General features: G+C 39.7%; 4 protein-coding genes and 1 long non-coding RNA gene across 15 annotated transcripts in view; 3 read left to right on the forward strand and 2 right to left on the reverse strand.

The window, feature by feature from the left end:
- Positions 1-135,277: 135,277 nt before the first annotated feature.
- On the reverse strand, positions 135,278-224,708 carry ORC5 (origin recognition complex subunit 5). Of its 4 annotated transcripts, XR_012132371.1 has the most exons (15): positions 224,547-224,708; positions 220,900-220,992; positions 217,883-218,083; positions 210,279-210,353; positions 199,288-199,399; positions 194,457-194,587; positions 180,773-180,821; positions 180,594-180,684; positions 172,816-172,868; positions 171,415-171,527; positions 170,681-170,728; positions 167,535-167,645; positions 144,546-144,658; positions 138,274-143,723; positions 135,278-136,054 (listed from the first exon to the last, which is right to left on the reverse strand). XR_012132371.1 is itself a non-coding variant. In XM_037001408.2 (14 exons), the coding sequence occupies exons 1-14, from the start codon at positions 224,616-224,618 to the stop codon at positions 136,009-136,011; spliced, it is 1,308 nt and encodes a 435-aa protein (XP_036857303.1). In that variant the 5' UTR covers positions 224,619-224,708; the 3' UTR covers positions 135,278-136,008. The 4 variants fall into 4 exon arrangements, 3 of the variants coding, with proteins under 3 accessions (XP_036857303.1, XP_073095082.1, XP_073095081.1); XM_037001408.2 differs by lacking the exon at positions 138,274-143,723; XM_073238981.1 differs by lacking the exons at positions 138,274-143,723; positions 224,547-224,708 and adding an exon at positions 219,367-219,421.
- An 85,065-nt stretch (positions 224,709-309,773) lies between these two features.
- On the forward strand, positions 309,774-887,392 carry LHFPL3 (LHFPL tetraspan subfamily member 3). 3 transcript variants are annotated; one of them, XM_073238984.1, is made up of 4 exons: positions 309,774-310,542; positions 720,381-720,617; positions 832,391-832,438; positions 885,126-887,392. In XM_073238984.1, exons 1-3 carry the CDS (start codon positions 310,101-310,103, stop codon positions 832,405-832,407), a joined length of 696 nt encoding a protein of 231 aa, XP_073095085.1. In that variant the 5' UTR covers positions 309,774-310,100; the 3' UTR covers positions 832,408-832,438; positions 885,126-887,392. The 3 variants fall into 3 exon arrangements, with proteins under 3 accessions (XP_073095085.1, XP_073095083.1, XP_073095084.1); XM_073238983.1 differs by having other exon boundaries at positions 309,778-310,542; positions 832,391-832,418; positions 885,126-887,391; XM_073238982.1 differs by lacking the exon at positions 832,391-832,438 and having other exon boundaries at positions 309,777-310,542; positions 885,126-887,391.
- Positions 887,393-928,445: 41,053 nt separating this feature from the next.
- Positions 928,446-936,105, forward strand: LOC108384210 (uncharacterized). The gene is made up of 3 exons (XR_001849966.3): positions 928,446-928,711; positions 934,771-934,884; positions 935,906-936,105. It is a non-coding gene; the product is annotated as an uncharacterized lncRNA (long non-coding RNA).
- A 54,453-nt stretch (positions 936,106-990,558) lies between these two features.
- LOC108389725 (uncharacterized) lies at positions 990,559-992,538 on the reverse strand. Of its 3 annotated transcripts, none has more exons than XM_037003580.2 (3): positions 991,952-992,538; positions 991,487-991,763; positions 990,559-991,174 (listed from the first exon to the last, which is right to left on the reverse strand). In XM_037003580.2, exons 1-3 carry the CDS (start codon positions 992,197-992,199, stop codon positions 991,124-991,126), a joined length of 576 nt encoding a protein of 191 aa, XP_036859475.1. In that variant the 5' UTR covers positions 992,200-992,538; the 3' UTR covers positions 990,559-991,123. The 3 variants fall into 3 exon arrangements, with proteins under 3 accessions (XP_036859475.1, XP_017503677.1, XP_017503675.1); XM_017648188.3 differs by having other exon boundaries at positions 990,559-991,177; XM_017648186.3 differs by having other exon boundaries at positions 990,559-991,763.
- A 218-nt stretch (positions 992,539-992,756) lies between these two features.
- KMT2E (lysine methyltransferase 2E (inactive)) overlaps positions 992,757-1,006,423 on the forward strand; it is a 96,761-nt gene continuing 83,094 nt past the window's right edge. For 2 of the 4 annotated variants that reach the window (XM_017662727.3, XM_037003568.2), the window contains exon 1: positions 992,757-993,094. The gene's annotated coding sequence lies outside the window, so the exon portion shown is untranslated. The remainder of the gene's footprint in view (positions 993,095-1,006,423) is intronic. The other 2 variants (XM_017662725.3, XM_017662726.3) reach the window with 1 other exon arrangement.

Consider the following 1,006,423-nt stretch of genomic DNA (forward strand, 5'->3'; position numbering starts at 1 on the left):
GAAGGGCTGGCGGAGCTGAGCCCCGACAGGCGCTCGTCGCTGGACTGTTCTGTATGCACTGATGTTGAGTTCTTCAGGCGGAGATGGTTGTAGTATTTTAAATCTGTTTATTTCCTTTTAATGTCAGCTACGACCAGTGTCCCTGAAATGAGGGAAGGGAAAAACGTTCTGGGGAGATGCTGGCAGCGGTGATTGAAGCGGGTGGTAATGAGCTGCTGCATATGAGACTGCGGGGAAGTGAAATAAAAAGCACGTTTTTACCCGAGGACGGCTGGCACGAGCCCTGCGGCATCCAGAGATGGGGGAGCGGGGTTGCCTGGTTTTAATGCCTTTCCCCACCCATTCTTGGCCTACTACCAAGCCCAAATAAACCCGCACTACAGAAATGAGATTACAAAATTGGAAAGGATGGTGTCTTTGCCTGCACTGTGTGTGGGGGGGTGGCTTAGGGGGTAGGTGGGGGGTTCAAAGGCAGGGTCCAAAGGGAGGCCTCTGTAGTCACTTCATTGCAAGAGATGGTTTTTTTTTCCTCTTACCCAGGCCAAGTTCACACAGGTAGAAAGAAAGGGCCCACTTCCAGCTGCCTTCCGTTTTCCTCTTTTCAAAATCCCGGAGGGCACGACTGCTATGTATATTTGATATAATAATCGTTTCCACTGCAGCTCCGTGCTGCGTGCAGGCTATATGAACTGAAGGTAAATTACCTAAATTTAATCCTCACTCCACTCAGAGGAGCAAACAATGTCCCTATTTCAGAAGGGAGGAAACAAAAATGTTAACTTCTGTCCAATTACAGTAACAAAGGGTGGTTGGAAGGCAGCCTGGCTGCCGGCTCCAAAAGCTCTCACCCATCCTGGCCCTGCAACCATCTACGCCAGCTAGAAGGAAAGCTACCACTACCACCTGTTTACAGGAAATGCTGCCCCAAACACAATTACAAGAAACTCGCCCTCAGCTGGCAACATTGTTACCACGTCTTCCTGTCCAGTTATGTGAATATAACAAGACAAAATGAATCACTTCTAGGAAGAATCCAAAATTATTGAACGTTTTCAGCTAACACTTTAAAAACATTTACTATGTGTTAAGTGCTCTCCTAAGTACTTTACATAAACCCCTTTAATCCTCAGAATAACCCTGTAGGGAAAATACTATTAATGGCCTCATATTACATATGGTGAAACTGAAGCACAGAGAGGTCAAGAAACTTGTTTAATGTCACAGAGCTGATAAGTGAGAGAGCTACGACTTGAACTCGATTTGAGTCCCAGCACTCTACCCCTGCAAACCACCTCTAAGGAATGAGTGTTAATGTTGTTAGAAGAATGGGAGAAGAACTATTCTTTATCTAATCCTTTCATTAATCCTCCTCACTTAATCCTTTCATTAGCCTGTGAAGCAGGTATAATTATCCTCATTTTTTAGAAGAGAAAGTTAAGATTCATAAAAGTTAAGTTGTTTGTCAAGGGTGCTCAGTAAGAAGAGGAGACTGGAATCAAATCTGGCCATGCTTGGTGCCAAAGTCGCTGCTTTAAGTTTAAGTGAAACACTGATACTTGGTCCAGGTCATAACTGGCTTAATTCCCAGAAGATCCCCAATTCCCAGGAGGTCCCTCTCTTTCCACTCTGTAAGGAGCATTGTCTTATGCATCTCTCACTAGGGCTTTCTTAACATTCAATTTATGTTACCTAGTTTATTTTCCAATTTTTCTCATTTTTGTGCTTTGTTAACTTTTTACAACATTACTTGATATGTGCATTTGGATGACTTTTACATTCTTAACTACTCAGGCTCTAATCTCTGACTACAGCCAGTGATTGTTCATTAACAGGCACAGAGACTGTTTAAATAATGCCTTGAGGGGTATCAAGCTGCTTAAGAAGGGGGTAGATGCTAGTTAGTACCCTCTACTTAGCAGTCCCTTGGCCTGGCATGAGTACTTGTGCCCTTACAGTAATAGAGGTCCAGGTTCATACATCCCAGACTTTCTTGGTTGGATCCAGATTATTAATACTTTTTAATAATCTTAAAAATAAATCATGAAAATACACAAGATGTTTGAAGAATCCACTTGAACATTAGGAATAGCATCTTTCTAGTAGAGCAGTTTACTGAGTCACACTATAGGTGACAAACCAGGTTACAGTTCAAAACTTCTAGTTTCCCAGAGTGTGTGCTACACCTTAGATCTTACTTTTTAGTAAGTCATAATAAATATATTCAAGAATATTTGTCTAGTCCACACAATCAATAAACTTTCAAACTAAATGGAAAAATAGAGAAGTGCTTTTCAAGAAAAATTGGTTTACATTATAAAATCTGCAAAAGATGTCAAGGTGAGAAATGAGTAAATCTGTGGGAAAGGAGTTTAAAATGGGATCAGATTCCTTTTTAATTAAAAGAGCTTTGAAGTGATAATTAGTCTACCAAAAAATGATACTTAACCATTCTTGGACTATAAATCCTTTCTTGCTGAGAAGTAGAAATTAGGGCCCAGTACTGAATTCAAGTAACATAAAGAATAGCACAATGGGAATTATATTTATATAACCAGATCCACAACTTTCAAGTCCTTGGGGGATGATGAATCTAAATAAAATACAAAAAAGATATTGAATTATAATTAAAAGTTGCAAGAGTTCACTCACTGTCTGCCTTTATTGATCTTTTTGAGCCAAAGTATCAAAGTATCAAGGGATGCCCAGCACTTTTGATATGTATAGGAAAGTGAATCCCTACACTTATTTACTATATAATAGTCAAGCAGAAAGTATATGAAATTTAAAAAAATATAAATACATATATGGAGAGAGTGAGTAAACTGAAATCAGCCAACCCTTGAGGCTCTAAAATAGTAATAAATATTAATACACAAAAATATATAGTATATAAAATTATCTATATAAAACAAATATAAATGTATATAAATAGTAAATAATAAATATAAAAATAATAGTAAAAGTAAATTAGAAAATCCTTGTTTACATAGCAGTTGCTACACTTATAAAACCTGTTACCCATAAAATGTGGTACCATTTGAGGAAATTGAGGCTCTTAAATAAAAAGCCAAATCTTTAGGGAATGAACCTTCACTAGGAAAGTTGGGATATTTGAGGATTGGTGCCAATGTTCATGTCCCGCCAGAACATGTTACTTAATGTAACCCAAATTAAAATACTGAGATGAGATAAACCATGAATGAGTAGAAAGTGATTATATCATAGAATTTCTGAAAAAGAACCCAGTTCCTCAACATTGAAAATCCCTCTTTTTAAGCTTCTCTACTTTTGGGGATGCTCACATGCTGTTGCTTCTCTCTGGAATGTCCTTCCCATTTCTTGTGCCCTAATTTCACACCCTCAGCATCCCCCTCCCCCACTTCATCCCCCAAGCCTCTATTTACATGTTTTGCCTCTGAGAGACCTTTCTTGACCCACCCTCCTCATCCTAAATTAGGTTCTCTAGAGCTGCATTGCCCATTATAGTGGCCCTAACCTACATGTGTCTATTCAAATTGAAATTAAATAAAATTTAAAATTAAGTTCCTCAGTCACACTTAGGCACACTTGAAGTATTTGGTCCCCACATATGGCTAGTATTTCATGTATTGGATGGAGCAGATTTAATAGTCTGTGATGGTTAACTTTACGTGTCAACTAGACTGGGCTAAGGGAGCCCCAGATAGCTGGCAACACATTATTTCTGGGTGTGTCTGTGAGAGTGTTTCTGGAGGACATTGGCATTTCAGCTGAGTAAAGGAGTGGGCCCTCCCAATGTCAGGGGCATTATTCAACCAACTGAGGGCCCAAATAAAACTAAAAAGCAGAAGAGCGAATTCACTCTCTCTTCCTGCTTGAGCAGAGACATCTATCTTCTCCTGCCTTCAGACATCTGCACTCCTGGTTCTCAAGTTTTGGAACTCAGATTAGGACTTAAACTGTCAGACCAGACTCAGACCGAACACCACCACTGGCTTTCCTGGTTCTCCAGCTTGCAGAGAGCAGATTGTAGCACTTCCTGATGTCCATAACTGCATAGCCAGTTCCTATAATAAATATCTATATAGTTGACACTTGAACAACATAAGGGTTAGGGTTGCCCACCCCCCCATGCAGTCAAAAATCCATGTATAACTTTTTGATACCCCAAAAATTTAACTATTACTAGCTTACTGTTGACCAGAAGCCTTACCAATAACAGAAGCAGTTAACACATATTTTGTATGCTACATGTATTATATACTGTATTTTTACAATAAAGTAAGCTAAAGAAAATGTTTTTTCAAATTGTCACAATCTCCAAAAACTTTCAATACACTTACCAAAAAAAAAATCCACATACAAGTGGACCTGTGCAGTTCAAACCCATGTTGTTCAAGGGTCAGCTATATATCCTATTGGTTCTGTTGCTGTGGACAACCTTGACTAATACTTACTGACTGCTTCTATGATTACAGAAAGTTCTGTTACTCGGCACTGTCCTATACTGGAAGGATAAATGAATGCTCAGTTACTAACACATTAATTCAATCAATATTTCTCAGATACCCCCGTGTGTCAGTCAAGGTGCTAGAGGCTGTGGGCACAACAGTGAATAAGGCTAATACTGTGCCTGGCCTCATGGGGTTCACGGTCTAGTGCTGGGGACAGACCATAAACAAGTACAACAAACAAGATAATTTCTGACACTGGGAAATACTAGGAAGAAATAAAATGGGAAGATGTGGTAGGAAGTGTCTAGGGCAAGGAGGTTCCTTTTGACTGAGGAGTCAGGGACAACTTCTCTTGAAGAGTGACCCTGGAGCTGAACCTTCGTGGATGTGGAAGAGCAGTCCCCTGAAGTATGAAGGCCCTAAAGCAGGACCTGCTTGGGATGTTCAGGGTTCAGAAAGGGCAGCAGCAGAAGGCAAGACAGTATTGGATGGGGCCAGAGAGGCAGGCAAGGACCAGATCACATCGATGTAATGAGGAGATTTGGGTCAGGGAGAGTGACATGATCCCAAGGAGTTAACTAAGGAATAGAATAGCTAGAATGCCCCCAAAAAGTTTGAGAAAAATATCTTCTAATAAGTTTCTCCCAAGCTTTAAATAAATATGCAGCATACTATTTTAATGTAATGGTCTCCAGCAGTTTCTATTACAGTATGGCAACATACATTCATTCATTTATTCATTCATTAACTTGGCAAATATTAACTAACAGCTATGACACGCAGAGTACTGTGTCAGGCACTGAGAAAACAGTGGTCAACAAAACAGATACAGCTCCTGCTCCATAAGGCTTACGTTTCAGTGGGAGAGAGAGAGATCAAATCAGTTACTGCCATCAGTGATGGAGTTATAAAAATGATGCATGCCTTAAAGGAAAGCAAAGGATAGCAAGTTAAAAAAGAGAACAGAAGAAGCTTAACTGAGAAAGAGGGTTGAAGCTAAGATCTATGAGTATGGTAAAAAGTGCTGAGGAGAAGGAGGAAAAAATGTCAGGCCAAAGCACCAACGTGTAAAACAGCCTATGTGGAAAGGGAAGTGGCAGATTCAAGGCCTAAAAGAAAGTTAGTGCTGATGGTAAAGAACATCAAGGGAGCTTGACCCTGATAAGCAACTAGCATGACTGGCAGAGCCTTGGCCACAGCAAGGAATCGGGTCTTCTTCCTGAAAGCAGTGGTGAGGCATGTCAGGAATTTTAAGCAGGGACATAACACCATGGTCATACTTGGGTGTTTGGAAGGTTATCTTGGTGACGTTGGATCAGAGAGAAGGGAAAGATGCAGGGAGAGGATTAGGATGTGTTTAAATAGCCCAGGTGAGATGTGATGGTCCAGAGGAGATGGAGAGAAGAGGACAGAACTGGGAAGATGAGTTAGAACCACAGGACTGAGTGATAGACAGGATCATTGGCTGGGCATAGAACTAAGGAGAAAGAAGTAAAGACGCCCAACTTTCAGGCTTTCGCAGCTGAGAAAGCTTTTTTCGTGACTTACTGTTAGATAAATTATTTTTAAAACTACTTTTTATTAAGTAAACTGTTAAATAAGTATAGCTATGCACAAAAAATGAACAGATAATAAGTGTAGATCTGAATGCATTTTCACAAATGGAGCACCCCATGTGCGCGGCCTCCAGAGAACGTTAGGCAGGTGTGCATGTGACTCCTGTGAGCCATCACTCCTCCCCAGGGTGTGGAAGGGATTTTAAGCAGGGACATAACATGTCTTCAGTATGATTAATTTTGCCTGTCTTTTATAAACTTTAGAATTATACTATATATATATGACTTTATATATCCTTTTTTGGCTCAACATCATGTTTGTTTGAATCATCCATGTTGTTACATGTAGCAATAATCTGTTCATTCTTATTATTGTATAATATGGGGGGTAAAATCACAATTTAATGGAAATTTGGGCCTTTTTCAGTTTGGAGCAACTATCAAAAATGTAGTTTAAAATACTCTTCTGCATGTCTTCTGGGGAACACATGCATACATTTCAGTTAGGAGAGGGAGTGTTGGATCATGGGGAAACCTCTTTTAATGCATTGCCAAACTAGTAAGATACAGGGAGAAATCTTTATAGGTCAAAAATGAAGTGAAAGCAAGAATCCAGAGGTAAGCCAATGTGCCCAACACACCTAGGACTCTGTGACAACTCCCATTTCAACAGACCTTGAACTTCCATTCTGATGGCTGTGTGAGGTGTGGAAACAGGATATAAAGCTTAAGGCCTGTCCATGGTGGGAAGAATAAGATAACTCTTACTCAAAGTGGAGTTTGCCAGTTACAAATTATCTGTTGCCAGTTTATCTTGAGATATGTACAGAAATTGAGTTGTTAGGAACTTTTAATTTTATAATGCAGTAATATCCAAGCAGCATTCCATTTTTCTACTAACTAATTTATTTTATAAAATTATGTCTGTGATGGATTACAGATAGTTTGTGAAGCACTGAGATAGGAAACCCATGCGTAAATCTACGACCCATCCTCAAATAGCTAGACTGTAGAAAAAAAATTTTTTCCCCTCATTTGTCTCAATCTTGTTATAGGATAGTGATGGCAGGGGAATTTTCTCACCAAAATTTGAAACTGCAATCTGTCTCTCAAGAGTTTATGGCCTACATTCATACTTGCATTTGATTTGAAAAACCTCAAGCTAAGAATTGATTTTAAGTGTTCCTGGGTTGAAAGTTCTCCCAGGCACCTAGAAGAAACAAATTTAAATCATCTCTAGGGAGGAAAAAAACCACCTTCAAGTCAGACTTCAAAGAATTAAGGCAAAAATGCACTGAACATATGTTCATAATAAAAAATCACCAATATGTGTGAAAGCAGAACCCAGTGAGTCAGTAATACTGTAGATAACCGAAACTGAGCCCACAAAGACTTCAGGTATTGGAATTACCAGCTACAGAATACAAGGTGCAGCTATATATAATAAATGTACAAAAATAAAATACTGTTTCAAAAATATAACTAAGAATAAGGGACCATCAAGAATGGCTAGGCATTCTCAAAGTGAAAAATCTGAGAACAAAAATTTAGATTTCCAAAGACAGAGACATATGCTTCTGACAGCATGGAGTATTAGCCATTCTGGAAGGCCTTCTCCCTGTACACAGCTAGATCCAGCATAAAACATTATTTTTCCATGTTACTGGGCTCATAGAGAGTAAAGGAAGTCACTAAGAGAACAGGAAGTTTTAAAAAGGAACGAACCATGAGGGGAAACCAGAACCGTGTGCAGTGAGCACATATGAATGTGGGCCCCCCACTGTATGGAAACTCAATATACAGCAGCAGGCACAGCAAATCAGAAAAGAAAAAAGTAGACCCCAAGAAAATATGCTGAGACAATTGGCTATCCATAGAGAAAATAATAAAATTGGACCTCCACCTTCCAATGAGGCCCACAGGACTTTCACCTGCATGAACCTCCTCTGAGGCCGTAGGGGACCTAGAAATGGGTTCGCATGGTATGTTTTTGTAAAATTTGGAAGTAAGGTATTTTGTGACCACACTTATTAAGATCACTGTCCTTTCTATTCTAGCTACATCTCTGCCATGTTTCTCTGTGTAGAGTGTCATTGGAGCAGTTGTGAAAAAAAAAATTTTTTTTGATGTGACTGAAGGGAAGTTAATTTGGAAATTCATTGCATTTGAGTTTAGTTGAGTGTTTTTATGTGCTTTTCAGCCACTCTGTGTTCACCTAAGTTATTGCTAGCTGCTGTCCCCATAGCAAATGACTTTGGGAAATGCTTTTACTTTCCACTATGTGGACCTAACTGGATTAGAGGTTATATCATAGACCTTGTCCTATGACCCCTGACACCAGAAATATGTGGACAGTGATTGTGGATATAAGTTAGTCAGTGGAACATTCTTCCAGCCATAAGATGTTTCTCTTATGCAATATAAGTTCTCTTCTGTTAAAAATACACAAAATAATGCAGTGTTTACAGTTATATCTACAGTTTTTGGATAGGATCACTTGAAATATAATTAAACTTAACCAGAATCCTTTATTTGAAAGGCACAAATCTGTAGGACCACTACAAATAGCACACACACCTATAAGTGGGGTCTTGGGCTTCATGATTCCTAGATGTGGTGTGTCTGATGTACCTTGCTCTGACAGTCTGATGGTTCCAGACAAAACAGTATACAAAATTGTCACCAATGCAGTGAAATGACCTGAAGAAATAAGTGTTCCAGTGACATATTCATTAGTAGAAAGAGGTATGTAGTAGTAATAATGTGAGTAATTTGGTGATACATTGCATCTGACTGCTTTTGGTATGCCTCAAATTCAGATTAATTTAAAATTTTTCATAATTGTCGATTATACCAAAATTTAAATATGACAAAGGAGACATATTCCAAATAATGTCAGAACATAAATATAAATTTAAAAATTGGGGGTAGTTTTGAAATGTCAAATCTATATATAACAATGGGAACCAAAAATTCTGCAGGTCAATTTCATAAAGACAAAGAATTAAGAGAGCCAAGAAAATATAGATGGCAAAAATGAAATTATTTTAAAAAACAAAGAGATTTTTAAAAATTATGAGAATTACTACCCTCCAAAACAGGAAATGAAGATGAGGAAGGTGAAAATAATAATAAAGAAAAACAATTTATATGATCAACAGAATATACTTTGAGTTCTGAAGCCACTTCAGTTTGATAAATTTGTTGATTTGGATAAGCACCATGATCTTTCATTTTATCCCGTTCAGATGGATAATAATTCACTCAACAGTTGATGAAACTTCTGTAAAAAATGTTTTAAAATTGTAATTCCATTACTAATTATAGAGAATCAATGCAAAGAACGAGAGCTTCTCAAATGGTTTTTTTTTTTTTTTTATGTTTTCAATAGCAAAGCCACTATGTGATTTTATCTGGGCTACTGTGAGAGTAAAGTATTGCTTTTAATGTTTTGTTTGAAAACTCTTTTAACAAGACATATGAGTTTGTTCATACCAGATGGATGTTCAGATGGAATGAATTTATTAAGAACCTCAAATTCATGAAGACTCCTCAAGGCGTAAGAAGTCTGTGACATATGTAGCAGTTTATTGAAGAATATGCAGCCAAAGATGTAGGAAAAGGAGTATTATAGAAGTGGGTCAGGCAGTTCATTAATAAAAATATTATGCTATTTTCCCAGATTTTGTGATGTTTGCAATATTTGCTAGCTTTAAAATTTTTGTACTTTGTTGTATTTTTTCCTTATTCTTAATAAACCTTTCTTACATAATTTATTATTTTTATTAAAGAGGACCCCCAGTTATATATTTGTCATGTCACACAAGGCCTGACTCCACCTCTGCTGAGTTTTAGTCAGTGTGCAAAAGTATGACCTCACCTGATGTGAACAGGTAAAATCAATTCTGACTAGTGGTCATTGTTTCCAATTGCTTGTGCCCATGCTGTATCAGTTTTTATTTTGGGTTAATTTTATATTTTTCATTAAGGTGTAATTGACATACAGCAATATATTAATCTCAGGTATTCAATATAATGCTTCAATATTTGTATATGTTGCAAATGATCACCACAGTAAGTCTCGTCAACATCCATCACCATACATACTTACAAATTTTTTCTTGTGATGAGAATATTTACTCTCTAGCAACTTTCGAACACACAATACAGTCTTATTAATAGTTGCCATGCTTACATTTCATCCCTATGGCATTTTTATTTTATAACTAGAAGTTTGTATATTTCCACTCCATCACCCATGTCACCCATTCCAACCCCACTGCCTCTGGCAACCACCAATTTGTTCCATATCCAGGAGCTTGTTTTTTTCTTTTTTTAAGATTCCACATATAAGTGAGATCATTGGATATTTGTCTTTCTCTGACCTACTTCACTTAGCATATTGCCCTCAAGTTTCATCCATGTTGTGTTGTCACAAGTGGCAAGATGTTGTTCTTCTTTATGGTTATGTAGTATTCCATAGTGTGTATATATACCTATATATATGCCACATCTTTATCCATTCCTCCATCAACGGATATTTAAGTTATTGTAAATCATGCTAAAATGCACATGAAGGTGCATATATCTCTTTGAGTTAGTGTTTTTGTTTGCTTCAGATAGATACATTTCTTGGGCATATGGTAGTTCTATTTTTTATTCTTTGAGGATCCTCCATACTGTTTTCCATAGCAGCCACACCAATGTACATTCCCACTAACAGTGCATAAGGGTTCTCTTTTCTCCCCATCCTCACCAGCATCTGTTATCTCTTATCTTTTTGATACTAGCCATTCTAACAGGTGTGAGTAATAGCTACCGTGATTTTGATTTGCATTTTCCGGATGGTCATGTACCTAATGGTCATCTGTATGTCTTCTTTGGAAAAACATATATTCAGATCCTCTGCCCATTTTTTTAATCAGATTGTTTTTCTTTTGCTCTTGAGTTGTATTAGTTATTTATTTTGGATATTAGCCCCTTTACAGATATATGATTTCCAAATATTTTCTCCCATTTGGTAGATTGCCTTTTCATTTTGTTGAAGTTTTTACATATTTTGAATATGCAACCCTACTCATAGTACAGACAAAAAAAATCTATTGCTAAAATCAAGTTTTAAATGTGAAAAACAAAATTTCAAAACTTCTAGAAGTAAATATTGTGCTGGATTTCTTTCATTTGCCCCCACTCCCAGATCCATTCTCCACTCTTTTCCACTATGAACTATGCTCGAGGTGCTGACCTATGCAGAAGGCATCAACAGAGAGCCCATGGCCTCTGTTTTCTGGGTGAGTTTAGCCAGTTGGGTAATGAGGCAGTAGACCCAAAAGAGGGGGAAAATGAGAGTAAGGACCTTTACAAGGCCGGGAAACATGAGGTGAGTGAAGCACCACTCTGAAATTTGCCTCTGTATATTCTGTCTTATCTTGCCTTCTGGAACTCTTTTCAGATGTAAACTACATTTTATCACTCACTTTTTCCTATCTTTAAACCTTTCTATTATGTTTTCTATTTGTCTCTCTGTCCTAAATTTGAATTTCTTCAGATCTGCCTGCAGTTAATTAATTCTCTCTTTCCTTTTGTGTGTCTAAGCTGCCATCAACCTGTCCATTGGGCTTACATTTTTAATTTTTATTATGTAATATTTGATACTGAAGGAAGGTCTGAGATACAATACTGTACTATATACTTAAAATTTCACTAGAAGGGTAGATCTATGGTAAATGGTCTTAGCACAGAAAAATAACAATGAATAATGAGTGTAAGAGGGAACTTTCAGCAGTGATAGATATGCCTATGGCAATAGGTTATGGTGATGGTTTCATGGGTGTAAACTTATCTCAAAACCCATCAAACTGTATATATTAGGTATGTACAGATTTTTGTATGTCAATCATACCTTAATTAAGTGAATTCTTAAAAAAACTGTGAGAATAATGGTAATAAATATAAATAGTAATGAACAAATGTACATATCAGAATTTAAAAGTTAAGTTGTAGAAAATATATACAAATATATGTATATGTAATTTAATTTGAGGCTGAGGTAATCAGAGTTAGAGTTGGTTCAGGAGGGAGGAGCATACTGACTAGCTTCAATTTTTATTAATAAGAGTTTAATTAAACATCATGTTCAATATGGGTATCCATAGGGCTTACACGGCAGAAGGGTGACCACTAACAGGAGTAGAAGGTGAAATTAGCCAGTGCACACTTGCCACGCCCAGAAAAGAAAATATGAGAATGGAATATTATTGACCAATCTCCATCAGTCATGTACAGAGATGCACAAATTCTAAATAATCTACTAGTAAATGGAATCCATCAAAATATAGAAAAGATAATAAAGGATGACAAAATTGGGTTCACCCCATGACTAAAATAATAATTTAACATTAGGAAAGCTCTTCACTATATTAATATTTAAAGAAGAAAAATTAAATAACCATTTCAATAGATACAGAAAATTCAGCATCCATTTATGTTGAACTCCCAGCAAAAGAAAATTGAAAAGAACTACCTTAATCTGACGAAGGGTATTTCTAAAAATGTCTGCAAGAAACATTATTCTTGTTGGTGAAACATTAAAAGGATTCCCTTTAAGATCAAGAATGAGACAAAGATTTTCCCCATCATCATTTTTCTTTAACATCGTATTAGTCTTACTAAGTGAAAGAAGAACCAAAAAAAATGCAGTTGATCCTTGGACAATGCAAAGGTTAGAGGCACTGAACCCCTGAAAAGTTGAAAATCTGTGTACAACTTTTCACTCCCTAAAAACTTAAAACTTCTACTAGCCTGCTATTGACCAGAAGCCTTACTGATAACAAAAACAGTTAATACATATTTTACCTGTTATATACTATATTCTTATAGTAAAGTAAGCTAGAGAAAACAAAATTTTAAGAAAATCATAAGGAAAATATATACTGTACTGTATTTGTTGAAAAAACTCATGTGTAAGTGTGGGCCCACACAGTTCAAACCCATGTTGTTCAATTGTCGATTATATAAGGATTGGAAAGGAACAAACTGAATTCTGAGTTGGTAGTTAATTTATTTCAGCATTGGAAGATATCATTACATTATCTCTTGGCTTTCACTGTTGCTGTTGAAAGTCCATTGTCATCTTAACACTCCTAATTTGAAGGTAACGCATACTTTTTCCCTGGCCCTTCTAAGAATTTTGCTTTATCTTTGGAGTTTAACTATGATATATTTAAACTTGAGTTTAACTATGATGCATTTTTCCTACATAAAAATCCAAATAACTAACCCAGGCAGAAAGACCCTTAGCAACTAACCATTACACTATCCTGCCTTGGGTCACAGAAGGGGGAAACACTGGTGTCTCACACCAGATGGAAAAATGTTGCAAAGCAAATTAAAACAAGACACCATTTTTTACCTATTAGTTTATCACGAGTTAAAAGTCTGACAACAGCAAGTGCTGGTAAGGTTATGAATTGATGAGAGCTCTTACATGCTGCTGGAATATAAATGGTTACCATCTGGAAATCAATATCAATATCTAGTAAAGTTGAAGCAATATAATAATTTTGCCTCCAGCTGTACATCAGAGACATGCCCAGTAGGTGCAGAAGTAGACATGTACAAGAATGCTCATAGCAATATTGCTATTAATAGCAAAAACAAACAATGGAAACCACCTAAATATCCATTAGTAGAAGAATAAATAGATGATCTGGTCTCACAATGGAGCAAAGACTCTTGCTTTTTTTAACATCCTTATTGAGGTTTAAGTACCATAAATTGCATCCACTTTAAGTGTACAACTCAGTGATTTTGTTAGTAAATCTACAGATTGTGCAATATCATCACAATCAAATCTTAGAACTTTGTATCACCCTAAGAAAGGTCCCTCATGCCCTTTTGCAGTTAATCCTATCTTCCTCTCTCCCAGCTCCATGCAACCACTAATTTATTTCTACATGTAGATTTGCCTTTTCTGGACATTTCAGATAAGTGAAATAAAAAATTTATGGTCTTTTGTATCTATCTTCTTTCAGAAAGCAAGTTATAGCTTTGGGCACAGCATGATGTTGCTGCGACTCCCCTCACTCCCTCTCCACCTCTGAGCTCTGGTCTTCCCTGCAGTGGTATCACTCTCAGGCAGGCCCTCTTAACATGGCAGCCCCAGGCAAGTCCAGGCATACTTCATCATTACAGGACTGAGTCGCAACATTATTGGATCAGCTCTGAGTTGTGTGCCAATCACTGAATCGTCACCAATGGAAATGCTGATTGGTCCAGTCAGGAATATGTACCCTAGAGCGCAGGGTGAGTAAGTGTAAAGTCAGGTCCACTGACTTTACACATTACATGGACTGTAAGACAGGAGGGATGGGTTTCCAAAAGACCAATGTACTGAAAGGAAGGAAAATGAATTCTAAGCAGAACGAGCAACAAATAACAGCTGAGGACTGAAATGTCCCTGCCTTGTCCAGCAATGGAGGTTCGTTGTGGTGTCATACAGTTCTGTAGTAACTGCAGGATGTCTGACAATATGTCCTAATGGATTCTTCTGCTTAATGATGAGTGATCAGGGCTGATTTTCAGAAGTAGCATTCATGGAAGGGTAAATTTTAACTTGATCAAGAAAAGTCTGGGCAATTATAAAATAGAAGCTGGGCCTCCATGTTTTATAAAACAATAAAATGAATGATGTTTCCGATTTGGGGCCTTACTTTGCTACTTCCATGATGAAGTCATATATGAATAACATATAATTCTATAAATATTTCCAGTAAAGTTAAATAAAGAAGAAAGCTTTATTTAATACTGTTGGATTCAATGCTGTGTACTGATGTAATGGGAAACTATTCAGAAACATTTCATTCTTGAGAAAATACTACCCATATTATCAATGCCTTGACATACCTGGGCTTATGAAAAACTATAATCAATACTTTCTGAGCACATGACCTTGTTGGCAACTTTCACCACAAAAAACAAGATAATTTTGAAATTCAAGCTATTAGCAGTGCTCAAAAAGTAAGTTTCCGGTAACAAACAAGGATACAATTGCAGATATCTACCCACTTCTTTTTCATAGTAGTTGAGGAAATTTTCTGAGTATGTTCTCTATTATGAACATTCTTCTCAATGAAAAAGGATAAGAATTCTGCTTATCAGGGATTAAACTGAGAGAGAATAATAAACATTGATTCATTAAATATTGTTCACCAACTGTATCCCAAGCACTATCCTAAGTCCTGGGGATATAAGACTGAAGAGAGACAATCTAAATTCTCAAGGAGCTTATAGTTTGATGGAGGAAACATATAAATAAGTAATTAAGATATAGTATGATAACTAGATTAAAATGAATAATATGCATTGAGGGTCAGCAAGAAAAATAATGGAATGGGATGGCAGAGGTGTTGGGGATGATTCAGTGGGGAATACATGTCTTAGGGGAGAGTTGGACTAAGTCTTAAAGACAAGTAGGAGTTATCCTGGTACAAGGGGTGGGGTGGGGATGGAAAGAGAAACCCAACCAGAGTAAACAGATAAAGGAGCAAATGTAGTGGGTTCAGCTAAGTAAAAATAGGCTCAAGTGAAGTATGTATATAATTGAAGATGTAGGTACTTCCTGGGAGGCCTTGAGAAGGGTACCTACTAAAACCTATTTGTCAAGTACCCACTGATATTTTATTCATTTAATTGCAATTAATTTTGTCTTAAGAACATTTTAATATGTTAATACAGAGTGGTTATGGGAGAGATATCAGTCATCCACCTCTTAGTATCAATTAGTTTAATCAGTTTGCTGCCCTAACATTTGGTCTACACCAGGGGTCAGTAAACTTCTTGCATGAAGGCCCAGATGGTAAATATTTTTGGCTTTTTGAGCCATACGGTTTCTGTTGCAACTACTTAACTGTACAGTTGTATTGTGAGAGCAGCCAAAAGCAATATGTGAACAAATGGACATGGATTTGTTCCAATAAAACTTGATTTACAAAAACAGGTGATTTCTCCCATGTCTCTAATGAGTAATAGAGCTGTAAAATAAACCAAGGGCTATAGCTTCCAAAAATAGTGCCCCTTCATAGTCATACTGACCCCAAGAACAAACCTTGAACTTTTAATATCTGCCCGGACAGACAGCCCTTCCCCTTCAAATTTCTCTTAAATTGTTCCCTCCCACCCCCCACCGCACTCCAGAGGCCATATAAGAAGTTCTTCCTCTATTTGGAAAGCAGTGCTTAAGAGAAGAGAAACATGCGCATTCCTCACTGATCCATCCCTGCCCCAAAGAGGCAGGATGGAGGAATCCTACACAGCTAAGTGGCTTCTTTTGTTCCAGGGCTAAGCTTCCTTTTCAAGTTTATATTGTAAGGTATTAGACTTCCACCCCTCCTCATTGGCCTGGCCTGTTCATGGCGCACAAGTGTGCATGGAAGTGATTTTGGCTATATGCAGGTTATAGGCAACATTGCTTTCCAATTCTTAATTGATTTCCCTCCCCTCACACCTTCCCCAAATATAGTACATACATCATAGTTTGAGTTTAAGCCTAAACATAAAAGCCTATTTAACACATTACATAGCTAAAACATAGCACTATTCCTGCTAAAAGTCCTGTCATGTTTAGTAAATGTGTGGGTCATGGACCATGAAACTCACTCAGAAAAGCATAAAGACATGTAAGTACTAGGAATCGCAAGACTTTTGAGAAGGGAAAAAAAAGAATAAAACTGGCTACCTTTAATAATTTATTTCTCTCATTCTTTATCCTCTTTTGAATTTGAAAAAAATCTCTAAGGCCTAGAGGAGACTTGTTCATGCCAAACAATTTATTTCTATGAATTCCTTTTTTGTGCACTTTACATGTCAGAGACTCCCAATAATGCCACCATTACTTGCCAGTTGCATGAACTTTGATCTCAAATGGGTCATGGGTCAGTTTCAAACAAAGCTCTAAATGTGAAATGATAAGCAACTTCCATGCCTATGATATTACGAGATTTTATTTTTCACATAGTGGATACAATGGCATATTTTTGTCTTTATTTTTCAGTTAGTGACAATAATGTGGATATTGCTCAAAATCAGGGACAGGTCTAACAATTTTGTTGAAGACATAAACTCAGCCTTATACATCCAGCATAACATACCTTATTTTCTAATAATTCAATGTACATTTCATTGTTCACTAATATTGGAGAATTTAATAAGGGTCCATTGACAAAATTTGCCTTTTATTTAAAAATCTAACATTCTGCGAGCTATAAAACTGGTCACTGTTAAGACATGGTTTCTCAAAGTTATTACTGAAGTGGCAGGCACTAATGCAAAAAGTGATGATAATAATTTAAAAAGCCTTAACTTAGCCAAATTCTCTATCATTTATACAGGTAGTGTTAAATATCACGTTTTCCAGTAAAATGTGAGGCAAGCTATTTGTAACAAGAGCAATGCTGTAGCTTTAGTGCTAAGATATGTAAATACATTTGGACCCATAAATAAAAGTACTCAAATCCTGTTGGTCTTGTAAATGATGCAAATGTTGTAACTGTAGCATTGGATTTGGGGATTGTAACCAGCTATCTCTATCACTTTGCATGAAGTGATGCAAATGGTGTAACTGTAGCACTGGATTTTGGGATTGTAACCAGCTATCTCTAACAAAACCCTAGTCCTTTCCCATGCCCTGCTAGCCCTCTGTGGTTCTGATTATTCCAGAGGGCTTTGTTTTGTGAGAACCCACAGTCCCAATTCAATAAATCTACTAACTGTAAGTTATAGGCTTACTTTTAAGAAATGGTAGTTCTGATTATTTTTTAAATGTTATTTTAGTACTTTATGAATTATATATGATAGTTTGGCCAAACTGAAGCCTTTAAAATTATTACATTATTATTATTTTGCATTAGTATGTGAAGCATGAACAGCAAATGTGTGCAACCATATCTTAACAGTGACAAGTTTTATAACTTCAGAGTTGGATTTCTTGATTATAATACAGATTTTGTTATTGGCTTTTCTCTTATTAAACTCTTTTTAACAAAAATCACAAAATTATTTATGACATTGCTCCTCCTTTCCAGTAAAACTCCTAGTTTAGTTCACCAAAGTACTGCCAGTGAAGTGGGTTAGCAATTTTTTAAATTTACTTAGCCATTATCTGAAGAGTTCTGGAAATATGGATGATCAAAAAATCTCCTTCTGTTTTCTTACAGTTTGTAACTTAATTTCAGGTACACAAATAATATAAATACTAGTTGTTTGCCTTTTAAGTAAGGGTAGAATTTAAGTCAAATGTATTAAACAATTTATGATTGTGTTCTCTGGTATGATTAATTTTATATCTTCGGGACATCATAGGCTTAGAAAGCTAGCAAAAAGATTACCTTTCATGCTCTTATAACTCATGGCTCTCCAATATTTCACTGAAATACTTCCAGAGTTAAAATATCCATTTGATTGGGATTGACAATCAAATGTGTGACATATAACATAAGGGATGATTTCCTCACTTTCCTATACTTTCATGAGAATGCAATCTAGCCACCCTGCTTTATTTTGCAGAAGCCCCTCTAGTGGATGAGCCTTGGTTCTTCCAAGAATCAGTTAAAGTGCCTGAGAGAGGAGTCTCTCCAATAATGAGCAGTTCAGAGGCTCCGTATGAGAGGAGGTCAGAAATGCTTCCCCATCAGAGAGCCCACGGCCCAGGTGCCCCACAGTGAGGACGATGTGCCTGTTTCCAAGGGCCCTCTGATCCATACACAGGGAACCAGAGCCAGTGATTTATTGGGATCAGGCAGCTTTGCTTGCTGATACTAAACCCTAAACTTTACATGTCAACAAGCAGTGCTTTCTGGGCACTCAGTACTGGTCTTCCAGCACAAACCTTCTCCCTGCTTCTGTTAATCATTGAGCTCCCTTTTACTGAATTTGAGAATGAGTCATGGCCTTAACTCTAGGGCAGCCTGAGAAAGGTCCAGTATCAATGGCCTGCCCTGGGATTTCCAGGTCAAAGGAAAAGAAAAAAAGGGGAAAATGAAACAACTGTCAACTTAAGAGAAGCCTGTGACAAGTGTTATGTTGAAAAATAATGTTAACCTCAAAATGACCCTCACTACAACAGCTCTCCCTGCTCGCGGATAAACTGAGCCTAGACTAAGACATGACATCTAAAAGTGGGATGGAGCTTTTATCTATCACATTTTGAGTTTTGCTAATATTTGGTGTAAATGGCTAATCTTGACTGGGACAACTATGGTCTTGATTGATATATAAAGCAATTGGTTCACTGAGGTTTAAAGTGAGCACGTAAGACTGATTGTTTAAAAGAAAATCATATGTAAACCCACAAAGATTTTGAAGGTCCTAGCTTAGTGACTGCATCACCTAATACTTACTGTTGATGAAACTGGGCATGATTTTGTTATCTTGGAGGCATTAATTTTGTCACGGCCATTTTAGGCATCCAATTGCTAGTATTCTTTGGATATCTTGAAGCCAAAATGATGGGAGCTTTTACTCAGTCAAATTAAATACAAACAAGGAAATGTGAGCTCAGGGAAGAAGGAAATCACATTTCAAAGATTCAATATTCAGGATAATTTTCTAACTATCCTGCCAGATGAAATTTTAAGAGCTCAAATGAGGGCAGTTTATGTTAAATTAGGCCAAGGTGTGGTTTTATGGTCAAATATACTGTTTGATCTAATTACTAAATTTAAGAAATATATACAAGAAGAAGTTCAGGGATTGAGGAAACCCTGAGGTCACATCTTAACATATACCAGGCAAACCCTAAATGTTGCCCCAAATTCCAATGAGCAGTCTATTGCTGGTAGAATTTATTTTCCAAATTGCTTATTATTGAACTATAAACTGTTACACAAGGCTCAGGGGAATAAGTTACAATAAGTGTTCCACAGTGACTTAGTCATGCAAGAGTCTAATTTTGGTTGAGTTTAAGACTAAATTTTATATTTTCATAGTATTCTATAATTGAGAAAACACTTGCATGCACAAGCACGCATTTTATATAATCCTCAAAATAAACCCATGAAGTTAGTATTACCATTCCATTCTATAGATGCAAACGGTGAGGCTCAGTCACTGTAAGTAGTACTGCAGGGGTTAGATAAAGCCATTGCTTTTGAGCTAGCAGTCTAAGAGCCCTCGGTAGAGATTCATTCATCCAATTATTGGCTGAGTGCCTTACAATGTGCTGAGCACAGCTAACATATAAACGTGGACCCAAATCAAATAACTAAAGCTATTGTCAAAAACGTGGTTTTAGTATCTTCCTTAGCACAGAGAAGCAGGCAGCAGCTTCCCATCTATTCAAGTTGCCACATCGGTTGAAATTTCTTTGCCATCCCAGCACTATGCCAAGCTACCTCTGAAAATCTGCTAGCTCAAAAGCAATGGCTTTATCTAACCCCTGCAGTACTACTTACAGGCAAAATTGTGAGACAGAGCTAAGAGCCAGCTATCCCCTTCATCACAGGGCCTTCCTCTGGGCCTGTCCTCCTCTCTGCCTCTGTTCTTTTTCATTTAATTAACTCTTATTTGAAAAGCAATCTGAAAAAAAAGTGGGTTCTTTAAGGAAAAAAAAGAGAGAGGCCTGATTAAGAAAAAAGAAAGAAAGCAAAATATGTATGGTTTAAAAAGAAAGATTTAACCACAGATATGGAAGAGATTATACAAATTGTTGGAAAAATATGTACAACTCTATAGGAATAAAACTGAAAATCTAAGGGGAAGTGGTTATATTCCAGCAAAATACAAATTACCAAAATTAGCCTAAGAATGAAAACTTAAACAGATCAATAATCAAGAAGATAACTAAAGATACGCCTTCAAGAAAATCTACAAGCCCAGGTAGTTTTACAGTTATATTTAGTTTTTTAAAAAAAATGATGATTCATGTCATTTAATGTACTCTACTTCACAGGAAAATGCATTAACCTCCATTTTCTGCAGCTAGCAACACCTTATTAACAATCCCAATGGGTAGTACAAACAAGAAACTTTTAAATCAGTTTTGCTTATGAACATATATGCAAAATTCTAAGTATTGTCGATCTAAATTATCAGTAAGTGAAGAGCAACAATTTGAGTTTATTCTAGGTATGCAAGGACAATTCACTATTAAACAATCTTTTAAGATACTTTGTTATGCCAGCAAATTGAGTGTGAAAATGAATATTGTTATGAATATAAACAATAGCATACTAAGATAAGATTTATCAAAATTAATCACCTATTCCTAATTTTTAAAACCTCCAAATAAAAAAAGAATAGACAAAATATTATAGGGACTGTTTGCCACAAACCAAGAGCCAACATCAAACTAAACAGTAAAATGCTAAAGCCATTTCTATTAAAATCAGGAACAATGTGGAATGTCCAAATCAACATTACATTTAATATCGTTTTAGAGGTAGTACACCAGACAAGAAAAAGCCTATATAAATAATAGAAAATAAAAAACTGTTCCTTTTCCCAGGTGTGAGTACAGACAAAGAAACTCTAAGAAACTAGTTTAATGAGTTAATAGCACAAAAAAGGAATGAATTTGAGCTAATATACAAAAATATTTAGTTTCTCTTTACACTAGAAATAACTAATAGAATAGCTGACCATATTAATAACAGATAAAAATAGAAATACCATTACGACAGCATTAATTATAATAAAATATACATAAGAAAAATATAAAATTGTATTAGAGAACATAAATCAAGACCCATAATCAACAAATTGAATGATATACCCTGGCCCTGAGAAAGGAGCTTTAACATCACAAAATGTTACCTTTACAAAATTAATATGTAAATTTAATTTAATTGAAATATACATATTTTGAGGCTGAGTAACATTTTAAAGGTCAATTGAAGGTACCTAAGAATAGCCAAGAAGACTCTGAAAAAAAGAATTTTAATATGGGACTTGCTTTGTCAGATATTACATGTAATATAATGCTGCCATAATAAAAATAGTAGAGATAAGCAATAAAATATGGAGTGAAGGAAAAACCACCAAGTGTACATGAATGATATATGGCAAAGGTAGCATTCCATTCATAGGAGAAAACAGAATTTATATAATATATGGTACAAATGTAGTAGGCTAGTCATCTAGAAAAAAAGCCAAAAGTCATTCCCTATCTCACTACATATGGAAATAACTTATAAAATGGTTTAGGTTTAAATTAAGACAAATAAAGCTATTAATTTGCATAATTGTGGGGCAGAGGAAATCTTTATAAGCAAGACAGGAAACTCAGGAACCATTAAGCAAACTAATAAACACAGAACCTATGGAATATTTAAAAAGCTCTCAAGGCAAAACATATTATAAAAATAATACTAGCAAACAAAAAATATTGGCACACTCTACATCAGGTGCTATTGTATACATATTATATTTATTAATTCATTTAATCCTCATCCCATCCTATGAATTGAGTGCTATTATCTTTCCCATACTTCAGATACTGACTGGATAGCCCCAGATCATATAACCAATAAATAATAAACCTAGAATTTGAATTCACACAGTCTGGCTTCAGAAACCAGGCACTACACTAAATTGTCTCTCATATCATTGATGAAGAAAATATATTTGCAACAATTATTACCACCAATATTAAATTAAAATAATAAAAATAGACAAGAAACTCAATATAAACATTGCCAAAGGATATGAATCATTAATTCACAAAAAAAGTACATTCAATTGGCTGATAATCATAAAAAATGTTCACCATACTAGGTAAATACAAGTAAAAACAGTATGCAAATTACAAAAAATGATAAAATCCAGTGCTGTCAAGGGTGTGGGAAAACAGTCACACTCAGTTATTGCTGGTGGGTGTTTGTGGATAAATTGCCACACTTTGAAATATGGCCATATAATGAAATATATACTACATATATACAAATATCCTTTTACCCATAGACTTCACTTTTGGGAATCTATCTTACTAAAGTAAAAACATGAGAATATAAGACCACTATATAATGAAATTTATTATAACATTTTTACAGTGAAATTAGTTATACTATATCCATTCTATGGACTATTTTGTAGCTATCAAAAAGAAAAAAGTAAGATTTATATCTCCTACTCTTTAGGGATGCCCATGTATTGTTAAGTGAGAAACCAATCCAAATAATGTGTAGTATTTTGTCCCATTTAAAAAATATCATACAAGATATTATTTGCTTTTATATGAGAAAGGCTGTTAATACCAATTTCCCATGGGAGTCAAATAAAATAGGTGGGTATAAGACTACTATCTTTGAAATATATGGATTGTCCCACCTGAAAAAAATTTAATCTGAAACTAAATACCTGCATATGAAGAGAAAATTTCTAGCAGATAGCTAAGAATGGAGTGGAATTTGAGTACAGGGTAAAGAAACTTTTTCACTTTATACCCTTGGCACTGTTTGAATTTGTTTTTTGAACAAGGAATGTGCTCATTTAAAAAATTTGATGAATTCCAGTGATTGAGAGTAGCTTAATGTTACCTTTTAAGGAATATTTAATTTTTAATGGGTGACTCAGAACTTTTTATCTGGGAAGAATAAGTCTATTTCAAATAGATCATCAGGGCCGACAGGACAGGAATTCCTCAAAACATACCATAGAGACCCATTAACTTGGTCTACTTACTCACAACTCTTCAAATTATCTCCTTTCCGATGTACAGAACCTCAGTTCCTGAACTTAAAAGTTTTGTGGTCAGCATTTCAAGAACTGGGAGAGGCACATTTACCATTGGGATAACAATCCATGAAACGTGAGAGGAAGGGGTTGGTAAACATATCATACACATCTGTTAACACTTTGATTTCACCCCCACTGCATGTTTTACTATCAAGCTGATTCAGAGATCAGAAAAAAACAGAAACCTGTATGTATCAAAGTTATTTTCTCTTTACATGTCTCAAGGAAGCCAAAAGTCAGTGATTGCATTTTACAGGGACGTGGTGAAAAGCCATTCGTACCCATCCAACTTCAGGTTGCCAGCAGAGAGTAGACACTGATCACATAAAGAACAGATGGCAATACTGAGAGAATAATTAATCTGCTGTTATTCCCGGGCAAGTCCAGCAGACAGAAATCACAATCATTAATAAAAGAAGAAATCAATTTTTACCTAAGTCATACTGTAATATCTGAACTGATTGATGTGGGAAAGCATAAAAAACACTTAACTGTTATTTATTATTTGGAAGTCCTGGAGTACAATTTTTCTCTTCACATTATCTTAATAAATCACACATCAAATAAATAGTGTTGGAGGAAAAAAATTAAATGAAATGAGAGTTGAATGGCAGGTGAGTAGGAAATTTTAATTGGAGAATAATGGCCTTTGTAGATAGGGATGACACTTTTAAGTGAAGTTATCACTTCCTTTCTCTCTCCCATCTCAGCCCCTAACACAAAGTGATAATTGCTTTAAAAGCAAAATAATTCTGGATACACTGATAGGTATTTTTTTCCCAAGGACTATAAGGAGCAAATTTCAACACCTGATGAATCATGTTATTTCTCATCTCACTTAACAAATTTTAATAGGCAGCTAAAAAATCTCTTACAGAGTAGTCATTTATCTCAGTGCAAAATGTTTGAGGTTGAAATTGGCCCAGAAAATGGAGCAGAAAGATCAGGAAAAGGAAATTCTATAACTGTCATCACAAATAATATTCTGTTCTTCTCGACTGAGCCACAGCATTTTTACCATGAATACCTATATTTCCTTCTCAAGAAAAATACCAAAATTTCAAAATCTAAATAAAATATGGACAAACTTTAAGCCTCCTAAATGAACTCATTGTGGAAGAGTTAAAAGAAAAATTTTAAGAAATACAGTACATAGGGTTTTTACAGAAATGGGATAAACACTGCAACATTCATAGAACAGACAGAAGATAATTGTGGTCAATTATATTATAGTCCTACTCCTGAGAAAATATCTCACAGTCTAGGAAATGAGTTCTGAGATCCTTCCTGTATGTGGTAATACATCCCAGTGAGCCTTATTGTCTGTCTATTAAATACCTACTTTCACACAGTCTAAGAGTGGATATGCATTTCTATTCATTTTTATGTACCATATGGTCTGTTCCAAAACAGACTTAAGGTAGTTTAGAAAGACATATAAAGTGCAAGAAGATATCATAAATTAAAAGTATGGGCAAAGAAGAGAAGAAAATGTGGGTGGTAGCATAAATAGAGCCCAAAAAAGACCAAAGAAGACATATTATAGTAACCTCACTCTTGCCATGGGAGGACCACAGGTTTGGTGCTAAGCTCTCTAGCAGTGACTGAGAAAAGGAAGACATCACACTCTGGTATATCCTTATAAAAGAAAAAATATCCTGATGAACCTTCAGCATTTTTATTTTTAATGGTATTAAAAATATAGTAGTAGTTAAAAGTAGAGCTAACTCATAGAGTGCTTACTATAATTTCAGGTACTCCTCTGAATACATTACATTTATTTATTAAATCATTTAATCCTTGCAGAATCTAATAAAGTAAAAAGTATCATGACTGCTTTTTTTTATAGATCAGGAAACCAAAGAACAAAAAAGTTATGTATCTTGCTTGAGATCATGTGCCTAGGAAGTAATAAAGTGAGGAGCTACTCAATGTGTCCCTATATAAACCAGGTATACACTGTGTGCTTATGATTTTTACATATTCACTTAGATGAAACAAATTTGATTAAATATAAACAAAGTTACAAAAACAAGCCAGCTGACAACTTTAATTCTACATGATAAATGGGGTTGTTTGAAACTGAATCCTGCTTGTAGCACTGACATGGAATTGAGTGCTGAGAGGAAAGCTCATTTCAGGCTGGCATGCTGCCATCTGATGACTCTGTTCTCCCTCCAAGTTTGTCTAATGAGACTCCTGAGAAACCTAGCTGTTGCAGCCTGTTGCGGGGGCTGGTTGGCCTTCCCTGGGTGAGGCCTTCCTTTGGACATCAATGAATTAAGCAAATCAGTGTTCTTTTCTCATTCGCTGGCAGCAATTCAAGAAGTACTGCTTGGCATCAACTCTATTGGAAGCACAAACAGGAACCCAGGAGGGTGAAACTGCGGAGTAGTTTTCAATTATAAGATACAAATGATCTGAAATAATGCTTATATTAATTTGTTTTCTAGAATGTCATTTAAATAAAAATACAAAGTATAAGTATTCTTGTGACTAAGCCTCAAGTCCCCTCTGTTGGGAAACACTTTTTTGGAGAAACATATTTGACTTTTAAAAATAAATAGATTGCTCAAGTATCACTAATCTTCATACTAAAAGACAGTTATTTCTCATGGGGGGGACAATATAAAGAGAACAGAGTGGAATCAAATTAATAATGGTTTTGGCACTTCTGCAATCAAAAAGGATCTTGAAAATACAGTGGTGACATCACACCAATGAGCAACTCAGTAACTATGAGATCTGGTGTGATTTGAGGGTTTATTTTTAAGTAGTGGGAAGCCAAACTTTGGGGAAACAAGTTTGCAGCAAAGAACTCAGAGGCGTCAAGTACGTGAATTCAACAATCATGTCTTGCTGGTTGTTCTTGTACAGAAAGCTAAAGGGTCCAATAAGGGCCCAGTAAGAAACTGAACCTCAATAGACACTTTCCACTTTTATTCACAGAAGAGAATATTCCTTGAAAGTCTGCCATTCAAACATATATATATTTATATAATGTCCTGAAGCTTGGAAATAAACAAAACCTTAAAAATTCATTATTATTTCATTTGTTTCCATTTTCAGTACTGTCAAGAGTTAGGATGCTTTCAAACTGACTTAAAGAATAATAAAATATATGATCTCATATAATAAAAAGTCCAGGGTAGGAGAGGCTTCAGGGAGACTGATTTAGCAGCTCAAAGAAGTCCAGGCCCCGTGTTCTCTCCATCTCACTGCTTTGCCTTCCACAGTGCGGACTTCTTTCTACAACAGTAATCGGAGCATGGTTACCCATAGTAAAAAGGGTACACAACTCCTCATGTATATCTAACAGAGAGCACATGAGCAGTTCCCCATCAACGACACAATAAAATCCCTTCCTTTCAGTCTAATTGCCCCAACATAGGTCCCATGACCAAGAGAATGCCAGGAGCTGACTGCTTAAACCAGGTTACTTAATCAACCCATGTAAGAGACATGAGATAACCATGATTGCTTTAAACTAATCAGACTCCATTCAGGGGCTGGGGCTGGGATCATCTTTCCCTAAGTTACACGGGCTGCATTTTGTAGATGCCTGCATAAAATCAGAGTTCCACTCTGAAAGGGAAAGTGAATGCTGGGTGGACACTCAACAAATCTTTTGGCAATAACATCTTTTCCTGAGTATATCAAGGCAAAAAATTTTGTACCAAACCCTGACATATCTTGGATGGGCTCTAGGGGGCAATAGTAGATCAGTACTCAGTGAATGTCTGCAGTGCTGTAGTGAGGGACACTTCACTGAATGCATGGTTCGCTTTAAGGTCAAACATCAGTTGCTATCACTAAATCACAAGTGGTATTTTCACCAATTAAATCACAGCTGCTTAGAGTTGAACCCATAGAAACAATAATGACTTGTTCCTTTTATCAGTATCTCTAATTATAGGGCCTTTATGTACCTTTAACTCAGAATGATTTGAGTTAGCAAGAACAAATTATGCATTTGATTAACCTATTTTTCCCTACCAACCATGTATTTGCCTGCTATGTGCTATAGAATGGGTGCTATACAGAATGAGTGAACAGGCAAAAGACACTTCTATGTATTTATTCTTTACAAAGCAGTATGGTTAGCATGAAACTCAAATGGTAAAAATGTTCGGAAGATAAGATAGAAGCCATGCTAACTTTTGATTAGGAAGACCTCCTGGACGAGTTAGACTCTGAGCTGGAGATGAGCGAGAAGGCAAAACAGAGGGAAGGTATTCCAGACAAATAGATCCAAGGGACAAAGAAAGAAGGCTAGGGAGGGTGGTAACTATCTGGAAAGACAGTAGTGGATGGAGGATGGAAGAAAGGGTCACGGGACTAGGTCACTCAGGTTGGATTTGAATGGGTAATGAGAAATCTAATGAAGGAGACAAGAATAAAGCTAACCTTCGTTGGTCACCTAAAATGTGCCAGACACTGTGCTGGGTGCTTAATATGTTTATTTTATTTGACCCTCAGAAGAAATAAACAAGGAAGCTTTATCATTATCACCTTCTTTCTTTGGATGATAAAAGAGAATCAAAGATGTTAAGTAAATTGTCCAAAATCACAGCTAGTGAATTTCTGAAGAATGTTAATCCAAATCTGTTTACTCCAAATCCTGAGCTTTTCCTGCTGTCTAAAATCTTTCCAGATGGAGGAGAGAATGATGTAACAATAATCTTAGCACTCAGAACTGACCATGGCTACTGGAGGAAGACCTGAGAAAGGGCACTCCAGTAATCTAAAAAGTGGCTGGGGGGCTTGCAGATGGGGCTTGTGTGAAATGTTTGACTATAGAGATTTAGATGACATAATATGATATGTAAGGTAATGACAAATAGATAAGTAAGGTAAAAGACTCTAAGTTAACACCAGGTTCTATTCTTGGTTAATTGGTCAAATGACTCTGCTTCCAACCAAAATACAGAAAACGAAGTATCATTGACTGTCATTGCTATCAAGGGTAGTAATTGGGCCAAGTAATACTTGGAAGATATTTTTATATGTAGCCCCATGGGTAATATCCCACATACCTCTCAGGAACAGAGCTAGGTTTCAAATTTTCTTAAAATGTACTTAGTACCCAACCCAGTTGGAATTTTTTTCTAATTTTGAAAAGGATTAAGTTAGATTTATCTTTTTCTTTTATACATTAATGATATAAGAAATATATTATAAAATCTAAATTTTTAGGGCTTAGAATCTAATCAAACTGAGTATTGTTTAAGGTCAATTGACAAAGAAAACAAACTAGAGATTGAATATTCACATTACAGTATAATTCATGGTAGTACTCCATGAAACAGCAAGTTCTATTTGAAGTTTTCTATGACAAAGTTCTCTTTGTCAACTGTAGACACTCAGCTCACACTCTATAAAGTCCCATCTTCTTTTGATTGCGTATATTACAACTGAGGTTGGCTTACAGGTCTGTTCTCCTCAGTAGGAAATTTTAGGGCAGAGATGACAGTTTAAGAAAACTTCTTCAGAGATTTAAGAGGTGTATGATAGATGTTGTTGAATGACAGCATGTTCATTAAATGCAAATTCAACATTTTATATTAGTACTGTTGGAAAGGGAAGAGTTCCTGGCTCCTCTGACTTTTTGCTGCATGATTTCAAACAAAATCTTTAACATTCTGAATGCTACCAGTGTTGCCTTCTGAACAGCACTGTTGTGAAGACAAACAGAGCAAAGTACACAAAGACACCATATAGACATCATTTATTTTATTAAATAGTCACAACTGTGCAAATATTTTACACAGCATGCTGTTGAGCACCTCAGCCATGTCTACAAGGAAAACCTTGATAATTTACTCTGAGGACTTGACAGTAAGTGAAAGACCTTCTAACATATTCTATAATCCAACTGTCTTATAAATTCAGCTGGGTAACCCTCAAAAGATTCCTCCTTTCCAGTGAAATGAAGTTTAATAATGATAAAAGATGAAAAAAAAGACCCAAGAAACTAATACATGCGTCCTAGAATATGAGTTGTTTTTTCCCTCTTCCCCTTCTCTGTGGACATTCCCTTGAGCAAAGAAGCTATTTCTTTAGATTTTTGCAGTACATCTACTCTGTACAACTCAAGTCAATGATGATATAACTCCCAAATGACTTAAGTAAGTTTTGAACTAAAAACAAATGTCAATGCTAAGAGTATAAGATATAAAAAAGGACTCCTTTGGGGGAAGAACTGGAAGACACAGAGAAATAGAATGATGGGCATAGCTAAAAACTATGGTTTCAGTCTTGGCTTCGAGGTTAAAGGAAGGGAAAAGGGAAATCAGAAAGGCCATAATTCTAGAGCAGCCAGCAACAATCCCTATGATAAATTCTAAAAAGTTGATCCGCTCAGACACAGATGCTTCTTCCAACCTCCATTTCTTTAAGGTGCAGTGCAAGCAAGTATTTTTTAGACATTGCCTACAAGAGCCACTGTGGTGCTGGGGAACAAAGAATATAGATTTAGCTCAAAGGTCGACACTGTTTGCATATAGGTCTAGGCCATACTACAAAATCCATACCCATAACCTTACCCTTAATCCTGACCTGGGCGACAGAAAATAGGGGGAAGCAGAATCATCTGGCCACCATGGTGCTGAAACAGGCAGCTTTTCTACCATTCACAAATGAAGTGGATGACAAATTAAACTAGACATTGAAACAATCACATTTAATGCAGGTGAGATTTTTTAAATAAAATCTAAAAATGTTATTAAAAAATTAGAATAGTTCCTGAAGACTTAGGCTTTTTTACTGGGAGGCTCCCTTCCCTCTCTGTCCACTACCCTGAGGGTGGTTGTTCTGTCCTCGGGTTTTTGGGTAAGAAAAGATACTAAGCAAGCTACGCAGAGGTCAAGCCCTGGAGTCTTAACAATCATAGGATTGAACTGCTGCAATTACTAGCTGGCTGGGTGGTGGTCGGGGAGTTATTCAGCCTCTCCAAGTCTCAGTTTCCTCATATATAAGTAGACACTATAATAACAGTACCTGCCTCATAGAATTGTTAGAGTGTTGCCAAGATCAGTACCTGACATGCAAAGATTCAATAAATGTGACCCATTCATATTAAACATAGGCCCTGTTAATGTTGAGTAGGAAATCAGTGGCTGCTCGTTTAGGAAAGGATGCCTTGCCTTGAAATGAAGCAGCAGCATGTGGAGCACCAAGGAAAGCTCCCTCACCGCCCCCAGCTACTGGGTGGCCTGGACGGGCTACAGGAAGCCGATGTAGGAAGAGGCAGCTCAGCCAGTCCCCAGGAAGGGCACAGAGGATGCAGTCTGCCTTTAGCTGTACCTCCTTCAATGGAGATTTGTGTGAGCAACAGATTAAGTTAAAGTTTTTGCTTTTAACTTTTAAAGCTCTTGAGGACTGCTTCCAAGTGAGCTTTATGAACTCTGGGCCAACCCTTGCCTTGAGGGGGTTTGAAGGAATGGAGCTTTGGACTTTGGGGCTTAGAAGAGCATTAAAGGGATTGTACATCTTTCCTTATGCAGCCCCCAGGCAGAGAGAATCATCTCTCATTTTAAAATGCTTTCACTTTCCAGGGCCTCTTGGCACCTCAGGTTCATTTTATATCTGAGTTTTTTAGCTGTTATTTATTTATTTATTGGAAGCCTACATTTATCTTTTTTATGCTTTCCTCATGCCATCTCTTCTTGGGTATCGTTTTTGGGAATGCACTTTGGATTAGAACACAGCTAATGGGCGCTAATGACAAGAATGTCCAAGGTGAGTTTTTGAAAGATGGATAATCAGCAGAGTATTTTTAAAAGCCTTATAAAAGACTACTTTAAAAGCTCTTTTTAAAAGTCAAGGATACTGCTTTGTAATATAAATAAATATACATATATATATTTGTGTGTGTGTGTATACGTTAGTCATTTATTTTAACACATGTCATTTAAGAAATGACAACATGGGGAGCCAAGATGGTGGTGTGAGTAGGACAGTGGGAATCTCCCCCCAAAAAACATACATATTTTTGAAAATACAACAAATACAACTAATCCTAAAAGAGAGACCAGAAGACACAGGACAACAGCCAGACTACACCCACATCTGCAAGAGCCCAGTGGCTGGTGAAAGGGGTAAGATACAAACCCCGGCCTGGCGGGACCCAAGCGCTCCTTCCCCCAGCTCCAGGCGGGAGGAGAGGAGTCGGAGCGGGGAGGGAGAGGGAGCCCAGGACTGCTAAACACCCAGTCCCAGCCATCCGCACCAGAGCGCAGACAGTGCATGTATGGAGGGCTGGAAACTAGGGAAACAGGGCAGCAAGAGCTCTGTGCGGGTCCCGAGCCAATGCCCCTGTGACAAAGAAAAGTGAGTGCTTTTTGAAAGTCTTAAAGGGACAGGGACGCCACAGCTGGATGGAAACATGCCAGGTCACAGTCCAGCAGCTGGAAATTCCAGGGAAATCCAGACGCACTAACCCCCTGGGCAACAGCTCTGAGACCCCTCACGGAGGTAAACAGCCAAACAGCCCCCAGTCCATTACCCCTCCGGGGCCCTGCCAAAGCAGAGAAGCAGCCTGAGGCTGGCCATGCCCACAGCAAGGGAGCTTCCTCCATACCAGCCCGACAAGATACAAAGAGCCAATCTACACGCAATTGCCCAACACAAGTCACTAGGGGTCACAGTTGTCCCAGTAAAGAAAGGCCAGGAGCCAAGTGGAAAGCTGACAGACACGTCAATAGCATACCACTGCACTTATCAACATGAAAAGGCAAAAAAATTTGATCCAGACAAGACTAACCGAGACAGCTTCGGCATCTGCTTCATCTTCCCCTGAGAAGGAACCTGGGGAGATAGATTTAACCAGTCTTCCTGAAAAAGAATTCAAAACAAAAGTCATAACCATCCTGATGGACTTGCAGAGAAATATGCAAGAACTAAGGAAGGAGAATACAGAAATAAAACAAGCTCTGGAAGGACTTCAAAACAGAATGGATGAGATGCAAGAGACCATTAATGGACTAGAAAACAGAGAACAGGAACGCAGAGAAGCTGATGCAGAGAGAGATAAAAGGATCTCCAGGAATGAAAGAATTCTAAGAGAGCTGAGTGATCAATCGAAATGGAACAATATCCACATTATAGGGGTACCAGAAGAAGAAGAGAGAGAAAAAGGGATAGAAAGTGTCTTTGAAGAAATAATTGCTGAAAACTTCCCCAAACTAGGGGAAGAAATAGGCTATCAGACAACAGAGTTACACAGAACTCCCATGACAAGGGATCCAAGGAGGGCAACACCAAGACACATAATAATTAAAATGGCAAAGATCAAAGACAAAGTACTAAAGGCAGCCAGAGAGAAAAAAAAGGTTACCTACAAAGGAAAACCAATCAGGCTTTCATCAGACTTCTCAACAGAAACCCTACAGGCCAGAAGAGAATGGCATGATATACTTAATGCAATGAAACAGAAGGGCCTTGAACCAAGACCACTATATTCACCACGAATATCATTTAAATATGAAGGAGGGATTAAACAATTCCCAGACAAGCAAAAGTTGAGGGAATTTGCCTCCCACAAACCACCTCTACAGGGCATCCTACAGGGACTGCTGTAGATGGGAGCACTCCTAAAAAGAGCACAGAACAAAACACCCAATATATGAATAAGGGAGGAGGAGGAATAAGAAGGGAGAGAAATAAAGAATCATCAGACCGTGTTTATAATAGCTCAACAAGCAAGTTAAGTTATACAGTAAGATAGTAAAGAAGCTAACCCTGAACCTTTGGTAACCACAAACTTAAAGCCTGCAATGGCAATAAGTACATACCTTTCAATAATCACCCTAAATGTAAATGGACTGAATGCACCAATCAAAAGACACAGAGTAATAGAATGGATAAAAAAGCAAGATTCATCCATATGCTGCTTACAAGAGACTCACCTCAAACCTAAAGACATGCACAGACTTAAAGTCAAGGGATGGAAAAAGATATTTCATGTAAACAACAGAGAGTAAAAAAGCAGGTGTTGCAATACTAGTATCAGACAAAACAGACTTCAAAATAAAGAAAGTAACAAAAGACAAAGAAGGACATTACATAATGATAAAGGGCTCAATCCAACAAGAGGATATAACCATTATAAATATATATGCACCCAATACAGGAGCACTGACATATGTGAAACAAATACTAACAGAAATAAAGGAGGAAATAGAATGCAATGCATTCATTCTGGGCGACTTTAACACACCACTCACTCCAAAGGACAGATCCCAGAGAGAAAATAAGTAAGGACACAGAGGCACTGAACAACACACTAGAACAAATGGACCTAATAGACATCTACAGAACTCTACATCCAAAAGCAACAGGAAACACATTCTTCTCAAGTGCACATGGAACATTCTCTAGAATAGACCACATACTAGCCCACAAAAAGAGCCTCAGTAAATTCCAAAAGATTGAAATCCTACCAACCAACTTTTCAGACCACAAAGGCATAAAACTAGAAATAAACTGTACAAAGAACGCAAAAAGGCTCACAAACACATGGAGGCTTAACAACACGCTCCTAAATAATCAATGGATCAATGGCCAAATCAAAATGGAGATCCAGCAATATATGGAAACAAATGACAACAACAACACAACGCCCCAACTACTGTGGGATACAGCAAAAGCAGTCTTAAGAGGAAAGTATATAGCAATCCAGGCATATGTAAAGAAGGAAGAACAATCCCAAATGAATGGTCTAATGTCACAATTATCGAAATTGGAAAAAGAAGAACAAATGAGGCCTAAGGTCAGCAGAAGGAGGGACATAATAAAGATCAGAGAAGAAATAACTAAAATTGAGAAGAATAAAACAATAGCAAAAATCAATGAAACCAAGAGCTGGTTCTTTGAGAAAATAAACAAAATAGATAAGCCTCTAGCCAGACTTATTAAGAGGAAAAGAGAGTCAACACAAATCAACAGAATCAGAAACAAGAAAGGAAAAATCACGACAGACCCCACAGAAATACAAAGAATTATTAGAGTGCTATGAAAACCTATATGCTAACAAGCTGGGAAACTTAGGAGAAATGGACAACTTCCTAGAGAAATACAACCTTCCAAGACTGACCCAGAAAGAAACAGAAAATCTAAACAGACCAATTACCAGCAATGAAATTGAAGCGGTAATCAAAAAACTACCAAAGAACAAAACCCCCAGGCCAGATGGATTTACCTCAGAATTTTATCAGACATACAGGGAAGACATAATACCCATTCTCCTTAAAGTTTTCCAAAAAATAGAAGAGGAGAGACTACTCCCAAACAACACCCTAATACCAAAACCAGGCAAAGACCCCACCAAAAAAGAAAACTACAGACCAATATCCCTGATGAATGTAGATGCAAAAATACTCAACAAAATTTTAGCAAACCAAATTCAAAAATACATCAAAAGGATAGTACACCATGACCAAGTGGGATTCATCCCAGGGATGCAAGGATGGTACAACATTTGAAAATCCATCAACACCATCCACCACATCAACAAAAAGAAAGACAAAAACCACATGATCATCTCCAGAGATGCTGAAAAAGCATTCGATAAAATTCAACGTCCATTCATGATAAAAACTCTCAACAAAATGGGTATAGAGGGCAAGTACCGCAACATAATAAAGGCCGTATATGATAAACCCACAGCCAACATCATACTGAACAGCGAGAAGCTGAAAGCATTTCCTCTGAGATCGGGAACAAGACAGGGATGCCCACTCTCCCCACTGTTATTCAACATAGTACTGGAGGTCCTAGCCATGGCAATTAGACAAAACAAAGAAATACAAGGAATCCAGATTGGTAAAGAAGAAGTTAAACTGTCACTATTTGCAGATGACATGATATTGTACATAAAACCCCTAAAGACTCCACTCCAAAACTACTAGAGCTAATATCGGAATTCAGCAAAGTTGCAGGATACAAAATTAACACACAGAAATCTGTGGCTTTCCTATACACTAACAATAAACTAATAGAAAGAGAAATCAGGAAGACAATTCCATTCACAATAGAATCAAAAAAAATAAAATACCTAGGAATAAACCTAACCAAGGAAGTGAAAGACCTATACCCTGAAAACTATAAGACACTCTTACGAGAAATTAAAGAGGTCACTAACAAATGGAAACTCATTATATGCTCTTGGCTAGGAAGAATTAATATCGTCAAAATGGCCATCCTGCCCAAAGCAATATATAGATTCGAAGCAATCCCTATCAAATTACCAACAGCTTTCTTCAATGAACTGAAACAAATAGTTCAAAAATTCATATGGAAACACCAAAGATCCCGAATAGTCAAAGCAGTCCCAAGAAGGAAGAATAAAGTAGGGGGGATCTCACTTCCCAACTTCAAGCTCTACTACAAAGCCACAGTAATCAAGACAATTTGGTACTGGCACAAGAACAGAGCCACAGACCAGTGGAACAGAATAGAGACTCCAAACATTAACCCAAACATATATGGTCAACTAATATTCGATAAAGGGGCCATGGACATACAATGGGGAAATGACAGTCTCTTCAACAGATGGTGCTGGCAAAACTGGACAGCTACATGTAAGAGAATGAAACTGGATCACTGTCTAACCCCATACACAAAAGTAAATTCGAAATGGATCAAAGACTTGAATGTAAGTCATGAAACCATAAAACTCTTAGAAAAAACATAGACAAAAATCTCTTAGACATAAACATGAGTGATCTCTTCTTGAACATATCTCCCCGGGCAAGGGAAACAATAGCAAAAATGAACAAATGGGACTATATCAAGCTGAAAAGCTTCTGTACAGCAAAGGACACCATCAATAGAACAAAAAGGTATCCTACAGTATGGGAGAATACATTCGAAAATGACAGATCCAATAAAGGGTTGACATCCAAAATATATAAAGAACTCACATGCCTCAACAAACAAAAGCAAATAATCCAATTAAAAAATGGGCAGAGGAGCTGAATAGACAGTTCTCTAAAGAAGAAATTCAGATGGCCAACAGACACATGAAAAGATGCTCCACATCGCTTGTCATCAGAGAAATGCAAATTAAAACCACAATGAGATATCATCTCACACCAGTAAGGATGGCTACCATCCAAAAGACAGACAACAACAAATGTTGGCGAGGTTGTGGAGAAAGGGGAACCCTCCTACACTGCTGGTGGGAATGTAAATTAGTTCAACCATTATGGAAAGCAGTATGGAGGTTCCTCAAAATGCTCAAAATAGAAATACCATTTGACCTAGGAATTCCACTTCTAGGAATTTACCCTAAGAATGCAGCACTCCAGTTTGAAAAAGACAGATGCACCCCTATGTTTATCACTGCAGTATTTACAATAGCCAAGATATGGAAGCAACCTTAATGTCCATCAGTAGATGATTGGATAAAGAAGATGTGGTACATATACACAATGGAATATTACACAGCCCTAAGAAAAAACAAATCCTACCATTCGCAACAACATGGATGGAGCTAGAGGGTATTATGCTCAGGGAAATAAGCCAGGCAGAGAAAGACAAGTACCAAATGATCTCACTCATATGTGGAGTATAAGAACAAAAGAAAACTGAAGGAACAAAACAGCAGCAGAAGCACAGAACCCAAGAATGGACTAATAGTTACCAAAGGGAAAGGTACTGGGGAGGACGGGTGGGAAGGGAGAGATAAGGGCAGGAAGAAAAGAAAGGGGGCATTACGATTAGCATGTATAGTGTTGGGGTGGGGCACAGGGAGGGCTGTGCAACACAGAGAAGACAAATAGTGATTCTACAGCATCTTACTATGTTGAAGGACAGTGACTGTGAACTTGGTGACAAATAGTGATTTTATAGCATCTTACTATGTTGATGGACAGTGACTGTGAACGGGGATGTTGGGGGGAATTGGTGAAGGGGGAGCCTAGTAAACATAATGTCCTTCATGTAATTGTAGATTAATGATACCAAAATAAAAAAAATAAAAAGAAACAAAAAGAAATGATAACATGTGGGATGTTTTTAAAGCCTTTTATCTGAGTCTCTCTGAATAAGATTTATTGTGGTGGGCCCATGGGTCCAACTTAATATGTCACACACAGTTTCCAAAAAGCTAAAAAGAATTACCCAAGATCATTAAATAAATTGTAACCAATCCAAACATGGATTCCAGGGCCCTTGACCAGTGCCGGGTCCTGCATGTGCATCAAAACAACTGAAAAGCTTTTCAGACATGAAGGTTTTACCACCTCCATGATGAGAGTCCATGTCAGGGATGTGGGAAAGGGTCCAGGAATATTCATTTTTATACATATTACTTTTTATGATCTTGAGGTTGATGGAAGGCTTTTGAAAACCACATCTTTAAATCCAGTTCAGAGCTCTGACAGTGAGTCTCAACTTTTGGTTTCAGGAACCATTTAAACTTTTATAAAGCACTGAGAATCCCAAAAGGCTTTTGTTTTTATAAGTTGTATCTATTAATATGTATTATACTGCAAATTTAAATAATGATTTAAAATTCTTATAGATTCATTTAAAAATAACAAATGCATTACATGTTAATATAAACAACATTTTAGTTATGAAAAATATATTTTCCAAGACAAAAAATTATTAGGAGTAAGAGTAGTAAAATACTTGTACATTTTTGAAAACCTCTTAATGGCTAATTTAATAAAGACAGCTGGATTCTCCTTATCTGCTTCTACATTCACACTAATGCAATATGTTGCTTTAGGTTGACGTATACGAAGAAAATCTGGCCTCACATGATGCTTAGTTGGAAAAGGGGGTCTATTTTAATAACCTTTTTGTGTAATTGTGGACATTCTTTTTTGATACAACCGTGAAACTCAACAGGTGGAAATTTCCTAAGGGTTGGTTGCAGTGAGGAAACTAAGACTGTATCGATGAACTTTTCATACCCTGTCACATTAAAATCCACTGGTCTCACTTGTACTTTGAATATTCTTTTTACCTATTTCTGATTTTGTAACCCCACATATTAGTCATTTGGAAAATATTGTTTCACTGAGTTTACTCAGATCTAAATTTTGACTTACTTCACTATACAATATAAAACAACCAGACCTATTAACATCCCCACTAATATGGTCAGAAAAGTCAGAAAGCTTTGACACGCTATCAAGCTCCTGGCAGCAGATAAGAACTTTCCAAATTCTGATTTTCACTTGAAAGTTCACTTTTCACTATTAGCAACAAATATCAAAGGTAGAAGCAGGGTTTACTTGGTTTATGTTTGCAAAGTCTAAAAAGCCGTATTTTATATGTCAGTTGTCTTTTTGAATTAAAATAGTGTTCCATGAAAAAAGTGGCTTAGGAGTCAGACGCCTGCCTTGTTGCCTTCCCTTGGGGTAACCGCTGGACCCTGCTGCTCTGTGAGCGCTTCCCATTTTGCCACATGAAGTAAAGAGACGTGTTCTCCAAGATCAAGACTTCATAAAATTAATAATTTTATTGCTTCATCAGGGACCTTCTTAATTGAAACTAGGGTTTGTTTGTTTAACTGCAAGGGCATAATGGGGAAGAATAACTACTAGTTCAGTTTGGTATCATTGCCTTGATTTGGGCTGAGGTGCCACCAGCTTGCACTAGCAAGGCAATCAACACTGCAAAAAAAGCAAGTAACTTAGTGTTTTTACGAAGCTAGTTCTGACTTTGCAGACCCTCTGAAAAGCTCTCCAGGCCTCCCAGCATCTGTGGACCACACTTTCAGAACCACTGCTCTAAAAAAAAAACCAGTGTACTATTATTTTAACATAATCCAGCCTGGAAGATAAAAACACAAATTGAGCAGGATGCCCTCATTTTTACTGGTTCCTCTTCCCCGCCGAAGTGACACATTGAGTACAATTAACCCATCATTTCCTTTAAACCAACTAAAAGCATGTGATCTTGTAAAACTAGCAATCTGGGAAGAATGCAACATGAGATAAAAACTCATCATCATTGACAGAATGGACGATAACCCAAGCGTCAAATGATTGTTACAATGTATGGAGTGTCCAAGTGCTATCGTTTTACTCTTGATCCTATACAAATTGAGGGATTAAAAAGAGTTTGGGGAAGTTTGGCTCTGGCGGCTATTTCATTTGGCGGCTATTTCATCACAAAGTAAAACATATTCCTTAGCTATGCATTGTATACCATAAGCAATACAGAAAAAGCTTTGCCCGCAGGCATAAGTGTTCTGAATGCTGGGGGTTGAAGAAATTGCTACTGAAAAGATGATAATGTGATAGGAGAGATACAAATAAATTTGTCATTGCCCCATAGGTGTTCATTTGGCAAAGACTGGATGTTACCCTTGTATGCCTTTCTTTTTCAGGCACAAAGATGGAAAGGTGCTTCAAACTCAGAGAAAAAAAAGGCTAGACATCTGCCTTTAGCTATAACTTTCTACACACAGTTAAAATCGCTAACCACGGTGGAGTTCCTTCCATCTGATACAATTTACCATAACCAGGGAACTGGAAGGTGCATTTTAGAAACTGAGAGATGTTTAATGACTCTGCAATTAGTTTTCAGTGTCAGGCATACCTCAGAGATATTGCAGGTTCAGCTGTAGACCACTGCAATAAAGTGAGTATCACGATAAAGTGGTCAGATGAATTTTTTGGTTGCTGAGTGCATAAAAGTTTTGCTTACACCATGCTCTAGTCTATTTAGTGTGCAATAGCATTACGTCTAAAAAATGTATGTGCCTTACTTTAAAAATGCTACCCATCATCTGAGCTTTCACCAAGTCATTATCACTGATCACAACAAATACAATAATGAAAAAGTTTGAAACATTGAGAGAATTACCAAAAAGTGACATAGAGATACAAAGTGAGCAAATTCTGTTGGAAAAATGGCACAATGAACTTGCTTGATGCAGGGTTGCCACAAGCCAATTTGAGAAAAATGCAATATCTACAAAGAGCAATGAAGCAAAGTACAGTAAAACGAGGTGTGCCTATATTGCCTGTGATGTCTGTGGATCACTGGTTTGGAGAGAAAGTAAGAGCCTTGGATACCAATGCTTTCTCATCTCCTTGTTAACTAGTAGTTATGACCTTGAGCAGGACTCAAATTTCCTATCTTACATGTGTAATGAGTGCTAGAATGCGCAAAATCCTGCAGTTGGAGGGTCTCCGGAGAATATTAGTCATTTCAATCATCTTTCTGTCAGAGCAAAAATAGCCACTGCTAATTGACCACTTACCACAGCCATGTGGCATGTAAAGTCTTTTGTACATATTAAGCCTCTTAATTGTTAGCCTTGTGAAGGAGACAGTTATTGATACTATCGGCATTTCTGCTATAACATGATTTCTACATTCCTAAAAATCACCACTCTATACAAAATACTGCAATAAAACACAGGTCTTATGGGAAAGTGAGTTTGGGGCATAATACTCAAACACTTCTCAGCAGTACACTTTTAAAAAGATAGAAACCTTATAAAAATGGTAGCGCAGTTTCATAGGTGTGAAATAGGCAAGTAATACATAATTACTACAATAAATTCAGCACTTGGAGAAAGACTCACACCTAGTTTGTGCCTTCTCGCCATGGCCCCCCACCTGCTCCCATCCATGTGTGCAAATAAATACAGGAAATGAGTGAGAGGGAAGAAAAAGAGAGAGAAAGAACAGAATGGAAAGGAAAAATACAAAAGAGGCTGGGAAGAATGAAGGAAAGTTAATGAGAGAGGAACCAGTCCTGTGCATGCGGTACTGCAGCGGGAAGGTGCGTGGGCGTGGCTCCTGGTTCCAGCCAGGTGTGTGTATACTCCCCAGGGCCTCAGCTCAGCTGCGTGCGGTTTCTGTGTTCATGTTGTGTTTCTTGCTATCAGACACAGACAGCACTGTGCTCAACTTCTTTGAACAAATTCACATTTTCGCAAAAGGCATTACAGCAGAACTGAATATATCTCTTTGTCTTACAAATGAGGAATCAAATCAGCAGAAATGAGGACTCAAAAAAGCAGAAAGGCAGCTAAAAAGAAATAAAGATAATACTTGAACTTGGGCAATCCGCAACAAAGGCCATCATTTTTCTCACTGTGCTACAACACCCTCCTGAACTTGGGTTGGAAATGACTGCACCTAAAGCCTATGCAATTCAGTCCCCAAACCTAGAGATCTAAAAGCAGGAAAGGAAACAAAATAAAAAAAGGTGGCAGCTGATAAGTGGTTCAGAGAAAGAGAGTGACCACATAACCTTGGCAGCTATTCATCTACTATATAGTAACTATATTTATTCCCACTATTCTATTCAGAAACCAACCCGCAACACTAAGGTCTCCATGTTTCACATTCCCAAAGGCATTTTCCAAGATATTCTGGTTGTCCTTTATCCCACAACTACAAAATTATGCTGCTGTGTTCCTTAAAATCTTGGAAGAACATAAGGACAAACATTTTCTGTACCAGTACAGAGTATTTTCCTAACATGGATGAGGGAGAGCACAGACATTTCTCCATGAGCTGGGGCCTTGATGTACTGAGGAGTTGTGGAGAGCCCTGATTTGTGGCATCTGACCATTTTGTGGAGTAAATTTTCCCATTGTGGTCAGTTTCAAGCTATTAAGGTTTACAAACAACTTGCAAAAGTCCTGAATATTTAGCATTCAGCTACTCCAAGTTAGAAAGAGCTGGCTCCAGCAGTAAGAGCCTGGAAACTCATTGACTCCTAATGTTAACAAACACTAAAAACAAGGATGGACTTCAAAACAATCACTAGACCAACAGCTACAGTTATAGTCAAGCCATAAAAACAAGAGGATGAATCCCAACTCTACTTTACAGATGAGTGCACTGAGGCCCAGTGAAGTTACTTGACTTCCTGTGACCAGAGTCTGATGATTAGATCTCTGGTGTTTGCACTCCTATTTCATATAATAGTCTAAATTGGTAGTTCTCAAATGTTCACCTGCATTAATATCACCTTAGGACTTTTTAAACCACTCCTACACCAAAATGCAACTCCCCCTATACCTATTGTTCTTGAATGTTTTTATTTCCCAGATTCCCCTGAACCTTCATACTTTCTGTCCTTTATTCAATATATTCTCTCTGCCCTGTGAGCCCTTTGTTAGAGACTTCCCTCACCTTGAAGGCCCAGACCAAATTTCTCCTCCAAGAAACCCTCCCAGTTCTCCTTGGAGAAAGACATTTTCCTTCTTTCCTTCCTCTGTCTTCTAATGGGCTCACTGATAACATCAAGCCCACCCAGAATCTCTTTTTATTAACTCAAAGTCAACTGATTAGGGCGTTTAATTACATCAGCAAAATTCCTTCACTTTTGCCTTGCAACATAATTACAGGAGTGAAATACCATTATATAGTTAGTTCTAGCCATACTTAGAGGGAGATGATACAAAGTGTGCACCTACTCAGCAGTACAGATATGAATATCAGAGAGAGCTCTGCAGAACCCATAGTTGAGATGACTAAGTAAGAGAAGAAAAGAGCCAGAGAAGAACCTAGAAGAATCACATTAAAAGCCCAAAGCAGTTTTTTCTTAGATGTAGATAAAAAATAGCATAAAACCAACAATTAATGAATCACTACAAAAACAGTATAAATTACATACTGATTTATTGAAAGGAAAGAACATAGGCATATCTCCTAACTATGGTGGGCTTTTTCCATTTCTAAATATTCAATGTATTAAAAATTAAACTGGAGTGTTTATAAGGTTGTATTATAACAGTGGTCCCTGGACAAGGAGCATGAGTATCACCTGGAAAATCTTAGAAGTGAAAGTTCTTGGGCTCCACTCTAAACCTAAAGCTTGCCAGTAATCTGTTTTAACAAACCCTCCAGGAAATTCTCTGTCACCCCAAAGCTTGAGGAAGAGGGTGGTCATAATCACTAGGTGGAGACTCAGTACTGATTGCAAAGGGTAAAAGAAAGATTGTCTGATCTAGGGAATGTTGGCTATCGGTGTATCAGAAAAAAATCTATTCAGATATAAGATGGAACACAGATCATCCTGATAAAATGTCCTCAGAACAGAGCCAGATTACTTGCCCAAAAATGTACTGGTTACATTTGATGGCTATATATATACCACCAAAGTCCATCTTTATATAAACATTAGAAAACAACTGATAAAAAAAAACTAAGAGGGTGATTGAAAACCCTTAGTTGATCATTACTCTGTAGAGTTCTGTAACTAAACAATCCCTTTATTGTAAAATGGCAAGATTAGACATAAACCACATCTCATAATATCTTCCCACTCATCTTCCAGTACATCCAGCTGAAATACAAAGCTCAAGGAATTCTGAAAACCAAAGCTAATAATATGCCACCTTAAATTGGTTATAACAACTGGTTTGTCACCATTGTGAATTGGATTAAATAATTCACTTGCAAAACTTCTGTGAAAGTTTATTATAGAGAAATATAAAGCCTCATCAGTCTTTCTCATGTTGCTGTTGATGATTATTATTATCAACATTTGTTATCAGAGAGTGCTTTTTGCTGTGAGAGAAAACCTCAACCCAGAATGGCTTAAGCAGTAAGAAAACGTTAACTGGGAGCTCAGAGGCAGGACTACTCCAAGCTCAGCACTCAGGGTTCTACCTCCCAAACCTGCCCTCCTCTGAGTATTGGCTTCACCCACAGGCTGACAGCAATGTGGCTCCAGCTGTTCCCATTATCACACCCAGGCATGACAATCTCCAAAGAAGAAGAGGGGCCAGCTCTTTCTTGCAGCATTTTTTTTAACAGCAAGAAAACCTTTCCCAGAAACTCCCCAGCAGACTTTCCCTCCTGTCTTATTGTCTAGAATTGAGTGACATGCCAACCGTGGGGCTTACTGACACAATACCCATTAGATGACCACAGCAAATCACTGGAGATCGACCCTGTTAAGGGGAGTGGACCAGGCCAGACTCACAAACCCCTGGCTCTCTAGGTTCTCTGGGGATGTTTATTAAGTAGAGTTGGCATTTAGGCATTTTTATAAAATTATAGAACATTTATCCTTTTTCTATTGGTAAAGATACAGTCCCAGTAAGTGTATAACCATGACTAGCTCAGACTAACACTATGGGGTGGAATAGATGCTGGAAAGTAATCACTATGATCACCGCTAGTACCGCCGTCCACTGACATTCTCTCTGAGTACTGCCTATTGTGCTGGGGACTACGCTAAACCCTTCACATGCGGCATGTCATTTAAAAATAAATACAGAAGAAACGTAATTTTATTAATTTCATGTTATATGTGAGGCAACTTAGGCTGAGATGGGTGAGTCACTTCAAATTACACATGCAGTAAATGCTGAGCCAGAGCACAAGCCTACAGATGACTCCAAAGATACTGTGCTATATGGAAAGAGCACATGTAAAATTGTTGTTCAAATATCAGGACTTTTATCAAGGTAAGCACGGCATAAACGTCAGCAAGACAGGAATGGAAAGACTGGAGAGAGAAGAGATACCAATTAAGAATGTACTTTGTGGCTCTGAAGGCATCCAACCTTTCAAGCTCTAAAAGTTTTATACTAAAACATGGAAAGAATCTGACTTTTGTGATGTCATGAAGAAGGAAAAAACAAACATGAGAAAACTGAAGAAAGGCAAATGCCTGAATTTTCAAGGAGTGATAAAGAGTAACTTGTTAACTGAATAATAACGGCTAACATTTATTGAGTGTTTCCTCTGTGCTTGGGATTTTGCCAACAATTTTGTGATTTAGAGTTATTATTCTCAGCATGTTATAGATGATATACTGAACTCATGGGGTTTCTGAAAGGATTAAATAAGTCGTTAAATAAGTAAAGTATTTAGAATAATTCCTGGCACAATAGTAAAACCCTCCATAAATGTCGGCTATTATTGTTATGGAAAAACCAAAGTTCTCCTCTTTATGCCTGCAGTGTGCCATCTTTATTTATTTCATTTATATTTATTTAATTTATAGCTGCAATTTGCTTTTCTAATTATTTTTATTAGCAATACTTTATAGCAACATTATGTATCAAAGGAGAGCATAATGTTAGTAGATTCATTTTGCAGATAAAGAAACAGGCAAGCAAATGAAGTGATTAAGATGAGAGTCTGTGACTGGGTTAGTATTGAAGCAGGGTTAGTACACTAACGGCCAGACTCAGAGCAGGTAGGTCCTCTCTGACTCGCCAATGTCCACTGCTCCGGAATCTAGCCTTTTCAGCAATCTGGAGCCTGGGAGCGGATTCCTCGGCTGTGCTTAAATTGCTGATCTGTTATTTACTGAGCTACTCTCTTTTTCTTCCTTTTGTGTTTCTGGCCTTTGTCTGCAAATAGTCATAAAAGTTTCATATAATGACAGGTAAGGGACTTGGAAAAGATACAGGCATAGGAAATCTGACACTTGAAAGATGCATTTGTCCTTCAACATGCTTCAAACAAAGCATTTTTCTGGGCATTAAAACAATAACAATGGAAGAACCCGAGCCCCTGTCAAAGCTGAATTATTTTGGCACGAGAGCCATTTTGCCTCACCTCGTAAAAATAAGTGTGTTTGGTTCTTAGACAGACTTGAATCATTGGAATGTCTGAGCAGTTCAAGACTGAAAATTTTTGCAAATTCTGTTTTTGAGAGCAATGGTTTTATCTAATTATTTATTTGGGACAGGAATTTAGACCTCTTCCATTGTGGGTCTTATTAGCACATGATTCCCACTAGATAGCTGGAGACTTATTCTATTAGGAGGAGTGGACCATGCCAGATTCACGAACCCCTAGCTTTTGTAGGTTTTCCTGGGATGTTTGCCAAGTAGAGGCATTTTTATAAAATTACTGAGTACTTTTCTTTTTCCTAGCAGTTAAAATATTAATTCTGAATTCAATTCCTTTCTTGCCCCCTAATTTGACATTGTTCTGTCACCCCAAGTGTATTTACTGCTGTGATCAAGGATCACCTAGTGAAATAACCATGCAGTGATTCCCCAATACATGGAAACTGTTAGTGTGACCATGATCCAGATAACAAAATTGAAAGAAGAGGATTTGACTTTCAGTCCTGATGTGAATTTACATTACTGAAACCAAAAAAGCAGGCCCTTGATCAGGGAAATGAATACTGGTTGGTCCCACTAGTGGCTCTCTTCACTTCTCCACCCTCAGACTAGAGGAATCACAGACCTTGCTGGCCATCTGGGAGTACTAGTAAGGGTGTCCTAGCCACTCTATCAACCGATCAGATAGAGGACAGAATCCCACCACATGTACTGTGACACGACAGCTAAGTTATACAGTATCCCAGCCCACTCAACACCCCTGGCGTGGCAAAGATCTGTGACTGATTTTCTAAACCTATTTGGGTCAACTTTGATCTCCACGTTTAGACATAGGGCTTTATTCCTAGACTCTTGGGTGTGCCTGCTGACCCCAATTATTAGAGAGTATTCCTTTGAGTCCTTTCTCTGTACCTTCTCATATTTCTCTCAGAAGTACCTCAGGCTCTATAACCACCTTTCTACCCATCCCCAAGGGTCAGACTCCTTCTTGCGTCCTGTTTCTGCGGATGATTGCAGTCACTCTGCACCATTCAGTTCATCTAACATACCAGGGGAGAAAGGGCACTTCAGATCCCATAAGAGAATAGGAAAAAGGAAGAGATATCCCATAACAGAATAGGAAAAAGGAAGACATATCAAAGAGAACTAGCCTAAGAGTGGAAAAGTCTAGCAACCATTCAGATGGGTCACATCACAAGGTAGGTCCCTTAGGATCCCCACTGAATCCAGCCTGATACTTTAGTGTCTGTCTCCTTCCCTTCAGTTACATTAGAAACAGCTCCCCCTCTTCGCTGTCCAAACGTTGGGAAGGACCAGGTTCCATGATGGGTTCAGGATGGATAGAGGAATGGAGAAAGGGGAGAGATAGATAATTCTTCCCATAATACTGTTATCACTTTAGGGATTCCCTACCTGAACATGCATCATTGACTATAAAACAGTTTGCTTTATTACAACATTAAATGTATGTGATACCATAGTTCTGCATATACACAGATGTGACAGAGGTGTTGTGTGGGGGTGTGTGCAGATTTCCAACTTCCCCCAGTCTACAGAAATATCCTGCAACTTCCAGTCTATTCCCTGTCCCCTTCAGTCTTGTGAAGAGGGAAAGTTCTTGCCTTGCTCTGAGAGATGCTGTTTACTTACACAATGAAGGGATTAGAGAGAAGTGAAGTGGTATGAGAAAGGAAGAACAAATAATTGTTGCAAAGTTCAAAGAAAAAGATGGCAGGATGGAAGTGAAGAGAAAGCGCAACGGATAGAGCAATATATTTGGATTCCTTTCAGCTTTCTTTGGAAGAGGCAGGTAAGGAATGGAATTCCTTTTAAAATATTTTTGGCTATTAAAATGTGCTTCTTTGTTCACATTTTTAAAAACAGCTCTTTTGAAATGTAATTCACATATCATCCATTTTGCCATATTAAAGTGTACAGTTCAGTGGTTTTTAGTGTTTTCACAAAGTTCTGCAATTGCCATTATTTAATTTCTGAATATTTTCATCGCCCAACAAGAACCCCATACCCACTAACAGTAACTCCCCATTATTCCCTCCCCCAGCCCTGGCAGCCATAATATGCTTTCTATTTCTATGGATTTGTCTATTCTGGACATTTTATATAATGGAATCATACAGTATGTGTCCTTTTTTACTGTCTTTTTCCCCTTAGCAAAATTATTTCAAAATTCATCCATGTGGTAGCATGGATCAGTATTTCACTCCTTTTTATGAATGAATACTATTTCATTGTATGGATATACCACATTGTTTATACATTCATCCATCAACAGGTATTTGTTTCTGCTTTTTGGTTGTTGAAATACTGCTGCAATGAACATCTGCACACAGGACATACATTTTCAGTTCTGTTGGATATATACCTAGAAGCAGAAATGATGGGTCATGTGTTAATGTTATGATTAACATTTTGATAAATTGTCAAACTGCTCTACTACTTTACAATCTCACAAGTAATATGTGAGGGTTTCAATTTTATCACATCTTTGCTAAAACTTGTTATTGTCCACCATTTAGACTACAGACATCCTAACCAGATTGATGTGTTATCTTACTGTAGTTTCAGTATACATTTCCCTATTGTTTAGTGATGTTGAGCATCATTTCATTGTATATTTTCTTAGGAAAAATGTCTATTTCCATCTTTTGGCCATTTCTAAATTAAGGTATTTGTCTTCATATATTCTGGATTCAAATCCCTTATCAGATATATGCTTTGCTTATATTGTCTCTCATTCTATGAATTGTGGAAAGCTGTCAGTTTTTCAGCATTAAGTATGATATTAGCTGTGGACTTTTTTTGTAGATGCCCTTTATCAAGTTGAAGGCCCTCTTTTATTCTGTGTATGTGTATGTGTATGTGTGTTTATCATGAAAGGGTGTTGGAACTTGTCAAACGTTTTTTCTGCATCTATTGAGATGATTGTGTGGTTTTTGTCCTTTATTTTTATAGCATGGTTTCTTATATTAATTGATTTTTGTATATTCAACTAGCTTGCATTCTTATGATAAATATCACTTGGTCATGTCATGTAATCTTTTTATATTCAGTTTGCTAGTATTTGTGGAGGATTTTTTACATATATATTCATAAGAGATATTGGTCTGTAGTTTTCTTCTGACGTTTGTTTGGTTTAGCTATCAGAATAATACTGGCCTCATAGATTCAGTTTAGAAGTGTACTCCCTCTTCCAATTGTTGGAATTTTGTGAAGGATTGGTGTTAATTCTTCTTTAAACATTTGGTAGAATTGACTAGTGAAGCCATCTAGACCTCAGAATTTTCTGGTGGGAAGTTTAAAAATTACTAATTCAATTTCTTCACTTGTTATATGTCTCTTCAGATTTTCTATTTCTTCTTGAGTCAGTTGCAGTAGTTTCTGTCTGTCTAGGAATTTTTCCATTTCACTTAGGTTATCTAATTTGTTGGCATGTCCTCTACATGCCATGTACATGTTCCAGGCTCCAGGAAGAAGGGGTGAGCAGAAGAGATAATATCTAATCCCTGTGGAGCATACATTTTCTTATAAGAAATGTGAACAAGAAGTAAATGATAATAGTTATATAATGTCAGGAAGAGTTTCAATTACTGAGTACAGTTTAATAAATGATACCTTATCAATGCATTGAACATTATAGACCAATCATAATAAGTTAATAAATGAACATAACATACTGGTAAGATGCCTATCAGGTTAAACAGATTCTCAACAAATTTCATAGATCAAACTCATAGATTGAATAGATTTGCATATGCATTTTGAGGAGAGGGACAAATTAAAACACCTATCTTCTTTAATGATTAGTTGTTTTGGTGGCACTTAATCCTCCTATCACATAGCTTATGTGAAGCAGTTTGTCAGTGGTCCCACTTGAATTTAGTCAAAATGATGGCCCTACATAGATATAGTGTGACACCATCTACTTGATAAACTGTACATACTGTACAGCTCTGGGCAATCCAATTGTGTTGTTCATACTGTGTCATAGTGGTCTATGATTCAGAATTCACCTCAGGACCTTGGACAGCACCTGCTTAAGAGCTCTTCTATCAGCACATGCAAAAATATTAACTTTAATTACTAGATTATGCTAGATTCTTTATGAACACAATCTCATTAACCATAATGACAAGGTAAGGTATATAATATTATTTTCCTTCCTTTAGAGAGAAGAAACTGAGGATCTGACACATAAAGTGACAGAGCTAACAGATAACTGAGATGGAATTTGAACCCAGGATATTTGATTTCAAGCTGATATGTTTTACCACTGTATGATCCTGCCTCCCTTATAAAAGATTATGTATATATAAAGTCCTATGTCAGTTATATGTGGCTAACCTCATCTCTCTCAAGTTATATTCATTAATGGAGAAATTTGCATATGTGATTTATTTAAAAATTAAGTTGGTGTCCACAAAGCTATGAATTGGTCGAGTGTACTGTGCTTCCATTGCATGTATAATTCACAATTACCATAATAGAAGCACTCAGTTCTCTAGCTGCATGATGATGAACACATCAGATGAGTCTGTGGGAGAATGATGATGAGTACAATCAGTCATTGTCCAGAGATTTATGATTCACACATAAGATCAACAGTCTGGTGTGCACTGATTATTTTACTGTTGAGCTGGAGCATCTTTCTCCACCCAGTAACCTTAAAGATTTCTTAGATAATATTGCGGGATCATCATTTAAGAGGCTTTACCAATGGCTCTCCAATCCCTTCTGACTAAAGCAAAATTGATATAAGATCACTTGTCAATTAGTCTCAGAAATTTAAGACTTATTATAAATAAATATCCTATCCATGAAATTAGGCTTTACTAACAAGTTTAGCAAAGGAAAAAAATGCTCCATAATATCTGAAGATCAAATTTGACATGCCAATACCTACTCTGCTTGAAGATTTAAGGATATAAAATGTAAGTTTTGAACACAGTAGGTCTATCTTGCTAAAACAAACCACTACTAATTTAACACATGGCCTAATGACTGTGTTTAGACATAGGGACAGAAACCATGCTTACTAAAGACCCAGGTGCTCTCTCTATGGCAGTGCCTTTTAAAATGATGCAAGATACAGTATTCTGTGAATATTTTTTTCTAAAGATCAGCCTATATTTCCACTATGTGTTTCCCAAACCCCTGAGGCCATATGACTAAATTGACCAGTGGGCTCTGAGATGTGTCCCTTCCAGGTTGGGGCATGTAGGTGGCTTCTTCATCATTCTCTCTCCCACTGGAGGCAAACTTGGAGAGCATGCACATACTTAATGGAAGATGGATGCTTGTCTGGCCAACACTGGGCTGTGATGAGAGTGAGAAATAAACTTTTATTGTGTTAAACCCTTGAGATTCAAAGTTGTTTCTTGCAATTAATTAGTCTCAGTAATACAGCCACAAATATCAGAAGACAGAGTCCACTTTCTCACCACTAAGAACAAATCTTGCTTTCACAACCAAATTGGGCATAAATCAGGAAAACTTGATAAGGAAAGTTTTTCTCTTATCAAAAGAGTTAAGAGCTCTGCTGCTAGTCTAATTCTAAGGAGTGCCTTTAAAAAGCATGCTGATCACAAGGTCCTTTGGGTCTAAAAATCAGCCTACACCTTAGTTGAGAGGTATGCAAAAAAAATATCTCTGTCTGGTTACTGCTATTCCAATCTTAGAAATAGGCTGGAAGAACAACATGTAATTCCAGTACCCTGGGCTTCCTGTCCCAGTGGCCTCCAGACTGTGATAAGCCATGTTTCCTTCAAGAGCTTTAATGTCAAATACTTCCTTGATCCATCTTTTCAGGCTGATTACATCATAATAATTGGCTGGACTCAAATGCAGTATGGATGGGGTAGCCAGAAAAGGAGAGGGACCCAAGATCTTAACAAGCTGACATCAGGAGCTATCTGTCCACAAAGAATGGCTTTTATGGAGAAATCTCATAGTTATTCCAGAAGGCATCTGTCACATTATCTTAGCCACAATAGGTGAAATACAATGAAGCAATTGTTTGCGGGAAGTCCTTTGCCATAAGCTACATTTGGTGCCTTGGAACTGATTACGGTATTGTAAGGACTGTAAAAAACCCTGTGGTGTATGTGACAATACTGCCTGTAACTCATCATAGGAAATTGTCTTCTGTGAGATGTGACTAAGAAGTCTTGTTCAGAAATATATGTCAACTTCCTGTACCAGCACTACATGGAGAAATCTCTATTTTAAAAGATATCTCAAAATGTTTTCCCATTATTCACTGAATTTTGTGTGTCTTTTTTTTTCCACAATGGCAGCCTGACTACTTCCTTAGGAGATACTAAAAAGAATCCCTGCCTTTGTGTGCATGGAGAACACAACAAATAGGAAATCAGCAATTTTACGAGGCTCCAGTTGGACTACAAGGGACTAAGTTCTCTCACCTGCCACAGGTTTCCGTCCTTGTGGAGGGATATCCATTGCCTCACACTCCTGGACTCTCTCACCCCTTCTCCATCCTCAGCAAATGAGGGATTTCTTAACTGCCTTGTGACTTCAGAAGCAGGGACTGCGAGTATGTAGCTCAGTCCTCTCTCCGCTTTTTTTCTCTTTGGAATTTGCCTGGCAGCAGGGAAAATGTGCCACAGGTAAGCTCTGTGGCAAAGGCTCTGTCTCTGCAGGGGGTAGCCACAGTTTTCTTGTGCTCCCCGAGATGAGTTGGTAGGTTGGTCAAATTCTGGTATTTGGCACTAGGAAATTCTCTTGTCCCACACACCTAAATTACATCCTCCAGTTCAACACTAATCAGCCTAAACTTAATACTTTTATCTTCATTTGCCTGACTCCTCTTTCTCGTGGTTCAGAACTTGGTATGGGGGGAATGGCATGCCAATTCGGGCCAGAAGTTCCCCATCCCAACTAGGGAAATTTGTCTATAAGACAGTTTGAAAGCTCCAAATGGGCCAAAAAGTATTCAGATGCTCTGTATTAGTCAACTGAAACAAACTCAAGTGGGTGGGGGAGGGAATGTAGTTTCATATGAAGATATAGTGATGGTTCATTGATCTTGGGGCAAACTGCTCTTGGACCTCAGAAGGGAAGTGGAACCAGGCAATGTGAGCCCAGCTGGGTTCTCTTACTGCTTGTCTTGACACCCCTGTGTACTTGCTTCATTTTTCTCTTTCTCTGCAGACAGGCTTTCTCTGCTTCTCCAGACCACGTGGGGTTTTATGTGTGTGTCTGAGGTTGTGGCAGGGAGCTGTCCACACCGATCACATCAGTTGTTGTCATAACAAGAATCATATAGAACAATGTGTCTACTGTATCAATAAATCAATAATGTAGATTACCAGCTAAGAGCTGGGAATGGAGAAGAACTTTATGAGGTTTGGGGACTAAGAAGATACTGTAAAATAGTTGGATGGGAAAAAAGAACTGGAAATCAGGCATCATAGCATTGGTGGTCTGCACTGAGGGCACCTGGGAGGTTTGTGGTCCGGTATTTAAAGACCAGTCCTCCCAGAAGCAATCGTTTCACAGACATGAGCAGCTGCTGCTATGCAGACACAGGATAGGCAGAGAGGTGAGTTTAACCTGCATTGCCTTTCCATCAGATGAGGATATCAGAGAAGAGAGATGTTGACAGTATTCAGTGTGGTCTCTAGGTAAAGCTATTCTGTTCCCTTTTGGTTTCCACTTAAATACATTCTTATAGGAGCCTCCTGACTTGCTCTTCTAATTTGGGCTAATTGCTTTCCAGGCCTGCTGCAGAATCTTCTCCTGGAATTTCTTTTTAGTGTGCACCTGAGTTAGTGTCACCATATTTTGCATCCTACAATTCCTTTCGTATTACTTATTACCTTATTTTGTCAGTAGAAAATTCTTTAGAAAGAATATGTTACTTGTAACTTTTCTGAGACTTTGCATATCTAAAAATTGTCTTTGTGATACCATTACTGTTGCCTGATAATTTGGGTGTAGAATTCTAGCTTGAAAATTTTCCTCGGAATTTTGAAGGCATTGCTTCATGACTGTCTGATTCTTAGTCCTTTATGTGGTGACTTCTTTTTTCTTCCATGGAAGGATTTGGGATCTTTTCTCTATCCTTGGAGTCCTGAAATTTCATAATAATATGTCTATTTGTCTTTTTCATTTACACTTCTCATAATTTGGTAAATTCAATCTTAATTTAAAATAATCTAGGTCAGATTAACACTAATATAATTTCAATATCACACAGAAACTTTTCCCCAATATACAATTTCCCTTCCTTCTTCCCTCCTGGGGTCATTACTGTCATACAAATTATATCTTCACATGTTGGAAGTCCATCAGCATAGTTTTATAATTATAGTTGTATGCAGTTACCTTTTAAAGAATTATGAAAAAGGTAATTTCAGTCAATTACATGTGTCTGTAGCTCTGAGAAATTATCTTCTATTATTTCTTTGATAATATTCCTTTTTTCACTTGTTTTCTTTTTTTTGAAGCTCATACTAGTAATATTTGCTGTCTCTTTATATATTTGCTCTGTTATCCCAACTCTTCTATTATTTTGTCAATGGAGTTTATACTTTCCAAGATCTACTTCTTGTTCTCTCATTGTTCCTTTTCTATAGTTCTTGACTTATGGATATATTTTTTAGATTTATTGATTGTAATACTTATATATGCTCCTGGGACAAAACTCAATAGGTTAAAAAAATTACAGTGACAAGTAAACTCTCTCTCACCCAGTTTCCAGCCCTAGAGATAACCTTGTTATTAATTTCTTAGGAATCCTCCAGAGACATTTTATGATTTTTTAAAACATACATACACTTCAAAATATATTCTTGAATCTCTGAAAACATAATTTCAGTTTTGCTTTTGTTTTTCTACTCATCTCTCTTTCCTAAATTATCTTGTATTATTGGGGAACAGATTTTCTCTTTATCTTGGACTTTTGATTTCATGATTCTGGTTCTCTTCACATAATTCATTGTCCATTCACATGTAAACATGGACTAGATTATTCTCTCTAGGTAGCAGATATGGATTTTCTCCTGTTGCAAATGTTAGTCTGTTTTCTTGATCATTCTTACCCCTGAGTAGAAAAGCTGCCTAGGGGTTATGTACATGTGTGGTATGGTAGAGAGGGTGGAGAGAGTCAGTATAAAGGATTCATTTTGGAATAAGTGGCTGAGAGTTGGTCTATATGCTGGTCAAATGAATGAATAGAGAGGTCAGAACCCACCCTGCAGCCTTCTCTCTGGTAGTTTGTTCTATGTGTTTACACACACTTCCAATTAATGCCATGTTTTCCATCTCCATTCTCACCCCCACATCCCAACCCTGCCAACTCCAAGTGCAGAATCCCTCTGGGTTTTGCTTGGCAGCTCGGCTCTCTCCACAGTCCTTTTACTGAAAAAAAAAAATTGCAGAACTTTTTAGGGCTATTAGCTTCCACATTTTGTAGTAGTCAATGTCTTCCACCAGATGAAGAATCTCATCTGCTGGTGGTTCCCTCCTGGATGCTGTACTTGGAAAAAGTTCTGAGCATCGGTAAATAGCGAAGTTAAAACACTCCAGACTAGCCTGTTGGGACATTTGTTTAGTAACTTAAAAGGATAGCCCATGTGAGGGTGGGTACTTCTCTACAGGATATTTTTTAATATGAAAAGGTTGCCAATCTGTTCTTGGAGACACATTTTTAGAGAGCCCTCCAAGAGGAGGGAAAAGATATGCTATTTTTATTAATTTGTTCGTATGTCTTCCCCTGCTCCCCATCTGGAATACTGGTATTTTCCTAAGAGACATCTGGCAGCCCTTTCTGTTTTAGGGTTTCTCATTAGTTTAAACAATACAGAAAATGTGGGGTAGTTATTATTTCTTCCTTACAAATGCCACATCATGCAATGGGTACAGCACTTTTGATATTGTCATGGCTTCATCTCCCTAATATTTCTCATTTCCTATTTTGAGGTACATTGTTCTTTTCTCATAAAAGGACCTTCACTCATCTAGGCTTCTAGCAACACTATAAAATTAGAAGGAAAAAACTTTAGAAGTTGCAAAACAGATGATTAACAGTAATGCTGTGGCCTTATTAAGTTAAGGATCTCATGCTGTTTACCCATTCACACATGCTTTTTGACTTAATGTTTTGTAAATTTAGCTCTCTTCAGTCTCAGCTGATGTGTGGGTGCATATACCAACCAGACTGATATGTGTGCCATAAGTGAGAAATAACTTGATAATTTATGAGTGGTGAAACCCAAAGTCGAACAAGTTTTCCCTCAGGAAAGGAAAAAACACACGCTGCACATCTCAGACAGCACTTCTCTTAGACCCCTTCATTTTAAGAAGGTCCGCTCTTTCTGGTGGGGTGGTCAGGGGAGAAATATGCAATCCAGCCAGCCCACATTTCCTTCTTTGAATTGTCTCTGGAGGAAATATGCCTGACTGATGGATGTTTTTCCTTCTTTTTCTCTGTGTCTGTGCAGAGGCTGGTCCTGCCCTAATGAGGATATCCTGGAATTTAGGGGACACATTTGGGATGTCCAGGGGTCAATGCTAAGTGATTGGCCCAAGGAAATGCCACGCTGAGGGAATAACTAGTAAAGTTAAGTCTTATGCAATGTCTGATATGATTACCTCCTTTTCTTATATGCCCTGTGTTGGACAAAAGAGCTCTCTGGGTATTTTTTTTCTTTTAAATCAGGGAAAAGGATTTGGTTACAAAGGAGCAAAGGAAGCTCTTCCATTAGAAGGGTACTTACCAGTTTTGGGAGGAGAGATTAGGGGAGAGTTGCTTCAAGTCCTTTTAGAAAGACGCCCAGATACACACACACACACACACACACATGCATGCATACACACATGTGCACACATGTTCATGGTCACCAGCGTACTTAGTGGTAACAAGGATGTGGAATGCTGAAGGCAAACCAGGAGAGCCAGCCAGTCAGGCCCATCCCTCACAACCTCACTCTCCTTTCATTTGGAGAAGTCTGTGGCAGCCCAGGGACACCTGAGCTGGGAAACTGATCTAAAGTACAGAAGCTTTCACCAAAAATCTCTTCCCTCTCAGCTGCATAGCTCCCTCAGAGACCACGGACTTCAGTGTGAGACATAAGCTGCTTCGGCTTACTTTTTGCCCCTGGCCAGCCATGGAGGAGTCAGGAAGCTGATTCAAAGGGTGAGGATGGAAATGGGGGGAACACAAGGGGAGGAATGCAGCAGTCAACAGCCTGTCATAGTTCTGGAAAACAGGCGTATATTGTTAATTTCTTGAAGAAAGCCCAGTACTGCTCCATGGCTCTTGATTTCTAGTTCAAGCTCACAGTACCTCCACAAGCACAGTTCTCTGAATTACTTTGAGGGTTCTCCATGAACCATATCAGGTTTCAGTCCTTTAAGAAAGTCACAACCTCAAATCTCTTCAAGATCAGCTCTCTTCTACCTTGGAGTCCTTATGCAGCTGCTGTGTGGCAGTCCCTTGAGCCTAAGATGGTTCATTGTTTAGCAGAAGGTATGTGAGGGACACCTTAAGATCTTTAGAAGGACTTTTGTCTACTTGAAAGGTTCTCTGAGGTAGCATCTTAAATTATTCTGAGGTTTTAAAAAAGGATCTTACAGGTCCATCCTAGATTTGATCTTTCCTTGGAAGCCATTTCTTAATTTGACGATCATATGTCATCTTAAATGGTTGAGAAAAAACATACTTCTGTTTTCAAGTCTAAAAAGTCCTGGCTCTATATTTCTTCAAATTTTTTCTTGAAAAATCAAACAACTGCCATATTGGTTTTTTATTCCTGTGTGACAAATTATCACAAATTTAGTAGCTTAAAGCAATACCAATTAATTATTTCACAATTTCTGTGGATCAGGAGTCTGGCATTCTTTAACTGGGTCCTCTGCTAAGGGTCTCACAGGCTCAAGTCAAGGTGTCAGCCAGCTTTTCTCATCTGGTGGACCGACTGCTGAAGGACCTGCTTCCAAGTTCTCAGTTGATGGCAGAGTTCACTTCCTTGGACTGTATAGCCGAAGCTCCCATGTCTTCCTGCTCTCGGCTCTTAGAGGGCGCCCAGGCCCTTGCCGCGTGTCCCTCCCATGGCCCCTCACACTTCAAATCTCTTCACAGAAAGGGATCAGTCCCTTTTAAGGGCTCAACCTGATTAGGTCAAACCCATCTAAAATCATCTTCTTTTGGGTAACTCAAAGTTAGCTGATCAGGGACTTCAGTTACATTTGTGAAATTCCTTCTGCCACATGTAGCCTTGTCGTGGTGTAATACCAGGGGGAGGAGGCCGTGGGAGCCATCTTTGAATTCCACCTGCCACTGTTCCTTCTGATTCATCTCGTTTCTCCCATTTTATTATAGGTAGCCAGAAACACAAGCAGAATCAGAAATGTTCTTCATGGAAACTTCCTTAGCTACATCATCAAGTTTATTATTATATTTTCTATTCTTCACATTCTGCTACTATATAACAAGAGCCTCCATTTCTCCAGCTTCAAATAATGTTTTCCTCTCTTTTCTTTAGGCCCCTCCTGGCAGTTCTGTAGGGACCTTTTAAACTTCTACTATCACCTTTCTCAAGGCCATCTGGGTTTTCACTAACGTTCTCCTTGTATTCCTTCCAGCTTCCACTAATGTGGTGTCAAAACCAATGACATATTTTAGGTTTTTCTTATAGTAGCTGTACAAAGTCAGGCACTATTACCAAAATCTGCATCATCTATCCATGGCAGTATAGCAAGTCATTCTAAAACTTAGTGGCTTAGAACAATAGCAACCAATTTTTAGCTCATGAATCTGCCAGAATTCCACATGTAGGTCCATGTTTACTGAACCAATTAACACATAAGATGAGATGAGACTGCTCTGTTATATTAAAATTTTCTAGCCTAGGAGTTCTACCTTTTAGCCACTGAAAATTAGTTGTTTGGACGAAACTCCCCACTGAGACCTAGAAAAGCTGAAAGACACACATGCACACACACACACACACACACATACACTGAGACAGTTAAGATGTGTAGGAAAATATATTAGGGAGAGAAAGGAGACCTAAAGAGTTGAGTTTGGAATTGGTGCCATGTCCTTTCAGGAGAAATGGCATTCTTACAAGCAGTAGATGAGAAGCTGGGAAGAACTTTGCACAGACACAAGTCTAGGGGACAAAAACTGAAGTTCAAGGCTTGCCTAAGTAAAGGAATCTATCTCCAGAGGTGAACTGGGACCCCAAAATGATATACACTAGAAGTAAGAGCAAACTAGAAGTAGACCAGTCCTCCCAGACACTGACATGGAACTTCAATCATTTTAATTTCTTATTATAAGGTGATCTGGGGTCCCTAGCTCAAGGTCAACTTTCAGAAGGAAAAGAAAATTCTCTCTGAAGGAAGATAACGTTATCCAGAGCTTCAATTTCCTCTCCAATTTCCTCTGCCAATTAAAAACATTGGGTATTTAAAAATATGGTCCTTAACTGAAAGCCAAGATAATAAAACATATGATAGATGTTTGTTATTTTTTCTGATGGAGTTACCAGACATGAACTTCAAAATAATAGGTTCAGGGAGCTAAAAGAACAAAACAGAGAATTTCAGCAGAGAAGTTGAATTAAAGGAACAAAATAGAAAACTTCAGATGAGAAATAAAACAGAAGAATGAAAAGAATGGTAAATCCTAATATTAATAATAACTGATATTAAGAACTTGACAATTAATACACTTGACCTTTTATATGTAGAACAGTGCACTCAACAAGTGCAGAACCATTTATCAAAACTGAACATATGCTAGTTCATCACTACTTTAACAAATTTCATAAGATTAAAATTATAGAGTATTTTTTCTAGTGGAAATAAGTTAGATATCAATAAAACACAACTGTTGAAAAAAAACACAAAATTCCTGTATGTTTGGAACTTAAACAATATACTTCTAAATAACTTATATGACCCAAAATAAATAATAATTAAAATTAGAAAATACTTTACCTGAATAATAATGAAAATCAGGTATTATAAAGTTTGTGTGATGAAACTAAAGCAGTGCTTAGAAGGAAACATGCATATAAGAAAAGCAAAGGGTCTTAAAGTCAGTGACTTAAGTATCCATTTCAGGAAGTTGCAAAAATGAAATGAAATGAAATCCAAAGTAAGTAGAACCAGGGAAATTAAAATTACAAGAGCAGAAATTATTTAAGAAGAAAAACATGAAAGAAAGATTAACAAAGCCAAAGATGTATTCTTTGGATAGCCTGAAAATTGATAACACCTTGGCATGACTGCTCAATTCCAAAAAGATAGAAGGCACAAATGACCAACAATATAAATGAAAAAGGAATATTACTACTGGTCCTTCTGACAATACAATGCAATGACATGAGGCTATTAGGATTATGATGAGAGATTAGACAGTTAGGTAAAATGGGAAATTTCCCAGAACACACTACAACTGACAACAAAAGGTAGAAATTGATCAACTGATTCTAAAATTTATAAGGAAGGGCTTATAATTGCTGAGATAATGTTGAAAAAAAAAAAGAACAAGAGTTGGAGGAGCCAAGCTACTGAATATCAAGATTTGTTATAAAGCTACTACAATTGAGGCTATAGTATTGCACAAAGACAGCCTAACAGAGACATGGAACACAACAGAATCCAGCAAAAGACCTGGCTGCAAACAGATATATGATTGATGTGAAAGCTGGCACAGCAGAGAAGAAGGGAGACAATGGTCTTACAGTAAATGTTTCTGGGTTAATTGAATATTTATATGAAAAACAAAACTGAAAATAAAATTCAGCTATTATTTGACTGCTCCCACAGTCATGGTAGGAAGAAAATTCTAGAAAAAATTATGAAGTGAGGTTAGCAAAGGTTTCTTACCTGGAACACAAAAAGCACCAACCATAAAGGAAAATATTAATAAACTGGAATAAATTTAGGAATTCCTGTTCCGAGGAAAAGACTCCAATAAGAGATTGAAAGGCAAACCACAGTATTTTTAAATATTTGAAATTTGAAAAATATAAAACAAAGGACTTGTAGCCAGAATATGTAAAAATAATTTCTATAACTCTATAAGAAAAATATAGATGATTCTATAGAAAGATATTCAGATGGCTAATAAACAGACAAAAGATAGAAGGCACAAATATTATTTGAGAAGGCTCAATATTATTACTAATCAGGGAAATAAATGAAAACAACTAGAATGGCTAAAATTAAAAAGACGGATAATATCAAGTGCTGATAAGAATATGGAACAACCAGAACTTCCATGCACTGCTAGTGGGAGTACAAAAATTACATGTATATCTGTCTTATGACCCAACTAGTCCCCTTCTAAGTTTATACTGAAGAAAAATACTTACATTTATGAACCAAAAGACATGTATAAAAATATTCATAGCACCATTATTTGTAATAGCTTACAATTTTTTAAATGACACCTCATAGTTGGTCTCCTACCATAGATCACAGTCCTGCACAGCCTGTTATCTGTTATCCAGTGTCTAACAATCATACTTCCATATATTTTCACCAGTTTTCTAGTTGTTTATGGCAGGTTCACAGTATTAAAAGTGCATATATTTGGATCCCATTCCTGGAAATTCTGATGAAGTCCAAGGTGAGACCCAGGCATCTGCATTTTGAAAAAGTATGTATAAGTGATTCTGTAATGCAGTTCCCCAGTTGTCCAAGAAGAAAAAGAAGCCATTGCCACTAAATGATGGACTATGGTTCCCTGTTTGAAATACTGATGGTCACATTTGCATGCAGACACATAAACACACACATGCAGACAATGTGTACATTCAACTAGCATATATTATCATTTCAATTAGTATATGTTTATATACATGTTATTTTAATTATACTGGGCATTATGAACCTATGTATTTGAATTCTAAAGTAAAAATATATTCACCATTTTAAAATAAAAAGTCAAGTTGACTTGACATACATGCCTAATTTTTGAAAACCAGGTTAGATATCCCTATACAAATGGCATCTCTGTTCAAAGATTTATTAAGATTTATTGATCTTTTAACAAAATTTCTGGGCCTACTTACATCCAGATTCTGTAACCTGTGGCAGTTTTTAGATTATGCAAAAATACACACCATAATTTACATATATGTATATGTTTTTAAATCATATAAGAGCATTAATAGCTAGTATTTATTGAGCATTTATATGTCAGGCATTGAACTAACTTCTTTATATTGATTATATCTTTTGAAGCTCAAAACCACCATAAAATGTAGGTCTTGCTATTATCTCCTTTTGCAGATGTTGAAATCTTGCCCAATTTAGGCAATGAGAAGGTGGAACACAGCAAATCAGCTCAGATTTGTGGCTCCAAACTCTGTACTAGCAATAACAGTGCTGCAAAATCCATATAGAGTCAGAATAATTCCTCCAAATATTTTGAAATAAGATAGGGAAACAGTACAGAAAACTTGACCAAACTCCCCTTTCTCAGATTAATAAGATTTTAAAACAAGCCTCTTTTATGGATCAAAGTAGAGTAAAAAATTTGCAAATGCAAATTTTCTAATGATAACCCTTTTCCCTCAAGTAAGCAATGACTGTTCAAGTCAATATTTACTGTTATTGATTGAAATCTAAACATATAGTAAGTTCAATTGAAAAAGAAAGTCTTGCCATATCAAAGAACTTTGATACAGATAAAGAAGAAAATGATTAATCCTGGGGGACTCAGAACTTTGATCCCTTGTTTACCCTCAGGTGAATGGCAGCAGACACTTTACCAAAGCAGAGTCATTACAATGAATCAGTGACTTCCAGATTCCTTTGCATCAATATGTAGCCCTTCATCTGTTTGTAGAGGCCCATTTGCCTCTGTGGAGACTGGATGGGTCTGTTCAGACATCTCACAGTACCACACATTCTCTGTTCATTAAAGCCACAAAGGCTGAACTCACAATAGTTCAGCCATCAGGTAAGGTATTGCCCCATTTCCAAAATAAACGTCTTAGTAACTTTCACTAAAAAGACTAAGGCTGTCTGTGCCTATGTGCTTCAGAGACTACCATAAAAGGGAAGAGAAGGGGCTATTTTCCTATTTCTTCTGTTTTTGCTTTTTTTAAAGATACACCACCTTCCTTTCCTTCATGCTTCCACATCCAGAAGCATTTGGTTGTTTCATAAAACTCAGTTTAAAGAAATTTGGGTTAATGAACTCCACATGAATAGAAATAATGTCCAGGTTTCTGTAGTGAACATTTAGGGTTATTCATCTTCTCTACCTCTTAACAGCAATTGCTCAGTGAGAGTTACACCAGCCTGGAGGTCTAATGAGCACCTGTTTCATTTACTCCTGATATAACTCAAGCTGCTGCAAAAATTGCTTTTGCAGAAAAGATGAGAATTATAAACAAGCTCCTCTTCCCAGAGGCATAGTAGCTTATCCATAACTGTCACTTCATAAACAGATTCGATCCAGTTCTCATCTTTTGGTGTCTCAGAGGAAAGCAGTACCTGCCTGGAAACAGAGCAGAACATACACTCTGGCTCAAATTCTTGGATTTGGATCCCAGCACAACCACATGTTAGCTGTGTAATCTTAGGCAAGTCACTTAACTATCCTGTGCCTCCCTTGCTTATCCGTAAGATGGAAAGAATAATAGCCCCTATCTCACAGCATTAGTAGGCATTTTTTTCTTTTTATTTCTTTTTTTTTGGGGGGTGGGGAAATGCTAAAATTCAGCTCTATTTGATTGCTCCCATGGTTACTACAGGGATTTTCCCAAATATATATCAATCTGATTTGAAATGAGACAATAACTGGTAGTTAAGAAATTTTTTAATCAACCTTATTTGCAGTATACTCTAGCTAATTTCCTCCAGCCTCAATACCCTTTACAAATGCCTCCTGCACAGATAATCTGTGACCAGCCTTGATCAAAAGGCCATCATGAATATTCCTGCAAGTTCCCAAATTGCTAAATGCTGCCTGGCTCACCCTTGTGGTCTATCACATACTGTCTTGTATTCTCAATTATACTTCTTTTTATTTATGAATTTTCTTCCTACAAGACTCTGAGCTACTCAAAGGTGGGAATCGCAGTATTTCTTTGATTCCTCCCTGACACTCGGCAGCGGCATCGTCACCATGCTACCTCCTCTTCTCCCTTGAGCTGAGGCAGTCTCCAGAAGGGGCCCAGCTGCTGGGGTCATGAGTCCTTCATTCCTGAGGGGGAGCCTGGATGGCACATCAGAATACCTGCTATAATACTCAAGACATGAGTAGGTGTAATAACCATAGGATGTAGAGCCACACCTTCCCACACTTGGGCAGAGATTTCCTATCGCTCCCTTTGTGATAGTTTTGGGTGCAGGTTTTCCAGGGAGGTAGACAGGACGACCTTTGAAGGTTGGCCCTTATCTATTATCAGCCCATGAGTCAATAGCAGGTGAGAGGCTTCCTGGGACAAACAATTATTGGCCTACTGAATTGGAATGTGGATTCTAACAAAACATGGGTATCTGCTGGAGCAAGCACATTCAATCGCAGGCCCAAGGCATTCCACTGATGATTCCCTTTCCCAAGGTGAACCGAAGAGAAGCTGAAGAAGAAGTCAGAGCTGGCTCCACAACTTAATTGAAAACAAAACAAAAATAATGAGAAGCTCTTTGAAAAAATAGAAGATCATTGGTTCTGAGGTAGGTAGATGCTCTAAAGGCCAAATGGGGATAGGCTTCAGGGAATTTTCTAGTTGAGTTCTTTTCTATCCCCAGTATTTCCCTGAGCAGATCAGGGCCAGTAAGATAATGCTTTGGAAGCTGTGGAAGTGCAGAGGTAAAGAATAGACACCATAAATGCAGTAGAACTGGCAAGCACCTGAGCAAACGCTTCTCTTAAAACCACCCTACAGATTAAGCAGTTGCAACATCCTTACATAAAAGCAGTTCCTGGGAAGAAGATTGAACCCATGGGAAGGAGAGAATGACATAGGGATGGCTTAGTCCTGTATTTCAACACGAGGGTCTGTGCATCACAGGCACTCCCCCAGAATCACATGGCATATTGCTCTCTATCTCCTAATTCATTTGGAAAAATAATAGCCAGGGTCTATTAAGTTTTTTCCCTGAAAATCAAAACCACAATGAGGTATCACCTCACACCAGTTAGTGTGGCTAATATCAACAAGACAAAAATAATAAGTGGTGACAAGGATGTGGAGAAAAATGAACCCTGGTTCACAGCTGGTGTGTTTGTAAATTGATGCAGCCACTATAGAAATCAGCATGGAGGGTTCTTAAAAAACTAAAAATAGAAATACCATTTGACTCAAAATTAAAGTTGTGGGAATTTACCCAAAGAAAACAAAATCATTAATTTGAAAAATATACGCACTTCTATATTTATTTCAGCATTATTTAGAATAGACAAAATATGGATATCCTATATTTTGCCTATTGATAGACAAATGGTTACAGATGTACATATATACAATGGGCTACTAATCTGCTATAAAAAAGAATGAAATCTTGCCATTTGTGACAACATGGATGGACCTAGAGGGTATCATGCTAAGTGAAGTAAATCAGAAAAAGAAATACTGTATGATTTCATTTATATGTGGAATCTAAAAAACAAACAAGGAAACAAAACAAATAGATTCATAGAGAAGAGACTAGTGGTTGCATGTGGCGGGGGGGATGGAGGGATGTGTGAATTAGGTGAGGGGGAACAATTAGTGAGACTGTTTGATATCTTGATCTGTGCAATGGTTACACGAGTATAACATGTCAAAATCCATCAAACTTACACTAAGACTTGTGCATTTGATTGTATGTATCTCAGTAAAAATAAAATTAACTTAAAAAAATAATAAGCTTTTGCCCCTCTCCTTAGGTGGATATCACTAGCTAAATATACTAGTCAGGTTCCCAGCAGGAAATGGTGGAATACTCAAACTGGTGATTTGAGAAGACTTCAGTTGTAAGAGTGTTCAGTTATGTGGACAGCATATAGCAGTCCTCAGGTGCAGTGACAGAGCTGCCTGAAAGGGAGAGGAGAGGTAGGAGTTCCCAGACTCACAGGGTGAAAGTCATTTGGAGAGGGCTGTCTGGATGGAAGTTCTGATCTTCAGTCAAGGACATAACTGTCACCGTAGGGAGTAAAGTGAGAACATAAATCCTCCTGACTGCACCCTCTTCCCTCCCACCATTCTCTTACTGGGTCTCCCTGGTAGCTGAACCCACTGGGAAGCCAGAGGACAAAGTGGCCTGTCGATGTCATTTGTAAAGGTCAGTCTTCAGGAACAGCAGGCAGGGCAGGGCAGGGGGAAAGTGAACCTGGAAAGGCACACAAAAACTTTCAGAAAACCAATCTCAAGGGACAAGTAATGAAATATAGGCACAAACACTGTAAAATGAAAACAAATAATGAAAACCTTGTGCCCAAAAGAGAATTAATCTAAGACAAAATTTTTTAAATAAATAAATAAAACTTAGAGGCATTGAGATATTAAGGAGGAATATTAAAAATATGAAACAGAGGGAGGCAGAGCCAAGATGGTGGGGTGAGTAGAGCAGCGGAAATCTCCTCCCAAAACCACTTATATTTTTGAAAATACAACAAAGAAAACTCTTCTTAAAAGAGAGACCAGAAGACACAGGACAACAGCCAGACCACATCCACACCTGTGAGAACCCAGTGCTTTGTGAAGGGGGTAAGATACAAGCCTCGGCTCAGTGCGACCCAAGCACCCCTCACCCCAGCTCTGGCCGGGAGGAGAGGAGTCGGAGTGGGGAGGGAGAGGGAGCCCAGGACTGCTAAATAGCCAGCCCTAGCCATCCACACCAGAGCACAGACACAGTGCATGCGTGGGGTCCTGGATACTAGGGAAACAGGACAGTAAGACCTGTGAGTGGGACCCTGCAGCCGGCGCCCCTGGGAAAAAGAAAAGTGAGGGCTTTTTGGAAGTCTTAAAGGGACAGGGACCTCACAGCCAGATGGAAGCGTCCTGGGACACTTAATCAAGCAGCAGGGAACTCTGGGCAACCTAAACCCCTGGACAGCAGGGCAGCTCAGTGGCCCCTCACACAGATAAACAGCCTCCGGGCCGTTCCCCCTCCAACGCAGCTCCGCCATATCGGAGCAGCAGCCCAAGGCAGGCCACGCCCACAGCAACAGCAGAGATAAATTCCATAGCAGCTGGGCAAGAAGCAGAAGCCCCATCTGCGCGCAGCTGCCCAGCACAAGCCACTAGAGGTCGCTGCTCTCCCAGGAGAGGAAGGCCACAATCCAAAAAGAAGGGAAGTTCTTCCAGCCATCACTCATGCCAGCTCTGCAAACTATCTCTATTGCCATGAAAAGGCAAAATTTGAGGCAGACAAAGATTACAGAGACAACACCTGAGAAGGAGACGGACCTAACCAGTCTTCCTGAAAAAGAATTCAAAATAAAAATCATAAACATGCTGACAGAGATGCAGAGAAATATACAAGATCTAAGGGATGAAGTCCGGAGGGAGATTACAGATGTCCGGAGGGAGATTACAGACATCCAGAAGGATATTACAGAAGTGAAACAAACTCTGGAAGGATTTATAAGCAGAATGGATAATGCAAGAGGCCATTGATGGAATAGAAACCAAAGAAGAGGAACACATAGAAGCTGATACAGAGAGAGATAAAAGGATCTCCAGGAATGAAACAATATTAAGAGAACTATGTGACCAATCCAAAAGGAACAATATCCATATTACAGGGGTACCAGAAGCAGAAGAGAGAGAAATAGGGATAGGAAGTGTCTTTGAAGAAATAATTGCTGAAAACTTCCCCAAACTGGGGGAGGAAATAATCGAACAGACCATGGAAATACACAGAACTCCCAACAGAAAGGCCCAAGGAGGACAACAACAAGACACATAATAATTAAAATGGCAAAGATCAAGGACAAGGACAGTTTTAAAGAGAGCTAGAGAGAAAAATGTCACCTATAAAGGAAAACCCATCAGGCTATCATCAGACTTCTCAACAGAAACCTTACAGGCCAGAAGAGAATGGCATGACATATTTAATGCAATGAAACAGAAGGGCCTTGACCAAAGATACTGTATCCAGCACGATTACCATTTAAATATGAAGGAGAGATTAAACAATTCCCAGACAAGCAAAATTGGGGGAATTTGCCTCCCACAAACCACCTTTACAGGGTATTGTAGAGGGATTATTCTAGACGGGAGCACTCCTAAGACTAAACCAATGTCACCAGAGAAAATAAAATCACAGCAAAGAAAGCAGACCAACCAAATACTAACTAAATGCAAAAAATAAAATCAACTATCCATTAAAAGCAGTTAAAGGAAACACGAAAGAGCACAGAATAAAACAACCAACATATAAAGAATGGAGGAGGAGGAATAAGAAGGGAGGGAAGAAAAGAATCTCCAGACAGTGTATATAACAGCTCAATAAGTGAGCTAAGTTAGGCAGTAAGATACTAAAGAAGCTAACCTTGAACCTTTGGTAACCACAAATCTAAAGGCTGCAATGGCAATAAGTACATATCTCTCAATAGTCAGCCTAAATGTAGATGGACTGAATGCACCAATCAAAAGACACAGAGTAATAGAATGGATAAAAAAGCAAGACCCATCTATATGCTGCTTACAAGAAACTCACCTCAAACCCAAAGACATGCACAGACTAAAAGTCAAGGGATGGAAAAACATAAAACATATTTCAGGCAAACAACAGCGAGAAGAAAGCAGGGGTTGCAGTACTAATATCAGACAAAATAGACTTCAAAACAAAGAAAGTAACAAGAGATAAAGAAGGACACTACATAATGATAAAGGGCTCAGTCCAACAAGAGGATATAACCATTCTAAATATATATGCACCCAACACAGGAGCACCAGCATATGTGAAACAAATACTAACAGAAATAAAGAGGGAAATAGACTGCTATGCATTCATTTTAGGAGACTTCAATATGCCACTCACTCCAAAGGACAGATCCACTGGACAGAAAATAAGTAAGGACATGGATGCACTGAACAACACACTAGAACAGATGGACCTAATAGACATCTATAGAACTCTATATCCAAAAGCAACAGGATACACATTCTTCTCAAGTGCACATGGAACATTCTCCAGAATAGTCCACATACTAGCTCACAAAAAGAGCCTCAGTAAATTCCAAAATACTGAAATTCTACCAACCAATTTTTCAGACCATAAAGGTATAAAACTAGAAATAAATTCTACAAAGAAAACAAAAAGGCTCACAAACACATGGAGGCTTAACAACATGCTTCTAAATAATCAATGGATCAGTGAACAAATCAAAATAGAGATCAAGGAATATATAGAAACAAATGACGACAACAACACAAAGCCCCAACTTCTGTGGGATGCAGCGAAAGCAGTCTTAAGAGGAAAGTATATAGATTCAGGCACACTTGAAGAAGGAAGAACAATCCCAAATGAATAGTCTAACATCACAATTATCAAAACTGGAAAAAGAAGAACAAATGAGGCCTAAAGTCAGCAGAAGGAGGGACATAATAAAGATAAGAGAAGAAATAAACAAAATTGAGAAGAATAAAACAATAGCAAAAATCAACGAAACCAAGAGCTGGTTCTTTGAGAAAATAAACAAAATAGATAAGCTTCTACCCAAACTTATTAAGAGAAAAAGAGAATCAACACACATCAACAGAGTGGAAAAATCATGACAGACTCCACAGAAATACAAAGAATTATTAAAGACTGCTATGAAAACCTATATGCTAACAAGCTGGAAAACCTAGAAGAAATGGACAATTTCCTAGAAAAATACAACCTTCCAAGACTGACCAAGGAAGAAACACAAAAGTTAAACAAACCAATTACGAGCAAAGAATTGAAATGGTAATCAAAAAACTACCCAAGAACAAAACCCCCGGGCCAGATGGATTTACCTCAGAATTTTATCAGACATACAGAGAAGACATAATACCCATTCTCCTTAAAGTTTTCCAAAAAATAGAAGAGGAAGGAATACTCCCAAACTCATTCTATGAAGCCAACATCACTCTAATAACAAAACCAGGCAAAGACCCCACCAAAAAAGAATATTACAGACCAATATCCCTGATGAATGCAGATGCAAAAATACTCAATAAAATATTAGCAAACCGAATTCAAAAATATATCAAAAGGATCATACACCATGATCAAGTGGGATTCATGCCAGCGATGCAAGGATGGTACAACATTCGAAAATCCATCAACATCATCCACCACATCAACAAAAAGAAAGACAAAAACCACATGATCATCTCCATAGATGCTGAAAAAGGATTTGACAAAATTCAACATCCATTCATGATAAAACCTCTCAGCAAAATGGGTATAGAGGGCAAGTACCTCAACATAATAAAGGCCATATATGATAAAGCCACAGCCAACATCATACTGAACAGCGAGAATCTGAAAGCTTTTCCTCTGAGATCCGGAACAAGACAGGGATGCCCACTCTCCCTACTGTTATTCAACATAGTACTGGAGGTCCTAGCCATGGCAATCAGACAAAACAAAGAAATACAAGGAACACAGATTCGTAAAGAAAAAGTTAACCTGTCACTATTTGCAGATGACATGATATTGTACATAAAAAACCCTAAAGACTCCACTCCAAAACTACTAGAACTGATATCGGAATACAGCAAAGTTGCAGGATACAAAATTAACACACAGAAATGTGTGGCTTTCCTATACACTTACACTAACAATGAACCAATAGAAAGAGAAATCAGGAAAGCAACTCCATTCACAATTGCATCAAAAAGAATAAAATACCTAGAAATAAACCTAACCAAGGAAGTGAAAGATGTATATCCTGAAAACTACAAGACACTCTTAAGAGAAATTAAAGGGGACACTAACAAATGGAAACTCATCCCATGCTCATGGCTAGGAAGAATTAATATCATCAAAATGGCCATCCTGCCCAAAGCAATATACAGATTTAATGCATCCCTATCAAATTACCAGCAACATTCTTCAACAAACTGGAACAAATAGTTCAAAAATTCATGTGGAAACACCAAAGACCCTGAATAGCCAAAGCAATCCTGAGAAAGAAGAATAACGTGGGGGGATCTCACTTCCCAACTTCAAGCTCTACTACAGAGCCACAGTAATCAAGACAATTTGGTACTGGCACAAGAACAGAGCCACAGACCAGTGGAACAGATTAGAGACTCCAGAAATTAACCCAAACATGTATGGTCAATTAATATTTGATAAAGGAGCCATGGATATACAATGGGGAAATGACAGTCTCTTTAACAGATAGTGCTGGCAAAACTGGACAGCTACATGTAAGAGAATGAAACTGGATTACTGTCTAACCCCATACACAAAAGTAAATTCAAAATGGATCAAAGACCTGAATGTAAGTCATGAAACCATAAAACTCTTAGAAAAAATTATAGGCAAAAATCTCTCAGACATAAACATGAGTGACCTCTTCTTGAACATATCTCTCCAGGCAAGGAAAACAAAAGCAAAAATGAACAAGTGGGACTATATTAAGCTTAAAAGCTTCTGTACAGCAAAAGACACCATCAATAGAACAAAAAGGAACCCTACAGTATGGGAGAATATATATGTAAATGACAGATCCAATGAAGACATCCAAAATATATAAAGAGCTCACATACCTCAACAAACAAAAAACAAATAATCCAGTTAAAAAATGGGCAGAGGAACTGAACAGACAGTTCTCCAAAAAAGAAATTCAGATGGCCAACAGACACATGAAAAGATGCTCCACATCACTAATTATCAGAGACATGCAAATTAAAACCACAGTGAGATATCACCTCACACCAGTAAGGATGGCTGCCATCCAAAAGACAAACAACATCAAATGTTGGCGAGGTTGTGGAGAAAGGGGAACCCTTTCTGCTGGTGGGAATGTAAATTAGTTCAACCATTGTGGAAAGCAATATGGAGGTTCCTCAAAATGCTCAAAATAGACTTACTATTTGACCCAGAAATTCCACTCCTAGGAATTTACCCTAAGAATGCAGCACTCCAGTTTGAAAAAGACAGATGCACCCCTATGTTTATCACAGCACTATTTACAATAGCCAAAAATTGGAAGCAACCTAAGTGTCCATCAGTAGATGAATGGATAAAGAAGATGTGGTACATATACACAATGGAATATTATTCAGCCATAAGAAGAAAACAAATCCTACCATTTGCAACAACATGAATGGAGCTAGAGGGTATTATGCTCAGTGAAATAAGCCAAGCAGAGAAAGACAAATACCAAACGATTTCACTCATCTGTGGAGTATAAGAACAAAGGAAAAGCTGAAGGAACAAAACAAAAGCAGAATCACAGAACCCAAGAATGGACTAACAGGTACCAAAGGGAAAAGGACTGGGAAGGATGGATGGGTAGGCAGGGATAAGGTAGGGGGGTAGGCAGGGATAAGGTGGGGGGGAGATGAAGGAGGGTATTAAGATTAGCATGCATAATGTGGGGGGTGGGAGAAAGGGGAGGGTTGCGCAACACAGAGAAGACAAGTAGTGATTCGACAACATTTTGCTATGCTGATGGACAGTGACTGTAATGGGGTTTGTGGGGGGGACTTGGTGTAGGGGAGATCCTAGTAAACATAATATTCTTCATATAATTGTAGATTAATGATAGCAAAAAAAAAAAGAGAAAAAAAGGGGGATTACTCCCTGATAGGATAAAACTACCTGCAAATCAATGATTAATACATGCTTTACATATCCTTAATTTTGATCTTTTAAAGGGTGTCAGATGATTAGCTATGGAAGTACATTTTTCTGATAATATTCCTTTTTCTTAAAAAACAAAAAAAGCAGTTCCTGTGTGGTGATCTCCAATAGGTTCTTCACAATGGTATAGAGGTCATATGAAAGTGTGGGCAAAGGGTTTGTTTGTGTTTATACAGAGGATCAAAGCCTAATTTGGCTACCCAGAAAACGAATTAAGATATGATATGAAGAAGAACCTCCAACATCAACATCCTCTGGAAGAGTCATTCCAGAAGATGATCATCAAAAAACTTCAACAAAGATCCTGGCGCTATTGCAGTTGTAGCTGCATTCATCCCACTAGTTCCTGGACTTGCCATTGGAATGAAGAAGGATATCTAAGCTGGCCTGTGCATACAGTAAAACAACAAATTTGACTGGATCTATACTGTCGGAACTCAACCAAGAATTAGAAGAAGTGCAAGTTGCAGTGCTCCAAAATCGTGCGACTATAGACTATCTACTGTTAAAAGAACACATGGGATGTGAACAGTTCCCAGGAATGTGTTGTTTTAATTTGTCTGATTTTTCTCAAACTATTCAAATTCAGTTAGACAATATCCATCATATCATTGATAAGTTTTCACAAATGCCTAGGGTACCTAACTGGTTTTCTTGGTTTCACTGGAGATGGCTGGTAATTGTAGGTCTGCTTTTGTTATGTAGCTGTATTCCTACTATGTTAATGTGTGTATGCAATAATTAGTAGTTTGTTAAAACCTATACATGCTTATGGTACTCTACAAGAAGATATGTCAAAGAAATAATCAATCTTCCCATGTTTTCTTCCACCTGCTACCTCTATAGCTTTTCTTCTTCCTTCCTAATTACAACCCTTTAGTAGAATTTGTGCCTCATATCGACAATTACCGAGTATCATAATTCTTCCAAGTGGTAAAGATACCTCAAGACAAATGCTGGGCATAGAAGCCACAGGGCATAAATCTGCAAAGAAGTAAAAAGCTAACCTTTTCAAAGAATATTGCTTCTCTCTCACTTACCAACTTTACATTTCCCTGTATGGCCCCGGAAGATGACTGGTTAGCCAGAGACGGGTAAGATTCCTCAAGGAAGGAACAACCTAAGACAGGCACAGTTGCAGGGGGGCCATCAGGTGAGAAATTGGGGATCAACAGAGGTGAGGCCTAGAACCTCACCCCCTTGTTTTGAGAGAAATCTTCTGCATCCATGGATGTTTTGTTGCCCTTGTCTAGCTTGGATTAATACTTAGTCTATAGGCACAGACCTGATCATCTACATTTGCCTTCTTACAGCACTAAATTATGTTTTCTACCTTTATCTTGCATCTACCTACCACTTCCAGCATTTTATTTAAAAAATAATAATAAGGGAGAAATGTGGGATTCACATATAAATCAAGTATAAAAATCAAATGAATAATCAAACAAAACATGAAACAGAGGAAAGCAATTATAAAGAATAGACAGTGTGACATATAGTGATGGAGACTAATACAGCAAATGGGTTTAATAGCAGAAACAGCTACAGTCAAAGAACAAATTAGTGAGCAGGAAGAGCAGGTCAAAGAGCTTTTTATTTTATTAGGATGGTCAAAGAGATGAAGAGAATGAAAGAGAAGTTAAAAGACATGAAAGAAAGGCCAGCATCTGTCTTGTAGGAGCCCCAGACACAGATAAGGATTAAATGAAAACAAGAACATTTTTTAGGAAATAATGACCAAGAATCTGCCATAATTAAAGAACCATCCAAGACCCCAGAATGACAGGATAATTCTGAATAGGACCCAGAAGAAAATACCTTTTCTAAACACATTATAGCAAAATTTTAAAACATTAAAGAACATTTTGTCCACATTTCTCAACAGAAAAACAGGATAGAAGAGAGATATATAACTCTTTGAAGGGAGGTGAATAGTGAAAAGAAAATAACTTTCAACCTTGAGCTTTACAATGAACTTACATATGATTTAAACAGAATAATGGAATGAATATACTCAGGTATACATGTTTCAGAAAGTTTACATACCAATACTCTTTCTTAAGGAATTTTTTTGAAGTATGTACTTTGCAAGAAAAAAATGAATATAGAAGGACAAGATATGAGAAAAAAAGGTTGAATAAAGAATAAAGTCTATTTTTATTTATTCAAGCTTTGGCCAGAACAAAGTACAAAAACTATATCCATAATAATCCAGAACTGAAATTTTGGCTACTACTACCTATATGGTAGGAAAGGGGCTGGGGGTGGGGGTGTTGGGTTGAGGAGAAGGAAATGATAGGATGCTAAAGTTCCTGTCTTCTTTGCTGGGACACATAGTTTCTGATTATCTTTAGGTACAGAAGAAGAAACAAATAATTAAAAGCAAGGATTTAATAAATTAGGATTAACTATCATGAGAATAGGAAGAGATGTTCAATTTTCCAAAACCAGAAGAAAATTTTAATCTATCGAATGGAAGACAGGAAATAAGTAACAGAAAAGAAGCATTTATGTAAATCAGAGAAATCAATATAAATGGAACAAACTAAGTGAATAATCTGCCAACATTTAGATTGAACATGGGGGTAATAGCAAATAAATAAATTGTTTGCAACAGATACTGAAATTGATCTCACAGACATAGTTAAATGAGAATTATATGATCATTTTAATAAATGGAGAAAAAGCATTTGATAAAGTTTACATCTATTTTCTATTACAGGAGCAGACAAATAGAATAGCGTTAGGTTCCTAGCAATAGATAGATTCATGAATATATAAGAACTTGATACATGATGGGGTATTATCGCAACTAGTAGAAAAAAGATTAATCAGCTGGCAGATGGGGAAAAACAGGCTCACTATATAGAGAAAAATAAGGTTGGCTTCTCTACTGTGACAGACAGAATCAAGGGAAGAAGAGGAAAGACTTGCCTCCTCATTTTAAAGAATGTTCTCAGGAGTCTCTCATATCCCCTTTAATATGTAACTGCTGAGAACTAAGTCATATGGTCTCACTTAATTTTAAGTAAGTCTGGGAAATGTAGTCTTCATTATGGGTAGCAGTGTGTCCATCTAAAATCCGATGCTATATGCCTAAGGAACAAGAGGAGAATGAGTATTAAGAAGTAACTATCTAAAATTGACTACAATTAAAAGCTCCAAATTTGTTAAAAACCAATGAGAGATATAGAGCCAATTAAATAATATAAAGTTAACAGAATAAAATGTGGAAGAATATCTGTGATATTGGAAATGAGAGGGAGAGTGTGAGTTTCAGAAATCAAATCATATGAGGAAAATGGGTGAATTGTACTATAGCAAAAGTAAATATTCCTGCTTAATGAAGGTCACTAAGATCAAGTTTCCCATAGACAGGGTGATGGAGTGGAAAAAGATATTTGCAAGAAAACAACCAGAATTAATATCTAATATGCTCCTCAAATTATTAAGAAATAAAATAGGAAAATAGGCATTAATGGATGGGAAAGCCTAAATGGCTATTAAACATATAGGAAGATCCTCAACTTTACCAGTAGTCAGAAATATGCTAAATAAAACCTAAATAAAACAGTGGAATCATTTTTTGCCCATGAAGGTGCAAAATACTTGCAAGTGGCATTTGGGGCTGACAGTTATGTTGGGAGGGAAGAATCCTCATCCACAACTTGTCAGATGATTCTGGAAAGCAATCTGGAGGTACTTATTTATATTTAGTTTACTTACTGACTCTGCATTCTAGCAAGCCTCCTTCTGCAAAATAATCCAGAGAATTTCTTGCACAGGCCCACAAGAAGCTATGTGTAAGTATGCTATTTGCATCATTGTTCGTGGTAGTAAAGGATTTCAGGCAAACGAAGGGATCCATCTCTTGGAGAATAGATAAGTAAAAGATGGCATATATTCCATATAATGGAACTATCTGTCATAAGTCACAGACTAGATTGCATATATATCACAAACAGAATGTTGAGAGAAAGAAGAAATAATAAGATATAGAATGTTATGACTGTACTCTGGTACTCTGTCCTCCTCAAATTCATTGTTTAAATTCCAACTTCCAACACCTCAGAATGTAACTGTGTTTGAAGATAAGATCTTTAAGAGGTGATTGAATTAAAACAAGGCCTTTAAGATGGAGATGTAATCCAATCTGACTGATGTCCTTATAAGAAAAGGAAATCACAACATACATGCAAAGAGAGGTCAGGAATGTCCACGCACAGAGGAAAGGCCATGTGAGGACCACAGAAGACGGCCATCCGAGAGCCAAGGAGAGAGGCTCAGAGAAACCAAACCAGCTTCCACCTTGATCTTGGACTGTAGCCTCAAACTGCACAAAAATACACTTCTGTTGTTTAAGCCAGTCAGTCTGTAGCATTTTTTTATGGCAACCCTAGCAAATTAAAACAGAGTACAATGCCACTTACTGCCTTTAAAAACACATGTACCAATGCTATATATATATATCTTTTTTCAATGAAGTACATGTATATAAATGAATTAGGACTAGCTCGGAAGAGTATACATATATACACCCATTAAGGGTGTTAAAAAGAAAGAATGGGAGTGAGGAGAATGGAGGCAGAAAAATGATCGGGCAAAAGAAAGCAAAAGATGGCCTTATGCAGACTGAGGATGCTTGAACACCATGAACTGAGGGGTATAATCAGCTCAGTTCCATACACCTGAGTCTATCCCACTCACCACGCCACCAGAGGAGAAAGGAAATTCCACACTGAAAGTAGTGAGGAGGAGGAGGGGGAAAATCAGACTGAGCTATAATGAAGCACAAAGGAAGTGGCATGTCAGATTGTCAATCGACTCCATTTATAATACAGGTAACCAGAGCCACAGCCTTAGCCAGGGGTCTTCTACGGATGGTAGAGAGGAGATGCTCCTGGGTCAGGAATGAGGTATTACCCAGAAGGAGACCCTGAGAGCACTGATTTCCTCATTCACACACATGATGGGACATGTCAGTAAGCCAGGCAGGGGTCATTCCCTGAGACTAGCAATGATGTACAGAGATTGTATTATTAGGCTGGGACTCTGGCTGATGAAAGACTGTGTTACAAGCAGGGACAGAACCGGACCCGAGAAACTCTACCTTGAAAACCACAGTCATGGGCATATTCTGTGTGTTTCCTTTTGTCTCTTTATCCTGAAACACCACAGCACCCACTATCCCAGTGCTCACCAACTCTATCCCAAGTATGGGAGGCCAAAATTATTACCTAAAAACCCACAAAGGAAAGAAAAAGACAAGTCTCTTAGTGGCTAAAAAGCCTAGCAGTAATAACCCGAATGCAGAATAACACATAGGTGATAAATCACAATCCTCAACCTAATTATGAGCTGTTATGTGGAACAAAATTTGAAGTCAGAAATTTGGCTCCAACCACTGAAGAAGGTAGATTGTCAGAGCACAAAGACACCTTACATATTACCTGATTTATAAATCCATTCAGTCACCCATTGATTCAACAACTATTTCCTGAACACATACAATGTTCGAGTCATAGTGTTAGGCTCTGGGGAGTCACTAATGAGGCAAAACAGATTGGTCTCTTGCCTTCACTAAATTTAAGTCTAATGGCAGAGATAGTCAAACTCCTTCCTACCTTTGAGGCTTCACAAATGTCTGTTTCTTCTGCCTAGAAAGAATTTTAAATGAAAGTCTCCTTCTCAAATGTTAGTTTGGAGCTGAAATGTTAGAGGCCTGTCCTAACAACTCTGTCTGAAGTGGACACCCACAACACACACACACTGGTATGATTCTTCTATCATAGCACCCTGTTCAAATCCCTCAGAGTGCTTACCACTGTTGGCAGTTATATGTTTATTGACTTATTTTGTTTGAGGCCTAATGTTTATAGATGGTAAACTGAGGTCCAGGGAAATAAGTGGACATAGACCAGATCATTATCAGACTAAGGATTAAATCCAAGCTGCCTATGTACAAGGAAACTTTAAGAAGCAATGTAACTTTCCTGAATTTCAGTTTTCTCATCTATATAATTGGTCAGTAATGTATCCTACCATTGAAAACAGGAAAGAAAAAAGATATAAAAGGCATCCAGATTGGAAAGGAAGAAGTAAAACTATATTTCACATCATATAGGTGACATGATCTTGTATATAGAATATCCTAAGAACTTCACACAAACACAAAAATATATATGTATTAGAGCTCATGAATATAATTTCAGCAAGCTTGTAGACACAAGATCCATACACAAAAATCAGTTGATTTCCATATACCAGAAATCAATAATCTGAGAAAAGAATTAATAAAATTCCATTTATAATACCATCATAAGGAATAAAATACTTAGGAATAAGTTTAATCACGAATCATGAAGGGACTTGTACACTATAAGCTATAAAATATTATTGACAGAAATTAAACAAGACCTAACTAAAGAGAAAGGCATCCCATGTTCATGGACTGGAACACTTAATATTGTTATGTGTTCTACAGATTCAACTGGCCCAGAGATTCAATGCAATTCTTACCTAAATCTCAGCTAGCTTCCAAAACAGTTTTGAAAAAGAAGAGCAAAGTTAGATGACACAAACTTCCCATTTCAAACATTACTACAGAACTATAGTAATAATCAAGACTGTGGTATAACATATATATAGACATACATATCAACAGAACAGAATTGACAATCCAGAAATAAACCTGTACATTTATGGTCAATTGATTTTATCAGGGATATCAAGGCAGTTCAATGGGGAAGAGAATAATTTTTTAACAAATAGTTCTGTGACAACTGGGTATTCATATACAAAAGAATGAAATTCAACCCCAACCTCATACCACATACAAAAGTTAATTCAAAATTGATCATTGATCTAAAGATAGGAGCGGGAACTATGAAACTTCTAAAAGAAAATAGAAAGGTAAGTCTTTACAATCTTGGACTAGACAGTTGTTTCTTAAGACATGATATGAAAAGAAACAATTGATTCAATGTCCTCAAGTTAAAAAATGTTATGCTTTAAAGAACACTATCAAGAAAGTGAAAGACAGTCCACAGACAGAAAATATTGCAAATCATATACTTAATAAAGGCCTAGTATCCAGAGTATGTAAAGAACTCTTACAACTCAATAAAAAGACAACTGACCCAATTAAAACATGAACAAAGAATTTAAATAGACAATTCTCCAAAAAATATGTACAAATGGCAATTAAGTACATGAAAAGATGGTTATCATCATTAGTAATTAGGGAAATGGACATTAGAACCACAATGAGAGACTACCTCACACATTAGGATGGCTATAATAAAAAAAGATGGACAATCTGGAGTCTTAAAGACATGGAGAAACTGAAATCCTACATATTGCTGGTGGGAATGTAATGTGGTTCAGCTGCTTTAGAAAACAGCTTGAAGTTCTTCAAAATATTAAACATAGAGATAGCATATGTCCCAGTAATTAAACTCCTAGTTATAGACTCAAGAGAGTTGAAAATATATAGTCCACAAAATAATTTGTACATTAATGTTCATAGCAACATTATTAATACTATCTCCAAAGTAGAATCAACCCAAATGTTCATCAACTGATGAATGGGTCAACAAAATATAGTATGTCCATTTAAGGGAATATTATTGAGCTATAAAGAGGAATAAAGTACTGCTCTACAACATGGATGAACCTTGAAAACACTATGCTAAGTGAAAGAAGCCTGTCACAGAGGGCTACATGGCTTATGATTCCACTTATATGAACTATTCAGAATAAGCAAATCCATAGAGATATAAAATCGATTAGTGATTGGTAGGGGCTGGAAAAAGGGAGAATGAGGAATGACTGCTAATGGGTAAGGGGTTTCTTTGGGGGATAAGAAGATGTTCTAGAATTAGATAGCTGTGATGGCTGTACAACCTTGTGAATAAACAGAAAACCCCCACTGAATTGTACACCTAAAAAGAGTGAATTTATGATATGTGAATTACAACAACATAAAAATTTTTTTAAATCTTTCCTAGTATAGTGCATATCAACTACTCACTCTCCCCCACCCTAGTGTTCTTGAACTTGCTTCACTCTCCACCTCCCATTCTCCACAATCATCATGAGATATCTAAAAGGATAGTGGTGTGTTTATAGAAACATATACTTCCTGGCCTCCATCTACTGCTCCCTATAAATCTCTATAAATCAATATCCTTCTCCAGAATTTCAAACTTGGGAAAAGATAAAGAAGCAGTCAATTCTTCATCAGTGTTAGAAGCTGTTAAGAGTTAAATCTAAATTGAAATCACAAGCTGTTACATACTATGGAAAGAAAGCCAGTCTGCAGTGAGAGGCAAATTAAGATTATTTTAGAAGGAGGTAGGAATGAAAAACAAAGAACATGTTCTGAGGGCATCCAAGTCCCAGTTCCAGGGACCCTGGACACCAGATACATCTAGGACTTTCCCACAGTTTGGGGTGTCCAATTTCCTTGAGTTCTGTGTATCAGTAAGTTGCCTTTCTGTCTAAGCTAGTTCTTTCACTGGCTACCACACTGATATATTTTAACACCACAAAGCAAAGTTGATCATGAATAACAAATGAACATAGGTTATGATAAAGAAAATAATTCTAAGAGCTAATATTTATGGAGGTCTAGGTCTGTATCAGACACCTTTTTAACTGCTTTAAGTGTCTTAACACACTTGCTTCTAACAACAATTTTAGGAGGTAGATACTATTCTTATCCCCACTTACAAATGAAGAAGATGAGGCATAGAAAGGCTAAGAAACTTATCCAAGGTCACACAGGTAGTAATTAGCAATGTCAGTATTCTTAATCATTGCACTATGTTGCCTTATATGGAGTAAAACACTATATGTATGTAAAGCATTATTATTATTTGGAATAAATTAAAATAGGAAGTTTCTGTGTTATTGTGATTAAATAACTATACTAAGATGTGGATTTCTTTTAGAAGCAGTATCTCATACAGAAACTTTTAAGAATTATTCATGATATTTGGTACTTCTGACCAATGACTACAGTTCTCTGACTTTAAATACTCATACCTATTACCTGAATTCAAATTAATTTTATAGTGGCCCTGATTTTTAATGGATTGATAATGGTGTTTTGGCTTATATAGCCACAGAGCTACATAGTGTTTGCCTCTCTTGTTATGCTCCAAAAGAAAGAAATGATCATATTCTTTGTTATCAGTTTTTGTTATCAGGAGAGTCAGTAAATGATCTACCCAGAGTTCACACTAGAGCTGCAGACTTTGATAGAATGTGATCACATCATGTAAAATGCATGCAAGGTCAGCCATTGCAGCTGTAAATCAAAAAGACAACACTTGTTCTGCCTAGTTCTCCTTGCAAGAACATTCCTATATTAATGTTAAATTTATAAACTGCTTTCTCGAGATGATTAGAAAATTGGATTCTGGTGAATCCCAATGCTTTCCCATATTATCCAAAGCAGAGATAAGAAACTTGTATGTTAAACTTTTCCTTTCTTTCCCCCCATCCTGCCTTGCTGAAGATGTGCCAACTTTTTGTTAAAGGAAGCACTCAAGGGAGAGAGGCTTTTTCTTCAGGGCCTTTCAGTCTCACGTGTCTTATTTCCTACAGAGTGATAATTATGGGTAGAAATCTGTTAGATGGAGTTTGTGCTTTGGGCATCTTTGTACAAGGAACCTGAAATGAAATTACCACTTCATTTCACATAAATATCAAGTTGTCACCAAGAAGGTAACAACCAGTGCCAACTTGAGATATGAACTGGTGACCCCCAGAGAGCATGCTGGCTTTAGATGTAAGTTAAGAAGGGTGTTGAAATTGGTGAGGAAACTAAGCTGGCCAGAAGTCATTTCTCCTATTGCAAGATAACACCTGCAAGACGTTTGAGTTTCACAACTTAGTTTAAGACTTACTAGATTATTGAACTGCAATTAATCAAAGAGAAAGGTGATATTTTCAAACTTATCAATTCTTTGTATCTTATTGTGAATGAGTTTCTGATATAATCCTATGACTATGTTTTAGGAATGGAAAGGGAGAAAAATAAGAACATGGGCCAGGAGGGAGAGATGAGGAACAGGAGCTTAGAAAAACCCAGTGTCTTGTAGTGCCATCTCTGATGGGTGTCTCGCTGAGTCAGTTAGTCATTGAAACAAAGGAAAATTGGAGGGTCCTGTACACTGCACAGGAGGAACTGAGAATTCTTTCATAAAGAGGAAATTACAGTAGGCATCAAGAGAAAGGGAGACCCTAAGTGACATTGTGTTGTGGTTGCTAACAACCAGTAAAGTCACAAACCAACATGGTTTATCAGTCATAATAATTGTTTTAGGTGAAGTTCTGCTTGAAGGTGGTGAAGGAAGAAGAATGAAATTCAGTAGAAATGGAGGAACTACTTGCACTCATCCTTTGAAAATCCAATGAGAAAATTCATATAGACACACAAAACAAGTAAGAGCAATTCAACACGTTAGTACAAGTGAGTAAAACAAAGGCAGAGTATGTAAGTGAAAGTTGAATCTGAGCAAAACTGATCAGAGAACACTTACTGCAGAAAAGATCTGACACCACTAAAAGGTAATGTCAATTTTACTTCTTCATTACCAATTTGGATACCTTTTCTTTCTTTTTCTATCTAACTGCTTTGGCTAGGGCTATGTTGAATAAAAGTGGTGAGTGAGCATCTTTGTCTAGTTCTTTATCTTGCAGAAAAAGTTTTCAGCTTCTCACACATTGAGTATGATATTAGCTGTGGGTTTGTCGTACATGACAAATTTTCATTTATTATGTTGAAGTACGTTCCCTCTATACACACTTTTGTTGAGAGTTTTTAATCATAAATGGATGTTGAATTTTTTCAAATACTTTTTCAGCATCTATTGAGATGATCATGTGGTTTTTATCCTTCCTTTTTTTAATGTGGTGTATCACGTTGATTAATTTACAGGTATTGAACCATCCTTGCATCCCAGGAATAAATCCCACTTGGTTGTGCTGAATGATCCTTCTAATCTATTTTTGAACTTGGTTTTCTAATATTATGTTGAGGTTTTTTGCATCTATGTTCATGAGGGACATGGCTCTGTAATTTTCTTTCTTTCTTTCTTTTTTCTTTTTTTTGGTACTATCTTTGTTTGGTTTTACCATCAGGGTGATGCTGGCCTTGTAGATGAATTTGGAACTTTCCTTTCTCTTCAGTTTTTTTTGGAACAGTTTGAGAAGTCTAGGAATTAACTCTTCTTTAAATGTTTGGTGGAATGCTCCTATGTAGCCATTCTAGTATTGGATTTTTGTTTGTTAGAAGTTTTTTGATTACTGATTCATTTTTGTTACTAGTAATTGGTCTGTTCAGATTTTCTATTTCTTCTTGGTCCAGTCTTATAAGACTGCATGTTTCTAGAAATGTATCCATTACTTCTATGTTGTCAAATTTGTTAGAATAAAATTTTTCGTAGTAATCTCATAATTGTTTGTATTTCTGTGGTGTTGGTTGTAACTTCTCTTTTGTTTCTGATGTTATTTATTTGGGTCCTTTCTCTTTTTTTTCTTAATGAGTCTAGCTAAAGGTTTATCCATTTTTTAATCTTTTAAAAAGAACCAACTCTTAGTTTTATTGATCTCTATTTGAAGATGACACAATACTATATATAGAAAACCCTAAAGACCCTACCAAAAACCTATTAGAACTAATAAGTGAATTCAGTAAAGTCACAGAATACAAAATCGATATACACAAATGTATTGTGTTTCTTTATACTAATAATGAACAATCCTATTTACAATTGTATCAAAAAGAATAAAGTATCTAGGAATAAATCTAACCAAGGATGTAAAATACCTATACTCTGAAAACTATAAGACATTGATAATAACACAAATAATGGGAAGATATTCCATGTTAATGGATAGGAAAAATTAATTATTACAATGGTCTTACTATTCAAAGCAATCTATAGATTCAGTGCAATCCCTATCAAAATATCAATAGCATTTTTCACAGAAGTAGTGCAAATAATCCTAAAATTTGTATGGAACCCCAAAGACCCTGAATAGCCAAAGCAATCTTGGGAAAGGACAAAACTGGAGGTTTCATGCTCTATGAATTCAAACTGTATCACAAAGCTCCCCTAATCAAAATGGTATGGCACTACCACAAAAACATACACATAGCTTAATGGAGCAGAAAAGAGCCCAGAAATAAATCCTGCTTATATGGTCAATCAATATATGACAAAGGAGGCAAGAATATGTAATGGGGAAGACAGCCTCTTCAATAAATGATGCTGGGAAAACTGGACAGCTATATCAAAACACTGAAACTGAATTACTATTTAATGCCATACACAAAAATAAACTTGAAATGGATTAAAGACCTAGACCTAAATATAAGACCTGAAAACTTAAAGTCCTAGACAAAAACAACAAAACCGTTTAATATCAGCATTAGTCATTTTTTGTAGATATGTCTTTCCAGGCAAGGGAAACAAAGCAAAAAGAAACAATGGGACTACATCAAACTAAAAAGCTTCCTTGATAAAGGAAACCATCAACAAAATGAAGACAATCTAATGAATAGGAGAAGATATTTGTAAATGATGTATCTGATAAGGGGCCAATATGCAAAATACATAAAGAACTCATACAACTAAACACCAAAATACACATAATCCAACTTAAAAATGGGCAGAGGACCTGAATAGACATTTTTCCAAAAAAGACATACAAATAGTCAACAGACACATAAAAAAAATGCTTGACATCATTAATCATCAGGAAAATGCAAACCAAAATCACGGTGAGATAACACCTCACACCAATCAAAATAGCTATTATCAAAAAAAAAAAAAAAAAACAAGTGGTGGTAAGGATGTGGAGAAAAGGGAACCCTTGTACACTGTTGGTGGGAATGCACATTGGTACAGCCACCATAGAAATTTCTCAAAAAAGCTAAAATACAAATACCATATGATACAGTAATTCCACTTCTGAGAATATTCCCAAAGAAAACAAAATCACTAAATTGAAAAGATATATACACTCCTATGTTTATTGAAGCATTTATAACAGACAAGATATTGAAGCAAACTAAGCATCCACTCATAAATAAATGAATAAAGAAGATGTGGTACATATATACAATGGAATATATTCAGTCAAAAAGAGAATGAAATCTTATCATTTGCAATAACATGGATGGACCTAGAGGGTATTATGCTAAGAAAAAGTCAGACAGAGAAAGACAGATACCATATACTTTCACTTATATATGGAATTTAAAAATAAAACAAATGAACAAACAAACAAAATACAAATAGGCTCATAGACACAAAGAACAGACTGATGGTTGCCATAAGGGAGAGGGATGGGGGGATGGGTGAAATAGGTGAAACTTAGAGTTATAAAATAAATTAGTCCCAGGATGAAAGTACAGCATAAAAAATATAGTCAGTGTAATATCTCTGCATGTTGACAGGTAGTAACTACACTTATTGTGGTGAGCATTTAGTAATGTATGTAATTGTCAAATCACTAGGTTGTACACCAGAAATGAATATTGTATAGCAACTATACTTTAATTTTTAAAAAAGGCAAGTCCAGACATAAGTGTCAGATATACAGTGACCATCAGGGAAGAGGTCATTCTGTTTTTGGTTTTGTTTTAGTTTTTTAATAACTGCCCAACATACACAAATGAGTGTGGACAATGGTTACATGGGCCTTTGTATTTCAATTACACTATGAGAACAAAGGAAATTCTTCAGTGAAACAAGTCACCCCTGCTGTCACTTAAAGTACTAATATAACTATGGACTGCAGCTGTGAAAGCTTTCCAAAGTCTACCCACCCTCTGTAACCTCTTAATACCCAATGCCCATCCCTTCCACTGTACTTGCAATATTATAATAATCTACTTACAGCTGTTTTTCCCAAAAGTTTGAAAGTTCCTCGTGTGCTGGGATCATGTCTTACTTATCCTAGTAACCTCAATACCTGACCTAGGATATAGTACATAGTTGGCACTTAATAATACTCATTTATTCAATCAATATTAATTGAGTATCTACTATATGCCAGGTGGCATAGATCAGTGAACAAGATCGAGGGGATCTTGCTGTCATGGTCCTTACATGCAAAGCCTGCCAGTGAGTGGGTAAATGGAAGGAGTGAATGGATGGATGTTTGCATATTCAGCTGCTGTAGGTGTTGCCAGGACATTAGAAGGTCTATAAGGCCCTTCTTATTTCTTGAAAGGGGTAAAGAAGTTTGTTTGAAAACTGGTGCTTGTCTTACCCATAAGGGTATCCACAGATGACCAAAGTTTCCCCCTGTAGCAGAAAGCTTTGAGGTTGGATGGGTCAGAGGGGGGCTGTCAGGAGCAGATGGCCTGGCAGGGCAACAGGGACCAGGATACCCAGGCCCTGGGCCTGAGCACCAAAAGGGCTGCTTCATTAGCCTTAAATGAAGTTTGTCACACAGTATTTTGTTTTGCTGAAGTTCTCTCTCTTCTTACTATTTCCTGTTTAGTCAGCTTGTCAATCCTACTTACAAGATACCTAAACTTAATTTATGTGCTGTTCCTCTCAAGAATCTCATGATAAGAGTTTCTAGTTAAATCTAATGTTTCTGTTTTTACTCTCTGAAGAATGGCCTGGTACACTCTTTTCCCTAGTAGACTGGAAAATATAGTTAGGCATCAAACTAATTGGTCCTAATTATTAATCACCTAACACTAAGTGGCCCTGAATTTTTTCTAAAAACAATTTGAATAGGAAAGTAAAGCATATCTTAAATTCATAAAGTTGAGAGAATGGGGGCAGAAAATTGACTCATCACAAAATAATGGTTTTGAATTTGTCATAATTCATTGGTGACAGACACTCCAATCTCTAAAAATGCACTTTTAGAACAAAACCATTAAAATCTGTGCTGCCTTTTATGAATTCTCTCTTAATTCTTCCAACCAACCCATAAAGGAGATAGTAATGGTATTTACTTTGTGACAATTGTTGAAACCTTAATTTAAAGGACTTACTTTCTGTTCTCTTTTCACCAACTTTATTTTATGAAGACTTTCAAAAAAAAACTTGAAAGAGTACAATACACACTTAGTTGCCCACTATCCAGATTGAACCATTGTTAATATTTTGCTAACTTTGCTTTATTTATACACATATGAAAATATTCCTCTTTTGCAGAATCATTTGAGGATAAGCTGCCAACATCATAAACTTTATCCCTAAATATTTCAAAATTCATTGAACTAATATCATGTTTAATAGCATTATCATATTCACCCTAAGAAATTAGAAATTATTTCCTAATATTGTCTAATACTTACACTATGTATACATTTTCTCAGTTGCCCCCAAAAAAGTTCTTTTGCTTTTGTTTTCCATTGAAACATAATTTATATACCATAATATTAATCTTTGCAACAGGCACAACTTAGTGATATTTGTATATATGATCATGATGATCTAATACCAGAATATGTTCATTCCTCAAGGAAATCCCTTACTCAGTAGTAGTCACTCCTCATTCCCTCCTCTTTCAGCCCCTGCCAACTATTAATTTACTTTCTGTCTCTCTGGATTTGCTTATTTGGGACACTTCATATACATGAAATAATACATGTAGTCTTTATGTCTGGTTTCTTTCAGTTAGCACAATAGTTTCAAGGTTGATCCATGTTGTAGAATGTATCAACACCATTTCTTTTCATAGCTGAATAATACTCATTGTGTGGATATACAACATCTCATTTATCAATTCATCAATTGATGGGCATTTGGATTAATTCTACATTTTGGCTTTTACGAATTATGTTGCTATGAATATTAATATGCAAATTTTTGTGTGGACTATGTTTTTAATTATCTTGAGTCTAAACCTGGGAGTGTAATTGCTGGGACTCTATGTTTAATATTTTGAGGAAATTCCTAACTGTTTTGCAAGGCAGCTGAACCCTTTCACACTCCTACCAGCTATGTGTAAGGGTTCCAGTTTCTCCACATCTTTACCAACACTTGTGAATGTCCCTTTTTATCATAGCCATCATAACATATGTGAAGTGGTATCTCATTGTGGTTTTGTATGCATTTACCTATGACAATGATGCTGAGAATCTTTTCATGTACTTATTGACCATTTATATATCTTCTTTGAAGAACTGTCTGTTCAAATCCTTTGCTCATCTTAAAATTAGGCTATTTGTCTCTTATTGTTGAGTTGTAAGTGTTCTTTATATATTCTGTATATCAAACCTTGTCAGATATATGATCTGCAAATATTTTCTCCCATTCTGTGAGTTGCATTTTCACTTTCCTGATGTCATCCTTTGAAACACAAAAGTTTTCAATTTTGATGACATTCAATCTATATTTTCTTTTTTTATTGTTCTTTTGATGTCATATCTAAGAAAAAATCATCTAGTCCAAGGTCACAAAGATTTACCTCTATATTTTCTTTTAAGAGTTTCATAGTTTTTGCTCTTACATTTAGGTCTATGATTAACTTTACATTTTCATATATGGCATAAAGTAGGGGGTCCAACCTTTTGTTGTTGTTGTTAACAGATGGATATCCAGTTGTTACAGCATTTGATGAAAAGACTATTTTTTTCCCATTGAATTATCTTCACACCTTTGTCAAAACTAGGTCGACCATAAATGTATGGGTTTATTCCTGAACTCTCAGTTCCATTCCTTGAGCTATATGTCTAAACTATGCTAATTTTATGCTAGTCTTATTTGTTGTAGCTTTGCAGTAAGTTTTGAAATTGTTATGTGTGTGTTCTCCAACTTTGCTCTTCTTTTTCCAAGAGTGTTTGGTTATTCTGGAACCCTTGCATTTCCATATGAATTTTAATATCAGCTTGTCAATTTATGCAAAAATGGACAACAAGGGTTTTGATGGAGATTGTGTTTAGTATTTTTTTAATTTACAAGGAGTGATTATTAGGTGATATCCAAGAAGCTTTTCTAAGCAAAGAGGTTTTTCAAGGACAATCACTTTTAACTATTTTAATTGTTTCAAAGGACTAAATGTGGGATATTCATTCTCTTTTTCAAATAACTTCATTCATTTTGAAGAAAAATACATTAAATACATGCAAAACTGAATTTCAAAGGGTGTTCATGAATAAAGATGTGTGCTGCCAAGTAATCTACTGCACTCTTACCAAGAACTAGTGCTCTTTAATCAGCAACTTTTTTAGAAAAGATGATTTTGCAAAGGATTTTTTTCCTTCTGAAGAAATCTGATTGCTAATTATTACAGAAAGTACTACATAGCTCCAACAACTAAGTGAGAAACAGCTTGAAACATGAATTCTCAGCAAATGAAAATTCAAAAAGCAACAACCATACTTCAATCTGTTGGTATAAGCTCTTAAAATGCTGTTTTATAGAAGTCTGCCAGGATCTCAGTTAGCAATACTGCCGAAGGAAAAGATTTAAAAATGCTTCCCTGATGGGTTTGGTGCCAAGTCCTTGCAATCGATTTTTTTTCACCACTCTTTCTCTTCCTCAGCGCTGGCTTTTCATTCATCCAACCCCCAACTCCTTTTCACTGAGCCCTTTGCTTTTGGGTGGGAATTTCACATATAGATTTTTTTTAAGTATCTTAACATAAAGTGAAATACATTATTACTTAAATAATCAATGTTTTTACATCCAGGCCACTGTTGACCCATTCTATACGAGGCTCTTGGGTTACATCCTGAGAAAGTGGTGGGGAAATGTACGGATCAAGTCAGGTGAGTGTGCACATGGATATCAGCATATGATGCTATCCACCATCTCCTAACTCTGACTCTACAATAAGACAAACTTAGATATAAAACTTCCTAACAAAAATTTTTTGGTACTTCCAAGACAAATTCATCTTCAATAAGACTTAAGATTGATTAGATAAATTATATTTTTCTCTATGACAAATATGATGTAATAGAGGAAATAATAATACTCAAATACATATACACATAAATCATAAATGTGAATTTTGCGAGCTACAAAATTTCTTATAAAATTTTGCAAGCTACAAAATTTCTTGTAAAAAACTTTATGAATTATATGAAGCAAATTTTAATCTCTAAGTGACAACTTTCAGTCATTCAGTTTGCTCCTCAGTCACCCAACTTCCTCCACTGTCAGAGAGTCTATGTTCAGAAAAGAAAACTGATTTTAGTACAACTATACAGGAAACATAAACAGCAACCAAATTTAGTGAGAAAACTCAAGTAGCATATTCCAAAACAAATATAAATTGTGTTTTTCTTAACCAGTTTTGAATTCTCTGATATACCTAACTTCCCATGTATTACCCTAAATTACCAAAAGTTGAAGACATGTAGATTTAACATGTTTGGGCTTCACCAAGTAATGTGTAAGTCACAGATCCACTCACACACAGGTCCACTTGCCCTTCCACATTTTACTGAAAAGTTTAACCTGTTAGGTGCAGTTTCTGAGAACACCCTTGTTCAGTCTGATTTGAAATAACTCAAGCCTGGGCTCTCCTCACTACAAAATCCTGGTGGAAATTTATTATAATAAAATATACTTTTCAAAGAATTGGGATATTTTGGTATTTTTTAACTTGTAATTTAGTACCATTAAAGAATGTACCCTATGACAGTAGCTTGGAAGTTTTTCACTCTGACCCATGTAACAAATCCATTTACATGCAAGTCATCACCTACACATTGAAGTGTCTGCATGGGTATGTGTGAAACAATGAAAATTCTATAAAACAATATTTACCCTTACAACACCCATTGCATTCTGATATTTTCTATTCTATCTCTTTACTTTTTCAAAATGCTGAGTAATCCACCCAACTCATTTCACAACTCAGTAATGGTTCCCCGCAGTTTGATAAACACTGTTCAGAGAAAGACAGTCTTATCACATCAGAGTAATCCAAGAATCAGACCTCAGTTTGTTACCTGATAACCCCAGCTTTGATTCAGCTGCTACTCCATTTTAAGTGATAGAGAAGGTTTATATTCTTTCCTTTTCTCTTTCTTCTGTAATAATCTCAGATGCCACAGACTGCAGGTAAATACACACTTGCAAAAAGATAAGAGTGAGCAATCCCACAGCATCAGTCACAAGCTTTTTAAAAATCCCTCATCTTGAACATAATAATCTATAAAATTGGTGATTATGTAATCAGCAATCAAGAGAAGGGCAAATATTGATGGAGAAATAGTCCCACAAAAGTAAAATACAGTCTTAATGTTCTACAATCTGCCTCTCTCTAGACTCATTTTTTATCCACTGTCCTGCCTAATGACAAATTTTCTGCTCACTAGGTAGAATACGGTTGCCTTCTTTGCCCTAATGTCCGCTTTCTTTCCCAGAAAGTTGCTTTTCTCTCAGACTCATGGCAGCCTTCCATGCGGCCTCTCCACATCTTTCTCTAGCACTCTCTGAATAATGGCAGCTCTTTTATTCAATCCAGGGCACTAGCTCTCTCACTTGACTCCTTACCCACTAATCAATCACTCATAGTCCAAGGATTCCCAGTAAACTCTGGCTCCCCTTCCTCCCCTGCCGGAATGTCTTTTCAGCTTTAATCAAAGGCACATGATTACATAGCCAACCTAGATAAGAATAACCAAAACCAAAAGAGGGGTTTAAAAAATGTTTTTATTTCATTCAGACAACATTGCAGTCTATTGGGTAGATATTAGTGACTCTATCTGCCCAGCATAAGATAGAGATTTTATTTGATTTACCCAGGGATGAGGTGAAATTAATTCAGCCATAGGGAATGCCCTGCCTGGCGCTGGCTAGGGGAAAATTCCCTTTAGTAATCTTGGCCTTTCTGTTTAACTGCACATATCACCTTGCTAGTGAGGCTGTGTCACTTTTAATCTTCCATCTCATCATTTGTGGTTTTTGTTAATTACTTTTACTTTTCCTATGTCTCCTCCTTTTCTTGTTACTCATATGGCCAAAGTAAATACAAATTAAACTTGTAACCCAGAGAGGAGCAGAACTAGACCCTCAGCTTTCTGCTTAAAAAAAGTATTTCAGTATCTCCCATATCATCTCTTTGGAAATCTTATTTTATTATATCATTCAATCTAGAAAAGATGAGCTAGGTAACATTTCATGTCAGGTGACAAAGCTTAACAGAGAAATAACTGCTTGACTCTACTTGACTGCTTTTCCCTGATTTTTAACTAAAAGCTATCCACATACAACTGTTTCCAATGTTATATAAAGGTGTAAAGATAAAGCTGAAAATCAACCATCACTCCACCACCTAGAAATAATCACCGACAACACTTAGGTACATATCTGTGGAGATATTTTTCTCATACATATGTATTACCCACCCACCAATACACAACACACTCTTTCATACAATATTTTAGACAATTTCAAAAGCAGTTGCTTTTGTTTGATTGAACTAGAGATAATTTTTCTCCTACTTCTTAATAGCTTTCTCTGCTTTCCATATTATTTATACTGTCCAGGCATTGGTTGCAAGTCACAATAAAAGAAAGCCAAAATAAAAAAAAACTAACCAAGGAGCCAGGGTGAGGAGTGAGGTCACGCAGAAGGGCAGGCGGAAGGCTGGGCGCAAGCACTGAGCAGCTGCGGAGAGGAGCGCAGGTGGGCCTGGCGCGGGGTGAGGCGCCGAGGGGCGGAAGGGCTGCCAAATCCTGCCTAATTCTCAGCTGCCCTTGTTCACTCAGAACTTTCAGACCTGGGCACTTTCACCGTTATTTTCACATATGTTTATGTTTCCTAAGACTTAGCTAAAAGCTGATAAAAAGAAAATTACCTAGATCGTATGCCAATATCAAGAGAGGATCATTTACACATATTTCCTTAACTTCTGCTTCTTGGGTCACTATGAAAAATCCTGCTCATTGATAGGATGTAGCTGGAAGGAAAGATGTGATTATTATCCGTGTTCTCTACATCGGGCTCAGAGAGGAAGAAGGCACACATCTCTGCAGGGCTAGCACTGACTCCCCATATGACACTATTTCAATCCAACTCTGTTAAATTACATTCCTCCGCCAATCCCAGGAAACTCCCCTTTCCCTAATGAAGCATTTATCACCCTTTCCACCCTGAATCTATAGCTCGTTCCCTCTCCTGCATCTTCATATCTTAGCCCCATCCATCTCTTCCCTTTGTTTTACTTTGGGAGGGAGGTTTGTTATATGCTGCTTGTACAATGCTTTAATCATGGATTATGGGTTGTTTTACAGCTCCCTGAATGCCTTGGCAAGGTCTCTATATAAATAAAATTATTATTATTAAAGTCAATTAATCAGAGACACAATTCACTTTTCAGAGTCTGACATCCTGAAAGCTTACTGATGCAGAAAAGTGTTTTTGTTCTCTACTGTAATATTTTAGGGAATTAATAATATAGAACATGGTACTACAGAAATCCTTAATCAGATTGTAATTTCTACATCCATATGGATGCATTTCTTGTTAACCTGTTAAGGATCAGTGATTGGTCAGCAGTGAAATAAGATAGGCTACAGCATAATTATGTTAAGGATGTGCTAGTGAGGCTTGTCATATAATCTGCAAGCTATTTTAATTCACACTCAGCAAAATAAAGAAAAAAGAAGAACTGCCTTATATAATTAGAATCTCTCATCCACCTCAATTTCTTTCTCTGTCTGGAGTAGCTAATTATTTTTCTTTTATTCTTTTAGTAAGCTTTTTATTGAAGCATACATTATAAATATACAGAGAACTGCACAAATCAGAAATGTACAGCTCAATAATTTTCACAAAGGAAACACTAAAAGCACTAAAAGATCAAGCAATAGAACATCACCACTCCACAGCGGCCCCCTCACACCACCTCCTATTTACTACCCTACTCAAAAGTCTTCCTGACTCCTCGCCCAGATTAGTTTTGCTTGTTTTGGAACTTTCTATACAAGCAGTCACGCAGGATGTGTTCCTTTGTGTCTGCCCAGTGATTCAGTTTTCATGGTATTTAGGTTTTTTATTTATCGAGCACCTGCCATAAGGCAGGAATCACACTAAGGGCAAGGACTATACAGACCATCGAAGACAGTCCCCACCTTTAATAGTCCTTTACTTGGTGGGGGTGGGGGACAGGCATGCACACAGATAGTGTGAGGCAGCTGTTAGTGGCTCTGAAGGAAGGCAGTGGAACTCCCAGCAGACAGGTTCGCTCCCACCGGGCTCTGTACGTAGGTTTAAAAGACTCCAGACATCTATCTTGATACTTACTACAAATTGTAAAACTCTCTAAGGACTCGAAGAGTAGGAAGGCATAATAGTGTGTTTGGACAAATGATTTTGGAGGACTTTCTTCCCTTTCAGCTGGTTCCATCCCTCCTCCCCTTGCCAACTCTCCCGGCCTGTCCTCCTCTACGTTCCCTTCCTCTCCCTTCTTCCTCCCTGTCCCCCTGCTTGTTGTCCCCCACCCACCAGGGCCCTGGCTGCTCTGGAGTCCTCTCTCCTGGCTGGCCCCTGCTCCCAGCGAGAACAGACAACGCCTCTGCGCTCTCCATGGCCACGTGCCCCGCCCCTTCACCTTCCCACGGGGGCTTCCTTAGGGTGAGTGGGCTCACAGCGCTCCTGGCGGCTGAGGACAAGCAGGTGGAAAGCGTAAAGAGAAGGACAGACGTGGGTGGAGGATGAACAGAGGGATGAGCACAACCATTTCAATCAAATCTTTGTGGTTTCTCACTTTGAGTCCTACGGAAAATTGAATTGAGTTTGGCAAATTTGGTATTCACTGTGCTCCTTGTATCATCGCCAAGCACTGTTCAATGGCAGGTGTTGAGGTGAAATGGATAGAGTTTCGTTTTGTTTTTGCTCCAGCAAATCCACCCTTCTCTCCAAAAACCCAAAAGTTGGTTTGTGATGATTGCTCCCCATCTGAGGGGAGGCTGCTCTTATGTCTCCCGCCTGAGGACGCTCCCTGCTCAGTGCCAGTGTGAGACCACTTAATACACCAGCAAGGGACCTGGACCTCCTGCTTCATCATTATGCCAAGAATCCCCAGCCTGTATTTCTTTTTTATCTGATTCCGACAGAGTGGTTTTTGTATTTTACCCACTGGCTGCCTAAATTGGAGACTTGGCTGAAAACGAACTGGCTGAAGTTCAGTCCAGAAAGATGAATGCCCAGGGTTGGTAAACCATAGAAACTGGAAGAGATAGCCTGGTCCCTCTTTACATGGGATTTTGCACAAACAAGGGGATGTTAGAGTTTTAGAGGACAGAATGTGACTGTCATTTGGCAAGTGTTAGGTGATGTTAAGAAGCAGAGTAGTGAGGTGGTAAACATTAAAGGGTTTTGAATCAAACCATTTGAATTTAAATCCTGGCTGAATCAACTAGTTGGGTGACCTTAGGCAAGTTGCTTAAACTCAAAGCCTGTTCACCCACCACCGGGATGGTAACACAGACCTCAGAAGTGGGGGGCTGGAGTCAGTGAGATTGTACTGACGGCTTAGTGCAGAGCCTGGTACAACTCTCCTGCTGAGTTGTGTCTTTATCTCTTCTGGCTGGATTGTTTGTACTTACTTCTTAATCTTTTTTCATATTACTTTTTTATCAAAGTATAATTGACTTACAACACTTTATTAGTTTCAGGTGTACAACATGACTCAATATTTGTATATATTGGGAGTTGATCACTATAGTAAGTCTAGTTAACATCAGTCACCATACAGAATTATAGATTTTTTTTCTTATGATGAGAGCTTTTAAGATGTACTCTCTCAGCAACTATCAATATGCAATACAGTATTATCAACAATAGGTGCCATGCTGTACTTTACATCCCCATGACTTATAACTGGAAGTCTGTATCTTGATTCCCTTCTCTGATTTTTCCTATGCCCCATGCTCTGTTCTCTGTAACTATTCGTTTTTCTTCCTTTTCTTTTAGGTTCTACTTATAAGTGAGATCATGTGGTATTTGTCATTGTCTGTTGTATTTTACTTAACATAATACACTCAAGCTCCATCAAGTTGTCACAAATGGCAAGAGTTCATTCTTTTTCATGGCTGAATAATAGTCCATTGAATATATTTCACATTTTCTTTATCCATTTATCCATCAATGGACACTTAAGTTGTTTACATATCTTGCTTTTGTAAGTAATGCTACAATGAATGTGGGCTGTGCATATCTTTTCGAGTTATTGGTTTTGTCTTCTTTGGATAAATACCCAGAAGTAGGATTGCTGGATGATAATGATAGTTTTATTTTTAATTTTGTGAGGAACCTCCATACTGTTTTCCATAGTGGTTGCACCAATTACATACCCTTCAACAGTGCACAAGTGTTTTTTTCTCCACATCCTTACCAGAATTTGCTATATCTTATCTTTTTGGTTGTGAGATGATGCTTCCTTGTGGTCTTGATTTGCATTTCCCTGATAATTAGTGATATTGAGCATCTTTTCATGTGGCTGTTGGCCATCTGTATGTCTTCTTTGGAAAAATGTCTATTTAGATCCTCTGAACATTTTTTAATTGGACTATTTATTGTTTTGCTATTGAGTTGTGTGAGTTCCTTATACATGTTAGATATTTACCCCTTATCAGGTATGTGAATTGCAAATATTCCCTTCCATTCAATAGATTGCCTTTTCATTTTGTTGCTGATCTATTTCACTGTGCAGAAGCTCTTTTTTAATTTTTTTATGTAGCCCACTCATTCATTTATTTTTGCCTTTGCTTTTGGGGTCAAATCCAAAAATCATCACCAAGACCAATGTCAGGGAGCTTTCTGCTTATGTTTTCTTCTATATTTTATGGTTTCAGGTCTTACATTCAAGTCTATAGTCCATTTTGAGTTAATTTTTGTAAATGGCAATAAGATAATAATCTACTTTCATTCTTTTGCACGGAGCTGCCCAGTTTTCCCAACACCATTTATGAAGAGACTAGACTTTCCTCATTGGATAGAATTCTGTTTTTAAAACTAAAGGCTGCTCTGAGGCTAAATGCATAAGCTTGCTGATGTCAGGGCCCTATGATAAAAGGCAGATTTTACAAGGGGTGAGATTTCAGGTGTGACTGGAGGTTAGCTTTCAGAAGAGATATGGCTGAAACAAAAATGTAGCTCTCTGATCTCATGTCTTGTGAACAGATCTTACAGAATGCCAAAAGCCTACCGGGCCCATCATCTCTACAACAGACAGCATGTGGGTGAAGATCTGGTCTCACTGTGCCACCATCAAGGTCCAGTCTTCGAATGACAGAGAAGTACTTCTAAAAAGGTAAGTCCTTGTGCTTCTTTGAGCTGGGAATTCCAATAAAAATCAGAAAATATAATTTATCAATATAGAGGCTTAAACTGCTTAAACTCCCATTGAGAGGTAAAACCCATTTGAGTAAGAATCAATATAATATAGATACCAATATAGATATTTAATAGAAGATAAATGATAATAGGGTGCTGGGGTTATTTACTGCTTATGGTCTCAAAGGATGTATGTGATAATCACATGCAGGTTATCTTGTGTGTAAGTGAAAATATATTAGCCTTTTAGTGCTATAAAACATTTATTTAGAGCCTGTACTGTGCCTGGCATTGTGTCTTATGCTGGAGGTACAGATGGCCTCTGTTTCAAAGGAGGCCACAATCCAGTGTTTGAGTTCAGGGATGTTTCTCTGAGGAAGCAAAGCTCTGAAGTCATAATGGTAGAAAAAATGATGTGAGACCAAAACAATTTATTTCTTTTTCTCTTATGTGCGACATCCCCATGACCAGGAAATCCTGTTAGCTCTACCATATAAACATACCTAGAATCTACCCACTTCTCACCACCTGAACCAAGCCCTCATCATCTCTCACTTGGAATAACCTAACCAGTCTCCCATCATACTCTATTCTAAACACAGCAGCCTGAGAGATCCTTTTAAAATGTGCCACCCCTGTAAGATTCCTCAAGGGAGGAACAACCTAAGACAGGCACAGTCGCAGGGGGGCCATCAGGTGAGAATTTGGGGATCAACAGAGGTGAGGCTCAGAACCTCACCCCCCCTGCTTTGAGAGAAATCTTCTGCATCCATGGATGTCTTGCTGCCCTTGTCTAGCCTGGATTAATATTTAGTCCATAGGCACACACCTGATCATCTGATCATCTACATTTGCCCTCTTACAGCACTAAACTATGTTTTCTACCTTTATCTTGCATCTACCTACCACTTCAGCATTTTATTAAAAATAAAAATAAAAATAATAATAGAGGGAGAAATGTGGGATCAACATATAAATCAAGTACAAAAATCAAACAAATATTCATATTTGACCTGATTGTTTATAGGTCATAATGCGTGATCAAAACCGAAAGTTTCTGTGATGAATGCCCTTGTACTGTTCACCATGTAAGAATTTATTCACTATGTAAGAATTCGTTCACCATGTAAGAACTTGTTCGTTATGCTTCAGAAGATTGGAGACTGACGAGAATTAGGCTTGAGATGGATTAATGATTGTACATTGAGCATTGACCCCCCTATACTGAATTTTATTGTTGTTAACAACCATTTGATCAATAAATATGAGAGATGCCCTCTCAAAAAAAAAAAAAAGAATAAAAGCAGAGGGAAAAAAAAAATGTGCCACCCCTGTACTGTGGTTTTCTATTTCACTCAGAGTACAAGCCAAAATCCTTACAGTGACCTGGACCCCCATCCCCTCTCTGATCTCTCCTACCACTTCCCTGGGACCCCCTGCTCTACTGCACTAGCTCCTTGCCGCTCCCCGACTCACCCTCCCAGCTGCCTGACCCAGGGTCTTTGCAGTGACTCTTCCCTCGGCCTGGACCACCCTTCCACCGTTAAGCCACATGTCTAATCCCTCATGATCTTCAAACTTCTATTCAAGCATCACCTCTTTGAGGAGGCTTACTGCAGTATTTTAAACCTTCACACACACACACACACACACACACTCATACACACACACACACCTCAACGTTGGCATTCTGGACACCGAACTTTTGCTATTCTATCATTAATTTATTGTTCTACATTTGTGTAATTTACCTTCTTATTATAGTTCCTGTTTATTCTTTATCTCTTTCCACTAGCATGTAAACTCCATTTTTGCTATTTTATTCACTGGTGTATTCTAAGCATCACCTGGAACACTCAAAAATATATATTTATTTATATTTTTTATATTTTATTTATATCATCAAAAAGGTGATACTGGATTAAAAGTTTGAAATGAATGAATTAATTACACAAGTAGGGTAAGAAGATACCCTAGAAAAAAACTGACCACCCACCTGATACCTCAGACTTCTCAGGATGCATTTAATATACAAACGGAGAACAATCTGTATACTTGTACACTCTAAATTCAGTTCTGCTAAGAGTAAACTTGGCAGTAGAATTGTTTACATAGTTCAATTTGATTTTGACCAATGCTTCTAAAATTATCTGCAGTGAAGAAACTTCTTTTAAAAAATATGCCATCTGTGGTGAGCCAATACTTTTAAAGATTACAGCAAAAATTACTAAAAATAAAATTTAAAAATAGACATATAATAAAATTAATGATAAAACATAACATATTCTTATTAGATTCAATGAAATATAATTTGTCAAATCGCTATAAAAATTCTGAGTAATTTCTACCCCTCTGTCTTGATGGGAAATGACAGTTGGAGAAACCAGCTTTGGGGAGCACCCATCCAGACTCGGCCTCATCATTCACCCTACTCTCCTGCCCTTCCCGGAATCTCAGCAGGCCCTCCCCACCGTGTGCTCAGGGGAATAGATTGGCCTATGTGTTCTGCTAACTCTGTCCACAATTTCTTTCTGGGGAAGGCCTCCGGAGGCCTCCTATGGATTTCTTGCAAATTTTAGTTTAACAGAAGTGCAGTGGGTTGACCTTTGAAACATGGGGATAAAGACTTACCTTTTCAAAGCCTTTTATTCTTCACCTGGGGAACAGCATAGCCACTGTTTTTTTTTAGTTTATTTTATATTCCATTATGCTCACTGTTATTAAAAAACATATTTCTTAAAATGCAACATGCTCAGTACAGTATGTATGTATAGTACCTGGGAACATCTAGAAATGAATCTAACATTTTATCCATATGTATGAATGTAGTGGACCATATATTTCTCTTTTTTTGTAGCAGTTAATAGTCTATTGCCTGGATACACTAAGAATAAGGATTGTATACATAAAAAAAGATGTGACTATTTTTAAATTTCTCAATGTTTTTGGAGAGGAAGTTGAAATGTAACTTGGAAAATAGAAAAGGTAGTAAACTCATATTTCTCTAGATGTTTATAAAATATAATACATGCAACAGAGTTCAAATTTCAGTGTGCTGCAAATTTGTCCTTTTGTAAAGTTACCAGGCTTTTGTTTTCAGTTTATGTACAGGATTTCTCCATGGAGATACATCCATAACATGAAGGCATCCAATATAGAAAATGACGTGCAATGCCTTTATTCTTCCAGTTTAATTAATGCTGTGACAACCACTTGGCAGATACTGCAGTGGAAAGGGGGCCTCTGTAGGGAACTGCAGGTTATAAGCAGTAAGGAAACTGTCAAACTGTTCCTGGGATCCAACCTATCAAAACCTGAAGCTTTCTTTGCAGCATCACTGGAGAGCAATTCCAAGGAGATCAAGTGTCTTGAAATATTGGGTTGTTAAGTCTAACAAAGAAGAATGTCGGTAAAGGTAGAAGTCAAAATCTTTTATGCACCTCAAATTTCTAGAAAATGGCTTCCCACCTTTAAAAACATAATCCTAATACCTGTCCAAACTAGAAAAGTTTTCAATGTCCTGAGTATTTTAAGGAATTTAAGTTTCCTTCCTTCAAGGATGATTTATTGGGCCCCAACATCATGCTGGGGTCAGTGACGAATGAGGCACAGTTTGTGCTGCCCTGAGCCGTCCAGCGGGTGAGCAGCTCGTCAGACACAGGGCTGGTGGGTGCGGGAAGCGGGTGCCAGAACAGGCAGGGCGGCAGGGAAGGCCTCTCTGATGTCCGAGCGGGGACCCTCGTGAAGGGAGTGACCGAGACCACCGAGTAAGAGGGCTCCAGCCAAGGCCTGCAGCAGGAGCCTGTTCGCAGGGGTTGAGAAAGAGCCAGAAGCTAGTGCGATGGGAGCAGAGCGTGCAGGCTGGAGAGGCTGGAGGTGAAGTGGAGGTGAAGTGAGAGTTGGCTGAGGGCCGTCACATGGTACCTCAGGAAGGCTCTCAAGTCTAAGAAACCAAGGCCCCTTTTATTTAACTAATGCTTTTAATTGCCCCTTTACTCTCCTGTAATAACATTGGTGCCTAACATAACCTTCACTCATAATTTTTAAAAATTAATATAATGCCTTAACTCCAGGAAGAAGTAGAAGGCCTAAGTAAAATAAGTATTTCCCAGCCATACCAGAAACCTAATGAATCAATAAGATCCTTGCACCTGTATTAACGTCACTGTGAATGTGATGGCAGACTGAGACCAGCGTGCTGGCCACTCAACAGCATATGCTGCTGTCTGTATCAAGATTTTCTGGAATGGTGACTAGCTCTTGAAAAGTTCTAAACAAAATGAAGTACAGGCATCCCTGAGGTATGCATATGTATATACGCATACTTTTGCATTCTTGGATAATTTGGTGTGTGATAAAACTCAGGAAAAATTAGTTTGTGTTTATTTATAAAATGAAGTTAGGATCTAGGCTCAGGTCATAATGAATAGGTCTTAGGAGGACTTTCAGAAGTCCTGCTGGCCACAGAACAATTCTGCATCATGCGAAACTATTCTGCATGTTGCACGTCTGGCATTCCTGGTCCTCATCAGTAGCACTCCACATAGCTTCCCATATGCCTTCCCGCAGACAGGATCATCTCCTTGGAAACCTCCATGATAGGCCATGACAGAGACTTTGGGTTTTATGAGTTGTTTGCAGTTTTGAGCATTGCTACAGACCAGTGCTGTCCCACAGAACTTTACATGGGGAGGAAGATGTTCTGTGTTTGCCCTGTCCAATAATGTAGCCACTAGTCACAGGGAGCTACTGAGCACTTGTAATATGGCTAATGCAACTGCAGAACTGAATTTTTTATTTTATTCAACTTTATTTAAATTTAAATAGGCACATGTGGCTAATGACTACCATGTTGGGCAGAACAGCTATGGACCATAAAAACAGAATCCTAACACCCAGTTTCTTCTTCTGTAGTTATCCCTCCCCCACCTTATTTTCATGATCATTTCTTTTTTATTTTATGGATTTATCCCCATTTGAAAAATTAATTGGGAAAGTTGGCCTTGGACTACTGCACCATCACTTACTTAAGGGCCAACCATGTGAAGGATGGCACCCCCTGCATTCCCAGGGTCAGGCTACAGCCGTTAGGGAGCCCCTCTCCTGCCCTGGTACCCAGGGCCTCTTATCAAATAGGGACGGGAGGAATGCAGGAATGCATCTCCCTGTAAGCAGGATCACCTGAGGGACTAAAGTTCCAGGAATTTGAAGTTTAGAAGACAAAGTTGTAGCACAGTGAGGACTGAGAATGGGAGGAGAAATAATAGGGGAAATGAAGACAGAGTTTAAAGGACCGAGGGAGCAAGGACGCAAGAGAACAACCCCTCCTGGGGCAGAGTGGGGCAGCCTTTAAGAAATGGCCCAGTGCGGTCACACCAGGGGACAAAGGTGTCCGCTGCAGCTGCTGGGAACCAATGGGGCCATCCCTGTTGGGCGAGACCCCCACCCGCCAGACCCTCCCTCACCCTTCCTCCTGAAGACGAAAGCATTCCTTGCCTCCAGACTTTGCTCACCCAGGTTCCTCCTCTTTGAAACCTTGGCAATTCACCCATGCCCAGGCCACTGCCACTGTCTCCCCCAGAAGCTGTCCCCACACAGAAAACGGTCTCTATTTCATCCAGTTGAATGAAGTGTCTTCCCACTCCTCTGCCCTGTGTGCCTCTATCACAGCACATAGTCAACCAGGGAAAAGGAGGCCTCCCCTGACCCCCAAGTGGACGTGACCTCCCCCTCTCCTGAGCCCCTTGGCACTGTCCTTGGTCACAGTGTAAAGTGGTGTGTGATCCATCGCCCCTACAGATGGCGCTCCATGCAGGCAAGGATGGTTTCTTGCTCACCTATGTATCCCCTGCATACTGCCTGGCTGAGGTGGGTGCTTGATAAACATCTGTGTATGGTAATCCAGCTGTATTTTTCCTTTACAAAGATGAGAATCCTCTGTGTTAGGCATAGTAACAGCTCCCCAAAAAGGTCCATATCCTAGTCACCAGAACCTGTGAATATGCTGCTTTACATGGCAAAAGGGACTTTGCAGATATGACTGAGTTCAGGATTGTGAAATGGGGAGATAATCCTGGATTATCTGCGTGGGCCCAATGGAAGCACAAAGCTCTCACAGGGAAAGAGGAGTCAGGAGAGGCAGAGGAGACCAGACGACAGAAGAGTGGGTCAGAATCAGAGAGGGATCTCAACATGCTCAGCTGCCGTCTCTGGAGATGAAGAAGGTGCCAAAGCAAAGCGAGGCAGGCAGGTGTGGCTTCTGGAACCTGGAAAAGGCAAGGGAAACTTTCCTCCAGGGTCTCCAGGAGCTCAGGGCCACCAGCAGGTGGTTTTTAGTCCAGTGAAAACCATTTGAGACTTCTTATCTCCAGGACTATAAGATAATAGATTTGCATTGGTTAAAGCCATGAAATTTGTGGTTGTTACAGAAGCAATGGGAAAATAATACACCCTATCTGCTCTTCAGCTGTCAGGGGCCTCTCCCTCCATGGCAGGTGAAACTCCAGGCAGCCTGAAAGAATTCTACTCTGACCTCCTTTAATGCCTTTCCGGCAACAAGGTGTCTGTACCGCTTGCACAGCCTTCCAGGTCTTTTAAAATGTCTCCACTGGGGCAGAGACCACATCCCACCCTAAAACCACTGAGACTGGGATTTGCTCAGGCAGAAAGGCCCTGCTTAAGGAAAGCCTACACTTGAAAGTCAAAGATTTTCTCTAATATGTTGATAAACCCAGAAATGTTTCCACCCTGTGCATCCTGAGTCTGGGCAGAGACGAGCTCTCCCAAGCTAGCCTGTGGAGGTGCCAGGGAGCAGGCAGCTTCCTGCAGAGGAAATGGGACCCCCTCAACATTGCCTGCAGGCCAAAGAGGCTCTCACAGACTTGATATGCTCCTGAAATTCCCTGAGCACCCCCGTCAGCTTACCGGTATTTCCTCCGCAGCAGCCCTCTTTACTGCTGGAGGGCATAGCTGTGGGCACAGAGTCTTGAGTCCGTCTTACTTGCTGTTGCATGTCCAGGCCCAGCACAACGCCTGACCCACAGTGAGCAGCGTACACCTGTGTGGGATGAATGAAGCCATTACCAGATGTATTGCCTAAAAAGAAAGCTATCAAGAAGCAGCATTCCTGGGCAGCTCAGGAAGGCACATCAGTAGGGTTCCTTATCTGGGACGCACCCTTTGAGTCACTGCAATCTGCCTTTTACCCCTCTTCAATCTTTGTGGTTTGACAGAGTTTATACTCTTTCCAGCTGACATTCTCTTCACTGGTGTCCATGACCCATATTTCTCTGGTGTCTACCTTGGCCCTCCTTTCTTTTCACTGTTCCTTTCTACAGGATTTGATCCACGGTCAGCACTTCAGCTGCTACCCATGAACTAATGATTCCCGAATCTACCTCTAGTCTGGAGTTTTTCCAGAGATGCTCACTATCTTAAAGATGCCTTACTGTAGGGACAAACTAACATAGATAGAATAATCTTGAACAATATAAAGTAATACATGATGAGGCCCTAAATAATTTGAAAATGTCAAATGGGTTTCTGGCTGCATCACCTAAGGAGGACAAAGATACCCTGATTTATCAAACTCATTCTTACCTAAAAGTGGTTGCTTCAAGGAGGAGAAAGACAAGTACCAAATGATATCACTCACTTGTGGAGTATAATAACAAAGCAAAACTGAAAGGAATAAAACAGCAGCAGACTCAGACTCCAAGAGGGGACTAGCAGTTACTGTCGGGGAGGGTGGGTGGGGAGAGAGAGAGAAGGGGATTAAGGGGCATTATGATTATATAGGTATATAATTATATAGGTAGGTCATGGGGAAGGCAGTACAGAACAGAAAAGACAAGCAGTGACTCTGTGGCATCTTACTCTGCTAACGGACAGTGACTGCAATAGGGTGTGGGGGGGGACTTGATAATATGGGTGAATGTTGAAGCCACAATGTTGTTCATGTGAAACCTGAACAGAGTGTATATCAATGATACCTTAATTTTTTTTTAAGTGGTTGCTTTTTTTTTTTTGAGAGGGCATCTCTCATATTTATTGATCAAATGGTTGTTAACAACAATAAAATTCTGTATAGGGGAGTCAATGCTCAATGCACAATCATTAATCCATCTCAAGCCTAATTCTTATCAGTCTCCAATCTTCTGAAGCATAACGAACAAGTTCTTACATGGTGAACAAGTTCTTACATAGTGAATAAGTTCTTACATGGTGAACAGTACAAGGGCAGTCATCACATAAACTTTTGGTTTTGATCACGCATTATGAACTATAAACAATCAGGTCAAATATGAATATTCATTTGATTTTTATACTTGATTTATATGTGGATCCCACATTTCTCCCTTTATTATTATTATTATTTTTATTTTTAATAAAATGCTGAAGTGGTAGGTAGATGCAAGATAAAGGTAGAAAATATAGTTTAGCATTGTAAGAGAGCAATTGTAGATAATCAGGTGTGTGCCTGTAGACTATGTGTTAATCCAAGTGAGACAAGGGCATTAAAACATCCATGGATGCAGAAGATTTCTCTCAAAACAGGGGGGGGTGAGGTTCTAAGCCTCACCACTGTTGATCCCCAATTTCTCACCTGATGGCCGCCCTGTGACTGTGCCTGTCTGAGGTTGTTCCTCCCTTGAGGAATCTTACCCGTCTCTGGCTAACCAGTCATCTTCCGGGGCCATACAGGGAAATGTAAAGTTGGTAAGTGAGAGAGAAGCCATATTGTTTGAAAAGGTTAGCTTTTTACTTCTTTGCAGATTTATGCCCTGTGGCTTCTATGCCCAGCATTTGTCTTGAGGTATCTTTACCACCTGGAGGAATTATGATACTCGGTAAATTCGATATGAGGCACGAATTCTATTTAAGGGTTGTAATTAGGAAGGAAGAAGAAAAGCTATAGAGGTAGCAGATGGAAGAAAACATGGGAAGATTGATTATTTCTTTGACATATCTTCTTGTAGAGTAACTTAAGCATGAATAGGTTTAAAACTACTAACTAAATTGCACACACACATTAACATAATAGGAATACAGTTACATAACCAAAGCAGATCTATAATTACCAGCCATCTTCAGTGAAGCCAAGAAAATCATTTAGGCACCCTAGGCATTTGTGAAAATTTGTCTATGATATGATGGATATTGTCCAACTGTACTTGAACAGTCTGAGAGAAATCAGACAAATTAAAACAACCCATTCCTGGGAGCTGTTCACATCCCATATGTTCTTTTAACCATAGATAGTCTGTAGTCATACGATTTTGGAGCGCTACAACTTGCACTTCTTATAATTCTTGGTTGAGTTCCAAAAGTATAGATCCAGTCAGATTTGTTGTTTTACTGTATGCACAGGCCAGCTTAGATATCTCCTTCTTCATTCCAATGGCAAGTCCAGGAACTGGTGGGATGGATGCAGCTACAACTGCAGCATCGCCTGGATCTTTGTTGAGGTTTTTTGATGATCATCTTCTGGTATGAGTCTTCCAGAGAGTGATGATGTTGGAAGTTCTTCTTCATATCGTATCTTAGTTCATTTTCTGGGTAGCCAAATTAGGCTTTGATCCTCTGTATAAACACAAACACATCCTTTGCCCACACTTTGATATGCCCTTTATACCATTGTGTAGAACTCATTGGAGATCACCACACAGGAACTGCTTTTTTTTTTTTAAGAGAAAGGAATATTATCAGAAAAGTATACCTCCATAGCTAATCATCTGACACCCTGTAAGTGATCAAAATTAAGGATATTTAAAGCATGCATTAATTGTTGATTTACCATTATTTTATCCTATCAAGGAGTAATCCCCCTTTTCTTTCTTTTTTTTTTAAATCTTTAATCTACACTTATATGAAGAATATTATGTTTACTAGGCTCTGCCCTATACCAGGTCCCCCCTATAAACCAATTTACAGTCACTGTCCATCAGCATAGCAAACTGTTGTAGAATCACTACTTGTCTTTTCTGTGTTGTACAGCCCTCCCCTTTCTCCCTCCCCACCATGCGTGCTAATCTTAATGCCCCCGTTCTTCTTCCCCCCACTCCTTATCCCTCCCTACTCACCCATCCTCCCCAGTCCCTTTCCCTTTGGTACCTGTTAGTCCATTTTTGGGTTCTGTAACTCCACTGCTGTTTTGTTCCTTCAGTTTTTCCTTTGTTCTTATACTCCACAGATGAGTGAAATCATTTGGTATTTCTCTTTCTCTGCTTGCCTTATTTCACTGAGCATAATACCCTCCAGCTCCATCCATGTTGCTGCAAATGGTAGGATTTTCCCTCTTCTTATGGCTGAGTAGTATTCCATTGTGTATATGTACCACATCTTCTTTATCCATTCATCTACCGATGGACATTTAGGTTGCTTCCAATTCTTGGCTATTGTAAATAGCGCTGCAATAAACACAGGGGTGCATCTGTCTTTCTCAAACTTGATTGCTGCCATCTTAGGGTAAATTCCTAGGAGTGGAATTCCTGGGTCATATGGTAGGTCTGTTTTGAGCATTTTGATGAACCTCCACACTGCTTTCCACAATGGTTGAACTAATTTACACTCCCACCAGCAGTGTAGGAGGGTTCCCCTTTCTCCACAGCCTCGCCAACATTTGTTGTTGTTTCTCTTTTGGATGGCAGCCATCCTTACTGGTGTGAGGTGATATCTCATTGTAGTTTTAATTTGCATTTCTCTGATAATTAGCGATGTGGAGCATCTTTTCATGTGTCTGTTGGCCATCTGTATTTCTTTTTTGGAGAACTGTCTGTTCAGTTCCTCTGCCCATTTTTTAATTGGATTATTTGTTTTCTGTTTGTTGAGGCATGTGAACTCATTATATATTTTGGACGTCAAGCCTTTATCGTATCTGTCATTTACAAACATATTCTCCCATACTGTAGGGTTCCTTTTTGTTCTATTGATGGTGTCTTGCTGTACAGAAGCTTCTCAGCTTAATAATCTCACTTGTTCATTTTTGCTGTTGTTTTCCTTGCCTGGGGGGATATGTTCAAGAGAGGTCACTCATGTTTATGTCTAAAAGGTTTTTGCCTATGTTTTTTTCTAAGAGTTTTATGGTTTCATGACTTACATTCAGGTCTTTGATCCATTTTGAATTTACTTTTGTGTATGGGGTTAGACAGTGGTCCAGTTTCATTCTCCTACATGTGGCTGTCCAGTTTTGCCAGCACCATCTGTTGAAGAGACTGTCATTTCGCCATTGTATGTCCATGGCTCCTTTATCAAATATTAATTGACCATATATGTTTGGGTTAATGTCTGGAGTCTCTAATCTGTTCCACTGGTCTGTGGCTCTGTTCTTGTGCCAGTACCAAATTGTCTTGATTACTATGGCTTTATAGTAGAGATTGAAGTTGGGGAGTGAGATCCCTGCCACTTTATTCTTCTTTCTCGGGATTGCTTTGGCTATTCGGGGTCTTTGGTGTTTCCATATGAATTTTTGAATTATTTGCTCCAGTTCATTGAAGAATGTTGCTGGTCATTTGAGCGGGATTGCATCAAATCTGTATATTGCTTTGGGCAGGATGGCCATTTTGACGATATTAATTCTTCCTAGCTATGAGCATGGGATTAGTTTCCATTTGTTAGTGTCCCCTTTAATTTCTCTTAAGAGTGACTTGTAGTTTTCAGGGTTTAGGTCTTTCACTTCTTTGGTTAGGTTTATTCCTAGGTATTTTATTCTTGTTGATGCAGTTGTGAATGGAATTCTTTTCATGATTTCTCTTTCCATTGGTTCATTGTTAGTGTATAGGAAAGCTACAGATTTCTGTGTGTTAATTTTATATCCTGCAACTTTGCTGTATTCTGATATCAGTTCTAGTAGTTTTGGAGTGGAGTCTTTAGGGTTTTTTATGTACAATATCATATCATCCGCAAATAGTGACAGTTTAACTTCTTCTTTACCAATCTGGATTCTTTGTATTTCTTTGTGTTGTCTGATTGCCGTGGCTAGGACCTCTAGTACTATGTTGAATAACAGTGGGGAGAGTGGGCATCCCTGTCTAGTTCCCGATCTCAGAGGAAATGCTTTCAGCTTCTCGCTGTTCAGTATAATGTTGGCTGTGGGTTTATCATATATGGCCTTTATTACGTTGAGGTACTTGCCCTCTATTCCCATTTTGCTGAGAGTTTTTGTCATGAATGGATGTTGAATTTTGTCAAATGCTTTTTCAGCATCTATGGAGATGATAATGTGGTTTTTGTCCTTCTTTTTGTTGATGTGGTGGATGATGTTGATGGATTTTCGAATGTTGTACTATCCTTGCATCTCTGGGATGAATTCCACGTGGTCATGGTGTATGATCCTTTTGATATGCTTTTGAATTCTGTTTGCTAATATTTTATTGAGTACTTTTGCATCTACGTTCATCAGGGATATTGGTCTGTAATTTTCTTTTTTGGTGGGGTCTTTGCCTGGTTTTGGTATTAGGGTGATGTTGGCTTCATAGAATGAATTTGGGAGTATTCCCTCCTCTTCTATTTTTTGGAACACTTTAAGGAGAATGGGTATTATGTCTTCTCTGTGTGTCTGATATAATTCTGAGGTAAATCCATCCGGCCCCGGGGTTTTGTTCTTGGGTAGTTTTTTGATTACCGTTTCAATTTCTTTGCTCGTAATTGGTTTGTTTAACTTTTGTGTTTCTTCCTTGGTCAGTCTTGGGAGGTTGTATTTTTCTAGGAAGTTGTCCATTTCACCTAGGTTTTCCAGCTTGTTGGCATATAGGTTTTCATAGTAGTCTTTAATAATTCTTTGTATTTCTGTGGAGTCTGTCGTGATTTTTCCATTCTCATTTCTGATTATGTTGATTTGTGGTGATTCTCTTTTTCTCTTCATAAGTTTGGCTAGAGGCTTATCTATTTTGTTTATTTTCTCAAAGAACCAGCTCTTGGTTTCGTTGATTTTTGCTATTGTTTTATTCTTCTCAATTTTGTTTATTTCTTCTCTGATCTTTATTATGTCCCTCCTTCTGCTGACTTTAGGCCTCATTTGTTCTTCTTCTTTCAGTTTTGATAATTGTGATATTAGACTATTCATTTGGGATTGTTCTTCCTTCTTCAAGTGTGCCTGGATCGCTATATACTTTCCTCTTAAGACTGCTTTTGCTGCGTCCCACAGAAGTTGGGGCTTTGTGTTGTTGTTGTCATTTGTTTCTATATATTCCTTGATCTCTATTTTGATTTGTTCATTGATCCATTGATTATTTAGAAGCATGTTGTTAAGCCTCCATGTGTTTGTGAGCCTTTTTGTTTTCTTTGTAGAATTTATTTCTAGTTTTATACCTTTGTGGTCTGAAAAATTGGTTGGTAGAATTTCAATATTTTGGAATTTACTAAGGCTCTTTTTGTGAGCTAGTATGTGGTCTATTCTGGAGAATGTTCCATGTGCACTTGAGAAGAATGTATATCCTGTTGCTTTTGGATGTAGAGTTCTACAGATGTCTATTAGGTCCATCTGTTCTAGTGTGTTGTTCAGTGCCTCTGTGTCCTTACTTATTTTCTGCCCAGTGGATCTACCCTTTGGGGTGTGTGGTGTGTTGAAGTCTCCTAAAATGAATGCATTGCAGTCTAATTCCCTCTTTTGTTCTGTTAGTATTTGTTTCACATATGCTGGTGCTCCTGTGTTGGGTGCATATATATTTAGAATGGTTATATCCTCTTGTTGGACTGAGCCCTTTATCATTATGTAGTGTCCTTCTTTATCTCTTGTTACTTTCTTAGTTTTGAAGTCTATTTTGTCTGATATTAGTACTGCAACCCCTGCTTTCTTCCCACTGTTGTTTGCCTGAAATATGTTTTTCCATCCCTTGACTTTTAGTCTGTGCATGTCTTTGGGTTTGAGGTGAGTTTCTTGTAAGCAGCATATAGATGGGTCTTGCTTTTTTATCCATTCTATTACTCTGTGTCTTTTGATTTGTGCATTCAGTCCATTTACATTTAGGGTGACTATTGGGAGATACGTACTTATTGCCATTGCAGGCTTTAAATTCATGGTTACCAAAGGTTCAAGGTTAGCCTCTTTAGTATCTTACTGCCTAACTTAGCTCGCTTATTGTGCTGTTACGTACACTGTCTGGAGATTCTTTTCTTCTCTCCCTTCTTATTCCCCCTCCTCCATTCTTCATATGTTGGGTGTTTTGTTCTGTGCTCTTTTTAGGAGTGCTCCCATCTACAGCAGTCCCTGTACAATGCCCTGTAGAGGTGGTTTGTGGGAAGCAAATTCCCTCTGCTTTTGCTTGTCTGGGAATTGTTTAATCCCGCTATCATACTTAAATGATAGTCGTGCTGGATACAGTATCCTTGGTTCAAGGCCCTTCTGTTTCATTGCATTAAATATATCATGCCATTCTCTTCTGGCCTGTAGGGTTCTGTTGAGAAGTCTGATGTTAGCCTGATGGGTTTTCCTTTATAGGTGACCTTTTTCTCTGTAGCTGCCTTTAAAACTCTTTCCTTGTCCTTGATCCTTGCCATTTTAATTATTATGTGTCTTGGTGTTGTCCTCCTTGGATCCTTTCTGTTGGGGGTTCTGTGTATTTCCATGGTCTGTTCGATTATTTCCTCCCCCAGTTTGGGGAAGTTTTCGGCAATTATTTCTTCAAAGAGATTTTCTCTCCCTTTTCCTCTCTCTTCTTCTTCTGGTACCCTTATAATACAGATATTGTTCCTTTTGGATTGGTCACATAGTTCTCTTAGTATTGTTTCATTCCTGGCAATCCTTTTATCTTTCTCTATGTCAGCTTGTATACGTTCCTGTTCTTTGGTTTCTATTCCTTCAATGGCCTCTTGCATCTTATCCATTCTGCTTATAAATCCTTCCAGGGTTTGTTATACTTCTGTGATCTCCTTCCTGACATCTGTGATCTCCCTCCGGACTTCATCCCTTAGCTCTTGTATATTTCTCTGCATCTCCATCAGCATGTTCATGATTTTTATTTTGAATTCTTTTTCAGGAATACTGGTTAGGTCTGTCTCCTTCTCAGGTGTTGTCTCTGTGATCTTTGTCTGCCTGTAATTTTGCCTTTTCATGGTGATAGAGATAGTTTGCAGAGCTGGTACAAGTGACAGCTGGAAGAGCTTTCCTTCTTGTTCGTTTGTGGCCTTCCTCTCCTGGGAGAATAGCGACCTCTAGTGGCTTGTGCTGGGCAGCTGTGCGCATACAGGGCTTCTGCTTCCTGCCCGGGTGCTATGGAGTTTATCTCCACTGTTGCTGTGGGCGTGGCCTGGCTTGGGCTGCTGCTCCAAAATGGTGAAGCCCCGTTGGAGGGGGGAGCGGCTGGGAGGCTATTTATCTACATAAGGGGCCTCTGTGCTCCCTGCTCCCCAGGGGGTTAGAGTGCCCAGAGATCCCTAGATTCCCTGCCTCTGGACTAAGTGTCTTGTCCTGCCCCTTTAAGACTTCCAAAAAGCACTCTCCAAGCCAAAACAACAACAGCAACAACAAAAGAAAAAAAAAAGGGCACGATTTTCTTTGTCCTCAGGCGCTGGTCTCAGGCACCCGTTCACCGGTCTTGCTTCCCTGTTTCCCTAGTATTGGGGTCCCTGTCCCTTTAAGACTTCCAAAAAGCACTCACAAAAAAAAAAAAAAAATAGAGTAAAAAAAAAAAATGGCCGCTCCCATTTGTTTGTTCTCCAGCATCAGCCTCAGGCACCCACTCACCAGTCCTGCCACCCTGTTTCCCTAGTATACAGGACCCGTGCATGCACTGTGTCTGCGCTCTGGTCTGGATGTCTGGGGCTGGGTGTTCAGCCATCCTGGGCTCTCTCTCCCTCCTTGCTGATTCTTCTCCACCTGCCCGGAGCTGGGGGGAGGGGGCGCTCAGGTCCTGCCAGGCCGGGGCTTGTATCTTACCCCTGTCACGAGGCACTGGGTTCTCGCAGGTGTGGATGTGGTCTGGATGTTGTCCTGTGTCCTCTGGTCTCTATGTTTAGGAATAGTTGTCTTTGTTATATTTTCATAGATATATGTGGTTTTGGGAGGAGATTTCTGCTGCTCTACTCACGCCACCATCTTGGCTCCGCCTCTGCTTTAATTTTATACCTCATTTAGACTCCCATAGATATAAAAACTATCTGTAAGGAAGCATCCTACTTCAAAAATCCTCCACCAAACAATAAGCCAGAAATACAGTGATCTCTTCAGTGGATATGAAACCAGGTAAAGGAAAATTCTGAAGGAATGGAATCAATAGGAATAATTACATGTCCTCCATAAAGTCCATACCCTTGCCTAAGCAACCTTCTTGGCAGGCTACTGTGCCACTGTAAGATGATAAGACCAATTACCTGATGCCCTGTCACCCACCATATATTTTGGCAATACAGTTTCCTGGAGCTTCTTGCATTCAACAAATATATATTCAGTAGAACTTTGTTATAAAGATACTGTCTACTAGAGACATCCCTGAATTCACCAAGGACATGGCTGGATGATCCTTAGAGTGAGTGACTGTCAGAGAAACACTCTGTGATGGGTTGCCCCCCTCTTTTTTTTAATGCTCATCATGTTGGCTGTTATTTATTTATATTGGATATTTTCCTTTTATATATATTCTTCTCTCTTGTCCATTTATAATTTTATGGCTGCTGACACTGATTCACAACCAGAACAATTATGAAGCATTACCAATGCATGATGTATCCCACAAAGCACGTATACAAACTTAGTTCACACACAAGTTCTAACCTAAGCCCCAGCCCTAACTGAGGACCCCTCACCTTTCAGTATGTTGCTACTGAATTGTCTTTTTATGGGCTTAACATTTCAATCAATACACTTTTAGATGTATTAATTTACAAGAACTAGTTTGGGGAAGGCTTTTTTCAGATGATTTTATTTTAGTATAGACATTAAATTTGTGAATCTACAGATATAAGGCTAGGATGTTCAGAAAATAATTTTCAAACCCTTGCTGTTTTCTTAATAACTCCATCACATTGACTCAGCATCACAAGTCAGATTTTTAATGTAGCATGTTATGCTTGATGCATTTTCTTCCTCTCACTGTCAGCATTTAAAACAGTCGAATTCCCATGACAACTGAACCCCACGGGGTCCCCACTGGCTGCTGCTCATGACTTAGTGGAAGACTGAAAACCTGGCCAAGATTGGTTGCAGGGTCACAGGCTTCAGTGGCAGCCCTTCACCATGACCTCAGAGCATTTCTTGTGAGGAAGGAGACACGCCTGGCTTAAACTTGTCAGCAACATGCACCCTTCCCCATATACGAACTTCTTGATCATACACCCTCTCTGAGATAATTAAGGGCAAGGCTTCAAATGAGGAATGGAAGCCTCACCACAAACATTCTGGGTCCCCTTAGAATTCAGTATCATGTAAATATGCTGACTCTGTATTTGGCAAAGGTAAACTAAGAGACACCAACTTTCTTATCTGTGGTGTCTACATTCCTGTTAACTAGAATTCCAAGGTTTATCTCAAGTACTCAACCTGTGAAGTATGCAGTTTCTAGAGAATAGTTTTGAAAATACACTGATCAATGCAGCCTCACCAAAATTATAGCCGTGATGTAATGCAGCACAGCATAGCTTTGGTTTGAAACCTGGCTCTGCCTTACTCATCTGTGCCTTGGAAATAACCTAACCCCTCCAAAGCTTTGGTTTAAGCTTGTGCTTTCTTCATTGATTAAAAAAGAAGAATGGTATTTCTCTTGCATGGTTGTTGAAAGAGTAGGAGAATTTTTTTTAATGGAAAATTTGAGCCTATAGTTCTTTTCTGCTTGTTTGTTTTTGCTCTTTGTTTTGCTGGTATGATTAAAATCACTACAAATATTCAAGTACAGTTGTGTTTTTGTTTTGGTGGGTAGAAGCTTTCATTTCTCTTGAACTAGACACTAAGAGTACAATTGCTAGGATGTGCAGCAAGCATTTTAATGTTTTAAGAAACTGGCACACTGTTTTCCTAAGTGGCTGTACCATCTGGCATTCCCACCAGCATCAGACATAAAAGTTCTGCTTGCACTGCATCCTTGTCAGCACTTGGTATCTTCAGTTTGTTGTTTGTTTGCCACGTTTAGTTAATATAATAGGTGTGCCATGGTATCTCACTGTGGTTTTAATTTGTATTCTCCTACTGATTAATGATGTTATCTTTTTTCCAATGATTTTGAGTTTTCAGCCATCTTTACATGTTTTTTGATAAGATGTTTGTTGAAATCTCATCAAATTTTAAATGGGTTAAATTATTGAGTTTTGAGTGGGTTCTTTATATATTCTGGATACCAGCCCTGTGTGTTTTGCTGATAGATCTCCCAGTTTGCAGCTTGCCTTTTCTTTCATTTTTTTTTTTGGGTATCATTAATCTACAATTACATGAGCAACATTATGGTTGCCTTTTCATTTTAATACTGTCTTTTTAAAAAGAAAATTTTTAATTTTGATGAAGAATCATTTATCATTTTGTCCTTTTATGGTTTGTGATTTTTGTGTCCTAATAAATCTGTCTAATCCAAGATCACAAAGATTCTCTTGTTTCCTTTGGGAGTTTTATAGTTTTAGGTTTTGAATATAGATTTATAAGACATTTTGAGTTATTTTTTACATATGATCCAAGTTATGTGGTCAAGGTTTTTTGTTTTATATATGGATGTCCAATTGTTCCAGCATCATTAGTTGAAAAAACTATCTTTTCTCCAGTGAATTACTTTGGCACTTCTGTCCAACATCAGTTGATATCTGTCATCAATTAAAAATATATGTATAAATATTTATATTTGTTTCTGAGGTCTTTATTATGTTTCATTGATCTATGTGTATGTAGTATGTGTATAGTAAGTTTCACTGATATATGTGTATATATATCTACTATAATATACTTTGAATATACCTCACTATTCAGATGTGGACATGGTACATTAGAGATTTCTATTAGGTATCTAAGTGAAGATGTCAAAGAGGCAGCTACATAAATTTGGGGAGAAGTGATATTTTAACAATGTCGAGTCTTTTAATTCATGAACACAGTATATATCTCCATTTATTTGGTCTTTTTTTATTTCTTCATTATTTTGTAGTTTTTGACATACAAACCTTGTACATATTTTATCTAAATATTTCATGTTTTTTGGTACTATTGCACTTTTTAAATTTCAATTGCTAATTGTTCATTTCCAATATAAAAAAAATACAGTTGGTTTTTGCAAACTGACCTTGTATTGTGAAGCCTTGTTAAGTTCACTTACAAGTTCTAGTATCTTTTTAGTAGATGCTTTCACTTCCTACATAGTAAATCAGGTCTCTGCAAATAGTGAATTTTATTTTTCCTTTTCTAATCTGCATGATTTTTACTTCCTTTTCCTGTTACTTTATGGCCTCCTGTATATTTGATTTAATATATTTATCAGGAGTATACTTCATAGGAGCCGTAAGAGCAGACATTGTTGCTTTATTCCTCATATTAGGAGGAAAACATTAGATCTTTCAACATGAAGTTTGATGTTAGCTGTAGCTTTTTCACAGATGCCCTTTATCAAGTAAAAAAAGTTCTCTTTAATTCATTTCCATGGATTTTTAAAAAGATATGAATGGCTGTTGGATTTTGTCAAATGATTTTCTACATCTATTAAGTAATTGTTTGGTTTTTGTTCTTCAGTGTATTGGCAGAATGAGTTACACTGACTGATTTTTAAGTACTAAATCAGCCTTGCATTCCTAGGAAAACTCCACTTGGTCATGATGTATTATTTTTTTTATATATTCCCTGGCTTTGATTCATTAATATTTGCTGAGGATCTTTGTGTCTTTCTTAATGAGGGATATTGGGATATTGGTCTGCAAGTTTTCTTAGTTTTGGTTTTAGTATCAGGGTAATGCTGGCCTTTAAAAAAATGAGTTGAAAAATGTTCCCATCTCCTCTTTTTCTGGAGGAGTTTGTACAGAATAGGTATGATTTATCCCTTAAATGATTATTAGAATTCTCCAGTGAAGGATATGGCTATACAAGTTATTTATTTCTTCTTGCATAAATTTTGGTAATCTCTATATTACAAGGAATTGTAAATAATCTAATTTATGGGCAGAGATTTACACTCTTTATGTGCATAACATTCTCTTATCCTTTCAATGTCTGTGGTTATATCCTTTCTTCCAGTAAATTTTGTCTTCTCTTTTTTCTTGGTTAGCTTGATTAGAAGTTTATCCATTTTGCTGATCACTCCCAGAGGTAGACAGATTTGTTGTTCCATTCCCTTTGCTACAGTGTGCCCCCCAAATCACTGGAGTTACAGTTTCTGCCTTTCCCCAATCTTTATGGCTTTTTTCATAGGGAGACAGGAGAGACATGTGGGGGCTTCATGCCTTTCTGCAGCAGCTCTACCCCCTAGTCTACATAATAAAGGAGGATTTCTTTAGTCTCTTGTGCTGCCACCAATCTCTCTTGTGAACACCTGGAGAAGAGCCTGTGAACACATGCCAATTCTCCTTGTGTCTGCATCTCCCAGGAATTCTACATTCTCCTGCCAGCCCATACTCAGTATTTAGCAGTTTGTTAAGAATTTTAGCTGAATTCTTACCAGCATATGACACCCAGCATCTGGCCCAGGTAAGCAAATCCTCATGTCCTACTTTTTTTCTGATTTCAAGTTATCTATTTTTCCTTAGATTTTAAGCTAGTTGGTTGCCCTGCCACCACAGCTTTCTGATGCTCAAGAAAAGTCATGATTATCTTTTTCTTGTTGTAAGGTTGGAGATGCAATTTCTGACTTTCAACATTCTAAAGAGAAGCTACAAGTCCCAATACACAGTCTTGATCTAGCAAATGTATTTTTGCAATACCCATCAGGAGGGAGAATCCCATGCATTTCTCATGCCCATACGATGGAGAACTCTAACTCTATATAATCATGGTCTTACCGCAAGCTTATGCAATTCTCTTGCTCTCTGCTACAATATAGCCAAAGGCCTGATTGGATATCCTATTGGATATCATATAACACATTGATCCACTGTGTTGATGATATGGTATTAATATAGACTCTTGAGTAAGAACCTGTAAGGACTCTGGATGCTATGTTGTGACAGCACATGTCCTCCATGTGCTGGGTGGGAAATAAGCCTCATGCAACTTCAGAAGGCTTCTACAGTGGTGAAGTTTTAGGGTTCTGGTGGTCTAGGATACGATATAACATCTCTCCCAAAGTAAAGGTAAAGTTATTGCCCTTGCATCTCCTATTGCTAACAAAGAAACACAATGCTTCATAGGTTTCTTTAGACAACATATACTGTTCCTACCCACTTATCCATGATATGGAGGGCTGCTATTTTTGAGTGGGGAACAGAGCAGGAAAGAAGTCTGTAGCAGATCTAGCCACCCTACCTTTTGGGCTATACAACCCAGCAGATCCCATGGTAATATAGACCTGTGGCAGAGAAGGATGCCGTGTGTAGTCTCTGGCAAGTTCCAATAGCAGATACATCGCAGTTCACTTCAGGGCCAAAGTAAATAGCTCTTGGCATGCTATAATTCCTTGGTAGAAGCTGAAAATATTCAAGGATATCAAGTGTCACAAAGCCAAAATGACCCATAATGATGATGAACTGGGCACTCTCAGACCCACCAATTCACCAGAGCTGTCCATCTTAAAATGGAAGTGATACATCAAGGATCAATCTCCAATAGGTCCAGAGAGCATAAGAAAGCCACAGGAACAGGTGGCCCAGATCCACCAAAGCCTCTCCCTCAGCTCACACCTATGGCTGCCCCGTGATCAACTGATGGAGGAGGGAAAAAGGCTGGTTTTGTTTCACAGGTGGGTAAGTTCTCTATGTCGATGCAAGTTGAAAACAGACTGTCGCTGCACTAGAGCCCTTCTCACTGGGAGTGAAAGATAGTGGTGAGTGGCAATCCTCCCACAGAGGTTTGGTGGGTCACCCACTTCACATGGAGAGAGAAATAGCCAGAGCTAAGGTTACAGTCAGACTCAGAGCCAGTGGTGAATGGCTTGGCTAGTCAGAGCCTACAAAGAGCAAGACTGGAAAATCAGAGACAAGATGGTCTGTGGAAGAGGCATGTGTATTAAATCCGCGGGAGTAGCACAGATTCTGAGGAACTTCTGCACCCACTGTAGAGGCTGCACTAAATCACCAAGGGGAAAGAAAACCTGGGTCAGAAGATGACAGCCAGCTTCAGTCCTCAGCTCTTCCAACGCCTGCACAATAGGCTCAGGAGCAGCAGAGATTCAGGCTACACAGGGGCCTGGCAATATGAGTGGAGGGGGAGGAAAAAAATCTTAGGAAGTCCAGTTTAAACTGGAATAGGGTGAGTTACTCTTGAATTGCCTACTCAGCTGTTACCATCAACAGAAGTGGGGCTCAAAAGCTAAGTAGATTTCAGTCATAAAAAATGAAGCACAAAGATGGTGCTGTGAGAGGTGGGACAGAGGCTTCCTCCTAAAACTGCATATAATATGAAAATATAATTCATACAACTAATCCTGAGAGAGCAACAGGAAAGACTGCGTCAGACTGCACACACCTGGAGAAGAGAGTAGAACTCATGGAACAGGGTAATGTACCAGAGCTGTGGCTCTGTGGGACCCGAGCCCTGCCCCCACCCCAGCTCACTAGTGGGAGGAAGAGAAACTGAGCAGGAAGGGAGTGGAAGGCTTAGGACTGCTGATTTCCTAGCTCCCGAGATCTGCTCTGGGAGCACAACCTACATTTCATGGTGCTTTCATGATACTCTCGTGTTTATGGGGTTGGAAAGCTAAGACAGACAGAATTCCTGGAGAGACTGAGATTCCAGCCACTTCTGGAAAGCAGGGATCCATATCCAGCTGCTCTGGGACAAAAGCTTATACCTGTGTGCTTGGCCCACTGGTTCACGCAGTGGAGACAGGGAGAGCAGCTGGGAAGCAGGAAACAGCTCTTTCCTCCCCCCAGGCACCAATCCCACTCCCCTGCAACCCCCGATATTGCTTCAGGGGCTGAGCAGCTCCAGAGAGTAGAGCTTCTGGACACTAGAGGGCACCATACACAAATATGAAATGCCAAAGAAACCTGGTCCAGAGTAAAATTAATATAACCCCTGAGAAAGATTATATGGACCTCATGACTCTACCTGAGAGGGAGTTCAAAATAAAAATCATTAAAATACTCACGGAGGTAAGGAAAGATATTCAAGAACTCAGGAATTAATTCCGGTAGGAGAGATCCAATCATTGAAGAGCACAATGGAGGGTATTAAAAGCAGACTGGATACGGGGGAGGGGACAATAAATGAAATAGAAACCAGAAAAGAGGAATACGAAGAAGCTGAGGCACAGAGAGAAAAAAGGATCTCTAAGAATGAAAGAATATTGAGAGAACTGTGTCACCAATACAAATGAAACAATATTGGCATTATAGGGGTACCAGAAGAAGAGAGAGAGAAAGGGATAGAAAGTGTCTTTGAGGAGGTAGTTGCTGAAAACTTCCCCAATCTGGGGAAGGACATAGTCTCTCAGGCCACGGAGGTGTACAGATCTCCGAACACAAGGGACCCAAGGAAGACAACACCAAGACATATAGTAACTAAAATGGCAACGATCAAAGATAAGGACAGATGGTTAAAAGCAGCCAGAGAGAGAAATAAGATCACATACAAAAGAAAGTCCATCAGGCTAACACCAGACTTCTCAGCAGAAATCTTACAGGCCAGAAGGGAGTGGCATGATGTATTTAACGCAATGAAGCAGAAGGGCCTTGAACCAAGATTACTGTATCCAGCAAGATTATCATTTAAATTTGAAGGAGGGATTAAACAATTTCCAGATGAGCAAAAGCTCAGAGAATTTACCTCCCACAAACCGTCTCTACAGTCTATTTTGGAGGGACTGCTATAGATGGAAGTTTCTTAAGGTTTAACAGCTGTCACCAGAGGCAATAAAACCACAGTAAAGAAAGTAGAACAGCTAACTAAGCAAATGCAAAATTAAATTAACTATCCTCAAAGTCAATCAAGGGATAGACAAACAGTACAGAATATGATACCTGATATATAAGGAATGGAGGAGGAAGAAAAAGGAAGAGAAAAAGAAAAGAACCTTTAGATTATGCTTGCAATAGCATATTAAGTGAGTTAAGTTAGACTCTTAGATAGTAAGGAAGTTAACCTTGAACGTTTGGTAAACACAAATCTAAAGTCTGCAATGGCAGTAAATACATACCTATTGATAATCACTCTAAATGTAAATGGACTGAATGCACCAATCAAAAGACATAGAGTCACTGAATGGATAAAAAACAAGACCCATCTATATGCTGCCTATAAGAGACTCATTTTAAACACAAAGACATACACACACTAAAAGTGAAGGGACGGAAAAAGATATTTCATGCAACTAGTAGAGAGAAAAAAGCAGGAGTTTCAGTACTTGTATCAGACAAAATAGACTTCAAAACAAAGAAAGTCACAAGAGACAAAGAAGGACATTATATAATGATAAAGGAGTCAATCCAACAAGAAGAGATAACCTTTATAAATATCTATGCTCCCAACACAGGGAGTACCTACATATGTGAAACAAATACTAACTGAATTAAAAGGGGAAACAGAATGCAATGCATTCATTCTAGGAGACTTCAACACGCCACACACTCTGAAGAACAGATCAACCAGACAGAAGATAAGTAAGAAGACAGAGGCACTGAACAGCACAATAGAACAGATGGACCTAACAGACATCTACAGAACTCTACACCCAAAAGCAGCAGAATACACATTCTTCTCAAGTGCACATGGAACATTTTCAAGAATAGATCATATACCAGGCCACAAAAAGAGCCTCCATAAATTAATAATGATAAAAATTGTACCAACCAGTTTCTCAGACCACAAAGATATGAAACTAGAAATAAATTATGCAAAGAAAATGAAAAATCCCAAAAACAAATGGAGGCTTCACAACATGCTCCTAAATAACCAGTGGATCAATGACCAAATAAAAACAGAGATCAAGCAATATATGGAGACAGATGACAACAATAATTCAACACCGCAAAATTTGTGGGATGCAGCAAAGGCTGTTCTAAGAGGAAAGTATACTGCAATACAAGCCTAACTCAGGAAAGAAGAACAATCCCATATAAGCAGTCTAAACTTACAATTAATGAAACTAGAAAAAGAAGAACAAATGAGGCCCAAAGTCAGTAGAAGGAGGGACATAATAAAGATTAGAGCAGAAATAAATAAAATAGAGAAGAATAAAACAATAGAAAGAATCAATGAAAGCAAGAGCTGGTTCTTCGAGAAAATAAACAAAATAGATAAACCCCTAGCCAGACTTATCAAGAAAAAAAGAGAGTCTACACACAGAAACAGAATCAGAAATGAGAAAGGAAAAATCACTATGGACACCACAGAAATACAAAGAATTATTAGAGAATACTATGAAAAAAATTATATGCTAACACTGGATAACCTAGAAGAAATGGACAATTTTCTAGAAAAATATGACCTTCCAAGGCTGACCAAGAAAGAAACAGAAAATCTGAACAGACCAATTACCAGCAATGAAATTGCACTAGTAATAAAAAACTACCTAAGAGCAAAACGGCTGTACCAGATGGCTTCACCACTGAATTTTATCAAACATTTAGTGAAGATCTAATACCCATTCTTAAAGTCTTCCAAAGATTAAAAGAAGAGGGAATACTTCCAAACTCATTCTATGAGGCCAGCATCACTCTAATACCAAAACCAGGCAAAGACACCACAAAAAAAGAAAATTACAGACCAATATCCCCGATGAACATAGATGAAAAATACTCAACAAAATATTAGCAAACCAAATTAAAAAATACATCAAAAAGATCATCCATCATCTTCAAGTAGGATTTATTCCAGGGATGCAAGGATGGTACAACATTTGAAAGTCATCAGCATCATCCACCACATCAACAAAATGACAAAAAACTACATGATCATCTCCATAGATGCTGAAAAAGCATTTGACAAAATTCAACATCCAGTCATGATAAAAACTCTCAATAAAATGGGTATAGAGGGCAAGTACCTCAACATAATAAAGGCCATATATGACAAACCTACAGACAACATCATACTTAAAACGAGAAGCTGAAAGCTTTTCCTTTAAGAGTGGGAACAAGACAAGGATGCCCACTCTCCCCACTTCTATTCAACATAGTACTGGAGGTCCTAGCAACGGCAATTAGACAACACTAAGAAATAAAAGGCATGCAGATTGCCAAGGAAAAAGTTAAACAGCCCCTGTTTGCAGATACCATGATATTGTACATAAAAAGCCCTAAAGAATCCACTCCAAAACTACTAGATCTAATATCTGAATTCAGCAAAGTTGCAGGATACAAAATTAATACACAGAAATCTGTGGCATTCTATACACACTAACAATGAACTAGCATAGAGAGAAATCAGGAAAACAATTCCATTTGCAGTTGCATCAAAAAGAATAAAATACCTAGGAATAAACCTAACCAAGGAAGTGACACTGAAAACTACAAGACACTCATGAGAGAAATTAAAGAAGATACCAATAAATGGAAACACATCCCATGCTCATGGATAGGAAGAATTAATATTGTCAAAATGGCATCCTGCCTACAGATTCAATGCAATTCCTATCAAAATACCAACAGTATTCTTCAAAGAACTAGAGCAAATCATTCTAAAATTCATATGGAACCACAGAAGACCTTGAATAGCCAAAGCAATTCTGAGAAGAAAGAAGGAAGTTGGGAGCATTATGCTCCCCAACTTCAAGCTCTACTACAAAGCCACAGTAATCAAGACAATTTGGTACTGGCACAAGAACCGACCCATAGACAAATGGAACAGACTAGAGAGCCCTGATATAAACCCAACTATATATGGTCAATTAATATATGATAAAGGAGCCATGGATATACAATGGGGAAATGACAGCCTCTTCAACAGCTGGTGTTGGCAAAACTGGACAACTACATGCAAGAGAATGAAACTGGATTATTGTTTAAACCCCATACACAAAAGTAAACTTGAAATGGATTAAAGACTTGAATGTAAGTCATGAAAACATAAAACTCTTAGAAGACAACATAGGCAAAAATCTCCTGACTATAAGCATGGGCAACTTCTTCCTGAATGCATCTCTTCAAACAAGGGAAACAAAAGCTAAAATGAACTCATGCGACTACATAAAACTGAAAAGTTTCTATATGGCAAAGGACACCATCAACAGAACAAAAAGGCATCTTACAGTATGGGAGAATATATTTGTAAATGACATATCCAACAAGGGGTTAACATCCAAAAATATATAAAGAACTTAAATGCCTCAACACCCAAAAAGCAAATAACCCGATTAAAAAATGGGCAGAGGATATGAAGAGACAGCTCTCTGAAGAAGAAATTCAGATGGCCAACAGACACATGAAAAGATGCTCCACATCACTAACCATCAGGGAAATGCAAATTAAAACCACAATGAGATATCACCTCACACCAGTAAGGATGGCCAGCATCGAAAAGACTAAAAACAACAAATGCTGGCGAGGATGTGGAGAAAGGGGAACCCTCCTACACTGCTGGTGGGAATGTAAGCTAGTTCAACTATTGTGGAAAGCAATATGGAGGTTCCTCAAAAAACTCAAAATAGAAATACTGTTTGACCCCGGAATCCCACTCCTTGGAATTTACTCAAAGAATACAACTTCTCAGATTCAAAAAGGTATATGCACCCCTATGTTTATTGCAGCACTTTTTACAATAGCCACGATATGGAAACAACCCAAGTGTCCATCAGTAGATGAATGGATAAAGAAGATGTGGTACATATACACAATGGAATACTACTTGGCCATAAGAAAGAAACAAATCCTACCATTTGCAACAACATGGATGGAGCTGGAGGACATTATGCTCAGTGAAATAAGCCAGGTGAAGAAGGACAAGTTCCAAATGATTTTCCTTATTTGTGGAGTATAACAATGAAGCAAAACTGAAGGAACAAAATAGCAGCAGACTCAAGAGACTCCAAGAAGGGACTAGTGGTTACCAAAAGGGAGGGGTGTGGGAGGGTGGGTGGGGAGGGAGGAAGAAGGGGATTGAGGGGTATTGTTAGTACACATGGTGTGGGGTATAACGGGGAGAACAGTGTAGCTCAGAGAAAGCACATAGTGGATCTGTGGCATCTTACTACACTGATGGACAATGACTGCACTGGGTATGGGTGGGGAGTTCATAATATGGGTAAATGTTGTAACCACATTGTTTTTTCATGTGAAACCTTCATAAGAGTGTATATCAATCATACCTTAATATAAAGAAATAAATAAAATGAAGCACATGATACTTTTTGCTTGCATCATACCCAAACGTGTCTGAACTCCTTGTTTGGAGGGATGGGGTTTGAATCTTAGATTCTCATGGTGACATCTAACCAACTTCTCACTTATGCTAACTTCTCAGTTAAGGTTTCTACCTGTGTGTTGTAGACTTTAAAATAAATTCACTGTAGTGCAAACCCATACATAGGAAATAGCCTCTTCCTGATGATGTTTCACAAAACATGGCTGTTGCATGTAGCAGACTGCTACAGAAAATTTAAGGGTTCCAAAAAGTGGTCACATCTTAAATCATAGAGCAAGAACTTAAGATTTCTCTGGCTGCCTCACCCTTACAGTGACCCAGCCTACCGGCTTTTTTTGTGCTCTTCTCCTGATCCTCAGGAGCACAAACTATTTTTTTAATGCAGAAGTTAGAATTTAAGAATCTATCTTTCGGATGCCTTACCCTCTTCCAAGGAACTCTCAGGGTCTCATCTCTTGCCCTTTCTGTATCTTCTTTCTCATCTGCTCCTAGTCACTCACTGAGGTATTTTCTTCCCTAAGGGGCATGCTGGTGTTTGCTGCAGAGTGAATACATTTTCTCATCCAAACTATATATGCATTAGAAATACTGAATGTGAATTCTCTATTACAGTGCCAGGCACATATACATACAATTGGTAGTTATCATTATTACAATCACATCATTTTAACAGTGAAAAGTAAAAGAGGAAGAGAAAAATCAATTTCTATCTCAAGGGACAATGTGTCGAGTAATCCCCTTAACTTTGTCCTCATCTTCCTTGTTCGTAGCTCTTATTTATTGTATGATAATGATAGAACCATATTTACAACCATTACACAGTGCTGTCAGTTTTGCTCTGTTCGGTCTCCTACAACTATCTTGCTAATGAGTGCCACTGGTCACGATGGAGATCAAGAAAGTATCTGTGCAAACCAGGCCAACACCTGAAGCCTCTACTGAATGTGACCCAATAGTGGATTTATTATTAGGATGAAAAAAATAACAAAAGATAGTTGGACATTTCCAGTAAAACAAAAAGTTAGGTACTAATAAAAATATTCTACACTTAGATCCATTTAGAAGGAACTTTTACACCTAATGGAGAAATTCAGCATATAATCTTACTTATTTCTGAAATGGAAAGTAAATGCATAGTAATAGGAATAGCTTTCAAATACTGGGCTTTTGGAATTTAGCATATTTGATCTGTGAGCTCAGTATTAGAGGACAATTTGACTGGATTGGGCATTTAACATTGCTTTATCTAAAACTATGTCCCACTAACCCCTTTCCTATCATTTTTCTTTTTAATATTGCAAGGACCATTTGGTACTAAATTTTATTATTTGGAATTTCAGTATTTAAACAAAAGCTACTGCAATTGTATCATGAATCCTATCTTCCCCTAGAAGAGATTAGCCAAAGTTTCCTTACAAGATAGCAGCAGCTAAGGGTTGGGAGGGCCACCTTCTATTGGGGCTCTGAATGCTCCTGGGCAGCTCAGCCAGTGAACAGGAGGAGAACCAGAAGAACTGACCCCGTTTCCTTTACAGACACATTTCCCTTACCTATTTCCATTTGGGTACTGACTACACTCACATTTGTATCTCCAGCCTGGGCTTCTACCCTGAACTCCAGACTGGTCTATGTATCTGCCTCCTTGACATCTCCATGTGGATACCTCATAGAAATCTCCAATTCACTGGTCCACAAATGAACCCCTGATCTCTTCTCTTCTCCACCCTTTCAGGTGTTCAGGTCAAAAACCCTGGAGCTATCCTTGGCTCTTCACAATTGGTATCTAATCAGTTATCAATTCCAGTAGACATTTCTTTCTAATTATTTCCTGAATTACAATTTCTCACCACCTCCACTGGTAACACCCTTATCTGAGCCACCATTCTCTCTCACTTGTATTATTTTAATAGCCTTCTAACTGCTCTTCCTGCTTCCACCCTCATCTCTCCACAGACTATTCTCAATGTAGCACCCAGTGATTCTTTTAAGAAATCTAAGTAACATCATGTGACTCTCTTGCTCAGAACTTTCCCTTTCTCACACAGAGTAAGAACTAAGTCCTTCAATGCCCTGCACGGTCATACGCAACCTGGCCCCCATCAGCTCTCTGATCCCATCTCCTACCAGTTGCCTTTGCTTCCTATGTGCCATCCACACTGGCTTTCTTGCATCCAGGGCTCCTATGCTTTGGCAGAAGGGAGAAAAGATACTGGTAGGGATGGGGGAACAACTACCAGTCTTGGCTACACCAATTCAAATTTTGAAATGACTTAAAATATACTCCATCTGCACATCACTGATATTATTTTCAGCCTATTATGTTCTGTGTGGTGACTTCAAGCATGTTTGCGAATTCTTTGACACCCCTTTTAATAGTTGGATCTAATTTCCTTTCCTTTAAATATAAACAGGCCTTAATTATGCCTTAATCACAATGCTGCAAAAGTGATGCTATGTAATTTCTGAGGCTAGACTAGAAAAGTCTGGGCAGTATCTGCTGGTTTCTCTTGGATGCTGGCTTTCAGAACCTCATTTCCATGTCAGGGGCAAGTGGGGAGCACCTGGAGACACCACACGGAGGCGCTGCAGGTGAGCGTCACCGGCCAGCATCAGCCTGCAGACGGGAGTGAGGCCAGGCTCCTGTGATCCCAGCTCGGGTCCAGTTGCCTGCCTCAGCGGACACCGCATGCAGCCGAGCCCAAACTGCAGATGCAAGATCAAAACAGATGATTGCTGTTTTTAAGCCATAAACTTGGGGTGGTTTGTTATCCAGCAAAAGGTAATTGCAACATCCTGTTTCTGTGCTTTTTATTCATATTTCTACAAGTGGGTATCTATTTCACTGCCCTCCTCCTTCCATAGCTCAATTTTTTTTGGGGGGGCTTTCTCCCCTCACTTTTTGCTTTTGTTCTTTGTCCTTGTTTGTTGTCATGATAAGCATTTTTAAGCAATTCTACCAAAAGAAACATACAAGTCACACATATTTGAGAGTTAGTTTTTTATGTTGTCTTTGAGATACTGCTTTTCCTGATGATAATGTGGTTCTACATTTCTACTACCTCTATATAAATGACTTTTTAAAAAACTTGTCACTCTAAACATTTTTGGTGAAACTCCAATCTTAATCCTAACAATCATATTTCCCATGCCATTAAAAGCACCGTTAGTCTCCATCTGACCTGTCCTTTTCTTTCTCAATATGAAAGGCACAATCACACTTTTTTCTTCAGATTACAAGAATACTATAGTTACTAGAAGTAAATATACCAAGACTTTTACTTAAAGGGGTTATCTCTTACTAACCGGTGATTTTTCTTTCTTCTTCATGACTGTACCATTTCTACAGTAAACATGTATCCATTTTATAATAAATAATTAAAGACAGGCTTTTTCATTATGTGAAACAGCACTAGGAAAAACAAAGTATTCTTTCTTTGGGGTGGGAGTCTTTTCACATTCTCTCCTTTTCAGTTTAACCCAGATTATCATAACAAGCCCATGCTGCAGTGAGCAGTGGACATGTATGTCCTCTTCTGTTCAACAGTTCCAAAGTTTTATTCCTACTAAACTGGGAGTTGTCATAGCCCTCCTAATCCAGCAATCTAAGAAAATTTGTTTTAGTGGTACATGTTTTATTTATCCCACTTTTAGATATAATATCACAATTTTTTAAAAAACCAATTACTTATATCTATTTAATTCCTTTCTCTAAGGGTCACTTCAGCCTAATTATTGTTTTTACACTCAGAGGCATTTGTAGCAGCCGCTGGTTTTATCCCCCTTTGAGTTGTTTCTTCTCATGTCTTTCCATCCACTCAATGACCAACCAGGCTCTGGTCAGTCAACAGTTTTCAATGAACAAAGGAAAGGCAGATGCAGAAAACCGCAGGGTGCTGGGTGCAGTGCCCTTCCTCCTGGATGTCGACAGGGTTAGGTCACCTCGGTTTCTCTGAGGCTCTCTCCTCACTGCCAGCTGTATGAGTCCCACGAACTAGAGATGGCTGAACGTTCCTCCCAGGAGGAACTGAACCTAAAAAGGGTTCAGAAATTCCAGGGCACACATGCGCCAGAGCAGCGCCTCTTATTATTAGGAGGGTCGGCCAAAAGTGATGAAGTACGTGTTTGCATCTAACACTGGGAACTCAGTGGGCTTGATTTTTCCTCTGGGGACCAGATACTAAATGAGACTTAGCTCATGTTTCTTACTAGTGGCTGCTTCATATACTGATGGGTACAGGGTTTATATGAATAGTGGAGAACTGTTACTTCAAAAAATAAAATTAACTTGCAGTAGGTGAGTTGAAGAGCAACAGTTACGACCACCTTCTCTATACATTAACTCATTTCAAGATGCTTCTCCCTCCCCATGTCATGGACACTATTTTAAGCACTAAGACCTCTAACTCACTAAATAAACACCTCTATTCTGATGATCCCTACATTTATACTTGGCAGCAACTCTGACCTTTAACCTATATCCAACTACTTATTTCACATGTCCACTTGGATAAGCACTTTAATGGCAACATGTTCAAAACTGAAACTCATGATCTTCTTCACACCATAGACCTAATCCTTCCTCCAGGATTTCCTGTCTCAAGGACTAGCTTGCCAGTGCTGACAGCAACTGCCGTCCAGGCCAGAAATCTGTCTCTGTCCACGGCCGTTCTCCTACACCTAACACAATTCCTGGCACATAGCAGGTACTGAGTATTTTTTGGATGAATACTGAATACTTTTATGGAAACTGCCATTAAGCCAGACTCTCAATCCTTCAAAGACCAATGGAATGGATTATGTATATCCCAAACTCAAGCAAATCTTTACTGCCTCTAAAATCCAGCCTCTTTCCTCATGCCAAAGTTAGCACTATTTACTCAAACAGTTGAATGCCTTCTAAAATTCCCATCATTACTGTGCATCAACATGCAGTTAAATGAATGAATTGATTATAATTTTCTCTGCTCTACCAAATTTCTACTTCTCGTACTGTGCTTCATGAATGTGTCACTGCTGGAAAATGAACACTAACTGTGTATTCAGGGCATTTAACAGCAAATTTGAGTGAAATGTTGATATCTTGATAGGAAAGATTTCCTTGAGCTCTACTAAGCATTTTTAAGAGCAAATTGTGTCAGCAGTCTGAAATTACATGCAAAATTATCTAAACTATTTACATATGATAGACAGGCACACTTTGAAACAGATAAAGCTTTCAAACTGTAGGGGATGAAGCTGAATAATTACCTCCAATCCAAGTTTTGTTTCCGGCTAAAGGTGTAAAAAGCAAACAGTTATGGTACACAATAGTGTGAGACTTCAGGTAGCAACAGATATAATTATAGCCCTGATGCACACATGGGGCAGCTGCTGCATTTCATCTACTATTTTAGAGACTTACTGAATACTTAATGCAATAAGACATGAATTACTCCTGGATGTGGTCTATTACTTTACTTTTTTTTGCATTGTACAAGCAGAGTGGTGCATACCTTGGAGGGACTAAGGAGGCTTCTTCTTATGTCTGAGCTTTCTATGCTCTAGACCATCTTAATTGCATTAAACAGTTGTTGGTTAACTAAAACTGTTGGAGGTATACCACTAATTGTTCAGCCATCACATCTCGAAGGAAAACGATGTAAGTTCCCTGCTCTCTGATTTGATCTTTCTCAGCTCATGCTTTTGACTATTCAACAAGATCCTGAAAAACAAGTGTGAAATCTGTGGATTGGAAGCCAGTAGATAACCTTCAATCTTAAAAATCAAAATTCAAGATATTATGTCAATTTGAATCATTGCAAGATTTTAAAGAAAAAATAATCTCTTTTTAGTTGGAATGTTTTCATATTCTTTCTTACCTCCTTTCTAGGCCACAAATACTTCAGGATAACAAGTTAATATTTAACTGAGCACTTAGTATGTCCAAGTACCTTACTTAGACAACAATTTCTCAACCTTGGTACTTCTGACATTTTTGGACCAGATAATTCTGTTTTGGGATATGCATTTGGGATATTGAGCAGCATCCTATGCCTCTACCCTCCCCACCCCACACCTAGCTGTGACAATCAAAATGTCTCCAGAAATTGCTAAATATTCCCTGGTGTACACAACTGCCCCTAGTTGAGAACTACTGCCTTATCTATCAGTTAACTTGACCCTCTAAACAATTTCATGAGGTTAAGTTCTATTCTCCACTGTACAGATGAGAAAACAGGCACAGATTCAATAACCGGCCTGTTGTCACCCAGCTCTTGGTAATAGAGCCAGTATTTGAGCCAAGGTAGTCTGACTCCAGATCCCCACTCTTAACTGCTGCCCTAGCGACTTAACTCCTTTCTGACTATAGGGCTTAATGAGAAGAGGCTCATTGGATCAGAATCCCTTCCAGAGTTATTGAAAAGGAATTGCTGACCCAGCAATGATGACTGATTCTGAAATCGACTTGAAAGTAAAAGGGAAGGCGGAGTAAAATCTCCATCTAACTATGTATATCTGAGACAGAGTAATTGAAAAACATTTCTTAAACAGAGGATCTAAAAACCCATAGCATGGTATCTTCTTCTATCACCTAAATCATTTTTATATTTAAGTAGAAAAGATACTAAGGTTAATTTAGGCACTTTTGTTTTTTACAAATGGTACAGTGGAACATATTTTTAATTACATAACAAAAGAAATTATTTGCTGATAAGTTTCAACATATTTTATATATATTTATCATGTTTGGTGTTAGAAATTGAAATTATATTAAAATTTGGGTTGAAACAAGTTATTTTTTTTCTCGTAAACTTTTAAGATACTCTCCTAGCAACTTTCAAATATGCAGTATTATTCACTATATTCACCATGCTCTACATTGCATTCCATGATGTTTATTTTATAACTGAAGTTTGTAGCTCTTAATCCCCTCTACCCATTTTATTACCCCCTGCCCCTGTTTCCACTGGCAACCATCAGTCTGCTCTCTGTATGTATGAATTTTATCTTTTTTTAAATTCCACAAATAACTGAAATTACACAGTATTTATCTGAGTTATTTCACTCAGCATAATGCCTTCAGTCCTCCATGTTGTCATACATGACAAGATTTTTATGGCAAACTAGTATTTCATTGTATATATATATAAATGCACCACATCTTCTTTATCCATTCATCTATTGACAGACATTTAGGTTATTTCCATATCTTGCTATTGTAAATACTGCTGCAATAAACATGGGGCTGCATGTATCTTTTTGACTTCATTTTCTCTGGATAACTACCCAGAAGTGGAATTGTTGGATCACGTGGTATTTTAGTTTTTTTGAGTCTTCTTTATCCATTCATCTATTGACAGACATTTAGGTTATTTCCATATCTTGCTATTGTAAATACTGCTGCAATAAACATGGGGCTGCATGTATCTTTTTGACTTCATTTTCTCTGGATAACTACCCAGAAGTGGAATTGTTGGATCACGTGGTATTTTAGTTTTTTGAGGAACCGCCATACTGTTTTTCCATAGTGGCTGCATTCTTAAAGCACCTCCTCTCTTAACAGAAATACCGACTCACCAGCTAGTATAATTCTCATCATTAGATACTATTCAGTGATTGGAGATTTATATCTTCCACTTAACAGAATTCATTTGCAGATGACCCTTGTTAAAATGCTAATATTCATATTAAGTCCTGTTAGTCTTCATTTAAATAAATTAATTAAATTAGTCATTTAGCAAGCCATTATAAAGTATATTATAAAACGAAAGTTCTGATAACCCAGTCAGGAGTAGGGAAAATCTGGTTACAAAGTATTGTGCAGGAAAGCCACACACGGAGCCGTGCAGGGGACAGGAGGCCAGAAGTGAGGAGGAGGCATGGAGAGTCACTTACAGGAAACTTTTGCTTCCTTTCCATCCTTCTCCCAGATCCTTATTTGACAATCTCTTCCCCTGGTGATATTTTGGAGTTCTTCTCTCAAAATGAAGATTGGCCCCAGCCTGTCCAAGAAGGCTACACAGCACACCTGCCACTTTATGGCAAATTACTTGGGGTTGAAAACTCCCCCAAGTGTCATTGCTCTTCTAATAATCAGCTATCCAAGCTGCTTTTTACGTTAATGAACATGGATTTCTACATGTAGGAAGCCTAAGCCTGTATTCACTATGCACATGACTTTTCCTTGGTCCTGGCTTCTCCAAACACCTTGTGGAACACAAAATTTCACCATCTTCTATAGAACAAGAGATATAGGGGAGGGAACTCTATCATTCCTTGTGGATATCATCCTGTTGGCAGGAGTCTTCTTTTACTGTCATATGTAGGGAGGAAAAAGGATTCCATTCCTTCTTCCCCTATTCATTACTTCTAGATAAATGCTAGTAGACAACTACTTGTTTTCTTTAATCCAGAGAGTGTCAGACAGTCACTATGTTAAGGGGCTTCCTATCTGGGAGTGCCTATTGTGAGAATCTCTTTTCAAAAAAGGAAGGAAATAATAAAATGCCACTGAAATTCAAACTAGGTTCTGTAATTAAGCACTTTAAATATGTTCAAAGCAATTTTCAAATATTCAAATGCTATCAGAAAGCTTCTCTAAAAATATGGACAAGAAAATCAGACTCAAAGTCCACAGGTGATATAACAGGCAAAAATTTTATTGTGGAACTCTTAGAGGCCAGTGATGAAGAGAAGAAAACCATCACATGGATTGAAAAGCTAGGTTGGGTGGTTAATTGCAAGAGTGAGCAGATAAAGCCTCACATAGAGTAGTTATCAAGTAGGCTTCAAGATGTAAAGTTGGCCTATATCTCAACTGTCTTTTGGGAAAACCAGAGAGAAGGATCAGCATATAAAAGCTTGAATTAAAAAAAAAATCGTCTATTTATTATATTTTGCAACTATGGTCTTTTAAAACAGGGGCCTTAGGAAAATCTGCCTTGGCAATCAACTACAGAGGCTCCTGTGGAGAGGAAGTGAAAAGGTGAAGCCTATATACAAGGGCTGCTGGCACGGCCAAAGCGCAGGGGATAGTTCACAGAGCAAAATGTAGTCCTAAGTAAATGAGTTTCAGGCAATTTCAGTGTTAAGATAACATCATTAAGAGTAGAACAGATTGTGCTCAAACCCTGCTGTTTATAATTAACACGTTGCTTCCAAATACTCCAGGGTCCCTGATAAATAGTCTTCTGCTCACATCCACCCAGGCCAATCAGAGTATTTTCATCAGATTCCATGCTGGGCCAGCACCTGTCTGGACAAATCCAATAGAGCCGAAGAACTCCTCTCCTTGGCCAGCTAAGGAGCTGGATGAACACAGCTTGGCTTAGTCATTGTCACAGTGTCCATATGGCTTTGACGCTTGTTCTCACAAGAAATCATACAAGTATTTTATTATGTCAAAGTTCACTGTCCTATAAACGAAAACAGATAATATGTTAGCATGCTTACCCCCTAGACTGCTCAGCTTTGTATATATGCTTCTGGAAAGCACATGCAAAATAACTCACAACTAAGGCTAACCAAACCTACATACAGCACTACCAAAAACACCATGATGAGAGGGCCATGAACTTCTGAAAAGGTCATTAGGAACAGAGTTTCTTTTAACAGTTTCTTCCTCTCACCCCACCCCACGCAGAAAGTTTGCTTTTCTAAAAAAAGGAAACAAAGTTAGAACTACTCAACATTCTGTATTTCAATTATGCTACAGAAAGTTTAGATTTCATTTGAAAGCAATTTGCTTTTTGTCTAACAGAATAAAGTAATTAGCAATGCAAAAGTATTTAAATCTTTGCTTCTGAACATTGTTTATCTTTCAAAGCCCCTGTTTTGTCATTACATAATACACAGCTCATCTGTCCTCATTTGTAGTTTTCCTTCTTTCAGTCTTTTAACACTGGCTGACCTGTATGTGTATTGTAATTAAATCTGTATGATCTAAGAATACGATACAACAGACATGTGAATGTATATTTTTGTACTCTGATGGCAGGCAGAATAAAATAGCTGGGAGACAGAGACATATAATTATTTTCCTTTCTTCAAACTCATTCTTCACTATAAATATTCAGACTTGGAGGTTTATTATTTGAATAAATGGTCAAAATAATTAGATATAATGATCAAGCAATAAGTATAAAATTAAAGCCTTAAAGTATTCAATTCTGCAAAAATAATCATCCATGTGAGAATAGCCTTTTTAAAGATTCACTAATTGCATGCTCTTATTTATTAAACCATATCAATTAATGTTTTTGCCTACCATTTTGTAATACACTTTCTAAAAAAGTTTCTAAGCAAATAACTGACATAAAACATTTTTAACAATTTGGGATGGGGAGCTATAGATACTGCTTATGAAAACACATTTAAAAATAACTCAAATGAGATGCTCCAGCTTTTGTGATACCTAATGTTGGACTGAAGAATACCTTAACTGTCTCATTACAATAGTGCCTCTCTAAAGAATACTAAGCCTTTCCAAATTGTATAAAAACTGCCAAAACAATCCTGTTATCATTAGCAGTAATAAAAAAAAAATAGTTACTGAAATTTAAAAAACATCCTATCTTACACATAAAGACACAAAAGGTATAGTTATATCATGTTATATTATGTTCAACTTAGAACCCCACTCCCCACCCCGAAATTTACTTACTGGTAACAAGATACTACTAACAAATCAATTTTTTTTAAATCATGATATTAGGTGAAAATATACTTTTAGAGGATCTTAGAAGAAAACAGATACAAATAGGCTATTTTTAACAACAGGCAAAATGGGAAGTGGTCTTTGTACATCTACCCAGGCACATTTCCCCCCTAAGCCTAAACTGACCAGGTAAAGTGGACTTCATGTTGTTTTATTGTTTTTTGGTGATTTTTTTTTTTGACATTGGGTGAAAAACTTCAGAAGAAGCTAAAGTTAAAACAATTTAAATTCCTACACTATCGGATTAAAAGGCATTATTTGATAGAATATCCATAAAAATGACTGATAGAGACATACCTACAATATTAGAAGGTAAAAGAGAACAGAGATTTGTGACTACATTGTGATAGCTTAGGAGGTATGTTTGTATAATGGCCTAGCACTGTAGGAAAATACAAACAAGTGAAAACGGTGTGATTTGTTAGCAGTAGGACTCCTTTATTTTATTCAGTTATCTGTTTGTGTAACTAAGTGTTGTTAAGGGAATAACATTTTATTTAATAGAATAAACTGACTGACTTAAAAACACTAAGCAATTTAAATGTACTCATTAACCAAAAGCTTAACTACATTCCATTTCTCTGATTTGCCTTTGGGAAGTACTCAAACAAGTTGAACCATAGTTAAGATTTTTAGACTTCTCAAAAAACTGATCAGGAATTGAGTATGTAAGATTATTCCTTTAAGGAACATTTACTGCCCAAGATGTATGACTGTATCTTTCCACCATCCCTCCATTGCCCAATATAAACATGCGACTGCCAACTGATCCCCACATATATATCCTAAGACGTGGAAGAATTTGATAGAATCACCACAAGGGCAACATCAAAATTGTGTCAAACATCCCAAAGATAACTTTATGCTTTAAAGGACTTGGAGACAAAACAATTCACTTTACAGAAAGTTTTAACTTACAAAGAGAGTTATGTTCTTTCCATGTACTTTCTCTGGCTTTTCATGGCTTCAGATGTATTCTAGACTCATATAAATACAACTTTGAGATTTTGGATAGTTTAGTACAGAAGATTCTCTCTCTCAGAGAGAATTATTTCCTAAAGAAATTTCCCAAGTTAATTATTTCCTAAAGAAAGCATCTAGAAAGAGTACAAACACACAAAAAATACAGGTGGCAATCTGCCTAGGAATATTCTTAACTCAGAATCTAGAATACTGTAATGCAAGTTAATTACAGGGCATGTTCCTAAGGATTTAACTCTGCCTTTATCCTTTGATTTCACTTTGTTGATGTTTTTTACTACACCAAAATACTTTTTTCTCACGGGATGCTATTTTCTTTTCTTTTACTTTTGTCGGTAAGTTTGAGGTCTTTTTTAGTTTTGTTCTTCTGATGACTTGTAACCATACAAAGTTATGTTGCAAGCTTAAGTTATCTTATAGGTCTTCTCACTGAAAATGGAAGGAAAAAATTGGAAACTTATAACCACCACTTACACCAGGAACAACACAAGGACAATATTTAATAAGCTTCTCATCATCTATCATCTCTCTTTGCCCATACTCTACCTCTATATCGTGTGCTCCCTTTCCAGAACCAGCCTCTCACTCCTCTGTCCAAACCTTTACAAGGTTCCTTGGTCAATAAAATTCCCTACATCCCTACCTCTTCCATGAAAGGTTTTTCCTTTTCTGGGCTTAACTAAAGTTGGCTCCCTTGAAGAACCTAGCCTCCTCGTCAGCTCTTTCCAACAAGGCTGGATTCTCACTGCACCCAGGCAGTCCTGCTGTCCTGTCAGGAGTTAATGTCTCTGTGTGAGAAGCTCTGCTCCTTTGAGACTCAGACCATTCCACTGACAACCCTTTATCCCCATCACCATTCTCGGTCACTGAATAATGCAGCACCCAGTTCAATTATCCTCTCCATCCCAAATTCTGCATAAGCCTTAGTGACTACACTTGTCTTCCTTAACTCCAATGGCTTTCTTTCCTACAATCAAGATCATATTCAGAAATGTACTAGCTCTAAAAACATAATCAGACCTTCTACCTCAGATACCCAATCTCTTCCCATAAGCTCTCTGGAAGACCTTGAGACAGTTGACAAACCCCTTCATTTTCTCCTGATCTACACACACTGAGTATTATGTGCCAAACACTAATATTAGCCCTCTCCTGGCTTTATTGCATTCCTTCCTTTCTAGCTTAAACTCCATGGTTCACCACCTCAAGCGCTTGTTTGCTAGCATCCACTGAACTCATCTGGCAAAACCCCAATCCTATGTGATTCCAATTATGTCATATCCCTTTGCTATCCCAGTACCTAGCATATGGAATGCTGTTGGAGAAGATCAGAAGTTTCACAGATTGGTGCCACTGTAAACTCAAGGTCAGAAGCCTCAACTGGGCCCCGCAACACTTCCAGCAAGTTGCTTTCTTTGTCAGCACTTTCCTGCTTCCCCATGGCACTATTTCAAATATCCATATCACTCTCAAACTGCTATGATTTCTGCCCTTACTCACTTCTGCCTCCTTATTGAAAAGGAAAAAGACATCAGAACTCCCTCAACTTCTTGTCGCCAAACCTTCAACTCAGCCTCACCTGAATTCATCTTTTCTTCTTGTTATAATGCAAACAGATTCCTTCTCTCATCAGAGCTATTTTTTTCAACTAGTGTTTCTAAATCTCACATTTATATACCATTTCTAGGACTTCACTGCTTTCAATTAGTATCTCTCTCCCTTGTATCATTAACTCTTCTTCTCTATTGGCCTTTCATATTAGCATTTAAATATGTTCAAATCTTTAAAAAATATTACCCCTTTCACCCCTTTAGGTAATAATCTTCTCTTCCTCTTTATGATGAAAAAATTTCAGAATATAGGCTCATGAAGAGATGATATATATGTTATACTTGTTGGTATATCCCCAATATATATATCCCCACTCAATAACACAGTGATTATAATGGTAACACAATAAATGTTTAATGAATCAATAAAAAGCACTCTCTTTAACTGCTACATCTTCTTATAAATACTATTCACACGCACTATAATGTGATTTCTACCCCACTGTATCCCTAAAGTGTTCCTAATAATGTTGTAAGTAACTTTTTCATCATTATATGAATGGACTCTACTTGATTTCCTGGCAACTGACAATTTTGACCACTACTCCCTTCTCTTAAGTTTTCCTACTTGAATATACAATCACTGTATATAGAAAACCACTTTATCTGCTTAGGCTCATACCATGGGTATTTTCCCTTTTCCATCCTTCAAAAGTATAATTTTTAATAACTTCATAGTGGCTTTATAAGAATATACAATAAATTACTTCTCCATTCCTTTATTAAAATATCATTTCCCTTATTTAGGTTGTGTACTATGACCTAATAGTTCATTCTCTGCTACAGGTGTCTGGAACTAAGCCTACCTCCCTCTTCCTTGGTAAATGCTCCTGGGATCGCCTATCTCCACAAAGCATCAATCTGGAATGAAACTGTCTCCTTAGTTCCCTTCTTGTTGCTGCCCCAAAAGACAAGCCCACAATGTTTCATGTGAAGCGTTACTGCTCGTCACTACAGGAAAACATGATATATTTATATATTTAGCATATACTAAGTTTAAAGCATAATGAAGTGACTTACAGAATCATAGTCTCTGCTTTGAGCTTCATGGACTTTTAGTGTAAAAAAAAGATGAAAACTCTGATTAATTGAAACTATGACAAGTATCAGAAGATAATCTGTATAATTGTGTCTGTGAGTTGGGGGAAGGTAATGATGGTATATTTGAGAAGGCTTCCTCAAGAAACAAACATTCAAACCGAAATCCAAAGGTGCTACAGCAGTCAGCTAGATAAAGGAGAGGAGTAATTGGTAAGTGCTGCCTATGTAAAGGTGGCAAGCAGAATTGTGAATATGAGGAACTGAAAAAAGCCAGAGTGGTTAAAGCGCAGGTACCTGGGAGGCTACCTAGTGGGGAAGCTGTGTGTACCAGATGTGGCTGGACACAAAAGTAGGGGCCAATCACTGGGGTCTTGTAGTATATTTTGAAGATTCTGTTTTCTATCCCAAGGTATGGAAACTATTAAAGACTTTTCAGTAAGAGAGTGACACTACATTTTTATAAGATCATTGCAGTTATAGTATGGGCAACAAATTATAAAGGGTCAGAGTAGATAAAAGACCAATTAGGAGGCTACTAGAGAAGAGAGAGAGTGGCTTGGTCTAGAAGGGCAACAGTACAAAGGATAAAAGTGAGTGAATTCTAGATACGTAGGAGGGATTTAGTAGGGTCAGTAGCATCACTACTTGGCCACTGGGAGTGTGAAGAAAGCAGTGACAAGAGTGATTCCCAGGTTTCAGGCCTGTGTAACCACAATGGACTACAGTGCAAATTGCTGACACAGGGAACACTGGAGGAGGGCTGGATCTTTCCTTTTTTGTTGGCAGGCAAAAGTGGAGATCAGAAATCCTGAGTTCAGTTTTGGAAATACATTGATGTTGCTGGGAAACATCCAATAAAGGTCAAGAATATCAGAAAAAATACCTGGCCTTTAAAAATTGGGAAATTATTAATATAGAGATGGTTGCTTAAGTCATGGGTTTAACTAAAACTGTCTAGGAAAAAAGCATATGTAAAGAGAAAAGAACCAGGTCTCAAGGACCAGCTATATTTAAAGGTCAGATGGAAAGGATAAGCTGGCAAATGAGCCTTAGGAAAAAAACAGCCAAAGAATAAAGAGGAAAACCAGAGGACTGGAATTGTCGGGTATAAGGGAAAAGAGTGTTAAGAAAGAGCACAGTCAACAGTGTCAAGAGTCATTCAGAAGGCAAATAGCCTGAGGACTAAACAGGTTCTGGGAAACTGAATTCAGAGCACAGATGGGAGAAGCCATCTCAGACAGGGAGAGGGGCCTGATGCTACTGAAAAAGACAGGAGATGAGCACTAAAGTAGGTAGTTGACAGTGTCCCAACTGCTGGTTTCAATTTCATTTAGTGAAACACAGTTAAGTACTCAACAGTGAATATAGATGTTAGGGTTTGTGGTTTGACTAGAGTCAAGAATCTACGTTGAAAACAAGCCTGTGAACCATGTGCTCTGTTCTTCAATATATGATGTGGAATTGCTGGGAGGATGGGAGAAGATAATCCATCATAAAGACAACAGGAGAAAAAGAGCCAGACTGCATGAATCTCAAAGAAAGCCACAAGAAGCTGGGGATAGTAACAATCTGAAAGCAGCAGCAAGAAGAAAGGATGGCACTTAAAAAGAGCATTTAACCCTGAGAGACTGGGATCTAAGAAAATAAGTAGCTACCAAGAGCACAACTCCAGGGGTAGTAGCATCCCCAGGTAAGAATCAGGTTTTCATTAGGCAATGAGGAAGGATACCAGGAAAAGATGGAAGGATGTGGGAAGGAAGGAAGGAAAGAATGGGAAGCTAAATCAGCAGAAAGGAAGTACAAATCATCATGGGGATGAGAGAGTGGAAGAGGGCAGATGAGGGAAGAAGGAGGTGGTTATCCTCTGGATACTGCCCAGGGAAGGCAAGGAAGAGAGAGAAAACAAAATTAATGAAGCAGGTTACAGAGTTCCAAGTTCTATAGCCAACTTCCAGGTCTATAATTCCTGTTCCTTTCAGACATGGTAAATGGAAGTGTAGTTCGCTGGGTGTGTTTAATACCACTGATGCTGAGGATTAAGTAACACCCAGTTCTGTTGGTTCACTGTATATTCATCATATTGGGCATTCAAAAACCTTTTCCCCATGTAGATTATGTGGGGGCACAACCCAACACATTCCAAGTGATGACAAAATCCTTGAAATGAATGTTTCATTCAAAAAGTCTTTGATAGATAGAGGCTCCTAGATATAAAGCAAAAATACAACTTTTAGAAAAAGAAGTTATTTCCTTATGGTCATACTGAATACATTAAAAAAAGTTCCTGCTCAGTTTCCTCTATGTAAAAGATTCTCCAGTTGTAGCAAAACAACACATTTCAAAATCGTCATTTAATGTTTTAGAGTCTACACACAATCAAAATGTCTCAAATACCTGCCTCATATTATCACAGAACTTTAATTCAGAAGAGACTTCAGGGCAGAGGATGCCTACCTATGGACTTCGGAACTTCAAGAAGCTGTAAGATTCATTAGAGGAGAACTGTAAACCCATCCCCATGTCAAGCACTGTTTTAGGCTAAATTATGTCTTATGCCTATATGCTATGAATTTTGAATATATGTAAATACTTTTGTGATTAATTTTAAAAGGATATTAAAATGAAATCTTCATATCAAAAAGGCTGGAAAAGCATTGTCCTATGGATTGTCATCTTCCACCTACCAGTCTTCACATACATTACCTCTTCAACAAGTCCTGACAGACCGTTATCCAGCTGCACACATGAGATTAAGACATCTTTTCACATAAATGACTGGAACATTTTCCATAACAATTAAGTATACCTCTTTGTAGGAAACTGGTAACATTTTTAGACAGCTCTTATTCTGACAGACATTATTTTCTTCTGTAGAATTTCTAACACTCTAGAATTACTCAGAATTAGTCTCATCCATTTTGTACATGACAGCCCCTGAAATATACTGAGACAGTGACCTTATCTTTCCTAAGGCTTTTCTCCCACACCCTGTCCCTCAGTTAGGGATGTGACATGGTCTCTCAGTCTACCACTCTCCTCCTGTCCTTTCAGCACGAACCCATTTGTCAACACCCTTATTAAAATTCCAAGCACAGCACAACACACCAGATTTGATCTGCCTATGGCAACATACAGTAGACCTATTATATTCCTTGAATCAGACACCTGGATTTTTTAAAACCTTGTACTCAGCTAAAATACTTAGGACTTAAGCCAGGTCCCTCCCATTTTGTTTTAGGACACAGGAGTGTTTGATGGTCAAGTGTCCATTAGATCCTACCTTGCTACTATGGGACCATTACTGCAGTCTGTTAAGGTCTTTCAGAATCTACATTTTTGCCATCTAACATATAAGCTAATTCTCCCAATTTTATGTCATTTGTAAATTTGATGAAAGGGTTCATTCTACAGTGAAAGTTATTCATTCTTGGCACTTAAATCATCTTTTCTTGCTTAAATGACTAATGACATTACATTAGGAAGAACATTAATTTTTATATTTAGTATATCATTTACATAATTCAAGACATTTTACATTAACAATTATTCTATGCTTACCTAGCAACAGCTCTGATGAAATCTAGAGACACTGTGCATTTGTATTTTGGTCCATCAAGCTGATCATCATGGCCAACCAGGGTTAATAGCTGAAGGGTCACTAGAGAGGTGATCTAAAAATAAGAAAGCATTTTTATGAGAAGTTGGTTTAATGAGATTACATGATACCCTTATTTATGAAACTTCCTTTGATAAAAATATGTAATTGAATTCACAAGAATATCTACAAAAAATACGACTACTTGAAATTTGTACACACAAATTTGTACATATGCTTAAAGTCCTAGTAAATAAAACTAACAATTAGTCTTTAAGGATACACAGAGACAGCTTTGTTTCATTAATGATACACACATGACTGTTAACTTTTTAGACACTACAAATAAAGAACGTAAGAACTCTCTACATCAGAATTTTCTTCTACACTTCCTTGAAAATTGAGCAGTTAAATTGAGAATGTGGGTCTTTTTCAGAGATGGGTAGATGGTTAGACAAAAGATGAATACATCCTTCACACCTGGACTTAGACTTGCTTTAAAACTGTTCACCAACTAGGTAGTCAGGAAAACATCAGAAGGATTAATCTTGGCAAAATTGTATTCTGACAGGTCAAAGCCAAAATACAAAATAACTTCATATTCATAAGACCAAAAAAAGTATTAAGTGATCTGAAATCTGAGAAAGAAAGCTGATCACAGATGAAATTCTTTGAGCTCTTCTCTTCTCCCAATTTCTCATCCTCATCTCCATGAGACTGACAGAAAAAGAGGCCAGCAATGGGAAAAAGGAACAATTTGGAGACTTGGTGATCTGTAACTGCTCTGTGACAACAGAAGCAACAAGTTATAATATCTGTAATAACTAAACATATGTCTTAGGAATCAAAAGTGCTCACTTAATTTGAGTCTATACTTAGCAGATGCTCAGAGCCTTGGAGATAGGAGGTAACTGCAGATCCAGGAAGTAAATGCAGACTCCCATTACAACTCTAAAGGGGAAACTTCAGGTAATATTCAGTCAACTGTGATGACTCTATTTACAAATTAAAATATGAACAGATGGTAGATATAACAGGACTTTATATACAGAAAACAGTGTATTTAGCAAATATGAAGCATTTTTTTCAATTAGAAAAACATTCTGTATTAATACATCAAAATATGAAGCTCAAAAGGCTAAGACTAATTCAAAAGGCTAATTCAATTACAAATTACAAATTAGGTTATGCCTTGAAACATTTTTTATAGATATTTTGTATGTTGAAAGGAGCATTGTGCAGCTGTTGTATGTTCTCTTCTATATACATCTATTAGCATATTTGTGTTGCCAAAATCTTACATACACCATTTTTTATGTACCTACCAGTATATAAAGTAGATTTTATCCACTTGATCTATCAAAACTAAGTGGTACTGAAATTCCCACATTATGTCAAGGAGTTTGTCCTTTTTCTAATTGTAGTTTCTGTTTTATATTTTCGACCCTATGTTAAGAGCATACACTTAAAATTACTGTTTTGCTGGCAAATCAAACATTTCATTATCTAATGGTCCTTTCCTTCACTAAGGCTTTTTTTGCCCTGCAGTGTATTTTTTCTAATGTTAATAAATGTATGTCAGCATTCTTTCAGGTACTAATCCTTTCCCTTATATTACTTTGCATCATTTTACTTTTAAGTTTTATATTTTCTTAATTTCAGATAGTTCTCATGTAAACAACATGTAGTGGAGTTTTCTTTTTATAGGCAGTCTGACAACTTTTACCTTTCCATTGGACTATATACTCCATTTGCTTTTATTGTAGTTATATTCTGAAATTTTATTTCTACCATTAACTTTTCTATTTGTCCTTCTATGCATCTTTTTCCTTTCTTACCTCTTATCAAACTGAATTATAATATTTTCTATTCTCTTACTCTACCTTGGAAGTAGCTGTATACTCCAATTTAATTCTCATTTCCATTTTTATTTCTTCTTTGGCCCCAAGCTATTTTAGAATTCTTTAATTTCCAACTTATGGCATTTTTCTAGTATTTTTTGTTTTGTTTTGGTGGAGGCAGGGGTGGGTGGGAATCACAGAATGCGATCTATGTACCAGCAATCCTTTGAAATGTGTTGGGACAGCTGGCTTCTCCAGAATGAAAGCAGAGTATAGAGGGGCCTGAATGTCACTGTGATGAAGAGTGAAATATACCGTGATGGCTGCCCTCCCTGTCCTGCATACCAGGGCCCTTCATCTCTGTCCCAAGAATGTCTCCAGCCAATCTGCAGCTGAGTGCAAAACAGGCCCACAGAATGGAATGACCCATGCCAGGCAAACAAGGTGGAATGAGATGAGTTTTCTCGCTTACTTATATAAGTACCTACATAATATCCTCCATTTTGCCTCCTGCCTGCAAAACCTAAACTATTTACTAGGTGGCCCTTTAGTGAAAAAGTTTACCAACCCCTGCATTAGAGAATTGCTAGATACAGATATTAATTAAACCAATGTAGAAATTAAGATGTTGAGTGACTTGCTCTGAGTGATGACTGTATGGTTGCAGAAACTCACTTGACTAGGATTGGGGTCTCATAACTATAACTCTAAAATTTTTGAAAAGCATGATGAAACTGTCATCAGAGCTGAGAGAGTTAACATCTAATAAGCTGTATCATACTCTTGCCTGAAAAAAGAATGTGTTGAAGAAAAATAGGGATAATCTGTAAAAAGTGGAGTGTTCAAAAGAATACACCTGGTAGTATGCCTCTAGCATACTGGGCTCCTCGCCCATTAACCTGGAAATCTGGTACATGCTACAAGTATGTATGTGCTCACCACAGAGGTGTTTGTCTAGCTGTCACTCAGGGTATTAAGATCATCTAATTATCTCCTTCCCACAACCCAGAGCCCCGGATCCATTCTGATTCCACACTTAATCTTCTGATTTCAGAAAAGAGAAAGAACATTCAAAGTTAAGAAGACCTCCTTCAGGCACTTACCAGCAAAACTCAGATTAGTCACTTAAACAATCTAAACCTCAGTTTTCAAAACTAAAAACCAGAATAATAAGACATTAACCATACAGGTATGTTTTGAGTACTTGTGAGAAAACTATAAAAATGCATATAAGTCAAGGTCTTTAATGCCTGGCACAGAGCAAATGCTCAATAAACTATACCTATTATGGTTAACAGGTATAAATTTATACCTGCTTAAGAAATCAAGATTTTGAGCTTATTGAACTCATCAGCAAATTTAAATATCCCATTTGCTTAATAATTTTTTCAATATCTAGTCTGCTTAACAATATTATCAGTAAACTAGCATTCTGGCTTAAACATTTGTGTCTTGAGATTTGACTGGTATCATTAATTCTAACCATATCCCTAAGATACCGGCCACCTCCAGGAAAACCTACAAAAACCTGAAGAGCTAAGGGCCAGTTCCTGAGCTAAAGCTGCCCACCCAAACAAGGGCTTTAGAGAATTCTGACTCTCCAAGTGATACAATCCTACCTCACCACTGGTGCCCTCTAGTCTCAATGAACTGCCTCTAAGTTTTAATTTTCCAAACCGTGACATGAAAATTTTTCAACTTATTTTTAGTACCTGCAAATAAGAAAATACAAGATGTGACACTGGTATGTTTGAGTCCATGAGCTTAGAATCTATCTAAAGTGAAATCAAGTCCTTTATCCAAATAATTACACAAATGATTGTAGGTGATAGGAAAGGTTTGAAAAAAAGCCAAAATAAATAAATTGGTAACACTTGCTACCTATCTGGAAATTCAGTCATTAGACATAAGTTTTCTGTGGGGATAAAAATCCTTAAAAAGCAATTTTATGTTTGTCAACAGATTTGTTTATATCTTACAAAGCTTTTGTTAAAGGACAGAAGAAAAGACCAAACTTAAAGGTATCTTCTATGATTACTAGAAGAATAAACCATCAAAGAATGAAGTGAAATAAATGAAAGCTCCTTATAATAAGCAGTACAGAATTAAATGCTTCTTTATACTACCATCATTTTTAAAACCTTTGCTAGATTCACTGACCTCAACCACAGAAGCATTTTATTACTTACCTAGTTTCCTATGCCATACTTTAGAAAAGAGATTTCCATTTAGGCATCAAAGGGCCCTGCTACTGTTCATATGATGAAAAAGTAACTAGACTTTTACTAGAAACTAATCCTGTATTTCCAAAAATGAGTAATTATTAAATAATCTACTATATATAACACTTTTTAATTCATTAGGCAAATATTTACTGAATTTAATATGGCTCCACCATTTTGGTATACATGTATTATTCCATTCCATAAAATTAGAAAAGGTGCACCCCTTCTTTGGTAGGGCTTACCCCCACAAATATAAGTGTTCACAAATATCAAACTGATATATATTACAATAGAGATGAAAAAGATATGTTTAGTCGTTACCTTTAACTTTTATTTTACCTGACAAGTTTAAATATAACTACTAATAGCTGAAAAGTGGAAGGTCTTTTTTTTTTTATACTAATTTTGAATTAGGGATTAAAATGACAAGAGCTGGTCAAAGAGGTGATTAAACTATTTCAATTCTGTAAGATTTCTTCACACTTTAATTGGAAGGGTGTAGAGGGTAACAAAGTGATAGGGAAGGAAATCCAGGTGAAATAAAGTCAAGGAGAATCCAGAGTAACTTACACCTGGCACAGATTACTGTATTTTCTAAGTGAAATTATTTCTATTGTTAGTATTCATATCTAATGAAGATATAAGGAAAAGTAAAACTGGTTCAAGGCAAAAATGATTTCATAAGCTAGTAAATGCTTTTCTTAGTAACATTTTATATGCACATATGAGTAAAGTTAATGAAAAGGTTAAAGAAAGTCAGGTTACTCAACATTTTTATAAAAATTAAGAGTTTCCATTTACCAAGGAGTTAAGTTAAATGAAACACAATTGTTAAAAGTTGGTTGTTAAGAATGTGTGAAACAGTGATGAGCCCATTAAATTAGGTGATCTGTAGAGCACTTAGCACAGTGCCTGGAACACAGTATTCACTAGGATGAGATATTATTTATATTATTACTACCTGTTAGCATTATTTTTGATTTTCAAGTTTAATGAGTAGGTTTCTTTTCTAAAAGCTCTTAGTTTACTTAAAACTATTATTTTATCAGAAAGCATTGTTGAATTTTGTGTAGCTTTCTGAATATACCATGCTTAATTTGCTTAGGTAATGTAAAAGAAAACTACAGATTAAAAATATCTGTATAAAAATAAATAAAAATTATATGGCAGATTGGATATAGACGTAGCAAAAATTAAGGACTATGAGACTAGTCTGAAGAATGCAGACTAAAAAGATAAAAAGAAGGCAAATGTAAGAGGCTGAAAATAGAAAAAACAAAATGAGATCTAATATACTTCTATTTAAAGATTTAGGAAGAAAGCAGAAATGGAAAGAAAGGGGCAAAAGCAGTATTTGAAGATATAATGAATGAAAATTCATTTGAGGAGATGAAAAACACCAACGCACAGAATTAAAGAGCCAAACAACCAGAAAGAAGGAAAAAAAGAAATCCACACCTAGACACTTCATAATGAAAGTGCAGAATACCAAAGATAAGAGAAGCTCTTAAAAGTACCTAAAGAACAAAAAAAATTACCTTCAAAGAGTGACAATTAGACTGAATGATTTCTTAAGAACAATAAAAGCCATAAAATAGTGTAAAGATAGTTTCAATATATCAAAGAAAATAACTGTTAACTCAGAACTGTACACCCAGAAAAAAGCAATCCTTTTAGACTGAGGATGAAATAAACACATTTCCAAACTAAGAACTACCAAAAAAGTGCTACCAAAAGATCCCTACTCAGGGCAATTCCTAAAATGTACCTCCAGGTCAAAGTAATGTGATCTATTAGAGGTCTGAAATACAAGAAGGAATAAAGAATGAAGAAAGTGGGAAATAAGGTGGTAAATCTAAATGAATTTGCCTGTACAGATGATAATAACATATTACAGGTTTAAAAACAGGATTAAGGTACACAAGTGATATATAAATTAGCGGTGGAGAAAATGATGTTAAAATGTTCTAAGATATCTGAGAGAAAAGTGAAAGCACTCATTAAATTCTTAATTTGATAATTATGAAAGTATGAATATTATAATTTTTTAAGTAACAACTTTAAGAGAACAGAAATAATGAGAATGTACTTCTCAATTAGTAGAGGGCAAAAACTGAATCATAAAAACAATCAATCCAAAAGAAAATAAGAAAAAGAAACAAACACAGGTAAGCCCAATAGAAAGTATAAAACATAATAATATAAACAAAATTATATTGGTAATTATACTAAAGGTAAATTAAATGCTGCAAATAAAAGAAAATGATTGACTAAAAAAAATCTACATACTGTTGACAAAAAACACCTCTAAAACAGAAGAATATGGGAAGGTTAAAAGTCAAAGGACAGAATGAGATATATCATTTGCTAACTAAAAAGAAAAATGAAGATATATTAACAGACAAAACAGATTTTAAGAGATTTAAAGATAGATTCACTTAATAATGATAACTTGCAGTCCTGAGCTCCTCTCTCTTACAAGATGAATTAATCGCTTGAGGCCTTTAATATGAAGGAAGGAGACACAGAACTGGGTGGGCAGCCAAGGAATAATGGGGCCTTTGGGGAAATGTAAGTATTGCTTCAAGTCAGGACAAAGTTGTTATCCTTCCCAGTTTGCAAACAGCTAGCAATCAGGATGAGAAAGTAGGCCTGAAATTTCAATGAATGGGAGGATATATATATATAAAGAGTTAACATAGTCTCCTATGGCAACATATATTTACTAACTTCAATCTTTTCTATTTTTCTGTAAAGGATTCATCGCTTAAGTAGGTTAGTAATAGTCATTTGAAACTCACATATTAATCTCCCTTTATTACTAAAGGTAGGTTTCTTCAGTAGTTCTTTTGCTTTTGATATAGAAGAAAACATTAATTACCTTTTACCTTGCCAGTGGCATTGCCTTATAATAGTTCTTATAACTTTACTTTCTTGTGATTCAAATACTCTCAAATTTAATTCTGTGACTCAAACTATATGTCAAACTACTCTTTCATATTTTTTCAGAGAAACACAAGAATCTGTCTTCCATAGAATTTAGAATTTCAAGTTTTATTGCTTTACCACATTAATTACATCAAATTTCCACAGGCTTCCATGGATAAATTAACCACGTAAATTGTACAAAGAATATAGTATCACTTCAAGATGTAACATTCAAAAAGTCTTTCTAAAATATAAGATGATTGCTCAATAATTTTTTTGGGGGGTGGGGTTCTGATTTAGGAAAAGCTAATACACAAAAAATCTAAACCAAAATGAAGCAATTAAATTAGGATGTGGTCTTTCACATTAAAAAAATACTAATTTTAGAGATCATTTATTCCTTGACCTTACCATATGAACAAAAACAAGATACAGAGTTTAGGAGAACATTACATAGAGCAGTGAACAAATGTACCAAGTATATATAATTACTTTGCCAGTTTATTATACTATTGGTAGAGTATAATCGGAAAAAAAATCAAGTACAAGGATTAATTTATAGGGTCAACATTCAGAGTCTCAATCATATTGATTTATAACTTAATGAGAACTTCTGGGAAAAAATATGAAACACCTGGAAAATTACTTCTAAACATGCCTAAGTACAAGAATATTCTTCTGTCTCTTCAGAATCCAATCCCTAAAATTACCTAATTTTTATTTCCAAGTGTTTATCCATGAAACTCCTGAGACTTCTCTTAGGTAATGTGGAAAGATGAACGGGATAATGGAAAATACTGACTTACTTCCTTGCACAACTTTAAATGTTCATGACAATATTGATGAAGTCACATTTCCAGGCTGGCATTAAAACAGTGGCATTAAAACATCAAATTCCAGGCTGGCATTTGATACAGTGGGAATATGGCATAAGTCTCTAAGACAATGAAGGTGCTCTGGACCAGATTTGTAATGGTGTCTCAGCTTCATATGCATGCACGTGCATGCTAAAGCAGAGGTGGGACCAGTCTTCCCCTCTGCTACAGCAGCCATTCCTGCTGTTAAGACCCCCAATGCAGGAAGTGATTTAGAGTAAGGCTCTAGTTCCAACAAAGAAAAATAAACTGGACTATTTTACAGCAATAAATTTTGCAATAAAATTAAAGTCTTAGAAGGGTTTAATCACTGTTGGGGAAAAGCTCTCTAAATAATGGTAAAATATACTTGAATATTCTGAAATCTTTTTTCTCATTGTCTAATTTACAGAAGGCTTCTCATGTACTTGAGAACATACGGAAAAAATTTCAGAAAAAATACTGACAATGAAGCTAGACAGAAGGGTTAAAGGGGAAAAAAATACAGGTGTTCTTCTGGTTCAGATAAGATGGCATAGACTCATATTTACTGTTCTCCCTGTCAAGTACAACTATAAACCCTGGAAATAACATAAAAGGCAACCAAAGGAGGACTCTGAAAGTTAGGAAAAGGTAGATTTCTTAGGGACCCAAGACTGGAGGAACAATACAGAAACAGAGCCTGTGAGTCCTCACCCAACAGCACAAGGTGACCCACACCTGTATCCCCCAGTCCTCAATCCAGAACAAAAAGCTCCCCACATAGGCTTATTCCTCCCCTGGACTGAACAGGAATCCTGCCAAAAAGAACCAGCAATTGTGAATTCATATCTCAAAGAGCTATCCTTTGTGAATGAAGTGGAAATCTCAAATTCTTCACTATTTGTCACTAGCAGACCTACCCCTTAACACCTGGTTAGAGGAAGTTCTCAAAAAAAAAAAAAAGGAAATGATAAGAGAAGGAACCCTGAGCACCAAGAAAGAATGATGGAAAGAACAGAAATAAGGACCAATCAGGTAGACTATCTCCTCATGAGTTTTCTAAATCATATTTGATTAAAAATTATACCTGATATTCCACATGATACTCAAGACAAGGATATTTAAAAAGTGGGAAGGCAAAGGGACCTAAACAGAAGTAAGGTTACTATACTTCACCGGAAATAGACCATTGATACCATTTATAAAACTAAACGTGTAATTACCGTATCACCCAGCAACTGCACCTTCGGGCATTTATTCCATAGAACTGCATGTTCACACAAAAATCTATTCGTGAATGTTCGTAGAAGCTTTAATAGTAACAGCCAAAAAATTGGTTAGAACCCAGATGTCCTTCAATGGGTGAATGGTTAAAAAAACTGGAATGTCCTTATCATGTAGAAAATATTCAGCAATAAAAAAATGAAGGAACTATTGATACATGCAACAATTGGAATGAATCTCAGAGGAATTAATTATGCTGAGTGAAAAAATAAGAAATCTCAAAATGTTACATACTGGATGATTATGCTTATATAAATCCTTGATAGGACAGAATTTTGGAGGTAAAGATCAGTGGGTTGCCAGGGACTGGGAGGGGGCAGGAGACAGGTGGGTGCAGTTATAAAGGAAGAAGTCCTTATGATAATGCACGGGTCTGTATCTGGACTATGGCGGTGGGTGCACAAACCTACACATGGGAAAAAAGTTCACACACAAAAGCAAATGCATGTACAGGTAGGAAACTCGAATAAGACCAGTGGTTTACATCAATGTTGATTTCCTGGTTGTGAGACTTTTTTTGGTTGCAGGATGTTTCCTTTGGGGGAAAAATGAGAAAAGGGCACACAGGGAGAACCCCCATACCATTTCTTAGAATTTTTGATTTGTGAATCTACAAATACCTCCCCCACAAAACTCTAAGCAACACATGAAAAAAAAATTTTGTGACTATATATGATGATCAATGTTACCTTACCTAGACTTAATGGTGATCATTTTACAATATATACAAACATCAAATTATTATGTTGTGCATTTGAAACAATGTTATTTATCAATTATACCTCAACAAAAATATAAATAAACTGATAGAATACCCAAAATATAGAAGACTTTGAGAAAACCCTTATAAGCCACTAGTATAAATTTTATCTCAATGTGTTTAAGAATCTATGAAGTTACAAAGATCTACTTGTAGAAATGAAAACATTTTTGGCCCTTATTTATAGGGATTTTAAAGAAACTACCTGATAAAATATTGCTTAAAGCTGGCAAATGAGAGAATGTTAATAATTTCACTATTGATATTACTGGGGTGAGGCTATATGGGTTTTGAAAAGTTTACAGATTGCAGAGTTTCTTATTGAAGGCTATATGATCAGTAATGACTGTGATTCCACTACTGGTTTCATGCTGTGAGCCCATGAAGGTCTCACAAAGTTACCACAAACCTGTGGCTTGACAATTTATTATCTCCTCTACAGCATAGGAGGATTATAGCAAAACTGTTATGATAAAAATACCAACCTGAGTGGTTCTATATTTCACCAAATTCTATTTTTTATTTTTGTTTTTGAAACTAGTGAAATTTTTGTTTTTGTTTGCGGGTGGGGGAGGCTATAAAAACCAAATGCACTTAAAAATTACTAAAAACTAAAATGTTCCAATGTAAAAATTATTAGAAAATAAAATTCTCAGCTAGCCCATCAGGACTGAAAGCCTTGGGAATCAATGCCTCATTTTACGGATGAGAAAACAGACATCATAAAAGGATGAATGGCATTATCACCTAGTCAGTCACCCTAAACAAATACGTTAATGCACTGTAACAGATGTTTCAAAATTATTTAATCCAAAAGTCCCAATGAAAAAGGATGCAGTGAAGCTTACTAAAAAACATGCTAGAATTTTGACAACATATTTTAAATAAGGCACTATCTTAAGGATAATTAACATACTAAAAATGTTTAGCCAAAATAATGCCTTGGTTTGGGTGTTGATATGAGAAGGTGGTTTGCCAAGACTACTAACTACTATAATAAAAACCCCAGTCAGTGCTTTTATGTTCTCTTCTGGCCTTCAAAATTCCTGAGAATGACACATATGAAGCCTGACATTCCCTCCTTCCCTCAGGATGATATGCACAAAGAAAGGTAGAAACTGGTTAATATTAGTGATTGTAGGTAATTAGTGGTGTAGGGATTGGAACTTACTACTGAGTAAAGACTCTGGAGATCAGACATTGATAGATCTATACCTATAGATTATACAGACATAGTTGAATAAGTTAGGATAAATACTAAAATTTTTAAAAGCAAAGGGAATAAAAAGGTCTCTTTGGATCGGTGGAATCATTTTCAAGAAATGTCATTTTAATTATTTAATTTAAATATTTGTGGGAAAATCATTACTCCCTTTCTTGGTTTCTATTACCTATGTGGACACATTCTTTTGCTAACAATTTTTAGATTTTAGAGAGGCATATACTGTTTTCCACAGCTTTTCTTTTCTACTGTGTCAAGCTCAAGTTCAAATGAATGAAATTCAAATGAATAAATAGGTAGCCTAGGCAGTGGATTTTCTTTTCAAAGTCAGGATTTAGATTTTGTTCTAGGAAATACAGAACAAAGTTTGTTTTTTTTTTAATGTTGTACTAAAAGTCAGTGACTTAACCTCTAAGTTTTAGTCATATGTTTCCATCAACATTTTTCCTCAAAGTAAAAATTCTGGTTTTTTAGTTCTTTGTTTAAAAGTAAACACACAAAACTCCTAAAAATCTGAAGCATCTTGCTGTCAAAGAGAATGGCACTTCCCTTGTTTTCATGTATTAGCAGCACACTGACACTAAAGGATTTTATTTTATCTTAAAATAACTGATCTACCTAATTCAAAAGCCAAAGTATGTATTTTTTCCCCTCTGAATAGCTCCTGTGTCATGAATGAGGCATTCACAAAAAACAAAAAACTCCTTATACACAGGATATTCTCAAATTTACATCTTAAATGGGGTCGTGCAATATTTACTTAATCTTTGCTCTGTGTACTATTCTTTGTTCTTACCCACATAGGGCATGAGCTGATTACTTAAGTCTTAACAATAGGAGTTCATGTACCACAGTGAGGATTTTTTTTTCTTAATCTGAGAGGCAGTCACTAACAAGCTTCAGCTGGAAGTGCTTGATGTTAAAACAGTGTGAACCTGTTTCTGGGCTAATAAACTACATTCTTTCTGCCAACAAAAGAAAATCAATTTACAACTGTAATTAACTGTTAACATGTTCATTATTTTTGTATTTTTCATAAGGTGGTATATATGTCAATTGATTTGTGAAATAACCTATCTTGCTTGTCCTGGAGAAGCTTTACAATCTGAAACATTAAATTTAAGAACTTAACATGTGACATATCAGTGTATCAGGTTGACACAACTCGACAAGCACCACAATTGATCTGATTTTAGGTTATGTGATAGTTCATGAGCATGTGGCATATACAAAGAGAGTTCACTGGCAGTTTTACACACACAAGGTAGAGATGATGCGTACAGCAACGGAAGAGACAGGCAAATACTTTCAAAGTTGTTCAACTTAAAATTATCACCTTTGGAAATTCATCTTTGTAATTTTTATTCCCAAAAAAGAAAAAAAGGGAGTGGATTGTTGGTCTTCAAATGTGTTCAGATAAACAAAAAGTGGCATGTGTATTTATATAAAGAGGAACTAAAGATAGCAACTCTAATCTCTGGGATTTACTAGCACACAAATGACTACAAATCTTTACTATCCAGGAATACCAAAAATGCATGCTCGGAGAGTGGGCGGTCATTGATTCAATGAGTGAACCCAATGTTCAAGATGAGACAGAGTGAAAAAGCTTGGCATCTCTGCTTTCCTATTCTATCTGTCTCTTTTGCTGCCTTAACCTTGAGTCAAAAAGGTTCTGCTCAGTCCTGCAGCCCTGCACATAGGCTTGTAAATCATCAAAAGGAATTTTGCTAGTGACTTAAGATTGATGCAACCAGCCCCTTACCCAAAACTCACCTCCCCCAAGGAGATAAAGAAGTATGAACAGAGATGACCAGATTGCCAAGGACTTATAGGAACATCACGGCCAAACCCATGTCAACAAAATAACTGGAGTCAACTAACGAAGGACAAGGATTTCACCGCCCACCTCAGACTCTTGGTAATGTCCAGATGTGTGCACCTACTGACCTCAGCCTCATCCTGGCTTCCCCCTTCCCTAATATAAAACAAGCTTGAAATCAACCCTAAGTTAAGATGGTTCTTTAAGACATCAGCCTACCATCTTCTCAGTCTGTAGGTTTTCTGAATAAAGTCACTTTCCTTGCCCCAACGCCTTATCTCTCAAATGGCATGTTGTGTGGCAAGTGTCACGAGCTTGGACTTGGTAACAAAGATAGTTTGCAGAGTCACAAAAATGAAAAGACAAAGGTTTTTTCCCTCAAAGAGTTCTAGATATCAGGGGAGACAAACATAATAAAATGGTAATGATACAATAAGAGAGCTAAGCTAGTGATACGTATAAAGGCAATAATCTAAGATTACGGAGAAGGGAAAGAGGAGGGAGGCCAAATGTGGATTCAATGGGAAACGGCATTTGGGGGATGGACCATGAAACACAGAAAGAGCTCCAAGGCAGCAGGCAGACGGCACATGTACCAGTGAGAGAAAACTGCTGTGCTTTCAAAGAGCAGCAGCTTAAACAGTGTAGAGGGTGAATGAAGGAAGTAGCAGAAAATGGGGCCAGGCAGAAGGGCCTCAGAAGAAATGCTACAGAAAGTAGACTTGGGTTTTGTAGACCCCTTAACTCATGAAAAAAGTGCAAGCAGAAAAACATGATCAAATTTACTTTTTATAAACCCTCCTACACTGCTGGAGGGAATGTAAATTAGTTCAACCATTGTGGAAAGCAGCATGGAGGTTCCTCAAAAAGCTCAAAATAGAAATACCATTTGACCCAGGAATTCCACTCTTAGGAATTTACCCTAAGAATGCAGCAGCCCAGTTTGAAAAAGACATATGCACCCCTATGTTTATCACAGCACTATTTAGAATAGCCAAGAAATGGAAGCAACCTAAGTGTCCATCAGTAGATGAATGGATAAAGAAGATGTGGTATATATACACAATGGAATATTATTCAGCCATAAGAAGAAAACAAATCCTACCATTTGCAACAACATGGATGGAGCTAGAGGGTATTATGCTCAGTGAAATAAGCCAGGCAGAGAAAGACAAATACCAAATGATTTCACTCATCTGTGGAGTATAAGAACAAAGAAAAAATTGAAGGAAAAAAACAGCAGCAGACTCACAGAACCCAAGAATGGACTAACAGTTACCAAACGGAAAGGGAATGGGGAGGATGGGTGGGAAGGGAGGGATAAGAGGGGGGAAAGAAAGGGGACATTACGATTAGCATGCATAATGTCATGGGGAGGGCATGGGGAAGGCTGTACAGCACAGAGAGGACAGGTAGTGACTCCACAGCATCTTGCTACGCTGATGGACAGTGACTGCAATGGAGTAAGTGGGTGAAACTTGGTGATGGGGGGAGTCTGGTAAACATAATGTTCCTCATGTAATTGTAGATTGATACCAAAATAAAAAAATTAAAAAGTAAATTAAAAAATTAAAAATTTACTTTTTATAATTTATGCTGGTGATTGTTATGGCAGATGAATTTTAAAGTATCATGACAAGGGGACTGGTTAAGACACTAGGGCAATAGTCTAAGATATAATGAAACTATGATTTTAAGGCAGAGGCAGAGGGATGGAAAGGGAGGAATAAGTTCAAGAGATATTTGTATTTAGGAGGAAAAAAAGACTGGATGAGTGACCAACTAAATGGAATAGAGATGAAAGAGGATTCAGAAGACAACTTCTCCATTTAACTAAAAACTGGACACTGTATATTATCTGTCTGTGTTTTTCTAGCATCTAACATTGTGCATGCCACTAGGTATGTGCTTTATAAAGGATAAATGAATAAATGACTAGTTTTGAAATCTTGATAAAGCTGAAAAAACACAGGAAAAGATGTAGGGAATAATTTGGTTTGAGATAGATCAGTGTGTGATGGGTATGGTGCATCCAAGTATGACTGTTAAGTTGGCAATCTGGGTCCTGAGCTAGAAATCAGAGAATTCAAGATATCACATACACATAGCATTGGAAGCCAGGGGAATAGGTAGGACAGTTCTGGCAAACCTAGCTTCCTATTTTTATTCCTAACTACAAGGGCATGATGACTTTCCATCCTAAGAATTCAAGTGAGTGTCCAAGGTGAGGGAGAAATTAAGTTCTACAGGTGACTTGGGACAAAGGACCCTAATTTCTCATCTACAGGAAAGGACAAGGACTTTTGTATAACATCAGCTAAACCTGAAATATGTCTATGTATAGGCAGGTGAGGCCAATCTCCTCCAAAGGACTCCAAGTAGTTGAAAGCTGATAGAGAATCAAGACAATTTCTCATTGAAACCCTCCTTAAGCATCAACTCTTCTTTTAATCTTTTTATAGACATATTTTTAAATGTAGCACACATTTTCATAATGTAGATTTTTCCAAATCATTTCTCTCCTGACCTGTTCTTATTAAAATTACTTTTTGCATTAAAACAATATAGTCACAAAGCTTTACCTAAGGGATGCATATGCCTATATGGTTACTATATTAATAGCATACTTTTCTTAAATAGGAAGCACATATCCACACAAGCTTTGTGTGCTTTCATTGAAAATCTGTCCAGCCAAATAAAATATACTGGCATTGAATACATTTCCCCCAAAAAATGTGAATAAAAGGTATACAATTGGTATATTTATTAGAAGCAATATGAAGTTTCAAGAAAGGTAGTTATAAAATGCTGCCTACAAAAATAAGGTACCAATGTCTTATTCTACTCAAAAGTTGAAAGCATAATTTATGCAATTTTTTTATCCCTTAGGCAGTATTTTACATGTCACCCTTAAGCAATGGTTCCGTTTTTTTAGAATGCAGAAAAAATGCCTTCTGCTGGGCTGATATATTCGCAAAGGCAAAGTGGTTACACTGAATAAATTTATCACCAGATTTAAGGAAGACAAGGGAAAAGAGGGGGTAAACAGTGATCTTTCACAAATGAAAACAAGAAAGAAAACCCTCTTACCCCTTGGCAAATAGAGTAGAAAAAATATACTGTGCCCTTTATTACCCTTGGTAATGATTGAGTATTGTATTCCTTACAACAAAAGAGCAGTTAGTAAAAATCATAGACCAACTTTACTTTTCTCAGATATGGAGCATCCCAAACAGTTTTTAAAAATCTCCTGGAAAAGGCTCTAATGCAGAGTGGTCTGGTGGCAGAACAGTAATACACTCTGCAGGGACAGGAGACTGGAGAATCTAATTCACTGCACTAGTGGAGGCTGAGCATCTAGGCAGTAAGGCTCTGGTGTCGCTAGAGAGGGCCTGCCTCTGCCAAACAGCAATCCTGCTGACCGATTCATCAGCAAAGTAGGCATTAAGTAAGGCTCCTTTACCATCTTTGGAACCAACTGCCTCACAATCTCAGTTGTGGTCAAGAAAAAAATAGTAAAATTGAGAGAAAATGTCAGCATTTAAGATATTTTCTATGATTTACATAATTTACCTTAATAGCATCAGGTTTTTAAGTTGGATATTTTAGAGACACTGGAATGCTGGTAGAAGCCAAATGAAGCCCAGAGAAATTACAGAACAATACCTTTTCACATTTCCTAATACTCTAGTAGCCAGGGAATTTCTTTTTAGGAAAACTGTCCCTTTTGTCTACCAACTTTAATATCTACAGAGATAATTCTCATACTTAAATAACTTTATATGAATACACTATAGCTAGATTTTAGGATGTTACACTTTTTGTTTACGAGGTTCAAACTCTAATCAGTATTGGATAGTGTTTCATCAACTACGGCTTCCAATGTAATGACTAGTATTTGATAGATTTTATTACTTTTTTGTAGAAATATAACTCAAACAACCATAATATTATGCAAGATAAAAACTGATTAAAGTAAAGAGGTTTTATAATTAGAAGTCTATATAATCAGTTTATTTGGTTAAAGTGCTTTTGGTTGAAAATCTATAAAAGTAGTTTAAAATAATATATATAAAATGGTAACTTAATGAGTGGAGCTTTTAATCAAAGTATTATGAATATAGCTATGTAATTTTTTAACAGCCACTTATAATAGGCCACATACAATACACTACTGATTTGTCCATGACTTAATCAGTTTCAATTCTTAACTGACATTGTTTGATACCAATAAACATAACTAAATCTAATAATTTCATCAGTTGTAACTAAAGGTAATGGGTGTAAGCAAAATTTAGTTATGAAAGAGGTAACAAATGATCATGCTGCACCACACTAAGTTCAAGGCATGTAAGAAGGAAACATTCAACAAACAGTTTGTTATTTCAGTTGAAATAAAACACGTTAAATAACTGTTACCAAGTAACAGGTGCTACTGAAGTGAAAAATCCTATTTTTATTCATTCACTTTAAATATTAGCTTTCACTTTAAGTATTTAAGCATTAGTTCCTTCAACATGTATGCCCTCCCAGTATATACATATACATATTAACTCCAGTACAAGCTAGAATCTGGGAACTGCACCAAGTACAAATGAAAGGGCAATGGAAGCCACTGACTAAGTTCCTTGAGGGCAGAAACTGCATTTTCTCCACTTTTTTATTCTCTTTACCCAACACAGTGTCTGAAACATAGCAGACCTTTACTAAGTAACTGTTAAATGAAATTTTAAGCAGAGAGAGAAAAATGTAATTCCAATGAGGGAAAAAAGATAAATACTAACTTCAAAGCTTCAATTAGATTGAAATAGTTCAATTTTTAAATGCTTTTGAATTAAATAAGATTAATATATCCCTTAATTTAAAAAACATAAAAGTATATAAATTTACTATACATCTACCTATATATATTTCAGAAAAACTCCAAAAACTCTGTTTTGGGGTCAATCAAGTGTTAGCCTCCCTAACAAGTATACCAAAAACATCTTTCTACAGCAATAGTAGAGATGAAGCATCTGCATCAAAAAAATCCCACAGATAAAATAACTAAACTATCATTCTGTTTTCTAATGATAAATTCATTTGGAAAACATCAAAATAATTAGTTTATACCCTGTATTGTTCATAAAACATCTAAATAAGTAGAAGGCATAAGGTCATTTAAATGCTACTACAATTAATTCAAGTTTTATGAGAAAAGATCAACTTGATTTATGACTAAAAAATTAAACTGATGTAACAAATATAGTCCAAATACATTCCATATATAGATAGCATCATGATGAGACTTCAAGGGCCAAGAAAGGAGAAATAGAAATGTGTAATTTTGAAAAAATATACTTTATACTTTGCTCCAAACTGGGTATTTTAATTTTTTCCTTATTAAGTTACATATCAAAAAATATGAAGCCATTCAGAAATTAGTTATTAATGAAAAAAATAGTTTTTAATGAAAAAATTGCAACCTATCAGTATGGCACATGTAACTATTTTTTAAAGGAAGTATGCTACTTTATCTTTCAACTATTTCTTGATACTAATTCACAGTAGTTTCTTATAGTAATATAGTTATATTATTTTAAACTTCTTAATTGAAGAATTACAGTAAACTACCTTCAGAAATTTTTCAAGATACTAACTGATCAAATAAGATCAATGACAATATATGATAGGAAAACAGATGTAATTGAATGTCCTTAATCTTTTAAAGATAACTTTCCTTTTAAAAGTCATTTTAGAAAGTTGAATCAATATTTTAGAAATAAACTCCTAAGCAATTTTATCATCTAGGAAAAGATAAAGCAATATGGCTTAAATTGTTCAAATAAGTTTTACACCTGAGAACAGTATTAAAGTACTGTTCTTTTACTGCTTTCAGCTAACTACAAGACCATGGAGGGAGTGGGCAAGGATGAATAAGAGAAGATACGGAAATATCAAAAGGATGAAATAGATCATTCAAAAATTTCCAAATCACCTTTTTTTTCTTCAGGAAAGAAAAAATAAAATAAGAAAGTACAACCTGGTTTTAATATACTTCTGAAAAAAAGACAATTCAATAGTATTTCTTTTAAAGATGATAAATGGTCTTCAATAACACATATGATCAAATTAAATTTTGAAAGTAAAACCTATGAACTTTTAACATTTCTTGCATAAAAATGGTAGTTTATCCATTCTATTGATGCTGAGGGGAAGAAAGAATGAAAACACCAGAATCAATGCTTTGTCATTCACAAGGTTCAGATATATAATTTAAGGGCCACATTTATTTTATTTGAATGAAAATTTTTAAATGATCCATGATCACGACTGCAAAATTGTACTAACTTGGATAAGGCTAAAATTATGTTAACAGCTTAAGAATAATTTAAAAGCCATATTTCAATTCAATAAATCTGAACATTAATCTAATGCAGGTTAAATGTGCTAATATTCTTTTACTTCTTTGAGACTAAAAAGTTAATGAGAATTTTTATTTAAAATTTAATAAAGAACAAAGAAATTCAGAAGAATACCAGCTAGAGAATACTACTACTACTACTACTACGAATTTAATTATTCTCAATTGTAATTTTATTAACTTTAAAGATTCTTTAAGTTACTATTTTTATAACTATATTACAGAAGATTGTAATTTTATTAACTTTAAAGATTCTTTAAGTTACTATTTTTATAACTATATTACAGAAGATATTTAAATAAATTTAAATGAAATGTGATGGAAATAAACTTTTGCTATAAGAGAATTTTTAACATATATACCACATTTTATCAATTTATCACCTGTAAAAAGTATAAGTAATTATGTAACTGGTATATCAAACTATAAAAACAGCACATTACTATAAAATAAATCCTTAAAACAGTTGCATGTAGAATTAGTGAATAGAAAAATAATAGATTAATCTCATATAATTAATTACATTACAGCCAATAAAAAGTGATTTATTTCCAGATGGAAATACTCAAGCAACACAACTTTTTTTACCAGTCGTATTTATATTTTCATGGAAGTGTATACATGCATATGCAGACACATAAATCATTAGACATCTTCAGGCAATTTTACCTTTATTCAAATAAACCAATATTTTAAATTAACAGCTCTCTTCAAATATCAAGGACAATATTAAAAAAGAAAAGATGTTTTCCTAGTTCATCTTAAAGCTAGAATGCAACAATATTGCCATCTAGTGTTCCTATAGTTAAACACTTCCAATCCAAGCGTGGTCATACTTTTATTTTTCACTTGAAAAATTAAGTGAGCGTAGGTTAAACACATGTCGTCATTCCTATGCACAAGAGCGTAATTTTGATGGATGAATACAAGGAGAAAAACTGAAAAGGTCACTTGGGAATCAATAGGAAGAAAAAAAAACAAGGCATGTGAGAGAATATCCTTCTTCTGGATGTGATTTTTGCCACATTTTGTTCTTAAAGTATGGTACTTGATTTTCTTGGCTACTTTACTGACCAAGCAAAAGTAAAGGTCAACTCTCTGACTGGCTGCATCTATCCCTTTGTACCTGCCTCATACTCTTTGTGTCTTAAATGGGAATCACTGAGATCAAGTCCTAAATGATTTGTCATCAATTGAACATAAATTCACTTAAAGCCATGCAATATTTATCATTTTGATTACTGCTAATTAAAGAGATGAGATAAAAAATACAATATTGTTCTGGGTTGTTAAGGTTGAAAAGAATTTAGCTTCATTAAAAAATAAAGATACATTTTAGGCCACAATGTTTTTAATTATGATATTACAGGCATTGCTGAAAGCATAAAAAGACTGGTAACATTGTTTATCCATAGTGAAAACCTCAGAGCAGCTAATAAATCTCTAAATAAGCAACATCTCATTGGTTCTGATCATCTATCCCTATAAACCTAGTCCTGCAGCCAGGAAAGTCTTCATTCAAGTTTAGAGACTACCAGTGATTTACTGTGTAGCTTTGGACAGATGTCTTAGGGTTTCTGAGCTTCAGTTCCCTCCCTTAGTATGTTACTAGACAAGACTTAATAAAATGCAAAGTGGTCTACCAATGTAAGGCACAATATACGTAAAGTCCCAACAGCAGGTATGCTGTGTCAATACTACCAGCTCCGACGACAAAGGTGCTTACCACTACAATACAACCCATACGCTTTTGACTAATTTGCAAATGGGTCCTGCTTGTTCCTAGTCCCATACCTTTGCTATTATTCCCCCCTTCGTCTGACTAAACTCTATCCATTGGAAATAAGACATCGGCTAATTTTATGAATTATTTTTCCTTTCTTTTTACTTACCACTTTCTCATTCTTGTACAATAAACATACATAACTTATGTAAATTACAAATACTTAAAAAAAAGAAACCTATTCATTCTCCATAGCGCAGCTCCATTTTTCACCTTTTCTGTAAAGTCATCTTTCATTCACATCCTGTCCAACCCAGAAGTCCTCTCTCAGCTGTACACCCAGTAGCACTATCTATAATTCATTTATAGCCTTCCATTATTTAAAGTATATGCTTTATCCCCCCAGAATAAATTATAAGCACTCTGAAAGAAAAAAATATTTACCCTTGTGTCCTCCATAAAGGTAATGCTGAGGTACCTGAGGAGTACAATCACACGTGGTATCAACACTGTACTTTTCTGTTTGGAAGTCCTACCCACCTCACTTCCCCAAGCTTTAATTCTCAAAGACTTACTCGTGTCATATCAGGGATATCACTTCACCTGAGGTTACTGTATTCCTTACAATAAAAAAATAATTAATATCTGCTATCTATTTCATAGCTACCCCAATAACAAAAACAAAAATCATGTATTGAATGTAGAAAGCTACTAATAAAATATATTTTGATTAAAAACTACTTTAAATTTCAGACAAAGCATTTTTTGAAAATGTATGGAAAAAAAATCTTGTAATACAGATTAAAACTGAATTATATTTTTTAAATTATCAGCATTAGGGCTACCAATCTACCTATGTAACTGTTATTTACATAGACTAGTATCTGACTAGACTACCTTTCTTCAAAAACACAATAAATGTGGATAGAATTTTCTATAATGCTGACTTACGCAAAAATTATTTCACTTCAATAATGAGAACATATCTATTTTTAGTTCTCAAAGATTTCTTTAAATGAAGAATTAAAAGTTAACACCACCCACACATTAGATTACAAAATCTAACATTAGGGACCCAATTTATCTGCAGTAAATTAAAATATAAATGCCTATTATTGATGTATTTCTCAATCTAAAAACATGCATAAAACAAAATGTCCACTGCAACTTCTGGGGTGACTTTTGCTTTTCAACACTTGTCACATCATTTGCTTTTTGTGTATCTATTCATACCATGTCCTAAGTGTTGTTTTGCTGAACCATTTAAGAAATCTACTGGGGCCATATTTTTAAGAAATCATTTTTTCTTAAAATGTCAAAAACAGAAAACAAAACCTTAACTACTTTACTTAAAAAGAAAAAGATTTATAATTTTTATGCTACTGCTGCCATCTAGTGAAATTTTGAGAATTTAATCATTCTGGAAAATAAGATTAAAAAAAAAAATGCATACTGTCAACCTGCAAGGTATATAAATATGAGGAATAAAGATAAAATACTTTTTCTTACAAATATATTCTTTAAAATTTTGTTTTCATTAAATTATATTCTATATTGTAATTCACCACTTAATCATGAAGCCACTTTTTATTTAATCAGCAGGATAAGTATGATCATTTAAAAATCCCTTTACACAGTAAAGTAAAAACCCAGTAACATCAAGCCGTTTTGTCATCAAGTTATACCTGTAAATATATACAAATTCAGTGACACTTTCAAAGATTCTATATTTGGAATTTTCAATTACTTACCAAAAATAGTGTTCATTGTATAGTTAAAATAGTAACATATGATGACCAAAAATCTAAATGCCTGGAACTCTATCAACTAAATACAATAAGAATCTAATCTACCTGCACAATTCCATAAAGATAAAAATGGTAGTTAATAACCTATCATCAAGCTTACCTGGGAAAAGATATTTGCTGTTGGAGCAACTCTGCTATCCACAATACTATATAGTATTGCTAATAATCTGTCTAGCGGAAATGGTTTTGGTCCAAGGAGATGATTGCTTGTCTGTAAGAAAAAACAACATGGATTTTCTCCTTATAACATGGCACTAACTTTCTGTACTATAAATTCCCAATAATATATTTATACTATATATAGTTCCCAAAAGATGCTAACAAATCTAGTTTGCAGTCTGTTAAAACTTTACTTAATACAATCATGATTTATCCCTAAACATTTTCTTCACGATTTTCTTAGCATCAACAAAGTCACTTTTTAAAGAAAACACTTTTAGAGGAAAAAACTCACAAGTCCTTCATTCTAGTCCTGAACATGGCTCCTATTTTGCTGTCATAACTACACGTTAAGTGAGTTAGCCAAGTCACTGCTCAAGACAGCACTAGTCAAAAGCAGGGTTCAGGTCCCAACTCCTAGACTAAAACTTACTTTCTCACCATTCCTCTTTTTGCTATCAACTGGAAAATGTACTTATTCAACATTAGTTCTAAAAAGAACAGTTATAGTAAATACTAGCTTAAAAAAGTAATGTTTTATAATTTGTGAATAAACTGTCAGCCTGAAACAATTAAAATTAAAAGTTTTAGAGAATGTAAAAACGTTTTGCTTGTATACAAAGTCATATGGTACAATTACTTGTCATTAGAAAACTGTAGTGCTCAACATCCACCCTATTGAATAATTTTAGTAGCAATAAAAGAATTTAAATACTCTGTATTAGCAATGGCATATAAAATAAGAATCTAAATTTACATGCAGGGGAATAACTACTTCTTTAAAGAGTGACTATAAAGAAAAATACCTACTCAGAATTACAAAATGAAGTATTTACCTCAGCTATTTATATCTAAAAGCTAGTTCAGAAATCATTTTCCAGGTCTTAAATTTTATATGCTTTTCTCATTAAATACTTCAAACATTTAGGAAAGTACAGAGTTTAAGATAATCAACACCAATGTATCTACCTCCCAATTTTATATAACTTTATCACTACAAAATATGTACAAAGAAATAAAACATTAGATCACATTACAGATAGGATGAAGCTCTCTTGGACACCTCTCTCATCCCTTTCCCTCCCTAGAAGGAATCACCATCCAGAATTTGGTGTTTTTAATCACTTTCAGGCAGTTTTTAACACTACTACTATATACATATCCATAAACAATATACAGCATTGTTTGCATGATTTAATCTCACAGAAATAATACACTTTTGGACATATCATTCTACCAAGTTACTTTTTTCCTTCAACATTGTTTTTGAGATTTAACCATGTCAATTCATGTAGCTCTAGTCAATTTTTAAACTATGCTACAGAATTCCATTTTATGACAAATCACTGTCTTAAAAATTCATCACTATAACGCAGCACATAGAAGACAGTAATGGACAATCCTGGACATTTTTCCTTGTGCACAAGTGCGAGGCTAAGTGGAATTGCTAAATTAAAGTACAGGGTGAGACAATGCTGTATGTTTACCAAGTCTCTTCTTGGGCACACAGGAAGAATACATTTCTCAGTCTCTACTGCAGTTAGACGGAGGCCACCTATTTGAGTTCTAGCCAATGGAATATGGATGAAAGTGACATAAGCTACTTCCAGGCCTGGCCTTCCAAACCACTGGCTCCCTTAGTCTTCTTCCCATTGGTGGCAACTCTGGAGGCCACTGTTTCCCCTGACATCACTATAAGATGAAAGAGGGCCCCCAACTCACATTCAATTGTGTTGTAAGCAATATATAAACCTTTGGTATGTTAAGGCACTGAGAGTTCAGGGTTTTAGTTTTTACCACAACACAGCTCAGCCTATCTTGACCAACATAACATTTTACATATTAACTTTGTTAGATATCACCAACCTACAGAATATGCAAGCTCTTATTCCTCTACATTATCACCAACACTAGGAATCATCAGACTTTTTTTGGTCTTGCCCATCTGAGAGAATGAAATAAAATGTTTTTTAAAGTTGCATTTCTCTCATTAGAGAATGAGGTCGATAGTCAGGTCATGTTTGTTAGACATTTAAGTTCCTTTCTGTATCATTTACCCACTTATCTACTGGATTTTTGCCTTTTTCTTATTGTTTTGTATAGTCTTTAAAAATTCTAGATACTAGTGATTTGTCAGTTATATGAACTCAAGAACAGTGGTTCCCATTGTGGTGTGCTTTGGAGTCAGAAAGATTTGGAACTGGATGTTGGTTCTACCACATGAACTATGTAACTTTGGGCAAGTTACTCAATTTCCAATACTGTTTCCTATCTAGAAAACAAGGATATTGATAGTCACCACATTCATTATGTTATTGTGAGAATTAAGTAAGATCACATGCAGAGCTTAACAGTGTTTGGCTCATAGGTGAGGTGCTCAATACTATTATCTTCATGATATACTTTGATGTTTATTTTTTCTTTTCTAGACAAATCCTTCAAAACAGGAAATGCTTTACTCACTTTTTTACCCCCAGCACAGGATTATTAGATAAATGAATAGATGAATGGATAATGAATGAATGAATGGTGTTAGAGGGAAGAAAGAAAAAAATAAATGTTGAGATATCTAAATGGAATTGGTGTCCCTGTTCTCATTAACACTTAGAAGTGACTTGAGGTTAGTAAAAATTACCTAAATCCCTGAAGTGTTGGGAATAATGTGGGAGGCAATTCAACTTGAGAATCACATTGTGAAAGCTGCTGATACTTTTTCTGATTTTCACTTTTTAAATTTTGTGAATTTAAAATTAGAATGTAGGACATAGGAAATTTATCTTCTTCACTGAACTGATTTTGTGTGCTACAAATGCAAACTGGCTTCCCATTTAAAAAGGAAGGCAAAGTCTGTATTAGCAATGGCAAATACAATAAGAATCTGTATTTACATGCATGGGAATAAGCTCACTTGAATGCACCTTCAATCACTGTATTCAACATAATAAAATACTACTATAATGTAATTATGATGTGTATCAATATAACTTCTCATGTCCAAGTGACTAATAATAAGGCATGCTATGTCCACTTCCAACAGTACATTAAATTCCTAAGTTTTTCCCATTAGAGAAATTAAAATATAAATACCTTCTCATGTTTCTTTAGAAAGTTGGTTTTCTTGATTTTCCCATGATGCTGCAATTAAAGAAAATAGTTTCCAAGATTTAAAAAAAAGTATTCTACAAAAACAGAAAACATAATTTGTTTAAAACATGGCACACATGATGCTAATTTATGTATTTTAGGGCTGTTTATTTTCTTTTCCTTAGAACCTAAAATATCACCTTAAAATACCAACGTATTTTAGGGTAATTTCACTTAGATTTTCAACATATACAAGATTACCTGTCCACGATGATAAAAAGGTTTTTAAATGAAAGTGATACTTCATTACAAAAAACTTATATTGATTTATTACAGCTTTATTTCTTTAAAAACAAAAATTACTAAGATAAATGAGCTTTTAATCATCCCTTAAGCAGGATATCAATTCACATAAAAAACACTGATTAAGAGCATTTAGCTGAGCTCTTGGGATTCAACACGGGGGAAAAATAGATATGGTCCTTGCCCTCATGAAACTGAAGACTAGTGGGAGAAAGAAGCAAAAAAAAAAAATTGATTATAAATACATTTAATAATATAGCAAACTGCATATTATTTGTTTCAGAAAGAAAATAATTCTAAAATAGGACTTCTCCAACGTTCTGGATAATGATGTATAGAGTACATGACACTACTTTAAGAGCTTTAGAATAAAGGAGTTAGCACCCTTAAAATTATCCCCATCTCTCATACAAGTGAAAAGATGTAATTATTACCTTAAGGAAGAACCTCTTATCAGTTCTTGCTGGATTGTATGAAGCAAGGTATGCAGCAATTAGAATAAACTTAGAATAATATGGAAGTTCCACATGAGTATGTGCTGAGAGACCTACATGGCAAAAAACTTTTATGAAGGTTTTTAATAAGTTACCATTAGATTTTAAGTATCTCTTATCTTTCCTCACTTATCTTTTGACTTCCAATATGGTATTTTTCAGTCAAAAAGACGTACACCCTGCGTTTAAAGTGACAGAAATAGGTCGGTGGTGGTGGACACTACTGATAAGCTTTGCTTGTTCTATTCTTATTGACTTCTCCAGTTCTGAAGTCTAAATCCTATTGAACCAGACCTTCAAAGCCACACTATACATTAAACCTTCCCTGTCCCAAAATTTAAAAATCTGCTTTTACTATGACTTCCTTTATGTATTTCACTATGGCCCACATTACTTTATACGTTACATTAACAGTTAATTATCCATAAATTATATTTCTTACCAAGCTATACTGTTCTCTGAAGAAGCATCTGATTTTTTTTTTATCTCTACACTGCCTTGCACAAAGGAAATAACTGAATGGATAAATAAAAAACAGAGCTAATCAAGCAGCACTGGTACTTATGGGAAGGGAGGAAGGAATCTGCTATTTATTGGATATCTAATATGTGTCAGACACTGTGCTTTACTTAAGCATTTCTGATTCTTTGCAGTAACTTACAGCTAGATTATTTTTCCCATTTTAAATGAAGACACTGAGTTGGTTCAAGGTCACACCATTAGGGAGTAGCACAGACCAATTATTGCAAATTTTCTAACTTTAGCATCTATTTCTTTCCATTACAACAAAAAACTGAAAATCACTTGTACAGCATCTCAAGTTAGAAACCAAAACAAAATGTCAACCACTTCATTTTACATCATGTCCCCTAACTGCTACCTACTGATTTTTTTAAATAAGAATATTTTAGATACTCATTTTTTTAAGTAAAAATTGTTCTAGCAGAATAAATCCAAAGTAACAGTTTCTTTAAAGAAAGCAAAAAATACAAAGCTTTTAAAACATAACCAGCTGAAATGCATCCCCCAAACTGGGTTAATATAAATTGGATTTTATTCCATACAACTCAAGAAACACACATACTGAGATAAAATTGTCATATACTTGATTGTTTTGATTGTTTTAACTAAAGAATTTAAAGAAATACAAATTGTTTTATTCTCACATGATAAATCCAACATTAGAAAGTAGAAAACTGAGCTTCACTTAGTAAATTGTCTTTTATAACACATTTATAGACTAACCCTACCCTACCTTTAGTATTAACTTTATAGCATCTTGATTATTAGTAATCAGTTAAAGAAGTATCTCTGGCAACTGTCTCAGTATTTCTTTGTTACCTTTCAGCTGTCCTGGATCTGTGTCATCTTTCTGTAGCTTTTCCCACTGTGAACTGAAAGAAAAGAGAAGAGCAATAATTAACTAAAAATACATGAAATCAGTGTACCGTACTTAGAACAGTCCTAGAAAAAATAAAATTTTGATTTAATGATAAAATAGTCAATAATACAAGTATTATATACATGAAGTATACATGTTTGTACATCTACAAAATCAGTGTATACTAGAATATAAATTTTTATATCAATAACCAATGGTAATTAAAAAACATCTTTTTCTGGTGATAATTGTAACACTATCAAAAAGTAGTATCATCTACCATAATAAAACTCCCAATGTTCCAGTTACCATATTAAGATACCATTGTTACACACTATTTCTAAACTCTATAACAATCTCTTAAAATAAGTATTACTAAATCAGAAAACTGAGGCCCATAGGTGAAGCTGCCTAAAAACACCCAATCAGTAGTACAGCTCAGAGCTGAATTTCTGTAGAATGCCTACCAAGTTCATACTATTTACACTACCCCACTCTGACCTTACCTGCAATTAAAACTATTAAAGAGCCTCAAGTATGATTAAGAATATGATATGACAAATCAAATTCATAAGGAAAAACACTATAGTCCAGTACAAAGACTGCCCTGGGAGACAGATGTCTTAGCTATACGATCTTGAATAAATCAACCTTCTCATAAAAAAACAGGGCAGTTTGATGCTGAAACTCTCTTAATACAGCTCTTAAAATACTAATTTAAAAATAAATGCCAGAGTAGAACAATTAACCATCCAAAATAAAATGGTATATGTATTTTATATCTATAAGCAAAGCTGAAAATTCTCAAAATACAAGCATACCTTGTTTACTGTGCTTCACAGATACTGCCATTTTTTTTTTCTAACAAAAGGTCTGTGGCAACCCCACATTGAGCAAGTCTCTATCAGTACCATTTTTCCAACAGCATTTGATTACTTCATTTTGGTAATTCTCACAATACTTTAAACTTTTTATTATTGTATTTCTTATGGTGATCTGTGATCAGTTATCTTCAATGTTTCTACTGTAATTGTTTTGGGGTGCCATGAACTGGGCCCATGTGAAGTGTTGAACTTAAACGTGTGTTATGACTGTTCCTCCATCTCTCTCTGTCTCCTCAGGCCTCCCTATTCCCTGAGGCACAACAATATTCAAATTAGGTCAGTTAACAACCCCACGATGGTCTCTAAGTGTTCAAGTAAAAGGAAGTCACACATCTCTCAATTTAAATCAAACACTAGAAATGATTAAGGTTAGTGAGGAAGGCATGCCAAAACCTGAGAGAGGCCAAAATATAGGCCCCTTGCACGAGTTAGCCAAGCTGAAAATGCAAAGAAAAAGTTATTTAAAGAAATTAAAAGTGCTACTCCAGGGAAGAAGTGGACAGTAAGAAATCAAAACAGCCTTATTACTGATGTGGAGTAAGTTTTAGTGGTCTGGATAGAAGATCAAACCAGCCACAACATTCCTTTAAGCAAAGCCTAATCCAGAGCAAGGCCCTAACTCTTCAATTCTGTGAAGGCTGAGAGAGGTGGGGAAGCTGCAGAAGAAAACCTAAAGGCTGGCAGAAGTTGACTCATGAGTTGAAGGATAAAAACTATCTCAAGAACATAAAAATGGAAGGTGAACCAGCAAGTGCTGATGTAGAAGCTGCAGCAAATTATACAAGTTAATTAAACAAGGTGGCTACATACAGAACAGATTTTCAATGTAGATGAAACAGCCTTCTAGTGGAAGCAGCAGCTATCTAGGACTTTCATAGCTAGAGATGAGAAGTCAATGCCTGGCTTCAAAGCTTCAAAAGACAGACCGATTTTCTTTTAGGGGCTAATGTAGCAGCTGGCTTTAAGTTGAAGCCAATGCTCACTTACCATTCTGAATATCTGAGGGCCCTTAAGAATTATGCTAAATGTGTTCTGTCTGGCTCTATAAATGGGACAACAAAGCCTGGATAACAGCACATCTGTTTACAACATGGTTGTAATTTTTAAGCCCACTGAATACAGTTTAAGCTCACTGTTGAGACCTACTTCTAAGGAAAAAAAGTTCCTTTCAAAATATGATTGTTAAACAATGCACCTGGTCAATCAAGAACTCTTACGGAGATGTACAATGAGATGAATGCTGTTTTCATGTTTCCTAACACAACCATTTTGCAGCCCATATATCTAGGAGTCACTTTGACTTTCAAGTTTTATTATTTAAGAAATACATTTTGTAAGACTATAGCTGCTATAAATAGTGATTCCTCTGATGGATCTGGGCAAAGGAAATTGAAAACCTTCTGGAAAGGATTCACCAATCTAGATGCTATTAGGAATATGTATGATTCATAGGAAGAGGTCAAAATATAAACAGTAGCAGGAATTCGTAGGAAATTGATTCCAGTCTACATGGATGAGTTGGAGGGGTTCAAGACTTCAGTGAAGTACCTACAGGAGTGATGAAAACAGGAAGAGAACTAGAAGTGGAGCCTGAAAATGTGACTGAATTGCTGCAATCTCATAGTAAAAACTTCATGGAGGAGTTGCTTCTCATGGATGAGTAAAGAAAGAAGTTTCTTGAGATAGAATTTATTCCTGGTGAAGATGCTGTGAAGATTGCTGAAATGATGTCAACTAAATGAAGTAAATGAAAGCAACCAAGTTTATGTTGATAAAGTAGTGGCAGAGTTTGAGAACACTAACTCCAATTTTGAAAAAAGTTTTACTGTAGGTAAAATGCTATTGAACAGCATCACATGCTACAGAGAAATTATTCATGAAAGGAAGAGAGTCAAATGATGTGGCAAACTTTGTTGTCTTATTTTAAGAAATTGCTAGTTACCGCACCTTCAGCCTCCAGCACTCTGATCAGTTAGCTTTCAACATCGAGGCAAGATCCTACACTGGTTAAAAGATCACTCGCTGAAAGCTGAGATGATGCTTAATATTTTTAACAATAAAGTATTTTTAAATTAAAGTATATACATTGATTTTTAGACATAATGCTATTGCATACTTAACAGACCACAATAAAACATAAACATACTTTCATACACACTGGCAAATCAAAAATTCATTTGATTTGCTTTGTTGAGAGATTCACTTAATTGCCGTGGTCTGGAACTGAACCTTTAGTTTCAAGCAGGTATGCTTAAAAACAGTAATATGGGAAATTATGATAAGCTACTACTGGCAGCCTAAGCAGAGAGCAGACCTAGTCCAATAAGATGACTTTCAAAATAGATAATTTCCTCCATCTTATACCTGAATAATGATTCTCAGATTATAAGGTATTTTTACATTCATTATTTCTTATGAAAGCAAATAAAAATTTTATCAGTTACAATGTTATTACTACACTTCATGCGTTTAAATTGGTAAAATTTTCTTATACAGCAATTACCTATTTAATATTGTTAAATTCTCAAAGGATAATAAAGGGAAAATTGACCGTCTTTAAAGGAAAGAGAGGAAACTAACACTTACTAATGTTTTGTAAACCCAGCCCTTAACATATCCCATTTAATCCTCATGAATTTATAGATAGCATCATTTTTCTTTTTTTACAAAAGACAAAACTGAGAGTCAGAGAATTTAACTAATTTGACTAAGGCTGCAAATATCCTAAATGTGGAACCAGAGTTTCAACTGAGCTCTGACTAAAAAGTTTGTCCATGTTCTAAATAAATATATATAAACTAGCAAGGTCCAGAGGTGATTCAGAGTCATAATAGTTATATTAATTGATGTTGAATAGGCTAGAATTTTAAGATAAATCAGGGAGCAGGTTGGAGTCTTTTTCATAATTCGTCCAAACTGCTCATTAAAGCTATAAAAACAACATGTATTCCAAACAGCTTGCTGAGTCAGGATCCAGCCATCTAGGACTTTTATTTTCTTCCTTCTGCTTATCTCAATTATTAAATCTCAGGAAATAAGAAATATATGACTATTATTTTCTGACTTAGTAAATTTTATTATATGTGGGTGAATGGGATTCAGGGGGGACTGTGGAAACAAAACGGATGAGTGATTTACTTTGATGTGATTTGAACACTTTCAAATGGACTGGATTATCACCAGGCTTACAATGTCATTTCTCCATTACACTATTGGAAAGTCTCACTAATCCTTCATGAGACATTGCAGGAAAAAATGCATCTATGGGCATTATAAATTTCATGACTATAAAGGTACCTAACTAGTTGGGACAAAAATGAAAACTGCCTTAACTATCAAAAATTTTTATTCAAAAAGGAAAATAAACACATACAGAAATCTAGCAATTTACTCATTAGAAACAAAGGTTTTCAGAATGCCTCAGCAAGGCATCAGATTAGCAATGTTCATTTCTTTGTTCTATACCTTTTATGAAAGAAACATGTTACAGATTATATATTAATTGCAAAAGGAAGATATCTTTGCATATACAAAAATATGTGAAAATTTTTTTTAAAAGATACAAGAGGACAAGCCAAAAATTATATAATTTTAGGGAGGTGAGAGGGCTAAGAAAGGATATGAGACATATACTTAAAAAAAAAGTTTTAGCTTCTAAATTATTGACACCCATCTTTTAACTGTATAATCACTGAGTTTGTTCTACTTTCCTCTCTCCTCTCTTAAAATGTATTAATAACTGTGTTATTCCTACCATGTCTGAACATGTAACATTTACACAATATTTTTCTACCCTTTTCCCATTTTCATTTTTGTTCTGAGCTCAAATTAATTAAATTCAGTGCTTATCATCAATCCTTTTGCCAAAATTTCCCTAGTCATCTCTATTGCACCAACGTTGTCACTAGAAGACTCTTCGGAAATGTTCTGTGAATGTAGTGTTCCCTGAGTTCTTATATGTTTAAAACTATTCCTAGAGACCTGATACTTGATATAAAATCTTTTGCTTTACACTTCCTTTCTCCTTGAGTTTCTTGAAAGTGGTATCCACTCGTCTTTTTTATTACAGATTCACTTTTCCTTTGTAAGTGATTTATCTTTTTTGCCTGGAAACTCAGAGATTTCTTAAAATTTAATTTAATTTTTAAAGCTAAAGTACAAGAAACTCTGCAGTAAACTGAGTGACAGTCCCCTAAAGATGCCCATGCTTGAAGCTCTGGAAACTTTGACTATAACTTAATGTGGCATGAGACTTTGCAGATGTGACTGAATTAAGGATCTTGAGATGGGGAGCTTATTCTGGATAATGTGGGTAGGATCAATCTAATCAGAAGGATTCTTCTAAGAACAAGACAGGTGGTCAGAGAAAAGAGAAAATGATACATTGCTGGTTTTGAAGATGGAGGAAGAAACACAAAGCCAAGGAATGCAGGTAGCCTCTAGATGTTAGAAAAGGCAAAGAAACAGATCCTCCCCAAAAGCCTCCAGACGGAATCCAGCCTTGTGCACCCATATTAGATTTCTGACATCTGTAAATGTAAGATAAGTGTGTATTGTGTTAAACTACTAATTGGTTACAAAGCATAGACTAGGAGAGTCTCAGAATCGACCATTCTGGGTCAAAGGAAAGATGAACCCTTTAACAGGTAAAGCCAGATATTTTACTTTTGGGAAGTTTTTCTTGGTTTATAGTTTGAGATCTTGATTCAAACCCAGTTTTCTATTTGTTCTTTGGGAACTCCAATCATACATATATTCAATCTTCTTTGCCTGTCACATTTATTACATTCTACTTGATTATTTTTATCTATCTGGTTTGGATCTCTTACTTGTTTTAGTCTTCTTCTTGATATCCTTTACTATATTCTGTTGAATCTACTCTCCCTTGGCTATTTTAAAATTTCATTGTCATTATTGAGATGATTACTTTTGCTTGAATTCCGCTCCTAAGTCTGGTCAATTTTTGTTTCACATCCTCCTGCACTTTGTCCATTTATTCTGAGTTGAATTTCTATTTAAAGGTATTTTTCATATCTGAAAATGTTTGTTTAAAATGTAAATCAGGTTGGAGAACTGTGTTAATCTTTCTCTTCTTTATTTTGGGTGGGAAGGAGTAATTTTCATTAGCTGAAGTGCTTTTATTCACATTTTCTGTTTCTCCTTAGAATACCAGTTTATGGCTTTTCTATATTGTTTTGTCTTCATTTTGAAATGCCCAAAGTTCGCCTGGATCAACAAATATGATTCTGTGAATGCAGGAATAAAGGTTTGGGTCAACTTATTAGACTTAATACTAAAATGCTTTCTTCTGTAATAATCAAGTGCAGTTCCTTTAATATATACTGCCATTGTGATGGGGAGGGATTAGCTGATTTTCTGCTTTTGCCATTCTCTTTTTGTTTGATGGTAGTGGGGAATTATTTTTAATTTCCACCCCTTGCTTCTGTCTTCACTACAACCCCCAGATGTCATGTCCTTCCAAATCCCCTCCCTATATCCAGTCAGGAATTGTACTTTCCCAAGACTACTATGCTAAATCTTGTCCTATATATTCTTACAACATTTACTTTGCATTCTCCAGTATCCAGAGCTCTAATCCTTCAGGTCTCTTTTATTCTCAATATTTTCCCACTAAGGGTTGGACTTTCTCTTTCTGGAGATGATTTCAGATGTATTTCACCCCTACTAGTCAACCCTACCCCCTGCCCTCACTGTCATCCCGTTTCCTTGCAGTCTTTGCTTAACTTTTCATTTCAGCATGAGCTCCAGAGATGGCTCTGCTGGCTTTGGTTGTTTATTTCACTATTTACATATAACTTGAAGTGTGTAGTCAACTTTATAGACTTCTATCTGTATGGCAGGCAAGGGTTATGAGTGATTTTATTTGCTCTCATTGTTCTTGTGGAGAGAAGATTTAGCTGGTCATCATTATCTTATGGGGAACTATAAGTCCTTTATTTTTGAAGAGTCATATTAACAAGCATCCAAATTTATCTATCTTTAAAAGGACAGATTAGAGGTTTTTCTATTCTGTGATGTCCAAAAATCCTCTTCAAATGCCTTTTATGACCGGAAAGAGGAATAACAGTACCGTTGCAATGTTTCTACTTATTCAGAACCTATTAAATTTTTACCTGAATTAATAGTTTCATTAGCTAATGAAATTAAAAGCAAATTTAGTAAAGAAAAGTAGTTATAAAATAAAGTATTTATGAGAGAAAAATAACAAAAGTGATTACAAAGTGAGAAAAGCAGATAGCACTGATGTTCTGATTTCCTGTATTACTTTGTAAAATAGGCTTAACCACTTTATAATTCACAATCATTTTCAAATATATTATTTAAATCTTCTAAGGTTTGTTAGGAGGAGGAAGCCAAGGGCTAGAAGTTTTAGGTGACTTGTTAAGACTACAGAGTGAAGAAAATGGCAGAGCTAGAAATAAAAACCCTGTTCTTCCCACTACACTTTGTGCCGCCATGTCTCCACAGAAGTTTCATTACTAGAATATGAAATTTCACATATTCTAGTTTCACATACTAGAATATGAAATTCTACTAATAGACAAATGTAGGTAATGACTTAGTTTATACATTTAATAATCAAATTTTCATTATACCATTCAAATACCTATCATAAATATAAAATCAAAGCTGTAACTGATTTTTAAAAATTGAAAATTGTTAAATATATGCCGTGTTTCAAATTGTGTAAAACACTAGTTAAAAGTTATTTGTCCTTCCCCAAAATAATAAATGATTCAACTTCAAAAGTTTTTCCATGTGAAGGTATACATGTATCCTTTCATAAATATCCCAAGTAAAGATAAAAACACACATACTAAACAGAAAATTACCTTGATATCTCCCTGAGGTAAACAGTCTGCATGGCTTTCTTCAAATGAGGTTCAATATTTCTCCAGAGTTTGCGAGTATCACGTTCACTGGCTACCCCAACGGGGAGAAAATACCAGTAATTTAGATTTTACAGAAATTTTTTCAAAAGAAGTATTAATAACTAAAATAACATAGTTACCTTCTCCTTTTACCACAGGTTCACAATACTTAGGAAAATTAAGTACTGCCTGTAAATAAATGAGGGAAGAGGAGAGAAAAAAATTAACTACCACAATTAGGAATTATTTTTCGAATAAAATTTTTGTTAGAATTCAGGCAATTTTATTTCAATACAACTGCTCAAGCAAAATATTATTATAGTTTATTATTATAATAATAAAACAGCAAATATGAATAATGACAGTAAAGCAACATATAAAATATTCCTTAATTTGCCAAATCCTGCCTTATGTATTAACCTCTGGATATAAAGTAATTTAACAAAGCGTAATTTGTAATTTTTGGTCACTAATTAGGTCACAAAGGACAATAAAACATTCATTACATAACCTGCTATTTGCCATGGTTTGAACGTTCTCACACATAATCTAGTTCTCTACAACTCAAATGAGATTGACAGCACTAGCTGAGACTGTAATTCCAATGTCTTGGCACTATCACAGGCATACTAGATCAGCTCTGAGGATGAGATCCAGGAATCTGTCTTAACAGTCTCCCTAGGAATTCTATGCATGCTAATGTCTGAGAAGCACTAACTAATCATAATTACTTTACAGTTGTCCATGATTCAACACTAATTCTACTGAAAGTTTAAGCAAATTCTTAAAAACATGCTGCTGTCATTTATTCATCTGGTCTCAAGTGTTTCATATTGAATAATGTACAACTATACAGAGAACTTATGGACCAAAACCTTAAAAGTTTTTCCTATTAAATTTCATAAAAAGCAACTGTTTAGAGCAGAAAAATCTTTGAAACTCTGCTAATGTTAAGTAGAGAGAGGCCAAGTTTCTTAACTGTTTCAGATTTTCAGATCTAAGCATTAGTTAATAACACTAAGGTGTCATAATGTTAGTAGTGAGTAGTAAACAACTTGATAAATAAAAGTATACTTTTTTTTGGTTCAAACATTAACATATATCATTGATTATTTACAAAATAGTAAAAAGGCAGTGAGATAATACTAGGAGACAATTTTTCCAGCTTAATAAATTAGTGTTTCCCCCATGTCATCCACAAGAACTTACTGAGTGTATAAAAACTACACGATTATGAGTATTTTAATTGTTCAAACACAATCTCTATATTAAAGTAAATCTATAAAACCTAGTCTTACTAACAAGTAGAATTTTACAAACAGAACCTCTGTCTTAATACAAAAAATTTTTCACAAGTTTATTAACATCGAAATATGCTCTCCAATACTATGCCCATTCACCTATATTACTCCCCAAATATAAGCAAATTCTCACTTCTGTGTATTGTGTTTATTTATAGCAAAATCTAAATTTAAGCCCACAGGTATTTTAAACTGTCCTGCCAACTACCCAGAGGATGAACATAAAAAGGGTGCTAACAAAATTACAAGAATAATTCCAAGGCCCAACAAATAATTTTAGATGATTTTCTTTTATGAACTTTCTCTACCACTATACAGTCCTTCATTTATCTCCCCATTACTCCTTCATTTTCAAGCATACCGTTTACTCATCACTAGCTGTATTAATGAAAAGGGAAGAAGGGAAAAGAGGCATAACTTCATTAAGAAACTACTATGCACACAGGAAATATTCATGCTCATAATAGTAACAGAAGCATAATTATCAAGAGGTAATTATGGCCACCTGTTATGGCTTTTTTTCCTGACAACTTCACTTTTATTATATGCCCATTTGTAAGCTGAGGGAACAGAAGCAAAATATAATTGTCTACAGGCACACAGAGATACCACTGCTTGAATTTACAACCATGGATTTGTGAGATATTCTGAGCATTCACTTCTAAACCAATAGGGACACTGAAAGGAAAGGAGCGACACACAGCAGCAATTCACTGGAGAATTCCGCTTTATTAGGGAAAGGTGTTGGGTTATATAGGAAGGGGCATGAGCTGACTGAGGTGTCACTTCTACGGGGTTGGTGGCTATTGGCTAGGTGCTGGGAATGGGAGAGGGGAGAGAGGTGATTGGTCTTCAGGTGGCACCAGTGGGAACCGAGGACGCCCCCCCCCGAAGAGAAGCTGGAAGTTTGCCATCTTACTGGTGAGGGCCCTTCATTCCCTCCTTTCTCCTCTATGGGGTTGTGGACGTTGCTTTTCTCTCTGACTGCTTCCTGCTGAATGGGGGCGGAGAAGGGAGTAAGGGCTTGAGGACCGGGAGGAAAGGGTTGATAGGACTCCCCACAGTAAGGATGAGTAGATGTGGACTTCTTCAGGTTGGAAATCAATGAAGGTTCCCTGTAACTATAGGTCGAGGACTTGTTCATTCTAATGGTGGTGCCAGGAGGATACAGGTGCCAGAAGCCAGGCGTCTGCAGCCATTGTTTCCAGGAACAATTTCCAGCGGAGAGAGGGGTCCATCTCAGCGTGTGGTGAGGAGGTTACGTGAGGGTGAGGGATCTTCTGTATGGTCATTGGTTCCTCCAACAGCAGCTAACCCAGATGACCCGAGTCACCACCAACCAGATGTTACTTCACCGTTACGTACCTCTTCCCACTGAACCCCCTCCTTCAGCCTCATACCAGCCTCAAACCCCCACGACGCCCCTTGTCAGCCGGAAGTAGCCAGATTGAGTCGTCGCCCATTATGACCAAAAGGCTGGAATGTTAGGCTGGAGAAAGGAAAAACAAAGACATGCAAACAGAACAGAGAGATGCCATAGGGGGAGAACAGACCAGACCCCAAAGTCCGTGCCGTATATGGAAAGCGGACAGCTCTCCCTGAATTCCATCCTGATGTGCCAACTGGGACCCGGATGTCAGCCTCTTTCCTCTTAGAAGGAAAAAAGTTTCTAGTTGTCTATTATGTCACCTTTAGCCAACTGTACCTCTCAGCACCCCTTAGGATAGCTTGCCCACTCCTCCCCCTCCTAATCCCTTATAAGTGCCCCACCTTCCTAACTGGGCGTGACTTCTCCGGCTTGTAGTACCCAGGCCATGAGAACATCACCTGGGGGTATTTAAATAAATTACCCAGCCCTTTGTTGCCTCTCTTTGCCTGCTTATTCCGGCTAGAATTATCTTACAGACACCATGTTATCAAAACCTGATTCTGGTGAAACAGAGAGACTTCCTTTACATTGCAAAAAAATTTGGATTACTTTAAGAGGACAACGATCTATTATGAATAGCAACTAGCTTGCCACAAGATAGGACAGGCAATTTTGGAAGCTTTTCTAACTCTTCCTCACTGAGATTTTCAGCAAGGCTTCATCACTGTATTTGAAATTATTTGTTAGAAAACTACCTGATACATATATATTATAGTAGGGAGAATTCTAAGATAGCCCTCAAGACTCCCAGTCCATGGTATACACATACCTCCTCCAAATTATTCAACCAAAAAGTAATTCAGGTACTACTCTGAAAGGATTTTATAGATGCAAGTAGCAACCCAATGATTATACTATTTATGGGAAAATAAAAGTAAAGAGATAATTAGACAAGTATGACCTGATCAAAAGAGCACTTTAAAAGCAGAAAGTGTTCTCTGGATGGTCACAGAAGTCAGAGAGAGGAGTTTCAGAAGGATTCCACATGACTGTGCTGGCTTGCAGATGGAAAGACCACGTGGCAAAGACTGTCAGTGGTGTCCAGCAGGCCTGAGGCTCTCAGCTGAACACCAGTAAGACAGCTTCAGACCTCATTCTTATAACCACAAGGAACTAAATTTTGCCAGCAATCTGAATGAAGTTGGAAGTGGTTTTCCCCAGAACCTCAAGATGAGAATATAGTTCAGCCAAAACTTTAATTTTAACCTATGATATCCGAAAGAGAAGTCAGCGACACAGTGCCTAGAATTCTGACCTACAGAACTGTGAGCTGATAAATGAGTGTTGTTTTAAGCAATTAAACTTATGCTAATTTGTTATGGAGGATTAGAAAACTAACACACATTTTGAAGTATAAATATAAAAACATATTCCAAGGTCAAGTAGAAATACTTTCTGAACTGTTGTTTCTTTTTAAGAATACCAATATTTATTTCTGAAATATTAGAGGAACAAAAATCAGAACTGAGAACATTTGCATTAATGTTAATTTACAAGAATTTCACCAAGTAGTGAGGCCTTCCTGTGTGCCAGGTCTTAACTAATCTAAGTGCTCTATATGTATTAACTCATTTGACCCTCTAAATAATCCTATGAGATAGACATTATCATCCCTATTTTACAGAAAGTTAAATTATGCTACAAATCCCTGGCTTCTTCTTTGATCAGTCACAAAAAAACTCTCCATTTTTAAAGGGCACATGTGAGTAGGTAAGACTCACCCTGGTAATCACCCTATCTTAAAACAGGTTATCTGAACCAGACATATATGAAAAAAATGACTCTGGGATTCTAATGAGGAGGAAAATATTTACAAGGTTTCACATTTCCTCCTACAAATACATATTACAAAGGGGAAAAAAATACCACCTTAATCAAATGAATAAAGTAGACATCAGCAGTGGGATAAAATGAAATCCTATAGCTGGAGACAAAAGATGGCAGTGTGAGAGGTGAGACAGAGGCTTCCTCCTAAAACCGCATATAATACGAAAATATAATTAATACAACTAATCCTGAAAGAGCAACAGGGAAGAGGGCTGCACCACACTGCATACACCTGGAGGAAAGAATAAACCTCATGGGAACAGGGTAATGTAACAAAGCTATGACTCGGAAACACCCAAGCCCTTCCCACACCCCAGTTCACCGGCAAGAGGAAGAGAAATGGAGCAGGGAAGGACTGAGGGCCTGGGACTGCTGAACACCTAGCTCCGGAAATGTGCTCTGGGAGCACAAACCTGTATTTCATGGTGCTTTCATGGTGCTCTCCTGATTAGGGGTTTGGAAAGCTAAGACAAGCAGAATACCTAGAGAGAATGAGATTCCAGCCACTTGTGGAAAGCAGGGATCTGTATCTGGCTGCTCTGGGACAAAAGAAAGGCAGACAGTCTGAGAGATGTCCTAACAGCGAGAGGGCTGCCAAACAGGCAAGGATTGCACAGAACTTACTGCTCAAGAGAAAGGACAGGTAGACAAAATTGTCTGGGTCCCCTCTGCTCAGCAGGTTGGGAACTTTCACAATTTTCAGGCGCTTCAGCCCCCTGGCTGGCTATGGAGCTCCGAGAACCCCCTCTGTGATACACAGCTGGCTGTGCCTTCCTCCCGGACAGCTTGCACCTGGCAAACCCGGCCCTAGCATTAGGCCAGCTAGAGGGAAACCCCGCCGACAGCAGCTACAAACTCAAAGCATAGAGGCTTATACCTGTGTACTCAGCCCACTGGTTCTGGCAGTGGAAACAGGCATAGCAGCCAGAAAGCAGCAAACAGCTCTTTCCTCCCCCAAGGCACCAACACTGCTACCCTGCGAACTCTGACATTTCTCCAGGGGCTGAGGAGCTCCAGAGAGTAGAGCTTCTGGGCACTAGGGGGTGCCACATACAAATATGAAAAGTGAAAGGAACCTGGTTCAAAGTAAAATTATAAATACACCAGAGAAAGAGTCAAATGAAATCAACCTCATGAATCTTTCTGAAAAATATTTCAAAATAAAAATCATAAACATACTCATGGAGGTACAGAAAAATACTCAAGAACTCAGAAATGAATTCTGGTCGGAGATCCAATCACTACAAAACACAGTATCAGAAATGAAACATACAATGGAAGGTATTAAAAGCAGATTAGAGACGGTGGAAGAGACGATAAATGAAATAGAATATGAGAAGACTAGTACAAAGAAGCTAAGATACAGAGAAAAAAAGATCTCTAAGAATGAAAGAATATTGAGAGAACTGTGTGACCAATCCAAATGGAACAATATTCATATTATAGGGATACCAGAAGAAGAGAGAGAAAAAGGGACAGAAAATGTCTTTGAGGAGGTAATTGCTGAAAACTTCCCCAATCTGGGGAAGGAGATACTCTCTCAGGCCACAGAGGTGCACATTATCTCCCAACACAAGGGACCCAAAGAAGACAATATCAAGACATATAATAATTAAAATGGCAAAGATCAAGGATAAGGACAGACTACTGAAAGCAGTCAGAGAGAGATATAAGAACACATACAAAGGAAAACCCATCAAGCTATCATCAGATTTCTCAGCAGAAACCTTACAGGCCAGAAGGGAGTGGCATGATGTATTTAATGCAATGAAGCAGAAGGGTCTCAAACCAAGATTACTGTATCCAGCAAGATTATCATTTAAATTTGAAGGAGGGATTAAATAATTTCCAGATAAGCAAAAGCTGATAAAATTTACCTCCCACAAACCATCTCTACAGTGTCTTTCAGAGGGACTGCTATATAAATGGAAGTGTTCCTAAGGTTTAATAGCTGTCACCAGAGGTAATAAAACCACAGTAAAGAAAGTAGAACAGTTAATTACTCAAATGTAAAATTAAATCAACTACCCCAAAGTCAATCAAGGGATAGACAAAGAGCACAGAATATGATACCTAATAAATAAAAAATAGAGGAAGAAGAAAAAGGAGGAGAAAAAAAGAAACTTTAGATTGTGTTTGTAATAGTATGCTAAGTGAGGTAAGTTAGACTCTCAGACAGTAAGAAAGTTAACCTTGAACCTTTGGTAATGACAAATCTAAAGCCTGCAATGGCAATAAGTACATACCTATTGATAATCATCCTAAATGTAAATGGTCTGAATGCACCAATCAAAACACACAGAGTCAATGAAAGGATAAAAAACGAGACCCATCTATATACTGCTTACAAGAGGCTCACTTTAAACCCAAAGACATACACACACTAAAAGTGAAGGGATGAAAAAAGATATTTCATGCAACTAATAGGGAGAAAAAGGCAGGATATGCAGTATTTGTATCAGACAAAATAGACTTCAAAACAATGAAAGTCACAAGAGACAAAGAAGGACATTACATAATGATAAAGGGGTCAGTCCAACAAGAAGATATAACCATTATAAATATCTATGCACCCAACACAGGAGCACCTACATATGTGAAACAAATACTAACAGAATTAAAAGGGGAAATAGAATGCAATGCATTCATTCTAGGAGACTTCAACACGCCACACACTCCAAAGGACAGATCACTCAGACAGAAAATAAAGAGACAGAGGCACTGAACAACACATTAGAACAGATGGACCTAACAGACATCTACAGAACTCTACACCCAAAAGCAGCAGAATACACATTCTCCTCAAGTGCACATGGAACATTTTCAAGAATAGATCATATACTAGGCCACAAAAAGAGCCTTGGTAAATTCAAAAAGATTGAAATTGTACCAACCAGTTTCTCACACCACAAAGGTATGAAACTAGAAATAAATTTCGCAAAGAAAATGAAAAAGCCCACCAACACATGGATGCTTCACAACATGCTCTTAAATAACCAATGGATCAATGACAAATAAAAACAAAGATCAAGCAATTTATGGAGACAAACAACAACAATAATTCAACACTGCAAAATCTGTGGGACGCAGTGAAGGCCGTGCTAAGAGGAAAGTACATTGCAATACAGGCCTACCTCAGGAAAGAATAATAATCCCATATGAACAGTCTAAACTCACAATTAACGAAACTAGAAAAAGAAGAACAAATGAGGCCCAAAGTCAATAGAAGGAGGAACATAATAAAGATTTGACAGAAATAAATAAAATTGAGAAGAATAAAACAATAGAATCAATGAAAGCAAGAGCTGGTTCTTCGAGAAAATAAACAAAATAGATAAACCCCTAGCCAGACTTACCAAGAAAAAGAGAGTCTACGCACATAAACAGAATCAGAAATGAGAAAGGAAAAATCACTACAGACACCACAGAAATACAAAGAATTATTAGAGAGTACTATGAAAAAAATTATATGCTAACAAACTGGATAACCTAGAAGAAATGGACAACTTTCTAGAAAAATACAACCTTCCAAGGCTGACCCAGAAAGAAACAGAAAATCTGAACAGATCAATTACCAGCAATGAAATTGAATTGGTAATCAAGAAACTACTTAACAACAAAATCCCTGCACCAGATGGTTCCACCACTGAATTTTATCAAACATATAGTGAAGACAGAATGCCCATTCTCCTTAAAGTTAGCCAAAACGTAGAAGAGGAAGGAATACTTCCAAACTCAGTCTAAGAGGCCAGCATCACTCTAATACCAAAACCAGGCAAAGACACCACAAAAAAAGAAAATTACAGACCAATATCCCTGATGAACATAGATGCAAAAATACTCAACAAAATATTAGCAAACCAAATTCAAAAATATATTAAAAAAATCATCCACCATGAGCAAGCAGGATTTATTCCAGGGATGCAAAGATGGTACAATATTAGAAAATCCATCAACATCATCCACCACATCAACAAAAGGAAGGACAAAAACCACTTGATGATCATATCCATAGATGCTGAAAAAGCATTTGACAAAATTCAACATCCAATCATGATAAAAACTCTCAATAAAATGGGTATAGAGGGCAAGTACCTCAACATAATAAAGGCCATATCTGATAAACCCACAGCCTTCATCATACTTAACAGCGAGAAGCTGAAAGCATTTCCTTTAAGATTGGGAACAAGACAGGGATGCCCACTCTCCCCACTGTTATTTAACATAGTTCTGTAGATCCTCCCCACAGCAATTAGCAACACAAAGAAATAAAGTGCATCCAGATTGGAAAGCAAGAAGTTAAACTGTCACTGTTTGCATATGACATGATACTGTACATAAAATAACCCTAAAGAATCCACTCCAAAAATGCTAGACCTAATATCTGAATTCAGCAGTTGTAGGATACAAAATTAATACACAGAAATCCGTTTCATTCCTATACACTAACAATGAACTAGCAAAGGGAAAAATCAGAAAAACAATCCCATTCACAACTGCATCAAAAAGAATAAAATACCTAGGAATAAACCTAACCAAGGAAGTGAAAGACCTATACCCTGAAAACTACAAGACACTCATGAGAGAACTTAAAGAAGATATCAATAAATGGAAACACATCCATGGATAGGAAGAATTAATATTGTTAAAATGGCCATCCTGCCTAAAGCAATCTACAGATTCAATGCAATTACTATCAAAACATCAACATCATTCTTCAATGAACTAGAGCAAATCATTCTAAAATTCATATGGAACCACAAAAGACCCCGAATAGCCAAAGCAATCCTGAGAAGGAAGAATAAAGCTGGGGGGATTACAGTCCCCAACTTCAAGCTCTACTACAAAGCCACAGTAATCAAGACAATTTGGTACTGGCACAAGAACAGAGACCAATGGAACAGACTAGAGAGCGCAGATATATATGGTCAATTAATATACAATAAAGGAGCCATAGACATATAATGGGGAAATGACAGCCTCTTTAACAACTGACATTGGCAAAACTGGACAGCTACATGCAAGAGAATGAAACTGGATTATTGTTTAACCCCTAACACAAAAGTAAACTCGAACTGCATCAAAGACCTGAATGTAAGTCATGAAACGATAAAACTCTTAGAAGATAACATAGGCAAAAATCTCCTGAATATAGGCATGAACAACTTCTTCCTGAACGGGTCTCCTCAAGCAAGGGAAACAAAAGCAAAAATGAACACATGGGACTACATCAAACTAAAAAGCTTTGTATGGCAAAGGACACCATCAACAGAATAAAAAGGCATCCTACAGTATGGAAGAATACATTTGTAAACGACATATATCCGACAAGGGATAACATCCAAAGTATATAAAGAACTTACATGCCTCAACACGCAAAAAGCAAATAACCCAATTAAAAAATGGGCAGAGGATATGAAGAGATAATTCTCCAAAGAAGAAATTCAGATGGCCAACAGGCACATGAAAAGATGCTCCACATCACTAATCATCAGGGAAATGCAAATTAAAACCACAATGAGATATCACCTCACACCAGTAAGGATGGCCAGCATCGAAAAGACTAAGAAGAACAAATGCTGGTGAGGATGCAGAGAGAGGGGAACCCTCCTACACTGCTGGTGGGAATGTAAGCTAGTTCAACCATTGTGGAAAGCAGTATGGAGGTTCTTCAAAAAACTAAAAACAGAAATACCATTTGACCTGGGAATCCCACTCCTTGGAATTTACCCAAAGAATACAACTTCTCAAATTCAAAAAGACATATGCACCCCTATGTTTATTGCAGCACTATTTACAATAGCCAAAATATGGAAGCAACCTAAGTGTCCATCAGTAGATGAATGGATAAAGAAGGTGTGGTACATATACACAATGGAATACTATTCAGCCATAAGAAAGAAACAAATCCTACCATTTGCAGCAACATGGATGGAGCTGGAGGATATTATGCTCAGTGAAATAAGCCAGGCAGAGAAAGACAAGTGCCAAATGATTTCCCTCATTTGTGGAGTATAACAACAAAGCAAAACTGAAGGAACAAAACAGCAGCAGACTCACAGATTCCAAGAAGGGACTAACTGTTACCAAAGGGGAGGAATGTGGGAGGGCGGGTGGGGAGCGAGGGAGGGAGAAGGGGATTGAGTGGTATTATGTTTAGTATAAATGGTGTGGGGGGTCATGGGGAAGACAGTATAGCACAGAGAAGGCAAATAGAGAATCTGTGGCATCTTACTACACTGAATGACAGTGACTGCATTGGGGTGTGGGTGGGGACTTGATAATATGGGTGAATGTAGTAACCACATTGTTTTTCATATGAAACATTCATAAGAGTGTGTATCAATAATACTTACTAAAAAAATTAAAATTTAAATGAAATTAAAAAAAAAAAGAATTGGGTTAATACTGATGAAAGGTTTAGAACAGGGCCCAGCATACACTAAGTAGTCAATGAAGTCAGCTATTATTTAAGAGGCAGTGTAGTACAGTGCTTATGAGCATATGCTCTGGAACCAGACCTCAAGATTCTTTATTCACAAAATTTTATAATCTAATAATTTAAGTTCTCAAGGACCATTTTTCCCTAGCATACAATCATTTTGAAATAAGGAAAAATAACTAACGTGTACAAACACATTAGTGTATACTGTTTTCGTGAGTCCACTGACAGCTAAAAAATAGATCTGCAAACGTTTCAGAATTCTGATAATCTCTTCCTCATCAAAACAAAAATTGTTTAAAAAATACATCACAGATACAGAATTTTATTGTTGTTAACAACCATTTGATCAATAAATATGAGAGATACCCTCTCAAAAAAAAAAAAACATCACAGAATTGAGATTTGAGAACATCATGACCCTTTGAAATAAAAATTACCTTAGGCATGCGAGACAGCTGAGTTATGTGGGGGACAGCAGACTACCTGTACTTTAGCAGCATCTCTGTGCCGCCCCCTTCACTATCCTGCTGCCCAGTACCTACTCCTCCCTCTCTTCAAATATACATAGCCCCATTCTCAGAAATAGGAGCAAAATTTCTATTCCCTAGGAATTGCTGGGTCCTGGCCAAAGGAAAAACAGCAGTATTATTTAAGTAAAATAATTCAGAAAAAGTAAATGATACTCCTAGGAATTATCTGTATTTTAAAGGGAAAATATTTATTCAAATGAAAATGTTATCTTTTAGATACTTATTATTTATGAGCCTTTAATACAGTATTTCATTTTATACTCATAAAAATAATCTGAGTTATGTATTCTTAGAAATCTTGGTCTCCCTATAGAAATGAGGAAACTGAAGTACAGAAAATTAAGTATACTCCACATGACACACATGGTAAGTAACAGAGCTAAGGTCTTTTAATATTAAGCCCTTTGCTCATTCTACCATATGTACTTCAATTATTTGACAACCTTTTCTTAGTCATTATGTCACTAGCCACAAAGCCAAATAAAACAAAACAACAGAAACAGGCATCAGAAGCTTAGAATTGCACTCTAAAAGATTAATAAGCTCTGGCTAAGCAATTCATTTACCTGAGTAATTTCTAAGACAATTATGATATCGAGAGGGAAAGGGTTTGAAATGGAATAAATTTGATGTGTGCACATACAAAGAAACATGCCTGAATGAATCTTCTGCAGGTGATTTATTAAACTTTCAAGAAATATGCAACTTTTGAACTTTGAAACATATAACAGCATCCATTTGAAGAAAAAAGGGAAATTATCTTTATTATCCTGTGTTCTACATATGGAGAAAAATAACAACATGCTGCTTTCTTCTCCAGTGCTTAAAGATCATTTCTTGTACTGATTAGTATTACTGGTAGCAGTAAACGCTTAAACCATACGTCAAGCTTCAAGTTTATGAACATGATGTAATAATAAAAAAAAACCCTGCAACCCCATCCCTAAATAAAACTATTTCTCATTTAAACTCAAAGGACTTTATAAAATACCATATTTAAATATATTATTTCTCCTTTTACATTTCTTTCCTAGAAATAGTTTCCCTAAATAGTTCTTCCTTCTTGTACTTTATTAATCTACTTTGAAATGGCTGTCAGCAAAGATTCTCACAAGATTCAAGGACATCAGCGCTAAGGAGTGGTAACTGCAGGTCATTTCCTAGGAAAGAGAGTTTAGTTTGTTCCCGACAAACAAAGATGAGTATTTGTTCCCAACTCTATTTCACCCAGGGACGGTCACTGACCACCCCTCTCTCTCTCCTTGCTCTGTAAGCCCCGTCTATTGTCATTTCTCTTTGGTGCCAGGAATCCAAGACAGCTGACTTCTGGAGAGATGTTAGAGATGAACTTGAACTAGAACAGCTTGTCCTCTGGGTTCTTTCTCCTACTCAGAAGATACTTGATATCCATATTGAAATCAGAAGAGGCCTAAAATCTAAAGCCTCTAAAAACATACTAAATGGAACACAATTTTAAATGACATTCAAACACACAGTGAATCCCTCTAAGTAACACTTTCAAAGCAAAGAAAATGTGCTAGAATCTCTTCCTTTGAAAGTAACTGCTTTGCAGCCTTTAATATATTACTTTTTTCTGTTACATTGAGATAAGATCTTAAGTATTAACTGAGGTCTTCTAAAAGAGAAACCAGAAATTTTTGCCTTCTCCTCTCACATCCCCACAATTAAAGTAGAAAGATCAAAGAAAAATTAAAGTAAATATGATCATTTTCCAAACTACCTGTGAAATATAAAAAAGCTCTTCTATTGTTATAAAAGAAATTTTTAAGTGATCTTTTACATACATATTAGAAGTGATGCTTTAGATAAAGATTACTAACTCAAGGTCAGTGGCTAGGAAAAAACCTGTAATTAGAACTTCTGACAATATTCAAGTTCATCAAGTTCATCTAATGCCAGAACACTATTACTACATACATAAAACCTGAAAAAAAAATGTTAGAAGAAAATTAACAGAGATGCAAAAAAGTTCTTACACCTCTTTTCTATTACTCTTTATTTTGATTTTAATGGTGTTCTACATTTTCTTCAATTAGAGAAAACAGCAAAATCACTCCTAAGGAAGAGTAAAAAGAAGTAACTAAAATGAATAAAAGTTTTCTGATCAAATTTATACTTACCCACAGGCTCTACCTTCTTATTGTATACTAGCCTCTAAAAGCCATATCCAAGTTTCCAGAATAAATTTTCAGCTTCTACCTATCTCATACCATTTCAACATGGAAAAATATTATGAGATGTACATTTTTTTAAAGCAGAATGCTTACTCACCAGATGTCTGAGCTCATTCAAATCCCGGCAGACGGTGTAGAAAACTCCCAGGAGAATATTAATGTAGGCAGCATAGAAATCGGCAGTATACTCTGGAGGATGATCATGCGACAGGATCTTTTGAAGGTTCCCTGTTCACAAGACACAAATGAACTTACAATGATTAACATGGCATAGCATTTTATAACAAACATTTAAAACAGTAAACAAACAGGCCTAGCAATTATTAAGGAATATAACTATTATGAAATTAGAATAGAAAAGTAATGCAAATTTTTAACCTGAGGTGTAAGAATTATGCATCTAATGTTCTCAAAGTTACTAAATGTTGCTTAAGACAATATTAAATGACATTTAAATAAAATTTCAAGAAACTAAGGGCAAAATCAACAAAAAGGGTGAAAAATAATACATATTCTAGTTTATCTTTCTGCCTCTTAAAATCAATGAGAAAAAAACAAAGGGGTATTATGTAAACTACCACCAAACTGGAAAATGCTCATTTTTTGTAAAATGAAAAGAGTTCATGAATTTTTAAAAATGAAAACCTTTACTTTGTCATTACCCTTTTATAAAACACATTTTCTTCCTAGGATTTCTCTTCTTTTATCTTAAACCCTTTATACAGTACCATACATTCAGAGTACTAAACTTGTATTTCACCCTGCTAGAAATATACCATAGAGGCAGTTAAAATTAAAGAGAAACAACTACTTATTATTCAAAATCTCCCAGTTACAGTACATGAATCAATTAGTCATTCACTTCTTATTGCAATTCCCTCTGACTTCTTGATGCAATGGTCTCTTTAGGCTCCTCAGTTAAGAGCTCTTTGAATATGACTAGTAATTTAAACCTAGTTCAACAAGGTTCAGGACTTTTATAATACTTTCAAGTAAAAACTCTTATAAGATGTTCTGATCATGTCAATTTCCTTTTGTTTAAGGACCTCACTAAGTTAGCATTTTTACCATGGATACGATGCCATTTACCACCATCCCTGACTTTAACTACTCTCTTCTTCCTCACAACCAGTTAGATGAAGGTGCAAGATCACACAAGATATATGACCTATCATGAATATTCATGAACAGAAATTTAGAAATAGCTACCTTAAAGAGATCTTTTAAACATGGCAGTTGAACAAAAACAAACAAAAAAATTTTTTTAAATTTCAAAGCCCAGTTTCATGCTTAGAATATTATCCTGAAGGAATTCCAGATGGGAGACTATCTGCATTTTTATATCACAACCAGTGAAAAAAATACACGAAGTCCAAAACTTGACTTGAGTCTATTTATTTTTACATTCTAATAACATATCTAAATTTAATGTTACTAAGCTTTTTAAAACTATGCTTTTTAAAACTAAGTATTAGATAAACTGAAAACTTCTAAAAGATGGCTTAAAACTTGGAGATAAAGATATGTGTATATAAAAGCTATCAAATAACTAGATAGATGGGAGAAAGGAATGAGGAAGGAAAATAGGAAAGGAATGGATGCTCAGACAGATGTACATAACACAGGCAAAAAAAGTTCATCTATAAATGCACAGATGACGAAATACGGAAGACAGTTAAGTCTCCAGTTCTGGCTGTACTTCTAAGCTCCTCCTGAATCTCTCTCTCTAGATATCCCTTCCAGGTGACCCTCAGTGCCTTCAACTGATCTGAAAGTTGATCAGGTGTTACCACTGGCCCATTTCGGTTCCGGTGAAAGTCTTAGAAGAATTAGGACATTCATTATGTTGCTATAAAATAAACCAGCTGCTTAGTTACAGACTACCGACAAAATCTCAGGGTATAACTCCACATTAAGAAAGCCACTCCAATAGTCTAGGACTATTTAAATTTACGAAATATCCCGTTGCTAACAGAAAGCTGAAGACACTGCACCAACAGAGTAGTAAATGAAAGGAAGGAGCAACCACTTGGTTGATCTCCTGTTGTCTTAAAATTTTGCTATCCAAGTATGGTCTAACATAGAAAGAACAACCATTTCTAACTTGGAGACGGACTTCTGCTTCTAGTCATGAGGAAGGAGCAAGAGATTCCAAAAATGCTCTCCTGTAATAAACTAAGAAATGGACAATATATTAGAAAATTATTTTCAGACACCAAACAATAGGCAACAAAAGACTGTGATACCTCAAAAAGGGGTAATAAATGAGGTAAGTCCTACCACCAGCCAGGTTTTCTAACTAGTGGTAGTTTTAGAACTGTAGAACAGCAGAGTTGCAAAAAGAGCCCAGTAATCTCAATAAATTGAGGAAACTGAGATCAGAGTAGAGGGAGCTAAGTCAACCAGAACTTGCAGGGCAGCATACATGAGCGAAGGGAGCTATGCAAAGAAAGACTCCAGAAATCTGCACAGGGGTTCCCCTTGAATCTTGTCTGAATACCTATCTGTATATGAACAGAATAAAATGTCACAGGCCATACAAGAACAGCTTCTGGGGAAAAATAATTAGCAGAGAGCTGTAAGTCAAACAATTACTAGGGCTTTGAATTGTTCATTCTGCCACCAGTTGTCATGGAGAAACTATGCTGAATACATGGGGTATTCAGCAGAGATCCAAGAAGGGTTATACCTTAGAGGTGAAACTAAAATTAGCCCTGGCTACTCTAAATCCTCTCTCTAGGAAAGCTTAAAAATAGCCTTAAAGGGGTGAGCTATACCGTCAAGTGCCTTACATGCTTAGCAAAAAAAGTCCAACATATAACAACAAAAAAATACTATCATTTGACAAAAATTACTAAACACAAGAAGAAGCATAATGAATACCCATAGTAGAGAAAAAATGTCCAGAAACAAACCCAAAATGAAATAGGGAACAGAATTAGTAGACAAGGCCATTAAAACAACTATTATAAATATGCTCATATACTCACGGAGACAAAGAAAACAAGAGCATGAGATTTGCAATGAAAAGTTCCACTGGATGAGATTAACTGCAGATTAGGCTCTTGTAGAAAAAGGTCAGTGAACTTTTAAGACAGAGAAATAAAAATTATCCCAAATAAAACACAGAAAAAAATTAAATATTTAAGATTTAAATAAGTGAACAGAAATTCACTGGGGCAATATCAAGTGGTCTAACACACACTCAGTCCTCCAAGCTCAACAAATCTCAAGCAGAATAAACAATAAAAAAGACTTTCTTTCTTGTCTTTTTCTTTTAAGCCCAAACAATAATAATGTATTATGAAGTTTATAATAACTGTATAAGGCAAATTGTCGGCCAACAGTAACGCAAAGGTTGTGAGGTAGGAAACTCTAAGTCAGTGAGACTTTCAGACTATTTATTAGAGCATAACTTATCCTGACTAATTCAATAACTAAACCAAAACATTATAATGACATGCATATCAACTTATGATTGGATGACAGCCACTAATATTACCCCTTCACTCTGGTTCCATGCTTACTTACTCTGACTATAATTTGGCTTATCAATTGTTTCTTTTTTGAATGCCTTTTATGTGATTATAGTGTTTTGCTTTAAAGAAAAAAGAAGTCTGATATGTAAAAGGCCCTAAAATTTAATAATCAGATTAAACTTGGTTCCATTATTAGATACTTTTTAAAAATCTACTAGCCTACACTCTCTAAAATTGTCAAGGTCACTTTAATTATTTATGACTTCAAATTCTCTCCATCTATGCTGCTTTGTATCTTTACTTTTAAAATTTAATCAAATTCTATAATTTGTTATACCATACTTTAATCCAACTTCACTAAGATGTAGAAAATCAGCATTTTCTATTAATTTTCTTAAATTATTAATTTTTCAGCATTTAAGCCTAAAATAGGTCATGAGAAACATTTCAAATAGTGATGACATAGGTACAAAGTTAATGGGAAAAACATCAAACAGTAATGACATAGGTACAAAGGAATTTTTTTAATGAAATACTTTGAATTATTCCTTTTCTTTCTACCCTTTTCTCCTTATTTTGTCATATCCATGGAAGAGATGCTACTGAAAAGAAGGGTTCCCTTCACCTATATTGGTTACTTTTTCTGATCTCGGTTAATTAGCAAAAGCAGATAGTGTACTTGATTGCTGTTCTTGTGAAACAGACAAAAATGTGTTGATCTTAACAATAAATGTTATAGCTGATTAGTTCATAAGAATAGCGTTAATGAGGCCAAGGTCAAGGAATGCTATTTTTTTATAGCCTGCTAACCACCTTATGATTCACAGTTATAAATTTTGCATCAGAAGTTTCACACTTGTACAGTGACAATACAGTATTAATCTACAAAGCTATTCAGCAACATAAAAGCTACTGTGTTCTTCCAAAGATAAAAATAATCAAGATTTATGAAATTTAAGATTAAATACAAACCAAAAAGAAATAAATACAAGGGTTAGCAGCTGGTACTACAAGAAGTGCAGTAATGAAAAATAAGATTTACAAAATCAAAAAATACTTTCCTCTTTGTACTTAACCCAACCACATGGTAAATAAAGATTTCCATACAATTTAAATGTGCTCTGTCAACCTAGTCTTGATTCTTACCTGTGTGAATGTTATAATCTCAATATATACATCTTAATGTACCAACCAAAAAATGTGAAAATATACCATGAGCACATATGTCAGACTGCTCTTTCAAAAAATTTTAGTAATTATATGAGAATAATCCTCATAGTTCAAAAATCAAACCTCTGAAAGCACAGACACATTTGCAACATTTTTAGATTGAAAGCAAACCTGAACAGAGTAAGACACTTAAGTATTCCCGTTTGAACATACTAATTATTCAAACACCAAAAACAACTGTATGAATATCATTTCTCAAAACAATGTTTTAAAATTTACCTATGCTATAATCAGGAAAATACAAGACAAATGGCTCAAAGCACCCAGTATTTGGACGGAACTTTTCCCAGACAATTTCACTGAGAAAGATGACAGTCACATTTCTGTCGGTCTGTAAAAAGAAATAAAAGTAACTCTGAATTTAAAAAATCTTAATCAGAGCAGTAATTCCATTTGAATTTTCCTTCAAATAAATCCAGCAAACTTCCAATATATAACAAATTATTTGCATATTAATAAGCCATATTTAGAAAACTTAATCACAGAGCTCATCCACTTACAAATATTCATACTTAATTACTTGGTATTTCCATAAAACGTATAGGTTAATCGACACTTCAGTTACCCATGAATGCTAAGAGAGTCACACAAGGACTTATTTTATAGAAATTTAAAAAAACACACATTTGCTTGAATAATTAACACATGAACTTTTTATGGGAATTTTTAAAGAAATCATAAGCTTTCAATCAAAAAACAAAAATAGACAAAAGTTAACATCTCTCATTAAAATAGGTATAGCAACCCAGAGAAAAGGAAATATGAGTTCAAAAAAATCATATATGCTATACTATATAACCACATAAGGAAAATGTAAGGCTTTCTTTAAAAAAGGTTATTTTTACACAAATAATTGAGTAAAATTGATGCTGAATATATACTAAAAATACAAACAAGTTTACAATGTTAAGTAAACAGACAACTTCTGAAGAGTATTTAGAAATTATAATTATATACCAAAAAAGAGTATTAAGAAAACGGGCTCAACGTACATGTTATCCTTCTACAGAGTGGCCACAAATTTTCCATGCATGCTAATTAGAGTTTATATGTAGACACCTCCACACTCTCAACACAAATTTCAACTTTTCCCATATTCTTTTTACTATCTCCTAACTTGACAATGCAGACAATAGCTGTTTTATTCTAACTACTCTTACATCCATAAACGACATCTATATCACAACCATAAATGACTACACTTTGATGATTATTTACTATGTATTGATTACTAACTTATGTGTAATCTTATATTCTAATTCCCATTATTTAGAAAAACGTTCCTAAGATATTTAGGAAAAAAACAGCTGAGTTCAATAAATTAATTCCACAAAAATTTAGCACCTTTATGAAAGAGAGGAAAAGGCTTTAATTTTCAAATGCCGTTTTGTCTTAAAAACTCATTAATTTTTAAGAATCCTTGAATTTATTTCTATAGGGATAAAAAAGTATGCAATAAATAATTTTGATTACAAACATTGGGTTGTTTTGCTTTAAAATGTGATTATCTAAAAACATCTTATAAAGTCATTTTATAAAAAAATATTGGGAAGTCTAAAAAACTGAAGATATTAATCAGTCTGAAAGGATTTTAAGTTGGTAATGTTCTCATCTGTTCATCTGAAAGTACTTCCAATATGCAATGATATCATAATTTAAACTTTTAATATAAAAAATGATAAATGGACTTTGTGGGGCGGAGCCAGGATGGCGGCGTGAGTAGAGCAGTGGAAATCTCCTCCCAAAAACACATAGAGCTATGAAAATATAACAAAGAAAAATCTTCCTAAAATAGAGACCACAGGACACAGGACAACATCCAGACCACATCCACACCTGCAAGAACCCAGTGCCTTCCGAAGGGGGTAAGATACAAGCCCCGGCCGGGCGGAACACGAGCGCCCCTCCCCCCGGCTCCCGGCGGGTGGAAAGAAACCGGAGCGGTTTTTTTTTTGGCGAGTGCTTTTTGGAAGACTTAAAGGGACAGGCCCCCGTTGCTAGGGAGGCAGGGTGGAGGGACCGGTGAGCAGGTGCCTGGGACCGGCGCCTGAGGACAAAGAATATCCCGCGTTTCTCCCTGCGGGACCGGCGGGCGGGTGCCTGAGACTGGCACCTGAGGAAGGAGGAAATCGCGCGTTTTTCCCCTTTTTTTTTCTCTTTTTGGCGAGCGCTTTTTGGAAGCCTAAAAGGGACAGGGACGCCGGTGCTAGGGAGGCAGGGCGGCGGGACTGGTGAGCAGGTGCCTGGGACCGGCACCTGAGGACAAAGAATATCCCGCGTTTTTCCCTGTGGGACCGGTGGGCGGGTGCCTGAGAACGGCACCTGAGGACGGAGGAAATCGCGCGTTTTTCCCCTTTTTTTCTCTCTTTTTGGCGAGTGCTTTTTGGAAGCCTTAAAGGGACAGGGACACCAGTGCTAGGGAGGCAGGTGAGCGGGTGCCTGGGACCAGCGCCTGAGGACAAAGAATATCGAGTGTTCTTTCCCTGCGGGACCGATAGGTGGGTGCTTTTTGGAAGCCTTGAAAGGACAGGGACCCTGCTGCTAGGGAGACAGGGCAGCAGGACCAGTGAGCGGGTGCCTAGGACCGGCACCTGAGGACAAAAAAAAAAAAATCGCGTGTTTTTTCCTTTTTTTTTCTTTCTGTTCCCTCTCTCATTGCTGCTGTTGTTGTTTTGGTTTGGAGAGTGCTTTTTGGAAGTCTTAAAGGGGCAGGACAGGTCACTTAGACCAGAGGCAGGGAATCTGGGGATCTCTGGGCACTCTAACCCCCCTGGGCAGCAGGGAGCACAGAGGCCCCTTACGGAGATAAATAGCCTCCCAGCCGCTCCCCCTCCAACGGGGCTCCACCATTTTGGAGGAACAGCCCCAGCCAGGCCAAGCCCACAGCAACAGCGGAGATAAACCCCATAGCAACTGGGCAGGAAGCAGAAGCCCTGTCTGCGCACAGCTGCCCAGCACAAGCCACTAGAGGTCGCTATTCTCCCAGGAGAAGGCCACAAACCAACAAGAAGAGAAGCTCTTCCAGCGGTCACTTGTACCAGCTCTGCAAACTATCTCTATCACCATGAAAAGGCAAAACTACAGGCAGACAAAGATCACAGAGACAACACCTGAGAGGGAGACAAACCTAACTAGTCCTCCTGAAAAAGAATTCAAAATAAAAATCATGAACATGCCGACAGAGATGCAGAGAAAAATGCAAGAGCAGTGGGCCGAGATGCAGAGAAAAATGCAAGAGCAGTGGGATGAAGTCCGGAAGGAGATCACAGATGTCAGGAAGGAGATCACAGAAGTGAAACAATCCCTGGAAGGATTTATAAGCAGAATGGATAAGATGCAAGAGACCGTTGAAGGAATAGAAGCCAGAGAACAGGAACGTATAGAAGCTGACATAGAGAGAGATAAAAGGATCTCCAGGAATGAAACAACACTAAGAGAAATATGTGACCAAGCCAAAAGGAATAATATTCGTATTATAGGGATACCAGAAGAAGAAGAAAGAGGAAAAGGGTTAGAAAGTCTCTTTGAAGAAATAATTGCTGAAAACTTCCCCAAACTGGGGGAGGAAATAATCGAACAGACCATGGAATTACACAGAACTCCCAACAGAAAGGATCCAAGGAGGACAACACCAAGACACATAGTAATTAAAATGGCAAGGATCAAGGACAAGGAAAGAGTTTTAAAGGCAGCTAGAGAGAAAAAGGTCACCTATAAAGGAAAACCCATCAGGCTAACATCAGACTTCTCGACAGAAACCCTACAGGCCAGAAGAGAATGGCATGATATACTTAATGCAATGAAACAGAAGGGCCTTGAACCAAGGAAACTGTATCCAGCACAACTATCATTTAAATATGATGGCGGGATTAAGCAATTTCCAGACAAGCAAAAGCTGAGGGAATTTGCTTCCCACAAACCACCTCTACAGGGCATCCTACAGGGACTGCTCTAGATGGGAGCACCCCTAAAAAGAGCACAGAACAAAACACACAACATATGAAGAATGGAGGAGGAGGAATAAGAAGGGAGAGAAGAAAAGAATCTCCAGACAGTGTATATAACAGCTCAATAAGCAAGCTAAGTTAGGCAGTAAGATACTAAAGAAGCTAACCTTGAACCTTTGGTAACCACAAATCTAAAGCCTGCAATGGCAATAAGTACATATCTCTTAATAGTCACCCTAAATGTAAATGGACTTAATGCACCAATCAAAACACATAGAGTAATAGAATGGATAAAAAAGCAAGACCCATCTATATGCTGCTTACAAAAAACTCACCTTAAACCAAAAGACATGCACAGACTAAAAGTCAAGGGATGGAAAAATATATTTCAGGCAAACAACAGTGGGAAGAAAGCAGGGGTTGCAGTACTAATATCAGACAAAATAGACTTTAAAACTAAGAAAGTAACAAGAGATAAAGAAGGACACTACATAATGATAAAGGGCTCAGTCCAACAAGAGGATATAACCATTCTAAATATATATGCACCCAACACAGGAGCACCAGCATATGTGAAACAAATACTAACAGAACAAAAGAGGGAATTAGACTGCAATGCATTCATTTTAGGAGACTTCAACACACCACTCACCCCAAAGGGTAGATCCACTGGGCAGAAAATAAGTAAGGACACAGAGGCACTGAACAACACACTAGAACAGATGGACCTAACAGACATCTGTAGAACTCTACATCCAAAAGCAACAGGATATACATTCTTCTCAAGTGCACATGGAACATTCTCCAGAATAGACCACATACTAGCTCACAAAAAGAGCCTTAGTAAATTCCAAAATATTGAAATTCTACCAACCAATTTTCAGACCACAAAGGTATAAAACTAGAAATAAATCCTACAAAGAAAACAAAAAGGCTCACAAACACATGGAGGCTTAACAACATGCTTCTAAATAATCAATGGATCAATGAACAAATCAAAATAGAGATCAAGGAATATATAGAAACAAATGACAACAACAACACAAAGCCCCAACTTCTGTGGGACGCAGCGAAAGCAGTCTTAAGAGGAAAGTATATAGCGATCCAGGCACACTTGAAGAAGGAAGAACAATCCCAAATGAATAGTGTAATATCACAATTATCAAAACTGGAAGAAGAAGAACAAATGAGGCCTAAAGTCAGCAGAAGGAGGGACATAATAAAGATCAGAGAAGAAATAAACAAAATTGAGAAGAATAAAACAATAGCAAAAATCAACGAAACCAAGAGCTGGTTCTTTGAGAAAATAAACAAAATAGATAAGCCTCTAGCCAAACTTATTAAGAGAAAAAGAGAATCAACACAAATCAACATAATCAGAAATGAGAATGGAAAAATCACGACAGACTCCACAGAAATACAAAGAATTATTAAAGACTACTATGAAAACCTATATGCCAACAAGCTGGAAAACCTAGAAGAAATGAAAAACTTCCTAGAAAAATACAACGTCCCAAGATTGACCAAGGAAGAAACACAAAAGTTAAACAAACCAATTATGAGCAAAGAAATTGAAATGGTAATCAAAAAACTATCCAAGAACAAAACCCCGGGGCCGGACGGATTTACCTCGGAATTTTATCAGACACAGAGAAGACATAATACCCATTCTCCTTAAAGTGTTCCAAAAAATAGAAGAAGAGGGAATACTCCCAAACTCATTCTATGAAGCCAACATCACCCTAATACCAAAACCAGGCAAAGACCCCACCAAAAAAGAAAATTACAGACCAATATCCCTGATGAATGTACATGCAAAAATACTCAATAAAATATTAGCAAACAGAATTCAACAGTATATCAAAAGGATCATACACCATGACCAAGTGGGGTTCATCCCAGGGATGCAAGGATGGTACAACATTCGAAATCCATCAACATCATCCACCACATCAACAAAAAGAAAGACAAAAACCACATGATCATCTCCATAGATGCTGAAAAAGCATTTGACAAAATTTAACATCCATTCATGATAAAAACTCTCAGCAAAATGGGAATAGAGGGCAAGTACCTCAACATAATAAAGGCCATATATGATAAACCCACAGCCAGCATTATACTGAACAGCGAGAAGCTGAAAGCATTTCCTCTGAGATCGGGAACCAGACAGGGATGCCCACTCTCCCCACTGTTATTTAACATAGTACTGGAGGTCCTAGCCACGGCAATCAGACAAAACAAAGACATACAAGGAATCCAGATTGGCAAAGAAGAAGTTAAACTGTCACTATTTGCAGATGATATGATAATGTACATAAAAAACCCTAAAAACTCCACTCCAAAACTACTAGAACTGATATCGGAATACAGCAAAGTTGCAGGATACAAAATTAACACACAGAAATCTGTAGCTTTCCTATACACTAACAACGAATCAATAGAAAGAGAAATCAGGAAAACAATTTCATTCACCATTGCATCAAAAAGAATAAAATACCTAGGAATAAACCTAACCAAAGAAGTGAAAGACTTATACTCTGAAAACTACAAGTCACTCTTAAGAGAAATTAAAGGGGACACTAATAAATGGAAACTCATCCCATGCTCATGGCTAGGAAGAATTAATATCCTCAAAATGGCCATCCTGCCCAAAGCAATATACAGATTTGATGCAATCCCTATCAAATTACCAACAACATTCTTCAATGAATTGGAACAAATAATTCAAAAATTCATATGGAAACACCAAAGACCCCGAATAGCCAAAGCAATCATGAAAAAGAAGAATAAAGTAGGGGGGATCTCACTCCCCAACTTGAAGCTCTACTACAAAGCCATAGTATCAAGACAATTTGGTACTGGCACAAGAACAGAGCCACAGACCAGTGGAACAGATTAGAGACTCCAGAAATTAACCCAAACAAATATGGTCAATTAATATTTGATAAAGGAGCCATGGACATACAATGGCAAAATGACAGTCTCTTCACCAGATGGTGCTGGCAAAACTGGACAGCTACATGTAGGAGAATGAAACTGGACCATTGTCTAACCCCATATACAAAGGTAAACTCAAAATGGATCAAAGACCTGAATGTAAGTCATGAAACCATTAAACTCTTGGAAAAAAACATAGGCAAAACCCTCTTAGTCATAAACATGAGTGACCTCTTCTTGAACATATCTCCCCGGGCAAGGAAAACAACAGCAAAAATGAGCAAGTGGGACTACATTAAGCTGAAAAGCTTCTGTACAGCGAAAGACACCATCAACAGAACAAAAAGGAACCCTACAGTATGGGAGAATATATTTGAAAATGACAGATCCGATAAAGGCTTGACGTCCAAAATATATAAAGAGCTCACATGCCTCAACAAACAAAAAACAAATAACCCAATTAAAAAATGGGCAGAGGAACTGAACAGACAGTTCTCTAAAAAAGAAATACAGATGGCCAACAGACACATGAAAAGATGCTCCACATCGCTAATTATCAGAGAAATGCAAATTAAAACTACAGTGAGGTATCACCTCACACCAATATCCCTGCCATCCAAAAGACAAACAACAACAAATGTTGGCGAGGCTGTGGAGAAAGGGGAACCCTCCTACACTGCTGGTGGGAATGTAAATTAGTTCAACCATTGTGGAAAGCAGTATGGAGGTGCATCAAAATGCTCAAAACAGACCTACCATTTGACCCAGGAATTCCACTCCAAGGAATTTACCCTAAGAATGCAGCAATCAAGTTTGAGAAAGACAGATGCACCCCTATGTTTATCACAGCACTATTTACAATAGCCAAGAATTGGAAGCAACCTAAATGTCCATCGGTAGATGAATGGATAAAGAAGATGTGGTATATATACACAATGGAATACTACTCAGCCATAAGAAGTGGAAAAATCCAACCATCTGAAGCAACATGGATGGAGCTGGAGAGTATTATGCTCAGTGAAATAAGCCAAGCGGAGAAAGAGAAATACCAAATGATTTCACTCATCTGAGGAGTATAAGAACAAAGGAAAAACTGAAGGAACAAAACAGCAGCGGAATTACAGAACCCAAAAATGGACTAACAGGTACCAAAGGGAAAGGAACTGGGGAGGACGGGTGGGCAGGGAGGGATAAGGGGGGGAAGAAAAAGGGGGGTATTAAGATTAGCATGCATGGCGGGGGAGGGAGAAAGGGGAGGGTGGGCTGCACAACACAGAGAGGACAAGTAGTGATTCTACAACATTTTGCTAAGCTGATGGACAGTAACCGTAATGTGGTTGTTAGGGGGGACCTGATATAGGGGAGAGCATAGTAAACACAGTATTCTTCATGTAAGTGTAGATTAAAGATTAAAAAAAAAAAAAGAGAAAGAAAGAAAAGCGGGATTACTCCTTGATAGGATAAAACTATTGGTAAATCAAAGATCAACGCATGCTTTAAATATCCTTAATGTTGATCACTTAAAGGGTGTCAGATGATCAGCTATGGAGGTACTCTTTTCTGATAATATTCCTTTCTCTTAATAAAAAAAAAAAAAAAAAAAGCAGTCCCTGTGTGCTGACCTCCAATGAGTTCTGCACAGTGGTATAGAGGGTATGTCAAAGTGTGGAAAGGGTCTGTTTGTTTCTATGCAGAAGATCAAGGCCTAGCTTGGATACCCAGAAAATGAACTAAGATACGATATGAGGAGGAGCTTCCGGCATCAGCAGTCTCTGGAGGACTCGTGCCAGGGGATAATCATCAAAAAGCCTCCACAGGGATCCGGACGATGCTGCGGTTGTGGCTGCATCCAGTCCACCCCACCATTTCCTGGACTTGCCATTGGAATGAGGAGGGAAATGTCTAGGCTGGCATGTGCATACAGTGAGACAACGAATTTGACCGGATCTGTACTGTTGGAACTCAACCAGGAGTTGGGAGGGGTGCAAGTTGTAGCACTCTAAAATCTTATGACTATAGACTATCTACGGTTAAAAGAACATATGGGATGTGAACAGATCCCAGAAATGGACTGCTTTAATTTGTCTGATTTTTCTCAGACTGTTCAAGTACAGTTGGACAATATCCATCATATCATAGACAAATTTTCACAAATGCCTAGGGTGCCTAAATGGTTTTCTTGGCTTCACTGGAGATGGATGTTATTATAGATTAGCTTTGTTTATGTCACCGTATTCCTATTATGTTAATATGTGTGGGCAAATTAGTTAGTAGTTTAAAACCTATACATACTTGAGGTACTCTACAAGAAGATATGTCAAAGAAATAATCAATCCTCCTATGTTTTCTTCCATATGCTACATCTATAGCTTTTCTTCTTCCTTCCTAATTACAACCCTTAAATAGAATTCGTGCCTCATATCGAATTTACCAAGTATCATAATTCCTCCAGGTGGTAAAGATACCTCGAGACAAGAGCTGGGCATAGAAGCCACAGGGCATAAATCTGCAAAGAAGTAAAAAGCTAACCTTTTCAAACAATATGGCTTCTCTCTCACTTACCAACTTTACATTTCCCTGTATGGCCCCGGAAGATGACTGGTTAGCCAGAGACGGGTAAGATTCCTCAAGGGAGGAACAACCTAAGACAGGCACAGTCGCAGGGGGGCCATCAGGTGAGAAATTGGGGATCAACAGAGGTGAGGCTCAGAACCTCATCCCCCCTGCTTTGAGAGAAATCTTCTGCATCCATGGATGTTTTGCTGCCCTTGTCTAGCTTGGATTAATACTTAGTCCATAGGCACACACCTGATCATCTACATCTGCTCTCTTACAGCACTAAACTATGTTTTCTACCTTTATCTTGCATCTACCTACCACTTCAGCATTTTATATTAGAAATAAAAATAATAATAAAAATAAAGGGAAAAATGTGGGATCAACATATGAATCAAGTATAAAAATCAAACGAATATTCATATTTGACCTGATTGTTTATAGTTCATAATGCGTGATCAAAACCGAAAGTTTCTGTGATGAATGCCCTTGTACTGTTCACCATGTAAGAATTTATTCACTATGTAAGAATTCGTTCACCATGTAAGAACTTGTTCGTTATGCTTCAGAAGATTGGAGACTGACGAGAATTAGGCTTGAGATGGATTAATGATTGTACATTGAGCATTGACCCCCCTACACTGAATTTTATTGTTGTTAACAACCATTTGATCAATAAATATGAGATGCCCTCTCAAAAAAAAAAAAAAGTAAATTTCAGGAGTTGGCAATACACACACAATGATTTCAGTGGCATTTGGAAAGCTTCTCTGAACTTCCAGTAGTTTCTCAAATTTGAGAATGGTTTTAATTTCCACTGGTGGAAATTGAGCAGTTTCAATAATTTCCAAATGGTGTAAATCCCTATATTCCCAAATATTTACTTAATTTTTATTATAATATTACTTAATACTTAAAAACAGACATAAAACTATTTATGTCTAAAGCACTTATAAAGACATAAATCCAAAATAAACTTGTAAGTTAAAAATAAAACTACAAAACCAATAAAATTTAAATTAACATTAACTGAATATGATGTATATAGCACTGTTTAACTCAAACTAAATCTTTGCTTCCTTAGTGAGTATGGTACCAATAAGAAAAAGCCAGTTCTTCTGAGTTTAACATTCCTGTACCAACTGGTATTAGTGAACACTGTATTTTCTCATTCTCTCACTAATTTCCTTTATTTAAATTTAAACTACTGCAAAACCGTTTTTGCCATTTTATTATTTGGCTTTCACCTGACACATGTGTATTAAGTCCACCCCTGTTCTTATGAGACCATGGCAATTAGAGTAGTACTACCACCATTTGGTGCCAACACAACTGTAAATTGAAATACAATGCTGGTTCTGATGCTGAGTGGCCATGAAACAGAACTCAGATGATGCAGAACAGACATACCACTCTTTTTTTAAAATTACTGAAATAAAAAGAAAATTTTAAATACTTGCAGAAAGTTCAAAGTCTAGCCCCCCACCACTTAACCTAGCAAACACCTAAAATCTTTTAATAAAAAGCAGTGTTAATCACCTCACAATGAAAAATAAAAACCTAAAATAATTGAGGGATAAATGTTATCAAGTCACAAACTGCTTTAACTTTTAAAAAAAGCTAAACTTCACTCAGACTAGCGATATACAAATTGGAATTATATTAAAATATCATTTCTCACCTAGCAGATTGGCAAAATGAAAAAAATTTGACAACACAATCTACTGAGCAGACCACAGGGGAAAAAGACTACCATGTATTACTTACCAATTCTTGTAACCTAAGAAACCCAGGCAAAAGATTTGCTTCCATATCTCGTAGATACTCTGCTTTATCTAGAACCTTATAAAAAAATGAAGTGTCAAAATCAATTTACAAAGCCCTTTACAAAACATTTAATAATATGCTACATAATTGAAGACTTAGAACTTTACATGTTAAAAAGTTGCAACCTATGAATTAATTTTTAAGTGGTATTTACATTGTAGAAGACATCTCAAGGAGGTCCAAATAAGTTAAAAAATGAACTACTTATAACATATTTTAACCCATATTTCTAAATAAAGAATGAGTGATAGCTACATTAAAAAGGTTTATTTTATAGGTATACTACCAAAAAGATGATATAAGATGCTCTAAGGACACACAAGAAATACAACTGTATTTTTTATTCCATTTGATAAAAGATAAATGTCCACTGTGAACCAACAATTAGAGATCTTTCTGACTGGAGAGAAGAAAATTCTGAATTTCATCATATAAAACTATTCTTGAACTTTGTAACTGCATGTTAAACCTTATTTTAACTGGATAACATGTTAAGAATGGTTAAATTTTTGTTCAGTATTATAATGCTCTGCGATTATGTTACTTTAAAAGGTACTTATCTTTTAGAAATATATAGTGTACATATATACCATGTATAAAATATATAGTGTGTGTATATATATATATATTTATGGATAACATGATATGCAGGAAATGATGAATGGAGTGCAAATGATACAAGTCTGGCCAATTGTTAATAATTATTGAAGCTGAGTGATGGGCTCATTAAGATACATCACACTATTCATTTTAAACGTTTCAAACGTCTATAAAAAAATGTTAAAGTAAAAAAAACCTCTGCTTCAAGAGATCACCCATTCATGAAAAATCAAGGTACTAAAAGCATTGTCTAAACTATCTAATCTGATACTTTTTGTTACACAGGTTTTAAAATACATACAAAAGAAGAGAGATTAATACCATGAACTTTCATATGTATTTTGCTAGAGTAGGAAGTCAGACAGGAACAGAAGGGGAGAAAGGAGGGTGGCAGGCCACCCAGTCTGTCCCCAGAAACCCTGATTCCCTTAGACCAACCCCTTTTGCGGTTCAACACAAACTGATAAACAAAAGATAAGGACACTAGGGCCTTCCCGATTTTAGAGCACTTAAAGATTTTTGTCACTAATGACCCTAAGGCCATCATATCATTATCACGTCATTTACATTACATTTTGGCCCCACCAGGGGTTTCCGGAACTCAGGAAAATCACAACACAAACTTGCCCTAAGAGGCTAAAAGGAAGGAAGCAAGACAAATCCAAAGGATGATGTAAGAATGACAAAATGGGAAGAGGAAATCAAACAAGACCCCATTAAAAGACACAATGTAAAACCCAGTGAGCAGCTACCCACCCGCAGGTCAGCCTTTCCTCTGTTGCTGGAGCTTACTTTCCTTTGGCTTTGAGCCCCTGCAGGTCTCTCAATTGAATTTTTTCCTTCAAGACGACAAGAACAAGGAATTCCACAATCCACCATCCTGCAGCAATTTCACCTAACCCAGCAAACATAACATATGGCCAGTATTTTTCTTCTAACCACCCTCCACTTCTCCCCTCCATCATTTAGCTGGATTATTTAAAAGCAAATCCCTGATAAATCATTCCAACCACAAATATGTCAGTATGTAATTCTAAAAGGTGAGGACTATTTTTTTTAAACATAACCACAGTATTACTATCATGCCTTAAAAACTTATCAATATTCCACAATATCACCTAATAACCAGTATTCAAATATCTCTACTTGTCCTACAAATATCTCCTTAGAGAGTTTGCTTATTTCATTTAGGATCCAAAAGGTCCATAAATTGCATCTTAACTAGATTTGGTTATTTGTCTTCTAAGCCTATTTTAAATTACACAGTTCCCCTGACCTTTTTTTTTTCCCCCTGTTATTTATTTGTTAAAGAAACCAAGTCATCTGTCATGCAGAATTTTCCATTACAGATTGACTAATTGTATCTCTATAGTGTGATTTAACATGTTCCTATAGCCCCTATATTTCCTGTAACAGTCAGTAGATCCAGAAGTTTGATCAGATTCAAGTTCAAGTTTTAGACAGGAGTACTTCACAAGTAGTACAGTAGATTTCTTATTACTGAATTACATCAGCAGGCATACAATACCTGGCTGTCTCTTTTTTGTGATGTTACACTGATTGACAGGTTCAGGTGTTGTCAGCCTAACCCATTCATTATAAAATTCCCCAGCAGCCTTTCACTTAGTGACTTCAGCATCCATTGACAATCATTGCCTATATCCATTATTTCACCAGGGTTTGCAAAACTATGATCTTCTATCATTCTGTCTGCATTTATATGCATTTTTCTGGAAAGAACCTTCATTCATCTACCATTTGGCTATTCAGAAATAAAGTTCACACAGGATAAGAAGGATAAATGCTTGATTGCTTCCCTTTATTACCAATTTTCAGAGTGAGTTTGTGCTTGTATTAGATTTCAGTGGTTGTTATAATACATTACAAAATTGGTGGCTTAAAACAGACTAAAAATTTATTCTTTCACAGTTCTGGAAGCCAGAGTTCTGAAATCAGTTTTGCCTGGCCAAAATCAACATATCAGCAGGGCCACAATCCCTCCAGCAGCTCTAGGGTAGGATCCATCCCTCAAGGATTCCAGCTATTGGTGGCTGCATTGCTCCAATCTACATCTTCTCACTTACTCTGCTTGCCCTGCTTCTGTTACCTGGTGTGTGGTATAGTCAAACCTCATTCTGCCTCTCTCCTATAGATAGTTGTGATTGCATTTTGGGCCTACCCAGATAATCCTGGTAAATCTCAAAATCCTTAACCACACCTGCAAAAACCCTTTTCCCAAATGAGGTAACATTTACAGATTCAAGGATTAGGACCTGATACATGCAGGGGGCATTACTAAGCCTACTGCAATGCCCTAAGTAAATTACACTCCCATGGTAACCAATGAGTTGACGTTTTGTGTTTTTATGTATTTGTTCAGTATCATTATAAATGCATAGATTTTAACATATATAATGTGCTTCCATCCATTGAATTCATTATTCTTAGGAAGGTCAACTGTCCCATCTTTGGCCAGTGCAGGACCCTTCAAATTGACTTCTATGTTTTCCCCACCCCCTTGCTCTGCCACCAGCTTTACTGAGCCATAACTGACATATAACACTGTGCCAATTTAAGGTATACATAATACATATACATTTACATATAATACATAATTATACTAACATGTATGTTTTGCATATATTACATATACTATATGTGTAAGCATGTATATGTGTATATACACATTTATACTATCTGTAATATACACTTAAGTATTACAATTATTACCATCATAGCACCAGCTAACACCTCCATCACTTCACATAATTATCAGTTCCTTTTTGTGGTGAGAATAGTTAAGAGCTACTCTGTACACTTACAACTTTCAAGTATATTAATACAGTACAGCATTATTAACTATACTCACCATGTTGTACCTTAGATTCCCTAGAACTTACTCACAACTGGAAGCTTATATTCTTTCGACCAACATCTCCCTATTGCCCCTACTCCCCAGCCCCTAGTAACCACTAGTGGACTTTGTTTCTATGAGTTTGGCTTTTTTAGATTCCACATAAAAGTGAAATCATATAGCTTTTGTCTTTCTGTATCTCACTTATTTCACTTAGCATAATGCCCTCAAGGTCTATCTATGTTGTCACAAACAGGATTTCCTTATTTTCTCATGGCTTAGTAATATTCCATTGTGTATGTGTGTAGTTGACCTTATTACACAAGGGTTTATTGTTTCATTGATCTATGTGTCTATTTTAATGCCAATAGCATACTGTTTTGATTACTACAGCTTTGTAGTATAGTTTGAAATCAGAAAGTATAATGCTTCCAGCTTTGTTCTTTCTCAGGATTGCTTTGGCTATTCAGACTTTTGTGATTCCATGCAAATTCTGAATTGTTTTTTCTACTTCTGTGAAAAATAGCATTGGAATTTTAATAGGAACTGCACTGATAGGGACTATGCCCTTGGGTAGTAAGGATATTTTAACATTAATAGCTCTGATACATGAGCTTCTGTGTCATTTTTAAATGACCCTAGTAGTAGTTGCTAGTTTCCTAGCTTGCCTTTATGGGAAGATGTTCTAGGTTCATTTAGTACATTTTCTCCCCAGAACTGAAGAAAGCTGGCTTGTTTTTTTTAAACATTTACACTTTATTAATGAATCTTATTACAAATTACAATCATTTAAATTAGGAACAGAATTAAAATGCAAGGAATGCAATATTATTTCCCTGAGTCTAAATTGTTTTGTATCTGTTTTATTAATTGACAGCTTGAAACAATCTATGAGAGTAATCAACTTAAGATATTTCACTCCTAATTAGTTTGGACAAAATAAAGCTAAAATTATTTACTGCTAAAAAGATAAAAATTAGTTTCTCTATGCATTCTCATTATGCAATCTTCCCATCAATCTCCATTTAAATAACTCTCTCATCCAGGACACAGATTAATTCAAACATATTGGTCCATTTGTAGGCCCATTTTAATGCAGAATACAAAGCTAAGCTATGAAGTAAGTTTATTCTTCTGATGTGATATAGCTAACCCATTGTAATTAATGATTTGATGGTATTCTAGTAAATGATCCTTCTTCAAATGCAATTATCAGATAACTAATTATAAAAAATAAAAAATTTAATTCACATCCAAATGTTTTTCTTAATAATATACACAAAGGCATTCCAAAAGACTCTTGATTTGAAAGCTTAGTTTATGGTCTAGAAGACACTCTCAGTCATCTTTCTGGAATATCTCCTAAGTTTTGAAGCTTACTAATTCATATCCTAGATACCTGAATAATCTATAGATTTACTCCAAAAAAGTTCTACATTAAATACCTGCACACTTTCCCACCCTTAACACTAAGTTAACTAACAAGCTCTTACTAAAATCCTGCTTTGGTCCACTGAAAAATGAGTAGGGCCCTACTTACTCCTCATGGCTGTTTCCAGAATACTCATTTCCCCTCCTCCCTAAAGATACTCGGCACTAAAGCGCTACTTACTGCAGTCATCAACATGTCCTGCGGCCACTCCTCCTCATTCTTTAAATATCAGAGTTTCTGACTATGGCTTCTCTAATATAACTCTTATATTTTTTGGATATTTCAATGCCCACATCTTCTGATATGGCCGACTGTGAGTTCCTTAAATTCATTTCCACCAGTGATCTTGTCTCCCACATCACCTCAGGGAAAAGCTGACTTATGTCTTATGGTTTTTGAAGTGTGGCCTGTGGAGAGGTGGGGAGGAAGTGGTCCTCCTTTCAGGAGGTCGGCATGGTCAAAACAATTTTCATAATGAAACTAAAATATGATTTGCCTTTTTCACCATGTTGACTTTTGGACTGATGGTGCAAAACCAACAACAGGTTAAAGTGAAATCACCTTAGCACAAATAAAAATAATGGTGTGAAACTGTACTAGTAGCAATTGCATTCTTCACTAGGTACTTGCATTAAAAAAAAAACTGAACTTCCACTTCTGAGAAGATGGAGTAGATGTACTTTTTCCTATTTCCTCTAAGTAAAACTAAGAATCTTGAATATTATATATAAAACAACCAGGGCTCAGAAAGGTGGAAAGGAGAAAAGAAGAAAGCAGACCAGGTAGGGACCTCAGGGCCAGAACAACTCACCTCAGAGGGTGAATTACCAGAGTTGTCTTTTGGCCTCACGTATCCCATAGTGGCGCTGAAGAAGCCAAAAACACAGAAAGGCTAACAAACACACACCAAACAAGCCCCCCAAAAGCCTGTTCTCCCTAGCCAAAGGACCACAAACAGGCCACCTAACAGGACTTCCAGAACACTTCCAGTACTCTCCAAGTTTTCTTTGTACATCACTGATTTCTTCTCTCGCCTCATCTCTTCTTCCTCACCCCATAAACACTGGACTGCCACAGGACTCAGCACTGGAGTCATCATTTTTCTAACTCACTTACTCTCTTGGTGACCTAATCCAGTCTCACAGCTCTAAGCTCACAATTCCAAAACAGTGTCTCCACGTCAGACCTCTCTTGACCTCAGACTTTAGTCCAAGTGCCAACTCATCATCTCTACTTGAACTTCACATGTCCCAAACCAAATTCCTGATCACTCCTTCCCCAGCAGCAGGACCCCACCTGCTGAGTTTTCTCCATCAGATAATAACAACTCCACCCTCTCAACTGCACAAAAACTTTTGAGTCATTCCTGACTTCTTTCTTTCTTTCCTTTTCCATTACCAATCTATCAGAAAATTCTGTCAGCCCTAACTTCAAATATAGCCAGACCAGTTAGCTCTTAACACATCCACTGCTACCCAGGTTAAGCCAATATTATGTTTTGTGTAAATGATTACAAATGCCTCATGAATAGTTGTATTAATTTCCTAAGGCTGCCATGCCAAAGCACCACAAATGGGTGGCTTAAACAACAGAAATGCATGTCTCACAGTTCTGGAAGCTAGAAATCCAGGATCAAGGTGTTGCCAGGCCCATGCTTCCTCCAAAGGTACTAGAGAAGACTGTATTTTGCTCCCTGTTCTATGTCCAGTATTTAGAACAGGGCCTGGCATATAGAAAGTGCTCAACTAATATCTGCTCAACAAATGAACGCATGAAACTAAAATATGCTTTTAAAAACCACTACTGTAAAACACACTACATATCTTCATTTGTCTGCCAGTCAGCTTCACATTGATCTAAAAACTACCAAACTTAGCCAATCAAAAATCAAATGATTCATCTTTCCCCACAAACCTACCCATGTACAACTGAAGAATCTGATCTTTGCTTTCTCTTCCATGCCTGAAGTCTATCCCAGGACCAAATTTCCTCTAACGCAAACAGCTATAAGAGTCTCAAAATCATTCTTTTGCCTTCAGTCTTTACCCCTCTCCAATCCTCCTATTCAACATGCCTTCAGAATAACCTTCCTTAAGCATATTTTTTGCTCTACAATCTTCAATATCTCCTCACTGCCTAGTACCTGAAATAAAGTACTTTAGTACAGTTCTCAAGACACTCCATCATCTGCCCCAACTATCTCTCTAGTCTTCTTTTTCTCCCTTTATATTTTATTTCCCACTAGACTTTTTGGCATCCATGGCCTTCAATCGCCTCTGCATGCCTCTGCTTACACAATTCTTACCATCCGAAATTCCTCGTCTTCAGTTTCTTCCTATAATAGCCTAATTATTCTTTTAGGCCTCTCTCAATGCTATCATCCCATGAAGCTGTACCAGATGTGCCTAAAATCACTACTTGGCATCTCACAGTCATCACTTACCACATTCTGCAGGCAGTCATACACAGTATGTACAAAAACTTGCCTACGAAGTTGAAGCTCCCTTTGTATAAGTGATACATCTAAAACACTTTTTCTATTGCTAAAACACTTTGCATAGTGCACTGTATATAATTAGACTCAAAACAAATAAATGGGAATTGAGCTGATAAACATCAGTTTTCAAATAAGAGATATAATGAGATTAAATTACTTACAATATATACAGTTTGATCCTTGAGATTTTCAGTTTCAGTTACTTGCTTAAACAAGCGAACAAAGTCATTAAATGTTTCACAGGTTATTTGAGTAGAGCATCCATCCTCTAAAGAACTAAGAGGATTCAACTTGTTTAAAATTGGTTCCAAAAGCAGACTCAAGGTAAAGCATTCAACACAATTCACAAAGACATGTGGGAGCTGAAAACAAAAACCAAAAAAATATATAAATAGAATAGAAAACACACATATACAATAACGTCTCTGCTGGATATTCCACATTGTCCTACTTAAACCTATACCTGACTGATGTGCTCTGTGCCCCAGAAGTCTGACCACTACAGCCTACATCGCCCAGACTCTATTTTCTGGCCCTGGTTTGAGTCAACCAATGAGAAAAACCAGGAGCCTGAAGGAGACTGGTAAGAGAGAGATGATGAATATTTATTCCTGTAACTCCCACCCCATCCCTCAGTGACCCGCAGTTCCACTGTGGCTATAGTCTTCTACCAAAGGCCACAGCTCCAGCTGGGCAGCCCCTCGTCTAAGGTTACAGCTCTTGCTAGATTCTGGTAACAGCTCCTTCCTCTGGCCTATTTAGGTCTAAGGGAGGAAAACGCTCTCGGTGTTTCACCATCTCACTAGTTCCCTTAACATTTCTTCAACCTGTGTGCAATAGCCCTTTCATTAAACTCACTTCGGTTATTTGAGTTTGCCATTTCTTTCCTCCAGGAATTCAAAGTAAACTTGTATTTTCCTCTAAAGAATTCTATAAAGAAACCCAAGTACATTTGAATGTTAAAATTTTTACTGGGCATTTTATACTTATAATGTTGAGATAATACTCTCAATGATGAACAAACCTAATCAAAGAAAAAATTTTAAGGGTTAGACACCACAGTTTTCCTCCTGGGAGGATTAAAAATTAGCTCTTCATTTAGAGAACAAAATGGAGGTAATTCCAGAATTCCAGTAATAAGGAAACAAAAGACTTGCTCACAAATACAGTCTGTTCTCAAAATTATTATCCCAAAAGCAGTACTTCAGAGGAAGACAACTTACAGCATCTGCCACAAATAATGGAACCTTCTATTAATCTCACACAGAAGGCAGTTTTTTTTTCTTAGAGTAACAGTGCACTTAAGGCTACATTATACTTACTTGGCACAGTTTCACCAGTGTTTGCTGACCTCCTTTACCCCCATTCCTTATAACTAGAGTCCACAATACTACTAAGAATAAATGTCCTGCCTGCTGCTTTCCATGATCTTTAATGGCAGCACATTCTAAGTGTCTGTGTGTACCTCTACGAAAAGCAGTGATACTCATCATCTATTACAATGATTAAGTAACAGCAAAAAATTATATGATAAAAAGTGAAATATATCCCTTAAGTATGGAACTTCTTTATTCAGTTTTTCATGCTTTTATTCAATACAGATATTTTTGGACACTTCATACAGGGAGTTCTCAAATACAAGTACCTGAGCCAAGACCTGATACATTCACATTCTGGAATCTGGTAAGATGCTCAGGCACCTGTATTTTTAAAAACACATAGGTAATCATCAGGATCAAAGGGTAAAATCTTCAAGTCGGTATGTGCTGGGGATAATCTCAAAAAACTCATAGTCTTGAGCCAGGGAAACATATCACAGCTGAAAAGTTAAATATTACGACAGATTTAAGCGGAGGAATACTGAGGTAGCACAACAAAGGGGCATCTAACAGCCTAGGGAGTCAAGAAAGAGTGTAAATAGAAGAAAACATCACAAAATAAGCAGGCATTGCCAAGGAATAGATAGGAAAGGTAGAGCAAGTGAGTACAGGTAAACCATTCTAAGCAGAGGGAGCAGTATGTGCCAAGCTCGAAAGTAGGAGAGAGCAGGAACTCTAAGTAGTTCAGTATGCATGTAACATAAAGTTGTATTACAACACAGCCACGCCCATTCAGATTGATACTGTCAATGGCTGCCTTCACAGTAAAGTAGAGTTGAGTGAACAAGAGAAACTTTATGGCGTGCAAGCCTAAAATATTTACTGTCTGGCCCTTGAGAAAAAGCTTGTCCATTCCTGGCTAAAGATATGAAAGAGGGAAGGCAATAATGATTAATAATAGCAGCTAACTTTTACTGAGTGCTTACTATGTACTAAGCACTATAGAAAGCAGTTTTTATTTATTGACTCATTTTATTATCACACAATCCCAAATGTTATCACTATTATCCCAACTTTCCTGATGGGGAAAACACTAAGTGGTGGATGAAGAAGAACATGTGTCTACCAGACTCCACAGCTCAAACTCTTAGCCACTATATTATGGAAGATAAACTGAACTCAGCTCATGAAGGGTTTTATATGTCAAGCAAAGCACTTGAATGTTTTCCTGATGATCTTAAATAAGATTTTCATGGACTAGCTGTAGGAGGAAGAATGGATTGCACTTAGGCAGAAATAGATGGAAACAACCGAAACTGAGATCGCAGCAGTGGCAATCACTAAAGGTAGATGAAACCAAGACTTTCAATGATGTAGACTCAATAGAACATGTTTACTAGTTTAATTTATTGAACAAGTGAGCATGAGGAAGGAGAAAATAGCAAGTTTAGACATCTGTGTGAACTATACGACCATTCACTGTGATAGGCAATGTGGAAAGAAAGGCCAGGCAAAGGTGGAGATTACAATAATGGGAAAGAAACAGATTTTAATATTTTTTAAAGAATTTATCATGATGTGTGTTTTCCCCTAAATAGTATCAGCCAATTAAAGAGAAAAGAAAAGTGGCTCAACTTAAAAAATAACTTTCTCAAATCAAGGCTCAAGTTACCTAACAATGTTTTCTGAAGTTTATAGTCTTTGGATTATTCAAACAAAAGGTAGTCAGAAATGTTTTATGTGGAAGATGCCCCTTCAGAGAAATGTAAACTGGACTAAATAATCTCCCAGTTTCCTTCCATTTGTAGGAGTCTAGTGTAAAAAAAATCAACTAGCAATGACTTACAGGTTATTCTTACCTCTAAAGTTTTCAACAAAGTTTGTGTTACATAGGTCTTTCCACTGGCAGTATGTCCATAAATAAAAATCGATGGAAAGCTAAAATGATGTCTCTAGGGGAGAAAAGACAAGTATCAGTATGTACATACAAAACAGAAAATAAACAATGAGCAACTCATGAGGTAGTTTTATGGGATAAAGTAAAATATTCAAACCAAATTATTTGAACAGTGAGCATACAGTGGATTCATCATCACACACTGAAGTTACCTGAATTCAACTCTAAGCACTTTCTCTGTTAAGAAATTTAAATTTCTGAAAAATTCTATTTGGCGTTTTTATTATACATTAAATATAGTGTATATATGTATTTATACTTTTCATTATTGCACAGGTTTATATATACATACTGTGTTTTCAAATTTATAGGTGATTTCAGAGATTCTTCAAGGACAGTTTGACCATTCTGTATTTTTAACTCTTTAAAGAATCTAACCCCACAGACTCAATGTCACTGTACATTCTAAAGCTTTGAAACTAAGCATAATCACAGGGTTAGAAGGAATTTCAAGAGTCTTCTGTTCTTAGGAAAACTTACAGTATACTTTTGAATTATACATACTGCATTTACCCAGGTCTACATGTATACATCTCATCCAACAAAACAATGATAAAATCTACATAGCTTGTATTTCAAAGTATATATTCCCAAGATCCTCCTAAGAGTATATTAATAGTCAGCTGCCCAGCAAAGAGTAAAAATCATCAAATACCCCTATCTTGATCTAATCAATACTACAAATATGTTTCACTCATTCAATGAGCATTTCTTAGACACCTACCAAACACTGAAAACCATGATGTACTGAAGAGTACAAATATCAGTTAAGGACAAAATCTGCTTTGGAGAAGTTCACAGTCTAGTGAGAAGACATACACTTTAAAAATAATTACAAGAAAATTGGATGATGCAATTTCCATGGGAAAGTAGAGTCTCTGATCATTATCAAGTACTACAATATTAGCCACAAACATTTATTCCATTCAAGCCACTAAGTTACACCTTTCCTTTCGCAAGAAAAATTAGGAACTGAACTTGGACTTACATAGGAAAAAACTTTCTAATGGCATATGCCTATGGCAAAAGTAGTCCAAATGCTACAAATAGACTAAAAATGGATGTTTTGACAGATGGACCTTTTTTTTTTAAGTTTATATGTAACAATTCTGTAAGTTAACTGGCTGAAAAATTTTGTCCCAAAAATTAAACACATGCTCTCTGAAAATCTCTGCTATGCAAATACTGTATTTCACCTTTAAGGAGAAACTCAAGACAACCTTAGGAAATTTTTCCAAGCCACACTGAAACTCCTCTTCTGGAATTCAGCCACATTTGTCTGCATCCATTACTTGGTGCTTAGTAATAATATTCCACCTTATAACATCTTTTCTATTGTCACCTAGAATCAGAATTGCATTGAACTCTAGCACTGTTATTTAACCTTTCAACTCCATAAACCTCCATCATGTAAACTGCATAAGCCAGGACCTGGCACAGTGCCTGACAAAGAGAAGGTGCTCAGTTAATATTTGTTTAACAAATAAATGAATCTGCTTAGAAATATGAACAAGTTTTTTAAAGTTTTTCGCATCTCCTACATGCACAGCACTTTGTAGAAAAGTGTTATCATTAAACATGGTTTGCTGTAAGAGCAAAGGTCAAAACCCCTTCTGTGATCCACACCAACTCAATACTAAATATCTCTATTTACCAATATTCTTTTTCAGGAGGACCACATCTGCTTGAAATGATCTGGGTTTGCCAACTTCAGAGAAGGAATACATAAAGCACAACCAAGAGAATGTTTCAGTCATAACAGGATAACTCTAATTAAAAGCATTATTATAACTAGAATACTAGAATGCAGCTACTGACCTCTTATTTCCCTAACTAATGTGCCTCTTTAGAAGGCTGGTACTTTCCCACTAATACTTCAGGCTGACATCCAGTATTTTTCATTGGATAGAAATACTTCAAACACTGAAGAAAGCAAACAAGAAGATGGGGTGGGGGGGATGCACACACAGATAATGAGTATGACCTTAAACTCTCATTTACTCTCCTGAAGGATCCAAGTCTGATTAATTCCATGTCTAACTAATTAGTCTTAAGCAAAGGGCTCACCAAAGGCCACCAGAATAAAAAAAAGATGAAGTTTTGAACTGGTGAATGCTCCCTCCTGCCTATGGAAAGGACGGCCTAGTGGTGTTCATCCACTTAAACCTCTCCTGTTAGGCATCACCTGAGCTGCCCAGTCAAGAAGTCTAGACAAGCTCTCTTCGGGGTTTTTAAAATTCTGGAAAAGACGCTTAAGTTTTAAACCTGAAGCCTGCTTTGACCCTCACTGGTCTTGAAAATCACCACCTGTAACCTCACTTGACTTACACCAACTACCTCACTGAAACGTGCTAAATTACATTTGACTAAATAACACTGTGCAAGTGATGCCGGGATTCTTGTTTGCACAGTTGGAGAATGAACTTAGCAAACAAGTCAAGGTAGAAGAGCCAGGGAGAGGCTTTTATCTAGAGATACAGTGAGAGGATAGAGCTCCTGGCTCACGCCAGGAGAGGACAAGAGAGCCCACAGTAGTGCATTGTCTAGAGGTTTTATAGGCAGTTGAGGATTTTTGGGAATGTGAAAAAAGACTTAGGGGTGTGGACTTGTTAAGTGGTCTCTGAATATTTAGAATTAACTTAACATAAGGAATTTCCTGCTTTGATTTCTCCTTGGGATACTGGCATCTTGGTCTGGGAGCATATCAAAAGGCCACCTGCCCAGCCCCCAAGGTGAGCTGAGGTATTGTCTATTTGCTGAGGAGTAAGTTAAGAATCTTACATTTTTAACTTCCAGGGTATTTAAAATACAATCTTAATAATCTTAATAAAGATGGAATCCTTCCTGCCTTTCACTATGTTGTTTACAGCTGGGTCTGCATGATAAATTAGTTGCCCAGTTGGCAAATCACTTCATCAGATCTGGAGAAAAGACAGCACACAGGCCTGGGACTTTTAGCATGCTAAAGTGAATCTTACACATGATTACAAATGATTAGCATAATAAAAACATGTGCAACTTCTCTTTATCCAGGGATGATTAACTGATCTCACTGAAGAATGACTTTAGAGCTTAACGTTTAACACAGAGTTTTGGTAGGGGGTTTCCTTGCACGTAGTTACATTGCTCTGACTGAAAATATCCTGCCTTGCTTTTTCCGGAGACCCTCACCCTACTCTGACGACACCCACAGTCCCTATCTCACAAGCACACCTGCTATATAAAATCCTGTTCAGCTGGGGTCGGGTAATAAGCAACTCCCAGTGACCACTGGGCCAGCAACACCTCAGAAGTGTGACCTGTGTAAGACATGTACTGGGTCAACATCCTGTAGAGCTGGCCGGTCCTTCCTGGGAAGTTTTCTTTTAAAGGGACTACTCAGAAGTTACTTTGGCGTAAGAGTCGGGGAGACCTACGACATCCCCTTCTCAAAGCAAAAGACGGTTTAGTGACCCTCAAACCAAACACGAGAAAAATACTGAAACCCGTTGCAAGACCTCGGAAATGTTTGCTCCAGGATTTCGAAGAGAAAATAATTTAACCACAAACCTCTCCAAATAGGGACTGCAGAGTAGACACTTGAGACTCGCGACAAAGCACCACGTTTTCCATGTGAGGCATTTTGGCGGATACCGGAGGACAGCGCACGTTCCCTGGCCGGCGGTCAGCGCTCCCGCCGGAAACCGGACTCGCGCGGGTGTGGGCAGGGCCGGCGTGGTCCTGCGCCGGCGTGACGTCAGCGCGCGCGCGGCGCGACGCCCCGCCCCAGCCTCCCGGGCCCGAGGCTGCCGGCTCAGTTCTCCCCCGGGGTACCTTTGCCATCGAAAGGCCGAGGGAACGATGCGGGAAGGGCGAAAAGGCTGGAAGAAGCTAAGGGGAACCTGCGAGCCTGTGCCTTTGGTGTTCCTGCCTGCGGGCCCCAAATGTAGAAACCTTGAGTACCAGGGGGCTTTCGTCCTGCTACTCCGCCGGGGTCCGCCTCCGTTCAGGAACGTGGGGACGGAGGACTCAAATGACCGGCAGTCACAAAAGGTGGGGGGTCTTCCCTGACAAGAGTGTGGGAAATTACCGGTATCTGGTGCAAAAAAATGAGTGTGATGGGAAAGAACAGATGACTTGGACTTACTAGGCTTTGTGCAAATCTGAAGCCGGATCTGGAAATGCCTCTTCCTCCTAAAGGGAGGAAATCCTAGTGTACGTTGTTGAAGGTGACATGTATAAAAATAATGCTGCCTTTAACATAAGGCTTTCACATGTACTTACTCATGCAACACCTACTAGGAGCCAGATGCTAGAAGATACTGGAAATGAAAAAATAAAGAAGTAGACAAATGTGTGGTAAAAGAAACCCCTGGGTTGGGGCCAACTCAACTATTTCCAAACAGATTTTGGAAGAATCATTGACCATTTTAAACCTCCATTCCTCATCTATAAATTGAGGATAATAATAGCTGGGTTATTGCTAGGAGTAAAAGATTATGTACTTAGTGCTGGTGCACAGATTTAAATTGTGGACATCATGACCAGAATCTTGTATTTGTGATGGCTAAAAGGAGTTATTAATAATCATGATCCCCTATAACTTCTAGCTGATCAAAATCATATTTCAACAATTCAAATGCAGTTGACTATGTACTTTAAAGGGAATTAAGAAGGGTATAATGAAACTATCAAATCATTCAATGTCTCTTCCTAAGGGAAGTTAGCCCTTACCACCCTTCCAAGATTGGGCTATTCATCCTCATGACAGTACATCTTTATAGCATTCAACAAAATTGTAACTGAATAATTATCTAAATGTGAGTCTCCATCTCTAGATGCTTTAGAAGGACAGAAAACCTGTCTTCTTCACAACTCCATTTTCAGCATATACTATAGTGTCTGGTACATACATAATAAGGAGTCAATAAATTTTAAAAAGTTGTTGACCTGAGAGGAAGTGCCTTACTGCTGGGACAGATTTAGGAAAGGTTTTCAGAGTTGGAAACCAGGAAGCTGAGTCTTCAGAATAAATGATCACCTCTGAGACCAACAAAGAAATTCTAAGCAAAAGAACAAGGACAAAGACAAAAAACGGGCAAATAGGTGATCCCATGCCAGAAACTAAGTCAGCGTTTTTTAAGAATAAACCTAGAGTGTGGCAGGAAGGTCAGGCTGGGGATGAGTGTATGTTATGCTAACAGTATTGGACCTTATGTAGAGCACCCAGGGAGCCAATGAAGAATTTTAGGCCAAGAAGCAAATGATGAGACTTAACATTTAGGATGTTCCCTTTGGCTATGGTATGGAAAATAGATTCAATTAGACTTGTTAAAAAGACTATTGCAATGTTCCAAATAATAAATGATAATGGCCTAAACTAAAGCAATGGGAATAGAGTTGAGAGGGAATGGCAGTTAAGGTTTATTAAAAATAAAGTGGCAGACACTGTGATAAATACATTATCTTATTTAAACTTTAACAATGTAATAGAGAATTATTTTTGTTCTGTAAATGGAAAAACTAGCTGAGGTTAATTAATTTATCTCATAATTAGTATATGCTTGAACCTAGATGGGGTTGACTCCAACATCATTAATCTTTCCACTATGCCATACAGAAGGGGCTGAATCTGAGAGAGATTTAGAAGTACATTTCATAGAACTCAGTGGCCATTTTAAAGAGACGGAGGGTTAGCCTTTGAGAAAATCATTTAGGTTTCTGACTCAGGTGATTTTAGGTTTTGCCAGTAATGAACTAAAAAAGAAACAGCAGGTTTATTGATTTCACTTTATCTTTATGGGATAAATTTAGTTTCATCTTTTATGAAAAAGTGAGTTTGTCATATTAAATTTGAAGTATCTGCAGAATGACCAGGTAAAGAAGCCCAGTAGAAACAGGATCTGCAGCTCCAGTAAGAGTGGCCCAGAGAGATAAGAAGTTACCACCATGTAGGCAGTTGGGCCAGTCCTCTGGATGAGATCACCCATGGAGAATATGTCTGTTACACATTAAGCCTGCAAATAATCTTTTTTAAAAAAATGTAATAGGAGTGGATGAAAGTTTTGATGCTCAAGTACTGTAAATTGTTTTCCCACAGAAAGAATGTGTCTTCAAGAAAACATCCCAATAGTAAGACCCTCACTGAAATCCTCTACAGCATATTTGATAGCATATTAATTGGCCAAGATGGCCTGCTGTATTAAAACAAATTTTAGTGAAAAGAAGAGTCAGGAGGACCTAGGGTCACAAGCAGAGTATTTCACTAAGTTTTCTACTTATAAGAGTTCATTTTATAAGCCCCAAACTTTATACATAATACATATTGCACTAGTTTAAAGAATATAAGAAAATAATATGGGACTAGTTTTCTATAGAAAAGAAAAGTGAACACATTGCAAGCCATGGACCACCAATACTAATGCACTAGGGATGTTTTAAAGGGATGTCTGAAAATTGCCAAGTCTATCCATATGTAAACATAAGGAGCAAATACTATATTACTTGTGGGTTAAAAGGTTTGTTAACCATTGTGATCTTTTAAAGTTAAAACACTGAAACAAGAGGAAAATTTATTTTTTGAAACAAAGCTCAATTTCTTATAATACTGTTCAGGAGTCAATAAACGAAATAAAGAGAACAAATGTTACTATCTTCAATAAAAAATTCACCTTCCCAAGCACACGCAAGCACATTTAAGTTGACCACCACGCACCAGGGCATAAAGCAGATCTGCCACACTGAAGTGCCAGGGATGCAGTGTGACCAAGAGAGATATCGTACCCATCCTCTTGAAATGTACAATCTAGCAGGGAAGATGGACAATAAAGATGCAATTAGGAGCTTATTGAGTGTTACAAATGCCAAGTTTCAGAAAGTAGTAATAATTAATATGTAAACAGAATGAACGAGGGGTTGAATAAATGTGTGAATAGTAATCCCTTCTCCACAATTTTTTCCCTCTTATTTATATTACATTTAGCCTAAAATAAAATGTTTCTTATGGTCACTATCACATTATTTGAGAATTTCACAGTATATAGCCCTAGAAAATATTTTTCACAAAGCTTTTCCTATGACAAATGATCCAAAAATAGCTCCTTGTAAGCATTGGCTTTTCATTACACGACCATAATTTTCAGTGCTTCATATGCTCTGAGAGCTGGAACATCTATTAGAAGTCTTTTTAATATTTCATTAAATAGGACAAATAGTTTGAAATTCCCCTCAACTCAAATTTATTTCAATGAGATAATCTTAACAGTTATACCACAAAAGAAAAAGAATAATAAAGATATGTAATGAAACTATTTTCCAAGTAATTTATGTACTGAAATATAAGAAAATCCAATAGCAGAATGATATTAAATCAATATTAAGTTGAAAAAGCAGTTAACTTTGCTGCTGCAACAGCCAGATCTATTATTTTTAGGTTACTTCTTTTTAAACTTTCAGTCTTGCATTTCTAAGGAAAATTTATGGACCAGCTAATTTAACGCTTCTTAAAAGACATTATATTGAATATTCATGAATACATTCTTATTCAAAAGATAAATAATAAAGCGTAGGCTCTAGATTAAACAGACTTGAGTCAGAATCTTGGCTCCAACACTTGTTAAATGTGACCTCAGGCATATTATTTGTGCAAGTCTTTGTTTCTTCATCTTTAAAGTGGGGAGAAATAAAAATAAAACCGACCTCACAAGGTTGAAATCTCCTTTCAAGGAGATGACTCCCCGCCCCCTCACACTGAACTTCCTCATTAGAGCACAAGCCACACAATGAAGACCAACTCCTAGCATGTATAAGGTGCTCAGGTAATATTTGCCGAGTATATATGTGTGGTGGGCTTATCACCATGCTCAGCACATAGCAAAAACCCAATAAATGTCATTATGTTGTAATCATTCTGCTGATTAATTAGCCTGACCAAAACCAAACTTCTAAATCTTGCCTGGCTGCTCTCACAGTGGTTCCATCTCAGCAAACTGACACTGCATTTTTCCAGTTACAATTTTGAAGTCATTTATTTCCCTTTTTTCTTAATACCTCACAAATAAATCATCAATCCTGGCCCTGTCTTCAAAATATTGTTGTGAGACACTTCTCCCGGAGTCTCTCACGTTTCTGTATGTCTTGTCAGCAAGACACACTACCCTTTTTTCAGGACCATTTCTTCCAGGAGGTTTATCTAGCAGACAGCTCTAGAAGAGATGGCGTGTCTCTTGGAGCAAGTGGGCAGGCAAACTCTCTGTCCACTATAATAAAGATAGTATCTCCCTCAGAAGCAAAAAGCAGGCATGTTTGCCATCTATTATCAAAGACTTGGGTTTCCCCAAGCTCAGGGTTCCCTCTCAGCAACAAACCCACTACATGCACAGTTGTTATCTGGTCTTTCTTGTGCTGCCCTGTCAGAATTGGGGCTTGAGCAACTCACACAAAAATGATGATCCTCGACATAAAATAAAAAGTGCACATAGTAGACTTTCTGAAAAAAATTATGTCTGATTTGACTACTGAAATGTAAGTAGGAGTTAGCCAGGTGAATAAGAAGAATGTGTTAAGGTCCAATGCTAGAAAGAGCATGAAAACATTTTCTGTTTTTTAAGCTGCAGATGTTTCAGCAGAGCCAGATTGATGGGTATAAGGTTGAGAGAAGGAAATAGAGGAAGAAGGCTGAGGGAGAATGTCAAAAAAATTTGGAGAGGTAAGAGTGCACTGGGCATTAAAGGTCATATATGCCATAACATGGCATTTAGACATGATCTTGGAGATTATGGGGAGCCCTTGAAGGATTGTAAGCATGGATATTTGCATCTTAGAAAGGACACAGCGGCAGCACTATTGAGAATGTGGAAATACGCAGGATTGGAAACAGAGACCTTTCAAATCTCTGATTCAGTAAACCCATTTTGAATTTTTAAGGAATTCAAATAGCAAATGGCAAAGGGAGGATCAGATTAAGGACTCAAATCTTGCAAAGATTATAATGTTTTTAAGTCTCCCCCAACCATGTATATTTCTAATAAAAACTATATTTAGGTATAAAATATTTGTAAGGAAACTCAACGGTTCTGAATTATGTTGAATATAATTTTTTGATATATCAAATATTCCTTCTATTTTTTTCTTCTTTTTATTTATTTTTGATTTTGTTCTTGTTTTTGATTCTTAGGTTTTCATAAAAATCACTGGTCAAAGATAGGGGACTTCCTCCTACCTATTAGGGTATAAGCTAATTACCTACTTTGAAAGACTTAGAACATAAACAACAAAAATCAGTCAAACAGTTTTTAAATCAAGTCTTTTCCATTTGCTTTTATTAAGCAATGATCAGATATCATCTAGACCCTGGTTTCTCAGTTCTCAAGTGGTGAGGTTTCTTTCTCAAACCTGTCCCATAATTCTAATAATGAATGCCTCTCCTGTCACAGGGATAACTGATAAAATGATGTCTATTTATAGTTAAACTCTGTGGACATGATCTGGTCCTTGCTGCTGCGGGGGAGGAGGTGTGCAAATTAAGTGCCTCTCTCTTTTATATGAGATGAGTAACAATGAGAATGTCTAAGTACAACTTTTCCTTTCTATTTGGGGTACTTAGAATTGGGCTTTCTATACTGTTTATTAAAAATACGGCAAAGTAACAAGTATGTAAAAATTCCTATGACCCAGCAAGATAAGATTTTGAAGAACATTTAATATTTTAATGTCTTCCCACTGCAATAGTGTCAATTATTTCTTGAACAGGACAGAGCAGATCTTAGTGCTTCTGGTGCCCATTTATCAAGTTCATCTTTTTTTATCAGATGAGGGTAGAATATGAGGCTTGGCCAGTAAAGGGGGTGTTTCTGAGGGCTCCCTGTGACCCCATATTCTGCTAGTGTCCTAATCATGCAATGAAGCTATCTATTAGATAACTCAAAGCAGGAAAAGGGAATAAAGAAAAATAAACAGGTTTGAGAGCTCTTCAGATGGTAGAATTGACAGAACTCTTTGGTTACAGAGAGGGAAAGGACAATGATACTGAGGGAGATAGTGGCCATCACAGAGGTAAGGAATCGTGGGCAGAGTGGTTTTGGGAGGAGGGGAAGATGAGTTCTGTTTTGGGCAGGTGGAGTTTGAGGAGCCTGGAAGACAACCAAATGGTGATACCCAGTTAGCTAAATGACTCCGGGATTTAGGAAAACCGTTTGAGCTAACCACTCAGATTTGAGAGTCATTAACATTTAAATAGTTATATTCAAGGTATAAGTGAAGTCACTAAAGAATGGATAGAATGAGATGATAAAAGAAGGGGAGTACAGAAATCTGAAAAAAACACCAACATTCAGAAGTGGGCAAGAGAATAGATTAAAAGATTTTAACAGATTGAGAAGACAGCCAGACAGAGTGCAGCAAAATTAGGAGTGAGCAAAGAGGTGTCGTTTAACTGAGAAAGGTTCAAGAAAGAGGGAATGATCAATAGTGTCAACTGCTGCAGAGGTCAAGTGTACCATATATTAGGATTATATTATAAATGCTGTTCTCTAGACAGCCTTTTTTCTTACAGGGTATTGCAAACATTTTTTTTCATTTCAATAATTATAGATTTGCCTTGTAATCTTAATAGCTACAGTGTACCTGCTTGTAACTCCAGGGGAAAAATGTGTTCCCACCTGGCGAAAATAACCTTTGAAGCCGAAATCAAAGGGAGAAATAAAGTGGGAGAAACCCATTTCTTGCTTACAAGCAGTCTTCTATTTCTGCTCACCAGTGCCTCTCATACCCGGCTGCAAAAAGGGACCCCACCAAACCTCTCTGGTTAGATAGGTCCTTGTTCCCCTCACCTTGTAATCACCTATTGATATGGACATGGGCTACTCTCCACACCTTGGAAACACCTATTGATATGGAGTTGTACTAAGGCCAGACAAGAGATTCTGAAAATATTGCAGTTTTACCCACACTGCTACATAGAATTTAATTGTGTGGATGCATTATAATTTATTCAACTAATCACCAACTAAACTTTAACATTATTCTCAATTTTTGCTTTTACAAAAATTTCTATAACTATCTTTGTATATAGACCTTGACATGTATTCAAATATTTCCTTAGGTAAAAATACTAGAATTAGAGTTATTAGGTAAAAATGTCTACAGATTTTTGAGGACTTTTGGTATATTTACCAAAATGCCTTCCAGTAATTTGCTTTGATTAGCTAACCCTAGTGTTACTGGCAGAGATGCTGTTTTACCCAGGATCGTGTCTTGCAGGCAACAAAGAGTAAAGCCAACAGACAAGAGTATGGAGCAGGGAAATTAAAAAAGGGAAAGAATAAAAGACTCCCTCTAAATGGGAGGGGCTCCAAGAGTGGAGCCATTAGAGCTTCAGTTTATAAGCCAAAAAAGAAGGAAGTCCACAGGATTAACAGGGGCTAGTTGCTAGGAAGACCCCTTTGTTTTTCACGCTGAATTCTCCAGATGTTCAGGATGTGGTCCCTTGTTTCTCATGCTGAATTCTCTAGATGCCCAGGATATGGCCCCTTATTTATTGCAAGGCCTTGATCCTACTTCCCTCCTGCCTTCTCCTTACCAGGGCCACGAATTCTATGGCTGCCTCCGTCTCACTAATTCCTGCCTCACTAGAACTTCTGGATTAAACCAGGGAGACTGGAAGAAAGGTGGGTGGTCACAAGCCAGTAATGCCACCTGATTCTGGACATCCTCTATTGAGAAAAGCATCTATGAGAGGCTCTCCATAGATTAAGATCTACCAATCCCAGTGTCTGCTACTGCAAAATAAATTGCTGGACTGACCGAAGAGGAGGAGTCAGGCATGTCCTCCACATTCTTGAACAGTATGGGCAGAAGCAGAGAAGTGTTTTTTGAGCCCGAGGCTGTACCATCTGGAGAGAGCCTACCAAGTTTGGAAAAACCCTCAATTGAGCAGCAGGATTTGTCAAGTAGAATGATGTGTTTCTGACTCTGGGCCAAATTCTTTGGGTTTTGCTGGCAGCTGCAGCTCTAGGGTAGAGAAAGAGAAAGCCAGAGAACTTGTAGGAAAACCCTAACTGGATCCACTAAAGTTGCTGAGGCTGGGTAGATGGGAAAGAGAAAGCTAGAGCGGTTTTTAGAGAAAGAAAACCTGGTCAGCAAGAAGGGAAGAAAGAGGAAGACAATAAGGGAGGAGGCCCTGGGAAATTCAGTTCCCTTTAGGGATCAGGGCCTTTGGCTTTGCCCTTCACACCCACAGCCTCCCAGTCCCAGAAAGTGGGGGTGACCCTCTCATGCCCCTCCCCACCAACCCAGGCTGGTGCCTTCCTGCAAACCTGGCCGTTGGGGAGCCACACAACTGCTACCCTTGTTGGCTCTGCTGAGACTACAGAGACAAGGGTGGGCTTGGTCTTGCATGCCCTCCTGCCCAACCCCTGGGATGGCAGATGCTTGCAGCAGGAAAAATCCACCTACCCATTTACTTTTGGACCTAATCTTTGAGAGCTGGAGATCACATATCTCCCCGCTGATGGCTTTCAAAATGGAGACTCAAGTCTAACTGAAATTCAGTCCAAACTGGGCAGCATTCTGAGCTCTCCGCTGCTCTATCCTGGCCGGAGCCCTTGTCCGTGGGGCAACAGGGCCTCAGGCAGAGAGAGGGCTTGGAAGAGTGAGATAGTTTCAGGTAACTCTGCAGCTACTCCTTTCTGCCTCTAGATGTCGCCCTTGGAGTCAGAATAACCACTCCTAGCTCCCTGCGCACACAACGCTCCAAGAAAAGGATTCAGACTCTGCCTTGCGCTTCAGAGGAACGACAAATCCTAACTGGTTGAATTTAGACACGTCCGAGCACAAAACTGAAGGGCTTCGGGAGTGGAAGTGGGGGCAAATAACAGCTCTATCTTTCCCTATTGTCTGATATCTGAGGCTGAAATTATGATATAAATGAACTGTCTGAAAGAGACTCGGTCTGTTGCCTGGGCGATCGCCTAGTTTGGGCTGGTAGCTACCTGTAACTTCTTACTAGCCCCAAGATCTCCAAGGTGCTGGTCAACTGGGTTTCCCAGAAAGCTCCTTGTAAATAGCTGACATTGGAATCAACATGGCCTGGAAACCAAGTGATCTGTTGTCCCACTGAGAACATTATTTTTATGCTTGCCTACTAAAAAAAGGGGAGGGGAAGAGGAGGTGTTTCTTCACTGCAGTGGGGTTGTGTGGCCCCCAGAGGCATTGATCTCTATGGGGTAGAGGAAGAACTGGGACGCCCGGGTCCTTGCTTAGTGCCTTTGGCTTGTAAGTGTCCTCCAGTAAAGCCTATGCCTCACCCATGCCATGTGCTACGCAGCAGAATCCACCTTCTCCACCTCACCACACTGCACAGAAGCAAAAAGAAACGAGATCACAAAAACAACCCAAAATGTTAGATGTTTAGCAAGAAATCACAAATAGACTGATAGGCTTCCTATTCAACAGCAAAGACCAGGAGAGGAATAATATCTACAAAGAGCTTAGAGGAAATATCTATCTCAAATTGTGTGGCCACAGAATCTTTTCAAGAATGACAGCCAAGTAAATACATACATTTATTTTAATAGAAACTTAGAGAGCTTGTCACCAACTGACCTGTACTTCAGTTATGTGTGAATGTTATACTTCAAAATGAAGGAAAACTGTACCAAAAGGAAGGTCTGAGAGTGCAAGAAGCAATGGTGAGAGGGAAAAAGTGGTAAACATAGACGAATCTAAAACATTGCAATACAATGATACCGATAATAATAATAATAATAATAATAATAATAATAATAATAATAATAATAATAAAATGTCTATTTAGGGGGTTTGAGAAAGGACAGAACTAAAACCTGGGGCAACAATGGCAAGCAAAGTGGCAGGGAGTAAGTAGGAGTAAGTGTCCCAAAGCATTTTTTAGATGGGAGTAAAGTTAAGATATTAATTTTAGGCTTTGACATACATTTTTCTTTACATATCTTGCTTTGTATAAATAATGACTTAACAAAACTTCTTTGAAAGGGGAAAAATAAAATGTACATCTGGAAATTTCAGAAGTGTATAAAGTGAAAATCTCTCCTTAATTCTGTCATTTATACTCCCAGATGGAATTTTTTTGTTTACTCCTGCACATAAACACATGCACACAAGTGTAATCAACTTTTTTAGAATTCTTCAATCTGCTTTCTCACTTGGAAATAATCATGGATATTGTTGCAATTCAATATATATGTAACTATCTCATTCTGTTTAGTAACTGCAAAATATTTTATTTTCATAAGTATCACATTTTTAGAAAATTCCTTTGATTTATAGCTAGGTGGTTTTGGGTTACTACTACTATTTCAAACAATGTTGCAATTGATATTCTTATACACATCTCTGATAGTGTTTTTTTATAGTGTTTTCAATTAGATTATTTCTATGGGATAGATTCCTAGAAATGGATTAAAGGCTACGTGGAACATTAATTTTGATAGAGTCAAATTACCCTCCAATCCATAGCCCAACAATGTATGAGAATGTATGTTTCCTTGCACCTTCCTCAACACTGGAAATTAATCCATTTTTTATTTCTCCAATCTGATAAGCAAAAATTATTTTAAAAATGTATTGTTTAAATTGCATTACTTTGATTATTAATGAAAGTATTTTCTTAACACATTCTTGACTATTTGCTTCTTTTGTGAATTAGCTATATATTTCCTGTTTCTACTAACTTTTAGTCTTGTTCAAGTTCATTTGTAGCTTGGGGGGTGCGTATAATCAACATACAATAAACTGCATATATTAAGGTGATTTAAACATACATTTTGATAAACGTCAGCATAATATGTATTTGTAAAACCATCATCACCATCAAAATAATGGTATTCCAAAATAAGAAATTTCCAACACCCCAAAAAGTTTTACTTTTTAAAAATAATTCTGCCCTCCTGATCTTCCACCCCACACCAGCCCCAGGCAATCAATCATCTACTTTCTGTCACTATAGATTCATTTTCTAGAATTTTATATAAATGGAATCATATAGTATGTTGTCTCTATTTTGTCTGGCTTTTTTCATTTAACGTAAGTATTTTGAGATTTATACAAACTGGTGCTTATAAGGGCTCTTTCAATATTATAAATATTAGTCCTTTTTATATGTAATGCAAAAGATGTTCTAAAGTTCTGTCTAAACTTTATTGTGGATTTCATAGTCTTTTCTCATTGTAAAAATTAAAAAACATTTTACAGTAATCTCTATTAGCACTCTGCTTATGACCTGATTCTTAGGTTTGGATTCAGAATTAAAAGGCCCTCCCCATTCCAAAATTACAAAAACATTTTAGAATTTTTTAGTATTTTTTTATTAAAGTTACATTAAATTTATAGATGAACTTAGGAAATAATTGATACGTTTAAAATGTTAACTCTTATTATCCAGGAACATATGTTTCTCCATTTATCCATATTGTCTTTTATATCTTTCAATTAGGTTTTAAAGTTTTTAAATATAAATTTGCCCATTCCTTTTTGACTTTATTCATAAGGATTATAATTTGGGAGTAGTTATAGTGAATATTTTTCTTTTTATTTCTTACCAGCTCCCCTATCAGATTAAAATATATATTCTGATTGTTGCTTTGAATTTTATAGGTTTAAGTGATTTTATATTCATACAATATAGTCTCACTTGTGCGGTTATAATATGCATAAGTTTCAGTTACCATGATTTCCTTAAATAGGGTCAGTCTCCAAACAACATTATTGAAGTCTGTTACCATAGTATACTAGCTGTGAGTAATTGCATAAAGAACACAGTCTACAAATCAGTGCAGACAAAACAGATGAGCAGCATGACCAGTGACCAGTCACATCACTTCTTTCAAAGTCTGTCTGTGATTGGTTGCTGTGCATTTGCTAATAAGTTCAAACACAGACTACAAAGCATGTAGTTTTGCTGCCTCCTTGTGTCCCAGTGATAAACTCATATGAGGACTCAAAAGAGGGAATTGGTCACCAAAGATGAAAGTGCAGCAAAGAAATGAAAAGTGATAGCACTGGAAGAGAAATCTGAACCACTCAAGAATGGAGTTATAGAAGCAATAGCAGATGTGAGTGTGTTGAGAATGGCACCATTCAAGAAACTTTAGACAGTCAGAGGAACTTTGTGAAGGTGAATTTATCAACATAAATAAGGAAAGTGGTTGCAATGAAAAGGATGAAGATGTCCCAGAGGAATGACATAGCAAAAATCTTCTCCTTAAAGGAATGCCCAGAAATATTTCACAACACTGATGAAAGTCAATAACATTTATACATACCAGTAATAAACACTATAAAAATGTAAAATAAAAAATATTTGCCAAAACAACAATAAAATAAGTTCCTAACAATAAATCTAAAAAATAAGCAAGGCTTTTAAGAAATCATGACTTGATCACTCTAAAAATGGATACATATATATAAACTTTGAGTTATTTGGTTTCACCTGCACTCACTTGGGAGCAACATCTGGAAAATCCTCAGGGCCCTTGCAGGAACACTCTTGAGGGATGGAGAGGCAGGCTGAGAGGGCCTAATATCAAACTATTTATAGTCTTTATTTGCCTCACTTGGTGTGAGTCATACATTTTTCTGAAGAGATATTAATGTGCTTGATTATAGAGTGTTATCTATAATTTCTGAGAATATTAAAAAATATATGGCCCATGTACCATGTTTTCTTCATAAAATCAGAAAAAGTCTGAAGTTCAAAAGATTCAACCACAAGAGTTTTAGGAAAAAAAAACGTACTTTGACCTTATGGGCTCATAGTCAGAACTGTTCCAAGACAGATCCGTCAAGTTGTTTCTGAGCAGATAGGCAGGGTAATCACTCTTGCGGTTGATTAACCTGAAGGCCTGTTCTCTCCCGAGGGCAGGCAGGGAGCAATAAACAGTGAGGAGAGGTAACTGTGTGGCCAGGGCTCCCTGTCCCTCTCTGTGGTGTGTGAATCGGCCAGCCAAGGAAGCAATAAATCCAGGATAGTAGTAACTCTCTCCTGTTGGCTGGGCTTTATTTGCACCTTGGGAGCTAACCGGGAAGCCGAGGCTATGTTCAGTGTCCTTGAGATGGAGGTGAAGGGTGGGAGGAGACGGGAGTGGGCAGTTGCTGTTACCCAGCCTGAAGCTTATTAAGAGAAAGGGATCTTTTGGGGAACATAAATTCAGGTTTTGCAACTTACCAAGGGTTCTTGCCAGATAGGGACCCCATGCTTATTAGATCTGAGTTTTATGTGAAAAAGAAGATGCAGTTGGGGAAAACAAAGCAGTAAAGAAAATGAAATACGAAGGCACTTCAATAGGAAATGGTTTATTTCTTTATATGAGAAGACCAGAGCTAATACACAAAGAGGAAATTAAGAGGTAAGGATGCAGATAAGAATTCAAGAAAATCAGGAAAGATACTAACATATGTGGGCCTCCTTGCTGCTATTTCACAGCCTGAAAAGACATCTGGGGGTTATTTTCACAGGTTGAGGAAGCATCCATAATGTGAAAATTTTATTGTATAAGAAGGCATAAACATGAGCTGGTTTAAATGCTTCTACAATCAAGAGAGGTGTAAATAAGTAAATAAACAAGTATGATTTTCTACCAGAGCATATAAGAAATATACACATCCTGGAGCTGTGCAGTATGTTCCTTACACAATACCGTTACTGTGAGCTCTAAGGAGCTCAACACAGGATTTGACTGGCTTAAACTCTTTCCTTCACCATTAAGAATTGGCCATCTACTTGTCCTGGAGAGATCCTTGTTAACCATATGTGTTAGAGTAATGTTTGCTCAGTAATGCACATTTTCATGAAGGAGCTGAGGCGGGGGTGGGTGGGTAATTCTCACAGGTTGATTTAATCAACAGATCAGGGTTGGATTTAAGCAACGGTCCCATTTTCCTATGCAGGCTGTGGGTGTGGCAGGGGGTCTTCTGACCCTCTGGCTCCCTAGGGGTCCACTGGCACAAGCTGTAGAAAAGGCCTTTGACCTACTTTTACACGCTGCCGGTTCTCTTCTGACATTATCTACAGCACCTTTCTAATTGCCTGTACTCTTAGTTTCTGACTGTTTTCTCACCTTTTTCCGGGCTGCCTCCTGAGATTACCTTCTGTTCACCCTTGGTTTGTATCTTGTTTCCTGGCTTTGGAATGTCATCTGTCCTGCTTGCTTGCCTGGTTCTCATCAGTTTTCTGGCTAAATTCAGTATCCCCCATCCCCTCAGCCCTCTTCCTGAGAGATGCTGCATTATCTTTTCCTTTGATTAGCCTCCTCCTTCCCTGCCACACTCCTAATCAGCGTTCTCCTGATTATTTACACATTTAGAGACCAGAGACTGCCATGTATGTCATTTAAATGCTGCATGATGCCTATCAGTATTGCTGGACAGTATTAATTGCTCACTGAATATTTGTCAAACTGAGTATCAATCATACTAGTTTTCAAACTACTCACAATCAATCACAAGCATGAAAACATTTTGGTAAATCAGGACTAGGATTTTTTTTTTTAATGAAGTAGAGTGTGATAGAATGGAAAACATCGGAGTGCCTTGCAAAACAGAGTATTCTTTTGTGAAATTTGTGTTTTCCAGAAGTTGGGAATCTTAGACTCATGTTAATTTTTCATCACAATAGGTCATGGTTTTAAAAGTTTGAAAGTTGTGAATTAGATGTAGAATGGGTTGGATAAAAGAACTAGAATTTGTGAGTTTTGTCTGTCTCACATCCTCTCTGGCCATATTACAGTCAACAGAACCTCTCCCATTCCATGCTTCCTGGTCAGGGCTTATCCACCCACCCAGCCTTGTCCTTAGAGAACTCCATCCCCTGGTCATGGTGATGGCTGAGGAAGAAGCAAGTGACACAAGCCAGTCTAATCAGAGTGCCCCCTGGGATCTTATTTTCCTCTGGAGCTATCAGGAATATCTTCTTCTTTCCACTGGAGTTGTCAAATTAGTAGAATATGATTTTAAGGCCAGCAGTGGACATGTAGGAGAGACCTGGAGAGAAGGACACTGCCCCTGGTCCCAGTGTTATTCCTGTTCTTTCCCAATACATAATAAGCCAGTACACTTCCTTTTTGGCTTAAGGTAGTTTTGATTGGAGTTTTACCATTTGCAACTGAAAGAATCCTGGGCAATATAAAAAAGCATGGAACACTGTCATACACTAGGCATGTGACCTTTGGAAAGGCTCAAAAGCTGGATAGGTCAGATGCCTGTCCTCCTTACAGATTTAGGTTTTATGAATCAAAATCTATCAAGTGTGGCCCAGGCAGGCATTTGTAATTCCAAAATGACCTCATGGATTCTGATGCCCAGCCAATGTGGGTAAGTACTAAACTAGGTCATCTATAAGGAATTTTCTACGCTCGTACTCAGTGCTCTTGTGATTTCTCTGAAAGCCCAGTCTGACTGAATTTTCAGCAGTTGACATAGTGGCAAATGCAGAATCTGGATTCACACTATTTTTGTTGATCAGCCTGAGATGAATGATGCGAAGTGAATGGTAATAATGTCTAAAAAAGATGTCCTATTGTTATTCTTAATTTGCCTTGTAGAGAAGTAACATTCACCAACGCATCAGATTTTCTTAGCAGAGGTGCCCACAGTCCTCTGCCATCAGAATAAACTCCTTATTTTCCCTGAGAAGTACAGGAATTTGCTTTGTGTCATTACAAATATTCCTAGTGTCCAGAAGTATCACATTTCAGTTCTTTCCTGTGTCAGAGCACAAATGTAAATTAAGATGTTAGACAAGTGATAATGTAATGGCCCTGGTGATCTTTCTAAAGCAATTTTTCTTGTCTAAAGATTGCATTCTGTGAAGAAAGACATATTTCTCTCATTAACAAAAAACCCACAGAGATAAGTCTCATTACCCCTACCACTTTGTGTCTATTTTCCTCTTTAGTGTGCTTCAAGATAATTCATTAGTCTGTTCATTGTTTTTCACAGCAACACTAATGAGACTAACAGACTTTAAGTCCTTTGTCTAGGAGACTGATGTCTTGGTAAATTATGTTCCTCTCCCACCCACTGTTTGGTGGAAAATGCCGTGAGTGAGGGGCTAGCTGCAGAGATGTATACCAGGCCTTCAAATGCACATACTCGATTCAGTGTTCTGGGCCTACAGGCGGTAGTCACAGAGGTGAGAGATATGTGCCGGATCTGCTCATGAGTGAAGACCTTTGTGGAGGAAGAACGGCGATGCGTTGGAACAACCAACCAGACAGGATGGGGGAGGCAAAATAGACAATTTTGAACCTAAGGAAATAACTATTTTTGAAATGTTAGAGTAGCCTGTCAGCCTTGACAATTTTTTTTTTGCTGATTCTGAGGAAACCAGGGTGAGTAATTATAGGCAGTGACTGTCATTGTCAAGATAGTTTTGTAATTAGAGAAACACAAAATATGTCTCATTTAGAAGCACCTCAAATAGAACCATGGGGCAGCCATCACTTAGAAAAGGTTAATACAGTCAGAACAGTCAGATAATGGTGCCGAAGCTGACGACTACAGCAATGTGCAGGACAGGACAGGACATGCTGCCATCCTTAACACTCGGACTTTGCTTTAAAGCAAATCTGGACAGAGCAGTCTGGAAGAGGAAATGGCTCCTGAAATTGCAATTAAACTGAAAGGAGGACACAGAGAAGAAGTCTACTAAATTCCTGTGCATTAACCAGCAGATTTTTAAAAGGTCTATTTGTTCTCTCTGGTTTAATGGAATGAAAAATACTTTGGAAGGAGGAGGAAACTTCTTTCTTTAGACTCCTGGTACAATTGGAATACATTTTTGTTCATGCGTAAATCCAACGAAATGGTTTAAGTGAGTCAGCTCACTGTCTCAGCCATCAGTGTTTTAATAAGCATCAAGTTGCAATCTTAACTACCTCACAATTTGGGAAAACAAGGAACCTTCACCTAAGAAAGCATGCAGGAAGCAAATATGTATGAATTAAGGAGGCAGTTGAAAGAGCATAATCTCCATTATTTATTTCATAAACAGGAGAAGCAGTTGAATGCAGCTGCCTTTGGACATCTGGTCAGATTTATGGGTGCCCCGACAGACATCCTGAATTCTAATAAAGGTGTGTGGTCAGAATAACTAATTGCACACACAATCTTGTTATGTGGGGTTTTTGTTTCATTTTTTAATTCAGAACTGCCTCTCTTATTATTACCACACCAGTCAAAGGAGCTTAAGAAAAAAACATACCTTTAGTTTTTATGTAAACACATGCTTAAAATGATTTTCGAAATATAAGAAAAGCCCAAGAAAGTTTGTTTCCTCTAAAGCCAAGTAACATAGTCTCTCTTCCTCCTCCTCATCCTTTTCTCCTCTCTCCTTTCCTATGCATTTTATATTTAGGATATGAAATCTCTGTAAGTAAAATGTGAGAACTATGTGAAAATCAGGCTAAAATGGAGATCTTTATTTATTTTGTTTAGGAAAGCTTTATTCATCAGCCACAAATAGATGTGATCTTTAAATACTAACACCATATCTTAGTCTGGATGTAAGAATAATTTTAAAAGTCATGTTTAAAAAGGAAAACCAAAGTATTTCAATTTCAATTGACTACACCAGAATGAAAATATTTGCCCACATACATAAATTTTTTCCTTCTCATTTAATATTCTATGTAATGGAGTCCGGTTTTAATCTTGTGTTTGAGTCAACGATATCATAATCAGTACTGAGTTCTGCCAAGGATAGTGTTACCTGCTGGTAGGTCCAGAGGGAGCAGTTGAACACTACTGGTAGTAGGCCAGTTATAGTTACGGTTTTAAAAAAGAAGTAGTTAGAGTTTAAACTGTTGTGGCCTCATGAGTTGATTAAAAATTTAACATTGCTGGTTCAAATAGAAATGTTAATTACTTGTAAAGAAGAGAAATTAAAAAATGGTGTTCTGTATAATCCCAATCTTCTATCTGAGAGGCTCATAGCACAAAGTCTTCAATATTTCCATTTCTGTTGAACTGATCTTCTGTCCAGAAGCTGGGACATCATCTCCCTAGATAGCTCCATATAATTAATTGCAAGGCTCTCCCACCTGCAAATGTGTTGGAACTATTCTTTCACTCCTCAAATATTGATTAAGACTGGGTAGAGATGCTGAGGATATAAAGATGACAGGGGAGAGAGATGGTTTCACCACCAAGAAACCCAAAATTTAGTCAAGAGAAAGACATTTACAAATACATGTTGTATTAAGTTCAGACATGGGAGTATGTCTGAATGCTAGGAGAGTCTAACACTGCCAGGGAGAGTCAAGAGAAAGCTTCAGAGAGTGATGTCTGAGTTGGGTTGTGAGGGATGATTAGAAGTCTTATAGACAGACAAGAGTGTTCCAGAAAAGTGAAGCACATGTGCAAAGGCATGGAGTCATATATGTATACTTGAGAGCAGCAATTAGTTTAACTGGGCTAAAACAGAGATTGAAAATTTGGAGGTTAACTGAAGATAAGGAGACAAAAAAGATAAATCTGAGGCCAGATGGAGTTTGTCCAATTGGCCAGTGATTCTTGGCCTAAGGTAATGCACACATACCATGCTGCAAAAAAAAAAATTCAACCCAACTCATAGACTTCCTTTTCCCATTTCCCACCCTCTACCAAAGTCTTCAGGTTATGAACCCCTGCTAAGAGCAGTAGGGACCACTGAATGACATAATAAAATTTATGGTTTAGAAAGAGTACTTTACAGCAGTGTGGAATATGTTACTTAATTGCTTCTCATATGCCAGGTTTGAAGAAGGACAGACTAGAGGACAAGAGATCCATTAGCATCTCACTCAGCAAAATTTCTTCAAAACCTGGCTCTCATTCCCATATGTAATATAAACACACTCGAGGGGAACATTTCAGGGTACAAATGATATGTGTATCTCTGGTTTCCTATGTAGTCTCTCTTACCTGTAACACTGGTTGACTTGCTTCCTGGCTCATGCTTTTTTGACCTGCTGTCTGGATTCTGATTGAGATCTCTCATTTTGCAGGACATCTCACAGAATAATAACTGGTTACAAACCCCCTTTTGGAACACCCTCAAGGCTTCCCACATCAATGTATGTTTCTCAAAAGCTGCTCATACCAGATTTCCTTTAGTCCCATGAGCTGGCCCCAGACAATAAGGAGGATAATGTCACGTCCAGGTGAAAAGGGACACAAGACTGAACAAGGATAGGGGTCTTGGGAATGAAGATGTGTTACAGAAAGAATTATAGGACTTAGCCACCAGTTGGATGCAGAAGATGAGGGTAAGGGTGAACCATTCATGACTTTCAGGTTTCCAGCCTGAGGAAATGGGATGCCTGATGAAAGGATATACAAAGAAAAGGAAAAAATATGAAATGTTTTTGAGCCTTCTTCAATTCATCCAGGTTCAGTAGGTCATGTTCTGCTTGACTGCTACATACTGATGAATCCTAAGATTTGATTCTTGCTTCCCTCGTCTTACCCCTGCACACAGACTCTGCATGATCTCATCCATCTTCATGGCTTCAACTACCAACTGCCTGAATGCTGTTCTCTCTGTTTCCAATTTCTCCCCTTTCTAAATGGCTACTGGGAACTCAATAAATATTCATTGAATAAATGAGTGTATGGTTGACTGAACCCATCTTCCATAATGCCTCAGGAGTTCTCTTTCTAAAACATAAATATGAGTCTGAAGTTAAGGATTGTGGTCACTCCAGAGCCAAGATCCATTAGTGTAGAATCAATTAGTGAAAGCTTGGCAATGGATGAGTTCACCCAGGGATAATTTTCGACAAGAGAAGAAAAGATAATAGAGGAGAGAGCTTTGGGTGTCAACAATATTTAAGAGTTAAGCAGAGGAAAACGGATCAGGGGAAGTGACTAAGAAGGGGTGAACAGGGAGGTGGCAGAAAGACAAGGAGATTCTTGTATCTTAGAAGTTAAGCAAGAAAAATTTTGTGGACAGGAGGGCACACGAGTGAAGCAGCCCTCGTGGCAGGAATGGAGGATACAAATGGGCCCAGAGTATGGACTCCCGCTTACCAAGACTTACCTAGTTATTGCCAGTGTCAAACATCCACCCTGCTATCAGAAACCAGCGCACAGCTCCCACCACGTTGCCGTCTGTCAAGGAGTCCACCAGCAACTCGGTGGCTCTTCTACTCTGGAGGAGCCAGCAATTCAAGCTGACAAGCAGAGACACGTATTCTGGCATGGGCTTTCCTTTTCTGCTTGTGAGGCCTCGGCCAGCACCATTATTCAAGGGCTTAAAGAATTTTTGATTCACAGACATAGAATCCTACATAACATCATTTCAGATCAGGGCACTTTCTTATAGGAGAGGAGGAGAGGGATAGGCCTTTGAACTTGGGATCTGTCTTTTTTATCATACCGCATCACCCAGAACCCAGTGGCCTCAGAGCATTGGAGCATCCTGTTAAGGAAATAGCTGACAGCTAAGCTTTGAGACAATACTTTACAGGGATAGAATCGTGCGATATACACTCTGAATCAAAGAACTTAATAGGTGCTGTGTCCCCAGGAGGGAGATAGGTGGGTCCAGCAATCAAGAGGTGAAAGAACTAGAGGCCCTGCTTGCCGTCACACCCGAGTAACTCCCATTGCTTTCCACGGGGGGCAGTGGTCCTTCCCATCCTTGCAGCTCTGACCTCTGAAGGTCTAGAGGTTCAAAAGAGGGAATACTTCCACCAAGGGACAAAGCAGAAACCCACTGAGTTATAAACGATGACTGCTGTAGCACTTCATGGTCCTTGAGCTAAGGGACCAGCAGGGAAGAGGGGGAGTCACCATCCTGGCAGTAGTAACTGACCCTGATCATCAAGAAAAGGCAGAGCTACATGATGGGAGCTGGGAAGAATACGTGTGACGCTTAGGTGACCCACGGGGGCATCAGTCGGTACTTCCATGCCTAATTGTTACAGTAGATGGAAAAGTGCTGTCACCTTGTCCTGAGAAAATCATGGTGACCAGGGTCTAACCCCTCAGAGATATGTCACACCACAAGTGTGACTCTGAGACCAGCAGAGGTGTTAGCTGAGGATAAGGAGAATCTAGAATGGACAGTGGGGGAGGGAGATGATGAGTATCAGTTGTAGCCTTGAGACCACCCAGAGGGTCAGGGGAATAATTCACCCCACTAACCTCTGCTAGGAGGAACCTAGCAATCAGCTGGAATCCCAGAAAGCTGCTTCCAGAATGCATATAAAGAACTGGATCCAAGTGGCACAGATCATTCACTGTGGCAGACACTATGGTGCATGACCCAGGTCCCTCTTCAGGGAAGAACTGGTTACCCAAGTTGTTAGGAGTGCTATCTAGACAGCCTTCAGTGGTCAGCCCTTTCAGGGATTCCTGCAGCTGAAGAAAGTGGCTTTGCCCAAGGTCTCACCCCTTCTCAGGGTGACTCACATCTGATGATTGATTCATGTGGGAGTATAAGAGGCTGGCCATCTTGGCCCAACTTGGGCTAACTTGAAGTTCCAGTCTAAGGCTGCTGTTGGGCTGCGCTGTGGTCCTAATTCCCCCTCCTCCCAATCCTGCGTCATTCCTCTACCTTCCACAGGCACCGATCTCAAGACTTCCAGTCCCCATCTGCACACTGGACCCAGATTCTGCTCCCCAGGGAGCCCAGCTTGGGGCACTCCCCTGATGACAATTGCGTCCTTAGTCCTGGATGAGGGTTCTCTTCACAGCACTGTTTCATCTGGGATCGGTCCTTCTCAGGCATCTCGAGGCTTTGGTTTCAGCTCCTGGGGTCCTTCGGTCATGGGCTCTCTTCCAGGTGGAAGTCCATCTGGCCTGGCATCTTCTTCCAGCCATTTTCCTTATTTTTTATTATTAAGGTATTATTGATATACACTCTTATGAAGGTTTCACATGAAAAACATTGTGGTTACTACATTCACCCATATTATCAAGTCCCTCCCCCCCACTGTAGTCACTGTCCATCAGTGTAACAAGATGCCACAGAGTCACTACTTGCCTTCTCTGTGCTACACTGTCTTCCCCATGATCCCCCCTGCACCATGTGCACCAGTCATAATACCCCTCAATCCCCTTCTCCCTCCCTCCCCACCCACCCTCCCCACCCCTTCCCTTTGGTAACCACTAGTCCCTTTTTGGAGTCTGTGTGTCTGCTGCTGTCCCATTCCTTCAGTTTTGCTTCATTGTTATACTCCACAGATGAGGGAAATCATTTGGCACTTGTCTTTCTCTGCCTGGCTTATTTCACTGAGCATAATACCCTCCAGCTCCATCCATGTTGTTGCAAATGGAAGGATTTATTTTCTCCTTATGGCTGAATAGTATTCCATTGTGTATATGTACCACATCTTCTTTATCCATTCAGCAACACTTAGGTTGCTTCCATATCCTGGCTATTGTAAATAATACTTCCAGCCCTTTACAATCACCCACACTTTCCCTGGCATGACTGCTATTAGGATGTGGAGCCTTGGAATACCGTGCTATTATGGCCAGAACTTACAGCTTTTCAGTAGATCACACATAAAAGGAAATCCAATCCAACTAATGTTTATTGAACACATACTGCAGCAGAAATACCAGCTGCCACATGGGAGTTTTATAGAGATGTATTAAGTCTTTTTCTCAAAGAACTTACTTGTGCTGCACTCACAATTTCCTCTTTTGGAGATTAACCCAGGAGCAGCAAAACTTTGTTTTTCACACATTGCATACTTCATTTCAAGTGCAGCTATTGGCACAAGCTTCAAAAACAATGTTCAGAAAACATTCAAAAGCAACATTCAACATACAGGCTGAACTCATCCTAGCCTATATGCCCTTCCATTTCCCCAACCACAGGATCAAGCATCCAGTTTTTTCTGATGTGCTTCATACCTGAGTGCCACACCACAAATGAGGGTCTCCTGCCTTATCTTCACCGGGTGGTGGATGAAAATGATTATTTCAAGTAGTGTACTCAGGGAAAAGCACGTCATGAATGTCATTCTGCACACCAAATAATTCATTAAGGATGGGTGGACCTAAGAGGCTGTTTCCAGTGACCTATATTTAAGTGTAGTAATTAAGGAGGTCAGGGCTCAGAATCCTGGCTCTAGACAAACAAGGTCACATTCAGCATTGTACATTGTTACACACATGCTGTTCTAAAAGGCCAGATTCCACAGGGAGTTTCCTCAGAGACCAGTTGCTATACTAATAATATCTTAGATTATTTTATTAGAATATAGGTTCAACTTCTCCCACACACATAGGAAGGGGCTATAACCTCAGTTTCTTTGTTTATAAAATAAGCATAATAATGCCTATCCAGCCTGTCTTACAGTTTTTCATGCTGATCAAGTGAAAATATAGGAGTTCATGTCCCAAAAACTAAAACACTAAACCAATGATCTCAATTGCATAGCCCCGAGATATGCTTGGTTTTGATAGAACAATATTTGTTTTTAATTTTGGGTACCTTCCCATGAATGGCAGTCCCCAACAGGTTTAACACCTGGTAGGCTTCATTAATTTATATAAACTGCCTGGCCCTGAAGGCTTGTGAGCTTGTAATTCTGCTTATGCAAATGTAAGATATTATTATCAATGCATTAAAAGAAATTCCTTCCATTACAATGGTGCATGCAACATTAACACTCTAATAAATTATAGATAAATCTCTGTATTAACTGCAAATACACCCCATTTGACTATGAGCTCATAGTCTCATGCATTATGATATCACCAAAGCCTAAGATGGTTCCTGGGCCTTGTGAATGTCCAGTATAACTTGTTGGACCTAATTGAACCAGATGGTGGGGAAAGTGGGTCATTGCAATAGGATAAATGTTAATGAGAGCAGGACACAGAAATAAACAAAAAAAACCTAGAAGCATACAAAGTGTGCAAATAAGTGGCCTAGTAGATATTGGGCTTCACTCTTTAAAGAGAAAAGAAAAATACAAAAACAAATATTGAGCACCAGGTGTACACGGGGACACATCAAGGACAGTTTAGACTCCAAGGGATAAGGTTCAGTGAAGGGGAAATGGAATGGGTCTTTTAAAGATAAAACACTGGGGACGGTGTCTGTGCTGGGTTAGGAGAGCAGAGCTTCTGTGCCGCTGACTGGCAGGCAGTGTCTGGGCCTGCTGGACCGACACACCCTGGGCTGGCAGGAGGTGGTCTGCTGCACATGTGCCGGTGCCCATTTAGGATTATGACACCAGCTGCCTCTGCTGCTTACCTAAGATGTCTGCCTAAGCTTATGGCATCAGCTCACCTCTGTTCTGTTTGTGAAGTGCCCAAATCGGGGTCATGTCACCCAGCCCCGTCTGCACAGGTGCCAGGTCATGGCTTATTGGCTTCCAGTCTTCCTCTTTCTGTAACTTGACATCACCATTCACCAAGGCTCAAGGAAGTGAGCCCCAGCCTGGGTTCATGCCACATCTAGACACCTTGTGGCTTCCAGATGCCAACCTCTTGCTCAACTCTTAATACATTGGGTTTGTAGCCCCCTTACATGGCCCCCACTTGTGTTTCAAGTTGAATTTAAAGTCCAGTTGCAGGGATTCATCCTTATGCTCCCATGAAAACCTCCAGCTGCGTCCATTCCTGCCAGCGACACCCTTTCTTCCCTCAGGCCCTTCCTCTTACCCTCACACTGTCCTAAATCTGGGTGTACTCCATTTACCTGTTTGCAGTGGTCTCCCTACTTTTCTTCACCAATCATTTTTCATTCTAATTTCAATTTAATATTTTAGTTTTGAAATATAGACTTATGTGTGATTTTTGAAAGTTCTAGCAAAGGAATGCATTGACTCAAGAAGTTGTCCTAAGCATGGCTTATCTATCTGGGTAAATGGCCTTGTCGAAGGACACACACCCCATGGTGAGGAAGGAAGGGGATTCCCAGCCACACCACCATGCTGTACACACACAGAAGAGTAAACAGAGCAAAACTGCCTCGACCTGAAGCAGGAATCAGCAAACTAGGGCCTATTGGTCAAATCCAGCCAGCTGCCTATTTTCTTGCAAATAAGACATTATTTGAACCACTGTCTTGCCAGTGGATTTCAGCCCCGAGCAAGTTCACTCTTGATTTGGTGAGACCGAAAAATGACAATGGAATGTTCTTGGGGTGAAAGGGTTTATACCCAACTTTATTCTCACGGTGGCAGGTCAAGCACTAAAATCCTGTCCACCTCAGAGCAAGTCTGCATGCCACAAACCGATCTCTACCTCTGGGCCCTCTGCCCCTGCAGCCGTCTCAGTCTCTGTCCTGGGCGCTGCCAGCACTCCAGTCTCTGCTCTCCTGCAGCATTGCAGCCATGCAGACCAGAGCACTGGGCAGAGCTCTTTATATAGAATCAATAACAACATATTGCCCACACGTGTGCAGTGAGCAAGCCAGCCAGGGTCAGGTAAGAATCCTGGCCGAAGGAACTGTCCTGTTCTCCGCACACACCCACACTCGTTCATTGACACATTGTTTATGTTTCTTGCAGGCCACAGTGACTGAGTTTAGCAGTTGCAATAGAAACCCTATAGCCTGAAAAAACAAAAATTAAAATTCAGCATCTAGCCCTTTATAGAATGTTTACAGACACCTGACCTACAGTTTTCTTGTTTATTTTAGCCTGTTTGGTTTCCTCCATTAGACCAAAGCCTACCTAAGAACATGTCTATTATTTCCCCCACTGCCACTTGTAATATACTCCAAACAATGAAAAAGTTGAATCTGTGATTGAATGACAGGTATTCATCCAAGAAACGTTTTTAAGTGCACCAGATAGCAGACAAATCTAAGATTATTTATATTTTATGTGGTGGAAGAGCTATTTCTTTGCCTTGTCTCCTCAATACATTGAATTTTTAAAATTTTACTCCACAGGGGTTTCATAATAAAAACATCTCAAACTTTGTTGCAGAGGTTTTCAGGAGACACAATCTCTCTGAGGAAGGGAACTAACTGCTTCACTGCTGCAGCCCCTGTCCTGTTACAGTGCTTGGCCACAGAGGGGCTGCTGGACAGATACTAGTCAAATGAATGATGAATAAATGAGCTGCTTCTTCAAGTTGCAAATAACTTTATTTAAAATACGTTGTTTGAAAACATATGCAAAGTTGAATTTCACAATGTTCATAACTCCATGGTTAATTAAATAACACCCAGGCATATGTTTGTTTGGAGAATGCCAACATATTTGCAGAGAGATCATTTAAAAAGCAAGAACTGCTCTAAGGAGCCCATCAGGCCAATTCTGCCTTTTATGAAGAATGTTTTCCCCACCCCAGAACAATAACAGCATCGAGATCAACATGAACATCCATTTAAAACACAGATTGTGCCTCAGAATGTTACTGTAAGTCAAGACGTTGACCTACATTTCCTCATAGAAACAGTCATATAAGGAATGGCTGGATTCCAGTCCAAAGAAACCACGGTGGCGAGGAGGGCTTTGGCGAGGAAAAAAAATCTGGGTTCAATCAGTTCTGACTATGCCACTAGTCAACTGACTTGGGCAAGTCTATTCTCTATTGCTGAGCGTCTGGTGCTTGTTTCTGTTTTTCAATCTGTAAAATGTGGAAAAATTACACAAGAACTGTTGAGAGAATTAAATGTGATGATATACATGAATTGACTTTCACAATTCCTGGCACATATTAGATATTTAAAAAATTGTTTTCCTTTTCCTTGGCAATGGTGAAGTTTATATTCGAAACCCCTCCTTCCTTCCTGCACACCTCCCGCACCTCTAGCACACTGACCTCCCTGGAGAGCCCTGATCCAAATCTTTTTCCAGGTCTGTCTCATTTCTCAGATACTGCATGCACCAGAAAACTGAAACTCTCATTCCTCCAACACATCTGTTCTTGCCTGGATGTTAGAATGAAAGCAGGGCGATTGAATTTCTTTACGTTGCCATGTTAATATCTCATCACTGCTTTACTCTTCCAAAATCCATAACTTTTTTAGAATAGAGCTACTAGATCACCCAAATGAATCTCTGGCAGGCAAATTAAAGTGCAGGTAGAGGACAGGAAGTATACCATTTCATTTCCCCTCCTGAAATGATCTCCCCCGTCTTTAACCCAGGGGTGAAGTGGTCCTGTCTGGGTGACTGCTACTGGGGTCACTTCTGGGCCTGTGGATAAAGAGGTCTGGAAATACTCTGAAATCATACATGACTAAATGAGGGTGAGTTTTTCTGGGGAGAGGTCTTCAGCTTTCATTAGATCTTAGAAGTGATATCTCATGACTCTAGAACGATTAAGAACTTCTGCTGTAAGCTGTACCTGATTCCCCAGCTTCTTGTACTTCATAAAAAACTACCTGCCTGTACCACATAAAATCTCAAGATACCCTTCACTACTCTAAGCACCCAAGTTCTGACTGTTTTCACTACAGGCACCTGAGTACTCTTAGTGGCCAAGAGAAAGGGGAAGGCAGACAGTGTAGGAAGAGTACCAGTTAATTTTTCTACAGGACTTTTGAAAACATAATTTTTCCTTTTAAAAGTGAATTCTCACTAAAGGCAATTTAAAATGAAGGAAAAATAGAAAGAGGAGGCAGGAGAAAAGAACTCTTGTAAGTATGTGTGGATACAATGAAAGTTCCTGTGGCCAGAATTCTCACCTGGCCCTGGTTGGCTAGCTCACTACACATGTGGGGGCTATATGTTGCTACTGACTCTATATAAAGAGCTCTGCCCAGTGCTCTGGGCTGCATGGCTGCAGGAGAGCTGAGCAGAGCAGAGGCTGGAGTGGTGGTTGCTCTGAGGACAGAGGGCCAGAGGACAGCTGTGTGTGCAGAGGCCCAGAGGCATAGACCGGCTTGCTGCATGCATACTCACTCTGAGTGAATGAGATTTTAGTGATTGACCTGCCACCATGGAAATAAAGTTGGGTATAACCCTTTCACCCTAAGAATATTCTACTGTCATCTGTTTGGTCATATTGAATTCATAGTGAACTTGCCTGGGGCTGAAACCCATTGGCAAGACAGCATGTGCGCCAGTTTAGTAGCTGTATGATCATTGTCCTTAGTTTCTTCACTTTTTAAGTTATTTTTAATCTTTAATTTTTTTCAGAATTCATACAGCATTTATTCACTGAACTCAGAAGAATGGCACATTAGTAAAACATGGTGTAGTGAAGATTTCACACCCTAATCAGAATTAAAGTGTATTTTTTCCTATACCTCCTTATTGAGATATAATTGACAAAATGTGTATGTTTAAGGTGTGGATTAATTGTCAAATTCTAGTAAACATGTATAGCAATCTCTAAATTGTTAACCTGTACTCTGTGAGAAACAACCTTATAGACTACAGCACATTACTTATGTGCAGTTCCTTTTGCCTTATACCTTCCTTGCATTTCCAAGTTTCTTTAGGTCTGTATCTTTCCCCTTACCGCCCTCAGTGAGGCTGGTTCAGACATGTGTAACACAATTAGATTCTCTTGTCCCAGTCTGCATTTTTCCTAGGATCTTCCAGCCTCCTAAGTGATTTTTTAAAAATTCATCTACATCAAATGCTACTCTTTGTGTTGTAGAATTCTATGGGTTTCCACACAGGCATAACAGTACAATATAAAATAGTTCCAGCACTCTAAGAATCCCTTCTGCTTCACCTACCCATTCCTTCTGCCTTTCACTGAACCTCTGGTCACCACTGATCTTTCTCGTTGTCTTTATATTTTATCTTACCCAGAATATCATTTGGTTGGCATATAACTCCAGAATCTCACATCATTGGAATCATAGAGTCTACTCAAACTGATATCTTTCATTAACGATATGCATTTAAGGTTCCTCCATGTCCTTCTGTGGCTTGATAGTGCATTTCTTTTTATTGCTGAATAGTAATATTCCCTTGTCTGGATGTACCAACCTTTGTTTATTCATTACCTATTGAAAAACATGATTGCTTACAGGCTTTGACGATTATGAATAAAGCTGCTATAAACATTCCTATGCAGGTTTTTGTGTGGACATACATTTTCCTCTCAATTGGGTAAACACCTAGGAGCAAAACTGCTGAATTATATGCTAAGACTATGTTCAGCTTTGTAAGAAACTGCCATAGTACCTTCAAAATTATTGTATCAATTTACATTCCTACCAATGATGAATAACTATTCATATTGCTTCACATCTTTGCCAGGTTAGTGTTGCTTAGTGTTGTCAGGGTTTTTTGTTTTTGTTTTTGAATTTTAGATGTGCAGAAGTATGTCATTGTTGTTTTAATGTGCAATTTCCTAGTGACAAATGATGTTGAGCATCTTTCCCTATATTTATGTGCCATGGGTATATATTCTTAGTTGAAGTGCCTTTTCATCTCTTTTGCTCAATTTTTATTGGGGTTTTAGTTTTCTTATCATTGAGTTTTAAGAGTTCTTAGTGTATTTTTTGGCAAAAGTTTTTCCATAAAGGGTACAAAGTTGGGATGTATTCTTATATACAGTAGTACTGGATGGAGTTGTCACTAGGTACTGTTGAGTAGGTCTTATTCAAGTAGACAATACACAGTTATTGACTTTACATAATTATTTTATTCTGAAATTTATCTAATTAGCTAGACTATTCAGATTCATTTTGTCCACTACATGTTTTTTGGCTTTTGTTTTCTGCTCTAATCTTTATTATGTCCCTCCTTCTACTGACTTTGGGCCTCATTTGTTCTTCTTTTTCTAGTTTCGTTAATTGTGAGTTTAGACTGTTCATATGAGATTGTTCTTCTTCCCTGAGGTAGGCCTGTCCACTAAGTTTTAAAAATAATTTTTCTTCCTTTAGAAGAACTAGAAAATAATACATTTTACATGTATGGGTAAAGACTGGCTGAAAAATTGCATGAATAATAGGAGGATAAAATCAAACTGCCAACTCTAAAATAACTTATTTCTTCAATATTCATTCATTAAAAATAGGATGATAGAGTAATCCAAAAGATTAAGAAAAGGCATTAAAAAAATTGCTTTGCACAGATAATAATAAGTAGATTTCACAGTATAGAGCCTTCATTGTAAAGCCAAAGAAATAGAGAATAAATGGTGGCAGTCCAAGAACAGTGGATAGTGGCAATTAATATTCATAACAACTGTCATATAGCTATAAAATATTACTGATTGTTATAGCTAGTATATAAAATCCAATTGACTTCCTCAGGATTAGCACAGTAATGTCATTATAGTCTGAAATTATGTTATAAAACTGTAATCATGCTGCCCTAAATAAAATGAGAATTTGTACCAGAAAAAATTAATTCATTTACTTACATTTTGCATTTGACTTAACCTAAACGCCTCCAACCTACATTGTACATCACATAGTCCTATCAGAATTTTACAAACTTGGTAGAAAATGGAAGTACCAACTAAGGTGCCATGTATGGGGTATTATAAAAAATGCAAAGGTTATCTACTATAGGAATATCTCATTAATAAGAAACAAATCTATACACTACCTTCAGGGATTGAGGATAGGCAGGAGCAAGGTCTCAAAAGGCAAAGCAAAGTACAGGACCAAATAATTCTTTAACTACTATAAACTACTATTTTGAGTTGATTGGATAGAGTAAACCTCATAGTTTAAGTAATGAGCTACCATCCTCATTTGTATATGATTTCATAATTTCTATGCACCAAATAGATGACAAAAAATTTTTGCAAAATCTCCTTCTGAATGTTTAAATTGTCTAGGAGGCATGTTGAAGAAAAAGAATCTCAAAAAAAAAGAGTTGAGAGATCTAGGTTCAAATCCAACTGCCATTTACTAGTTGTATAATCTTAGATTATAATGTTTAAAAAGTGTGGGGTCCTGGAGGTTGGTTCCTGGATTTGAATATTCTTCCTTTCTTCTTCCCCCAGTTCTTTTCCCTTCCTTCAAGATCTCCTCCCTTCCTTCTAGCTTCTTTCCTACCGACATATCCTCTAATGTCTTTCCTCTCCTTCCTACTTCTGTCTTCTATTGCTGGCCTCTGTTCCTTTCTTTCCCCTCATCACTGTTCTCCTAATTCATGAATTTCTGAAAGACATTCACAAAACTTGTTCTTTTTAACCATCCACCATATGTTAATAAAATAGCTAAGCATATGCAAGTTTTTTCACTAATGTTTTATTTTCATTATTGTGAATTGTCATGTTTTCTGGTTGCCCAATGTATTTTTTAACACCCTTGCTATATTTGAGGAATTTGCAGCTTTGACTCCACTGCCTCCTCCACAGCCTTCTTTGCAGCCAAAGCACGGACATATGACCTGGTTAGATTCCATGTATAGGACTCAACCACATGAGACCCAAGATTTGGAAGAAGGTAATTCAGAGCAGGGCACCCTGCATGCTGGCAAGTCAAAGTGACAAACGTGTGGCAACCATGAGGATCCATGTGAGACCTCCAACTATGGGGAACGTAATTGACCACAGGCCCTAGCGTCTGCCCCCTGAGAGCTATGGCAACGTTTGTACTGAGGTTATCCTTCCCACACAGCTGCTTAATGAGTGACACAGCAATATTCAGGCAGGCCCATTCCTGACTTCTGATGTCTAGCTTCAGTTGGAGGAACCCTGAAGCACCTTCCAGAAATTTCTTAGACTGCAGCAGTCTAGCACACCTCTATTCATTTTCTCTCCCTTGCCCTTTACTCAGGGTCAGACTTGGTTGGAGGTCTGATACCTCTCCCTATTACAGCACCTTCCCATTTTCTCCCACATGGTTATTTCCCCTAATAAAATCCTTGAATGTTTTATTCTTTCTTGGTGTCTGCTTCTGGGAGGACCCAGAGTAACATGAGAGGCACTCAGCTTTAAGGGAAAGAAGAGCCTGCAAGTCTGAGTTCCTAGCACTGAAGTAGCAATGGTTGCAGAAAAGTTGAAGTCCTGGTGTCACCGCTTGGTAAGGGCTCTGGTGGCTGCTTCACAGTATGTTTTGGGCAATTTTCCCTAGCAGATTAGCCTCAAACCTCATTATCTATCTATACCTACAATTTCACAAGCTTCTTGGTAGCCAAATATAAAGGATAATTTATGCTTACTCAGCCAAAGTGACTTTTTCTTCCTTACAACTAAGAACTCATGATACAGAAATCATTTACAGAAGTGGCTACAGAAAATAGAACTTCAGAGAAATGGAGAAAATCTGGAATGGGTTATCTGATATAGTTGGGGCTGGTAGTTCCTAGAATCCAGCTAACAATAAGAGATAGATTCTGGCATTACATGGTGCATGCACACAGTGGCATAAGAGCTCTTTAAATTAGGTAATATGATTAACATCTACAGCCACATGGAATAAAGTGCCCACTGGAGGCAAGATTTTGAATAACCAAGTGGCTGCTCTCATAGAAAAAATGGGAAGGTTGTGAAGAATTTAAAAGCTTTAAGATAAGCTGGTTGCTTCCAATTGTACAGGGAAGCTTAAAGAAAGAGAATGCAAGTCTCAACCTATTAAATTCTCAGCTCATAGAAAACGATGGGTTATCTATGATTAAGATATAAGAATCTTTTATCAAAAGTAGTTGCCAGGTAACATGCCAGGAAATAAAACTCGAAATTTCATTCTCTGGATTGCCTCATTATGTCACCTGAATTCAAGACCAACCCTGTTCACGTATAAGAAAGTTAAGGGAAAGAATGAGACTCCAAGAATTGGATGGGAACTTGTGGGTAGATTTGACTGACTCAGAGCACTCCAAATCCATTAACGCCTCTGAGCCTCTCTCCAGGAGAAGCATCACCTGCCCCTCTGTCTGAAGAGGCTCCTGCCTTGGGTAAAGACCCTGTGACTATCTTGCCTCAGTTTCCTCTGCCAATCCAAGGCTTACTTAAAGGGCTCATGGAAGACATAATTAACTCAGTCAGAGTCAGATTCTGTTACTTGAAACTGAAGACTCTAATGTAACATGTATCAGTAATTTCAAAAATTAAACACAGGTGTATTAGGGTTCTCCAGGAAAACAGAACCATTAGGATATTACATACATAGAAAGATACTTATTTTAAGAAATTGGTTAATACTATTATGGAGAATGACAAGCCCCAAATCAACAGAATGGGCTGAGAGGCTGGAGACCCGGGAACACTGATGTTACAGTTCCAGTTGGAGAGCTATCCCTGCCGAATTTCCTCGTGCTGTGGGGAGGTCAGGTTTTTGTTCTATTCAGGCCTTCAACTGACTGGATGAGCCCCATCCAATGGACCCATTCTGCTTTACTCAAAGTCTACCTACTTAAATGTTAATCTCACTCAAAGCATTTTTACAAAAACATCCAGAATAACGTTTAACTACATACCTGGGCACCATGGCCCAGCTAAACTGTCACATAAAATCAACTACCACACTAGATAAATAAAGCTCTTTATCAGAAGAATAAAGAGGATTGCATTATAAATTGAGAATTATTTCCATAGATAGCTGTATTCCATCTTTTTTGTAAATAATCCAAAAAATGAATGACTAGGACAATGGAACTTGAGCCCAGTTTAAAATGTTGTATTTAAATGCTACAGACCCTACTCTACACTTTTGAAAATTGTTTGTTCTCATCATTAATGGTTAGACTAGGAAGGGAGCAGTCTATCATGCTCACTCTCAATTCTTTCTTCTCAGTCAATACACTTTATTCATAGATCCCAAGCAGGTAAGCTTGGTATTCATGGCACAGAGCTAAACAGAAGCCTGTGAAAGATAATGGGTAAACATTAAGACTCCAAAGTTCTGATCTATGGGGTCATCAGACTATTGATCTTGCTTGTTTATATTTGTCCTGCCAGTGGAAATCCTAAGATATGTCACCTTACTGTGTATTACTGGACAATAACGGCAAAATCACAGAATAGATCATACACTTCAGTGACAGGCAAACAGATAAAAGTGATTGAGCTTTAGAGACATTTTTCCCCCTGGACAAATGAAGACTAAACAATGAAAGCATAGTTTTTTACTGAATTCAGTGAAGGTTACTTTTTCATGATGTTAGGGTGATAGAGGCCTTGCAGATAATATTCTCATAAAAATTTATCTGCCAAATATATACACTCGAAAAGATATAAAAAGAATCAGTGAATTATTCTGTTGAAAGCAACTTTTTTTGTAATAAAATATGCAGAAAAAGATGAATTAACTTTGTGCATTATGATATAATTATTTGACCTCCCTTGAACTGAGAATTTCAAGGACTCTGAGAGCCAGACAAAAGCCTTTATAAGCTTCCCTTTTAAACCAAGCTTGATTTCAGTGTTCAAAGTAATTGTTACTTAGTGTTTTACAGCAGGAGTTTCTTGGCCACTAAAAGAAATAGTTTACTAAACACACTAGTTTCACACCATGTCAGAACCCACAAGTGTTCCACAAACTGCCTTTGAATAAGCCTGACTCTTCTAGGAAGTGTCACAGGAGGGCATATATAAGTTTACCTTTCTCAATATGACATTTAAGAAGAACAGTAACTTAATTATTATTTCAAATCATCTTCAACAGTATAATGATATAGCTAGCTGTGGCATGGTGAAATATTCTCTCTTCTGTCCACTTTCAGTTCACAAAATGCTTATGCAATCTGTGGCTGTTGCAGTAGATGGCAGTGTTTTAAAACTTCCTCCATTTGCAAATCAGGAGGATTGGACGATTATCTTTAGTCAAGCTATTTATATTATATAGAGATGAGTCTATACAAAACACTCATGCTTTGATTCTCACATTTATACTTCCTGGGAAAATGCGAAAAGGCAGTGAAACTTGAATTAACAAACATTATCCATGTACTTAGAGGTGCCAGGTGTTTCCTGGGGAGTACACAGATTTCCCTGAACCATGGGAACAGGAAAAGTCAGGGTTAAATTGGGCTAATAATGGTCATCAGCAGAGACTAATAAAAACCAGAGAACATTAAGTGTATTTTTAAAAGAACCCAGTACTGAAGAGAGGATTTTAATCCCAGGAGAGGTAGAATATTTTCTCCATTGAAAAATATTCTGACACTCAAATTTGCATTGGAAATCTTTAGAAAATGCGTTTGACTGGGTATTGTGTAGCATCAGTAATATGTTGTTTTCACTATTATAAACATATATGTCCCTGACTTCTACCAACTCCACTAAGAAGCAGTTACTTAAGCTTTGCTTTTTTTTTTTCTTCTTAGTCATTGTCTTTTCACCATTTATCTACAGTGAAAATAAAATTTTCTCCATTATCCCTGACAACAGGTGGAGGTTCCCATACTGGGAGGAAAATAATTTCTGAAAGGCCTGCGGTAAACCAATATAGCTCCTGATTAAGCATTTTGTGGGATCCATTCTTCTCCATCCTGGCACTTTATTTTCCTCTGACACTTCCTGAATGCAGAATATTAAACACTTCAGCAACCAATTATGAGTAATGATCCTGGAAACTCTGCTTCCTACACACTCAGTATGTGTTTTTCCTATTTTAGATCAGTCCCTGTGTCATGATGCTCTTGGTCCTGCTTCCTACTGCTTCTTTGGGAGTTTCACGCCACTTATTATCCACTCCGCATTTTGTTTCCTAAACTTTTCCTTTTTCATGAGCTTTCTCCTCTTAGCCTAGAAATACTCTCAATCTTGCCCATCCAAACAAAAAATTAGATTAAACATCTTCCCCTTGATCCAGAACCTTATTCTGGTTATTGCCTTTCTTAGCTCAGGCTGCCAAAACAAAATGCCATAGCACGAGTGGCTTAAGCAACAGAAATTAATTTTCGTGCAGTTCTGGAGGCTGGCAGTCTAAGATCAGGGTGCCAGCAGGGTCCTGTTCTGGTGCGAGCTCTCTTCCTGGCGCGTGCATGGCTGGCCGCCTTCTCACTGTGTTCTCACAGGGCAGAGAGAGAGAGGGGGCGCTCTTTCTCTTCTTATGAGTCAACTAATCGCATTTGAGGGCTTACTCTTGTGACCTAATCTAACCCTAATTACCTCCCAGAGGCCCCGTCTCCAAATATTATCACATTTGAGGTTAGAGCTTCTACCTATGAATTTGGATACGGGAGGGTGGGTCGGGGCACACCAACATTCAATCCATAACATTGACCCATTTTCCTTCCTCTAGAACTTTTCAGATAACACTTTGGAGAGAATAACCTTCACTCCCTGTGCCTTTCCGTACTTCTCTTTTTCCCACACCTCCACAATTTGGCTACTGGCCTCCTAATGTGATTGCAATCACTAAGATGACCAGTGACCTTATGTTTGTTAAGTTCAAAGACTGCTTTTCAGTTCTTGCTTCATTTGATCTCTCTTAGGTGCCCAATGCTGTTGACCATTTTATTTTCTTGGCTTCCTTACCTGGCTGCTACGAAATGATACTGCTTTCTGCTTCCTAACTCCTTCTCCTCCTCAGTCTCCTTTGGACTGTCATCCCCAGGGACTCCAAAGTCTGGGGTCCACCCTTGGTGCTCTTCTCTTTGTAATCTGTATCTTCACCTTCTACTTATGCCCATGTCAATTACTGCCTCTGTGTGGTGGTAGATCGTCCATGGACCTCTGTGCATAAGGTAAGGGCTGCTAATCTGTGTCACTGTATCACTGTTCTAGTTATTTAAATAAGTATTTTCCCAGATGCAATTGAGAAATTTTACTGATACTGTATTTTTCCTTTGTAGCAATATAAAACAAATGTATCTTCTCACTTCCCTAGGAAAACTCTGAAGACACATATTTAAAAATATTTATTATTGACTTCTTTTGTTGCTTTTTTGTTTTTCTGTTTTCTCTTATCAACACTAAGTAGCATGTTACCTTCCATTGCTCCTTGGTAGGGATGGTCTGTAGGCTGCTTCAATCACTCTAAGGTACTTCACTATTTGACAATGTTTTTCTTAAAATGTGCCACTAAGAAAATCAAATACAATACTCCAGAAGTGAAAAATATATTAGTCTCATGATCTGGACACTATTCTTTTTAAGAGCATGATGTTGTAGGAGATGTTTCCATGAAAAACAATCTGTTTCCAAACCACGCTTTGAAAATACATGGGGTTTTCCTAATGAAAAAATGCATAAGTTAATCATTTATTTGTATTACATTTCACTTTACAGATATTTAATCTGGTTTCTAGCTCAGAGAAATAATAAATTATAATTATGTAATCTATTGTGCAGTTTCTTTCTATTGAAGAAATCAGCATTCCTAATTTACCTTCTGAAATTTGGATAAACTTGCTCTCTAGGACTTTATCCACATCACTGGTATTATTGAACAGGATGAAGCCAAGGAAGAGCCTCAGACACCTTATTGAAGATGCTGCCTCATTGGCAGTGTTGTTTGCTTTACTGAGGATTTGCTCTGGATGTGGGCTGACACAAAGTGTCATTCATAAGCATCAGCTGTGGTTATGAGCGCTGCTGTAACTCACCAGCGATGCTGTCAACAATCCATCCTTGAGGCTATCATGGAAATTTTCATCTAAATATTTATTAAAAATCAAAAATGTAAAATGTCTATGCAGTAGATGGCAGTTTCCATGTTCCACCAAACATAAGTCTTGCCCCAAAAGGAAAAGATTAGCTGATATGATCTTAGCAACCTTGTTTTTGTAGCCGGTGAGTACTACACTTTCCATTAAATGCTCTGCTTTATCACAAGTCCAAGACTTCTCACTTTACCTTGATTTTTATTTTAACTTTCAACTTGTAATTTGCCTTTCTCTCTCCTTTCTCATTTGCTTTTCTCAAGGCAAAATAGGGCAGGTCACTGGTCAGAGGGAATTCCTTTGTAAGGAACTGTTTCATTGTTCTAGGGTATTTTGCTGACATGTATTTGCATCACGATTTGTTATGGTGACTAGAAACTCTACATAACCTGAAATATATGGATTTCTCCTCGAGTAAGTCTTACCACAGTGTCACACAGGAGTCACCAAAAATATAAAACTATGCTTTTATTGTCCCTTGCATATCAGAGTCTCCCAAGTATGTTAGTGAGATTAAGAGTGCGATTTTCCTTCAGCATTTTAATCCCAGACACATGAATGTAAACATATTTCAGTAAACTCTGGTCGGCGATATCATGGGTTTGTTTCACACTCCTTTATAAACATTCCAGACACCTTGGAGTATAAATGCTTAGCTTCAAGATTCTTCCACATCCTAAAATATTGACTCAAAATCGACAATTGAGGATCCTTTCTTCCCAATTTTTTCAGCTTTCCAGAAACATTTCAGCCAAGTAAATACACACATATAAATGCCACGACCTTTCGTGCTAAAAACTAGCAGTTTTGCCTCTGCTACACTTTCTCTGACCTACTTGCCGGTAGGGTGTTACCCAAAGGACAAAACCTCTAGCACCTCTCTCAGCCTTCTGACCACCTACCTCCAGGCCACATTTCCCCTGAAACTGTTCTTGTATTGTCTCTTGCTCATCACTGTCAGCCTTCATCCTCACTCTTGCTGGTCCATCTCTTATCTTTCCAAGCTACACAATGAACCCCCACAAGCAGCATTTGCAGTTAGTTTGAATCTCATCTATACTGAAGTGTAAATCTTCTAGGTATTTGCCTTTGATTTCTAGCTGTGCAATAAGACACTTTGATTCCTTAGAAAAGAATTTCAGGCCCTAATCAGCAGATCGAATGAAGTTTTACTTTTGGTTGGGGATTTATTTTCTTCTTGCTCCTGAACCAAGTTATGCCTAAAGCTGGCCCTGAAAGTGAGGTACAGCAGCTTGCATAACCACAGCTGATGCTTATGAATGACACTGTGGGTCAGCCCACATCCAGTTATTTAGGGTGCCTGAGATAAAGAGGAGCTTTCTCAGAGTGGGCAGTGGAGAGTCCAAGCCAGTTCCTTAGGACAAGAAAATTATTTCAAGAAAATTCAGGACAGCATTTGGGAAAGAAAAATGTTTTCTTTCCTGCCCCCCTCCCAAAATTTGGTCATGTGTAGCAATTAATTTGACCAATAATGGAATTCTTAGATTGATAGTTACCTTAATCTACAGATGTTCAACACAAGGAATCATAAAAGATCTGAGAACAGAGTAAAAACCAAAGTAACCATTCAAGCTCTAGAATAACCAAAAGGGAATCGAATAACAGACACCTCTTCCTTGATTTTCAGGACTGGAACTAAGACCTTTAAGGACTCGAGAACTGCACTGAATTATATTTTTGTTTCACAAACCTCGTGGGTTATAATAAATTGTTGAATAGCGTGGTGAGCAGCACTTGGCTAAAGTTGATTCTATATGCTTGATATCAGAAATTATAATTTCTGATAAAAATGATTAAGTCATGGCTGTCAGTGAGACTGACTGAAACAAAAACATATTGGGCCCTCTAACAAGTATATAGCCACACTAGAGAGCAAAAGACGACCCTTCTGACCCAAAGCTAGCATTCTACTCTAGCAGTCTGCATAATGACAAACCATGGGCAGTTCTCCATACATAACCAATCTTGCTCAGGAAAAAAAAGTCAGGGAAAGTAATCTTTATTTTATAAAAAAAAAAAACAGTCTACTCCACAAGTTGATTCAAGTCATGAAAAATGCAGTATTTCCCCTGGAAAAATCAAATTTGAACTTTCCGCATTCAATATTTTGAAGAGGTGGCATATCAGTAAGGGTGACATTACTGGAAGCAGAATTAGTTGGTTGCTCAGATGTAAAACCAAAGGAAAGAAAGCCATATAAAGTATTAGTATAGATTTTCACAGGCACAGTTGAGGATCCATGGTTTTATATATAATGTAGGAAGATGGCTAGTAATTGGAAGTATACTATAATTTTATGATATGGGGCTAACTGTGAACTTTGTATTTGGTTGATTCATGTTTGGAAAATGAAATAAAACCTAGATTGCTGGAATTTCTGTGTATCTCACAAAATATTTCTGCTCAGACATTTTGAGAACATCTTTTTAGAAATAGCCTTCCTTAGAATGGTATGGAGGAGCTGCATACATTGATATATTTATGTTCACTCATTTACATTGGCATATTTCCAAGACCATTGCAGCTGGAAGAGGATGTGAAATCCATTGTATAAACACACAAGTCCAGTGTCAGTGAAGTTGGTATTCTGTCAGAAGTTAGGAAATTGCTTAGCGACCAAACGCAAATGAATGAATGACTTGTTGGCATATACAATTCCACTGACATAAACAGATGGCCTTCTCAGACCCCTTACCTCAGTCATCCTTCTCCCTAACTAGGATTAACTTTAATAGATTTAAAAAGATGGTGGCCTTCTTAAACTGTATCTGTTGATATGGTATTAACTTTTGCACTCTTTTTTTTCTTTTTTTATGTATCTCATAGAAACCAGTCAGAAATCAGACTTCAGTAATGGGTTATCTATTCCCATACAGGTAAACAGGCCCAGCTAAATAGAGATTCACACATGTCTTATCCAACATTAAGGAACTCTATACCAGCAAAAGCAAGTGGTCAAAGAGTTGGAATCGGGAAGTTCTTTAGTTCTGAATAAACCTCATAGGAACTTCTGGGTGACTAGCTTCATGTCTGTCATCTCTCACACACTGGTCAGACACTGCCAGCCTTGCTTACAAATTTGCATTGCACTGCCTTCACACCAAAACTTTGGCTTGCTGGGAAATGGCTGCAGCAGGGACCACAAATTGATTGGCCATCAGAAGACTGCTGACTGTTTTTAGTAAAGGTAGACCATGAGGCAAGGAGCAAAGATTCTGTAAGATTTGACTCAAGAAATGGCAGGCTTCCCTACGGAGCACCTGTGTCCTGTGGGGAAAGAAGAGCTAATCACAAAGGACATTTTTCAGCCTCAAATGGGCTCACGCACTGCACTCAGAAAGTAGCAGTGGCCACAGCAATCATATGAATGTGTAGATTTGAATGCTGCTGCCTATGTGGTATGTTACTTAAACTTACCGAAGAGAGTCATCTCAAGTTGTGTGTGAAGCTTATTCATTTAAGAAAGTGGCATTGCAGAAATGTTTTATCATTCAATAATCTGTGATCTCCTCTGATTTAAAAATCATCTAGTGTTCCAAGTGAAGACTTATATTTGCATGGGAAAAAGCCAAATTTACATGGCGAGAGTGTTAAAGCATGGACTAGCACGGCAGGGGATCTGCAGAAGAATAGACTGGATTGATCAGTAATTCCCAAAGGCATGGAAATCAACATTTTCACTTCCTGAAAGGATAAAAGGAAAAAGAAAAATATATATTCAGCAATGTCCTGGCATTTGCCATTAATTGTAACTTAACCCAGTTTCATATTGAAGAGCAGTTACAGTCCTTCAAGATTTATGTAACGCTTACAGCTGTATGATTTATTTACAAAGAGCTCCTTTGATGTGCTCTTTGAACCACCCGGTAGTCATATCTCTCCCATCCAAATAACTTTTTATTTGAATTCCAAATTCACTCCTGGAAAGGAATGCAGGCAGTCAAGTGCATATGCTTTGGACATGAGCCATGTGAGGATCCCAGGCCTCTCAGAACTGATGTCAGCTGTTCTGTCCCCGCTGGGCTCAGAAAGGCCTCCTGAGGAGGCCTTCTTTACCAGCATGGTGCCCTGAGGGCAGAGGTGGTGGGCACCGTGGTTTCCCCCTGTCCAGTGTCCCATTTGTTGCCCAGTTGCACTTTGAAGAATTAACACTCCCTCTTTCACTGGATACAGACTTGATGGGGATAGCAATCAAAATGTTCTGCCGTCCCCTCGTCAAGGGGTAGGACTGTGACCCACATTAAGTCATTAGAGACTTCCTTCTGGGAATCTGATTCTTGAACTGAGACCGATACAAGAAGCTGGCCCATCCAGGTGATGGTGCTTTAATAGACTGACCACTGGTTCTTGTTATTGAGGTCCCCAGACTAGTCCACATGTGTCCTTACTGCATATTTTGCTGATTTGAATTTGCAAGTCACCTCATCTTTCTTTCTTTCTTTTTTGCTTAAATTAGCTATTTATTGAGGCGGAGCCAGGATGGCGGCGTGAATAGAGCAGTGGAAATCTCCTCCCAAAAACACATAGAGCTATGAAAATATAACAAAGAAAAATCTTCCTAAAATAGAGACCACAGGACACAGGACAACACCCAGACCACATCCACGCCTGCAAGAACCCAGCGCCTTGCGAAGGGGGTAAGATACAAGCCCCGGCCCGGCGGGACCCGAGCGCCCCTCCCCCCGGCTCCCAGTGGGTGGAAAGAAACCGCAGCGGTTTTTTTTTTGGCGAGTGCTTTTTGGAAGCCTTAAAGAGACAGGGCCCCCGTTGACCGGCGCCTGAGGACAAAGAATATCCCGCGTTTTTCCCTGCGGGATCGGTGGGCAGGTGCCTGAGACCGGCACCTGAGGACGGAGGAAATCGCGCATTTTTCCCCTTTTTTTCCCTCTTTTTGGCGAGCGCTTTTGGGAAGCCTTAAAGGGACAGGGACCCTGGTGCTAGGGAGGCAGGGCGGCGGGACTGGTGAGCGGGTGCCTGGGACCAGCGCCTGAGGACAAAGAATATCCAGCGTTTTTCCCTGTGGGACCGGTGGGAGGGTGCCTGACACCGGCACCTGAGGACGGAGGAAATCGCACGTTTTTCCCCTTTTTTTTTTCTCTTTTTGGCGAGTGCTTTTTGGAAGCCTTGAAGGGATAGGGACCCTCGTGCTAGGGAGGCAGGGCGGTGGGACTGGTGAGCCGGTGCCTGGGACGGGCGCCTGAGGACAAAGAATATCCCACGTTTTTCCCTGTGGGACCGGTGGGCAGGTGCCTGAGACCGGCACCTGAGGACGGAGGAAATCGCGCATTTTTCCCCTTTTTTTTTCTCTTTTTGGCGAGTGCTTTTTGGAAGCCTTAAAGGGACAGGGACCCTCGTGCTAGGGAGGCAGGGCGGCGGGACTGGTGAGCGGGTGCCTGGGACCAGCGCCTGAGGACAAAGAATATCCAGCGTTTTTCCCTGTGGGACCGGTGGGAGGGTGCCTGACACCGGCACCTGAGGACGGAGGAAATCGCACGTTTTTCCCCTTTTTTTTTTCTCTTTTTGGCGAGTGCTTTTTGGAAGCCTTGAAGGGATAGGGACCCTCGTGCTAGGAAGGCAGGGCGGCGGGACTGGTGAGCCGGTGCCTGGGACGGGCGCCTGAGGACAAAGAATATCCCGCGTTTTTCCCTGTGGGACCGGTGGGCAGGTGCCTGAGACCGGCACCTGAGGACGGAGGAAATCGCGCATTTTTCCCCTTTTTTTTTCTCTTTTTGGCGAGTGCTTTTTGGAAGCCTTAAAGGGACAGGGACCCTCGTGCTAGGGAGGCAGGGCGGCGGGACTGGTGAGCGGGTGCCTGGGACCAGCGCCTGAGGACAAAGAATATCCAGCGTTTTTCCCTGTGGGACCGGTGGGAGGGTGCCTGACACCGGCACCTGAGGACGGAGGAAATCGCACGTTTTTCCCCTTTTTTTTTTTCTCTTTTTGGCGAGTGCTTTTTGGAAGCCTTGAAGGGATAGGGACCCTCGTGCTAGGAAGGCAGGGCGGCGGGACTGGTGAGCCGGTGCCTGGGACGGGCGCCTGAGGACAAAGAATATCCCGCGTTTTTCCCTGTGGGACCGGTGGGCAGGTGCCTGAGACCGGCACCTGAGGACGGAGGAAATCGCGCGTTTTTCCCCCTTTTTTTTCTCTTTTTGGCGAGTGCTTTTTGGAAGCCTTAAAGGGACAGGGACCCTCGTGCTAGGGAGGCAGGGCGGCGGGACTGGTGAGCGGGTGCCTGGGACCAGCGCCTGAGGACAAAGAGTATTGTGCGTTTTTCCCTGCGGGACTGGGGGGTGGGTGCTTTTTGGAAGCCTTGAAGGGACAGGGACACTGGTGCTAGGGAGACACGGCAGCAGAACCAGTGAGCGGGTGCCTGGGACCGGCGCCTGAGTACACACACAAAAAAAATCGCATGTTTTTTCCTTTTTTTTTTTTTCCTGTTCCCTCTCTCATTGTTGCTGTTGTTGTTTTGGTTTGGAGAGTGCTTTTTGAAACTCTTAAAGGGGCAGGACAGGTCACTTAGACCAGAGTCAGGGAATCTGGGGATCTCTGGGCACTCTAACCCCCTGGGCAGCAGGGAGCACAGAGGCCCCTTACGGAGATAAATAGCCTCCCAGCCGCTCCCGCTCCAACGGGGCTCCACCACTTTGGAGGAGCAGCCCCAGCCAGGCCACGCCCACAGCAACAGCGGAGATAAAACCCATAGCAACTGGGCAGGAAGCAGAAGCCCTGACTGCACACAGCTGTCCAGCACAAGCCACTAGAGGTCGCTATTCTCCCAGGAGAGGAAGGCCACAAACCAACAAGAAGGAAAGCTCTCCCAGCGGTCACTTGTACCAGCTCTGCAAACTATCTCTATCACCATGAAAAGGCAAAACTACAGGCAGACAAAGATCACATGGACAACACCTGAGAAGAAGACAGACCTAACCAGTCCTCCTGAAAAAGAATTCAAAATAAAAATCATGAACATGCTGACAGAGATGCAGAGAAAAATGCAAGAGCAATGGGATGAGATGCAGAGAAAAATGCAAGAGCAGTGGGATGAAGTCCAGAAGGAGATCACAGATGTCAGGAAGGAGATCACAGAAGTGAAACAATCCCTGGAAGGATTTATAAGCAGAATGGATAAGATGCAAGAGGCCATTGAAGGAATAGAAGCCAGAGAACAGGAACGTATAGAAGCTGACATAGAGAGAGATAAAAGGATCTCCAGGAATGAAACAGCACTAAGAGAACTGTGTGACCAAGCCAAAAGGAATAATATTCTTATTATAGGGATACCAGAAGAAGAAGAAAGAGGAAAAGGGATAGAAAGTCTCTTTGAAGAAATAATTGCTGAAAACTTCCCCAAACTGGGGGAGGAAATAATCGAACAGACCATGGAATTACACAGAACCCCCAACAGAAAGGATCCAAGGAGGACAACACCAAGACACATAGTAATTAAAATGGCAAGGATCAAGGACAAGGAAAGAGTTTTAAAGGTAGCCAGAGAGAAAAAGGTCACATATAAAGGAAAACCCATTAGGCTTACATCAGACTTCCCAACAGAAACCCTACAGGCCAGAAGAGAATGGCATGATATACTTAATGCAATGAAACACAAGGGCCTTGAACCAAGGATACTGTATCCAGCACGACTAACATTTAAATATGATGGCGGGATTAAACAATTCCGAGACAAGCAAAAGCTGAGGGAATTTGCTTCCCACAAACCACCTCTACAGGGCATCCTACAGGGACTGCTCTAGATGGGAGCACCCCTAAAAAGAGCACAGAACAAAACACACAACATATGAAGAAGGGAGGAGGAGGAATACGAAGGGAGAGAAGAAAAGAATCTCCAGACAGTGTATATAACAGCTCAATAAGCGAGCTAAGTTAGGCAGTAAGATACTAAAGAAGCTAACCTTGAACCTTTGGTAACCATGAATCTAAAGCCTGAAATGGCAATAAGTACATATCTCTCAATAGTCACCCTAAATGTAAATGGACTTAATGCACCAATCAAAACACATAGAGTAATAGAATGGATAAAAAAGCAAGACCCATCTATATGCTGCTTACAAGAAACTCACCTTAAACCCAAAGATAAGCATAGACTAAAAGTCAAGGGATGGAAAAACATATTTCAGGCAAACAACAGTGAGAAGAAAGCAGGGGTTGCAGTACTAATATCAGACAAAATAGACTTCAAAACACAGAAAGTAACAAGAGACAAAGAAGGATACTACATAATGATAAAGGGCTCGGTCCAACAAGAGGATATAACCATTCTAAATATATATGCACCCAATACAGGAGCACCAGCATATGTGAAGCAAATACTAACAGAACTAAAGAGGGAAATAGACTGCAATGCATCCATTGTAGGAGACTTCAACACACCACTCACCCCAAAGGATAGATCTACTGGGCAGAAAATAAGTAAGGACACACTGGCACTGAACAACACACTAGAACAGATGGACCTAATAGACATCTATAGAACTCTACATCCAAAAGCAACAGGATATACTTTCTTCTCAAGCGCACATGGAACATTCTCCAGAATAGACCACATACTAGCTCACAAAAAGAGCCTCAGTAAATTCCAAAATATTGAAATTCTACCAACCAATTTTTCAGACCACAAAGGTATAAAAGTAGAAATAAATTCTACAAAGAAAACAAAAAGGCTCACAAATACACGGAGGCTTAACAACATGCTACTAAATAATCAATGGATCAATGAACAAATCAAAATAGAGATCAAGGAATATATAGAAACAAATGACAACAACACTAAGCCCCAACTTCTGTGGGACGCAGCGAAAGCAGTCTTAAGAGGAAAGTATATAGCAATCCAGGCACACTTGAAGAAGGAAGAACAATCCCAAATGAATACTCTAACATCACAATTATCAAAACTGGAAAAAGAAGAACAAATGAGGCCTAAAGTCAGCAGAAGGAGGGATATAATAAAGATCAGAGAAGAAATAAACAAAATTGAGAAGAATAAAACAATAGCAAAAATCAACGTAACCAAGAGCTGGTTCTTTGAGAAAATAAAATAGATAAGCCTCTAGCCCAACTTATTAAGAGAAAAAGAGAATCAACACAAATCAACATAATCAGAAATGAGAATGGAAAAATCACGACAAACTCCACAGAAATACAAAGAATTATTAAAGACTACTATGAAAACCTATATGCCAACAAGCTGGAAAACCTAGAAGAAATGGAAAACTTCCTAGAAAAATACAACCTCCCAAGACTGACCAAGGAAGAAACACAAAAGTTAAACAAACCAATTATGAGCAAAGAAATTGAAACGGTAATCAAAAAACTACCCAAGAACAAAACCCCGGGGCCGGACGGATTTACCTCGGAATTTTAGCAGACACACAGAGAAGACATAATACCCATTCTCCTTAAAGTGTTCCAAAAAATAGAAGAAGAGGGAATACTCCCAAACTCATTCTATGAGGCCAACATCACCCTAATACCAAAACCAGGCAAAGACCCCACCAAAAAAGAAAATTACAGACCAATATCCCTGATGAATGTAGATGCAAAAATACTCAATAAAATATTAGCAAACAGAATTCAACAGTATATCAAAAGGATCATACACCATGACCAAGTGGGGTTCATCCCAGGGATGCAAGGATGGTACAACATTCGAAAATCCATCGACATCATCCACCACATCAACAAAAAGAAAGACAAAAACCACATGATCATCTCCATAGATGCTGAAAAAGCATTTGACAAAATTCAACATCCATTCATGATAAAAACTCTCAGCAAAATGGGAATAGAGGGCAAGTACCTCAACATAATAAAGGCCATATATGATAAACCCGCAGCCAGCATTATACTGAACAGCGAGAAGCTGAAAGCATTTCCTCTGAGATCGGGAACCAGACAGGGATGCCCACTCTCCCCACTGTTATTTAACATAGTACTGGAGGTCCTAGGCACGGCAATCAGACAAAACAAAGAAATACAAGGAATCCAGATTGGTAAAGAAGAAGTTAAACTGTCACTATTTGCAGATGATATGATACTGTACATAAAAAACCCTAAAGACTCCACTCCAAAACTACTAGAACTGATATCGGAATACAGCAAAGTTGCAGGATACAAAATTAACACACAGAAATCTGTAGCTTTCCTATACACAAACAATGAATCAATAGAAAGAGAAATCAGGAAAACAATTCCATTCACCATTGCATCAAAAAGGATAAAATACCTAGGAATAAACCTAACCAAAGAAGTGAAAGACTTATACTCTGAAAACTACAAGTCACTCTTAAGAGAAATTAAAGGGAACACTAATAAATGGAAACTCATCCCATGCTCATGGGTAGGAAGAATTAATATCGTCAAAATGGCCATCCTGCCCAAAGCAATATACAGATTTGATGCAATCCCACTCAAATTACCAGCAACATTCTTCAATGAATTGGAACAAATAATTCAAAAATTCATATGAAAACACCAAAGACCCCGAATAGACAAAGCAATCCTGAAAAAGAAGAATAAAGTAGGGGGGATCTCACTCCCCAACTTCAAGCTCTACTACAAAGCTATAGTAATCAAGACAATTTGGTACTGGCACAAGAACAGAGCCACAGACCAGTGGAACAGATTAGAGACCCCAGAAATTAACCCAAACATATATGGTTAATTAATATTTGATAAAGGAGCCATGGACATACAATGGCAAAATGACAGTCTCTTCAACAGATGGTGCTGGCAAAACTGGACAGCTACATGTAGGAGAATGAAACTGGACCATTGTCTAACCCCATATACAAAGGTAAACTCAAAATGGATCAAAGACCTGAATGTAAGTCATGAAACCATTAAATTCTTGGAAAAAAACATAGGCAAAAACCTCTTAGAGATAAACATGAGTGACCTCTTCTTGAACATATCTCCCCGGGCAAGGAAAACAACAGCAAAAATGAGCAAGTGGGACTACATTAAGCTGAGAAGCTTCTGTACAGCGAAAGACACCATCAATAGAACAAAAAGGAACCCTACAGTATGGGAGAATATATTTGAAAATGACAGATCCGATAAAGGCTTGACGTCCAAAATATATAAAGAGCTCACATGCCTCAACAAACAAAAAACAAATAACCCAATTGAAAAATGGGCAGAGGAACTGAACAGACAGTTCTCTAAAAAAGAAATACAGATGGCCAACAGACACATGAAAAGATGCTCCACATTGCTAATTATCAGAGAAATGCAAATTAAAACTACAGTGAGGTATCACCTCACACCAGTAAGGATAGCTGCCATCCAAAAGACAAACAACAACAAATGTTGGCGAGGCTGTGGAGAAAGGGGAACCCCCCTACACTGCTGGTGGGAATGTAAATTAGTTCAACCATTGTGGAAAGCAGTATGGAGGTTCATCAAAATGCTCAAAACAGACCTACCATATGACCCAGGAATTCCACTCCTAGGAATTTACCCTAAGAACGCAGCAATCAAGTTTGAGAAAGACAGATGCATCCCTATGTTTATCGCAGCACTATTTACAATAGCCAAGAATGGAAGCAACCTAAATGTCCATCGGTAGATGAATGGATAAAGAAGATGTGGTACATATACACAATGGAATACTACTCAGCCATAAGAAGTGGAAAAATCCAACCATTTGCAGCAACATGGATGGAGCTGGAGAGTATTATGCTCAGTGAAATAAGCCAAGCGGAGAAAGAGAAATACCAAATGATTTCACTCATCTGAGGAGTATAGGAACAAAGGAAAAACTGAAGGAACAAAACAGCAGTGGAATTACAGAACCCAAAAATGGACTAACAGGTACCAAAGGGAAAGGAACTGGGGAGGATGGGTGGGCAGGGAGGGATAAGGGGGGGGAAGAAGAAGGGGGGTATTAAGATTAGCATGCATGGGGGGGAGGGAGAAAGTGGAGGGTGGGCTGCACAACACAGAGAGGACAAGTAGTGACTCTACAACATTTTGCTAAGCTGATGGACAGTAACCGTAATGTGGTTGTTAGGGGGGACCTGATATAGGGGAGAGCATAGTAAACATAGTATTCTTCATGTAAGTGTAGATTAAAAATTAAAAAAAAAAAAGAAAGAAAGAAAGTAAGAAAAGGGGGATTACTCCTTGATAGGATAAAAGTATTGGTAAATCAAAGATCAACACATGCTTTAAATATCCTTAATGTTGATCACTTAAAGGGTGTCAGATGATCAACTATGGAGGTACTCTTTTCTGATAATATTCCTTTCTCTTAATAAAAAAAAAAAAAAAGCAGTTACTGTGTGCTGACCTCCAATGAGTTCTCCACAGTGATATAGAGGGCATGTCAAAGTGTGGGCAAAGGGTCTGTTTGTTTCTATGCAGAAGATCAAGGCCTAGCTTGGATACCCAGAAAATGAACTAAGATACGATATGAGGAGGAGCTTCCGGCATCAGCACTCTCTGGAGGACTTGTGCCAGGGGGATGATCATCAAAAAGCCTCCACAGGGATCCGGACGATGCTGTGGTTGTGGCTGCATCCAGTCCACCGTCTCCTGGACTTGCCATAGGAATGAGGAGGGAGATGTCTAGGCTGGCATGTGCATACAGTGAGACAATGATTTTGACCGGATCTGTACTGTTGGAACTCAACCAGGAGTTGGGAGGGGTGCAAGTTGTAGCACTCCAAAATCTCATGACTATAGACTATCTATGGTTAAAAGAACATATGGGATGTAAACAGATCCCAGAAATGGGCTGCTTTAATTTGTCTGATTGTTCAAGTACAGTTGGACAATATCCATCATATCATAGATAAATTTTCGCAAATGCCTAGGGTGTCTAAATGGTTTTCTTGGCTTCACTGGAGATGGATGGTAATTATAGATTTGCTTTGTTTATGTCACCGTATTCCTATTATGTTAATATGTGTGTGCAAATTAGTTAGTAGTTTAAAACCTATACATACTTAAGGTACTCTACAAGAAGATATGTCAAAGAAATAATCAATCCTCCCATGTTTCCTTCCATATGCTACATCTATAGCTTTTCTTCTTCCTTCCTAATTACAACCCTTAAATAGAATTTGTGCCTCATATCGAATTTACCGAGTATCATAATTCCTCCAGGTGGTAAAGATACCTCGAGACAAGTGCTGGGCATAGAAGCCACAGGGCATAAATCTGCAAAGAAGTAAAAAGCTAACCTTTTCAAACAATATGGCTTCTCTCTCACTTACCAACTTTACATTTCCCTGTATGGCCCCAGAAGATGGCTGGTTAGCCAGAGACGGGTAAGATTCCTCAAGGGAGGAACAACCTAAGACAGGCACAGTCGCATGGGGGCCATCAGGTGAGAATTTGGGGATCAACAGAGGTGAGGCTCAGAACCTCACCCCCCCTGCTTTGAGAGAAATCTTCTGCATCCGTGGATGTCTTGCTGCCCTTGTCTAGCCTGGATTAATACTTAGTCCATAGGCACACACCTGATCATCTGATCATCTACATTTGCCCTCTTACAGTACTAAACTATGTTTTCTACCTTTATCTTGCATCTACCTACCACTTCAGCATTTTATTAAAAATAAAAATAAAAATAATAATAGAGGGAGAAATGTGGGATCAACATATAAATCAAGTACAAAAATCAAATGAATATTCATATTTGACCTGATTGTTTATGGGTCATAATGCGTGATCAAAACCGAAAGTTTCTGTGATGAATGCCCTTGTACTGTTCACCATGTAAGAATTTATTCACTATGTAAGAATTCGTTCACCATGTAAGAACTTGTTTGTTATGCTTCAGAAGATTGGAGACTGACGAGAATTAGGCTTGAGATGGATTAATGATTGTACATTGAGCATTGACCCCCCTATACTGAATTTTATTGTTGTTAACAACCATTTGATCAATAAATATGAGAGATGCCCTCTCAAAAAAAAAAAAAGAAGTAGGAAAAAAAAAGTGCGGGAGACCCAGTTAAATTTTAATTTTAGCTAAATTACAAAAAAAACTTTAATTTTTGTAAGTATACTCCATGCAATACTTGGGACATATGTATACTAAATGTTTGTATTTTATCTGGCAACCCTATTCTGGTATCTCTTTCTCAGGTGTAGCTGATGGAGGTGGGGACCTTAAACTTTTAATTTGTAGCTGCACATCCATGGGGCTATCTTTCTTTAGAGGATCTTATTGTGAACCATCATTGTGAAGGAAGACATTTCTAAACCTCTTATCTAAAATGAGGCTGAAAGAGTTGGAGAGTTCGTTTTTTAAAATTCAGTGGAGGAATAATCCATTTATTTAGATCTTTGATTTAGTTCATCAGAAGTTTGTAGTTTTCCTCATATAGGTCATGTACATATTTGTTAGATTTATACCTATTTTTATTTTGGTGCTAATGTAAATGTTTCCAATTTCAAATTCTAATTGTTCATGGCGAGTATATATGGAAAGCATCAGCTTTCATGTATTAACCTTGTATTTTGCAATCTTTCTCCAACTGCTTATTAGTTCCAGGATTTCTTTTTGACCATTTTTGAAATTAGTAGTTGCCAGAGGGTGGGTTTGGGGTAGAGGAGGAAGGGAGGAATGAATAGGTAGAGCATGGGGTGTTTTAGGGCAGTGAAACTATTCCGTACACACTAATTATGGACACATGTCATTATGCTTGTTAAAACTCATAGAACATACAACACAGAGTGAATCCTAATGTAAACTAGAACTTTAATATATCAATATTGGTTCATCAATTGTGCAAGTGTACCACGTTAATACATGATGTAAATAATGAGGGAAACTGTGTTGCAGGGAGTGGGTAGGAGATATTTGGAAACTGCTTCCAATCCATTTTTCTATAAACCTAAAAGTGCTCTAAAACAAATAAAGTCTTTAAAAAAATTAGCTATTTATTGCTTGCAAACAAAGACACCTAACCACTGAACTATGCCTCTCAGCCTGCAAAGATTTCTCTCTGGGATATCTATCCCTGAGTCCAGTCTCCTCCATTACTCCAGTCTCCTCACAATCTCTAGTTCGCTCTTGCTGAGTGGCCTGAGGATTGCTAAGTGGAGATTCTTCAGAGAAGAACATGAAATGAGGTGAATAAGGACAGGAAAAGAGATGAATAAGGGTTTTAGTAGCAAATATTTAGTATTTTAAATATCAAATCTCTTTCTGCCTAAGATTGGAGGTACTTCCTTACACATCTAAACCCTTGATATACCAAATTTGGATCCTTCTTCATCAGCAATTCAAATAAAGATGTTCATCATCGACCATCAGCCATTCAAATGAGCACCTGGCACACTGCCAGAGACCTCTGCATATCCTACTATTCAAGAATGCCCCTGCTTATTTCTCTCTAGCAAATTGTGTACCAGACAGGCTTAGAGGGGAGATTCCCCCACACACGCCCTGGGATTTCCTGGAAATCACCTTGTTGAGAACCAGCTGTGCCCTCAGGGCTTTCTCTTTTCCCACTTTTTCTCCTATACCTTCTTGTCCTTCAAAGCCTTCCAGCTCCAATTCCATATTCACTTCTCTTAACATCCAGATTTCTGGTTTGGGGTACAGAGGGCTGGTATGAGCACTGAATGCCCACGAATGTGCCAGGCATTGTGCTATCTGATTCCTCTTCCAGTACTCCTAGAAATTAGCTGTTCTTTTCCATTTTGAAAATGAGAAAAATCATTAGAAAATCTTCAGAAAAATATTAAAACCTTGCTCAAATTCACAGAATGATTATGGGCTAGGACCAGGATCCAAACTCTAGTCTTCTTGATTCCAAAGCACCAGCTCTTTTCAGTAAATCGGGTTGTGCTCTGGAACTCATCCTCTCCTTGTCCTTCAAGACCCTGTCTACAGTATTTCCTCCTCCGTGAGAATGTCTCTGACCCCCAAGGCAAAGTCGGTCAGTCTCTCCTCCCGGTGCTGGTGCCACAGTGTACACAGTGAACTACCGTGGTATGCTCGTCACATCATGTTGTAGTTGTGTACGTGTCTGCCTTCCCCTCAGCCTGGGGGACAAGGGCCACAGCCAGCTTATCAACAAGGAGACTAGCTGGGAGGTGGAAAGAGTGACAACTTGTGAAGAGTTGAATCCCATTTCTAGTATTTATTAACTGCTCAACCTTGACCAATTTACTCTACCTCACAGTATTTCTTCACCAACCCAATAGTGATGATAATGCTGTAGGCAAGACTTCTAGTACTTAGAAGGCTCTCAGTAAATGCTGAAAAGAAAACTTGTAAGAATATATGACAGTTTGGTAGTCTTTTCAAGAGAAACTAGCATTTCAGGGATAACTCTAATCATGGGACTTTTGGTATTTGTGGGAGGCTGGAGGGAGAGGTGGTTCAGGAAAGGCAAGGCATCCAGTATTCCCCTAATGTCCCAGATTTTGGTACCCCTGATGCTTGCCCTACTGGGATGGCCCAAACTCTAGTGGAAACAACGTATTCTTAGATCTATTTAGCACCAGAGCCCAGCCCTGTGCTAAGCAGGTGTTGAGAATGTACTCACTGATTGATTGTTTTGCTAATTGAAACTCTTAGCTTTATAAGGAAAAAATAATGTGCATTTTCTTGTACATTCATGAAAACCACTCAGTAATAGACTTTGTTTCACAAAATATCTTTAAAGAAAAATGTATCCCCAAAAGATCTTTCATAAAGCTAATTATTCCATTTTAATATTTATGTGAATCTTTCTATCTAAATAGACATGAAAGCATTTTGCAAACAGATTTATTACCCATGTAGTGTTCAAGTCAATTAAAGTAAAATTCAATTAAAATGCAACCACCTCTAAAGTAGGGCACAGCAGATGTTTAACAGCTCACAGCGACACCTCACAGTAGTGCAACTTAAGCAGTGGTTGACTAACGAAAATAAAGAAGTCCATTTTCTATTTAAGCTACGGGAGCAACAGAGAGAAGCAGAATGTAATTATCCAAATTAGAAATTTTCTGTGACACTGAGGTCACCGTCTCTGCTGTTCACAGAAGGGCCAAGAACACTGCTTTATGTCCACGCTGATGGGCAGCCCCCTCGAGCATGTGGCCAAGTTCTCCAGTGAGGAACACTCACAACCAAGCTAGGGGTGCTCTTCAGGGCTTCCAAAAGGCATTCCTTATTCTCCTATGGCTGGGCTCAAAACAGGGCTTGACCGTGAGACTGCCTACCGAGTGACACAGTAGAATATGACGTAGGACATACAGCCAGACTGTATCATTTCATCCAGGGCAGAAGGAATATTACTGATATCCAGCTTGATCCTGGATGGAGCAGAAACCATTCTGACCACTTCATTCTGTGATTTTCACATTCACTGCTTCCGAAGACTAAGAGACAGTGAGGTGGGTCAGGGTTTCTTCCACAGATACAATTTGAAGATAGTGACTACCCAATATCAAAGCAACCATACAGAGTAAAAAATCCACTGTACTGAAAAATGCCTGGGTGGAGAGATGAATATGTCTCCCTTTCTTCTAGACATGATCTTGTTCTGCATCCACAAGATAGCTTGGTCACTTTGTATGTACCAATCTTATGCCTATTATAATGCATTGAACTTAAATGCTGGATAGAACAAGTTCTCAGTTAGAAATTAAAAAGAATAACCTATCGTTTTCAGTTTGACTGGATGATAATTTGACTCAGTTTTGCCTTAATCTGATAGAATTCTAAAATTAGAAACAAAAACATGTTAATGGATTTGTCTCTGGGTCAGATTTCTGTATCAATTGGCCATCATAACGCTAGTATTTAATTCATTCATTTTGGTAATGGCCCCTTAAAAACAACATACTGATATATACAATTAATGTACTGATATATATATAATTAACAATTACTCTGTCCCTATGTGCTGAGGAAAATACACCTGCCTCTGAAAGAGAGGGGAGCCAGCAGTTCTGGTAGAAGCACTGTTTATCTTTAAATCACAGTGTATTTAGATGTTATAGCAGTCTAACCTAGTAAGAAATACTACAAATGCTGCTTGGATATTATTGCGTGACTTCACTTCTAGACTATGGATTGCAGGAATTAAATACTGAGATAGGTATTTTCCTCCTGTGTAAGAAAAATGGAAGCCTTCTTTAGATTCATATAGACCTGATTTTCTCTCGATCAGGCAGATTTCAATCAACCCATTTAATACACACCACTATGTACACAAAACTGTGCTGAGCACTAGGCAGATATAAAGATGAACACAATGATCTCTTGAATCCTTAGAGTATTTCAGGGATCTAAGAAGCTAACATGGAGCAAAAACTAAGAAACAGAGTTACATAGAACACTTATAGTAGGGCCAGAAATCACATTAGAACTTCTTTTTGTAGTCTGGTACCACTCTTTAAAAGCAGGGTTTGGAATTCAGCCTTGGAGATTGCAAATTATTCTCAAGAACATACATAAAGAGTAATGGAGCCAAGTAGGTCACCTTGAAGACAGCAGAGGAAGAATTGTTCCTAGGCACACAGGAGACTAAATTTGAAGACCGATGTGGAGGCTGTCATCTTTCTACAGATTAAGATTTCTCCTGTCACCTGACAAACTTCAGTCCATCGTTAATCTCCCTCTCCCGTATCTACCAAGACTCTCCCTGACCACTGGGTCCCTCTCAGTACAGAATCTGATCACAGAATCAGACCCTTAAGTCTAAACTGATCATATACACAAGCACGATCTTACCTGAAGCCTGGTACGCTCTGCATTACCCCTCAGTCTTTCTCCTCCTTCCAGCCAGACTTGGATCAGGAGTAGCCTGCACTTACTGCCCCTGCTTATTTATCTAAGCCTCGCCTAAGGCACCAGCAATTTGGCACCACACCATCGAGATTGCTCTCCTAAGATCACCAGTGACCATTTTACTGTGGCTCGCCTCAGTACAGCAATGATCCCTCACGACAGGTTTCCCTCTCTCAGAATCTCTCTCCTTACTGCTGCCTCTGTGACAACAGACCTTCCCATCTTTCCCTCCTCGCAGACCACCCACAGACTCCTCTTCCTCCACTCACCTTGTTAATTCTTGGTCCTCTCACTTTACCAGCTTCCCAGAGCACCATGGAGAGTGGAAATAACATGAGCTTCTGACAGTAGTGCTTGGAATGTCGATTCTTCCAACTAAGCTATGTGATCTTGAACAAGTTATTTGATCTCTCTTGACCTCAGTTTCCTTGTCCTCGGTAAGATGGGGTGAATTACACATAACCCACCAAGTCCTTGTAGAGAAATAAATGCAAAAATAAGAGATGATCTCAGATCTTCTATATGGTACATGCTCATTAAATGTTCATTCTTCTTCCCCTACCACTTCTGCACTGATAATGCCTTAATTTTTCTCTCCAGCACAGACCTTGTCCTCTCTTAGTAAAGGCATAACATCTCACCAGGGCCACCATATATCCTGTCCTCTACCTCACTCCCACATGGAATCCCATTGCCCTTAAAGATTTTGAATGAATTACCCTCTCATTTTTCTACTATGACCCCAATCTCACTTTGGGTACCTTCATCCTTTATCTGGACTACTGCAGTAGTATTTTAGTTGGTCTCCCTCCCCCATTCCCACTACCCACCCAACTCCTCCTCCTTCCATAGCCCCCATCTAATGTATGTTCTCTACTGGAAAGCCTGCACTGGTTCCCTATGTCTAGAGAGCATAGTTCACATCCTTGGCAGCATACACAAAACCTCTCAGAATGTTCCTCTTACTGTATCTTTCCACTTTTATCTCCAGCTCCTTCCCATAAACTTCTTACAAACCTACTAGCAAGTTTCCTAACTTACATGTCCTATGTTCTCTCTGCCTTTTATATTCTTATTCCTCTGTGGGGTATATGCCATCCCCTCTCATTCATCCTTACACCCTGATCTCAGGTAACACATTCTCTATGGAGCCTTCCTTAATATTTCCCTTTATTTCATCTTTATGCACTTTTAAACTCAACAAATGTTTATTTCTTCATTCATATATATATATATATATGTAAGTATATATTTTGGACATTGAAGTATCTATCACTCCATAACAAATGACCCCCAAATTTAGTGGCCTAAACAACACTTACTAGACAATAGTTCTGGTGGGTCAGGAATTTGTGTACAGCTTAGCTGGGTTCCCTGGCTCAGGCAGAGTCTCTCACAAGGCTTCAATTAAGGTGTTGTCTAGTGCTGCAGGCATCTGCACATATGCCTAGTGAAGGATCAGCTTTCCAGCTCACTCACGATAGCAGCATTCAGTTCCTGGAGAGCTCCTAAACGGAGGCCCTGAGCTTTTTGCTGGCTGTTGGTCACCGTTACCCTTACTTCCTTGCCTCTCCACAAGTAATGTCACAACATGGAAGCCTACTCCAGAGAAAGGATTTTTGAGATGCAAAGACTGTGCTGGAGTATCAGTAGACCCAATGGAAAAAAAGGGACCCTATAACTAAGAAAGGGAAGCTGAAGAGGCAGAGGAGAAGATGGGAAGGAGATGGGAAGACAGAAGCAAATGTTCTGACCATCAGAACTAGTAAATTTGTGTTGTTGTAAGCCACAAGGTTTGTAGTCATTTGCTACAGCAACCATAGGAAACTTATCCAGGACAGCAAGGTGGAGACTGGGCACTGCCCCTTTCTCTTTTCCACTTGAATCCTGGCTCACTTTCATCACAGCACTGTCACATTCCTCTCATGGACCACAGAGTCTTTGAGAGCAAGAACAGTCTTATTTCCTTTTGTGTCCTCAAGACCCAACACATTTTGTGACACATAGTAACAGACACTTAATTGTTTTCCAACAAATAAATGGATGAATTATTAAAGAAGTCTCTTATCCAGTAACAGTTGTTAAGTATTTCAACAAAGGAGGTAAATGAAAATCAATTTCTAAACATTCAGTGAAAATAACTGGATCCATAACAAGAGAGAATTTATGGGACAGTATTTTAGGAAGTCAAAAAGGGAATTATGGAGTGTCCTAACACTCTACAGTGTGGAGTGTGTGGTTTTTTAAGTGTAAACTGTCGTGGTATAAAATAACCAGAGAAGAGAAAGTGAGAGAGAGACAGCACAAAAGGTAAGAAGGAGAGGGAAAATAGACTCTTAGGATCCTGAATAATGTTTATCTTGACAATGGGTTTCAGCCCCAGGCAAGTCCGCTATGGATTCGGTGTGACCAAAGAAATTGATAGCAAAACATTCTTTGGGGTGAAAGGGTTTATTACCCAGCTTGTTCTCCCGGTGGTAGGTCGAGCACTAGCGTCTCTGCCTCTGCACCTCTCTGCCCGCACAGCCTCCTCTGGGCCCCTCTGCCTGCACAGCCGTCCCGCACAGCCGTCCTGCGGGCTTCTCTGCCTACAGAGCCATCCTACACAGCCATCCTCTGGGCCTCTGTCCTCAGCGCTGCCACCACTCCAGCCTCGGCTCTGCTCTACTGCAGCCTTGCAGCCATGCCACTGTGTCGCCCAGAGTACTGGGCGGAGCTCTTTATATAGAGTCAACAGCCATGTATCTTCTACAGGTGTGCAGTGAGCTAGTCAACCAGGGCCAGGTGAGAATCCTGGCCATGGGAACTCTCATTTTATCCACAATGTTTTACCAGAATAATTAATTTCCAGTCTAGATCAAGTAAGTAAGTTTCCCCAAATGGAACTCACATGTGAGAATTTAAACTATTAGATGTTGAAAGTATTGCTGCCGTGTTAAAATACAGGTGGTTTTTATGAGTTGCTTTCTTACTATTTTAATGGCTCCCAATTTTAAAGGCCATTTCTTTTCTGGAATCACAAAAATAGGAAGTTTATTCACTTCAACCACCAGGCTGGCTAAAAACTACTGGTTTTCTTAAGGCGTTATTGATAATAATTTTAGGCAAGAACTGCAACACTTTCAGTTACCAAACCTGGAATATCAAAGTAACTTCCCATCCGTTGTGCATTTAATTAATTTATTTAACACAAGCCACTTTTAATGCAGTGGAAAAGCAGGAATAATGACACTTAGTTAAAGGAAAAAAAATACCTCTAATTATTTATAAAGGATATGATCATAGGTTCATATTCCTTCTTACACTTTTCTTTCTCTGATATTTTTGCTCAAGTGAGGAAGCATTTGGATAAACAATTTAAACAATTGGTGATGGGATTGGGGAGAAGATTTTATGAAAGCTAGAAAACCTTACTATTTATGACAAAACCAAATTGGTCTCTGAGCACACTAGAGGAATCAGCTTGGTAATTTTCCTACTTTCCTATTGGAATGCATCCCAACTCTGGGTACAGATTACAGGCTTATCACCCTAAAGGAAGATTCCTTCTCATTTCACAAGGAAATGCTTCCTGGAGGAGGTGAGATTTCTGAATAATGGGAAGAAGAATAGTCAGTACATTTAAATCACAAGATGTAAAGTAAAGCCTGGGAATGAAACCTGACTGCCTGGCTGCAAGTCTAGATTTGTCATTTACTAACTGATTATCCACACTGCATCTCAGTTTCCTTCTCTGTAAAGCAGTGGTAATGATAATAGAACATGTGTCATAGGTCACTGAGGATTTTAAACTTACTGATTCATGTAATGTGCTTAGAGCAGGTCCTGATTTGCAGTAGGCTTGTAATAAATGCTAGCCTTTTTTATAATCTCTGGCTGTTCTGAATGACCTAGTGATTGCTAACTTCAAATCATGGAATTTTTATAATAGAAAAAGTAATCTTAAGAATCACCTGGTCCAATCCTTTCAAGACCTCTCTCCAATCCAATTTCTTCATACAGTGGTCAGAGTGATCTTTCTAAAATGCAGATGTGATCAGTAACTGCCTGTCCCCAAGATAAAGACCAAACTGTTTCATCTGGTTTAACACCTGAGCCACTCCCCTCCCCCATTGTGTATCAACAGTTAATCTATTTTGCCGAGATGTCCCCTACTTTGGTCCTTCTCAGGAGCTGTTGCTTCTGTCTCAAAGACCCTACTGGACATTCTTATCATCCTAACTCCTGTCTTGCCAATGGGTTTCAGCCCTGGGCAAATTCGCTATGGATTCAATGTGACCAAAGAAATTGACAGCAAAACGTTCTTGGGGTGACAGGGTTATACCGAGCTTTGTTTCCACAATGGCAGGTCAGTTACTAGAATCCCATTCACTCAGAGCGAGTCTGCATGCAGCAAGCCGGTCTCTGCCTCTAGGCCCCTCTGTCTGCACAGCCATCCTCTGGGACTCTGTCCTTGGTGCTGCCACCACTGCAGCCTCTGCTCTGCTCTCCTGCAGCCTTGCAGCCGTGCCACAGTGCTACATCCAGAGCACTGGGCGGAGCTCTTTATATACAGTCCACAGCCATGTATTGCCCACAGGTGTGCCATGAGCTAGTCAACCAGGGCCAGGTGAGAATCCTGGCCACAGGAACTCTCATTTTATCCACACTCCTCCTTACCTTAAGGTAGGTCCCCTCCTCTGAGTGTCCAGACAACTCCTGTACTTTCTCCACCAGCACTTAGCACACTGTACTGCAGTCACTCTGTGAGGGGAAGGCTAGTCTCCATCTTCTCCATAGCTTTATATTTAAGACTAAGTTCAGTGCCTGGAACATAGTTGGTATGAAACAAATAGTTGTTTCATGAATGTATCAATCAATCAGTTATTCTCACCCCCACCCCCAGGTTACTCAGGGCAAAGATGGGCTTAGAACCTCGCTAGGTATTCAATCAGTTCTTTGGGCAAAATGGAAAGGCTTTGTTCACAGTCACTGAAGTTATCAGAAGAAATGTTTTCCAAGTAACAAACATAAATACTCTTATAGAAAAAAGCACCAGAATTATATTTTAAATTCACTTCTTATTTTTTTCCTATGTCTATTCCTCATTCCAGCTTTTTATAAACATGAACATATTTTTATTTCTAGATGATTTTATTCTTTCAACTTGGCAGATAATCATTTTCTTTTGCTTTATGTGTGTATGTTTAATGCAACTGAGATCAACATGGATATTTTTGCTTGACAACTTCAATTTCTGAAGCTTCTTATTATAACCAAACATCTTTAATTTGATGCTATATCAGCAATTAGAAATGGAAAATTTTTATGACAGGGAGTGTACATCTCATAGTTACTGATTATTGTGATTGTGACAAAGAGAATGAAATCATTCATCTGATCACATAAATGTGCTGGAAGTTTTAAATTAAGCAAAGACTGCTTCTCCCCTGTGCAGAACTGAAGAAAGAGGCTCAGAGTGTCTGACACTCCATGGAAGCCATTCCGTCCCAGGCTTCCTATCTACTCTGATGGGAGGAAAATGGACTCCAGCACTCTGCATTCCTGGCAGTGCCCTCACCTGCCTCCCCACCTGCAGGCACAAACTCTGCAGCCTGCTTTGCTTTGACAACCCAGAACTAATTTCATTATGTTCTTTATCTCTGCTCACTTTTGTTGCTGGTAGATGCTCTGGATGCCAGGTCTTCTCTTTTCCGGTCCACTCTAATCCCCAGGGAATTCTGCATCTCCTCCCTTTAGGCTACCTCACGCCTTCCCTTTCAGCAGTTCTCTGAAACTCATGAGCCATCATCAGAAAACATCCTTAATCTTCTCTGAACATTCCCCAACTCTGGGATATTTGCCTACAGGAGGTTTATTGGGGCACATCAGGAAACAACACTTGTAAGATGGTAAAGGAAGTAGGGTTAGACTGGGGGGAAACTGATCCCTGATGTAGCTGCAAGAGAATCTCATCTCCCTCCATGGGGAGCACCAGAGTTGGAATGTTCCTTCAGAGACATCCCCAATTGATGGAAGGAAGCCAGGACTCTGCATTCATTATCAAACTCTTAGTGTGTTTGTCTTACCATGGCCTCCAATATACTTAACCATTTCTTGCTCAACCAGTCTGAGTGACATGACCTCACTGATCTAGTAAACCAATGTGATACTCTGCAGAATGTTCTAGGTCCTTTAGACTAGGATGGAGGATATGAGATTTAATAGCCCTGGATCAAGACCTAACTGTGTACTATTGTCTATGCTACATTAATATAGACTACTCCTGAACCTTAGCAAAAAAAGGAGATATTAATCACTAATTCATACTCCCCCCACCCCCAGCACTTTCTTGTTCATTTCCTTCCATTAATTCAATAGTGGACTCTGTGCTTCATTGACAAGAAAGAGAAAGGGGCAAGCAGACAGTCCAAAAGTCATCTATAGGACTTAGTATCTCTAAAAGTATAAGCCACTGGAAAAGGTTAAAGCAAGTAAGAGTGGACTGAAAGAAGCAGAAGGGAGAGGTAGGCTCACATTAAAAGAAGGCCTTCTTGGCATAAGAGAGAGGCCTACAGGTTCCTGAGACAGAGAGAACTGTGCTTTATCTCCTGATAGCACATAGGGACTGCTGGGCCCCACAGAGAAATTGTAGCATGCATTGTCCAAGGCAGTGGTGCTCAATCACAGTTGCCCATCAGGTGATCTGAGAGAACTTTTTTGTTTTTATTTTTCTATACCAATACCCAAGTCCACTTCTAAAGATTCTGATTTAAATGGTCTGGCTTGGGGCCTGGAATAAGTTTTTTTTTTTTCAAAAGCTTTCTAGGTGAGTTTTATGGGTAGTCATATTCACTAGTCCAGGGCAGAATTCACAGTCTCATCACTGTTAACAGTGTGTGTGGATGATTATTTGGTGGTGGTGGGGGCAGGGGGGCTGTCTTTGCAGGATGTTCAGCAACACCCCAGGCCTCTACTCATTTGATTCCAGCAGCATCCACCCATTCCAAGCTGGGACAATAAAAAATGTTTCCAGATACTACCAAATGTTCCTGGGGGCTAAAATTGCCCCAGTTGAGAACCGCTGGTCTAGGAAGACCGTAAGACTTCAGGTTTCTGGCCTCACCCATGAGTGACATGAAAGCCGCAGAAAGCTTGTGGCTGTGGAGGAAGCACTGGACAACTCAGAGGAGAGGCCTGAAGACCATGACTTCTATAAAGTGATGACTGGTGATCGGAGTACCTCCTCCCCACCACTCAAATCTAGTGTTGGTCATTGAAAGCTTCTGAGCTCTTAGTAAACCTGAGGATGGGGGTGAAGGATTGGGGCTTGGGAGGAGAGCTCTGATGTAGCTATAGAGGAATTTCCTGCCACCCTGGTGGTATGGGTGCTTAAGTGTTAAAAATGAAACATTAAAAGAGAGAGAAGGAAGCATAACATTTCTTGAATACCTGAGAGTGTGGCCTTATTTTCATGCATTATACAAAGTTCATGTCATATTGTCCAGTTCGTTATCAAAAACATATCATGCAACCCTGTGGTAGGCTGGAAGGCCAAAAAAGATTGACTACAATCTTTTGTAGTCAGGAGAGCTGCCAGGGGAGATTTCTAAGCTTATCCAAGAGGTAAGTGAAATGTCATTGCAGAACTAGTGCTGGAGAACAAAGTCCTTCGGGAGGTCTCTGCAGCAGCCAGAACAACCAATCACGTGTCATTCAGCCCTGCAGACTCTCCCACTGCCTGGAAGCTCAGTGATCTCTGGTGAACAGATTGTAATGCAGGTAGACAACTGATGAGGCATTCTCTTCCCTGAAGGGGGCAGACATCTGTGCTCTATGGGGTTCACAACACCAGACTAAAATGCCCACCCCACGTGGCAACCACCCATCCACTCATCTCTTTCACTTATAAGTGGGTTTGTCATCCTAATTACATTTAGAACCAACACATGCTTAACACCATCCCTTTGAAGCCCATCATTTAAGAAACAGGAAACCTGAAGTCCAGACTGTTACTAATAAGTAATAGCACCAAGACTTGGGTCCAATGCCCATGAGACTGCTAACTTTTTCACTCATCAGGATGTCTCTCAAAAGACAGATTTTCAAAAGACTTGTCCATTTACATTAGAAGTAAACAGAAAGGAAAGGCAATGTAATGTAAGTATACAGAAATTATCAATCAGGATTATTTCAGGCAGTGGCCTACATTCCAATAAGTCTTGGGCAATAGGGACAAGGAAACTGCCTATATATTTCAGCAAGTTGGCAACTCCTAGAAGTTTTGCCTGAGCCAGGCTTGGCTTGCAATAGATTGTGAAAGGAGTTTGTCTTTGCTCCCAGCATAGTCAAGGCACATGTGCAAAAGATGGCTTTCAGATTTATGCATATTCTCCACAACATGTTGCTTTTACATCTTGTACCCATCTCTGCCTCTACATTGCCATTTTCCTTTAAAGTTCATAGGAAGGACCTCCAGAATGGGCTTGAGACTGATGGTCAGATTCCTCACTTTTAGAGATAAACACTCTTAAAAGGAAGTGGTGATGGGGCTACAAAGGAACTTCTGAGGAAGGACGAGGCCTTAATTACATAAGAAATTCATCTGACCAGACAGCCTGTGCTGCCTTCAAAGTACAGAATGGTTGCTGCAGTGGTCTACCATATCCATGGTACTGTGTAATGACTCACCTGAATCCTTTCAAGTACCCATTTTTTTGAAGTGATATCAAAGGCTGAATGCCTTCTTGGTTTCCAGAGGCTAATGAACTGTGACGCACTGTAAATTAAAGGTGTACAAGAGATGGGAACTGAGCTGGTTAGTGGTGTTGGAACCAGAGCAGAAGTGGAGCCAGAAGTGGTATCAGCAGGTGGCATCAGAGGCTAAAGTTATATTGGCAGCAGAACTGAAATGGTGATGCACATGGATCAGTCAACAGTAGCAATACCTTACTACTTCCAGTAGAAGTTGGAGCTGGTGTGGCATGGGAGTTATGAGTCATTTCCACGACCTGTCTTCCTTATGACGACCACAGCCTGGTATCCTTCACCTTTGCCCCATTAGTCCGACAAAACTCAGTTCCCGGAACATACCAGGAGCACAGTGAACTCAAATGAATTGATCAGGTATTCAAAGAGTTTGCCTTCCCAAGAACGTCTGCACTTTATAGAGGACGCTCTCTGAAATTAACCCTTTGTTCAGACACACCTTCCTCAGACTTGAAAACAAATAAAAATGCTTACTTGAAAACAAACAAATTTAAAAATATTAAAAATTTACCTTTCAATATTGAAGAGTTGATGAAATAGTAGGGAACTGTCAGACATTCTGAGAGAAAGCCTAATTTTGAAGAGACAAGGAAGGTCACCAGGCACCAATGCTGCCTGCGGGCATTTGCCAAGGCCAGGAAACTTGAGCTTTGATTCATCAGCCTGAAGGGCAGGAGGAGAGAAATCAAGTCTTTTACCAGAAAATTCTACCAAACATTCAATAATGGAATATTTCAAAAATGGAATCAATCAGGCATGAACTCTTCCAGAGAATAGAAACGGGGAACATGTCTGCACTCCTTTTGGGAGGTTAGCATGTCCTTGATTCCAAAAGTCAGTAAGGAGAGGACACAAAAGGAAGAACAGAGGCTAATCTCACCACATAAAAATACTTGCAAAACCCAGGAATGTGATGTTGGGTTAACATTACTATCAATCAACACAGCTCATCACAATAAAAAACTGAAGTAGAAAATCATATGATCAACTCAAAAGATGAAGAAAATAAAGCCCAAATGTCCATCATCAGTGGGATACAGTGGTATGCTATACACCAATGGCAGTGAGGTGACATAGCTAAAGGCCACAAATAAACGAATCTTACGTATACTGTTAGCAAAAGAATTGTGATGTTAAAGAATACCTATAGTATGATTCCATTCATATGAAGTTTTTAAAAACAGGCAAAATGCAATTATGTTGTTTAGGAATGCATACATAGGTAACACTATAAAGAAAAGAAATTGTTACTATAAATACAAGAACGCTGTCCATCTGGGAAAGAGGAAAGGGGCTGTGAATTGATGGGATACAGAGAGGGTTTGGAGGAGTGCTGTCAATGTTTTATCTCTTGATTTAAGTGCTGGTTACTCAGGTGTTCATTTAGTAATTACTGTAATTGTTAAACTTTATGGTTTGATTTGTGCATTTCTAAATATGTATCTTATATCGCAACCAAAAAAAATCGTAAAGAAAACCTTTCAAGACTCACAGATATAAAGCTCTAATGGTGGCATTTCAGGCACCAAGTGTGACAGGCAATAGGAAAGATCTTTTTGGGTAAAGTGGGCAGACCCATAGTCCCTTCAGCCACATTACAGACCCAACCCTGCTACACACAGACAACCTTTCCCTCCACAAACTACCTCACTAGACTGGAAAGCCTGGTCCTGGTCATTTATACAGCAGGCTACCAATTTTGCCATAACCTTTCAGAACCAACCATACCAACATTACAATTTGTTCAACCATAACACATCTTGTATTTAAATTGAAAACACAGCAATTATTTTCATGACTTTAAAAAATTTTGAATTACACAAACCAATGAACATAATCCCAAAGCAACTAAGGTGATTATCTATGCCTTATAGTTTGTCTGTTAATGGGTCATAAGAAATAAGAAACATGAAACAAAACATCCTGAAAAAGTCAATGGTAGAAAATAAAAAGGCAAAACTTAATTTTTTTGAATGATTGCAGCTCATCACAGAAGAGCCTAGGAGTTGTCATGGCAACAGTAAAAGAAGACAGTAAGCCCCTAGCCACCAAGTCTCCTTTTTCTCTCTTTCCTAGTACCTGCACTAAATAGTAAAGAATGGCCCCAGATGATGTGTAAAACCCATAATGTTGATAAATTAATCTCAGTTAGCTCATACAACAGCCTTGGGTTTCTAAACAAATAACATGCTGATGAATGTTAAGAGAGTAGAGATATCTTTGATGAATGTACAATACATCCAGGACCCATAAAATAAAATAATAATGGCATATGGTTGGGTTTTTGTCATCTCTCCATATCAAACCTGATTAGCATCATGTGTAGTATGAAGTTCTAAATTTTGCTTCATCTTTATGACCCTTTATTGTGATACATCTCATTCCAGTTCTAAATATAGACTTTTATCCTTGATCTCCAATTAGGATACCCTTATCTATTGTATAAGTAGGTAGGAGCATACACTAGTTTAAAGAGTAGAGCTTAGGACCAGATAGGCTCAAATTAAATTTCCAATACTGCTACTTATTTGCTGGACAATCTTTGGTGAGTTACTTAATATTTCCAAATTCAAATTCTCATCTGTAAAATGGAGATAAGTGTAATTATAAGACTTCTCATGGGTGAGCTGTGAGGGTTAAATGAGACCATGCATATGAAAGCACTTAGCATAGCACCTAACACATATTAAACACTCTAAATATAATTTATTATTATTATGCATAAAATACTGTCCAAGGCCTCTCAGCATAGATTTTTCCAGCCATTTTTGAAAGTCACAAAAATATTAGAATTGTAATGTGCAGCCTCTTTATTCTACTTCTGTTTCTATTCTTGATTTGGTGTGTTTTATTTCTCAGTTACTTGGAAACACTATTCAAAGACTACTCTGCTAACCCTCCTCTGTAGTTCTAACTGCTTTATTATGCTTCTGCTTAGGTCCCAATCTCAGTCACAAAGAGTGTCAAGTTCTGAGAGACAATGCTAAGTTTATTTCCTACTTTAGCTAGCATTTGTAGTGAAATAAATAAAGGATATAAGTATGTCATGTCTATTAGTATTAAAAAATGGCACATTGGATAACTGGCAAAAAGTTCAAACCAATAAAAATAATGTGGAACAACGATCTCACAACAAGAATTAGTCAAAAATGAGCAGAAAGGTTTGGTAAGGTCTAATGGGTAGAAAAAAGATTATGGTAAGATGCATTGGGTCCACTCATTCTAGAAGGCAAAGAAAGGTCATAACCAATCAACTGAGATCCCATTCATTTGATCCCAGGAATTCTGGGAGTAAAACAGAGATGGATTAAAAAGAACAAAGAGTGAACTTCTTGACCCTGAAATAAAAACCTTCACCATCAACTAGTAGCTATGGATTAGGAGCATGGACTTGAGCCAGGCTGCTTGCTTTTATTTTTTTAAATTGAAATGTATATATATATATACACACAGAAATACAAATATTTTGTGTATAGCCTGATGAATTCTCAGAAAATGAACACACTCATGTACCCACTACCCAGATAAAGAAATAGAACATTATCAGCATGGCAGAAGCCTTCCTGAGACCCTTCCCAGCCATTACTGACTTCAATGGTAACCATTTTCCTATCATTGTCAATTAGTTCTGCCTACCTTTTAACACTGTAGAAATAATCACACAATGAATACCTGTGTTTGTTTTCTTTTCATCAATAATATTCTTGGGAGACTGTGATAATGTGATTTATAATAACAAAAAATGTATTTTGTTTTTGGCTCCATTCCTGTCACAGAGTTCTTGAAACTCTTGAAATTTCCCAAGTGACGGAAGAGCCAGTCTTGTATCTTTTGTTATGTTAATGAGGCGACTTTGGAAAGGTCTTAGGTCACCTAAGGATGGGGACTGGTTGCCAGGGGAATCAACCATGTGATTAGAGGGTTGGAACTTTCAGACTCCCGGCTACAACCTGTGCGGAGGGAATGGAGGTTGAATCCATCGCCAATGGCCTATGATTTGGTCAATCACCACTATGTAATGAAGCCTCCCTAAGAACTCAAAAGGATAAGATTTGGAGCACACATGGAGTTGCGGAAAGCAACTTGCCTGGGGAAGGCATGGAAGTTCTGCACCCTTTCCCCACACCTTGCTCTATGCATCTCTTCATCTCTTCCATCCTGCTGTTCCTGAGTTATATACTTTTATAATAAGCCAATGATCTAGTGAGGAAAATGTCTGTCTGGGTTCTGTGAACAGCTTTTGTAAATTAGTTGAACCCAAGGACATGGTCTTTGGAGCTTCCATAAACTATGGCCAGTCAGTCAGAAGCCCAGGTGAAACCCTGGATTTGTGACTGGCAGCTCAAGAAGCAGGGGTGAGGGTTGGGAAGGGGGAGTAGTTTTGTAGGACTGACCCCTAAACCTGAGGGATCTGACATTATCTCTGGGTAGACAGTGTCAGAACTGAGTAAATTATAGGCCACCCAGCTGGTGTCAGAGAATTGTTTGTGGTGTGGATGAAACAACCTTACTGCTGCACACACACATTGGAACTGGTGACCAGAACATTTAGAGACTCACCCATGTTGTGTGCAATTGTAGTTTGTTTATTCTTATTCCTAGTGAATTCCATTGTGAATATATTACATTTTTTCCCCACTTACTGTTGATGGACATTTGACTTGTTCCCATTTTGTGAGTTTTACAAATGGCAGTGCAGTAAGTCTTGCTGTACCTGTTTTTGGCACACATTTATGCAGAATACCCTGAATTTCTGTTAGGCTATGCATCTAAGAGTGAAAATACTGGATCATAGAGTATGCAGATGTTTAGCAGATACTGACAAGCCAGTATCTCCACTTCACCAAAGTGGTTTCGCCCAACTGCACTCTTACCAGCAGTATATGAACTTCCAGGTGCTGCTTATCCTCACTAACATGCAGTATGTGTCTCTTTTTAATTTTAGCCTGACTGATGAGTGTGCAGAGGTGTCTCACTATGGTTTTGATTTTCATTTTCTTGAGCATGTTTTCACGTGTCTATTGACCTTTTGCTTATCCTCCTTTGTAAAGTGCCTTGCCAAACCTTTTGCATATTTTTCTATTATATGGTTTGTTTTTTCTTATTGATTGGCAAGAATTTATATTAATATATAAAAGTTATTCTGAATATGATATACTGGATATGATTCCTTTGATATAGAAATTGCAAATATCTTCCCTCAAACATTGCTTTTTATTTCTTTTTTACTTTCTTAACAGTGCCTTTTGAAGAATACAAGTTCTTAATTTCAGTGCAGTCCAACTTATCAACAGCATAGTGTTGAAATAGTAGGCTCTGCAGTTGGACAGATACATGTTAAAAAATCAGTTCTGAGTATTAGTAACCCTGTGTGATGTGCTTTACCTTTCTAAGCTTGAATTTCTTCATCTATAAAATGGGACTAATAATCTCATCTCTCATATAATGCTTCTGTGAGGATTAAATAGGACTGCAGGTGGAGCAATTTAGAACACCAATAGGTATGCAAACTGATACTATTATCTTTCACATCATTATCAACATAATTCTCATTATTTCATTCCCATGCTAAAATATACATGTGATATAACCATAATTTGAATAGGTTCACATCATGGGGTAAACAGAATTAATTTGTTCATATTAACTTTAATACACAAATGTAATTTTCTGACACTGTTTCACATTGTATTGCAGGCCTGGATCAGGCAGTGGAGTTGAAGAGAATTTCCTCATTGTCTAGAATCTATGTGACTAGAAAGGAGTTGCTCCGCCAGCACAGTTGATTTTGAGTCTTCAGTTGTCTCAATCCATTTTTATATTTAATCACATCAGTTATGCCTTGATATAGTGAAATTCCACTGTACTATGTAGAGAAAGCTTTTAAAAAAGGAAACATATTGCATTATTCCCCCTTTAACCCCACTGGGAAAATATTCTTATAATCATATAATCAGTTGTTCACTGAGATTTACCCAAAACTTTATTAAGCAATTCCCTGAAAGTAAGGTACCTATTTCTGGGCATTTGCTAAAGAAACTATGGTATCATTCAGCATACTGTGGTCTTTATTTTCTAAATGATGTTTGGTTCCCTAAGTTACTAGTGCAAATTGAGAATTAAGGTTGTGCTTCACCTGGGGAACTTGTCATAAAACTGCAGCAAACATGAAAACAACAGACATGGGAATGAAGTGATTTGATATGGTGAGAGGTAGTCTTAAAAATTATAAACAGACTCATTTCTTTCAAGATTGCTTCACATGAACCATCTTTCTATAAAGGTCATGCAGAGATTGGCAATCTAGAATGAAACTGGAAGCAATGACTCATGATGGATACAGTGTAAGAGATGGGATTTACTGAGCGCTTTCAATTGCGGAGCACGTCCTTGATGCTTCATGCAGATTATCTCGTTTAACCTTCCAACAATCCTCCAGAAGGGGTCCCATTATATACCTGTCATACACCTAAAGAGACCTTGCCTTGGAAAGAATAAGTGATTTGTCCAGTGACACAATTAGTAAATGGCAAGCCAGGATTCAAAGCCCGGTGGTCAGACTCAAGATCTAGCATTCTTTTTTCACAGTATATTATGCTGTATTTGCATCCTGTCAGTAGACACTTAACTTTTTGGTGGAGAGCTTCTGAGGTATACCTGATATAGCAATTGGTTATATATACCCCCACCACAACCATGATCTTGTATTAGCTAATTAGCAGCCATATTGTAATGAATCCACAAAGTTCCTCAGTTTATCCATACCCAGGAAGACACATGCCACAGAGCAATGCAAAAGTGAAAGCAGGAACTGAAACCATTCTAGACACTTTCATTCAGAAGGGATGTCACTGGGAATTCCTTTGATCAGGTGTTTGCATTTTCTTCATAATAGTCTTTCAAGCTGCTTCTCTTCCATTCATCCAAAATTATCATTGGCTTGAACCCTGTACCACAAAAATTACACTGAGTGAATTCACTGGATTGAAATAGCACAATAATGGGAAAGAAAAGACTAAAAAATAATGGAATGGGCAAAAATAAAGCATAGAGTTGGGATCTTGACTGTGTGAAAAATCATAAATCCATATTAATATGGTTTCTTTGTGACTCTCTGATGTGCTCTTTTAATGGTTGCTTCTGCTCTGTTCAATCATTTATTTATTTATTTATTTTTATTTTGGTATCATTAATCTACAATTACATGAAAGACATTATGTTTACTAGGCTCTCCCCTTCACCAAGTCCCCCCCACATATCCCTTCACAGTCACTGTCCATCTGTGTAGTAAGATGCTGTAAAATCACTACTTATCTTCTCTGTTGCACAGCCCTCCCCATGCCCCTCCTCCACATTATACATGCTAATCATAATGTCCCCTTTCTTTTTCCCCACCCTTATCCCTCCCTTCCCACCCATCCTCCCCCATCTCTTTCCCTTCGGTAACTGTTAGTCCATTCTAGGATTCTGTGATTCTGCTGCTGTTTTGTTCCTTCAGTTTTCCTTTTTTCTTATACTCCACATATGAGTGAAATCATTTGGTATTTGTCTTTCTCCACCTGGCTTATTTCACTCAGCATAATGCCCTCTAGCTCCATCCATGTTGTTGCAAATGGTAGATCTCTTTTTTTCTTATAGTTGAGTAATATTCCATTGTGTATATATACCACATCTTCTTTATCCATTCATCTACTGATGGACATTTAGGTTGCTTCCATATCTTGGCTATTGTAAATAGTGTAGCGATAAACATAGGGGTGCATCTGTCTTTTTCAAACTGGGCTGCTGCATGCTTAGGGTAAATTCCTAGAAGTGGAATTCCTGGGTCAAATGGTATTTCTATTTTGAGCATTTTGAGGAACCTTCATACTGCTTTCCACAATGGTTGAACTAATTTACATTCCCACCAGCAGTGTAGGAGGGTTCCTGCTCTGTTCCATTATTAAAATGGTTGATTGAAAAGCACTTTGTGAGGTGACCAAAAATTCAATCTGATATAGTGATCTTGACAACCTAATTTGGATATTTTGTCTGTTACATATGAATCTCTTCTACTATGTGCTCCAGTTACTTCTTGCTGCATAACAGACCACCCCAACACTTCATGGTTTAAAGGAACAGCAGTCATTTCTTTGGAGGCAGGGCTTTGCAGGGATGGCTCATCACTGCTCCACACAATACTAGCTGGGGTGGCTCAGCTGGGGGCTGTCGGATACATTATCAGGGTGGATCACGCACACACTGTCAGACTGTGTTGGCTGACAGCTGGGGGCTCAGCCAGGGCTGTGGAATGGGGGCCTCAGGTCCTCATTTTACAGGTTTTTTCCCAGGCTTCTTGGACTTCCTCATGTCTTAGTGGCTGACTTATAAAAACCAAAGTCTCAAAAGAACTAGGCACAAGCTATTGCCTTTCACGGCCTAGCCTCAGAGGTCCCACAGCATCACTTCTGCTATAATCACAAGCTTGCCTAGATTCAGGAGGGGGATACAGAGTCCCTACCTATAAACAGGAGGAGCATTAAAGCCACGCGGTAAGAAAAGCATGCAGGATGGGAGATACGTCATAGCCATTTTAGGGAAGTGCAACCAACCATGCCACGTTCATTCATTCATTCGTTCATTCAATAGATATTTATTGAGCACTGAATTAGGAGTTAAGTTTACAGCAGTGAGTGAAAATAAACACGTACTGTCTGGTAAGGGAAATAGGCATTATTTAAACAGTCCAACAAATAGCTATGTAGTTAGAATGGTGATAAATGTGCAGAGAGGGATCATGAGGGAGTGTGAAGAGGAAGCTTTTTTCCAGAAAAACAAATAAGTTAAACTGAGATTTTAAGGATGAAGAAAGGTAAATTTCTCAAAGAGCATTCCATGCCCAGGGACAGCATGTAAACCCCTCTGGCAGAAGGAAGAAACATGGTGAGGACAAGGAAGGCTTGTGTGGCTGGAGAAGTGAGGGAGAAAGAGGGGCAGGAAGAGTTGAGGCTGGCAAGGCTGGTGGAGGTGTCCAGACCAGGAAGGGCATTTGGCCTCTAGTCTCAGAGCAGTGAGAAGCTGTAGAAGAGAAAGCAGAGGCAATGGCCTAATCAGATCTGCATTTTAAAAAGTTCACCGTTCTCAGTGTGAAGGATCAGTAGGAGAGGGCGAAGCAAGGAGAGCAATGCTGTGGCTATTGTAGCGATTCAAGCAAGAGGGGATTAATAATTTAGACCAGCCTGGTGGTCAGGATGGAGAGAATTGAACAGATTCAAGAAACAGGAGGTCCTGCAGTTATTCAGGTTTCTCCTGAATCCCTGGACTCCTACTCTCTGGAGCAATAGGGGTCAAATTTTTATAACCTTTGAATCTACATTCTTCAGCCAGCATCTAGAATTTAGGAGATAGTGATGAACAGATGGATGGATGAAAGAATGAATAAGAAAATAGACATATTTCCTTCAAATCTGGATTCCCTAGCTCTCTCCTGCCCTGGTGCCTTCCCTCGTATTGCTGTCTCTTCTTGCAACATCCTCCCTGTTCGTTCTCCCTTCCCTCTATCCCCATCAGTCTGTCTACCCCTCACCAAGGGAGCTTTCTTGGATCTCAGGCAGGTTATATATTTCCCCTCTGTGCCTCCAGAGAGCATCTCTATGAGATGTTAGAACCTACTGCCCTGCATTGCAATACCCAACTTGTCTCTCTTTAACCTGATTGTGTGAGCTCCTCCAGTCAGGGACTGTGTCTTGTTCATGTCTGGAACCCCAGCAACCAGCACAGTGTACTGCCTGAAGTAGGCACTAGTTGGTATTTGTTTACATCACTGAATGGATTCTATGTGTGTAGGACCCCCAATTACAAAGGTGTCAGAGCTGACATTCTGGGGTAGGGGGGAATTAGAAGTGCAACCAGTCTTCTTTCCCAAAGGGTTGCCATTGTCTCTGCAATGGGAATTGGGCCCAAAGCTGGCTGGTGAACCATCTTTACTTCCTTCTCCCTCCTCAGATCTGCCCTTCCACCCCTGAGAATCTGCTTCAGCATTTGGAGAAATACTCAGCTGAGATTTCAGAATTCTCCATCATCAAATAAAGTAAGAATGAACTGGGGCCAGAAAAATACTTAAAAGCAGGTGTTCTCAATAAAAAAGTTAGTAGGTAGAATACACCTCCTTAGTTGAAGCATGATTTCATGCTTTTAGTGAAGACACAATGAAATAGAAAAATACTCATGAATCTGAGAAACAGCAGTGGGTAGATGCCTAATGATTTAGGCTAGTCTTCTTCAGCTGCTTCAGGTTCACATGAATCTCAGCTGAAGTTGTCTGCGAGAACTTTTAATTTTAGTTTGTTAGATGCTAATTTTAAATTTTAAATAAGCTTATTTCAAGTTATGTGATACCCTTACTATCTGGTGGGGAAACAGGTTGAAACAGTACTGACAAACAGTTTGAGGACAGAGGAGGGCTCCATATTTACGACAACACTGACGCCAAGTGATCACCTGAGTGTAGTTTGAAATGTTTTGGTAAGCATGTCCAGCTCCACTACACATCCTAATGGCAGGATGATAACTCATCCCACAACTACTTTTATACAACTCTTACTAGTTTCAAAGACAAGGAAAAACAAAACAAAAACCTCTTCTTTTTTGCAGTGAGAATTTGTAATTGAAAACCATTTTCACAGAATAAGATGTTAATTTCTTATTTAGTGACTATGATACTATCATTCGATACAGTGCATCAAGGCAATACTGTGAAGTCATACATGTAATAGAGGTGGTCTTTATGTGGAAATTGGTTCATTCATTCCTTTGATGTCTGCAATATGCCTTGTATTGTTCTGTGTTTTGGGGAAACAGTAGTTAAGAAGAAGAATTTGGCTCTATGGAGCTTATATTCTAGGGAATGACATCTAGACACCAAGTAAAGCCAAAGCACTCTATGGTCCAGCTCTGCTAAGGCAAGTGTTCCAGGAGTTTGGAGGGAGAAAAATGTTGAGAGGAGTTGCCACAGAGCACATTGTAGTCCAGACATTGCAGCATTAAAAAAAGCCTATGCCAGATCAATTATGGCCAAATTCACAGTTAGAAAGAACTTTTGAGTTGCTCTTGTCTTTATGTAAGCTTTCTTGCAGCATTAGTATGAGTGAATAAATAATACTTAAGAAAAATAATTTTATTAGGTGGTATCTTCAAACTTTTTTTATATTTTGGAAATAAACTGAACTTTATTTGGTGATTTGACTTTAATTTGTAAATGGCTTTTGTGTTAATTACATGACTAGATTTTAAAAGAATTGTAAGCATTGGGAGTTTAAATTTAATTTTACAAACAGCTTTATTGAACTATAATTTACATGCCATAAAAGTCAACCATTGTTAAGTATGCTGTTCAATGATTTTTTTAGTAAATCTCTACAGTTGTGCAACCATCACCATAACCCAGTATTAGAACATGTACATTTTCTCAAAAAGTTCTCTTGTGCCTATTTGAAGTCAAGCCCTCCTTCCACCTTGAGCTTTAGACCCTCACTAATCTACTGTCTTGTTGGTTCACAGGTGCCTCAGGAGCTTCCCATGTGTAATCTGAAACAAAGACCCCATGAGCAGAGGGCAGGCCACTTCAGACTGCTGGGTGGCAAGTTTAGTAATAATAAGGAAGGGAACATATATACAAGGCTTGCCTGGGTGGCCGCAAGATGAGTAGATCTCCACACCCACCTGCCTGCCAAATCTGAAAAGGTTTATAGAACATTTAACTGGGTTCTGTCACCCATATGTTCTCAACACATCACTCTCTCAGGCTACGTAAGTCCTTAAGGCAGCCTCTGGGAGTGGGCAAAGCAGGCAGAACCCATGGTCCAAGGATGGAGCCTCCCAGAGGTCAACTGGCAGTCACATCTTCTCAAGGACATTCCCCACCTTATATCTAGGCACTTTCCTTTTCTGGAAATTTCTTATAAAGGGATCTTTCGCGTCTGGCTTTTTTCATTTAGCATAACGCTTTTGAGTTCATCCAGTTTGTAGCATGTATAAGTAATTTTTCATGTCTGTTGCTAGATAAATTCTGCTGTATTGTTTATTCATTACCAGTTTATAGACATCTGGACTGTTTTCTAGCCAGTCTGACAGCCTCTTTCTTTTGATTGGAGGGTTGTATTCACTTTTTAAGGTTTAAAATATGTAGATGTTTATTTTTACATATAAATTTTAAATTAAACTTTTTATTTTGAAGTAATTGTAGATTCCGATGCATTTATGAGAAATAATACAGAAAGATTTTTGTGTATCCTTTATCCAGTTTTCCCCAATTGGCAACATTTTGCAAAACTATAGAATTGATACAGTCAACATACAGAACATTTTCATCAATACAAAGATGCCCACCTCACTTCCCAAGTCACACCCACTTCCCTCCCATACCCACTTCTCCACTCCAAGCAGCTATTAATATGTTTTCCATTTCTATTATGTTTTTGTTTTAACAATGTTACATAAATAGAACCATACAATACATAAGCCTCTGAGATTGGCTTCTTTTTTTCACTCAGCATAATTTACTGGATTGCATGTATCAGGAGTTTGTTCCTTTTTAAAAATTGCTGCGTAATACTCAGTTTTGAAGGACGGTCTTCCTGGATATAGGATTCTTAATTTATCGTTATTTTTCTTTCAGAATTTTGAATTTGTCATCCCAATGCCACGGGCCTCCATTGTTTTTGAGAAGGCAGCCATACATTGTATTATTGTTCCACTGTTCCTATGAATTGTTTTTCTCTTGCTGTTTTAAAAATTTTCTCTTGTCCTTAGCTTCAGCAGTTTATGACATGTCTAGATATTGATCTTTTTGTGTCTATCGTACTTGGAATCTGTTCACCTTCTTGGATCTGTAAATCCTTTTTTATAAAATTTTATCTGTAAAATATGTTATCACATTTTATCTGTATATTTTTTCTGTAATAAATTTTTATCTGTAAATTTTTTTTTCTCCCACTTTATGGGACTCTCAGTACACATTTTTTGGTATATTTGATATTGTCCCACAGATATCTGAAACTCTGCTTATTTTTTTTAAATCTTTTTTTCTCTGTGTTCTTCAGATGGGATAATTTCTCTTCAAGTTAACTGATGTATCATTTTTCTTGTATTATGTTAAATCTGTCATTATTGTTGAATCTATTGGGCTTTTCATTTTGATTATTGTACTTTTCAACTCTAAAACAACCATTTGCATTTTTTTGTTGTTTCTATTTCTCTATTGAGATTCTCTATTTGTTAAGTAGTAGTAATTACACTTTTACTTAATTCTTCGAACATAATATCCTTCATTTTAAAAACATGTTTTAAATGGCTACTTTGAAGATTTTGTCTGCTAAAACCTCTAGCTAGGACCACTCAAAGTCAGTTTCTATTGACTGATTTTTCTCTTGAGTAAGGATTACGCTTTCACATTTCTTCACGTATCTCTACATTTTTTTGTTGAAAACTGAACAGTTTAGATAATAAATTATAGCAATTCCAGGTTCTGATTTTTCCCTCCTGAGGGATTTTTTTTTTTTCATAACTTGCCTGGACTAATAGAATCTGTCTCCTTTATGGTATATGGTTCCTAATATCTCTGCTCAGATTTTTAAAAAATTATTGTTATATTTATTGTTTCATTTGGTTTTCTAGAGGTTTCCCCTGAATCTCAACAGCTTAGCAGTCAGGCAGTGATTTGGGTAGAGCTTATGCTCAAATACTCAAACCTGTAAAGCTTCCATCCTTCGACAATGGATTCAGGCACTTTTCAAGTCTTCCTCAGCTTTTACTTTCCACCAAATCCTTTTTTACCTCCTTTAAATGTCCATAGCATTCTTTGGTTGGCCAAAGGATGTGTGGAGAGCTTATATAGCTTTTCCATGGCTCTCTCATTTCCAGGGTATCCCCATTAAATTCTGACTAGTCCACTGCTTGCCCAAAGTGGGACCTCAGGCTAGCAGAGCTACTGAGTTTGCTAATTTCAGTATTAAGGTTGTTTGTCATGGACTTTTGTCCTCCACTCCACATGAAGACTTCCCCTTCTAGAATAAGCTGATGATATTTACTGCCAGCTCTGCACTGCAAAATTAAGAATGCAGATGGAGCTGAGCCTAAGTAGGAAGGGAGCCACCCTGGTCAAGAAGCCCACAGACTCCCACTTTTCTTATCCAAATGCCAGCAGTTCTCTATGAATAAAAAACCTCTCAATTTGTTGTCTTCAGTCAACCTTCAATGCCTTAAAATGGTTGTTTTGACCATTTCATTCAGTTTTACATTTGTTTTGTAGGAGAGGATACACTGACTTCTTCATACTCCCATGACTGAAAATTGATTGAATTAAGTTTCCTACTTCTAATATATACTTTGTACATTTAAGTAACATTACAGTAATAATTTTAAAAGTCACTACTGTGGGTACACTGGGTTTTTTTTTTAAAGAATCATACTTAAGTTTGGAAAACACTGTAGGCTTGTAAGAATTCACAAGGCAATGTATATTTTCTCCATTTTGAAACTAAATACCATTTTTGATCAAATACTCCTTAATAGGTAGAATTATGTATCTTGTCTGAATATTGTATAGTGAAGAAATTCATTATGAATTTAGCTTCTCATGGACCATTTCTCAGTTTAGTTTTTCCACGAGAAAAAAAAATTGGAGGCATATTCTTCAATAAAAAAGTGAGTGAGATGAAGTATATTCCAAGCAAAATGGCCTATAGCCTTTAAACAAAAATCATATATACATACAGTCTATTTTCTATTTGAAAAATGAGTTAGTGTTAAAGTTTTATCAGAGATGGATGTGGTAGATTTTAGTAAAGTTCTTGATTTTTTTATTTGCTTCCTGTAAGATTTTCTATCCCTAGCACATTGACTTTTGGCTTCTTCCTAGCATATGCTTTGGCCAATAGAATATGAGATGACATATTTGAACTGAAGTTTTAGATATAGTTTTATAATTTGCCTCAGCCTTTTATAGCTCTGTCCTTAGGTCAACAAGGTGTCTTAGATAGGGGCTGCTTCTTCAACTGGGATCTCAGAAGGAGAAGAGAAGCACACCTGCAATCAGGTCTATTGCCCGGAGCAGGATTTTAGCCAACGATCAACTGCTGTGTGGTGCAGGGATAAAAGTAAATGTCTACAACAAAAGCTGACTAAGGCATAAAAATGTGCCTCTTCAACAAAAGCATTGAATTATCAAAATTAATATTTTTGTGTCACTATAACAGTAGAAGAAAGCATCTGGAGGGGTTTCCTTCACATTCGGAGGGGTACTTGAGGTTATAAGACTTCAAATAGATGTCTTGTGTCTTGGGGAGATTCTCAAAAAGGCTGAATCTGAGTTTGAGAGACTCAAGCAATTTATAGATAGAGGTATCTTTAGCACAGAATCCAAGCAGTGGTTTCATATATGAGCCCCAAACTGAAAGTACAAAGGTAGATGTTTGAAATGAAGGTGTTGATTTTTAATCAAGGGCCCCTTGAGTGGGAAACCCATGAAACATATTCAGAATAAATAGCAGATAGAATTAATTTTTTTAAAGATCAGGAAGACCAACTATTTGAAAGAGAACAGAACCTACATGTGAACTTAAAACTTTAATGGAATATTGCTCCTTTACAGATTATTAAAAAAATCATACCTCAAGTGATGGTCATGTTTCTGTAGCGTTTTATTCAGTAGAGGTCACTATTTACCTTTACACAGAATAGTTCTGAAAACTTCAAGGGCTTAAAAAGGTCAACAGAGAGATGGTTCTTTGGCATAGGCTGTGTAGATGTTCAGTCTTATGAGAAAACAACTTATGTTCTTAGCTGGGTTCTGGAAAAGTAAAAAGAATATACAAAAGGGTGACTTTTAGAATCCAGTTCAAAATAGAAGAAAAAGGGAAAGGAGAATGACTGATATTCCCATTTCTCTCCACATGTGAATCTCCCATTTGTTTGCAAAGTGCTACAGACTGAGGTGCAATGAAATTGGAACCTGGTGATCAATTAGATCTTGATTTGCAGGGGGTGTTGAAACACTCAATCCATCTGATTGCCACCGCTAACCTACTGACTGATTAACCAAGAAGTGTTTCTTGATTTCTGAAAAGCCCTAAAAGCAAGCCAAGTGGGGGCGGTGTGGGGAGAGGGGGGAGCAGAGGGTAACCGTTAGTGAATGAAAAAAGGTTTCAGTATTAGAATCTTTATCTTCTGGAGTGGGATCTGATACTGATATTGGTAATAGCCAAGGTAACAGATTTTAGAAATTGTCTCTTTCTCCATTTTCTAAGATCACAGCAATGACTTACCTGAAAGTGCTGAGTACCCATTACCTGAAAAATTGTAACAACTGGATTTCAGAAGGGATTTTCAATTTTAAATAAAATGTCTACACCACCAGAGTCTTATACTTCTTGTTAAATCTTGCCTCATTTTTCTCCCCCCAAGTACTGGGTTTTACTTTTTTTTTTGCAAAGTCATCCTGGAATAGTCTTTGTAGAACAGACTAGAACTTTACTGCAGAGAGGGACCTTAGAATTAATCTGATGTCCCCTATCCCTCTCCATAATTCTAGAGATGAGAAAACAGATTCAGGAGCCTTAGGCTCTCACGGTTAGGCAGCAACCGTGTCGGGTCTGGATTACAAGTCTCTTGCCTTCCAAGTCTTTCACACTCTCCGAAGTCATCACAGATTAGTTTGTGATCAACACTTTTAGTCCTTTAATTCACTCACAATCTTTTGAGCAGTGTTACAGCCAAACTATTCTGTTGTTTTCTCTTTTATAGTCCCAACATTAAGACAGTTTGGGAAAAGAGTGCATCTCACTACTGACCCTTTGTGGCAGTTAGAGGAAAACATTTTTAACAGTTAAGTTTGAGATTTGAGTGTTCAGTGTGTCTATTTTGATACTGTCAATGACACTGACTTCCACTAGTTATTTAGCACATATGAATCATGTTATAGTTTCAAAATACTTTTCTATCAATAGTAACTTCTTAGCATGATTCAGGCTAGTTTTATTATTTCCTCCTCCTCCAAACAGCTTTCCTGGTCACACCATATTTGATTAACGTGATGAATTGCCCAGATGCTTAGCTGTCTGAACTCCTAAAGAGTGCATGGTGTCAGACAAAAGCTTTAGACTAAAGGTAGGGACTCTTACCTCTGGGGTGTCTGGATGCCAAGGGCAAGGTTGAGAATGGGCAACAGAGGATTTAGAAGAAATAGGACAATCTGCATTCCCTGATGGCAACTGAAAAGTTCACAGGTATTCTAGTTCATCGGTAGTTCCAAGAGTCTTGGGAGACCCTACTCATTCTGGAAATGTAGTGCTGTGGTGCAGGGCAGGATAAAGGCGATGAGAAGGGTCACTGGCAGAGTTCAGTTCATCCTGACTGACCCCTTACCTCAAGAAACAACTCACATTCTCAGGGGACTCTGGGAACATATACCAACACTGGTCTGTTCCTACTTGCTGTTGACAAGAGTGGGACACCTTGAGTGTGCCTTTAATTCCAAACCTCGGATCAGAATAAGGCTCTCCATGGGCGTGACTCAAATAAAAGCTCTTTGAATCACGTTTGAATCTGAGTCACTTGCCAGTCTTTTCTTTGTCCTGTAAAAACAATTTAAGCACTGAGATCTAAGCCAGGCTTTTTGATTCCCAGGCTTTTCCCTCTCAGCAGCATTTCATCTCAGCTCTGCCATGGGAACAGTAAGATCTCTTTCAGGCATTGATTTTAAAGACCACTTGATACAAGCAGATTTGGGGGTATTTGAGGGCTTGGGAGAGTCGCTTGAAATTACTGTCAGTTCATGCTGTAAAGCTCTCTCTGCCCTTGGGACACATGGCCTGCCAGATGGCCCCATAAATCCGATTATCCTCACCTTTCGTCTTCCTCCTTCCATATGAAAACTTCTGTAATTTTCCAGCAACTTCAGGGGAGTTAAACAAATAGAGCCTACCAGAAGTTCTGACCCTCCATTGCCACCAATACACTGATGATGCATCATCATGAGTTATATTTTTAGAGGCTTGCAAGTGTTATATCAGGCTGGCTCATATTTAGGTCACCTCCTCACCTCCCCCAAATCCCTCTGACTTTTAAAGACCTGAGAGTCTACAAACCATACTTGCAAAAAATTCTGAGTCACCTAAACTTCCATGTCTCATGCTACTGTTTAATTCTGTCCTCTTGATTTCCAAAGACCTGCCTAGTGGACCTTGAATTGTACCTGAATTTCATGTCAATAAGAGAAGCTGAATATTCCAACACTCACCCTTTTAAATTCTTTCCCAGTTTCAGGAACTTCATTATCTTGTGTTTCACATACCTATTTCTACCCTCTTTCCTGTACAATCTCAAATCTTGAGACTGTCAGATGAGGGGCATGGTTAGTCTTCATCACTTGGGGTATCACCCCTCTTGCAGTCAAGAGCATTATGTAGCCAGATACCTTTTGAAAGTTTCTCTCACCCCCCCCCACCAAAATTAAACAAACAAACAGAACCACTCTAAAACTTTCTTACCCACCCCCGGTAGTACTGCACCTGGTATCCCATGTCTCTCACTGCTCTAGTAAGAAGGTGGGCAGTTTGAGCATACTGGCAAAGAGCTCACTATATATTTTTTACATTATAATAAAGTGTGCAATTAAGTGTAGACTTAGGGGTCACATTCTAACAGAATTCTCTCCTTTCTGCTCAGAGAATTCAGTGGTCCTATGGTTCAAAATGGTCTGTTATCAAAATCCTTTGCTGCTACTGGGCATTCTGGTTTCGATGCTTTCAGTGGGGGTTAGATGCTTCCTTATATCAGAATCAGAGGGAACTAGAAAAGTAAAGACATGAAGTTGGAAAGACAGGGACTGTTAAAGGAGCCATAGAAAGACTGGAAAGGGAAAGCAGTAAGCTAAGGAATAGTGCTCACACAGCTGTAGGACAGCCGTGCCACATGAAAATGCAAGGATACATGGATACTCCAGGGGAAATTATATTCTGTATACTCTGAAAACAACTTGCTGGTTAGCTGGAGCTGTGGGTTGTGGGGGTGGGAGGGGGAGGTACCTGTAACAGGACAAGGAACTCTGCTGTCCGCCTTAGCACCCAGCATGGTGCCTGCCCAGAGAGTAGCTGCCAGTGAGTGTGTGTGTAAGAAACATAATCCTGGCCAAACCACCCAACGTTTTTAGACAAACTATACATTTCTGTGACAGTCACTTTCAGTGCCCCACAAGCCCCATTTATGTCAGGATTTGTGGGAAAAAAATGACCTGACATACAGGAAAGTATAGGGCCTCGATTGGCTACAGTTCATCTAGCTGTACAGAGGGGGGAAACGCCAAATGGAGACAAGCTCAGTTGTTTGCTTCCCCCGCCTGAGAACCCCGCCGTGGGCGTCTTCTACATTATTGTCTTCCAGGCTCCTGCCCAGCTTCTCCTGTCTGCACCTCGTGGAACACCTGGCAACCCACGAGTTGGCCAGGGCCAGTTCTGTGGTTAACAGGGAAGTCTCCTGGAGACAGTCCTCTCCTCTCCCTTGGTGGCTCCCACCTGCACCAGCCGCACTGCTTCTCGCGCCTCTACAAAGACGGAGAGGTCGAAGCACGTTTCTGTGCGGTGCAGCAAGCCTCCCCGAATCAGCCTCCAGCAAGGCCCCTACACCAACAGGGTCCTCGGATCGCCTCGGGGATCCCTGAGGGTGCTCCCCGCCCCACGCCCCGATTACATTCTCCCTCCCCAACTCCAGGCCGGCTTCTCCGGCCCACGCCGCAGCTTAAGGGGCGTCCCCGGGCCGCCCGGCGGCGCGGTTTGGACTGGGGGTGGGGAGCAGGCGGATGGCGGGAAGCGGAGTGGGGGGCGCCCGCGCTCGCGCGCCTCGCTGCCCCGCGCGGGATTTGCCGCCCTCAGCTGCAGCAGCTGCAGCGGCGGGAAGAAGGGTGGAGGGCGGTGAGGAGGGCTGGAGCCCGGGCCAGCAGGGAGGGGGGCCGGGAGGCAGTGCCAGGCGAGTCGGAGGGGTGCTCGGCGCTCCCCCGCCCTCCTTCCGGGGGCCAGGATGCAGACTCTGAAACCGGCGCTGCTGGGCTGAGGCGGAGGCAGGGGAGTTGCAGCGCGCGCGGCTCGGTGAGTGTGTCTCCTGAGCGCGGAGGGGCGGGGGAGGCGGAGGCCGAGGAGGAGGCGGAGGAGGGGGAGAATGCCCGGAGCCGCCGTCGCTGCTGCCGCCGCCGCCGCGATGCTCCCGGCTCAGGAGGCTGCCAAGCTGTACCACACCAACTATGTGCGGAACTCGCGGGCCATCGGCGTGCTGTGGGCCATCTTCACCATCTGCTTTGCCATCGTCAACGTGGTGTGCTTCATCCAGCCCTACTGGATCGGCGACGGCGTGGACACCCCGCAAGCCGGCTATTTCGGGCTCTTCCACTACTGCATCGGCAACGGCTTCTCCCGGGAGCTGACCTGCAGGGGCAGCTTCACGGACTTCTCCACGCTGCCCTCGGGCGCCTTCAAAGCCGCCTCCTTCTTCATCGGCCTCTCCATGATGCTCATCATCGCCTGCATCATTTGCTTTACCCTCTTCTTCTTCTGCAACACGGCTACCGTGTACAAGATCTGTGCCTGGATGCAGCTCACCTCCGGTGAGTGCGCGCTCACCTCCGCGGAGGCGGGGGACCTCGGGGCGCGAGCGGGAGGACGGGGACTGTGCGTGCCGCCGGGCGCCCGCAACTTAATCGGCTCGGGCTCGGGGCGTGGGGGCGGGAGCCTTGGGAGGCCGGGAGCTCCGGGGTTCCCCAGCTCCGGGCTTTCGAGAATCTCCCAGGCGCGGGGACGCCCTCCAAAGGGGTGCGCCGCAGGCAGGGCGGCTGCTGGGCCGAGTTCGCTCCTAACTAAGGAGGCGGGGAAGCCGGGCCCCTTGGGGCGCGTGCGGAGGGCCTGCGGACTGACTCGTGTGGTGAAGAGCGGATTTGGAGAGGCTGTTGTGGAAGGAGAAGTCAGCCTGCCTGGCTCTCTCGGGGACTGTTTGTGCCATTGCTGCGTGAGGGTGGTTGGCGGAGAGGGCTGGAGTGAAATTGTTTCTTTTTGTCCCGGGCAGTTGTAATAATTTTATCACCCAACTGAAAGTGAATAAATCCTAATTCTGTTTTGGGTTTCAACCTTTTAAGAAAAATGTGGTTTAGAATGTTCCTTAGCAATTCCCCAATGTCAAGGCTTCAGTTTACTTCCTTGTTAGAGCAAAGGTCCTTCCATTCCTTCTTTAAACAGGGAGCTCTCGAGGGGATCAAGATCTCTCAAAATCTCATTTTTGGCAAGTGGCTTTAGGGAGATAGGCAGAGAGGAAAACCTGTTTCATTAGCATCTATGATCACTCTTTGCCTGGTTGAGATTGTTGGTAGCTGGAGAATATGAAAGTACTTTTTTGAGAGTTACTTTAACCCAGAAAAGATGGGGATGAGACTCCTTCCTCCACCTCCAATGAGGTCAGTGCCCTCTCTGCTAGCCACTTGAGTGCCCTGCCCTCTAAAGGCAAACCCTCTTCCAACATTGTTGGGGTCCTTGTGAGTTTTATGGATGATCTGGTTGTGGAGGAATATGGAATGTCTCGGCCAAATTTTCTGATTTGTGTTTTGTTTTGTTTTATTCTCATTCTTTAGAGATGTTACCTTCAAGATTTTGTGTTTCCTAAGCCTGGGATTTGATCCCTGAGGCCACTAGGGATGATTAAGTGTTGTAGGATGATTAATTCCTTAAACATCCTGGCAATGCACATTAAGGTACATGAGCTTATATTGCTAGATTGATATGAGAGAAGCTTGTGGAAGACTGAACTTGTATGGAAGTATTTGCTTTGTATTGAGTGTGTCTCAGCTGATTTTGATTTGCCACATACTGTAAAGGTGTCCACATGGAGGGTAAGAAAGGCGCACCAGCACAGACCCACCCCCACATGTCATCATCCTCCTAAAATGTCAGTTTTTTGCTTTTTCTTCAGTCCTGCCGCCCCCAACTTCTTGAAGCACCCACCACACACTCTGTTTTTAAATGTAATGCTAACTTTTATGTCCATTTCAAGAGCAGACAAACTTTGAGATTTGGAATAAATTGATGCATTATAGTCATTCTTGACACTTGGTTTTGGTGTGACTAGGAAGACAGTAGGACATTGAGGATGCAGATGTTTTAGAAAAAGAACTGACCCTGCACAGCTAATTTTAATTTTTCCTAAGTTAAATTGACCTATTTAGACAGGTGATTCAAATTAGATTGTTTTTTAAAGGTCTAAAAGCAATATGCAGGAGATTTCTCAACATTTTTCTAGATATTTGTTAAATGAGATTCTGTAGTTTGTTTTTTTTAAAGAAAAAAACCATCTTTGGGACAAAACTACCAGTTCTGAAGTTACTACAAATTGCAACTATTACAATGTTTTTTCCTCTTTCTGGAATAGAGCACACAAAAATAATTTTCTGGAGTAGTGAAGTATAATGTGTGGTTTCAGAAACTTGACACATATATACTTTCCTGTTTCCCCTATGTCAGTGTAAAATGTGGTGATAGCCTTTGTACTAATAAAGATTTTTTTACTTCATTTTTAGGTAAGTGTAGATCCTTAAGTTCCAGGTGTATTTTTTGAAACCTTTATTTGCAATTATTTGGTATTTTATCTCCAGATAAACCACAGAAGGGCATAATTTTATTAATTAATGACATATATTAATGAGAAATGAACTATGATGATGGCATTTAAGAGAAAGTTATATTCATGCAGTTTTAAGGAATGGGATATATAAGGTATTTCTGAAGAATATCACACTTCAGTGTGTGGTTTTTCTGCATTGTTTTTTAAAGACTCATGATACTAACAAGAAATCTAACATAATGCTTTGTAAGTTTTAAAGTTTGGTATTCCTTTTCAAATTAAGCCTTTTTCATAATTTAACTGTACTTCAGCTAATCTCAAGTGTAAATTTGCTAACTATGAAAGATGAGTCTTAATGTGCCATTTGCTTATTAGACTGTTTAAACCTCACTGGAAGTGAAATGATTAATTTGTGTATTTTATTATTCAAACATTTTCACCTAATAACATTGGAAAGCAGAGCCAGGTAGAATATGAAATCCCATATGAAATAATGCCATAAGATGATGAAGTAGGAGACTTTCTTGTGGCAGTACAAAATTTATGATTCTGAACAATGAACTAGAAAAAGGATTTAACTTATTGGACCCGAAAACGATGTTGCTCTTCTATATAGATGTGCGAAGTGCATATAATTAGTGGTGCTATAAGGAACACCTTGCTGTCTCTTTATCGCTCTCCCCTCTAAATCATTATTAGCCTCAGTAGAGTGAAACTACACAATTAGGAGCTAATATGTCACACTACTTCTGGATGTAATTCTATACTTAAGGACCATGCCTAATATAAAGATTGAAGACATAAAAATAATACATAAGATAGATAATAACAAAGATACAAAATTTCCCAAATCTACAGAGACAATTGCTTGAGAAGAAAAAAGAGACTTTTCTTATTTCTGCATGATTTCTGTTAATACTTAAGAGAAAGAGATAGATTTGCAATTGGTCAAGCAGAGAAATCAATCCAGATTTTTTTTTTAATCAGAATGGAAAGGGAAATTTGTTGCTCTGGGAACTTGATTCTCTGCTTCCACGTTCTTTTTCTTTAAATCAGTATTTCATTCTGTTTCCAAGTCTATTAATAGCAAAGTCTCAAAAAGGTGTTATTTTGTTTGTTTTACTGACTATAAGCCATGTCTTAAATTGCTTCCAGAAGCCCAAGTGCTAACCATTATCTTTTCTTTTTTTTTAATAAGCAAAAGCATTAGGATAGAATTTAAGGATTTTTTTTGACATCCACCATGGTCTTGGTCAAAGGCACAGATGAGGAGGTAATTGCTTTTATCTGTGAGAAAGGGGTGTCTGAGCCTTATTCAGGAGGGATAAAGATAGGAGAACGGGGTTGCATTCACCAGATTCTTTATCTCTTGTCATTCTGAGCATACCAACAAAAAAAGAAGGGCCATCAAGATGATCCTGCTCTATGGCAAGGGTTAATTTAAGGACTGAATTACTTAGTCACTTTCCCAACCTTAGTTTTCCCTGGCTCCTTTTGGCCAAATTGCTTTCTTAAATTTTATAACTTAAATTTAGGTGAGATGAGAGTTATCAGAGGTAATCACTGTTTCTTGGCCAGCAAGAAGTCCCTTTGCAATGTTATATCATCTTATCTCAAGGCACTTTGTTCTTTTCTATGTATTTTATCAGCTTTGGAGATTACAAATCTGTTTGTATGTTTATTTGCTTAATATCCGTCTTCTCCAGTACACTGAAAGTTCCATAAAGCCATGTCTGTTTTTCTTCGTATAACGTAGTGACCAAGATCACAGACACTGGAGTAAAAGGATGTGGGTTTGAACCCTGGCTCCAGCACTCACTAACTGTATGACCCGGAGAATTAATCTCTCTGTTGTTCAATTGTTCATCTACAAAGTGGGCATATAATTATACTTATCTCAGGAGACTAGTGCATTAAGTGAGCTAATGTGTGTACTGAGAACAGGGCCTGGTGCACAGTAAACAAGCACTAGATGAGTGTCAGGTATGGTTAATGTGCTTGTGTTATTATTGCTGTATCTTGGCACACAGTAGTATGTGTATGTCTGACACATAGTAGGTGTTCAATACATTTTTGTTAATGAATGTTTTGCCTGAAGGTTTCAGCCCCCTGGCAAGTTTATTATGGATTTAGTGAAGCCGAGAAATGACAATGGAACATTCTTGGGGTAAAAGGGTTTATACCTGCCTTTATTCACTCAGCATTAGGTTGAGCACTAGAATCACATGTATCCAGCAGTGTCTCCTCCGTCTCTGCCTTTGTCCAGAGCACTGGGCAGAGGTGTTTATATGGTGACTCAGTCAATAATAGCTTATTGCCAATGGGTAGGAAGTACTAGCCTAGCAGTAGGCCAATTACATCATCAAGTAGTTTAGGGTCAGGTGAGGATCCTGCCCATAGGAACTTCCATTTTTCCCCATACTCCACACCTCCAGGATTCTTGCCTCACAATCTACATGCCCTCAATCTTCCATGATGGTCCCTGTGTCAGAAAACTGGAGCATAGTAATAGATTCCACAATAGTGACAGAGGACAAAAACGACATACAGATAATAACCAAAATTATGATACAATAAAAATTTTGATATAGGTAACAAAAATTATAATAATTCTCAAGCCTGAGGAGGTTATCCCAGCTCAATTCAAAACTGTCCCAGTTCATGATTAGCACTTTCCACAGGAGGCCAGAAGCAGTACTGATAGGGAACTCCATGCACCCCAGGGAGTAGCAGTTTTTTGTTAGGGTACACATGTTTTAATGACAACAACATAGGCAAATTTTGCCCACCAGGTAAATGCATGCAAGAGTCCTGTGATAGGACTGTGGTAGGAGAGGCATCCTGTCCAGGTCTACTATACCATACTTTTACCCCTCTCTTTGTAGGGGTTACTGAGGATTCTATGTATAGTGCTACTCGAGGTGCATGCACTGGCCATAATGATAAAAACAAAACTCCCTGGTAAGATACTCCTACCTTCCAGCTGTTTAGGGTATACTACTGTGATCTTTGGGGGCCACTCTGCTGTTACTCCAAGAATACCCAGGAGGCTGGCATTCAGCCCTTGTCCCCAAGGTACCAGGAGGGCCAGCCATCACTGGTCCATGTGTCTAAATATCCAAGGCCACATCCCCTAAATGGTGTCTCCAGGGTTTATTGAAGTTGGTACTGACAGCAAGATATTATTGCTTGGCTTCAAAATCAACCTTAGCTTCAATGATTCCTCCTTGGTTTGTACTGGCAGTTGTACAGGGGAGGCAGTAGTGTGTGGTAGCATGTCTATGGGGCTCAAGGCCCTCTTCTGGGCTTCTCATTCAAGTCTGTCTGTGAGCAGACTGACCATCCCTGAAGACTATTGGTATCTGACTTCAGTCTAGATTATAGCAAACCATTGTACCTCTCTATCATGCCTACCACAGTAGTATTGTATGGCACATAAAACTTCCATTTCATCCCTAATAGTTGCACCCATTCTTGTAGTGTGTGTCTGGTAAAGTGGGTGCATTGATCACTCTCAGTTACCTGCGGTTGGCCATAGGCTGCAAAGAGATGCTCTACGCCTCTTTTGGTTGTCTGCTGGTCTGCACAATGTCTAGGAAAAGCAACCAGAAGTCTGGTAGCTGTTTCCACACAAGTCATGGCATATTGGTACCCTTCTAACAAGAGCAGAGGTCCAATGTCGTCTATCTGCCACCTGATGAGGGGTATTAACCCCTTAGCTATTATCCCACGTTGCTGTGGGACTCTGGTAAGTCCCTTTTAGAGCATACAATGCACTCCTGTCAGGCTCTGCTGACTTCTTCAAAGATCAAAGGCAAGCCCCACTGACAGGCTACAGCCCACATTGTCTTTTGCCCCATATGCAACAAATGTTGATGTAACCATTGGGCCACATCAGAGGCAGGCTTTCTTTCTAGCCGGTGTGCCTGAGCCAATTCATCATCTGCTTCATCGTTTCCTGGGGATGCCAGTGGCAAAGGGCCTGTCACATGATATACTGTAACTGTTTTAGTCTGACCGCAGGCCCATTAAGACTTGCCACAACTCTTGCCCTCAGTCCTGGGGTGTGGCCCAGTCCTTTAGGAGGCAAGCCACCTCAGACCACATGCTCACTGGGGGACACTTAAATGTCTCTCCATCTATAGGGGCAGCCAGCTGAAGCACCCTTCCCATGAGGGCAGCCTGTTCCCTTCTTCAGTCTACAGTGAATCCTGCTGACTACATTAGTTGTCTTGCCTGAGGCAAGCTGAATTTGTTCAGCCCTGGGCAAATTCCCTATGGATTCAGTGAGACCAAGAAATGACAATAGAATGTTCTTGAGGTAAAAGGGTTTAATTACCTGGCTTTATTCTCCCAGAGGTAGGTCAAACACTAGAATTATGTCTGCATCTAGCAGCCTGCAGGTCCATGATCCACCTCTGTCTCTGCCTCCACCCAGAGCACTGGGAAGAGCTGTTTATATAGTGACTCAGTCAATAATAGCTTATTGCCTATGGGTGTGGAAGCATTAACCTAGCAGTAGGCCAATTACATCATCCAGTAGTTTAGGGTCAGGTGAGGATCCTGACCAAAGGAACTTCCATTTTCATCACAATGAATAAATAAAGAAGGAATGATTAGTGGGGTGAAGAATCAAAGGAGAGAAGAGTAAAATTAAAATTCCCCACATGCCATGTTGAGAAGTGAATATCACATTATTTGAAAGTCATGATGCTCACCTATCTCATTGGTTTGTGGCATCAGCAGTAATTGCACTACAGGAACCCTTCCAAAATTCTTAGATAAGAATGCTTATAACTTGATAGCCTCATTTGTGATGAGCTTTCTCCCAAATGGAGGCTTCTCTGGATGGAGAGGTAATGATCTTTATTGCAACATTGGGATATGATTGAAGTATACCTTAGGATTCAGAAAATTTCCCCTTGCCATTTTGTTTCTCATAAAGAAAAAGTCACATTATTCAAAATGGAGATTTTATGCAAGAATCAAATGATTCTTTCTAAGAGTGGGGACATTGTTCTAGGTTGGGTTTCTTATGTACCTTCAGAAAGAGTCCAGACAGAAGACAATGTGTCTTTCCCTTCTCCTCTCTGGGCATCAGTGCAGATGTGCTTTTCCTAGACCAGTGGGGAGCCTGCCAGACCTGCTCGGTATGGGTGGTGCTGTGAGTGCAGAGCTCTGCTGCACATTTTACTAGGAGGGGACAAGGTTGCAATTTGCTGGCATCAGAACCATCATCAGTTCTTACCATTTGTCTGGTGCTGAGCACGAGAAAGCAGGGTCTTGCCTCAAAAGCTGCTGATTCATCCTAAATTCAGATTATGGAATGACCCTAAAGAGGGGTTTTTTCTCTGCCAGAGCATTTTGAACTCTCCCCCAGAGGGAAGAATGTGTACTCCTGGTGAGAGCAGTTTTCATTTTCTAACATGTTCCACTTACAAGAATTTCCTGTTTACCAAGCCAAACTTACAAAAAAGTGATTTAGAAAGAAATGAAAATTTAGAAACATTTTTTGCTCTTATGTAATGTGACAAGGAATGTGACAGTTGAAGAAATGTTGGAAAATACATTAATATAAATGTCAAAGCATGGTTTTTATAACAGTGAGGCTTTAAGTGAACATCTGTGAAAAATAACAGGTCCCATATAACCCATAAGGCATATTGTTTGTTTGTTTTTCTTCGTGCAAGGTTGCACATGTAACAGCTTTTTTCCATGGTAAAAATGTTGGTAAGGTGCTTACATAGTTCTATAAGTAATAAATAAATACGTGCATGCATACTTAACCAGAATGTGGTATCAGATACTTAACATGAAAACAATTAATTAGTAATTGGTGCTTATGTCTGGTGTGATGCTTTGTCCCAGTAAAGAGAATCCAGATGGCCAGGCCAGTATATTGCATTTTATATATATCCCTTAGAAATCTTTAAAAATGAACAAAAATTTTTTTAAAAAAGCAGAGCATATAGTTATAGTTGCATATGGGGCTCAGCGCACTTCTGTATGTAGTGTGAGGAGATAAACTGTAGGGGGGGAAATAGGGAGAACTTCAAGTCACAATGGCGTGAAGCAAATAGCACTCCAGAATTCTAATTTGGGGGATTAATAGCATGATAACTGGGAAAGTTTTGCAGTGTAATTTTCATAATATGTTTGAACTTTGGGGGTCAGCATCAGCTTTAATTAATGTGAGTTTTTTCCTTATAATGAGTCAAACTAGAATTTTTATTTGATATGAGGAAGGACCAAGGAGATGACCTTTATTCTTGATAAAAACAAGAAGATATTAATAATGACAGAAAGAGACCAGTTCACACAGCACATAGTAAGTAAATTACTTGATGATTTAAACATAAAGCTCATTGGGTTATTTTGAAAAAGGAATTAAACTAAAACAACCTCTCCCAGCATCCTAAATGTCCATATAGTTAATACCATGCAGCTCTCAAACTGTGACTATGATCTTATGATATTCCTACTGCACAGCGTCATGGTACCATCCCTAGTTTAAATTGTCCTAACTGTAATCTGGAGCACATTTCTTGACTCTTCTTTTAAAATAGAACAGAAAAAGAAAAATGAGTAGCTTGCAAGAGAAAGATAAATAATTTTTTGACCAATAGAGATATGAACCATGTCTAATTGCTATTGAGCAGAATAAAAAAGAAAGCAAACCTTTCTAAAATAGAATTGCTGGCTTAATTGCCACAGTGGGTCTCTCATATCTGCACTCTGACTTCTTTCCCAGACTAGCGAAACCAGATGTAAAGCAGGGTAGGGATTATCTATGTGTGCCTAATAGGAGAAAAGACCTCAGTGATAGACTGAATAAAGTTAGTCTAATTGCATGAAAATTTGAGATTATGACTTATCAAAGGAAAAGCTAGTGGAAAAGTAGTGAAAGGTGGTAAAATAAATGGCAAATAGTTGTAGATCAGAAAAGAGGCCTTAGCTCAGAAACAGATGTGCAGAACTTAACTCATCAAGGAGCTCACATTCTTTGCTCTGTTAGAAAACAGTGAAACAGTGGGAGACAGGAGTTTGAGGGGAACTCAATTTTAGTTTACTCTGGAATAGTCTGTGGGGAGGTGGTGTTCTGCACTGCCCTCTTTTGGTTTCAATAAAGATCAACAGTGAGGTTGCAGAAATCAAAACGGAAAATGTATCTATCATCAAAGACATCTCAGCATTTGAAAAACAGGCAAATAGATCCAGGTGTAAAGAATGACAGGGACATCGAAGAGTGACACCACAAATAAATGAAGTATGAATAGAAAAGGCATGAAGAAATTCAAGGTTGAAAAGCCTGTGGCATTTGATAATATCAAAAGCCTGTTGAATTTGATATCATCAATGGCTTAAAAAGCAGAGAGCTTTCCAGTGCAAAGCTGTGTGCAAATCACAATTACTAAGAAAGAAAAATGCTCTGCCTCCCGAAACCCCCATGCCCAAGGTATGATAATAGATTCTAGGATCGAGCTATCCAACCAGAGAGATGATCAAACTTACTGTGTGGCAGATGGAAATATGGAGAAGGATTAAAATAAGTCAACCTAAGAAAGAAAAGATCATTGTAAAGTTTGATAAATATATTCCTATAGTTTCTCTTTGAAATATAGTTACAGGTTCTGAAGCTAAATTGATTCTTCTATAATGCCTTTAGTGGGGAAAGGGAACTTACAGTGAATATTTAGGATGAATATAAGAGCATTTTAAGGACATATGTAGTTACAAACTAGATCAACTTAATTTATCTAAGATTGAGTTGATTAATAACCAGTAATACTGTGAATCTGTATAATGCCAAATATTAGTTAACTGAATATCCACATTTAACCAGTTGACTGGACAGAGTATAGCACAGACTAGTTAGCATTTGAAAAAAAAACCTTCATAGGGAAGGGAATGCTCCTCCACAGTGTTTCACAAACTATGGCTAGTGACCCTGTGATAGGTTATTATATCAATGTAGTGATCAACAGCATTGAAATTTTGATTAAAATAGAATAGAAAATATGAATGCAATTCATTTATGAAACCTTTATTTTCTAAAATGTTTACATGTGTTTGTGTGAACTAGATTGCAGTATATAATGTATTGCTTACTGTAGGCTGCAGTCAAAAAGTTTGAAAGATACTATTCCAGAGCAAAGATGATGTAGAGCAATTATTTAGAAAAATAATTGTCTCATTTTTGAAAAAAGTTTTGTACGAGTTCATAGGTAATTTTGTATCAGAGGGTGGTTAGGTTAAATATACTTAACCTAAACAATCTGAGACATTTTAATTTTCTTGCTTCCATTAACAACTTCTGTTGCTTCTGTACCCTAATTAGATTATGGGTTGATTGAAAATAAGAATTATTTTTCCAGATGTAATTTGATTGGCCACTCATGCTATTAAAAAATGGCATGGTCCACCACTGAGCAACAACAGTCTAAGCAAACTTTTCAACAAGGGTAATTAACCTAGTTCTGAACAGCTATAGATACATAGGCTTTCAGAAATTGGGGGGATATTAAAAGTTATTTAAACAGTCTTCTCATTTTCTAGATAAATAATCATGGCAAATAGTAATGGTTAAGCAACTAACATTTGCAAAAACCTTCTTTTGTATACTTAACCTTTACAACTCCACAAGATCAGTATTATTATACCCATATTGCCATGAAGAAATTGAGGCTTAAATAATTGTTCAAGGTTACAGAGCCAGCAAGTGTTTTGAGCCAAACTCAGATTTCCCTGCTCCCCTACAAAATCCTGCCTCTGAGTTTGAGAGAAATTGAAAGTTTTACCAGAATTTCACCTTGGTAGAGTTGAGACTAACACATCTGATTCCCAGGGCAGTGCTATTTCTACCACTTTCTTTTGCCTCCCAATTTAATGTGCATTTACTTAGTATAAGTCTTCTGTATGCATTTTCACCATTCCCCCAACATGAAGGGAAGGAGCTGGTATTAACAGGAAAAATAATTATCTACCAGTTTACGAGACTTCCTCTTCAAGCATGTTAAGTGTGACAAGGTACTTTTCATCCCATCCTTATCATTTTCTTAACCTAGAGCCTGGGAGGTTTGCTTGCAAAGAACTGGGTTACACCTCTGATCCCATTGCTGTTATTCTTAGACTGTCAGTTCCTATAGGACAAGGGCAAATGTCAGCATTACTGGCTCTGTGTCATCCATTCCTGCCTTGCATTAAATGCAGAAATGTTCTTATTAGACTTGCTTATTGAAGGCAGTGGTAAAGGTGGCAAGGGTGGACAGGATCGCCAGGGTCCAAAGAGGGTAACAATAGACGTGGGCAGCTGGTGGAGGCATCGGGGTGGGGAAGGGGCCCTGGGTCTGTGGTTAGAACCCTTCCATCTTGGTCACTTATTGGCTGAATAACTTTGGACAAGTCATCTAACTACTCTTGACGTTTCATTTTCTTGATGTTGTATTTCTAAGGTTAATATAATTGTATTCTAGATACAGAAAAAGATATTGTGAATTATGGATGTTAAAAATATATCCTTTGCTAACCAAATGTTGCATTTACCAACAAAGTAAATGTTAGGGAAACCATCAAAAATAGGGTGAAACTAAGAAAGCAAATAGGGAACAATCCTAGACACGCAGGTAGGTATCCAGAGTTAGAGTTCCTCAATATAGTGAGACTTTAAAATTAAAACACCTATCTACTATGTTTATGGGAATATTGAATTAAATGCATGCAAAACACTTAAAACGGGACCTAGTAACAGCGAGCACTCAATAAATGTTATCGATGATTGCTGTTGTCATTCCTGCTCCTGCTGCTAAAGACAGCAGGGCTGGAGGAGTGGTTAGTATTTAGAAAATTTAGTAGACAGAAAAGTTGAACTCAAGTCATTTAAAGGACAGTTTTATTTCACAACCTGTGCATGCTGGACCCAACTTGTTCTGAGGATCAAGAAAGATATTGGCTGTGAGCCTTTTAGAAACTGCAGTGCCATTGTGGTTCCAAAATGGATTTGTACCTTACTAACAAAACACCCTGTTCAGTTAGAAGTTTACTTTTGTATTAATGTGGTTTAGCTCTTCCATTTTGTTTGTCTAGAGTAGTAACTCAAAGGAACAAGAATGTATTTTGGAGATAATTGTGAACTATTTACTAACTTCAACTGAATACACTTGAATAAAGAAGCCATTTTGAGAGCAGTGTGGACCAGACAATATTTTGATCAAGTTAAAACCTAAGCACTTAGACATTCAAATAATAGAGAAATATTTCTAGGTATTACCCAAATTATTTCAAAAGCAAAATTATGTATTTTTGTTCTCTAATAACATCATTTAACAGGAACAAATCAGAAATAGCATTTTTTTCTATGCTATTTTAAATGTAGCTACTGTTTTACAAATAAAGTATCATAATATTGTATCTGAATCTTTATTTTTGTCCTAAGCAAAGCAAATAGTGATTTAAGATTGTCAGATATGCTCAGATGAAGATTATGTTACTGTGTTTTTCGTTAACTTGTTAGTTCCTTGTTTTTGTTTAGCTTTTCTAAAAAAGGCAAACAAGCCCAAAGCCCAACATTGCTTCTTATTAATATTTTCATTTCAGGTTTAAAGTCATCAGTTTATTGTAAAATGAGAATATCAGTCATCTATGACTATGACCCAAACCACTGGATTGAATAATGAACAAATGAATATTCTCTGCCCTACATAGCGTCATGATCCCTTTTGCGGTGAATATCCAGGGTTGATGTTGACAAGTGAATTTATTATATAAGCATGCTCTATCAGAGTCTGCTTCTAGGGATGCTGCTGAGCTCTGCTGGGCAGTCTCCCAACTGCAACCTGTAGATGGTAGTGAATAGATCTGCTCTCTCAACCTCTGCATCAGCTGGAAAGGGCTGTCCAGCAAGATGAGCTAGGATGGGGAAATGGGCCAGGATCCACCCAGCCCTAGTTTTTTTACTGAAGACCCTCCATTGATTACAGGATGGGCTCTAGAGGGAGCTCCAGCCCTGTCATCTCATATGTCTCAGAACTTTCCCTTTTACAGGGTCAGGTCCAGAGTCATTCTACCCCTGACACTAATAATAAAATAATATTTTAGAGGATAGAGGGTGGAAGATAGAGAAAGAATAAGAAAAGAGAGTCATCCAGAATACATACAGTAGAAGGGAATGCTCCTTTACCTGCAAAGAAATAGCCAGCTCCTGATGGATTTTTCTATAGCCTCTTCCTTTAATATAAATGCCTTGAAATTACTCTCTATAATTTACCTGACTTTCTAAGAAGCTGTTGTGACTTTCCATTGGTCTGCTTTTTAGAGGACTCATTGGGATGGTCTCCCACAACAGAAAGAACATTTTGGCTATTATTTCTTAGCCTAGAGATGGGTACTTTGGAATAACCTGGACATAACTGGAGAATTAGCAGGTCACTGGAGACCTGCCAATAGTAGGTTACTAAAGAATTCAAAAGAAGTTTGAGGAATTCAAAACTTAAGAATTCTGAATGGCCATTTGATCTTGGTGGTCATGAACTGTGCATTTTGGTTAAATAAAAAAAGTTGAATTGGAAATTCCATTTCTTGGGAAACTTTAGAGAGTTTTCACAACTTAAAAATAATGTTTACAGTAACTCAGAACGTGGACAGCCATAGGCAGATAATGCCTCCCATGATCAGAACGAAAAACTGGGCATCTAAATTCATCCAGCTCCTGCCCTCACTTTCCAGTCTCTGTTTCCTTAGGCACAAGGCAAAAAGAGAAAGAATGAGTGCCTGCTATACTCACCTGTAGCTTTCTCCACTGGAAGCCCCTTGAAGAACATACACATTGTGTTCTTTTTTTTTTTCAATGGTACTGAACTCAATCTGGTTTCCACTTTATTTCTTTTGGAACCTGAAGTGCAGAAAGTTCTTTAGAGGAAAAATTTCAAAAAGCACACTTCCCTTCTTAACATCAAACCTTTTCTTTCAATCTTATACTCAAAACACATTTTAAAAATTCTCACCAGGATTCTCCCCATTAGCCTCAATGCCCTCACTTTGGCCCCAGTGCCCACCAAAGTGTCTGTACCTGAACAGGCCAAGAAAAGAAATCTGGAACTGGACTGACATTGCAGTTCAATACAACACACCAGCATCGCTGTGCTACTTCTTAGAATTCAGGGGCTGAATTTAACATGCATAGAACACAGGGGAAACATCCTGCAATCAGCGTGAGTTCATTTGACAAGGACTGTTCCCTACCTTTTAGACTATCCAAGAATTGGGTATTTTACAAAATGTTTCTTAAACATCATCCTAATGATTGTGAGAGGTGGTCCCTCAAACACTACATTTTAATTGTGACAGATTTATTCAGGAAATAGAATGAGTTTCACATACAATTCTTCCTCTCTAAGTGTCATGGTGACATGAGCAGTTCATTTGGAGTTTTCCCCCAAATGTGTTACAGTGTGATTTAAGTTAGTGTAGAAATATGACTTACATGTGAACTTACATAGTGAAAAAGAAGGTGATTTAAATTTCTGTGGTCATTTTTATGCTATTTAGCTTAACTATCATTCTGATTTTAACGTTTGCAGAATGAATCACTGTTTTAGTTCATTTGCATACATGTTATGAACAATATATTTTACATTTGTGTGTAAGTACCTGTGTGTTTGTGTTACAGTTTAAAGAAGAAGAATTAAATGACCATTTGTGTATCTGCTATCCCCCTTCCCAGATTATATCTATCCACGGGTAGCTACTTCCCTGAGTCTTCCGTTTTTACCCTACATTCCTTGTATTTTATCATGAATGAACATATTCCTTAGTAACATGTTGTTTAATTTTTGTGTTTTTCTGTTCTTAAAGGAAACGTTTTTAATCTTTTAATCTTTCACTGTTTAGTATGACTTATGCTACAGATTTTTTTTCTTGCAAATACCATTTGTTAGGCTAAGGAAATTCTTATATTCCTAACATCAATAAATTTTTGGATTGTAAATATATGTTGAATTTTATTGAATGCATTTTCTGCATCTGTTGAGATGATCAGGTAAATTTTCTGAATTAATATATATTGTTGAGATGAATTATAATACTGTATTTTCTGAAGTTGAAATGATGCATTTTAAAAACAGCCAATATTCACATACATATTAGACTCCATCTCTGTTTGTTGAAAGTATTTTCATGAGTAAGGTTTGCCCTTTTTTTTTTCTGCCTGGGTATCAGGTTTATATGCAAGATTTATGAAAGTTGTTGAGAAGTCTCTTTCTGTTCTTTGAAAAAATTTGTACACAATTGGAATTATCTATTCCTTGAATGTTTAATAGCATTCTCTTATAAAACTGTTTGAGACTGATATTTCATTATAGGAAGATTTTTAGACTACTGATTACATTTCTTTAGTTGTAGAGAATCATCCAGGTTTTTTATTTCATCTTTGGCTTGTACAGATATACCTTTCTAACAATTTTTTCATTTCATCTACATTGTCAAATTTATAGGCATAAAGCTGATCATACAAGACTCTTGTAATCATTATGAGTTGTTTTTTAGATAAATTTTGCTGAAAGTTTGTCAGATGTTTTAGTCTTTTTAAAAGAACAGCAACTTTGTTGTTCTTCTCCATTACATTCCTCTGTTATGTAGCATTAATTTTTGCTTTTATTTTTTATTTCCTTTTTTCTGTTTTCTTTGGGTTTGTTCCCTTCTTTTATTTCCAACTTCCTAATTGGTTACCAAGCTCATTAATTTTTAGCTGCTGTGAACTTACGGAAAAACTGTTTATAGTGAGATTTTTTTAAGAGATCATCATTTAAAGTTTTGATCAGGAATTGCATGCAAATTCTCAAGCATGACATAAAATGAAAAAAAAATATGTTCATGAAAGAAAGCTCAAATTACTTGCTAAAATATTTATAAATATTCTAATGGCAGCGTTGATACAAATGCAGTATTTTTAATATTGAATATATGTTCAATATATTTAATACTTTCTGCCCTATTTTTCTTATATTAAGTAAACATAATGATTTTTTTTGTTAAGTTACATATAGATGCTCCCAATACCCTCCCATATTCTTGTAATTGTTATTGTAATAATGTCATTTTCTGTGTGTATCATGATATGAAAAAGATACTCTTGATCACTGATGATCAGTTGATGCTACCAAAATGGAAGCTTTAGTGCTCAGTTGCTTCTGGGGATTTTTGTGTTGTCTTTTTTCTTACCTCTAAGGATTTCTCTTACTTTCTTATTGCCCAGCCATGAATGTTAAGAAAATGTTTTGAATTTCTATCTGCATTTTTAGGTATTGTATTTGGGAGGGTTTTGGGGTCATCTCATCTGCCATGGTACCCAAATATAAATCCCATGGATAATATTCAGTTGACTTTGTTTAGTTCTGTGGCCATGTGGGCTCTAACCTTCAAAGGCCAAGTCACCAATTTATGCAATTGCTAAAAGGGGGACAGGATCAGAGAAGTGTGGATTGATGCATGCAAACTGATTACCATTTCTGAACCTACTACTCAAAACTCATGAATCTCCCATAGTGAGTTAGCATCGTATTTTTCTAAGATGAAATATATATTGGGAGCAAGGAAGTGAAGTTCTCCACTTCCAATGACATGTGCATGTAATCTTGATTTCTCTTAGTTTTAATATAAAAATACCAAGTTAAATCACAGAAATATTGTAATTGGGTTTTCAGCCTTTCTTTTATGCTTTCATTCATTCATCTTTCCATATTGCATGCCTTTAAGCATATTGGGGAAAATATGAAGACTAAAACACTTTGTAATATTAAGGATCTCTTTGCCATTGTTTTTTTCTTAGGATTGGAAAGAATTTTGCATTATTAAGCAGAAGCACCTATACCATACTAGATAAGTGCATAAACTTCTGAAACCAGAGCATCTGAGTTTATGTGGTGGCTGCTTCATTTACAAGGTCATTCTATGACCTTAGACCATTTCCTTAGCCTATGTATGCTTTATTTTCCTCATCTGTAAAATGAGGATAACTACAGAACCTGTCTCACATCTGGAACACAGGAGACACTGTATATGTGAGGTATTAGCATCACCATTATCATTGTCATTGTCATCACCATCACTCAGGAGAGGCAGTTCTGGAAGGGACTAAAAGAAGTGTAAAGGACATAGTAGGTTGCTGTTCTATAAAAACCCCACATGACCTTAATGTTTTATTTCCCTTTTAATCTAGAAAAGGAATCATACATTTTGAAGCTGTCAATTCATTGCTACTCTATTTTTTGTTGGATGAGGTTAGCCCTTTGCATTCTAGAACTTTGTAGAAAGTGAGAGGAGAACAGAGGAGTAGTAGAACCCCCATAAAGTGGGTGCCCTTTTGGCCTTCTTTTTGGGTTTGGGACTGGGGATCTGTAGAATGATATCCTTGAAGCTCAGACAGGAACTGTAGTAGTCAGCGATTGCATCTCCTGGTGCCTTTCTCTCTGGAAGCTTCCTGAGGGCATGGAATGTGGGCATTTTATTCACTCTTGTGCATTTGGTGCCTGGAATGCTTTTATTGTAAGTTTGCCTCATCTTCCAACATGTTCAGCTGATGCCACAACTCAATACTTTATCCTAGAAATTGATACAAGACAATTTCTCAGCTCTTTTTTAGAGAAAAGGTCAACCCTGTGTGTGGTCTCCCCACAGAGTCAGTACAACTAGAAATCTTACCAACTCTGTATGATTTAAGCTCTGCTTAAGAAAACAGGGCCTATTTTTATAAGTTCAAGTTTCAAAATGATGAACTATAAACCAAACTTGATTTTGCTTTAATATCTTGTGCATATGAATATGTAATGACACATTCTAAATAGCTCACCTTGGCCTGAGAAATTTGGCACTCAAAAACAGATGTTTTGATAAGATCAGATATGTAGGTCTTATGGTTTGTGATTTTTTACCTGAATACAGAGAATAAAAATATTGCAGAAGTAAGACTGGCATATTTGAGCATAAAACCTTGTTTTTAAGTAGATTATTTTACAAAAATTCCTTTAGTTTTCAGCCTTCAAGATAACAGCCATAAGATCTGAGAATCTGAGCAAGGTGGAGAAGATCTAGGGGACAGAGGAGAAAGACAAAGGACAGAGTAGTATAATGAAGGTGTTAAGCAGATGGGACTGGCATGTGACAGAAGCGGCAGTAATCTTGGGCAGTTCCTACCATCCTTGTTCCATTGACAGACATTTATATAGTGATTGCAAGAGCAGAACTGATCAGCTAAAGTCTAATCAGGGAGCCAAATAACCTTTTTATTCCTCCTCTCTTCCCCTTCTTTGCACTCTTGGGTTGGCATTCAAATTCTCTGAGATTGAAAGAAAAGTATGAACGTTTATAAAGGAGAAAAAAACCCATATAGTTGGGGAAAGAACATTTCATTTGGATGCTAACAAAAAGACAATAGAAAATAATAAAAAATTAATTCAAGGCTCCTTCAAAATACCACATCAGTGTGCTGCTTCCCAGGGCAATAATAAAGTGGTGTCATAGATACATTTTGTAATTATTTTCTCTTACAAAATAATTGTTTTCCTTTTTTCACTGTTGTGAGCTTTTAGAAAACACATAGACCCTCAGAAATAAGGAAAGTGTGTAGAATCTTGAATGCAGTAAAGTGGATATTGAAAGCTGGGGAAAAGTGTTGGGAAATAAATTATTCTGTATGGTAATGCCAGATATATAAAGGAACCCTTGATGATATTGCTCAGTTACATTGTTTACAAGGATTTTTTAAGAAGATGCTAGTTGACTTTGATTTTGAAATTACTTTGTGATATCTGGCTGCTATGGTAACTGCTATTTTATTAAAGAGAAACATTTATAGTCAACTAAAATTGTCAACTTGTTGGCATGCTATTCTCGATTTCCCTTACATTTATCTGTTTTCTGGCTTTTCACATTATTGAGTTCATCTTAATTTTTGGAAATGCCTCTATTGCCTTATATTTATTTATATGTTAGATTTATGTTGTTATGGTTGAATAAGGGTCCAGTGTTATTGCAAAGCCAGCTTCTTTTGCCCACAGTACCATCATTTCCTGAGAGGTCACTGGATCCTGGGTACTGTTCTAACACTCTGTGTATTGCCTAATCTGGTCCTCACAAAATCCTGTGGGCTTCTGCTCTTGTTATAACCACTTCACTAATGAGGAAGTGGAGGCACAGAGAGATGAAAGTATACTGCCCAGGATCACACAACTAGAACTGTGTTTTCCAGTACAGTTAACTTCTAGCCACATGTGGCTACTTAAATTTAAATTTAAGTTAACCTAAAAATTCAGATCCTCAGACTAGTCATACTTCAAGTGCTCCATAGGTCCATGTGGTTTGTGGCTACTGTACTGGACAGGGTAGAACAGAACATTTCTATTGTTGCAGAAAGTTCTAATGGACAGTGCTGTTGATGAAGCAGTGAAGCCAGGCTTGAACCCAGGCAGGGTCCACACTCATAACTACTGAACTGATCTGTCTTATTTTCCCCCTTCCATTAACAATAAGAGATTGGCACTGTGAGTCTTTGTGGCAATGTTAACCTGAAGGCCGAACGGCAAGACAAATGACTTAAGACTACATGGGAGATACATTCATTCATTCTACAGATGTTTATGGAGCCCCACAGAGTGATAGATACTGTTCTAGATGCTATTGATGCAGCAGTGAATGAAACAGATGGATTCTCTGACCTCACAGAGCTTACTTTCCACTAGGAGCATACAGACACAAATAATTAAATACATATAATATATCGGTGGAGATAAGTGCTATGCAGGAAGCAAAGCAAGGAAACAATGATGATGGGGAGTGCTGATGAGACACCATTTAAGAACAGTCCTGTGGGAGGGAAGACTTGCAGAGAGGTGGGAGGAGTGGCAGGGCGGTGGGAACAGCAGTGCAGAGGCCCTGAAGCAGGGATCCGTGAGTGCAGTTAGCACAGTCGGTGCCACATGGTGCGGCAGGCATCTGCAGAAATTCCTCCTGTTCCCGAATGTCATGCCTCATCGATTCAGCCTCCCACCTCCTTGGTGTGATGTCACCCCTCCTTCCTCTCCATCTTCCTTGTAGCCATCAGAGCCTGTTTCATTTCTCTACCAAATATTATTGATTTTGTAGTTCACAGAGGTTGGAACACAAAGCCAATCTTAGCACCTTTGTATGATTACCCTTGTCTTAATGAGATCACAGGGCCATATTTGTTTGAAAACCTTTCTGTTTTTCAAGGCCTCCTTCCCCCAATATACAGAAACTAACCTACCAGATCAGAAGTTTTATATGTAAAGCCAGGCTGATACAATTATTTTTACAAGAAAATTAAATTGACAAAGAAAGTAAATCATAGTCTAAAATTTTGATTCTAAACTCAAGAACCAGTCTTATGAATTAATTTAATTTAATTATGAATTTAATCTAATTGTCAATAGTTTGACCAAATGTAGAAAATGAATCCCAAGTCTTTGAGTAAATTTAAATTTTTCAAGATGGCAACTACTTTGACACCCATAAGACTATATTCAACCTCTCATTTGCCAAGTATTAGGAAGCTTTGATTCTTAAGGCAATACCTAGTAATTTCCATGTGCCTTCCCTTCCTGACTGCATTTTCCTCCCTTGGTCTCCTGTAAATCCAAGTCTGTACTTTCTTTTTTTCCATTAAGATGTAGTACAACTAGATCACTACTCCCTTCTCCTCTTAACTGTGAGGACAGAATGAATGAATGAAAGTAAAGCTTTACTTTTATATTTTATTAAAATATTTTACATATAAAGTACTTTTACATGTAGAAGTCTTAGAATAGTACAAAGTTCCTAAGAACTCCAGAAAGATTAGCTGTTATCATCATTCCCAGTACTCTAATCCCTTTCACTGCTTTATTTAAGTAGGTCTTGCCTCAAGGCATCCTCCTCTCCCTTGCTGCAGCCCTCCTGCATCTTCCAGCCCCCCTGCGCATCCTGGGCAGTTCATCCACTGTGCATGTCTCCTCTCCTAATCCTCCTACTTTATTCTGCAAGTGGGTGTTCCTGTACCTTGGAGACCCTTTAAAATCCCACAGGAGGCACTACTGAGCTTTCACCTGTTCACCTCAAGCATTTTGTAACCTTCAAGGCAGAAGACAATAAGCCCGTTTCTCCAAGGCAGGAGCTTCCTCCATCCTTTTCCCTCAGTGTAGGGCAGATCGTGGGGGCCCTACACATCTCAGGCAAGAGTCTGGGTCCCCTGGGCCAGCATCCAAGTAGAACCAGCCAGATGCTCCTGGCTAATCTTCTAGTAACAGCTGGGACTCCCCAGCCCCATTTAAAAACAGCCTAGGAAAACTTGAAAGTTGGCAGCTGAGAGGAAGTGAGTCTCCAACTACACTGAGCAGGTGCTGGATTTCAGTGGGGAGCCTGCAAGGGCCACACAGAAGGGCTGTTTTCCCTCTGTGGTTCTGGAAGCGTCACTGAGGCCCTGGAAGGGTCAAGTTTGCTGATTTCCATATGCAATGTATTTGAGAGGAAGCACTAAAAACTCTGACACGTGCATGAAACCCAGCATTGTGTCCATTTTACATTACAAAAAAAAAGTCCATATATAGCACACTATAGGCCACTCTGTGAGGAAGGGTAAGATACTCAGCAGTAATCAGTGCTGTAGGAACTCACATTTTAAAACGACCTGAGCTTGTAGGCAACTGTCCTGCAGAGGAGATGAGGATGTGCGGTGCAGCCGTGATGTTAGCTGAAAGTGAGGGAGGAATGCAGTGCATGGGAGGGATCACAGTGTCCCCAAAGCTTCATAATAGTCTGTCATTGAATCACATTACTCCTTTTTATTTGTGTTTCCTCAGGCCTCAGTTTGGGTCTTCACTCCTGATAGCTACAATGATAAATTATTCATTTGTATACAAATAAAGATTGATCCTGGATAGAAGTATTTGCAGAGTGAAGAGTAATTCCTGTAAAATAAAGGGCAATCCTCTAGAACTATCTAAAATCTGAACTGTGGTGTGTGATTTTCTTCCCTGATGCCTGATTTGCCTGGGGTTGAATAAGCTATGAGCATCAGTGCCTAATAGAGCGGGAAGGACGTGCTTCAAAGGGTGAGCAGAACCCGCATGAGCTCCAGTGATATTAGCTGTTTTCCATTAAGGAACCCTGTGATATACTAGCTCTGTGCTAGGTTGCTTTTTATACAGCTCATTTACTTTTCATAACATGACTTCAAGGTAGATTTTGTTATTTGCCGATGATGTCACCAAAGCTCAGAGAGGCTCTGTGGCCTGTGCAGGGCCACCATGGAAAGAGAAGAGCAAGGCTCGGTCCTGTGCCTCTCTCTTCCTTGTCTATTTCTTCTGAGTAGGCCCCTCTTCCCTCATTCCCTAGGCCCGTTGCCTTCCTCACCCACTGACAAACCATTAACATGACTCTGATGTGAATCCTTTGGCTTGTATGGATTCCTGTAAAAAAAAAACCTCTCTTTTGGGCGCCTGTACTTTTAATTTCAGTAAATGCTATTCTGCTATAGATTTCTTTCTTTCTCTTTTTTATTAGTCACTGATTTGTTTAAAACACTTTTCCCTGCAGCGCTAGGTTTTGAAGATCCATCTGTGTGGCTGCATGTGTTTGTGGTCCATTGTTGCTACTGGCTGCATGGTACTCCGGAGAATCCCTTACATTTCATGTGGTGACAGGCATCCAGACTCCCCTAGGGCTCCTTCACACTGAATAACCTTGATGAACCTGTGTGGGGTTGTTTGGGATTGGCTGGACCACAGGACACACAGCTGCCTCTGACTGTATTAGGTTAGTTTCCTGCCTGGCCTGGCTGCTCAGGCCTGATGTCCACCCCCTTTGCAGGAGGGTGCCTGTATCCTCTCATCCCCACTGGCACTTTCAGTTGTCTCACTTTTCTAATTTTTCAATTTTGGTCAGTCTGTGTAATCTAATCTCATTGTTTTACTTTGCATTTCTCTAAATTTTTTATGTTTTTTAAAAGATCACCTCTTTATATGCCTGTTAGCTGAACTTTTCCCACTGCTGCAATGGGCTCCAGTTCAGAGGATGAAGGTCATGGTCAGCATCCTGCCCTTCTCTCTAGACCAGTGCTATCCATTCAAAATATAATGCAAGCCATGTATGTAATTTCAAATTTTGAGCAGCCATATTAAAAAAGGTAAAAATAGACAGGTAAAATTAATTTCAATACTATATGTTTTCAAATCAGGAGATATAAAGTATCATTTCCACATGTAATTAATACAGCAGTTATTAATGAGATGTTTTATATTCTTTTTTTCCAAACTCAGTCTTCAAAATCACATGTGTGTTTAACAAGAAAGCACATCTCAATTTGGATGCTAAACTTTCAGTGATTGAAGTGAAATGTCACTTTATACAAGTAAAGTTTTATTCAACAGAAAAATATTTTACATTGTTTATGAAACATTGGATATGTTTAATTATTAGAAAGCCCTTCTTATATTGAGCCAAAGTCTGCTTCTCTCTCATTTTTTACTCATTTGTATTAGTATGTGTAGAAAAGTATAGATCAGATGTGACTTCCTACTGGCAACAGTTTCTAAGCAAAGGGAATCAAACTTATAAAAATTGTATTTATTTAAATAAAATAGTAAGTTCCCCTCCATTGTAACTCTTCCCCAAAAGCCTTCCAAAGGCCCACTGTCACAAGTAACTGTAGCATGCCTTAGATGACTGGAGAAATTTCCTGGGCCTGAAATCAGTAGAAAGCCTCTTTCTCTACCAGCATCTATCTCTCATATATTGTTTGAGTCTTTGAATCCATTGTTTATCTGACATAAGATTAGTTGGTGTATTTTACTGTAAAGGCAAAGCCAGCACACAATCTCATTAATTAATTAGAAAAACATGATATAGAAAGACAAGTACTCATTATGATATTTTTGATATAGTTCATTTCATAGATGTACCAAATTAAGAGATAGTGATATGCAATGTGGTAACATTAATAATAAAGAACATATGAAAGATTATAGGGCAAATGTAGTATCAGTAAAATGATTGTATTAGGATCTAGCTTTTATTACGGAAGGAAACATCTGTAACAAAGGAATGAAAATATGGTCGCTTGCAACTTACAGTCACATATTCAGACTTGGTCCCCGCTCAGGCCAGGGGGTGAAGAGAAAGGGACAGAATCTAGACTCAAGGCAGTAATATAGCAGGTAAATCATCCTTCTTTGTTTTCTCTACTCCTTCATGTTGACCACAGACTACCCCTGACCATATAACCAAGGAAAGGGGTAACAACTTTAAACCCTAAATTAGGCAAGGACCTCTGTAAAAAACACAATGGAAAGGAATAATCAAGGGGTTGGGATGACATGAGCCTAGAATCATCCTTACCTGACCCTTATGAATCCCCTCATTTTTTGTCATTTCCAGGAAGAGTTTCATTTGGACCAATGAGAAAGTATGTTCCTTTAGCTTTGGTAGAGAAGGGGGACAGGGAGAGCAGGTGGGGATTGGGGAAGCAGTACGCAGTATTGGCCAGACACCTGGTCAGAATGAAGAAAAGAAAAACCTAGTGCTGACCCACAAGGATTTAAAGATGGACTCTGTGCCTCCCATTTTTGCCTGGACTCCTAGGACTTAATTCACTTGAGCAAACAGTCTCCTAATAGACACTGGGCTATTCTTTATAGGATCCTAAAGATGAGTGATGCACCACTCCCACAATCTGATGGGGAAGAGATGGTACCAAAACACAGACAGTGAAAGTCAAGGGCAGAGTGTGCTAAGTGATCTAAGAGAGATACAGAGTGTTGTAGTTCAAAGGAAAGCCTTCATATTTAATTTAATTTGGTGACTTAGGCTAAACTATGTAGTAGTCTTTGAGGTGAACTTTAAAGGATGAGAAGGATTTTCACAGACAGAGATGAGCTGGAAACAGCATGCTGGGCTATTCCTTCAGTGGGAGGTCCCAAGGGCTATTATTATTCAGGCAGAATTCCTTGCTTGCTGTACTTGAGTAAAGGGCTAAAAAGTAAACGCATCCATGTCCATGCTGTACAGGTCACACAGCGCCATGAAGATGGCCCAGAGCAGTCTCAGATATGTGAGACAAGGGCCTCCTTGATGAGTCATATGCAGTATTGGCCAGACACCTAGTCAGCAGTTATGAGTCTGAACCCACGATATAGATATAGTCAGGCCGTTTTCCTCCTCTTGATGGCAGTTACTAGGTATTGACTGAGGCATCTGGGCAAATGACTATCCAAAACAACCATTTAAGACAAAGTATGTTTAAAGCACTGACTTCTAGGAAGTCAACTTCAGTGAACTAGAAAGACCGGAATACTAGATAAGCCCCCCTTTATCCTTCTCTATGAGTCAGGGTTCAACCAGAGAAACAAAACCAATAGGCGATATATTGACAGATTTATTCCAAAGTATTGGCTTATGATTGTGGGGACCAGCTGAGCAAGTCTGAAAACTGCAGAACAGGCTGGCAGGCTGACAGGCCGAACTCCTGGGCATGAGCTGAAGCTGCCATCCAAGGTGGCATTTCTTCATCTTAGGGGAAGCTTCTGTTCTGCTATTAAGGCCTTCTGGCTGATAGTGGACTTTGATCACATCTACAAAATAGCTACAAGGCAACATCTAGGTTAATGTTTGACTGAATAACTGGGGCCTGTAGCGTGGACAAATTGACATGACAGATAGACCATCACACCTCCCATAGACCAGCCCTAATCCATGGTGAGGGCAGGTAATAGTGCCAGTGGGATCAGGAATCCATCAAAGGGACAAAACATTATCATATGAATCTGTGAATATCCATAATAGACAAATGCACAGAGACAGAAGCAGATCTGTGGTAGTCAAGGGCGGGGGGGGGGAAGTGGGAAGTGAGGGGTGACAGGGTTGTGACTATAGGGTTTCCATTTAGGGATGGTGTCAAAGTCCTGGGGCTGGATAATGGTGATGACTGCATAACATTATGAATGTATTTAATGCCTTCAGACTGTACACTTTAAAATGGTACATTTTACATTATGTGTACTGTTACAATAAAAAAATAGCCAAACGCAACTGTCATTAAATGGTGCTCTGCCTGACTGACTGCAGTAGCCCTAAATTGGAACACACCTCTCATGTGGGTCTGAAGGGTGTAATATAAAAGTGCCAGCTCAGTGTGCGTAGTTTTGCGTTAGCAAGGGATTCAGGTCCTTGGTGGGTGTCAGCTTTATTTCTCTCACACACTTGAGATGGACATTGTTCAAGCCTATTGTTCTGAGTCCCCAGTTTATAATGTATATATATATAATATAAGCAGACTTTGCATAGAGGAATGTGTATTGAAACATGGATTTCACAGAGCCAGTGATGGAGATCTTCAGATACAGGGAGCTTTTGTTTAGGGTTCTGATTGGGAAGATGGTTGGGAATCTGGCTTGTCAGAAACCTGAGAGTTAGCCTGGCTTTGTACTTGAGTTCCTGGGAATATTTCACAGCCATGACTCTTCTTGATAAATGCCTTTCAGACTTGTTCTTTATTGGGAACTGTGATGTGTGGGTCTTTTCCTCTGTGTACAGCATGAGCTCTCACTCAGTGTATGGTGGATGTCAGCATAATGATCCTTTTGCAGTGGTGACAGTTCAGAGAAATGTTTTTCAAATCTGTTGCTACTGACAGACATAGATGAATTTCCAACTAGAGTTATGGATCACCAAGAAAATGGGCTCTGACAGTGCCCTCGAGTCAGGGAGTGAAGTGGACCTTCCCTGGAAGAGGCTGTATGAAGCGCATTTTCCCAGCTGAGGTGCAGAGCTGTGCAGAGAGGGCGGCTCAAATGTCTTCCGTTTATGTCCATGCTTCTTCTTTCTCAACTGGAAACAATGCATTATATTTTTAATGCCCTCAGTAAAGAGGTTTCTCCTTGGAAGTATTTTCAGCTCTTCTAGAAGCAGAATTAAGTATTTGAAGTCACTAAAGAAAAATTCATGTACTGGCATAAGTGGGACTTCAGACAACTGAAAGAATCTCTGGGAGGTCCTGTGTTGGGCTTTGTTTATATCATTTTTACAAGTTAAAAATGAAGAAAATGAAATTTAAACTATTATTCATGATCTATGCTGATTTCAGCATTTAAAAAGAAGATGTTAGACAAAATTTTTTGAAGTGTGAGTGTTTCTATCCTTACTGCCTGGATGAATATGTGAAAAAGCTAAGTACAATTTGGTGTGGTCTTTTCCGCAAAACTGAATCAGCCAGCTTATATAGCTCAGGCATCCTGTGATCCACTCATGTCCCTGAGTCCTGCACATGGGGACCTATGAGCAGCTTTATATTTATGGAAGGAACAAATCTACCCAACTCTATACCCACCATGGCCCAGCAGTGTTCAAACAGCTACTGTTGTTGCCCCTCCTTCAGACTGGCCTATCCCTAGGGAATACCTATTGGGAGATTATTATTTTGAGTGTGATGGGGAATGTTTGATGTCTAAGTTGTAGTAGGTACACCATACACATGATTTTATTTTTTCTAAAAATTTTGTGCCATATAAAACTGGCACTCAGATGAGTAACTTGTCTAAGGTCACACAGTAAAAGACAGAGTTAACTTCAAACCCAGGACAGGCTGATCCTCAAACCCTGCCACTTTCCACTGCACGATGCCAACAAGGATTTTCAGCCACAGAGCTGATGTCTGAGTCTGTTCGGGCTGCTGTAATAAGATACCACAGGCTGGGTAGCTTATATACAACAAAAATCTGCGCACAATTCTGGAGGCTAGAAGTCCAAGATCAGGGGCCAACATGGTTGTGTGAGAGCTCTTTCTGAGGGTCACAGACTTCTCCTTATATCCTCAGATGGGGGAAGAGGCAAGCAAGCTCTGTGGGCCTCTTTCATAAGGGCACTGATCCCATTTAAGAGGGCTCCACCCTCATGACTTAAGTGCCTTCCAGAGGTCCCACCTCCCCATACCATCATCTCTGGGAGTTAGGATTTCAACATATGAATTTTAGGAGGACATAAACATTCAAACTATAGCAGCTAGTCACCAGAGAACAGGGCACCTATACGTTTTAAAGGTGATAGTGCGACCCAGGGAATCTTCTGGATAAGAAGACCTGGGCAACAGCAAGTAATTCACTTGAAGAGCTTCTGTTCTTTTAGAAAACACAGCTTGTATGACCTCCTCTTTAAAACCTTGCATTCCCGAGAATCAGATTCCATCGTTAACCATGCCCTCCTCTATGCTCGCTGTACACCTGATCATAAGTCTGTAGTCACGCTTCTCATACTGGCACAGGGCCTGGCATAGAGTGAGACATTAGTGAGTGCTTATTAATCAGATAAAGGCATCCAGGTAAATCCTGGCGAATGGGTGGACCAGGGGGAGGCTGGGTGGGTGCAACAGGAGACCGGGGTTTAGCTAACTGGACTTGAAGACAAGCCATCTATTTCTACATTTGCCTGAGATGGATCAGCTGGCTCCTGAAATATAAATGCAGTGACAGACATGATGATAAAATCAGGCTTTCCATTCATTGTATTTTCAGCTGTAGGGCAATTAATTTCCACAGTGGGTATATTTTTTTAAGTAAGTGCTTTCTTGTGTGTGTGTGTGTGTGTGTGTGTGTGTGTGTGTGTACATTTATATGCACTCTTGCCCAAGATGAAAACAAAGGGAAAAACTTTATGGAGAGTGGAAATGGGAGGCCATCTGTTCTGACGATGCAGAAATCTTCATTTTGGCCTCTGATCAAAGGATCAGGCCAAATATAAAAATATATATATATATATATTTATTGATATAGCCTGCTGGCCAAATCCCTCTTGCTATCTGTTTTTTTATAGTCCTACAAAGACTGAGCTAAGTATGCCTTGCATTTTTTTAGTGGTTGAAAAAAATAAAAAAACACTGTTTCATGATATGTGAAAATTTTCTGAAATCCAAATGTCAGTGTCCATAAATAAAGTTTTATTGGAACCCAACCATGAACACTCATTTATATATTATTTATGGCTGATTTTATGCTATAGGAGCTAGGTTGAATAGCCCACAAAGCCTAAAATATTAACTATCTGGTCCTTTGAGGAAAACATTTGCCAACCTCTGCTCTAAGCCTTAGCAGTATCCGATCCTTTTAAGGCTGTTGGGAAAAAACAGGACAGTATTGTTTCCATTGTTTGAGGAGGCTTCTAATGCAGCATATTGATTTATGTATAGATTCCTATCGATTTTTGGTGTTACTTTAATCTGTGTTGCGTGAAGGGCCTGGAATACTTGTTGTACATTGTGAAGGTACATTCTAAATAGCATCTGGAAAACCTCTCATGATTGATTTGGGGTAAAGAAGGTTTAATTTTTAAATTGCTTTTGAACTTTTCCATCTAAGAGTAGGCGCTGAAGGGAAAGGGTGGAATGGGTAATAGCAGCCCTCAGCCCCATGCCACCTCCCATATTGCCATGAGGACTAATGAGATAATGTATAGGCAGAGTTTTATGCCTCTCGAGGAAAGGAGCTCCATAACACATTATTATTAATGACACACAGAAAGCCTTGAGGTAATGATCTTCATCTCTGACTCACAAAAGAATAAGTTTCTACTTAAAACAATTTATATTTGGTGATGAAATGCATGTTTGTAAGGGACCAAAGTAGCAGGGAATCTTAGAACTGTGAGAAAGACCACTGTGATTTCAAGATACATAGATCTGTCTTGATTTTTAAAAAGACAGTTTTGGGGAGGTGCTCCTGAGAAATAAAAGTGAGGGATCGGAGAGAGTAGGAGAGGGAAGAGGAAAAGCCAGTAGAGGGTATAATTCTGGGATGATTAACTTGTGAACAGCCGGGGTCGCTCCAAGGCCTCAGACTGTGTCTCCTAAGGAAGCTGGGATTAGTCAACTCATATAATAAACATGACCCTTGCGAGGTTTTGAAGTCATACATTGTGCCAGGAGCCTTGCCTAAGTCATTTTATTTAAGTCTGAAAAAAAGATGAGAAGGTATCTTAATCACATTTTGCAATGATAAATTGAGGAGTTGGTACAAATCATGTAAAATCACTTAGCTACTAAGTGTTGGGCCCAGGTCCGCCTAACTGCCGGCTCATGCTCTTTCCTCTATGCTATGTAGTGATGTCATTGCCTCCTTCTAAAATTTTAAGTTCTTTCTAATTTGCTAGAGGATGAGTATATCTTGGGAGGTTTTCCTACAGTAACAGATAACCCCCAAATCTTAGTGATTTAACCACAACTTACTTCTGTTGCTCTGTGTCCAGGTTGGTGGCAGGGTGTCTCATGTTGCTATTACCCTTGTTTAGGGAGCTGACTGATGGGGCTGCCACTGTGTGGCAGGTGAGGCAAGGGGGGCACTGTCGGGGTCCAGGGGTTGCTTTTGAGGTTTTGGGGCAACACGAAGAGCAAAGAAGGCAGCAGGAGTTGTCATGGAGGGTGTTCAAACAGGCCACTTTATTCTGCACAAAGCTGTACTTCTTATACTGCTATACTACTAATTCATGGTTACGTAAGTGTTGAAGACACACATGCGTGCAGCCTTCATGGCCAGGTGTCTAGCCTTCAAGTCCTTTATCTAGCTCCTTTCGTATGGGTACAACACGTTGTGTTTTCAGGTTTCTCAAGGCTAGACATAACCGACTCCATACAAGGCTGGACATATTCAGGGTGAAGCAGTGGGCAGCTGTCCTCATAGAATAGTAAGGAAACTGGGGATGGGAGGGGAGGCTCCCTTACAGGTGCCTCTGGCTCTCACACTCAGGGTCATACAAGTGCCGACCCTGCACTGACATGGCCTGGGAAGTGAGTGCCTCCTAATGTTTGTGCCGTGGTACCTTATTTCCTTTGCCTGAGTTCAGCCCATGTGACTGAGTGAAGAGGACTGGTGAAGCACATGTGTAGCCTCTTAAAGCTTCACCCAGGGTGACATGCTATTTCTGTTCACATTTCATTGAAAAAGCAGGACAGACACAGATATAGATTAACAATAAAGAGTCTTCCAGAGTAGGTTCGACTTAATTCATTTTTACAATTCTCTTCCTTGTTAATAGGTTAACAAGTAGAAGCTATTAAGGAAATCACCATGGCTTGGAATATATTTAATGTAGATGTTGACTTTCCTATGTGGTCTCATAAAAATTCAGAGTTACCAAATGCTGTGGCTGAAAGTTCCTGTATTTGAGTATTAGAAAGTAGAGTAACCAGGATGGTGGTCTGTAAGAGTTCCTACCCCTAAATCTGCAATGCAAAGCTAATCTTGGGATTTAGCCAATTCCAAGATGGTCCGGGAGACAGAGGAGACAGGCAATTATTATCCAAAGATTTCATCTTGAACATGTTATAAGAACCTTTGGTAATAGGCACAGTTTGATAATATTACAGCATGATGGTGGTGGGGGTCTTATTTATGAGTAGTTGTCCTTCTCAGCATGTGGTCCACTCACTTATTTCATTGCGGGCTGCATTTTCTCTGTGAGCTGGAAATACAACCAGAGCAAATGTAAAAGGAACATTAACCACACACATATAAGTACATATATATGCAATTCAAAGAACTATTGCAAGAAGAAAAATGGCTTTGAATAAATAACCACAGGGCCGCTATAGGTACTCGATTTTTATGTCTGTTTAGCCCTGTTCAGAAGTCCAAAGAATCCAGATCTTCTACCAAAATTCTTCTCCTGTTCCAGGGGCAAGTTCTAGGGGTGAAAAATGGTATGGTACAGTCAAGATTAGAATTTAGGTGTTAGGGGCATGGGCTGGGTGTCAAGAGGAAGAGAATCATGCCATGGGGAAAAACTGTCGCATCCTTGCTCTTTTGCCCATTCTAACATGAACAGATCATGTGTCCACAAACAAATCAGTTAACCTTGTTTTTTTTTCATTTGTCAGGTGAAACTGCAGGAGAAGATTGTAGCTCTAAATTTAGTGATGAAAGTAAAGAGATTGTCAGTTCAGAGGGAGAGCAAGGCTGAGTGATTTCTTTTGTAGGCTAGAAAAGACTTTAGAATATTTGTACTTAGGCTGAGAGAAGAAGTTGGTTGAGTTACTGAAGGTGCAGGAGGAAGAAACGCTTCTGCCATAACAAAGTTGGGATGGAGGTGGGAGAGAGGGACATCAGGAGACAGGTGTGGATGGTTGGGTCCTGAAAGGTGGGGTCTCCTCCCTCTCAGACAGGCTCCACAGCGGCTGGAGATGCGGGTAGCAGGGTGAGGCAGTGTCAAGAAGATACAAAGCCTGTGCTGGCTTGGCTGGCTGCCTAGAATGTGTGGGCAGGGAGGGGAGATGGATATATTCCAGAGTAGAGAGAAAGTTCACAACAACTGTATGGGGAATGACCAAGGAAGTTATCAAGAGGGGAATAGAAACATTTTAGAACACAGAAAGGACTCAAATGAAGTTGAGGAATGTGTGACCCAGTCACTGTATTTTTTATGAGTTGACATCAGGAGAAGGGGTCGTGTAAGACAGGATGACCTTGACATGATTGTCTTTGGCAGCTTGGCTTGGGAGGAAAACAGGAATTTGAGGTTTCCTTTGGTCTCCATGTGGGAGTAGAGAAGGTTCTGTAGGCACAAAAGTGTGGGAAAGATGGAAGGAAAGGAGTTTGGACGTGCAGGGAACACCGGATGCAAAACAGTACTCAGCAAGGGTTTACTAAGACCTGTGAGTGACGGCAGTGGAGTGAGGAAGGTTGTAAAAGAGGGGGCCAAGTGCTAGACAGTGAGCCCAGCAAGGCCAGGACCAGGGGCTCCTTTATTTTGATATCCAGCCCTTAGCATGTTGTCGGGTGCATGGTGATGCACAGTCAATCTTTTTGGAGGTAAATTAAGTTGAATATTATCCAGGATCATGGCAAAAGATAGAGTCAGGAAGGAAATTCTGCAAAGACTGGACCGTAGACGAGGTTGGCACGCACAGGTCTTGTCTCATTCAGAGGAGATGACCTAGTTTCTCTTGCCAAAATCCCCATTGAGGGCTTTCCTTTCCTGTCTTTGTGACCGACTCCACACACAAGAATTAATTTCCTTAACTATACCAGGTGTGCTTCCCGTTTCTGTAGAAAGGGGCTCTGCTCTCACCCTAATACAAAATTATATTCTCTTGCTTGCCTCTGTGAGTACGTTTCATGGTCATGGCTTTGACTACATTCTTGATAAAGAGGCATTCCTAGAGATTCAGTAAATATAATACAGAGAAAGTGCAACAGAAATGAGAATCCAGCTAATTTGTATTAGAGATGGGTGAGTCTATTTGTGGGTTACCTAATTTTAAAAAATAGCCAGGAAAGATGAAACAAAGAAATCAAACAGCTAGCACTGCTGAATGTAGGTTTTTATTTCCATTTATTTTGCCAAGTGTGGATGGTAGTTAATTACTATTTATGATAATACTTCATAGCTTAGTTATGAATGTCCTGAAGCATGTTTCCTAAATGTAATGAAGTTTGGACTTCATGAGGACCTCTTGTTCCATTATTCTGCTATTAAATTTTGTCTGGGAAGTAGTTTAACTTTGCTATGGAGTTGGTAGGTTAATTATATTGGGGTGGATTTAGCTGGGTTCTGATGGTCAAACTATACTACCAGAGAGACATTACTAATTTTTGAGAGGTTCTATAAAGTGTCCCTTTTTTGTCTACAAATAATGCATTTGATCATCGGAGAGAACTATTTCAATAGTGAGTTCTGAGGGCATTATGGGCTATAAATGTCAGGGCAACCCTTTAATTTCCAGCTTGGGCATTGGACGCCCTCTGTTTGACTTACAACCTGAGTGAACATCCTTCTTACTCTCATCTTTCCAATTGGTTTATTGTCTTACTCAAGATTCTGTGTCTTAAGATGAAATTCAACTTTAACCCCTACCTAGTATGTCGGGTCAGATAAAATGGCTGTTAATGGCTTTGGGATATAGATTATTGGATTTTAAACAGGCAGAAGGAGACTGCTGGCTTATTGATGACCACAGCTAAAAATAAAGGGCTTGGAAACAGTCATCAGAATGGATGTGTGTTTTCCAACTTGGAAACTCCAGAGCTATTCACATAGTATTAGAAAAAAGTGTGTGTGTGTTTTAGTTTATTTGTTTTTGTTTTTGGCTGTCCAGACAAATAATGTTTAGTTGTCATGAGTTGCAGATGAAAGTGGCTGTTGCAGAGGGATTGCTGGGATTTAAGGAGGGAGGGTATCCTACAGTAAAAAAAAAATTTTTTTATTTTATATAAAGACACGGGGAAAAAATTGCATCTCTGTAATGGTGCATTTACTAGAAGTAGCTATTTTCCCAAGGCTTACTTTCTTCTTATACTTCTGAACTTTAAGCCTTTAGCCCAGCAGCACTTAGGAATTTGTCACTGTAATTCTTTGGCTATCATTTCTTGCCTGTGAACTCCACTTCCTCTCACTGGGCATTCAGTGCCCTTGCTAGGTTGTTTATCCACGGAAAACAGTGTTGAGTGAGGCTGCCAGCTTATTAGCAGCAGACCTGTGATTTAGGTGTTCTGTGGAAATAAGGAGGATGCCTTGCCAGGCAGCCTTGGCTGTAGGTCCTGCACTTTATTGTCCCCAGCAGGACAGTTTGGGTTTGAATAACATTTTCCTTGTGGTTGAAACCTCTGTTCAGCTTCTTTTGAAAAGAGGTGTGAAGGAGAAAGGAAGAAAGGGACCAGAATGCTTGTGTTTGGGACTTTTAAGACTCTGATTTCAGCTTAGCAAAGAGCTGCAGGACCTTGACCAGGAGAGGCAAGATGCTTGTAGACACCCAATGGCCTGATTGGTCAGGGAGGTGAGGACCCACCTCTCTGACTTGCAATCTCTCCCTTTATGCCCACCTGCTCTTTCTTTTCATTTGTTTCTTTGTTCCCACCTCTGCCTGTCTTTCCTTTTCTGCCCCTGACTCCCAGTCCCAGCATCTTTGTCCTGTTTCCAGAGAGCATTTCCATCATCCCCCAAATACCCATAAGCCTGTGTGCAGTCAGTACTTGCTTACATTCCCAGCCTCATGCAACAACTGCTTCGCTTTATATCTCTGTTAACTGATCTTTTCTGGACATCTCATATGAATGGAATTATAGAAGTGTTATTTCATATCTGGTGTCTTCCACCTGCATAATGCTTGTGAATATCTTGCTATTTCGTGTATCAGAGATATGTTCCTTTTCATTGCTGAGTAGGATTTATTGTATGGATAACTGCATTATGTTTATGAATTCCCCAATTGATGGACATGTACATTGTTTCCAGTTTTGACTATTGTGAATAATGGCTGGGCATATGTTTCATTCCCTTTGGATCAATTCCTAGAATTCAATTACTTGGTTATATGGTAAGTTATGTGTAATTGTTTTCCAGAGTGAATGTATCATTTTGCACTCCCACAAGCAATGTGTGAGAATCCCATTTTCTTCATATCCTTGCACATGCTTGGTATTGTCTGTCCTATTTTTATAGTCGTGTTAGTAGGTATGTAATGGTATCTGATTGTAGTTTTGATTTGCATTTCTCAAATTTGTAATGATTTTGAATACTTTTTTCATGTGTTTGTTAGCCATTCATATATCTCATTTGGTAAATTGTTCAAGTTTTTACTGATTGTTTACCTTCTTATTTTTGAATTGTAAGACTTCTTTATGTATTCTGGATATAGGTCCTTTATCATGTATAGAGAATATATATATATATGTGTGTGTGTATACACACACACACATATGTATATACACACACACATACACATACTATATATATATGTATTTATGTGTATATATACACACACAATTTGCAAATGTTTTCTCCCAACCTGTGGCCGGTCTCTTCACACATTATTTTTATAGAGATAATTTAATATGAAAAATTATCAGCCATGTTACATATATGTCAGCTGTGTACTGAGGAACTAAAAAGGCAAAATGAGAACCCACAAATTTCATAGAGTCAAGTAGCTAACACTTCTAAGGCTGGAGGAAGAAAGGGAGGAGGCTGAAATTATAGGGCTTAGAAGCTTGAGAAAGGAGCTAAAACTTAGTCCTCTTAGGGAAGAAGGCTGCCCAGTTGGAGCTGGTGTCTCAGGGCTACAGTGAGGCTGGTTCTTAGAGTGTTGAAAAAATGCAAAGTGGAATCAACTGCTGCTTCTGGAACTAACTGCCACTGACGGGAAGAAGGAAAGAAGTGAAGCTGGCGAAAGATCCAGAGGCCCCATTTTCCTCCTCCAGCCTTTCAGTCTCCTGTGGCCTCCCACACTGGCAGGTCCCAACAAGGAACAAGAAGGCAGGAGTAGAAGCGTGGCTTGCCTCAAAGAACGGAGGACAGAAGGATGGGTTTGAAGCTGGTAGGCAATAGCTTAATCACAAGCATGGGTAGGTGCTACTACTGTTATTCCCAGTTTATGGATGGGAAAACTGAGGAGTAAAGAGTTTACATTACCTTCTCCAAATTTTCAAGCTGATAAGTAACAGAGCTGGGATCTGAACCCACAGGTCTGGCTCCAGAGCCCATTTTCTTAGTCTGTCTCTCTGACCCAACCATATGTTGTAATGAAATAGATGGTTTTGCAAACAGCGTGCATTTCTATTGTGAACTCTTAGATCTTCTGTGGGCCTGTGGTCTTGCTAGTTGAAATAAAACTACCACAGTTCTTCTGAATTCTTGAAAGCATTAGAGAATCTTAGTTCTAGACCCCAGACAGTGAGTTTTGGCTAGTCTCCCGAAGAAGCCAATCTGTCTGATTTATGCCATGTTTCTTTTCTTATAACTGTCTATCACTTGCAACTTTCCACTTCCTATGATATTCAAATGTTTACTAACAAGGGCACATTGTTTTTCTCCCCCAGTGTTACCTGCAGCGAGTAGGGCATTTGGTATTAGAGGAAAATCATTTGGATGTGGTTCTCTCTCAGGGCAACAGTCTGAGTCACTTGATTTCATGTTTTCCAGTTGTTTATGTCTTTCTTGACTATTTTTTAGTTGCTTTCTCAGTCTCTGAGTTTCAGAATATAGTTCACTGTTTTCACTTTGGGCTTGAATTTGATGCTTGCATTGCTTAGCTTGAAAATTCTGGAGTGGTGATATTACCATGACTTTCCCCTTGGTAGGAAATTAAGAAAATTAAGCACTTTGGGGAACAGTGAGCTAGCGAAAAATGATGGCAATCTGTTTAATACAGAAATACCACCTTGAAAATGGTAAAACGGTGTAGGATGCTAGAGAACTCTAATGATGCATTATCCAGAAAATAAAGTGAGAAAAATACCAGCCCATGCAGGTTTGCCTCCAGAAACCTATCGCTGAAGTGGAAGATCCAAAATAGTGTCTGTGAGGTTTCCTTTGCACTCATGAAATAAAGCAAATTATTTTCTTTTCCAGATGAGTTACAGTATGGATGTTAGTTACACATACATAATCTGTTCAGTAGACTGTGTGGTACCCTTACACTTAGAATTTGAAAGGACATTTTTAGAATACTTGTAAGAGTATAGGCATATATTTTGCACAGAAAAATAGTGTTACAACACAATAAATTAAGCTATCTGGGATATGCACAGAGCATGTGAGTGTTTCCCCATTCTATAAATATACATATAGGAGATATATATTTTCTCTGATAGACTTATCTAGACTAAAAGCCTGGACCCAGAATTATTTCACTGCACATTGAGAACATCAGAGAGGATACATTTTTTTTGGTGGGTAGATTGTTAGTGGCCAGTTAATTCGTTTTTCTTTTCAGTGACAGTTACAGTTCATTTCAGAATAACCTAGCCCTGTCAGAACCTTTGCCTCTTTGGTTATCGTTTGTTACTCTTCCAAACAGCCATTAAAAACAGCATGAATTCAGTTAGAATGGGCAGGACCTGAACACCACTACTGTCTCGTAGCTGGAAGTAGTCGCATGTCCACCCACGACATAAAGAGCCAGCCTCTAACGGCCTGGGTGGTGGTGAGGAAGCTGCTTTCTCACATATAACTTCCACTTTCAGGCTTGTGTCCTGTTCTGGTCAAGGAGCCTGTGAAATAGGAATTCAAGGTTGCAGTTCTGAATACATGATGTTGATGTGGGACCAACAGGAACAGGAAATCTGATACTTGCAGCTAAGTATTGGTACCATTCTTGATTTTTCATGACTTCAATGTTTCTGGGATGCTGTTCATATCCTGTGATTTCTAGGATGAACTGGATGTGATTTCATTATATATTATCCAGTGAATGGTGGAAAAATGAATTACTCCAAATAAAACACTCTGTGCCTGTCATTGATGGTGCTTCTGAGTAAAGGAAAATGTCTATGGCTTAAGCATTCATTTCCCCAAGTATTTCTGAGAGATACTTTAAAAAATAAGTTCCATGGGCAAATAAGTTTGTGAAACACTGCATGCTCTAGTCTTCTGCCAAAGATTTACAAAGCAAACTAACATATTAGAGGTTCTGAGCACGCCCACAATTGTTAATGTTGGTGACTTTGCTAATCCAACATGTTCTGCTTATTGACCTTCTCCCCATGTAACATCTAAAGAAATAGCATATCCATTTGGTGTATTCTGTTTTAAACACATTTTTCAAGATAACAGGGTGCTTGAAATTTTACTTAAAAATCATATCGAAGAAAGAAGCTTTACTTATTTGCACAGTAGCACTCACATTTCAGGAAAAATTGTAAAATAAATGAAATAAGCTTTTGGTTGTATGAACCTAGGCAAGACTTTACTCCAAAGTATTATAAATCTGTTTCCCAAATATATATGTTCCTAATATTTGTGAAGTTATTTTTGCTCACTATTTACTGATAGTGTGTTATAACCTGCCATTCCTTCAAGTGCCAAACTGGGAATAAACATGTCTTGAATTTGAGTTGGAGGATAATTCTGTTATCTATGAAAATATACTAAAGTTTATTTGCAGACTAGGGATAAGGATGGGGTGGGAGACATATGAAAAATGGAAATTAAGACACAGGAAGTACTATGTGATGGTAGCCTGGGGTTTTAGAAACAGAGTCCCACTTTTATCTAATGAGATATTTTTGGGAACAAACACCTATGAATGGCATCAAAGGAACTCATATTATTGAAAATGATTGTGGAGCCCGCTGGAAGTGTGGATTCTTCCACCAGACTGTGAACATCTTAGGCTGGATGTGTTCTTGTTACATCAGTTCCTAGTACAGTGATAGGCACATGATAAGCATGAAATTATTTCTTTGAATCTTCAATTAATTAGTCAAATTGGGAACAATGTTTTGACCCCACCTTCATTGAGATAATATTTCTTTGCCTTACTAATGCTATTTCCTTCAAGAAATAAATATAACCTATTAGTTTGTTTTTAATTCAATTCATAATGAATTTCATCTATAGAAATAATAATGCAATGTCAAAAGGAAAATGATAAACACTGCATGGTAAAAGTTGATATGTTTGGCAAACTAGTTGTAAATCTGTTAACCAAATATATTTGGTAAAGTAGAAATCTATAAAGATTGACCTGGGAAAAACTGGACTTGATGAAAAGTAATCAAAATAATAATGTAAAACTAGTAAGACCCAAAATTGCACATGGTTAAATTTCTTACTAAGAGTTCACACAAGAAGGAAATCTTGACATTTAGATTTGCGGGATTTGACACACACACACCCCAAAAACAATGAATTTGGTAGAAACCATGGGTGCAAAGGAAACCTCACAGACACTATTCTGGATCTTCCACTTCAACAATGGCTTTCTGGAGGCAAACCTGCATGGGCTAGTATTTCTCTCACTTTATTTTCTGGAGAATGCATCATTAGAGTTCTCTAGCATCCTACACTCTCTTACCATTTTCATAGCTGCCTCCCTTCATCTTCTGCATTAAACCGATTGCCATCATTTTTCCCTAGCTCACTGTTCCCCAAAGTGCCTCAGCATCATCTGGAATACTTGCTAAAAATCCATATTCTTGGGTTCTACCCCTAGACTGCTGAGTCAGAATCTACAATGTTTGGTCTAGGAATCTGCACCTTTACAGCGTACTGGGTGATTCTTATGCAGATTAAACTTTGGGAACTACTAGTTAATATGTAGGATCCATGATATTGGATGTGGGAAAGGACACAGACAATACTGTTGGTGGCAGGATGTTAGGACTGCACAATGTCATCCATTCATTAATTTATTACTTCAGTCAACACACTGTTTGTGGACACTTTTATGTCCTGGTGTTCTGTCCTCGGTGCTGGGGATGTGGGAGGTGTTCAACAAGATCAAGACTCTCTCCTCACTAAGTTTACATTTTGGTGTGAAAGACTGGCCACACATAAGAAGAAAGTATGTATTTTTAGGTAGTGAAAATTGCAGTGAATAAAGTGTAGTAAGTTTTCATAGAGAACTTTTCAGTGTATAATCCAATGCCAGGAGCCCACAGGCAGGGAGGTGCTCCGTGAGATCTGAAGGCAGTCATCTTCCCAGTGGGAGCAAGGGTAACATTGCAAATTTTTCCCTTTCCATTCTCTTGATAATTTCCCTGTTACTTCTCTTGGAATGTAGGTTGTCATGGTGATCAGATGGGATTGAACTGGCAGGGGTTGTGAAAAGTGGCATCATGAGAAGGAATTTTTGCTCTATAAGCATTTGTCAAAGTACACTTCTTGGGTGGACATCAAGAAGGTAATACAGTTGCTGAAGTGTCTGCAGGCCAGTCTCTGTGTCTCTGGGCTGCCAGGGAAACCAGCTGTCCTCTTCACATCACTGCAAGAATATACTGGTGAATTATATTATTTTAGTCATTTTTTTCCAATAATATTTGTACATCTACAGTTCAGGATATAGCATGTTCCTTGAAAGCTGTAGGAGTCCTGTAAAGAAAATAGCATAGTTGTTTATGTGCAGTATTTTTGGATTATGACTTTAACATTTTGATATATGATGTTGTATAAAGCTTAATTTTCTTGTTAGAAATTTTGCTTGGTCAGGACAAAGAGGAAACATCACAAATTGGCTGTATTCTCCCAAATATCTGCATGGTTTCCATTTCCCAGCTAACTCCATTAGGACAGTAGGAAGGTTGAAAAGAGCCCTGCTATTGTGGGTGGCAGGGAACTGGATGCCTTGTGACATCTTGTAAAGTTCCATGCCTTGTTTAGTCACAGGATAGAAGGAAAGAATTTGCTGACTCACCTGCTCTCCTTGCAGGTGCCTGATTTGAACCATCCCTATGAAAGTGACCGAGAGAGGGATCATGGAGTGCTGTAAACACTGAATACTCTTGCAAAGCACAACTAATTGTTAAAGTGTCTTTTTATTTCCTTGCTTATTTGTTACTTGGAGGGAGACAGCTCCATTCTTTGCAGGAAAAGGAGGAAAATCAGGTTTTGATGTGTTACAAAGACATAAAGAGGTAAGAGGAAAAGGAAGAGTTTACAGAAAGGGGAATTTCAAACTACTTGGAAAGGCATCTCTTCATCATCATATCTTTTTGTTCTTTGGATTTAATTTTGAAAGAAATGACAGAATCCTCATTATTTGGCATGATCTTTGGACTTTTCTAAAGAATAAGCTTGCACCTGTGAGGAACTGGGTCGGTTAACTTACGTTGGAAACAATGTTTTGGCCCCACCTGTCATTCACCATTTTCTGCAGTGGCTGGTGAAACTGTGGCTGCTCCATCTCCCACCTCATCCCTGCTCTGAGCTGTGGCAGGGTCTTCTCAGTGTTACATAACCCCTGGGAAGGACAAGTCTGCATACTGAGAACACTAATAATGCTTCCTAAATTTCCTTGTGTCTTTTCAATGATAATAGCTACGTTTTTATTTGCCTTTAATTTAGAAAACTAGAGTTCACTCACCTGTGGCTTCTTCAATTCTTGTAAAAGTTCCACCTTATGAAAATAAAATGGATGTAGCACTGCACTAGAATTCTGAATTTTCCCAAATGAAATTTACTTTGGGCTCCATCTTCTTAAAATGTCAACTCTTTTAGGGTATAATTTTCATATAATAAAATGCACTCATTTCAAGTGTACGGTTGAGAAGTTTGACAAACTGTATCTGTAAGTAACACTGTCACAATCTAAAGGTAGACTATTTCTGTCACCCCCCTACTTTGCTTCTGCCCCTTTGTAGTCACTTCCTCACCCAGGCAACCGCCAATCTACTTTGTCATTGTAGGTTAGTTGACATTTTCTTGAATTTCAGAGAATTGGAAAGTGCAGTGTGAAGTCTTATGCCTCTTTTGCAGAGCAGTCTTTTCAGATTTATAAAAATTATTTTTATCAGTGTTTATCAGTTCATTTCTTTTCATTGCTGTGTAGTATATCCTGTCTATAGAATTTGTTCACCCATTGATGAGCATTTACGTTTTTTCCAGGCTTTAGCTCTTACACATGAAGCTGCTGTGAGCATTCATGTACAAGTCTTTGTGTTGACACATGTTTTCACCTTTCTTAGGTAAATACCTAGGAACGGAATTTCTTGGACATAGAGTCAGTGTATGTTTAATTTTTCTAAGGAATCACAAACTGTTTTCCAAAGTGGCGATATCATTCTACATTTCTACCAGTGATGTCTGAGAGTTCCACTTACTCCATGTCTTCATTCATATTTAATATCGCCGGTCCTTCAATTAAACCCACTCAATGCATTTCTTGTGGTATCTCATTGTTTTAATTTGCATTTCTCTGATGACTGATGATGTTCAGTATCTTTTCATGGGCTCATTGGCCACTAGTGTATCTTCTGAAGTATCTTTTCAAATCCTTTGTAAGAGTTTGGTCTGAGAACACTTCATATATCCTTGATACTTGTCCTTTGATATATATGTAGATCTTGTATATTTTCTTCCAGTCTGTGATTTGTCTTTTCAGTTTTCTTAATGGAGTCATTCAAAGAGTTCAGTTCATCAGTGTTTTTCTTTTATGCTTTGGCTCAATTTACTCTTAAATCTCTCAGTGCTCCTGCATTCTGAAATCAGAAACCAATCATACCAGGTGAGAGTGCTGACTTCTATTTCACAACTTAGCACAGAAGTTTTTAAAGAGATAGTCTTAGATGGCCTGGAGATATAGACCTTACTGTTTCCTGCCAACTTCAGTCCAGCCAGGTCCACTTCTAGGGCAAGCTTGGAAATCTAGATTGATTGGCAGATGGCTGGTGCTGCTCCAGGACTGAACCAGGTCTCCAAATTGGTCTCTTAGGGAATTAGAGATCATTTGGGGGACCAGCCCATGCTACCTGGGTGTCCCTCAGTACACAGCAGCTTAAAGAAGACCAAACTAACTGCTGATGTTGGTGAATTCCCTGTAAGTTTGTAAATGTTCCTGTGCATTAGTGATCATTTCTTGTACATGACAATGGAGTCCCTCCCTTATTCCAAGAGGCTAGTAAAGGGGATTAAGGCTCATGAGGCATCTGAGAAAAGTACTAAATCTGAAATAATGAACTGCTTCTTTTTTAAAAATAATCTTGGACAAGTCAACTATTTTAATTGTCCAAGCTGGCAGTAAGGAAGCAGATATCTGGCGAGGAGGGTGGTATAATGGACACATTGACTAATGGAATTTCCTGTAGGTGCACCAGTTAATGCTTCTAGAACAAGATCAAATAGAGCAGAAAGCCACCCGGCTATCAAGGAGGAGGTCACGAAGTTTCATGTATATGTGTAGATTTGAACTTCAGAGGAAATAGAGGTGGGGAAAGGGCATCTCACCACAGTCACTGCTCTGCTGTGTAGAGGAAGATGTGGGTTGATCCACAGTCTGGGGACCCTCAGTCCCAGCACTATCCCAGGTTTTACTAAATCTCATGCTTATCATGATTGGAAACACCATATTTGAGTATTTATTGGGCTGATTATATGAAAATCCTCTAAGTAGAACAGAAACAATGAATACTACCCATGGCATAGATTTAATGGAAAAAATATACTTTGTATTTGCTGGTATTATAAAGTCTTATCTGCCGCATTATGATATATATTCTCATTAGTAAGCCTAGTGGTAAAGAGCATAACCTGGAACATCAGAATAATTGTCTTCCCATCATAATTTCATCATTTACCAGCTGTGTGACCTTGAATATCAACGTGTCTTGTCTAAGCTTCAAGTTTCTCAACTGCAAAATGGGGTTGAACCCCGTCTCATAGAATAACAGAACCTATCTCATAGAATTTCCTTGTAAAGATTCATTTATATGATCCATGTGCCTGGCGTATGGTGACTCCTTAATAAATATTAACTATTATTTCACTTAAAATAATACACTTGTACAGATATGTATGTATTTATACATATTGAGAGGTAAAATTAAGAGATGTTAGAGGTAGAGATGGGAAACAATAAAGTGGTGTGTGGTAATTGGTGTTTCCAACAGAAGATTTAAGAAGAAATGGAACCTAAGTAGAATTTAGAGATATAAATAGAAGAAAATGTTTCAGGCCTCTAGGAAGACCTTAATCTGCAGAATGAAAGAGTTTACTGTGTTTCAGGAAAGAATAATGAAAATAGCTCTAATCTAAACATAACTGTGTGATATTTTTGAATTTCAAGAGTGAAGAAAAATTCTGGCAAGCATTCAGTAAGGGAAAAAAGTTTCCTACAATGGAATAAAAAGTCAAATTAGTCTTTGACACTTCCACAATATGAAGACCATGTGTCAACAGAATTTTAGGAGAAATGTTTATAACAGAGGAATTCTAAACTTTATATTCTTGAAGGAATCAGAAAGACATTCTCATGTTTGGAAGGGCTTAAAAATGTCATTTATAAACAATCCTGAAAAATATACTTACAGGAATTCTCTAGCCAAAAGAGAAATAAATAAATACAAAGAAAGCAAGAAAAGGGATTTCATGTCATAAAAGGAATTATTGTGAACACTAGAATCAGTGGTGTAGATTTAATTCTTAATTGTTGAAAATTTGTTTACTGAGTAGAATATAATTGTAATAGATAATTCTTAAGAGAGAAAATAAATACTAATTTAGTACTTATAAGCTTGATAGAAAAACCCTAAATCACTTAAAAATAGTAAGTGTGAGGAGTAGTAAAGAGAAAAATAGTAAACATGTTAATTTTTTAACCTCAAGAAAGGGAGTTAATAAGTACTGTTTCACTCCCTTGCTGATAATTAGTGTCATAGGCTCAATGTGCTTTTTAAAGCTGAAAGGCACTTATAAGTAGAATTAGAAATAGAGCTATACCTTCTAAAAAGCATAAAGACTGCAAATGGGTGAATGCACTGGGTGAATTTTAAGGCATATGAATGATAGCTCAGTAAAGCGGTTTTTAAGAAGTATAGAAAAATAAAATATAATCTATGTTCCAAAGAAAGACTGCAAAGGAAAGACCAAGGTACTATACACAGTGAAAAGTATAAAGCATGATGACAAGGTTAAAACCTGGCATTCACTTATGACTTTTTACAGTTATGCCTATAAGTTAAAGTGGGTGCTACTCCTCTGTGACTGACCAAGATTGATAGATCAAGTCGATGAACAAGACAGTTCAACAGAATGCTGTGTATAAGAGCAGATGTTTAAAATATCTAAGGTGACTCAAAAGGTCTACTACCGTAGGACTTCTGCCTTATGTGCGTAAAAGTTTTTCTCTTCTATCTTTCCACATTATGCTGTTCACACATCAAGATCGTGACTGTTGGAGAGTGGACCATACCCCCTTCATCCCTTTCACCTCATTTATTGTTCTGTGTTATTTCTTCCTTCCTCGCCTTTCTTCCTAATCCCCTCCTTTCTTCTTCCCTTCGTTTATTAAATGTGCAGTTACTGAATATTTACTATATGTCAAGCACTGCACTTATTCTGGATATGAAGTTGTAAGTAAAACAGGGTCTTTGCTTCATGGAGCTTCAAATATAATGACAAATTAAAATTGTGACTTCTGCTTTCATTATTTGCCCAATGAATCTCTGCTCATTCATTTACTATAAAATATTTTTGTAAATCAATAAAAGTTGATTTTGACTTTTAACAAATCCAGTCTGTTTTATTGAAAGCTTCGTGTTAGGTGAAACATTACTGCTTCCACTGAAGCAGATCCACTGAAATAATGAGAGACACTAATGTGATTAAAAATGAAAGACATTAATTTGATTAAAAAATGTGATTGAAGGTTAGCATAAAAATGCACATCCCTGTCCATCATCTGAGTTAGCCTTAGGAAAGAAATTGTGAGGTGGGCAGGTGTGTGTTTTTTCCATACGGTGTGTCCCTAGACTCCACTCTGGAACACTTAACCTCCCTTTTAGCTCCCTATACATTCACCCTCCTATTACATTTTGGCTCCTCAAATTAATCCAGGCACATGGATGCAGAGGGAATTTCTGATGGTGTAGAGCTGTGGTTTTCAGAGCATTTTTCCTGGACCAGCAGCATCAGTATCATCTGGGAATTTTGTTAGAGATGCAAATGCTCAGGCCCTGTCCACTCTACTGAAACCCAGAGGTTTGTGTTTAATAGGTTCTCTGGATGATTCTGATTGGGCAGTCCTCAAGCTTGCACGTGCTGGAATCACCTGGGGAGCTTTGCTGACTCCTGATAATTGAGTCCTACCACCAAAGACACTGGTTTAATTTTCTTGGATGTGGCCTGAGCATTAAGAACTTCGAACTTGAACAGCCAAGTTGAGTACCACTGGCCTTTGTAGACTCATTCTCTTCATACCTCATTTCAGATCACAGCTGACACATCCTATGTCCCATTTACACAAAGAAATCTGAAAAAAAAAAAAACCCAGCCAGCTTCGTTAAGATCTTAAGTTGGCATGCAACTTGCACACCTGCAGACGGCCCTGACTCCTGTTCGGGGCTGTGGCACTTACCTGCACTGTAGTTGTCAGCAGGTTACCTCATTGCCTTATGGACCAGTGTTCTCATCTGAAAAATAATAATCAAAATATCTGTTACATACTTACTGTGTGCCAGCCACTCTTAAAGGCAGCTTATCTACAATAACCCATCTACTGTTCACAGCAGTCCTGTAAGATCAGCGCATTATTTGCCCCCTTTCATAGATGAGAAGACAGAGACACAGTAAGGCACTGGTACGTGACAGAGCCAGGCTTCAAGTCCTGTTAGTCTACTACCACCGCTCTCCTGACCGCCAAACCATAACACCTCATCATCATGACAGTAGCAGTGAGCAGCTTATATAGTAACAGGATCATGTATAGTAACAAATGTGAAAAACCTGGTAGTACTTTATATCTGTGCTTTTCCTCCCCTTTCCTCCTCCTGTGGATTGGGCCTGTTTTAGCGTCAGTTGTTATGGACGCTCCTGCCTGAAACACAGTGACGATTGTGGAGGTTTCAGGTGCCAACACAAAGTATGCATGGGGTCTTGGGCAAAGGACTGTCAATGCCTCTCACAAATAAGCAGCTTCCTAATCTGTTTAGGCATAGGCTGGCCTTGTCTATCACCATTAAAGTTAATTTGTTAAAATGTACATGCTAATTGGCCTCTGTGAGCGAACTTCCTTAACCAAATAATCAGAAGAACCAGCACTTCAAGAACTCCAGTTGAAGTTTTTGCCCTGAGATCTTAGCATTTCATTAGCATTTGCTGATTAAATAAACAGCACCTGGCTTCTCTTTCAAAGTGTTGTTATGAAGTAAATCGTCTTTTCTTCTAAGGAACAACATTTTAAATTCATTTGATTTCTAGATGGAAAAATGTTGCTCTCAGTAAGTTTAGACCTTGTTATGAGTTTGATGCTCTTTTTAACAATATTTAAAGTCTGGAGGTAAGATTGCTGGAATTGCTTGTTCTGTTGTTGTTTTTTTTAAATATGCAAGAAAGCAGTGGCACTTTTTCTTTCTTTGTCTGGTTGTTAGGGGGAGTGGAGAAGATCTCATGGACACTCATTAAAGGTCAGTTTTGAATATTAAATGCTGCAAGAGCTCTATGTGCCTTGTGGAATTGTTTTTAAGCATGTCTTCAGTTGTCTGCCCCTAGCAATGCCTTTCAGCTCTCAAGAGTGCATCTTGTGAATCCTGGAAGCTTGGTGGACGTGTTACCTGGCTTTATCATTGCACCTGCAGTCTATATGGGTAAGAGGAATGGAAATGAGAGAATTTTTAAATAATTAGAGCAGGGTGTGTGGGGAGAATAAGTTAGGAAGTGGATGGTAATGATGACAAAACTAAATTAAATCAACCACTGAGGGCATTGAGGATGGGAGAAGTGGCAGGCCTAGTGAATAAGCATGTGAGAAAATGTTATTGACTCCAGAAATTGAGGGAGATGAAATCAAAGATTTAAGAATAAAATGGAGATAGAAGGCTAGATGAGTTGGGAGGGGAAAAGAAGATCAGGAGCCTTTTTAGACAGCTATCTGGACACAGAAATGTACAACACCTGTTTGATGCAGACCCCCAAAATACAAAACTGGGTGGTGGCAAAACTGAGATGCCTCCCAGTTGGAAGGGACTTGAATGAAGCCAGAGTGAGTCTAAAGAATGAACACATCAAAAGAGCAAAAGAGAAGTCATTTGGCAATGGCTCACATTAAAAGAGGAATCAGCAAAGAGGATCTTGGCAAGAACCATTCAAACTTTGCCCAGGAGAGGGAAGTCTTTGGCACCAGAGGGGTAAGGAGCAGTTGGGAAATTAGATGTTAGTCAGTCTTTGCATGAGGAGTTTTCTGGGTTACCTGGACTAGAGAAGCTGGGCCTCTAGTTTGCCTTTGCTCTGCTAACTGGAGTGGCCCATTGAAAACCTGGGGCTTCTGAGCAGATAGCTACTGAATGTCCAACTTTTTTAAAGGTGACTATAGGCCTCTGCCACTGTGGCACCACTGTTCCAAATCCTTTCCCCTTCTCACCCTTCCCAATCTCAGGGAAACCACATGCTCCCCAGGTCAAGTCACTACCTCCTCTTATTTAATCATCAGTTTCTCTCTCCTTCCCAGTTGGAGCCTTGCCAGCTAAGTCTTCCTGGGCTCAATCTTGCAAAAAGTGGGGATGGTCCAAAAAGCATTCCCTCCCTGTCCTCTACTTCCCCACCAATCCACTCCTCCAGGTTAAGAGAGTTTTAGACCTTACATGGTAAGATGACCTTTTCATTATCTCCAGACTTCTAAAGCAACTGGAACAAGGTGGAACTTCAGATTTTAATTGATTCTCAGGCCTCGGTAGCCCAATGTCATTAAACATTTGACTTTTATAACAATTCTCATTGTCTTGTTTCTTCGCTTACCTGGCAGACTTCTCAGAAGTATTTGTCTTTCATGTAGACAGGGAGAAAATGCTCCAGACCTGCTGATATAATTATTGTGGTCCTCATGGCACTTGTAGTTCTTACTGTAAATTAGTAAGTCGGCATTCTGATCTCTCTGAGCTGGGTTAATGAGAACCTGTCTGAGAGATGTGGCCCACTTATGTGCTGACAGATTGGCTTTAAGCTGAGTCTGCAAAGCTAAAGGCTAAACTTGGCACCAGGGTAAAATCACCAAAATAATAATTACCTCTCTAGAAGGCATCTTGGTAAGTAGCCACCCTGCCTTTCCTGGTGACACTTGAGCTCCCAGGGATGATGGATATTCATCATTTATGCATGCATCACTCACTTATTCATTCACCCTCTCATGTACCAATTCACCAATTTATTCATTCAAGAAATAGAATGAGTTTTATTTTAATGTTAGGATGAGTTAAGGTAACTGTACTTTGTTACCTACATTATAATACTGTGAAATATAAGTAGTTCTAAATTAAAGATGAATGCATCAAGTGTCACACTATGTTCTTTTGTTCTTTTAGTATAGAATAAGTTTTAAAATACTTATTTTTAAAAGTTTGAAAGGAGGAAGCACTTCTGGAGAAGACCTGCAAAAGTTATCCTTCCATAAAGGCAATAAGAACACTGGCAAAAGTTAACAAAATCAAAATTTTCAGGGCTCTGGAAATTAACCAAAGGCTTGTAAAAATCTAAGCATCTATTCAAGGAAAACAGCTGAATCTGGATTACCTAGACTAGGGAAGCTGGGCTCTAGTTTCAGTGAGCTTAATGACATTTTTACCTCCTATACCCTCACTCTCTTCTGAGCTCTGTTGTGGTCTTGAATACTAGTAGTCTCACAACCATGGTAGTTGTGAAAAACAGCAGCCTAGAAGCCACTGGAGGACATAAGAGGCTTGGAACTCTTCAAAAAGCCCCATCTTCAAAGCATGGTTGTTATTTGACCTATCTCACAGGTCCCTGGAAGAGCACTATTCACAGGGCATTGTCATTATTTGACCTGATTCAGAGCTGACTCTGCAGGAAAACCACTATTCCTGAGGAATGCTTAAAAAAAAATCATGGGCAATGTTTAACATCATAGCTGCTTGAGGCTGCATTGTCAATTGGGCCAAACAAGGGCCAAAAAAAAAGTTAAGAAGAAGATGTAAGAAGCAAGATGTCCATGGGAATTTGAAAAATTTTGCCATACTCCTGGGGATTTAGAAGACCACATATATGTGCAAGGCTGTGATCATGTCAGGAAAGACCAGATATTGTCCTAATTTTTCATGTCTGGCTGACTTTCAGGCTCTGTAAAATAGGATATGAAAACACTAAGGCAGAGTTATAAAATTCCAGAGCACTACAGGTGTGCCCCATTACACACATATAGCCCCTCAGCAAAAGCTGGGAGACTGTTGGTTCAAGGCAATTAAGAAAATCCTGGCCAATCACAAGCTGAGCATTAAGCTAACTGAGAATATGCTTCTATAACTACACATAATTTAGAGTATAGATTTTACAGAATAGTTCAGGAAAGACACTGAAAAAAATAACAACATACCCTGGGGCAGCAGTGGGATCTGATTTCCAAAGTTGCCATGTTATATTATTTAAAATGTCTCCTTTTCAACAAAAAATTATAAGACACACAAAGGAACAGATATGGTCCCTATAGAAGAAAAAAAGCAGTCAATGGAAACCAACCCCAAGGAAGCCAAGATGTTAGACTTACTAGACAAGTACTTTAAAGCAGTTTTCTAAATATGTTCAAAGAACTAAAGGAAACCATGCCTAAATAAATAAAGGAATATATAATAATGGTGTCTCACCAAATAGGGAATATCAATAAAGAGACAGATTATAAAGTACTGAATAGAAATTTGGAATTGAACAGTACAATAATTACAATGAAAAATTGGAAGTTGCTAAAGCATATTTAACCTGTCAGAAAAACAAACCAGCAAAACTGAAGCAAGCTCAGTTGAGATTATCCAGTCTAAGGAACAGAAAGAAAAAGAATGAACACATTCTCTGAGTCTCATAGATCCATGACATTATCAATCATGTCAATATACAAGTAATAGGAGTCCCAGAAGTAGAAGCAGGAGGGAAGAGAGACAGGGAAAGGGACAGGAAGAATATTTGAAGAAATATTGGCAAACTGAAAGATTACCAATTAACACATTGATCCTAAAATTCTTGTGGAAGTGTAAAGGACTCAAAATAGCAAAAAAAAATCCTGAAAAAGATGAACAGAGTTGGAGGACTGACATTTCCCAATTTCAGAACATGCTACCAAGCTACATTGTTCAAGATAATGTGGTACTGGGATAAGAATTGACAATATAGATCAGGAAATAGGATCAGAAATATACCTATACATCTATGGTCAATTGATTCTCTTTAAACAAGGATACTAAAACCATTCAGTGGGGAAAGACTAGTCTTTTCAACAAATGATAGTGAAACAATTGGATATCCACATACAGAAGATTGAAGTTAGGCCTCCAACTTAACACAATATACAAAAACTAACTCCCAACAGATCACAGACCTAAATGTTAGAACTGAAACTAAAACCAAACTCTTAGAAGGAAATGTATTTGTTAATCTTTCTGATCTGGGGTAATGATTTCTTTGCTATGATACCAAAATCACAAATAGCAAGGGAACAAATAGATAAATTGGATTTCATCAAAGTTAAAGTTAAAGCCTTTTGTGCTTTCAAAGTACACCAGCAAGAAAGTGAAAATACAAACCACAGAATGAGAAAAAATATCATATATCTGTGAAGGGCCTAGTGCTCAAGATATATAAAGAACTCATAATTTTTTAGTAATAAAAAGACAACCCAATTTAAAAATGGTCAAAGATCTGAGCAGATATCTACCCAAGATATACAAATGGCCAAGGAACACATGAAAAGATACTCAACATCATTAGTCATCAGTAAAATGTACATCAAAACCATAAGGAGATACCACTTCACACCTACTAGGACAGTGAAAATCAAAAAGTCAGATAATAGCAAGTGTTATCAAAACTCTAATACAATGCTGGTAGCAATGTAAGATGGCAGAGCCACTTTGGAAAATAGTCTGACAGGTCCTCAAACAATTAAACATAGAGTTACAATATGACCTAGCAATTCCACTCCTAGGTATGAACCAAAGAGAAATGAAAATGTGTGTCCACATAAAACCTTGTACAAGAATGTCCAGAATAGCTGAAAAGTGGGGAAAAAAACAATGTTAATCAACTGATGAATTGACACAATATATAGCCATGCAATGGAATATTACTTAGCAATAAAAGAGTATGGACATATGCTACAACATGATTAATATTGAAAACATTATGCTAAGTGAAAGAAGCCAATCACAAAAGATGACGTAGTCTATGACTCCATTTCCAAAATTGGCAAATCCTTAAGAAAGAGAAGATAGATTAATGGTTGCTGGGGATTTGGGGATAGGAGGAGTGGGAGTGACTGCTAATGGGTGTGGGTTTTTTGGGAAGGTAATGACAATGTTCCAAAATCAGATAGTAGTAATGCCTGTACAACTCTCTGAATAGAGTAAAAACTAATTTGTATGCCTTAAAAAGGTGAATTGTATAGCATGTGAATTATATCTCAATAAAACTGTTATAAAAGAAATTCTGGCTCAACACTTTGTCCAAACAAACTAAAAAGTCTACCTGGTATAGTAGTTCTCAATTTTAGTATATATTTAGTGTAACACCTGGAGAACCTTATTGAAATGCATATTCTGATTCAGTAATTCTGGAGTGGGGCCTGAGATTCATTATTTCTAACAAGCTCCCAGGTAATGTTGATGCTTCTGGTCCTCAAACTAATAGACTTATAAGAGAAAAAGGAAGTCTGGAAAGATAACTTAAGAAAATTATCAATTAATGGGCCTGGTGATGTGATTTAGGTCATTTAAATTTTCCTTTTTATACCTGTCTTAGTTTTCTGCTTCCTTGAAATTTCTTGTTTTTTTTAAAATAATTGGAAGAAGTAAATAACCATTTCTAAGAAAGAAAAATCCTCTGCATGTATGTTATATTTGTTTTGGGCTAGTGTTAGTTTTCTATCCTACATTACTGTCAGATTTAATTCTGTAATGAAATTATGGATGAAAATCTAAATATATGCCTTCATATTATTATTGATTTTATATTTTCTTTTTTAAACATTCTGGTTAGCCTTAATAAGGCAATTGAGATGAATTATTTATAATTACTAGCCGTCATTTTCTAAGGATCAACACTGCCATATGCTATGATTGGTTCTTGCCCAGAGAGCTAATTTTAATGTCAATTAATCAGTATCTACTATAGGTCTCATTGTCATGAAAGACACCAAGGAGGATGAAATTCTAAAGATCTGATTTTAAGAAGCTTATGGTTTTTAAATAATTAAGTACTAGATAACCTACTAAATAACAAAACTCATCTTAATATGATCAACAAACATGGAGATTTTAAAATTAAATCTAAATTTTCCTGAATACATGTGCCCTTAATCCATTAAAAGAAGCTGACCTGTGGTTTGTCACTTTGAAGCAGTTCAGTTATCATTGCAATAGCTGGATCCTATCATCTGTTCACGTGCTGTCCACGTTCTTTGGGTACATTCAGTGGCTTAACTGCGTGCTCCAGCCAGCCTGCCACTTAGTGTCATTACAGGCAATAATTTCTTTCTGGAACTAACCAGTTTCTTTGCCACCTACTCGCAGACTTTCCCCTCCACTCTTAGCCCAGAGACACTCTCCATAGTTTTTATCTGCTTAGTATCAGAAGGACTCTCTGGCTGACAGAAGAAGTAGTAGTTAGGAAAGGTGGGAGTAATTGTAGTAACAGGTGGAAGAAACAAACTGCCTGCCACTGAGATACTTTCTTCCGCATTTTCTGTCTCAATTTCTGCTCTGTCCCAAATATACTTCATGAGAATAAATTTCAATATTTTGAGAATAAATTCCCTCAGTCTAGGTTTTTCTAGGGCACCAGGTGATTTCCCATATTGGATTAAGTCATAAATGACATTCTTTATTTTCTAATGTTTATGGTGTTCAGCTAGCTTTAGATATTATAACATCCTAGAAACAAAACTTTGCTTTTTATGAATGTGCATTGACTAATAAAGGCTCTTTCTTGCAAAAAGTGATAAAAATAGGCAGGTAAGCCTAATTCCCACAGGGGAAATTCAGGGTTGTCTCACTGGCCTCAAGAATAAGAAGGCAGGTGGGCTGAGGGAAGGAAATTGGAAGACTACCAAGATGCCTCTCTTCATTCCTCTTTCTCTGTAGAGCATCTTTCCCTGCCTTTGGGGCCACATGATCCACAACATGGCCACTCTGTCACCTCTGGATTTATGTGTTCCTAAGCCCGTATGTGCAGCTGCGCTAAGAGGAACAGCTCTCTCTTGAACCTGTTCCAGATCCTTAGGAAAGGGAAATACCCCTGCTTTTAAAAAAAATTGTCCACCTTATGTTAAGTCTGTATAAAATGGTTCCCAGAGACCCATAGCTACAGGGTGACATGGGGGAGGTCAAATGAAGGGAAGTGGAGATGGCACAAAATGACACAAAATAGCATTAACAAAAGAGAAGTAAGAGTGAAATGAAGGTCTCCAGAGCAGTGGTTAAGGTGTGGTATCTGAGAAAGTTGGTAAGGGACTGACTGACTATAAGCAGAGGGTGCAGCTAGCAAGAGTAGAGTTCCATCGTGATAGCCTGATGCTGTACCTCCCCTCAAGGGAGCAGATGACAAGGCTGTGGTGTCCCTCCAAGCTCCAGCTAGGGGAATCAGAGGCATCCTCTTTTTTCCAACCTGTACTCTTCATTAGGTCCACTTTGTCTTTACTGTGAAATATGGTTCAAAGCATAATAATGAAGAGTTAAGAAAACAAAAAGAAAGCTGAAAAATGTACAGAGATTTTCTTCTGTTTTTAGTTGTAGTATAGTACCGAGAATAGAGAATCTTACTGTGTTTGGGGTTTTATTACCCAACAAACCATTGCACCATGTTCCTCTTAACTTAAAGTTTATTTCATTACACATTCTTTTTATGAACTGGATTAAGTTGTACTTAACGTTGACCTTACACCACACCACCTAAAATTCCTGAGACCCTTGTGACATTCCTGGAATCCCTGGGAAGTCATAGCCATGCTTGCAGTGACACTGCAAGAAGAGAAATGTAGCTCGTAGCGGAGAAGTCTTCAGCCACTTCATCGTATTACCCCCTCGTTTTCCCCATGGGACAACATTTTCCTTTCCCTTCTCTGAGAGCAGCCTGCCCTTCTCCCACTGCATAAGCCTACTGATATCAGGAGAAGGTGCATTTCTTACCCTCCAATGGCCCACTTACTCAGCAAACACTCACAGAGCATCTCCTCCTTGAAAGGCAGAGGAGGGGTGTGAACAACCGGAAAAGCAGCAGCAGTGCGCAATGGGAGCCAACCAAGGAATGTTTAGTTCAAAAAGGAGGTAATGGTAGGCTTGGGCCTCGCCGGGAGGGTGAGAATTTGTCAGCGAACAGAGGAAGGGCCTTCCATGTTGAGCAAATAGCTCCAGTGAAGGCGCCTGTGGGTAAATGTGGGTTTGTCAAAGAGAACAAAATGTGAAGTTACCCCGGACAGGTAGACAGGGTGAGCCCTTTTTAAAAATGTATCTCTTTCAAGACAACAAATCAACCCCGTTTAATTTTTTAGCATGAATATTATTTTTTATTCATTGAACTATTTTTAGTTAAGTCTCTTGCTTCTCTTCACTTTTCTTTTAACATAAATATTGCAACTATACAAAATGCTCCTACGAAGGTTTTACCAGGCATGAAGTGAACAGCGGAAGTAAAGGAGTCCTTGTCCGTTTGTGAGAAGTTCACAGTATTCTTTCCACTTGTTCGGAGTTAGGTCCCTACCCACGGGAAGCAACTCTGTATTACCTTCCTTGTGAAAAGCGTGAGGAAAGACAGAGCTTCGGGGATCAATTCCTGTTTTCAAATATCATTTCCTGAAGAGAGGAAACACCAATATTGCACGTGCAAAGGTAATTCTGGAGTGTTAGGAACCTATTGCTGTCCCATCTGGATCGTTTTCTTCACGTTGTTTGTGGATCTCCTTTTTCTCACTTGGCGGGGAAACTGGGACAGAGTGCGGAGGCAGGTGAAAAACTGTCCCCGTACAGGGAGTAACTAACATTCTTAATGCTTTACAGTTTACAAAGCATTTCCATGTGTATTGCCTCATTTAATTCTCACATCCATTCTGTGTTTAGTATCCCATTTTACAGACAAGGGAGCCACACAGAGGGTATCTTCTCAGCACCTTCCAGCCACTAGCAAGGAGCTCGAGCCCAAGCCTTCCTGCCTTCCATGTTAGTATACATAATCCAGCAGTCTGAGCCGCCTGAGCAGCCGCCCTGCCCCATTCCTCACCCTTACTCTTCTGTTCCTCACTTGCAAACGTCTGTTTTCCCTTTTCCCAGGAAATTTTTCCTGATGAAAGGAGTGTCCCCTGAGCACTCTCTAGAAGTGGAATGTCCCTGGGTCAGAGCTCTTGTCACACTGGCTCACTGTGGTTTGTTTGCCTGGTTTGCTTCCTCGCTGGCATTAGTGTCATGGGAGCTTGGATGGAGTCTCATTTGCTTGGATGTCCTCAGTGCCTACCATAGGGTCTGACATACTGTTGATGCTTTAAAATGGTCAGTTCCCTTTCTGTTGGTTGGGGGTTATAGTCACAGTTGGAGTAAAAACAACAGGTGCCAGGAGCATTTGTGTGCTGTTGAATAGGTGGCAAGGTATTGAGGGGCAGAGGTCACATTCTGTCGAGTTTTCTGAGGGGTAGAGGGTTTCTGTGAGCCAGCCCAGAAGTTGCTACCCCTGATGGTCTCTCACTTCCCTGGATGTCCTAGATTCTTAGGTGGGCGAGAACCTGGTCTAGCTCTAGGATGCAAGGGTAAGCATCTGGGCACTAACATGTTTGAAATTAGAGTGAATGTTGGTGTTTTGTGCAATTTTAATTTTGCTGGCTAATTAAGATTTCTGTTATTGCTCTGATGATTTTCTCACATCTCTTCTATAACTGGGTGAGAGCAGAGCACATAGTCTGAAAGTTCCTTTATGTTCTTCTGCTCTTAATTATGTTACCCTGGAGTGGCTACCCAAGATCTTCAAGGGGTTGTATAAAAAGCCAATGAGAGAATTGAAATTGACCACCATGTATTTTTGCAGAGTAATATCTTTGAGCATCACCTAGGGTTGCGTTAGTTATTGAAGTTTTAAGAAGACAACGTGCATTCTCAGCTGTGATGATGGACACAAGAACTGTCTGAACCTGCCAATTAGCTAATCATTAAAAGAACAGTTTGGCATAAATTATACGGCAACTAAAGTTGAATTTGGCAGATTTTGTCCAACATTTAACGGGAGAATATAATTAACCCTATATGGTAGGTCAATTATTTCAGCTCTCTAGGTGCATAATCTTAAGGTTATTCATTATAAGCCAGCCATCTGGTTGCTATTATATTAAAGAAAATCAAATATTCTACATAAACCATACTGAGGCTTTTCAGTTGAGTATTGTTTGCCTAACAATTCTAGACTCCGAGGATAATATTCTTTCCACTCAGCCTAACCAACTCAAATACTCTTCAACACTATCTGAACTGGCCCAGCCTCGATAATTTCTGTGAAAACCCTAGACATTTCAAAATTTTTCTCAATGTTTTCACTTCAGAAATTTCAAGCTCCTCCTTCTCTAAACCATTCATAAAAAACTTTCTGACTTATCCATCATACATCATTTGGAAATATTTTTAGAAATATTCCCTAATGGTGAGGACAGCCACCATCTTAAAGGTTCACTAAACCATTACATCGTTGTAAGTAATTAAGAGCCATGAATTTTATAGTGTCTTGCCAGTGGGTTTCAGCCCCAGGCAAGTTCGCTATGGATTCAGTGTGACCAAAGAAATCGACAGCAAAACGTTCTTGGGGTGAAAGTTTATACCCAACTTTATTTCCAGGTGGCAGGTCAGTCACTAAAATCCCGTTCACTCAGAGTAAGTCTGCATGCAGCAAGCAGGTCTCTGCCTCTGGGCCCCTCTGTCTGCACAGCTGTCTTCTGTCTGCACAGCCGTCCTGCGCAGCTGTCCTCCGGGCCTCTCTGCACAGTCGTCCCACACAGCCATCCTCTGGGCCTCTGTCCTTGGTGCTGCCCCTACTCCAGCCTCTGCTCTGCTCTCCTGCAGCCTTGCAGCCCTGCCACCATGTCGTGCCCAGAGCACCTGGCGGAGCTCTTTTTATAGAGTGAACAGCCGTGTATTGCCCACAGGGGTGCAGTGAGCTAGTCAACCACCAGGTGAGAATCCTTGCACAGGAACTCTCATTTTATCCACACATAGTAACATCTATACTGGAGTCCTGTTGCAGTAACAGAATGTCTGTAATTTTGTTGTTTGTTGGGTGGAGAGGAAACCCTAGGATGGTTTCTAGTCTGGGGCTGGGCCCTGACCCTGGGCTTGGCTGTTGAGTAACTTCATTTCTCCCTCATCAGTTTCAAACACCCTCAATCCCCATGTTGTGATCAAAAGTAGCATATGTAATGAATTATGGGTAGAGAACAATCGAGATTCTCAGCTGTAAACTCTAAACTCCATTGGACATGGCTATTTTAGGCCCATTTGTCCCAAATTTATAAAGATGTTTAAGAGTCTTGAAGGAAAAGAAAATCTGAGAGAAGATATGATTTTCTTCTCAAATACGTACAAAAAATATGTGTATTTTTTGAAGGATGTAGGATGGAATTTTTAAATATGTAATTTGGCATAACATTTAAGCTAACAATTTCATTAAATAAAAACAGCCAAATCAATTTCAGCAGTGTTCAGAAGACCAGAAAATAATTTGTATTTACCAAATAAAAAAGGACAATGGAGAAGAAAAAAAGAAAAAGCATAACCTTTTGGATGACCTAGAATTTGAAAAACAAAGCTCAAGTAAGTTTTATTTAAGGAAGAAGAAGATACCCAGTGCCAGATATTTTTCAGAAATTCAATTTGGGAAAGAAAATATTTACAAGTTACAAGTCCAGACAAATTGGATTTATAAGAATAACAGCCATACTTGCCATTGGAATGAGGAGGGAGATGTCTAGGCTGGCATGTGCATGCAGTGAGACAACGAATTTGAGTGGATCTGTACTGTTGGAACTCAACCAGGAGTTGGGAGGTGTGCAAGTTGTAGCGCTCCAAAATCTTACAACTATAGACTATCTACGGTTAAAAGAATATGGGATGTGAACAGATCCCAGAAATGGGTTGCTTTAATTTGTCTGATTTCTCTCAGACTGTTCAAGTACAGTTGGACAATATCCATCATATCATAGACAAATTTTCACAAATGCCTAAGGTGCCTAACTGGTTTTCTTGGCTTCACTGGAGATGGCTGGAAATTATAGATTTGCTTTGTTTATGTCACCGTATTCCTAATATGTTAATATGTGTGCGCAAGTTAGTTAGTAGTTTAAAACCTATACATGCTTAAGGTACTCTACAAGAAGATATGTCAAAGAAATAATCAATTCTCCCATATGTTTTCTTCCATATGCTACATCTATAGCTTTTCTTCTTCCTTCCTAATTACAACCCTTAAATAGAATTCGTGCCTCATATTGAATTTACCGAGTATCATAATTCCTCCAAGTGGTAAAGATACCTCGAGACAAGTGCTGGGCATAGAAACCACAGGGCATAAATCTGCAAAGAAGTAAAAAGCTAACCTTTTCAAACAATATGGCTTCTCTCTCACTTACCAACTTTACATTTCCCTGTATGGCCCGGGAAGATGACTGGTTAGCCAGAGACAGGTAAGATTCCTCAAGGGAGGAACAACCTAAGACAGGCACAGTCGCAGGGGGGCCATCAGGTGAGAAATTGGGGATCAACAGTGGTGAGGCTTAGAACCTCACCCCCCCTGTTTTGAGAGAAATCTTCTGTATCCATGGATGTTTTAATGCCCTTGTCTCACTTGGATTAACACATAGTCTACAGGCACACACCTTATCATCTACAATTGCTCTCTTACAGCACTAAACTATGTTTTCTACCTTTATCTTGCATCTACCTACCACTTCAGCATTTTATTAAAAATAAAAATAATAATAATAAAGGGAGAAATGTGGGATCCACATATAAATCAAGTATAAAAATCAAACGAATATTCATATTTGACCTGATTGTTTATAGTTCATAATGCGTGATCAAAACTGAAAGTTTCTGTGATGAATGCCCTTGTACTGTTCACCATGTAAGAACTTATTCACTATGTAAGAATTCGTTCACCATGTAAGAGCTTGTTCGTTATGCTTCAGAAGATTGGAGACTGATGAGAATTAGGCTTGAGATGGATTAATGATTGTGCATTGAGCATTGACCCCCCCATATGGAATTTTGTTTTTGTTAACAACCATTTGATCAATAAAGATGAGAGATGCCCTCTCAAAAAAAAAAAAAAGAATAACAGCCATAAATAAACTAATACATTCTCTGTTTTTGCTCTTGGTATTTGAGTGACTCAGCTGTGGACCTTTCACTAAGAGAAAGATTCAGAAAATTGAAGAAAGAATTCAGTAAGGAGGAAACAAATAATAAAAATTATTAAGGGAACAATGGAATTAATTTATGAGCAAAGATTAAAGTAGCAAAGAATGTCTAGCTTTGCTTAGCAGTGACTCAGGGGAGTGATAATAACAGTCTACAAACATTTAAAAGGTGTAAAACACTGAGAAGAAAGAGGAATTATTTAGCACAATGCCATGTGGGTATAATAAAAATAACAGGATAAATTCAAAAAGGTTATCAAAAACAGGTTCCAACCAATGAATACTTTTGGATGGCTGAATATTTACTCCCACTGGAAGTGCTGTAGGGTTTAAACCATTGAGCTTTCTGAGCAAATAAAACATGAAAGATCTTATTTGTTATTATTTACTAGTCTCCTCACTTAATCCCCTAACATTCCTAGGATCCAAATTCCAGGGAGGTCGGGGAGATCCCATAGTCTAATTAAAGTAAATTTATACAAAAATTTAAATTAGGAAATTGTGTCTGGCTTACTTAGCCAAGGTATTTTGCCGATAGACTTTGCTTATGCTGTTCTCCTTCACCTTACCTACAAACTCTTCCTTTCTTGGAGACTCAGATCAGAGAGCTCACTGGAGAAACCTTTGCCACACAGGTGAGGGCTGGGCATTTGACCTAGGTCCTCCAAAGATGGAGTGAGGATGCCTGCACCCCTAGCACAGCAAAAGGTAATGGAATCCCAGCTTGTCTCTCTCTCCTGCCAGACCCTGGCTGCCTTTAGGGCACAGTGTCTCACTCATCTCTGCATGGCCAGCACTTCTCAAGGCACTGTACACAGAGTAGGCACTCTTCAAAATTCTGTTACGTGAATGAATAAGAAAAAGACCCAATGAGTGATGGAGTTATTCCACTCTTCTTCTTTCGAATGCATTATTTTGGTCTTTGGATAAGTTTTCATTTCTCAGATTCTTTATACCTTCTTAAAAAGTGTGGTTAAAGGTATCTTTGGAGGGAAGAAAAAGGAGAAAGACTGTACTGCGAACCTCCAGGGTCTTGCTAGAATGAGTTGTGAATTTGGTGGCGCTGGGGATCAAAGCATGTCCTCAGTAAGCATAGATGCTCTCTTTCTCTTTACACTCAAAAAGCCTCTAACATAGTTGCTGTTCCTATGCCGTGGCTAGAGCAGGGATTGACAAACTACAAGTTCCAGGCCAAATCTGGTGCCACCTGTTTTTGTATGATTCATTGTCTGACAATGATTTCTGCATTTTTAAATGGTTGGAAAAAAATCAAAAGAAGAATAATATTTTGTGATATGTGAAAACTTTATGAAATTCTAATTTCAGTGCCCATAAATAAACTTTTATTGGAACACAACTATGCTCATTTATTTATGTATTGTCTATGGCCCCTTTTGAGCTACAACAGTATAATTTGAGGATCATATGGTCCATAAGCCTGAAATGTCTATGTGGCCCTTTAAAAAAAGAGCTTGCTCACCCTTGCTGTAGAGAATAGAGTTCTACTATACCGAAAAGAATGGTATCATGTATCTTGATCAATAAGGTAAGTCTTTAAACATCTATTTTACTGAGATCACTTAGTTAATTGTTTTCTGATTTTCCTGCTTCCTATAATAGATATCAGTGAAATAGCCATTGTTTAAATATTTGAAACTAAATGTTTTTTCATTTTCAAAATTTAATTACATTTAATTAAACATCTTTAGAGTTAGACTGTCAGCCAAATGAAGCAAAGGTTTTGTTTTTTTGAAAAATGCTATATGATTCATTAGAGATCAATAATGATGTGAGTATAGTTCCATTGTTACTGGTATAAAATTGTTTGAAAAATACATTTTATGCTTTAGAGGAAGGATTTTGAGAGGTAAAGTCTGGCTTGAGAATCAAGGTTACTGGCTTTTGACTTTGGTTGGTTGAAGTAGATCACAGTAGTCACCTTACCAGCCATAAAAGGAATCAGAATTGAGCCATAAAAGTGTAAGACAAACTGCTCTTGTTCAGACTTGTGGTTCTGTTGCCTTGGTTTTCTACCTCTGTCTGTGTCTGAGAAGAGCCTTTTTAGGAGGCAGAGTTGAACTCCATGGTTCAGACCTGAAAACCTCAGGTGAGTAGGTGGTCCCTTCTGTGCTGGTGACCAGCCATGGATGAACCTAGCTAAGTATTCCTTGAACTGTTTTGTCTTTTCATCCTATCCTACCTTACAGGGACTGTAAGTGCCTTGATTTTATAGCTTATTATCCATATAGTTTAAGCAAAAATAAGCAGACTTCTGTAGAAGTACCTCTATAAAGGAGGTGAATATAAGGTTCTTCTCAAATTTGTTGTTTCACCCTGGTCCACTGTTGATATTTGGCAATTAACTGATCAGGTCCATAAAACTCAACAAGGTGTTATATTTACCTTAGTTACTTAGGTTTTTAAAGAAAGGTGTGTGGACTGAGTGTGTATATGTGCACATGTGTTTTTGTAAGTATACATTTGTGATTTGTTTGTAATAAATTCAGACAGTTTTTCAAATAGTATTGATTCTATTTGTGAGATACTACTTTTTAATATAAAACCAGGAAGGGATTTCTCAGTCTGTTTTTCTAATGATTAGATTTTTGAGCATAACAAAACAGTTTCAGCACTACAGAATTTTAGAATGAAGAAAAAAAATAACATTTGAGATGTTATTGTCTCCTAATTAATATTTTATGGTATAAGACTATTATTTCTCCTCCCTGCACTATTACTTATTAATAATGTAGAATAAAATGTTTTTCATTGCTGACTTCAGTAGAACATTTAATCCTTAATTTATCAGATGACTGGAAATGTAAAAATAAAATTCAGATAATGATAGTCAGCATTTACTAGGGGATTATTATGTCCCTGGCATTCTCCTTAACGCTTTACATAAAATTTATCTCATGAAGTAGGTGCTATATGATTATCATTTTAGAACCTGGAGCAAAGAGAGGGCAAGTAGTCTAAAGTCACACAGTAACAAGAGATTTAGGCTTCAAATTCATACTGTTTATATCAAAAGTCCTAGATTTTAACCACTACACTGTACTCGTTATCTTTCTGGCATCTTTTTAATTACATTTTTTTGTATTCAGAACTTTGGGACAAAACAGAATGTTTCAAGCATGGCTATATTTGAGAAGATTTGGATTCTGCATATATTAATTGAGTGTTATTATATGTTAGACCCTAGGCCAGTGGCATTGATTTCCTGTAATTGCCTTAAACCCTCACAGGAGTGTTGATGATTCTTGTTTTAGGAAAAAGAAGCTTAAAGAGGTTAGCAAGTTCCCCTGAGTTGAACAGGTAAAGTGAGAGCTAGAATTCTAACACAGATGAACTCATTTCTGAATGTATCTGGCTAGGAGTCTCTTTTTTCTTTCTTCTAGATAAGGATTCATAACTTAGGTATACTGTCAGGTCATACTCACTAATTTAAAGCTTTCCCTTTTAATTCAACCACCTTCCATCCAGATCCTTGCCAGTTGGGAGCTTCCCAATAAGCTGGGACCAGACCAGTGGAGATGTAATTGTGCTGCAGATGAATTCCTGTTTGTCCGGAGAAGACCGTGAGTCCATACACTGTAGATTTGGACCAGCAAAGCCTCCTTGTAGGCAGGAGACAGAGGGACCATTTTACCTGCAGAAGGCCAGGTTGAACATAAAACAGTATTTTTTGTGCCAACACTAGCCATGATTGTCCAAGAAAGGGTCAAAGAGATAACCTATATGTACTGCCACAAAAGACTGAATGTTTATGTCCCCCCACCATCTATATGTTCAAGAAGATAGCCTTCTGTGAGCCAGAAGTGGGGCCCTTACCAGATACCAGCCTGCCAGTGCTTTGATCTTGGACTTCCAGTCTCCAGAACTGAGAAATGAATTTCTGTCACTTATAAATCACCCAGTTTACGGTATTCTGTTACAGTAGCCTGAACCGACTAACACAACTGCCTAAGACTGTGTGCCAGGAGATTCATATACACGCTGTCATTGATTCCTCAAAATCACTCTAAAAATATATATTTTTTCTCATTTCTGTTATTTCAAGTTCTCTTTATTACTCAGTTTCAGCCAATGGCAAGGGTCAATTTTTGAGCTACCTGGTTCTTGTGGGAATAATTTTTCCCTAGACTGGATTTAACTTTCACATGTGAGTTTTCAGTGTTTATATACAACCAGCTGGTAATATGCTCACCATATCTTCAGATATCTAGAATAAATTGGATAGCCTTCTGCATCCCCCAAATATTAGGCAATAGTAGACAATCTGCCACAACTCTGGCGTTGTACTGTAGTGTCATGTGAACTGAGCAGACTGTCTCTATGGGGCCCTGTCTTTGGATGTAAGTCCTTGAACCACAGGAAACTATCTGGTCACATTAATTTTATCACCACAACATAATAATGGTGATCAATAGAAGCTATCTCAGAAATAGTAAACAGGTTACCCTCCATATGCTAATTCTGAACATCCACATGGAAAGGTCTATCCTTTGGGGAGGGACTATCTCGACACTTGAGGCAAACTCTGAGACATGTTTCTGTTCATTGGAATGAGCAGTCGGGGGTAAGGGGGCAATACTAATGGAGTAATTGTCTCCCAAAAGGAAGATAGCTCTCAATACTTGCTGCTTGTTCAGAAAACCAGAAAAGTGGCCTTCCTACATCTTCATCTGATATAATCTATCACAAAGTTTAAAACCTATGTATCTGTCTATCTGTGTGTCTGAAAGTTATTAAGTCTTACAAATATGAAAGAATATTGGCTGAACCCTTGGTGTTGCTCTCATTGTCAGAGGACCTGTTTCTGTTAAAGAATAGACTTTAAAAACCCATTTTGAAAATACTGAAAAGTTAAGAAAAATTCAAGAATCTCCCATAATTTCACTACTTGGTGATAAGTACTATTAGCAGATGTTATCCTATGAGTAAGTTATAAACATTTTCCTGTTGTTCAATAATCTTCAAAGTAAAATGAATGCATACTATTTCATTATATTTAAGTGATTAAAACATTTATTCCTTCTTTTTGGATATCTGGGTGATTTTCAATTACTTGCTATACAAATAATACAAATACAAAGACAAATGTCTGTAAACCTAAATCTGTGCTTGTATGTCTGACAATTTCTCTGGACGTCTAGAAATGGATTAGTGGAAATATTGTAAGTGAACATGCTCTTGTTGAACAGATTAACAGATTATTTTAAAAAGAGGTTGTATCAATTAGCTCACCAGTGTCCTTAGGACTGAAACCTCTCAGAATGCAGTGCACTACTGGTATACTGCCTTTTCTCATAACCACATCCCCAACCCTTCCTGGTTCCTGTAGTTTTCTGGGTGTAAGAATTTCAGAATGAATGTAGAGTGAGGTACCTAAAGAGGCTGGAACCAGCATTTAGCAACAATACACAACAAATACCCCACAGAGAGATGGCACAAAAATTTTGGATTGGTGCATGTGCTGGATTACTGAGGCCAGGAGCCAGGGGGAGTTGGGGCAGGAGGTTGGTGGGTAGGAGGACAGCTCTGTCTTCTCAAAGTTGTTGGTATTATTTCAGTGGGAAGGATATGGCAGACTCCAGTTCACATTCTCAGTTCAGTTCCCCTGGCTTTATAGTTTCTTACAAATTCCATGGTAGTTAGTTCCCCCATTTATTTTTTTGTTTGTGTTTTAATGATTTAGCCATGTGTGTGTGTGTGTGTGTGTGCACGCATTGGTGTGTGTATATATGTGTATATGTCTTAGAAGAACACTGAAAGAGGCTGAGTCAGAAATTGATAGCCAGATGCCTTCAGACAAAATCTTGGTACATGTCTTCCTTCCTTCTTTTCTTTTTTAGTAGAGTGTTGAGGGGAACATTTTTTTCCCTACCCCAGCTTTTCCATGTGGATGGACCTCTCTTTATTCAGTATCTATTTTCTTTAGTGAGTATTCATTAAGTCAATCTCTGTCTCCCCAACTTTGTTACAATAGAATTGACAATATTGTGTAAGTCTAAGGTGTACAACATGGTGATTTTAATGCATACATATTGCGTACTGATGACCTCAATAAAGTTAGTTAACATATATGTCACCTCATATAATTACCATTTTTTTGTGGTGAGAACATGTAAGATCTACTCTCTTAGCAAATTCCAAATATTTGGTGCAGTAGTAGTAACTATAATCACCATGCTGTTTATTACATCCACAGAACTTATTCATCTTATAACTGGAAATTTGTACCCTTTGGCCAACTTCTCTTCATTTACTCTACCCCCCCCCACACCCCCCAGGTCCTGGAAACCACCATTCTATTCTCTGTTTCTATGAGTTTGGATTATTTAGATTTCACATATAAGTGAGATCATGCAGTATCTGTCTTTCTCTGTCTCATTTATTTTACTTACCATTGTACCCTCAAGATCCATTCATGTTGCTATAAAAGGCAGAATTTCCTTCTTCTTTATGGCTGAATAATATTCCTTTGTGTATATATGCCACAACTTCTTTATCCATTCATCTATTGATGGGCGCAGGTTGTTTCCATGCCTTGGCTATTGTGAATAAAGCTGCAGTGAATGTGAGGATGCAGATTCCTCTTTGAGATGCTGATTTCATTTCCTTTGGTTGAATACCCAGAAATGGAATTGCTGGATCTTATGGTAATTGTATTTTTAATTTTTTGCAGAATCTCCATACTGTTTTCCATAGGGAATCAATTTAATTCCCACCAGTGTGGACAAGCATTCCCTTTTCTCCATATCCATGCCAACATTTGTTATCTCTTGTCTTTGGGTTACAGCTATTCTAACAGTTGTGAGGTGCTCCCTCCTGATTATTAGGAAGAGTTCTTGAACCCAGACTAGGAAAACTGGGTCCAGATTACTTCGCTAACCGGCTACATGACTTGAGCAAATTATTTAACCTCTCTGTGGTTCCATATTATCCACTGAAGAACTTGTCTTACCTATCCACAGGGTTGCTATGAGAATTCACTGGGTAAGGTAAATTAGTGTGAAAACAAGTTAAAAGTTAACATAAATATATGTCTGTTAGTGACTAAGGGGACTAGTAAACCACGAATTAAAGTATTTCACCATTAAACTTATCCACTAAATAATTTGTGAGTTATAACACATTTTAAAGATATAGTACATATTTAAAGATATAACATATTAAAGATTCTAATAAGGCCATGTAAAGGACATAAACAGTGCAGCAGTGAAGAAAATATGTGTAACAATGTACATATTGTGTTCATTAATATGAATCATACAAAGATAATCATCAAATGATCTTAATGACTCAGCAAAGAGGCAGCTAAAAAGGATATTAGTAAACATGTATATTAAAACAATTGAAGGATGGACTGGCAAAGCAAAATGTCTAATGCTGCTGTATCTTGAGTGTCTCAATGCAGTTCTGAGTGATTTCAGAACTGTGATTCAATTCCTAAATTATGCAAGAAAACAAGAGTATCAGGGGACCCAACCAGAAATTATTTTAATGGAAAAGAGCTCCTCCTGTGATGTAAACACTGCAGCATAGTGAAGATATATTGACTATGCTGTCATAAAAGTTGATTCTTTCTAACTGGATTAATTTCAGTGAGGATATTTTAAATAAAAGGTCATATAAACTTAGTTGTGTGTAACACGTTATAACTGTTCTCATGCTTGCTGATGATCAGTGGGTTTTGAATGTGTTAACCTCTTGATTTATGACTTACAAGTTCAGTTCTAGGTTTCAGTAGTTTTTTAAATTGATAAAAGCTTGATTACTTTTATTGTAAAGGATTAACAAAATGATTTCTCTTAGTGCCATGGATTGTATTATGAATATGTTTAAGTCATTTCTTCAGAATGGCAGGTTATTTTGGTTAGATATGTCTTTTTGCAGTAGAACAACCAGACAGACTTATTAGTATAAGTTTTGGACTAATGATATGGTAAGAGGAGATAGATAGTTCATACAGTTTTTGTATGCTTTCCCAATGCAGTAGTTCTAATTCTTTGAAACATACAGGTAACATGTATGTTCTTGAAGGACCCTTCCATATTCCTCCTAGAATCATCCATCATAGGCCTAATTGGGTCTTAGAAGTCACAGGTTCAGAGCAATGGAAACAGGCTGCCCAGAAGCAGCCCTCAGAAAATAAAATTTGTTCTTTTCAATTCTTTTAATGGCCGTGGGTTTGTTCTAATTTCATTTGAGGCTATTAGAATATCAGCAGGACAAATAGCACATATATGAAAAGAAGTTCGGGCAAAGGCAGTGTTGAAAATAAACCAAAAAAATATTTTCCTTTTAGAAGTAGCACTGCAATACTGCAAGTCAGCTGTTAAAAAATAAAAGAACATTTATTTGAATTGGTGGCATTCTGTAGAACTGGATTTGCAAACTCCAGAAAACACATTCAAAGCCTGGACCAACATTTTAAATTGTTTTTAAAAGTCTGTTTCAGAAGATGTGGCTAAAGTTCTATGTGCAAATATCCTTTCTCATTGTTCAGATAGGAACAAAGAGAACAATGCCATGAAATTAAGGTGAAAGAACAAGATCTTTCTCATTTTACTTTCTCTCCCTTCTCTTACCTGCCAGCAAGAGGCACTGATCTAACATCCAGTAAGATCTCCCCTTGATTTTAACAAGGGCTATGATTTAGAAGTGTTTACCATACTTTTAAGCACTGTTAAATCCTTCATATGTATACTATATTGCTCATTTAATCCTCACAGTAATCCCTGAGGGAGCATGACTCTCTCCATTGGACAGATAAGACTAAAATGAAGACAGATTAAAAACTTGCCCACAGTTTTGCACTCAGTGAATGATGGAGTCGTACCCAAAGCCCCTGCTCTTCACTGGTCTACTTCGCTCACCTGCCTCCCTGGCTGCTGTGTGAAGATTGTGACAGAAATGGAGCAAATGACACTGAAATTGTTCATCATTATTCAGAATAAGCCTAGACAATACAAAGCAACAGGTAGTGAAATCTTACGCACACATTACAACATCTATCCAGTGTTAAGTGTCACTAATAATTTCAAGGATGCAAGTAATCACAGGGCACAGAAGAGCAGGGAGTGGTCCAGTGCCTCCAGCACAGCACCCTATGTCCTTTCTTGCTGCATCAGGATACACTCTGGGCCAAGCTGAACACAGGAGACATGTAGGTGATGTGTACAGTTCACACTGCTCACACAGGAGGAGACTCTCCATTTTGCACTAGAGAGTCCCATAGCTTCTGTGACATTTTCTATTTTATGTCCCATTAATCTGTAGATTCCAGGAATGTTTACCATAAGCAATTCTAGTTGACCAGATACATTCTACTGAAAGCATTCTAGATATGGACCATTTTCCTAGTGAATACCACTAGCTTGTTTGCCAGAGGTCTGTCATTATTTTTACAGGAGACTGGAACTGGACACTTGCCTTCTTTCTTTCCATAGTTCTTCATCCCCTCCCAGTCCACCCAACTCTTATCCACAATAAAGGGAGAGAATGGATTGCAAACCTGATCTTGACCCATTGTCTTCCTGTATACTTAGAGGAAGACATGGTAGCTGCTAGTTACTTCAAAAATCAACTACTGGCTTAGAAATATATCAGGCAAAGGGAAGGAAAGAGAGATGCTCTAACTTAATGCTCCCTGCAAAGTCCTTCCCCATCTGACTAGTCGGGCTGGTGGCCAGCACCAGTCAGCAAAGCTAGACCCCTGGTGGTGATGACCTGATTCTTCCCTCAGATGAATCTGATGTCATAAACGAACGCTGACATAAAGGCCGTTATGTAGGTTTCACATCCCCATCTGGTTTGTCTCTGCCCAGGACATGCCTGTTTCCCCAGGGGGACTTCACCCTTTGGTTCTGCTTTTCTGAACCCCCAGCATCCACAAACAGTTACACTGGCCCGAGGACTTTCTTGTCAGACCTCATCCAAGCTCTTTTTATATTAGCTTATTTACTCCTCAGAAGAACCCTGTTATACCTATGTGTAGGTGAGAAAACTGAGACACAGAGCACTGTGGTAACTTGTTCAAGGTCACAGGGTCTATCAGAGGTAGAGTGGGAATGGAAACCCAGGTGTGTGGCTCAAGTCCATGCTCTTGACCACTACACTCTGCTTTCTTTAAGAGAACTCAGCTCCGCGTCCCCCAGCCCTCATGAACCCTCTTTGGGATGCTCCAAATGGCAGTGAGTTCTGTTCTACAGACTTCAGCATGTACTCATGTTCATGCCATCTCACATTGTTTTTCATATCCTAGGTCATTGTTTATGGCCCCTCTATATTTCCATCATAGTTAAATGCCATGTGAAGCTTTCAATATAGGGGCTTACCTATTTTTGGCCAGGAGCTCTATCTTTACTTTCCCTTTGACTCACTGGCCAGATTAATTCCTTTTCTGAGGAAAGGGTGATTTAAAATATAAGAATCTCTCACTTGTTAGGAAAGACAGATTTTTTAAAAGTATAATATAATAGTGGAGATGGAATATCTAAATCAATCCCTTTGTCCTTCTAAATGTGGCACTGTATGTTTCTCCATTATTTCAGTGAAAGAGAACTGTATCAGATAAAAGTTTGTTTTTTCTTTAAAACCTGATTGTTGGCATTTAGTAGGAATAGTAGGTGGAGAATTCAAGTTATGCTGAAAATGATGAACCATCAGTCACAGAGGCTTTCATATTTTATCCATGTAAAAAATATGCTTTTATTTAGGATTTCCCTCTTGCTTTTTAAGAAACATTCAGAGCTTCAGGAATAAGAAGAGGAAATTGCAGCAGATGAGTTTTTCAGGATCCCTAGCAGAATTTCTGTGTGGATATTTAAAAGAATCCTACAGAAGGAGAACATTGTTAGGCATTTCATAGAGTTTCTTGGGAGCCTCTGTATTCTGAGAAACACATGATTGTGCCCAGATCTGAGGACAGGAAACTCTGAAATGAAACACAGCTGTCTTGATTATTTTTAAGAAAATTGTAAGGGAGACACTGTGCAATCAATTAAATTGTTCTTTCCTCCCCTTTCAGAAGACAGAAACAATTTGTAAATTCAGAGTTGCTGTTGAGAATATAAATTGGCTGGAATATCTGTTTATGCTGTTAGATCTATGCATAAACTGTAGATGGCATAAACAAGGTCTTATTGACCTTAGCAGCTAAGCAGTGATCCAAAACAGGCTGATCGCATTCAATTTCATGCTGCCAACCAGCAGTTTTAACTATTCAGTTTTGAGGGCTGAATTCTCTTCCTGATTTAAACAGAACTTTAGAAAATTGAGAACATTGCCATCTGAAATTCATACACCATTCCAAATGAGTGTGGTTCCATTATTTAATAATGATATTGCTTCAGATGTGTTTGGATTTAATGGTAGTTAACATTTATTCATGGGTCAGCCTGAGAAGAAAACAAATTGCCGCCTGAGTCATACCACCAGTAAATGTTAACTCTGATTAGCATGTAATTGAGATCATGTTGAAAAACAATGGGTACAGAAATTGATTTAAAAGCAGAACTTTTTCTTTCTTTTTTTAATCATCGAAGAGTGTCAGTTGAGCAGAGCCAAGAAACTGGAAATAGAAGCAGAAAAGTGGGAGAATAAATTCTGAAACCTACATCCAGGACACTTGCTTACTCATGCAATTACTAATAATTTAACCATTCAGCAACAAATATTTGTTGAGCACATTCTGTTTGTGATGTCTGTGCTACGTACTTAAAATGAAATAGTTCAGATGTAGTTTCTGGCTTGAGAAATTGGTTGAGTGGCTGTCACTCTTAACTATTCTGTGAGTAATGCCTGATGTTTTTTTCCTTCAATATCAAAGTGTTAGATGAATTGCCTATGTCCGAACACTTCCAAAATTCCTACTAAAAAAAGCAAAAAATTATAATACCACCTTGGAGGCAGACTCTGCCATTGTTTCTTTTCTTTCTACCTCTTCTAGAATTTTTGAAAATTAAGAAAATTCTATAATAATATGAAAGACAAATATGAAAACTTTATATATATATATATATATATATATATATATATATATATATATATATATATACACATATAATTTTTTAAAAGAAACCATTGTGTTGAAAGCTTTCAGCAGATGGCAGCAAGGTTGCTGCCCTTCTACATACGAAATCCTGACCCAAACGTAGGTCATTTATGAATAATTTGGTAAAAAGTTAAATATATTTATTAATTAACAGATTTTTTGGAAGAGTTTTAGATTACAGAAGAATTGAGTGGAATTTCCATATTGCCCCCCAACTCTGAACAGTTTTCTCTGTTAACATCTTGGCATTAGTGAAGCACATTTGTTACAGTTGATGAACTAATATTGATCTTTGTTGTTAACTGAAATCCACAGTGTACTTGGTGATTCATTCTTTATTGTTGCACATTTGTTCTTCCATAGATGAATGGATAAACTGTGGTATATCTAGACAGTAGAATATTGTTCAGTGATAGAAAGAAATGAGCCATCAAGCCAAGAAAAGACATGGATGAACTTTAAATGCATATTGCTTACTGAAAGAAGTGAATCTGAAAAGGCTGTGTATTGCATGATTCCAACTATATGACATTCTGGGAAAGGCAGAGCTATAGAGACAAAAATGATCAGTGATTGCCAGGGATTGGCGGGGAGGGAGAGATGCACAGGTGGAGCACAGGGATTTTTAAGGCAGTGAAATTACTCTGTATGATACTGTAAGGGTGGATACATGCCATTATACATTTGTCAAAACCATAGATACAAAACTATAACTATTCTTATACTTCTAAGTGGTTATATAGCACTCCTGGTTAAAAGCAACAGAAATAGAGCAAATTTAAGTAGGAAAAGAATTACTCAAGGAGTTTCTAGAGTTTCCAGGAGGGCTATAGTTGGCTAGAGACTCCAGTACAATGTCACAGTCAGATCATGAGCATGAGCTAGAGACTCCAGTACAATGTCACAGTCAGATCATGAGCATGAGAAGTAAGGATTCTGTACCACTGCCACCAAGCCTTAGACATTGCAGCTTAGACTGAAGACATATTGGACCGGTCAGTAGATACTACCTGTTATGGGTTTTATTGTGTCACCCCAAAAAGATAGGTTAAAGTCCTAACCTCTAGCACCTCCAATTGTGACCTAATTTGGAAATAACTGGAGATGTAATGAGTTAAGATGAGGTCATACTGGAGTAGGACAAGCCCTAAATCCAACATAACTAGTATCCTTATAAGAGGAGAGAGACACACAAGAAGGAGATGATGATCTGATGACAAAGGCAGAGATTGGACTGATGCAGCTACAAGCCAAGGAGTGCCAGGGATTGCCAGCAAATCTCAGAAGCTGGAAGAGGCAAGATGTAAGTGACCCTCCCCTACTGGTTCAGAGGGAGTGTGTCTCTGTGAACACTTTGATTTTGGACTTCTAGTCTCCAGAAGGATGAGACAATACATTTCTCTTATTCTCAGCCACCTAGCTTGTGGTGCTTTGTTACAGCAGTCCTAGCAAACCAATGCACCACCCGCCACCATATCACCTAGCCAGTGCCTGTCACCCCTGCTGTCTCCAAAGAGAGACCTTCCCTGGCCCCTCTTTGTGAATCACCAGCTCTCTTTACAGCATGGCAGTGAATGCTTGAGCACAAGCCTGTGCCATAGCTGCAGGAAGCCTGGGAAAATGAGGAACAGTGTTTTCTGATTCTGTTGCCTCTCACTGAAACTCATAATGTATGGAATTGCTCCAGCATTGGAAGCGGCTAAGATGCCAGGCAACCAAAAAGAGTTACAAATGTCCAATGTAACTGACTTTGTAATTGTGAATTTTAAAAGCGCTTCCATTATGTAGATGCCATTATTCAAAAGCTTCTTCTATTTTTATTGGGCAGTTAGTGATTTTCAGATTGCTGTTATTTTGCATGTGATATATGTGTGCCCATATGTTTTTGCTTCTGTTGAACCATGTCTGAAGTAGAATATAACAGCCTTCTTAACTCCAACTACACATTCATAGATTTCGTTTCAAAAGCATTCTGTTTACAACTTCAAGCATACACATGCCTATTTCATCACACTCGAGTATTAAGTGATTTTTAAAGTTTCTTTTTATTTAATTGGTAAAATAGGTATGAAATGGCATCTTAAGGTTGATTGGATTTGTATTTACTTGATCTTTAGAAAGAATAAATATTTTATACTTTGCATTTCTGCCTAGCAGACCATGTGTTAACTGTGCACTGCACCTGCATTATAAAGCAAGTCTACAAGGCAAACACCATTATTGTTTCCATTTTATGGATGAGAACAGTATAACTCACAGAGGTTATATGATTTACACAAGGTTACACAGCTTCAGTGGTAGAGTTCATAGCTTAAGTTCTTGTTTGTCTAACCCTTGAGCCAGGCTCTTTGCCAATTGGAGGAAATTATCTCACACAGTAAAAGTAGCAGATCCAATTTGGTTGCAGTTTAGGAGGCATCTTAGATATTCCACCAATATTTATCTTCCGTCAAGATAAACCAGGTTTATCTTCTATCAAGGTAAAACAAGATTTATATTGATGAAAAATGATGGAGGTGCTTAAATGTCAGGTGAAGAGGTTGGAACTACATTTAGTAGGGACTGGAGGGCCTCAGTATTCTGAGCAGCACAGTGAGCATTGTTTTGGAAGGGCAATCTGGTGACATTGTATAGGATTTATTGGAAAGAGGGATACTGAAGTTAAGGAGGTCAGTTAAAGAGATAAATTGTCATTGATAAGGTAATAGGAGCTTGAAACATAGTTGAGAGATTGATATAGAACAGCTGTAATTTTGAAAGACATTTCTAAGATGAGTGAGCAGAATTTAGGGACCCATGGAACTTGGGGAAAAAGAAATAAAAAGAGAAAGTCAAAGAATTATCTGTGTTTCATATTTGAGTGACTGAGGGTTATGATACCACTAAAACATATATAGACTTTAGAAAGAGAGTGGATTTTTAAGGGAAAGATTATAAACAACTTCAGACATGTTGATTTTTGAGTCAGATATCTTCATCAAAATTTCAAGAATTCAGAACTAGAACTAAGAAGAAGGATGAAGCTAATGCTATGGATTTGGTATCTTCTGAGTAGAGATATCAACTGAAGGCTTAGGCCATATGGGCTGGCTGAAGGAACGGTGGAAAAGAATGAAATGGATGCTGGAAGCTGAGGAATATCCCACAGAAGAGAAAGGGGGGAGGAAGAAAAAGGGGCAGAGAGGACACCAAGGAGGAACAGTCTTCTCTATGTTATGATGGGGTGCAAATATCCAGCCAGACTAGGGTGTCCAGAAGTACCCTAGGCATACACTTGACCAGTTTGCTCTTATCCTCAGATTCCAAGTGAAACAAATAGTTCAGAGAAGGCAAAGGAGCACTAAAATAGTAGAGTTTGGGCTCCAGCCCCAGGAATAACTCCAGTGGCCCAGACTCAGCCATGCAGAGAACCTACCTGTCAAGGCTGGTTAAGTCTTAGGAGCCCAGGAGCAATGTAGGATGGAAAGCACTTTCTGGACCTTTTTTCAGGAGTTAATAGCCAGAAAAGGGGGAGAACCAGAGGGCCACACTAGTACTGGGGCCCACCCCCCTGGCATGGTGGTCGAGAAAGTGTCCACAGCAGCCTTCATGCCTCTCGTAGATGGAGCGGAGGAACTGGGACGTAGAACAGCTATGACTGCCCTCTGCCTTATATTTAATAAAGAGAAGAGGCAGGTAGGGAAAAGACAGTTGTCATAGAAGAAAAGAGGAGCTGAGAGGTAGAGAGGTGGTGATGTGTTAAATTCCATTTAAGGATGGAGGAAGGTGAAAATTGAAGAGAGGTTGCATTTAAGTTTTAGATGGATCCTGGTGGTCTTCCCAAGTATGGATTTAGTAGAATAGCAGATTTAAACCAAATTGACAGGATGAAGAATAAGCAGGTGGTAAGCATGGAAAAAAATTAATATGGACTATAGTTTGGCGTAATTTGAGTTGAAAGGAATGGGAGATAGGGGCCAACAACTCAATGGCATAGCCAGATTGTAATGTTTGTAGTTATTGTATATTGGTTGAAAAATAAGGGAGACTGGCAGAGAAAGGAAACAGCAAATACAGTAAGTTCATGTAAAAGAGAAATACATTCTAATGAAGTAAGATCCTGGAGAACATGAGGAAGGATAGAATTAAAAAAGGATTTATCATTGAAATTTTCCATAAATGCTGAGTTTTAAATATAACTGTATCTCTAAGGACTGGTAAGAAAGGATGGTTTTGCTTCTGTGAATTTAAGAAAGAAAGATAAGATGTAGGCAGATTTGAGTGAGGATCAGGAAGAGAATAGGTGGAAGTGAGTCCTGACCAGATGAAAGGCTTTGTTGCAGGAAATAACTTGGCATGTTGCAGACGGCCACCTGTTAGGAGCTGATTTTTCTTGGAATGATATCACAGAGTTAGGGGTCAGAAAGAAAGACCCAAAGGAGAATATTGGGGAGAAGGAAATGGACTAAAAATGTGACATGTGGTAGAGGAACATCACATATGATGGGGGAAAGTCACTCGAAGTCTTCTTGGGAAGAGGCCATGAAGATTTTTTTCTGCAGTGTCTTGAGCTAGAGGAAATGAAGTCTTCACTGAGTGTTGGAGAGACTCTACCAGGGAGGCCAGAGAGAACACAATGGCTGTCAACACCACAGATTACTTAAAGCACTGCAAGAAAAAAGCTCTGCAGAGAAATAAGAGGAATAATAAGGTAAGTTGCCAACACCTAGAGGAGGAAGAAATGGATTCAGAAATTGTTGAGACAGGGAAAGCAGAGATTACTGTGGTCCCCCTGATGCTGGTCTCTCTAACTCCCTCCTTCCCCAGAACTAATCATGCCGGGCTATTTGCCTTAAGGAGATTCATTCACCTTCAACTAACTTTTACTGCAAAATAGTGAAGCAAGAGTTCTAGAGTTAAACTGCCTAAGCGTGAATCCCAACTCCATTGTATACTGTCTGTGTGACTTGGGCACTTTACTCTCCAAGCCTCAGTTTCCTCACCTATACAAGGGGGGTAATAATATTATACGTACCTCATGGTGAAGATTAAATATGGTATTGCACCAAAAAAAGGTCACAGAACTAGCAACAAAGACAGATTCACTAATATTCCCTATAACCATGATGATGGGGATGCAAATACATTGTGAGTTTAGAGATGAGTAAGAGAGTCCCTGTCCTCTAGGACTCAGTGGCTATTGGGAAATATATTAATACCTTCAAGTGAATCCATAATTATAGTAAAATTAATTGATTCATTGAACAAACAGTTACTGAGGCCTTTAAAGTGTTCCAGGTTCTGAGGATCTATTGGTTAATGAAACATACCGAGATTCCCTGTTTTCACAAATGTATTCTAGTGAGGCGAGAGAAAAAATAAGTAAGTACACTCTATCAGAAGGTGGTATGTGTTATGAGAGGAAAGAAGAACAAGCTAATGAATGGAAGTCAGGGTGGTGGGGATGTAACAGGAATGCCAGTAAATAGAGTGGTTAAGGCAGACACCACTGAGCAAGATACTTAGGGGTTGTGATGGACATTTATAATGAAGTCATCAAATGGCTGCTGCTTATGGAAGTATAGAGGTAGACCAGCCAACTTGGCCTGGCCCTGGGAGAAAGGGAAGGCTTCCCAGTCCAGGGGATGCTTGAACTAGAAGGGGCCATCAGCAATCAGAAGGACTGGCAGAACTATGGGGAACAATAGAGAGGTTCCTCAAAAAATTAAAAATAGAAGTACCATATGATTCTGGGATATACCAAAGTAAATGCAATATTTTGAAGAGATATCTGCACCCCTATGTTCATTGCAGCATTATTTACAATAGCCAAGACATGGAAACAACCTACGTGTCCACTGACAGATGAATTAATAAAGAGAATGTGATAAATGTGTAATGCAATATTATTCAGCCATAGAAAAGAAAGAAATCCTGTGTCGTTTGCAACATCATGGATGAACCTTGAGGGTATTGTGCTAAATGAAATAAGGATAGAGGAAGACAAATATCGTGTGATCTCACTTATATGTAGAATCTGAAAAAAAAAAACAAAAAACTCATAGAAACAGAATAAGATTGGTGGCTGCCAGAGGGGAAGAAGGGGAATGGTTGGCCAAAGGGTTCAAATGTGAATAAAAAAAGATGAATGTAATGTACAGCATGGTGACTATAGTGAAGGATATTGTATTGTTTGTTTGAAAGTTGCTAAGAGTAGATTTTAAAAGTTCACACCCCACATACACATTATAACTTTGGGAGGTGATGGATGTGTTCTAACTAACCTTATTGTGATAATCATTTTGCAGTATATGCATACATAAAATCACTACATTGTACACCTTAAACTTACACAATGTTTATATCAATTATATCTCAATACACCTGGTTGTAGGGTGGGGGCGGCATGTGGAAAAAGAAAGAAGCTGGCAGTGAATCAGCCTGTGGAGAGGGAATGGCCTGGGAGGGCTTCAGCTTTGTTATTAAAGGAGGCATTATGATGGATCCTAATGGCTCTCCTGAAACAACAGGGTAAAAAAAAAAAAAAAATCACTCAACTAGTGCTTTAGATAAGAAATTATCCTTTAAATACTTCTCTCTCTTAAAAAAAAGAAGGGACTGTGGTTTATAGTGTTTTTCATATTAAGTTTCTTAAAACTATGTTTACTCTACCGAGTGTGTGATTCACTGGTATTATTGTAGAGAAATTGGTTTTCTGATTTAGCTGTCTCTTAACAGACATTCACTGTGCAAGAGGCAGCAGAGCTCCCACTTGGCTCGAGGTACTTTTGCTGGGGAATCAGACAACTGTCTGTTGTAATTCACAGAGGTGTTGCTATACTGAAGATACAGAAAGAAGAAAGGCCTTCCTCTGAAGCACAGAGGAGCTCTTAGAGCATCTGCACCAGAACTAGACAGCCTTTCAGTTCATTTCAGAATGCTCACAGCTTTTCATTATAGAGAAGGCTATGTAAGACCAAAGAAAGATAATACAAGTGTAGACTAACTGAATAAATACACTGTAGGTCCCCTAACAATAAATCCAAATTTTGCTTAATCTAAAAGGTCAGCCAGGTCTGGTGATGTTTTTGGTTATCACAGCTGGCTGGGAGAGAAGCTCCTGACATCTGGTAATCCTGGTGGGTTGCGGTCTGGGATGCTGTTGAGCTGCTTCTAATGCACAGGACAGTCCCCCACCACAAAGAACTACTCAGCCCAAAATGTCAGTAGTGCCAAGATTGAAAAATCCTGTGACACAGCATGGAATTTAAGCTTGGAAAGGGGTGACAAAGACATGAAGTGGGTGAGGAGCAGTAAAAGTACAATGTCTAGAGTGTAAGGTCCAGGAAGTCTAGGGGGAAAGTCCAAGAGGAAAGGCATGTTGGAGTCAGGTGGGTGGAGGAGATGAGGCGGAAAGCGGGCTTGGGGTTGGAGGGAGGGTTGATTGAAATGGGGATTTTTGGAGCGTGTTGTTCCCGTTATTTTTTCCATATTTTTTTTGAAATATAGTTGATATATAATTTTGTATCAGTTTCAGATGTACAACATAGTAATTCGACAATTATATACATTACTAACTGCTTGCCATGGTAAGTGTGGTATATTTCACTTGTATGTGGAATTTAAAAACCAAAACAAACAAAACAGACTCCAGTTACAAATATTGACTAAGGATGTTTATATGTCACATACACATAAATGTGAGCTTGTGTGTCATTTCCAACATGTAGTATGTGATCTGTTCACTTCTCTGTGCACGTTTTATCTTCCAAAAATGGACACTTTCCTCATTTGCCTGTTAAACATATGGAATGAGATAGTTATATAAGCTCTTTATTTATTTATTTATTTTGACTAGATGATGATTGTTTTTTAGGTGTTGAAAATGGTGGTCAGTGGACAAGAAAAAGCACAGCATCTTTTAGAGCCTGTGATGAATTCTGGCTCAGAGGTTTCCACTTGCGGATCTCTGGGGACTCCTCTGTGGAGCTCCGGGTCACTCACCCACACATCTTAGATCCAATCATGTTTATGAGTACAAGAGCTGATGGCCATAAATGCACAAGGAAAAAACCTTTTAAACTGGCTGGCAGACCAGGGTAACTGTTTCTGCCAAACAAGTAGCATGCAAGCTGGGTTGATTTCATTTTACCACCTGTATTCTGTCTAAAGTAGGGACAATATAGTATTCATTTGCTTATATTTAAATTGCTTATTGCATGAGGACTTATACTCTTTGATAAAGAAAGTATATATTGTACAATACCATATACTAGCAGTTCACTTTTTTCCTTTTAAACATAATTAATGACTATGCTACATTTTTTAAAGTGAAGTATAATTAAAACAATATTCTATTCATTTCATGTATGTAGCATTTGTGTACACTACTAACTAATCAACACAGTAAGTCTAGTTACCATCTGGTCCCATACAAATTTAATAAAATTTTATTGACTGTAGTCTCCATTTTATATATTTCACCCCCATGACTTATTTACTCTATAACTGGAAGTTTTGCCTCTTGATCTGCTGCACCCATTTCACTCACCCCACCCCAGCCCTCTCGCCCTCTGGCAGCCACCACTCTGTTCTCTCTCTCTGTGAGTATGGGTTTTGTTTTGTTTCTTGGTTTATTCCACTTATAAGTGAAATTGTGCAGTATTTGTCTTTCTGTGTCTGACTTATTTCACAGCATAATACCCTCATGGCCATCTGTGTTGTTGCAAATGGCAAGAATTCATTCTTTTCTATGGCTGAATGATTTTTCATTTTATATATGCACCACCTCTTTTTAATCCATTCATCTACCAATGAACACTTAGGTTCCTTCCATAGCTTGACTATTGTAAATGATGCTACAATGAACAGATGGGTTCATGTATTTTTTTGAATTAGTGTTTTCATTTTCTTTGGATAGATACCCAGAAGCAGAATTGCTGGATCATATGGTAGTTCTATTTTCAATTTTTTGAGGAACCTCCTTACTGTTTTCCTTAGTGGTTGCACAAATTTACATTCCCGCCAACAGTGCATAATCATTTTTTCTCCACATCTTCACCAGTACTTGTTATTTTTTCACTTTTTGGTAATAGCCAATCTAGCAGATGTAAGGTGATATCTCATTGTGGTTTTGATGTGCATTTCCCTGATGATTAGTGATGTTGAACATCTTTTCATGAGCCTGTTGGCCACCTGTAGGTCTGCTTTGGAAAAATCTATTCAGATCCTCTGCCCACTTTTTAATTGGATTGCTTGTTTTTTTGTTAATGAGTTATATGAATTCTTTGTATCTTAGATACTAACTCCTTATTGTACATATGATTTACAAATATCTTTTCCCATTCAGTTGTTAGCCTTTTTGTTTTGTTGATGGTGTCCTTCACTGCCTTTTAGTTTGATGTAGTCCCACTTGTTTATATTTACTTTTGTTGCCCTTGCCTTTGGAGTCACATTCATAAAAATCATCCCTAAAACTGATGTTGAGGAGCTTACCATCTAGTTTTCTTCTAGGAGTTTTATGGCTGCAGGTTTTACACTGAAGTCTTTAAATGATTTTGAGTTAATTTTTATATGTGGTGTAAGATAGTGGTCCAGTTTCATTCCTTTGCTATAGCTGTCCAGTTTTCCCAACACCATTTATTGAAGAGACTATATTTTCCTCCACTGTATATTCTTGCTTCCTTTGTTTAAATTGATTGAGCATTTTTGCTTGGGTTCATTTCTATACTCTATTCTGTTCCATTGATCCACATGTCTTTTTTTATACCAATACCATACTGTTTTGATTATAATAGCTTTGTATTATAGTTTGAAATCAGGAATTATAGTATCTCCATCTTTGTTCTTCATAAAATTGCTTTAGCCCCTCAGGATCTTTTGTGGTTCCATATACCAAAGAATTATTTGTTCTCTTTCTGTGAAAAATGCCATTGGATTTTTGATAGGGATTGCATTGAATCTATAGGTTGCCTTGGGTAGTATGGACCTTTTAACAATACTTATTCTTCCAATCCACAGGTATGAAATATCTTAATTTATTTGTGTCCTCTTCAATTTTTTCATCAATGTCTTATTGTTCTAAGTGTATAGATTTTTCAACTCCCTGGTTAAATTTATTTCTAATATTTTATTATTTTTGATGCAGTTATAAATGGGATTATTTTCTTGATTTCTCTTTTTGATAGTTTGTTAATGCAACAGATTTTTGTATGTTAATTTTGTATCCTGTACCTTTACTGAATTCATTTATTACTTCTAACAATTTTTTGGAGGAGTCTTCCAGGTTTGCTACATATAGTATTGCATCATCTGCAAACTGAGAGTTTCACTTCTTCCTTTCCAATTTGGATGCCTGTTATTTCTTTCTCTTGCCTAATTGTTTTGTCTAGGACGTCCTATACTATGTTTAATAAAAGTGGCAAGAGTGGACATCTTTGTCCTATTCCATTAATTAGTGTCATTTTTTTTTTCAGTTTAATGAAGTCCCATTAACATTTCTTAAAAGGTTGGTTTAGTGGTAACGAACCTCTTTAGCTTTTGCTTACTTGGAAAACTTCTTATCCCTCCTATTCTGAATTATAGCCTTGCTGGATAGTGTATTCTTTATTGGAGATATTTTCCTTTCAGTACTTTGAATATGTCATGCCACTCCCTCTGACCTGCAAAGTTTCTGGTCAACAATCTGTGGGTAGCCTTATGGGGTTTCCTTTATATATAACAGTTGTTTTTCTCTTGCTGTTTTTAAGATTCTCTCTTTATCTTTAACTTTGACATTTTAATTATAATGTGTCTTTGTGTGGATCTTCTTGAGTTCATCTCATCTGAATATGTGGGCTTCCTGGACCTGGGTATCTGTTTCGTTCCTTGATGAGGGAAGTTTTCAGCCATTATTTCTTCAGATAAGTTTTCTGCCCCTTTATCTCTCTCTTCTCCTTCTAGCACCCCTGTAATGCTGATGTTACTCTATTTCACGTTTACTCAGAGGTCCCTTAAACTATTTTCACTTTTTTAAAACTTTTTTCTTCTTGCTGCTCTGTCTGGGTAAGTCCCATTGTTTGTCTTTCAGCTTGCGCATCTGTACCTCTGCTGCATCCAGTCTGTTGTTGCATCCCTCTGGTGTATCTGTTGCTTCAGTTTTTGTGTTCTTCAGCTCAGTGACTTCTGTTTGGTACTTTCTTATATTTTCTATTTCTTTGTTGAAGTTCTTACTGTGTTCCTCCTTTCTTCTCCCAAGTTCAGTGAGCGTCTTTGTGACCATTACTTTGAACTCTTTATCAGGTACGTTACTCATCTCCAGTTCATTAATGTTTTCTGAAATTTTTGTCTTGTTTTGTTTGGGATATACTATTCTGTCTCCTCATTTGCTTGATTTTCTGTGTTTGTTTCTACAAATTAGGTGAAACATACCTACCTCTCACAGTCTTGAAGGAGTGGCCTCTATAAGAGATGATCTGTGAGGCCCAGAAGCACAAGGAACACTGACCACCAGAACTAGGCACTCAAGGGATGTGTCCCCTCTGTGTGTAGAGCCCACCCACCAGCTATGGCAGGTCCATGGCTATGGTGCTGGGGGGATGCTTGCTTAGCTGGTTTTGGTATGGCTGTGGTGCTCAGCAGTACTAGCAGGTTACAGAGAGATTGCCAAAATAGCACTTGCCAATACTGGCATTGGCAAGGTAGAAGGAGATTATGAAATGGTGCCCACCATTACCTCTGTCTCCAGAGAGAATCCAGAAAGGTTCTGCCTCTCTGGCAGTTTCTTTAAGATTAGTAAGTCAGTTTCCTTCACATATGGTGCAGGTGCATTTCAAACTACTGCTTTTGTGCTAGGGAGAGTCTGCATGTGACCCCTTTTAGAGTGGTTTCTGTATTCTCTCCAGTTCTAAGGTTCTCCTGGATGAACTCTCTGTTGGTTTTCAAAGCAAAACCTTTTGGGAACTTGTCTCTCCAGTGCAGGACCCAAGGGTTATGTGTCTGATCTGAGTGTCAAATCCCTCACTCCTCAGAGAAAAGTCCAGTGTTTCTGCGATTCACAACGGTGGGTTGCGGTGCCTCGGATGGGGTTTATGGTGAGAGCTTGTCCCTGCCTCTCTTTCTCATTTTGATGTGGCCCATTTATCCTTGTGTTGTAGGTGTTCATCTAGTTTTCAGAACCTTTTCAGAGAAAATTATTCCATATGTTGCTGTATATTTGTTGTGTCATTGGAACAGTGTGACTCAGATCTTCTTATGCCATCATCTTGAACCATCTCCTATGTAAGCTCTTAATATAATGCTGCCTGGAATTTGTTAGGTGATAAAAAAATGTTAGATCTTATTATCACTATTATGATGATTAAAAGGACAAACTAGCTATTTGCTGTATTGTCATCCAAGGGGGAAAAAGGTGGACAAAAAAATGAAACAAGAAGGAAAAGAGTTTAGCTTAAATGCTTTTGTTGAAGACTCAGCTTTCCTTTTAGCTATAATATCACATCTGTAGGTGCTTAATCATATCATTAAGTTATATTTTTAGTGATGAAAATGTATTTATATTTTTGCAGTGAGGAATGCCTGAGGGATTCTCTTAACTCTGAGAGGAGATGATTTGGTGAAATTATTTCCTAGAAGGCTTTTCTGAAGCTTTTATATAGAGAAGAATAAATTAAGTATTTCTTTCATCTTCTCATCTTTAGCCTTTTATTTACAAAATAGGTCTTATCCTTTCCCATCTTTCCCTTATATCAGGCTAAATACTGTTAAACTATTATACAGAGAGGATAAATTTCAGGGAAGCTTTTGTGTCATTTAAACTCTTGTTCTATTAACACAACCTATTAATTCTGTTTTGAATGGCAAAACTGAAGCTGAACACTCATAGAGTAATTTAAAGTGTTACCATTGCCCCACTGATGTTGTGTGGCATTAGGTTATCTTCAGTGCCATTATTGATATGGCATTTTCTACACTGTCCATTTAAGCATTGTATTCTTGTCCAGGTTGGGATTTTAATTTGTTTTTTTGTTTTTCTTGTTAAAGATTGAAATTTCTTAGGTTGACTTATATACGATATTTTTATTGTGTTCTGCACTATGTTCCAAAGCATAGTAAAGTTCTCAAAAAAAGTGAAGTTAGTGTTTATGAAAGGAACCAAATTAAGAAGAGATCAGAGAATTTTTAAATGGCATGCCAAGACTAACATAGATCCTCTTAGTTCCTACCTCAAACTAGTTATTTGAAATATTGTCACCCGAGGGGGAAAAAGATGGGCAAAAAAATGAAACAAGAAGGAAAAGAGTTTAGCTTAAATGCTTTTGTTGGAAGACTCAGCTTCCCTTTTAGCTATATTTTGTGTATACACAAAATATACATTTTGTGAAGAATTTTCTTTCCCAAAGACCTCCTTTATTCTTGGACCAACTTCATGCTTTCATTTGAAAATGAATGTTTGCTGAATGTTTTAGCATTGAACTTTCACACTGCATTATCTGCTGTGGGCTTTCTCCTTTACTAGATATAGTTCATTTAAAGAGGAAAAATTGTGTATTATTCATTACTCTCACAGCCAACCCAGCCACCCCCAGGCCCAATGCCTGACACATAATAAACATTCAAGAATGCTTATGGAATAAAATTGAATTAATGAGTAATTACTAAACATGTATAGAGTATGTACTATGTTCTAGGTACTGTGCTAAGTTCTAAGGCTTCAAAGACATTGTATGTCAAGGTGTTCAGAGTCTATCTAGTCAAATCCAGCAGAGACTTGTCCGTTGTCAACACTCAGTGATGCCTGTGGAGGAATGGAAGGTGAGGAGAAAGAAAGGAGGAGAGAAAACATACAATGTCCTTGACTACCTGTAAGACCAGTCCAGTTCTCCCCTGAAACCTCTGTAAGCTTGAGAAGCTAGCTTTGCAGATGAGTGAAATATCATTATTCCTATCTATTCCAGCCTACATTAAACTATCTGAGTAGAAGGGTCTAAGAAATCAACAGATGAAGTAATCATAGAACTTCCCTCCTACATTCTGAAGGAAGCAAATTATTCTTTTTAATCTGTTAATTAAAAATCTGTTAATTAATTTAATCTTATATAAAAATGGATGATGTCATATCATTCTTTAAAACTGAACTGGCAGGGTCTTTGCTTGAGAATATTTTGTTAACATGTACTTCGGGTTACTGTGTAAGTTTGAGAGAACCAGACCACAGATCTGAAAAATAATTCTACCCTGAGGCTTTGTATGATGCAGCCTGATTTGGCTGATTTGATCCACATTAGGGCTCTACTCTGCTCTTTAAGATGGAAGCATTTGTGCTCTGTCAATATGAGGTTATAAGCATACCAGTGGTTTTTATAGAATCAGAATTCCTGCACCCTATTTCAAATTCAAATTGTCTAGTTTTTCAAGTACTTGACATTTTTACACACAGGGTCATGAACAAAGTAGCTTGGATTGTTCAAGTAATCACAACTTGAAACACCTCATGTATTGGTTTTTGCTGTGATGAGCATCAGAAATGAGAACTGTCACCAGCAGTCCCAACTGCTTCTTCAGAACATGAAAGCTGTCTAATTAAAATGGATGGAGAGTACTATCTCAATAAGGCAGATAATACCTCAGTGTCGCAATGCATCATGCAGGTATAGGAACATTTCACCTTGCTCACTTAGTTTTTAAATGGTCATTTAGCCACTTAGAACTACAGTCATATTGTGTAGCCTTTGCCTAATAGCATCCTAAATGACGGCCATCTTGTAGATGTCTGTCCACAGTTATGTTAAAATCTACATATAACCTGGCAGTGTGGTCCCATAATGCCAAGTTTTCTTCACTTAGGAAGAGACTATGGAACAATTTACATATGAAAACAGGAACCTAAAAGAATCATTAATTAAATTGTTTCACCATATCTGAGAAAGCTTCTACTGCCTAGGTAAATTTCCTTACAGTTAATATTCTTTATTTAGAGATGAGAATAATCGAGTCTTCTTGACGACTTAGGAAGTATCAAAAGTAGGCATTTTCTTTTGAGGTTTGACAATTTAGCACATTCTCTCTCCAATATCTACCTATGTGCACTTGACACATTAACAATCACGGTCCTGATTATATTGTCTGATTAATGTTGAATCTAGATTTTTACTTAATCAGATCTTTGCAGAGCTTCATGTAGCATAAAAATGTCTGCTCTCAAGCCCAAGTCATGGCTTCTGGCTTGTCACTTATGACCTGTCTTTGTGGAACTATTAGAATCACCACTTAGGATTCATAAAATATCTTTGTAACTCAAGAAACTTTTATTTTGTTTCATATTTCCATTTTTTCATTGTTTTGAAATGAATGACAAAAATGTGTTTCCCCCATCCAAAAGCTACGTTTTATTATGATATCAATATAGTTTTCTCTGGCAGACTACTGAATTGTTACTTTAAATAACTCAATTGGTAGGAAAGTATCTTTGGAAGCTTTCCTTGGGTCCACATACCAGCCTGTCAGGGCTGGGTTCGGAATTTAACCAAAAATAACAAACAAAACCACCCTGACTTCCAAGTGCTTGCACAAAAAGAAAACTCCCTCTGAGAAACTGGAAAACATAATAAAATCAGTAGCCACCAGTGAGTTCTGTTGTTCTTCTCAGTCATGAGTATTTCTCATTTTATTCAGAGATGTATATTTTTTTGATGAAATTGCTGGTGTGAAAGCATTTAAAAATTAACCCCAGAAAGTTAAGTGAACTCACATCTGCTCTATTTAAAACCAGCAAGATAGTTTTTTTTAATAGAAGGACTGTGTATTAAAATAATTCATGTCCCATCTTGCTCAAGAGTGGAACAAGGTTTCACCCTTTCCTATGGAAATAATTGTCTGCACCTATTCATGTGCTCTTAGAATCTTCCCTTGGCTTTCTGGGGCAAACAAGAAGTCCCCTCTGAAACAGCCAAGAGATGGAGCTTTTCCCCTTTATATCCCTACTAGGCACTCTGAAATAAATTTGCTTTCCCAGCTAGGGGGGGAATTCTTGTTTTATCCCAGCTAGGAGTTTATGTGTTAACCATCCCTGATATTATTTAAACCAACAAAACAAAACAAACAAAATACCATAGAAAATACTGGAGCAGAGAAATAACCATTAAAGATCCAGGGAAAGATCCAGGGACATGAACTTTGGAATCTGTGTTATTCCTTAATTATTACTTATAAAAAGGTTGGGACTCAGCAACACCGCTTGGGCAAAAGCAATGTAACTTGGGCAAGTGCTCTAGTTTTATTTCTCCTTATCTGTAAGGGTAGGGTAGTAATACATCACAGGGTTATTTTGAAACTTAAATGAAATTATGTGTGTATATGAATTTGAAATATAATTGGGGAAAATAAACGGAGAATAATGCAGGTAGACTTGAAAATCCAAGCCAGGAAAAAAGGGAAAGAGCTGCTGAGGTAGACATGCAGTTCATGACCTACAGTGTGCCTGCTGATGTTGAACTGTTTGTTAAAGGCAAGTCTTTAGTTCTGCTCGAGATACCGAAGGACAGAACCAAGGAGAGATGGCTCAGTGGCTCCTCCCTCAGCTCTGGTGCTTAGTTCCTGGCAGGGCTTCAGTATGAACTGAATGGGATGGTCATGTTCATTTAGGAAACATGAAGAAATAAACAACACAATGGAAACAAGATGGAAAAGACACTCAATTTAAGGCATTCTTTAAAAAATCTGGTTTGCGGAAAACATCCTTTCAGTCTTTATCCTGTCTGCTTTCGAGTTGGAGGAATTGATCCCATAAACAGGAGACATCTGTTCTCTGGAAGATAATGAGGACATTAGTGTAGAAAATGATGGACCAGGACAAGGACTTAGTGAGCTCTTCTAGAGTCTGTTGCAGCATCCTGTAAATTCAGATTGGTGTTCTAATCAAAATTCATGTTTATGTAGGTTTATTTTTAATCAAAGTGCTCTTTATCTTCGAACTGGCTGTTAGGCACCCAGCACCCTTCCCCATCCTATCTTTGCAAGTAAGGTATGAGTTTTGTACATCCAATAACTTGATTTTTCCCTCATTCACTTCCCCATTATCCTGATTTGCTCATTGGTTTGTATGTATTTCAAAACCGCTTCAAATCTGTTTTATGATGATAAATAAACAGAAATGCTTGGTTCCTTCTCATCTGAGATACCCTCCCATAGACCATTCACCTGTATGTGGCTTTCTCTCTCATTTCCTTTAGAGACAGTTTTTAAAGAGTTTTCTATAGTTGCATCTGTGTTTCTTTATCTCTCACTCACTCCTAAAACCACTGTTATCTAGCTTTAGTCCCCAGTACCTTTCTTAAATTGATCATCACAACAGTCAAGAACAACTTCCTTCCATGGAACATGTCTCACTTGGCCTCTCTGCCATAACTGTGCCATTCTTGTTTTATCCATGATTTTCAAATCCTTAATTTAGCATTGTCTGCATGTTTTCCCAATGAGTCTCCCTCATGCTTTTAGCCCTTGCACACCCATACCATCTTGATATCTCTTGGGATTTAGAACTGGATTGTCTTGGGTCATGTGTTTTTGTTTCTTCAGTCCTTGCTCTTTTTTAGAAGATAGTACACTTTTCTGATTTATTTGATCATTCTTATCTCCTGTATCTCTTGCAAGATTATCCTCAATTCATTTCTCATCTTTAAATTCATTCCTCTGAGAATGTTTCTAAAGTGGACCTTTGTGTGACAAATGTTCAGAGACCTTGTAAATCTGAGAATATGTTTATTTCGCCATCACATGTGTACAATAATTTATTGGACATAAAATTATAGGTTCAAAATATTTCCCTTAAGTATTTGACAATATTACTTCATTATCTTTCTGCATCTAGCTTTTCTACGGAGGGAGATGATTTCATTCAGATTTTTATCCCTCTGGAGATGATGAGCTCTTTCTGCAAGGCTTTGGAGTTTTCTCTTGTCTTGCATTTTGTCGCGTGCCCTGTCCTCGCCGGCAAGAACAGCATGCAACAACAGCAGGATTCTTCTGCAGAAAGCTTTATTCTTCAGCTCTTTGTGAAACAAATGAGTTGGGCAGGACCCAGAGGGGAAGGAGAGGCTTGCTTATATAGTTCTCATGCTCTGACCTGGTTGGTGCGGCTCCATATGCCTTATTAGCATAACCATTTGGTGGGTCTCATTGGTCCTTATGCCAAGGCGCAATTAGCATGTAGTTTAGTGGTGTGGGATGATTTGTCATTAGGAAGTTCGGGGCCTTCCGGCTGCCCTGCATGGGGCGCTATTTTCTGAGCACGGCTGCCAACATCTCCCCCTTTTTTGTCTAACAGAAGCTCAAGGCGGAACTTGCCAGCAGAGGCGGAGACAGAGGCCTGACCTCCATCATACTTCCTGATGCCCCCTTTTTGGAGAGGGGTTCTGGGCATCTACCCCTATGCAGTCAGGCATGCCTCTCAGAGGGGTCCAAGACCTCTTGCAGTGCTTTGCCTCGCATCCTCTGGCTGGCGTTGGGACCGCTTGGTACAAAGGGTTTGGACCCTTTTTCTCAACCCTCTTGCACCATGAGCTTCTTAAAGAAAGCTGTGATTAAGCATTGAGGTACTCGGGCCTGGTGCAGTGCCACATGGGCTCAGGGTGCAAGAGCTACCTCAAGCTAAAGCCGAGCTTCCTTCTTAAGCATGTTGAGCCACACTTGGGGAGAGGCGCCAATGTCTATCGCCATTAGGGCTTGAGCAAGGATCACCTTGTCCTGCTTATGTTGGTTGCGGAGTCTGCATAACAACCAGAGTAAGAGCATGAGACCTCCAAGCAGGAACACGCCCATCCCAGCCATGCCCGCCCACTCCTTGACGTGGGAGAGAGCTCTGAGGAACCAGGAAGAGAGTCCTTCCGCTACGGAGATATCTAGACGGGTGGAGTTGATGTGGATAATTTCTCGCCGCAGCTCTTCTAGTGTCCCATCGAAGTCTTGGGACCAGTTTCCTGAAAGATACTGGGACAGGTCTCGTGACAGATTAGCTGCCCGTGTAAAATTTTTATATTGAATGCTAGTGATGCAGAGGGCACGATATTTCCGCTCACATCCCAATTGGGCCATTTGCCAGAGCACCTCCATTTGTTCCTCCACGAGATCTATGCGTTGATTGAGGATCATTATTCCTCCTTTCAGTTTGCCATCAAGTGTGGACTGTTGGTCCAGGGCAGAAGCTACTGAGGCTGCAAGGTTATTGAGCTCTGTAGCCGATTTGATGGAGGTGTCTAAAGCTATACCAGCGGCGGTGGCTGCGACCGCGGTCGCGGAGATCAGGAGCACTATGGCGGCTGTAACACCGAAATCGCGCCTTTCTCGAAACAGAGTCATGGTGTTAGGGGCGTCTACGGGAACAGGGACCCAACGGGGGATGCGGACTACCAAAGCATTGGTAAAGTTACGCGCATCCCAACACTGAGACAGAAAGCAGGTTTCATTGGAGCAGGAGTCAAAGCTACTATTGGATAAGATAAACAGAAATGGGGGGTATACGCATACTGGAGAAGGTGGAAAAAGGGAATTAGGTGACTCTGGACCTGATTTTGCTGAACACGTGTAGTTCTCGTTGTTATGGGTCATGATCATGTTCCAGTGTGCGCGCATGTGGTTATTCTCGCACCAAAAGGTGATATTTTTTACACCGATTCCCCCACCCTGGAGGGCGGAAAAGGGGGAGAGGTCGGTACACGAGCCATTGACTCCACACAGCATCCATTTATGGAAGGGGTTCATGCTCAGCTGCTGACGAAACTCGCCTTCGAGCACCTTTACTGGCCACCAAGCCTCATTGGCTGGCCGTCCCTCCATATCTGGGGAGATGGTAAACTCCTGCCTCTCAGTTGCCCACGTTACTACAGTTGACTGACAGTCAGTCCAGGGCCACAGCTCTCCCTCATAGTCGCCCACACAATGGGAGGCATATTTGGGTTGACGAGGCCTGTCGGTGGAATTGTTCCTGGGAGAGTGTACAAATGTGCCATTGATCCAGAGAACCATCTGGTGGATAGTCATGTTCTTATAGGACGGGCTCCCTTCCTTATTAGGCCCTTCAAATTTAGCTGACATAACGGGGAGGCTACTGGCCTCTAGAATTATGTCACTGAACCATCCGTATTTCCTCCGTTTCAGGGAGATACAGCCAGCTAGATTCTGAGTGGTGAAGCATAATGACCCATTAGTTACGAAGGATCGGTTTTCTCCCAGGGGAGCTACTAGGGTGTCTTTAACTAAGTAGGGCAAGTTCATACTAGTATTGGTAGTGAAAAAGCGCGGAAAAACGGCTGCATTGAAACGGACAGGCATAGGCTTAGGAAAGGCAGACAGGATTCCCCATCTCAATACTCCCTGAGTCGGGGTCTCCAGTGTCAGGAGCAGGGTCAGGAGGTACAGCGAAGTCATCTCCTTTGTTTAGGACTTTCCTCGTTAGGCGCTCCGGGATCCAGAAGGGATTTTCTTCACCCTGGGGGAAAACACACACAGCTCCCCTGGATCTGATTATGATTGGATCCGGGCCCTTCCATTGGTTAGATAACACGTCCTTCCATTTTACTAGTTCTTGTGGGTCTTTTGGCCACTGATTATGGCGATCCGCTGCTGTATGGCTTTGAGCATCCAGATTCAAAAAATTTATAGTGAAAAGTGCTAGGGCTATGGCAGTTTTTGGTGTGGGGGGTATATCTTCAATTCCCCCTTTTTGTTTAAGTAAATAGGATTTGAGCGTGCGGTTCGCGCGTTCCACAATCCCTTGACCCTGTGGGTTGTAGGGAAGGCCAGTGATATGTTTTATCCCCATGTGATGACAAAATTGAGCAAATTTTGTAGAGGTATAGGCTGGGCCATTGTCTGTTTTCAGAATCTGTGGTAACCCCCATGCGCTCCAAGCTTCAAGGCAGTGCTGGATGACATGGGAAGCTTTCTCTCCTGACAATGGGGAGGCAAAGATGACTCCTGAACAAGTATCCACGGATACATGTACATATTTCAGTTTCCCAAAAGACGAAATATGCGTCACATCCATTTGCCAAACTTGTAAAGGCCTAATACCTCTGGGGTTGATCCCAACATGAGGTGTGGGAAGGAAGCTGCAGCAATGTTGGCAGCTAAGGACAATGTTCCTAGCTTCGGCCCTGGTTATGCTAAACCGCTTGCGCAGTGTTTCGGCAGTGACATGAAATTGTGTATGGAATTTTGAAGCTGTGGTGATAGGGTCTAGCAGGGGAAAAGCTATATTTCTGGTTGCGAGGTCTGCCAGGTGGTTGCCTTGGGTCATAGGCCCGGGAAGGCCTGAATGTGCTCTGATATGAGTTATATACAAAGGAGATTGCCTATGAAGTAGTGCTGATTGTATCTGTTTGAACAAAGTGGCTACTGGGCTGGACGCTTTGATTAGCCCGGCCACTTCTAGAGATTTGACTGCATTAACTACATAACAGGAGTCAGACACAATATTTAAAGGTTCAGGAAAGATTTGTAGGACCTCTAAGACTATGCGACATTCCACTATTTGTGGAGTGTCAGGCGTGTAGCCTTTTGTCACAACTTTGCCATCATGGACATAGGCACCTGTGCCTGTCTTAGACCCGTCCGTGTAAACTGTTTTTCCATGAGGCAGCGGGGTTAGGCTAGTGACCCGAGGAAATACTAGGAGATGATTTTTGGCGAAGTTGATGAGGGGATGTTTAGGGAAATGATTATCAAAGGTTCCTGAGAAACTGTAAGCAAGTATGGCCCAATCATCGTTCATAGCACATAATACTTGTATCTGTTCTACGCTGTAAGGGGTTATAATTTTAGCTGGAGCCTCTCCGAAATGTGTCATGGAGGTTTTTACTCCTCTCAAAGCAAGTTTGGCCACGGCTGCTGGATAGTACTCTATTGTCCTAGCCTGAGAGGCTTGGGGATGAATCCAGATCAGTGGGCCGTGCTGCCATAAGACTGCTGTTGGCAGCTCTGGGGTGGGAAGGACACACAACTCAAAGGGTTCATTCGATTGCACTCTATTTAATTGTGCTGTCATCAAAGCCTGTTCTACTTTGCGAATGGCTTGTAATGCCTCAGGTGTGAGGGAGCGCGGTGACGTTAGTTGTGGGTCTCCTTCTAGGGTTTTAAATAGTGGAGTCAATTCAGTGGTGGGTATCTTTAAGTATGGGCGCAACCAATTAATATCCCCTAGGAGTTTTTGGAAGTCATTCAAATTTCGCAATTGATTATGTCTTATCTCAAGCTTTTGGGGGCAAATTACATCTGTGTAAATGGTTGCTCCTAGGAATTTGCTAACACTAGATTTTTGGACCTTCTCGCTTGCTATATTCAGTCTCCAATTTTCTAGGGATCTAGTGAGATCTATATATGCTTCTTCTATTTCCGCTGGTTGTGGGGAGCAAAGAAGGATGTCATCCATGTAATGGATGATCTTTAGCGTGGGATAGGTCTTACGAATTGGGTCTAGCGCTCGCTGAACGTACAGTTGACATATGGTGGGGCTATTTGCCATTCCTTGAGGGAGGACCTTCCACTGAAATCTGGCATCGGGTTGTTCATGGTTAATAGCTGGCAAAGTAAAAGCAAATCTTTCCCTGTCCTTGGAGCTTAGAGGTATAGAAAAGAAACAATCTTTAATATCTATTATGAGCACTTTCCATTCTTTGGGTAAGGCAGAGAGGAGTGGCAGTCCCCGTTGTACGGGTCCAAGCATTCTCATTTGAGCATTTACTGCTCTCAGATCATGAAGCAACCTCCATGATCCTGACCTTTTCCTGATTACAAATATGGGTGTGTTCCATGGGGACACAGAGGGTTCTAGGTGTCCCACTTGGAGCTGCTCTTGCACTAAGCAATGAGCTGCTTCTAATTTTTCAGAGGATAGGGGCCACTGAGGAACCCATACGGCCTCCTCTGTGAGCCAAGGTATGGGCATGGCATCTTCAATGGCCCCTATGAAAAACCCAGGCCGTGACGGTCATTCTTTACTTTGGGCAGGATGGGCTCTATGTGTCCCTGTTGGTGTTTCCCCAGCCCCTTGCCAGGGATGTATCCCATGTCCATCATCATGCCTTGGGCGGGGGTGGAGTATTCATTAATGAGTTTGAGGCCTAAGTCTCTCATGACATCCCTCCCCCATAAATTGACCGGTAGAGGGAGTACATAAGGGGTGACTGTACCCTCTTGTCCTTCAGGGGCTCGCCATTTCAATGGTTTGGCACTAATTGAAGGGCTTGACTCATATCCTAAACCTTGTAATGAATGTGAGGATTGGGTCACAGGCCACTTGGAGGGCCACCAGGTTGCAGAGATAATACTTTTATCTGCTCCAGTGTCTAGGATTCCCTCAAAGCTCTTTCCCTCTATTTGAAGAGTTAATTTTGGTCTGTCTGCTAAATCTAATACTATGAAGGCTGAATCCCAGTCAGAGGAGCCGAAGCCCCTTTCTCCCCTCTCCGTGTTGGTAGCAGGATAATTGGCGTGGAGACTAGGTAAAACTAAGAGCTGGGCTATGCGGTCTCCCGGGGATATAGGATAGATTCCTCTGGGAGCCGAACACATGATTTTTACCTGTCCTTCATAATCTTGATCTATGACTCCGGGATGAACTACCAGGCCTTTCAATGCAGCAGAAGAGCGCCCTAGGAGTAACCCAATGGTATTTGGTGGTAGGGGGCCTTTAAAGTCTGAAGGGATAGGCTGAACTCCCATCTGTGGAGTCAACACTATTCTGGTGGTGGCACGGATGTCCAATCCCGCGGAACCTGAAGTGGCTCTCCTTGGGGGGCCTGGTTGTTCCCGAATGACACTTGCGTGCTGGTTGCCCCATATATTTGCGGGCCCTGGTGACGGGGGCCCCTCTGGGCGTTTTTTGGCAACTCTAAGGGTTTCCCTTCTATATCTTTAATAGACCGGCACTCATTAGCCCAATGCCTGCCTTTCTTACACTTAGGGCACAACTCAGGGGTCTTTTGGGTTGTTTGTTCTGAAGCTGGGCTCCTACACTCTCTCTTTATATGTCCTAATTTCCCGCATTGAAAGCATTTGATACTTCTGTTAGTGATCCTGGCTTGTTTGTGGCTCTGTAATATGGCCGCGGCTAGGCCCGCATTGGTGAGTGGCCCTCCTATTTCTCTACAGGCTTTCAACCAGGCATGTATCCCTTTTTGTTTCCAGGGTGTTATCGCCTGTCTGCATTCCTTGGTACATTGTTCAAACACTAATTGCTCCACTAGGGGCATTGCTTGTTCCTGATCTCCAAATATTCTGCCTGCGGCCTCCATCATACGAGCGACAAAGTCAGAAAATGGCTCGCTCAGCCCCTGAATAATTTTTGTCAAATTGCCTGATACTTCTCCTTTGTTGGTGAGGGCTTTCCATGCCTTGGCGGCGCACGTGTTTATTTGTGCATATACCTGTAAGGGGAAGGCGGTCTGGTCGGCTACCCACTGTCCTTGGCCCGTCAGCATATCATATGACCATGCAGGCTGTCCTTCGGCCGCGTTTGCGCGTGCCTGGGTCATGCTGATATCATGCCACAATGCCTTCCATTCTATGTATTGCCCCATACTAGAAAGGCATGCCTTAGTTACATATTGCCAGTCTGCGGGTGTCATGGCTGTCTCTGTTAATCTCTCAACTTGTGCTATGGTATAGTTAGCACTGACTCCATAAGCCCGAACGGATTCTGCTAACTCCTTAACTTGTTTATGGCTCAGGGGCTGGTGAGAGCGTACACCGTTATCCTCAAATACAGGAAACATTTGTCTAATTGCCTGAAGAGTATCTGGGTGGCAAAAGGAGAGTGCGCCACTCACGTAAGGTGGCGGGGCAAAGGGCGTCGGGGGACACCCTGCTTTCATTTTTTCCTTGGTCCGCTTTTCAACTTTGCTGGTTCCCTTACTTCTACACTCTGCGGTTTTATTTTCTTCCCCTTCCTCTGCGGACGTTAATTCCTCCTCAGATTCCCTATTGGAGAGTTGGAGGTCCCTCAACTCTTTCCAGGGGTATTTACTATTTTCTCCGAGGCGATTGTCACTCGCTTCTCGGGGCTCTTTCGCTTTTGCCCTAGGCGGGCTTTCTCCCTCACTCTGAGGTTTCTTTACCTTCGTTTTTGTGGCCTTTTTTCGGCCGCGCGCGCTCTCTGTTTCCCGTTCCGTTTCTGACATGCTCTCTTGGATATCTGTCAATGCTCTCTGACCTTCTTTTATTACCTTTTCACATCTCTCATCTTGCAGACAAGCTCTAATCAGTTTCCAGAGGGGCCTGGTGCCTCCCCTCAGGCTACCCTCCTCCTCCTCTCTATCAAGATCTTTCCCCAGTTTGTCCCAGCTCGGGATTGAGAGGGACCCTGAACAAATGAACCAGGGGGCCACACGGTCTATCTCCTTCACAAAAGATCCTAAGACTTTGCTGGAGACCTTCAAGTTTCGCTCTTTGAGAGCTGTCTGCAGCGCCGTGACTAATGACGGTGCATTCCCCATGGTGCCTCCTTATTTACAGAGAACCATCAACCATTATCCTAAAAAGCAGGGGCCTCTCGGAACTTACCCCTCCGGGCTTTCTTCTGACCTGCAGTTCTGAATCCTCTCCAGATGTCTGAAGGGTCCTCCCTGTGCCGGTGATGTTCTGGTTCCCGGGATTCGGCACCACTTGTCGCGTGCCCTGTCCTCGCCGGCAAGAACAGCATGCAACAACAGCAGGATTCTTCTGCAGAAAGCTTTATTCTTCAGCTCTTTGTGAAACAAATGAGTTGGGCAGGACCCAGAGGGGAAGGAGAGGCTTGCTTATATAGTTCTCATGCTCTGACCTGGTTGGTGCGGCTCCATATGCCTTATTAGCATAACCATTTGGTGGGTCTCATTGGTCCTTATGCCAAGGCGCAATTAGCATGTAGTTTAGTGGTGTGGGATGATTTGTCATTAGGAAGTTCGGGGCCTTCCGGCTGCCCTGCATGGGGCGCTATTTTCTGAGCACGGCTGCCAACAGCATTTCATTATCATGCTAATCTCCTTGGTCTGTGGTCTTGTCCTGGAGGCTTGAAGGTGACAAGAGGTGGAGGAAGATGTGTTTCAGGAGTCAGTCAACCTCTCTGGTGCGCTCCAGCTCCCTGCCCGCTGTGCTTTGAGCTGACATTGTACCACAGGAACAGGCTACTGCGGCTGGTTTCTGTGATCTTCTGTGGCAGTGCCAGGTGGAGATAAGAACAGAATTTAAAGCTCCCTCAGCCTGTTCTCTCATTGCACCAGAATACACTTGACCTTGCTGGTTCATGACAGCCTTCCCAGGAGTCACTTGGTTTTTATGTTGGTACTTTCTGTCCGTAAATCCCAGAGCTTCTGTACTTTCTCCAATGTTGATTTTGGGGAAGGAAGTCAGCAACTGGGTCTGGATGGCCACCTTGTCAGGAACTGGAAAACCCCCTTTTGACAGTGTTTTACACAGCTGACTTCTTCCTAACACTGGCACCATACCTTCCTGATAGTGTGTTTATGTACCGCTTCTTTTCCTTCTCCTTGAACGAATCCTCCTCTTCTGCCCACTCACGTTCTCTTCCAACTCCTGCTTGCTTGTCATGCTCCACATTCTCTCTTCTTCAAAGACCTAATTACCACCTACATGCTGAGGATACCTATCTCTTTCCAGCTCCAAACTGTGCTGTACTCTAGACTTACAGAGCCAGCTCACCACTGAGCACCACCAAGGGGATGTAAAACATATCCACAACTAAACTCATCCCACTCCCGCTGGTTCCTTCTGGGTTGGCTCTGCTGTGAGGCCTTTGCTTAAATTTCGAAGCCAGAATTTGAGCATCCTTCTTGACCTCCTCTTTATATCCCACATCTAATTAATTATCAAATTGTGTTATTCTACCTCCTTAGCATATCTTATTAGATTCATGCCCTTTCTCTATTCCTAGTTTAAGCTTTAACCCAGGCCACTAGCATCAATCGCCTGCAATGCAAATGACCCTCTTAACTGTTCCAACATTGCCCTGTCCCTCCCTCCCTGTTCCTTTCAGGGCAACTGGAGTGAAACCTTGAATTCAGCAGTTCTCAAACTTTTTTGTGTCAAGCTACCTCTGCATTCTCAAAGTCTGCTGGAGAACCCAAAGAGCATTGTGTGAGATAGGTAGATAGGTAGATAGGTAGATTAGATAGATAGATAGATAGATAGATAGATAGATAGATAGATAGATAGATAGATAGATAGATAGACAGATAGATAGACAGACAGACAGACATAGATAGTGACCCTATTAAAACTGAAACTGAGAAAAAAATCTAAAATACAAGAATAACATAAGCATATATTCTAAGAGCCACCAGACCACCCACACTGGAGAAGCCATCATTACGTATGACGCAGCCTCTGAAAAACTCCCCTGTACACTCCTAGAAAATGAGAATGAGAAAGGTAAACAATGCCTTAATATCACTGTGAAAATATTTTTGACCTAACAGACTCCCCAAAGGTTTTGGGAGCCACTCACATCTCTGTGACCACACTGTGGGAACCACTGCCTAACTTATCTACCTGATCCCTTTGCTTCCCAATTTGAATCACTTTAATGCTGTTCCAGAGATGTCCCCAAGCTGAACTCTGCTTCAGGACTTGCCTTTTCCTCTCTCTTCTCCATGTTGTTGCTCCTGCTTTTCTCTTGGCCTGGGATGCCTGTGCCTCCACTCCTCCTTCTGGACTAAGCTTTATCTGCAATTTAGCCTAAACCGTCTCTGACAACAGTTCCCTCCTTCAGCTTCCTTGAACTTACCATCTGAGCATTTATCCTCTTCCTTTGCAACTGTTGTTTGCTTGTATCTCTCTCACTGGACTCAAACACCCTTGAGTCCTTTTTTTTCTTATTAAGGTAGCATTGATATACACTCTTTCAAAGGTTTTACATGAAAAACATTGTGGTTACTACATTCACCCATATTATCAAGTCCCCTCCATAACTCATTGAAGTCACTGTCCATCAGTGTAGTAAGATGCCACAGAGTCACTACTTGTCTTCTCTGTGCCATACTGCCCTCCCCATGACCCCCCATATATACCATGTACACCAGTCATAATACCCCTCAATCCCCTTCTCCCTCCCTCCCCACATGTCCTCCCCCACCCCTACCCTTTGGAAACTGCTACTCCCTTCTTGGAGTCTGTGAGTCTGCTGCTGTTTTGTTCCTTCAATTTTGCTTTGTTGTTAAACTCCACAAATGAGGGAAATCATTTGGTACTTGTCTTTCTCCTCCTCGCTTATTACACTGAGCATAATACTCTGGAGCATAATAATCTAGCTCTCTCCATGTTGTTGCAAATGGTGGAATTTGTTTCTTTCTTATGGCTGAATAGTATTCCATTGTGTATATGTACCACATCTTCTTTACCCATTCATCTACATCAACTGATAGACATTTAGGTTGCTTCCATATCTTGGCTGTTGTACATAGTGCTGTGATAAACATAGGGGTGCATATGTCTTTTCGAATCTGAGAAGTTGTATTCTTTGGGTAAATTCCAAGAAGTGGGATTCCCGAGTCAAATGGTATTTCTATTTTTAGTTTTTTGAGGAACCTCCATATTGCTTTCCACAATGGTTGAACTAGTTTTACATTCCCATCAGCAGTGTAGGAGGGTTCCCCTTTCTCTCCATCCTCACCAGCATTTGTTTTTCCTAGTCTTTTAGATGTTGGCCATCCTAACTGGTGTCAAGTGATATCTCTCATTGTGGTTTCAATTTGCATTTCCCTGATAATTAGCAATGTGGAGCATCCTTTCGTGTGTCTGTTGGCCATCTGAATTTCTTTAGAGAAATGTCTGTTCATATTCTCTGCCCATTTTTTGATAGGGTTATTTGCTTTTTGGGTATTGAGGCATGTGAATTCTTTATATATTTTGGATGATAACCCCTTGTCAGATATGTCATTCACAAATATATTCTCCCATACTGTAGAATGCTTTTTGTTCTGCTGATGGTATCCTTTGATATACAGAACCTTTTCAGTTTGATGTTGTCCCCCATCTTTTCATTTTTGCTTTTGTTTGCATTGCGTGAGGAGATGCGTTCAGGAAAAAGTTGCTCATGTTTATATTCAAGAGATTTTTGCCTATGTTTTCTTCTAAGATTTTTATGGTTTCATGACCTATATTCAGGTCTTTGGTCCATTTTGAGTTTACTTTTCTGTGTGGAGTTAGACCATAATAATCCAGTTTCATTCTCTTACATGTAGCTGTCCAGTTTTGCCAACACCAGTTGTAGAGGCTATCAATTCTCCATTGTATATCCATGGCTCCTTTATTGTATGTTAATTTACCATATATGCTTGGGTTTATTTCTGGGCTCTCTAGTCTGTTCCACTAATCTATGGGTCTGTTCTTGTGCCAGTACCAAATTGTCTTGATTACTGTGGCTTTATAGTAGAGCTTGAAGTCTGAGAGCGTAATCCACCACTGCTTTATTCTTCCTTCTCAGGATTACTTTGGCTATTCAGGGTCTTTTGTGGTACCATATGAATTTTAGAACTATTTACTCTAGTTCATTGAAGAATGCTGTTGATATTTTGATAGGGATTGCATTGAATCTGTAGATTGCTTTAGGCAGGATGGCCATTTTGACAATATTGATTCTTCCTATCCATGAGCACGGGCTGTGTTTCCATTTATTGGTATCTTCTTTAATTTCTCTCATGAGTGTCTTGTAATTTTCAGGGTATAGGTCTTTCACTTCCTTGGTTAGGCTTATTCCTAGGTATTTTATTCCTTTTGATGCAATTGTAAATTGAATTGTTTTCCTGATTTCTCTTTCTGCTGGTTCATCATTAGTGTATAGGAATGCCACAGATTTCTGTGTATTAATTTTGTATCCTGCAGCTTTGCTGAATTCCGATATTAGTTCTAGTGGTTTTTGAGTGGATTCCTTAGGGTTTTTATGTGCAATATCATGTCCTCTGCAAACAGGGACAGTTTAACTTATTCCTTACCAATCTGGATGCCTTTTATTTCTTTGTGTTGTCTTATTGCCATGACTAGGACCTCCAGAACTATGTTGAATAAAAGTGGGGAAAGTGGGCATCCTTGTCTTGTTCCCAATCTTAAAGGAAAAGCTTTCAGCTTCTCGCTGTTAAGTATGATGTTGGCTGTGAGTTTGTAAAATATGGCCTTTATTATGTTGCAGTACTTGCCCTCTATCCCCATTTTGTTGAGAGTTTTTATCGTGAATGGATGTTAAATTTTGTTGAATGCTTTTTCACCGTCTATGGAGATGATCATGTGGTGGATGTGGTGGATGATATTGATGGATTTTCTAATATTGCACCATCTTTGAGTCCCTGGAATAAATCCTACTTGATCATGATGGATGTTCTTTTTGATGTATTTTTTAATTCAGTTTGCTAATATTTTGTTGAGTATTTTTGAATCTATGTTCATCAGGCATATTGGTCTGTAATTTTCTTTTTTGTGGTGTCTTTGTCTTGTTTTGATATTAGAATGATGCTGGCCTCATAGAACGAGTTGGAAGTATTCCCTCCTCTTCTACTTTTGGAAAACTTTAAGGTGGATGAATATTAGGTCTTCACTAAATATTTGATAAAAATAGTGGTGAAGCCATCTGGTCCAGGCGTTTTGTTCTTACATAGTTTTTTGATTACCAATTCAATTTCATTGCTGGTAATTGTTCTGTTCAGATTTTCTATTTCATCCTTGGTCAACCTTGGAATGTTGAATTTTTCTAGAAAGTTGTCCATTTCTTCTAGTTTATCCAGTTTGTCAGCATATAATTTTTCATAGTATTGTCTAATAATTCTTTGTATTTCTGTGGTGTCTATAATGATATTTCCTTTCTCATTTCTGATTCTGTTTATGTGTGTAGATTCTCTTTTTTTATTTGGATAAGTCTGGCTAGGAGTTTATCTATTTAGTTTATTTTCTCAAAGAACCAGCTCCTGCTTTCATTGATTCTTTCTAGTGTTTTATTCTTGTAGATTTTATTTATTTCTGCTCTAATCTTTATTATGTCCTCCTCCTACTGACTTTGGGTCTTATTTGTTCTTTTTTTCTAGTTTCATTAAATGTGAGTTTAGACTGTTCATATGAGGTTGTTTTCTTTCCTGAGGTAGGACTGTATTGCAATATACTTTCCTCTTAGCACTGCCTTCGTTGCGTCTCACGGATTTTGTGGTATTGAGTTACTGTTTTCATTTGTCTCCACGTATTGCTTGCTCTCTCTCTTTATTTGGTCATTGATCCATTGATTGTTTAGGAGCATGTTGTTAAACCTCCATATGTTTGTGGGCTTTTTTGTTTTCTTTGCATAATTTATTTCTAGTTTCATGTGGTCTGAGAAGCTGGTTATGGTCTTGTGGTCTGAGACGTTGGTTGGTACAATTTCAATCTTTTTTAATTTACTGAGGCTCTTTTTGTGGCCTAGTGTATGATCTATTCTTAAAAATGTTCCATGTGCACTTAGGAAGAATGTGTATCATGCTGCTTCTGGATGGAGTGTTCTGTAGATGTCTGTTAGGTCCATCTGTTCTAATGTGTTGTTCAGTGCATCTGTCTCCTTACTTATTTTCTGTCTGGTTGATCTGTCCTTTGGATTCAGTGGTGTGTTGAACCCTCCTAAAATGAATGCATTGCATCTGTTTCCCCCTTTAATTCTCTTAGTGTTTGTTTCACATATGTAGGTGGTCCTATGTTGGGTACATAGGCATTTATAATGGTTATATCCTCTTGTTGGATTGACCCCTTTATCATTATGTAATGTCCTTCTTTTCTCTTCTGACTTTGTTTTGAAGTCTATTTTGTTTGATACAAGTACTGCAACTCCTGTTTTATTCTCCCTGTTAGTTGCATGAAATATCTTTTGTCTATCTCTTCACTTTTATTCTGTGTATGTCTTTGGGTTTGAAGTGAGTCTCTTGCAGGCAGCATATAGATGGGTGTTGTTTTTTTATCCCTTCAGTAACTCTTTGTCTTTTGATTGGTGCATTCATACCATGTACATTTAATGTGATTATTGATAGGTAGGTACTTATTGCCATTGCAGGCTTTAGATTTGTGATTTTGAAAGTTTCAAGGGTAACTTCCTTACTATCTAACACACAGTCTAACTTAACTCACTTAGTATTCCTTTACAAACACTATCTAAGCATTCTTTTTTTTCCCTCCTCCATTCTTTATATATTAGGCATCATATTCTGTACTCTTCATGTATCCCTTGACTGACTTTGGGGGTAGTTGGTTTGATTTTGCACCTTGTTTGTATTGTTTCTGTACTGTGGTTATATTTCCTCTCATGACAGCTGTTTAGCCTTAGGAACACTTCCATCTGTAGCAGTCCCTCCAAAATACACTGTAGAGATGGTTTGTGGGAGGTAAATTCTCTCAGCTTTTGCTTATATGGAAATTGTTTAATCCTTCCTTCAAATTTAAATGATAATCTTGCTGGGTAGTATGGGATTAATATAGAAGTCAAGTATAGAAATCAAATGTATAATCATATATGACTTTTTTATTTTTCTTGTAATTCCTGAAAAGTGATCAAGAACAGAACAAACAAGACTAAAACAGTTTCTGTGACCTAATTGCCCTTGCTATTGTTTCAATACCATGTAAGACATCATGCCCCAGGGGACTGGAGACTGCCAAGGATTAAGTTTAGAGTTAGTTAATAATCGTGTATTAAGTCCACCACACAGAATTCTACTGTTGTTAACATGTATTTGCTCAATAAATATGAAGGGTGCCCTCTCAGCACCACTCTTGCGCTGTTAAACCTCGAGTATCCTGGCTGTTCCTTCCAGGTCTTCAATATCTCATCGTGTCTCCTCCCTTATCTGCAGGTCAGAAGCAGGGAGGGACCAACAGATAGAGTATTCTGGTTCAAGGCCCTTCTGCTTCATTGCTTTAAATATATCATGCCACTCCCTTCTATCCTGTAAGGTTTCTGTTGAGAACTCCTGATAGCCTGATTGGTTTTCCTTTGTATGTGATCCTTTTTCTTTCTGGCTGCTTTTAATACTCTGTTCTTATCCTTGACCATTTTGATTATTATTTGTCTTGGTGTTGTCTTCCTTGGGACATCTGTTAGGAGATCTGTGCGCCTCCATGGCCTGAGAGTATCTCCTTTTCCAGATTGGGAAAGTTTTCAGCAATTACTTCCTCAAAGACACTTCTATCTCTTTTTCTCTCTCTTCTTCTTTGTTACCACTATAATGCTAATTTTTTCCCATTTTGATTGGTCACACAATTCTCTTGATATTCTTTCATTCATAGAGATCCTTTTTTCTCTCTGTGCCTCAACCTCTTTGTATTCCTGTTCTCCAATTTCTATTTCATTTACCATCTCCTCTACTTCATCTAATGTGCTGTTAAATCCCTCCATTGTATGTTTTATTTCAGATTCTATATTTTTCAAAATTTCTATCTCATTCTTGAATTCCTCCCTGAGTTCTTGAATATTTTTCTGTAGCTCCATGAATATGTTTGTGATTTTTATTTTGAAATCAAATATGATTTTATTTGAAATATAATGAGTTCAGTTATGCTTGGCCCTCTTTCTGGTGTTTATGGGATTTGGGTTTGAACTAGATTCCTTTGACATTTCATACTTGTAGGTGGTGCCCTCTAGTGCCCAGAAGCTCTACTCTATGAATCCACTCAGCCCCTGGAGCGATGTTAGGGGTCGTAGGCAAGCTGTGCATGAAGTATCTTTTTCCATCCCTTCACTTTTATTCACTTTTATATTGAGCCTTTTATATTTATCCTCGGGAGGATAAAGCTCTTTCCTGCTTCCCGGCTGCAATGTGTGCCTCCACTGACAGGGCCAATAGGCTGAGCACACAGGGAGAATCATCTGTGTTTTGCATTTGTAGCTGCCATAGGCAGGGCTGTCCTCTCACCTCACACAATGGTGGCAGCAGCTGATTTGTGAGCAGGTGCTGACCAGGAGGAAGGCGCTGCAGGCTGCATATCACTGTGGGAGTTCTCATAGCTGCTTTTCAGCCAGGGGGATGGAGCACCTGAAGCTCCTGAAAGTTCCCAACCTTCTGGGAAGAGTGCATCCATACAATTTTGTTCTCCTGTCCTTTCTCCTGAACAACAAGCTCTGTGTAGTCCTTGCCCTTTTAGCAGCCTTCTCACTGTTAGGAAGTCTCTCAGACTCCCCACCTTCCTTTTGTCCCAGAGTGGCCGGTTGTGGATACTTGTTTTTCACAATTGGCTGGAATCTCAGTGTCCCCAAGTATTCTGCCTATCTTAGCTTTCCAACCCCAGTAATCTCCAGAGCACCATGTAATGTAGGTTCATGCTCCCAGAGCAGATCTCCAGGGTTTTGTGTTCAGCAGTCCTAGGCCTCCACTCATTCCCTGCTCTATTTCTTTTCCTCCCACTTGGGTCCTTCTGGATCATGGCTTTGGTACTTTACCCTTTTCCTTGAGGTCGTCTGCTGTTTTCCCCAGGTGTAGGCAGTCTGCTACAGCCTTCTTTCCTGTTGCTCTTTCAGTATTAGATGTATTTGCTATATTTTCATATTATATGTGGTTTTGGGAGGAGTTTTTTGTGTCATCTCTCACACCACCATCTTTAAGCCTCTCCCCCAGAAGTCTCTTGGGTCTTAATCATGGGTTTCCAGCACAGTGCCAGGCATATCATAGATGTTCAATAGCTTTGTTGAATCAATGGATGAAAACACATATGTATAGTAATAAAAGGTGTTTATAACTGACTTACATATTTGTCCTTCAGTTCCTTAGTAAATGGGTTATGATTTTCTATAATGTATATTTATTCCCCACTTTTGTTAAAAAATTCCATTTTAAAACAGTTATGAGATATTACCTGTGGATGCTATTGGGTATATGGCTGTGGACTAACTTAGTTGGTGGTAACAGAAGATTAACTGCCCCGGATTGGGTCCCCCTTTACCTTACCAACAGGAAATGGGTATTGTGGGACTAGGTTATAAGAAGGTGAAGCAGTTCCATGTGTGTGGCTACTTGCTTAACCACCAGGACTATGGGATATTTACCTATGGGGTATCTTTCTATACCAGCACTAGATTAACTTAGAGAACCAGAGGGGACACTATGGAAATTGCATGTAAAAGCTTTTCTATATGTGAATTTGTCTGTGAAGTGGATGTATCACTTTCACCTTTGAAAGGGGTCAAGGGTTTAGAAAAGTATAAAAGTCACTTTGCAAAAATGAATTAGTTTCTGTATATTAGAGTGCAAGATTGATATCCAGGTCCATTTTATCATGGCATATTTATACTTACCATTACTGAAAATTCTTTATTGAAATTGTAGAGCTCCATACTGTATGTAATGTGAACGGAGGATGTGAATCATTCTAAATCAGACAAATAGACTTGGAAACTGATTAGAGGCAAATTCATACCTAAATTTTTAGATTAATGTTAATAAATTGCATTCAAGATAGACATGCTCGCAAAGCTATTTTGTAAGATCAGATTTCAGTTGCTGGTCAATTTTGTAGAAAATTTTTAAATCCGCAATATTTTTCATATAGATACTCATTAAAATATGATTTATTTTATTAGCTTTTTACTTAACAAATAATTTATTAATATAGTATCTCTTAGGTATGTTAAGTGTTTCTTAAGTCTTTTGTTTACATTGGGGTTGTATCTTTCTTGCCAAAAATGTGATTCCCTTATTTGGTGGCACAACATTAAAGTAAAATAAAACATTTAAAATGAAAATGAATGGAAAAATGGGATTAAATGCTCTCCATAATATTCTCTTTAATACTCATCTATTGAAAGGCATTAGACTTTGATACTTTTCCTTCCAGATTAAATTTCTTTTCTTATTTTGATCATCCCTTCTATCCAAGATATCCCAAAGATATTCTCCTAAACTCTTTTTCATAGGACATATTCTAGATTTATTAGGGCATAAAAGTCCTCTCAATCAGTGGCCCCTTGCTTGGATTGTTGAACGTCATTTTTTCTTTCTGTATTTTGAAATTTCACCTCAATAAATTCTGTTTCTTATTGAATTCCTGCCTAAATGTACATTTCCTCCTACATTCATTTCATGTTTTGGGTAACTATAAAATAACTTATTCTTTACAGAATGGTCCCATGACCTATGATTCAGTCTAATAAGGTGAACTGGTTTCTTGGACTTTCAAACAACAAAAATAAGGGCATTTCCAAGATCCTAGGGGAGGAATGGCCAAGATAATACTATTATATTCAATCTAGGAATAAGTGTTGGATTTGAATTTGATTGTAAGGATGTATGGTGTTTGGAGAACTATATAGGTAATAATAATAAAACTATTTCAAATAATAGCTGTTATACATATTCATTATATTCTAGACCTATACTAGCCAATATGGTAGCCACAAGTCACATATAGCTATTGATCACTTGGAATGTGGCCAGCACCATTGAAAGGATTATATTTTAGAGATAAAAGGCTAAATAAAAATATTATTAAAATTAGTTTTGCCTGTTTCTTCTTGTTTTTAATGAGTCTACTAGAATATTTTTAAGTTACATAATGGCTTGTGGTATATTATTTATTGTATAAAGTTATATTAATTTTTATGAAAACTCATTACAAAGTAATTGTTACAATAATTATTAACATAATACAGTGCAAAATTATTATTCAATATTGCATTCTATTATTAATTATATAGTGTTACAGAAGTGGCTGGCACTGGACTAGGTACTTTATAACGTATTTTAATTTCATTTAATCCTTCCTTAAATGGAATCATATAATCCCATGAGGCATACATCTTTATTATTCTAATTTTTCATAGAAATAAACTGATAATCAGGAAGATTGAATAGCTATCCTAAGATTATCCATGGTAGAGCCAATACTCAAACCCAGTTCCTGCTCTTAACCAGTAATCACTAGCCTTTTTGACAACAGACCCCAGATAGTTCTTGTTTTGCCAACAGAGTTAGCAGTATGTCTGTGTATGCTTTTTTACTTTTCAACTCTTGGTTCCCTACTTTGCGATACAGTATTCTGAAGTTCTCATTCATATTTTAAATGCATGCATTTAATGGATCTGGTGGCTGAAATATGTACCAAACAACAATATGTACACCATGGGGGAGGGACATCATTAATTGTACTTACTAAATCACGATGCTCAACCTTTTTCTCCACTCATTAATTATACAAAGGCTTTTTATTGAAATTCAGGTAGCAAATTTCTGTCTCTCCTCATATCATTGTTATTCTTGAAACTAATTGGATGATGTTGTAATTTCACATTATCAAGTGGTTCCTCCTAAACTCCTTTGAAAGATTTTTAAACAGGTTTAAAATGATACAAGACGTCTTAGAGGTGACATGTAATTTTTATGAAGAAAATGGAAGCATCTCCATATGTTTATCTTTTTGTATTCGATCTAAGATCATTTTAGTTTTCATTGCTAAACATGACACCTTTACTTTGAAAAGACAGATTGTGATCATATATTTTTCAAAATATCTGCTGTGCAACATACTACTGTTAACTACTTATCACCATAGAGAAGTCCAGAAAATTTATAACACTTGTCCTTTGTCAAAAATTTGCAACATCTCTAAGTTTAACAGCTTTCTTAGTTTTCTACTTTGTCACAAGATACCAGAGATAAAACAATTTTTATAGTTAGCAACAATCTTATTTAAAAGTATTGAAAGATTGTACCAGATTCTACTTTTTAAAAAATGTTGATACAAAATGAACTACATTGATGACACTCTGTGAACACTGTGCACTTTTGGCTTCCCTTGTTGGTGGCATCAGCTTATCTGTGCAGGGAATGAACTGTACCTGTGGTGCTTTTACTGTAACCTTACTTAAGGAATACTTTTTTTTTTTTGAGAGGGCATCTCTCATATTTATTGATCAAATGGTTGTTAACAACAATAAAATTATAGGGGGGTCAATGCTCAATGCACAATCATTAATCCATCTCGAGCCTAATTCTCATCAGTCTCCAATCTTCTGAAGCATAATGAAGGAATACCTTTTAAAAATACTAATTTAAAATTACTCTACCACTGGTTACACTTGCATAGGTTTTCTATAAAACATGCTTCTCATCAGTTAATGTACGGTAAGGCTATGGATTCTTTGGTACATCTTTTGAGGCTTATGAAAATTTTTCAGGACTTTGTTACTGAGTTATAATTTGTGTATAATGGGAATTAGGAAGTATTTAAACCTTAATGATAATGAAAACACAACATATCTAAATTTGGGGATACACTTAAAGCAGTGCTTAAGAGAACTTTATAGCATCAAATACTTATAGTAAGAAGAAGGAAAGGCTTAATCAGTGATGTAAGTTTCCCTGTTAAGAAGGTAGAAAAGATGAGTAAATTAACCCAAAAGCAAGTAGAAGTAAGAAAATAGTAAATAAAAAACAGAAATCAATGAAAATGAATACAAACAACAGAAAATTAGCAAAGCCAAAAGTTGGTTTCTGAAAACATCAACAAAATTATTAAATATAACAAGGCTATTCAAGAAAAGAGAGAGAGGAAATGCAGAATACCAGTATCAGGCAGGAGAAGGGCTGTCACTACAGAGTCTACAAACTAAATGAAAGTACAATAAAATAATATGAACAAGTTTATGCCAATAAACTCAACAACTCAGATGAAACAGACAACTTATTGAAACATACAATTTATCAAAACTGATACAAGATGAAATCGAAAATATGAATAGGCTTATAGCTATAAACTTAAATTTATTAACAAAATGTTCTCCCAAAGGAAACTTAAGCTCTAGATAGTTTCATTGGTGAATTCTATGAAAGAATTAAGGAAGAAATAATAATCTCATACAAACTCTTTTAGAAAACAGAGGAAGAAGAAACAATTCCTGACTAATTTTGAGTCCAGAATAACCCTGGATACCAAAGCCAGGCAGACACTAGAGAAAACTACAAATGAGTATGCCTTATAAACATAGCCATACAATCCTTTTAAAATTAGCAAAACCTGAAACACAAATATAGCAACACATGAAATACTTTTTATATGTGATATATATAAACATATATATATGACCCACTGAGGTTTATTCCAGGAATAAAAAGTTGAATTAACATTGAAAAATCAAACAATGTAATTTACTATATTAACAGAATAAAAATAAAATATATCATATGATTACCTCGAATGATGCAGAAAGAGCATTTGACAAAATTTAATATCCATTCATCATTTAAAAAAAAACAACCATCAGTAAATGAAGAATAGAATAAACTTTTTCATCTAGTAAAAGGCATTTACAAAAAGCCTACAGCTAAAATAATAGTGAAAGGTTGAATGTTTTTCCCCTTAGATCAGGAACAAAGAAAATAACATCTATTGTCACCATTTTTATTCAACGTAGTAGTAGAGATCTTAGCAGTGAAATAAAGCAAGGAGAAAAGGTAAAACAAAAATTGGTAAGAAAGAAAGAAAATTGTCCCTCTTTATGAACAACGTAATTGCACAAAAATTCTGAGGAAGAAACCACAACCTCAACTGCCACAACAAAACATACTGGAACTAACAAGTGAGTTTCAGAATACAAGGTCAGTTTAAAATACAAAGCCATGAATTTGTCATCCATAGAGTATGGTCTTAAATGAATCAAAGTATTAGTTTGGCCATATAAAATCTTGTTCTATTTGAGCTGTAGTGATATGGAACAGCTTAATAATAAGGGGATGAAAATGTGAGTAATTTTGATTTCCACATAGCTAATCCTCACATATGTGCACATATACACAAATAAATGATAATCAACCTATACTTTTTACGTCCTGTCTTTGGACATTCATAAAATTGAAGAGAATAAATCATTGGCTTATTCTCTCTGTCTCAGCTTTTCTTAGATTAGCACTAATTGGTACAGAAATAATTAGAGGAGAAAAGAAAAAGGAGAAGGTGAATCTTTTTAGCTGTGTAAACTGATTGCATGTTGACTGAATTAGAATGTTAGAGAGCTCAGGCTAGATCATCACTACAGAGATGATGATGGTTGGTTTAAGGCAACCATCTGGTTGGTTTAAGACATATGGACTTGGGACTCTATTTCTAAGGACTTGTGTGATTATGTAGATTAACCATTAATCCCAAAGAAGATAGGGCATCTACTTGTAGGATATTTACATACACTAATATCTGATTTGTGACTTAGGTTATATAAGTAATTCATTTCAATTCTTATTTTTGCTTCATTTTTTAAACAGTTTTATTGAGGTATAATTAATATATAAAAAGCTGTACATATTTAATGTACATAGCTTGATGATTTTAGATACATGTATACATCTGTAAAACCACCACCACAATCAAGGTAATAAACATATCTATTATGTCCAAAAATTGCCTTGTGCCTCTTTTCTTCCTTCCTTCTTCTTTCCTTTTTTCCTTCCTTTCTCTATGATAACACTTAACATGACATCTTCCCTCCACAAAATTTTTATGGGCACAATACAGTATTGTTAATTATAGGTACTATGTTGTATAGCAAGTATGTTCAAGTTATTCATGTTGTGTAAGTGAAACTTTATACCCATTGAACAACACCCCTCCATTTCCCCCTCCTCTTCCCCAGCCACTGGAAGCCACCATTCCACCCTTTGACTCTATGAATTTAACTCTTTTAGATACCTCATATAAGTGGAATCATGCAATATTTGTCCTCCTGTGACTGGCTTACTTCCCTTGTCATAATGTCCTCCAGGTTTGTCTGTGTTGTCACGTGTGGTGGGATTTCCTTTTTAAGGCTGAGTAATATTTCATTGTATGTATATACCACATTTTCTTTATCCATTTATCCATTAATGGACACTTAGGTTGTGTTTCTAAATTTTGCTAATGTGAATAATACTGCAGGGAATGCAGCTATTTTTTTAATATCCCAATTTCAGTTCCTTTGGGTAAATACCCAGAAATAGTATTGCTGGACCACACGTTAGTTCTATTTTAAATTTTTTGAGGAACTTCCATACTGTTTTCTATAGTGGCTGCACCATTTTACATTCCTACCAACAGTGTAATAGTTTTTGTACATTCTTGCCGACACTTAATCTTTTGTTCTTTTGATACTAGCTGTTTTAACAGGTGTGAGATAATATATCACTGTGGCTTTGATTAGCCTTTTCCTGATGATTACTGATGTTAAATGTTGAGCATATTTTCGTATTGGCCATTTGTATGTCTTCTTTGGAGAAATGTCTGTTCAAGTCCGTAGCCCATTTTTAAATTGGGTTATTTGTTTTTTCTGCTGTTGAGTTGTTGGAGTTCTTTATATGCTTTTGATATTAACCTCTTATCTGTTTCAAACCTTTTAAGAAAATCCTAGCCTTACTGTAGTTCTTCTCCATTTCAGCCTATGTATATAGACATTGCCATGAAGCTTTGATGCAGGGATTCTCACTTTTAAAAAGATAAAATGAACAACTCATTATATGTTGCACTGAACTGAATAAGAAGTGTGGAGGCTGAGGAAAAAAGCATACAAAACCTGAAACAAATATCCAGAAGTGTAGATGGCTAAGGTTTTGTGGGCCATTTCATTTTCATGAAGCAATTTATATCTAGGAACCTAGATTTGTGGCCTCCTGGATAGAATCTGGGTTTTTAGGTTGATGATTCTCTGAGTATTTCTTCAGCCAGATGGTTCTGCCGGCTGGGTGCCATCTGACCAGGCAATGTTTAGTTAGATTATGTAATTGCGTGTTTATTAATGCTTGCTCTTTCTGGCAATACATAGTACCTTTTAAAGTGTCTCCTTGGCGAACTGCTGAGTTTGGGACAGTGATTGTTTTTTAAAATATATCCCTGGGGCTGCCAGAGATCACTAGTTACTCCCCTGTGCTTTAGAATGCTAAAAAATAGGGCTTCCTTACCTCTGGACCTCACTGTACTACCACGGCTACTTTTAATTTTTAAGCCTGACCCTTAACTTTTGTTAATATCTGGAGTTGGCCTTGAAGTGGTTGTCATAGGTGGTCTGGTGACTGAAGATTGAGACTTAAACCCCTTGTTGACTTGGATTATTTGGGAGAATCCCAATAGTTTATACCTGACCGTTGGTAACCATGTCACAACCCCATTTTCAGAAATTGTGGCTAGGGTAACTTAAGAAGACAATGATGGATCTGGCTGGTAGAAACTTGGGAGATTTTTATGTCCTGTATTACCACTGAAGGGGATGGAAGACAGGCAAGATGTAGCCCTAAGCCTGTCCCCAAAGTGAACAGCACAGCATCATACAATACTACCACCTCCCAACCCTGCTCACATGCCAGGTTAACACCCACCCTGGATGGCACAGGTTGGGGTGAATGAGTTGTCAGAGGACACAGGGAGAATCCATGACCATTATTTCTACTGCATGGTGCTTGGCTTCTGGGGTCTGTGCTCTCCTATGAACTTGATTATTTTGTGACTGCCAGTTAGCACTGAAGGATATAAGCACCATTATATATCTTGGCACAGTACCCATTAGCCCTCAGGTCCACTACTCATAGATTAGGCAAATGACTCAGAAATGCTAGAATTTAAAGAGACCCTCCTTATCAGCCAGGAGAAAATTCAGAAGCATTCCAGATAAAAGGAATCAAAGATGACCACAAGTGCTTCTGTTTGACCAACAAGGACATGAAACTATAGAATTCCTTAATTCTGAGCAGCTCCAACACCTGGCCTCTGGTAAGTGGTCTAAGTGACAGGCTGGAACCCCACCCCTGTTTCAGACAAAGGTGGCCCTAACAGTATTCTGTAGACACTGGTGGCCTATGCTTCTACAGGTTGTTCATGAATGTTATCACAGAGATGTTCTTCAGTGATAAGAAAAAGCAGAATGGGTGTAATTCTTGTGGGACCTAAAAGTGATGGAGAAGTATACAGAGAGCACGAGAGAAATTATAATGATAAAGAGATGATTTTTCAAGATCTAGCATCTTGATGAATTTATTGAACTGAAATGTAGATCAGTGCAGTATTTATCCCTCAGAGGTCAACCGATCATTACCACCTAATATGGGTTGTGTGCAAATTAGCACAACCTTTGGGAATTTTATAGAGGGTAGGAAAACTATTACTACACATGCAGTTACATAGTTACTCTGAATCTGGATTCCTTTGGTGAGTTTCTCTTCTCAGGCATGGTTCAGGGAAGGAATGGAGAGACAGGTAACAGCCAGGGGCCATTTGTACTCAGTAGCAGCTCTAACATGCTTGCAGAGTGACTTTACCAATTACTAAAAGAAATCTGTGAATGTGACTCTGCCCTGGCATAGGAAGCAAACAATAGCATTGGGTTTTTGTGTTGTCATGACAATAGTATGTGTATCAGTTAAGCAAGTGCTAGGTTGTGATTGCTTCGAAATCCTTTAAACTGAGTGTTGGTTTAATTGACACCTAGCTTGCACATGTGTTTAGAAGCCTCTTCTCAGTATTTTCAGACATTTTATGTATATGGATTATGTTTAAAGGAATCTTAGAACACTCCATTGAAGGTTCTGGGTACCTCCAGTGTGTTGGTTGTAAAATACCTTTTATCAACCTGACATAGTTCTTTCCCAGTGATTCTTAATCATGATTTCTAAGTTGTACTCACCTTGTTTATCAAATCATAAATATGGGCTGGCACGATCTAACTGCAAGGAACCCAATTTGGGCAGCTTGATAATTTTCTACAGAATATCATAGACGTGGAAACCTTTCTGTTATTTGTTCATTTGAATTTGCTTTACAGTTGATCATAAGTTCTGGGTTGCGGGGGCAGTTTTCAGTTTGTGTGTTTATGGTAGTTGTTGTTTCTGTTTTTAATATTTTATTTGTCATCTGGCCAAGATGTGGTACCTTGGGTGTCTGCTTGCTGTTAGCAACTCTTTAAGTGCCTTATGTTATTAAAACACAGGTTGGTGTTTTATGCTGAAAAATCAGTTTCACAAGCTTTAGTGTATAGGGAAATGGTATAAATGATGAATAAGAGCACTGGTTCTGGAACCAGAGTTCTTGAGTCCAACTCCTTTCCTTCTTGCTAGGTGTGTCCTTGGGCAAGCTACACAATCTTTCTAATCTTTTGCTTCATTTTCAATGGGGATATGAAGAATATTTACCTTATGGGGATGCTTTAAAGATTAAATGAAGTAATTCACTTAATACAGGGCCTGACACACAGTAAATGTTCAACAAACTTATGTTATCTCCCCTATTAACTTTCTCACACAGGCTTGAGAAACGGTGCCTGTCCCTGGAGTTAATTGTCTCTGTGTGGTTACTACATTTATTTTAAGGAAGTGACACAAAATGGTCAGACTTTTAGCCTAGTGCTTCCTTTATTATATAAATACTTCTTTCATTTATAACCATCGAATGCATATCTTGGCAAAGCTGGACACACAAGACTTAAAAACACTTAATTTCATGCTTTTACATGTCTTTTAAATGGGGTTTGTGCACATTGTAATAACTTCATCAATTTTTCAGATCCCTCGTCTCTTAATATCTCTCCTGTAGGTTTACAGCAGCAAAGTGAGGACGGAACCAAGACCATTTTCTGTCCTTTGATTTAATCTGAGTCTCTTGAAATATCCATAAAACAGGATATTTCATCTTCTGCAGGAGCTGCTAATGAAAGTCAAGTGTTATAAGACAGTGTTCTTATCACCAGGAAGGTTTATTAGGTAGTGCCTTCTAAGAGGGACACAGGGTAATTGGGCAAAGCTGGATATTTATTTGATAAAATGCCTTCTGGTCAGTTTCTATGAATTTTTTTCTCAAGAGGCTTGGGATTTATCCCAAAAGTGAAAAAAAAGTTATTGGAGCTTGAGAAGTAATTTTCAGTAGAAATTGACTTAAGAGAAATCAGTCTGTTGGTGTTTTCTGCTCTCTGATCATTTGGAATGGCCTTTCGCTTTACAGCAAGAAGTAGGCAGATGGAAAAACATAATCGCTGAAGATGCAGTCACCCAGAGATCATGCAGAGCTGTTTATGTTCTTTATCTATAAACCCTTTGGGTCAAAAGATTCTTCATCAGAGCTATTAGTAGATAACAATTTTATTGGCATTCGTGTCACATCTAGATCTGAGCACCTTTAGAGTCTTTTTATTTTTATTAAGGTATTATTGATATACACTCTTATGAAGGTTTCACATGAAAAAACAATCTGTTTACTACATTCACCCATATTATTGAGTCCCCCCCATACCCCGTTGAAGTCACTGTCCATCAGTGTAATAAGGATGCCACAGAGTCCCTATTTGCCTTCTCTGTACTACACTGTCTCCCACACACACACCATGTAGCACCTTTAGAGTCTTAAAAAATTTCCCCCCCAGATTTTGTCACCTGTGTTTTTAAAATTATCAGTTACAAAATAACATGCTTGCTCTGATTAACTCATACAATTAGGCTAGTAAATTCTTAACTTCAGGAGAGTTTTAGTTTCCAGAAGCACAGATAGGAAAACTCACACTAGGGACAGTAGTGAAATCTATAGTTGTTATATTGAATTTGGGCGTCTTGACTGCAACTTTCTAATACATTTTGTCCTTTACTATGACTCTTTTTCTAACGTATTATATAGTTGAATATCAAACTGTATTGAGCTTTGGCCTTTGACAGCAGAGTCTGGGAGCTTATCCATTTTGTTGGGGTAAATGCTAGGATGAAACTGGGTTCTTTCTCTGAAACCTCTAATGCTAAACTTACTTTAACCTGCAGCAAAAGAAAGATTGTAAGTTTCCATTCCCCATGGTCTTTAGGATTCACTTTCTAAATACTGAATTTAAAAAGACAATACCTTCTCTAACTGGTCAGTCAAAACACTGACGGATACAAGCTATTGAACCAATTGAGCCACTCAGAATTATAAGTTTCTTACCTTCAAGAAATTTTTCATCTAATTGGTAATACAAGTCAAGAAGCCAGTCAGGCTCTTAATAAATCAAGACCACCAATAGTCTCCAGATCTTTAAGTCAAATGGCATTTTCTTTGTATGGTTTTCTTTAGCTCTCAGTAGTGTTGAGCCAATGCCTGCCCCTCATTCTGGGAATTGTTAAGCTGGTACTCCTTTTACCTTTTGATTTCATATCTTGGCCATTTTCTATTCTCTCTGATGGATTTGATTTTTATAAAAATGCTTCTAAGATGTCACTTTATATTTTTACATCTTTCTCTTAGTCAACTGAAGTAAGCAAAAATATCCACTTATATGAAAACAAATGTTCAGGACACATCTATGATTTTAAATTGGACCATATGATTACGATTTTTATAGGTCAAAAAATAGATATTGGCAATTTCCTCTTTTTCTCTGGCATTTTATTTGCTTTCTCTACTACCCTGTAGAAAATCCATCTTCTGCTCTATAAATTGAGAAATGATTTACCTTTAGACTTTCCAATACACTTTAATGAAAAAATCTTATTTTCAACTAAATTGATATATTTTGGTATTACGTTTTCCTCCTCAAGTCATGTGGGTAACTTCCATTATCATAAGCATGGTACAAACTCTGCAAAGGAGGATAGCTTCCTTGAGTTCTTTTTTAGTAAAATATTGGAATCACAGATTTCACTGGTAGACTCTTTTGTCTTCTTTTTTTTTTTTCAGTATAGTTTATTCATTCCTGTCTGCAGTGCCAGAGTTAGAAATAACTGTAGCCAGATCTCAAGGTCTCACCCTGAAGCAGGTTCATTGCGTTCCTTGGCAGGCACAGACAGCGCTTTATACAATGACTCTATAATTACTTGGTTTTGGTAAACACACATTATTTAGCCAATACAGCAAAATGGCTCCTTCAGAGCCATTACATTGCATCAAGTAAATAGTGATTTAACCATTTTCATGAAAAATGTGTGTTATTTTGTTGATAGCTTGTCAATCCTCAGCATTCAGCTAATTCTCAATCACCCTTTATGAGTATTTTGGAAACTCTTTTTGAAAAGCATTGCTGTACTGTATGAAAACTGTTATATCACTTAGTATTTGTTTTTATAGGTATTTCTATTATGAACACAATCTTAGTGCTAGAGATACCAGGAACCAGTGCCCAGGCTATGAATGTGAATTGCTTTGATAGGAATGAAAATGGCTTGACTGCTTTTAAAAAATGAGAGAAATTATTTTATAATGTTTAGGTCCTGGCAAAATGTTTACTTGATCATTTAAATCTGGAATAATTTAATGACAGAACTCTAAAACCCATTTAAAAAGGTACTCAGAGGTGTCTATTGCTACTGTCTGAAAGCACAGGTGGGAATGAGCTTCAACACCAAGAGTCAGTTTCACAAAGATGCCTTTCAGATTAAAATTAAGGTGATGTCTTTTCCCTGAAAATAAAATGACAGCATGGGATTTTGGTATATTTTCCTGAGGGGGCAAGCACCAAGGAGTCGACTTCAGAACCCTAAGAATTCCATGGGCACAGCGGTGAGGAATCTGCAGTCAATTTTTTTTGCAGTGGTGCGTCATGCAAGGATTTCTAACAAAGCAGTGTATTAGGATGTAGATGGAGTTCCTATCCACTGTAATGATTCTTTTCCCCTGAAAGGCAAAAATAGCTGCCTTGCCTCACTGTGCTGCTGGGCCTTAATGGAAAATGTCATGCTGCTTCTTGCTTCTTCCCTGATGGCATGATACATACATTGAGTACAGGTGTGACAATCTAAGTCTATTTAGCAAATCTCTGCACGGCACAGAAGTGGGAAATTAGAATGGAATCATGTAAGGACTTTGAAACGGAGTTCCATAAACCACATCAGGCCTTGCTGCATTCAATAACTCTATGAGGACAGGGCAAAGAATAAAATCCTGATTGCACCTCACATGTGAATTAGCAGTGGCTCATATTTCAATGTGTCTTTATAGGCCCCAGTGCAGAGGTTTGCTTTAATCCATTTATGTTCCCAAGAAAATTCTTTTAGTCCACCTTGTTCATCCATGTGTGATTTGATCAGGACAGAAAACTGGGTTTGATGGCAAAGGACATTTCTCCATGGTGATTTCCCATCATTCCTTGCAGCGATAATGGCCTCAAATGCTGCCTTCTCTCTCCAGCAACTCCGGGCTATCTCCCCTAAGAATGGTGAAATGTTAGTAACAGTTTCTGTCTTGAAGGACCTCTTGTTTGATAGTCCAGGATGTCTGCCTGCATTCCCTTGGTGACACAGGAGGAGGTCAGTTGCTTCACATTTCAGCTGCTTCTGTCAGCTCATACAACTTTCTGGGTTTGTTTTCACATTTTCCTTCTTCATTTGAATTGAACTATTATGGAAAAGGGCCAAAAGAAAGCCCCCTCATGATGGATACTGTATGGCAATTTGTTTTCTGTGCTTTATTTTTCTCAGAAACATTTATGTCTTCTGAGTTTTCCTGAGGAATCTCAGGGAAAACAATCTCCTGAACCTATCAGAGAAATCTAGAGAGAAATCTAGAGAGTAGGGAGAGGCAGAAGGAAAAAGGAAAGAAAAAAGCTGTATTGCTTATGGAGCTTGATATCTGAAGTGCCATATTCAGCATTAAAAGGCCCTTCCTGACTTCTAGATTTTAAATAATGCCTTTTCAAAAGTAGTTGTAGGAAATGAAAGTGCCCTCTAGATAGGAACAAAAGAAAAGGATGTCAGTTTGTGCTCTGGGTTTGCCCTCACGACTTAGTCTATGAATGTCCTTTCCCCTTCCTACAGGGAGCTCTTTGTCACTCTCTCTCTCTGAGAAACCTTCACCAAAGAGACAAAGCAGAATGGAGATGAATGGATGAGGCTCTAAAACCCTGTTCTACTTCTTGCCTTTGTCCCCCTATCCATGTGTGTCCTCAGAGGTGGAAGGCTTATCGGTGGACCAGAACCCTGAGCAAGGAGCCCACAGCTCCTCCTAAGAATCCAGTGAGACTAGGACCGGAGAGAACTGAAAATGGACTTGGAACTATAGATCTAGATCTCAGTTTTCTGGATATGATAAGCATGGAATGGTTAATTAGCTTTTTCATGGAGGGTGTGAGGGAGAGTGTAGACAGATGAAAGGGGACTCCACTCAGATCACTGCTTTAAAAAGGTCTTCTGGTGATACGCTGGCTAGGCTGGAAAGTGAACTTGGCTGTCATGATACAAGTTTAGATAACTAGAGGAACTGGGATCAGTAAGCATGCCAATCAATTACAAATTGATTAAGCATATCTAATCTGTAAAGTGGTGGGGTGTTAGGGGAGAAGGAATGCCTTGATGCTGGCAATGAAGAGTTTTGGTTTTTTGTTTTCTAGTGCAATAGTTTTTTCTGATTTTAAAGGTAATATGTATGAAAACAAACAATACAGAAACAGTATGAAGAAAGTAAAAATTGGTAATCACCTTAATATACATAGTTAACAACTGTTGACATATTGGAAAAAACGTCTTTTCTTCCATGCTTAAATATAGATGATAAAATTGGTTTTAGTGTATATATTTTATGTTTAAAATATTTTTATTGTTTTGGTAAAAAAACGTGTTCATTGCTTAATGTTTTCAAATAATGTAGCCAAACACAAAGAAAAAAGAAAGTAAAAATGGCCAAAATTATCACCCAGAAATAGCCTCTGTTAACATTTTGATGCTTTCTCCTTAGAGTCATATCTTTGCATGCATAGGTATGGATTGATTTATGCAGCTTTTACATGAATGGGATCTGCTTATTTACTCAAAGTATGGTATGACTCCTTCTCATATCAGACATCAGTTTTAAGGGCTACATGTACCTTGATCTATGGATGCATTTTATTTTGCCATTGTTTTATCAATGGACATTTAAGTTTACAGTTTTCACTCAGTGGTGCAGTAAACATCCTTATGCCTTGAGCCTTTGTTCATTTACTCAGATCATTTTCGTGGATACATTCTTAAAAGTGCGGTTTATGGGTCAAAGAGTATGCCTGTTATAAAGGCCGGTTATACCAGATGTCAAACTGGTATTTTATAGTTTTAGTATACATTCCTTTGTTTGCTAGATAGACTTAACCTTTTCATATGTTAATTAGCCATTTGTATCTTTTTCTTTTAGTGCTATTTCTTTTATCCTTTTATTTGTATCTTTTTTGTGAATTGCCTGTTTTGCACTTTTTCTTTTTGATTTGTAAATGTTCTTTATATAGGAGATACTAACCCTGTGTCTGTTATATGTATTCCAAATCCTTTTCCAGTTTGTAATTTGTCTTAAAAACTTACTTAATAGTGCCTTTACAGTTGGCTGGTTCCTGAACTGAGACTTGCTTATGTAAAAGAAAAATTCCTTGGATCAACAGGCAAGGAAGACTTTATTCAAGACTATTGCAGTAGGGCAGAGATTAAATTCACTGAAACAAAAAATGATGTTTTTAAGCACTAGAGTAAGCTAGTGGAAAAGCATAGGAGGACTTGGGGATGAGGAGAGGTCAGTCAATGTAATTAGACCATCTGTGTTTACTAATTGGTACTTTTGAAGTTAAACTCCTACCCTTATGAGAGACTGGGAGATAGGGGTGTTGTCTTACCTTTTGAAGGGACAGCTTCCAGGTCCTTGAGAAGGATATTCCTGGATCATGGGGGACTTACATCTCAAAGGGGCAGAAAAAGAATTGACCATTGAAGGTTTCTAAAGTAAATGCTCTATGAAAAGGGAGGTTTAAGGGCCTACAGTCAGGAAGAAATCTGTGTAATGTGCAGTCAAGTCATGGGGGACATTAAGATCCTCTTGCTCACTTGGAGAATGTAAAATGCTTTTCAGGAATTGGGAAGGTAATCAAAGGAAGCGCTGAGGAGATGAATAGTTCTGACTTTTCCATACACTGGTTGAAGTACTTCTCAGGCAGATGCTAGGACTGGAATTCATGTCATGTATGTGCAAATGGTTGGAATGATAGAAACATGGGGGAGAGACATCAGTCAGACTGTAGACAGACCTATCACTTGTCTCACTGAAACCATCCACCAAGGTCAGGTTGTGGTAAATAAAGCAGGCAATCAAAATATATTATTGTGAGACTGGTTCTCTCCTGTGAGAAATGAGAATTATTATTGCCCCTGGTCCCTCAGAACTTGGATTCTGCTCGTTCCTACTTGAGTTACTGCATTTTCACCTGCCACAAACTGTAGCTGTCAAGAGCATCAAGAGGTGGTATCCATAGCATAAGACTGGGCAAGAACATTGAGAAATGCAGACCTGGGTTCTAATCATAGATCTATTTTTATTAGTACCCTATAGACAAGTAATTTAACCTCTGTGAATCTCAGTGCCTTACCTGTAAAATGGGGATAATAACTCTATTCAAGATTATTGGGTTAATTCAATGAGGTAATTTTTGTTTCCTTCCCTACCATATTGCCTCCCCAACCCATAGGTGCCACTCCCCTACTTTGATTAAAAGACATGAGGGGCATAATTACCTAACTGTTCAGTTCTTTAATCTCTATATTACTGATCTATAGAGGCATAAATTACATGGAAATCCCATCCTTTGGTTTCATGGTCTGTGCTATGAGGAATGAATACTGAATAGAAAGGAGACGAAGTTTGTAACCCATTTCTTTCATCTTGTCTTATTAGCTGTGATCAGTTAGCCGGCTGCCTTATTGTGTCTCTGTAATTTTGCCTCTTCAGTGTTGTTCCTTCATAGCTTCATTTAATGTTCATGTACAAACTAGGAGTGGATTGCAACTTTTCACTCCATCACCAATATCAACATTGACTTATAGGCAGCCTATTCACTAAAATTGGATCTTGTGATTTAAAAATGCACATGAATTAGCATTTTGCCTTTAATGAATTATTGGTGATGAGGCAAATTAATGGAGTCACAAAATACTTTTCTTAGGTCTATAACGCACAAATTAGTTGACTCACAACTAGTTGAAAGGTTTCTGATCTTAAGATTTGGACAATGGATGGGCGGATCCAACATGGCAGCGTGAGTAGGACAGTGGGAATCTCCTCCCAAAAACATATATATTTTTGAAAATACAACAAATACAACTAATCCTAAAAGAAAGACCAGAAGACACAGGACAACAGCCAGACTACATCCACTCGTGCGAGAGCCCAGCACTTGGTGAAAGGGGTAAGATACAAGCCCCGGCCTGGGAGGACCCAAGCACACCTCCCCCCAGCTCCCGGCAGGAGGGAGAGGGAGCCCAGGACTGCTAAACACCCAGCCCCAGCCACCCACACCAGAGCACAGACACAGTGCATGCATGGAGGGCTGGAAACTAGGGAAATAGGGCAGCAAGACCTCTGAGTGGGTTCTGAAGCTGATGCCCCTGTGACAAAGAAAAGTGAGTGCTTTTTGAGAGTCTTAAAGGGACAGGGACATAACAGCGGGATGGAAACAAAAAAGGTCACAGTCCAGTCGCTGGAAATTACAGGGAAAACCGGGCACACTAACCCCCTGGGCAACAGCTCTGAGACCCCTCACAGAGGTAAACAGCCAAACAACCCCCCTTCCCCCCATCCATTACGCCTCAGGGCGCTGCGAAAGCAGAGAAGCAGCCTAAGGCAAGCCCCGCCCTCAGAAAGGGAGTTTTCTCCATATTGGCCTGGCAAGACACAAAGACCCAGTCTACACGCAATTACCCAACACAAGCCACTAGGGGTCGCACTTGTCCCAGTAAAGAAAGGCCAGTAGCAAGTGAAAAGTTTGCCCCTCCCAGCTGACAGTCAATAGCACCTGTCAACATGAAAAGGCAAAAAAATATGATCCAGACAAGACTAACCCAGACAGCTTCAGCATCTGCTACATCTTCCCCTGAGAAGGAACCTGCGGAGATAGATTTAACCAGTCTTCCTGAAAAAGAATTCAAAACAAAAGTCATAACCATGCTGATGGACTTGCAGAGAAATATGCAAGAACTAAGGAAGGAGAATACAGAAATAAAACAAGCTCTGGAAGGACTACAAAACAGAATGGATGAGATGCAAGAGACCATTAATGGACTAGAAAACAGAGAACAGGAACACAGAGAAGCTGATGCAGAGAGAGATAAAAGGATCTCCAGGAATGAAAGAATTCTAAGAGAGCTGAGTGACCAATTGAAGAGGAACAATATCTGCATTATAGGGGTACCAGAAGAACAAGAGAGAGAAAAAGGGACAGAAAGTGTCTTTGAAGAAATGATTGCTGAAAACTTCCCCAAACTAGGGGAAGAAATGGCCTCTCAGACCACAGAGGTACACATAACTCCCATGACAAGGGATCCAAGGAGGGCAACACCAAGACACATAATAATTAAAATGGCAAAGATCAAAGACAAAGACAAAGTATTAAAGGCAGCCAGAGAGAAAAAAAAGGTTACCTACAAAGGAAAACTCATCAGGCTATCATCAGACTTCTCAACAGAAACCCTACAGGCCAGAAGAGAATGGCATGATATACTTAATGCAATGACACAGAAGGGCCTTGAACCAAGACCACTGTATCCAGCACGAATATCATTTAAATATGAAGGAGGGATTAAACAATTCCCAGACAAGCAAAAGTTGAGGGAATTTGCCTCCCGCAAACCACCTCTACAGGGACTGCTCTAGATGGGAGCACTCCTAAAAAGAGCACAGAACAGAACACCCAACATATGAAGAAGGGAGGAGGAGGAATAAGAAGGGAAAGAAATAAAGAATCATCAGACTGTGTTTATAATAGCTCAACAAGCGAGTTAAGTTAGGCAGTAAGATAGTAAAGAAGCTAACCCTGAACATTTGGTAACCACAAACTTAAAGCCTGCAATGGCAATAAGTTAATACCTCTCAATAATCACCCTAAATGTAAATGAACTGAATGCACCAATAAAAAAACACAGAGTAATAGAATGGATAAAAAAGCAAGATCCATCCATATGCTGCTTACAAGAGACTCACCTCAAACCCAAAGACATGCACAGACTTAAAGTCAAGGGATGGAAAAAGATATTTCATGCAAACAACAGAGAGAAGAAAGCAGGTGTTGCAATTCTGGTATCAGACAAAACAGACTTCAAAATAAAGAAAGTAACAAAAGACAAAGAAGGACATTACATAATGATAAAGGGCTCAGTCCAACAAGAGATATAACCATTATAAATATATATGCACCCAATACAGGAGCACCAACATACCTGAAACAAATACTAACAGAACTAAAGGAGGAAATAGAATGCAATGCATTCATTCTAGGAGACTTTAACACACCACTCACTCCAAAGGACAGATCCACCAGACAGAAAATCAGTAAGGACACAGAGGCACTGAACAACACACTAGAACAGATGGACCTAATAGACATCTACAGAACTCTACATCCAAAAGCAACAGGATACACATTCTTCTCAAGTGCACATGGAACATTCTCCAGAATAGACCACATCCTAGGCCACAAAAAGAGCCTCAGTAAATTCCAAAAGATTGAAATCCTACCAACTAACTTTTCAGACCACAAAGGCATAAAACTAGAAATAAACTGTACAAAGAATGCAAAAAGGCTCACAAACACATGGAGGCTTAACAACAGGCTCCTAAATAATCAATGGATCAATGACCAAATCAAAATGGAGATACAGCAAAATATGGAAACAAACGACAACAACAACACTAAGCCCCAACTACTGTGGGACACAGCAAAAGCAGTCTTAAGAGGAAAGTATATAGCAATCCAGGCATATTTAAAAAAGGAAGAATAATCCCAAATAAATGGTCTAATGTCACAATTATCGAAATTGGAAAAAGAAGAACAAATGAGGCCTAAGGTCAGCAAAAGGAGGGACATAATAAAGATCAGAGAAGAAATAAATAAAATTGAGAAGAATAAAACAATAGCAAAAATCAATGAAACCAAGAGCTGGTTCTTCGAGAAAATAAACAAAATAGATAAGCCTCTAGCCAGACTTATTAAGAGGAAAAGAGAGTCAACACAAATCAACAGAATCAGAAACGAAAAAGGAAAAATCATGACAGACCCCACAGAAATACAAAGAATTATTAGAGTACTATGAAAACCTATATGCTAACAAGCTGGGAAACCTAGGAGAAATGGACAACTTCCTAGAAAAATACAACCTTACAAGACTGACCCAGAAAGAAACAGAAAATCTAAACAGACCAATTACTAGGAATGAAATTGAAGCAGTAATCAAAAAACTACCAAAGAACAAAACCCCTGGGCCAGATGGATTTACCTCGGAATTTTATCAGACATACAGGGAAGACATAATACCCATTCTCCTTAAAGTTTTCCAAAAAATAGAAAAGGAGAGACTACTCCCAAACAACACCCTAATACCAAAACCAGGCAAAGACTGCACCAAAAAAGAAAACCACAGACCAATATCCCTGATGAACGTAGATGCAAAAATACTCAACAAAATATTAGCAAACCGAATTAAAAAATACATCAAAAGGATCATACACCGTGACCAAGTGGGATTTATCCCAGGGATGCAAGGATGGTACAACATTCGAAAGTCCATCAACATCATCCACCACATCAACAAAAAGAAAGACAAAAACCACACGATCATCTCCATAGATGCTGAATAAGCATTCAACAAAGTTCAACATCCATTCATGATAAAAACTCTCAGCAAAATGGGTATAGAGGGCAAGTACCTCAAAATATTAAAGGCCATCTATGATAAACCCACAGCCAACATTATATTGAACAGTGAGAAGCTGAAAGCTTTTCCTCTGAGATCGGGAACTAGACAGGGATGCCCACTCTCCCCACTGTTATTTAACATAGTACTGGAGGTCCTAGCCATGGCAATCAGACAAAACAAAGAAATACAAGGAATCCAGATTGGTAAAGAAGAAGTTAAACTGTCACTATTTGCAGATGACATGATACTATACATAAAAAAACCTAAAGACTCCACCCCAAAACTACTAGAACTGGTATCGGAATACAGCAAAGTTGCAGGATACAAAATCAACACACAGAAATCTGTGGCTTTCGTATATACTAACAATGAACCAACAGAAAGAGAAATCAGGAAACAACTCCATTCATAATTGCAGCAAAAAAAATAAAATACCCAGGAATAAACCTAACCATAGCAGTGAAAGACTTATACTCTGAAGACTACAAGTCACTCTTAAGAGAAATTAAAGGGGACACTAACAGATGGAAACTCATCCCATGCTTGTGGCTAGGAAGAATTAATATTGTCAAAATGGCCATCCTGCCCAAAGCAATATACAGATTTGATGCAATCCCTATGAAACTACCAGCAACATTCTTCAATGAACTGGAACAAATAATTCAAAAATTCATATGGAAACACCAAAGACCCCGAATAGCCAAAGCAATCCCGAGAAAGAAGAATAAAGTAGGGGGGATCTCACTCCCCAACTTCAAGCTCTACTATAAAGCCATAGTAATCAAGACAATTTGGTACTGGCACAAGAACAGAGCCACAGACCAATGGAACAGACTAGGGAATCCAGACATTAACCCAGACATATATGGTCAATTAATATTTGATAAAGGAGCCATGGACATACAATGGCGAAATGACAGTCTCTTCAACTGATGGTGCTGGCAAAACTGGACAGCTACATGTAGGAGAATGAAACTGGACCATTGCCTAACCCCATAAACAAAAGTAAACTCAAAATGGATCAAAGACCTGAATGTAAGTCATGAAACCATTAAACTCTTGGAAAAAAACATAGGCAAAAACCTCTTAGACATAAACATGAGTGACCTCTTCTTGAACATATCTCCCCGGGCAAGGAAAACAACAGCAAAAATGAACAAATGGGACTATATTAAGCTGAAAAGCTTCTGTACAGCAAAACACACCATCAATAGAACAAAAAGGAACCCTACAGTATGGGAGAATATATTTGAAAATGACAGATCTGATAAAGGCTTGATGTCCAGAATATATAAAGAGCTCACACACCTCAACAAACAAAAAACAAATAACCCAATTAAAAAATGGGCAGAGGAACTGAACAGATAGTTCTCTAAAAAAGAAATACAGATGGCCAACAGACACATGTAAAGATGCTCCACATCGCTAATTATCAGAGAAATGCAAATTAAAACTACAATGAGGTATCACCTCACACCGGTAAGGATGACTGCCATCCAAAAGACAAACAATAACAAATGTTGGCAAGGCTGTGGAGAACGGGGAACCCTCCTACACTGCTGGTGGGAATGTAAATTAGTTCAACCATTGTGGAAAGCAGTATGGAGGTACATCAAAATGCTCAAAACAGACTTACCATTTGACCCAGGAATTCCACTCCTAGGAATTTACCCTAAGAACGCAGCAATCAAGTTTGAGAAAGACAGATGCACTCCTATGTTTATCGCAGCACTATTTACAATAGCCAAGAATTGGAAGCAACCTAAATCTCCATTGGTAGATGAATGGATAAAGAAGATGTGGTACATATACACAATGGAATACTACTCAGCCATAAGAAAAGGGCAAATCCTACCATTTTCAGCAACATGGATAGAGCTGGAGGGTATTATGCTCAGCAAAATAAGCCAAGCGGAGAAAGAGAAATACCAAATGATTTCACTCATCTGTGGAGTATAACAGCAGAGGAAAAACTGAAGGAACAAAACAGCAGCAGAATCACAGAACTCAAGAACGGAGTAACAGGTACCAAAGGGAAAGGGACTGGGGAGGATGGGTGGGTAGGGAGGGATAAGAGGGGGGGGAGAAGAAGGGGGCTATTAAGATTAGCATGCATGTGGTGGGTGGGAGAAAGGGGAGGGCTGTACAACACAGAGAAGACAAGTAGTGATTCTACAGCATTTTGCTATGCTGATGGACAGTGACTGTAGAGGGGTTTATAGGGGGGACCTGGTAGAGGGGAGAGCCTAGTAAACATATTATTCATCATGTAAGTGTAGATTAATGATAACAAAAAAAAAAGCAGTTCCTGTGTGGTGACCTCCAATGAGTTCTACACAATGGTATAAAGGGCATATCAAAGTGTAGGCAAAGGGTTTGTTTGTGTTTATACAGAGGATCGAAGCCTAATTTGGCTACCCCAAAAATGAACTAAGATACGATATGAAAAAGAACTTCCAACATCAGCACTCTCTGGAAGACTCATGCCAGAAGATGATCATCAGAAAACCCCAACAAAGATCCACGTGCTGCTACAGGTGTAGATGCACTCATCCCACCGATTCCTGGACTTGTCATGGGAATGAAGAAGGAGATATCTAAGCTGGCCTGTGCATACAGTAAAACAACAAATTTGACTGGATCTATACTGTTAGAACTCAACCAAGAATTAGGAGAAGTGCAAATTGTAGCGCTCCAAAATCTTACAACTACAGACTATTTACTGTTAAAAGAACATATGGGATGTGAACAGTCCCCAGGAATGGGTTGTTTTAATTTGTCTGATTTCTCTCAGACTGTTCATGTTCAGTTGGACAATATCCACCATATCATAGATAAGTTTTCACAAATGCCTAAGGTGCCTAACTGGTTTTCTTGGTTTCACTGGAGATGGCTGGTAATTATAGGTCTGCTTTGGTTATGTAACTGTACTCCTAGTATGTTAATGTGTGTGCACAATTTAATTAGTAGGTTAAAACCTATACATGCTGAAGTTACTCTACAAGAAGATATGTCAAAGAAATAATCAATCTTCCCATGTTTTCTTCCACCTGCTACTTCTATAGCTTTTCTTCTTCCTTCCTAATTACAACCCTTAAATAGAATTCGTGCCTCATATCGAATTTACCGAGTATCATAATTCCTCCAAGTGGTCAAGATAACTCAAGACAAATAGTGGGCATAGAAGCCACAGGGCATAAATATGCAAAGAAGTAAAAAGCTAACCTTTTCAAACAATATGGCTTCTCTCTCACCTACCAACTTTACATTTCCCTGTATGGCCCCGGAAGATGACTGGTTAGCCAGAGACGGGTAAGATTCCTCAAGGGAGGAACAACCTCAGACAGGCACAGTCGCAGGGGGGCCATCAGGTGAGAAATTGGGGATCAACAGAGGTGAGGCTTAGAACCTCACACACACACAGCCATTCTGAGAGAAATCTTCTGCATCCATGGATGTTTTATTGCCCTTGTCTCACTTGGATTAACACATAGTCTACAGGCACACACCTGATCATCTACATTTGCTCTCTTACAACACTAAACTATGTTTTCTACCTATATCTTGCACCTACCTTCCACTTCAGCATTTTATTAAAAATAATAATAATAAAGAGAGAAATGTATCCAAATAAAAATCAAGTATAAAAATCAAATGAATATTCATATTTGAATGACTGTTTATAGTTCATAATGCATGATCAAAACTGAAAGTTTCTGTGATCACTGCCCTTGTACTGTTCACCACGTAACTTATTCACCTTTTAAGAATTTGTTCTCCATGTAAGAACTTGTTCGTTATGCTTCAGAAGATTGGAGACTGACGAAAATTAAGCTTGGTGTGGATTAGTGATTATACATTGAGCATTGAGTTCCCTATACAGAATTTTATTGTTCTTAACAACCATTTGATCAATAAATGGGAGAGATGCCCTCACAAAAAAAAAAAAAAGTACACACTTCCAATTGTAAAATAAATAAGTAACCGGGATGTAATGTATAGCATAAGGAATATAGTCAAAATATTGTAACAACTTGGTATGGTGATAGCTCGTACCTAGAATTATCATGTATATAAATGTTCAGTCTCTGTGTTGTACACCTGAAACTAATGTAATACTGTGTGTCAACTACCCTTCAATAAAAAATCAGTATCTAAAAAAAAAAAAAATTTGGACAATGTATGGCAAGCCCTTCAAAAAACAGAATCTAAAACCTGAGTCATAAAAAGGGGGACTTAGGCTTTGAATACTGTATCTTAATGGTTATTTCTCTCAGACTGCTAAGAATTAGCAGCTCAAGACAATGACAAAGTATACTCCTTATATGATTGCACACGTATTTAGATTGTTTGCCAGAGAAAATACTCAGAAAAGTCAGAGCAATCTCTAGTTTCATAAATCATTGCACGTAATTATTCAGTAGTAATTATTTTATATATTAAGTGTTCATGATCAGAATTTAGTGAGCTGATTATGGAGGCTTCATTTCTGCTTTTGGTTTTCTGATATCCAGTGCAGCATGGAGCACCTAAAGACAGGAATGCTCTTGTTGTCTGAATTTGCAGCGTGATCATAGCATCAATTTTCAGTGAGTTGACTATTGCAGTTCTACATAGCTAAATGAAAAGTGTCTTTTGTCATTGTATGTACTCTGTGACTAAAGAAAGAATATAAATGTGCATATGCATTTAATTTGTAAAGTTGTATTTATACAGTGTGATGCTTTATGTTTTTATAAGCTCAAAAATAATGATGAAATAGTTAATTTCAGGAAGAGCTATTAAGAAGTTGTCAAAACTTTAAGTTTACCTGTACAGTTGAAAGGTAGATTAATGGTATACACCTTTAAATAATTAAGAAATTGAAAACAATAAAGAGCTACATTACTCAAGTGTGCTCAGATTGTAGTTTCAAAAAAAAAGACCCCTATATGTAAAAATTAAGTTAGGTAATGTTGCCAAAGACCTGATAGGAAATGTACAGTGGCTTTACTTTTTAGCTTTAATTACTTTAAGATTGTTTTCAGCTCTTATCCCCAACTCACTTTTAAAGGGTCTCCCTTTCTTCTTCTATTGTTTTTAGCACTGTGTGCGGCCACGGACCTATTTGTTCTCAGCCGCCCTGTGCTCAGCTAGGTCCTGGCACCCTTGGACTATATTTGTCATATCCCTTTGTCAGCGGGCTTTCTGTTAGGTGTGTTAATGAAAGGCACTGTTAGAGGTGAGGAGATGGGAGTCGTCCTGTTTCTGGAAGATTTATAACAGTGTAATAGAGGAAACAGCATTGTTGGCCTTGGCCATGGCAGTGTGGCTGGGGACATGTGTCTGGGCTGCAGAGCTTTTGGCAGCAGGATCCTTGTGGCTGAGGCTGCTCCTGGGCTCCTGGGCTCCTGTGCTTCTGTGCAACAGACAGTCAGAAACCTGCAGCCCAGAGCGAGGGTCTCTGCTCCTCTAGCCCGAGGTAGCAGTGGCTTCCTACTGCTGGTAGGTAGGTAGACTGAGTAACTACCTTTGTTTGCTTTGGCTTTTTAAATGCTTCCAACACCTGTAACCAATTTCTCTATTAAATTTCTTCTTTTTGAAATATCTAGAGTGGTTCCTGTTTTCCCATCAGTACTTAGTGCACTGTATTCAACCCCATATTAAGTACTACTTATTACCTGTTTATGTGTCTAAGTTGGAGGTGGAAGCAGCCCAAGTCACCCCCAGTAGACTGACAGCTCTTCCTAAACTGTAAGAGATTTACAAAGATCCCTCTCCGGATAAGCCAGATGGCGGTTAGGATTTCAACAGAGGAATTTTGGGGGGACACAAACATTTATTCTATAGCTGTACACTGATACTACTGTGAAAAATATCTAGGTAATGTGAGAATAATCCACTCTTCCACTGCTAAAAAGTGACCATTGTTTTTTCCAATGCTGCAGCATCTGGTTAAGTCCCAGGCTGTCGTCGGTGTTTGTTCACTTATGGCTCTGCCAGTTTTTCCACCAGTTCTACCCAACTGAGGCAAACTGGGCTTTTATGCTGTTTTTTTTTTTCCTGTTGGTCCAAAACTTTATGGATAAATAGAACTGGGTATTTGACCTGGCTCTAATCCCTGCCTATGGATTAAAAGGGATGTTAGCTGGAATTAAAACCTTCTGATGAGAATCAAAGGGAAACCATGTTATAGGGCTCCACATGTTCCAACAGCTTAGCATTTGCTCAGAATCATCATGAGTTTTGGTTCCTAGTTCCATTTTTTTCTTTCCCTCCATTTTTTTAATTCTCTCCCTCTCCTTTTAAAGACTGACCAGTGCTAGGGATAAACTTATCCTAATGCTTCTCCAGTGGTCATCTTCTTTATTAGCATCAGTTTCCTCTTTAGCTTTACATTGGTACCCCTGTCTCCCAACATTCTCCCAAGAACAATACATTTTTTAATTTTTGTACTTGCGTCTGTGAAGTCCAACAGTATCTAAAGTTGTTTGTAAATCCAGATAAGGGCAGTGACTTTGAGTTTATTGTTCTTTGATGGTGTCAGTAAGATTCACTGTAAAAATGGGATGAGAGTTGTCCCTTGTGCTGCTTGTCTCACATGGTTGGTGTGACAGTCAAATGAGTAAGTAGGGTGCAGTAAAGGGTAATGGGGAGGACCCAGGACTGGGGGAGGGGCAGAAAATGATCTTAACTCATACTTCTGCAACTCAGTAAGATGGGGTCTCCTTAAGGGTCAGTTTCTTCTGCTGTAAAATAATAATAATAATTCCTGCTTATCCATTTCACAAGAGTGTATTGGAACAAGTGAAGTACAGTAGTTGAATATAGTTTGCACAATATAAAGTGCTATAAAATATAGGTTATATAGGCTTATCTCTGTTCAGGAAAAAGTAGCAAATTTGCCATGCGGTATTAATCCATTTCATTGTCCCTGTTTTAGATTGTGTTGCATGACCAATAGGCTATTTTCTGTGTACAGATGCATATCCAATTTAATAACATTTCTTGGGTTGGTTTCTCCTCACCCAATCAGGAAATTAGATATATTTGGACCAGAATGTATTTAAGAATAGGCAGATTGAACACATGCATTGGCAATAACTGAGAATTTGCATTGAGCAAATTATATCAAATTTAGATGTGAAGTCATTTGGTTTCTTTCTTCATTCCTCCCCACCATTCTGCTCCTCCTCCTCCTCCTTTTCCTCCACCCCAGGCTCGCTCTGTCTCTCTCTTCTCCATATTGTTTACCATGTCTTTCACTTGTAGGCTGACCCATGAATTTCTGTACTGTTCAGTGTTTTTGCCTTCTCGTGTCATTAGCCAGAGGGGGCAGGTATTTCTCCAACATTCACCCAGGAGATAATGTCAGTTTTCAGTGCACTTGAGATATTTTAAACAGAAAGATTTAATACATAATTAGTTGTCTGCAGAATTACTGAAAGGACTGAAGGAGCAGAAATCATCCAGACTACTGATTTCAAGGTAAATTATCAGAGCTGCAACCAGAGATCAGGAAGCTGCACCTGCCTTCCCACCCGTCCTGCCTTAATGGCTTCCACCCTTGAACCTGGTGACGGGACAGTGGAGTATGGAATTCAGTTTCTGAGGTCATAACTACCCATGTTGCCAGCCAAAACTCACATGAGAGCATCTCACTGGCAGAATGTATTGCATCCAGAACCCAGGCCACTAGGGAATCTAGACATGCAGTTCCTAACTTCCCATCCTCTGTAAGAATGGGGTGAGAATGGAAGCTATTGCCAAGAGCTTCAGCCTGGAGGTCTGGCTGGCTTACATTGCCAGATCATCCTGAAGTTTAGAAACAAAGGTGGGAGGGAAATGACTTTGGGTTATAGAAAACCAATAAAATGGATGCATCATCTGTGTACTTGTGAGTGAGAGCAAAGATATGGAGATCTGCTCTCAGACTGAGAGTGGTAGAGGCATGTTTCAGCATGGAGCAGTTTCCATGGAAAATGACAAATTCCCCCAAGTAGCAAGGACTTGGGAAAACATTTCCTACCTTTAACCATTGTAGTGCTTCCCAGGGAAGCCTGCTTTGATTCACTCAGCTCTCGTGTCATTCATTCCATTGGAGACTCCAATTTAACAAGCTTATATCAAACCTTTGCCCTGTGGACATGTGAATAGTCTGATCCAGCTTCTGGTCACTGGAGTAAATAAAGTAGTGCCAACAGCTTCAGAGCTGACAGATATATTTCTGAAATGGCCGCTATAGATCATTGCAAATGCTGTGTAGAAACAGAGAAGTATTGTCCTGCAGGGGGCTAAAAGCAGACCTTGATTCTGTTCCCAGCTCATCAGCTGTGTGTTCTGTGTAAGAAAAAAAAAGGACAGGGTCTCTTTAGCCCCCTGCCACCTTTTGTGGCATAACCTGTGAAATCAGCATATCTGATGGTACCAATGTGAACACATTTTGAAAATGTACATTCTCTATCAGTTTTCCTACTTAGCCTACTTGAATTTAGCTCTTGGAGCCCTCCAGGATTCATGATGGTTCTCCCTTCTAAATTACCTTTAACGGGTAGAACTCGGTTCCCTATTAGTAAACTTGAAGTTTTATTTCTTGTTTTCTAGAAATCCATGAAAAATTAAAGAGGAACTTTAATCAATTTGAATGAATGTAGTATTGTTTTGTTGTTATTGGTTAGATAAAGGTGACATACATTTCTTAACTTAGAGGCATGAATGAAGTACAGTTACCATTCTGAACATGAGACATATTATGTGTTAATGTCTATCCCTGAGCTAACATGCCCTCTGAGCACAGTTACAGCACAGTTATGGAAAAGTGTAGGGAAGCAGGCCAGGGGCAGTACCAGCAAGCCCCTGACACTTCCAGGGCTTGCTTCATGCAGCCACAAACAGCTCTACAAATATTAACTCACTGAACTCTGATAATAATCTTACTGATGTACAGATTGGGAAGTTGAGGGACAAGAGAATAAGGAACTTGAGCAAAGTCACATAGACAGTGAGCCCCAAAGTGAAATCTGAACCCAGGTACACTAGCCCTGGAATCATGTTCCTTAACCACCTGGCCTCCAGCACAACCAACTATATGCACAAAGCTTGTAACAGTCTCTTCATCGATGCTTTCTCTTCACAGCAATATTCCTGGCTTTTCCTTCTCTTCCCTTTCATTCCAAATCTCATTTCCATAATCTGGTTTCTGTTGGGACCTTGTATGTGCAGCCTACACATCATAACCAGGACACTGCCTTCCCACCAGTTCCCAGCCCAGCTCACAGCCTGCTTATTCTACCCGCTGCCTTGTTGAATCTTTCTCAGGTCCAGTGAGTGCAAGAAATCTCAGCTTCTCTACAAAGATATCCCTAACCAATAAGAAGACAATTTCTCTTTTTAAATATGCAACCCCCATCTTTTCCTCATTTGCCGTATTCCTGATGCATGATCATTATGCTATACACAGTAAGACAAATATTCCTTTCCACAGGGCATGCCCATTTACTTTGGTATATTTTTTGTGTGTTTGTGTTAATGGTCTGTTAGACTCTGGAAATCAGGAGCAGTACTTGTAATTTGGTTCTAAGTAGCCCATGGAATGTCCTTAATATCCTTGATGGCAATAATAGTAGTACTTGACAGTGACAATGTAGGATGGGAATGTGGTGTTCTGCTCACTGTTGAAACAAAGCAAAGTGGCTTCCTCATCGTTACCTTCTTCTCTTGCTCCCCTTCCCTCCATCATTGTGACTGTGTGCTTATAGTGTTTACAGTGCACCAGCCACAGTTCTGGCATTCCTTGTGGTCTTGACAATTACTGTCCTTAGCTTATGGAAACCTTGATGAACCCCAGATAAAAGGTTCTCTCTATGCTGTGTGACCTTGAGCAAGTTACATAACCACTCTGCCTCATTTTTCCAAGCTATGTTTTATTTTAATTAATAGAATCAGAAACAATTCTCAATTTCACTGCCTCTAGTTCCACTAAGAATATATGCAATGGGACATTGCATCATGCAATTTCACATTTTCATTTGGATTCATACCTTGAAATTGAATTATATTAACAAATATATATAAATATTATGAGAAATCTTACACTGAAGTGGGATTACTAATGCTTTGATCAAATATTTTACTTAGTGTAAAAATTTCAAGATTAATAAACATATACTACTTTAGTCACTTTGAGCAAAACAATACTGGTCAACCTTATGCCACTGATGAATCTTGTATGCTCTTAAGAAGTAAAGTGAGAGGTGAGAGAAGCTGCACTTTTAGCAATTCAGTCTCACTTCTCATCAAATGGGTAGTATGAAATATTGTCCTCAAAAGCTATTTCCTTCTATTTTTTAGAAACCTTTAAATACTATATGTGCTTTGTAGAATATTAAAAAATATAAGCAAGCAAAAATAAACAATAAATCATCACATTCCTACTCAGAGATCATCACTATAACCCTCTTCTACATCTTTCTGGATCCCTTTATATGCACATAGGTATATGAGTATTTGTAGATATTAATCTTTAATTAATGAAAATGTAATCCTATTATACCCATTATTATGTAATATGAGCTTTGTTTTTTTTTCAACCAATGATTTCCTTTCCATTTAGGTAAAATTTCATTTCATCTCAATCAAGCCCACGTTCATATTTCCCTAACTAACCTAGTATTTTTCTGTACATTTGGTTTGTTCAGACTAGTATCATTATATATTATCATTATCCCTTAAGTCTCTTTTAATTTAACACAGTCCTTTTTTTTTTTAATCACACTGGCTTGTTAAAAAAATGCAGTTTCATTGTAAAATGTCACAATCCAATCCTTGATTGAAAAATCTCAAACCTGATCAAAATAAAATTTGATATGGCATAGGAACCTCCTTATTAGACCCTCCAAGAGATTGATAACAAATATAAATGATATTAATAAAAGATATTCCTAATTTAAAACAGCTGTTATTTTAATGGAATTAAGATTTTATTCTTAGTGGAACTAGAGGCACTGAGATGGAGAATTGTTTTCAAACGAATGGCTCAGAATTATACTGACATATTTATATTTATGAAATGTGTAATTATGAAATAGAAATCCTACCAATATATTGTCCATGGTGAGATCAACTACCAGAACCCTATAGGGAATAAATGCTTCTTTCAAACATAAGTTTTACAACCTGTTAAAGTGTTCCTGTGCAATTTACGGTTGGTCCTTCTAAAGTTTTCTCTTATTGTGATATTTTCTTTATGCAGATTCTTTCCAGTTGTACTTCTCAGTAGGACAACTATATATACAATTTCTTACTTATGTCTACTACAGAATGAATAACAAATGGCAGGCAAGTCAACATTATAAGAACTTTCATACAATTATGCTTGGTTCCTATAATCTTCTTGTCTTAGCAAGTGCTTCCATTCTTTGCCAGGAAAACAGATATTTATTCACTGCTGACTTTGTGCCCATCCATGCATTGTGGTGGAGAATTTGAGCTCTGGAGTCAGAACAGCCTGGTTTGAAATCCCTACTCACTGTGTGATCTTGGGCAAATCACATAACTACTCTGTGCCTCATTTTTCCTGGTTGTAAAATTAGAATAAAAGTCTCTGTCTCATAGGGTCATTGTGGATATTAGATGAAATACCCATGTCAAGCATTTAAAATAGTGCCTGGCACATAATAGGCACTAAGAAATCTTAGAGTAAATTTGCTTTAAAAATTGAATTTGACAAATTGCATGTGATGGCAATGCTCGGAAAAATGTTTCTTGAAGTCCACCCTTCACCAAAAGAAACAGGTAAAACATTTATTTGAGGAAAAGTATTTACAAAGATGTGTGACATACATATGCTCCTTTCCGCACCTGAACACACACACTCATATGTATACATACTGTGATTACTTACCCACAAGCTCACCATTCTGCCCTCTAACCTGACACTATCAGGGAGCAGGTAAATGTCCAAAGCCAGGAGGCACATGTGATCTACTCAGCAGAGAGTCATGTAAAATAAATCCTAAGACCTCTTGCTTTTTCCCAAATTCATGGTAGTAACTAGAAAAACATTGCAGCCCAGGTTAGTTCATCCCCCACTTTCTGTAAGATGCAGATATGTCATCCCTGAACAATTAGAATCCAATGTGCTTCTAAAGACCTTCAAAGAAGTCTACTTTAAGACTCAGTTCAATTCAGCTGGATAAATATTTGAATGTTTATATGAAAAGGCACTGTGCTAGGACTAAGATGAATGAAATGATTAAGAAATTATTCTTGACCTCAAAGACCCTGAGGCTGTAGAATAGGGGATGTAGATAGCAGAGTGAAATATATGCTGAAAAGACATAAGCAAGGTGTTACAAAGAGGCTTTGTTTTCTGTTGCAGAGAAAGTGGGTTTTTCTTAGTGGAAAAACTGACTTCTTCTGAAACCCTAAAAAGACTCCTTAGCCTCTTTCTTATTATTATTGCTAAATGAAAGAGAGAAAAAGAAAGGAAATGTTTTGGAGGAATTATTTTCACTAAAATCTTATTATTAGATAAGTTAGAAATAAATACACTCCATAGGAGTACACATCTGGAGTAACAACTACCTTAAGGCAAGAAAGGGACCTATCAATAAATTACTGTCGATCTGGGTTGATGGTTTTGCTGCAATCCTGGTCTCCATAGAATATAATTCCTTAGAGGTAGTTTCATTTGTTTTTTTACTCATTCAGTAAATTTTTATCAAATGTGGGCTACATGCCAGTACCATCCTAGGCAATAGGCACAAAGTAGTGAGCAATTCCAGTATAGTCTCCACTCTCGTGCAGCCTACCATTAAGAGTAGAGGATGAACATTAAATAATCACACAAATGAGTGGATAATCATAACATGGTGATATGGTTTAAAGAAAGGAACAGTGTCCTGAAGAGCACTGACAGCACTTAAGAGGTCAAGGACAACTTTCTTCACCGAGGGAAGTGACGCTTAACTGAGATCTAAAGGATGACCAAGGATCAGCCAGGTGAGGAGCGGGAAGGACGAGCTTTCCAGACATGTGAACGACTGACCAGAAGGAGCAGGGACTGGTCTGTGTTGAACCCCACCTCGGGGAATAATTACTGGAATCTATAAAAAGCTTATTCTCTATTTTGCATTGAGGAAAGATGAGAAGAAGAAGCATGAGAATGTTCAATGTGAGTGCTTTGTATATATATTTTTGCGTTTTTATCCTTTTTTAAAAAAATGAAGATACAATATTTTTAACGTTACAAACTTATTTAAAATTGCCATGAATCAATAAGAAATTTTATTTGATTGATAGTTTTATAGGAACCCTTTTATGAGGCTCTATTATCTTAATAAAACTCCTGATTGGCTGAGAATTCTTTTAACTTTCACAAAATGACCTGTCCCGGGAAGATGTGTGGTCTGCTGGCTTCTCCAGCCACCAGGGATCCCCGGAAGTCCTGTCTCCTGGATGAGTAAGACCCAAGGTCACGGACCTCGGCGGGCTCTTGGGGTAGTTTTGGGGTTTGCTTTTTTGGTCCTTGCTGCCTTCTCTCCACTGCTCCACTCCTCTAGACCCAGAAGGTCTGACTGTGGCATAGAGGCTTCCAGAGGGAAAATGGCCCCAGAGTGCGGATTGGGAACAACCATGGTGCGTCAGTTCTTGCCAGTCCAGCGCTGGCCAGTGTTTTATCCTTCCGCTTGCTATTGTATCTTCCGTGTCCCTGGCGTGAGGATGCCAAGGAGCAGGGTTATGTTGTTCTCTGAGTGCCACTTCCAAGAGCGCTCTATGCATTCTGTGCTTGCATCTTAAATCTCTCAGGAAAAGCCAGATAAATACTTAAAGGCTACTAATAAAAGAGCCTTACCAAGTTTCAGCCACTCTTGAGTCTGTGGCTGCATGGTCCACTCTGAACTATTAGTCTTAACACTAATGCACAACGAATACAGCACCCCTGGGCGTAGCCGCAATGCCCTGTGGAGACAGCAAGCCCTGACTGAGGGTGGTGGGGGAGAACAGGACAACATGCCCAGAGCCAAATTAGCGGAGGACAATTTGGTTAAAATAGTCTTTAGAGAGTGGTACAAAACGGCTCTTGAAACCATGCATTTGTGCTGTAGCGGAAGATTTCTGTCCACTGTGGAGTAAAGCCACTCCCAGGAAAACCTGCCTTGACTGGAGCCTGCGGTGGGCTGGGGTTGGCTCTGCCTCACGTGGGGAAAGGCCTTCGCGCAGGGAGAAATCCCCAAGAGCCCATAGGACCCTTATCTAAAGGGGAGAATAGAGGGGGCTTAGTTTACCTAAGTCTAGGCACCGTGTGTGGGGACCCTTAAGCGTTGACAATTTGCATTAGGGGGTGACTATTTTCTTCAGGCACTTCACTCTCTAACGCCAATCTTGAGGGATTCTGTAGGGTTCTTAGGTCTGATACCGCCCCCAGACCAGCAGGTGGTTGAGGGGACACACCCGGTGCTGCTCCCAGGTCTGCTAACATTAAACAGCCCCAGAGGGGAAGCGTCTTCAGTTCCCAGACTTACAGTGTCTGCCAAACCTACAAGGTTATGGGATCCTCCTTCCCCCAGCATCTGTCTTCTACCCCCAAACTCCCCAGTTGTGCCTATTATGTACTACACATGTAGGAATACTTCCTGTTTGTGTAACAGTTCATTACTTTTTAGAAATTTCTTGTTGATTATCTCATTTGTTCCTCACAATCCGTAAGGTTGGGAAAATAGGTTTCATTATCTTCATATGCAGAACAGAAAATGGAGACTTTAGGGTAAAGGTTATGTTTAAATGGTATTTACCCATCACAGTTTTCACAGCCACATTTTGAAACATTCCATCATGGATTTAAATATGGAGAGGAGAAAACATTGCATATAGGTAAATCTGGCTTTGGAGGAAGACAGACCCCAATGTGAATCCTGCTGTGGAACCTTGATTAATCATTTAACCTCTCTGTGCCCCTCTCTTTAACTGTAAAATAGGAGTAATGATTCTACACCCAAGAGACTTGTGAAGATGAAATGAGATTACATATGCCAGTCATCTAGTTCAGAGCACAGCAGATGCTCAACAAATGACACCCAGTGATTTCCAAAAGGCATACGGTGGGACAATACTCACATTAACACCTAGTTGTGAGTAGCCAATTGAGACAGCCCTTTCCAACTGCAGGTGAAAAGTCATGGAGAAAATGGCCTTTCGTGAAATGGAAAGTATATTTGGAATAGAAAAGAAAATAAACAACAACTTTACTTGGACAAATGGAGTGGACTATTCTCAGAATATTTCTAGGACACATGATTATGAGCTTGAACATTAGTTATTTAAGCCCAGTTGCCAAGTCAAGAGTTGCCTCTTTGTACAGCTTTCCATTGTAACCTGTTTTGAATCACTTCATTAAAAAACTAAGTGTCTGAAAAAAATAACAAATTATGGAACATATCCTACTGTTGTTCTACACATAAGAGTGTCCCAGAGCTAAAATTATAGCCAGAACAGGGCCATGCATAAAACAGGTATTCAGTATGCAAAGAAGCTAACAGTAATGAAATCTTGAATAACCCGTGGGCAAAATCAGGAATTTTTATAGGTGGATGTTTGCAGCTGGCATTTCAACTAGACTGGCTGGGGGTGGGGGAGTGGGAATTCTGATTTATTTATAAAAGTGTAAGACTTACCTGTTCATGAAATAAAGCTTTAAAGGGCTGGCCTTTTAAGGAACTAGTTGTTGGGGAACTCTTGGATAAAGCAAGGAGACCAACATTCTAGTCTCATTGATGCCACAGGTTAATCATGTCACTTAGCCTTGCTGGGTAACATGATTCTTATCTCTTAAATGCTAGGCTGTTCTAACACAGACATTCTACACTTCTATGAACAAGGCCCTTGAATTAAGACATAGATGGCCCTCCATGATTAGGCTCTCTACATGCCATTCCGGCCTCTTCTCTCACATTCCCTTACCTAGCCTCCAGCTATGCAAAGTTACTTCAGGTCTGCAACACACCTGGATACATGTAAATGATGATTCAGAACCCAGGGGCCCAGCTCAGTTAGTTTTGTGGAGATCATTGGCACAGAAAGGAGACTCCTGTTCTCTCAGGGAAATGTCCTGGCCTCTTGTCACTTGAGCTTCCTTCTCTAAAAGGTAGATGCCATCAGTGAGGAACAGTGGGGACAGGGCATGGAAGGAGATGGAGAAGGAAACATGGTTGGAGACTGGGTATCAGAAAAGAGGATAAGGGCATGGGAGCTGGTGCTCATGAAATTATTTGAAAGACTATTGCTGTGCATAATGGAAAGTTTTTAAATATCTGCTTAATACAAGATGTATGGTAGCCCACTTCAAGCATTTTTGAGTAGGAATAAGATCCATTGCTTGTGAAGATAGCTCTTTAAGGAAGATATAGGCTCACGCACTAAGTAGCTGACCTTGCAGGCTAGAATATGCCATCATGTAGTGGCTGCTGTTGGGGCCCTGCCCACATCTGCAGTGGTGCACCCACCTATCCCCCTTTTCCAGAAATGTTGGCTGCTATGGGTTCATACTTGTACCTTTCACTGGAGAATTGCCCTTATTGGAGGGTAATTGCCCTACATGAATGCTTCCACCCTTCCCTCCCCTCATGGGTGACTTGCAACTGATACTGATTAATACAGCGGACCAAAGCCCAGATCCTTTTCCGTCAAGTGAAAGAACTCTAGTGCTTGCTCTTTTCCCTCTAGAGCTCCCTAGGGGATCACACTGAGGTTAGATTTCAGTAGAACCACATCCTTGCTTTATCTCTTCCCTTGTCAACCCCTTTTCCCTCACTCACAAGTTTATCTCCTGACCACTCCCTCATAAATCCCTTGCAAGATTACTTGGCTCAGGCTCTGCTTCTAGGGACCAAATCTAAGCCACACCGATCTGGAAGCTCTCTCCTGGAGCCAGACCTTCCTGATGAAGGGGTTCCAGAGGGCCACTGCCAATCATGTATTTGTCCAGATGGAGCCTATTTCAAGCCACTCTTCTCACCCTGATTGACATGTCATAACAGTGGGATAGTTAGCAAAGCTCTTTTTTAAATTGGGTCTATCCTTTTAGACTTTCCTGTGTTTATACACATGCAACTCTGTCCCCTGCTCTGCTCTACATAGTAGGCAGAGTGAGTCAGTCATTTGTCATATATGGGGCTAAAATAAGATGCTGCCTTTCTGAAGCTTGCTTTTATTGTTGTTCCTTCTCGCTGCCACCTCCTCGAACCTTAAAGCAGCAGTTGCTTGTATCCCAGGAACCTTGAACAGATTGAGAACCCAAAAGGCAGCTGGCAGGTTGCCCAATGTGCCATATGCCCCCTTCTCCCACTCCAGGTGTCCTCCCTCTTGACTGGCAGCTCACAGGCTGGCCGTGGTCCAGGCTGAAGAAAAGAGAAGATCTGGGAAGATGCACCGAGCATACATCTTCATAAAGCCAAGTCTCCATGTGGGTCTTAGTTTGTCAGACAATGTTTATTATCCCCCCATATGAAAATGTACACAGGATCACAGGAAGGAGGTTGGATGCATTTTGTGCACTGATGATCCAGACACATGTGGAACCACAGGGGGACTCTCAACCTTGGTTATGCAGAGTTGGGGAGCACTCCACCAACTTATCAAAGGACAGGAGCTGTCACTTGTTCTCACTCTTATTCCTGATTTGCTTTTGCAAGATTGATTCTATTCCCTTAGGTGCTTTCTTGTCCTAAAGGAGGATGGAAAACAATCTCCAGCAAGTGATGATGCTCAATTAATTATTGATAAACTAGCTGCAGGTACTGAGATTAAACAGAGGCAAGGTATAAATCACTGTGACTGCCACTGTAATTCATTACTTTATAAATTTTATCTTCAGTTGCAATTTCCTTTCTTTTATTCACCAAAGAGCAAGGCTTTTGAGTTGATTATCTACAGACTTCCACAAACTACACAGTAATTTTTGCTGTTTGTCTCAAGAAAAAGAGGTAACTCATGTAAAGGGAATGTATAAGTAAATATGTGGGTGAAATACTCTTGACACATTTTGAAATATTTGTAGTTCTTCCAAGTAACTTAGTAAAAATTCTTAAACTTGTATTTTAGACATGTCATCATTTTATGTAAGTTGTAGATTCAAGTAAATGAGCAGAGTTGGCTTATGTGGCAACTTTACTGATATGTCTCTACACAGTATCCTTGAGATTTTCAAGTTGTCTTAATTATAATAGGCCTGAAGATAAGAAGTTTTCATTCCTTTCCCCTTCTTCTCCTCATTAATTTGTGGCTCTTTGTTTTATGTCCTTTCTCTATTAGGAAAACTCATCTAGCTGTGGGGTGACTGCATTCCACTTCCTCCATCAGATTTTGAATGGGGCCTCTGGCTCTGAAAAGATAAAGGGAAGCAGAGAAATTGAGCAGACAGGTACTAGTGACATCCCCAACCCACAGGGGGTCTCAAAGCTCCCCACCATACCCCGCCCTTACATATAGACATCTTCCATCTCCTTCCCTCCATCCCTCAGAGCATGGATGTTCCTGGGCCAAAGTGCTGGAGATAGCGTGATGGAGAGGAGGGCAAGGGAGATGGCTAAAGGGCCCAAAACCCACAGGGAATGTGCTTCTGCTGATCTATTTGGCTTCTTGGTTCCTTTTGGGTTTATTTTCTTGAAGTGTCTCTCGGGGCAGGTGAGGCAAAGGATTTAGAGAGTTCACACATAACAGGAAGGGTTCCCCACAGGTGAAAATTAGGGGAAGGAAGTCCTGAGAAGGTCTTTTCTTTTTTAACAAATTATTCATACAGTTTTTTTTATATCATTAATCTACAATTATATAAGGAACATTATGTTTACTAGACTCCCCCCATCACCAAGTTCCCCCCCATACCCCATTGCAGTCACTGTCCATCAGTGTAGTAAGATGCTGTAGAATCACTACCTGTCCTCTCCATGCTGTATTCCTACAGTTTTTAATAGGTGATTCATTCATGTGATTTAAATATCATGAAGTATATTAAAAAATACCATGAAAACTCTTGTCTACCCATGTCTTATTCCCTTCCTCTCAGTTCCTAGGTGTGATGTTGACTTTTCCATGAAGAGAAGTATATTTTATCATGCAAAGGGAGTATCCCTAATTCTCATTTAATGGAGTGTTGTTTTTTTTAAATTTTTAAATGTTGGTGATCATGTTTTTATCTGCTTGAAATTACTGGTATGGTGAATTACATTACTGTAATTCCAAGTATTAGATCAGCCTTTGGTCACCGTGTACTGTTGGATTCCACTTACTGGTATTTTATGTGAGATTTTTATATTGACATTCGTAAGTGATATTGACCTGTGGTTTGGGAATTTTTTTGCCCACTCTTTATCAGCTTTTGGTGTTAACATTATACTTACTACATAAAAAGAACTTGGAAATGTTCCTTTTGTTGTTTTTCCCTGGAACAGTTTAAATAGCATGATCATCATATTCCTTTTAAAGGTTTGGTAAAGTTTTCTTGTTGAAGCATCTTGGCCTGACACTTTTGAGGGGTTTGGGGAGAGCCCTTTGATAGCTTTCTGTGTTTCATACATGGAAATTAGACACTTTAGATTTTCTATTTCTTTTTCTTTTTAATTGAAAAAAGAAGGGACAAGGGTAATACTACACACAAACTAGGATTCATGAACCAGAAGCTTTCTTCTTGGCTGTCAGCAAGACAGGCTGCTTCCTGCAACTATGGCGTGTCTCCATGATTTGTCATACAGTCCATTCTCCTCTGCTTCTCTGAAATAAACCTGCTCAGCACATTCATCCCTAACCCCCTCCTTCCCCCAACTGCTGCTGCAGGCAAGGTCCCCTTGGAGTAAGCCTCTTCACTTCGGGCAGTATATTTTGTCCTTGCTTTAAGAGCCCTCCCACAGCCAAGTTCCTGCATCTCTGCTAGGTTCCTCTCCAGCGTCCTCCATGCAGCTCCTGAGTGAACTTGGTTGCTTTTCGCAACCCCTGCAAGTATTTAGAGTTTCTTCTCTTCGTTTCACCAAAAACTAAGTGAGCTGTTAGATGATTTTCCAGAGGAGAAAGGGAACATGCTGAATTACATGTATATACCAGAATTCCTTGTTGAATTTTGAATTCTTAAGGGAGCAATCCTGTTCTCTGGTTCACATTTCCTTGGAGAGTACAAAGATCTTCAGTATACAAGGTAGGCACCCTGCTCCTACTGTGGCCCACCACTTGAGTTTGGCCTCCTGAGCCTTTGCTTTTCACTGCAAGGGTATGACTGCCCAGTCTCTCTCTCACCTCCAGAGCCTAAGGTCCAGGACCTGAATTATACCTACTTTCTCCCTCTCGGACGGGTGTCAGATGGTCAAAGGATGTGAGAAAGTCCAGCTGACTGTGAGAGGAGGTCCAACCAGTCAGACAGCACAGGGCATCTGTCTACATGGCATGTGTCTACATGGCAGCCGACTGCAGGTGCAGCTCAGGGGCAGTGTGGCCTTAGGGAACACAGCTAATGACACAGCAGGGTGGGAGGCAGCAAAGTCCATGGGCACTTAGGATCCAGCCTCTGCCCTATCACAGAAAGTGATAGAAAGCAGGTTCTGAGTTCTTGGAAGACTGGGGTTTCGGGCAAAGATAGCAAGGCTGTGTGACCAGGGTGGGCTTCCCGAGCCTGTGTGCTGTGCCCTCACAGGGGCCCATGCTCAGAAGGGCCCCCATGTGATTCACTGCTCTCCCGTCACTGCCTTGAAATTCTTAATGGTTTTTGAACAAGGAGCCCGGAGTTTTCATTTTGCACTGAGCCCTGCAAATTCTATAGCAGGACCTGTGTGCAACTCAGGATACAGCCCAGGGAATTCCTATCCATCCTTTACATTTCAGTTCACACCCCCCAATGTGTCCTCTTACGTTTGTGTCCTCATCCTCTCATCTGCCTCAGTAAATACTTACTCAATACATGAGCTTTGGTGGTCACCAGAATTGGGTGCAAGCTCCAAATAATTGGCCTCGGCCTCTTCTAGCTCCCCCTTGTCAGGAGTAAGATGGCGGAAGGAACAAGACCACACGTTACACAACTCAGGCCATTGAGCTGTGTGAGGGCAGGAGTAAGCCCATTAGTGAGCGTAGGTGGTGATGCAGTGTCACGCCGTGTGTGGGGTGTATGTGGTACCATCTGACCATGACCGATAGCCCATCCCCAATCCCAGTCAATACGACCTTCCAGTTGACGGGAGTAATTTGGAGGCAAGGATATTTTGTGGGGAGTCAGCTATCTCTCTCATTTGCAACATGGCTGAGCACAGTTTACAGCCTCCTAACGTCTGACACCCTAAGCCTTTTCACTCCCTAACCCCACTCAAAGGAATCTACTGCAGGCTTATCAGAGACTGTATGCACGCCAGCCATCCTGCAGGCTAGTGTGCCGGGGAGGGACTGGCTCCCAGAGTGTTCACCTCATCATCAAGTCCTTGTTAGGCAGTTTGTAGCTATTTTTCAGATAGTTGTTGTTGTTTTATTATCAGTCCCACTTTTTGGCTTCCTAGCAGTCCACATTTTTTTTTCTTCAGAAACTACACATTCTTGCCTAAACCTCTTTTCCTAATTATTTTACTAAATAAGATAAAAAAAAATTAATCCCAGGTGAGTGGCCAACATTCCCTCATCCTTTTATGCCCTTCCCAGGTTGCTCCTACTCTCCCAAGTGACTTTTAGATGGAAGCAGCTCAAATCACCCCCAGTATGATGATCTCTCTTCCCAAGTTATAAGAGACTTACAAACAAATAGTGATCCCTCTCCAGGGAAACCGGAGGGTGTAGCAAATGCATGGGGACAGTAATTCTTCTTTCTTGACCTATGGCAGATTATCTGAAAATCAATCCCTGAGTACTCAGATCTAAGAATTACCCCTGGTCACATTAGGCAGCCTTAAAAAAAAATTTTTTTTGAGCTCTCCACTCTCCAAAAAACCTACAAAAGGGCCTAAAGACCTAAGGCTACTCATAAAAAATTAAATCACCATGTGTTTAAAATGTAATAATAATGACCAGAAAAGTAAGTAGGAAAAGAAACCAATTTAACTGTTTTGCCAAAAAACCTTGCTCTAATTCTTTTTCCAGATAGAGTAACATATAATATAAAAACTAAGCCTTCTCTATCTAAGTATTACTCTCTAGAATTTACTCTTTCCTCTTCTTACATGTTTCTTTTTGGGGTGCCACTCCCTATTTTTAAGGCCTACTTACGGAGCTGCAGTTAAAATAGCCTCAGTCACCCAGGCTTGGTCCTCTTCCTGCTTGTCCTCCATCTAGGTGCTGGTGACCCCTCCAGGGTCCCTGTGAAATTTGCATAAGAATTCATTTACATACTGAGTTCATTTGTTGCTAAGTGAAAGTTCCTGTGAGATTGGTATCTAGTTCCTAGGTCCCCAGGATTTACCCTTAGGGGTGTTCAGATCCAAAAGAGCAGACCCCCAGAGCAGGAGCTGTGGGTTTCACTCCAGTTCTGGCTCTGGGAGATAACCTAGGGTTTAGATTGGACCAGAGACTCAGATCTGCAACACTGTTGTTTCATTTCTGTCCTGACTCCATAGATTGACCTTTTGCATCAGCAATTGGTTACTAGTAATTCGGGCAGTAGTTCCCCATGGAATATACAAATGGGGGAAATGAAATGGAAAATGATTACTTTCAGCCAAACTTTAGGGACTTTTTAATGTGTGCATAGGTGTATATCTCACCTGATTATGATATACTCCAGCTGAATTTCCATATTTGTATTCCTTCCTAGGTATTTTCTTCTAGCATTACAAATGATGAGTTGACCCTATAGGCTTGGCAAAATAGCAAGAACTTCTCCGTGTAAAAAAAAAACGAATTATAGATGGAGGTGGGAGATAGATATAAAAACAGCAGCCCACACATTATCTCAGGATGGACACTACCAGATGCCTCCTGGTGAGTAAATCGGGTCACAGTAGGTGAGGGCTGGTTGGCCCTCAGGGTTTACCCACCAGCCCCTGCAACCTAAGAGTGCTAAACCAATGTGGTAGTGGGAGCATAGAGTCATGAAATAAACAAACATATAGAAGTATAGTCCTTTTACGCTTAAAAGTGATTTCTATTGTAGTCTGTGTTTTTATCATCCAAATTACATATTCTGATATGTGCAAAATTATCAATCAAAAGTTTCCCATCTAAATTAAAATGATCAGCACAGAACACAAATACAAATTTTCCAATTAAAATTTTTTGTATTTACTAATATACAATCGTCAGTTTTAGTCCCATCACATTTTTAATGCAAATATTCTCATTCAAAAGTTGCACAAAAATAAAGTCTGTGTTCTAAGGGAACATGTGTGTGTGTGTGTGTGTTTACCAGTTGGAATGTTTATGTGGAAAAAGTTAATTGGGTTTGAATGTTTCTTTTAGTATGTGCTGATTCACCAGTTAATTTTAAAACTATTCAAGATGTTTCTCTTTTCTAGTATAAATTCCCAACAATAGGTAAGAGCTATAAGAGCATTTAAATAACTGCTATTATGAATTAGATTTTATTTTAAAACGTTGGGTTTGCATTTAATGTTTCATTAAATGATTCTTTCCAACATCAAATTCCTGTAAGAGAAATAGGATTGGGGCTCACTTAATGCACTGGACGTTCAGGGCAAAGAGGAGAGACCTTTGGCCTTCTGACTCATTTTAGGGAGAATGTTTGGGTTCCAAACTGGTTGTCTCTGAAATGGATCCCTTCAGAGCATGCAGGAACCTAGGGTTTGACCCAAGACCATACTGAATTCACCATAGAAATGGTACTTTGTGGGGCACGTTAGGCAGTAGCTCTGCCTGGCATGTGGCTGTTTTGTTGGCTGCGTTTTCCATTTGGAACCTCATACAGTTATCACGGAAGAGCTTAATAAATATTGTATAATAATAAATATTCAAGACATATGGTTCTTGTTCTTATGTAAATTCTCTGAAAATCTGTTTTCACATTCATTTATAACTACCATGTCCACTAATTCAGGGAATATTTGTTTTATGAGAGCCTGCAATTCCTTGCTTTCCAATTTTCAATGTCTGTTTTCTAGCCTACCCTGTCTCCTTTCCTTTCTGTCTTAGAGGGGGTGGAGATGTTTACCTTGTTCTCCTATTTGCATCTGATCCCAGGCCCTCCTGCCTTTATCCCTCCATCATCTCTCCCTCCTTCCATCCCTCCTTTCCCACCAGATCCTTCTCCTGAGTCCGTAAACAGGGACTAGTCCCAGTGATCCTAAAAGACAAAGCATCAAAAACTTCACTTGCTTCTTCCAGCAGTTCTCCTTTATTCCTTGTTTATTCTTCAAATTTATTAAAACAGGGATATATATATGTCCTGTTCCACTTCATTTTCCACAAGCTCTTTAACTCCATGTAATTAGCTATTGCTCCCCCTATGCCCTAGAACCTGAAAGGTTATCAATGACCTTGTTAAATCCCCTTTCAGATCTAGGTGCTCATCCTCCTTATCCTCTCTGCAGAATCTGGCCCTCTCCTTTCTTGAAATGCAGGACTTTCCCAATCCTCTGACTTCTTTGATTACTCAGTCTCTATCTTCTCCCGCTCCCCAACCCCACCTCCAAGTGCTTGCTTAAAGAAGCACTTCTTTAAAGTTCCCTACCGCTGGAATGTCACCCAGTATCTGAGTTGCAATGTCTCCTCTGTGCGATAACCTCCCGATCCAACTTCAGTAGCCATCCTCTCTCTCCAGAGCTCTTGCATCTTGAGAGCCTGCTCACCTTGTTCATCATGATGTCCTTCAGACACCTTCAAAACTGAACCCACCAGCCAGCTCATCTCCCAAATAAGCTGCTCCTGCTCTGTTCCCAGGCCAGCTGCTTCCTCCCCAACCCCTAGTCTTGGAGTCACTAGGATCAGTGTTGACTCCTCCCTCCTCTTTACCCCATCAAGTTAATCTTCAGTCGCTGTTGATTTTACTTCTGCAATAATTTTTACAACTGTCTTTTTTCTTGTTCTCACCACCTCTGTCTAAATTCAAGCCCTCATCACTTCTCTCCTGAGCTAGTACAGTCACCTCCTGACTAACCTCCTCTCTTGGTCTCTTACTTCCTTACACCATCCTAGGCATCTGTGCTATCCAGTAAGGTGTTTTTGGTCACAGGTGACTGTTGAGCACTTGAAATGTGCCTAGTCCCAACTGAGATAGGCAGCAAGTGTAAAATACATACCTGCTACCGAGTACATAGTACTAAAAGAATAATGTCAAATATCTCATCAATAATGTTTATACTGATTACATATTGAAATGATAATATACATATCTTGCAATTAATTTCACCTTTTTGTAGTGACTAGAAAATTTAAAATTACTTGTATGGTTTGAAATATATTTCAATTAGGTAGTGCTGCTGTAGAGCAAAGTGAGACTTTGTTACTTTCTCCTTAACTACTTTACTAGCTTCTCATGACCATGAAATGAGATGGACAATGGAAGCAGTAACTAACATGTATTGTTTTACAAAGTGCTTTCACTTAACTGCCTCCTTTAGCATCCAATCCAATCTTTTAGCTTACCATTCCATGTCCTGAACCATCTGGTCCTACACTATATTTCCCATTAATTAATTAATTCAAGCAACAGATATACATTATGCCCCTCTCTTTCTTGTTCATATCCTCCCTGCCTCAAAACTGTGTCTGCCATGTATTACCCAGTCATACATTGCATTCCCACCCCTTTGTTTATGTCCTTTCTGCATAAAACTCTCTTCTCATTTTCACATGTCCATACCCTCCCATCCTTCACTAGCTTTAATAAAATCTCCCCTGCTTCTTCCCTTCCAGAAAAATGCTCCCCACCCTCCAGGACCCTTAACATTCTGTGTGATGTATGCAAATTGCTCCATGATCCTCAGAAAGATCATGCTTGCTTGATTCCCTTCCTCTTTCAAAATCCATAGCAAAAGGCAGAAGCCAAGATTATAGTTGGTTTCCACTGTGTCACCCTGTTGGCTCCGTCCTTCCATCCTAAGGCATTTCTGTGGTTCATACATCTCCTCCTCAGGGAAGGCTCATTCCCTTCCCTCCCATCCCGCCACCCAGAAAGTGGCTAGCATCTTTGGATTTTCACAGCACCCTTATTTGAGCAGTACTTCATTTCACTTTGCTCTCAGTACACTCTGGGTACATTATCTCATTTAATCTTTGCTTATTACTTTACTTTAAGATGAGTAATTTAATTGTCTGAAATCATACAGCTAGGAAATAGAGGAACCCTGATTCTAAAGTCTTGCTGGTTCCGAAGTCTGTGTTTAGCTATTAACCTGTATTACTTTAGCTTAAATGTAATTAAATACATGCCCTTGAATATATGTCTCATCATCACTTCTAGATGCTGAAACCATTGAGGACAGGCACTCTGTGCCCAGCGTGGAGCAATACATCCAGGATGTGCATGCGAAGCATTCCTGGAAAGAGAGGAAGGGAAAACCTAGACAAATTTTAGTCTAGTTCTTAGAAACTTTCCAGTTCTTATGAACTCTCCCAAAGTATTTTCAGATGTCCTTTCTGCTTCTTTATGATGTAAAATAACAGTCTTAAGTGAAGAACAAGATTGCTTTTGCTCACCCCATCATTCCTACCCTAAACATGTCCCAGTCTCCTTAGAACCAGGGGAAATCACCCTGCAGCCCATTCCGTGGTTTGAGACCTTGGTTGTGACAGGCGCCTTGCTGGGTAGCTGAGCTGCTGTGCGTGTGAGAAGGGAAGGGGGATTATCTGATTTCTGTGATCGGGGTGTCAGTGTGACTGACAAGGCAAGAAACAAAGCATTCTTCCTGGAGCAGGTTTTTTGCATTTACACGGTTTTACTTGTATGACAGAACAAAGCATCGCTAACTGACGTGATAAAGATGACTCTTAGGTTTCAATCTCCAAAAACAAAATTTCCTTGTGAGCATTACTAATTAAAAAATATGCACATATATCATGTGAAGATACATATGTTAAAGGTAGAACAACAATAAAGCCAAGTGAAAGCCACACTGGCAGCCTTTGTCCTCCTCCGTGAGAGATGGCAGAGCTGCTACTTTTAGTAAACAGCCAATGATAGGCATTTTGGGGGTGAAATCTCACATCTCTTATTCTTTTGTTACTATGGTTACCATCCTACAGAATCCCTGCACACACCAATAAAAATAGGAGAGGAGAGCACAAACATAAATCTCAATACTAACATCCTTCCCTGAGTGTGCAAAAGCTGAGACAGGATATGCTGGGGTGTGGAGAGTGCCGGCCGTCCCTCCGCCCAGAAGGGTGCACCCCAGGAGCCTGCCTGGAGGCTGGTACCCCAGTGTTGCCCACTAGTCCCGTCTCCAGTGCCGCTGTGGAGGTTAGCAGAGACCTGGAGGGCTGGAGAGGCCCAACCAGAGCCCTGCATGGTTCGTGTTGGTAACTGTCTGGACTCCTGAGTCCTGAGTCACAGGGTCTGAACATGTCATACTGGCACAAGCGACATGTGAGAAGCCAGGATCCAAAGGCCCGGATTTAGGGAAGTCAGAAAAACCAAGCATGTGGGGTGCAAGCACAGGTGCCCAGGGCCAGAATGACCTTGGTCAGGTTTCCTTTCCTAAGACGGATTTATCTTTGATCTCAGTTTCCTAATCTCTAACATGAGGACAAAACAATATGTTGTTGTGAGGATTCAATAAAATAATCACTGTGGATGTATTTTTTTTAACTCACAGGACTGTACAATGCTATTTTTAATCACTGTGGTTATGGTTATTACAATGACCACCGTGGCTGGGAAAATCCCCACGTGTTCTATCGCACCGTCAGCCCCTGTGGCTTCCCTTGTCACCTGCTTCCACCTTTTGCTCTGGACATCTTATCTTTGCACTGGAAGATAATTGGGCCAGGAACTTTAAATCTGAAATGGATTTTAGCCCTCATTTGTTGCATTCGCTTATGCTTCACTCTCTGCACATGGAAAAAGTTTTTATTAAAATTCTCCTTTCCCTTAGAAATAAGAAGGCTTAAATATGCCAGCTGTTAGGGTGAAACGGCTCCATAGTTCATTCTCTGCTAAAAATAGAACATTTAGGTAAATTTTTAAGTGGAAAGATGTATTCTTCTATTTATCCTTTGAGGACCAATTCCAAAAATGCTCAATGAATTTCCTTCCCTGATGATAGTGGGTCTAAGATTTGGGCACAAACATTTCCAGGTACAACAATTTATGGGAGCTCAAATTAAGTGAAACATGATTCAAAGTCAGTTTTCCTCCGAAAGTGATGACATGGAACATGGCTAGTAAGACTTTTTATTGCCTTAATCTTATTTCTGAGTGAAATGATGTCATCTTAGCCACTTTATGAAGAAAAGGAAAATACAGGGAGAAGAGTTAGGAAACCTGGAGTCCTGTCCCCACTTTGCCATCAACTTGATGGGTGATCTAGGAAGATGGCTTAGCTCTGCTTTGCCTTGTGTCCAAGGTAAACTTGTACTTGTTTGCAAAATGAGTCGCACTTTCCCTACTCATCTTAGCAGAGTTCTTGCTGTGAAACCAAGTTGATAGGTGACAATGGGCTTTGAGAAAAAAATTTTTTAATGCTCTCCCAAACCCGCACTGTTTACATTTTTGTTAGTATTTGCTATAAAGGAAAGAAACCCATAAGGTTACAATGAAGCATGAACCAGCTCTTGTCCTTCAAGTATCTCCCTTAGTATCACCCTGGGTAGGCCCTGTTGGAAAGTTGTACTGCCTGCCAGTCTCAGTGGCTCCAGGCCTTTGGAGAAAGGCCTTCAGGAGAATGAGGGAATTCTCTGTGTTTGCGTTAGCTCTCAATGCACCAATATTTTCTCATTAATTACAGTGTTTCCCTCCCCAAAGAGGCCTGGTGACTAGTAATAAGATGAATTCACTCAATCTGATATGTTAATTTATTTTTATTGGGAAGTTTAAATCATTAAATTAATGATCTCATCCATATTTTGAAGCAAGATAATAAAACACATGCAGTTATAATCACATTTAACCCAAAAGCTTTACAGAACTTGGTGAACTGCTTTAAAAGATACCATTAGATTTTAACAGTGCTTTCTTAATAGTAGAAGAAAAAAGAAAATACTACTAGAAATAATGAAAATAACAAAATGAACCAAGAGATTAGAAAGATGTTGTACAGCTTTTATTTTTCCAGATGCAGTAAATGTATTATTCTGTTAAAGAATTCTTTATATGACCATATGATTTCACTTATTGGGGAATATAAAAACAAAGCAAAACAGAATGAACAAAGCAGCAAGCAGTAGACTCATAGACACTGAGAAGTGGCTGATGATTACCAGGGAGGGGTTGGTGTGGGTGAGTGGGGAGGATGAGAGGGATAAAGGGGCACAATAATTCCCAATCACAATATAAGTTGGTCACAGGGACAGTAGTACAGCATGGAGAATATAGTCAATGATTATATAACATCTTCCTTGACAGATAGTAACCACACTAGAAGGAGTGAAGATTTAATAATATTTGTTTTATTTTTTTATTTTTTTATTTTTTTATTTTATTTGTTTTATTTATTGTTTAATAATATAGGTAACTGTTCAACTACTGTGTTGTACATTTGAAATCAATATGATTGTTTATCAACCATACCTCAATAAAAAGTTTTTTAAAAATTGAACACACAAGCAAAAAGAATTATTTACATGTATAAACGCACACATATATGGATATGTATATATGTGTATGTATGTATGTATTAGATATATGTATATATATGAAACCACAATTTCATGACTGAGCATTTTGTGTGTCAATGAGGGATGAGGTCCCTGTGACTTTTGTGCTGTCTCTTAGACCCATCCACCTGCTCTCTTTCCTCCTTACTTCTGGGCATTTCAGGCTTTCATCCTCTCTCACCTGGACCATTGTAATTAGGCTCCTTTGGTTCCTCTGCCTTACTTCTTTCTCTCTTCCATGCCTTTCCCTCCCCACAGAAGACTGAGTGAATTTTCTCAACACAGATTAGATGACTCATGAGCCTGAAATTCTTGAGCAAATACCTGCCTATAGAATAAACACTCTATTCCATTCATACATGACTTAGCACCTCTCTGAATACTCCAAAGTCCTTCAAGTCTCCCTACCTCCTCTCCCAGGAGTATCCCTAGTGACCTTTCAAATGCCTGTCATCCTTCAAGTGTCATGTGCCCCTGAGCTGCCCTCTCATGCCTGCCCCATCTTCCCTACGCTTCTAGGCAGCCTTACCCTAGTATGTAGTTATCTTGGTTTGTCTTCTTATCATTTTATATTGCAACTTTGTATTACCTCTTGCTTCTTCATCTTTATCATTAATATAGTCCCAGGGTTTATCACAGTGCCTGATAAAATGTGCTCAAAAAGTGTTTATTGATTGGAGGAAGAATAAAGGAAAGAACAAACTACTTGGTTTGTTCCTTTTGAATTTCAGATATCATTCCTTGGTTAATCATAAGTGTATTTTCACAGACTCCTTATAAAATATAAATTAAAAAGCCAGTACCACTTTAATGCTGCCTTTTTTCCAACAACATCCGTTCTACTAATTTAAATGCTATGAAGTACAAAGAAGCCTTCAAAACCAGTCAACTAAACTTCTCCAGTCACTTGGGAGCAGTTAGTACTTTGTACAATTGCTAATATGATTTAAACTGAAGGCAAACGTCTTTAGAGTTGAAGTTAAGAGCAAATAAAATGCTAATAAAATGTGGAGCTCCATCTAAATGGAATTTTTTTGCACGTGTTTGCATTGTTGTGAACTATAGACTTGAAGATGTTCCCTATTCCCTAATGTACTGGTGAGTCATACTGACAAACTCACTCCTCTTCTAGGGGTTTGGGAGCTATATTTCCCAGGCCCTGTTCTTCTCTGACATCCCTCATAAAATAACCTGAGTTCAGAAGTTCTGGGCCAGTTGATCTGATAGTGCCTTGGGATTATGTATGTTAACAGAAATGAAAGAGAGTGCTAGAAATGGTATGTTCCCCTTTTATTGAAATAGATGGAGAAGAAAAGTTGTAACTCAAGGAAAATCTCTCAAAGAAAACCAAATATACTCTGAATTAGCTGTAGCATAGTTAATTTGATGGGTTGTCCTTTTTCTTTTTCTGGCTAGAATAATGGGATTTGTGGACAATAATTTAGATCAATTGTATTGTGTTGGGAGTCAAATTAACCAAAAGGAATTTCAAAATAAACAAATTGTGGTCTGCTTATTATAAATGCGTTAGGTTAAAGAGGTGAAAATTATATTCTTAAAGATAGCTATAAGGAAAATGTTTTGGTTAAAATAGACATGAATCATCAAACCCTCACATATCATTGAGATTTTATAGATGTTGAAACAGTTCAAAATTGTTTGTGTCCACAAGGATGGTAGATCTAGTATCCTAAATCTCTAGCACATTACTTCCTATGTTATCTATGAAATAAAGTAGTGCAAAAACACAACTGATTTGCTAACACCTGAATAAAATTTGTTGTCTTTGTCTCTTAGTTTGGAATTGGGGAATAAAGTCCACTTTTATCTCAAGAGCAGGGAAGAAGTCAGTGTTTAATGCTTCAATTCTTAAAAGATATAATGCTTACCACCAAATTAAAGAAAAAAGTGGTTTTATATTCTTCTTATTTGAAGTTAAAAGATAAGTGAGAAAAGACCACAGAAACAGAAACAGGGTCCATGTGTTGGCTAAGCCATCTGGCCAATAGGTACTTAAAGAGCACCTGACTCTGATGGCATGAATTATTAGTGCTCCACATTAAGATCACAGAAAATTGTATCTGTTTTCCAGGATGGATCTAGATCTACTGTGTTTCACCTGCCCCCATTATACACATCACATCCTGAGGTATTTAGGCATGCTCCTTGTGAGGAAGGTGAAATGCATATGCGTAGTGTAACTTGCCTGAAGTACTTTTCCAACTCTTACAACTCAAAGGGTTTCTAATAACATTTATTCTTCCATTGTCAATATTGTTAGGGTATAAATAATATTTCTTATTGTTTATTCAACTCGATTCCATACTCATTGCGTTATATGATGGTTCTGATAGATTTAGTTTTCAGGGCATCATGTGTTAAAATGATAATAGCTATATCAAGTTTTTACAAAGGGCATTCTTTCACACTCTTAGTGATAGCATAAATCATTTCACATTTTCTAGAAGATAATTAAGAAATAGTCATTAACAACCTTAGAATCCTGCAAACCCTTCCTTGATCAGCAATTTGCTTCTAGAAATATATACTAAAAAATGGAATTGCATGCATTTACAAAATATCATTTAAATGCTCATTACATGTTTGTAGAAAGAAAAACTAGAAACAACTTATCCCATATAAGGGATTGGTTAGATAGATTAAGCTTTATAGGAGAGTGGAATGTTGTGAAGCTCTGAAAAGATGTCCACGTATAATTTTAAGTGGAAATGTCAGGTTAAAAAATAAAATGAACAAAACTATCCATTTGGGGAAAAACAAACACATGTATGCACATACATACACATACACACATATACACACATATAAAGAAAACACTGGAAGGATTTAGCCCTCTCTGTCTTGTGGAATTGTTGGGAAAGAATTTGGTTCAGAGATGCAGGGAAATCAGAATGAAAATAAAGTCAAGAAAGCAAAGGAAACTTTATTGCACTCTGTCACTGAGTAACAGAGTGGGCCTGATTAAGATTAGACCATCAGGCTACTAAGAGCACAATTGTACAGCTGCAGTCCTGCCTAGGTCACCCAGGCGATGGGAATTTACAAGCCCAAATCAGAGCGCTCATTAGCCCCTCCATATTCATCTGGAATCAAACAGAAGCAGAGTAAAGACTTGTGCTGCAATCTGGAAAATAGACTGAAGTAGCAAAGTAACAAAGATGCTTCCCACTGGAAGGTTGCAGAGACAAAACACAGTAAGCTGAGCAGTGAGAAGGCTTTATTTAAGGCAAAAAGCACACACTCGAAGAAAGGGGAGTGCAAGCAACTCAGAGAGGAGGTGTACTTAAGGATTTAGGGTTTGGGGTTTTATAGGGCCTTTTGGGTAGGGGTCAGCATGAGGCATGATATATACAGATGATTCATAAGTCCTTTGAAGTTTTATCTTAAGAATAGGTTATTTAGGTGACGGTGTTGGTCCAGATCTTGGCATTCTTTATCCACATAAGTTCATTTACACTTTGGAGGTCTATCTCCTGTCCTGGTTACAAAGTTCCTTAATTGATTAAGTGGCTGGAAGAAGAGGAAGAAGAGCATATAGATTAAGTTAAAGAACAAGATGGGCCTTTTTCCCAGGCTAAGTAAATTTTCCAGTGGCATGACCCTTGTCCCATTTCCCTGACCTCTCTCACAGAGTAGCACAGAGAAGTTCTTGACTGACAATCTTTGGCCTTGAAGGCCTGATCTAATTCGTACAATGAAGATGTGCTCTGATGTTTTTCTTTATCTGGGAGTTGTTTTTCACCTGGGGAATATCTGGACATTCCAAGTCACTCCTAGCCTTTGAAACTTCAACTAATATTAACTCTGTGAGTCCTTTCTGGCTCTCTGGTTTTATCTGGTTAACTCTTTGAGTCCCTTTTAGTGGGCTTTACTGGCTTAATTCTCTCTACACTCCGCTTATGTCTGTCTTTCTGCCTAACAAAATTATAGATGCTTTTTATATCCATCACCTTACTCTTCAACTTTTTCTAGATCTTCTGTAACTAATGTTTATTTTATAAAAAACAGAAAAACATTTTTATGTTCTCAAAGCAATGATTTCCCAAATGTTCTCAGGTACTCTGTTTCATAGTTCAATCATTTCCATATTTATGAAAAAATTTTAAATCCCACCAACATTTCTTTAGCATTCGTGTAAGCCCATTTCTTTTCATTAGGCCCTTGTTTTGTTTTTATTTGGTTGATAATGGGAAATAACTGTTTAGCACACTTGCAATGTCCATCCTGTACTTGAAGATAGTCAGTCACCTATTACTTATTTTTCTCCCTAAGCCTAGAAATACCCCATTCCTTTCATCTTTCTAAGTGAACTGATTTTCTATTCCTTTAATCTTCATTTTTCCTTCATATCTGAACTTTCTCTACTTTCTTCATATAGAATTTAAAATGCAGTGAGAGAACTAGTGACAATCCACAGAAGGATGTAACTGAGAAGGAAGGACTTGCCCTTAACCCTTAGCTATTCAAGAACACAATTTATTTCCATGGTCATAGTTAATTGTGTATTCACTTTACATATATAAGCAGTTAATATTTCCCAGGGCTTTCTATTTGTTTGCTCCATTTTTATCTCACTACATTTATTCCAGTTTTTAATGTCCGCTGTTAGCTTTTTGTCCTAAAGCTTTTCTCATTTATGTGCTTACACTGATGGCATTAAATGGCATTCTTTTAATTCTAAAATATCTCAAAAATGTCAAGGTCATTTTGAATGCAGTCAATAGTGTTAAGAGTAGTAACAACCCTTATGATAAAGAATTCTCCACAGATCTGATAAGTGCATTCGTGATTCTGGGTCATGAATGTTGAATGCAAATAAAGTAGCCTCTGGGCATATTCCAATACACACCACATCACCCCATCCTCCAGGTTGCATTCTTGATTCAACTATCTGCACACATTTCAATAGGGCAATAAACACCTTACTTCCTACCTTATTGATAATACATGCTATATAATGGCATTAAAACTTTTGCCATATTTAATGGTAAGTTAGTTGAATCATTATCCCTTTGTTTTTGCTGTGTGACAATATCATAAAGAGAAATACAGTTGGTTCAGTGTGCTTGTTTTTCAGAGTTATTTTGGCAGTTTTTTATTGGCTGATCATCATCAATGGGACAGTTAGCCTGATGAGATTTTTCTTATCTTCAAGGATTGCAAAATTATACTACTTATATGTAGGAGGAAGTGCCTCAGGGCAAAACTTTTCAACATTTACAGTTGTGTCAGAGTGTCATTGGCCCCCAAAACCAACATTCAGTAAGATGAGCATTAAAGAAGATATGTATTACTTTTCTGTCCACTGGGATATATATCATAGAACCAGTGGAATGTTTGTCTTTTAACTCCATGATTACATTCAATCACAAACAGGAGAAAACATTTTACCTGGGCTGTGTTTATTTTTAAAGCCATCACATTGAAATGAGGTATGGAAATGAAAAGCTTTCATGCTGCTGATGTTGAAGATCAAATTAGAAGCAAATGATGATAATTACAAAGCACAACCTTGTGTTCTTCGGTATATGCCTAAAGGTAATGAGAAAGCAGAGGGCAAAAAGTTGGAGCTGGTAAAGATGGAGAACGGTGAGTTGTCAGTGAGTTCAAATGAAAAAGGCATAACAACATGGATGGTGCTGGGTGTCATGGGGAAAACTGTCTGAGCATACTTGAATTGTTTTGTTTGAAAGGAAAAAAATTAAAACTCCTGGGGAATATTGCAGTTGGTTAATTATCATACATATAATATATTCATATACCCAAGAAAAGATAAGCACAAGGTAAAAAATGAATGACTATATTAGAAAAACCCAATCAAGTATTCAAATATGAATAAATGCAATTAATGGAATTAGTCACTATTACAATTAGCAGAGCATAATATTGTAATAGAGAAAGTTAATCTTAAGTATATTAATGACAAGTCTTTAAAAAGTTACTCTTTTTTCAAAGATCATAGTTATAGGCCGGAGTTGTATAATGAAAAGATATCTTGTATGTATCTCTTCCTCCAAAGCCAAAAATGGACTTGATTATGCATAATATATACACATTTGTTTGAAATTGAACATCACTTTTGATTCACTGGAATAGCATGAAAATTGACTTTATAAGAAAAATATTTTTTATTCTAATACCTCAAGAGTATGCAGAGCGCATCTCATACATTATCTCATCACTGAACTCCTACTCATACCTCAAGATTCAGCTTAGACGTACCTCCTCTGGGAAGCCTTGCCTGAGCCCTCAAGGCTCCAAAGTGTTCCCATCACAATTGCTGTGCAAATTGCTGTCCCCTGCTACTTTTCCCATGATATGTTTACTTATTTGTCTCTAACTTTCAAGTCCTTGAGACTGTATTAAACTCATTCTTTAGGTGAGTTTAGGTATACTCAGTGCCTACTAAAGTGTCTAACACTAATTGGTGTTCATTTAAATATATATACTATCACTTGGGCCTCAATTCAGCCCTAGAAAGTATGGATCAGGATTATAACCCCTGTTTTACAATAAAGAAAATGTGGCTTTAAGAGTTTTTGTGATTTGCACAAAGTCAGACAGTCAGTTAGTGAAAGAACTGTGATTCAAACATTTGGTCATGGAAACCAAATAAGACAGAATTTTAACAGGAGTAACCAAACCATTTTAATGTAGCAGACATTTGGATTTAATTTAGAGAAAAGGATACAGGATAACTGGCAGTCTTTGTGAGCAGTCTCAGCAAAAGACTGAGGAATGGAAGTGCAAATCCAGGAAATTTATAGAAAACAAATTTCAGTAAGAGGGAAGTAACAGAAATAGCTGAGTAATTTATGAAGTTTTCGATTGGAGGCTACAAAAATGTGGAGGTCCCTAAGAAGTTGTATTTAAAAAGCTCTTTGTCAGAAGAAGAGACCAGTACCTGTTTAAAGCATGGTGCCAAGTTCTGCCTCTAGGAAGTTGTATTTTCCTCTGTTTCTTCTGCTAAGCACAACTGAACATTTTGAACACTATATAGAAAACAAACATGAGACTCTAAACAGTGGAAGGAAGGTGACACATTGGTAGGGAACTTCAGAACTCAAAAAACAACACAGAAGTGACTTCCTTGGATTTTCCTAGACTTGGAGCTTAAGAAAACATAAACATGGAATGCCAACAGGCAGAAAGAAGAAAAAGTCCCAACAAAAGCTTGCTTTCTCTAGCCAGAGCACCAAAAAAAGAGGCAACATTGGAAGACAAAACTTTTAGATTATAGCCAGTCTGCACAAAACATTCAGATGAAACCGTGGCCCCACCTTCACCCATATCAGCAGCAGCAAGTGGGTAGCTTAGTGTTTTACTCTCTTTTACTTTCTCCATGCTGTAATGAGTTCCTGCCCAGACCCCCACTTCTTTTGATGTGAGTGGTGACCATGTGGGAAGCCTGGAATTCCTCCTCCACCCAGCAGTGACCAGATCCTCCACCCCCTCCCACTGGGGTTATGTCAAAGGAGGTCTATTGTAGAGTCAAGACTTCTACCATTATCCAGCAGTAATGAGGCCACCCTGCTACAGTGTCAGCGAATACCACACAGGGACCAGAACTCTCATTCCCTACCAAAGAGTAACAAAGAGCCCACATCCTTGGGTGTCCAGAGATCCCAAGTAGAGAAGATGGAATTCTACCTGCACCTAGAAGTAATAACACAGTGTACTTCCTCTTCCTCTGCCAGAGTGATGTCAGAGAAAACCAGCTAAAACAGAAGATTTTAATAAGATCCATAGTCTCCTGATATGGGGGAGGAGCCAAGATGGCAGTGTGAGTAGGGCAGCGGAAATCTCCTCCCAAAACCGTATCTACTTTTGATAATACAACAAATACAACTATTCCTAAGAGAGACCAGAGGATACAATACAACAGCCAGGCTACATCTACATCTGTGAGAACTCAGCATCCCATGAAGGGGGTAAGATACAAGCCGCAACCCGGCGGGACCCAAGCGCACCCCCCACCCCAGCTCACCGCCGGGAGGAAAGGAGTTGGAGTGGGGAGGGAGTGGAAGCACAGGATTGCTAAATAACCAGCCCTAGTAATCCACACCAGGAGCGCAGACACACATTGCATGGTGTGCTGGATATTAGGGAAATGGAAAAGCAGTATCTGTGAGCAGGTCCCCACAGCCGGCTCCCTGGGACATAGTCTCATGATATAACATGAAAATGCCCAGATTTCAGTAAAAAATCACTTGTCACACCAAGAACCAGGAAGATCTAAAACCAAAGGAGAGAAGACAGTCAATTCTGGTACAAAAATGACAAAGATGTTAGAATTATCTGACAAACATTTTAAAACAACTATGATAAAATACTGCAACACAAATAAGCTTAAACAGATAAAAATAAATAGAAAGTCTCAGGAATGAAGTAGAAAGTCCTAGCAAGTAGAGAATATAAAAGAAAAAACTAAATGGAAATTTTAGAACTGAAAGCACATTAACTGTAGTTAAAAACTCAGTGGATGGGATTAACAGCAAAATGTAGGGGTCAGGGAAATCAGTAAACTGAAAGACAGAACAATAGAAAGGACTGAATCTAAGAAACAGAAAAAATGAGATAGAAAAAATCAAAAGAGCCTCAGGGACCTGTAGCATTATAACAAGAAATATAATATTCACATTATAAGAATCTCAGAAGAGGAGAAAGAGAATGAAGCTAAAAAAATGCTTGAAAGAACATTGGCTGTAAACTTCCCAAAAGGAGGGAGATATAAACCTACTGATTCAGGAAGCTGATCAGGATAATAGGATAAATCCATAGATATCCAGACCAAGACTCTTCATAATTAAATTTCTGAAAACTGCAGCCAGTGTAAATGACACCTTACTATAGGGAAAAAAATTCAGAATACAGTGGATTTCTAATTAGAAACTGGAGGAAAGAAGGAATTGGAACATAATTTTTCAAGGGCTGAAATAAAAGAACTGTGAATCCCAAATCCTATGTCCTGCAAAAATATCCTTCAGGAATTAAAGGGAAATCAAGACAATCTCAGATAATGGGAAACTAAGGAATCTGCCTCCGGTAGACCCATCCTAAAAGGAAATTCTCAGAACAGGAAAGAAGCAATAAGGGAGGAACCAGGGAACATTAAGAAGGAAGAGAGAACATCATAAGCAAAAATATGAGTAGATACAATAGGTTTTCTTTTTCCTCATTAGTTCTCTAAATTATGTCTGGCAGTGAAAGCAAAAATTATAACACTGATGTGGTTCTAAATGAATGTGGAGGAAATATTTAAGACAATTTTATAAATAAGGTAGAGTAAAGGGATGTAAAAGGAGGTAAAGTTTTTGTATCACAATCGAACTGGTGAAAAGATGATACTGGTAGACTGTTCTAAATTATGTATAATATAATGAGATACATACAGTAACCACTAAAAAAAATCTGTACTAGGAGATACTATCTACCCAGAAACACTATAGATAAATTAAAAATGGAATTCTCAAAGGATGTTTACTTAACCACAGTATGGCAGAAAAAAGAAAACCAGAGGCCCAAAAACTAGACAGAACAAACAAAACAAAAAATTAAAATGACAGACTTAAGCCCTAACATATCAATGACTGCTTTAAATGTAAATGTAAATCAATATTACTTTAAATGCTAAGCGCAGCAAAGAAACGATAGATTGACAGAATGGTATTAGCAGAAGGAGAGATGCATAGATCAATGGGACAAAATAAAGAACCCCAAAATGAACAAAGGTACAAAAACATTTCAGTGAAGCAAATGGTGCTAGAGCAATTGAACATCCATAGATATAAAAATGAATCTTGACCCTAAGTCTCACATCTTATACAAAAATTATTTCAAAATGGTTATGGTTTAAATGTAAAACTATAAAACCTTTAGAAAAAATCACAGAAAGTCTTTGTTAACTAGGGCCTAAGCATAAAGTTCTTAGATTTGACATCCAAAATGCAAGGAATATTGAAAATTGAGTTTCATTAAAATGGAAAACTCTTGCTCTGTGGAAGATCTTGTTAAGTGAATGAAAATACAAGCTACAGAGTGGGAAGTTGCATTTTACAAACCATTTGACAAAGGTTTGGTATCTAGAACATATAAAAAACTCTCAAAACTCAGCAGCAAACATGCCAACAACACAATTAGAAAATGGACAGAAGACATGAAAAGACATTTCATTGTAAAGGATATACAAATGTAAAATAAATATGAGAAGATATTCAACATCATTAGCCATTAATGATATGTAAATTAAAACTGTAATGAGACATCACTAGACACCCATCAAAATGGCCAAAATAGAAAAAACAGTGATACCACCAAATTCTGACAAGGATGTAGAGAAAATTGATTACTCATACATTGCTGGTAGAAACATAAAGTGGTACAGCCACTCTACTCTGAAAAACAGTTTGGCAGTTTTTAAAAAAAAATTGTTTAACTACCATAAGACCCAGCACTTTCATTCTTGGACATTTATCACAGAAAAAAGGAAAAGATGTTCACACAAAAATGTGTACACAGGTATTCATAGCAGCTTCGTTGATAATAGCCAATAACTGGAAACAACTCAGGTGTCTTTCAATAGGTGACCTGCTAAACAAACAATGGTACATTAATACCAGGGAATACTGCTCAGCAGTTAAAAGGAACAAACTATTGATACATATAACAACCTGGGTGAACATCCAGAGAATTATGCTGAGTGAAAAATGCCAGTCCTAGAAGGTTATATGCTGTAAGATTTTATTTACATAATTTTTTAAGTGATAAATAGAAACAGAGAACAGATTAGTGGTTGCTGGTGACCGAGGAGGAGGTGGTGGTGCAGCGGAGGGGCTGTGGCTTTAAAGGACCACATGAGGGATCCTTGCTGAGATGGAAATATTCTGTGTCTTGATGTATCAATGTCAATATCCTGGTTGAATATTGTACAAATGATATTATCTTTGGGGGAAATTGAGTGAAGGGTATAGGGGGTCTCTGCATTATTTCTTACAACTGCATATAAATCTACAATGAACTCAAAAACTTAATTTTTCTGAACAAAATGCATAGAATTGCTAGAAAGGAAAAGATTGAAGATAAGAGAATGTAAAGGAGCAACAGGAGCAGGGAGTTTTCCTTTTCATTTAGGAGCTCTCCCCGATGTCCCTGCAGTTTTAATTCCAATCCAGCTGTTTATTAAGAAGTTATTACAGAGAGGAGATCTCCTAATGCATCAAGTGAAGGCAATAATTAAAGACAGAGAGTGGCAAATACAAACACAATTTATCTCTTCCCTCCTTGTATTCTCCATGATCAAATCCTCAACCTAGACAGTGATTCTCAATCTTGGCTATACGTAGTGATCATCTATGGCTATGCGTAGATTCCCAGACCCCCAAAGATTATGATTAAATTGCTCTAAGGTATCTCTTGAGCATCAGCATTTTTAAGGGTCTCTAAGTGATTACAATGTGTAGCCGGGGTCAAACCCTTGGCCAAGTGGAGGTCCACGCTTGTTTGAATCTTATTTGTGGGTACAGTCACACATGTTTATTTCAAATTGTACATAAAGGGACAAGGTGTACTGCCTGTAAATCATTTCATTGTGCCCCAAGTGATGAGATTAAGCACGTTTTAAGGCAGAGTTACATTTATAAGTGAAATTAACACCATTGGTTGTCAGCTCCTCAACGCTTCTCTGCTGGCTTCTCTGCCCTTCTTTCACAGCTCCTGGAACCTGCCATGTTTTCTTTTGCCTCAGAGCTTTCTAACACACACCGTTCTCCTACACAGACCGAGTCTCCCTCCTTATGAACTCCTTCTGCCCGTTGTCTCTCTCACAACCTCGCTCCTCTTTTCCTCCTTGGTCTAATTAATCTTCAGATCTCACTCAGTCTTCAGATTCTCAGAAAAGTCAGCCTTTGGGCTATCATGAACCTCTCCTTCCCAGTACTTAACTACAGTTATGATTTTATAATTATTTTGCCTCTCCTTCCCAGTACTTACCACAATTTTAATTTTACAATTATTTTATCACTATCCCATTAATGTCTATCTCTCCCACTAGACCATAAACTCTGTGAGGGCGGAAATCTTATCTGTTTTTGCTATTTGAGCACCAGCCACCAGCTCAGTGCCTGACATATTATGGGTGATCTATACATAATTTATTGCCTGAATGAATCAATCAGTCTCAACTTAGAAACCTGGGGAGTGTTCACCAGAGCTAGGGGACATCATTAAAGCAGTTGGCTAGGAATGGTTCATCTGAAACTGAACTGGTTAATGTGACCTTGGGCAGGTCACTAAGTCCCCCTGCAGCTCAGCGTATACATCTGTGATGTAGGGGTAGTTCTCAAACTTGGCTGTACTTTAGAACCACTGGGGTGACTTTTAAAATACCAGTGTCTGGGCCTCAACATTGGTGTTATTTATTCAACTGGTTTGAGGTGGACCCCAAGTATTAGATGTTTTTAAATGCTCCAGGATAGTTGAATATCTAATCAAAGTTGAGACCCACTGGATGAGGCTTACTGGTATCTAAAATCTGACACTATTATAAATTTTTAGGTCATATATAGCAACCACTTCCCTTTGAAATGATCCTCCCTTTACGTTAGGATAATCTGGACTCAAAGGAAACCAAGCTTGTGATAATTTGAGGACAAATAGAGAGTGAAAGGTGTTTGTGACCTACCACATGAATTTTTTCCTGCTGCTTTTGCTGTCAGTAGAGGTATTGTTTGCACTGCCATCTCTCCACAGACTTGGTCTGCTGGCGCCCTACAAAGTGGGATAGTACAAATAACTTGGGAATTAATTATTGACATAAAAGCAGAGCAAATAAAAATTTGCTCTTTTGATTGTTAACTTTCTGGTTTTCAAAACAGCAGTTTAAAAACACATCTTTCCATCCAAATGCCCAAAGGGATTAATCTGTATTGAAGATTAATTCCCTAAGATGTTTCATTCTTTAGCAGTCTGCTGGCTTGGTTTTTAATCTTAGGCACTAAAAATAAAGTCTGGTGCTAAATTTCATTTGTTGTCACTTTTCAGCTGTAATTTAGCTGTAATTATAACTGTGGTTAAGTACTGGGAAGGAGAGGTTCATGATAGCCTAAAGGCTGACTTTTCTGAGAATATAAAATATCTAGAAGAACTCATCAGGTTCCGTGACTCTCGTCCCTCACAGAGCAGTATCCCTGTTCAAAGAGCCAGGATAGCAAAATGCAAATAAGCAGAGAGCTTGTTACCCAAGCACAGAAGAGGCTCTTCTAGAAATAAAACGCCAGGGCTGTATCCTGTCGCTTCTGCCAAACTGTATTATTTTTCCTGTTGTTGACTGAGGTTGTGACATAAACCTCAGCTGATGAGTAGAATGACTGGGATTACAAAGAAATGGTGCTTTGAAGTAGTATGATTTCATCCTAATTAGAAAAGTTCATTGGCATAAGAAACAAAATCAAATGAGGAATTTTTGACATATCTTTGCAGCCATTGAGATCAAGTTCACTTCCACAGTGGTCAGTTCACAGACGTGAGAGCTGCGTGTGGAAGACACCAGGACAGGTTAAGGGTGGCGATCAGGAAGCCCTCCCCCTCTGTTCTTGAGCAGGGTGAGCAAACATGTTTCATCCTCTGCGGGAGTCACTCTGTGCTCAGGTGAATGCCTGGGAGGCCTGTTTGCTTCTTGAAGACGGAAGCCCATTTTTCAGTGGTTCAGTTACTTACACGCTGGCTCCCTGAGTGCTTAACATACTTCTAGAAGATAGATGCCTGTATGCACTTGCAGTGAATTAGGCATAGAGAAACCTTTTATTTGGGAGCGTAAGGAGGCAGGCATATGGTTGACTTTCTGTTTTTCTGTACTGGGGGAGAGTAAAATGGGAAACTCCTCTTTGTTAACTTCTACCCCTCAAAACAAAATAACCCTGGCCATAATTCACCAATGACTGCTCTTTTAGAATAGAGGCAACCTCAGAGAGATTTAAACCTTTTGACCATTCACACTTTAGTATGAATTATGTAAATTAGAAAATCAGGTCACTTTCTTCCTCAGGGAAATCAGCCATAAAGAGAGGCTGAGAGTCTGCTGGTATGGGAGAGAGATGAGGAGTGAGGTTAATTTCAGGACATAAGGAAAAAAGGTTTGAAAGGGGTCTCAGGCTGGGGGATTTCAAATGGTTGGAAACAGTCTGAGAGCTTTGGAGTAAGGCATAGGAGTAAGGCCCAGGAACAGGGAGTGAGATAAGGAAGACTAGAGGTATTTTAAATCAGGTTTTCTAATTATACATTTGCCTAAATTTTGCCACTGAACTACACGGCAGTGAAGTATACACTTCCTGAGCTCTATATTGGATGTGTACATTGCTGGAAGCAAATAAGAGATTTTGTTCTCATAAGCTAAAAATTAGGAAGTATGACTTCCTTAGGAAAACCTGTGCGATGCCAGCGTGCAGCCCACTGTCCTCACACTCTGCTCGTCTGAAGATCCACGCCCTGACTGTAGCACTGCCTTCCTTCCTTCCCTTGGCTCACTGAGGCCAGAGAATTCCACGCTGGGGCTCCAAGGGAGTCTGCGGTGCAGGCGCACAGATAGCATAGGGAGTCGGTTTCCAGACCCTCAGTGTGCACACGTGGTTTCCTAAGGCTGATCTACCAGGGAGGGAGGGCCTTGAAGGCAACGTGGTGAGGCTCTTTCTTCCCACCTCCTTTGCATAGTCCCCTTCTTCCTGCTTTACGAATTCTCTCACCCTTCCCAGAACTCACTGTGGTAACACCGGGAGGTCAAACAAAGGGACAACTGAATATACTGGAGCTGGTAAGTCTCCCTTAATCAAAGCACCTGGGCAGGGCAGGTGTCCTCCCTGCCTTGGACACATTTCTGTTACAGGCCAAGCATGGTGCTAGGAAGCAGGCATGTTGGTCCTTTATGAGCCGCATGTTGGTCCTTTATGAGCCGTTCTGAATTCCCAGAGCAGTGGCAGTTTTTCTTTAAAGACCTCACTTCCCCCCCCCCCCCCACAAATATTATTAAAGAATGTATTGCTTCTGAGGGAGAGTTCTTTGAGAGCAAAACAAACAAAACATAAAAAAAAGAAAGAAGATGGCAGTGCTTTATTTCATTCTTTCAACAACTCTTGGCAGAGTTCCACACCCTATCTACCTCTCTATCTGAGAATTAAAAATCTGAAATGAAGTGGCTGTCATGAAGATGCCAAACTGTTTCTTACAAAAGCCAATTGTTTGACAATAAGACTGCTTTGCCAATTACATAACAAAGATATCTTTCCTTCATTGAATGGACTAGATCTGCAGCTGCAATGTTTCTGACAAAAATTTGTCATGTTATAAGAAAACCTGTATTGGCAAATAAGTACTGAAATTAATAATATTTTTATTTCTTCAACCATCTTTTAGTACACTAAGTTAAATAAGATGCCTTTACACTGAGTTAAATAAGATGTCTTTAAGTGAAAGAGAAACAGGTATACTGAATAGTCATTTGGAAAATCTTATAAAATCTTTTTGGTACATTTCCCAAAACCTGATAAAGTTAATAACTCTAAAGAATGAGTATCAAATGTTCTTGCAAGGCAGGTTTCTGTTTTCCAAAATGAATTAAACATTGCCGGAGGCAGGGGATGGAGGGGTGGGCCAAATGGGTAAAAGGGATCAAAAGGTACAAACTACCAGATATAAATAAGTCATTGGATATAAGGTACAATATTGTGGCTATAGTTAATAATACTGTATTGCATATTTGAAAGTTGCTGAGAGTAGATAATAAAAATTCTTATCCCAAGAAAAAAAAATATTGTCACTATGTATGGTGATATCTGTTAACATATATTGCAAATATCAAATCATTATGTTGTATACCAGAAACTAATAAAATGTTATATGTCAATTATTCTTCAGTTTAAAAAATGAATTAAAAGATCTAGAAAGAACTAATTATTCATATTAAATTAATTAACAAAATTCATTTGACAAAATAATTTTAAATAAATTAAATTTTGTTAATTAATTAAGTAATTTAATAATAGATCACCCTGTGATTTTTGACATATATCTCAAAATTTGTTGAAATAAGTGGTTGACATTATTATAACACAATCCCAACTACTTATTTATGTAACAACATTTTCCAGTATATGTCTATAAAAATGAAAAACTGGAATAAAATTGTTGATCCGTGTTTCATCTGAGAAATAATTAATCTAGGAAATCTGAGCTAGATCAGCAATAGGAATAACAGCAAACCATTTAGAGCTTCATCTCCAGTAACATTTTACTTGGATAATTTATCAAAATTAATAATCTATGTATATTTTTGAGTAATTGTATACTAATAATATTTATATGTTACTACTAATAATTACAGTTTCTCATTCAAGAGAAACACTTTAAATTTTTTCAGCCTTATGGTAACAGGACACTTTTCAAAAATTCTAGTTTGTATACTTTTTTATTTATTTCAAAGAACTATGATCAATAAACGTTCTCAAGGATAAAAATACATCATGTTTGAAAAACAATTAGTGGGGAAAATGGAAGACAAATACAAGTAAAGGAGGAAAGGAATGGTATAACATCCCACAAGAAAAGCTTGGACCTGTCTTTTTTAAATGAATGTTAATGGGCTTCCAAGCTCTCTGATATTTAAATTCTATTGGATATGATTAAGAGTGATGTAAGAGGTTTTTTTTTTTAGAATATTGATATACTTCCTTTATAATTGTTTTAATTTTATAATAAAGAATTTTAGATGTTAACTTGAAAAATGTGTGAAGGGGTACATAGTTTTTCAAAATTTGGGGGACTGGAATATATGAGCAAAATGTTAGAGATCCTTATCTCAGAGTGGTCCTTTCACTTCCAAGAAAACTCTCCTCCTGTTCCCTCAGCACCCGCAGTGCTCCCCACCAACCTGATGTACTGATGATGCTCTCTTTAGGTGTAAGTGACTGATATTCACTTACTCTCCCTATAAGGCATTTATGCTGTACAAGGGTTTCCTGGAAATAATAACATAACCTAAAAGAATGAAGTTAGAGTAGAAATTTTCAGCCAGGGACATAGGTATTTAAGGGGACATGGAAGGTTCCCAGAATGGACCATGGGTGTTTTGCGATTTGCTGGGCTTCTGTGACTGCAGGTTAAACAGACAGTCAGGAGAGCCCAGCCCAGGACGAGGCATTGGTAACATTATGGGTCAAACTGAATTTCCATTAAACTCGAGACTGACAAAATTAAGCTTATTAGATATGTGCTGCTTTTTATATTTTGACAAAGATATTTTTGACATTGCCTGCTCTAGTATTTTGAGGAAGTTGACCATTTGAATTCTTGGATTTGTTTGGTTTGTTTTATGAAACATTGACTCTGTCCTCCCCCAACAGAGCTCTGTGCCAAGAAAACACTTTTAATATTTTTTTTCTATTATAAAAAATCTGGTAATCAGGCTAGAGTCATGGCTTTGATGACTGTGTTAACTATTAATTTTATGTTGTCTGGGAGTCATAGACAGTAATTGATACAAGGGGGCAAAGTCAACTGTGTACAGGTGCCTCCACATGCTTCTGGGAAAACAACTGTACATGTTGTATAGAGGGGTGGTCAGGAGCATCATTTTTATAAATGAAGAATTGCAAGTTATAAATGGGGTTTTCCTTGGTACTCATAGAATTGATCCTTCCTATTTCTCTGGACTTCTGCCATTGTCAAGGTCTTGTGAGTGTTAAGATCTCAACTCACTGAAAAAAAAAAAATTACTAAGTGCCTGGTATATTCCAAATGTAAGGAATTTTATGGCATAAGATAAGGTTCCAAGCATCAAGAAACCTAAAATCCAACTGAATAGACAGGATTTGTTCTTAAAGAAATGAAAGGCAATGCAAACAAGTCTTTACTGTGATTTGTCTTGCACTATGGTTAGTGTGTAGAGGATTTCACTTGGAGCTAAGGCCACAGAGGAAGGTTCACTGCATGGTACAGGATTTGACTGGGTATCTTGAAACCATGGTAAGACTGAAACATGGAGTGAAGTCAACAGGACCTTCTAAGCAACAGGGAAATGCTCACAGGGTGTTCTGGTAGTAAATAGTTGGCAGGCCAAGAGCTGTGAATTTGAGGGACGAGGGTCAAGACAGGGTTGTATATATATATATGCACACACACATATGAGATTACATTCTAATCATTTATTCACAATTCCACATAAATATGCTTCTCAAAATGATCCTGGTTAATGGCACCTTCCTAATAATAATCCTCTAAAGTGGTAATCCTCTAGCATGGCTGCCCTGCCAGGGAGAGTTTAAGATATTCAGATCCATGGTACTCATCCTGGCCCTTATTAAGAAAGCATCTCCAGGATCCATCCCAGGACTCCATGACTTTAAAATTTTTCTTCAAATGATTCTGATGAGGTCAGTTAACTGCAAGCAGCTATTTAGAAATCATGTCTATGAATGAATATAACAGAATCTTGATGAATTTAACAGGCCTTTTCTCCTTGATCCTATACTTTAGCAGTATCATATTTCTGTTGAGTTACATAAGTTACAGAGCATCTTCCCATGTGCTTGTTGGCCATCTGTGTTTCTTCTTTGGAAAAGTGTCTGTTCAGGTCCTCTGCCCATTTTTTAATCTGTTGTTTTTGTTTTCGGTGTTGAGGTATATGAGTTCTTTATATATTTTGGATGTTAACCCCTTATTAGATAAAGCATTATGAATATATTCTCCCATACTGTAGGGTGCCTGTTTGTTCTGCTGATGGTGTCCTTTGCTGTGTACTTGGTTTGATATAGTCCCACTTATTAATTTTTGCTTTTGTTTCCCTTCCCTGGGAAGACATGTCCAGAAAAAATTGCTCATGTTTATGTTCAAGAGATTTCTGCCTATGTTTTCTTCTAAGAGTTTTATGGTTTCATGTCTTATATTTAGGTCTTTAATCCATTTTGCATTTATTTTTGTATGGAGTTAGACAGTAATCCAGTTTTAGTCTCACAGATATGTAGTTATAGAATCTATTCACAGACTATAGCACAGAGGTTGATGACAAGATAAGGACAAGAGTTGGGCAAGGCAAGTAGGATGGCAGGCTAAAACGCAGGATTTATAGTAAAGAAAGGGTCAGGGAGATATAACAGACACAGTCCTTGGAGCTGAAGCATGAGCCACACTGACACAGGCGTCAAATCCATAGGAAGACAGGGGAAGAAGGCCAGGCAAACCACCCATCATCAAAGAGGTCTCAATTTCAAGAACCTGAGGCTGAACGGAACTCACTCATAGGAAGCAGTTCATTTCCTGCTTTTATGCAGGACCAGTAAGTGGCCCTTCTGGTTCTAACATCAGTGGAATCTGCTTATGGCTCTATGTCTTCCACGAGCTTGGAGTATCTAGAAGGTAAACCTGGTGTCCATGACTCCCTGTATATCCTCAGGCCTAGTCCAGGGCTTGTCAGTGTTTGCTGAGCTGAGCTGAACTAAATCAGTGACCCCTGATGGGCTCTAGTCCACTGTATTGCTCAAAAGCCATAAAATCTTATCCACAAGAAAAGGGTATGGTTTGATTTTAGAAGACTAACTACAGTGTTACTTTGAATAAAAACCAAGAATTATGGGAACATTTTAATGCTGAGTTGTATTTGGCCTACATTCCTTCAGCTTTCTTCCAAAATTTATAGATTCTGTGCCTTCCCTAAAGTATTTGTTCTTTTTTACTCTCAGCAGTTTGCTAAAAATTCAAATAAAATAAGGTTTTCATTCATTTTTTCTGGTTTGGCTTCTTCAGTACTTCAAACAACTGACAAATTATATACACCTAGTTTTTCCACTGTAATGTTGGCTTCCTAAAGAAGCAGAATGTGCTGTGGCCATATGCATCGTCGTGGAAATACGAGATGGTGCTGATTTAACAGTTCCTTCGGCTTGTGTTGGAGTAACAGTTCCCCTTAAAGTAGTAGTGGGTGTGTTTGTTTCCCACTCAAGAGTTGAGCTCCTCAATGTGTATTACACATTTAAATCTCAATATGCTGCTCACTGTTTCAGCTCCAGCATCCACAAAATTCAGTCATCCCAAGAGAAACAATTCCTCCCCTTTTCAAACTGCTCATGTTACTGCTTCTATGTGTACTTATTCCATTCATAACGGAACACACCCACTTCAGGCATCAAAGTATGAAGGCTAATGGCATCAGTATAAACACGTATGATAAATATTCCAGGTGCCTTCTGGAGCCTCCAGAGTTTATTATTTTCATGGGCTTTATTTTGCTTGAGGGCAGTGAGGACACCTTTGGAAGTGACAGAAACCCAAGCCGACGAGTTTAAAGCAGAAGGAGGAAGTGTTGGCTCCCACAGCAGAGCAGGCCGCCGAGGCGATACACGAGGGTGGACACAGAATGTGAGGGATTGGGCTTCAGGGCCTGATCCAGAGGGACTGTCTCCATATCTCTGTCCTTAACTTCTCTGGACCTTTGTTGTCTCTCCTTGGCTTTACCTGCAGGCAGGGAGGCCCTCCCCATGTGTGGGAAAGAGGGCTGCTAGGAAGACCCAGATTGGCAACCCCAGTACAAAAATCATCTTTTTCTCAGAGTACACCTATCAGTCCAAAAAAATATTTTTGATTTGCTCTATTCATACCCCTTTAATCAGAATTCCTCAGCTTTTACTGTGCATAAGAATGACCACAGGTGTTTTCAAAAATTCAGACTCCCAGGTACTACCAGCAGAAATTCCAATTCCATAATTAGGAAAACCACATGAAATGGGGAAGAGGTAGTTTTCCAAACAAAGAGACACTAGCCAAACAAACAAACAAATACATCAATAAAAAAGCTTCATTTAATATTTGTGATTCCATGAAAATGTCCACAAGTATCTATGTGACACAGCAATGATACACAGGGATGGTAGTACAGCATGGAGAAAATACAATCAATGATTCTATAACATTTTCTTCTGTTGACAGATAGTAACTGCTCTAGAGGGGGTGAGGATAATATGGTTAACTGTTGAACCACTGTGTTGTATATCTGAAACCAATACAAGATTGTATATCAATGATACTTCAATAAAAAAATTTTTTAAGATGCCATAAAAGCATAAGGATGGACAGAAAAGATAGAGTCTTTTGTATGAAACTATCTCAGCAGTCACAATTTTTCTAATAACAAATGGCAAATTAACTACTTAAGTGCCCTATGCCTTGTCTCAGCAACTAATGGCCAGTGTCAACTTGAAAATGTGACACACCCTTCATGATGTTTTTGAAACATTTCTTTAAAATGCTTATCACTGTGTATGCATTGTGGGGAGACACAAACATTCAGAACACAGATCTGGGGGGAAAACACAAAGGCAAAGGCCTTCAGGTGCCCACAAGCTTGGTGTCTTCCCACCAGTGTGGCTGCAGCAGCCAGCCACAGGTGATGGGGCGGGAAGGGTGGCTGGGCCTTGTAGTCCATGCCAAGGAATCAGTCTGCATTCTAAAGGGGGTATGGAGCCACTGGAGGGTTTGGAGGTGGCAGTTGTGAGATCCAGTTGTAAAGTTTTAAGACCTCTCTGGTTTCTGTGGGTGGGGGTGGGAGGTGCATAGACTGAATGGCCCAAGTAGAAGCTAAAATGATTAGGTAGGAGTTTGGGAAAACTTGTCCTCGGATGGTAGCAGTGGAGGTGGCATGACACGTAGAAAGATTTGGAATAGTACTGGATTGGAGGCCAGGGGGAAGAGAGTTTCAATGAGAAGAGGGCAGGAAGTAATGTTAAGAATATCCAAAAATAGGGAGAGTAAAGACTGAGCAAGTGGCTTTAAATTGAACAATAGGTCCATTTTTAAGTAGATATCTTTGACAGAGTGCCAAGTAGAGTGTTAGGGAGAAACTGGACAGAAGAGGAGGAAGGGAGAGATGGGTGACAAGGAGGATCAGGCAAAAGACCCAGGGCGGCCCCTTAGGAAGTCTCAGCCTCCTTCCTGCCATCAGCTCACTCTGCCCTCAGTCACGGGTCCGGACCCAAAGAGAAGTTCATTTCTCATCTCCTAAACTCTTTAAGGAACATCCGTTTACCCCTGCCTCCCTTCCTTATAGTAGATAGCCAGGGATTCCAAAAACTGTAAGCAGACAGAAACTGTACTTTTAATATTCAAAGAGGATGACCTTATTTATTTAAATGGAAATCACAAATCAAAGTTTATGCATGGTTATCTTCAGGGATATTGATCTTTATCCTTTTCCATCTCTTAGAAATGCTGTTCTAAATTAATTAAACATTCAAGAGAGCAGAGGATTCATACGGAAGACTGATAATTAAATTAATAGCTCCTTATACCTTGTGATACATTTTTTCACAAAGGAAACCAAAATAAGATGCTTTTACATCAGGAATTCTGTGGTTTGATTATTTCAAAGGGATTGGTGTTTTCCTTTTGGGTTCAGCAGGGTATTCATCAACATATTTCAAAGCAGTTGGGTGAGTTGGCATGATTGGTAAAAGCATATAGAGGAACAGGAAGGCTTTGAAGTTATGTAAATGAATCAGTTTCCTCTTGAAGAATAAGCAGTGTTGTAATAAGGAGCTTGTAGCTGAATTTGATGATAAAGATTCACAGTCTCCAGTAAAAGATACTGCCTTCCTTTGTTCATCCTTTTTACCCCAGGCAGATAGGCCATTAAAAACACCACTGTATGCTCTGGATGGTATTGTTCATACAGACTCCTGGTATCATCAAGGATGGAGCTGGTTGAGTGAACAAGATGAGCACATGAGAATCAGTGATAAACAATCTAAGGTAATATGTTATGGAGGGCCAAACCATGTGCAGCAGAGTACGTTAAAGAATGTTCTAGCCATGTGGAATTATTTTTATTCCCTGAGAACACCAGAACTTTTTCAGGATTATGATCGGTCAATTACAACTTTCATATTAATTAAGATAGTCATAACTATGTAGATTCTATGCCTTCACACTCCTTCTTTTTATTTACTAGAGAATTAAGCCCAAACACCATCATGTGGCATCCAAAATGCATGGATGCAGACTTTTAGGTTGAAAGTAGTGGTCGGGTGGTTCCCAGATCCTGTCTGTGGGTGACCTTCCCTCTTTCTCTATAGAAGGCAGAGAATCCTCTTGAAAGATCTAAGATCCAGACTGATTGAGAAGGTGACAGGAGAGGAGACAGGTGGGTTCTTCAGCTGGCCTAGAAAATGGCATTTGGAGTCAGGACAAGGCATCTGTGTAGGGCTGTTCCAGAAAAGGATGAATCAGCACAGAGGATGGGGGATACTGCATGGGAGCCTCATGTCAGACAAGTCAGGCTGGGGTGAACTAACAAGGGCAAATCTGAGACTGAGACCCAGGTAGAACAAGTCAGGCTTTGAAGGGAGTGTATGTAGATTGTGACCGAAATGACGAGGATGTGCAGGTCCGGAGGCCCAGACCCAGCTGGGCTCTGTGAGGGTATTGTTCCAACAGCTTTCCACCCGAGGATGTGCCTTCACTGTGCTTGTATCCTCCTAGTCTTGGTGGTCTGTACAGCTCCTGTTGGAGTGCTGAAAGCAGTGTAACATCTGAGGGGCCTCTGAGATAGTTGGAAAGAAAAGATACGATTGAATAGTCATTATTATGATTGCAACTCAGTGTTTGGCACTTGGGCCCTTCGTTCTACATCTAAGTGATTTTACATCCCACAGAAATAAAAACAAGTTAGTCCCCATAGACTCGCAGAAGTTGAGATACTGGTTTTATTTTCCAGTGACTCAAATAAAGCCCGAATCACTTGCACTGGAGGCCGTATGGCCCTTTAGGGGCACAAACAGCAAGCATATGTCCTAGAGAGTGTGTTCCTGCCAGCAGTTACATTTCCGGCACACCTAGGGCCCCGTGCAGCCGCTGGTGTGCTGGCAGACAGCTAGGACGGCTGCTGGTTTCCTTGTCCTTGTAAAATTGAGCATGACAAGCCAATGAGGGGTGGAGCCATGCCTGTTGTAAACACATTTAGAATTCAAGAAAAGCGAAGTGTAGATTTGAGAATTTGATTTGTGAAGCTCATAGCTATTCATTCATTTCTTAACCATAGTTCGTTAAATTTAACAGTTGTGTGACTCCAAATTCACAGATGACAACTGCGACATATTTTGGGCAATAAATTACTAGCTGCTTTAAAAAATGGGACTGATTTAACAGCATATTGTGGAGCAGTAACAGAAGCACTAAAATCTGTCTTTCTACCTCCAAGGGGTTTGTTTTAAAGGTTTAGATTGTAACAATAAACATTCTTTCACTCCTTCGCCATGCAAGCAAGTCCACGTTCAGAAGCAGTCATTTACTTGTCTTGTAATAAAAAGTGATTTATGATTCGCGATATCGACTTACATTTGTGCTTTCTCTCTGTGGCAGGGGCATAATGCTCTTTGGTTGTTGTAGTGGAAAGTGTTTTACAATTATCTAATGTCTGAAACAAAAACACTGCCTGTATTTAAAAAATAAAAATTCTGAAAGTCAGAGCAGGGCCTGGAATGGGTCCGAGTGACAGCCCAGATCAGCACAGACAGATGCCCACACAGCGCTTGCTTCTTGGGCTAACCCACTGGTGTGTGCTTTATGAAAATTGTTTCATCTTTTCTCATTTGGTTTTATTTCTGTCAGTATCGAATATTCTTTTCATTCCCTCCACTGCCTTTTCCTCTCCCTGCAGTGTCCAGACAGATCAGCTCACTTTGCCAGCTAAGAACTTCAGGGAGCAGGACTCCTGTGAAGATAAAAGCAGTATCACAAGCTAACAGCCACAACATCTGTTAACTACTAGATAAAATAAGAGTTGGCAAGGGCCATTGGGTCTGAACTGATTATTTTCCTAGTGGGAGGGTTAAACTTCTGCTGATTAACACACTCAGGATCCCGATTAACTCGGTGGCACAGTGCTTGCTTTATTACGTCTTTGGCCTTGTAATGAGAATGTTACTTTCAGAGATGCATCAGATGCAATTGTTTTACCTGTAACCCAAGACCCTCACAAAGACAACCTGGCCCACCTATTGCCTGAAGATCTGTCTTGGATTTCCCCAAAGGATCACATCCACATGTATAATGAAGGGATCCATGTGAGAAATCCTTTATGTTGTGAGTATGAATAGAGGGCCTCAAACTCAAGAGTATAGGAAATACCATATTTCTTTATTTTTCAGTTAAAAATTTAATTCTAACTTTGCAATACCCCACAATTTGCTGGGAAATAACCCTAGCTATCCATGGGGATCTACCCACCATGGTTTTGCTAAAGTTGTAGGAGTCAGGATGGGCCCCCAGCCATGAAACATCTGTCCCTACATCATCAGAGCCCAGGTCATCAGCCATTGGTGCATGGCTTTGGTTTGATGCTGGGCACATGAGAAACTATGTCAACACCGGGAGTCCTTGGGCCTTGATTTCTCCTGGGTTCTTTCAGCTCTGGTACTACCGGGGACTAACTCAGATTCTAACACCCAAGGAGCCATACCCCTCTCTCCTTCCAGCCTGGATAATCTGTTCATAGCTTTGGCAAATCTTTCCCTTTCTCCCTCTTTCTATCAGAAGCATACACATAGACTTTCTTTTCTCCTTCCTCTGACCCTGGGTAATCTGTTTATATTTGGGGAAATCCTTCTCTCCTTTCATGTTTTCTGACAAGTAACCCCATCTCCTTACACCCCATTATGTTCAATGGGCTTTTGCTTCTGAAAACATTAAGTCAGGAAGGGAAATTTCCATAGGCAATATTTGTTTCTTTCCCTGGAGGGGAAGAGAAAATAGAAAATACAGGGTGAAAATTATAAATTACTATCACAAATAATTGTCCCAGCATAAATACACACATACATTCTCAAAGGCAGAAGCCTGATTGATTCGCTTTTACACTTGGATAAAAAGAAAAAAACTAACTAGACAAAAGGACCTGTAAATCTTATGTACTGAGTAATTTACGGGTTTGTCAGCAACCAAGGTAGAAGAGAAACTGAGCTCCGTTTAATTGCCAATGAGGAGAAAGTAAAGAGAAGGACTCTTCCAAGGAACCTAAAATTGTCATGCTTCTACTTCCAAATTATATTTATTTATTTTACATATATGTAATATGTTTGTATATATTGACATATATATGACATATATGTGTGTGTATACACACACACACACACATATATATATATATAATTCAATGATTTGGGTACCCATCTTTTATCTATTAGCATTAGCCAAATCCTCTACATTATAATGGTTTTTTATAGAGGTCCATGTTTATAAATGAAAGAATAGGACTAATGGACTTTCTCATGACCTCTGTCTCCATTGAACATGCCTGCCCACTCTTTTTTGAAACTCTCTTCTCCCTTGGATGTCACAGAAACATGCTTTCATGGTTTTCCCCCTGCCTTTCTGCTCTTTCCCCCTTGAAGTCCTTCATGAGGCTTCTTCCTTTACCCACATCTGAATACTTACCTATGGACAATTCCAGGCTTCCATTCTTGGGCCTCTGTCCCTCTCATGTAACCTCACTCACTCTCAGGTTTTGACCACCAGCCACCTTATGATGACTCATCACTGCCCAACCCTTGAACTCTGGACCCTCACCTCCAAATGCATGCTGAATACCCCTGTGGAATGCTCCACAGCACCCCAAACTCAGCATTCCCACAGCAGAATGCCTCAAGTTCCATCCCACTAACTGTATCTCTTCATGGTTCCTTTTCTCATCCATGCAGTGGTAATTCCCATCCCTGCTCCTTGATCTTCACTAGCCCGCCCAGGCTCATGAAACAACAGCACCTCTAAGTAGTTGCTCCTGCTGCTCCAGCCTTTCTCCTAGTCTCCTTGTTTGTACTCTTGTGCAGCTGGTCTGGATTCCAGGTTTGACCGCACTCTGCCACGGACCCTGCCAGTCTGGAAATTGCTGGTCTCTTATTGAGCTTCTTGGACTTCAACATCCCTTTTAATACTTGACTCCATTCTATCTCCCTGATTGCCTTGCAATCTTAGACGAAAACTCTTTCAAACCACTAACTTTCTAGGCTGCCCTCTACTGGTGGACGATGAGCCAGATTCCTGACTTCCAGGCTTGGCATGGCTCACTTTCCTTCACCTGCTCACCACTAAGCCAGTCGCTGAACCTTTCCCAGTAAAGAAAGGCCAGGAGCCAAGTGGAAAGCTGATAGATGCATCAATAGCATACCACTGCACTTATCAACATGAAAAGGCAAAAAAATTTGATCCAGACAAGACTAACCCAGACAGCTTTGGCATCTGCTACATCTTCCCCTGAGAAGGAACCTGGGGAGATAGATTTAACCAGTCTTCCTGAAAAAGAATTCAAAACAAAAGTCATAACCATACTGATGGACTTGAAGAGAAATATGCAAGAACTAAGGAGGGAGAATACAGAAATAAAACAAGCTCTGGAAGGACTACAAAACAGAATGGACGAGATGCAAGAGATCATTAATGACTAGAAAACAGAGAACGGGAACACAGAGAAGCTGATACACAGAGAGATAAAAGGATCTCCAGGAATGAAAAAATTCTAGGAGAGCTGAGTGACCAATCGAAAAGGAACAACATCCGCATTATAGGGGTACCAGAAGAAGAAGAGAGAGAAAAAGGGATAGAAAGTGTCTTTGAAGAAATAATTGCTGAAAACTTCCCCAAACTAGGGAAAGAAATGGCCTCTCAGACCACAGAGGTACACATAACTCCCATGACAAGGGATCCAAGGAGGGCAACACCAAGACACATAACAATTAAAATGGCAAAGATCAAAGACAAAGACAAAGTATTAAAGGCAGCCAGAGAGAAAAAAAAGGTTACCTACAAAGGAAAACCCATCAGGCTATCATCAGACTTCTCAACAGAAACCCTACAGGCCAGAATAGAATGGCATGATATACTTAATACAATGAAACAGAAGGGCCTCAAACCAAGACTACTGTATCCAGCACGAATATCATTTAAATATGAAAGGGATTAAACAATTCCCAGACAAGCAAAAGTTGAGGGAATTTGCCTCCCGCAAACCACCTCTACAGGGCATCCTACAGGGACTGCTGTAAATGGGAGCACTCCTAAAAAGAGGATAGAACAAAACACCCAACATATGAAGAAGGGAGGAGGAGGAATAAGAAGGGAGAGAAATTAAGAATCATCAGACTGTGTTTATACTAGCTCAACAAGCGAGTTAAGTTAGACAGTAAGATAGTAAAGAAGCTAACCCTGAACCTTTGGTAATGACAAACTTAAAGCCTACAATGGCAATAAGTTAATACCTCTCAATAATCACCCTAAATGTAAATGGACTGAATGCACCAATAAAAAGACACAGAGTAATAGAATGGATAAAAAAGCAAGATTCATCCATATGCTGCTTACAAGAGACTCACCTCAAACCCAAAGATATGCACAAACTTAAAGTCAAGGGATGGAAAAAGATATTTCATGCAAACTACAGAAAGAAGAAAGCAGGTGTTGCAATTCTGGTGTCAGACAAAACAGACTTCAAAATAAAGAAAGTAATAAAAGATAAAGAAGAACATTACATAATGATAAAGGGCTCAGTCCAACAAGAGGATATAACCATTATAAATATATATGCACCCAATACAGGAGCACCAACATATGTGAAACAAATACTAACAGAACTAAAGGAGGAAATAGAATGCAATGCATTCATTCTAGGAGACTTCAACACACCACTCACTCCAAAGGACAGATGCACCAGACAGAAAATCAGTAAGGACACAGAGGCACTGAACAACACACTAGAACAGATGGACCTAATAGACATCTACAGAACTCTACATCCAAAAGCAACAGGATACACATTCTTCTCAAGTGCACATGGAACATTCTCCAGAATAGACCACATACTAGGCCACAAAAGAGCCTCAGTAAATTCCAAAAGATTGAAATCCTACCAACCAACTTTTCAGACCACAAAGGCATAAAAGTAGAAATAAACTGTACAAAGAAAGCTAAAAGGCTCACAAACACATGGAGGCTTAACAACACGCTCCTAAATAATCAATGGATCAATGACCAAATCAAAATGGAGATCCAGCAATATATAGAAACAAACGACAACAACAACACTAAGCCCCAACTACTGTGGGACACAGCAAAAGCAGTCTTAAGAGGAAAGTATATAGCAATCCAGGCATATGTAAAGAAGGAAGAACAATCCCAAATGAATGGTCTAATGTCACAATTATCGAAATTGGAAAAAGAAGAACAAATGAGGCCTAAGGTCAGCAGAAGGAGGGACATAATAAAGATCAGAGAAGAAATAAATAAAATTGAGAAGAATAAAACAATAGCAAAAATCAATGAAACCAAGAGCTGGTTCCTCGAGAAAATAAACAAAATAGATAGCCTCTAGCCAGACTTATTAAGAGGAAAAGAGAATCAACACAAATAAACAGTATCAGAAACGAGAAAGGAAAAATCACTATGGACCCCACAGAAATACAAAGAATTATTAGAGAGTACTATGAAAACCTATATGCTAACAAGCTGGGAAACCTAGGAGAAATGGACAACTTCCTAGAAAAATACAATCTTCCGAGACTGACCCAGAAAGAAACAGAAAATCTAAACAGACCAATTACCAGCAATGAAATTGAAGCAGTAATCAAAAAACTACCAAAGAGCAAAACCCCTGGGCCAGATGGATTTACCTCGGAATTTTATCAGACATACAGGGAAGACATAATACCCATTCTCCTTAAAGTTTTCCAAAAAATAGAACAGGAGGGTATACTCCCAAAGTCATTCTATGAAGCAAACATCACCCTAATACCAAAACCAGGCAAGGACACCACCAAAAAAGAAAACTACAGACCAATTTCCCTGATGAATGTAGATGCAAAAATACTCAACAAAATATTAGCAAACTGAATTCAAAAATACATCAAAAGGATCGTACACCATGACCAAGTGGGATTCATCCCAGGGATGCAAGGATGGTACAACATTTGAAAGTCCATCAACATCATCCACCACATCAACAAAAAGAAAGACAAAACCACATGATCATCTCCATAGATGCTGAAAAAGCATTTGACAAAGTTCAACATCCATTCATGATTAAAACTCTCAACAAAATGGGAATAGAGGGCAAGTACCTCAACATAATAAAGGCCATTTATGATAAACCCACAGCCAACATTATATTGAACAGCGAGAAGCTGAAAACATTTCCTCTGAGATCGGGAACAAGACAGGGATGCCCACTCTCCCCACTGTTATTTAACATAGTACTGGAGGTCCTAGCCATGGCAATCAGACAAAACAAAAAAATACAAGGAATCCAGATTGGTAAAGAAGAAGTTAAACTGTCACTATTTGCAGATGACATGATACCATACATAAAAAACCCTAAAGACTCCACCCCAAAACTGCTAGAACTGATATCAGAATACAGCAAAGTTGCAGGATACAAAATTAACACACAGAAATCTGTGGCTTTCCTATATACTAACAATGAACCAACAGAAAGAGAAATCAGGAAAACAACTCCATTCACAATTGCAGCAAAAAGAATAAAATACCTAGGAATAAACCTAACCAAAGAAGTTAAAGACTTATACTCTGAAAACTACAAGTCACTCTTAAGAGAAATTAAAGGGGACACTAACAGATGGAAACTCATCCCATGCTCGTGGCTAGGAAGAATTAATATTGTCAAAATGGCCATCCTGCCCAAAGCAATATACAGATTTGATGCAACCCCCATGAAATTACCAGCAACATTCTTCAATGAACTGGAGCAAATAATTCAAAAATTCATATGGAAACACCAAAGACCCCGAATAGCCAAAGGAATCCTGAGAAAGAAGAATAAAGTAGGGGGGATCTCACTCCCCAACTTCAAGATCTACTACAAAGCCACAGTAATCAAGACAATTTGGTACTGGCACAAGAACAGAGCCACAGACCAGTGGAACAGATTAGAGACTCCAGAAATTAACCCAAACATATATGGTCAATTAATATTTGATAAAGGAGCCATGGACATACAATGGCGAAATGACATTCTCTTCAACTGATGGTGCTGGCAAAACTGGACAGCTACATGTAGGAGAATGAAACTGGACCACTGTCTAACCCCATATACAAAAGTAAACTCAAAATGGATCAAAGACCTGAATATAAGTCATGAAACCATTAAACTCTTGGAAAAAAACATAGGCAAAAACCTCTTAGACATAAACATGAGTGACCTCTTCTTGAACATATCTCCCTGGGCAAGGAAAACAACAGCAAAAATGAACAAGTGGGACTATATTAAGCTGAAAAGCTTCTGTACAGCAAAAGATACCATCAATAGAACAAAAAGGAACCCTACAGTATGGGAGAATATATTTGAAAATGACACATCCGATAAAGGCTTGACATCCAGAGTATATAAAGAGCTCACACGCCTCAACAAACAAAACATAAATAACCCAATTTAAAAATGGGCAGTGGAACTGAACAGACAGTTCTCCAAAAAAGAAATACAGATGGCCAACAGACACATGTAAAGATGCTCCACATCGCTAATTATCAGAGAAATGCAAATTAAAACTACAATGAGGTATCACCTCACACCGGTAAGGATGGCTGCCATCCAAAAGACAAACAACAACAAATATTGGCAAGGCTGTGGAGAAAGGGGAACCCTCCTACACTGCTGGTGGGAATGTAAATTAGTTCAACCATTGTGGAAAGCAGTATGGAGGTTCATCAAAATGCTCAAAACAGACCTAGGAATTTACCCTAAGAACACAGCAATCAAGTTTGAGAGAGACAGATGCACCCCGATGTTTATCGCAGCACTATTTACAATAGCCAAGAATTGGAAGCAACCTAAATGTCCATCGATAGATGAATGGATAAAGAAGATGTGGTACATATACACAATGGAATACTACTCAGCCATAAGAAGAGGGCAGATCCTACCATTTGCAGCAACATGGATGGAGCTGGAGGGTATTATGCTCAGCGAAATAAGCCAAGCGGAGAAAGAGAAATACCAAATGATTTCACTCATCTGTGGAGTATAAGAACAAAGGAAAAACTGAAGGAACAAAACAGCAGCAGAATCACAGAACCCAAGAATGGACTAACAGGTACCAAAGGGAAAGGGACTGAGGAGGATGGGTGGGTAGGGAGGGATAAGGGGGGCAAAGAAGAAGGGGGTATTAAGATTAGCATGCATGAGGGGGTGGGAGAAAGAGGAGGGCTGTACAACACAGAGAAGACAAGTAGTGATTCTACAACATTTTGCTATGCTGAGGGACAGTGACTGTAAAGGGGTTTATAGGGGGGACCTGGTATAGGGGAGAGCCTAGTAAACATAATATTCATCATGTAAGTGTAGATTAATGATACCAAAAAAAAAAAAAAAAGAAAGAAAAGGGGGATTACTCCCTGATAGGATAAAACTAACTGTAAATCAACAATTAATGCATGCTTTAAATATCCTTAATTTTGATCACTTAAAGGGTGTCAGATGATCGCCTTTGGAGATACATTTTTCTGATAATACTCCTTTTGCTTAAAAAAAAAAAAAGCAGTTCCTGTGTGGTGATCTCCAATGAGTTCTACACAATGGTATAAAGGGCATATCAAAGTGTAGGCAAAGGGTTTGTTTGTGTTTATACAGAGGATCAAAGCCTAATTTGGCTACCCAGAAAATGAACTAAGATACGATATGAAGAAGAACTTCCAACATCATCACTCTCTGGAAGACTCATACCACAAGATGATCATCAAAAAACCTCAACAAAGATCCAGGTGCTGCTACAGCTGTTGCTGCATTCATCCCACCGGTTTCTGGACTTGCCATGGGAATGAAGAAGGAGATATCTAAGCTGGCCTGTGCATACAGTAAAACAACAAATTTGACTGGATCTATACTGTTGGAACTCAACCAGGAATTAGGAGAAGTTCAAGTTGTAGCGCTCCAAAATCTTACAACTACAGACTATCTACTGTTAAAAGAACATATGGGATGTGAACAGTCCCCAGGAATGGGTTGTTTTAATTTGTCTGATTTCTCTCAGACTGTTCAAGTTCAGTTGGACAATATCCACCATATCATAGATAAGTTTTCACAAATGCCTAAGGTGCCTAACTGGTTTTCTTGGTTTCCCTGGGGATAGCTGGTAATTATAGGTCTTCTTTGGTTATGTAACTGTACTCCTATTATGTTAATGTGTGTGCACAATTAAATTAGTAGGTTAAAACCTATACATGCTGAAGTTACTCTACAAGAAGATATGTCAAAGAAATAATCAATCTTCCCATGTTTTCTTCCACCTGCTACTTCTATAGCTTTTCTTCTTCCTTCCTAATTACAACCCTTAAATAGAATTCGTGCCTCATATCAAATTTACCGAGTATCATAATTCCTCCAAGTGGTCAAGATACCTCAAGACAAATACTGGGCATAGAAGCCACAGGGCATAAATATGCAAAGAAGTAAAAAGCTAACCTTTTCAAACAATATGGCTTCTCTCTCACCTACCAACTTTACATTTCCCTGTATGGCCCCAGAAGATGACTGGTTAGCCAGAGACGGGTAAGATTCCTCAAGGGAGGAACAACCTCAGACAGGCACAGTTGCAGAGGGGCCATCAGGTGAGAAATTGGGGATCAACAGAGGTGAGGCTTAGAACCTCACACACACACACACACACACACACACACACACACACACACACACACACAGCCATTCTGAGAGAAATCTTCTGCATCCATGGATGTTTTATTGCCCGTGTCTTGCTTAGATTAACACATAGTCTACAGGCACACACCTGATCATCTACATTTGCTCTCTTACAACACTAAACTATGTTTTCTACCTTTATCTTGCATCTACCTACCACTGCAGCATTTTATTAAAAATAATAATAATAAAGAGAGAAATGTGGTATCCACATATAAATCAAGTATAAAAACCAAACGAATATTCATATTTGACCTGATTGTTTATAGTTCATAATGTGTCATCAAAAATGAAAGTTTCTGTGATGATTGCCCTTGTACTGTTCACCATGTAAGTTATTCACTATGTAAGAATTTGTTCTCCATGTAAGAACTTGTTCGTTATGCTTCAGAAGATTGGAGACTGACGAAAATTAGGCTTGGGGTGGATTAATGATTGTTCATTGAGCATTGACTCCCCTATACAGAAGTTTATTGTTGTTAACAACCATTTGATCAATAAATATGAGAGATGCCCTCTCAAAAAAAAAAAAAGTACAAACTTCCAATTGTAAAATAAATAAGTAACGGGGATGTAATATATAGCATAAGGAATATAGTCAAAATATTGTAACAACTTTATATGGTGATAGCTGGTAGCTAGAATTGTCATGTATATAAATGTTGAATCACTGTGTTGTACACCTGAAACTAATGTAATACTATGTGTCAACTACCCCTAAATAAAAAATAATTATCTACAAAAAAAAAAATTCAACCCTAATATCTTACCAGGAAAAAAAATCCATAAAACATTTCAAGTATGTTGGTTTGGGCTTCATTTCCAGTGATGGTAACAGTTTACCTGAGATAGAGAAGGCTATGGCATTAGCGTGCTGCAAGAGCTCCTGGGGTAACTGATGTGGAGCCCCTGGGGTGGTCCCCCAAGTCCACCCTGGCCAGCAGAGCTGGAGGGTGCCTCTTAGCTTTCTCTCTCCTGGGGTCTGTTACAGTTTTGATGTTCATTGACATTGACTGGACCGCTGCAGAATGACAGCAAGTTTTATCAAACAGACAGGGCTTTTTTTGAGGTCATTAAGGACCCTGGAGCTACAGTTTAAAGAATTCCTTTGTAATTGTTCACACAGTAATTCAATGTATTCCTTTTCTTAATTCCATGTTCAGTGCTATTTCTGTAGAGTTACTAGACAAAATAATTCCTCACCCTTGGTATTTACACGTTGGAAGTATTTATAGACTGCCTTTATATCCTCACTTAGTCATCACTTTAACTAAGCAGTATGCATTTTGCTTCCAAACTATTAATTTAGAAATCCATTCCTCTGTAGGTGATAACCTTTACTGAATTATCTATTCTTTTATATAGTTCTTAAATTGTGGGTTTTCTGCTTTGAATAAGGAGACTGTAAGCCTGCTGAGGATAATCGTGACCTATAATGATGAGTTCACCTTCACTGCTTCCTCTCCCATAACACAGACATGGGCATAGAATTTGGGAGCCGGGAGAGAAGAGGGGATTTACCAAGACTGTCTAGAGTCAGTAAGTCTGACTCCTCTTTCTGTCATTTCTTTAGTCCTGTTAGCCTGTGTTTAAGATGATCATTACTCCAGCCACTGGGTGTTTTAGGCATCAATATTTCTCTGATTGAATAGCAAATAAGGTTATTCAAAATGCATTATTCTTTTGTTGTAAAGAAACCCTAGGAGGAAATGGAATACTTTGTATTGTTTTAAAGCTCTGGAAAAGGATTGATCACATCATATAACTTGATGAGAGTTTTCCCAAAATCAAAATGATGCTTCTATCAGGCAATGCAAATTGTCATTCTGGATCTGTATTACAACAATTTGTATTTGGATACATCCAGTGAAATACACCAAAATGCAATTTCTAAGGCGTTCAGAACCGTAGCCTTCATTTGATTCTGTGCATGCCCCTGTAGTAGCTGGGAAATATTCATTAAGTTTCTATTATTGAGTGAAATAATTCAGGACCCACTTCGATAAATCCTTGATAGTTCATAGACACCCTCCCCACTGACAGCCCCCTCAAGCATCCAGTTCTGTTCCAAACTCAGGTACAAGTGGAAGAAGGTCTTTAGCAGCAGAGGAGTAACCCTTGAGCCCAGCAACACTGCAAGCCTAAGAACACCTAAGTTTCACAGAGAACACTGTGGCTATTTGTTAGGTGTATTATAAAGAGAAAATGCAGTGGAGGAATGCAGCAAGGCTGGGCTGGCCTTTGAGAGTCAAGGAACATGGCAGAGGTGTGGGCATCCAAAGAAATAATAAAAAGGAATATTAAAACAACAGGGATAACAAACTATGGAGATCATAAGCTTGTTATTACAGATGTTGGGATGGAAAGACACGGAAAGACAGAAAAGAGAAAACAGTTACACTATGGGAAAGTGGGAAGCAAATGGCATCAACGCACACCTTAGCGACCCCAAGCACCAGGCATGTGTGCTTCTGAGCATGGTTAGTGTAGCTCTGCCATCTGGAGGGGCCATCACCATCATGATGCCTACAGGACGACCTTAACAAGCCACATCATGTCCTGTGGTCCATACTATCTATACATCCCTCTGCAGCCATAGCTGCATGGAGAGCACAGCAAATAAATGGTAATAGTAAAGAGAAGCCAAACTCAAATCAAGGTAAAATGGCACTTAGTTTTCTCTGTTTAGGAAGGCACAGATGTGTATAGTGCATTTTGAAAGATTTCCAGCTTTAGTATAGACCCTCCAAGAAGGAAAACAAAGTAGCCTTGTACAAAACCTCTGATGAAACTGGGAGACACCTGCATGCCCACGCTGCAGTAAATGGGGGAAAAAAAAGTTGGGCAGCAGCAGGAGATGAGGGGACAGCGAAGTCAAATTCTGATTAATTCACTTATCTTTTTTCTGTGTATTTTTTTCTCTTTTATTTATTTTTATTAAGGTATCATTGATACACACTCTTATGAAGGTTTCACAATAAAAACAATGTGGTTACTACAGTCACTCATTTTATCAAGTCCACTCCCCCCATGGCCCATTGCAGTCATTGTCTATCAGTGTAGTAAGATGCCACAGATAATTCACTTATCTTTTAATGGTTGACCCAGCCCACCTGCCTGGGAATACTGGTGATGTCACCACCAGGCTACTCTGACATTTTTTTTTCCCCAAGTACGATTTCCCAGACCATTACCTCAAGTCTTCTCCTAAAGTAGGAATAAATAGTTGGCTCTTTCTCGATATCAGTTAGCTTGTGCTGTCAGAGGACGCTATTGATCCAATCTTCTGTGACCTGATCTTGCTCAGGAAACATGAAACACCATTTTGACCTCTGGCTCCTCACATGATTCTTCTGAGTGCCATCCTCAAGTTTTCTATTTAATTTAATCCTTTTACACTAATAACATGCCCCTATCATTCACATCCCCTATACAGCCTATACTGTTTACTTGCTTCAAAGAGATAGCAGATTAATCTTGCATTTATGCAAAACTCTCCTACTAATTCCTTTCAAATCAATACCTTTATAAGAAAACACACCAAAAAGTGCTAAAGAATGTCAATAATGGGCACCAGCAGTAGCATTAATGGCTTAAAAAGTGGTTAATTTCATCCTTCCTATATTCCTTCCTGTAGTCCTTGGTATCAGTATTGTGGATTGTTTAATCCCCCAACTCAGGTCAACCTTTTTTTAGGTGGCAAAAGATGCTTCTGTCACTCAGGATATAAGGCAAAAAGGAATCTTAACTGTTGAACCCTTACAGCTTCTTTAATGAGCCTGGCTGACCTTTAACCCAAGAAATTGGTGGCCCATCTGCTCAAGACGAGCTTGACTATGGCAGTTGCTTGGCTTGCGTCACCGAAGGCATTTGAGCACACAGCCTCCATCTGGTCACTGTTGCTTGCTGATCTAAAAAGAGACTTGAGGATGCGGGGGAGAGTGACATTTCCAGTTAAGAGTAATTATTTCTAAAAGCTCTCAGCTTCTTTTCACATTTCCTCTTCCTCCTCACACATCCCTTTCCCATGGAGGACTTTTAGAAAATGAGGTTATCAGTCGAATCTTTAGACTCTTTATAAGAAAGAAATTCTCATGCGAAAATTCCCTCAGGCAACCTTGGTCTGGCGTCTTGGTTGTTGGTGTGTTGCCCTCTTCCCCCTGCCCCACCCCCACCGCCTACTCAGTTGTAGGTTCCAGCCCCAGTTTGACTTTCCTGGGTACACTGCACATAGCTGGAGCACGTGGGATGAAACGGCGATCTCACTACGCCTGCAGCTGAACCATCATCCAGCCTCTCTCGCTGTTTTATCTGTCTTGATGGGTGGTAAAGGTTGTGCATGTAAACCCATGATGTCTCTGTCAGCTTTGGCTAACCTGGATAAAATTGTTGGATTTCCTACTTCATGGATGTGAACATTTCAAAGCTCAGATGATCAAATATAGATGATGGACTATCATCAATGATCTACCTTTTGCTAATCTAAGTCAAGACGGCACTTTCAAAATGTTGTATCTATTTACAGTGGCCTTAAAAAAGGACATCCATCATGGAGGGCTTTATGCTAGGTGAAATAAGCCAGAAACAAAAGGACAAATACTGTGTCATCTCATTTATATGTGGGCTCTAAAATAGTGAGACTGAGAGAGTAGAATTGTGGTTGGCAGTGGCTGAGGAGTGGGAGGCAATGGAGAAATATTAGTCAAAAAGTATAAAGTTTCATTTATGCAAGAATAAGCTGTGGAGATCTAATGTACAGCAGGAACATACTGTATTATAGATTTGAAATTTGCTAAGAGGAGGTTATCGTGTCATCACCATAAAAAAATGAGAAGAAAATGGTAGTGACATGAGTGATATATTTAATTTGAGTTGATCATGTCACGGTGTATACATAAACCGAGCATCAAGTTGTATAACTTAAATACATACAATTTCCATTGGTCAATTATACCTCAATACAACTAGAGGAAAAAAAACAGCACTCTTTCCCTAGTGGTCTGTAATGCAAATAGAAGTGGGAGAGGTTTGTCTGGAATAACTTATAAACAGTCCTGCCTGTAAACAGATGATTCCACACGATTCTTGGCCACCAAGGCCCTCCTCATTTAGGTAAAGGCTGTTCTGAAGCCAGCGGCAGTTTTGCACATTTTCTGACCACCTCAACAGACTGTAGGTTATAGTGAATGGAAGTCGAGGCAAGGTTTCTTCTGCAAGAAATAGTCTCTCCTGAGCCCTGCTAGAGAAAATAAAACTCTGAACTCCAGGTTTCAGTTAAATGACAGTTAGTGTTGAATTCTGCCACAAAGACCTTACTTACCATGCACTATTATATTAATTAAGTCTTGAAGTGCCCAAGCCATGAATCACCACTGCATAATCAATGCTAAATTTTTAAACAAAAATAGCCCTTTCTACTCCACACGGGCTTTGCACAACTCTCAACACTGACAGCTAAAAGGGAGCTTGTGAGCAATGCGTTCTGAGATCAAAGCTCAGGAAACCTAACTGTAAGGTTCCAAGATGCTAAAAATATACCAATACCTAGGGACATGTATCGCCTGACCGTGCAGAGCTGAGTTGCAGAAGCTGGAGCCTAGTTTAGAAGATTGTCTTTCAGATGTCTGTGTGGCCAAGAACGTTTTGTCTTTGAACACAGAACCACACATACCCTGTGTTGGGGGAAAGCACCAGTGCATTTTCAAATGCCCTCTAAAAAGTATCACAGAATAAAACACTTTCCCTGCCTTTTCATCCACCACATGTGGCAGCCGTCCATCAGGCTTTCTTTACCACTATGGTATTGGGAGGAGCTTTCTGTCTACCTAGACCTGGGTTCAAATCCTAATTCTATTTTTTATTATTTCTGTGATCTTGAGCAAGTTTCAGATCATGTATAAAGAGTGATGAATGTGGATTGATAAACAACAGTGAGGGTGGGTGTGGCAGGCAGAGTAGTGGCCCCCAAAGGTGTCCACAGCCTAATCATTAGAACCTGTGAATATGTTACTTTATATGGTAAAAGTAATTTTTGCAGAGTGATTTGATTAAGGACCATGGGATGGAGAGTATCCTAGATTATCCAAGAGGGCTCAGTCTAATCACATGGGTCCATAGAATCAGAGAACCTGTTCTGGCTTTGGTCAGGGAGAGGTGTGGCTATGGAAGAATGATCATAAAGCTGCAACTTTGCTGTCTTTGAAGGTGGAGGAAATGTAGGTGGCCTCTACAAGCTAGAGGCCTAAGAACAAAGAAATGTAGGTGGCCTCTACAAGCTAGGAAAAAACACAAGGAAACAGAATTTCCCTGAGAGCCTCCAAAAAGGTATGCAGCCATGCCAATACCTTGATTTGAGCCCAGTGAGCCTATGTCAGCCTTCTGACCTAAAAAACTGTAAGATTAAAAATTTGTGTATTTTTGAACTGCTGAGTTTGTGGTGATTTGTTAAGGCAACAGTAGAAATCTAACAGAGTTATTGTTGTTCCTGGTGGAGGGAATGGAGTGTCCAAAGCTGGAGTCAATTTGGTCACTACAGCATGCATTTAATAGATGCCCACTACTTACCTGCAATGCCCTTTGCTACAGAAGTGAAGAAATACTGCTGGCTGTGACTTATAAACAAACAACTTCAATAAGTAGAATATGGGAAGTTCCCCAGCAGGTAAACTAAGTGAGGAGAAAGCTTGTCTCTGGTTGGGACACAATTTTTAAATGCTGTCTTTGAAGGAGTAGAAGGTTTCCAAGCAGGGGCGGGTGGGAAGAATGCACTAGGGTGGGACACACAGAGGCCCAGGGGCCAAGAGGTTCAGGTCCAGGAAGAAAACAACCCAGTCAGATCTGGCTGGCCTAGAAATGAGATTAGTGGTCCCAACACTTCAGAAATGAGGAAAACAAAAACAATGTGAGCCCTTTCATAAAGCTAAATTCATTGCATTTAAATTCCTTTCTTTTATCCTGGGATTAGGTTCCTTTCTTTCTTTTTTTTTTCTTTTGGTATTAAAATTCCCTTTAACAAAATGATGGGGGAATGTGGTTGCCACTATTCTTGTCTTTGTTGAAATGTTCTTAACTGGAAAAATTAAAAAGCTGGCAAACCAATGTTGGTTGTCGTTGTGTGGGTGTGCTGAGGTAGAGAGGGTTCCCTGGTCCACAAAATGCAGAAGTCTGAAAGGCAGAGTATTATGGCTAAAGGTGAACTGGTGGGAACAATAGGAAATGAGAGCCAACTGGCAAGTTAGGAGGATAGATTCATGCAATGTTGACTGCCATACTAGGAGTTTGGGCTCTAGCCTCTTGATAATAGAGAGTTGATGAATGTACTGTTCAGTGACATTCGATACTGTGTTCTAGGCATTGTGTGAGGTGTGGGGAAATTATGTGATGTGAGATGTGAATGAGATTGTAAAAATCTTTCATCTGGCTAGAGTGGGAGAAGGTCCATGGAGAAAGAAACCTGTATTTTTGAGGATAAGACATGGTATTAAAAGTGTGGTTGGCAAAGAAACAGAAAATTCTAGAGCAATGGTTATAAACCACATCTGATTCTCTCCCCATCCCCATCCCCTGGTTACAGGGATGTTGATAATGTCTGGAGACACTTTTGATTGTCATCACTGGGGTGGGGGTACAGCTAGCATCTAGTGGGTTGGGGCCATTCCACAACATACAGGACAGGCTCCCACAATGAAGACTTATCAAGCCCCCAATGTCAATAGTGCCAAGGGTGAGAAACTGCTCTGCAGGAAGTTAGTTTCAATATAATAAAATAACAGGGAACTGCTATGCATTCTGGGTAGGGTATTGTAAGATCAACACAGTGTTTAGTAAGGAAAGAAATGAAATTTTATTGATGACTTTCTATACATCAGGCATTCTCATGTGCATAGGGAAGGTTGTGATTGGCTTGCAGTCAGTAAATGACCACAATCAGTGGTGTTCACTTTAATCACTCACCAAGGCCAATCAGTTATTGATTATTCCATCTCTGTGCATCCCACCACCACAATTTTCAAGGCCACTATTTCCTGGGTTACTGCTGGCAGCAACCTCCAAAGGCTTTCCTTTCCTGCCTTCTCCTGACTACAGTCAGAGGGAGCTTTCTAAAGAGTCCTTGTGACCTTCTCACTTTCCTACTTAAACCCTCTAGTGAGGAGGCACTGGCAGTTTCTCTACTTCACTATGCTGATGCTTGTTTTCCTCATGTCCACATCCTCCCCACAACACACACACACGCGCGCGCGTGCGCACGCAGGTTAATTCTTGCTCCAGTGCCTTTAGAACTCACTTTCAGGGGGAGCTTCTCTGATCCCAAAGCTAAGGTAGGTGCCCTTCCCAGGTGCTCCCATGTCACCTGTACATACACCATCCTTGTCTTTATCTTTTGCATTAGTGGTTCACTTGCTTGTCTGTCTCTTCCACTAAAGAGTAAACAACTCAAGAGCAAGGACAGTGTGATTCTACTATGTACCCAGGTAGTAGGCACATAATAGACACCAAGTGATCTAGGCACATAGTAGGTGCCGAATGGTTTATGTTGAGTGAATGATCACCATCATCATCTGTATGAACATTGAGTTGAGTTCCATATTCACACAGGAGGGTTAGAAAAAAGGCTGGCTCCTCCTCCTAGGCACAAGGTGACAAGGATCATGAGTAAGTCTTTGACCATGGGGCAGGAAAGGGAAGATGTGAAACACACAAAAAAACAAGTCTTTAAGACCTGCTGACATTGGCAGTGGAGGAGGTTGGAGGGAGATTACTGAAAAGGATTCTTAAGTGTCCAAATATATGGGGCCAGGATGCTGAGGTTGTCATAGTAAATGCTACTGCAAATTCTCCATAAATGTTGAATGAATCAACCTGAGCCTAAGACGAAGCCCAGGGAACACCAACAATTACAGGTCTTTAAAGGAGGAGCCAGGGATGGGGATGAGAAAACAGACATCAAAGGTAAGAGAAAACCAGAAGAGTGAGAACGTGGTATGAAGACCAGCAGAGGAAAGTGTCTGAAGGAAGAGGTGGTCATCTTAACACAGTGCTGCTGAGACTGAGTAGGATAAGGGACCAATGGACAGAGCGTTCCTTCCTGGTACCAGGAGCACCACAGACACTGAGAACAGCAGAGATGGCTGCCTATGGCAAAGATGGCTTGGCTTTTTGCGGTCCCAGTTCCAGGAGCTCCTCATGGAGACCTGGCCTTAAAAGTGTTTTCATTCCTTATATCATTTTGACTTTGTTTCCCTAAGCAAGATAAGGCAACTCAACTGATAAAGATTAAAGCTCTCCACATGTCTGAAGTGGTCTTAAGGAGCTGGCGAACGGCTTATCAAACAATCTAATGGGTGAGCCAGTGAGGAGGGCCCCATCTTCTGAGGAACAGAAGCAAGTGGGGTATGTGCCATAAAAAACCTGAGACCTGATCACAGACCCCAGCCCCTCTTTGGGACTTCCCAAAATATTCCTGTACAGAACATGCTCTGATTCCCATCTTCCCCCAGTGGAACCTTGCGTAGGAGGCCCTGCCCAGATGGGACATGGTTCTCACTAAGACACTGACTGCTCTTGCCTCTTCCGCAAAGGTGGCCGCCCCAGGTAGGAGGCTGCTGGCCCTGCCCATTGCCTGGGACAGTCAGGAGATAACCGATGTACTTCCTCTTCCTTCTGCTCTTCTCAGAGTCAGAGCACTTTCAAAAATACCTACTATTAAGAGTTTTCAATTCATTTAGCCCACAAAAGTGGGTGAGGAAACAGAGAATTGTCTGATTTTAATTCTTCTAGTGAACCCAGGTGCTGTTCAAAGCAAATGGATCTAATCAGTATAATTCAAATGGTGATGGTACTAACACATCACTAATAAATAGAATTTCAGTCCCTCCCAATGAATGTTTAGATCCCATTTTAGAGAGTAAAAGTAACTCCAGGAATGAACTCAAACCCACATTTATAGGTGTTGGGCCAATATTTGTGGCTCCAAGGCTGTAAGGATATAAGCTGACCATGTACACAAGCCACTTTGTGTACCAGCCATGATTAGGCAGGCATTCACAGGGTTATAATTTTCCTTCCTTCACAAAGACAGAAATTTGGAACATTACAGGGTCAGATGCATTTTGCTGGGACATCTGTTGTCCTCTCCCTCAGAAATAGAACATTTTCTTTTCCCATTAACCCCAAACAAGCCCTGAAGTCATTTCACTCTCAGTTCTTCCTAGGGCCGCCGGGAACTTTAGCTGAGAAATGGTAGGGAGAGCAGGTCAGCATCAGTGATGGGGGCTCTTGACAAAGACAAAAATAGTCTGCCCCATAGGTCTGTTCCTGTTCCACTCCATCTTGCATCTTGCATCTCTATTTATCTGCAAAGACAATTTCTGTATGTTTTTATGTGATAAGAAGAGAACTACTGGGGGAAAGGAGTGTGCATTTGTGGAATTCTTCAAAGGGACAGGTCCTCTGCCTGTCCCTCTCTGGAAGTGGAACTGTTGCTATAAAGCAGGCTCTGGAGAAATGAAGAAATATCTTTTAGCCATTTGAACAGGTATTTGGCTTAATTGAAGACAGCATCATTTAAACCTCAAATTTAGGGTTTCTAGGTTACGTGCATTAGATAAAACCTGACAGTTTGTCCATTTGGATTTATATACCAAAATGGATCCTGCCTCATCTCATCTTGAATTCAAGTCTCTGTGTCTTTTTTGTCCCTAATAAGCTCTCAAGTCGTTGTTACCTTTGAAAGTTATCCAGTTCCTTCTTTGGTTTCATTAGTGCTAGCTGAATAATATGAAAAGCACTCCCATTTATACCATGCCTATAAAAATACATGATTCTCCAACAGAGGTGAGGCTTAGAACCTCACCCCCACCCCCTGTTTTGAGAGAAATCTTCTGCATCCGTGGATGTTTTATTGCCTGTGTCTAGCTTGGATTAACACATAGTCTACAGGCACACACCTGATCATCTACATTTGCTCTCTTACAACACTAAACTGTTTTCTACCTTTATCTTGCATCTACCTACCACTTCAGCATTTTATTTAAAAAAAATAATAATAATAATAATAAAGGGAGAAATGTGGGATCCACATATAAATCAAGTATAAAAATCAAATGAATATTCATATTTGACCTGATTGTTTATAGTTCATAATGCGTGATCAAAACTGAAAGTTTCTGTGATGACTGCCCTTGTACTGTTCACCATGTAAGAACTTATTCACTATGTAAGAATTTGTTCACCATGTAAGAACTTGTTCGTTATGCTTCAGAAGATTGGAGACTGACGAAAATTAGGCTTGGGGTGGATTAATGATTGTGCATTGAGCATTGACCCCCCTATACAGAATTTTATTGTTGTTAACAACCATTTGATCAATAAATATGAGAGATGCCCTCTCAAAAAAAAAAATACATTATTCTCCACAATTATTACCTTTTTATCCTCATATTTTTCTGGCTTTGTTATTTGTCACTGAAGATAAAGATCATAAGTCTCCCCAAATGGGATCAGCCCCACTCAGCTCTAGGCATTTTGCCCCTGAATGGTCTGTTCTGGGCCACCTCTCTAATGCTCATCCCTGCCAAGTCCCATCACCCCCTGGATTCCCGTGTTCTTATGGGTGCTGGCCTCCAGGGAATATGCAAATCTGATTACCAGTCAACTCATCTGCATCTTTGCCTGCTTGCTCTGAGTGTGAAGAGGGGTCCTAATCTTCCAAGGGCTTTCCTCCAGGTGATTTTATCTGGTTGGCTCTGGTAGAATACTGTGTCAGCTGCTCCCTCCCTCCCCACCAATTATAGGACAGCCCTTAGAGATGTTCCCCTTGCCCGGGGCTTAGTTTAGCCATTTGCATCCTTCCAACCCACAGTTCTTTCCTATAATCCCCCAGAAAATCCCATAATTGAAGCTTGCTGCTTCAGCAAACCTATTTGAAAAGTCTGGGAGAAAGAGAAGTACTCTGTCAGTTCTCCTGGGTTTGCCCCTATTCCATCAGACCCACTTCTAATGAGGCTTTGCAAACTGCAAAGTACACAGCAGCCACACACTATCTTCTACATCAGTAGGCAGGCATTTTCTTTTCCTTCTCAACTTGTGGGAAAATCTTCAGAAACTAAAATTTAAATGATTGTTGGCTGCTTATGAGCCCACTGTAAACTACAAATCTTAGAAAGGACAGTTGACACACACACAAATTACAAAGGAGGAAAATTTGGCCCTGGTATTTGCAAACTAAATTTTCACTTCAGAGGCTGGTTCTGAGCTATGGAGGCATGTTTCATTATGACTTAAATGTTCTAACTAACTTTCTGAACAAGAGTGTACTTAATGAGTCTTTAGTGGATACATGCTGTTTGCAGCCTGACTCAGAAAGAAAAATCCTAGGAAAAGAACCATGGAACTTGATGTAACACCTCATTTGTAGTTTGAATTTATTGTATATTTCTAGTGGAAATACATGAATCCATAACAAAATATTTAATCTGGCATCTTTGGATCAGTAAACCAATTTATCTTTGAAATTCCCTCAATATGTATTCAAGATTCATTGCCAGCTATTATTATCTACACACTATACATTGAAGGTTTATAAGGCACCAGATAGCGAATAGATTTCTTTCATTGTAGTACAAATTTTTACTATTGCTAATGTTCTTAATAACACACTGAACTAAAGATTCGCTGTAGCTATAGAGGATCATAGAGAGAGCTCATTACACAGTAAATTTTGTCCTCCACAGGCTTCACAACTGAGTTATGAACATTCTTGCTCTGCATTTGGGGGCTTGGGTTCAGATCTTCACTTCTTGGGCTGCTCAGAAAGCTCTGTGACATTGGTCATTACTCTGAGCCTTAGTTTTCTCTCCTGCAAAATGAGGGTAATAGTCTGTACCTACCATGCAGGGTTATTGAGAGGATTAAATGAGAAAATGTAAGGTGTGTTAATAAGAACTCAACAGATGGTGGTTTCAAGTACGTATGATCTGTGCCAGTTAATGCCCCTGCTTCCAGGTGGAACTAATCATTCACCTGCCAGTGTAGACAGTTACATTGGTTACTTCAAAATACTTGAGGGATGTAGTGCAGTTCTTTTCTAATAGTGTATTCCAGGGGCTGGAATTTGGGCTTGGGAGCATGAGAGTTATAATGGGTGTAAATAATCAACAGCGACATGGTTCTGGGGTGATCCTTCAAGGTTGTGTCTTGAATATAAAAGCAGTTTGTGTGCATTTGTATCCTGTATAAATCAGTCATGACTTCTGAAGATGGTGAGAGCAGACAGGATTCTTCAGCTGTCCAGAGAGTCATGTTTCTGCTGCACACTGTTTCCATGCTTAAAAGACTTGTAGACAGCACATTGACTTGCCAGTTCATTGGCCTTCCTCATAGCAAAGGACATGAGGAGAAATAGGGGAACGAAACAGAGATTTATAACCTTACGAGTTTCAGGGGCTAGAAAAGCCTATGGAAGGAATATTTAGGCCATTACCTCTTAAATTTTCATTTATATTAAATGTATCTAATGAAAAGTAATATGACAACCATCTAGGCTTTCAGAACTTTAGAAAAAAAATCTTTTCATTTGTTGTCACAGTAAATATCAACATATCAACATATATAAATACAATCCCAGCTATTCCAACTCTAGGAAAATGGCGTACTGCAACATGATTTTTCAGAAATATAACACACATCTAGACAACTAACTAACATACATGATTCATTATTACTTAAAGATGAAAAGCTCACTACATTTTTTAGAGTAGTTTCATCCTAGGTTTAAACTAAATTAGAACTTAAATGTCTGAAACCAATATTATTTTAACCATAAAATTCTTTTTCCAATGATTAATAAGTCTTCCTCTCTGTCAGTCTTGATTTCTTATTTTATTTTAAGCATTTGTTCTCTGGTTGCATGTGTATGTAACACATGAATGCTTCTGTGTTTCAAAAAATGATAGAGAAGAAAAGGAGCAAATGGAGAGTTCAAGTAAATAGAAGTATGTAAATCTACATACATTCCTAAACAGTTAAAAAAGAACACTGGTGATTTAAAATTAAGCATTCTATTTGTAACTGTCACTTTGAGAACCCTGCCAAGAAGAGAAAGCTCAGCCAAGCTCGTACTGGCTAGCCAGCTCAGGTGAGTGGCAGGAAGAAAGAGGTGTCCACGCCCATTTCTGTGACTTCCTGTGATAGAGGCACAAAGCAGCAGCTTTCTGTGGATCAGCTCACAGTCCTACCAGTAGACTTGGCACCAGCCCTGGGAGGAAATGAGGCAGCAGCCGTTGTTCTTGCCTTCTAGGACCCTGCAATCTGGCTGCCTATATAAAACAGCTGGGCAATATCTCAGTACATTTGTTTTAAATGCAACCCTCAAGGGATTCTTAGAGTAGAATTTTAGAGTCAAGAAGTATTTGGGAGAACTGGACCTTACCTCAACTTTGAAGAATCCAGTAGTCAGTCAGACTCATGGAGAAAAGAGACCTCTGTAGGTTGAGATGGGTATTATAAGATCTCTTCAGGGAGTAGTTGGGGAACCCGGTGCATTGGTGGAAAAAGGAGTAAATAACAAATATGATTTGAAAAGTAACTTGAAAGTCCACACTTGATGCAATAATCAAGGTGAACTGCTGAAGTCTCTGATACTTTCTAGTCATTACTATATTGCAGACACTGTTCTGTGCAATATATACACACATACATATATTCATGTATGTATATATGTAAAATCATTTGCCCTCATTACAACCCTATGAAGTGGATATTGTTAATCCCCATTGTACAGATAAAGACATTGAAGTACAGAGAGGTTAATTAAGATTTCCTAAGTTGTATAGCTAACCTGTGATAGAGTTAGGATTTGAACTCAGTCAGTTCCAGATAGTACTTTCAAACACTACCTTTTAGTGCTCTTGAAGGAAAGTGCTAGAAAGAATAATAAGTGTGATTTTTCTGGCTTTGAACTCAGCTTAGTATAAGGAAATGAGTAGGAAATTGGACCTGAGGAGGCCTGAGGAGTCTTGATAAAGGTAACCCTGTGGAAGTAAGGTCTCAGTCTACAGCCATGTGAAATGGTACAAATGAAGGTGGAACTCTTTTTGACATTCTTCAATGGTAGGCAGATGACAACTGCTATTGCTTGGTGCAATGGTCAAAACTGATTAAAACAGGGATAGAGGAGTCACTAGCCTAGTATTTTTTTTCAGGGTACATGCTTTTCAGCATACACATACCCCCGACATACATGCTTACATATATGATACACACTTCCTCCACCCAAATACACGTTGGGGTGGTGGAAACCCACAAGGGACATTGCTGAGGGTTTTGCTTTTATAATTGGCAGAAATCAGAAGTAACAGATAGGATTAAAAAATTATAACAGCTTTGAATGATCTGAGGACTTCTTTACATAACGAGGAAATTTTTGCTTATCATCTGTATTTCTCTATCTATCTGGAGACGTGGATTATTTTTAGTTCATCTTACTAGGTACCAGACATTGTGCTGGGTGGGCACTGGCTTCTTGGGGAACGCTGAGGTAAACACAGAGATGTTAAAATATAAACATGATGGGCATCCTGGATGTTTTATCATAGGCCCATAAAAGATACAGTGGAGGCCAAAGCGAAGAGGCTATGATTTTTGCCTTGGGAAGAGGAATAGAGGGTGGGGCAGGGCTGTTAGTTGATGTTATGATTGGCAAAATATCAACTCAAGGGTGAGGAAGTGTCTGCAGACAATGTGGGAAAGGGCATTCTTTCCAAAGGCGCAGTTACATCATGGGTCATTTGAAGGACCAGAGGATGAGTGGAAGGAAAACTGTAGAAGAGGAAGCCGGAAACATAATGATTGGCCAGAAAGCCAAAAGCCTTTATTGCATGGCAAAGGGTATTTGGACTTTCTCCCAGAGGCCATGAGAAGTCACTGGGGTTTTAAACTGCAAAGTGTATCAATCAGCTATATGTCTTAGGAAGGTCACACTGACCTCTGTTCTCACAAAAGCAGCAAGGTTACAAGTTCTATTTAAACCTTGGAAAATGATTTAAATTTCTTAGAAGATAGACTAGAGGAACATAACATTATTTTTATGATTTTTTAAACAGTGAGAAATTATTCTAGATTTCTCTTTAAAGCTACTTGTGTAAGAAGTTACAGTTGTCCTTGATACCTCTTTTTTTCAAACACGTACTTTATAGAAAAGAATGAAATCTCTTCAAAAAATGTTCTTATCTTCTGAACAGTATGAAAGCCTCTCAAAATTTTCCAGAGCTCTCCCAGCTCTCTCGCACCAGGTTATATTTAGCTCAGCTGTAGACCTTGACCTTTCCAATAGACTGCACAACACGATGCACTAATCGAAACATTTCTTAATATACTCGAATGAGGTTAGTGGCCCCAACATGGCCCTTGTCCACACACCCACATGCACACATACACACACATGGACACACACTCATTCATGTTTTGAAGTATGTTGGAAAACAGCTATTGTGTTGGTCCAGGAGAAGACAGATGTTTTGTAATTTTGCTAACAAATAGTTTTTAAATAGGCTTTATTTCCTTGAGCTTAGGGAAAACATAGATTTGCATTTCTTCCTTTCTTAGGAAATTTTTATTTCTGTTTGAATAATGTTGGCATGTTTCCCGTTGCTATAAATCTTACCTTGAATAGCTCTTCCTTAGGTTCTATTCCTTAGATATGGTTTGATTTGCAGGCAAAACCTATATGCAAAGATGACCCAGCAGGGGTGCAGTGTTCTTCTTAGGAACATGAGCCTCCATGTTTCTGTCACCACCCCCGAACTTGGCTGCTCCTGCTTCTGAGGATTGATTTTGCTCAGGGAGACCTCTGTCATGTTGCCAAGGTTCTTTTAATGCAGATTCAAGTTTGTTGTCAAATGCCTCCTTATATTATTTATAATGTAGTATTAAGAGTAATACTAGTTAACAGTGTTGCTGGCAAAGTCAGAAACCATGTATACTCCCCTGGCTCTTGGTAACCTAAAATTAACCTGAACTTGGCAATCCTATTAAGATGAAGGTATTGGTGATTGTCAGAAGTAAAAATAATAAAAACCTAAATAATCAGGGGATAATGCCAGATATTTCTTCTACGGAGGAGTGTGAAAACAGGAACAAGACTCCTTTTTGAAACGTATCAGTTTCCAAGAGATTCTTAATAGCAACTTGTCCAGCTGGCCATTTGCTCATTTATACTGGGCTTTGCTTGTCAGCCACCTTCTCTCCACAACTCAGTTTCATGGCCTGGATTCTGCTTGCTTCTGTGGAGTAGGACCTTAAGCCCTGTTGACCTTTATTCAGGGAAGTGGTTGTTTGTAGAGGTTAAGGGTGTGGTCTCTGCCACTGGTCTGACTGGGTTTGATTCCTAACTTCACTATTTACTAGCTGTATGCTTTAGGTAAGGTACTTAACCTTCTTGTACCTCAAGTCACTAATCAGTAAAACCCTGCCTAGACAGGCCACAGGGCTTAGCGTGTCCCACAGTGACATTAGAGAGGTATCAGGCAGTAATCAGATGAGCAAGACATGAACCAAGTAATCAAGATGATGGGAATTAAGCACTATCTAGACCAGGGCTGAGCAGCCAGGCTTAGACAGGGATCAGCACCACGGACAGCTCCAGGGACGCCAAGCCCTGCCCTTTCCAATAAGGAACAGTTCACTTCTGACTTACTAACATAGCAGTTTCCTCCTGATTGATTAGGGCTCACTTGATTTTAAACGTGCTGAGTGTTACCTTGTCCATGGATAGGTTGTTTGAGATCTTCTAACCTGACTGAGATAGCACTGAGCATCCTGTGGGGAAGATCTAGGTTTCCTAGGGGTGGAGTAGGAATGGGAAGGTTATCTCTTTCTTCCTTAGAAAAATTATCTTTGGGACACACTGTCACTTGTAGTTAAGCAATAGGTGTCTGTCAGGATTAGAGCCTTAAAAAGAACAAATTCAGTTCTCAGCCATTTCTAAGAAAGTTCCTATACTACTTGTAATTGATCTACATCATGAAATTTATATATATGTAGATTTTATAATCGAACTGTTTTTTAAGCGTAGCAGGTTGTTAAGTTTGCTGATTGTAATCCAATGAGTCCAAAGAAGAAAATTGCTATCTACAGATTTCCTGTTGTTTTAATCTAGACTTTAATAGTCTGAAAATAAGAAGTAGGAATTAGTCATGGGCTCAGATCCTGGTTCTACCTTTTATTAGCTTCATGACCTGGGCATGCTACTGAACTTGTCTATGTTTTGGTTTTCCCTCTTTAAATGAGAATATGAGTAGTATATATTTTGTGTGTAATCTTGAAGATTGGATGGGTTAATATTCATAAAGCACTTAGACTTCTGTCTCATTACCTGTTAATCTGTATTATGATTATGGCTATTTATATATTAGATTTATTTACTGTAAGGTACATCTCCACATCTCCAGCTCAGTGTGAAGCTTTCTACCATGTATAGTTCCATCCTGAAACTAAAATAAGAACCCAGGTCTTGTTTTATAGAGATTTCGCAATATCCTTGCCCAAGAAAACATTTCACCTTCTTAGAGTTCACACCTTTTGAACTGAAGCTAGAGTTTGGCCTTCAGCTAATAACTCAGAGCAGAAGGCAGCCCACAGAAACTGTGCTGTAAGACACAAAAATATGCTCTCCTCTACTGCTCTGCCACCTTTCTGTTTTGATAAGTCATAAAGGACCCAACATCTTCAACCTAGATGAGGTGATGTCCTTCTTTTGTTGCTTAACAGGGGAGTGCAGGGGAGGAATGACTTGAGACAACTTGCGACTTCCCTAATCTCTGAACACCTTCCTGAAAATTTTTAACCATAACCCTCCAGATTGAATATGAAACTGCCTCTAGGCCCAGTGAATTTAGGAATATGAATCTAAAATGCAAGTGGTTTAAAGTCATCCTGTTCCCATCTCTCTTTTCAGTTTAACTTTTCTTTTGCTGTGCCTTAACTGATGTATACCACACTACTCACAAGCCTTAAGGCTGTTTACAAATTAAAACTACAGAATATTAAGATCACTTCATACCCTACAAATAATCAAGGCTTCTCTGTTGCCATACTAACATCCCAGCTGTTATTGACATTTTATGCTGAGAAATAAACACTGGAATTAGCCCAGGCCTAGAGGAATCTTCCTCTCCTAATAACTAGTGTCTGGCCAGACTAGCTTAGGTGTTGACTGTGTGAATGTGAATTATTGTGGATTGTGGAACCATTCTGATTTATTCTGTGTCCCAGTATTTTCCCATGATATCTTTGTTCCAAAGTACTTTCCATATACTACCCAAGATTCTTCATGATGTGACTGTTCCTGGCTGTTCACAACTCATGGCGAAATAATCTCTGATGGGGGAATCTAACATTTCATGGAGACCCAGAACTTATCTCCCCACATGGACATAACCAAGTCTACAACTACATATGGAACAATTCCCTCTGATAAAGAATGGAAAACTAACTGAATATATCTTCCTCCACAACAAAGGATAAAAAGACCACATCAAGATTGGTAGGAGAGGCAGAGACATGGTTTCAACCAATATTGCACCCCTGGCACAGCAACCCACAACCAGGAGGGATCTCACAGGTCTGGAGTTTCTCCTCAAAGAGCAAGGAGTCTGTGTCCCACATCATGCTCTCCAACCCTGGACCTGCTCTGGAGAGATAAGACTTCAAGACTGTCTTAGAAAACCAAAGGTCATATGTCCTAGGGCCCAAATGGCTATAGGGAACTGAGATACTCCTTTAAAGGACTTATATGTGACCTCATTCTCCTGGGACCCAGCACAAAAGCACCAGTTGAAAAATGCCTAGACCATATATAAAGGAAATACATTTGCTAATCTTAAAGCATCTGCCAGAAGGGTGAGGGACAGAGGTGCTTTTGAGCACCATGTTTGAACTCTTTCTCTACCCTTTTAGTGCAGGCAAGTGTATGGATGCACTGTCACACTGCCTTGATGAGGCTGGTGGGGGTGAGCAGTTGTAGCACTCTCTCATTGCCTTGCTGAAGTGGGCAGGCATGTGTGGTTGTACCAAACTCCTGCCTTGCAGCATCTGGGACATATAAACAGTCATGGAATTCTCCTACTGTCTTCCTGGGGCCAGAGGGTACCAGTAGTCATGACTTTCTCCTGATGTCTTGTTGAAGCTGGAAGATGTGCCCTATCTCCTATGCTCTCTAGCCTCATTGCTAAAGCCAGTGCATGCACACAGCCAAGGCATTCTCCCACTGCCCTGTTAAAGCTGGCAGGTATGCCTTGTCTCCTGCATACTCCAGTCAAATCACTACAGTGAGAAAGTATGCACAGTCCACACAGGGGATGCCTTTTGATTACCTGGTCCTGGTGGTCAGGGGATCTTGCATTCCTGGGCTTCACAGGACTGTAACAATCAGAAAGACAGTTTATCACAGGCTACCACTTGCAGGGTACTGCAAAAATAGTAGACTGAAACACACATACCAGTCTTCTAGTGAAAAAGGCCTATACTTGTACTGAAGTGTCAACTTGAAGGATAGGCTTCAGGTTGGCCACTCATCTGGAGACTGTGGAGTAGCTCTCAGGGAATGTAGGCATGGAGGCACCATCCTTATGTTCTTCCTTGGTCTCACTACAGTTTGCCAGTATCCCCCAGAATGGTGCTTGTACACCCTTCTGGAGCCCTGACCTATGCTACTCTCACCTAAGGGATACCTTCAGATCTCCTGGTCTAGAGGCTAGCAGGGTTTATGATTACAACCCCACAGGACTGTATACATTTGTATACTTTAAAAGCTGCTGCCTGAGGGTCTAGCTAGCTATCAGTCTGAAACTTGGTACTGAGATTCCCTCCCCTTGGAACACTGACAGGTACTGACACACCCTCAACAATAGGGACCTATAAAGAATAAATCAGGCTGCTCAGACAATCACAAAAGTCCAAGAGACAACCAGACAACCGTAGGTCAAGGTTGAACAATAAGGTCCATTACCAACTCTAGGCCACTCCTTCAAGACTGGGAGAGGTAACTGTTTTGCCTAATACATAGGAATAAACACAGGGAGTTAAGAAAAATGAGAAAACAAGAACAGGTCCTGAACAAAAGAAAAAAATAAAACCTCAGGAAAAAAACTCATCAAAATGGAGATAAGTAATCTACCTGATAAAGAATTGAAAGTAATGGTCATAAAGATGTTTACCAAACTCGGAAGAAGAATGATGAACACAGAATTTCAACAAAGAGAAAACATAAGACAATACCAAACTGAAGTTACAGAGCTGAAGAATATGATAACAGAAATGAAAAATACACTAGAGGATGAGGGGTTCAATAGCAAAGAAGATGAAGCAAAAAACAGATCAGTGATCTAGAAGGCAAGGGAGTGGAACTCACCCAAACAGAACAGCAAAAAGAAGAGAATTTTGAAAAGCAAAGATACTGTAAGGGACCTCTAGGACAACATCAAGCAGAGTAACATTCATACTATAAGGTTCCCAGAAGGAGAAGAGAGAAGGAAGGGACAGAAAATGTATTTGAAAAAATAGTTGTTGAGAACTTCCCTAACCTGGAAAAGAAAGCAGACATCCAGGTCCAGAAAGCCCACAGAGCTCTAAAAACAATGAAACCAAAGAGATCCACACTAACACACGTAATAATTTAAAATGTCAAAATTTAAAGATAAAAAGAGAATCTTAAAAGCAGTAAGGGAAAACTTAAGTACAAGGGAAACCCTGTAAATCTGTCATCAGATTTTTCAGCAGAAACCTTGCAGACTAGAAGGGAGTAACATGATACATTAAAAGTGCTGAAAAGGAAAAAAAAAAACAACTTCCAACCAAGAATACTCTACCTAGCAAGGTTTGTCATTCAAAATAAGAGAGAGAGTTTTTAAGACAAGCAAGAGCTAGAGGAATTCATCACCATTAAACCAGACTTATAAGAAATATTAAAGGTACTCCTTTAAGCTGAAAAGCCACCAGTTAGTAACAAGAATATGTATGAAAGTACTAATCTTAACAGTAATGATTTATAGTAAAGGTAGTGGATTGATATCTTATAAAGCTAGTATGATGGTGAAAAGACAAAAGTAGTAAAATTAACTATAATTACAATAATTAGTTATGAAATAGAGCAAATAAAAAGATGTAAAATGAAACATCAAAAACATGTTGGGAGGGGGAGTATAAGCATTTTAGAATGCATTCTAACTTCAGTTGCTATCAACTTAAAAGACTGTTCTTTATATGTTATGTTTTGTGTGTATGTGTGTGTACATATATATATGATTTTTTATGTGAATCTCATGGTACCCACAAAACAATAACTGATAATACAGGTATAACAAGATAACAAGAAAGGAGTCTGACAGTAAAACTAAAGAAAGTCATCAAACCATCTGGGAAGAGAGCAAGAAAAGAAAGGAACAAAGAAGAACTACAAAATCAGCCAGAAAACAGTGAACTAAATGGCAATAAGTACACCCCTATCAATAATCACTTTAAATGTAAATGGACTATATTATCCAATCAAAAGATAAAGTGGCTGAGTGGATAAGGAAATATGAGTTATCCATATGCTGCTTACAGGAGATTTACTTCAGACATAAGGAGATGCAGAGACTGAAAGTAAAGGGATGGAAAAAGATGTTCTATGCAAGTGGAAATGAGAAAAAGCTGGTTTAGCTGTTCCATATAAGACAAGATAGACTTTAAAACACAGACAAAATAGACTATTTTAAATGAAAAAAAGGGAATTACATAATGATAAAGGAAATAATGATAAAGAGAATTACATAATGATAACCAATAAAAACATAAACATTTAAAAATATCCATGCACCTAACAGAAGCACCTAAGTACATAAAACAAATATTAACAGATGTAAAGGGATAAGTTGACAGCAATCAAATAATAGTAAGGGACTTTAATACCACAGTTACATCAATGGATAGATCATCCTGACAGAAAATCAATAATGAAACATCAGCCTTAAAGAACACATTAAACCAGATGGATAGGTCTATACAGAGCATTCCATCCAAAAGCATCAGAATACACACACTCCTCAAGGGCCCATGGAACATTCCCCAGGATAGAACACATGTTCAGCCACAAAACACATCTCAATAAGTTTAAGAAGATTGAAATCATATCAACTGTCTTTTTCAATAACAATAATAGGAAACTAGAAATCAATTACATGATGAAAACTGAAAAATTCACAATATTAAACAATATGCTACTGAATGGTTTTTGAATGGAAGAAATAAAACAATACCTTAAGACAAATGAAAATGGAAATACAACATTCCAAAATCAATGGAATACAGCAAAAGCATTTGTAACAGGGAAGTTCATAGCAATACAGGACTCCCTCAAAAAACAAAAACAAGAAAAATCTCAGATAAGCAATCTAACTTTATACCTAAGGGAACTAGACAAAGAATAATAAATAAAGCCCTAAGTTAGTGGAAGGAAGGAAATAATAAAGATCGAGTAGAAATAAATTAAATAGAGACTAAAAGTAAAAAGATCAATTAAACTAAGAGCTGGTTCTTTGAGAAGATAAACAAAATTGACAAACCTTTAGCTAGTTATACCAAGAAAAAATGAGAGAGGACTCAAATAAACAAAATCAGAACTTAAAGAGAAGTTAGAATTGATACCACAGAAATGCAAAGGATCATAAGTGACTACTATGGTCTATTATATGCCAACAAATTGTGGACAAACTAGGAGAAATGGAAAAATTCCTAGAAACGTACAATTTTCTAGCAATGAATCATGAAGAAATAGAAAATCTGAATAGACCAGTGACTAGTAGGACATTTAATTACTAATAAAAATAAAAACTCCCAACAAACACAAGCCCAGGAATAAAAGCTTCCCTGGTGAATTCTACCAAACATTAAAAGAATATTTAATGCTTTACTGATATTTCTCAAATTCATCCAAAAAATTAAAGCGGAAGGAAAACTTACAAGCTCATTTATGAAGCCAGCATTACCCTAATACCAAAACCAGACAAGGACATCACAAAAAGAGAAAATTACCAATATCACTGATGAACATAGATGCAAAAATCCTCAACAAAATATTAGCATACTGAATTCAAGAATACATTAAAAGGATCATACACCATGATCGGGTAAGATTTATTCTAAGGATGTAACGATAGTTCAACATCTACAAATCAATCAACATGATACACCAGGTTAACAAAATGAAGGATAAAAATCATATGGTCATCTCAATAGATGCAGAAAAGCATTTGATAAAATTCAGTATCTATTCATAATAAAAACTCTCAGCAAACTGGGTAGAGAGGGAATATACTTCACCATTATAAAGGCCTTAGATGACAAACCTTCATACTCAATGGTGAAAAGCTGAAAGCTTTCTTTCTAAGATCAGAAACAGGACAAGGATTCCTACTCTCACCACTTCTATTCAATATAGTATTGGAAGTCCTAGCCAGAACAATTCAAAAGAAGGAAATAAAAGGTATCCAAATTGGTATCAGAACTTAAAGAGAAGTTAGAATTGATACCACAGAAATACAAAGGATCATAAGTGACTACTTATGATAGAAACGTGAAACTCTCACTATTTGTGGATGAAATGATTTTATACAGATAAAAAATAACCTAAAGACTCCACCATAAAACTGTTGCGACTAACAAATGAATTCAGTAATCTTGCAGGGTACAAAGTCAATATACAAAAATCAGTTGCATTTCTACATATTAACAAAGAACTATCAGAAAGAGAAATTAAGAAAACAATCCAATTTATAATTGCACCAAAGGAATAAAATACCTAGTAATAAATTTCACCATGGAGATGAAAGAACTCTGAAAACTATAAGACATTGATGAAAGAAATTGAAGAGACACAAATACAGGGAAAGATATTCCATGCACATTGATTGGAAGAATTACTATTGTTAAAATGTGTTACCCAAAGCAATCTACAGATTTAATGTGATCGCTATTGAAATTCCAATGGTATTTTTCACAGAAATAGAACAAATAATCCTAAAATTTGTATGAAAGATATACCCTGATTTCAAACTATATTAGTAAGCTATAGAACTCAAAACAAGTATGGTATTGGCATAGATGGAACAGCATAGAGAACACAGAAATAAACCCATGCATATATGGTTAATTAATTTACAATAAAGAAGGCAGGAAAATACAATGTAAAAAGGATGAGCCCTTAAATAAATGGTGTCGGAAAAACTGGCCAGCCACATAGGAAAGAATAAAACTATACCACTCACTATCTTATACCATACACAAGAATTAACTCAAAATGGATTAAAGACTTGAATGTAAGACCTGATACCATAAAACTCCTAGAAGAAAACATAGATGGTATGCTACTTTACATCAGTCTTCGCAGTGAATTTTTGGATCTGACTCCAAAAGCAAAGGCAATTAAAACAAAAATAAACACTTTTTTTGTGAGACTACATCAGACTAAAGCTACTACCCAGTGAAGGAAACCATCACCAAATGAAAAGACAACCTATTGGATGGGAAAGATATTTGCAAATCATAATCTGATGAGGATTTAATATACAAAATATATAAAGAACTCATACAACTCAATAGCAAAGAAACAAACAATCCAATTAAAATATGGGCAAAGGACCTGATTAGACATTTTTCCAAAGAAGACCTACAGATGGCTAACAGGCACATGAAAAGATGCTTAACATCACTAATCATTAAAGAGATGCAAATCAGAACCACAGGGGGATATCACCTCACACCTGTTGGGTTGACTATTATCAAAAAGACAAGAAATAAAAAGTGTTGGTGAGGATGTGGTGAAAAGGGAACCTTTGTGCACTGTTTGTAGGAGTGTAAGTTGGTGCAGCCACTATGGAAAATAGTATGGAGATTCCTCACAAAATTAAAAATAGAACTACTTTTAATAGTTTAAAGATGATTCAGCAATTCTACTTTTCAGTGTTTATCTGAAGAAAATGGAAACACTAATTTGTAAAGATATATGCAGCCCTGTGTTCACTGCAGCAGTATTTACATAGAAGCCACCTTACTATCCTATGATGGATGAATGGCTAAAGCAAATGTGGCATATATACACAATGGGATATTATTCAACCATAAAAAAGAATGAAATCTTGCCATTTGCAACAATATGGATGGACGTTTAGAGAATTATGCTGAGAAAATAAGGCAGACAGAGAAAGACAGATCCAATATGATTTCACTTGTATGTGGACTCTTAAAAACAAAACAAAATTTATAGATACAGAGAAGAGAGGCGGGTTAGAAGGGAGCCGGCTTGAGGAGGTACAGAAAAAGGGTGAAGGGAATCAAGAAGTACAAACTCCTAGTTATGAAATAAATAAGTCATGAGGATGTAATGTTCAGTGGTAACTACAGTTAATAATATTGTAGGGCATACTTGAACAATAAATCCTAGAAGTTAACTTAGGAGATTGATGGTAACTAAATTTGTGGTGGTGATCACTTCACAGTGTATTCAAATAGCAAATCATGTTGTACAGCTGAAATTAATATAATTTTATATGTTAATTATATCTCAATAAAAAATTTTTAAAAAAATAAACTTTAAAATAAAAAAGAATCACTGAGAATTTGTACCATGCTTTACATGGTTCACATGGTTCATTGATCCTACAATGGGTCATTCTAGGAAAAGGATTGTAATAATATTATAATTATTTTCATTAATATTTCCTTTTCTTATCATGCATTCTAGATGATTTACAAATCTTGTCATCAAATTTCACATCTTGCAAGACAATTAGCCAGATTGCAACTAACCAGTCAACAGCTGATTGGATGATCCTTAGGAAATGTTTTAGCCCCTTCTAGTGTAGCATTTTATGTATGACTTCTTGAATGTAAATTAAGAAATCAGCAGGCTAAGCAGAAATATTAAAATTGGCACTCAGCCAAGGAAATAAAGATTGAGTAGTAAGCAAATAGAGTTGTGATAACTCATCTTCCTGCCATAGGAAATTCCCAATAATGATAGTAATAGCTATTATTTATAAGCTATAATTTACCATTAATAAGCATTGTGTGCTTATTATATGCCAGGCATTATGGTAAATAATTCACATGCAATATCTCAACTGATCCTCTCAACAGTCCTATGGAGTGGCTACTGTTATTTAATACAAGAAAGAATAGAAAAATCAAGTAATCTGGCCAAAGTTACACACCAGAGTGAATTAGGATTTACACCTCCATTTGTCTGACTTGAAACTTGCATCCATAACCTCTAAGTTATGGGCTCTGTTGCCTCGACTTTTACTGACTCATGTACAGAGTCCTAAATTACAGTCACAGCTCTGCTTGTCATATCCAAGACTCAGGAAATCTGGATGTGGTGATACCTCTTTTAGAAAATCTTTCCCTACGTTAAAAACTATACCACTAAGCTAGGTGAGACAGCCAGCCATATAAACTGATGATATTCAGTTCTACTTCATTCAACTCAACATATATTTACTGAGGGCCTGTAGTGTGTAAGATATAAATCTGGTTATTGAAAGGATATAAAGATATTTGAATAATATAAAGAACTCATCTGGATACCTCATGCCTGATCATCTAAGTAAACTTATGTTTTTTTATATTGAAAAAGAAACAAAACAGGCAAAAACGGATATAGAGAAATGTGTTCTCCTGAATGTCTTAACTGCAGGCTGGTAATGACTTACAGTCGAGGCCATCAGTGAGGATGCACCCAGTCTCTTTCAGAAGGCAATGAGAAGGAGCTGAGGATTGGAAGGTTGCCCTCAGGATAACAGACCATTGCTTGGCTCTTGGTTCTGAAGCCTGGGAGGACCACACCCCATGACATGCACCTTGTCTCTGTATAGGAGAAAAGTGTGCCCAGATTGCCATGGGTGTAGAAGACTAGGAAGGAGAGCGTCTGCTGGACTAGAGGCTCATTTGGTGGTTGTGTGAATGTGAATTACCCATGTTCATTGTCCCTATTAGCAACAACTCTACACTAGTGATAATGAGATAGAAGTTAAAGGAAGTCAGAAATATAAGCTGATAGAATCTTGTGAAACTGGAAAATTAAATTACAATGTGTGGACTGCTGATTTCCAAATGCCTTAATTTATCATCAATAGAAAATGCTATTAATGAGTTAAAATTATAGTTGACAGTAGACTCTAGAAAAGTACAAATAAGTCTTTGAAATCACCAAGACATTCAAACATATACAACAGATTTATTGAAAAATGTCAAGTCCTGTGGAGATAACCTTACTCAGTATCATGGCTCATAGATATTTTGAAAGAAACTAAAGCCCTCCAGAAAATCACAAATTGAAGTCTACCTCTTGTTCAGAAAGCTCTGTGCTTTAAATAATACATTTAAGAGACTAATGCATAAGATGAAATGCTGCTATTTACTTGAACACCCTCTTAAAAGCTGTATTTAAGGACCACGACTAAACTGGCCCATTAGTTAAATTGGTCCGCCCAAAACAGATTTGTTCACTAGATATGAGGGGAAGTTGAGTTAAGAGTGGAGAGAAGAGAAGAAGCTGACAGGAAATGGAGGACAAGAAATGAAAGCTGCCTAAAAGTTTATATCCTGGGAAAATACTAATTTAAAATACAGATTACTTATTGCTTGGCATTTGAATGAAAGCCATTCAGCAAATGCTTGTATTTCATCTGGTTGGATAATAGTTATCCTCCTTTCATTTCTCAAGTTTCCCTACATTTGCTTAATGAGCACCACACTTTAGCTTACTGTCTCTATATAATCACCCCAAATCCTGCCATATGACCCATCATTGCAAAGGATCAGTGCTGGGCCAAGGATAGTCATGCATGTGTCTCAGGTTGTATCTTGATTCATCACAAAATATGCTAATAGTGGCTTTTATGCAAAAAGTGGGTCTGTACAACTATAAAAGACAAATATAAAAGTATATTCGAAAACTTACCCTTTTAGTAGCATTTATATTATTTGTCAACAGGTACTCTGGGCTCCCAATCTGGGGCAACCACTGATGAGTGGTGACTGTTTGTGACCATATGTGACAGGACCAACAAGCATGGTGTCCTGTGAGGGCCCACGGCCATCAGGGGAAAGTGCATTTCAACCAGTAGAGGCAAACAGAGGTGGGCAGTGGGAGGTAAGCCCTGATCACTTTTTGACTCAGAATCCACCTTCTCCCTACATTTATCACCTACCCTCAGCATCCACATCTGGAAATGAAAATACCCTGATGCTAATGACAAGTCATTTTATTCACATTTAGAAACTGAGTGGTGAATACACAAGGTCTCTTGGGATCTCTTTTTAATATTGAGAAAAAGTGATGGATTTTTGAGTAAGATTCAAAGATTGCTCATCTTAAAACTGAGAGATGTGGAGAGTAAAAAGAAAAGAAGGACGCAAACTCCACAGTTGAAGCAGGTTTATTGCTAAACCTGAGAGAACCCCTCTGTCTGGCGAGCAGAACAAAGAAGGCATCTCTTACAGGCTAAAAGGCTTTTTATGACCAGGTTTTTGGTGGGCTTGGGTCAGGAAAAAGGTGGGCTTGTGGCTTGCTGATACGTCCTCCAGAAAATGCTTGTAGCCTAAGTAAGATGAAACCCAGGTCTCACTGATATGGCGGGTGGGCTTATTCAAAAAGGCGGTCCTGCTGCCCAGGCTCTCTCAGAGAAGGAGGACCACAACATGGGCCTGAAGGTTTGTTCTAATCTCTTTCCAGCCAGTCAACTGATGACCCTGGAATTCTTGTCTTTCTTCCCCAGTGAAGACACCGGGACAATGGTGCACCCCTATTTAATGAGAATTAATTAGTATTTTTGAGGATGTGAAGTTTTGAGCAAATAGTACATCTAATTGAGCCAATTCCCCTCTGTGCAATTTATTCTTCATTTATTTAAGCACCAAGGGAAAAGATTATCTCTTAAATGCAATTTTCCATTTCATAGCTATGTTGCATAAGGTACTTCATAAGGAGAAAATGTCATCACCTTTCAAATGAAACTACAAGTTCTCCTTGACCTTCTGTTAGGGTTTCTCTTTTCCAAGAAATGTGCCTGTGGCTCATCACTCCCACTCTTTGTACCAGTCTTCCCCAGTGACTACTGCAATTCTTGAAAAACTTGGTTTTATTTGCAAAGTTTTTCCCAGAAGCTATATACTTTCTGTATTCAGTACGCAAAATGGGGAAGCTTTATATCAAACTATGTTTTTAGATAGTATAACCTGTCACTTAACTTTTGTGAAAGCGGAGTTCCCAACATGGTATCTAGTGACTGAAGGTCCGTGCATGTTTTAGAGGACTCTGTTTCCTTTACCATTGAGGTCAATGACTTCTTCACAATAATCACATCCAAAGGAACACATGAGCAATAGAGCACTATTTAATTATAGGACTGCTTTAGGCCTTGTAAGTGAATCAGTCCTTGTCAGGAGAGCCACCAATTTATGAACCTTCTTCAGGAGGCTCCAAGGCGGTTTTCATGCACCTCAGTCACACACCTTGTGTCAGGGGCTGCGGCGTGTTTATGTTTTTCTCTTTGAGTGTACTGACATCCCCAGAGCTGGTGTGCTGGCCCACCTGTGGCATCAAATGAGGACCTGGACCAGCTTTAGGGCCAAAGACAACTAGGACAAAGCATTCCTCTAGTCACAAACCTATTGTGAATAAAGTGAAGGTTCCTGTGGCCAGGATGCTCACCTGGCCCTGGCTGGCTAGTTCACTACACATGTGTGGGCAATTTGTCGTTATTGACTCTATGTAAAGAGCCCTACCCAGTGCTCTGGGCGACACAGTGGTATGGCTGTAAGGCTGCAGGAGAGCAGAGCAAGAGGACAGAGGATGGCTGTGCATGCAGAGAGGCCCAGAGGCAGAGACCAGCTTGCTGCACGCAGACTCGCTCTGAGTGAACGGGATTTTAGTGATTGACCTGCCGCTGTGGAAATAAAGTTGAGTATAAATGCTTTCACCCCAAGAACATTCTACTGTCATTTCTTTGGTCTCACTGAATCTGTAGTAAACTCACCTGGAGCTGAAACCCACTGGCAAGATACCTATGTTTATCCCTTCCTCTTTCTGTGAGGTTCTAAAATCCCTTTAGACAATATAAGAAAGTTGTTCTGTCAGAGACCAGCCCACAGTGAAGAAGGTAACTGGGGCTGGTGGTGAGGGGAGGGGGCTTCTTTCCTTTTCATCTGAGCCATGGCAGTGTCCTCGAGGATGCAGTATGGCCTTTCACGTGCTCTGTGGATACCTGCCTCATTCTGCACAGGACAAACCTGCAGTGCAAACGGACAAGCGCCACTGCTGAGCTAATGGTCATGCTAGCTACATTGTCCTGTGGACCCTCCCACCTTTTCCAGTCCTGAGATTAAACTTTTCTTCCATCTTTCTGAGCCCAGGACCTTGGCACATGTCTGTTGCCCTCTCAGTCAGGTACAAGGGCTTCCCCAGGAGCTGCACTTTGCTGTTTCTGTAGGTTCAAAGATACCAGTATAGAAGGGGGCCCTCAAGGAAACCTAGAGACAAAGAGCCTCTAATACATTCCTTAATAAGTATGTATCTGAGGTTCACCTGGGGAGAGTTTTCAAATTCAGGCTCTATAGAGAGCAACTGACTTGGTAGACAGGAGGTGGAACTCCCAGTGACTCTGCTTCGCAGTCCCGGTTCAGCGACATGACACCATGTAGCAGTCTTCCTCTTGTGCTCAGGGTACCTTGCTCATCTCCTTCACCGAACTGTGAGCTCCTTGAAGGCAGGAACCATGTCTTATTCTTCTTTGAATCTTATTATTTATCTTATTAGCCGTAGTAACTTGGCATCTGTAAAAGAGATGAGTTCTTCAGCTGAGAAAGCCAAGCTGGTGAATGTTAAATGGTTCAGCCAAGGCTGCAGAATGAATGTGTTACACAGTTAACATTAGGGCTCAGATCTTCTCACTCCCAGTCCACTGCTCTTTCCATTATTCCAGCATTGACCTCTGAAGTTTAGCCTCTAACCTTGTAGTAGTATCTACACAGCCTCTCTCTGGTGGGAACTACCCCCTGATTAAAGCCTACATGACGTGCTAAAAATCCTACTGCCCACCTGGCAACTTTCCTGTTCCCTTCTGGTTTTCTCTGCCTTCTTACTACCCATGACATGGTGCAGATTCTCATTTCCCAAAAAATATACCAGTGATACCCTCCCAGAGGGCAGAAAAAAACCAGAATTCATCTCCTAAGCAAAATAAATCAATAATTAAACTTTTTAGCCACTTTCACATATTGCTGTTAAATTTCCCATGACTCTGTTCTTTGCGATTTAAACAACAAAATGTTACTAAAAATCTGGTGGGCTCCTTCTGAGTTATGCAAATTAATGGGGAAAGAAGCTTTGTATTGACTGAATATTGAGGTATATGTAGGACTTATGTGAACATGACAGGCTAAGACAAATATATTTTAACAACAAAAAAGATCTCCCTAAGAATTAATAGATGGGTGATTAGTCTTCATTAGAGGATTCAAAGCCTCTAATGTCCTATATATATATATGTATATTTTTTTTTAGGAGAGCAAGGCAGAGGCTTTTATTTAGAGAGAAAGCAAGAGGACAGAGCCCCTGGCTCAGGCCAGGAGGTGACAAGAGAGCCCCTCATGTCCAATATTTTTTTTTAATTATGTTTTTCAACTCATCTTTTATGTTGCAACCCTGGATAGATGGCCAACTATAGACAATATTGAATCAAAATATAGAGAATCTGAGAAAGACGTCTACCTGTGTCCTTACCTTCCTTCCTTGGGCCATGGTATCTCTTACATTTCTCTTCAGTGTAGCACCAATGACACTGTATTACAAGTATTTGTGTTTATGACTGTGTCCTCTGCCAGACTCCAGGCACCATAGGGCAAACAGTTTTCCTATCCGTCATATCACCACTATCTAACTGATACTCAATAAATACATTTAAATGAATGAATGACATTTGACCAATGAACTAAAGATAAATTTACTTCCATGGCAAAGGTAGAATTGCACATTACTGTCTATCCATACCTTCTCTTACAATGATCTCTTAAATAACAACAACTGTAAATACAATATTCATAATTATGGCTAACATTTATTGAGAGTTGCTTAGTTTGGGGTATTATGTCAGTTAATTTTGACAGCAAACCCTATAAGGTACATGCTATTGTTTCCACTGTATGTGATACAAAACAGGCTTAGTAAAGTTGAGTAACTTGCCCCAAGTCACATAGCCTGTAAATAATGGAAATAACATTTGAACACAAGTCTGTTTGACACTAGAGACTATTCTCAACCACTATGCTGTATGTATGCCCTCCCTCCCCTGCTACCACCCAATTTTCCTGATTATCTTCATGGATAATCATAAGACAAACTCATGAGAATCTAACTATTTGCTATTATAAGACATGATTCATTGTGTTTTAGGCCACCAGATCTTATGTGAAAATGCTAATTTCTCCAAAATATGTTTGATCTTATGTGTTTAAAGTGCTGGCTAAAATTAAATTAGACTGTTTCTATTTTATGTAAGCCATACTTCCCATCAGTCATTGAAAAATTGTTGGATGGGTGAAATAAATACCCAGTTTTGATTGATTGAAGCCTTCCCATTTCTACCATTTGCCTGCTCTTGTCAATTCTGTCATGTGCACAGCATACATCGTCATTGCTTACACCTCCCATGATGGTACCATACTTTGGCTAAAGACAGCTTGTGAGTCAGCCTTTCCTTGTGACTTACATATACAAGAATGCTACCCCCAAAAGAATGACTTTCTAGAGTGGAATTTCAGGAGCTCAATGGGCTATATCCTCACTGACACCTCTGTCTACTCATCCAGTATGTTAGGTAGACCTGCATTCAAATAAGAATTTGCACCTGATGATTTGATTTGCCTTTTTTATTATGTCACAAGCCAAAAAATGGAGCAATTTTCTTGCACTTCAGTCTCCTTAATACATGGACAGATGCTCTATCTGAAGCAAATTTATTTCACAGTACCTGTCCATGTTTATCTTAGGATGAATGCCTCACAGCTGTGTTGTCTCTGTTATCATCAGTTTCCACCAATAGGAGTGTTTCTAATAAGCTCTGTGCTGCTTTCTTGTGAACTCATACATATATAAACATGAAGCCTTCCTAAACAAGCCTGCCTTTCCTTATAATAATCATTCTGGAATATTCGCTGTTCTTATCGTGTAAATAATCAGACATTTTCATATCACTCAGACAGCCTGCCCTTAGTAATCACCTGGTTTAAAGAACTCTTTGGAGAACCCAGCAAATGTAAGAGTAGCATCTGTATTAAAATGTTAATTCAATTACCTTTCACACTCTGCTTAAATTCTTCTTGCCTCCGTGTTAAAAATCTCATGTGAACTCTTTCAGCAACTTCATCCTAAATGGTTTATGATGTCAGTAATTCATACTTCTCATTTTTACATGATGCCCTGAAGTGTCTACTTTAGACTGTATAATAAAAAGCCATGAAAAAGTTAATAACTTGTCATTTTATCCAGTCAATAGGCCATAAATGATTTTCCATTCAACTAGACTCTTTCCTCCATTTTTCCAATCTTTGGTCAATGGCAAAAGATGAGGTACGGAATGAAGTTCTGTGTTTCAGCACAAATCAGAGAATCCTTGATTTGGAAGGAACCTTGAAGCTCCTGCATTCCGCATCCTTTGCTTCCTCACAGTACAATCAATCATCTTGTCTCTAAAGTCCCTGGCAAGTGGTTCCCAAGCCTTTTCTTGAGGTCATAAAGTAAAACAGAGCCCACTCCTCTGAAGGAAGCTAGAGCCACAGAAGGGAGGCTCAACTCATAAGAAAAGTGCTCCTTGAATAGAAACAAATATGTGCTTCCTCATTATTTCCACCAGTCAACCTGAATTCTCTTCGGAAGAAACCCTGCATATATCTTGTTAATTTATCTCCCTGGCAACTCTAGGTATTTGCAGATGATCAAGTCCTCTCATGGCTAAACATTCTCACTTACTCTCAGAGGAATGGTGTTCAGTGTATTTACCACCCTGATGATTCACTCTGTTTTGGTAAAAATCTTTTTTTTTAATTATACTTTTTCTTATTTAAAAAAACCTAACAATATGCAATGTATAGAGTAAAATACAAAAACCTTCTAAAATCTTAATATCAACCCCCACCTGAGGAATAACCACTCTGAACCTTTGGTGGATGTTCTTCTGGCTATCAGCCTTTCTTAAAATGCAGATTTTAAGTGAGTAATGTGTTCCCTTTTGTGAGATATACCACTAGAGTTTTGAAAAAATGAATTTTCCAGATTAAAAGTGTTATGGTATTTTTAAGTATATTCCTCAGATTTGAATTGAAAATAACAAATAGCTATAATTTTAGGATCATCTATGGTCCATCTTTTAGAGATGTGGTTTTGAAGCAAGAAAGAAATAGGGATTTTGGGTTTGGCAAATGAACAAGTCTCTTTATACAAATGATACATCCTATGAGGGGTTACTATCCAAAATATATAAAGAACTTATACAACTTAATATCAAAAAACAAACAACCCAAGTAAAAAATGGGCAGAGGATTTCAATAGACAGTTTCCATAAAATGTCTAAGACATAAAAATGGTCAACAGGTACATGGAAAGCTGCTCAACATCTTAATCATGAGGGAAATGCAAATCGAAACTCAAGGACCTATCACCTCACACTGGTCAGAATTGGCTGTTAACAAAAAAACAAAAAGTAACAAGTGTTAGGATGCAGAGAGAAGGGAGCCCTCATGCACTATTGGTGGGAATGTAAATTGTTGCAGCTACTATGGAAAACAGTATGGAAGTTCTTCAAAAAATTACAGAACTACCATACAGTCCAGCGATTCCACTTCTGGGTATTCATCCAAAGAAAATGAAAACATAATTTGAAGAGAAAGATGCACCTGTATGTTTATTGCAGCACTGTTTACAATAACCAAGATATGAAATCAATCTAAGTGTCATTGGTAGATGAATGGATAAGGAAGATGTGGTACATATCTATGTGGAATATTACTTGTCCATAAAAATAATGAAATCTTGCGCCATTTGAGACAATATGGAGGGCCCTTAAGGGTACTGCGCTAAATGAAATGAGTCAGAAAGAGAAAGACAGATACCATATGATTCCACTTATATGTGGAAACTAAGAAACCAATGAACAAACAAAACAAAACAAACAATCTCATTTATGTAGGAAACAAACTATTGATTACTGGAGTAGGGAGGGGTTAGGGGATGGTCAAAATAGGTGAAGGGAATTAAGAGGACAAACCTCCACTTATAAAATACATGTCATGGGGACCTAATGTACAGCATGTGGAATATAGCCAATAATACTGTAATAACTGTGTGGTGACAGATGGTACCTAGACTTATCCTGGGGATCATTTTGTAATGTATAAAAATATCAAATCACTATGATGTACACCTGAAACAAGATATTATATCAATTATACCTCAATTTTAAAAGATAACATCCTCCTGAGAAGAGGAAGAATCTTATAGCTTCACAGACTTAATTGGGGGTACTAAAATCTAGCCTTTTGGGGAGAATTTCCTCTTCTTCAAACACTGGTTATATTCATAATAATGTTGTTGAGCACTTTTTATATAACCCAATATCACAAAACTACCTTTTCTATCTCTCTCTGAAAAATGTGACCTACTGTGTTGTATTTCTGCTTGATAAGTTTGCAACAGACAAAAAAGGTTCTTACTACTCTACCAGTTATTTACCTCATAATAGCGTAGATTTCCTAGTAGTGCTCTGCTCCTAAGGGATAATCTTGTACAGAGATTAAGGTAGACCAAAGTTTTCCTAAGTCTGGAACTTCACCACTTGTACCACTTGTACCCCAGCAGATAAGTTCAGGCATCTTAGGGGCCACATTGAATACATTGGATCATAGGTAAGAAAGCTATTTCTTCTTTAGGTATATTTTAGTTCTTTTAATTAAAAGAACAATATCATGTTGATCTCTAACATTAATCAGTTTCTTTTTAAATAGAAAGTATAGGTCTTTCTAGGCACAGCTTTTGGCATAAGGTTTAGCTAAAATTAAAAGGAATTGTTTTTGTTTTCATTGTATTTACATTAACAGTTACATTTATGGCAATTGATATTCACTTTCCATTAAAGGTAGTATAGGATGATTCCTTTAAATCAATTCATCTCGGAAAGAAAAATGAGTCGATTTAAAGAAACATATTAAATAAATAATGTGCAAGTGGTGTTTGGCTATTAAATGGTGGATGAGTGAATTTAGGAAACTGGGATGCAATTGAAATACCTCCTAGTAGGAAATCATTTTCTGATTTAGGCATTTCCTCCATTTGGAATTTTTTTGTCTCTTCTGCTTTCAGCTATAGTCCTGTATCAGCCACTGAATGTCCCTTTCTTCCTAACATTATGAATGCTGGGTACAGGCTGGTCTTTCTTCAGTAAGCTCATCTCGGTGGCCCTTCCTGATAAAAAGATGATTAATGGGTGACATTCCCCTTCTCTCCAATACCATCATTCATTCTGGTCAGTGTTTTGTATTGCATACCACCTGCCATGCGGCATGTTCCTCTTCTCTTTGAGGGTTGCCCATCTAAGCTTTCTCCTTTGTCTTTGTGAAAAAATAATAGAATTGTACTTTAATTTTGGTGTCAGTGATGACATCCATCCACAAAAGAGCATGAATTTGAAGATGCAGAGAATGGACTAGCCAACACTGGGAATTAAAGGGTCCTGTGTCACAGCTTAAAAATATTGACTGCTTAATCTGATCACTTGATTGCGTTCAAGGCCATACAAGTGGACTTACAAATAGGTAACCATGAAAAACGCCTGAAAAATTATAAACTGTAATGGTTCCCAATAATCTAAGTGTCATATCAAGTGAGTTTTCCAATTATATTCACCACTCATGATTGTCAACGAAAAAAAGATGGTTTAATTGTCTATTGAGAACATCATTGCTTCAGTTGAAAAGAAACCTGTTATGTCAGTTCCTCAGCACACGTCCTCATGTACTAAGTTTCATTAAGGGGCAAGAAGAGAGACAGGAACAAGCTGTGCTGGATAAGGAACATGAAAGTCCTACAATATCATCAATGAGTTATTAATTTTCAGAGAATTAGAGTAAAATACACTTAACATGAAAAAGTATGCTGAAAATCAGCTATCATATTATTATTCCTAAAATCCCTTATGGGATCTTACATTTTTTAATTAAGAATTTTGGCAAATGCCAAATCTGTGAAAGACTGCTTAAAGCAAATAGCAGCTTTCAGAGTTCCCAATCCTATTGGAGTTTTTTCAAAAATGTTTAAGGGGGGAAAGGAGAAGAACTAGCAAGATGCCTTCTAAAAAGTAAAATGAAAAAGTGCTATAAGAATTTTAGGTGGTAAACATAGGTATTTTTTTAAATCCATCTATATTTTATGTTTCCTGGATAAATAGAAACCTAGCTACCTACTTTGAAATGATACATGGTAAGGAATCTTTTTGACTTTGTAAAGTTTACTTTAATTATTTATTTATTTGTTTATTTAGGATTTTTTCCCAGCTTTGTATGTTCTTAGGACTTTGCTACTAGGACTACCTTGTATATTCTGCTCTTCTGGAAAAAGAGGAGGTAGTATTGGAGTTCAAGAAGAGTAGCAATAGGAGGCCAGATGGAAAATATGACACTCTCTGTGTCTGGATCCTGGGAAAAAGAGGATAAGAGGTACTCTGTTCATTTTAACCACAATATAATATAATCTATAAGAATTTCACTAGAAAATGGTCACTGCTTTTGATGAATAAATAAGAACTCTTTAATCATTATTAATGTCTAATAGAAGTAATAAATTACTTATACTTTTGTTTCTGAGAGAATGAAAGTGGAATACTTACAACAGAAAACTTCTTTTAAAAAGAAGCTAAGAATATTTTGCATATTATTAGTTCTTTAAATTTCAGAGTTGGAAGCAGCCATAGAGGAAATCCAGTTTCCCCAGTTTGGCAAATCAGAAAACTAAAGCCCAGAAAACTTGTGTCTGACTCAGTTAACCAGACCTAGATTTCAAGAACTCTGCCTCTCCAACTACTCTTCTTTCCTCTGCATCATTATCCTCCTCTCTTGCTTTTAAGAATTCTCTTTAAGGTTTTGCTTGAAGTTATGATATGTCCCTAATAACTTTTAAAAAAATAGACCTTGAAATGAAACTTGGAGATTATTTAAAGACTATAATAATAGAAACTGAGTATGATTAGCTAGATGATTCTGATCATAAAATTCACTTAAAGTGTTATGTGCTGTTTGTATATATTATTGACAAATAAGCCTATTTTTAACATTTGGGGTGATGAAATAGCAGACAGCGCTACAAGAGCTTCACAAAACAGAAGCAAACAACCCACCCAAAAAGTCCCCATGGTAGGCTTCTTCACTTTACCTTTAAAAATGAAAAGGGACCCTGCTTCCCCTAACCAAGAATGATGTTGTGGAAAGCAGTGTCTCCAGAATTTCCATATAGAAGGGGCTTAAGGGTGGCAATCTTTTTGGATGGGTGGTTAAGCAATTTGTCTTGTAGCCAAGATTGCAAACACACTATTCATAGACTGTGTGTTCATTTTGAGTAGTTTGGGGAAGGGAACTGATGAAGATCATAAGTAGGCTCAAGTACACCCCTAATATTGCCCCCACCCCCACTAGGCATTGCTGTTAGTTCTTAATCTTCTGGACTGCCTTCCTGTCTAAATAAAGGATAGATTTGCCTACCCCACTGGTATAGTGAACATAGGTCTTCCTTCCAGGACTTCCTCCTGATCCTCTGTCCTGTTGGAGGGAGTTGCTGTCTTTTTTGCCATGATTTACATTGTTTCATGGAACATTTATCCCCCAGTGCCCTCCAGTCAGCAACCTTAACCTTGACCTCCAGGTCCTCCAGAACCAAACAAGTATGGCTATAACCACATCATGGCTAAGGCTTAAAAAGGAGAGCAAGTAGTGCCAAATTTCCAAAAGCCATCAGTCTTATATGCCATCACTTCTTGAAAGTCTTTACTAAAGTAAAAACATATTTATATATGTTCAATATGTATATATTAATCTCTCTGACACTCTCATGGGGTCCTTGTCCATAATGAATCTGTCCCCAAAGGCTCTCTTCTTATCTCCTTGGCCCCTGGGTTCTAGCTCAAACCTCTGTTTTAAATGGCTGCCTTCTGATGACTCTTACCCTTACAAAGCACTTTAAAATTAATGGAATTCATACAGCTTCTGCTTTCCTGTATTGCATGAAAAGGATCCAGCATTTCCTTGATTCATTCAATATGCATTTACTGAACATCAAACCTGAACTTAGGTACTGCAGTTTTAAGGATATAAAAACTCAGTTGTTGACCTCAGGAGAGGGACATATTATGCAGATGGGAGAGCATTCATATTACATAGATAACCAAAAACAATGTGCTCTAAGAGAGGCCATGGGAGTGTGTGGAGAAGCAGGTAGGAGCATGGGGATGTCAAAGGGGGCTTCTCAGAGGAAGTCACTCCTAACCTGAATCTTAAGGGATAAGCAGGTATGAAATAATGATTAGAGAGAGAAAGTTATCCAGGCAGAACGGGCAGCACAAACAAAGGCCTGGATGTAAGGATCAGCACAGAAAATATGGAGAATTTCAAACAGTTGAATGTTTGGGAACATAAAGTGTTAAGAGGAAGTGAGTGGCTAGGCAGTCACTGGATAATTTTAATGTCAAACTTCTAGTCTAGAAAGATCACTCTCACTGAAGAATAGAGAAGGAACTGAGATGTGCAAAGCTGGAAGCAGGGAGATAAGTGAGGCAGTAGCTATCATCTAAGAAAACAAAATTATAAGGGTCTGACCTAGGAGAAGACAAATGTGAGAGTTATATAAGAACCAAAATAAGCAAGACTTTTGTGATTAATTGGCCTTGGAGTATCTGAGAAAGAAGCAGGAGTCAAATTAGGACTCAGTTTCCAGCCTAAGGATTGGGTAGATGGTGATACCTCCTGCTGGGGTAGAAAATAAAGGAGGAGTGCTGGTTTAGAGGAGGAATAATGAGTTTGGTTTTTGCGGTGTGAGTTTGAGGAGCCCATCAGGCATTCAAATGTGGAAGTATAGAGTACAATTAGAAATATGGAAAAGTCAAGTACTAGTTAAAAACATTTAAGTGGATGAGATCACCCAGGGAGATTTTACAGATAAGAAGAGAAAGGTGAGGATGAAACCCTGGGGAAAATCCACATTTGAAGAGCAAGCAGAAGAAGAAAATGAGAAAAAAATATATAGAAAAGTTGGTTAGAAAGGAGTGACGAGACCTGGAAGCCCATGGTGTCATAAAAGCCAAGGAAGTAGAGAATTTCAGGAAGGAAATTGTTCAGCAGGAGGTTCAGTATTTTAAGGACGGAAGGGTGCCCATTAGATTTTGCAAGCCAATGCAGGAGGATTCTTAGTTGGTTCAGGAGGTGGGTGATGGAAGCCAGATTGCAATGGGCATATCTATGCATGGTGGAAGAAAGAAACAAGGGTATATTTGAGAGCTTGGAGGAAAAGAGAAAAGGAAGATGAGTCATCACTGCAGGAAAATCACCAATGGAAGCAAAAGCACAAAAGAGTGGCAACAATTGAAGGTAAGGAAAAGGGAAAGGGAATGACAGAAAAAATACAGTTCTAGGGTCTATGGAGAAAGGTGAGGTCAAGGGCCCAGATAGAGTAGTGGACCTGACCCACTTCCTCCTCTGAAACTTGAGCATGCAAATGAAGATAGACAGGTTGAATGTAGGTAAATCTGGGGGAAATGTAGGGAGCCTGAAACAGGAAGTTGCATGAGGCCACACCAGGCAGCCCCTCGGGAGGTGAGCCTGAGAGCCCAGCTGGGCGGGCGGGGAAAGGAGTTGAGTGAGAACACATGCAGAGATTGCTCTGGCATATCTGGGCACGTGGGAGGCAGGGGCGGTGATGCTGGGCCCAGTGAGCAGATAAAGGGCCAAGGGTTGTCCTAGTTTCAAACCCATCCTGGTAGGTGGTGGCAGCAGAGAAGCTGTGACTGGGTGGGTGGATGCTGGAATGAAGAAGGAAAGAGAGTCTCGCTCTCCCTTGTCTGCGGAAGTGCTGCTGCCCCAGGGCAGGATAATTCCGTTAGCCAGGGGCAGTGGGCAAACTAGACCTCAGTGGTCAGAGGTCAGTGGTGTGTGTGTGTCAGGGGAGAGCCATGGGTTGAGTTTAATGTTGCAGCCTTCTTGTTCTCTTCTCTTTACTGACCCCTTCTCTGTCCTGGATAAAAGTTTGCTCTGTGATTCTTAATTCCCAACAATGGGGAAGTAACAGCTTAAGCCTTTTTTGTTCTAATACCAACTGTATTTTAACTGGTGTCAAAGAAAAGTCTTTGATGTCCAAGAAAGTGTTTGAACTCCGGCAGTTAAAATCCAGGCATCAGTCTTCAGACAGCTGCTCACTTGGAGCAGCAGCACAGGATTTTTGTCTTTTGTATGGACTGGTCTGTCCTTTACAGCGGAATGTCCATGTCAGAGGCACTTTTTACTTAGTGAGTTAGAATCCGTCATGGATGGAACAAGCAAGACTGTTTGGCTCAAAGAGGTCTCCCTTCTGAGAGTATCTGAAAAATCTGGAATCATAAGTCCTGCCAACTTTGTAGTTTATGCATCAGACAGGATCAAGGATAACCATCATCATAGCCAAAGTGTCTTCAAGTCCAGTTCAAATGTTTGCTCAGCCATCTTGGCTCATATTTAGAACCTCTGGAAATGAAAGAATTGGAGTTCCACCAAAGTCCTTTGAGAGAGTTTCACCTTTAGAGCTCATGATGTAGTAACTTCCCACACATCTAGACTGTATTTTCTTTAGTTAGCAGCTAAGCTCCTCCATAAAATGTCCTCTTTGAAAAATCTTTTGGTTGTATCATTCAACAAACATTTATGAACCCCTAGTGTGTGCCAGCCTATGTTCTGGGTGCAAGGGATGCACAGGTGAGCAAGACTTTGTTTGCCTCCAAAGAGGCAAAGCTGTGCCTCATTGCTGTCACTGTGTGGTGACAGCTGGGAGAGCAGGATGCTTTGGGGGTACAAGGGAGGTAACACTGGCACATCATATTTCTGTTTTAAAAAGCTCATTCTTGTTTAGGGATTTAAATGGTCCAGAGCTAAGACATTTGAGTGGATATCCATTTGGCAGATATCCAGAACAGTTAGTACCATCCTCATTCCAGAAGCAGAGCAATGGGGAAACATTCAGTATTCCAAGATTCCCTTGCAATTCAGTGAGAGAACTGCTTGTATGAACTGGATTTTCTCTGAACATCTCTCCTGATGGGATACACACACCACTGGAAATGAGAGCTCACTCTTTAACGTCAGCACAGCAATGACTGAAGCTCTTAGGTCAGTCATATAATCGCCCCCCGTTGCCTCAGTTTCTCTACCATGTAAACATGAAGTGGAGGAGAACTACTGCTGTCAGGTCTCAGATAAAACCCTCTCCTTGCCTCTTTCTTCCATGCCTTGAGGTCACACGTGGCCAGCCTCACATGATAAATTCCTTTCATCTTGTCTCATCATTCAGTTGCCTCGTGTCAAATACCTGCCGCTACTGCTCTTTGAATTCATGCCAAGTTTTTTTTTTAACCTCCTTTGACATTGAGAGCTCCATACTCTGTGTTATCATATCCTTCTACTGTGTACTGTAACCTTTGTGCTTAGAGTCTTAACTTTTAGCCACTGAATTTGTCATAGGCCCACATGTAGTTTATGTTCTGTCAATGCTCTTAAATATTTTAATCTTTTCTTAAAGATTTGCTTTCTGTTCAGGGTCTGAAAATGAAATTATCTAGTTCCTCCGACTTTATAAGCTCGTACTTTCCAAGTCACAAAGCTCCTTTTGGATGATAAACAAAATGAAGTGTTTTTTTTTCTTTTGGCTGTGTTGGAGAATTTACTTTTGCAGTCCTAAACTATATTATTAGTGAAAATCTACTCTCCATTCTTAATAGATTATGCCTAGTAATAGGCAATTAAGGTGTTTCTCATGGGAATGTATCCTTACAAAGTGCTTGAAAGAGTGGAAGAACAAGCTGTCATATCACAGAAACAACAGACTTCCTTACCTGCAAACTACCTGAGGGCCTCACTGGGGAGGGATTTGGTGGTCAGAGAGGTGGTTATGTACACTGCCATTTAAATTACATTGTTCTGGTTTAAATTCATTCCTTATTATTAGCTAAATAGTATTCACTCACCTAAAATCATCACTGCTGGTTTTTTATTTGATGCATCCATTTTCAAGGAAAATATGATTATCAAAGTAGAATATTTAATAAAAGGCTGTTCCATGAATGTGAATGAGAAAAGGCCTCCTTAAAGGATTAAAGGATGTGAAGATCTGTCCTTGGAGTTTCATCCAAGTGTAGAGGGATCAGTATTGCATGGCATTCAGTAATGGACCTCCTCCTGACTTCATTTATATTAATTTTAAGGAATCAACAGTAGGAGCTGAAAGGGGAGGAGCTCACTTCATTCAGTTCCTCCCTTTTGTGGATGAGGAGCCAGAGCAGCAGCTTGCAGCCCAGGTCACAAGGCTGTGTAGCTCTCAGCCCAGACCAGAACCTGGTCCTGAATTCCTTGCAGTGTTGGTTGGTCTTACCATTTCTATTTCTATTTCATGATGACTTTAGAAAGATCTAGTTAATTTTGTTTACTTATTCTGCACATGTTCATTGAAGTCCTGCTCTGGGTCAGACATTGTGTGCTTTTTTATACTCATTCAATAATATCAAAATATACTTTAAATTTAATCGGTTTGACTTGGCATCTTATACAAAAGTAGTCGTAGTTTTCATAAAGCCTTTCTTCTGTAAATGTGTCATTTCAAATACTTGGAGGTTAATTCCACAAATCTTTATTAAGTGCATATCATTTGCAAGGTCTTTAATTGCTGTGAGATTTAAGGATACAGATGTAAGAGGAGAGAGCTTTTTATTATATATCTAGAGAATCACCAGTCTATGATTGTGTTCCCTATAGGACCAGGACACCAACATGCATGCCAGACGAGTAGTGTGCCTGCACTTCTTGTCAGTAGCTCACCCGGCCAAATGGGAAGCTCAGTGCACTGTGGCAGCTCCTGTACTCATTTGTTATAAACATTACACCTGCCTCCAAACAGGATTTGAGGAGCAAACAATACAAGACAGATATCATATTTTATCAATTCAATAAAAATGCACATCTTTCTCATTTTTATCTCTCGGATATCAGTACACATCTTAAAATGAACAGCATTGTTTCATAGGTTAATTGGCAGTGTTTTTTTCTTTCTTAGTTCTTCATAGAATAATGTTATATAATCTTAGAGTGGATGAGATTAACTATATTAGGATAATTATAATAAGGATTCTCAAAAAAACAAATGCAAATAATTAAAAGTGGGAAAAAAACCTAGACTCAAGCTCGCTGCTACAGTGGAGTGATAAACTTAACTGTAACTCTGGGTTTTCTAAAAACACGGTAAGGATGCTATTAAACATGGCAGTCTCTCCTGAAACCCCAATGCAATGACAGTGCAGGGATAAAATAGTACAACTCCCACCTACCCACCCCACCCCAGAAACTAGAAAGACTATTTCAATAAACTAAAGATTTTAAGCTATTTTCACAAGATAGAAAGCAGAACAGGTGCTGGAATGGTGACACAGCAGAGCCCAGGTAGCAATAATCTGTCCACAGAAGGGATGCTAATGACATTAAACAGTAGCTCTGTGAAGCTATTTCTAGGCGCAGTGGGAATTACATAGCCTAGGTGGATGGGGTTTTCTTAAAGTACTTAAAGGATCTTTCTAACTGTCCCCTGAGAAAAGTTATGCAGGCCGGGGGTGGTAGCAGTGGAAGTAGGACCCAGGCAGAGTAGCTGCGCGCCTCCTCTTGGGTCCACTCTCAAACAGGTTTCAGTTCAGTATAGGTTCAATTTGTACTATCTTCCCTTTAAATGTAGCTTTCAAAACTTGATCAATATTTTATCTAAGTTGAGATCGTTTTTAAAATCTAGTCAATTATCTTTCTGTTTTAAAACAGATTGTTCTACCCTTGAGAGGATAGGCTAGACGGATTCAATTCCAGAAGCATATAAATATAAATATGAATATGAATTATATAGTTTGTGGATTTATAAGTGTATATGTATATGTGTGTGCATGTGTATTTCCCTTGTGCAAAACTAATTTATATTTCATATAAAAGCTTTTAAACTTGCAGATGCTTTCCCCTAGTGTCCCTCTGATAGTCACTGTTTTGCTAGAAGGTCTTTTCTGGTTTCATATACTCTGCCATCTATAAATGCTAATGGCTAAGCAGGGGATGCATTTATTCTCCGTAATGTGAGGCATATTGAGCTGTGGTTTCTGTGAGTGGTCACTTTCACTATCACCTTGTATTTCCTAGAAAACCAGCACAGTGCCCATTCTGCCCCAATGCTCCTAATGCATTCTGACATCTTTAATAAATGCTTAAAGCATTTCCACAGTAATACAGTCTTTTTCCCTTAAACCATGGGGAACTGAGAAAAATATATTTGGGTCTTTTTTCTCTGGAAGAACAAAAAGAAATTCTTGGAGGAACTTCTGGTGTATCATCTTTTATCATAGCATATATAGGAATCCCCTCTTTTTGAACATTCATGATACAACAGCTCTGCTTTTACAAAAGACCTACATTGGTTCCTAAATGAAATCTTAGGAGGATTTTTGCTTTTACAAAAAAAGGTGAAAAGTGAAAATAGTATTCAGTGTATGTTCTGCAGCGAACCATTATAGGGCAGCCTGCACCCCAGGCAGAGAGTGGCCTCCAAACTCCTTCCCCAGGAACCACGCTCAGCATCTCAGATCAAGCCACCATAGCTTTGAGCTGTATCTGTGAGCAACTGTGCTTTATCTTGAAGTATTTTGTGCTTCTGTTAGCAACATGTGTCCTAAGGTATCAGACAAGCCTAAGAGAGGTTATTTTTTGAGTTTGGGGATGCTCACAAAATTTTCCACATAAATTAATGGTAATTGCCTCTTTCCTTTATGCCATTTTGTCTCAGGAAAGGTTTCACAGGAATGCTCTACTTACAGATAGCAGGGAAAATCTAGAATATCGGAGAATGGTACATCAGATAAAGGAATGCAGTAGAGGACAATAATTTCAGGCATTTTTCTAAGTCACTTAATACTGCTTGTGTTCTGAGTGTTAAGAAAAGGTTATAGGCAGTTAGGTTTTCCAAAAAAGCAGTTTCAGAAAGGAGTCATTGTGATTTATGTTTTAAGACTCACAGTTTTCTAGACTGTTTCTAAAAAGGTTTCCTCCCGGCATGGGTAACTCCTACTAAGCCCCCTGCCAAGAAGCCTCAGGGCTGCCTGTGATGAGTCTGTTTCAGTTATAATGCTTGTCATTTTCCATCCCATGTCATGAGACCCTTGAACACTGGGATTCCCATCCATGACTGACAGATTCTGTCTCCCACACTCTCCCTCTCCAGCTGAGGATACCCCCTGCCTTGCCTGTGGGTTCTAGGCCTCAAGGCAGCCAAGCAAGAATGTTCTGAAGATCAAATAAAGCATCTGAAAATATTTTAAAGCCTTAAAATATTTGACATTATATTGTATTATATCACATGTCTTATCAAATCATATTATATTATGATCTATTTTGCACTATTCTTGCTTCAACTTTTCTCCTGATAAGTCATTAACATAAATCCTTGGTCCCTACCCACATGTGCTCCCACCGTAAGCGTGATGGATGCTACTTGACAATATACACCCACCAGCAGAAATCACAGCACACCTTATTCTTCTCATTCAATATTTAGGTGTCACCCTGAAAAGAGAACTGATAGAGGGACAGATCAGCAGATAAAGTCAAAAATCAACTGTGACACAGTTTAAGAGAGGTCCAGTTGAAGACCATGCTTGGCAACTCCTGAGCTTAAAGTAGAATTACATTTTAAGTCTCCTAACGTGCCTTTAAGGCTCTGCCCACCAGTCTCCTGTAGGGTCCTCATTATTTGGCTGAGTGTTTGAGGATTTTAATAATGTATTTTGGAAGCATCTGAGAGGTCTGCTGGGCTGAACTACATTGCCTGATCTTAGCTTATACTTATCTCATCCCCATTTTCTAAAGTCAGATTAATCAGCCAGTGGGTCAACATTGGCCATTATTATTGTCATGAGTGTTCAGCACTTACTTTGTATTTTATAAATATCTAAATTATCCCATCCAGAAGTAAGCTACACAAACCAGATTAGAACTCTAGTGAGAAAACTGAGCCCAGCCCATAATATTACTTTGCCATTCAATACAATAAATACTTACTGAGCATCTGCCATGTGCAGGGAACTATGCTAGCACTGGGGACACAGAAGTAAGTTAAGACAGAGTTTCCACCCTTCTAGAGTTGACTGTGTAGCTATCTTAGACCTAGAGCTTAATTACAGGGCATTGGGGGTTGAGTGTTAATTCTCTTTACTAGTTGATTGCAAGATTTACAACCCAAAATTCAGCTTTTTGTAATGAGGTGCTTATTTAAATTGTTACCTGTTAAGGGTAGATTCTGTGCTATTAGAAGACCATTTAATTTGTAGTCCTTAATTGAAAAGGTGAGATACCTAGCAATGTACTGGTAAAGACCCTTAGGAGATTTATAGAAATTTAAACACTCACTCATCTTTAGTAAAAATGAGTTCTGAGAATGTTTTCATGCCTAATAAACTCTTTTCCGCTGACCAGTCAAGTTACCTTTAAAGTGCTGATATGTGCAAACTATTGGTGACTATTTGTGAAGGCCCAGGAATATGGTCTATCACAGATGACACCTGTAGTCCTTGCTAGTTTTCCTTTTCCCAATAATTTTATTATGAAATTTTCAAACATAAGAAAAGTTAAAAGAATTGTGCAGTGATCAGGTACCTACCACCTAGATTCTATATTGTTAACAAGTTCGTGCCTTATCATATATCTTTCTATCTATCCATCTATTAATACATCTTGCTTTTTATATATTTCAGAGTGAATTACAAGCATCAGTGTTCTTAACACATAAGCACATCAGCATGCACATCATTAACTGGAGTTCAACATTTCATTATAGTGTAAAGTACAAATCTTAAGCATACCATTAAGTGAATTTTGCCAAACATACCTACTTCTGTAACTCAAATCCCTATAAAGATATAGAACATTTGCAACACCCCCAGAAAGTTCACCTGTACTCATCCCAGTCAATCCCTAATCCTATCCTCAAAGTCTCCCCCTGTTCTGTTTTTTTTGCACCACAGATAAGTTTTGCCTGTTCTAAAACTTCATATAAATTGAATGAATTCTTTTGTGTAAGGCTTCTTTCACTCAGCATATTTTTGAGATCCATTCATGTTGTATGTATCCTCATTCTTTTTACCACTGAGTAGTATTCCAGTGTATAAATGTGGCCAGTTTGTTTATCCACTCTCCTGCTAATGGACACTTAGGTTATTTCCAGTTAATGAAAAAAGCTACAATGAGCATTCTTGTACATGTCTTTTTGTGTATATGTTTAATTTCCCATGGGTAAAAAGCTAAGAATAGAATTGCTGGTTTACTGGATAGGTGTATGTTTAATTTTATGAGAAACTGCCAGAACATTTTCCAATACTTTTCATCATCGAAGTATGAGAGCTCCATTTGCTCCACATCTTCACCAACATTTCATGATGTCACTCTTTTTAGTTTTAGCCATTCTAACTGATGTGCAGTGGTATCCTACTGTGGTTTACTTTCCAAATCTCCAAAGACTCATTACTTATTGGCCATTTATATATCTTCCTTTGTGAAGTGTTTGTTCAAATATTTTCCCATTTATATTGATTTGTTTGCCATTTATTATTGAGTTGCAGATTTTTAAAAATATTCTTGATCTAAGTTCTTTGTCAGATGTTTTACAAGTATTTTCTCCTGCTGTGTGGCTGGCTTCTTCATTCTCTTGACAGTGTCTTTGATAAACAGAAGCTTTTAATTTTGATGAAGGTTAATTTATCAGTTTTTTATTTTATGCACATTTTCTGTGTTCATCTTTTTCAGATTGTTTTGGATGTTCTAGATACTTTTCATTTCCATATAAAATTTGAAATCATCTTATTCTCTTTTACCAAAGAAAGCTTTGATGTGATTATTATAGAACTACAATAAATTTATGACCAGTTTCAGGAAAATTGGTATCTTAACTACACTGAGTCTTTCTATCCAAAGACATGGTATATCTCCCTCTTTATTTAGCCTTCTTTTGTTTCTTTTAGTAATATCTTGTAGTTTTCAGTGGAGAGGTTTGTAAATCTTTCAAAATTTTACTCTTTTGAAATCCATATTAAAATTTATTTTGTTTTTGACATTATTGTTAATGGAAGTGTAATTTCATCTTTCTTTGCTAGTATATGGAAATGTTACTAATTTTTTTGGTATGTCCTTTATCCTGTCAACATGTTGTATTCTAATGATTAATTACAATAATTATTTTGTAAATTATTATTTAATATTTTCTTCTTAAATAATCAAGCCACTTGTTTACAGAAGCAGTTTTCCCCCTTTCTTTTCAATCTGTGTGCCTCTTATTTTTCTTACCTTATTGCACTGACTAGGATCTCTAGAACAATATTAAATATAAGTGGTGAGAATGGACATCCTTGCTTTCTTCCTGATCATTAAGGGAAGTATTCAGCATTTCATAATTAAATATGAGGTTAGCAGTAGATTTTTCATAGATATTCTTTATTGGATGAGGAAATTCCCTTCTATTCCTATTTTGCTAGTTTTTATTATGAATGGATGTTGAATTTTGTCAAATGCTTTTTCTATAACTATTGAAATTATCATGTATTTCCATTTTAGTCTTTTAATAAAATAAGTTACATTGCTTGATTATTTTGCTAAGGATTTTTAGATTTAGTATATATTATTTTTTAATAAAACCAGGTAAAAAACTTAAATCATTGAGTAGCTGGTCTGGCACTTCTGGATCCATTTCAGAAAGTATCTGAATCAGTAAGGTTTTAAAGTACTGCCAAAATAGGCTTGTTTCAACCAAAATATTGAAAACATCCATTCTCCCCATCTTGAGTCAAGCAGTAAAATAGAAAATAGAGATCATTTAATTCATCTTTATTAATAAAGTTTTGACATGATTTCATCCCATTCCCTAACAATTAAGTAAAATATCATCTAAATGTAAACAAACTGGTAAGTCATTGTCCAATAACAGAAATCAGTCATATATTGAATTAGAAGACTAACCAATGTAAGAAAATCTCACTGAGTTCTTAGTATGTAATCTTGAATATTTAGAAAGAATACATTTCCTTAAGGAAATATACTCGTATTAACACTGCAAAGAAATAGTAAAACTCAGAAGTCATCAAAATAGGAAAGAATCACTAGATAGTAGTCTTTAAGGAAAATAACTCCCTGGTCATTAGCAGTCTGTATAAATAAACAGAAGTAAGCACAGTTGTTCGGTGAACTCAACTAACCTAAATCAATTAAGAAGTATTGAGTAGGTTTACCAACATAGATGGCATCTGTGGGATTTTTTGTTTTATGTTTTCTTTTGTTTTATGTTTACACTAAAGCCTTATATATGTACATGAGAGATGGCCATTTTATGATACTGCCATCCCTCAGTGGCACCTAAGCCTCACAGCTATCTGCCATGATTGCTATCTTACCTCTCCTTCTCCCTACTTTCAACAGTCTGTGTAGTCTTCTGCCTGTCCTCCCTGTCCTCCTTTTACTGTCTTTCCTCTGTCACCCCTGTGCATGGGCCTGTCACTGCTTCTTGCAGCACCTGGTGAGTCCCACAGAGGCTGCTCTGCCTGGTGGAATGCCTAAGAATGAAAGGATCCTACCCAAGTAAACCTTTTAACCAACTCTTTGTTCCTCTAAAGGAAGATGCTGACATTTACTATGAACAAGTATTACTTTTGTCAAGATCTGCATGGAGATCTTCAGCACTCTCCATCATACCCCTCATCATTTTAAACCACAACAACTTTGTTGGACTATCATTCAGCTAACTGTGGAAGTGGAATACAGCACTGGGAAAACACACACACACACACACACACACACACACATTAACATGGCTTTGTCCCTAATAAGTACTGAAGAGAGCAGAAGCCTTTGTATAGTGAGGGTTTTGGCAGTCTACATTGTTCTACAATTTATCAGTTGATAACTTTTGCTGCCCCCAAGTCATTGTGTTTTCCAAAGCGAAGAACCTTTCACTGAGCTCTGGAAGTACACATGCTCTACAGAAATGAAAAGTTATTAAACCAAGACTGCAGGGCAATGTAGAGGAATGCTCCATTTGTCATTCTGGAGAAACAATTTAGAGTACACTTTTTAAAGCTTAACAAAATTACCTAAAATCTTACAGGGAAACAACTAGCCTTGTTTTTATCTGGTCCCCAGAGATTTCATTTATCCTTTACATCTACATGCTGCAAAATACTGATAATGAATAAATTCTGTGAGGTGTTACATCTGCATCAATAATGGCTTGTCAAATTAATCAAATTACCTTAAAGTTAATGCAGTTGGTGAGAATAGTTTAAAGGTATTCAAAACTTTCATGGCAATAATTACAGATGAAAAGGGTCAGTCAGTTGAGAATTAATGTGAAAAGTGAATAGAATGAAAGCCTGAATTAGGATATCAGAACATGCATAAATTGTGGGAAAGGTGAACCATGAAAATAAAATTTGTTTATGTTCATTCAGAAAGAGGAAATAGAAGATGTTTGGAATTTGAGCCATGGGAAATTGTAAGGATTGGACAGTTCTAATGAAGAAAGAGAAAGAGAAGTTAAGGATGACTGGGAAAACAAATTAAAAGATCAATATTATTTCTTTCTATACATGCTTCCATTTCTTAGGATGCTTTTGAAAACAGCTATTGTAATTCCCTACCACTTCCATTTACAAGTTTCTTCTCCCTGATGTCATCTGTACACACACCTTTTATTTCTCCTCTGTATTTTTGAAAGAAGAGATAACATAGTATATAAATTATTCCTCTGCTCAAAAAACTAATTTATTGTATAAAGCATTACAAAGTATAAAGTTGAGATGACTTAAAGTAAAATACATTTTCTTCTAATTTATCTTACCTTAGCCAGATCCTCTTTCTTAAAAGTTGAAAAGGTATGGTTTCTAAAAAGGAACTTACTCTCAATATTCTTTAAAGATATCCAATGGGTAAAAACATATTATGTATTTTAGAATTAGTATTGTCTGCCTACTGCATGTTTATAGAAGGCAGTCAATAATAGCTGGTGTACTGACTTTTAAAAAGTGATTGTCTCAATAGACAGATGTGGGTCTCCTGTGTGATATATCAAATAAAGGTTTTATAAAATTTCTCCTAGTAGAGCATATTAACCCAAAAGAGAAGTCTGTAGGCATTTCTGGAAGCATGTGAAATGTTGAAAAGGCCCTTTTCCCAGATGCACCCTATTGAAATATTATATACCATGCTCTTCTCCATTTTGGAGACATAAGTTAGGAGGCTAGTGTGTATGAGCATGAAAAAAAGTGACAAAGAGAAATTGTCCTTTCTATGATGCCAAAAATAATAAAGAGGGAAGTGCTTATTGAGTTATTCATTCATTCATTTAGTCTGTTTTTATTGAGCATTTACCATGTAACAGGCACTGTGATATGTGCTTGAGGTACAGAAATGACTGCGAAGGTGTGGTGCCCTTGCATCACGGAGGCCCCCGTCCAGAATGCAGAGATAACTGTGTAAACCAACAGATGCAATGACACAACACACGTGCCATGATAGAAGGGTGTATGAATGACAACATACAGAAAGATGAGGTCAGATATGTTTTCAGAGTTGAGTCTTACAAGATAAGTGGCTGTTCAACTACTTGACAAAAGGAAGAAAGCAGAGGAGACAGGTATGAATGTAGCCTAGGGCGAGAACCATAGAAGTTACGGGTAGCTAAATTTAGCTAAAGAGTTGGGTCACTGGGGGATGACAATTTGGGAAAATGGGTAGGTTCCAAATTATGAAAGCCCTCTTAAACTCTGTCAAAGGCGTTGGCCTTTATTGAGTAGGCAACATACTGATGGTTTTAAGGGAGGAGTAATAAAATCAGATTTGATAGTTATGTACATTACTCTGGTAGTAGAAAAAAGGACTTAAAATATAAGAAAAATGTTTTTAAAAACTTTCTTTTTCGCTGGAAATCAAACATGCAGCAATTATCACCGTGAAAGTGATCTAGTTGGCCTGGAGGATGGGTCACAGCAATGCCATGGACTGCAGAAGCCATTTTTCCTGCTGGCTCAGTCAACTCGCAGCCCAAAGGCTGCCTCAGCTCCTGTTGTCTCTCCACCACCCTGCTCGGCAAATGATCCACTATGTGAGTGCTCATGTGCCAAGCTCTAGGATGGGTCCTAGAAATAGTAGACAAAAATCACTCATGGTCCCCGCCCCTGAGGTATTCACTGGATCCGTCCCCAAATGTCTCTCTGGAACTGGACTTGACCCTTGAAGGACTGTAATCACATTCCTTCTCACGCAGCCACATCTGACCTTACCTTCCCCCTTCCCAAAGTCCAGCTCATTTGTTGCTCTCATAATCACTGGCCAACAGGACAGTGAGAAGATACACTAGGAATAGCAATTTTGTTCCATTTTAAGAATTGCCATGAAGGGAAGGGTGAGGGGTTGAATATGAGAGCTCCTAATAGATGGCATCAGTTTAAATAGTTTAAAAAAATCTGTTTTTCACAAGGTTGCTATGTATGAAGTTTCAAAAAGTTCTATGTATTACTCAAGAAATCAAACCCTTCAGGTTCTCATGATGGACTTTCAGATTAACATATTAATTATGTTATGTTTAGATAGCTGAAAAACTACTCCCTCAAGTAAATCTCAGAGCACAGACTTTATTACACAAGCCACTGGCTCACTTAGTATTCAGGGCGAATAAAACTCATAAAATGTAGTATGAGGGCAAGAGGAGTCATTAAACCCAAAGAAATAGTATTTTATAATGTTTTTCTATTGCAAAACTCATTATGTAGAAAAAGTTAGAATAGAAAAACCACTTGAGTAAGAGTGTGTCTTTGATTTGAGTGTGACGAATCTTTCAAAATTGGTTTGGTAAATTAAACTAGAAAGAAAGATGTGCTATACATGGAGGGAAGGAGTCATAATTTAGGCTACATTGAGTATGGATAGATTCCCACAATTTTAGACTATTATTGGACCTGTTATCTGTACTATTTATGACTGAATTCACACTCAGCGGTGAACTTCACCTCATACACTCTCAGTTTATGGAGAATACCTTCAGAAATCTCTTGCCAACTTCCTGGGGTTGAGTCATTCTTGTGGCATGAGTTTCTTAGAAACTGATTCTTAGAAGTGTAAAAAAATTCCCAAAAGGTTTCCATGCCATCTCTCATAATAAATGGAAATTTCTCTTTGAAAATACCGTAGAACTCACAGCATAGCTTCCAGCAACAAAAAGTTTGTAATCATGGCCTTGAAGTCTTCATGGCAACCTCGTCAATTTGGGAAAGGCCTAGACAGCATAGGCTGTTCCATCGTTAATTAAACAAGCACTTATTGAGAGCCTACAGTATGACGGGAACAGTTCACATGCTGTTTCTGTGCCTGGACACCCCAACCACTCTGCCACCTCATTATTCCTCAGATCTCTGCCTACAGATGTTCCCAGAGACCTCTGCACCTGTCCTTAAAAACATTGGGCACAATTAAAATTTTGTGATTATTTCTGCAATTTGAAAGGGGGAAGAAAAGCCCATCTTTCTCACCAGGCTATGAACTCCATATTGATGGGAATTTTTCCATCTACTAGTACTACAGTCTCTAGTACAGGGGCTGGTTCAGAAATAAGGAGGAATAAGCTTGAAGAGTAAAAAAACACTTTATTTTGTAATTAAATAATATTTGTAATATTTCAGTTGTAATATCACAACTAGTAATACTGTAATAAGTAGCAGAGAGTCCTGAAGCCTGTCATTCTACCTCTGCCATGTAAACATGCAGTATTGCTGGAAGCTGGATGGTATGAGCTCTCCTGATGGAACCTGGTGTTAGGCTTCTCTGCTACAGCAGCAAGATTCTCCATCCATTGGCTGTAAAAGTGTCCATATTTTAAATCACTCCTTTAATTTTCATCACATGAGGTGCAGTCTCCCCACCTGGGCTCATAAAGGTGTGTTTAGTCAGGTGTGTTTAGGCCAACGAAGAGCCACAATGTGAACTCCAGTTCCAAGATGAGCCTGTGACACATTAAAGGACATAGAACAGATTTGTTGAGACAAGTCACACAGGCCTCCTCAAAAGCAGCAGCATCTTTGTGAAGTAGTTTCTTCCATGTGTGATTTAAATCTCTTAATGTGATTTATAGATAGTTATAGGTCTAAATGAGCATTACTGTCTGCCCAACATGATATAGAGATAACAATAGTAATCCTGCATCTTTGTAGCTCTTATCAAAGGTTAGGAAATTAAAGTCACTGTTCAGATCCATTTGTTTGTTTAAATACAGATCAAAGGCACATGAATAGCAAGATGCAGCTATTGACAGGTAACTCCTCAGTATACTTCAGACCCGCCTTGGCAAGCATAGGATCTACAGCTGTCACACTCACATATCCAGTAACACCACTCAAGATTTATACTAGTAGACTTGGCCAGCTTTTTTCCTTATAGCAGCCCAGGTTCATTGCCCTAAGATATGGGGCTAGGCCTTTGCACTCTTTACTGGAGTAACTAATGAGCTCTAAATCATCATTTTTTAACATATCCACCCTCCCCAAGTGACTATGAGCTCATTGAGTGACCCTGTCTTGTTTATTCGTTTTGTCCCCAGCGTCGATCCCTGTGTCTGACCCTTATCTGAGCGCTGAATAAGTGTTCAGCTATAGGATCTCACAAACACTCTCTCTTCTGTTCTTTTCCTCTGATAGCAGCTGTAATCATCTGTCCTCCAGATAAATTTATGCTGTAGAAACAGTTCTAATCACACAGCCATAGCAGGATAAATGGATGTATAAGATGTCACAACAATAATACTGCCTAATGGGACTAACATCCTTTTGTTAATGTGTCTATCTATCACATATTTGGGCATTTCTCTCCATTTAAAGTTCTTTTTTGGATAGCTGTTCTTTCTTTTTGTATTTTCAATATGCTTAATTCATTTCAGCCATTCTTTTTTGTGAATACGCATTTAAGCTGCCTTTAGAGTTAACTACAAGATAAAGTTTCTGTTTCCACTCTACATTTCAAGCTTCCATACAACTGAATCATTAAACACTTCAGTTAAGACTTGCAGATGCATCTTTAAATTGATCCCCCCTTGATTAAAGGTGGTTTGCAGGTACTGATAACTCATGCCAGAAGGAATTGAATGCTTATTATTTTCATTAAATTATTCAAGTCTGCTTTACCTCTCTATCTAAATAGACAAATAGAGCCTGCCTCTATTGAGATATGTGGGGGGTGGGGGATAGTGGTTACTTAACTTGCATTAATTCAGAGGAAATACAATCTTAAAGTCTGAAATAGGCTATAGTTTGAAGGAACTAGAATTATCTTTGCCAAATTTCTAACCAGAATAGTCTTCTTTCCATTAATATATAAAATGCTTTGTGTAATGATTATACTGGCTTCTGCTAGCATTGAAATTGCCCCTTAGCATGTGTATGGATGCTTCTAAAGGACTTGAAGCTATGCTTTTCTTGTGTGTGTGTGTAGATTAGATTCCACGCTCTGTGCGGTTTTCTTTATTTAAACAATTTATTTAAACTAAAAAAAAAATCTTACATAGGTAAATATTCTCCAAACTGTGTCTACTTATTATTTTTACAAATAATAGAAGAGAAAACTTTACTCTGGCTCCCATCTGAATGATCACAAGTTGAGAATTAGTGACCCAATAAATGAAAATTATTCCTGTAGGTTTCTACAGTAGTTAATGTGTTTTTTAAAACCCATACATGTAGAATAACAATTATTGAAAGGAAAGGAGTGACACATAGCAGCAATTCACCGGAGAGTTCCGCTTTATTAGGGAAAGGTGCTGGGTTATATAGGAGGGGGCATGAATTGATTGAGGTGTCACTTCTACGGGGCTGGTGGCTGTTGGCTAGGTGCTGGGATTGGGAGGGGGGCGAGAGGTGATTGGGCTTCAGGTGGCGCTGGCGGGAACTGAGGACCCCGAAGAGAAGCCGGAAGTTTGCCATCTTACTGGTGGGGACCCTTCATTCCCCCCTTTCTCCTCTATGGGTTTGTGGACGTTGCTTTCTCTCTGGCTGCTTCCTGCTGAACAGGGGAGGAGAAGGGAGTGAGGGTTTGAGGATTGGGAGGAAAGGGTTGATAGGACTCCCCGCAGTAAGGACGAGTAGATGTGGACTTCTTCAGGTTTGGAAATCAGTGAAGGTTCCCTGTAACCATAGGTTGGCCAAGAGGATATGGGTGTCAGGAGCCAGGCGTCTGTGGCTATTGTTTCCAGGAACAGTTTCCAGTGGAGAGAGGGGTCCATCTCAGCGTGTGGTAAGGAGGTCACGTGAGGGTGAGGGATCTTCTGTGGCCAGAAGCTGGTAGTTCCTGAGTAAAAGCTGGTTGAAAGCTTGATTAGAGATTTTTCAGACTTGGGATTTGATGAACTTTATTATACAGGGTAAGAAGAGACAGGCGAGAAGAATGATTATTATGGGGCCTGCAATGGGCCAGAGCCAGGTGAGGAGGAGGTTTGTTAGTATTGACGAGAATGGGTTGGAATTGGAAGCAGAGTGGAGACTGGAGGCAAGGTCGGTGAGTTTGGTAATGTCAGTTTCTACAATGCCAGATTCGTTGATGTAATAGCAGCACTCTTCCCAGAGGAAGACGCAGGTGCCGCCCTTCTCGGCTGTAAACAGATCTAGGGCCCACCGGTTTTGAAGGGTGACTTTAGCTAGCGAAGTGACCTGTCTTTGGAGAGAGGCTAGAGAATCAGCAGTGGATGTCAGGGCTCCCTCAAGTTTGGCGTTGAGATCTCTAACTGCCTATAGAGAGTGACCCAAGGCTTCTCCCGAAAACCCTGCCCCAATGGCTGAGGTGGTCCAAGAGATACTGACCATGATGGGAAGGAAAGCAGCCCTTTTTGTGCGCGAGGTCAAGGGAGGTTGGAGCTCAAAGAATTCTGCCATGCTGTAAAGTGTTAACTGTGGGATTAGGGTGACGAGAATGCAGGGTGTATCGGAGTTGAGAGGCAGTGAGTTGAAAAGACTGCTATTACACTAAAAGAAGTGTCCTGGTTGCGTAAAAGTCTTAGAGCCGGAGGTAGGGGTGTAGATAGAGAGGCAGTGAAGTGCGCTGAGGGGGGTGGAGTTGGGCCTACACAGTGGTGGATGGTGAGATTATCTGAGTATTCTGGTTCCCAAGGGGTATGTCTGCCAGGGGGCAGAGGGGTTGTCTTTCTGCATGGAAGGAGTAGTTGGAAATATTAAGGGGCATGGCGGCCAGCAGTGGGCGCTGTAGTGATGCGCACAAGAAACAATTGGCGGTGTTAAGGGTGTGGTTGAGAAAGATGGTGGTGTCCTGAATGAGCTGTAATGAAGAGTAGGAGAAATAGGAAGAGGGGTGGGGATAAGAAGATGAAGAAGCGCTATCAAGAGTTTGGATAATGACTTTTTCGGAATGTCTGCTATCTGATGCAACTTGAGAGATCTGGGAATGAGAGGGAACATACTTTCAAGAGATATGAAGGGTACTGTGGGGGGTCGAGGACCCCCTGTAGTAAACTGAGGCTGTGACTCTGGCAGCCCATCAAGAGTCCCAGGGATCTGGGATTGATAAGAAGAATGAGCCATTGGGATATTTCATGAAACGGTTGGAGGAGTAATACTGTGGGTACTGGAAGTTACCTATGTAGTGAATGGTGCAAGACTAGTAGGGACATCTCCTGTAGGTATCTGGCCATCGCCTGCAATAGGCTTGTTTTTGGTCATAGAGGAAGCAGAGGTAGGGAGAATAAGGGTAGCTGCTAGTGAACACTTCAGTGGAGGGAGGAAAGTGGAGGTGTAAAGGCTCAGAGCAGCTTTTCAGAGGGCAGTCTGGTGTGGCAATGAGGGCAGTAACTTTTGTTTGATGCTGTGTGTAAGTCTGTCTGACTTTGAATCGCCATACAAAGGAGGCTGGGGTGGTGGGGAAGACAATAGGAATGAGGAAAAAAAGCGAGAGAGCAGTAAAGGAGGAAAAAGTCATGATTCGGGTATGGATGGCAAAGGGGGTGAATGGGATTTTGGAGGAAAGAGGACAATAAGGTCAGGAGTCTGGAGGGAGGGAGAGTTTATAAACTTTTGTAGGTTAAGAGATCTTTTAGGTGATGTGGGGACAGAATGGTAAGGGGCGCCCTGAATGTCAGTTTATGAGCTGCCTTCTGCAAGAGCTGCCCAGAGGCTAATGCCCGTAGGCAGGGGGCCCATCCCGGAACTGTGGGGTCTAATTGCTTGGAGAGATAAGCTACTGGGGCAAAGGATGGGCCATAATATTGGCCTAGGACTCCTAGAGCTTGACTGGACCTCTCATGAATGTATAATGAGAAGGGCTTCGACAAATCAGGAAGATGGAGAGCTGGGGCTTCCACAAGGGCTTGACAGAGCTTAATGAAGGAGTGTTGGGGTGAGGAGGATAAAGGTTTTTTAGGGGGGGCTCTTGCTGAGGTCGTATAGGGGTTTTGCCAACAGGGAGCAGGGAGAAGTTAGGGATTTACGGTCTAAAATATCTAGCCAGGCTTAGAAAGGAAAGGATTTCTGTCTTGGTTTTGGGAATGGGCAGGTCAGAGAGGAGCCATTTTCTGTCTAAGGTAATGGACTTTCTTTGTTGAGATAGAAGGAATCTGAGGTAAGTGACAGGAGGGGAAGAGATTTGAGCTTTGACGGGGGATACTCGGTAACTTCTGGATGCTAGAAGGTTAAGTAGGGAGGCAGTGTCAAGTTGAGACTGTTCTCACGAGAGACTGCAGAGTAGAAGATTGTCCATGTATTATAATAAGGTGGACTTGGAGTGATCATGATGAAACTGTTTGAGGTCTTGAGCTAGGACCTGTCTAAAAATATGGGGACTATCTCAGAAGCTTTGTGGCAAAACTGTCCAGGTGAGTTGTTCAGAATGTCTTGTGTATGGGTCCGTCCAGGTGAAGATGAAAAAATCTTTGGGAGCAGGGATCTAGAGGGATAGAAAAATGGGTCCTTGAGATCTAGGACTGAGAAGTGGGATGCTGAGGCTGTATGGATTTGGAACTAAGGGATGGATAGGGACAATGGCTATGTTGATGAGGCGAAGGTCTTGGACAAGGCGGCAAGATCCATTGGTTTTTTAACAGCTAATATGGGGGTATTAAATGGGGAGTGAGTGGGTCTGCTTGAATGATGGGTTGGAGGCCTATGAGGGCTGAAGTGGTTAGGGGGTATTGGACCTGACAGATATACTGAGAGGGGTCACATAATTTGATAGAGGCAGGGGGACATAGGGCCACGGAGGGGCTTGTAATGTCCCAAACTTTGGGATTTACAGGGTGTATGAGGGCAGAACCGAAGCTTTCATTGGGTAGAGGGGGGTCGTCGGCTATGAGGGCCATCAGAAAGGGAGTACTGGGGGCTGTGGGAGTGGATATAGTTATGGAAACGTGGAGGAGGGAAAGGATGTCTCGTCCTAGTAAAGGGATGGGACACTGGGGCATAACCAGGAAGGAGTGGGAGAAAGGTATGGGACTGTCTAGGATTGTGCATAAAAGGGTGGGTAGGGGGTTTAATGGGAAAATCTGTTTACCTCCTACTCTGACTATAGGAGTAATGGCTGGCATGGTAGGGCCCCGGTATTCTCACAAGACTGAGAAGGTGGCTCTTGTATCTAGGAGGAAGGAGATGGGGTGACCGTCTACTGTTAAAGTAACCCTGGGCTCCTGTTTGGTGAGGGAAATGGTCGGGCGAGAAGCCCCCGGGCCCCATCAATCTTCTTCTGCCAGCCCCACTACGGCGGGCTTAGGATGGGGGTTGTTCGTCCAGCCTCCCCTTCGGGTGTTTGGGCAATCAGACCCCCAGTGGCCCTTTTTGTGGCATCTGGGGCATGGGGTGGTAGGAGATCTGGGGGAGGGGCACGCCCTTGACCAATGTCCCTCTTTTCTGCACTTGAAACAAGCTCTTGGGGGGGCTTGTTTGTAGAGGGGCGCCCAGGTTGTGGTTTTATCAGCTGGGCCAACATCTGGAAATTGGCCTGATCAGCCTTTTGTTTACAGCATTCTTTCTCCTCCTCCCGCTTATGGAAGACTTTAAAGGCCACTGTTAGGATCTCAGTCTGTGGGGTAGTGGGGCCCTGTTCTAACTTTTTGAGTTTAGCTTTAATGTCGGGGTAGCCTTGAGCTAGGAAGTATGTCATAAGGACATGTCTTCCTTCAGGTGTTTCTGGGTCCAGGCTGGTATACTGTAATAGGGCTTGAGTGAGTCTGTCTAAGAACTCGGAGGGGATTTCATCTCTCTTTTGAATTATGTCTTGGAGCTTTTGAAAATTGACTACTTTACAAGCTGCCCTTTTTCAGACCTGCTATTAGGCAGGAGGCAAAAATATCTCGAGAGCGGAGACTCATGGCGGTGTTATAATTTCAGTGTGGGTCTTGTTCGGGGAGAGCAGTGGGGCTAGCGGGATAGGTGGGGTCAGTCCTGTGGGTTTCAGTAGCCTGCATTTGGGCGAAGTCCTAAACTCGTCTACGCTCTTCAGGGAGGAGAGTATTGGCCAGGAGCATGAAAATGTCATGATGTGTGAGGCTGTAAGACTGGAGGGTCTATTGAAACTCCCTGATGTATGTCATGGGATCAGTGGAAAAGGAACTTAGGCGTTTCTCTAGTTAGGCTAAATCTCTTAAGGAGAAAGGGACGTGAACGCGCACGATGCCTTCGGATCCTGCTACCTCCCGGAGGGGGGCAATAATTTTGGGAGGCTCTCGGGACTGAGTCTGAGGGGGACTGAAGGGTTCTGGCTCAGTCTGTGGGGGAGTGACGCGGTCTAGCCGTGCCTAGTCGAGCAGGTCCTGAAGTGCAGAAGGGGGGCAAAGAAAATAAAGAAAGATAGAATCGGACCCACATGTCGCCAGCTAGCAGCCCAGCTGCTTGCCTCTGCTGCTTTAGTTGGGCTTGAACTCATGACTCTGAGGTTAAGAGTCCCATGCTCTACTGAGCTACAGCAGGGCTCCAGTTAATTGCTTATGGAATGCGTTGTTTTCTATTCCTGCCACATCGGCAAGTGGGGGAAGGGCATAGCTAGAAGCAGGGGCGGTGTTTCTACACATCTTCAAGGTCTCCCTATTTTCAGAGTGAGGAGTCTTGGCAAGATATGTTTTTGTGGACAGATAACTTCTAAGGACTGCACCGGTTGTTCTCTAGCTTGTGCTTTCCCATGCTGCGTTCAGACATGGGGGGAGGTGCTTTCCCATTCTCTCTACAAACATGTGAGAAGACAAAGGCGGTCCCTAACAGGGGAGAAACAGGTGATGAGGGCAAAGACGGAGGAGGCCCCTGGGACCTAGTTAAAGGGGGGCTGAAAGGCTCAGGCTTAATCTGCAGGGAATGAAGGTGGAGGAGGTGAGATGGGGGAGGAGATGGTTGGGGAAGGAAGGGAGAAGGGCTGTTGTAGGAGAAGAAGGGGAAGGGAGTGAACGGGAGGCTTCTGCGGGGGCGGCGGCTTGCAGGCTAGGAGAACTTGGGAGGGGGCGGGGAGAGGAGGAGGCAGAAAGCTTCGATATAGGGAATCTCCTTCCATTTTTTCAGGCGCTGGCAGTAGTTAAAAAGATCGCGAGTGATGTTAGGATCAAGAGTTCCCCCTGCGGGCCATTGCTTGTTATTGTCTAGGGTGGTATGTCGGCCAATCTTGGGAGCAATATTTACGGAGAAGTTTTGATTTTATATCAGGCGTCAGGGAGAGGGTAGCCAGATGCTTAAGCAGGCATTCAAGAGGTGAACTTTCAGGGAGGGATGAGGAGGCTCCCATGGCTAAAGGATTGAGAAGGAGACAAACGGGAAGACGAACGGAGATCCTCGGACTGGAAGCAGACCAGAAGGAGACAAAGGGCGTCCCCGATGATCCTTGGTGGTCTACGGAAACTCGTATACGAGTCGGAATTTCTTGGGAAGAGTGGGTCGTCACCCAGACTTCCCTAAGAAGGCAGAGTGCCGGAGTCACGAGGTACCTAGCGCTAGGCATTTTCGGCGGACGGAGCAGAAGGAGGAGGGGGGGAAAGGGAGCGTTCTCATCCACAAAGGAGTCACCTCATTTATGGCTGTTGGAGGGGGGTGCCTGAGAGTCAGCCGCAGCGGTGAAGTCCTGAGGCGGGGATTTATGACTGTCGGAGGAGGGGCCTGAGCGTCCACCGCAGCCGTAAAGGCTTGAGGCGGGGATTTATGGCTGTTTGGGGAGGGGCGTGAGGGTCCGCCACAGCCGTGAAGGCCTGAGGCGGGGAGAGTTCCCTCCTCATCCCCGAGCGTCAGGGCCTTGCCGGACGATCACGGTCAATGGCACTGCGATAGCTCGGGGAAGAGTGGCCCACCCCGGGGAAATTTTGCTTAAAAACTTTCAGCACTGATGGAAGGGATGGTGAATGTGTTTATGACTATCGGAGGAGGGGCCTGAACGTCTGCCGCAGCCGTAAAGGCTTGAGGCGGGGATTTATGGCTTTTGGAGGAGGGGCCTGAGGGTCCTCCGCAGCCGTGAAGGCCTGAGGCGGGGAGCGTTCCCTCCTCATCCCCGAACGTCAGGGCCTTGCCGGACGATCACGGTCAATGGCACTGCGATAGCTCGGGGAAGAGTGGCCCACTCCGGGGGGGAAAACTTAACTAAAGGCCAGAGAGGAGTGGTGAGTGTGATGAGCCAGCGCCGGAAAAAGAGGACGAGGGCAAGCTGCTGCTGGTGTCGGGGGAAGACGGGGCCCAGTTGGTGTGTCCCGTCTCCTGGGTTTCGGCACCAATGAAAGGAAAGGAGCGATACATAGCAGCAATTCACCGGAGAGTTCCGCTTTATTAGGGAAAGGTGCTGGGTTATATAGGAGGGGGCATGAATTGATTGAGGTGTCACTTCTACGGGGCTGGTGGCTGTTGGCTAGGTGCTGGGATTGGGAGTGGGGCGAGAGGTGATTGGGCTTCAGGTGGCGCCGGCGGGAACTGAGGACCCCCGAAGAGAAGCCGGAAGTTTGCCATCTTACTGGTGGGAACCCTTCAATTATCACCATTGAAAATCCATTTCTGTGATAGAAGTATTTTATATTTACTCTCTTTCCATTTTCATGGGAATTAAACTTGGCTTTCAAGTTCCATTTTGGAAATAATTTTTTCTCATATGTCTAATTGAGGTTGTGGATGGGCTGTAATGGAGGCAGAAGTAATAGACCAGAGTAATGATGTCAGATGGTCCCTGATGGGTCAGTGAACCCTCTGTCCTCCCTTCATAGGAGGAGCAGCCTTGGGCCTTGAGAACGAAGGAACCCATCACACATTTTATCCATTCCCTTCCTTGTCCATTCAACCAGCACAGCACTTTCTCTATACCAGAGACTGTGTAACACTGGGCGTATGAAGCTGAACCAAGCACATATCATGTCTAACGAGGGAGACATCAGAAATTTAACACTAAACTCAAAGAGGAAGGTCCAGGATGCAATGTGTACCAGGCGTTAAGAGAACATCACAAAGGGACCCAACAAATGACAGGAGACAGGCTTCTCTTCATGGCAGCAGTGGTGAGGAGGGGGCCAGGTGACGCCAGGGTTCTTGTTCACAAAGCCGAAGAATGAGCTTCACAAACAGTCAAGGTAAGAGGAGAGCAAGGTACAGGCTTTTATTTAGAGATAAAGTAAGAGAATAGAGCTCCTGGCTCATGCCTGGAGGGGACAAGAGAGCCTGGAGTGGTGCATTGTCTAGGGGGTTTTATAGGCAGTTGAGGATTTTTCGAGAGCATGAAAAACCTTAGGGGTGTGGACTTGTTAAGTGGTCCCTGAATATTAAAAATCAACTCAACGTAAGGAATTTCCTGCCTTCATTTCTCTCTTTGACACTGGCGCCTTGGTCCGGGAGCACATCAAAAGGCTTCCTGCCCAGCCCCCAAGGTGGGCTGAGGTATTGTCTGTTTGCTAAAGAATCTTGCCTCTTGTGCTTCCTGGGTGTTAAAATGCAACCTTATCTTTAAGGTGGAATTCTTACTGCCTTTTTCCATGTCGTCTACAGCTGGGTCTACACGCTAAGTTAATTGCTCAGTTTGCAAAATCACCTCATCAGATCTGAAGGAGGAAAGGCAGCCCATAGGCCTGGGCCTTTTAGTATGCTAAAGTGAATCTTACACATGGCTACAAATGATGAGCGTAACTAAACATGTGCCACTCTTCCCCATCTGGGGAACATTAACTGATCTCACTGAAGAATGACTCTAGAGCTTACTGTTTAACATGGAGTTTCAATAGGGGGGTTTCCTTGCATGTAGTTACATTGCTCTGACTGCAAATATCCCGCCCTGCCCCCTCCAGAGGCCCTCACCCTACTCTGATTACATCCACAGTCCCTGTCTCACAGGGACCTGCTTTCTCTCATTTTCCCATCCAGTCAGCCCAAGTGCCTCTACCAGCCAAACATCAGCAATGATTGATTTGAGTCCCTCTAAGCAGGCCATCCTGAGTTGAGCTGACTTTTAAAACTTTGTAAGAGCCCTTTAAACCCAGACCCCATTCATAGCTTCTCACCTGTCCCTACAACCGCAGGCCCCAGGGAGTGCTGTGGCATTGACCCTTCAGCTCTGGCCCCAGCCCGGCCTAGAGTCTTCCCACCCTGCACTGACTAGAAGCCTCAGAGAACGGCTCGTGCTTCTTTGTTTGTGGCCTGATGTCTGTGTATGGTCATATAGCTGGCCTTCCTCACCACTCTTTTACTGTGGGTTTCACCCTTGGAACTGTAACCCAGGGCCCTCCTGGCCTGCTGATTCATGGGTCAGGTTGGGGAGGGAAAGTATCTGAACTTCTAGTATTAGTATTGTCAAGTAGATTTTATCATCATAACATTACTTCATTATTGAATACTTCTGAGGTGGCTACTTTTGAGAACTAATCCCTCATTCTTTCTATTCAGCAAATATTTGTTGAGATACTGAGCCCTGTTCTGTGGAGAATACAAACTCTCAGGAGCATAAGGAACTGCCATTAATTCCATATACTTTCCATATCACCAAGCTGATCTATGACTAAGATTATTGCCAGGCAGGTTCTATTAGGATCTTTATTGTTCAGTTGAGTAGGCAGCCACTGGAGCCATCATTTAGATGTTGAAGAAGATGATGACAAAAAGCTCATTTTTCATAATGCTTTTGACTTTCACAAAACATTTTCCAAACTATTTTCCCATTTTATCCTCACCGTGAAGTAGATAATGCAGATAAAATCCTCTTTATACTAATAAAGATTTAGAAGCACCAAAGACTGATTTAGTAACTTAGCTCATGGTGCAGCCAGGATTAGAGAGCCTCAGACTTGAACAGTACTCTGTAGTTCATAAGTGCCTGTAGTATGTTATTTCATTCATTCTTCAGTGTCCTGTGAGGTGGAGTTACCACTTCTGCAGAAAAGGAAACTGAGTTGCACAGAGGTGATAGAGCTGCCCAAGGTCATGCGTATTCACATCCAGAGAAGTGGCACCAAGCAGCAACTTTGGACCAGGCACTGTGCTGAGTGCATTCATATGTAATGTCTCATCTAATCTCATAACAGTCTGCAGGTTAGGTACCATCATTCATATTTGACAGAAGAGTGAACCAATGATTACCCAGGTCTCCATTTCCAACATCAGAGTCAGTTCTTAAACTCTTTTTTAATGTTCTTTCTGTTAAGCCAGAGTTTCTCAGCCTTTTCCCGTCCCAGTGCATTTGTAAACAGAGTGCATGCTCATTGATAATATCTCCTCTTATGCCACAGAGATTTTTCATAAATGGTTTGGCCCCTTAGTGGATAGATCAGAATCTGCTGGACAGGAAAGAAGTGGGGAAAGGGGCATTCAGGAGCCAGGGTCACCTAAATTGGGAATCTTCCCCTCCCCTATTAGTGACAAAACTGTTTTTCTCAATCCTTTTAATAGTCTTTTTTTAAGAGCCAACTTTATTTTTTTTTTTTTGAGAGGGCATCTCTCATATTTATTGATCAAATGGTTGTTAACAACAATAAAATTCAGTATAGGGGGGTCAACGCTCAATGTACAATCATTAATCCATCGCAAGCCTAATTCTCGTCCGTCTCCAATCTTCTGAAGCATAACGAACAAGTTCTTACATGGTGAACGAATTCTTACATAGTGAATAAATTCTTACATGGTGAACAGTACAAGGGCATTCATCACAGAAACTTTCGGTTTTGATCATGCATTATGACCTATAAACAATCAGGTCAAATATGAATATTCGTTTGATTTTTGTACTTGATATATATGTTGATCCCACATTTCTCCTATTATTATTATTTTTATTTTTAATAAAATGCTGAAGTGGTAGTTAGATGCAAGATAAAGGTAGAAAACATAGTTCAGTGCTGTAAGAGGGCAAATGTAGATGATCAGATGATCAGGTGTGTGCCTATGGACCAAGTATTAATCCAGGCTAGACAAGGGCAGCAAGACATCCACGGATGCAGAAGATTTCTCTCAAAGCAGGGGAGGTGAGGTTCTGAGCCTCACCTCTGTTGATCCCCAAATTCTCACCTGATGGCCCCCCTGCGACTGTGCCTGTCTTAGGTTGTTCCTCCCTTGAGGAATCTTACCCGTCTCTGGCTAACCAGTCATCTTTCGGGGCCATACAGGGAAATGTAAAGTTGGTAAGTGAGAGAGAAGCCATATTGTTTGAAAAGGTTAGCTTTTTACTTCTTTGCAGATTTATGCCCTGTGGCTTCTATGCCCAGCACTTGTCTCGAGGTATCTTTACCACCTGGAGGAATTATGATACTCGGTAAATTCGATATGAGGCACAAATTCTATTTAAGGGTTGTAATTAGGAAGGAAGAAGAAAAGCTACAGATGTAGCATATGGAAGGAAACATGTGAGGATTGATTATTTCTTTGACATATCTTCTTGTAGCATACCTTAAGTATGTATAGGTTTTAAACTACTAATTTGCACACACATATTAACATAATAGGAATATGGTGACATAAACAAAGCAAATCTATAATTACCATCCATCTCCAGTGAAGCCAAGAAAACCATTTAGGCACCCTAGGCATTTGTGAAAATTTATCTATGATATGATGGATATTGTCCAACTGTACTTGAACAATCAGACAAATTAAAGCAGCCCATTTCTGGGATCTGTTCACATCCCATATGTTCTTTTAACCATAGATAGTCTATAGTCATGAGATTTTGGAGCGCTACAACTTGCACCCCTCCCAACTCCTGGTTGAGTTCCAACAGTACAGATCCGGTCAAATTCGTTGTCTCACTGTATGCACATGCCAGCCTAGACATCTCCCTCCTCATTCCTATGGCAAGTCCAGGAGATGGTGGGCTGGATGCAGCCACAACCGCAGCATCGTCCAGATATCTGTGGAGGCTTTTAGATGATCATCCCCCGGCACAAGTCATCCAGGGAGTGCTGATGCCAGAAGCTCCTCCTCATATCGTATCTTAGTTCATTTTCTGGATATCCAAGCTAGGCCTTGATCTTCTGCATAGAAACAAACAGACCCTTTGCCCACACTTTGACATGCCCTCTATACCACTGTGGAGAACTCATTGGAGGTCAGCACACAGTAACTGCTTTTTTGTTTTTTAATTAAGAGAAAGGAATATTATCAGAAAAGAATACCTCCATAGCTGATCATCTGACACCCTTTAAGTGATCAACATTAAGGATATTTAAAGCATGCGTTGATCTTTGATTTACCAATAGTTTTATCCTATCAAGGAGTAATCCCCCTTTTCTTTCTTTCTTTCTTTTTTTTTTTTAATTTTTAATCTACACTTACATGAAGAATACTATGTTTACTATGCTCTCCCCTTTATCAGGTCCCCCCTAACAACCACATTACGGTTACTGTCCATCAGCTTAGCAAAATGTTGTAGAGTCACTACTTGTCCTCTCTGTGTTGTGCAGCCCACCCTCCCCTTTCTCCCTCCCCCCATGCATGCTAATCTTAATACCCCCCTTCTTCTTCCCCCCCCTTATCCCTCCCTGCCCACCCATCCTCCCCAGTTCCTTTCCCTTTGGTACCTGTTAGTCCATTTTTGGGTTCTGTAATTCTGCTGCTGTTTTGTTCCTTCAGTTTTTCCTTTGTTCCTATACTCCTCAGATGAGTGAAATCATTTGGTATTTCTCTTTCTCCGCTTGGCTTATTTCACTGAGCATAATACTCTCCAGCTCCATCCATGTTGCTGCAAATGGTTGGATTTTTCCACTTCTTATGGCTGAGTAGTATTCCATTGTGTATATGTACCACATCTTCTTTATCCATTCATCTACTGATGGTCATTTAGGTTGCTTCCAATTCTTGGCTATTGTAAATAGTGCTGCGATAAACATAGGGGTGCATCTGTTTTTTTCAAACTTGATTGCTGCGTTCTTAGGGTAAATTCCTAGGAGTGGAATTCCTGGGTCAAATGGTAGGTCTGTTTTGAGCATTTTGATGAACCTCCATACTGCTTTCCACAATGGTTGAACTAATTTACATTCCCACCAACAGTGTATGAGGGTTCCCCTTTCTCCACAGCCTCGCCAACATTTGTTGTTGTTTGTCTTTTGGATGGCAGCCATCCTTACTTGTGTGAGGTGATACCTCACTGTAGTTTTAATTTGCATTTCTCTGATAATTAGCGATGTGGAGCATCTTTTCATGTGTCTCTTGACCATCTGTATTTCTTTTTTGGAGAACTGTCTGTTCAGTTCCTCTGCCCATTTTTTAATTGGGTTATTTGTTTTTTGTTTGTTGAGGCGTGTGAGCTCTTTATATATTCTGGACGTCAAGCCTTTATCAGATCTGTCATTTTCAAATATATTCTCCCATACTGTAGGGTTCCTTTTTGTTCTATTGATGGTGTCTTTGGCTGTACAGAAGCTTCTCAGCTTAATGTAGTCCCACTTGCTCATTTTTGCTGTTGTTTTCCTTGCCCGGGGAGATATGTTCAAGAAGAGGTCACTCATGTTTATGTCTAAGAGGTTTTTGCCTATGTTTTTTTCCAAGAGTTTAATGGTTTCATGACTTACATTCAGGTCTTTGATCCATTTTGAGTTTACCTTTGTATATGAGGTTAGACAATGGTCCAGTTTCATTCTCCTACATGTAGCTGTCCAGTTTTGCCAGCACCATCAGTTGAAGAGACTGTCATTTTGCCATTGTGTGTCCATGGCTCCTTTATCAAATATTAATTGACCATATATGTTTGGGTTAATTTCTGGAGTCTCTAATCTGTTCCACTGGTCTGTGGCTCTGTTCTTGTGCCAGTACCAAATTGTCTGGATTACTATGGCTTTGTAGTAGAGCTTGAAGTTGGGGAGTGAGATCCCCCCTACTTTATTCTTCTTTCTCAGGATTCCTTTGGCTATTTAGGGTCTTTGGTGTTTCCATATGAATTTTTGAATTATTTGTTCCAATTCATTGAAGAATGTTGCTGGTAATTTGAGAGGGATTGCATCAAATCTGTATATTGCTTTCGGCAGGATGGCCATTTTGATGATATTAATTCTTCCTAGCCAGGAGCATGGGATGAGTTTCCATTTATTAGTGTCCCCTTTAATTTCTCTTAAGTGTGACTTGTAGTTTTCAGAGTATAAGTCTTTCACTTCTTTGGTTAGGTTTATTCCTAGGTATTTTATTCTTTTTGATGCAATGGTGAATGGAATTGTTTTCCTGATTTCTCTTTCTATTGATTCATTGTTAGTGTATAGGAAAGCTACAGATCTCTGTGTGTTAATTTTGTATCCTGCAACTTTGCTGTATTCCAATATCAGTTCTAGTAGTTTTGGAGTGGAGTCTTTAGGGTTTTTTATGTACAGTATCATATCATCTGCAAATAGTGACAGTTTAACTTCTTCTTTACCAATCTGGATTCCTTGTATTTCTTTGTTTTGTCTGATTGCCGTGCCTAGGACCTCCAGTAATATGTTAAATAACAGTGGGGAGAGTGGGCATCCCTGTCTTGTTCCCGATCTCAGAGGAAATGCTTTCAGCTTCTCGCTGTTCAGTATAATGCTGGCTGTGGGTTTATCATATATGGCCTTTATTATGTTGAGGTACTTGCCCTCTATTCCCATTTTGCTGAGAGTTTTTATCATGAATGGATGTTGAATTTTGTCAAATGCTTTTTCAGCATCTATGGAGATGATCATGTGGTTTTTGTCTTTCTGTTTGTTGATGTGGTGGATGATGTTGATGGATTTTCGAATGTTGTACCATCCTTGCATCCCTGGGATGAACCCCACTTGGTTATGGTGTATGATCCTTTTGATAAACTGTTGAATTCTGTTTGCTAATATTTTATTGAGTATTTTTGCATCTACATTCATCAGGGATATTGGTCTGTAATTTTCTTTTTTGGTGGGGTCTTTGCCTGGTTTTGGTATTAGGGTGATGTTGGCCTCATAGAATGAGTTTGGGAGTATTCCCTCTTCTTCTATTTTGTGGAACACTTTAAGGAGAATGGGTATTATGTCTTCTCTGTGTGTCTGATAAAATTCCGAGGTAAATCTGTCCGGCCCTGGGGTTTTGTTCTTGGGTAGTTTTTTGATTACTGTTTCAATTTCTTTGCTCGTAATTGGTTTGTTTAACTTTTGTGATTCTTCCTTGGTCAGTCTTGGGAGGTTGTATTTTTCTAGGAAGTTTTCCATTTCTTCTAGGTTTTCCAGCTTGTTGGCAGTTAGGTTTTCATAGTAGTTTTTAATAATTCTTTGTATTTCTGTGGAGTCTGTCGTGATTTTTCCATTCTCATTTCTGATTATGTTGATTTGTGTTGATTCTCTTTTTCTCTTAATAAGTTGGGCTAGAGGCTTATCTATTTTGTTTATTTTCTCGAAGAACCAGCTCTTGGTTTCGTTGATTTTTGCTATTGTTTTATTCTTCTCAATTTTGTTTATTTCTTCTCTGATCTTTATTATGTCCCTCCTTCTGCTGACTTTATTCCTCATTTGTTCTTCTTTTTCCAGTTTTGATAATTGTGATGTTAGACTATTCATTTGAGTTTGTTCTTCCTTCTTCAAGTGTGCCTGGATTGGTATATACTTTCCTCTTAAGACTGCTTTCGCTGCATCCCACAGAAGTTGGGGCTTAGTGTTGTTGTCGTCATTTGTTTCTATATATTCCTTGATCTCTATTTTGATTTGTTCCTTCGATCCATTGATTATTTAGTAGCATGTTGTTAAGCCTCCATGTGTTTGTGAGCCTTTTTGTTTTCTTTGTAGAATTTATTTCTAGTTTTATACCTTTGTGGTCTGAAAAATTGGTTGGTAGAATTTCAGTATTTTGGAACTTACTGAAGAGCCAACTTTATTTTATCCTTTCAACAAAAATTTATGTAGTACTTACTTGTGCCAAGTGTGTTCTAGGTACTGAATAATAATTAGCAGTGAACAAAATCTATGAGGCCCCTACGCTCATGAAGCATATATTCCAGCCAGTGACAGGTTCTCGGAAAGAGATTAAACAGGAAGATGAGGTAGACATAGGGGAGAGTGACTGCCAGACAGGGTGGTCAGGAAGACCTCTCTTGAGGAGTAGCATTCAAAAAGCAGGCAAAAAGCAGCCAGCCATGCAAAGACCTGCGGTAAGGTCTTGGGCATTTTCTTGCCCACAGCGGGCCCTGGCATTACTCTCCCTCACCCCACAAAGACACCAAGATGGACTCAGCCATCTCAACTGCTTGCTGGGGCCAGAATGCCAAAAGAACAACCAGGCCTACTCCTCACAAGCCTTTCTGTGCCAAAGCCTGCCACTGGCTCTGGTCCACACACTCTGGAATCACAGACACCCTGCACATTGTTCCACAGCTCCCCAAATCCATAGGCACACTCAGCCCGTCCTCAGCAAAGGTGAGGACCTGCACAGAGAGACCTGACTCACATGATCATTGACTTCCAAAATGCCAGTTCTTTCAAGACAGAAAAACACTTATTGTCAGCAGTTAAAATCTCTATAAACAGCTTGTCTTTATGAAGGATTCAGATTCTTTTCTTCCTCTGTCTTCTGAATGGACCCTAACATACAAGTAGGAGACAGGGAAACTAGAGGACAGATGGGAACTCGAAGATTCTGGAAGGCAGCTTGGCTTATGATTCCTTGTTTGACATGTCTGTATTCCATGTCCTCTAACTTTTACATTTAGGGTGACTGGCCAAGCTTTCTTTTCACTATTGATTACAGAGGGAGGCAATGTAGTGAAGCTCCCCGTAAGCAAACCTCAAGGACACAGAATCAATTTGGTGTCTGAAGCATTATGTAAGTAGAAGTGTTTGATACAAACCAATCACTGAAGTAGATCAATCTAGGACTTACAGTGAGTGGGAACCAAGTTCATATTTATACAAAAGTGAAAAACAAACTTAAAACCTAAAACCCTAACCTAAAAGATCAGTGATGGGGGTACAGAAAATATATGATCCCCAGGAGGGAGATTTTTCAAATTAACATTCCTTTCTCTCCTTGTAAAAAATTGTGATACATACCCAGGGGATGTGACTCCTTTAACACTAGTCATTAAACTCAGCTGCTACTTATGGTCTATTTGTGGCAGAAAGAAAATTCTGGAGCCTACAGGAGGAAAGTTTTTCACAAAGCCAAACCTTTAAATAAATTATAGCCTGTAGAAGCTATGTGGCTGGGATCAGGATTTGCTCAGACTTTGCCAATGACCCCAAGTTAGAATGAACATGTTCCCAGCCCTCCACAATACTTGGTGTGTCTATAATGTCCCCTCTGTGTTATTTTATACTTATCTATAACTTGGTTTGTCTCTCCCACCTCAATGTGAAGACAGACAGACATCTTTCATACTCACAGCCTCAAGGTGCCTTGTATATAGAAGCTGAAAATTTCTGTAATAAAACTTGTTGTATTCAGACCCTTAGATATTTCCTATTTTTTTGCATTACTACATTTGGACAAAATCCTGAATTTCTAAGATAAACTTCTCAAGTAGGACTTGGACTGTAAATAAGTATCTTCATTCCTTCAACAAGTATTCATTAGTATTGACTATGTTGATCAGAAACCTTTAAAACCTTTGATAGATTTAAAAATACATATACTTAAAAATAACTGTTACCATGTGTATAAGCCCTGATGATTTAATTTTGAGGTTTCTATAACTTAAAGTGCTTAAATATATCATTTGAATCCACCTAGGTTGGCAGAAACTCTGAAATAAGTTCCCTCCAGGATAACAGAGTAAACTGTCACTATGATAAGATTTTTTTTTAACTTTCGGGGGGAGCAAATAGGAAGATCAAATTTCTCCAATAATGGATTTTTCCACTCAATTATTCAGTTGTTGCAGCTGCTGAGCCATGTAGAACTGGTTTCAAGACTGCTCTAATGGCACATGAGGCTATTAGGATCATCAGTCTCTAGGGAGCCTGGAAATTACTTCAAAATGGTCACAAAGGATCATCAGAATTAAATATACTGTATTTCGGGGAAAGTAGTTATTTTGCTACTAGGATTTACCAGCCATCTCTTTCATCCTTCAAGGTCTGAAATGTCTCTCAATAAACACAATTCTTTTATTCTCAACTGTCTATACAAGGTGTCTATAGCTAAATATTCAAATAATTTAGGTTTGGCAAAACAACACTTTAACACTTTGGCTTAAAAAGACACAGCAACTTTTTTTTAAACCACAAGAAAATTTCTACACTGTCACATAATGTTTTTAAACCTTTGACTGACACTTCTCAGTCAAAATAATGGCTTTCACTTTGTTTCATAAGAACAATGCATTTACTTCCTCTTCTTTCTAATAATCTGTCTTCCCAAAGAATTACCTTCTTACTAACGGAATAAAAAGAATTGAAGAATTTTCTCCTATTAAAGCAAGTGAAAAAAATGGTCAATTCCTCTGATTTCCAGGGATGTATATTAATTCTCTTAATGACTACCTTAGCTGTCTTTAGTTAAGTCTTTCAAAATCATGCACATTCAAATTATAATTGTTTCAGTAGTATAAACTTATAACGTAAGAATGCTGGCCCACAGAGTAATATGAGTGAAAAATATTTTATCAATATATACTTAGAAATTACACATACACATGCTCATATACACACAAAAATTCCAAGCTGTACTCTGATTTGATACAGATGACTGTGAAATTATAAACTCACAAACATCAGTGATAGTTTTTATAAAAGCAAACCTCTTTTTTTAAGAGCTTTGAATAACATTTTTGGCAATTCAACTTACAGATAACTATCAAAAACAGCCCTGTTGCATAAAGTAATGTTTATCCTGTTGATACAACTACAGAAAAATACTTAGATTTACCCTCAGATTAAGAAAACAAAATTCAAGTCCTTTTTGAAGCTGGTCAGAATCAAAAAGACAGTTTCTCAAAAAGAAACATCCTTAAAAAATATTGAAAAGCCATAGATTTTGACAGGTTCTTATCTTTACATATAAAGATGTTGGCTTGAGCCCACCAGGAAGATACATTTAGAGGGCAGACCTTGGGAGCTGATGGGGACCAGAAACTTATATCACCCGTACACCTGTCATCATCACCCACTTTTATTGATTGGGTCACTTCAGTAGGCTTGGCTCTTGGCCAGACAGTAGTGAATGAGATGCCAAAGTAGAAAGACGGAGGTTTCAGAAGGCACATTGCTGTTGTCAGTTTTTGTTTGTTTGTTTGCAAATTCATCATTTGGCCAAATTTAGAGACAGCTTTGTTGTTTTAAACAGGCTGATAGGTGTCCAGGCCTCATTTGCTTAGACTGTATTTGAAATGCTCCATCTTTTGGGAGCTCTGCAAATTCCTTACCTTCTTTAAACCTCAGGCTTCTGTGAAAAATGCAGAAAGTGGATATAATAATAAATCACTTCTGCTGCCCCAAAGGTCTGGGAGGAAGTTCACATGAGATCCTATATGAAAAGGGGCTGTGCAAATGTACCATTTCATTCCGATCGTCTCAGAGTAGTTGTCTGCCTGAAACATGCAAAGCAATCCTGAAACCGTAGCTCCACATGGAACTGCATGTTCAGAGTCAACCAAAGACTCTGCAGAATCCATGCGTGATGTTCCATCTATAAACCATGATCCTGGCATGGTCTAGCGAGACTGAAGATTCAGTGCTCATTGCAGAGGGTCAGCACCCATGGGGTGCCAAGTGCTAGACCAAAGACACCATGTCTGGCATTTAGGAGCACACCCACACTTTCTGCAAGTGAGAATGAGGAGTAAAAAGTACTGGCACTGTTCTAGAAATTGTGCCAGTCCGTAGGAAGAGTTAGAACAACACTGGCAAATGCATTCAAATCTGGGGGTGGTGATTAAGTCGGAACTGCACAGGGTTTAAAAAGTGAATTCTTCTTGATCCACCTAACTCTGTGAACAAGTTACAAAACCTTGGTCTTATCATCTGTAAAATGAAGATAGTAATAATGCACATCTACCATAGTCACTAAAAGGATTAAGTGAGATAACAAAGGACTTAAAACAGTGCCTGCAGCATAGTGAGGCCTCAATAAATGTTAGCTACAATTCGTTTTATTTTTTTATTTTTATTATCATAATTGGGATTTGAACTCCTATATCTCTATTTGTCTATCTATAATATAAATGTAAGCAACTACCTATCTCCTAGAAGTAGAGGATTTTTCTCAGTAATTGAGAAATGATTTGAGATACATAGGGAATTTCTATTTTATTTTAAAGTAAATAGTGTTCAAAAATATTCTTTTTGGTTTTAGAGATTGGATGAGATAAAGGGTCTCAGCTTAAATGAGCAAGAAGAAGCCTCAGTAATGGAAATTGTGCAGAGAATGTAAAAACCCAGGAGAACATTAAAGTACATTTAAAATGACAATATTGGTATTACACAGTGCCCATAACACAGTGAAACATGCAGTTCCTGCCAGACTTGTTTGCCATCACTTCCTAAATTTGGCTGGTAAGCAAGGAAGACAGCTGGAAAAATAGTTAAAACAAAACAGTCTCTAATTAATTTTAAAATATTTTAGTTAAAAAGCACAGTAATTAAATAATACAATTCTGAGGAGATAAAATGAAGAGACTGTGCTGGGAAGACACAGTATTGCATTCTCAGACATTGCCAGTGGAGACACTGGGTGCTTCTAAGGGGAGTGTAATTATTCCTTCTTTAATTTTTCATAATGAAACTGTTCAAACTAACAAAGTACCAAAAATAATATAAGACACCTTTTTCCCACCACCAAGACTAAATAGATAGCAACATGTTGCCTTAGTTCCTTCACAGAGCTACTGCTAAAACCAAAATTATATCCAATTATTGTGCTAGCTGATCCCCATTCTCGTCTTCATTCCAGTTGGCTGTATAAGCTCTCTATGACTAGAGATCCAACACCATAAATTAGAACTGGGGAGTAAATGTTAGATTCTGAGTTGCAAGTAAAAAATCCAACGCTATGTCCTGAATCTTCTAAGAGACTCACTCAGTATCTGGGCATCTTTGTTTGAATCAGTCCATTTGTTTTGTTTAAATTGATTAAAGCAAGGCCCCCCTCTATGTTAAGTGGTATGATTTCAAGCACCTTAAAGATCCTACTTACTCAATAATACTTTTATATCAACTTTCCACTTCCTCTAGTGGTCAGTTAGAATCCTAATCACAACTCACCCCTGTGGGGTCTGTACTGGGTTGGCTTCTCCAGAGAAAAAGCACCAACTGGAGACAGAGAAAGAAAGAGAGACACATGCACACATATCAAGAGATTCACCACTGTCCTCCAGGGATGCCCCAGGCAGGGGCTCTAGTCCCGCAGCTGCTTACTTTCAGATGAGGCTGCGTAGCATGCAGGGTCGTCTTTAAACCGGGCCCAGTCTTCTCTTTCCTCTGCCAGTTGATCGGAGGGAACTCCCCACGAGGCCATGAGTGCAGGCGGGCGAGAGAGGGCAGTGTAGCGTGTGTGGGAACCTTGGGCATTCAGGCCAGTTCTCCGTCTTGCTTGTGTCTTCAGGGCCCATTCAGGCCCAATCACATACACTCCACTTCCATCTGACGATGGAGTGTTGCGGTGCTCACCCAACTTTATGGCTGGGTGTGTCAGACAACGCCCAATCCACCATGGGCAGCTCAGGTCACTTGGCAACTTGGTAGTTCAGCCTCTACTAAGGGTGGGTAGCCAGCCAAGAGTTGTTTCTCAAAAGGAGAGTAGTTTCTTTGCCCCAAAATCCTAAGGTTCTGCCCTGCAGTTCTCCCACAGGGGCCTGCTGAAACTCCAAACAGCGTCCGTCTCTGCCGCAGCCACTTCAGGCACCACTGGATCTTCTGGCTCGTCTGAGCCAAACAGGAGAGCAGCTTGTTGCACAGCTTAGGCCTGTTGTCCTCCATGCCACTTAAAACTAACAGCTTTTTGGGTTACTCAGTAAGTGGCCCAGAGTAACACACCCAAATAAGGAATACTGTGTCTTGGCTGTAGAAGGTACCAGATGCAACAATTTATCCTGCTCCTTAAAAGGTGAAGGGACATCCCAACATCCTCACCACTGGACCCCTAGAAATTTCAATAAGGCAGAAGACCACTGAAGTTTTGTCAGATTTATTTCTCACCCTCTGACACATAAATATCTTTATAATAAGTCCAGAGAGATATCTATTTGCTCACTATGTCCAAGCAGCATGATTTCATCAGTGTAATGGACTGATGTGATATCCTGTGAAAGGAAAAGGCAATCTAGATCCCTAACCTAAGTTAGGACATAGGGCTGAGGAGTTGATATATTCCTGGAGGTAGGACAGCGGAGGCATGTTGCTAGCCTTGCCGGCTGAAGGCGAACTGCTTCTCGTGGTCTTTACATCACACCACAGGAAAACACTTGCCAGATCACTAGCTGCATACCAGGTCCTGGGGGATGTGTTAATTTATTCAAGCAATAGAAACACATCTGGTACAGCAGCTGTGGTTGGAGTCACCATTTTACATAATTCAATGTCCTTCTCCAGGATCTGTTTGTCTTCTGCACAGGCGACGTAGGAGAGCTGCATGGGATGTGATGGGAATCATCACCCCTGCATCCTTCAAGTCCTTGGTGGCAGCACTAATCTGCAGTCCCTCCACGGATGAAGTATTGCTTTCGTTTACAATTTTTCCAGATAAAGGCAGTACTAGTGTCATCCCCTTGGCCTTTTCTATGATGATATCCTTCATTCCACAGGTCAGGAAATCAACATAAGGATTCTGCTTTCTGCTGAGCATATCTATTCCAATTGTGCATTCTGGAACTGGGAAAACGACCACAAGATGGGTCTGGGGACCCACTGGGTTCACTAAGACAAACCTAAACTAGAACTCCATTGAACCCCTGGCCTCCATAAGCCTGTACTCTGAGGGGTGAACCACATGACAGTTGGATCTGGAATTAGTGTTAATTCAGAGCCAGTGTCCAGTAGTCCCTGAAAAGTCTGATTTTTTCCTTTTTCCCAGTGCACAGTTACCCTGGTAAAAGGCCATAAGTCCCTCTAGGGAAGGCTAGAAGAAAGATTAATAGTACAAATTTTTGGCAATGTACCAGAGTCCTTCTTCAAGGGGTCCCAGCCTCCCCTTCATTCAAGGGATTCTGGGTCTTGAACTGGCTCAAATCTGGTAATTGATTGAGGTGCCATGATTTGATTCTGTTTCTGTGATTCAGGTTGGACTTTTGTTCACTTGACTTACAGCTTTTCTGCATATACAGATCAAGAACTTAATAGGCTTTCTATCTGTTTCACTTCTATGAACACCGTGAACAAGTGGCCAACAGCATAGGTTTATGGAAACCAGACTGTTTTGATTTCTGCTTTGACTCTTGTCCATTTTGGTCTGCACACTTACCTTGCCTTTGGCAGTTAAATGCTGCCACTTGGCTTCTGCCACCCTGGAATCTAATTATTCCCATTGCAATTAGGTTACCAAATTCAGTGACTACAGTCCCCACTATAAGGTCTGGCCTACATAGAAGAGCAATCACAGAACTCCTCAAGGATGCAGGGGCTCCCCTCACAAATGTATTTCTCAGAGTCCTTTGGACCTCTCAGGGTGGGTCAGTAGGCATTAAATGACAAATCCACTCTAACATTCTGATCTCTCTAAGTTTTTGAATCTCTTCCTCTACATTAAGCCAAGGCATATCTGGCTTTTCCAGTTTTCTCACTGTGGATCACCTTTTGGTCCATGTTTCCACCAACTAACCAAACAGTTGCAGCCCGTTCTAACTACCTAAGCTGCAACATTAAATGTAAAATCTCTGCTTAGTGAGCTCATATCAATAAATTCTGCCTAATCAAACCTTACATTCCTTCCATCATTATCTTACACCCTCATATTCATTCCCACACATGTTCCCTGGATTTCCATCTTTACAAATTACAAGACGTAACTAGTTCTGGAATGTAACGCACTTCTCATGACCCATCCTTTGTACCTCACCTTTAGGTACCTGCAGAAACTTGAGTCTAGTTATAGGTCTACAAGCAAAGGGTGCATCCTAAAGAGAATTATCTTGCATGACAGCTGCTTCAGGGGAGGTCAGTATAGTTACCTCAGGTGATTTAGAGTTAATCCCCTCAGACAGGGATGGAAAGGCTGCTACCCTGGGGTTGGGGAGTCTGATCCCACCATGGATAGAGAGGCCTCTTCCACTGGCAAAGAAGACACATCAGACTTTAGGGGCTCAGTGTCCCCAGCTTCATCAGGGTCTTCCCACATGTCCCCATTCCAACTTACAAGATCCCATTCTTTTCCCAATCAGTGCCCTCACTTTAACAGTAGGCTGGAAGTTCAACTTACATTCTAATTCAGCCAATTGCAGAATGAGATTTATGCACTTGTTTCAGCAGTCTCGGCCATGGGGCTACAGTAGATAAGGGTCTCCTTCAAGGGACACATAGAAGCTTTCCACCACTAATGTGCTACTTGAACTGGGAATTTGAATTCCTGAGCTCATCCTTTTCTTTCAATACTTTGTCAAGAGGCATTAGGAACAACTAGCCAACCTCATACTCATTAGATTTCCAAAAATGTTCAGAAATATTATATACAGAGTCACTTAGTTACTTCTTATAAGTGTTTTGATTAGCTATACCCAATGGGGATATTTTTGTGTACCTCTGTTTTCAGATCATTCAATGGACTATTAGTACCCTCCTTACCATTGGAAATCATCATTAGCATCTTTAAATCTAATCAGACTAGAGAATCAATTTCAGAAACCCCAGAACAAATTTAGAAAACTTATCCTTAAAATTATGTGCCTCTAGAACCACTTTCAGTACCAAAATCTGTATTAATCTGGGTTCTCCAGAGAAACCGAAACAATATATGTATATATATATATATATATGATTTATTATTAGGAATTAGCTCACAAAATTATGGAGACCCAGAAGTACAAGATCTGCATTGGCAAACTGGAGACCCAGAAGAGTATAGTTCCTGTCTAAGGCCAAGGGAAGTCAGTGTAAGTTCCAGTGCTGGTCTGAGTTCCAAGGCAGGAGAAGGCCAGTGTCCCAGCTTGAAGACACTCAGACATTGAGAGAGAGCGAGAGAGAATTCTTTCTTGCTCAGCCTTTTATTTTATATAGGCCTTCAGTGGATTGAATGAAACCCATTCACACTGGAGAGGAAAATATACTTTATCCAGTCTACCAGTTCAAAAGTTAATCTCATCCAGAAACACCATCACAAACACACCCAGAAATAATGTTTAACCAAATATCTGGGCACCAGACCCAGTCAAGTTAACACAAAAAATTTATCATCAGAGGGTATAAAACAAAAAGTAGAGCAGTTATCTCAAAACATATACTTGGTTTAAATATCCTGCTTCTGGTCATCTGGAACGACGTTCTGTCTTTTCATTTGCCTAGTGGCATAAATCTGTTGAGTCCTTTGAAGCAATGAATTTTAACATGCAGTGAGACAGAAAGGGTGAGAAAACAGAGCAGCTCTGAAATGTCTGGACCAGGAAAGGGGGATGTAAACAGATAAGGGAGTTAGAGTAAATCCTAGGTTGGTGGCATCCTGGTGGTGGTAATGATAGAAGATAAAGTTAAAATGTATTAAATGATCATAATGAGTTAGGCAGGTACCATGATAGTACTAACTTTATTTAATCATCACAGCAACCATATAAAGCATGTACTATTATTGTTTTGCTTATAAATAAGAAAACCAAGACTTCTGGAGGTTAGATCCAAAGCCACAGGGTATTGGTGAGTTCTATAGAGCTGGAATTACAACCTACTCTGTGATTCCTTAGGAAGGGGACATCAATACCAAGCAATATAGACTGCACAGGGAAGGATGCAGGTGGGAATAGCTCATGGCACACATCAGGCACTGCAGAATTCTGCCTTAGCTAGTTAGAGGAAAGATACATTTGTAGAACACTTGAAAAATGTCTGAATCAAAGGGCAAACAAAGGAGACGAGTCTCTGATGTTTAGCTCAATTCAGAGAAGTTGGCATTAAGGATAGTTGATAAAGCAAATGAAGAAAAGAGAGAGTGAAAAAGAAATGGAATCATCTTTGCCCAATCTTCCCATTCCCAAGGTTAAAATTAATTATAGAGGAGAAAAAACAAACATGGGGTCAAAAATAAGATAGTTGATTAAAAGGCAGAAATTAACAGAAGAGAAATTCAGATGGGTATCTGTGTAGTGATGAAAATAGAATAAGGGTAGTTACAAGTATATAAATTAAACCCCAATTTAGATCATCTGAAAGAAAAGTTAGTACAGAGGTACTGTGCTTTGTGTAATAGACAAGCAGTCCTGGGCTGCCTTGTGAACTTCAGGATGGCACACAGGCTCTTCAGGAGCACGTCATCCATTTTTGACATCCAGTTTCTGACACAGCAATTTGCCTACAGTAAGTAGTGAACAAAATATTGTCTTACTCCAATGTTGCAATGAATGATTACCACAACAACGACTTACCATTATTAAGCAACAGTCTAACTTTTTTTTCTTCTTTTGGAGTTACATGGCATGTGAAACATTGGGGGACTTAATTACTTCTATTTGTTTGGAAATTTAAGACCAGAGATTAAGAATACAGAGTTTGTAGTCAAACCAGGTTTTTAATTCCAGCCCCTCCACCTCTTAGATCTAGGATTGTAAATATGTTATTTCAGCCTTCAGAGCCTCAATTGCCACGTTTGTAAATTACTGCTGATTATAGTCACTTCCTAGGTTGTTGAAAATGGAATAAAATCTGTCAAGTATTATCCTGATGCCTCCATAGTGACAATGGAAGGATGGATGGATGGATGGATGGATGGGCAAAAAGCAAAACAAAACAGTGAATGCTCAAAAAGAAATTAATGGACTTAACGAAAACCCAAGGTTTGGAATAAAGAGAAGTCCCACACGTTTTTAGTACTACCCACCCACCCCAACCTGCCCCATAGTTGCTAGTAGTTTTAGAAGTGTTGGAGTGCCCACATGATTGTTTGGACCTCTAAAACTTGACTGAATTAAAAAGCTTAGAAAGAGCTCTATAGGAAAGCTCCATGGGCACCTGTGCTGAGGTCTAAATCTTCACTTCTCTCAACTGATGCATAGTGTAATTGTGGGCCAATACAGGGAGGTGGAGTGCTATGAGGGAGGATGACACCATTCTACTTAGAGAGATTGACATTTCATTTTTCTAATGTTTTGCCAAATGATTCTCTTTTTCCTCCTCCATAAACTGTCTTTGAGAATCCAAATGTGAATTAACCTAGGACATTAATCATAGCTGCCTTGTTCCAGAATTTTTCTTATCAGTGCTTTCCCCTACTATACTCTACTCTCATATTTATCATTGAGAGGTAGATTTGACTAATTCATCCAGAAACCAGTATGCAAGGAGATGTATTTAACAGTCATTTAACAGCATTTGTAATGACATTTCTTCTCTTATATATGGAATCTAAAAAAGTCAAATTCATACAAAATTAGAATGGTGGTTACTAGGCACTAGGGATCGGGGGAAGTGGAGAGATGTTTGTTAAAGAATACAAACTTTTAGTTCTAAGATGAATAAGACCTGGAGACCTAATATACAGCATGGTGACTATAGTTAATAATGACGTATTGTATACTTAAATTTTGCAAATGTTCTCACCACAAAAAAGTAAAAAGGCAACAATGTGATGTGGTAGATATGTTAATATGTTAATTCTTGATTGTGATAACCACTGCATAATGTATATGTATATCAAAACATCATCCTTCACACCTTAAATATATACAACTTTTGTCAATCATACCTGAATAAAGCTGGGAGGGTAAAAAGATAGCCAACACTAAAGGATAACTGAAGGGTCCCCACCAGTAAGATGGCAAACTTCCGGCTTCTTTTCGGGGTCCTCGGTTCCCGCCGGTGCCACCTGAAGCCCAATCACCTCTCGCCCCCCTCCCAATCCCAGCACCTAGCCAACAGCCACCAGCCCCGTAGAAGTAACACCACAATCACCCTATGCCCCTTCCTATATAACCCAGCACCTTTCCCTAATAAAGCGGAACTTTCCGGTGAATTGCTGTTGTGTGTCGCTCCTTTCCTTTCATTGGTGCCGAAACCCGGGAGACGGGACACCCCAACTGGGCCCCGTCTTCCCCCAACACCAGCAGCAGCTTGCCCTTGTCCTCTTTTTCCGGCGCTGGCTCATCACACTCACCACTCCTCTCTGGCCTTTAGGTAAGTTCCCCCCCCACCCCCAGGGTGGGCCACTCTTCCCCGAGCTATCGCAGTGCCATTGACCGTGATCGTCCGGCAAGGCCCTGACGCTCGGGGACGAGGAGGGAACGCTCCCCGCCTCAGGCCTTAACGGCTGCAGCGGACCCTCAGGCCCCTCCTCCAAAAGCCATAAACCCCCGCCTCAGCTGAAACTTTTTAAGCAAAATTTCCCCGGGGTGGGCCACTCTTCCCTGAGCTATCGCAGTGCCATTGACCGTGATCGTCCGGCAAGGCCCTGAAGCTCGGGGATGAGGAGGGAACGCTCCCCGCCTCAGGCCTTCACGGCTGCGGCGGACCCTCAGGCCCCTCCTCCAAAAGCCATAAACCCCCGCCTCAGCTGAAACTTTTTAAGCAAAATCTCCCCGGGGTGGGCCACTCTTCTCCTAGTTATCGCAGTGCCATTGACCGTGATTGTCTGGCAAGGCCCTGACGCTCGGGGACGAGGAGGGAACACTCCCCGCCTCAGGCCTTCACGGCTGCGGCGGACCCTCAGGCCCCTCCCCCGACAGCCATAAATCCCCACCTCAGGCCTTCACGGCTGCAGCGGACCCTCAGGCCCCTCCTCCAAAAGCCATAAACCCCCACCTCAGGCCTTCACAGCTGCAGCAGACTCTCAGCCCCCCACCTCCAACAGCCATAAACGAGGTGACTCCTTTGCGGATGAGAACGCTCCCTTTCCTGCCCCCTCCTCCTTCTGTTCCGTCCGCCGAAACCTGTTCGGTCTGCCGAAAACGCCTAGCGCTAGGTACCTCGTGACTCCGGCACTCTGCCTTCTTAGGGAAGTCTGGGTGACGACCCACACTTCCTAAGAAATTCCGACTCATATACGAGTTTCCGCAGACCACCAAGGATCATCGGGGACGCCTTTGTCTCCTTGTGGTCTACCTCCAGTCCAAGGATCTCCGTTTGTCTTCCCCTGTTTGTCTCCTTCTCTGTCCTTTAGCCATGGGAGCCTCCTCATCCCTCCCTGAAAGTTCACCTCTTGAATGCCTGCTTAAGCATCTGGCTACCCTCTCCCTGACGCCTGATATAAAACCAAAACTTCTCCTTAAATATTGCTCCCAAGACTGGCCGACATACCCCCTAGACAATAACAACCAATGGCCCGCAGGGGGATCTCTTGATCCTAACATCACTCGCAATCTCTTTACCTACTGCCAGCGCCTGTAAAAATGGAAGGAGATTCCCTATATCGAACCTTTTCGCCTCCTAGCTCAAAATCCCAGCCTCTGCACCACCTGCTCCCCGCCCCAAGTTCTCCTAGCCTGCAAGCCGTCTCCCTCCCCTCCACACACTCCCAGTCCCTCTTCAATTACCTTTGACCCGGCCGACGAGCCTCCGCCATACAGACTTCCCCCTTTGGCCCCTCCCCCTCCTACAACCCCTCCACCCGCCGCCGCCACTGCCGCCTCTTTCCCCATGGCAGAAGCCTCCCGTCCTCTCCCATCCCCTTCTTCTCCTACAACAGCCCCTCCCTCTTCCTCTACCGCCGCCACCGCTGCCACTTTCCCCACGGCAGAAGCTTCCCATCCTCTCCCTTCCCCTTCTCCTCCTACAACAGCCCCTCCCCCTTCCTCTACCGCCACCACCGCTGCCTCTTTCCCCCCGGCAGAAGCCTCCCATCCTCTCCCTTCCCCTTCTTCTCCTACAACAGCCCCTCCCCCTTCCTCTATCGCCGCCGCCGCCTCCACCCCCGCAGAAGCCTCCCATCCTCTCCCTTCCCCCTCCTCCACCATCTCCTCCTGCACCTCACCACCTCCTCCTGCGTCCCCCTCACCTTCCCCCCTCCCGCAAATCCAGCCTGAGCCTTTCAGCCCCCCTCTAACTAAGTTCCAAGAGCCTCGTCCGTCTTTGCCCCCTCAGATTCGGTCCCGAGGGCCTCCCAAAATTATCGCAGCTTTGCCCCCATCACCTGTTTCCCCCGCACAGACTGGGCCAGAACCCTTCAGTCCCCCTCAGACTCGGTCCCGAGGGCCTCCCAAAATTATCACCCTGCTCCGGGAAGTAGCAGCATCCGAAGGCATCATGCACATTCACGTCCCTTTCTCCTTAGGAGATTTAGCCCAACTAGAGAAACGCCTAGGTTCCTTTTCCACTGATCCCACAACCTACATCAGGGAGTTTCAATAGACCCTCCAGTCTTACAGCCTCACGCATCATGACATTTTCATGCTCCTGGCCAATACTCTCCTCCCTGAGGAGTGTAGACGAGCTTGGGACTTCGCCCAAACGCATGCTACCGAAACCCACAGGACTGACCCCACCTGTCCCCCTGGTCCCACTGCTGTCCCCGAACAAGACCCACACTGGGATTATCACACCGCCGTGGGTCTCCACTCTCGAGATATTTTTGCCTCCTGCTTAATAGCATGTCTAAAAAGGCAGCTCGTAAAGTAGTCAATTTTCAAAAGCTCCAAGACATAATTCAAAAGAGAGACGAAAGCCCCTCCGAGTTCTTAGATAGACTCACTCAAGCCCTATTACAGTATACCAGCCTGGACCCAGAAACACCTGAAGGAAGACAAGTCCTTATGACATACTTCCTAGCTCAAAGCTACCCCGACATTAAAGCTAAACTCAAAAAGTTAGAACAGGGCCCCGCTACCCCACAGACTGAGATCCTAACAGTGGCCTTTAAAGTCTTCCATAACCGGGAGGAGGAGAAAGAATGCCGTAAACAAAAAGCTGATCAGGCCAATTTCCAGATGTTGGCCCAGCTGATAAAACCACAACCTGGGCGCCCCTCTACAGACAAGCCCCCCCCCAGGAGCTTGTTTCAAGTGCGGAAAAGAGGGACATTGGTCAAGGGCATGCCCCTCCCCCAGATCTCCTACCACCCCATGCCCCAGATGCCACAAAAAGGGCCACTGGGGGTCTGATTGCCCAACCACCCGAAGGGGAGGCTGGACGAACAACCCCCATCCTAAGCCCACCATAGTGGGGCTGGCAGAAGAAGATTGACGGGGCCCGGGGGCTTCTCGCCTGACCATTTCCATCACCAAACAGGAGCCCAGGGTTACTTTAACAGTAGACGGTCGCCCCATCTCCTTCCTCCTAGATACAAGAGCCACCTTCTCAGTCTTGCGAGAATACCGGGGCCCTACCACGGCAGCCATTACTCCTATAGTCGGGGTAGGAGGTAAACAGATTTTCCCATTAAAACCCCCCCCCTTTTATGCACAATCCTAGACAGTCCCATACCTTTCTCCCACTCCTTCCTAGTTATGCCCCAGTGTCCCATCCCTTTACTAGGATGGGACATCCTTTCCCTCCTCCACGTTTCCATAACTATATCCAATCCCACAGCCCCCAGTACTCCCTTTCTGATGGCCCTCATAGCCGACAACCTCCCTCTACCCAATGAAAGCTCCGGTTCTGCCCTTATACACCCTGTAAATCCCAACGTTTGGGACATTACAAGCCCCTCCATGGCCCTATGTCCCCCTGCCTCTATCAAATTACGTGACCCCTCTCAGTATATCTGTCAGGCTCAATACCCCCTAACCACTTCAGCCCTCATAGGCCTCCAACCCATCATTCAAGATCTCTTAAACAAAAACTACCTCAGACCCACTCACTCCCCATTTAATACCCCCATATTAGCTGTAAAAGAAACAATGGATCTTTCTGCCTTGTCCAAGACCTTCGCCTCATCAACATAGCTGTTGTACCTATCCATCCCTTAGTTCCAAATCCATACACCCTTTTATCACAGATCCCTGCTTCCACATCCCACTTCTCAGTCCTAGATCTCAAGGACGCATTTTTTTCTATCCCTCTAGACCCCTCCTCCCAAGATTTTTTTGCCTTCACCTGGACGGACCCATACACCAGATATTCTGTACAACTTACTTGGACAGTTTTACCACAAGGCTTCCGAGATAGTCCCCATATTTTTGGACAAGTCCTAGCTCAAGACCTCAAACAGTTTCACCATGATCACCCCAAGTCCACTTTATTACAATATGTAGATGATCTTCTGCTCTGCAGTCCCTCGTGGGAACAGTCTCAACTTGGCACTGCGTCTCTACTTAACCTTCTAGCTTCCAGAGGTTACCGAGTATCCCCTGTCAAAGCTCAAATCTCTTCCCCTTCTGTCACTTACCTTGGATTCCTTCTGTCTCAACAAAGAAAGTCCATTACCTTAGACAGAAAACGACTCCTCTCTGACCTGCCCGTTCCCAAAACCAAGACAGAAATCCTTTCCTTTCTAGGCTTGGCTGGGTATTTTAGAGCGTGGATCCCTAACTTCTCCCTGTTGGCAAGACCCCTATACGACCTCAGCAAGGGCCCCCCTGAAGAACCATTATCATCCTCACCCCAACACTCCTTCATTAAGCTCTGTCAAGCCCTTATAGAAGCTCCAGCTCTCCATCTCCCTGATTTGTCAAAACCCTTCTCATTATACATTCATGAGAGGTCCAGTCAAGCTCTAGGAGTCCTAGGCCAATATTATGGCCCATCCTTTGCCCCAGTAGCTTATCTCTCCAAGCAATTAGACCCCACAGTTCGGGGATGGGCCCCCTGCCTACGGGCATTAGCCGCTGGACAGCTCTTGAAGAATGAAGCTCATAAACTAACATTTGGAGCGCCCCTTACCATTCTGTCCCCACATCACCTAAAAGATCTCTTAACCTACAAAAGTTTACAGACTCTCCCTCCCTCCAGACTCCTGACCTTACTGTCCTCTTTCCTCCAAAATCCAAACATTTCTTTCCTCCCCTGCCCGCCCCTGAATCCGGCCACTCTTCTTCCTCTGCCCTACTCTCCTCATACTCCCTCGCATGATTGCCTGGAAGCCCTTCACAACTTCCTTCCGTGCCACTCCACGATCTCCGAAGGAGCCCTCTCACACTCCGACCTCATCTGGTTTACTGATGGGTCCTCCTTTAAACATGAGGGCATCCACTACTCAGGATATGCAGTAGTCTCCCTCGAAGATGTCATTGAAGCATGAACCCTACCCCCTGGTACAACCAATCAGCAGGCTGAACTCATTGCAGCCACCAGAGCTTGCACTCTGGCCCGGGACACGTCTCTCACATTGTACACTGACTCCAAGTACGTATTCCACATTCTCTTGTCCCACGCGGCAGTATGGAAAGAACGAGGCCTCCTCACCACAAAAGGGAATTCCATAACTAATTCAGCCTTAATTACTAAACTTCTAGAGGCTTCACAACTCCCACACCGACTAGGCATAGTCCACTGCAAATCACATCAAAAAGATGACTCCCCCATTGCAAGAGGTAACAACAAGGCCGACAGAGTAGCCCGGTCAGTTGCCCTATCAGAAAACGCACCAGACAACAATCCGTCTGCCCTTGCAGTTTTAGCCTTATCACAAGACGCCCTCTGCTCTCAGGACAAAGAGTCTCTCTTCCGCCTCTTACATGACCTGTTCCATCCCAGCCCCCAATCCTTGATCCATTTTTTACAATCTTTTTTTCCTCTCTCTCCTGAAGACAAAACCCTACTTAACCAAATCACCTGCAAGTGCACCATCTGCCAACACACTAACCCTAATACCCCCCTCAAAGCCCGGCCCTTCCCGGCTCATCAAGCAAGGGGTAATGTCCCCACTGCAGATTGCCAAATAGAATTCATTAACATGCCCACTGTACAACGTACCAGATACCTACTCGTGCTAGTAGATACATTTTCAGGATGGGTCGAAGCTTTCCCCACCACTAACAAACAAGCATCCGTAGTTGCCTCTGTCCTCCTCACCCAGATCTTTCCTAGGTTCGGGATGCCCACTTCCCTCCAATCAGATAACGGCCCTGAGTTCACTGCCCAAATTATCCAGAACCTCTCCAAGTCGCTCTTGCTCCCCTGGCATTTACATTGTCCTTATCGACCACAAGCTTCAGGAAAAGTAGAAAGAGCCAATAGGACTCTAAAAGACATCCTGACCAAACTATCTCTAGAACTACACCTTGACTGGGTTCGCTTACTTCCCTTAGCTCTACTCTGCATTTGAGCCCTCCCAAAGAAACCTTCCTTCTTGTCGCCCTTTGAGATCATGTACAGCCGCCCGATTCTACCCCCTGGGCTCCCTTCCCACAAAGGACCAATTCCTCCCAATATAGCCCTTCCACTACTCTCTCTCTCTGCACTGAATTGTGGAAATATCAGGATTGGCTCCTTCCTGATCCATCCGCCTCCCAAAATCCTCCTGTTTTACAGCCCGGCCAACTAGTGTTTTATAAGCCACCAGAGGATCAGCCCTCTCTCACCCCGAAATGGGAAGGTCCACACCCAGTTATTCTCTGCACCCCCTCGGCCGCCAAGCTCTCACTGCCTGATAACTCTGTCACCCCTTGGATGCATATCTCCAGGTTGAAACCAAATACCCAAGACCCACCTTCTCTGGACACCCAAGACCCATCAGTCACAATCCAGAGTCCTTCGGATACAGCCCAAGACACTGTCTACTCTACCACACCTCATCCCTCTGATCCCTTGAAGCTCCGCATCTCCCGTGCACCCTCTTTGCCATCCATACCTGAATCATGACTTTTTCCTCCTTTACTGCTCTCTTGCTTTTTTCCCTCATTCCTATTGTCTTCCCTGCCACCCCACCCTCCTTTGTATGGTGATTCAAAGTCAAGCAGACTTACACACAGCATCAAACAAAAGTTACTGCCCTCATTGCCACATCAGACTGCCCTCTGAAAGGCTGCTCTGAGCCTTTGTACCTCCACTTTCCTCCCTCCACCGAAATATTCATTTACAGCTACCTTTATTCTCCCTACCTCTGCTTCCTCTATGACCAAAGACAAGCCTATTGCAGGTGATGGCAAGACACCTACGGGGGATGCCCCTACTGGTCTTGCACCATTCACTACATGGGTGACTTCCAGTACCCACAGTATTACTCCTCCAACCGTTTCATGAAATATCCCAACGGCTCATTCTCCTTATCAATCCCAGATCCCTGGGACTCTCAATTGGCTGCTGAAGTAACAGCCTCAGTTTACTACAAGGGGTCCTCGACCCCCCATGGTACCCTTCATATCTCTCGAGAGTATGTTCCCTCTCGCTCCCAGATCTCTCAAGTTGCATCAGATATCAGACATTCTGAGAAAGTCATTATCCAAACTCTTGATGGCACCTCTTCATCTTCTTATTCCTCCTACTCTTGGTTACAGCTCATTCAAGACACCACCATCTTTCTCAACCACACCCTCAACACCACCAATTGTTTCTTGTGCGCATCACTACAGCGCCCACTGCTGGCCGCCGTGCCCCTCAATATTTCCAACTACTCCTTCCATGCAGAAAGACAACCCCTCTGCCCCCTGGCAGACATACCCCTATGGGAACCAGAATACCCAGATAATCTCACCATCCACCACTGTGTAGGCCCAACTCCACCCCCCTCCAGTGCACTTCACTGCCTCTCTATCTACACCCCTACCTCCGGCTCTAAGACTTTTACACAACCGGGACACTTCTTTTTCTTTTGGTGTAATGGCAGCCTTTTCAACTCACTACCTCTCAACTCCGATACACCCTGCATTCTCATCACCCTAATCCCACAGCTTACACTTTACAGCATGGCAGAATTCCTTGAGCTCCAACCTCCCTTGCACTCGCACACAAAAAGGGCTGCTTTCCTTCCCATCATGGTCGGTATCTCTTTAATCACCTCAGCCATTGGGGTGGGGTTTTCGGGAGGAGCATTGGGTCACTCTCTATGGGCAGTTAGAGATCTCAACGCCAAACTTGAGGGAGCCCTGACATCCACTGCCGATTCCCTAGCCTCTCTCCAAAGACAGGTCACTTCGCTAGCTAAAGTCACCCTTCAAAACCGGCGGGCCCTAGATCTGCTTATAGCCGAGAAGGGCGGCACCTGCGTCTTCCTCCAAGAAGAGTGCTGCTATTACATCAACGAATCCGGCATTGTAGAAACTGACATCACCAAACTCACTGACCTTGCCTCCAGCCTCCACTCTGCTTCCAATTCCAACCCATTCTCTTCAATACTAACAAACCCCCTCCTCACCTGGCTCTGGCCCATTGCAGGCCCCATAATAGTCATTCTTCTCGTCTGTCTCTTCTTACCCTGTATAATAAAGTTCATCAAATCCCAAGTCGGAAAAATCTCTAATCAAGCTTTCAACCAGCTTTTACTTAGGAACTACCAGCTTCTGGCCACAGAAGACCCCTCACCCTCACGTGACCTCCTCACCACATGCTGAGATGGACCCCTCTCTCCGCTGGAAACTGTTCCTAGAAACAATGGCCGCAGACGCCTGGCTCCTGACACCCATATCCTCTTGGCACCATTGGAATCAACAGGTCCTCAACCTATGGTTACAGGGAACCTTCATTGATTTCCAACCTGAAGAAGTCCACATCTACTCATCCTTATGTGGGGAGTCCTATCAACCCTTTCCTCCCAATCCTCAAACCCTCACTCCCTTCTCCGCCCCTGTTCAGCAAGGAGCAGTCAGAGAGAAAGCAACGTCCACAAACCCATAGAGGAGAAAGGGGGGAATGAAGGGTCCCCACCAGTAAGATGGCAAACTTCCGGCTTCTCTTCGGGGTCCTCGGTTCCCGCCGGCGCCACCTGAAGCCCAATCACCTCTCGCCCCCCTCCCAATCCCAGCACCTAGCCAACAGCCACCAGCCCCGTAGAAGTAACACCACAATCACCCTATGCCCCTTCCTATATAACCCAGCACCTTTCCCTAATAAAGCAGAACTCTCTGGTGAATTGCTGTTGTGTGTCGCTCCTTTCCTTTCAATAACAGAGCCCCAGAACTTTTTAAAAGCACAATGCCCAGATAGAAACTCCACAGAGCAGGTTGAGGCAGATCTGGTTTAAAAGCAAGGTGAGCTATTTAAGAATTTTGAGAACAAGAACACCATTGCCTTGAATTCTAGAATTCCTTTCCTGTATAATTGCAAATGACCCTCAATGCCTTTTAATTGCTGCTGTCAAAGAAAGAGATCCAGAACTTAAAAAATAATGACACTTTTGAAATTACCTCTTCAGAACCAGGAAGAAGACTAAAAGTGTCCAGTGGTTGATGAAAGGTAGTAACAAAGAATAGTTTATACCTTCTTGCCTTGCATACCCGCCCCCTGCATCCTCAACACCAAACCCTCCATTCATCCCCAATCATCACTTACCTAGATAAGTCCAACTTTCAGACCTTGGCTTAATTATCACTTTCTTTGTGAAATGTCCCCAGCTACTGAGCCACTAGAACTACATTAGGTTGTCAAAAAAAAAATTGCACCCGACATATTAAACATTAGACAAGGAAGACTTTATTCAAGACTACTGCAGTAGAGGAGAGAGACTGAATTCAACTCTCATGGAAGAAAGGGCAGGAGAGTTTTTAAGCACTGGGTGAGCTAGTGGAAAAGTACCAGAGGACATTAGAAGCGAGTTTGGTCAGTGCGATTAGGCTGTCTGTATTTGCTGACTGGCACTTAAATTAGGCTTCTACACCATCTCTACACCCACCCCACCCCAACCCCCAGACAGGGAGGTAGTGGTGCTATCTTTCTTGATGATTACACTTCAAAGGGATGGCTTCCAGATCTTTGAGAAAGACATTCCTAGGTTGTAAAACTGGCAAGAAGCTGGGACATTTACATCTAAAAGGGGCACTGAAAGAACTTACAATTACATGTTTTCAAAAGTAAATGCTCTAGGAAAAGCGAGGTCAGGGGACCTGGAGTCAGGAAGCAACCTGTCTAAAGTTTGGTCAAGTTGAGGGCAACATTAAGGACATCTAGGTCAAGGCAACATTAAGGACACTAAGGTCAAGATCCTCTTATCTGTTATATACTTGCATGACAGTTTCACTTTCATAATACTTGTTCCAATTACAATTATTTGTTTGGGCATTAAAGGTTTGTGACTTTACAAGCTTAAGAAGAGCACTTGATGAGAGTCCCAAAGATGCTGAATGTAACTGATTTGTTTAGTATCTATCCATTGGGAAAGGGACAATATCTCTATTTTGTTTATCACTTTGTCCTTAGTACAGAATAACTGACACATAGTAGACTCTCATTAACTATCTGTGTAAAAAGATGAAAATTTTGAAAGAACCCAGGCTCCTCAGAATTTCTACCTGTTTTCTTTGATATTACAGGGCTAACCACTTGTTAGGATATTGGGTAAATGGAGGACTTCATTCTTAATATATAAATATTTATTACCACTACTATAGCACTGTCCTATCAAATAGCATGTCTTTTATATGATTTTTTTCCCTTGATAAGTAAATGTAATATACCAAAATGTTGCACACAGGATGCACAAAATATTTTTTCATGTGTATGAGCTGGCTCAAATTCATGGATTACCTCTAATAAATGTGAATGAAACTATTTTTTATACCCTCTTCAAATTTATGAAGATGCTTTAATGAAAATAAATAGCATTTGTCTCTTTAAAAAGTTATTTGGAAACATTTATACTAATGTCATATTTTTTCTCTCAAAAATACTTCCCCGTGGCAAGTAAAAGCATTTAAAAGCACCCCATTGATTGTTCATTTTTAGAAATAGTCATTGTAGTTTTATAAACATTTAAAATCATCCCTCATGTCTAGCCTTGGGATAGAAGAATAAATTCTAATAGAAGAAGAAGAGTATTTACAGAATCCAGAACACATCCTCTTCTGTAGGGAATGTTTCCCTGAATTCAGTGATTCAACTGCCTTTTGCATAAAATAAAGATGACTGTTAACTGATGTGAAGTCCCATGAAATAGACTTTACTAACAATGAATCTAGAAATTTTAAAACTTTTTCTAACCACCAAGAATAACTCAGGGTTTTTCTTGCATGGAACAGCATTCTTAAATCATAACACAAAAGCTTTCATTTCTGTCAGTGATGCCGGGGTTCTTGTTTGCGGAGTTGAAGAATAAACTTAGCAAACACCCAAGGTAGGAGAGCCAGGGAGAGGCTTTTATTGAGAGATACAGTGAGAGGACTGAGCTCCTGGGGAGGGGACAAGAGAGCCCGTGGTGGTGCAGTGTCTAGGGAATTTATAGGTGGTTGAGAGACAAAGGGCTAGGGATGCAGACCCACTAAATGGTCCCCAAATGTTTATCTTTGAAGAGACACTAAATTTCTTATCAGTCTTTTGGATTATTTTGCAGAGTTAACACAAGAAATTTACTGTTCTCATTCTTTCCCAGAATAGCGGCTTCTTGGTTTGGGAGCGTATCAATCAAAACCACCTGTCCTGGTCCCAAGGTGGGCTGGGTTATTGTGTGTTATGTTAAGAAACCTATTTTTTCTTTTTGGGTTTTAAAAATGCAATCTTATCTTCAAGATGGAATCATTCCTGTTTCCACTATGTTGTTTGTGACTGGGCCTGCCTGCTCTATTAATTGACCAGGTTATATATTACTTGATTAGGGACTGGAGGAGGAAAAGCAGCATCTGGGTAAAGTTAAAGAAGATAAGCTGGACCTTTTAGCACGCTAAAGTACATTTTACAATAGCCTCATTTAATTGACACAATGAAGACATGGGCTATGCTGAGGTATTTTCTCTCTGGGGATATTCAAACATTCCAGACCAAATTACTTCTGGCTTTTTAGTCTTAACTAATCTCACTAAAGAATGTTTATACACCTAGTTTGATATTTAACTTTAGAGAATTAATATGACTCTGACTTTCCTGAATTGTTTAATATGGAGTTTTGGTAGGGATCTTTTTCTGGAGGCCCTCACCCTACTCTGACTGTACCCACAGTCCCAGTCTCATAAGGAGCATCCTGTGGTTACACTGTAAAGTCAACAAAAACTAATCTATTCCTGTACATGTTTAATTGGTCCCTTCCAAAGTTTCAGAGTTGGAAGAGTTTTAATAATGTCATCTTACACTTCTTTTGTTTTTCCTAGATGTAATTCATGTTTACATAATGCCAGAACATATGGATACAAAGCAAAAAATCTAATTAACAGCCTTTTGTTTTTTTCTATATATGTCCAGATGCCTGAATCACAGAGACACATAGTTATCAACTACTAAAATAAAAAACAGAGACCAGTCTTGAAAATTCCCTGAGCAGACAAAACCAGTTTAGTCATACAAACAAAGCTTAAATTAGCTCATTTTTTTATAAGACTGATTTGAGCTGGGTCATTTGTTGTTTATGCCTCTAGAAATCATAAGCAAATGAATCTTGAATTGTTTCTCAAGGTTGATATAAAGTAGCCACTGACCAATTCCCTATCATTTATGAAAATTCTAATTTTATAACCAACTATTAGGCAGGAAAATAGATTTGAGCAGGGTGGAGAGAGAATTAAGATCAGTAAAGCCCACTACAAGGGACTCAGACTTAACCAGTTAAAACTAGAAACCCAGAAAAGACCCAGAATTAATTAATTAATTAATTAATTAATTAATTAATGAGTTAAATCATTAATAATCAGTTAAAGCTCAAAAGGCCAAGAGCAACTTGGCTGGAATATTTGAATATTCCCCAGATAAGGAAAAGTATCTGAGCACAGCCTGTATCTTCATTGTGTCAATTAGATCATGCCATTGTAAGATTTACTTTGGCCTGCTAAAAGGCCCAGCTATGAACAGCATAATAAAGACAGGAAAGATTCCACCTTAGAGCTAAAATTGCATTTTAAACCCAAGGAGTTAAGAAGTAACTTAACATACCCTTTACCAAATAGACAATAACTCAGCCCACTTTGGAGGAAGGGCAGGCAGTCTTGATTGATATGCTCCCAGACCAGAAAGCTGCCATCCTGGGAGGGAACCAGAGAAGTAAACTTCTTGTGTTAAGCTAATTTTGCAGAATTACCTGGAAGACTGATAAGAAACTTAATGTCTCATCAAACACAAACATCTTGAGACAGCTTAACAAGTCCACACCCTAGCCCTTTGTCACATTCCTGAAAAAATCCTTAAAAGGGGGAACCCCCAACCTTTCAGTGCATACCTCTCTCTGAGGTCACCCACACTTTGTAAGTGTGTAACTTTAAATTTTCTTTCTCCAACCTTTTGGGGCACTTCCCCTCCCTGAGGTTCCCTGTACTTCTTCTCTCTTTAAGTAACTTTTAATAAAACTTTTACTCTGCTTCACTACTGTGTCTCTGCCCTTCAGTTCTTTGTTGTGGTGGGGACAAGAACCGAGGAAAATACACAATGCTCCCCTAACACAACCAGTAGGAAGAACAAATGGTCTCTGCTCTTTTGCGATACAGTCTGCTGTGCAACACCTTATTCTGTTTTGATTTGAGTGCTCCTGGCTTGCAAACTATCTCTTTGGAGTATGCACAAGAAATTTGTACTAATTACTTCTGTGATTCACTGGTTTTACTTCATTATTCCTGAACTTTTGACACAGTAAATAATTAGATGAATGGTTTGCTTTTCATCCAAATACCCTAACTTCAAGTAGCTCCAAAGCCCACTATTCTGTGGCTTCAGTAATTACTTCAAGTTGAGACTTTAGATGTTTAGGGTTTCCTTTAACATATTCATAACAATGGTAATTCCATAGTTTGTTGAAGACAAAATCTGAGCCAATGTCTGAAGAGGAAATTTGCAATCTGTGCATGCATATCAATTGAAATACTTGTGGCTGCCAAGTAACAGAAAACAAACTCAAAATACCTTAGCTTTAAGCATCAACAGTAAGGCACTGAATTATCTCACTGATCAAGAACTCATTGGTGAGGCAGACACAGACTAGATGAATCTGCAGTTTAACAATATCATCACTGTCCATTGTTTCTATTCTGCAGTCTTCCAGGCATCTTCCTTCTCCTCAGGATCAGAGGTAACTGCCCCAGCTCCAGATATTTCGAGTTGAAGAGAAGGGACACCCTTTCTTCCATGTACCTTTTTATCAGTCAAAGCTTTCTCAGCAATGTTCCGCTTTGCGCCATATTATTCAAGCATATACCTAGGCCTAAACCAGTAGCTTGCCAGAAGAACGAGACCACCATGAAAAACAGCATTATCAGGATTTTCCCTAATTGGATGCCCAAATAAAACCAGATTCTGCCAGCAGGGAAGGAGGGAATAGTTTGAGGGTAGGTAACCCCAGGGTGTTCTGAAATCTGTAGAGCTGATCCAGCCATGTTGGCATATACAACTATTTTCTGAGGGCCTACTTTACACCCTCAGAATATGACTGTGAGCAAAACAGACTCAGCCCCGCCCACAGTAACTGTATGGTGTAAAGACAGGAGATGTTTAAAATAAAAATTCCTCGGTAAGCACCATGCCCAGAAATGTGTATAGGTAAAAATCATGTCTGTCCTGCCACATACTTGATGTGTGCAGGAACCAATAGCACATCCTGAGATTGGCACTGCAGGCTCGCACCACCACTGTTCAGGGGTTCAGTGGTGACAGTGGTTGTCATTTTAGCTGGGGTTGCATTTTCCTGATTCTTTTCCCCAACATCATGAACAATTCAGAAAGTCATCATTTTCTTACATGTGACCCATTTTCTTCACCATTGTATCCCAGCACCTAACAGAGCACCTGGCATGAAGTAGGGCCTGATATGTATTGGTGATGAATACATACTTATTTCACTACAAGACTCCGGATATAACTAAAGAAAAGGATGATGTTCTGTTCTCGGTTGCTGATTTTTCCCCCATAATCTCTCTTCATGCTAGTTCCATAAAACAGTTGTTCCCTTTTTTTTTAAATAGCCAGAGGCTGCAATATGCAATTCCCATTATTATACTTTAAATACTCTGTTCTTCAGAGTTCATAACCATGAAGAAAAGTAAAAATAAGGAAATTCAATAATGAAGAAAATACTATCATCAGTGCTTTAGTGAACAGATGCTTCATTAACAACCACCACCACCTTACACAGTGCTTACTCTGTACATTGCAATACCTACTCATACGATCCTCATCACAACCCCATGGGGAAGGTACTATTATTGTTGCCCCCACTTCACAGATGAGAAGATTGACACATAAAGAAGCTAAGTGTCTAGCCACAAGTTTCATGCCTGGTAAGTGTCAGAACCAGGACTCCCACCCAGGCAGTCTGGCTCAGTAGTCCATGTTCTTAGCACCATGCTCTGCTGCCTCTATTTACCTCATTTTTAGGGCCCTGTCACTTCCCATGCATTGTGCTTTGTTTGATCATCTGAGCTTCACATGTCTTCCCATTGCTTAATGAAAAACAGACATGAGCTATGTCATTGACTTAAACAACCTAAAGGAACATACTAGTTCTTTAAAAAATGGTTCTGTTTTCAAGGAAAGAAGCTCTATGCTAGGATTCTGAAAAGGAAGAGTAATGTAAATATCACTAGACTTAAATTGTTTTGTCCAGATGGAAAGCTGTAAGACCCAGAAAGTTTGCCTGACTTAGCCCAAGTCCCTCAGCCCCTCAGTGGTAGTGCTGGGACTAGTGTACATGTATCTTGCCAGCTACTTAGCTGAGTTTGAGAATAGTGTGTTAATAACATTCAAAATGACATGTAATACTGTTTGCACTAACAGAGTCAATCACTAGAATGCAGGGAAGCTGGAAAAAAACAGCCCATTGGTAGCTTCTCAATTCATCCCCAACCTATTAATTTTTCACTCAGTAATCAAATAAAACCTTTAGTTGTGATCGTATCAGGAGCGTCACTCAGACTTAACATTGTCCCTTTGGGCTCCAGGAGACATGAGGCAGCATGCCGAGTGTACTGTGGAAAGACCTTTTAAGACTGTACAAATTGATTTTTTAGATATAAATGACTTTAGTAAGAATAATATATAGCATCTCGTGTCCACATATTTACATAGAGTCACAACTTATAGTTTCCTTTGTCACTAATAATGTTTATCTGTGATACTAGTTTTAGGCCACAGTGTGATAAATATCCTATCATTAATTCGTTGCCTTTCTATATCCCTTCTGTGACTTCTGTTATTTTTCATATACTCTTTCTACCATGAGCTATTTTAAGATCTCTGGTATAATGCCACTGGTATTTTAATGTTATACATCAGCTTGCTGTTATAGTCCCTTTCTCTTGCTTCAGAATTGTCTTTGTTAGTGTTCATCACATTTCTTTTATATAATTTAATGAAAGTTTTTACTAATTCAGAACATTTAGACAAGAGATATTTTGGTTAATAGAATAATATGTATTCTAGTTAGTAGAATACTACATATTTATTAAACCAGTATGTTGAAGAATCAATTTCTAATAACAAATTAAATATACTTAGCCACTTAATGCTCATTGATTTATTCTTTAAATCAGAAAACATTTATTACCTGGATCAAGCAGTGTTCTAGATACCGGGAAAGGAACAGTGTCCCGACTTCGCTCCTCAAGGAGTTCAGGGTCCACTCAGGGAGCTAGACGAAGGCCACACAGCATGGCCAGTGCCACATGACGAGGGGCAGGACAGAGCACGTGGGGACCTCCGGACAAGCCGTGATCAGCCGTGGGAAACCAGAGGAGCAGGCGAATCTCGCTAAATATAATTCGATCTCAGAAAACTTGGAGGGCACTTTAAGGTCTAATAGTGCTTAGAAACAGGTTTTGCTCTACTATAGGTTTACGAAGGTGTTGTTTTAGATGGAACAATGATGAATAAACCCATTGTCTATATAGATTATTACATATTTTTTGCTTCTACCTCACCTTTGGCGTCATTGTCAAACTGTGCAACCTTTGCTTGGATAAGTGGTTAACCGTTTATCACTGCAGGACAGTCCCTGCTTTCTTCCCTGAAGTCAGTGGTTCTGTGAATACTTTCATAGATAGACATCCATTTCTACAGGTACCCCTATCAGTTTAACCCATTGTCTAAGTCTCCAGCCTGGCCCTTTGTTGACATGTAGCAACTCTAGCCAAACGGAAATACTTTTTATCTTTAGTGTAGCACTTTTTTGTGATTTTCCATTTCCAGGTACATAATGGGCCAGAGCTCTCTAGCTCATCATTGAGGATCTTGAAATGACAATCATTCCTGTGTGTAGGAGCCCAGTTTGGGGGGTTTATGGTTAACAAAAGGCTAAGTGAAGTACTCAGCTACTTTTTTGGTAGCCAGGGTGTTAATGCGGATAAAGATGTCAGGAGGTCGTGACAGAGGCTGGCCTTCAGTGTCATGAAGCTGTAGAACCTATCTCGTTTCCTTCCTCACAGAGAAAATGCTTTCCTTAACCCTTTACATCATAAATCTCTACCCTCTTTGGAAACACCCCCTTCCCCTACCCAGAGAAGTTGGCTCTGTTCAGGTATTTGTCCTGTACATCTCTTCTTACACAGGCGATCCGTGGGGCAAAATGAGGGCTTAGATATTCAAGTTTCTTTATCTTCCAAATCTATGGACCCATCCCTAGATGTCCAACTGTCAGTGTCTAACCCATAATTCCATGACACCTCTACTGTCCATTGAAAAGTCAAATGAGATCTGGCCCTGAAAATTAATGCTGTGGCTCTTGAGGTTTACCTGAATTGAGTATTTTTCCCTGTTAAGGGATGCATAGATTTCCGAATACTCCATTAGAGAAGTTGCACTGAAGGAGTTTGCCACTCCAGAAGCAAGCATGCTATTGTGTTTTGGTGTGGCCTTCCCTAAAAGAACAATGCTAATAGTGGCTTCACAGTGTTAACACATTTGCAAACTGAATTACTGCCCACTCCAGCAGACTTGCACTGAGAGAAGCAGACGCTACTGGAATGAATGACAGACCACTGAAGAGTGAGCTGGGCACTACGGGGCCCCAGAACTCCCGAACAGAAGTATGACATTGCCACCTTTCCCTTTATGGAAATAGATCATGCAATCTTACTGCCATCTGTGAAGATAATGACATACTAGGGAATTGCTCTCTCTCACACAGGGGGGCTATAACTGGCTTTTTAATTATATCTGTATTTAGGAAAAGAGACGGCAGCATACAGTCAACTTCAGTCCTCTCATTTTAATCACAGAATTGTTAAAAGAAGAGAGGCCCCCTCCACTGATAAATAGAGGTTACAAAACCTTAGCAACTTTGAACTCTAGGTCCCCAAAGAATTGTTTAAAATATAGGCCTCTTATGCTCAGTCTTCTGGTCTTTTAATAATCCATATGGACACGAAAAAACACCATCTTTCACCCACCAAAAAATAATCTACCCACCCCAGAAGATAAAGCATATGCCTTTATAATTAATTAAACTCCTTTGATTTCTGCTTATCATGGCATAAACAGTGAATACTTCCGAGCTTGGTAGATTGTGTTTCCAGAGATGGCTGCAACAATATCCCTCATCCCACTAACAGCTTTACTGAGATATAATTCACATACTGTAAAATTCACCTATGTAAAGTGTATGATCCAGTGGTTTTTAGTATATTCGCAAATTGTGCAACCATCAGCCGCAACTGACTGCCCCTGAAACCTTATACCCATGCAATCAATCTGCTTTCCCTCCAACCTTTCCTCCTCACAGCCCTCCGCAACCACCAGTCTGCATCTGTCTCCAAATTTCCCAGTTCTGTACATTTTATATAAATGTGAATTGTGCAATATGTGTTCTGAAGTGACTGAGTTCTTTCATTTAACATAACATTTTAAAGGGTCATTCATGTTGTTACGTACATCAATATTTCATTCCTTTTTATTGTCAAGTATGTATAAATATTTCACAGCATGGATATACTACATTTTATATATCCATTCAACAGTTAATGGATACTTGGGTTGTTTTCACTTCTTTCTTGCTATTATGAATAATGCTACTCTGAACATTCATGTACAAGTTTTCACATGGACATATGTTCTCATTTCTCTTTGGTATACACATTGGAGTGGAATCACTGGATTATATGCTAACACTTAAATTCAACCTTTGGAGGAACTACCAGACTGTGTTCAAAAGTAGCTGAACCATTTTACATCCCCACTAGCAGTGAATGTGGGTTCTGGTTTCTCCTCATCCTCACCCATACTTCTTATTATCTGACGTTTATTATAGCCATTTCAGTGGGTGTAAGCTGTTCTCTCATTATGGTTTTTATTTGACTATCCTTGATGGATAAATGAAGCTGAGCTTCTTTTCATGTGTTTATTGACCATTTATATATCTTCCTTAAGTCCTCTGTCCATTTTTTTAAATTGGCTTATTTGGGTTTTATTGTTGAGTTGTAAGAGTTCTTTATATAACAGATATGAAAAATATTTTCTCCCCCCACATACTCTTTTGCAGTGTGTGGTGACATTTCTTCTTTCCATCTAGGCTGACTTTTTGGCCCATTTGACCAAGAATATGTGGCAAAAGTGACTCTGAGCCACTTCTGAGTCTGTATCTTAAGAGATCTTCAGATTATGTTTTCAAATTTAGAAAAACTTCTTGGGACCTAGCTGCCATGTTGTGGGAAAGCCCAGTCAGCCATGTAGTGAGTTCCACATGAAGGAGAACTAAGGCCCCCAGCCAACAGCTCTAACTGAGCTCCCAGCCAAAGCTAACACAACCTGCCAGCCATGTAAGTGAGGCTGTTCTGGACCTTCTGGGTATTCTGGCAGCCAGTAAATGCTATGTGAAGCAGAATGACACAGAGGAGGAGGAGCCCTGTCCAAATTTCTGACGAATAATGAGAGAATAAACTGGGCTTTTAAGCTGCTAAGTTTCTAGGTAATTTGTATCACAAAAGTAGGTAACTGAAACCCTGGGTAAGTGACTATTTGTGTCTAGTTGAGAAATAAAAGGTATATTCACTGAAGAAACTTAGTATAGAAGAGATGATGCTCTTTGGTGTCATTATTGGGATATTAAGTCTTGAATGTTGTGGATATTAGGTTTCCCAGGCATTTAGACAGTGGTGGCCTCTCAACTGCTACATCCCTTCAGATTTAAATCAAATCTCTTGAGACTTTTACATACATCTGAAAGTAGAGCAACCATCTCCAAAGAGAAACCACTCCACACAGCAGTTTGTGGAGCTATAGCTGTGCTCAGCAACCCAGCTACTAGCTAAGTAGCCCATATCAAGAATCAGAGGTTTCTGCTTGCTGACTCTTGTGGTCTGTAGATAAAGGCCTGAAAATCAGGAACTCCTGTGGAATTTCAATTCTTCTAATAGTCACTTGGGGACAAATCACTTCACCTATAGAACTCATCTTCCATCTGAAGCTCAGAAAGTCCCTTAGGGTATGCGGCGGTGCTTCAGCTACAGTCCCAGGGGGAAGAAGGGTGAGGAAGGAGGACTCCCACTCACTGGGCCTCCTCATCACCATCTCTTCAGCCAAAGAAGCTCTGCTTGGTTATGACTTAAATGTTGAGATAAAGGAAGGAGTCATTGTTTTTATTTTAAAGAAAGAGAAAAATGGATGAATTTATGAGTAGATAGATGGCTAGAAGGAGGAAGAATATTCTTTGAGGGGCCATTCATTGGTATCCCTTCAACTTAGAAAAACTGAGCATTACAAAAAGTGGCAGGTTGAGAATTATAAAGAGTGTATTTTTCTTCTTTCTTTCTTTCCTCACGGGAAAAGCTGGATGAGTCTTTGGCTTATCATATAAGGAGATGTTTATCCTTACAGAATTCATTAAAGAGCAAAAGGAGAATAAATCTGGGTTCAGATATAAAAAGAACTTTCTGGTCATGTGGAATATTAATCATTGAGATGGTTTATAGATAATAAACACTGTGTTTTAACCTTCTTAAAGATTATGAAGAATTAAATATTCATCTTCTTGCAGTACTTTATATGACACCTGCCTGAGGCTTATATGTAGAGGGACCCTTCATGCTTCTAACATATTAAAACATATCTGAAAATCAAATACAGTCAGATGAATTCTTCTCTAAAATGTCCCTTGTATTAAGTCACCATCTGGGTAGTTTTAGCATCATACAATTACTTTAAAAGCACTCATTGAATATGTTGTCCTCCTTCACCAAACAAAACATATGAAAAGAAGGTAACCATTCTGAATTAATTATGACATTTATTTGAAAACAACAACTGTAATTACATTTGGCATTTTGGGGCCTATCACAGAAAACAGCCAGCATAAACAGCAAATTTACAATTTTGCTTTTTTGCTCTGTGAGCAAAAAGCTGCCTGTCTCCATTCCACATTGCTGGAGGCCAAAATCGTACCAATCATGAGCAAAAGCCCAGCAAGAGTGATAAGCATGGCATTCCAGCAGAGAGAGAAGAACACTTCGCACTGTGTATTCACAAAGTGTCTACCACCCTCTCTTAATGCTGCACCTCTACATCTTATCCATAAAGGAACATAGGGCCATGCTATCCTTTTTATCATTAGTCTTTCTGTTGAGACTAACGTCACCAGTCCTTTGTGATGTGAACACTAGCCTCCCTTGTTCATTGCCTGTCCTCCACTTCCAAATTACAAACAACTTTTAGTCATTAAGTGGTCAATGGCCCACTTGAACTCAGAACTCCAAGAGAAAATTTGTACCCATTTTGTGAACTCTTTCTTCCCAGGGTCTCTCAGGCACTGGGTGTGACTTTACTAACAGAATACAATCAAGGTTGCCCACATAAAGATGGCAGTGTTTAAAATGTTCTTATCGTACTGGCATCATGAAACTCCTTCAAAGTTTCCAAAATAACACCCCAGCCAGCCAGCTGACCTCTTCCCTCCCAGGGCCCTGCCAGAGCCGATTTGCCTGACAGGCCTTAATAAGCTCCACACTCACACTTGGCATATGCTCAGTAAGAATAAACAACACAACGTACTGTAGTCATTCCTTTCCTACAAATAAGACAGTAATGTTATGAGGAAAACATCCTCCAAGCCCTTGTAATTTTTTTCACTTTAATCAAAATACGCACTAGCTCCAGGACCTAACGTTTTAGGTATGAGTGCCTGCTTCTTACAAGATTGCTTTCCAGAGAGTGTGGTGTATTTGACTCATCATCACCCTGAAGACACTTAGAGGCAGGGCTCAGAGCATCAGACTCCCTGCCTCTAGAGTCCAACTGTTCACAGTTATGAGTGTTAATGTCAGGCACAGAAAGCTTCGAACTTGCATTCTATTTTTTTAGTTTCCCAAATAAGAATCTACAATAAGCAAAATCGCTCTGGTTTGCATAATATCCTTTATTTGTTCTCTCATTTAAACACTTAAGGATACTAACAACTCCTGCACCCCTCACTGTTATGGCCCTCTTTGTAGTGGCCAGGGTCCCCAATCTAGTGTACACATCTACATAATTCAGGGTTTTTGACATATGAATGCTAGACTTTGAGAAGATACAAGAGGATTTTAGATATTATGAAGTACTAGGATGTCTTGGTTGGGGACATACAAAAAACAAACTATATAATTGCTGGAGCATCCTTCCTGCTGCTTCTGTAACAAAATTATGGGGTATAGGTTGTTAGAGTGATGGCAGGGACATCTTCAGGAGGAACTAGAAGATACTGTAATATTGCACAGAGTTACCCACAAAATTACATCTCCTACTGGGTTGGTCTGCCAATGCAAAGACCCTCCTAATTTTACTATGCCGTCACGAAGATACTATCCCTTTCATTTGTACTAAATGATCCTCTCAATAACAAACTAGGAAGGCTTCAGCACCGAGGACAGCTCCTTGCATTCTGCCGCAGCTCTGTGTTCAGAATTTGAGATTAAAACTCTGAACTATGAATTCCTAAAATTTGATCCACGATCAAATATCCAGGCTCTACTGTCTCTGAGGCCGAACCCAAAGAAAGCACTTTTGCCTCATTATGGTGTTGTAGGGAGAGAGTTATGGAAAAATCAAACATTTTCACTCTGTGGTTGACTGCTACTCTTGTAATAAAGGAAATCAGGAAATACCATAAACACGAACTATCCAAACAAGATGTCTATAATTCACGGGAGATAGTAAACTTATGACCCTTTCATCCTGGATCATCAGAGTGGGCATGGTTTCTGACATTCCTCTGGGGTCAGGGAAGATGAATTCACAGGTAATTCTCAAATGCCTTGGATGGAAGGGCTTGGAGAACAGGCAGAGAGAAGCACAAGCCTGAAATGTATGACAGAGATAGCTGTTGTCTTGTCCACTGAGAATCAGACGCACATGGCCCACTCGTGTTTCACATCAATGCTAGTAATTGTGCATGGATCTGGAATCACATTGCAGGTAATGTTGTATTAGGTACATTAGCAAGCAAGCCTTAAGTAGAACTGCACTTTATGGCTACAACTACCATCCTGGACTAAACCTTCCCTAAATTGCTGCCATATTCAGCTAAGATAAAGCATCAGAAATCAAAATATAGCACTGTCCTAGCTTACATAATCCTCATATACTGGCAAATCAGGCTGTAGAAGTTGACAAGCAACAAAAATCAAATGCTCAATGATTTTTTTATTCTGATGATGATATTTTATATGTACAAAATATCTCTTGGAGAGATAATCAGCAATGACATAAATAATCTTTACTTTGAGCCTGTGTTGTAGGAATACTAACTTTGTTTGATAAATCTTCCCTTGTGGTCCCACCAAGTGAAAATTAAGGATTGCACTGCATGTCCAAAAATGCTATATTATGTCATCCAGTATCAGTATTTTCTGATCATTGGAAATAAGTGGGAATATCATGTGTATGTGTGTGTGTGTGTGTGTGTAGAAAGAATGAGAGATTGATTCATATTTCTGAGGTTCTCTAGAGCTAAATTTACACTTTTCTGGTTAAAATTGAATGTACCATTTTATAGGATTTTTCTGTTTAATTATAAGTAAAGCTTATTCTTTTTAAAGAAATTATGAACTGAACCCATTCTTCTCTCATTGATTAATAATGAAGCCTTTGGACAGTTAGTCCATAATTTGGGGAGGCTATACCTTAAATAGGAATGTTTCTTGGTATCAGATATGAAGCAAGCATCTTGAATCCAGGGATCAATGACTATCCTCAGCACTGGTCATATCAACTTTAACTTAAGGTATCTTGGAAATATTGTTTGCCTGATTGTCTGGGAACATTGCTAAATAAAATACCATCTTGCCTTCTGTCAAATAAATTTTGTTCGGGTTTTGTTCCTTTTGTGGTACTGTAATACTACCATTTAAACAACTCAACATATATGTGTTATCAGCTGATGACCAGAGAAGCCCTTCTCCTTTACAGTATCAATGTTCTCCTTTATTTCCCCTGATGTATTAGACCTACTTCACTCGCTACCCTTTGCATTCCTAGAAAGACACTGTCCTGTGTGCTTCCACATAGATATAAAGACTGGTAGGGGTCAGCAGCTCTCAGTTCACTGCATCTCTGCACATCTTCTGGAAAGTTAGCTTCTGGCTTAGTCACTGGCACAATTCTGCTCCCTCACTCTCCAGAATTTGTGGTCCCACAGTTCAAAATAATTTACTTTGTCCCTGAGGGCCATAGCCATGTTGGTTAGCTTGCCGCTTCTGCTGTATTATGGTATAGGTAACTGCACCTTAGGTCTTCCTCAAGGAATCTTCACCACATTACTTCTGCCTGCCCTTCCCATCCCCATATGGAAACTGGTTAGCCCATCTTCTTTGTCTGCCATTTGTGCATTTCCAACCCTGCAGAGCTAATACTCCCCCAAGCCTAGCTTCAGTGCTGATGGAGTGGCTGGGGTCCAGCTCACCACTCATGACTCAGACTTGCCAGTTGATACATAAAAGGTATTGAGAAAAGTACTTAAAAAGCTACTTACTGTAGCCAAAGCCAGTTTGTATCCCAGCCATATTGGTCCTTAAACATGGCCTCTGCTCTGTAACCTTCAGCTGACTCTTCAGCATAACACAATGCTGGTGCCGCATTTGATGGGGTTCACTTTTGACTGCTATTCTTAAATAGAAAATATATAAACTGGATGATATGCATTTTTTAATGTCACATACGCCTCAAGGGTATGGATTCATCTTTGTGCATTTTTCTTCTTGGCTACAGCAGTTGCCAGCACATAATTTGTCAAAGAATTGAAGGGTGTGTCTGTCCCTAGTCACTCAGTTAGCTCTGGCTAAGTAAGAAGCCTCCAGTGAAGATAGTACCAGCTCCCTTGAAGAAGACATATAGGAGAAATAAAAGATGAAATCCCTGCTTTTGAGGAGTTTGTCATTTACTGTCAAAGTCTCAATAGGCTTATAAAAGAGATTTCAAACATTTAAATGCATATTTTACATTGCATGTATACACCAAGGCCACAGAAGTGCCAAGGGCAGATGTAAGACAAATGAGCAAATAGGATGTGATAAGGTTCATCTGGAAAGAATGAACTTTTTAGAGAAATTGGATGGCTAGGCCAGTTTAGAAGGAGATTACAGGACTGGTTCAGAGGAGGAAAACAAGCGTTCAGGAAGGAGGTGATCACATGCAGGACAATTAGCACATAGTATGTGATAAGGTTAATTGGGAAGGATTTTTTATAAGCTTTTTAATTTTCAAGTCTCTGTTTTTATAGGCAAAACAATGGATCTGTCCCCTGCCTTGAATCACCTTAAAATTTTTTTTCAAAAATTAAAAATCTTCTAAAAAACTTAAAATTTCTAATGCCAATAACAGAATTAGGATGAAACAGAATGTCTAAGGAGGAGCCTCTCCCACTGCCCCACCTCAGGATTAAAATCTAGACCTTGTTGGCAAGGGAAGAGCTGGGACGTAGTGGGTGGTGCCCACTTTCTGGAGATGGTGGGACTCATCACCATCTGACACGTAACCTGGTGACCTGAATTGTGTATCACTCAGATTTAATTTAAGAAGGGTTTTCTGTATGGAAAACTAGAGGGACTGAATCCAGTTTCATAGAAAACATTTATAAAATCATTTCCCTTTTAAAATGTAATTAGGTTATTTCCTCCTAATAGTATATGTTAGCAATTGCTTCACATTATAGGACTGTAATAATCTTTAGGCTAAGAATTCACACAACAGTTTAAAATGAACCATCAGATCCTTTTCTTTTATTCTAATAGTAATGTCTACATCCTGAAAATGGAGAATCGGTGGTCTAAAGTAACATGCTTATGTTCATTAGGACTAGTGATCAGCTCTCCATGCAAAGGATGGAGGAAGAATGGGTATATCATTTCTGTGAAGAAGACCTGGGGCTGGGGGTGGGGGTGGTCACTGTGAGCACACTATGGACCCACAATTTGATATGATCCCTGAAAAAACAAAGTAAATTTAGGGTCCATTAATGGGGCTCAGGACAAGAGATATATTAGCCTAGTTTTTATCTGCAGAGATTTTGTTATGGCTTAAATATTGCATGTAATACTAAGACCCTCCTTCTAAAGAAAGGCAGTGAAGAGCGACAGCACTTCTAAAGAGTCTGATGAAGAGACTGAAAGGAGGAGGTCCTGGGATATTGGCCTGGGGAAGAGAAGGCATGGACAACGCATGGCTACAGTCTTTCCAAGCACCTTTATATTGCAAGTTAATTGTAACTTACTCATTATCATCCCAGAAGGCAGAAGAGCAACCATCAGGAATAAGTTATGGGAAGGAGCCTGAGCACAGTCAAAGAAGGACTTCTCAACACCAGCTGTACTGAGAAAGGTCAGGCATTGCTTTGGGAGGTAATGAGTCACCTCCCTTTGGATAGGGATGACCAGATTTCTTTGGGTTTCCTTCTCTCTCTCTGGTCCTTTATGAGATTCTAGGAGAGGCCAAAGGAGCCTTGCTTATCCTTATATCCCTTCAAAGAGACAAAGCTCAAACCTCATGTTAACCATCCTCTCAGTTATTTGTGCCTGATGAGGTTGCCTGTTTTAGGGAGAAAATGAAAAGACCTCTGAAATCTCTTTGAATATATAGGCAGCAATAAGACTTGCAATCATGCCAGTCCTAGAGAAATAATTAATTCCTGCACATAATTAAGTTGCATAGGACCATTACTAATACTGCTATCTGAATGTGCTCTTCAGGACATAGACATTATTATTGTAATAAAAGGAAAGGATTTGATGTTTCATTTTAAACTGTTGTATGAATTCTTAGCCTAAAGATTATTATAGTCCTAGTGAAGCAATTGCTAACGTATAACTATTAGGAAATTACCTGATTACATTTTAAAAGGGAAACAATGGCTATTTTATAAATGTTTTCTAAGAACTTGACTTAGTGCTTCGAGTTTTCCATACAGACAATCCTTTTAAACTAAGACACAGTTATATACAATTCAGGTCACCAGGTTAGATGTTAAATGATATGGGAATAGATACGGAAACTGGATATTATGCAAGTAAGTGGATAGTCTCCATAATGCTCTGAGCACCTCAGAATAAGTGTTGTTTCATTAAGGACAAAGGATGATGGTGATATGACAATGCTGATGATGAAATCAAGAGACAATTTTAGTGCTGTGAGAGATTTCCCAACCCTGGCTAAGGTTTCTGTTTTGATCATCTGCAAGTCACTCAGTTTCTCAATGTCAGATACTCTGTGGAAAACATCAGTCAATCCTGAATGCTTGCTAAACATTTTGAAGCATAATTTAGTGATTTGTCTTCCATTCTGAATTCCTCAATTACATTCAACAATTATAAATTTCTAGGGAAAGAACATTCATTCATTCCACAACTGGTAGCTGAGCATCTACCTTGTGACAGGCACTTTGTTTCTATTCAAGTGGCTGGGAAAACCCATGGGAAACTACATGTAACCATGACTTAGGACTAAACAAGTCTACTTGTGTCCTTCCCATAGGATGATGACAGTAAGTGACCGGCAGTACCTCCATTGCCATCAGATGGGCTGAATGTTACAGCCATAATGAACTGGGAATAATTTTGTTTCTGTGAGGATAGAAACCACCTAAGATCACCATCTTTTAGAGCTTCTTTCTGAAAATTTGGTATTAGATGGAATGGCCATTTTTTCATTATAATATGGCAGTGAGGGATCATTTTTCCAATATGTACAATTTTCTATTATGTTACATAATTACATATTTATCTTTTTAATCTGCCCTAATAAAAAGGTTCTCTCTTGGGAAGAATTTGCCCTCTGTGCATTTTCACCTTTCTTATAGGAACTACTGAAGCTTCCATATTAGGCTGATTTATTTAGATATGGAGTAGCCATTTTTCCCCCCAACCATCCTCCACCCACTTCTCTGTCACCTATCTTCTGGGAGTAGCCCACTTGTGACGCCCAGCAACTGGTACTGGATAGAAAGATGGCTTTGGTGGGGTCCACCATCCCTCTCTATTCACCTGCACTGTTCAGTGATTCTAACACAGCACTGGTTAAGTGCCACAATCATCCAACACTTTTGTAAGAATATCTAATAAATTAAAATTTGTTTTTTCTCTGATGTCTTCTTTATTTTCTGCAGGAAATATATAAAGTCCAATAGCTAATCAACATTTTTTCATAAAACATATGGTCACTATGTGTAATAGTCAACTAGAGCTGCCATAACAAATACCATGGGCTGTATGGGTGGATTTTCTCAGCTCTGGAGCCTGGGAGTCTGAGATCAGGAGGTCATTTTGGCTCCTCGTGAGGGCTTTCTTCCTGGCTTGTAGATAGCCCCTTCCACTGTGTCCTTACCTGGTGGACGGAGAGCTCCACATCTTTTCCTTTCTGGTAGCAGCACCAGCCCTGCTGGATCAGGGCCCCACTCTTATGATTTCCTTTAACTTTTATTATCTCTCACAAATATTATCTGTCTCCAAATACAGTCACACTGTGAGTTATGACCGCAACATAGGAATCTGAGAGGGACACACATCAGTTCATAGCACTATGTCTTCAGGATTCCTAAACTATTAGCTGAAAAGTGCACCAGGCACTATGCTAAAAACTTTACACACACCCACTTAATCCTTATTCCAGCTCTGAATTTAGTAATACCATAGAGAACTTAAGGTCAAAGAGGTTAAGTTGTCTTAAATGAGAAAGCTAGAGAAATTCAGATCTTAGATTTAAGCCCAGATCCTTCCAACCCAAAGCCTGTGTTCTTTCCAGTTATATAATATTGCCTTGAAAAATATGTTGTTGGTCCATGTATGATGAGCAGTTAGTCAAACTAACATTCAGTGAGTTGAATGGCTATTTTAACACATGGATATGGACTATTTGAGGAAGTGTATGCTCTTGACTTTTTATCCTATAACTTATGACTCTTCTCTCTGAAAGAAAAACAATTCTAAGACGACAGAGAGAACAAAAGCAAAGCACAAATTCCTTCTTGAATTAAACAAAGAGATACATACCACCCTGAATTACAATACATGAAAAGAGCAAATAGAAGAATGGTAAATGGCCTATCCAAGAAGAATAAAGTTGGTGTGACATACCACACAGGTAAGAGGAGGAAGGGAGACCACAGCAAGCCAGCATTATCTTCTGTGGGATTCTTAGATGTCTTAGGAGACTTAGGAATTGGAGACACTGAGCACCAAGGGAGAAGGAAGGCTGTGGCTGAAAAGAGGGGATGGTATTTGAAAGTCTGTATAAGGAGTAGATAGAACCCCTCAGAATTTTACTTCCACCTCATGTGATGAAGAGACAGGTCTTTCCTCACCTCCATAGAAAACAGAGGTGTATACCCTGAAAAAAAATGAATCAGGTAGTTCTGGATAAAGGACATCAGGCACCAAGTAGAGAAAAGAGTGTTAGAGTTAAGATGGGGGATTAAGTCACAGTCAGCAGAGTGAACAATTAGACACACACGGTCTTCTCCATCCCCCAGTTCTAGTATGCTAGCGCCCAGGGTCATATCTCCTAAGCAGAAGACGATAGGATCCTTCTCTAAAGAAACTGAACCACATCAAAGAACCACAGAAACTGAAATTTGGATATTCTCCCCAGAATGCCAGCCAGCCATCCAGTTGCCCTACAGTAAAAGGCCTGCCTGGTATGCCCAGAGAACTTCAAATCCTCTTTTGGGGCCTCACTCTTAAACATAAATGGACAGAAAAGGATTGTGTGACATTTGAAAAAAAACATCTCCAACATGAAATACAAAAGCTAATACAAAGAAACAGAAAAATAGAGCCCAGGGGAAACAGAGATACTACAGAACAGAACAGAATCAAGTGTCAAAGGAACTATAAACTGTGCAGAAAGCTAAGAGAAGAAACACAAAACAAGAGGGGGAAAAAAGGAACAGTTAAAGACAAAGAAAAAACACTTGGAGATTTAAAATGGTGTGACCACATAATTCTTTTCAATGGAAGGATCTCCACTGAAATATAAAACAAAAAAGAGACAGGAAATATAGGGGGAAAAAAAACATAAGAAAATAGAGTAGCAATCCAGAATGCCCAATATCCAACTAATAGGAGTTAGAGAAAGAGAAAACTTAAAAGAGGGGAAGAAATTTTTAAAGAAATAAAACAATTTCCTAAGACAGGATGATGTTAATTTCTAGTTTGAAAAGGCTACCAAGTACTCAGACAATGAATGAAGAAAAGTATACTCCAAAGTACATCCTATGAAACTGCAGAACATCAGGGAGGAAGAGGATGTTAAGAAGCTTCTGGAGAGAATAAGTAGACAAAATTCAAAGGAAAAGGAATACAATCACATCAGACTTCTCAACAGAAACATTGGAAGCTGGAGAACAAAAGAGCAATGCTTTCACGATGATGAAAGAAAATTATCTCCTACCAAAAATTCTGTATCAAGCCAGACTGTCATGTAAACAGAAAGGTAGGAAAAAAACATTTTCAGACATGCAAACACATAAAGAAAATGTATCTCCCTACACACAAGAATATGTTCTACAAAACCAAAGGGCAACCAAGAAAGAGGAAGACAAGTGGAATCCAGTACAGGGAAAAGAAGAAGGAAATCACTGGTATAAGAGTGAGATTGAGTCCCAACATGACCAGAGCACAGGATTGGAGCAGAAAACTAGAGGACGCTAGGAGGTATGTCTCCAGAAATGAACTAATAAATTATATGACAAATTTGACCATGCAGAAAATCATACTGAGAGGCATTTCATAGAACTGTAGGAGATTGTGGGAAAGATTTAATTAGATGTCCCCCCAAAAATGAGTAAATGAAAAGGAATTAGTAACTCCAGAAACCACAAAATATAATTTGAGACAGGAAATGGAGTCATACTACCTTTTCTGATTCAGCAGTGAGCAATCCTATATAGTCATAATAATGAAAACACTAAATATGTATGGACCTGACCCAAGTTGACGGTTAATTATGTTGGGAAGAAAGGTAGACAATCCACCTATCATAAAGGAAATTAAGCCTTTTTCGATAGTCAGTATCTAAAGCAGATGCATTAAGAGGTAACAGTATATGTATGTTACTTAGAAATATGGAAGTTAATGACAGGAGAAACAGCTCAAAGAGTTGAAGGGGTTACCTTGGAGGGGTGGGGAAGAGAGAAGAGAGAACACAAGAGATTTCTATTTTTTATTGAACTTGTAGCACTGTTTGACTTTTTAAACTATGTGTATGTGTAATATTTTTATTAAAATAATATTTTATTTTTTTGAGAAGTGAATAAAAATCCTCATTGCATATACAGGGCAGTATTTTGGGGGTGAGAGGGAATGTTTTAAAAGCAATGCAATGGAAACTATCATTTAGGTCTTGGAAGGAAACCAAAAGCCCCACATATAAGTGATTAATACTTACCTGTAGCCAGATTCATGTGGGTCGATTATTTGAACTAACATCTGTAAAAACACTGACATCAAATAATTACTTGAAACTGTACATTTGGAAATGTAATTAAATTTTCCATGTGTCCGAACTCCTTAATTATTCTATGATATTTTACAGTTTTAAGGCATTGGGGAAAATATTTTAGATTATAAACAGACTGCAGGCCAAATGAGTCTCATTCAGAGTATCCAGAACCAACATGTATTAAGCAGTCACTCCTCTCTCCTCTCCAGCATACGTAGAAAACTCACCATTCAAAAATGACCAAGGGCTTTCTATAGAGCCAGAGTTCTCGAGAATTGTGCCTTTGTAAGAGCAGTATTCGTGAATTCCAAATAAAAGTGTATCCTTCTCTAAATAAGGAAAATCAAAGTAATTGTCTTAGAATTAGCTCTTGGTTGATTCTGCTAATGGAGGGAATTGCACAGCTAATCTAAAATATTAAATGAAAAATATTTATGTTTGGTTATGGGTCATATTACATGGTTTTGGAAGCATATTTACCTTACATGATGCTTCTTCAGGTTGACTCGTATTAAAGACAGGTTTGCATTTCTCAAGGGAAAATATCCTGTGGATGGGGGAGCAAGAATAAGGCAAGCTAGGTTGAAAGTAGGACAGGGAATGTGGCTGTTGACTGTGTTTTGATTATTTCTTAGACAGTCTATCTTATTTCCAAGTAGGATGCCAAATAACTTGACAAGAATGTCAAAATAAACCAAGCATTACTCTTGACTGCCAGCAATGCCCAAGGTAGAGAAAGCTGGCAGTATCGGACTTGAGATCATCAACCAGTGAGTTACATTAGAATCATGAACAGCTTCACTTTAATGGGACTGTGCTCTTCCCTCCCTTAAAGTACAATGAAGAACATAATGTGGTCAGTAAATTATGTAGAGAGGATACATGAGTGACCTGATTTTGTTGTGAAAGAGGATCTGGTCAGTGCTTATGGAATAATTCTCTCTCAGGAAATAGCCCTCATTTGCATCATTTTCATTTTGAGGTAAACTTGAGAATCAGAACTGATGTCTTCTGGAGAAAGGTTAGTACCCAAATAGCTATTTCTCTTTCATGGTGGCTTCCTTTCAGTAAAATATGAGAGGGTTTCTCTCGTGGCTAATTATTCTTTTCTGCTGATGTTCTCTGAGCTATGGTTTCAGTGACAAATTCCTTTATAAGTTGAGTGGGGAAAGTTTTATATGAAAGGAGAAATAAATGGGAGAGATTATAAAATCCCATGTTAAAATGTTCAGAAGGCTCCTCATTCACATCCTCAGAAGATTGGATTCTCTCAGGACTTTCTTTTCTCTTTAATGTTGCATTTGTTTTTTAAAATTGGGACATAACTAACATATACCATTGTGTATATCACAGCTGTCATTATTTACAGAAATAGAAAAAAGACCTCATGAAAGGGGTGGGTATCTGTTCTCTGTACTTCCTTATATTAGCCTCTGTTTTTGAAGTTAGTACATAATGATGAAAAATACCCAAGTTGTATAACCAGACAAGTTGTATAAGAAAACAGACACTAAGAATAATAAATCTTGTGGTTATTGCTCTTAAAGATTCCTTGGTAGCAATATTTAAATTGCTTCATACTGAGACATTTTTACTGGCCCCTAATTTCCCAGTTTCACAAATTGGTTCATTTTCTATTCCTCCCCCCAGAGTAACATGGTTGTTCTGGAATAAACAGAGAATAAATGTAAGAATGTTTCCAACTGAAAATTTTTGTGTTACTCCACACTTCAGTTTTCAGAACCCAGTACATCTCATGCTTACAAAATGTAGCCTATCTCCTTGTGAAATTTCTCTCTTCTCTCTCCTTGGTGCTAGTCATAAGTAGAGGACTTTTTTTCCCCTCCATGTGGAAATAAAAGCCACTTTTTACCCCCCCTCCCACATTATTCTTCCTAACCTGGGCCCCCTTCTCCCACACAGGGCGTGATGCAGGATTGGAGACCATCTTGCCTCCATCTGCTGCCAATCTGATTACAAGACTCAGCTCTGGTGGTGTCTCAGCTCTGGAGGTTCCCCTTTACCAGTTGGCCCCCACAGTGCTAGAAGATTATCAAACTCTAACCCAACACCTGCCTTTTGAGCTGTGGTTGTTTTGCAATCTTGTAACACACAGTCGTGTTTCTCCTTAGTTTTCTGAAGTTAAAAGCTACTCCCTTTTCAGTCTAACTTCAGTGATATTTAGCTAAGGAATTTTTTAGTTTATTTACTTACTAGCTCGGCCCTGTTAGATATTTTTCATGTAAATTCACCTTGGTCTCTGTTCTTCAGAGGGGGCATGAATACCTGTAAGAACCTGAAGTTTAAACTTCAGATAAAATTGGCTCATTAGGGAAGCATTTCCTACCAAATCTCTGCTTTTGGTGGAGCCTTGACTTCCTCATCCATCTGGCCCCTCCTCTGCCAAGTCCCCACAGACAGGAGATTAAGAAGGGAGATGGGAAATAAAAATTTCTCTGAACCTTCCTGTAGACTCCTGCATCCTCTATAAGCCTCAGTAGTTTTATTTTTTAAATGGAGGTAATAACATTACCTACTTCACATAGTTGTTACTCTTAAGTACTTCTACTCCTACAGCAGGGTCTGTTATACATAATCATGTGCATTCTGTGTCCATCATATACATTATGATTCTTTGTATGGACTTCCTTGAAAATTTACATTTACCGTGTACCCTCCAGAGTAAAGCTAGGGCAGTAGAACTCGAGTGCCCCTGTGAGAGCTCCAGGTCAGGGGTGCTTAGCGCTGCTCACACCCTGGAATTGCCTGTAGAGCTTTACAAACTATTGATGCCTGGACCCCACCCTCAGGGCTATTAAACTATTTGGTCTGGGATATGGCCTGGGTATTTTAAAAGCTCTTTGGATGATTCCAGCGAGCAACCAAGGCAGAAAACTACTGTGTTTGTTTAAAATTAGATTAAAGCCACCTGAGCAAAATCCAGCACCAGGCTCTATCTTTAGTGCACAGCTTCTAAAAATGCCAGTGTGTAGCCCATTCCCAAAGGAATGCTCCACCCTCTGTGGTAAGAAGTGCAAGGTTTTCCTGGGTGACTACTGAATCATGATCTTATCCCTCAGAAACCTATTACTGAGCTCTTCAGTGCTACGTAGTTCAAATCAAGCATCACTAGCACATGCCAACTGTTAGTTCTTTGCCAAGTGTTACCTGTACCAGGAGACTGTAGCCACTGATAAAACATTTCCCATTTTTGAGTTGACAGTAGTCAAAATAACCTGTCACTGAATTCACAGATTAGTCAAAACACTAATTATCAAGTTTCTCCTTCATCATCAGATAAATATTTCACTGATGCAGTCATAAATTACATTTGCAATTTCTGAGTCTTTCTAATAGCCTGGGAGACCTGTGTCTGTGGGGTGGTCAATCCCATGCCTATCAGACTTTACGTGCCCTCCATGTTCTGTCTCCCAAAATGCTTCCATAAACTCTAACCCAGCACAACCTGCCAGTACTGAGAGTTCTTTACTTTCTTTAACCCAGCAGTTTCCAAGAAACTTCTCTTTCACACACTGCCTATAACACAGCCACAGAAATAGTATTTGATGATAGCAAGAAAGCTGACCCATAAAAATGCATGGATTAATTAGCAGCATCCTTGCTCACTCTTTGGAAGAGAACATCTAGAATTAGTCTTAATAAAACAGGGTTAGTAAAATTTCTTTGGTTGCAAGTAACAAAAATCAACTCCAGATTGTTTAAGCAGCTTGAATTATACTACAAGCATACAAAGACGTTTACTAGAATTCAAGGATAGGAATGCAGCCTGGGAAAGTTGAGAGCCAGGAACTGCTCTGTGATTCTGATCTGTTCTCATCTCAATCCCTGGGCATCTGCTTCCTCCTTCCCTTGCTAGACCAGCTTTGCCTCCTCCTAGGTCACATAGCAGAACGTGGCTGCCAACAGGTAATAGCCACCAAAAGAGATGAAATTGGTCTCTCCCAATCCCTACCCTAAGTCTTCTAGGCCTCAGTTTTTCTCAAGTCCAATCACTGAAGCCAGGGCAAAGCAATGTTTTAAAAGATGGCTGGTGACGGCCTTCCACTGTACATGGGCCTAGGAGAAGTGGAAGGTCATAAAGAAAGAGTTGAGGATCATTAAGTTATTTGGAAGACACAGCTAATGTGCAATTTAAATGGTCATGGTTCATGTTATGAACCAACTATATTTTAAGGACAAAATATTTTCCATTTTAAATAAGTACAGCCCTTTAAAACTTGAACTTCTCCAAAGAAGGTTTGCCTATCTCCAAGGATGATCTAAAATTCTGACTAGCAAGAAACTCTCTGGAATCACAATTTCACTAAATGATTAGAGATGGGAAAGAATTTTATGTAATGCACTGCTCAGCTTCGCTTGTGATAAAGGAAGTGCAAATTCAAATTGCACTGAGATGACACTTTTCACCTATCAAATTAGCAAAACTTCAAAAAATTGATAACCTGTTGTGTTGGTGAGGCCATGGAGCAATAGACTTTCATATGTAGCTCATGAAGAGTAAATTGGCTCAGTTCTAGTAATGAAATAATGGCAGTATCTATTAGATTGACCCAAGTAAACTAGAAATTGATCTTACAGACATACTTGGAAGTGTACAAAATATAGGTACAAGATTATCTATCACAGCAAGCAATTTAGAAACTAAACGCCCATTAAATGGGGATCAGGTAAATAAATGATGCTATACACACACACACACACACACACACACACACAGAATACAAAGCAACTGTGGAAAAAAAAAAGGCAGGTCCAGAATAAAGTGTATTGTGTCCTTATATGTTTTTTAAAGGGGGTTAAAGCATACGTGTATTTGTGTACATGCATTTGTATTTACTTATGTATGCTCTTATCATCTCTGAAAGGACAGATAAGTGACTAAAACTTACTGTGATCTCTTTAGCAGGAGGAGAGCGAGTGGAGAGGTGAGAGTGGTGGCACAGAGATTTCATGCTAACCTGCTTATACTTTTTAATTCTGAGCTCTATGCATATATAACAATCTAATCAAAACTTTCAATAAATACTTCTTTTCTTTTTTAAAGGAAAGAGACGTACATTGGCATAATATACACAACTTGCCTGAGTTTTTAAATAAAACAAGAGTCCTTTGTTTGGATTTGCCTCATCCCCTGTAGGCAGTGTAAACCCTTCCCAACCTCAGAAATCTTTCAAAATAGATTCTTTCTTCACTTGATCATATTTACAAACAAATTAGATTGAATGACCTCTGGCCTTTATCATATGAAATATAATCACCCAGTAAAGAGAATTTTTTTTAAGTTCCTTAGTGAATGCCATGTTCCCTCAGAATATCTCACAATAATTGTGTTCTTAACAAAAAGAGAACGTGAAGCCATTCTGTGAAAGAAATCACTGATAAATACAGCAAAGAGTTTCTAAAGAAACATGTCTTTCTCCTCTTGTGATGGGAGGGAGCTTCCTGGCCGTTCTGCTCCAGAGGGGTAGGTTTTCCGTACTGCTGCTCTTCAGGACACGGTCTCACCCTCAGAGGTCACCCTCGGAGCAGCTCCCCAACAGCCCTCCAGCTTTGCCCTCAGACAGGCCTGGGTTTGACTCCAAGTACCACCTCTTATTAACCTGGTAACCAAAAATAAGGTACTTAATCTCTCTGAACCTCATTTTCCCTGGTGACATAAGACAGGGGTAATAATGCTGTTCAGGAGTGAAAAACCTTTCCTCTACTCTCTTAGGCTCAGTGCATAGGGGCCTGTCAATTTAATCAACAAAATACAGATTAACAGGAGAAAAGGAAATATAAATTAATTAATATTTTCACATGTACAGGGGTTCACAGGAAAAAGTGAAATGCAAAGACAGAGTTAGACTCAGGAGCTTTTATGTGTCCTTTTTAATAAAGGAAATGGGTTTGGGCTTCAAGAGATGATAAATTGTACAGAAGTCACAGGGGAATTAATGAAAGATAAAATACATTAATGCAGATTTATCTCCATGCCAGCTCTCCACTCCAGTGATAAGGGTCACTTTCCTCATTCTAGTACAGGATCGAGGGTAGGGAATTTATACCGTTTTAGGCAGGTAAGGAGAGAGCAGAGAACTTTTCTCACATCTGTTGATCCTTAATTGCCTTCAATTTCAAAATGATCCTCATGTCAAAGAGCACATTTTGGGATGGCATATCCCAATATGAGGCTTAGATAAATAACGTACAGTAACAGCCCCAATGCCAGGTGTATCGTAAGTGGTCAATAAGTTAGTTGTTCAATTTATAAATGTGTATTTTGAAAGAATTGATTCACTTGGATTGCTAGTTGATCACCCAAGACTCTAAGTTTTATTTTCTGTACCACACTGTATATGCTATTATAGTCTTTAAATAATCATCAGCATCATTGTAAGTGAAAAGCAGTGCTATATATGTGTACAATTAGGATTATGATTCAGTTTTATTTCTGTGAAATATAATGTAAAAATTGGCAAATGGAAAGGAGATCTGAAAACTTTTTGGCTGTATTATCTGGTTTCCATTGGGAAAATAGTTTCTAAAACTCCAGAAGAAAATTGTTTTATCTGGAAAGGCTCTCCAAGTTTACTTCCACTGTACATTATACTAAAATAAATTAAATGGGCAGGAACAAATTGTAGTTGTCCTAATCAAACATAAAGCATAATTATAGGGGACTATGCTATTGAATGTTTATATAACCTAAATCATTAGTCACTAAGTTGATTTTCTGCAAGTATAATTCACTTAGAGTACAACAACGAGATTTGAATTATCAACTCACTGTTAATAGAAACTGTTCCAGTATTTAGCAGACTTGTGTTGAGTACCAGATCTGTGCTAAGTGCTAACAGACAAAGATGAATAACCACAGTGCCTGCCCCAAAGCCCACCTCCAGGAGCTCCCTTGGAGCCGTGAACATGAAGGTCTTGGTTCAGTCTACTGAACACTATGGTGGCCATTAGAAACAGGCATTGATTATCCTGGAGTCAGGATCCCATCCTACACACAGTGAAGAGTATCAGAAATACCCTTGGGATACCCCAGATCTAGAAGTCTCAGGGGAAGTCTTAGTTATTTAATTCTTTTTAATTCAGCTTAGTGGAAGCACAGTCTCCTTATGATTTACAATTTGTAATAGAGTTGCTGAAGTGTGTAAGTTGTGAACCTGAGTATTTTAGGAAAAGGGAATTCCTCTGTCTAGACCAACTCTAGAAAGCTTCCTTCTTAGTTCATAAAGGCTCATGTCACATAATACCACAAGTTAAATGGTCTAAACTAAGTCAGGCTAGCATATTTCCAACTCAGAGTAGCTCTAGACTTCTGGTAGCTGAATGTGGCTGAAGCTTGTGATTCCTGCCGAGGGAAAGTATTCATCCAGCCTCCAAAGAAATACAATGAACTGGAGCTGGTTATGAATTTGAGTTCTACAGGCATCTAGAAAGAGTCTTGAATAATTTGTCAGTTTGTCTTTGTTGTTGCATTGGTTCTTAGCACATGTTTGTAGGGTTTTGTCACATCAAATATTCATTTTAAAAATGCCATGCTTATTAATTAGAAGTGCTTTCAGCTGCAAGTAACAGCACACTCAACCAGAGAGGCTTAAACAGAATTTTTTTTTTCTCATGTAAAATTACTGGTATTTGTTTCAACAAATCCACAGGCCAGGACAGAAATTATCTTGGCTCCCTTGTCCTTTCTTCACAATCATTGGATGGCTGCTGCAGTTCCTGCCATCTTTTTTATGTTTCTTTAGGAAGAAGGAGGAAGCAGATGGGGCAGTATGTGTATCAGGAAAGCAAACGTTTCCCAGGAAAGGTACAGCAGGCCTGTGCTGGCAAGTCATTGAGCCAGGAAGGAAAAAGAGTTGGGAAGGGGAACGAGTTAGCCAACCACCAGAGTCCGCTGGGCATCCCTCTCACTGGTGCAGTGGATGCTATTGAAATAAGTATCACCTACCTTGCATGTCTGCTAATTAAACATATTGCCTCATATCAGCAGTGATAACTGATTTTTAGGAAGGCTTCTAATGAACTGATGGTAGAGTAAAATACCTACTATTTCTATTAGATATTCAGGTGTGTATTCTCTGCTTTCTTTACTCAGTAGGCTGGATCATTTCTATCTGACAGATCAAAGCATCCATGGAATTACCACTGGAGGACCTCTCCTATGTAGGGAGCCAGTGGCAAGGACACAAGTCCCAAAGCCCAGTTCATAGGCTACTTGTGTTCATTAGAGTGACAATACCAGATCTGTGGACAGAGTGCTCGCTCACCCACCGCCAAGCCCTGTCGGTAGTGAGCCACTGAGGACGGAGTCTCTGTGCTCTCCAATCAGCCGTATTTCCTCAGTTCTAAGACAAGGCATCAGATGTGCCTACCATTAATAGTTTTTTTCTCCAGATCCTTGCCAAAAGGAAAGCTATCACTAATCAGTGAAGGATCTTTCCACTGGTGAGATGGTGGTGTCACAGAATCAAGGACCTATGTGTTATTCCCATTTGAGGACACAAAAGCTGGTGAAGGTAACTCACCTGGTGTCACCCAGCTGGAGCCCAAGCTGGTCTGATGCTAGTGCCACACCATTTTATTATGCCTCCCTCACTGTGGTGCCATGTAACCTAGTAATTGTCCTGTACAGAGTGTTTACCTCACACCAGGCACTGGAGGGCTGGGCCTGGATAAGCCCCTTCTATCAACAGCTACCCAGTCGGTGTCCACTGGCACTAGTCCTCTCAGGAAAACAGGCTCTGAAAGTACATTGCTTTCTCAGATTAAACCCAGGTTGTCTGATCCCAGAGGCCATGCTCTTTGCCTCAGTGTGGTACTGGCTGTCAGAGTGACATGTGGGAATATTTCATTCTCAGATATTCAACATGACTTGCCCACTCTCCAACCCAAGCCCTCAGGAGCTCTGGACACAGCCTGGCCCTCAGTCCTTTGAAATGCTGTCCTCAGTCCTTGTGTTCTGGCATTGCAGATGAGTGGACAGCATCCCTGAGATGCTGCTCACGTAACCTCACCATCTAGCAGTTGAGACAGGGTTTGACTGTTCTGCAGAGCAAATAGATTAGCTGGCAGAATTCACTTTATTGCACTAACTTGAAGAGCAGGGAAAGGGAGAGACAGTCTGATGTATAGGAATGACAAACCGTTTTGCAGGCCTGTAAAGAATTCATAATCTGGAGGGTGCCTTTGGAGGACAGAGACAGGCAAATGAACAAAATAAAGCAGATTGGCCCTGGAAGCTGTGGGAACAGAGAAGCATGCAAAGAGCGCTGCCTGGGGGCATCCAGAAGGACTTCCCAGTGGAGGGAGTGTGGACCTCTTACACTCAACTGCAAGGGAGGGGGCTGTGTGTGCAAGAGCCCTGAGGAATGAAAAAAGAGTTTGCAGAGTCTGTAGGGTCTAAGGGCAGAGCCTGGCTCATAGCACCCTCTCAGCCAGTATAAGTTACTTGGAAGGACTGGAGGACTGGGGGGAGGCCACCAGCCCAGAAAGACAGGTGGGGGGCCAGACCAGAATGTTTACTGGATGTGGGATTTTGATAAACTGAATACAAGCCCTTGTTGAGAGGGCACAAGTCTGCCAGAGGCACTGAAGTCCACAAAGAAGGATGTATTTGGGTGGGATTAGCCAGAGGTGTGAGGTAAAGGGAGTGACTGGGACAAGCAAAGTGCCAGGACTTCTGAATTGCAACATGGTCCTGTGGGAGGGAGTCCCATAGATGCTGTCATCCTGTCACTGAATCTAGTGTCTTATTAGATATGCAGAATCTCAAGCCCCACCTAAGATCTGCTGACTCAGTCTGCATTTGTAAGAAGCTCCTTAGGTGACTCATGCCCGTGGAAGTCGGAGAAGCACAGCTTCAGCACATAGGAGCAGGAGAGGGAACTTAGCAAGGGGGCTGTTTTAAATCCCAGCCAATCAGTGAGTGCCAGTAGGAGAACTTCATTTGAGAGAAGACATCGACTAAGAAGAAACATCTGCCATTTCCTGCATAAGAGAGAAAAGGGGTTCTAGGACACCAAGGTCAGATGGCCCACATGCTCTGGCACTGTGAACTGGAGAAGTTGCATGAGGTAAGAGGCTGCCACTGAGCCACCTGATGTAAAGATGTGGTGCATCCAAGGTCTGAATGAACCAGTTTCTAGAGGTGTATGCACACATCTCCAGCAGCCTCAGAAGATGCTCGAGAACCCACAGTGGGGCAGGGGTGACATTTAACAGACAGCTGCCTGATAATAAGAGTGACAGTAGAAACCACTGTCGTCACCTCTTCTTTCTTGGCAAACAAGCCCCTTGCAGTGAGAGTTAGCTAGCTAAAGGTCTTCAAGACTTACTAAATCTGGAGTATTACAAGAACATTTCATCCAAGGCTAACAGGGACAATGTAAACCTATACACAGGCAAGAGTAAATTATTCCATGCAAAATGGTGAATTCCATTTTTATTACACCTGAGTGCTCTAGAGCTTGTAACCATCAGAAAGCTTTTACACCCTGGAGAAAGGGAGCACTTCCAGGCCACAAACTGCTGATTACCTTTCCGTTTATCAACACAAACATCTTTTGGGGGATAGAAAACCCACAATGTAGAGGGAGGGCTGTCCTTGACATTGTGGAGAGATGCAAAAGGAAAAAGGGACCAGATTGTAAAAGCAAAGGACATCATCAACAGAACAAAAAGGCATTCTACAGTATGGGAGAATGTATTTGTAAACAACATATCCGACAAGGGGTTAACATTCAAAATATATAAAGAATTTACACACCTCAACACCCAAAAAGCAAATAATCCAATTAACAAATGGGCAGAGGATATGAAGAGACAGTTCTCCAAAGAAGAAATTCATGTGGCCTATAGACACATGAAAAGATGCTCCACATCACTAATCATCAGGGAAATGCAAATTAAAACCACAATGAGAAATCACTTCACACCAGTAAGGATGGCCAGCATCAAAAAGACTACAAACAACAAATGCTGGCGAGGCTGTGGAGAAAGGGGAACCCTCCTACACTGCTGGTGGGAATGTAAGCTAGTTCAACCATTGTGGAAAGCAATATGGAGGTTCCTCAAAAAACTCAAAATAGAAATACCATTTGACCCCAGAATCCCACTCCTTGGAATTTATCCAAAGAATACAACTTCTCAGATTCTAAAAGACATATGCACCCCTATGTTTATTGCAGCACTTTTTACAATAGCCAAGATATGGAAGCAACCTAAGTGTCTATCAGTAGATGAATGGATAAAGTAGAGGTGGTACATGTACACAATGAAATACTATTCAGCCATAAGAAAGAAACAAATCCTACCATTTGCAACATGGTTGGAGCTGGAGGATATTATGCTCAGTAAAATAAGCCAGGCAGAGAAAGACAAATGCCAAATGATTTCCCTCATTTGTGGAGTATAACAATGAAGCAAAACTGAATGAACAAAATGTCAGCAGACTCAGAGACTCCACGAATGAACTAGTGGTTACCAAAGGGGAGGGCTGTGGGAGGGTGAGTGCAGAGGGACAGAGAAGGGGATTGAGAGGTATATGTTTAGTACACATGGTGTGGGGGGTCACAGGGAGAACAGTGTAGCTCAGAGAAAGCACATAGTGAATCTGTGGCATCTTGCTGCACTGATGAACAGTGACTGCATTGGGGCATGGGTGGGAACTTGATAATATGGGTAAATGTAGTAACCACATTGTTTTTTCATGTGAAACCTTCATAAGAGTGTATATCAATCATATGTTAAAAAATAAAAAATTTTTAAAAAAAGATTGTAAAAGCAAAGCAAACAATCACTTAAGGTGACTCAGAATTTCTTTGGGGCATCACAGTGGAACTTCTAAAATGATTTGTGTTGTCAAAGAGTCTGATAAAAAAAAATCAGACTCAACAGTGACTTGCTTCAGTAAGAGTCCGTCTTCATCTGAAAGGACTTTCAAGAATATGTGTTCATGTGACATGGTCACCTGTGAGTATAGTAGCAAGGTGAGAAAGCAGCCTCCATAAGAACAAGTCAGACCACACACCACTGCATGGCGTACCAAACAAGGGCGAGTTTGAGCCAAGCCACCGAGGGAAGTTGGTCAGATCGTTGAGTAAGTGAGAGAAAGGCTGCCGTTTACTGGGCCACACTGAGAAGCACTTTCCCTCTGATGCATTTCTCATCCAGGCGCTAAAAAGCCAAATCTCCTCAAACTCAAACACTGGTAAAAATTTGAACAGAGGCTTGAATGTCTAGGCTGCTGGTTGCTGGTGTTCTGAAATACAGATTTTAAACCATAGGCTGGCTGTCTGGAATGCACTGTGAGCTGTGTGAACCCAAGGTGCTGGAAGGATCCAGGGTCTCTAGGGAAACATATCTGTGTGCAGCCCTGAGCCCCGCGACCTTGGCATCTGCTCCACGTGCCTCCGTGCCTGGCAGTGGACCCACTGCTCAGCCTTGAACATGCCCTCAGCAGTGTGTTCTGTAAAGAGAAGGCAGGCACGGTGCCTGTCCTTGTTTTCCATACAGGCAGGGCTGAGTTGGATACAAGAGATCCAGCATCATGATTTTTGCATAGAAGCATATAAAAGAAATAAAAGGCATTCTTCCTTCTGTTGCCAAGCCTGTGAACAGTGATACATTCTGTTTTCACCATCTACGCCTCCGTGTACACCACCGCTTTGATCTTGCCCACAAAGTACATCCAGACATGCTCTCTGGAATCACTCTGTGTCTTACTAGCAGAGAGACCTGAGGAAAAGTAGTAACTGTTCTGAGCCTTAATTTCATGATTTTTTTTAGAATTGATGTACATACAATAAAATGCACAAATCTTAGTGTACAGCTTGACGAATTCAGACATTTGTAAGCACTCATGCTCCCACCACCCACATCAAGATATCAGACATTGTCACCAATTTTTTTCCTTTCACCTATATTCGCCCATCTTACACCACCCCCCGCCCTGTTTTAGTAACCCCAAGTCTGCTCTCTCTGTCTGGAAGTCTATTTCTATTTTGTTGTTTGTTCATTTGTTTTGTTTTTTAGATTCCACAGACAAGGGAATCACATGGGATTTGTCTTTGGCTGACTTACTTCACTGAGCATAATACCCTCAAGGGCCATCCGTGTGCTTGCAAATGGCAAGATTCCATTCTTTTTCATGGCTGAGTAACATTCTAGATATGCACCACATATTTTTATCCTGATTTGCTTCCTGATTTGTAAATGGTGGTAATAACTGCAGGCTGACAGGTGGTTGTGAAGATTAAGTGGAATCACACATGTGGGGTGTCTAGCATGGGCTTCTGACCCACAATAGATGCTCAGTAATGCCAGTTACCTTGTCTCTGTCTACCATATGAGGTAGAGGTTTTGTGATAAAATGTGGCGAAGGAGCAGGAGAGAGGTGTCCGAGTTTCCAAGCTTGGCAATTAGGTGAAGGAATTGCTTGTAACTGAGAAAGGAAATATGAGAGGTGGGCGTATGGGTGACATGCCTAGTTTGGCACATGCTGAGTTTGAGAGGAAGAGATGTCCAAAGACACTTGAAAAGATGAATTGATAGCCTGGGACAGTAAATGGTGTTGGTGGAAGGAATTAACAAGGTTGTGCAGAGTGTGAAGAAAGGGCCAAGGAAAAGCCCCAGGGAGTAGCAGCGTGGCCTGGAGGGAGAGAGCCAGTTTTGCAGAGACTAGGATGGAAGCAGCTGACGACAGTGCCCTGGGCTCTCTGGAGGGTTCAGAAGGAAGGACTTAGGATAGAATCAAATGCTGCAAAGGCCCAGGGGAATAAGAATGGCAGGAGGCCGCTATGTCATGGGGATTTTACAGACATAGCACCCTGATTACAGGGGAGTGGGACGTAGGAACTCAGAGATGGTGAATGAAGGCCACTCTAATGAGGGACCAAAGTTGTGGGGGGTGTCAAAGAGAGAGCCAGGGAAGTGATACTAGTTAAATGGACAGGGAAAACCCACTTTACTCAATAACCACTAGAGTAGGAAATAGAGTCAGTCCAGTGTAACCAAGCTCAGTCTGTAGTGATCCATGCTGGAGTGAGTGGGAGTTCTGAAGGGAGAATGAGGGGTAGGTAGGGGGAAAGACTGGGGCCTCGAACAGTGTCAGGACAGTGGGAAATTACAAAATGCCAGTAAAAGGGTTGGTCAGTGTGCTAAGACATCTGGATGTGCTAACTGATGCTTATCAAAGTTGGGCTCCTACCTTCCCACAGTGACTGGAAGATGGGGGTCTGATCTTCATGTGTTGGCTGGAGCAAATAGTAGATTCTTTCGGCAGCCTTGAGCTTTCCCAGGCATGCACTAAGGGGGTGCTGGGTTGACTGAGGGCCATGGTCTTGAGCTGTTAAAAAGCATGCTTGAGTGTGCTTAAGTCTCCTAGTGGAACGGGTCTGGCCAGATCACATGGGCTGAGAGTCTGCAGTCCTGATAGGCCACCACTGAGGCCTAGTCAAGAAGACAGCTCAGAAGAGCCTGCATTTGGTCGAAGGGAGGGTCTGTCAGAGGAGGAAGCGTCATGGAAACACAATTTTGAACTGACAGGAAGGACCCAAGAGAGAAGAAATTGAGCACAGGGTAAAGAGCACCGCGTCTCTCTGCGGCCCTAAAGTCTCTCTGCGGCAGTGTTCAAACCAGGGATCAACACACTACCTCTGGAAAATGCCACATGGAAAATATTTTAGGCTTTGCAAGCCATACATATATGGTCCCTGTCAAATCTTCTTTTTTTTAACCCTTTAAAAATGCAAAAATCATTCTGGCCATACAATTCAGGCTGCAAGCTGGATTCAACCAGCCATCCCCTTCTCTAAGCTCTGCTCTGATCCCATGTTTGCGTGGAAGCTGCCCTTTTCACTCTTCAAATTTGCACAGAGCTCTTCGACGTTCCACCTTCCCACAGGGACTTTATCAGAACGTTCACCTGCAAAATCTCATCCCCTCCTCCTGGCCAAAAAAAAGAAATTACAACCTCTTCTAGTAGATGCAGAACTAATTTGTTGCTTGGCATCCCCCCAGATCTCCGTCCCAATTCATTCCATCAAGCTGCGTGCCAGCAGCCTCCATTCAGAGCCAGGTGATGTTACCTCCCTGGAGACAGCACTTTTTTTTGCCCACTACTTAAGCTTGATTGGGAGCAACTTCCTGCCTGACAACGCTCACAATAAAAAATATCTTAGGATGGCAGTGAAGGTTTGCCCATTCACTCCGTGCCAAGAAATTCCTGACTTGCTTCCAAAGAGAAACTACAAGCGGGCAGTTCCAGGTCCCCTCAGACTGCCGCTCTACATGCAATTTAATTAATAGGTTTCTTAGCCAGTTGCACTATCAAAGAATGGAAACAGGAAAGCAGATGTGGTATCTGTCCCCAGCATTGTGCTGGTACTTCTGCCCTGTGTCATTGGTAGGAAAATCTAAGGGTGGACCAAGGTGATTTGTTCTCTGCAGCTCATGATAACGTCTGAGAATTTTTTGTTTGTTCTAAATATTCTGCTGTGTTTCTAGGACCAGAGGTTTTAGGTGGGCTGCTGTGAGTAAATACTTCCTGCATCTTGTACCCTCTGTGGAGCCCCTCTGAGAATAGCAGCATGTTATAGTGGGGATGTTTCAATTTGGGGGGCAAACTTGGATCTGAATTCCTGATTCAACTATCTGTGTGACCTTGAGCAAGTTACCTTACTTCTCTGAATAACAGACTTATCATCTGTGAAATGAGGGTAATCATGCATGCCTTACAGAATTATCATGAAGATCAGACATAATACTCATAACTTTCTGATTAAGGCATCTGGCACCCAGAAATCACTCCGTAAATGGTTGTAATAATAACATTTGTAAGGTCATAGAGTCTCGTCTCAGAAAACATAAAAAGAAACAAGGTGCTATATATGCCTACAGTTTGGATATTCATCTGCCTGAAGATGAGCAGCTGAGCAGTGTGATTTATTTTTGAAAGGCTCTTTCAGTTCTAAGTCTTACAGTGCAGTTGTACTCCATGTACATGCGAAGCAAACCTTCCTTTACACACTCACATGCATATGCACTCATCTCCTTGCACCGACTACAAATTGTTCTCTCCTTACTTGGAGTGTTCGCACCTGACACATTCCCTGCCTCAGGAGCCTCCTGTGTCCTTTCATCTCTGCTGCCTGCCCTGCCTCCTGCAGCTAGTCCAGGCAGCCCTGAGTGAGGACAGCCCTGGGTCCACCTGCTCCTTCTCTCCCGCACAGACATGCAGTGCTGAGATGCTAGCTTTGTCAAAGAGCAATTCCTGTGTTTCCTCTTGCTATTTTTCCAGTTGTATGTCTTCTATTTTTTTCACTCCATATATTTGTTCTAACATGTGATACCTTAGGCAGGTATCTAGGTATGCATCACGAATAGGGGCAATTGTTATTTCCCCAGAATGATAACTTGGCAGCCACAATAGCAAATAAATATTTTCACAGGAAAGGAGGTTTGGCATGCACCTTGATGAGACAGCCCTTGTGGGCAAAATTGGGGATACCTAAAGGGCCCCCGGTAAAATGAAACATTAAATAGGTTTATTCTAAAACACAATGCTTCTGTGGACTAAGGCTATAAGTAGTCATTCCTTGTGTTGAATTGTTTGTAGTAGGGAATTTTGTTACAAGAAATCAGCAAAATGCAAGTAGAGATGGTATTTACATGATACTTCTGCCCCGTGCCCCTTTTATTGCAGTGGGATTTAACCTATGCTGCATTATCTTTCTCCTGCCCCTTCTTATCCTTCCTTTGAAAGAGTTCCAGCGACACCCAGCCATTCATTGCTAGTTACCTTGGTTACCAATGACTTTCAGTTTTTCACTTGTGGGTTTCTGGTGTTAAACAAAATCTCTCTGCTTTTGTGCTGCATTGACAAAGGTTAGAACCAGTGATTGTGCTTTTGTCTCCAGAAAGCATTGCATTTTGTTTTCTCAATAAAATCACTACAGTAACAAAAAAGCAGAAAATGACTTGTAGGGGTTTTCTCTACTGGAGAGGTTTGATTTCTCTTACTGCAGATTTCAGAATTTTGACGTTTGATTTAAAGCTCTATGTAATCAATCTGATTGTACAAAAAATAATTTGAGTTTCTTCACCTAAATAACATAAACAAAGATTCCTGCTGCTAATACTTTTTTCTTCCTTCCAACATCCCTGAATTGGCTAGATATGTTTTATATGATTCCAGGGGAAGGTAGGTGAGATGGGAATTAGGGAGTACACAGGCAAAAAGCCTGTTCTAAAAGCTAAAAGTAGCTTTTACATGATTACTAAGTATCCTTCTACATACCAGTGAGCCCAGATGAGCTTACCCCAAGCGAATCCATTGGTCTGCTGAGGCCTGGTGTGGGTAGGCCACAGAGGAAGGAGGCATGAGCTCCAGGGGGTCTTGCTGGAAAGTAGGTGTCTGTGAAGAAACCTCACAAGGATGGCTTTCAGGGTTGTGATACTGCTGGCTCCCTGCTTCTCAGTTTCCCTCCATGCTGCCTGCAACCTGGTGACCAGACCCCTGGCAGAGGCTGGCACAAGATCCTGAGTCCAGGAAGGATTCCTGCAGGCATTGTCCCTCTTCGTGCTTTCTGAAGAGGTGACCCTTTGGACACTGCTCAGCCTGAGAAGGGCCTGCCCAGAGGAGATCCACAAATCACTCTGACCACCATCCTCACAGCATTCTCCCCACATTTCTCTGGGACTCCATGAGCCAAGGGGCTGTGGACCTGCTGAATATAAGGCGATTTGCAGTCATGTTTTATTTTCCCTTTAAAATACCTCATGGATATTCTAATTCCCCAAACATCTTCATATCTACTGCCTGTTTAAAGAAAGGTCTTGGGCATCTACCACTTACCGTCAGAGCCCACGTTATTTACGTTTTCTGAACTCGCAATTGTCCACAAGTCCGCACCTGAGGAAAACATGCCTGGCTGGAAACAAAGCCCCAGCCACCCTTTTATCTTTTCCAAAGGGTGTGACTAGGAGCCTGGCTGATTGTGATGACTCCATTTCTCCACATACCCCTTTTTGGTATTTTCATCCAGACATAATCTAACAGAATATAATACTTGCTGAACAGTCTTGTGTGCATTCTAAGTGATGTCATGCATCCCTCTCTGAGTGGTTCTTAAACATCAAAATATTCTAGCACCAACATGTTTTCCAACTCTGTATATTTAAAATCAGTAGCTGTTGGTACAACCTCATCTTTGAAGAATCCAGACTAAATGAAATGCTGCCAGAAGGAACCCTGCTTCCCAAACACATGCTCTGATAAGCCTGCCTATCAATAGTTTCAACTGTTCTAAGCCATGTGTAGCTAATGACATTGGGAAGCAAGGTTGAAGTTTGATTCTTCAGGCAGCAAATCATTGATTGAAATTCACTGTGAAGATTAGAAATACAATCTATGGGTGTTTTTTTTTTCAAAGTTTCTGTTGGATATACCAGCATCTAGTTTTAATAGTTTTCACTTACTTAATATCCAGTATTTGCAGAGATGGAATCTACATAGCAGCCCTGCCACATAGACATAATATTCCCACTTCACTGAAGAAACTGAGGATTATATGGCCAATTACTTCGCCAAACACATAAAGGTGCCTGGATGTGACACACACATGCCCTTTCCAGTACAATCAATGCTTTTTCTGTGCATTTCATTTCCATCCATCCCTCTGGCCTGCCATCTTCCTTCTCGAGAGTTTCCTTCCTGGCTGACTCCAGACTTCCCCGTCCACAGCCACAGCTCAGAAGTCATGGCTTTCATGCTCTCTTCTCCATTGTCACATACATTCAACTTGAGCTGCTCTAATGGTAGTACATCCTCAGTATTGACAGTTGAATAATATCCCATTTTACTTGACTACTAACTTGCTGGTAGAAAGCAATTACAGTGATATGTGGACCCACTTAATCAAGTATTTTTCTGTAAATACTAGTACAATTATTTTCAATGCTAGACCTTTGGCAGAAAAAAAATAGGCCCATAACATTAAATGATAAAGTGCTCATTTAAAGAAAATAATACATGATTTCAAGTAAAATTGTGGAGAGCTTTCAAATTTCTTGCTGCCTTGCAGTTAGAATTACTCAGTATTTAATGCTGACTTGGTCAAATAATATGCATAAAGTACTTTATGCACCATTAAATATATCTGTATATATATTCTTGCAAGGTCTCAGTTCTGTCTTAAATATCAAGTGCATTTCTAGATAGATGAAAAAAAAAGTCTCAGGGGAAATACCTTTTCCCAATATGTGTACACATATATCTTTCTGTATTCTTTTTCACTCCAGTCCAACTTTGAAAACATGCTGACCTAGTCCTTTGGATACATGGTGGGTTTGTGAAATCACTTTAGTTCATCTCTGAATCGCTCAGAATCCCTATAGGTGACATCCATGTTTCTTCATCTTTAGCACCTGGAGTACTTATTAACAGGTCATCTTGCACTGAACCCCCAGATTCAAATTCAGGATCTCTGGGTTAGAGCCCGGGAATCTCGGTTTTTGGCAGGTAACCCAGATGATTCTAATACAGGTGATCCCCAAGCCCTACTCTGAGAAAAACTGGAAGAGGTAAAGGAGCCAACGTAACAAACATTTACATTGTTCTTGGATTCTCAAGACAGGCCTGGAAGATAGAAATGTACCAGTTGAAACTGTGAGGCCGCATCATCTGGTTCCCTGAGCACGCTGTGTGCCTCTCTCTATGACCTTCCCCTGCTGGAGCCCCTTTACTTCCTCTCTCTGCCTGGTTATGGAGTCCCAGCTCTGGTGGCCAGAACCCACCTTCCTCTCCTTCCTCACAGAGCCCTTGGCTTGCTCTGGTGATCTGATATCCACCATGTTGAAGATGGCTGGTTCTAGACCTGTCTCTGTCCCCACAGAAGGTCACCTCCTCCGTGGCAGGCTCCATCTCAGGTATATCCTAAGAACGTGCCGGGGTTGCAGAGCCCGGGTCCGGACCACCATCTTGTCAGCCACTCAGTGCTCTTTGCTTCTCACCAGGGAATTCCAGACAGCCCCCGCAGGTCGTGAGCTTTTAGCTGCCTTCCAGGAGTACTCATGGTACACAGTATAGTCACATGCTTTTTCTGGGTGCTTCTGGTGACCAGAATCCAAAGTGGCAGGGGAACTCCCAGCAGGATTAGAAGAATGATTTGAGGCCCCAATAGAGACCAAAGAGACTACTTTTAAGCATAAAAATTGAACCCATTAACCTGGGCACCTTAGTGCAATGTTCTGAATAAACAACTGAGCTGAAAGGAAGGCCTTCCTTCACATTTCCTGCTTCTTGAAACATCAGACAGTGAGATCAGAAGAAGCTGGGCTGGTACTATGGGAAGCTGTCTTGCTTTGGTCTGGCTTAGCCACAGACCCTATTCCTGAGCCGACTAGCATAGATATTAGAGAGAAAGGGCAAGTTAGAAGTGGTCCCCTGGTGTGCCCTGCAGGCCCAGTGTCCCCAGAGAAGGACCTCGTTGTGACTGTCTTCCTAAAATCGTTATGAGATGTTTCAAATTGATTCCTTCTGGTTTTCACATTTCCCGCAGCTACCCTTTTTGTTTAACTGAACCTGATATGCAGCCAGTGACCAGTTTTCCATCTGTGTTGTCAGCACAGCCGGCTCAACTTTGTTCATCTCCAATTCCAGACTGAGGTCTCTTTCCAGTCAACTGTGGCTTGGACAAAAAGAGGATTTTTTCCTCAGTCAGTGTTTGGGGGAGAATACTAGTTGTATATTGCTGCCTGCTTGCACCAAGCCAAGTTATCTATTTCTATCAACTAGATGCAGATTTAGCAGAAGGTACATGACTCGTATGTCAGAGTAGATTAGAAAGTTGCTTCGTAAACTACCCAGTGTGAACTTCCTAGTCACCTTGTTGTCTGTGGGGGGTAAGGAAACAGATTACTCTTTAGTTAATGTCAATTAAATCATCCTTAAAGACTTTCATCTTTGCCTTGAAGGTTATTTTAATAGCCATATTTGCATAGCTCCTACCTTTTATAAAAACTGCCACATTTGGCTGCACAATAGCCCTTTGGGCATCCAATTTTCATCTCATCTTGCAAAACACATGGAAGTCACATGGGTTTCCCAAAGGTCACGTACTCCATTGTACTCCATTGTGTCTGATGTTCTTGACATTACACTAGAACACTTACCCTAAAACTACAGGCCACACACCTTCAAATTACACCTTTGAATGTAAAATTGGATGGGCTCACATCTTAAAACTGGCGCTGCTGCTCTGGCCATGAGTCATGGAGATATCACATTTCTATTAATAGTACAATTAACTTTCTTAATGAGACAAATGCTTCTGTACTGAGATCATGTGACCACTGATATAAGGTAGGCTTAGGGATGGTGCAGTAATGGTCCATGAGGTTGCTGCACCCAGGGCACAGTGAGCTTAAGAAGTTGTCAAAGGAAATTCAAGTTCCCGTGAGGTGGTGATGGCAGCTGTATATATAGATTTAACTACACACAGAAGTCTTGTGTACACTCTGGAAGTGTCTCTCTGCTGGCTGAGGAGTAGGAAGGTGGCTGCCCTACCCATTCCACCCATGTACCCTTTTCCCTGGAATCATTGCCCTAAATAGTTACAGCATCCATGGCCATATTACCAACCGAGCTGACTCATTTTAGACCACCATGTGAGAAAGCAGGCCACCTGAAGTACCATTCTCTGAACTACAGGCAATGAAATCAGGAAGCAAAAATGCCTATGTCCTGACTCTTTTGACATAGTTTACTTGGTTGAGAGGAGAAGATATTCTTATGTTATTTTGGGATAAAGACAAGGGGAAGTATCTGGTAAATCCAAAATGTGTCTCCCTCATGAAACAGACACTAGTGACCTTGGCAGCAGGATACAGCTTGTAATATTTTATGGTTCAGTTCTGTTGTTATGTTTGAACTGAACCATCTTGCAGATAATTACTATAGCAGAAGTCTATTATTATTTTATTATTACTTACTATTTGCCTTCACTGCTCCAGGAATTTTTCATGGATTATCTCATTTAATCCTCCCAAAGATGTAATGATGTAGGTATTGTTATTAATTTCCATTTTGCAAATGTAGTGACTGGTCATTTTGCAATGACCTTTAATCAATCTAATCAATGGAGGTACCCAGAGCCAAATTCAGGCGGCTTGGCTCCAGAACCAACCCTTCCCATAGCTGTGCAACCCAGCTCCGAGAGCAATAAGGATGACTTACAGGCACTTGATGAATGTATGTGGGACAAATGATACAAACAAATCAGTGAACAAGCAAATAAATGAATATTCAACCAGCACAAAGAAGCAAAAGGAGAGTTTAGGATGGAACCTATTTTGGAAACTATTTTCAAAGATTGGATCAAAACAATTTAATAGAAGTGAATGCTCTTTGATTAAAAGTTTTAAATCAATATGTATGATTTTCCAGAAACACTATTTAGACATTTGAACTGATTATCTCATAAGTTATCTCAAATAGGTCATGTCCATCTGTGTTTAAAACTACTTTCCTCTTCACCACAGTTTAAGTTCCAATTCCTCATGTAGCCTTTCTTCTGAAATTCAACCATGCTCGGCACTCTTTAAAAAATGTTCATTTGAAAGTCTTTTCTGCCAATGTTAACCTCAGTATGTAATATAAAATAACCTTGATGGCAAACTCAAGAACTTGAAAAAAATCTTGAAGGTTTTCTAGTTCAGTCTTTTGAGTTTGTAGTCAAGCTTTTTTACAGTGCATGTGAACTTATCTGAAATGCTTTATGGATTTGTAAAACAAATTATTTTAACTACTTGCTAGAAGACCAACTCATACACTGAGGGAAAGAACACACCAGAAGTAACAAATAGCCAACATATTAAGAGAATCTGTGTGGATTTCTCCTTTTTCCTCAACATCTTTGGACAGCTATTGTTAGCATTTCAATCCAGGAATTGTTGAATTTATTCATCTGGAGGGAGTCAGCTACAGAACACCATATGCATCAGTTCAGTCTGGAACTCCCCGTCTGTGAGAGGAGCTATTGGTTACAGACAAAACATGGCTATACCATCTGGTTGGTGAATTTATATGTGACATGTAGAGTTGTAAAGAGTCATATGTCCTGTTAGCAGCCTTACTGTCATGGGTAAACCAAGGAGAGTTAGCACAGAGGCCAAAATTTTCCAGGTTACTGTGCGGGAGAGCAAGTTTGACAAACTACGTATTTTATACTAAAAGAGAATAACCAGAAAACTAAGAGATCTGGGACTTCATGGTGTATTACAAAGATAAATTTACTTTCACAAAAATAGTAATATATATTATATTATATAATTAATATATATCACAATATTTATTATCATAGAATCCTATGACTCTAGAACTGAATCCATGTAAACAAGAGGTCTTTGGAGTTGGGTGCCCAACTCTTCAGTCACACAGACCACATTCATTTACCTTGCCTTTAAGACCACCAAAATTTTGAAATAGTCAGTTCATATTTTTTTTAGTGTTAGGTGACATACTGCCTAGCAGATCTGTCTGGGAATTATCTGATTTTCTAGTGGCATGTTCCTTTGTTTGACTTGCATTTGCTGTCGATTAGTAGATAGATAATGACTTCCAGAAAACTGATAGTAATGAAAATGATTCACGTCTGATAGCAATCCAATGAATTTTGTCCAGTAAGTAGAAATAATTTCTGTCCCATAGAAAAGATAAATTAAAAATTACATTTTTACTGCCCTGGGACATTAGACAGTTTTGTATCAAATTAGCAATTTTATTCAAGCATTCTTTCTTTCAGCCATATAAAAACCTTGACCTTTCAATTCTCTTTGAACACATGCCAAAACAATACAAAAAATATTTTTTTTAATATAAGGTGCCTCAAATATGTAAGTTTATTTCTGTCTCACTCCTCCATACAAATGGGTGTTCCTGATCAGGCTCTGTTCCTCATCATGATGATCAAGAACCCAGGCTCTTTCCATACTCAATCTCCAGTAACCCTTATGGCAGGTCTTGGCAAACTGCTTCTTTAAAGGGCTGGCTAGTAAATATTTTAGGCTTTGTGGACCACGTGGTGCCTTGCAATTCTTCACCTCCTTTGTTGTAGTTCAGAAAGCAGCCATAGACAACCAAGCATAGCTGTATTCCAATAAAACTTTATTTACAAAAACAATTGGCAGGCTAGATTTGACCCACAGGCTATATTTGGTTTACCACTGCCCTTGAGTCTTGGAATCTTCTCAGAAAAGGTAGCGAATACACACAGTTTATTGCATCACCTTGCCCTGAAAGTGTGACTTATCCCTTCCATTGGTGAGAACTAGTCTCATAGATAGAGCTGGACACAGGGGTGCCTGGGAAATGTAGTCCCTGGCCAGGAAGCCACTTCCTGCCAACACCTTACATCTCATAAGAGAAATGAGTCCTTGGTAGACATTTAGGAAATTCAGCCATAGTCATATCACGACCATAGCAACTATTCTGCTGGGCCTATAAAAAGAATGCATATTGCATTCCAGATTTCATAAAAGCAATCCTAATCATGGAAATGAACTTTAGCACTTAGTTCCTAATTTACTGGTTATATATTTCTTGGCCTAGACCACAGTGTGTTTGAAAACTAGTTTTCAAAAGAGGTATTCATTGTATATTGCAAGTAATAGGTCATGTTTTTATTGAAATGTTGGGTTGTTACCCACAAATGTAGCACCTAATGGAAAGTGGTGGTTTGTGTACCTATAATTATTTGTTGGCTTTTCTGTGTAGTTTTCATCAGAAAATTGGACATTGCATTGTTTTTGTACTTGAAGTGCTTTTCTCAGAAGGTGAGGTAAACATGGTTCAGAGATTAAAAACCCAGGTTCTAATTATAAATTCAGTTAAGAAATACAACCATATTGACATGATTTTATTTTATTTTAATTGCAAAAAATGTTCCAGGAATTTCTAAGCTGTAGTGGCCACAGTATTATTGCCTCTACTGTACACATAAACTCCGCTTTGTGTAGCCACCAAGCGATCATATCAAGTTGTTCCCAAGGCAGCAAGAGCTGTGAGTATAGATGCCCTAGTTCACATAACTGGTCTACAAGAAAATGTGATTTTTTTTAGGATGGTTTACATGTTTTATCTCTGCCCAAAGGTGAGTTACTTCAGACCATAAAGAAAGAATGACCTTTCACTAATGGACTTGTGGATGAAGAAAGAATTGATCATCTGCTTTGTTTTTAACTTTTCCTAGTCCTTGCATTGACAAGTGTCTTCATAACCTAAACTATCAGAGAAAACTGCCTGACTTGGACAGTGTGAGGTGGCAAGTTCCCAGACAGCCCCTTTCTTCTCAACATGTACTTGGAGTTTCCTCTCTGGGCATAAAACTACAAAGTCCAAACTCAGTACAGTTGTACCTTCCTTTACCTTTACAAATCCTATTTAAAATATTCCATTACGGCTTCTAAATGATTTTTAGTGCAACTTTTCTAAAGGTGCAAATTCCCGATGCAAATATTCCCCTCTTACAATTATCCATTTTTTGTGGGAAAAAAATCCTTAATTGGCTTATGCAGCCCCTGCTACAAATGAGCCCATAAAGGTGTTTTATGGTGGTTGTGCTCACATCCTTATACTCACAAATCACTTTCACGCTCCCTGCCTGTAATAAACATCCATGCTATGGCCATTGCTGTCACTTTATAGATTTGACTTTTAAAGGCTCGCAACCCAGAGACTGCTTCCATTCTCCTGAGTGCTTATGCCTGTAATTTAAATTAGCTGCCCCAGCAGGATCGATGTCATCTGGGTGATGAACTATCAGCTTAGCCAGTCTTCCTGTAAAGCCTTATAACTGGGTCAAATATCAGCGTATCTAATATCAGTTATCCATTTACTGTACAACACTGAGCTTGTCACACAGCTAAGGGTAAATAGTAACTAAGGTTAACACACCTTTATATTAGCAACTTACAACTTAGAGAAGTAATTAAAGAAATACAAGAATGTATTATAGACTTTTCTACTATTTGGCCATGTAGTGGTATCAAATTCTGGCTTCAACACTAACTAGTTATTCAAACTTGAATGAATTACTTAACCTCTTTCAATCTCAGTTTCCCCATCTGTAAAAAAGACAATAGTCCCCATTTATTCAGGATCCTCTAGGTATAAAGCTCTGAAAATAGCAGCTCTACATCTGTTATTTAGTTTATTCCTAGTAACAACCCAGCAAGGTGTTACTACATCCATTTTATGATTTAGTTGGAAAATTGGTGTTTGGATTTCTTTTTCTCACCTATTGTCAACATCACTGTTCCTTTGGAAAGAATTATTCTTTCCTTCCATTACTTTTATAGACCACGATGATAATACTGAAGAGCTGTGGATACAAGCAAGTGGGAAAGTGTTCCATTTTTTTCTAATATCTTTTCCTTTCTTAGAAAATTCACTTTAATTTCCAGGTGCATCTTTCCCTGTCATTGCAGCTGCTGCAATAGATGCTGGTGTAAACTTGCTGTTTGGTGGGACATGCAAGGCTTCTGTTCAGCCAGTGGGCTCAGGAAGGCTCACACTGCTGCATCATTGGGTTGGACTTCTATGGCTGCATCCCTTTTGACTCAGCAGCACCACATTAACAAGATGTTAAGGACTGAATATCATCCCAGGACAAAGGATCTGGGTTCGCAGATCAAAGCCCTCTCTCCTGGCTGCACTAACCATCTTGCTCTGTAATCTGTCTGCTAGGTGTGTGTCTCCCCCTTCTAGACTGAGGACTTCTTGGGGCCAGAGACCATACCCTAATTTATCTTTGTGTTCTTGGCTACAGCACAGTGGTTGACATGGTGAATGTGATGAATAAATGTTTGGGTGAAAAAGTAAGTGACTGAAGACTGACATAAAACCAAGTCTCAGAGAAATGAGTAATCCCTGTGAGATCAACTGCTAGGAAGTGGCCACCCCAGCTGACTTGCCTCCTGAATCTTAGTGGCTGATGAGGGAATTAGCATCATAAAATCGGGGATGTGCCTAGCACTTAAGGGGAACTCAAATGTTTGTTTCCTCCGCTTGTCTACCAAAGTACTGTTAAGTATCTCAGTCCTGAATCTTTATTTTGAATCACAACTTAATCTAGTTGTGACATTTGTGAACTCCAGCAAAGCACACCTTTGCATTCCCCCCTTAACCCTTGTGAAGCTCTCAGGTTTTCCTTCTCCTTCTTCCACCCACATCATTTTGGTTGATCCCAGGAATAGCTTCATATTCTGTCCTCCTTTTTAGAGCAAATGAGTGCTCAGGATTCCTGCATCTACCCAATAAATAAAGGAAAAAATACAATCACTACTCTGAATGATTTTCCCAAGACTGTTCTTTATTCCTACTCTAAATAAGATAATGCCCCCACTTTCAGTTAACTTTAGACTGGCATCCTTTGCAGCTATAGATCTCACTTCCTGATTAATTTACATTTATGTGCAAATCCATCATGACATTCAGCAGAAGCCCCTGTAAGCCTGTCCTCTGTGTCAGCTCTATATACTTAAAAGGCTGAGAATGACTTGAAATCTGAACTAAGTCAGAATTTAATTTTTTTTTAACACTCAAGCAAAATATAAAAAGAGAGAGGCCTAGTAAACATAATATTCGTCATGTAAATGTAGATTAAAGATTAAAAAAAAAAAAAGAAAGAAAGAAAGAAAGAAAGAAAAGGGGGATTACTCCTTGATAGGATAAAACTAATGGTAAATCAACGATTAACGCATGCTTTAAATATCCTTAATTTTGATCACTTAAAGGGTGTCATATGATTGGCTATGGAGGTACACTTTTCTGATAATATTCCTTTCTCTTAAAAAAAAAAAAAAGCAGTTCCTGTGTGGTGACCTCCAATGAGTTCTACACAATGGTATAAAGGACATATCAAAGTGTGGACAAAGGGTCTGTTTGTGTTTATACAGAAGATCAAAGCCTAATTTGGCTGCCCAGAAAATGAACTAAGATACAATATGAAGAAGAACTTCCAACATCAGCACTCTCTGGAAGACTCATATCAGAAGATAATCATCAAAAAACCTCCACAAAGATCCAGGTGATGCTGCAGTTGTAGCTGCATCCATCCCACCATTTCCTGGACTTGCCATTGGAATGAAGAAGGAGATATCTAAGCTGGCCTGTGCATACAGTAAAACAACAAATCTGACTGGATCTATACTGTTGGAACTCAACCAAGAAGTAGGAGAAGTGCAAGTTGTAGTGCTCCAAAATCTTACAACTACAGACTATCTACTGTTAAAAGAACATATGGGATGTGAACAGTTCCCAGGAATGGGTTGTTTTAATTTGTCTGATTTCTCTCAGACTGTTCAAGTACAGTTGGACAATATCCATCATATCATAGACAAATTTTCACAAATGCCTAGGGTGCCTAACTGGTTTTCTTGGCTTCACTGGAGATGGCTGGTAACTATAGATCTGCTTTGGTTACGTAACTGTATTCCTATTATGTTAATGTGTGTGCGCAATTTAGTTAGTAGTTTAAAACCTATACATGCTGAAGTTACTCTACAAGAAGATATGTCAAAGAAATAATCAATCCTCCCATGTTTTCTTCCACCTGCTACCTCTATAGTTTTTCTTCTTCCTTCCTAATTACAACCCTTAAATAGAATTCGTGCCTCATATCGAATTTACCGAGTATCATAATTCCTCCAAGTGGTAAAGATACCTCGAGACAAGTGCTGGGCATAGAAGCCACAGGGCATAAATCTGCAAAGAAGTAAAAAGCTAACCTTTTCAAACAGTATGGCTTCTCTCTCACTTACCAACTTTACATCTCCCTGTATGGCCCCGGAAGATGACTGGTTAGCCAGAGACGGGTAAGATTCCTCAAGGGAGGAACAACCTAAGACAGGCACAGTTGCAGGGGGGCCATCAGGTGAGAAATTGGGGATCAACAGTGGTGAAGCTTAGAACCTCACCCCCCCTGTTTTGAGAGAAATCTTCTGCATCCGTGGATGTTTTAATGCCCTTGTCTAGCTTTGATTAACACATAGTCTACAGGCACACACCTGATCATCTACAATTGCTCTCTAACAACACTAAACTATGTTTTCTACCTTTATCTTGCATCTACCTACCACTTTAGCATTTTATTAAAAATAAAAATAATAATAATAATAAAGGGAGAAATGTGGGATCCACATATAAATCAAGTATAAAAATCAAACGAATATTCATATTTGACCTGATTGTTTATAGTTCATAATGCGTGATCAAAACCGAAAGTTTCTGTGATGAATGCCCTTGTACTGTTCACCATGCAAGAACTTATTCACTATATAAGAATTCGTTCACCATGTAAGAACTTGTTCGTTATGCTTCAGAAGATTGGAGACTGATGAGAATTAGGCTTGAGATGGATTAATGATTGTGCATTGAGCATTGACTCCCCTATATAGAATTTTATTGTTGTTAACAACCATTTGATCAATAAATATGAGAGATGCCCTCTCAAAAAAAAAAAATGAGGAGAAAATGTTTCCAACAAAAGGTAAATGAGTGTATCCAAAATGGAAATCATTCTTCTAAACCAGTAAGAGAAATACTAAAAAGTTGAAAGGAAAACAAATCAAAGTTCTGAGTAATTCACAAGAGAAGAAATTCAAATGTTTTCATTAAACAAACACCAACTATGTTGCCAGGTTCTATTGTAGACGATTGAATATAGCAGTAAAGAAAAGATCAATTTCCTGCCTTCATGGAAGAAATATTTTGAGGTGGGAATGCAGGCAACACACATATTTTAAAAGTAAGTAAATAAAAAGTATGTCTGATGGAGGTAAGTATTTGGGAGAAAAATAAAGCAGAGTAGAGCAATAGGGAATCCCAGGGGCTGGGAGGCCCATGTACCTCCCTAAGGAGGTGACATTTGAGCACAGAGAAGAGAGGAGATTCACCAATTAGATATCTAAGAAAAGAGCTTCCTAGAAGAGGGAATAGCAGATGCAAATGATCTGAGGCAGAGTATTTAGTGTCTTCAAAATAAAAACCGCCAGTATGTTTGAACAGACTGGCCAGAAAGGAGAGCAAAGAGCAATGAGGTCAGAAAGGTAACAGATAGGACCAGGTCATGCAGGACCTTCCCTGCTACTCCCTGCCTTAGCTGAGTGAGGGGTGAAGCTCTTAGATGTTGGGAGCAGAACAAGTGACATGATGTGGCTAAAGATTTGCAAGGACCATGGTTCTGCTGCTCTGTGGGAAAAGGGTGGAGAGGGCCAAGACTAAGGCACGAAAGCAGGTAAGAGGCAATTGCAACAGTCCAGGCAGGACATGAAGGCAGCCTGGACTAGGGTGATAGCAAAGAGTTGTGAGAAACAATCCAATTTTGGATATATTTTGAAAGTTGAGTCAACGGGTATTTCTGAAGGATCCAATGTGGAGGATGAGAGTCTGGAGTCTCAACTGACACCTGGGTTTTTTTACCTGAACAGCTAGGAATAGGGAGGCCAGGGCAGGGGGAGGGGGTGCTACAGGGGCAACTGGCCTGGGAGGAAAAACTCCAGAGTTGCCTTTTAGATATATTGTTTTTGAGGTGTCACTCCAAAACTATTGGATGTAGGTGTCTGGAGTTCAGCAGAAAGGATGGGAACAGATAGACATTGGGCGTCCACAGCACATGGATGTTTTTTAAGCCTGAAACCAGATGAGATGATCTTTGGCTAGTGCTGAAGAGGTAGAGAAAAGTCATTTGAGACTGAGCCTGGGGCATTCCAACATTTAGAGCCAAGTCGATGAGGAGGAACCAGCAGAGAAGTCTGAGAAATGTAGAAGAGGAAAAATTTGATGTAGCCAGATATATCAAATCCTTGCCTCATGATTTGTTCTGTTGCTTTTATGCTCACCTAGTCATTTTATATTTATAAAGTGTTCTCCACTTCTAAAAACATCCCACATTAAGTCTAATGGCAAAAGCCAAGATGAGGAGAAATTTTTGAACAAAGGGTTAATATCCTTAGTATATAAAAACTCAACAGTCTCTAAGAGACACAAACACTTCAGTGAGGATAAGATTTCACATATGAACAACTGTGAAGGCAGGAAGTCATAAGCTTTATGTTTATCATCTTTTTTACTTAAAAAAAAATCACCTTTGGCTTCCAAAGAAGTAAAAAACATATTCTAAGTATATAATCTAATCTAATGTAAAAGCAAAGAGATAATAAAAAATCTCATCAAGAAACTTCCCATACCATGTATTTATGATGCACATATCCTTTTCTGGTAGACAACATTTTATCAAGCATATCTGGTATTTAAAAAAATTGTCTGGCAACCACATTGGATAAAACAAACCATCTTAGAAATACTGTTGGAGATGTTTAGCCTCAGTAATAAATACATACATATGAGTGAAATACAATCTTTCCCTTACCAAAATGGCAAAGAACACAAAGGAAAAAAAATTCCCGATTTGGCTAGGACAGAGAAATGGTCATTGTGAAAGGATGCTGGGGCAGGGTGGGGAGTGGGGTGGGTGGCTGGGGGGTGTTGTAAATTGGTATACATCTTCTGAAAGACAGTGTGTCAATTTGTATCAAAAACTGAAAACTTGATATCCCCTTTTGGTATATTCTGACTCAGCAGTCCCAGCCTCAGAAACTCTGATTCTCATAATGTATCCAAAGGAAACAGTAACTGATAAGGGCAAAAATTTAACTGCAAAAATGTTCATAGGATCCATAACTGAGATGGTGAAAATTTAGGAATAACATAAACAATACAGAAATGTCTGTATGATAAAATACTACAGAGCAATTAAAATTATGTCATAGAAAAATGTTTCTTAATCTAGTGAAACCCTATGACCTATTTCTGTTAACATATGCCTAAAGAATAGATGGGAAGAGAATAAACCAAAATGTTCTGTTCATCTCTGGGTAGTATGAGATAAATGATTTTAATTTTATTAGATCTGCCTGTTTCAAATTGTCTACCATATATTAATAAGGTACATTGGCACATGGAGCAACTACAGAAGAAAAGGCTAGGAATTTTCCACAAAAACAACACAGAAGTAACAGTCTAGGGTAACACATTCATTAGAACTTTATACAATGATAAAAATGCTCTCTATCTGTTCTTTCTAATGCAGTAGCCACATGTGGCTGTTGAGAACTTGAAATGTAGCTAGTTCAACTGAGGAACTTTTTTTCATTTTAATTCAGCTCATTTTACAGAGCCACATGCAAATAATGGCTACTGTTGAACAGTGGAGTTCTAGGGAAGATTGACATGGGGCATGGAGGGGTTCAGCAGTCCTTGTTCAACCCAAGAAGAGCTCTGGATCAGACAAAATCTGAGACTGTCAGCCGATGGGGATCGGAGTTAGGATCCCCATCAGTCTCCTAGGAAAACTTGGAAGTTTACTCACAACCCAAGTATAGAATTCATAGCTGCATCCAATTTGGGTGTAATTTATTTACACCTAAATTCATTGTTACAAGTAATTTAACTGTGAGGAAAACCATGTAGAGTTCTCATTCTATAATGTAGTTTTTTTTAAATTTATTTATGTGGTTATCATAAGGTTTATAATTAAAGAACTCTTCCATGTCCTGGTAAAGATAAATTCTAGACAAGATGAATGTTATCCTACTATTTTAGGAAAGATTCTGATGTCCAGGGGAGGTAAGCAGCAAACCTTATCAGGTGTGGCTTTTTAAAAAGGCTCATTACTGTCTAATGTGTTTCATGTTAAAGTTACATATGAAGAACTATTCTACAGTGACCTCTTAAAAAGAAGCAAGGAAAAAATCCTGTCATTTTTTTGTGTATTGTTTTGTGGCTGATGTTTTAAAAGCTGTTTTCTTCTGGTTAATGTTTTAAAGCTTCCAGAAAAAAACACTGTCTGTTTTTAACCAGAAGAAAAAGATACAATTTTTAATTCTTCTTAATTAGGATTATTAAACTTTATAAGAGTTAAAGTAATATAACTGTTATACTCTGATGGGAGAATAATGTTTTAAAAATAATGAAATTATGGCAGAAGCATTTAGATTTAATTATACAGCCATAATAAAAATTTCAATTAGGCTTTGGTTACATTATAATTAACTCTGCATTCGAACACTCATATCAGTGTGGCCAAAGGTTTCACTTGTCCCTTGCTTTTTAAAAACAACATATGAAAAAAAATTTTTGTTTTTATGCATTAGTGTGAGAAGGCTGCTGGAAATAAGGTGGAGAAGGCTGAAAAATTTAAATCTAAATACATTTTCTAAATAATAAACAAAAAGTAATAGAAGATATATTTCACATTATTATAATTCAGAATTGTACATTGTATTAGATATCTATTGCTGTGTGACAGATTAACCCAAAACTTCACAGCTTAAACCATGTGTTAGTCACATAGTTTCTGAGGGTAAGGAATCTCAGGGCAGCTCAGCCGGGCGGTTCTGGCTCAGGAGCTCGCGTGACACTGCAGGCAAGCTGGGGGCCAGGGCTGCTGTCATCTGAAGCATTAACCTGAGCCTCCAAGTAAAAGATCCATTTCCAGTGCAGCTGCTGGCAAGAAGCCTCAGTTCCTTACTGGGGGAGAAATAAGAGCCTCAACACATGGATCTTGCCACAGGGCTGTTGAGTGGCCTCCTTTCATGGCAGTTGACTTTCCCCAGAGTTAGTATTCCAAAAAAGAAAGGCTGAAGCCTCAATGTCTTTTATGGCCCAACCTTGAAGTCACATAGCCCTACTTGGTTTTTTGTTGGTGGCGGTGTTGTTTATAGAAGTATCATTGATATATAATCTTATATTGGTTTCAAGTATACAACACAGTGGTTCAATAGTTACCCACATTACAAAATCCTCATCCCAACTGGTGTGGTCACTATCTGTCAACATAGGAAAATGTTACAGAATCATTGGCTATGTTCTCCCTGCACATAGCCCTACTTCGTTAGAAGAGTAGCTAAATCAAGCCCATATTTAAGACATAGGAAATGAGTTCCACCTTTTTAAGATTATAAGGTGGTATCAAGGAATATGTGTACTTACTCTAAACCACAACATACATGGCATACTTTAGCTGTTTACTAGCTTGATTGGTTTATGTTTATTTTATTATACTGGAGTCAGATGGGAGAAGGCAAAGTCATACTTAGAACCTGAATAGAACTCCCATGCAGAGGTCCACAGCCAAATGTGAGATTTGCAATATACTTGTTCTCCCCTTGTTTCTTGGAGTTCTCTTACTCAGTAATTATAATTTTGTGCTGGTATGTTTATCTCACTAAGAATGTACCTTTGTGAGATCAAAAGTCAAAAATTGCATGCTTTCTTTTGTTATCCAAGATTTCTACTAGGCTCATTGTGAAAGAACAGCTCAAGGAAAACTCAGGCCATCTCTCAGCTCTGAAGGAAAAGGTGCAGAAAAGTAAACTAGTGGGTGCTTTGCCTCTTAGTTTTCACAGCTAGAAATGTTCTATTTGAAATACCCCCTTGCCTTCTGGGTGAGCTCATGCAGTTCAATAAGCTTCAGATTTTTATTTCCAGCCCAGAGCTCTCCCTAATCCTCAGACTTGTCTGTCCAGCTGTTTTCTCAACCTGTCTGATGAGATGATGAATTGACTTTTCAGACCTACCATGGCCAACGCAGAGTCACAGGGAAGAAGAAAAGCAGTGAGATAAGCATGCAGAACACTGAGTGCTACTTGCTCCCCCTGAAAATGGGCTGTTCTGCCCACGTGAAGATGTGGCCACTCGGTCTACCTGCTTCTGCTGCTATTCCTTGTGCAGAGGGCCCCATAGGAGGTGTCCCCACCTCCTCGGACATCAAGAGTAATTTCCTCCTTGGACTCCAGGTTGCAAACAGCTTTCCCCTCTGCGTAGATTATGCACTTCCTCTTCGTCAGCACTCATCACCCCTCCTTGTTGCAAGAATATTTGCCAGCACAGGGGATTACTGATCCCTCATCTGTGCCCAGGATTGTGTGGTTGACATTAGCAAGTGTGCTGATGGTGTGGCTCGAGGGTACTTGAAGTACCACCCAAAATACTTCCCTATCAAGCCCTACTATTTTCTGGTTCTCACCATATCACTCCTGTCTCAGGGGCCTTTAAAAGTCACTCCCCTTCCAGGGAAACTGGTCCCAAATGCTTTTTGTAGGTTTTGTTCCAAGGTTGTATAGGAAAAAGTATTTACATTACAAAAGTTACACAGTCGCAGGGATAATTTAAGATGAGATGCTTGCTGTCATCTCTAAGAGATCATCACGTGGCAAAACCAGGACAAAAAAAAAAGATAAATTTGATGGAAGTGAAAGAAGAAGAAAAGAAGGGAAAGTTGGGGGCTAAGGGGGTGCTTAAAAGGTGTGAATTCTACTTGAGAGCCAAACACAGGAAGGGACACAGCTAAAAGAGGAAAAATCAGCGTGTTTCTAAATGTTTACTGAATGAGTTACTGGCTGAAAGCATGGAACCTAGTATCTATCAAACCTAAACCAAGCCTAAGTTTTTAAAATACTGCAATTTCATATAGAAAAGTAAATATATAGTTGAACAGATTGTGTTATATGAGATATAGCCTCGTTCCCAGTGTATTAATAACAGTATCTTAATTGATTAAGCAGTTACTAAAGGAAAGGCACTATTCTGCATGCTTAACGTATCTTACTGGTTTTATTTCTTGGTTTTTTTTTATCTTTCTATTTCTTTTTTCTGTGATCAGTTTATTGTCTGTCTCCCCCATTACAATGTAAGGCCCATGAAGATAAGGGCCAGAGTTTTCATCTGTCTTATTTGCTGTTGTATCCTTAAGCAACATCCAGAATAGTCATCCAGAATGGCATGAAGTATGTGAACAGAAATTATTTACTGAAAGAAGGAGGAAGGACGTCAAGGGGTATAAACTTCCAGTTGTAAGATGAATAGGTTCCAGGGATCTAATGTGCAGCATGGTGATGATAGTTAATAATGTAAGGTTAAAGGCACTGGGGGCAGGGGTGAGCACGTCAGACACTGATGACGTGCCAAAGTCCCCGGCTGCTGCCCCCTCCCAACCTGAAAAATGTGCCTTAGGCTAGCCAATCCTCACACTGCTGTAAATCTAAGCTCTGCCTCCCCCTACCTTCTTTAATAACTCGCTGCCTGCCCTGCTGAGTGTGACTTCCCCAGCCTGTGATAGCCAGACGGGGGAATATCACCCAGGAATGGCGCTCAAATAAACTGCCTAGCCCTTTGTTGCCTCTCATCGCCTGCTTATTTCGGCTAGAATTTATCTTACATTTGGTGCCAAAACCCGGGAAGGAGCGTGAGCATGGGGCTGCGACCAGCCACCAGTGGCCCCACCCCCTCCTTCCCCGACCCGGGACCTCAGCCTGCTCCCCACTGTGTGGACTATTTTCCGGTGAGTCCCTTAGTTTCCCCTGGTCTGCTTCCCTTCCTAACTCTGTTTCACCTGGTCCATTAGAAATCATACATATGTCCAGGTGGGAGCATCCAGCCCACCCTCTGTGAGCATCCGGCCCACCCCTGGCCCTGTGGTACGGGAGACATCCCTACCCCAGGCCCTAGGACATCTGTAGGCATCTGGCCCGCCCCTGGCCCTGCAATATGGGAGACGTCCCTACCCCAGGCCCCAGGACATCTGCGGGCATCCGGCCCGCCCTGGCCCTATGGTGGGGGAGATGTCCCTCACCCAGGCTCCCACGACATCTCCCCTGACTTGGTGCACTTGGGACGCTGGTGAGTGACGCGGACATGGGGAACCAGCCCTCAAAAGCAGAGGTTCAGACCCCACTGCAGTGTCTCATTTCTAATTTGGCTACTCTATATTTGTCCCAGGAAGTTTGCAAATGGAAGCTAGTCTTTCTTTGCTCTGAGGCCAGGCCTCAGTATCCCTTGGACAATCAATCTCGCTGGCCCCCTGAGGGAACTTTCAATTTTGGCCTCCTCACCTACTTGATTAATTATTGCCACTGGAGCAGAGAGTAGAGTGAAATCCCATATATGCAGGCTTTTTGGACTTTGCACTCCCACCCAGACCTTTATGTTAAGTGTTCAATGAGTCAGCTTCTCCTAGCCCAATCTCCAGTTAAAGATTGTCAGCCTCTTAGCCTGCCCAGTCCTTCTGCCTTTTCAGATCCACCAGAAGACCTCAGTTGCCCTTCTCCCTCAGCTCGTAATCCCCTCCCCCTCTCTCCACCACCATCTTTAAGTCCTTTGTCTTCACACGTGTTGCCTCCATCTTAAAGTCCTGCATTCTCAACCATGCTGTTGTCCTGCTCTCCTCTTCCAGTAGCTGCACCACCCCCTCCCCCTCTCCTTCCACCTTCACCACCCTCTTCCCCCACCAGAACACACTACTCCCGCACTCTGGTTTCAGAAGCCATGGACGGAAAGCTGAGGAGAGAGAAAGCAATTAGATATCAGTGACTCAAGTCTTTATATTGGTTTGTCTGTCTGTGTATATGTTTTTGTGTAAGAAGTGTTGCTGACTGTAGTTGTTGTGTCTCAGTTTGCATGTTTGTGTGTCTAGGTGTGTAGATGAAAAATATTTTCATGCCTCTGGATGGTATTAATAAAAATTGATTTAAAAACAAGCACTTGTGAAAATTGGGCATTCTAAAACTTCCAGAAAATCTGATAAAAAATGTGAAGCATTAATGCTAATTTGGGTTTGACTGAGGCAGGCATGTCCTTGTGGTTATAAGCTGCCTAAGTTTACCTAAAGTCACTTAAGTTGATGTTATCTGCTAAATCTTTTAAGAATAAAATGCTTAAAGGCTTAGCTTTGTCTAATATTCAGTAAAGGTCTTGTAAGTAATCTAGCATAGTTGTTACGAATGAGTGAACTAAGTAAATGTGGCAGGTGAACACCTTTTTAATTGTGTGTTACAGTGTGTATACCTATCTACAGCCTAGAAATCTTTGTGGTAACCTAAAACCTTAAAATTTTGCTAAGTTAAAAAGATATACTTTGTGCTTAGTGAAAGATTATGTTGTAAAGCTCATGGTTAACAGAAATTATAAAATGTTCATAAATTGTCAATCCAAAGAATGCTAGTGTAACAGTTTATAATGGCCTACTTCTCAGTGTTCACTAAAAAGTAAAGTACCTAATAGTTTTAAGTTCTAATTAAAACTACTTAAAGTAAAAAGGAAAACATTTCTGCATGCTAAAGAATATATCTTTTGATAAAAGAAAGTAACTTTGTTCTAAAGTACAGCTGTTTATTTAGAGGGAGAAATCTAAATGTAAAAAGGTTGTAGAAAGTTTGTAGAAGAATTCAATATGGTCATGCTATATAAAATTAAAGCAAATGAGTCTTGATATCAAGTACACAGCAAAATTAGAATTTTGTTTTCAGTTAAAAAGACAAAGTTTTCTTAACTGTTAGTCTGCTCTTAATATTAAAAGATTGCAAAAACTTCTCTAATTGTTTTATCAAAGCAGTTTCTCATGCTTAAAGTCTCAATGAGTTGTTGGAGTATTTAAGAAAATGTGATCTTAATATTAAAAAGACTAAAAGCTACAGTTTGCTAACAACTGTGTAACCTTCTTTATTTGCCTTTGAGATATTTTGTTGTCATTCTAGTTAAATAGATAAGTATTGCTTCATAGCAACCTATAATCCTATTTAAGCAAGTTCTTTAAAACTTTTAACAGCTTCCCAAAATCAAATTCAAAAAATTACTTTTACCTCTAGTTAACTCTGATATTTTCCAGAGGGCCCCTAGAACATGTCAGAGGAACTTTTTCTCATTGGAGAAAGTATTTGGCTAATTTAGCTTATTTATCTGATATATAATTACCCACTTAATTACCTAGAAAGCACTGTCAAAAAGAATAATGCTAAACTTTGCTACTGAATGTTCTGTATTACAGAAATATCAGAATTTCCTTAAGTCAACTGTCTTACAGTAAGCTCTCATCAGATCTTTAACCATTGTCATTTATACGTCTTTTATTATTTATAGTCACTGTTTTATTACTCTTAAGCTAATAAAGAACTAGATTTCAGCAGAACAAGTATTAGTTACATAGAATTAAGTAAACTAAAGAAGGTGATTTTGTGGCTTTTTGTTTCAAATGTTGCTGATAAAGTGTTTTAAGCTTTTTCTCTTAAGCTGACAACAGTTTAGTAAATGACTACCTTTATAAGCAAAATTGAAACTTTATCTTTCTCTCTACCTGATCCCTCCAGAATTTAAAAACTCTCAGTGACTATTTTTATATTTCATGGCAGTATGTTTATTTGCACAAGTTCAATAAGAATCTGCTTTCCTTTTAAGAAGACCAATTAAAAATACTAGTTATATTACCAAAGCTTTAACTAGAATGTCATACCTGAGAGACACGTGTGTAAACTCAGATATGAACAGACAGCTTTAAGGAACTAAGATTGACTTTATAAAGTCAACAAAGCCCCTTAGAAGAACTAGCCTAGTACCTTGCTTACAAAGTTCCCAGCAGCCTTACCAGGTAAGTAAAGAAAGTCACTTCCTGGCAAGTGCAGGAACCTCAAGAATGTCTTGGAAACCTCAAGAAGAGAAGAATTCACCCAAATCTACAAGTACTGCAGGCACAATCTGATAGCAAGTCTGGCTTAGCTTTCTAGCCTCAAGAAGCCCTTAAAAGTTCAATCTGAAATTCCTTACAAAAAGTTCCAGCAAAGCACATTTAAAAGAGCCTATGTAATCAATTGCTCTTCTTACTGCACTTATGCAAATAATCAAGCCAACTGTTAATTATTTTCTTAATCTGGCTACTTCTAATAAAAATAAGAGTAATTTTAGAGAAAAGTATTTTTTCAATAATGCAGTCTTATCTATACTAAATCCTAATACTAGTCATTAAGATGTAAACTCGATCCAGAATTTTAGTTTCCCCATGATACCTGGCTATAATTCTCAATTAGACTCTTCATATTTCTAGTTCTCCTATTCAGCCATGCATTCTTAATCTCATCAAGTTTGTCCTTCCAGAATAGAAGCGCCAACCTTCCAAGGCCCTCTCAACTGACCAGTGATAGAAACCTAGCTGCACCCTTTACTGTGCCCCTTCTCAACATGAAGCAGCCAGAGCAGTTGTCGCCCATTTTCCCTGGCAGCAGCTAGAGTCTCTATCTGTAGAGGAGAAATGAGACAGAGACCATAAGGTTAGAATGAAGTGAGAGCCTCTGGAAAAAGCAAGGCAAGATATTTGCAGTCAGAGCAATATAACTACATGCTATGAAACCCCGCCCCCACTACGCCCCTTGTCAGCCAGAAGTAGCCAGATCAAGTTGTCGCCCATTATGACCAAAAGGCTGGAATGTAAGGTTGAAGGCACTGGGGGCAGGGGTGAGCACGTCAGACACTGATGACGTGCCAAAGTCCCTGGCTGCTGCCCCCTCCCAACCTGAAAAATGTGCCTTAGGCTAGCCAATCCTCACACTGCTGTAAATCTAAGCTCTGCCTCCCCCTACCTTCTTTAAAAACTCACTGCCTGCCCTGCTGAGTGTGACTTCCCCAGCCTGTGATAGCCAGATGGGGGAATATCACCCAGGAATGGCGCTCAAATAAACTGCCTAAACTGCCTGGCCCTTTGTTGCCTCTCATTGCTTGCTTATTTCAGCTAGAATTTATCTTACAAACAATACCCATTGTACACTTGAAAGTTGCCAAGGATGGGTAAAACTGCAGTATTTCCAGAATCTCTCACCTGGCCTTAGTGCATCTCCCTCATCAATAAGTCTTTCCAAGGGGTGGCTAGGATAGGCCATTTACATATCAGTAGGTGATTACATGGGAGAGCAGGGTATATCTGGACAAGAGAGGTTTGGTGGGATCCCTTTTTGCAGCTGGGGCACAAGAAACACAGGCGAGCAGAAGTGGATGACTGTTTGTAAGCAATAAACAAGTTTATCCCACTTTATTTCTGCTTTTGACTGATTTTGGTTCCAAAGGTAATTTGCCCCAGACTGGGAACTTCTCCCCACTCCCACCCCCAGAGTTACACCAAAGTAGTAGATCTTTTTATTAGAGTATCATTAATATACAGTCTTATCATGTTTTCACATAAACAAAACTGGATTCAACATTCACCCATATTTTCAAGTCCTCATCCTCTTATAACTCTGGGGGAGAAAATAAGTTCTCAGTCAGGGGCAAATTACTTTTGAAGCTGAAATCAGTTAAAGGGAGAAATAAAGTGGGAGAAACCCATTTATTGCTTACAAGCAGTCATCCATTTCTGCTCACCCACAACCCAGCTGCAAAAAGAGGTCCCACCCAGCCTCTCCTGTCCAGATATACCCTGCTCCCCCATGTAATCACCTACTGATATGGAAATGGAGTACTTCTCTCCACCCCTTTGAAAGACCTATTGATATGGAGATACACTAAGGCCAGGCAAGAGATTCTGGAAATAACTGCGATTTTATCCACATCCCTTTATTGCAGTCACTGCCTATCAGCGTAGTAAGATGTTACAGAGTCATTACTTCTCTTCTCGATGCTGTACTTCCTTCCCTATGACTAGAGTAGATCTTAAATGATCTCATCACAGCAACAATGAGATGGTAATTATGTGAGGTGAAGGAGGTGTTACTTAATTTTATTGTGTTTATCATGTCTCAATATATTCATATATCAAATCATCACATTGTATACCTTAAGCTTACACAATGTTATCTGTTAACTATATCTTAGCAAAGCTAGGAAAAAAAGATGAAGGAAAGAAGGAAGAAAGAAGATTGGGAGGAAGGGAAAAAGCAAGGGAGGGAGGGAACATTATCACATTTAATCCCCCTGAGTCTTGTTATTCTTATTTTACAAATAAGACCATTGAGATCAAACCAGACAGCTAACAAAGGACTTGATTCCCATACGTATTCATTCAACAAACACCATTTTCCTAATCTTAAAAAGACAACACTAGAGCACCTATAGGCCAGATCCCACATGCATGATCCTGGTTTAGAATCTCCAACGTGTCCATGTGATTTATGCATGTTGCTTAAATAGCTCAAGTTAAATCCAGATTCTGCCATCAGCCTACTTTAAAAGATTTGGAGATACCATGTACAATTACCTGGGTCATAGTACACAAAAGATAATAGCTACCTCTCTTCGAGATAAATTGGTGATTAGCAAATTAATAGTTAACAAAAACGCCTTGAAAACACAACAAACTATGTAATTGTCAAGCATTGTTATTAGCACCCTCTAACTAGTTACAGAAAATAATTCACATGAGCATCCTGGAAAAGCTAATGTTTCCATGTCCCTTTTTCAAACTCATTTCACTTTACTTAAAAACAGGCAGAAAAGTAGAAAGCTACACCCATGCCCATTTTTTGCCAGCTGTGTGACTTTGGACAGAGACCTCCCTCTGCAAACTCTTGCTCCTCAAAGTGTCAGCTGAGGACAGCAGCACAGGCCTCACCTGGGAGCTAGTCAGAAATGCAGAATCTCAGACCCTCCCCAGACCCACTGAATTTGAACCTGCATTTTCAGATCCCCAGGGGACTCAAAGACCCATGGAATTTTGGGAAGCACAGCCTCAATGACACCATTTGGTAAAATGTGAGAAATTCAAGTGCCCAACATAGTACCTGACAGCGCTCAACAGAATTTTGTTCCCTTATTGTATTAACAGTAACTTGGAAACCTCTGGGAAAAGGTCTGGCTGTAGAGGGTCCTAGAAATGGGGAAAAACAATTTTTTGGATAAATATGCCCCCTCCTCTGCTCTAATATGTATTTGCAAAGTTGATTTTTATCCTCCCGTCTGCTGAGCCATTGTCATGATTCGATTGTGTCATGTGTTTTGACATTAATTTTAATATGCAACAGTTTGAATTCAAGCTCGTATTTAGTTCAGGTGGAATTTTTTTGTTCTTAACAGTGTTTATTTTATCCTGACTATAAAAGCAATACACTCTATTGTAGACAAGCTAAAAATCACGAGCCACTGCTGCTACTGTGTGTGTTTCTTACCAGCATTATTTCAAGCAAAAGAGGGACTTTACTTGTAAATTTTGTGACCTGATTTTTTTACTTGTCCTAAACACTTTCCCACATTATATAATTTGAAGATAATTAGATAGATCTCTACTACTCTGTTTTGTGACTGTATCAAAATTTAACCACCACTAATTGAAAAGATAGTTTCTAATTTTGTTTACCATTTTAATTATATTAAGATGAACATTCTTCTTTAAAAAGTTTTGTCCATGACTGATTTACTAGTATTGAGTATTAAAACACAAAATTTACTGAGTCAAAGGGTATTGATATCTTTACTTTGATACATAATGTCAGCTTCCAGAAAGATTCTGCCAAATCACAGTTCCAACCATAGTCTAAATTTTAATCTAAATACAAAGCTAGCTAACTGTGGAGTTAGTGTATGTCCTTAAGTTGCTACTAGTTGAGGACAATGTAATGATGAACGCTTATTTCGATTTGCATTCTTTGTTTCGTGGTAAACTTTAGTATTATCACCAAGCTACAAAAATAAAAACAACAATTAAATTCCACATCCCTTTACTTCGATTTGGGAAGAATTGACATTCATTCCATATTTAGTCTTATTAGCCAGGATCTTGACATGCCTCTCTATTTATTCAAATGGAACACTCCATCAGTTTTTTGTGGGTTTTTTTGGTTGGTTGGCTTTAATTTATACTGCTATTATTGATAGAGAATCAATTCTCTCTCTAATGATTGTGAAAAGACATATCTACATTTGCAGGTAGAATTTAACCCTCTTTTTCCTTTAATAAAGAAAATTCCAGGATTACTTTTAAAAGTTCAGTTTCTGCAATACATTAGTGCCAGGCTTGTTAATTCATGACTCTGGATTTCAATTTTGTATCCTATCAATTTCCTTTCATTTTCCATATTATGGTAGTACTAAAGAAATCAATTATTTTAAAGAATTCTTTCCTACTTAAGTGAGATTCAGGCTGAATCACCCAATCCTCATATAAATAAGGAAGTTACATTAGTTTAGAGTTTTTCAAAATCAGGTCCTTAAAACCCTCTCTCCCAGGGACCTTCTTAGGGAAAGATGAGGAGGAGGTGGGATTCTGGATGCCCCTTCTCCTGACCCAACCTCCAGTCACCCACCAACTAGTTCAGCTTTTTATGTTTTTCATGCCAGGCTTCTGCTAAAATTTCCCTTGAATAAAAGGAAAACAGATAAATAAAAAAGTAGAATGGGATGGGATCAAATAGAATTTTTCCTGTCCTTCCAGTTAGAAGACTCTGTTTCTTGCTCTTTGAAACATCTTTAATATTCCTCTAAGGGATAGGTTTGATAGAGGCATATTTTCAATTAAATTTTTTCTCTATCTTATAGCCAAGCACTAAAAGATCTTCCACCTTACAACTAGACAGTATAACATGGGTGGGGTCATTTTTGTTTTTAGAACTTGCAGCTCTGCTAGTTGGCTGAGATTATATAATGCTCTTTCCTACTCAGAGATGGCATTTGTCTGCAAGAAGACAAAGAATATACTATCAGGCAAATTCCCAATTCAGTAGAACATCTAAAAAATTCTTTTCTGCAAACATTAATAATAGCAGGTAGGAGTCTTATTCTGCCACACTGGTATAATAAGCATCACATTTGTTTTCTCTAAATTGAATGAACCCCAACTGGTGGGAAATTTTGCATCAGTCATTATAGGGCTTCGGTCACTGTTGACAGGCAGCTGTGTCTGGGGAGGTCTCTCACTAGGTGAAACTTCAACCCAAATGTGGGAAGGCTTTTGACTCTGATTGGTAAAGAATTTGTGATCAGGTGGAACAAGTGCCTGCAAAAAAGGAATTCATTAATGTGAGAGTTGTAGCAAATGGCAGCAGCCAAGAAGGCAGTAGAGAGCAAAGAAGAAGAGAGCAAGAAAAAGAAGGTGCATTGAACTCCTGCTCAACATATGGCAACTCCCTTGTCAACTCCTGAAGCCAGAGTCACCTGGCATCCAGTGTCCGCTTGACTTCACAGCCCAGGAACTATATTCCTCCCACCCTGGGATTTGGGAGAGCCTCAGAGCACTGGATGGAGTGAGATTATGTCTGAGAACTTCTGCTTCCCTGCTGATCTGAAATAAAACAAAGAGAAAAATGATTGCTTTAAGACTAGAAAGCTGAATGAAATAGCAAAGTGACAAAGACATTTACCATCAGAGTGGAAGTCAGTAAGCTCTTCTCTTTGTCTCAAATAAGAGTTCAGAGATGAAGTGCAATAGGCTTATGCAGTAAGAAAGTTGATTTGATAAAACTGTACACACTCAGGAGTGAGGGCAACCTCAGAGAGGAGGTGTGCCTAAAGGTTTAGAGTTTGGAGTTTTATAGGGCCTTTTGGTTAGCGGTTGGTGTAAGGGATGATGTATACAAGTGATTAACAATTCCTTTAAAGTTTTGTCTTAAGAATAGAGTTATTTAGATGACTGTGTTGATCCGATCTGTGTTCTTTACCCAGTTAGTTTCATTCAGGAGGCCTGTCTCTTGTCCTGGTTATAATGTTGCTTAATTGATCAAGGGACTGGAAAAGGAGGAAGAACAGCATATAGACTAAAGAATAAGCTAGGCCTTTTTCTCAGGCTAAGCAGATTTTACAATGGCAGGACACTTGTCCCATTGCCCTGCTCTGTCTCATCACCAGGGATAAATCCCCAAAGGTTCTTATAGGGGCCAGAACTTTTTCCAAGAGCTCTCTAGTCAAAACTTTTTCTGTAGAGGACCAGATTATAAATATCTCAGGCTTTACAGGCCATACTGCTCACTACTGCAACTGCTCAACTTTGACATTTTCGAAACCAGCCATAGACATACATACATAAACATATGAATGTAGGTGTGTTACAACAAAACTTCATTTATGGACACTGAAATTTGGACTTCATATAATTTTCACTTGTCATTGTGTAGGAAAAACTTTAGTTCTCCTCCTGTGTTTCTCCTTTGCCCTCACACCACTACTGTACTCAGAATACTTCTCATAGCAGATGTGTGTTGGGGTGAGGGTTCCCCCACACCAAGCAATTCTGTTTGACACCAGCTGGGTGTCCTACAATTTAACTCAATTCTGATGTTCCACCTGGAGATAGCATGAGATTCCACAGATCAATCCCTCAAGATGACCAACCCATCAACCCTGCATACTTCAGAAGCAATTGGAAGTCCAACTTGTCACCTGTGCTTCTGACTAAATGGATATAAATGAGAGGTTCCCACAACCCCCTCCTCAGGTTCAGTTAATTTGCTAGAGGCTCATAGATCTCAGAAAAACAATTTACTGTTTACCAGTTTATTATAAAAGGATATGTTAAAGGATACAGGATATAGATGAACATCCAGATGGAAGAGATGGGTAAGGGAAGGTCTCCTCTCTCCTTACATACCACTCTCCCAATACTTCCATATGCTCACCAACCTGGAAGCTCTCTGAATCCTGTACTTTTGGGATTTTTATGGAAACTTCATCATGTAAGTATGATTGATCATTAACTCCATTTCCAGCCCCTCTCCCATCTCCGGAAAATCGGTGAGGGTGCTGGAAATTCCAAGCTGCTAATCATGTCTTGGTCTTTCCGGTGAGCAGCAGCGCTAGATGCTTCAGCCTGCTATTCCCTGTCAGGCCTGCAGGGAGAGCAACCCAGCTCGGACTTCTGTGGCTCCTGCTTAGACCATCTTCATCCTTTCCTGAGAACTTGGAAGTTACGGGTACTCCTGACCTCCAGCACTCAGGACCCTGTTTGCCCTCTTTGGGGTGACTACTAAGGAAAATCATACATTCTGTTTCTTTGACAACAGTAAAAACAAAATAAGAATTGATCATCTCAACTTATCCTGCCTCTGTGGATACTTTTACAAGAGAAATGGGTTGTCCTTCTCAAAAAGAAACTCTTATTTATTCTTATGACCACTGAGTAAAGAAACATAGATTCTTAGACTATGCAGCTGTAATTCTGTTCCCTTTTCAGATAAAGTCTAACCCAAAAAATTTCAGTAACTTACAAAACACTCAGGCAGTAACCTGACCAAACCCATACACTCTTAGCCTTCCATAGTGCACTGTCCTTGCCTTACACAACTAACTAGATTTTTTGAAGTCCAAGTAGAAGAGCCCCCAGGAGGTTTGCCTACAGCTGCTCATCATAGGAAGCATCCAGAGGTGTGACCAAGTACATGTAGCCACAAGAGATCAACCACACATCAGTACTATAGGACCCTCTGCTTCTAAGATTCTGTTCATTCAACAAGAGACATTACATAGTGTTAAGTCCACAGTCCATGATGCGCACATTATGCGTGGTCCCTTCTCAGACCTGCCCAGTGATATTCTACATGTTCTCCATGGGAAGGCAAGTTGCTCCTTAAGGCTAGTGGTTTAGATGTCTCCAAAGACTTGGATGTAGAAGAATCGAAAAAATGGATAGCAAATCCAAGCAAGACCTGAGGCAACATTATAGCCAGATGATTCCATTTTTTAGTTTGATGAATAGAAATACCAGTTAAGTAACCATGGTATACAAAGGGAAATGGAGGCCTGATGTGTGCTTTAGTCACAGGGGAAAGGAAGAGGAAGAGAATAGGAGCTGATCATGCCCTTACTTAAAATTAGAGGGGTACTGAAATTTCTGGTTAAGGGAATAAATTCCAACTTGAACTCCTTGCACTGTGTACATTTTAGTGTCTTGTCCCTCCTTGGAGAAGAACTGTAAAAGCAAGATTCCATGAGGGAAGATGTATGAGAAGTTCTATTTAATCTTCAAAGCCAAATGCAGAATAGGTTTCTGCATGTAACTGGAAGAGCCAGAATTAACCAAGCTCTAAATACGAATGGCTGTCTGTATGCTCTTAGCCTCAGTCTTGACACTCCAAGCTCCCCAACTGCTTGCCCTACAGAATGTTTGTTTCTTCCTGGGTTTACCTTCCCAAATGTTTCTGGGAATGACCAGGTGCAAATTGGACCAAGTTGGTCCTTTACCAGCATCCTAGGTCCTAGTCTCTCTCAGCCTGGGTTAGGCTCTGCTTTGAAGGCCTAGATTCTAAATATAACAGTCCAAGTAACAGCAGATCCTCAGAGGCAAGGATTCGCAGGTGGCTTATGCATTTAAGATATTGTTGACCAAAAAGAGACAAACCTGTAAAACAATTAGTTGCACTTATTTGGGGTCTTAGGGTTTGCAACCTGGGAACATAGACTCGGGAGGACACCCAAATGTATGTTATGAAGAGGGGAAGGGGCTTAGGGTTTTAAAGTCAAAAAAGAGAAACTCCACAGCGCTTACATGAGCTGTTTTGAAAAAATTGTGATTAGCTAAAACTATGGTAACCTACATTTAGCTATACATAATTGGTTGCTAAGGCTGCTCACTAGGCAGAAAGTCCATTTTGTTGCAGGCAGCAGATATTTGTCCATGTTGTTTATTTTTTGACAGAAAATAAAGCTTAACATCCTTCCAAGAACAGTCAGTTTGGCCCCTGCTTTTTACATATTTGGGACAGCTGGGCAGAACTCTGCCTTCATTCCCCAGATGAAAGATAATGCAGCAGGACACAGATAACAGGAGACAAATTCTTGGCTTTTGAGTTTCAAAAGTCTAAGCCCTGGCATAAAACAAAATAGAGGGAAGAACTGAGAATAACAAGAGCCAAACACCCTCTGAGAGTGAGGAGGATTGAGGAGAATAAAGGTGGTGCCTGAAGAGTAGTCCTGGTCCTCACCCCACACCAGGGCCATGTCTCAGGCAGGGCTGTGCACAAACCTCCAAGTGCACAGGATCAGAAGGAGCTCAGCTCCACATCCAAGAAGAAAAAGCTGGGTGTCTCAGCATACAGACCCCAGACGGATTCCAGGGTTCCCTATAGCACCCATGGGGAGTCTGGGTGAGTTTGGTGCCTGAGCAGAGAAGTAGAACTCACTGCAGCCCAGGGATGCGGGAGCAGTCATGTGATTCCCATGTACCGGGAGTGGGACAGCCAAGGGTAGAGAACTGGTCGACCTGAAGGCCTATGTGGTTGGATATAATGTGAATGCAACAGTGCCCCACCTGGAGCAGCAGCTGAAAGCTGGGGCATCTGAACAGACACCAGTATTGATAGGAACCTCAGAACCTGAGCTCTGCAAGTGTGCCTGAAGTTGAAGCAAAACCCCAGAGAACAGATAAATGAGAACCTTGAATTGCCTGATACTAAATTTCTACCATCCAGCAAAATGGGAAATTAGAATTAAATTCCACTGTAGAAATATACAACAAGTTGGGTTTCTTGTACACCTGAATGTGTGAGCTGAGATTCTTAAAAACCATACACATAATTAGGAATTAGTTTATGGTCTGCAATAACTAGGATGTAGCTAGGTCTACTGATATACAGTCTTGAAGTTGGAAGGAGTGTTTGCCTCTCCTTTCCTATTCAGAAACAGTAAGGACCATAAAAAGTGTTCTAGCATTTTTTAACATTTAACTGGAGTGTCATAGAATTTGCCTTGGTGATCTATGCATGCATTCTCAATGGGGGCAATATCAATTTACAATGGTCTTGACCCCGTCCCAAAGGGCTACAGTACATAAATAAATATACATTTTGATATTAACATTTCTTAGTAGGGGGCCAAATAGGAAACCAAAATGCCTACAAGTTCTCCTTAGAGAATAATGAAAAAAACAAAGGTTGAGAAACACTGGTCTATTGCTATATGGAAGCCTTAGGAACCAGATGTAATAGTCTGAGCCTAAGTACATCCATAAAACAAGACTTATTAAAGGCACTGTGGCAACCACATTGAATTAACAGAGTTAATTCATTTTTTCATTTAAAAACCTAAAACTAGCCCCCCCCTTTTTTTTCCTGAAAGTAGAAGTGGTGGTGATAGAAATCTATAAAGGTTTGTGGACATGATACAAAAATAGAGGGAAAAATTCAGAGTCCTATGGATATCTACCACCCCCACCCCTCCAAAAGAGAAAAAGGATGTCATTTGTCAGGTTTTTAATCAAATAAGTGAACGAATTAACTATGTTGATTCAAAATAATTGCCATAGATGAGCCAACCCTGTTAACCGGAACTGAGAATGTTACAAAAAAAAATATGAAGCAAAAAGACATTAATACCTTTATTAAAAGGGTATAACTGTATCTTGGGTCTCTTAGCTTTTTGAATCCTCAGTATTGTGACAAGAACCATTAGTTGGCAAGAAATGACAGATGAACAGGAGCAAATAACATAGTTTGTGAACAAGGTCAAAGAAGCTGCTGAGACTAGGAAAATCTAAGGCTTTGTGTGTGGGGGTTTCAGATATGGAAAATTTACACATTGTTTCTGCTTGGTGAGGTCAGTAACAATGAAGTAAGGTGACAGAAGAAGGGGAAAGTGTCCAGAGGAAACTTGTCACCTACACCATGACTCTTCGAGCACTACAAATACATTTACCAAACTTAGCATGTATTTAGCTTACATAGATAAGGGCAACAACCAAAAGCAGAAGGCTTGGCAATGGTGCAAAAAACCAGCTATGAATCAGTAGGCTACAATACGAAGGGAAAACAGATGTGGGCTTACACCCTTGTTCCCCCACTTTCTAAATATGTGTGGCCTTTGCCAGATGATTTCCATTCTGAGCAAACCTCTCATTTGTAAACCCAGAATAATCCTTACTTGCAAGATTGTTTTAAGGATAAAATAAGACTATGTGAATGGCACAGAGCCAGTGTCCAATAAGTATGCTCAGCAAAAGGAAGTTTAGGTGAACAGGTACATGAAAGCCTCAAAGGATGAAATAGAAAAAGATAAAGTGTCACTAAGCTGTATGTGCATGTGTTTACTTTGTAAAATTCATCAAAGTTCACCTCATAAAGGACATTGAGAATATGGGTTAACTAAGCTAAGGTGATGGGGACGAAAAGTCTTAAACAAAAGGGAAGATGCCAGCAAGTGTAAGTTTCTGCCTCACCAACACTAAAGAAGAGGACTATTGGCAACAAGAACTGAAAACCTCAATGTCGTGCCACAAAAAATGAAAGGAATGGTGGCTCTGATGATTTTTTAGCTCCTTGTAAAATGGGTGGGCCTACAGAGTTTTAAACCAGGAATTTGTTTTGGAAGTTGACATTTGAGCTGTTTTATTAAAAAACAAACAAAATGCATAGCAGCAGACAGACTCATTGGAGAGGGGCTCCTTAGCTCAGGAATAAACTGGCAAAATGGTATGAGTTAGGAAATGGTGACTAGGAACTATAAGGAAAGATGAGGGCATCTTAAGCTTATTAGGTGGTGAAGCTAAAATGAAATCACAGGAGAAGGATTAAAGATGGCGGTGTTAGAGATGAGACAGAGGCCTCCTCCTAAAACTACATATAATATGAAAATATAATTAATACAACTAATCTGGAAAGAACAACAGGAAAGAAGGCTATGCCAGACTGCATAAACCTGGAGAAAAGAATAGACATTATGAAACAGGGTAACGTACCAAAGCCATGGCCCAGTGGGACCCAAGCCCTTCCCCCACCCCAGCTCACAGGCAGGATGGAGAGAAATGGAGCGGGCAGGGAGTGGAAGCCTGGACTGCTGAACACCTAGCCCTGGAGATTTGCTATGGGAGCATGAACCTACGTAGCATGGTGCTCTGATGATTAGTGGAGTTGGAAAGCTAAGACAGGCAGAATACCTGGAGAGACTGAGATTCCAGCCACTTGTGGAAAACAGGGATCCATATCCAGCTACTCTGGGTGGGCAGTCTAGGAGACTTCCTAAATGCAACAGGGCTGCTAAAGGGACAAGGACTGCAAAGAGTTTATTGCTCAGGAGAAAGGACAGGTAAACAAAAGTGTCCAGGTGCACTCTGCCCAGCAGGTTGAGAACTTTCACCATCTTCAGGTGCTCCATCCCCCTGGCTGGCTATGCAGCTCTGAGGACCCCACTGTGATACCAAGCCTGCTGTGCCTTCCTCCTGGCCAGCCCACACCTGGCTCCCAAACTGGCAAACCCTGCCCTGGCCTCAGGCCAGCCTGAGGGAGGCCCTGCTTACTGCAGCTACAAATGCAGAGCATAGAGGCTTACACCTCTATGTTCAGCACACTGGTTCTAGCAGGGGAGACAGGATTAGCAGCCACAAAGCAGGAAACAGCTCTTTCCTCCCCCCAGGTACCAGCACCACTTCCCTGCGACTCCCAACATTGCTTGAGGAGCTGAGCAGCTCCAGAGAATAGAGCTTCTGGGCACTAGAGGGCGCCACATACAAATATGAAATGTCAAAGGAACCTAGTTCAAAGCAAAATCTTGCAAACACCAGAAAAAGGAACAAGTGAGACTAAACTAATCAATCTTCATGAACAAGATTTCTAAATGAAAATCATAAACATGCTCCTGGAGGTACAGAAAAAAATTCAAGAACTCAGGAAAGAATTTAGGATGAAGATCCAATGGTTGAGTAACACAGTGGAGGGTTTTAAAAGCATATAAGTTATGATGTAGAAGATGACAAATGAAATGGAAATTAGAGAAGATGAATAAAAAGAAGCTGCAGAATGGAGAATAAAAAAAGATCTCCAGGAATGAAAGAATACTGAGAGAACTGTGTAACCAATCCAAACAGAACAATATTTGCCTTATAGGGGTTTCAGAAGAAGAAGAGAGAAAAAAAGGGATAGAAAGTATCTTTGAAGAGGTAATTGCTGAAAACTTCCCCAATCTAGGGTAAAAGATAGTCTCTCAGGCCATGGAGGTACACAGATCTCCCAACACAACAGACCCAAGGAGGACAACACCAAGACATATAGTAATTAAAATGGCAAAGATCAAGGATAAGGACAGACAATTAAAATCAAGAAAAAAGGTCAGGGACAATACCAAGACATATAGTAATTAAAATGGCAAAGATCAAGAATAAGTACAGACTATTAAAAGCAAGAAAAAAGGTCACATACAAAGAAAAACCCATCAGGCTATCATCAGACTTCTCAGCAGAAACCTTAAAGGCCAGAAAGGCATGGCATCATATATTTAATGCAATGAAGCAGAAGGGCCTCGAACCAAGAATACTTTATCTGGTAAGATTATCATGTAAATTTGGAGGGATTAAACAATTTCCAGATAAGCAAAAGCTGAGAGAATTTACCTCCCACAAACCATCTCTACAGTATATTTTGGATAGACTGATATAGATGGAAGTATTCCTAAGAATATGATACCTAATATATAAAGAATGGAGGAGGAAGAAAAAGGAGGAGAAAAAAAAGAGAAGCTTTAGATTTTGTTTGTAATAGCATACTGAGTTGTTAGACTCTTAGATAGTAAGGAAGTTACCCTAGAACCTTTGGTAACCATGAATCTAAAGCCTGCCATGTCAGTAAGTACATACCTATAGATAACCCTAAATGTAAGTGGTTTGAATCCACTAATCAAAAGACATAGAGTCACTGAATGGATAAAAAAAACCAAACTCAACTCTATGCTGCCTACAAGAGACTCACTTCAAACCCAAAGACATACACAGACTAAAAGGGATGGAAAAAGATATTTCATGCAACTAATAGGGAGAAAAAAGCAGGAGTTGCAGTACTTGTATCAGACAAAATAAACTTTAAAACAAAGAAAGTCATAAGAGACAAAGAAGGACATTACAAAATGATAAAGGGGTTAATCCAACAAGAGGATATAACCATTATACATAGCTATACACCCAACACAGGAGCACCTACATATGTGAAACAAATACTAATAGAATTAAAGAGGGAAATAGAATGCAATGCATTCATTCCAGGAGACTTCAACACTCCACTCACTCCAAAGGACAGATCAACCAGACAGAAAATAAGTAAGGAGACAGAGGCATTGAAAAACACATTAGAACAGATGGACCTAACAGACATCTACAGAACTCTTCACCCAAAAGCAGCAGTATACACATTCTTCTCAAGTGCACATGGAACATTTTCAAGAATAGATCATATACTTGAGGCCACAAAAAGAGCCTCAGTAAATTCAGAAAGATTGAAATAGTACCAACAAGCTTCTCATACCACAAAGGTATGAAACTAAAAATAAATTATGCAAAGAAAAAGAAAGCCCACAAACACATGGAGGCTTAACAACATGCTCCTAAATAACAAATGGATCAATGAGCAAATAAAAACAGAGATCAAGCAATATATGGAGACAAATGACAACAATAATTCAACACCACAAAAATCTGTGGGATGCAGCGGCTATACTAAGAGCAAAGTATATTGCAATACAGGCCTACCTCAGGAAAGAAGAACAATCCCATATAAGAAGTCTAAACTCACCATTAATGAAACTAGAAAAAGAAGAACAAATGAGGCCCAAAGTCAGTAGGAGGAGGGACATAATAAAGATTAGAGCAGAAATAAATAAAATGGAGAAGAATAAAACAATAGAAAGAATCAATGAAAGCAAGAGCTGGTTCTTCGAGAAAATAAACAAAATAGATAAACCCCTAGCCAGACTTATCAAGAAAAACAGAGTCTACACACATAAACAGAATCAAAAATGAGAAAGGAAAAATCAGTATGGACACCACAGGAATACAAATAATTATTAGAGTATACTGTGAAAAACTATATGCTAACAAACTGGATAAACTAGAAGAAATGGACAACTTCCTAGAAAAATACAACCTTCCAAGGCTGACCCAGAAAGAAACAGAAAATCTGAATAGGCCAATTACTAGCAATGAAATTGAATTGGTAATCAAAAAGCTACCTAAGAACAAAACCCCTAACCAGATGTCTTCACCGCTGAATTTTATCAAACATTTAGTGAAGACCTAATACCCATTCTCCTTAAAGTTTTCCAAAAAATAGAAGAGGAGGGAATAACTTAAAACTCATTCTATGAGGCCAGCATTGCCCTAATATCAAAACCAGACAAAGACACCACAAAAAAATTACAGACCAATATCCCTGATGAACATAGATGCAAAAATACTCAACAAAATATTAGCAAACCACATTCAGAAATACATCAAAAAGACCATCTGTCATAATCAAGTAGGATTTATTCCACAGATGCAAATGGACAGTATTAGAAAATCCACCAACATCATCCACCACATCAACAAAAAGAACAAAAACCACATGATCATCTCCATAGATGACAAAAAAGCACTTGACAAAAGTCAACATCCATTCATGATAAAAACTCTCAACAAAATGGGGATAGAGGACAAGTACCTCAACATAATAAAATCCATGTATGACAAACCCACAGCCAACATCATACTTAACAGCAAGAAGCTGAAAGCCTTTCCTTTAAGATTGGGAACAAGACAAGAATGCCCACTCTCTCCACTTTTACTCAACATAGTTCTAGAGGTCCTTGCCACAGCAATCAGACAACACAAAGAAATAAAAGGCATCCAGATTGGTGAAGAAGAAGTTGAACTATCACTGTTTGCTGATGACATGATACTGTACGTTAAAAACCCTAAAGAATCCACTCCAAAACTACTAGATCTAATATATGAATGCAGCAATGTAACAGGATACAAAATTAATACACAGAAATCTATTGCCTTCCTGTACATTAATGATGAACTAGCAGAAAGAGAAATCAGAAAAACAATTCCATTCACAATTGCATCAAAAAGAATAAAATACCTAGGAATAAACTTAACCAAGAAAGTGAAAGACCTATACACTGAAAACTACAAGACACTCATGAGAGAAATTAAAGAAGATACCAATAAATGGAAACACATCCTCTACTCATGGATAGGAAGAATTAATATTGTCAAAATGGCCATCCTGCCTAAAGCAATCTACAGATTCAATGCAATCCCTATCAAAATACCAGCAGCATTCTTCAACAAAGAATAGTTCTAAAATTCATATGGAACCACCAAAGACCCCAAATAACCAAAGCAATCCTGAGAAGGAAGAATAAAACTGGGGGGCTTATGCTCCCCAACTTCAAGCTATACTACAGAGCCACAGTAATCAAAACAATTTGGTACTGGCACAAGAAAAGACCCATAGACCAATGGAACAGATTAGAGAGCCCAGATATAAACCAAAGCATATATGGTCAATTTATATAGGATAAAGGAGCCATGGACATACAATGGGGAAATGACAGCCTCTTCAACAACTGGTGTTGGCAAAACTGGACAGCTACACACAAGAGAATGAAACTGGATTATTGTCTATCCCCATACATAAAAATAAATTCAAAATGGATCAAAGATCAGAATTTAAGTCGTGAAACCACAGAACTCTTAGAAGGCAATATAGGCAAAAATCTCCTGAACATAAACATGAGCAACTTTTTCCTGAACACACCTCCTTGAGCAAGGGAAATAAAAGGAAAAATAAATACATGGGACTACATCAAACTAAAAAGCTTCTGTACAGTAAAAGACACCATCAATAGAACAAAAAGACATCATACAGTATGGGAGAATATATTTGTAAATGACATATCTGACAAGGGGTTAACATCCAAAATATATTAAGAACTCACACACCTCAACAACCAAAAAGCAATAACCCAATTCAAATATGGGCGGAAGATATAAACAAACAATTCTGCAAGGAAGAAATTCAGGTGGCCAACAGACACATGAAAAGATGCTCCACATCACTAATTACCAGGGAAATGCAAATAAAAACCACAATGAGGTATCAACTCACACAAGTTAGGATAGCCAGTATCGAAAAAACTAAGAACAACAAATGCCGGCAAGGATATGGAGAAAGAGGAACCCTCCTACACTGCAGGTGGGAATGTAAATTAGTTCAACTATTGTGGAAAGCTATATGGAGGTTCTTAAAAAAACTAAAAATAGAAATACCATTTGACCCAGGAATTCCACTTCTAGGAATTTACCCAAGGAAAACAACTTCTCAGATTCAAAAAGACATATGCACCCCTATGTTTATTGCAGCACTATTTATAATAGCCAAGATAAGGAAGCAACCTAAGTGTCCATCAGTAGATGAATGAATGAAGAAGTGGTGGTACATATATACACAGTAGAATACTATTCAGCCATAAGAAAGAAACAAGTCCTACCATTTGCAATGACATGGATGGAGGTGGAGCATATTATGCTCAGTGAAATAAGCCAGGCAGAGAAAGACAAGTACCAAATAATTTCCCTTATTTGTGGAGTAAATGAAGCAAATGTGGAGTAAACAATGAAGCAAAACTGAAGGAACAAAACAGCAGTAGACTCACAGACTCCAAGAAGGAAGTAGTGGTTACCAAAGGGGAGGTGTGAGGGAGAATGGGTGGGGAAGGAGAGAAAAGTGAACTGAGGGATATTATGATTGGCAAACATGGTGTCGGGGGGATCCTGGGGAAGACAGTGTAGCACAGAGAAGGCAAATAGTGACTCTGTGGCATCTTACTACACTGATGCACAGTGACTGCAATGGGGTATGGGGGGAATATGATAATATGGGTACATGTAGTAACCACCATTGTTGTTTTCATGTGACACCATCATGAGTGTATATCAATAATACCTTAATAATAAAAAAATTGAAATCACCCATCATTTTATCCTTTGTTAGAAACTATTTCAACAGGCCTTGGACGGGAATGGAATCAAGTCACTGTGGGTAGGATTTCTCTCTTCTGTATCAAGCAGACCTTTGATAACAAAGAAATAGTCATAGAGTGAGGAAGAAGTGGGCAGTGATACAACAGGAAAAAACCACCTCTGAAAATAAAGGCAAGCATTAATGACTAAAAACGGTAAGCTCTGAGCAGAGACTTGTCAAACAGTACAAGTCCTTTCAGAATCTATGTGAGAACCTGTAATTTATTTCAGATTGGCTGATATATGAGGAGAGTCACATAACTTATATATTGCAAGAGTCCATAAACAAGGATTGAACAAATATACTGCCTTAGAGTATTAATTACACATGACTAAAAAATAAACAAAACAGAGTGATATTTTCTGCCAAAAGGAGGTTTTATAGCCTTCTTAGAAGCACCAATAGAACAGAAATCATATTTGCTGTATATTAGGTCAGAGAACGTAAGAATAGTAATTCATTTGCTTCTTCAAGAATATTAAGTAGTATTCTTTGGACACTGGAAGTTTCTGTATATTCAATTTCAGAAGTACAACAAACTATAGAGTAAATATTTTATGTTCAAGTTTTCATCTAACTTCTCTTTATAATTAAATTTTACCCTAGTACTGAGGCAATATTTGTGCTCTTAAATATTAAGGGGAAAAAAAAAACAGTTGGTCATTTCTTTAAACTTGGACTCATGGAACACCAGCAACAGAGAGAACACCCAGGTGTGAATTTGTGTCCTAAGGATCTAGTGGGAAGGCAACAATGCGACAGCATGTTGGTTCCTTCTGAAATTCTGCTTTGCCTTTTATGACTTTTAATTTAAATTCCTATCTTTACCATGGTTGTATTATGGGTTTCTTATGCCCTGGGTGATATTTTTGTATTCTTGAGAAGGAAAAAAAACTGACCTAAATAAGTTCCAAATCCTTATCCAATATCACAGGGCCTTTGTGTACAACTCTTGAAATGCCAAGTAATGAGCTTGCTGGCCAGGCCTCATTCCAGGCAGGTTCTTTGGATAGAACACTAGCAGGAAAGTTTTCAGGGGCTTTTGTTACATTTTTGCATCTAAATTTTCTGCCACCCTTTTGAGTAAGAACCAAATATATATATATATATATACTAAAATTCAGATGTGCAAGAACTAAAATGTAGTTTTTGTATTATGTAACTGATCATATCTTGTATTAGAGCTCCTACCCACTTAGTAGCAAAATAATAAAAAACAGTAAAAGCCATAAACTTACAAATTAAAGTTAGCCATACATCTTTCTGTTTATTAAGCTTTGGAAAGGTTGACTTAGATTCTTTTTGGTCTCAAGTCAGTTCAAAGTCTAAAACCCTCTGTGAACCAAAAGCACAAACAACAAAAGAAAAAACAGGTACATTATACTTAATAAAAACTACAAACTTTTATGCACCGAGGAACAGTATCAGCAGGGTGAAAATGCAGCTCATGAAACAGGAGAAAATATTTTTGCAAATCATACAGCTGATAAGGGATTGCTATCCAGAATATATGAAGAACTCCATAACAAAACAACTCAACAACAAAACAACAAACATTCCAATTTTTAAAAATGGACAAAGGACCTGATTAGACATTTCTCCAAAGAAGTTATTCAAATGGCCACTAAGTACATGAAAATATGCTCAACATCACTAGTCATGAGGGAAAACTACCATGTCACCTCTCACATGTGAGAATGGCTACTCTCAAATAAAACCAGGGAATGTCAAATATTGGTGAGGATGTGGAGAAATTAGGACCATTTGCATAACTGGTAGGAATGGAAATTTGCAGCTGCTGTGAAAATAGCATCACTTTCCACAAAAAATTAAACATAGAAAATTAAACAAATTAACTATATGATCCAGCAATTCCACTTCTGGGTATATACCGAAAAAAAAAAGGAAAACAGAGACTTAAACAGGTATCTGTACACTGGTGTTCATAGCAGCATTATTCACAATAGCCAAAAGATAAAAGCAACTCAAGTGTCCACTGATGGATGAATGTATAAACAGAATGTGGTACACATACAATGGAATACTGTTCAGCCTTAAAAAGGAAAGAAATGTTGACACATGCTCGAGCAAGGATGAACCTTGAAGGCTTTATGCTAAGTGAAATAAACCAGGCCCAAAGAACAAGGTAGTGTGTAATGTCTAAAATCTCTAGGAATTTCATATTCCCAGAGTAGTCAAATTAAGAGACAGAAAGTGGTCATTGCCAGGGGCTGGAGAGATTGGGGAATAGGGAGATAGTGTTTACTGGATACAGAATTTCATTTGGGAAAAATGAAAAGGTTCTGGAGGTGTATGGTGGTGATGGTTGCACCGCTCTGAACATACTTAGAACTGTACACTTAAAAAGCTTAAAATAGTAAATTTTACGTTATGTATATACCACAGTTTTTTCAAAACCTGTAAGCACAGTTTTACTCCCTTTTCAAACTCCTCCTGGCTGCATCCTCCTTCCCAAAACTTAGGTATCCTCATAGCATTGGTGCAAGGCCCTTGATCTGCTTGTTAACATCAGCTGGGTGTCTTGACCCATGGAGGCCATACTGCCTCCAGCACTATTACATCTTTGGTCTGTTCTTCCAGGGACTTGGCTGTATTTCTCTGATGAGTAGGCCCCCACCTCAGACATCAGGCCTCACAGATGCCATAGAGTCAGCTGCAGTCTCTGTTCATTCCCCAGGATGGGAGTCTACCTTTCAGTCCTTGGCTGTAAGGTCATTTCACCCCTTGTGCATTGTCATGTCCCAGAAGACCAGCACTTGGCATCTTTAGGCATCTTCCACATCCCACACATGTGAAGACCCTGGAGGATCTGTGGACCCCGGGGAAACCTGTAAGAGCTTCCTACAGTCCTCTCTTGGAATTAACAGGCCATGGCACCATTCCATTTTTCCCCTGTCCCTTCCCAATATCTCCTCAAAGATGATCAACAAAGAAAGTACTGGTCCCCTCTGCTTTTGGCTGTCCTCTCAGCCTACCTGAGGTGTTCCTAAATTCTCTACCCACTCTATCTCCTGCATCAAGGCCCAGATTGCTGGAGTCACTGGGGACTCCAGTCAGTCTTCACTCTACGCATTGCCCATAAATCTCTCCCTCTCCTGATTCCACCACCAAGCCATTCTCTAGGATGTGGGAAGTGTACTGGCTTCCTGTATGACATATCCTTCAAGTACTATTAATTCATCTGTACTTTGCCCATTGATTGACTCTAAAAGTTGAAAATGTCTGAGCTGCCTTCACATTAATATGATGTGCAAATGTGCTTTGACATGGGATACGTGGTGTGTTCGATTATATTTCCCTTCTCTATGGGTGATCCAAAGGAGAGTATTTTCAGCTTTGAAGTTAATGAATTCACTTTTCTTAGATTATTTCAGTTGTTTAAATTCATGCCATGGTTTAGTTTATAATTTTGATTTTGCTAGTTTTAACTGACCTTTTCTCTTGCATTATTTGACTTTATTGTGTTCTCCATTTTTTCCCCAAGCATCCATCATATTTTCTATTCTGTCAAGTCCCTTTTTTTCTAGATCCCTCCAACTCCCTATCCAATCTGTACCAGTTTGTCTCCAGGCCTGTTGCATATTCAGCAACCAAGAATCTCTCTTTATTTTTCTCTTGGTTTAGATCTACTGTTTCAGGATCCTATGCTTTCCTCTTTCTTGTATATTCTCTCATTTTGCTGGGGAATGTCCTCAAGTAACTCCTAAGAGTAGATCAATGGGTGGTAAATTTGGAGTCTTTGTATGCCTGTAAGTGTCTTTACTCTCTTCTCCCACTTGGTGAATAATTTGTCTGGGTACAGAATTCTGGGATGATAATCCTTTTTCCTTAGAATTTTTAAGGAAATGCTGTACTGTTTTAAGCATCCAGTATTGCTGATAAGCCTGATGTCAGTCTGATTTTTCTTTTTTATAGGTGACTTTTTTCTCTCTAGAAGCTGTTAACATTACTTTCTTATCTTTGCCATTCTACAATTTTGCAATGACATGTGTCATCTATTTTCATTCATTCTGCTCAACATTTAGTGAGGGTTTTTTTGATCCAAAATTTCACATCTTTCAGCTTTGGGGAATTCTGTATTTCTAAGAACCGTTTTTGATCAGACTCTTTTTATGCCATTCCATTCTTACTCTTTAGAGGATATTAGTCAGAAATTTCTGGATGTATCAGGGGGAACAACAGGATTGTTTTCTTTCCTAATTCTGTTCTTTTCCATACATTATTTATTATTCTTCAGTGTCATTTTTTGTTTATTTTTCTTATTCTCAATCATCTCACAGGCTTTTCTCAAATGTCTACTAATTATTAATTTTCCATTCAGAATTCAAATTGAGGCAAAACGTAAAAAGCATTCATTTGAAAAGACATATGTACCCCTATGTTCATTGCAACATTATTTACAATAGCCAAGATATGGAAGCAACCTAAGTATCCATCGATAGCTCAATGGATAAAGTTGTACATACACACAATGGAATATTATTCAGTCATAAGAAAGAGTGAAATCTTGCCATTTGCAAAAACAAGGACTGACCTAGAGGGCATTAGGCCAAGTGAAATAAACCAGGCAGAGATAAACAAACACCATATGGTTTCACTTACATGTAGAATCTAAAATTCAAAACAAATGAACAAACAAAACAAACAGATTCATAAATACAGGTGGGCAGGGGGAGTGGTGAAAGGAAGGTAGGGGGATGAGCAAAATAGTTGAAGGGATTAAGAGGTACAAAGTTCCAGTTATAAAATAAACAAGTCACCTGGGATGTAATGTACAGCATAGGGAATATTATCAATAACACTGTAACAACTTTGTATGGTGACCCATGGCAACTAGACTCATCAAGGTGACTACTTTGTAATATACATAATTGTCAGATACTATGTTGCACACCTGAAGCTAATATAATATTGTATGTCAACTATACTTCACTTAAAAAAAGAAATAAAAATACCAAAACAGGAAGCCTTTTTCTCTTAAAAACCATTTCCCATACTGGTTGCCTTAGTTTTTTGCAAACAATTAGTTCAATTTCTTTAGAGAAAACTCTCCAATTATTTTGCCTGGGACATAAACTCCTGACTGATGGGCATTATGCACCTAGGAAGGAAATAGGGCCAACTGTTCCATAAGACACCTTGAATTAACCCATATTGTCTACTTCATATAGCATCCCCAATTCTCTTTCTAGTGTCACGAGATAGGATATCCCTCAGGTCCCTTCATCTCATATTCTAAGCTGTGGCCTATTCCAACTGTTTACTCATTTGCTTCTCCTCCATCTGCTTCCGTGTTTCAGTATAATTCTGGAAGGTCTCAGCTGCCCGTAACAACCCTCCCCACCCATCTACTGTCTTGTTTGTTGTAGGATTATCCTTTTTTTTTCCCTGTATCATCAATATAATCAGAGTCTCAGAGCAGTGAAATAAACATGTGTCGCCAGTCTGTTATCTTGAAAGGAAAAACTTTGTCCTGTAGGTTTTGATAGGAAGACCTCTCCTCTCCATCTGTCCTAGATCTTTCTTTTTTTCAACTTCTAGTATCTATTTAATTCCCAATTAGTTTTCCTGATGTTGATTTCTGCTCTTTTCAAATCAAGATGTAGCTTTTAAGATCCCAACTTTGATGAATTTATTTAGGCTCTTTATTACCAAATTGATGTTTGTAAGTGTTCTATAGACTCAGATTATCTATTTTGTTTGTAGAGGACAAGTTCTATAAATGTCAATTTACTTGACCTTACTGATCACATTATTTAAATCCTTTAGTTTGCTTCTTTTTAGATAATTTTATCCATCAAATTCTGAAAGAAGTTCATTAAAATCTGCCACTGTGGTCTTATTATTTTCTCCTCAAATTTTTAGCAAATTTGCTATATGTATTTGTCTGCTATAGTACATGACCTGCTGCATAAATAAAGGTTTATGGCTCATTTTCCTCGTGGGTATCATCTTTGGCAGTGTATGAATGTCTTTGTCCCATTAAATGCTTTTGACTTTGAATTCCTCTAGTCCTGCTTCCTTAGTTTGCATTAACTAGGTTTATCTTTGTCCATATCCCTATGTTTTATCTTTCTTTGTCACTTTAACTGTGAGTCTTATTTAACATATAATTGCATTTTATATGTGTTATAACTGAACGTGATAGCATGTTTTGATAAGGAAATACAAAGTTTCACATTTATTGTGTTGATATTCTTTGTGTTATTCCTTCCACTTAGTTTAGGTTTAATATTTAACATACTTTTTCTTTTGCCTCCTATTTACTTTTCTTCACAAGTGCTCCTCAGTTTTTCCCACCTTAGGTGGAACAGGATGGCTGGGGGGCTGCGGTTGGGTGTTTCCCTTCTCCCAGGGTGATTAGACTCTGTAAAAGAGCTTCCCTTGAGGCAGCCTTGTGGAGAACAGGACTCCCTGGCGTGTTTCAGAATGGTTCCTTTTCCCTCCCTGTGCTGGAGCATGAGAGGATTTTTCTCCCATCTTCACTGTGAGGACCTCTCAGAGCTCTAGGAGGTAAAACTTACAAAAATGCGGGGGTCCCTTTAGTTTTTTTATGATATATGTTTATATATAGTCTTAGGATGTTATATGAAGTATATAATATGGGTTAATTGAAGGTGTCTTATGGAACAGTTGGCCCCATTCCCTTCCTAGGTGCATAATGCCTATCAGTCAGGAGTTTATGCCCTTCTAGTGGGGGTCCCCTGTAGTTCTTAATTCTCTGACTTGCGCATACCAAGCCTCCATCAGCTATGGTTCAACGACTCCTACTCCAAAACTCGTTCCTCCCAGGTTTCTGCTCCAGTAAGACATGATTCTCTGCCTCCACCTGCCTTCTCTCCAGTTTGGTGGGCTGCAGTTCACCCTGGACCCAATGGACCTAAGAAGAGCTGTTGATTTTTTTAGTTTGTTCAGCATTTTACTTAGAGTTAGGATGGACTGGTGACTGCCAAGCTCCTTCCATGACAGACAAGGAACCTGAAGTCCCTCTCCTTGTTTGTCTGGTTTGGTCAATTCTTTCTTTATTGCGATTTTTGCCCTCTTAGTTTGGAAATGCTAATTAATTGTTTTCAATTCTCCCAAGCTTACCTTCTCCCCACAACAGCTGCAATCACAATTATATTTCTCTATTAACATAGCAAAATTAAAAGTGTCCTCCCCACCAAGGTATTTTTCAGAGATGGAATTTTTAGGCTGTAATACCATCTCCTGTCTACATTACCCCTGTCTACACTGGTGTCCTAGAGCTGGGTCATACTAACCGTGTTCAGAGACATCACCTTGATAGTTTGAAATTGGCCGTGAAGGGAGTATTTATACTATGAAACTTGGCAGGCACTACAAAGCAGGGCTTTATTTTTTTGTTTATCATGTTTCCATAGAGTCTGTTAATCACTTCCCAGTACACACCCATGCATTTCTGTTTCCACTAAATTTTGTGGGATTGTCTAGCCTGCTTCCAAATCTTAGCTCCTGGATATTATTTTCCCTTTGGATATATGTTTTCTTCAAAACTCTGTAACACACAGTAACTATTGTTTTACCTAATCTGTTTAGCTGTTGTTGTCATCATTTTCTGTGTGGGAATTTATAAGATTTTTTTTTAATCTGAAGAATTTGTAAACTTCTCCAAAACATAGCTAAGTACATAATTTTTTCCCATTAATCCCATCTGAGTCTTGGGAATCTTAATTCATCTAAAAGCACATCTTTCTCCAGAGAAATTTTCTTCTTTTAAAAAAAATTTTATTTTTCCATATATTCCTTTTTCTTTTCCCAGAACTCTCCATGTTTGCATTTTAAGTCTTTAACCTCCAAATCTGTTGTCTTTTCCTTCATATCCTTGGGATCTTGTTCTCTTGTGCCATTTGTTCTACCAGGTCTTCCAAACCTCGCTTTCAATTCTCACCAGGAACCATCTTCTTCAGCCTTTTTCTCTCTTTAGCTGGGGAAGGCTTGTGCAGTGTGGCTGTGTCCCCTCAAGGAGCCTCAGTACTGGAGAGCTCTCTGAGGTCTTCTGTCAGCTCTGTGGCAGGAGGAGCCCTGGTCCAGTCTGATGTTGCCCTCCACCCTTGGGTCTCTGATTCCCCTGAAAGGAATTGTCATTTCTCTGCCTCCTCAGGTTCGTCAGGCCATGACGTTGGGCATGAAAACTTCTGCCTATGTCAGTTGATCAGCAATTTAGCTGGCAGTTCCTACACCAAGGCAGGAAGGAGGCCTGTCTGGGAACAAGAGGCTGTCCTCTCCCACTACGGGAACTGGAAGCAGCTCAGCTACCACAGTGGCCCTCCTCTAGGCCGTGGGGCCTGGCAGCTCCTCCCAGGACACATGCAGCCTGTGCAAATGGGCCTCTGCTCTCCTGGCCCCCTCAAGGAGCAGGAAATGTGGCGTCTTCACCCCACAGTCTTTTCCACTCTTCCTCAACACCACAAGGAGCAAAGGCCCTAACTCTCAGGTTGGCACGCAACCCTCCAGGCTCTCCCGGCCCCTCATTCTGTTCACTGTTTAAAGAAGAGGAATGAGTCAGGGATGTGTTCTTAGGCCTGCATCTACCAGTACATTTTGTGGAGACAACGCAGTTGACTATATTGTAGGCCTATTGTCTGACCCTATTTCACGGCTATAGTAGCCACTAAATATCATCAGACCAGAGCAGTGACAAGTGTGGTACTTGTTATTACTTCAAAAATTCCAGGACATCTATCGCTGCCTGTAGGTGAGCCAGATGGGAGCATGCTGACAGGCCTGAACAGGGATATGGCTACACAGTGTCTAGCTCTGGCCTGTGACTCGGCTTCCCAAGGTACCCCTGGATACAAGAGTTGCTCACATCTCTGTATGTTGTCAGAGCTGGACAAGTTGGGCCAGGTGGGCAGTATTCTCAACTTCCTGACCAACAGTCTCATGTGCAAGACAGTCAGCATCCATGGGTAGTTCTTACTCCAGGTTAAGGCGGAGGCAAAATTTAGGTTCAGTAAAGCTTGCATCCCAGAAGCACATTGTTTGAGGATGTATGAACAGACTGTGTTAGGGTGGTAAAAGTTGTAAGTATTAAGTTCCCCAGAAATCCATTTTAAGTTTGGTGCATCATATGTTACAAAATATCCCATGACAGCCTCCTCTTTTATTAACCTTCAAATGGGAGGAAAGTCACCATTGGCCAATTGTATGAGTGATGTTTGTCTCTGTGATGAAATTTCAATAGTCAGCACAGATGTTAATATTCCAGATTAAGTGGACCAGCCATGATTCTCATTCTTGGCAACATCTTGAGAAAAAAAACAACTGGTAAACATGAGTAGCTGCAGTTGCGACTCTGAGGGTGGGGTCCAGGGGCAGGGGAGAGTGGGTATAGACAAGCTCGGATGCCCAGCAAGACTAGTACATGATGCTGACCAGTGCCCTGGTCCCTCAGTGCACAATGATGAGGAAATGAAAAGAAGCCTTCCATCTTCATTTTTAATTATGACACCAAACATCCAACATCCTGACTGTGCCAGGAGAGCAGTTACATCATCACTCAACCATATCTAAAGCATCACTTCCAGTCAAACCCAATATCTGGATGTGCCTGACAGCAGATGGATGGAGACCTAGGTTCATGCTCCATTAGGTTTAATTCACTCTAGAGCTCACCATTTCCCAGGGTCCGTGAGGCTTGGTCAGGGAAGAGACAGTTTTCTAACCAGCCAGTTCACTGAAAAACATATCCTGTCAAATTTAGGATTGTATCAGCCTGACATAAATAAAATAAAGGCTCCCCAGCACCCACAGGTGTGGAAACTTCCTGGCCAAATTTCACCTGCAGAAGTGGGACCCTGTAGGACCACAGGGATGCACTACACCAACCAGATGAGAATAATCTGTGATATTGCAGCAGCTGATACCCTGGAAAGAGCAATGGCCACACATTAACAGGAGCTTCAGTTATTTTAAAGAATTTAATCATCCCTGATAGAGGTCCTGCTGGGGCCACAGACACTCTCCTCCCGAGGACTGTCAGTTACAGAGCTGTGCCTATTCTATCTTTTCTAGTACTTTTTTTTCCCCCTATATACTGGCTGCACTCTGGCTTATAAATGCCATGCTGAGTTCTCCACCCATTGCATCAGCATGACTGAGAACACCTCCTGTAGAATTTAAGGAACCAGAGCAATCCCCCATCCAATGTAGAAAAGAGGGGGCATAAAAGGAGAGGAGGTAAAGTTTGGGTGGACATAAAACCACCAGCCAAGCCAAGGCAAGCAAGAGTGATTGGAAACCACGAAATGGTGCCTAATTCCAAAAAGTACTAAGGGGAGAGTCCAGAGGGACCTCAGACAGGCCTAGAATATGTCAGACATAAAGAAAAGGCAAGAGGAGAGGCAGAATGTGAATGCTGAGAATGCTTTTCCCTCATTTTCAAGGGCCCGTTTGCAGAGCTCGTACAAACAAGCAAACACTCATCACCATATAGATAAGCCCAAGGGCAAGGTTCTCGTCAGCTTCTGCAGGCCATAGGTCACTCCATGTTTGTAGGCAGCATTCCAGGATCTGCCACTGAAAAAAGATGAGAAATACTTTCATCCAAAGTAGGGGAATGCTAAGTCATTTTTCCTGTTATCTGGACTCTTTGAAGGAAACAGAGCTTTCTTTCACTCTGGAAATATCCAGTACTGATATTTACTATCCTTCCAGTAGAAGAGATGAACAACATACCACACACCTACTGATGCTACAGAGAGCTTGAGTTAGAACCTTACTGTCATATGACAGATCACAGACCTCCTCAGCTTGAGATCACAGCAAGTTCACATTTCTTTTGCTTGGATTATTAGCTTTTGAAAAATCTCTTCTGTTCTCCCTGATAATTATAAGTTCTACATATTTCTATTTTGATAGGGGTTACCTTCCTGTTCTTAACAGTTATACTTATAACTATATTTTAGTAGTTACATACTGTAATTAAATAACCATGCTCCCACACATACACACATAGTGTTTTACTCCCCTCCTCCAACTGTCAGTTTGGTGCCCCAGTCCTCTTCCAAATCTTAGATCTGGTTGAAAGAACAGTGGTCTGCAACTAAAAATATTAAGTTTTCCCTTTCAGTAAAATTTGAGATTCCAGAGCATAGGCTGGAAGTTTATTATGTGTTCAATCACACGCAGAAACTGATGCTTCCCTTTTGTCCTTACTTGGTTACTCATTACAGCAGTTAAACTGGTTATCTTTTAGATTACAAATCCCTTGATTGGATTAAAGGTGGCGGCGTGAGAAGAGAGACAGAGGCTTCCTCCTAAAACTGGATACAATTAGAAAATATAGTTGGCGCAACTAATCCTGAGAGAGCAACAGGAAAGAGGGTGGCGTCAGACTGCACACACCTGGAGAAAAGAGCAAACCTCCTGGAACAGGGTAACGTACCAGAGCTGTGGCTCTCTGGGACCCGAGCCCTTCCCCTACCCCAGCTCACTGGCAGGAGGAAGAGAAACTGAGCAGGGAGGGAGTGGAAGGCTTGGGACTGCTGATTACCTAGCTCCGGAGATCTGCGTTGGGAGCACAAACCCACATTTCATGGTGCTTTCATGATACTCGTGTGATTATGGGATTGGAAAGCTAAGACAAGCAGAATTCCTGGAGAGACTGAGATTCCAGCTGCTTGTGGAAAGCAGGGATCCATATCCAGCTGCTCTGGGGCAAAAGCTTATACCTGTGTGCTGGGCCCACTGATTCAGGCAGTGGAGACAGGCACAGCAGCCAGAAAGCAGGGAACAGCTCTTTCCTCCCCCCAGGCACCAATACCGCTCCCCTGCAACCCCCGACATTGCTTCAGGGGCTGAGCAGCTCCAGAATAGAGCTTCTGGACACTAGAGGGCGCCATATACAAACATGAAATGCCAAAGAAACCTGGTCCAGAGTAAAATTATTAATACAACTCCTGAGAAAGATAAATGATATGGACCTCGTGACTCTTCCTGAAAGGGAGTTCAAAATAAAAATTATCAACATGCTAATGGAGGTACAGAAAGACATCCAAGAACTCGGGAATGAATTCAGATCAGAGATCCAATCGTTGAAGAGCACGATGGCGGGTATTAAAAGCAGGTTGGATACAGTGGAGGAGATGATACATGAAATAGAAACTAGAGAAGAGGAATACAAAGAAGCCGAGGCACAGAGAGAAAAAAGGATCTCTAAGAATGAAGGAATATTGAGAGAACTGTGTGACCAATCCAAACAGAACGATATTTGCATTATAGAGATACCAGAAGAAGAAGAGAAAGAGAAAGGAATAGAAAGTGTCTTTGAGGAGGTAGTTGCTGAAAACTTCCCCAGTCTGGGGAAGTCTCTGAGGCCATGGAGATCCATAGATCTCCCAACACAAGGGTCCCAAGGAAGACAACACCAAGACATATAGTAATAAAACTGGCAAAGATCAAAGATAAGGACAGACTATTAAAAGCAGCCAGAGAAAGAAATAAGATCACATACAAAGGAAAGCCCATCAGACTAACATCAGACTTCTCAGCAGAAACTTTGAAGGCCAGAAGGGAGTGGCATGATGTACTTAATGCAATTAAGCAGAAGGGCCTTGAACCAAGATTACTTTATCTGGCAAGATTATCATTTAAATTTGAAGGAGGGATTAAACAATTTCCAGATAAGCAAAAGCTGAGAGAATTTACCTCCTACAAACCATCTCTACAGTCTATTTTGGAGGGACTGCTATAGATGGAAGTATTCCTAAGGTTTAATAGCTGTCACCAGAGGAAATAAAACCACAGTAAAGAAAGTAGAACAGCTAATTACTAAGCAAATGCAAAATTAAATCAACTATCCCCCAAGTCAATCAAGGGATAGACAAAGAATACAGAATATGACACCTAATATATAAAGAATGGAGGAGGAAGAAAAAGGAGAAGGAGAAAATAACCTTTAGATTGTGTTTGTAACAGCATATTAAGTGAGTTAAGTTAGACTCTTAGATAGTAAGGAAATTAACCTTGAACCTTTGGTAACCACGAATCTAAAGCCTGCAATGGCAATAAGTACATACCTATAGATAATCACCCTAAATGTAAATGGACTGAATGCACCAATCAAAAGACATAGATTACAAATCCCTTGGAAGAAGAAATTAGATTTGTCTTAATCATCAACATCCCCAGACCTGGGACATAAATGATAGTCTCTGTTGAGACTTTTACATATTGCCAAGGATATGTAAAATCGCCTTATGTCTGGCTATACATCAGCTGCTGACAAGAACTCCCTTAGCTGGGAATACATTGCTCCAAAGTTCAACAACAATGAAAATCAGTGCAGTTCCTACACTTCGTTTACTGAGATTTGACTGCCAGTTATTTCCAGGAATGTCATTTTGACAACTCAGAATGCCAGTACTTTGAGAGAAGTTGGTCCCCTTCTTGAAGTTCATGGGAACTCCAGTATTATTCCACCATGAGACCATTTCTCTTGCCATGTACTTCTATACAAATATTTGTTGCTGAATTCAATTTTTGCATCATTTTATTCCAACCTGCTTTGACCTTAATTGTCAACTGTATTTCATTAGGTCACAGGCGGTTCTTCTGTCTGAGTAGCTGCATCAGGCTCACCAGTTCTTAGGTGCCTTTTTGTATTTGAACTTTACCTTCAGAGAAAAGCACTACATTTTCCAGAAACAGGGAAAATTGGACTCTGTAACTTTTTTAGGTTATAGGATGGTTAAGAGATGGAACAGCAGTCAGACTACCCAAGGTGTCAATCCTGGCACCTCTCTTTCTGTGACATTTTTCAAGTTACTTAAGCTCTCTGTTCTTATGCCATCTTCTATAAAATGTGGTAACAATAGTACCTACTTCACAGGGTTGTAATGAGGTTTAAGTGAGGTGATTCATGTTAAGTGAGTGCCTGGCACAAGTGCTCAACAATGGCAGCTAATGCCTTTACATTATCAAAATGTTTTAGGAAAAAGAAGGCACTAGTAGTTTTTATTCCAATTTCTGTGACAAGCCTTTTATGTTCTCCAACACTTGTTCAAACTATTCATTTCACTGGGGATTCTGGACTCTCAAAAACCTAAATGATGACTGACTTTATATAAAAATAATAATCCCATTAGCATCCAGAGATGAGCACAGGTAACACGGGAATAGGGTAAGGACTAGGTGTTGAGCTCATCCTACAAACTAGACCCATGACAAGGGCCATGCATCTACATCCAGAACTCTCAACGTGTTGCCTGGCTTCATGAAGATCAATTTAAAGGTGTAAAGGTTGAGCCCACAGGTTGAGTGCAGAAGTACCTCAACAGAAGGGACCCACATGCCCTCTTATTCAAACTTGTAAATGTGTCAAATGACAAAAGTGTCAAGAAGCTTTCATTTAGCTCTGTCACTGCAGACATCAGAGGTATTTATACTGATCACCCAATTGTAATTTTAAGAAAGAATGGAGATAGTATAGTCTTTGGTGATAGCCTCTACTGGACTTGAGCTGGTGAGATGGCCCTGTTTGCTGCAGATTAGAAGGGTTCAACTGAATCGCAGGCTATAACCCCTCAGGGGGCCAGTGCTGAAAGGGATAAAGTTAGGACTAGCATGACTGCACTTACACAGAATCGCTAATGGAAATAGGCAGCACCCCAAAGGATTCCAAAGTTAGGCTCAACTCAAGCTGCACATAATAACAACCAAGGCAAAGAGGTGGGCAAGCAGTGCATTAGGGCCTGCAGCAAGAAGGCCCCCAACTCATGGCCTTTCTGGACATCATTTGCTTCAGTCAAGGTGATCCACCCTCTTGGGGGAGTAGACAGTGTTGAAGAGCAGAGAATGTGCGTTCATCTTGTTTTTAATCCCTAGAGCTAGACTCAAGTAAAGGTAGGGACCAGGACCCAAGTCCAGATCATGGCTGCTCTAAACTATTCTCCATTTCCTTTCAGAAATTTTAAGCTCATGGTCATATATTGGTCTCCAACAAGAATTAATATCCCCTCCTCTATCCGGGCAAACAGATGACTGGCATTCTGGATTCAGATAGTGGTAGAAAAAGTGAAAGAGGAGCAAAGCAATTCTTTTTTGGAACAAGGGTACTCCCCAATGTAAGTCTGGGGAGAGGAAATCCCAGGCCAAAATACCTCTAAAAACTGAAATCAGTCAAAGGGAGAAATAAAGTTTAAAACCTGTTTAATGCTTACAAACTGCAGTCCAGGGCCATCTTCCTCCTCTGCTCCGGACAAAGCAAGCAAGCAAGCCAGCCCCTCCCTTTAAACTCTCAGGTTCAGGCACACCCTCGGTTGCCCAGGTAAACCCATTGATATGGAGATGACTTCTCTCCGCGCCTGAGGATATGCAAATACACTAAAGCCAGGCGAGATATTCTGGAAATGTTACAATTTTACCCACACCTATCACTTCATTAAATGTTTCAGACTAGCAGAGTTTATCCATGATTCACATGGCCATCATCCCGGAACTTAAAATGCTTTCGATCATCAGAGTACTATAATTCCATCAGCATACCCCAGCTTCAGTTAAGAGAGTGGCGAATGAATTAACTTAAATAGATCTGTTTTTAATGCCAAGGAGGACCCTATGGCCTCTGGGTAAAGGGCACAAAAAGTACAGAGTCCTGAGGGGAGGGGAGATCCCCAAAGGCCCAAGCTCGCTGCTCAAGTTCCTGAACTGACCCTCCACCCTGCTTGGAGCCATGCTCTAGCACCTGAGTTTAAAATAAAACCACCTTCTGGGCATTTCCCTGGATAGTAAAGACTGGGTTAAATTTCATTTTTGTCACCAGAAGGCATTGTTCTGATTTAGGCATTGTTCTTCAAATGTCATGCTGGTCAAGGTTTTTTCTGTAAACTTTTGGCTGCTGCTTTGAGAATTTGAAGTTCGAAGATGTGTGAAATCTTTTGACAGAACATTTAGTGTGCTGACTTTTCTCTCTCCACTTTGACCTGGTTGTTGTCCTACACTTTTTCTGATACCTACTGCCAATTCCAACTCGGTTTCTCTGGGGAAGGTTTCTTGTTCAGAAGCAGCAGCATTTTCAATAAATGTATAAATTACTGGAAGATCTTACCATAGATTGGTCCAAGCCTAATATATCTCACATTTTCCAAAGTCTGAATAAATTGTTTTGAAGGAGCAGCAAAGAGAATTGAAGCCTAGAAAAACATTTGAAGGAACATCCGATGGGGAAAGGAGCAAGAAATAAAGAGAAAAAAAGGAGCTCAATTTGCCACAGTTGTCTTTTTCTTCAGCAGTTTTGTTTTAATGTAATAAATCAGTTCTTCCAAGTCTAAATAACCTTGATCTTAAACATACAAGCAGCGAGGGGGTGGGAGGGATGAAGTAGTACTAAAGAACAGAATAGACATAAGGAAGAGTCAGCTGGAAGTTCTTGTTACCCAGAGCACCCTCGTGCTGCTGTTCTGCCCTTCAGTGCAGTGGAAAAACAATTCAGTGCCTAGCCTAGGTCAAGCCTGAAAGGAAAGGAGCGACACATAGCAGCAATTCACTGGAGAGTTCCGCTTTATTAGGGAAAGGTGCTGGGTTATATAGGAGGGGGCATGAATTGATTGAGGTGTCACTTCTACGGGGCTGGTGGCTGTTGGCTAGGTGCTGGGATTGGGAGGGGGGCGAGAGGTGATTGGGCTTCAGGTGGCGCTGGCGGGAACTGAGGACCCCGAAGAGAAGCCGGAAGTTTGCCATCTTACTGGTGGGGACCCTTCATTCCCCCCTTTCTCCTCTATGGGTTTGTGGATGTTGCTTTCTCTCTGGCTGCTTCCTGCTGAACAGGGGCGGAGAAGGGAGTGAGGGCTTGAGGATTGGGAGGAAAGGGTTGATAGGACTCCCCGCAGTAAGGACGAGTAGATGTGGACTTCTTCAGGTTTGGAAATCAATGAAGGTTCCCTGTAACCATAGGTTGGCCAAGAGGATATGGGTGTCAGGAGCCAGGCGTCTGTGGCTATTGTTTCCAGGAACAGTTTCCAGTGGAGAGAGGGGTCCATCTCAGCGTGTGGTAAGGAGGTCACGTGAGGGTGAGGGATCTTCTGTGGCCAGAAGCTGGTAGTTCCTGAGTAAAAGCTGGTTGAAAGCTTGATTAGAGATTTCTCCGACTTGGGATTTGATAAACTTTATTATACAGGGTAAGAAGAGACAGGCGAGAAGAATGATTATTATGGGGCCTGCAATGGGCCAGAGCCAGGTGAGGAGGAGGTTTGTTAGTATTGACGAGAATGGGTTGGAATTGGAAGCAGAGTGGAGACTGGAGGCAAGGTCGGTGAGTTTGGTAATGTCAGTTTCTACAATGCCAGATTCGTTGATGTAATAGCAGCACTCTTCCCGGAGGAAGACGCAGGTGCCGCCCTTCTCGGCTGTAAGCAGATCTAGGGCCCGCCGGTTTTGAAGGGTGACTTTAGCTAGCGAAGTGACCTGTCTTTGGAGAGAGGCTAGAGAATCGGCAGTGGATGTCAGGGCTCCCTCAAGTTTGGCGTTGAGATCTCTAACTGCCTATAGAGAGTGACCCAAGGCTTCTCCCGAAAACCCTGCCCCAATGGCTGAGGTGGTCCAAGAGATACTGACCATGATGGGAAGGAAAGCAGCCCTTTTTGTGCGCGAGGGCAAGGGAGGTTGGAGCTCAAGGAATTCTGCCATGCTGTAAAGTGTTAACTGTGGGATTAGGGTGACGAGAATGCAGGGTGTATCAGAGTTGAGAGGCAGTGAGTTGAAAAGACTGCCATTACACTAAAAGAAGTGTCCCGGTTGCGTAAAAGTCTTAGAGCCGGAGGTAGGGGTGTAGATAGAGAGGCAGTGAAGTGCGCTGGAGGGGGGTGGAGTTGGGCCTACACAGTGGTGGATGGTGAGATTATCTGAGTATTCTGGTTCCCATAGGGGTATGTCTGCCAGGGGGCAGAGGGGTTGTCTTTCTGCATGGAAGGAGTAGTTGGAAATATTAAGGGGCATGGCGGCCAGCAGTGGGCGCTGTAGTGATGCGCACAAGAAACAATTGGCGGTGTTAAGGGTGTGGTTGAGAAAGATGGTGGTGTCCTGAATGAGCTGTAATGAAGAGTAGGAGAAATGGGAAGAGGGGTGGGGATAAGAAGATGAAGAGGCACTATCAAGAGTTTGGATAATGACTTTTTCGGAATGTCTGCTATCTGATGCAACTTGAGAGATCTGGGAATGAGAGGGAACATACTTTCAAGAGATATGAAGGGTACTGTGGGGGGTCGAGGACCCCCCGTAGTAAACTGAGGCTGTGACTCTGGCAGCCCATCGAGAGTCCCAGGGATCTGGGATTGATAAGAAGAATGAGCCATTGGGATATTTCATGAAACGGTTGGAGGAGTAATACTGTGGGTACTGGAAGTTACCTATGTAGTGAATGGTGCAAGACTAGTAGGGACATCTCCTGTAGGTATCTGGCCATCGCCTGCAATAGGCTTGTTTTTGGTCATAGAGGAAGCAGAGGTAGGGAGAATAAGGGTAGCTGCTAGTGAACACTTCAGTGGAGGGAGGAAAGTGGAGGTGTAAAGGCTCAGAGCAGCTTTTCAGAGGGCAGTCTGGTGTGGCAATGAGGGCAGTAACTTTTGTTTGATGCTGTGTGTAAGTCTGTCTGACTTTGAATCGCCATACAAAGGAGGCTGGGGTGGTGGGGAAGACAATAGGAATGAGGAAAAAAAGCAAGAGAGCAGTAAAGGAGGAAAAAGTCATGATTCAGGTATGGATGGCAAAGGGGGTGAATGGGATTTTGGAGGAAAGAGGACAATAAGGTCAGGAGTCTGGAGGGAGGGAGAGTTTATAAACTTTTGTAGGTTAAGAGATCTTTTAGGTGATGTGGGGACAGAATGGTAAGGGGCGCCCTGAATGTCAGTTTATGAGCTGCCTTCTGCAAGAGCTGCCCAGAGGCTAATGCCCGTAGGCAGGGGGCCCATCCCCGAACTGTGGGGTCTAATTGCTTGGAGAGATAAGCTGCTGGGGCAAAGGATGGGCCATAATATTGGCCTAGGACTCCTAGAGCTTGACTGGACCTCTCATGAATGTATAATGAGAAGGGCTTCGACAAATCAGGAAGATGGAGAGCTGGGGCTTCCACAAGGGCTTGACAGAGCTTAATGAAGGAGTGTTGGGGTGAGGAGGATAAAGGTTTTTTAGGGGGGGCTCTTGCTGAGGTCGTATAGGGGTTTTGCCAACAGGGAGCAGGGAGAAGTTAGGGATTTACGGTCTAAAATATCTAGCCAGGCTTAGAAAGGAAAGGATTTCTGTCTTGGTTTTGGGAATGGGCAGGTCAGAGAGGAGCCATTTTCTGTCTAAGGTAATGGACTTTCTTTGTTGAGATAGAAGGAATCTGAGGTAAGTGACAGGAGGGGAAGAGATTTGAGCTTTGACGGGGGATACTCGGTAACTTCTGGACGCTAGAAGGTTAAGTAGGGAGGCAGTGTCAAGTTGAGACTGTTCTCACGAGAGACTGCAGAGTAGAAGATTGTCCATGTATTATAATAAGGTGGACTTGGAGTGATCATGATGAAACTGTTTGAGGTCTTGAGCTAGGACCTGTCTAAAAATATGGGGACTATCTCGGAAGCTTTGTGGCAAAACTGTCCAGGTGAGTTGTTCAGAATGTCTTGTGTATGTGTCCGTCCAGGTGAAGATGAAAAAATCTTTGGGAGCAGGGGTCTAGAGGGATAGAAAAATGGGTCCTTGAGATCTAGGACTGAGAAGTGGGATGCTGAGGCTGTATGGATTTGGAACTAAGGGATGGATAGGGACAATGGCTATGTTGATGAGGCGAAGGTCTTGGACAAGGCGGCAAGATCCGTTGGTTTTTTTAACAGCTAATATGGGGGTATTAAATGGGGAATGAGTGGGTCTGCTTGAATGATGGGTTGGAGGCCTATGAGGGCTGAAGTGGTTAGGGGGTATTGGACCTGACAGATATACTGAGAGGGGTCACATAATTTGATAGAGGCAGGGGGACATAGGGCCACGGAGGGGCTTGTAATGTCCCAAACTTTGGGATTTACAGGGTGTATGAGGGCAGAACCGGAGCTTTCATTGGGTAGAGGGGGGTCGTCGGCTATGAGGGCCATCAGAAAGGGAGTACTGGGGGCTGTGGGAGTGGATATAGTTATGGAAACGTGGAGGAGGGAAAGGATGTCTCGTCCTAGTAAAGGGATGGGACACTGGGGCATAACCAGGAAGGAGTGGGAGAAAGGTATGGGATTGTCTTGGATTGTGCATAAAAGGGTGGGTGGAGGGTTTAATGGGAAAATCTGTTTACCTCCTACTCTGACTATAGGAGTAATGGCTGGCATGGTAGGGCCCCGGTATTCTCACAAGACTGAGAAGGTGGCTCTTGTATCTAGGAGGAAGGAGATGGGGTGACCGTCTACTGTTAAAGTAACCCTGGGCTCCTGTTTGGTGATGGAAATGGTTGGGCGAGAAGCCCCCGGGTCCCATCAATCTTCTTCTGCCAGCCCCACTACGGCAGGCTTAGGATGGGGGTTGTTCGTCCAGCCTCCCCTTCGGGTGGTTGGGCAATCAGACCCCCAGTGGCCCTTTTTGTGGCATCTGGGGCATGGGGTGGTAGGAGATCTGGGGGAGGGGCACGCCCTTGACCAATGTCCCTCTTTTCTGCACTTGAAACAAGCTCTTGGGGGGGCTTGTTTGTAGAGGGGCGCCCAGGTTGTGGTTTTATCAGCTGGGCCAGCATCTGGAAATTGGCCTGATCAGCCTTTTGTTTACAGCATTCTTTCTCCTCCTCCCGCTTATGGAAGACTTTACAGGCCACTGTTAGGATCTCAGTCTGTGGGGTAGCGGGGCCCTGTTCTAACTTTTTGAGTTTAGCTTTAATGTCGGGGTAGCCTTGAGCTAGGAAGTATGTCATAAGGACATGTCTTCCTTCAGGTGTTTCTGGGTCCAGGCTGGTATACTGTAATAGGGCTTGAGTGAGTCTGTCTAAGAACTCGGAGGGGATTTCATCTCTCTTTTGAATTATGTCTTGGAGCTTTTGAAAATTGACTACTTTACAAGCTGCCCTTTTTCAGACCTGCTATTAAGCAGGAGGCAAAAATATCTCGAGAGCGGAGACTCATGGCGGTGTTATAATTTCAATGTGGGTCTTGTTCGGGGAGAGCAGTGGGGCTAGCGGGATAGGTGGGGTCAGTCCTGTGGGTTTCAGTAGCCTGCATTTGGGCGAAGTCCTAAACTCATCTACGCTCTTCAGGGAGGAGCTTATTGGCCAGGAGCATGAAAATGTCATGATGTGTGAGGCTGTAAGACTGGAGGGTCTATTGAAACTCCCTGATGTATGTCATGGGATCAGTGGAAAAGGAACTTAGGCATTTCTCTAGTTAGGCTAAATCTCTTAAGGAGAAAGGGACGTGAATGTGCACGATGCCTTCGGATCCTGCTACCTCCCGGAGGGGGGCGATAATTTTGGGAGGCTCTCGGGACTGAGTCTGAGGGGGACTGAAGGGTTCTGGCTCAGTCTGTGGGGGAGTGACGCGGTCTAGCCGTGCCTAGTCGAGCAGGTCCTGAAGTGCAGAAGGGGGGCAAAGAAAATAAAGAAAGATAGAATCGGACCCACATGTCGCCAGCTAGCAGCCCAGCTGCTTGCCTCTGCTGCTTTAGTTGGGCTTGAACTCATGACTCTGAGGTTAAGAGTCCCATGCTCTACTGAGCTACAGCAGGGCTCCAGTTAATTGCTTATAGAATACGTTGTTTTCTATTCCTGCCACATCGGCAAGTGGGGGAAGGGCATAGCTAGAAGCAGGGGCGGTGTTTCTACACATCTTCAAGGTCTCCCTATTTTCAGAGTGAGGAGTCTTGGCAAGATATGTTTTTGTGGACAGATAACTTCTAAGGACTGCACCGGTTGTTCTCTAGCTTGTGCTTTCCCATGCTGCGTTCAGACATGGGGGGAGGTGCTTTCCCATTCTCTCTACAAACTTGTGAGAAGACAAAGGCGGTCCCTAACAGGGGAGAAACAGGTGATGAGGGCAAAGACGGAGGAGGCCCCTGGGACCTAGTTAAAGGGGGGCTGAAAGGCTCAGGCTTAATCTGCAGGGAAGGAAGGTGGAGGAGGTGAGATGGGGGAGGAGATGGTTGGGGAGGAAGGGAGAAGGGCTGTTGTAGGAGAAGAAGGGGAAGGGAGTGAACAGGAGGCTTCTGCGGGGGCGGCGGCTTGCAGGCTAGGAGAACTTGGGAGGGGGCGGGGAGAGGAGGAGGCAGAAAGCTTCGACATAGGGAATCTCCTTCCATTTTTTCAGGCGCTGGCAGTAGTTAAAAAGATCGCGAGTGATGTTAGGATCAAGAGTTCCCCCTGCGGGCCATTGCTTGTTATTGTCTAGGGGGGTATGTCAGCCAATCTTGGGAGCAATATTTACGGAGAAGTTTTGGTTTTATATCAGGCGTCAGGGAGAGGGTAGCCAGATGCTTAAGCAGGCATTCAAGAGGTGAACTTTCAGGGAGGGATGAGGAGGCTCCCATGGCTAAAGGACAGAGAAGGAGACAAACGGGAAGACGAACGGAGATCCTCGGACTGGAAGCAGACCACAAGGAGACAAAGGGCGTCCCCGATGATCCTTGGTGGTCTGCGGAAACTCGTATACGAGTCGGAATTTCTTGGGAAGTGTGGGTCGTCACCCAGACTTCCCTAAGAAGGCAGAGTGCCGGAGTCACGAGGTACCTAGCGCTAGGCATGTTCGGCGGACGGAGCAGAAGGAGGAGGGGGGGGAAAGGGAGCGTTCTCATCCACAAAGGAGTCACCTCATTTATGGCTGTTGGAGGTGGGTGCCTGAGAGTCAGCCGCAGCCCAGCCATGAAGGCCTGAGGCGGGGATTTATGACTGTCGGAGGAGGGGTTTGAGCGTCCGCCGCAGCCGTAAAGGCTTGAGGCGGGGATTTATGGCTGTTTGGGGAGGGGCCTGAGGGTCCGCCGCAGCCGTGAAGGCCTGAGGCGGGGAGCGTTCCCTCCTCATCCCCGAGCGTCAGGGCCTTGCCGGACGATCACGGTCAATGGCACTGCGATAGCTCGGGGAAGAGTGGCCCACTCTGGGGGGAAAACTTACCTAAAGGCCAGAGAGGAGTGGTGAGTGTGATGAGCCAGCGCCGGAAAAAGAGGACGAGGGCAAGCTGCTGCTGGTGTCGGGGGAAGACGGGGCCCAGTTGGGGTGTCCCGTCTCCCGGATTTCGGCACCAATGAAAGGAAAGGAGCGACACATAGCAGCAATTCACCGGAGAGTTCCGCTTTATTAGGGAAAGGTGCTGGGTTATATAGGAGGGGGCATGAATTGATTGAGGTGTCACTTCTACGGGGCTGGTGGCTGTTGGCTAGGTGCTGGGATTGGGAGGGGGGCGAGAGGTGATTGGGCTTCAGGTGGCACCGGCGGGAACTGAGGACCCCGAAGAGAAGCCGGAAGTTTGCCATCTTACTGGTGGGGACCCTTCAAAGCCTGTCCTGAATGCTTTACAAGTCCTCTCTGCAAAAAGACTGACAGCACTCCATAGTTTATGCAACTGTTCTTAAACTGTATAAGGACCAGAACTGGAGCAAAGGGATATATAGATAAAAATGACAGATAGATAGATAGACTAATTGATTGATTGATTGACTATAGATGATCAGCTAAATAGTGAAAAGCACAACCCGGGTGCCTACTAAAAACATAGAATGTACACATGTGATTCCCCTTTGAAAGAAAGATCCTTCCTTACAAAGGATGGTCGGGGAAGCATTCATCTTTCTTGAGCTTGGCTCCACTTGACATTTTTTAGTATGTAATATTTACTTTTTCCACATGTTTTCTTTAAACAATTCATTTTTGCCATTTGAAATTTCCATTTGCCATTTGGAAGCATTAAAATGTTACTTCAAGAGAATGAAATAAGAAGACAGCATGCTGCATATAAGAAAAGCTCACAGCTACAGAGCTGTATTGGTGCCAAATTCTGTTTCAGGCACATGTCTAGAAATGGGCACTCTGTTTCCAGGGGGTCTAGCAGGCTTGGGAGAGCTCATCCTCATTGAGAAGGAATCTAGTTGTTCCTAAGCTTGTACTGAGAAGTTAAATGATGGTAGCCAGATTTCCATAGGATTCCTGACCTTGTCTAATTCCAGCCCACGGGGACTTTCCCTGCGTTCCCAGGTCAATCAGGGTGGAGGACAAGGGTGCCATCCTTTTTCCACCTGCTATGCAGGAAGACATTAAGTCAGCCCATGAATTATTTCCACAAGCTCAATTATCTCCCATAATATGTGTATATATGGAGCATAAGTGAACACAAATTTATTTCTAAAATACAAGGGAAATAGTAGGTAACCATTCAGTAATGTAAACCTGTGCTCCCTGTTTTACAAATGAAATAGCCAGGGCACAAAGAGCCACATGGAAAGCTGCTGGCAGGGTAATTATTGGTCTGTTGCCTTATGCTGGTGTTATCCCAGTTAAAGCAGATTTTGCTGGGAGAATGGAGATAACTATACTACATGGGCTTCCTATTTATATGGCATGGAGGAAGATGATCTTTTCTCTTCAGACCCTGTGTCTGAAATGCAATGTAGATTTTAGCATGCGTTGCCTGAATCAAGGATAATCCTGCAAAAAAAACATATTTCAGACATGTTTATGACTGTGGGGAAGTTGGGGTTCCTATGGTCAGGATCCTCACTGAACTTAAACCTCTTGATAATGTAACTGGCCTGTTGCTAGCCTACTGCTTCCACACCCGTAGGCAATAAGCTATTCTTAGGCTATATAGAGAGCTGGCCCAGTGCTCTGGGCGGAGGCAGAGACGCTTGTGCTCAACCTACCGCAGGGAGAACAAGCTGGGTAATAAAACCTTTCACCCCAAAGGAACGTTCTACTGTCATTTTCTTTGGTCACCCTGAATCCATAGCAAACTTGCCAGGGGCTGAACACATTGGCAAGACAATGACCTGCCAGCATGTTTAGTTTTGTGTCCATTAAAATGTTCATTAAAACAATATGTCTACTCAAATCCAAAGAAGTTACTTTAAATTTTTTTTCAAAAATTTAAATAAAACCTAATTGATTCATGGCTTTATTTTTAACCAAAGCAGAAATTATTCTTCCAACAAGTAACCACATATAAATTAATAAGGTACACATATATTCAGTCATATATATATATATCTTGAAAGGAATATATACCTATTAAGAACATACAAAAATGTTTGGCTGACATATAGCCAACTTAAAATATGAAACCAAAAAATAAGGATAGATTTTCTAGCAAAATGTACATAAAACCAAATATAAATATATTTATGCAATAAAACCTCATTAATTCCCATTCCACACACTTAGAATTTATAATTACTCCAGTGTTCTTGGCATTACATATAAGATGAAATTCTGATTAGGTGAAATACTAGTATAAAAAAAAGAAATATTTATAGATGTAAAGCTAACAGTTTCCAAGCATCATTTTAGTAGTAGCTCTCATACTCAATAAATGTCTAATTATAAACAACGTGTTAAGCACTGCCAAGATTCTGTAAGTGTTCTGAGTACTAAAACCAACATTTTAAAGTGATTTCATACATCATGATTATTGTTGATAAGTGAAGAATAATAGCATAGATGGTGTTAAATGCAGTTTCCAAGGCTGGACTGCCTAAAATCAAATCCTGTTGCTACTGCCATGGGCTTTGTATGACCTTGAGCAAGCTATGTTAAACTTCGGTGCCTCAGCTTCCTCAAATGTAAAAAAAAAAATAATGTTCGGGTCAGTGGAGAAGCAATGAATGATGACCCTCTCTTCCCCCACTGCAATGAATCAAATGTTCATGTCCTCGCAAGATTTCTAGGTTGAAACGCCAAGCCCAGTGTAATGGCGTTAAGAGGCGGGGCTTTGGGAAGGTAACTGGGTAATGAGCGTCGGGCCCTTATGCATGGAATTAGTGCCTTTATGAGAAGAGGCTGAAGCGTTAAGTGAGAATACAAGAGGTTAGCCATCTGCCACCCAGAAGAGGGTGCTCACCCGACCTGACGGGGCTGGTGTGCTGCTATCAGGCTTGTGGCCTCCGGAACCATGAGAGCCTCCCAAACTCTGAACCAACTGCAAGAGCTGGCAGATAGAGACCAAAACACCTCTTAATCATCAGAAAGGCTAGGTTGAAGAAATGACTCAGGGTCTCTTAGCCAAAAGGACTTCCTAATCTGCACGCTCAGAATTAGGCCTGCTTAGCTTCCTACTCCCCCAGCAGCTCTGGAAAATCCGGCCTGCCCCTAGTTAACGTCTACAGCCAGGGGTGGACCGAAGGCTTTCTGTGGGCCACCAGCTCCTCAGGTAAGGAGAGAAAGGCACCGGGCTGGTAGGCCCAGTTCCTCTCCCCCTGATATTCCAGGGGATTTCTCTCCATGCCCATGGAGAGGATAAGGGGTACGATAAGAGGCCAGGGGTATGTGAGGGAAAATCCCTCTTTGTGGAAAGGCACTGAGAAGAAGTGCTTGCAGGTTCCGCTTAGCTTTGAGAATTAAATGAGCAGGTGCATGTGCAGAGCGGCCCACTCACGGTGAGCGGTTCCTAAATATTAGCTATTATTACGCCATGTATTATTATTAACTAGGTCACTATTAAGATTTCAAGGAATTTGACTGGATCCAAGATATATATCAAAAGCCGTCTAGTTGGCTTCTAGAGAGCAGAACCACATTGTATTTTTAAGTTCTAAATTCCGATTTAAATTATATTTGGCTATTAACCTTCAAATTTGGGGCAAATTAAGAAGTTACATTGTACAATTAATGTCCTCATGCCTCATCCTATAGAAGCGATTTTCCTCCTAGGTAGCTGCTGTGCACAGGTGTGGCTGGGCTCCTGCTTGTCTACTTTCAGCTGGGGTCAGGGCTTCATTGCTGATTCAGCACAGGTGCAGACGGGGAGGGGGGCGGCGGTGGCGTGGCTTCCTTCACACAGGCAATTAGGGCTGAGCGTCTGGGCAGAGTAAAGAAGCTTTTTCATCTTCATACATAACTTTCTAACTCCTTTCTTTTGAGAGCCCGGTGTTTATTACTACTTTCTCTCTCTGGCCCCGCTTTCTAAGGGGTGTTATAACTTTTGTGTTATGACCTCAAGTTAAATGCCCGTAATATTATACAGGTTTTAAAAACCCAGATTTATCAGGAGGTAATTTGCAGTGTCCACAGGACTCTAAACCACAGTATTTCATGTCCTGGATTGTCTAGCAACTCAGTTGTTCAAAGGTAAACTGATGTATAAATATACTACCTTTTCCAGACATATAAATACCTTAGCTCAAGTTTATTGGCCATATGCTAATGAGAAGCTGTAGGAATGCTTGGTGGCTCTCCTCTGCCAGGTGTTTAGAATGACAATCCCCGTGTGAAAGTTCCCCCTCCCTAGCCCACAGCTCTGCTGGCATCAGTTTCTTCAATTACTGTGTGCCTGAATAATTGATGGAGCTAAGTGAATGCAGGCTCATTTTTTTTCCCCTACCAGGTTCGTTCCTCTTGAGTGCCTCAGCAACATGAGGCAATTTATCATGCTTTCTGTGCAAGAGCGCATAGACTCTTCAAAGAATATATTTAGACTTTCTTTTCCTGTCCAAGAAATAAGCAGTTCTCAGGTTTGCAACATTAAAAGTCCTGGTCAGGAGAGTGGGACCAGCAATAACAGCAGGCCCAAGTGACCCAAATGTAAGCCCCCTATTGCTTTTTTCATCTCACTTCATTTTCCTTTGGAGAAAGATCCAATTAAAATCATTTGTGGGTTTTTCTAAGGATGTTTCCCTCACAGAGATTACATTCAGCTCTTTGGCAAGAAAAATGCCGGAGTACTTACTGACTCTGGGGAACCCCTAGCTGTTTGTGTACTATTTCAGAAGAACCCATTGTGGGTATCTGTGGCCTCTATACAGAGGCTGCTTTCAGAATGTGAATGCTTCCTAACCATTTGGAATGTGCTTAAAATTAAAATCAAGAGTTATGCCCTCACAGGGATGCCTTTATAATATATTCTCGGTTAGAAGATGTCATGATGGCATACAATAAGGACACAGGTTTCTTTTCATCATTCTTTGCCCACCTCCAGCGTGTGAGCTCTAACTTCTGTTTAACATTCAAGAATGTTCTCTGGTACACTTCCATAAAACCTGTCGAAATAAAGGAATTTATAGTGTAAGTTAGTCATTTCCTAGGTGACATTCTAATAAGAAACCCATTTTTGGATAGCAGCCCAATTGGAATTAATGCTCCACTATCCCTCTGGTCAGGAAGCAGCATGTTCAAATTCATCAGATGTTTTGGCACCTGTGTACTCTAATGTTTAGGGTAGTGATGGTGCAGCATCTTACAGGATGACCAATTTGTAAAGAATTATAAATAATTATAGAGCCAAGAGGAATATTATTCAGTCATTGACTTTCTGAGAAATTAGCCTCAGATCTTGCAGATCCTCTTTTTTTTTTTTTCTTGAGAGGGCATCTCTCATATTTATTGATCAAATGGCTGTTAACAATAAAATTCTGTATAGGGGAGTCAATACTCGATGCACAATCATTAATCCATCTCAAGCCTAATTCTCATCAGTCTCCAATCTTCTGAAGCATAATGAACAAGTTCTTACATGGTGAACAAATACTTACACAGTGAATAAGTTCTTACATGGTGAACAGTACAAGGGCAGTCATCACAGAAACTTTCGGTTTTGATCACGCATTATGAACTATAAACAATCAGGTCAAATATGAATATTCGTTTGATTTTTTTTTTTTTTGAGAGGGCATCTCTCATATTTATTGATCAAATGGTTGTTAACAACAATAAAATTCAGTATAGGGGAGTCAATGCTCAATGTACAATCATTAATCCATCTCAAGCCTAATTCTCGTCAGTCTCCAATCTTCTGAAGCATAACAAACAAGTTCTTACATGGTGAACGAATTCTTGCACAGTGAATAAATTCTTAAATGGTGAACAGTACAAGGGCATTCATCACAGAAACTTTCGGTTTTGATCATGCATTATGACCTATAAACAATCAGGTCAAATATGAATATTCGTTTGATTTTTGTACTTGATATATATGTTGATCCCACATTTCTCCTATTATTATTATTTTTATTTTTAATAAAATGCTGAAGTGGTAGGTAGATGCAAGATAAAGGTAGAAAACATAGTTCAGTGCTGTAAGAGGGCAAATGTAGATGATCAGATGATCAGGTGTGTGCCTATGGACCAAGTATTAATCCAGGCTAGACAAGGGCAGCAAGACATCCACGGATGCAGAAGATTTCTCTCAAAGCAGGGGGTGTGAGGTTCTGAGCCTCACCTCTGTTGATCCCCAAATTCTCACCTGATGGCCCCCCTGCGACTGTACCTGTCTTAGGTTGTTCCTGCCTTGAGGAATCTTACCTGTCTCTGGCTAACCAGTCATCTTCCGGGGCCATACAGGGAAATGTAAAGTTGGTAAGTGAGAGAGAAGCCATATTGTTTGCAAAGGTTAGCTTTTTACTTCTTTGCAGATTTATGCCCTGTGGCTTCTATGCCCAGCACTTGTCTCGAGGTATCTTTACCACCTGGAGGAATTATGATACTCGGTAAATTCGATATGAGGCACGAATTCTATTTAAGGGTTGTAATTAGGAAGGAAGAAGAAAAGCTATAGATGTAGCATATGAAGGAAACATGGGAGGATTGATTATTTCTTCGACATATCTTCTTGTAGAGTACCTTAAGTATGTATAGGTTTTAAACTACTAACTAATTTGCACACACATATTAACATAATAGGAATATGGTGACATAAACAAAGCAAATCTATAATTACCATCCATCTCCAGTGAAGTCAAGAAAACCATTTAGGCACCCTAGGCATTTGTGAAAATTTATCTATGATATGATGGATATGGTCCAACTGTACTTGAACCATCAGACAAATTAAAGCAGCCCATTTCTGGGATCTGTTCACATCCCATATGTTCTTTTAACCATAGATAGTCTATAGTCATGAGATTTTGGAGTGCTACAACTTGCACCCCTCCCAACTCCTGGTTGAGTTCCAACAGTACAGATCCGGTCAAATTCGTTGTCTCACTGTATGCACATGCCAGCCTAGACATCTCCCTCCTCATTCCTATGGCAAGTCCAGGAGACGGTGGGCTGGATGCAGCCACAACCACAGCATCGTCCGGATCCCTGTGGAGGCTTTATGATGATCATCCCCCAGCACAAGTCCCCCAGAGAGTGCTGATGCTGGAAGCTCCTCCTCATATCGTATCTTAGTTCATTTTCTGGGTATCCAAGCTAGGCCTTGATCTTCTGCATAGAAACAAACAGACCCTTTGCCCACACTTTGACATGCCCTCTATACCACTGTGCAGAACTCATTGGAGGTCAGCACACAATAACTGCTTTTTTTTTTTTTTTTTTAATTAAGAGAAAGGAATATTATCAGAAAAAAGTACCTCCATAGCTGATCATCTGACACCCTTTAAATGATCAACATTAAGGATATTTAAAGCATGTGTTGATCTTTGATTTACCAATAGTTTATCCTGTTAAGGAGTAATCCCCCTTTTCTTTCTTTCTTTCTTTTTTTTTTTTTTTTTAATTTTTAATCTACACTTACATGAAGAATACTGTTTACTATGCTCTCCCCTATATCAGGTCCCCCCTAACAACCACAATACGGTTACTGTCCATCAGCTTAGCAAAATGTTGTAGAGTCACTACTTGTCCTCTCTGTGTTGTGCAGCCCACCCTCCCCTTTCTCCCTCCCCCGCCATGCATGCTAATCTTAATACCCCCTTATCCCTCCCTGCCCACCCGTCCTCCCCAGTTCCTTTCCCTTTGGTACCTGTTAGTCCATTTTTGGGTTCTGTAATTCCGCTGCTGTTTTGTTCCTTCAGTTTTTCCTTTGTTCTTATACTCCTCAGATGAGTGAAATCATTTGGTATTTCTCTTTCTCCGCTTGGCTTATTTCACTGAGCATAATACTCTCCAGCTCCATCCATGTTGCTGCAAATGGTTGGATTTTTCCACTTCTTATGGCTGAGTAGTATTCCATTGTGTATATGTACCACATCTTCTTTATCCATTCATCTACCAATGGACATTTAGGTTGCTTCCAATTCTTGGCTATTGTAAATAGTGCTGCGATAAACATAGGGGTGCATCTGTCTTTCTCAAACTTGATTGCTGCATTCTTAGGGTAAATTCCTAGGAGTGGAATTCCAGGGTCAAATGGTAGGTCCGTTTTGAGCATTTTGACGCACCTCCATACTGCTTTCCACAATGGTTGAACTAATTTACATTCCCACCAGCAGTGTAGGAGGGTTCCCCTTTCTCCACAGCCTCGCCAACATTTGTTGTTGTTTGTCTTTTGGATGGCAGCTATCCTTACTGGTGTGAGGTGATACCTCATTGTAGTTTTAATTTGCATTTCTCTGATAATTAGTGATGTGGAGCATCTTTTCATGTGTCTCTTGGCCATCTGTATTTCTTTTTTAGAGAACTGTCTGTTCAGTTCCTCTGCCCATTTTTTAATTGGGTTATTTGTTTTTTGTTTGTTGAGGCATGTGAGCTCTTTATATATTCTGGACGTCAAGCCTTTATCGGATCTGTCATTTTCAAATATATTCTCCCATACTGTAGGGTTCCTTTTTGTTCTATTGATGGTGTCTTTCGCTGTACAGAAGCTTTTCAGCTTAATGTAGTCCCACTTGCTCATTTTTGCTGTTGTTTTCCTTGCCCGGGGAGATATGTTCAAGAAGAGATCACTCATGTTTATGTCTAAGAGGTTTTTGCCTATGTTTTTTTCCAAGAGTTTAATGGTTTCATGACTTACATTCAGGTCTTTGATCCATTTTGAATTTACTTTTGTGTATGGGGTTAGACAGTAATCCAGTTTCATTCTCTTACATGTAGCTGTCCAGTTTTGCCAGCACTATCTGTTAAAGAGACTGTCATTTCCCCATTGTATATCCATGGCTCCTTTATCAAATATTAATTGACCATATATGTTTGGGTTAATTTCTGGGGTCTCTAATCTGTTCCACTGGTCTGTGGCTCTGTTCTTGTGCCAGTACCAAATTGTCTTGATTACTATGGCTTTATAGTAGAGCTTGAAGTTGGGGAGTGAGATCCCCCCTACTTTATTCTTCTTTCTCAGGATTGCTTTGGCTATTCGGGGTCTTTGGTGTTTCCATATGAATTTTTGAATTATTTGTTCCAATTCATTGAAGAATGTTGCTGGTAATTTGAGAGGGATTGCATCAAATCTGTATATTGCTTTGGGCAGGATGGCCATTTTGACGATATTAATTCTTCCTAGCCATGAGCATGGGATGAGTTTCCATTTATTAGTGTCCCCTTTAATTTCTCTTAAGAGTGACTTGTAGTTTTCAGAGTATAAGTATTTAACTTCTTTGGTTAGGTTTATTCCTAGGTATTTTATTCTTTTTGATGCAATGGTGAATGGAATTGTTTTCCTGATTTCTCTTTCTATTGATTCGTTGTTAGTGTATAGGACAGCTACAGATTTCTGTGTGTTAATTTTGTATCCTGCAACTTTGCTGTATTCCGATATCAGTTCTAGTAGTTTTGGAGTGGAGTCTTTAGGGTTTTTTATGTACAGTATCATATCATCTGCAAATAGTGACAGTTTAACTTCTTCTTTACCAATCTGGATTCCTTGTATTTCTTTGTTTTGTCTGATTGCCGTGGCTAGGACTTCCAGTACTATGTTAAAATAACAGTGGGGAGAGTGGGCATCCCTGTCTGGTTCCCGATCTCAGAGGAAATGCTTTCAGCTTCTTGCTGTTCAGTATAATGCTGGCTGTGGGTTTATCATATATGGCCTTTATTATGTTGAGGTACTTGCCCTCTATTCCCATTTTGCTGAGAGTTTTTATCATGAATGGATGTTGAATTTTGTCAAATGCTTTTTCAGCATCTATGGAGATGATCATGTGGTTTTTGTCTTTCTTTATGTTGATGTGGTGGATGATGTTGATGGATTTTCGAATGTAAAATCCTTGCATCCCTGGGATGAACCCCACTTGGTCATGGTGTATGATCCTTTTGATATACTGTTGAATTCTGTTTGCTAATATTTTATTGAGTATTTTTGCATCTACATTCATCAGGGATATTGGTCTGTAATTTTCTTTTTTGGTGGGGTCTTTGCCTGGTTTTGGTATTAGGGTGATGTTGGCCTCATAGAATGAGTTTGGGAGTATTCCCTCTTCTTCTATTTTGTGGAACACTTTAAGGAGAATGGGTATTATGTCTTCTCTGTGTGTCTGATAAAATACCGAGGTAAATCCGTCCGGCCCCGGGGTTTTGTTCTTTGGTAGTTTTTTGATTACTGTTTCAATTTCTTTGCTTGTAATTGGTTTCTTTAACTTTTGTGTTTCTTCCTTGGTCAGTCTTGGGAGGTTGTATTTTTCTAGGATGTTGTCCATTTCTTCTAGGTTTTCCAGCTTGTTGGCATATAGGTTTTCATAGTAGTCTTTAATAATTCTTTGTATTTCTGTGGAGTCTGTCGTGATTTTTCCATTCTCATTTCTGATTATGTTGATTTGTGTTGACTCTCTTTTTCTGTTAATAAGTTGGGCTAGAGGCTTATCTATTTGGTTTATTTTCTCAAAGAACCAGCTCTTGGTTTCGTTGATTTTTGCTATTGTTTTATTCTTCTCAATTTTGTTTATTTCTTCTCTGATCTTTATTATGTCCCTCCTTCTGCTGACTTTAGGCCTCATTTGTTCTTCTTTTTCCAGTTTCGATAATTGTGATGTTAGACTATTCATTTGGGATTGTTCTTCCTTCTTCAAGTGTGCCTGGATTGCTATATACTTTCCTCTTAAGACTGCTTTCACTGCATCCCACAGAAGTTGGGGCTTAGTGTTGTTGTTGTCATTTGTTTCTATATGTTCCTTGATCTCTATTTTGATTTGTTCATTGATCCATTGATTATTTAGTAGCATGTTGTTAAGCCTCCATGTGTTTGTGAGCCTTTTTGTTTTCTTTGTAGAATTTATTTCTACTTTCATACCTTTGTGGTCTGAAAAACTGGTTGGTAGAATTTCAATATTTTGGAATTTACTGAGGCTCTTTTTGTGAGCTAGTATGTGGTCTATTCTGGAGAATGTTCCATGTGCACTTGAGAAGAATGTATATCCTGTTGCTTTTGGATGTAGAGTTCTATAGATGTCTATTAGGTCCATCTGTTCTAGTGTGTTGTTCAGTGCCTGTGTGTCTTTACTTATTTTCTGCCCGGTGGATCTATCCTTTGGGGTGAGTGGTGTGTTGAAGTCTCCTACAATGAATGCATTGCAGTCTATTTCCATCTTTAGTTCTGTTAGATATTTGCTTCACATATGCTGGTGCTCCTGTATTGGGTGCATATATATTTAGAATGGTTATATCCTCTTGTTGGACTGAGCCCTTTATCATTATGTAGTATCTTTCTTTATCTCTTGTTACTTTCCTTGTTTTGAAGTCTATTTTGTCTGATATTAGTACTGCAACCCCTGCTTTCTTCTCACTGTTGTTTGCCTGAAATATGTTTTTCCATCCCTTGACTTTTAGTCTATGCTTATCTTTGGGTTTAAGGTGAGTTTCTTGTAAGCAGCATATAGATGGGTCTTGCTTTTTTATCCATTCTATTACTCTATGTGTTTTGATTGGTGCATTAAGTCCATTTACATTTAGGGTGACTATTGAGAGATATGTACTTATTGCCATTGCAGGCTTTAGATTCGTGGTTACCAAAGGTTCAAGGTTAGCTTCTTTAGTATCTTACTGCCTAACTTAGCTCGCTTATTGAGCTGTTATATACACTGTCTGGAGATTCTTTTCTTCTCTCCCTTCTTATTCCTCCTCCTCCATTCTTCATATGTTGTGTGTTTTGTTCTGTGCTCTTTTTAGGGGTGCTCCCATCTAAAGCAGTCCCTGTAGGATGCCCTGTAGAGGTGGTTTGTGGGAAGCAAATTCCCTCAGCTTTTGCTTGTCTGGGAATTGTTTAATCCCGCCATCATATTTAAATGATAGTCGTGCTGGATACAGTATCCTTGGTTCAAGGCCCTTCTGTTTCATTGCATTAAGTATATCATGCCATTCTCTTCTGGCCTGTAGGGTTTCTGTCGAGAAGTCTGATGTTAGCCTGATGGGTTTTCCTTTATAGGTGACCTTTTTCTCTCTAGCTGCCTTTAAAACTCTTTCCTTGTCCTTGATCCTTGCCATTTCAATTACTATGTGTCTTGGTGTTGTCCTCCTTGGATCCTTTCTGTTGGGAGTTCTGTGTAATTCCATGGTCTGTTCGATTATTTCCTCCCCCAGTTTGGGGAAGTTTTCAGCAATTATTTCTTCAAAGAGACTTTCTATCCCTTTTCCTCTTTCTTCTTCTTCTGGTACCCCTATAATACGAATATTATTCCTTTTGGCTTGGTCACATAGTTCTCTTAGTGTTGTTTCATTCCTGGAGATCCTTTTATCTCTATGTCAGCTTGTATACGTTCCTGTTCTCTGGCTTCTATTCCTTCAATGGCCTCTTGCATCTTATCCATTCTGCTTATAAATCCTTCTAGGGATTGTTTCACTTCTGTGATCTCCTTCCTGACCTCTGTGATCTCCTTCTGGACTTCATCCCACTGCTCTTGCATTTTTCTCTGCATCGCATCCCACTGCTCTTGCATTTTTCTCTGCATCTCATCCCATTGCTCTTGCATTTTTCTCTGCATCTCCGTCAGCATGTTCATGACTTTTATTTTGAATTCTTTTTCAGGAGGACTGGTTAGGTCTGTCTCCCTCTCAGGTGTTCTCTCTGTGATCTTTGTCTGCCTGTAGTTTTGCCTTTTCATGGTGATAGAGATAGTTTGCAGATCTGGTACAAGTGACCGCTGGAAGAGCTTCCCTTCTTGTTGGTTTGTGGCCTTCCTCTCCTGGGAGAATAGCGACCTCTAGTGGCTTGTGCTGGGCAGCTGTGCACAGACAGGGCTTCTGCTTCCTGCCCAGTTGCTTTGGGGTTTATCTACACTGTTGCTGTGGGCTTGGCCTGGCTGGGGCTGTTCCTCCAAAATGGTGGAGCCCCGTTGGAGGGGGGAGCGGCCGGGAGGCTATTTATCTCCGTATGGGGCCTCTGTGCTCCCTGCTGCCCAGGGGGTTAGAGTGCCCAGAGATCCCCAGAGTCCCTGCCTCTGGTCTAAGTGACCTGTCCTGCCCCTTTAAGACTTCCAAAAAGCACTCTCCAAACCAAAACAACAACAGCAGCAATGAGAGAGGGAACAGAAAGGAAGAAAAAAAGGAAAAAACACGCGATTTTTTTTTTTTTTTTGTCCTCAGGTGCCGGTCCCAGGCACCCGCTCACTGGTCCTGCTCCCCTGTCTCCCTAGCACCAGGGTCCCTGTCCTTTCAAGGCTTCCAAAAAGCACCCACCCAACGGTCCCGCAGGGAAGGAACGCTTGATATTCTTTGTCCTCAGGCGCTGGTCCCAGGCACCCGCTCACCAGTCCCGCCGCCCTGCCTCCCTAGCACCGGGGTCCCTGTCCCTTTAAGGCTTCCAAAAAGCACTCGCCAAAAAGAGAGAAAAAAAGGGGAAAAACGCGCGATTTCCTCCGTCCTCAGGTGCTGGTCTCAGGCTCCCGCCCACCAGTCCCACAGGGAAAAACGCACAATATTCTTTGTCCTCAGGCACCGGTCCTAGGCACCCGCTCACCAGTCCCGCCGCCCTGCCTCCCTAGCACCGGGGTCCCTCTCCCTTTTAGGCTTCCAAAAAGCACTCGCAAAAAAGAGAAAAAAAAAAGGGGAAAAACGCGCGATTCCCTCTGTCCTCAAGTGCCGGTCTCAGGCACCCGCCCCCCCAGTCCCGCAGGGAAAAACGTGAGATATTCTTTGTCCTCAGGCGCCGGTCCCAGGCACCAACTCACCAGTCCCGCCACCCTGCCTCCCTAGCACCGGGGTCCCTGTCCCTTTAAAGCTTCCAAAAAGCGCTCCCCAAAAAGAGAAAAAAAAAAGGGGAAAAACGCGCGATTTCCTCCGTCCTCAACCGCCGGTCTCAGGCACCCGCCCGCCGGTCCAGCAGGGAGAAATGCGGGATATTCTTTGTCCTCAGGCCCCGGTCCCAGGCACCTGCTCACCGGTCCCGCCACCCTGCCTCCCTAGCAACGGGGTCCCGTCCCTTTAAGGCTTCCAAAAAGCACTTGCCAAAAAAAAACCGCTCCGGTTTCTTTCCACCCGCCAGGAGCCAGGGGGAGGGGCGCTCGGGTCCCGCCGGGCCGGGGCTTGTATCTTACCCCCTTCGCAAGGCGCTGGGTTCTTGCAGGTGTGGATGTGGTCTGGATGTTGTCCTGTGTCCTGTGGTCTCTATTTTAGGAAGATTTTTCTTTGGTATATTTTCATAGCTCTATGTGTTTTTGGGAGGAGATTTCCACTGCTCTACTCCTGCCGCCATCCTGGCTCCGCCTCTCGTTTGATTTTTATACTTGATTTATATGTGGATCCCACATTTATCCCTTTATTATTATTATTTTTTTATTTTTAATAAAATGCTGAAGTGGTAGGTAGATGCAAGATAAAGGTAGAAAACATAGTTTAGTGTTGTTAGAGAGCAATTGTAGATGATCAGGTGTGTGCCTGTAGACTATGTGTTAATCAAACCTAGACAAGGGCATTAAAACATCCACGGATGCAGAAGATTTCTCTCAAAACAGGGGGGGTGAGGTTCTAAGCTTCACCACTGTTGATCCCCAATTTCTCACCTGATGGCCCCCCTGCGACTGTGCCTGTCTTAGGTTGTTCTTCCCTTGAGGAATCTTACCCATCTCTGGCTAACCAGTCATCTTCCGGGGCCATACAGGGAGATGTAAAGTTGGTAAGTGAGAGAGAAGCCATATTGTTTGAAAAGGTTTGCTTTTTACTTTTTTGCAGATTTATGCCCTGTGGCTTCTATGCCCAGCATTTGTCTTGAGGTATCTTTACCACCTGGAGGAATTATGATACTCGGTAAATTCGATATGAGGCACGAATTCTATTTAAGGGTTGTAATTAGGAAGGAAGAAGAAAAGCTATAGAGGTAGCAGGTGGAAGAAAACATGGGAGGATTGATTATTTCTTTGACATATCTTCTTGTAGAGTAACTTCAGCATGTATAGGTTTTAAACTACTAACTAAATTGCGCACACACATTAACATAATAGGAATACAGTTACATAACCAACGCAGATCTATAATTACCAGCCATCTCCAGTGAAGCCAAGAAAACCAGTTAGGCACCCTAGGCATTTGTGAAAATTTGTCTATGATATGATGGATATTGTCCAACTGTACTTGAACAGTCTGAGAGAAATTAGACAAATTAAAGCAACCCATTTCTGGGAACTGTTCACATCCCGTATGTTCTTTTAACTGTAGATAGTCTGTAGTTGTAAGATTTTGGAGTGCTACAACTTGCACTTCTCCTAATTCTTGGTTGAGTTCCAACAGTATAGATCTAGTCAGATTTGTTGTTTTAGTATATGCACAGGCCAGCTTAGATATCTCCTTCTTCATTCCAATGGCAAGTCCAGGAAATGGTGGGATGGATGCAGCTACAACTGCAGCATCGCCTGGATCTTTGTGGAGGTTTTTTGATGATCATCTTCTGGTATGAGTATTCCAGAGAGTGCTGATGTTGGAAGTTCTTCTTCATATCATATCTTAGTTCATTTTCTGGGTAGCCAAATTAGGCTTTGATCTTCTGTATAAAAACAAACAGACTCTTTTGCAGATCCTTTTTAGTCAGGATTAGGAACAGCTGTTAGCTTTCCATAGCTATACTGATCATGCAGGTTAATAAGGTTCTGGTTAATAGAATGCCAAAGAACAATTTATTACAGCACTCAGGCATCAATGTGGAACATACGTATGCCTTCCCAAAGAAACCAACAACCTAAACTATTTTAATGGATAAAATTAATCTTAAATACACTGTAACTTTTAGGAGCCTGTCTTTCAAAAATAAAAAAAAATAACAGCCAGTTAGGGCAATTTTGGATAGGAGAAGGAAGAAAAGCTATATTTTGATAATACATTGTCAGAAAGTGAAATTTTAGTTATGCAGTGACCAGTTAGAGGCACAGCATTCCAAAGCAGAGGGTTTATTTTGAAACTGGATTTCAATCACAGGTTTCATTTACAAAGTTTTAAAACCTTTTAAATGGAATTGAATTTCATTTTTTATGACCCTATTAGATGGTCATTCAGATTTTCAGAACAGATGAGTTAGAAAAACAGTAGATCTTTCCTTTTAAGAGAAGGCCAACAAGAAGTGGGTGAAGAAGCCAGCACACATTCCAGTGCCTTGTGGCCTGAGGGACACCTGAGTAAGCACACTTGCTAGGGAACACCTAAACATCTTCCCCAGGAGGCCAAAGCCCAGCCTGGTTAGCCCCAGTTTTATCTTAAGATTTCTCTGAACAGCCAGCTCCTTTAGACTCTGGAAAATAAGGATTTCATTTCAGAAATTCTATTTTTGGAACCTTGAGCAAAATGCCCATTGTATAAAATGAAGCACAATCATATATGATATCATCTGTCTTCTCAGATTCTTCACTTAAAATTTGATACAGAGACTGTATACTTTGAAGATAGGAAACAATGAGTTGTCATTCATATTCTCCTATGGTTTTTGCTTCAGTGTTGATTCTGCCTCTGCTCTTTTTATCCCAATTTGTAATCTGGAGTTTTAAGAAATGGAAACTTTTAAGATAGTAAGTCTACCCTCAATGCAGACAGACCTTGAGAAAAGAAGTCTGTTGTTGTCACTGTTCCACAATCATCCTGTTCCAGTGAAGTTGTCCTATAATGTCCAGCAACCTGCCCGAAATTGTGCCACTTGGTGATTTCTGTTAAGTTAAGCTAAAACTATTAGTCATTCTCCAAGTGATCCTCATTCAGAAAGGAAAAATATTGGATTATCCTTTTTTCTTTATAAAACAATTTTCTCACAGATAAAAATTGTTTCATTTGAAAAAAAATTAGAACATTTCAGAACTATTCCAAGTAACATGGCATACTTCCAGATCATTTTTTTGAACAATGGTTTGGATTCAAAGATCTTCTGTGCCTTCTCAAATAAAAATATTTGCTCCTGGCAACAGCATGTTTTTCAAGGCCATAGACCATTATTGCTAGAAATGCCTTAGCATTTGGCACTGAGTGCTAAGACATTGAAGGAACGGGGATTTGAAATATTTTCAAATCAACCTCACACTTGTCTAATGATTCTCCCAAGTATTTATAATCTGTTGTCCCATCATAACAAAATTGTGTTAACTGTTACCTATTAAAAATGAATCCATCTTTAACTAGATCTCTGACCTTGGGTAGTTGTGATATTGACTTCTGTAAACTATTTTTGAGTTATACCATCTAGGTGTTACGGTTCATGTATTCATTCATTCACTTTTCCATTCGAAAGTATTTTAGTGCCAACTATCTACAAGGCAGTTTTAGGTGCTATGAATATGAGAACCGACCAAAGATTCTTTCCCCTGAAAACCTACAGTCTGCTGAGATAATACTTGTAAATAGATAACTGTAACAAATGTGAAAAGCAATAAGGACTCTAAAATAGCTGTGGGAGTTCAGAGAAGGGCAATAAGTCAAGAAGAATTTGAGATGGCTTTGCTGAGAATGTCACATTGGACTTGCATCTGGAAAGCTATTTAAGAGTAGAACGTCTAGGGACAATATTTGCGAATACTCCTGGCAGAAGAGAAAAGAGAAAGATCCCAAAACAGGGTGTATGGACAAGGGGTCATGTGTAGTTCAGCTGAAGTGAAGCCAAGCATATGAAGGGGAAGATCTAGAAAAGTAAGTGGGGGCTGGATTATGGAACCTTTGAATACCTAAGATGACTGAGTGTTCATCCGTGCCAATGAGGAACCAGCAAAAGGTTTTGAGTGTGATGATTTAGCAGTAATACATGATCTAGTAATACAATACTAGAGAAAGGGCGAGATGAAGGCAGAGGGAAGTTAGGGTCCCTTTTGCAACATACTGAAGGCTTAAAGTAGGGAAGTGTCAGTGGCACCTACTTATCTCTACACAGGTAGGTGAAAAAAGCATGGCAACATTCGGGATGGAGGACAAAGAAAGGAATCAAGTATGACCCAAAGTTGAAGTACATTGTCCTATAAAATTATAGGGAATCCTAAATCAGAGTTCTCCCAGTCTTCCTACTTGTCCCCCTCTTGGTGTCTGCCTCCTCCAGCCCTGCCTTACTGAGCCATGCTCCTGTTAGAGAATAGGAAAATAGATGTTCACTTTTGGCTTGTTCAGTAAGTAGCAGTGAGGCAAGAGTTACATGGCAATGCTTCTTGTCAGTTTCAGAAATTGTTTGGCCCTGATAGTCACAGAACTCTAATTCAGGTGTGCCAATTTAGTCTTCCTAAGTTACATGCTCTGGAAACAATAACCTGCGTTGGTGCACAGCCCCTGCCTCTCTTGCAGCCTCAGTGTAATCACTTTCTTCATCCTGGTCACTGATTTCCTTGTAGCTCCTCAAGCACACCAAGCCTTTTCCCAACCTCAGGGCCTTTGCACAAGCTGTTTCCTGGAACATCTTTCCCATCAATTTCACATGTCTAGTCCCTTGTCTATTGTTGGTGTTAGCTTACATGTTACCCCCTCAAGAGGGCTTGCCTGACCACCTTCTCTAAATAAAGTCCCAACCATTATTCTCTGAGTCCTTTCTTTTCTACCTAGTATTTATTACAACTATGGCTATTTTATTTGCATGCTAACTCATTTTTTTCCTCTTTTCCTGATAAAACATAGATTCCATGATAGCATAAACCAGATCTCTTTTTCTGATTGCTATATCCCTAGCACCAAGAATTGTGCCTGGCACCCTATAGAAGGTACTCAGTAAGTAGTTGTTGAATTAATAGTGAATTAATAAACACACCTGTTCAGAAAGCTCTACATAACCTGAAACTGTCATCACTTACCCTTAAATAATTAAAGAGACCGGTAACAGTAATCACTTACCTTTACTCTTCTGAGTGACATATTCTATAAGAAGTTCATAAGATTTACAGTGATTTTTAGGAGATAACATGTAAGTATTCTTAAATTTCTAAATTTTCATAAAAGCTCTCTGGTACTATATCATGTTGCAGTGTTCTTCAACCTTTTAAAAAATAAGAAAGAATACAATAGAAAATATCAGTGCAATGCATATAGTAAGTGTAATTTCAAGAAACTTTTCAGTGTTGGGGGGGCATGGGGAAGGTCACAAAATGAAATTATTTTTTATTGTGACTCAGAGCCATTGTACACTCTGGTGTTTCCCATGCTATCTGAATCCCATATCTGGCTGCTGTCACAGCACTTCAAAACCAGCATTGAATTGTCATTCTTCAGTGTTATGATTCTTTATGGCCTGTTTTTCAGTGCAAGACTTCCCACAAATGCACACCAAAATTCTTTTTTTTTATTGTACTTTCTTGTAAATCAACGTACCTTAACCTCTCCACCTGCACAGGCTTGCTGTACAGAATGTTCCTGAAGCTCCTTTCACTGCAGAGTGCTGGGCTGCTCTGAAGGAAACAACACAAAATATTCAGGGAAGGACTGCTATGAGATTTGCCATTCTTTGAGTCAAGAATTTGAAACAATGATTTGACACACTAGCAACAGTTGCTAAAATTAATATTGACTCTTTTCCCCCTCCTCTCTCTCAGCTGCCTGCCTTGTGCTTGGCTGTATGATTTTCCCCGATGGCTGGGATTCAGATGAAGTAAAACGGATGTGTGGAGAAAAGACAGACAAGTACACTCTTGGGGCCTGTTCAGTCCGCTGGGCGTACATCCTAGCTATTATTGGGATTTTGGATGCCCTGATCCTCTCGTTTCTGGCATTTGTGCTTGGTAACCGACAAGACAGCTTGATGGCAGAGGAACTGAAGGCAGAAAACAAAGGTAAGATGGCTTTGGGGAGCTCTTCCCTGGACGCCTCAAGCACAAAATGGTAACTTTCTATGCTTTCCCACCATGTACCAGTGCTTCACCTGGGGGCCTAACTTGCTGCATCAGGTAATGCCATCTAGGTTATAGACTTTCCCCTAGACTCAACTCAGGAAGTTCACACAGTTAAAATATACTCTTTTCTTACTGACCTTTCTGAGGCTCTTTGAGTTGATTATTATTCAGATACATTTTTCCAGTTTCTTTTTCCCTCCATAAGGTAATGGCTATGATACAAAAAAAAATTTTTGGGGGGGTCTACTTGGCTAAATAGAGACTGTATCCTCTCCATGTATTCAGCTATTTTCCAGGCTGAAATAAATGCCTGGGAATCCCATAAAATCATCTACAAATGTCTTTAGTAAACTGGTCAGCTATTTTAATTCAGACTCCACTTCTCAGACAGCGATAGTGATACTGGCCCTAAATGGTTACAGTTAGAGATTTCAACAGTTACCTAAGTAGCTGAATTTTAAATATGTTATCTGGCTACCTTAAAGTCCTCAGATTTCTTTTCAATAAAGAAACACCTTCTGAAACAAAGAAACTAGGATCTAAAATAGGATTGACTAATGATACATAAATGTTAGAAGTGTGCCAGTGAGAGTACAAGTCATTATTTCAGATAAATCTTTTCATTTTCTTTCCAGATTTTTTACACTAATTTCCTGGGGTAGAATTTTACTATCTCTGTTGTGTTACTTGATGATTTCTATCTTTATGTTACCTTTACCTTTAATGTTTGGGGTTTATATCAGCACCTTCAACTGAATGGCTTCTGGCTTTTATACCTAATTGGAAACTCAATCTGCCATTGAATTATGAAATTTAGTTTATAGTCTCAAGTAGTTGCTACCTTCAAAAACTTTTTACTGCTTCAATGGGCCTCAAATATAAGTGTGTCCTAGTAGCTATGTGAATGTCACATATAATGATGGTACAGCAGGTTTCTATTTAGACCATCCCTGTTGATGCTTGTAAACTAGGAACTATAGAGAAAAAATGAACAAGTGCAGGAGAACCGCCATCATCCATGAGCCCTGCATTTCCCTGATTCACGGAACATGTTTTAGCTTACTTGATTCTATCAATAATATTCCAAACACACAAATAATCCTTTCAGAAGGGAGTAGTGCTGACATTTCCTGAAACTACAATTACTTCCATCTCAGAGTTGTGCTTCCTAGATAAAAAGAATGATGTGAAGATGGTAATTACACCTTATAAAGCATGTTACAAATGTAAAGTGCTTTCACATGCTTTCATGAAGTTGGAGCCCTTTTCAGTTGTCTTGTGACTTGTCAGATGTACACAGGACTCTGTCTCCTTAACTTCACTTCAAAGTTAATAACAAGGGTAGCTCATTATTAGAATAAGTTACCTTAAAGAATGAATTAAAGAAAACATCACTTTGTTCTGCGAATGCTTGTTGATTTCTAGCATCACCTAACAATGGACCAGATTATTGTTTATTTACTGTATCAAGGTTATACTTAGAACCCTTAACTTTCTAGTCATCCTTTGGCCACAAAGAAGGAAAAGAAAATTCAGAAAGAGTAAAAACAACTTTGAATTCACGCTTCAGAAAAGAATAGCTAGGCTTATACAACAACACTTAACAGTTTTCAAAATGGGTCTTCTGGTTGACTCAGTTAAATGTGGATATTTGCGCCCTTCTGCCTGGGTTTTCATTAAAGAAAGCATCATTTGCCACACCATGATATATTGGAAACACCTTGGTAAAAGTGTTGATAGCAAAGAAAGAGGCCAATATAAGGTTTAGAGACTGTATGATTTTTCTGAGTTCATAATCTCCAATTACATGTATCACATTTGCATATATTCACAGTTTCTTCTGTCTGGTTTAAGGGGACTAAAATCAGTAGCGGTTCATCTGTATCAAAGTAGAAAACATCAGGCCCTTTGACTGAACATTTCAGTTGCACCACATTTTTGTTTCACAACTGAAATTCCTTTAACTCTGAGAAGGTATCAACAGCTCTACTGTGCAGGCACTTCAGATACTCCTGCAATAGGGTCTGTATAAAATCAGACCAGGATTTCTAAGCCTTGTAAAAAATATAATTAAACTTGCATGTTCCTGAGAAATGGTGCGAGATTTATAGCTGCTGTACAAAGTAGCTTTTGTTGTTTGGTATTATTTAAACACGTGTTTAATGTTGAAACTCCCAAAGTTAGATTGTTTGAGGGGAGACTGATTGGTGGTTTTGTATATTTGTGTATGAACATAGTTTAAACAGTAGTTCAAGGGCTTTCAAGTGCATGCAATAACCAAAACTTAATACCATCAACGTCACCTTCTATAGCTCATCAGGGAAGAGAGACCTGATAAGAATAATTTGTAAATATGAAATTATAAAAGCACCCATTTATATCTAATCAATTGGCATGGATGGATACATTAATATAAATTCTCACTTATTTAAAACATTCTTTTTTACTATTAATTATTTTTCTGATAAAAATACCAACATGTCCCTTGTAGCCAAGGCCCCCTTTGGGTTCTAGGGCAATGCAGTGATACAGAGGCCAATCTAGCTCACAGAATTTTAGAAGAATTTATTAACTCCATGATGCTTTCTGGTACCATAGAAGCAGAGACAATACTATATCTCAAACCTTGGCTTAAAAGAGTAGACCATTCATACATTCTGATATCAAAGTATATGTAATGTGATATAATGCATATCTTGAATAATCTTACGGTCTTACAGTCCACCAATCACCCTAACAACTTACATCCTGTAATTCGTAGCAGGAGGAGTATAGGGAGAATAAACCTGCAGATGTAGCTTTTGCCCCCCAGTTGGAAGAAATTTTTCCTAAGCAGTCTCATGTTATGATCATATCTTCTTTTTGCAGCTTTCTAATTAATCTAGCAACATACTCCCCCATTTTTCTGGAAAAGCCACCAAATGGATTCAGGTTTTCCATGTATCATTACAGTAAAGATATTGCTTAGATCCATGAGTCCTTCCCAGCAACCACCCCAAGGGATAAAATAAGAATCTCTGTCATGTGAATTCTAGAATATATCAAAGAAGGGCAGGGAACTCAGTTCTAATTGTTGAACTGTAGCCACTCACAGAGTCTTGAGAAAAAAGAGGATATAGAATGCTACTGAGCCATAAATTAGCCATCACACAGGTGCTATTCAAGGGGAAAATGATGAAGTACAGAGAGGAGCTCTCCACCTCTACACACCACTGCCTCCTAGGATAAACTTAGTAGCTAGCACATTCAAGAAAACTCAACTGCCTGCCTCTACAGGCTGTGTGCCTTCCCTGGCTTCGGGGATAATAGCAGACGGGCAGGTGTTCATTCTTGTTGGGAGTTCAGCAGCATGATTTCTAAATGAGCCAACAACAGTAGGCAGTTCACCTTGATAGGCTGCTTAATTGCATATTTTAACACACTGAACTGTGAAGTCAATTTAATTATGTAAAATTAAAGTTTCATCCAGATAAAAAGGATTTGAAATGAAAGCTTCATTTTCAATTTCTTTCATTAATTGTGAAAGGATAAATAATTACATTTTCCAGAGCTCCTGTGCCGCAAATATCTCTTTCCTTGTCAGACACCATTCATAAAGAAGTCTGTTTCTGCATTTGTGTATATGGTCTTTGGAATTGCTTATCACATAATTGGGTCCTCTCATAAGCAGTTTTAAAGTCACTTTGTCTTCTAGCACTTAAACTGCAAATGAGAAAATGTGATCATCCATTAAGAGGTGAATCCAGCTTTTATCTATTTATTAAGTGGTTTAAGCTCTTTTTAATGCTATAATAGGGGGAGTTAAAATAAATTCATTATACCTGAATAACTGACCATGCAACCCTTCAGAATTTTGATTGAAGGAAGCATGCCACGCCATGGCCACAGCAGCGTGATGCAGTGGAAAGAGTGTGTGCCACCCAGAGCTAGTGCTCTTTCTGACACTACGTGAGGAGACTTTCACCCATATCCTAATCGTTCAGAATTCAGCTTCTTCATCCACAGTGGTGCAAGCTTGTCTAAATGGCGTTTGAGGTTTCTTCCAGCTCTAAAACATTCCAATTCTGGGGACTCCTTCAGAGATCCTTTAAAGATGCTCTGATGGAGGCAGAAGAGTGCCTGTCCTCAGTGGTAAACACGCTCAGAGGCTCTTTTGGGGACTGTTAATGATGCAGGGGTGCCTAGGAGAAGGGAAAGGTCAAGGTCAAGGAGCTCTAGGTTGCCTCTGGTGTTTCTCCCTCACTGTATGCCTACATACTGAACAGTGCTGTCCCAGCCCCACTCACTCACACCACCAAGAGTGGAGTGAGTCAGGCTTGGAGACTCTGGGTCTCTCTAGATTCCCATACTGTGTGGTGTCCATGTTGACAGAGCCCCAGGTCAGAGATCAAAACTTTTGTTTCTGGTTTCAGCTGCAGCACGTATTAGTCAAATGCCTTTGAGTGAGTCCCTTAATAACTCACAGCCTCAGTTGCACCTTCTTTAAAATGTAAGTGATAATACCCAGGTCTGCCACCTCCACAAGGTCAGGAGGTTCTAAAAAAAGCACATGTGTGGAAGCAATTTAAAATCAATATATAAGCCTTACTAATTAATCATTTTCCCCAAATAACATTTTATTTGATCTTTGCAATAATCCTCTGAGATGGTTATCATCATCCTAGTTTTACACATCAGAAACTAAATCTCAGAAAAGTTAAATATTTTGCCTGAATTTTCATAGCTAGGAAGGAATGGCACCAGGGAGCACACACACATCATTTTCCTTGTAACTTCAAGTTCTTTCTATTACATGACATGATGTGATCAGTTCTTCACAGATGCTGGTACTGTTACTTTCATCTTGATCAGTCAGCCCTGTACAAGGAAGAGTTTAGTCCTCACTTGGTAGCTTTTAGATGATATTAATCAAAGTTTCATACACTAGAGAATGGACTGTTCTCATAAATTTTGGTCTGTTGTATTTCCATTTTCATTTGTCTCAAGGTATTTTTTCATTTCTTTCTTGATTTCTTCCACCCATTGGTTGTTCAGTAGCATGTTGTTTAATCTCAAGAATGGGAAATACCCTTTAAAACTGATCCTCTTACTTAACTGTGTAACTTCATAAAAACTTAGGTAAGATCAGGAAGCCCAGGCAAAAAGTATCTTCAAGAGCTTTGCATTAGAACTTTAATAAGGCCATAGTGAACTGTTGAACAAAGTCCTAATGGTTATTAAAGCATTTCAGAATATGCCTCTAAAAAACACTGTATCTATCCTGACACTTTTTCAGAAGGGCTCCTGTTACTTGGAGGTAGAGCAAACCTCAGCAGTCCTCATAGAGTTGTTTACGTACTTGCTGCTTTTAATTCCTCTCCTCGCACTCTTATAAACTCACTCCATTCAGGTCTTCAGTCCCAGCATTTTACTATCTTATGAAGGTCATTCCCACCTGATATATTCATAGTCAATTGTCAATTCTTATATTGACCTATCAGCAGCCTTCTCACAGTTGAGTGCTTTCTCCCCAAAAAAACCTCCACAAGGCAGGGACTTTTGCATCCCTGGTGTGAAAAATAATGCCTGGTGTGTGGAGGCACTCAGTAATTATGTATTGAATGAGTGAATTATTGAATGAACTAAAGAGTCTAATCTCTAGCTCATGAGAAGGTCATTCCACAGATCTTGACCTTAGAAAGCTTTTGGTTAATTTGAACTGTGCCTTCTTATGTCCCTATTGCTACTCCCTCTTCTACTCTAAGCTATGGACTTATACAGAAGCAGTTGCCATGTCTATAATGGTTAAAGTTACACATTCGCCAAGCAGTATGGTTCCCTATGACTTACTGGGCCTCTGGAGACACTCGTGTTGTCAGTGATGTCCACCACATACCCAGGGTACCAGCAGAGCGCCCCCTCTGGTGGGGAGGAGAAAGAGCAGGGAGAGGACATCCAGAAGTGTGGTAGAAAGATGAGAACTTTCCAGGAGTCATTCAGGAATGTGTTGCTAGAGGTCTCCTTCAGTTTACCCTCTGTGCCTAGAGGGAACTTGGAGAACATCTGAACCAATCCACTCAAAATACACACGGAGACCATGAGCATACCATGGTATGCTCAGAGAGGGAGCCCTCTCTTTGACCAGTAACCAAACTCTAATGATGCCTTAAAGTTGATAATTGCTCTCAGCCTTCCCAGTTAGCAGACTTTCAGGCAGATGTGCTGCTGACTTTGAATGGCTATCACATGCTCCGTCACTATCCACTCACCTCCAATAGCCAAAATAATTTTGACATTTCAATGATCTTTTCATTCCCTCAAAGGATCTCTGGGTAAATATCAAATCGCCTAGAAGAAAAGGAGGAAGGAGTAAAAAGATAACCTTATCCATCAAAGTCATGGTGTCCAAGGTTTAGCCCTACCAGTACATATTCAATCAACATTCCAGCCTACCTTTAAGTGAAGACTTGTAGTTAGGTTAAAACTTGCCATCTTCACCCTGCACACCTTGCCTTCTCGCTATCAGCAATGAGTATTATGACACTCAGGGACACAGCTCAGGCTTCAGGAGGATATTTCTTATTTCTAAATTAATGATCTGCAGACAATTCCCTTTTCTTTTAAGAATGAGTCTAACCTCAGATCTGTGCACTCTGGACAGCTATGGGCACCTCAGTAGTTGAAGTTAACTTGTAATCAATTATCTCTGTCTAAATTTGCTGTCTTTATTTGAACATGTAATATAGGCATGACAGTAAACTGCTTTTATTTCAGGGAAAATCGATTATTTATAATCCTTTCATCTGTATGTTTAACCATCTAAACCACAAATATGCCTCAGAAAACTTTTTCTTCTCCATAAATATACCAAAAGTACTTTATTTTCTTCCTCTTTATCTAGTTAGGTCCCCAGCAGTGAACCTTCCTTGCTTCTCTCTTATTGCTCCGGAGGCTCTCATTCTTTCCCAAGTGCCCTATCAGAGAAGAATGATGCTAAGTGAAACATGAGTGTTCTTGATTTTAATTCTAGTTAGATCTCCTTGGGCCTCAGCTTCCCTACTCAGATTCGTTTTTTAAGTACACAAAACCTTTTTGGCAGAGCAGATGTTTACATTCTTGCTACACTTGGTGATTCCATTGTGAGGTCAGAGAACACATTGAAAATGTAACCTGTCATCTCACTTGCCTCTTGCAAAGGAGAAACATGCTTGTTCTTAGCACCTGGCAGTGTGGGTAAGAATGCAGTGCCAAGAAAAATTCTGCAGAGATAAATAAATGTTGAGAACATCTGCAGAAATATGTGTGCTATCTCTGGGGTTCTTCACAAAATATGACCCTCCCCCAAAAACCTGCAAATTTTATGTTTTACTCGAAGTCTTGAGAACAAGGACTATGTCTTATTTATCTGCTATCTCCAGTGTTAAAATTCCTGGGACATAGTAAGTGCTTAATAAGTTTGAGCACTTATTATCTTTATTGAATCAATTTCATGGAAAAATGTAAATATTTAAATCCCCACTTAACATGTCTTCTGTATTTGAAGCAATTTGTCCCCTAATTAATTGCAAAGGAAATAAATCTGTACATGATACATAGATACATATTTTTAAAGAATTAAGGAATAACAGGATAGGACAATATACTATAACTGCAAATCACTGCATCTCTTTAGGGCTTATTTGTGACAAACAGCCACAAAACTGTACTGTACTTTAATATGTGCCAAGCAGTGGGCTAAATTATGGCACTCAACTGGCCAAACATTTCTTTCATGCCACATGCATGCAAAGCCTAATGATGAGCACTAGGAATCAAAAAATGAGTGGGACAGGGTTTGTCCTAAGTCTCGTTGGGGAGGACATTTAGTATTATAGGTACTAGTTTATATTTCTGAGGTCCAATCCTGTTCTGATAACCACGGCTTCACGAGGGCACTTTGTTAGTGCCACCTCTGTATAAAATGAGTGACTGTCACTTCCTGACAGTGACTTACTCCACCAGTGACAGATGATGTTATAATAAGCAGAGACTGCTTCCCCAAGGACAATTTGACATTGAAGCTTTCCTCTGCTGAGAGACTTTAAAAAAATCAACCTATGCAAGAACATCATGTGACTCTTTAGTAATAAATAAAGGAGAACACAACTATGAAGAAACGAAAAATACGATAGATGTGTTTGGAGCAGGGATAAGTGAGAATGACAGGATGAGTGGGGAGTTTTCTGTTATTGCTAAAGCATTCATTTTAGAACAGCCCATTTAAAATCTAACCTGCAGAAACTGCTTTGGGGAAAAGTCACTTGTAACTGCCAACCTTATCACTCTTGAACCATGTCTTCATAGGCAGTTGGCCAGCCAATACTACAAAGTATTATGTTTATTCATTTCACTGACTCTTTCTTCCTGCTTTACTGCACATATAACCTGGGCCTTGAATTTGGTGGGGAGGAAAATCAGTTTGGTCTGAGTAGATCTCATCTCCCTAACTTAACTGACCATGTTACCCTTGATGACGTGCCTGGAATAATCAGGAGGTGAAACATGAATTCTGGCAACTATCACACACTGCTGTCTTGTCAAGACCCACAAAAGTGGGTGCGACCATGTTTGTCAAGACATCTAGAGGGCCAAACTCAGCCAGGGAGAAAAGCAGCCACCCTAGCTCTGACAGCATCTGGGCAGGCTGGTCACGGGTGAGAACCCGGGGCAGCAGACTGGGCACAGCCCATCCCAGTGGCAGGGGAGGCTGCCTTACTCACCGGAAGGGGAGCTCTGACCCAGCTCCCCTCATGACTGGGTAGCTTCTCCAAAGAAAATCTGCAATATCTGTCCCTTATCCCAGAGACGGGAACAAGCCCAGAAGTTACATGAGCAAACTTCATCCACTGGCCTTACAGCTCCTCACCAAAGGCTGGCCTTTCGATGCCAATGTACAAAATGAACCAGACCTCCTGAGGTCCAGGCAGGAGAGACACAATTGTCTGATCTCTGGGAGCTTTGTTCCCAGTTCACCCACTTGAAAAGGGAAGAACACCTTTCCTGACCTTGGCAAGTAGGACCCAAAGATGCCATGCAGAGGGATGAAACTGTCCTGAAGTCTCTTTTTCAGGAAAATCTAAGAGCATGAGCAACTGTTTGGGGGATATGTTTTATTTTTAGTCATCTTAGTGGTGGGCTTCACAGCTCTTCAGATGTGGAGTGATAAGGACCAACTGTCTCCTCCCGTCTCTGTTGGGGATCAAGCTAAAGGACTGTTGAGATATGGTTAAGAGTGAGGACATTAAGAGCCAGAAATCACTTGATTCTTCACAATCACCTAGGAAGTTTTGAAAATGTTCTAGTGATTAGGTTCTACCCCAGAGATGCTAATTCAGTTGGCATGAGGTGGATCCAGGTAGGAAGACTACCCCCAGGAGGTTCTAATATGAACCAATGGGTTCACCTAATTCCCTCATTTTATAGGTGAGGAAACTGAGGTTCAGAGAGTAAAGAGCATCTCATCATCTTGAATTATTACAATTAGAAATCAAGAGGTAACCCATGGCAGTAGTCAAGTTTCATCCTAAATAGGCTAAATAATCATCTCTCTGATACAGTTCCACTGCGGTCTTGTTTAGAAACAAAGCTCTCTGACTGCCCTGGGAAACTGCTGTGGGCCACCTGCTAGCTCTCACCTTGGGCAAACCTCCCCATGCCTCAGTGTCCCCAGTGTCAGGACATTAAAAAAACCTGCCTCATAGAGAGTTTGTGAAAATTAACAAGATAATGCATGTAAACTGTCACAATCTCTGACACATATCACTGTTGTTATTTTTAGAGCTTTGATTTAACTTGACAAACATGTATAAGGTGCTTATTATATGTCAGTATTCATGAAGGGGAGAGCACATGGCCTAACCACCTAGCCCTGCTGTCTCCCTTGGTTCCTGCAACTCTGTGTCGTAATGGAGGCCTCAGTAAGATCTAGATCTTGCTTCCTCTATGATTTTTTTCATCTGGTAGCTTTCAAATATTTTTAATAAGACTGGTGTGAGTTAGTTTGTTGTTTGCTTGGTAATTTTGTTTTGTTTTGTTTTGTTTCTATATACACCCACACCTTGGGATGAGTGGGGAGTCGGGGTGGGGTGGGGGCTTTTTCCTTTACATTTGCCATACAAGAACTCGGACTATACAGCTGGCTCTGTGACTTGAGTGACAGTCATCAAGAAGAGCTCCTGAGTCCCTGATGGAAATTTGACTCATTCCCTACCATGTTACCCATTTTCAACCCAGCTAAGAATTCCGTCAATGTATTGCTGGACAGATGAAAGCAAACCCTCAAAATATCTATGAAAGTGTCCTTGGGAGGTGATGGGGGGAAGGGACTTTACCAGGCAGAAGCAGCAATGAAGCCAAGAACTCTTTGAAGGTAGAATACAATCACTTCACTTCTCCCACGGAATGGCAAAACTCAGTGCCATGAGGCTAGTAGGTTCCTGTGTTTTAGTCAAAACACATCTTTATCTCCCTCACGATTAACATGGCAAATAAAATCCATGTGTCACACAAACATAAGTATAAAATTTCTATTAGAAGTTAAAATGAACCATGGGGGATTCTCCCCCTCATTATTAAAAAACCCCTTTCTCCCTGGCTTTCTCTCCTGATGCACTCTGAACCCTTCCCTCACCAGCTAATTCACACCCACTAGGTGACACTGATAGCAAGCCTTTTCATTACTGTGCATATTATTCAAGAGATAATTTTCAGGTCATAGCTATCAAACTTTTATGTGCCCAATATTTACCCGGGATGCTTATTTTAAATGGAATGAAGTTACTTGGGATGCTTATTTTAAATGAAAGGAAATGAAATTCTGGCCTCAGCTCTGGAATCTTTTTTTTTTAATTAATTAACTTTATTTTTTAGAGCAGTTTTAGGTTAACAGCAAAACTGAGCAGAAAATACAGAGTTCCCACATACTCCCTTCCCGGTATCAACACCCCCCATCAGTGTGGTCTACTTGTTATAACTGATGACCTAACATTGACATTATTATCAACTGAAGCCCAAAGTTACCAGAGGGTTTATTCTTTGTGCTATATACATTCTATGGGCTTTGACAAATGGAATCCTTATTTTTAATAAGCACATTCATGTAAACATAATGCAATTGATTTGAGGGCCACACTTTAAGCAACATTGCTCTAGGTCATTTATAATCAGACTAATACTACAATTATAATGTAATGATACAGAGGCCAACTACCATAATCATACCCGTGTTATAACTTAAGAATTCCTATTCATAAATAAACTGGCAGCCTTCAAGGTATAAATAGGCTCTATTCCAAAGGTTTACTTCTAGATTGGTGTTTTGGAGCTCATATCACATATTTTTCATAGAAACAACTGACATACACAACAATGAAGTTCTTGGACATGCCCTCCAAAGCTTATTTTACTCGTAGTGGTATTGAATAAGGTTTTTTTAGCAATCATATTTCAAAAGGAAGCAATAGAAATGTAAGCCCATCAAGTTAGTAGAAAAAAAATATTTTTTTTAATCTTTGAGAACTGGAGGTGTGGTAGGATTTTTAAAGAACACTTCAAAGGCATAAACTATAATGCAAAAGAATATATTAATTGAGCTACATCAAAATATGACTTCTGTTCATGATGGTCAACGAGGAAAAAGATGAGGTGACAGATTGGAGAAATTATCTGATGTTTCAAACCAAAATATCTAGAATAAGCAAGGAATTCCTCCAAATAAACAAGAAAAAAATCTATTCAAAATGAGCAAACAATTAGGCAATTTGAAGAAGAGGAAATTCAAAAACAGAACCAGCATATGAAGATATGTCCCCAACCATGGGTAATTAGTGAAATGTAAATTAAAATAGCAATACATTATCAATTTGCACCTTTTAAGCTGGTGGAATTGAGACAAAGTAATAAGCAGGCGTTTGTTTCCATGCAGTAGTGGAGGAGCAATCCAGTCATTCATTAAATATACCCTGTGACCTAACAGTTCTACTGGATTTATATCCGGGAATTTCTCATTATGGCATAATGGACTGTGTATGAGGATGCTTACTGAAGTATCATTTGTGATGGGAAGTTGGAGGAAATCTGAATGTTCATTATGGAATGGGTGAATAAGTAACTTGGGGTAAGTGGAAACCATAGGCTATGAAGTAGCAGGTCAGAGACAACAGAGTAAATAAATACATAGCAACATGGATGGATGCTAAAAACAGGATGCTTAGTGGAAAAAAGGAAACAGAGTAAGACAGGTAACAAAACATCACTTATATAAATTAAAAGTAATGCATACCAAGCAACTATCCACATTGAGCAAAAATGTATCCAAATAAAAATACATATATTAATGGTCACCTGTGGAGTGGGAGAAGGATGATAGCAGGAAATAGGCAGAAGGGGCTTGAACAAGAACAGGCAGTGTGGTGCAGGAGTAAAGAGCACCGGCTGTGGCATCACACTGCCCAGGTTATTACCTCAGCAGCACCACTTAACCAGCTATGGATCCTGGGCAAATCATTTGATTCTCGTAAGCTTCTTCCTGTGTAAAACATAGATCATACTATCAATCTTACAGCATCACAGCCAGGTTTAAAAGATATAATCCAAGTAATGTACGTAGCTCAAAATTTAGAATTTAACAGTTATATAGTTAATATTCAATGAATGTTAGCAATAATTATAATAGAACCCCAGTCTTACTGGGAACATTCATTTGGGGAACATAAAGAATTAAGGGTAGATTTGCAACAACATGGATGGAGCTAGAGGGTTATGCTCAGTGAAATAAGCCAGGCAGAGAAAGACAAATACCAAATGATTTCACTCATATGTGGAGTATAAGAACAAAGCAAAACTGAAGGAACAAAGCAGACTTACAGACTCCAAGAAGGGACTAATGATTGCCTAAGGGAAGGGGCTGGGGAGGTTTGGTGGGGAGGGAGGGAGAAGGGGATTAAGGGGCATTATAATTAGCACACACAGTATAAGTAGGTCACAGGGAAGGCCGTACAGTGTGGAGAAGACAAGTAATGACTCTATAGCATCTTACTACACTGCTGGACAGTGACTACAGTGGGGTGTGTGAGGGGGACTTGATAATATGGGTGAATGTTGTAACCACAGTGTTGCTCATGTGAACCTTCATAAGATTGTATATCAGTGATACCTTAATAATAAAAAAACGGGGGTAACAAATAAGGGCCGGGGCAAGAAAGGAGATGGGAGATTTGGGGCAGCAACAGGATGAGCAGTGACAATTCAGTTTTCCATCTTTTCCATGGGAATCTCACCATGAGCATCAGTCTTCTCTCCATTGCCCGTATTTCTTCCCCTTATTTTCTCCTCCACTTCCCCAGTGAGGTTAGGTGGGAAAGAAACCTGAAATCTGGAATCTGTGGTGTTGAGAGAGCAGGGAGCATGTCCATTGTTTTTTGCTGTGTACAAACCATCCCAACCCTCGGTGGCTTGAGAAGACCATCATTACTCCTTGTAAGTCTGTGCATTGCCTGGTGGTTGGTGCTTCAGGGTTAGATTTGTCTGGGGGTGTTTCTGCTTCCTGTGTCTCCCATCACCTTCCTGGAACTACAAGGCTTGGATGTCCATCCCATGATGATGACAGCAGGGGTGCAGGGAAACCAGGCTCAACAGCACAAGTACTTTCAAAGCCTCTGCTGTGTCACATGTGCTAACATCCCACTGGTTCACAGTAAGTCATATGGCTGTCTTGGGTTCAGGAGGATATCCCACCCACAGGAGGAAGGCACTACAAAATTACATGTCAAGGAGCAAGGAAAGGTAAAGAACAGGGACCATTTGTGCAGTCAACACAGGGAGTCACATACTTCTTACAAGTGACAGGAGCGAGAGAATACCGCTTAGCTGGAAAAGCAGGAAAAATCTCTGAACATCACATGATGCAAAAGGCAGGCCCAAGCAAGTGTGTCACACACAAATACTAGCACACACTGTGGCATAAGCCCCAGGGGCTAGTGTAATATTACCTTTACTACAGTCTGTTGGTAACTAAGATGGGGTGCGGAGATGGCAAGTGCAGAGAGGTGGAGATCTATCCGTAAAGAAGTAGACAACTGGATAGACACTGCTGTTTTAGGATATTTAAAAAATTTAAAAATAAACCTTTCTTGAATCCAGAGAAAAAGTGTAGATGTTAACTAAGGACTGAGATGAAATTACAAGTTTCTAGTAAATTTGTTCCTAACCTTGAAGTAATGGCATGTTGCCCTGAACCTTTGAGAGACTTTGATCATAGCCTAATGTAGATGTTCATACTAATACCAATAGCTACAGTCTGGCATATATAAAATGTAAATACAAAATTGTCAGTTTCTAATGAAATAGTTGAGTGTCCACAAGTCTTGTTGAAAAAAATAATAAATCCTTTGTCGCACAGTAGAGGAAGACCTACTTAAGCAGCCTGAAATGTGTATTCATGTTACATGATAAACACAACAGTTTTACCTTTCAAAGAATTCATTCATTCAAAAAGCCATTCTTGGTTTGAATACCAAATACAGATTCTAAAGACTTTTTACTACTGACTAAAATACCATTTTATCTGCTAATAAATTAAATTTAAATGTGCCTTTTATATTTTTTAAATGTGATGCTGTTGTACCAAGGGGTTGGTACCTAGAATGGTGTCCCAAAAGCAAGAAAAAAAGAAAGCAATGAGCCCTATACATGAAAACCAATAAGACAATAATCATGGATATGCAGGGAGATTGTCAGTTATTTTTATTTTAGTCAAAGCTGGAACTAGGACTGTGCCTCTCTCAGTTCTGCCTCTCAGTGCCTGGCATAGTACCTGGCATCAGCAGGTGCACAGTATTTATTTGAATATTTATATGAATTGGGAACTTTCTGCACCCCATCAAAACAAAAACCTGAAATGAGAGAGTGATCAGATATTACACTTATTACACATGCAGTTTTACAGATACAGAGTCACTGTCTTTACCACCTGGCTCATCCCTCATTTTCAGTTGCTTTTCACAAGGAAATATCACCCAAAAGAGCTATAACATAGATGAGCCTGATCCTTCCTAGGTACTCACATGGAAGGGCTTCTTTCTACTATTAGAATGTTGAGTCTCCTGCAAGGGTTGGGTTCTTCAAATAAAACTAAATATTTCAAACACATAATGTGAAGTTTCCTTAATCCCAAAATCTTTTAAATATTAGAGCAGGTGTGCATTGACTTGAATAATTTAAGACATACAAATACAAAATTTTCATCTGAAACATCTCAAACCAAGCACTTCCAAGAATTTTTCCTTCTGTAACACACTTGACTGATAAATGATTTCCTGAGCTGATTTTTAAGTCAAACCAAGAATAAGTAGACATCTGAGGGAATTGCTTTATGCTGTCTTTTGTTAAGCAAGAGAAATAGAGTGAGCTGATGCTTAAGGAACTCTCATTTTCTGAAAACTGACTTTTTTTCTTTTTTTTATTAAGATACATTAATATAATATCTTATGAAGGTTTCACATTATGGTTATTACATTCACCCATATTATCAAGTCACCCCACCACACCCTATTGAAGTACCTGTCCATCAGTATAGTAAGATGCTATAGAGTCCCTACTTTTCTTCTCTGTGCTATACTGCCCTCTCCTTGACCCCCCTACGTCATGTGTGTTAATCATAAAGCCCTTAATCCCCTTCTGCCTCCCTCTCTAGCCACCCTCACACACCCCTAACCCTTTGGTAACTGCTAGTCCCTTCTTGGAGTCTGTGAGTCTGCTGCTGTTTTGTTCCTTCAGTTTTCCTTTATTGTTATACTCCACAAATAAGTGAAATTGTTTGATACTTGTCTTTCTCCACGTGGCTTATTTATAATACCCTCTAGCTCCATCCATGTTGTTGCAAATGGTAGAATTTGTTTTCTTCTTATGGCTCGAATAATATTCCATTGTGTATATGTACCACATCTTCTATATCCATTCATTTATTGATGGACACTTAGGTTCCTTCCATTTCTTGGCTATTGTAAATAATGATGTGATATACACAGGGGTGCATATATCTTTGAATCTACCATCTTGTTTTCTTTGGGTAAATTCCTAGAAGTGAAATTCCTGAGTCAAATGGTATTTCTATTTTTAGTTTTTTAGAAACCTCCATATCGCTTTCCACAATGATTGAACCAATTTATATCCCCACCAACCATTTAGGAGGGTTCCCCTTTCTCCACATCCTTGCCAGCATTCGTTTTTCCCTGTCTTTTGGATGTTGGCCATCTTAACTGTTATGAGGTGATATCTCATTGTGCTTTTAATTTGTATTTCCCTGATGATTAGCGATGTGGAGCATCTTTTCATGTGCCTGTTGGCCATCTGAATTTCTTCTTTGGAGAACTGTCTGTCCATATTCTCTAATTTTTTAATCGGGTTATTTACTTTTAGGGTGTTGAGGCATGTGAGTTCTTTATATACTTTGGATGTTAACTCCTTATCAGATAGGTCATTTACAAATTCTCCCATACCATAGGATGCCATTTTGTTCTACTGATGGTGTCCTTTGCTGTACAGAAGCTTTTCAATTTGACGTAGTCCCATTTGTTCATTTTTGTTTTTGTTTCCCTTGCCCAAGATGTGTTCAGAAAAAAAGTTGTTCATGTTTATATTCAAGAGAGTTTTGCCTATGTTTTTTTCTAAGACTTGAATGGTTTCATGACATACATTCAGGTCTTTGATCAATTTCAAGTTTACTTTTGTGTATGGGGTTAGACAACAATCCAGTTTCATTCTCTTGCATGTAGCTGTCCTGTTTTGCCAACACCGGTTGTTGAAGAGGCTTGTCGTTTCCCCATTGTCTGTCCATTGCTCCCTTATCATATATTAATTAGCCATATATGTGTAAATTTATATCTGGACTCTCTATTCTGTGCCATTGATCTATGGCTCTGTTGTTGTGCCAGTACCAAATTGTTTTGATTACTGTGGCTTTGTAGTAGAGCTTGAAGTTGGGGAACATAATCCCCTGAGTTTTATTCTTCCTTCTCAGGAATGCTTTCACTATTTGGGGTCTTTTGTCATTTCATATAAATTTTAGAATTATTTGTTCTGGTTTGTTGAAGAATGCTGTTGGTATTTTGATAGGGGTTGCATTGAATCTGTAGATTATTTTAGTCTGGATGGCCATTTTGACAATATTAATTCTTCCTATCCATTTTCCACAGGATACATTTCCATTTATTGGTGTCTTCTTTAATTTCTCTCATGAGTGTCTTGTAGTTTTCAGGGTATAGATCTTTCACCTCCTTGGTGAGGCTTATACCTAGGTGTTTTTATTCTTTTTGATGCATGTAAATGGAATTGTTTTCCTGATTTCTCTTTCTGCCTGTTCATTGTTAGTATATAGGAATGCCACAGCTTTCTGTGTATTAATTTTGTATCCTGAAACTTTGCTGAATTCAGTTACTAGTTCTAGTAGTTTTGAGGTGGATTCTTTAGGGTTTTTTATGTACAATATCATGTCATCTGCAAACAGTGACTTTAACTTCTTCCTTACCAATCTGGATGCCTTTGATTTCTTTGTATTGTCTGATTGCTGTGGCTAGGACCTCCAGTACTATGTTGAATAAAAGTGAGGAGAGTGGACATCCTTGTCTTGTTCCTAGTCTTAGAGGAAAAGTTTTGAGCTTTTCACTGTTAAGTATGATGTTGGCTGTGGGTTTGTCATATATGGCCTTTATTATGTTGAGGTACTTGCCCTGTATACCCATTCTGTTGAGAGTTTTTATCATGGATGGATGTTGAATTTTGTCAAATGCTTTTTCAGTATCTATTGGGATGATCATGTCATTTTTGTCCTTTTTGTTGATGCTGTGTATGATGTTGATGGATTTTTTAATGTACCATCCTTGCATCACTGGAATGAATCCTACTTGATCATGATGGATGATCTTTTGATCTATTTTTGAATTCAATTTGCTAATATTTTGTTAAGTATTTTTGCATCTGTGTTCATCAGGGATATTGGTCTGTAATTTTCTTTTTTGTGTGTGTGGTGTCTTTGCCTGGTTTTGGTGTTAGAGTGATGCTGGCCTCATAGAATGAGTTTGGAAGTATTCCCTCCTGTACTACTTTTTGGAAAACTTTAAGGAGGGTGGTAAAAGGTCTTCTCTAAATATTTGGTAAAATTCAGCAGTGAAGTCATCTGGTCCAAGGGTTTTGTTCTTAGGTAGTTTTTTGATTACCAATTCAATTTTGTTGCTGGTAATTGGTCCGTTCAGATTTTCTATTTCTTCCTGGGTCAGTCTTGGAAGGTTGTATTCTAGGAAGCTGTCCATTTCTCCTAGGTTATCCAATTTGTTAGCATATAATTTTTCATAGTATTCTCTAATAATTCTTTGTATTTCTGTGGTGTCTGTAGCGATTTTCCCATTCTCATTTCTGATTCTGTTTATGTGTGTAGACTCTCTTTTTCTCTTTGTAAGTCTGGCTAGGTGTTTATCTATTTTGTTTATTTTCTCAAAGAACCAGCTCCTGGTTTCACTGAATGTATTGTTTTATTTTTTCCATTCTAATTATTTCTTATCTGATCTTTATTATGTCTGTCCTTCTACTGACTGTGAGCCTCATTTCTTCTTCTTTTTCTGGTGTCATTAATTGTGAGTTTAGACTCTTCATTTGGGATTGTTCTTCTTTCTTGAGGTAAGCCTGTATTGCAGCATACTTCAGTCCATTTACATTTAGGGTTATTATCAATAGATATGTATTTATTGCCATTGCAGGCTTTAGATTCATGGTTACCAAAGGTTCAAGGGCAGCTTTTTTACTATCTAACAGTCTAATTTAACTCACTATATTAAACTATTCAAACACAGTCTAAAGGTTACTTTTTTCCATTCTTTTTCTTCCTCCTCAAGTCTATATATAGTAGGTATCATATTCCCTATTCTGTGTATCCCTTGACTCACTGTGTTGGTATAAGAAATTTCACATTTGCATAGTAATTAATTTGTCTATATCCTTTACTGTGATTTTATTTTCTCTGGTGACAGCAATTTAGTCTTAGGAGCACTTCCATCTGTAGCTATCCCTTTAAAATTTACTGTATAGATGGTTTGTGGGAGGTAAATTCCCTCAACTTTTCCTTATCTGGAAATTGTTTAATCCCTCCTTCAAATTTAAATGATAATCTTGTCTGGTAGAGTGTTCTTGGTTCAAGGCCCTTCTGTTTCATTGCATTAAATATATCATGCCACTCACTTCTGGCCTGTAAGGTTTCTGTTAAGAAGTCTGATGGTAGTCTGATGAGTTTTCCTTTGTATGTGATCTTTTTTCTCTCTCTGGCTGCTTTTAATATTCTATCCTTGTCCTTGATGTTTGCCTTTTTAATTATTATATATCTTGGCTTTGTCTTCCTAGGGTCCCTTGTGTTGGGAGATCTGTCCACTTCCATGGCCTGCGAGACTATCTCCTTACCCAAATTGGGGAAGTTTTCAGCAATTATTTCCTCAAAGAGACTTTCTATCCCATTTTCTCTCTTCTTCTGGTACCCCTATAATGCAAATATTGTTCCATTTGGATTGGTCACACAGTTCTCTTAATATTCTTTCATCCCTAGAGATCTTTTTCTCTTTGTGCCTCAGCTTCTTGTATTCTTGTTCACTAATTTTTATTTCATTTACTGTCTTCTCTATCTCATCTAATCTGCTTTCCAATCCTTCCATTGTATGTTTAATTTGAGATACTGTGTCGCGACCCTTCAGGGACCGAAGCAACACGCCCAAGGTCTTGATTCTTCTCTAGGCTTTATTGTCTAATCTCTCGTGGCGGTTACAGCAGTTGTCAGGAAGCTCCTCTCCCTCCCAGCAGGCTCCCTTATATTCAGTCACCCAACCAATCCGGGACAGTATCATGCGTGACCTTTAAGCGGATAGGTGTCACGCGCCACTCTAAGCGGGCAGCACGAGCTGTGCACGGGTACGGAAGTCTGCTGGGCCAATCCCCAACAGGGAAGAGGAGAAAGGGTGGTGAGCAGGAAATGGGCGCCATCTTCTCCAGCTGGTGACGAGGCTAAAATACCAGGTCTTAGAACTACCACTGGGCAAGGGAGCTGCGGTGGATCAGCCCCGGGACTGAGCCCTGGCCAGGGGCCTGGCCCTCACAATACTGTATTTTTCTAAGTTTTTCTCTTTCTTGAAGTCCTCCCTGAGATCTTAAATGTTTTTCTGTAGCTACGTAAGCATGTTTATGATTTTTGTTTTGAAATCTTTATCAGGAAGATTGGTGATTTCAGTTTCTCTTAGCCCTCTTTCTGGTGTTTGAGGGATTTTGGTTTGTACAAGATTCTTTTGCTGTTTCATATTTCTAATGATTACTATGGAAAAATAACTTTGTGTAGGCGGCACCCTGTAGTGCCCAGAAGCTCTACTTCCTGAATCTGCCCAGCACCTGACGCGATAGCAGGGTTTGCAGGCAGGTGGCTCTGGTACCTGCTGGGAGGAAACAGCACTTTCCTGCTTTCTGAGTGCAGTGCCTGCCTCCACTGCCAAAGCCAGTAGGCCAAGCAAGGAGGATCTTCTATGCTATGCCCCTGTAGCTGCTATAGGTGGGGCTGCCTTCTGGCTGGCCTGTTGCAGTGGGAGTGTAGGCAGCAGGTGAGCATGACTGGTGCCAGCCAAGAGGAAAGAGTGTCAGGCTGCATATTGCAGTGGGGTGCCTTGGGGCTATGTTGCCAGCTGGGAGGATGGAGCACATGAAGCTCCTGCAAGTTCCAACCTGCTGGGCTGAGTGTGCCAGGACAATTTTGTCCCCTGTCCTTTCTCCTGAGCAGCAAGCACCTCTCTCTCTGTTGGGAAGTCTTTCAAAGTTCCTGCCTTTCTTTTGTCCCAGAGCAGCTGGTTGTGGGTACCTGTTCTCCACAAGCTGCTGGAATCCCAGTCTCTCCAAGTATTCCACCTGTCTTTGCTTTCCAAGCCCTCTAATCTCCAGAGCACTGTGTAATGTGGATTTGTGCTCCCAGAGCAGATCTCCAGGAAGGAGTGGGTGTTTAGCATTCCTGGGCTTCTGCTCCCACCCTGCTCCATTTCTCTTCCTCCTGCCTGTGAACTGGGGCTGGGGGAGGGCTTGGGTCCTGCCGGCACATGGCTTTACTACTTTACCCTTTTCTGTGAGGTTTTCACCAGAAGTAGGCAGTCTGTTGCAGTCTTCTTTCGAGTTGCTCTTTTAGGATTAGTTGTATTTGCTGTATTTTCCTGTTATCTGTGGTTTTGGGAGGAGGTTTCTGCCTCACTTCTCATGCTGCCATCTTTTTCCACCTGAAAACTGACTTTTAAATGTCTAAAGGGCTAATCAAGTTTCTGGATTCTGCCTATAAAACAACATTGGTGAGGTAAGGGCAAGGTGATGCTAGATGAGATGGAAAACCACTGAGTGGATTTTCCTTAGGAATTGACATTATTAACAAGCCAAATAACTCTGAGTTAGGCCATGTTTGCCTTTGCTCCACATACCAGCCTCGGCTTTGTAGAGCCTTCCACTGGCCTTCGAATAATGAAGATCTCTTTAATGTCTCATAATTTGGCAGTGACCTCTGCCTCACAGACTGTGTTGTGAGGATTAACTAATAAAAAGATTATAGAATCCTTTGCATCTACAAAACGCTACAAAGATGGTAATGGGGAATGATTCCATAGATACCATACATTTTGCAGTCAGGAAGCTAACAAGCAATTTTTATCTGGAAGCTCTTCCCTTGCCCCCTGGATCTGGCATGAGGACAATGTGGCAACCATAAGGATGCCTTGACCAAAGTCATCCAACAGAAACATCACATAAGCCACACATGTACTTTTACATTTCCCTATAGCCATGTTATTTAAAGTTAAAAAAAGGTGAAATTAATTTTAAGAATATATTTAAACCAATATATCCAATTTTTCTATGTAACATGTATAAAATATATATATAAAATATTTAAAATGAAATGTATAAAAATGTATATATTAAATATTTAACTTTTTTATTATACTGTCTTAAAAACCCAGTATGTGTTGTATACTTGGATATCAGTTCAGATGAATCACATTTCAAGTACTCAGTGGCCACACATGGCCAGTGACTCCTTTATAGGAGAGCAAAGGGCTAGGTAGCAGACAAACTCCTTATTACAGGATGTCTGACTTTCATTGAGTAATGTCCATGAGTATGTGAAAATGCTCTTAATTTTCCAAAAATATCAGTGCACCTGGGAAATCCAGCAGGAACCCAACTTCAGGGAAGGGATGGGGGAGAGCACCAAATGTTTTCTGAGCTACTGTATGAATGAGAACTTGGGTTGTCTCATTTGCCCCACAACTGATATGTGAGGAGAGAAAATGGTCCTCATTTTTCCAAAGAGAAAAATGAAGACTCAGAAGTCCAAGGGCTTGCCAAAGTCACACAGCCAGTGCTGGCAAGGCAGCAAAGGTAACTTGAGCTTTACTCCAGAGCCCCAGCTTTCCACTGTCACATGTTCCCTCCTCATTGGGAAACAGCAGTTCTTAAACTGGTAAGCATCTAAATAACCAAGAGGTCTTGCTAAAACACTGGTTTCTGGGCCCCACCTCCAGAGTTTTGTATTTAGCTGGTCAAGGTGGGACCTCAAAATTTGCATTTTTAACAATTTCCCAGGAGATGCTGTCGCTGCTGGGCCAAGGGCCACACTTGGAGAACCTCTGCTGTATAGACTGAGTTTGATGCCTTTAACAGGCGTCTGTCTGTCTGAAACTGATAATGATGCTCCCTTATGCTGCTAGAAATTGGACTTTGACTTGTTCTCTTAGCTAACAGTAGCTACCTAGCAGTATGGACTAAGATAGGTCTACTCGTTGTGAACCTTTTTTAAAATTCATTTATAACTAGCCATTGAACATAAGTACTTTATTGCAAGTAGGGAAGCACCACCCCTTCCTGCAGAAATGAGGAAATGATACGTGTGAATGTCATACCATGTAAATAGTGGGTGGCTTTTCTGAAAGCACATACTCTTAGGTCATTTCTACTTCCTTTAAAAAAATTCATGCAGTATCATTTATTGAAGATGTGACCCCATCATCAAGTATTTTCCTGGTGTCATTTTTTAAAGTCTAGTGTTATCACAGTGCATTCATTACAGCTTAGAGAAATCCATCTGAGTCTGAAATTTAACTTACTGTACTTTAACCATCACTGCTACCTACACTCACAAAACCAGAAATTGTCATTCTACCTACCCACAAGTCCTGCCACCTCCTGATTTATTAAGTGGCTTGGGGGCACTTTCAATCTTTCTAGCCATTGACCTCTAGCCCTTTCCTTTCTTGCAAGGGAGGATCCTTTCCATTTCTCTTATTTCTTTTTAATGACTTTTAAGCCCTCTCTTCTTCCCCAATTCCCAAACTCTGTCACATCTGAAGAGAAAACAACAGATTACCTTATGCATATTATGGAGCCCATCATTTTCACAAGATGACAGCAGACCCAGGTGTGCTTATTGTCTAGGACCAGTTCAAACTGATAATGGCACCGAGAATGAAAGAGTTGTCTTCACTAGGTATTTTCATCAGAAATATGAGTAGCATCTATGTGTTCAATACATAAAAGATGGCTGTGTTATTTTCTCAGCCATCTAATGAAAATATAAATGAAAGTGAGGTGATGGGGGCAATTAGGCTGGAGAGACCATGAGGTGTCTTTGCTTCACTCAAAGCCTTCCAGTAACATGTTTTAAGCCTGTTTCCTTATCTGAATATGGATTTGGGGGGTTTATTTTTTTTTATTTATTTTTTTATTTATTTTTTTTAGAATATTTCATCCTTGTTGCACTTAGAGCTTTTAAGAAGGAGATGGGTAGGGCTTTGCTGTATCTGAACAAATGAAAAAGAATGAAAATTGTAATACCTCAATATCACAAAGACATGTTTTGAACAAAAACATTAGGAGGAAAGGCCTCCTGTTCAGTCATGTCACCAAAAATCTCTGCCCTTTCTCAAAGATTTCCCCACCATCTTCCCCATGCCCCCTGCATTCTGCTTTGTGTTGGGTACTGGTTAAAGGAACTGGTAAAAGGAAGGTTTGAGAAAGCCTAGACTCAGAGGAGGGAAGAGCCATAAGACAAAAAACAAACTTCAAGAGTTCTTTCTTCTTACAGTACAGCTCATAAATGCAGAATCTCTTCATTTGATTTGATTCAGAAGCAAATAGAATGGCCTTGGGCCAAATTTCCTCAAATATAGAGCCTACCAGAATTTTCATTTAACTGCTTCTTAACCCAAGCTTGGACTTCATTCTTAAAACACAAAGCCTGTGCTCTAGATGAGAAGACACAGAATACCATACTGCAGTCCTTTTGACAGAACTACCAGCAGGCCATATGGGAAACAGTAGCAGATATCCAGCCATAGACCTAAACACAGAAGAGGAGACAAAGGGTGGAGGGAGAGGAGGGAAAGTGAGATACTGGAATTGGCAAGAGCAAGAGGATGGTGGGGAACCAAGACACAGACTCAAACCAAGGATGGCACAAGTATCTATTTACCAAAAGTGAAGCCTCAGAAACATGGCGGAGCCCATAGATACGGAAGCGCAGTCCTGAAGAAGGTAGTACTTAGTATGTGTAGTCTGTGTGCCAAGCACTGTTGAAAAGGGCTTTGTATTTACTATCTTGTGTAATATCTCACAAACATCTATGGCAAGCAGTATTACTCCATTCTGTACAAGCACCTGAGGTTCAGAGGGATTCCTCAGGCAGGATGCCTTGGCGAAGGTGTCACTAATCAGGGGCAAAGCAAATGACTCATTCTGTGCTCTCTCCATGACCCCATGTAGGCCTAGAAGCACCCTGATGGGGTAACAAATTGCTGACCTGGGTCTCCTGCAGTCTGTCCCAGATACAAGGTAGGGGGTGGGCCTTCAGTGCAGCAAGTGGCCTGAGGTGAAGATGGAAGCAGGAGGGAAGGGTAAGATGCCAGGCACTGCATGATATAGTAAAGACCTGCTTTATACTAAGACTATGATCCAGAATTGTGATTATGTCAAAAATAATCATCTCTTTCTTAATATTTTCACAGTTATTTCATATAGAAAGTACCCATATCTTAAGCTCTGGGCTTGTCAACAGTAATTCAGTATAAAAGGTGTTGAAAGAGGACAGGAGAGACGTTGTAAAGGTCACAACATCCCAACTTTAGCCTGGCCTTGTCCTTATTTTTCTCTCTTGGTCTCTGAGGTGACCTTTCCTGAATATCTCATTGAAAGAAACCTAAAGGCTCCACTGCAGCCAATGCACAAGCCTGTCAGTCACATGAGTGCGTGGATGAGCCCTCTTCAGTTGAAAAGAAATTGACGGGACCTAGTTTGAGAAGTAGGCAAAGGAGAACTGGCGGGGATATGCAGATCCACTCACAGAACCCCGTTGTATCCCATGATGCTTTGCTGCATGTTACAGCTGGGCAGGAGAGAACGCAATGCTCAGACTCCTTAGGGTACGGTTCTGCACAGCACTCAGCTTCTACAGAGTAGAGGTTACCTTGAAAGCTGGAGGCTGTACTTCACAGTTAGTGAAGGGATGTGTGGGCGGGGAGGGGTGGAGGGTAGCAGATATCTCCATGGCTAGTTCTTGGCTTTAGGAATCAAGAATTCCCGATGTAGTAGTAGAGCCTGACAGTGTGGTTCTAAAGCTGGTGACTGGGAGCAGCTCCTTGCTTCCCCAGCTTTCTGAAGGGACAGTACCTCCCTCAGAGGGCTGTTTCTGGGCAGTTATTTAGGGAGTCGTCTTGAAAGCTTAGCCTAGCACCTGCTCCTACTCCTACCAGCCACTTTGTAAGTAGCCAATTCCTGCCTGAAATACCTTCCTGCTTAAACTAGCTAGACTAGATTCTTTATCTGTAGCCGAACCTTGGCTAATCCAAGGAATTTATAGTAAGGATATTTGGAGATGTCACCTAGAAATGGAACAGTGAAGAAATCAGGGCCTACTCTTTCACTCTTATGTGTGTGGGTATCTCTCTAGCCTACTTCATTCTTCCTTCTCAGTAAATCAATCTCTTCTGATCAGCCCTTTATAACAAAGCACTTTTAGTTCTCTCCTGATATGCTTGCTCTGAAATAATGGGTGGGTGGTCCTTTAATCCTAATCCCAAATTCCCAAGACAGAGAAACAGACATAGTTTAGGCCAGACATTTATGCTGGGTTCAATTGGCTGTTATTTCACTTACAAAACCCTGAGAAGTTCCTTGGTAGTTTAATAATTCACATTTACAATTAAGGAAACTGGGTCTTATATGATTTTCCTCAAATCACACACTATTAAGCAGAAGATTCAGGACTTACACCCATGTCAGCTGACCTCAAATTTGATGCTCATGCCACTATACAATTACAGCCTCTTTGGTATTTATATCTGTGGAGTGCTTTACAATTTACAATGTGTTTTTATATCCCCAACCTCATTTGATCTTTCCTACAGTCCCATTTTTATTGTTATCCCCATTTTATAGCCAAGAAAACTGATGCTCACGGAAGTTAAGTAACTTGTTAAAAATCATAAGTTTCATAAAAGCTGGTGCCAAGATTCACACCTCCATCTATGGTTCTGAGAGGAATTAATGTTGAGATGGGGAATAGGGGAAGCCAAAATGTAAATGGAGCTCTATCTCATCAGATACCAGATCTGATCCTTCAAAGCTCTTTCTTATAATGGATTCTAAGAGAAGGAACCATAAGATGACATTTTATTTTTTGTTTGTTTTGTTTTTGATGATGTGTTTGGGGAATATTCTCCTAGAGATTAAAATTCTGATAAATCTAAATAGCAATTTTAAAGGAAAGGACTCCAGCTTACCTACAAGGAAACAGTCTCCTCCATTCCTTCCTCAGCATACTAGGAAAGGTTAATGCACTAGTGAGTTGAAAGGAGCTGATAAAACACATCTGAGATAGGAATTACATGATTTTCTTCAGAGTTTAAAGACCAGCATGGACTGCAGAATGCTGTTGAGCTCAGTATTTGTCTAAAGATGTTGCATTCATGTTTTCTACACTTCAAAGAGATACCTAGGTGACCTTCCAATTTTAATGCACCTTGGAAATCATTTCTACTGGGGAGGGACAGCATTAGCATTAAGGACTCATCCTTGCATCTTGTCACTTTTAGAAGTAGTTACACATTCCTTTCAAACTAACTTTTGCAAAGAAAGAGATTTCCCAAGAGAAATTACAAAGGTATTTTCTGTACTATCTTTAACTTATTGAGCTGCTGTCAAGTACAAAGTGCAATACAGGGTGTGTAAAGGACCAAATACTTCTAGGTATTTTGAAAACTGCTCCATTACTTCTCCCATGATGACCTTGTGGCAGCAGGACAGACCTCATGATGGAAGGCTCAGTAATGGTATTCTCTCTCAGCAGAGCTTTCTCAGGCGTTTCTGCTCCCCATTGTTTATGTACAGTGCAAATGTTTGATTACTTTGTGGCACAATGATAGAAGTCAGTCTCCAATCTCAGTGCAGAAGTCCTGCCTTTCTTCTGGGAAAGTTGTGGCAGCTCCCTCTGCACTTCTGACCACTACTTGGGAACCGTTTTAAAACTCCAGTATGTTCTTCCCTATTTTATAATCAGCTCTCATAGTTCCCTAAGCCCTGCTTCTTGGCTTGTGCCAATGTCTTCTCTGCTCTGCCAGCATTGTTTAACAAAATTCTTTGTTCCTGAGTTGGCATAGACATGCATAATGATCATCTGGGATGACCCTAAAATAGTTCCTGTGAATGGTGGTGCTGAGCTTTGTTGATTCCTTGGCTTTCTAGAAAACAAAAGAAACTTAGAAAATGTGGGAGGCCATCTGAAGAGTGAGAAGTGGGATGATCCAAAGCTAAATCCTATCTTCCTGGGAGGCTGAGTACCACAGGACCTAGGCTGTGGCAGTGCCAGTGTGAGGAGCGCCTTCTCTGCCATAGTCCTGAGCTTGGGAAGCCTGGCTGTGATGGGTGTGAACCAGTAACAGAGAGGATCTCTCACTTGCATCATTTCTTATCTTTGCTGATTTTCTCCACCTTGTTCATTCTATGGTCCTAATTTTAAAACAAAAATATTAAATGGGTCAAATTTCTCCTAGAAAACTTGAATTACCTCTCTTAACTATTCCATTTTTCTGTCACTCCATGAAAAGTCTGTGGAAAAAGGAAGGAGCCTTTCTCTCCTTCCCCATCTATGAGGCAGTCCCTGAAAAGAACCTCTGGGGTTCCTTGGCATACAATTTGAAAACCACTGCCATATGTCTAGCCTCACAAATGATTCTCCAGTGCTGGGCTCCTCATATGAGTGGTGAAGTTTGACATCAAAAGATAAGAAAGAGGGCAGACATGCTTTCTTATTTCATTCCCCCCCTGCCCACACCAACCTCCTGTCCTCATGTTTTTTCTAATTTCCTTCTCACCTGTTTTTCTCCTGTATCACTCTACCAGACTATGACAAAGTTCAAACTGAGTTTGGAGAACTATGCCAGATGTTCCAGAGAAGTCATACTGAAAACACATAAAATGTTGCTTTGGGAAGGAGCAGCCACCTCAAGCGTTTTTAGTCAGTTATCTCTGATTGGCTTCAAATCCAAAGTGTTAGTTTACATATCAAGTTCGTATGTGTTATTATTGGCATTTAACAGAGCTTAATCATGGAGAGCATTGTAATTGCTTGTCTTTACCTTAAAAAAAACCTGGATTTTCCTTTTAAAAAGTGAAAAACAAAAATAACTGAGTGTCTCCAGATTTTGAATGGTGAAGTTATAATCCAAACCAAAAAAAAAAAAAAAGCATTGAAGTTCTGATCAAATGGCATCAGCTGGGACTTTCTGAAGATATTTATCAAGGAAACCATCATGTGCACACTCTACAGTCTTCTCGTTTAGCACCCCCAGTGAGGAGACAATAGTGATCAGACAGAAACTGTCAGGATAGAGCAGCTGGGGAACAGATGCAGCAGAGAGAGGGCCTCCAGCCGATTGCTTCCGTCTTGGAGGGTACCTACAGAAGAGCTCTAAAAGTTCAGGTTATACCCAGAGGGACAAGATGAATAGAATCACCCTGTCTCCGATATTCTGAGGCCCACAGAAACTGACCTGATTCTCTCCAGCTGCTGTTTGTGTAGTCTCTAGGTAAAGTTTGTTAGGCCCCTCCAAAATGAGTTTTAGGCATCTTGTGTTTATTTTTCATCTCTTTTATGAGGTGTCCTCAGCTTACTTTGTTAAACTTTGTATTTATAAGCACCTTTCATTAAGCCTCTCAAAGTACGAACCCTAATTAAACCAACCCTGCAACTTCAACATAAGGCAGAGAGTGATTTAAAAAAAAAAAAGAAGTTAAATGGATTGACCAGTTTATTACCAAATCCCCAGGTTGGCTTGAGAATAAAAACCCAGAGTTCAATGACTCCTGATTCCCTCTCCTCACAATCATACCTCTAGATCTGCATTTTTCTCCCCAATTTCTAAGCTAATTTTTGTTTACCTTATCTCCATGTGACATAACTTATAAGAAAATGGCAGAATAAAGTAGAGAAATAAGACGTGATTTCATCTTTGCCTACAGTAAATACTCCCAGATTCTGTTTCTATCCAGTCATCCCTACCACGTGGCATCCACAGTTTTCTAATCCCTACATCTCTGAGATAATGGCTTCTGCAGCAAAGGGAAAGAAGGTACTGACTTATGCATCAGCCTCCCAGAAAGATGCTCACAAAACATGAAGAAGACATCCAAACACCCTTGTGATTCTTCTGTTGTTAAAAAAAAAAAGGTGGGAACCTTGTCTCTCTCTTCCTTTCTCCCTCTTACCAGAAATATCTCAGATCTCTAGTTTTGAACTTCATGTTCTGTATTGTTTTTAAGTACAGTGACCTGGTCAGTTGGCTGCGGGAGTCTGAGAAGTTGCTGAAAACACTTTTCTTGGCTCAGTGAGAAAAAGTTGACACCAGAGGGCAACGTCTCACTGGCCTTTGATGAACTGACTTCACACTCATATCTCCGTGGAGGGTAAACCACTCTCAGAGTTGCCATTTTTATTCATGAAGTCAGCAGAGTTGTGCTTGGGCCTGCTCCTTTGCCCGCATAGCTAGAGGTTGTGTGTGACTAAATGGTGTGAGAGGACAAGGCAGGGAGCTGAGGTCTCTTGGCAGCTCCAGCTGCTCCTCTTCCCTGCAGCAGAATCTCTGCTTAATTAGCCAACTGGTTGTATTATTTTTGTAACTGACAGTTTTCAATGAGGAATAGATCCAGTGAGCAAAGCCCCTGGCACAAAGACATTAGTTTGACTTTTATTTCCAGGAGAAACAAAAACTAGAAATAAAAAATAGAACACTACTCCCAGCATCCTTTAGAAAATGGGTTTACTGCTTCTGTCAAACTGAAACAGCCCTCTGTCCATCTAGCCTGTTCTGTTGCCCTCTTTAGTTGCACTGTAATCTTTCATGCAAATGTTAATCAGAACACTCAGGGCCTTCCATACCCACATTCAACACACAGCCATTGGACTGCAGGAGTGAAATGAAAAGCAATGTTCGGACAGAACTTCTCTGAACAGCAGCCTTGTCTTCCTGGAAGGTTCCAGCAGCTATTATATACAGATGCTATTTGATAGTTAATCCAGAAACCAATTTGCCCTCTGTCATTTGGGAAACAAATAGAGGTATAGATATCATTTCAAATGGATAGTTTATCATTAACTGCTTCCTTTTTCCATCCAACCAGAGAATACTACAGGGGACAAGCTGCCTTCTAGCTTTGTGACCTATGAAAGCTGAGTTTAAGGGTATCTAACTCTTCAAGCTTGAAAAGAAAGGCCTTTGAATAATTTTCTTGCTGTCATTAAGGAGGGAATGAGAAAAATGGGCTTTGAAGGCAGAAAGATGTTGCAACAAAATATTTATGTTCATATCTCTTTTGCCTCTCTAAGTATAAGACATTCTCCCTAAATAGCCTAAGTCCCAGATCCTCAAGATTAGGATTGTTAAAAGTATACCAATATTAGGTTAAGCCATAGGAAATTGCTGAGAGCCAACCTTTCTGACCTAAAATATTGCAATTTCCTGTGGTTTAATCTAATAGGAAAAAGATAAAATAGATTTTGACATACAAAATAAATTTGGCACTAAGATAATGTCTTAAAAGCCATACAATCTCAACAGAGAAAGGATTTTCTAAATGTATTTAGTTGACAGATCAAAAGCTAAGTAATAGGTAATAGGGTTTCCTTCCATCTATCTTGAAGGCCCAGCCATAAAACAGGAGCCATCCTAGTCTGAGATATTCTGGAACCTCAATACACTGTAAGAAATATGAGGCAAATATGATGTGTCAACAAGGAGGGCTGTATGGTTTCCTCAAAAGACTTAGAGGGAAGCAGTGGATCACTCTCTAAAACGCTATGAGTGTGATGAATTAGAAGACTCCAAACAGAAGACAAGATTAGCAAATAAGCAACTCAAAATTCTGAGAACCTAAGAGGCTGAAGCTCACTTTGACTTGGGGTCCAAGGAGCCAAGAAGTGCAACCATGAGCAGAAACAGGTTCAGTGAAACAGAGATGAGTTACGTGACTACCTGTGGTCTCAATGTGAAGGAGATAAAATATTGGAGAAGTAGACCAGTAACACTTCCATTTATGTAGGAGAGCCTTTCTCTGAGAATATCCAAATAATTTTTCATATACACATAAATGCTGGACTTAATAAGCCTGCTTATTGAGCTATTTCATTACATTCTTAGGAGACTGGAGTTGCATGGACCATAACGGCACAGGTGTAAGCCAGCCATGTGGGACCTCTCTAGGAATGGCAAATATCTGGCACACATGCTTCAGTTCTCCTTTCCAACACCCGCTGTAGACATCATTAATCAATATTGGCATTCTTCCCCCTGAACCAGAAGGAAGCCTCAGAATCCTCCTTAACATGAATTAGGTTGCCACTACCATGTAATCTGAAGTAATACCAAAATGAAGCTTATTTTTCCTGTGTTCCCTTTGTGTGTCTTTGTTAATGCTGCCACCTCTTCCTAGATTATTTCTCCTTACCCTTACAACTTGCATTTCTGCCTCACCTGGTTTCCACCTGAATGTAAATTCCTGTTCACTGATGAACAACAGTGCTTGGCACAGCGGTGGAGCTCAACAGGTATTAATGGAATAAATTAATTCATCTTTGCTTATTCCTACCTTTCAGGGACAGCTCACGCATCACCCTTGTAATGCACCCTTCTCAGCCCTTCCAGCCTGAAGCCACCTCCTTCTCTTCTCACTTCACATAGTCACACCATAGGAGATACTTCTTTACCAAATTTACCATACTTGGTCTGTAGACAACCAATGTTTGTTGAATTCAGTTGGAGTAAGAACAGAGACCTGACCAAATAATGAACATAATGGTACTTCACGGGTGTATAGGGCTTTCACTTTTTCAGATTAAGTAGTTTATTTCATTCAACCCTATGAGCTGAACAGGACAAAAATTACCCCTCCGTTTTATAGGTGTGGGAACAAAGGCACAGAGCTTTTCTCATGATTCGTTCATGTCAGAGGTAGTATCTCTCTGCTCAGTGTCCTTTTCACTAGTAATGCTGCCATTTGATGTTATTTGCTTCACTTGGGAATAAATCCATTATTTTCCAATTCTACAGATGTGGTAATATATACTAGTTATATAGTTATTATATAGTTACATATTTTTTTAGCACTTCACTAGATTTCTGAAAAGAGAACTCATTTTTAGCCAGATGAGTATTTATATTTTGGCTTTATTTTGTAGTTACTAATTAATTTTGCTCATTCTTCTCATAAGCCTCATCCCGAGCAATTTGTTTACTCTACTACTTTGCTTACTCTCTGAAGAAAATAAGAGACTGGATTTTCCCCCCAAGCCCAAAAGTTATCTTTAGTTTTACTTTTCTTGAGGTATAATTTTTTGAACTATAATATATAGCATATATTAGTTGCAGGTGTACAGTGTAGTAATTTGATATTTGTATATATTGCAAAATGATTGCCATATTCAGTCTAGTGAACATAGCACCATACATAGTTATAAAACTGTTTTCTTGTGATGAGAACATTGAAGGTTTATTCTCTTACCAATTTTCAAATATGATGCAGTGTTATTAACTATAGTCACCATATTATACTTAACATTACTGATTTTATAATGGCAATGTTGTACTTTTTGACCCTCTTCACCCATTTCCCCCTTCCACCGCTACTCTCTGCCTCTGGCAACCACCAGTCTGTTCTCTGTATCTATGAGCTCATCTGTGGTTTGTTTGGGTTTTTTTGGATTCCACATATAAGTAAGGTCATACAATATTTGCTTTCTCTGATTTAATTCACTAATACCCTTAAGGTCCATCCGTGTTGCTGCAAATGGCAAAATTTCTTTAATTTTATGGCTGAATAATATTCTAGTGTATATGTACCACATCTTTCTCCAGTGATCAGTCAGTAGATACTTAGATTATTTTCCATGGCTTGGGCTATTGAATAGTGCTGCCGTGAACATGGGGGTGCATATATCCTTTGAATTAGTGTTTTCCTTTTCTTTGGATACATAACCAGAAGTGGAATTGCTGAATCATATGGTAGTTCAGTTTTTGTAATGTTTCATGAAAACTCCATGCTGTTTACCATAGCAGCTGCACCAATTTACATTCCCACCAACAGGACACATGGGTTCTTTTTATTCACATCCTCACCAACATTTATTATTTCTTGTCTTTTGATAATAAGCATTCTAACAGATGTGAGGTGATATCTCACTGTGGTTTGGTTTGCATTTCCCTGATAATTAGTGATGCTGAGCAACCTCTTATGTGCCATCTTATGTCTTCTTTGGAAAAATGGCTGTTCAGGTCCTCTGCCTATTCTTTAATTGGATTGTTTGGTTTTGCTTTCTATCAAGGTGTATGAGATGAGTTCTTTATAATTTTTTATATTAGCATCTTATTGGATATATGTTTTGCAAATATTTTCCTTTCATCTTGTTGATGGTGTCCTTTGCTGTGCAGAAGCTTTTTAGCTTGATGTAGTCCCACTTGTTTATTTTTACTGTATAATTAAAACTATGAGGCAAACCCAAAAAACCACCACCAAGACATTTTACTTGTGTTGCATTTACTTTTGGTATCAATTCCAAAATCCATCACCAAGACCAGCGTCTCTGGAGCTTACTGCCTGTCTTTCCTTCTAGGAGTTTTATTGTTTCAGGTCTTATGTTAGGCCTTCAATCCATTTTGAGTGTATTTTTGTGTATTGTGTAAGATAATAGTCCAGTTTCATTCATTTGCAAATAGCTCTCCCATTTTCCCAACACCATTTATTGAAGAGACTATCCTTTCCCCGTTGTATAATTTTTGGCTCCTTTGTCATAAATTAATTGACCATAAAGGCATGGGTGTATTTCTAGACTCTGAATTCTGTTCCACTGACATATGTATCTGTTTTTTGCCAGTACCATACTGTTTTACTACAGTTTTGTGTATAGTTTGACATCAGGGTGTGTGATACCTCAAGCTTGGTACCTCCTCAAGATTGCTTTAGCTGTTCGGGGACTTTGTGGTTCCCTACAAATCTTAGGTTTGTTATACTTTTGTGAAAAATACCATTGGAAATTTGATAGGGATCACATTGAGTCTGTAGATTGTTTTGGATAATTTTTGGACGTCTTAACAATACTAATTCTTCTGATCTATGAACACGGACTATCTTTCCATTTATTTGTGTCATCTTCAGTTTCTTTTATTAATGTCTCATAGTTTTCACAGTACACTTCTTTCACCTCCTTGGGTAAATGTATTCCTAGATATTTTATTCTTTTTGATGCAAGCATAAATAGGATTGTTTTCTTAATTTCTCTTTCTACGAGCTCATTATTAGTATGTTGAAATGTAACAGATTTTATATATTGATTTTGTATCCTGCCACTTTACTGCATCATTTATTCTAACATTTTTTTAGTGGAGTCTTTAAGGTTTACTAAATAATATCATGTCATCTGAAAATAGTGAGTTTGCTTCTTTCTTTCTAATTTATATGCCTTTTATTTCTTTCTCTTGCCTAATTGCTCTGGCTAGGCCTTCTAATACCATTTGAATAAAAGTGGTGAGAGTGGCATCCTTGTCTTGTTTCTGATCTTGGAGGGAAAAGCTTTTTACCATTGAGTATATTAGCTGTGGGCTTAACATATATGGCTTTCATTATATTGAGCTACATTTCCTCTATATCCACTTTATTAAAAGTTTTTATCATAAATTGACTTCAAATTTTATAAAATGCTTTTTTTGCATTTATTGAGATGATCATATGATTTTTATCCTTCATTATGTTAATGTGTTTATCACATTGATTGTTTTGTGGATTTGAATAAATCCTTGGAATAAATCCCACTTGATCATGGTGTATGATCCTTTTATCTATTGCTGAATTCAGTTTGCTAACATTTTGTTGAGGATTTTTTAATCTATGTTCATCACAGATATTTGCCTGTAATTTTCTTTTCTTGTGGCATCTGTGTCTGATTTTGGTATCAAGATAAGCTGGCCTTGTAAAATAAGTTTGCAAGTGTTCCCTTCTCTTCTGTTTTTTTAGAACAATTTGAGATTAGTAATAATTCTTTGTATGTTTGGTAGAATTCACCAGTGATGCCATCCATCCTAGATTTATGTTTATCAAGAGGTTCATTGGTTTTATTTTTTATTTTTATTAGTTTTTGTTTTGTCCTTTTTTTTAATGTCCTAAAATGACAACTTCCCTACTGGCCAATCATTTAAGGCTAACTACTTACGTGTATTCTTTTTTATTCTCTCACCCCAGAGTGATAAAGTGAAATTTTTTTACCTCCGTTTGGTTGATGAGAAAAATGAGGCATACAGAAGGGAACTGACTTGCCAAAACGCATTCAATTCATTAATGACACAATGACTATTACAACCCAATTCTTTTGACCCCCGATTCTGCACTCTTTCTGCTCAAACTTAGTGGCCTTTGTGAGAGCTGTGTCCTAGCCATGCCATCTCAGAGAACGCAGATGGGAGCACTCAGGCCCTGGCTGACACCGCCTCTTTGTACCATCCTTACAACGACGCTGGAGCCCCCACAGCAGTGCCTTTTCCTGATGCCCCCTCAGCTCACTCTTCATGGGAAAGGGTGGGCTGTGTTAAACTGCACCATTGCCCTGCAAGGTGAACAGAATCATCATGCAGAGATAAAGCAGAAAGCAAAAATCTCATTCCCTTGCTGCCTTGAGGTAGAGAAGAAAACATCCTCAGGGGTCCTCCTTCTGGGTGGGGGTCACCTCAGAATGTAAATGGCAGCCTCCTGCCCGTGACTTTTCCTGCTCTCAAAGCATGCAAACTGCATGTTCCGTGGGCAAGACACATGACACAGCCTTCAATCCTGCAATCAGGTATACTTTCAATTCAAGTTCTGTGCAATGTGGCTAACATTAACTTTATTGAGTAATTACCTTATTCAGAGTGCCATTAGCAGTCCTGTCGACAAGAATGGAAGCCTGCTAGAAGAGATATGCTGGCTGACAGCAACACAAAGAGCTGAGGCAGGTTTTTCTTTTTACCTAATATTTATTAAAATATTCTGAGTAAGTCATTTGCTGCTGGTGTGGCTTCCTCCATCCTCCCAGCAGGGTGGCCAAGGACAAGCAGGGTGCTACCGGGAGAGAGCCAGGGTGGGCTCTGCCCTGAGGTTGGGGGAGGGCTCCTCTGCCTGGTTACAGTCGTCACTGATTGTCCGTGTTCTTGACGGAGAGGTATGTCCATCACCACTGCCCAAAAGCCGTCATGATATTACGCAAGGCCGTCATGATTCTCACAGCAGAACACACTGCTCTCCAGTTAGACAAGCTTTGAGGAATAACCACACATACTTTATGGCCCTCTCAGAGAATCGCAGGGCACAGCTACATCCAGGAGACTCTAAAAACTGTCCCCAGTTTGGGATGAATTGTGTCCCTCCCTCAAAAATATTCCTATGTTGAAGTCCTAACCCTCAGTACCTTATCTGGAAATAGAGTAATTACAGTATAATTAGTTAAGAAGAGGTCACACTGGAATAGGGCAGACCCCCAACCTAGTCCTTGTAAAAAGAGGAAATTTGGACATAAACACCCATATAGGCTGCACACCATGTGACCATGAAGGCAGACAGCCCAATGATGCTTCTGCAAGCCAAGGAATATCAAAGATTGCCAGCCTCCTGGCCTTTAGAACAGTGCTGTGTCTACCACATAACACTAACCGTGCTCAAAGGTCATTCCTCAGCTTCAGATCCATGTGAAGTGCCTTGGAATGTGGCAAAGAAGTAAATGGGAAGAGAGAAAGATGACAGAGGAAATGGAAAGGAGAAAAGACTAGAAGCCAGTGGCACTTCCTCTTCTCTTCCTCTTTTGGGGCTCTCATTAAAACTTAAAATAATATTGGTAGTAACAGCTAGATTTGTTGAGCACTTGCTGTGTGCCAGGCATAGTTCTAAGAAGTTTACATGTATTACTGAACCCTAACAATCAGTTAGCTACTGCTATTAACCCCGGTGTAGAGCTGAAGAAACCAAAGCCGAGATTTTCAGACAACTTGTCCAATGCGACTCAGCTAATATGCCACAGAGCCAAGCGTCAGCCCCAGGCAGCCAGTCTCCAGAACCCATTCCAGCCACTTTGCTGTTCGCGTCTCTACCTGCACTTAGATAATGTAGAGAGAAAGGGTCTTTGCAACCTGTGGTCAAACAAAGCCTTAAGCTTTTCCGGTGCTTAAACCCCAGTAAAGCAGCTAAACACTTATCACTGTGCCCGAGTGTTTTTCCAGAATGTGGGCTTCATAGAAAAAGAGTGCTTTGATTACTTATATTCCATGCATTGAGATAGATGTGGCCCATTTTATTCAACTACTTTCGTATATTCCGTTCTTTCTGATCTTGTCCCTCTTATGCTTGTGCACTGAGAATCTCTCATTGCAGCACAAAGAGCATGCTGGATCAAAGGCCTCATTCAGAAGGAAAAATACATGAGTCTTACCGTCTTTATACATTAGAGCAGAACCCACTGTAGAATTTCCACTTGCCCTGCCTCTTTAATGTAAGACAAATGCTAAGCCATCAGTACTGATATTACAGTTACAACAAATCGCTTCCTTTTCTGGGGCAGGGTTGATTTCAAGGGGCCTGCCTGCTTCAACACACAAGTCAAAGGTTAAAAACAGATCAAAGGGGGGGGCGAAGCCAGGATGGCGGCGTGAGTAGAGCCGTGGAAATCTCCTCCCAAAAACACATAGATCTATGAAAATATAACAAAGAAAACTCTTCCTAAAATAGAGACCAGAGGACACAGGACAACATCCAGACCACATCAACACCTGCAAGAACCCAGCGCCTTGCGAAGGGGGTAAGCTACAAGCCCCGGCCCGGCGGGACCCGAGCACCCCTCCCCCTGGCTCCTGGCGGGTGTAAAGAAACCAGAGTGGATTTTTTTTTGGCGAGTGCTTTTTCGAAGCCTTGAAGGGACAGGGACCCCAGTGCTAGGGAGGCAGGGCAGCAGGACCGGTGAGCAGGTGCCTGGGACCGGCGCCTGAGGACAAAGAATATCGCGCGTTTTTCCCTGCGGGACCAGTGGGAGGGTGCCTGAGACCAGCAGCCTGAGGACGGAGGAAATCACGCGTTTTTCCCCTTTTTTTTTTCTCTTTTTGGCAAGTGCTTTTTGGAAGCCTTAAAGGGACAGGGACCCCAATACTAGCGAAACAGGGCAGCAAGACTGGTGAGCCGGTGCCTGAGACCGGAGCCTGGGGACAAAGAAAATTGCGTGTTTTTCCCAATACTAGGGAGGCAGGGCAGCGGGACTGGTGGGCGGGGGCCTGGGACCAGTGCCTGAGGACAAAGAAAATCGCGCGTTTTTCCCTTTCTTTTTTTTTGGCAAGTGCTTTTTGGAAGCCTTGGAGGGACGGGGACCCCAATACGAGGGAGGCAGGGCAGCAAGACTGGTGGGCGGGTGCCTGGGACCAGCGCCTGAGGACAAAGAAAATCGCGCGTTTCTCCCATTTTTTTCTTTTTGGCAAGTGCTTTTTGGAGGCCTTAGGGGGACAGGGACCCCAGTGCCAGGAAGGCAGGGTGGCAGGGTGGCAGGGCCGGTGAACAGGTGCCTGGGACTGGCGCCTGGGGATGGAGAGGGTCGCGCGTTTTTCGCTTTTTTTTGGCGAGGGTTTTTTGGAGGCCTTGGAGGGATGGGGACCCCAGTGCTACAGAGGCAGGGTGGCAGGATCGGTGGGCGGGTGCCTGGGACCGGCGCCTGAGGACAAAAAAAATCGCGTGTTTTTCCTTTTTTTTTTTTTTTCTCTGTTTCCTCTTTCATTGTTGCTGTTGTTTTGGTTTGGAGAGTGCTTTTTGGAAGTCTTAAGGGGGCAGGATAGGACACTTAGACCAGAGGCAGGGAATCTGGGGATCTCTGGGCACTCTAACCCCCCTGGGCAGCAGGGAGCACAGAGGCCCCTTATGGAGATAAATAGCCTCCTGGCCGCTCCCCCTCCAACGGGGCTCCACTATTTTGGAGGAGCAGCCCCAGCCAGGCCACGCCCACAGCAACAGCGGAGATAAACTCCATAGCAAACGGGCAGGTAGCCAAAGCCCTGTCTGCGCACAGCTGACAAGCATAAGCCACTAGAGGTCGCTATTCTCCCAGGAGAGGAAGGCCACAAACCAACAAGAAGGGAAGCTCTTCCAGCAGTCACTCGTACCAGCTCTGCAAACTATCTCTATCACCATGAAAAGGCAAAACTACAGGCAGACAAAGATCACAGAGACAACACCTGAGAAGGAGACAGACCTAACCAGTCCTCCTGAAAAAGAATTCAAAATAAAAATCATGAACATGCTGACAGAGATGGAGAGAAAAATGCAAGAGCAATGGGATGAAGTCCGGAGGGAGATCACAGATGTCAGGAAGGAGATCACAGAAATGAAACAATCCCTGGAAGGATTTATAAGCAGAATGGATAAGATGCAAGAGGCCATTGAAGGAATAGAAGCCAGAGAACAGGAACGTATACAAGCTGACATAGAGATAAAAGGATCTCCAGGAATGAAACAACACTAAGAGAACTATGTGACCAAGCCAAAAGGAATAATATTCGTATTATAGGGGTACCAGAAGAAGAAGAAAGAGGAAAAGGGATAGAAAGTCTCTTTGAAGAAATAATTGCTGAAAACTTCCTCAAACTGGGGGAGGAAATAATCGAACAGACCATGGAATTACACAGAAACCCCAACAGAAAGGATCCGAGGAGGACAACACCAAGACACATAATAATTAAAATGGCAAGGATCAAGGACAAGGAAAGAGTTTTAAAGGCAGCTAGAGAGAAAACGGTCACCTATAAAGGAAAACCCATCAGGCTAACATCAGACTTCTCGACAGAAACTCTACAGGCTAGAAGAGAATGGCATGATATATTTAATGCAATGAAACAGAACGGCCTTGAACCAAGGATACTGTATCCAGCACGACTATCATTTAAATATGATGTCGGTATTAAACAATTCCGAGACAAGCAAAAGCTGAGGGAATTTGCTTCCCACAAACCACCTCTACAGGGCATCCTACAGGGACTGCTCTAGATGGGAGCACTCCTAAAAAGAGCACAGAACAAAACACACACCATATGAAGAAGGGAGGAGGAGGAATAAGAAGGGAGAGAAGAAAAGAATCTCCAGACAGTGTGTATAACAGCCCAATAAGCAAGCTAAGTTAGGCAGTATGAGACTAAAGAAGCTAACCTTGAACCTTTGGTAACCACGAATCTAAAGCCTGCAATGGCAATAAGTACATATCTCTCAATAGTCACCCTAATGTAAATGGACTTAATGCACCAATCGAAAGACACAGAGTAATAGAATGGATAGAAAAGCAAGACCCATCTATATGTTGCTTACAAGAAACTCACCTTAAACCCAAAGACAAGCACAGACTAAAAGTCAAGGGATGGAAAAACATATTTCAGGCAAACAACAGTGAGAAGAAAGCAGGGGTTGCAGTACTACTATCAGACAAAATAGACTTCAAAACAAAGAAAGTAACAAGAGATAAAGAAGGACACTACATAATGATAAAGGACTCAGTCCAACAAGAGGATATAACCATTCTAAATATATATGCACCCAACACAGGAGCACCAGCATATGTGAAACAAATACTAACAGAACTAAAGAGGGAAATAGACTGCAATGCATTCATTTTAGGAGACTTCAACATACCACTCACCCCAAAGGATAGATCCACTGGGCAGAAAATAAGTAAGGACACACAGGCACTGAACAACACACTAGAACAGATGGACCTAATAGACATCTATAGAACTCTACATCCAAAAGCAACAGGATATACATTCTTCTCAAGTGCACATGGAACATTCTCCAGAATAGACCACATACTAGCTCACAAAAAGAGCCTCAGTAAATTCCAAAATATTGAAATTCTACCAACCAATTTTTCAGACCACAAAGGTATAAAACTAGAAATAAATTCTACAAAGAAAACAAAAAGGCTCACAAACACATGGAGGCTTAACAACATGCTACTAAATAATCAATGGATCAATGAACAAATCAAAATAGAGATCAAGGAATATATAGAAACAAATGACAACAACAACACAAAGCCCCAACTTCTGTGGGACGCAGCAAAAGCAGTCTTAAGAGGAAAGTATATAGCAATCCAGGCACACTTGAAGAAGGAAGAACAATCCCAAATGAATAGTCTAACATCACAATTATTAAAACTGGAAAAAGAAGAACAAAGGAGGCCTGAAGTCAGCAGAAGGAGGGACATAATAAAGATCAGAGAAGAAATAAACAAAATTGAGAAGAATAAAACAATAGCAAAAATCAATGAAAGCAAGAGCTGGTTCTTTGAGAAAATAAACAAAATAGATAAGCCTCTAGCCCAACTTATTAAGAGAAAAAGAGAATCAACACAAATCAACATAATCAGAAATGAGAATGGAAAAATCACGACAGACTACACAGAAATACAAAGAATTATTAAAGACTACTATGAAAACCTATATGCCAACAAGCTGGAAAACCTAGAAGAAATGGACAACTTCCTAGAAAAATACAACCTCCCAAAACTGACCAAGGAAGAAACACAAAAGTTAAACAAACCAATTACGAGCAAAGAAATTGAAACGGTAATCAAAAAACTACCCAAGAACAAAACCCCAGGGCCGGACGGATTTACCTCGGAATTTTATCAGACACCCTGAGAAGACATAATACCCATTCTCCTTAAAGTGTTCCAAAAAATAGAAGAAGAGGGAATACTCCCAAACTCATTCTATGAAGCCAACATCACCCTAATAACAAAACCAGGCAAAGACGCCACCAAAAAAGAAAATTACAGACCAATATCCCTGATGAATGTAGATGCAAAAATACTCAATAAAATATGAGCAAACAGAATTCAACAGTATATCAAAAGGATCATACACCATGACCAAGTGGGATTCATCCCAGGGATGCAAGGATGGTACAACATTCGAAAATCCATCAACATCATCCACCATACCAACAAAAAGAAAGACAAAAACCACATGATCATCTCCATAGATGCTGAAAAAGCATTTGACAAAATTCAACATCCATTCATGATAAAAACTCTCAGCAAAATGGGAATAGAGGGCAAGTACCTCAACATAATAAAGGCCATATATGATAAACCCACAACCAGCATTATACTGAACAGCGAGAAGCTGAAAGCATTTCCTCTGAGATCGGGAACAAGACAGGGATGCCCACTCTCCCCACTGTTGTTTAACATAGTACTGGAGGTCCTAGCCACAGCAATCAGACAAAACAAAGAAATACAAGGAATCCAGATTGGTAAAGAAGAAGTTAAACTATCACTATTTGCAGATGATATGATACTGTACATAAAAAACCCTCAAGACTCCACTCCAAAACTACTAGAACTGATATCAGAATACAGCAAAGTTGCAGGATACAAAATTAACACACAAAAATCTGTAGCTTTCCTATACACTAACAATGAATCAATAGAAAGAGAAATCAGGAAAACAATTCCATTCACCATTGCATCAAAAAGAATAAAATACCTAGGAATAAACCTAACCAAAGAAGTTAAAGACTTATACTCTGAAAACTACAAGTCACTCTTAAGAGAAATTAAAGAGGACACTAATAAATGGGAACTCATCCCATGCTCATGGCTAGGAAGAATTAATATCGTCAAAATGGCCATCCTGCCCAAAGCAATATACAGATTTGATGCAATCCCTCTCAAATTACCAGCAACATTCTTCAATGAATTGGAACAAATAATTCAAAAATTCATATGGAAACACCAAAGACCCCGAATAGCCAAAGCAATCCTGAGAAAGAAGAATAAAGTAGGGGGGATCTCACTCCCCAACTTCAAGCTCTACTACAAAGCCATAGTAATCAAGACAATTTGGTACTGGCACAAGAACAGAGCCACAGACCAGTGGAACAGATTAGAGACCCCAGAAATTAACCCAAACATATATGGTCAATTAATATTTGATAAAGGAGCCATGGACATACAATGGCAAAATGACAGTCTCTTCAACAGATGGTGCTGGCAAAACTGGACAGCTACATGTAGGAGAATGAAACTGGACCATTGTCTAACCCCATATACAAAGGTAAACTCAAAATGGATCAAAGACCTGAATGTAAGTCATGAAACCATTAAACTCTTGGAAAAAAACATAGGCAAAAACCTCTTAGACATAAACATGAGTGACCTCTTCTTGAACATATCTCCCTGGGCAAGGAAAACAACAGCAAAAATGAGCAAGTGGAACTACATTAAGCTGAAAAGCTTCTGTACAGCGAAAGACACCATCAATAGAACAAAAAGGAACCCTATAGTATGGTAGAATATATTTGAAAATGACAGATCCGATAAAGGCTTGACGTCCAGAATATATAAAGAGCTCACATGCCTCAACAAACAAAAAACAAATAACCCAATTAAAAAATGGGCAGAGGAACTGAACAGACAGTTCTCTAAAAAAGAAATACAGATGGCCAAGAGACACATGAAAAGATGCTCCACATCGCTAATTATCAGAGAAATGCAAATTAAAACTACAATGAGGTATCACCTCACACCAGTAAGGATAGCTGCCATCCAAAAGACAAACAACAACAAATGTTGGCGAGGCTGTGGAGAAAGGGGAACCCTCCTACACTGCTGGTGGGAATGTAAATTAGTTCAACCATTGTGGAAAGCAGTATGGAGGTGCGTCAAAATGCTCAAAACAGACCTACCATTTGACCCTGGAATTCCACTCCTAGGAATTTACCCTAAGAACGCAGCAATCAAGTTTGAGAAAGACAGATGCACCCCTATGTTTATCGCAGCACTATTTACAATAGCCAAGAATTGGAAGCAACCTAAATGTCCATTGGTAGATGAATGGATAAAGAAGATGTGGTACATATACACAATGGAATACTACTCAGCCATAAGAAGTGGAAAAATCCAACCATTTGCAGCAACATGGATGGAGCTGGAGAGTATTATGCTCAGTGAAATAAGCCAAGCGGAGAAAGAGAAATACCAAATGATTTCACTCATCTGAGGAGTATAGGAACAAAGGAAAAACTGAAGGAACAAAACAGCAGCGGAATTACAGAACCCAAAAATGGACTAACAGGTACCAAAGGGAAAGGAACTGGGGAGGATGGGTGGGCATGGAGGGATAAGGAGGGGGAAGAAGAAGGGGGGTATTAAGATTAGCATGCATGGGGGGGAGGGAGAAAGGGGAGAGTGGGCTGTACAACACAGAGAGGACAAATAGTGATTCTACAACATTTTGCTAAGCTGATGGACAGTAACCGTAATGTGGTTTTTAGGGGGGACCTGATATAGGGGAGAGCATAGTAAACATAGTATTCTTCATGTAAGTGTAGATTAAAGATTTAAAAAAAAAGAGAGAGAAAGAAAGAAAGAAAAGGCGGATTACTCCTTGGTAGGATAAAACTATTGGTAAATCAAAGATCAATGCATGCTTTAAATATCCTTAATGTTGATCACTTAGAGGGTGTCAGATGATCAGCTATGGAGGTACTCTTTTCTGGTAATATTCCTTTCCCTTAATAAAATATAAAGAAAAAAGAAAAAAGCAGTTCCTGTGTGCAGACCTCCAATGAGTTCTGCACAGTGGTATAGAGGGCATGTCAAAGTGTGGGCAAAGAGTCTGTTTGTTTCTATGCAGAAGATCAAGGCCTAGCTTGGCTACCCAGAAAATGAACTAAGATACGATATGAGGAGGAGCTTCCGGCATCAGCACTCTCTGGATGACTTGTGCCAGGGGATGATCATCAAAATGCCTCCACAGGGATCTGGACGATGCTGCGGTTGTGGCTGCATCCACCCCACCGTTTCCTGGACTTGCCATTGGAATGAGGAGGGAGATGTCTAGGCTGGCATGTGCATACAGTGAGACAACGAATTTGACTGGATCTGTACTGTTGGAACTCAACCAGGAGTTGGGAGGGGTGCAAGTTGTAGCACTCCAAAATCTTATGACTATAGACTATCTACGGTTAAAAGAACATACGGGATGTGAACAGATCCCAGAAATGGGTTGCTTTAATTTGTCTGATTTCTCTCAGACTGTTCAAGTACAGTTGGACAATATGCATCATATCATAGACAAATTTTCACAAATGCCTAGGGTGCCTAAATGGTTTTCTTGGCTTCACTGGAGATGGATGGTAATTATAGATTTGCTTTGTTTATGTCACCGTATTCCTATTACATTAATATGTGAGCACAAGTTAGTTGGTAGTTTAAACCTATACATGCTTAAGGTACTCTACAAGAAGATATGTCAAAGAAATAATCAATCCTCCCATGTTTTCTTCCATATGCTACCTCTATAGCTTTTCTTCTCCCTTCCTAATTACAACCCTTAAATAGAATTCGTGCCTCATATCGAATTTACCGAGTATCATAATTCCTCCAAGTGGTAAAGATACCTCGAGACAAGTGCTGGGCATAGAAGCCACAGGGCATAAATCTGCAAAGAAGTAAAAAGCTAACCTTTTCAAACAATATGGCTTCTCTGTCACTTACCAACTTTACATCTCCCTGTATGGCCCCGGAAGATGACTGGTTAGCCAGAGACGGGTAAGATTCCTCAAGGGAGGAACAACCTAAGACAGGCACAGTCGCAGGGGGGCCATAAGGTGAGAAATTGGGGATCAACAGAGGTGAGGCTCAGAACCTCACCCCCCCTGTTTTGAGAGAAATCTTCTGCATCCATGGATGTTTTGTTGCCCTTGTCTAGCTTGGATTAATACTTAGTCCATAGGCACACACCTGATCATCTACATTTGCCCTCTTACAGCACTAAACTATGTTTTCTACCTTTATCTTGCATCTACCTACCACTTCAGCATTTTATTAAAAATAATAAATAATAATGATATAATAATAATAATTATATGAGAATTGTGGTGTTCTCATCACAATATAAATATTATATATACTATATAAATATAAATATATAAATATAAATATAAATATAAATAAAAAATATGAGAATAATAATAATAATAAAGGGAGAAATGTGGGATCCACATATAAATCAAGTATAAATATCAAACAAATATTCATATTTGACCTGATTGTTTATAGTTCATAATGTGTGATCAAAACCGAAAGTTTCTGTGATGAATGCCCTTGTACTGTTCACCATGCAAGAATTTATTCACTATGTAAGAATTCGTTCACCATGTAAGAACTTGTTCGTTATGCTTCAGAAGATTGGAGACTGACGAGAATTAGGCTTGAGATGGATTAATGATTGTACATTGAGCATTGACCCCCCCTGTACAGAATTTTATTTTTGTTAACAACCATTTGATCAATAAATATGAGAGATGCCCTCTCAAAAAAATAAATAAATAAATAAATAAATAAGTAAATAAATAAATAAATAAATAAATAAATAAATCTATTTTTAAAATGTGAGAGAAAAAAAAAACAGATCAAAGGCTCCAACATAGGATAACCATAATGTGAAGTTGTTTCAGCAATTAAACACAGCTACTAATTTTTTTTAGGTTGCTAACCGAAGGATATTTTCAAGGAAGCCTCAGCTCTCCTAATATTCTCCTGTGTGTCCAAACGTCAACAATTTTTGTACAAAACAATTTTTTTTCATTTTCCTGCCAGATGTTTGAGAATTAGGGGCCAGGTAGAGAAAAGTTACAGAGATTAAAGAAATAGTTTGCAAGAATTTAAAACACCCTCCTCTGCCAAACTGTAGAATGTGATTTAAAACCTCAAAGGTTTTCTGCTTGCCCTGAAGCAAGCAGCCACCATAATAATTTAACTGGAATCTTTTATTACATTAGTCATTAGCTTTAAAAATGCAAATCTTCTGAATGTAGCCAACAACTAACAATCTTTCTTCTGGGCTAAAAAGCTTATTTTTGGGTGTTCGTTCTTCTAGATTCTGTGAACTTTCTCTTTTATCTTTTTTTCTCAGCTTATCAGAATATTAAAAATGCATGCTCACTTTCTGCTTAAATCTTGATTTTCCACGTAGAACCCTAAAATGCATCCGATTTGTATCAGAAACTTCTGATGCACTGTTTAGAAGAAAAGGAGAAAATAGTTCCAAAAATAGCCTCTGTCCATATTTTCTAGTTTGGGCTCAAGGTGTAAACTGGGTAGTACCAGACCAAAGCCCAAGAGGGGTATAGATCCAGTGGGTACAAATCTAAATGTGCTCCTGAGAACATCACAGCCTCATTGTGGCAAACACTGTAGATACAAAGCAGCAAGAAGTAAGTAACCTCTGTGAGTCAGTCACTTCAGGCTGCTGCTGAAAATGATATGCCGACACTGATGAGAAACATTTATTTGGAAATATGACACTTTATCTATTGCAATGATTATAATGCCAAATAGAGTAAATTTTCAAATCATGCTACTAAGGTGCCTATAGTTGTCCTGCACCCACGCCAGTACCATCCTCCTCCTGAGCCTTCCTTCCAAGCTCCCACAAAGACATCTTGTATCTGAAATACACTGAAGTCCTAGTCTGGGCACAAGAGCCTGATGATGGCTCCCTCTTTTCCTCAGGTCACTGTAAGCCACCCAGCAGTGCCCATCAGAAACACCATCCAAGCCTCACCTCTTTGGGGCCCGAGGGTCTGGGCTGCGCCCAAGAATGTGCCTTCCTAACAAGCTCCCTGGTTATGTGATTCTGCTGGTCCCAGGAGCACACTTGGACACTCTTTAGTCTTAAGCTAATGAGGAAGTGCTGTTTTAATGTCCCAAATATTCATACTGACATTTAGATGTATTTTTGGTCTGTATTTCCCCTGTTTGGCTTCCTATCTTACAGCATGGAGATTTGTAAGGAGCAGACTAGATGTCTGGGATGTAGACTGCAGGGTAATTAATCCCACATTGTAAAAAGCGGTGACAGACTTTACAAAAAGGGGCTCAAGCAAACCTACTTACAGCTGAACACCCGTCACCTCTGAGTCAACTGGGAAGAGCCCCACTTCAGAAATAAAATGAAGCCCCATTTAGTGAGCTCTGTCCTGGGACCATCTCACGGGAAAGGAGAGTTATGGTCCAGAGTCATGCAGGCGGCACCATGCTCTCTGGTTCTTAGTGTTGTGGCCTCTAGGAGTCTCAGTTTGTCTTGGCCACAGGGAAGAGATGCAGGGAGCTAAACCTCAGCCCCATAGCTTGTGGTGTGGCCTTAGGAGTCAGGAGCCGCCTCTCATCTTCATTTTCTGCCCTGAAGTACAGTGTTCTGACTGGTTTTAATGGCTCCCTGTACTTTCTTTGATGTGTTTGGAGGTGAGCACTTGGTATTTTCCTTTCTGGGCCCCTAGGAAACAGGGCTCAGGGGGTTAGCAGGGAATGGCACTCCGGGAAGCCCGGAAGCCCTCTGGTAGATGCCCCTCTGTAGCCGACAGCCCTGTTCTGTTGCTACCGTTGTACCAAGTCAGGGAATGTGCAGGCCTAGAATCTGGTGGGAGCAAGGGGCCTCCGGGCTTTCCCTGATGATACCAGCTGCTTGCTAGGTCTGCAGTTTCTCATTTTCCTTTGCAGCTGATCATACCCTTGGCAAGCCCCCAAAGGTAACCTTCCCAGAAATCCCCAGAGTCTGATCACCGGCACTTCATAGCAAATCACATGTCTTCCTTAATTACTCTGCAGAGAACTGGAGAGGACATTTTGCAGTTCTCTCTGGCTGGCTGATACTGGCTCGGAGGCTGTAGATTAACTGCTTGTGTTCTCTCCTCCCTGTCCACCTGACGACCCAGGAAGCAGAGTTGGAAGGGAGACACAGCAGAAATCAGAGTCTTTTGAGAAATTCCTCCAAGTGAAAGGAAAGGGGAGGGCGGAGATGCCTGTGATTTGTAAATCATTTCGGCAGCCTTACTTCACCAGCTGCTTGTCAGCCTGGGCAGGATTTGATGTCTAGGAGAGAATCAGGGATGTTTTTAATCTCTTCTTCCACAAATAGCGATTACACAGGCTCCTCCCATGAGAGCCCTGCCTCAGCTTCCTGGGCCTGGGGCCCAGCCTCAGGCGGGACCAGGGGCTGAGAAGGAAGCTGGCCCAAGTCCAGCCAAGGCCCTGGAGCCAGGGATGCCGTGGCTGGAGAGATCCTGAGCCCCACATACCCCTCCCCTACTTTTGGACTGAGAGGACTGAGTGGACATTTGTCATCACCATGCCCAGCCCCAGTATAGTCCCCACCTCCCTGTCTCATTTAAGGCCCAGTCCTACTGTGAGTCATCTGGTTCTCCCTCAGCCTTGAACAGAGGTGGTGACCCTCCTGTCCAGCTTGACCGCCTGGCTCAGTGTTGCCTCACTATGCCTGGATCGCTGCTGCCAAAATGGCCAAGCCCCTGGCTTGTGGGATGGATGCCTGGTCTGGGAGAGAGTGGGTGGGAACACACCAGCCACATGCTTCACACCACAGTTTCACTCCAGAGGCACCTGACGTCTACATACTCAGATGGAAGGGAAGTTATCCTGCCTCCCACATGCTATGAAAACTCCTCACTCTGGGTTTCCTCAGTTGTCCAGTGTTCGTGTGCACCCCGCAGGAGCTCCCTGAGCCTGCTAACAGGCACTTGGTCAGCACACCCTCCACCCTGGCCACCACCCCTCACCCTGCACCCCCAGTGCCGCCCATGGAGCACCTGGCTGGGGGCCCTCCAGTGCAGTGGCCCCGCTCCAGCACCAGACTGCATCAGTGCAAGTCCAGGCTCTGGCACTTTCAGCAAGTGCTAACCCATTCCATGCTTCAGTGTCCTCTTCTCTAAATGGGGATGATGATAACCCAGGAGGGATGCAGGAGGGTGCAGTTCAATGGAATCATGTTACATAGAGTACTTGCTATGTTACCTGGCTAAGTAAATATGAGCTATTACTGTTCTTCAGGACCCAATGCAAATGCCACGTTTCCTCTAGGAACTAGTCCTTCCCTCTCTTGTCCCCTGTGCATGAGCCTTCCATAGTGATGTCACAGGTATTGTAATTACAGGCAGCTTCCCACTGTGGAGCACAAACTCTTCAGCCTGACTACCTGTGCTCAAGGCCTGTCCTTGCCACTTAGTCGCCGTGCAGTCTCCATGCCTGGTTCCTGCTTCTGTGGAATGGGGATGATAATGGGGCTCACTGCAGAAGCGGGTTGTGAGGATGGAGTCACCTGTATCAGCATTTCCGTGGAGCCCAGCACACAGCAAGCCCCAAATAAGCAGAGCCTTTAATCTGTGTGTGTTCACTTTGTCTCTCTTGCTAAACTTTGAGTCTCTTATTTATTTTTCTATCTTCCGTACCTAAAATATACTTTGGCAGATTATAGTCCAGAATTCCTGATCTTTGGTTTTCTTTTCCTTCTTCCCTCCGTCCCTGAACATGGATTCAACACAAACTTTACAGGCGCGTGCAGCAGGTCCGACTTGCCAGCAGCGTCAACTTCTTAATACCGTTGTGCTCCAGCTCTAAGCATGCATTCCCAGAGCACAGCCTCATGGCTAAAGACCCTTAGTGGAATGCCTCTAAATAGTATAAATTTGGTTGTTATTTTTTAAAGTAATCTTTAACCTATTTCATTGCTTGTAATCATGCCTATAAGAGATGAAAGGAAAGTTGAACTTACAATTTTACAGGCCTAGTGACCCCAGTTCTTATGCAAATCTGTATAGGGGTTGCTCCATCTCTGGGCAGAGGGAGTCCGTGTCTACAAGGGTGGGCACCCACCCCACATGCAGCAAAGGCTACTTTCTACTAGAGTGAGTTCTGCTGCCGAACTTCATTTTCCTTCACGGGAACGGAGAAACCCCGGAAGGGAGAGAGCCAGAGCAGGGACCCAGGCGGGGGTCCCACTCCCACTGTTGGCAAGTCCCTGGCACCCACTTTTCATGGTTAGAAAAAAAAAAAACTCCCTCAACCTCTTCCCTGAATTTTCTCTCCACCTCTTTGCCTCAAGCAAAACCCAGTCCTGCAGACCCCATTTCTGCAGCCCTGTCTGGAAGAAGTGGCTCATTGTCCCATGGCTTTTAAGGTAGTGAAGACAGTGTCCTCCTTAATTTCCAGTGCTGCTTCCAGAGCATATTCTGGCACCCTCAGATTAAAAACAAACCAGAAAATAGAAGGCTCCTTGAGATTCATGTCACTGGGCTGCCTCTCTCCCAGCATCTCATTGCTGTAATTTCTAGCCTCCAGGCTTGTGCACTTTTTGAACGTGCTGGCCGCTGCTCCCAGTGTTCCTTCACCCTCAAGTCCAGCCCCCTTTGCAGAGCTGAGATCAGGGACCATCCTTACAAATGTGAACTCTCAGGCCTCTGATTTCCTCTACGTCAGTGCACTTCAGTTTCTCTCCACTCCAGCCTCCTGCTCAGACCCTGGACTCTGCCCTTACCTACAACCTCTGGAAAACCAGAATCATGCATCTGTTCTCTGTCATTCAAGCTGATCAAGACCTTGATCCCTCAAACTTGCCTTTCTTTCTCTGTCTTCACTTGCTTTCTTGCCAGCACACCCTCACTTCAGTACTTTCTTTGCCAAATCCTCACATCCTTTGCCATCTGCCTTTTATAAGTCCGCTGAGACTCCAACCCTAGATTCATCCAACCGTCTGCCTTCTTTGATTCTACATGGACTGTTAAGTAGGACCAAAGGGAAAAGAAAATCACACAACCACAGAAATAGGTACCATTACCAAGGATGCAATCCTTCTGTTTCTCTGTTTGACCTCTTGCCATCCCCCAGGTGGCCATTTCAAGTCTTCTCCATTCTCCTAAAAGTCTCACCTCACCAACCCCCGCACCAGTTTAAGCACACAACCCTGTCTCCTACCTCACAGGAGAATTAGGTACCATGAGATGAAGTGTCCCCTCATCTTACAGCCACTACACATTAGTCTTCCTCTATATCATTTTCCTGTTCTCTCCGGTCTCAGCAGAAGAGGGGTCCCCCCTTCCATCCCAAGCAAATCCCTCTGCTCGTATGATGCAAAACATCCTCTCTAGCTTCTGCAGAATCTACAATGTCCATTTGCCCCCAGGACCTTTCTTCACTGTCTCCCTGCATTTTGTGTTCTTCCCATCAGCACTGAAGTATGCCCAAGTCCAATAACTTTAAAACATTTTCTCAACCCTGCACACCTTCAGACCTATTCCTCTCTTCATCATGAAGCTTCTGGACAAAGTGCTTTCACCTCCTGCCTCCTTGCCTCACTGAACCTGTCTCCTGGACTTAACAAAACTTTCACCAATGTTACCAGTCACCTCTGTGCTGTTAAATCCAAAAGACACTGTTCAGTCCTTACCTTTTGCTACTTCTCTGCAGCATTTGACACTAATACCAGCTTCCTCCTGCCTGATGTACTCTTTTCTGACTTCCAAAATGCCACATTCTCCTTGTTTTTCTCCTTTCTTACATTTATTCTGCTTTGGGGGTCTCTCTTCCCCTACCTACCCCTTAAAAACTAATGTTCTTTGTGACTCAGATATTGAAACTGTTCCAGTCATCTATTATTGCAAAACAAACTACCCCAAAACTTAGTGGCATAAAGCAATAACCATTCTATTATATTCATAATATTGTGGGTCAGAAATTTGGGCAGGGCTCTGCAGGGCAGTTCTTCTGCTCCACATAGCATTAGCTCGGGTCACTCCATGATATTCAGCTAGTGGCCAGGCTGGGCTGGAAGTTCCAAAATGTCTTCACTGGCATGTCTGGCACTTTGACAGGGATAACCAGAGAGCCAGGACCCTGTCCCTCTCCATGTAGTCTCAAGACTTCTTCACGCTCTTTCTCTAGCAGTTGTTAGTCATTTCACAAGACAGGTCAGAGTCAAGATCAAGTGCTCCAAGAAAAAGGAAGAGAAAGCTGCCAGTCTCAGACTCTGAGCCGAGGATCTGGCATTACTTCTGCCTTATTCTTTTGGTCAACTGTTCACACCCAGATTTGTGGGAAGGACACATAGACCCCCATCTCTTGATGAGAAGAGGGAGCCAAGAATTTGTGGCCATCTTGAATCCACCACAACTTTCTCCTCAACAAAAAACAGTGTCTGCACAGCCACCATCATCTTTGCCCTGGATTATTGTAACACCTTCCTAACTGGTCTCCCTGCTCCCATGTTGCCCCTTCCATCCCACTATCTACAGTGAAGCCAGAGCAACCTTTCCAGAATACAAGTCACATCCCATCACTCTCCTAACTAAACCACCTTAGCAGCTTCCCATTGCCCTGATAAACTCCTTAGTGCTCAAGCTAGGTCCTCTGTGGTTTGTCACTGCTGATGGTGACACCTTCACCCCTCAACACTACTTACATACTACACTTTACAACATTGATGTCCCCGAGCATGTCCTGCCTTCTTTCAGTCTGTGCACATTTTGTTCCCTTTGGAATACTTTTCTGCCCAGCACTCCCCATGCTTCCTGGATGAACACAGACACACACTCGTGTGCATGCACACACATCCCACATTCTCTACTTTCACCCTTCTTCACATCTTGGCTTAGATAATTGATTCTCAAAATGTGATCCCAGAGCAGGCAACATCAGCCTCAACAGGGAACTTGTTAGAAATCAGTTTCTCAGGCCTCACCCCAGACCTCAAAAATTCTAGTGGTGGGGCCCAGAAATCTCTGTTTTATCAATCCCCTCTGGTGATTCTGGCTCATGGTAAAATCTGAGAAACACTGGCTTAGACACTACTTTCTCCCAACAGCTTTCCCTGACCTAATCCTCCACCCAGCTACTGGGACAGGGAGCTCTCTTGTGTGTTTCCACAGGCTCCAGCCTTCCTCTAATCATATCCTGCATAGCTAGTGTAATCGCTTACTTCTTTAACCCCAGAGGGCTCTCTGTGAGCTCCCACAGGCAGACTCTACCTTGTGTATTGCTGTATCCCCAGCACCTACAGAACCCTGTCACAGTGGTAGCTCAATAAGAACTGGTGGAGTCAAGATTCAAACCCAGGTGCACATCCCAGTCTTCTATAAAGTGGACTGCAAACACCAAAACCAAGACATTTAATGAACTGAGGATGCTGGTGATCAGCAGCTGTGACCAGGCTTCCAGTAAATGCTTTGATCCTTGCATAATAGATAGAAGACAGTGAATAGATCCAGTATCTACAAAATATTTTAATAAAACCCAATAGGGGAAAGATATGCACTGTTGAATCAACCTAAAACCCTGAAATTGGACCATCTGACTCTAGCTCTGAAGTCAGATAAACCAATATTATCATCTTCCCATTTCTGCATGGCCAGTTCCTCCACTGCTTGCATTTTAATACATGGTCTGTGTTTACTGCAGTTTCTAAAATGCCACTGAATCTTTGGAAATTTGGCAGAAAAGAATCTGGGTCATGCAACTGTGAAATCTAAATAAGTTATAATTAACATGTCCATCAACTTTCACAGAAGTGATGCTAGTTTGCAAACTATTCATTAATTCTGCACAATAACAACAACCGGGTACAGTGCAGACACAAAACTAGAAAGGCTCAGTGTGGTGCAAACAGGAGAGCTATAGGTGATGTGTAGGAATGAACTGCTGCTGTTTTCTGCATGGAAAGATATGACTATTGAAGAATTCAGGGCTGGAGTTATCAAAGAGTGACAGTATAATTACTGACTCTCAATCCTTTTAAATGTAAACTTGTGATTCACAAAATACTCTCCGAATTATAAAAAACATTCCATGAATCACTAGGGACCTTGGGAAAACGAGCCCTTCTCATTAAAAATAAAACACCAAAATGGCTACATGTGGAAAATCAGGAGGGACCTGAATTCAAGTTCCAAGTCTCAACTAACGCTGGCCTACTTCACGTTTCTGTACCTCACCTGCAAAATGTATTAATAATACCTCTTCAAGCATTGTTTTTAGGATTAAATGAGATGATGCACATATCCTGCTCAACATATAGCTAATATGCAAAATAGCTATCATTTCTATTCTTCCCAATTGTAATTAGACAGTGATATCAAAACCCAAGTAGATTATAGAAAACAGTATGGTGGTTCCTCAGAAAATTGAAATAGAACCATGTAATCCAGCAACTCTACTTCAGGGGTTAGGGTGTGTGTGTGTGTGTATGTATGCCAAGTGGGGAATTATTGTTCAAGGGGTATAGGGGTTCAGTTTTACAAGATGAAAAAGCTCTGAAAATCCATTGCACAACAATGTGAATATACTTAACATTATTTTTTTTGGTATCATTAATATACAATTACATAAGCAACACTGTGGTTACTAGATACCCCCTATTACCAAGTCTCTACCATATACCCCATTATAGTCACTGTCCATCAGTGTAGTAAGATGCTATAGAGTCACTACTTGTCTTCTCCGTGCTATACTGCCTTCCCAGTGCCACCACCACCACCCCCCGGCATTATGTGTGCTATTTCATAAATGCTTAACATTATTAAAGTGTACACTTAAATTTAGTTAAGACGTAAACCTTAGGTTATGTGTTTTTTCAGCACATTAACATTTTTTAATTAAAAAATAATGGACCCGGTTCCTCCTTTTGTTGCCTGTAACCCTGAGTACTCCTACCCCTCTAACCGCTCATCTGGCCCACTGTACTCCTTCCTCCCGCCCTTCCATCTGCCCTTTGATCTGTAGCCCCAACCCAACATGAAGCCCCAGAATTGTATTTTCCATCTCCTCTCTGAACACCTCCCATAGATCTCTCAAATTCAGCATATCCAAAATTTATTTAACTTTTTCTTGGAGGACATAAAAAGCTTTGTCATCTTGGTTAATAACATCCTCTTTGTCATCTTGGTTAATAATGTCCTTGATTCTCCCTATCTGCTTTCACTGAATATCCAAGCCCTGTTGAGCTTAAACTAGAAAAGTCTTTTCCTCTCTCCTTCCCCAAGGCCTCATCTTCTCTCAACTGGACTATTGCTCCCTTGCTCCTCCAACGTCATTCTCCACACTAGTACTGGAATTTTCTCTCTTAATGGCAGCTTTCATTATGTAGCAATGATGCTTAACCTTGAACCCACTAGCAGGTCCATGAGCCCCACCTTCCACAGAGTTAATTCCACCAGCAATGGTTGGCCCAGAGTTAATTCCACCAGCAATGGTTGGCCCAGTGATGCCTCTGTGTTCTGTCCCCGACTGTTCTTTTAGGCCTTCTCCCCTGACCCTACATCCCCACATCACAGACACCTTTCCCCTTATGAACCAGGTCCTTCTATGACTGTGTGTCTGTGTCCATGCCCAACCCTCTATGTGGACAGACAGTCCACCACCACCAACTTCTCTTCCTGGAAATAACCCGTGCTTTGTGGGTATTAAGTGAAATTCAAGGAGCAATATAGCTGTAATGGAAACAATTTCACCTTGGAAATACTACCTCAGCTTAGTGGTCCAACCAGGCCAGCTACTGACTACACACTGAAATGTTCACACAAAATTCAGCTGTCCATGAGGGAAGATACAAGGTAGGGGCTGGAGGCTTTGACTGGCAGTATTTAGAATTAAAATAGTCCATTTATCAAAGTCTAAGTAGCATAATGGTTAGGAGCCAAGCTTTGGAATGATCTGTTTTCAGGTTGCTATTTGCTCAGTCTCCTCATCTATCAAATAAGGATAACACCTGCCTCATAAAGCTGTTGAATTTTGGATGATATGATATGTAAAACTATTACCCCAATACTGGAATAGTGTAATGCTTAATAAATGGCAGCTATTGTTATTATCACAGAATCAACTTTCTCAGTGTGCTACTTAGGCACAGGTTCTTGCAAACAGACCTCATTACACCTCTAGCACCACTAATATAAGTCCTCGTAGGCAGAGGGTCCGAGAGATTGAAATAATAGGTGCCATTCTGAACAATGTAAGATGATGGTTCATGACCCTGCTGGGTCAAACCACTGTGTGTGTGTGTGTGTGTGTGTGTGTGTGTGTGTGTGTGTGTGTGTGTGTGTGTGTGTGCCATATAAAACTTAAAAGAAAAGATTCATATACTTAATGTTGTTACAATGGTTAGTGCAATGTAATTCTCATTTTTTTCGAGTTACACAATTAAGTTTAATTATCCAGATCATATGAATGCCTTTGTGCTATTAGAAAAAATAGCTTTTAAATAAATAATGTGTTATATTTACCTAACCCCAGCATTGTTCAGAACCAGCAAGAAAGTTCTAGAAACTTCTCCTGTGTCCTGTGTATGACTGGGCCTACTTGCAACTGTAATTATTATGCTATGTCTTTGCTCTTATGGACTACTTACCTATTCTTTGTTTTGTGGTCTTTTACCTGTTTCCATCACTGGGCATTGTGGCAGATATTCGTCCACTTCTAAGATGGGCTTGTTCTCACACCTGCATTGGGAACCACTCAGAAACACTCTTCCCCTCATCTCAGAAGCCTCCTGTTATTCAGCTTATGCTCTCTGTCCTTCAAGTATGGGAAAGTCTTGCAATTGTTTTCAGTATAGTTTGGGTAACTTGTTGAAACACAGCACCTGTGAGGCCAAAAATTAATGTTGCCTCATTCGCAGGATAGTCATATAGCCTGAAACAATTGAAAGCATAAGGACAATGGATTTGGGATAGTTATCTTCCTTGCATTCTTTCTCGTTGTATTTTAAAACCTTATGCCATGCTGCCTATCCTTAGCATGATTCTTTTACAAATTGTGTGTAGTAGCACCATATTCAGGGTAGAAATCATTTCTTTCTGTTCACATACAGGAGAAAAAGTAATTCCATTAAGAAAAGTATTCTCCGCAGATTTCCCGGTTCTGTTGTTATAATCTCTGACACATGATGCAGGTCAACTAATTTATAGTCTGATAAGCAGAACAGAATCACCTACAGCCTATCTGGGAGCTCAGCCTGTGTGTATCAAGAGGCCTGAATGGGCTGTTCCAGGACGTGTTCCCCAGAAGGCATCCGCGATGCTCCATCTCAGATCCTGTCAGCACAGCTTCTGCAGCTGACTTTTCTGTTAACTCAGCTCATTCTTTTCACACACCATTTCACACTTCCCCATCTTCTTCCAATGGGACTATAAAACCTTTCCGGTTACTTTTGCGCTCTTGCTGTTAAGAAAGCATGTAGAGCCCTATTGGGTGGTTAAATTAGACACGTGAGAAGGTAAACTGGATGAATCTAATGCTTCCTCACAGACTAAGGCTGGTCAGCGCCATGACTTCCTTGCGCTTTCCATAAGGACGTGGCCATCTCCGCCCTGCCTGCCTCATGTGAAGGCTGTGAGAATCGCGGAAGCCTGAGAGGAAGATGCTGCATCAGGGACTGGGCTCGTGTCCGTCCGTGGCAAGGGTGCATGACCCTGAGGTGGCGGAGCGAGTCCTCCACGCTACACGGCCCTGTCCTCAGCCTCTCTTCACCTACACTCGTTCTCTCTCCGCAACAAGGCCACATGTGCAGAGGAGCTGTGGTTAGAGTCAGTGGCAGGGCACAAATTGTAATACAGATAACCAGAATTACCCTTGAAAATCCCTTTAGAAAAGCACCACCATTTCTCTAAGTGCCCAATACATCAAACTTTTCTTTCCACAAGTATAGAAAACAATTGTTGCTTCTTGGTTGAACACCATTCTTGCATTTATGGACTATGGTTTTTTAAAAAATCTTTAAATTCCAAAACACACACATGGCAGATGCTAACAGAAGGGAAAGCACAGGAACTGAGAAGGGCTGTGAAGAATGGAGTTCACGGCTCCTGTCATGCTTGTTGATGGCTCACCTTCCATACCTGTAATGGAAGGCCAGGAAGCAGCCTCCACTGTTCAAACTCTCTCTCTCTCTCTCTCTCTCTCTCTCTCTCTCTCTGTCTCACACACACACACACACACACACACACACACACACACACACACACACACACACTCATACTATAACGGATAAGTACATGTGTTCTTGGTGAATATATACAGAGAACCTAACTCAGTTCTGGACAGAGGTCAGGGAATTAGTGAGTTTTAAAGACTGCTAACTCCAACAGACTCCTGGAGTTGAGAGAAATGCCAAGGGACCATCTTTAACTGGGTTGAGTTTCTGGGCTTTCGTGTTCCATGTTCAGCTACCTGCATTGGAAGCTGCCATAAGGGAAACAAAATTAGCTTATCAACCTAGATTCCCATTTCCTGTCCCACTACCCCCACTACCAGGAATAAGAAACTTCGGCTCCTATTTTCAGGCATCCATCACTTCTTCCCCACCATTTTCTGCTAAATGCATATGTACCTTAAAATGGGTTTAGAGAACTTAAAGAATAGTAGGGAAGAAAAGTTACCTAATGCAGCCATCCATTCATAAACCTTGATTTTCCTTCCATTACTAGTTTTCAAAATTGATTATTACCAGCCCTGGGTTCAGGTGGCTGTGGCTGACTTAGATGTTCTCCAAAGAATTCCTCTCCATATACATCTCAATAGTGGGGTGAAACCTTTAACGAGATTCTTTGTTAGCATTCAGATTGACTGTAGGCCGTAATGTTTTCTAAGATATTTTTCCTTCTCTACTATATAATGAAAGCAGTAAATTAATGTTACATGTTGTAGAATTTGCCAGCCAATCAAGTCTGCCTCTGAGTTTCTGAATTTCCTGATTTATCCTACAAGGTTTTTATATTCACAACTGCCTTGCAAGATGAGAAGAGAACTGGTGAGGGCACTTGGCTGAGTAATATGGACCAGATGGACCCGGTGTGTTCAGCAGGACTCTATGCCCCAGCCTGGCTACCCGGTTGCTTCCAAATGCAATTTCAAGTCTTGAGAGCTTATTCTCAGGTTTAAATGATTTGGGTCCTCATAGCCCGACCTATTCATCACCCAAGGCAGTTCTCCCCACAAATCCCAAAATCTCCTTTACGTAACCAAAATCAAGATGTCTCCTGAATTACCTCTTTGCTTCCCAGACAGATTCACACACCCCACAGCGTTCCCGTAGGTGCAGCCTGCTTGTCTCCAAGGCTTAGTTCACCTGCATCCTGCCTCCCGTTATCTGAAGACCTTCCCAGCATTTCCTGGCTAGATTAATGCCTCCTTTCTGGAATTTGGTTGCACTTTTTTTTTTTTTAACCTGCCACTTTTGTAGTGTTGTGTTTATTTCTTATTTCAGGACCACTCTCACCAACCAAATTGTAAACCATCTGTGAGGAATATCACATCCTGTTTTCTTTTTAAACCTCATGGTGCCAAAAATAGACTATATTAATCTTAGTAATATTTGATTTATGTTAGGATGCTAAGCCCATCTTCTAGAATTTACCCTCTCAAAATATATTAAATAGGACATTCTAGTGCACTGGAATTTATACCTGGAAGTTGCTAGATGACCAGATTCCTAGTCATTTGTGACTCTAAACAAGTCACATAACCTTTTTGAGCTTCATTTTCCTTGTATACAAAATGAATATATACCTTTTTACTTCACAGGTTTGAATAAGGATCAAATAAGACAAGATAAGCAAAAGCAATTTTTATCTGTGAAACATTATTCAAATATGTGGTTTTGTGATTAAGTCATTTGGTCTTCTGTACGTTGTTGACATAAATGAAAAGCATAGTTAGAGCATCTTGAACTTTCTGGAAGATCTTAAATAAATTTTAGACCTTGTTACTGTTTTTAATCATTGTGATTAATATTATCATTTCCATAATCAGCCCCCTTTTTCTTCATACATCTTGTCCGGGTAATTGGAATTATCTTTCTGAACTGATTCCTCTCCAGTCACCAAGCTCGCACCATTGTGATCTGATCTGAGGAGGGGAGGAAGGTGTCACCAGCTGGGACTTACTCAGCTTCAGGGAGACTTTCTGATTGCTCACAGAAGTACAAAGGAAATTTCAAAAGGCTAGGAACTGAGTCTGTGGACAACATTCCTATTGACAGGGCTAGTTCTGGAATGATTAAAAAGAGTTTAATTAAGTCAGAGATAATATTCCCATCAGTGCCCTTGTCCCTGCCTCTCTGTCCCTTTCCCTCACCCAACAAAGACAAGGCCTGCTGCCTACAGCCGTCCAGATAAGGAGACTCTCAGGTAGATGTCTGGGGAAGGAGAAGGGATAAAAGTATGTGCATCCAGCTTTCTCATTGGCTGGAATGCTGGTAGCCTGTAGAAAATTTTTTTTTTTTTCATCTGAGAGATCTCTTTACGGCCAGCTTCTTCTCTGGAAGCCACACATGTCTCTCTCCCATTTGGGTCCAAAAACTGCAGGAATTCTCCATGAGACCACTCTATACTACAGATGAGTTAATCACCTCTGTCACGGCTCCCTATTTCAGTTCACTGTGACGTGGTACTATCCATGACTAAATAGCTCTTCACATCTCAATGTCAAAAGAATCCTGCTGTCTCTGGGGAAGAAGGTATATGGCTATATAAAATGCCCTCTGGAGAACAAGCCCAAGCACTTAGTTCCTGTACCTTGTTTTTACTACTGTAATTTTACTCCTTCATTTAATAGACAAGGAGGATCTGGTCTGGTTTTCCCATATTCAGTAACTTAAAGAGCAGAAAAATAAGGTGATCCACAGATACACTGAAAGAGTTTGGACAGCTGGCAGACCTGATTCTGTAGCCACTTATATTTCAGTAGATAAAAAACTGCTTTGGAAAGTATCTGACTTGCAAAGAGGGATGTGTGACCAGAAGATGCAAATCTCACTGGTATCCTGTAAGCTGACCATTAGTCTGTATCAGATCCTGCTATTTGCTATCATTTATAAGATGCAGTCAGCATGGTAAATGAAACATGTAGATTTGCATTAGCTCTTGGAGAAGAGGGAGATAACAGGAGAGATGGGAAATGTCTGTCATAGAAAACTAAGTATTTAAATCAAAATGAAAACAAGCAGACATAATCGCATTATAGGAAATGAGATGTAGAGAGCTGGTTATTCATCGTGGAGAAACTTAGAAAGTACTCCAGTGATATTTCTGTCTCTGGATCTACTAAGATGTCAGTGATGAAAAAGCAGTATTGTCAAGGATAGTAATATTTCTGGATGAAAATCAATAGCAGCCACAAAATGGTAATAAATTTTTCTAAAAAGTTATTGGAACTCACGCTTATAGAATTATAACTGGTGCCAAGCAGCAGCTGGGTGGCCCTGCTCTCACTGCTGACCAGACAGGAGCTGGGTTTGGCTGGTTTGTGCTTTTTAACAACTTGGCTCCGACGAAGTGGCCTTGTCCCTGACTGTGAGAGATTAGGAAGCTGCCGATTGGAATATGATGGAAATCTGACTTCAAATAGAGTTTGGTCCTCCTTCCAGTCTCATTTTTGAAACTGCTATTCTCTTTGATGTTATCGCCTTTAGAAGAATGTGACGTCCAAAGAAACTGTGGTGAAGGAGCGCTGAGTTACAGGCTTTTGGATCCATTCATATAAAGTCTGGGTGCAGGCAAAATTAGTCTAAGGTATAGAGGTCAAGATGGGGTCACTCTGAGAGGGGATGCTATGGCTGAGAAGGGAGCATAAAGGCCCTGATTCTGGTTGCCATCTAGACAGGTATTCCTGCTTTGTGAGTTCACTGAGATCACACACATGATATACTTATATTTTCCATACATACTACAAAATACATTTTATACTTCAATAAAACATTTACATTAAAAAGACTTTGCATTCTCTTGCCTAATGTGCTCTAAAGAGCCAACAGATCTGGGGGAGGTCAACTTGAGCCCTAGGTTCTTCTATAGAAAGAAAAGCTTGACCAGATAATCCAGGCCCTGAAGCTTCTCTGTGTTGTCATCATTGGCAATATTGTCAAGGGCAGTAATAGGTCACGTTACTATGATGAATACAAAGCATTGATATTCCTGCTATTAGTGACTCAAATAATAATCAGAACATGGGCAAAGTTGCCACAGGCCTTCCCAGAAAAGGCAATAAACTGAAGGCTGTGTAAATTTGCCATGTGGGGAATGATGTAGAATAATTGGAACTACAGGGCTCATGTTGATAGCAAAGAAGTAGAATTAGAGTGGCAGTCAGTGTGGGCCCCTATTTTAAAAGCAGATGTTCATCACACAGCTAGTGATGTGTGTGAGCACATTAAATTCTAGAGCCAATGTTCTCTAATAGTTTCTTCTCAACAGTAGCTGCTAGAAATTATGATTCTGTTAACTATACTGCAGGAACTTCCAACCAATCCTGCAGTCTGATGTTTAATATAAAGTGAATTTAAAGGTGACCTGTACAGGGACTGATTGGCAGCTAGTGAGAATCAGCATCTTTATCAGCAGGGAGTTGCCAATCACATTTCATAATGGATGAGACAAGTCGAGGGCCAGGGCTAGAAGGCATTTGCTGGGCTGAGAGGAGAAATTACTACTACCTCCACTTGATAAGGAAAGAACTATCCCTAACTCTCTGTGGGCTTTCCCTACAACCTGAGTCTCTCAGAAGGCAAAATATGTTTAGTAGAATGCAGATGGGAAAAATAAATGATTTTGATAATCCACTGCACAAACTAGGTAGTCAGCACCTGAATAAAGAGCCACAGGGAAATTCTTAAAATCTTATGATCCTCTTCTAAAGTCTCTACTGTCCCCTAGAGATGGGTCACCTGATTCTACTAAGCCACCTGCCTTCATCCCCCTGGAAAACCAGGCCTGACATGTTCTTTGATGGCCTCTCACTTCTGAATCACAAGAATTATCCTTTAGTACAAACACAGAAGTGTATTATTTAGCCTTCCCCGCAAACGTGAAGGGAAACAATGAAATGAAGGAAATGCAAATCATGAGCTGCCACATTAGATCCTAATTACCATAATTTGACCCGTCCTCCTTCCCACTGCCAGAAAGTCAGCCTTCTGGATGAAGGGGAGCCAGACTAGCTTGATAACAGCCTTCTGTTCTCTCTCTCCGGCCCTTGCCTCCTTTCTTCCTTCCGCACTTCCTTAAATGATGTTCATCAAGACAGTAATTCTTCTAACAGTTTCTAAGCCTCAACTGTATTAGTGAAAGCTTTGGATGACTTGATAAAATGAGCTAAAGAAAAGGAACAGGAGGGGAAAAAAAAGAAAAAACAGACACATGCTGTCTCTTTATTCCCCCAAGCAACTGTCAGCCTTGGAATAGTTTCCTAGAACCTGCCAGAAATCTCTCTGGAACCATCCCTATGAGATGCAAGGACAGTAAATCTAAAAGGTTCAGGGCTTCCATGGTGTGATTTTAGAAGGTATTAATTATTCAGAAAAGGGCCAATTCAGACTCCTTATGCCCAGTCACATTAGAGACACCATGCCTTCTACCTCCAGAGAGCTCCCAGAATATTTCTATTTCATAGATTACTCACAGCTTTGCCTCGTCCCTGACTTCTCCCAAACTGCTTTTGGTGGGCTATTTTGGCATAGGGTCTCATATTTACAGTGATAAGTGAGCCAGGCTGGGAGTCGTACAAAATGTGTTAACTTAGTGCTATTAGAATTCACCCAAAATATGCCCATTAAAACCTGGATCTGAAAAACGCACTCCTGCCCACCTTAGGGCTGAGTCTTCTGCCTTTTGCTGTGACATGTGCCATAGAAATGGGCTGTGCTGTCACTGTCACTCTTCAGTTCATGTATGGGATGTGATGGGGTGCTTTGATGGCAGATATCAATGAGCTTGCTGAGGCTTCGTAATGCAGCCCCACTTCAGCCCTCAGCAAGCAAGCTCCTGTGTTGCAATAGTATGTGCAGCTGACAGAGTGGAGGGACAACTGCCCTGACCTTTTGTATTTTACAGCATTTGTCCACATGGGATGCTTTGGTTTCAACCCATGTGGAGACAAGATAAAATTTAATGATACAAAGGACATATTTTAAACAAGCAAATATGTCCTTGAGAAGCTGGTCTCCTTCTTAGCATTGGAGTGGGAGCTGCTCATCAAGGTAGGTCAAGAACTCCAAGTGCTTGGAGGCAGAAAGTGAGAGATCAGCAGGCCACAGATGAAGGTCATGAAGTCAGTAAGCAAGGGAGGCATTCATATGATACTGGGAGCTGGGGGCAAACTTACATTCCACATCCAAGCAAATTGTGATAAGAGGGATAGGCAGCAAGTAGGTATGAATAAGGGGGCCCTGTGGAAGTCAGGGGCCACAAATCAAGCATGAAAGACATGACAGGAAATCTAGTGAAGCAGGTATATCAGTTTTGGATCCTTGTGGCTGCAGGTAACAGAAAATCCACTCAAAGGGGCTTAAACAATAAAGACGTTTTTTGGCAGGAATAACTGGAAGTCCAAAGGTAGGACAGGCTTTAGGTTTTTCATTTCATCAGGAACCCAGGTCTTCCCCATCTCTCTGCTTTCCCATCTCTGGGGTCAGCCCCACCCTGAGACTGGTTCTCCTCTTGCTTTCAGAACGGCTGCAAGTAGCACCTGTTCTTCCATGCTCTCTCCCACACATCCAGGGAAAGCAAGGGAGTTCCTCCTAGAAACTGTCCTCAGAGAGTAAGAGACCTTCCCAAAGCCCCCACAAGCCTCTCCCAGCATCTCATTGGCCGGAATAATGTTTCGTGTTCCTTCCTGAACCAATTACAACCAGGTTAAGATTGTTTTGATGGGCAAAAATGCATCAAGATCCTTTCCTGGAACAGGAAATAGAGTCAAATTTACCTAAGGTAATGGGCAGCATTGGGGACAGATGGGTAACTAATCAAGTCAGCATTCTTCTGGGAAGGAGAAGGAGATGGCACACTGGGTAGGTGGCTGTCACACCCATTAATGCTCTTCACAGGTATTACTGGCTCCTCACCCTCTGGGCACATGATGGGATTGTACATTGTGGTTCCAACAGGTTGAGTGTGGAGACTTGTTACAGTCATTGAGTAGTAAGGAGAAGTAACGAGTGTCATTGTCAGAGCAGAAACTGTAATGGCCAGTGTGAGGCCTCCGGACCTGTCTTCAGTTCTGCTTGGGAGCCAGGTGAATGCTCTGGATGGTGGCTTCAGAGCCCCTGATGAGGAGATCTCACTCCCCACATCTTAGTCTATCCTTGCTACCACTACGAACAACACCATGGCAGCAGCTGATGTTAGCACCTGACTCTTGTCCTAGGTGGGCAGGCCATGTGACGGGGACACCAGCATCACATACCAGTTATGTATGGACAGGCCAGTGTGAGCGGGTATGTACTAGAGCCAGAAGAAAGCAAAGTTTTCCTGAGAATTCCCTCCTGTAGACAGAACTGTCACTTATGGTTCTTGTCCTCAAGAGAAACAAAAGAGAAAGATTACTCCTGATTTGTCTCTTTTAAATAATCTAATGCCCCAAAGGACATAAGCAAATACCTGGCATATGATAAAAATGAATCTACTTTCTTGCATGTTTTTTGTTAAAGAAATTACTCAATAAGGGTGGAAAACATAATCATCCAGACCAAGAAAATTTGAATTTATGTGAACAATTATTTAAGATCAGAAGTATGTTCATGGAAAAACAACCTACAAAGTCGAAAACAAAAGTTCTAAGTCTCATATTTATTAAAATAAAGTTTACTTTTTGAAATGCCTATGAAGTATGAAGGCCATAACTAATTGGTATGTATACATAACTATGTATATGCAATGTTTGTTGCTCTGATATATAGTATACCAAAAAAAATTATAAGATGATACCATTTCATCTTATAAGTGGCTTTTTTATTGAGACATAACTGACATAACATTGTGTAGTTTCAGATGTACAGCGTGTTTGATACATTTACATAGTGCAGTATGACTTACCACTGCAGTGTTGGCTAACACCTCCGGCATGTCACATAATGATCATTTGTGTGTGTGTGTGGTGGGAACAATTAAGATCAGTCTCCTAGCAACTTTGACGATTATAATACAGTATTATTGCCTATAATTATTAACTGCACTGGCTCTCTAGGACTTATTTATCTACTGATTCCAAGTTTATACCCTTAAAATCTCCCCAATTCCCCACACCCCAGCTCCTGGTAACCACCATTCTCCTCTTAATTGCCTTTTCTTCTAAAATAACAGCACTTTGTAAACTATAAATGAATAGATGTAGAACATAGATTATCTTAGTACTAAGAAAGATAAGTGCTGTAAAGTTTCTGGATATTCTGATTTTTGAAGACCTGGTTCTTAAATGAAAAAAAGAGAAAAAGTCTCCAGTTTCTTAGTGATTAACAGCTAAAATAATCTTCCATATGTTCATCCGTATTTTCTTTCTTAAAAAGAAACCTTTACAAATGAACTCCCATCTTTGCTGCATCTTTGTTTGGATTAACTCTGACCTGTGTGTATTGTAAAATTTTTCTAACCACCCCACCAAAAATGAAGTGTGGATTCTTTGCTATAATCTGAGAGTGATTTGGAGGTTTTGCCCCAGAGAGTAGTGTTCAGAACTCAGTGGATTTTTTTCTTTTACAGATAATTTTTATTACTGCATTTGAAAACATCCCGTCTGCCAGTTGAGGGCTTCCAGAGCAGAATACCTGGGTAATTTTGATTAGGTAATAACATTCAAAAGCTGTTATGATTGCATAGTGACAGGATGCTGATTTTCAGATTTTTTTCCCTGTTCTAAAATACAGTCGTAATTCCCTACTTGAGAGCTATTTTTACTATCCTCCTTTCAGAGAGGAAAATTTGAAGGCACAGAAATTGTTATTCGGTTGTCTGCTGGCTTGTGAAAGGGCAGTGGCCTAGGAGCCAGAAGATCTGGGCTCTGACCCTGGCTGACCGATGCTCAAGCCAGCAAGTCTGGATGGGGGGGGGAGTCTCAGACATTTGCTGATGGGAAAGGTGTGCGGCACATTCACAGGCAGCCACACCAGCCTCACTTCAGGAAGAGAGTCCCTTTTCTTTGACAGATGACGCTCATGTTCAGCCTGGTCAACATGAAACAGTGAAGCACCAACATCCCACATATTGTCCTTCCCCATCCTAAAGGTCAGTGCAGGGAGGAAAGCATACGAAAGCTACCCCTGTCCCTCTTTTTTATGACACAGGAGGGGACGGGCAGAATCTTCCAGCACCGCCCTTGGGCATGGATAATCCTGACATCTGGACTCTCTGCCCCCACCCTTGGAGCTGTAATACAGCAGATACTCTGCTGAAAAAGAGCCTGCTGGGTGAGGAAGTCATGGGCGTCTCTCCTAATGATTTCCATCACGCGGTTGCTTCCCACACACTGTGCCCTGAAGCACCTCATTTTCTTTTGCTTGTACCTTGATTAATGCCCTTCATAAGTTTGCCTTTCCACGACTCACTGGCCGCTTACCAGGCATACACTCTGCTGCGTATCTCCCGGAGTTGTTTCCCAGCTTCCCTCTGGGTCCCGGCCTTCTTCCCCCCGACCCAAGGCCGGTGGCTGCCAGAAACCCTTGCTCTGTTCTTTGGGGGACCTTCCTCCTTGCAGGTACAGGATGACGGGGCTAGGCTGTGTCCTCTGTTGCTGTTATGTATGTGAGCTGGAATTTTAAAAAGCTGCAAAGGCAGGTCATGAAGGGGCTGCTGTTGCTAAACCAGAAATACCCTTAAACACAAGCCTGACGGTGCCTTCTCTTTGAAAATCTATGTCATAGATAATTGAGTTTACATCTCAGCTTGCCTAATATTCTTTTTTCTTATTTGAAAGGCAAAATAAACTTAAGTATTGTTTAAGTGAGTTTTTGTTAGCTTTCCAAGAGGCCGCAAGCTCTCAGGGTCTGTATGAGACAGACTCAGGCCTCGTTCCCCAGAGGGAGCGAGCACTCTCCCCCAGCCGCTCTGACCGCGCCTTCCCAGGGTCCTCCCAGTCCCTCCTCATGCCTCTCTCCCCCTCTCCTCTTCCGTGTGCTCTCCTCAAACTCATCTGTTCCCACTGTTTCAACCACCCATGACCACTCAGTCTCCAAACCCTCTTTCCAACCACCAAATGCGGGATGTCTTGGAATACCTTGGACACCTCAAATTCCACCTGTCTAAACTTAACTAATTGTCCCTTTATCTCCCTACCCAAAGCTTTACCTTCTCCCACCATCATCAAGCCACCTGCCCAAACCTTTCTGAGCATTTTCCTCAGTGATCTAGTTCTTTCCTTGCTGGCCAAAGAGACAGTGGGAAGGAGGAACGGAAGAAAGGCGTAGGAGTTGAGACGCTAGAGTTTCTATGCACACCCCCAGCTCTGGGACCAAAACTAAGGAGGTGAGGAGGCAGAGTACAATAGGAGCTCCAGATAAGTCCTGGAGGTCCTAGAGCAGGTCGGACTACCTGCTCACACAGAAACCTACATCATGGCACCGGAGCCACAGATTACAGATAGCTGAGGGTGGTGACCAGGTCGATGGGCCTAGGAATACGTTTACAGTTTCCCAAGGGCTTCTCAAGGCGTGTAGGGGTCTCAAGTTCCTGCTTGTTCCAGAGGGTGTCAGACTGGTTCTGAGAACACCAGGGGTCTAGCAGAGGCTTGGAATCTGGACAAGAGGCCATAGAGTGGGGGGCTTTGAGTTGGAGGGATACAGCTGAAAGGGTGAATGTAAGCAGCAGGTGACCCCAAGCACCTAGCCATTGATGGGGACACTGCTGGGACATGAGTGCAAAGCACCCAGGCCCCAGGGCCAGTCCAGCCCGGGGAGGGCCCGCACTTTTGGGGACCAGCCGAGACCCAACAAGACTCCCCCCACCCCCAAGAGGACACATGAGATTTCCTGTGAACCCATTCCAGAGGGCAGAGGGCAGGGAAGAGAGAAGAGATCCTGAAGTCTGAGTGTAACCGGAAGAACTGGAGTTAACCTGAAAGGAATGATTTTAACTTGGAAGAATAAGATTTCTTTAGTTGGCACTAAGGTTTTTATTTTAATATATGTTTTTCTTCCTTTACCATTGGTTGAGAGCTATAAAAAATGATTAAGTTGTAGACAATAAAAGAAGCTGTGATTTTTTTTCACAATTTGAATTGTAATAGTACATTTTTGACACTGCATACAAAAATCATCACCTCCCCAACCCCTCTCTTTACCACTTCCCAATAATACACTAGAGATTGTAGACTGTACCTCTGAACTCTCTCACATGGACGTTCCATTCCTTCCATGCCAGTGCCAATGCCGAGATTCACCTTGGCCATCTCTTACCTGGACGATGTCACCCTACGGGGTGCACCATCCTCCAGCTTGCCTCCTTCTAACTCATCTCATTCATATGGCTAGAACTTCCTAAAACATGTTGCTCCCCAGCTTTAAAATTTGGGATGACTCCCCATGACTATGACTGCAGGGTGATGCTCAAATCCCACAGCTTGTGCCAGAGGCCCCTCCCAGTCAAGTCCCACCCCAGCCTGTCCTGCCTCCACCCTACCCTCTCCCACATATTACAAGATCAAGCCATAGCAACTGCTTACCCTTCCTAGAGTAACCCAAGTGCTTTCTCTCCACCACACTTTGGACTTGCTTCCTCCCCTGCTTGGGGTGCCCCTTCTCCTTTTCCCAATTTCCAGTTCAGCCTCCAAGACTGAGATCAAACATACCAGTCCCTTGACATCTTCTCTACCTTTCTTTTTTTTTTTAAATTAAGGTATCATTGATATACAGTCTTAAGAAGGTTTCACATGAAAAAACAATGTGGTTACTACATTTACCCTTATTATCAAGTCCCCACCCTTACCCCAATGCAGTCACTGTCCATCAGTGTAGTAAGATGCCACAGATCCACTATGTGCCTTCTCTGTACTACACAGTTCTCCACGTGATCCCCCACACCATGTGTACAAAACCCTTCTCCCTCCCTCCCTCCCCACTCACCCTCCCACACCTCTCCCCTTTGGTAACACTAATCCCTTCCTGGAGTCTCTGAGTCAGCTGCTATTTTGTTCCTTCAGTTTTCCTTCATTGTTATACTCCACAAATGAGGGAAATCATTTGGCACTTGTCTTTCTCTGCCTGGCTTATTTCACTGAGCATAATACCCTCCAGCTCCATCCATGTTGTTGCAAATGGTAGTATTTGTTTCTTTCTTATGACTGAATAGTATTCCATTGTGTATATGTACTGCATCTTATTTATCCATTCATCTACTACTGATGGACACTTAGGTTGCTTCCATATCTTGGCTATTGTAAAAAGTGCTGCAATAAACATAGGGGTGCATATGTCTTTTTGGGGGAAATTTCAAGGAGTGAGATTGCTGGGTCAAATGGTATTTCTATTTTTAGTTTTTTGAAGAACCTCATATTCAGCTTAACAGAGGGACAACTGACATATCAGCAAATTTCCATGATGGTTGAACAACCCTACATTCCCACCCGCAGTGTAGGAGGGTTCCCCTTTCTCTGCATCCTTGCCAGCATTTGTTGTTCTTACTCTTTTTGATGCTGGCCATCCTTACTGGTGTGAGGTGATATCTCATTGTGGTTTTAATTTGCATTTCCTTGATGATTAGGTATGTGGAGCATCTTTTCATGTGTCTGTTGGCCATCTGAATTTCTTCTTTGGAGAACTGTCTCTTCATATCCTCTGTCCATTTTTTAATCGGGTTATTTGCTTTTTGGGTGTTGAGGTGTGTAAGTTCTTTATGTATTTTGGATGTTAAACCCTTGTCAGATATGTCGTTTACAAATATATTCTCCCATACTGTAGGATGCCTTTTTGTTCTGTTGATGGTGTTCTTTGCCATGCAGAAACTTTTTAGTTTGATGTAGTCCCATGAGTTCATGCTTATATATAGGAGATTTTTGCCTATGTTGTCTTCTAAGAGTTTTATGGTTTCATGACTTATATTCAGGTCTTTGATCCATTTCGAGTTTACTTTTGTGTATGGGGTTAAACAATAATCCAGTTTCATTCTCTTGCATGCAGCTGTCCAGTTTTGCCTCTCCTCTCACACTGTCTTTAATCCTCGTTCTCTACCTTTCTTCATTCCCCAATTCAAATTCATTACCAATCCCTTTGTTCTCTTTACACCATATACAAGCCTATGACAAGCACAAAGCCACAAGTACCAGTTTCAAAGATTCTGTCCCATTCATTAATTAGAAGGGAAAACATTTGTGGACCACATTACTCAATTTATGGTTACAAGGCCATGGCCATATATTCCAACATCATTACTAGTCTTTATTACATGGTATCATGGTCTCCCATTTTCATATCTAACCGCATACTTGAATCAAGTGCCAAAAACCACACATGACACATCTTTGTAGCCACTCCTTTCTACCACACTCCCTTCTTCCCTCCTGTTCAGCTTAACAGAAGGACAACTGACATATCAGCAAATTAGAACTCCCCCTCCACCCATGGAGGATCCCCTTCCACACCAGGGCAAAGGATTGGCAAATAGAAGAAGGACTGGTTTTGGTTTCCACTTATCCTAGTCTCCTTTGTGTAGTGAACAAACTTCCCAGCTGTACGCAACAGCCATGGGCTCTAACATGTAATAAGAGCAAAATATTGTGGATAGATGAATTTGTCTAAGAAACATCCCCTACCCTTGTCCTTCTTATATTATAAAATGTGTGCCCATCATTTACATAGTTTTGGGATCAGACTATATCTGATAAAGAAAAATTCTTTGGCATGCCATTGATAAACTAGTGTCAGGCTTAGCCATAGAAACTTACTATACTATGATACTTGCATCATCATTGAAAAATTAATCATTCACCAACATTTTGTAGAGTACTCAGCTCAAGTACTCAATACAAACTTGTTAAATAAAACTGACATTAATATTTGAAATTTTACTGCAATTCCTTTAATATAACCTTTAGTCCCATCTTATCTCTGAAAATAAGTGAACTGTTTTCAGAAATTAGATTTTAGGTACAAATTGTATCATAAAAATAATGACAACCTGAATGTTGGTGGAATATTGTTGGCTTATTAAACTACAGGTCTGTTTGTATCTGGCTAATGAACAACCAGTTGGTGCATGACGTCCACCCTCCACTCTGTCTATTCGCATATCCAGCCTCCAAGCTAACTCAGAACCCAGACATAGCCATCTAAGAATTCTGGTGCAAGTTCAAGTGAATTGAAATGTTAAGACTCCTTCATTTCCAGAGTGAGAGTAGAAAAAGAATAAGAGTATTTTAGATGCTACAAAGGACACAATATATGTCAATAAAGGCATGGTTTGTAGCATACCTTGATTTTTTTAAAGTGTATTAGCCATAAATCTCCAGAAGAATCTATAAATTCCTGTGCAGGATATATATTAATCTTGGGACCCTTATGTTTTTCTAGGCTGCTAAAAAATACAACAACCAAAAATGGAAGGAAAGTGGTACTTGTGGAAGTGACACAACCCCCTTTTTCTCAAACCTGTGTACCTCATGTTAGGACAAATCACTGTGGGCTAAATATTCTAGGTAAAATATTTATCACTATAGGTAAAATAATTTGTCATCTAAATAAAACTGGAGGGTTCAGAAGTTACCTTCAGATGAGATATAGGGTGGTCGTGACCCTAAAAGGTGTCAAATGAATGTTAATTTCTCCCTCTGTATCATTTAGGACACTTAGTTGCAGATCACAGAAAACTTGACCCACACCGGATAAAGTAAATCAGGAATAATTCACTTAGAGCACAGCTGGATTCAAGGCTTGTTCAACAATAGCATCAGGACTCGGTGTCTCTTTTTGGCTTTCCTTGAGCTGTGTTTCCTTTGGTCTTGGGCTTCACATTACAACAAACGGAGCCAGGAGCTCCAGGGCCCAGGTCCTCTCTAGGTTTGTCGGTCTGGAAAATAGGGCCTATCTCTCCAGGATTCCTGTGAAATTTTCATTCTTTTTTCATTGGCTCTTGTTGGGTCATGTGTTCAACTCTAAACCAATCACTACCGCCAAACGTGATATTCTGATTGACCAGGTCTGAGTCAGACATCCACCTCTGCAGCTGGGACTGTCAGAACTACTTTGGAAATGCTGGGAAGGGATGCCCCTCAGAGGACAATCTAGGTATAATTAATAGGAGAAAGGTGAATGAATGGATAACAAGGAAAAAACAATAGATGTCTCCCTTTCTTTCCTGCAGTGGTCAGCCTCTAAGTGGCCCCCAGGGACCCCCAGCTCCTGGTATTCCACTGTTTTGTAATGCCCTCTCCTCGAGTGTGGGTGGGGCTGATGGCTTGTTTCTAATCAGTAGAATATGGCAGTGGTGATGGGATGTCACTTTGATGATTAAGGTATAATCATGGTGACTTCCCTTTTGCTAGCTGACCCTGGCTACGGCCTCCTTGAGTCGCGTGCTTTGATGAAGCAAGCTGTCATGCTGGGGAGGCCCAGGGGGCAAGGAACTGAAGGTGGTCTCTGGGTAGGAGCGGAGGCCCTCAGTCCAATAGTCCTCAAAGTACTGACTTTTGCTTACAAGCCCATGAGCTTAGGTGTACAGCCTTCCCTAGTTAAGCTTTCAGACGAGACTTCAGCTCTGGCCAGCACCTTGACTGCAGTTTCATGAGAGATATTGGGATGGAGGACACAAAAGCTAGATGATAGATGTGTGCTGTCTTAAGCCTGTAGGTTTGTGGTACTATTGTTATGCAGCAGTAACCAGTGTACTTCTTTCTCCCTCCTTTCTCCCTTTCAGAATCACCCAGAACTGCCTTGGTACCCACCATCCATCACCCAGCACCAATCTTGAACAGCCAGAAGGCGTATGTGCCCTGGGCAAGCACTCCCTGCCCTTCACCTCTGTGCACTAACCTCAGTTTACTGTTCAGAGAACACATCTATCTGACTGGGCCAATTATCACAGAATCCTCAGGTCTAACCCAAAAGAAAGGCCTTTCGATAACATTTTTCATTGATGATATCTAGGGCCCTCTGGCATCCCTCAAGTTCAACTCCACATATAATGAGGCGGTGCAGAGCTGAAGGGTCAGGAAGCATTTTGGACCCTAAAATAACTGCTTCTGCAGAGAGAAATTGCTCAAATTAAAATGTTATCCTTGTAAAAGGCAGGCCATGACTGCCTGTGATGTTATGGGTAATTGTCACTTGTTACTGTTTTAAAGTCCTCTCTTATAGGGAGTCACCATGAATGGCCAGAGTTGACCTATGTGGTCACACACCGGCCTTTTTCTGTTCTGAGTTCCTTCCTCTTGCCCACTTTTACACTTTCCATGACACACAGCTGCAGCCACATAGAGCCCAGACAGCGCCAGCCCTTGAGGAGGGCTCAGCGCTACACAAGAGCTTCCCACCTTTCCTTCAGTTGGGGTCTAGGGTCACCCAGCCCTTTGGAGAGCCCTAATCCTATGTGGAAAGTCTTATTTCTCTTCTGTGGGGCTTTTTAGGCTGATCCCAAGCCCCCTTTCTGCACTCACCCATCTCCTCTCTGCCCGATCCAGTTTTTAGACAGGATCCCTCACCTCTCAAGGAATAGGCTGTGCCAGGTTTACCTAAAAACCTGAACTTTATTCTTCCGTGGGTCCTCTGGTTCTGAAACTCAGTATAGTATTTCAATCTCACTGCACAGTAAACCATGATATGTTTCGTGATTAAACACTGAAAGGGCGACAGGTGGTGTGTTTACGGGTAATTAAAGCCTGCTGCAGGCCGTGTTACAATGCATAAGACTGACAGGACAGGAATTACAGCAGTCTTGGGTGAAGAAATAGCTCTGCATGTCATATGGCTGTTGCTACATGCAAGCTTTCAGACAAAGAACAGAACTGGGGGTAAGCTCACTAATTTTTTTCTAATTGCCAATTAGGTCATTTGGGTCATAACCACTTGAAGGTTCTGGGTATTTGTTTTGCTTTGACAGTTTTTTTCTTTTCAGGGTTCTGATGCTAAATGCTACAAAGCATAATGACTTCCCCTTCAGTTTCTTCAGGCCTGAGTTATTCATAGACTGTTTAGAGATGCATTACATCTTTTGAATTATTAATTCAAGATTAACCTCATTCAGTTAGGGGAAATTTTTCTATGACGGTTTATCTCAAGAATCCTCAAATGGTTCTTGATCTCTGCAGATTTCCAAACCAAAATAGGGATTGCATGAACCCCAAATTTGGTTTTGATACAAATACAAGTTCTGGACTCTGGGAACCAAACTATCAAAACTCTCTCTCCAGTAATGATAGAAGCTCTCTAGGTGACTGTAAACATTTTCTCTGGAGTGTCTACTAAAATGAAGAGCACATAGGATCTTTTTAGGATGTTTGTCCATTGTGTTCTTTGATCTGAACATCATCTGAATGTTTTTAACATGAAAAAAAAAATCAAAATGATTAAGTTATGCGAACACTTCTAGAATGAAGATTAACTATTGGTTAGTGCAAGGAGGTCCTTGTGCCTCCATTCAGTTGTGAACACAGTATTTACCAAGCACCTGCAGGAAGGGCTGGGCCTTGGAATGAGGACAGGACACCCAACAGAGTCCTGCTCTGGGCTGTGCCTGAGCTCAGGCACCTGCCTGCCATTGCCCTTCTCAACCACCACAGCCAATGGCCTCATTTTACTCATGCCTCTCGGGTATTAACACTGCTTTTGGAAATTCTCTCCTCCTTTTCTCAGTCCTCTTCTCCTCCTCCTACATGTTCTTCCTAGTAACTTCGTTTATTCCTATGACCCTGTTGTGGGGTGAATTTTTCCCCCAAAAAAAGATGTGTTTGAGTCCTAACTCCCGGGCCTTAGAATGTGATCTTATTTGGAAATAAGGCCTTTACAGAGGTAATAAGTTGAAAATGCAGTCATCGAGTAGACCCTAACCCAATAGAACTGGGTCCTTAAAAGGGGACCTTTGGACACACTGACAGACACACACACAAGGAGAATGCCACATGAAGACAAAGGCAGAGATCGGGGTGATCTGTAAGCCCAGGGGGGTCAAATATTGCCCGCAAACCACCAGAAGAAAAGCTGTAACAGCTTCTTCCTCACAGCCCCCAGAAGAAGTCGACTCTGCCACCTTGCTCCCAGACTTCTAGCCTCCAGAATTCTCAGGCAGTAAACATGTTATGGAAACCACTCAGTCTGTGGCACTTCATTAGGGAAGACCTAAAACACGAATGCAGATCCCAACTCCCAACTTATTATTTCAGCTCAAAACCTTCTTCTGAACTGCATGATGGACAAAGATTCACAGGTTTCTTAAAGGCCTGTAAGGGTTTAGTTAGCCCAATGTCTGAACCATGGCAATTTTTTAATACATAGTAGTGTGCTGCTGCTGATGAAGTGGCAGAAGAAGGGAGGAGACACAGCAGCAAAAAAATGCAGCAGGAGGAAGAAGAGAAGGAATTAACTGATCCAGGCTCCTCTCTGTGAAATACAACATAAACAGTCTCAGCAAGATACCTATCTTTTCTGTATTTGTACTTTCCCCACCCCCACTGAGAGTATAAAGCAGACTCATTATTGAATTTTCTGAATGTTTGTTCTTACTGAAAATATTGGTGGGCACTAGTATTAAATCACAAATGGACACCCTTAAAGGAAATCATGGTGCCTGGCCCTTTTGTGCATCCAACCCAAGGATTTGTGGTCAGATAGTCGGGAATTCAGCCTCATTAGCTGGCACTATACTTGATCCAAGTAGAAGAGGAAAAGGTGGTAATATGTTCACACAAGGGCTATGCCTGTGAATTAGGTGAAAAGGAGCTCTGTCAACCCAACTGACTCCACCTCCAACCACACTCTTCCTCTGATACAGACGAGGAGGCATAAGATGGCAAACTGCCTGCCTCCTGCAGGAATCAGAGTACCCAGGTTATTTTAAATGGTACCATTTATCAAGCACCTGCTAGATATTTGAAACCCTGTTGGACACTTAGTATTCATTACTCCACCTGATCCCACCAACCCGCGCTTCAGCACGGAATTATTATTCCCATATCACCCAAAGGTGCCTGGATTGCCCAAGGTCATACAGCTAAGAAGTGGCAGAGCTGGGATTTGAACCTATGCCTCTGTGACTTCCCTGCTTAGGACCACCCCCCTGCAATGGTGCCTGGTACCTATTAGGTGTGTAATAAGTTTTTCATGGTCTAAATTACTCCAAACATGTATTCTTCCTGCAACACAGTGGAAATTCTCTAGAATAGGGAAGAGAAGGGTGGAAGAAGACAGAAACTCAAGGCCAACACCCTGGGCCACAGGGGTTAGCATGTCGAGAGAGGGTGCTCTTCCTTGTTGCTCCACCAATGGCCAACTCTGCCGACTTGTAGGAACTTCATACTGCAAGGCTATATTTAGTAGATACCTTAAGGCTAGAGTGTCGTAAAAACAGGTAAATAACTAAAAAACTTATCACTAGGAATACCTATTGATTTTAGGACACTCTCCCACAAAACACTTATTAATCACCATTTCGCCATTTGCTTCACTTTCACACAAACCTCGGGGATCTCAGATCATCTCGCCAAGAGCCTAGGACTAGGTCTCAGAGGAAAACCAAAAACTGACGATGCCATATATACATGGGATCTGAAAAAGCCAAAGTCATGGAAACAGAGTATAGTGGTGGTTAACAGGAAAGGAAGGTGGGGAAAATGGGGACAGGCTGGCCAAAGGGTACAGACTTTAAGTTATACAACAAGTAAGTTCTGGGGATCCGATGAACAACATGATTATAGTTAATGATACTAAAGCATATACTTAAAAGTTGCCAAGACAGTAGATCTCAAATGTTTTCACCACAAAAAAGAAATGGTAATTATATGACAGAAGGGAGTGTTAGCTTTTGTGGCAATTATTTCCCAATATATACATGTATCCAATCAATATGTTGTACATCTTAAACTTGCACAATATTTTATGTCAATTATATGTCAGTAAAGCTGCACTTAAAAGATTAAGAATACAGTGCAGGTCTTTCAGCCTTGTTGAGAAGTTTATGAATCATTTTAACATCTTTTTCCAAAATGTCAGGTTCCCAAAAGGCAGAGAAAATACATATGCCTTCAGATTCTTTTCTTAGTATGTATGCTGAAGAGAGTGAGCAAAATGTGAAAAGTTCTTTCCACTTTCCACTCAGCAAATTGGTGAATATTGCAGTGGGTACTAGAGGAACTGTCCACATCTGCCTTTGAGGGGCTGAACCTGGTCAACAAGGGCAGGTCTTAGGAAAAGCCCTGAAGCCCTTGAACTAAGGTCAGCTGTGTTCACTACTTGATAGTTTTTCTTTCTTAAAAATCTATTACCAAAACTCTCAAAATAACAACACTTTTAATTTTGAATTATTGCTAAATAGTATCTTCTACAAATAATCGTGTGTCATATGACATACAAGTCTTTTATATACACTGAATGGATAGCTTAAGAGCTTATTACGGAAGGCTGGAAGAGTCTGAACCAAACAGCTCAAAGGAACTTCACTCTGCCATAGCTCAGATACTCTGGGCTTGAATGTTTGTCATTTCATTGATGAGTCTTGCCTGAGCACCAATGATGTGCTATGCACTGAGCTAGGTGTAGGAGAGGCAATGATGAGCAAGATGAACATAGTTCCTAGCCACATGGAGCATATAGTCCATAAGAAAGCACTTAGAAATTCAGATGGCCAACAAGCACATGAAAAGATGCTCCACATCGCTAATCATCAGGGAAATACAAATTAAAACCACAATGAGATATCACTTCACACCAGTTAGGATAGCCAACATCCAAAAGACAAACAACAACAAATGTTGGCAAGGATGTGGAGAAAGGGGAACCCTGCTACACTGCTGGTGGGAATGTAAACTAGTTCAACCATTGTGGAAAGCAGTATGGAGGTTCCCCAAAAAAACTCAAAATAGAAATACCATTTGACCCAGGAATTCCACTCCTAAGAATTTACCCTAAGAATGCAGGAGCCCAGTTTGAAAAAGACATGCACCCCTATGTTTATTGCAGCACTATTTACAATAGCCAAGAAATGGAAGCAACCTAAGTGTCCATCAGTAGAAGAATGGATAAAGAAGATGTGGTACATATACACAATGAAATATTATTCAGCCGTAAGAAGAAAACAAATCCTACCATTTGCAACCACATGGATGGAGCTGGAGGGTATTATGCTCAGTGAAATAAGCCAGGTGGAGAATGACAAGTACCAAAAGATTTCACTCATATGAGGAGTATAAGAACAAAGCAAAAACTGAAGGAACAAAACAGCAGCAGACTCACAAAACCCAAGAATGGACTAACAGTTACCAAAGGGAAAGGGACTGGGGAGGGTGGGTGGGAAGGGAGGGATAAGGAGAATAAGGGGCATTACAATTAGCACACATATGTGTGGGGGGCACCGAGAGGGCAGTGTAGCACAAAGAAGACAAGTAGTGACTCTATAGCATCTTACTACACTGATGGACAGTGACTGTAATGGGCATGTGGTGAGGACTTGATAATGGGAGGAATCTAGTAACCACAATGTTGCTCATGTGATTGTATATTAATGATAACAAAATAATAAAAATAAATTAGTAACTTCTGCTGAACATAAATAAACAAAAGCACTTGTCATACATGTATACAAAAAAAAATCACTTAGAATAAATTTTGGGAAGTGCTCCAGGAAGAAAGATGCAGTGTATACCTGGCAGAAACACTGGATCTAGTCTAGAAGGGCCACAGAAGGCTTCCTAGAGGAAGCAAAACTATGCTGAAACCTGAAGGAGGAGGCCAGGTGGGGGGACTAGAAAAGTGTTCATGCAGCCACTCGGGTAGTGGGCACAGTGCTTCCTTACATCTGAGGTCCTGAATCCTAGGAGGTAGCGGATAACGTGAGGGGAACCAAAGGAGCAGCCAGAGGGCTAGCGTGGTGGGCTCCGGGAACCATGGACTTCAACCAAGGCAATGAGAAGCCACTGCAGGAGTTTAAGCAGGAGCTATGTAATCAGACTCATGGTTCAAAGGGTGGGAATCAAGTTGCAGAGGAAGATTAGAGGCAAGGGGACTGGTGAGGAGGCTTCATGCACTAGCTCAGGCAAGAGATGGTAGTAAACAGGGAAGTCCAGTGGCAGGGAGATAGGCCAGGGCTTGGCTGGAGAGAGCACGCAGAGGCGAGATCTGTAAGGCTTGGTGAGAGAGGGACATTCTGCTCTGCTGTGAGACATAGGAAGGGAGATGGTGTTGGTAACTGAGAAAGGGAGCTCACTGGAGCTGCAAGTTGGAGACCTAGAGGGAGGTTGGTGGAGAAAGAACATGAGTTCCTTATGGGCTGGGTGACCACATCGTCTACACCAGCACACATTTGAAAATAAAAGGAAGCACTATTGGTGCAGCTGGGACAGCAGCTGAGCCTGTACCTGGCAAACTGGACATATGGTTGTTCTAGTTGGGAGACATATTGAGATTGGAAGTAACAATAAGATATTCAAGGAAAGATATCAAGTAGATAGCAAATATATGCATCTGAGCTTGAGGAGAAACTCTTGTCAAAGGGTTTTCCACTAGGAAAACCAGGAAGTTGTTTTTTTCCAACTGCTTTATGGTGTTTAATTAAGACACATTATATTACTGCTGTCACTATAGATGCCAAAATAAACTGGCAGCTGAGGATTATTGCTCGGTCCTTCCTTTATAACACGTATCAGGTGGTCCATGAACACTGTGGGTGTTGCCAGGAGAACTGTCTCCAGCTTGAAGTCAGAATCAGGATGAAATATGATCAAAGGCAACTCCCCTGTAGTCAGACATTGAAGGAGGGGTCAGTTAAGAGCAAAGAGGGATGAGTACACATATATCCCCAATCCTGGAGGGAAAAATAAAGCTCGGAAAAGATGGTCTACTGAGTCTGGATTAGTGGCATCATTTTATATCTGGATGACAGCATGTTTTTGCTGTGGTTGTTATAATCATTAGCAATTATCATTATTGTTGTGACAGATGCCATGCTGATTTTAAGCATGAGTCTTTGTCAGTGCTCACATAAAATGCATATATTAAAGTTCCTTCCCTTTTAGTTCATTCTCATTTTGAAGGCTAAACCTGAAACATGAGGAAATTTATTGCTGTCACCTACTAGCTGATTAGATCATCAAAGGAGAAAGCTATTTTAGAGAATGCACACAACAATGAAGGATTTGGATAGTAAGCCTGAAGAATTAATACATTGCACAAACAATAAAGGTTTAAATTATTATTTGATCATTTGATAACCTGAATGCAATAACAGAGAGAATTTTTTCTCCAGTGCTGGCAAAATTGCAGCAAGTGAAAATTCAAGAATTGCCAGTATGGTGAGTCAGGGTCCTCTCAGTGTCTGAGCACCACAAACCCTTCTGTTTGTTATATGTAATGCCTTTCTTGGAAAGTGATCAGAAACATTTTCTCAGTGACTGATCTTCATGACAATTTAGAAAGTCTCCATCATAATTTCAATTAATTCCTTTTTGGGCATGACCACAACTGACAGAGCCAGCAGCTGCTGAAAAAGTGCTAATCTCAAAAAGGAAAGGAAAATGACCCAGATGGCCATCACTTTTGGAATGGATGAATAAGTTTGTAAATGGTCATGCAGGGAAATACTATACAGCAATGGAAATTGGAAAACCACACCCACCCACATCATCGTGGATGAAAGCACTATGTTGAGTGAGAGGAGAACATAACATATATAGCATTATTCGAGGATCAAAAATGAGAACATCGTTGAGATGTGTATGTTGCCGACAACCCCATAGAGAAAAGCAGGAGGTAACTGTCGTGGAAGTCAGGAGAATGTTATCCCCAGGGGCCGGAGAAGAGCATGTGATGAGAGAGGGGCACATGGCATTTCCAGGAAGATGGCAACATCCTATTTTTTTACCTGACTGGTGGTTACACGGGCGCTCACTCTGTAATTGCTCGGTAGACAGTGCATTTGTGTTTTATACACGTTTTGGAATGTGTGCTCTACTTCACACACGGAAAATTTTTTAAGGAATAGACTACTTCAGTGGTAGTATGGGGAGGAATCCTAATTGTAAATTTATTAATTCTAATTACAGTGATTTATCCAAAGGGAAAAAGAATTCTTCCAGTTCTACCTTTTCCTCCTCCTGTTTAGAGACCTTCCCCAATGCTGCCTCCCTCTCAATTAGCCCTTTCCTTTAATTCCACTCAGCTCTCCCTGCCCCTCCCCACCCTCAGTGGGGTCTCACGCCCTGGACCTCTTGGTTTCTGACACAAGGAGGGGTCCCCTCTTAGCACGCAGTAGGGGTGGTATTGGGGAGCATAGGAAAGCTGCCACGCTGTCTCCTGGCAGTACTGGAAGAAAGAAGCTCAATGGTGAGAATGGCCTCACCCACATTTCAGTATTGGCGACGTACCCCACTGCCCGACTCTTTGAAGAATGAGGATTTACACATGGAACAACTTTGCTCATTCAGAATGGAGAGACCAAACTCCTCCTTGCAGCTCGACATCCCCTACTGGCCAGGTGCCCCCTTTAACAAGGAGACCCCAGCCCCATGTGTACTTCCTGTCACTTGTTCTAGGACATTCTCCAATAGTCTTGATCTTCATTGAACATGAGATAGAGAGCCTACCTGAAAGAACAACTTGAAAAACTGAGCCCTATAGGAAAACCTTTATTCTTAAGTCCCCTGAGAGAATATTCGCAGCAACCACCATTGCTAGTAGACTCCAAGCTTTTCCCCAGTGAGGCCACCAGGGGCAACAGGAATCAGCAGGGTAGGTGAGAATTGTGTCTAAAAGTCTCAGACTGTCAGAAACCTCATTTCCTTTCAGCCTAGCAGGATTGCATCCTGCCATCCAGGATCTGGGGTCTGTACTACGGTTCAGGGCCACATGAACTTCTATGGTATCTCCTAAGGTTGCTTCATAAAAGGATGCATTTGCCAAAGATAATCAGGTAGTCTATACAAAGCATAAATGTGAGCTCTATTCTGTTTCCTTGGATTTGAAATCATCACCTTTGATCTTAATTTTAGTCCTCTCTGGTAACCATGGTTTCAGAATCTTTTCAATTACTATGAGCGGTTGCATAAAGGAGCTGTTAGGTTTAATCTCTTAAGCCCCCTCTGAAATTCCTGTACTGGTCTGGGTGGCAACTCACTTATAAAATGAACTTCAGACCCTGCTTTCAAGGACAGACAGAGGCTGTCAGAGTGGAGCCATTTTATTTGCAGGCCACTTCTTGGCCGAGGGCTCAGGCCTATACAGCCTTTGCCCAGGAGTGGAAACCTCCCATCCTGCTCCTGTTACCACCTCCCTGAGGGCCTCTGAGCCTCAGGCTGTTTTAAGGCAGTGTTTTGCCTGCCTCATTAACCCTCTGTTGTCTGGCTTTCCAGGGTTCTCTAGGTCAAGCACACACTTCTGACCACCACCGCCTGTAGTTCCGTGTCTGCCTCTCTGTGCTCTTCTCTGGGGTGTTGCTTTGTATTGCTATTTATCTTTGTTTACATAGAACTGATTTCCTGCTCTTTGTTATAATTTCCCTGAGTATAGAACCCAATCCAGTACTTTGTGTGCATAAATGATGCCTATACTGTGCCGAATGTTCAGTATTGATGTGTTGAGTAAAGGCTCTGATTTTTTTAACCTCACCGCATAGTCTCCATTCAGCCCACACGGGCTCCACCTTTCCTCCTCACCTCATTCTGATCCAGTCCAACCCCAAATCAGAAAAGAGCATGGCTTTCTTGTTTTCTGGGAAGATTTCTCATTAAATGCCACCTTTTTTAACAAGCGTCCTTTCCGACACAATCTCTGGAATGCATCCTTTTACCAGTCTCCTGCCAATACTTACTTGCCCGTGTTTAGGTCCATAGCATATCCTTTCCTCTTGTACGTCTCTCTCCATATCCCCAAAGTCTTCATACACTCATAGAAATGCACAGGCTTTTCCTGATCTGCAGATGGACAGGTGTAGGTACAGATTCGCAGAAGCTCCCTCCTTCAGACAGGACTGTGACACTCAGCCTAATCCCATAGGAACCCCTTAGCCACACCATTACTCTCTCCGGCGCCAACCAGTCCCTCCCGAACACCACTGCAACTGTCCCTGGAAACCCTCCCATGCTGACTCTTCATAAAGTCTTTGGTTAAAACACTACTCTCATACCAAGCCCTAAGATCTGTGCTGGCTATTTTAAATTTAAATTTATCAAAATTAAATGCAATTCATTTCCTCAGTTGTGCTAGCTACATTTCAAATGATGAATTGTGGCTGCCATATTGGACAGCACAAACAGAACATTTCCACCACCACAGAAAGGTCCACGGGCCACGATGGCTGAGAGCATGCAGAAGTGATGAGAGAACCGAAGGAAGGATTTCTGTAGCCAGCAGGGATCATCCAGTTCATTTCAGAACTCTTAGGGGTGTATGTGTCTAACTCCTCTCAGGAGTGGATGGTTCATTTTCCTGTTCTATTTTATTTTCCATCGATTTCAAGGAGAGGCTTTTCATCACCCTCTGAGCAATCTATTGAACCTGTCACAATCGACCCAGCCCGGAAGTTCTCCCTCAAGTCTAACCTCGCAGGTGGGATTTCTTGCCTGCCTCAGGCAGCTGACCTGGGCAGCCCAATACATTTGCATCTTTAAATATCTGTCTTCTTGGTTTCTTTTAATGCCAGTCATTGTCGTTCAGTCTTATGCTGGCTCCGCTGAGATTCTTTTGTACTTGACCCTGAGGTGAGCATATCATTATGGACTCAAGCTTATAAAGTAAAATAATCAATAACCTACATTTCAGATGTTTGAAAGTACTCAGGAGAAGCTGGTGCAAAGCCAGAAAAACAAAAAAGATGTTTCACTTTTCCTATAATATGGTTGTTTACGTGGGTTGGGTTTGAGAATTTCTTGGCTTGTTTTAGCCAAGTCCTTCCTTGTCTCTCTCTTGCTCTCACTCATCTAATGTTTAAAGGTGGGAGGGGGGCAGTTCCTATGCAAACTCAAGATCTTTGAGATTTCGTCTCGTAAGTGCTTGTTTTTAGGCTTCTTCTTTTTTTTAATCTTTGACAATGCCATCACCAACATTATGATTCTTTTCCCTTTTCATACATCTGCTACTGAGAAGAAACTGTACAATTCATAACTGTATAGAACTTTAAGATGAAATATACCATGGCCCCATTGGTATTCACAATGTTTATTTTACATGCCTTCAAGCATTAGGCAAAGCCCCAAACCATTCCCAGCATTACTAAATGGATTTAATATCAGCTTAATTTGATCCCTGCAAATGCAACTGAAAATTTTTCATCTTGATCTTGCTAAGAAAGTAGTAAATCACATGAATAATAGTGAATGTGCTTGTGTTTCTAATAATAATTCTAAAACAGATGGCCCCTATTTACAACCATCACAATTAACATATCACCACTAAGAATCCACCATGGCTCACCGCAGTTCAGTTTTATTCAGATATCTTCTGCTGCCCTTTATCTGCTGCCTATATTCCTTTCGTCCATTTGGATCTGAAAAAAATAAAATAAAAAACCTGCTCTCTCGACTACTTACATTCAGCCTTGCACAGGATTATCCTATGCAATTACACATAAAAAACTCTGACCCTTGCTTCAGAATTTCTCCATATCCCAGCAGAAAAACATTTTGCAGTAGGAAGCTTGTGCCTTTTTTCTTCTTCTCTCATAAAAAGCTGCAGTTGTATTACTCCTGTAACATAAAGTATATGTCTGTCTGCTCTAATACTCCATGTCACAGCAGCCAAATTAATCACTTTAAATACTGTTTACAGCGAAACCCTTTGCTAAAAGTAATCATGACCACTCAGAATTTCAGTCTTTAAATCAGAGCTCATTGATATCTGCATACTTTAAGAGGAATTCCACACCATCTTTACAAATCTACCATTGCAGCCCGTCATTTTGTCAATCTGTCAAGGAACAATTTCAAAAATTACAGAGACAAGCATGGCTATAGAGAAGCTTTAGCCACCACAACAGTCCCTACTGTCACTAGGCCTCTGATGGAAGGGACACTGGGGTCAAAGCAATGCACAAAATGAGCGACTGTGATTTTTCTAATGAAAGAGAAAGCTCTGTTTTTGTTCTATTTCCCCGTGTGTTTAAGAGTTTGGGCTCCCAATTTATATTACCACAGAATTCTCTTCAGGAAAATTGGGCTTATTGGGATGTTTGCACCTTCTCCCTTATACACATCTGGACATGTTATATCTGAAAATTGGAAAATGCAAGCGCATTCACAGACTATGCAAAAAATGAGAGCGGGAAATGCCAAGTGCATTTATCATTCCCAGTGCAAAAACTACAAGCGGCTCCCTCTGTAAGAGAAGCAAATGAATGAAAAGGGTGAGCAGAGTGCTAATAAGGTACCACACTCCAGATTAAAGTGTCAGTGCTTCTGCTCAGCATCTGAGCAGCTGAAATGCTTCTCTGAGTTTTGATTAGGAAAAGGAAGATACTCAAAGAGATGTGAGCTGCATGCCCAGGATACATTTTCATAAGCCAACCACGACTTATCCAATCAATATCAGAAATGATTTTGGCAGGGGTTCCAGGCCAGGCTGAAGCCCCAGCAAAATCATGAGGCAGATAAGCTGGTGTTTCCAAGGATCTTTGTCGAGGCTTACAAACAACCCACCTCATGCCCACCATTCTCCTGCTCACATGTGGAGCCTGCAACACCAGTGTCCTCCCAGTTCCTGCAGAGCCCATTTCCCCCTCTGGGAGGTCTGACCTTCCCTGACTCAGTGAGCACAGACTTTGGGGAAACACCTGAGCTCCCCACTAGGCCAAAAAACCAGAGACCTCAGTGCTAGAAGGTCTGGCTACAGCCTCCCAAGACAAGGAGGACAAATGAGCCCACTGCCAAGGAAAGCGAACGCAGTGAACTTCTCAACCAGTTTCTCCTGACACTGACAGCCTTTTCAGCATCTGATCCCAGACTCCTAGAGAGACACCCCAAGGGTTTCCCCACTTAAACTCCAATGGCATTTCCCCTTCCCTTAGGAATTGCAAACACCTCATAGGCAACTTCTTCCCAACACTAGCCCTTAAGCTGCTAATTTACAAAATGTAACTTTCAGGTGTCTCCGTAATTAGACTAATCTTTTCAAAAAGTTTTTTTCTTTTCTAGCCTTATTGCAATATAATTGATAAAACATTGTGTAAGTTTAAGAAGTACAACATGGTGATTTGATATACTTATCTATTGCAAAATAACTACCAAAAAGGGATAGTTAACACCTCCACTACCTCACATAATTCTCTTTTTTGAGTTTTTGGTGAGAACATTTGAGATTTCTCTTAGCAACTTTCGAGTGTCTAGTACAATATTGTTAACTATAGTCACCATGCAATATACATTGGGTCCCTAGAACTTCTTTGTCTTCTACCTACAAGTTTGGACCCTTTGATTAACCTGTCCCCATGTCTCCCCCACCCTCCAGCCTGCTGATAACTACCACTCTACTCTCTATTTCTATGAATTCAGCTTTTTAAGATTCCATATATGAATAAGATCATGCAGTGTTCGTCTTTCTCTGTCTGACTTATTTCACTTAGCAGAATGCCCTCAAGACCCATCCATATTGTCACAAATTCCAGAATTTCCTTCTTTCTCATAGTTGAATAATACTCGTGTGTGTGTGTGTGTGTGTGTGACATCTACTTTATCCATTCCTTTACATGGACACTTAGGTTGTTTCTGTGCCTTGGCTATTGTGAACAATGCTTCAATGGACATATGGCACAGATATCTCTTTGAGATCCATATTTAATTTCCTTTGAATATATACCCAGAAGTGAGATTTATGACTCATATGGTAGTTATATATATATATATATATATTTTTTAGGGACCTCCGTACTATTTTCCAAAGGGGTTATACCAATTTGCATTCCCACCAACATTGCACAAAAGTTCCCTTTTCTCTGTATCCACACCAACACTTGTAATCTCTTACCCTTTTGAATAGCCATTCTAATAGTTGTGAGGTGATATCTCCTTGTGGTTTTGTTTGCATTTCCCTCATGATTAGTGATGTTGAACATCTCTCCATCTACCTGTTGGCCTTCTGTATGTCTTTGGAAAAATGTCTACTCAAGTCTGCCAATTTTTTATTTAGATTGTTTGTTTTTTTATATTGAGCTGTATGAGTTTCTTACATATTTTGGATATTAACCCCTTATCAGATGATGGTTTGCAAACATTTTATCCCATTCTGTAAGTTGACTTTTCATTCTATTAATTATTTTGCTGTGCAAAGAATTTAGTTTGATGTAGTCCCACTTGTTGATTTTTGCTTTTCTTGCTAATGCTTTTGGTGTTATATCCAAAAAATCATTGCCAAGACCAATGTAAAGGGTCTTTTTCCCTGTATTTTCTTTGGGAGTTTAATAGTTTCAATTCTTATGTTTAAGTCTTTAATCCATTTTGAGTTAATTTTGGTGAGTGGCATAACATAGGGGTACAATTTCATTCTTCTGTATATGATGATCCAGTTTTCCCAGCACAATTTGTTGAGAAGACTCTCTTTTTCCCATTCAGTATTCTTGGCTCTGTTCTCAAATATTAGGTGACAAAAATGCAAGAGTTTATTTTTGGGCTCTTGATTCTGTGCCATTGGTTTATGTATGTATTTTATGCCAGTACTATATTGTTTTGATTATTATAGCTTGTAAGATAGTTTGAAATGAACTGTGATGCTACCAGCTTTGTTCTTCTTTCTCAGGATTCCTTTGGCTATTTGGGGTCTTTTGTGGTCTAATAAAAATTTTAGGATTGTTCTGTTTCTGTCCAAAATGCCACTGGAATTTTGATAGGGATTACATTGAATCTGTAGATCACTTTGGGTAGTATGTACAGTTTAGCAATATTAATTCTTCCAGTCCATGAGCATGGGATATCTTTGTCATCTTCAGTTTCTTTCTTCAATGTTTTATAATTTTCAGTGTAAGATCTTTCACCTCTTTGGTTAAATTTATTCCTAGATACTTTATTCTTTTCAATGCTGTTCTATGTGGGATTGCTTTCTTAATTTCTCTTTCTGATAGTTCATTGTTAGTGTATAAAAATGTAACTGATTTCTGATGTCATATCCTATAACTTTAATGGATTAATGAATTCATTTATTCTAACAGTTTTATGGTGAGTCTTTAGGGTTTTCCATATGAAAGATCATATTAACTGAAGAGACAGTTTTACTGCAGAGACAGTTTTCCTTCTTCCTTTCCAAAGTAGATGCCTTTTATTTGTTTTTCTTGCCTCATTGCTCTGGTTAGAACTTTTAGTACCATGTTGAATAGGAGTGGTAAAAGTGAGCACCCTTGACTTGTTCCTGATCTTAGAGGAAAAGATTGCAACCTTTCATCATTGTTTATCATGTTAGCTGTGGGTTTGTTATTTATGGTCTTTACTATGTTGAGGCATGTTCCTTCTATATCCAATATGGTGATTTTTATCATGAAAATATGTATTTCATCAAATGCTTTCTTGACTCTATTGAGATGATTTTATGGTTTTTTTATCTTTTATCCTATCAGTGTGGTACTGATTTGCATAAGTTGAACCATCCTTGTACTCAGGGACAAATCCCCCTTGATGATGGTGTATGAGCCTTTTGATGTGCTACTGAATTCAGTTTTCTAATATTTTGTAGAGGATATTTACGTCTATACTCCTCAGAGATACTGCCTAAAGTTTTTTTATTGTTGTGCCCATATCTGGCTTTGGTATCTGGATAATGCTAGCTTCATAAAATGAGTTTGGAAGGATTCCCTCCTCTTTAATTTTTTGGAAGAGTTTGAGAAAGATTGGTGTTAATTCTTCTTTAAATGTTTGGTAAAATTCAGCAGGAAAATCATCTGGTTCCTGATTTTTGTTTGTTGGGAGTTTTTTATTTCTAATTCAGTCCTTATTCATTATTGATCTGTTCAAATTTTCTTTTTCTTCATGATTCAGTCTTGGAAGATGGTGTGTTTCTAGGAATTTTTCCATTCTAGGGTATCCAATTTGTTGGTATATAATTATTCATCGTAGTCTCTTGTGATACTTTGTATTTATGTGGTATCAGTTGTAAATGTATCCTTCATCTCTGATTTCAGGTCTCCTCTCTTTCTTCGTCTAAGGTTTTGTCAATTTTGTTTATCTTTTCAAAAAAAAACATGTCTTAGTTCAATTTTTTCTATTGTCTTTCTAGTATCTGTTTTTATATTTCCACTCTGATCTTTGTTTTTCCTTCCTTCTATTAACTTGAGTTTAGTTCTTTTCTATTTCATTAGTGTAAAGTTATGTTGTTTATTTGAGATTTCTTTTCTTAATGTAGGCATTTATTGCTATAAACTTCCTTCTTAGACCTGCTTTTGGTGCATCCCATAAGTTTTGGCATATTTCTATTTTCATTGTCTCAAGGTATTTTTTATTTCCCTTTTGAGTTCTTCTTTGACCCATTGGTTTATTGTTCAGGAGCGTATTGTTAAATTTCCATATGTTTGTGAATTTTCCAATTTTCCTCCTGTTACTGATGTATAGCTGGGAAAAAAATGACATCATTTCCAGCTTCTTAAATTTGCTAAGACCTAACATAGATCTATCCTGGAGGATGTTCTCTGTGTGCTTGAGAAGAACGTGGGTTTTGATGCTATTGGACAGACTCTTCTGTACATGTCAGGTCCATTTGGTCTAAAGTATTGTTCAAGTCCAATTATTTCCTTGTTGATTTTCTGTCTGGATGATCTATCCATTCTTGAAAGTGAGGTATTAAAGTCCTGTACTATTATTGTATTGTTGTCTATTTGTCCCTTCAGATCTATTAGCATTTGCTTAATATATTTGGATTCTCTGATGTTGGGTGCATGTATATTTGCAACTGTTACATCCTTTTAATGAACTGACTTCTTTATCATTATAAGATGGCCTTCTTTCTCTCTGATACAAGTATAGCTACCTCTGCCCTCATTTGGTTTCCACAAATATAGAAATCTTTTTCCATCCCTTCACTTTCAACCTGTATATCTCCTTGATGCTAAAATGAGTCTCTTACAGGCAACATATGGTTGGGTCTTATTTTTTAATCCATTCAGCTACTCTCTGCCTTTTTATTGGAGAGTTTGATCCACTTATATTTAGAGTAATTGTTAATAGGTAAAGCCATCATATTGATTGTTACCTGGCTATTTTGTATTTTCCATGTCCCTTTCTTTCTCTTTTGATGTCTGCCTTTGTGAGATGATGATTTTCTGTACTAGTATGCTTTGATTCCTTTCACCTTATTTTTTGTGTATCTACTGGAAGTTTTGCTGTATGGTTACCATAAAGCTTACATAAAACATCTTACAGCTATAACTGTCTATTTTGTATTGATAACAACTTGACATCAATCACATACAAAAACTCTATTGTTTCAGTACCCCCTTTTTGTGTTTTTGATGTCCCAATTTACCTCTTTTTATGTTGTGTATTAATTAACAAATTATCATAGCTATAGTTTTTTTTTTGTATTTTTGTCCTTTAACATTTATATTAGAGTTAACACACCACCATATTATAATATTAGAGTATTCTGAATCTGCCTATATGCTTACCTTTACCTGTACAGTATGATGTATATTTTCATATGTTTCCCTGTTACTAATTAGCGCCCTTTCATTTAAGCTTGAAGAATTTTCAACATTTCTTGTAAGGTAGGTCTTGTGATGATGAGCTTTTGTTTGTGAATGTCTTTATCCCTTTTTCATTTTTGAAGGACAAGTTTGCCATATAGAGTATTCTTGGTTAGCAGTTTTTAAATTTCAGCACTTTTAATGTGTCATCCCCCTCTCTCTTGGCCTATAATGTTTCTGCTGAAAAATCCACTGTTACTCTTATGGGGGTTTCCTTGTAAGTTACATGTTTCTTTTCTCTTCCTATTTTTAAGATTCTCTCTTTGTCTTTGGCTTCTAACACTTTTATTATTTTGTGTCTTGGAGAATATCTCTTTATTTTGAGTTTCTTTGGGAACTTGGATGCTCAAATCTTTCCCCAGATTTGGGAAGTTCCCAGCCATTATTTCTTTAAATAAGCTTTCTGCCTTCTTCTCCTTCTGGAACTCAAAAAATTTTCATACTGTTTCTTTTGATGACCCCCAGTGAAGTCTCTGACATGGTTTGTGGGATCCACATCCCCTTGATATGTTCTGGCTCCCTAATCATGCAACTCAGGACTCAAGAGAGAGACTGTCCTCTTAGCAGTGTCCCATGCAACTGAGGAAGCTGGGCACTCACTCTCACTCTCTAACTTTCCCCCCTGGGAGAAATCACAGCCAAGAGGGGCTCTTTTAGCCCTGAATTGTGCCATCTAGGAGAAAGAATGATGCAAGAAAAGTCAAATTATTCCTCTTACTCTCTCCAAGGCAATGAATCTCAATTTTTTTTGTTGTTGTTCCAACCATGTACCAGAACTTCTCTTCTGGGCTCCTAGACTTCCACAAACTTTGGGTCTCATCCCTGAGTGACTCTCTAAGACAGTATTCTCCAGGGGTTCCTGGACCATGGCTGAGAGTGGCTGGAGCTGGTTCACAAGTCACTTTAGGTTCCACAGCTAGGACCAATATCTGTATGCCTACTGTATGATGCGTGGGTAGGTGAGACTCCTCCCAGAGCCCTTGGCAATAATGCTGGTGACAAAATCAAAGCTAAATGGGCCAGTAGCCTAGTCCTTTCAGGTACGGAGTTGTTTCTGGGTCTATAGGTGGGACCATGATTGGCAAAACTTACTAGGTACAGGCTGGTCTCCTAAAACAGCTCTCCTCCTCCTTGGACTGTATCTGGGTTTCGCAGAATCCTACCTGTATCCCACAGCTCCCACAAGGGTACTTTTGTCTGTAGCTAAATTCCAAATTGTTGTTGAGAAAGGGATACAAGTGCTGAACATCTTGCTAACATCCCTCATTTTGGATACTATATTAGTCTTTTTTGCATGTTTTCTGCCTTAAAAAGAATACTATGAGGTGGTGCCTAATTTTTTAATAAATATAACAGGGAGTACCTGCCAGAGAAAAAGTCCATTCTGTGGGCCTTAGCAAGTGTCCATACTGCTGAGAACACAGGAAAGAAGCTGGGCAAGATGCCCCATGTCCCCCTCCACCAGGCTCTGGACTACTCCTCAATAGCACAGGCTCCCTGCTAAGTTTATCTGCCCAGTGACATGGCAGGGCTGCCTTTGCATGAGGAGAACAGACAGGGAAGTGAAGATTTCTGATTCAGAAACACTTGCAGCTGTGAGCAAGAGGAAGTTTAATGCATATTTACTCTGAAATGAGGGTTGAGGTGGGGAATAGTCTCTTGGTTCTGAAATGAAATACTGAATTATCCCCTAAGTATATTTACTTGTCCCTGCTCCTCAGAGAAAGCCAAATCTTCAAGGACCAGGAGGTTTAACCATGTGGACACAAAGTTCTGAAAGACTTTAGCAGAGCTTCTAGAGTTGCTAAAGCAAGAATTCATAGAGAAATGAATAAAATAACCAGTTCTTTCAGCCCCAAGTGAAACCTCATTTAGGTATAATAAACTGCACAAATAAGAATGTAGGTGAAGCACTTTGCAAACACAGATTAAGTACTGTAATCAAAGGTTGGTAAATTTACCAAGAGTTTTAGAGAGCTACTTAGCTCCCCTGAATTGTAGGGTGGGGATGATAACAGCCTGCATATATTAAGAAGGCATCAACACTAGGGAGAGAAAGGGCTTATTTAGTGAAGCATGAGGGTCTGTAACTTAGTTTGGTGACAGTATCACTTGGAGGAGGAAGGAGAAGGGTCTTTTCAATTGTTCACACACAATGACCATAAATAGAGCTTTATGCTTTTAAGGAGATTTCTGTGAGACCAAGTGATGCGATGGGACTTCCATAGCCCAGGGCTCATACTGTGTTCCAGAACTGCTCTTTGTCTAAGGGTCTTCCTCAAAGGTGAAAAACAGAGACTAAATACAACTCTAACACAACCATGATGTTTCTAAATGCAAATGACTAAAAATATTCAGTCTTGGTCCAAGTAGATATTCAATGCAGGAAATGTTAAATTCTTAATGCAACACATTTATCAGGTAAAAACAAAGTCCCTGATATTTCATCTCAATCTAACTCTCTAAGTTCAGAAGGAATTCTGCCACAGGGTTTCAGTGTCACCATGATTGCCATCTGGGGCCAGCTAGTCCTTCGTAGGGAAGGAGGTTTTCCTGTGCATTGTACAATATTTAGCGGCCCCTATAAGTCAGTAGCACTCCTCAGTTGTAATAACCCACAGTGTGTCCAATCGTTGCCTAATGTTCCCTAAGATCCAAAATTTCCCCGGGTTTAGAGCCACTGACCTAGAGAAAGGAGGTACTTTTTCAAATTCACAAAAAGGCACTTTAGGGGTTAGTGGTGGCCTGTTAGCAAACCCCTGTGTCCACCCTTAAAACTATGTAAGCCGTATCAGCTTGGGAGATGCTAGATGAAACAAGGGTTCAAAATAGCTGTGATCTTCAACAAAGGGATAACAGAGAGAAAGGACATGGATGGGAGGATAAAAGTAAAGACAATTTTAAAGGGCAGTGGGCTGATACCAAAAGATTGCTTTGTTTTCATTGTGCACTCCACCAAGAAGTGCTTGTTGAATGTCTACTCCATGACTGGTATGGGGGTATCCCCTGTAAGGGATACAAAACCAAGGTAACACGGAGTCCCAGGCCTCCAGAACTGTAAAGTCTGCTTGAAGAGATGAGTATAAACATGTCCAACAATAGGATTATAGACCATAGTGATATGTGATGCACAAAAATAGTGACACATGGTAGTATGTATATACAGTAAGATATAGGGAAGGTCCCGCAGCACAATGTGTGGAGAATGTTATGGGCAGCTGCTCAGGTTAATCATTTCAAAAAAGGTAGATGAGTTCATTCCAAAAATGCTCTATTGCCATGATGTTTAATTTTGTAAGTATCTTTCATCTGAATGAAGAGTTAGGAAGGCCCAGATTCTAGGCCTAGTCCTGTCCTAACCAGCTATGTGACCCATGGCAGTCACTTAACTTCTCGAGGCCTCAGTTTTGTCACCTCTTAAATGAGCAGGCTGGAATGGGTGATCTCTCAGGCCCTTCCAGCTACAACATTCCCTGACTCTGAGCCCCTGTGGATAGTTGTCTCCAGGTGATTATATCTATTATGCAGTTTTGGGCTTCTCCATTCCGAGCTTCATTTCTCATCCTATGGCATATTTCATCCCAGAATGTTTTATATAAAAAACTGTATGTCTAAGTCAGCAATAGTTTTAGGTTGAAGTATATATTATGCCATGAAAATCACTATAGATCTGTAAAGCAAAACTCAGAAACATTAAATAACCCATAAGAGCTTTCAAATTAATTTGATCTGAATATGTCTGTGAATGAATGGGCTTGATATAAGCCTTTCAATTTTTCGCCCCACTTCAGAGAGCATGCAAAGTACAAATTGTTAATCAATCTCCGCATTTGTTGATATGGCTGCTAAGCTGGAAAAAAATGAGATATGGCTATTAAACTACTCAAACAAGATTTAGAAGCTTAGAAAAGACAGGGCCCCAGCTTGTGACTTGTCTTCTTTGAATTACTCACACTCATGTGATCCAGAAGATGTCTAGACACAGAGTGGATATTGGAAGCACAGGGTCTAGTAACTCAAGACAGAACAACACTTCACCTTGATTATCCATTGCAGGCAGGCATGGATGAGTGAGAGAAAGCGAGAGTATGTTTTCAGGTGGGAGGGAGACAGAGGAACTGGGCCTGAGGTTAGAAGGATACAGGTGTTCACTTTTCCATGCATGGGTCAAGCACCGCAACAGTGAGCTGATGGGCTGGCACATACTTAGACAGCAAGAGTAATCCATGCAATGGATTGGTCCAGAATTTGTCATCACACATTAGCTGCTCTGTAAAAAGAGAAGCAACATGGAAATATGGTGGACTTGAAGTCAGACCCACCCAGGATCAAATCTTTAATTTCCCACTTTCTAGTTGTGTGATATTGGGCAATTTATTTAACCTCTGGCCGCTCCATTTCCCTATCTATAAAATAGATGTAGTAAGACTCATTGCCAGAATTGTGAGGATTAAATGAAATAATGTGTGCTTAAGAATTAACTAAATTGCACATAACAGAAAACCCAATGTCAGTGCCATAAGCCCAGTAAAAGGTGACTTTCCTTCACATGATAGTAGCAGTTCATGACTGGCAAGGAGCTCCATAACATCAACAGTTATCTAGTTTTCTTTCTTATTTTGCTGTATTATCTTTAGCATATATATATATGTGTGGATTCTATCCTCAAGATTACTTTGTGATCATAAGAAGGTTGCTGCAGCTCCAACCATCATATTTGCATTTCAGATAGGAAGAAGTAGGAACTAGAGAACAAAAGCCCACGTCCCCTGCTGAGTCTTTAAAATTCTTCTAAATGCCCCACTCAAAAACTTTTATTTATAACTCATTGGCCATGCTTATCTTCAGGGGACACTGGAAAAGTAAGGATTTTAGCAGGACAACAGGGGATTGAGGCAGACAGGGAGGGTGGATAGTGGGTAATTAACTAGCAGTCTCTCACAAGATATGTAAAGCACCTAGTAAATGGAAGATAGTGAATAATAGCTATTGGCTTTTAATTTATTCTTTAAGCTGTCTTGGAAATCTTGGCCCATCTCAGCCTACTGACTTCATCAGAAGGCCTCTCCCATCTTTGAGTCAAGATCCATCTCTCAGAGGCCTTCCCTGCCTTTGGAGGACCTCACAAAGGGGTTAGACCCTCTTCCAGACCACCCCTCTTTGCATACTTGAAAATATGTATCTTTTGTTCATCAGGCCACCTCAGCCCCAGACTGACTGCCCCCAGGGCGTTCAAGTCAGACAGTATTGTCAGAAGTCCTGAACATTCTTCTTTGAACTAGATCTCTCTTTAGTTGTGGTTCGCACAGAACTTAATGATCCAGGTATGGACAGCCCAGTGGAAACAGAAAAGGCCAGTCAGTTCCCTTGTTTCAGACCCTGTCCTTGCAGCTCACTCCTGCCATGCCTGACTCATAAATCAGCCCTGGGGATGCAGTAGAGGCTCCAAGACAGCCCCAGGCCTCTTCCTATGAGATGGTCTAAGAAACACAGTCGACCTTCCTGGTCTCTGATATCCTCGGAGCAGGACCCCTGGGTCTCTGTCCTCACTCCCCTCAAGCTCCCCAGATCAGCAAAGAAGTACTGCCTTCTCACTAAGTTGGCATGCAAAAGGGCCAAGGGGATAGCCTCACAGGACAAGGAGGAGAGAGCCCCTGCCCTGGCAAGCAGAGAATTCAGGAACTCAAATGGGGCCCCTCCTCTGCCCTCTTGTCTGAAACTGAGAGCTCTAAATGCCCAGATGCCCTCCTGCAAAGGAGCAGTGTCCTAGGGGTACAGGAATTGTGCCCAGGGGAGACTGGCCTGGCAGCCCTTCCCAGGGGTAAAGCAACCAGGGCTCGGGAGAGCACAGCCAGCCAGCCCTCCTGTTCTCCAGCCCCAGGGCTGTTGGGTGAAGGCTGCCCAGGCCAGAGCAGCTGAAGAGGTCTCACAGATGGCCTCCTAGGAAGATAGGAGGAGAAATGGTCCCCAAACATCCTCCCACAGCCCATATTATGAGGCCCAGGCTGCAGTTGTCTGTCCTCAGTCCCCCGAGACAGAGCGCCCCACCGAGAGCCTCCCTGGAGGTGCCCCTCTCACTGAGTATCTGCAGCCTGGCTTGCCCACAAAAGCAAGAGAAAATGGGGAAAAATGAGGGGGGAGAGTAGGAAAAAAATTAATGGACTCACTTCTGCAGTAGGGAGTGTTAGTAGTCATGGGTGCCTTTAAGTCAAAGATTGCTGGGCTGCTCATGGACTATATAGAAGAAAAAGTGGCTTCCCTTTGGACAACATCAGTATCTATCCTGGTTTACCTGAGACAGTCCTGGTTTATACCTACTGACCTGACAGTTATTAATAGCACCCACTTCCACTCTTAAAAATGACCCAATCAGACAACAAATGGCGTGGTAATTTCCTTGGAGAGAGATTAGAAAGAATAAAAAAGTATTCTCTTGATAACTTTTCTTCTATAACTCATTTATATTTATAGCTAGAAATTGATTGTCTCACCCTATGGCCATGTTCATCTTAACAAATTAAAAATTATATTCTTATCCAGGCTAAGTTATTTTAAAGTAGGATGTCATCAAGCTGCACTTTAATTGTTAATGGAAAAAAATAGAATCCATGCATAATGGCAATACTGAAATTAACCAGAGAGAGTTTGCGGGTTAGTGCCATGTACACAGTTTTTGTTCCCCTGATTGCTAGAAAATCCCATTCAGGCAGTTCCAACTGATGTAAAGAGAGCTTTGGAGAGAATGCAGTCATGCTCTCAAAACTTTCCTGTACTTGAAAGCATTTTTTTTTTCCTTAGGAAAAAATTAGTTTGTTCTTTTGAAGGAAAAATAAAAAATTTTGAAAGACTAAGCAAGGAGCAACATTTAGAGCCTGGAGCTGTGTGTCAACCTATGTGTAACCATGTCCTGTATCAGAGAGAAAATCAAGGGTATTGCAATGCCACAGTGGGGAGCACCCTCACCCTGCCCCTTCCTCACATGCAGGTACCCCACATACACCAAACCACCACACCCCCAAAAAGATTTCCAGATTCATGGAGAGCTTTCCTGTACCTCAGTTTCCTCATCTGAAAAATAAAGAGGCAGCAGGGATTTTTCTGCATGACAAAAAGATTGTGAAGATAAATGAGTAATGTCTCATAGAACACACTAATACATCCAAAAAAGATACTCTGGAATGTTGTACAGTGGTCATGCAGCACTAGATTGAGTGCAGTCCTCAGAGCAGCTGGACCTGAATCAGAATCCCCACTGAACCTATAGTACTGCTCACTAGTTAGGTGATTCTGGCTAAGAGCCTGAGCCTTTTGGACTCCCTGTCCTCATCTGTAAAAGAATTAGTGGTACCTGCCTCCAAGGATGTCACAGAAATGGACTAAGAGGGCATAAGGAAATGCCTGTCATCAGCAGACACTCGCAGTCTCTCTGTGATCAGCCCTTCAGGTACCTGGGGACTAATGATGTGCATATTGTGTAGATTCCTCTGGTCCCCTTGCTTCTCCTATTCTCTTATCTCATAGCAGTTCAGTGTGTATTGGTGAAAGCCAAGCTGGAACAGTCAGAAACCTTTGAAATGGAATGAGACTTACAGACATCAGCATAGTCCTTTGTTATTTTCTGCTCCATTAAAAGAGTTTGGCACAGATGGTAGACTTGACTATTTGAGGGTTTAGATGCACCAGATAGTTGTCATTGGCCCTTTTTGGTGACAAATTTAAAGTTGGTTGTACTGCCCATCATTCTATCAGGTGATATTAATGCCCATAGCATTGCATCCTCCCCTGAACAGAAGGAAAGCAGGTAACTGTGAAGAGCCAGATTGTGCTCCCAGTGACACACTCAGTGACTTTAATTCATAGGGCTTGAGTCTATATACAAGTGAGGAGAGAATTTTCTTCACAACCAGTGTTCATTCTGTCCAGAAGTGTCACAGAGTAATACTCCCATAAAGCATATTTAACCTAGCAAATTGAGTCTTAAAGCATTTCTTTTACTCTGTTATTTCTCATTTACAGTACTCTTTCATCCGCCTCGGAAAGCTCTTTCCCTGTCATGGCTCACCACCTTGTCTTAGGATCTTTCTGTTTGGTATTTCTACTTGAAGAAAAGGTCAGACCAGATGGTTCGAATAACTAAATCCTCAGGAGGACTTTCCTGTCTCTGAATTCCATCAGGCCCAGCTTGCGCTCCTTCCGATTCCTCACCTCTCTCTCCTGTGCCTCCCAGATGCCCTTAGCACCACGGCTTTTGCCTCCCCACCTTAAATATTCTGTAGCATTGTTTGCTTCCTGAAATCATCTGTTTAAACCTATCAGACACTAGTGGGGCCTGGTAGGGCAAGGGAGACCCAGAGGGCAAGGTCCAGACACCAGATGAGGTGTGGCAGCCGTCACAGGAGAGACGGGCACTCGCACATGGGAAAGGGGCAGGAAGGAAGACGTGGGACCAACAGCCAGCTGACAGGCTCCTATCAACTGGTTACCCCACAGGTCCATGCCCATCCATCAGGTCCTGTTGGGGACCTGGAGGCAGAGCAGGCAGCTTCAGTTAGACCATGGTGCAGATGGAGTATGCCCGCCGAATCCCCTTGTTAGATCTCTATAGAGGTTTGTTCATCTCAATTGACATTCTCAGGCCACTGGAGGCTATTATAGCCTTGGAGATGTAGAGATACCTTTTATTTTGAGGCAGGTAGGAGGCAGTTTTCGGACAGATTTACATTCATTAAACAAATAAATATTTGTATTCGCTGGCATTTTCCTTTTGCCATTCATTCCTTCTCTCCCTGCATGTCTTCACTTGTATGGGCTCTGTTGTGAATTTTCTGTAACAATGAACAGTGTGTCCTCTCAAGTCAGATGCCCTGGGTTCAAATCTTAGCCCTTCAGTTTTACCATCTGTGTGACTGTGGGTGAGATGTTTAACCATTAGGACCTCATTTACAGATCTTCACTACTGGAAATGAGAACAGTGCTTACCCAGTTGATATATTGAGATTCAATGAATTACTCTTCATCAAGACCCTAATATCAGACACAGATAAGCACTCTTCATATTGTCCAGTCAACCAATATTTGCCATGTGTTTTGCTAGTAAGGATGATTTTCAGATTTGTTCTCCGTGGTGTTCCACACTTTGCACCTAGGCAGGCAACATCCAGATCCTCGGGGCTTCACCGGAGGCATGAACAGCTACAGCAAGAAGGGAAGCTTAGATGAACTGGGATCCTCGAGCAGATGTGACTTGTTCATCCATTCATTCCATTCAGGAAATACTGAGCACCTGCTCTGTGCTAAGCATGGTTCTAGGAGGTGGAGACAAAATGCCATTTGATTTCTAATGGGGAGAGATGCGCAATAAATAAGTTTAAAAAGCAAGAAAATATCAGAAAGTGAAAAGTGATATGCAGGGAATATAAATCAGGTTATCTGGCAGACGGTGACCAATAGCGGCCCCAGAGTGGGTGTTCAGGGAAGACGTCTGAGAACGTGATGTCTAAGCTGAAATCTGAGAGACAGACCCACAGCGATCAGCGAGACAGAACTCCAGACATTGGGAAGAACAGATGCAGGGGTTCAGAGAGGGGAAGGAGGAGCAGAAAGAAGGCCAGGCTGAGTGAATGGCAGTAAGTGGAGGGAGAGTGGTGTGAAATGAAGCTGGCAGGTAGTCAAGTGCCAGATCCTACAGGCTTGGTAAGCCAGGGCAAGGAGTTTGGATCTTATTCCAACTGTGCCAGGGGCTCCTGGATGGGTATGAACAGGGAGCAATACAATCTGACTTAATTTTTAAAGGTGGCTGCCTGGCCCTCTCTTTATGGTCACTGGGCATGGCTGCCCTTGTGTGCTGAGGGATTTATTGTGTTCGGAAGAAGCTATGCTCTATAACCACATGGGAGGAAGTGCTCAGAAGGCCAGGAGGCTGTCCCATGCTCTGAAAAGCGCGTGGTTCTTTCACCATTTGTGCTTTTAGGGGCTGACAGGATGAAAGCAGTGATGACACCAAGAAGCTGACCGTCCGCCCTGAGAATTGAAGACTGAGAAAGATAGCGTCAGGGCTGCAGTGAACATAAGGATTGGGCCCCCCTTGCACGAGTTCACTGTGCTCTTCCAGTCATTCTCATAGTACAGAAGGAACTAAGGCTTACCCATGCTGTGCAGTGACGAGTCAAGTTAACTCTGGGAGTGTCCCTCAAACTAGATCCCAAGAACACCTGGCTATTACAGACTGTGAGTCGGCCTAGAGGCCTTTCTGGGAGCTGTGTCTCAGGATATTGATTTACCTTGAGGACAAGTGAGAATTGCACACAGTGGGTATCTGGGTTCTGGAGCCAGTGCAATGTGTTTGGAAATCCCACAGCCTGATGGTAGTAAGATAAGCATCTTTCCTAATATAGCAATGGAGATTTCTGTTTCATTGGAAAACTATCATGTGTGTACAACAAACACTTGGCAGGGAATTAGGAACCCCAGGTTCTGGCCTCAGCTCTGGGTTATGTTTAAAGTTTGGCAAAGTACTTTGACTCTGAACCTTAGTCTGCTAATATCTGAAGGAACTTGGATGGACTCTGTCTTGACTCAGCTCTTCATTTGATTGTCCACATACTATCATCCTGATTTCCCAGTAGTCCACGTTTGTGAGATGGTAGGGCTAAAGGCAGGGGCATCCAATCCACTCCAAAGCTGATTGGCCCACACAGGCATTAAAGCTACACCTTTCATTTCTCTATCACCATTTCTCTATCGGTTGAGCCAGCATCTCTGCAGTGAGGAGGAGTACAACCTGAGTGAGTTTCTCTTCCTCACTAAACTATATGCTCTTTAATAATAGTGTAGCCACTAGATTCTACTGGATATTTACCATGTAACATGTCATTCAGTCCTCATAATAACCCCATGAAGTTAAGTGTTAGCATTATGCCCAACGTAACACAGGAAACTGAACCTTGGAAAACTTTAATCATTTGCCTGAGGACACAGCTGGAATGTACCAGATTTAAACTCAGGCTACTCCAAATCCCATACAGGAATTCACCTGCCGCACTCCATCCAGGGCCATTGCTTGCTGATTATATAATCTTCCACAATACATATCAAGGTATTTGACAGATACTATTAGATGCTCAGTAAATGACTGCTGAATGAAAAAATGTTTAATGCTTTGCTACCATGCCTTCCATATTTACCCATATGGAAGCTTTGGCAAAGCACTACAACCCAGCCAACCAGAAGGCTTGCCCACTCTGCTTAGACTTGTGCAGACTTGCCCATGAGATCAGCCTGTGTAATCAGACCTTTACCTACCTGATGGTTCTTATAAATAACCTTCACAGGCTAAGGGATGCCCAGAGAGCTGGTAAGACATTGTTTTGGGGGATGTCTGTGAGGCAATTCTGAGTCTGAGAACAGACTGAGTGAAAGAGATCGCCCTCGGCAGTGTGAGTGGGCATTATCCAATCTGTTGAGGGTTGGACTAAAACAAAAAGTCAGAACAAGGGATGATTTGCTCTCTTGCTTGAAGTGGGACACCCGTCTCCTCCTTCCCTTCGGGAACGCCATCAGCACTCCTGGTTTCCAAGCCTTGGGGCTCAGCCTGCAGCTTACACCATCAGCTTCTCTGGGTCTCCAGCATCTGGGCTCAGACCAAATCACACCACTGGCTTTCTTGATTTGCCAGCTTGCAGACAGCAGATCATGGGACTTCTCAGCCTCCTTAATCACATAAGCCAATTCTTAGGGTAAATCTGTGTGTGTGTGTATGTATGTGTATATATATCCTTTTGGATCTGTTTCTCTAGAAAACTCAGACTAATGCAACCTACATAAGGACTAAAGCACTTAACTTACAATCTGTAATCAGGCACATCTCCTCAACAACTTTAGCCATTTTTTGGAGCAGTGGTTGCCAACTAGAGGGATGTGGGAGAGAAGAACATGAGAACCACTTGAGACACTTTTTCAAACTATGGAAGTTCCATGTGTAGCACCTCCCCTCCCCAACAAATCCCACTCCTGTCTGGGTTGGGAGGAAATGTCTAGTTTGACACAAGTCCCCAGGGTCTCTGATACGTCTCCCTATGCACCCCCACCACCCCAGCCCCACACTCACACCTCAGTTTAGTACAAGTCAGTTTCATCTTTTCATTGAAATAAAGACTGATCTTAGGATCTAAATTAAATGACAAGGCTTTGCGTGGCTCACCTGAACATAAAGACACCCAGACTTCCACCTGTATTGCTTATTAAATAATTATCCTCAGCACTGTAAAGGTGGTTTTGACTTAAGATGTCTCTCATATGTTTCATTGTATCTTGTTCAGAATCCAACTCCTAGAGCGTAGTGTACAGATCGCATTCAAATCTTAAGAAAACATAGTAAATGTTACCGAGCAACGCGTCCCACAGACCGGTGATGGGAAGGTTTTGTGTCGGCCGTGTCCAGTACAGGGCCCTAGAAACATGCAGCTTCTGAGCACTTGAAATGTGGCAAGTGAGACTGAGGAACTGAATTTTAAATTGCATTTCACTTTAATTTAAATTTAAGCTACATATTGGAATGTGCAAGCATAGAGAAACATCCTTTCATTTTTTTAACCAAAATAATGTAGAACTTAGAACCATTCCATTTTGTTTTTAAATCACTTTCCATATATTCTAAAACAAAAATAACAACACTGTGAGAGCCAAGAAGAAATTCTAACATGCTTACATTTCCCCTGGGGAATGAATTCTTAATGAGAAGAAACATTCTGACCCAGGAGTAGATGACAGTAGGTAGGCAGGAAAGAAGCATTCCCGAGGGGAGCTCCCTGGCAAGTTCCTAGTCGACTACGAGACATGGAACAGAGAGAGGCTGTCAAGCAGAGAGAAATTCCCCCTCAGAGGAAAACTTAAATGTGTTTTTAGCCACCTGTCACCCCAGAGGGAGGACAGAATGGCAATGTTAAATGGGTGAGGTTGTAAAACAGGGAATTTCACTACCATACAAGGCCAGCTGAGGTGTTTGAAGTGCATTTTAACTAAAGGAACTTCTTCCCTGAAATGCAGACACTGGCTGATGCAGATTGGAAACCTCTATCTTATCTCTTTCATTTTAGAAAACTAACATTATCACTAAAAGCACTATCCTACTCTGTTTTGTATACTGGAAACCTATATAATATTGCATATCAACTATGTTCAACTTAAATAATACACTTAAACAAAGAAATCTATGTCTGTGCTTTGGTTATGAAAATACTTCTATGTTTCTTTCAAAAGTTTAACGATTTTAACTTTCCATTAACTTCAAAGTATGATGGGATATGGTTTTAATATTATCTTATTTATAAATAAATACTCCTTTTTTCTAAAGAAAAATATATATATGCTTCTACAAAGGCAGGATTATGCTGCATTGTCATCTAAAGAAAATATTAGGAAATTCACAAAGTGACCCAGGACTCAGAGCGAGAGGGTGACAAGGTAACAGGAACACAGGGCACAAGGCTTCATCCTAAGACATAAACTAAAAAAACTCCATTCATTTGAAAGAAAGAGCTGCCAATGGAGCAAAAGTGGAAAGGCAGGTAAACTGAGGGAAGGTGCACTTGTGGGCCCAGAGGAGAGAGCAGAGGCGAATTCTGAGCTAAGACACTGTTCCTCCGTTGAATTCAAGGGCATGCTCTTCTGGCAAGGTGGGCGTCTTGGGGGTTAATTCGGGCATTTAAGTTTTGTGCTTTCATTTGCCCAAGTATAAAAATAAACATCATCTTCTTTCTGTGAGAATTCTCAGTTGAAATCCCATGCATAGAGGGAGATGTTAGCTTTCCTAAATAAATGTTTTCAAGTGCTGGTTAAGAAAATGTGTCATAGGTCTTGGAAGATTATTTTCCTTTAAAGGGGTCCATAGTCTATTCAAATTTAGGTAAGTGACCTGGAGACAGATCAGACACAACATTTGATTTTTATCTTAGTGGAGGAGTTCAAGCAGTTTCCTAACTTTGCCCTTAGGTCCCTTATGAAGAGATTAAACCTTTCTAAACTCAGGGGGCAGGCTGGGCATATTATTCATATTGTTTCCACATGGATGTCATTGCTTAGCAAACTGTTGTTCTGTCAGCAGTGGAGAGCAGCATGGAGGGGTAGTCCTGGATCACAAGTCAGCCATCTACCCCTACCCTGACCCTCTCTAACAGGCTGTGACTCTCAGCCTGCCTTTCCTTATAAAGGAGTGGGCTGAGTAATTAACTACCAAGGTCACATCCAGTCTAGATTTCTTTGATTCTAACAATAAATTACCACGCCGTCTTGGCTATCCTCCACCACTGAGCACCAAAGGCCCAGGAGGTGATGCATTTGAGGAAAAAAATCAGTCAGCACTCAGCATTCTGTCTATTATCTACTACCACCTAGGAAGCAAAAAATTGAACTATAGAACCCAGACTCCCAGGGCTTGGTGCAAATCACCCAGATCCAAAAAGAATACTTACTTAGAGGGACATTTGGGGTGGTTTTGTAAAGTTTTTCACTCAAGTGTCAATAAATCAATGGAAACATAAAGGCTATGTCCATTTCTATATTTTGAGTATTGGAGATAAAGATAAAATTCTTTAACAAGTGTAAACTCAGCCCATTAGTGGATCTACCACTGTGAGAAGAACTCATGTACTCAGTGAGCCCTCTGAACGGTTACATGTGCCCAGTACAAGCAGTGATGGGAAAGACCTGTCCGTGTCTATAGCAAAGAGAAGAGCATGTGCATGGAAGCACCACACCGCAGCTGCCTTTTGGTAGGGGTGATGCCGTTCCTTTTGTCTGAGGAATCTTCTCCATCCTATGGCAAGATGCGCATGAGGTATGTCCCATTGCCTCAGCCTCAACTGGGACGTGACCCATACGGTTTGTGGAATGATACTCAGGGCTCAAAGGGACCCCAGGAGAGGTTTACCTTCAGACCTGACTATGTAGCAAACACAGCATGGAACATCACAATACTCCAAAGATTACTCAGGCCATCAGCCCCTTGTCTAGGAGCAGAACCCATTCTTTGGGCTTTTTTCCTACATGGGTTACCTGCTGAAATTTAGCCTGACAGCTTACACCTGGGACCTGGGAGAGGCCTGGGCGCTGGGACTCAGAACAGAACCACTGCCCAGGGACTCTTTCCTGAGGCTCACACTGGGCAGGGTGCTGGTGCCATAGGCATCTCTGCTGCCATCGAGGGCTCCAGCCCTCCAGCTACTGCCCTGTGGCCTGATGGGCATATCAACCCTCCAGGAGATGGAGCATTGCCTGTCCTATCAACAGGAAAAGTGTGACTGCCTTTCTTCTGTTAAGGTAAGGACTTTCTGGATGGTGTGAAATGAAAGCCCTCCAAAGCGAAAGAATAACTCATTTGTAATGATTCCCTTTGAAATCATCTTGTATTTTCCATCCTGGTTATATTGGCTAATTGTTTGGTAATTCTGTTTAAATTTCTCTGTTTATGCAAACCTTATCTCATTAGATCTCCTTTTTCTGGTTGGAAATCCCTTTGCTTCCGCCCCTTTCTCCCATTTGTACTTTGGCCTGAGCAACATTCTGATGACATAAAAAGCATCCCTTCAAAAATGTGTGGAACAGATCAAGGGTTTTCTCTGTGTTCCTGAGTCCAAGCGCTGTAATCTGTGTCCTTGAAACAATACCTGTGATTGGGAAAGACCTAAGCCTATGTCTTTAAACAGCCAGACAAATGAAGATGCAACCACTGGTAGCCCAAACCACTCCTGCAGAAGGGGGCATGTTGTGCTTGGTGTACTTGACATTGTGAGAGGCTTCCCGAGAAAGAAAAACCCAAACTCAGCTTTTAGGAGCCTGCAGCCCAACTGGCAGCTAGAGAACTCAATGCAGGGGTACCTTTACCCCTGTGGATTTCATCCAGGTTAAAACTCAGCTTGGAGCAGAGGCCTCCCCAGCGCACCATACTCTGTGGCTGGGCACCTCAGATGGACACACAAGCACACACCCTTCTTGGCAGGGAAATGCATGTAGCTGGGAAATTTACCACCACCATGGTGTCTGTGCTTCGGAGGGCAAGTGTGCTCTGCAGAAGCAGCCTCTGACTCAGAAGAGGTCAGGTAGGCTAGGCTACCAACCAGACTCTGTCAAGTTCCTTGTCCTTTTCTTCTGTCCTCTACCAGCTGAGGACTGCCAGTGTTGGCTTTCAGTTTTTCACTGGAAATAATGCTTTTAGTGTACAGCTTCCCATCTTTAACAATCACATCACTTTACCCAATGCTCACACCCCAAAGAGAGCCACACAATTCTCTGTGCCTTGAGAAAGTGAGAAAGGGTGTGAGGAAATAGAGTGACAGAGGAGAGGACTAGCACTTCCATCCTGGGAACACACTCTGCCACAATGAATAAGTGACAGAGTCCGGTAACAAGCAAAGGAGAGATGCCAGGAGAGGGCCAAGTGCTGTTCTTTCCTGCTTGACCACAATATCCTGCCAGGTGAGGTTAAAGCTCATGGATGGTCCTGGGAAAGAATGGAGAGAAGAAGTCTGTGCTCCTTCATGACTCAGGAAACTGCTTGGTACTCAAGACCCATCCTTGTCCTTACCCGGCACTTCTAAGCAGTTTTCAGTGTGAGGCACTAAAGGAAGCCAGTTCAAAAATGCAGAATGCCATCGGGCCTGACATATGGGACAGTATATTTGCAAATGATATGTCTAATAAGGGGCTGATATCCAAAATATATAAAGAACTTGTATAACTCAACACAAATAAACCAATTTAAAAAAATGGACAGAGGACCTGAATAGACATTTTTCCAAAGAAGACATACAGATGGCCAGCAAGCACATTGAAAAGGTACTCAACATCACTAATCATCAGGGAAATGCACATCAAACCCACAATGAACTATAATCTCATACCAAACAGAAGAGATAGTATCATAAAGATAAGAAATAACAAGTGTCAGTGAGGATGTGGAGAAAAGGGACTCTTGTGCACTGCTGGTGACATTGCAAATTGGTGCAGCCACTATGGAAAGCAGTATGGAGGCTCCTCAAAAAATTAAAAATAGAAATAACATGACCCAGTTAATTCCACTTCTGGAATTAATATAGTCAATATTGATATAATGAATTGATACAATATGAATTGATATAATTAATGTAGTCAATATTAATAGGCAGTACAGTCAATAATATTGTAATACCTTTGTATGGTGACAGTTGGTAACTACACTTATTGTGGTGAGCATTTTGTGATGTATATAACTGTTGAATTACTATGTTATACACCTGAAACTAATACGTTGCATATTAACTATACTTCAATTTAAAAAAAGGATTTTTAACACAAGATGCCATAATTCCAAAAGGTAATAGCTGAAGAAAAAAAATCAGTAATTCAAAAAGACATATGCACCCCTATGTTTATTGCAGCATTATTTACAATAGCCAAGATATGGAAGCAACCTAAATGTCCATTAATAGATGAATGAATAGAGAAAAAGTGGTACATATATACAATGGGATATTAGCCATAAAAAAGAATAATATCTTACATTTGTGACAAGATGTATGGACCTAGAGGATATTATGCTAAGTGAAATAAGACAGACAAAGGCGAACACCATATGAGTTCACTATATGTGGAACTAAAAAAAAAAATAAAACAAATGGACAAACAAAACAGAAATAGACTCATAAACATGGAGAACAAACTGGTGGTTGCCATGGGGAAAGGGTATGAGTGAAACAGGTAAAGGAGATAAAGAGGGACAAACATCCAATTATAAAATAAGTCATGAAGCAATATAGTCAATATTATAATACCTTTGTACAGTGACGGCAGCCACACATATTACGGTGAGCATCTGATAATGTGTGTTACTGTTGAATCACTATGTTGTACACCTGAAACCAATACAATAATGCATATAAACTATACTTCAATTTAAAAAGGGTTTTTTTGGTAGGACGCCATCAATCAAAGGGTATACTTGATGATGTGTGCATAGAATTGTCCACCATGAGCCAGGCCTCAGTGTTCTAATTGATCATGTGTGTGCAATTGATTTTCATTTATCTTTCTTTAAAAGCTACCTGGAATTTCTTTGAAATTTGAAATGATGTCCTCAAAGAATTATAGCAACACACAAAACAATCACTCAATCCAGGCATTTCTAACTATGCCTTTTTCTCCTGAATGTTTTGATTTCTTCTATTATTATTCCTATTGAGCATCTAAAATTCTCTCTGAGTCCTTGGCTTTCTGTAAATTTTTGATCCCTAGTCTGGGTGGTATTGCCTGAGGAAGCCAAAGATAAAAATAACAACAATATCTAATATTTCGATAATGCTTAATGTTGAGTGGGATTATTCCAAGTACTTCACGCATATAATTCACCCCATCCTCACCACAATCGTATGAGGTAAGTGCTACCATCAGGCCCATTTCACGGATGAGGAAACTGAGGCACAGCCCACAGTCACATACCTAGCAAGTGGCAGAACCGAGATCTGAAGCTGTAGTGGTCTCAGAACCGTGTTTTCATCACTGTGGGTCAATCACCACGCGTGTCTGTCTGCACAAGAGCCACGAGATGGTCGGGAATGAGACTGTTGTTTTTAACCTTTAAAAATAAAGTGCAACCTCTTCATTTATTTTACCTTTAACCATTCTGTTTTTCCCTCCCAAACTCTCAGATGATGGCAATGCGTAAAGCAAACTAAGGTAGTGTGAGACCACACCGCGTAAGTGTGAGCATGGCTCCCGCGGGTCCGGCTGCGCTTCCTGCTTCTGCCTACCTGCCTGCATGTTTTCGTGGGGGATTCCCGCTTCCGCCGACTGGCGCTTGGGCCGCATGAACTGTGCCTTTTAAGGCACAGAGCTGGTGTCTCTGCTCCTGATTTTGTCTTTGCGCTCTCCCACAATCGCTGGCACATGCCTAAGGGCCAGAGCCCTTGCTGCTCTCCGCCTGGCAGCTCCCTGGGTAGGAGCGGGACCCCTGGGGAACGCGTTATTGTCTCTGACAGTGAGTCCTCCGGTGATCAGCTGTTAGGACTCCAGGCATGTATCCACGTTCTCACTGCAACATACTACTTCACAGTGTGCGAACGTGTGGGTTTCTCCATGCGGGCTTGGGCACCAAGGGCACGCCTTTGCTATTGCTCTGCAGTGTTCTGGGGCCATCAGCCTGAACAGAGGTTTGCTCTGTGCGTTTCTGTAGAAGTGGGGGCTATGTGAAAAGAAAGACCATGGTGCCGTGGAACAGGACTAAAATGAGCCATGGAGAAAAGTGGTAATCTTATTTATTATTTTCTCTCTGTACATATGTATGTGATGGACACGCATACATATACTGAACAAGCCTGTGCCTATGAAGGAGGATGGATAATGGTTTTTAAGCTAAGTGTGGGTGGTATTGGCCCCCTCATGGTATACACACACACCCACACACAATCCCTTTTGATGTTCCTTGAATCTACATAAACTATATTTCCACTTCAAGTAAATCAATATGTAAGCAATTAGATTTACAGAATAAACAAACTGAGGAGGAGGAATCTGTGCCAAAGAGTGTACCTGGAACATTTACAGAAAGATCCTGCCTTGCTGCACAGCCTTCCCCACCTGACCGCCTTTTTGGGGTTGGAACTGCCTCTGGTTCTCATTTGCACTCACGTGTCACGTGTGTATTGAATGGGAATTAGGAGGCAACGTTCCAAGTTTGTTAGAGATAACAAGATTTTTAAGTGGAAGGGGCTCCCGTGAGATGTGAGTGAGCACTTCTTAGCCCCTCCGAGTTGAGACCCCAACCTGGCATTTAGACACACACAGAATTCTGGAGGGGTTGGGTCCCTTGCTCCAAACCCATTAATTCCCAGAAAATGACTGAGGCCTCGAAAGGGAAAGTAACTTGTCCAAGTTGGGGCAAAGCCTGGATTAAAACTCAGTCCCCTCTTTCTAGCGGAGTGTCTTATCAGTGCGTGTTGCAGCTCATTTCTCTCTGAGAAAGAACCTCATACACAACTTTTTTTTTTTAATACTTCTTAAAAGTGAATAAAAAAAAAAGTGAATGAAAGTGAAGGGGCCTACATCCCAAAAAGAACCACAGGTCCCAGTCCTGGCTCTGCTGCTAAACATCCAGTTGAGCTTGGGAAAGTTACTGCGGCTTCTGGACCTTGGGATCCTCCTCTGTAAAACAAGTTTGAGAACAACTGATTTCATACTTGATGCTAAGTTTGTTCCTACCCTCAGGCTGTTTTTCATGCAGTTTCCTCCCAGCAGTGTTCATTTCCCACTCTAGGATTATGAGTAATGTTACAATCAGGCCGTGTAAACAGAGACAGCTATACAAATAAGAGCCCTATGAGTCTGCATTACTAACTGAAGAAGGACAAGGGAGGGAGGGAGAAGGTGCGGATGAGAAGTGAGTAAACTGCCTCCTTTACACGGAACTGTGAAACTGATGTGGACGTGGTGAGCTCCAGGAATGGTCATCTCAGACAGGCTGAGTTCTCCAGTTTGGGTTTATCTGGTTGGTATCTACTGCTTTCCTTCCCAGAACACCAGACCCAGTATGTGAAAGGTTACACATTTTCTCCTTTCCATGTACTGCTTACTGAGTTTATAGGACCAGAAAAGTCTGAGGCAGTCCAAAAATAAATTGAAAGCCAAAAGGCCAGAGAAAAGACCCACACATGCCAGCTTCCAGCAAAGTTTTGAGATACACCCTTTATTTACATAAAATTATAGAAATACCATACCAATGTTAACCAAATATGTAATGTCATTTTAACAGAGCTTTCTTTTTCTATTGTAAATCTGTGGCATTTTTATGATGAATCTTTTTTATAAAACAACAAATACCACTTGGTTTAACAGTTTGACCCATTTTGGTTTCCACATAGCAAGTTTGGCTTAGCATACAGCTTTTTCCAAAATAGCCCATCTGGTCTGCAGCCCTCTTCCTTGTATCTGATACTGATTCAAAGTTGGGTGGGAAGAGCAGGGCAGGATATGGTGGGGTGGGGCAGATCACAGAGGTGGGTAATAGCCTGTTCACTTTTAGGTTCTAATGCTCTGGATGAAATGTAACACTGCAAAGAAGGCATGACCTTAGAACATATTAGTGGGACAGAATTTCAGTTCCAGAATTTTGGTGGAATAAGGGCTGTGGAGCAGGAAATTTGGCTGGAAGGTTTGGGTGAGGGGACTCTTAAAGCTGCATTTGCATGGCACTTCCCGTAAGATTGAAAAATGTCAATCCACCATGTCCTTTGGAGGGAGAAACTGTTGGAAATTGTGGTAAGGGCCTGCAGGCCCCTTCTTGGCAGCCATCATTGTCTGTGTGTCTTCCTTCTCCCGTGCTCACTACATCACTGTTTGAAGAGGAAAGTGGCTTCCTTCAGCAGCCAGGCAGGCCAGTTGTAACGTTGAGGATACTAGACAAGCAGGCAGAAACCGTGGTCTCCTCACCTTACTTTTCCCTTTGCTGGAGGGCCCAGCGGATGTTGTGGGAGGCACTCCAGGCTACTTCCAAGTCCTTTGTGCTGCATCCTCGGATAATCATTATCCTGCTGAGACCTCTAGTGGCCATATTGGTAACTGCAGGCGTCTGGGGACCTGAAGGCCCTGTGGGCAGCCGCTGAACCACACCACCACAACGGTCTGTAGAGGCCTCAGCCTGAAACACTTTCTAGGTGGAAGAAAGGGAACATCTGTGGCCTGAGACCCCTGATCTCTCAGCCAGGAGGCCTGGTGGCTTGTTGCCATGTGACCATGCCAACTGTCTGAAATGGTGATGAGAACTCTGCTGCCTTTTGTGTTTCTGGTTATTCCAGCTTAGTTCTGGGCTCTATTGGCTAGATTTGGCCAGTCCTTCATGTCTCACCCTAGAACAGACCTACAACCCCATTTCAGCATCACTGAAACCAAACTGAGCTCCTGAGAGTCTGAAGAGCCTGTCCCCCGAGGCCTGCTTATCTGACAGACACACACCAACCCATGTTTGCCCCCGCGGGCCCTGGCTGGGAGGCCAGGTGGCCCTGTGCTGCTCACCCAGACGTTCAGCTCCCAGAGGGACAGAAACAAGTCCTCCATCACTGCCTTCCATGCTGATGCCCAGGGCCTCCCGAGAGCAGTAAGTAGGTTACACCTGATTGATACAAATATAAATTGTTTTAATTGTTCTAACCCAGTGGTTCTCAAAGTGTGGGTCCCCACACTAGCAGCATTTTGTATCATGCAGGAGCGTATTAGAAATGCAGCTTCTCAGGCCCCACCCCAAAACCTAGTGAATCAGAACCTCTGCAAGCAGGGCCCGGCCATCTGTATTTTACAAGGCTTTCAGGTGATTCTGAGGCTCACTCAAGTTTGAGAACCACTGCCCCAAGCATTGAGTCACAAATGTCAGTATATATATATGATTACAAACTCTCAGCTTATTTAAAATCTAGGTCCTGACCCCTTATCCACAGAGATTTAGTAGTTCCTCAGTGGGGATGCAGAAATCTGATTTTTTTAACCAACATTCCATGTAATTCTAGTGTCAACGACCCACAGACCACCATTTGGGGAAATTCTGCTCTAGGAAGAGAAGGGCTGTCTTTGCTAGCACAGTTTGGCTTGCTCTCTTGAACTGGAGCTGAAGATTGTTCTCATGTCTCACCAGCCAGGAAAGAGATCTCAATAAATATAACAGTACTCCAGGACTTTGAAAGGGGCCATATTGTCTCCCTAGCAAATTAGTTTTTGCTGCCACTGTGAGGAAAATGTCAGTGAAGTCTGTATCATAATCCAGAAGTGGGATCTTCCTTCAGAAAGAGATACTAATTACAAGGGGAACAGAAAGAACAGGAAGACTATGGCTTCTTGTGAGTCTGGACTGTGGCATGCGTGTGCCAGGCTCACCAGGAAACTTCATGTCATCTCGGCAGGGAGTCCATACGCAAGTCGCCCTTTCTTCTCCCTTCTCCAGCGGTTAGGATTTTAGCAGTGCTCCCTCAAAAGGACCCAAGAGGGTAGTTCATTATGATACTGCTAGGAGGAATGTGTTTTCAGAACTGGAGGTTATGAGTACGCCTGGCTGTATGGTCTCTGTATTGATCACCCTAGAAAAGAAGAGTTCATTTTTGTGAAGATTCTTGTACATGAAAAGCCCCAGCTCTCCTCAGCACCACTCTTGAGTCCTGATGGGAGCGCCTGAAGAGACTTGCCATTGTTCTTTTTCTGTTCCATTCAAACCCCCATCCCCAACCCCCAGCCCAGTGCTCTCCAGAACACCCACCACTTCTCAGGGCACTAATTCACCTGGATGTGCTCTGAGAAGACTAACATGCAGAGTCACATGTTCAAGGCTGTGATGGAGCACAGGAGGAGACTTGGTGCTGATACCCCTGCCACCACCCGGGATTCCCAGCCGCGTGCAGACCAGCGTGCGCAGAGCCCTCTGCGTGGGCCAGCAGCTTCCCCGGGTCAGGTCTCTCTTCCTCCAGCCATGTGCGCAGAGCAGGCTCCCTTCCTTCCCTACAGCTGCCCATCTTCCCCTTACCTGTTCCCATACTCTCTTTCCCATATTTTCTGTGCTTCTGTGACTTTCTCCAGCTTTGTCCCTTCCTCTCTCTCCTTTCTTCTTTTAGGGCCTCCCCCAATCCTGAACAGCAGGCACAGCACCCCCACACCAGGAACTTAAAGAGCCTCACCACAGGCGTCCTGCAACTTTAATGCACCAGAAAGCATAATTTAAAAACAGGTCTCCCATCTCCCCTCCCTCAGGCAGAGGGGGACAGAAGGGAAGCAAAAAGGGGATGAGCAGCAAAGGAAATCCAAAGAAACCACAACAGTGTTGAGTTTTAACTGAGTCCGGAAGGAGTGCAGTCTGCTGCCCCCAGCAGTGGGGTCCAGGCAAAGTGCCAGGACAGCCCTGAGTTGGCAGGAAGGGGAGGAGGGAGAAATGAGGAAAGTAGAGCTGTAGCAGAGAGGGGAGAGGGCCTCTGTCCGGAAAACAGATCCATTCTCCCAGATGTCCCTCTATCAGGAAGAATGTTGTGGGGAGTTGGGGACTGGAGGGAGGCACTGACTTCCTTTCTTCTCCCTTGTCCTTTTCTCCAGCAGAGGTCATGCTTGGGTGCACCCATCCTGCAGCATCTTGGGGCAGGGCTCAGCAGTGGCCAGCCACCCAGGACTGGCAGAGCTGCAACATGTCTGGTGGACAGTCAGACAGGATGCCAGAGCCTGATGAGGGGTGAACCCGTGGCCCATCCCTGATTCAGTTTCCTAGTGCAGAGGGTACGATACCCTGGGGGCCACCCAACTGCTGTGGGTCACAGATACCAGCCCTCAGGCCTGAGTGGCACCCAGGGTGGGGGCTCCTGAAGTAGCCCCGTGCCAGGGCAATGCTCCCAGCCAGAAACCTTGAGCCCTCTCTGTGACTGAGGACCTCTCTTTCCCTTCCGAACCTTCCTCAATCTGTGTTTGTCTCCTCTGGCCAGCTCACGGCATCCTTCAAGGACAAAATACAAAGCATGTGATTTCAATGATTGGCCAAATGAGTTAAATGCTCCGGTACTTGCATTTAAAGCTGGCATTGCACAGTGTGAAAATGAACCACAAAATTCATGCTAATAATTTTACATTTTAGCTTTATTTACTTAGAATGACATGAAGCAGCAAATTAAAAAACTATGACTGGTGGTGATCGCACAATGATGTGAATGTATTTCATACCATTGAACTATATACTTAAAAATGCACAAGGTGTACATGTAATATGTAACTGTAAAAAAGGCTAAGGTGGCAAACTGTATATTATGTGTATTTTACCACAATGAAAAAAGGAAAATAAGAATAAAACCAATAAATACATGACAAGGTGAGAAAGAGGCCTCAGGAGACAAGGAAAAAGCTTTGTATTTGAATACCTTTAATGGCATTTTCTTCTGCTTTATGAATTTTCATCTAGCACTGTGCCTACTAATTATGTAGCTGATTCTGCCTGCACCTTATAGTGTCCCTGACTTGGAGATGATCAACTCAATTCTTACACAATGTTAGAGGTGAAATTCTAATCCTGGGGTGAGGATGGGGGAGTCCTAGTCTAGAACTGGGTGTAATTTCAACCTAGTAGTCATTCATCGACATGAGAAAAAAAGAAACCTGAAAGTTTTTTTTTAAATGAGATTCTTGCATTTAGAAGAGCACCCATCACATGTCTAGGTGACCTCGCAGGTATGCACAGGGCAATGTGAGAGGTCTGTGGTGAGGTCAGTTCATGAATTATGAGTGACCCTCAATGATGTAGCTTCTCACACTCAACACAGATTGTACTTCCAGTATATTGAAAATGATTTAGGTCACTTATTACCCTCCTGTCTGAAGTCTGGCGCCTCAAAAGATCATTAGTAAGCTTGTAGCTTCTCATAGCTTTAGTATGAACAAAGGGTATAAAGCAGATTTAAGTGCAGAATATATCATTTCTGTAGCACATTTGTCTCAATAATGTTTGTGGGGCTGCATTTTAAATGAGGTTTATAGCAACTTGCCCTTCCTTCCAGGTTAAGAAAACTTTATCTAAACTGAGGCTGCAATGGTTTTTAAGTTCCTCATAACATACCCACCCAAACACACCTTTCTCTGCACTCCTGTGAACCTCAGTAAGCTCTTTAGGCAGGCATGGGAAGCTTAATGTATTTACTGTGAAATAGTACCATTCTCCTCAATCAGCTTATCCCAGCTTTGCAAATTGAAAGAATTTCATTCCTGGCATCAACAGCCTGTTAAATTGGTTCTGATTAATAATTGAATCTTAAGACCCTTTCAAGGCAACATTTACAACAACAGATTAGTGGAGAAGCAGGGAAAGATGCCACAGAGCACCATGTGTCATGATGGAGCAGACTGAGGGCCTCAACTGGAGGTGAAATGCTGAGTCTAGGGAGTTTAATTCCTTAGAAAAACCATAGAAAGACACAGAAACATCTCCCCAACAGAATGATGGGCCTAGCAGTTATTTCCCAGGAACATACTTTCAGTGCTGATCTGGACGCATTCTTGGACTTGGAGAATGGCTGCTGGTCATATACTTGCAGTTCACATTACATTGTCTTGGATTTTGGATTATGTATAATGGCATTTCAGAAAATTTCTTTTCCTACAATCCTGAAAGAGAAAATGCAGTCCTGAAATATCAGACTGAGAAACAGGTTCCTAGCATAACAATCCCAAGGTATAGCCCTTTGGGATGGTTTTCAGGCACATAGTGCATCCAAATAGCTCAAGATCTTCATGCCGAATCCTTTCAGCCTGCCAGTGATTGTCCAGCACCAAGACTTGCATGGGCCCAGATCCTCCCTGCCCAACCAGTGAAGGTAATCTCAATGCTATTATTCTTTTACCCACTGGAGATAAAAGAAGGAACCTGAAAGTAAAAGAACAAAGAGATTTTTTTTCCTTTAGATGAGCACCTGCCACATTTTTTTAAGTCACCCATAGAGTTTCTCAACAGAGGCCCTATGGCCACCCTGGAGTGTTGTCTCAGAGCCACCTGAGGGATTGGTTTCAAATACAAAGGCACTCTTCTCAGATCTGCAGATCCTGAGTCTTCGTAAATTTTTGAGTTAACCAGAAGGCAATTATCTGGTGAAGTTTGAGAACCAGTGACCTCCAGAAGCTTTCATTAATTTCAGTGATTTATTGTATTTTCAGAATCCAACCATTCTATGGCCCACATGCAAATCTTTAAATCAGTTGCTTAGTAAAACTAACTTGTATGTTTTGTAATCCCAGAGACTGAGAGCAAATTAGGCACGTACTGAGGCTGTGTGGTGGCCTGAACACTGAACTAGTTTCTGCAGATTACCCAATCCCCATGGCTTCTCTACGAGCAGTGGCACCCTGCATACACGGTACACTTAGAAAAACCTCAGACTGCAAGAGAGGGTGAGAAGTGAGCCTTTGAGAGGACTCTGGGAAAAGGTAATATTAACAGCTAAGAAACTCCCTTGCATTGTGCTTTTGCTGTATGCCAGGGACCTCGCCTGTATTATCTCATTTCGTTGTCACAATAATCTATGAAGGAGGTACGAGTGTATTGTCCCCATTGTACAGATGAGGACACCACAGTTCAGAGGGCCTATTCAGCAATGCAGCAGGGATTTACTCCCAGCAGGCTGCTTCCAGCACACAGGCTCTTCTTAAACACTGTTCCAACTGTCATGGCAGTTCTCCTTTCTCTAGTAAGGCAGAAACCAGGAGGTGATGCTCTCAAATGTAAATATTTCATCCTACCATGGGGCCACCTAATTTCTATTTCACTGGTGACTCACTCTATCTTAATTCCATGAAGCACGCATATATATGCCAGCCTCGGAATGCAAGATGAATAAATGTGTGCCTTAAGAGGCTTTGAATTACTATGACATTCAGTCACATAGAAGGTCCAGAAGTGGGACTCAGAACCCCTGACTACCTTGGCCAATCTTGAGGCCAGTTAGCTGCCTGGCTTGCCTTTCTAAAACCCTCCCAGGAGCAATAGTTTCCAACTCCCTTACATTATTGTGCTGTCAGAATAACTGCCAGTTTGGCTCTTCTAAGCAAAACCATTCCTGGAGGCAGTATATTTGGAACTGAATCCTCTTGGTCATGCAACCTGGAGATTTATAATTTTTTAACACCTTTCAACGTGTTAAATTCCTCCTTCCCGAATGCTGGTAAAATTTACTGTGTTCCCCAATCTGGCCCCCTCAATGTAATCCCTAATAACGAGCAAAACTATGCAGGAGAGCAGCAGGGAGGTTTTTGGCTGACGGTTTTACAGGAGAGAAATAGGGCATGTGATTTGCAGTCGTTACTACATAGCAGCTTCTATGGCAGTTAAAGTCTAGTTAAAGTAAGTTGGTAAATTCTAACTGTGTCCCAGGCTACTTCCTGCTATGAAGACTGAATACAAACCATAATATCTCATTGTCCATATGAAAATTGTACACAACTATCTTGAAGACCCTTTTGACTTGCCCTGAAAGCTAGTATTGCAGATTTCTTTCATAAGCCAATCAATGTGTAAGAATTTTCCTCTGCACCTGTTTCATTACAGGTGTCCCCCCATTGCTGGGGGCTCCCTAGAGGCAGACCAGCCCTAGGGGCTCAGTTACAGTCTTTGGGGCCAGGGCAGGCTCAGATCTTACAGCAACCTGTAAGTGCCAGGTCTCCCTGCATCCTCATGATTTGCCCCCCAAAGCAACCTCCGGAGACCCTATCCCGAACAGGCAGAGTGTGTCTTGCCCTGCCCAGCTCCGACTTTGTCAGCACCTCAAGCTGCTTCCTCCAGACCTGAGACGCCTCAGTCCAGGATCACCACCAGCACCTTATCTGCTTTCTCCGCCTCTGTTCCTCCATAGCCAAGCAGAGCTGGTGAAAGCCCCCCAACGTGGTGCTGCCTCCACTGCACCTCCATGCGACTGATTCTGCTGAGCACTGCTTACCCCTGGCACTCCTTCCCGTTGGTCCCTAACGCCTCCCTTTTGGATGTAGCTCAAAACCGCTGCCTCTTGCCAAACATGTGGCACACCCCAACCCGCAGGGGCCCCGCTAGTCCCTCTGCCAGGATGGGGCTCATCGGGCGACAACTTCAGGTTTCTTCTTGCCCACCCCAAACCTTTGCTTTATTTTCATTCACTTCTCTTCTCTCTTCTTTGTCTTTTTTCTGCCCCAGAGTCTAATCTTCATCCTGAGTTTTTCTTTTTAATAACTCCTCATACCCCCACACACAGCCCCTGGGAACCACCTTTCTGCTTTCTGTCTCTATGAGTTGACTTCTGTCAGTAGCTCGTACAAGTGGAGCCACACAGTATTTGTCCTTTTAAGACTGGCTTATTCCACTGAGTGTGATGTCGTCAAGGTTCATCCATGTTGTGGCATGTGTCATAATTTACCCCTTTTTAAGACTGACTAATAATCCACTGTATGTATATATCACATTTTTCTAATCCATTCAGCCGGCCAGCATTATTGTGATTTTGCTGTATGCCAAGAGCTTTGCCTGTATTATCTCATTTCTTTATCACACATTTTAGCTATTGTGCCTGAGGTCTTACTCCTCTCCCCTTATGCCCTCCAGAATTTCGAGTCTATCAATTACTTTCTTTTACCCCATAGTGAAGCCCTTTCTCTCCACAGGCATCTTCCCATCATCCTATAAATACGACCATGATATCCACCTTGGTACATTGTGAGCTTTCACTCTTTTTCTTGCCTTTTCACCACTACAATTTCATTTTTAAAAAATCTATTCCCCACATTTCCATACTACCCAATCACTCTTTTTGGGAAAAAACTTATTATGAATATTCCCTGCATTCAAAAAAGTGTAAATAATTATATGATAAACACCTGTTTACTCATCATTTGGCTTTAAAAAAAAAAAGCATTACCAATACCACCATTTGGAGTTGGACTGGGATTGAATCTTGCTTCTAATCCTTCCACCATCTCCCAGACACACACACACACACACACACACACACACACACACACACACACACACGGCTTTTTCTCAGGCCATCTCTGCAGCCCCACCTGACCCTTCTCCTTACCGATGTCTCGTCTCTTGGCTGCCACAACCCTGGACTCTCTCATTCCCATCCTATATCTTTGATTCCCCCTTCTCTGCCTTCTCTAGCTCCCCTTCCCCTTCCAAATTTCTGGCCTTTGTCTTCTATTATCTCTCTTCTCTAGATTATCCATTTCCATTTTTTAGCTCATTGACTCCCAAATCTCAGTGACTCCCAAATCTTAATCTCCAGTCTATATTTTTTACCCAATCTCCATTTCCAAGTTTCTGTTTGCTTGTCACACATGACTAGGCCATCCTACTAGCACCACAACTGGTGAGCCTCAGGGCTTTAGCATCAGCCCTGTCCTGTTTGACACTCTCAGTAATGGCTCAGATGAGGATACGAGTTTAGCTAATTTGTGAAGGACACAGAGCTGTGTGGGGCATTGTGTAGCTGGATAACAGAATATAGATCCAGAAGATTTTAAAAGGTTGAATCTAATATGATGCAGTGTAACAAAGGTCTGTGTGAGGATCTAGCCTTGATTCTAAACACCCAACCGCACAGAGAGATCATAAGCCAGAAGCTGTATTGAGGAAAGGCACAAGGGATTTGTTTAAGTGGCAAGGTCATTGGGCACTACTACTGTGAAAAAGCTAATGGAATCTTAGGCTGTAAAAGATAAAAGATCTATGTTACGGGAAGGAGTGTTCTCCTCAATCTAACAGTATTAGATTCAGACCTACAGTGATTTCATCTCTGGACACCACATTCAAAGCAAGGCTGTCAGCAACTCGGTGGCATTCAGAAAGGAACACCCGGGACCATGATAGTACCAAAAACAGGTCCCCGGCCATGTCTCAAGGGCTATCCAGGAGATTAGACAGACCCTTTTTAACTCCAGGTTATACAGTACCAGTAGGAGGCACTACAGGATTCTGATTCAACATAGATTCAGTGAAATCTCTCCAACTCCCTGAGCTACAGAACACGGGAAGGACTTCTGGAGAGGTAGTGGGTAACCAGAGGAGGTCTTCAAGTTCAGTGGATATGGAGATGGAAATTTCAGCTTCCTCTCTTCAAATCTCTTCTCCTACAAAGAGCCTTGATTATATGTATCTGCCTAGAACTGAACTTACCAGATAGTACATTCTAGTTGAAAAGCCAGTGTTTGTTCTTACAGCCACAGAGAAAAGCATTCAATGATTTTTAACAATTCAAAAATTCAGAAACCTTGGAGTACAGGAGAACTTCCTTAACTCGTTGCAAGCATACCTTGGAAATACTGTGGTTCGGTTTCAGACCACACAATACATCAAATATTGCAAGAAAGAGAATCAAATGAATTTTTTGGCTTCCCAGTGCATATAAAAGTTATGTTTACACTGTACTATAGTCTATTAAAGGTGCAATATCATTCTGTCTTAAAAAACAATGTACATTCCTTAATTTAAAAATATTGCTAAAAAATAATAACTATCATCTGAACTTTCAGCAAGTTCACCTTTCGTCTTTCTGCCGGTGGAGGCTCTTGCCTAGATAATGATGGCTGCTGAATGACCAAGGTGGTAGCTGCCGAAGGCTGGGGTGACTGCCAATTTCTTAAACTAACAATGAAGTTTGCCTCACTGATTGACTCTTCCTTTCATGAATGATTTCTCTGTAGCACATGCTGCTGTTTGATAGCGTCTTGCCCACAACAGAGCTTATTTCAATCCTCTCAAGCCCTGCCACTGCTTTATCAAGTAAATTCAGTCATATTCTAAATCCTTTGTCATTTCAACAATCTTCACAGCATCTTGACCAAGAATAGATTCCGTATCAAGAATCTATAAAATCTTCTTTGCTCATCCATTAAAGTTTTATCTGAGATGCAGCAATTCAGTCATGTCTTCAGGTTCCACTTCTAAGTCTAGTGCTCTCGCTGTTTCTGCCACATCTGCAATTCTCCTTCCACTGGTCTTGAACCTCCCTCCACCCCCAGTCATCCATAAGGATTGAAATCAACTTCTCCCGAATTCCTGTTAATGTTCATATTTCGACCTCTTCTCATGAATCACAAATGTTCTTTATGGCATCTAGAATGGTATATCCCTCACAGAGGTTTCTCAGTTTACCTTGCCCAAATCCATTAAAGGAATCCATTAGAGTAATCACTATCTATGGTAGCTGCAGCCTTATAAAGTGTATTTCTTAAATAATAAAACTTGAAAGTCAAAATTACTTCTTGATCCATAGGCTACAGAATGGATGTTGCATTAGGAAGCATGAAAATAGCATCCATCTCATGTCCATCTCCATTAGAGCTCTTGGGTGACCAGATGTATTGTCAACGAGCAGTAATATTTAGAAAGGAATCTATTTTTCTGAGCAGTAGGTCTTAAGAGTAAGCTTAAAATATTCAGTAAACCATATTATAAACAGATGTCACCTAGGTTTTATTGTTCCATTTATAGAGCACAGGAAGAGTAGATTTAGCATAAATCTTAAGGGCCATTGGATTTTCAGAATGTAAGTGAACATTGGCTTCCACTGAAAGTCACCAGCTATATTAGCCCCTAACAAGAGAGTCAGCCTGTCCTTTGAAGCTTTGAAGCCAGGCATTGACTTCTCTTCTTTAGCTGTGAAAATCCAAGATGGCATCTTCGTCCAATAGAAGGCTGTTTCTTCTATGTTGAAACTCTGTTGTTTAGGGTATCCACCTTCATTAATGATCTTAGAGCTTCTGGATAACTTGCTGCAATTTATATATCAGTACTTGCTGCTTCACCTTGTGCTTTTACTTTATGAAGAGAGATTATTTCTTTAAACCTCATGAACCAAGCTCTCCTAGCTTCCAGCTTTTCTGCAGCTTCCCCACCTCTCTCGGTCTTCATAGAATTGAAGTGTTAGGGCCTTGCTCTGGATAAGGCTTTGCTTAAGGGAATGTTGTGGCTGGTTTGTTCTTCTACTCAGACCACTAAAACTTCCTCCATATCAGCAATATGGCTGTTTTGCTTTCTTATTCATGTGTTCACTAGAGTAGCACTTGTAATTAATTCACTTCAAGAACTTTTTTCCTTTGCATTCTCATCTTGACTGATTGGTGCAAGAGGCTTACCTTTCAGCCTGTCCCAGCTTGCAACATGCCTTCCTCACTAAGCTTAATCATTTCTAGCTTTTGATTTAAAGTGAGAAACATGTGACTCTTCCTTTCACTTGAACACTTAGAGGCCATTGTAAAGTTATTAATTGGCCTAATTTCAATATTGTTATGTCTTAGAGAATAGGGAATCCTGAGGAGAGACAGAGAGAGAGACAGGAAACACCTGGTCAGTGGAGCAGTCAGAACACACAAATTCATTGAATAAGTTCACCATCTTATATGGCCATGGTTTGTAGCACCCCAAAACAATTACAGTAATATCAAAGATCACTGATCACAGATTACCATACCAAATGTAAGAATAATGAAAAAGTTTGAAATATTGTGAAAATTACCAAAATGCGACACAGAGACACAAAGTGAGCAAATGCTATTGGAAAATGGCATCAGTAGACTTGCTTGACACAGGATTGCCCCAAACCTTCAACCTGTAAAAAAAAGCAGTATCTGAAAAGCACAATAAATTGAAGCACAATAAAAACAAGGTGTGCCTGTAGAAGTATGCCAGTAAAAAACCCTGTCAAACATCGTTCTTAATTATGGAACACTAGAAGTCTTCTCTTTAAAATAAGAACAAAGAGGAGATGACCCCACCATCACTACCATTAAGCATTATGCTAGAGGTCCTAGCCAGAGTAATAAGGCAAGAAAATAAGTAAGAGATATAAGGGTTACACAAGAAATAACAAATTTTCATTATTCACAGAAGTTATGGTTGTCTTTGTATAAAATTTAAGAAAATCTGGCAAACTACTGGAATTAAAAAGATGGTTCAACAATATTTCTTCAACATAGGATCAATATGCATAAACCAATAGTGTGTTTGTCCACCACTGACAATCAAAATGTAAATATCTTAAATATCCTATTCACAGTAGCAAAGAAAACTATGAAGTAGCTAATATGCTTCACATTTTAGGGGTTTTAAGAAAAAAATTACAGAATTTTTCTAAAGGACATAAAAAAGATCTAAGTAAACATTCATGAATTGAAAGATTGAGAATCTTAAGTATGTCGAGTTTCCCTAAATTATGAGTTTTTAAATACAATTTTATTCCAATAAAAGTCCCCCTATTGATTTAGGATAAGCTCATCCTAAATCAATAAAGAAGGATGAAGGCCCAGGAATAGCCAAAACGTTTTTGCACCTGGGTAGACAAATAGATTGATAGACCAGAACCCAGAACAGATAGATTTAGACATGCATAGCTGGTATGCAACATAAGTGGCATTACAGATCCAGGTAAAAAGAGTGAACTTTTTAATTATTGATAGTAAACAGTGGCTCTCCAAATGGAGGAGGAAAAGTTAAATTATATGCCTACTTCATACACAGAAAATGTGATTCTATATGAATTAAATACCTGTGGAAAAAAACAAAACTTTAAACCTTCTAGAAGAAAATATAAACTATTGTTATGTCCAGAATGTAAATATATATATATATCTATGTATACATATATATGTGTGTGTGGAGAAAATATAAATTTCTAACCAGGATTCCCGTCTGGGCTTAATAGCACCCACTGTATATATATATACATATAAGAGCCTGCTTTGCACACTTATGAGAGTGGCAGGATGTTTACCTGGGACAGAGCACCTGGTCAGTCGAGAGAGTATGAGCCCAGGGAAGTGGCAGAGAGGAGACACCCATTCTGTCCTCTCCTCAGTTCCTGGTACGTAATTGGCCAGGTGTCCACCAGTCGCAATAGAGAACCACCCACAGTGTTCCTCCCAGTGCTAGGGGTGGGAAAGTGGAGAACTGAGAGAGCAGGCAGAGAGCAGTGCAAGCAGAGAAGGTGGGAGCCATGAGAACAGGAGGGAGTGGAGAAAGGAAGCCTAGGGGAGAACCAGGAGAGAGGGAGGCTGGCAGAGGGAATCCCCCAGTGCTAGGAGAGGATTAAGTCTGCATTAGGGAACAGGAGACAACAGCACTGGAGCTGGGAGAGACTGAGACCTACTGCCATGGGAATAAATGTGATACCCCTTTTAAAACCCCCAATTCCTTGCCCTGGTCTTTATTCAATCTCATCAAATTCATAGGGAACTTGCCCCAGTCAGGGAACCCTCTCCTTCTGGAGCAACAGTGTATGTATATATAGTCTGGGTGTGTATGTGCACATTTTTTTCTTAACAAAACACAAAAACATGAACTACAAAGGAAATGCATGATAGATTTAACCACTTAAAAGTTTTAATTTCTACATAAATAGAAAAATGAATAGAAAATTTACAGAAGAGAAAATCTCATGGCCAATAAAGATACTTAAACTAAGCGTTTTCAGGGCACCTAAGTCTCTTGCATAGAGACTTAGGGAGGGTTGATTATGACATAATCCACTGCTGAATAATGGACTCTGGATGGTGTTCCTCACAGCCTTGTATTTGTGATAGTTCTGGGTACTGATTAATGATTTGTGATGTCTTTGTTTATCCAAGGCTAATCAAGCATGTTACCATGAATAAAGGAAGCTTATAACATCCTGCACACTCACTGTATGTGCAAAGGACTAAATAGACACGGAGATTTCCCAGGACTGTCCCCCAAAGGCAGTATTGGGAATGGACCTGAAAGGTCCAGCCCCCTCCTTCCCATGCCACCCCCATGTTCTCTTCACAAAAGTGTCTAGGTTTTTCCACTACACATTCCCAGGAGGGAACAATAAGGGCTCACTGCAAGTACCTCAAATGACAGCAATATGTAACATATTGAGATGTATAGTTCAGCCCCTAGAATGTAAATTATTGATACAAGAAATTTCAAGCTCTACCATTGAATGCCTCTCTTTGTCTGGCATCTCTCTTTGCTCATGCTGACATCTACAAAAATTTAATCAGTTATTTAAATAAATGCATATCTTCTGTCTCCAGACTTGAAAGGACACATAAAATAGTAAGAATCCAGCCTGAAGTAGATAGGAAAATTTAATCTTCATTTTGATTTTTTTTATAATAGAATGTTTTTATCAATACAACTACCAGAGGCAATGCAATCTCAGGCTTTCCTTGACAATCTTATGCTTTTCACTGTCACATGAAATTAGATGCTATTTATAGTAAAAAAATAAAGCAGAATACAGTACGTAAATTCTCCATCTCAGTGTTGATAAAGGCTATATTTTGAATATTTTTAAATATTTTTAAAATTTTTATTAATTGCATTAAATTAATTTTTTTATTTTTTATTAATTGTATTAGATTGTGTTTTAGTGTGGAAGAAAGGGTGTGAACAAATGCAGTATGAAAAACGCTTTACCCACCTAAGAACATAAGACAGACAGAAACGGCAAAAAACAGATCAGGGTTTCATGATTATGTGTATAGCTTATAATTTATATGACCTTGGGAAATGGATTTAACCATACCTTTCTTCACCTGTAAAATGAGCAATTAATCTTCCTCAAGAGATTTTGCAAGGATTGTGCCTCTGGGTGGCACTGTTACCAGAGACTGTCCTTAATCTCACTGCGGTAAAGAATTCAAGAATGGTTACAGAAAAGATGTCGAGCATTAAGAATTTTATTTAGAGTTGTAGAGTTGAAAGAAAGCACAGAGTACGCACCTGGAGAGCTGGGGCGCAGGCAGACTCAGAGAAGGTCTAGGGAGGGAGAAACTGGGAGCCTTTTTTTACGGGAAGAGAGATGAATATTCACTAAGTGAGATGAGGTTTCAAAGGCAACAGGTAGACTTCCTGGAGTTCCGCTTTGCTCCACCTTCATGTCCAGCAAAGGGATAGTTTACTATTTTTGGTCCCCATCGAAACTATCCTGGCAAGGAAAGCTGATGCTAATGGCGGAGGGTGTGATTTTTATTAAGGTAATAATGGATTTGGGGGTGAATTTTGGGTCAGTTTCTCTTCCATGTTAGAACTAGCCAGTTTCAACCAGCCTGCTATCTATACGCTCACACCACGTCTCGTGGGAAGGCTGACATGGAATGTGTAGAATATAAGCAAGCATCTAACCGACTGTAACACCGGCGGGAGTCCCCCTCCCCTTTCTGCGCATGTCTGGCTATCTTCCTACCGTAACAGTACAACCATACCGCGGCAGGAGACAGCTGGCACCCTCAAACAGGGCAATTTAGGAGAGCTCAATGAAGCAACTGTTTACAAAGGCGTGGGCAGGGCAGGACTGGAGAGAACCACGAGGGATGATGAGGCCTTCCCGGGTCAGAACAGAGGGAGCCATTACCTAAGGAAGTAGCTACCAAAAGCGGGGAGAAGCGGAGCTACGGTTCTTCCTGGAGTGGGCTGCGGGAGAGGCCCCTCGGGGCTGTGGCCTTCCACGAGGAGCGCGGCCACCCAGCCTGGGGCCGGCAGGAGAGGCAATACCCCCAGCCTCTTTCTTCTTCCCTCGCTCAGTCTCCAGAGGGCAAAAGAGCCCAGTTGTCACAGTCTCTAGGGGTCGGTCAGCCTTGTAGATCTGGGTGGAGAAAGGTGGAGAATTGGTCTGGAAGGGCAATCAGAAACGACAAAGCAAAGAGCATAATAAATGTTAGTCGTCTTCCTCAGACACCCTCCCCTACAGTTGCATTTCCCTCATCAAACAGTGCTGAGCTGTAAATATTCTCTTTTTCTGTTTGATCCTCATAGCACTCTGTTAGCCAAACAGGGCAAGTGGTATTATACTGAGGCTTGAGATTACATGACTTCAAAGATCATGAAGGGTCCAAAACCCCATTCATTAGATTTGTGATATGGCCCAGAGAAACTGATGCTGGAAACATTATTTGAAGACAAACGCTTTGAGTAAACGAATGAATCTTAAACGTTATCATCATCCAGCTATTTCCATTGGGCAGAAAGTTGCATCTTCATAAAAGGATTTGGCTCCACTTAAAGTATATATGGGTATAGTATATATGTGTATATATCTATATGTTGCTTATAATAAAGGGTACATCTACATCAAAGATACATATTTGTTAATAGAGAAAATCAGAAACCAAGCAATGGAGCACAATTCAAGTATGTTAATCATAAAAGCTACTCTAGTTGCTGTGGCTGAGCATGACATTTGCTTCTGAGCTTCTCAACATCACTAAGTTACACTATTCTCATTGCCAGGGAAGAAGTAGCAGGCTATTTCCTGAGTGGGGAAAAAATGAGAAATGTTCCTAGACATAAACTCTGTAATAAGTTTCTTGTGGAGGGACAAACCTTCCTTTTGTGTAAGAAACTGAGTGGCATAATGGACAGTGACCTTGACAGCAGTGTTACAATTAATAAAAAGGAATGTTTTCCATGGCTATTTCTTGAAATCAGGGTATAACATTAAAGCACAGATCAGTAACGGTGATTCTGAGAGAAGCTACAGTAATGGTCCAAACATGAAACTTCCTGGTCTCCTGACATGGTCCATGGTGATCTCAGTGAACCTACAGGAGGAAGAGAGTCCTTCCCTTTGAGACCCACTTCCTACCTGGCATTTCCATCAGGCAGGCTTTTGATTGGCACAGATATCTGGAGATTGTTCTCCCCATCAAGGTTTGCAGTGGGTGCTCGAGCCCAGTGCTGCTGATGGAGGGAATTTGTTGTCAGCGGGTGGCAGGGCTGGGCTGACAGCATTGTGACAGCCCTATGACTTCTCTTTCGTGGAGTCCTGGGTCCTGACAGGCAGCAAAACTCTCGGGCGAGTGACACACCAGTGCCTCTCTTCCCCATCTTCCAGGGCTTTGTTTTCAACTGTCAAGAAGTAAAAGGAGACAAACTGACTCAGAAGTAGAAAATAATCTCCATACTTCACCTTCTTCAGTTTAAGCTTCAAACCCAACTTCCCATAAATGCTCTTCAGTCTACCATGTGGAAGAATCAGCCTGTCACCTTTTGCTGGAAGTTCAACCAGGTCTAGTTAGAATCCTCTAGCCCCTGAATTTTAATGCAGATAAAATGAGATGAAAATGAACTTCAGGGTGTCCTTGAAAAGAACTAATGTATGAGCTTCCACCTATGGCCACCTCCAGGCACTAGGCACTTCACACTGGTATCTCTAATCTTCACTATTTACCTTTCAGGTAGGTGGTATTATCTCCATTTTATTTTTCAGTAAAGAAAATGAGGTTCTGAGATGATAACCAGTTGCCCAGGAGCACACATTGAGAGAATTACATTTGATCCCAGCTTTTTGAGACCTTGAGCACACTGCCCTTGCCTGTATTTCGGTTAGCCTTTGATGTCCCTGAGACAATTGTTCACTGCCCTTCATATTTGACTTAGTGGGTTTTTCTAATTAGAACCCCTGACCTGACCCGAAAAGAAATTAAGAATAGAAATGGCTTTGAGTTATTGATTCCAGATCATATTTCTTGTTGTTTTCCTTGATCTTCATTTGAGTTTTCTCTCTCTTCATCTCAAAATCCCATAAAGGGAACAATGCAAAAATGATGGGTAGGGGTTGATCTTCTGATTGGAGACATTTTGGTTTATTCTTATAGGTGTGTTGAATTTTCATTCCAGCCAAAGAAAATTGACTCTCCTGCCACCATTTCAAAAGAGCATCTGCCAAACCCATGGCCACTGCCCAATTACAAAGCAGCACAGCTAAACCCAGGTTTGTCTCAGGGACATCAAAGGCTAACTGAAATAAAAGCGCTTGCTTTTAGGGTCCTGTCTCTTACCAGCTTCTCCTCAGTTGAGATCTACAGGGCAAAAACCCTGAGCTGCCTCAGGGCAGCCAGTGGTCAGGATGGCCGGGTGCTGCTGAAAAGGCATTTACTGAATACCTCTCGCATGCCAGGTACTTCTCTTCAGTTGTCATCATTCAATTCTCATATAACCCTACTGGGTAGGAATTATCATCCCCAGTGGGTAGGAATTATCGTCCCCATTGTAAAGGTGACTGGCTCAGGCTTACACACTGAGTCACTGGCTGAACCCAGCTCTCCCTGAATATAGAGCCCATTTTCTCTTCCTTCTGCCATGCTCCTCACTCCGTTTCATCCCTGAGAGTCAGATAGTGAATTCCATAAAACTGGAATCAGTCATTCACGATAGGCAAGCAGCCCTGGAGAAGAAGTCTCTCATATTGGCTGAGCAGGTCTCTTCCTGATACAGACAGAGGTATTTCACTAGGGAAAAAAAAATTACCATATTTTGATCTGGTGATACTGCTAGTCTTAGCCTTACCATTCTTTATTTTTAATTCAGGTATATACAATAAAACACACAAATCTTAGCATACAGCTCAATTAATTTTGACATGTATAAATACTCACATAACCACTGCCCAGATAAGACATCAAACATTCTAATTTTTTTCCCTTCACCTATTTCACCCATCCCTCTACCTCCCTCCCCTATGGCAACCACCAGTTTTTCTCTGTGTTTCTAAGTCTATTTATGTTTTGTTTGTTTTGTCTTTTAGATTCCACATATAAGTGAAATCATATGTGTCTTTCTCTGTCTGACTTCACTTAGCATAATACCCTCTAGGTCTATCCATGTTGTCACAAATGGCATGTGTCTCATTCTTTTTCATGGCTGAATGATATTCCAATTGTATATATGTACCACATCTTTCAGATTGCTTCCATTTCTTGCCTATTATAAATGATGCTGTGATAAACACAGGAGTGCACATATCTTTTCAAATTAGTGGTTTTGTTTTCTTTATGTGAATTCCCAGAAGTAGGATTGCTGGATCATATGGTAGTTCTATTTTTAGTTTTTTGAGAAACCTCCATACTGCTTTCCATGGTGGCTGCACCAATTTATATTCCAAACAATTGTTTCCTTTTCTCCACATCCTCACCAACACTTGTCTTGTTGATAGTAGCCATTCTGACTGGTGTGAAGTGATAGCTCATGGTGGTTTTGATCTGTATTTTCCTGGTAATTAGTGATATGGAACATCTTTTCATGTATCTGTTGACCGTCTGTATGTCTTCTTTGGAAAAATGTCTATTCAGGTTCTCTGCCCATTTTTTAAATTGGATTGTGTTGAGTTGTGTGAGTTCTTAATATATTTTGATTAGCCCGTTATTGGGCAAATATCCTCTCCCATTCAGTAGGTTGCCTTTTTGTTTTGTTGATGGTGTCCTTTGCTATGCAGAAGCTTTTTAGTTTGCTGTAGTCCCACTTGTTCATTTTTGCTTTTGTTTCCCCTTGCCTGGTAGTTGTGTCCAGAATAAAATTAGCCCTCCTATTCTTCTCCCCACAATCCAATCTTCATCTTTCCTCTTAGTCTTTATCATTCATCTCCAAAATCATTTCTCAACCTCCCTTTTTCCTTAGCTGACTTTTTGCCCAGCCAAGAAATGGATGGATGGAGTTGAATGTAGCTAGTTATTCACTTAACATGTATTGAATCACCTACTACATGCCAAGAAGAGATAGACAAGAAAACCAGCCATGAAGGACTGGTTGGTCCCTGAGCAGAGAGAGAGAAGTAGCTAAGCAAGCCTACAGGGGTCAGGAAGGACTCCAAGAATAGTTTCTTTATCCAAGATAACCTCCCATTCATTCCACCGACAGAATCTGTACCAACAAACAAAACGGAAATCACACTGCTGGTCTTCACTGCTGACTTACACTCATTCAAGTGCAGTGTTCGGGATCACAGACTCTGGAGCTGCCAAACTACCTACAATAAACTCCCAGGTCCTCCACCTATAGGACCTTGGGCAGGTTATATAACCTCTCCACACCTCCTCTTCCCCATCTATAAGCTGGGTATAATAATAGTGCCTGTCTCTTGGAATTATTGCCTATCTCTATAACATTGCCTGGCACAAAGTTAGCATGATGTAACTATTAGCTATTCTTCTTCAATCACCAACATTTGTGGAGCAAGCTCCATGTAAAAGCAACATGTGCTGACAGCTAACGGCATGGAACACGGTATCGCACAGATCAAGCTCAAATCCCAGCTCTGTCACTTACCAACCCTGTCTTACCAATGGAGACCACAAGCAAGCTTCTTACCCTCCCTAAGCCTACTGCACTTCTGTAAAACTGGAATAGTAATATCTTCACAGGGCAAAGATTACAGGTGAAAATATATGAAGGCTCTTAGGGCAGAGCCTGCCTCACTTTGGCAAAAGCCAAATAAACAGCCACCACTTATGTCTTCGTGGGCACAGCCCCAGGTCCAGGAACCTGACTTCACGGAGCTTTAGGCTGGGTGCGGAAGCCAAGGTAGGAGACTCTACCAGCCCTACAGTGGGGGGGACGGGGGTCTGTGACAGCAAGTGCTTCACCAAAGACCCAGTTTGTATATTGAGGAGAGACACTCTGGGCAGTTTTCCTGGGGACTCTGATTTCCTCTGGGGTGCTTACCCAAAGGCGATGCAAACTAACTGGAATATAGGATCTGGATGTCTGGAGGACTAGGCCAACCCCAAATCCCACTGTGTGAAATATAAAGTATCGTCAAAACCATTCTAAAAAGAAGGGAAGGATCACAATGGTGGCCTCTTTTCCTCATCAAACAGAGCTGAGGAGGCCCTGTATAGGGCAGATCCAGTCCTGAGAGATCCTGCTGTCTTGTTCAGTCGGGACTGTGGCATATCACAGCACTCGACTGAGGGTCGGCCTAATTGGCCTGGTTTCCCTTAGCCACCCAAAAATGTAAGGGTGTTTTCATCCTTTTAATAACCAGAGCAGATGGAAGCATTGGACTGCTTATAGCTTTTGGAAGAAGACAAAGTAGGTGTGTGTGTATGTGAATATTTCTCAGGCTTCTTTGGTCTTCAGCTCATCTTCCTAAAAGGAATACGTGTCAAGTAAATATGTCATTAATAACATTGTTTTAAAAGAAAAACAGTGGCAGACAATGCCATTAAGGAAAAAAAATAAACCAGTATGTTACTTTTTCAAATTCTGATTTTTAACAATCTAGGAATGTGTGCCTCTACACCCACACACGTTTTATTTATTTTTCTGTACATTTCCAAAGGGATTTCAGGTACTAACAGGAAAGTGCCTTTGCGGACCATTTGCCTTCAGACTGGCAATCCTGAAGAATCTCAGATTGGGAGGTAAGGCCGCTGGCCAGACTTTCAGTCACACCCACTTTGTAAAGCCGGCCTTGGTTGTCCGTGGCAGGTTAAGATAAGATCTGACAGCGCTTTTGGGTGGCAATGGCAGTGGAGATGGGAGGGGTGAGTTGCTAAGCAAGCATTGAAAGATCCCATATGAAAACTGGCCCGTGGGGTCTCCTCTCCCTGATGTGAGCACCGATATTGTGGTGAACAGAGGCTGAGCCCAGAAATGTGATCAAACTCCCAAGAAATGTCATCTGCATTAGCAGCCACCTGCCCTAGTTTCTCTAATTATTTTCACTGTTAGAATGTTCAAAATACTAACCTCACTCTGGATATTAAGTTAATTTGGACAAATCACAATTGATGCCAATTAACTATTGAAGAGCATTTCCTCTTAATACTACAGTTCATAATTGCACTTAATTGCAATCTAATTTATTTGCTTTAATTAATATTTGACTTATATAAAAAGAGATGGGGGAGATTTTTCAAGAGTGTCTTCCTGCTGACAGTGTTGTAGTGCCTAAAAGGAAGCTTTTTACGTTCAGGTCATTCTTTCTTACCTTCAAATGAGCTGGGTACTAGGAGGCTCTGAGAGTCACAATACATACATATTAAGTTAGACTTATTCATCACCCCTAATCCCACATTAAAACTCTGTAGTTTGATGGTTCTTGTAGGGAGTAATTTTACATGAATCCTCTGTTCATAAGGTGAGATGTTTGTTCTCCATAAACAGGGCAGGTCCTGAGCACAGTCAAGATGTGTCTTGATGCTCTTCATTGTGCCTTTCTTTCTTTGACCCTTGTCAGTGCCTCCCTGTACCCACCCCCAGATCCTCACTCATTGGCCACCCTCCCTCCAGCCCACCAGATCTAAGCCAGTTCTGCACTCCCTGGCCTGGGTCCTTCCAAATTCCCTAGTCCTAAATCCAGGCAGGTCATCAGAGCCATCTGGGTGAGCTAATTCATAGTAAAATGTCACTGGTAATAGCTCCCAGATAATCCCAGATAAATGAGTTTTATTTTCACCAAGACCTTCAAAGCCTTGGTCATGTTTAATGGTGATGGAAATACTACTTGTTAGTAGCAGATAGAGACTTTTCAGACCTCAAAAAGCCTTTTAAAATTCCTTAAATTACATGACAAAATATCACAACTCTACACCCACAGTAAAGAAAGGCAGAAGGATCCCCCATTTAGTTGGCTATTGACTCAATCTTTATTCCTAATATTTATCAATCACCACTGTGTGTCCCACATTGCACTGAAGGCTAGAGGTAGATGAACATACACTGTATATTTTCAATCTTTTCTCTCCCAACTCTCCCTAAAACCATTTGTTTGCACACTTCTCTCTCCCACCAGACTGTGAACTCCTCCTGGTATTTCTATTTTGAGTTTTTTGAGGAATCTCTATACAGCTTTCAACAATGGTTGAAATAATTTACATTCCCACCAGCAGTGTAGGAGGGTTCCCCTTTCTCCACATCCTCACCAACATTTGTTGTTGTTTGTCTTTTGGATGTTGGCCATCCTTACTGGTGTGAGGTGATATCTCATTGTGGTTTTAATTTGCATTTCTCTGATGACTAGTGGTGTGGAGCATCTTTTCATTTGTCTGTTGGCCATCTGAATTTCTTCTTTGGAGAACTGTCTGTTCAGTTCCTCTGACCATTTTTTGATTGGATTACTTGCTTTTTGTTTGTTGAGGTGCATGAGCTCTTTATATATTTTGGATGTCAACCCTTTATCAGATCTGTCATTTATGAATATATTCTCCCATACCATGGGATGCCTTTTTAGTCTATTGGTGGTGTCTTTGCTGTACAGAAGCTTTTCAGTTTGATGTAGTCCCACTTGTTCATTTTTGCTTTTGTTTCCCTTGCCCGGGGAGATATGTTCATGAAGAAGTCACTCATGTTTATGTCCAAGAGATTTTTGCCTATGTTTTGTTCTAAGAGTTTTATAGTTTCATGGCTTACATTCAGGTCTTTGATCCATTTTGAATTTACTTTTGTGTATGGGGTTAGACAATGACCCAGTTTCATTCTCTTACATGTAGCTGTCCAGTTTTGCCAACACCAGTTGTTGAAGAGGCTGTCATTTCCCCATTGTATGTCCATGGCTCCTTTATCATATATTAATTGACTGTATATGTTTGGGTCAATATCTGGACTCTATACTCTATTGCACTGGTCTGTGTTTCTGTTCTTGTGCCAGTACCAAACTGTCTTGATTACTGTGGCTTTGTAGTAGAGCTTGAAGTTGGGAAGTTAAGATCCCCCTTGCTTTATTATGCCTTCTCAGGATTGCTTTGGCTATTCAGGGTATTTTTTAGTTCCATATGAATTTTAAAACTATTTGTTCCAGTTCACTGTAGAATGCTGTTGGTATTTTGATAGGTATTGCATTGAATCTGTAGATTACTTTAGGCAAGATGGCCATTTTGACTATATTGATTCTTCCTAGCCAAGAGCATGAGATGAGTTTCCATTTGTTAGTGTTCTCTTTAATTTCTCTTAAGAGTGTCTTGTAGTTTTCAGGGTGTAGGTCTTTCACTTCCTTGGTTAGGTTTATTCCTAGGTATTTTATTCTTTTTGATGCAGTTGTGAAGGAATTGTTTTCCTGATTTCTCTTTCTATTAGTTCATTGTTAGTGGATATAGAAAAGCCACAGATTTCTGTGTATTAATTTTATATCCTGTAACTTTGCTGAATTCAGATATTACTTCTACTAGTTTTGGAATGGAGTCTTTAGGGTTTTTTATGTACAATATTGTGTCATCTGCAAATAGTGACAGTTTGAATTCTTTACCAATCTCGATGCCTTGTATTTTTTTGTTTTGTCTGATTACCGTGGCTAGGACCTCCAGTACTATGTTGAATAACAGTGGGGAGAGTGGGCATCCCTGTCTTGTTCCCAATCTTAGAGGAAAAGCTTTCAGCTTCTCACTGTTAAGTAAGATGTTGGCTATGGGTTTGTCGTATATGGCCTTTATTATGTTGAGGTACTTGCCCTCTATACCCATTTTGTTGAGAGTTTTTATCATGAATGGATGTTGAATTTTGTTGAATGCTTTTTCAGCATCTATGGAAATAATGATGTGGTTTTTGTCCTTCTTTTTATTGATGTGGTGGAATACGTTGATGGATTTCTGAATGTTGTACCATCCTTGCATCCCTGAGATGAATCCCACTTGCTCATGGTGTATGATCCTCTTGATGTATTTTTGAATTTGGTTTGCTAATATTTTGTTGAGTATTTTTGCATCTATGTTCATCAGAGATATTGGTCTGTAATTTTCTTTTTTGGTGGGGTCTTTGCCTGGTTTTGGTATTAGAGTGATGCTGGCTCCATAGAATGAGTTTGGGAGTATTCCCTCCTTTTCTATTTTTTGGAAAACTTTAAGGAGAATAGGTATTACATCTTCTCTATATGTCTGATAAAATTCAGTGGTGAATCCATCTGGTCCAGGGATTTTGTTCTTGGGTAGTTTTTTGATTACTGATTCAATTTCTTTGCTGGTAATAGATCTGTTTAGATTTCCTTTTTCTTCCTAGGTCAGCCTGGGAAGGTTGTATTTTTCTAGGAAGTTGTCCATTTCTTTTAGGTTTTCCAGCTTGTTAGCATATAGGTTTTCATAGTATTCTCTAATAAATCTTTGTATTTCTGTGGGGTCCATCTTGATTTTTCCTTTCTCATTTCTGATTCTGTTGATGTGTGTAGATTCTCTCTTTCTCTTAATAAGTCTGGCTAGGCAGTTATCTATTTTGTTTATTATTTCAAAGAACCAGCTCTTGGTTTCATTGATTTTTTTTCTATTGTTTTATTCTTCTCAATTTTATTTATTTCTTCTCTGATCTTTATTATTTCCCTCCTTCTGCTGACATTGGACCTCATTTGTTCTTCTTTTTCCAGTTTCAATAATTGTGACTTTAGACTATTCATTTGGGATTGTTCTTCCTTCTTTAAACAGGCCTGGATTGCTATATATTTTCCTCTTAGAACTCCCTTCGCTGTGTCCCACAGAGGTTGGGTCTTTGTGCTGTTGTTATTTGTCTCCATATATTGCTTGATCTCTGTTTTAATTTGGTCATTGATCCATTGATTACTTTTGAGCATGTTGTTAAGCCTCCATGTGTTTGTGAGCCTTTTTGTTTTCTTTGTACAGTTTATTTCTAGTTTTATGCCTTTGTGGTCTGAAAAGTTGGTTGGTAGGACTTCAATCTTTTGGAATTTACTGAGGCTCTTTCTGTGGCCTAGTATGTGGTCTATTCTGGAAAATGTTCCATGTGCACTTGAGAATAATGTGTATCCTGTTGCTTTGGGGTGTGAAATTCTGTAGATGTCTGTTAAGTCCATCTGTTCTAGTATGTTGTTCAGTGCCTCTGTGTCCTTACTTGTTTTCTGTCCGGTGGATCTGTCCTTTGGAGTGAGTGGTGTGCTGAAGTCTCCTAGAATGAATGCATTGCATTCTGTTTCCTCCTTTAATTCTGTTAGTATTTGTTTCATATATGTTGGTGCTCCTGTATTGGGTGCATATATATTTATAATGGTTATATCCTCTTGTTGGACTGAGTCCTTTATCATTATGTAATGTCCTTTATCTCTTGTTACTTTCTTCATTTTGAAGTGTATTTTGTCTGATACAAGTACTGCAACACCTGCTTTTTTCTCCTTATTGTTTGCATGAAATATCTTTTTCCATCCCTTGACTTTTAGTGTGTGTATGTCTTTGGGTTTGAGGTGAGTCTCTTGTAAGCAGCATATAGAAGGTTCTTGCTTTTTTATCCATTCTGTTACTCCATGTCTTTTGATTGGTGCGTTCAATCCATTTACATTTAGGGTGATTATTGAAAGATCTGTACTTATTGCCATTGCAGGCTTTAGATTCATGGTTACCAAAAGTTCAAGAGTGGCTTCTTTACTATTTAACCATCTAACTTAACTCCCTTATTAAGCTATTATAAACACAGTCTGATGATTCTTTATTTCTCTCCCTTCTTATTCCTCCTCCTCCATTCTTTATATGTTAGGTGTTTTATTCTGTACTCTTCTGTATTTCCTTTGAGCTTTTGTGAGTAGTTGATTTTATTTTTTGCCTTTAGTTAGTATTTGGTTGGTCTGCTTTCTTTGGTGTGATTTTATTTTCTCTGGTGACATCTATTTAGCCTTAGGAGTGCTTCCATCCAGAGCAGTCCCTTTAAAATACCCTGTAGAGGTAGTTGGTGGGAGGCAAATTCCCTCAACTTTTGCTTGTCTGGGAATTGATCCCTCCTTCATATTTAATTGATAATCATGCTGTATACAGTATTCTTGGTTCAAGGCCCTTCTGTTTCATTGCATTAAATCTATCATGCCATTCTCTTCTGGACTGTAAGGAAAACCTGATGGGTTTTCTTTGTAACAGAAAACTCTCTCTGGCTGCCTTTAATACTCTGTCCTTGTCTTTGATCTTTGCCATTTTAATTGTTATATGTCTTGGTGTTGTCCTCCTTGGGTCTCTTGTGTTGGGAGTTCTGTGGGCTTCCATGGTCTGAGAGACTATTTCCTCACCCAGTTTGGGGAAGTTTTCAGTGATTATTTCTTCAAAGACACTTTCTATCACTTTTTCTCTGTTCTTCTTCTTCTGCTACTCCTATAATGCAAATATTGTTCCATTTGGATTGGTCACACAGTTCACTTAGTATTCTTTCATTCCTGAAGATCCTTTTATCTCCCTCTGCCTCAGCTTCTCTGTATTCCTGTTTTCTGATTTCTATTCCATTAACAGCCTCTTTCACCTCATCCAGTCTACTCTTAAGTCCTTCCAGAGATTGTTTTATTTCTATATTCTCCCTCCCTACTTGCTACTTTAGCTCTTGCATATTTCTCTGCAGGTCCATCAGCATGGTTATGACCTTTATTTTAAATTGGTTTTCAGGAAGATTGGTTAAATCTATCTCCCCAGGCCCTCTCTCTGGGGTTGTCTGGGTAATTCTGGACTGGAACAAATTCTTCTGCCTTTTCATGGCTATAGAGGTAGCTGTGGGCAGGTAGCGCATGTGTCAGCTGGGAGAACAAAGTCCTTTCCTGTTTGCTAGTTGCCTTGCCCTTCTCTGCTGCCTCTGTGTGTTACCCGCACTCCTGCAGCAGCCTCCGGATTTATCCCCTAAGTTGCCATGGGTGGGGTCACCGTCAGGGTTGCCCAGAGCCCTGTAGGGAGTGGCACACACACTCAGTGTGCTCTCCTGTGAGAGCAGCACCCCTTTTGCACCTTGTCACAGTTTCCTCTGCCTGCGCTGGGCAACTGCACACCAGCAGCGGCCTTTGGGTCTGGCCTGGGTGGCTGGGTACTGGGAGGATATTCTGGGTGGCTGCTGGGGTTGCAACCACTCCCTGGCTGCTCCACGACCATTGCGGGCTCTCATGGCATCTCCCGGGCTGCTTTGACACCACCGCAGGCATACATGGCCTCTGTCCGGCTACTGGGCTGCTGTATTGGCAGCTGTGCCAGCCAGGGGAATGACTCATAGGCTGTTTATTGCCGTGAAGGGCTTCAGGGCTGCATTACCACCCAGGGGGCTAGGGCACCTGAATTTCATCAGGATTCCCAGCTGCTGGGCTGAGTGTGCTGGGACACTTCTGTCCAGCTGTGAGGCCCTTGTCCCTTTAAGACTTTCAAAAAGCATTCGTTTTTCTTTTGTCCCAGGGTTGCTGGTTGCGGGGACCTGCTTGCAGATTTTGCTTTCCCGTTTCTCTAATATCCAGCACACCACGCACTGTGTGTCTGCGCTCCTGATGCAGATTCCTAGAGCTGGTTGATTAGCAGTCCTGGACTCCTTCTCCCTCCCCGCTCTGACTCCTCTCCTCCTGCCAGGGAGCTGGGGTCGGGGGGGAGCACTCGGGTCCCACTGGGCCGTGGCTTGTATCTTATCCCCTTCATGCTATGCAGAGTTCTCGCAGATGTAGCTGTAGCCTGGCTGTTGTACTATATCCACTGGTCTCTCTTTTAGGAATAGTTGTATTTGTTGTATTTTCAGAAATATATATGGTTTTGGGAGGAGATTTATGCTGCCCTACTCACACCACCATCTTGGCTCTTCCTCATCCTAAGTGAATTTTATCCATGATAAAACTTGACGATCTCTGCCATATTCTTAGATTTTTTTTAAATAGAGAATATAGTACAGATTGATCTCAACCAACTGTTCAGAGGGATATTAGCTGATTATCTGATTAAAGTAATTCACACTGAACTGTGAAGAACAAGTAAACTCCCCTTTCAGGAGCATTTGCATTCTGACCTTTTGCAAACCTTAATGAATTTCCAGTTAATCAACCGTGTGGGATGGACAATTAAAGAAAACCAACTTTGCCTGTGACCAAGCCTCAGGGGAAGCCTTTCTGTGTACCTGGAAAGGAAGGGTGTGTGGTTTAGGAGCCCATTCCTCCTGCCCTAGAGCCACCTGAAATTCAGCCCAGGAGTTGCTGGCTGGTGGAGAGGAGGGGAAAGAGGAGGAAGAGAAATGGAAGGCAAAGAGTGAAGAATGAGATTGAGTAAAGACTAAGACAGTGGGGGAAGGGAAAGGGGCAGGGAACAGGAAGGGCCCTTCAACTATCCCACTGCCACAGCGTTCAGTGGCAAACTCACCTAAGTCCGGAATGAAGGATGCGAAAAGGACCCCATTGCTGCCCTTTCCACTGTAACCCAGAGACGGGCACAGCTGAGATGTCTATTTTATTTGCTATTCAGTTTGATTTTTAATGTGAAGCTGCAAGGGGGAAAGAACCCCATCTTTTCCAGCCCCCAAATGAATTCTTCCAATATCCCAGGTTTAAAACCATCTGTACAACTGATGACTCCCAGCTAGGGACCCAGACTCCCAATCCTTATATCTAACTGCAGGCTCTGTGTCTCCACCTCCATGTCTAACAGGCAGCTCAGACTTTAACACATACAAAACCAAACTGATTTTCCTCCAAAACTATCTGTTCCTCCCCCAGTGTTCCCCACTCCACTCACCCAAATGGATCAAAAACAAGAGTCATCCAGACTGTCTGTCTGCCTGTCTGTCTGTCTGTCTGTCTCTCTCTTTCTCTCTCATACACAACGCACACACACACACACAACACATACACACACACACACACACACACACACACACTTCATCCAACGCATCACCAAATCCTGCTGGCTCTGCCTTCAGAATTCATCTTGAACCTGACCCCCTCTCAGCACCTCTACCACTCGCAGCCTGACCTGAGCCAGCTCCACCTCTCACCACACCACCTCATTGCCTCCCAGTGACCTCCCTGCTTCCACTCTTAGCCCTGCAGTCTGTTTCCCCACTAGAGCCTTTTCCCTACCTTCCAGTGACTTCCTGTTGCACTAAAATCAAAATCAAAACACCACTCTTATTTCCAGCTACCTGCACTTCCCTGAGCTTCCTCCTGCCTTTGCTGTCAGCTTCATCTGGAAGGTGGAGACCCCCTAGATATCTTGTTCCCCCACTTCATGCAAATAAACCTTCTCTTACCCCTGATTCCAAAGAGCAACTCTTCTCTTACCCCAATATCTTTTTCTTCTACCTAATACATTACAGTATATATTTATTTGTTTATTGTCTATCCCCCCATTTGACTGTAAGCTCTGTGAGAGTTGGGACTTGTCTCTTTTGCCCATCACTGTAACCCTAGTGCCTACAACAGTGTCTCATGCATCATATAAGCTCAACTAATATTTGTTGAATGAATGAAGCAGAAGTATGAATGTAAGTAGGGATGGCTACTGATAGGTAATTTCAAGGTTCCATCAAAGGCCTTACTTATTAGAAGAGTTAGAGGAAAGAAGAGAGGAACCACTTCCTCTCTGTTTCCCTCTCTTCTATTATTTTATGTGGCTGCTCAAAGATATGGCATGTCACTATTTCACTAAATGCTCATTTCTGGAGTTCTGGACCTCCTCTTTGCATAGAAAATCTCTTTTTTCCACATTCTAAGTGCTCAAAAATTATGTATTCACAATTACAAAATCACAAACTCAGCTTTTACCCATTTACTGTACATAAAACAGAGCTAATGAGATTAGGCAATAGGAAGCTTTTCTATTGCAAAATCATATGAATTCTCAAAGGGGCTAAGCTGCTTCCTCTCTGGAAGTTAAGCACATTCCAGAAATCACATTAAATCTCTTTTAGGCCTCCCTGGGTCTCAAGGGTCAAGGGAAGGAAAGCCTAAAGTACCTTCACAAAGAAGCATACTATTCTCAACATTTACTGGAGGGGAGAATCTGCTTTGTGACTTTCTTACTGGTGTCTTAAAGAAATCCATAGTATTTTCTCTTTCCATGCTGGCAGCCATTTCCCCATAAACAATACCCACAAAGATGAGTATCAGCTTCAATTGTGGTGCATCAGCTCCACAGAGCATAGCAAAAAGCAGAAATTATTCATTTGTAAGAAATAGCTACAGCACCTCACACCAGTTAGGATGGCCAACATCCAAAAGACAAACAACAAATGTTGGCAAGGATGTAGAGAAAGGGGAACCCTGCTACACTGCTGGTGGGAATGTAAACTAGTTCAAACATTGTGAAAAGCAGTATGGAGGTTCCTCAAAAACCTCAAAATAGAAATACAATTTGACCCAGATATTCCACTCCTAGGAATTTACCCTAAGAATGCAGCAGCCCAGTTTGAAAAAGACAGATGCACCCCTATGTTTATCACAGCACTATTTACAATAGCCAAGAAATGGAAGCAACCTAAGTGTCCATCAGTAGATGAATGGATAAAGAAGATGTGGTACATATACACAATAGAATATTATTCAGCCATAAGAAGAAAACAAATCCTACCATTTGCAACAACATGGATGGAGCTAGAGGTTATTATGCTCAGTGAAATAAGCCAGGTGGAAAAAGACAAGTACCAAATGATTTCACTCATCTGTGGAGTAGAAGAACAAAGAAAAAACTGAAGGAGCAAAACAGCAGCAGACTCACAGAACCCAAGAATGGACTAACAGTTACCAAAGGAAAGGGTTGGGGAGGATGGGTAGGAAGGGAGGGATAAGGGGGGAAAATGGGCATTACAATTAGTACACATAATTTAGGGGGGGCATGGGGAAGGCAGTATAGCACAGAGAAGACAAGTAATGATTCTATAGGACCTTACTATGCTGATGGACAGTGACTGTAATGGGGTATGTGGGGGGGACTTGATAATAGGGGGAGTCTAGTAACCACAATGTTCATGTAATTGTGCATTAATGATAGCAAAATAAAATAAAAATCAAAAAAATATGCTAATAACTCCATGGGGGCTTTCACCATGTGCAGTTATCATCCCATGCCAGATGCCCTGATGGGAAGGAGTTATTTTGCTCAATAATGACATAGCAATGACAGGTTGTTCTCTAGATGTTTTCACATAGGAAAGAAAGGCAAATCCAGAGCACTCGGTAGGTCCAGGGCTGACCCTATTTTCCCTGCAACATGGTGTGGGAGACTCTACTTGTTCCCTTCTAAGTCATCCCCTCTCTGTTTTCTATGTCCTCCTTATATGCAGGGTCTACATCTCAAGTCAGGAGTCCAGACGCAGTCTCCCCAGCAGATACAGCATTCTTACTAAGGCAGCCTGGATAGGATTCCAGGAAGACACAATCACTGTCTTCAAGTAGGTGAAGGCCTGTCACATAGAAGAGACATTAGATTTACTCAGCACGGTGGTAGGGGAGGGAAATGAGGCCAAAAAAAAAAAAAAAGAAATAGCTGCAGCAAAGGGAAGGTGACCACCTAACTTACCATAGAATATTATCTTAGCTTGAGTTCCCCAAAAGACAGACCCTGAAATAAGGCATCAAGTGTAAGCAGTCTGTTGAGGAAGTGATCCCAGGAGATACTGGGAGGGGATGAGAAAGTGAGACAGGAAAGAGAGGGTGGCCAGTAACTTACTTGTTACCAGGCAAGCCACTACGTGGGTAACTGGAGCTCAGTCTCACCAGAGAACTCTGGAGTCCAGAGGCGAGGGAGGTCATGTGTATACAACAGTTCTCATCAGTCATTGACTGAGACTGCTTGAAGTGAGGGCATTAATTCCCTAGCACTTCAAGTCTTCCCTGTGGGTAAGCCGAGGGGTCTCTGGTGTTCAGAAAAAGTCCTCTGGCACAAAGATGCTGGGGCTGTCAGCTGAGCCTTGGTCCACTGAGCAGTGAAAGGGGAAAGCCCAATGGGAAAGTGGCAGAGAACCCACAGCCTCGGCTACAAGTACTGACTTCTCCAAAAAGCACTTCCTAAAAATGGATGTTTTCCCATAAAGTCTTCATGTGTATTAACAAAGCTTAACAGAACTCTGGAAAATCTTCCGTGAGAGCTGAAAACTTGGAAATGTGTCTAGAAGCCAATCATCTTGGTTCAGATTGAGTGGACTTGATCTATTGGTGGAGCTTACTGGGTTGGGTCTGGGTTTTGTTTGCGACAACTCTTAACAGCCTGAGAGTCAGAACAAGTTACAAAGAAAAGCAGCTCTGGTGCACCTGACTAGGAAAGCAGCTCTGGCTTTCATCCTGGAAGCTGGGCGGCCATCATAAGTGCAGCCACCCATTGTGGGCTGACCCTCCTTCACAGATTCACTCTGACCACTCTTTCCAAGACCAAGAACCTCAGATCTATGTATATACATACCTGCTCTCTTGGGGGACCACGATGTAGAAATAGAGCATCAATTCATTTTTTCCATATTAGGACATATTTTGAAGACACCTCACCCCTTTGAACAGTAAAGAGTCTAGTTATATAAAAATATATAATAGAGAAGTACATATATTCCACAGCAAACAGACACTGTAGGCCTGCTGTGCACTAGGCTTTCTACTGGGTCATGAGAACAGAGATGAACTAAATGCCCAGTTATTGTCACTGAGGCTTACACAATGCTGGTGAGGAAGATTCCCTTGCAAGTGGATACATGACACTCAGGTGCAGTCATAGCTAAATGTGTGAACAACACATGAACATCATGTGTAGGCTTGTAGAGGCCCTAAACTACATGTTTGGAAAGCATTCTCAAAACATATTTGGTTCTCGAGGATAAGTCTGAAGTTTTTCAGGAGAAGGAAGAGGGTATGTTCCTCTCTGAATTGTCTTCATTAAATAATCTGCTGAAAATCCCCATACTGACTGAAAAGTCACATTCGCATAGAAAAGAGCTAAAGAGGTGGAAAGAAAAGGAACAGTCATGTGTTAAAAACAAAATTCACCTGAATAAATTTTAAAGATCTTAGTGGCTTTATTCGATGATTCACGAGTCAGGCAGATGGCATTCCACCTAGGAAATAGGAGCTCCAAAGAGCTGTTCAAAATGAAAGGAATTTGCTGGCAGAAGGAGCCAGGATGAGGAAGTTACTAGCAAAGAGTGGACTGTTTGTGGCAGGGCCAGCCCTTTCTTTAAAGGACAGCAGGAATACATCAGGCAGATTATCTCGCTGCTGCTGACCACAGTGAGTCCAGACTGATTGGGTTAATATTCCACTCCAGGAGAGGCTGAAACTGTAAGTTAGGTCACTAAGTCTCTTTTGGTGAGGTGGGCTTAGCACATGTGACTCCACCTGGGGCCTGTTGTTTCTTTTTTAAACATGTAATAGCTTCACCTTGAACAGAGATGACTTCAGTCTGACTAAATTCAGGGAACAAGAAAAAGAAACAAATGTGTACATATATTTTAAATTCAAAAAGGCCAACTAAAAATTAAAGAAAGAAGGTGAGAAATAATGGAGGCAAGTCTGCACTTTTCTTGGAAACTCAATATTGTCTAAAATTGATAAATTAATAAATGAGAATTTTAGCATATTGTTTGGACTATTGCAGTAATTATTGTAATGAAACTGAACACTACTAAAACAGATTGTCTCCAGGGAGTAAGACTGAGTCTGAGAAGGGATGAAGTGAGGTGGATCTTTTTATCACAAGATTACCTATATGGTTTGATTTTTTTTTTAGCAGTGTGTACATACTACCTTGATAAAATAGAAATTTAAAAATTCAAGCTGCTATACTCTACCTGGTGTATTGTACCCATCCCAAAATTATGTAAGTTCAATCTGTTTTTCTTATTAAGGAGCAATTCTCTCTTTTTTATTGAAGTATAATAGATACACAGTATATTGGTTTCAAGTGAAAAACACAGCGGTTCAACAGTTACCCATATTATTAAATCCTCACCCCCGCTAATGCAGTCACTATCTGTCAAGACAGAAAGATGTTACAGAACCATTGACTATGTTCTCCATCCCTGTAACAACTTATATTATTATTGATATTTTTGTGCATCTTTATCCCCCTTTATAACCTTCCCCACCCACCCCAACCCCTCCCCCATGGTAACCACCAGTCACTTCTCAGTTTCTATGAGTCTACTACTGTTCATTTTGTTTTGTTTTGATTTTAGATTCCACAAATGGGTGAAATCATATGGTATTTCTCTTTCTCCACCTGGCTTATTTTACTTAGTGTAACATTCTCTAAATCCATCCACATTGTTGCAAATGGCAGGTTTCTTTCTTTTTTATGGCTGCATAATATTTCATTATATATGTACCACCCCTTGTATTAATGGACACTTTGGTTGCTTCCATACCTCACCTATTATAAATAATAAAAGCAGTAAACCTAGGGGTGCATATATTTTTTCAAATTTTGTTTTCTTTGGGTACATTCCTAGGAAAGTAGTTACTGAGTTGTATGGTATTCCTATTTTAAATTTTTTTAGGAACCTCTGTACTTCTTTTTAAGAAGCACTTATAAATATATTTCCTAGGAGTGTCATTTCTTTCCCTCTTCTTTCCTTATTCAGTCCTTAGGATCAAGAAACACCTAAAAGGAATATTTTACAGCTCAGCATGACAATGCTGAAAGCATTGCCCTCCCTCACCCTTGCAGAGCAGAAAGGAGACCTAGGGTGTAAGTGGTCACCAGCCAATAGAACTGTTCCTCTTGTTAATTGCTGCTCCATCTGTGCCCTTCCCCACATTACAACTCCCTGAGGAGCTCAGGAAGAAAATGTCCACTTGCAGCATCCAGCAGGAGTCCTGCCCCAGAGTACCTGGCTTAGTGTTTACATGAAGAGGTTGAAACTAGCCCCTAAATTAGCTGTGTTTGTCCCTTTAACTCTGCATGGACAGTCAGTCCCTCCCCGCTAGTGGGCTCTGAACATTTGCCTGGTGAAAACTTCAGTGCCTTGAGCTGAGATAAACTGCTTGTAGAAGGGAAAAGATTTCAGGCCAGAGGCTGCAGAAGGAACAGCATGAAGCCAGGCTCTGCCAAAACCGTCCTCAGCAGCTGACCTAGTTTATGGACAACGTGAATCACCTTTTTGCCTGGTTCCTTTGTTGATCAGAAATTGAGATTGGATGTGGTGCCAGTAAGCTCACCAGTAATGCCTATTTACCTCACATCCTGCTTGTTGCAGACTACAGTAGTGGCCATTGTATGTTTGTTTAATGTTTCTTTAAATGTCCCATGTTAAGCACAATAATTCACAATCACAGAATAGGTTAGTCACTGGGACAGTAGTACAGCACGGAAAATACAGTTAATGGTTCTGTAACATCTTACTACATTGATAGATAGTGACCACACTAGAGGGGGTGAAGATTTAATAATATAAGTAACTGTGAACCACTGTATTGAGTATTTGAAACCATAATATTGTATATCAATGATACTTTAATTAAAAAAATGTCCCATGGTAGATAATTTCTGTTTCTACCATGGCAACTGAAATCCCTATTGCAGCTGTCAGGACAATCCATGGAGCCTTTCTGCTGACATGGTGCCCCACCTTTTTGCACCCCAGCTTTTCTCCCACATCAGAGATATACAATTGCCAGACTGTAGAGTTCTCTTGGTTTTTGGCTTCTTTTTTCTTTTTTCTTTGGTTATCATTAATCTACAATTACATGAAGAACATTATGTTTACTAGGCTCTCCCCTACCCCAAGTCCCCCCCACAAACCCCATTACAGTCACTGTCCATCAGCATAGTAAGATGTTGTATAATCACTACATGTCTTCTCTGTGTTGCACAGCCCTCCCCTTTCCCCCCATGCCCCACATTGTACATGCTAATCATAATACCCCCTTTCTTCTTCCCCACCCTTATCCCTCCCTACCCTCCCATTCTCCCCAGTCTCTTTCCCTTTGGTAACTGTCAGTCCATTCATGGGTTCTGTGATTCTGCTGCTGTTTTGTTCCCTTCAGTTTTTCCTTTGTTCTTATACTCCACAGATGAGTGAAATCATTTGGTACTTGTCTTTTTCCACCTGGCTTATTTCACTGAGCATAATACCCCCTAGCTCCATCCATGTGGTTGCAAATGGTAGGATTTGTTTTCTTCTTATGGCTGAATAATATTCCGTTGTGTATATGTACCACATCTTCTTTATCTATTCATCTACTGATAGACACTTAGGTTGCTTCCATTTCTTGGCTATTGTAAATAGTGCTGCGATAAACATAGGGGTGCATCTGTCTTTTTCAAACTGGAGTGCTGCATTCTTAGGGTAAATTCCTAGAAGTGGAATTCCTGGGTCAAATGGTATTTCTATTTTGAGCATTTTGAGGAACCTCCATACTGCTTTCCACAATGGTTGAACTAATTTACATTCCTACCAGCAGTGTAGGAGGGTTCCCCTTTCTCTACATCCTCACCAACATTTGTTGTTGTTTGTCTTTTGGATGGTAGCCATCCTTATTGGCGTGAGGTGATATCTCATTGTGGTTTTAATTTGCATTTCTCTGATGACAAGAGATGTGGAGCATCTTTTTATGTGCCTTTTGGCCATCTGAATTTCTTCTTTGGAGAACTGTCTGTTCAGCTCCTCTGCCCATTTTTTAATTGGATTATTTGCTTTTTGTTTGTTAAGGTGCATGAGCTGTTTATATATTTTGGATGTCAAGCCTTTATCAGATCTGTCATTTACAAATATATTCTCCCATACTGTAGGGTACCTTTTTGTTCTATTGATGGTGTCCTTTGCTGTACAGAAACTTTTCAGCTTGATATAGTCCCGCTTGTTCATTTTTGCCTTTGTTTTCCTTGCCCAGGGAGATATGTTCATGAAGAAGTCACTAATGTTTATGTCCAAGAGATTTTTGCCTATGTTTTTTTCTAAGAGTTTTATGGTTTCATGACTTACATTCAGGTCTTTGATCCATTTTGAATTTACTTTTGTGTATTGGGTTAGACAGTGATCCAGTTTCATTCTCTTACATGTAGCTCTCCAGTTTTGGGTTTTTGGCTTTTTTTAACAGTCTATTTTGAATGGTCCCTGAACTGGCATCCTCTTGTATTAGCCAAGAGCCATTCCCCTGAATCACAAATAAAGTCATCAAAGCCCAGTTGGAGGTTGGGAATGCTTTCTAATAACCAGAAATCTGTTCCCTATCTGTGGAAGAAGAATGTCCTATTACAGTGAACAAGCAATGGACAAGGAAGAAATGGATTGTGCTGTGGGGAGCATCATTCAGCCTTCCTATCTGTGACAGTCACCACAGGCAACAACAATAAGGAAAGAGACACAGTGTAGACAGGTGGAGGGGGAACATCTGTTGGGGGCAGTTCTTACAGTGACTTAAACAACTCCCACCTGCTCTGCTTCCATTCTGGGATCTACTAAACTCATTGCATCTCTTTGAACACAAGTTAATCCTGCTACCAGGAATCTAAGAAAAAGTGATTGTTATGACCTCCTCCAGTCCTTATGAGTGTTCATCTTTTACAGCACTTTGCATACCAATCACAGATTTTCTTTTCTGTGCTCATTCGTTTCACAAAAACGTATTGAGTGATACATTGAGGCAAGAGCTGAGTATCTGTGGAGGGGCTGAAAGAGATGCTTGGAAATACTCAAATGGCCATCCCTTTGGTGGGCACAGTCTTCAGACCATCCCGTAACCACCCTCTTAAAGAAACAAACACAAATCCATGAAGATATTGAAGGTGGTAAAATATTAAATTTCCTTTCCAAGGCATTTAATTTACAAAATGATAACAGCACATTTTTTCTAATTATAAAAGTAATGCATGCTCAGCTCACTTAAAAAAAAGAGAAAAATCAGACAATGCAAAGTAAAAAAAATCCTAAACCTTTCAAACCTTTCATTCAGAGATTAATTAGCATATTACAGAGTTGATCCCTCCAAATTTTTTTCTATGCAGAAAGATTTCATTTTCAAAAATGGGATCACACTACACATATGCTATTTAATACCTGCTTTTTTCATTTAATATGTTGTAGATGTCACTCATTTAATATAAAGCTATATTCATTGTATGTGGCTGTATGAAAATAACAGTTTACCCAATCTCTCATTTGTGGTATTGTTACTTTCAATTTTTTGCTATGATAAACAATCTGATGTATACAACTTTGCTCTATTTTTAGAATAGTATATTCAGAGTATTTTCACAAACATCATCATTTATTGGACTTCAAGACATTCATTAAAACCCAGTATTAATTGAGATCCCACTCACATCTGCGCATGGCAGAGAAAGGAGCAGAGTGACAGGCAAGCTTACGCCAAGACTCAGTCTTGTCTGGCAGGGAAATGTCAAAGTGGAATGCTCAAGAAGCACAGCTGGGTCGTGTTCACCTTTCCTCTTTGTTATCCTTGCAATACAACTCAGAATCATGATCATTGAATTCGCTTTCTCATTGGTAAAATGGAAGTAATGATATTCCTGCCACTTAGGGGTACCTGTGGGGATTGAACAGCATAATGTATGTACAGAACTTAGTACAGTGCCTGGTATACAGTTAGTACTTCAGTAAAGGTAGTATGATCATCATAGAGAAACCTTAAAATGCCTGCCAATATCTTACAGGGAGCAAGAGTCACAACTGATTTCTAAACTTTCTGGGGTGATGTCCTTACTGGGACATAATGTGACCCAGTATATGAGCACATCCATAAAACAGTAAACATCCTTTCCTGGGATTAATCCGTTGGCACCTTCCTTCCTCCTTCCAGCCGAAAGCTTTCCCCGAATGGAGCTGTATTTCCAGCACTTGGATGTCATCCTTAGTGCCTGTAAAACTCTTACGAGTTTTTTTAAAGTGCTTAATGCCAGTAAGTACTAAAAAACTATATGAGTTTCTTATTTTATTTGTCAAAATAGCAAAAACTTTACAGGGAGTTCTTAGAAACTGATTTTCTCAATTCTACCCCATTTTATCCGCTCTCCAACTTTCCCCAGAGAGGATGACTGTTAAATGCTGACCTTAAATTCCTCAAGCAACCCTGTAAAATAGGCATTATGTCCATTTTTTAGATATGAAACCAAAGCTACCGCAAGGAAAATGACTTGGCCACAGCCAGGAAGTGGCCAACCCAGGATTCAGATGTTTTCTTCTGATTCCAAAGCCCAGGTGCTAACAATCAGAAGCTTGAATGTGAACAAGAATCACCTTGGGAATAAGTCCAGCTGGGATCCTTATATGAATCTACATGATTCAAAATACCCAGGACACTGAGATCCAAGAAGATCCATGGCCCACAGCTGGAGAAGCACTGTCCCTGGCCGCACAGCATTTCCAAGCCCAGTTCTGAGGCAGGCTTCCCAGAAGGTCCTAGGATTTTCTTCTCCTGGCCACCACCAAAGTAGTTTCACTGAAACTCCCAGACACCTTTCAGTGGAGCCATGCGTATGTATTTCAGGTATTCGCTGATTTATGAAATGGGTCCCAGACCAGGACTGGGACACACCTGGTTTCTGGATGCCTCTACTTCATCTGTTTGCAGTCTTCGTTATCCTCTTCCCAGGATAGTCAAATCAACTGTGGTGGCCTTTCCTTCTCTGAAATCCTAACCGTCTATCCTCCAGGCCATCCTGTCTTACCCTCTACTGACCCGGTTGGCTTTGCTACTTCACAACAGGTTTCTAATGCTTTACACCAGGTGAGAGAACATGATCAGTTGGGAAGGGTTTTGAGATTGGATGTGAGACTGAGGCAGCAAAAGCACAACAGTAGTTTTCCAACTAGAGCCCATGACCTCTTAGAGAGCAGCAGAGGCGCCATACAGAGGCAGGAGTGGAGGGGAGAGGAGCGCCTGGGCAGGACAGGCTCAGAGCCCTTGGCTGGAGCAGCTGCACTCAGTTCTGTTTCATGTGTGGAACTGGGATTCCTAAAAGATTCACTTGAAAATAGTTTTTCACTAGAAAAAAAGAAAAGAAAAACTAGTGGAGAAAGAACCCCACTCAAGAATTCTAATCCAAGTCTTCAGCTAATTAGATGGATAACTGGGTAAATTTCATCCCTCTGGGCCTCAGGGTGTGTACCTGTAAAAAAGAAAAGAAAAGAAAAGGTTGGCTTTGTTGATACCTGTCTTAGTCTGCTAGGGCCGCCGTCACAAAGTACCACAGATGGGGGATTCAACAACAGAAATGTATTTTCTCACAGTTTTGGAGGCTGAAAGCCCAAGATCAAGATGTGGGCAGGTTTGATTTCTCCTGAGGCCTCTCTCCTTGGCTTGCAGAGGGCGGTCTTCTTGCTGTCTCCTCACATAGCCTTTTTTCCATGTGTGCACACTCCTGGTTTCCCTTTCTCTTCTTATTAGGACACATGTCCTACTGGATTAGGTCCCCACTCTTATTTAACTTCATTTGATCCTAATTACCTCCTACAAGGCCCCTCTCCAAATCCTATCACATTTAGAGGTTGAGGCTTCAACAGAGGAATTTGAAAACATGAGTCAATCCCTAACAGTGCCTACAGGTCCTTTCAAGAAACACTAGTGGTTTGTTGAGCATCTGCTATGTGCTGGGCCCTGCTTTGGGCGCTTGGGACACAGAGCTCATCAGAAGCCACCTTTGCATTCGCAGAGCTCACTGTCTAGGAGGAGCAGCCTTTGATAAGTGATGAGTGGGGCAAAATAGGGACCCAAACGAGAGAACATTTCCCAGGGAAGCGACTTGAGATGAGATTTGAAACCTGAGAGGGTGTTCAGCAGTTTAAAGCAGAGAAAGGCATCTCTAGCAAGAAGGCAGAGGCCTGGAGGTTTTCTTCCAAGATCCACAGGTCACGTTTAGGATGCACAGTCTGGGGTGGGGAGCCCATGAGGAGAGGCTGGCGTGGAGAGGGGTAAAAGGCCTTGTGGACGGTGCTGGGCAACTGGACTTATTTGATAGCAGAGTCACCTCTAAAAAGTTTTAAGCCGGAGAACCATCTATTCACTTCTGCATTTTAGAAAGCCCTAAAATTCTGCAGTTCAGCTGATGTCTGTCTCTCCCTTACCACTTCATCACTTGTGACTAACCACTGTCAGCAGTCAGTGATGGATTACACATTCACTCAGTGCATCAATTCTTAGTTACTTCTCTAACGGGGGCCGTGGAGAGTGTGGTGTGCGTGTGTGTGTGTGTGTTCATTAGACCTTGATTGTAAATTGCCTTCTGGACTCTGTAGTCCACTTCCATTTGGTCTAGAGAGGAAACATACATCACACTTGGGTGTCTTGTTTCATTACAGGAAACACCCATATGGGCAATTAGGGCCAGGACTATTACATTTGTGGTAGTAAAGGCATGTAAAGCCCAGTGATCCTGAACTCTCTGCCTGCTAAAGACTCCCTCAGGTCCTTAGGTCTGTATCCTGAGAAACAAAAGCCATACTGCTTCCTGGAAGAGAGAATGAATTTCTGGTTTTAAAGAGCTGTGCCTCACTTACCATAACTTCACAGAAGCTTGTAGAGTAGTTAGAAAGAAGGAAGGGAAGCATCAGTTGGGTTTTAATAGGTAATTATTAGTAAATCCCTTTTTAATAGCATTGATTTTAGCACTCTCAGAGAAATTTTCAAAAGATAGTCCCTTCCTATTATAAATTCTGTGCTAAAAGAGGACAGGCATTAAATAAAGCAAATCGATGCAGAAATACAGATATATCAGTATACATTGTTCAGATAATATAATTAAAAACAAAATATTTCCCCAACCCAGAAAACCCCTCCATAAAGGTAGGAGAGAAAAAAAGTTTTGTTACTGAATGAGCATTAAACTAGAATGTGACACACATGACAGGCAATCCACTAAGAGACTATAAAGGCAGAATGAAATTTCACCTTCTTATACATCCAAGCAGATATAAGCCATTCCATCCAAGTTTTCAGGATAACCAATAAATGGTCCTCTAGAGTACTTGACCGCACTATCTATTTTAGGCAGCTCACCCTAGATTTACTGGTTAATTGAGGGTGACCATCTGTGTTAGTTCATTGGTTTTATACACAGGAAAAATAAACTTCCCTTACCTTTATGGCAGAGGTCGTTTTGCAACTTGGAACAAAGTGCCACTGAAACTGGGTTCCTACCCTCCCACAGACTGGGAGACACTGGTGCTATCTCCCTTGAGGTTTACATTTCAAAGAGATGGCTTCCAAGTCCTTGAGAAAAATATTCCTCAGTCATAAAGCTGTCATGAGCCTTATATAGTTTCTTGAAAGATTTATACACATTTCAAAGAAACAGAAAATTTTTAATTAAAAATATCTAAGTGCTCTAAGAGAAGGGAGTGGAGGGGGTGGCGAATTCTCTTGCCTTGTTTTAACAGGGAGAATTAAGCCACTTATTTTTACTTTGTATTTGTTGTCACAACATTTACAACAAAAATCCAACTCCAAACAATAATAATCATACTAACAACAGCAAAAGTAACCCAGTATGTATTAGTTTACTTAATGCTCACAACAGCAGGACTAGTCTACCACCCTTTTATACACAAGGAAACTGGGCCAGGTAATATGCCCAAGATCACAGAGCTCTGAAGTGGCCAAGTTGTAGTTCACTCCTACCCAGACAGTCTGTGAAGCTGTGTCCCCATCTGAACCACTGGGCTATTGTGTATCAGGAAAAAGTAAATGCTTACATGATTTCCTGTTGCTTAGTGTGTATGTGTGGTATTTCTGGAATGACATAGTGTTATTTGTTTTAAACTTACTTGCATTTGTTTTAAAAACTGCCAACATTTATTGAGTTCTTCCTATTTGCCAGGTTTTTCCCATTAAGTCAGTCATAAACAGCTTAGAAGCATCACCCCAATCAGTCTTCAGAACGCCTTGGGAAAGGGGTACCCCCAGCTTGCAATGAAGCACAGAGGTGTTTAAAAACTTCTCTTGAGCTACCTAGCCAGTACGTTGTGGAATTAGGGTTCAAAATCAGAGAAAGTGGCTCCAGAACAGATTCATTTAACCAATAAGTTACATGCCTCCAAGAAAATGAGGAAACATATTATCAAGGAAGGCCAGTTAACTCTCAAGATAGTGTCTGGAGAAGAAAGCATATGCAGCAGACCTTGCTGATTCAGAGAGCGAGCCCCTCAGACTAGAGAGAAGTATGGAGGGAAGCACAGAACTGCGAAATGATACAAATTATCTTCAGTAGTCTCTCCCATACAGGAAGGGGAAGCCTAGAGGAAGGAGTGGGAGCTGAATATTCAATGTAAACAGAGGTGAATTTATTTTGAGAAGCCAACACATTTTTGGGTTCCGAGATTTGCAATTTCATGTGAGGTAATACTAAATTTGTTTTTGCTTTTATTTATATTTCTAAAGGGTTGTCATGACCACATAATGAAGTGTTAGTCATGAGCTAGTTCATGAAATGGAAAGGGAAAACAATTATGCAAAATTTCAGGAGAGCACATAGAAGTTTAGAAGTGGGGATGGCATGTTAAGACAGATAACAGATTTATTAGTTCTTGTGAAATGCACCAAGAATTGAGGGTGCTGCCCTCTCACCCCACCATGGATGTGTTTGGGGGGCTTCATTAATAAAAGCCTTTGTAAAACATGGAATGGCTTCATGTTAAAACTGGGCAGTGATATTATTAGGATGAATAAATCACCACCTTTCTATTGTTAACACAACTGGGTAAAGTCTACCAAGTAATTGTGCCTATGTTTTCTTGCTTATAAGAGATTCTACCATATTCCTTACTGGAGCCAAGAGGAAGAAGAGAAAAGAGATGTTCATGAATTAATCAAAGGGCATCCTCATGAATTATTTTCTAGAAAAGGTCACATGAGAAAGTGTGCCTAATGTCAAGGTCCAATTGTCTGTTGCATGCAGGGATAGCCCAAAATCATCAGGACCTGATTCTTAGGCCATTTTCTGCCCCATCTCAGCCAAGATGCTCGTGAGTGGCCAGAAGAACCGTTTTAGCAATTATTACTCCCCAACTCTCCTGTGTTAAAATTAGTTTGTTAGATCAAAAGAGAGGTGGGAGGAGACAGAGAGAAAGAAATGAGAGTGAGAATATAAAGGTTTAAAAAAAAAAAAAGACCCTAGAATAAAAGAGGAAAGAAAATGTACTAGGATGGTCTCAAGTCGTGTATTTTTCATTTCCCAGATACCTCTCCACATATTTACACTAAAAAAATATTACCATTAAAATCTCCCTCTAAGGGCTCAGGATGAGAGAAACCCCCCTTCTCCTCGACCTCTGCTCCCTCCTGCCAGCTCCTCAGTGGAGGTGGAAGGAATTGAAAGCCCCCAAAACATCCACACTGAGGTTGCAGGTCACCGAGTACCTCTACCAGTTGCTCAAGATTTGCTTTGCCATGTTTTTCATAGATCCCTGTGCCTGGTTTGGTTTCACTCATTCATTCAACAAACAACTTTAGGGCACCTGTTATATACCAAGCACCTCATTGAGCTGGGAATACAATGATGAAGAGGACACAGGTTACTCGGGCCAATGCTGTGATTATCAGAGTGTGGGACCAGAGCGGCTGCGTCACCTGGGAGATTATTAGAAACGCAGATTCTCAGGCTTCAGCCCAGACCTACTGAATCAAAGTCTGCATTTTTAACAAGATCCCTGGGTAACTGTTAAATAGATCCAAGTTTGAGAAGCACTGACCTTGTGGGTTCTCAGCAGGGAGAGGAAGGTCCTCTCCCATTTCTTAACTCCACCATTTTTCAGCGAGTGCTAACTGATCCCGTCCTTTGTCAGGCTCTGAGCCAGTAGCTGGGGGGCACAGGTAAACATGACAGGAGGTCCTGAGGGCCAGGTCCCGATGGGGCAGAATGGAAAACAGAAAATACCTGAGATGGTTACAGGTAGCGCTGTGACATAAATGAACTGTCAGGTGACACAAGGAAGCCAGAATAAACTATGAGAGGCAGGGTGGTGGAAGTCTTTGGGAGTAAGTATTTCCATTTTGTATCATGCCTTCTGTTCTGAAAATGTAAACACAGTCACTGGATCTCCTGAAAAGAACCAAAGATCATAATACAGTAGTCTCCCCTTACCCTCAGGGGATATGTTCCAAGATCCCCAGTGGATGCCTGAAACCACGGGTAGTACCGAACCCTGTGTATACTATGTTCTTTACTATACGCACATACCTATGATAAAGCTTAATTTATAAATTAGGCACAGTAATAGATTAACTAAAAATAAAACAGAATAATTATATCAACATACTGTAATAAAGATTACGTGAATGTACTTGCTCTTTCTCTCTCAAAATATCTTATTGTATGGTACTCCTGCTGTGACAATGTGAGATGTTAACATACCTACAAGATGAGGTGACATGAATGATGCAAGCGTTGTAACGTAGCGTTAGGCTACTGCTGACCTTCTGAAGCTGCGTCAGAGAGATCGTCTGCTTTCAGACCTCGATTAAAACAGGATAAGGGGTCAACTGTACATTATTCTTTCCTTTCCCCCCTCTCCCAAACACTCTGCTTCAGCAGCTGGTTCTGAAACTATAGATGCCACCAGATACATAGTCACACGCATTAGCTCAGTCCCAGCTAAGAATGCAGATACAAACTAAACTATAGCACCCAGAAAGAAAAGCTAGTATTGCCTTTCTGGTTAGGGTAAGAAGGCATTAGAGAATGTAGACAGGCTGGTAGCTGGGGCGCGGCTTCCTATCTAGCTGTCATCTTGTGGCTCTGCAGTCAGGGTCTGAGGGTGCCCTGACAGGGATTGATAAATAAACCACCAATAACCTCAAAGCCCAGATTCAAGGGGAGGAGAACACAGACCCTGCCTCTCACTGAATCTACCATCTTTGACCTGCCACACCCACTGTGAGGCATATCACATCTAGAGCAACTGGGAACATAGATGGTGGAACATTTTTTCCATTGGACTGTACCAAATCTCCCAGAGATGAAGGGTGTCAGAAGGCCCTGGTAGAGGTGGGTTCAGTTTGAATGATAGCATAAGAGAAAATTGCAAAGCTTACATAGCCGATGAGAAAAAGCGGCCTGGAATTCCTTCCTTATGCATGTTCACAGCAAAGATTCGCCAAGCCATTCTGCTAAACACCTGACCACTCCTATCAAGCATTTTCCTTACTTAGACAGGGCCTGCGCCCAGCTATCCTGACCATGGGGGCTCCCAGCCCTAATTGAGTAAGTCAGATAGGAACAGTCAGCAGAAGCAGACCACAGGAGACCTTTCAAAGTCTGCAAACATAGGAAATTCAACACCGCTGCATTTAGGTAGTCTGACAGTGTGGCCATTATAAAGTGCTGCTCTCATGAGCAGTGACTCAAATGAGAGCTTCAAAAAGGATTTGCAAAGAGCCCTTTAGAAATGGAACATGGGCAGCTCAGAGCCCATGACATGTTACAAGGACAAACCCGACTGAACAAAGATCCATAGCAGCATTGAATGACTTATTTATTCAGTACTGCTCTGTACAAACCTGGGAGAATACGACATCTTTTAAACTGCCTCCCCTGAGCTATGCAACATCCGTGGTGCATGGGAAATGTTAGCAAAAGTTTTGAAAAAAGAATGTTTTACAGAATGGAGATCACAGTGTAACCACACCACTTCTTCCACGGAATTCTGCAAACTGCCCTGGTGTCCCACAGTTATTAGACAGAAGGAATGATGGCAATGTATGGAGAGGAAAACTCTGCCTTTTATCCTCTTCCACCTCCTGGCTTTGCAGATGTTTGAAGGGCTGGCCCTTTCCAAGCCTTCAGGTGGAAAGTTCTTTGTTGTGCATGCCATTTAAGTAATTTTTGTAGCATTCTCATTTTACACTTCCCCCCACCACCCAAAGTGTTTTCCTGAAATTGTATGGGAAGTGTTTGTGTTCTGATCACCACTGAAACAAATATGCTGGTTATTCTTAGGCTGGCACAGTCTGCATAATTTTTGCATGCGCTGGGGTTGCTATTGCACGGTGGTTTCATGTGCTAGGAATAAAAAATGCACAGTGGTGGCAGTGCCTAAGCAGCTCAAACTCAAGCAAACATTCCCAGGAGGCCCCGTGATGAGCAGCCTGTGTTCCCAGGCAACCCTGGAACTAGGTAGGCAAACGAGGCGCCTGGTGTGCAAGTCGTGAGGCACTCACCCTGCACAACCCCAAAAGTGAGCACCTCCTTGAATCTCATACCCTGGGAACCCCACTCACCTTACCCTCCTCCAGGCCTATCTCTTGGGCTTCACTCTCTCATGTTCCCATTTGTTCCTCAGCTCCCTGCCTAGAGCTGACACTGTAGGAGGGTGGATAGCCCCAGTGCTTATAATCAACAAAGAAGAGACCTTTAAGAAGGAAGGCTTGAGTAATCAATGGGGGGTTACAATGAGAAATCCAGTGCAGGATTTGGCCATGTGGAGGACACCTGTGACCCAAGACCAGAGCAGGTCCAGGAATGGTTGCTGATGAATGACCTATCCTGGTCAGACCCTGAGCTGTGGGCCAAACAGTGGGGTGAAAATAGGAGCCTTTGTGAGATTGTCCACAGCTGTTCCCCTCCTACAAGAGGGCTCAGGGTCTTCTGGGGAGATGCCTAGCCTGCAGGGAGGTCCCTCTCCTCCATGGGTATCATGCTCTAGGAGCCATCTAAGCCCTTCCACCCCTGTTTGCTCCTTCCCCACCCCACTGTGATGTCATAAAACCAAATCAGGCAGCTTAGATCTGGGGAAAGAGAAAGTGAGGGACTCTGGTTTCTGGATGCAACGAATAGTTCAATGTAGGTTTTTCTATTGTGCAATCAGGGGCCTATTTACTTGAGAACCTCAAGGAAATGGGTACCACCCTCTTGCCTCCCTCCCCACTGCATCACGCACATACATCCCTGGCACTATTCTCTCTTCCATGTGCACAACCACTTTCAGAACCCATTTCCCTTTCCTCTTTCACATGTTTACAACCCTACTCTCCCCCTCTCCCACCCCAGTGAGCACCTTTCCCAGATCTTACTAGAAAACCCAGACATTCAGCTTTGTGCATTTTAAATAGAAAAAAAATATTCCAACTAAAGAATGCTAGAGTAGTGGAATCATGGACCCACTAACCCAACGTAGGATTCCATGTAACAAGAGCACCTCCACAGCACCAGAGCAGAGCCCACTCAGGGTTCAGGAGTACCTACAGTGCGGTGCAAACACCATGGATTACTTATGTTGCTTTTAATAACATAAGAAAGCATTCTCTTCCATAGGGCTTCTGCAGCATGATTCAATCTCAGAGAATCATTACAAATTAGTCATTATTGTGACATGATCATATTTCAATTATCCTTTTTATAGTCTGGGTACATTAAAGTAACAGTTCTCTCGCTGAGAGAAGTTCAAAGCATAATGTGCATAAGATTTTTTAAAGTGTGATGGAAAACAGGATGAAATATTAGAAACAGCAGAATTTTTCAGAGGGTTTTCTAGGACTCATCCAGAAACCATAATCTTTTGATGAGGAGCAGGACTATAACTGAATAATGGGCCAGTTGTTCTATTATAATTTGTGTTCCTAAGTGTTCTGTGATGCAAAACCCAACAGGCTGTTTCCTTTGGACCAAAATCTGGCCAGAGAGGTGTACATGTACCCAACTTCACTACATATAAGGTGCCCTTATTTCCTGGTTCACAGTGCCAGAGTCTATGAATATCATTGAGGAATGGCATTGATCATACTACCAATGCAGGCACAGTCTCTAATGATGTGTTAGAGAAAAGGAAAAGCAGCCATCCCCTGAGAATTTGTCCTAAAGGAAGAATTTTAAAAGAACAAATTGAGCTTTATAGGCAAAGATATTCATTATCAACAATAACAAAAGTTTGAAACCTACCTGACCACAGTGGAAAAGTTGAGAATGGAATCCTGAATACAGAACAGAATATTACACACAACCACTAGAAATTGATGCTGACAATGCAGACTTGGAAATGTTGAAAACTGTGTTTAAGCACAATGTTAAAATGTCGCCTATACTGGGATTCCAACTCTATAAAATAAGTGTACGTTTAGATAAGGACTGGAAAGAAACATGGAAGAAAACAGTTGGTGTCTCAAGGTGATTGGACTGTGGTTGGTTCACTTTATAGTCATTTGTTTTGTAGCTGTTACAATGTTGACTGTATGTGAATAAATAAAACTGCGAAGGAAAAGGAAAACACTCAAGTGAGACATTGTGCCAGGCAGAAAAACCGGTGTCGCTTGGGGGTGACTTCTCATTCTTCACTGCTCCTTCAAAGCGGCCTGTAATCTTCACCCAGGTGCAGGGAATTTATGGATCTGGGCTACAGGGGGAGCACCTGCCCAGAAGGCTGTGTTGTTTGCTTAGCGGAACAGAACAGTCTTCATTGATAACAAATCTGAAGTGCATTTGAGCCATTTGCTGGTGTGATGTTTCTGTGACAAATATGCACAAAATCTTGCTGACAGAAAATGATGTGCTTTTTTCTTTCTCCCTTTTCTCTTTCTCTTCCCCACTCCCCCACACCCTTACCCCTTTCTGCAGTTCTGCTAAGCCAATATTCTCTAGAATGAGCACAAAACAAATCAAATAACAGCTAAACAAATCGAATAACAGCCTTTGTACATCAACATCAAGGAGGAAGACTCTTAAGAGGGATCAGAGTACAGAGATGGACATGGACAAGAGTGAAACATCCACTTGTCCAGGCACCTTCTGAATCTAGATCGGCAGAGATGGGAGTGATCTCCTGGAAGGACATGTGATCATGGATTGAACACCAGCTCATTGGAACTATCATGGAATAAGATAACACTCATGAGAAATCACATTCAGGAACTATTTTAAGGAAGAAGAATATAAATGTGCTAGAATTAACATGTAAAATATATGTACTGAGGTTTGTAAACTGTTCTTTTTTAATCAGACTGAAAACAAAAAGCTTTAATCTTTCAACATAATTTTAAAAAAGGCAGTCGATCCTAAATTATTCCTATCTCAATAGCCGAGAGGCTAATCAAGCATCCTTTGTTAAGGAAGCATCTTAGAAAATGCCTCTCAGTAGTTTCGCAGGAGCCACGACTTTTGGTTCCCCATCTCTGCTGTGTATTTGTTTCACTGTGTAATTAGTTACAACCACTCAGTTAAGAGAGGTAACGTTTCAGACTTTGAGTCTGTGTTCAGTTGAATCTGTCTGTACAAGTTATCACTGAAAAAGTGTTTCTGACATAGATTATTAGTCCATCAAGCTGTATATTACAGTAGGCACATCTGTACATCATAGGTTCACAAGCAACATAGATTTCCCTGTCTTTCAGGAAATAGCATCAAGGAATTCCAAAATGCGTAGAAAGCTCATTTTCACTTTGGATGCTCATATGTAATATATAAGCTGCTATCAAATAAACACTTTTTCTAACTCTCCCTAGTATATGCATAGGAATTTAATATACTTTAAAAGTCAGCATCTAAAATATCTCTTTCTTTTCTATTTCTTTGCCATACATGTCATCAGAAACCCTCACCCTTTCTCTTCCTTACTGACACTCATTTTTGTTAAAAAAAAATAATCATTCCTTAAACCTATTTCTAAATGATAGTAAGTGGTACTAACAAAATAAATAATAATTTAATAGCCTTAGAAATAAATGAATATATACTTATACAGGTCAAAGAAACTTGGTAGGAGTAAGTTGCCTTTTTGTTTACTAATGTTGGTTTGAAGAATACTCCTTTTTCTTTTTTTTTTTAGTTGGTTGGCATTTAAAGTAGTTGTTACAACTGCTCAGTTGTCTTCAGTAATCTTTTGCTCCCAGGCTTCCCCCACCATCACCCTTACATGTGCTGTCAATACCACAACAGAAAAACATTCAATATTAAAGTAGCCAATTGCTTGAGAATGAACGCACAAGCTAGAATGTACATGTAGGAGCAATCATGGTAAGCCAAACCATGTTCCATACCTGAGCAGAAAACATGGATGTGTAGGATGCCTTCATTTTTCAGCTAAAATTAAGATCAAATTTGCATATATCATTAGCATATATAGAACACTAGACAGAGAATAACCCAAGTACAGATCATGGTTGATTCCCTTACCCACTGTCTAGTAGGACCACACTCCTTATTTTGCAAGATGTTTCTAATCCTAGCCATCCTTTCACCATGAATGACATTATGTTTCAAATGGCTAAAAGCGTGAAACGCAATTCACAAAATGGGGATTTTCTAGAGAGCCAAATTAAAGAATACTCCTTATTTCCAAAGTATTAGCCCTTCTGGGACTTATTTGTTGCTTTAAATATTAGCTCTCCCACTGCATTCAGAACACCCTACTTAACTAAATTTAACTAAAGTTACACACAACTTTTCAAGAATTCATCTTTTATTTAAAGGGAGGTACCTCTCTACAACAAAAAATAGAAGGTATTGGCTTTCTCTAATCCATGTAAATTACAGATTCCACTGGGAGTCCCATCACTAACAGTGGTGTTTCTGAAAATGAAAAAGTGCTTCCAATCCACATGCAAATGTGTTTTAAAAGTTTTTTCCATGAAACCTAAGTGTAATTTAGCATACCACAGTGCTCTGAAGATGGATCATTGATGATGTACCATTTTGTACATAGGTAATACACATGTAAATCACTAAATGTTAAGTATAAGAAGTATGTTTTTATCTTTTTTTAAAAAAAAATGACTCCCTTTTTCATTCTGTTCTGTTGTATTGTGTCCAAAAGGTGTGTGTAATTTTTTTAAGGTCCAGGAAATGTAAAGAAATTTGTTGGAATACCTAAATTTCTGTTAAAAATAAAAATAAGATTTTTTTATTTAAAAGATTTTCTTGGTGGTGTGGCACACACTCGGTGCATCCAGCGTCTGTCTTTATCCAGCGATCCAGTGACAGGTGATGATTTGACTGAAATAACTATCGTCAGAAAATCCCCTAGCTGTCAGATTCCATAATATTTGCCAACAGGAGACACTTATTAGATATGCAGGACTCTCATGTGGAAGTCATGATTAACATCTCCAAACATTCTTCTAGCCAAATATAGACATACCTCGTATCCAAAGTGGAATGAAATTGATAAGCAAATAGTGAGGCTGTTCAGGCAAAACTTGACCTGAAATGTCTAATTAATTGGTCGGCCTCCACTTCACAAATTGAAAACAGCCATTGGCTCCTCAGACATGAGCAACCCTTTTGCAATAGTTCATGTGTGGCCTGGGTGGGTTCTAATGCCAGATCCTTCATTTGCTATATGATTCTTGACACCTGAAGGCCTCAATGTTCTCATCTATAAAGGCGACACAAAGAATAGTACCTGGCCCCAGAGTGTTGTTCTGAGGCTATAAAATACAGTGTTGTTATGCTGGACAAGAAGGAAATATTCAATGAATGTTAATTTCATTGCCTTCTAGCAAATGCAAAACATTAAAGGAAGAAAACATAAAACACAGCCTCTGCTCTGATCATGCTAAAAATAAATAGAGTAACATTTATGAGCAAGGACTGGAAATTCAGATGCCTACAGGGGCCAAGCAGATAATTAAATAAACAAAGCAAAGCCAAACAGAGTTGTGGAGGTAACAGGAAGCAGTGGGCACTGTGAGCCCCAGAGGGCATAGGTCCTGTCTGAAGAGAGTAAGTGGCCTGTCCTCAGTCCTAGTTACTCAACAAATATGTATTGAGTCCCTGCTGTGTGCCAGGAAATATTCTAAACCCTGAGAAGATAGTGCTAAACCACATAAACAAGGTCCTGCTCTTACAGGTCTCAGGTTCTAGTAGGAAAAAATACTAAACAGGAAAATGTCAGCTAAGAAAAATGCCCTAGGTGGAATTAAAACACCATGATACGATGAAGAAGTGGGGAGGCTAATCAAGGGGGGATGCTATGAAAGTGAGCATTTAATGTGAGACCTGAATAACAAGAAGGAGCCATCCAGGTGAAGGGGGAAGAACATGCCACACAGGAGGCCATGAGCATACAGGCCCTAAGGCAGGGATAGGGTTGCAACAGCTGAGGAGCACAAGGTGACAGAAGGCAGGTGGTGTAGGTTGAACCAGGAACCAGCTTTGTAGAACAAGGATGGTTGGCACATTTTTTGAATAAGAGAAAAAGCCATTTGAGGATCTTGAGATGAAAACTGTTTTACACTTCTAAAAGACTACTCTTGGCTTCTGCTTCTAGCAATCTGAGCTAGATACCCTAAAAAGCCTTCTTTTGAAAAACCTATAGTCTTGGATAAATTATAGTGAGCTTGAGGAGAGGCTTAAAGATGGTGGCATGAGAGGTGAGACAGAAACCTCCTCCCAAAACCACATATAATAAGAAAATATAGCAAATACATCTAATCCTGAAACAGTCACAGGAAATAAGGCTGCGGCAGACTTCCTTCACCTGGAGAAAACAGCAGACATCAAGGAAAAGGGTAAAGTACCAAAGCCATGATCCAGAGGGACACAGCTCTTCCCCCACCCCAGATCACTGGAGGGAGGAAGATAAACAGATTGGGGAGGGCATGGAGGCCTAGAACTGCTGAGCACCCAGCTCTAGAGATATGTTCTGGGAGCACAAAGCTACATTACATGGTGCTCTGGAGACTAGTGGGGTTGGAAAGCTAAGATAAGTGAAATCCTTGGAGAGACTGTGATTCTAGCTGCTTGTGGAAAACGGATCCACAACCAGCTGCTCTGGGACAAAAGAAAAGCAGGCAGTCTGAGAGACTTCCTAACAGTAAGAGGGCCACTAAAGGGGCAAGGTTTGCACACAGCTTGCTATTCAGGAGAAAGGACAGGTGGACAAAATTGTCCAGATGCACTCTGCCCCAGCAGGTTGGGAACTTTCAGGAGCTTCAGGCGCTCCATTCCCCTGCTTGGCTATGCCGCTGTGAGACCCCCCACTGTGATATGCAGCCTGCTGCACCTTCCTCCCGGCTGGCACCAGCTTGCAAACTGGCTCCCCCCACCATTGCACAAGGCCAGCTAAAGGGTGGCCCCATCTATGGCACCCACAAGTGTGAACCATAGAGGCTTCTCCCTGCATGCTCACCCCACTGGCCCTGGCAGTGGAGACAGGCACAGCAGCTGGGAAGCAGGAAATAGCTCTTTCCTCACCCCCAGATAACAGCACTGCTCCCTGTGACCACCAACATCACTCCAGGGGCTGAGCACCTCCAGAGAGTAGAGCTTCTGGGCACTAGAGGGTGCCACATACAAATATGAAACATCAAATGAACATAGTTCAAACCAAAATCTCACAAATACCAGAAAAAGGGCCAAGTGAAACTGAACTCACCAATCTTCCTGAAAGACAGTTCCAAATAAAAATCATATACATGCTCATGGAGGTACAGAAAAATATTCAAGAACTCAGGGATGAATTTAGGACAGAGATTCAATCATTAAGAAATTCCATATCTGAAATGAAACATACAATGGAAGAATTTAAAAGCAGATTAAATGTAGTAGAAGAGATGGTAAACGGAATAGAAGAGGAATACAACTAAGGTATAGAGATAAAAAAAGGATCTGTAGGAAAGAAAGAATATTGAGAAAACTGTGTGACCAATCCAAATGGAACAATATTCACATTATAGGGGTACCAGAAGAAGACATAGAAAAAGGGATAGAAAGTCTCTTCGAGGAGGTAATTAGTGAAAACTTCCCCAATCTGGGGAAGGAGATAGTGTCTCAGGCCATGGAGGTGCACAGATCACTCAACAACAAGGGACCCAAGGAACACAACACCAAGACATATAATAATTAACATGGCAAAGATCAAGGATAAGGACAGAGTACTAAAAGCAGCCAGAGAGAGAAAAAAGAACACATACAAAGGAAAGCCCATCAGGCTATAATCAGACTTCTCAACAGAAACCTTACAGGCCAGAAGAGAGTGGCATGATATATTTAATGCAATGAAGCAGAAGGGCCTAGAACCAAGAATACTTTATCTGGAAAGATTATCATTTAAATTTGAAGGAGGGATTTAACAATTTCCAGATAAGCAAAAACTGAGAGAATTTACCTCCCACAAAAGGTCTGTACAGTGTATTTTGGAGGGACTGGTCTAGATGGAAGTGTTCCTAAGGCTAAATAGCTGTCAACAGAGGAAATAAAAACACGGTACAGAAAGTAGACCAATTAATTACTAAGCAGATGCAAAAATCAAATTAACCACCCTCAAAGTCAGTAAATGGATAGAAAAAAGGTACAGAATATGACAACTAATATAAAAAGAATGAAGGAGGAAGAAAAAGAGGAAAAAAGGGAAAAAAGAACCTTTAGATTGTGTTTGTAATAGCATACTAAGTGAGTTAAGTTAGACTGTTAGTTAGTAAGGAAGTTAACCTTGAACCTTTGGTAACCACAAATCTAAAGCCAGCAATGGCAATAAGTACATACCTATTGATAATCACCCTAAGTATAAATGGTCTGAAATCACCAATCAAAAGACATAGAGACACTGAATGGATAAAAAAACAACACCTGTCAATATACTGCCTACAAGAGACTCACTTCAAACCCAAAGACATACACAGACTAAAAGTGAAGGGATGAAAAAAGATATTTCATGCAACTAACAGGGAGAAAAACACAGGAGCTGCAGTACTTGTATCAGACAAAATAGACTTCAAAACAAAAAAAGTAACAAGAGACAAAGAAGGACATTACATAATGATAAAGGAGTCAATCCAACAAGAGGATATAACCATTATAAATATCAATGCACCCAACACAGGAGCACCTACATGTGTGAAACAAATACTAACAAAATTAAAAGGGAAAATAGAATGCAATGCATTCATTCTAGGAGACTTCAACACTCCACTCATTCCAAAGGACAGATAATCACCAAGGACAGATCAAGCAGACAGAAAATAAGTAAGGAGACAGAGGCACTGAACAACACATTAGAACAGATGGACCTAACAGACATCTACAGAACTCTATACCCAAAAGCAACAGAATACACATTCTTCTCAAGTGCACATGGAACATTTTCAAGAATAGACCATATACTAGCCCACAAAAAGAGCCTCAGGAAATTCAAAAGATTGAAATGTTACTAACCAGCTTTCAGACAACAAAGGTATGAAACTAGAAATAAATTATGCAAAGAAAACAAAAAAGTCCACAAACTCATGAAGGTTTAACAACCTGCTCCTAAATAATCAATGGATCAATGACCAGATAAAAACGGACATCAAGCAATATATGGAGACAAATGACAACAATAACTCAACACCACAAAATCTGAGGGACACAGCAAAGGGTGTGCTAAGAGGGAAGTATATTGCAATACAGTCTTACCTCAGGAAAGAAGAACAATACAAAGAATTATTAGAGAACACTATGAAAAATTATATGCTAACAAACTGGATAACCTAGAAGAAATGGACAATGTTCTAGAAAAATAAAACCTTCCAAGACTGACCAAGGAAGAAACAGAAAATCTGAATAGACCAATTACCAACAATAAAATTGAACTGGTAATCAAAAAACTGCCTAATCCCTGGACCAGATGACTTCACTGCTGAATTTATCAAACATTTAGTGAAGACCTAATATACATCCTCCTTAAAGTTTTCCAGAAAGTAGAAGTGTAGGGAATAATTCCAAACTCATTCTATGAGGCCAGCATCACACTAATACTAAAATCAGACAAAGACATCACAAAAAAAGAAAAAGAAAATTACAGACCAATATCCCTGATGAACATAGATGCAAAAATACTCAATAAAATATTAGCAAATCAAATTCAAAAATACATCAAAAAGATCATCCTTCATGATCAAGTAGGATTTATTCCAGGGATGCAAGACTGGTAAAACATTAGAAAATCCATCAACATCAACAAAAAGAAGGACAAAAACCATATGATCATCTCCATAAATGCTGAAAAAGTATTCAACAAAATTCAACATCCATTCATGATAAAAACTTTCAACAAAATGGGTATAGAGGGCAAGTACCTCAGCATAAAAAAGGCCATATATCATAAACCCACAGACAACATCATAACTTAACAGTGAGGCTGAAAGCTCTTCCTTTAAGATATAGAACAAGGCAAGGATGCCCACTCTCCCCACTTTTATTCAATGTAGTTCTGGATGTCCTAGCCACAGCAATCAGACAACACAAATAAATAAAAGGCATCCAGATTGTTAAGGAAGAAGTTAAATTTTCACTTTGCAGATGACCTGATATTTTATATAAAAAATGCTAAAGAATCCACCCCAAAACTACTAGAACTAATAAATGAAATCAGCAAAGTTGCAGGATACAAAATCAACACACAGAAATCTGTTGCATTCCTTTATACTAACAATGAGATAGCAGAAAGATAAATCAAGAAAACAAGTCCATTCACAATTACATCGAAAAGAATAAAAAATACCTAGGAATGAACCTAACCAAGAAAGTGAAAGACCCACAACCTGAAAACTACAAGATACTCATGAGAGAAATTAAAGAAGATACCAGTAAATGGAAATACATCCCATGCTCATGGATAGTAAGAATGAATATTGTGAAAATGGCCATGCTGCCTAAAGCAATATACACCTTCAATCCTATCTGTACCAAAATACCAACAGCATTCTTCAATGAACTAGAGCAAATAGTTCTATAATTCATATGGAACCACAAAAGACCCCGAATACCCAAAGCAATCCTGAGAAGGAAGAATAAGGCAAGGGGGGATTATGCTCCCTGATTTTAAGCTCTACTACAAAGCCACAGTAATCAAGACAATTTGGTACTGGCACAAGAACAGACCCACAGATCAATGAAACAGAATAGAGAGCCCAGATATAAACCCAGACATATATGGTTAATTAACATACAATAAAGGAGTCATGGACATAAATGGGGAATTGACAGCCTCTTCAAGGTGTTGGCAAAACTGGACAGCTACATGTAAGAGAATGAAACTGGATTGTTGTCTCACCCCATACACAAAAGTAAACTCAAAATGGATCAAAGACCTGAATGTAAGTCATTAAACCATAAATCTGTTAGAAGAAAACATAGGCAAAAATCTTTTGAATATAAACATGAGAAACTTTTTCCTGAACACATATCTTGGGCAAGGGGAAATAAAAGCAAAAATGAACAAGTGGGACTACGTCAAACTAAAAAGTTTCTATACAGCAAAGGACAACATCAGTAGAACAAAAAAGCATGCTACAGTATGGGAGAATATATTTGTAAGCCACATAGTTGACAAGGGGTTAACATCCAAAATATATAAAGAACTCACACCCCTCAACAACCAAAAAGCAAATAACCCTATTAAAAAATGGGTAGAGTATATGAACAGACAATTCTCCAAAGAAGAAATTCAGGTGGCCCATGGACACATGAAAAGATGTTCCACATTGCTAATCATCACAGAAATGCAAATTAAAACCACAATGAGATATCACCTCACACTAGTTAGGATGGCCAACATCTAAAAGTCTAGGAACAACAAATATTGGTGAAGATGCGGAGAAAGGGGAACCCTCCTACACTGCTGGTGGGAATGTAAATTAGTTCAACTAATGTGGAAAACAATATGGAGGTTCCTCAAAAAATTCAAAATGGAAATACTATTTGACCTGGGAATTCCACTCCTAGGAAATTACCCAAAGAAAACAAGATCCCTGCATCAAAAAGACATATGCACCACTATGTTGATCATGCACTATTTACAATAGCCAAGAAATGGAAGCAACCTAAGTGTCCATCAGTAGATGAATGGACAAAGAAGATGTGGTACATATACACAATGGAATATTATTCAGCCATATGAAGAAAACAAATCCTACCATTTGCAACAACATGGATGGAGCTAGAGGGTATTATGCTCAGTGAAATAAGCCATGTGGAGAAAGACAAGCACCAAATGATTTCCCTCACTTGTGGAGCATAACAACGAAGCAAAACTTAAGGAACAAAACAGCAGCAGACTCACAGACTCCAAGAAGGAAGTAGATGTTTCCAAAGGGGAAAGGTGGGGGAGAGTGGGTGGGATGTGAAGGAGAAGGGGATTAAGGGGCATTATGATTGTTACACACGGTGTGGGGGGTGGTCACAGGGAAGACAGTGTAGCACAGAGAATACAAGTAGTGAGTCTGTGGCATCTTACTACACTGATAGGCAGTGACTTAGGTGGGGTATGGGGGGACTTGATAGTATGGATGAATGTTATAACCACAATGTTTTTCATGTGAAACCTTCATAAGAGTGTATATCAATTATACCTTAATAAGAAAAAAATTTTTTTAATTACAGTGAGCTTATTTTTAATACACAGTTTAGCTTGCAAGAAAGTAAGAGAAACTCCAAAGGCATAAATAAGAAAAACAAGAGTAAACTGAAAACTGAGGGTGAAGAGTAAGCAAATGCAAAAACTGGGATTGCATGCAGGCAAATCCACTTATCAGAGCAGGGAATGGGAGACTAAGCCTTGGGCCATTGGAAGTGGAAGGGCTAATTTGAGAATCATACTCTAAACTAGGACACTTAGAAAGGAACACACTTAGCCAGGGTGGCCCAGGAAAAATATTCACCTAGCCAACAGAAAAAGCTTGTCAAAAACTCTTTTCATCTGGCCCTACATGGCAGAAAAAATGAAAGAAAGAGGAATAGTCACCCCTGAAATGTTTAACCCATGGCCCTAGCCTCCTCCAGTCTAGAATTCAATCTTACACTCTCCGTATGGTCAGAGAAACTACAAACCAAGAAAATTGATGAGGTTTTCCAGGGTCCTACTAGCTGAGAAACACAAACATACATCTCATCTGGAGGAAAACATCTTAAACTAGATCTCACCAATTAAACTCAACAAAGCGTGTGCTCACAATTTTAAACTTACTAAACATACAAATCAGCAAACTATAAGAGAGAATCATCAGAAATCATTAAGAACAGATTTATTGCCCCACAGATTTTAGATATTAGAATTATTAGATACAGAATATAAAATGGTCATGCTTTCTATGTAAAAGAAATAAAGATGGTATCTAAAAAATAAGCAATATGAAGAGTCCATTAGAGATAGCCCGGTAGATTTAAAGAACTACCCTCCCCAGAAAAATTTCCTAGGATTGAAAAATATAATCACTGAAATTTTAAAAAACAATATGTAAATTAAATATAAATTAAATATAACTAAGGGAATTGTGAACTAGAAGACAGAATTAAAGAAATTACCCAGAATGAAATACAGAAAGCCAAGGGGTCAGAAAATTAAACAGGTTAAGTAACAGAGAAGGTAGGTGTGTCTAATCGGAGTTCTAGTAGGAGAAATAGAAGAAGGGAAAGGCAATATTTGAATAGAAATTGGCTGAAAATTTTCCATAACAGATGAAAGATATTAATCCATATAGTAAGAATCACAATAGCTCTCAAGCATGATAAATAAAAGGTGAATTCAAATGTGACAACAGTCATGCAGACCAAAAATAGAGGACCTAGCATAAACAAGGAGAAATGGCATATCCCCTACAAAGAAATAGTTTCTAGATTGATCATACATACCCTAGATGAGACATTAACCCAATACATTCAAAGTACTGAAGTAAAATCACTGTCAGCCAAAAATTATATTTCAGCAAAACTCTTTTTTAATGCCAAAGCTGAAATGGTCATTTTCAAATAAGCAAAACCTAAGGGTTTTACCAGCATCAGACCTACACAGTAGGAATTTCTGAAAATGAGCCAAAAAGTAAGGTTTGAGATGCAAAAACAAATAGAGGGCAAAGAACGTGGCATGTATGTAAGTGAATCAAAATAAACACTGTACAAAATAATAATAAAACATCTAACTTGTAGGATTAAAAAAAGAGAACTAAACTACTGGATGACAACAGAATATAAATTGCAATGAGATGATTAGAGTTTAAGGAATTTGTGTTAATTGGGAAAAGAGTTAAGAAAATAGATTAATGATAATAATAGCTAGCAAATGACAGTTTATGAGGAGCCAGGCAAATGTAATAACTCATTTAATCCTCACAACCTTATGAGTTAGATACTATTGTTATCCCCAATTTATAGATGAAGAAACTGTGGCACAGATGGTTTAAATTATTTAAGGTCACACAGCTAGAAAACAAAGAGGTAATCATATACACAATGGAATACTATTCAGCCATAAGAAACAAATCCTGCCATTTGCAACAACATGGATGGAGCTGGATGATATTATGCTCAGTGAAATAAGCCAGGCAGACAAAGACAAGTACCAAATGATTTCCTTCATTTGTGGAGTGTAATAACAAAGCAAAACTGAACAAACAAAACAGCAGTAAACTCACAGACCCCAAAAAGGTACTAATGGTTACCAAAAGGGAGGGGTGGGGGAGGGTGGGTGGGCAGGGAAGGAGAAGGGAATTGAGGGGCATTATGACTGGCACACATGGTGTGGGGAGGATCACGGGGAAGACAGTGTAGCACAGAGAAGGCAAGTAGTGACTCTGTGGCACCATACTACACTGATGGACAGTGACTTCAATGCAGTATGGGAAGACTCGATAATATGTGTGAATGTAGTGACCATATTGTTTTTCATGTGAAACCTTCATAAGAGTGTATATCAATAATACCTTTAATTAATTAATTAAAAAAGAAAACAGAGCTAACTTCAAACTCAGGTAATATGACTCTAAAATCAACTGCACTTTACTATCTCTTCTATGCTGCTGTTAGGAAGCTAAATATAAATGATAAAATTTTAAGGGAAACAATAGAAGATACAATGAGAAGAAGTAGAATAAGAAAACAAATGAGAAACCACTAAATCAACATAAAAGGCAGGGAAAAATCATAGAAAATGCAGAATAAAAAGCACACTGTAAGACAGAAGAAATAAAACCAAATTAGATAACATAACAAAGAGATACAGATTAAATTTGTCAGTTCACAGAGATTATGATTGAGTTTTTAAAAACCTACCAATATGCTGTTTCCAAGAGGCATATAAAACACAGAAAGATCAAAACTAAAAGAATATAAAAAGATATACTAGGCAAACACTAAGCAAAACAAAGCTATATTAACAGCAGACCAAAAACAATGTAAGTATTTTCAGTAATTAAAACAATCTCTAGGAGAGGCTCAAGATGGCAGCATGAGTAAGGCAGCAGAAATCTCCTCCCAAAACCATATATATTTTTGAAAATACAACAAACACAACCATGCCTAAAAGAGAGACCAAAAGATACAATACAACAGCCAGGCTACATCTACATCTGCAAGAACTCAGCATCTCACGAAAAGGGTAAGATACAAGCCATGACCCAGTGGGACCCAAGCACTCCCCCCACCCCAGCTCTCCAGTGGGAGTAAAAGGATCAGAGTGGGGAAGGAGTGGAAGCACAGGACTGCTAAGTAACCAGCCCTAGTAATCTGCACTGGGAGCACAGACATACATTGCATGGTGTACTGGATATTAGAGAAATGGAAAAGTAAAATCCGAGATAGAGACTGAGAACCGGTCCCCACAGCCAGGTCCCCTGGGACAAAAGAAAAGTGGGTGCTTCTTAAAAGTCTGAAAGGGACAAGGGCTTAACAGGTGGACAAAATCGTCCTGGCACACTCAGCCCAGAAGGCTGGGAATCCTAAGGAACTTCAGGTGCCCCAAACTCCTGGCAGGTAACCCAGCCCTGAAGCCCCTCACAGCAACAAGCAGCCTACCATTCATTCCCCCCAGCTAGTGCTGCAAGCAAACCGGCTGACCCACCACAGCAGTGGAGCAGCCGGAGAGTGGCCCCGCCCACAGCAACCACACAGAGTCTCCTCCCAGCACACACCTAACCACAACATACCCAGAGGCTGCCGCTGGTGCATAGCTGCCCAGCACAGACAGAGGAAGCCAGAGCAAGGCATGAAGGAGCACCGTTCTCACAGGAGAACACACCCTATTCATCTGCCACTCCCCGCAGGGCTCTGGACTATGCCGAGGGCTGCCCCACCCACAACAGCTCAGGAGATTATCCCAGAGACGGCTCCCTGTCTACAGGTAACAGACACAGGCAGCAGAGAAGGGCAAGATGACCAGAAATCAGGAAGGGACTTTGTTCTCCCAGCTTACACACACACCACCTGCTTATGACCACCTCTATCACCATGAAAAGGCAGATGAATCTGGTCCAATAAAGAATCACTCAAGACAACCCCAGAGAGAGGGACTGGGGAGATAGATATAACCAGTGTTCCTGAAAAAGAATTCCAAATAAAGGTAAAAACCATGCTGATAGACCTGCAGAGAAATATGCAAGAGGTAAGGGATGAAGTCCAGAGGGAAATAACAGAAATGAAACAATCTCTGGAAGGACTTAAGAGCAGACTGGATGAGGTGCAAGAGACTGTTAATGGAATACAAATCAGAAAACAGGAATACAGAGAAGCTGAGGCAGAGAGAGATAAAAGGGTCTCCAGAAATGAAAGAATATTAAGAGAACTGTGTAACAATCCAAATGGAACAATATTCACATTATAGGGGTACCAGCAGAAGAAGAAGAGAGAAAAATGGATAGAAAGTGTCTTTGAAGAAATAATTGCTGAAAACTTCCCCAAGCTGGGGAAGGAAATAGTCTCTCAGACCATGGAAGCCCACAGATCTCCCAACACATGGGACCCAAGGAGGACAACACCAAGAAATATAATAATTAAAATGGCAAATATCAAAGACAAGGACAGAGTATTAAAGGCAGCCAGAGAGAGAAAAAAGGTCACCTACAAAGGAAAACCCATCAGGCTATCATCAGACTTCTCAACAGAAATCTAATAAGCCAGAAGAGAATGGCATGATATATTTAATGCAATGAAACAGAAGGACCTCAAACCAAGAATACTATATCCAGCACGATTATCATTTAAATATGAAGGAGGGATTAAACAATTCCCAGACAAGCAAAAGTTGAGGAAATTTGCTTCCCACAAACCACCTCTACAGGATATTTTAAAGAGAATAATCTAGATGGAAGCACTCCTAAGGCTAAATAGATGTCACAACAGAAAATAAAATCACACCAAAGAAGGCAAACCAACCAAATACTACTTAAAGGCAAAAACAAAAATGAACTATTCATAAAAGCAGTCAAAGGAAACACAAAAGAGTACAGAATAAAACACCTAACATATAAATAATGGAGGAGAAAGAATAATAAGGGAGAGAAATAAAGAAGGGAGACAAACACGGTGTTTAAATAGCTTAATAAGAGAGTTAAGTTGGACAATTAGATAGTAAAGAAGCTACCCTTGAACCTTTGGTAACCACGAATCCAAAGCCTGCAATGGCAAAAAGTACATATCTTTCAATAATCACCCTAAATGTAAATGGACTGAATTCACCAAACAAAAGACACTGAGTAACAGAATGGATAAAAAAGCAAGACCCATCTATATGCTCCTCAGAAGAGACTCACATCAAACACAAAGACATACACAATGTAAAAGTGAAGGGATGGAAAAAGATATTTATTGCAACTAATAGAAAAAAGCAGGAGTTGCAGTACTTCTATCAGACAAAATAGACTTCAAAACAAAGAAAGTCACAAGAGACAAAGAAGGACATTACATAATGATAAAGGGGTCAATCCAACAAGAGGATATAACCATTATAAATATCAATGCACCCAACACAGGAGCACCTACATGTGTGAAACAAATACTAACAGAATTAAAAGGGAAAATAGAATGCAATGCATTCATTCTAGGAGACTTCAACACTCCACTCATTCCAAAGGACAGATAATCACCAAGGACAGATCAAGCAGACAGAAAATAAGTAAGGAGACAGAGGCACTGAACAACACATTAGAACAGATGGACCTAACAGACCACATACTGGGCCACAAAAAGAGCCTCAGTAAATTCCAAAAGATTGAAATTCTACTAACCAACTTCTCAGATCATAAAGGTATAAAACTAGAAATAAGTTGTACAAAGAAAATAAAAAGGCTCACAAACACATGGAGGCTTAACAACATGCTCATAAGTAATAAATGGATCAATGACCAAATTAAAACAGAGATCAAGCAATATATGGAGACAAATGACAACAACAGCACAAAGCCCCAACTTCTCTGGGATGCAGCAAAGGCAGTTCTAAAAGGAAAGTATATTGCAATCCAGGCCTATTTAAAGAAGGAAGAACAATCCCAAATGAATAGTTTAAAGTCACAATTATTGACATTGGAAAAATAAGTACAAATGAGGCCCAAAGTCAGGAGAAGGAGGGACATAGTAAAGATCAGAGAAGAAATAAATAAAATGAAGAAGAATAAAACAATAGAAAAAAATCAGTGAAACCAAGAGCTGGTTCTTTGAGAAAAGAAACAAAATAGATAACCCCCTAGCCAGACTTAGTAAGAGAAAAAGAAAATCTACATACATCAACAGAATCAGAAATGAGAAAGGAAAAATCAAGACGGACACCACAGAAATACAAAGAATTATTAGAGAATACTATGAAAATCTATATGCTAACAAGCTGGAAAACCTTGAAGAAATAGACAACTTCCTAGAAAAATACAACCAGGAAGAAATAGAAAATCTAAACAGACCAATTACCAGCAACGAAATTGATTCAGTAATCAAAAAACTACCCAAGGGCAAAACAGCTGGGCTAGACAGATTCACTGCTGGATTTTACCAGACATATGGAGAAGACATAATACCCATTCTCCTTAAAGTTTTCCAAAGAATAGAAGAGGAGGGAATACTTCCAAACTCATTCTATGAAGCCAGCATTGCTCTACTGCCAAAAACAGGCAAAGACCCCACCAAAAATGAAAATTACAGACCAATATCCCTGATGAACATTGCTAAAAAATACTCAACAAAATATTAGCAAACCAAATTCAAAAATACATCAGCAGGATCATACACCATGACCAAGTGGGATTCATCTCAGGGATGCAAGGATGGTACAACATTCGAAAATCCATCAATATCATTCACCACACCAATAAAAAGAAAGACCAAAGCCACATGAACATCTCCACAGATGCTGGAAAAGCATTCAACAAAATTCAACATCCATTCATAATAAAAACTCTCAATAAAATGGGTATAGAGGGCAAGTACCACAACATAATAAAGGCCATATATAACAAAACCACAGTCAACATCATACTTAACAGTGAAAGCTGAAAGCTTTCCACCTAAGATGGGGAACAAGACAGGGATGCCCACTCTCCCAACTGTTATTCAACATAGTACTGGAGGTCCTAGCCACAGCAATCAGAGAAAACAAAGAAACACAAGGCATCCAGATTGGTAAAGAAGAAGTCAAACTGTCACTATTTGCAGATGACACGATATTGTACATAAAAAATCCTAAATACTCCACTCCAAAATGACTAGAACCAGTATCTGAATTCAGCAAAATGGTAGCATACAAAATTACTACACAGAAATCTGTTGCTTTCCTATACACTAATGATGAACTAGCAGACAGAGAAATCAGGAAAATAATTCCATTCACAATTGCATCAAAAAGAATAAAATACCTAAGAATAAACCTAACCAAGGAAGTGAAAGACCTATACCCTGAAAACTAAAAGACACTCTTAAGAGAAATTAAAGAGGACACTAACAAATGGAAACTCATCTCATGCTCTTGGCTAGGAAGAATTAATATTGTCAAAATGGTCACCCTGCTTAAAGTAATCTACAGATTTAAAGCAATCCCTATCAAAATACCAACAGCATTCTTCAACGAACTGGACCAAATAGTTCTAAAATTCATATGGAACCACAAAAAAACACAAATAGCCAAAGCAATCCTGAGAAGGAAGAATAAAGCAGGGGGATCTCACTTCCCAACTTTAGGCTCTACTACAAAAACAAAGTAATCAAGACAATTGGGTGCTGGCACAAGAACAGACCCATAGACCAATGGAATAGAATAGAGAGTCCATATATTAACCCAAATATATACAGTCAATTAATATATGATAAAGGAGCCTTGAATATACAATGGGGAAATGACAGCCTCTTCAACAGCTGGCTGGTGTTGGCAAAGCTGGACAGCTACATGTAAGAGAATGAAACTGGATCACTGTCTAACCCATACACAAAAGTAAATTTGAAGTGGATCAAAGACCTGAATGTAAGTCATGAAACCATAAAACTCTTAGAAAAAAACAGGCAAAAATATCTTGGACCTAAACATGAGCGACTTCTTCATGAACAAATCTCCCCGGGCAAGGGAAACAAAAGCAAAAATGAACAAGTGGGACTACATCAAACTGAAAAGCTTCTGTACAGCAAAGGACACCACCAATAGAACAAAAAGGCATCCTACAATATGGGAGAATATATTCATAAATGACAGATCCAATAAAAGGTTGACATCCAAAATATATAAAGAGCTCACGCACCTCAACAAACAAAAAGCAAATAATCCAATTAAAAAATGGTTAGAGGAACTGGACAGTTCTCCAAAGAAGAAATTCAGATGGTCAACAGACACATGAAAAGATGCTCCACATTGCTAATATCAGAGAAATGCAAATTAAAACCACAATGAGATATCACCTCACACCAGTAAGGATGGCCACCATCCAAAAGACAAACAACAAATGTTGGCAATGATGTGGAGAAAGGGGAACCCTCCTACACTGCTGGTGGGAATGTAAATTATTTCAACCATTGTTGAAAGCTGTATAGAGATTCCTCAAAAAACTCAAAATAGAAATACCATTTAACCCAGGAATTCCACTCCTAGGAATTTAACCTAAGAATGCAGTAGATGAATGGATAAAGAAGAGGTGGTACATATACACAATGGAATATTATTCAGCCATAAGAAGAAAACAAATCCTACCATTTGCAACAACATGGATGGAGCTAGAGGGTATTATGCTCAGTGAAATAAGTCAGGTGGAAAAAGACAAGTATCAAATAATTTCACTCATCTGTGGAGTAGAAGAACAAAGAAAAAACTGAAGGAGCAAAACAGCAGCAGACTCACAGAACCCAAAAATGGACTAAGAGTTACCAAAGGGACAGGGACCAGGGAGGATTGGTGGGAAAGGGGAGATAAGGGGGGGAAAAGGAAGGGGGCATTATGATTAGCATGCATAATGTGGTGGTGGTGGTGGGGGCATGGGGAGGGCTGTACAACACTGGGAAGACAAGTAGTGATTGTACAGCATTTACTATGCTGATTGACAGTTACTGCAATGGGGTATGTGGGGAGATCTTGATGATGGGAGGAGTCTAGTAAACATAATGTTCCTCATGTAACTGTAGATGAATGATACCAAAGTAAAAATAAATAAAAATAAATAAATGAACAAGTGGGACTATATCAAGCTGAAAAGTTTCTGTACAGCAAAGGACACCACCAATAGAACAAAAAGGCATCCTACAATAGGGGAGAATATATTCATAAATGACATATCCGATAAAGGGTTGCATCCAAAATATATAAAGAGCTCATGCGCCTCAACAAACAAAAAGCAAATAATCCAATTAAAAAATGGGCACAGGATCTGAACAGACACTTCTCCAAAGAAGAAATTCAGATGGCCAACAGACACATAAAAAGATGCTCCACATCGCTAACCATCAGAGAAATGCCAATTAAAACCACAATGAGACATCACCTCACACCAGTAAGGATGGCCAACATCCAAAAGACAAACAACAACAAATGTTGGTGAGGATGTGGAGCAAGGGGAACCCTCCTACACTGCTGGTGGGAATGTAAATTATTTCAACCATTGTGGAAAGCAGTATGGAGGTTCTTCAAAAACTCAAAATAGAAATACCATTTGACCCAGGAATTCCACTCCTAGGAATTTACCCAAAGAAAACAAGATCCCTGAGTCAAAAAGACATATGCACCCCTATGTTTATCACAGCACTATTTACAATAGCCAAGAAATGGAAGCAACATAAGTGTCCATCAGTAGATGAATGGATAAAGAAGAGGTGGTACATATACACAATGGAATATCATTCAGCCGTAAGAAGAAAACAAATCCTACCATTTGCAACATGGATGTAGCTAGAGGGTATTATGTTCAGTGAAATAAGCCAGGTGGAAAAAGGCAAGTATCAAATGATTTCACTCATCTGTGGAGCGTAAGAACAATGCAAAAACTGAAGGAGCAAAACAGCAGCAGACTCACAGAACTCAAGAATGGACTAACAGTTACCAAAGGGAAAGGGACTGGGGGTGTGGGTGGGAAGGGAGGGGTAAGGGGGAAAAGGGGGCATTACGATTAGCACACATAATGTAGAGGGGTGCATGGGGAGGGCTGTATAACACAGAGAAGACACGTAGTGATTCTATAGCATCTTACTACACTTATGGACAGTGACTGTAATAGGGTATGTGCAGGGGACTGGTGATGGAGGGAGTCTAGTAAACATAGTGTTGCTCATGTAATTGCAGATTAATGATACCAAAATTTAAAAAATTTAAAAATTTTAAAAAAAACAACCTCTACACAATAATAAAGGTTTCAACTCACCCATAAAATATTAAAATTCTAAACTTACGTGCATTTAATAGGATAGTTTCAAAATATGCAAAGCAAAAATGAAAGAATTACAAGGAAAAATAGGTAAATCCACTATCGGGAATTTTAACACATCTCTCTCAAATTATTAATATACCAAAAAGACAAAAACATTTAGTAAGCATAGAGAATATCTGAATACTTCACTTAATTTAATGGCATGTAAAAATGCTACATTTGTACGTGAAAAATAATAAAACTACATATCAAATCTTATTTTAACATTGCTTCTATTCTACTAAAGTCTGTATTTGAGTTTACTTTGTGTATTATACTTCAATTTTTTTAATGCTAATCTCATTTAAAAAAACTATCAAATTTTCAGTGACCTGATTACTTAAATCCAGTACATAATTATCCAGAGAACAGAAAGAAACAATGTTCCCACAACTCACTTTACAGACAGTTTGAAAAAGGAAAAACTAGAGGCCAACCTGTATCCTAATAGAAACAGCATTCTAAAATATTTTTATGTAAGTCACCACACTAAGAGGCAAAAAGATATAAACCATATGATTGATAAATGCAGAAAAATCACCTGACATAACTTAAAACCCATTTTTGATAACAAGGTCTCTTACAAAACTGGGATTAAGGACAATTTTCCTTTACCTAAGAAACAATTTCTACCAGACAATGTGATTTTCCTCATAACTGTAACATGTTAAGAGTATTCCTTTTAAAATAAAGATCAAGACCAATAAGCCTAATGTGAGTTAACTCTGCCAACACTGTATTAGCACAGGAACAAGCAAAAGAAGTAAGATGCATAAGAATTTGAATAGGAAAAAAAAAAAAAACCTTCATCATTTTATGCTTATGGTTGCCCTCATACAATAACAAACTAAAACTACAAGTAAAAATTATTAGGATCTATAGGAAGTTACTAAGATGGCCAGACTTAAGATCAATGTATAAAATTGCATTTCCCTATCACAGCAGTAAGCAATTAGAAAACATAATTTCAAAAAAATATCATTAACAATAGCAACAAAAATCATAATACCCAGGAGTACGTCTAGCAAAGTATGTATAGGACCTTTATGGAGAAAATTATAGAACTTCACTGAAAGACTTGAAACAAGATCTTCAAAAACGTAGAGTTTATAATACATTCACTGAATAGGAAACATCAATGTCATTAAGATCTGATTCTCCCCAAAATGATCACTCAAGGAAATGCACACCAAAATCCCAGCAGAACTTTCTGAGGAGCTTGACTAGCTGATTCTAAAATTTTTATGGCGGCACAACATGCCAAGAAGAGTCATGACACTCCTGAAAAAGAACAAGGTGGAAGGGCTTGCTCAACCCAATACCAATTTATTATAAAACTATGGTAAGTAAGATGGACAAATAAACCCGTTAAGTAAAAGAGAAATCTCAGAAGCGTAAGAATGCATTTTTTGGAAAACTGATAAAAGGAGAAATGGCACGAAAGATCAGTGGGAAAAGAATGTACTTGTCTGTAAATGGTGCTGGGCATTTATTTGGTTTTTGTTGGAAGACAGTTCCACATGAGCCTCTTGTGTTTCTGCATGTCTTGAAAGCAGAGGCACTGAAGGCCTTTATTCCAGCTATTTTTTCCAGACTGTGTCAAACAGCCTGGGCCTCCCTCCAGAGCAAAGAATAGGTTTGTTTATTGTTCTATAATAAACATAATGGTCTCCCTTGACATTACCTTGTAAAATCGAACATTTGCACACACTAAATTCTTTAGTTCTACTTCTAGATTTAGATGCAGGATATAGCATATAAACACAAAAATGCACAAAAGGGAAAATATTCATCAACAGAGAATACGTAAGTGTGTGGATTACTCACAATTTATTTTTCAGTTAATCAATTCAATACTACTATAAGCATGGAAATGAATAAACCAAAGTTACAAATATCAACATAAACTATTATACTAGGTTAGGTATATATTATTGAGTGGGAAAAAAGCAAGTTATAGCAGATACACTCTGGCTCCATTTTTATGAATCTCAAAAACAAGCAAAACTAAGCTATATACAATTTAGTGATAAATACCTATATGGTAAAACTAAAAAGATATAAGCACAGGAATGATCATCTCAAGATTGTGGGTACCTCTGGAAAGCAGGGAGGGGTTGTAATCGAGGCAAGGTATACAGGCATCTTCAACAGTTTCAGATCTTAGAGTGGACGCTTCGTAGGTTCATTTGCTTCATGCTTCCTAAATTATAAATATGTCAAATTTTTGTATCAAATATTATCTAGTGAGATAGGATAAAACTAATTGAATATTTTAAAAGATAACTGATGGTTGTGAGAAAAAGGGACACAGTAGAGCCCAGAGGAGAAGCAGAGACATTACAGGAAGGTTAGTGCAGTAGACAAGGTGAGAGAAGGTGGTGGCTTCAACCCAAACACAGTGGAGATGGAAGGACAAATTCGGGAGTGTTAGAGATTGGGTTTCTGAGGAAGCCGACTCTGAGAAAGATGAGGGTGAAATAAATGTATTGTGCAGAGCTCTGAGAATGCGGATCCCGTGACAGGGAAGTGCAGGGAAAGGAAGGCAGAGGATGGCAAGAGAAATTGGGCTGGGAAGCAGTCTTGAGGGAGGCCCCAGCCCACCCCGCAGGGAGCCCAGAGACTGGGAGGCCTTGCCAGAGCTGTCCTGCCTACGGGAGGTGCTCAGGCCGTGGGCATCAGTCCCTGTATGTGGGTTGCCCGCCCCCAGGAAGGCGTCTCCCCACCTGTAAGCCACCCTTGGCGCGGTGGCTCTCCAGCTGAGGGCAATTTCCAAAGACAGCCGAGGGCTGTGAGGCACAGAACCGCTGTGGAGTGAGTCCTGCAGTTCTACGAGGGCCTAGGGGCGGGGGCGGGGCATCTGCTATAGATACACATTTTCGGAATGTGAGGCTTGTTGGATGGAATGTGGAAGATGAAGAAAGAGAGCTACTAATTTTTTGCTCTGAGAGCAGATGGTGGCGCCTTTTCTGAGATAGGAAGAAGAGGAGCGGGGGGGACGGAAATCCAAAAATTCTCTTCTGTGGTTTAAGTTCATGATGCTTATTAGAAATTCAAGTGGAGACGTCAAGTTAGATAGGTAGGTAGACGTAGATGTATGGAGTGCTAGGGAGAAGTCTGAGCAAGCAACTCAAATGCAGTAGGCATGGCTAACAGGCAGCTTTTAAAGCTCTGGTACTGGATGTGATCATTTAGGAAGAACATATACATATAGAAGAGGATCCCAGCCAATCCCAGGCACTCTGACTGGACCTGAAGCAGAGGAGAGGAGCCAGCCAAGGAGATGAAGAGGAACACATGAAATGGGGTTAGGAAAGCTGAGAGGGAAAAACAGTATTTCAGGAAGTAAAACGTGATTATGTGCCAAATCTTACCGAGAGGTCAAGTAAGACAAAAGCAGAGAAAAGCCCACCGATTGAGCACAGGAGAGGTTATGGTGTCAGTGACAAGAACAGACTTTGTGAAATAATAGAAATGTAAGCAGTGAATTGGGAGAAAGATGAAATTGAGGCAGTGGAGGGAGCAACATAAGCAACTTTTACAAGAAGTCAAAGCAGCTATTTACATCTGAAAAATTAGGGTTGATAGCTTTTCTGGTTTCTCAAAATAAGACAAAAATTTTTATGATATTAATTGTCCAGTAAGTTGGTACATTATTAAGCATAGTGCAAACCAACACTGTGAGTGTCAACATACACATAGAAGTCTGGCTGGGCCAGTGGGTGGTGAGTTTCTGACTTCCACTGAGAAGGCATATTCCCATAAAGTAAATGAAATATCGAGACAGAACATGCTCCGGAGCCCTGGGGGAGGTTGGAATGGGGATAAATTTGGGTAATATCCACTTAAAATGACCAGAGAGAGGAAGGCAAGCCTCAGATGGACTTTCTTAAGGTCAAGATTGGAGAGGCAGGAAGCAAAAATTGTTGGCAAACCTTTGTGGCTACATAACCTATCCTGCAGACTAGCAGCTGTCAGCAGTAACATTTATATTTTGATTTTTGAGTGTCTGTCTCACTGATGTTATCTAGGGAGGAAGGCCAGTTTGTTAATGGTTTTTAATTCTATCTACTTTGAAGTTTGGACTTTATTCTGCAGGTGCTGAGAAACTATTGAAAGTTTTTGAACAAGGGGAAGATATAATCAGTGTGAGATTTTAGCACGATTGTTTCCTCAGCAGCAAGCAGGGAGAAGTCAAGCAAGGCTAGGTTAGAAGCAGAGAGGCCACGAGTGTGAAAATGGAGACAAAGTGGTGAAGACTGGCAGGGTGTAGGCATGAAAGTGAGAACAAAATGACGCTGGGTTTCCTGTCTATATTATTAGAAGGGAGTGGGAGGGGGGAGATTGCAGTCACAGTGGGTTTGGGTGGGCTGACATGATGAAAGAAATAATGGTCGATATCTGGATGGCACCACATAACTTACAAGAGCTTTCACATCCATGATCTCATTTGCCTCTCCACCCACCTGTAAGGTATCCCTATGTGCATTTAACATAAGGGATGCAAGGCACAGGCTTCATGATTTGCCCATAAAGTGACAGGATGGTCTTGACCACAGATGTCCTTACTCCATGATTTTATGATGGCTTTTGGATACACTTTGGCACTTGGTGGTCAGTGGGCAGGAGTCAGCCTGTGTTTGCCTTTCAGAAGTCATATCCTGAAACGTAAGGTTCTTGGAGTGATTAGCTGGATTCTGTTTCTTTGATGCTGGTTCTCTGTGAGCCTTCTTGATTAATCATTTTCATATGATAGCTAGAGAGAAAAAAGGAAAGGATTCATTTCTAAGTTGCCCATTTTGAAAACATTGAGCACCCAGGTACAAACATACCACCTTATCTGAAATAAAACATTAATTCTCTCTCCTAGGCAATATACCAGTTAGATCATTCAAATTCATTCTATGAGAGCCAGACCTTGGTGAACTGAGGTGAGCAAGTGCATTTACCTCACCTTTCATGGTCTGTTACTCACTCTCTCACATAAAATGTTGGGAATCCCCTTCTAATGGGTGAGATCTATTTCATCATCTCAACCATAAGTCGCTAGGTCCAGGGACTCAGACATCAAACCAACCTGTGGGTCAAACCAGCTTCCTGAATTACTTAAATACTGGCTTTTTCTCTGCATTAACTGGAAGGAACTTCCCCCAAGAACTAAATTGGCACCTATACTTTCAGTTACATACTAAAGGCTGACTCTTAACTAAATCAACATGGTGAACTGAAAGAATCCTGAAAGTATGTGTACGTGTATATTTTGTTAATGCAGTTTCCCAAGTCAAAACACTAATTTAAAACTTTTGCTGTCTCCAAAACAGGAATTTTTAAAATTTTAGAAGCAAATTATAAAATTTCCTTACAAAAGTCTTTACACTATTGAGGTCTTTTGACTTTAAAAAGCTTGTGAATTCTCTCCTAGGTGATTAAACCCCATTTTGAATTAAATACAATTGTCATCTTGTCAAAAATGATGAAGGCCCTTTCATAGAACTTAATTTACTGTACAGATTTAGAAAGAGGTTGCATTTTTAGAAATTGATTTGTACTGACACCTAGTGGTACATTTTATTGCAAATTTCGACACCCTGCAGTGCATTTCTGTAGTTCCATTGGGGGTACCCTTAAAAACACCGTAGACCGCTGATGGACAGTGACTGCAATGGGGTGGGAGGGAACTTGATAATATGGGGGAATGTAGTAAACACAGTGTTGCTCATGTGAAACCTTCATAAGATTGCATATCAATGATACCTTAATAAAAACAAAACAGAAAACACTGTAGACTGAGGATTTATGTTTGCAAATATATGAAAAGCTAGTTACTCTGTGCAACATACAAGATCCTGTCATATACCTTACAGTCTAAGAAAAAAGCTTTTTAACATAAATATGGAAGGAGTCTACTAACAGAGATCCTCTTAAACCACAGAGGCTCCTTATATTAGCTTTTTTTACCTATATCTTTGATTTTTATCATAGTTATCTCATGATAAGCTGTTCATTTCTTTCTCTTTTTTTATTAATGTATCATTGATATACACTCTTATGAAGATTTCACATGAAAAACAATGTGTTTACTACATTCATCCATATTATTGAGTCCCCCCCAACACACCCCATTGCAGTCACTGTCATTCAGTGTAGTAAGATGCCACAGAGTCACTACTTGTCTTCTCTGTGCTACACTGTCTTCCACACTGTTCATTTCTTCTTGATAATTAAATACATTCCTGGCTAATTACTCTGATGGTCACTCTGTTTGGGAAGGCAGAATTGTGTAAACACAGTTAAACACACAGGAGCCCACATGATGCTGTCCGAGTTCAAATCCTAGCTCAGAACTTGCACTCTGTTTGCCTTTAGACTAGTTATGAAACACCTCCGTGCCAGTTCCCCAGCCTGTGAAATAGATAGCAATCAAATCAGTTTCATAGAGTAGTGTAAGAGATATCATACTCAGAACAGAAACTAGACGAGAGTAAATTCTCAATGGAAACACTGGTAGACCCTAGCAGCCTAATTTGAATAGACCTTCAGGATGCTGAGATAGCCGCACAGCCTCCTGTTCCATTCCATTAGCAAACGGAACCTTAAACACAAAGAGGACCCAAGGTCAAGCCTCTGGACACTAGACTTACATTGATCGAGCAATTCTAAATAAATACCTGAAAAAAATTGAAAACAGAAACTCAAAACAGACATTTGTATACCAATGCCTATCACTGTGTTATTTGCAACAGCCAAAAGGTGGCAGCAACTCAAATGTCTATCAGCAGGTGACTGGATAAACGAAATGACATCTATACATACGATGAAATCTTATTCAACCTTAAAAAGTAATGAAATTCTGATGTATGGGACCACATGCATGAACCTTGGAAATGTGATGCTAAGGGAAATAAGCCAGGCACAAAAGGATGAATACTGTCTGATTCCACAATATGTGAGGTATTTAGAATAGTCAAATTCACAGAGACAGCAAGTGGAACAGTGGCTCCCAGGGTCTGGAAAAGGGGTAACAATAGTTACTGTTTAATGGAAACAGAGTTCCAGCTTGGGTAGATGAAAAAGTTCTGGACATGAAATAGTGGGGACGACTGCCCAATAAGGCAAATGTACTTAAGGCCACTGAATTGTATGCTTAAAAATGGTTAAAATGGTAAATTTTATGTTATATACATTTTAACACACACAAAAAAAGCAAAAAAGCAGGGCCAGAGCCCTGGCTATACATTCTTCTTCTGCATTTTCACCCTCATTACATACAAATGCTGGCTGAGCAACGCTGGGGTGCCACCAAGAGATCTTAACCAGGGTGCACCCCACGGCCTTGACTCCCCTACCCACATACACACATACACATGCACATATGCAGGCACTCTTCTATTACCCTCTGGACTTGGAGGGAGGATAAGGAGTCAGCACCCTGGAATCCTGGAAAGCTGGCAGGGCTTGTGTGACAGTGGCTCTTTAATGCCAGCCTAGACCCTTCTCTTCCCCGAGGCAGCCTTGGCCTGATAAACCAAGGTTATGCTTTTATAAGAAGAAAAATATCCGTGCACATGATTCTAATTTGCATTTGTGGGCAGAGCAAGGAATAAAATGGACAACCTCAATGCCTGTTGACTAATGAATGACAAGTACCCGCTTAAAGGAGCCAGTGAGCCCAAAGATGTGCCAGATCCAGATCGAATTTTTAATGGCCCTAACCCCCAGCAAGGGACTGGAAATCCATGAGACAACTCAGCAGAGGCAGAACCAAAAACCTGCTCTTACCTGCTTCATTCTCAGAGAAAGGAAACTTCTGTACAAAAGGAGCCAGGGAAAAACAAAATCACAAAGTCCCTCCCAAAAACCCTACCAAGAGACAGTCAGCTTGGAAAAACAGGGTTTGGGCCCAGCTCTTTGAAAAATATCTTACAATGAGGCACACAATTTTTTTTTAATGTATAACCTAGAATTTATTGATTACCTATTTTCAGTTACTGTACTGAGAGGATTGTTATGTATGTTACTTATTGGTGCCTAACAAGTTACCCCAAAACTCTGTGGCTTAGAACAACAATCATGTATTATCTTCTACATTTTCTATGGGCCAGTAATCCAAACACGGCACCATAGGGATGGCTTATCTCTGCTTCAGGCTGCCTGGGACCTCAGCTGGAATGAATGGCTGGAGGCCGGAATCACTTGAAGGTTTGTTCATTCACACATCTGATGGTTACTGCTGGCCGGCTGACCAAGGGCCAGAAAGAACATTCACATGTAGGGTCACCATGTGATCTGGGCTTCATCTCCACATGGTGGCAGGCTCAAAGGGCAAGCACCCCAAGACAGAGAACTAGTGAAAATCTTACTCCTTTTATGATGCAGGCCCTGAAATCACAAGCTTCACTTTGGCACATTCCATTGGTTAGTGCATTTACAAAGATCTGCAGAAATTCCTTGCAGGAGGAGGGAACATAAACACTAAATCTGTTTGCACAGTATAAGAAGAGCACTTATGATGTGGCATGTAGCCATACATATGGGTGTCACCATCTTGGAAAATAGAAGTTGCCACATTGTGCTTTATCTCAGTTAATCCTTACTGTCCCCCCAAAATAAAAACAAAAGCCTTTGAGGTAGATATTATTAGCCCTGTTTTACAATATAGGAAACTAAGGCCTAGAGAAGTAACTTTGCAATGTCAAAGACACCTAGTAAGTGACAGTGTAAGGACTCCAACCCCAGCAGCCAAGCCCTTAACTCTCAAACAGAGCTTCCTGCTAGAGGTTATAATGCCTTATCTACAAGTATACGCTGGCTGAAGTTCAAGTTAAGTGTCAGGTCTGTTTATTGTCAATGAAAATTCATTAAAGTCACCTTGAAAATAAAGACAGTTTTATTTGAACCTCCTGAGGACCTAAACCCAGGAAAATATAACTCCTATGGGTGGGGTAGGAGATATGTTCCAAAGATCCCAAGTCATTTACACGGTTCATATCCTTAAGGCAAGAGAGACAGAACTTCGAAGGGGTATCTGTGATGCAAAGAAAAGAGTGGAGTGGAGACAGTATACATCTTGACTGCCAAGGAAATTAAGGGGAAAAGCAAAGATTCTTGCTTATCTTTTAACAAGAATGAGGGTACCAGTTGTTTAGCTTTTAACTTAATTAACATGGTATTATAGAGTTAGAAAGTGTGAAGTTTTTATGGGCAGCCATTCTGAGACCCTCAGAGTTAATGAAACCTTCAATATTCAGGCCTTTGAAATCCTTTTGGGGGTCCCTAGTATGGTGGTCAACTTTTCTTTAGTTTAGAGAACCCTGGGTTCTCTGCAGCTTCTATACTTAGGGCTAGGGTTTCACTTCAGAAGCAGGCTGTGTAGAAACGTATCAGGCTGGACAACACAAAGTACACACGCAGCCAGAGTAGGCATCAGTGGGCTGCATGTGCCCCCCAAGTATAAGCCTAAGAGCCCTCACAAAATAGCCAGGGCCCTTGGCACAGGAAAGTGCCACACTTGGACCATGTTCTGTTGACCCCAAAATTAGCCCAAGTATTTGTGGTAGTCAACCTCCAAGATGGTCCCCAAAATTCTGCACCGTAGTATTCACACTCTTGTATGATCTCTCACACTCTACCAGGGTTGGTCTGTGTGACCAATAGCATATGCCAGAAGTGATGATATGTCATTTCCAATACTTGGGCTTAAAATATTCACTTCTGTCTTGAGTTCTCATTACTCTCAGAAGCAGCCAGCTGCCATGTTCCGAGGACATTCAGGCAGGAAAGTCTACACAGCAAGGAACTGAAACCTCTAGCCAACAGCCAGCAAGGAACTGAAGCTTCCTGAACCACGTGCGTGAGCGCAGGGCTTCCGGCCCAGGCGGGCATGGGCGTGACTGCAGCCCCGCCCCAGTGATCAGCTTGGCTACAGCCTCCACTAAGCCGCCCTGGATTCCTGACCCTCAGAAACCACTTCAGATAACAAATGTTTACTGCTTTAAACTGCTACAGCTAGGGGTCATTTGTTACACAGTAATCGAATTTGTGTAGTAAAAGCTGGAGCTTTGGAGACAAGCCCACTACAGGTAAACTCTGATTCCACCACTCCTTGGGTAAGTAGCACGACCTCTCTGAGCCTCAGGTTCCTCATGAGCAAAAATGGGGACATTTATTCTAAAGGCTGAGTAAGGATCAAAGGAAAGAAGTTGGAAAAGAGAGTATTACTCTTCCTCCTCAGCATTTAAAACTAGGGTTAAAAATTTGCTCAGGGTAAGTTGCTATACGATAATAGTAACGGGGTGATTGTACAACCAGCATTGTAATAATAATAATAATTAATAATCATCCTATTTCACACCTGGCAATGTGCCAAGCACTTAAAGTTCAACTACAAACTTCCTGTACTATTACTTCAGCTATATTTCTATTCTTTCCATAGACACATTAAAAAGACTAGCATTAGTAGTAACATATTACATATGTTTAAGTTACAGAAATGATACCTTAAAAAACCCTATCTGCTTATAGCTTAAAAAAATCTTTAATTTATTTAAAAAGCCCACAGCATATTTCAGCTGCTTCCCATATACATATAATCATTCAATAATCTATCAACAAATATTTATAGGATACCTGTTATATCCAAAATATTGTCCTAGGTACCATGAGGTATGAAAAGTAGTCTAGGGGATTGTCTCTGTCTTAAAGGAATTTACAGACTTCTTAAGATAAAACAGAATGAAAACCTAGGTGCTATAGTACCATAAGTAAAATTCCAAGGACATAAATGACTTGGCTTAATGGAGGCTTAATTGAACATAAATGGAGTGGCTTGGAAGGTATGTGTATCTGGACCTTAATCTCAGATTGGCTGTTTACTAGCTTTGTGGATTTAGGCAAATCACTTCCCTGTCTGTACCTCAATTTCCTCATCTGTAAAACTGAGCTGATAAGGTATAGTTTAAGGAGCAGCCTCAAAGGGTTGTTTTAAGAACCAAAGGAAGATATCTATCTCATGCCTGATACTGGAGGAATACTCCATTTCTAATTCATAGGTTACAGGCTATTAAGAAGAAAGAAGGAAACCAGATATACTGACAAAGTGATTCTTGATTTGGTCTTAAGACCACACCAGCTTTAAATGACCTGGGAGGAGAAAGGATCATGAGAAAGGAGGCCCCTCAGTTCTGAAAATGTAGGGGAACTGAATGCACAGCTTCGAAATCTTTCTGCCAAAAAGACCTTGCTGCCAGTAACAATCCCACTCTGTTTTATCAGGGATAATAGAGAACAAATAATAACAGCTAACTGTAATTCCAAGGAGAGGAAATCCTGGGGCAAAATACCTAGCTGAAACCGAAATCAGTCAAAAGGAGAAATAAAGTTGAAAATCCATTTATTGCTTACAAACTGGCGTCCGGGGCCATCTCCCTCCTTCCTGCTCTGGCAGAAGCAAGTGAAACTCCCCCCAACCTCTCAGGTTCAGGTAAGCCCTTGGTCGCCCAGGTAATTACCAATTGATATGGAAATAAACTACCTCTCTCCACCCCTTAGGAACACCTGTTCATATGAAGATGCACTAAAGCCAGGTAAGAGATTCTGGAATATTACAATTTTACCCACACTAACCTTCTGCATTACTGAAGACTTGGTGTTTATTAGCTCACTAATAATCTATGGGTAAAATTGCAATATTTCCAGAATCTCTTGCCTGGCTTTGGTGCATATGCGTATCAATACATGTTTCCAAGGGGTGGAGAGAATTAGTTAATCCACATATCAGTAGGTAATTACAAGGGCATTTGAGGGTTTATCTGAACCATAGAGGTTGGGAGGAGTTCTCTTCTGCTGCAACTGGGTCAAGAGAGAGACAGGGATGACTGCTTGTAAGAAATAAAAGTGTTTCTTAACTTTGTTTATCCCTTTGACTGATTTTGGTTTTAGGGGTATTTTGCCCTGGGATTCCCCACCCCCCCCCGAATTACGACATCTCTTGACCTTACAATTTCAAAGTGAGAGGAAGCCCCGCCAAGTGCAAGTGGTCTGGGGGTGGTCACACCAGGGTCCTCCCACTAACACAGATAATCAAGGGTGCTGGAGCAGGAAGCTGTTCTGCCCACATGCATATTCAAATCACAGACTTTCTCTTCACCTGCGTACATTTTATGGACTAAGCATTGGCGTTTCCAGCAAACTTCTTGGTCTAGGAATGCTGACGTTTTCTCTCTGCCAGTGTGGAGGGGAGCAGGCTGTGGGTCAGACCTGGAACAAGCCTGTACAACCAGATGGTATTGCTACCACCCCATGTGTTGGGGGAGTGTTGTGTATTTTCCTCAGTCCTTTTGTCTTTCCCACGACAAAGAACTGAAGGGCAGAGACACAGCAGTGAAGCAGAGTAAAAGTTTTATTTGAAGTTACTTAGAGAAAAAGTGCAAGTGACCTCAGAGAGAAAGGAGTGCCCTGAAAGGTTGGGAGTTCCCCCTTTTAAAGATTCTTCAGCAATGTGACCAAGGGCTGGGGGTGCAGACTTGTTAAGTGGCCTCTGAATATTTAAAATTAACACAAGGAACGGCCTGCCCAGCCCCCAAGGTTGGCTGAGTTATTGCCTGTTTGCTAAAAAGTTAAGAATCTTACTTAACTTCCTGCCTTTTTACTTTGTTTATGGCTGTGCCTGCATCCTAAATTAGTTGCCTAGGGTACAAAATACTAGGGAGAAAAAAAACGGCATATTGGTAAATTAAAAAATAATCTGGGCCTGCATGATTAATACAATAAAAACATGGCCTATGCCGAGGTACCCTCCTTTATCTGGGGAATATTCAATTCAAACATTCCAGGCCAAGTTGCTTCTGACTTTTTGAGCTTTAATTGATTAACTCTGGGTCCTTTTTTTTTTAGTAGGCTCTTTCCTGGCCTTACTCTTTCCACCCCGCTCATATCTATTTTCCTGCCTAACACATGGACTATTAGATGCCCCTGGCGGCTAGGGTGATAAGCAGGCATTTCCAGCCTAGGGCCAAGAAAAAGACAGAATTAACCTTACTCTGCTCCCATCCTCAAACCAGCCAGTGCCTTGTGAATTGGGGCAGGTCAAAAGCATAATAAACAGATTTTTTTCTCCCCACTCCCAAGTTTAGCAGCACTGTTTTTCTCCTCTCTTATTTTCTGCTATGCAAGGACCAAAACACAGACAATGTAGTGCAATATTAAAGAATGAGATTAGGAGACAAAAATAGGTTCAAATCCCAAGGTTCACCACTTATTTGGGCAAGTTTCTCAGCATCTCTGAAATCTTGATCCCTATTCCTCAAAATGTGAACACTAATGTTTATAGTGTAGAATTGTGAGGATTAAACAATATACTTAAGTTCCCAGCACATAATAAGTATTTACTAAGCAGTCACTAAAACCAGACCTCATGGTGTTTCTGAGACAGGGACCGTGGATGTGTTCAGAGTAGGGTGAGGGCCTCTGGAAAAGGACCCCTACTATAACTCCATATTAAACAATTCAGCAAAGTCAGGGTCACAGTAATTCTCTAAAGTAAAATATCAAACTAGGAATATAAGCATTCTTTAGTGAAGATTAGTTAAAACTAAAAAGCCAAGAGTAACTTGGCCTGGAATGTTTGAACATCCCACAGATAAGGAAGTACCTCAGCATAGCCCATGTCTTGTTCGTGTCAATTAAATGAGTGTATTGTAAAATTTACTTTAGCCTGCTGAAAGGTCCAGCTTATTTCTTTAACTTTGCCCAGACACTGCTGCCCAGATGCTGCTTTTCCTCCTCCAGCCCTAATCAAGTAATATACAACCTGCACAATTAATATAGCAGGCAGGCCCAGCCATAAACAACATAGTAAAAGGCAGGAAAGATTCCACCTTAAATACAAGATTGCATTTGAACACCCAGGAAGTTAAGAAGTAAGATTCTTAACTTACTGTAAGTCCGGGGAGAGGAAACCCCGGGACAAAATACCTCTAAAAACCAAAATCAGTCAGAGAGAAATAAAGTTTAAAACTCATTTATTGCTCACAAACTGCAGTCCCAGTCCATCTTTCTCCTCTGCCCTGGAAGAAGTCAGCAAGCAAGCAAGCCAGCCCCCTCCCCTTAACCTCTCAGGGTCAGACACACCCTCGGTTGCCCACGTAATTTCCCATTGATATGGAGATAAACTTCTCTCCACCCCTGAGTATATGCAAATACACTAAAGCCAGGCGAGATATTCTGGAAATGTTACAATTTTACCCACACTTACTATTTAGCAAACAGACAATAACTCAGCCCACCTTGGGAGCATGATAGGCAGCCTTGATTGATGTGCTCTCAAAACAGAAGCTGCTATTCTGGGAAAAAATCAAAGCAGTAAATTTCTTATGTTAACTCTGCAAAGTAATCCGGAAAACTGATAAGAAACTTAGTGTCTCTTCAAAGATAAACATTTAGAGACCATTTGGTGGGTCTGCATCCCTAGCTCTTTGTCTCTCAACCGCCTATAAATCCCCTAAACACTGCAGACTCTCTTGTCCCCTCCTGGCGTGAGCTAGGAGCTCTGTCCTCTCACTGTATCTCTAAATAAAAGCCTCTCCCTGACTCTCCTACCTTGACTGTTTGCTAAGTTCATTCTTTGACTCTGCAAACAAAAATCCCCTGCATCATTTCCAGCTATCAAATTTCCACTGAGAGTTATAATAGCCCCTTAAGATGGATGTGTTTAAGTCCTTGAATATTAAGAGCTATTGTCATCTCAAGGAAATATAAAAGATCCATAAATCTTAAACCCTATAGGTCAGAAGCCATAACCGCTTCCTTAGATTTCTTACCATTCCTAGCACAGAGTTTGGGAAACAATTGAAAGTTGTCAGGTACACATGGGCCAGAAGTACCCTGGGAGAGCCAGGATCCCTTAAGGAATTAACAGGTAGGGCAGACATCATGGTCACTCTCAGAAGACAGGTCAGCATTAAATCATGACTAGTTTAAAGAGTGCTCTGTGCAGGAGCGCTCTTAATCTTCAGAAATTTTCCACAATCCTTTGGTTCCCTGAAATGAGTGGGCTCTAAAGCACTTTTGGGAGTGGCTCTTCATCTCTGCAACCTGGAGGTAAGGAAAGGCCTTGGGGAAATCAGCTGGATTTATTTATATCCTACATCTTTCAAGCAAACCAACAAGAGAATTTGAAGATTTACAATGAAAGACATACAATAGATTTAACAGAAGAGAAGCCAGGATTGAGGAAAAAAGGAGAAGCAGAGATAACCGTAAAACATGCCACAGTTGTAAATTCCACTCTACACTTCATGGCCAAAAAGAGAGAGGGTCAGTTTCACAGCTCTTAGCAGAAAAAAATAAGATGCCAATTTGGAGGGGGAGAAACAATTCTTTCCTGGCACTAAATTGTGGTGAAAATTTCTCATATGGAACTGGAGTCATGCCAGGTACTGTCCTCAACAACTGTTTTACAGTAAATAAGTCGTTTTCATGTGACTATTACAATAACCGGAAATAAAACACCACCTCAAAGGACATGATCAAGCAACAGCAGAATGTGGGACATTCTAATGTGGCCTTGTGTCTTCAAAAAGTCAGAATCATGAAAATAAAAGATAGGGGGAAAATGTTCAAGATTAAAAGATATAAGATACTGAGGAGACATAACCACTGTCAATGCAAGAATCTTGGTTGGTGAAGAAAACCATTATAAAACATTTGAGTGGTAGTCTAAGAAGTTTGAATGTTGACCAATTATTAGATGAGATAGGGAATTATTGTTAGGCATGATAATGGTATTGTGCCATTTGTATTTGTTCATTAATATTGGAAATACATCCTGAAGCATTAGAGGTAATGATGCCAGGGTTCTTTTCCACAGAGTCAAAGAATGAACTTTGCAAACACTCAAGATAGGAGAGCAAGTAAAAGGCTTTTATTTAGAGATAAAGTGAGAGGACAGAGCTGCTGCCTCACACCAGGAGAGGGCCAGGAGAACCCCCGGGGTGGTGCATTGTCTAGGGGTATTATAGGGGGTTGAGAGACAAAGGGCTAGGGATGTACACCTGCTAAGTGGTCCCAAAATGTTTATTTTTGAAGAGACATTAAGTTTCTTATTAGTCTTCCTGGTTATTTACAAGAAATTTACTGCTCTGATTTCCTCCCAGGGTAACAGCTTCTTCCTCTGGAAGCATATCACTCAAGATTGCCTGCTTTGTTCCCAAGGTGGGCTGAGTTATTGTCTGTTTGTTAAAGAGTATGTTAAAAAACTGACTTTTTAACTAATTGGGTTTTAAAATACAATCCTATTTTCAGGATGGAATCCTTCCTGTTTTTACTATGTTGTTTTGGGCTTGCTTGTTAAATTGCCCAGGTTGCAAATCACTTGATTAGGGCTGGAAAAAGAGAAGCAGCATGTGGATAATCAAAAAAATAAACTGGGCCCCCCAGAAGGCCAAAGCAAATCTCACAATAGATTATCTCACTTTGTTTTTTCTGGAGGCCCTCACCCTACTCTGTTTAAACTCATGGTCCCTGTCTCAGTAACTTTGAAATGCTTCCAAAATTACATCGATGATAGATAATAGATAAATATACAAATGAACGATATTTGACAAACTGTTAACCAGTATTGAATTTAGGTGAGGGATACCTTGAATGGTATATATTCTACTGTGTGCTTGAATATTTCCACAATAAGAAGTGAGAAAAAGAAGGCACAGGGGAAATCTCAGAGGAGCATGTACCCTCCATGTGCTTAAAAGAAAGCCTGCAGACTTCCCTGGGCACTCCAGGCTGTAAGGAATGAATTTGTTTGCTGTTAGAATTTTGTCACCCCAAAAATTCATATGTTGAAGTCTAACCCAAGTACCTCAGAATGTAACCATATTTGGAGGTAGGGTCTAAAATGAGGGCATTAGGCTGGGCCCTAATCCAATACGATTAGTATCCTTGTAAGAAGAGGAAATTTGGACACGGACACACACAGGAAAGATAATGTGAAAACACAGGGAGAAGACAGCCATCTACAAGCCAAGGAGAGAGGCCTGGAAAGAGCCTTCACTCATGACCTTCAGGAGGAACCAAACCTGCTGACAGCTTGATCTTGAACCTCTAGCCTCCAAAATTGTGAGAAAATGAATTTCTGGTGTTTTAAGCCCCCCAGTGTGTGGTACTTTTTTAAGGCAGCCGAGCAAACTAAGACAGAGCTCCTTGATTTGCCATGGAAGGCCGGGCCCTTTTCCCTCATCCCTACCCCCCTAGCCTGTCCCCTGACACTGCAGTCAGGTAGCCACAAAAACCACACTGGGCACAGCATGGCAGTGAAGCCCAGCCAGCCTGGAAAACACAACGTTTTCAGAAGAGTAATCGCCCTGAGCAGGCTGGCAGCCCCCACATCCTGCCGCCTCCCAGAGCACCACGCATCTGAACAGCTTCCATCCAAGCCTGACACATGGGGGTCCTTTATCTTTCCTAGGGGCTTTCTGGCTTTTCAGTCTTAAAAATTCAGAAACTCTGTGTGTGTATGTGCATGTGCGTGTGTGTTGGGAAAGAGGGAATCTAGTTACAGAAGCCCCATAGCTGACATTTATTTATGCTAATTAATAACTAATGCTTCACACATAGAATTGCAATTGATATTCAGATTGTATGCTGCCATATTTGATTGTTAAAATATTTAAGTAACTTTGCACTTAATAAATAGCATCACCTCCTCATCACCTGGTCCCTCTCTGGAAACTCCCCACAGTCCAACAGCTAGCGAGGTAACGTCTGGCACGCAAAGATCCTCCAGAGCGTGCTCCACAGTCTTGCCCTCCGCCCTGGGAGGAGGGATGCTGTCTCTGCCCCAACTAGTTGTTACATGCTTGTCAAGTTCATCCTTGCTTATCATGCTGCCAGCACTGTTCTGTAAATTCTTTATGATATATTATTTCACAACAACTCCAAAGCATACACTATTACTATCTCCTTTATATATGAAGAAACTGAGGCTCAGAGAAATTAAGTAATTGGCCCAAAGTCACAGGCAGAGTTTGTAACCATTGCTCCATAGTTTCTGGCTGTACCCCACTGGGATTGGTATGTCAGAATTCCTTTCTCCTTAGAAGAGGGAAAAATGGAGCAGCCAAGAAGAGTTCAGAGGCTGCAGCCCCAGGTCCTGGAGAGTCTGAGTGTTCTCAGGGCCCTCCTTTTCTCCAGGTAAGAACTCTCCATGTAAAGACACTGATAGAGGTGCTAGGTCATAGGAAAATCTCACAAGTTAAAACAAGCAGTCCTGCAACCAGTTTTCTAAAGCCACCTGAGGTTTCAGGGCTCTCCTCACTGCAAGAGCCACTGGAACTCAAGAGGACCGCTCACCTGCAATGCCCCTTGGAGAGCAAGAGGGCAGAGCAGGTGGGTATGACCTTTCAGAGCAGCAGCAAATGTCTGCATAGCTGGCTGAGGAACCCCTGCATATCTCCTTGCCCTGAGAGTTTTGCTACAGGAACCTCACATTCAAGTCCCTGCCAATGCCCTGTCCACTTACTGGATGCAGCCCACATGGGACATGGAGGCCCGCCTCCTGTCACCCTTGCCCTGCCCTGATGACCTTTCCTGGTGACCTTCTGACTTTGCTTTTGCTTTTCCCATGGCACTTAACCCTTGTGTGACCTGAAGAGTCAATAACCCTAAAAACCAGTCCTGCCAACCAGCTGGCCAGGGTACATAGCACTCGGAAGGCAAAGTCATGGGACTGAAACCAGAAGAAAACCTATTATGAAAGAAACAGCTGGCAGCTGGCAAACAGAAAGAGAGAGAAAGAAGGTCAGTCCCTACCTACTACAGGCCTTGGCTAACCGGGGAATTTCAGAGCAAGGGTCATTTGCCTGCCTAAGACCCTTTCCTGTCCTAGTGAAGGCAGTGGTGCTTATCAAAGCTCCCATGATGTCCCAGCAGGGCTCTGGAGAGCAAAGAGAAGTCCTGCCGATGATAGAAGCTTTGAGATGGAAAGCAGTGAGGAGGGCGGTGGAGAGGACCATGGCTGGCTTTGGAGATGCTCTTCACCTAATGCCACTCTCCAATTAAACATCAAAGAACTATTTCTGAGGGCAGATGGTATTGTTAAAGAATTTCATTCATTTAAAAACTTCACAAGTAGTGTACATTCATTGAAGAAAAAAAAAACAAAATTAAAAGAGTGAGAAAGTCACCCATAATGCAATCAGGACATATACAAATTAATATTTGGTATACATATGCTTTTCATACACAAAAAAACTAGATACTACTGTATGTGTCCTCAACAATAGATCGTGAACATCTTTCCATGTCAGTACAGCCACCTCTGCCATTCCCTTTTTTTATTCATTTTGTTATCATTAATCTACAATTACATGAAGAACATTATGTTTACTAGACTCCCCCCTTCACCAAGTCCCCCCCACAAATCCCATTACTGCCATTCCCTTTTAATGGCTGCAGTGTATTTCTTTAGACAGATCAAAGGTAATGATTTAAGGAAATCCCCTACTGTTGCGTGTTTGGACCATTTCTAATAGAATTTAAATTATTATGGAGTGGCAGTTGCTGAGACTAGAGAAAATGCCAGCCCAGGCTTTCACAGTTCTCCACCCATCATCCCCATCACTCACTGTCCAATTACAAGCTGACTACCCTGCATTTCACACATTATGTTCCCTTTCAGTCCACCCCTGGATGATTCCAGATGTTTTCTGTGGGAGTACTATCCAGAAACATGTGTTGTCAGGGCCACAGCATCATCTTGGACTTGGGCTTCCCCCTCTTAGGCCTTGGAGATTAATAGATCATGAAAACAGGTGGCTTCAGCCAAATTAGTTTGCAGCATATTTATTAGTGGGCAATGGCTTCCCTGTGACACTCTCGCCATCTCACTGACCACACTAGAGTTTCTGCCTGATTAGACAATAAGGCTTAGAAATGGCTATCAGGGGGTTAAAATGTTCCTTCAGTGAGAGAGGGCTGAGGTGGGGGAGGGGGGGAAGATGCCAAGTGGGGAACACACATACACAGACACACACAGAGGAGCACTGAACATAGGAGATAAGAAGCTTTCATATGAAGACCAAAGTTGCATCTTATGCATTTCAGAGGGAGAAAAGCCAGGACCTAGGTGATATAGGGCAGGGACCTGAGATAAGCATTATGATTAATTCTCCAAACAAGCAGAGATATAGACAGTATAACAGGAGGGATTCCATCTTAAGACAAAGATTCCATTTCAAAGGCCAGGAAGGTAGGAAGTAAGGTTCCTAACATACTTTTTTTTCCCTAACATATTCTTTATCAAACAAATAATAACAGCCCACTTTGGGGGCAAGACAGGTGGTCTTGATTGATATGTTCCCAGAGGGAAGCTGCTATTCTGGGGAGGAACCGGATCAATAAATTTCTTGTGTTAAGTTTATTTTGTGGAATTGGCCAAAGGAATGATAATAGGGGAAAGGAGATATGGTGTCTCTCACCAGAGATAAGCATATTGAGACCACTGACAACTACACCCCTGCCCATCTGCCACATTCCTGAAAAATGATTAAAGTGAGGGAACCCCCAACCTGTCAGTGCACCTCTTCTCTGAGGATGTCTGCACTTTCCTTTCTTTAAATACATGACTTTAAAAAAAGCTTTCTCATGGCTCAACTTAACTATGTTTTGTCTCTCTGCACCTTTCCAGTGGTAAGCGTCTTTGTTTCTCTGCTATTTCACTCCATTTCCAAGTCTCCACTTCGTCTCTGCTTTATTTCTGATAAGTGGGGGGGCGCTGCTGAGAGCTCAGATTTGAGCCTGCGAGTTTCCCATCGCCTAAGTGACCCTGACGGAACTCTAGCTGCAGTAGCCTGCCTGAAAATTTCCCTTCTTTGGGATGTTTTCAGAATAAGATCTCACTCCATCTTGTACTCCGTGGCTCCCCCAAATCCTGGGACGGTAGGGGCTAGCCCCCATGCCATGCAGATTCAAGCGAACACAAGACGCCAGGTGATCCCGGCCTCAGAACCTGGTGAGGGAGACTTCCCTATGCCGAAAAGTTCAGCAACCTCCCGCTCTTCTCTCTGCACTTTCCTGCTCTCAGCTACCTGCAAGGCTGCTGCCATTCCTTCTTACTTTCGTTCTGATTCCTTCCTTACCTATTGAAAGGGTATCTCGCCGCAACCCTCCTTACTCAGAACGACTCAGGAGACATGGGCCCATGCAAGAGATTTTGTTATCTGAAAGAGAAAGTGGCTGCCCCTAGAAAGAGAGAGAGAGGGAGCAGCAGCCCGTGGGTGAGGAAGAGCGTTTTTAAGTAGTAGGGGTAGGGTGTGTTCTGCATTGGTGATTGGATCTTAAGGGGTGGGCGACCATCTGGTCAGTGGTGATTGGATCTTAAGGGATGGGGGTCTTAGTGCGCCAGAATTCGCCTTCATTCCCATCTTTTTCTTTTCTTAATTGGGCCTCTGAGGAACTGGGTGTAGAATCTCATTCTCTAGCTACTTCTGCAGAAGGGGATGCAGATTCTGGGGTTAGCGAGGTCATTGCTGTAGAGTTGGGGAAGGGCGGGCATCTTGAGATGATTCGTGATGTCATTTGGCTGGTTTCATTATTCTTCGTGAGAAGGCCTTGATAGCCCTGGAGGGAGTAACTGGTTGACAGTATGGTTAGAAATTTTCAAAATTTTATTTTGAATGAATTTTTGGAATAGGTTAATGAAGCAGGGAAGGAACAGGAGAAGAATAATAAAAGTAATAAGGAGGGGCAGGAGCTAACTGAAGGGGTAAGGGAACAGATTGTTAGGGGAGTTTTCTAGGAGTTTGGAGGCTTGTTCACGGAGGTGTTTTGCACCATCCTGAACAAGACCAGATTTTTTGGTGTAGAAGCAGCATTGTTCTTGGAGTAGGGCACAATGCCACCTTATGCAGCTGTAAGGAGGTCCTGTTTGGGTTGTAGAGTAGATTATTGGAGGATTTGTAGTCTGTGGAGTTGAAGGTGTAAGTGGTCCCATTGGGATGGAGGAGAATCGTGAAGAATGCATTTTTGAGGTCAGGGACGGAGAGGTAAGTAGAAGAGGTGGGGATAGTGGATAATAAAGTATAGGGGTTAGAGACTACTGGATGGATTAGAATAACAGCTGCACTGATAATTCTTAAATCTTGAACTAGCCTATAAGAACCATTAGATTTTTTGATAGTCAGTATCATGGTGTTGTAAGGGGAATTGGCTGGTCTCAAAAGGCCCTTTCATAGAAGGGGTATTGAGATTGTGAGGGGAAGGAGGTAGGGTCTTTGAGTTTGATGGTTACGGGTGGGCAGGTGGTGATGGAGGAGGTAGAGGTGTCCCAGACTGTGGGGTTTACTTGGCAAGGGGATAAGGGAAAAGGGGAGGGAGGTGGGTCTGGAATGATTTGGAGAGCAAGTAGAAAAGGGATCGAAGGTGAGTCAGGGTTGAGGTGTGGGCTAAGGGTAAAGGTGATAGGGGCCCCTAGCTTAGATAATAGGTCCCTTCCCATAAGGGGAACCAGACAATGGGGAATCACTAAAAAGGAATGAGAGAGAGCAACGCCCTTAAAGAGGCAGTGAAGCATGGGAGTTTGAAAAGGCTGAAAGGGTGTGTCCTCTACCCCGACTATAGAGTACTGTGAGAGGGAGGTAGGTCCCCAAAACTCCTTCAGGACTGAGTAGGTGGCCCGGTGTCCAAAAGGAAAGAGATGGGCCTACCCGCTACCACAGTGGTTACCCTGGGCTCCTGTACAGTGATGGTAGTGGTCGGGTGAAGGAGTCCTGGGTCCCCTCAGTCATCACTTGCCAGACCCAGAAGGTCTATGTGTGGAGTGTTAGAGCTGGATGGCCTGGCACCTCTCAGTGTGTGAGTGGCAACTCTCAGTGTGTGAGGACAGTCAACAGCCCAGTGTCCCACCTGATGGCTCTTAGGACATGAACCGGGGGACTTCCAGGGACTTGGGCAGGCTCTAGCCCAATGACCTGTTTGACCACATTTGAAGCATGGACCAGGAGGTCCTCCTGGCTGTGGCTTAGGAAGCGAGGATACCCAAGCACCAGTGGTTGGGGTAGGCTGAAAGTCAGCATTTGATATTTTTGTTTACGGGCCTTTTCTTCTCTTCCACTATATACTTTGAAGGCCACTGCCAGGACTTCTGCCTGAGGAGTTAAGGGTCCCTTCTCTAGATGTCTAAGTCTAGCATTAATGTTGGGGAAACTCTGGGTGAAGAAGTAGGTCATTAATAATTGTCTCCCATCTGGGGTCTCAGGGTCTGGGTTTGTATATTGTAAAAGAGCTTTGGTGAGGTGGTCTAGGAACATAGGGAGATTCTCATTTTTATCCTGAATAACCTCTTGGAGTTTTTCATAGTTAATGGCTTTATTGGCTGACTTCCTGAGACCTGCCACAAGGCAGGTGATGAATTGATCTCATCTGGTGACTACACCTGCCTTATTATAGTCCCAATTAGGGTCTCAGTCAGGAACCTCCTCAGCACCAATTGGATGAGCTGGAGTAGTTTGGTGAACCTCATCAGCATGAGTTCTAGCCTGTTCCCAGACTCGCCTACAGTCCTTGGGCAAAAGTGTGTTGGATAGGATCATGTGAATATCATGGAAGGTAAGATCATATGACTGAGTTAGGTACTGGAACTCTTTTATGTAAGTAGCTGGGTTGGAGGTGAAAAAGCCTAATCTTTTCTCAATTTGAGATAGGTTGGAGAGAGAGAAAGGGACATGGACCGGGACGATGCCCTCTGTACCAGCTACTTCCTGTAGTGGGGCTAGGATCTGGGTTCAATAGCGAGTGACTGGAGAGCTTGGCGCTGGACTGGGTGAGGGAAGGGGAACTGGTTGTGGAGGAGGAGGAGGTGCTGCGGCTCCTGCAAGGCACTAGGGGAGCTGGGAGGGTTGGGATTTTAATCTTGCAGAGAAGGAGGTTGGGGCGGGAGAGGAACTGGTGGTTGAGGGGGACCTGTAGGAGTTTGAGATTGGTAGGGAGGAGGTTCATCAGCAGGGTCAAAGTCAGAGGACATGGTGGGAATTGGTGGGTGGTGGGGTGAAGGTTTTTAGAGTGAGGAGAAGTGCTTAGGATTGCAAGGGAGACAGAGAGAGAGCTTGGTTCAGAGGTAGGAGAAAGCCTGGATATATGGGATCTCTTTCCATTTGCCCGTGCACTCAGAAGTTGTATAAGTCGTGGAGAATTTTAGGATCTAAAGAGTCATTGGGATGCCATTTAGACTGATTGTGGCCAGATCTCATTACAGTAGTGAATAAGCTTAAAAGGTTTGAGGTCTGGAGTGAGGTGCAGGGGCTTTAGATTATCGAGTAAGCACCCTAGCAGTGAATCTGCGGGAATGGAGGGGCCAGATCCCATGATGAGAATGAGACCATTCACAAGTTGCTGAGGCATCCCACAGTGATTGAGAAGGTCGCAGAGAAGACCAGTTAGAGGGTCGTCACCACCTCTAACCGAGCAGTCGAGGCGAAAACGCTGAGGAGGCTCCATACCTGGTACCAGGAGTCTACAAGTAGAAAAAGGGAGATCGGGCTTCAGTGAATGAGGATTCTCACCATGGGGAGGCAGAGGAGGGTCAACTATGGGGATCAACCATGACTCTGAAAGTCATGGTTGGGGGTGCCTCTGTCCCGGAGGAGACCCTGGGTGTGCTGGGCACTCAAAGGTCACTCTCCAGGTTCCAAAGGGACATTTAAGTTGACCATGAAGGGGGGACTTACCAAATTGAAGGCTGGCATTGGTCGTGAAGACGAGCGACCGGGGAAGTGGACGGTGAGCCCGTGGAGGAGGATCGGGCAGTGAGGGCTCCCAGAGCAGCTCAGGTTCCCGGAGGAAGAGCAAAGTCAATGGGAGAGCCTCATCGAAGTCACAGCACCAATGAAAGGGTATCTCACCGTGACCCTCCTTACCCAGAATGACTCAGGAGACACAGGCCCATGCAAGAGACTTTATTATCTGAAAGAGAAAGTGGCTGCCCCTAGAGAGAGAAAGGAAGCAGCAGCTTGTGGATGAGGAAGAGCGTTTTTAAGGAGTAGGGGTAGGGTGTGTTCTGCATTGGTGATTGGATCTTAAGGGGTGGGCAACAACCATCTGGTCAGTGGTGATTGGATCTTAAGGGGTGGGGGTCTTAGTGCGCCAGAATTTGCCGTCACCTATACTCTTCTGACCTGCTCAAGAATTCTCTCTTGTTCAGAGTCAAGAACCCTCCCCTCTCCAGGTTGAGGTTTCACTTGGTGCACAGGAGAGAACTACCAGTGCAGCTGCCTGGCACACAGGGACTGAATGCAAGTATCTATTTTGAGCCATCCTGTGGGTGCTGAGCCAGTTGTGGGTTGAGATTATGTTGTCAGATATGTATTTCACACTGCTGCAATCTCCTGGTTTCTTATCTCCGTGATATTGCTTTAAAGTCCCTCCTTTTCTCATTTCCTCATTGTGACATCAAGAACAGCACTGGGACAACAGCATGCCTTTAAATGATTAAGATACAGCTTCTAAGGAAACAAGAAATGAGGCAGGAGTCAGGGAGGGCCACTCCTGCTTTGGCAACAAAAGGGCAGCAGGAGGAAGGGGAGCACCCAGCCTCTCTGCTCTGGCAGGGAGCATCCAGCAGGGCAGAACAGCCACACCTCTGACTTCCCTGTTTCCTTCTCTAACTGCTACCCACCCTTTCCAAATGACCCCGACTTGAAAAGCTGAAGCCGTCTTTGTTTCCTCTTTCTGTCTTGAACCTATGCATCCACTCCATGTCAAGTTCTGCAGGCTCTTGCTTCCTACTTTCCCACTCCCACCCCTTCCTTTGCACTCCCACCACCTTTCAAAAACTACCCAGCCTCTATTTGTCCTTGCCTTTCCCCCTCCACCTTCCTAATCCTCCTGTCCCGTTCTTACTGACCAGACTAATGTCACTAATAGATGATTTGCCTTGTGTCCTCCTGCAAAAAACTCTCAGTGGTCCCCTGCCCAGCAGGAAAAGCTCACCACTATGAGGCTTTGCCTCCCGTCTCCCTCTGGCTGCCTCCATCCATCTCCTGAACATGTCAAGCAATCCAGTCTTCGGTCGAATTCCCACCTTTCTCTGGAATTCCACCCCTGGATGCCTCCCTTTTCTCACCTTCACCTTTGGAATCCAGATGACTGTTCAAAGTGAATCTTTGTGAAGCTGTCACTTATCTCTCAAACACAAGATAGCGCTCCCTCTTCTAGGGTTTTATTCTTTGTACCTTTCATTGCCCTATATTTTATTATCTGGTTAATGTCTTATCTCTCCTGTTGGATTACATTTCCTGAAGGGCGGAGGCTGAGTTTTGTTGGTCATTGTATGCCTACAGCCCCAGGAAATTCTGAGTTTATGTGAGCTGGCTCAGTAATTACTGGTAATGACCCTGGCTGCTCTGTCAGATCCTTTGTATGCTTGAAGACTTGGTCACTGGCTCTGCAAGGTTCAGAGGCTCACTGACCTCCTAAGTAGTGATGTCTCCTCTCATGAGAGAAGCTTAGACTGGGTTATGACCTAGCTGTATTTCCCCAAAATTCATATGTTGAAGTCCTAACCCAGATAAATCAGAACCTTATTTGGAGATAGGGTCTTTAACCATGATAATCAGGTTAAATGAGGTCATTAGGATGGACACTAATCCAATTTGATGGGGTCCTTATAAAAAGGGGACATTTGGACCCAGACATTGACATGCATAGAGTGAAAATGATGTTAAGATACAGAACACTGTCTACAAGCCCAGGAACTCAACAGCTACCAGAAACTAGGAGAGGGGATGGAGATCTTTCCTTTACAGGAAAATAGCTCCTACAAGGAACCAACCATGCTGGCCCCTGATTTCCTACTTCCAGCTTCCAGACTGTGGGACAATAAGTTTCTCTTGTTCTAAGCCACCCAGTTTGCTGTGCTTTGTTAAGGCAGCTCCACCAAACAAATACAGATGGATTCCTGACAAACATGAGGAGGGCAAAGCCAAGTGTTTGAGGTGCTCTGGGCAGGTCTAACTCTGGGGAAAGGAAATCCCAGGACAAAATACCTCTAAAACTGAAATTAGTCAAAGGGAGAAATAAAGTTTAAAACCCATTTATTGTTTACAAACTGCAGTCTGGCGCCGTCTCTCTTTTCTGCTCCACAAAATCAGCACTCCCCCAACCTCTCAGGTTCAGATAAGCACTCTGTTGCCTGGGTAATAACCCACTGATATGAAGATTAACTACTCTCCACCCATGAGGAACGCCTGTTGATTGCATATGCACTAAAGCCAGGCGAGATATTCGGGAGATATTACAATTTTACCCACAGAAGGCAAGTGTTATACCCTGGCAGTAATGGCAGCAATTAGCCGTGCCAGCAGCTGAGCAGAGTGGCTAGTCGGCCTGAGGGCAAGAGTCAGCCGTTGGTCCACCTGACACAGTTCTTTGAAGAGAGTGTTTTTCTTCTGCATTTGGGCCAGGGAGCATGGCAGCAGGGATGGGGACAGGAAACCCCACTGAAGGGTAGACCCTCCTTCCAGGCTCCAGGTGCTTCCAGCCAAACTTTTTCAAATCAAATAAATGCAAGGACACCACAATTCAGCAGAGGTGTCTTGCTCTGCCCTGGAAACTCCTCCCTAATTACCCCCTTCCACTGTGGCTCAGGTGCCTCCCTCCTGCTCAGCAGAGGCCCAGAGATGTGGAAACGCCTTTCCTCCTGACTCAAAGGGGCATTTCTTGAACCCTCCTTGCCCAAAATATGTCCTTCTACCACTGGGGAAGCCCCAACAGACATGCTAATTACATTAAGACTGATTCCATATAATTAAATTAAGCTAAGTGTAAACTCTCCCCATTAGCAGACAGGAAAGCTAAGGCATGGTGGGCCTCATGGTAAGGCTGGCTGCTGGCAGGGAACAGAAGCCAGAGCTTCTGCCCTCCTGGAGTCAGTCCCATAACCTCCTGTAGTGAATGCTGTAGGCCGGGAAAAGCAAGAGCAAAACCGTGAGGAGATGAATGAGCCCCGAGCAGCCTCCTGCCTGGGGCCCAGGGCCAAGCAAGAACAACCACCCTCACTCTAGTAGTGAACATTTATGCGCCAGGCCCTGGCTCTGAGCACTTTAAACCCATGCTGCCCGGCATGCTAGCCACTGGCCACACAGGTTATGAGGCACAGAAGAGACATGGGACAGCATCATGGTTAATCTTTCCTGCCTATGATGAAAAATACTAAGATATAAATAGTATAGTAAGAACAGGAGGAACTCCATCCATCTTGAAGGCTAAGATTCCATTTTAAAAACCAGGGAGTTAGGAGGTAATATTCGTAACATACCTTATGGTAATTAGCTAATAACTGACCCCGTCCTAAGGCAACGCAAGCAGTCCTAAATGGTATGTTCCCACTGCTTGAGGACAACCACTATCTTAGAGAGGAACAAGATCAGTACATTCTTTATATTAAGTTTATTTTACAGATTATCTAGAGGAAAGACTATGGATAATGACATAATGACTCTCACCAGAAATGGACATCATGAGACCACATGTCAAGCCTATGCCCCCCTGGCTCTTTGGCCCATTCTTGAAATCTGTAAAAGACATAATCCTAAACTTTAAATGTGCTTCCTCCCTGAGGCTGCCCTCACTCACCTTTCTTCAAGTGTGTGCTTTGCCTTAAATAAAACCTTTTTGCTGCTCAGCTTATTGTGTTTTGTATCTATGCTCTTCCAAGCCTCTTGGGAGGTTAATAAGAGACCCTTTTTCCCAATGGTAAGCATCTTTGTTACTTCACCATTTCATTCAATTTTCTAGGCTTAAGCACAGGTCTTCACTTTCTCTGTTCTACTTCAGACACGTAGGGAAGGGTTACTAAGATCTCTGATCCCATCACCTGGGTGACCCAGACAGGACTGCAGCTGTATGATTGTGCTCTTTAGTAGCCTGCCTGAAAATCTCCTTTCTTTGCCTTTGGGAAGTTCTCAGAACATAACCTCACTCCATCCAGTGCTATGTGGCTCTCCCAAATCCTGGGGTGGTGAGGGCTTAGTTCCCAGGCTGTGCAGTTAAGCAGACACTGGACTCCAGGTGACACTGGCCTCAGGAATTGGCAAGGGACTTGCCCTATAGCAAGCAGGAGTTCAATGAGCTTCCCTTTCTCCCTCTGTTCTTCCTTGCTCTCTACTGCCTACATGGCTGCTGCCATCCACTACTACTCTCACTTTAATGAATTCCTTCCTTACCTACACTGATCCAGCTGTTCATGAATTCTTATTTGATCAGAGTCAAGAACCCTCCACCATCCAGGTTGAGGTTTTACCTAGTGTGCAGGGAGAGACCTCCCCACACGCAGTTGCCTGACAACAGTTATTGGACACTTGGAATGTGCTAGTACGAATTGAGATAGGTAGTAAGTGTAAAATACACACTAGACTTTGAAGACGTAGTGTGAGAAAAGGAATATAAAACAGCTCATTACTATTTTTTTAAAATTTGATTACATGTTAAGTGGATGGTATTTTTATGTTAAGTAGCTTTTATTATTGAAATTAATTTCACTTTTTTCTCTTTGCCTGTTTTAATATGGTGATGCACTCACTACACAGGAACCTTACATTGATATTTCTCTTGGAAGGCACTGCTCTAAACACAGCAACATGCCTAATCCTAATCTAATTTCTATTTTACAGAGATAACACTCAGGCTCTGAGAGGTTAAGAAACTTGCCTAAGGACACACAGCCAGTAAGAAGAGAAAAAAATCCAAGGGAGTGCAAGGGTGGCAGCAGAGAGAGCTGTAAGGACGTAAGTGATGGGGATGGCTTGGACCAGGATGGGGCAGGGAGGTAGAGAAAAATAAGCAGGTTTGAGATACATTCTTAGGCAGAAATACCATGGGTTGTGAGGAGCAGAGGGAGGAGGAAAGGATGACTCCAGGTGTCTGGCCTGAGGCACAAGAGTATTTGGGGTCACAGGGCCTGAGTGACACAGGGAAAGAGGCACAGATGTAATGTTCAAGTCCTAACTTTTCTGTTTGCTGGTGTATTATCTGGAAGTTCTGTCACCCTCTAGTGACTCAGTTTCCTCATCTGGGAAATGGGAATAACAGAACCTCTCATAACAGAATTGTCATAAAAAAGAAATAGGATGATGTATGTAAAAGGGCTGCATAAATGTTTATTAATTGCTTAAAAAGAGAGAGCGGTTTCAGGATTCAAGAACATTCCTATCCTCCACCATCTCTTGTCATTTCCCAGGCTGCAAAATCATTGATTAGCTATCCCATTCACGCCCCCAACCCCCCCCCACTCCCCTCCCACCACCACCACCTCCCCTGAGAAGCACATCAAAGAGAGCACAAATGGAATGGCCTATCTCCACCAGCAAGGCTGCTTCACTGGGGTCACAGCTCCTTTATCACTGGAGAAGCTGGGTCAGGGCCAGCTTACTCCCAAGCCAGTCAATGTCAGGCCAGCCCCAGACAGAGATACAAGAGGCGGGGCCCACGTAGGCTCTCTTCCCACCCCGCAAGGGTCAGGATTCCTCTGGCACAGACCCCCACATGCACAGCCACTTACCTGCAGGGGCAAACTCACCCCCCTCTCAGAGACTGTCTTCACAGATCCAGACAGAACCCTCCAATCCCATCATGCTGAGTTGTACATTGTATTCTATGAGAATGGCACACCCTCAGGTCCGGCAGCAAGATGTCCATGATCAAATCCAATTGCTGGCTGCCCCCTCTAGCCCTACACAGCCCAAGAAAGACTGAGAAATGGGTGAAAGGTGTCCTGAGAGCTCTCTCCTTTTCTGGACCTCTTCCTAGGAATCCCAGGTGGAGCCTGCTCGGAGTACTGTGGGTCCTTAGCCGATCTGATTGATGAGGTGCCCTTCCTCCAGTCTGCCCTGGCCTCAGTCCTGACCTCAGTACACTAAGTTAACATTTCTCTCTTTATTCCCATTACACTGGGCAGTGTATCCTCTTGACCATGTGTGGTGGTACTCAGTAAACATTTGTTGAATGAATGAATGAATAAGTCTGTCTCTGTTAAGACCACAATGGTCTCCCACAGAGGTGGTTTATTTTAATGAAAGGTTCTTTAAAACCCATCTTTAAAACTGCAAGAGCCAAAGGACTAACCAACTCTGCTGACGCCATACCCTGCTGTGACCCTCAGGGAAAGGGCACCTTCCCAGTCCTTCTGGGGTGATACAAGTAGGCAACAGCCCACTGCCAACACTTGCCCCAGCCTCCCCATGGAGAACATCAGGTGGATGGACTGGGCTCCTGGACGCGGCTTCCCAGCAGCATCCCCTGGAGAATTCTCAGGTATCTGGAGCCTGTATCTGGAGGCTGGCTGCTCTCCCGGCTCTGCCCAACGTCAGTATCTAGGCCTGGGTTATCAGGGCCACACTTCCCACACCTTCTGAAGGCCCCTGCCTCCTGATTAACCATCACTGGGTTTGTCCATATCTCCTATTTCTGAGTGTTTGTGAATAACACCATTTCTTAGCAGGGCTGAGAGACTAGGGTGAGGAGAGTGAGGCACTAGTTTCCAGTGCAAAATTTAAGGAGGTGCCAAAACACTCTGTCATCCAGATAAGCCATATTGTGATGTAATAATTTTCAAAATCAAAATCAGGGCAAAATAACAATAGAATTTTAAGATTATATTAGAATATTATTGTTCCAGATGACTGAGGTTTTTGGTGCCCCCTTAAATTTTGTGCAGAGTGCTTCACAGAACTCTTTCTCTCTCTCCCAGGAATAAAGAAAGCATGCTAATCCCCGCTTCACATCTCTAACTGGTACTGGCTTTAGCACCTTCCTCAACTGGGCAGAACCGACCTGAAGGTTGGTAGGGCGGTAATTGTCCTGGGGGCACATTTGACTCTTTCGGAAAGCCATGCAGACAGACAAGGGGCCAAGTCTATTGTTCCAAAGTTGCCAGCAGCCTTGGATGGCCTTTGGGCTCTGTGATCCCGGTGATCAGAGGTGTAAAGGTTTCTAAACAATCCAAGGTCTTTGATATGGTTGCCAACACCTGCACTTTCCGCTCTGGGAACAATGCCCCGAGGGCCACCTAAGTGAGGAAGTGTCTGCCGGTTGTGGGTGGGAACAGACCCTGCGAGGGTAAGGGCCAGAAGGACAGAGGAGTCTTTCTTATCCTGGCTGCCTGCCCTTGTCCCTCTGATACATGCTGACATCCCCACCCTTTTGCACTTTCAAACCTGTACTTGTCTTACTCCCATGGTCTGCTCTTGGCCAAAGCAAACACACATCCCTGTTCCTCCCTTCCCAGGAGCTGTCTCAGCACTTGTAGGGAAGGATTTCCTTTGCACTTATTCAGAACTTGGCCCTGGCTGTGTCCTTATTTCCCCACCCCGCTGCAGTCGCTTTTTTCAGAAAATGCAAGGGTGAGTGATCTCTCTTGTTGTGGCGCAGGGAGTCACAACCCCGAAGTTCCCCAGTGATTAGGACCTTCTGAAGAACTGGGGCATCAAATTCATCGACAAAGTCCTATGTGGGGACACCCCCAGAAAGGAGGGTATCTGGGCTAATTTGACAGCTGTTTTGGAGGAGTGCAGGTGGTTTCCAATAGGCAAAATGCTTTTCCACTTCCTGTTCTTTGCTGTTTTGTTGTTTTTCCGGCGTTAAACCGCCGAGTTTCGGAATCAGATGAAACTTAAGAGTGAAGTCCTGCCACAGGTCTCCATCAACCTGTAATCTGATGACTAAACTAGATTTCATGACGCCACAGGACAGGCTTTGGCAATGGTAGGACTCTGCTCTGAATCAGGCTTGTAACACTGGGCCTGGATCTCTTTGAGATTTTTCTTCCTCACGCTGTGCATTTTTTCCGGGAAAGTATCCGCATGACTTCACTGCAGCCTCCACAACTCCCTAGGAAGATAAGGGGGTTTTCTTTCTCTGTGGTCGGGCCCTGATGAGTAAGCGAGGAGGTTCTGCAAAGCTGCTGGCCAGGGAGAGCTCCTGCATCGACAGTCTACTGGCAGATGGGCTGTCACCACTCTCAGAAACGGAAGTGTGGGCGTCTGTTATGTTGCTGCAGCAACCAAGGGCCCCTGAACAGCAAACCTCAGAAGGCGGGGCCCACTGAGTGGGGGAGGGAGATTCCAGCACCTTGTGCCCCCCAGGGACTGGGTCTAGCTCACTCAGCGGAATAGTCAGCATCCAAAAGTCCTCAATGACGCAGAAGAAGCCGCAGGAAACAGTCAACGATAGTCATCATTGACTCATAGTCCCAGAACGTTCCAGCAGGAATGAGCTGCAAAGAGCAGACAGTTGGACCCCTCCGTTACTGACAAAGGAAGGGGAAGTCAGAAAGTACTTGATCAGGCTCCTACTGCGAGTGAGTGGCAAAGCCAGAACCACCAGCCTTATGTAGCTTTAAGAGTTTGCAAACACTCTCACATGCTTTATTTCCTTTGATCCTGAACTGAACTCCTTTAAAGGAAAGATCAAATCAAGGCTGCTTGTTTTCCTCATCTAGGAAAAGAGTGCTTTTCTAATGAAATTCTTATTAGGACTAAATCAGTCATTAGTTTTGATATTCAAGAGGATATAATACAGGGCACTGCTTGTTCTCTACAAAGTTCTGCATGGTTAAGGCATGAGCAAAAAGAAATCAGATGGGATCAAAATCGCAGCTTTGTCACTGATCAATTTTATATTGGAGTCAGTGGTTGATATTTGAGGGTACCCTGAATTAGAGAGGGTAGGCCCACAGGCTGGGGCAGGCCTCCCAATTGGTAACTGTCCCTGTAAACCATGCATTCTGGGAGAATAGCTATAGCATGCTCTGGAGGGGGCTGCTATCAAGAGGAAGAAAAGAGGGGCTGAGCTATGTATTGGGGTTCCTCCCTGCCCTTAGCACGGAGAAGTTGCTTCTCTTACCCCTCCCAGCTTCGTGTTGTCCTTCACCCTCTCCTAGAAAGGCGTGAGTCAAGGAGTAGGGAAGGTCAGAAATATGCTGGAGAGCTTCCTCCAAGCAGGAGGAAATAGCAGGCCATGAGGAAAAAATTTTTGCATGCTAATAAATATGTGTCAAACACTTAGTACTTGGTACAAGAATAAGTTCTCAGTAAAAGTTAGTTGTTATGATTATACTTACTGATGTGACTTTTCTAATTGCATCTGCCCTTATTAGCTGTGTGACCTCAGGCATATCAAAGCCACGCTGAGCATCAGTGTCCCCCTCTGTAATAATAGTAATAGCACCTACCCTATATTGGGGGGTTACATGATTTAATTGTAAAGGCTTAGTGTGATGTCTGGAACATAGGAATATTCAATAAATGGTGACTATTGCTATTATAAAAAGGACTTGGGAGTCCAGAGAAATATAAATGCAAAATTAAGCCTGAGACATGACTATTTAGAAGAGGCATGTAAAGGAAAGGTTGGTTTCTATCCATCTGAATTAGAGGAACTGCTTCTACTAGTCCTACCATCTGGACACCTGAGGGTGAAGCCCTGAGGGTATGGCCAAACCCTTTGGGCCTTTTCCCTTCGCTTTTCATAAAATGAGGAGAAACACTTGGTCGGGTGTTCACCTTGGGAAGATGATGATGTTCTTGAGGAAATAAATGAGAACTAAGTGCTGTTTTATGTGTGGACCAAAATGGCTTAAGCCAGTCACAGAATCTAAGAGTCACTGAGCTACACGTGAGTAGATACTGAGGTTGTCTTACTGCTTTGTCTTTATCATGTAGGATGGTGTCTGGCACATAACACACATTTATTAAGTATTTGCTGAATAAGTAAGTGAATGGAGCAGACTGTTCTCCACACCAGAGATGGGGAGATGGTGCCTAAGAGGATGTGCCCTGATTCCTTTTCTAGAGCTAAGTGTTTGGTTTGCTGAACCAGAAGCATACCTATAATCTCTGCTTGGTGTCTTGCTTAGGGGAGAAGGTAGGGAGGAGGAAGTAACCCATGGAATTATAGATGGTTGATTTCTTTTCCTTCAAAAGCCCAATGGGTATTATTTTTGAATATAGGAGCTTGAGTTATTCATGCTAAATATTTCTTATGCACAGTGAGGTAAGAAAGAGTGAAAGATGTAGTATCTCAGCAATCAGTATAAACTATAGAAATGGTCCACTTTGAGACAAGGATGGATGTGGGACCCCAGGAGATTTAATCAGATTTATCCTAAAGTCTCAGACACCCAGAGAAGCTACAAGCATATTTTATATAATAATGAAGGACTGGAAACAACACAAATGTCCATCTATTGTGGACATCTACACAATGGAGGATTATGCAGTTGTGAAAAAGAAAGATAAGTCACTCTGTGGATTCATTTGATTTCTGGAGTATGTTGTTAAATGAAAAAGCCAGGTGCAGAATGGAGTGTAGAGAATGCTATCAACATCTGAGAAAGGGAAATCTAACTGCTTATATGCATTTGCCCTTTTTTAAAATGGAAAGATAAACCAAACACTCATAAAAATGGTTAACTGTAGGAGATGAGGGACAGAGTGACAGGGAGAGATAAAAGCTAGACTTGACTTCTCTAAATGTACTTTATTTTGTAGATTGGACTTTGGAACAGGCATATGTTTTAAATAATTATAGAACAAAGTTTAGTAAAGATGGGTTTAAAAAGACATTCTTAAAAACTGAAAACAAATGAATCTCATTCTATATTGAATTAGTGGCTTAACTATACAGAAAGGAATTATTTTTAGTAACTTTAAAATAGAGTAAACCAACTATATCCTTACTATGATATATCCTACAGGTAAAAAGGAACTCTGTATTAGTTTGCTGGGGCTACTATAATAAAGTACCACAGGCTGCAAGGCTTACACAACAGAAATTTATTTCCTCAGGATTCTGGAAGTCTAAGATCAAGGAGTTGGCAGGGTTGGTGTCCTCTGGGGCCTCTCTCCTTGACATGGCTGTCTTCTCCCTGTGTCTTCACCTGTTCTTCCCTCTGTGTCTGTGCCCTAATGTCCCCTTCTTATGACAGCAATCAAACAAGATTAGAGCCCACCCTAATGACTTCATTTAACCTTAATTACCTCTTTGAAGACCTTAGCTCCAAATACAGTCACATTGTGAGGCACTTCAACATATTAACTTGGGGGAACATGGTTCAGCCCAAAACAAACTGTAAAGAAATTTAAAACTATTTATACATTGTAGCAGTAATGTTGGTACTGTGTGTGTGTGTGTGTGTGTGTGTGTGTGTGTGTGTGTGTGTGTGTGTGTGTGTGTATGTGTATGGTTTGAGTGTTGGCTCCAGCTAAGGCCCCAGACACCATGAAGCAGAGGTAAGTTTCCCTTCCCAAATTCCTGACCCATAAAATCAATTTAATTACATTTAATAATTCCATTTAATAAAAATCACTAGCAAAACTGAAAATCAGTTTAAGCTGCTGAGATTGGGGATAATTTGTTATGCAACAACAGTAACCAGAAGAGAAGCATTTTGTCTTCCCCCCTTAAAAGGCTGGAGGAGGTGGGTGCTGAATCTTATCCAGCCCCTAGATATAATCCCATCTACCAGTTTGCAGGATTAAGGAATGTGTAGAGGAACGTGACACCACAGAAACACAATCAGAGGAGTCTCGGTTGTGGAAATTTCTGCAGGACAAATGATCTGGCTTTTTCAACAAAAAAAGCTGCAAGAAGAGAAAAAGAGAAGGGGAATTTTCAGGTTAAAAGACTTGAGAGACAGATCAGCCATGCAAACCCTACATGTGGGCTTCGGTTGGATCCTGATTCAGATCTGTTCTCCATACCAGTGATGGGAAGATGGTATAAACCCTACATGTGGGCTTGCAAAGCAACAAAATTATTTATGATGCAATTGGGAAAACCAGATATCTGACTGAGTATCTGATGGTATTAAAATTATGGTTGATGTTTTTAAGTTTGATAATAGTGTGATTATGTTTTGTTTTAAGGGTCTTCCTCTTAAATAGATAAATGCTAAAGGATATGGATGAACTGATGTAATATATAAGTTTTTTGTTAAAATAATCATGTGTGTTGTGGCAGTCAGGAGTAGGGAAGGGAAATATAGATTGGTCATGAGTTGATTGGTTAAGCAGGCTGTTGAGTGCATGGAAGCTTATTTTACTCCTTTCCCTAATTTTGTGTGTTTGAAAGTGTCCATAATAAAAAGAGTTGCAGTTTGGTTTTTATTTTTGTTTTTGAGCAGCATATTTTAGCCCCCAAAACATTTGAAGGTTTGATTCACTTAACAAGCATTTTATTCACCATTTATTGAGCAGCAGGTGAGCTCACCAACATTAAAGGTCACCAGTTGAGCTTTTAAAAAATACTCAGTATCAGAAGCCTTGTCACAGATTCAGTAGGTCTGAGCTGGGTTCTGGCATCTGACTTTTCACATAGCTTCCTGGTCATTCTCTCAGGCATCCTAGATGAGAACCACTGACCAACTGATAAATGGCCAGTCCATTAGGGGTGGCCATGCCTGGTAGAACAAGCAACCTGAACATTGAATCTCCATCCCACAGTTTCTACTTTCTAATCTTGATTTGGATTTATTTTGCTTTTGTAGATCAAAGATTGACTACTGAAAAACCTCCTCACTCTGGGTCCTGGCACCCAACCCTCTTTCCTGGGCAGACCCTAATTCATCCAATTATCATAACTTCCCACATCTGAACATGATCACTATTTTGTACTCATCTGAGTTAATCCAACGTATGTATATCCATATTATTTTCTTTGGCTGAAGCACTTCAGAAAGCAGCAGGAAGCAGTGAAATAAGCTAGGCAGAGAAAAACAAATACCAAATGATTTCACTCATTTGTGGAGTATAAAAACAAAGTGAAACAGAAGGAACAAAAAAAGCACTGGACTCAAAGACACAGGACTAGTGGTTACCAAAGGGGATGGGTTGGGGAGGGTGGGTGGGGAGGGGGAGAAGGGGAATAAGGGCATTATAATTCACAATCACAACATAGGTCACTGAGATAGTAGTACAGCACGGAGAATACAATTAATGACTCTATAACATCCTACTACATTGTTAAACAGTGACAACAATGGAGGGGATGAGGACTTGATAATATGAGTGAATGTTGAACCACTGTTTTGTGTGTGTGAAACCATCATAAGATTGTATATCGATGATACTTTAATAAAAAAAAAAAAAAGAAAGCAGCATGAAGTTTTTTGGTTTTGATTTCTGTTTTCTTCCCAGGAGAAAAAAACTCTTATTCAATGCCACACTTGAGTATTTTCTTTCCTGATCTCTTAACTTCATTTAACATCTTTGTACTCACCCAAGAAAAAGAAAATTTTCTAGACCATTTCAAGGGATTACACACATAGTTGTTTATTATTGTAAGACTGTAACTTTGCTTTCATTCACTAAAACATGCAGTGCATCAATTTTAAAAAAAGAAGAAAAGAAAAAAGAAAATGTACAGTGCATTTCATGGGATTGATTTCTAAAACATTTTTGGGTGTTGGACTGAGTTTAAAGGTGTTACAACTAACTATTGATTACTTGCAAGCTGACTTTAAATTTGTTGAAAACTTTGCTTTACCCCCCTTGTCTCACCATTGCATGGCAGTGAGTGGCTTTCCTCCTTCAAACCACTAGTCTAAAATGATCGTGTGCCCTGCCCCCTGTGTGCCAGACACAATGAATGAAAGCATAAGAGGAAAATACACATTGCCTATCTTGAAGATTAAACTGCAGATGGGGAGACAAAAGACAATTCCAAGAGATTATAAAATGAAAATATAAGGCAGTACATACAGAAATGACCATGTTCCAAATTTTTCCTAGTCTGCCAGCTTAACTGACTGGATAAACTGAGTGACTGGTTTTCTTCATCTCCCTTTGACCAAGCATGGACTATCAGAGAAGGCAATCTGGCATTTTCTCAGAGACCTGTGAAATAATCTGAACTTTGTATATATTTGCAGGAAAAAGAAAGGAACAGTCATGGTTTCCTTTCACTGGAGCTTCTGCACAAAGCTTAGGCATCACTGGAGTCCTTTACTGAGAAAGATGCCCAGCAGTGCTTTGGAACCAGGCGTGTGGAGGCCATTCTCCGCCCTCCTCCCCTTCTCTCACTGCAGTCTTTGCTGCTATGTAAACTCAGCTGCTCTCTTCTGTACCCTCTACAATCTAAAGTCTACCATCACCAATTCAGGTCCTTGATTCAAACCTCGTGTACTGGACAAAGGACCCTTAAACTTTTATGTACATTTCCTCTTAAGCAAACCCATACCCCAGGGCCCAGAGAGAGAAAGACAGCTGCCTATTTTGCTTTTTCTGTTTTAAATAGCTAGCTTATCTCACCATTTCAAAGCACTGACTTTCATTCTTAGCACATTCTTTCGCATGATATGCCAAGTGCAAAGCACTGTAAGCTAGCAAGATCTGGATCCTCAATTTGGGGCTAGGCTCTTATGTTGTGATTCCCCAAAGTGCACATTTGATTTCACACACTCTGTACCCTTCTCTTATTCAATTAAGACATAGAATAAAATAAAATGCCTATTTCATACTCACCAAATTCTCCTTCAGAAGAGAATAGCAAGTGGGAAGGAAGTTAATTTCCCAAGTAACACTTCTTTTTGAAGGTATCATCAATACACACTCTTATGAAGATTTCACATGAAAAATGTGGTTACTGCATTCACCCATATTATCAAGTCCCCCCCACACCCCGTTGCAGTCACTGTCCATCAGTGTAGTAAGATGCCACAGAGTCACACTACTTGTCTTCTCTGTGCTACACTGTCTTCCGCATGATCCTCCCCACACCATGTGTACTAATCATAATACCTCTCAATCCCCTTCTCCCTCCTTCCCCAACCACCCTCCCCTACCCCTCCCCTTTGGTAACTGCTAGTCCCTTCTTGGAGTCTGTGAGTCTGCTGCTGTTTTGTTCCTTCAGTTTTGCTTCATTGTTATACCCCGCAAGTGAGGGAAATCATTAGGTGTTTGCTTTCTCAGCCTGGCTTATTTTATTGAGCATAATACCCTCTAGCTCCATCCATGTTTGCAATGGCAGGATTTGTTTTCTTCATATGGCTGAATAATATTCCATTGTGTATATGTACCACATCTTCTTTATCCATTCATCTACTGATGGACACTTAGGTTGCTTCCATATCTTGGCTATTATAAATAGTGCTGCAATAAACTTAGGGGTGCATATGTCTTATTGAATCTGAGAACTTGCTTTCTTTGAGTAAATTCCTAGGAGTGGAATTCTTGGGTCAAATGGTATTTCTATTTTTAGTTTTTTGAGGAACCTCTTTATTGCTTTCCATAATGGTTGAACTAGTTTACATTCTCACCAGCAGTGTAGGAGGGTTCCCCTATCTCCACATCCTCATCAGCATTTGTTGTTCTTAGTCTTTTCTATGCTGGCCATCCTAACTGATGTGAGGTGATATCTCATTGTGGTTTTAATTTGCATTTCCCTGATAATTAGTGATGTGGAGCATCTTTTCATGTGCCTGTTGGAGAATTGTCTCTTTATATCTTCCACCCATTTTTAATTGGGTTATTTGGTTTTTGGTTGTTGAAGCATGTGAGATCTTTATATATTTTGGATGTTAACCCCTTCTCGGATATGTCATTTACAAATATATTCTCCCATACTGTAGGATGCCTTTTTGTTCTACTGATGGTGTCTTTTGCTGTACAGAAGCTTTTTAGCTTGATCTAGTCCCATGTGTTCATTTTTGCTTTTGATTCCCTTGCCTGATGAGATACATTCAGGAAAAAGTTTATAGTTAGGAAATTTTTGCCTATGTTTTTTTCTAAGAGTTTTATGGTTCCATTACTCACATTCAGGTCTTTGATCCACTTTGAATTTAGTTTTGTGTATGGGGTTAGACAATGATCCACTTTCATTCTCTTACATGTAGCTGTCCAGTTTTGCCAACACCAGATGTTGAAGAGGCTGTCATTTCCCCATTGTATGTCCATGGCTCCTTTATCGTATTTTAATTGACCATATATGCTTGGGTTAATGTCTGGACTCTCTATTCTATTCCACTGGTCTATGGGTCTGTTCTTGTGCCAGTACCAAATTGTCTTGATTACTGTGGCTCTGTAGTATAGCTTGAAGTCAGGGAGTGCAATCCCCCCTGCTTTATTCTTCCTTCTCAGGATCGCTTTGGCTATTCGGGGTCTTCTGTGGTTTCATATGAATTTTAGAACTATTTGCTCTAGTTCATTGAAGAAAGCTGTTGGTATTTTGATAGGGATTGCATTGAATCTGTAGATTGCTTTAGGTAGGATGGCCATTTTGACAATATTAATTCTTCCTATCCATGAGCACGGGATGTATTTCCATTTATTGGTATCCTCTTTCATTTCTCTCATGAGTGTCTTATAGTTTTCAGGGTATAGGTCTTTCACTTCCTTGGTTAGGTTTATTTCTAGGTATTTTATTCTTTTTGATGCAGTTGTGAATGGAATTGTTTTCCTGATTTCTCTTTCTGCTAGTTCATCATTAGTGCCTTTTATTTCTTTGTGTTGTCTGATTGCCATGGCTAAGACCTCCAAAGCTATGTTGAATAAAACTGAAGGGAGTGAGCATCCTTGTCTTGTTCCCAATCTTAGGTGAAAAGCTTTCAGCTTCTCGCTGGTAACTATGATGTTGGCTGTGGGTTTGTCATATATGGCCTTTACTATATTGAAGTAATTGTGCTCTATACCCATTTTGTTGAGAGTTTTTATCATGAATGGATGTTGAATTTTGTCAAATGCTTTTTCAGTATCTATAGAGATGATCATGTGGTTTTTGTCCTTTTTGTTGATGTGTTGGATGATGTTGATGGATGTTTTAATGTTGTACCATCCTTGCATCCCTGGAATAAATCCTACTTGATCATGATGGATGATCTTTTCGATGTATTTTTGAATTTGACTTGCTAATATTTTGTGCAGTATTTTTGCATCTATGTTCATCAGGGATATTGGTCTGTAATTTTCTTTTCTTGTGGTCTTTGGTTTTGGTATTACAGAGATGCTGGGCTCATCGAATTGAGTTTGGAAGTATTCCCTCTTCTTCTACTTTTTGGAAAACTTTAAGGAATATGGGTATTAAGTCTTCACTAAATGTCTGATAAAATTCAGTCATTGTCCAGGCATTTTGTTCTTAGACAGTTTTTTGATTACCAATTCAATTTAATTGCTGGTAATTGGCCTGTTCAGATTTTCTGTTTCTTCCTGGGTCAGCCTTGGGAGGTTGTATTTTTCTAGAAAGTTGTCCATTTCTTCTAGGTTATCCAATTTGTTAACACAATTTTTCATAGTTTTCTCTAATAATTTCCTGTATTTATGTGGTGTCCTTAGCGATTTTTCCTTTCCCACTTCTGATTCTGTTAATGTGTGTAGACTCTCTTTTTCTTGATAAGTCTGGCTAAGGTTTTATCTATTTTGTTTATTTTCTTAGAGAACCAAATCTTGCTTTCACCAACTTTTTCTATTGTGTTATTCTTCTTGATCTTATTTATTTCTGCTCTAATCTTTATTATGTCTCTCCTTCTACAGACTTTGGACCTCATTTATTCTTCTTTTTCTAGTTTCCTTAATTGAGAGTTTAGACTGTTCATGTGGGATTGTTCTTCTTCCCTGAAGTAGGCCTATATTACAATATAATTCCCTCTTAGCATGGCCTTCACTGCATCCCTCAAATTTTTGCAGTGTTGAGTTGTTGTCATTTATCTTCATATATTGCTTGATGTCTGTTTTTACCTGGTCATTGATCCATTGATTATTTAGCAGCATGTTGTTAAACCTCCATGTGTTTGCGGGCTTTTTTGTTTTCTTTCCGTAATTTATTTCTACTTTCATACCTTTGTGGTCTGAGAAGCTGGTTGGTACAATTTCAGTCTTTTTGAATTTACTGAGTCTCTTTTTGTGGCCTAGTGTATGATCTATTCTTGAAAATGTTCCATGTGCACTTGAGAAGAATGTGTATCCTGCTGCTTTTGGGTGGAGGGTTCTGTAGATGTCTATTAGTTCCATCTGTTCTAATGTATTGTTCAGTGCCTCTGTGTCCTTACTTATTTTCTTTGTGGCGATCTGTCCTTTTGAGTGGGTGGTGTGTTGAAGTCCCCTAAAATGAATGCATTCCATTCTCTGTTTCCACCTTTAATTCTATTAGTATTTGTTTCACATATGTAGTTGCTCCTAGGCTGGGTGCATAGATATTTATAATGGTTATATTCTCCTGTTGGATTGACTCCTTTATCATTAGTAACGTCCTTCTTTGTCTCTTGTTACTTTCTGTGTTTTGAAGTCTAGTTTGTCTGATACAAGTACTGCAACTCCTGCTTTTTTCTCCCTATTAGTTGCATGAAATATCTTTTTCCATCCCTTCACTTTTAGTCTGTGTATATCTTTGGGTTTGAAGTGAGTCTCTTGTAGGTAGCATATAGATGGGTTTGTTTTTTTATCCATTCACTGACTCTATGTTTTTTTATTGGTGCATTCAGACCATTTACCTTTAGGGTGATTATCGATAGGTATGTACTTGCTGCCATTGCAGGCTTTAGATTCATGGTTACCAAAGGTTCAAGGTTAACTTCTTTACTATCTAACATTCTAATTTAACTCACTTAGTATGCTATTACAAACTCAACCTAAAGGTTCTTTTTTTCTCTTTTTTCCTCTTTTTATTCCTCCTCCATTCTTTTTATATTAGGTATCATATTCTGTACTCTTTGTCTATCCCTTGACTGACATTGGGGGTGGTTGATTTGATTTTCATCTGCTTAGTAATTAATTGGTCTACTTTCTTCACTGTAGTTTCATTTCCTCTGGTGGCAGCTATTTAGCCTTAGGAACACTTCCATCTATAGCAGTCCCTCCAAAATACACTGTAGAAACAGTTTGTGCAAGGTAAATTCTCTCAGCTTTTGCTTATCTGAACTTGCTTAATCCCTCCTTCAAATTTAAATGGTAATCTTGCTGGGTAGAGTATTCTTGGTTTGAGGCCTTTCTGCTTCATTGTGTTAAATATATCATGCCACTCTCTTCTGACCTGTAAGGTTTCTGCTGAGAAGTCTGGTGATTGCCTGACGGGTTTTCCTTTTTATGTGTTCTTTTTTCTCTCTCTGGCTGCTTTTAATTGCCTGCCTTTATCCTTGATCTTTGCCATTCTAATTATTTTATCTTGGTGTCTTCCATGGGTCCCTTGTGTTGGGATATCTGTGCACCTCCATGGCCTGAGAGATTATCCCTTCCCCAGATTGGGGAAGTTTTCAGCAATTCCCTCCTCAAAGACACTGCCTATCCCCTTTTCTCTCTTCTTCTTCTGGTACCCCTATAATGTGTATATTGTTCTGTTTGGATTGGTCACACAGTTCTCTCAGTATTCTTTCATCCCTAGAGTTCCTTTTTTCTCTCTGTGCAGCTTCTTTGTATTCTGCTTCTCTAATTTCTGTTTCATCTACCATCTCCTCTACTTTATCTAATCTGCTTTTAAATCCCTCCATTGTGTGTTTCATTTCAGATACTGTATTCCTTAATGATTGAATATCATTCCTGAATTCTTCCCTGAGTTCTTGAATATTTTTCTTTATCTCCATGGGCATGTTTATGATTTTTATTTTGAAATCTCTTTCAGGAAGATTGATGAGTTCAGTGTCACTTGACCCTCTTTCTGGTGTTTGTGGGATCTTGGTTTGAACCAGGTTCCTTTGACATTTCATATTTTTATTTGGCACCCTGTAGTGCCCAGAAGCTCTACTCTCTGAAGCTGCTCAGCCCCCGGGGATATGGTGCGGGTTGCAGGGGAGAAGCACTGGTGCCTCTGGGGAGGAGAGAGCTGTTTCCTGCTTCCCAACTGCAGTGCCTGTCTCCACTGCCAGGGCCAGTGGGCTGAGCTTGCAGGCAGAAGGCTCTGTTCTTTACTCTTGTGGCTGCCGTAGGTGGGGCCACCCTCAACTGGCCAGGTGTATTGGTGGGGGCAGTCAGTTTGTGAGCTGTTGCCGGCTGGGAGGAAGGCACAGCAGGCTGTGTATCGTGGTTTGGGGCCTTTTAGCTCTCTAGCCAGCCAGGTGAACGGAGTGCCTGAAGCTCTTGAAAGTTCCCAACCTGCTGGGCAAAGTGTGCCCACACAATTTTTTCCACCTGTCCTTTCTCCTGAGCAGCAAGCTCTGTGCAATCCTTGCCCCTTTAGCAGCCCTCTCACTGTTTGGAAGTCTCTCAGACTCCCTGCCTTTCTTTTGTCCCAGAGTGGCTGGTTGTGGATCTCTGTTTTCCACAGGCAGCTAGAATCTCAGTCTCTCCAAGTATTCCACCTGTCTTAGCTTTCCAACCCCACTAATCTCCAGAGCACCATGCAATGTAGGTTCATGCTCCCAGAGCAGATCTCCAGGGCTGGGTGTTCAGCAGTCCTAGGCCTCCATTCCCTCCCTGATCTGTTTCTCTTCCTGCCTCCTGTGAGGTAGGGTGGGGGAAGGTCTTGGTTCCCTTCAGATCACAGCTTTGGTACTTGGTTCCCTTCAGATCACAGCCTTTTCCTTGAGGTTCGCTGGTTTACCCAGGTGTGTACAGTGTGCCACAGCCTTCTTTCCTGTTGTACTTTCAGGAGTTGATGTATTTGCTATATTTTCATATTATATGTGGTTTATGTCTCACCTCTCACACTGCCATCTTTAATCCTCTCCCCAAGTAACACATTTTAAATTGGACAGCTGGGCTCCAGGAAATATGCCACCTGGACTGCTCAACAGAACTGTTCAAAGGTAATTCCTGTGATCACAAGTACCTTGGCCACTAAATGCCTCTTGGGGCCTCTTTCAATTTTAAGTCAAATTTATAAGGAATCCAGGATTTTTGTCTTTCTTACTGCCCAGATGTTTTTTTTCTTATTTCCCTAAGGTAATGACCAGTATTCCTGGGAAGTGAATAATGTCATGACAAGACATTATTTTATCTTCATAAAATCAGTCAGAACCACATACTGTAAGATTCCATTTACATGAAATGTCCAGAATATGTAAATCTGGACAGAAGACAGAAAGTAGAGACAGAAAGTAAATTAGTGGTTGCCTAGGGTCTGAAGAATTTAGGAGGAAAACAGAGTAGCTGTTTATGGGTATGGTGTTTCTTTTGGGGGTGATGAAATGTTCCAAAATTGATTGTGGTGATGGTTGCACAACACCAAATATACTAAAAACCACTGAGTCATACAGTTTACATGGGAAAATTATATGGAATGTGAATTATACCTCAGTAAAGCTGATATTGAAAAAAACTGTCAGGAAATGAACAGGCAACATTGAATAGGGTGTGTACGTGAGTTTGTTCCACTGAGGGAGATAATTACCTTGTTTCACTGAAGGAGAAGTTTGGTCTGGTATTCTATCTACCCTTACTGTACACACTGTTTCTATTTTGGGCCTTTTTATAGTCTTGTTATTGTTAGTGAGCAACAATTAGGTCAAAAACTACAGTGAGGCCTTGATTACAGCTTACCCTTGTTTTCAATCAACAGTAAACGTGACTAATGTCACCATGGCTCAACTCAACCACCCTCATATATTCAGGAATTTTTGGACATGTGCTGGGAGCTAGCAGGGCTGACCAGCTGGAGATTGGGCTCCTTGGAGACACTGGGTTGGTTGAACTTGGGCTCCAGGGCCAAGATGTTGGTGAATATTGGGAAAATGTCTTCCCTTGACCTGGGGGTGGAAGGATGCTGTGGAAGGAACCCTGAAGGAAAAGAGAGTCCTCTGGCTTGGCCTTGACAGACAGGCTGGAAATTTGTGAGAAGAGCAGATTTTGAGCCCAAAATTCCTCTCTTCAAATTCCAGCCCAGGACCCCTAACCCCCATCCCTTACCTCTAAGGGAAACCATACCAGGTCAGGGGGAGACTGTAATGAGGTGACTGCTCCTGAGGCAGGGTGAAGCAGGAGCACAAGAACACAAGACAATTCTCTTATCACTTTGTAACAGGGTCCTGTGGTGGTTAATTTTATGTGTCAACTTGGCTAGATCACAGTGCCCAGATATTTGGTTAAACATTATTTTGGATGAGATTTAAATTAAATCAGTGGACTTTGAGTAAAGTAGATTGTCCTCTACAATGTGGGTGGGCCTCACTTGATCAGTGGAAGGCCTGAATGGAACAAAAGGCTGACCTTCCAGAACAAGAGGGGATTCTGCCAGCAGACTGTCTTCAGACTTCATCTGCAACACTGGCTCTTCCTGGCTTGCTAGCAGAACCTTTAGATTCAAACTAGAACTCTTGCCTGAGTCTCCAGCTTGCTGGCCTCCCCCTTCAGATTTAGGACATGCCAAGCCTCCACAATGGTATGAGCCAATTCCTTAAAGTAAATCTCTTTCTCCATATATACACATCCTACTAGTACTGCTTCTCTGGAGAACACTGAAGAATATAGGACCTTATTTCTCCCTCTTCAAAAGTGACACTTGGAGCAAAACAGAGGTACAGCTTTGACCTCTCCAAAAGGAGACTAGAAGACAGGAAAATCAGCCAGAAAGCACATTTCTTGGTGTTTGAAGACCCATCCTGCCCCAAAGCCTAACCAAAGGGGATGGGATTGCTCTCACCTCTGAGCCTCTGAGAAATCCAGAATCTACACTGTTCTTTTGGCATATGGCAAGTTTTTCTGGAATCATAAGCATTTCTATATGACTGTCCTGACTTTTCAGTTTTAAAAAGTCAGACTTTTTTTTAATAGTGGAAGGAAAATGGAATGCTTACCTGACCCTAACCTACTTGCTGATGGTGCACATGCAATGATGTAATTGGCCTACTGTGCAGGCACATGCTTACACATATGTTGGCAATGAGCCATAATTGTCTGCATTGCTGTATAAAGAGCTCCTTCGGGTGCTCTTCCTGGCTGGTGGAGATGGAGGCTGAGGTGAATTGCAGACTTGATGGATGCAGATGTGATTCCAGCACTTGACCTTCTACTGTGAGAATAAAGCTTGGTATAAACCCTTTTAGCTGCCATTCCATTGTCGATATTTGGTCTCACCGAATCCAGATTGAACCTGCTCTGAGCCGAAATCTTCCTCCGGTGAGACAAATAGTGTAGTCTTAGTACAAGAAATAGAAGCCAGACTACATTTTAGACACAAAAGAAATTGACAGGGAAGTTGGTGCCTATAAAACAGTTGGAAATACTGAAGAAGCAACATTTAGGCTGGTGCCTTCTGAAATGATTACATGAAAACCAGAGAACTGACTCCTGCCCTCCCAGGAGCTACCTGTTCTGCCCACATTAGGAGGGTGGGCTGTCATCGGAATTACCGAGCTCATGAACACACTTCAGTTGCTGTACTGGAGAAATGTGGAAATTGAGATCAGAAACCACCACTGCTGCCATCAACAGGAAGCTCGATCACGCAAGCCAAGGAAACATGGCTGATGGCCTTCTGAAACTTGTATGGCCAGGGAGTTGCACACCCACAACTACAAGGGGGTCTGGGAGATATAGTTTTAAGCTTTCCAGGCCCTGCAACACAGAAAGGCACCGCAGGAACATATAGGGATGAGGACTCAATGTCAGTCGGTTTCTAGCACAAATAGTGATTATAACTGGGTGGTTATCCTGTGCCTGATTCAGGGTTAATCTTGTGCTGATTCTGTTCAGTCGCATCCAAGGTCAAGTACAAGGCTCACTCTCCCTTCTCTACCCTCCATGCTACTAGAGGTCCAGGGCCCCACTTTCCTTTTCAAAGGCTGATGACCAGGAGGGATTGTCCATATGGAATAGGGAGGACAGAAACCCAACCTTTCCTCCTGCATGTCAGGCCATAGAGACAGCCCAGTTGCTGTCAAGTGTAAGTCCTCACCAGACACCTGCCAGAAGGCAAACTAAAACAGCTCCTTGGCACAGGGAATTATACGGTTTACTCAGATGCAGGCTGGCACTGAGACCCAGTTGTCTCCCCATGGCTGCACCACCTCTCTCTCCTCACTTCTATCCACCCTCATCCCTCAGCCTGGGGGATACTCTCCTCATCTGGGTGAGGAGCTTTGCCTGATATTTTCTCCTAAGTCTATAGGCTATTTGTCCTCTCCAGTCCACTAAAGGCCTTACCAGTGGTTTGCATCTGCATCACCTGGAGGGCTTGTTAAGATGCAGACTGCTGGGCCTTATCCTCAGAATGGCTGATTCACTGGGGCAGGGGCAGGTGCACAATTTGCCTAACAGGCACCCAGGTGCATCCAAGTGACAATTCTGCTGATCTGGAGAATGAACTTTGAGAAACACTGGCCCCAGGCTTTTGAAACTCTAAAATTCTGTGCTCTCTGCTCTCAAGTCCCATCCCTTAGCGTCCTGCCAATGGGTTTCAGCCCCAGGCAAGTTTGCTATGGATTCAATGTGACCAAAGAAATTGACAGCAAAATGTTCTTGGGGTGCAAGAGTTATACCCAACTTTATTTCCAGGTGGCAGGTCAGTCACTAAAATCCTGTTCACTCAAAGCGAGTCTGCATGCAACAAGCCGGTCTCTGCCTCTGGGCCCCTCTGTCTGCACAGCTGTCCTCTGGGCCTCTACCTGCACAGCCATCCTGCACAGCCATCCTCTGGGCCTCTGTCCTCGGCACTGCCACCACTCCAACCTCTGCTCTGCTCTCTTGCAGCCTTGCAGCCATGCCACCATGTTGCACCCAGAGCACTGGGCAGAGCTCTTTATATAGAGTCAACAGCCATGTATTTCCCACAGGTGTGCAGTGAGCTAGTCAACCAGGGCCAGGTGAGAATCCTGGCCACAGGAACTCTCATTTTGTCCACTTAGGTATGAGCAAAGAATGGCTTATCTGTTTAAATGTGGAGACCAGGCAGACTCAGGGAGCTGCTTCCCTCTATGTATGTTCATTTCTGGGACTTTCTTTTTGAAAAGTATTTGGTGGAAACTGGTTTCACTCCAAAAAACCCCACAAAATTCCCAGCAAACCCCAAATTATGTAGGTTGTAGGGAGGAGGCCTGTTATTTTGTGGCAGAACTAGTCTTATTCTGGCAATAAACTTGTAAAAACATAATGAAAGTGCTTTTTAACATCCTGTTTTTCCTCCTTTTGTTGACTTTTGGGCTTTTCTTCCCAAACAAGGAGTGATGCAATAAGATCGGAAAGTTGCCAGACTTTTATTGGTAGTTTTATTTGGTTCCATTTTTATGCTTCTGTGCACCTATCTGCTTTGAATATTAACCTAGGAATTGAAGTGACCGTAAGGCAGTCTGAGAGTGGCCCAGAAATTGCATGGGGCTGGATAACCATTTCCTAGAGTGAAAGGGGAAGCTCTAAAAAGCTAGTTGCAAGCTATCAAGGTCATACATGGACCCCTGTCAGTGGGTAGATAAGACTTGAACCTAAGAATATGGATGTCTATGATAACTGGTCCTTGCTCTTCATCCTGAACAAAAATTTAATGTCCCTATGTCTTTCTGGGTGTCTTCAAAAACTTCCATTTCTCATGAAAGCCAGGCTGGTGCAGCCTTGTCCTACAACCAGGAGTGTGGACATTAGAAGTAGACAGCTTCATCCAGATCCTGGTTCTGCTTCCTCCTAGCTGTGTCACCTTGGGCAAGTTATGGCTCAGTTTCATTTAAGTGAGAATGATAAAGTACCTGCCTTACAGGGTTGTTTGTAGATTGAATAATTAGTACACATAAAGTACTTACTTAGAGCAGTTTCTGGTGTGTAGTAGCTCAATTAAAGTTGCTATTCTTATCATGAAATTGCTTTTGTCTTGTGGCATAAGTTAAATTATAATATGTGAATATGTCTGTGAGCATCCTTTTATCTTCCAGACTGGTAATGAACTCACAAAGCCCTGATCCTTGCCAATGATGACTGGTAGCAGCAATGCCTCCAGAGCTATTTGCTCTTTTTAAGCAACACTTGTCATTCTTTTAGTTGGGCCTCCCTTTGCTGCTCCATGTCAGAGATCAAAACACAGAGGCAGACAACATGGATGGAGCTGGAGGGTACTATGCTCAGTGAAATAGGCCAGGCAGAGAAAGACAAGTACCAAATGATTTCTTTCATTTGTGGAGTATAACAACAAAATAAAACTGAAGGAACAAAACAGCAGCAGACTCACAGACTCCAAGAAGGGACTAGCGGTTACCAAAGGGATGGGCTGGGGAGGCTGGGTGGGGAGGGAGGGAGAAGGGGATTAAGGGGTATTATGATTAGCACACATAATGTAGGGGGGTCACGGGGAAGACAGTATAGTACAGAGAATACAAGTAGTAACTCTATAGCATCTTACTACACTGATGGACAGTGACTGCAATGGGGTGTGCAGGGGGACTTGATAATATGGGTGAATGTAGTAACCACAATATTGCTCATTGCACATAAGATTGTATATCAGTGATACCTTAAAAAAAAAAAACAGAGGTGAAAGCCATAGATTCTATCAGCCTAGCTTGCCATCCAAAGCCCTGCTTTGAAACATGGTGTGGGGAAGTTGGGGTTCCTATGGCCAGGATCCTCACTGAACTTAAACCACCTGATGATGTAACTGGCCTGTTGCTAGGCTACCACTTCCACACCTTTAGGCAATAAGCTATTACTGTGCTATATAGAGAGCTCAGCCCAGTGCTCTGGGCAGAGGCGAGACGCTAGTGCCTGACCTACCACTGGGAGAACAAGCCTGGTAATAAACCCTTTCACCCCAAAGAACGTTTTGCTATCAATTTCCTTGGTCACACTGAATCCATAGCGAACTTGCCTGGGGCTGAAACCCATTGGCAAGACAATGGCCTTCCTCATTTTTAGCTTACTCAGGGGGGCTTGCGAACCATGAAATATCAAGTCCTGGTCCTGATATTAACTAGTTTTGTGACATGAGACAACTTACTTCACTTCTCTGAGCTTCAGTTCTAAATGATAAAATTAAAGACTGGGTCCAGAACCTAAGATGTGGGGCTTCCTAATCCCAGAGAAATCTGCACGTGCCTGAGAGCTGGTGGATGATTGCATTCAGGTGTAAAGTTCCTTCACTGCCAACAAGTCATGCCTTCTGGCAGTGAAGCTTGCTGAGACAGTGGAAGCATAAGTAGGAGAGGCAGAGACAAGAGTTTTCTAATGGATGGTGTCCAAGACCTACTGAGAGGCAGCACAGCTTGAGATTCTTTGTGTATGGCCCCCGAGGGGTGCTCCCCCAACAAACAGTGCACAGAATACTGTCAAGCCAAAGTGAATGATGAGAACCCTTGGACTGTGGTTAGGAGTATGTATTTACCTGGTCTGATAATTGTGATTTCTAATAAGAAATATATATATGTGTGTTCTTCATTCCATTCTTGGCACAGAGCTCCAAAAACCCTTAGAATTTCCCAAGTGTTGAGATTGATAAAGGTGTTTCTTGTTATGTTATGAGTGACTTTTGGACCCCACCGGAGAATGGGGGCTGGTTGCCAGGAGAACCATCTAATGTTATTTGAAGTTTAAAACTTTCAGTCCCACCCCCGCTGACCTAAGGTTTGGGGAGGGGGTGGGGCTGGAGATTGAGTTCAATCACCAATGGCCAATGATTTAATCAATTATATGTAAGTAGTAAAGCCTCCACAAAAACCCAAAAGTAGAGCATTCAGAGAGCTTCCGGTTTAGTGAACGGGTAGAGATTTGAGAAAGAGTGGTGAGCTCAGAGAGCGCATGGAAGCTCTGCGTCCTTTGCCCATATCTTGCCCTGTGCATCTGTTTAACCTGGCTGTTCCTGAGCTACATAATAAACTGGCAGTCTGGTAAGTAAAGTGTTTTTCTGAGTTGTCTGAGACACTCTAGCAAATTATTGGAACCCAAGAAGGTGGTCATTGGAATTTCCAATCTATACCCAGTTGGTCAGAAGCACAGGTAACAGCCTGTACTTGTGTGTGATTGGCATCTGAAATGGGGAGGGCTGGGACAGTGTTGTAGGTCTGAGTCCCTAACTGTGGGATATGACATTCTCTCCAGGTTGATAGTGTTAGACCTAGTTGAATTGTGGGATATCCAGTTGGTGTCTGACAATTGCTTGGTGTGGGGGAAGAAACCCACATGTTGGAATTGGGAGCAGAAATATGCCTAGCGTCAGAAAGATCTAGGTTCAAATTCTAGCTGTGCTATTTACTCTTTGGATAACCTTTAGCAAGTCACCTAACCTCTCAGCATCAGTTTCTCCAGGGTTTGTAGTCATTATTAAATTAAATACATTAAGCACCTAGACAGTTTCTGGAAAAGACTAAGCTCTTAATTCTCATTCATTACTGTTATCGTCATCTGCATCAGCTAGTGAGAAGAGGGAGGCAGGGACTAGGCTGGCTAGGCTGGTTCTAGGGAAGGTAATCAGGTGGGCTCAGTCGATACAGTGAACTAGAATCTGGTTCAGGTAATTATCAGTAGCTTCAGGGAGCAAAGAAAGCAGAGGGGGTGACTGTGTGTAGATAGATAGTGGATCAAAGTCATGAAAGAGTCATGGCTCTTGAGGAACTGACTTATTCCAGCAGAGGCCCAGCTCTGCGGCAGCTGTGGAAGGGTGGATAGGGAGGCATATAGCTGGTAAAGACCAGAACAGGGTAACTGAACCTCAGCTAAGGCTGAGGTCTTCAGTCCTAATGGGAGAAACTGAGGCACAGGAGCAGTGTGATGAGCTAAGTCACTGCAGGGCAGATGTTGAATAGAGGAAGGAAGGGAGGAAGAGCTGGGATGCTGGAGACTTCCTGGGTGTTCAGAGCTCTGCTGTAGCTCAGGAGATCATTACTCGCCTGACTAGTCCAGCCACTGGTGACTCCAGCATTCAGAGCACAGCTTCTGGTGATGTGATCGTGTGGTGTCCGGGCTGGTGAGTGGCCAGTGTGTGGCAATCTGAGGGAGATTGGAGAAAAAACATTCCACAACAGTGACAAGAGCCTAAACTTGGATGAAAAAGACTTTTCTTATCGGCCTTAAGGAAAAAAGTGTAGTATTTCTTAACTTGGAAATTGTTCTTGGAGAAGAGATCTCCTGGTTCTGTCCCAGATGTCTACTCAGTTTTTTAACAACTCTTGAAACAAAACTAAATGGGAAAATTGGACTGTAAAAATAAATAAAAATGTTTGGCCTGCAGATTTGGTGGAATTTCCCCAAATAGTTTATGAAATATGAAATGTGTTAGGCTCAAGTTGGGATTTTTCTGGGGGACAGGGGGATTCTTTTTAACTTAGAAGCAACCCTGAATATTTAAACCCTGTTATACACTATGTTATTACCAGAAGTCTAGAAGTTTATACTTCAAATTTCCTGTCATTTTTTTCCACTCATATGGGGGAAAGGAGATGGAGATTAATATCTGGGATAGATGGAAGGTTTTATAAATTTCTGAGTTTTTTCCCCCTGCTCATAAGATTTTTATTTAAAACCTTGTTATTGTACAGTTCAAAATATCTATTGGTCCACTGCAGATCACAACGTCATTTGGGCCTCAGCTTTCTTTGCTCTGATTGAGCTTTCTTGTTATCTGTGAGCCAAATATCTATATGGGCCCACTTAGCTCCAGTTGTGTACCATAGGATTTCATCTACACTTCAACCTTGAAGCAAGGTCCCTAAAGGAATTAGCTCCATCTCCTTGCTAATGAAATTATTCACAGCAGCAACGACCATTTCTTCTTATTTTCAAAGAGGAAATGCTTCAAAGAAGTCTATTGTGAAAAAAGAGAGAAGCTGGCTCATCTCTTTTATAGATTAATATCCTTTCAGTGCAGATTGCAGACCTGGCTTTTTTTAGCTGAGGTACTTTAATGGTTAAAAAATAATTTATCCCACTTCATATAGTATAACTATATCTGAGATATCTTCCAACTCCTTTTGGCTCAAAGATTTCAACTTAGGTACAAGATCTGAGAAGATGGTTTAGGGGAAAAATGGGTAAGGATTATGTCTGTGGATGTCATCAACACCTGTTTTAAAAATATTGTGCAATTAAGCTGTTTTGAAGTGAGAGTTATATGGGCCTAAAGTTTCATATACATAATTAGAATTTACATTTCATTCAGCAGTGCATTGATCTGACTTTATTACCTATTAATGGAATACAAGACATTCTCGGTAGTTATTTTGGCTTCAGGTTGGTTTCCTACCTCATGATTTTTATTAGATTTAGCTGGCCTACATCCAGCTAGAAAAGACTCCATAATAGTTATAATTAATTGGTTTCATATTTGCTGAATCAGAAGCTTTTATATAATGTTTTGGTCTCAACATTTTCATTAGTCCTGCCTTTAGCCTTTGCTATTATAAAGAGATTCCCTTTTAGCTCTGTTAGAAATAATTTGGTTAGGAAGTAAATATTGGTAGACTAATTCTTGGTTATTGAGTTATATTGCAGATGATTAAAAAGTGAATGAGAAAGATTTTTAAAATTAAGGTATCATTGATAAACTATCTTATGAAGGTCTCACATGAACAGCATTGTAATTTCAGCATTCACCCATATTATCAAGCCCCACCCCCACATCACTGTCCATCAACATAGTAAGATGCTATAGAGTCACTACTTGTCTTCTCCGTGCTATACAGCCTTCCTTATGACCTACTTATAATGTGTGTGCTAATTATAGTGCCCTTTAATCCCCTTCTCCCTCCCTCCTCACCCAGCCTCCTTAACCCCATCCCTTTGGTAACGGTGAAGTCCCTTCTTAGAGTCTGTGAGTCTGCTGCTGTTTTGTTCCTTTAGTTTTGCATTGTTGTTACCCTCCACAAATGAGTGAAATCATTTGGTACTTCTCTATTTCCACCTGGCTTAGAAAAAGACATTAAAAAAATCAAATAGCATAAATGTAAATTGTTTTCTTGAGTCACCACAAAAGCATTTCTAGCCCTCTTGATGAGTTGTGTTACCATCCAGGGATAATTGACTTTATTTTGTGCTTCTGAGGTCTAAAAACAGCATACACACATATTGTAAAGAGAATCCTACATTTGTTGGTATGGTGTGTATATTTGCATGTGTACATAGAAGTCATGAATCAATATTCTGGGCACCACAAACCTTAGAAACTTTTAAGATGTGGAATTGTATTAGAGATGCCAAAGAGAGGGAAGGGGAGAGAAAAAAGTGAACTGAGAAAGCCTGATAGCATTATTTCTTTTTGCTCAGTGTGGATAAAATGGTTAAAGGAGGTTTTTATTACATACAACTACAAAGAAACAATTAAAGTGATGAAAAAGTGTTCCTTTACATAGTCGAATGCTAGGCAGGGAAATTTAATGTCATCAGAAATCACTATAGCAAATTTCAGTGAAGGATTGCAGAACAATAAAAGCCTTGTTAATCTCATACTGGTTTATTCAGTGTGTAATTCAAAGCAATGCTGCTCCCAAGGCAGAAATTTACAATTGCTCCGTTTGAAGGGAGGATAATGTGTCAGTCCAAGGGGAAATCAGGTCTAGAACTGGCCTCATGGTGGCAGAACCTCCCATGTCCCCAAACAGCTCCAAAGCTGGCCAAGTAAAACAAAAAGAGAACCATCCTGTGAAGTCAGTAGGTCTTGAACTGCAATGCGTTTCTCTTTTCTCCTGCCTTTCTGGTGGATGAAAAAAGTGTCTCCCAAGTAAGGAGCAAGTGGCTAAGTCAAAGAAACTCAAGTCCTGGATAAGCTATCACTTAGGAAGTGACCCCTCACCCTCTGGCAAGGGCATATAGGTTTATTCAAGAGAACCCGCTCTTCCCATCTTCCGTGTATAGGCTGTGTGTGTATTTAATTGGTAATGATAGTGAATACAGAGTAGCCTCCCTTGGCATAAAAAACGCTAAACAAGAGTCAGGCATGAGTCAACTGCAAGAGGGGCTTGAATCATAATATATTTTGAACATTTTTGGTCAACAATCCTTCAGAGAACAATCTTCCAGTTTTATGTTGTCATTTTTATAGAACTAAATATGAACAGCTTACAATTCCAAGATTTTTAAAAACTCAGCTTTGATTCCAATGATTAATCCATGCTTGTAGGGACCCTAAGCTCTGTCAAACCCCAGTGACATTGTGAGGTTTTGCCCCGCCTAGCTAATGAAGTAAATAACTGAGGATTTTACCACACCCATTTTCCTGTTTATGTAGAAGCCACCTTAAATAGGGTGGGCCGTTTTGGACCTGAGAGCTGCCAGTTAGACACTAAGGAAATGCCTAAAACCCTTAGATGAGACATCTCAGCAGATGTGGATTGAAAGGGCCTTTTCACAGTCTGGGATCCTGAACTACCTTCCATGTGGCAGCATGTACTTAATGTCAAAGTGCTGCTATGGCTGAGGCATGCTCAATAGATATATATGTACTTCCCCATAGATCCCAGCCCTTCAGTAGTTTGTTCAATCCATCCGCGACCGAAGTGACATGTGTCACCTCTAGACTGAAGCACAGAAGAAGAGTGGGTTTGAATTCTCCATGCTTTCTCTTCATCTATTGCCAGGACAGTGGAGGCCTAAGATTCCAGTGATACAGCTCCACAAATTAGAGCCTTTATTGACCAGGGTTCTTGAGCAGGATTCCCTTGTCTCCATCTCCCTCTCCACCATCAACCCACATGGGTCACAAAATGAAAGCAAGAATAAACTCAGATTGTGTTAAGCCAAGGTCTTGGGCTTAGTTTGTTACTTCAGCAGAGTCTAGGCTAATACAGCTGCTATTCTGCATCTTGTGGAGAAGGATGAGCAATCTGAGTAATGCAATCCTTGAATGAGCCACAGGGGCTTTGCCGGTTTGCCTTTGCGTCATGTTATCCCAGGGTTATTCCACTCCATCGCTGCTCCCCACCCCATCAGGGAGTGGTGAGGAGGAAGTGAGGAAGAGCCTTGGTCAGTTGGGGGTTGACATCTAACATTTCCCTTCTGACAGTTTCTCTTCTTATTCACCAACCTCCTCTTGGAGATTGGGATTTTCAGCTTGCTAAACATATGGTACAAATAAGTGAAATTATTCATTGTGGTTTTCATTTGAGTGAGCTAATTTCCGCTCCTAAGAAAGGCCTTAACAAAACAGGAAGTTTTTCTTGGATCTAGAAATGGAACTCTGCCTTCTGACATTAGTTTTTACCAGCTTTTGCAAATCTCTTTTCCTACTTCTCTGTCAGAGGGTGGGGCCAGTAGAAGAGATGAGATAAAACCAGAAAATGCTGCTTAGTATACTGGAGTTAGGGCTGATTTGGTTTGGAAGGTGGAGGGAGTAAAATGACAGCTTGACCAGGCCAGACCACATCCTCTCATCTGACCACTTTATCTTCTGCCTCTTCCCCCACTTTGGCCTTGCCAAAGAGGTACAAAGGGAAGTGTGAAGGGCCAAAGAACACTACAGTAGTTGGAAGTCACTCCTTGATAGTAACCCTTGACATATGTATCCCAGATGATAATCCTCAATACATATTTTGATATGTATACTGTGTGCTTCCACTCCATGGGGGCAGGGGACCTGTGTGTCTTTTACTCAATACTTACCAACAAAGAAGGCATCCAAGAGTATTTAAAGGAATAGAGAGAAGAACACTTGATTCTCAAAACTATCTTACAGGGGTTGAGAAAATAAAATATAATGAATTTTCATTTTACAAATAGAAAAATGGAAGCATTAAGAATTTGCTACTTGCTCAGGGTCACACAGGGTCAGTTAAGAGATGGAACTAAAATCCAAGTGTCCCAGGTTACCGTTTTCAACTGTATGACAGGTTAAAGTCCTCTCTCCACCCCATCCAGCACAATAATACAGGCCATTTATCATTACCACTGTCAATGTGATGTGAATTACCAAGTTGAGATTCTCTGTTGTTTATGTCTGCATATGTATTAGGCAAGTCTATCAGGAAAGATATCAAGATCCTAATATCATCATCACTGGGAGATGGAGTCTCAGGACACTAATTTATAAGTTCTTACTGATTTTGTTTTTGATTTTTCCTCCCAAGAATAAGCATGTATTACTTATGCTATCCAAAAATAGAAGGGGTAAAGCTGCCTCTAGTTTTCAACATTTTCTGTACATAGGGGATTCAATGGGCTTTAAGCCTAGCACTTTGAATTACCAAGGAGGTTTGGAGTAGAAAAATCACAGGAAGGGAATAGTGGCAGAAATTGCTAGTTACCGTGTAGTCTGTACTTCTCTTCTTGTATAATAATAGAATTTCTAGAAATTCTATTATTATACAAGTCACCTTGTAGCTAGGTGGGGCCTAAGTTGGGAGTAGAAGTTGATGTATACAATATCCAGATTGTTGCCCTTGAAGGAGAATGTCTTCACTCTCTCTCTTCCTGCTGGAATGTATTTGTGAGGGTAAGAGCTTGAGCTGCCACTGTATCTTGCTATCTCTTTGAACTCATATCCCAAGTAATGCCAGAGCTAAACATTTAGTCAAACAGTGTTCCAACTTTCTGACCCTGAACACAAACTGTTCTTTGGAAAGAATTGACAACTGAGTTAGTTAAGCTTTCTTCTGGGTACAAGGACCTAATTCTAACTTGGTGATCAAGAATGAGTCTTTAATCCAGGACCTGCTATGTAATAGGGATGGTGAAGAAAATGCAGCAATTCATGTGACATTTCATGCAGATCATGTACACTTGGGCTTTTGGTTTCCAGTTCTTTCTGTCTGAAACTGACCCTCCATCCCCACCTGACATTATTCGGAATTTATGTATATGGTCCTGAGTGTTTTGTATAGGAAGGCTGCCCAGATGAGTCTTGTTGCCATCTAGCCTCTGGGGCAATGTAGTGAATTCAAGGCCAAATCTTCCACTTAGTACAAATTCAAACAAATTATGGAGAATTATAATTACTCATGTATTAATGTACAGAGTAATTTAAGGTGATGACTCAGGGTAAACCATGGAGTAGCAACTTAATAGAAATTCTGAACTTTCTGGTTGGCTCTTAGGAGCATAGATTACACTTACCTTCAGGGCTGAGTTGCTTGTTAGCCTATTCCAGCCAGAGGCTTCTAGTCTGTGACCTTCCTGGGTCATGCTGAGCCCCTTCATAGTCTGTAGCCAGAATGCCTTAATTTAAACAGAGGTTGGTAAAGCCCTCCCCAACCCAAGTTAATTAGCAGCTCTGGTCTATGCATGGATGTAACCCAGCCACAATCCTCCCAGATCAAAATAATACCTGACTGACTGCTGGATACATCTTGGGTTGTGCCTGAGAATTCCCTAACAACTGCTGAGGTCATCCTCTGATACCACGCTCAGGGTATTTGGTATTATTTCTTTTCCCCTATTTTTCAAAGAAGGAATCTGAAAGGTCACAAGGCATCTTCAGCATTTAAACCTTACTGTCTGAGGCCAAAGCCCATTTTGTTTCCAGCCTTCACTAAACAATTGTAGAGGCTGGAAAAATCATTCCAACCGCATTTTAGTCCTGTCGGCATCTTCACTGAGTAGCTTTGCTATTTGGGGTAAACAGTTGTAAATCCCCAGAACCACAGGCACACCCATATAAACATGTTAATTACTAAAATGCCTCTGGAATCAAATGTAAATAAATAGCGAATTCAAGTCCCACTGGAATTCTGCCTCTGGATCCCCTCCATCAGCACAGATTGTTGAGAACTGACAAGATTTCATTTTTCTTAAATTATCTTTAGTTAGATCTCTATAATCTGACCCCCTCTGTCATTTTGTGAAATGTCTTAATTATGAAGAAAATGATGGTTGAAGTTATGCTTTCAGCTGCTTTTCAAATGTGAAACCTATCTTGCTAAGGGAGAAACCGAAGCTTGTTTAAATAACAGAACTTTTCCAGGCCCCAAAGTTTTGCTGAGAGTCTTGCAGAGGAAACACATATGGGCAACTCTGCTGATAATACTTCTTTTAAAAGTTCCAGACACCATAGCTTCTGGTGAAGTCCCTGATCTAAATAGCAGGCTTTAGGGGGAAAAAAATCCCACTGTGATCAAAGAGACTCATTTGTTTTCAAGTTGTAGCCCTTCCACCCTCCACGTGGCTCCTTCTCACTGCTTGGGTCTGCAGCTTGGATTTACAATCTTTCACCCACACAAGCCTGGGCATTCACTGGGATCCAACAATGAGGTCAAAGTGTAAACCTGGAAGAAGCTTGTAAGGATGAGAGAGTGTTGGAATGGGAGCAAGGAAGGGAAGTTAAAGAGAGGAAAAACAATTGGGAGACCACATGCTTGACCTAAGTGAAGGTGTGTGTGTGGTAGGAAGGCTGGCTGATCGAAGGCCTTCTCAGGGAGGTTTTGGCAGCCCAAATACTGCCTTTGGTTCTGCAGCACAGCTTCCAGTGGGAGAGCTCCTTGCCAGATGTGCTGTGACCACGATGGCTAGCATGTGAACACCACTCCCTTTTGTCAAGATTTCTTTTATATGCTTGCACGGCCAGATCTCAGTGTTCCCAGCTGTCAAGGCTTGGGATTCACAGTGCATCTCTGGGGGGAGATAAATAATACCAGCTGTGTCTTCTGTCAGATGAGAACTTGCTGCTCTAGCTTAAAGCTACAGTGGAAGATGGGTACAAAAAGTTTGCTAGAAGAGAAAATAGGATATCCCAACTATCCAACCTTTGAAAACTGCAAGGTGTGAAACAAATGTGAGCCACTCCAAATGCAATTATCATTATGGCAGAGCTAGATAGGTGGGCTTTCTTGAAAAGGAGGAAGCCTCGGAACTCATGCTTAGTGCTGACAGGAGTAGTTGCAAGACTTTCCTCTCAATTCTGAAGACCTTGAAACTCAAAATTGTCCCTTTGGAAAGTGTTACTGATGCAATGTTGAGGCCACAGGCTCTAAGGCTGATGTGGATTGGAAGTGTGACTCCAATACTTATTATCTGGGCAACCTAGTACAATTTCCTCCTCTGGAAAATGGGGATAAAACCCTCTATCTTACTGGGTTGTGGTTATGAGAGTTAGAAGCAACATACCTAAACTGCTTAGCATAATATCCAAGTATATAGCAGAGTCTCTATATAAATGGTTAGCTGGTAGCTGTTCATGAGAAAATTAATCTGACTCAGCACTGAGGCAGTGGAAGGGAAGAGAAACAAAACTGACTTGTCTAATATAAGATACGTGGGAATAGGAAGCACGGGGACTTTTATTTTATACAAGACTAACCAAAGACTCCAGAGGGACTATGCGGGGAGGTCAGAAGCACCCGTTGCTTTCTTCAGATAACTGGGTTCTTGGGGAGAGTAAATCAACCTAGACTCAGGTGTCATACTCAGGTGGCTTAAGAAACAGAAGTTTGGACCCAACTTTTCAAATTTTTAGACTAATTATTTTCTCTATCATTCTGCATCTTCTCTATTTTCTAAGATCTATCATATAAACATTTACCTTGGACATTAAAACAAGACAAATATTTATTAAAGGTGTGTAATTACAGGCACTGTGAAGGAAGCAAAGAAATTTAATATGCCTCTGGATTTCAGAACTGTCATGAATTGACTCAGGTGGGACTACAAATTAGAATCATACTTAAGTTCTTATTATTACCTCTCAGGAGGCAGTGATAGTAAGCACCAACGTCCATGTTTGTCAGTGAAGGAAAAGAACTATAGATGGTCTCGAAGAATATCTGGAAAGAGGAGGTATCTCTTGGATTGAGTAGGACAAAATAATTTTTTTTATTAAAGTGTCATAATATACAATCTTATGTTGGTTTCAAATGTACATCACAGTGGTTCAACAGTTCCCATGATCACCTTATATTGTGATTGCAAATTATTGTGCCCCTTTATCCCCCTACCCCTTTTTTCCATCTCCTTCCCCTTGATAACCACTCATCACTTCACAGTGTCTGAGTCTACTGCTGTTTTGTTCCTTCTGTTTTGCTTTGTTTTTATATTCCACAAATAAGTGAAATCATATGGTATTGGTCTTTCTCCACCTGGCTTATTTCACTGAGCATAATACCCTCTAGGTCCATCCATATTGTTGCAAATGGCAGTTTTTCTTTTCTTTTTATGGCTGAATAATACTCCATTGTGTCTATGTACCACATCTTTATCCATTCATCTATTGATGGACACTTAGGTTGCTGGAAGGAAATAATTTTTAACTATGTAGCCTAAGCAGTATTGGAATAAGGTTGAGAATGGTTGAGAATTCTGGAGCCTACTCTTCTCATTGATTTATAAATCCTGACTCACATGGGTTCCATAGAGTCAATCATGTTGCTTTCATACTTGTACACTGATAACAGGAATACTATCCCCAGCTCATTCAGAAACCATGGTAATCCAGAAAAAGGCATTTGGAGTTTCAAGGATTGCTAACTGTAGTGTTTTGTTTTGTTTTGTTTACATATAAGTAGATCTAGTCAATACTAAACATGCTTGAAGAGAGTAAATCAAACTTGACTCAGATGTTATACTCAGGTGGCTTAAGAAACAGAAGTTTGGACCCAACTTTACAAATTTTTAGACTAATTTATTTTCTCTATCATTCTGCATCTTCTCTATTTTCTAAGATCTATCATATAAACATTTATCTTGGACATTAAAACAAGACAAATATTTATTAAGGGTGTGTAATTATAGGCACTGTGAAGGACACAAAGAAATTTAATATGCCTCTGGATTTCAGAACTGTTATGAATTGACTCAGGTGGGACCACAAATTAGAATCATACTTAAGTTCTTATTTATTTTTTAAGCTACTCTTTAACATTCTTCACATCCCCCAAATAGCAAAGTATGACACCTGAGTCAAGGTTGATTTACTCTCTTCAAGCATGTTTAGTATTGGCTAGATCTATTTATATGTAAACAAAGCAAAACAAAACACAGCTAGCAATCCTTGAACTCCTATGTGCAGGGCATCCACATTACATACGTTGTCTCATTCAGTCTTCAGGGGAACCCTCTATGGCTCCTTTGATTATCCTCTTTATTTTACAGATGAGGAAACTGAAGCCTACAGATTAAGGAACTAGTGCAACGTCATAGCCTAGCAAGTGTCACGGCTAGGAAATAATGCCTAAGTGCAAAGAGGGATAAATCTCGTTGGCTTCCAGGAAAAGAAGCAAGATCAATTACACTGGGAAGGTGACCTTAAATCTACATGTTAACCTCTTCCAGTTACAACTCAGCAAGGATAAACTGTGCTCTTGTTATTTAAAAATCATGCACTAGAGGGCACCAAATATACAAACTGGGACTCTAAATCTGGATGCTGTAGTTCCCACAGTACTGCTATATAATCTGTAATGGATTCCAGCCAAAAGACCATTCCAAAAAGAGTATGACTCAGCTTATGATAATTAAGAAGCTGTAGTATCCCAATTTTAAAAAAAGCTCTTGTTTTATATTGAGCAATTCATAATTTGTCTCTACTTGATCCTGATTGTTATTCAAAGTGCCTCTCAACTACATGCTTAATTTCTCTTTGCTTGCTAAGTGGCAAAGGAAAAGGGTAGAGTAACCTGGAAAGGGAGAGTAACCTGGATGAAAATAATTTTAATTGCACTGAGATGTATTTTAAAATTTATTTGGCAAAGTAAAACATGCATACTGTATATTTTTTAAAAAAGGAAGAAAAGGAAGACACCCCAAATCCAAGAGCTTAAAATGAAACAGAACCAGACCCCATCCTCAATCTCAAACTCAGTAGAGTTTTGAGAGGTAGCTCTTTTAGAGGTAGCTCCAGATTTCTAAATGTTTGTTTCTTTCTTGATTTATCAACACTGACATTGGTTTACCTCTATGAAAACTGAGTAAGCTAACAGAATATCCAAGTCATAAAGACAGTTTATAAAATAATTTTTATTTTCTATTACAAGAGCAAAACATCATCATTGAAGAACATTTTAACATTCGAAACACTGACGCATATCCTTACTTTTTTTTACAAAAATGAGATTACCCTATAAACGTTACTTCATTAAACTATATAATGCTCATCTTTCCATGTCATTAAATATTCTTCTGTTTTATTCTTGGCTTATTTTATCATAATGTAACTTAACATAAAGGCTAAGTGTTCAAAGTATAAGAAATTTCCAGTTTTTTAACCGGTGTTGGGATCAGATCATTTCATTCCACAGTGGGAATTGTGTTTGAAGGTATTCTTCAGTCTCAGTTATGGGCCACTGAGAATAGTTAGGTTAGAAGGGGAAAGGACTTTAGACTCGTGCAGGGATTGTAGAAATCAACCAAAACTTGTCAACAACTCAGCTTGGGAGGGAAAAGTTCTAATTATTCCTCAATATCTTAAGACTCTGATTTACGATTAATCAGTCTCCAATTTGGGGTTTGTCCATTTTATTGGAGGAAGATAATTTCTTTTGCCAAGTTATCATTTCATTATAGATTATCACAGGAAGCACAGACTACTATAGTCACTAGTACAACTAAAATAGGAGGGGCGGCGGAAGGATCTTTTTTTTTTAAAGAACGTCTCCCCCTTCCCCACATGCACCTGACTCCAAAGCATGGGGGGCAAGCAGCGTTGAAAGCCTTTTATAACCTACAGTCAAGCGGCAGCCTAAAATGTACCTGGGAAGGGGCTAGTCTACCTTTTCATCCATCTCCGTTTTCCCTGTGAAATAAAAATGTGATGCTGCTGCAGTCACACAGATGTGGGCTTGTCTGCCATCCCTGCAGATGGCAGACAAAAGGGCGAGTCAAGTTGGATAAAAGGGCAAGTCAAGTAGGATAAAAGCATAAACTTCCTTAGATACTAAGAGCCTGAAAGGCTGGCTGGGAGAGACGGCAAACATACTAAATATACTCAAGAGACATCCGACAAACACCAGCTCTTTCCGGGTGTTTGGCCATTCCCATGTGGACAGATAACTTTTCATACCTAACACATGACATTGAGCAAACAGATGTTCGGTAAATTCTAACAGCTTTCCCTTATTTTTATTTCTTTATGCCAGGTAGTACTCTGCCAGGTATTGTTCTAAGGGGCTTTACCCGCTTATCTCATTTGATCCATTGGCAAACAAGCGGTTCAGAGATTTAAGTAACTTCTTAAATGTGGACAGAGCTGGTAAGGGGCAGTAGGGGGTCATAACTCAAATACAGGTCAGTCCCATCACAGGACCATTATTGCTCCTGCGCACCCTAGTACAGGATGATGAAAAATGAAGTCATTTCCTCTCGGCACACGAACAGCCATGCCCGTAGCTACGAGCATTTCCGGAATATGGCGGCAGAGCCAGGCCAGTCTAAGCAGAGCGCGTCACGGTCGGCTGAAGCAGGAAATGGCTTTATACTATTTTTGGAAGGAACGAAGAGCGGATGGTATTAAAGGGAGAAAGGCGGTTAAACAACGCCCTGAATACTGCTAAAGTTAAGCCCAGGGCCCTGGGTGTCGCAAAGGCGCTGGGCGGAAGTGGGCCTGGCAGAGGGCGCCCTGCCCTCCCTTGGCCGCTGAGGAAATGCGTTTCTGGGGCTCCTGCGAGATGACGCGGGTAGCGCCCGGGCCAGGAAGAAGCCGCACGTCTCGGCCGACACCTTTCTTCTCTGGCGTTGTATTCCTGGCCGCTGCAGGTTGGCCTCGGGAGAGGGCGGAGTCGCGGCTGAAGTGACGTTCTCCGGTGAGCAGCTGTCCGCGCGGGCACACCTCACAGCCGCGAGGCGGTACGCGAAGCGACGCCGGAAGTGGCTCCTGCCACGCCCCTCGCCGCGCGGGCCAACCCACTGCCCTGACCAAACCTTCTGGCGCTGACTCGCTTGGGCCAGGAGCCCAACCACGAGTTCGCGTCCGCTGCGCAGCCTCCCACAGCTTGCTTTTCTAGAGGGGGAGCAAATGTTTGGACGGCCCGGTAGAGTTAACCAGGGCGAAATACCACTCTATCAAGAGCTTCAGCGAGATTTCAGCGAAGAGGTTTCTCAAGTGTTATGGTTTGGGGCCCTTAAGGGGATCTTGGGTGTTCATAGCTGTAAGCCAATTATGTATTTTAATATTCAGTAAAAGGGGCTATTTCCACATAAGGTGAAAACCGGATTACATGAACCTTCTCTTGATCGGTCAGGCTGTTTGAAGAGGGCAGTTTTTTTAGCGTCTTCTTACTACAGTAAAATCCTCATCAGTCACTATCTAAATCCATACTTTGGGATATTCCTTATACAATGAACCTGGTTTTTGTACCTGATTCCTTTTGACTATATCCCAGTTTATGGCTGGGTTAATGCAACTTGTTTAACAACAAAAAGCCTACCAACAAATAGTCATTTGGATAGCAGTATCGGTTTATGTTGAACCCACTCTGCAGATAGGTAACTTTTAGATAATTTTAATCCCCTTGTTATTTTAACCCATTTGGCCAGGTGAATCATCTCCCAATCTTTGAAAGTGGTATTTTCTTATTCTCTGGCCTACAGTTATCTTCTTTATATCATGTTAACTTTAGTCGTATGGTTTTCCTGCTCAACAGGAATAGAGGGACTATCAAATGTCAGATGTGACGCAGTTCTGTGTGCAGCTCAGAATAGCAGTTTTTTTGCCCCTCCTTTCCCTGTATCGACTGTCCTATACATCTACAGCTCCCTTAAGAGTGCTCACATCTTTCCAACTGCTCATGCAGTGCTCTATAAATAGGTACGTACAATAAAATGGAGAAATCTTAAGTGTACAGTTCAGTGAATTTTGATGTGTATACTCATGTAATCACTCAAATCCAGATATCAAACATTCTAATTTTTCTTCACCTATTTCACCCATCTCCCTATCCCCTCTCCTGTGGCAACCACTAGTGTGTTCTCTGAGTCTGTTTCTGTTTGTTGGTTTTTTAGATTCCACATGTAAGTCAAATCATAGGGAAATTGTCTTTCTCTGTCTTAGCCTATCTTCTGGGTCCATCGATGCTGTTACAAAATGTCAAGATTTTGCTTTTTATGGCTGAGTTACATTCCATTTTACATATATAATCTTTATCCATTTATCTGTGGTCACTTAGTTTAATATTTTGGCTATTGTAAATAATGCTGCATGTAAAGGCTTTTAAAATATTGATCAAAGTTTCATAGAACATCCCTTAAGTCATAAACCTAATATTATGGTATCATTTCTCATAATCGTTATTTTTAAAGTAGACAGTCTTTTCAATGCAGTTTCAGTGTCAAAGTAGGAACATTCTTATGATTATAAATGTTATTGTTACCTTTTCAAAATATTGGACTGATTTGACTTAGTAGGTTTGTTAAGAATCTGTCCCTAAAACAGTAATTCTGATGTAGGTTCCAAAATTTAAGAACCACTGGCTCAGAGGCAAATACATTATGCTTTGGAATAATTTCTTTGGTTGGTTCCAGATTATCCTGGCAACTTGTAGATTTAGAGAATCACATGGAAAATATCTGTGGAAGCGTAACAGCCACCAAACTGAGTAATCTGTGCAGAAGTACAAATTTACTTTGGAATTCTTGAAATTCTATTGTATTACAAATAAGGAACACAGTCAAATGAAATGTGCTGGATGGAAACTGTGGCCATTCTATCAAAAAACCTGTTTTAAAAATGCTTATTTAAGATATTCAGGCTCAGAGATAATGTATTCTAAGTTTATTAAATAAGTTCTCTACCTATTTGTTACTAAAATTTACAATTCTTAGTATTAAAGTTCTGGGTTGAGGGAAGTGCTGGAGTTAGCACTTGAGCAGGCTAGGACCTGAATCAAGATGTAAAAAGATCCTGACCCTGTACTGTACTGTACTCAGACCATGCCCAAGACCTGGTAAAATTAGTTGGCTAACCCAGTGAGATGCTCCTCCAAAACTATTAGATGGATGCTGTTTCATCTATAACTGCATCCCTCTGTGACATACAGCTAGCTACATGGTTCTTATCAGTAGTCCTTGGACACCCAGTGGGACCCTGCACTAAAGATCAGTGCCACGTAGTAAAAGAACATAGAATCTGACATGTGCTTTCTAAGCAAGTATAAGAATATACTTGCTAAGTTTATATATTGCTCACAATAGCTAAATTGTTCTATATAACAAAGATGTCATGGGGTAATTTTTAGACTGGGCAGTGGAAGTGAGAAATGCTTAGGAGAAACAATACTATATGATACACGATTACACACACGAGATAACTGCATGGGATTTTGTGAACAAATGGGTATTTCTGCAGTTTAATCTGCTTAATCAGTCTCTCCTGTGAAATTGTCAGTAAACTATCACCTATTAATGTCTTATGAAGTAAATTCTTTTGGGGAGTGTGACTGTAATACATAGTCCTGTTTTAAATTTTGATATGAGCCAAAGGCTACCTAAAGAGTGGCTACATATGGGATGTACAAGCATGGCTGACCCATTTTTAAGACCAATATAGCTCTGATAATTGCTTCATAAAATGATTACATGTCATGGAAAAGTTCATCTTAAGAGAAAATCCTGACAATGCTTATTGTGTCTGATTAACTTTAATAGTCTGTCAAGCAGTATAGTAATTTGTGATTGTACTTCATTAAAACTTAATAGTGACATCATTTGAAGGCTAAATTTTCCCAGTGAGAAGGCAAATAATCTTTCCATTCATTGTCACACCCCATTTTTTCTTTTTGTAACACTGATCATGATAGACCTTGGCTTTCAACTTACCCCATTAGTTTCCGTTTCTCTTTAAGTGTATGGCTAACATGCTTGAGAGAATGCTGTACAACCAGCCATCTAGTACTCAGTAGGCAAGGGAAGTAGTAAACTCCTACAAGAGATGTACTGAGTCGGTTAACATGTTTGCTACTTGCTGTGATTGTTCCTTCGCATTTTCTTCCTTTATGTCACTAAGATACGGAATATTTTATACATTATGAATTCATTTTAATGGTGGCCTATTACTCCATTTACTGGTTGTGACATGAAATATAGAATTACTTGCCTATTCACTAGCCAGTTCTTAAGATTTGTATTCTGACCTGATACTTTCATGACAAAGCGCTCTGGCTTACTAGTTGCCATTTGAACATTACTTCTTTTTAGAAGTCTTATGTTCAGATTACTTCCTGTGATTGTTCTAGTCTAGGAATCCATTTTTTTTTTCTGTATAGGGCCGCACAGGAAATACTTTAGACTTTCAGCCAGTTTCAGCCACACAGCCCCCTGCCCTCCAACAACCCTTTAAAAGACATTAACTCCCAAGCTCTGAATGCACAGGCCATGCTTGATTGTCCATATTCCTATTCTAGTCCCTGACTGGAGAGAGTAAATGAAGCTCAGCTTCATGCACACATATGTGATTATAGGAACTTATGCTACCTGGATATTTAATTCAACTTGGTCTTCACCAGAATGCTTTTGGTACCTCAGTTACCACTGAGTGCTTCTGTTCGACCAATTAATACAGCATGTATTAAAATATAGTGGGGGAAGAGAAACTCAATTATGAAATAAGGAATGAAGCATGTTTCTTGCAACATGGGTACAACCATGTATGTATAATTGTAGTTTTACATGAAATATCTTACAGTTCAAATAGCTCTTAAAATCTGCCCCTGTAGTGCTAGTAGCTAACAATGGAAATTAGTTATTTTATGAAAATATTCCCATAGATTTAAAAGTAACACTTAAGAAGTAGGAGAGGAATTAACACTGGATACCTTATGGGGTTTTAAACTAATCCTAAATTCTGTCAGTATCTACTATGTTAAGCTTATGCTAACTGGAGCAAAACTGGCCACTGTGACCATCCAGATATACCTGCTAAGATATGTTTGCAAGTAGTTGTAATGGGGTTCTTGTTTCTGTATTTGGTTCTTGTGTAAACTCTGTTTCTAAGAACAGTGATACTTTACATGAGTCTCTAGAGGCATAAGAAACCACTGAATGATAATGAAGAATGAAGGCCACACTCTAACACCCATAAATAACTGCATCCTTATCTCCACTCTGGGTGCTTCTACAGCACATTATTTATAACTGCAGCCAGTCCCATTACTCATTGCTTCTCTTAACAGAATGACGAATACAATGGGATGTTAGGAGGACTAAATTCCGTACCTCATTTGTCCCTTCAGTCATGAATTTATTAGGCAGGGGAAGTTAAAATATAGCCACCTTAAAAAAAAACTTTTTTACCCCTAAATTCTTTGTCTTTTGCCTTTTAGGTTAAAGAATTCCATAGCTAATGACATGGACTACTTTGATTTTCAATTTAGAGCAACTCTGTAACTTAAGAAAGACCTAAAACCAGTAATTTCTGCCCAGACTCTGAATGTCAAAGTGAAGAAATTCAATGAAATGAAGGTATTATAGGGAGTAATTATGACTGCCAAGGTAGCCAAATGTCCCATCATCTAAACAGTGATGTCTATGAATAGATGAGATTCCCACAGTACCTACCTGGTATATTAGTGAAACACAGTCAAGGCAACTAGCTTGGCAGAATCAGCAGGCAGACCCGACTGAACTGAACTGTGATCTAGAGGAAATTCATACATTTCTTGTTCCCGGTTAATTTTCTGGATGATACAGTGACCATGGTGAGAGTTTACTCAGACTAAAAGATATGTCACTATTCTCAGAAACAATGACACACACAGACTCAATGTTTATTATAAGCTTGATGAAAGAATAAGTTTTTGTGTTGTATTTACTGTTTTTTCATATGTATCTCCATATGCCTTGGCTGTATTATTGACTTTAGCTGAAGTAGTTTGTAGTTCTTTATAACTCTTATAAATAAAAATAAAAACAATGCTTATTACCAATCTAATGTGGGGACTTGAGACACATGGGCTTAGTACACTGGACTTAATAAGCAAGTCAATGTCTCTCAGGCTGAAGGTACAGTAACCAAGAGACAGATATGTTTACAAAAGAAACAAGTCATCTGATTTATCTATCAACTTATGAAGAAAAGACACTTCCATCTCTTTGACTATATATTCATAAAGTTGCCTGGTGAACATGCTGCCAAAACATGTGAAATTATTAGAATATTTACTGGCATTAGGACTGGATTTATGTTGAAGTAGACCCTAAAGTTCTAGCTCATGACATCTAAATTTCTTACGAACTATTATTATACTTCAGTTACTAACATTAAATGAAATGATACTTCTTTTTGCCCCGAGTTACACTTCAGGGATTTAAAGTTACTGATGTGACCCTTAAGAGACAACAGTAACCTTAACTAAAAAAAAATCACATTGTCAAAACATCCCAGAATAATTAGTTGTGAAAGTGGTAGGATGACATGTCACCACATTTAAAAGTAACAGTTTATATAGTTAGCTTCTCCCCCTTTAAGATGCTCACTTACATCAAAAGTGAGGAGTTGTTTAGAAATAAGGCTTTTTCCCCATAACTAACTTAAACACCTCTAAAAAAGACAAGACGAGTTTCCAGGCTAGCAAAACTTACTTACTAGAGTACAGAAGTTCAGTCCATCAGAATACTCTACTCCTTAGGAAACAATTTACATTCCTGTTCTCATGAAATCTCTAAAAAAGAAATTTAAGAAATGGTTCATGGCAATAGTATCTCTAAGCTTCTCAGGTCAGAGAGGTCTAATATTATAGTTAACACTCCTCAAAATAGAAAAGAAAAATTGTCTTTGCACTGTAATGTTTAGACAGTTTAGTGAAATGCTTCATTCCATATACATGTTTTTCAAAGTGACATTTACATGAAGATGGTTTGTCAAAAATGCAGATTCCTAGGTCATACTAAGTAGTTCGCCATATGGTTCTTCAAGAATTGCTACATTCTAAGAAAATTATGAATGATGATACCTAACATCTTGTTTTGGGAAACTGGGTGTGGAGTCCAGGAATGTATACTTTAATAAGCTTCCCAGACAATTATGGTGCTCAAACTGGCTTGGGAACCACTGACTTGCAGCATTGTAGCAAGCCCATAGTAGGGTAAACTGATTTTTAAAAGTGGATTTTTTTTTTAAAGCTTGGTAGCTCTGACCTATATAACCCTGGGCAAAAGAATTTGCCTTCAAGGAATATCAGTTGTTAGAAATGGATGACCAACTAAATTCTGCCTCGAGAACTAAATGCATTGATATTTCTACCTGTTCTATATGAAGAGTACCTTAGACCAACATTTTGGGAAAGAAATTTGTTGGCATCTATGTAGCAGAATATATCAATTTACTTAATGATGCAGATCTTAGAACTGATTTTTAACTTACTGCCAAATCTTCCAATATAAAACTGCTTGTGTTATGGCAGTGAGTGGTTAATACATTAATGGATTTAACTTTTCAAAAATGGGTATTAACAGTATTATCTGACTGTAAACCATTCAGAACTGACATAACTTCCCATGCAGAGAGAAACTGTTTTTCCCAATGCCATTTTGGGTTGCTCATTTAGTTTAGCTCCTATGATTGTTACTGCATACTGGTAAGCATTTATGGATCTCTACACATATTTGTGGGTCAACAGTTATTCTTTTAAAATGAGATGCCAGCATCTTGTTCTGAACTTCCATTCTGTTTAATAGAGTTGTTGAACTGTTTAGAAGTTAGCTATGAGCAAGTTCTCGTCTATAATGTAATTAAGTTACAATACCTTACCATTTTCTTTAGGCAGGTTATATATGAAAAACAGACTTTATAACCAAATCCAGAAGGTGGGTAGCAATTCTCCTTTGGCTCAAGACAGTGTAACTTTTTCGAAAGGAAGCTTTTATCTGCAGTGGACAGATGAGAGCAGCAGGATGTTCCACCTGTAATTGTTAGTCTTTCAAGACAGTTGTCCTGAGGAAACCACAGGGGAATAGATGTCCAATTATCTTCTTGGATGTTATTTTTTCTAGAATAAGAATGGCTTTGCTCTTGGGCATAAACCATTAGCAATTTTAGGTTTCTTAACTTTTAACTACAAAAATAAATCTCTAACCCTCTTTGCTTCTCTTCAGTGAATTTAGGAGCTACTTTGAAGATTTATACTTAACACCAAAGAGAGAAGAGAGCAAATTAATTCCAACATTTACTTGAGCACTTACTATGTCCTAGGTATTAATACAAATACTATGCATTTATCTGAGGAAGGCAACGAACATTAAACACTACTCTTCAGAGGTTCATTCTGGCAGGGTGAGAAGAGTCTGAATAATTTTAACAAATGTACTGATTGCTACCATACAGCTAGAAAAAGATACCTGGAATTATGAAGAACAATGGACTTCTTGGAAGAGCACCAGAGAAACCTTCATTGAGGAAAAACATTTTAATTGAAAGATGCATTCACAAGGAGAACAGGTATTCCAGGAAGGGATGATAGTATATACAAAAGAAAGCAGGTCTGAGAGAACAAGTTTGAGGACCTGCAAACAGTAATAATATGGGAGGAAGCAAGAGAAGCAGCAACTGGATCTTTGGGGAAAAGGAAAGAGCCAGATCACAGAGGGCCTGTATGCCATCACCCTAAGGAACATGGACTCCATTAAAGCATTTCAAGTAAGATCAGCTTCACATTTATTTTTATGTTTTTATTAAGGCATCATTGATACACACTCTTATGAAGATTTCACATGAAAAACATTGTGGTTACTACATTCACCCATATTATCAAGTCCATAGATCAGCCTCACATTTTAGTAAAATGACTTTGAAGGCTGACAAGTGGTATATAAGGGCCAAGATTCAAGCCAAGGTAAAGTAGGTCACTACAGTTTTTGTCTACTCGAGGCTAGGGCTGATCTAAAGTAGTGGCAGTGGTGGTGACAAGGGGAGGGCAGACCAAGAAATAAAAAGAATGGATATTACTTAGGGACTTAATGGACACAGGATGTTAAAGGATTGAGAATGGTTTCTGGTTTCTGATAAGCTTAGACCATGATGGTTTTAGTCTGTAATCCTATTTTCATTATCATATATTTGTAGTATATGATGCTTCAAAATAATTCTTTGAAAATAATTTTAATGGCTACATTTATGGACTTACCCTAATTTAAATAGATTCTGTTGGAGATGTATAAGCCTTTTACAAATTTGTCCACTTCTAAGACTGACCTGTCACAATTGAGTCAACATACATGAATGATTTCCAAATAATCCAAAATAAATTATGAGTAATTTTTCAGTATCCCAGAAGAAAGCCAGAAAAATGTGGCAAGTTGTTCAAAGACAATTTAATTTTTTTATATCATGATGACTGTCTTTATTTGTTAATAACCATTTTAAAACCAAGTACTAGTATATAGCGTTGCTATTTAGACAATGAAAATTGGTTAACTACATTGGTTTCCCTAATTCTTACTATTTGATTCAGTCAAGAAATCCCAAAGTCTGGGAATCAGTGGATTTGACTGGTTCTGAAACCCTGCCAACTTTTCAGTTTTGCCTCTCATCTATACTAGATTATTACATTCTACCAAAAATCCCACAAGACTCCCATAACTATTTTGCTTTGTTGATCTGTATCCTAGAGAGTATATTGACACGCATTACCTTAGCTAAATCCTGTCTTCAATGACTGTGTATTCCAGGGAATACAGAATGGGGGCCTTTTCTATCAGCCATTCTATGTTATAATAAAGGCTTCTTTGAGACACAAGACCTACATATGAAACAGAAGTCCTTGACTTAGAAGGAACAAATCTAACCTACTTTTTGGGAAGCTATCTAGCTATCTAGTCTTGCAGACTGCTATGAATATACTAAGGAGTTACCCATGTACCTTGAAACAAAGACTATTTATTATAATTACTGTGTTCCTGTAAGCACCTTTCTTTCAAGTAGCTCAAAGCCTTCTGGTACCAATAAGTTCTGTCAGTAAGGGAGAGGCTGCAAATGGCACGGATAATCGAGCTCTAAATAATGAAACCACTTTAAAATTCATTGCTTTAAAGTCTATATAGCCTGTGATGTCAAAATTCTTCTCATTCCCTCAATCTAAAGAGGGGCAATACCATACATTTACCTTATCTGAACATGGTAGCATCCCAAGTTTTAAAAAGTTCACTTGTCTGGCTGTAATTGAGTTCTAAATACTGAATTTTATGACTTTTATGGAACTATGCTTTTCACTGAGAATTCCTTTCTAAAGAACTAAATTAAAATTCTGTATGTGCATGTTTAACTGTCCTCATCTCCCCAAGCCTTAACCCCTTGATCTGATTTTATAATTTGGTTCCTTCATTTTACTTTGCTAATTTGTATTTTAGAATGGTTATATTGTTTTTTACTGAGATACAATAAAATGCATAAATCTTAGTGCACAGCTCAATGAATTCTAACATGTATACACTAGTAACCATCACCCAGATCAAGATATAGAATGATTTTAATTTTTACAAAAATTACAAACATGCAGGGCAAGGAAAACTTTCAACTTATTTACAAATGCAAAATTTATTCCAAGGAACATATGACTTCTCTGTTTTAGAAATGGAAGACAGTATTACCTAAGTATTGTTTATTTTTGGAATGCATGATGGCAAGAGTTGGGGGGAAAAAGCTTACGCATAGAAAACCAAGCAGCTGCTTCTCTTCCAAAGTAACTGACTTAGCACCTGTACGACAACTTAAACATGTATTTCAAAGTTTTAATCTTTTTCTTAAAATGTACTTTATTTTGATCTAGACCTCCAATTAAACTATGCATAAGAGTCAGTCCTTGTCCTTGAACATAACTGGAATTCTCATTTAGCTGATAGAAAAAGCAAAGGCAGAGATACACAGGAATAGCTATTAAGGTCTCATGATCATATTGTCAAGACAAAAACCTCACTGCTACTTTCAATGTTTTGTTTTGTTTTTAATTTGAGAAGGCTATTTGGACCTAAAGCTATGAATTAAGTAATTTAAGGTCAGTTTACTTTGTAGCTTAATATGATGAAAATTTAAGAAGTCTTAATTTCCCTCTCAATTTAGCTGTGCCAACCCCTGGTCATCTTTATAGAGGCTGAGTGCTTCTAAAATACCAAAGTATATCAGTTATAAATAAAGCTCACTGTTGCCTCCAGAGGTAAGAACAACAAATTTAGAATATTTTGATACACATGAATTTGTAGAAGGGTAGTTACATTTTACAAATTTGTAACACTTTGATACATATGTATTTGTAGAAGGGTATACACACACACACACACACACACACACACACACACACACACACACACACACACACACACACACACACACACACACACACACAGTTATATTAACTGCAGAAATAGCATAGCTGTTGATCAAGAGGGAAGTCTGTGGAGTATAAGGGTGGAAAAGGGGAGGGCAACTAAGAAAAGGAAGCAAAAATTAGGTGCCTACCCTGTTAATGATCACCAAGGAGAGCAAGACACAGGATACATAAAGTATTGAAAACAAAAATGAACATTTAACATAAGCATTAATTAGGTGACTGGATTCATACAAAAATGAAGGAAGAAAATATCAAATTTGATCACACCTAGAAAAAATACTTAAATCCAAGTTATCTTGGTGGGTTATCAATTTACTCATTTGTAAAAAGGACTAAGTCAAAAGTAAGTCTCTTCTGAGAAATCTTCTGCATCCGTGGATGTTTTAATGCCCTTGTCTAGCTTGGATTAACACATAGTCTACAGGCACACACCTGATCATCTACAATTGCTCTCTTACAGCACTAAACTATGTTTTCTACCTTTATCTTGCATCTACCTACCACTTCAGCATTTTATTAAAAATAAAAATAATAATAATAAAGGGAGAAATGTGGGACCCACATATAAATCAAGTATAAAAATCAAACATTCATATTTGACCTGATTGTTCATAATTCATAATGCGTGATCAAAACCGAAAGTTTCTGTGATGAATGCCTTTGTACTGTTCACCATGTAAGAACTTATTCACTATGTAAGAATTTGTTCACCATGTAAGAACTTGTTCGTCATGCTTCAGAAGATTGGAGACTGATGAGAATTAGGCTTGAGATGGATTGATTGTGATCGAGCATTGACCCCTCTATACAGAATTTTATTGTTAACAACGATTTGATCAATAAATATGAGAGATGCCCTCTCAAAAAAAAAAAAAAAGTAAGTCTCTTCTTCACTAAAAACTAATTTCTGTAAAATATACCAGAGGTAAAGATAATGCAATTTCAGGTGATATACACTAAATATAAATGGTATTCATTCTTACCTATTCATTTAAAAATTATGAATTTGGTATCTAAAATGTTACAGTCCCTAAAACAGACAAAACAAAACAACAAAAACCTGTTTTAAACATCCAATATAAAGCATATGCAAACCAGACACTTGACATAAAAGCACTAAGAAGTCAAGCTTTGGTTTCTCAAAATGTTGGGAGGCTTGGAAGGCTCATTCTTTAAAGTAACACAAGAACAACTTCAGAAAAAGGGAGTAAGCTATAGTAAGACCACTATTTAGCCCACTTACTACCATATTTGGTGACATTTTATATGCTGAAAGAAGGACTTGGACATCTTTACCTTTTAAAAAGTTCACTGTAAAACTTGTGTTTAGTTTCAGATAGGTGTTATATCCCAGTCTTTTGTAAAGTAGAAAAACTACCATGCTAAGTACCAGTAAGATTGATAAAACGATAGGAGATGGACAGATTAAGAGATTCTGTACTTTAAAAGCATCAAAACACTTATTTTAGCTGTACCTTGATGAAGTTGTCAAAATGGGTAACATGGAAATTTACTGAGGCAAGAAATGTTAATTCTAAAAAAAACTAGCCATGTATAGATTACAAAAGCCCCAACAACCCATGACTGCGTACTAGTTTTCCTCTTCAAATTCAATTTCACATCTTAATTGGGTGTTGTACAAAATAAGTTGTTTCTGCTTTCTGATGGGTGAACTCTTGAGATCTAAAAATAGGTATGAATGACCAGACAAATTCTTCTCAAATACACACTGTAAAATGATAAGAACATGAAAGTCACCTAAGAATTATAATCAGAACTGCCTATATATGACCTTTTTCAAGTCATAATCACTACAACTTCTTACAGCAGTAGTTTTATATTGCCTGACAGCATTCAATTTAACACTTACCATCTCGGTCACATAAGGGTAGCTACATATTGGAACAATCTGATTATGATCTGCTGACTGCCAAATATGCATACATTGTCCTCAAGTCATTTTGCATAGGCATAATGAATTTAAGATGTACAAACATGAACAAAACCACTAACCTGAATTTTTGAAACATTTTAATGAAAGTTTTTTTGGGCCTAGAATTATAACAAGGAAGTTGGACATCAAGACATATTTCTTGATGCAGCTGCAAAATTACAAGTTCTAGCTTTTTCTATAATAGCTATAGACACAGGTTACTGTGCTACATGGATTCTCAGCATAAAACATAAAATGGCAGAATTCTCATGAATCCATGTTTATTAGAAGCAATGGCTATCAATATGTATCTAATGCTGTCAGGATGTAAGCTACATATTTGCAGACAATTTAAAGTGGAGAGAACAGATGAAATCAATCAAGATCAGATAGGCTGAAATAGGTGAGCATCTCTGGAAAAGGAAAAGTCTGACACAAGCTCAAGCTTGCTCTCATTCTCTTGCTTTTTATTGTACAATGGGGGGGGGGGAGGGAAGTGATAAGAAACCAAGTACTTTTTCTAACCTTAATCCCACCTAAAATTGAGATAAGGAAGATTAGGAATGAGATATATAACCTAGTATACAACACTCTTTAATAATGGTCCAATTTTTAATTTGTAGTTAGCAGTATCTGGGTTCCAGGCCAACTATGAAACTAAAGCCAGTCACTTCCCTCTTTGAGACTATTTCTTCAAAAGAGGGGGAAAAAAAGATTAAGAAATGCCTTGAGCTTCTCTGGCAAAATGACTCTGAACTTTAAAAGATAATGAAATTATCTGGTCCCAATTCACATACACTTCAAAAGTTTTACCTCAGTGTACACCATGCAAACCTAGTCAAACTGGCTTCTATTTAAAACACATTCTCTCTATTCCTGTTTTGTCTCTGCACATAGTTATGCTGACTGCAAATACATTGTGCTTCACTGCTGCCACCCATTCACTATTGATACATATTTGCCTCCTAGTCCTAAAACTTGATTTGTGAAACACATTACCTAGGAACTGGGGATCCTGGCTGAATGCTCACAGTACATACCCATATGGTTTGATCCCAAACCAGATTATAAACTAATCGAGTAGGGGCCAGTCCTAACTTGCACAGTGACAGGTACAAATATTTCAAGAACGTGAGACAGAAACCAGATTTTAGGGCTAGTAATGCTGGCAAAATGTGTTAAAGTAGGAGGGAAAAACACCTAAGTTTTAAAAACATGATACAGAATCAACAAGAACATTCAGCATCCAATTGTAGACTCAACTGATTTGTTATTTACTACCAGTAACACATGCTATGGCAAAATTTTCAGGTGCTCAGTATCAAAGCACATTATCTATTGTTGGTGTACAAAACCAAGTGCCTATTATACACCAGGAACTTTGCACTTTAGCTACTACAAAGATGAATGAAACACTGCCTGACATCTTATAAACTAAAGGTAAAGAGAAACATGACAGAGTGCCAGGTACAGAAGTGACAAAAGGGACTGTCTCATTTTCTGGAGATAAAAAATAACTGAGCATTTACTACAAGTCATGAATTGCTCCTGGAGGTTTTCTCATTTAGTCCCTAAGACCACTATAATGAAGTAGTTAATATTTTACCTGTTTTATGGCCTATGAAACAGAAATGGAGGTAGAGGCCCAGAAAGGAAACTATCTGAGTCTAACTGGAAGTGGAGAGCAGATATTCAAACTTGGGTCATTTTAACTTCAGGGATGTCCATGAGGCTTGTAAGTGGGGGGTTAGGGGACAGATGAAGGACCTTGCATGTCATAGGGTGTTTGGACTTGATCCTGTGATAAACTAATTGTTTTAAACAAGAAAGTTTAGGAAAGATGTTTGTATGAACAGAGCTGCAACAGAACCATTAACTTATGAATGGAAATACAAGAAGAAAAGCTGAGAGAAAAAAATTTCAGTTTTTAATTTTAGTTTGAAGTACTTATGTAACATGTAAGATACTTAGTAGGTCCATTTGAGTTCAGAGAGTATAAATTTTGGAGTCATCAATAGGTGTGGGAACCTTTCATTAATACAAATGGTGAAAAAGTGGCTGGGGACCTAACACCGGGAAATTCCAACAATTAAGCAGAAGAAACTAATGAAAATAGGAAGGACAGAAGTAGAAACTACAAAGAATATTAGCATATAAACTGAGTTTTAAGATGGTACATTCTAAGGAATCAAATGCTACAGGTTATGTAAGACCACCCAAATCTGGAGTACATAAAAATACAGAACCTTTCACAAAAATGTTATAAATGCAAATAAGTGCATATATAATCATTTAAAACCTGAAAAGCTGAGTTTGTGGAGAAAGGGAACTAGTTAACTTTTAGACACTTAAAAAAAAAAACAAACCTCTAGTACAAGTGAACTCTGACTCGTTTATTGGTAGAATCTCTCCTCTCAACCATTTTAATTTCTAAAGGATTCTTCACCTCATTTAAATCACTGTCTACCTTATCCTTTTTATTCCCATTTGCCCTTTAACTGATCACAAAGTGAGAGCAGAGGAATAAAGATAAAGAATAGCCACAGAACGTCTTGCTTAGAGATGGTCAGACAAGTTGTGTTTAGGACACAGTAGAGCTGCATAGACTATCATGCTACTGTTATTGTATGAACCTGAGAATAGTGAATATTCTTGCTGCTTTTTCAGGTTTCAGCCACAAAATGAGAAAAAATAAGTTTTCTTGAGAAATGAGCTGTCATATAGCATAACCTTCCTTCATGAAAAATTTAGGGATAAGACTAAACTGGAGGAATAGGTTCTCTCTTAACAATATTAAAAAGTTTTTTAGACAAACAACATGAACCAGGCATTGGGCATAATATATGGATAATGTGTGACAGTTGCAAATAGACTGCAGAACTCACTTTTATATATAAAAAAAGGAGAGGTTTATAAATTCCTACTATGACTAAACCAATATCAATGACCTAGTGTGACATACCTTGCTTTTTTTTTTTAACTCTTGTTATTCCTAGGTCCTTAATTCCAACTATTATAACCTCACTTATTAATCATTGATTTTTTTTTATGTTAACTGTCAGCAACACACCACGCTATAAAGAAATGAGAATTGCATTAAAGTTGAGCTAAAGGTAAAAAATAGAATAAAGGTTGAGATATACCAGAAAGTAAACATTTAGACAGATAAAAATGCTTCCAGAGTTCTATTTACCAAGTAGTCCACCTTGTTAATCTAACTGAAAATGTTAAGGGCTAGGAATTGTGTTTTTGGAGTCTTAAACATGGTAGGAATGCAAATCATTTGACTGAAATTAGAGGCGGAGTCCCAGTCTGTCCCAGGAACAAAGCAACTGGAGAAAACCAGAAATAGTTTTAAATGAGACACAAATATACTGTGGGAGGGGCAATTTAAAAAATATTTTTGAGAATAAAGAATATTAAAGTGATATAATCTCTAGGAATAAATTTCTATATAATTTAACTCAGCTTAAGCTTCAATTGTATGAAATACCATTTACCCTAGGTTGGTAACCAATTATTAGACTAGTACACCATATGAAACATAGTTGTTCACTGAAGGTATATTATGTATTTCAAAAAGACGATGCTGACCATGCTGCTTTCTGCTTTGTGGTGGGCTTACAAGAAGCATAAACAAACAAACAAAAAAACCCTCCAAACCCAATTTTCTTTTGTTAATAAAATGCAAGACCAACTGAATACTTCAATGTTTATGGCATGTGTAAGCATTGAAGGAAACCCCTAACAATACTTGTCTTAAAAAAAAAAAAAAACCCCAACCACCAGCTCTAAATAAGACAAGCAAATTGGTCAACTAGGTATATTCAGAAATTTTGTTTAAAACTACCACTCACTTCTCCAAGCAAATAAAGGATCTCCACCAGGTTTTACAGCTCTTTGCTGGTTGAATTTTTACACTGTATTTTAAAGTTTACCATTTACATTGGATATTAAAGAGCCCTTTTTAAAAACTACATCTACATTAAATCACTACAGAGAACAGTGGGGTCTATAAGCTTTTGCTACCATCTAGTTTGCTTCATTTAGGTGGAACCATAATATTATTAGTTTCTCTGGTTTCCAGATGAAACTTTATACATAATAATGTTTCATACCTAAAATAAACAGTCAACAGGGAGGTTTGTGACTATGGGTTTTATCTTTTTGGATAGCAGAGGGCTATCCAAAATATTTTTCAGATACTTAGGAAAAAATTATTACCTTTCTTCCTAAGAAAAGTCACCAAATTGATTCAAGATAGCCACAAACCCTCAAAAGTTTTTGACTATTTGCAAATAGGGATTTCAGGGTTAGCACTAATGTAAGTAAACCTTGTCCAGGAAAAGATATCATTTATTTTCCAGAAGTTAAAACTAATTAGTCCCCGTATGTTGTTTAACCCTAACATTTTAAAAGTTATATTTAATGGTTTAAGTTCGAACAACTCTCAAAAATCTTTTCATTCTCTACTTAGAAGATACTGAAATCAGGTTGGGGTGGGGCAGAGGAAAATTTCATGAACAAAATCCAGTGAAGTCACATGTAATTCAGAGTTTCATTTTACATACAACTCTAATAAACCTTCTTATTGGAATGACAATCTCATATAAAACACATCTTGAGGCTTCTAGAGGCTGGTATAGTGACACTTATGTGACAGCAGGTAATGAAAAACTAACTAAATTCAAGGGCACAACAAATTAGATCCTCGTAATCAGAGCAAGCAGTACTGCATACCTGGATAAACCTCAAACAGATCAAGTATATAACCCCAAATGTTCACTAGTGTTTATATACTGTTGAAGTTTATAGGTTAAAATATCCTCTAGATACGAGAAATATGGATGTCAAAAAAAAAACGAAGGCCAATTTTTTTCTTCTTCCCATTTAGGGGCAGAACTTTGCCAGTCTTATCAGCCACCCCCTGCAACCCTCCCACCCCCCATCTTATAAGTGAAAGGGGAAGAAACCTTACCTCCCCAAGCCTCACTAATTGGTCATCTCCTCTCCAAATTTTGGTGGTCAGGAATTTTGGGGAAGAGACCAAAAGCCAGGATTTTACAGTTTCAATTGTACAGTATTTCTCTAAAAAAACATGGATACCTGAATGCCAACCAAGTGTCAAGCATTGGGCTGGGTCGTCAATGTAAAGGCTCATTTTACTTGGGAGTAGGGGTCAGGAAGAGTGTCAGAGGCAAAGGCTCAATTTATCCAGGAGTGGGAAGAGACATGTCAGGTGGTACGGACAAAGGTATGAAATAGCACAGCACTTGAGATGGTACAGTATTTTAGCCCCCCAGGGAAGTCCCAATTATGAAATCTTTGCAACTGTACAAGAGGTGACAATTTGAACAAAAATAGAAGGAAGGTTACAGTATGATTTACTCAAAATTACTGAACTGGAGAATGAGCAGCCAATTTTTTTGAGGGCATGAAGAAAGTTATTAGGATCAGGTACAAAGCTTAGTGTTTTCTGAGTTCAGGAAGCCTGTGGTCCCCTGTAATCTTTAACATTGCACCTGCAGCTTGAAGACGAAAATTTGTAAATTATTAGAGAATAACAGGCACAAATGAAATTGCCCAAGAGAACCTATAATGCAAGAAGGTAGTCAAAGAAAAAAATTAACTGCAAGCAGTATTATTTAAAAATGCCACCGGAATGTAAAGAAAACTCACAGCAAGAGGTTCATGGATTTGGCAATTAGAAACAATGAGGACGCATGATTAAAAGTACAAAACAAATTAAGGATTTATTTCTATTAGCTTAAAAATTAGTCTCTTTTCCTTACTAAGGCACAGGAAAGCTGGGAACATTTTCAAAAGTACTTTAAAATGTGACTTTTTAGTCTCTATTCTAAAAAGTTGCCATGAGGGCAAGGGAAACCTTACTTATATGTAACAGACCCTTTGAGAGTTCTTATAGGCAAAATGCTGATTTTATATCCAGAGTGGACAAAAGCAAAAACTTTTAACTTTAAAATCTTTGTACTACTTAATATTTATAGCTTGATTATTGGCTTTTCAGTTCATTCACATTGTTACTTGACTGAAAAAGCAAACCACAAAAACTAGTAATGATTTAAGTATACACAAACCAATTAAAAACTCAATCTTGTGTTCAAACTACCAAGTCTACAACTGAGACTAAAGGAAATAGCATAATCTTGACCCCAGGTTAAACTCATCTTTTCACGTCCAGTAAACATTTCCTCCTAAAACACCAAATAGAGGTGTTCTGTCAAAAAAAGGCAAGCCAGATTTCAGGGCAAATGTCTTTGTTAATTCCCTGCTCTCAACACCTCTTAAATCTTCACCAGTTTAGTTGACGGCTACTATACTAGTTTGACCAAGTGTAAATAATCAGAAAGTTGGTCTTTCTTATCAATCTTGCCAATATAGACCGTAAGAACTTTTGAAGATCTTCACCTTGCAAAGTTTCAAAAACTAAAAAAAAGTTTAGACTCCTAGAAAAATGACTTGAGGTAGGATATTACACAAAGGTGCAAGACCCTTAATGAAAAACATTTACCAAGAGTGTGATTCTAATTCATTTTTTATTTTTTAAAATCACAGTAAGAGGGTGACAGAAAGACAACATAAGACTAAAAGTATTGAAAAAGGCCTTATAACTTGATACAGATTACACCACTAGATTTTATTCTTTATAATCACGCCTAGATTTAAAAAATAAATGCACTAAAGATTACACGTTCTTGCAGGATACACAGACAGGGAGTATATGGGAAGAAAACAAAGAACAGATGGGAGTAACAAAAATTTTTGAAAAAGGCCTTCAAAATTCAGATGGTATATTCCTTTGTCTCTCCTAACAAATTAAGTGTTCCTGGGTGTTATTTACACTTGCTTACAAACTTTGGGAATATTTTCTATTCGAACGTGAGAAACTACGTTTTCTCAGAAAACGATACTCCTTGATGTCGTGGCCCAAAAGGCATGTCTTTCCTTTATACAATCCAGGGGCCCTCAGGGATTCAGAGAATTCCTATTCCCACTTTAAGGACCTGCCACCTTACCAAGTATAATTTGCAAGGAGAAAGGCAAATAAGAAAATAGGGCACCAAACCTCCTCCACTAATAGCCGTCACACCCCACGAGAAGTATCCCTCCGGGGGGTTTCCCTCGGGAGCCGCAGCTGCTAAATGAATGGAGGAGGGGAAGCGCCCTCAGTCATCTCTTCCGCTTCAGGCCGCCACCGCGGACCTCACCACAGTCCTCCGACCCAGCCCATTCCCCTCCCCCGCCCCAGCCTGGGTCTGAGCCAAACCCCACAGGAATGCAGCCCGGTCACATGCGCTGCGCTGGCGGTGGACGTGCCTCTCCCCCCGCGCCCCAAGGAGACCTAGCGCCATCTTGCCCTGACGCAGTTACAAAAGTCATGGGAGAAATTGTGTCTCATCCGCGCCAGCGCCCCAAAGTTTCGCAGAGGCCGAGCCGGGGCCCTCACCTCGCGCAGGGACATGAAGAAATGGTCAGGGAAGAGCCTTGAGATTCCCTTCGTCACTGCTTGGGTTCCATACCGGCCGCGACAACGATCACCATCGTCACTTCTCCCTCTCTGCCTCTGCAACAGCCTCCACCGACGGCTCTGGCCCCACCCAATGCTGCAGCATGAGGTCATCGCTAGCCAATCACACCGCGCCCGACAGAACACACCAGGCGCTGATTGGCTGCATGGCCCGCCTCTGCCTCTCCCCACTCCGCTTACGAAGCGCTCCGGATCGCTGTGGGTCAAGGAGAAGACGGAAACCGCCATTGCGGGGAAAGACCCCGAAAACTGGAATCACCATGTCATTTTAGTGGGGAAACCCTTGTTTTATTCTTTGGCCTCCCCCTTTTTTCTTCGAAATAACCTTCTCTCTGCCCCCCGCCCATTTAATCACCGCCACATAAAGGAATACCCGTTTCCCACCCCGCACACTGTCCCGCCGGCGGGGAAATCGTTCCCCGGGCCGAGAGAAGTAGGAGGCAGCGACGACAAGTGCACCGACGGCAACGGCAGCTTTTTACCCCGATACACGGTGGCAGGGAGACGGCGCTGACGGTGGCTGTAATTTTCCTGATGCTTCTCCCCCTGACCGCTTTCGTTCCTTGCTCCTCCATCAAGACGGCGCTGGACTCGCCAGCTCCGCTTTTATCCGTTGTCCGGAGTCTGCGCATTGGAGCCTCGTCGGCCCCTAGTGGGCGTCGAGTGACACCCCAACGGAGTTCACCCAACGCTTGAGGGCAGACTGGGGAGGAGGAGGGGAGGACCCGGACCGAGGTGGTTTTGGGAGTGGGAGAAAGTGCATCGCTTTAGGAGGGTATGGGCTGGGGGTGGCGGGGTCGATCCCAGGGCCTCCTGTCATCATCCGTCCCCCCAGTTGTGGCCCAGGTTTACCGCTATACAGACGAGTGCCTCTCAGGGAAAATGGGTAAAGAACCAGTCTCCCAGAATACCAAAACTTCCCCAAATATTCGGTGAAATGCATCTGTTATGAAAAAGACGGAGTCCTGTCTACCTCTCGGCTTCCAGTTGGCTGTCTCCGAACCTTTGTGGAGAGGAAACGGCGGGCGGCAGCCCACAAGAAAAATGGCGGCTGGCAGCTTCGTCTCGTCCCCTCCCCCTCTGCCCCTGCGGAGCGGGTCGGACAGACCCCGTGCACTTGCCGCCGCCGCGGCCGCTGCTGCCGCCGTCGCCGCCGCCGCCGCCGCCGCCGCGGCCGCCGCCGCCGTCGCGGCCATTTTCCCAGAGCGAGAGGCAGTGACACTGATCGGGCGCAGGGGGCCGAGTCGGAGACCGTACCTGAGTTCGGGAGCGGCAACAGAAGAGGCATAGACACGCTGAGCAGCCTCGCCGCCGCTCCCGCGTTCCTGTTGACTATCTGGGTGCCCCCTCCCCTTCTCGTTTGCTGAAGAGGCTGCGCGCTGCTGTTTGGGGAGGGGGTGTGTGGAGCCGGGTCCTGCGTCCGCAGTGGCTGCTGTCGGGGGGACGTCTGTTCGCGGAGGTGTGGAGAGACTCCTTGGGGGTCGAGCAAATAACGGGGTCCAGGTGTCTGGTGTGTGAACATCACAGGTCAGTGCCTGACGTCTCCTTGGGAATTCATGGGCTTTGCGGGGTGGAGGGACCTGTGTGTCAAGGGAGGGGATTTTCTCATCTTTTATCCTTCTGGTGGTGGGAGTGCGGGGGAGTCGACGTTGATTCTCAGGGGTCTTGGCTGGGGCAAGACGTTGCTTGTTTGAATCGAATTTAGCCTTTCTCTTTCCTGTCCCTAACCAGGGTTCATTATGGCGGGTTTTAGGGTTGGAGAAGGGGAAACTGGCAGTTATATCCCTTTGAAAATGGGAGTTAGGGAGGGGGCGCACTCCTCTTTGGCAGCGGGTTAGGGCCGCTTTGGGTGAGGAGGGAGGCTTGTGACTGTTAGTAGGGTTTGTGTCGAAGTGGTCCCAGGAGCTGCCAGCTCTCCCTTTCCTCAGCGGCGTCCCGTTCAGGTGCCGGAAAGCCGTATAGGCCCCATTTTCTTCTATTTCTGACTGGCAGTCTCTGGTATAATTTCCTCGTAAATGCGAAGCGGGTGAAAAGAACGCGCTGGGTATCTCCCTTTGTGGAGAACCAGACAGCTCCTTACCCTCCCCGGGAGAGGGTAAACCCGCCCCTGAGGTGGTCACCCCCGTACCCAGCCTTCCCAGTCTCCTCCCCCACTCCTTGCATTATCGCCGTCCTTTACTGTACCGGAGGCTTGGAGTCCACAATATGGCACATTTCAGAAAAGCTCGTATTGACCAAGGGATTGGCACAAACACTGTGGCAGCAGACACAGAAGAGAAACAAACGGTTCACTGTGCTAAACGGGTGACGGGGGTGGGGGGGAGAGAAAACAATCCGGAGTGCTCTCTTCCACTGGCCTTAGCTCCGTGGAGATCCGTTCTTGCTGGAGCCTGTCTTAAGAATAATACCATGTAAAGTCAGAGAGAAATCGCTGGAGTTAGCCTTTAGAGTAAATCCCGTTTTGCCTATTCCCCCCCCCTTTTTGAGATGTGAATAACGTAAGGTGTTTGGAGTTCTGGAGACCTTGGAGAGAATTAGGTGAGGTGCATTCAACTCTAGGCTGGAGACGTCAATACTTAATTGGAAAATAGTCCGTTTTTTCCTTTACTTTCCGAGATGAGGAGTAAAAAGTGAAATTTCCCTCTTTTGTCCTTTACAGATTCTAAAAATGGCGGCCCCGGGCTGATGTTGTGGTAATCTAATCAGCTCGGGTCCTCCACACCCCATGCAGTGCGTTTGTCTGCAGCATATTACATACAGGCTTATTATGTTTACATGAAAAGACTGGGCTTTTTTCCTTCTCTAAACCGTTTCAAAATGTGTTGATTTTACTGCAAATTACAATGTTGTGTGTTCTAGTTGGTTAGCTTTAATGTTTTTTTTCCTGAGAGGCAAGTAAAATGACACCACTTCTGAAAGAAAAACACTCAGCCTTAGATTTTTCAGTAGTGGGCTAGGTGCTCTTTACTAAAAAAAAATTATTTGGGAACAAATGAAAGTTTTTGTTGGGTTTAACCTGATTATCTTTTATTCAATATGCCGAAGTAAATTAAAATGTTTAGTAAGTGTGTAAGTGCAACCTATTTTGTATGACTAGACTTTTAATCTAGAGTGAAGCCTCTGCCATCCAACTCTTGATCAAATTTGTGAATTTTGGGTTTTGTACTCTTTCAGGTTAATTTTTAGGGAGCTGTACAAACAAGCCTAAACCTGTTACTTCACCGGGTGTGCAGATGCTTGTTCTTCTCACTATTATAATTGGCATCCATTTTCCCTATATATTTAGGCACTCCTTAAAAATTTTCTTACTTGATTGTGTATTTGACAAAGTGAAGCTCCATGCTTTGCTGCCTTTTAAAATTATCTTATGGCATATTATCATCATTATATAAGTAAAAAAGTAAGACTTTAGTTCTTGATTCCCCCTCCTCCCCCAACCCAAACATGTTCATTTACCTATTATGGGTTGTGGAATTTAGTCTGTTTTAATAGACTTTAAATAAAAGCCATACCGTAATAGGGTCTTGAGTCCATTTTTATACTTATTTCAGAATCTGGTAGATTGAGGGAAAAACTTAAGTGATGTCATTTAAGTATATTGTAAAAAGAGTGAATGATTAGAATTCATTTCTGTAGTGGGTGGCCGATCGTTTTGGCCTAAACTAGGCAGTGAGATAGGAGTGGGCCATTAGTGGCATTTAATGACCATTCTGATTGTGGAGCAGCTGAAAAGATGAGTGCTTTTCGATTCAGTAGTACTTAAAAAGGTTAGAGACTATACACCCTTTCATGATTCTCTTATTCCACTGTTAATTCTGTTCTAAAATATTTACAAGAGAATCATGAGATTATTATGTGAGCTAGATAGATGATAAATTTCTATTCTACAAATTGTAGAAATAGCTGATTTAGGGAGTTTGATCAGGAAAGACTGAGCACACAACCTGACTTAGAATCGTTGAAATATTTTATTATGAAATGAAATTTTCATGGATAGTGGGAGAATTTGTTTAGAGATTTGGGGTCAGTACTCATTTGTATTATGCTCTGGGTGATCATATAAATCCAGACCCTTACCTGCTGTGTAAAGATTGTGCGTTTATTTAATATACTAAGTGGTTAAGATCTGTGGTGCGTAAGGTTGGTACTTTATTTTAAACTTACTGTCTAATGTAGGGAATCTGTTCTCTTAGGGAAACTTGGTTTATATAGCCATAGGAGGGAACACTCTATGTTTTTCTTGATAGGGACCTTGATTAGGTCTAGACACAAAACATTTGGACTTAATTTGGCCTCAGACATGTTAGAAATTATGAGGAAAGCTTCCTTTATTAGCTTTGTTCATACTGGCCTGCTTCATTGCTTTGGGTTTTCGTTGTTCCTTTTTTGTTGTTATGTTTTGGTTCTTAGTAAAATGGACTGTTTTGTTTTTAAGTATATTGCACTTTGTTTTAAATAGTTATTTTCTAAATAACATGTTTGATTTTTCATCAGTGTATACCACAATTGACTATATTTTAAGTTAGGATTGTGGAGGCTAACTTATTAAAAGGTTACGCATGATTTTTGTTCCCAGAGAGTTCTGAAACATTCTGTCCCTTGGAGGAAAACTAGTCAAATTGTCTTTGTTCTTAGGAAAGCTGAGTTTGAGGAATCAGTTGTTTATCTGTTTAACTGGATTTGTAGAAAATCATAACACAATTGGAAAGCAAATTTTAGAGAGTACCTTTAGAGACATACTTCCTTTTTGTTGTCAGTGTAAGTTATAGGATCTCTTTGGTCTTAGTTTAAGTTTAGAATTTCTCCATTTCCCTTCAACTCTTTAGGTCTCTGATAACTCTTCCATTATTTTGGCTTGTCCATCTTCCTAAAAGCTGCAAACCAGAAAATTTTTACCATATATACCACAATAAGCTCTAAGACTTCTCGATCTAAAAATGAGGAAATGAAAAGAAAAGCCAATTAGGAGAAAAAGCCAACATAGGAGAAATTATTCTGCTTAATATATACCTTCATGGTCTTACAAAAGGATTAACTTCTTAAAATTCTTATTTCTAAGAATGAAGTACATCAGACTCTTAAACCTATACTTCTGTTTTAATGTATTAATGTAAATCCTAATAGCACTGCTTTTTTGAAATTTACTACTGGGACTTAAATGTGTACTACCATTGTCCATATAAAATGTATAAAACCCACAGAACTTTTAAGAGTTCAAAAAGTGCTTTAAAAATATTAGTATGGAATATTCTTAAAGGTTGGTACATTTAGTTAAAAAAATTTTTTTAATACTGTATGATAGCTTTTAACTCCAAATGATTTATTCTTAGCAGATGGTAAGTGCTCGATTATTGGACTTAACAGCTTTTGTTAAAGTGAATACATTTAAATCTCAAATATTCAGGTTGGTCAGGGACATGTCATGTATTAGTGTTAACAATGTTAAATACTTGTACTCAGTGAGATGTTTTAAAGTTGAATATAGAATTATTTTTATTGTATGGTAAAATTTTTCTGTTGACTGGCATAAGGAGGATACTATTTGAGAAATTGCTGTGTAATTGTTAGGTAAATATTCAGTAGGTTTCAGGCTGGATTTTATATTGGAGTGGTTCACTGTCTCTTTTTTACTGTCTCTTGTGTACAAATGTTGGGAGGAGCCTCATTTTTTTCTTAATACTAAAAGGATAATATTTTGTATTACCCAAATATTTATTTAATATGGAAGACCAGTATTTGTGGTTGAAAACTGTTCTTAGGGCACTAAATTTTAAATAGACAGTATTTAACTGTAAAAATCTTGTTATTGCACTTAAACAATGAATATTTTATAAGGAAGTGGGAATTAAAGAAAATTTTTTTTGTTATTGTGAACACTTATGCCAAGTGCTACATTAAAAATCAAATGGTGGTGACTCAGGCTAAGTTAATTAGATGTTATTTGTATATTTAGGAGTATGAAAAGTTTTTATTAACCAGGGTGCTGGGTTTTTAAATTTTATTATTCATTATTTATTATTTTTATTAGCTAAGATGCTTTTAACTTAAATCAGAGTAAACAGTTGGTTTTATATTTTTGCTTGATATGAAATCAGTTTTTTTCCTTGTATACAGCTCATAAATCAGATTTTATTTTTAGGCCATTTCAGAAAGCCTTTTTTGTATTATTAGGTAAATTTTACAGCTTTATCGAAAATGTGACTTAGCCGTTTGGGATGGTGGACATTTTCAATGCAACAAGTTTATCACAGAATTCCTTTTTGATGTGTTGCATTTAGAAGCCATCAAAACAGACATATTATGTCTCTTAGTGAGCAAAAAATTAATTCATAACAATTTAATGCATAAATAATCACTTTTCCATAATTTTCAGTGAAAATATTTACTTTTGCATTTTAAAACTCAAATGTGAAATCTGTGTTTAAGAGAGAACTTGTATACAGGTCAACCTGAGAAACAAAATGGCACGTGCAGCTTTCTTTATTCTAGTTATACTGTTGGAGAGAGAATTTTCTAGCAATTCTTAGATGATTGCTTAATTTAGGGTTAATCCAAAGAAATAAACATGCTAGGTCCTGAAGTTTATTATTGAGAAAGATAATATTGAGTAATCACACCTGTGTTACAGGCCGTGCAGTTACAGCATTTAAGGTCTGAGCCTATGGCAGAAAGCTAAATAATGTAACAGTGAGATTAAGTTAGTTTTGGTTTGTGGTATTATAAGATAATTTTAAAGTTCAAGTTCACATAATTATGTTACCATGTTATCTGAGACCAGAAGAAAAATTTTTTTTAATAGTCTACGTTGACTTTTGTTTTCAAAGGGTATTTAAAACATACTTTCTATTTAAGGACTTAACCAGAATTTACCCTGATAAATTATTTCAAGCTTATTTGAGTTAAAGATTAAATGTGTTTTCCCATTTTTCTCAATATTTAGTTTAGTAATAAGGAAAATCCTGGTGTAAATGTTGTCTCGCAAAAATTGAGGAATGTGTTGAAAAGATTTACCCATTATTACTTAAGATATGGTCAGGAAAACACAGTTTTGTTTTTCCAAAAGTTCACATATCAGAAGACTGTGAGAAGGACACACTCTTCTAATTTTTTTTTTAACAGACTGATAATATAATAGTTTTTATTTTTGTATTTATGGAGAGATGCTTTAATTCTTATTCTGCTTTATGTGTTGTTTAAAGAAAGGTTCAGGACTTTGAAAACCCATTTCTTCTTTAATGATGTGACAAAAGATGGGAGGATTGTTGATGTGAGTGGTTTAAATGATTAGGACTGTTTCAGTAACCATAAAAATGTGGGGGTCTGAGGTTGATCTGATACATAGTAAGTAACTCTTCTCAAGAAAGTTAAGATCATTTCTTTTGGAATTGTTTGCTTTTCTGCATCTTCTCTTTAAACGAAGCTGCATAATTGGTTGAATTGACACAGTTGTGTTAGCTCTTACCAGTAAGCCCCCACCGAAGCAGCATTTTTCAAACACAGACAAAAAGATTAATTTGAGTAGCTACTATTTTCCCTTAATCACTTATTTGTACTTCTCAAAAGCCTGCTGTTTGAAGATTTATTTGGCTGCAAGGAATAAAAATCAGCTCCAGCTAGCTTAAGTAAAATTTATTACTATAGGGAAATCTCACAGAACTTTTTTGAAGAAAGTATGGTTGGACCTCAAAGGAATTAGAGAGCCACTGTTTTCTGTCTTGATCCCTCTAATTAGCTGCGACTGGGTAAGGAGATGGTCCTGGGTTAGGTATTTATGATGTGTGTTGGGGATAGGGGGAAGTTTCCTTGGATGGAGAGCAAGAAAAAGATACCTCTCATTCATCTGAATGAGAACTTTTAGGGATGTTCAAATGTACTTGAATGCCAGGATAAGAGTATGGACTTTATGGGAGACCTACTGAAAATTGGTCACATTTGCTTTATTAGTCTCTCTGTATGTGTAAAAAGGAAGTTCTGAACTTCTTGAGTGTAGATTGCATAATGTCCTCATACAGCTCTTAATACTTACAAAGTATGCATTTCCGAAGAACAAGCATCTTTTTCTAGGTAACCAGACTGTTTAAATTCAAGAAATTCAGCACTGATGTAATATAATTATCTAGTCTGTTGTCCATATACCATTCTCCTTAGTTGTGCCAATTATTTCCCTTTTTATTAGCATTTTTTTCCTACAGTAGCCAATTCAGGATCACAGATTGCAGTAGTTCTTCCGTCTCTTTAGGCTCCTTTAATCTGGATGAGGTCCTCAGACTGCTTGTCTTTCATTATATTGACAGGCTAGTTATTTACACAGTGCCCCTCACTTTGACTTTCTCTACATTCTTCATGATTAGATTCAGATTTTGCATTTTGGGCTGTAATACTAGAAAATAATGTGAGTTTTTCTAACATCTGATGGCACTTGGTGTTTGTCCTTTACTAATAATGTTAATTTGATTGTTTGGTGAAGGTGTTGAGTAGTTTCTCTATTGTATAGTTACTGTTTCTCATTTTGTCATTACTAAGTAATTTGTGAGGTATTTTGAGATTGTGTAAATATTCTGTTCCTCCTCAAAACTTTGCTCTCCTAGATTTAAATTGCTGATTCTTGACTGAATAAATTTCTACTACGGTGGCCACAAATACACAATGGTTTGTGGCAGTAGTTTGTTTCTGGGTAATTGGGATTGTAGGAGCTTTTTGTTTTCTCCATAATATGTATGGTCCTTTTTGTAATCACAACAAAAAATACTTAAGGAAAAGAAGTGTAAATAATTTAGATAGGGTCAGATAGTATTCCTGCACACGTTTCCATACAAATGGGATTTAAAATTGTTTCTTGAATGCTGATCTAATTTGAAATCCAAACATAGAAAATCAGTCCTTAGATTGTTAATTTTTTTAATGATGTAGTTCCAATTCTATATTAATTTTCAAGAATTGTTGCTAAATGAGCCTTGAGTTACAGTTGTTTAGGTTTATGATTTGCTATGAGTGCAATAGTTTGATTTCTAAAAGGCTGAAAATATATTTTTTAATTATGGTGCTATTCTTCATTAAAAAATCCCTCAAGTGATTTTTTTAGTAGTGTAATATTTTTTTCTGAAATCATTGGCACAAATTATGTTTTTTATATATATGTCATTACTTTTAAAAAAGAGATTGGTGTGATGGTACATTTAATACAGCAGTGAATCAAGCATCAATAACTCTTAGAACAAAGCAGTGTATCATTTTGGAAACCTTGTAACTAAAGAAATATATTCTTATTGTAGAAGAGTCCAGAAGGGCAAGAAACAAGGAAAACACTTATTCAGACTTTAATTACATGATACTTTTGTTGATTTTTGCATATTTCCTTTTAATGATAGCAAAATAATAGTGAATTTAGATGAAAATTTGAATGTTTTACTAATTAAGGCCCTGGTTAACATCTTGAATGAAAATTATTAATTTGATTTCTTCAGAAATTTTCAGAGACTGGGAGAATATTTTGAGACTTGTGAAATATTTGTAGAGGTTATGTTATCTAAAACTTTAAGTTTCTTTCTGAGAAAATTAAAATAATCGTTTCAGAGTAGTGGGGATTAATGAGATGGTGCAGTGGATTCTTAGCATTTTATAGGTGCTTAACTGATTTAAAACTCATTTGAATCAACTGTATCTAGCTGTATCTTAAGAGAATAAAAGTTCAGTTTATAGCACTAACAAATCTTATCCCATTGTTTTAAAAAATTTTAGGGTGAAAGGTACAAAAACAAGCCTCATGATGAACTAGAGGATTTTCTTGGACGTGAAAAGTAGTACGCTATTGACTAAACCTAAGAAACTAGAGTTAGGATTGACCTGTGAGATCTTTATTTAAATATTGTGACCCAGGGACTCCATGCATCATTTGCATGGAGTACTTATTAAAATGACATTTTTGGGCCCCATTCCATACCTACATAATCACATCTAGTGGGGCCTCAAATTTGCATTTTAATACTAGTCTCAGCTGAGTTTTACATTGCTCTAGCTTTTCCCTTTTACTTTACAAGCAGACTAAATCCCAGAGAGGTTAGTAGTTTTCCCAAGGTTATGTTATGTAGTTAAGTCGTGGTTGCTCAAAGATTAAAATTTAGGTCCTGAATCTTGGTGTTTCATACTTTTCCAAGAAACTCTGCTGACTGTCTTCTTGAAAAGCCAGGCCACTATGTTTGGGTTCTCTGAATGAGGGAATACTGTGTACAGTATCTTTGTGCAATGTCACGTGACAGACTCTCTCTGTTTAATGCTTCTGTGTATCCCAGTTCCAGATGATCTGTTAGTTTCCAGAACCCACCTGTTACTTGGACAAAGACCTTGAATTTGAATTCTAGCAATAAAAATTGGGGTCAAGTTGTGGCAAGCCTTGAATGGCAGTATGAGAGTATGGACTTTAAGGGAGAGCTACTGAAAATTCGCTTTGGAGGATGACATACTGTGGCAGCTTATTTACCCCCTCCAATTCTTAAGATTATGAAAGTGATATACATGTATTAAAAGAACTCAAATAGTACTTCTTTAGAGGCAGTACTGCATTGGACTTAAGAGTAGGAACTCTAGAACTGCACCGATTTGGTTTGAATGCACTCAAATCAGGTTGTACTGTTGTGTGATTTTAGGCAACTTACTTTTCTTTTTGTGCCTTAGTTTCTTGCCTTAAACAGAGATAATAATAGAGACTATCTTATAGTTATTTTGAGAATTCAACACATTAGCTCTCCAGCTGTTTCTGCTGTGGTTTGTGGGAAAAAGTGAGTCTCTGAGTTTCTTATAGAGATGATCACTATTTATCAGATAGTGTTTTTCCTGAAGTATTTTATGTAGATACCATAGTTTCTTTCATGTTCGTTTAACCATGTTGAATGATGTAAAACTAAACTACTCTGTGCTTCCACTCCTAGAGTTGAACTTCTAGGAGTCCTATGTTTGTTCCCAAATTGGCTAATTCCATTGTATTTGTATTGTGTTCATACTATTTAATTAGATATTACATATGTTTATTCTCAAATTGGCTAATCTCATTGTATTTTGTTTATATTTAATTAGATATTACATAAATTAATGTTAAGTGAGTGTGAAAAGAGAATTGTTGTTTAAATGAAAACTAAGTTAAACACTTTGGAAAACTTGAGAAAGGTAAATTGCTGAAGTAAATTGTTGTCAAGTGAAATACAGATAAGAAAACTAAAAGATTATGGGGAAAAATACTAAAAATCTAGGAAGAAGTCTAGAAAAAAAACAACACATTGCTCTACAAGTATCTAAATGATTTTCTACCATGGAATAATCTAAAGTCAAAAACTGTAGACAATGCATTATAGATATGGTTTATACAAGAATGGGACAGAATTCCAATTAGGGGATCCATATTGAAAGAGAACATTTTGGCTTGACACCAAATTATTAATGAATGATATTTTAAATTAAAAATACAGTGTTTAGTATATATTTGTGATTTTTTAATTCTCCATGTTAACTGATTTTAATGAACTCATAATTATTATTAGTTCCTATTTTTTATATGTAAATCTAATTTTTTTAAAATAAAACAGGGTGGTTCCTACTATATTCTGTGACTCTTTTTTTTTTCATTTAGTACCTTGGAAATCTAAAAATGCTCTTTTAGAATTTGACCCTGGTTTGTCCAGTGGAGTTTATTAGGATCCTACCTAGATGACATGACAGATTTCAGTAGATAGAGTGAGTTTAATAGATACATTGTTGTGCCAGGATCCCATAACCTTTGTTATTTTAGAGGTTTAAGCATCTCTCTAACTCTGATAATATTATAAACTAGATTCATTTAGTGGCAAGTAGTTGAATGCTTTGTGTGTGAAGGCATCATGATAGCTACTAATTTTGGCTTGCTGATCTTGTGCATATTTCCTGAGGGAAGTAGCTGATGATTGTGTTAGCTAATATCCCTGGGATCAGTTTGTGTGCTTTTCAGATTTTAGCCTGTGATTGATGTATTGTAACCTTGTTTTTTTATGTTAGTGGTAAACTGTTGGTTGTATATTAATGTGATAACTGCTTTATTTTTGAATTCCAAGTTAAAACTGACAAATCTTATAGACATGGTATGGTTGTGCCAAAAGACAAAAGTTCTTTTTTGTTTATTTGAGAATATCTGAGAAACATATTTATCACTTAAATTTAGAGTAATGGTGGAGATTTAAAAAGATTTTGCTGGTATAGCCTAAACTATCACTTACAGGCAATTTAAAGTTTATTCCTCTTACCTCCTAAAGTAAATAGCTCATTAAGGATTTGAGGGAAGTATTTCTGGTTTAATCCCAGACTTCACACAGCAGTTTCTTTCTCCATGTTCACATGACTTTTATAAGTAGCCTATCATCTCACTACATGTGGGTTATTTTTCATTTATATATAATCTCTTCTGTCTGTATCTTTACAACGAAGTTTGAAAGTGTAAGTGGGTGTGGCTGGTCTCATAGCAAATGTACCTATAATTTACAGCTACCAACTTTATTTTTGACATTTTATTTTTTTCCGCTTATTTTAAAATGTCTTATTTTAAAAAACTCTAAAAGCCTGTCTTGAACAAGACACATAGTTATTAAAGTCTGAATATGTGACCATTTTTCCTAATAGAGCCTTAGATCTATTAATTCTATAATTCATTTTTAACATCCTTTTTTAAATTGAAGTATATTTATATACAATCTTATATTAGTTTCAAGTATACAGCACATTGGTTCAACAGTTACCCATATTATTAAATCCTCCCCCACTACTTGTATAGCTACTGTCAACATAGGAAGATGTTACAGAATCATTCTCCATGCTGTACTACTATCCCCATAACCAGCCTACATTATGATTGAGAATTTTTGTGCCCCTTATCCCCCTAAACCTCCCCACCCATACATCCCAACCCTTTCCCCATCTGTCCCCCATGGTAACTGCCAGTCGCTTCTTAGTGTCTATGAGTCCACTGCTGTTTTTGTTCATTCTGTTTTGCTTTGTATTTATAGTCTACAAATAAGTGAAATCATGTGGTATTTGTCTTTCTCCACCTGGCTTATGTCACTGAGCATAAAACCCTCTAGGTCCATCCATGTGTGGCAAATGGCAGGATTTCTTTTTTTTTAATGGCTGAATAATATTCCATTGTGTATATGTACCACTTCTTCTTTATCCACCTATCTATTGATGGACACTTAGGTCGCTTCCATAGCTTGGCTATTGTAAATAGTGCTGCAATAAACATAGGAGTGCATATGTCTTTTTTTTTTAATCATTGAAGTACAATTACTTGAACAACATTATGGTTACTAGACTCCCCCATTATCAAGTCGCCCCCACATACCGCATTATAGTCACTGTCCATCAGCATAGTAAGATGCTATAGAATCATTACTTGTCTTTTCTGTATATACTGTCTTTCCCGTGCCCCCTCCCCCTACATTATGTGTGCTAACCGTAATGCCCCATTTTCCCCCTTATCCCTCCCTTCCCACTCACCCTTCCCAGTCCCTTTTCCCTTGATAACTGTTAGTCCATTCTTGGGTTCTGTGGGTCTGCTGCTGTTTTTGTTCCTTCAGTTTTTGCTTTGTTCTTACACTCCACAGATAAGTGAAATCATTTGATATTTGTCTTCTCCATCTGGCTTATTTCACTGAGCATAATACCCTCTAGCTCCATCCATGTTGTTGCAAATGGTAGAATTTATTTTCTTCTTATGGCTGAATAATATTCCATTGTGTATATGTACCACATCTTCTTTATTCATCTACTGATGGACACTTGGGTTGCTTCCATTTTTTGGCTATTGTAAATAGTTCTGCGATAAACATAGGAGTGTGTATGTCTTTTTCAAACTGGGCTGCTGCATTCTTAGGGTAAATTCCTAGGAGTGGAATTCCTGGGTCACATGGTATTTCTATTTTTAGTCTTTTGAGGACCTCCATATTGCTTTCCACAATGGTTCAACTAGTTTACATTCCCACCAGCAGTGTAGGAGGATTCCCCTTTCTCCACATCCTTGCCAACATTTGTTGTTGTTTGTCTTTTGGATGTTGGCCATCCCAACTGGTGTGAGGTGCTATCCCATTGTGGTTTTATGAAGTGCGTATGTCTTTTTCAATCAGGGATTTTATTTTTTTCAGGTACATTCCTATCCATATTCATTTTTGAGGGTAAGATGCATAAACTTTTTTTCCTAAACTTCAACTCTGTAGTTGTAATACACTAGTCCTTTGGTTTCCAGGTTTGTGTTCTTTTTCTGTTCATATGAATATGTGAAGAGGAAGAAGTTGAATTTTGAACACTGTAAATCTTGGGATTAAAGAGCTGGGGAAAATTCTGTAGATGTTAATGGTTTAAACAAGAAAAGTAGTTTTCATTTCTATTTTGGTCTCATTGATTTTGTAGGCTGTTAAATACTTAGAAATTAAAGTACACCTATTTTATATATATATACATATATTTTTTTTATTTTGGTACCATTAATATACAATTACATGAACAACATTGTGGTTACTAGACTCCCCCCATCACCAAGTCCCCTGCACATACCCCATTACAGTCACAGTCCATCAGCGCAGTAAGATGCTATAGAATCACTACTTGTCTTCTCTGTGCTATACTGCCTTCCCCATGCCCCCCACTACATTATGTGTGCTAATCATAATGCCCCTTATTCCCCTTCTCCCTCCCTTCCCACCCCCACCCCCACCAGTCCCTTTCCTTTTAGTAACTGTTAGTCCATTCTTGGGTTCTGTGAGTCTGCTGCTGTTTTGTTCCTTCAGTTTTTGCTTTGTTCTTATGCTCCACAGATGAGTGAAATCATTTGGTACTTGTCTTTCT

The sequence above is a fragment of the Manis javanica genome, chromosome 6, assembly GCF_040802235.1.
Source record: "Manis javanica isolate MJ-LG chromosome 6, MJ_LKY, whole genome shotgun sequence".
NCBI classification, from domain to species: Eukaryota; Metazoa; Chordata; class Mammalia; order Pholidota; family Manidae; genus Manis; species Manis javanica.

What these genes read in the sequence shown, in the direction of transcription:
- ORC5 (XM_037001408.2), bottom strand. Translation starts at nt 224,618, where the DNA reads ATGCCTCACATGGAAAACGTGGTGCTTTGTCGCGAGTCTCAAGTGTCT. An exon ending in TTTTCCTGATTATAGCATAG is followed by an intron (nt 194,588 to 199,287) that starts GTAAATTTTAAA and finishes TCTTGTGAACAG; the next exon opens with GGAACCTTCAAAAGATCCTG. An exon ending in ACCTGTGGTAAAAGGAGAAG is followed by an intron (nt 180,685 to 180,772) that starts GTAACTATGTTA and finishes CCGTTGGGGTAG; the next exon opens with CCAGTGAACGTGATACTCGC.
- LHFPL3 (XM_073238982.1), top strand. Translation starts at nt 310,101, where the DNA reads ATGCCCGGAGCCGCCGTCGCTGCTGCCGCCGCCGCCGCGATGCTCCCG. An exon ending in CTGGATGCAGCTCACCTCCG is followed by an intron (nt 310,543 to 720,380) that starts GTGAGTGCGCGC and finishes CCTCTCTCTCAG; the next exon opens with CTGCCTGCCTTGTGCTTGGC. An exon ending in ACTGAAGGCAGAAAACAAAG is followed by an intron (nt 720,618 to 885,125) that starts GTAAGATGGCTT and finishes CCCTTTCTGCAG; the next exon opens with TTCTGCTAAGCCAATATTCT.
- LOC108389725 (XM_017648186.3), bottom strand. Translation starts at nt 992,199, where the DNA reads ATGCGCAGACTCCGGACAACGGATAAAAGCGGAGCTGGCGAGTCCAGC. An exon ending in CCGGCGGGACAGTGTGCGGG is followed by an intron (nt 991,764 to 991,951) that starts GTGGGAAACGGG and finishes CTTGACCCACAG; the next exon opens with CGATCCGGAGCGCTTCGTAA.